This window comes from Mustelus asterias, chromosome 25 (assembly GCF_964213995.1).
Source record: "Mustelus asterias chromosome 25, sMusAst1.hap1.1, whole genome shotgun sequence".
Classification (NCBI taxonomy): Eukaryota; Metazoa; Chordata; class Chondrichthyes; order Carcharhiniformes; family Triakidae; genus Mustelus; species Mustelus asterias.
Window position 1 is genome coordinate 36910813 of NC_135825.1, and position 1120805 is coordinate 38031617.

General features: G+C 44.7%; 2 protein-coding genes and 1 non-coding gene across 3 annotated transcripts; 2 read left to right on the forward strand and 1 right to left on the reverse strand.

Moving 5' to 3' along the window:
• Positions 1–14372: 14372 nt before the first annotated feature.
• On the forward strand, positions 14373–14445 carry trnav-cac (transfer RNA valine (anticodon CAC)). Its single transcript has one exon. It is a non-coding gene; the product is annotated as a tRNA-Val (tRNA).
• A 37433-nt stretch (positions 14446–51878) lies between these two features.
• On the reverse strand, positions 51879–52259 carry LOC144479212 (histone H2B type 1-A-like). The gene has a single exon (XM_078197874.1). It carries the CDS (start codon positions 52257–52259, stop codon positions 51879–51881), a length of 381 nt encoding a protein of 126 aa, XP_078054000.1.
• A 401550-nt stretch (positions 52260–453809) lies between these two features.
• Positions 453810–974770, forward strand: LOC144511897 (neuron navigator 1-like). The gene is made up of 29 exons (XM_078242330.1): positions 453810–454643; positions 483901–484003; positions 515567–515953; positions 720081–720219; positions 757971–758265; positions 803973–804675; positions 825884–826318; positions 847004–847045; positions 853428–853552; positions 857226–857411; positions 864619–864671; positions 867552–867575; positions 867883–867960; positions 877948–878031; positions 879825–879936; positions 886789–886910; positions 907886–908064; positions 910963–911116; positions 919731–919899; positions 923838–923935; positions 934801–934896; positions 942152–942320; positions 943305–943540; positions 952395–952549; positions 957836–957907; positions 959561–959757; positions 962172–962290; positions 966374–966571; positions 974561–974770. Exons 1-29 carry the CDS (start codon positions 453971–453973, stop codon positions 974654–974656), a joined length of 5499 nt encoding a protein of 1832 aa, XP_078098456.1. The 5' UTR covers positions 453810–453970; the 3' UTR covers positions 974657–974770.
• The last annotated feature ends 146035 nt before the right edge of the window (positions 974771–1120805 follow it).

Consider the following 1120805-nt stretch of genomic DNA (forward strand, 5'->3'; position numbering starts at 1 on the left):
AATTTCAGAATGTTATGAGACAAATTTTAAATATAAAGCACAAAGGCCGTGGTCCTCCTGAATGAAAACCAAGTACCACCCCCTGGCTGCATTATTGAGGTGGGATTCAAAAACCTTAAAAGTGAAAATAATTCCCCAATGTAAAACAAGAGCAATTTCTGTTTTCCCTTCTCTCAGAATAGCTGAAGGAAGAATATTCCAGTCTCACATTAATGCAGGAAGTATTTCATCTTAGATCTATTATGAGACCAATCTTTTTGAGCTCGGGGGAGGCGATGGCCTAGTGGCATTATTGCTAGACTATTAATCCAGCAACTCTGCTAATGTTCTGGGGAGCCGGGTTCGAATCCCGCCACAGCAGATGGTGGAATTTGAATTCAATAAAAAATATCTTGAATTAAGAATCTACTGATGAATATTGTCGGAAAAACCCATCTGGTTCACTAATGTGCTTTAGGGAAGGAAAACTGCCGTCCTTACGTGGTCTGGCCTACATGTGACTCCAGAGCCACAGCAACGTGGTTGACTCTCAATTGCCCTCGGGCAACTAGGGTTGGGCAATAAATGCTGGCCAGCCAGAGATGTCATGTCACAAAATGAATTTAAAAATCTGTGGATTTACCTCTCTATTGCAGCAAGAACCCAGAAAAAAACATTGAAGCCTGCAACTGAGCTGCTGCCCAAAGAATTGTTCATCAGAAGATATTCCTCATGACAATTGCACCTTAATGATTCTATCATTCATACATACCATGATAATAGAATGAGTAGTGGTGAAATTGTACCTAGTGCAGGAGCATCAGTGCGTCATAGTATAGTAGGGTTTTTAACTCGTATACAATAAAGCAGAGATATATAGATTATCACATATAATGATTCACGGGTTTCCAATCTCATCTAATCATTGGAAGTCAAACATTCGGGGCAGCACGGTAGCACAGTGGTTAGCACTGCTGCTTCAGAGCGCCAGGGACCTGGGTTCGATTTCCGGCTCAGGTCACTGTCTGTGTGGAGTTTGCATGTCCTCCCCGTGTCTGCATGGGTTTTCTCCAGGTGCTCCGGTTTCCTCCCACATTCTGAAAGATGTGCTGGGTAGGTGCATTGACCCGAACAGGCGCCGGACTGTGGCGACTAGGGGAATTTCACAGTAACTTCATTGCAGTGTTAATGCAAGCCTTACTTGTGACTAATAAATAAACTTTACTTTACTTTTCCCTGCACAGGAAGGGAGAGTTAGCCCGATACCAGTCCTTGCATACCTCCTAGTGACAAGCTGCCCACCATCTCACTCGTAGATGCTGAAAATTATGAGAAAACCCTCATAAAAAGACTTGCATTCTTGCATAGCACCTTATCATATCCTCATAATATCCCAGAGTGCTAATGAATGAAATTGAAATATGACAAACAGTTCTTAAGAAGGTGAACATTTATAAGGAGAATGGAAATCATGTATAAAGAATCTGGTGCTTTATTTAACAGTCTTCACATGTAGGATCTGGCATGTTTGTGAAGTTTGGTATTGTCATAACTTTAAGGTCAGTTTCAAATGCAAGGGTGCCACAGCAAAGACAGACTTGTGAAACTTCTAAGAGCCAATGAAATACCAAACGAGCCAATGTTCAAATGAACAAGATTCTGCATCCTCATCTCATGTAGCAGCAGTATGTACTACCTACAAGATGCCACAGCAATTCACCTAAAGTCCTTAGCCAACACCTTCCAAACCCAAGACCACTTCCATCTCGAAGGACAAGGGCATCAGATAAATGGGAATACCATTACCTGCAACTTCCCCTCCAAGCCACACACACTATCCTGACTTGGAAATATATTGCCGTTCCTTCGCAGTCGCTGGGTCAAAATCCTGGAATTCCCTCCCTAACAATATTGTGGGTCAACCCACAGAACATGGACTGCAGCGATTCAAGAAGGCAGCTCACTACCACCTTCTCAATAATACGCAATAAATGCTGGCCAGCCAGCGACGCCCATATCCTACGAATGAATTTTGAAAAGGCTGAATTATTTGGATGTCATATTTAACTAAAATGAATGGCCTTTCTGAGGGTCGCACTGGATGAAATGAGGATATTTATAGATTCATAGAAAATAATGGCAACTTTTCAGCGCATCAGATGTTTGCCAGCTGAAAGAGATTCATTTTTTCAGCCTTTGGCAGTAGTTTAAATTTACTTATTAGTGTCACAAGTAGGCTTACATTAACACTGCAATGAAGTTCCTGTGAAAATGGCCCAGTTGCCCCACTCCAGCGCCTGTGGGAGAATTTAGCATGGCCAATGCATCTAACTAGCATGCCTTTCAGATTGTGGGAAAAAACCAGAGCACCCAGCGGAAACCCAAGCAGAGGGAGAGAACATGCAAACATCGCACAGAGAGTGACCTGAGCCGGAAATCGAACCCAAGTCCCTGGCGCTATGAGGCAGCAGTGCTAACCATTGTGCCACCATGCAACCCCTAGCCCAAGAATCTTGTTCATTTGAACATTGGCTCATTTGGTATTTCAATGGCTCTCAGAAGTTTTACATGGCCCTTCTGATGGATAACCATGTTTTAGAAGCTTTCTGCTTCTATCTCATTCCCCTCCACCCCACTCTCTCATTAAAATAAATTTTAATTCTGAATAAATTTAATCCTTCAACCTATCAATTTTACTCTATGCCCCCAATTGACTCCTCTGCTTTTAACAGTACATTTTTCCATTTCCACTCTGTAAAAGCCTTCTCATTATTATATGTATTTCAATTAGATCTTCCTTAGCCTCTCTACCTCAAAAATAAAAACCCTAGTCGATCCAATTTTGAACATTGGCAGAGTTAAAAAAGAACAGCAAAAGAAAAAAGTGATAATATGAAGCTTATGGATTCAGGGAGAAGATTTGCGTGCAATAAGAAAAAAACCAGTGGAACAAAACAGCATTAGAAAGCATATCTACTTTCTAGTAAGGATCAGAGACTTGGTAAAAAAAAAATGCAGTGTGAAAAAATGGGGCAAGACAAAACAGGTGTGAAAAGAGAAAGTACAGGTGATTCTGTGGGTGCGAACAGGACTCCAGGATGGTAGTCTGCCTACCTGGTGCTGGGGTACTGGATGTCTCCGAGCAGATAGGAGGCATATTAAAAGGGGAGGATAAAGAAACGGATGTCATTGTACACATTGGTGCAAATGACGTAGATAGGAAGAGCAGGGGGATCCTACGAGAGCAATTCAGGGAGTTGGGAAATAGGCTAAAAAGTAGGGCCTCCAGGGTGGCAGTCTCTGGACTGCTCCCAATGCCTAGGGCCAGTGAGGCTAGGAATAGGGAGATAGTACAATTGAACGCTTGGCTAAAGGACTGGTCCAGGACGGAGGGCTTCATATTCCTGGATCACTGGGAAGTTTTCAAGAGAGGAGGGCACCTGTACAAGAAGGACGGGTCACAACTAAATTGGAAGGGCACGAATATCCTGGCTGGGAGTTTTGCTAGTGCAGTTCGGGTGGGTTTAAACTAATATGGCAGGGGGGTGGGGATCAAAAAATTATGTCTACAAGTGTAGAGGCTGGGGACGAGCTTGGGGCCAGGACAAGGCTGGCAAAGAAGAAGAGCACTCTGGGGGAGGATGACCTCACTGGGCCTGGAGGTCTGGAGTGCATCTACTTCAATGCAAGGAGCATAGCGGTAAGACAAACGAACTTAGGGCCTTAATGCTTACGAGGAATTTGGATGTGGTTGCGGTGACAGAGACTTGGTTGAAAGAGGACAGGACTGGCAACTGAATATTCCGGGGTACAAGTGTTTTAGGCGAGACAGAGGAGGGGCCAAAAGAGGTGGGGGAGTAGCAGTATTAGTTAGAGAGCATATTACAGCGGTGCAGAGGGAGGACAATTCAGAGGGGTCTTGTAACGTGTCACTGTGGGTGGAGCTCAGAAACAGGAAGGGCGCAGTCACTATGTTGGGGGTATACTACAGGCCGCCCAACAGCCCAAGGGAAGTGGAAGAACGGATATGTCAGGAGATAATGGATAGGTGCAGGAAAAATAGGGTTGTTGTAGTGGGAGACTTCAATTTCCCTGGTATAGACTGAAAATCGCGTCGGGCTGGGAGTCTGAATGGGGAGGAATTTGTAAAATGCGTACAGGAAGGTTCTTTGGAACAATATGTAGACAGCCCGATTAGAGAGGGGGCTATACTGGACCTAGTACTGGGGAATGAGCCCGGTCAAGTCTTCAAAGTTTTGGTTGGGGAACATGTGGCAAATAGTGACCACAATTCTGTTAGCTTTAGGATAGTGTTGGAAAAGGATGAGTGGTGTCCCAAGGGTAAGGTGTAGGATTGGGGGAAGGCTAACTATAGTGGGATTAGGCGGAAATTGGCAGCTGTTGATTGGGAGAAGCTGTTTGAGGGTAAATCCACATCTGGCATGTGGGAGTCTTTTAAGGAACAATTGTTAGGGCTGCAGGATAGGCATGTGCCTGTAATAAAGAAGGATAGGAAGGGTAGGATTCGAGAACCGTGGATAACCAGGGAAATTGAGGGATTGGTCAAAAAGAAAAGAGAGGCGTACGTTAGCTCCAGGGAGCTAAAAATGGAGGGAGCTCTGGAGGAATACAAAGAAAGTAGGAAAGAACTCAAACGAGGAATTAGAAGGGCAAAAAGGGGTCACGAAATATCCTTGGCAGACAGGATTAAGGAAAATCCCAAGGCATTTTATTCATACGTTAGTAACAAAAGGGTTGTCAGGGAAAAAATCGGACCTCTCAGGGACAGGTGGAGAAGGTGGTGAAGAAGGCATATGGCATGCTTGCCTTTATAGGATGGGGCATAGAGTATAAAAGTTGGGATCTGATGTTGCAGTTGTATAGAACGTTGGTTCGGCCGCATTTGGAATACTGCGCCCAGTTCCGATCGCCACACTACCAGAAGGACGTGGAGGCTTTAGAGAGAGTACAGAGGAGGTTTACCAGGATGTTGCCTGGTATGGAAGGGATTGCCATTGGTTGATTTCAGAAGCCCCGAATGTTACCAGATGTCATTGAAGTGTTTTGAGTTACATGAACTGTTAGTTCATGTAAGTTCATGTAAGGGAGATCCCATTGTTTTCTCTCATAAGTCCTAGCTGCTCTGTAACCTCTTTGAAATGTGTTGATGAACAGGAACATTCAATTTCACTCGGGAGATACCTCTTTCTAGCTTGAATGAGCCCCAGCTACTCTGAAATCTCTTAGAACTGCTTTGATTAACAACCTTGATTGACAACTCCAGACAAGATCAAAGAGAGGATTAGACCAGGTTTGTTTACACAACGAACTGATGGTCCATTAGAACAAAGAACAAAGAACAAACTATGTTTCTCCAACCTCTCCTCATAGCTAATGCCCTCCAAACCAGTCAATATCCTGGTAAATCATTTCTCTATCGTCTCCAAAGTCACCACACTATCAGAAGGATGTGGAGATCCCTATATTCCAGAGAAAACTATATTTCAAGTGTGGCCTAACTAAGGTGATATAAGGCTGCAACATGACTTGCCAATTTTTAAACTCAATGCCATGGCCGATGAAGGCAAGCATGCCGCATACCTTCTTGACTACCTCTCCACCTGCGTTACCACTTTCAGTTACCTGTGTATCTGTCCACTCTGTGTATCTCTGCTTGATCTGACCAAGCCCGAGAGACTCGCAACAGGTTTAATGTCTGGCAAGAATCCCGATTTGGTCCACACACCTGATTCAACCGGCCATCGGGATTCACAGCTGGAGCTAGTGACCCCAGAGAATTGTCCCCAAAGCCTGCATTGGCAGTGGATAATGCAAATTACTTCGCTTTCATAGATTAAAATCAATTGATTTCAATCTATGAGTCACCTATGTTATTTTGAATGTGAAATTTAACAAGTACAGTATTATGAAGGTCAACGTTACATACTTTAGCCCTTGAGTCTTCAATCAATGTGAAAAGTTGGTAGGCTTGACCTTTATGCTTTGCTCAGATAAGTAATAAAGGCAAATTTATCTTGTCAATGAGAATATATTGAAACCTCCTTCACAGTTTCACTCTTCAGCAGCATGTGTGTATAATTTGTGATTTATTTCACAATTATCAAAATATTTCCCCCCTCCCTTCAACTAAACATCCAACACTGGCTTTTCTCTTCACATTTGCCATTGGTTTCTCTGGTGATTGTCTTGTTGTACATCAGATTGTCAATTTAACCTTTTCGAAAGCTGTATGCCATTTAACTATTTGCAATTGTTTTATATTAGTATAACTGTTTTGTAGTATTACCATCACAGTTTATGGTGGGAACATATTTTACAGAAACACAGTTCGGGTAATCTATCACATCCCTCTTTTCCAAAGATGTGCAGGTTAGGTTGATTGGCCAGGTTAAAAATTGTCCCTTAGAGTCCTGAGATGCGTAGGATAGAGGGATTAGCGGGTAAATGTGTGGGGGTAGGGCCTGGGTGGGATTGTGGTCGGTGCAGACTCGATGGACCGAATGGCCTCCTTCTGCACTGTAGGGTTTCTATGATTTCTATGATTCCTGCTGTCCTTGATTCTAGTTACCAATAGTTTTTCAGCTACATTGCTACAGGTCGGCAACCTAAAGTGATGGAGAAAGTATCCAAATAATTCAGAAAGTGAATAATTTATCTAAGAAATGGTGATAACAAGTGGGCCTTGGTAAGTGCCTTGATAATGTATTCTTTAACACAAAAGGCTGCAAATTATTTTGAAAGCTGTGAAAGTGCAGTATAAAACTGTATGCGTGTGTACACACACACACACACAAAGAGGTGTCCAATTGCAGGAGGTGGTCAGAGGAGAGGGGACACAATTTTAAATTTACTTGTCAATCCCCAATGGATACTATTTTCCCCAAAGCAGGAAACACTGCGTGTCATGACCCCACAATCACATTAAGTAATGTCAAGTTTTCCATTTAAATGCCTGCAGCAAATCCAAGCTTCCCTGACATTTTTATGTTACTTCAGGCACATGGGTCCCTGAAGATTGAGGGAACCATGTCAGATTTGTAAGTTCTTGAACCTTGGGTAAAGCCTGCTGTGGAGTCGAGAACCTTTTGATAGGTAATTTTAAACTTTCCAACTTTAAATGTCATACTGTAAGTGTGTATGGTAATTTAAGATTGTTTTTAATGAAATAATTGAGCATTAGGCTCAGTTCTAAAAAGCTAACTAACCATTAAATTGGCCAGCATGTGTAAGTGTTCACATGTATTAGAGTACATTATCCAATAGATGAAGTCTTAATTTGTTGTCAACGGCATTGGGGATCTCATTTGAATAGTTCCTCTGGAAATTCTGGTTTGAGTTTTATATTGATTTAAGATTCAGAGATTTTTTCAGATTTGGAAAAAACTGAACATTTACCATACGTCTTTGCCTAAAGCTCCATTGAACCTTTCAAACAAAAAGATCAGATAACTGGGCATCTAGTCAGGCAACTTGGAAGACTGCATTCTATTGCACTCCATGGGGATTGACTATTCTGTCATGCAATGTGAGCAAATTATAAATGCATGATTGAGTTCCAAACCTATGTAATGCATTTAACTCAGCAGGGCTTGTTGACACAGCTGTGGAGGAGACAGTGTGTTTTATATGATTAACAGTTTTATGAGGAGATCATAGGATAAATGCGTTTAAGAGGGTGTTGAATGGCTGTTGTTTATTCTGACAGATTAATCCAAACTACAGAGTAGACAATTGTTCAAGGAGAATTTCAATAGCTATGTGCTTGATTGACAGGTTTATGAGCTTCCAAGAAGGACATTTTAGTTTGCAATTGAAGTTAGAATAGCTGATTCAAAAAAATATTATATCATAGAAACCCTACAGTGCAGAAGGAGGCCATTCGGCCCATCGAGTCTGCACCGACCACAATCCCACCCAGGCCCTACCCCCACATATTTTACCCACTAATCCCTCTAACCTACACATCCCAGGACTCTAAGGGGCAATTTTTTAACCTGGCCAATCAACCTAACCCGCACATCTTTGGACTGTGGGAGGAAACCGGAGCACCCAGAGGAAACCCACGCAGACACGAGGAGAATGTGCAAACTCCACACAGACAGTGACCCGAGCCGGGAATCGAACCCGGGACCTGGAGCTGTGAAGCAGCAGTGCTAACCATTGTGCTACCGTGCCGCCCATATGGCCATTTCAAAATATGGGCATTTCAAAGAATTCCCTGAGCTATAATGTAGTTTATGGATCCAAATATAGTTGATATTGAATGAGTGGAGTTGTATGAGTTATATGGAAGATGGATGGCAATATGGAGGATGCATGGAAGGGGAATGGAATGGTCTGAGGGTTAGCGGACCTAACAACCATGTAGAAAAGATGTTCCAGTGAACGGAGTCAGGCCTTCTATCCTGCTTGTCTCGGCATCTGCCTATTTCAGACCTGCATGGGCAAATAGTGGTCATAACTCTAACTCACTCCAACTTTGGAAGATAAACATACTGATTCTCAGAAGTCAGAACACAACATCAGGAAATGGCCGAACATAAGCTTCCTGACTAGAAGAGGAAATTCCTGTCCTTGGAGTCAACTTCCAGATGCAGTGGAATCATAGAACCCCTGCAGTGCAGAAGGGGGCCATTCAGCCCATCGAGCCTGCACCAACAACAATCGTACCCAGGCCCTCTCTCCGTAACCCCGCATATTTACCCTACACTAAGGGGCAATTTAGCATGGCTAATCAACCAAACCTGCACATCTTTGGAGTGTGGGAGGAAACCGGAGTACCCGGAAGAAACCCACGTAGACACATGGAGAACATGCAAATTCGACACAGACAGTCACCCAAGGCCGGAATTGAAGCCGGGTCCCTGGTGCTGTGAAGCAGCAGTGCTAACCTTTGTGCCACCGTGCTGTCCATAATCATAGAAATCATAGAAAACATAGAAACCCTACAGTGCAGAAGGAGGCCATTCGGCCCATCGGGTCTGCACCGACCACAATCCCACCCAGGCCCTACCCCCATATCCCTACATATTTACCCGCTAATCCCTCTAACCTACGCATCTCAGGACTCTAAGGGGCAATTTTTAGCATGGCCAATCAACCTAACCCGCACATCTTTGGACTGTGGGAGGAAACCGGAGCACCCGGAGGAAACCCACGCAGAACGAGGAGAATGTGCAAACTCCACACAGACAGTGACCCAAGCCGGGAATCGAACCCAAATCCCTGGAGCTGTGAAGCAGCAGTGCTAACCACTGTGCTACCGTGCCGCCCATATTGAAGTGAAAAGCGTCGAATCATTTCAGAAATAATCAGACATCAGAATGGGAGGACTGCAAGGACTTTTGAATAGCTATCAACCAAATATTTGCTCATATGTAGCTTGTTAAAGCAGCCCTGAAATTCAGTGGCAGACTTCACTGACAATGCACAAACGCAATAGTTTTATCAAACCATTGGGGAGGCAGAGGATGCTTTTGTGAAGCTAACTGTGGCATGGCTCAAATTGTCCAGCAGATCATGGGGTTTAATAATTCAAGAGTGATCACTACAAGTTGCTGGATGATTTATACATTAATAACAGTGGCTGCAAGTAAACTTGTGATATATTGGCAACAAAATCTAGGCCAATATAACTTCTTGATTCGATTTTCTTTTACCAACTTTTTTCTATGACAATGGTTACTTCATGCCAAACAAAGACTTGACGATCAGAACTGTCAATCCCACAGAAAATGTTGGAAATTCTCCATATCACCTGAAAGTGGAAGAGAAATTAATGTTTATGGTAACTTTCCATCTATGGCGACAAATGGCTGAAAGGGTTGCTTGCATGAAGCAAAGTGAGCAATGATTGGAAGACCAGTGGATATCCAGTGGATACCAGTGGAGATCCTAAATGAATACTTTGCGTTGGTATTCACAAAGGAGAGGGATGTGTTGACTGGGAGTGTCTCGGAGGGGAGTGTTGAACCGTTGGAGAAAATCTCCATTACAAAGGAAGAAGTGTTAGGTTTGTTAGAGAATATAAAGACTGACAAATCCCCAGGGCCTGATGGAATCTATCCAAGGCTGCTCAGGGAGACGAGAGATGAAATCGCTGGGCCTTTGACGCAAATCTTTGTCTCGTCACTGGACGCAGGTGAGGTCCCAGAGGATTGGAGGATAGCTAATGTGGTCCCGTTATTTAAGAAGGGTAGGAAGGATAACCCGGGTAACTATAGGCCGGTGAGCTTGACGTCCGTGGTGGGGGAAGTTGTTGGAGAAGACTCTTAGAGATAGGATGTATGCGCATTTAGAAAGGAATAAACTCATTAACGATAGTCAGCATGGTTTTGTGAGAGGGCCTCACTAACCTGGTGGAGTTTTTTGAAGAAGTGACCAAAATGGTTGACGAGGGAAGGGCCGTGGATGTCGTCTATGTGGACTTTAGTAAAGCGTTTGACAAAGTCCCTCATGGTAGGCTGGTGAAAAAGGTTGAATCTCATGGGATAAAGGGGGAGGTGGCTAGATGGGTGGAGGACTGGCTTGGTCACAGAAGACAGAGGGTGGTAGTGGAAGGGTCTTTTTCCGGCTGGAGGCCTGTGACTAGTGGTGTTCCGCAGGGCTCTGTATTGGGACCTCTGCTGTTTGTGATTTATATAAACGATCTGGAAGAAGGTGTAACTGGGGTGATCAGTATGTTTGCGGATGACACAAAATTGGCAGGACTTGCAGATAGTGAGGAACATTGTCAGAAGCTACAGAAGGATATAGATAGGCTGGAAATTTGGGCAAAGAAATGGCAGATGGAGTTCAATCCTGATAAATGCGAAGTGATGCATTTTGGTAGAAATAATGTAGGGAGGAGCTATACGATAAATGGCAGAACCATAAAGGGTGTAGATACGCAGAGGGACCTGGGTGTGCAAGTCCACAGTTCCTTGAAAGTGACGTCACAGGTGGAGAAGGTGGTGAAGAAGGCATATGGCATGCTTGCCTTTATAGGACGGGGCATAGAGTATAAAAGTTGGGGTCTGATGTTGCAGATGTATAGAACGTTGGTTCGGCCGCATTTGGAATACTGCGTCCAGTTCTGGTCGCCACACTACCAGAAGGACGTGGAGGCTTTGGAGAGAGTACAGAGGAGGTTTACCAGGATGTTGCCTGGTATGGAGGGGCTTAGTTATGAGGAGAGATTGGGTAAACTGGGATTGTTCTCCCTGGAAAGACGGAGGATGAGGGGAGACTTAATAGAGGTGTATAAAATTATGAAAGGCATAGATAGGGTGAACGGTGGGAAGCTTTTCCCCAGGTCGGTGGTGACGTTCATGAGGGGTCATAGGTTCAAGGTGAAGGGGGGGAGGTTTAACACAGATATCAGAAGGACATATTTTACACAGAGGGTAGTGGGGGCCTGGAATGCGCTGCCGGGCAAGGTGGTTGAGGTGGGCACACTGGGAACGTTTAAGACTTATCTAGATAGCCACATGAACGGAGTGGGAATGGAGGGATACAAATGAATGGTCTAGTTTGGACCAGGGAGCGGCGCGGGCTTGGAGAGCCGAAGGGCCTGTTCCTGTGCTGTATTGTTCTTTGTTCTCTTTGTTCACAGAGATGGTGCTGATCATCAGCAAATCCAAACTGGAGAAACTTCAGCTGGACGTCCTGAGGAATGCGTAAGAGCCAGGGGCTCGGATTATTTGATAGCAAGAGATTTCAGTGGCATTCTTCATGTACCGAGTGTTGCAGATGGCATCAGCGTGAGCTAAAATGAAAAGAAAGAATTGGTATTCAATTAGAATTAAGCTGGTATCTTGCTGCATAAATATCATTTTTGTATTAATTGCCCTTATCTGGGTTACATTTCTGTGAGAAGAAATAATCCTTTGGAAAGGATGGATCTATGATACTTAGACTAAGCTAACATCTGTCAGCTGTACCAAAACTGAAAAACCTTCCAACAGTTTGGCAAGAAACCTGAATATCTGTTTGCCCTTCTATAGCCACTGAAAACATCATTAAAAAGAGTGAAATTGTCAACTAAAACGTGGAAACAATTATCAGAAACTAAGAGCTGAACTCTCCAATTTTGAGATTATGTGTTGTGACAGGCTGCTCCAGTGGTGTCTGTCTGACCAACCTATAAGACAGTATCCCAAGCTGGATTCAGCACTTAGAATCATAGCATTGCTGCAGTGCACAAGGAGGCCATTTGGCCCATCGAGCTTGCACCAACAACAATCCCACCCAGGCCCAGTAACAGCGAATGAACGGCAATATATTTCCAAGCCAGGATGGAAAGTGGCTTGTCGATGGTAGACACTGCTGCCACTGTGTATCAGTGGTGGAGGGCATGAATGTATGTGAAAGGGATGCCAGTTAAGTGGGCTGCTTTATCCTGGATTTTATCAAGCTTGTTGATTGTTGTTGGAGCTACACTCATCCAGGCATATTCCATCACACTCCTCAGTTGTTCTTTGTCGATGGTGGAAAGGCTTTGGGATCAGAAGGTGAGTTACACGCTGCAGGATTCCTCGCCTTTGACCTGCTCTAGTAGCCAAAGTATTTATAAGGTTCAGTTCAGTTTCCAGTTAATGGTAACCTCCAACCTATTTGATATTTCCTGAAACTTAAAGCCTTTCAATCCTGGTTTTATCCTTGTAAATATGTTTTGCAACTTCTATTTTCTTTATTTTATGTTATGAAAACCGGAACAATTCACAGTACTCCAAATTTGGTCTAACCAAGGGTTCTACACAAGTTTACCTCTAATTTTCTGCTGTTCAATTTAATCCCTCTTTCGATGCCTCAAGCACTTGCTTGCTGCTTGCTTTCTCAGTGGCCTTGTTAATCATTTCATTTAGCAGTTTGTGAGCTTGTCCCCTCAGATCTCTCTGGTCCTCTATCCCAAATAGACTCAGACTTTCCAAGGAATTTGTGGAATTTTTATTTTCTTTCCTAAATGATCCATCTTGAACTTCTCTATGTTTAAATTAAGTGGAAATTGCATGTCCATTCTGCAAGTTTATGAATGCCTTCTTGTATTTTGTCACAATTGTCCTTTGTATGAACTGTACTCCCCAATTTGGTGCGGTCCTCAAATTTTGAAATTGCATTTCCAAATCCTGAATCCAACTCATTTATATATATGTTATGAACGACAGAGAACCCATCCTCACTCCTTATGGAATACCACTTCCTACCTTTTGGGCAGTGTAAGTAACTGCCCTTAACTCCTACCGTCTGTTTTCTGTTTTATACTCAGGATGTTATCCTTTCTGCTACTTTTCCCAAGACTCCACATGCTTTCAAATGAGTCATCAGTTCACCATGTGTTACGTTATCAAAGGCCTTTTGAAAATCCAAACATGTTACATTTTATCTAAACTGATTACATTTGTTCTCTACAAGTACTGTACATCCCCAACCTCAATTTCCTCTCTTAACTGTTTGCTCCCTTCCATTTTAATGCCCATCTCTGTCAATATTCCTTTTACAAACCCTTCAAATTTAGTCACCACCCTGCTTACATCCCAAGATGCACCTGGCCAATGTCCCAACCCTCACTGATTGTGGTCTATATTCTCTGTTGGTCTCCTTGATCACTTTGCAGCATTGAGTAATGTGGACCAGGTCACTCTTTTCTGTTATTGTCCAGATCTGTGGGACTCCCTTCATGTACTTCCACTTCTATCTATCCAAGCCTCACATTTCTGGAAATAGTTTTTATTGTCTTTCAAAGTATGATCTTTGAACCCATCCTATTCCAAATTGAAATGCTGTCCCTGACAATCTGCAGACTCAAGGTCAACTTCCATATTATGTGTGCTTATTTTTAATAGTCATTTAGTAGCACAGAACTTGAGTATTGTTGTAAAAGATATATTTTTTGTTGGAGCTTTTCATCTTGCTCTCATCAGGACATTGATAAAGGAAATCAACAAATTTATATTGTATGAGAAGAGAATACTGATTGGTTGGCAAGTGGACTCTGGTAGAGGTGTTACCATGGAGAATGCAGCAGTTGATGGTAGCTGACAGTTAACTTCCAAGCATTGTTTGAAATTCAAACTATGGAGCCTGACTCTGATTGGTCAAGGCATTGCCCAGAGGAATGAACCAGCAGATTGCTGTCATTTATTTTGTTGAGCTGAAACAGGTGAAATGTGTGTCCATGTTCTTTCTGTCTGCAAAGATCAAGGCCTTGACAATCTTAAATGGGTTTTCAGAATAACTTTTAGCACACTGAGAATTATGCAGCAAACATTGTCCAATCGTGGAATGTTTTGAGTTTTACAAAGACTGGCTGCTTGGGATGACCTGTGCCTGGCCTGTTGCAGACAGCAGAAGAGACATGCTGTTTAATATTTGAGACAGATGGCTATACAGCTGCTTCTGCAGTGTAGTGGTTATCACGTTCGCCTCACGCGCGAAAGGTCCCTGGTTCGAAACCAGGCAGAAACACTTTGGATGGCAGCACGTTAGTATAGTGGTTAGCAATGCTGCCTCACAGCGCCAGGGACCCGGGTACAATTCCAGCCTCAGGTCACTGTCTGCATGGAGTTTGCACATCCTATGTCTGCGTGGGTTTCCTCTGGATGCTTTGGTTTCCTCCCACCGTCTGGAAGTACTGGACGACGAACGGTACTCTGTCCACCATGTCCCGTGTTTGTCTTCTGAGGAGGTTGGAGCACTTCAGCGGTTACAGGCATTCAGCCTCTGATCTTTGGGTAAGCGTTCTCCAAGGTGGCCTTCATGACACATGACACCGCAGAGTCGCTGAGCAGAAACTGATAGCCAAGTTCCGCACACATGAGGACGGCCTCAACCGGGATATTGGATTCATGTCACACTATCTGTAATCCCCACAGCTTGCCTGAACTTGCAGAGTCTCACTGGCTGTCCTGTCTGGAGACAATACACATCTCTTTAACCTGTCTTAATGCTCTCTCTTTCAGACTTGATTAGCTGTAAGTATTCGCATTCCAACTATTATTCTGTAAATTGAGTTTGCGTCTTTATATGCCCTGTTTGTGAACAGAATTCCCACTCACCTGAAGAAGGAGCTTAAGGCTCCGAAAGCTTGTGGCTTTTGCTACCAAATAAACCTGTTGGACTTTAACCTGGTGTTGTTAAACTCCTTACTGTGTTTACCCACTCTATTACCACTGATTCCATCTCTTTAGTTACCAAAATCAGACCTGGCCCCTGCCGTGCCCCATTTATCACTCCCCATCTCACTGACCCACACTATCAGAAGGTTATGGGTTCATGTCTGATGCGCATCAATTGAACACGAGGCACGAAGCTTCGGTAACAGAAGGCTTTTATTGTCTAACAATGGAACTTAATAGAACGTTAATACACTATCCCAGACTGACGAGGTCCCGCCCGAGCAGGGGGTCTTATACCTCTCCCAGGAGGCGGAGCCCGACTGGGATGTGCCACAACAGTAACAACCACAAGTGTATCAATCCCACCCTAGCCCAACAACAACATTAGAACAATCCCACAGTGGGAACACCCTAGCCCAACAACAACATTAGAACAATCCCACAGTGGGAACCAACGATGGTTCACCACATTCACCCCTCCTTTGAGAACAAAGGCTGGCGGGGTACGAAAACAGACTAAAATGTCAACAGATTATAAGTTCAGACGGTCTGGAGGACCGCACCGTCATTGTGACCTCCTCAATACCGGCGGTGACACCGGAGTAGGTGCTTGCGGTGGCGTTCTCCCCAAAACAGCGTCCAACTGTTCTCCCACGGACTCACAGGCCGGTTGACCCTGATGAAGCAGTAGTGCAGGGGATCCCGGTACATTCTGCGATGGCGCCGATCTCCGGGGCTCAGGCAAGCTGCAAGAGCTCATTGGCGTAATCCTCCATGGTTTCGCCCGACTGCCGACGTCGTGTAGCGAGGAGGTAACGAGCGTGGATCTCGTTGGGAGGTTTCGTGTAGCGCTTTTTTAAAAGCTCGAGGGCCCTCGGGTAAGTGGTGGCCGCACGAATCGCGAGGTAGACTGTGTCGCTTACCCTCGCATGGAGGACCCGGAGTCTGTCATCATCTGTGGTGACCGCCGCGGAGGCTGCCAGGTAGTCTTCAAAACACTTCAGCCAGTGGTCGAAGGTGTTAGAAGCGCCCACCGCACGTGGATCTAGCGTCAGACGTTCTGGCTTTAGGATTTGCTCCATACTCTCCTTTCTTTTTCCCTTCCGTCGAGAGCTTAATGTTAGACAATAAAATTGATGCGCATCAATTGAACACGAGGCACGAAGCTTCGGTAACAGAAGGCTTTTATTGTCTAACAATGGAACTTAATAGAACGTTAACACACTATCCCAGACTGACGAGGTCCCGCCCGAGCAGGGGGTCTTATACCTCTCCCAGGAGGCGGAGCCCAACTGGGATGTGCCACAACAGTAACAACCACAGGTGTATCAATCCCACCCTAGCCCAACAACAACATTAGAACAATCCCACAGTGGGAACACCCTAGCCCAACAACAACATTAGAACAATCCCACAGTGGGAACCAACGATGGTTCACCACAATGTCCCACTCAGAAGGCTTGAGCAGAAAAATCTAGACTGACACCCTATTGCACTACTGAAGGAACGCTGCAGTTCTGGAGGTGTCTTTATGAGATGAGACATTAAACTGAGACCCTATTGATACTCTCAGGCAGTCTATTCCAAAAAAGAGTAGGAGAGTTATTCTTTGCATCCTTACTGAGGTTTATCCCTCGATCAACATCACTAAACAGATTATCTGGTCATTATTATATTGTTGCTTCTGAGAGTTTGCTATGTGCAAAGTGACTACACTATTTCTTACATTAAAACAGTAACTACATTTCAAAAGATATGGCCCTGAAACATTTTGGGAGCTTCTGATGTTATGAAAGGATGTTTTTTTCACAAATGTAAGCATTCATTTTATTATATATTAATAATATATAATATTATTCATGTAAATTGAGTTTGTGTCTTTGTGCCCTGTTTGTGATCAGAACTCCTACCCACCTGACGAAGGAACAACCTGTTCCGAAAGCTAGTGGCTTTTGCTACCAAATAAACCTGTTGGACTTTAACCTGGTGTTGTTTGACTTCTTATTGTGTTTACCCCAATCCAACAGCGGCATCTCCACATCATTATGAATAGGTCAGGCTTCCTGAAATATTCACATCAAATAAATGTGCGACCTTGAATCATTGGGTACCTTTAGAAAATAATTTCCTATAATAATTGATTTGCAAGGGAACCAACATCAGGTAGAGCCAAATAGTAAATAACGAGGTGATCTGATTTCTTTACTGTCACTACTTCACTAATCAAATAGCATTTTGTCATCGTGGCTATAGCTAAAAATCTAAGTCAGATTCTATGAGTGGGATTTTCCAGCTACGCTCACCCCACAATCCCACCAGAAGTCAATGGACATCTGCCAGTGCTCAAAGGCCTTTCAGGCTATGACAGCAGTCTATCAATCTGTGATTAAGGAGATGACAAAGATTCCAGAGGTGTCTCTCCAGGAGAGTGTCAGTGACTCCATGGACCACGAATCTGCCATGCCTTTCAAAAGTTTATTTGTGAATCACAAATAGAATTACATTAACACTGCAAAGAAGTTACTGTGAAAATCTCCTAGTCGCCACACTCTGGCGCCTCTTCAGGTACATTGAGGGAGAATTTAACATGGCCAATGCACCTAACCAGCACGTCTTTCAGACTGCGGGACGAAACTCGAGCAGACACGGGTAGAAGGTACAGATTCTGCACAGACCGTGACCCAAGTGGAAATCGAACCCAGGTACCTGGCACTGTGAGGCAGCAGTGCTAACCACTGTGCCACCGTGCCACCTCAGGATGACAGCATTCATTCTCCTGTCATTGCCATTCTGTCACTGCCTTTGCTGCTGCCAGCCAGTCAGTCCCAACTGGTACCCATGCCAAGAGGGTGCAGCCTGAAGTTTGGCTTTTTAAGGCTAGAGTTATTCAAGAGTATTCTGCGAGGCCACGTGTAACCTTCCCGACTGAAAGTAAACAGCCTTCCATCAGCCATGCTGCAATAATTGAGGTAGTCCAGCATAACAGCACTAGACCAGATGGGACAGGCAGGAAAAGGTTGTACAAGGGTGAATAGTTGTGAATGAAATATTGGGTGCTTTATTAGATAAAGCTAACAGGGAATGGTTGTCATGGCTTTTATTTCTAGATTATGGCCAAGACATCACTGTGATGGTGCATAACAGAGGGATGTGAAGGTGTGTGACTATTTACAATGGGGATTTGTGTTTTGTTTGGCCGAACATAGGCTTCCTTATACAAACCAGCTGGGATGTGGCTGGATTGGCTGTCTATTTTATCCTTCATTTCCTGAACTGCTCATCATATCCCTGGTAGCAAATGCTGTGCCCTCAAAATGGCTGGATTATGGAAGATATAGTGGAATTAGGACACACACTCCATTGAGTACTGAGTATCACAGGCAGCAGAACTGTTGCTTCAACACCCCAATCATCGACTCAATTATGTTTCTGTTGGCAGCATAACTCTGATGATATGAATGCTAGCCACATTTTGTTGGGCTGTTAGGGAGAGTCATGAACCAGCTGTAGAACAGATAGCTGTTGTTGCACACAGCTATCCTCCATATGGTGGTGATATGGTGGCTCAAGTACTGAGAGCAGCAGACAGGTGTAGAAAAAAGGCATTATGACTGCTGCCAGGATAGTGGGCATTCACCAGCATAATGTCGTGAATATGGTCACACACCAACTACAAATTCAGGAAATGGTAACCTTTGTGGTTTCCGTACATCTCAGCATTAAAATGTGATGCCCACAAAGCCACCTGAGTGTGGTACATGGAACTCTGCATCATGAGGAAGCCCACTATGCTGGCAAAGTCACATGCACACTCCTAATTATCTCTGTTCAGAGAGAACAAAATGAGCTCCCCTTTCCCAGTATAAAGACTCTCTGACAATTTTCTGATGCAAGGATAGTGAACTGGGAAATGTTAGATATTTTATCTGTGCCAGTCTTTAAGAATCCCAACATGAAGAATTTCAGGGTAATAGTTATCTTCAATGCTGTCCTCGCCCTGCTGAGGCTGGTTGCAAGGGGTGAAGAATTCTGTGATCACTTTCTTGGTGAATTACAGATGACGCACACACTGCTCCTGCTAACATGGGGCGGCACAGTGGTTAGCACTGCTGCGTCACAGTGCCAGGGACCCGGGTTCAATTCCGACCTCAAGTCACTGGCTGTGTGGAGTTTGCACGTGACTGCGTGGGTTTCCTTCGGGTGCTCTGGTTTCCTCACATATTCCAAAGATGTGCGGGTTAGGTGGATTGTCCATGGAAAATTGCCCCTGAATGTCAGGGAGACTAGCAGGGTAGATATGTGAGGTTACCGGGATAGGGTTTGGGTGGGATTGTGGTCAGCACAGACTCAGTGGGCCAAGTGGCCCCCTTCTGCACTGTAGGGATTCTATGATTCTGAGAGAAGTGCTTCCTGAAGAAGGTCCCTTTTGAGAGTCGTCTTTCCCTTTCTCATCATCCATTCTGCTCTGAAAACAGCCTGGCCTCTTATCTGTTGTTTTTGCATCATTCATTTCTCAGGGTGCAGCCCCAGTGGGATCATGGAATCCTACAGTGCAGAAGGAGGCTATTCGTCCCATCGAGTCTGCACTGACCACGACCCCACCCAGGACCTATACCATAACCCCATGCATTTACCCTAGCTATTCCTCCTGACACTAAGGGGCAGTTTTAACATGGCCAACCAACGTAATCTGCACATTTTTGGAATGTGGGAGGAGACTGGAGCACCCGGAGGAAACCCACGCAGACACGGGGAAAATGTGCAAACTCCACACAGACAGTAACCCAAGCTGGGAATCGAACCCAGGCCCCTGGCGCTGAGGCAGCAGTGCTAATAACCACTATGCCACCGTGTCACCCTCTACTGCTATTTACCTCATGACTAGTAGCAAGTGGTGTGCCTTGCAGTTATAACCATGCCTGGTTCCCACGCAGCACCACTCTCTACAGACTTCATCGGCAGTTAGCAAAACACCAAGAACTTTTACAAACTCAAATAGAGCCAGTAGAAAGCAATCAGCAACTAACCTGAAAGTTACCGATGATCATTTAAATAGTGCTGGTGGTGGCGGCGGAGGGGGGAGAGGGGGGAATATGGGAGGCGTCCTTCTGGTTGTCTGTTCAGCTATCTGTGCTTTAGAGATGGTGTTAACTGCAATGCGAGGTCCAGATTGGCAATGCTTTCATAAAATCAATGCTTCATGCTGCCCGATATCACAATCTACCTGCTCTGCATACTTGCAGCATTTGCTTTAATGTCCACACTATTGTTTTGTTTTATTAGTGTCACAAGTAGGCTTACATTAACACTGCACTGAAGTTACTGTGAAAATCCCCTAGTCGCCACACTGCAGCACCTGTTCGGATACACTGAGGGAGAATTTAACATGGCCAATGCACCCAACCAGCACGACTTTCGGACTGTGAGAGGAAATCGGAGCACCCGGAGGAAACCCACGCAGACAAGGGGAGAATGTGCAGATTCTGCACAGTGACCTAAGCCGGGAATTAAACCCAGGTCCCTGGCGCTGTGAGGCAGCAGTGCTAACCACTGTGCCGGCTATTACCCTAAACAAGTTCTGTGAGTCCTGCCAAAAATGATAACAAAATGACATCTATAACACTGTCCCATAGTACTACAGAACTGGATTTTGTGACTAATGGGTGGCACGGAGGCACAGTGGTTAGAACTGCTGCCTCATAGCATCAGATTCCCGGCTTGGGTCACTGTCTGCATAGAGTCTGCATGTTCTTCCTCATTTCCTCTGGGTGCTCCAGTTTCTTCCCACAGTCCAAAAAGCTATACTAATTATGTGCATTGGCCATGCCAAATTCTCCCTCAGTGTACCTGAACAGGCAGTGGAGTGTGGCAACTTGGGGATTTCCACAGTAACTTCATTGCAGTGTTAATGTAAGCCTACTTGTGACACTAATAAATAAACATTAAACATGTCTTTAATCTAGTCATTAGACTAGCTATCCAATGCTGTTAGTTTACATGTCAGCTATCCAAAGAATCTAATCCTAACTCAATCTCACTAATTCATAGCAATCTGAGATAGTGATGTGAACTGTAAATTAACAATCAGCAAACAGATAATGCTGAATTTTAACTGCCTTTAAAATTTGATATTGTCAGACATCTTTAATGAAAAAAGCTGTGTTTCTTTCACTTCTGTGGATTCTGATGGGTGGTTAGTAGGGTAATTATGACTACAATCTGAATTGGTTGATGTAATACAGTTCAGTGAACCTTATTTGGGTTCAGACCAAACTGAATGATAAACCCAGATAGTTCTTTGATGAGGAGTTATGGTGAAGAGTTAAGGATTTGTCAGCCTTTCTTGGCAAGGTATATATCCCAGTGTTCTTATAAATTATAGTAGCATAAAATCAGAAAATTATGCCTAATAACTGATTCATCCACCTATTTTGCCTCCCCACGCAATTCTGTTCTGGTTTTTCATGTTTAGTCTGAGCAAGGATTAAACGGCCCCCACAAAGAAATGTTTTTCTGCTTGTATCTGGAATCAGTATGACAAAGTTATTATTGCTTTCAACTTGCTACTCATTATCGTGAAAGTTTGCAAGTTTTGATCTATCAGTTTTTAACTCACACTGGGAGTTTCACCATAGCGTATGAAACTATGGGTACCACATCAGCTATCTCATATGCCCAATCCATCACGCAAACCAGCCTCCCATCCATTGACTCTGTCTACACTTCCCACTGCCTCGGCAAAGCAGCCAGCATAATTAAGGATCCCACATACCCCAGATATTGTCTCTTCCACCTTCTTCTGTCGGGAAAAGTGTGAGATCACATTCCAACCGACTCAAGAACAGCTTGTTTGTCCACTTGAGCATGTGGACATTAGGAAAGAGGATATGTTGGAGCTTTTGAAAAGCATCAAGTTAGATAAATCGCTGGGACTGGTTGGGATGTACCCCAGGTTACTGTGGGAGGCGAGGGAAGAGATTGCTGAGCCTCTGGCGATGATCTTTGCGTCATCAATGGAGACGGGAGAGGTTCCGGAGGATGAGAGGATTGCGGATGTGGTTCCGTTATTCAAGAAAGGGAGAAGTGATAGCCCGGGAAATTATAGACCAGTGAGTCTAACCTCAGTGGTTGGTAAGTTGATGGAGGAGATCCTGAGAGGCAGGATTTATGAACATCTGGAGAGGAATAGTATGATCAGAAATAGCCAGCACGGCTTTGTCCAAGGCAGATCATGCCTTACGAGCCTAATTGAATTTTTTGAAAATGTAACTAGACACATAGACGAGGGAAGAGCGGTAGATGTAGTTTATATGGATTTCAGCAAGGCGTTTGGTAAGGTGTCCCATGCAAGGCTTATTGAGAAAGTGAAGCGGCATGGGATACAAGGGGACATTGCCTTGTGGATTCAGAACTGGCTTGCCCACAGAAGGCAAAGAGTGGTTGTAGATGGGTCTTTTTCAGCATGGAGGTCGGTCACCAGTGGAGTGCCCCAGGGATCTGTTCTGGGACCCTTGGTCTTTGTGATTTTTATAAATGACCTGGATGAGGAAGTGGAAGGGTGGGTTGGCAAGTTTGCTGATGACACAAAGGTTGGTGGTGTTGTGGATAGTGTAGAGGGATGTCAGCAGTTGCAACAAGACATAGATAAGATGCAAGACTGGGCGGAGAAGTGGCAGATGGACTTCAACCCAGATAAGTGTGTGGTGGTTCATTTTGGCAGGTCGAATAGGATGAAAGAATATAATATTAAGGGTAAGACGCTTGGCAGTGTGGAAGATCAGAAGGGTCCTGGGGTCCGGGTTCATAGGACGCTCAAAGCAGCGTTGCAGGTAGAGGCTGTGGTTAAGAAGGCGTATGGAATACTGGCCTTCATCAATAGAGGAATTGAGTTTAGAAATCAGGAGATAATGCTGCAGCTGTATAGGACCCTGGTCAGACCCCACCTGGAGTACTGTGCCCAGTTCTGGTCACCTCACTACAGAAAGGATGTGGAAGCCATAGAAAGGGTGCAGAGGAGATTTACAAGGATGTTGCCTGGATTAGGTGGCATGCCTTATGAGGATAGGTTGAGAGAGCTAGGTCTTTTCTCCTTGGAGAAGCGAAGGATGAGAGGTGACCTGATAGAGGTGTATAAGATGTTGAGAGGTATTGATAGAGTGGATTCTCAGAGGCTTTTACCCAGGGCTGAAATGGTTGCCACAAGAGGTCACAGGTTTAGGGTGCTGGGGAGTAGGTATAGAGGAGATGTTAGGGGTAAGTTTTTCACTCAGAGGATGGTGGGTGCGTGGAATCGGCTGCCGGTAGTGGCGGTGGAGGCGGATTCGATAGGGTCTTATAAGACTCTTTTGGATATGTTCATGGAAGTTAGTAAGATAGAGGGTTAGGTAAGCTTGGTAGGTAGGGACATGTTTGGCACAACTTGTGGGCCGAAGGGCCTGTTTGTGCTGTAGCTTTTCTATGTTCTTCTCTGCTGCCATCAGACTTTTGAATGAACCTACCTTGGATTAAGTTGATCTTTCTCTACACCCTAACTATAACTGTAACACTACATTTTGCACTCTCTTGTTTCCTTCTCTATGAAAGGCATGCTTTGTCTGTATAGTGTGCAAGAAACAATACTTTTCACTGTATGCTAATACATATGACAATAATAAATCAAATCAAATCTATCCTATCTGGATTGTGGAAACTTTGGCAACATTTTTCACAACATGGCGCAAATGTAGCCATATTGTGAAAACAATTAAGTCCATTCAGGTGCACAGTTCTGCACCATCTAACCTCTAACTTAGAAACAGCATTGGCAGAAGGCTGGGAGCAAGTTGTCTAACTGGTTTTAGTCAATATCAAGGAAAAATGAAAGAATAAAGACATTGTCCCGCCAACCTCTGCATTTACACCAGTAGATCTAACATTATTGCGTGGAATAAACAGCTTCTGCACCAGTTGAAACTTGTATTTTCTATTGTATTTTGGTTGGAGTCACAAGCCAATTTTAAGTCAAAGCTACTGTTTACCCTCATAATGATCACTTAAATTCTTCTTCCTAGAAATGGCAACCCAACTGATAGCAATGTGAATGCTATGACTCTTGGGGCATATATAGTTCACACAACTTAATAGGTAGCATTGGTTCACATTTAAACATTTATCATAATGAAGCTACGTGTCTTTTGTACTTTTTATGTTGTCTGTGCCAGCATGGGATGATGTTTCGATCAACTAATATTGGCTTCTTTCTAGATATTAACTTGTTTTTCTCCTAAAATTGCTTTACTGTTTATACAACTTGCACAGCTGACAACTCACAGACCCTTTAAGACTGACAAATACACTAGCCATACAGCACACGCATAAATAATCTTTATTAAATATTTACTATAACGAGTCATATGCAATTTGTCGGGTGAACCAATAAATGCATTTGGCTTTATGCATGATCTTAATTCCAAAATTGATGTCTGTCGTGTCCTATTTAGGTTTTACAAGTAAATTCTGAAAAAGAAGCTTTAACCATTTCACACAGAAAGCGTTAATTTAATATTGTGCCAACTTTGCAGCTGTTTAGGGTAATCACTACCAAAGAGTATCCATTAATTATCCGACTATAAAATAGAATGGAAATGTGCTACGCATTCTTTTTTTTAAAACAATTATACTGAAGCCGGTGGCAATTACATCCTCACTATTTTCCCATTCCAACATACACAGCTCAGTGCAAATGTCAGACTGCCAATTAATGCTCTTTGATTCATGTCTATTTTTTTCGTGATTGGTTCACAGATATTCAAACGAATACAGGCCATAAGCTTCAGAGCGCACTTGCTTTCAGTACCATGGGTGCTGTTTTTGTATCAAAATGGTGTCTGAGCCTTTGTACAGACTGCAATGCATCCCAAACTAAACACCACCTTGGCAAAGACGTTAGCACATCTTATTGTGAGTGTACGTTGTTATCATAACGTTATCATGAGTGTACATTGGAAGTATGCAGAGGGACCATGACAGCAGTCAGCGGGTAACACTAATATAACCTAGCCTGAGTCTGAACTTCCATTCAAGACATTGGCTGGCTTCTGTTTATGCTGCAATGGAAGTTGAGAATTCAGCCATCAGAAACTGCACCTAAGGTACTGCTCTGGTGCAATTGGTCATCATTCCCACACTGGAAAGGATGGGCTCCAAGCTCTGTTTGAAGCCCTGTGCCAAGTTGGAGCCAGACTTCTCTATACTTCTTGACAGCGACCAGTGTCTTTCTGGCCAACAAATGCAGCAAACATTTCAACCAATAGCAGTCTGTTTCCATTCTCTGCCCTCATCAAAGTCCTCATCTGAATCCTCTGGGCTGCACAGTGGCACAGTGGTTAGCACTGCTGCCTCACAGCACCAGGGATCCAGGTTCAATTCTGGGCTTGCGTCATTGGCTGTGTGGAGTTTGCACATTCTCCCCGTGTCTGCATGGATTTCCTCCAGGTGTCTGGTTTCCTCCCACACTCCAAAGATGTGCAGGTTAGGTTGACTAGCCATGGAAAATTGCCCCTTAGTGTCAGAGGGGCGTGCTAGGGTAAATATGTGGGGTTGCGGAGATAGGGTCTGGGTGGGATTGTGGTCGGTGCAGACTCGATGGGCCAAATGGCCTCCTTCTGCACTGTAGGGATTCTATGATTCTCTGCAGCAGAACTCATATTTGATCGTGCCTTGCAAGTACTCACGGCACCCAGTCCCCCTTACCTTGGCTGAAAGCTATTCCTACACGGTCACTCACTACCTGCAGTTCCCACCTCTAAAATTCACATTGTGCCAGTATCTGCGCTGATGGCTGCAAGTGAACAATCGAGTGAACTTCATCAGTCAGTGAGGGTGGTGCAACGTGTTTGGGTGAAGCTGTTGTCATGGTAGAATAGTTGGTAATGTGTGGGTGTGCAGCCTGATGCAGTGCAAAATGCATGAGAATGACGTGAGGCCACATATGAGCCATGATCAGTACATTGAATCAGCGTGTGTTCATTGTGCATCAGTTTGAAGGGCTATCCAAAATTGTTCCTTTCATTTTTGTGATTCAGAGTGTTTCCAGAACTTATTCTGCTGCACAGAATTTATACAAATATGGCTCATGAGCTGGCAAGGATGAGCTGATTGCCTTGATTTACTCTTGGATTGCAATTCAACTTAATTTCAAAAAAATAATTTCTGATGGCTTTAATATCACACGTATTATAAATCCCTGGATCAGCTGGTCCAAATCCATTTTAGGGTCCAAATCTATACTTCAGCTAATTGTAAACTCATGACATTTATTGCTCTAACTCTGAAGTTATTCAGTGAATGCACGGGCATCACTGGGTCCAGGCATCTTTAGTGTTTGGTAAGTTTAATATGTCCTCAAACTGAGGCACAACTCCCTTAATAGGAAAATATAATAAGGGAAATTATGGTCTTTGATTGTCAGACTACATCCCCCAGGCAGACTCACTGCTCAGGCCTGGCAGGGTCTTGTACGTAAGCATGATGTGGAGATGCCGGCGTTGGACTGGGGTAAACACAGTAAGAAGTCTAACAACACCAGGTTAAAGTTCAACAGGTTTATTTGGTAGCAAATGCCACTAGCTTTCGGAGCGCTGCCCCTTCGTCAGGTGGAGTGGGAGATGTGCTCACAAACAGGGCATACAGCCACACAATCTCAATTTACAGCATAATGATTGGAATGCTAATCAAGCTAATCAATGCTAATACAGCTAATCAAGTCTTAAAGGTACAGACAATGTGAGTGGAGAGAGCATTAAGCACAATTTAAGGGATGTGTATTGTCTCCAGACAGGCCAGACAGTGAGATTTTGCAAGTCCAGGCAAGTTGTGGGGGTTACAGATAGTGTGACATGAACCCAAGATCCCGGTTGAGGCCGTCCTCATGTGTGCGGAACTTGGCTACCAGTTTCTGCTCAGCGACCCTGCGGTCGTGTGTCATGAAGGCCACCTTGGAGAACGCTTACCCGAAGATCAGAGGCTGAATGCCCGTGACCGCTGAAGTGCTCCGAGCTCCTCAGAAGACAAACACGGGTCACGGTGGATAGAGTACCCTTCGTCGTCCAGTACTTCCACGGAGTGGAGAAGCTACGACATCTCCTCCGGAGCCTTCAACATGTCATCGATGAAGACGAACATCTCGCCAAGGCTATCCTCACACCCCCACTCCTTGCCTTCAAACAGCCGCACAACCTCAAACAGACCATTGTCCGCAGCACACTAACCAGCCTTCAGGAGAACAGTGACCACGACACCACACAACCCTGCCACAGCAACCTCCGCAAGACGTGCCGGATCATCAACATGGATGCCATCATCTCACATGGGAACACCATCCACCAGGTACACGGTACATACACTTGCAGCTCGGCCAACGTTGTCTACCTGATACGCTGCAGGAAAGGATGTCTGGAGGCATGGTACATTGGGGAAACCATGCAGACGCTACGACAATGGATGAATGAACTCCGCTCGACAATCACCAGGCAAGACTGTTCTCTTCCTGTTGGGGAGCACTTCAGTGGTCACGGGCATTCAACCTCTGATCTTCGGGTAAGCGTTCTCCAAGGCAGCCTTCACAACACATGACACCGCAGGGTCGCTGAGCAGAAACTGGTAGCCAAGTTCCGCACACATGAGGACGGCCTCAACCGGGATCTTGGGTTCATGTCACACTATCTGTAACCCCCACAACTTGCCTGGACTTGCAAAATCTCACTGTCTGTCCTGTCTGCAGACAATACACATCCCTTAAATTGTGCTTAATGCTCTCTCCACTCACATTGTCTGTACCTTTAAGACTTGATTAGCTGTATTAGCATTGATTAGCTTGATTAGCATTCCAATCATCATGCTGTAAATTGAGATTGTGTGGCTGTATGCCCTGTTTGTGAGCACATCTCCCACTCCACCTGACGAAGGGGCAGCGCTCCGAAAGCTAGTGGCATTTGCTACCAAATAAACCTGTTGGACTTTAACCTCGTGTTGTTAGACTTCTTACTTGTACGTAAGGCCAGGGGTAGAACATAGCCGCATGCCTGGCCACGGGAATCAGGTCTTTTCCCATCTGGCTGGATGTTTCTAAAAAACTCCCTTTTTGAAATTTTTGATCATTCGATCTAGTACCTGTTTATACATTAGGCTCCTGCAAAGCACCTTAGGGTATTTTGTTGCATTGATGTTATATAGACCCAAGTTGTTGTTGTATTATTGTTGAACTGGGAGAAGATGAAGGTGAAAGAAGAAGAAAGCGTGAACCATTCCAGACTGCAGAATCTTGAATCCATGGGCATCTTGGCACATATGTCAGCTCCTGACTCCTTCAGACACCTCTTGCCCCAACAATCCGATAGCGACCTATTTTTCCTCCTCATTGCTGTCAGATACTCGAGTTCAGATGTCTGTCTGTGTGGAGTTTGCACATTCTCCGCGTGCCTGCGTGGGCTTCCTCCCACAGTCCAAAAGTGTGCAGGTTAGGTGAATTGGCCATAGTAAATGTGCAGGGTTAAGGAGATAGGGCTGGATGGAGAGAGGGACTGGGAAAGACACTCTGTCAGAGAGTCGATGCAGTTTGATGGGCCGAATGGCCTCCTTCGGCACTGTGGAGATTCTATGATTAAACCTGGAAACAAAGTGTTGAAGAAAATATATATTAATTTGTTTGTGCATGGCATCTCCCTATCATAGACATTAAGTTTTGTGAATAAATATTTTTGGCATTATTGACAAATCGTTGCATGAAAGTTTTGGCACAATTGGATTAGGGAAATGTTATCAGTTATTCTCACCACGCATCAATTTAGAAGATTGAAGACAGTAAAAGATCTAATACTTCCACAATGTGGCGTATGGCTGGTTTTCGTTCCTTTAAAGGATTTGAATTATACCAAGTCATCCACAATATTTTCCCATGTTTCACCAGTTAATCTAAGTCCAGTAAAATCAATGAAATAACGGCAAACAGGAACATTATCTGGAAAAAGCTTATTCTTAAATGCGAGTAACAAAATGTCAATTTGTTAACTAAGAGCCAGGCCAGTTGATGTAGATGGCCATGGTCATCCAAAATTTCCAATCACACCAACGATGGAATATCGTGATTTTGGATCTTCCCCACCACTCCCCAATGACATCACCAAGTTCACGCCCATAACAGGCGTGAACCTAACTTACATATATTTTAATACATTTTTATATTATAAACATGCCCCCTCATCAGATATTGCCCCCTCCTATTTTCAAACCACGCCGATGTGAAGTCACGTTGGCACGGTTTACAACAGGTTCACCCAAACGTGAACCTGTTGTGGGGATTCCCTTGGGGCATAAAGGTGAGAATAGTCCCTGGGGAAGAAGGACACCGGCACTGTCTCCTTGGCACAGGTCAGCAAGAAGTCTAACAACACCAGGTTAAAGTTCAAAGAAGAAACCGCAAACTGCCGGCTCCAAGTGGAGAGAATCTGCAAGAAGATCCAACGCCGGCATCTCCACATCATGACAGGTCAGCAATGCCAGATTGGCAACATGCCACTCTGGCAGTGCCAACCTGGCAATGGCAAACTAGCAGTGCCAACCTGTATCAACAGACAGACACCAGTGGGAGACTCATGGGGGGGCAGGGAGATGGAATTCATTTAAATGTGGTGGTGGGCCAGAGTAGACGGGGGAGTAGCAAATGCTGGCGACAGTCGTTTGTGGGGGAGAAGGGGAGGTGGGTGTCGGCTTTGACTCTGGAGGGGGGAGGGGTCAATTATCAGGCTGGGGGGAAACGGTGTGCTGGGGGGGGGACGTTGGAGTTAACTGCCGGCTTGAATGGGGGGTTTAGGGAGGGGATTTCTTGAGACCCTGTGATTAGCTAGGGGGGGCGGTTTATTCATGTTCCGATCAATGCGCCCTTTAAACATGGTACCCTGATCTCATTGCAGCTGAGGTTTGCCAGCTTGTTGAGGTCCTGCACCTCCCCCCTCCCCCCCCCCCCCCCCCCCACTTGACGGTGTGAAATATGCCCCCTTGATTCATTTGGGCAGAGTGTCATAAGAGCAAACTAACCAGTTTCTCTGGAGTGAAACACGTCTGTTTTCTCGCCGAAAACAACAGTCATTTTTTTGGTAAGATATTGCCCAGACAACTCACCCAGACATCAGTAACACTGAGTCAATAACACTCACTGAAACTTTGTCTCTCTCACGAGGGATTCCAAATCTTACCTTTGAAGATCTCACATCGGAACTCGGTCTAAAGGTTGTTCCAACTCAGACAGTTTCAACAATAGCCCATCTCACAGTGTTTCAATAACATCTTCGGAGATTCCATTCCCTGGATTCCTGAGACCACATTCAAGCAACAACACAGGTCACAGTTTTAGCTCTTTGGCCACACCAAGCAGAACACTACTGCTCCAAAGGGGTACCTTTATCCCAGCAGCCCGAAATCACCAACCTACAGCTGCCTTCTTGGATTTTCAGGGCTTTCCTTGAGCCCTCTTCACTTAAAATCTACTACCCACATCCCTTTCCTTGTCTGGAACTTATTTCTCTGCTCTTCTCTTGTTCACTATACTTAACTGGGACCTATCTCTTGTCCCCTGTCTCTGTTCATTAACTGGCACTTCCTTCTGGGACCTCTCCCTGTTCCCTTTCCCCTCTTTGGGATCTCCCTCTGACCCTTATCGCTGATTCCTGCCTGGGACACTTACCAGCAATGGCACTCATCTGATGCAGAATTTCACACCATTTCCTTCTTATTTTCTCTTTTTCTTGCGCAGGCGCACTGGGCCCATCTTGGGACGAACTTAAAGATGGAAATGTATTGAATTGCAGATGTCAAGTTTGCTCCTGGTCTGCATATATGAGGGAACTCTGAGGTTCTTGAGTTCCCAGCCTTCGAGCTCAACATGCTAAGTCTAGTTTTTGTAATAGCTGGCAGTATTTTGCATTAGTTTTAATAGGCTGCCGCCAACCAGGTGGAAAGATAATTAATCCGATTAATTCACGTGATTAACCTCAAGTTTCTGCTACCAGCCAGTCTTGGTCTTGGTTTTCTCAAAGAGAAGATAGGAAGGAGGAAATAAGTTAAAGGATAAATAAAGTCATATAGCATCATGCACGCTCCATGTAGAAGGGATCAAGGGATATGGGGGTTGTGGGGGAGGCAGGATCAGGATTGTGAATTTGATGGTGCGCCGTGATTTAAATGAATGGTGGAGCAGGCTCAAAGGGCCGAATGGCTTCTATTTTCTATGTTTATGTATATCATTAGCAGAAATATAGAAACAAATTTTGATAATTATTTAAAATAATACAGATTTTTAAAAAAATGTTTGCGATATTGTAATCTCTACCTTATTTATTACCATTTGCGCAATTTAAAAATTAAAAGTGAAGAGATTCAGTGGTTTTTACTTCTTGATTCGCTGTCGATGAAAATACTTCAATGTGAATGGCTGCTTAACCTGCTTGCTTACATCTTTGCCGTTGGATGCCTGGCCATCCCTTGACTTGGAGCCAGAAACAAACTGACACTGGAATAGGGAAATCCACACTGTGGAGATGACTAGATTCTTGTGCACAGCTTACTTCAAGGTCAGTAGTTAGCGCAGATGCTTAGCCCCTGACTGCAAAATTCAGCCCATCATGTCCTGTTAGAGGGTGAGGAGAGAGGGCAGTGTAAACAAAAAGAGGATGTTGGAATGAGTAAAATCTATTGCAACACTGCCATCATGTGGAATTCTGTATAGCAGCATTCCCTGCCGCTGTCTGCCCTGCCGATTTGTATTCTGTTTTCGAAGACTATTCATTTTGTTAGAATATCATCCAAAACATTTATAGCAGTTTATATTTTACAACTAATACTTGTAATGAAACAAAAATGTAATGTGCATGCAATAGAATGTCAGGAATCCTAAAATAAATAGGAATACAAGTTTCTGATGCAGCAATTAATGCTGGTAAAATACTTATTTCAGAGTTTGACCATTGCGTCTAATCAAACTTCACTGTCAATTCTACAACATGAGTGAAGCCTAATCACATGATTTTAAATTGTGCAGATAGTAAAATAAATGATGGAGACATACATATATGTTTATGGTAGAAATTACAATATTTCAAACATTTTTTAAAAATCTATATTATTTTAAATAATTATCAAGATTTGTTTCTACATTTCTGCCAATGATGTACATAAACATAGAAACATAGAAAATAGAACCCATTAGGTCCTTTGAGCATGCTCCATCATTCATTTTGATCACAGCGTACCATCAAATTCACTATCCTGATCCTGCCATTCCCCCCATATCCCTTGATCCCTTCTGCATGGAGCGCGCATGATGCTGTATGACTTCAATTATCCTTTAACTTATTTTGTCCTTCCTATCATCTCTTTGAGAAAACCAATACCAAGATTAGCTGGTAGCAGAAACTTGAGGTTAATCATGTGATTAGATTTCATGAATTGCTGGTTGCAGAATTAAAAATAAAGGGCTGAATTTTCTCGGTGATGGTGAAGGCCATCACTGAGCAGAATTCAGGAGAAGACATGATTTTGACCAAAGGGCGGATCTTGGGCCACATATTAACGGCAGTGGCCAATTAATGGACAGTGGCAAATCTCCAAGAGCCTCCGGCCCAATCAGAGGACTGACAGCCAATGCTCAGAAGTGCCCCAATATTGGTTCACCCATGAAGAGGCCAGGCAAAGACTATTTCCTCGGGTGGATGGAGCTATTACAAGGGGGCATAACTATAGGGTTCGTGGTGGGAGAAATAGGAAGGATATCAGAGGTAGGTTCTTTACGCAGAGAGTGGTTGGGGTGTGGAATGGACTGCTTGCAGTGATAGTGGAGTCAGACACTTTAGGAACATTTAAGCGGTTATTGGATAGGCACATGGAGCACACCAGGATGATAGGGAGTGGGATAGCTTGATCTTGGTTTCAGATAAAGCTCGGCACAACATCGTGGGCCGAACGGCCTGTTCTGTGCTGTACTGTTCTATGTTCTATGTTCTAAGTAAGCCCCGATGGTCTTTAGGGGTGGTGGGTGAGAGATTGCAGAGCACCTGTGGAAGGTGGACATTGATGCCATGGGACCTGTCCGTATGCCATGAAGCATCCATTAAGGAGGATGCCTCTGCTGCAACCTGCTGGGAGATTGCCAGTGTTTACCTGGTGACCTCCCCACATAGCAGCAGCTCTCTCAATGCAGTCAAAATATCCATGGAGGCAAGAAGTGGCCCATAGTTAGGCTCACCCAAGGGCAACTGCACCAAGGGTAATACAGCATGGAAGCAGGAAGACCTCAACCTATACTGTCCTACCAATATCTAACCCACTATATTGACAATCTTTCCTCCACCCAGTCGAGCCACAATGGACCAGAAAAATTCAGCTCATTGCCTCTTAAAAATATTTAACATTTTCTGATTAAAAATTGTTAAATAAAAATTAATTCAAAGCGCAAGTACTTCTTATAGAAGAATAGAACCCCTACAGTGCTATTCGACACATCGAACCTGCACTGACTCTCCGACAGAGCATCTTACACAGGTCCACCTCCCCAGAACCCACACATTTTCCATGTCTCATCCATCTAACCTACACATCTTGAACACTAAGGGGCGAATTACCATGGCCAATCTGCCTAACCTGCACATCTTTGGAATGTGGGAGGAAACCGGAGCACCCGGAGGAAACCCACGCAGACACGGGGAGAATGTGCAAACTCCCAAGGCCAGCATTGAACCTAGGTTCTTGGAGCTGTGAGGCAGCAGTGCAAACCACTGTGCCACCATGCCCCTCCACAATTCTGTTACTCTGCCAAAACTGACACTGAACTGTGAGAGACTAACAAATTGTCCATTCCCCTTTCCATTTCCACTCTGGAAGTATATGCACAACTGGCAGAAGGAACAGGCTCATTCTTCTGTCCACATCTGAAATGGTGCAGAAGAGATAGGTGAAAGTTACTGAGGTAGAAATCCTAATTATTTTAGAAAGTATCTTTATCAAGAAAATGAGACACGTAAATATTTTTGAAATAAAATTATTTGGTTAATAAAACAGAAAGTTGTTTTAATTTTAAACAATGCAAAACGCTTGTCTTAGGTGCAATTTTGACAAATGTAAATGTAGAATTTTGATTAGGAAACCTAGGGCAGAATTTTTGATTCAGGGACTAAGTCCTGTGTCGGGGATGGGAAGCAGGAATGTTTCTCACTGCGAAGGCCAATTGGAATTTGTGCTGCTTTGCGCAATGCTGGCCTGATTCATTATGCAGTCAGGGATTCCCCGACGTATTGTGCGCCCCGCTGTCATATCCGTGCGCTATATTTAAAAGGTGCCTGGACGTTAATTTCTCTGTCGCATACCCACCCTTCAGGGAGGACATGGCCTGCTGATCCCAGGGAGCTCTGGCCCCCAAATTCAACAGCGCTTACCTCTTGCTGGCCTCCAGCAAGTGGAGTGGAGGCCAGCAGGAGTGTCCTCTACCCTGAGCAGGGAACAAGGAGACCGAGCCATGTGACCAAGCCTGCATGGGAGGATGTGTTAGGGTGGTCAGTGCCCAGAGCCTCCACTGTAGCACTGCCCTGCAATGCAAGATATGGATGAATAACCTCATCCACTCCACCAGGGTAAGTAAACCCTCAACTGCTCACACTCAACTCACTGAAGGTAGAGGGGCTTGGACCCCAGTGGCAAGGGCACCATCCATGAAGCCCATTGTAAAGATGCTCATTCACCAGTTTAGATGAAAACACAGCACGGTTATTTACAGGTTAAAACTATACAGAGGCTTGTCGTCTCATGGCTGCAATCAGCTCCCGAGATGGCTCTGAGTACAGAAAGCCATACCCACCAGGGTGAACACCCACCCTGCTCCCCAGTTTGTTCCCCGGGCCTTACTCTGCAGATTGAACTTTAAAGGGACTATCACCACACCCACACATGAAAGAGCTGCTCAAAGTGCTATGTTGATATCTCAGAGCCCCACTGCAGTCCAGCCAGTCTGCAGGTGGAAACCCCACTGTGGGTCCCTGACCCTTCCACACAGAGAGCTCAGATACTGTCTGGGGCTGGGGAAAGGGGTGCAAAAGCCTGAGGATACGTACCAACCGATTCAAGAACAGTTTCTTCCCTGCTGCCATCAGACCTTTGAATGGACCTACCTTATATTAAGTTGATCTTTCTCAACACCCTAGCTATGAGTGTAACACTACAGTCTGCACCCTATTCTTTCCCTCTCCCCTATGTACTCTATGAACAGTATGTTTTGTCTGTATAGCATGCAAGAACAATACTTGTCACATGTATTAGCATACAGTGAAAATATAAATCCAACCAAAAAAAATCAAAATCAAAGGGGGGAGGTGGCGGATGGGTATTGACAGCACCAACAAGCACCACTAGCAACATGCCTCTGTGAGCCGTATCCTTCTATCTGCACAGGCTCACTGCTTGATGCGCGATTAAATCAGTCGGGAGGCCGGATCGTACCCGGGAAATAAAGGCTTTTATGAGTAACAAGAATGGAGCATACTATATAACAATACAATCCCAGACTAAAGGGTCACCAGGCAGTGCAGTGACCTTTATACTCCTACAGGTAGGCGGAGCCAACCGGAGTGTACCACAGAACAATACCAACAGGTAGAACACCCCAACCCTAACCCCAACAGTGACAACAGTAACATATGTACAAGTACCCATAGTGGTAACCATCTATGGTTCACCACATTCACCCCTCCTTTAAGACAAAGGGCAAAAAAAGCAGTACGAACTGTCCATATATTCACAAGTTCAGTCGTATCGGAGGGCCGCACCATCTCTGCAACCTCCTCAACACTGGCGGTAGCGCCGGTTCTGGTGACCGTGATAACCCCCTCTCCAAGGCGGTGTCCAGTGACTCCTCCAGTTCCTCACGGACAGGTGGGCCACGAGGTGGCGACAATCTCCTGGACTCGGGAACGCCCCGAGGTGGCGACAATCTCCTGCACTCAGGCAAGCTGTACACGGGAGTAAGAGGATGAAGTGGTGGTCCCGATACTGCCCGCGCTGTGTCAGGAGGGGAGATAAAGGTCAAGGGGTCCCTAACCAGGGGTGCGGGAGCGACGGGGGTTTCTAAGCCCCCTGCAGGCGCCAGATCTCGAATCGAGACCGTGTCCTCTCGCCCGTCAGGATATGCCACATAGGCATATTGAGGGTTGGTGTGGAGGAGATGGACCTGTTCAACCAAAGGGTCGGACTTGCGGGTCCTAACATGCCGCCGCAGGAGGACAGGTCCTGAGTACATCAACCAAGACGGCAGTTTGGTCCCAGAGGAAGACTTCCTAGGGAAGGTAAACATCCGCTCATGTGGGGTAGCGTTGGTTGCCGTACACAGGAGGGACCGGATTGAATGGAGCGCATCAAAAAGTACCTCTTGCCAACGGGAGACTGGAAGACCCTTAGACCTCAACGCCAGTAAGACAGCCTTCCAGACTGTAGCATTTTCTCTTTCAACCTGCCCGTTACCCCTGGGGTTGTAACTCGTAGTCCTACTTGAGGCAATCCCTTTTGAGAGCAGGTATTGCCTCAAGTCGTCACTCATAAACGACGAGCCCCTATCACTGTGGATATAGCTGGGGTAACCAAACAGGGTGAAAAGATCCCGCAATGCTTTGATCACCGTGGCAGCGGTCATGTCTGAACAGGGAATGACAAAAGGGAATCGGGAGTACTCGTCAATCACGTTGAGGAAGTACACATTCCGATCTGTCGAAGGAAGGGGGCCCTTGAAATCCACACTCAGTCTTTCAAAAGGGCGAGTGGCTTTAATGAGGTGTGCCCTGTCAGGTCGGTAGAAGTGCGGCTTGCATTCAGCACATACCTGGCAGCTTCGGGTTATTGACCTGACATCCTCTACTGAGTAGGGTAGATTCCGGGCCTTTACAAAATGGAAGAGCCGAGTGATCCCCGGATGGCAGAGATCATTGTGGAGGGCCTGTAGCCGATCCTCCTGCACACTGGCACATGTTCCACGCGACAGGGCATCTGAGGGCTCATTGAGCTTCCCCGGACGGTACATGATATCATAGTTGTAGGTGGAGAGTTCGATTCTCCACCTCAAGATTTTATCTTTTTTGATCTTACCCCTTAACGTGTTGTTGAACATGAATGCCACGGACCGCTGGTCCATGAGCAGGGTGAATCATTTTCCAGCCAAGTAATGGCGCCAATGCCGGACGGCCTCCACAATGGCCTGAGCCTCTTTCTCCACCGCGGAGTGCCGAATTTCAGGGCCTTGGAGGGTGCGAGAGAAAAAGGCGACGGGCCTGCCCGCCTGGTTAAGTGTGGCGGCCAGGGCAAAATCAGATGCATCACTCTCCACCTGAAAGGGGATGGACTGCTTAGGAGTGAAAGTAATAGGGCAATTGTTATGGGGGATTTTAACTTGACTAATATTGACTGGAATTGTTATAGCTCTAGCTCGTTAGAGGGGTCAGTTTTTGTTCAAAGCGTGCAGGAAGGTTTTTTGACTCAGTATGTAGACAGGCCAACTAGAGGTGAGGCTATATTGGATCTGGTGCTGGGAAATGAGCCAGACCAGGTGCTAGACTTGGAAGTTGGTGTGCATTTTGGTGATAGTGACCACAATTCGGTTACGTTCACCTTAGTGATGGAAAGGGATAGGCATGAACCTCGGGCCAGTGGTTTTAGCTGGGGGAAGGGTAATTATGAGGCTATTAGGAGAGAATTAGGAAACATAGGTTGGACTAGGAGATTACAGGGACTGGGAACGTCCGACATGTGGAGTTTTTTCAAGGAGCAGCTACTGCGAGTCTGTGATAGGTATGTCCCTGTCAGGCAAGGAGGAATTGGTAGGGCTAGGGAACCGTGGTGCACCAAAAAAGTTTCTTTGTTGGTTAAAAAGAAAAAGGAGGCTTATGTTCGGATGAGACGTGAGCACTCGGGTAGTGCACTAGAAAGCTTTAGATTGGCTAAGAGGGAGTTGAAGAGCGAGCTTAGAAGGGCTAAAAGGGGACATGAGAAGACTTTGGCGGATAGGGTTAAAGAGAATCCTAAGGCGTTCTATAGGTATGTCAAGAACAGAAGGTTGGTTAGGGCAAGTTTAGGGCCAGTTATAGATGGCAGAGGGAAGTTATGTGTGGAACCGGAGGAGATTGGTGAAGCATTGAACCAATATTTCTCTTCGGTGTTCACGCAAGGGGACATGAATATAGCTGAGGAGGACACTGGGTTGCAGGGGAGTAGAATAGACAGTATTACAGTTGATAAGGAGGATGTGCAGGATATTCTGGAGGGTCTGAAAATAGATAAATCCCCTGGTCCGGATGGGATTTATCCAAGGATTCTCTGGGAGGCAAGAGAAGTGATTGCAGAGCCTCTGGCTCTGATCTTCAGGTCGTCGTTGGCCTCTGGTATAGTACCAGAAGATTGGAGGTTAGCGAATGTTGTCCCATTGTTTAAGAAGGGGAACAGAGACTTCCCCGGGAATTATAGACCGGTGAGTCTCACTTCTGTTGTCGGCAAGATGTTGGAAAAAATTATAAGGGATAGGATTTATAGTTATTTGGAGAGTAATGAATTGATAGGTGATAGTCAGCATGGTTTTGTGGCAGGTAGGTCGTGCCTTACTAACCTTATTGAGTTTTTTGAGAAAGTGACCAAGGAGGTGGATGGGGGCAAGGCAGTGGACGTGGTATATATGGATTTTAGTAAGGCGTTTGATAAGGTTCACCATGGTAGGCTTCTGCAGAAAATGCAGATGTATGGGATTGGGGGTGATCTAGGAAATTGGATCAGGAATTGGCTAGCGGATAGGAAACAGAGGGTGGTGGTTGATAGTAAATATTCATCATGGAGTGCGGTTACAAGTGGTGTACCTCAGGGATCTGTTTTGGGGCCACTGCTGTTTGTAATATTTATTAATGATCTGGATGAGGGTATAGTTGGGTGGATTAGCAAATTTGCTGATGACACCAAAGTCGGTGGTGTGGTAGACAGTGAGGAAGGGTGTCGTAGTTTGCAGGAAGACTTAGACAGGTTGCAAAGTTGGGCCGAGAGGTGGCGGATGGAGTTTAATGCGGAGAAGTGTGAGGTAATTCACTTTGGTAGGAATAACAGATGTGTTGAGTATAGGGCTAACGGGAGGACTTTGAATAGTGTGGAGGAGCAGAGGGATCTAGGTGTATGTGTGCATAGATCCCTGAAAGTTGGGAATCAAGTAGATAAGGTTGTTAAGAAGGCGTATGGTGTCTTGGCGTTTATTGGTAGGGGGATTGAATTTAGGAGTCGTAGCGTTATGTTGCAACTGTACACAACTCTGGTGCGGCCGCACTTGGAGTACTGTGTGCAGTTCTGGTCCCCACATTACAGGAAGGATGTGGAGGCTTTGGAGAGGGTGCAGAGGAGGTTTACCAGGATGTTGCCTGGTATGGAGGGGAGATCCTATGAGGAGAGGCTGAGGGATTTGGGATTGTTTTCGCTGGAAAGGCGGCGGCTAAGAGGGGATCTTATTGAAACATATAAGATGATTAGAGGTTTAGATAGGGTGGATAGTGATAGCCTTTTTCCTCTGATGGAGAAATCCAGCACGAGGGGGCATGGCTTTAAATTGAGGGGGGGTAGTTATAGAACCGATGTCAGGGGTAGGTTCTTTACCCAGAGGGTGGTGAGGGATTGGAATGCCCTGCCAGCATCAGTTGTAAATGCGCCTAGTTTGGGGGCGTTTAAGAGATCCGTAGATAGGTTCATGGACGAAAAGAAATTGGTTTAGGTTGGAGGGTCACAGTTTTTTTTTTAACTGGTCGGTGCAACATCGTGGGCCGAAGGGCCTGTTCTGCGCTGTAATGTTCTATGTTCTATGTTCTATGTTCTATGACTCATCAACAGCGTGCATCGTGGCTTTCGCGATGTCAGCTTTTATCCCTTCAAAGGCTAAGCGAGCCTCTGCTGCCAGGGGAAAAGAGGTAGACCTTATGAGCGGACGGGCTTTGTCCGCATAATTGGGAACCCACTGTGCGTAATACGAAAAGAAGCCTAAGCATCTTCTCAGTACTTTGATGCTAGTGGGTAGGGGAAGTTCAAGGAGGGGATGCATACGGTCTGAATCAGGGCCAAGGACCCCGTTTTCCGCCACGTATCCGAGAATTGCTAGGCGGCGCTTGCTAAATGCACACTTCTCCCTGTTATAGGTCAGATTCAGGAGAGACGCAGTGCGTAAAAACTTCAGGAGATTGGCATCGTGGTCCTGCTGGTCATGGCCACAGATAGTGACGTTGTCCAGGTACGGGAAGGTAGCCCGTAGCCCGTTTTGGTCCACCATTCGGTCCATTGCACGCTGGAAGACCGAGACCCCATTCGTGACGCCAAAGGGGACCCTTAAGAAGTGGTAGAGACGACCATCCGCCTCAAAGGCCGTATAGTTTCGGTCCTCTGGGCGAATGGGGAGCTGGTGGTAAGCTGACTTCAAGTCAATGGTGGAGAACACCCAGTATTGCGCAATCTGGTTGACCATGTCAGATATGCGCGGGAGAGGATACGCGTCCAGCTGCGTGTATCTATTAATGGTCTGACTATAGTCTATGACCATCCGGGGCTTGTCTCCAGTTTTAACCACCACGACTTGCGCTCTCCATGGGCTAGTGCTAGGTTGAATGATCCCTTCCCTGAGGAGCCACTGAACCTCAGATCGAATAAAGATCTGATCCTCAGCGCTGTAACGCCTGCTCTTAGTTGCGATGGGCTTGCAGCCTGGCACGAGATTCTCAAATAAAGATGGCGGGGTGATTCTGAGTGTCAAGAGACTGCACGTGGAGCACGCTGGGCAATTTGGAGGCTGCTGTTCTCCCACTGAAAGTGGAGGGAGTGGCCCATTGTACTGCAGGGTCACACTCCTCAGGTGGACCATAAAGTCTAATCCCAGGAGTATCGGAGCGCAAAGGTGCGGTAACACGAGGAGCCTGAAGTTCTCATAAACTGTGCCCCGCACCGTTAGATTGACCACGCAGCTCCCAAGAATGGTAACAGATCGGGACCTCGACGCCATAGAAATTGTCTGTCTGACAGTCTGTACTCGGAGACTGCACCGTTTCACGGTGTCAGGATGAATAAAACTCTCCGTGCTCTCGCTGTCAAACAGACAATGTATTAGGCGTCCATTTACCTCTATGCCCATCATGGACTTGTCGAGCCTGTTGAGCTTGGCCTGGTCCAGGGTGACTGACGCCACCGTTGAGTCTTGAGTGCAACTGCAGGCAGCTGAGATGTTTGATGATGATGATCCCTGCTGGTCGTCTGCGACCGGTGCTGACCAAAACGGCTGCGCCCATGGATCGCACGTGGTCGGTGGCATTGAAAGTGGCGGCACCCGCAGGTCGCACGTGTCTTGCGTTGCGTCGTCAGGAATGGCGGCGCTCGTGAATCGCACGTGGTGGAAGACCTCGATGAAGCCGGAGACAAGGAGACAGATTCTGGAGAATCACACGCCACACTGCTTGGCTTCGAGGGTGGTTTAGCTCTGCACACTTTGGCATAGTGCTCTTTCTTCCCACACGCGGAGCAAAATACTGTTCTGGCCGGACATCGCTGCCGAGGGTGTTTTGCCAATCCACAGAAATAGCACCGTGGGCCTCCTGGAGCTGCCGCCGTCGTCAGGTCCGAGGTTGAGAGCACGATCGCGCAGTTTCTCGGAGCTGCTGGGTAGAGTTGAGTCAGTGGCTGTACTTGCCACAATGTTCCCATGTGGTCGGTGGGGTAAGTTTCTAGACTTCTGGAGGCCGTTTCCATCGCATCAGCCAATTCCACCGTCTTAGCTAGGTCGAGGTTACCTTGCTCTAGCAGCCGCAGGCGAATATAGGATGAGCCAATTCCCGCCACGAACGCATCTCAGAACAAATCGTTAGTATACTGGGTCGCCGACACTGGCTTGCAATTGCAGGCTCTGGCTCGCTGCTGAAGTTCGCGCAGGTACTGTCCCGTCGTTTCACCATGCTGCCACCGTCGAATGGCTAGTAGGTGTCGAGCATGAATCTCGTTTGGCGGTTTATGGTACAGCTTCTTAAGTAGTTCGATGGCCCCTTTGTAGTCTTGGGCATCGCGGATTGTTGAATATACAGTGTCGCTTACCCTTGCGTGGAGGACCCGCAGTCTATCGGCGTCGTTTTGAATGGCTGTTGAGGCATCGATATAGTCTTGAAAACACTTCAACCAATGGTCGAAAGTGTTCGACGCTCCAGCTGCACGCGGATCTAAGGTAAGCCGATCCGGTTTTCACATTTGCTCCATGGTTTTTTTTTCAACCAAATTTGTTACTAATAAAATTGATGCGCGAGGAGGCCGGATCGTACCCGGGAAATAAAGGCTTTTATTAGTAACAAGAATGGAGCATACTATATAACAATACAATCCCAGACTAAAGGGTCACCAGGCAGTGCAGTGACCTTTATACTCCTACAGGTAAGCGGAGCCAACCGGAGGGTGCCACAGAACAATACCAACAGGTAGAACACCCCAACCCTAACCCCAACAGTGACAACAGTAACATATGTACAAGTACCCATAGTGGTAACCATCTATGGTTCACCACACTGCTCTAGACGGTGCTGGCCCAGAACCCTTCTGGACAATCTGTAGTGTATCAATTATATGGTGCACTATCCAAGGGGTTATTTGTAAGACTGGAAGAATGAGAAAGATACTGAAATCCAATAGCTTTCTAGCCCATCTTCTCGCTGCGCAGGAAAACCCAAGGCTCAACAGAAGAGAAAGAAGGAGAAGGCAGGAGTGGGTCAGCCTGACCTCAAGAACCACACTGAGTTTGAGGAGCGGGAAGCCCAGTTGGCTGGGGAAGAACTGGACCCAGATGGATGGATGAAGAGGCCGGAAGGTGCCTCCATCCAGTAAGGGTCCATGCATAATATAGTCACATAGAACCCGAAAGGTCATGCATTCCTCCATGTTGGACGCAACTTACGCAGTCACTTGCTCTCTCCTTTCTCATGAACGTGCCAGCAGGAAGAGGGGAAGGCCAGAGGAGGAAGTCCAGTCCAACAGTTCCTCCAGTCTGGAGAGGACCGAAGACATTGGGAGGAGGAAGAAAGTGCACCCTCCACCAGTGCAGAGATTCTCACCTTGGTGGGTCCTGGACCTAGTTCAGGGAGGGTCTCACATTCTGGTGGTCACTGCATAGACACATGTCTGCAGCAGGAGGAGGCAGGGTCAGTCATGTTCACCAGCAGTCAGAATACTGCTGGAGAAGAGGTATCTGCGATGTCCAAGTCAGCTGGTGAGCCTTTGGGATTGGTCCTGACTGAGAAACTGGGCTTGCTGCAAGAGGCGGGGGAACATCAAGCAGAGGTGTTGGAGGCCCTCAACAGAGTGCACATGAGGCAGAGGAGTCCATCCGCCTGCTCTTAGATGAAGTGGTGCCAACATGTGCGTGCACAAGATCTCCATGGAGAGAGTGGTAGACAGTTCGGAGAATCTTGACCAGCGGAATGCCCAGTTTCTACCAGGGATGCGCTCAGATCAGCACTCCATTACTATAGCCATGGGTGAGCTTTTGCAGTGCCCCTTCCCTTCAAGAAGCCGGGCAGGAACCCTTGGGCATTCAAAGGGGGGCGGAGCAGCTGTTGAACTTCAATGGGACCTCCATTCCGGATTCACTGGGGGTGTCCGGCCCTTCGGAATTCCTTTTGCCTGTCACCACTTCAGCATCATCCTTTGTGATTGCAGAGGGAGTTGCTGCCCCATACCAGGCCAGCCAAAGTCAGCTGGTGCCCTCCAGGCCTCAGGTCACCTGCCAAGGTCATCCAAGGCAACAGGGCAAACTGGTCAGCAGTCTGCCATCACCGCTGCTGCAGATGTGGGAGAGCAGCTAAAAGAAGTGATAGGGAATGCAAGATCAAGCAGTTATGATTTGTCAGGTGGTTGCATGGGTGCACTATGATTGTTACTGTTATAATACCTTTGTAAATTGTCAACACTTGCACTTTAATGAGGCCCAATGTGGTTTACTTGCAAATTGTAGTCCTTAAACCTTCAACCAAATTTAATTGAATTTTTTGAGGAGTGACCTGGTGTGTAGACGAGGGTAGGTGCAGTCAATGCAGTTTATATGGATTTCAGCAAAGCCTTTGACAAGGTCCCACATGGGAGACTTGTAAAGAAGGTAAATGCACATGGGATACAGGATAATTTGATAAAGTGGATTCAAAATTGGCTCAGTTGTAGGAGACAGAGCGTGATGACAGAAGGCTGCTTTAGTGACTGTAAGTCAGTGTCCAGTGGTGTACCTCTTGAGCTACAGGAAGATACAGACAGAATGGTCAAAAGGGCAGATCAGTGGCAGATGGAATTTAACCCTGAAAAATGTGAGGTGATACACTTTGGAAGGAGAAATTTGACAAAGAAGTACTCAATGGATGGCAAGAAATACTGTGGAACAAAGGGATCTTGACATGTTTGTCCACAGATCGCTGAAGGCAGAAGGGCACGTTAGAAGGAAGGTGAAAAAGGCATATGGAACACTTTCCTTTATCAATCGCGGCATAAATGCAAAAGCAGGAAAGTCATGTTGGAGTTGTATAGAAGTTTGGCGAGGCCACAGCTAGAGTACTGCGTGCAGTTCTGGTCGCCACATAATAGGAAGGATGTGATTGCACTGGAGGGGCACAGAGGAGATTCACCAGGATGCTGCCTGGGATGGAATATCTAACTTATGAAGAGAAGTTGGGTAGATTTCATTGGAGCAGAGAAGATTGAGGGGCAACCTGATCGAGGTGTACAAGATTATGAGGGACATGGACAGAGTAGATAAAGAGCAGCTGTTCCTCTGAGTTGAAATGTCAAACACAAGGGAACATAGAATCAAGGGCAGGAGGTTTAGGGGGATATGAGGAAAAACTCTTTTACGCAGAGGGTCTGGGATGCACTGCCTGGGAGGGTGGTGGAGGCAGTCGCCTCACATCCTTTAAAAAGTCCAAGGATGAGAACTAGCATGTCATAACATTCAAGGCATGGGATAAGTGCTGGTAAATGGGATTAGGTGGGAGTTCAGGGGTTTCTCACGTGTCGTTGCAGACTCAATGGCCCGAAGGGTCTCTTCTGCACTGTATGATTCTAACCGCCCCATCACCCTTCATCCTGTGCAGGTGAATATCGAAGTCCCCTACCTTCCCAAGGAACCCAGCCCTATGACAGTAGATCTGCTCCCCTCATTCTGCCGACCTCCAGAATCCACTTTTACTTCCACACCGCCTCTCACAACCCTCAGCGCTCCTTCATCAAATATCGCCGAACTGTCACCCTGCCATTCTACCAGTTCCTGCTGCCACCATTAAACCTTACCATCCCTTCCTCAATTCCTTCCAACCATTCCCTCAATGCCCCCCAGACCTGTCAGTTGACATCACTGACCCCTACTACTGGACCTCGTTCCCCATTTCTCCCATAATCTGCAAACCCCACCCCTACCGCCCACAACTACCACAGCCCTTCCCACCCTCTTGCGCCATATCAGCTTTTCCATTCCACAATCCCCACAGCATCTCTTTTTCACCCATCCTCCTGTAGGCCTCCATGCACACCCCACCAGTTAATTCCTCTCATAGAATCATAGAATTCTACAGTGCAGAAGGAGGCCATTCAGCCCTTCAAGTCTGCACTGACTACAATCCCACCGAGGCCCTCTCCCCATAACCCCATGCATTTATCATAGCTAGTCCCCCTGACACAAAGGGGCAATTTAGCATGACCAATCCACCTAACCCACAAGTCTTTGGACTGTGGAGGAAACCAGAGCTCCCGAAGGAAACCCACGCCTCCCCATCTAATTCAAATCCCCAGCACAGACCATCAACTCCCCAACAATACCTCATGCGGATGTCCACCTGCGACGAGAACATCCACCTCCTTGGAGCTCCTGCAGCTTGAAGATCCACATAGTTGATGCTCCAGCCACCCTCTGCTGCGTTCCCAAATCCCGAGTCACTGGAGGCCTCCATCTTCCGATCTCCGCAAGCTGCCCCAAGCCTTCTTCCAGGTAAGTACCAACATGTCCTCGCCAGATTAGTCTGGAGATGTTCTGGACCTGAATATGTGATATTCCGCTGATGGCATGGACAATTGGATCGGGAGACAATTGCAGTTGAGGCTTGACCTACAACCCATTAACGGAATTCAAAAACAGGCTTCACGCCAGCTTCTGGCCGGAATGGCTGACCAACATGATGGGGGGTAGGGACACAGATATTTTATGAATTTTCAGCTCATGCCTGGCCCCTCCACTGTGCGCCATTAAACCCCCAGTGGCTGGAACTGGAAAATTCTGTTCTTAAATCTACATTTCCATTTAAAGACCATCAAATAGATGTTTAAAACGAATATTAAAACTCTTCATTTCATCAGATGGAAATCATTTCAAAAATAATTTACAGCTTTGGTGTGTCTGAAGCTTAAATTTAAATTTTCCAGGAGGAATGAGTAGGTGAGTACAATAGCATTGCTTATCCATGTCCTGCACTAATTCGCATTGGTATCTTCCTTACCACCACTCCTTGATTCTTTTCTCTGTCTTTCCATTCAAAACCCATGATACTACATGGAGCACAATCCACCATCTCACTTGCCTGGACAGACATTTTTCAGCACAGGAAATCCCAGGACAACTCCAGCACCAAACCCTCAGTTCTGTCTCCACAATGCCTATAGAGAGCACCTTCAGCAATGGGCAGATCCAGCGCAGGCATTGTCCATTGATGAGAAATCTGAAAAATAAGTATTTAAAGAAAGTATAAGTATCACTTGTATTTTTCAGGGTGGTTGTAGAGGGTTGTTTTTCAAACTGGAGGCCTGTGACCAGCGGTGTGCCTCAGGGATCGGTGCTGGATCCACTGTTATTTGTCATTTATATTAATGATTGGATGAAAATATCGGAGGCATGGTTAGTAAGTTTGCAGATGACACCAAGATTGGTGGCATAGTGGACAGTGAAGCAGGTGAAGAAGTGGACAATGAAGAAGTCCAAAGATGTGCGGGTTAGGCTGATTGGCCATGCTAAAAATTGCCCTTAGTGTCCTGAGATGCATAGGTTAGAGGGATTAGTGGATGAATATGTAGGGATATGTGTGTAGGGCCTGGGTGGGATTGTGGTCGGTGCAAACTTGATGGGCCGAATGGCCTCTCTCTGTACTGTCGGGTTTCTATGATTTCTAAGGTTTCTCGGACTACCAACGGGATCTTGATCAATTGGGCCAGTGGGCTGACGAATGGCAGATGGAGTTTAATTTAGTTAAATGCGAGGTGATGCATCTTAGTCGATCAAACCAGGGCAGGACTTACTCAGTTAGTGGTAGGACGTTGGGGAGAGTTACAGAGCAAAGAGATCTAGGGTGCAGGTTCATAGCTCCTTGAAAGTGGAGTCACAGGTGGACAGAGTGGTGAAGAAGGCATTCAACATGATTGGTTTCATTGGTCAGAACATTGAATACAGAAGTTGGGATGTCTTCATGAAGTTCTACAAGACATTGGTAAGGCCACACTTGGAATATTGTCCACAGTTCTGGTCACCCTATTATAGAAAAGATATTATTAAACTAGAAAGAGTGCAGAAAAGATTTACTAGAATGCTACCGGGACTTGATGGTTTGAGTTATAAGGAGAGGCTGGATAGACTGAGACTTTTTTCTCTGGAGCGTAGAAGGCTGAGGGGTGATCTTATAGAGGTCTATAAAATAATGAGGGGCATAGATCAGCTAGATAGTCAATATCTTTTCCCAAAGGTAGGGGAGTCTAAAACTAGAGGGCATGGGTTTATGGTGAGAGGGGAGAGATACAAAAGGGTCCAGAGGGGCAATTTTTTCAGACAGAGGGTGGTGAGTGTCTAGAACAAGCTGCCAGAGGTAGTAGTAGAGACAGGTACAATTTTGTCTTTTAAAAAGCATTTAGCCAGTTACGTGGATAGGATGGGAATAGAGGGATATGGGCCAAATGCGGGCAATTGGGACTAGCTGAGGGCTTTAAAAAAAAAGGCAGCATGAACAAGTTGGGCCGAAGGGCCTGTTTCCATGCTGTAAACTTCTATGACTCTATGAGGTAATGGCAGTGGACGGCACGATGGCACAGTGGTTAGCACTGCTGCCTCACAGCAGGTTCAATTTCGGCCTTGGATCACGGTCTGTGTGGAGTTTGCCTTTTCTCCATGTCTGTGTGGGTTTTCTTCGGGTGCTCCGGTTTCCTCCCACAGTCCAAAGATGTGCAGGTTAGATTGATTGGTCATGCTAAATTGACCCTAGTGTCAGAGGGATTAGCAGGGTAAATGTGTGGGGTTATGGGAATAGAGCGTGGGTGGGATTTGATCGGTACATACTGGATGGGCCAAATGGGATTCTATGATTCTAACAGGAGGTAGATGTCCCCAGCTCGAGGGCAGCGGGTGTGGATGAGGAAGGACTGGCGCTGCGGGTGGGGGTGGGCAGGAGGTGCAAAAGTGCAACAATATTTCATAACCTGGCTCCATTCAAGGAGTGTGTCCTTCAATTTCAGGGGTGGAAATTTCAGAAATGGCCTGGACACCAGTTCAAAGTTGGTGCTGCACTTGCCCTTTCATTGAACAACATCCTATTCAGTCACATAAATACTGACAGTCTAGCTGGTATATATCAGCAGCTTTGTAACAAGGGATTTAGCAACACCTTTGTCTAATTCATTGTTCTGAAGGTGTATTCCTAGCCGTCTTCCTCAATATGTTTCTGCAGATATGGCAGAGAACATTGGCTCCGAACATTCAGAATTGGTATGATTCAACAGCACATCTAACATCTCATCATTCTATTGTAGATTGGGAAGCAGCAGCACAGATTTTTCAATCGGGGATTTTAATAGGTCATTTGAGGATAGCGCACTTGACGATGTAACAAACATAATTAAAGCAGCAGCTGGAGTAACTGAGGAGGAACAGGTAAATCTGGTCACGGTGTGTCACCACCTCCACCCAGTGATTCAAATCTCTGGCTTTTCAAAAAAAGACGCTTTCTGATCATGGAACAAAGAACAAAAAAAAGTACAGCACAGGAACAGGCCCTTCAGCCCTCCAAGCTGGTCATGATGCCTGAACTAAAGTAAAAAAAAAACCTTCTGTGCTTACTCGGTCCATAATCCTCTATTCCTTCTCTATTCATGTACCCATCTAGATTCCTCCTAAATGTTGTTAATGTGCCTGCTTCCACCACCTTCACTGGCAGCACGTTCCAGGCACCCACCACTCCCTGTGAAAAACCTCCCCTGCACAACTCCCTTAAACTTTCCCCCTGAACCTGTGCCCTCTTGTAATTGACACCCCCCCTGGGAAAGAGCCTCTGACTATCCACCCTGTCTATGTCTCTCATAATTTTGTAGACCTCTATCAGGTCTCCCCTCAGCCTCCGTCTTTCCAGTGAAAACAATCTTAGTTTATTCAACCTCTTCTCATAGCCAACACCCTCGAGATCAGGCAACATCCTGGTGAACTTTCTTTGCACCCTCTCCAAAGCTTCCAAGTCCTTCTGGTAGTGTGGTGACCAGAACTGCACGCAATCATAGATTTTTGAAGTTACTGCAGAAGTGTCTCACAGCTTCTCAAAGCTGGTAACATTCAAAGTATGCCGACAGCCTGGGATTGAATGGCAGCTCTGGATCCATCTGCAGTGTGGCCTTAACATGGACAAGACTGTCAATGCCAGTCTTTATATCTCTCATACTCAAGCTGAGTCTGCTTTTAGCTGCCACATTGTCTCCTCCTTGCATTGTTTTAACTCTTCAGCTTGACAATGTGTGGCAAGAGACTGGCACAGAATTAACAAGTTCTGTTAAGTGGGCTCAGCGACATGGACTGACCAGTGCTGACAATGAAAGATGTTGCTTCCAATGGCAACACATCTGCGTTAGGCTACAACGCCACTCCCCAACCTCCCCATGACGAGATAGTATCAAAGAAATAGGCACTATCTGGTCAGAGGTGTGGTCACCTCTACTCAATGCTGGCAAGATCAGGGTTTCAAATCTCTGGAGCTTAGCTTACGATACATTCTGATTATCACAGATTGTCAGAGTCACTCTGAGAGCGTCTATACTTCTCATACCTGATAGTATTCAAAGCATGTTGACAGCCTAGGCTTGATTGGCAGCTCTGGGTTCCTGAAGTTATGGGAGTAAACTATCTTAAATTAGGTCCATGTTGCTGGAAATCGAGAGCCATTTTAATACCGTGACACTCAGCTGAAAGTTATTGCATTACACTCAGATAGAACACCAGGCAAGGTAATCAAGAGAAACCTACCCACAGTGAAAGTACAGCAGGGAAGTGTGAAAAATTCAGGCGCACTTTGTGGAGGAAATGTAGATTTGGCCTGAGTTTCACCTGTGAATCATGGAAAGAGGAAATGGAAGTGGAATTGAAAAATACAGAGGAGTGATTTTACTGGGAGATCAGCAGAAGGAGTTTACAATTGTCAGGGTTTGTGATTAATTATAGGAAAGGGCAAAGATGTTGAAAAGGATCGAAAGGGCTCAGACTTCTTGGGGAGATCAAGAGAATGTGTTTGGAATTATGCTCTGTTAAATGGCTCGTGCAGCTGTCAAAAGGTTTGTGGTGAAATCTTACCTGTTTCTTTTGGATCCTTCGTCATGTACTCTGGTTGGTTTTTTTTTAAGAATTGGTGCTGCAGTTCTTTCAATGTGGACAATGTAAACTATCCGTCTACAATTAGCCACAAGGAGTCGAAGGGATGTCTGATATAAAAAGAGAAAATGCTGGAAATACTTGCGGTTATGGCAACATTTGTGGAGAGAAAACAGTAATATTTCAGCCCATGACCTTTCACCAGAAGTGGGGTAAGTTAGAACTATACTATATTTTGAGCAAGGGGGGTTGGACAAGGAGTAAAGGGAGGTCTGTGATAGGGTGAAAGATAAGAGAAATCAAATGGCAGAAATGTTAATCTTCCAAGACCAAATGGATGGTGATTGGACAAGAAAAGAAACATACAAACAAAAGATATGACCAATGTCAAGTGGTTATGACTTGAAGGACACAATTCCTTATCAAGCATGGCTGATCAGGAATCTTTCCCAATCTTACTGCCTGTCACAGGCAATTAGAAAAAAATCGCAGATTGATTATCAACCTATTTCACTGCATCAAAGTGTAAAGTTTTAAAGTTTATTTATTAATGTCACAAGTAGGCTTATATTAACACTGCAATGAAGTTACTGTGAAAATCCCTTAGTTGCCACACTCGGGTGCCTGTTCAGATACACTGAGGGAGAATTTAACATGGTCAATGCACCTAACCAGCATGTCTTTCAGACTGTGGGAGGAAACCGGAGCGCCCGGAGGAAACCCACGCAGACATGGGGAGGACTTGCAGATTCTGCACAGACAGTGACCCAAGCTGGGAATTGAACTCGAGTACCTGGCACTGTGAGGCAGTAGTGCCTCACTGTGTTGCCCACCATTGCTTCTTCCAACGCCATCAAGTTCTGGAGTGGAGGAATCAAAAGCAGGGGTGCTACCTACTGAGTCACAAGACCTCCCATGGACAATGTGACACATCATGACAATCCTGGAAACTTTGGCTGTTTTACTGTGGAAGCCTCTTATCTGTCAAGATACCACTGCTGAATATCTGCGCTGCACATGCACAATTCTAGTGCAGGTCACACCATTTTGGGTAGACTGTTTGTGTGAGCACTGGGGTGTGTTTTTCAGTGCAGTTTACAGTTTTATTTGGAGCTGGTGTACTTGGTCACCGCCTTTGTCCCCTCTGATGCGGCAGGTTTGGCCAGTTCACCCGGCGGCAGTATCAGGCACGCCACGATCTGGATTTCCCGGGAGCTGATGGTGCTGCACTTGTTGTAATGGGCCAGGCAGGAAGCCTCACCCATGATGCGCTTGGAGATGTCACAGACAAACGAGTTCATGGTGCTCATGGCCTTGGATGAGATGCCGGAATTGGAGTGAATCTGCTTCATCACTTTGTCGATGTAGATGGAGTAACTCTCCTCCCTGGACCTCCTCCTCTTCTTGCCACTTGGCAAGAAGCATTGGTGGCTTCTTCTGGGCTTTCTTGGCACCCTTCTTGGAAGCTTCTTTCCTTCAAGCATGGTGCATGCGACTGCAGACACAATAACTCCTGTGCATGCAGAGCATGCAGAGTGGACAGATAATGGTGCAAGTCAGTATGCAATGACTCTAGTGGTGCCATTTTTAACCTTACATTCCAGTTAATATCCTTTTTTAACTTTGTATAATGGAAAACACATTCAACACCAAGAGGACCCTGCGCTGCACCACGAACTTCTACACACACAACCACAACCAATCAGAGTGACCATCAGCCATTTTCATGTCAGTTAAATACATTACAAATTACATTACATCACATACATACAAATTAAAGGGCTTTCACTCCCTGATGTTGGACTATTGGACACTCAGCACATCATGCAGATCAATATTCAAATTATTGACGGCAGTCATGATGTCTTCATTCCATTCAGCATTTGAGCCACTACAAGATGCCAGGGGATGGCTATGGAGCAACAATAAATTTTCCCTGACCACCCGGTTTGTGACTCTAGTGCACAGCCACATACAAGTGGGCAGACATACTAGCATATGAAGTGTCATCAAACAAACCATTAGAGTGCTGAAGCAATGTTTCCACTGCCCCTCAGTAATTGTCAGAGCACTGAAAGAGAGTTACTGAGCAGAATCTTCTGATAATTTGTCAGATTCAGCAAGAACACCAGCGTATAGCGTTACAGGTTTCTGCCATCGCTGGTTCAGCCGGATCAAGCACCGGGGCAACCCCACCGCAAATAAGTGGAACCCCTCCCCCCCAATGAGGCTCCTCAGAGGGCCCACCTCTGGCACAGCCCCCGACACAGCTGGCTGGCACAGCCAAGTTAGCACTGCCAGGAGGCAGTGCCAGGGTGCCAAGGGACAATGCCAGGGCACTGCCTGGGCATGTCCCTCTCCCCCGAGCGCTATGCTTACCTTTGTGCCCCCAGTGGGACCCCCCTCGACAGCTTCGCGTTTTGCTAAAGCTGTTGTAAATCTTGCTGACATGATGTCACATCGGCAAGGGGGTTAAATTCCCTATGCAGGGGGCATTTATTTAAATGAGGTTTAACGCTCAGACCATCACCGGTAGGGTCAGGGAAAATCTCGGAATGAGATCTCACTGCCGAGCTTCTCATTCCCACAGTCTCGCAGGACATTCTACCAGTGTTGCCACATTGAATGCTGGCTGAAAGTCCCTCCCACTGAAACTATGGAAGCTGGGGTTGAGTTACCATTTGTGAACTTGTAACATTTCACTCTGTAAATAAATGTAAATAAGGTTGAGTAAAGATTGGTTCCAGTTTTGTCTTTCACCAAGTGGCTTTCTGGAGTGTAACACCATCTGTCTTTCATACAAATATAAGGACATAAAAAAAAACCATGGTATTGTTCAGAGAAGAAGAAGATAGTTCTTGCAGTGTCCTGACCAACATTCATCCCTCAACCAAATGTCACTAAACAGATTACCTGATGCTCTGTATGGGGTGCTTCTGTCTGCTCCCTGCATCTTCCTCAATTCACTGAGTAAGCCAGCTCAGAGTTGTAGATGGGTAATGACTTCATAAGATGTGAACTCCTCTCCTTCTTAAATTCTTCAGCTTCTGATCCAGGATATGTAAAGGACAAACCCTTGGCTGCAACTACAAAGCAGCATCATGATCATCTTAAGCCTCTATCAGCCTCTTAAGGCCTAACCCCTGCACAGCAGATGTGACGGTGTCTTGTAAAGTGGCGCACAAGAACTCAATAATGACAAACTCAGTATTGACAAGCCGAAGTGAATTAGCGCAGGATAACACTGTGTTGCAAAATGTCTATTTACTGAAACTCATTTGAAAGCCAGTAATCAACATGTGCATTGAAATACAGTAATTCATTCGCTGTAGTTAAAAGTAGACACAAGGAAGTTAAACATTTACTTCAAAGGTTTTCTTCCAAACATTGCATCAATCTTGTCAAATGTTCTATCTGAGGATCTGTTTGCAAACATACAAATTGTTAATTTTAGCTGTACTCATCAATTTGGGCTACTTCTGAATGGAAAAAAATCTTCACTCATTGTCTAGATCTATGCCTCTGTATTGACTGTGTCTCTAATGTCATAAAACTTTAAAGGCTTCCAAAATAAATTCCTCATTCCCATGTGCACTTTCATAATAGCGAAAGAAGCGAAATGAGATAGTGAGGGTTGGAAGGAAAAAATGTTGGTTATGTCCTCAAATGCTTGCACTAAGAGGGGCATTAGCCATGACTGTCATCACTGAGAGAAGCGGGGCAGGGTGTCCAGTCCTTCAGGCATAAGACCATAAGATGTAGGAGCAGAAGTAGGCCATTCAGCCCATCGAGTATGCTGTGCCATTCAATGAGATCATGACTCATCTGAAATGATAATTCTCAACTCCACTTTCCTGCTTAATCCCCAGAACCCTTGGTTCCTTTACTGGTTAAAAAAATATGTCTATGGAGAGGCATGGTGTAGTGGTATTGTCACTGGACTAGTAATCATGAGACCAAGGTAATGCTCTGGGGTCCTGCATTTGAATCCCACCACAGCAAATTCAAATCCAATAAAAATAATCTGGAGGCGGGGGAGGGAAATTTTCCCATCCTGCCTGCCGCAGGGTTTTCTGGTTTTGGGGCGAGCGCAGCTGGAAAAACCCGCACATGGAGTTAAAGTTTAATGGCAACCGTTACACCATTGCTGATTGCAAATTGTAACAAACCCATCTGGTTCACTAATGTCATTTAAAGAAGGAAATCTGCCATCCTTACCTGATTTGGCCTATATTTTTACGGGATTATGGATATATCTGGCTAGAGCAGCACTTATTGCCCATTCCCAGTTGCCCTTGGAAAGGTGGTAGTGAGCTGCCTTCTTGACCCGCTGCAGTCCCTGAGATGTAAGTTTACCCACAGTGCTGTTAGGGAGGAAGTTCCTAGATTTTGACGCAGCAACAGTGAAGGAACAGTGATATATTTCCAAGTCAGGGTGGTGAGTGACTTGGAGGGGAATTTCCAGGTGGTGGTATGCCCATGTGTCTACTGCCCTTGTCCTTCTAGATGATAGTGTTTGTGGGTTTGGAAAGTGCGACCTGAGGAGCCTTGGTGAGTTCTTGTGGATAGTACACATAGCTGCCACAGTTCATCGGCAGTGGCGGGATTGAATGTTTGTGGAAGGGTTAGCAATCAAACGGGCTGCTTTGTCTTTGATGGTTTCAAGCTTCTTGAGTGTTGTTGCAGCTGCATTCATCCAGGCAACTGGAGAGTGTTCCATTACACTCCTGACTTGTGCTTTGTGGATGATGTGACTCCAGATCCAGAGAAATGTGGTTGAGTCTTAAATGCCCTCTGAAATGGCCTAGCTCAGTTCAAAGGCAATTAAGGATGGGCAACAAATGCTGGCCCAGTCAGCAACACTGTATGATCACATTTTTTTAAAAATCTCAGCCTTGAACATATCAAATTACCCAGCCGTTACAGCTCTCTGTGGGAAAGAATTCGACAGATTCACCAGCCTTAGAGAGAAGAAATTCCTCCTCATTTCTGTCTTAAATGGGCAACCCCTTACTCTGAGTTTATGCTCTCTGGTCCTAGACTCTCCCACAGGGACAAACAACCTCTCAGCATCCACCCTGTCAAGCCCCCTGAGAATCCTATATGTCTCAGTAAGTTCACCTCTCATCCTCTCGTTCTTCTAAACACCAATGAGTACAGTCCCAACCTCTCCCCATAGTCAACCTCTCCCCATAAGAAAATCCCTCCATACCTGGGATCAACCTAATGAACCTTCTCTGGATTGCCTCTAATGCCAGTATATCTTTCCTGAGATAAGAACAAACAAAGAACAAAGAACAATACAGCATAGGAACAGGCCCTTCAGCCCTCCAAGCCGGCACCGATCATGTGTTCCTAACTAGACCATCCGTTTGTATCCCTCTATTCCCAGTCTGTTCATGTGGCTATCGAGATAAGTCTCAAATGATCCTAGCGTGTCTGCCTCAACCACCTTGCTTGGTAGTGCATTCCAGGCCCCCACCACCCTCTGTGTAAAATACGTCCCCCGCATATCTGTATTGAACCTTGCCCCCCCTTACCTTGAACTTGTGACCCCTTGTAAGAACATAAGAACAAATGAAATAGGAGCAGGAGCAGGCCATCCAGCCCCTCGAGCCTGCCCCGCCATTCAATAAGATCATGGCTGATCCGATGTGGATCAGTACCACTTACCCGCTTGATCCCCATAACCCTTAATTCCCCTACCGATCAGGAATCCATCCATCCGCGCCCTAAACATATTCAGCGAGGTAGCCTCCACCACCTCAGTGGGCAGAGAATTCCAGAGATTCACCACCCTCTGGGAGAAGAAGTTCCTCCTCAACTCTGTCTTAAACCGACCCCCCTTTATTTTGAGGCTGTGTCCTCTAGTTTTAACTTCCTTACTAAGTGGAAAGAATCTCTCCGCCTCCACCCTATCCAGCCCCCGCATTATCTTATAAGTCTCCATAAGATCCCCCCTCATCCTTCTAAACTCCAACGAGTACAAACCCAATCTCCTCAGCCTCTCCTCATAATCCAAACCCCTCATCTCCGGTATCAACCTGGTGAACCTTCTCTGCACTCCCTCCAATGCCAATATATCCTTCCTCATATAAGGGAACCAATATTGCACACAGTATTCCAGCTGCGGCCTCACCAATGCCCTGTACAGGTGCATCAAGACATCCCTGCTTTTATATTCTATCCCCCTCGCGATATAGGCCAACATCCCATTTGCCTTCTTGATCACCTGTTGTACCTGCAGACTGGGCTTTTGCGTCTCATGCACAAGGACCCCCAGGTCCCTTTGCACGGTAGCATGTTTTAATTTGTTTCCATTGAAATAGTAATCCCATTTGTTATTATTTCCTCCAAAGTGTATAACCTCGCATTTATCAACGTTATACTCCATTTGCCATATCCTCGCCCACTCACTCAGCCTGTCCAAATCTCTCTGCAGATCTTCTCCGTCCTCCACACGATTCACTTTTCCACTTATCTTTGTGTCGTCTGCAAACTTCGTTACCCTACACTCCGTCCCCTCCTCCAGATCATCTATATAAATGGTAAATAGTTGCGGCCCGAGTACCGATCCCTGCGGCACGCCACTAGTTACCTTCCTCCAACCGGAAAAACACCCATTTATTCCGATTCTTTGCTTCCTGTCGGATAGCCAGTCCCCAATCCACTTTAACACACTACCCCCAACTCTGTGTGCCCTAATCTTCTTCAGCAGCCTTTTATCAAACGCCTTTTGGAAATCCAAAAACACCACATCCACCGGTTCTCCTCCATCAACCGCCCTAGTCACATCTTCATAAAAATCCAACATGTTCGTCAAGCACGACTTTCCCCTCATGAATCCATGCTGCGTCTGATTGATCGAACCATTTCTATCCAGATGCCCTGCTATCTCCTCTTTAATAATGGATTCCAGCATTTTCCCTACTACAGACGTTAAGCTGACCGGCCTATAGTTACCCGCCTTTTGTCTCCTTCCTTTTTTAAACAGCGGCGTAACATTAGCCGTTTTCCAATCAACCGGCACTACCCCAGAATGCAACGAGTTTTGATAAATAATCACTAACGCATCCACTATTACCTCTGACATTTCTTTCAATACCCTGGGATGCATTCCATCTGGACCCGGGGACTTGTCCACCTTCAGTCCCATTAGTCTACCCAGCACTGCCTCTCTGGTAACATTAATTGTATTAAGTATTTCTCCTGCTGCCAACCCTCTATCGTTAATATTTGGCAAACTATTTGTGTCCTCCACCGTGAAGACCGACACAAAAAACTTATTTAAAGACTCAGCCATATCCTCATTTCCCACTATTAACTCCCCCCTCTCGTCCTCCAAGGGTCCAACATTCACTCTAGCCACTCTATTCCTTTTTATATATTTATAAAAACTTTTACTATCATTTTTTATATTAATTGCTAGCCTAGCTTCATAGTCTATCCTTCCTTTCTTTATTGCTTTCTTAGTCTCTCTTTGTTGTTTCTTAAATTTTTCCCAATCACTTGTTTCTCCACTATTTTTGGCCACTCTGTACGCAGCTGTTTTTATTTTAATACTCTCCTTTATTTCCTTCGTTATCCACGGCTGGTTCTCCCTTTTCTTACAATCCTTGTTTTTTGCTGGAATATATTTTTGCTGAGAACTGAAAAGGATCTCCTTAAAAATCCTCCACTGTTCCTCAGCTATCCTACCTGCCAGCCTGCTCTCCCAGTCTACCTTTGCCAATTCATCCCTCATCCTATCATATTTCCCTCTGTTCAAACAGAGGACACTGGTTTGGGACCAAACTTTCTCCTCTTCCATCTGAATCAGAAATTCGACCATATTGTGGTCACTAGACCCAAGAGGGTCCTTCACAATAAGATCCTTAATTCTACCTACCTCGTTACACAATACCAGATCCAAAATAGCTCGTTCCCTCGTCGGTTCCGTAACATGCTGTTCAAGGAAACTATCCCGACAGCATTCTAAGAACTCTTCCTCCATTCCACCCTTACCGACTTGAGTCTGCCAGTCAATGTGCATGTTGAAGTCCCCCATGATTATTGCCGTTCCGTTTTTACACGCATTCCTTATCTGCTTGTTTATAGCCCTCCCTACCTCAACATTATTATTTGGGGGCCTATATACCACACCTACTAGTGTCTTTCTCCCTCTACTATTCCTCATCTCTACCCATAATGATTCCACGTTTTGTTCCTCAGAGCCTATGTCATCCCTCAGTACTACCCTGATATTATCTCTTATTAATAGCGCGACCCCACCACCTTTTCCTTCCTGTCTATTCTTCCTAAACGCCTGATACCCCTGGATATTCATCTCCCAGTCCTGGTCACCTTTCAGCCACGTTTCTGTAATGGCCACTAGATCGTACCCACTTGTGCTGATTTGCACCATCAACTCATTTACCTTGTTCCGAATGCTTCGTGCATTCAGGCAAAGTGTCCTTATTCCAGCTTTTATCTGGACCCGCTTTGATGAGTCGTGAACACCCTCTCCCTCTACTCCCTTATCTAAATTACCGCCTTCATTCACTTGCACCCTCTCCTCTACCATTAATTTTGTAATTCCCCTTACCCCTGCATCCTCCCCCCCATCAATTAGTTCCTTGATCCTAGTCAACTCTTCTAGCTCCCCTCCCCCCAACCTATCTAGTTTAAATTCTCCCCAGTAGCCTTAGCCAACCTACCAGCCAGGATATTGGTCCCCCTGTGATTCAAGTTCCACCCGTTTTTTGTATACAGATCACCCCTGCCCCTAAAGAGGTCCCAATGGTCCAGGAACCTGAATCCCTGCCCCCTGCACCAGTCCCTCAGCCACACATTCATCTTCCACCTCACTCCATTCCTGCCCTCACCTTCCCGTGGCACAGGCAGTAATCCTGAGATTACCACCTTTGCTTTCCTCTTTCTCAGCTGTCTCCCTAATTCCCTGTACTCCCTTTTCATGACCCCTTCTCCCTTCCTACCCACATCAGCGGTACCAATATGTACCGCTACCTCAGGCTCCTCTCCCTCCCACCTCAGGATTTCCGGGATGCGACTAGCGACATCCTGGATCCCGGCCCCAGGGAGGCAGACCACCATGCGAGACTCGCGCCTACCTCCGCAGAAACGCCTGTCTGTCCCCTTCACCATCGAGTCCCCGATTAATACCGCCTTCCTCCTCTTTTCCTTAGCCCTCTGAGTTACAGGGCTGGACTCCACTGCGGAGACACGGCCACTGCTGCTTCCCCCAGGCGGGCTGTCCCCCCCAGCAGTACTCAAGCAGGAGTACTTGTTGTGCAGGGGCAAATCCACCGGGGTGCTCTCAACCACCCTAGCCTTACCCTTCCTGGCCGTCACCCACTTGGCCTCCTCCCGTGGCCCTGGTGTGACCACCTGATGATAGCTCTTGTCTATCACCTCCTCATTCTCCCTCATCAGCCTAAGATCCTCGAGCTGCAGTTCCAGCTCCCTAACACGGTCCCTCAGGAACCGCAGCTCGACACACCCCTCACAGATGTGGATGTCCGGGAGGCCAGATGCCTCCAGGACCTCCCACATCCTACACTGGGAACAACACACTGGTTTCACACTCATACTGGACACTTTATGTCAAGTAAGACAGTGAAAAGTTAATAAGAATGTAAGGAAACAAAAACTCACCCCTGCTCGTCCAAGCCCTGTGAGCCAAAGCCCTGACAGCTCACTCAACTTCCCACTCACTCTGCTGCCCACTACGATGCTGCCCGCTGTATACTTTGGTGCGCTTTTAAACCCTCCAAAAACTTCCCCAGGCCTCTCCTGACCCTACTTCCGGTTTTGAAAAAAACCTCCGATTTTAAACCCAAAATTAACTGAAAAAATAAATAATTAATTAATGTCAGAAAACCAACTCTCTTACCCTCAGCCTGCTCCTGGGAACAATGTGTTTGTCATTTCTGACCTGGGAAAAAGCTTCCTACTGTTCACCCTATCTATGCCCTTCATAATTTTATAAACTTCTATTGGGTCGCCCCTCAACCTCCGTCTTTCCAGGGAGAACAACTGTAGTTTACTCAATCTTACCTCATAGCTAATATCCTCCGTACCAGGCAACATCCTGGTAAACCTTCTCTGCACTCTCTCCAAAGCCTCCACGTCCTTCTGGTAGTGTGGCGGCCAGAACTGGACGCAGTATTCCAAATGTGGCATAACCAACGTTCTATATAACTGCAACATCATATGCCAACTTTTATATTCTATGCCCCGTCCAATAAAGGCAAGCATGCCATATGCCGCCTTCACCACCTTTTCCACCTGTGCTGCCACCTTTAAGGATCTGTGGACTTGTACATCCAGGTCCCTCTGTGTGTCTATACTCCTGATGGTTCTGCCATTTATTGTATAGCTCCCCCTTACATTAGATCTACCGAAATGCATCACTTCGCATTTATCTGGATTAAATTCCATCTGCCATTTCTCCGCCCAATTTTCCAGCCTATCTATATCCTGCTGTATTCTCTGACAATGTTCATCACTATCTGCAACTCCAGCAATCTTTGTGTCATCCGCAAACTTACTAATCAGACTCGCTACATCTTCTTCTAAATCATTTATATATATCACAAACAGCAGAGGTCCCAGTACAGAGCCCTGCGGACCACCACTAGTCACAGACCTCCAATCAGAAAAAGACCCCTCCACTGTTACCCTCTGTCTTCTATGACCAAGGTAAGCAGTCTCACAACACCAGGTTAAAGTCCAACAGGTTTATTTGGTAGCAAATACCATAAGCTTTCGGAGCAATGCTCCTTCGTCAGATGGAGTGGTCTCTGTTCTCAAACAGGGCACAGACACAGAAATCAAATTACAGAATACTGATTAGAATGCAAATCTCTACAGCCAGCCAGGTCTTAAATGCACAGACAATGTGGGTGGAGGGAGCATTCAACACAGGTTAAAGAGATGTGTATTGTCTCCAGACAGTACAGCTTGTGAAATTGTGCAAGTCCAGGAGTCAAGCTGTGGGGGTTACTGATAATGTGACATAAATCCAACATCCCGGTTTAGACCGTCCTCATGTGTGCGAAACTTGGCTATCAGTTTCTGCTCAGTGACTCTGCGCTGTCGTGTGTCGTGAAGGCCGCCTTGGAGAACGCTTACCTGAAGATCCAAGGCTGAATGCCCGTGACTGCTGAAGTGCTCCCCCACAGGAAGAGAGCAGTCTTGCCTGGTGATTGTCGAGCGGTGTTCATTCATCCGTTGTCGTAGCGTCTGCATGGTTTCCCCAATGTACCATGCCTCGGGACATCCTTTCTTGCAGCGTATCAGGTAGACAACGTTGGCCGAGTTGCAAGAGTAGGTACCATGTACCTGGTAGATGGTGTTCTCACGTGAGATGATGGCATCCGTGTTGATGATCCGGCACGTCTTGCAGAGGTTGCTGTGGCAGGGTTGTGTGGTGTCGTGGTCACTGTTCTCCTGAAGGCTGGGTAGTTTGCTGCGGACAATGGTCTGTTTGAGGTTGCGTGGTTGTTTGAAGGCAAGAAGTGGGGGTGTGGGGATGGCCTTGGCGAGATGTTCGTCTTCATCAATGACATGTTGAAGGCTCCGGAGGAGATGCCGTAGCTTCTCCGCTCCGGGGAAGTACTGGACGACGAAGGGTACTCTGTCCACCGTGTCCCGTGTTTGTCTTCTGAGGAGGTCGGTGCGGTTTTTCGCTGTGGCACGTCGGAACTGTTGATCGATGAGTTGAGCGCCATATCCTGTTCTTATGAGGGCATCTTTCAGCGTCTGGAGGTGTCTGTTGCGATCCTCCTCATCCGAGCAGATCCTGTGTATTCGGAGGGCTTGTCCGTAGGGGATGGCTTCTTTTACGTGTTTCGGGTGGAAGCTGGAGAAGTGGAGCATCATGAGGTTATCCGTGGGCTTGCGGTACAGTGAGGTGCTGAGGTGACCGTCCTTAATGGAGATGCGTGTGTCCAAGAATGCAACCGATTCCGGAGAGTAGTCCATGGTGAGTCTGATGGTGGGATGAAACTTGTTGATGTCATCATATAGTTGTTTCAGTGATTGCTCACCATGACTCCAAAGGAAGAAAATGTCATCGATGTATCTAGTGTATAGCATCGGTTGAAGGTCCTGTGCGGTGAAGAAGTCTTGTTCGAACCTGTGCATGAAGATGTTGGCATATTGAGGTGCGAATTTTGTCCCCATGGCTGTTCCGTGTGTCTGGATGAAGAACTGGTTGTTGAAGGTGAAGATATTGTGATCCAGGATGAAGCGGATGAGTTGTAAAATTGCATCTGGAAACTGGCAGTTGACGGCATTGAGTACTGAGGCCATTGCAGCAATGCCATCATCGTGGGGGGATGCTGGTGTAGAGTGCCGAGACATCCATTGTGACGAGGAGTGCTCCTGGTTCAACTGCTCCATGTGTGTTGAGTTTCTGTAGGAAGTCCGTAGTGTCGCGACAAAAGCTGGAGGTTCTTTGTACAATGGGTTTCAAGATGCCCTCGACATAGCCGGAGAGGTTCTCGCACAGGGTTCCATTTCCTGAAACGATGGGACGGCCGGGTGTGTTTGCCTTGTGTATTGCCTTCTATGCCTTCTATGACCAAGCCAGTTCTGTACCCATCTAGCTAGTTCACCTTTTATCCCGTGAGATTTAACCTTTTGCACCAGCCTGCCATGAGGGACCTTGTCAAATGCTTTACTAAAATCCATGTCGGCGACATCCACGGCCTTTCCCTCATTATTCATTTTTGTAACCACCTCAAAAAACTCAACCAAATTTGTGAGGCATGACCTCCCTCGTACAAAACCATGTTGTCTATCGCTAATGAGACTATTCAGTTCTAAATGTGTATAGATCCTATCTCTAAGAATCTTCTCCAAAAATTAAGGGACCAAAACTGTTCACTGTATTCCAGGTGTGGTCTAATTAGCTCCTTGTATAGCTTTAGCAAAACTTCCCTATTTTATACTTTCAAATAAAGGTCAACATTCAATTTGCCTTCCCCATTAACTGCTGAACTTGCATGCTAGCTTTTTGTGATTTATGCACAAGGACTGCTAAATCCCTCTGTGCTGTAGCTTTCTGCAGTATTTTTCTATTTAAATAATATTCGGACCCTTTATTCGTCCAACCAAAGTGCACAACTTCACATATCCCTACATTATATTCCATCTGCCAGGTTTTTGCCCATTCACTTAATGTGTCTCTATCGCTCTGTAAACTCTTTGGGTGGGATTTTACAGCCTTGCTCGGCCCAAAACCGTCAAATCCCACCTAAGGTCAGCGGACCTTTCCATGGTCCGCCCCTCGCCCGCTCTAATTCCGGACAGGACTGTAAAATTTCAGCCTTTGGGCAGGATTTGCTGGCCATGCTCGCCCCAAGATGATTCCCATGGTGGGCAGGATGGGAAAATTCCGCCCTTTGTATCATCCTCACCATTTGCCTTCCGACCTAGCATTGTCACCTGTACTCTACTAATACCAGTCGTGGTCCCTCTTAATGTATGTGGGCCTCAAATGGTCTCAGTAGAGTGACAACACATTTGCCATCAGTAGGGTGTAAAGGTAATAAAAACTTGTTATTATATTGCCTTTTTCATGGCCACCAGACATCTTAAATTACTTTATGGTGTTATGAAAAAGAGACATGGGTTTCCAGTAACAAATGCAAAGAATCTCATGACAAGATTTCACATTTTAGGACTTTTACAGTAACAAATATCGTAAAATCAACCTTGACTAAACATTATCGTGTGGACAATTAATACATTAAACTATGGAAAATGTAACCCCCATTTAAATCCTTGACACAATCCAAATTCCCACATCACATTCATACATCATACTGCACTCTTTGTAGATATGTTGTCTTAAGTTTAAAGTTCCACTCCTCCTGGCATTAACATGATCCCTGCTCCCTGCTTCACCAAGGTAAATTTTCCAATGTCCTTTTAAACCTTATCCTCTTCAACCTTTGGAGCATAATTGATTGGATTCACTGTTGTAATGTCCCATTGAAAGATTCCATGGTCTCTAACATTCACAGTCCTTGTCTCTACAAACATGAGTTCTGTTTTCACCAGCTCTTCACTTGGTGATTAATACAAAAGCAGTCCTTTTCTTCTGCTTGGCATAGCAACACCTGTTGTCTGTTCTCTTTTCCCAATTCCTTTGGGAAATTGGATGATTGATGAGGGTAGGGCAGTGGATGTTGTCTACATGGACTTCAGTAAGGCCTTTGGCAAGGTCCCTCATGGCAGACTGGTGCAGAAGGTGAAGTCACATGGGATCAGAGGTGAGCTGGCAAGGTGTATACAAAACTGGCTCAGTCAAAGAAGTGATGTGGAGATGCCGGCGTTGGACTGGGGTAAATACAGTAAGGAGTCTAACAACACCAGGTTAAAGTCCAACAGGTTTATTTGGTAGCAAACGCCACTAGCTTTTGGAGCACTGCTCCTTCATCAGGTGAGTGGGAGATCTGCTCATAAACAGCAAACAGGGCATATAAAGACACAAACTCAATTTACAGAATAATGAATAATGATTGGAATGCGAGTCCTGTTGGGGACTGTTGGGGAGCACTTCAGCAGTCACGGGCATTCAGCCTCTGATATTCGGGCAAGCATTCTCCAAGGCGGCCTTCACGACACACGACAGCGCAGACATCAAGGGCCGAATGGCACATGTGTGCGGAACCTGGCTATCAGTCTCTGCTCGGCGACTCTGCGCTGTCGTGTGTCGTGAAGGCCGCCTTGGAGAATGCTTGCCCGAATATCAGAGGCCGAATGCCCGTGACCGCTGAAGTGCTCCCCAACAGGACTCGAATTCCAATCATTATTCATTATTCTGTAAATTGAGTTTATGTCTTTATATGCCCTGTTTGCAGTTTCGGAGCAGATCTCCCACTCACCTGATGAAGGACCAGCGCTCCGAAAGCTCGTGGCGTTTGCTACCAAATAAACCTGTTGGACTTTAACCTGGTGCTGTTAGACTCCTTACTCGGTCAAAGAAGACAGAGGGTAGCAGTGGAAGGGTGCGTTTCTGAATGGAAGGCTGTGACAAGTGGTGTTTCTCAGGGATCAGTGCTGGGACCTTTGCTGTTTGTAATATATATAAATGATTTGAGGAAAATGTAACTGGTTTGATTAGTAAGCTTGCGGATGACACAAAGGTTGATGGATTTGCGGATAGCGATGAGGAACATCAGAGGATACAGCAGGATATAGATCAGTTGGAGACTTGGGCGGAGAGATGGCAGATGGAGTTTAATCCAGACAAATGTGAGCTAATGCATTTTGGAAGGTCTAATACAGATAGGAAATATAAGAGTATTGATACACAAAGGGATCTGGGTGTATAGGTACACAGGTCACTGAAAGTGGCAATGCAGATAGAGAAGGTAGTCAAGATGGCATACAGCATACTTGCCTTCATGGGCCGGGGCATTGAGTTTAAAAATTGGCAAGTCATGTTGCAGCTTTATAGAACCTTAGTTAGGCCGCACTTGGAATATAGAACATAGAACATTACAGCGCAGTACAGGCCATTCGGCCCTCGATGTTGCGCCGACCTGTGAAACCAATCTAAAGCCCCTCTAATCTACACTTTTCCAATATCATCCATATGTTTATCCAATAACCATTTGAATGCTCTTAATGTTGATGAGTCCACTACTGCTGCAGGCAGGGCATTCCACGCCCTTACTACTCGCTGAGTAAAGAACCTACCTCTAACATCTGTCCTATGTCTCTCACCCCTCAATTTAAAGCTATGTCCCCTCGTGTTAGCCATCACCATTCGAGGAAAAAGGCTCTCACTATCCACCCTATCTAATCCTCTGATCATCTTGTATGCCTCTATTAAGTCACCTCTTAACCTTCTTCTCTCTAACGAAAACAACCTCAAGTCCCTCAGCCTTTCCTCAAACGATTTTCCCACCATACCAGGCAACATCCTGGTAAATCTCCTCTGCACCCTTTCCAACACTTCCACATCTTTCCTGTAATGAGGTGACCAGAACTGTACGCAATACTCCAAGTGCAGCCGCACCAGAGTTTTGTACAGTTGCAGCATGACCTCCTGGCTCCGAAATTCAATCCCTCTACCAATAAAAGCTAACACGCTGTACGCCTTCTTAACAACCCTATCAACCTGGGTGCCAACTTTCAGGGATCTATGCACATGGACACCCAGATCCCTCTGTTCATCCACACTACCAAGTATCTTACCATTAGCCCAGTACTCTGTATTCCTGTTACTCCTTCCAAAGTGAATCACCTCACACTTTTCCGCATTAAATATAGTGTTCAATTCTGGTCGCCACACTACCAGAAGGATGTGGAGGCTTTGGAGAGGGTGCAAAAAAGATTTACCAGGATGTTGCCTGGTATGGAGCTATGAGGAGAGGTTGGAGAAACTTGGTTTGTTCTCACTGGAACGACGGAGGTTGAGGGGCGACCTGATAGAAGTTTTCAAGATTATGAGAGGCATGGACAGGGTGGATAGTCAGAAGTTTTTTCCCAGGGTGGAAGAGCCAATTACTAGGGGGCACAGGTTTAATGTGCAAGGGGCAAGGTTTAAAGGAGATGTACAAGGCAGATTTTTCACACAGAGAGTAATGGATGCCTGGAACCCGTTGCCAGGGGAGGTAGTGGAAGCGGATCCTTTAAGGGGCGTCTTGACAAATACATGAATAGGATGGGAATAGAGGGATAAAGTCCCTGGAAGGGTAGGGAGTTTTAGTTAAGTCGGGCAGCATGGTCGGTGCAGGCTTGGAGGGCCGAAGGGCCTGTTTCTGTGCTGTAACTTTTTTTGTTCTTTGTTCTTGTTCTTTGGTCTGACTGACTCTGACAGCCTATGGCCTGAATTCTTCAGATGGTCGTGTCTTGTGTCCCACCATCTATTGAGTTGGTGGGGAATGCAGTCAATTCACGCTCCAATGAGCATTATTTGGCTGTGGGCAGTACTTCCACCCATCCCCTGTCAGAAAGTCCTGCCTTAGGGAGCTGCCAGCCCATCAGCAACATCGCTGCACTGGACAGAAAGGAAGTTCAAGAAAATGTCCCTGAGAGGTTCAAGGGGTGCCAGGGCGGATAGGAAAGGTCTTGGGGAGGAGGGTGTTTGGATGGGGGTCACATGGGGGGGGGGCGCGATCAAGGTCTTGGGGTAGCAACCTGTGGGAGGGAGGTCTGGAGGTCACAGTACATTAAGTGGGGTGTGGGAGGGGGGACTTCAGAAGAGGGCTTTTGACAGAGGCATCTTTCTCCCCATGCCCCATCCCACATGAAATGTAACTTTGTTGTATTTTGGACTTCCCCCATAAAGATTCTACCATTAATTAGCCACTTAAGGGCAGCATGGTAGCCCAGTGGTTAGAACGGCTGCCTCACAGTGCCAGGAACCCAGGTTTAATTCCGACCTCAGTGGAGTTTGTTTCGCATGTTCGTCCCGTATCTGCGTAGATTTCCTCCGGTTTCCTCCCACACTCCAAAACATGTGGGTTTGGTTGATTAGTTATGTTAAAATTGCCCCTTAGTGTCAAGGGAATAGCAGGGTAAATATGTGAAGTTACGGGGATAGGGTCTGGGTGGGAGTGTAGTCGGTGCAGGCTCGTTGGGCCGAATGGCTTCCTTCTGCACTGCAGGGATTCTATGATTCTCTGATTCAATGATTCCAGCCTATGAATTGGGGCAATTGTGGGCCCTCCATCTGAAGCTTTGTCTGTCTCAGCGTAACATCTCTGTGTGGTCAGAGCAGGTGTGAGCCAGGAGGGAGTCACATCCCTTTGATTTCTCACTCCCCTCACCTAAAAATCCATTGGTGGGGGAGTATAAATTTCTGGCCAACAAGCCTGCAGCAATCAGGTCAGATGCCTGTCCCTTTGTGTTCGGTGCTAAACCTCACACCCTGATGCGCGTTATCACACACGAGGCTTGAGATGCTCAGGAAATAAAGGCTTTTATTTGCTGTTACAACGAAGCTACTAATTATATACACGATCCCAGACTGAGGGGTCCCAGACAGAGCAGTGACCTTTATACCTCTCCCAGGAGGCAGAGCCCGACTGGGATGTACCACAATAACTATAATACAAGGTGTAACAGCCCAACCCTAACCCCAACAGCAACAAGTAGAACAACCCATCCCTAACCCCAACAGCAACATATACATACATACTTGTAGTACTGGCCAGACCCTGGCTCAGTACTATCTAGTGGGAACCAACGATGGTTCACCACATTCACCCCTCCTTTGAAGACAAAGGCCGGCGGGGTACAAAAAAAAACAGAATAATTTGTCATCAGTCTATAAGTTCAGACGGTCAGGGGGACCGCACCGTCGTTGTGACCTCCTCAACACCGGCGATGACACCGGAGTAGGCACTTGCGGTGGCGTTCTCCCCAAGGCGGTGTCCAACTGTTCCTCCACAGTCTCACGGGCCGGTTGACCCCGAGGTGATGGTAATCCGTTGAGTTCCGACACGCCCTGAAGTGGCGACCATCCTCTGGACTCAGGCAAGCTGTACACGGGAGTAAAAGGGTTAAGTAATGGTCCCGATGCTGCCCGCGCCGTGTCCGGAGGGGAAACAATAGTTAGGGGGTTTCTAACTGGGGGTATGGGAGCGACAGGGGTTTCTACGTCCCCTGCTGGCGCCAGGTCTCGGATCGAGACCGTGTCCTCTAGCCCGTCAGGGTTTGCCACATAGGCATACTGAGGGTTGGCGTGGAGGAGATGGACCTGTTCGACCAACGGGTCGGACTTGCAGGCACTTACATGTCGCCGCAGGAGGACAGGTCCTGAGTACGTCAACCAAGACGGTAATGAGGTCCCAGAGGAAGACTTCCGAGGGAATGAAAACAGCCTCTCATGGGGAGTAGCATTGGTTGCCGTACACAGGAGTGAGCATATGGAATGGAGCGCATCAGGGAGCACCTCTTGCCAACGGGAGACTGGAAGGCTTTTTGACTTCAACGCCAGTAAGACAGCCTTCCAGACTGTAGCATTCTCACGTTCCACCTGTCCGTTACCCCTAGGGTTGTAGCTCGTGGTTCTACTAGAGGCAATCCCGTATGAGAGCAGGTATTGCTTCAAGTCATCGCTCATGAACGACGAGCCCCTGTCGCTGTGAATGTAGCTGGGGTACCCGAACAGGGTGAAAAGATCACGGAATGCCTTGATAACCGTGGCAGCGGATGTATCAGAGCAGGGAATAACAAAAGGGAATCTCGAGTACTCATCAATGATGTTGAGGAAGTACACATTCCGATCTGTTGCGGGAAGGGGGCCCTTAAAGTCGACACTCAGTCTTTCGAAGGGACGAGTGGCCTTGACTAATTGTGCCTGGTCAGGTCGGTAAAAGTGCGGTTTGCATTCCGTGCATACCCGACAGCTTCTTGTTATGGACCTGACGTCCTCCACCGAGTAGGGCAGATTGCGGGCTTTTACAAAGTGGTAGAGCCGAGTGACCCCAGGATGGCATAGGTCATTATGGAGAGCCTGCAAACGGTCCTCCTGTATACTGGCGCATGTTCCACGCGAGAGGGCATCCGAGGGCTCATTGAGTTTCCCTGGACGATACATGATGTCATAATTATAGGTGGAGAGTTCAATTCTCCACTGCAAGATCTTGTCGTTCTTGATCTTGCCCCTCTGCGTGTTATTAAACATGAACGCCACGGACCGCTGGTCCGTGATCAGGGTGAACCGTTTTCCCGCCAAGTAATGGCGCCAGTGCCTGATGGCCTCCACAATGGCCTGGGCCTCCTTTTCCACTGCTGAATGCCGAATTTCGGGGCCTTGGAGGGTGCGGGAATAAAAGGCGACGGGCCGGCCCGCCTGGTTAAGTGTGGCGGCCAGGGCGAAATCAGATGCATCGCTCTCCACCTGAAAGGGGATGGACTCATCAACAGCATGCATCGTGGCTTTCGCGATGTCGGCTTTTAGTTTATCAAAGGCCAATCGAGCCTCTGGTGTTAGGGGAAAAGAAGTGGACTTGATGAGCGGACGGGCTTTGTCCGCGTAATTGGGAACCCACTGTGCATAATAAGAGAAGAAGCCTAAGCATCTCCTCAGTGCTTTTGCACTAGTGGGCAGGGGAAGTTCAAAGAGGGGACGCATACGGTCTGGATCAGGGCCAATGACCCCGTTTTCCACCATGTATCCGAGGATGGCTAAACGGCGCGTACGAAACACACACTTCTCCCTGTTGTAGGTCAGATTCAGGCGAGATGCAGTGCGTAGGAAATTCAGGAGATTTGTGTCGTGGTCCTGCTGGTCAAGGCCGCAGATGGTGATGTTATCCAGATACAGGAAGGTAGCCCGCAGCCCGTTCTAGTCCACCATTCGGTCCATAGCACGCTGGAAGACCGAGACCCCATTGGTGACACCAAAGGGAACCCTGAGAAAGTGATACAAGCGACCATCCACCTCAAAAGCCGTGTATTGTCGGTCCTCTGGGCGAATGGGGAGTTGGTGGTAGGCAGACTTGAGGTCTATGGTGGAGAACACCCGGTACTGCGCAATCTGATTGACCATGTCAGATATGCGCGGGAGGGGATACGCATCCAGCTGCATGTATCTATTAATGGTCTGACTATAGTCAATGACCATCCGGGGTTTGTTCCCACTCTTGACCACCACGACCTGCGCTCTCCACGGACTAGCGCTAGGTTGTATGATCCTTTCCTTGAGGAGCCGTTGAACTTCAGATCGAATGAAGATCCGATCCTCAGCGCTGTAACGCCTACTCTTAGTCGCAATGGGCTTGCAGCCTGGCACAAGATTCTGGAACAGGGAGGGTGTAGTAATCTTCAGCGTCGAGAGGCTACAGGCGGGGCGTGTTGGGCAATTTGGAGGCTGCTGTTCTCCCACTGAAAGCAGAGGGAGTGGCCCACCGTACTGTAGGGTTACACTCTTCAAGTGGACCATGAAGTTTAGTCCGAGAAGTATTGGCGCGCAAAGGTGCGGCAACACCAGGAGCTTGAAGCGCTCGTAAATCGTGCCTTGCACCGTTAAAGTTACCACGCAACTCCCTAGCACGGTGACAGACCGGGACCTTGATGCCATAGAAATTGTCTGTTTGACAGGTTGAATCTGGAGTCCACACCGCTTCACAGTGTCTGGGTGGATAAAACTCTCAGTGCTCCCGCTGTCAAACAGACAATAAATCAAGTGGTTGTTTACCTGAATGTCCATCATAGACTTGTCTAGTCTATGAGGCTTGGCCTGGTCCAGGATGATCGACGCCACCGTTGGTTAATGAGCGCCACTGCAGGCAGCTGAGATTGACGAGGATGGCCCCTGCTGGTCGTTCGCGGTCGGTGCCGACCAACATGGCAGCTCCCATAGGTCGCACGTGGATGATGGCGCCAAACTCAGCGACCCCTGGTGGTCACGCATCTCCGACTCCATCGACCGTAATGGCGTCGTCCTGGCCTCGCACGTGGACGAAACCCTCGACGATGCCGACGACGAAGAACCGGGCTCCGAGGAATTGCAGGCTGCACTGCTGTTCCTAGAAGCATGTTTAGATCAGCATACTTTCGAATAGTGCCCCTTCTTACCGCAGGCGGAGCACAACACAGCTTTAGCGGGACACCGTTGCCGAGTATGCTTCGCTCCCCCACAGAAGTAACACCGCGGGCCGCCCGGAGCTGCTGCCGTCGTCAGGCCCGAGTGTGGGCACGCCATCACGCAGCTTTTCGAACCCGAGGGACGAGGAGGGATCAGCGACTGCTCCTGCCACGTTGTCTCCACGTGGTCTTCAGGATACAATATTAGACTTTTGGAGGCCGTCTCCAACATCTCCGCCAGTTCTATCGATTTAGTGAGGTCAAGATTACCTTGCTCCAGTAGTTTGAGTCGGATATAAGATGATCCGATTCCCGCCACAAACGCATCTCGAGCGAGGTCGTTCATATTCTGGTCTGCCGACACTGCTTTGCAGTTACAGCCCCTGGCTAGCTGTAGGAGCTCGTTCGCGTATTCTTCCGTCGTTTCGCCGGGCTGCCGTCGTCGAGTGGCTAAGAGGTATCGAGCATGCATTTCATTTGGCGGTTTAATGTAACGCTTCTTAAGAAGCTCGAGGGCCTTTGTATAGTCGGTGGCCGCACGGATCGCGAGGTATACGGTGTCGCTTACCCTCGCATGGAGGACCCGGAGTCTGTCATCGTCTGTGGTGACCGCTGCAGAGGCTGCCAGGTAGTCCTCAAAACATTTCAACCAGTGGTCGAAGGTGTTAGAGGTGCCCGCCGCACGTGGATCCAGTGTAAGACGTTCAGGTTTCAATATCTGCTCCATACTCTCTGTATCGTTTTTATTTTACGACGAGAGTTTACTTAACAGCAAATAAAATTGATGCGCGTTATCACACACGAGGCTTGAGATGCTCAGGAAATAAAGGCTTTTATTTGCTGTTACAACGAAGCTACTAATTATATACACGATCCCAGACTGAGGGGTCCCAGACAGAGCAGTGACCTTTATACCTCTCCCAGGAGGCAGAGCCCGACTGGGATGTACCACAATAACTATAATACAAGGTGTAACAGCCCAACCCTAACCCCAACAGCAACAAGTAGAACAACCCATCCCTAATCCCAACAGCAACATATACATACATACTTGTAGTACTGGCCAGACCCTGGCTCAGTACTATCTAGTGGGAACCAACGATGGTTCACCACACACCCTCACACCAAACGTTGAATAAGCTTTGATGTGGACCTCTCTCCCATGGCAACTCGGTCACATGGGCTTATCACCATAGAGAGTTCACGCCATTCGACCCACTCCAGCTTGAGCATTCTGTTTTACCTCAAATTTAAAAAGACAGTTTAAAGTTTAACCATTTTATCAAGTCCAGATGTTATTAAAAAACCAACTAAATACTTTTGAAGTGCAGTAGTTGTTGTAAAGTAAAAGAACATGGCAGCCAATTTCTGCACAGCAAGCTCCCACTAACATCAGCAGCAACTCATCTTTATTACAGATCCTTTAACATATGAAACAAGTCAAGGCACTTCACAGGGACATTATAACACAAAATATGACACCGACCACATAAGGTGGTCTGTTAACCAAAAGCCTGATCAAGAAGGTAGGTTTTAGGGAGTTTTTAAAGGAGGAAAGCAGTTTAGAGAGGAGGGGAGGTGTAGGGAGGGTATTCAAGAGCTTGGGGCCTCGGCACCCTGAAGGCCCAGCCGGCAATGATTGAGAAATTAAAATTAGGGATGCACATGAGGCCAGAATTAGAGGAGTGCAGATATTTTGGAAGAAGGAAGTGCAGCTGGAAGACATTACAGAGATTAAAAAGATGTGAAGGCAAGATGATCTGTTTTTTGTCATGTTGATTAAATGATATATATTGGCCAGGACACTGGTGATAACTCCCCTCTCTTCAAAAGAGTGTCATGGGACCTTTTATGTCCACTTGAGAGGGTAGGCAAGACCCCGATTTCATGTCTCACCTAAGGGACCGCATCCACAGCAGTGCAGCACTCCCTCAGCATTGCAGTGGAGTGACCAGTTCTTAAATTCAGACTGGAGTAAGGATATTGGGAAATGTCAATACATTGGAGTGGGAGGGAAGGTGGGGTGGACAGTCCAATGGTGCCACATCACATGGGAGGATTGTTTGAATACCCCAATGTTCTCAATATTGTAGGGTGAATTATTTCCGTGAGAGTGGTGTGGTGATTGTCCCTTTAAGGGGGACACAGCAGAGGAAGGGTCACAGGGCCTGTGCGATGAATCAGAAGTGTGGAACCACCCCATAATGAGAAAGGCTTCTGAGGCACGGAGACATTTTGCGAGCTTGCTACAGCCAGGAGGTTGCCGTATAATTCTTATTAATTAACATATTTTGTTGAATTTTGTGAAAGTACACTTTTACAGGTGAAATATATAAATGCTTTCAGTGGGATGAGGCTTAAAGGTGGTCTTCAGGTTAAGGACAGGATATATTGTCTTTCATTTAAAGTTGACATTAGATGGGGGTTAGTGTTGTAATAGCCTCTGAATAGTGAGTGCCAAATAACAATCCCAAAAACAATCCCAAAAACGCTGGTGGATAAGGAAATAATAGGGAGCAGTAGTACCTCCCGGAAAAGAGGAGCAAAGTGAGGTGAGGGAGGGGCTGATGAGATACATGGCAACAGGGTGGAGGATGGGAAAGAAGGTACATTTCACATGAAGGTGGATAAGAATCAGGCAGAGACACCACAGTATTCCTCTGAAATTACTGGCGGCACAGTGGCACAGTGGTTAGCACTGCTGCCTCACAGCTCCAGGGACCCGGGTTCAATTCTGGCCTTGGGTGTCTGTCTGTGTGGAGTTTGCACATTCTCCCTGTGTCTATCCATGGATTTCCTCCCACAGTCCAAAGATGTGCAGGGTGGCACAGTGGCTAGCACTGCTGCCTCACAGCACCAGGGACCCAGGCTTGGGTCACTGTCTGTACAGAGTCTGCACGTTCTCCCCGTGTCTGCGTGGGTTTCCTCCGGGTGCTCCAGTTTCCTCCCACAGTCCGAAAGACATGCTGGTTAGGTGGATTGCCATGCTAAATTCTCCCTCAGTATACCCGAACAGTCGCCGGAGTATGGCGACTAGGGGATGTTCACAGTAACTTAATTGCAGTGTTAATGTAAGCCTACTAATTGATCAATTAATAGGTGGATTGGCCACGCTAAATTATCCCTTAGTGTCAGGGGAGTCAGTCGGGTAAATACATGAGTAACAGGGATCGGGTCTGGGTGGGATTGTAGCTGCAGGCTCAATGGGCCAAATGGCCTCCTACTGCCCTGGAAACATTCTGTGATTCATCAAAACTGGTGGATATTGGCCCTGGAAATTAAGGAGGACGCAATGGACGAAAGTATCAATTTAGAAATATTTATTAACCATGTGAAGAAGAACCTTTTTAAGCATGGAGTGGTAAAGTCCTAGAACCCAGTGCCTCAGAGGGAGATGAAACTGAGTCAATGATTTCAAAAGGAACTTGGACGGGTGCCTGAGGGAAATAACTTTGCAAGGCGACGGGGCTAGAGCCGGGGACTGACTGGATTGCTCTACAAGGAGCCAGCATGGGCTCAATGGCTTAATGGCTCGTTCTGCACTGTGATGAATGTACGACAACTTGATTCCTGAATGTCTGGTGCCAATTAATAATTCTAAAACACGCGCAGCTGCAAAGAATACAGTTTCAGAGCCATCCTGTGGTCACCAGTGGAACTGCGTCAAGGTATATAATAAACAGATAAAAATATCAGCTGATTTTAGATGTTTGGATTATTAACACTATAAAGGCAACGTTAGCCTGCCAACAGGCATTATAGAATTAGGCAAAGTTGACATGGATTTATGAAAGGGAAATCATGTTTGACAAACCTACTGGTGTTTTTTGAGGATGTAACTAGTAGAATAGAATCCCACAGAGCAGAAGGAGGCCATTCGGCCCATCAAGTCTGCACCGACCACAATCCCATGTAGGCCCTATCCCCACAACCCCATGCATTTACCTTAGCTAGTCTCCCTGACACTAAGGGGCAATTTAGCATGGCCAATCCACCTGACCCACACAACCTTGGACTGTGGGAGTAAACTGGTGCACCCGGAGGAAACCCACGCAGACAGGGGGAGAATGTGCAAACTCTACATAAACTGTGACCGAAGCCGGGAATCGAACCCAGGTCCCAGAAGCTGTGAGGCAGCAGTGCTAACCACTGTTCTACTGTGCCGCCCGTTAAATAGATAAGGATGAACTGGTGGATGTGATGCATTTGGATTTTCAGAAAGTTTTTGGTAAGAGATAAGTGTGCAAAATTAAAACACATGGAATTGAGGGTAATATATTGGCATGGATTGAGAACTGGTTAGCAGACAGGAAACAGAGGGTAGGAATAAATGGGTCTTTTTCAAAGTGGCAGGCAGTGACTAGTGGATTCCCACAGGGATCAGTGCTTGGGCCCCAGCTATTCACAATATATATTAATGATTTGGATGAGGGAACCAAATGTAACATATCCAAGTTTGCTGGTGACACAAAACTTGGTGGGAATGTGATTGGTGAGAAGACTGTTAACAGGCTTCAAGGTGATTTAGACAAGGAGAGTGAGTGGACAAATACAGGTAGATGCAGTACAACTCAGATAAATGTGAAGTTATCCACTTCAGATAGAGAGACGGAATGGCAGGGCGTTTTTTAAATGGTGATAGATTGGGAAATGTTGATGTACAAAGGGAACTGGGTGTCCTTGGTGTCCAGTCACTAAAATGCAAGCATGCAGAAACAGCAAGCAGTTAGGAAAGCAAATAGTATGTTGGCCTTCATTGCAAGAGGACTTGAGCACAGGAGCAAGGAAGTCTTACTGCAGCTGTAGAGGGCCTTGGTGAGACCACACCTGGAGTATTGTGTGCAGTTTTGGTATCCTTATCTAAGAAAGGATATACTTGCCATTGAGGAAGTGCAGCGAATGTTCACCAGACTGATTCCTGGGATGGTAAGATTGTGAAGAAAAAATTGGGTCAAGTGGGCCTTCACTGGAATTTAGAAGAATGCAAGAGGATCTAATTGAAACGTACAAAATTCTGACAGGGCTGGACAGACAAGATACAAAGATATCGTTTCCTCTGGCTGGGGGCTCTCGAATAAGGGGTCACAGTCTCAGGATATGGGTTAGACTATTTAGGACTGAGATGACGAGAAATGTATTTATTCAGAGGGTGGTAAACCTGTGGAATTCAATACTCCAAAAGGCTAAGTCACTGAACATGTTTAAGAAGGAACTAAATAGATTTCTAGGCCGGAATTTTACCAAGGCTCGCAGAAGGGAATTTTCCGTTGGCCTTGGGTAGGATTTTACAAGCGGTCAAGGGGTGAGCCCATGAGTATAAAGTTGAGATAGATGATCAGCCATAATCATATTGAATGGTGGAACAGGCTCAAAGGGCTGAATGGCCTACTCCTACTCCTATTTTACAGACACTACAGGTAAATGATACTTTGAAAAGGAGTTTTCCCATTGGCACCAACACCAACAACTTTCATTTATGCGACATCTGTGTTTTGAGGTTCTTCAGAGTGTCAGAACAAGATGGATGACATCTTAAAGCAACAGGTATTGTTCGAAGAAATAACTAGAATCTTGGTCTAAGGGATGAGTTTTATGACAGGCCATGAGTAAATTGGAGAGTTGGGGAAGTGTAATGTGTGGGACTTAAGCGGGTGACAATGCAGCCGTCGATGAGGGGCTAAAAGAAGTTAAAGAGACGCACAAAAGGACGGAGGCACAGTGGGATTTTGGGGAAGCATTGTAAGAAGTAAGAGAAATAGGTAGAGGCTAACTGGTAGCAGAATTTATACACAAGGGTGAACGTTTTAAACTTCAGGCACTCGGTGACAGAGGTAAGCACGTTAGTGAGGAGAAAGATGACAGGGAAGCAGGACTTGATGTGGGTTGGGATGCAGGCAACAAAATTTTGAGCGAGCTTAAGTTTACTAAAGAAGGAGGGTGGGAGGCTCACCTGGGGAGTAGGGTAGGGAGTGGTTGTGGGGGAGGGGGAGGGCAGGGGATGGTGGAATAATCAACTTTGGAGATAACAAAAACATGACTGAGGGTTTCCCTCAGAAGAAGGGCAGAGGTCGAGAGGGAAAGATGAGGTACAAGTTGATAGTCATTGGAAACTTAGACCAGGTTGAATAAGCTGCCAAGGATGTGAAGAGATTAGTTCAACCTAAGGCAATGATTAGGTGCCTTTGGCCTTCCCAAGGTTGTTTTCGTTAGAGAAAAGAAGGTTAAGAGGTGACTTAATAGAGGCATACAAGATGATCAGAGGATTAGATAGGGTGGATAGTGAGAGCCTTTTTCCTCGGATGGTGTTGGCTAGCACGAGGGGACATAGCTTTAAATTGAGGGGTGAGAGATATAGGACAGATGTTAGAGGTAGGTTCTTTACTCAGAGAGTAGTAAGGGCGTGGAATGCCCTGCCTGCAGCAGTGGTGGACTCGTCAACGTTGAGAGCGTTCAAGTGGTTATTGGATAAACATATGGATGATATTGGAATAGAGTAGATTAGAGGGGCTTTAGATTGGTACCACTGGTCGGCGCAACATCGAGGGCCGAATGGCCTGTACTGCGCTGTAATGTTCTATGTTCTATGTTCTAATGCCTAGCCAAGACCAAATGTTTGATAGACAAAGCTAGATGTAGAAATTGTTAATGTATTTTTCAAGGGAATGCTTATAAAACAATGGGCAGCTATTGCTTAGCCATTGTTTGAAAAGGTAATGGTACGTGGGCAGCCTTCTTGAACTGCTGCTGCACGATTGGTGAAACTACTCCCACAATGTTGTAATACAGACAGATCTGAGTTGTTGTTCCAGTCACAATGATAGAAAAAAAATTTCCATTGAGCTAGTAGGGCAGAGAACTTTTCAATCTATTTTAAAATGCAATGTAATGTGATTATTTAATAAATGGTCTGGAAATTGTGCAAAAATCTTTCTATGCCTGCAGGGACTTTTTTGTAGCAGCCTTCAAAATTCATGAAGTACTGTATTAGGATAAATTGTTGCTTTGTAAGCCACTTAGAAGGTAATTCTTTGCTACGTTCTGCAGAGTTATATACAAAACTTGTTTGAAAGATACAAATTTTGCTTTGTGGTCCGTCACTTGATTCATCACAACAACTGCATTGGAGCCTTTTATGTTTACTTCCCTTTCTCAATTATCTAGCAGATTTACATGTACAGTAACATAGTGGTTATGTTGCTGGGCTATAATCCAGAGGCCTGGACTAATGAGCCAGGGACATTGTGTTGAATTTTTCAGCAGATGCAGGGGGATCTGATTCCAGGATCATTTCTGGGTCCCGGCCCCACATCTTTCAGTCGCGCCTGCCCGCTTAATTTTGTAGGAGGTGGCAAATAAGTTGGCCACTTCCTCACTCCTGGCTGATTAGGGTCAGCGGGCAGGCTGCAAAGATGGACCTAGCTTGTCAGGGAGACCAATATTCTAAACTATGACAGAAGTGGGAGTGTTGTTACCGTGGCTAGGCTGAGGGAGGTGAGGAGAAAGAGACTGAACTGGTTTTCTTAATTCCCAGCAAACTGAATGGCAGCAGGCTCCAAGAAGCCTGTTTAGCCTTGAAACAAGGTTTCCCATTGTCTCCTGCTTATTTGCCATTCTCATATATCATAGAATTCCTACAATGTAGAAAGAGGCCATTCAGCCCATTGAGCCTGCACCAATAACAGTTGCACCCAGGCCCTATCCCTGAAACCCGATGTATTTACCCTGCTCTTCCCTCTGACACTTAAGGTCAATTTAGCCAATCAACCGAACTTGCACATCTTTGAACGATGGGAGGGAATCAGAGGGGCCAGGCCCTTTCTCCCACCCAATCACCGCAACCCCACAAATTTACCATGACTAACCCTAACTTACACATATTGGGACACTAAGGGGCAATTTGGCATGACCAATCCACCTAACATGGAGGGCCCGATTTTACCATTTTCATTCTAAGGGCCGAATCTGGGCATAGTACAGATCCGACTTAGAAATCCACTTTCAGGCGCCCCCATACGCTCTCAGCAATCTCCAGTCCGATCCGCACTGTGGGCGGGGCTTAGCGCTGCTGGAACGAACGGAGCTCTGAACTGCGCATGCACAGTTAGAAAAAAATTGGATAAAGCGCGCCCATGTCAGATCGCTCCCGACCCGCAGAAAGCAGAGAAAGCGGCCCGGGAGTGACAAGCGGGAGTCAGGGTGTATCTCGGGGCGGGGGGGTGGGGTGCAGATGGATCTCTGGTGGGGGGGGCAGATGGATCTCTGGTGGGGGTGCGGGAGGTGCAGGGGGGTCTGCTGCTACTCTGCGGGCAATCGGTGGGAGGGAGGGGGGCAGAGGTGGCGATCAGTCTGGGTAATGGGGGGGTGGGTAAGGGGGACAGTGATGTGTGTGTCCCTGATTCATCCCCCCAACTACCCAGCCCGATCGCCATCCTTACCCCCCTCCTCCCCCACCGATCACCCGCAGAGTGGCAGCAGACCCCCATGCACCCCCGCACCCCCACCAGAGATCCACCTGCCCCCCCACCAGAGATCCACCTGCCCCCCCACCAGAGATTCACCTGCCCCCCCACCAGTGATCCACCTGCCCCCCCCATCAGAGATCCACCTGCCCCCCCACCAGAGATCCACCTGCCCCCCCACCAGAGATCCACCTGCCCCCCCACCAGAGATCCACCTGCCCCCCCACCAGTGATCCACCTGCCCCCCCACCAGAGATCCACCTGCCCCCCCACCAGAGATCCACCTGCCCCCCCACCAGAGATCCATCTGCCCCCCCACCAGAGATCCACCTGCCCCCCCAGAGATCCACCTGCCCCCCACCAGAGATCCATCTGCCCCCCCCCACCAGAGATCCACCTGACCCCCCCCCCACCAGAGATACATCTGCCCCCCCCCCTCCCCGAGATACATCTTACCCGCCTCCCTTCTTCCCCTCCCCCAAGACAACAATCTGGCCTCACTCCCCCCCCCACCTGCCCCCAAGACAACGATCCAGCCTCACTCCCTCCCCCCCCACCGCCCCCCCCCCCCCCGCCCCCGCAGACGGCAATCTGGCCTCACTTCCCCTCCCCCCCCTCCCACCCAGAGAATGGTCTGGCCTCATTCCCCCTCCCCTCCAGAGGAACATCTGACCCGCCTCCCCCCCCCACCACCAGACAACAATCAGCCCTCCCCACCCCCCGCCAGAGATACATCTGACCCACCTCCTCCTCCTCCCCCCCAACCAGACAACGATCGCCCCCCTCCCCCCCCGCCAGAGATACTTCTGACCTGCCTCCTCCTCCTCCCCTCCCCGCCCCACCCCCAACCAGACAACGATCTGACCTCACTCCCCTCCTCCCCCCTCCAACCAGAGAATGATTTGACCCACCTCCCCCCTCCCCTCCCACCACTGATCTGAGCCAGAGAGCCGTTGGAAACACTGAACGCGCTCTTCAGAGGCTGAAGCGCCCGCTTCAGACTTTTATTCAGCAGGTCCCTAAAAGCGCGGTTCTGGATCAGCAAACGCGGTGGTAAAGGGGGAAATGCTGATAGAGTTGGGCGGGCAGTTCATTAATTCAATTTAAATGCATGCAAATGCATTTAAATCGTCGTTGCGCCCGATTTGGGCGTGGAACGGATCCCCGCCATTCGCGGGTCTCGGTAAAGTGACGATCTGCGCGTTCGCAGGTGCAGACCGCGATAAAGGCCTCACACCCGACTTTACCACAATTTTGCGCCCGAAAACTGGCGCAAATTGTTGGTAAAATCGGGCCCGGAGCGTGGGAGGAAACCGGAGCACCCGGAGAAAACCCACGCAGACACGGAGAGAATGTGCAAACACCACACAGAGAGCCGCCCAAGGCTGGAAATGAATCCAGGTCCCTGGCATTGTGAGGCAGCAGTGCTAACCACTGTGCCATGTAAAGTTGGAGTCGTTGGGTACTTGTGCTGCACACTTGTCTCCTGTAAGCTGGTGAGCCATCTACACTGTGAGAACTGCAGGCTGCCTCCCAGAAGATTGGAATGGTGCGGAAAATTGCAAACTAATTATCTAATCACCTCCCTTAATTGGCTTCCAGCCACTGCGAGGTGGGTAGCCATCAGTGATAGTGATGCCGCACCAGTAAAATTGGCCTGAGATGGGAACGCATCAGAGAACCAGCCTGACATGGTTTTCTGCCTCTTTCACAGCTCTTCCCAATCCAAGGTATTCAAAAAATTTCAGCTCAAGAGTTCAGTTTGCAAAATGGCAACTAGGTAATTTAAATGCAGTTAATTAAATAACCCTGAAATGCAAAAGCTAGTATCGGGATTCAGATGATGTAAGCACAGGAATGGCTGTTATAATGTAACCAATGATAACATTGGAATCTGTGATAATGTAATCAATGGTAACATGCTGTGAGGGTCAACGGACCCAGTATACAATGTAACCAATGGTAAAATGATGTGATGGTCAGCTGACCAGCTGACTCAATATAAATAGGAAGTAAATGGGGCTTGTGTGGCCCAAGTGTTGGTGTAATGAGGTTACTTTATTAAACCTTTTACTTTGATTTACTTTGTAGAGTTAGTTCTTTTATTCCTTACTTCCTGATAAACAATGGTTGCATTTCCAAGACCTCTGGTGCTACTAATTTTTTAATCCTTTTATTTATCATGATGCACAACCCATAGATACCTAATGCTGGAGTGTATGTTCCTGGAAGATCCTGGTTAAGCTTGAGTGATGAGGAGCCAAGTATAGTCAAGAACATCCTTGTTTGATTGGGTCAATTAGAGACGGCCAGAGTGGCGCCGTGTTCTCAATGTGTTGGCCGTTGGGTGGACTGTTGTTCCAGCGATATCAAAGGCAGTGAGATAATGACTGCCATTATGATTACAGTTGTAGACTTCAGGCTTGTCATAGACCATTAGTGCTCGCATTGATGAACTGTGAGATATCCATAAGAGGTTGGATGAAGCTGAGAAACTTGAGGTTGCAGTTTCTTTGGTTAAGGCTCATCTGCAGTCCTTGGAAAATCAGCTGCACAGTGTGCCAGATATCCTAGTTAGTTTGGAGAGCTGGAGTCAGTGAAGGAGTGTCCGGTTTCCTGAAGCGAGGTAAGCTTCCAGTTGAATATGAGAACTGACGGCCATGCTTTCATAATCTCAATTTCAAGGCTGGGTGTCTTAAACTTTGAAGGGGCACATTGTATCCTGTCTTTGAGATCTGGGGTCAGTCAAGAGCCCTGGTCAATGGTCATGCATTTTCACAGCTTCAGTGGTTGTCGAGGAGGATTAGAGATGGCCGGATGTGATGGGGCCTTGCTTCTAATGGAGTTGGGATCTCTCTTTACTGGGGTTCTCGGTGATGAAAGAACTGAGGTGCAGAGGCTTCAGTGAAGTTTGAAAATGCCTGAAAGCTATTGAAATGTAGCATGCCCTTTTATATCCTTCTACCCCATGGGTAACTTTGGATGGCTACTTGATGTCGCTCTGCAATCCTGTCAAGGTTTTGGCCTTTCTAAGCTCCGTGGATGGCAATAAAATCCTACAGTTCTTCATTAATCCTGAAATGTTCCCCTTGTTCTTTTTTTCGATCTTGTAATAATGTTTATTATCTTGTCAAGGGTGATCTGGTGTAGGAGTACCTAAATTGGCGGCACGGTGGCACAGTGGTTAGCACTGCTGCTTCACAGCTCCAGGGTCCCGGGTTCGATTCCCGGCGCGGGTCACTGTCTATGTGGAGTTTGCACATTCTCCTCGTGTCTGCGTGGGTTTCCTCCGGGTGCTCCGGTTTCCTCCCACAGTCCAAAGATGTGCGGGTTAGGTTGATTGGCCAGGTTAAAAATTGCCCTTTAGAGTCTGAAGATGCGTAGGTTAGAGGGATTAGCGGGTAAATATGTGGGGGTAGGGCCTGGGTGGGATTGTGGTCGGTGCAGACACGATGGGCCGAATGGCCTCCTTCTGCACTGTAGGGTTTCTATGATTCTATGATTCTAATATCCTGTTCTCCTCTTGAAATCAGGGACGCCCATTTATTTGTGATGGAATTTATCTCCAGGTGTGCCCCTTGATGCGCGACAATTAAGCACGTGGAACCAAGGCTTCGATATTGAAGGCTTTTATTGTGTAACAATGGAACTACTAACACGAATACACCAGTTCAGACTGAAGGGGTCCTGCCGGAGCAGGGGGTCTTATACCTCGCCACCGGAGGCGGGACCCCACTGGAATGTGCCATGATAACTCTTATAACAGGTAAACACCCTAACCCAACAACATTGTACAACCCCCACAGTAACAACACCCTAGCCCAACAGTAACATAATAACAACCCCCAGTGGTGAACCAACGATGGTTCACCACATTCACCCCTCCTTTAAGAACAAAAGGTGGCGGGGTGCAAGAAAAAAACAGGTCATATAAACAGAATTCACCAGTCCAGACGGTCTGGAGGACCGCACCGACGCTGTGATCTCCTCAACACCGGTTGCGAAACCGGAGCAGGTGCTTGCGGTGGCGTTCTTTCCAAAACAACGTCCGGCTGTCTCCTCAAGGACTCCCGGGCCGGCTGGCCCTGGTGAGGCGATGGTGCAGGGGATCCTGGAACCTTTGGTGGTAGTGGTGGTGGTGATGATGGTGGCGCCGATCTCCGAGTCTCAGGCAAGCTGTACATGGGAGTAAAAGTGTTATGCACTGGTCCCGGTGCTGACCGCGCCACGTCTGGGGAAGCAATGAGGAGTAGGGGATTCGTGACTGGGGGAATAGGAGCGACAGGAGTTGCTACGTCCCCTGCGGGCGCCAGGTCTCTAATGGAGACAGTGTCCTCTCGCCCGTCAGGATATGTTACATAGGCATACTGAGGGTTGGCGTGGAGGAGTTGGACCGGTTCGACCAAGGGGTCGGACCTGCGAGCCCTCACATGTCGTCGCAGAAGGACGGGTCCTGGGTACGTCAACCAGGCTGGCAATGAGGTTCCCGAGGACGACTTCCGAGGGAATGAGAACATCCTCTCGTGGGGAATAGCATTGGTTGCCGTACACAGGAGGGAGCGGGTAGAATGGAGCGCATTTGGAAGGACCTCCTGCCAACGGGAGACTGGAAGGCCCCTGGATTTCAGTGCCAGTAGGACAGCCTTCCAGACTGTAGCATTCTCCCTTTCCACCTGTCCGTTACCCCTAGGGTTGTAGCTCGTGGTTCTACTAGAGGCAATCCCAAATGAGAGCAGGAATTGCCTCAAGTCGTTGCTCATGAACGACGAGCCCCTGTCGCTATGAATGTAGCAGGGGTACCCGAACAGGGTAAAAAGCTCACTGAATGCCTTGATGACGGTGGCAGTCGACGTGTCCGCACAGGGGACAACAAACGGGAACCGGGAACACTCGTCTATTATGTTGAGGAAATAGACATTCCGGTCCGTTGAGGGAAGGGGGCCCTTAAAATCCACACTCAGCCTCTCAAAAGGGCGAGTGGCCTTGACCAATTGTGCCCGGTCTGGTCGATAAAAGTGTGGTTTGCATTCTGCGCAAATCCGACAGCTTCTCGTCACTGACCTGACATCCTCCACCGAGTAGGGCAGGTTGCGGGCTTTGACGAAGTGGTAGACTCTGGTGACTCCAGGATGACACAGATCATTGTGGAGAGCATTCAAGCGGTCCTCCTGCATGATGGCGCATGTTCCGCGCGTGAGGGCATCCGAGGGCTCATTGAGCTTCCCTGGACGATACATAATATCGTAATTATAGGTGGAGAGCTCAATTCTCCACCGCAAGATCTTATCGTTCTTGATCTTGCCCCTCTGCGTGTTGCTGAACATAAACGCCACGGATCGTTGATCCGTGATCAGGGTGAACCGCTTCCCTGCCAAGTAATGGCGCCAATGTCTGACTGCCTCCACAATGGCCTGAGCCTCCTTCTCCACCGCTGAGTGCCGAATTTCGGGGCCTTGAAGGGTGCGGGAAAAGAACGCGATGGGCCTGCCTGCCTGGTTTAGTGTGGCGGCTAGGGCAAAATCCGATGCATCACTCTCCACCTGGAAAGGGATGGATTCATCCACTGCGTGCATCGTGGCTTTCGAGATGTCGCTTTTCAAAGCCTTGAAGGCCAATTGGGCCTCCGGCGTAAGTGGGAAGGTCGTGGACTTAATGAGCGGACGAGCTTTGTCCGCGTAGTTGGGGACCCACTGTGCATAATACGAAAAGAACCCGAGGCATCTCCTCAGTGCTTTCATGCTAGCGGGCAAGGGAAGTTCAGTAAGTGGGCGCATACGGTCTGGATCAGGGCCAATGACCCCGTTTTCCACCACGTATCCGAGGATGGCTAACCTGCGCGTACGGAATACGCACTTCTCCCTGTTATAGGTCAGATTCAGGCGAGATGCAGTGCGCAGAAAGTGTTGGAGATTCGTGTCGTGGTCCTGCTGGTCATGGCCGCAGATGGTGACGTTATCCAGGTACGGGAAGGTAGCCCGCAACCCGTTCTGGTCCACCATTCGGTCCATAGCACGCTGGAAGACCGAGACCCCATTGGTGACACCAAATGGAACCCTGAGGAATTGGTATAGACGACCATCCGCCTCAAAAGCCGTATATTGTCGGTCCTCTGGGCGGATGGGGAGTTGATGGTAGGCGGACTTAAGGTCTATGGTAGAGAACACTCGGTACTGCGCAATCTGATTGACCATATCAGAAATGCGCGGGAGAGGATACGCATCCAGCTGCGTATAACGATTAATGGTCTGACTATAGTCGATGACCATCCGAGGTTTGTTCCCGCTTTTGACTACCACGACCTGCGCTCTCCACGGACTAGCACTGGCCTGTATGATCCCTTCCTTGAGGAGCCGCTGAACCTCAGATCTAATAAAGATCCGGTCCTCAGCGCTGTAACGCCTACTTTTAGTAGCGATGGGCCTGCAGCCAGGTACCAGATTTTTAAAAAGGGATGGTGTAGTGATTTTCAGGGTGGATAGATTGCATGCGGGGCGCTTTGGGCAATTTGGAGGCTGCGGCTGATTCCCTACTGCCAGTGAAGGGAGTGGCCCACCGTACTGTAGGATCACACTCTTCATGTGGACCATAAAGTTTAGTCCGAGGAGAATTGGCGCACAAAGGTGAGGTAACACAAGGAGCCTGTATTGCTCGTAAATTGTGCCCTGTACCTCAAGAGTTACCATACATCGTCCTTGGATCGGTACAGACCGGGACCGTGATGCCATGGAAATTGTCTGTTTGGCAGGGAGAACCCGGAGTCCACACCTTTTAGCAGTTTCAGGGTGTATGAAACTTTCGGTGCTCCCACTGTCAAACAGACAATTCACAGTTTGACCACTAACCTTTATATCCATCATGGAATTTTCAAGTCTGTAGTGCCTGGTCTGGTCCAGGGAGATCGACGCCACCGTTGGCCCCTGGGCGTCACTGCATGCTGCCGATGTGGATGCTGAGGACCCCTGCTGGTCGCTCCTAGTCGTCGTGGACCATGATGGCCGCCCCCATGAATCGCACGTGGGCGAGGGCGCCAAACGCAGCGACTCCTGGTGGTCTTCCTCCTCCTCCGTCAGCCACGATGGCGCCGTCCTGGGTTCGCACGTGGTCGGACCTCGTGGGTACTGCGACGCCGAAGGAGATTGTCTCCGTTCTGGAGGGTTACAAGCTGCACTGCCGTTTTTAGGCTTGGACCTGCAGACTTTGCCGTAGTGGCCTTTTTTACCGCACTGGCTGCAGATTGCCGTTCTTGCCGGACACTGTTGCCGTGGATGCTTGGCCCCACCACAAAAATAGCATCGCTGGCCACCTGGAGCTGCCGCCGTCGTCGGATCGATCTGGGAGCGCGGGTTAGCGGGGCGAGGAGGGAGCTGAGCTTGCTCCAGCCACGTTGACTGCACGTGGTCCTCGGGGTACAGCGCCAAGCTCTTCGACGCCGCTTCCAGCATCACAGCCATCTCCATTGCTTGGGTCAAGTCGAGTTTCCCCTTTTCCAGCAATTTAAGCCTGATGTACGAGGACCCTACCCCTGCTACGAACGCGTCTCGGGCGAGGTCGTACATATATTGTTCGGCTGATACGTCTTTACAATCGCAACCCCTGGCAAGCTGCAGGAGCTCATTGGCGTAGTCCTCCATGGTTTCGCCCGACTGCCGACGTCGTGTAGCGAGGAGGTAACGAGCGTGTATCTCGTTGGGTGGCTTCGTGTATCTTTTTTTTAGGAGCTCGACGGCACCCGGGTAAGTGGGAGCTGCACGAATGGCGAGATAAATCGTGTCGCTTACCCTTGCGTGGAGGACCTGGAGTTTATCACTGTCTGTAGTGATAGCTACCGAGGCTGCCAGGTAGTCCTCGAAACACTTCCACCAATGGTCGAATGTGTTAGCGGCACCGACCGCACGTGGGTCCAGTGTCAGACGATCCGGTTTTAAGATCTGTTCCATACTCTTTTTTTTGTACAGCAGTGAGTTTTCTGTTATACAATAAAATTGATGCGCGACAATTAAGCACGTGGAACCAAGGCTTCGATATTGAAGGCTTTTATTGTGTAACAATGGAACTACTAACACGAATACACCAGTTCAGACTGAAGGGGTCCTGCCGGAGCAGGGGGTCTTATACCTCGCCACCGGAGGCGGGACCCCACTGGAATGTGCCATGATAACTCTTATAACAGGTAAACACCCTAACCCAACAACATTGTACAACCCCCACAGTAACAACACCCTAGCCCAACAGTAACATAATAACAACCCCCAGTGGTGAACCAACGATGGTTCACCACACCCCTGCAGTGGAACGGGGGAGCGTTTAGCCTATTACACCATGTACATTCAATCTTATTATATCCTGGTGGTGCTGGGGGAGTGAGGTGGATAAGCAGGTCGGCCCACCTTGCTTCTGGCCCTGTGTCAAATTCAAATCCTTGTGGTCTAGTATCCTTAAGATTGTTTGCAGCACAGACTATCTCCTTGGCTTGTGGACTGGCGGTGGGTCTCCTTTGTTCTATTATGGAGTGCGCTGGTTAGGTTGTAGGGCACGAGGGCTATGTGAAACTTGTCTTTTATTTGTCTCATGATCCTTGCATTTATAATAGTGGAATATAGTATAAGGTATCCTTTACTTTGATTATGGATAATATGAGTAGCACCACTGCAAGGCGGTTTGTAGGCAAGCAATTCAGTGCAGAGTGATGGGTATGGCTTTGTAAGTCCTTAGAATTGGTGAGGAAAACCCCCTTAGAACTAATGGTGTTGCATATTTTCCTTTTGTATTTTGGGGTCAAAAAATCTCTTCTGGTCTCCTTTAAAAGTACAGACAGATCATTTATCCTGGAAAAAGACTTGTTTTTATGTCATTAGCATCTCCAGTGTAGCTGGAGCTGGGGACGTACATTTTGGTGCACACCCAAACGTAGTGTGGGAATATTTGGTTGTTCAGCCCTTTTTATATCAATATCCTATATTATTCTTGGCTCTACATGGAATGGCAGTAGCTACTTTGTAATTTTGTTCCTGTAATGTACTGAAGCATATTATCCTATCGGGAAGAGAAGGATTTTAGCTGGAATTTTACTGCCCCGCCCTGCCTGCCACGGGAATTGGAGCAGGCGAGGGATGGACAATGGAAAGGTCTGTTGACCTCGGGTTGGATGTTATGGTTTCGGGACAAGCAAGGTCATAAAACTCCGCCCTTTGTCTTCTCCCGGGATATTCCATTTGTGGTTGTTGAGACGACTATTCTTCCTGCTGTTAAGGTTTCCCTGGTGGAAAAAAATGGGACAAATATCCTGCAAATGGTGGATCCTGAGCGACATCTCTGGGGTAGCTGGAGATAGGGGAGGCTTGGTCTAATGCAGTCTTAAGTGCGGTTCAAGAATTTCTGGCTTATTGGCTGTTCTTGTATTTATGTTAATATCCTAAATTTTTCTTGGTTGTATAAGCAAAGGTAGTAGCTATTTTAAAAATCCATTTCTGGAAGGTGTGTTAAACATATTAAAAGAGGGAGTAGTTTATCCTCCCCCAAGTTGTCCCCTTTGGACATCTGTACAGTTTGTTTTCTTGAGGTTAAGGTTTCCCTGGTGGGGAAGAATCTTGATATCTGCGGAACCTGAGTGTGAGAATGACATAGACTCTGCATTACTGGAAGGCACAGTGTTCAGCACTGCTGCCTCACAGTGCCAGGGACCCGAGTTCAATTCTGGCCTCGAGTCACTGTCTGTGTGTAGTTTGCACATTCTCCCCGTGTCTGCAAGGGTTTCCTTCAGGTCCTCCAGTCTCCTCCCACAGTCCAAAGGTGTGCGGGTTAGGTTGATTGGCCATGCGAAATTAACCCTAGTGTCAGGGGGATTAGCAGGGTAATATGAGGGGTTACGGGAATAGGGTCTGGGTGGGATTGTGGTCTGTGCAGACCCGATGGGCCGAATGGCCTCCTTCTGCACTGTAGGGATTCTATGATTATCCGAACCATCCCTATAAGGTTGTAAAGCTCTGTTCCTGTTAACCTGTATGTGAGAATGGACACTGTCACATCACATCAGGTGTCTGTGGCCTTATTCTAGAGTTCCTCACTCTCTGGAGTATCTGAATGTTTGGGAATGCTGATTTAGTTTCCATTTTGCTGTATTTAATCTTACAGGGTTTTACATATGCTCGTTAGCTCTGTCTCTGTTATCCTGTAGGTAGAGGTGTGCACACTTATGCCATGTGGCCATAAATGTCTCCTGATACCTCCCACTCTTTGAAATATCCTTTCATTACCCATGCAAAAGGAGGCACTAATTACAAGGTATAATCCAAACTAATTTTTTCTAATTATTTTCCATATGTAAAATTTATGTATTAGTCACAAGTAAGGCTTACATTAACACTGCAATGAAGTTACTGTGAAATTCCCCTAGTCACCACATTCCAGCGCCTGTCCGGGTCAATGCACCTAACAGCGCGTCTTTCAGAATGTGGGAGGAAACCAGAGCACCCGGAGGAAACCCACGCAGACACGGGGAGAACATGCAAACTCCACACAGACAGTGACCCAAGCCGGGAATTGAGCCGGGGTCCCTGGCGCTATGAGGCAACAATGCTAACTACTGTGCCACCATCTGCCCATATCTGTGAAAGGTTATTATTCTGTGCTGTACCAGATTTTGGGGTTGTGTTATGTTAAAAATGAAAAATTTTCAATAAAAGTATATTTTTAAAAAGCTGGTATCAGGAACTTGCAGGATTGTTATAAAATCCAATCTGGTTCACAAGCATCCTTTCAGAGAAGGATAATTTCTCTCCTTCCCGTATCTGACTCCAGATCCCCATTAAATGGTTGACTCTTCTCTCCTCTGAACATGCAAACATATGAAACAAGAGCAGAAGTGGGCCATTCGGTCCCTCACACCTGCTCTGCCACTCAACAAGGTCACAGCTGGTCTATTTGTGTTTCAAATTCCACATTTCTATCTATGCCCAATAATTTTTGATTCCTTTGCCCAACAAGAATCTATCCATCTCCGTCTTAAAAATATTCAGTGACCCCGCTTCCACCACCCTCTGAGGCAGAGAGTTCCAAATTCACATGACCCTCTGAGAGAAAAAAAAATCTCCCCATCTCTGTCCTGAAAGGGCGATCCCTAATTTAAAACAGTGTCCCCTAGTTCTGGACTCACCCACAATAGGAAACATCCTTCCTGCATCCACCTCGTCAAGACTGTTCAGGATCTTCATACAAGTCACCCCTCACTCTTCCAAACTCCAGTGGAAACAAGCCCACCTATTCAACCTGTCCTCATAAAACAAGCCGCTCATTCCTGGAATTACCTAACAATGGAAAACCAGAAGAAGAATAAAATCGGGTTGACCACCCAGCAACAACTGATGCAGTGGACACCCAGCCCAGTTAACTCTGAAATTACTCCTCACCAATATATGGCTAAAATTGAGAGAGCTGACCACAGACTAATCAAGCAACAACCTGAAATGGTCACACAGAATCATATCCTGCTGCCAACCTCCCAGACATCTCCATAAGAACATAACACAAGAACATAAAATATAGAGGCAGGAGTATACCATTCAAACCAGCCCTCAATTCAATAAAGTCATGGCTGATGTGACCATGGCCACAACTCCACTTTCTGCCAGCTCACACCACTACGACAGAACCACCAGAGATGGTGGCATAGCGGTGTACAGTCAAGGGAGAGTGGCACTGGAAGACTCTGGACCCAACAGCATTTCAAGACATTAGGTCAAGCATAGGCAAGGAACCAGTGACAACCACTTATCACTCTTCCTTAGCTGACGAATTAATATTTGTCCATGTTGACCGCCGCTTGGAGGAAGCACTGAGAGTAGCATAGGCACAGAATTTGTCCCAGGTGCGAGACTTCAAAGTCCATCGCCCAAGATTACTTTAGTCAAATTGGCTGAGTGCTGAAGGAAGAAACTATCAGCCCAAGTTTATGGCAGATGGTGAGAGAATCAACTGGTGGGAAAATAGAAGGTTCTTGATCTCATCCTCATCAATCCACCTATCACTGATGTATCTGTCCATAACAGCATTGGTAAGAATGACCACCACACAATCCTTGTGGAGACAGAGGGCGGAATTTTACCGGCACATCTGCCCAAGGTTCGTCCGATCCCGCCCAAGGCCTATAGAGAATGCTGCTCTCCGAGGCTCGCCCGCCCCCAGAATTGGGGCGGGCATGCCGGTAAAATTCTGGCCAAAGTCTGATCTTTACATTGAGAGCACACTATTAATGGTATCCATTTAGCATCACCAACATGTTAAAGATTCAGAACAGATCTAATAGCTCAAAAATGGGTAACCTTTAGTCTTCTGTATCATCATCAGAAGAGTTGTATTCCACCACAATCTGTACTATCATGACCTGGCGTATCTCTCACTCTCCTTCCATCAAGCCAAGGGATTGTGAGTAAAAATAAAAAATGCTGGAAATGCGCAGCAGGTCTGACAGCATCTGTGGAGAGAGAAACAGAATTAACATTTGGAGTCCAATGTGACTCTTCTTCAGAACTCTTGCTTTTGTACAAGCCAATGGAACAACTCTGGTTTAATCCAGTGGATTGGCGGTTGAGCGAATGATCCACTTTGGTTTCCTCCTGTGGTCCACAGCATCTCAGAAGCTAGTCTTCAGCGATTTTAATTCACTCCATGTGACATCAAGAACTAGCTGAACACATTGGATACTACAAAGGTTATGGGCCTTGGCTCATTATGGCTGTGGTGCTGAAGTCTTGTGCTCCAGAATTGCCAGGCCTCTAACCAAGCTGCAGCAGTACAAATACAACACTGACATCTATCCATCAAAGTGGAACACTACCCAGGTATGTAGTGTCCACTAAAAGCAGGACAAACTCAATCTCACCAACTACTGCCCCATCAGTCTGCTATCAATCATTATAGGCAAAGTGATGGAAGGTGTCATCGACAATGTTAAATGGCAATTACTCATCAATAACCGGTTCACTGTTGCTCAGTTTGAGTTCCACAGCTACTATTTGCCTCCATATTTCACGACAGCCTCTGTCCAAACATAGACAAAAAAGCTGAATGTCAGAGATGAGGTGAGAGTGACAACCGTTGACATCAATGCAGCTTTCAACCCAGTGTGGCATCACTGTGGCAGTATCGAACCTGAACCAGCTGGTAGCATTCTTGCCCGACAGTCAGAAGGTTGAGGGTTGAACTCCCCACTCAAGCATGAGCATAAAAATCAAGGCTGGTAAGTGCTGAACTGAAGAAATATTTTGAATGATACTTTAAACTGAGAGCCTGTTTACTAAAATTCTCATGGAACACTTTCCAAGAAAAATAGGGGTGTTATTTAGCCTCAAGCAATGCTCAAAAAACAGATTATCTGACCATGAGCACATTGTGCAATTTGACTGTCATGATTCCCACTTGATAACAGTGGCTGCACTTCAAAAGCACCTCATCATCTGTAAAGCACTTTGGGATGTCCTGGGATCATGAAAAGTGGTATATATTGTAGAATGACACAAGAGAGAATGGAAAGTTTAAAACAATGGAACTTTATTTACAGATGTGTGTTCTTTTACATGGCTGCTTCTCCTCAGCCTGTGTCCCTTGCACGGGACTTGCAACATCCTTTCCAGTGAATACACAAGTACATTAATATAACGGAGCTCCAGTAAACTAATAAGAATGAATAAAAATATATAACCAAAAGCACTACATAAATGCAAGTCAAGGCAACACTTGAATGTGGCATCAAGGACCTTAATTAAAATGGAAGTCAATGGGAATCATGGGGGAAGCTCTCTGCTGGTTGGAGTCATAGTAAGAAGTCTCACAACACCAGGTTAAAGTCCAACAGGTTTATTTGGTAGCAAAAGTCACTAGCTTTCGGAGCACTGCTCCTTCGTCAGGTAAGCGGGAGTTCTGTTCACAAACAGGGCATATAAAGACACAAACTCAATTTACAAAATAATGGTTGGAATGTGAGTCTTTACAAGTAATCAAGTCTTAAAGGTACAGACAATATGAGTGGAGAGAGCGTTAAGCACAGGTTAAAGAGATGTGTATCGTCTCCAGACAGGACAGTTAGTGAGATTTTGCAAGCCCAGACAAGTCAGAGGGGTTACAGATAGTGTGACATGAACCCAAGATCCCGGTTGAGGCCGTCCTCATGTGTGCGGAACTTGGCTATCAGTTTCTGCTCATCGACTCTGTGTTGTCGTGTGTCGTGAAGGCCGCCTTGGAGAACGCTTACCCGAAGATCAGAGGCCGAATGCCCGTGACCACTGAAGTGTTCCCCGACTGGAAGAGAACACTCTTGCCTGGTGATTGTCGAGCGGTGTTCATTCATCCGTTGTCGTAGCGTCTGCATGGTCTCTGCATGGTTGGAGTCATACCCAGCACAAAGCACAATTTTGTATTATTTGAGTCCAACATTCTCAACCTGAAGTCATCATTACAGGGATTCCTCAGGCCCAACCATCTTCACTGTGTCATCAATGATGTTTGCCTCATCACAAGTTTAGAAGTGGGAATGTTTGATGATGATTGCAGAGTATTCAAACTCATTTGCAACTCTTCAGATACAGTAATGAAGCAATTCATGCCTGCAAGCAGCAAGGCTTGCACAATATTTAGGCTTTGGCTGAAAAATGGAAAGTAACATTTTGTGCCAAACAAATGCAAGGCAACGATGACCATCTTCAGCAAGCAAAATTGTAACCACCTTCCATTCACATTCATAGAATCCCTATGGTGCAGAAGGAGGCCATTCGGCCCATTAGGTCTGCACTGATTCTCCGAAAGAGTATCTCACCCAAGCCCAAGCCACCTCCACACTATCCCCGTAACTCCATACATTTACCATGGCTAATCCACTTAACCTACACATCCTTGTGACACTAGGGGAAATTTAGCATAGCCAATCACCTAACCTGCACATCTTTGGACTATGGACTTTGGAGGAAACTGGAGCACCGGGAGGAAACCACGCAGATATAGGGAGAATGTACAAATTCCACACAGTCACCCAAGGCTGGGATCGAACCTGGGTCCCTAATATGTAAGGCAGCAGTGCAAACCACTGTGCTGCCATGTTGCCCATTCATAGACTCATAGTCATAGAGTCATTGAGGTTTACAGCATGGAAACAGGCCCTTCAGCCCAACTTATCCATGCCGCCCTTTTTTTAAAAATCCCTAAACTAATCCCAATTGCCCGCATTTGGCCCATATCCCTCTACACCCATCGTACCCATGTAACTATCTAAATGCTTTTCAAAAGATAAAATTGTACCACCTCTACTACTACCTCTGGTAGCTTGTTCCAGACACTCACCACCCTCTGTGTGAAAAAATTGCCCCTCTGGACACTTTTGTATCTCTCCCCTCTCACCTTAAACCTATGCCCTCTAGTTTTAGACTCCCCTACCTTTGGGAAAAGATATTGACTATCTACCTTGTCTATGCCCCTCATTATTTTATAGACCTCGATGAGGTCACCCCTCAGCCTCCTACGCTCCAGAGAAAAAAGTCCCAGTCTATTCAGCCTCTCCTTATAACTCAATCCATCAAGTCCCGGTAGCGTCCTAATAAATCCTTTCTGCACTCTTTCTAGTTTAATAATATCCTTTCTATAATAGGGTGACCAGAATTGCACACAATATTCCGAGTGTGGCCTTACCAATGTCTTGTACAACTTCAACAAGACATCCCAACTCCTGTATTCAATGTTCTGACCAATGAAACCAAGCATGCCGAATGCCTTCTTCACCACTCTGTCCACCTGTGACTCCACTTTCAAGGAGCTATGAACATGTACCCCTAGATCTCTTTGTTCTGTAACTCTCCCAATGCCCTATCATTAACTGAGCAAGTCCTGCTCTGGTTCAATCTACCAAAATGCATTACCTTGCATTTGTCTAAATTAAACTCCATCTGCCATTCATCAGCCCACTGGCCCAATTGATCAAGATCTCACTGCAATTGGAGATAACCTTCCTCACTGTCCACCATGCCACAAATCTTGGTGTCATCTGCAAACTTACTAACAATAAAAACTTACTATTCAATTACATTACCATCGCTGAATCCTTCATCATCAACATCCCTGAGTTTACCATTGACAAATATCATGGATATAAATATCATGACTATAAGATCAGGTCAGAGGTTGTGCATTCAATAGCAAGTCCTCAGCTCCTCACTCTTCTAAGCTTTACCATCACCAATAAAGCACAGGCAGGATGGAATACTTTCAATTTATTTGGATGAGCCTAGATCCAACAACTTAGAATCTTGACAACATCCAGGATAATGCAACTTGCTTGATTGGTACCCCAACTTCCAACATAAACATTTATTCTCTCCACCACCATAACACCACATGGACACTATGGACTTATCTACAAGATGCGCTGCAGCAACTCAACAGGTACTTCCCAAGCTCACAACCTCTATTCCCTGGAGAGACAAGAATAGCAGTATGGGAACACTACTACCTACATTTTCCCCTCCAAATCACAGAAAGTCCTGGCTTGGAAATGTATTGCCTTTCCTTCATTATTCCTGGATCTAAATCCTGAAATGCCGCTTCCCCCTCTCCAACCCTGCATCAAACAGCACTGCGGGAACATTACAAAAGTGGTTCATGAGAGCGGTACGGTGGCACACAACCCCACGGACTCTGGCCTTGGATGACTGTGTGGTGTTTGCACATTCTCCCTGTGTCTGTGTGGGTTTCCTCCAGATGCTCCGGTTTCCTCCCACAATCCAAAGATGTGCAGGTTAGGTGAATTGGCCATGCTAGATTGCCCCTTTGTGTCCAATGATGTGTAGATTAGATGGACCAGTCATGATAAATGTGTGGCGTTACAGGGAGAAGACCTGGAAGAGGGACTGGGTAAGATACTGGGTCAGAGAGTCGGTGTGGACTTGATGGGCCAAATAGCTTCTTTTGCACTGTAGGGATTCTAAGAGTGCCACTCATTATCTTCTCAAGGATAGAGTTAGGGTGGACAATAAATGCTGGCCTTACCAGCGACACCCACATCTTATAAATTAACATTTTTAAAAATCAAAAGTAATATGTTCCACTTTCTGATAACACCATTCTTCTCTTACTAGGCAGCCAAGGGCTGAATCACTGTAATAGATAGGAAGTTTAAAATAAAACAAAATGACAGGTAATTTTCTGAATTTCTTCATTGCACTCTCTCTGAGATCCCCACTGTGAGTGCTGCATCATCCGGCAAAGTTAGATAAGCCTGGTTGGATTAGAGTTGTACACTGGTGCTTAGAGAATTTCTGAAATGCACATAGGCACCCTATGTAATCCCTCCAGTTTACTTTGTTTCCAATAACCTGCCAGAATGTGACAAGAGCGATAAACACTGAGGGTATGTTAGGAGTAACCTCTGAGATTGTCAAGAGTGGAATGGATTGCAAGGGCCATTGGAATTGTATTCATTTCTAAGGGTGACAATCATCCAAACTTTTTCCAACCAAGAAAGATGATTTTCACTTGAAGTGAGTACCCATATGTGAGGTGCCTCTTGCTACATTCCTGTTCTGTGTTAAGAGTACAGGTATACTGCCATTTTTTTTGAATAGCACTGGTTTTGGCTAAGTATCAACACAGAAGTAGTTAGGTTTTGGCCTGACATTGAAATATTAACGAAGCCAAATAATGTATAATCCCCTCAAGGATACTTGTGTTTGGCATCAGGTAGAGTATAACCTCAATGGGGGAGTGGGGGCAGTAGTGGGGGCAGGGGGGGGGGGGGGTGAGGTTTAACTGAGTTCACTTAGTCCTGCAACTTCATAAATGTACTGCAGTCTTTTTTAATCTTTTGAGTAAACCAACTCTCCTGCCGAAACTCTCACCTCGTTAAAAATAAATGTAAGCAAGTCAGAACTCTCTCTCTCTCTCTCTCCAATCAATCGGGGGCGGGGGGAACTCACAGTTAACCTAAAACGGAATTCAAACATGTTCCCAATCCCCAGATCACTGCTGCAATCAAGAACCACTTTAAAACGAGTCATGTTTTTGACCAAAACATGAAACTTTGAAAGCACTGACTGCAAATCTCCACTTCTGGAGAGAGAGAGAGAGAGAGACCTCCTTGTGGTTGTCTCTGAGATATTGTGGATTTTGCTTTTTTTCCCCACAGTCTTGGGAGGGGGCTATTGCTTTAATTGTCTCTCCACAAAAGGAAGCTGGCTCTGGGCGAGGGAGATAGCGGAGGCGGTGCGAGTTTCCGAGCAAGGAGGTGGCACCGAATCTGCTGCGGGAAGGTAAACGCTTTACAACGCGTAGTAAGCGGCTGCTGCCTGTGTTCTTGGAGAAATCTGTGTGTGTGAGTGCGTGCGTGCGGGGTGTGGGAGTTGAATTTAAAGAGAAGAATGACCGTTCTCTGATTGTTCCTGTACCGCATTGAAGTGTACCCTGTCACCACGCACGGCTGGAGGAGGGAAAAGGGAATCGATCAGCAATTTCATTCTGGCTACATTTGTTTGTGATACAAGGTAATGATACTTGCAGAGCGAAAGGAGAGGACATTAACACGCTTTAAGATCACTGCCGTGTTTGTTTGCAGCCACACAATAGGCGCTTGCCTCTAAGGGGCTTGTGTAAACAGAGCCCTTCACAACAGTTGAGACTGAGTATCAATTTCCAGCGTCGATTGATCTAGCCGCAGATGTGATGTATTTCCATAGAAAACTTTAAATCTGCTCCCCCTTCCCCATAGTACCCTTGAATAAATAAACATCATTAATAAAGCTGACTCTTAAATAAGATAGAAGCATTAAAATATCGTTTCTGGACGCCTCTATTTCAGTGATTTGCCTATCCATTCTTTCCCATAGATGTTTCTCCCTTAATAACTACAATTACATTAATCATCACCTTCTGGTAGATGATTCTTTGGAGGACATTGCCTCGTTGACATTTATCAGAGGGATCAGTATCCCTCTCAAACTAATATTTAAATATATTCACAGAAAATGTAAATAGAAATCTAATTCTGTTCTTAAGGGCAGGATAGAAGCTGGGATCCAGTTACAGAGAATTTAAAAAAATGCACATTTGTGTACCCCAATTTTAAAGAAGTATAAAATGTCAGGCGGCAAGGTGGCACAGTGGTTAGCACCGCTGCCTCACAGCGCGAGGCCCTGGGTTCAATCCCTGGCTTGGGTCACTGTCTGTGCAGAGTCTGCATGTTCCTCTGGGTGCTCCATGTTTCCTCCCACAGTCTGAAAGATGAGCTGGTTAGGTGGATTGGCCATGCTAAATTCCCCTCAAATTACCCGAACAGACACCAGAGTGTGGCGACTAGGGAATTTTCACAGTAACTTCATGGCAGTGTTAATGTAAGCCTATTTGTGACACTAATAAATAAAGTTTTTAAAAAATGAATCCAGGTTGTCCATTGGTTGTGAGCCTATTACTTTTGACTATCAGTGCTGACTGGTCCCTTGAGTTGAGGGTGGAGATAATGTTTTCACCTCTGTTTGTTAGTCTGTTTCTCAGTAAATAATATATCTCAAAAAACTAATGGATGGATTTCAACTAAATTTGATGCATGGGTAGGGTATTCTCTGAGGGAGAACTAATTAATATTTGATGAAGACGTGGATCTGGATATCAGAATTTTATAAAGGATCTGGTAACATTGGGTTGTGGGGCAAATTGCCTTTTTTTTCTTTTAGGATACTGTGGGTTCCTTTATTTAGACAGTTGTTAATTGTTTTAGAATGCTATGGACTTCTTCAGCTGCTGTGGTGGAACTGTCAAAATATGAGCAGAGTTTTCAAAACAGGTTTTTGGTTGTGGATTGATCTAAAGCCTTCTTCATGAGGTGGAAGCCTTTAATAACCCAGGTCCCTGGTACAGGGATTAATAAAAAAAGATTAATTTTTTGAATAGCTCTGTAGTAACAAATCATTGACTAGAAAGCAAAGAGTGGGGATGAATGGGTGTTTTTCTTGTTGGCGATCAGTGACTAGTGGTGTGCCTCAGGGATGAGTATTGGGATCGCAATTGTTTACAATTTACATAAATGATTTGGAGTTGGCCAAGTGTAGTGTGTCAAAGATCACAGATGATACTAAGGTGAGTGGTAGAGCAAAGTGTGTAGAGGACACTGAACATCTGCCAAGGGACATAGATAGTTTAAGTGAGTGGGCAAGGGTCTGGCAGATGGAGTACAATGTTGGTAAGTGTGAGGTTGTCTATTTTGGTAGGAATAACAGCAAAATGGACTATTATTTAAATGGTAAAAAATTGCAGCATGCTGCTGTGCAGAGGAACCTGGGTGTTCTTATGCATGAACCACAAAAAGTTGGTTTGCAGGTGCAGCAGGTAATTAAGAAGGCAAATGGAATTTTGTTCTTCATTGCTAGAGGGATGGAGTTTAAAAACAGGGAGGTTATGTTGCAGCTGTATAAGGCCCTGGTGAGGCCACACCTGGAGTAGTGTGTACAGTTTTGGTCTGCTTACTTGAGAAAGGATCTACTGGCACTGGAGGGGGTGCAGAGGAGATTCACGAGGTTGATTCCGGAGTTGAGAGGGTTGGCTGAGAGGAGAGACTGAGTAGACTGGGACTATATTGATTGGAATTCAGAAGAATGAAGGGGGGATCTTATAGAAACATATAAAATTATGAAGGGAATAGATAAGATAGAAGCAGGAAGGTTGTTCCCACTGGCGGGTGAAACCAGAACAAGGGGGCATAGCCTCAAAATAAGAGGGAGCAGAATTAGGACTGAGTTGAGGAGGAACTTCTTCACCCAAAGGGTTGTGAATCTGTGGAATTCCCTGCCCAGTGAAGCAGTTGAGGCTACCCCGTTGAATGTTTTTAAGGCAAAGATCGATAGATTTTTGAATAGTAAAGGAATTAAAGGAATGGTGAGCGGACCGGTCAGTGGAGCTGAGTCCACAAAAAGATCAGCCATGATCTTACTTAATGGCAGAGCAGGCTCAAGAGGCCAAACGGCTACTTCAGCTCCTAGTTCTTATGTTCTCATGTTCTTCTGACTAGGCAGAGAAAAGCCTCAAGAAAGAGCTGCGCAATTACAATAATGTTGAGTTAGCACAGCTGGCCAGAGATATGCACTCTACTGAGTGCCCTCTTCACCTGGGTCAGAAATTTACAGCCCCACCAAGCTGTGTCTCCCCCGGTGGATGTGGAGGGCCATTTAAGTTGCCGTTTCCTTCGGCGGGATTGTAATATCCCACCAGCCGTGAGGGTTCGTAAAATCCTGGGCCTAGTTTCTACTGTAGCCGGTGTCTGCAAGTATAATTGTTACATTTATGTGTTTTAACAGTTTTAGGAAATGCCTTACAGGGACTATAAAAAGTTTATTTATTTTGGACTTATTTACTTTATGTAATAAACAATAACTTTATTTTGTCATTGTCCGGTATTGCAATTAAAGACAAAAGGATGAGGGTAAAATTTTATCTTTCATCCAGGATTGAAATACTATCTGAAATTGAGGAAGCCCATTGTGTTTGAAACAGCTTTTGCAGTTTCCTGGTAGAACATTCAGCAAAAAAAATCTTTATTGGGCTGTGGTGGCAAATGTAATGTTTTAAACATTATTTAATTGCATTAAGAAGCATGAGTAAGGAAGCTAATTGCTAAGTGCAGTAAAATCCATGCTCTGAATAATGCTGCATTCTCAGTGAATGATGTCAGTGTGCAACAGAACAATGGCCAAAGTGGGTGGAAATCCTTCCTGTTTTCTGAATTGGGCATCAGAAACAGCATGTTATATGGTTCAGTGAGGACTGAACTATGCACACTTGAGAAGGTTGCAGGTTGCCTGGTTTGCACAAATTAGCTGATTTCAGCTATGGTGCCATAAAGGAGATGCTAGAGTTGGCTCCAACACCCCTGATTAAAAGCATATTTCCTCTTGTGTACCTGTGCAGTTGATGGGGGGAGGATATGATTGGATTTGATAATATTGAACCCAGTAGTTCATTGCTCCAAGCCCTGGTTCACACGTCAAGAGCAGTGACAAAGGCAAGTTATTAGAAGGTTACTATTCATTAATGAATCATTGGGACTGTTTGTCAGTTTTTGGAGAAAGGAGAAGAAGGAGGGAACACATGTTATAGCATTTGCACCACACAAGTGCCAGGTAATGATTGTCTCCAACAAGAGAGATTCTAACCATCTCCCCTTGGCATTCAATGGCATTACCATCATAGAATCTCCCACTTTCAACATCCTGGGGGGTTACCATTGACCAGAAACTGAATTGAAACAGTCACATAAATATGGTGGCTACAAGAACAGTCAGAGGCTTGGAATTCTGAGGCAAGTAACTCACTTCCTGGTTCCCCAAAGCCTGTCTAACTTTTGCAATGATATAGAGATGCCGGCGTTGGACTGGGGTAGGCACAGTAAGAAGCCTCACAACACCAGGTTAAAGTCCAACAGGTTTATTTGGTAGCACGAGCTTTCAGAGCACTACTCTTTCATGGAGGATTAGGTTCACAAACAGGGCATATATGCATATATGGACACAGACTCAATTTTCAAGATAATGGTTGGAATGGACTGTCCTCATGTTCTTTAGTGTTCTGTGACGTTCCCTCCTCTGGTTCTTCACACCTCTTTAACCTGTACTTAACCCTCTCTCCATTCACATTGTCTGCATCTGTAAAGACTTGATTGCCTGTTAAGACTCGTACTCCAACCATTATCTTGTAAATTGAGTCTGTGTCTATATATGCTCTGTTTGTGAACCCAATCCTCTACTCACCTGATGAAGGAGCAGCGCTCCGAAAGCTCGTGCTACCAAATAAACCTGTTGGACTTTAACCTGGTGTTGTGAGACTTTTTACTGTAACTTTTATAAAATCAGGAGTGACCCTGGAATGATGCCTGCAAATTAACCCCAGTCTTTAAGAAAGGAGGGAGAGATAAAACAGGGACCGACAGACCTGTTCGCCTGATGTCAGTAGTACGGAAAATACTGGAATCTATTTTAAATTATGTGAAAACTGGACACTTAGAAAATAACAATTCGATTGAGCAGTCACCATGGATTTATGAAAGGGAAATCATGTTGGACTTTTTTGAGGATGTTATTCACAGTAAGTAATGGGAAAATATGAGTGGCTGTGGTATATATATTTGGATTTTCAGAAGGCTTTTGATAAGGTCCCACACAGGAGGTAGATAGATAAAGTTAGAACACATGGCACATGGTGTAATATTGCGACATGGATTGATTAATGGACAGAAAACAGAGAGTAAGAATAAATGGGTCATTCTCAGAATGGCAGATTTTGACTGTGTGCAGACTATGGGTGGCACAGCAGCACAATGGTTAGCACTGCTGCCTCACAGATCCAGGAACCCGGGTTCGATTTCCAGTGTGGGTCACTGTCTGTGTGGAGTCTGCACGTTCTCTCCGTGTCTGCGTGGGTTTCCTCCAGATGCTCTGGTTTCCTCCCACAGTCCAAAAGACATGTTGGTTAGGTGCATTAGCCATGCTAAATTCTCCCTCACTGTACCTGAACAGGAGTGTGGTGACTAGGGGGTTTTCACAGTAACTTCCTTGCAGTGTTAATGTAAGCCTACTAAGGGCGGCACGGTAACACAGTGGTTAGTACTGCTGCTTCACAGCTCCAGGGACCTGGGTTCGATTCCCGGCTTGGGTCACTGTCTGTGTGGAGTTTGCACATTCTCCTTGTGTCTGTGTGGGTTTCCTCCGGGTGCTTCGGTTTCCTCCCACAGTCCAAAGATGTGCGGGTTATGTTGACTGGCCAGGTTAAAAAAAAAAATTGCCCCTTAGAGTCCTGAGATGCGTAGGTTAGAGGGATTCGCGGGTAAATATGTGGGGGTAGGGCCTGGGTGGGATTGTGGTTGGTGCAGACTCGATGGGCTGAATGGCCTCCTTCTGCACTGTAGGGTTTCTATGATTTCTATGATTCTATGATACTTGCGACACTAATAAATAAACTTTTTTAATTTAAAAAAACTGTGACTGCAAAAAGATCAGTGCTTGACCCCCAGCTATTTCTAATCTATATCAATGATTTGAATGTGGGGAACAAATGTAATCTTTCTAAGTTTGCAGATGACACAAAACTAGATGGAAATGTGAGTTGTGAGGAGGATGCAAGGAGAATTCAAAGGGATTTTCACAGGCTAAGTGAGTGTGCAAGAAAAAGGCAGGTGGAATATAATGTGGAAAAATGTGAGGTTATCAACTCTGGTCGGAGGAATGAAGGTGCAGAGTATTTCTTAAATGGCGAGAGATTGGGAAATGTTGATGCTCAAAGGGACCTGGTATCTTTGTTCATAAGTCACGGAAAGCTAACATGTGGATCCAGAAAGCAATTAGGAAGGCAAATGGTATGTTGGCTTTTATAGCAAGAGGATTTGAGTACAGGCATTAAAGATGACTTACTTCAATTATAAAGAGCCTTGGTTAGGAGTAGTTTTGGTTCCCTTATCTAAGGAAGGATATACTTGCCATAGAGGGAGTGCAGCAGAGGTTCAACAGACTAATTCCTGGGATAGAGGGACTGTCCTATGAGGAGAGATTGATGAGACTGGGCTTGTACTCTCCAGAGTTTAGAAGAATGAGAGGTGATCGAATTGAAACTGATAAAATTCTTAAAAGAACTCAACAGAATAGAGGCAGAAAGGATATTTCTCCTGGCTAGGGATTTTAGTGACCAGAGATCACAGTCTCCTTCCTTGTGGAAGGAGCTTAAGGCTCCGAAAGCTTGTGGCTTTTGCTACCAAATAAACCTGTTGGACTTTAACCTGGTGTTGTTAAACTTCTTACTAGAGGTTTTAGAACCAGGGACACAGTTCGATTCCCAGCTTGGGTCACTGACTGTGTGGAGTTTGCACATTTTCCCCGTGTCTGCGTGGGTTTCCTCCGGGTGCTCCAATTTCCTCCCACACTCCAAAGATGTGCGGGTTAGATTGATTGGCCATGCTAATTTGCCCCTTAGTGTCCCGGGCTGCGTGTGTAGCGGGGTGAGGGGATAGGGCCTGGGTGGGATTGTGGTCAGTGCAGACTCGATGGGCCGAATGACCTCCTTCTGCACGGTAGATTTTCTATGATTTCATGACACAGTCTCAGAATATGAGTAGGCCATTTAGGTCTGAGATTAGAGGAATTTCTTCACTAAGAGGGGAGTGAATCTTTGAAATTCTCTACCTTAAAGGGCTGTGAAGACTCAGTCATTGAGTATATTTAAGATAGAGACCAATAGATTTCTCAATGTTAACAACATCAAGGGATGTAGGGTTAGCACGGGAACGTGACATTGAGGTAGATGATCACCCATAATCAAATTGAATGGCAGAGCTGGTTTGAGCAGCTGAATGACCTATTCCTGTTCCTATGCTCCTATGTGATGGAATACTGGCCATTTGCCCGAATGGGCATGGCTTCAACAACACATGAAGCTCATAAGCATCCAGGACAGCGCTGCTTTCTTGGTCAGAACCTCATCCACCACCTTTACTTTCACTCCCTCAACCACTGATGTACGGTGACAGGCAGTGACTAGTTGGGTATTACAGAGATCAGTGCTAGGACCCCAACTATTCACAATGTATATTAATAATTTGGATGGGGGGGCTAGATGTAATGTCCCAAAATTTTCAAATGACACAAAGTTGGGTGCGAGGGTTAGCTGTGAGGAGGATGCAGAGATGCTTCAGTGAGACTTGGACAAGCTGAGTGAGTGGGCAAATGCATAGAAGATGCAGTATAATGTGGATAAATGTGAGGTTATCTACTTTGGTCGCAAAAACAGGAAAACAGATTATTATCTGTATGGCTATAGATTGAGAGAGCGGAATGTGCACCAAGACCAGGGAGTCCTTTTACGCCAGTCACTGAAAGTAAGCATGCAGGTGCAGCAGGCAGTGAAGAAGGCAAATGACATGTTGGCCTTCATAGCAAGAGGATTTGAGCAGGGATGTCTTGCTGCTGTTGTAAAGGGCCTTGGTTTGACCTCACCTGGAACATTGTGCGCAGTTTAGGTCTTTTTATCTGAGGAAGGATGTTCTTGCTTTAGAGGGAGTGTAGCGAAGATTTACCAGACTGATTCCTGGGATGGCAGGTTTGACATATGAGGAAAGATTGAGTCGGTTAGGGATTATATTTGCTATAGTTTAGACGAATGAAGGGGAATTCTCATAAAAACCTATAAAATTCTAATAGGCCTAGACAGGGGAGATACAGGAAGGATGTTCCCAATGACAGACGGTGAGGGGGGTTACAGAACCAGAGGTCACAGTCCAAGGTAAACCATTTAGGTCTGAGATGTGGAGACATTTCTTCGCCCAGAGAGTGGTGAGCCTTTGGAATTCTCTACCACAGAAAGCAGTTGAGGTCAAAACATTTTCAAAAGGAGTTTGATATTACTCTTGGGGCTAAAGGGATCAAAGGATATGGGGGAAAAGCAGGAACAGGTTACTGAGTTGAATGATCAGCCATGGTCATAATGAATGGTGGAACAAGCTCAAAGGGCCGAATGGCCTATTCCTGCTCCTATTTTCTATGTTTCTATATACAAGATGCACTGCAGCAACTTAATAACGCTTCTTCAACAGCACCTCCCAAATCCACGGCACCTACCATCTAGGACAAGGCAGCAAACACATCAGAGTATCTCCCCTGAAAGGTCCCCTCCAAGCCACACACCATCCTAACTTGGAAATATATTGCCGTTCCTTCACTGCCACTGGATCAAAATGTTGAAACTCCTTTCCCAGCAGCACAGTGGGTGTATCTATACCAGATGCACTGCAGCGATTTAAAGAAGGCTGCATACCTACACCTTCTCAAGGGCAATTAGGGGTGGGCAATAAGTGCTGACTTTGCCAGTGATGTCCATTTCCCATGAAAGCATTTTAAAGTATACTTATGCTTCATGGCTTTATTTCATGTGCTGGTATAATAGCAGCTACTGTTTAAATTATCACTCACAAAATAACTATGCAAGAATACTTTGTTTAACGCCAACTGTTTATTAAATGGTCAATTTGTTTCGTTAACTTGGGCAACCATGAAAAGTCTTTCTGATAAAGTAAGATGGTTCCATTTTGTTTTATATTCCAGTCCAAAGACTGTCAACACAAAACGTATGCTTTTTTTGTCTTTATATTTTCTCCAGGCATCATGATCAGCGCAGGCTTGGAGGGCGAAAGGGCCTGTTCCTGTGCTGTGCTTTTCTTTGTTCTTTGTTCTTTACCTTAGCACTGCCGTTTACTTCATTCATTTATAGGATGTAATCGCTGCTGGCTAGGCCAGCTTTTATTGCCCATCTTAATTGCCTTTGACAAGGTGGTGGTGGTGGTGTTCTGCCTTCTTAAATTACTGTAGTCTATGTGTTGTAAGTACAACTATAGTGTGGTTAAGAAGTGAGCTCCAGGACTTTGACCCAACCACAGCAAAGGGACGGTGATACAGCCAAAATTTTCCAGCCCTTCCTGCCAATGGCGACACCCACAGTACTTTCCCTGGTGGCAGAGGGTGCGGAACAAGCAAAACGCCATAGACATTGGTGGAGCTCGAAGATCTCACTATTGGTCAAAAAAAGTTGCCTCCTCCATTGGAAAATACGCTGCAGGGGGAACCAGCGAATCCAGCCCAGAGTTTCAAGTCAGGATAGTATATGACTTGGAGGGGAACTTTAGGTGGTGGTGCTCCCATGAACCTGCTACACCTGTTCTTTGAGGTGATGGAAGGCATTGACAAAGGAGCCTTGTGAATTGCTACAAAGCACCCTGTCGATGTTACACTTTGCTGATGATGGATGGGCTGCCAATCAAACAAGATGCTTTGTCCTGGATGGTGTCGAGCTTTGTGAGTGTTGTTGGAGCTGCAATCATCCAGGCAATTGGAGAGTATTCCAGCACACTCCTGATTTTGAACCTTGTAGGTGATGGACTAACTTTGGGGAATCATGAGGTGGGTTATTGGCAGTAGGATTCTCTAACCTACTCTTGTAGCCACAGTTGTTATGAAGATGAAGAATATTAATTTACAGTGTAATCGACTGGACATAAATATATAGAACTTTTGAAAAGAACACTTTTACTAAGCAAACGACACTGGCCTTTAGCAGTTAGTATGTTGCATTAAGGACACAAGCTGTTTTATGGAGACAACGGGCGGAATTTTGCGGCTCCTCCTGCCGGCAGGATTTTCCGGTCCTGCCAAAGTCAATGGACATTTCAACGGCTCGCTGCATTTTCTGGCCATGCCCCTGCTGAAGTGGGGCCATAAAATTTGCACAGAATCTACGGAGCTCTGAGACAGTGGCTAAAATAAGCCTGGATTGAAACCAGATAGGTCACGCGACTCAACTCTTGGGTGCAAGATTAGGATTTGAATTAACTGTCAGAGAGTGACAGGGGCCTTACCTCCTCTCTCTTTCCCAGAAACTTTGCTCATCCAAATTGAGCTGTTTGTGATTTGAAACCCCATCAGAAGACCTTATTGCTGCAAACTGAACCCTTAAAGAAGGATTCCAAATCAACACCACCATATCCAAGGGAGAAGAGAATCAACCTGCCAAACTGTAGAATGACTGCTTCCAAGTACCAGCAGCTACTGTGGAAACAAACCTCTGGACAATCTATGAACACTTTGTTTTCTGAGTTTACATTTTACTTGGCCAAGTTTTAACATATGATACCCAGCAGTGTTTTATTTCTTTTTTGTATGCTGGTGGCAGTATTAGAACATAGAACATAGAACATTACAGCGCAGTACAGGCCCTTCGGCCCTCGATGTTGCGCCGACCTGTGAAACCAATCTAAAGCCCATCTAACCTACACTATTCCAATATCATCCATATGTTTATCCAATGACCATTTAAATGCCCTTAATGTTGGCGAGTCCACTACTGTTGCAGGCAGGGCATTCCACGCCCTTACTACTCTCTGAGTAAAGAACCCACCTCTGACATCTGTCCTATATCTATCACCCCTCAATTTAAAGCTATGTCCCCTCGTGCTAGCCATCACCATCCGAGGAAAAAGGCTCTCACTGTCCACCCTATCCAATCCTCTGATCATCTTATATGCCTCTATTAAGGCACCTGTTAACCTTCTCTCTAACGAAAACAGCCTCAAATCCCTCAGCCTTGCCTCATAAGACCCTCTCATTGTTTTTGCATTGTTGGGTAGTCGGACATATTTGTACATTTCAAACCCCTTTGCTAGTAATTTCTGCATCTTTATCAGAGTGAGTTTTAGAAATCAAACTAACACTTTACTTGTTAACTTAAGGAACCTGCCTGGCTTGTTTCTTATAATGAGCTACACAAAGTTAAGTATATTCATACATGTATTAAATTGGCAATATCACCCTGTTAAAAGTTAATGTCTGTTATAACCAACCCAGCAGTGAGACAAAGAAAGGGGTCAGCTCACCCTTCAAATCTGGTTGTAATGTCATATTGACAGAGCTCTTCCGTTAAGCTTCTAGTCAATGATAGCCGCCAGAATGTTGACGGTGGCGCATTCATTGATGGTTCTTCCAATGAATGTCAAGAATAGATGGTTAGAATCTCTCTTATTGGTGATGGTCATTGCTTAGCACTTTACCTGGTGCGAATGTCGCTTGTCAATTATGAAGCCAAGCTTGTCTTGCTGCAATCATGTTGATAGATGGAAATGTGGATATTTTAAGGGAAACACATGTATTTCAGAAGTCAACATGCCCTCTAACTTGAAATGGCGCATGAACAGAGCTTTATAGATACTTGATCTGGGGAATGTGTGCGACAAGGGGAGGAAAAGGGAAAACAAATGATCAGTTGTGTTTGAAACCTGCATTCCTATAATTTGGAGCACTGCTGTAATCTTAGGATACACTAATAAATAATGTAAAACTTCTGAAATTATTTAAGTTGGAAGGTCATAAGCACTGAGGCCATGGAAATTATGCATTAGACTGTCCTCTCTGCCAACTCCTTTGCATATTTGCCAGGCTTCACTCTTTTATTCTGATTGGCAGACACAGAATCCAATTTTAGCTTTAGTCTCCCAGGAACTCCATTCTGCTTTTCCAGTTTAACTTTTTTTTTACATTCATGTTGAAAAGTTAGCTTCTTCTCTCCCTCTCAGGTCCTAGCTGTTTATTCCTTTGGAATGACTTAACTTTTCATTTTTAATCGTTCTCTTCTAATCTGTCCCTTAACATTTACTTCCTTCTCCTCCTGTTTTTCCTCTCCACATACAGGAACTGCAGGCAAGTTCCTGCAATATTCTTGCAGTTCCAACTTTATATCAACTTTCTTGGATATCCAAAGAGATGAAGATCAATGTACATCTAATCCAGATGATTTTGGCTGGAATTTTCCACCCTATCCCCCCACCACACTCCTGTGGTTTTCCTATGGTGGAGATGGCTCGCCATTGTCCAGTATTGAGATCTTCCAGTCCCACTGCGATCAAATGGCAATTTGCCCGTCCCGCTGCTGAGGAACGCACGCTGTGGGTCAACTTCAGCAGGACCGGAAGATCCCACTAGCAGGAAAACCTTGCCCAAATTGCACATTGTGGGGTCTGGTTATCACTATGTTTGGTGTCGGCTGTCAAACTGCTGTAAAAATGCATGAGTGGAGTCAGTCCTGATTCATCCTCGAAAGGGGAGGATTGACCCACGTGGATTGATTTTCCTTTCTCTTCCTAAGGTTTGGAAATATTTCTCAGGCCTCAGCAGAACCTTTGCTAATTCTAGAATCTGTGATGCCTTTTAGGGGCATGAAGTTGGAACAGCAATAATATTGCAAGACCTTGCCAGGTACTTAAAAAGACACTAAATAATTCCAAAATGAACAATATTTATGGGTCTCTCTGGATAAAGAGCTCACAAAAAAGGAATTTTAAAGTATTGGTTGGCTGTGCTGGAACAAGATGGATCCGCCTGCTCTTGGCACCAGAAAGCAAAGTCTAAATTTTCAGACTGGAACTAATGTTAAAATACGAATAATTAACAAAGATCACGGATGGAACTTTAAATCATCCTGCTTAGTGGGAATTCGTGTGGGACTCTTAAAATGGAGAGCACAAGTTTATCATCCCATGCCGTCCAGAATTCAGCTGGGGTGCCACTTAAACTGTAATTAGGTGGCTTAGGCATCTGCTGGATGCAGTTGGAAACCTTATAAATGTAAAAATTTGGGCCCATTTTGTCAATGAGACCTCCATTGCATTTGAACCCAAGCCTACCAGGTGAAGGCAGGAATGCTATTTCAGGTTCCACATTGAAAGTCATGGTTGCCCCGTGTTCTGAATTCCACGCCCGTTCCCTCCTGAGAAAACCCATCCGAAACCACCTTCCCATGACTACTCTGCTTTGCTGGCAACCTTACCATTAGTTTTGGCAAATGACCTCTGACCACTAGAACTCATATTCGTGTTCTTTCAGCAGACAGCTGCCAACAACATACCGCGGAGACTGGGAACTAAAATACTGTGTGGGGCCTGAAACACAGTTGCGGTATATACTCACCCTCCCTCCACCCAATCTTAAATCCACTTTGTGTTTAAAATCAACCCCCATATTTTTCTAAAATCTTAGGGCAAGGCATTTGGTAAATCATGCCTGGATCTGAAGTTTGAAATGTCTTCATTGAATTATATCAGTGAAAAGAATGTCCTGGGGTCTTTGTGGAGACCACATCAAAAAAATCAATTTGGGAAAAAGATGTGACCAAAACCAAGCTGGCTTGGTATCTGTTCGGGGGTATCTGTTCGGGGGTGGGTTCCCCCCTCCTCACCTCCACATGTTGTGTTTTGCAGTGGGAGAGATGGGGGCAAATTTTCCCATTCTGCCCGCCACGGGAATCGGAGTGGGAAAGGGGTGGACCATGGAAAGGTCTGTTGGTTTCAGACAGGATTTTCCAGATTCGGGGCAAGCGAGGCTGGAAAATCTCACCTGCAATTGATTGGCGGTGGAATCTTCTGGTCCCACCACTGTCAATGGGGTTGTTATCCGCACCCTTTGCCGCCAGGGAATCCACGGTGAGGTCATCATTGGCACAACCAGAAGATCCGCTGGTGGGAACAGCCGAAAAATCCCACCCAGGAAGTATTGAGTTCCAATTCCTCTCATTTATTTCCTGGTGTTTGGTTTTGATACAGCACCAGATAAATATTGTTACTTTTTTCAGTTGAATGATTAGAAGCCTGGCCTTCTGCGGTATTGAAAAGGAAAATGACAAATCCCAACAGTAACTTAAGTTCCTTTATCATAAATGGTCAATTTCTAGGTGACCAAGGAGAACTAGCCACTAATGCATTTTCATGTCGGACGCTTTCAAGTTCTTTAAATAGGAGACATTGGCCTTGGAATCATGCCATGCAACAGTAGTGGTTGAACACTTAATGCAAAGAGGAATTGCAGATGAACTCTACATTAATGGAAGGATCAGTGGGCCAATGCTCCCATTAAAATTCACACAATATAAATGCTGGGTTAAAAAAATTTTCTTATTGCATGCACAGTCCGTCAAATATATCAAATCAAATTCTGTTTCGTAGAATCATAGCATTCCGACAGTGCAGAAAGAGGCCATTTGGCCCATCGAGCTTGCATCAACAACAATCCCACCCAGGCCCTTTCCCCGTAACCTTGTGTATTTGCCTTGCTACTCTCCCTGACCTAAGGGGCAATTTAACATGGCCAATCCACCTAACCTGCACATCTTTGGACCATGGGAGGAATCTGAGCACGCGGAGGAAACCCACCCACGGGGAGAACATGCAAACTCCATACAGGCAGTTACTCAGAATTGAACTTGGGTCCCTGGCACTATGAGATAGCAGTGCTAACCACTGTGCCACCGTGTCGCCCAATTGTTAAGACTGTTGAAAAATATAAACCATATTTGCATACTTAAAAATTGTTTCCCCTCATTTGTGGAAAAGCTTTTTTTCTAAAAATTGGTTTTATTGCTGATTTAGGTGTCAGAAAAATGACACTCAGAATAAATACATGTTTTAAAACCAGTACTTTTAAATTTTTTTCAGTGGAGAATGTAACTGCATAGCTGGCAGTTGTGAGTAACATGTACCAGGGCAAACCCAGGTCAAAATGCAGTGAAATAACTTTTTTTTAAAAATGATTCCTTCAGGGATGCGGACATCACTGGTTTGGCTAGCACTTTTATTACCCATCCCTAATTGCCCTTGAGAGCAACCTTTTTGAACCATTGCAGTTTAAGAGCACCTATAATGTTGTTAGAAAAGGAGATCTAGGACTTTGACCCAGCAACAGTGAAGGGACAGTGATGTATTTCCAATTAAGTCAGGATGCTGTATGGCTGTGTTCCCATGCTGTCCTTATCCTTCCAGGTGGCGGAGGTGGTAGGTTTGGAAGATGCCGTCAAAGGAACCTTAGTGAGTTGCTGCAGTGCATCTTGCTGAAGTGTTGCTGCCACTGTGCATTGGTGGTGGAGGGAGTGAATGCCCAAGGTGATGGATCAGATGCCATTCAAATGGGCTACTTTGGTTGTGGATGGTGTTGTAGCGAGTATTCCATCACATTCCTGACTTCTGCCTTTTAGATAGTGGACAGGCTTTGGGAAGTTAGGTGGTGAGTTACTCTCTGCAGCATTTCCAGCCTTTGACCTGCTTTTCTGCCACAATATTTAAATGACTGGTGTATTTAAATGGCTGGTACAGTTCAATTTCTGGTCAATGGTAAACTCCCAGGTTGTTGATAGAGGGGGATTCAGCAATGGTAATTCCATTGAATGTTAAGGGGAAATGGTTATATGCTCTCTTGTTGGAGATGGCCATTGTTTGGCACTTGTGTGGAGCAAATGTTACTTGTCACTTGTCAGCCCAAGCCTTTTGTTGAAATCTTGCTGCATATGGAAATGGGCTATTGCAGTATTTGAGGAATCGCAAATGGTGCTGAACATTGTGCAGTCTTCTGACCTTATGATGGAGGGAAAGTCATTGATGATGCAGCTGAAGATGGTTGAGTGTAAGATACTACTCTGAGGAACACTTGCAGTGATATCCCCAGACTGACCTCCAACATCCAGAACCATCTTCCTTTGTGTTAGGTATGGCTCCAATCCAACTTTGGATAAAATTGTCGTAAGAGACTGGTGGAATAGGTCTTGTAAGGATTGGAGTTAGAACATGGAAGTTGTTGACCAAAGTCAACCAGATGAAGATAGTTCAGGAAAGAAGTAGAAATTCTTGATTTTAAAAAAATGTAAATATTTTTGAGATGATGGTATAACAGGAAGGCTGTTTGCATCCCCATTTGAAAACTTAGCATCAAACAATGATCATTTAACCAATCACTGATTTTTGTTGTCGCTGTTTGCATTTGAATGCAAAACATTTGGGAACCTGTGAGCTTTAATTGCAGGCCAAAAGTCATGGGGAGATTGGAAGGCAGTGGAATGTATTGTGCATATGTGGGATCAGATAGGTTGGTGAAGGTAAAATAAATAGGTGCAGAAGGAAGGACTGAAAAGTCAAAGTCCACCAGTTCTGGGGATGAATAGTTGAGTTCTGGAGGAAACTCTAGGGTTCCAGTAGGATGGCTAGTTCCACACCAAAATACTTGGCTAATACAGACCGTGGTTCTAACCACTGCAAATTTGCTGCCATGCCAGGATTGCAGATAGAAGTACCAGCCAATGGAATTTTTTGTTCCGTTCTTCTGCAGAGCAATCGAAATTCACAGAATAGAAGGAGAGTGTAATGGAAATAATCCCAGTAACTAAATTTGCTTCTCATAAGTGTAGGTTCCCATCCCTGTGGAATGTACATTGCATGCATTCAGTGGCAATAATTTCTTCAAGCACTGGGTACAAAATTGCAAGCAGTAATTTAATTAGAGTTTATCTGACACTAACTATAGATACATTTTTCAGTTCTTTGACTGGAGATCTGTTGAAGATTTGTAAATTGCTCCATTTAACTGAATGGAAGCAGTCAGGTGCAGAGAAATTGAGTGGCATCCCATTAGGATGTCAATTAGCATGTGAAAACACAATTACTCAACTTATGTTACTGCTGCTGGGTGGATAATTGTCCAAAATTACTTCTAAAGTTCCTCCACTTTGCAGATATTTTGAAGAGGAAATAAAAAGAAGAAACCTAGGACTTGACTCATATACTGAAATCACACCTTCCTATGCAGCTACAGATTAGTGTCAATCCCTGGTTAATATTACCTGGAATGAAATGTACCGATTGCAATGTCACACAGAATGAATTCCAACTTTCATACTGATGGTGAAAATCCACATTATAACGCTCAAATTATATGAATGCAAGTGACACACAGAAAATTATGGATACCTTGCCTATGATTTCCTGAAACGTTTAGATAGCCAATATGGCTTCCTACTGCTAGCATGCATTTGTAATATTTGCCTAACATATCTACTTCCAATAGTTCTTCAGCATAAAAGAAAATAATAGGACTGAGAAGCAATGAGGAGTGCACAAGTTGCTGTTATAACTTTTGTTTGACCACTGTTTACCAAAGAGCCATATTTCTGTAACAGATATTTTTTAATCATCCAACTAATTAGTGAATGTCGTTCAGGTGTTGATATAGCTATTGCAACTGGAATATAGATGCAATTGAAATTATAGGTTTCAGGTTTTTTCTTGGAACATAGTAATGTGTATAGATCTTAATTTAATATTCAATTTTACATAATAGCATATGAGGATCATTTTTTTCTGAAGGTTTCCATTGATAAGTCAAATTGCAATACTCTTTATCACTAAAAAGGAGCAGAATTTGAATAAGTAATAACTACAATTAGGGTGTCATTCCATTTATATACATCCCAATATGTTGCCAGAAGAGTGCTCAAAGAGTTGAGGTAGTGATTCATGTGTTAGATGTTCTCTACTGTTGAGAGCAAGCAAGAAATTGTTCCCAAGCATTAAGAAAATGATAATTCTAGTTTTCTCCTAAGAAAGCTACCATTTCTTTATTGTGCCTGAGTTCACTACAAAATACATAGGAGTTACAGCACAGAAGATATCACCATTCATTGAGAGCAGACTGCGAATATAAGGCTCTGGCACATACAGGGTTAGTATGGAACAGAGTATAGTACCGCCCGCACGATCTGGTGTTGGGCAGAGCCATGTGCACAAGAAAGCATGGAGACAGCTCCTAGTTTGAACCTTTACAGTATATATTGTGCATAATTTTTATAGTCAATAAAGACATACTGTCAACCTACTTAAGACAACTTATGGCACGGTAGCACAGTGGTTAGCACTGCTGCTTCACAGCTCCAGGGTCCCAGGTTCGATTCCCGGCTCGGGTCACTGTCTGTGTGGAGCTTGCACATTCTCCTCGTGTCTGCGTGGGTTTCCTCCGGGTGCTCCGGTTTCCTCCCACAGTCTAAAGATGTGTGGGTTAGGTTGATTGGCCAGGTTAAAAATTGCCCCTTAGAATCCTGAGATGCGTAGGTTAGAGGGATTAGCGGGTAAATATGTGGGGGTAGGGCCTGGTTGGGATTGTGGTCGGTGCAGACTCGATGGGCCGAATGGCCTCCTTCTGCACTGTAGGGTTTCTATGTTTCTAACTTCATTAAGACCTACTGAATGGTATCCAGTACCCTACAACAAGATCTACTTCTGGTATACAGAAACTGATCAAATTGGCAGCTTTCTGCAATGGGAGCCAATGATCTGTCCTGCTCAGGTGCATGAACATTTACAGGCAATAGTGTTATATATGTATTTAGCAAAGTATTGTGCAAGAAGAACCATGAAGTAGGCTTTGTAAACTTAAACACTGGGAATCTCTTTATTACAGGTGTACACTGTCCCACAGTCAATCCTAGGCTGCTTAACCGGGTTCCACACTGGAAGGAACTCATCACCCATTGGTCACCTGACCCACACCCTTAAAGGGGTAGTACACACCCTAACATACATCTAACACAAATAGGAGCAGCTGAAGAAAGACAGAGGAAAAGATTTAGGAGGGCCTTAACCTGATTGGAGAGATTTAAACATCTGGGAAGATATTGATTATTTGATTATTTGCCCTTGCCACTGGTGTAAAAAATCTGCACTCAACAGAAAAATAATTTTTGAGAGCTAAATATGATTAATTACATATTTTACATAGATGGAGAATGGGGCAGAATTTGGAGCAGGACCAAATTCTGCCAGACCTCTGCCACATCTCTTATAAATCACCAAAAAATTCTTCTGATAAATTTAGAAGTGATGGAATGATGGCGTCTGCAAGCAATCTCACTGTTGTGTTGCTTCTGTTCCCAATGAAAGGAAACCTAAATAATACAATTATAGGGACACTGGAGAGGGTACAAACAATATCCACAAGGAAGCTACGAGAATAAAGAGAATGTACCTATTAGGCAAGTGTAAAAAGTCTGGGTCTCTTGAAAGAGAAAACTGAGAAGTGACCTCATCAAGGTCCTTCAAATTATGAGAAGTTTGATAGAGTAAACAAAGTGGGTGGAAGTTACCAATTCTTTGTCCAATTGTCAACTCGGTTAGAGAAGTGGAGTATAGTCTGCTGCTGTACTGCTGGCTTTTCCCACCATAGTTTTAAATGCTGTCAAACAAAAGGTAAAGAGACTAGTCCCATGACGCCATGCTGGTAGAGTGGGCTCTGAATGAGCCGGGGTACATTGTGAGGGACCTGTCGTGAGTGGCACAGTGGTTAGCACTGCTGCTTCACAGCTCCAGGGACCTGGGTTCAATTCCCGGCTTGGGTCACTGTCTGTGTAGAGTTTGCGCATTCTCCTTGTGTCTGCGTGGGTTTCCTCCGGGTGCTCCGGTTTCCTCCCACAGTCCAAAGATGTGCGGGTTAGGTTGATTGGCCATGCTAAAAAAAAACTTGCCCTTAGTGTCCTGAGATGTGTAGGTTAGAGGGATTAGTGGGTAAATATGTAGGGATATGGGGGTAGGGCCTGGGTGGGATTGTGGTCGGTGCAGACTCGATGGGCCAAATGGCCTCTTTCTGTACTGTAGGGTTTCTATTTCTATGATTCTAAGGTGGGCATGAATTTGGGAGGTGATAAGATATTCAAGACTTATGGCAAAGGAAAGTTGTGTTTCAAAATATTGGAACTTATGAAACAATGGAGGGTAGGGTTACATTAAGGTGATAAAATTGCAGAGCATTAAGAGACTTACTGGACATTTCAACACGTTATTGCCAACTCAAAATTTTGCATATTTAATGCTAAAGGGTAATTAAAGGAAAATAAACTTGAGGTTCAGGTGTGAATTTGAAGGCAAGTGACCAAACAATCCAGCATTGAACCCTTTGTTCGATGGTTTCTCAGTCAGATTTGGTGCTGCATGAAATGATTGGGAGGGTGGTGACTTCCTGCCACTCCACAGTATCATCTCCATGGATCAGCATTGTAGTATGTCAGGGATGCAGTGGAGAATATTTCAGACCATGAATGTCCACATATGCATATCCTATCGCTGCATGGGAATTGTGGATGTCTTTTCAAACATGAAACTGCACTGTATTTCGTCAAAAATTCTCTGGTCACTGATGGGTGGGTATACAAGGCTTATAGAAATAGTTGGTGACATCTAGGCAGGTGTAGAGCCTATGTTGTCTCCTTTTCACCGCCTTTTGGGCGGCACGGTAGCACAGTGGTTAGCACTGCTGCTTCACAGCTCCAGGGTCCCAGGTTCGATTCTCAGCTCGGGTCACTGTCTGTGTGGAGTTTGCACATTCTCCTCGTGTCTGCGTGGGTTTTCTCCGGGTGCTCCGGTTTCCTCCCACAGTCCAAAGATGTGCGGGTTAGGTTGATTGGCCAGGTTGAAAATTGCCCCTTAGAGTCCTGGGATGCGTAGGTTAAAGGGATTAGCGGGTAAAATATGTGGGGGTAGGGCCTGGGTGGGATTGTGGTCGGTGCAGACTCGATGGGCCGAATGGCCTCCTTCTGCACTGTAGGGTTTCTATGATTTCTATGATTTCTTTTGTACAGTTTGACCTCTTGTGGTTGGGGGAATTCTTCTGAAGCAGTTAACATAATGCTTAGTCAGTTGTTGGCACATCTTAGTCATGCCATTTGACATCTGCTGTCCCATTGGAAGATGAACTGACATCAGCATTAATCTGTTAAGGCCAGTTATTTTCACTGTCCTGTGCAGCCTTACTTGTCTGGGGGATTCCTATGCAGATCCTGCTCTCCATCCAGATATGTTAGCTAGGGCAATTCCATTGGGACACTCATTGTTGCAGTGGTCTGCTGGGGGAAGGGGCATCAATGGGGAGGCGATGGGCTCGAGGTATTATCGCTAGACTATTAACCCAGAAACTCAGCTAATGTTCTGGGGAAACACAACCTGAAAAATGCTGGAAAATCTCAGCAGGTCTGACAGCAACTGTGGAGGGAGAGTAGAGCCAACATTTTGAGTCAAGATGGCCCTTCGTTCTGGGACCTGGGTTCAAATCCTGCCGTGGCAGCTGGTGGAATTTGAGTTAAATAAAAAATATCTGGAATTAAGAATCTACCAATGACCATGAAACCATTGTCGGAAAAACCCATCCGATTCACTGATGTCCTTTAGGGAAGGAAATCTGCCATCCTTACCTGGTCCGGCCTACATGTGACTCCAGAGCCACAGCAGTGTGTTTGACTCCCATCTACCCCCTGAAATGGCCTAGCAAGCCACTCAGTTCAAGGGCAACTGGGAATGGGCAATAAATGCTGGCCAGCCAGCAGCGCCCATGCCCCACGAATAAAAAAAATGGCAGGAATGAGGGAAAGAGCTGTTTTGCTCTGATCTGTCACAACTTTGCAGTGAGCCAGTCATTGAGTAATAAAGGCAGGAGTACAGTATGAGGGGAGGCCAGCAACTTATTGGAGAATTTCCATTGTGAAGGGCAATTTGTCTCTCATATAGGTTTGAGTTCTAAATTATTTACTAACCAATTAAAGTGGAACAATTGTTTTTATTGCTTTCAGTCTTTTGGTTCTTGTAAAATGCCAGCACAATATAGCAATGATATTTATTAAGAGTTCTTATTCCACAGTTTAATAGAGAATTGAGTCACATAACCTCTTAAAATGGGAAGACCTTGGAGTAAATTAAGGTGGATTGAAAGAAGTATGCAAGCTATTTAAGAATTAATGTGTAGATTAGTTTAAAGTATTAAAGATAATTGCATTTGATTTACTTAAATGTTTAAAGTTTAAAATAGATTTTTAACTTCAAATTATGCCACATGATATTTCCAATAAGCAAGTTATCACATAATTATTAATGTTGCTACAACAACATTTCAATTTACTTGTGTTTATTTGTAACTCACTTTTTTTGTTATTTCATGGGACATGGGCATCACTGGCTGGCCAGCTTTTATTGATGTGGAGATGCCGGCGTTGGACTGGGGTAAACACAGTAAGAAGTTTAACAACACCAGGTTAAAGTCCAACAGGTTTATTTGGTAGCAAAAGCCACACAAGCTTTCGAGGCTCTGAGCCCCTTCTTCAGGTGAGTGGGAATTCTGTTCACAAACAGAACTTATAAGACACAGACTCAATTTACATGAATAATGGTTGGAATGCGAATACTTACAACTAATCCAGTCTTTAAGAAACAAAACAATGGGAGTGGAGAGAGCATCAAGACAGGCTAAAAAGATGTGTATTGTCTCCAGACAAGACAGCCAGTGAAACTCTGCAGGTCCACGCAACTGTGGGAGTTACAAATAGTGTGACATAAATTCTGATTCTAGGATCGCATGATAAAGACTCAGGAGGAAAAAAGCAGAAATATTTATGTGAAATAGTGTGACATAAACCCAATATCCCGGTTGAGGCCGTCCTTGTGTGTGCGGAACCTGGCTATCAGTTTCTGCTCCGCGACTCACACAAGGACGGCCTCAACCGGGATATTGGGTTTATGTCACACTATTTCACATAAATATTTCTGCTTTTTTCCTCCTGAGTCTTTATCATGCGATCCTAGAATCAGAATTTATGTCACACTATTTGTAACTCCCACAGTTGCGTGGACCTGCAGAGTTTCACTGGCTGTCTTGTCTGGAGACAATACACATCTTTTTAGCCTGTCTTGATGCTCTCTCCACTCCCATTGTTTTGTTTCTTAAAGACTGGATTAGTTGTAAGTATTCGCATTCCAACCATTATTCATGTAAATTGAGTCTGTGTCTTATAAGTTCTGTTTGTGAACAGAATTCCCACTCACCTGAAGAAGGGGCTCAGAGCCTCGAAAGCTTGTGTGGCTTTTGCTACCAAATAAACCTGTTGGACTTTAACCTGGTGTTGTTAAACTTCTTACAGCTTTTATTGTCCATCTCTAGTTGCCCTTGTTCAGAGGGCAGTTGAGAGTCAACCACATTGCTGCGCCTCTGGTGTCACATGTAGCCAGACCAGATAAGGACGGCAGATTTCCTTTCCTAAAGGACATTAGTGTGCCAGATGGGCTTTTCCAACAATCGGCAATGGTTTCATGGTCATCAGTAGATTTTTAATTCCAGATATTTTTTATTGAATTCAAATTCCACCATCTGTGATAATACCACCAGGCCATTGCCTCCCACAGGATCACAAACATCTTTAGTTAGTGGATGTGCAGCCAAACTAATTGACAATTGCTACAAGATGAAATGGGTGAGAAATTGGGCTCATTGGTGCCTGTTTCTTAGGAACTGAGTGTCCTCAGAGCTCTGAAATGGCGTCCGCAGTGTGTGTGTGTGTGTGTGTGCACACTTGTGGGGAGAATGCTTCAGGATGCTATATCATTGCAGGCATGTGCAGTGAATGTCCATTGGAAGTATGCAGAACAGGCTGCCCAGGACAACAATCGGTGCTCAATGCTGATTTGCACCATTTGTGCCATTCTGGGAGTAACACTAGCAGGCACACACATTTAACCTCACACTGCTAAACACATGTTCAGCAGCAGGAAAGACACCCCACATATGTGTTTAATGGAATCATCAACGACTCACAGGTTAGTCATGGATTCATTTTTGTGTTTGCTGGCTATTGCAACAATTTTAAATGTGTTTGGTGCTTTCTATAATTGTTTCAAGTTGCAAAAGTCTACAGGGAGTGGTATTGGAGGTGCTGAAGGGGTTTGGCTGAATTCAAAGCTTCTGCACAAACCATTTGTTCCCAGACATGTACTAGTAGACATTCCCTTTGGAATACAGCGTTGATTTGAAGAATGAACAGAGTACACAGAGCTTGACAATTTGCTGGAATGAGTCGACACTTGGCAGATGAACTTTAATGTAAAGAAGTGTGAAATGATACATTTTAATTGGAAGAATGGATAGACAATTTTTTATTATTTATTATTGTCACATGTATTAGTATACAGTGAAAAGTATTGTTTCCTGTGCGCTACACAGACAAAACATACTGTTCATAGAGAAGGAAAGGAGAGAGCGCAGAATGTAGTGTTACTGTCATAAGTAGGGTAGAAAGATCAACTAAATGCAAGGTAGTTCCATTCAAAAGCCTGATGGCAGCAGGGAAGAAGCTGTTCTTGAGTCAGTTTGTACGTGACCTCAGACTTTTGTATCTTTTTCCCAATGGAAAAAGGTGGAAGAGAGTATGTCCGGGATGTGTGGAGTCCTTAATTATGCTGGCTGCTTTTCTGAGGCAGTGGGAAGTGTAGACAGAGTGAATGGATGGGAGACTGGTTTGTGTGATGGACTGGGTTTCATTCACAGCCCTCTATAGTTTCTTGTCGTCTTGGGCAGAGCAGGAGCCATACCAAGCTGTGATATAACTGCAATATCAAATGAAGGATACAATTCTTAAGAGAGTGAAGGAGCAGAGCGACTGAGGGACCTGGTGTACAAGTGTACACACATCATTGAAGGATGCAGGAAAGCACAGATGGGATTCTGGGATTTCTAAAAGGAAGCATTGAGTACAAAAGCGAAGAGGTTAAGGTGAAACTTTATAAAACATTAGTTTGGCTTCAAATAGAGTATTCCAATTCAGGGCATCAGACTTTAGGAAGAATGTGAAGGCTTTAGAGAAGATGCAAAAAAAAAATTGTGAGAATGGTTCCAGGGGTGAGGGGCTTTAGTTATCATAGAAACCCTACAGTGCAGAAATAGGCCATTTGGCCCATCGAGTCTGCACCGACCACAATCCCACCCAGGCCCTACCCTCTTATCCCTCCATATTTTACCCGCTAATCCCTCTAACCTACGCATCTCAGAACACTAAGGGGCAATTTTAGCATGGCCAATCAACCTGACCCACACAACTTTGGACTGTGGGAGGAAACCGGAGCACCCGGAGGAAACCCACGCAGAAACGAGGAGAATGTGCAAACTCCACACAGACAGTGACCCAAGCTGGGGGAATGGAACCCAGACTCCTGGAGCTGTGAAGCAGCAGTGCTAACCACTGTGCTACCGTGCCGCCCATAGTTATGTGGATAGTTTGGAGGAGGTGGGACAGTTCTCCATAGAGAAAAGAAATTTTTGAGCTGATTTTTGCAAAGGTGGAAGAAGCCCTGACACTAGAGGAAATAGTGAGAAGGGGGTACTCCACTTTGGGTGGCAGGTTGCGGGGCCACATCCTGTCAACTGAGTGGCTGCTGCTGTTACTGCCATACTGATTAAGGATGGTGGCCTCCCAAAAAAGCTGCCAGTTTAATCAGGTGGCCAACTGTTTGGCAACCTCAGCAGCAGCACTGATAGCAGTGGCAATTGCTGGGACAGCACCTGGAGGATAACCGCACATTGATGGCTGCCACCCTCCATGAGAAGTAGGGTTGGGCGTAGTCAGGGCCTGGAAGGCTCCCTAACAGCACTCAGGGTGTACCTATACCATAGGGAATGGAATGTTCAAGAAGGTGGCTCACCTCCATCTGCACAGGGCAATTCGGGATGGGCAGTTAATGCTGGTCTGGCCAGGGATGCCCACATCCTTGAACAAATAAATTTACAAAAAAGCTGGAAGGCCTCTGATTGGACCTCTATGCAAGGACCCACCTGCCACCTCTAATTGGACAGGGAACTTGCCCTGAAGGCAATTGAAGGGTGTCTCTTTGAAAATCCCAGAATCATTGTTTTGGAACCCAGAAAATGTCTCGACCCCCGTTTCCCAACCCTTGAGGGCAAATCCAGCCCCAGACAGCTCTGCATCTGCAATTTTTTACACAGAGGGTAGTGGGTGCCTGGAACTCACTGCCGAGGGAGGTAGTGGAAGCAGATACGATAGTGAGTTTTAAGGGACGTCTGGACAAATACATAAATAGGATGGGAATAGAGGGATATGGTCCCCGGAAGGTTAGGGGATCTTAGTTCAGTTGGGCAGCATGGTCTGTGCAGATTTGGAGGGCCGAAGGGCCTCTTCCTGTGCTGTAATTTGCTTTGTTCTTTATCACTCTATTGTTGGTATTGGAGGTGCTGAAGGGGTTTGGCAAGCTCGCATCTCCTGGGTGTCTGAAAGGTAAAAGTCACAAGAATAAGATTATGGTGCAGGGAAGGGGTGGGAAAGTAAAGAAAGATGCTTACACCATCTGGATCTTGTAAATCTGATGAGATTGTGGTATGGGGATATGTGGGATATGAGAAGATGGATTTAAGTATGATGAAGCCATTATCTTGGATGGCTTCCCTCTCACTCCTGGCCACAGCCACAGACTGGCTTTCCCAATAATGGCCTGCACCATGGAGATACAGACATATAGACAGATCATCCCCCTTGGGTTAGCTCCCACTGTCTGCAGTTGCAACCTTGTCCTGTGAGACAATGGGCATTGCGTCAATGAATGTCATGAAATCTGGATGATGTGGCTGTTATGGTTGAATAGCTAACACTGTGTGATGTGGGTGTGAGGCTTGTAGCTAAGTGTTTGATAGTGAGATAAAGTAATGAATGTTACCTGTGAGTCCTGATTGATACAGAGTTTAAATAGGTGGCCAATGGACTTGAGGTGATTTGAGCAGTAGGAAATGACATTTAGTGGCTTTGATTGCCCATGTGAAGCCATGGAACATCTTGTGGCATTACATCCAATTCTTTGGGGCTTGACAGCTGGCATTGATCTTCACATCTATCTACTCTCACTGCTTGTTGGTCATGTGACTGGCTGCCTTTTCACTCCTCCCCCACTTCTTTCAACCTTGTCCACCATGGTTTTGAGCACAGTATCCAAAAACTCACTCTCAGTCCTCAGCTGTGTCATTCCTCACTCTTTCAGATGGAAAATGTGCGGTTTAGGTGAATTGGCCATGCTAAATTGCCCATTAGTATCGGGGGATTAGCAGGGTAAATACATGGGGTTACGGGGTTAGGGCCTGGGTGGGATTGTTGGCACAGTAAGAGTTTTAACAACACCAGGTTAAAGTCCAACAGGTTTATTTGGTAGCAAATACCATAAGCTTTCGGAGCGCTGCTCCTTCGTCAGATGGAGTGGAAATGTACTCTCAAACAGGGCACAAAGACACAAAATCAAGTTACAGAATACTGATTAGAATGCGAATCCCTACAGCCAGCCAGGTCTTAAAGATACAGACAATGTGGATGGAGGGAGCATTAAGCACAGGTTAAAAAGATATGCATTGTCTCCAGACAGGACAGCCTGCAAGTCCAGGAGGCAAGCTGTGGGGGTTACTGATAATGTGACATAAATCCAACATCCCGGTTTAGGCCGTCCTCATGTGTGCGGAACTTGGCTATCAGTTTCTGCTCAGCGACTCTGTGCTGTCGTGTGTTGTGAAGGCCGCCTTGGAGAACGCTTACCTGAAGATCCGAGGCTGAATGCCTGTGACTGCTGAAGTGCTCCCCCACAGGAAGAGAACAGTCTTGCTTGGTGATTGTCGAGCGGTGTTCATTCATCCGTTGTCGTAGCGTCTGCATGGGTTCCCCAATGTACCATGCCTCGGGACATCCTTTCCTGCAGCGTATCAGGTAGACAACGTTGGCCGAGTTGCAAGAGTAGGTACCGTGTACCTGGTGGATGGTGTTCTCACGTGAGATTATGGCATCCGTGTCGATGATCCGGCATGTCTTGCAGAGGTTGCTGTGGCAGGGTTGTGTGGTGTTGTGGTCACTGTTCTCCTGAAAGCTGGGTAGTTTGCTGCGGACAATGGTCTGTTTGAGGTTGCGTGGTTGTTTGAAGGCAAGAAGTGGGGGTGTGGGGATGGCCTTGGCGAGATGTTCGTCTTCATCAATGACATGTTGAAGGCTCCGGAGGAGATGCCGTAGCTTCTCCGCTCCGGGGAAGTACTGGAGGACAAAGGGTACTCTGTCCACCGTGTCCCGTGTTTGTCTTCTGAGGAGGTCGGTGCGGTTTTTCGCTGTGGCACGTCGGAACTGTTGATCGATGAGTCACGCACCATATCCTGTTCTTATGAGGGCATCTTTCAGCGTCTGGATGTGTCTGTTGCGATCCTCCTCATCCGAGCAGATCCTGTGTATTCGGAGGGCTTAGTGTTTAGGGTGGAAGCTGGAGAAGTGGAGCATCATGAGGTAATCCGTGGGCTTGCGGTACAGTGAGGTGCTGAGGTGACCGTCCTTAATGGAGATGCGTGTGTCCAAGAATGCAACCGATTCCGGAGAGTAGTCCATGGTGAATCTGATGGTGGGATGGAACTTGTTGATGTCATCATATAGTTGTTTCAGTGATTGCTCACCATGACTCCAAAGGAAGAAAATATCATCGGTGTATCTAGTGTATAGCATTGGTTGAAGGTCCTGTGCGGTGAAGAAGTCTTGTTCGAACCTGTGCATGAAGATGTTGGCATATTGAGGTGCGAATTTGGTCCCCATGGCTGTTCCGTGTGTCTGGATGAAGAACTGGTTGTTGAAGGTGAAGACATTGTGGTCCAGGATGAAGCGGATGAGTTGTAAAATTGCATCTGGAAACTGGCAGTTGATGGCATTGAGTACTGAGGCCGTTGCAGCAATGCCATCATCGTGGGGGATGCTGTTGTAGAGTGCCGAGACATCCATTGTGACGAGGAGTGCTCCTGGTTCAATTGCTCCATGTGCGTTGAGTTTCTGTAGGAAGTCCGTAGTGTCGTGACAAAAGCTGGGGGTTCTTTGTACAATGGGTTTCAAGATGCCCTCGACATAGCCGGAGAGGTTCTCGTACAGGGTTCCATTGCCTGAAACGATGGGATGGCCGGGTGTGTTTGCCTTGTGTATCTTTGGGAGGCAGTAGAGATCTCCAACGCGTGGAGTACATGGGATGAGAGCACGGAGGGTGCTTTGAAGGTCCGGATCAAAGGTTTTGATCAGAGTGTTGAGTTGACGGGTGTGTTCTTTGGTCGGATCTGTTGGTAACTGTCTGTAGTGTTCCTCGTTGTTCAGTTGTCGGTACACTTCATTGCAGTTATCCGTTCTGTTCAGTATGACGATGGCCCCTCCTTTGCTGGTTTGATGACAATGTTGCGGTTGGCCTTGAGAGCGTGGATGGTGTTGCGTTGTGCTTGGGTGATGTTCGGTGCTGTCTTGTGAGTGCGGCTGATGAATTTGGTGTTGACGCACCTCCTTATGGCTTGGGCATCCACGTCAAGTCGAGGGCAGCGGCCTTCCGGAGGAGTCCAATTCGACTCTTTCCTCTTCGGTTGCACTGTTGGTGCAGGCTTGATGGGCCAAACGGCCTCCTTCTGCACTGTTGGGAATCTGTGGGTGGGATTTTACGGCCTTGCTTATCCTGTAACGGTAAAATTCCGCCCGAGATCACGGGGTCTTTCCCCTCGCCCGCTCCGATTCTGGTAGCGGACGGAGCGGTAAAAAAACCGCCGATGAGTCTACGAGATCAGTTCAGGCCAGATTCTCTTCAACTACGTTTTCCTTTCGAGGGATGCCAAGCTAGCATTATACGGTCCAAGCAGACTTTAAGTGTTGCTAGCAACTCGTAACGTATACCATCAATGGACAGGTGGGTTTGGTGCTGGCTGGATACTGAAATCATTCATGTAAGCAGGCAGCAAGAAGTTGCTGTGCTTCCTGCATTGTAATCAACGGGCAGTAGCTAATTACGCATCAAAATCCTCATGCTTGTTTCTGGCGACTATCCAAATTAGCCCCCAAAGATCTTTATGTATACGGAGAAATTTGTTTTGTAATCTTGCTGATCAGCTAATTACACTGAGCTAATTTCAAGGTTATGAAAATGTAGTATGTTTTCATTTGTACGGCCTGACAATGAGGCATTGCCTCGGGTCATGCAGAATAGAGAATCATGTCAGGAATTTAGACACCTATCTGATTATTTCCGTTGATTTGAATGCAAGGAAATTGAGGCGAGCTCCATTGTAGATGTGCATTGTATCCGTCTTGAGTTTCCTCTTTGTACTCTGTGCAAGTACAAATGGTAGGTACCAAAATTTACTCAGCTATGTATAAGTCAGTTAATGCACAAGTTATTTTCTGTAAATGGATTATGTTTAATAAAGTTAGTGCATTAGGTTTCACAGGAACGATGAATTTTATAGATATTGATGTCTTGTTTTCATTTTGAACCCATCAAGGTTAGTTTTTGTTTCATGTGATAGATTTTATCCTGTTAACTATATCAGCTGCGTAGATTTAGCAGTCTGAGAGCTCGCAATCCTGTTCTTTGAAATTTGTCCTGAATGTTACTGGCGCAGTACATGCAGTTCATATTTTCATCCATCTGGAATCTTTTACCTTCTCTGCTTTTACGTTTTAACATGGGAAACTGTAAAAACGTGAGCCTAAAACAGAGATCTCGTAGATTCTAATCCCACTCTTGGAGCTCTCAATTAAGAACCATTGTGCTGAAGTTAGTCTTTTACTGTAACTCGCATGCCTCGTTTTGCAGACCATAATCAGTTTTGCAAATCTTTCCCTTCAAAAATTAGGAATTTTAGCTTTGGCATAAAAATGAAAAATGATTGGGCTCATGGCACTGAATAGCTGCCAAAAATGCCTGTCTTTATTAGATGAATCATTATTTCCTTTTGATTTTACCAAGAAATTATTTCTCTTTTTATACGATGTTGGTAAGGACCCTGCTATTTCACTGTAACCAAGCCTCCTTTGCTGTCTTTCCTGCAAGCTCAATGTGTCCTGGCATGAGGTTACATGTGCAGTTGAACCTGTCATAACAAACTGTTTAGGAGCAAAATTAACCTAAGTACTTGTTAATCATTTTGTGCTGGACAACAGATAGTTTTGGGTATGAATGCAAACACATCTTGTTGAAGATATGTCTTTCTTGGTTACAAATTGATCACAATAATTTCTGCTGAATTTCTTTTATATGCAGGATGATCCTGAACTTTACTGTAATTTAACTTTTCATACAATGTTGCAAATGTCTTGTTTACAAGACTTGCTAAATCTATTAATTTCATTAGGGTGAGAGTAGGAAAATTGTTTTTTTTTAAATGATAGAACACATTCAGGATGCACAAATCTGCTTTGAATGTTGCTCCCTGAGCCTTCAAGGCTGTAAAATTGTTTCCTCAATTAGGTTATCAATGGTGAATCCACAAAACTGAGAGAGAAACTTCTGTTTTTGCTGTATTTTGGCAGGCTACTTGTTGCCCTGCCCGCACTTAACTTTTGTGGTTCCCAACAATTTGTGAAAGGAGCTTTGTTGCATAATGCTATGAGGGTGTTTCCTTTGCAACTGCTGCAGTAATTAATGAGGTCTTCCTAAATGCACACCACTGATGTGCAATGAGGCACGGTCACAGTGGAGATTAGTATTCTTGAAATGCCACAAGACCCCTATTGTAAACTGCAGCTGCATGGCAGCTCTCATACTGTAAGTACAAAAGCTGACTTGATGCCGTACAGGCAAAATGCAGTATTAAGTGAGATAAATATTGATTTCAGTTTGGTAGGGATTAAAAACATGCGACTGACCATCTTTGAACTTGACTTTTCCAGTCTTGTGAGAAATTGTGTTACCACCTTTATGAATTGAAAATACAGCATATTTTTATGGATGAAATTGGGGTGTAAATTGAAATGGAGAATATTTGTTCCCAGCTTTCCACTAACAGTAAGTAAATGCCAATGTCTCTGTAAAATTGCTGAACAAATGAATTCTTGAATTGTTTTGAGTGATGTGAGAATGCTTGTACACCAACTTCATATGCATCAAATTGAAGCTGTTTTAATTAACTTTATTTACCTTAATATGTTCCCATTTGACTAGCTGTATATATAAGTACATTTTTTTTCTCTCTTCTATAACAAACTAGATTAGGTATTCAGGAGTGCAAATATTTGAAAATTCAAATACTATTATTTATTAGTGTCACAAATAGGCTTACATTAACAGTGCAATGAAGTTACTGTGGAAATCCACCAGTTGCCACACTCCGGCACCTGTTTGGGTACACTGAGGGAGAATTTGGCATGGCCAATGCACCTAACCAGCACGTCTTTCGGACTTGTGGGAGGAAACTGGAGCACCCGGAGGAAACCCAAGCAGACTTGCGGAGAACATGCAGACTCACACAGACAGTGACACAAACTGGGAATCAAGCCCAGGTCCCTGGCACTGTGAGGCAGCAGTTCTAACCACTGTGCCATCATGCCGCCCTATAAGTATATAAAAATATACAAGTTATGCTGAAAACTATTTAGCTTTCTGCATCTGGCAGTCAAATTATCAGTCTCCATAATTGAATAGGTCTTTAGAGATGCAGTTATATTAACAATTTTGTTTTGCCAACAGCTTACATGTGATATAGCATCTTTAACTGAGAAAAATGTCTTGCATCACTTCACAGAAATGTGACGAAAATGCAGTGGATAATAAGGAAAGATTATAGGAGAGGTGACCCATAGCTATATCTAAGAGCCAGGTTTTAAGAAGGTTCAATGCAAAGCGGTATCCTGAATATACCACAAAACTCTGGAGGCAAATTTGATCTGGTTTTAAAATGTAGCATTATGAGATCCTTCTAAAGAGGATACTGATTTGATACTGATGGCGCATCGTGTAAAACTTCAGTGTGTTGAACAGTTGGGTTTAAAAGTGTTCCGGGGTGTCTGTTATTAAGCTTAAGTAGATTTTCTTTCATCGTTTTGAGAAAGCAGATATTCTCAATTCCTGCGGATTAGAGCTCTTTGTATGTTTGCGAACATCCAAGTTTGACTTTGGGAAAAACTGAACTGTGGAGGCAACAGGTGACAAATTTAGATATTTTTGCTGGTAAATTGTATTTGAAGATTTGAGCAATTGCATCTGAAATCATTGTTGTAAATCAGACTTCGATGAGCAAGTTAATTATGTCAGTCCTGCAATTGCTGCATAGTTGCAGAACAAAAATAAAATGAGTATCCCTGGCATCTACAACTCCAGTTTACCCATAGGTTCCATTGGAGAATAGCATTTTTGATCCAACTTTTGCAGTACTACAACAGTTTATATGTTGTTTATAAAGCAAAGTCACTTATAAACAGAAACCTTTTTATCTTCTTTCTCCCTCCCTGCCCCCTCTCCACAATGAAGCATACTGTATGCATTGTTTGCCGTGCATACTTTTACACAAAATATGGTCCCATACTATTTAAAATAAAGTTTATTAATGTGTTTTCAACATTTCAGCATTGTATGGTATCATTCAACTATGCTGTATTATTTGGGAGCCAGAGTTAAATCATACTGATAAGCAGTTGCAATGGTATGCAACACACTGAACTTAGCAAAACCAGCTCAGTTGCTGTTGCCCCAAGCAAAAACCTCCCAAGCAGGTCATTATTGCATCAATGTTTCTGAGACCTTGCTGTGGACTAATTAGCTGCCGTAAATTAATATTAAGTTAATGTTTTGAAGACCAATCATTCAATAAGTATAATTTTCTCCCTTGTTTGACATGAGTCTATTTTCCCAGTGTGTGAAATTGGAATCTCGTCCAACTTTTTAATGCTTTGGAGACAGACAGCTTCTGTGACCCTTCATGCAAAGTTTCAAAAGTTGCTGACCTATGGCTTGGTGGCAATGTACTGTCCAATTGACGTGAAGAGTACACAAAGGTGCATCAGCTGGAGAGCTGAGAGGTTTTATATATAGGGGCCATAGCTCTTATGCTTTTTGCCCCACACTACATCTTTTGTACCTGGTTGAGCCTCTGCATGTATTATACTCTGCCCATTTCTCAAAGGAAATTTTAATACCAAGGTTTAGTTGACAATAAAAGCTTTATCTCAGAATATCATTTGACTTTACATCAAATTTTGACCAAATTGGCCGTTTTCAACATTAGTTCTTGTAACAACTTTCTCTCAGGAGGTCTTGTGGCACAGTGGGTAGCGTCCCCATCGCTGAACTGGAAGCTTTCGATTCGAGTCCCACCCAAGAAAATGATGGCCAAGGAAAGTGTGTTCATAAAGCCGCCCAACAGATTGAGTAACAACCCACAAATTCCTTCCGAGGCACCAGTGGCAGTCAGTAAGGGCGGGAGAGACTCCTGTCAGCCATGCTTGATGTGGAGTGGTGCTTGTCAAGCTATAAGCCTCTGGCGACAGGCTAGTGACCTGTTCCAGGAAAGCGTGGCTATGGAAACAGATGAAATTCTGCCTTGTGAACCACTAGGTGCAGGAAGAGAAACAACAAAAGCATTCTCTTCTTAAATTCAAGGCATTCTCCCTTTGATCAATGATTCAACGGTTGTGGAATAATAGCATTCATTCTTTGTCAAAACTATATACTGGATCCATTCACTTCCAACTCATAACTGGTGATACGTATCTGATCACCTTATCCTTAAAGGTTCTGAAGAAGCTTCTTATTTTGTTGGTCACCAGATGTAAAATTTGTACACCATCCACCCAAAGAACAAAGAACAGTACAGCACAGGAACAGGCCCTTTGGCCCACCAATCTGTGCTGACGCAGATGCCTCTCTAATCTAATATTTTCTTGCCTTTACATGATCCATATCCCTCTATTTCCTGTCTATTCATGTATCTATCCAGATGCCTCTTGAACATTGTTATTGACAAATCAGTTCCTCTACTTCACGCTGACTTTTGGGAGGTCTGTAGTACAACCCTAACAGTGTGATTGCACCGTTCCTGTTCCTGAGTTTTGCCCATATATCCTCACTCTATGATCCCACCAAGGTGTCCTCTCTCTGTATAGTTGTGACATTCTCCCTAATCAGTAAAGCAACACCCCCACCTCTTTTGTCTCCCGTTCTATCTCTCCTGAAGGACCTAAATCCTGGAATGCTAAGTGCCTGTCCTGCCCTTTTTTCATCTAAGTCTCCGTAATTGCCAAAACATCATAGTTCCATGTAGTAACCCAAGCTTTAAGTTCACCCGCCTATCATACTCCTTGCCTTAAAGCAAACCCACCTCCCTCCCACTGTGCAAAATTCAATATCATCTAGCTTTTTTTCTCTATTATCACATGTTTCTGAAGGGTGACTATAGCAGATAGAGTCATAGAGGTTTACAGCATGGAAACAGGCCCTTTGGCCCAACTTGTCCACACCACCCCTTTTTATTTTTAACCCCTAAGCAAGTCCTAATTGTCTGCGTTTGGCCCATATCCCTCTATAGCCATCTTACCCATGTAATTGTCTAAATGCTTTTCAAAAGACAAAATTGTACCTGCCTCTACTACTACCTCTGGCAGCTTGTTCCATATCACATTGATTTGAGTCTATTGGTTATTTGTCTCAGATGCATTAGTTGATTCAATGAAAATTACTATTTTTAGTTTGATTTGATTATTTTAAAAAAATGACAGGAGGTGGATCTGCTGATGTAATGTTTTAGACACTGGCTTTTTGTCACAGGGTCTTGGATTCAAACCCTGCCACGATTAGTAGGATGAAAGACTCTCCTGTCTTTTGGATATAAAGATCCAATGTCAAATTAGTTAGGGCAGTCTCAGACATTTCCTTCAAACAGCCCTCCAACGCAAAACTGACTCTAATTTATCAGTGCGACCGGCCTCAAGATTGTTGCGGAAGAGAGATCACATTAGGACTCTTCTGAGGTGGGGGCTAGCACAGAGAGGAGGTATTTTTGCTTCTTTGTCTCTGGCTGCACTGTATCTGAATTAGGAGTACTTTGATGCTGTTTGCAGAACTGGGAATTATAACTCTTTCCCTATCACCGACCCACATTGATGAGCTCAGGGTAAATAATGTGTACTTAAAATTCTTTTTCTTGGGTAAACAGGAAATTGAGATGTAAATCTCAAATAGCCAGTTATTAAACTGCATGATTTTCACATTTCAGAGGAGCAGCCTTTTATTTTCAAGATCTACATACTCATTAAAATTTAAACTGAGACACTCCCCTGACTTGATCGTTAAAATGACAATTTTTGTGCTGTGCAGGAATGTACTGACAATGTTGAATCGTTTCAAACAGGGTACAAATACTGTAATTACCTTTGATTATAGTCTCCGAGAGAAATAGCAGCCACTTACAGTCTCACCAAAGCGAAAGGTAGCAAACGTTCATTTCAGGAAGAAGTGTAAAAATCTGGAATAATTCTCTCTATTCCTCGCACTCTGCACCTGTCAGTTGGATTTTTTTTGCTTTCCTCCTCCACTTTCTTTTCCCAGTCCCAACGACTAATACATGTTGTTCTATCCACATAAAATTTTGTATGATTAGGAATAATAAGAATTTAATTCGATGGAGAGGTTCAGCTGATCTCATAAGTTCTGGAAGCAATGTTCAAGTTGTTTATGAATATCATTTGACCTCCAAAAGTTGCTGCCGTATTCTTGCTTTTTCTCTCTCTTATATTTAAAAAATATATTTTAACGTCGGTGCAGTAGTATTTCTTCTTTAATCCATCTGTCGTTTTGTTTTGTCCATGGTCTCACTTATGGTTCAGCTAATGTTGGTAAGATTAATGATAGAAAAACCATCTATTATGTTCGCATTGGCTGTTATGTTGAAACTTAGATCACTTTCTTTGACGCCCAACTTTGAGAGGGCTCTCTGACGACACCACTTGCTTCCAATCATGGAGTTTGTGACATTGTCATAATTGTGGTGTCTGCCTCTTTAAGATGGTACAGAAGAAGAAAGTAATCTGGCTTGAGAACCGGGAATGGAAACTGAGAGTAAGTGATTACCTCAGAGTGTGAAGTCCTCTCAATACATCTAGCAGCCATGTAGTCAATATGTAAAGGCTGGAGTTCTGCATCAGGCAGCCATGGGCTGCAGTCCCCTTGAATTGTGCCATCTACAAGGCACAATTCAGTAGTACGATGGAATACTCTCCACTTGCTTGGATGAGTGCAGCTCCAACACCATCCAGGACAAAGCAGCCGGCTTGATTGGCACCCCGTCCACCACCTTAAACATTCACTCTCTTCACCACCGATACACAGTGAGGTCCATTTATAAGGTGCGCTGCAGCAACTTACAGAGGCTCCTTTGAATCACACTATCTTTACCGCCCAATAGGACAAGGGCAGCAGATGCATGGGAACACCATCACTTGCAAGTTCCCCTCCAAGCCTTATACTATGCTGAATTGGAAACGGTGGTTCCTTCACTGGGGTGAATTTTCCCATCCTGCCCGCCATATAAACTGAACAGTTCAAGAAAAGAGCCCACCACCACTTTATTGAAGGCAATTAAGATGGATACTAAATGCTGACCTAACCAGCAGTTACTACATCCCATGCTTGAATAAATTTAAAAAGCATCAATTGCCATAAAAACCCACCTGGTTTAATAATCTGTCATCCTTATCTGGTTTGGCCTTTATGACACTCCAGACCTACTACAATAGCTGAGATTTTCCAAACCCGCCGTGGGAGATTCAATGGCCCTGCCAAATATTCACTTATTTTTAGCGGGACTGGATGTTCTTGGTGGCAGGCAGAACCAGAAAATCTTGCCCAATGTGGTTGACTTCAACTGCTGTCTGAAATGGTCTGGCCAACCACTCAGTTGAAGGAAAATTAGCAATGGGTCACAAATGCTGGCCTTGTTAGTGACTTTCACATCTCATGAAATATATTTTATTTTACAAGTCCTCACCTGCGTTCTCTGTAGCGGAACTATTTTACAGCTTCATCCTTCCAGAGTTGACATGCATGCTCTTCTTTACTCTGGTCAGGAGGTCTGCTAGTGAGGAGGTCTGCTCAGGACTTGGCAACTCATCACATGCAGATGTTGTCTCTATGCTACCATCTAAGGTATGTTCCATGCGAGTATCTAAGCTAGTGGATATCAGATCAAGTGCTAGTGCTTCTTCCTCAGGCAGCTGCTATTTCTCTGTGGCTTCATCCTCTGAAGGCACTGTTATCCAGGTGGCAGTTCTCTGGTATCTGAAAGCATAAATGTACAAGAGGGTGAGGGAACAGTGAGTGGGGTGAAAGCAATGGGTTTGGTTATATCATCTGCAGCTTGTACATCACACCAGATTGTGAGATGAGGGTGAAGTAGGTTTTCTGAAGGTACAAATAGCAGGAATATTCCATTATCCGGATAGCTACAACCAGCCATGGCTTCAGCAACAGTTGCACTAATAATGATAAGTGCCATGTCCTCCATGGAGGCTAAACCGTGCTGCTGCGCCTTTCTGCTCTGGTTTGTTCCTGTGCCATCCTGTTTTGGGGCACATTATCCTGCACGAGAGAGGGACAAGTGCCAATGATTGTGTTGCAATATGTTTTGGCGATGTGCCTATGTCGTGGGGATTTTCTTTTAAGATGGTGGTCAAGTTCTAAAAACTTAGATTCTATTTGAAAAACTTGCAAAAGGCAAAGTCTCTGTTCAAAAGATGTAACCAAAATTTATTTTAAAACACAAAAATCATACAAGACAGACAATACATTGACCTACAGCCGTGGAAGGTCTTCAGAGGGTCAGATAGCCCAGATTCAGCACTACAATACCCCTCCAAAGATCTGAGGCACTCAGCCAAATTACAGGACAATTATACTCTTCGTTATCTAGGATATATCTTCTCATTAGCTTCGATTCAATTTCATTCAGTATTAACATGTCAGTCTAATACAAGAAGGATTATCTCAGTCAATCGCAATATGCCACTGGATATAAGATATTCATTTGTCCATTTAATACTGGACATCTTCCCACTGGCTAAGCCTACTTCCTGGTTGCTGTGTTGTCAGTGATGCTTCTATTGCTATACCTTTTCCATAGGCGCATTGCCAAGGCAGAGAGATAAGCGTCTCTCCGGGTCTGCAGAAAGATACTTTCTTATACCTGGACAATAGGTGCCTCTATAATATTACATCATGTTTCAATACCTGTCCTGGGACTTGAAACTACTAATGCTTTTTCTGCTGACTAATAGACTCCTAACGACTGAACTTCTGACCTTATCATTCATTATATTTCTATAGCATTTGCATTTTTGACTGAGATGAACAATACATTTATATTAAAAACACATTAAAAAATACATTTAATATTCAATACACATTTTAGTTTTAATACTGTAATTGCATTTACATATGAGCAAACTGCTAACATTAACTCGTTAGGTAGAATCATTTAACCCCTTCTGCCACCTGACCCAAACTCCCCTTCCACAGCCTGCCATGGCTGAATAGCTGGAAGCTGTGAGGTGCAGGTGTGAAGAGTCATAAACTCACAGAGTCATACACAACAGAAACAGGCCCTTCGCTCAACCATGTCTATGCCGACCATCAAATACCAATCTACTAATCCCATTCATCAGCACTTGGACCATAGCCTACTATGCCTTGGCAATTTAAATGCTCAACCTGGTGCTTCTTAAATGTTGCCTTCACCACCCTCTCGGGCAGCATGTTCCATATTTCCGCCACCATCTGGATGAAAAGATTTTTCCTCAGGTTCTCTCTAAACCACGTGCTCCTTAAACCTATGCCTTTTGGTCTTAGACAACTCTGCCAGGGGAAAAAATTCTCACAATCTCTGCCTCTCGTAATTTTGTATACTCTCTCAGAACCCCCTCTGCTCCAGGAAAAAGAAACCCAGCCTTTCCAGTCTCTCTTCATTGCTGAACCTTTCCACTAGTGGTAGCTGTGTGGGGGTGAGATGGGTGTGTATGAATGTAAGGTATAAGTACTGACTGGTGAAGATTGCTGATGTGTGAGTGATGGGTACATGGTGCACAGAGCAGTGTGACGCTGATAGTCTATTACAGGGATATGGAATTTGAAGGTGCATTCACTGACATTCTTTTGGGTGAATTCATTGCACTTCACCTGGCTGTATCCAGGCCTGGGCTATGCTCCGTTACCATGGAACTGAGAAGGAAGCACAAAGTTTGTGCGCTGCTCAGTGGGTACATGTTAATTGCATATCATGATATCAGTACCCGTTAAGGGGCCTTTTCCAATTTTTAGCATCTTATGTTTATGATAAATTTGCACATGGTCAAATATTTTACCGAGAGAATACCAGAATGTTCAGAAATATGGAATCATTTTCTGACTTCACGTTAGCACTGGTGAACCTCACCTCAGGGTATATTGGAAATGATTGAGTTGGAATCATTCCTTCACTGTATGCATCAAGATTTGTGATGTGCATTGCTGGCAAAGCAGACTCCTCCTGGAGTAATAATCTCCAACAGATGGCACAGAGTCAGAACTACGTTTTGTTGGTCAAAGAGGCACAAATTGTTAACTTGACAAAATTAGCTTGCTGAATCTGGAAACCAAAATGTTGATTGTTCCACCTTGGAGACTCCTAGGTACAACTACACATATGTACACATGGAGACTATTTTCATAGTAAGTTCTCCGGAATTTAGATCAAAGCCACATTCCCGCTGACTCCAGCAGGCCCGATGCCACTTCATACTCTGACGAGAGTTGATTGGCAGAAGGCAGGACTTCTGCCCATCACCCACAGATTGGCTGGCAGCTCTCCAGTCCCTCCAGGAACAGTGCCTCAGTGGTCAGTAAAGACACTGCAAGGAGTTGCATGGGACCAAGTCCCAGGAACCAGAGGACAGGTTATTGGCAGGAGCCCTAGGGTGGGGAAGGCGTGGAAGGCCTAGGAGTTGGGGAGTTAAGCAGGGGGAAAGAGGGGGGATGGGTGGCCAGTGGTCATCGGGCCTTATGAGGAGGATGCCCCCAGTAAGAAGGGGGCATCTGATGGAGGTGCCTCCGCTTCTCGCCCAAGATTGAACTGTGTTCCTTTTTAGATTTGGCCCCCTAATCTGCCATCTGCCTGCCAGCCGAACAATTGAGTTTGGGTGGGAAAAAAAGGGCGGTGATCCCATCCAAGGCTCTGCCCACCCCAACTTAAAATCATGACCAGATTGGAATGGGTGGGATATCGGAGGGAATCATCTCCATGTGATTTCAGGTTCCCTGACCCCCAACGCCTGACCTATCAAATCCTCAGAAGGAGGAGTGTGAAATTCAAGTCAGGTTTTCTGATGATTAAATGCAGCGACAGTTCAGGAGTGATGCACTGAGTGGCAGACTGGAATTGAAGAAATAAACAAGATACGCACAAATGGGTAAAAGGAGCAAAGAGGTTTAACAATATAGTATGAAACTGAGGAAACAAAAACCAGGGCAAACAATATACTTGTAAAACGGAAAATAAAAACAAAAATGAAAACCACAATTCAGGCCAAAAATTGAATTGTTCCTGATTTATATTTTGGGTTTGGATCGGGCAAGCCTGCTCACTGACCAAGCATACACTTATATATTGGAAGTGTGAGTTGTATTTATCACAACTTCAGGGTATCCTTTACAGCCAATGCAACATAATCAGTTATAATGTAGGATATAAGGCACAGAATCTGCATACAGTAATGTCCCACACTAAATATAGTAGCGACGAGACAGTCTACTTTCAGAGATGTTGGTTGGACAATAACTATTGTTCAGGACAGTGGGAAAAACGCCCTTCCTTTTCTTTGAAATAGTGCCGTGTGATCTTTTATATTCATCCAGAGGAAATTAGTTTCAACTTCATTTTGCAATGACCCCTCCAACAGTGCTCACTGCAGTATTGTACTGAAGTGTCAGTCTAGGTTTTGTTCTGGATGATTATGACTCGATCCTTCTTTTAATAGTCTTCACAGTTTTATTTCCATTATTTTGCCTCTGGCTTAATTGGAAACTAATTCACTAAGGAGAGGTTTTATCACAGCAAATGGTACTGCGTTGAATTGCCTATTCTACCTTGGTCATCACTTCAATGTTTTTTTTCTAATGCAAATGCCTAAGGCAGCAAATATGTCATTAAAGTGTACTTGTACGAATTAAATTGCAGATAGGGCGCTTAGGTTTTTTATTTGTTATTAAGGACAAGATCGTCAATACTGCAGTCGACTGATAGATCAACACCCAGCTCCAAGTACTCATCAAGGTATTTGTATGTTGTAAATAGAATCAAGTATAGTCAAGGAAGGTCAAAAGGGATTGTAATATTCTGATAGCACAGTATTGTATACACTGGCTGTGACCAATTCTATCACTATGTCCATTAAATATCTTACAAGGAGGGGGTGTGGAAGAGTTTCACCAGGATGCTGCTTGGGATGGAACATTTAAGTTATGAAGAGAGGTTGGATAGGCATGAGTTGTTTTCGTTGGAGCAGAGAAGACTGAGGGGCGACCTTATTGTGGTGTTCAAGGTTTTGAGGAGCGCGGATAGGGAGCAACTGTTCCCCTTAACATAGAACATAGAAACATAGAAACCCTACAGTGCAGAAGGAGGCCATTCGGCCCATCGAGTCTGCACCGACCACAATCCCACCCAGGCCCTACCCCCACATATTTACCCGCTAATCCCTCTAACCTACGCATCCCAGGACTCTAAGGGGCAATTTTTAACCTGGCCAATCAACCTAACCCGCACATCTTTGGACTGTGGGAGGAAACCGGAGCACCCGGAGGAAACCCACGCAGACACGAGGAGAATGTGCAAACTCCACACAGACAGTGACCCGAGCCGGGAATCGAACCCAGGACCCTGGAGCTGTGAAGCAGCAGTGCTAACCACTGTGCTACCATGCCGCCCTTAGTTGAAAGGTCAATCACGAGTGGACCTAGGTTCAAGGTGAGGGGCAGGGGGTTTAGGGGGGATGTGAGGAAAAACCTTTCTACTCAGAGGGTGGTGATGGTTTAGAAAGCACTGCCTGGAAGGGTGGTAGAGGAGGGTTGCCTCACATTCTTTAAAAAGCACCTGGATGAGCACTTGGCACATCATAAAATTCAGTGCTACGGGCTAAGTGCTGGCAGATGGGATTAGCTGAGAGGTCAGGTGTTTCTCATGTGTTGGTGCAGATTCTTCAGCACTGTATGATTCTGTATATTGACTGTGTGACAAATGAGTGACAACCAAACAAAAATAGATTCATTTTATTGTTGTTATTGGCTTGCAAAAAAATTTGTTACATCTGTGTGCCATTTTGTGATTTAATTCCATATTTACGATTAACTTCATAGCAACTGGAAATTTCTGGGAAACTGTTTTTGATTTTGCCATGTCATGCATCATTATTCCAGGAATGTTGCCTAGCCAAGGAGATGCTCATGGTGCAGCATTGTCATTGCACCATCTCTAGGCAAGACAGCGGAGGAAAGTGAAAGAGGGAAGAGAAAATATTTAGCACATATGATGCACTTGCAGATTTTATGTTTGGAAATGTGATCCGTGACTGACGCAAGGGAAGAGTTCTCTATTATTATTCCACGGGATGTGGACATCCCTGACTAGAACAACATTTATTGCTCATTCCTAATTTCCCTTGAGAAGTTGGTCGTGAGCTGCCTTCTTGGACCACTGCAATCCATGTGATGAAGGTCCATCCACAGTGCTGTTAGGTTTTTGACCCAGAGACACAATGAAAGAACAGCGATTATGTGTAGCTTGGAGGGGAACATGCAGGCAGTGGTGCTCCAATGTTCCTTGTCCTCCTGGCTCTGTCAAAGGAGCCTGTATAGTTTGGTGTAGTGATTTTGTATATGGTACAAATTGCGTTGGTGCTAGAGCGGAGGGAGTCAGTGGTGGGTTGCCGGTCAAGTGGGCTGATTTGTCCTGGATGGTGTTGAGCCTCTTGAGTGTTGTTGGAGCTGTACTCATCCAGACAAGCGAGAGTATTCTGATTGTGACTTGTAGATGCTGGGCAGGCACTGAGGAATCAGGAGATGAGTTACATACTGCAGAATTCCCAGCCTGTGACCTGCTCTTGTAACCACAGTGTTTATATGGCTAGTTCAGTTCAGTTTCTAGTCAATGAAAATCTGTAGGATGTTGATAGTGGGGGATTTAGTGATGGTAATGCCATTGAATGTCAAACCGAGGTGTTTAGATTTTCTGTTGTTGGAGACAGCCATTGCCTGGCACTTTTGTTCGTAAAATTATATAATCCCTACAGTGCAGAAGGAGGCCACCAACAACAATCCCACCCAGGCCCTTTCCCCATAACCCCATGTATTTACCCTGCTAATCCCCTGACTCTAAGGGGCAATTTAGCCAATCAACCTAACCTGCACATCTCTGGATTGAGGGAGGAAACCCATGCAGACACAGGGAGAATGTGCTGACTCCACACAGGCAGTCACTCAAGGCTTGATGGTGATAGTAGATTTAAGGATATGTCAGGCTATGGGGTTGCAGATTGTGATTTGAGTACAATTCTGCTGTTGATGATGGTCAAAGCACCTCATGTTTGCCCAGTTTTGAGCTACGAAATCTGTTCAAAATCTATTGTATTTAGCATAGTGGCAGTGCCTCACTATGTGACAGATGGATCCTCATTGTGACGACAGGATTTAGTCTCCGCAAGGACTACGCAGTGGTCACTCCTATTGATACTGTCATGGACTGTTGTTTCTGAGACAAGTAAATTGGTGAGGATGAGGTCAAATACGTTTTTTCCTCTTTGTTTTCTTCTTCTTACTTTACTCATCTGTTTCCACAGGCCCAGTTTGGCGGATGTATCAGTTATGACACAATCAGCTTGGTCATAACGGTGTGACCAATGCCCTCTTGGTGAGGGGCATTGAAGTTCCCCACTCAGCATATATTCTCTGCCCTTGCTACCCCCAATGCTTCTTTGAAATGGGCGGCACGGTGGCACAGTGGTTAGCACTGCTGCCTCACAGCACCAGGGACACAGGTTCGATTCCCTGCTTGAGTCACTGTCTGCACATTCTCCCCATGTCTGTATGGGTTTCCTCCAGGTGCTCCAGTTTCCTCCCATAGTCTGAAAGACGTGCTGGTTAGTCGCATTGGCTATGCTAAATTCTCCCTCAGTGTACCCAAACAGGCACCAGAGTAACTTCATTGCAGTGTTAATGTCAGCCTATTTGTGACAATAATAAATAAACTTTAAATATGAAAAAGAGTACTGATTCATCAGCTGAGTGAATGTGGTATGCAGTCAGCAGAGCGTTTTCTTGCCAATGTTTGACTTGATGTCATAAGACTTCATGGGATGCGGAGTCAATGTTGCGGATTACCAGGGTAATTCCCACCTGACTGTATACCATTGTGGCACCACATTTGGTGGGTGTAGCATAAAGGGATAATAGCTATTATGCTAATAGCTAGAGTGCATCATTAGTGGTGTTAGATCTCATGTTAGCTGGAACCTTGGGGGCCGAAGGATCTAATGGAGTCCTATTAAAGTCTGTCTCTGTAAATAGTCAATAAATGTTCACTAGTTTCCAACTCTCTTCTATCAAAGGCATCTGGAATCCAGTCATGATACTAATACAGTGGGACAGTACATAACTAGAATGGTGATCAAGGAGTTCTGGGTCATTTGCTCTAAGTTATGATTTGGTGCCGATGACTATGTCAGGCTGTTGCTTACCTAGCCTGATAGACATCTCTACCAATTTTGGCACAAGCCCCCAGAAGTTAATTAGGGGTACTTTGCAGGGTTGACTGGGCAGTATGTGCCTTTGTTGTTTTTGGTGCTTGGCTTGAGGCCAGTTGGTCCATCCGGTTTTATTCCTCCTCGACTTTCATGCGACAATTGAATGGGTTGCTAGGTCATTTCAGAAGGGAGTTCAGGATCAATGACATTACTGTGGGTCTGGAGTCACATGTAGGCCAGACCAGGTAAGGATGGCAAATTTTCTTCCCTAAAGGACATTAATGATAGTTTCCTGGTCACCATTGCTGAGATGAGCTTTTAATTCCAGATTTATGAATTAATTTAAATTCCACTAGCTGCCATAGATTGCATTTTCAAATTACAGTACTAGTTCAGTATCATTACCACTGCACCATCATTCTCCGTGATGTATCTATGGAATCAAAATTGACAATTACAAAATTGTTTCTAGCTATTACAAACCATACCAATAAACGTCTTGATAAAGATACAATGAACCGGACTTCCAATTAGTGTGCAATTGCTCTAAGCATTTCAACTTTAATTGCTTTAGGAAAGCTCAGGTTAAAGAATCTGTGTCAATAAAACTATTCCCATTTTAGTGCTCAAACACAGATGACCTAACAGAAAAGAATTGGGATCATTGAAAAATTAAAAAGCTTCAGACTAAAAGACTAACAAAAAAAAACGCTGTTGCTGATTTCCCTACCATCAACACTTTAGAAGGTCACCATTGACAGGAACATAAAACAGGCCATGTGCAGCTGCAACCACAGGTTTGATGCTATCCAGGTCAATCTGATCTGTGTCCTGACCACTAGACTCACACACACACCAACCCTCTATTAGCAGTGAGCCATAGCTGCAGCATTCACCGAAGTGAATCATCAAAGCTGCTTTGACTGTGCCTCACTGGTTACCACCAAGATCGTCTCCAAGTCATAGACCACCCTGACTGGGGCATCAATCATGTTTCTTCATTGTTGTTGATTCAACGTCCTGTAGTGCCTGACCTAATGCAGTTGTAGGATGCCATATGCGCATGGATTGCAGTGGTTTTGGAAGAATAATTTCCATTTCACCCCAGGGCAACTATCAGTGGGCAAGAAACACGGGTTTCTTAGGATGTGCCCAGACTAAGGGAACCTTTTTTAAAAAAAAGCTGAAGATCAACAAAAAACATTGGCCTTTATATCTTAGGGAGATTCTCTTGGAGGAGAACATGGGATGGAATGAGCCAGATTGATATTTCAGACAGGGTTTAGGAGTTTTAAACTTCTTCTGCCATTTCCTTATCTGACAGCTCGGCTGATTGTAATTCCTGTGACATGGCAGTAGCACAACACAGCTGAATGGGAAGGGTTCTTAGGGAGGTGGTGGTGGGGTTGTTAGGTGGGTGGGGGTGGCTGCATACAAGTGTTATTTGGTGGAGTCTTGTGTTTGGTGGGAGGATGATTGTGGTCAGTATTGTTGAGGAGATGGTCATGGGGCAGAGGTCGTGGGGATGGGAGGAAATGATCGAGGTGGGGGTGATGGTGTGGAGGGTGTCAGTAATCACAGAGCTTGAAGCCAGAGGAAACTTCCTGCTTTTCCTGACCTGGCCCACAAGCAGTGCTGTAAAGGAACCTACTTCAGATCTGGCCTGTTTCATTTTTTACCTGCCAGCTTTCTGAGACCTTGGTCAAACTGACCAAAATAGGTTAAAAATAAAAATTCAATTCAAATGGAGGGATGTGGTCACCTGTAAGCTTTTATCATCTCGCCCTGTCCCCTGAAAGTAGATGTGATGCCAGCCCACCCCAGTTTACCTCTGTTCAAAGTGGAAGTGGGCCGGCTTGGATTGAGTTTGGAATGTTTAAAGTTTTAACTACCTTTGTACTCCTGCTCCTGAGGGTTAAAGTTGCCTCAATTGAATCTACAGCACTTTTTGATTTTGTTCCATGAAGTCATTCAAGTTTGAAAGAATAAATGCCCTGAGTGAACTATGCCAAATTGCCCAAATATTGATTTGAGGGAGCAAAGCTGAAATGTCCCATCCAATTTTGTTAAAAACGAATCATGTATAAAATGATGAAGGGGATAGGTAGAGTGAACATTCAAAGACTATTTCCTCGGGTGGATGGAGCTATTACAAGGGGGCATAACTATAGGGTTCGTGGTGGGAGATATAGGAAGGATATCAGAGGTAGGTTCTTTGCGCAGAGAGTGGTTGGGGTGTGGAATGGACTGCCTGCAGTGATAGTGGAGTCAGACACTTTAGGAACATTTAAGCGGTTATTGGATAGGCACATGGAGCACACCAGGATGATAGGGAGTGGGATAGCTTGATCTTGGTTTCAGATAAAGCTCGGCACAACATCGTGGGCCGAAGGGTCTGTTCTGTGCTGTACTGTTCTATGTTTTTCTATATACTTAAATAAAAGAAAAATACCAAAAAGGCAGGAAATCGAAAATAAAAACTGAGTGTGCTGGTAAAACATAGCACGTCTGCCAGCATCTGTGGAGAAAGAAACAAAGGCCTGAGATTTTCATCCCCCTCTAGTGGCAGAGACAGAGGGCAAGATTTTCTGGCCATGCTCACTCCAAGTTTGGAAAATCCCGCCCGAGGTCAATGGGCCTTTGCATAGTCCATGTCATAGAATCTATAGTACAGAAGGAGGCCATTTGGCCCATCGAGCCTGCACTGACAACAATCCCATCTAGGTCCCATCCCCGTAACCGCACACATTTACAGTCCTAATCCCCCTGACACCGAGGGAGAATTTAGCATGGCTAATCAACCTAACCTGCACATCTTTGGACTGTGGGAGAAAGCCGGAGCACCTGGAGGAAATCCAAGCAGACAAGGGGAGAATGTGCAAACTCCACACAGACAATAACCTCTGGCCGGAATTGAACCCGGTCCCTGGTGCTGTGAGGCACACTACGAAGTCTTACAACACCAGGTTAAAGTCCAACAGGTTTATTTGGTAGCACAAACTTTCGGAGTGTCGCTCCTTCTTCAGGTGAATGAGGAGTTGTGTTCACAAACAGGGCATATATAGACACAAACTCAATTTACAAGATAATGGTTGGAATGCGAGTCTTTACAGGTAATCAACTCTTCAAGGTACAGAAAATGTGAATGGAGAGAGGGTTAAGCACAGGTTAAAGAGATGTGTATTGTCTCCAGCCAGGACAGTTAGTGAGATTTTGCAAGCCCAGGCAAGTCGTGGGGGTTACAGATAGTGTGACATGAACCCAAGATCCTGGTTGAGGCCGTCCTCATGTATGTGGAACTTGGCTATCAGTTTCTGCTCAGCGATTCTGCATTGTCGTGTGTTGTGAAGGCCGCCTTGAAGAACGCTTACCCGAAGATCAGGGGCTGAATGTGCATGACTGCTGAAGTGTTCCCCCAACAGGAAGAGAACAGTCCTGCCTGGTGATTGTCGAGCGGTGTTCATTCATCCGTTGTTGTCGCGTCTGCATGGTTTCCCCAATGTACCATGCCTCGGGACATCCTTTCCTGCAGCGTATCAGGTAGACAATGTTGGCCGAGTCACAAGAGTATGTACCTGGTGGATGGTGTTCTCACATGAGATGATGGCATCCATGTCGATGATCCGGCACATCTTGCAGAGGTTGCTGTGGCAGGGTTGTGTGGTGTTGTGGTCACTGTTCTCCTGAAGGCTGGGCAGTTTGCTGCGGACAATGGTCTGTTTGAGGTTGTGTGGTTGTTTGAGGATGAGAAGTGGGGGTGTGGGGATGGCCTTGGCGAGATGTTCGTCTTCATCGATGACATGTTGAAGGCTCTGGAGAAGATGTTGCAGCTTCTCTGCTCCGGGAAGGGTACTCTGTCCACAGTGTCCCGTGTTTGTCTTCTGAGGAGGTCGGTGCGGTTTTTCACTGTAGCCCGTCGAAACTGTCGATCGATGAATCGAGCGCCATATTCTGTTCTTATCTTTCAGCATCTGTAGGTGTCTATTGCGATCCTCCTCATCCGAGCAGATCCTGTGTATACGGAGGGCTTGTCCGTAGGAGATGGCTTTTTTAATGTGTTTAGGGTGGAAGCTGGAGAAGTGGAGCATCGTGAGGTTATAGAACATAGAACAGTACAGCACAGAACAGGCCCTTCAGCCCACGATGTTGTGCTGAGCTTTATCTGAAACCAAGATCAAGCTATCCCACTCCCTATCATCCTGGTGTGCTCCATGTGCCGATCCAATAACCGCTTAAATGTTCCTAAAGTGTCTGACTCCACTATCACTGCAGGCAGTCCATTCCACACCCCAACCACTCTCTGCGTAAAGAACCTACCTCTGATATCCTTCCTATATCTCCAACCATGAACCCTATAGTTATTCCCCCTTGTAATAGCTCCATCCACCCGAGGAAATAGTCTTTGAACGTTCACTCTATCTATCCCCTTCATCATTTTACAACCCTCTATTAAGTCTCCCCTCAGCCTCCTCCGCTCCAGAGAGAACAGCCCGAGCTCCCTCAACCTTTCCTCATAAGACCTACCCTCCAAACCAGGCAGCATCCTGGTAAATCTCCTCTGCACTCTTTCCAGCGCTTCCACATCCTTCTTATAGTGAGGTGACCAGAACTGCACACAATATTCCAAATGTGGTCTCACCAAGGTCCTGTACAGTTGCAGCATAGCCCCACGGCTCTTAAACTCCAACCCCCTGTTAATAAAAGCTAACACACTATAGGCCTTCTTCACAGCTCTATCCACTTGAGTGGCAACCTTTAGAGATCTGTGGATATGGACCCCAAGATCTCTCTGTTCCTCCACAGTCTTCAGAACCCTACCTTTGACCCTGTAATCCACATTTAAATGAGTCCTACCAAAATGAATCACCTCACATTTATCAGGGTTAAACTCCATTTGCCATTTTTCAGCCCAGCTTTGCATCCTATCTATGTCTCTTTGCAGCCTACAACAGCCCTCCACCTCATCCACTACTCCACCAATCTTGGTGTCATCAGTAAATTTACTGATCCACCCTTCAGCCCCCTCCTCTAAGTCATTAATAAAAATCACAAAGAGCAGAGGACCCAGCACTGATCCCTGTGGCACTCCGCTAGCAACCTGCCTCCAGTCTGAAAATTTTCCATCCACCACCACTCTCTGTCTTCGATCAGATAGCCAGATACCTATCCAATCGGCCAACTTTCCCTCTATCCCACACCTCCTTACTTTCATCATAAGCCGGCCATGGGGGACCTTATCAAACGCCTTACTAAAATCCATGTATATGACATCAACTGCCCTACCTTCATCAACACACTTGGTTACCTCCTCAAAAAATTCTATCAAATTTGTGAGGCACGACTTGCCCTTCACGAATCCGTGCTGACTATCCCGGATTAATCCGCATCTTTCTAAATGGTCGTAAATCCCATCCCTAAGGACCTTTTCCATCAATTTACCAACCACCGAAGTAAGACTAACCGATCTATAATTACCAGGGTCACTTCTATTCCCTTTCTTAAACAGAGGAACAACATTCGCCACTCTCCAGTCCTCTGGCACCATCCCCGTGGACAGTGAGCACCCAAAGATCAAAGCCAAAGGCTCTGCAATCTCATCCCTTGCCTCCCAAAGAATCCTAGGATACATTTCATCAGGCCCAGGGGACTTATCGACCTTCAGTTTATTCAAAACTGCCAGTACATCCTCCCTCCGAACAACTATTTCCTCCAGCCTATTAGCCTGTAACACCTTCTCTTCCTCAAAAACATGGCCCCTCTCCTTGGTGAACACTGAAGAAAAGTATTCATTCATCACCCCGCCTATCTGTACTGACTCCATCCACAAGTTCCCACTACTGTCCTTGACCGGCCCTAACCTCACCCTGGTCATTCTTTTATTCCTCACATAAGAGTAAAAAGCCTTGGGGTTTTCCTTGATCCGACCCGCCACGGACTTCTCATGTCCCCCCCTAGCTCTCCTAAGCCCCTTTTTCAGCTCATTCCTTGCTAACTTGTAACCCTCAAACGAGCCATCTGAACCTTGTTTCCTCATCCCTACGTAAGCTTCCTTCTTCCTTTTCACAAGACATTCCACCTCTTTCGTGAACCATGGTTCCCTCACTCGGCCATTTCCTCCCTGCCTGACAGGGACATACCTATCAAGGACACCCAGTATTTGTTCCTTGAAAAAGTTCCACTTTTCATTAGTGCCTTTCCCTGACAGTTTCTGTTCCCATCTTATGCCCCCTAATTCTTGCCTAATTGCATCATAATTACCTCTCCCCCAATTGTAAACCTTGCCCTGCCGTACGGCCCTATCCCTCTCCATTGCAATAACAAAAGACACCGAATTGTGGTCACTATCCCCAAAGTGCTCTCCCACAACCAAATCTAACACTTGGCCCGGTTCATTTCCCAGTACCAAATCCAATGTGGCCTCACCTCTTGTCGGCCTATCCACATATTGTGTCAGGAAACCCTCCTGCACACACTGCACAAAAACTGCCCGATCCGAACTATTTGACCTACAAAGGTTCCAATCAATATTTGGAAAGTTAAAGTCCCCCATGACAATTACCCTGTGACCCCCACACATATCCATAATCTGCTTAGCAATTTCTTCCTCCACATCTCTATTACTATTTGGGGGCCTATAGTAAACTCCTAACAACATGACCGCTCCTTTCCTATTTCTAACGTTATCCTTGGGATTGCGGTACAGTGAAGTGCTGAGGTAACCGTCCTTGATGGAGATGCATGTGTCCAAGAATGCAACCGATTCCAGAGAGTAGTCCATGGTGAGTCTGATGGTGGGATGGAACTTGTTGATGTCATCGTATAGTTGTTTCAGTGATTGTTCGCTATGAGTCCAAAGGAAGAAAATGTCATCGATGTATTTGTGCAGCAGCAGCACTAACCACTGTGCCACCGTGACACCCTGCCTGCTGCAATTCCTGTGGCGGACAGGATGGTGAAATTCACCCACGATCTTCTGGTTCCACTGAAGGCAATGGCGTTTTCCATGCACCATTGGAAAACCCGCTGTCTAATGGTGGGCTGCCTCCTCCACCAAAAGACCCCCAGCGGGGAAGGGGGCCAAAGTTGTCATTTCAGGTTGACTATAACCTTATTATGTATACGTATAGATTAAATCACCATAGCCCCATATGACCGTAGGCTGCTGTGCCCTTTGAGGGGGAGAGCTGACTGGTGGTGATTTAACCTGAGGATATCCACACCTCAGGCGAGAGACAAGGTTGCGAAGACAGGGCCTTCATAAATAATCTCAGCCTGTGCGGGTATATCAATGAAGCAGCATAAAGATCTTTAAACTGCAGCCCAAACCCAGCAAAAGACTATCTCGTCTGAAAATCTTGATAACCCTGAAATCTGATTGTTTTGAAGGGATTGCCCTGATCCAAGATCACTTGAAGATAGTATCATAATCTCTGGTGCTCAAAGGACTGCTAAATAGAACATTGGCCTGGCATTTTGCAGTCAGTTGCAGAACAATGGACTTCGAAGAAAGGCTGCCCACAAACATCCGGCAATCTCTGATGTGTGTCTGTCTCTTTTGCCAATGACAGTTCAATCTGTGGCAAAGTCAAGGCACACAGGCATACAGCAACAGTGAAGTCAAAAAGCAGGGTAAACAGCAAATCGCATTGAAATATTCTCCCAGTAAGATCAAAGCACTGAATCCTTTTATTTTTAATTTAACATTTCAGGCAGCAAAATAGATGATAATGAGTGGATTAAGATAGAAGCTAAAATAAGAATAAAGACATTTTAAAGATGTTCTACTTTAAAACATGTAGGCCGGAATTTTCCAGCTGTTAATCATTGGAGTTTAGAAGGATGTACTCGTTGGAGTTTAGAAGGATGAAGGGGGATCTTATTGAAACTTACAGGATACTGCGAGGCCTGGATAGAGTGGACGTGGAGAGGGTGTGTCCACTCGTAGGGAAAACTAGAACCAGAGGGCACAACCTCAGGCTAAAGGGACGATCCTTTAAAACAGAGACGAGGAGGAATTTCTTCTGCCAGAGAGTGGTGAATCTGTGGAACTCTTTGCCACAGAAGGCTGTGGAGGCCAGGTCATCAAGTGTCTTTAAGACAGAGGTAGATAGGTCCTTGATTAATAGGGGGCTCAGGGGTTATGGGGATGAGAAAAATATCAGCCATGATTGAATGGCAGAGCTGACTCAATGGGCTGAGTGGCCTAATTCTGCTCCTGTGTCTTATGGTCTTAACGCCAGCAAGATTCTCTGGTCCCGCTGCAGTGAATGGAGATTTGGCTGAGTGCCAAATTCTCCATCGTCGCTTGCAGCAGGTGCGCGGCGTGAATGGCGGTACTTTTTATAGGATCATTGAGAAATTTGACATTCCACAAATTTGAAATGAACTTTTCAGTCAGGGTGTTAAGTAGTAAATATGAAATTGGTACACTGTTAAGAACCCAGTTGCAGTGCATTCACCATGATGTATAGCAAGACTAGCAGCGAAAGAGTGGAAGGTCTTGTTAGTTCAAAGATTGCAGTCCGGGTGTAGGTTGGAAGGTGGCGGGGGGATATTGGTTGCTTATACCCCAACAATGCATCCTCTGGAGAAGCATAAACTCACTTCCAGGAACTTCTGGATTCCTGTATTAGTTTTGGTTGTGGTATTTCAAAATTCCTTGGATACTGGTAAGGTCCCAGTGGATTGAAAACACGCTAATGTGACGCTCTTATTCAAAAAGGGAGAGAGGCAAAAAATAGGAAACTATAGACCGGTTAGCTTGACCTCTGTGGTGGGGAAGTTGCTGAATCAATCATTAAGGAGGAGATGAATGAGTATTTGGAAAGACAAAGCTCAATCCATCATTGTCAGCATGGTTTGATTTTATGAAGGGTAAGTCATGCTTGACAAACTTGCTTGAGTTCTTTGAGGACATAACCAGCAAGGTGGATAGTGGGGAACCTGTGGATGTGGTATATCTGGACTTCCAAAAGGCATTTGACAAGGTGCCGCATAAAAGAATGATCCAGCAGGGGGGATTGTAGGGGATTGGAGTAGAGTACTGGATTGGATTGACGATTGGTTGACTGAGAGAAAGCAGAGGGTTGGGATAAATGGGTCCCTTCTCTGGCTAGCGAAATGTAACTAATGGGTTGGCGCAGGGGTCAGTCCTCAGACCTTAACTGATATAAATGATCTGCAAGCAGGGACACTGTATAACATAGCAAAATTTGCAGATGATACTTATGTGGTGGGAAAGCAGGCAGTGAAGAGGATAGAAAGATTTTACAGATGGATATAGATAGGTCAGGTGAATGGGCCAAAAATTGGCAGATGGATAAGTGTGAGGCTGTCCATTTTGGCAGAAAAAATAGCAAGGCAAATTATTCCCTAAATGGAAAGCAGATTCAAAATGCTTCCAGCCAGATGGATCTAGGTGTCTATTTTAATGAATCACAGAAAGTTGGTATGCAGGTACAGCATGTAACAAAAAAGAAAATAAGATGTTGGTATTTATTACAAAGGGACTGGAGTATCAAAGTAGAGAAGTGTTGCTGCAATTGTATAGGGTGTTGGTGAGACCACATCTGGAGTATTGTGTCCACTTTTGGTCTCCTTATTCAAGGGAGGATGTGGAGGCATTAGAGAAGGTTCACCAGATTGATTCCAGAGTTGACGTATGAAGAGAGATTAAACAGTTTGGGCTTATACTTGCTGGAGTTCAGAAGGATGAGAGGGAATCTGATTGAAGTATGTCAAATTTGAAAAGGGATTGATAAAGTAAATGTAGACAAAATGTTTCCTCTTATGGGACAATCTCGAACAAGAGGTCACAGGTATAGATTAGAGGCAATAGATTTAAAACTGAGATGAGGAGGAACTATTTCTCGCAGAGGGTGGTGAATTTGTGGAGCTCACTGCCCCATAGTCCAGTGGAGTCTGAATCGTTGAATGGTTTCAAAAAGGAGATAGATATATTTCTAATTTAAAAAAAGGATAAGGAAATATGGGGAACAAGTGGGGAGGTGGATTTGGGACCAGGGAGAGATCAACCATGATCTGATTGAATGGCGGAGCAGGCTCAAAGGGCTGAATTTGCCTACTTCTGCTCCTAATTCCTATGTTCCTATGCATGTGTAGACTCTAGAATTTCTGTCAATTTTAGTGAGGTATAGATATATTACCACCGCAAGACACCACAAAAGTAAATTCTAAGTCGATTTAATACTTCAGTTTAAAATTGGAACAATATTTTCAGTATTTATTCTTAAGTGTTGCTGGGTAGGCCAGCATTTATTACCCTTGAGAAAGTGGTGGTAAGTTGCCTTCCTGAAATGCTGTAGAACATGTTTTGTAGACAGGAACATAGGAATAAAGGGCTATTTGGCTCCTCGAACCTACTCCACCATTCAATAAGCTCATAGCTGATCTGGTTATGGTCTCTCCTGTTCCACTCTCCACAACCCTTAACTCCCTTGCCTGACTATCTCTGTCTTAAATAGATTCAAAGATCCAGTCTCCTCTACTTACAGGGGAAGAGTGTTCCACACACAAATAATCCTTTGGGAAAAACTGATTTTCCTCATCTTGCCTTAAAAGGGAGACATATTGTGTCACCTTGTTTTAGTCTCCCCAACAAGAGGAAGCATTCTTCGGGTATCCACCCTATCAAGTCCCCTTTGGATCTTTTAAGTTTCAATAAGATCATCTCTCATTTTTCTAAACTCCAATGGGTATAGGCCTAACCTGTTCAACCTCTCTTCATAAGACAACAACTTTACCCCAGGAAGGAATCCAATGAACCTTCTCTGAACTGCTTCTAAAGAAATCCTATATTTTTTAAAAATAAGGAAATGCTTCTTATCTTGAATATGTTATTTTTGGTCTCTTCTAACCTCTTTGTTCTCCCTTTTGAGATTCTCTCCTTTGTTGTCTTCTCAGTTTTATGTTGATCTATGGCTTATGAGGAGAGACTGAGTAGACTGGGGCTATTCTCATTGGAATTCGGAAGAATGAGGGGAGATCTTATAGAAACATATGAGGTGATGAAGGGAATGGATAAGTTCGAAGCAGAGAATTTGTTTCCACTGGCAGGTGAAACTAGAACTAGGGGGCATGGCCTCAAAATAAGGGGAGCAGGTTTAGGACTGAGTTGAGGAGAACTTCTTCACCCAAAGGGTTGTGAATCTGTGGAATTCCACTCAACAGTGAAGCAGTTGAGGCTACCTCAATGAATGTTTTTAAAGCAAGGATAAATAAATTTTTGAACAGTAAAGGAATTAAGGGTTATGGTGAGCAGGTGGGTAAATGGAGCTGAATCCACAAAAAGATCAGCCATGATCTTATTTAATGATGGAGCAGGCTCGAAGGGCCAGATGGCCTACTCCTGCTCCTAGTTCTAATGTTTTTATGTTCTATGTATAATGTTGTAAAAGGAAAGAAATAGAAGAAAACTAACCTACCTTAAAACAATTGATCCCCACGAAGAATAATTTGGGTTGAGTTATTTGATGAAGTAAGAAAGATGGTGATGAGGGCAATGATAAAGTGCCACATAATAAACTTATTAGAAAACCTAACACATGGGAATTGAGGGAAACTGGTGGTAATGTTGTTGTTTCTCTTACCGCACCTAATGGTGCACAAGTCAGACTTTCATCTGTCCCCTTAGCGAGTCTTACCTGGAACAGGTCACCAGAGGCTAATAGCTTGGGGGAAGCCACTCCACGCCAAGCGAGTCTCTCCTGCCAAGAAATCTCTCCTGCTCTTATCACCTGCCATTGGCACATTGGAAGGATTGATACTCGACCTGTTTGGCCACGTTGTGAATACACTTCTCTTGCCCTCAAGCCCAGGGGTGGGACTTGAACCTGGAGCATCTGGCTCAGAGGTAGCGACGCTACTCACTGCGCCACGAGATCTTCCCATTGACATCATAGATACAGATTACTTATTTGTCTTAACTGCAATAGGTCTGAAGTATAAGAATAAAGATGTTTTTCGGTAAATAGAATAAAACTTTGGTGACCACATCAGGAACACTGTGTAGTTTTATTCAAGTATATAATCATTTTAGAGGATGCGAAACAAAGATTTACGAGATCGATTCCAAGGATATATAGTATAAGAGTTTGGCACATACAAAGTTAATATGAGACTGAAACAGTACCAGCCACACAGTGACGTAAGAGGGCACATGGCCCAGGCCCAGAGGTCAGTGTGGTGTTGAGCAGACAGGTTAAGACTTCTATGCAGGAGATAGCTTCTACTCTCTATCCTTTTCTGTACATGTGTAAATAGTTTGACTTGTTAATAAAGAACTACAGTGAACCTACTGAAGACAAAGAAGATTCCTTTAAGAGTTACTGTTCTGTAACCAACATCCTATAGACAGGATGACAGGCTGCCCTGTTAACAGAGATGGAGTATAACAGGCCTATATTCTTGGGTGTTCAGAAGGATGAAATGTAATCTCATTGAAATGTATAAAAATTTCAGCGGGCTTGACAGGGTAGATGCTGACAGACTGCTTCACCTGAGTGTAGAACTAGGGAAAACACATATGGGATTAAGAAAGAAGATAAAATATCATAAACTATGTAAAATATTTTTAAAATATGCATTTTTTAATCATAATGGAGATATTTGGCATTCAACAAATATAAAATTACTCCTACAGGGACAAGGAGGTTTTGTGGCAAAACATATGAACTTAGTTCACCATTTAAATCGCTGTTACACCTTCTTCAGCAAGGCGTATCTCTTTCAATGGCTTTCTCACCCGACCATTAATTTTTAATTGATTGCATTCCTAGGGGGACCTCAGGAGAAGTGTAGGATCACTGACAGCAACTTCTGGATTTTTATTTTCTCTGTGGAATCCAGATGTTGCTGCCACTTTCGGTGGAGTAATGGTGGTGAATGCTGTCTGTTCCAGTGTCATTATTACCAGCTATTATTCCACCAGGCGTAAAAAAGAAAGCAATTGGATAATTGGAATAAAGCTCTGAGGATGACTTGAGTCTTAGCTGAAAGCTCTGATTAAAACCCTTACCTTTACCCCCATTGTAAACCTTAAGCCAAACTAGCTGCTTCCCCATTGCTTACCCACCCTGAGGCTGGGAATTTCCCGCCCCGCTGTGGTGGGACCCACCGCGGGGGAGGTAGTGGGCCAGTCAAACGTCCACTGCTTTTCGGCGGGACGGAAAGCTCCCAGCGGCAGGTGGGGCCGGAAAACCCCCTGCCACTCATCCAAGTGCTTCACTGTCTATCCCAGTTTGTTACTGGCTGCTCAAGCCTTTACAACCGTCAACAAATGGTTTCTTAATGCAGCCATTGCTGTTGCTGGTCCCTGAATGGTCTTCAGTAGGTGGTGATGAACCTTCCTGAACTGCTGCACTTTGTCTGGTGTAGGTACAGCCACACAGAGCGGGTTGTTAGGAATTCTCAGATTTGACCCAGCGGTGTTGAAGGAATGGTGATACGTTTCCATGTCAGGTGTTGTGTGACTTGGAGGGAATCTTGCTGGAGGTTGTGATCCCATGCACCTGCTGACCTTGTTCTTTGAGACGGTGGAGGTAACGTGTTTGGAAGGTACTGCTGGGAAAGAAGCCCTGTTGAGTTGCTGCATTGCAGCTTGTGGATGTTACACATGGCAGTTATAGTGTACTGGTGACTGAGGGAGTGAATGTTCTGCATGGGGTGCCAATTTCCAGAATGTACACTTAATGCTATGTCTACTGAATGGTACAACATATTGAATGGGGGAGAGCTGCATGACAAACCATGATCTTTTCAGATTACATAGTGACAGACCATTTGATTTGATCAATCGATAGCAGAATTTATAGATCATGGAAAAAATACAGCACAAACAGGCTCTTCGGCCCACAAGTTGCGCCGGTCATGTCCCTACCTACCTAGGCTTATATATAGGCTTACCTATAATCCTCAATCTTATTAAGTCCCATGTACTCATCCAGAAGTCTCTTAAAAGACCCTATCGAGTTTGCCTCCACCACCACTGACGGCAGCCGATTCCACTCACCCATCACCCTCTGAGTGAAAAACCTACCCCTGACCTGGGTGGATGTACTGCGGGCGTGCGGTGGACTGAAAGGATTGAGTATGTGGACTTTAAGAAAGAGGTTGTGCTGGAATCTTTGAATGGCATCAAGATAGATAAGTCGCCGGGTCCGGATGGGATGTACCCCAGGTTGCTGTGGGAGGCGAGGGAAGAGATTGCAGAGCCTCTGGCGATGATCTTTGCGTCATCGATGGAGACGTGAGAGGTGCCGGAGGATTGCGGATGTGGTTCCTATTTGCAAGAAGGGGAATAGGGATAGCCCAGGTAATTACCAACCGGTGAGTCTAACCTCAGTGGTTGGTAAACTGATGGAGAAGATCCTGAGGGACAGGATATATGAGCATTTAGAGAGGTTTAGTATGCTCAAGAATACTCAGCATGGCTTTGTCAAGGGCAGATCGTGCCTTACGAGCCTGGTGGAGTTCTTCGAAAATGTGACTTCATATGGATTTTAGCAAGACGTTCGATAAGGTCCCCCATGCACGGCTTCTAGAAAAAGTGAAAGGGCATGGGATCCAAGGGGCTGCTGCCCGGTGGATCCAGAACTGGCTTGCCCAAAGGAGGCAGAGAGTGTGTATAGATGGGTCTTTTTCTAAATGGAGGTCGGTCACCAGTGGTGTGCCCCAGGGATCTGTTCTGGGACCCTTGCTGTTTGTCATTTTCATAAATGACCTGGATGAGGAAGTGGAGGGATGGGTTGGTAAGTTTGCCGACGACATGAAGATTGGTGGGGTTGTGGATAGTCTGGAGGGATGTCAGAAGTTACAGAGGGACATAGATAGGATGCAAGACTGGGCGGACAAGTGGCAGATGGGCTTCAACCCAGATAAATGCGTAGTTGTCCATTTCGGTAGGTCAAATGGGACGAAGGAGTACAATATAAAGGGAAAGACTCTTAGTACTGTCGAGGATCAGAAGGACCTTGGGTCCGGGTCCATAGGACTCTAAAATCGGCCCTGCAGGTGGAGGAGGTGGTTAAGAAGGCGTATGGTGTGCTGGCCTTTATCAATTGAGGGATTGAGTTTAGGAGTCCGGGGATAATGATGCAGCTATATAAGACCCTCGTCAGACCCCACTTGGAGTACTGTGCTCAGTTCTGGTCGCCTCACTATAGGAAGGATGTGGAAAAGATTGAAGGGGTGCAGAGGAGATTTACAAGGATGTTGCCTGGATTGAGTGGCATGCCTTATGAGGATAGGCTGAGGGAGCTCGGTCTTTTCTCCTTGGAGAGACGAAGGATGAGAGGAGACCTAATAGAGGTATATAAGATGTTGAGAGGCATAGATCGGGTGGACTCTCAGAGGCTTTTTCCCAGGGTGGAAATGTCTGCTACAAGAGGACACAGGTTTAAGGTGCTGGGGGGCAGGTACAGGGGAGATGTTCGGGGCAAGTTTTTCACAGAGGGTGGTGGGCGAGTGGAATCGGCTGCCGTCAGTGGTGGTGGAGGCGAACTCAATAGGGTCTTTTAAGAGACTCCTGGATTAGTACATGGAGCTTAATAGGATGGAGGGTTATAGGTAGGTCTAGAAGGTAGGGATGTGGTCGGCGCAACTTGTGGGCCGAAGGGCCTGTTTGTGCTGTAGTTTTTTGATGTTTCTATGTTTCTATGACATCTCCTCTGTACCTACTCCCCAGCACCTTGCACTTGTGTCCTCTCGTAGAAGCCATTTCAGCCCTGGGAAAAAGCCTCCGAGAATCCACCCGATCTATACCTCTCAACATCTTGTACACCTCTATCAGGTCACCTCTCATCCTTCGTCTCTCCAAGGAGAAAAGACCGAGCTCCCTCAGCCTATCCTCATAAGGCATGCCACTCAATCCAGGCAACATCCTTGTAAATCTTCTCTGCACCCTTTCAATCATTTCCACATCCCTCCTGTAATGAGGCGACCAGAACTGAGCACAGCACTCTAAGTGGGGTCTGACGAGGGTCTTATAAAGCTGCACCATTATCTCCCGACTCCTAAACTCAATCCCTCGATTGATGAAGGCCAGCACACCATACGCCTTCTTAACCACCTCCTCTACCTGCAAGGCCGATTTACGAGTCCTATGGACCCGGACCCCAAGGTCCTTCTGATCCTCTACCGTACTGAGAGTCTTACCCTTGATATTATACTACTTCATCCCATTTGACCTGCCAAAATGGACCACTACACATTTATCCGGGTTGAAGTCCATCCGCTCCCATTAAGCTCCCATCTGGGGAAACGTTCCGACTCACATTCATCCATCCTGTTTCTGATCCCTTTAACCTTCACCCACCTATTCAATCTAATCTTCAGTAGTGATACAGTTTCTGCCTTGGCTACTTGTATAACTTATGAAGCCACAATCTCAACTATCTGAAAGATGTGCTGGTTAGGTGCATTGGCCATTCTAAATTCTCCCTCAGTGTTCCTGAACAGGCGCTGGAGAGTGGCGACGAGTGGCTTCATTGCAGTGTTAATGTAAGCCTACTTGTGACACTAATAGAACATAGAACATAGAACAGTACAGCACAGAACAGGCCCTTCAGCCCACGATGTTGTGCCGAGCTTTATCTGAAATCAAGCTATCCCACTCCCTATCATCCTGGTGTGCTCCATGTGCCTATCCAATAACCGCTTAAATGTTCCTAAAGTGTCTGACTCCACTATCACTGCAGGCAGTCCATTCCACACCCCAACCACTCTCTGCGTAAAGAACCTACCTCTGATATCCTTCCTGTATCTCCCACCACGAACCCTATAGTTATGCCCCCTTGTAATAGCTCCATCCACCCGAGGAAATAGTCTTTGAACGTTCACTCTATCTATCCCCTTCATCATTTTATAAACCTCTATTAAGTCTCCCCTCAGCCTCCTCCGCTCCAGAGAGAACAGTCCTCGCTCCCGCAACCTTTCCTCATAAGACCTACCCTCCAAACCAGGCAGCATCCTGGTAAATCTCCTCTGCACTCTTTCCAGCGCTTCCACATCCTTCTTATAGTGAGGTGACCAGAACTGCACACAATATTCCAAATGTGGTCTCACCAAGGTCCTGTACAGTTGCAGCATAACCCCACGGCTCTTAAACTCCAACCCCCTGTTAATAAAAGCTAACACACTATAGGCCTTCTTCACAGCTCTATCCACTTGAGTGGCAACCTTTAGAGATCTGTGGATATGAACCCCAAGATCTCTCTGTTCCTCCACAGTCTTCAGAACCCTACCTTTGACCCTGTAATCCACATTTAAATGAGTCCTACCAAAATGAATCACCTCACATTTATCAGGATTAAACTCCATTTGCCATTTTTCAGCCCAGCTTTGCATCCTATCTATGTCTCTTTGCAGCCTACAACAGCCTTCCACCTCATCCACTACTCCACCAATCTTGGTGTCATCAGCAAATTTACTGATCCACCCTTCAGCCCCCTCCTCTAAGTCATTAATAAAAATCACAAAGAGCAGAGGAACAAGCACTGATCCCTGCGGCACTCCGCGAGCAACCTGCCTCCAATCTGAAAGTTTTCCATCCACCACCACCCTCTGTCTTCGATCAGACAGCCAGTTACCTATCCAATCGGCCAACTTTCCCTCTATCCCACACCTCCTCACTTTCATCATAAGCTGACCATGGGGGACCTTATCAAATGCCTTACTAAAATCCATGTATATAACATCAACTGCCCTACCTTCATCAACACACTTAGTTACCTCCTCAAAAAATTCTATCAAATTTGTGAGGCACGACTTGCCCTTCACGAATCCATGCTGACTATCCCAGATTAATCCGCATCTTTCTAAATGGTCGTAAATCCCATCTCTAAGGACATTTTCCATCAATTTACCAACCACCGAAGTAATACTAACCGATCTATAATTACCAGGGTCACTTCTATTCCCTTTCTTAAACAGAGGAACAACATTCGCCACTCTCCAGTCCTCTGGCACCATCCCCGTGGACAATGAGGACCCAAAAATCAAAGCCAAAGGCTCTGCAATCTCATCCCTTGCCTCCCAAAAATCCTGGGATACATTTCATCAGGCCCAGGGGACTTATCGACCTTCAGTTTATTCAAAACTGCCAGGACATCCTCCCTCCGAACATCTATTTCCTCCAGCCTATTAGCCTGTAACACCTTCTCTTCCTAAAAAACATGGCCCCTCTCCTTGGTGAACACTGAAGAAAAGTATTCATTCATCACCTCGCCTATCTCTACTGACTCCATACACAAGTTCCCACTACTGTCCTTGACCGGCCCTAACCTCACCCTGGTCATTCTTTTATTCCTCACATAAGAGTAAAAAGTCTTGGGGTTTTCCTTGATCCGACCCGCCAAGGACTTCTCGTGTCCCCTCCACGCTCTCCTAAGCCCCTTTTTCAGCTCATTCCTTGCTAACTTGAAACCCTCAATCGAGCCATCTGAACCTTGTTTCCTCATCCCTACATAAGCTTCCCTCTTCCTTTTCACAAGACATTCCACCTCTTTCGTGAACCATGGTTCCCTCACTCGGCCATTTCCTCCCTGCCTGACAGGGACATACCTATCAAGGACATCCAGTATTTGTTCCTTGAAAAAGTTCCACTTTTCATTAGTTCCTTTCCCTGACAGTTTCTGTTCCCAACTTATGCCCCCTAATTCTTACCTAATCGCATCATAATTACCTCTCCCCCAATTGTAAACCTTGCCCTGCCGTACGGCCCTATCCCTCTCCATTGCAATAACAAAAGACACCGAATTGTGGTCACTATCTCCAAAGTGCTCCCCCACAACCAAATCTAACACTTGGCCCGGTTCATTTCATTTCATTTAACTTCAACTATGCAAAGACATTTCACTTATTTCCCGTTCAAACTTTCTTAAAGTTAATCTTGTATCGATGTTCCTTTTTACTGCTAACCATAGGTACAGTTTACTCCTACCTATCTTGTCACATTTTTTCGTAAAGTTGTAAAGTTTATTAGTCACAAGTAGACATTCACACTGAAGTTACTGTGAAAATACCCTAGTCGCCACACTCCGGCCCCTGTTTGGGTACACTGAGGGAGAATTTAGCATGGCCAATGCACCTAACCTGCATATCTTTGGACTGTGGGAGGAAACTGAAACACCCGGAGGAAACCCACGCAGACACGGGCAGAACGTACAGACTCCGCACAGACAGTACCCCCAGCCAGGAATCGAACCTGGGTCTCTGTGCCGTGAGGCAGCAGTGCTAACCACTGTGCCACCATGGCGCCGCAATCATTTTCATCATTTTAAATGGTTCTGTTAGGCTAAATGTTTCTCTGGTGGCAAAGATTCTGCTCTTCAATGGCCCTTTAATTGGCTTGAAGGTCGGACGTGACGATCACGAGGGGTCACGGGCTCAAGCTGAGAGGGGCGAAGTATAACTCAGACATCAGAGGGACGTTTTTTACACAGAGGGTGGTGGGGGCCTGGAATGCGCTGCCAAGTAGGGTGGTGGAGGCAGGCACGCTGACATCGTTTAAGACTTACCTGGATAGTCACATGAGCAGCCTGGGAATGGAGGGATACAAACGATTGGTCTAGTTGGACCAAGGAGCGGCACAGGCTTGGAGGGCCGAAGGGCCTGTTTCCTGTGCTGTACTGTTCTTTGTTCTTTGTTCTTTGAAGTGGGATGTCCACGTCTCAACCAGAGGAAATCTCACCTCAGAGAGCTGCTGGTCAATTGGGTGGAAGGCCAATAGCCCCATTGGAAATGATGGCCATTGCTGGGACTGCAGCAAAGTCAAGAGGAAGGCATTGGAGCTGGCATATAGGTGAGTCTGGAGTCTTCATTGGAGCAGGTTTGCAGGCTCTGGCAAGGGGATCAGAGGAATTGGGGGGGGCATGTTTGGAAAAGGCAAAGGTGGGGGAACGATAGGGGCGGGTTTGCACCTTGGGGTCAGCTTTGATAGGCATAGGTTTTACCTGACAGCCTGGTGATCAGGCCCTTTCTGGCAAAGGTAAAATTCCAGTGGCGGAGGAAGGAGGCCTTTACATGGCCTGGTAAAATTGCAGTGAGGGTAGGTAGGCACAGAAATGTCACACTGGCACACTGCCCAATTTTATAGCCCCTGCCACCAACTTGGCCCCAGGGGGCTGTAAATTTCCAGCCATTATGTTTCTTTGCAATTTGCATTGTGCCAATAGAGGTTGGCCAGTAGAAATTACTGACGAGCCACAGACAATGGCGACAACATTTTACTCAAATGCTCTTAGTAGAAAAACTTAACACCCAATACTTGTGAATGCACGCCACGTATATATTTACTCAATATACATTTATCATCCTTTAGTCTGAAGCATTACGGTCTTGAACATTGCTTTTCATCTTGCCAACAAATATACAAAAAACTTAAAATACACTGTGCAAAAATCAGTGCTGAAATCACATGAAAGTGTCTGTAACTCATGCAATTGTTGTGTAACTCATGTAACTCGTGTAAAATGCAATTAGTTACATCTGAATTCCCAATTAGCCATATGAGTTTGACAGCTATCGTACAATGTTGTTCCGAAGAAGAGTTCAGATTTTTTAGTTCTTCATTTGTATTTGTATTCCCCTGTTTCAGACATTTTTCCAACGAGTCTTCAATGTTCCTTCTTTAAAACCCTCATCTCCATCCTCCCAATCAGAAAGGCCCTGCCATCTGTTTCTCATAATGAATTTGGCAAGGACATCTTGGGTATTACGGGGAAAAAAAAAATCAACTTTCCAAACTTGCTGTTCAAACTTAACTTTTCAACTGCCGTGTGGAAATATTGTGAAACATTTATGCAAGTGGCTTTTCTAGTTAAGTGACTTTTTTTTTAAATAGAGAAGCGTCAGGGGATTGGTATCATCAATACCTCATGATTTCATACATTTTTTTGTTCTGACTTATTGCAGAACCACATGCTTCTGTCATCTTTTTAAACAGAACTGATGATGAAAAGGTGCATTTTGGGAATCACTGCTTTCATCGTAGCCTGTGGTTTCCTTAGCTACTTGTGTTCTCTGGTGTTCCTCAACACAATAACAGTCAGGGATCACTCTATTTATCTGCCTTTCATTTCTGTAATCTAAGATCCAGTCTCCTTGAATCCTTTCCAATGCCTCTTAGTTTTTTAGAGGATGACAAGCTAGATTATGTATTTCAAGTGTGGTTTTGGCACTTCTTTGCAGTGTCTGCAGTATTTCCTTGTAACTGTCTGTACAGATTGAGTGTTTAACTGTCAGACTCATGCTTCTAACTTTTTAGATTGTGAATTTATTCCATTTTTTTATTGTTCGACTGTAATAGCAATACCCGATAATCTTGACAAAAACCTCCCAATATGAATGCTATGGATTGATCTTCGTGTTGTTGGATGCTTTCCATTTGACCTTAATTGTTTGGTAATACTTTGTATAGTCGAGGATTGAATGACTATCTCACTTTTGGAAATAGTTTCTCCACCAACTTGGTTGCATCCCTTACAACACTAGGTGCAGTGTCAGAATTTGAGTAGCGTGGGGTGAAATTCTCTCATCTGGAACTAAGTCCTGTGGTGGGGCTAGGGATGAGGAGTGTTTCCGACTGCAGAGGCCGACAGGAAACCATGCCATATCTTTTGGCTCCAACGTAATTTATTATGCATCTGGGTGTTTGGTGCCGTCTCCCATGGCAGGGTGGGCTTGATCGTACACACCGTCGTCATATCTTGGTGTCATAATAAAAGGGTGCCCGACATCACTGACCCGCCATTGAAGGAAGGAGATGGGCCTGCAGGAACACTCTGAAGCTGGAAGATGGGCCTTCACAAAGACACCCCCACCCACTGCTGTGGTGTTCCAGGGTCATTGGTGGCCTCCATTCGAACTCTGCTAGCAGCCTCACACCTTCTTCAGGTAAGTCCTGACTTTTGCATACCAGGTTGATCCAGATGTGTTCCAGACCAGTGTGTTTTTCTGCTGGCATTGCAGAGAATCAGACGTGGCGAGGGAAGATTCTGGTCGGGTCTTCATCTGAATCCCAAATCGGATACATGCCGGCCTCCAGTGAGATTCCTGATCTAATGCTGGTGGGCAGCATTAGAAGATCCCACTGCAATTTTAAACTGCCATGAAATCAATCTGACTGCCTTCTGCCAAATTCTCCTCTCCCACCTGGCATTCATCCCCTTGGAGGAGGCATGGGAGAATTGCGTCTGTGGTTTTTTTCTCACACTGGTGATCTGGGAACTTTTGCAGTACCAAAAGGATCATCTGCTCGATAAAGGGAAACAGTGGGCGGAATTTTCTGGCTCTTCCCGCAGGTGGGATTTTCTGGTCCTGCCAATGGTGAACTCCCACTGCGAGTTTCTCGTCAGCGGGGAGTGGATTCAATGGGAAATCCCATTGACAGTGGCAGGATCAGGCTACGAGCCAATGGTGGGCTGCCTTCCACCACCGAGAAGCACATTATGGGGGGGTTTGGAAAATCTGCCCCCCATCCTCATGTTTCTTCAAAAGTTACCTAGCTAATCTCTCTATCTTGCATATTTGCCATACCCCTTAATAATTCCCTTTTAATTAATTTACACACACGATTTTCATAATTGATTGCAGAATATTTCACATTTTAGCATCAATGTGTGCAAAGAATTATTTTCAAACCTCCTGTTCAATTTAATTTTTATTCATTGATGGGATGTGGGGATTGCTGGGAAAGCCAACACTAATTGCTCATCAAAATTACCCTGATTCTTCAACTGCTTTAGTCCATGTTGTGTGGGTACACCCATAGTGCTGTTAGAGTTTTAGAATTTTTACCCACTGACTGAGGAAGAAGGGTGCAATATTTGCAAGTTGGAATGCTGTGTAACTTGGATGGGAACTTGCAGCACTGGTGTTCCTCTGCACCTGCTGCACTTGTTCTTCCAGGCAGTAGAGGTCCTGGGTTTGGAAGGTGCTGTTAAAGGAGCCTTGGCAAGTTGATGCACTGCATTTTATCGATGGTACACTATTATGCATCAGCCTTGAGCTCTGACGAAGAGTCATCCTATTCTCTTTCCACAGATGCTGTCAGACCTGCAGAGATTTTCTATCATTTTCTGTTTTTGTTTCAGATTCCAGCATCCGCAGTATTTTGCTTTTATCTTAATGTAATCCCACTTGTGACTAATAAATAAACTTTACAAACATTAGTGAACCAGGTGGGGGTGTCTTTTCCAACAATTTCTTATTGTTGAATCTCACTTTTTATTCCAGATTTATTTAATTAATTAAATTTAAATTTCAGAAAGTATTTGAACATGTGGCTCCAGAGCATTAATCTGACTCTGTATTTCCAGCCCAGTGATATTACTACTGTGCTCCCATTCCCTAAAGTTCTTATATAATCCTTCACTTGAATGTCAACTTGGCTTAATTAGCAGCATTCTTGTCTTGAATTCAAACTCCAGCATGACCTTGAACACCTAATAAAGATTGACTCTTCAGTGCAGTCTGAGTGAGTGCTGTATTTTTACGATGACATCTTTCAGATGAGACATTACATGAAGAATCCTTCTGCATGTTTAGGCAGACAGAAAAGATCTATTGTACTATGGAATAGAAATAGTGCTTTCCTGGCAACTTTCGTTTCCATCATCACAAGGTCAAAAACAGTTTTCTGGCCATTCCATGGATCAGTTCAGAGAAGTCTTTTATGGGATGTGAGTGTCACCAGCAAGTACCAGCATCTGCTACCAATCCCTAATTGCCCTTGAACTCAGTGGCCTGCTCGGCCATTTCAGAGGGCAGTTAAGAGTCAACCACATTGACTAGGGTCTGGAGTCACAAGTAGGCCAGACCAGGTAAAGATGGCAGATTTCCTTCCCTAAAGTGAGCCAGATGGGGTTTTTTTTTACAACAATCGACAATGGTTTCATGGTCATTATTAGACTTTAAATTCCCGATTTTTAAAAAACATTGTAATCAAATTCCACATCTGCCGTGGTGGGATTTAAACCCAGAGTCCCAGAGCATTACCCTGGGTCTCTGGATTACTAGTCCAGCAATAATACCAGTACGTCAGCACCTCCTCATAATAGGTAGATTCCTGGGATGAGGGGTTTGTCTCATAAGGAAAGGTTGACCAGGTTGGCGTTTAGAAGAATGAGATGTTATCGTATTAAGAGATATTAGATTGTGAGGGTGAACAGAAACTTGAACAGTGGATGTTTCTCCTCGTGGGCAAATCTAGAACCAAAAGGTACAGTTTATAAATTAGCAGTCTCCCATTTAAGATGGTGAGGAGGAATTTCTTGTTTCAGAGGCTTCTCTTCCACAGAGAAGAGTTATGACTGGATCATTGCATATATTAAAGGCTACCTTAGACAGATTTTTGATTGACAAAGGGGTAAAGGGTTACGGGGGGGTCAAGAAGAAATTGGAGTTAAGGCTACAATCAGATCAGCCAATGCCCCTATTCAAAAAGGGAGCAAGGCAAAAAGCAGGGAACTATAGGCCAATTAGCCTGACATTTATTGTTGGAAAAATGTTGGGATCAATTATTAAGGAAGTAATAGCAGCATATTTGGAAAATCATAATGTAATCAAGCAGAGTCAGCATGGCTTCATGAAAGGGAAATGGTGTCTCACTAATTTATTGGAGTTTTTCAAGCAAGTCTCAAACAGAATGGAGAGAGGGGAATCAGTGGACGTGTTGTATTTGGACTTCCAGAAGGCGTTTGACAAGGTGTCTCACAAAAGGTTAAGTCATTAGATAAGAGCCCATGGTGTTGGAGGTAGTATATTGGCATGGATAGGGAATTGGCTAATGAGCAGGAAACAGCAATTGGGGATAAAGAATTCTATATCCAGTGAGATTCTAAAGGGAAAACAACTGTTTACAATATATATTAATGACTTGGAGGAAGGAAGCAAACATATTGTAGCCAAATTTGCAGACGACACAAAAATAGTTGGAAAGGTAAGTTGCAAGAGGGAAACAGTTCAGAAAGAGATACTGATAGGTTAAATATGTGGGCAAAAAGTTGGCAAATGGAATATAATGTGGAAAAATGTGAAGTTGTTCATTTTGAAGAAGAAAAAGTGGCTTAGATTATGACTAACGTATGTTTGAAGGGCTGTCTTATCTACCTTGGCCACCCTGGTGAGATCATTGAATCTTTTTCAGGCTGTGTTGCTGTTCTTGATATGATAAGAGATTGTATTAATTGACCGTCTCTCATCAAGTGGACCATATGTCTCTCCCTTACACAGAAAACAGCCTGCAAAAGGCAGTTCTCTGGCATCCTTACTGCTGCTCATAGATAATGAGGGTCTCGGGAGGAAGCAACAGCAAGTTGGTGGCAATTTGACAGTGCCAGTTGTTGGGACCACCCTGCTGTAAAAATCCACCAATGGCCAGAGGTTGGCTTGGGCAGAGGGAGAAGAGGGACATCTGAGTGCAACAGAATTTCCGAGTGCTTTAGAATCCGGCTATCGGGGGAAAAAAAGTAATAGTACAGAAAACATAGAAAACCAATTAGAAAATTAATTGAAAAAGTAAAAATAAATAAATAAATTATATGGTAAAAAAAATTGAATTATAGACAGTGTAAATAGTGTATTAAAAATGGCTGGCTCATTCTCTTGGAAATTTAATTGTTTTCTGCTGTTACATGCTTAAGGTACGCCAGTGTTTAGCATCTGATTGGTGTGCAATGTCACATAACTTGAATCGACAAATCAACAACATTAGAATCATAGAATCCCTACAGTACAGACGGAGGCCATTCAGCCCACTGAGCCTTCACCAACAACAACCCCACCTAGGCCCTATCCCTCTAACTCCTGCTAATCCCGCTAAGGGGCAATTTAGCATGGCTAATCAACCTAACCTGCACTTCTTTGGACTGTGCGAGGAAACCGGAGCACCCGGATGAAACCCACACAGACACGGGGAGAATGTGCAGTCTCCACACAGACAGTGACCCGAGGCTGGAACCCGGGTCCCTGGTGCTGTGAGGCAGCAGTGCTAACCACTGTGCTGCCCTACAGTATTTTCTTTCTGAACGGACACAACTTGTGTAATCACATGTGCACAATACCCAGTGAAACCGAGTGAAAACACATTTTTGATTATGGTCATGCGCAAAAAAAAAATCAAATTCTGTTGTGGAGTCTTTATTCTGCAAGAGTAGCAGATAACTAGGGGAAAGAACACACAGCAGGTTTGGGAATAGTGCAGTCGGGAAAAATCAAAATGGATGATTGAACTTTGGATGCTCTGTAGCTGTATGAAGAGATTCAGCTTTGTTTTCACGTTGCCCTGTTTTGATAATTCTAATTGTGTATGCATGAGTGAAAATCAATGATGTTAAGATGAAATTAAAAATGTTTAGAATCTAACAGAAATCTTAATTTGGTGGCACTGGTGGGGGAAGGTAATCTGTGTTAATGAGTACAGACTTGCAAGGACAACAGATGTTGAAAATATAAGCCATGTAGCGCATATTTTATAGTTTACAGCTCTGTGAGTGTGTTCTGTTACAATCAATTGATATATGCTTCGCTGCTTCACTGGTTCCAAAGCAGCCAGTTTCAAAAGAATTTACACCAACTGTTAATTTTTTGGTTGCACAAAAATGTAGCGTTTTATTTGTGGTGTAATTATTATTAAATGTGCTGGAATAATAAGAACATCTTTTCTGAATAGTATCCACATCAGTTGCTACATCTTTCACTTTCTCTAAATAGCAGTGAACAAGTTTTTTTATTCATTCATGGAACATGGGCGTCGCTGGCTGGCCAGCATTTATTGTCCATCCCTAGTTGCCCTTGAGAAGGTGGTGGTGAGCTGCCTTCTTGAATCGCTGTAGTCCACGTGCTGTGGGTTGACCCACAATGCCGTTGGAGAGGGAATTCCAGGATTTTGACCCAGCGTCTGCAAAGGTGCGGCGATACATTTCCAAGTCAGGATGTTGAGTGACTTGGGGGAAACTTGCAGGTGGTGATGTTCCCATGTATCTGCTGCCCTTGTCCTTCTAAATTGAAGTGGTTGTGGGTTTGGAAAGTGCTATCTAAGGATCTTTGGTGAATTGCTGCAGTGCATCTTGTAGATAGTACACACTTCTGTTTCTGAGTGTCAGTGGTGGAAGGATTGGGTCTTTGTGGATGTGGTGCCAATCAAGTGGGCTGCGTTGTCCTGGATGGTGTCAAGCTTCTTGAGTGTTATTGGAGCTACACCCATCCAGGCAAGTGGGGAGTATTCCATCATAATCCTGACTTGTGCCTCGTAGATGGTGGACAGGCTTTGGGGAGTCAGGAAGTGATTACTCGCCACAGTATTCCTAACCTCTGACCTGCTCTTGTAGCCACTGTGTTTATGTGATGAGTCCAGTTGGGTTTCTGGCGAATGGTAACCCCAAGGGTGTTGACAGTGGGGGATTTCGTAATGGTAACACCATTGAATGTCAAGGGGCGCTGACTAGAGTGTGCTGTGGTATATTGCTTTTTCACCTGAAGCAGTAACTGAAAGAAACAATGTTAGAGTGTGGAGTTTCCTGAGTTTAGAGCACTCTTGGAACCAAAGTCTTAGCACAACAACAAAGGGAAATTGGTGGCGATGGCACATTACCTATTTATCCCAATAACATCCTTTTGTTCTCTGTTCCCACACTGAGAACCTGTACTCTTTGCCTCCTGAGGGCATTTCCATTTAATTCCAATGTTCTTAAGGTGCACGTTATACTAGACTGAGATCCAACACTTCTTGTGCATTTTCCCCTGGTCACATATTACATGCTCCTTGCTTCATCATGATGTTCTTACTTTGTTGATGTGAAATTGTGTTTGATCATGCTCTTTTGATGCACCTTGGTAGCTTTTACTACATTAAAGGCTCCATATAAATGCAAGTTGTTGCTATTATATACATTTACTACTCGGAGCCAGTTGAGCTAATGGGTGAAATTCTCCGGCCTCCTAGCCAGGGGTTTCTCGGCAGTGGAAGGCAGCGTGTCTTTCGCTGCTGGCAAGATTCTCCGTTCCCGCCGCTGTCAATTGGATTTCCCATTAATGTCATCCCAGGTCGCTGGAAACCCCACAGGTAGGGATGCGCTGCTGGCAGACCAAAGAATCCCGCTGGCGTGAATGGCTGGAGAATTCCGGCCAAGGTTTTTGAACGTTACCAATAAGGTAAGCAATGGTAGTCTTGTAACGTTATAGATTTATCAAGTGGTTGAACAGGAGCTTCAGTGGGACATTTTTGGCATTAGTTTAAGAAAGATCAGTGACTTTTTCAACTTCTAATTTTGGGTTTTATAGTTGCAAAATTAGGCTCCATGGTGCCAGTAGGGTGACACCACAGATGCCAATTTGATATCAAAGTAATGCACATGGTGTGGGACAGTTCCAAAATGGCGTGCAGTAAACACCATCTTTGTAAGGGTGTTAGTTAGTGCAGGTGTTATCAGCACATGTCAGCAATACAGGGCAGGTAGTTGATAATATCAGTGCACATCACGCTGTTTTGATACCCGTGTTGCTATTTCTGACTTTGCAGATTCAGCTGGTACCCTCTTTTTATGATGTAGAGATGCTGGCGTTGGACTGGGGTAAACACAGTAAGAAGTCTCACAACACCAGCTTAAAGTCCAACAGGGTTATTTGGTAGCAAAAGCCGCTAGCTTTCGGAGCGCTGCCCCTTCGTCAGGTGAGTGGGACCTGGCGAAGGGGCAGCGCTCTGAAAGCTAGTGGCTTTTGCTACCAAATAAGCCTGTTGGACTTTAACCTGGTGTTGTGAGACTTCTTACTGTGTTTACCCTCTTTTTAAGCACACACTGCTGAACAAGCATTGTTGCATGGAAGTGCTTGGTGGTTTGAACAGTTGTTTAAAGTTGGTGATGTTGCAAACGTTCTGGTCTGACCTCTTGTCTCCAGTTCGGGATGCTCTCCTTGCAATACCCTTGGGCTGCAGCATGAGTGGGACGTGGAGCAGAGAATCATAGAATCATAGAAACCCTACAGTACAGAAAGAGGCCATTCGGCCCATCGAGTCTGCACCGACCCACAATCCCACCCAGGCCCTACCCCCATATCCCTTCATATTTTACCCGCTAATTCCTCTAATCTACGCATCCCAGGACACTAAGGGGCAATTTTAGCATAGCCAATCAACCTAACCCGCACATCTTTGGACTGTGGGAGGAAACCGGAGCACCCGGAGGAAACCCACGCAGACACGAGGAGAATGTGCAAACTCCACACAGACAGTGACCCGAGCCAGGAATCGAACCCGGGTCCCTGGAGCTGTGAAGCAGCAGTGCTAACCACTGTGCTACTGTGCCGGTAACACAGGAAACAAAGAAGTGGACAGGCTGCTTGTTCAGAACAAAAGAACAGTAAAAGCTGGGAAATAGGAATACTGGTCCAAACTAGTGTTGTATACCTTGCAATGGAGCACCAGCAAAAGCTGGAAAAAACGAGTACTGGTCCGAACTGTTTTTTTTCCTATCATGGGAGGCGGTGTGGTGATGGCAGTGGGGGGTTGGGGGGTGAGGAGAAGGTGGGAAAATTGCTGCATGAATGAAGGGCTCTTGGCTGAAGGCCTTTTTTTTTGACCCAGCTTCTTCTGCATCTACTTTTCTTAACTCCACTAAGGTGGCATGGTGGCACAGTAGTTAGCACTGCACCAAGGACCTGGGTTCGAAAGACGTTCTGGTTAGGTGCATTGGCCATGCTAAATTCTCCCTCAGTGTACCCGAACAGGTGTTGGAGTGTGGCGACTAGGGAATTTTTCACAGTAACTTCATTGCAGTGTTAATATAAGCCTACTTGTGATAATAATAAGTAGACTATGTAAACTTTAAATCTAAGCCAAGAACAGTTTGTGTGTCATGTGCACTTTATGAAGGGAATGCTCACAGAGCTCTGCAACAGACATACATCCTCAGAACAAGACAAGGGCAGTGCTGCCAGTGGATGTGACTGTAACCATGGCCTTGAATATCCCCACTTTGGGATGATTCCAGGCTCAAGAAAGCAACATCTCCCAGTTTGCAAATCGCTGCTACATCAGAGAGATGACAGACGCTGCTTGTGCCATTGTGCCGGGAGAAGAGAGTTCATTGTGTTCCCTCTGACCACTGTTCAAGAATTACTGATGTCTGCATTTCCTCTGAAAATGTTTGAAGGTGTGTGTTTCTAATGCTTATCTAGGATTGAGCAACAGGGGGCAGTGTCTGGCCAAAATTCCCTTTGGAAAGGATACATTAAAATACAGTCTGCTTATTGAAAGAAAGGCAGGATAAAAACAACATCCATTTTTAAAATGGAGTGAAGCAGCTTCCACTTACTGCTATAAAGCAGCTTACAACAACTGTGTCAAGAGATGAGCTTAAAATGACAAGTGGAATAAAAGCATTAGAAGGTATGATGGAGACCTAAGGACAATAAAGATCTGACAATGTAAATATGGTCTGTTTTACTTCATTTAAAAATTTCACCTTCTGCGGTTAATGGTTGTTCTTAATGATCCGTATTGCAATTCGTGAATTCGTATTGGTGTTTGAACCTATTCCTAATTCTGAATTGTAGTTTTACAACCGTATCAAATCATTGCTGAATATTATTTGGTGTGTCAATAAGATTAGTCCTGTTCTCAGTTGTAACGTGTGAACAATTTGTACTAATGCCGAACCACATGATGTCCCTGTACATTCACAAGGTGTGGGGAGAGCTAATGAACACAAAATGAATGTTGTTGGCAGTTATATTCGGCATGTCTAAACTATTTCCACGATTCATGATGGTTTCTTTGTTCTGAAATTTGACCCTGAGCTAAAATCAATTGACCCCCCTCTGTTCTTGAAAACCACTGCCGCATATCCATGCTACCATTTCCTATCCGTTGTTCTTGAATGTGTTGTCACCTGCCCAACTTTACTACAACTCTACGTTTGAATCCCTCCAGTTAGGTTTCTATACCCGTGACAGGACTAAAAGGCATTCTGTGTGACTGTGACTATTGTCCCTTCTTTACCTCAACTCTGACACCCTGTCTCAGAGCTTTCTCCTCCAATATTGTCATCCAACTGGATGGGACTGCCCTCACCTGGCTCCATTCATACCTGAAGAATCACCTGCAATGGCTGCCCTTCAGATTCCTGCATAATTTTCTCCAGTACCCCTGAGGGACCATGCTTCAAAGCCGCAGAAACATGGAATGGGCTACAGCACAGAAGGAGGCCATTCAGCCCCTCTTTCCTGTGCTTGCTCTCCATAAGAACAATTTACCTCGTACCACTCCCAATTCTCCCTGTAGCCCTTCACATTCTTTTCTGAGTTAATCTAATTCCATGTTGAAAGGTTTGATTGAACGTACTTCCTCTACACACTCAGGCAGCACATTCCAGACCCTAACTAAGTTTTTTTTCTCATGTCGCCATTGCTTCTTTTGCCAATTATATTAAAACTGTACCCCCTTGTTCTCGATCATTCCATAATCGGAACAGTTTACTTCCCAATCAACTCTATCCCTACTTTTCCCTTCAGGGTGCCACAGTAGTTAGCACTGCTGCCTCACAATGCCAGGGACCTGGGTTCAATTCTGGCATCAGGTCACTGTCTGTGTGGAGTTTGCATGTTCTCCCCATGTCTGCGTGGGTTTCCTGCGGGTGCTCCGGTTTCCTCACACAGACCAAAGATGCGCAGGTTAGGTTGATTGGCTATGCTAAATTAACTCCTCGTGTCCCAAGATGTGTAGTTTAGGGGGATTAGCAGGGTAAATGCATGGGGTTACAGGGATGGGGCTGGGTGCGATTGTTGTTGGTGCAGGCTCGATGGGCCAAATGGCTTCATTCTGCACTGTAGGGATTCTATGATTCTATATACCCATCACATTCTCACATGAGGTGAAATGCAAATATTTATTTGATTTTTAAAAACAGCAATTCGGGGTTTTTAACATAGTTTGAGCCATTTGCACATGTGTCGAATGGGAAATGGCCACATTTGTGCAGTTAGAGTCTGTTACCATCTTTAGGGACTAGCCCTGCACCCCTGCCCAGACAGTAAAGAAGCAAAGAAGTGAAATGGCACAAAACTGCAGGTCAGGTGACCTGAACAGGAGCACCATCAGAAGCAAGATATACCAGGGAGCAAGACACAGGGATGGGGACAGAGAGGATGTCCCAAACCAGGGAGTGGGACAGAGAGGCCCCAGAAGTAAAGTCCCAGCATCCTAGGCATGTGAAAGGACAGGGATCTGAAAGAGGACACAGAAATAAGTTTAAAAGAAAAGAGAGAAATGAGCACCAAGTTAGAGAGAGAGCAAGAGTGAGAGAGTTACCTGGAACAGAACCCAAAGCAAAATTGACTCGGGAGAAGCCGAGGGGATCCAAGAGTGCAGCTGAAGGTTTTAATTTGATTTGATTTATTATTGTCACGTATTTATATAAGGTGAAAAGTATTATTCTTGCACGCTATACAGACAAAGCATACTATACATAGGGAAGGAAAGGAGAGAGTGCAGAATGAAGTGTTACAGTCATAGCTAGGGTTTAAAGAAAGATCAACTTAGTGCAAGGTCCATTCAAAAGTCTGATGGCAGCAAGGAAGAAGCTGTTATTGAATCGGTTGGTACATGACCTCAGACTTTTATATCTTTCTCCTGACGGACGAAGGTGGAAGAGAGTATGTCCGGGGTGCATGGGGTCCTTGATTATGCTGGCTGCTTTTCAGAGGCAGTGAGAAGTGTAGACAGATTCAGTGGATGGGAGGCTGGTTTGTGTGACGGACTGGGCTTCATTCATGACCCTTTGTAGTTTCTTGTGATCTTGGGCAGAGCAGGGGTCATAACAAGCTGTGATACAACCAGAAAGAATGTTTTCTATGGTGCATCTGTAAAAGCTTGTGAGAGTCATAGTAGACATGCCAAATTTCCTTTGTGACTTTGTCACCAAAATGGTACCCTTTTGGAGGAGTGGTATTCTGCTTGGCATGGCCAAAGATCTAAAATTTTACTTGTAAGGTGAAACTCAAGTGTATTTGGAGACCAGGGGAAAGAAGGCAAGCTTAAAATCCTGGAGGTGGATCCTTAATGAAGCCATCTTGAGTGGGAGCAACATTTGGAGAGAATTCCAAGGCAGGTTCTTCAAATGTGGAGATTGGAAATCCTCATGAGGAAGACAGAGTTTCAGTGAGACTGATTTGCTCACACTGTGGATATCTCTGTCTGAGTGGGTTTGAGGAATCCATGGAAACTGCTTGGGTTATGTCTGTCATTTACTTTGGAATGTGATGTGTCTGGCTACAGTTCATTTGTTAACTCACATGTACTACATATAGCTGAGGTGAAGCAGTAGTGAATATTTGAATCATTTTCTTATGTTTGTCTTAAGATCTTTCAACCCCTTTATATTGTGTTCTGTACAGTTCATTTATATTAGAACATAGAACAGTACAGCACAGAACAGGCCCTTCGTCCCACGATGTTGTGCCGAGCTTTATCTGAAACCAAGATCAAGCTATCCCACTCCCTATCATCCTGGTGTGCTCCATGTGCCTATCCAATAATCGCTTGAAATTTCCTAAAGTGTCTGACTCCACTATCACTGCAGGCAGTCCATTCCACACCCCAACCACTCTCTGCGTAAAGAACCTACCTCTGATATCCTTCCTGTATCTCCCACCACAAACCCTATAGTTATGCCCCCTTGTAATAGCTCCATCCACCCGAGGAAATAGTCTTTGAACGTTCACTCTATCTATCCCCTTCATCATTTTATAAACCTCTATTAAGTCTCCCCTCAGACTCCTCTGCTCCAGAGAGAACAGCCCTAGCTCCCTCAACCTTTCCTCATAAGACCTACCCTCCAAACCAGGCAGCATCCTGGTAAATCTCCTCTGCACTCTTTCCAGCGCTTCCACATCCTTCTTATTGTGAGGTGACCAGAACTGCACACAATATTCCAAATGTGGTCTCACCAAGGTCCTGTACAGTTGCAGCATAACCCCACGGCTCTTAAACTCCAACCCCCTGTTAATAAAAGCTAACACACTATAGGCCTTCTTCACAGCTCTATCCACTTGAGTGGCAACCTTTAGAGATCTGTGGATATGAACCTTAATTGCTTAATAAATATTTAATTCCTTGTTGTAAGAGTTCATGAGCAGACTCCTGTGAACTTATTCAATAACTTTCCTCCATGGTTTCAAAAAAAGTTAGGATTTATCAAATCAGGCTCCACTCTGGAATCTGACTTGTCCACTATGTGGATGACACATAACATCAGGCAGAATTGAAACTTATGCTGCCCCTCAGCAACATCATATCGGGTTCCACATCTACCCTCACAACACCCAGCTTTACCTCACCACCATTTCTGTCAACCCCTTTCAATTTCTTAAAATTATCAGACTGCTTGTCTGCCATCCAGTTCTGGATATGCATAAAATTCCTGCAATGATTGAATCCCTACCACAAACTCTGTTTCCTTGCCATTGTCTCCATCCCTCCCCCGGCAACTAAAGCTTAACTTTGCAATCTTGGAGTTATATTTAACATAGAAGTGAGCTTCTGACCACATATCCACACCATCCCTAGGATCGCCTGTTTTGACTTCTATATTATCACCCAACTTTGCCCTTGCCTCAGCTCAGCTGTTGCTGAAGCCCTCATTCCGACCTTTGTTGCCTGTAGACTTGATTATTCCAATGCCCTCCTGACTGTCCTCCCACCTTCTAACCTCTGTTGACTAGAAGTCATCTAAAACTTTGTAGCCATCATTAGCGGTCATGTCTTGAGCTGCCAAGTCCTTAAGAATTTCTGGAATTTCCCCCTTAAATTTTACACCACTTTTCTCCTTTAAGACGGCGCTTAAAAACGATCATTCTCACCAAGATTTTGAACATCTTTTCTGACTTTCCCTTGTGTGGTTTAGTATCAAATTTTATTTGACAATGCTCCTGTAGAGTACCTTGAGATATTATATTTCAGATTTTCAGCATCTGCATTGCTTTCCCGTTATATGCTCCATGCTGGACATTTGTCAATGTGATTAGTTTCAAAATAAAATGAGAAAATATTTATCACTCAATGCAGAAGTCTAATTTTCCATTAACAAAGCCCACCTTATTGCAAGTGAATTGGTGAGTGGTAATTTACTGGAAGGTTTTGTAATCTATAAACTGAGAAGTGAAACCAGGAGTCATGTGGCCAATCAAATATGTCATTGTTGGTTCAAGACATTCTCATTTGGATATGGGATTGTTGATTGCAGTGCTTGTGAGGTTCAAGTCTTTTGGACATTGTTTGGATGTTGCAAGAGGACAGGTTCACAAATGCGGAGCTGGTTGCATAATATGAATGACAAAGCCGTAGTTATAAAGTGCATCATACTGAAACCTTCACGTTCAATGGGCTTTCTAAAAAAGAGACATAGGCCCGATTTTACCCTTGTGTCGCGCCCGTTTTCGGGCGCAACAGCGATTTAAATGCATTTGCATGCATTTCAATTGAATTAATGAACTGCCCGCCCAACTTTATCAGCATTTCCCCCTTTACCACCGCGTTCGCCAATCCGGAATAGCGCAGAAATGGACATGCTGAATAAAAGTCTGTTTCGGGTGCTCCAGCTGCTGAAGAGGTGAGTTCAGAGCTTCCAACGGCTCTCTGACTCAGATCGGTGGGGGAGGGGGGGGGGGGGGGGAGGTGGGTCAGATCATTCTCTGGTGAGGGGGGGGTGAGGGAGGAGGGAGGCCCGATCGTTGTCTGGTGCGGGGGGGGGGGGGGGGGGGGGGGGGGGGGGGGAGGCCCGATCGTTGTCTGGTGGAGGGGGGAGGGAGGCCAAATCATTCTCTGGTGAGGGGGTGGGGAGGGAGGAGGAGTCAGGTCAGATGTAGCTCTGGGGGGAGGGGAGGGGAGGGAGGCGGGTCAGATCATTCTCTGGTGAGGGGGAGGAGTGAGGCCAGATCGTTCTCTGGTTTTGGGGGAGGTGGGGAGGAGGGAGGCGGGTAAGATGTATCCCTGGTGGGGGGGGTGGGAAGGCCAGATGGATCTCTGGTGGGGGGGGTGGCCAGGGGGCATCAGGGCAGTCCGCTGCCACTCTGTGGGCGATCGGTGGGGGGGGGGGGAAGGGGACAGGGGGCTGCGATCAGTCTGGGTAGCAGGGTGGTGGGTGGATAAGGGGGACAGTGATGTTTGTGGGGGCCATCGCTCCCGCGTTTCACTCCTGGGCTGCTTTATCCATTTTCTGAGGTCCGGGAGAGATCTGACACCGGCGCGCTTTTTCAAATTTTTTTCTAACTGCGCATGAGCAGTTCAGAGCTCCGATCATTTTGGATGCGCTAAGCCCCGCCCACAGCATGATTCAGACTCGCGATTATTATTTCGGGCTGAGTGCGTATGGGGGTGCCTGAAAACAGGTTTCCAAGTCGGACCTGAATTGCGCCCAGATTCAGCACTTAGAATGAAAATGGTAAAATCAGACCCATAGAGTACAAAAGCCAGAATGTTTTGCTGAACCTATGTAAAATAGCTCAACCCTGCAATGGTTCTCAATTCTGGGTACCCAAAAAATATGAAGGCTTTGTAGTGAGTTCAGAAGAGATTTATTGGAATAGCTCCAGGAATGAGAGATTACAGAGAGACTGAGAAGCTCTTCCATCGCTTTTGTCCTTAGAGTCAAGATGCCTGAGGGGATTTGATGGAGGTAAATAAAAATATGAAGGGTTTTAGATAGAAGGAATAGAAACTGTTTCAAATGGCTGGAGGATGGATAAACAGATAGGCAAGATTCAACTTTGTTTAAATTGGCTGGCAAAGGAATCAGACGTAGGTGCAGGAGTTGGAGTGCATTCCCTCTCTGATGTTGTGGTGGATACAGATTCAAATGACAGTTTGAAAGGGAAATGGATAGAAACTTTGGTGCACAACATTGAAAGGCAAAGAGAAGGTTGGCGTGGGGGTGTGGTAGGACTACCTGGTGCAGACCTGATGGGCTGAATGGTCTCCTTCTTTGCTGCACTATTCTCTTCCCTCATACCCAAAGCGCATTGCGAACACACTCGCTGAAAGACTGGAGACTGCAGACTGCTAAAGTGGGGAGTGCGGGGATGGAATAAGGGACCTCAAAACAAGGAAAGCACCAGGGCCAATGATTTCTCTCCTTGGTCCTAGGCTTAGATGCAGCCCTGTGTTTCCCCCATTGGCTTCCTGCTGCTCACTCCTGTCTTGTGCCACCTTGGTCCTACGTAAGGGAAGGTGTCATAGTGGTAGTGTCACTGGCTTATGCCCTGGGGACATGGGTTCAAATTCTATTATACCAGCCAGCGGAATCTAAATTCAATGAATAAATCTGGAACATTAGTCTCAGTTATAGTAATCATGAAACTACTATCGATTGTTGTAAAACCCAATCTGACAGAGATGAGAATCAGTGAGAGCGCTGCAATGTGTCTGGATGTGCCCATCAGAGCTGGAATTTCGTGGAAGCTGTGAGATGTGGGCTTGAGGCTTGCAACAATGTTAAATATTTGAGGGCGAGGTGGAGCATATGAATTTTAGGACTAACTCCTCGGTATTAAAGATTACTGAAACGTGAGCATTGGGATGTTGTGCATTGGGCAGTGTACGAGGGTGATGGTGCATTTTGGTCGGATGTAGCATTTGAAGTTGCTTTCACTGACCTTGATAATCTATGTGAAGAGGTTGAACCTTTCTCAGTATGACGGACATGGCCTTGCAGCCAGACTGCTTGCATTGTGTTACAATCCCTGGAGAGACTAATGGGGGTGATCTTACCAAAAAATTCTAAGTACCAAACAAGCATGAAAACGGGAGAGAATCACACCCATATTTTGGGTGAGCTCTGAGATGCAATCTTATGGCACTTAGACAAAACAATGAGGTAAAGTGTGTGATTCTTGCCAACAGGGGAAGTAGACAGAGTCTATTCATGCTGGGAAGCTGGCTGCAGACTGCTAGAGGGCGCTATTCTGATCTCCCAGTGCACTATGTACAAGAGTACAACCCCGGACGTCGCCATCACTCCTCCCCTCCCCCATGATCACCCACCCCGATTGTGACCCGCCCCGGAGCAATCGCTGTTCTGGCGATCCCCAATGCCGATTATTGCAGTTCTGCTTCAGGCCCTGTCCCTTCAGGCCTTGCTCCTCCCCTTAGGCTCCAACCCCACCCCTCAGGCCCCACCCCTTGGCAGTACCTGATGCCCAGTGGGCAGTGCCAGGCTGGCATTGCCAGAGTCCCAGGTTGGCACTGCCTGAAGGGCATTGCTCAGCCCTTCCCCTGACCATCTGGGGGAGCTTCAGTGACATCCGGTCCTATGTATGAGGCCATCACATTTGGTCTCTGTTGGTGGGCACCATACGTGACCCTCGTTCGTGAGGACCTCTACTGACAAGGCAATTAAGGCAAGTGAGCCCGGACAATTGAGTCCCGAGCTCACTAATAATATTTAAATAAACTGATAAATATTTAAATCAGCCTTGTGCAGGGCTTGTAATATCATGACAGGTGAGAAACCAGGCGCGCAGCCGGTTTTTCGTCCCTCACGCGATCTTACCAGCTCACCACGCTGAACAAACAGCATGATGAGCTGGTAAGATCGCCCCCTCATAACTTTTAAAAAGTAGTGTCAATTTTCAGTAATGGACTCAAATGATCACATGACATTATGCCACATGTTAAGACTTTTACTGTAACAAACAAACTAAAATCAATAGCAACTAAACATTAGTTAGTTGACGACTAATACACTAAACTACGGGAAAAAAATCACTGATTAGCTCATTCTGCTGAGTCCCTCTCTTGGTACCCCAAGGACAAATATTGCATGGTTCTTACGTTTCTACAGATTCCATCTACTCACTTAAACACTTCCCTCATGTTCACAACAGTTGACACCTGTGGCTAGTTTCTCCCATTCCTTTCGAAGTGTATGTCTGCAAAATGTCCTTGTTCTCAATGTGAAAATTATTTTTCTCTTTTCCACTTTCTAAACCAAGGCCTCCAGTGCTGTATGGAGAACGTGGAAGCCCTCTTTCTGGCCAGCTCCTCCATTGTTCTTCTTTCTTGTCATAGAGGTTTACAGCATGGAAACAGGCCCTTTGGCCCAACTTGTCTATGCCGCCCTTTTTTAAACCCCTAAGCTAATCCCAATTGCCTGCATTTGGCCCATATCCCTCTGTACCCATCTTACCCATGTAACTGTCTAAATGCTTTTTAAAAGACAAAATTGTACCCGCCTCTACTACTACCTCTGGCAGCTAGTTCCAGACACTCACCACTCTGTGTGAAAAATTGCCCCTCTAGACACTTTTGTATCTCTCCCCGCTCACCTTAAAACTATGCCCTCTAGTTTTAGACTCCCCTATCTTTGGGAAAGATATTTACTATCTAGGTGATCTGTGCCCCTCATTATTTTATAGATCTCTATAAGATCACCCCTCAGCCTTCTACGCTGCAGAGAAAAATGTCCCAGTCTATCCAGCCTCTCCTTATAACTCAAACCATCAAGTCCCGGTAGCATCCTAGTAAATCTTTTCTGCACTCTTTCTAGTTTAATAATATCCTTTCTATAATAGGGTGACCAGAACTGTACACAGTATTCCAAGTGTGGCCTTGCCAATGTCTTGCACAACTTCAACAAGACGTCCCAACTCCTGTATTCAATGTTCTGACCAATGAAACCAAGCATGCTGAATGCCTTCTTCACCACTCTGTCCACCTGTGACTCCACTTTCAAAGAGCTATGAACATGCACCCCTAGATCTCTTTGTTCTGTAACTCTCCCCACTGCCCTTCATTAACTGAGCAAGTCCTGCCCTGGTTCAATCTACCAAAATGCATCACCTCGCGTTTATCTAAATTAAACTCTATCTGCCATTCGTCAGCCCACTGGCCCAATTGAAAATTGTGAGAAACAATTTTACAGACACCAGAATGCTTTGATTTGATTTATTATTGTCACCTGTATTAATATACAGTGGAAATTATTGTTTCTTGCATGCTATACAATTAAAGCATACCATTCATAGAGAGGTAAATGAGAGAGTGCTGAATGTAGTGTTACAGTCATAGCTAGGGTATAGAGAAAGATCAACTTAGTGCGAGGTAGGTCCATTCAAACGTCTGGTGGTAGCAGGGAAGAAACTGGTTGGTACGTGACCTCAGACTTTTGTATCTTTTTCCTAACGGATGAAGGGAGAAGAGACTATGTCCAGGGTGCTTGGGGTCCTTGATTATGCTGGCTACTTTTCAGAGGCAGCGGGAAGTGCTGGAATCAATGGATGGGAGGCTGGTTTGCGTGATGACACCTCCCAGTGCACCTCTCCTTTAAGAGGTGCAGGCTGACTTTATATAGTGCAGGCTCATTTTAACTTGTGCTAACTTCACACAAACTGCTTGCCATGCCTGTAGCCAACTAGCAGTCTGTTTAACACTGGGCTGTGCCTCACTTTTATGGGGATGAACAGGTAGCACAAGACTCACTTTCATCGGACATAGAGTAACTACACATTCTGCTGATCATTCTGCTGATGGGCCAGATCCAAATTTTAGCCTGCAAAGACAGAAACTGTTTGGTCGAAATAGTTAATTCCATGTCAAATCATATACAGAAAGCAAAACAAAAGGAAACAAAAGATGGTTAATTTTTAATTCATTCATGGGACATGGGCATCACTGGGTGACCATCATTTATTGCCCATTCCTAGTTGTCTTTGTTTAGAGGGTAGTTGAGAGTCAGAAATCGTCGCGGAACTGAATAATTTATGCAAATTCTAATTTCAATACATATAAATATCATTAGCGGGCCTGGAACTGAAATCTCCGGGCCCGCGAGCGTTCCTGCACCACCCCCCGATTTTCAACAGGATTCACGTTAATGCACTCTGCAGTACACAGAGTGTGGGAGATTCATTTTGAAACTCCTGCTGAAAAAAACAGCGGGATTTACTCCAGCTTTTACGCAACTTCGATACTTAGAATTTTTTTGGGAGAATCGCCCCCAATATATTTACTATTTACAGAGTCACAATAAGCACTTGGTCCTCAGGATATCGAGTCAAACATATCCACCCCGAAAGTGTTCCAAAGGATTTGATAGAAAGGAGGGCAGCAGTGCCTCTTTCTGCTCCTGTTTGTGAATGGCAGTTGGAGACCACCTCTTCAGTGCAGTGTAAAATCCCTTGCCCCAATGCTGACCGCTGTGCCCTTGCTTGCCACTCGGTTATATCAGGATGCCCTTGGTGGGTCTTCTGGAGGATGTCCAGAAGCAGAGCTCATGATACCACAACTCTTGCATCGTATAGCAGGAGGTTGTCTATGATGCTGAAGTGGTGAGTGTGGTTGAAATATTTCCTCAGGTTGGGATGCTTGGAGTGTACTGTGGTCATCCAGGCACTACGTGCAAATTGAACAAACTCTTTATCTTGCCTTTGGAGCACACAAGATTTGGGCAAGTTCTGGTCTATTACTGGCAAGTATTTGATGGTCAAAGTTGTGAAGGCTTCAACTTCTGATATGAAGGTCTCATCATCGCATAGGTTTAAGTCTGAATCACTGGATCCTGGGTGGCACTTTTGCAATTTAATTTGTGTTCAACAGGATCACTAATAGCTTATGATGGGTCTCAATCTTAGCCTGCAGGCCCAGTATGTAATGAGAGAATTTCTCATTTGACCGAGTCGCTGTGGTTTTGATAATGGCAAAGTGTTTTTCAGTCTCAGTTAATGATCTGATGTGCAGTAAATAGATGCTCTTTTGTTATCATTTTGGACCTGGACTATCACTACACCCAGCCCCATTGCAGGTGCTGCCACAACTGTGGAAAGTTCAAGGTCATAGTGAGCTAGGACCTCGAGGATGTTGGCATCATTTTGACTTATTTGAGTGACTGTGGCTGGTTCTGTGGTTTATGCCAGAACCAGGCTCCTGCCTGGTTCTGGCATAAAAGATGCCTGATGGGATTGATTTTTCTGGGCTAAATGAGGCAGGAATTTGCCTAGTTGTTTGACCATCCCCAATAACCTTTGTATTCCCATTATTTTTAGGGAATGGGAATACTTTTATTGCCTTCATTTTCTGTGGATCTGAGGTCATTCCAGTTGCTTGCATAATGTTCCATAGAAACGTTATCCTCGACATAGAAAACTCACATTTGTCATTGAGTGTGAAGTCTGCCTCTTGCAGCATGAATAAGACTTGCCTAACCCACTTGTCATGTTCCTGTTTCATCGGCCCATGGATCAAAATTCATATTGTATGTGATGCCTTCTATGCCCTGCAGTATATTGGACATTGTCCTCTGGAGTATTTCAGGGGTTAACGTGATGCTAACTGGGAGTCAGTTAAAGCAGTAAATGTTCAAAGGGCGGAATGAAAGTAGTGAGGAATTTTGACTCCTGATCCAATGGGAACTGCCAGAATCCACTATTGGTGCCAAGTGTGGCCAAGATGGTGCTTTTTGCAGGTTTGGCCAAATTCTCGTCATTAGTTGTATTTCTCGATTGCCTTGTTGAAGGGTGTTAGATCAATGCAGATCTGAATGGAGCCATTAGGCTTTGGGGCTGTTTTATACCATAGCACCACCTGGATAGTTTAGTGACTGGTGACATTTCTCTCTCTTAGTACCTAGCTGATTATGAACATTTTGATCCTGCTCAGATCATGAAGTTGGATTAAAGAGGACAGTTGTCGTGTCACTTCAACTATGAAATTCTGTCAGATAAAACTGAGACACCAGCTCCTGTGTCCAGCTTAAATTCAGTTGATTGGCAATTTACATCAGTGTCAGTCCTGTCTTCTTCTATTCCTGTATTTCTTCAAGGAAGGTGCTTTCCTGGTTGTCAAGGCCTTGAATGGAAGTTTTACTACTGGTAAGTATCGATATCCCGAATGGCAAACAACTTTAAAATGGCCTGATTTGCCACAGCCAAGACATTGCCCGATACAGGAATGTAGGAAGCAAGCCCCTCCTCCCACCACAGTGGGAACTTTGGAAACTGCAATTTTTCAGGGCAGTTCCCTGGTTGCTGTCTTACTAAAACACACAAATTAAACAACTTTCTTGGCTGTTCTTGGGAAATTTCCCTTGGATCTCTAACGAAAGTCCTATCCTGTGTTTGCTCTTTAGCCTGTCTGGCTAGTTGTACAACTTTGCTTAAATTTAAATCTTCCAAGCTTGTTATAAGTCAGAGAGATTCTCAGCTAAAACACCAACAACTGTTCTAATGTCCAAGCAGGTTGTTTTTTAGTGTTCCATGCTCACAATTTGCAACTAGGCAGTACAATTCGTTCATGCACAAATCAACCTCTTCGCCCTGCAAGTGTTAATGTAAGCCCTTTTGTGACAAATAAATAAACTTTGAAACTGTTGTTGGGTTTCACTTGAGGCTTTGCCCACCTTTTTCTACTGTTTGCCTGTGGGTATAGTCACTGCTGCCACTATCTGTTATTGTGGATCTATCTCGGCATTTGTTGGAATCTTACTCTAGAAGAGACCTTGCTGGAGGCAATGGTCTTTTGTTCAAAAATATTTATTTACATGCTGACTATTTACTCATCTTCTTTCAGTGAGTGACATCACTAGGACGTAGCTCCTTACACATGCGCTCTGCAGATAGCATTATAATTGACACTTTAGAGCAGCCATCTTGAGTCAATCTTTGTTTTTAACAATTGAAACCACCTTTTTAAAAATGCTCCATGTGTGAGTGTAGAAGATGAAATTGAAATTTAATATTTGACATCAATATACCTCTGTGACAGGCAGGATATCTAACATTAGCCAAGCTGCTAATGCCAGTTTTATGGCTGAGAGCAAAAGTTAAAATCTACCTTCCATGTGGTTGACTATCGATACCCCCAGCAAATTGTCTTGTTCACTAAATCTGTATGTGTCACCGACATCCCAAAAACAAATAGAAAGAAATGGTAGTTTACTACTGTCAGTCTGAACTTAAATTAATGCACATATTTGAATCAACAAGAAGGATCATAAATATTTTACACTTTTGTAACCAAAAATGAACACATTGGCTGGGATTTTATGACCTCGTTCGGGCGAGGCTCGTAAAAATCCCACCCAAGGCCAACGGAGAATTCCATTCTGCGAGGCTTGCCCGCCCCGGAATCAGAGTAGCTGATGCGCGATTAATTCACTCGGGAGGTTGGATCGTACCCGGGAAATAAAGACTTTTATTAGCAACAAGAATAGAGCATACTGCTTAACAATACAATCCCAGACTAAAGGGTCACTAGGAAGTGCAATGACTTTTATACTCTTATAGGAAGGCGGAGCCAACCGGAGTGTACCACAGAACAATGCCAACAGGTGGAACACCCCAACCCTAACCCCAACAGTAACAAGAGTAACATATGTACAAGTACCCATAGTGATAACCATCTATGGTTCAGTACCCATAGTGGTAACCATCTATGGTTCACCACAGTAGCAAAGTGGTAAAATTCTGTCCATTGTTCATGAATATACAAATCAGTTATATAGCAAGTGGCTTCCTATGAAACACTTTTTCAGGGCGGCACGGTGACACAGTGGTTAGCAGTGCTGCCTCACAGCACCAGGGACCTCGGTTTGATTCCCGGTTTAGGTCACTGTCTGTGCAGAGTCTGCACGTTCTTCCCGTGTCTATGTGGGTTTTCTCCGTATACTCTGGTTTCCTCCCACACAGTCCGAAAGGTGTGCTGGTTAGGTGCATTGGCCATGCTAAATTCTCCCTCAGTGTACCAGAACAGGCGCAGGAGTGTGGTGACGAGGGGATTTTCACAGGAATTGCATTGCAGTGTGACAATAATAAATTAACTAAACTGAACTAATAACTCAGTATTCATTGGTATGCTTCCTGTTATAGAAACATAGAAAACTACAGCACAAAACAGGCCCTTCGGCCCCACAAGTTGTGCCAAACATATCCCTACCTTTTAGGCCTACCTATAACCCTCCATCCTATTAAGACCCATGTACTCATCCAGGAGTCTCTTAAAAGACCCTATTGAGTTTGCCTCCACCACCACTGACGGCAGCCGATTCCACTCGCCCACCACCCTCTGTGTGAAAAACTTACCCCTAACATCTCCCCTGTACCTTAAGTACCTAACATCTCCCCTGTACCTTAAGTACCTAACATCTCCCCTGTACCTTAAGTACCTAACATCTCCCCTGTACCCTACCCCCCAGCACCTTAAACCTGTGTCCTCTCGTAGCAGCCATTTCCACCCTGGGAAAAAGCCTCTGAGAGTCCACCCGATCTATGCCTCTCAACATCTTATATATCTCTGTTAGGTCTCCTCTCATCCTACGTCTCTCCAAGGAGAAAAGACCGAGCTCCCTCAGCCTATCCTCATAAGGCATGCCACTCAATCCAGGCAACATCCTTGTAAATCTCCTCTGCACCCTTTCAATCTTTTCCACATCCTTCCTGTAATGAGGTGACCAGAACTGAGCACAGTACTCCAAGTGGGGTCTGACGAGGGTCTTGTATAGCTGCATCATTATCCCCGGACTCCTAAACTCAATCCCTCGATTGATAAAGACCAGCACACCATACGCCTTCTTAACCACCTCCTCTAACTGCGGGGCCGATTTTAGAGTCCTATGGACCCGGATCCCAAGGTCCTTCTGACCCTCTACCATACTAAGAGTCTTTCCCTTTATATTGTACTCCTTCATCCCATTTGACCTGCCAAAATGGACCACTACGCATTTATCTGGGTTGAAGTCCATCTGCCACTTCTCCGCCCAGTCTTGCATCCTATCTATGTCCCTCTGTAACTTCTGACATCCCTCCAGACTATCCACAACCCCACCAACCTTCGTGTCATCGGCAAACTTGCTAACCCATCCCTCCACTTCCTCATCCAGGACATTTATGAAAATGACAAACAGCAAGGGTCCCAGAACAGATCCATGGGGCACACCACTGGTGACCGACCTCCAATTAGAAAAAGACCCATCTATACACACTCTCTGCCTCCTTTGGGCAAGCCAGTTCTGGATGCACAGGGCAGCAGCCCCTTGGATCCCATGCCCTCTCACTTTTTCTAGAAGCCTTGCATGGGGGACCTTATCGAACGCCTTGCTAAAATCCATATAAACCACATCTACCGCTTTCCCTTCGTCAATGTGTTTGGTCACATTTTCGAAGAACTCCACCAGGCTCGTGAGGCATGATCTGCCTTTGACAAAGCCATGCTGAGTATTCTTGAGCATGGTAAACCTCTCTAAATGCTCATAAATCTTGTCCCTCAGGATCTTCTCCGTCAGCTTACCAACCACTGAGGTTAGACTCACCGGTCGGTAATTTCCTGGGCTATCCCTATTCCCCTTCTTGAAAATAGGAACCACATCCGCAATCCTCCAATCCTCCGGCACCTCTCCTGTCTCCATCGACGACGCAAAGATCATCGCCAGAGGCTCTGCAATCTCTTCCCTCGCCTCCCACAGTAACCTGGGGTACATCCCATCCGGACCTGGCGACTTATCTATCTTGATGCCATTCAAAGATTCCAGCACAACCTCTTTGTTAAAGTCCACATACTCAATCTTTTCAGTCCGCCGCAAGCCCACAGTACATCCACCCATGTCCTTCTCCTCTGTGAAAACCGAGGCAAAATACTCATTCAGCACCTCTGCCATTTCTACTGGTTCCGTAATGCCCCGTAAAAACAGCTAAATCAAAACACTTCATTATTTTTTATATATTCCAAACCCCCTCTCCTCCCCCCAGCAATTTGGTAGTGCTTCATGGTGACAAGAGCTGTTCCTAATTGCTGGTTGCTACGCAGAAATATACTTCATTCTTCTGTCATGTTAAATCCAGTTAAGGCCTAACAAGGCATGCAATATTTTTTTGCAATCTTACGATGCCAGAAATTGCTCAGTGTGGCATTAGATTCAAGTAATCTTTTTCAGCAGTGTATGTTATCTTTCATTTCCTTATTTATTGAACAAGTTTATGATCTGATAAAAATGAACTGCCTTCCTGGCTCTCAAGAAATCACATGAAAAAAAATGTTTTTTGTTTAAACATTCCTTTAATTAGTTTAGGCCACAAGAGCTTCTGAAGAATCTTGAACGACATTCATCACAATGGTGCCTAAAATAGGTATTAGCGCTGGGGCCTGTTAGCTTGTCAGCAATGGGATGGGTGGAGTTGGGAGTGCTAATATCTGCTTTAGGCACCATGGTCAATGAACGTAGTTTAAGTTTAAAGTTTATTTATTCGTGTCACAAGTAGACTTACATTAACACTGCAATCCCCTAGCCGCCACACTCCAACACCTGTTTGGGTACACAAGGGAGAATTTTGCATGGCCAATGCACCTAACCAGCATGTCTTTTGGACTGTGGGAGGAAACCAGAGCACCTGGAGGAAACCCACACAGACACAGGGAGCCAAGTTGGGAATTGAACCTGGGTCCCTGGCGTTGTGAGGCAGGAGTACTAACCACTGTGCCGCCGAGTTCAAAATTCTTCAGCAGCTCTTGTGGCTTAAGAACAAAAGGAATGTTTAAAAAAAAACTTTTTTCACATGAATTCTTGAGAGCCAGGAATCTCCTGGAAGATTGGCTCAGAATGTACCCCACCTCCTTACGAACGCCCACCCCAGCACTTATTTGAAGTCTATAACCGGTGAAGCAGGTGACCAAAATTCATCTCATTAGTCAGTTGAACTGGCTGTAGAGGTGCAACAGGCACCAACAGCTTGCTGCAATTATGTAGATGACTAACGGACCAATTTTCTATGATCTATTGTCTAATACAGGGATTGTTCCTTGCACCCAAATTGCAGCCCAGAGTCCAGCTTCATCAAATTTCCAGGCCATCAGATTACATCTTTAGTCTCATAATAGTGGACTTGTGAAGTTTGTTCTGAGTGAAGAACATGTAAATGGGTTAATCAAGCAATTAGAGCAGTTATTAAATATTTCTAAAAGGAGAGGTAATTGGAAATTATGGAAAGAAGGTAAGCAGGTTGTTCAAATAGCTGAGATTAATCGGAAATTAATGGTTTTGTTGGAGCTAATGGCCTGTTACTTTTCTGAAAATTCTTGTGTCACCATAGCAACATAGCTTAGTTGAGGAAATAGAACCTGCTTCCTGAGGCTTTTCTAACCGCTCAGCTGGTTAAGGCATTGATTAAACCACTGCTTTCTGGGGTCTTCGGTCCGTATTCCAGAGCTGTATTGAAGGATAAAGGCTTTTTCCAAAAATACATTTAAGGTTGAATTGTTAACCACCATTGTTGCTATGAAATGCTAAAACAAATGGTCGCTCTTGCACAGTTTTTGTGGCCAAGAACAACTCTGAATTGAAAATAACAAGGTGCTATGAAAATAATTAACAGTCATCAGAATAATTGGAAGTGACCAAATAATAAATATTTAATTCAATGCCACAAAGCCTGGATTTTTGCAGGGTCTAATGAACCATTCATTGAAACCAGTGAATGAACGATTCACTGAGAAGCTCGGGTTGTGTTGGCTTTTTGTCAGCTCTCAGCTATTCTAACACTCCCTGCCCTAGAGAAGGCCATGTTATCTCATTCAAAAGTCAGTTACACATGCTAATTTCTATATATTATTCAAAGTTACTGATCTTTATTAACATTTGTGTTGTTAAAATAGATAGATGTACCAATAATTATTGAAAACATAAGCGGCAGAATCTTTCCAAGTGTGCTAAGCATGTGAAAACGGAAGTGTTCGACACCGGTCTTTTGGGCGAGTTTGGCACTGCAATCCTCCGTCACTGTCAGTTTTTCTGACAGCTGGGAGCTTTGCGGTGGCAGCAGGAGGCACGGAGCCTAAGTACGGTACCCTGATCTGCTGGTGAACTGGGAGACCTCGTCCAACCACCCCCTCACTTTCAGAGACAACAAACACTCCCCCCCCCCCCCCCCCCCCCCCCGCGCCAATCATCAGCAACATTGCTACCCCCACACCAACAAGGGTTGCTGGCATTAGGACTCTCCCAATGAATTCAATAGTGGACCCCAACATGATCCTCCTTCTCAATCCCTTCCAAAACCCATCCTTGTATGCCCCCCCTTGCATGTATCCCCTCACACGCCCCCCCCCATCTACAACCACCCCCCCCAGCATGCGCCCTGAGCATGACCATCCCCCTGCCAGCTCCCCCCTGCCATTGTGCATACCCAGTAAGAGTTTTAACAACACCAGGTTAAAGTCCAACAGGTTTATTTGGTAGCAAATGCCATTAGCTTTCAGAGCCCTGCTCCTTCATCAGATGGAGTGGAAATCTGCTCCCAAACAAGGCACACAGAGACTCAAAATCAATTTACAGAACTTTGTAGAAACTTGATGTCTGTGTCGATATGCGCGATCTTCTTGGAGATCCTCTCCACTTGGAACCGGCAGTTTGCGGTGTCGATGGTAGTCATGATGTGGAGATGCCGGCGTTGGACTGGGGTGGGGTAGATTCTGTTTACCCCAGTTCATCTCCACATCATGACTACCATCGACACCGCAAACTGCCGGTTCCAAGTGGAGAGGATCTCCAAGAAGATTGCGCATATCGACACAGACATCAAATTTCTACAAAGTTCTGTAAATTGATTTTGAGTCTCTGTGTGCCTTGTTTGGGAGCAGATATCCACTCCATCTGATGAAGGAGCAGGGCTCCGAAAGCTAATGGCATTTGCTACCAAATAAACCTGTTGGACTTTAACCTGGTGTTGTTAAAACTCTTACTGTGTTTACCCCAGTCCAACGCCGGCGTCTCCACATTGTGCATACCCCCATCTTAGTCCCATCGCCAATCAGGCCCCACTCCCATGGCGCTGCACCTTGCGCACCTTTGGTGCCAAACCAGGCACTGCCGGAATGGACACTAACAGACTGTCACTGCCTGATGGGCACTGCTTGTCCATGCCCCCACCACCCAGGGACTTCAATGGCTTCTGATCCCTTCAACTTGGCCATGATGCAGAGCAGTAGTGATTCTTGCCAGTGTGACATCATGCCAGCGAGGGTTTAAGCATCCAAGAGGGTGGAAGCAGCCGTGGCGAACCAGGCAAGTGCTCTTAAATCAGGTCATTTTTAAGTTGATATGCTTCATGCTCTTTCTGGGCATGAAGCTGTTCTCGCCGGTAAAAAGGGGCCAGTGCGGCGAGCCGGTAAGATCACACCCAAGGTTTCGTAACTGCTTTAATAGGGCATATAGTTTCTTATTGGGTCGCCCCCCCCCCCCCCACCTCGCCCCCCTCCGCCCCCTATCCCCCCCCCCCCCCACCACCACCACCCCACTCCCCCCCGCCCCCACCCCAAAGGGTCAAAGGATATAGAATGGATAAACACAAAGGTAGGATTGAGGCCACAATCCGATCAGCTATGATGGTATCAAATGGTGGAGCAAGCATGATGGGCCAAATGGCCTACTCATGTTCCTAATTCATATGTTCTTATAAACCTGCCTTTGATTGTTGAAATATCCCTTCTCATTTTGAATATCTGCTAAGTCTTAAATCTGATGTTTTGATAACAAATATTTAATAAGCTTGCAGTAATTTTATTTTCTATGATTCATATGAGTGGGTACAATGACCATTTTGAAATGTTTACAATGATGCTTGAAGCTTGACAACTTAAATATCTATTTTCTAAAATATACAGAAATTACATTTCCATTTGTTAACAGTGACTCTAACCAAACAAAAGGAATAGTCAACGGTAATAATTTACAGCTATGGAAAACTAAATAACAAAACAAATCAATAGCTTTGAATCAGTACAGCTATGACATTTATATGGATCATTCTTGCTGTCTTGATGCTTCTTATTTGAAGTTCAGCCCTGCCTCTGTGATCTAATTTACCTTTACTAGAAAATACCTTTTGTCTTTTTACAAATAGTTTCCTCTCAACTGTGCATCCTGAGAGATAACAAAGACAGTATTGCAATGCTTCTGATGGCACGAACTTCATGAGTCTATCCAGCATGATGTAGTGAGTCTCTTGTATTTCAGAACTTGCTTTCCAAGAATTGAGGCAAATCTGGAAGATTTACTTTGTAAAGAAAATTTTGTGACTATTGAGCATTCCTTAGACAAATCAGTCAATTTCCTGTGGCAAAAACAGAAAATGGTGGAAAAGCTCAGCAGGTCTGACAGCGTCTGTGGAGAGAGAATAGAGTCAACGTTTCGAGTCTGGATGACCCTTCATCAGAGCTCAATTTCCTGTTTTGTTGCCTACAGGGACCAAGTGCGATATTCAGATCAAACAGCAGTAGAAGTTGGGGAAGGATAATTACATCTGGAACAGGAAACAGAGAACACAGATGGGTGGGGAAGAGGGGATGCGAAGTAGAGAGAGATGAGCAAGCCAAAATGCTGATTGGGGGGGTTAGAGGCGGTGGTATGGTTGGGGTGAGGGGTGATGGTATGGGTGGGGGGGGGGGTGGTGGTGGTATGGGTGGGGGGGGGGGTGGTGGTGGTATGGGTGGGGGGGGTGATGGTGGTATGGTTGGGGTGAGGGGTGGTGGTATGATTGGGGTGAGGGGTGGTGGTATGGTTGGGGTGAGGGGTGGTGGTATGGTTGGGGTGAGGGGTGGTGGTATGGTTGGGGTGAGGGGTGGTGGTATGGTCGGGGTGAGGGGTGATGGTATGGGTGGGGGGGGTGGTGGTATGGATGGGGGGGGTGGTGGTATGGATGGGGGGGGGGTGGTGGTATGGTTGGGGTGAGGGGTGATGGTATGGGTGGGGGGGGTGTGGTGGTATGGAGGGGGGGGGGTGGTGGTATGGTTGGGGTGGAAAAAACCCAGGTGCCCTTTCTAGTTCCACCTTCCAGCGCTCAGCCCATAGCCCTGACGCTTACAGCACTTAAGGTGCAGATCTAGATACATTTTAAAAGAGTTTAGGGTCTCTGCCTCTACCACCATCTTGGGCAGCGAATTCCAGACACCCACTGCCCTTTGTGTAAAAAGTTCTCCTTCATGCCTCCTCTACATATCATTTTGAATGGCGGAGCAGGCTTGAAGGGCTGTGGTGAACCATCGTTGGTTCCCACTGGATAGTACTGAGCCAGGGTTTGGCCAGTACTACAAGGATGTACATATGTTACTGTTGGGTTGTGCTACTTGTTGCTGTTGGGGTTAGGGTGGGGTTGTTACACCTTTGTACTGTAGTGTTGTGGTACATCCGAGTCGGGCTCCGCCTCCTGGGAGAGGTATAAAAGTCCCTGCTCTGGCCGGGACCCCTTCAGTCTGGGATAGTGTATATAATTACTGACTGCTTCATTACAGTAAATAAAAGCCTTTCATTTACCGAGCTTCTGGCCTCGTGTTTGAGAAGCGCATCAATTTTATTTACTGTTGTTAAACTCTCGTCGAAGAGAAAAAAAAAGAGAGTATGGAGCAGATCCTGAAGCCGGAACGCCTTACACTAGATCCACGTGCGGTGAGCGCTTCTAACACCTTCGACCACTGGCTGAAGTGCTTCGAAGACTACCTGGCAGCCTCCGCAGCGGTCACCACAGATGATGACAGACTCCGGGTCCTCCATGCGAGGGTAAGCGACACCGTATACCTCGCGATCCGTGCGGCCACCGATTATACTAAGGCCCTCGAGCTTCTGAAGAAGCGCTATATCAAACCACCCAATGAAATACACGCTCGTTACCTCCTAGCCACTCGACGACGGCAGTCTGGCGAAACGATGGAGGAATATGCGAACGAGCTCCTACAGCTAGCCAGGGGCTGTAACTGCAAAGCTGTGTCGGCTGAGCAGAGCATGTACGACCTCGCCCGAGATGCGTTTGTGACGGGAGTCGGATCGTCGTACATTCGACTTAAACTGTTGGAGAAGGGTAATCTTAATCTTACCCAGGCAATCGAGTTAGCGGAGATGCTCGAGACGGCCACCAAAAGCTTAGTATTATATCCGGAGGACCATGTGGAGACAACGTGGCAGGAGCAGTCACCAATCCCTCCTCGTCCCTCGGGTTCGAAATGCTGCGTAATGGCGTGCTCACACTCGGGCCAGACGACGGCAGCAGCCCCGGGCGGCCCGCGGTGCTACTTCTGTGGGGGAGCGAAGCATACTCGGCAACGGTGTCCCGCTAAAGCTGTGTTGTGCACCGCATGCGGTAAGAAAGGGTACTATTCGAAAGTGTGCCGATCTAAACCCAGGAACGGCAGTGCGGCCTGCGATTCTTCAGAGCTCGGGTCTTCGTCGTCGAAGTCATCGAGGGGTTCGTCCACGTGCGAGGCCAGGACGACGCCATTACGGTCGACGGAGTCGGAGGTGTGTGACCACCAGGGGTCGCTGAGTTTGGCGCCATCACCCACGTGCGACTCATGGGAGCGGCCATGTTGGTCAACACTGACCGTGAACGACCAGCAGGGGTCCTCCTCATCGATTTCAGCTGCCTGCAGTGGCGCTCATGAACCAACGGTGGCGTCGATCATCCTGGACCAGGCCAAGCCTCATAGACTTGACAAATCTATGATGAATATCCAGGTAAATGACCACGTGATTTATTGTCTGTTTGACAGCGGGAGCACTGAGAGCTTTATCCACCCAGACACTGTGAAGCGGTGTGGACTCCAGATTCAACCTGCCAAACAGACAATCTCTATGGCATTGAGGTCCCGGTCTGTCACCGTGCTAGGGAGTTGCGTGGTAACTTTGAAGGTGCAAGGCACAGTTTACGAGCATTTCAAGCTCCTAGTGTTGCCGTATCTTTGCGCGCCAATACTTCTCGGACTAAACTTCATGGTCCACTTGAGGAGTGTAATCCTACAGTACGGTGGGCCACTCCCTTCACTGGCAGTGGGAAAACAGCAGCAGCCTCCAAATTGCCCAACGCCTGTAGCCTCTCGACGCTGAAGATCACCACACCCTCCTTGTTCCAGAATCTTGTGCCAGGCTGCAAGCCCATCGCGACTAAAAGTAGGCGTTACAGCGCTGAGGATCGGATCTTCATTAGATCTGAGGTTCAGCGGCTCCTCAAAGAAAGGATCATACAACCCAGTGTTAGTCCGTGGAGAGCGCAGGTCGTGGTGGTCAAGAGCGGGAACAAACCCCGGATGGTCATTGACTACAGTCAGACCATTAATCGATATACGCAGCTGGATGCGTATCCTCTCCCGCGCATATCTGATATGGTCAATCAGATTGCGCAGTACCGGGTGTTCTCCACCATAGACCTCAAGTCTGCCTACCACCAAGTCCCCATTCGCCCAGAGGACCGACAATACACGGCTTTTGAGGCGGATGGTCGCTTGTATCACTTTCTCAGGGTTCCCTTTGGTGTCACCAATGGGGTCTCGGTCTTCCAGCGTGCTATGGACCGAATGGTGGACCAGAACGGGCTGCGGGCTACCTTCCCATACCAGGATAATGTTACCATCTGCGGCCATGACCAGCAGGACCACGACACGAATCTCCTGAACTTGCTACGCACTGCAACTCGCCTGAACTTGACCTACAACAGGGAGAAGTGTGTGTTTCGTACGCGCCGCTTAGCCATCCTAGGATACGTGGTGGAAAATGGGGTCATTGGCCCTGATCCAGACCGTATGCGCCCCCTTTCTGAACTTCCCTTGCCTGCTAGTGCAAAAGCACTGAGAAGATGCTTAGGCTTCTTCTCTTATTATGCGCACTGGGTTCCCAATTACGCGGACAAAGCCCGTCCACTCATTAAGTCCACAACTTTTCTCCTAACGCCAGAGGCCTGATTGGCCTTCGATAAATTGAAAGCCGACATCGCAAAAGCTACGATGCACGCTGTTGACGAGTCCATCCCCTTTCAGGTGGAGAGCGATGCATCTGATTTCGCCCTGGCCGCCACACTTAACCAGGCGGGCAGGCCCGTCGCATTTTTTTCCCGCTCCCTCCAAGGCCCTGAAATTCGGCATTCAGCGGGGGAAAAGGAGGCCCAGGCCATTGTGGAGGCCGTCAGGCACTGGCGCCATTACTTGACGGGAAAACGGTTCACCCTGATCACGGACCAGCGGTCCGTGGCGTTCATGTTTAACAACACGCAGAGGGGCAAGATCAAGAATGACAAGATCTTGCGGTGGAGAATTGAACTCTCCACCTATAACTACGACATCATGTACCATCCAGGGAAACTCAATGAGCTCTCGGATGCCCTCTCGCGTGGAACATGCGCCAGTATACAGGAGGACCGTTTGCAGGCCCTCCATAATGACCTATGCCATCCTGGGGTCACTCGGCTCTACCACTTTATAAAAACCCGCAACCTGCCTTACTCGGTGGAGGACATCAGGTCAGTAACAAGAAGCTGTCGGGTTTGCGCGGAATGCAAACCGCACTTTTACCGACCTGACTGGGCACATTTAGTCAAGGCCACTCGTCCCTTCGAGAGACTGAGTGTCGATTTTAAGGGCCCCCTTCCCTCGACAGATCGGAATGTGTACTTCCTCAATATCATTGACGAGTACTCTCGGTTCCCTTTTGTTGTTCCCTGCTCTAATACATCCGCTGCCACGGTTATCAAGGCATTCCGTGATCTCTTTACCCTGTTCGGGTACCCCGGCTACATCCATAGCGACAGGGGCTCGTCGTTTATGAGCGATGACTTGAGGCAATTCCTGCTCTCATACGGGATTGCCTCTAGTAGGACCACGAGCTACAACCCTAGGGGTAACGGACAGGTGGAACGCGAGAATGCTACAGTCTGGAAGGCTGTCTTACTGGCGTTGAAGTCAAAAGGTCTTCCAGTCTCCCGTTGGCAAGAGGTACTCCCTGATGCGCTCCATTCTATTCGCTCGCTCCTGTGTACGGCAACCAATGCTACTCCCCACAAGAGGATGTTCTCATTCCCTCGGAAGTCTTCCTCGGGGACCTCATTACCGTCTTGGTTGACGTACTCAGGACCCGTCCTCCTGCGGCGACATGTAAGGGCCCGCAAGTCCGACCCGTTGGTCGAACAGGTCCGTCTCCTCCACGCCAACCCTCAGTATGCCTATGTGGCATATCCTGATGGGCGAGAGGACACGGTCTCGATCCGAGACCTGGCGCCAGCAGGGGACGTAGCAACCCCTGTCGCTCCCATACCCCCTGTTACAAACACTTTAACTCTTGTTTCTTCCCCAGACACGGCGCGGGCAGCATCGGGACCATTGCTTAACCCTTTTACTCCCGTGTACAGCTTGCCTGAGCCCAGAAGATGGTCGCCACTGCAGGGCGTGTCAGGATCCCATGGACTACCATCACCTCAGGGTCAACCGGCCTGTGAGTCCGTGGAAGAACAGCTGGACGCCGCCTTGGGGAGAACGCCACCGCAAGTGCCTACTCCGGTGTCACCGCCGGTATTGAGGAGGTCACAACGACGGTGCGGTTCCCCTGACCGTCTGAACTTATAGACTGATGACGCTGTATTCTGTTTTTGTACCCCGCCGGCCTTTGTTCTCAAAGGAGGGGTGAATGTGGTGAACCATCGTTGGTTCCCACTAGATAGTACTGAGCCAGGGTTTGGCCAGTACTACAAGGATGTACATATGTTACTGTTGGGTTGTGCTACTTGTTGCTGTTAGGGTTAGGGTGGGGTTGTTACACCTTTGTACTGTAGTGTTGTGGCACATCCCAGTCAGGCTCTGCCTCCTGGGAGAGGTATAAAAGTCCCTGCTCTGGCCGGGACCCCTTCAGTCTGGGATAGTGTATATAATTACTGTCTGCTTCATTACAGTAAATAAAAGCCTTTCATTTACCGAGCTCCTGGCCTCGTGTTTGAGAAGCGCATCAAGGGCTAAATGGCCTACTCCTACTCTTAGTCTCTATGCATCTTACCAGAATAATTGCAGCATATACAATTGCCATCTGAGACAGTGCTTTCGATGCCTGAACAAATCTGTGTATGGGTGAGTGGGTATTGCAATGCAGGATCACTTGGCACAAGATCATCGCTGCCAGCTGTTTTATTCACAAGCTTATCATCCCAAGAGTACCAGCTTGGAAAAGAAAACCCATGAAAAGACAACATGACAAAATGTCACTGCAATGTCTTTATAACCAACAAGATCAGTGCATTAGATTCCAATAGGATAGATATTCATCCATATGGCTGACTCCAAAAGGTTTGCCCAAATATGCACAGTGTCCCAAACCACAACTGCAATATTTTCCATGAACTGTCTCAACCCACTGATTAGATTTTTGCACAGACGTCATTAGGCTAGATCCTTGAACAAGGCTAAATTTGAATTGGCAGTTCATCACTAATTATTAAAATGAGTTGATGCTGTAAGATTGCAGGTTGTAAGCTTAGCTTGTTGTCCAGCTTTGCATCGTGACAAGGCATTAAAATCTAAATGCACTGTTAAATCACTACTGAAATTCTATTCTTTTTTTCACCATTTTGTTACAGGCCAGTGCTCAAAATTTAACGGTTGTTTTCACAAATGCAGAGAATCCCGGCAGGTGCATTTATCAATCGGCCCCAGGAATTCTATAACTTAACAATTCACAAACCTCACCCCATGCAAACCCTCCCTCTCATTGAGCTAAAATTGGGCAAAGCAGTAGAACTTGTCTGTCACCATTCTGACAAATGTAGCAGCATGCAGTAACAATGATATCATTTTATAACCTTTGTCTACCACTAGATGTTGCTCGTACACCTTACAGCTCCTTTATAGTGCGATATATAGTGCTAATATCACCTTAGTTTAGAAAGTGCAGTTGTATGTTACATTTGAAATGAGTTTGTCTGCTAGTTTAGTGGATATAGTTGATCCCATCTTTATATATATATATATATATATATATATATATATCAGAGAGGAACTGTCTATGTATGCATTATGCAATGGGGAGGTCATGGCCTATTGGTATTATTGCTAAGTTATTACTCCAGAAATTCAGCTAATATTCTGGGGACCTGGGTTTGAATCTCACCATGGCAGCTGGTGGAATTTGAATTCAATAAAAAAAATCTGGAATTAAGAATCTGCTGATGACCATGAAACTATTGATGATTGTGGGAAAAACCCATCTGGCTTACCGATGTCCTTTGAGGGAAGGAAATCTGCCGTCCTTTCCCGATCTGGCCTACATGATGACACCAGAGCCACAGCAATGTGATTGATTCTCAACTGCCCTCTGAAATGGCCTAGCAAGCCACCCAACTGTATCCATCACTCAAGAAGGCAGTTCACCACCACCTTCTCAAGGGCAACTGGGGATGAGCAATAAATGCTGGCCTAGCCAGCGACACCCATATCCCACGACTAAATAAAACTTTTTAAACATTTCCATGAATTGCTTACGGTATCTTCTAGGTTATAGTGGCACAGAAGTGGCACAGTGTAAAAGTCTTTTGTTTAGGATTGTTGGACAAGGCGCAACTGTATAAAAATGGTTGTAATTCCAAAATTGTAGTTGTTACCTTTTAGTTTCAATCTGAAAGACCATATTGTCTGTCTCTGTGTAGTAGATGCATGGGATTTGGATTGCCACATGGGACAGGCAGGAATGTTGACAGTACAGTTACACGAGTGATTGATTGGACAGGAATCACACGGATATTTCACTGAGATTTTGGGACTTTACCACTTTCGATGGTTAGCTGCAGGGCTTGAAAATCCACATATGTGTAGCAGATGGCTTCATTCACAGTCTACACTAGTCTACCATTGCTTGTCAAAGCAATAGAATTAAATTTTACTTTAATTATCAAATTTAGATTTATATGATATTAGTTCAAAGTTGCAGTAATTGTTTTTAAACCTGTATTAATTTTAATTTCATAAAATCTGCAGGCTTCACCTCATTCAGATGAGAACAATATATGACAGGATCTCTGGTGCGTGCAACACTGCATGTTGCTTAATTGCAGTTTCAAATTTTAATATATCAGGACTTAGTAATAAAGTGTCCTCATTTCTCTCTTGAATGTAGATTTATGCTGGATAATGGTTTTCACTGGTGCCAGCTGCTGTTATGTTAGCTTACCGAAATTTCAGCCAATTTAAATGTGGGGACCACACAGCTGAGTCAATGTCCAATTCTCCCAATGTCCATGTGCATGCAGACTTCTTTCCAGTAGGGATCTTTGGACAGGAATCAGGAGTTAAGGGCCTTTGTTGTTTTCCTTCTCTCTGAGGGTCCAATCTGTTGTGTTGGCTGAAATGAGCAAACCCAACACAGATCACCATCAAATCGTCTTGGTGTGTATGTGTGGCTCAGTTCCTTCATCATGTTACCATCCAAACTTCACTCTTATTAAATTTACTCATTTTACAGGATGTGGGCATCACTGGCTGCACCTAGCATTTATTGCCCATCCCTAATTGCCCTCCATTTCACAGAGCAGTTGAGAGTCAATCACTTTGACGAGGATTTGGAATCACCTGTAGGCCAGACTAGGTAAAGATGGCAGATTTCCATCCCTAAAGGACATTAGTGAACCAGATGGGTTTTTACAATCGACAATGGTTTCATGATCATCATTAAACTTATTTTTGGTGGTAATTTGGTGGTACTTCAAGAAGAGCAGCAAAAATATTTTGACATTATTTCTGTGGTATTTTTAAATGAGGAACTTAAAACATTTAGTGGAGGTTACCTTCCAGCATCAATGGATGCCAGACTGGCAGCAAGAAAATCTTTGATTGAAAACAATGGCCGGGATTTTCCGACTGTTCACATTGGCGGGATCTTCTGGTCCCGCCTAAGGCATGCCTCTGTCGCAGGTTTCCCAGTGGCGTGGGATGCAGTCCATGGAAAATCTCATTGACAGTGGCAGGACCAGAAGATTCCACTACCAATGAACAGCGCACCGCCTTCCGCTGTGAAAAATGCACCATGGGGAAGACAGAGAAGCCCGCTCTATAGTTCATTGTGTTATGATTTATAGGTTGCGACTTACATGGATTGTTTGAATTTCAAAACAGTTTTTTTGCTTGTATATTCAATTTGTTTTTCGGAACAACCCTTTCTCAAAGTAAGATCATGAAGCAGTTTAAAAACAATGGGTGGAATTCTCCCACTTTGAGACCCAGGCGGTGGTGGGTGACGCTGGCGGCATCTGTCCCGCTGGGCAGAATGGCCAGATTCTGCACTTGGAACCTTACATTAATTCATAGAAATCATAGAAACCCTACAGTGCAGAAGGAGGCCATTCGGCCCATCGAGTCTGCACCGACCACAATCCCACCCAGGCCCTACCCCCACATATTTACCCACTAATCCCTCTAACCTACGCATCTCAGGACTCTAAGGGGCAATTTTTAACCTGGCCAATCAACCTAACCCGCACATCTTTGGACTGTGGGAGGAAACCGGAGCACCCGGAGGAAACCCACGCAGACACGAGGAGAATGTGCAAACTCCACACAGACAGTGACCCAAGCCGGGAATCGAACCCGGGACCCTGGAGCTGTGAAGCAGCAGTGCTAACCACTGTGCTACCGTGCCGCCCTAATTATGCAAGTTCTCCTCCAAATCTCCTGGTGGGACAGGCAGCTGATTCGATTACCCGCCCTCAGCTGAGGGGTTTGAAGCTCCGAGTGCCATATTTAAATACCAGTTCAGCACAGTCTCATCACTCCCTCTAGGCCAACTGTCTTCACCAGACCATGCAGGATGTTAGCAGCCTCAAGAATAAGTCCATTCCTTGATTCATCCACTTTCCCCACCTCCATGCTCCCACCCGAGCCAATCACCTGTCAGGCACCCGTGCCTCACTTGGACCTCTACCCACTGTCTATGGCGTCTTCATCCATCCCCTTCCAGTAAACGATGTGGTATCCTTTTGCCCCCTTTGTTTGTGAGCTTTCATACAGTCTTATTGGGGTCCAGATTCCCTCCCCTGGGTCTTCCCTCTGTCTTCCATTGTTTACTGTCTTCATTCACTTCTTTGCTCCTCTGCCTGCCATTGTAAGCTCTCACCCTAACCCCCTCCCACCCTTCTTCCACAACTCCCTTGTCTTTGTCAGGCCACCACCCCATCGCCTCACACTCCACCCCCTGATCGAACTTTGGACCTTTGTTGCGTTGGCAGAATGAGTCCCTGTCCACTGTGCTGTCCAGAGAGAACCTGGTGTGTGGCACCAGGAAGGAGGAGACCCTTGTCCTCCCCAACCCCAGGCAAGAGTACTGATCTGACTCGGTGACACAGGAGGGTCCATGGGTCCAACATCACGGTGCTGTCTCCATGAAGACCAGCTCAGCATGGAGATGGAGGCAAAGTGGTGTACAGGGGGAGCACAGCGCTCTGGCAGAAGAACTTTGTTGGACTCGCATTGAAATTTCTGGTGAACTGAGGACTGCCTTCCGCGTGCCACTCTTTCGCAACCGGATTTGATGCCAACGTGATTTTCCACTGACGTGATGCAAGATTGGCTGGCCTGACAGGATATGGGCGGGCAGCTGTTTAATTGAGCATTTGTGAGATGCAACTATGGCATTTGCACCACTTTTCAACGGAAAGACCGAACCATCATTAACCCGCCATCGGGAGCAATATGATTTTAACACCAGTGAGTTTGACTTTTTGGCACCAGCTAGATTCTCTGCACTTGCCACCAAGCCTGCCACGGGTGGGTTAGGAGAATTCTGCCCAATGTATACTAGTTAGGTATTATTTAAGTTTATTTATTAGTGTCACAAGTAGGCTTACATTAACACTGCAATGAAGTTACTGTGAAAATCTCCAGGGCCTGTTTGGGTACACTGAGGGAGAATTTAGCATGGCCAATGCACCTAACCAGCACATCTTTCAGAGTGTGGGAGGAAACAAGAACACCTGGAGGAATCCCACGCAGACATGGGGAGAACGTGCAGACACCGCAAAGTGTTCTAAGCTGGGAATCGAACCTGGGTCCCTGGCACTGTGAGGCAGCAGTGTGCCACCGTGCCACTCTTTTAAAATAAATTACTATTATCAAAAGATCCTCCAATGATAAAAACAATGAATAATTGTGGAGGGCAAATACATGTAGAATTAGCCAATAGTGTAACTTTAGAATACTTGCAAAACTCTTGCTATTGATAAAAACTCCTCAAGATTTTTCTCAACATATTGGCAAGTTTGTTTAACTATGATAAGATATATGCAAATGAGGTTTTTGACCTATAATGTTGCTGCTATTGCCGTTAGTAATGAAAATGTTTTGTGTTTTGCTGCCAATGGTTATCGCCATTAATTGCATTAGTCATTGGCTTAATCTCTAATGGCTTCATCCTCAGGTTTGGTTCACTGTTTGATGATGGTTCAAATGGTCCTTTTCTTTTGATGATTCCCTGGTACAGTATGATAATTTCTCAATCTTGTGTGACTCACAGTGGTGAATTGAGTGTACTCCTCTGTTTATATATACTGTTATAGTATGCAACCAGGGTGATGGACGAAAGATCCTTGGTGAGACCAACAAAAATGAAAGCGTTAAACTCTGTCTTTAGCAGCTTCACCCTTGCTTTTAAAATGCTCACATGATGAGGTGACATGCAGTTGAATTAAATAATATGCCTCAGCAATGTCTGGCAGCATTTGTCAATCCACATTTACATAAATTCCTTGTTCATCCAACCATTTAGTTTGCCAGTTGCAAATACACCAGAAGGCAGCTTTTCACAGGGCATGGCTGCAACTTGAAAATCACTGACTTCAGATTTACACGGTAGCTTAGATGAGATAATGCAAGTGTAAAGTGAATTTGCTCACCGTCTGTCCAGTCAGTTTTGTCCCTGTGGCAGAAGGTTAATATTGAGGGCTAGTTTATGAATCCATGTGAACAATAGGGAACCTCACATGCTGGTTGTGTACATTGGGAGATGGTTTGCACATTGTCCATAATTTTCTGTTCATTCATTTTAATGGACTGATAATAAGGGACTACATGTCGCATATGGGTCTGGAGCCTAGAGTTGTAAAATTATCGTGTATATCAGGCTCACTGAGTGCTGGAAGTAATCTACTGATGGCATGTGCACAATATACTTTCATTGGAAGAATGACTACTATTTATAAGATGAATTATTTATTTGTTTTTTTGCTCTGCTGGATCCAATTTTTGTATAAGTGCGTGCGTGTGTCTGTGTGTGTGTGTCTGTGTGTGTGTGTCTGTGTGTGTGTGCATGCGTGTGTGTGTGCGTGTGTCTGTGTGTGTGTGCATGCGTGTGTGTGTGCGTGTGTGTGTGCGTGTGTCTGTGCGTGCGTGCATGCGTGTGTGTGTGTGTGTCTGCGTGTGTGTATGTGTCTGTGTGTGCGTGCATGCGTGTGTGTGTGTGTGTCTGCGTGTGTGTGTCTGTGTGTCTGTCTGTGTGTGTGTGCATGTCAGTTGTCTTAGCATTTGACTGAAATTTTGCCTGCTCTGGTCAGAAAGCTACCTCTTTCTCAGTGTTCTGTGTGGAACATGCCTCATTAATATTGTTACAGTTACATATAGCTCTGATTCTACATCATATGGAGGATTGTTCAATTCTGGGCATCAGACCCCAGGAACGCACAGTTAGTGGTTAGCACTGCTGCCTCACAGCGCCAGGGACCCAGGTTCGATTCCCGGCTTGAGTCGCTGTCTGTGCGGAGTCTGCATGTACTCCCGTGTCTGCGTGGGTTTCCTCCGGGTGCTCTGGTTTCCTCCCACAGTCCTCAGTGTACCTGAACAGACTCCAGAGTGTGGCGACTAGAGGATTTTCACAGTAATTTCATTGCAGTGTTCATGTAAGCCTCCTTGTGACACTAATAAATGAACTTTAAACTTTAAAAAATTTACCTAGGAACAAATTTACCAGAATGACACTATGCCAAATTGTTAAATGCTTCGGACAGCTTGCAAAGACTAGCCTTGTATTCCATTGCTTCTGGGTTAGGGATGATCGAACTGAGGTGTTTTAAGTCAATTAAAGGATTTAATAGAGTGACTAAGACAAGTTTGTGGATTCTGTATTCTATCTCTAATATAACTTGACTTATATAACTTTTCCATGTGTCTGTATGTGCTAACAATTAGAACATAGAACATAGAACAGTACAGCACAGAACAGGCCCTTCGGCCCACGATGTTGTGCCGAGCTTTATCTGAAACCAAGATCAAGCTATCCCACTCCCTATCATCCTGGTGTGCCCCATGTGCCTATCCAATAACCACTTAAGTGTTCCTAAAGTGTCTGACTCCACTATCACTGCAGGCAGTCCATTCACACCCCAAACACTCTCTGAGTAAAGAAGCTACCTCGGACATCCTTCCTATATCTCCCACCATGAACCCTATAGTTATGCCCCCTTGTAATAGCTCCATCCACCCGAGGAAATAGTCTTTGAACGTTCACTCTATCTATCCCCTTCATCATTTTATAAATTGGGAGCGCTTGTTTTGTTTTGAGTAAAATTGTTCAATAAAAAGTGAGAAAAAGAAATGAAAAAGGAGATGCAGCCTTGCCTAATAGCTGGACCCTCACTCCATTTTGACATTGTGGACTGATATCCAGAGGAAAGACAGCCTGTATGTCAGGGCCCAGTCGGTTGTCGGAATTGGCAGAAGGTTCTTGCTTGAGGAAACAGGGATTCCACTCGAGCTTTTGTTGGGAATATTCCCTTAGCAATTAACTCATTGTTGTCATCACCATCTGCATCGTCACTGTTACTGTCCAGTCGGGTGCAAAGCATCACAGATGTGGATGTGAAGATAAAGAAATAAGATGCCACTAGAAAGCTACCTGTTGAAGTGGTGAATCTCATGGCCCATGTGGGCCAGTTCATGGTCCCTCCCACCTGGTGGTGACAACTGATAAAATTCAGTCTCATCCCCAATCTCCCTTTGATAAAACCCCCACCTCAGCACTTCACTTCCTTTCCCTTCACTTCCAACAGTGCTTGTTGGTGTTGGTGTTGCGAAGAATCGGGCACAGGTAGAAGGTACCGGTTGGGCTTTCATCTGCATCACATTAGCAGAATGCAAGCCAGTTTGTTTGCCGGCCACCAGCGGGTTTCCAGATCTGCCACAGCAGGCATCAGCAGAAAATCCCATGGAACATTCGCACCGGTGTTAAACTGATTGTTGGGCTTCCTGCCAAATGTTCTCTCCACCAGACACGCCATTGAACCCATCGGGGCATGGGAGAATTCCGCCCTATCTTGCCAGCTCTGGTATTTTCTATCATAATAATTAATACCCTACATAGAGAGAAACCATTTCCTCATGTTGAGAAGTTCAGAACAATGAGTAGGGCGGAACAGTGGTTAGCACTGTTGCCTCACAGCACCAGGGACCCAGGTTCGATTCCTGGCTTGGGTCACTGTCTGGGCGGTGTCTGCACCTTCTCTCGTGGTCTGCATGGGTTTCCTCCAGGTGCTCCGATTTCCTCCCACAGTCCGAAAGACGTACTGATTAGGTGCATTGGCCATGCTAAATTCTTCCTCGGTGTATCTGTGGTGGACCTCAGTTGTGCCTTTATCCTATATGGACCACCGTTGTGTGTGCTTGTCATACCTGGACACGTCCCCTTCCAGTTTGGTTCCTCCCCTCGGCACCTAGTATAAAGGTGGCTGTCTCCTCCCCCTTGTTCAGTCCAGGTCGGTTATTTGTTGGGATCTGCTCCTGATTCTGTTGTGAATAAAAGCCGGCACTTGTATTGGCACACAAGTAGTCTTTCGCCTTATTGATAGCTCATCAATTTTATTCACAACAGTTGACCAGCATGGCGCAGTTTCTAAAACCCGACAAGTTAACATTAGATCCTCAAGAGGTTGGAGCCTCTGATAAATTCGATCATTGGCTGGACTGCTTCGAAGCATTCGTCGACACCGCTACGGCCATCAACACCGACGACACTAAACTCCACGTGCTCCGCGCCCGGGTAAGCGAAGCTGTCTATGGAATCTTCCGGGACGCTGCTACATACGCGGACGCTATTGAACTCCTAAAAAGGCAGTTCCGAAAGAGCCCTAACGTGGTTTACGCCAGACATTTCCGAACTACCCGCAAGCAGCAGCCAGGAGAATCGTGCGCCCAATTTCTGCGCACCCTGCGGGTCCTAGCTCGAGCTTGTGACTGTAAGGCTGTTACAGCAGCTCAGAACACGGAGGACCTGATCCGCGATGCCTATGTTGCGGGCATTGAGTCTACATACATCCGGCAGCGCCTGCTGGAACAAGATGACCTAGATCTCCGAAGAACAGCCACGATGGCTGAAATGTTAGAAGCGGCCTCTCACAATCTCGGGTCTTACCCTGCATCCCGTTCTACCGACGGCTCGACCGCGACGGCTGTTCCGGCGGGGCCCAAATGTTACTTTTGCGGCCTACCCAAGCACCCTCGGCGTCGCTGCCCGGCGAAGGACTCGATTTGCTCCGGATGCGGTAAGCTAGGCCACTTCGCTAAAGTCTGCCGGGCAAAGCCGCTTCCGAAGCCTCGTGGCGCCACGTGTGTCCCGCGGGTGCAGCCATCTTTAATGCAGGCGGCGGCTGCGCGCGAATCACCATCTTTAATGCGGTCACCAGAAGTGCGGGAATCGCCATCTTTGAGACTGGCATCAAGACGCGCTGAGCAGGAAGCTTTATCCGTGACGTCATCAGACGGCGACGAAGACGGATTCTTCTTTGATTCGACGGTGGCATCGATTTGCCTGGACCAGTCGCAGCCTCATCAACTCTCCAAGTCAATAATGGAGATCAAGGTAAATGGTCATGCAGAAAACTGCCTGTTCGACTGTGGGAGCACAGAAAGTTTTATACACCCTCGCACAGTGCGTCAATATGCCCTTCCCGTGCGACCCTGGAGCCAGACCATCTCCATGGCCTCGATATCCCACTCGGTGGAGGTCCTCGGGTGCTGCTTGGTGACACTGACGGTACAGGGCACAGTCCACGAGTGTTTTTGGCTTCTCGTGCTGCCGCGACTCTGCGCAGCTGTACTGCTGGGGTTAGATTTCCTCAGCCATCATAGGAGCGTCACCCTGCAGTATGATGGCCCTTATCCCCCGCTCTCCGTCTGCAAGGCGCCGTCACTGCAGCGCCCCTCGCGCACTACCTGCAGTCTCTCGACCCTCAAGATCACCTTCCCCCTTATTTGATAACACCCCAGATTGTAGGCCTATAGCCACCAAGAGTAGGCGCTCTAGTGCGGATGACCGGGCCTTCATTCGGTCCGAGGTACAACGGTTGCTCCGGGAAGGGATTATCCAGGCCAGCACCAGCCCCTGGAGGGCGCAAGTGGTCGTAGTTAAATCGGGGGAGAAACACCGCATGGTGATTGACTCCAGCCAGACCATAAACAGGTATACGCAACTAGATGCGTATCCTCTTCCCCGCATCGCGGACATAGTCAACCGCATCGCGCACTATAGGGTTTTCTCAACGATCGATTTGAAATCGGCTTACCACCAGCTCCCTATCCGCTCGGAGGATCGCCCATATACTGCCTTTGAGGCGGACGGTCGCCTCTACCAGTTCCTCCGAGTTCCCTTTGGTGTCACCAATGGGGTCTCAGTCTTCCAGCGGGCCATGGATCAAATGGTAGACCAGCACGGGCTACTGGCCACTTCCCGTATCTGGATAACGTCACCATCTGCGGCCATGACCTGCAGGATCATGATGCCAACCTATAAAAATTCCTTCGTACGGCCACTCTCCTGAACCTCACATATAATGAGACGAAGTGTGTTTTCCGGACACGCCGCCTTGCCATCCTTGGGTACGTGATAGAAAATGGTGTCCTTGGCCCCGACCCAGCCCGTATGCGTCCCCTTATGCAGCTTTCCCTTCCTACTACCCTCAAAGCACTGAGGAGATGCCTGGGCTTCTTCTCCTATTATGCCCAGTGGGTTCCCCGTTACGTGGATAAAGCCCGTCCGCTCCTAAAATCGACCTCTTTTCCCCTGGCAGAGGAGGCCCGTCGGGCCTTCGACGACATCAAAGCGGACATCGCGAAGGCCGCGATGCACGCTGTGGACGAATCCATCCCATTCCAAGTGGAAAGTGATGCATCTGACTTTGCCCTAGCCGCCACCCTTAACCAGAGGGGCCGTCCGGTGGCCTTCTTTTCCCGGACCTTACAAGGCCCTGAGATTTGACACTCCTCGGTCGAGAAGGAGGCCCAGGCCATCGTGGAAGCCGTCCGGCACTGGCGCCAGTATCTTGCGGGCCAACGATTCACCTTAATTACGGACCAGCGGTCAGTTGCCTTCCTGTTGAACACCAGGCAAAAGGGCAAGATTAAGAATGACAAGATCTTGCGGTGGAGGATTGAGCTCTCCACCTACAAATATGACATCATGTACCGGCCCGGGAAGCTCAATGAGCCCCCATGTGCCAGCGCCCAACTAGACCAGCTACAGTCCCTCCATAACGACCTCTGTCATCCGGGTGTCACCAGATTTTTCCATTTTGTCAAGTCCCGTAACCTGCCCTACTCCCTCGAGGAAGTCCGGACGATTACCAGGCAATGCAGGGTCTGCGCTGAGTGCAAACCGCAGTTCTACCGGCCAGGTAGGGCGCACCTTGTAAAGGCCACTTGCGCGTTTGAGCGCCTTAGCATTGATTTTAAAGGCCCCCTCCCCTCCTCTAACCGCAATGTTTATTTCCTGAATATCATTGATGAATACTCACGTTTCCCTTTTGCCTTCCCCTGCTCGGACATGACCACGGCTACAGTGATTCGGACCCTGACCTCGCTCTTCACCCTGTTCGGCTTCTCAGCCTATGTCCATAGCAATCGTGGCTCCTCTTTCATGAGTGACGAGCTGAGGCAGTACCTGCTCGCCAAAGGCGTTGCCTCCAGCCGCACCACTAGCTATAACTCCAGGGGCAATGGTCAAGTAGAGCGGGAGAACGGTACCGTCTGGAAGGCCGTTCTATTAGCGTTACGGTCTAAGGGCCTTCCAGTCAGCCATTGGCAAGACGTCCTTCCGGACGCATTACATTCCATTAGGTCACTCTTGTGCACAGCGACCAATACGACCCCTCACGAGTGGATGTTTTCGTTCCCCAGGAAGTCCTCCTCGGGTACTTCGCTCCCGGATTGGCTGATGTCCCCGGGGCCCATCCTGCTTCGGAAGCATGTCCGGACCCAATGAGGCAGATCCCTTGGTCGAGGAGGTCCAATTGCTCCACGCTAATCCTCAATACGCTTACGTAGCGTACCCTGATGGGCGGGAGGACACGGATTCCGTCCGTGACTTGGCACCCGCGGGTGCCCCTGAGGTCACCACGTCCTTCCGCCTCATGGTCCCTGGTGTTGTCCACTCGGAGATTGCTGCGCCTCCTCCTCCCTCAGTCCCTGTCTCCAATGTAGTGCGCCCAGAGCCTGTTGCGGCCCCCCACCCCCTAGTTCCGGTTCCCACTGTTCCCCATACGCACCAGGGCCACTGCTCACTCCTCTCGCCCCTGTGTACAGCTCGCTTGAGTCGTCGGAGCCGTCGCCACCAGTACCCGACGACTGGACGGGACGACGGATCGGTCCGCTTCACACCATCTGGCGCCTTCTCTCGACGCTCACTGTACGGAGCCTGGGCCGACATCGCTCCCTGCTCGGATGACTATGCGACCTGCACTACGACGATCGCAACGGCGGATCAAGCCACCGGTTCGTCTGGACTTGTAATATTGTTTCCGCTTCACCCCGTGTTGTTTTTTTAAAGGAGGGGGTGAATGTGGTGGACCTCAGTTGTGCCTTTGTCCTATATGGACCACCGTTGTGTGTGTTTGTCATACCTGGACACATCCCCTTCCAGTTTGGTTCCTCCCCTCGGCACCTCGTATAAAGGTGGCTGTCTCCTCCCCCTTGTTCAGTCCAGGTCGGTTATTTGTTGGGATCTGCTCCTGATTCTGTTGTGAATAAAAGCCGGCACTTGTATTGGCACACCGGTAGTCTTTCGCCTTATTGGTAGCGCATCAGTATCTGAACAGGTGCCGGAGTGTGGTGACTCGGGAATTTACACAGTAACTTCATTGCAGTGTTAATGTAAGCCTTCTTGTGACATTAATAAATAAACTTAAAAAAATAAACTTAACTTAAAAGTTATATAGGGTGCGATCCTACCAACTGTTCATGCCCCAATGCTGCTGCAGTGAACACAGAGAATTTGGCGCCTAGCCACATCTCCGTTCACTGCAGCGGGATGGGAAAATCCTGCCAGTGTAAACAGCCGAAAGATTCCGGCCATAATCTTAAACTTAGAGCTGGAGCATTCAGGTGTCATCTAAGGAGCACTTCTTCACCCAAAGAATAATGTTTCCATTTCTCTGGAACACACTCTCCCTCTCCTAGGAAGCTGTGGAGGTTGGGAGTCCATTAAAGATTGTCAAAACTAAGCTAGATTTTTGTTAGGCAAGGGTAAGAGTTACAGAATCAGGGCAGGTAAATAGAGTTAAGATACATAAAAGGTAAAAAAACAGGTTTGAGAGCTACTCCAGTTCCAGTGCTCTTGTCTTCCCAAGAAAGATTACTGCTCTCCGACCGGCTTTTGCAATGTTGCTGTTTCTCAACCTTTGCAACTTACTTTGCGCCAGACTTGGCCAAAAGATAACCAACTTGAAATTATGTAAGAGAGCAATAAGCAAAACTGCCAAAAGCTATTCAGCCTGTATAGCACAGAAAATTATGATTTTAAATTAATAATTGAAAGAAAATTTACTGGGGTAATATTGTTTCCTTTGAAGCAATGAGCACTGGTATTATTCCAACAGCTGATTTTATTTTAAATTGCGAAGAGAGAACAGTAACAAACTGTGCTTTTGTTAGTCATGCTTGTTTAGGGTTAGCAAGTGAAAATACTCAGCTTGCCCGGAAACAAATTGTTCCTGTCAGTTGTGCCATGTGAAGAATTTGCTAACAGATGTTTATTGTAATTTGAAGTGACAGATTTTCTTTCTCACCATTCGATTCCTTTTTTCATATGAGTGGACCATAGGATAATACTGAACCTTTCCTAGCTTCTCTGCTGTCTGCCCCCACACCTCCAAGCCCAATGTTAAGTATGAAACCGACCTCCTGCTCCGTTGACACTTTTCCCACCAAATCATTAACCACGCAGCTTCCCTTTCTGGATCCATGTTAGCTGATCTTGCTAACAGCCCCTTCCTCTCCAGGACTGACCTCTTCTCCTTCAAACCAGTCAACATTGCCACTCTCCTCAGAAAACCAATTCTTGAGCCCTCGGTTCTTGCAAACTTTTGTTCCAACTCATTTCTCAAGACCTTGATTGCATTGTCACCTCCCCAAATCCAATTCCCTTTTCTATATATATGAATTCCTCCAATTGGGTTTCCATCATTATCACAGCACCAAAAATACTCTTCGCAAGATCACAAATTAAATTCTGTGGGCGGGATTTTATGTGCCCCATTTGTTTCACAGCAGTGGAGGTGGCCTGTCATTGGCCGGTGGTCGGACCTTTTGGTCCTGCCATTGTCAACAGGGTTTCCTGTTGTATGGATCCCCCTGCCCATCGCCCACTGCCAAGAAACCAGCAGTGGGTGTTCACTGTTGGCAGGACCGGAAGAAACGGCTGGAAAATTCCAGCCTATGTGACTGTAATCAAGGTAAACTATCCCCCCTCATTCTACCTTAAACCTCATCCAACTCCTTTCCTCCATTGTTCAGCTGGTTGCCTTGCCCTGTTCCATTCTTATCTATCTAGTTATGGCTGGGGAATGGTTTTTGCTCCTATGCCATTAACTCTGCAATGCCCTAAGTCTTTTCCCTTGACACCTTCCTATTCTCATCTACAGACTTCCTTAAGAAACATCATCCAAAAACTCCACATCAGGTTCTACTTGTATGCTAAGGATGACCTTATCATCCCTGCATTGCCTCTGATTTGTCACACTATTTGCCTGATATTCAGTATTGGATGAGCAGGAATTTCCTCCAAGTAAATATTGGGAAGGACGAACCCATTGTCTTTGGTCTCTATGGAAACTGTTTCCTAGCCATTGACCCCACCACTTTTCTTCCCAACTAGCTGATGCTGAATGAACTCATTCTCAACCTTAGTGTTGTATTTGACACCAAGATGAGCTTTTGTCTGCATATCCACTCCACTACCAAGACTGCCTTCTTTCATCAGTGTAACAATTACCTGTTACTCTCTTTTCCTCAGATCATCTGCTGCTGATACCATTGTCCATGGCTTTATTACCTCAGATGTGACTAAGCTAATCTCCTGGCTGGTCTCCCATCTTACATCTACATTTTAGCTTGATAATGGAGAACTCTGTTGTGATGTGGAGATGCTGGCGTTGGACTGGGGTAAACACAGTAAGAAGTCTCACAACACCAGGTTAAAGTCCAACAGGTTTATTTGGGAGCAAACGCCACTAGCTTTCAGAGTGCTGCCCCTTCGTCAGGTGAGTGGGAGTTCTGCTAACAAACAGCAAACAGGGCATATAAAGACACAAACTCAATTTACAGAATAATGAATAATAATTGGAATGCAAGTCTTTACAGCTAATCAAGTCTTAAAGGTACAGACAATGTGAGTGGAGAGAGCATTAGGCACAGGTTAAAGAGATGTGTATTGTTTCCAGACAGGACAACCAGTGAGATTTTGCAAGCCCAGGCAAGTTGTGGGGGTTACAGATAGTGTGACATGAACCCAAGATCCCAGTTGAGGCCATCCTCATGTGTACGGAAGCTGGTTATCAGTCTCTGCTCTCTCCACTCACATTGTCTGTACCTTTAAGACTTGATTAGCTGTAAAGACTCACATTCCAATTATTATTCATTATTCTGTAAATTGAGTTTGTGTCTTTATATGCCCTGCTTGCTGTTTGTTAGCAGAACTCTCACTCACCTGACGAAGGGGCAGCGCTCCGAAAGCTAGTGGATCTTGCTACCAAATAAACCTGTTGGACTTTAACCTGGTGTTGTTAGACTCCTTACTGAACTCTGTTGCCCCAGTCCAAGCTCTCACTTATTATCCCAGTGCACACTAAGCTACATTACCTCCTGATCAATAAGAGCTTGTTATTAAAATTCTCATCCCTGTGCTTCAAAATCCTCCCTTGGTCTCACCTCCCTTATCTCTGTAACATGCTCCAGCCCTACACCACTCCAGAACCTCTGCAATTCTCACCTCTTTGTGTATTCCCAATTTCTAATCAGTCCACAATTGGTGACACTGCATTCATCTGCTAGGACACTAAACTCTAATTCCTTCTTCAACCCTCTCTGTCCTCCTTTCCAATGCTCCTTTGACTAAACATTTGGTCACCTACGATCTCTGTACCTAGTTCCTTATGAAAGTTTGTTTGTTTACATTCCTGTAAAGTGCCTTCGGATGTTTTACATTGGTATCTGTGTGATATAAAGGCAAATATTTGTTATTGCTTCCAAGCAGCAGCTCTGAGAGAATATTAATGTGCTCATCGAGCAAATTATGTGATTCACTTGTTACAGAGACTGTATTGCAGTCCTTGATATATAAATGACAACATATTATTATTTATTAGTGTCACAAGTAGGTTTATTTTAACACTGCAATGAAGTTACTGTGAAAATCCTCTAGTCGCCACACTCAGGCACCTGTTCGGGTACACTGAGGGAGAATTTAGCATGGCCAATGCACCTAACCAGCACATCTTTTGGACTTGGGGAGTAAACCGGAAACCCACACAATCACAGGGAGAATGTGCAGACTCTGCACAGACAGTGATCCAAGCCGGGGATAAAACACAGATTCCTGGCACTGTGAGGCAACAGTGTTAACCACTGTGCCACCGTGCCGCCCACATTTCATTATGTTTTGATTATTTTATGTACCTGGACCACCAAATCTGTATGGACCTCAAATGTTTCTAGCTCTACACTGCATATTTAATAGCCTGTTCTAACATTCTTAGGTCCAAAATAGATGACATCCCATCTGCCACAGTTTTGCATTCACTTAATTCATCAATGCCTTTGGCACCTTAGCCAGTACACAATTATCTGGTCGAGAAAGGAAGCAATCTGTCTCTTTACCAGTTTTCTCATTGTTTTGAGATTGCTTGGCCACAATGAGTGGGGTAATTTTTGTCTTCAGTGCTAATAGGTGGGGAAGACTACTGACATGTTGTAGAAGCAGTTTGTTATTCATTCTAATCTAACTCTGAATGACCTGCTACTTGCTTATACAAAAATCTTTGGATTATAATATTGTTTTAACAATTTTGGCAAATTACCACTCAGTCTACTCTTGAGCGTCAGCAAAGTAATGGAAAGTGCAATCAAGCGGCACTTACTCAGCAATAACCTGCTCACTGATGCTCACTTTGGCTCTCACAGGTCCAATTGGATCCTGACCTCATTATACCCTTGGTCCAAACATAGACAAAAGAGCTGAATTTCTGGTGAGGTGAGAGTGACTGTCTTTGACATCAAGGCAGCATTTGACCAAGCGTGGAGCCCGAGTAAAACTGAAGTCCATGGGAATCGGCGGGGGAGGGGAGGGGTGGTCTTCCTGCTGGCTGGAGCCATAACTAGAACATAGAATGATGATGTGGTTGTTGGAGATCAATCATCTCGGTTCTGGGACATAACTACAGGAGTATCTCAGGATCTTCAGCTGCATCATCAATGTCTTTCCCTCCATCATCAGGTCAGAAGTAGGGATGTTTGCTAATGATTGCAAGGGTTCAACACCCTTCACATCTCCTCAGATATTGAAGCAGTCTATGTCCATATTCAGCAAGATTTGGGCAATATTCAGGCTTGGGCTGATAAGTGGCAAGTAACTTTCATGCCACACAATTGCCAGGCAATGGCCATTTCCAACAAGAGGATATCTAACCACTCTCCTTGGTATTCAGTGGCATTGCCATCATAGAATTCCCCAATAATAACATCCGTGGGGAGTGTTACTATACTATTGACCAGAACCTGATCTGGAGTAGCTACATAAATACTGGCTACAAGAGTAGGTCAGATGCTGGAATTCTATAGAAAATAACTCATCTGCCTTCTCAAAAACTATCCACCATCTACAAAACACAAGTCAGGAATGTGATGGAATACTCTCCACTTGCCTGGGTGAGTGCAGCTTCAACAACACTCAAGAAGCTCAACACCATCCAGGACAAAACAATCTGCTTCTTTTTTCCTCCCCCGCCCCCCAGCCACCTTCAACTCTTCCCCCCCCATCCACTGGTGATGCACAGTGTACCATCTACAAAATGCACTGCAGCAACTCACCAAGGCTGCTTGACAGCACCATCCAAGTCTGCGACCTCTACCACTGAGAAGGACACGAGTGGAATATTCATGGGAACACCATCACCTGCAAGTTTCCCTTCAAGCCACACACCATCCTGACCCAGAACTAAATTGCCATTCCTTCGCTGTCATTAGCTCAATGTCCTGGAACTCCCATCATAGCAGCACTATAGATGACCTATGATACATGGATTACAGTGGATCAGGAAGACAGGTCTTCATTGCCTTCTCAACGGCAATTAAGGATGGGCAATAAATGCTGGCGTAGCCAATGATGCCCACATGTTATGAATGAATTAAAATAAGAAAATTTGTGCTGTATTTAAATGTTTTGTCATCCTTTCAATATGAATTTATCAGGATATAATTTTCCTCTTGTTGCTTCCATAATATTTCGGCTCCTTATGCCCTTTGTCTTCAAAATTTTATGTAATATCCCTGCCAAATATCTAGTATGTAAAAATTCACATTGACACAGTGCCTTTAATGTAGAGAAACATCCTCAGGCACTTCAGTGAGTTATAATCTTAGACAAATGTATGCCAAGTTAATGAAGAAAATACTGGGAGGCTGTCAGAGAAGTGGGTTTTAATCAGATTGTCTGGGGTTGGACATGACAAAGCAATGGATGCAGGTCTGAGTGACAATGAGGTAAGACAAGATGATGCCAGGTCATATTGGTGGAGGTGGGAGTGTATAGGGGTGCTGGGGAATGTATAGGATGAGAAGAAGCTCAGCTCAGGCTCACGTAGGTGCTGAGATCTTGAACACGCTCTGGGGGGGGCGAGGGGGGGGTCTTACCGGCTCATCCTGCTGGTCGATTGCGGAGGCGAGCCGGTAAGATTGGGTGAGAGGTGAAAAATCGGGTTCGTGCCCAGTTTTTCGTCTCTCACGATCTTACCGACCCCATTTTGCAGGTGAAATCGGGGATGACGATTAGTTGGAACGGTGACTGGGGGGCGGAGTGATGTCTGGGGGACAATGATCAGGGGGGTGAAGGGGGCTCCTATTAGCTCATTTTACCCCAGAGTTACTGTCAAGCCCAGGCAAAGATTTCTGATTCGTGTCTATGGCAATATTGGGATATTTTAATGATTGAGATGCAACTTAAGTTGATGTTTCAGAATTTCCTGAGGAAACTGATATTTCTTGAACTTGTTCCAAGAATCCTGAATTGTTTTTTAAAATTATTTCTAATTATTAAGCTGCATCTCAATGATTAAAATATCCCAATATTGCCATAAACACGAATCGCAAATATTTGCCTGGGCTTGTCAGTAGCTCTGGGGCAGAATGAACCAATAGAACCGCCCCCCAGCCCTCCCAGATCATTGCCCCTGTCCCCGATCACTGCCCTGACTAATCCCCACCCCTGAGCTTACCAGCAAAATAGGGCCAGTAAGATCATGAGAGGCGAAAAACTGGGCATGAACCCAATTTTTTCACCTCCCGCCCGATCTTACTGGCTCACTTCGCCTGTCGATCGGCAGGACGAGCTGGTAAGATCACCCCCCCCCCCCCCCGCCAGAATGTGTTTAAGATCCGAGCACCTACGTGAACCTGAGCTGAGCTTCTTCTCATCCTATACACTCTCCAGCACCCCTATACACTCCCACCTCCACCAATGTGACCTGGCATCACCTTGTCTTATCTCATTGTCATTATATCTCATTTGCCACATTATAATGTGTCAAAGAGTAGTGGGAAGTCAGAAGATTGGGAAGGCTATAAAAACAAACAGAGGATAACAAAGAGAGAAATAAGGAAGGAGAGGATCAAATATGAAGGTAGGCTAGCCAGTAACATTAGGAATGATAGTAAAAGCTTCTTTAAATACATTAAAAACAAACGGGAGGCAAAAGTAGACATTGGGCCGCTCCAAAATGACACTGGTAATCTAGTGATGGGAGACAAGGAAATAGCTGAGGAACTTAATAAGTACTTTGCGTCAGTCTTCACAGTAGAAGACATGAGTAATATCCCAACAATTCAGGAAAGTCAGGGGGCAGAGCTGAATATGGTTGCCATCACAAAGGAGAAAGTGCTAGAGAAACTAAAAGGTCTGAAAATTGATAAATCTCCGGGCCCAGATGGGCTACATCCTAGAGTTCTAAAGGAGATAGCTGAAGAAATAGTGGAGGCGTTAGTTATGATCTTTCAAAAGTCACTGGAGTCAGGGAAAGTCCCAGAGGATTGGAAAATCGCTGTTGTAACCCCACTGTTCAAGAAGGGAACAAGAAAAAAGATGGAAAATTATAGGCCAATTAGCCTAACCTCAGTTGTTGGCAAAATTCTAGAATCCATCGTTAAGGATGAGATTTCTAAATTCTTGGAAGTGCAGGGTCGGATTAGGACAAGTCAGCATGGATTTAGTAAGGGGAGGTCGTGCCTGACAAACCTGTTAGAGTTCTTTGAAGAGATAACAAATAGGTTAGACCAAGGAGAGCCAATGGATGTTATCTATCTTGACTTCCAAAAGGCCTTTGACAAGGTGCCTCACGGGAGACTGCTGAGTAAAATAAGAGCCCATGGTATTCAAGGCAAGGTACTAACATGGATTGACGATTGGCTGTCAGACAGAAGGCAGAGAGTTGGGATAAAAGGTTCTTTCTCAGAATGGCAACCGGTGACAAGTGGTGTCCCGCGGGGTTCAGTGTTGGGGCCACAGCTGTTCTCTTTATATATTAACGATCTAGATGACGGGACTGGGGGCATTCTGGCCAAGTTTGCCGATGATACAAAGATAGGTGGAGGGGCAGGTAGTATTGAGGAGGTGGGGAGGCTGCAGAAAGATTTAGACAGTTTAGGAGAGTGGTCCAAGAAGTGGCTGATGAAATTCAACGTGGGCAAGTGCGAGGTCTTGCACTTTGGAAAAAAGAATAGAGGCATGGACTATTTTCTAAACGGTGACAAAATTCATAATGCTAAAGTGCAAAGGGACTTGGGAGTCCTAGTCCAAGATTCTCTAAAGGTAAACTTGCAGGTTGAGTCTGTAATTAAGAAAGCAAATGTAATGTTGTCATTTATCTCAAGAGGCTTGAAATACAAAAGCAGGGATGTACTTCTGAGGCTTTATAAAGCACTGGTTAGGCCCCATTTGGAGTACTGTGAGCAATTTTGGGCCCCACACCTCAGGAAGGACATACTGGCACTGGAGCAGGTCCAGCGGAGATTCACACGGATGATCCCAGGAATGGTAGGCCTGACATACGATGAACGTCTGAGGATCGTGGGATTATATTCATTGGAGTTTAGGAGGTTGAGGGGAGATCTAATAGAAACTTACAAGATAATGAACGGCTTAGACAGGATGGACGTAGGGAAGTTGTTTCCATTAGCAGGGGAGACTAGGACGCGGGGGCACAGCCTTAGAATAAAAGGGAGTCACTTTAGAACAGAGATGAGGAGAAATTTCTTCAGCCAGAGGGTGGTAGGTCTGTGGAATTCATTGCCACAGAGGGCTGTGGAGGCCGAGACGTTGAGCGTCTTCAAGACAGAAATTGATAAATTCTTGATTTCTCGAGGAATTAAGGGCTATGGGGAGAGAGCGGGTAAATGGAGTTGAAATCAACCATGATTGAATGGTGGAGTGGACTCGATGGGCCAAATGGCCTTACTTCCGCTCCTATGTCTTATGGTCTTATGGTCTTATGGTCATTCAGACCCGAGTGTAGTGATGGGAGATCTCTGAGTGTGCTGTGTAAACTAGGGGTGCCTGCGCAATGGTGTCCTTAGAGCTCAGCAGCTGGCTTCCTGGCATGAATAGGCTTCGCCCATTCCCCTGCTACAAGAATCACATCTGGGCTCTTTTGTTTTCTAAATGCCATACGATTGCATCTGGGAGCTCACCCCAAAAAATCAGTGCGATTCTCTCCTGTTTTCACACTTGTTTGGCACTTAGAAATTTTATTGGTCAGACTGGTCAGAGAGGGAGACAAAATTAAAGGTGAAGGTATGGAGTTTGTGATGAGGGCAAAATGATTTTAATCTTTTCGATGTTTAGCCAGAGGAAATTACAGCTCATTCACAACTGGTCCTTGGACAAAGTGTTTAAAAAAAACACATGGGACAGGCTTTTCCGACCGTGCTCACCCCAAAACCGGAAGATCCTGCCTGAGCTCAAAAGACCTTTTCCTGGTCTGCTCCCCACCTGCTATGATTCTAATGGCGGGTGGGATTGGAAAACTTCCCCCCTTGAATCCAAGAGAGCTGGTGGAGAGCCAGCTTGGTGTTGTTAGCATATACATGGAACACGTACCTGTGTCTGTGATATCGGTGGCAGCATGTACAAGAAGAGAATCTAGTTTTTCGGTATACCAGGAGTTAAGCACAGTAATAAAGATGTAAAAACTTGAAGTGTCAATGTCTACTGGGTCAGAGTGATCTTCACAGTGTGCAGAGCGGATGCTAGCATCACTTTAGAAGGTAGGCGTCTGATCACAATTTAATTAAGTAATTGATATAAGGAAATAGATGTTCCTGATGCTGTGATTTGATACAATAACCAGTTAGGTCGGTGAACTTTGCTCCTTCCTTTGTCAGTTATTCAACCTTGAACAACAAACACCTCATTTCCTTATTCCTCAGTTGTTTCTTACTGTTCTATCATTTTACTCAGCCAATTTTCAATTCGCTTTATCAGTTGGGCCTCATTTTTTTTCTGAACTTGCCATTTATTTTACCTTTGATGCGCGATTAATTCACACGGGAGGCTAGGACGTACCCGGGAATAAAGGCTTTTATTCACAACAAGAATAGAGCATACTGCTTAACAATACTATCCCAGACTAAGGGCTACTAGGAAGTAGCAGTGACCTTTATACTCCTATAAGAAGGCGGAGCCAAACGGAGTGTACCACAGAACAATGCTAACAGGTGGAACACCCCAACCCTAACCCCAACAGTAACAAGAGTAACATATGTACAAGTACCCATAGTGGTAACCATCTATGGTTCACCACAACCTTATAGGCTGAGTAATACATTCTACATTATCCATCCTTTATAGCTTGTTAATGATATTGATATCTGTTCAGTACAAGTATCCATGACTTAATCTTAGCTTCTGCAGTTACTTTGGGTCACTTTATTTTCCTTTTTGTTTTAATATTGAGATTTCAAATTGAATGTTTTAACCCTGACTGAATTTAGAATGTTGCAGTGACCTGTTTAAGCTTGTCACCAATGTTCTTGAGATGTTTGAATCTTCTTGTTACATTAACAAGGCATCGATCGCATGCTTCCATGAGTGATCAATTATCAACATTCAAATAATTTCCCTCTCTATTGAAAGCTTATTTGTTTTCCTGCCAAATAATTCCTATTCGATTCTGATTTATTTGGGGGTTGGAAGGTGAGGAAACCACGTGCAAACGTATGCGAGCCTTTGTTGCTCAGAACGCAGCATTAGCAGATAATCAGTCAAGGATCTGCCATTGGGCAAATCACAGACAAATGAATCAGTGAATTCTTTAGAGATTTGGGTCACGTATGTGCGTGAAAGTGAACGTCACTGGTGTAGTCGATTGCCCTCCTATTATGAAAACCGCATACTTTTAATTTCCATTTTTTTCTGTATCTGTCTAAGATGCTGTCGACAAGCTCTGAATCAAAGCTGAGGGCTTTCTTGGCAACCTCACTTTCTGGCATTAGGATGGAGTGATTCCTAAGTGTCAGGCACTTTACCACCAACATGTTTCCTGTTCCACCAGAGACCCAAACATCCTAGGCCACTGCTACACAAATATCAGTAAGAAGTCTAACAACACCAGGTTAAAGTTGGACTTTAACCTCGTGTTGTTAGACTTCTTACTGTGTTTACCCCAGTCCAACACCGGCATCTCCACATCATGACACAAATATCAAACATGCCTACTGCTCGATTGCCCGCCCACACTTTGACAAATCAGACCACAAGGCTGTTCTCCTGTCCCCGGCTTGCAAGCAAAAACTGAAACGGGAGAATCCATCAAAGAAAATCATGCAATGTTGGTCTGAGGAATCGGATGATCTCCTACGGGGCTGCTTGGAGTCAGTGGACTGGTCAGTATTTAAAAACTCTGCGACCAGCCTGAACGAGTACACCATCACAGTAATTGACTTCATTAGTAAGTGTGTAGAAGACTGAGTGCCAAAGAAGCAAATCCGCGTGTTCCCCAACCGGAAACCATGGATGAACAGGGATATCTACTGCTTGCTGAAATCCAGGTCTGAGGCGTTCAAGTCAGGCGATACTGACCTATACAAGAAAGCCAGATACGATCTAAAGAGATCCATCAAAGATGCCAAAAGACAGTACCGGACCCAGCTAGAGTCCCAGGCTAGCCACACCGACCCCTATGGCAAGGTCTGTAAAACATAACAGGCTATAAGATGAAAGCATGTAAAATCGCTGGTTCCAACGCACCCCTCCCTGATCCAACGCACCCCTCCCTGATGAACTCAATGCATTCTATGCCCGTTCGAGCAAGAGGTCAGCGAGAGCATGCCCTTCACCTTGGCAGCCCTGCATCAACCTGTATCTGGGGTCACCATTGCAGATGTCAGAGCAACTTTCTTGAAGGTCAACCCACGGAAAGCAACTGGCCCGGATGGGGTACCAGGACGAGCACTCGGATCCTGTACAGATCAGCTGGTGGGGGTATTCACAGACATCTTCAACCTCTCTTTACAACAATCTGAGGTCCCTATCTGTTTCAAGAAGACGACTATCATCCCGATACCTAAGAAAAAAACCAAGCAGCGTGCCTTAATGACTCTGACATCCATCATTATGAAGTGCTTCGAAAGGTTAGTCATGGCACGAATCAATTCCAGCCTCCCGGATTACCTGGATCCACTACAGTTTGCCTACGTCCGCAACAGATCCACAGCAGACACCATTTCCCTGGCCCTGCACTCAACCCTGGAACACCTAGACAACAAAGACATCTATGTCAGACTCCTATTTATTGACGACAGCTCAGCCTTCAACACTATTATTCCCACGAAACTCATCTCCAAACTCCGTGGCCTGGGCATCGGCACCTCCCTCTGCGACTGGATCCTGAACTTCCTAACTCACAGACCACAATCAGTAAGGATAGGCAACAACACCTCCTCCACAATCATCCTCAACACTGGTGCCCCACAAGGCTTTGTTCTCAGCCCACTACTATACTCCTTATACACCTATGACTGTGTGGCCAAATTCCCCTCCAACTCGATTTTCAAGTTTGCTGACGACACCACCGCAGTGAGTCGGATCTCAAACAATGACGAAACAGAGTGCAGGAATGAGATAGAAAATCTGGTGAACTGGTGCGGCAACAATAATCTCTCCCTCAATGTCAACAAAACAGAGGAGATTGTCACCAACTTCAGGAAGCGTAAAGGAGAACATGCCCCTGTCTTCATCAACGGGGACGGGGTCGAGAGCTTCAAGTTTTTAGGTGTCCAGATCACCAACAATCTGTCCTGGTCCCCCCATGCCGACACTATAGTTAAGAAAGCCCACCAATGCCTCTACTTTCTCAGAAGACTAAGGAAATTTGGCATGTCAGCTACAACTCTCACCAACTTTTACAGATGCACCATAGAAAGCATTCTTTCTGGTTGTATCACAGCTTGGTATGGCTCCTGCTCTGCCCAAGACCACAAGGAGCAACAATAGGTCGTGAATGTCGCTCAATCCATCACGCAAACCAGCCTCCCATCCATTGACTCTGTCTACACTTCCCGCTTCCTCGGCAAAGCAGCCAGCATAATTAAGGACACCACGCACCCCAGACATTGTCTCTTCCATCTTCTTCCTTCGGGAAAAAGATATAAAAGTCTGAGGTCACGGACTCAAGAACAGCTTCTTTTCTGCTGCTGTCAGACTTTTGAATGGACTTGCCTTGCATGAAGTTGCTCTTTCTCTACACCCTAGCTATGACTGTAACACTACATTCTGCACTCTCTCATTTCCTTCTCTATGAACGGTATGTTTTGTCTGTATAGTGCACAAGAAACAATACTTTTCACTGTATGTTAATACATGTGACAATAATAAATCAAATCAAATCAAATCTGGATTCCTAAGCATTTTGACATTTTTATTCATTAAATGGTTGGTTAGTTGCGTAAAGAATGTTACAGGGTCATTACTGCAGATGTTTGTTAATGCTATCATTGTTTGGTTGGAATGATATGTGTAACATTGCACTAGATCTGCCATTTTGTTTATGGATCACAAAAGAGAGTGATTATGGCAGGAGGGGGACAGTTTTACGTACCAGATAGGTAGGTTTTCAAGTGGGCATCTGGTTAAAATGGCTGTTGCTGCTGGTGCATCGTACCACTGGCAACAACCCCAACAAACTCTGCTTTTTACCCAAACATGGACTGCAAGGAGTGGAGAACACACCCACCCTCGCCCCCACACCTGTGGACCAGGCGGTTTGGCAGTTTTAATATGTCAAGTCACTGAGCTGCTTTAACTTGGATTTCTGAATTGAACTTATTGTTCTGGGGTTTCTTGGGCTTTGTGAACTTGCCAGGGAAATTGAGGTTAGAAACATAAAACATAGAAGATAGGAGCAGAAGGAGGCCATTTAGCTCATGGCTGATCGTCCAACTCAATAGCCTAATCCCACATTCTCCTCATAACCTTTGATCCCAGTCGCCCCAAGTGCTATATCTGGCCGCCTCTTGAATACATTCAATATTTTGGCATCAACTACTTCCTGTGGTAATGAATTCCACAGGCACACCACTCATCTCCATCCTAAATAGTCTACCCCGAATCCTCAGACTGTGACCCCTGGTTCTGAACTCCCCCACCATTGGGAACATCCTCCCTGCATCTACCCTGTCTAGTCCTGTTAAATTTTTAAAATTCTTTAGAGATCCCCCTCTCATTTGTCTGAACTCCAGCAAAAACAATCCTAACATACAGTGAAAAGTCAATCTCTCCTCATACATCAGTCCTGCCATCCCCAGAATCAGCCTGGTTAGAGGAGAATAAAAGAGCTGAGCAAGTGACAGGCAAGAAACGTTTTAAAAACTGAAATGACCTACCTGCTGCCTTGCCTCTGTGATATGTGAGGCACCATGTGAGTACACAGCTATCTGTATCAGCAGTCCCACCAAAGTGTGTGTACCTGGTCCAGTGTACAGTCTGCACAAGTCCTGTGACGGTGCATTTTCAAAGTGAGTGATCTCCTTGAAAGGGTCTTTGTTCTCCTCCCATGGAAAGCTTAAATGTGTGGGAGATAAAAAGCCTGATGTGGAGCTTTCAAGTAAGAGGTTGATACATGATCATCATGCATCTCTTCATGTTTCAGTCGCTAGTGACATCAAGTCAATATGAATGAGTGTAACTAAGGTATTTAATTGTGTCACCCATGTAGCTGGTAGATTCCCCATCTATCCATCTCCCAAAGCCAGGCATGGCTATATGGGGTTCATCTCCAGGATCTCAGGTTCTGCAAACATCAGTATGGAGATGTCTGGAGGGTCTCCTCTGGATCTCTGCCTCTCTCCCTATAGTGTTCTGTGCCCCATTCCTCTGAGAGGAGGGCAAGAAAAGGACCAAGAGTGTAAGGAAATATGAACTGTCAAAGGATGTACCAAGTTTGTGGAGACTCATTCTCCGGGATAGCTGTGACATTGCATTAAGTTGAGGGTGAGTGCCACTGACTGGATGGTCAGATGGGGATTGAGGAGGACCTAGATAGGGAGAAATGGGAATGCACCCATTCCTCCCTATCGAGGCCCTCCTCAATCCCCATCTGACCATCCAGTCAGTGGCACTCACCCTTAACTTAATTCAATGTCACAGTTATGCAAGGTCAATTGGTGTGAGAAGCACTGTGCACAGGACAATGCGAGGGGGGGCAATGGTATTATTGCTAGACTATTAATCCAGAAACTCAGCTAATGCCCTGGGGACACGGGTTTAAATCCCATCACGGCAGAAGGTGGAATTTGAATTCAATAAAAAATATCTGGAATTAATATTGAAGACCATGAAACCATTGTCGATTATCGGAAAAACCCATCTGGTTCACTAATGTCCTTTAGGGAAGGAAATCTGCTATCCTTACCTGGTCTGGCCTACATGTGACTCCAGCCACAGTAATGTGGTTGACTCTCAACTGATCTCGGGCAACTAGGGATGGGCAATAAGTGCTGGCCAGCCAGCAAAGCCCAAGTCCCACGAATGAATTAAAAAATGCAGACATTTCAGGATATATTTGAATGTACCATGCCACTAGCCTTTCCTTGTCCTGATTAGGTGATTTAAACCTCTTCAAGCACTGTAACCAGGAACATGGCAACCACTTCCTCCACGACTTCCTACCAATTGTTCATGTTTTCTGAGGACATCATCTTCCACCTGTCAGCAGATACTCCCCACCTACTGTCACAGTCTGCAAAATCATTTCTCGAGAGGCGTTACTAAAGCCTGATTACATTCTGTGTCGATTGCTCCAGGTTCTTGCTTTGTCACACCACCTCCTACTATGCTTCAAGTCTGACCTTCTAAATAGCTGAGCTGAAAGACACATGTGTGGGTGACTGCTCAGCCTACCTTGTTAGGAAACCCGGAATTTGGCTGCAAACACAATGGCTGTGTTTAAAAAAAGCTTCTGACAAAGGGCTGCTGAAATTTCTGTTCTACACCTGCCGCTATCAGATGGCGAGCAGGTCAGAAAGTTTAAAATCTAGCCCATGGTGTGGGAATCATTTTGCATTTCTTGTCACTCTGGGTTTGATTCTGAAATGCCCTTTAACTCGCTGAACGTTTTCAGGGAACAGAAAAACAATCACAAACATGAAAGCAGATTTTTTACATTTCTGGATAAATTAAATCTGAATGTTTGAGAATTGAAAGAGCAGCAGTTTAATAAGAGTTGAGCCAAGTAATTCAAAACATCTTGAATTTTGTTACTTGAAAGAGCGAGATTCTACTTAAAAGAAGTAATTGTATCCTGAAAATATATGATGAATACATCTGCAGTGAATCAATATTACAAGATTAATTTTTTTTTTGTCAGTTTTCTTCCCTTTCCTCTTTGCTCCTCCTTAAAGTGCTGACCCATGAACATCCTTCTGGCATATTGTTGAGCATGTGGTTGATACCAATGATTTCTACAGTGTCAATCATGGTAACAGGGCCGATAGAAATAGCAGCAACATCTCCTGGTAACTTTACATTCCAAATGCCAAGAAGTAGTCATAATTGGAATTTGAAAGTCTCATCTTTGCATAGTGCTATAGGCCACATAGAGCACAGAACGTCATGGGAAAGTCTCCTCCATCAGTCACATAGCTATGAAGCGAGGCTGGTCAGGCTGGGGTTGTTTCCCTTAGAGCAGAGAAGGCTGAGGGAGGACCTCATTGAGGTGTACAACATTATGAGGGACATAGATTGAGTAGCTGAAAGGAAACTTTTCCCCTTTAGTAGAGAGGCCAATAACCAGGAGGTGTAGATTTAAGATAAGGGGCAGGAGATTTAGGGAAGATTTAGAAAACAACCTTTAACCCAGAGGGTGGTGGGAATTTGGAACTCACTGCCTGAAAGGGTGGTAGAGGTGTGAACCCTCACAACATTTAAGAAGCATTTAGATGAGCACGTCAAATACCAAATCATATGAATCAAGTGCTGGAAAATGGAATTAGAATAGATATGCTTAATGGCTGGCACAGACACAATGGGACAAAGGGCCTCTGTCAGTGCTGTAAAACTATATGACTAGAGCTAGCTGACTGATGCTTTTGTCAAACCTGTACCAGTGCCAGGTTCTACTGTAAGACTCTACACATGATAGCAGGTCCATAGCAACTCTGAGTGAGAACCTGGCACTGCTACAGGTTCATCAAAGATGCAGTTGGCGAGCTCTCATTAGTCATTGTCGTCAGCCAGTTTACTGTGCAGCTACTTATTAAACATACTACTTAAGCTAAGGCAACACATCTTTATTGGGTATGTCAGCAACTGTATGCAAAAGTTCATGGCAAACACCTAGAAAAAATACATTAAATGCATCAATCCTCCAAAGACAAAATAGATGAATTTATTAGTAATACCTTGTGCAGAAAATAAAATACCAGTTATTTGACAGTAAACCAAGCTGAATATAAGCAGTTATGTTGCATTTATATAGTGTCTTTACACAGAGAATCATAAGATCCCTACAGTGCAGAAAGAGGCCATTTGGCCCACTAAGCCTGCATAGACAAGTATCCCATCAAGGCCCTATCCCCCTAACGCCACATATTTACCCAGCTAATCTCCCTGACACGAAGGAGCAATAGAGCATGGCCAATCAAGCTAACCAGCACATCTTTCAGACTGTGAGAGGAAACCAGAGCACCCAGAGGAAACCCACTCCGACATGGGGAGAACATGCAGACTCCGCACAGGCTGGAATTGAGCCCGGGTCCCTGGCATTGTGAGGCAGCCGTGCTAATCACTGTGCCAACTCACTTTACATTATAAAATTTTCCAAGGCAATTTTCAGGGCCATTATCAAACAATTTGACACCAAACCATCTCAGGAGACATCAGAACAGACATTCTAACAGGAGTATGTTTTAAGGAGCATCTGAAAGGAGGTCAAGATGGATAGGTCTAGGGAGAGAATGCCAGGTGTTAGGAGACTAGGCGGTTGAAGGCATGGCAGTTAATCGTGGCTCCCGGGGCTGGAAGAGATTACAGAGGTGAAGAAGGGGAGTGGGAGGGAGGTGCCATGAAGCATTTGAAAAGAAGGATGAGAATTTTGAAAATCAAGGTGTCCGTAGATTGGAAGACGGTGTAGATTAGCAAACACGGGTAATGAGTGAATGGAGCTCCGGTGCAAGTTGTTATAGAGTTTCAGAGAAGCTTGAGTTTTATGGAAGGTGCAAAAATATATGTAAACCAGACTGCTTTCTCATGATTCGTAAATATATCTAAGGTAAGGGAAGGTAGTGTGAGTCAGAGATTGAGGTATTGGGATGGAGGGTGGGGGAGGAAGAGTGCACGGATGAAATCGTATATGGGGTGGGGGTTTTGGGAGGTCCATGGAAGAGATCTTTTGGTGTACTATGATGAAAGCCACAAGTCAGGGAGAACAGGGGATGTGTGGAGGGTGTGTTGGAAGTGTTGGTGTGACAGCAGGAAGGCATTGAATCATCATGAAATGGACCAATTGGTCGGTTGAGTAGCAAGGTTTTTAGCCAGGGAGAGAAGAAACAGGCCAATGTTTTACTTTTCATTGCACAACTAGCAGAAGCCATCAATGTTTGGGTGCTACCAAACAAGCTCAGGTTAGCACCATCATGATTGTGGGTTGATGCGTAAATGGAGTTGCACAATGGTCCAGCAATCTGTCTTCCTACCCATGTGTGTGTGCGTGCGTGCGCCCGTGCGTGTGTGTTCCTCAAAGCTGTCCCCTAAAGCCATCTACAATCTCCCACACCGAAAGTCAGTAACCTTCCGCTGGTCATTCTGCAACCATTGGAGCAGCAGCACGACAGTACTAAGGGAATGCACCAGAGAGATCAGTTTACACTTACATGGAATATAATATCCTTTGATTTGATTTACAAATTCGATTCGCTTATTTTGTTTTTATTTTTGCATTGTGGGCAAGCGGAGACTGTAATAGTTGACTATAGAATAGAATCCTTACAGTGCAGAAGGAGGCCATTCGGCCCATCGAGTCTGCATCGACCACAATCCCACCCAGGCCGTACCCCCACACATTTTACCCGCTAATCCCTCTAACCTACGCATCTCAGGACTCTAAGGGGCAATTTTTAACCTGGCCAATTAACCTAACCCGCACATCTTTGGACTGTGGGAGGAAACCGGAGCACCCGGAGGAAACCCATGCAGACACGAGGAGAATGTGCAAACTCCACACAGACAGTGACCCGAGCCGGGAATCGAACCCGGGACCCTGGAGCTGTGAAGCAGCAGTGCTAACCACTGTGCTACCGTGCCGACTATGGGAAGGTAAGTTGTGGGCCTTTGGTGAACAGGGAATTGAGTGTATCATAGTCTCATGAGCTGTGCAGAGACAGAAAGGGACAGTCCGAGCTGCCTGCTCCCTTTCATTCCTTCTCCTCTCCACTTTATCAACTGCTTTTGCTCTTTTGACTGTGTTCACAATAACAAAGCCCCACCATGAATCTTGACACCTGCCCTGCCATTTGCTCCAGGATTCCTCCAGAGTGATCCGGGCAGCGAAAGCATTGCTTTAGTGCAGCAATAATATGTCCTTTCTGGCAACGTGGCGATCATTGTATTGCATGCTGCCCACTTATGCCAGGGTCCTGAATCTCATTGTCAGCATATAGCCCTTGTTTTCCAATAGCCCCCTCTGATTTGCTGTGGTAGTTGAAATAAAACAAAAGAACAAAGAACAGTACAGCACAGGAAACAGGCCCTTCAGCCCTCCAAGCCTGTGCCGCTCCTTGGTCCAACTAGACCATTCGTTTGTATCCCTCCATTCCCAGACTGCTCATGTGACTATCCAGGTAAGTCTTAAACGATGCCAGCGTGTTTGCCTCCACCATCCTACTGGGCAGCGCATTCCAGGCCCCCACCACTCTCTGTGTAAAAAAACATCCCTCTGATATCTGAGTTATACCTCGCCCCTCTCACCTTGAGCCCGTGACCCCTCGTGATCGTCACCTCCGACCTGGGAAAAAGCTTCCCACTGTTCACCCTATCTATACCCTTCATAATTTTGTACACCTCTATTAGGTCTCCCCTCATTCTCCGTCTTTCCAGGGAGAACAAGCCCAGTTTACCCAATCTCTCCTCATAGCTAAGACCCTCCATACCAGGCAACATCCTGGTAAACCTTCGCTGCACTCTCTCTAAAGCCACCACGTCCTTCTGGTAGTGCGGCGACCAGAACTGGATGCAGTACTCCAAATGTGGCCTAACCAAAGTTCTATACAGCTGCAACATCAGACTCCAGCTTTTATACTCTATACCCTGTCCGATAAAGGCAAGCATACCATATGCCTTCTTCACCACCTTCTCCACCTGTGCTGCCACCTTCAAGGATTTGTGGACTTGCACACCTAGGTCCCTCTGTGTTTCTATACTCTTGATGGCTCTGCCATTTACTGTATAACTCCCCCCTACATTAGTTCTTCCAAAATGCATCACTTCGCATTTATCCGGATTAAATTCCATCTGCCATTTCTCCGCCCAATTTTCCAGCCTATCTATATGCTGCTGTATTGTCTGACAATGTTCATTGCTATCTGCAAGTCCAGCCATCTTCGTGTCATCCGCAAACCTGCTGATAAAACCAGTTACACCTTCTTCCAAATCATTTATATATATCACAAATAGCAGAGGTCCCAGTACAGAGCCCTGCGGAACACTACTGGTCACAGACCTCCAGCCGGAAAAAGACCCTTCAACTGCTACCCTCTGTCTCCTGTGGCCAAGCCAGTTTTCTACCCATCTCGCCACCTCTCCTTGTATCCCATGAGCCTTAACCTTCTTAACCAACCTGCCATGAGGGACTTTGTCAAATGCCTTACTGAAATCCATATAGACGACATCCACGGCCCTTCCTTCGTCAACCGTTTTTGTCACTTCCTCAAAAAACTCCACCAAATTTGTAAGGCACAACCTCTCTCTTACAAAACCATGACGTCTGTCACTAATAAGATTGTTCCATTCTAAATGCGCATACATCTTGTCTCTAAGAATCCTCTCCAACCACTTCCCCATCACGGACGTCAAGCTCACTGGCCTATAATTACCCGGGTTATCCCTGCTACCCTTCTTAAATAATGGTACCATATTTGCTATCCTCCAGTCCTCAGGGACCTCACCTGTGTCCAATGAAGAGACAAAGATTTCCGTCAGAGGCCCAGCAATTACATCTCTTGTCTCCCTGAGCAGTCTAGGATAGATGCCATCAGGCCCTGGGGATTTGTCAGTTTTAATGTTACCTAAAAAACCTAACACTTCCTCCCTTGTAATGGGGATTCTCTCTAACGGGTCAACACCTCCCTCTGAGACACTCCCAGTCAACAAGCCCCTCTCCTTTGTGAATACCGATGCAAAATACAGATGATATTGTGGAATGTGACAAAATGAAGGCATTGTGAGGGCTGCTATGTAGACCTGCATCATTCTCACATGGACTCAACACCAACAGGATGTGGAGGAAGAGGAATATTTTTGTTTGAGGTACATAGAATCATCAAATCCTGACAGTGTAGAAGGACTGATGTGGAGATGCCGGCATTGGACTGGGGTAAAACCAGTAAGAGTTTTAACAACACCAGGTTAAAGTCCAACAGGTTTATTTGGTAGCAAATGCCATTAGCTTTCGGAGCGCTGCTCCTTCTTCAGATGGAGTGGATAGGCCAAATGGATGGGCCAAAGGGCCTGTAGAAGGAGGCCATTTGGCCCATAAGGCCTGCACCAACACAATCCTACCCAAGCGCTCAACCCGGAACCACATATTTAACCTGCTAGTTGTTGGAGAGGATTCTTAGAGACAGGATGTATGTGCATTTAGAATGGAACAATCTCATTAGTGACAGACAGCATGGTTTTGTAAGAGGGAGGTCGTGCCTTACAAATTTGGTGGAGTTTTTTGAGGAAGTGACAAAAACGGTTGATGAAGGAAGGGCCGTGGATGTCGTCTATATGGATTTCAGTAAGGCATTTGACAAAGTCCCACATGGCAGGTTGGTTAAGAAGGTTAAGGCTCATGGGATACAAGGAGAAGTGGCTGGATGGGTGGAGAACTGGCTTGGCCATAGGAGACAGAGGGTAGTGGTCGAAGGGTCTTTTTCCGGCTGGAGGTCTGTGACCAGTGGTGTTCCGCAGGGCTCTGTACTGGGACCTCTGCTATTTGTGATATATATAAATGATTTGGAAGAAGGTGTAACTGGTGTAATCAGCAAGTTTGCGGATGACACGAAGATGGCTGGAATTGCGGATAGCGAAGAGCATTGTCGGGCAATACAGCAGGATATAGATAGGCTGGAAAATTGGGCGGAGAGGTGGCAGATGGAGTTTAATCCGGATAAATGCGAAATGATGCATTTTGGAAGAAATAATGTAGGGAGGAGTTATACAATAAATGGCAGAGTCATCAGGAGTATAGAAACACAGAGGGACCTAGGTGTGCAAGTCCACAAATCCTTGAAGGTGGCAACACAGGTGGAGAAGGTGGTGAAGAAGGCATATGGTATGCTTGCCTTTATAGGACGGGGTATAGAGTATAAAAGCTGGAGTCTGATGATGCAGCTGTATAGAACGCTGGTTAGGCCACATTTGGAGTACTGCGTCCAGTTCTGGTCGCCGCACTACCAGAAGGACGTGGCGGCATTGGAGAGAGTGCAGAGAAGGTTTACCAGGATGTTGCCTGGTATGGAGGGTCTTAGCTATGAGGAGAGATTGGGTAGACTGGGGTTGTTCTCCTTGGAAAGACGGAGAATGAGGGGAGATCTAATAGAGGTATACAAGATTATGAAGGGTATAGATAGGGTGAACAGTGGGAAGCTTTTTCCCAGGTCGGAGGTGACGATCACGAGGAGTCACGGGCTCAAGCTGAGAGGGGCGAAGTATAACTCAGAAATCAGAGGGACGTTTTTTACACAGAGTGTGGTGGGGGCCTGGAATGCGCTGCCAAGTAGGGTGGTGGAGGCAGGCACGCTGACATCATTTAAGACTTACCTGGATAGTCACATGAGCAGCCTGGGAATGGAGGGATACAAACGATTGGTCTAGTTGGACCAAGGAGCGGCACAGGCTTGGAGGGCCGAAGGGCCTGTTTCCTGTGCTGTACTGTTCTTTGTTCTTTGTTCTTTGTAGTCCCCCTGACACTAAGTGTCAATTTAGTATGGCCAACTAACCTAACCATCTTTGGAATGTGGGAGAAAACCGGGGCACCCGGAGGAAACTCACACAGACACAGGGAAAACATGCACTCTCCACATAGACAGTGACCCAGGCCGAATTGAACTCGGGTCCCTGGCGCTATGAGGCAGCAGTGCTAACCACTGTGCCGCCCACTTGATGAGGAGAACCTTGCAAAGCCTCATGCTTGGTCTGCCTGCTGTTCCCTAGTAAGAGAGAGAACTTGAATGCATTTGATAACAGACACACAGTGACTTCCCCCATGCTACAGTGAATGTTAACTGAGAAATGCTGCATGAACAAACCACACAAATGAGAAGAATGTCCAGCAAGACAGGCTGAAATGTGGTGAAAAATCGACTACTTTAAAGCTGTGAAAATTTGAAAGGAAAGCCACGCACACAAAGTGGAAAAAGCATAAGAACAGGAATAAATGACACAGAAAACATGTATTGGAGTGTTAACTTCAAAGTAAACAGACATGCAACAGAGTTTAAAATTAGACACAGGAGCAGGGGTTTTTATTTTATCAGGTGAAATAGAATGACTCAGACTGATTACATTAACTTACCAATGTTCAATAGAGATTTGATTGTAAACTGGTCTCGATGAGTGCAAGATGAAAAGCTTCAACAGCACGTCTCTTTTTTCGACAAAAGTAAATGATTACAATTTTTGAATGAGAGAAAATGTGAAAAAGCAAAGGGATGTGAGCAGTTCAGTTTCATTAAACATTAGAATAGAGTCATCGAGGTTTACAGCATGGAAACAGGCCCTTAAGCCCAACTTGTCCATGCTGCCCCTTTTTTAACCCCTAAGCTAGTCCCAATTGCCCACATTTGGCCCAGATCCCTCTATACCCATCTTACCCATGTAACTGTCTAAACCCTTTTTAAAAGACAAAATTGTACCTGCCTCTACTACTACCTCTGGCAGCTTGTTCCAGACACTCACCATCTCTGTGTGAAAACAATTGCCCCTCTGGACTCTTTTGTATCTCTCCCCTCTCACCTTAAACCCATGGCCTCTAGTTTTAGGCTCCCCTACCTTTGGGAAAATATATTGACTATCTAGCCGATCTGTGCCCCTCATTATTTTATAGACCTCTATAAGATCACCCCTCAGCCTCCTACGCTCCAGAGAAAAAAGTCCAGCCTCTCCTTATAATTCAAACCATCAAGTCCTGGTAGCATCCTAGTAAATCCTTTCTGCACTCTTTCTAGTTTAATAATACCCTTTCTTTAATAGGGTGACCAGAACAGTACACAGTATTCCAAGTGTGTCCTTCCCAATGTCTTGTACAACTTCAACAAAACGTCCCAACTCCTGTATTCAATGTTCTGACCAATGAAACCAAGCATGTCGAATGCCTTCTTCACCACTCTGTCCACCTGTGACTCCACTTTCAGGGGCTATGAACCTGTACCCCTAGATCTCTTTGTTCAATAACTCCCCCCAACACCCTACCATTAACTGAGTAAGTCCTGCCCTGGTTCAATCTATCAAAATGCATCACCTCGCATTTATCTAAATTAATACAGCAGGTAGAGATATGAGATAAAAGGAAATGGAAAGAGGGAAGAGTGGCAAAGATTAGTGGCAACCTAGAGGATTGGGAAATCTTTAAAGGTCAGCAGAAAGCCACGAAAAAAGCTATAAAGAAAACTAAGATGGATTATGAGAGTAAACTAGCTCAGAATATAAAGACAGATAGCAAAGGTTGCTACAAATATATAAAATGAAAAAGAGTGGCTAAAGTAAACATTGGGCCTTTAGAGAATGAGAAGGGGGATGTAATAACTGGAAATGAGAAAATGGCTGAGGCATTGAACAGGTATTTTGTGTCAGTCTTCATAGTGGAAGACACAAATGACATGCCAAAAATTGATGACAGGAAGGCTATGGCAGGTGAGGACCTAGAAACTATCATTATCACGAAAGTGGTAGTGTTGGGCAACTTAATGGGACTAAAGGTAGACAAGTCTCCTGGTCCTGATGGAATGCATCCCAGGGTACTAAAAAAGATGGCGGGAGAAATATAAAATGAACTAGTGGTAATTTACCAAAATTCACTGGACTCTGGGGTGGTTCCCGCAGATTGGAAAACAGCAAATATGACGCCATTGTTTAAATAAGGAGATATATAAAAGGTGGATAACTATAGGCTGGTTAGCTTAACTTCTGTAGTAGGGAAAATTCTTGAATCTATCATCAAGGAAGATATGGCGAGACATCTGGATATATAAATTGTCCCATTGGTAAGATGCAGCATGGGTTCATGAAGGGAAGGTCATGTTTGACTAATTTGGTGGAATTCTTTGAGAACATTACATGTTCAGTGGACAATGGGGAACCTGTGGATGTGGTGTATCTGGATTTCCAGAAGGCATTTGACAAGGTGCCGCACCAAAGACTGCTACATAAGATGAAGATGCACGGTGTTACGGGTAATGTATTAGCATGGATAGAGGATTGGTTAACTAACAGAAAGCAAAGAGTGGGAGTAAATGGGTGTTTTTCTGGTTGGCGATCAGTGACTAGTGGTGTGCCTCAGGGATTAGTGTTGGGACCGCAATTGTTTATGATTTACATAGATGATTTGGAGTTGGGGACCAAGTGTAGCGTGTCAAAATTCGAAGATGATACTAAGATGAGTGGCAGAGCAAAGTGTGCAGAGGACGCTGAAAGTCTGCAAAGGGATATAGATAATCTAAATGAGTGGGCGAGGGTCTGGCAGATGGAGTACAATGTTGGTAAATGTGAGGTCATCCATTTTGGTAGGAGCAAAATGGACCATTATTTAAATGGTAAAAAATTGCAGCATGTTGCTGTGCAGAGGGACCTGGGTGTCCTTGTGCAGGAGTCTCAAGGAGTTGGTTTGTTGGTGCAGCAGGAAATTAAGAAGGCAAATGGAATTTTGTCCTTTATTGCGAGAGGGATGGAGTTTAAAAACAGCGAGGTTATGTTGCAGCTGTATAAGGTGCTGGTGAGGCCACACCTGGAGTACTGTGTACAGTTTTGGTCTCCTTACTTGAGAAAGGATATACTGGCACTGGAGGGGGTGCAGAGGAGATCACTAGGTTGATTCCAGAGTTGAGAGGGTTGGCTTATGAGGAGAGACTGAGTAGACTGGGGCTATACTCATTGGAATTCAGAAGAATGAGGGGAGATCTGATAGAAACATATAAGATTATAAAGGGAATAGATAAGATAGAAGCAGGGAAGTTGTTTCCACTGGTGGGTGAAACTAGAACTAGGGGGCATAGCCTCAAAATAAGGGGAAGCAGATTTAGGACTGAGTTAAGGAGGAACTTCTTCACACAAAGGGTTGTGAATCCGTGGAATTTCCTGCCCAGTGAAGCAGTTGAGGCTACCTCATTGAATGTTTTTATTTGATAAATTTTTGAACAGTAAAGGAATTAAGGGTTATGGTGAGCGGGCAGGTAAGTGGAGCTGAGTCCACAAAAAGATCAGCCATGATCTTATTTAATGGTGGAGCAGGCTTGAGGGGCCAGATGGCTTACTACTGCTCCTAGTTCTTATGTTCTCTAAGACACATTGGCGAGCATTGCTGCTCAGTTGATGTATGCGCACCAGCACAAACTGGTTGGAGTGAATGTCCTTCTCAATGCATGTAAACACACCACTGCACTGTGAAAAACCTGAATAAGGTTATCCCAACAGCCTGGGTAGAAAATGCCTCAATGTTTGTTCTGTCACTTGTTGTGGGAAATTCACCACTTCGGAGTCAGACTTGGAGGTTCAACAAACAGTTTTATTCAGACAAAGCTTGGGGAGAAGCGCTGGCACTCCGCAGTACAGGCAGTCACCTACTCAACTACACAATGGTAGTTGAGCATCTTTTATACTTTTTAGATAATGGACAGTACGGACATTAGCCTTTAGCACATAGTTACAAGTTGAGTAGACAGGTACGGACATCGACAGTTAACACATCGTTATACATAGGCAGGTACAGACATTGACAGTTATCACATCATTGTACATAGAGTAGATACATTTATGCAGTTATGTCCTCTTTCAGTGACTGATTTTGTTATGTACATTTATGTCCCCATCAGTGGCTGATCTCGTTATCAAACTCATTGTTCTGGGTCTGCTCTTACACCGGCTGTAGTTAAACATGACAGTTAAACAGTCCCAGCAGCTTCCTGACTCCTCTTATGGTGACTGGCCGTGGCATTTGTTGTACTGCCTTCTTTCGGTCTGTTGGCGTTTCTTTAAGCCCTTGAGATATTAGGTGTCCTAGGTACAGGACTTGTGTTTTCCCGGTTTGTGCCTTTTTGGGGCTCACCTTTAACCCTGCGGTTTTTAGTTCATTTAATACCAGGTATAGTGCTTCCTGATGTCCTGACTTGGATTCTGAAGCTATTAAGATATCATCCACATATTGTAGGGTCGTGCTACCCTCTGGCAGTTCTACCCTGTTCAGGATGTCACTCATTACTCGATGGAATATAGCGGGCCTATTGTGGAATCCCTGTGGTAGGCGAGTCCAAGTGTACTCTTTGTCTCCCACTGTAAAGGCAAATTTGTCTTGGGATTCGGGATCCAAGGGTAGGGACCAGAATCCATTGGCCATATCTAATACAGTAAATATTTTATGCTCCGGTGACAGTCCATTCAGGATTGTCGAGGGGCTTGCTACAATGGGGTGCAACTTGGACGTGACTTTATTGAGACCGGTGTAATCTATCGTGAGCCGATAGCTTCTGTCAGGTTTGCTCACCGGCCAGGTTGGGGAGTTAGTGGTGCACGTGGTTTCTCTCAGAATTCCTTTTTCCACTAACCCTTTAACTATCTCCACTACAGCTGCCTCTGCTTCTGGTTTTATTGGGTATTGTCGGTGGGGCTTATGTTCCGGTCCAGGTACCTTTATCGGGTCCGTTTTAGTTAAGCCAGTATCTAATTTTGTTTTAGCCCATACTTCGGTGACGGAAGCACAGATGGCTCTGAACCCTCCTGTCTCTAATTCCCAATTTCTGGTGGTGGCTGTGGCCACCTTAATAGTTTCGAGGTGACTTGTGAGTTTCCCTATTCTAGTTTTCTGACTGTCCTGTCTTGGCCAAATTAATTCTCCCTTTCCACAGTCGATCAAAATCTCATGTTCTTTCATTAAATCATTTCCCATTATTGTACCCTTGTTATTTTTACACACACAGAATCTCATGGGTATATACAAATTATTTATTTCTACTAACGTGGTCTCGCTCAGGTAGGCGGGTGTTTTGTTCCCTCCTATCCCGGTTAGGTAGATCATTCGTTAGTTAGAGGGATAGATAGGAGGTTCAGTGGCAGCAAAAGAGACTCACGGATGGTATGTTGCCTACCGGATGCCAAGGTCCGTGACGCCTCAGACCGTGTTTTCCGGATTCTGAAGGGGGAGGGGAAACAGTCACAAGTCGTGGTACACATTGGTACCAATGACATAGGTAAGAGAAGGGACGGGGATTTAAAGCAGGAATTTCTGGAGCTGGGCTGGAAGCTGAGAGCCAAGACAAAACATGTGGCCATCTCTGGTACGTTGCCGGTGCCACGTGATAGCGAGTTGAGGAACAGGGAGAGAGTGCAGTTAAACATGTAGTTGCAGGGATGGTGTAAGAGGGAGGGTTTCAGATACGTGGATAATTGGAACACATTCTGGGGAAGGTGGGACCTGTACAAACAGGACGGGGTGCACCTGAACCAGAGGGGCACCAATATCCTAGGAAGGAAATTTGTTACGGCTCTTCAGAGGGGTTTAAACTAATTTGTCAGGGGAGTGGGAAAAGGAGTTGTAGTCCAGAAGTCAGTGAGGATGGTGAGGTATTGGGGAAGGTATCAGGGTCAAGGGTGGGTACCAGTAGACAGGAAGGTGGGTTGAAGTGTGTCTACTTCAATGCAAGGAGCATCCGGAACAAGGTAGATGAACTTGGGGCGTGGATTGGTACTTGGGACTACGATGTTGTGGCCATTACGGAGACGTGGGTAGAACAAGGACAGGAATGGTTGTTGGACGTTCCGGGGTATAGATGTTTCAGTAAGTGTAGGGAAGCTGGTAAAAGAGGTGGAGGAGTGGCATTGTTAATCAAGGATAGTTTAACGGCTGCGGAAAGGCACTTCGAGGGGGATCTGCACATTGAGGTAATATGGGCTGAGGTTAGAAATAGGAAAGGAGCGGTCACGTTGTTAGGAGTTTACGATAGGCCCCCAAATAGTAATAGAGATGTGGAGGAAGAAATTGCTAAGCAGGTTATGGATATGTGTGGGGGTCACAGGGTAGTTGTCATGGGGGACTTTAACTTTCCAAATATTGATTGGAACCTTTGTAGGTCAAATAGTTCGGATGGGGCAGTTTTTGTGCAGTGTGTGCAGGAGGGTTTCCTGACACAATATGTGGATAGGCCGACAAGAGGTGAGGCCACATTGGATTTGGTACTGGGAAATGAACCGGGCCAAGTGTTAGATTTGGTTGTGGGAGAGCACTTTGGAGATAGTGACCACAATTCAGTGTCTTTTGTTATTGCAACGGAGAGGGATAGGGCCGTACGGCAGGGCAAGGTTTACAATTGGGGGAGAGGTAATTATGATGCGATTAGGCAAGAATTAGGGCGCATAAGTTGGGAACAGAAACTGTCAGGGAAAGGAACTAATGAAAAGTGGAACTTTTTCAAGGAACAAATACTGGATGTCCTTGATAGGTATGTCCCTGTCAGGCAGGGAGGAAATGGCCGAGTGAGGGAACCATGGTTCACGAAAGAGGTGGAATGTCTTGTGAAAAGGAAGAGGGAAGCTTATGTAGGGATGAGGAAACAAGGTTCAGATGGCTCGATTGAGGGTTACAAGTTAGCAAGGAATGAGCTGAAAAAGGGGCTTAGGAGAGCGAGGAGGGGACACGAGAAGTCCTTGGCGGGTCGGATCAAGGAAAACCCCAAGGCTTTTTACTCTTATGTGAGGAATAAAAGAATGACCAGGGTGAGGTTAGGGCCGGTCAAGGACAGTAGTGGGAACTTGTGTATGGAGTCAGTAGAGATAGGCGAGGTGATGAATGAATACTTTTCTTCAGTGTTCACCAAGGAGAGGGGCCATGTTTTTGAGGAAGAGAAGGTGTTACAGGCTAATAGGCTGGAGGAAATAGATGTTCGGAGGGAGGATGTCCTGGCAGTTTTGAATAAACTGAAGGTCGATAAGTCCCCTGGGCCTGATGAAATGTATCCTAGGATTCTTTGGGAGGCAAGGGATGAGATTGCAGAGCCTTTGGCTTTGATCTTGGGTCCTCGCTGTCCACGGGGATAGTGCCAGAGGACTGGAGAATGGCGAATGTTGTTCCTCTGTTTAAGAAAGGGAATAGAAATTACCCTGGTAATTATAGACCGGTTAGTCTTATTTCGGTGGTTGGTAAATTGATGGAAAAGGTGCTTAGAGATGGGATTTACGACCATTTAGAAAGATGCGGATTAATCCGGGATAGTCAGCATGGATTCGTGAAGGGCAAGTCGTGCCTCACAAATTTGATAGAATTTTTTGAGGAGGTAACTAAGTGTGTTGATGAAGGTAGGGCAGTTGATGTCATATACATGGATTTTAGTAAGGCGTTTGATAAGGTCCCCCATGGTCGGCTTATGATGAAAGTGAGGAGGTGTGGGATAGAGGGAAAGTTGGCCGATTGGATAGGTAACTGGCTGTCTGATCGAAGACAGAGGGTGGTGGTCGATGGAAAATTTTCGGATTGGAGACAGGTTGCTAGCGGAGTGCCGCAGGGATCAGGGCTTGGTCCTCTGCTATTTGTGATTTTTATGAATGACTTAGAGGAGGGGGCTGAAGGGTGGATCAGTAAATTTGCTGATGACACCAAGATTGGTGGAGTAGTGGATGAGGTGGAGGGCTGTTGTAGACTGCAAAGAGACATAGATAGGATGCAAAGCTGGGCTGAAAAATGGCAAATGGAGTTTAACCCTGATAAATGTGAGGTGATTCATTTTGGTAGGACTAATTTAAATGTGGATTACAGGGTCAACGGTAGGGTTCTAAGACTGTGGAGGAACAGAGAGATCTTGGGGTCCATATCCACAGATCTCTAAAGGTTGCCACTCAAGTGGATAGAGCTGTGAAGAAGGCCTATAGTGTGTTAGCTTTTATTTAACAGGGGGTTGGAGTTTAAGAGCTGTGGGGTTAGGCTGCAACTGTACAGGACCTTGGTGAGACCACATTTGGAATATTGTGTGCAGTTCTGGTCACCTCACTATAAGAAGGATGTGGAAGCGCTGGAAAGAGTGCAGAGGAGATTTACCAGGATGCTGCCTGGTTTGGAGGGTAGGTCTTATGAGGAAAGGTTGAGGGAGCTCGGGCTGTTCTCTCTGGAGCGGAGGAGGCTGAGGGGAGACTTAATAGAGGTTTATAAAATGATGAAGGGGTAGATAGAGTGAACGTTCAAAGACTATTTCCTCGGGTGGATGGAGCTATTACAAGGTGGCATAACTATAGGGTTCGTGGTGGGAGATACAGGAAGGATATCAGAGGTAGGTTCTTTACGCAGAGAGTGGTTGGGGTGTGGAATGGACTGCCTGCAGTGATAGTGGAGTCAGACACTTTAGGAACATTTAAGCGATTATTGGATAGGCACATGGAGCACACCAGGATGATAGGGAGTGGGATAGCTTGATCTTGGTTTCAGATAAAGCTCGGCACAACATCGTGGGCCGAAGGGCCTGTTCTATGCTGTACTATTCTATGTTCTATGTTCTATCATCCTACTTGTAGTGGATAAGGGTAGGTTGCTGACAGATATGGATGCTCCTGTGTCCACCCGCATCTCACATTGCCTGCCCCCTACTAATGCAGACACATAAATCCTTCCCTCCTTCTTACCCTTATGAATGGGGGCTGTAGACCGTCGATCTTGCTGACCTCGGAGATTCCTTGGTTCCTCCGATTCTGCTGTGGTCAGGGATCGGGTCGGGGGTCTCCCATGTTTGTCCCAACACACTGCTTCTGTGTGTCCATTTTTATTACAGTGATTACAATGTTTCCCACTGCTTTTTCCTCTCCTTGGGACCCTGCAATCCCTTGCAAAGTGCCCTTGTCGGCCACAATCGTGACAGGTCAGTTTGGACTTAATTCCCTTCCCGTTTCTGTAAGCGGCTACTCTTTCTTGCCTTACTCTTGTCTGGGATTTTTCCTCTCCGCCTCCCAGTACGCCACTAGCCCATTCCACTAGTTCATCATAATCCTGGGACATAATCACTCCCATTTTTAGGATGGTTTGGTGAGCGCTGGAGAGCCCATTCTTGAAAGCCTGGATGAAGGCTCGATGCCCACGGCCTGGGTTCCCTTGCCCTGAGCATTCCTGGTATACTTGGAACAACCATTCCCCGTACTCAGTAGCTCCTTCCCCCTTTAGCTGCTTGGTCGTTGTAATTCTGCTCCAGTTAGTAGGAGCATTTCCTAAAACTCTCTGGACTTCTGTTTTAAACTGGGTGAAGGTTGCCTGTTGGGCATCTATTTCTGCTGTTAGGGCGACTACGTGTGTCCAATGTCCCCCACTATAATCTTGTGCTGGAGGAGTGGCAGGTCCTCCTGCTACCTGCCTCCATTTATCCGGTGGACATGCTGTGGTGACCCACTGTAACTCCGTATTTTATGCCTGGACACACCCCTGCTGCGCCTGACCCGAGACTCCTCCCTTTCCACCTGATCGAGGTATAAAGGTAACGGTTCCTCCCCTCTGCCTCAGTCTGGACCAGGCTAGCTACAAGGGTGTATTCCAGTTCTTTGTGATTAAAAGCCTGTTTTATTTCACACTCGCTATCGTCCTCGTGAATTGATGGTGCATCACATGCTGCCCTGACCAGTTGGTGTATGTCTCTCAGGTGTAGTTGGTGTCCCAGCCAAACTGCATCTAATTCTTCCCAGAATTTAATGTTCGTGCTTCTAGGTTGTAGTTTACCCAGGGAAGCCATTATCTGCTGTCTTTCGCCTGGGGTGAATGGTTTATAATTTGCTGTTGGCTGCACATCTGTTCCCCCTCGGGTTACTGGTGCTAAGTTGTGTTCTAGCGCTTCCCATTCCCCTGGAGGGGTGGTTGGTCCCTCTCATGTGGACTCATAAGGGGGTAGAGGAACAGTTTCCCCTCCCCATTGATTATCTTCTAACACTCGGTTCCGTTTCTCCAGTTCCCTTACTCTGGATTCTAACTTTCTAATCTTCTCTTTATCTTCACTCCACTTTTTGGTGGAAGCGACTACTTGTTCAATTAGTCCCGCGAATTGATGTACTAATAATACCCCTGCCTTCTTTGTCTTGTTTCTCTTTTCCCCATCTATCCACTTTCTCTGCTGTTCTAAGGTCTGAGAAGCATCTCAGCCATCCCTTTGCATCCTCTTTATTAATGCGTGTCTGTCTGTCATGTACATTTCAATAAGAGATCCTGCAGGTCCCCTTTTAACTTCTTTATCTGCCATCTCGCAGACTTCACTACCCCCGGTCACTATTGCCTCCTTGGCAACGCGTTTTATGCACTGTATGGCCATGATTACTTCCAAGCAATGTGTTTCTCTACCATCAGGGACTTCACTACCCCCGGCCACTATTACTACCCTAGCATCGTGTTTCTCTACCGTTCCAGGATTTCTATTTATACTCACGGCCACTATTACCTCCTCGGCAACGTGTTTCTCCACCAGAGTCTGGCTCTAACTCAGAGTTATCAGCTCCTTTTCCACACCGCTTTACACCATTGACAGTCCAGTTCCCAACTATACAAACTTTCATGCAAACAGGTGGCAAATTCTGCCTTTGTTCGCCACTACAGAGTTTGATGTTAACCGATCTTTGTCACTTGTGCTTCACGATCCTAAGTGCCTCTACGCCCACTTCAGGGTCCTGACCTTCGCGTGGGGGATTTACTCTTGTAAAAACCGGTCTAAAGCTGCGCGTTTGAGACGGGCACTTCCTTGTCCTCTAGTCGGTCAGCACAAGTAACAGTCAATCAATACTTATTTCTATACCATAAATTCCCCTTAATTTTTACCCCTTTTAAACTGTATTGTTGACTCAGTCTGACTCCCACAGATTCAATGATCTCTACCCCGGTTTGCCGATCGTGGCCAATCGATCGAACTTACCACCAGTAGTGAGATCCTGCCCGACAACGCCAATTTGTTGTGGGAAATTCACCACTTCGGAGTCAGACTTGGAGGTTCAACAAACAGTTTTATTCGGACAAAGTTTTGGGAGAAGCGCTGGCACTCCACAGTACAGGCAGTCACCTTCTCAACTACACAATGGTAGTTGAGCATTTTTTATACTTTTTAGATAATAGACAGTATGGACAATAGCCGTTAGCACATCATTACGAGTTGAGTAGACAGATACGGACATCGACAGTTATCACATCATTGTACATAGAGTAGATACATTTATGCAGTTATGTCCTCTATCAATGACTGATTTTGTTATATACATTTATGCATTTATGTTCCCATCAGTGGCTGATCTCGTTATCAAACTCATTGTTCTGGGTCTGCTCTTATCTCAAGTTTCAACGTGCCTCAAGGTTTGACCAGTTTCCTGCAGCAATTTAGACACTAGGTATATTGTTTTGGATTCTGTGGAGGGGGATGACCCTCCAGGGGTAAGCTACGAGGACCAGATCGCCTCCACGGAGACAGGCTCAGGGGTCCGGAAGGGAAAGAAGGGGTTTAGGAGAGCGATAGTTGTGGGGGACGCAATGGTTAGAGGCACGGACAGGCACTTCTGTGGGACTGAACGAGAATCCAGGATGGTAGTCTGCTTCCCTGGTGCCGGGGTACTGGATGTCTCCGAGAGGGTAGGAAGCATATTTAAAAAGGAAGGTAGTCAAACTGATGTGATTGTACACATTGGTGAAAATGATGTAGGTAGGAAGAGCAGGGGGGTCATACGAGAGAAATTCAGGGAGTTGGGTGCTAGGCTAAAATGTAAGACCTCCAGGGTAGCAATCTCTGGACTGCTCCCGGTGTCTAGTGCAAGTGAGGCTCGGAACAGGGAGATTCTACAGTTGAACGCGTGGCTAAAGGACTGGTGCAAGAGGGAGGGTTTTAAATTCATAGATAACTGGGAAATCTTCAAGTCAGGATGGCAACTGTACAGAAAGGATGGGTTACACCTTAACTGGAAGGGAGCAAATATCCTGGCTGGGAGTTTTGCTAGAGTGTTTCGGCAGGATTTAAACTAGTGTGGCAGGGGGGTGGGGAACAAAACAGGAGGTCAGTAAATACTGAGGCTGGGGTTGAGCTGGGGGCCAGGGCAAGGCTAGCTAAGAAGAGGAGCACTCTGGAGGAGGAGGACCTGACTGGGCCTGGAGGTCTGGAGTGCATCTGCTTCAATGCGAGGAGTGTAACGGGTAAAACAGACGAACTTCGGGCCTTTATGCTTATGCGGAATTTGGATGTGGTTGCGGTGACGGAAACCTGGTTAAAAGAAGGATAGGACTGGCAGCTGAATATTCCGGGGTATAAGTGTTTTAGGCGAGACAGAGGAGGGGCTAAAAAAGGTGGCGGAATAGCGATATTAGTTAAGGAGCATATTACCGCGGTGCAGAGGGTAGACAACTTAGAGGGGTCATGTACTGAGTCGCTGTGGGTGGAACTCAGAAACAGGAAGGGTGCAGTCACTATGCTGGGGGTGTACTACAGACCACCCAACAGCCCACGGGAAGTGGAGGAAAGGATATGTCAGGAGATTCTGGATAGGTGCAGAAAACATAGGGTTGTTGTAGTGGGGGACTTTAATTTCCCTGGCACAGACTGGAAAGTGCTTAGAGCTGGGGGTCCGGACGGGGAGGAATTTGTAAAATGCGTACTGGAAGGTTCTTTGGAACAGTATGTAGATAGCCCGACTAGAGAGGGGGCTATACTGGACCTAGTTCTGGGAAATGAGCCCGGTCAGGTCGTCAAAGTTTCGGTAGGGGAACATGTGGCAAATAGTGACCACAACTCTGTTAACTTTAGGATAGTAATGGACAAGGTTGAGTGCTGTCCTACGGGCAGGGTGCTAAATTGGGGGAAGGCTGACTATAGCCGGATTAGGCAGGAATTGGTGGATGTTGATTGGGAGAGGATGTTCGAGGGTAAGTCCGCGTCTGGCATGTGGGAGTCTTTTAAGGAACTATTGATAAGGCTGCAGGATAGGCATGTGCCTGTAAAAAGGAAAGATAGGAAAGGTAGGATTCGAGAGCCGTGGATAACCAGGGAAATTGAGGATCTGATTAAAATGTAAAGGGAGGCGTATGTTAAGTCCAGACAACTGAAAACAGATGGAGCTTTGGAGGAATACAGAGAGAGTAGGAAAGAACTCAAACGGGGAGTTAGAAGGGCAAAAAGAGGTCACGAGATGTTCTTGGCAGGCAGGATTAAGGAGAATCCTAAGGCATTCTATTCATACATTAGGAACAAGAGAGTTGTCAGGGAGAAAATCGGACCTCTCAGGGACAAAGGAGGGGAATTATGCTTAGAACCCAAGGGAATAGGGGAGATCCTAAATGAATACTTTGCATCGGTATTCACGAAGGAGAGGGGCGTGTTAACCGGGAGTGTCTCGGAGGGAGGCGTTGACCCGTTAGAGAAAATCTCCATTACAAGAGAGGAAGTGTTAGGTTTTTTAGGGAACATTAAAACTGACAAAGCCCCAGGGCTTGATGGCATCTATCCTCGACTGCTCAGGGAGACGAGAGATGAAATTGCTGGGCCTCTGACGGAAATCTTTGTCGCTTCTTTGGACACGGGTGAGGTCCCTGAGGATTGGAGGATAGCGAATGTGGTCCCGTTGTTTAAGAAGGGTAGCAGGGATAACCCAGGAAATTATAGGCCGGTGAGCTTGACGTCCGTAGTAGGGAAGTTGTTGGAGAGGATTCTTAGAGACAGGATGTATGTGCATTTAGAATGGAACAATCTCATTAGTGACAGACAGCATGGTTTTGTAAGAGGGAGGCCGTGCCTTACAAATTTGGTGGAGTTTTTTGAGGAAGTGACAAAAACGGTTGATGAAGGAAGGGCCGTGGATGTCGTCTATATGGATTTCAGTAAGGCATTTGACAAAGTCCCACATGGCAGGTTGGTTAAGAAGGTTAAGGCTCATGGGATACTAGGAGAAGTGGCTAGATGGGTGGAGAACTGGCTTGGCCATAGGAGACAGAGGGTAGTGGTCGAAGGGTCTTTTTCCGGCTGGAGGTCTGTGACCCGTGGTGTTCCGCAGGGCTCTGTACTGGGACCTCTGCTATTTGTGATATATATAAATGATTTGGAAGAAGGTGTAACTGGTGTAATCAGCAAGTTTGCGGATGGCACGAAGATGGCTGGAATTGCGGATAGCGAAGAGCATTGTCGGGCAATACAGCAGGATATAGATAGGCTGGAAAATTGGGCAGAGAGGTGGCAGATGGAGTTTAATCCGGATAAATGCGAAGTGATGCATTTTGGAAGAAATAATGTAGGGAGGAGTTATACAATAAATGGCAGAGTCATCAGGAGTATAGAAACACAGAGGGACCTAGGTGTGCAAGTCCACAAATCCTTGAAGGTGGCAACACAGGTGGAGAAGGTGGTGAAGAAGGCATATGGTATGCTTGCCTTTATAGGACGGGGTATAGAGTATAAAAGCTGGAGTCTGATGATGCAGCTGTATAGAACGCTGGTTAGGCCACATTTGGAGTACTGCATGCAGTTCTGGTCACCGCACTACCAGAAGGACGTGGAGGCGTTAGAGAGAGTGCAGAGAAGGTTTACCAGGATGTTGCCTGGTATGGAGGGTCTTAGCTATGAGGAGAGATTGGGTAGACTGGGGTTGTTCTCCTTGGAAAGACGGAGAATGAGGGGAGATCTAATAGAGGTGTACAAGATTATGAAGGGTATAGATAGGGTGAACAGTGGGAAGCTTTTTCCCAGGTCGGAGGTGACGATCACGAGGGGTCACGGGCTCAAGCTGAGAGGGGCGAAGTATAACTCAGACATCAGAGGGACGTTTTTTACACAGAGGGTGGTGGGGGCCTGGAATGCGCTGCCAAGTAGGGTGGTGGAGGCAGGCACGCTGACATCGTTTTAAGACTTACCTGGATAGTCACATGAGCAGCCTGGGAATGGAGGGATACAAACAATTGGTCTAGTTGGACCAAGGTGCGGCACAGGCTTGGAGGGCCGAAGGGCCTGTTTCCTGTGCTGTACTGTTCTTTGTTCTTTGTTCTTTGTACAGGTTTTAACTCTTTGTGTAATGTCTGTGCCCAAAGTCAGTGCCTCTTAATGTCCTTTCCCAGAGTCCATTTTGTGTGCCAGGTAACCATTTTGTGTCCTTTACTTTGATTTTACCCTAACACACTGCTTTAGCGCTACTTCAAAATATTAATTTTCTTTAATCTTTTGTCCCAATTGTGGGACATGTGCATCACTGCCTGGCCTGCATTTATTGCCCATCCCTTGTTGTCCTTGAGAAGGTGGTGGTGAGCTGCCTTGGGGTGAAATACTTGCATTTCATTTGTATACTGCATAATTCTGCACCAGCTGTCTATGATTTTTAAGGAAGATTTTCACTGATGTAATGCTGATCTTGATTTTTTTATTAGTTTATGTAGATTTTGTTTTAACATCCAAACAGCCCACAGGGAACCACTAATGCATGAAAAATGGCCTACAGTTTCTTCCAAAAGTACGCTGTCATTAACAGATTTCTTGCCAGAATTATTGATAAGAAAATAATGCACCGGAGCTTGTTAGAACATAGAACATTACAGCGCAGAACAGGCCCTTCGGCCCACGATGTTGCACCGACCAGTTAAAAAAAAAAAAACTGTGACCCTCCAACCTAAACCAATTTCTTTTCGTCCATGAACCTATCTACGGATCTCTTAAACGCCCCCAAACTAGGCGCATTTACTACTGATGCTGGCAGGGCATTCCAATCCCTCACCACCCTCTGGGTAAAGAACCTACCCCTGACATCGGTTCTATAACTACCCCCCCTCAATTTAAAGCCATGCCCCCTCGTGCTGGATTTCTCCATCAGAGGAAAAAGGCTATCACTATCCACCCTATCTAAACCTCTAATCATCTTATATGTTTCAATAAGATCCCCTCTTAGCCGCCGCCTTTCCAGCGAAAACAATCCCAAATCCCTCAGCCTCTCCTCATAGGATCTCCCCTCCATACCAGGCAACATCCTGGTAAACCTCCTCTGCACCCTCTCCAAAGCCTCCACATCCTTCCTGTAATGTGGGGACCAGAACTGCACACAGTACTCCAAGTGCGGCCGCACCAGAGTTGTGTACAGTTGCAACATAACGCTACGACTCCTAAATTCAATCCCCCTACCAATAAACGCCAAGACACCATATGCCTTCTTAACAACCTTATCTACTTGATTCCCAACTTTCAGGGATCTATGCACACATATACCTAGATCCCTCTGCTCCTCCACACTATTCAAAGTCCTCCCGTTAGCCCTATACTCAACACATCTGTTATTCCTACCAAAGTGAATTACCTCACACTTCTCCGCATTAAACTCCATCCGCCACCTCTCGGCCCAACTTTGCAACCTGTCTAAGTCTTCCTGCAAACTACGACACCCTTCCTCACTGTCTACCACACCACCGACTTTGGTGTCATCAGCAAATTTGCTAATCCACCCAACTATACCCTCATCCAGATCATTAATAAATATTACAAACAGCAGTGGCCCCAAAACAGATCCCTGAGGTACACCACTTGTAACCGCACTCCATGATGAATATTTACTATCAACCACCACCCTCTGTTTCCTATCCGCTAGCCAATTCCTGATCCAATTTCCTAGATCACCCCCAATCCCATACATCTGCATTTTCTGCAGAAGCCTACCATGGTGAACCTTATCAAACGCCTTACTAAAATCCATATATACCACGTCCACTGCCCTGCCCCCATCCACCTCCTTGGTCACTTTCTCAAAAAACTCAATAAGGTTAGTAAGGCACGACCTACCTGCCACAAAACCATGCTGACTATCACCTATCAATTCATTACTCTCCAAATAACTATAAATCCTATCCCTTATAATTTTTTCCAACATCTTGCCGACAACAGAAGTGAGACTCACCGGTCTATAATTCCCGGGGAAGTCTCTGTTCCCCTTCTTAAACAATGGGACAACATTCGCTAACCTCCAATCTTCTGGTACTATACCAGAGGCCAACGACGACCTGAAGATCAGAGCCAGAGGCTCTGCAATCACTTCTCTTGCCTCCCAGAGAATCCTTGGATAAATCCCATCCGGACCAGGGGATTTATCTATTTTCAGACCCTCCAGAATATCCTGCACATCCTCCTTATCAACTGTAATACTGTCTATTCTCCTCCCTTGCAACCCAGTGTCCTCCTCAGCTATATTCATGTCCCCTTGCGTGAACACCGAAGAGAAATATTGGTTCAATGCTTCACCAATCTCCTCCGGTTCCACACATAACTTCCCTCTGCCATCTATAACTGGCCCTAAACTTGCCCTAACCAACCTTCTGTTCTTGACATACCTATAGAACGCCTTAGGATTCTCTTTAACCCTATCCGCCAAAGTCTTCTCATGTCCCCTTTTAGCCCTTCTAAGCTCGCTCTTCAACTCCCTCTTAGCCAATCTAAAGCTTTCTAGTGCACTACCCGAGTGCTCACGTCTCATCCGAACATAAGCCTCCTTTTTCTTTTTAACCAACAAAGAAACTTTTTTGGTGCACCACGGTTCCCTAGCCCTACCAATTCCTCCTTGCCTGACAGGGACATACCTATCACAGACTCGCAGTAGCTGCTCCTTGAAAAAACTCCACATGTCGGACGTTCCCAGTCCCTGTAATCTCCTAGTCCAACCTATGTTTCCTAATTCTCTCCTAATAGCCTCATAATTACCCTTCCCCCAGCTAAAACCACTGGCCCGAGGTTCATGCCTATCCCTTTCCATCACTAAGGTGAACGTAACCGAATTGTGGTCACTATCACCAAAATGCACACCAACTTCCAAGTCTAGCACCTGGTCTGGCTCATTTCCCAGCACCAGATCCAATATAGCCTCACCTCTAGTTGGCCTGTCTACATACTGAGTCAAAAAACCTTCCTGCACGCTTTGAACAAAAACTGACCCCTCTAACGAGCTAGAGCTATAACAATTCCAGTCAATATTAGTCAAGTTAAAATCCCCCATAACAATTGCCCTATTACTATCACTCCTAAGCAGGATTGACTCCGCAATCCTTTCCTCAACCTCTCTAGAACTTTTAGGAGGTCTATAAAAGACTCCCAACAGGGTGACCTCTCCTCTCCTATTTCTAATCTCCGCCCATACTACCTCAACAGATAAGTCCTCATCAAACCTCCTCTCTGACACTGTGATACAATCTCTGACCAATAATGCTACCCCTCCCCCTCTTCTACCTCCTTCCCTACTTCGACTAAAACATTTGAACCCCGGGACCTGCAGCATCCATTCCTGCCCCTGCTCTATCCATGTCTCTGAAATAGCCACAACATCGAAGTCCCAGGTACTGATCCACGCTGCAAGTTCACCCACTTTATTGCGAATACTCCTGGCATTGAAGTATACACATTTCAAACCCTGCTCCACCCCACCTCTGCAATGCCGTGCATTGCAGTCCCCATCCATGCATCCCTCACTTTCAGCCCCACTACTCAGGATCCCTCCCCCCCCCCGAATCAGTTTAAACCTCCCTGCATGGCCTTAGCAAATTTACCCCCCAGGATATTGGTCCCCTTCTGATTAAGGTGTAGACCATCCTTCTCATAGAGGTCACACCTTCCCCAGTACGAGCCCCAATTGCTTAAGTACCTGAACCCCTCCCTCCTGCACCATCCCCTCAGCCATGAATTCAAACCTTCCCTCTCCCTATTCCTCTCTAAACTATCCCGTGGTACAGGCAAGAGTCCAGAGATAACCACTCTGTCAGTCTTGGCCTTTAGTTTCCACCCCAACTCCATAAATCCCTGCCTAATATCCCCTTCCCCTATCCTCCCTATGTCGTGTGTCCCCACATGTACAATAACTTGTGGTTTATCTCCCTCCCCCCTAAGAGTCCTGAATACCCTGTCAGACACATCCCGGACCCCAGCCCCTGGTAGGCAACACACCAACCCTGAGTCCCTACCTTTAGTTCCGACCCTCCTATCTGTCCCCTTAATTGTGGAGTCCCCAATCACAAGGCCCAGTCTTTTACAGCCCCTAACCACCTGAGCTTTCTCACTCGGCTCACCCCCAGAGATCTGCTCTCTATGCTCAGTTGATTCCTCCTCAACTGTAGCCTCCAGCACCGAAAACCTATTATGGAGGGGAACCGCCCCAGGGGATTGTCTTCCCGATTGCTTCTTACCCCTCCTCCTGGCATTGACCCAAGCCTCATTTCTAGGAGTTACTATTTCTCTATAACTCCTATCAACTTCCACCTCCGCCTCCCGAATTATGCGGAGTTCCTCTACCTCCCCCTCCAGCTCCTTTACACGCTCCTCCAGAAGCTGCAATCTAATGCACTTCTTACAACTAAAATCTCCTGAAACACTACTGGATTTCCTCACCACATACATCCCACAGGAGATGCAGCATACTGCCTGAACTGCCATCCCTGAAGCCATTACCAGCAAGAAAAAAAGAAAACAAAAAACTTCCCCACACTTATAATTAGGTTAGAGGAGGATGGAAGGGTGGGATCCTCTACCAGTGTAGAGGATCGGGTATCTCCTCTGCACCAATTTATAGGGCTAGGGGCCCGAGAGAAAAAAAAAAACTACTACTGAGGGGGAACCACCCAGGTAACTGACTTTTAAAGTTAAAATAAAAACCCTTCCCAGACTCCTTTGCTGCCCACTTCTAGTTTTCACTTTAAACTTGAAAAACTGCTGTTAAAGTAAAGGCCAAAAAAATACACACACTAGCTGACTAATTAAATAAATAAACAATTCAATTAATCCAATTAATCTCTTACCAGCACTGCTGCTTTTCAATCACCCCTCTCAGCTTGCTCCAGTGGAGCTGGGGATCTCACACCATGCCCAGTTAGCAGTGCCTTGTAAAAATCCTTTTGAAGAAAGGTTCAATTTTCTTCTTTCATCTATCAGGCTGCTCAGATACAGACCCTGAAATTTCATTAGGATCACATCTGTTGGTGCCCTCCGACATTGAACCTTATGGCATTTACAGGGTCAATTGGAGGGCACCTCATTTGCATGGGTCAGGCCAACACTACTTCAGGTGCATCTGGGGGTGCCCATTACTGTTGGGAATCCTTCTGAACATGGAAGACGATCAGGTTAAATTTAAAAATAAATCAACTCTTTGAGAGTCCAGGCTGTTTGCCTGATTATAATTTGGCTCGAATAGTTGTAAGGCATCATGCAAAAGCTTGGCAATGATAAATGTCTACTGGAGAAATTCTGCATCTTGAAGGCTAGTAGTTGGGGTCCAAGTGCTGAAATCAGATTTTAAAAATGAATGCTGTGAATAATAACATACTGATGATCTTTGAAGCAAATGATTCGTGAATTTTCAGAGGTCTGAACTTGCTTTTTAATTTAGGTATATGATTTGATAATACAACAAGACTAATGCTTAATGAATGATGTGGAAATGAAATACAGGGCACGATTTCATGGCCTCACTCGTCCCAAAACTGTAAATTCCCGCCTGAGGTCAATAGACCTTTCCATTGTCCACCCCTCGCCCGCTCCGATTCCCGTGGCCGACGGGACAGTAAAATTCCAGCCACAGTGTCCACTTTGTTTTACATAAATTGCACTGATGTCATTACAGTTCTTATTGTCAATGTTTTGAATCTGGTCTGCTTGTATATAGAATGGTTGGTTCCAATGTTTAAGGCAGTGTTATTTGGAGATAAAGTTTAATAAAGTTTATTTATTAATGCCACAAGTAGGCTTACATTAACACTGCAATAAAGTTACTGTGAAAATCCCCTAGTCACCACACCCCGGTTGCACTGAGGGAGAATTTAGCAAGGCCAATGCACCTAACCGTCTTTTGGACTGTGGGAGGAAACCAAAGCACCCAGAGGAAACCCACACAGACACGGGGAGAATGTGCAGACACCGACAGACAATGACCCAAGCCGGGAATCAAATCTAGGTTCCAGGCGCTGAGAGGCAGCAGTGCTAACCACTGTGCCACCATGCCACCCTATGTGCTGAATAACTTTGACACCAATATTTGCAGTGCTTTTATATTTGGGAATAATTGATCTTGAATAAATACAGTTGCATTTTAGTGTTTTTGAGTTCATTTAGATACTTACAGTAGATCCATTATCTGTAAATTCACTAAAATTGTTTCAAGACTCCGAAACAATGGGTAGAGTATTGTTGAGGCGATGGGGTCTCGGCTGTTGACTATAGAGCTTGCAAGATATCTACATCATCTTCTTTTCTAGAAGGTTCACTGCATAATTTACCATTCTGGCACATCACAGGACGGCCAATGACCGGCCTTCCACAGAATCAAGGTAGCAGAGGTGGAAGCCATGCCCACTGAGTTGTTGGCCAGTCAGAAGCTGGAAGCTCCTCTGTACTCAGTCGCTCCACCAGGGAAGTGGTAGTTCCTGCTCGTGTTACACTCATCCAAGGCAGATAAATGCGAAGTGATCCATTTTGGTAGAACCATAAAGGGTGTAGATATGCAGAGGGACCTGGGTGCGCAAGTCCACAGATCCTTGAAGGTGACGTCACAGGTGGAGAAGGTAGTGAATAAGGCATATGGCATGCTTGCCTTTATAGGACGGGGCATAGAGTATAAAAGTTGGGGTCTGATGTTGCAGTTGTATAGAACGTTGGTTCGGCTGCATTTGGAATACTGCGCTCAGTTCTGGTCGCCACACTACCAGAAGGACGTGGAGGCTTTAGAGAGAGTGCAGAGGAGGTTTACCAGGATGTTGCCTGGTATGGAAGGGCTTAGTTATGAGGAGAGATTGGGTAAACTGGGGTTGTTCTCACTGGAAAGACGGAGGATGAGGGGGTAACCTAATAGAGGTGTATAAAATTATGAAAGGCATAGATAGGGTGAACGGTGGGAAGCTTTTTCCCAGGTTGGTGGTGACGTTCACGAGGGGTCATAGGTTCAAGGTGAGGGGGGCGAGGTTTAACATGGATATCAGAAGGACGTATTTTACACAGAGGGTGGTGAGGGCCTGGAATGCGCTGCCGGGCAAGGTGGCGGAGGCAGACACCCTGGGAACGTTTAAGACTTATCTAGATAGCCACATGAACAGAGTGGGAATGGAGGGATACAAAAGAATGGTCTAGTTAGGACCAGGGAGCGGCGCGGGCTTGGAGGGCCAAAGGGCCTGTTTCTGTGCTGTATTGTTCTTTGTTCTTTGTTGAATTGAGGAGGGACCCAGGCACACATGAGTGACAGTAAGGGGGTTGTGGGCAGTAGTCAAAGGAAGAAATGAGCGGTTAGCAGCAGGGGGTGGTTTTCAGCAGTTCCCCCTTCCCACTGCCAGATTCCCCCTCATTCCCCCCTTCACCCCAATGCTGAAGTCAACAAGCAGGCTCCCAGGATTTGTGTCTTTAGCTCTCCATATGACAAATATCCCCACCCCCATGTCTGCTACTGGGTTAATACCAATTGTAATGAGATGAGGCCCTTATATGGGCATTAATTGCCCCCTTAAATTGGTCACGAGATAGAGAGGTTATCTGTGGGCCTTCCCGCCACAGACCTCATTATGGTGGTGGTGGGAAGATGGCAAGGGCTTCACCCTCTTGTCCGATTAAATGCTTCACCTGGCCATTTGCCACATCTTAATGCCATCGTGCAGAGTCAATGGATGGGAGGCTGGTTTGCGTAATGAATTGGGCTACATTCATGACCTTTTGTAGTTTCATGCGGTCTTGGGCAGCGCAGGAGCCATACCAAGCTGTGATACAACCAAAAAGAGTAGAGGTCCTTAGGGCCACAAGATACCATCCATTTTACTGAGAAGGTTATTGTGAGTTTAAATTTTTTTTATTTTCAGTCTTAATGAAGTGCCGTTTGCATGAGTTCTGCCAAGGGAGGTGCCTAGATAAACAGTGTGGAGATCATGCTTCACTCTTTGCCAACCCAGGGTAATGTTCAGTTCTCTCTTAGTATTGGCATTGTGAAAGTGGAATGTAATATAGACTGTTTTACTGGTGCTCGGTTGCAGGCAGCATACCTTGCTGTAGTCAGCCAACTTTTGCAAAATCATTGTTTAATGTGTCTTCAAATGCCTGAATGACAATGTTCAGAATGAAAATTTGCATTCTATATCACAATTCAACAACTTTAAGTTACTACATTCGTTTCTCTTGCATCCCTGCAACATTCAACTGTTTTAACATTATAATTTAATCATTCAGCCAAAAAAATATATAGTATAGCATAGACTGTGCAACTGTCTGAAGGAGGGATCCACTATCCTGGGAGGGAATTCTCCCGCCCTGCCCGCCATGGGAACCATAGCAGGCAGGGAACGAACCACGCAAAGGTCCATTGACCTTGGGCAGGTATCTCCGGTTTTGGGGCGAGTGCAGCTAGAGAATCCCACCCCAGCTGGTCTTTCCCCTCACCCCTTAACATTTTACTTTCAAACATTTACCCATTTCTCTCTGAAATCTAATTGTAAATTTTGCTTCACCAGTGCTTGTCGAATATTCCAACTCCCTGCATTCAACGAAGATGGGGTTTGGACTTGCCAACTCCTGGCCCATTGACTAGTGGAAATAGATTTTCTTGATTTAACTTTACAAAACCTTTTGTAATTTGAACTTTTCAATCAGAGTAACTCTCAATCTTTTTTCTAATGATCTCTTTTTCATAACCAGAGCCTATCTGTACTCTGTCATCTTCAGGTAAGGTACCCACATCTTGACATAAATCATTGGCTAGACTATAGTTAGAATATTGTGTAAATTTAGGGATGACCATTTGTACTTTTCTATTCGAGATGACTATTTATATCATCCAGGATCAGATATACTTTTATAGGTTTAACAATTTGACTCCATATTTACTCTGTCAAGCCCATTGAATGGTTTTGAACACATCCAATCAAATCTCCCCCTAACCTTTCCCAGTCTCTCCACATTACTAATGTCCTTCAATCTTGGTACAATTCTAGTAAATCTCAAGTACATCCTCTCCAAGTTCTTAACATCAAAAGTGTTTTTTTTACTAGAATTGAACACAAAAGCTCCAGTTGGGACCTAATCAGTGTTACATAAAGCTAAAACCTTCTTTCTTTTGCCTTTGTACTCTATGGGCAGAATCTTTTGGTTTTTCACGCCCTGTTGCCACTGCAATTGAGGATGGAGAATTTGGCACTCAACCAAGTCTCCATTCACAGCAGCGGAGCAGAGAATCCTGCTGGCATGAATGGCCACCCTATAACTCTGTTAATGAAGGCAAAGATTTTACTTTGTTACTATTTTTAGAGCCTCCTCCATCTGCACTTCACAGATTTCGTAACATTTGCCTATACCTCCTTTAAAATTGTATCACTTTTTTAATATTGCCTCACCTCTATCTTCTGAATTCATTTCACAATTCTGTGTTAATTTCCATCCATCTGCCCATTTCACCAGCCTGACTGTTTCCCTGAAGTCTGTTACTACTCTAATTGTTTAATACATTTTTTGCGTTTTGTATCATCTGCAAACTTTACAAAGATGCTCGAAACAATAAAAACAGAACAGTGGTCTTGCTGATCCCTGACACCATTCTTTATACCTCCCTGCACTCAGGGGAAAAAACACGAATTCATCACTGCTTGTTCCTTAGCCAATTTTAAATCCACGATGCCCCTGTCCATTTAATCTTCTTAGTTCTAATTTTGCTAAGAAGTCTAATCATAGTAAATCAAATAAAGCTGATTTGCTACCAATTCACTAACTCTGAGAGCTGAAATTAATGCTAACAATGTTATTTGCTACCTGAGGCATTTTAGGTGACTTGTTTGAGAAGGCTTGAATGACAATATATTGCCCTACAAAGAATTATTTTGAATTATTGGCGCGGTGGTGGGGATGGGGGGGGGGGGGGGGGGGGGAGGGAGCGCGGGGGTGGTAAATGGAGGTTTGTCTTGCTCTAATTCCACACAGTCTGTATGAAATGGAATCAGGAATGTTTGATTTGATTTATTATTGTCACTTATATTAGTAACAGTGAAAAGTTTAGTTTTTTGCACGCTATATAGGCAAAGCATACCGTACATAGAGAAGGACAGGAGAGGGTGCAGAATGCAGTATTACATCTCTTGGTTCCTGTTATAGTGACAGCATGACCTCACCTGGAAGTCTTAATTACAGCTCAGATTATTTGATTTAGCATGATAGAAATTCTTAGCAAGATTACAAGCAATGGGATTAAATAGAGATGCAAAATTAGCTAAGGGACAGGAAATAGAGTGATCTGTTTGTTGTTTAGAATATTATCTAATGGTGATTTGATTTATTATTGTCACATGTATTAGTATACAGTGAAAAGTATTGTTTCTTGCATGCTTTGCAGACAAAGCATACCGTACATCGAGAAGGTAAGGAAAGAGTGCAGAATGTAGTGTTACAGTCATAGCTAGGATGTAGAGAAAGATCAACTTAATGAATTTAAAGGAGTTAGAACGCAGGGATCGGTGTTGGGTCCATTGTTGTTTGTCATCTATATCAATGATCTGGATGATAATGTGGTAAATTGGATCAGCAAGTTTGCTGATGATACAAAGATTGGAGGTGTAGTGGACAGTGAGGAAGGTTTTCAAAGCTTGCAGAGGGATTTGGACCAACTAGAAAAATGGGCTGAAAAATGGCAAATGGAATTTAACGCAGACAAGTGTGAGATATTGCACTTTGGAAGGACAAACCAAAGAAGAACGTACAGGGTAAATGGTAGGACTCTGAAGAGTGCAGTTGAACAGAGGGATCTGGGAATACAGGTACAGAGTTCCCTAAAAGTGACATCACAGGTGGATAGGGTCGTAAAGAGTGCCTTTGGTACATTGGCCTTTATAAATCGGAGTATTGAGTATAAAAGTTGGAGTGTTATGGTAAGGTTATATAAGGCATTGGTGAGGCCGAATTTGGAGTATTGTGTACAGTTTTGGTCACCTAGTTACAGGAAGGATGTAAATAAGATTGAAAGAGTGCAGAGAAGGTTCACAAGGATGTTGCCAGGACTTGAGAAGCTGAGTTACAGAGAGAGATTGAATAGGTTGGGACTTTATTCCCTGGAGCGTAGAAGATTGAGGGGAGATTTGATAGAGGTGTATAAGATTTTGATGGGTATAGATAGAGTGAATGCAAGCAGGCTTTTTCCGCTGAGGCTAGGGGAGAAAAAAACCAGAGGGCATGGGTTAAGGGTGAAAGGAGAAAGGTTTAGAGGGAATATTAGGGGGGGCTTCTTCACGCAGAGAGTGATGGGAGTGTGGAATGAGCTGCCGGATAAAGTGGTAAATGCGGGGTCACTTTTAACATTTAAGAAAAACTTGGACGGGTTCATGGATGAGAGGGGTGTGGAGGGATATGGTCCAAGTGCAGGTCAGTGGGACTAGGCATAAAATGGTTTGGCACAGACAAGAAGGGCCAAAAGGCCTGTTTCTGAGCTGTAATTTTCTATGGTTTCTATGGAAGTTTTAGAAGCATAGAACGAGAGTAAAAGATAGAATTAGAAAGTATGCTGGGCACAGCTTGCAAGAAGTCGCCATGCCCCAGTGCCATCTTGGTTTTTTTTATGGTTTTCCTAAGGGCTGTACAGTAAAGTCATACAGTGCAGAAAAGGCCCTTCAACCCATCAAGTTTGCACCAACAGTATCTACCACTAAAGGCACGCTAAGTCCATTTTCCTGCATTTGTCCCACATACTTTAATATCATATTTCAAGTGCTCATCCAAATATTTTTTAAAGGTTGTAAGGTTTCTGACCTCAACTACCTTCCCAAGCATTGCGTTCCAGATTCCCACTCCCCTCTGAGTAAAAAAGCTTTCTCTCAAATTGCCTCTGAATCTCCTGCCCCTTACCCTAAAACTATGCCCCTTTGTGTTTGACACCTCAAGTAAGGAACAACTGCTCCCTACTCAGCCTGTCCATACCCCTTATAATCGTCGAATCAAACAGCACAGAAGAGGCTGATTGAGTCTGCACCGGCACACGAGAAACACCTGAACTCCCACCTAATCACATTTACCAGTACTTGGCCCATAGCCTTGAATGTTATGATGTGCCATCCATATACTTTTTAAAGGATGTGAGGCAATTCACCTCTATCACTCTCCCAGACAGCGCATTCCAGACCGTCACCACCTCTGGGTAAAAAAGGTTTTTCTTCACATCCCCCTTGAACCTCCTGCTCGTCACCTTGAACCTATGTCCCCTCATGACTGACCCTTCAACTAAAGGGAACAGCTGCTCCCTACCCACTTTTTTCACACCCCTCATAATCTTGTACACCTCAACAAGGGAAGAACTTGCAAACTTCACACAGACAGTCACCCAAGGCCGGAATCGAACCCGGATCTATGAGGCAACAGTGCTCGCCACTGTACCACCATGCCACCCATCTCATACACAGAAAGAGTTAACTCCTCACACACATGCCCAGTAGCTATGTCACAGCAATGTCACTCTCTGAGAGGAGATGAATGTGAAGCATCTCAGACCAGTTCCAGTTATGTCTTTGTAAATAGTTAGCCTGTAAATAAATGTTTCTGAGCAAAAGGCCATTGCCTCCAGGAAGATCTCTTCTTGATTAAGAAGCCAACAAATCCTGACATAAACCCACAAGAAGGGCGACTGTTTTTTATGTGGAATATTAATACACATTCAGGAACAGTGGCATTGTGGTAATGTTACTGGAGTAGTAATCCAGATGATCCAGGTTAATGCTCTGGAGAAGTGCATTCAGATTCCACCACAGCAGATGGTGGAATTTAAATTTAATTCATAAAATAAATCTGGAATACAAAGTTCATCTCAGTAATGGTGACCTGATGTAATCCAGTTCACTAATGCCCTTTTAAGGAAGGAAAACTGCCCTCCTTACCTGTCTGGCCTACATGTTGTTCCAGACTCAGGAATATGGTTGACTCTTAATTGCACTCTGAAAACACCTACTTAGCCACTCAGTTGTACCAAAATATAACAGAAAAATTGATTAAGAACAAAGCTGGGGGGACCTCTCAGCATCGATCACTGTATGATGGAATCAGCAAAAGCACACTCTACCCATTTGAGCCTGCAAAGTCTTTCCTAATTAAGTTCTGGAAACCCGTGCCAAAAACCGGGAGATCTGCTCCACAGAATTGTCAAGCAACAGCCTGACAAATGTGCAGCACCCAGCTGAGGTAAATTAGAAGGAGTTGTTCACACACTCACATGCTCACACTCACACACTCTTGTTGACGTTGTACAAGACATTGGTAAGGCGACACTTGGAATACTGTGTACAGTTCTGGTCACCCTATTATAGAAAGGATATTATTAAACCTAGAAAGAGTGCAGAAAAGATTTACTAGGATGCTACCGGGACTTGATGATTTGAGTTATAAGGAGAGGCTGAATAGACTGGGACTTTTTTCTCTGGAGCGTAGGAGGCTGAGGGGTGACCTTATAGAGGTCTATAAAATAATGAGGGGCACAGATCAGCTAGATAGTCAAAACCTTTTCCCAAAGGTAGGGGAGTCTAAAACTAGAGGGCATAGCTTTGAGGTGAGAGGGGAGAGATACAAAAGAGTCCAGAGGGGCAATTTTTTCACATAGAGGGTGGTAAGGGTCTGGAGCAAGCTGCCAGAGGTAGTAGTAGAGGCAGGTACAGTTTTGTCTTTTAAAAAGCATTTAGATAGTTACATGGATATGATGGGTATAGAGGGATATGGGCCAAATGTGGGTAATTAGGGGTTTTAAAAAAAAAGGGTGGCATGGACAAGTTGGGCCGAAGGGCCTGTTTCCATGCTGTAAACTTCTATGACTCTATGACACTCACTCACGCACACTCACTCACGCACACACACTCACACATACACACTCTCACACACACACAAACTCTCACACTCACACTCAATCATTCACTCACTCACTCACACACACTCGCTCACACACACACTCATACACATTCTCACTCACACACACTCTCTCACACACACTCATTCATACACACTCACTCACACACTCACACACACTCACAGACACACACTCAGACACACACACTCACTCACACACACACACTTTTGTATCTCTCCCTCTGTGCGAGTGGTTTTGTGAAGGGGAGGCCGTGTCTCACTAACTTGATCGAGTTTTTCGTGGAAGTGACGAAGATGATTGATGAGGGTAGGACAGTGGATGTTTTCTACATGGACTTCAGTAAGGCCTTTGACAAGGTCCCTCATGGCAGACTGGTGCAGAAGGTGAAGTCGTATGGGATCAGAAGTGAGCTGGCAAGGTGGTAACAAAACTGGCTTGGCCATAGAAGACGGAGGGTAGCAGTGGAAGGGTGTGTTTCTGAATGGAGGGCTGTGACAAATGGCATTCCTCAGGGATCAGTGCTGGGACCTTTGCTGTTTGTAATATATATAAATGATTTGGAGGAAAATGTAACTAGTTTGATTAGTAAGTTTGCAGACGACACAAAGGTTGGTGGATTTGCGGATAGCGATGAGGACCATCAGAGGATACAGCAGGATATAGATCGGTTGGAGGCTTGGGCGGAGAGATGGCAGATGGAATTTGATCCGGACACATGTGAGGTAATGCATTTTGGAAGGTCTAATACAGATAGGAAATATACAGTAAATGGCAGAACCCTTAAGAGTATTGATAAGCAAAGGGATCTGGGTGTGCAGGTACACAGATCACTGAAAGCGGTAAAGCAGGTGGAGAAGGTAGTCAAGAAAGCATAAGGCATGCTTGCCTTCATCGGCCGGGGCATTGAGTTTAAAAATTGGCAAGTCACTTTGCAGCTTTATAGAACCTTCGTTAGGCCGCACTTGGAATATAGTGTTCAATTCTGGTCGCCACACTACCAGAAGGAGGTGAAGGCTTTGGAGAGGAAACAGAAAAGATTTATCAGGATGTTGCCTTGTATGGAGGGCATTAGCTATGAGGAGAGGTTGGAGAAACTTGGTTTGTTCTCACTAGAACTACGGAGGTTGAGGGGCGACCTGATAGAAGCCTACAAGATTATGAGAGACATGGACAGAGTGGATAGTCAGAAGCTTTTACCCAGGGTTGAAGTGTCAATTTCGAGGAGGCATATGTTTAAGGTGTGAGGGGCAAGGTTTAAAGGAAATGTACGAAGCAAGTTTTTTATACAAAGGGTGGTGGGTGCCTTGAACTCGCTGTCGGGGGAGGTAGTGGAAGCAGATACTATAGTGACTTTTAAGGGGCGTCTTGGCAAATACATGAATAGGATGGGAATAGAGGGATACGGTCCTCGGAAGGGTAGGGGGTTTTAATTCAGTCGGGCAGCATGGTCAGTGGAGGCTTGGAGGGCCAAGGGCCTGTTCCTGTGCTGTAATTTTCTTTGTTCTTTGAGTCGAATGGTAATCTGATGGTGACTTTCACTCCGCGAAGGTTCTGGCCCTATATCATCACATGTTGGTCATAAAGATATAATTCTGATGACTTCATATCATCACTGGGAATATCTTGTCCTACCAGCAGGACATAATCACAAGGGGGCCCACTCAATGATATACAGTTGCAAGAGACGGGCCCTGGGAGTCTTCAACAATGACTATGGACTCCATGAAATCTCTTGACATAAGGCAAGGAAACTTCCTGCTGATTCCCACTCCCTTCCTTCATTCATCAGCTGATGAATGCTTAGCTGGCTCTAATGGATTTGGCTCAGCAGGGTCTGTGTACACAGCTAGAAGGGGGAGTTGTTTACACTGATTGACATCTTTATGGGGTTATAATAAGTCATTCTTTGATCTGTTATTCAAAGTCTGTATGTTTATTTGGACAAGATTGAGAGGTGAAGTTGAGATAAAGTTTGTTATTGATACTATAATGATTCAGTCTGATTGCCCCTTTCTTGAGTAGGAAGTGCAGCAGTTTGTTTTTGAATGAGTTTTTTTCATTCCAATGAGCCACTTATTATATTGTTCATTGGTTTTGTACATAGTGAATATTGGATGATTGGGCATGGAGGGAGTAAGGGGAATTGGTGAGGGGTGAAGACTAAAGACCCAAATGGCCTTATGATGTGACTGGGCGATCCTTCTAACTGGCTGCCTTGACGATTGCCTCCTCTTTGGCTGCATCTAACCTGCTTCTGAGGTTGGTGGGCCGAAGTTAGTCGTGTTCACCACTCACTCTTGTATGGAGACAGGTCTGCTGAGTTGGGAATTTCCCTGACTTGTTTTTAAGCTTTAAGTTTATTTATTGGTGTCACAAGTAGGCTTACATTTACACTGCAATGAAGTTACTATGAAAATCCACGAGTCGCCACACTCTGGTGCCTGTTCGGGTATACTGAGGGAGAATTTATCATGACCAATGCACCTAACCAGCATGTCTTTGGATTGTGAGAGAAAAGCGGAGCACCCGGAGGAAACCCACCAGATACGGGGAGAATATGCAAACTTCACACAGACAGTGACCCGAGGCTGGAATTGAACCTGGGTCGCTAGCGCTGTGAGGCAGCAGTGCTAACCACTTTGCCACCGTGCCGCCCCAATTTAAGTTGACACTTACTGTGCACAGTACTGAGGAAATGCTACATTTCGGAAGTGTTTCTCTTTGCATTAGGCATGGGAATGTGTCCCCATTTGCTGCTTAAGTAAATGGAAAATATGCCATGACAGCTGTCCGAGAAACTGAGAGAGTCATCTTAGTATTCTTACCATACTTGCTCCCATAGCCTAGCCAATATTTTTTCCATCTATATCAAACTGAAATCGATTCAGTTGTAGGACCTTGAATTTTGTTTGAAACAGCTAATATGTTTACCTGAATAACAACAGTGAATACTCTTCAACAGTAATTCATTAACTGTGAAGCACCTGGGGGCATTTTAAGGACTAAATAAGTACATATCTGTTCATTCATTCTTTGTCAGTTCCGAATCTGACTTTAGTTTAATAAGAGATACATTTCCAAGTCCAAAATTAAATTTGATAGTTAAGGAGCACTTCATGAGTACCTGTTTATAGTGTGGTTGAACTAAATAAATCTGTTATGCATCAGTTGTCATCATCTTCATGCCATAAAGGATTTCCTGAAATTTGAATAGATGAAACACACATCAATACGTTATTCTTCATAATTTCCTACCAGATTCTCTGAAACATGACCATGCTCTTTTTGTAATGCATCATTACTTATATTCTTAGATATAAGCTAAAGTTACGTTCTTAGGCACTATTATCTACTGTAACCCATAGACCGTGAACTGCTTGGAAGATTTTGAGTTGGACAATTTATTCCCATTTTAGCATTTCAGTTCCTGTTCAGTGCGCATTTTTATGGTTAATAGATTCAGTAGAGGGAGTAATGGATATCACCACCAGAAGGTCAACTCCCTTCACGGTGCATGCTTTCCTATGAAAAGACTGTCAACTTCTACTAGTATAAATAATCTGCAGTCTACATTCATAAACAATAGTGGGATTTCCCCCCAAAAAACGACTGTCACACCGCTCCCCTCTCCCCTCTTCCTTCAGCCCTCTTCCCTCCCCCTTCAGCCCTCGCCCCCTTCAGGTCTCCAAACGCCCCCCCCCCCGCCACTCCCACTTTAGCTTGACATTTAAATTGTCTTCTCGTCAGGTTCCTGCTGGGTCCGAGGGTTGGGGAATCCCAGGAGCAGGGAGAATTTGGCCTCAAATGGACTCAGCATATTTAGACACTTATTTAAATATGCTAATCTGCTTCATGCCCTTACTGGATGGGAACCAGATTACGACCGAGTGTGGTTGCTGAGAGGATTCCAACGGGGTTTCATGGCAGCGCTAAACATGCTGAACCCCTCACCCACGATGCTCCGATCTCGCTCGACTCCAATGCGATCTGCAGCCAATATCTCCTTAAAATCGCGTGTGGAGTAAGGTTTAATAATGTATCTTTGATACAAAATAATGGGGTGACAGGCCATGTGGTGTGACCTAAAAATATATTTGCGAAGACTTCCGCTTTGTGTATCTCATTAGATCATAAATGATTTTGGTATTTCATTATAGATGCTGAACAGACAAACATATCGGGGGCGGCATGGTGGCACAGTGGTTAGCACTGCTGCCTCACAGTGCCAGAGACCCAGGTTCAATTCCAGCCTGGGGTCACTGTGGGGAGTTTGCATGTTCTCCCCGTGTCTGTGTGGGTTTTCTCCCGGTGCTCTGGTTTCCTCCCACACTCCAAAAATGTGCAGGTTAGGTGGTTTGGCCATGCTAAAAATGACCCTTAGTGTCAGGGGATTAGTAGGGTAGATATGTGGGATTACGGGGATGGGGCCCGGGTGGGATTGTTGTTGGTGCAGACTCAATGGGCCGAATGGCCTCCTTCTGTACTGTCGAGATTCTATGATCTACAATGTTACTTCCTAATTTATTTTGTTATTTGTACTTGCATGGAATAATAAATTTTAACCCACATAATTGAAAGCAAATATGATGATTTTCAATATGAAAAATTGGTATATTAATGGAGTAGAACCAAATATTTTAAATCTACAGGGGGATAAGCACTAATCTGTGACAGAAATCTTAGCCACCATGAATTTTGTTGGTTTGCGTTGGCCAAAGTTTAGGTTGGAACTTCTTATGAGGCAGCAAAATTGCCTATTCAACAAGAAATCTGAAACTAAACTGACAAGGAGGGAAGCCAAGTTTTTGTTTGTATTGTTGATAATGATAACCATTTTAGTAGTTTTGCATTTGCCTGACTTCAGTGAAATGTGGTCATCTTGGGTCAAGTTGAACCAACTATGCAAACATGACTGGTCTGCTGTAGTTGCTTTTCCTGAACTATATTTTCTTTGGGTGATGGAGAATCATATCCCAAGACCTCTCTCTCTCTTCTTTTTTTGTGTTTGCCTTTAGGTTTTTTTTTGGTTTTACTTTTGTTCATTTTCTTCAAAGCTCAGTGGGGCTTATGTTCAGACTTCTGCATGTTTGCTGAGGATATGTTGATAATCTTCTGCATTTCTTCTCATATTAAATGAAAAAAAAAAGTTGAGACCTTGACTTTCATTGGATCCTGGCCTATCCGAGTCTGTTTTCCTTAATAAATCTCATTCCCCATCTGTGCTTAATATTACAAATTTGAACCATGGTGCTTGACTTAAAATAAATTGCAAACAGTGAATGTTCGGTGCCTGATAAATCAACAGTTTGACAAAAGTCTAGTTGCTGTTCACAATTGGTTTGCACCGTATCTTAACATAATCCACAGCTTTCAGTAAAGCAGGAGATTTTACTTGTTCTACACTTGCACATTTCACTTGCCACTTTCAGCATAACTATGCTTAAATATGCCTTATCTTTAGCGCATTATTTTGTCCGTATGATTCTTATTGTTTAATTGCACATTTTTGTTTAGAATGTTGATCTTAAAGAGTTAGGGGGATATCTTATGATAAAAATTCTGAGTGCTGAATGTGCCTGAAAACAAAGAGAGGATCATGCTGATATTTTTGGGTGAGCTCCCAGACGCAATAGTATGGCACTGAGGAAAAGATGAGCCCAAATGTGATTCTCGCTAGTAGGGGGAGGGGGCAGAGCCTATTCTTGCCGGGAAGCCAGACTTCTGAGCTCTAGCGGCACCATTGCGCTGGACCCTGATCTCCTGGTGCACCGTGTACTGTCCAGCCCTAACCCCTACTCAGGGGGCTTCAATGGCCTCCAGTCCCACCGGTGAAGCCAGGTCCCCATTGGTAGGGACCATATGAGTTCTTCACCGATGACGACTTTGACATGCAGATAAGGTCAAGTGAGCCTGGGCAATAGCATCTGGGGCACACTAATTATATTTAAATAGGGTCATTAATATTTAAATCAGCTTCATGCCCTTCCTGGGTGCGAGACTGATTTCGCAGGCAATTAAGTGCAATTAACATCGCGAGAGGTGAGAAACCAGGCGCGACCCCAACTTTTCCCTTTTTGCACCATCTTACTGGCTTGCCATGCCAATCAACCTGTGACATGAGCTGGTAAGATTGCTCCCCCTCCCCCACTCCACCCCCTTAATGTTTGGAAGTGCATGCATTTGTAGATTGCCCTTTTTTTCCAAAATTTCATTCTAAACTTCTATTTGCATGTAAAATAAATGTGGTGTGATCAAGGGTAAACTAGCTGGATGGATTCAGAACTGGCTTGGCCATAAGTGGCTTTTGCTACTAAATAAACCTGTTGGACTTTAACCTGGTGTTGTGAGACTTCTTACTGTATTGGCCATAAAAGACAGGGTAGCGGTGGAAGGGTATTTTTCTGAATGGAGGCCCGTAACTAGTGGTGTTCCACAGGGAGAAGTGCTGGGATAAGTGTTGTTTGTAATATATATAAATGACTGGGAAGAAAACATAGCTGGTCTGATTAGCAAGTTTACGGATGACACTAAGATTGCTGGAGTTGCGGATAGTGACGAAAATTGTCAATGAATACAGCAAAATATAGATGGGCTAGAAAATTGGGCAGAGAAATGGCAGACAGAACTTAATCCAGACAAATGCGAGGTGATGCATTTTGGTAGATCCAATTCAGGTGGGAGCTATAAAATAAATGGCAGAACCATCAGGAGCATAGACACACTGAGTGCATTTGTAGGTTGCCCTTTTTTTAAGGATCTGTGGACCTGGGAGTGCAGATCCACAGATCCTTAAATGTGGCAGCACAGGTGGAAAAGGTAGTGAAGAAAGCATGTGGTATGTTAGTCTTCATCGGCTGGGATATCGAGTATAAAAGTTGGCAAAGTATGTTACAGTTATATAAAATGCTGGTTCGGCCACATTTGGAATACTGTGTGCAATTCTGGTTGCCACACTGCCAGAATTGGACGTGGAGGCTTTGGAGGGAGTATAGAAAAGGATTACCAGGATGATGCCTGGTATAGAGGGTATTAGCTATGAAGAGAGATTGAATAAACTGGGATTGTTCTGCCTGGAAAGACGAAGGCTGAGGGGCGACCTGATAGAAGTTTACAAAATTATGAGGGGCATAGATGAGGTGAACAGTTGGAAGCTTTTTCCCAAGGCAGAAATGACAATTCGAAGGGGGCACAAGTTCAAAGTAAGATGGGAAAGTTTCAGTAGAGATGTGCAGGGGAAGTTTTTTTTTACGCAGTGGGTGGTGGGGGCCTGGAATACACTGCCAGGTGAGGTGGTTGAAGCAGGCATGTTAGCGACATTTAAGACTTATTTCGATAGACACATGAACAGATGGGGAATAGAGGGATACAGGCAGTTAGTCCGGATAGAACAACGTGATCGGCGCAGGCTCAGTGGGCTCAAGGGCCAATTCCTGTTCTGTACTGTACTTTGTTCTTTGAAATACGTAAGATTAAAGCAAATTAGTTAATCAATACATGCCCCATTTAGTATTTTGAAATTTAATTTCCTTGTCGATATTCTCGAACCACGAACAAAATTACTTAGTACAATTACGCTGAGTTGGAATCATGTTTTGAATCTGATCCATGCAATAAAATACTGTAACACAAACAGAAAATCACAGCAGATATGATAGCATCTGTGGAGAGAGAATAGAGTCAATGTTTTAAATCTGGATTTTCTGTTTTTGTTTCAGATTCCAACATCTGCAATAATTTGCTTTTATTACAGTAAAATGCTGTGCAATATCTACAGCATTATGTTTATACTATTTGTAATCGTCTCAATCTGCTCTGAGAATTTTACTCAGAGATATCAATATTGTGCTGATTAGCATCAAACAGCTGTTCCTAGACTTGGAAGAGTGATGTAAATGTGATTGCTAGAGGCGACTGGGGCAAAATCCTTTGTTTTCCAAAATGTAGTTTAAATTGTTTATCATCCCTGCATTGTCTGCATTCTAATCTGTAAATAAAAATAGAAGTTTATTTATTTTTAAATGTCCATCACTCCATTGTCCCCAGCAGATCATGAACTTTAACATTCTGCCCTCAGTTGCAACCTTTGCCCTTTTTCCATTAACACTTATTCCCCCTTGATTGCAATCTGCTTGCCCCAGTCAATACCATTCTTTCCCATTCTTGATTTGATTTATTATTGTCACATGTATTGGTATACAGTGAAAAGTATTGTTTCTTGTGCGCTATACAGACAAAGCATACTATTCATAGAGTACATAGGGGAGAAGGAAAGGAGAGGGTGCAGAATGTAGTCTCATAGTCATAGCTAGGGTATAGAGAAAGATTAACTTAATATGACGTGATCCATTCAAAAGCCTGATGGCAGCAGGGAAGAAGCAGTTCTTGAGTCAGTTGATATGTGACCTCAGACTTTTGTATCATTTTCCCAATGGAAGAAGGTCAATAGAGTATGTACAGGGTGCGTGGGATCCTTGATTATGCTGAATGATTTTCTGAGGCAGCTGGAAGTGTAGATGGAGTAAATGGATGAGAGGTTGGTTTGCATGATGGACTACATCTTGCTTCTGCTGCTTTCTCTGTACTTCTAGCATTGAGAGAGCAATTGTGATTCTCATTTATGTGAGTAGGACCTCCTGTTCAGAGGTGCCCTTTTGTGCAAAATACACAAATCTTGAAAACTCTGTGCTTGTGCAATGGCACAAGTGGTCTGGTCCAATAGCAGGTGAACTTGGGTAACAGAGGGTTACAGGATTTCTCCTCGTTTTTGATCAATATATACTTTGAATCTGAGATATTTCTAATGTGAAAAGTTTTATAAAAATGGTTGTCCCATTTAATGTTGAAAATGCAAACAATATCTGTCCAGCAGTAATCGGACCAATGTCGATTCAAATGCAGCAATCTATCCATTTGCTTCTGCGAGGAGGGTAAAAAGGGGTCAAATGTCGACATGGCTTCTGCTCGAGACAAGTTCTGGTCATGCTTGTTCATATTCTCAGAACCTGTGCAATGCTTGTTTTCTCAACAGGGCATGATGCCACGAGGCAATGTCCTTTTATTTTTGAAAACAAAAATTCATCTGACTGGAAATTTTGCTATTTGAACTGAGCAAACTGCTTAAAAATGCAAGGCCACATTCTAGAAACAAACAAATCACCCTCTGGTGTGTTAAGAAACGTTTCCTATAATCCAGGCACCTATCGAAATTCATAACTAAGGACTCTTGGAAATACATAATGGTGAGGTGTTTCAAGTCAAACCTGCCCGGCCACTGGAAGGAGATTGCAAGTGACACAGGCCATGTCAATAAGGCCTGTGGTGTGGAGATGCCGGCGTTGGACTGGGGTAAGCACAGTAAGAAGTCTCACAACACCAGATGTCCAACAGGAAATAAGGTCTATAGCAGAGAAAATAGGCTGAAGGCTGCTTTCTGTCCCTCTCTCTTGATTAAGTATGTCACCTGGTTCGAGAAGCCAACTCTATTAGAAACCCACCAGCAAATCCAAAGCTCTTAATAATTGCAACCGCTTCTACAATTGACCACATTCAAGAAACTGGCCAAACTAAACCAGCCACAGTGTTTACAACCTACGCCTCAAAGATAATCCCAGGTCACTGATGCGCTATCAATAAGGCGAAAGACTACCGGTGTGCCAATACAAGTGTAGCCTTTTATTCACAACAGAATCAGGAGCACATCCCAACAAATAACCAACCTGGACTGAACAAGGGGGAGGAGACAGCCACCTTTATACTAGGTGCCGAGGGGAGGAACCAAACTGGAAGGGGGTGTGTCCAGGTCTGACAAACACACACAACGGTGGTCCATATAGGACAAAGGCACAACTGAGGTCCACCACATTCACCCCTTCCTTTAAAAAAACAACACGGGGCTGAAGCGGAAACAATATTACAAGTCCAGACGAACCGGTGGCTTGATCCGCCGTCGCGATCGTCGTAGTGCAGGTCGCAGAGTCGTCCGAGCAGGGAGTGATGTCGGCCCAGGCTCCGTACAGTGACGTCGAGAGAAGGCGCCAGATGGTGTGAAGCGGACCGATCCGTCGTCCCGTCCAGTCGTCGGGTACTGCGTGGCGACGGCTCCGGCAACTCAAGCGAGCTGTACACAGGGGCGAGAGGAGCGAGCAGTGGTCCTGGTGGTGTATGAGGAACAGTGGGAACCGGAGCGAGGGGGTGGGGGGCCGCAACAGGCTCTGGGCGCACTACATTGGAGACAGGGACTGAGGGAGGAGGAGGCGCAGCAATCTCCGAGTGGACAACACCAGGGACCGTGGGGCGGAAGGACGTGGTGACCTCAGGGGCACCCGCGGGTGCCAAGTCACGGACAGAAACCGTGTCCTCCCGCCAGGGTACGCTATAAAAGCGTATTGAGGATTAGCGTGGAGCAATTGGACCTCCTCGACCAAGGGATCTGCCTTATGGGTCCAGACATGCTTCCAAAGCAGGACGGGCCCCGGAGACATCAGCCAATCCGGGAGCGAAGTACCCAAGGAGGACTTCCTGGGAAACGAAAACATCCGCTCGTGAGGGGTCGTATTGGTCGCTGTGCACAAGAGTGACCGAATGGAATGTAATGCGTCCGGAAGGACGTCTTCCCAACGGCTGACTGGAAGGCCCCTAGACCGTAGCGCTAATAGAACGGCCTTCCAGATGGATGCGTTCTCCCGCTCTACTTGACCATTTCCCCTGGGGTTATAGCTAGTGTTGCGGCTGGAGGCAACGCCTTTGGCGAGTAGGTACTGCCTCAGCTCGTCACTCATGGAAGAGGACCCACGATCGCTATGGACATAGGCTGGGAAGCCGAACAGGGTGAAGAGCGAGGTCAGGGTCCGAATCACTGTTGCCGTGGTCATGTCTGAGCAGGGGAAGGCAAAAGGGAAACGTGAATATTCATCAATGATATTCAGGAAATAAACATTGCAGTTAGAGGAGGGGAGGGGGTCTTAAAAGTCAATGCTAAGGCGCTCAAACGCACGAGTGGCCTTTACAAGGTGCGCCCTACCTGGCCGGTAGAACTGCGGTTTGCACTCAGCGCAGACCCTGCATTGCCTGGTAATCGTCCGAACTTCCTCGAGGGAGTAGGGCAGGTTGCGGGAATTGACAAAGTGGAAACATCTGGTGACACCCGGATGACAGAGGTCGTTATGGAGGGACTGTAGCTGGTCCAGTTGGGCGCTGGCACATGATCCACGGGACAGGGCGACTGGGGGCTCATTGAGCTTCCCGGGCCGGTACATGATGTCATATCTGTAGGTGGAGAGCTCAATCCTCCACCGCAAGATCTTTTCATTCTTAATCTTGCCCTTTTGCCTGGTGTTAAACAGGAAGGCAACGGACCGCTGGTCCGTAATTAAGGTGAATCGTTGGCCCGCAAGATAATGGTGCCAGTGCCGGACGGCTTCCACGATGGCCTGGGCCTCCTTCTCGACTGAGGAGTGTTGAATTTCAGGGCCTTGTAAGGTCCGGGAAAAGAAGGCCACCGGACGGCCCCTCTGGTTAAGGGTGGCGGCGAGGGCGAAGTCAGACGCATCACTTTCCACTTGGAATGGATGGATTCATCCACAGCATGCATCGCGGCCTTCGCAATGTCCGCTTTGATGTCGTCGAAGGCCCGACGGGCCTCCTCCGCCAGGGGAAAAGAGGTCGATTTTAGGAGCGGACGGGCTTTATCCACGTAACGGGGAACCCACTGGGCATAATAGGAGAAGAAGCCCAGGCATCTCCTCAGTGCTTTGAGGGTAGCCAATACAAGTGTAGGCTTTTATTCACAACAGAATCAGGAGCACATCCCAACAAATAACCAACCTGGACTGAACAAGGGGGAGGAGACAGCCACCTTTATACTAGGTGCCGAGGGGAGGAACCAAACTGGAGGGGATGTGTCCAGGTCTGACAAACACACACAACGGTGGTCCATATAGGACAAAGGCACAACTGAGGTCCACCACATTCACCCCTTCCTTTTACAAAACAACACGGGGGTGAAGCGGATACAATATTACAAGTCCAGACGGGGAAGCTGCATAAGGGGACGCATACGGGCTGGGTCGGGGCCAAGGACATCATTTTCTATCACGTACCCAAGGATGGCGAGGCGGCGTGTCCGGAAAACACACTTCGCCTCATTATATGTGAGGTTCAGGAGAGTGGCCGTACGAAGGAATTTTTGTAGGTTGGCATCATGATCCTGCAGGTCATGGCCGCAGATGGTGACGTTATCCAGATACGGGAAAGTGGCCCGTAGCCCGTGCTGGTCTACCATTTGATCCATGGCCCGCTGGAAGACTGAGACCCCATTGGTGACACCAAAGGGGACTCGGAGGAACTGGTAGAGGCGGCCATCCACCTCAAAGGCAGTATATGGGTGATCCTCCGAGCGGATAGGGAGCTGGTGGTAAGCTGATTTCAAATCGATCATCGAGAAAACCCTATAGTGCGCGATGCAGTTGACTATGTCCGCGATACGGGGAAGAGGATATGCATCTAGTTGGGTATACCTGTTTATGGTCTGGCTGTAGTCAATCACCATGCAGTGTTTCTCCCCCGATTTAACTACGACCACTTGCGCCCTCCAGGGGCTGGTGCTGGCCTGGATAATCCCTTCCCGGAGCAAACGTTGTACCTCGGACCGAATGAAGACCCGGTGATCTGCACTATAGCGTCTACTCTTGGTGGCTATAGCCCTACAATCCGGGGTGAGGTTATCAAATAAGGGGTGGGGGTGATCTTGAGGGTCGAGAGACTGTAGGTGGTGCGCGGGGGGCGCTGCAGTGACGGCGCCTTGCAGACGGAGAGCGGGGGATAAGGGCCATCATACTGCAGGGTGACGCTCCTATGATGGCTGAGGAAATCTAACCCCAGCAGTACAGCTGCGCTGAGTCGCGGCAGCACGAGGAGCCGAAAACGCTCGTAGACTGTGCCCTGTACCGTCAGCATCACCAAGCAGCACCCGAGGACCTCCACTGAGTGGGAATTCGAGGCCATGGAGATGGTTTGGCTCCAGGGTTGCATGGGAAGGGCATATTGACGCACTGTGCGAGGGTGTATAAAACTTTCTGTGCTCCCACAGTCGAACAGGCAGTTTTCTGCATGACCATTTACCTTGATCTCCATTATTGACTTGGAGAGTTGATGAGGCTGCGACTGGTCCAGGCAAATCGATGCCACCGTCGAATCCGAGAAGAATCCGTCTTCGTCCCCGTCTGATGACGTCATGGATGAAGCTTCCTGCTCAGCGCGTCTTGATGCCAGTCTCAAAGATGGCGATTCCCGCGCTTCTGGTGACCGCATCAAAGATGGCGATTCCCGCACTTCCGGTGACCGCATTAAAGATGGCGATTCGCGCGCAGCTGCCGCCTGCCTTAAAGATGGCTGCGCCCGCGGAACACACGTGGTGCCACGAGGCTTCGGAAGTCGGGGCTTTGCCCGGCAGACTTTAGCGAAGTGGCCTACCTTACCGCATCCGAAGCAAATCGCGTCCTTAGCCGGGCAGCGACGCCGAGGGTGCTTGGGTACGCCGCAAAAGTAACATTTGGGCCCCGCCGGAACAGCCGTCGCGGTGGAGCCGTCGATAGTACGGGATGCAAGGTAAGACCCGAGATTGTGAGAGGCCGCTTCTAACGTTTCAGCCATCGTGGCTGTTCTTTGGAGATCGAGGTCATCTTGTTCCAGCAGGCGCTGCTGGATGTATGTAGACTCAATGCCCGCAACGTAGGCGTCGCGGATCAGGTCCTCCGTGTTCTGAGCTGCTGTAACAGCCTTACAGTCACAAGCTCGAGCTAGGACCCGCAGGGCGCGTAGAAATTGGGCGCACGATCCTGGCTGCTGCTTGCGGGTAGTTAGGAGATGTCTGGCGTAAACCACGTTAGGGCTCTTTCGGAACTGCCCTTTTAGGAGTTCGATAGCGTCCGCGTATGTAGCAGCGTCCCGGAAGATTCCATAGACAGCTTCGCTTACCCGGGCGCGGAGCATGTGGAGTTTAGCGTCGTCGGTGTCGATGGCCATAGTGGCGTCGACGAATGCTTTGAAGCAGTCCAGCCAATGATCGAATTTATCAGAGGCTCCAGCCTCTTGAGGGTCTAATGCTAACTTGTCGGGTTTTAGAAACTGCTCCATGCTGGTCAACTGTTGTGAATAAAATTGATGCGCTATCAATAAGGCGAAAGACTACCGGTGTGCCAATACAAGTGTAGGCTTTTATTCACAACAGAATCAGGAGCACATCCCAACAAATAACCAACCTGGACTGAACAGGGGGGAGGAGACAGCCACCTTTATACTAGGTGCCGAGGGGACGAACCAAGCTGGAAGGGGGGGTGTCCAGGTATGACAAACACACACAGCGGTGGTCCATATAGGACAAAGGCACAACTGAGGTTCACCACAGTCACTTACCATACATTCTTTATTTTTGGGACTCCAATTTCCCTGACTTCTGATACATGTCTGTGCATCCCGAATGATGCATGAGGGCCGATTACTTGACATTGTTGTTATTGTCTTTCTCGGGTTTAGTGGTTAATAAATTTGCTCTTTCTTTGACTCAAGAACATCTTGTTTGATTGGCTCCTTATTGCTCACAGCTTAAATGGTTCAATGCATTTTGATTTGGAAAAGGCATATCCTCAGGGAAAAGAAACTTGATCTTTGCTGTGACCAACCAAGGAAGTTGAATAGAGTGGAGAGAGTTCACCCTTTCTCACCTGCTCATAATAATGACAAGGACAATTTCTTCAGACTGCATTTGTAATGATGGACACCAAAAAATCTTGCTGTGCATATATTTCTCACCCTAGAATCAAATTAGTAGTAGTGATTCTACAGCAAATCAGGAGTACATGCCAGATTTGTAGGAAAGCCATAATTGATCATTCAGATATCCAATGTAAGCAATATAATTATGTATTTCAGAAATTGCACTTGTTGGATGAAAATCTGAAGCTAAAAGTCTATTTGATTTTAATTTCAAAGCAACATACGTTAGTCTGAAATACTCTGGATACTCCTTTATTAACTCTGAAATAACTTCTCTAGTTGCAGCTTTGATGCATGAATATGTAAATTAAAACTAATTGCTGCAGATTTGGATCTTTTGGGTGTTGATTGAGATCATTCTTGCATGCTGTGTTGAAGCTATTCTCTTCTATAGTTGCAACTGTGTGCCAGAGAACATTTAAGCATAGTGCTTATTGTTGGTTAAATGCCAGATAGCATTAATCATTTCTTGTCTGCACTGAGAAACTCCCCACACCCTATAAACGCACAAAAAGAAAATCTGTTGTGACGCATGTTTCCATTTAGCTTTAATGCCCTCCAAGCACACTGACACTATTGAACCAGTTTCTCTTAACGTTGCAACAATTTTCATTTGAGGGAGGACAGTCACTTTACAGTGGACGCTGTTTATAATGTCTGTATCCGGAGATTCCAAATTTTGTAAATTTTTTTGGTGCTCTGTTAGTATAACAGTAAAGCATTTCCACCCCCCTCCCCATAAAGTATCTTTATAGTATGTATTTCTTTCAAACAGAAACACCTGGTTTTATTTAGACAATTTATATTGGCTCAATTCTGGTAAAGGCCTCATTAGTTTCCTGTGATAGGAAGGAAGACAATTTAAAAGCCAAACAAAAGAACAAAAAATAGAAATTAACAAAAATAGAAAAGGGAAAAGTATTATAATGCTGGTTATTATAAGTATTATAATGCTTTATTTAATAACAGTTTAAATTTAACTCTAACAAATGAAGCATCTCAACCATTAACAATTGAATAATATTTAAAAATGTCAGGAAGCAACTTGACTTTCTAGCTTATGACTGTTCCAGTTCAAAATAAGCCCAATTCAGGCATAGATCAAAATCACTTTTAAATAAATATAGTTAGCAAACCCAGGCAGACTTGCTATAAATAGTGTTAATAGTCTTGAAGCTTTCAAGAGAGATTTTGTGGAGGGAGAGAGAGTTTTCAGGAATAGCCTGCACATGCCTCTGCTTTAGCTGGACCTCAGCTAAAATGGATTGCTTTCTGCTACAGACCCAGCTCCTCCTATCACCACTTCAATACCTGATTGATAACTCATGACCCTTTCAATCAACCTGATCAAAAACCCCACAAGAAATCTTCTTCTCAGCAAAAATCCATTAGCTCTATCCCTAAGTAAACACTACATGACTAAAATGAGTAATTATCCTGCTCTCCCAACATCTGAGCAGCATTCTTTCCAGACATACTGACTGCCTAGGAATAAAGCTGAAATTTAAACCTTCCCCATAAACATAAATAGCTATAACAATTGCACTACTATCATCACACAGGCAATAGTTCCCAATATGAGTGAAGATAACTAGATGCTATAAAAATATTGCATTATTCCACCTCTCTGTCTTGGTATCATTTTAGTGCATGTGTTATGATGTGAACAAAGGGCATTTTCCTCAGTGGCGGGAGGTGGTGTGCAGTTCACCGGCTGCAGGATCTTGTTTCTTCCGCTGTCAGTGGAAATTCCCATTGAAGCCACCCCTTGCTGCTGAGAAACCAGCGGCAGGGGGTGCTCCGCCAGCGGAACCAGAGAATCTTGCCTGCGTGAACGGCTGGTGACTTCCGGCTAAAGCTTGCTGTGAGGCCCTGGCAAGCATAATACTGCAACGGTCTCAACCAGAGACCAGAAATGTGCCTTCTTAAATTGCACTGCATGCTGCTATTCTGTGGAGATCTGCTTTCGAGTGGTTTATTTGCCAACTGGACTGGCAAAAGAAAAGCCCCAGATTCATTCACATAAGTTGTGTCTGCAGTCATATTATTGAAAAACAGTGGGCTGAAATCTGTCTTGAGCAATAGTGAAAGATGATAGATGGTGAATAGGCAGCCCACTTACACTCTGTCCAATTTTCTTTTCTGTTAACCTCAATGGGGCAGACACCAAGACAAGAGTATAAATAGGATTTCCAATTTGTAATGTCAGTTTTCGACTGTTATTCAAGATCAATTGCACTTCAAATGGTGCTGATGTATCATTGGGCTATTTGGATATTTCAGAATTAACCAATTCCTATTGTATGTTGGATAGATTAGCATTTTGATAATAAATTGTACTTATAAAATAGTAATGCTATAAAGTTTATGAAAACATATAATCAATATAAAACAAAATCTGTGTTTATTCTTGTTACATCTGCGGCATTTATCAGAGTAGACCATGTATACGGCACAGTGGCACAGTGGTTAGCACTGCTGCCTCACAGCTCCAGGGACCTGGGTTCGATTCCCGGCTTGGGTGACTGTCTGCGTGGGTTTCCTCCGGGTTCTCCGGTTTCCTCCCATACTCCAAAGATGTGCGGGTTAAGTTGATTGGCCATGCTAAATTGCCCATAGTGTCCTGGGATGTGTAGATTAGTGGGGTAAATGTGTGGGGTTCTGGGGATAGGGCTTGGGGTGGGATTGTTGTCGGTGCAGACTCGATGGACCGAATGGCCTCCTTCTGCACTGTCGGGTTTCTAGGATTTCTATGATACTTTCATTATTTTACAGCATGTCAATAAAATTTTCGTACTGGATAACCTTCAAATAACAAAGCTCATTGCATATACTTAAATATGATAACCACATGTTTTGTGGTTATAGTGGTACCGATCGGTCATCGGGGTAAACACATTATGGGTTCATTATTGAAACTGGGTACATGAGAACATTTAGACATAGATAGAAAGCTTGAAGACATCAACAGCAAAGCTGTGTGTATATGCTCTGCTCAAAAGGAAAACTAAAACTGAGTGGATTGCATGACACACCTCCCTTGTAGTGATGTCATACTTCTATCCCTGAAATGCATGTTACAACAGTAAAGTAAAAGAAAGAAGGTGATATAGACAAATATCTGATTGGAATTTGAAAGAATGCAATCCTAACAATGGTAAAAGATCCAATCATCACAAATAAAAATGGGAAAACAATCAAATCTTTAACAATTACAAAAAAACCTTCACGATATAAGCATCTACTTATGTAAGAGTCAATATTGATTATGGATGGAAATTTGTGGAAATGAATGCTCAAATCACGAATATGTTTTGTAAAATTAGCTGCAAATGATAATGAGTCTCTATAATCCATAGGGAGAATTTAAGAATAACAAATACACACCTAGTGGACCAAGAGAAGTTATAAAAAATTGAGGGAAAGATTTGAAAAGGAATTGTTTTGATGAGATTGAATAGAAACTAGAAGCAGGAGTAGGCCATTTCAGTCCTTCGATCCTGTACCCCATTGATTTCGATCATGGCTGATCATCGAATTCAATATCCTGATTCACCCCCTTCCCCCACCCCGCCCCCCCCCCCCCTAATTCTAATTAGTAAGGCTGAGATTTGATAATACTGCTTCACTCAAAGTCATGCATTGTTTTCCAACTCATTATTGCTTCAGTAAAGTGTCAGAAAATCCCCCTCTTTCCAATTTGATATCTACCTTCATTTTGTTTCAGGTAAACTCGATTAAAATAAAGTATTTGGCTGGTCAATAATGTTCCTGAATCTCAGATCATGTTGTACTTGATCATTAGCCTCCAAAGATGTGACATCTTCCTGATGTTGTCCATTACTTTATCAGTTGCTATCGCTAAGCCAGATCCACTATTGCTTTGGGATGCGTTGCAGCTGCGCATTAATCTAACCAACTCAGTCTCATTGAAGGACTGTTGAAAAACCATTCAACATTATGCTTTGAAAATCATTTCACACATTTCAGTGACACTCTTGGGTGTCCTCTCTATCAGTTTCCTTCAGAAGTGGAACCCTCACCAACACACTGTTTGCCTAGATGAGATATTTTCACCTCTCTACAGAAGTGGGTTTGATGGCTCAGCGTAGATGGTACCTCATCTACATGACTTGCTTGGCTTTCCTTTATTAGTTATCTTTCTTTTCAAAACTGTCAAACATAAAGATTCCCTTCGGAAATCCATTGGTGCAGAACTGGTGCTTGGGTGCAGGGGTGGGGGTGAGGCGGAATAACCTGCAGTTTGGCACACAGTCTCCACAGAACCTGACAAAGTAAACAGGATTTTAAAAATGTGAACAAACGTTCGGGCGGCTCGGTGACACAGTGGTTAGCACTGCTGCCTCACAGCATTAGGGACCCGGGTTCAATTCCCGGTTTGGGTTCCTGTCAGTGCGGAGTCTGCATGTTCTCCCCCTATCTGCGTGGGTTTCCTCCGGGTGCTCCGGATTCCTCCTACAGTCCGAAAAACGTGCTGGTTAGGTGTGTTGGCCATGCTAAATTCTCTCTGTGTACCCAAACAGGCGCCAGAGTGTGGCAACTAGGGGATTTTCACAGTCACTTCATTGTGTGTTAGTGTAAGCTTACTTGTGACACTAATAAATAAACTTTAAAAACTTTAATCTAAATGACTTGGATTCAATAAGTTCAATAAGCAATTCAGGAGAAATTAATTTACCTGAAAAGTGGAAAAAATGTGGAACCTGCTACCACAAGAAACAAATATTATAAATGTATTTGATGAAGTTCTACAAGTGTGAATGAGAAAGGAGTAGAAGGATGTATTGAAGGGTTTGATGAAGCGGAGTGCAAGGAGTATAAATGCTGACGTAGTCCAATTGAGTTGAACAATATGCCATTTTGCTGTACATGTGATGCATCTTGATGCAAAATACACTTCTATAAACTTATTCTTTACAAAATGCAAGATTTTGACTATTATAGCATAGATGAAATTTGATGTCTTTTTTACTTAAATGATGAGGAGTCAGTTTAGCTCACAAGGAATTCAAGATCCCACCACGGCCAAAGGTTGGAGAGATATGTATTGCATCTCAATGAACCAGTTTGTGAAATGATGCCCCTTGCAACATCACTTTCTTTTTATTTTTTCACCGAGCGTGGACATCACTGCCAAGCCAGCATTTGTTGCCCATCCTTGAGTGATATTGAGGGAGTAGTGGTGAGCTGCCTTGACAACTGAATGGGGAGCTATTTCAGGGAGCAGTTAAGCATCGACCAAATTGTTGTGGGTCTGGGGTCACATATAAGCCAGATCAGGTAAAGACAGCAGATTGCCTTCCCTAAAGCGTATGGCAGAAACTGATGGGTTTTTATTACTATCAGTGATAACCTCATGGTCACCATTGCAGAGATTAGCTTTCGTTTCCGATTTAGTAATTGAATTTAAATTCCACCAGCTGCCATTGTGGGATTTGAACCCTTTCCTCAAGGCATTTAATTGAGCCTCATGATTATTAGTCCAGTGACATTATCATCAAGCCACCATCTTTCCATCTCTTCTGCGAATGTGGAAACTCATTCAAACTTTCCAGTAGATTTACTTGTGTAAGGATGGAGTAATTTGCACACATCAGATTGAGATATTAAGATTCTTTCGCCCACCCCAGACAGAAAATTGGATAATTTGGCTGATGCGATTCTTTCCTATGAACTCAGCAGGAAGCATAGCAGGGAAAAAAAACCCTTATCTGGGAGGCCTCTGGTTTATTAGGCTGCTTTACTGACCAACCCCTAGCTGAAAGGATCTGGGTGGAAGTTAAATCCTTGGCTTCCTGTCCGGATAGGAAAGAGAAGACAGAAACACATCATCATCAGTTACTTCGAGGAGTTCAACTGACAGTGACATAGAACAATACAATGCTTCCTAAAATAGAGCTTGGCAAGCTCAAAAGAACGATTGAAGTTGGGAAAAAAACTATATATTTAGTCTGTATAGCTACCAGGCTGTAAAGTTTATTTTGCTATGCTCTTAATTGAGAAGATGGACTCAAGTGGGTTGAAATAAGGTGAGATTTGCACATTCACTTTCTGCTTGTAAAATAAAGCAGCATGATAATTCATATCGAGTCTTTTTCTTCATTTTTGTTAGTAGCCTGCTTTCTGGAAAGATGAAGACTTTTATGAACTGGTGCTTAGTTCTGTCTTAGTGTTCTTGCTTGTTTGTGATTGGGTCCACGCTATCTCACAATCGTTTATCGTGTTGTGTTGCTTTGCCTAAATAATCTTGTTCTTGTGCCCACAACAGTTTCTACTTGTTCCTGCTTTCCTATTGTCTTTCTTCCCACTGATGTTCCTACTGAAATTTCATCCCACAGAGCAACATATCCGATTGTTAAAATGCAGCTTTTGGTCTGGTTTAAGATTTTCTTTCAAAAATATCAAACCCATTACATTTACCGCCAACCTTTTGTAGGGCAGCGCTGTGGCACAGTGGTTAGCACTACTGCCTCTCAGCCCCAGGTTCGATTCCCGGCTTGGGTCACATTCTGTGTGGGTTTCCTATGGGTGCTCTGGATTCCCCCCACAGTCCAAAAGACGTGCTGGTTCGGTCCATTGGCCATGCTAAATTCTCCCTCAGTGTACCCCAACAGGCTCCAGAGTGTGGCAACTAGGGGATTTTCACACTAACTTCATTACAGTTTTAATGCAAGCTTTCTTGTGACATTAATAAATAAACTTTGTGTTGGGTTGATGTCTCTCATCCATGAGGATCTCTCTCTCAGGACGAAAGGCTGGAATAGATTCTCAACCTTTTTAAATATTGATGCCATCTCACAAGCTTGGTGTCAATTTCTTGTCTTCAGCTTCTATGAAGTTGGATGCTGTATAAGCTGATGGGAACCTTCATAAGCCAATGAACTGTAATGATTCATGAACTTCCATGTCATTGTACAGGAGCTATACTAACCACCACCCACCCACCTCCCCACCCTGCCCTCTCTGTCCCATTCTAATGAGTCGATGAGCTGTCAATGTTAGCCCAAAAAGTATCCAAAAATACATTTTTTTTCAATGCTTGCAGAAATTTTGCAGCAATGATAAAATAACAAATACAGAAGGCAAAAAGCCAATGATTACAAATAAATTGTTTTAGTCCAGACAGGAATTTGTAAAATAGTTAACAACTGCACTTATGAAGTTGGATAATTTGGATAAATTTATAGATTGCAGTGAGATGATTAGGCACTAATGGAAGAATAAACAGAATGATTGTTTAATGAAATGGGAAGAATAAAAGGTGATTTTTCTTTACAAGGAAAAAGAAGAAATGGTGCCAATGAAAAATAAATTGTGTTGTTTATCAATTTAAATTTATATCACATTATTCATATAAACTCAGCTCACATATGTTTAACTCCGAGGAAGCTATTTATAATAATCAGTGTGTTTCTTTGGTGGATAGTCCGACAGAACAACAAAGCCTGCCCACAGTGGGGCGGCACGGTGGCACAGTGGTTAGCACAGCTGCCTTACAGCTCCAGGGACTTGGGTTCGATTCACTGGTTGGGTCACTGTCTGTGTGAAGTTTGCACATTCTCCCCGTGTCTGTGTGGGTTTCCTCCCACAGTCTAAAGATGTGCGGGTTAGGTGCATTAGCGATCCTAAATTGCCCCTTAGTATCCTGGGATGCGTAGGTTAGAGGGATTAGCAGGATAAATTTGTGGGGTTACGGGGATAGGGCCTAGGTAGAGTTGTTATCGATGCAGACTCGATGGGCTGAATGGCCTCCTTCTGCACTTGAGGGATTCTATGAAGCCCACTTGCTTTTGTATATTACAATCGCTTTTCAATAAAGTAATATTTGGTTGTGGGTATTCCCTGCTCTTATCACAGAATGGGTTTTCATTCAGCAGACGTGGCAATGTTTAGGCAGCAAGCTTCCACACCAATGAGGCAACTTTTCATTCAACATGGTCACTTTGGTAAATCGGCGAACAAAACCACAATATCCGGAGTTGAGGGAGAGATGGGAAAACAGGTTATGTTTCTCTCTGCCCCTGCCAATTCAGTGTGAGGCAATGAATGACACAGGAAGATCTTGTTCTCTGAACACGGCTGTTAGAAACTGAGTTTGAGTTTGATTTTGAGTTGCTGATGTGTTCAGAACAGGGATTTCGATACTATGGAAAAAATCCAGAAATAAGTGGAATTCATTTATCAGTGCCTTTTTAAGTCAACTGCTGCATTAACATATTGGGCCATAACTTCTGACTAGCACCATAAAGTGATGGCCTGCTGGAGTTACATGACTTTAAAATGTACTTACCTGCTCTCGACAATTGTGCTGATACCTCTGATGGTCAGAGCTGCTTTGGGCCTGCACTGAAAGAGGTCCCATAGCCCGTAATCTTTTAAATGATTCATTTTACTCTTATTTCCTTGTTCAGCATCCTGCTTGTGTTTCCTGGCACTTTTCCCATAGCTGCATAGTTTGCTGGTCTAAGATCTTGTGCATCACATTTTTCCACTTGCGTTAATTACACTATTCAATTAACCTTTCATTCATCATTGAAAGTCAAGTATTCACCTACTTTCAAATGGTGAATCTGTTCTAATATAACATTTTCTACTTAATTAGTCATGGGTTTATCTATTATAATCTAATACTTCCCTGCATTACAACAGAGGCTGCACTTCAAAATTCTTCCAATCGCTTTGAAGCACATTTTCAATGACCACAGCCCAGTTTAAACAGTGTAATGGAATAATTTCCCCTTTCCCCAGCACCCTACCAATCAAAACCCCTGTCTCTCTCATCACTCTTTGAGCATGCACTGAACTCTCTGATCTCTTCGTCCCAAGGCTAGTTTGTGGATCAGGTCGCAATCCAGAAATTATTGCCTTTGATGTTCTGTTTATTAATTTGGACCCTAGCTTCTCAAACTTCCTCTGCAAAAGCTTTGTTCCTTGTTCTGTCTGTGTCATTAGTACAACTCGGTTGTACACCATTCATGTTTTTATCTGGAGATTCTATTTTATAATGTTCACGCACCATTCAAATACAAATAATGAAATATTGTAAATTATGGCACCAATGGATGACTTAGAAAACAATGGAAATTTCTGATTGAAGGATTCCCACCAGTCTCTAAATTTTACTGATCCGTTTGGCATTTCACTACCTGGATTAGGCTTTTCTGGGGAAAAATAGTCTGACACATCGTCTTCGTAAATGAGGATTCCTTGGATTTGATGATAGTTTACAATTTTCCACATCTCCCTGATTGATTTATTGAATCATAAACCACAATCTGGAATCTGGCTGCAAGCTTTTCATGAAACACTTGTATTTTAAGCAATATTTTGATGTCAAAGTGTAATAATTTATATCATCTGTGGGGATCTTGCACAGCTGTTAACTTTTGTAACTTCCACACAGCTGGTACTTTCATAAGCTTGGGTGCAGTTTAGAAGAACTTAAATCTCAAGACTTCTGTTTCACTCTCGGTCAAAATGTACTAAAAATCAGTTGACCAGTTGTAGTATTATGTTTTTGTGCCTGATTCTGTTGAGATTAGCTGCATACTTCTGCTATTTTTCAGTCAACTTGAAACACAGATGCATCTTACAATAAAATAAGTTAAAGCGCAACTTGCAAAATGAGACACTTTACTTTTCATTTCCTTATCTCTAGCTAAAAACAGATCTCAAATCACATAGGGTGATTTTAGCCTTCGTTGTTCAGGGACAAAAGTTGAGATGCGGCACAGTCTGACTGCACCCCCTCCCCCCAATCCCTTCCCCACCTTCCCTCCCCACATCCTGTGCCATAGAATCCATACAGTACAGAAGGAGGCCATTTGGCCCATCTAGCCTGCACCAACAACATTCCCACCCAGGCCCTATCCACGTAACCGCATGTGTTTATCCTGCTAATCCCCCTGACACAAAGGGGCAATTTAGTGTGGCCAATCAACCTAACCCGCACATCTTTGGAGTGTTTTGATTTGATTTATTATTGTCATCTGTATTAGTATACAGTGAAAAGTATTGTTTCTTGCGCGCAATACAGACAAAGCATACCGTTCATAGAGAAAGAAAGCAGAGAGTGCAGAATGTAGTGTTACAGTCAGAACGAGGATGTAAAGAAAGATCAACTTACTGTGAGGTAGGTCCATTCAAAAGTCTGATGGCAGCAGAGAAAAAGCTTTTCTTGAGTCGGTCAGTACGTGTCCTAGTGTGGGAGGAAACCGGGGCACGGGGAGAATTGGCAAACTCCAAACAGACAGTCACCCGAGCCCGGAATCGAACCTGATTTCCTGGCGCTGTGAGGCAGCAGTGCTAACCACCATGCATCATCCCCTTGTGTAAAATTCTGTAAGCCTGACATGATTTGAACACGCAACCTTCTGTGATGGAATCAGATGCTTGTGGCGAGCATGTTTGACTGGTGCAGCTACCATTCAGAACAGGCAGAAATTTAATTTTTAAAATCCATCATCGTGATGGAGACATCTCCCATGCAATTTCCTGAAAACCACATTGGAGGGATATCTAGCATAAAGTGCAGCTAGCAAATCTGAGGGGCCAGGGGGCACTTGGAAGGAATGTCATAGACATTTTTGGTCAAAAGTGTTTTTTTTCTGATGACAATTAGGTCTGCAAGGGCCTTTGGTGGAAGGGTTAAGAAAGTGTGTAATAATTCTACATCCACCACCCACTACTCTCTCACTCAGATCTGTAGATGGTGGTGAATGTACCTCACTTTGTTAACTTCATTATTTTCACCTCTAGGTCAGATGATTGTCAGTAAACTATGGCAGGCAACAGACTGCTAATGAGATCGTGCTGCATTCTCAGCATAGATGAGAAGTTAAGCCAAGACTTAGATTTCCTTTTGAGGTTCAGTAAAATATCCCATGGTACTATTTAATGAGGAATGTGTTATCCGGCAAATGTTCTTCCCTGAAGCAACACAAAAAAGATAGCTGGTTATCCCTTTTTGCTTTCAGTGAGGCAGTTGTTCGAATGTAACCGGTGACAACTTTGATTGGATGTAATGTGACCAATGGGAACAAGATGTAAGGGTCAGCTGCTGACCCAGTAAAACATGGAACCAATCACAAAGTGATGTAATAGTCAGCTGCCAGCTGATTCACTATAAATAAGGAACTATGTAGAATTGTGGGGAGCTTGGAGTGGCCAGGGCAAGGCCCCAAGTTTGGAGTAATGATGTTTCTTTATTAAACCCTTTTTGATTTATAAGTTGGAGTAAGTTTAGTTGTATTTTCATTAGCTGCATTTTGAAGAGTTCCTTCTGAAGAAACACTGGTAGCAGAGGAAAACCCATCGTAATGTGGTGTTTGTTTTTGAAGAAGTGCTACAACCATGGCAGAAGGTAGAAGTAAACCGGTGGGATTTGATTGTCCACCTGTCTTTTCAGCTGCTGGACCTTTGTCACCACAATACCAAAAAAAAAGCAAAGGCATGGCATTAGCTTTGTTGCTTCCAATTAGGAGCAAGATAAGAAGCAAAGTATTTTCCAATTGGACAGCAGGTGCCCTGAATAAAGAAGAAGGGTTACAGCTCCTGATACAATACTTAGATACGTTTTACCAGAAAGATGAGTTCTTGGAGAATTATGAAGGATGGGTGATGTTTGACAGGATTAGAAGACAAGACACCCAGTCCATGGAAGACTATATAATGGATTTTGATAGGGGCTGTAACAGGCTAATGAAATTTAATTTGGAGATTCCAAATGCAGTATTGGCCTTTATGTTGTTGGACTGTGCATGTCTGTCACATATGGATACTCTTTTAGTAATGACAGGAATACAATTGAGGGGAACAGAGCCCCTCTTTGATCAAACGGCAGAATCATTTAAAAAGTTTTTTGGGAAACAATCCTTCCCCGCCACCTTGTTCAATGCAGACCGGAATGCCATAGCGCCCAGGACAGAGGAGTCACTGGTGACTCAACCGCATGCCAGACCAAATGGTACATGAAGGCCTTTAAACAGAGACAGTTGTGTTAATAACAGACCTAGTGCCGAAAACAGTTATAACCAATTTGAAAATGGGGAAAGATGGTGCACATGGGATACTGATAAAAGACGTTTAAATCAAAAGAATGCTAGAGGGATTGTGAATTGCTGTTTCCAGTGCGATTCCCCATACCACTACATTGTAAACTGTCTGAAAAGAAGAAGTCATAGAATCTCTACAGTACAAAAGGAGGCCATTTGGCCCATCGCGTCTTTACCGACCACAATCCCACACAGGCCCTATCCCCGTATTTACCCTCCTAATTCCACCTGACACTAAAGGACAATTTAGCATGTCCAATTAACCTAAGCCACACATTTTTAGAGTGTGGGAGGAAACTGGAACACCCGGAGGAAACCCACGCAGACACGGGGAGAATGTGCAAACTCCACACAGACAGTGACCCGAGGCTGGAATCGAACCAGGGTCCCTGGTGCTGTGAGGCAGCAATGCTAACCACCGTGCCATCCAGTCATGTCTTTGAAACCACATGTGACACAAAATACATGGAAACCAACAGTGCCGAAGATAAGGACCAGGAAGACATCTGTTTTGGTAGCAGAAAAGTTAAATCCCATAATGAGCATCCTGATGATAGACTCTTTCAACTGCTTTAGAAAGTGGATGTACGTCCACTGTCTACGGCCAAGATTGGCTAGATTGTTATTTACGGTCTCTTGGTCATAAAGACCGAAAGAAAGGAAAAGAACATAATAGTTCCACCTGCTTTAGATTTGGAGATGACAACATTCTAACATCCTCCAAAAGGGTGATACTTCCCTGTAAGATTGCGGGAATCAGTTTATTTATAAGTACAGATGTAGTTTCCAGTGATATACCTTTGTTGCTAAGCAGGTCTGTGATGAAGAAAGCTCAGATGACCATTGATTTGAAACAGGATAAAGCTGTGGTATTTGGGGAAACTGTGGACCTACATTTTACAAGATCTGGCCATTAATATCTTCCTTTAAGTGAACTGAAATTATCAGACCAAAGGATTCATGATGCATTAGTGTCGCTAACAGACAACAGCATGATGGACAAAAAGAAGTTAATTCTGAAACTCCATAAGCAGTTTGCTCATCCAGCACCACAGTGTGAAATTTGCAAAAAATATAGAAGGACACCCCCATAGAGTCTACCACTCGCACGAGATTTCAATGATGTAGTGGCGATGGATCTAAAAATATGGGACAAGGACAAAGGCGTCACTCTATTGCACTTTGTGGACATGGCCACCCGGTTTAGCATATCCACAGTGATTCACAGCAAAGATAAAAAGACCATTATAGATAAAATTATGACCCACTGGATTGGAACAGGATTAGGGGCAACATAGAACCATAGAAAATTGCAGCTCAGAAACAGGCCTTTTGGCCCTTCCTGTCTGTGCCGAACCATTTTATGCCTAGTCCCACTGACCTGCACTTGGACCATATCCCTCCACACCCCTCTCATCCATGAACCCGTCCAAGTTTTTCTTAAATGTTAAAAGTGACCCCGCATTTCCCACTTTATCCGGCAGCTCATTCCACACTCCCACCACTCTCTGCGTGAAGAAGCCCCCCCTAATATTCCCTTTAAACTTTTCTCCTTTCACCCTTAACCCATGCCCTCTGGTTTTTTTCTCCCCTAGCCTCAGCGGAAAAAGCCTGCTTGCATTCACTCTATCTATACCCATCAAAATCTTATACACCTCTATCAAATCTCCCCTCAATCTTCTACGCTCCAGGGAATAAAGTCCCAACCTATTCAATCTCTCTCTGTAACTCAGCTTCTCAAGTCCCGGCAACATCCTTGTGAACCTTCTCTGCACTCTTTCAATCTTATTTACATCCTTCCTGTAACTAGGTGACCAAAACTGTACACAATACTCCAAATTCGGCCTCACCAATGCCTTATATAACCTTACCACAACACTCCAACTTTTATACTCGATACTCCGATTTATAAAGGCCAATGTACCAAAGGCACTCTTTACAACCCTATCCACCTGTGACGTCACTTTTAGGGAATTCTGTACCTGTATTCCCAGATCCCTCTGTTCAACTGCACTCTTCAGAGTCCTACCATTTACCCTGTACGTTCTTCTTTGGTTTGTCCTTCCAAAGTGCAATATCTCACACTTGTCTGCGTTAAATTCCATTTGCCATTTTTCAGCCCATTTTTCTAGTTGGTCCAAATCCCTCTGCAAGCTTTGAAAACCTTTCTCACTGTCCACTACACCCCCAATCTTTGTATCATCAGCAAACTTGCTGATCCAATTTACCACATTATCATCCAGATCATTGATATAGATGACAAACAACAATGGACCCAACACCGATCCCTGCGGCACACCACTAGTCACAGGCCTCCACTCAGAGAAGCAATCCTCCACAACCACTCTCTGGCTTCTTCCATTGATGTGGAGATGCCGGTGTTGGACTGGGGTAAACACAGTAAGAAGTTTAACAACACCAGGTTAAAGTCCAACAGGTTTATTTGGTAGCAAAAGCCACACAAGCTTTCGGAGCTCTTAGCCCCTGAAGGGGCTAAGAGCTCCGAAAGCTTGTGTGGCTTTTGCTACCAAATAAACCTGTTGGACCTTAACCTGGTGTTATTAAACTTCTTACTGTTCTTCCATTGAGCCAGTGTCTTATCCAATTTACTACCTCCCCATGTATACCTAGCGACTGAACCTTCCTAACTAACCTCCCATGAGAGACCTTGTCAAAGGCCTTGCTGAAATCCAGGTAGACAACATCCACCGCCTTCCCTTCATCCACTTTCTTGGTAACCTCCTCGAAAAACTCTAATAGATTGGTCAAACATGACCTACCACGCACAAAGCCATGTTGACTCTCCCTAATAAGTCCCTGTCTATCCAAATATTTGTAGATCCTATCCCTTATCACACCTTCCAATAACTTGCCCACCACCGACGTCAAACTTACTGGCCGATAATTTCCCGGATTTCTTTTGGAACCTTTTTTAAACAACGGAACAACATGAGCCACCCTCCAATCATCCGGCACCTCCCCCGTGAATACTGACATTTTAAATATGTCTGCCAGGGCCCCTACAAGTTCAACACTAGCTTCCCTCAAGGTCCGTGGGAATACCCTGTCCGGTCCTGGGGATTTATCCACTCTGATTTGCCTCAAGACAGCAAGCACCTCCTCCCCTTTAATCTGTAAAGGTTCCATGGCCTCCCTACCAGTTTGCCCTATTTCCGTAGACTCCATGCCCGTTTCCTCAGTAAATACGGATGCAAAAAAACCATTTAGTATCTCCCCCATCTCTTTTGGTTCCATACACAGTCTACCACTCTGGTCTTCAAGAGGACCAATTTTATCCCTCACTATCCTTTTGCTCCTAACATACCTATAGAAGCTCTTTGGATTTTCCTTCACTCTGTCTGCCAAAGCAACCTCATGTCTTCTTTTAGCCCTCCTGATTTCCCTCTTAAGTAGCTTCTTGCACTTTTTATACTCCTCGAGCATCTGATGTGTTCCTTGCTGCCTGTACATTTCATACAACTCTCTCTTCCTCTTAATCAGTGTTACAACCTCCCTCGAGAACCAAGGTTCCTTATTCCTATTTACTTTTCCTTTAATCCTGACAGGAACATACAAACTCTGCACTCTCAAAATTTCTCCTTTGAAGGCCTCCCACTTTCCATTTACATCCTTACCAGAGTACAGCCTATGCCAATCCACACTTCCCAGATTTTTGACGGACAATGGGGACGAATTCGCAAATGATGAGTTTCAAGATATGTGTGGAAATTTATATATTGTAATAATGCACACTGCAGCAGAGAGCCCATTCAGCAGTAGCCTCTGTGAAAAGGATCACACGGTTATAGATGACATGTTGCATAAAATTTTGGCAGATCAACCGGGCTGTAAATTGCAGGTTGCATTAGCAAGGGCAGTGCACACAAAATATTTGTTACAAATGGTGGGCGCCTGTAGTCCATACCAGTTGGTATATGGGAGGAATCCAAAGTTGCCATCAGTATTAACAGATGCTCCCCCGGCGCTAGAAGGTACAAACATTAGCTCCATGTTTTCTGCACACTTAAACGCTATGCATTCTGGGAGAAAGGCCTTCATTAAGGCTGAGGTTTCAGAACGGATAAGAAGGGCCCTAAGACCATCGGGGATCTACTTTGAGAAAGGGTCTACTATAAAAGAGAGGGCAAAAAAGAGTGGAAAGGATCCGGGAAGGTGATGGGAACAGATGGCAAGGTAGTTATAGTACAAAACGTGAACCAGACAATGTGAGCCCACTCTTCGAGAGTAGTGGGACTTGGGTATGAATTTGGAGCATCTGAGCAAGATGCAGAAGTGCAGGAGGCACCTTGTACCTCATATGCTCATACCCTGAGTTATTATGAGGATTAGTCAACAATAGATGAGAGGGAATCTGACGATCAACAAAGGGTTGGCTTATGAAGAGAGACTGATTAGACTGGGGCTATACTCATTGGAATTCAGAAGAATGAGGGGAGATCTTATAGAGACATATAAGATTTTGAAGGGAATAGATAAGATAGAAGCAGGGAAGTTGTTTCCACTGGCAGGTGAAACTAGAACTAGGGGGCATGGCCTTAAACTAAGGGGGAGCAGATTTAGGACTGAGTTGAGGAGGAACTTTTTCACACAAAGGGTTGTGAATCTGTGTAATTCCCTGCCCAGTGAAACAGTTGAGGCTACCTCATTACCATAAGGGTTATGGTAAGCAGGCGGGTAAATGGAGCTGAGTCCACAAAAAGATCAGCCATGATTTTATTGAATGGTGGAGCAGGCTTGAGGGGCCAAATGGCCTACTCCTGCTCCTAGTTCTTATGTTCTTAAAGTACCAGTGAAGCAGGGGATGAAGCTGCTACTTCAAAGGTTCAGCTACCCAAAGCAGGCACAGTGGTATCATACATACCCGAAACAGAAAGGTCAAGAGAGTGGAGGGAGGCTACTATAATTGAGAAAGCAGGAAAGGCCTCAGGAAAGTACAAACACTGGCTCAACATACAAGAGAGAGGGCAAGAAGCCAAAGCTATAGATTGGGAAAATGGGGTAGACAAATGGAAACAAAAAAAGTGAGACCTAAGTCCTGAGGATGAGACAGTAAGCATTCGTGAACCCAGGGAGAAAGTTATAAATCTGTGACCAAAGGTGTGTCTGCAGAGAACAGCAGTCTGAGAGTAGCAGCCCTAACAGAAACAGATATGGCAGTCGATGCCGGAGCTTTACGAGGAAGGCTAGGAATCAAACCAATGATAGGAATAGGAGCAGAAGCCCCTATGATAAGAAAGTATTGATAGCTGCAAACAAAATGGAGCTCGCGGAAGTAAGATAGCCTAGGGAGGAGATTGCAGAGCCTTTGGCTTTGATCTTTAGGTCATCATTGTCTACAGGAATAGTGCCAGAAGACTGGAGGATAGCAAATCTTGTCCCCTTGTTCAAGAAGGGGAGTAGAGACAAACCTGGTAATTATAGACAAGTGAGCCTTACTTCTGGTGTGGGAAAAGTTTTGGAAAGGATTATAAGAGATAGGATTTATCATCATCTAGAAAGGAATAATTTGATTAGGGATAGTCAACACGGTTTTGTGAAGGGTAGGTCGTGCCTCACAAACCTTATTGAGTTCTTTGAGAAGGTGACCAAAGAGGTGGATGAGAGTAAAGCAGTTGATGTGGTGTATATGGATTTCAGTAAAGCGTTTGATAAGGTTCCCCACGGTAAGCTATTGCAGAAGATATGGAGGCATGGGATTGAGGGTGATTTAGCGGTTTGGATCAGGAATTGGCTAGCTGTAAGAAGACAGAGGGTGGTGGTTGATGGGAAATGTTCATCCTGGAGTTCAGTTATTAGTGGTGTACCGCAAGGATGTGTTTTGGGGCCACTGCTGTTTGTCATTTTTATAAATGGCCTGGATGAGGGCATAGAAGGATGGGTTAGTAAATTTGCGGATGACACTAAAGTCGGTGGAGTTGTGGACAATGCGGAAGGTTGTTGCAGGTTACAGAGGGACATAGATAAGCTGCAGTGCTGGGCTGAGAGGTAGCAAATGGAGTTCAATGCGGAAAAGTGTGAGGTGATTCACTTTGGAAGAAGTAACAAGATTACAGTGTACTGGGCTAATGGTAAGATACTTGGTAGTGTGGATGAACAGAGAGATCTCGGTGTCCAAGTGCATAGATACCTGAAAGTTGGCACCCAGGTTGATCGGGTTGTTAAGAAGGCGTACGGAGTGTTAGCTTTTATTGGTAGAGGGATTGAGTTTCGGAGCCAGGAGGTCATGTTGCAACTGCACAAAACTCTGGTGCAGCCGCACTTGGAGTATTGTGTACAGTTCTGGTCACCGCACTCTAGGAAGGATGTGGATGCATTGGAAAGGGTGCAGAGGAGATTTACTGGAACGTTGCCTGGTATGGTGGGAGGGTCTTATGAGGAAAGGCTGAGGGACTTGAGGTTGTTTTCATTGGAGAGAAGAAGGTTAAGAAGTGACTTAATAGAAGCATACAAGATGATCAGAGGATTAGATAGGGTGGATAGTGAGAGCCTTTTTCCTCGGATGGTGATAGCTAGCACGAAGGGACATTGCTTTAAATTGAAGAGTGATAGATATAGGACAGATGTTAGAGGTAGGTCCTTCACTCAGATAGTAGTAAGGGCGTGGAATGCCCTGCCTGCAGCAGTAGTGGACTCGCCAACATTAAGGGCATTTAAATGGTCATTGGATAAACATATGAATGATATTGGAATAGTGTAGGTTAGATGGGCTTTAGATTGGTTTCACTGGTCGGCACAACATCGAGGGCCGAAGGGCCTATACTGCGCTGTAATGTTCTATGTTCTATGTTCAAACAAAGTGAGCTGGACAGTTGGAAGGAGTTTGGGGTGTACACCAAGGTGCCAGATGAAGGGCAGCCTGCTTTGTCCCATAGGAGGGTTTGAACAGAGAAAGTTTTGCAAGATGGAATGTTTAAAGCTAAAGCCAGATTAGTAGCCCGTGGGTATGAGGAACATTTGGACAGGAGAGACATTAGGGTTGATTCACCCACAGCAGGGAAAGTGACACTGATTTTTTTTTTCGCTGTTCTAGCATCTCATAATTGGATGTGTAAATCAATTGATATCAAAACAGCATTTCTGCAGGGCGAACCATTTCAAAGAAAAGTTTTTTGAGGCCACCCAAAGAAGCAGGTGATACACAGGGACATTTGTGGAAATTAAATAAATGTATATATGGGTTAAGTGTTGCATCAAGGGTTTGGTATTTCTCTATATGATCTGTTTTACTGAAGACTGGCTGTGTCCAGTTAAAAGCAGATCCAGCAATGTTTTCTGGAAGGCTGAAGGAAAATTAGCTGGAATGCATGTGGATGATTTTCTGTGGGGTGGCACAGAAGAATTTGAAAAAAGGATAATTGAGAAGCTGAAAACAGAATTTAAAGTAGAGACTCAAGCAGCTGGTGCTTTCTGATATCTTGGTCTTGATATCCGACAAAGTACATCTGGTGTAACGATGAGTCAACAGGGATATCTGAACAGTTTTGATCCCATTCCCATCACCAGAGAGAGAGGTCAATGGAAAAAGAGGAACGGGCCAACGAAAAAGGAACAGAATTGTTGAGGAGTATGATAGGACAGCTAAATTGGCTATACACACAGACAAGACCAGATGGGAGCTATAATGTCCTAGAGCACAGTAATATGTTGAAGCGCGCCACAGTCAGAGAGATCTTGCAGGCTGATAAAACATTAAAAAAGTTAAAATTATAGGAATGTGTAATTAAATTCCCAGCACTAGGAGAACCAGAAGATATGAAATTAGTTGTGTTTAGTCATGCTTCACATGCCAATCTACTAGATGGACATTCAAACGGTGCTGGATTCATACCATTCCTTGTAGGTAAAGAAGGAAAATATTGCTCCTTGGCCTGGGAAGCAAAGAAAATAAAAAGGGTAGCCAAAAGCACATTGGCGGCTGAAACCCTAGCGTTCGTGGAGGCGTTGGATATGGGGATATAGTTGTGAGACACATTAACAGAATTATTTTTTATGGGCACATCGGGTAAGAAAGTACCAATTGAGTGTTATGTGGACAATGTTCACTCAACAAAAGGTATATTGGAAAAAAGATTAAGAATTGATTTGGCCAGCATTGAGCAAATGATGGAAAACAGGGAAGTTTCCAAACTTAACTGGGTTGATGCTAACTACAGGTATCAGACTGTTTTACAAAAAAGGGGTGCAGGTACTAGAAAGTTATTAAGAATACTGGAGGATGGTTGTCATTTCAAAATGATTTTGAAATTTTTTTTTTAAAAAACAAAGGGAATTTGTTAGAATGTAACCAACCGGTGACAACTTTGGATGTAATGTGACCAATGGGAACAAGATGTAACAGCTGACCCAGTAAAACATGGAATCAATCACAGAGTGATGTAGTAGTCAGCTGACCAGCTGATTCACTATAAATAGAGAACTATGCAGAATTGTGGGGAGCTTGGAGTGGCCCAGGGCAAGGCCCCAAGTTTGGAGTAATGATGTTTCTTTATTTGATTTATAAATTGGAGTAAATTTTTTTGTATTTTCATTCGCTGCATTTTGAAGAGTTCCTGTTGAAGAAAGAGCAGATTCACCCCTATTTTTGCTCAACTAAGTGACTGTACTTAATCTGTTGGTAGCAAAACATTTTTTAGGACATCCAGAGGAGACAATGCTATATTCCAAATATACAATTCAGGAACAGGAGTAGGCCATTCAGCCCCTCAAACCTGCTTTGCCATTCGATAAGATTGTGGCAGATCTGATTATGGTCTCAATTCTACATTCCTCCTCCTCCCTAATCTTTGACTTCCTTGTTAGTCAAGAATCTTCCTACTTCTGCCTTTAAATATTCAATCAGCTTGCTTCCACCACTCTCCAATGAAAATAATTTAAATACTCGTGACCCTCTGAGAGGAAAACAAAATCCTCTCATCTCTGTCTTAAATGGGAGACATGATGTGGAGACCCCTTATTTTTAATCTGTGTCCCTTAGTTTTAGTCTTTCCCACAAGGAGAAACATCCTTTCAGCATGTCAACTCCCCTCCAGATCTGTTGCATGTGAAATACTCTATATCGACACTTCGCCCAGTTTATTACTCAAAACATTTATCCAGGTGCTCTTTCTTTGAGACAGACATAGGACTGCGATTCAAACTTAGCTTTATTAAAACACTTTCAAGTTAAAGAAACAATTCTTACACAAAATTAAGTTAACTTTTCCCCAAACTAAGCTGACTGCCTGAGAAACATATACTACCCCTTCTGGTGGAGTTTACTGGGATGTTGGATTCAATTCACTGAGCTTGCGTCGACAGGTGGATCTCGCATGCCCTCTTCCATTGTCACAGATCACAGTAGGCCAGTCCAGCCTTCGCTGCGGTATGCTTTTAGATGTCTGTTTTTCATCCCTCTCTTCAAGCCCTTCTGAAATGTTCTCTGGTTTTCAGCTGATGGGGGTCACAGGACCCAATGAGGTTTGGCCAGGTCGTCCCAGTTGTACATATCTTGTTTCAGGATATGGTTAAAAGCAGAGAGTCTGGCTGAAACTCGGGATTACACAAACATAATGGGGGCAATTCTTCCAAAAACATTCTAAGTGCTGAATTGGCGGGAAAATGGTGTAATTCATGATTGTTTTTTCAGTGGGAGCTCAGACTCAAATCTCCCACACTCTGTGCACTGTAGAGGTCAAAATCGTGAATCTCATTAAAAGCTCACGGGGCGGGGCCTCTTCACGCCGGAGTCTGACAGTTCTGGGCCTCTGCGCATACGCAGTGACCCTGAACTGTCAACTTCCTGTTTGTTGGCCAGCTCGATTGCTGGCCAGCCTGGGACCCTTGCCATACTGCCCCCCAATCCTCCCACAGCCTGATTGCGGCCCCCATGACCATTCCCGGGCCAGCCCCGACCCTCCAGTACCCCCTATGGGAGGCAGACCCCCAGAACCCCCCCACCGGCAGACAACCCTCCCTCTCCCAACCCGCCCCAATCGCTGGCCTCCCTCTAGCCTCAACCGCATCCCAATGCAGTGTGGCAGCGGGGCCCCCCACCCCCATCGTTTGCCCTGCTGCCTTGGCACTGCCCGATGTCCGGTGGGCAGTGCCAAGGTGCCCCCGGGCATGGACACTTTGCCCCTTGGACAGTGCAAGGGGACACAGGCTGGCACTGCCCATGCACAGAGGGCACCGCCCCTCCCCCTCCCAGCCACCTGACCCACTGGGGGCCCTGATGCCCCCTTCATTCCAGATGGGTCTCCTGCTGGTTCCCCGAATGTTTGGAGCTACTCTAAATCTCGCCGGAGTGATACTGCTGGCAGAGTGGGAGATGCTATCGGACCCGGAGAATTCAGTCCCAGGCCCGATAATGACATTTAAATTACATTAAATACAGATTAAAATCACTTACCTTGACTTCCCTCCGGTTTCCAGTGTGGTCTCGACCATGTCTGCTTCTGGCGGTGGGAGACGCGCATGCTTCTGGAACGCATGCACGAATCCCGCGAAATGGCCGACATATGCATCTCCCAACCCGACCCGCCAAAAAAATTAGCGCGTCATGATAGGATAATGGGGCCCAATGTATTTTTCTATTCTTCTGACTGAGTCCCTCTTATTGGATTTTGGGTCATAACCACTCTTCCATTGTTAAGTTTGAGCCTCTCTATTCAACATGTAAGAGGTCTGGGTTCTCTTTTCTGGATATGGCTACTTCTTGATAGGTTTCAAGGCAACTGACTCCCCCATTGTTAAGGTCAAGCACCTCTGTTCAATATGTAAGACAGCTCTGTTGGCCTTTGACCTGTGATAACCTTGTCCGCATTCCGTCAGGCTTTGCTTGTAGAAGCAGTTTAGCTGAATATTAATTTAAACTGTTCAGTTTTATGATGAGCTTAATTGCTCAGGCATTTGGCCACAGATATTGTGTTTTCAAACAATCCCCTCTCATTTCTCTACGCTCCATTGGATAAAGGCCCTCATATCCTTTCTTAAACAAGGAGACCAAAACAGTACACAGCACTCCAGATGTGGTCTCACCAATGCCCTCTACAGCTTTACAGGGGTGGTTAGCACTGCTGCCTCACAGCGCCAGGGACCTGGGCTCGATTCCCGACTTGGTCACTGTCTGTGCAGAGTCTGCACATTCTCCCTGTGTCTGCTGGGTTTCTTCCGGGTACTCTGGTTTCCTCCCACAGTCTGAAAAACAGGCTGGTTAGGTGCATTTGCCATGCTAAATTCTCCCTCAAGTGTACCCGAACAGGCGCCGGAATGTGGTGACTCGAGGATTTTCACACAGGAACTTCATTGCAAGCCTCCTTGTGACACTCATAAATACACTTTAATTTAAATGACTTGGATTGTCACTAAGTTCAATGAGCAATTCAGGAGAAATTTAATTATCTGAAAAGTGGAAAGTATATGGAACGTACTACCACAAGAAACAAATATTATAAATGTATTTGATGAAGTTATACAAGTGTGAATGAGAAAGGAGTCGAAGGATGTATTGAAGGGTTTGATGAAGCGGAGTGCAACGAGTATAAATGCTGACGTAGTCCAATTGAGTTGAACAATATGCTGCTTTGCTGTACATGTGATGCAGCTTGATGCAAAATACACTTCTATAAACTTGCTCTTTACAAAGTGCAAGATTTTGACTATTTCAGCACAGATGAAATTTGATGTATTTTTTCCTTAAATGATGATAGCTCAGAAAGGTCCCACCACAGCCAAAGGTTGGAGAGATATGTATTGAATTAATCAAACATGATTTCCCTTTCACAAAACTGTTTCATAAATGCCTAATTGCATTGAGATTTTCTAAATGCCCCAATGTAACTTTCTTAATAGATTCTAGAAATTTCCCAATGACAGATGTTAAGCTGATTAGCCTGCAGTTTCCTGTTTTCTGTCTCCCACCTTGAATAGCTAATTTCCAATTTATTGGGATCGTTCCAAAATCTAGGGAATTTTGGGAAATCAAAACAAGTGCTTCCACTATCTTAGCACAATGCAGATATTTTCTTTCTTCTGTAAGGCATGAGTGAACGCATCGTGTCTTGTTCCCAAAAGAAATATGGAAAATATCATTAATTGCATCGCAAATGTGCACAAGTGCTGGCATAACGTGTTTGAATATACACACCAAGATGCCACCGGATACATCTACAAGTCACACCATGACTAACTAGGTATAATCATGGAAACCTATCTATCGAATCTGCAGGTCAGCAGAGTAGAGCAGAGCTATATGCAATGACTTCTGTAACTGCAGGATTCAGACACATCCAGTGTCAGCACTGGTTTAGTTTTGTAGCTACAGGGTGGCATTACCTCCAGCAGCTATCAAACAAGGGATTGGATGTTGGGCTGCTCAATGCGTAGCTGAAAACCTATGCTTGTAACTTGCATTCTGGTTGCTTTCACTCTTATCTACCATTCAGCTTTGGAAAAGGCTGCCAATGGATCTGCCCTTGTTATATTTTTGTAGGAGTTTTCCAAATATTTGTTACATGTGCCATAAATTAGTTCAATCCCTTTAAATGTGAATTGTACACAATTTTCCACTGTTCCTTACTAATAAGCTCAGAAAACTATATGAATTTGCATTTTGACCTGTGAGTGACTGTGGAAATGATATTATTCCAGAAATATGGTTACTATTGGTACTTTTCCAGGTTGGCAGGATTTGCATCTGTTCTTAATCATCTCAAATTGTTCTATGCCTGTAGATTTTAAAAAAATCTCCCCACCGGTACTGTCAGCTATTGGTAGTATCTCCTTCATGTACTTCATTTCATTCATTTGTGCTCTGCCAGAACATAGATCTTGGCTCATTAAAGAAGAACATTTTAGTGCCAAAGAGGCAGCATGCTATTTTAAACCTATAATCTTTTTTGAAATTGGAGCCTCTCGGCAACAATGATCATAACATGATAAAATTTTACATTCAATTTGAGGATACAAAATATGGGTCTAAGACTAGTGTCTTAAATTTTCCAATGGTATGAATGCAGAGTTAGCCAAAGTGAACTGGGAAAATAGATTAAAAGATAGAAAAGCAGTGGTAGATATTTAAGGAGATATTTCATAACTCTCAGCAAAGGTATATTTCATTAAGAAAAATAGTTGAGGAGAAGGATGCACCAGCAGTTGCTGCCTGGACCTGCTAGAAGAAAGAGGTTTCTCTATCTCCCTCTAGGAGTTTTCTGAAAGCTCCAGGACTAGTACGCTAAGTCAAAGCAAGTATGCCTGTGTTTTCCTACCTAATTTTAAAGAGGAGTTTAAGTCTTTGAGGGAAATTGTGCTTGCTGGGAACTCATAATGATAGATTAGCAATTAAGAATTGTATCTTGTTATGTTTTAAGTGTTGTTCAATTGTTAAAAGCTAAGCCAAATCATTTTGTATCGTTAAACTGTATTGTTAAATAAAGTTTGTTTTAATAAAAGCTCCCTAGTTTGTCAGTAGAATCACATCTGGAGTGAAACATTTTATCCTCACACTAATGTCAAAATAGAAAATTTGTTGGGGTCTCGTCTGGCTTCATAATATACTTTGGGGTTTCTGATCTGGGACCCTAACGATATGCAGGGTCAGTGAGACGGCATTGGGAGTACCGTGTGCAGATTTGGTCACCTTACTTAAGAAAGGATATAGTTGCATTGGAAGCAGTTCAGAGAAGGTTCACCCGACAAATTCCTGGGATAAAGGAATTATTTTATGTGTTAATGTTGAACAGTTTGGGCTTATACACGTTGGAATTCAATAGAATTAAAGGTGATCTTGGTGAAACATATAACATCGTGAAGGGACAGGACAGGGTGCATGATGAAAGGATGTTTATCCTTATAAGGGAATCTAGATTAGGGGACACTTTTGAAAATTAGGAGTTTGCCATTTAAAATTGAGATGAGACTTTTTTTTCTCTGAGGGTCATTAGTTTTTGGAATTCTCTTCCTCAGAGGAGAGTGCAGGCTGGTTCATTGAATATTTTCAAGACTGAGTTAGATGGCCTTGTGATCAACACGGGAGTCAAGGGTTATGGGGCAGACAGGAAAGTGGAGTTGAAGCCATAATCAGGTCTGCTATGATCTTATTAAAACGTGAAACAAGTTCAAGGGGCTGAACGGTTCCTAATTCTTGTGATCTTGCATTCTTGTCTGCTGATTGCTTCATCCTGAGGAAGGATGCCTTTGCTGTAGAGAGAGTGCAGCAAAGGTTTAGCAGGCTGATTCCTGAGTTGGCAGCTCTGTCATATGAGGAGACACTAAATTGGTTAGGATTATATTCATTGGAACTTAGAAGGTTTCGAGGGGATCTCACAGAAACTTATAAAATTAAAACAGGATTAGACAGGGTGGATTCAGAAAGAATGTTCGCGATGGTGAGGGAGTCCAAAACTAGGGGTCATAATTTGAGGATAATCTTTTAGGACTGAGGTGAGGAGAAATTTCTTCACCCAGAGAGTAGTGAATCTGTGGAATACAATATCACAGAAAGTAGTTGAAACTAAACCATTGTGTGATTTCAAGAAGAAATTAGATATAGCTCTTGGGGCTAAATGGATCAAGTGGGGGAGAAGAGGGGATCAGGGTATTAAATTTGATGACCAGCCATGATCAAGATGAATAGCAGAGCAGGCTCAAAGGGCCGAATGGCTTAATCCTGCTTCGACTTTCTATGTTTCTATGAGCCATATTTCTTGGTAGGTTTGGCAGAGATGACTTGCTATTGCCTTCCACCCTTCAGTCGCAATGTCAGGAGGCAGATCCAAAGTCTGCCCCGGCCAAAATGGAAAATGTAGCTGTGCGATTGGTATTATTCTGAATGACTGGCCAACTGAGCTATGATGTGGAGACTGAGCTAACCAGCCCTTTTTTTTTAACGTGAGTGACATGTCCTTTAGACTGCATTACTGAAGCTTTGCCAATATATGGAAAAGTAATATCAGCTGATGTAAGCAATATTGAGCAGATGTCAAATTATTTTACTGTTAGTGGCGTTATAGGTCTCGTAAGAATTGGTCTTTATATGTTTTTATCTCTCCCAACTATTCTGTACGACAAGATTCCACTGGACTCTCCAAAATTTTGGATTGAATCAAATTGAATTTCAAGGTGCAAGTATAATCTATTTCATTTCCTTAATTCTTCCCTCTAGAAATTTGCCAAATGGACATTAATGGCTATTGTTAACACAACATCCCATCTGCTGGCACAAGATTCAGACTGACATTTCCCCCTCAAGGAATATTTCGACATGCAGTCCAGGTTGGTGCCTCTGATATTCATGGCGTCATTACAATAAGAGATTCTCGGGATAATAAATTATTGTATGTGAATAAATGATGAGATGTTTTTAAGATTCTGGGTGCCAAAGCAAATCACTGTGACCATCAAGTTTTATATCGTACTATTTAATATTTCAAGCTTAATATTTCCTTCAAAATAAAGAGGCTGGAATTTTAGGAAGGCACGGTGGTTAGCACTGCTGCCTCACAGTGCCAGGGACCCGGGTTCGATTCTGGCCTTGGGTGACAGTCTGTGTGGAGTTTGCACGTTCTCCCCGAGTCTGCGCGAGTTTCCTCCGGGTGCACCGGTTTCCTCCCACACTCCAAAGATGTGCAGGTTAGATTGATTGGCCATGCTAAATTGCCCCTTAGTGTTAGGGTGATTAGCAGGGTAAATACGTGGATTACGGAGATAGGGCCTGGGTGGGATTGTTGAATGGGTATATATTGAGAGAAGTGGATACTTAACAACCTTGGAGCCCTTGTGCACCAATCGCTGAAAGTAAGCGCAGGTGCAGCAGGCAATAAAAAAAGCAAATGGTATGTTGGCCATATAGTGAGACGATTTGAGTATAGGGATAGAGATGTTTTGCTGCAATCATATAGGGCATTGGTGGTGAGGCCACACCTTGAGTATTGTGTGCATCTTTGGTGTCCTTATCTGAGGAAGGATGTCCTTGCTATAGACGGAGTACAGTGAAGGTTTACCAGGCTGATACCTGGGATTGCAAGTCTGTCATATGAGGAGAGACTAAGTCGGTTAGGATTAATTTTGCTGGAGTTTAGAAGAGAGGAGATCTCATAGAAGCTTAGAAAACTCTAACAGGGTTAGATAGGGTAGATTCAGAAGGAATGTTCCCAATGATGGGGGAGTCCAGAACTAAGGGTCATAGTTTGAGGATAAGGGTAAGCCTTCTAGAACTGAGATGAGGAGAAATTTCTTCACCCAGAGGGTGATGAATGTGTGGAATTCACTACCACAGAATGTAGTTGAGGCCAAAGCATTGTCTGATTTTAAGAAGAAATTAGATATAACTCTTTGGACTAAAGTGATCAAAGGATATGGGGGGAAGGGGGGATCAGGATATTGAATTCGATGATCAGCCATGATCAAAATGAATGGTGGAGCAGGCTCGAAGGGCCGAATGGCTTACTCCTGCTTCTAGTTTCTCTGCTTCTATATTGTCGGTGTGGCTCGATGGGCCAAATGGCCTCTTTCCGCACAGTAGGGATTCTATGATTCCGGCCGTTCATGCCAGTGGGATCTTCTGGCCCTGCCAATTATGTACCCCCACCATGGGTTTCCCCACAGCATGGGGTTGAGTCAATGGAAAATCCCATTGACAGAGGTCAGGACCAGAAGTTCCCACCACCGGCAAATGGCACACCTCTCACCACAAGAAACACGCCATGGAGAGACCAGAGAATCCCTAAAGTGTTTTTTGTTAAAAGTGTGCATAGCGATAGAGTTTAATAACTCCACCTGTGTCAGTGCTGACATTTTAAGGTATTGATGACATGGAGAAAGCTGGATAGCTGTCAGAATTACAGTGAAGTAATAGATTCAGATACTCCTCTCTACTGTAAGGTTACAAAGTTTCTGTGCAAGATTAAGTCACTTCCTTAAGCTTACTTCTTCTGAGGGTTATGTTTCAAAATATTTTTTATGATTTTGGATGATGCCAATTTCCTCGGTTTGCTTTTTTAAACAGAATTGTCGGTATGATTAAAAAGCTGAGTGAAATGGATAAAAATCAGTAATGGACTTGGGGGTGAACTTCCTGTGTAATAGAGCAACATGGGCAACACTGAATTGGCAGCCTAATGGATATTTCATGAAGAAAATGAACAGAGTGGAAAAGGCACTGCCCAGTCACTATTGTCCATTTTGTTGACTGCCCGAGACAGATTTCACTCTCTTTGCCTATAATTACCATTTGCTCCATGTCTGGGTCCGAGTACAACACTGATTAAAGCAAGTTAACTTAAGAGAAAAAGATTTGCGTGCATAAAATCTATCAAAACCCTATCCTGAAAGTACTTATTAGTGGAGAGGGGGGGGGGGGGGGTTTGCATAGTTATAGATCAAAGGTGAGTTTTAATCTTGACCAGTTAATTTAGAGAAAGGAATTAGCATGACTAGTACTTATTGTCTAAATTTAATCTACTCTACAGTTCCGTAACAAATGCAATAAATAATTATTCATTTTGATAAATGATTATATAATATTAAGATTTAAATCTCTATTTTTCAGTGTAAACCATGAAATACAGCTGGTCTGCTGAAAAACAATTAATTGCAAAGATAAAATACAAACAGCAATATTTGTACCAATTGTACGAAGTGTAAAATATTAGGTACCATTTTACAAGAGCGATTCTATCAATATTCACATGCCTTTAGATCATAGGGTAGCAAGGTCATTTGAGACTTAAGGGGTAGTCATCACAGATTCACACCAGGCCCAGGTATGGGTCTCATTCTCAGGATTCTGAGCCATGACCAACTGCAGAGCAAGTGAATTTTTGGTGGATGATAATGGAAGAGCTGGAACCTCGAGGTGCAAGAGCTGCTGACAGATAGAAGATCTTTCAGGATGAGGATTTGTGATTCCTTTAAGTACATGTGAGTTTAAGTTTTTTTAATACTGTCACAAGTAGGCTGACATTAACACTGCAATGTGAAAATCCCCTGGTCAACACACTTCAATGCTTGTTCGGGTACACTGGGGAGAATTTAGCATGGCCAATGCACCTAACCAGCATGCCTTTCGGACTATGGGAGGAAATTGGAACACCCAGAGGAAATCCGTGCAGACTCTGCACAGGCAATTACCCAAGCCAGGAATCGAACCCGGTTCCCTAGTACTGTGAGGTAGCAGTGCTAACCACTGTGCCACTATGCCAAGGGAGGCAACAGGAAACCACCTCATGTATTATTTTCCCTCATCATGTTGCTCATTCAAATTGAGAAAGGGATGCTCTTCCAAACAAGAGAAAAACACAGGACTGCAAAGTAAGGAGAAATGAGCAGAGGACTTGCTGCTAGATAGAGCACTACCACATCGTGCATCATGGGACTGAATACATGGTACTCTGATGGCACTCTTCACTTTGCACCACTTCATTGCCCCACCATTAGTTGAGGGAGAATGGAAACTCAATAATTGGTTTCATGGGAAGAAGGTGGCTCTCAGGCATCACGACTCATTCAGAAATCCACCACTAGGGCACAGGTTGCCAAAAGAGTCAGGCCCATCAGTGCTAGAATTCTTCTGGAAAATATCACTGACAGGGTGAAGTAATGATTCCATTGTTTGGTGGGTGAGTTGCTGAGGGGTGGATAGTGTTTTATAGATGTTTTGTTGATATCTTCAAGATGGTAGGCATCTGTTGCATCTCACACAGTTTTGCCATTAATAAAGAAATTAAAATTTAAGTCGTGAATGAGTTGCCCTCAATCAAATTGTTATGAGAGAATGATGGTGAGGAAGAAGAGAAAATGATTCAACACCTAGGAGGACACAAGTGCTAATCACCAACGATGTGTTCTCCCAAGTGGCTAATCTAACTCCAGCACAAATTCTCCTGTTCTATTTTTCAAAAAATGGAGCGGCCTGGTGGCACAGTAATTAGTACTGTGATTAGCAGTTCGATTCTGACCTTGGGTTACTGTCTGTGTGGAGTTTGCACATTCTCCCCGTATCTGCGTGGGTTTCCTCCTACAGTCTCAAAATGTGTAGGTTAGGTGGATTTAGCCATGTTAAATGTGTAAGGTTACAGGGAAAGGGTGGGGGAGAGCACCTGGGTAAGATGCTGTCTGACAGAGAGTTGGTGCAGACTCGATGGGCCAAATGGCCTCTTCTGCTCTGTAAGGATTCTATGATATCATCATTATTATCACTACGATAGCCATCATTGCATTACTGTACAGAGAGGTCCATCTTCTTTCTTTTACCTCCTACAACTGCAAACCAGCAAGTATTTTCTCACCATTCTGTCTTGTATTATTTTTAATATGTAGCCTTTAAGGATGACCAGCAACCCTGTTCCAGTTCTGAGGGTTATAAGACCTGGGTTTTGCAATTATGCAATTGTAAGGTAAAACTAATGGGATCAGGTGACTTGTTCCAAAATCTGCTTGAAAGCTGGCTTAGGGTGGTTAAAGATCAAAGGGAAGCCCAGATTGTGTTATTGGGGCAGTTAGAGACAATGCCAGCTGTCTGAGTTCACAATGAGTATACCTCTTGAGTCTCCCAACATTCCAGAAAAGTGTTGACGGTATTGGATTGTTAACAGTTGTGCTGTAAACTCTCCATTTACTTTTCAGACAAAAGAGAATCAGGGTCAAAAATAACTAATCCGCACTTTCCACCTCACTGCATGGCATATGTGTTTTACATTACCATGGGGAAAGAGGGCAGTGAAAGCCATTTTAAGATCAAGTTACAGTCTTCCCTCCAAATCAATGAATACCCAGCTTCCAGTCTGGCAGCCTTCACTGCTCAGGCTGGTAGCATACAAGGGAGAGAGATGCCTTATCAACAGGCTCCCTGGGCTCATTGAACGCCCCCTCCCCCCACCCCCAGTCATTCCACTCTGCTTCCATCCCCTATTGGCCAGTCTACCTCAGCTCCCCATCTCCCTTAGTCCCCTTGTTGGGGCCTACTAGCCTGGCTCAAGCAATAGTTCCCACCCCCCCTTACCTCTGGCTCCATGGCTCCTCAGTATCAGGGACTGGATGTAATCCTCACAGTGGCTGCTGTTCCCAGTAGCACTGCTGGAACCACAGAAGCTACTGGATATTTCATTGGTTGGCAACTGTCTAAAATGGGGCCTTTTGCCCAGATTGCGGTGGAATTCCCACCTTAAACCAAATAAAAGTGCATGTGGGGCAACCCGTTGGTTACCCCAGTGTTTGTTGGAGGAGGGGGTGGACTTCAATAGCCCATTAAATTCAACCTTTAGGTTATCCATAGCAGATCCATAGCACACTGTGGAGTTTGCACATTCTCGCTGTGTCTGCGTGGGTTTTCTCCGGGTGCTCCGATTTCCTCTCGCACTCTAAAGATGTGCAGGTTAGATTGATTGGCCATGCTAAATTGCCCCTTAGTGTCGGGGATTAGCAGGGGAAATGTATGGGGTTATGGGGATAGGGCCTGGGTGGGATTGTTGTCAGTTCAGGCTTGACAAGCCGAATGGCCTCCTTCTGCACAGTAGGGATTCTATTCTATGAATACCCACTACTGAAGATACCTTCAGCAGATGATAAAGTTATGGAATGCAGACTTCCGTACCTAAGAATAATCCAGGTAATTACAGGCCGGTGAGCCTTAAATCAGTGGTAGGGAAATTATTGGAGAGGATTCTTCGAGACAGGATTTATTCCCACTTGGAAATAAGTGGACGTATTATTGAGTGGCAACATGGTTTTGTGAAGCAGAGGTCGTGGCTCAAGAATTTGATCGAGTTTTTCGAGGAAGTGACGAAGATGATTGATGAGGGTAGGGCAGTGGATGTTGTCTACATGGATTTCAGTAAGGCCTTTGACCAGGTCCCTCATGGCAGACTGGTGCAGAAGGTGAAGTCGCATGGGATCAGAGGTGAGCTGGCAAGGTGGATACAAAACTGGCTCGGTCAAAGAACAGTAAGATCTTACTGTGTTTACCCCAGTCCAACGGCAGCATCTCCACATCATGTCGGTCAAAGAAGACAGAGAGTAGCAGTGGAAGGGTGCGTTTCTGAATGGAGGGCTGTGACAAGTGACGTTCCTCAGGGATCAGTGCTGGGACCTTTGCTGTTTGTAATATATATAAATGATTTGGAGGAAAATATAACTCGTTTGATTAGTAAGTTTGCGATCAACACAAAGGTTGTAGATTTGTGGATAGCGATGAGGACCATCAGAGGATACAGCAGGATATTGATCAGTTGGAGACTTGGGCGGAGAGATGGCAGATAGAGTTTAATCTGGACAAATGTGAGGTAACGCATTTTGGAAGGTCTAATACAGATAGGAAATATACAGTAAATGGCAGAACCCTTAAGAGTATTGATAGGCAAAGGGATCTGAGTGTACAGGTACACAGGTCACTGAAAGTGGCAATGCAGGTGGAGAAGGTCGTCAAGAAGGCGTACGGCATGCTTGCCTTCATTGGCCGGAGCATTGAGTTTAAAAATCGGCAAGTCATGTTGCAGCTTTATAGAACCTTAGTTAGGCTACACTTGGAATATGGTGTTCAATTCTGGTCGCCACACTACCAGAAGGATGTGAAGGCTTTGGAGAGGGTACAGAAAAGATTTATCAGGATGTTGCCTGGTATGGAGGGCATTAGCTATGAGGAGAGGTTGGAGAAACGTGGTTTGTTCTCCCTGGAATGACGGAGGTTGTGGGGCGACCTGATAGAAGTCTACAAGATTATGAGAGGCATGGACAGAGTGGATAGCCAGAAGCTTTTTCCCAGGCTGGAAGAGTCAATTACTAGGGAGCATATGTTTAAGGTGCGAGGGGCAAGGTTTAAAGGAGGTGTATGAGGCAGAGTTTTTACACAGAGGGTGATGGGTGCCTGGAAATCGTTGCCGGGGGATGTAGTGGAAGCGGATACGGTAGTGACTTTTAAGGAGCATCTTGACAAATACATGAATAGAACATAGAACATTACAGTGCAGTACAGGCCCTTCGGCCCTCGATGTTGTGCTGACCAGTGAAACCAATCTAAAGCCCATCTAACCTACACTATTCCAATATCATCCATATGTTTAGCCAATAACCATTTGAATGCTCTTAATGTTGGCGAGTCCACTACCACTGCAGGTAGGGCATTCCACGCCCTTACTACTCGCTGAGTAAAGAACCTACCTCTAACATCTGTCCTATATCTCTCACCCCTCAATTTAAAGCTATCATAGAATCATAGAATCCCTACAGTGCAGAAGGAGGCCATTCGGCCCATCGAGTCTGCACCGACCACAATCCCACCCAGGCCCTACCCCCACATATTTACCCGCTAATCCCTCCAACCCACGCATCTCAGGACTCTAAGGGGCAATTTTTAACCTGGCCAATCAACCTAACCCGCACATCTTTGGACTGTGGGAGGAAACCGGAGCACCCAGAGGAAACCCACGCAGACACGAGGAGAATGTGCAAACTCCACACAGACAGTGACCCGAGCCAGGAATTGAACCCGGGACCCTGGAGCTGTGAAGCAGCAGTGCTAACCACTGTGCTACCGTGCCGCCCCACGCTATGTCCCCTCGTGTTAGCCATCACCATCCGAGGAAAAAGGCTCTCACTATCCACCCTATCTAATCCTCTGATCATCTTGTAAGTCTCTATTAAGTCACCTCTTAACCTTCTTCTCTCTAACGAAAACAACCTCAAGCCCCTCAGCCTTTCCTCATACGATTTTCCCACCATACCAGGCAACATCCTGGTAAATCTCCTCTGCACCCTTTCCAACACTTCCACATCCTTCCTATAATGCGGCGACCAGAACTGTACGCAATACTCCAAGTGCGGCCGCACCAGAGTTTTGTACAGTTGCAACATGACCTCCTGGCTCCGAAACTCAATCCCTCTACCAATAAAAGCTAACACACCGTACGCCTTCTTAATAACCCTATCAACCTGGGTGCCAACTTTCAGGGATCTATGCACATGGACACCCAGATCCCTCTGTTCATCCACACTACCAAGTATCTTACCATTAGCCCAGTACTCTGTATTCCTGTTACTCCTTCCAAAGTGAATCACTTCGCACTTTTCCACATTAAACTCCATTTGCCACCTCTCAGCCCAGCTCTGCAACTTATCTATGTCCCTCTGTAACCTGCCACTTCCCTCCGCACTGTCTACAACTCCACCAACTTTAGTGTCATCCGCAAATTTACTAACCCATCCTTCTACGCCCTCATCCAGGTCATTAATAAAAATGACAAACAGCAGTGGCCCTAAAACAGATCCTTGCGGTACACCACTAGTAACTGAACTCCAGGATGAATATTTCCCATCAACCACCACCCTCTGTTTTCTTCCAGCTTGCCAATTCCTGATCCAAACCACTAAATCACCCTCAATCCCATGTGTCCGTATTTTCTGCAAAAGCCTACCATGGGGAACCTTATCAAACGCTTTGCTGAAATCCATATACACCACATCAACCGCTTTACCCTCATAGGGTCATAGGGAATAGGATGGGAAGAGAGGGATATGGTCCCCAGAAGGGTAGGGGGTTTTAGTTAAGTCGGGCAGCATGGTCGGTGCAGGCTTGGAGGGCTGAAGGGCCTGTTCCTGTGCTGTAATTTTCTTTGTTCTTTGTTCTAACCATCAATAAGAGCTAAATAAAAATAAAATACTGCAAATACTGGACATCTGAAATCAAATCTGAAAATGCTGGAAGCAGGTCGGGCAGCATAAAACAGGGTTAAAGTTTCGAGTCTAGTATGACTTTTCTTCAGAACATCATTAAGAGCATTCCTGAAAAATGCTTCTGCTATATTTTCACCCTGTTGGTATGAGGTCTGAACCAATGATGCTGAATATTTCTCAATGGCATTTGCCGAATTGGTGCACAGTTGACACATTCTGTGACTGCTTTCATCCCAGCTTGTATTCTTCTTGTGTAATGAATAGGAGACTAATTCCGCTGCTATGGTAATCGGCCATTGTGGCCGACTCCACCAAGTTGGAATCCTGGTTACACTTAAGTTTCTGTTCACAGAAAACCAGCCCTTGGACATGCACCATCTCTGTCCCTTCCTTCTCATTATCAGTGCCTGGCTCTCTCTATCCTCCAGAAGCCCAGATTGCATTCCAACTGTATAGCACAAGGGTGTTTGGGCATGATGGAATGTGAGTGATGCAGTATATGCGGTTAGAATTTAGCTATTGATTTTGTAGGTCATCTTGCCTGTTAGAGTAAAAACAGTTAAGCATTTTAACAGCTCTTGAAGTAGCAGATTGTTTTTGGGCAGAAACATTGCATTTAACATGATTGGGCCAGCTTTGGTCCAGTATTCCTGAATTTTAGGTCTAAACGTTATTGAGCAGAGTATGCAGTGAAGTGTCACAGTGGTTAGCACTGCTGCTTCACAGCACCAGGGACCCGGGTTCAATTTCAGCCTTGGGTCTCTGTCTGTGTGGAGTTTGCACATTCTCGTCATATCTGCGTTGGTTTTCTCTAGTTGCTCCGGTTTCCTCATGCACTCCAAAGATGTGCAGGTTAGGTTGTTTGGCCATGCTAAATTGCCCCTTAGTGTCAGGGGGATTAGTAGGGGAAATGCATGGGGTTACGGGGATAAGACCTGGGTGGGATTGTTGTCAGTGATGGCCTCCTTCTGCACTGTAGGATTCTAGTCTATGAATTCCCACTACTGAATCTCCACCCTGGTGTCTTCTCAAGCTGGATGTTGTTGTCTGAAGCCGATAGTAACTTATAAGATATGAAAAAAAACACAGAAGAGGAGGAAACAAATCTGCATTTTACAACCTCAAGACACCTAGAATCATCGAATTCATAGAATCCCTGCAGTGCAGAAGGAGGCCATTTGGCCCATCAAGCCTGCATCGACAACAATCCCACCCAGGCCCATCCCTGCAACCCCACATATATACCCTGCTAGTCCCCCTGACACTAAGGTGCAATTTAACATGGTCAATTGCATATCTTTCGACAGTGAGAGGAAACTGGAGCACCCAGAGGAAACCCATGGGGAGAACGTGCAAATTCCACAAAAACCAAGGCCAGAATTGAGCCCGGGTCCCTGGCACTGTGAGGCAGCAGTGAACCACTGTGCCGCCGTGCCATCCTACAGTGACGTACTTTTGAAATGTAGGGGGAATGAGCATCCGATTTGCACACTGTTAGGTGCTACTAATGGATGTGTAGAAGGGTGTGGGGGACAGAAACAGCTCCATTTTATGACCAGTGAGTACGCTGAATTTTAAGTCCACTGCATGTCTCCGAAATCAGGTAGGAAAGGGGGGATTGAGTGGAATGGAGGAACTTTAACAGGCGTGCGGATATTCAAAAACATATGTTTTAAAGACTTTTCTGGGCTTTTACTTTGTTTTGTATGTTGTAAATAATGTCATATTTGAACTTGGGTCTTCAATAATTAGAAATGAAAAGTTAGATATAATTTTTATTTTGGTTGGCTAATCATTGCCATATTTATATAAAATATGCTTTACTCTGAAGTGGTTAAATGGACAATCTTTATTAAACTTCAGAAGAGAAAACTTGCTTGTTTTGAGTACCAATCTCAGTCCTCTCAACTGCTGTTGATTTGTTCAAGCTACTGTCCCAACCATAAGATTAATTAAGGCCTTGTAGTCAGCAACGTGCATGCTTTATTTGTGATTTAGTAATGGATGGCATGTGGTTAATATTAAAGTTGGGTTGGGCATTTGTCAATCCCCACCAGACACATACCCACCTTATTAAGCTGGCAGCTGAACTAATGGTCATGAACTGCAACTTTTAATCTAAAATAAAACAGCAGTTCCATCATGCCGTAGACATATCATCTTTCTTTCTGAAGAGTGGTGAGGTAATTTCTTTACTTTAGTCTCAGTACGGAGATCAGCATAATTGAACTTTATTTCTCCCCTCCCTTCTGATTCCAATGCTGTTTCCATTTGTGGTTAAACCCAGATAGTCTTGTTGCTCTTGTGCAAGGCGTTATTCTCGCTCTTGAATCTGCTTCGTATTTACAGGCAAGACGCTATGTTTTTTCCTTCAGGATTCCTGGCCCCACTGCAAGGGCAACAGCAGCAACTGCCAGTAATGCGATGTCTCTCTCAACTCTGAATGGACAAAGTCAAACTATTAACAGTTTGAAAAAACACAACAACCAGCCGTGCAAATCTGGGAGTCAGAAAGGTAAGGATTAAAAGTGCATCGATGCATTTTAAACGTCAGTTAAATTTGAATGGTGGCAAAAATAATTTCAATTACTGCACTGATCAAAGTTTTGGGAATATTATTTAAGTACTAAGTTGAAGTAAGTTTCTTCAGTTTGACAGTAGGATTACTTAGAGGAATACATGTTTGCTTCTTGAATAGGGAGCAAGGCACATGCATGCTTTTACTCGTGCTGAATTCCAGTTGCTGGTCTTCAATTATCTATCAAACCTCTTGGTGATTGAGAACAGATGACAAGATACTCAGTTTTTTTATATATAAGGACTAGAACTAAAAATGTGGCAAAGTAGCTTAAAGATGGCTTCAACTTGATAGGTTAATGTTTGAAAAACTTTCACATGAGCTGCAGTTGCGTATATAGACAGTATACATTTTCCAAGTGCTGTCCCAATGTTATCAATCACTCTTGTGTGTCAGATCAATAGTTCAACCCTGGGTCCCAAAGACCCGAACAGCCTTATTGTTCAGTGTGTTTTATTCATTCTGTACAATGCTTCCATAATAATGTTTAACTTATAAGTAGTAGTGGGTGAGATTTATCACATGTATATTTGATTTTTTTTTAACCTTATAGCCAAACTGTTTTATGCCAAGTTGAATTGTATAGACCATTTAAGCTAATGCTTTGACGTTAGTATGATGCAAAAGTTTTAATCTGGTTCTTGATTAAATCCATTTGTAGATAAAATTGATTTGAATCAGATGTATAAAGTTGTAGCCTTCAGCCGAGAGTTAACATAGTTCATGGGTTGTGTTTTGACTTTCTTCCATAAGGCAGAGAAGAGCGTAAATCCTTGATCCAAAATAAATGTATTTTCCCAATGTAAAGATGGAATTTCATGGAATGGCAGTAATGGTGCATTTACTCTGTAGCCTCTGAAATTGCATTCAGCTTAACTAAGGATGATCTGGATTGAATAGGCTGTCAGGGGATTTACATCTACAGCTGTCTCATTCAGTTCATGTGTTCAGCAGTATTAAATTAATAGCCCAAGGCGTGCACTAAAATACTCATTCTGATTACAAATGCAGATTTCCTGATTTTTTTTGTGCTCAAATGTGAATCAACCAGTCCACAGTTCATGTCAGATGACAGATATTTGCTGTAAGTTTTTGATAGATAAGTAATTCTGCACAGACGTGCTTAAAGGTTCACCAAAAACCAGTCAGAAAACTATACCAAATTCAGATTTACAGATGTTGTGCTAGCCCATTTGTAACCTTCAACAATGTTTTTAGCATTCAAGGCATGTTAAATGCCTGCTTCATTATTCAACTCATAGATACATATTAAAAGAAACTGCTAAATTTCTCAATGACCAGAATTAACATTGTAAAAATCAAATTTGAACGAACTGTAAATTTCATGAAAGGTAAACAACTGAAGGGTAGAATTTTTGCAGCATGGATGGGCAGACAGGGAAAGTGAGCCAGTGAAATTTAACGTACTGCATATGAGTTTTTATATTCTTTGTTCATGGGGTGTGGTTCAAGCTGGCAAGATCAGTATTTATTGCCCGTCCCTAATTCCCCTTGAGTGGGTGGTGCTGATCACCTTCTTGAGCTGCTGAAGTCCACGTGACGTGGTCATACCCCTCAGTGCCATTAGAGTGCGAATTCCACAATTTTGACCCCATGACGGTGAAGGAGTGACAATATAGTTCTAAGTCAGGACAGTGTGTGACTTGGTGGGAACTTACAAATGTGTTTACTTACATACAAATATAGCTTGTTAGCAGAATGTGGATGATTTTGACTTTTGACAATAATGTTTCAGCCATTGGTTATATATCTCTCCTGATTTGCATTTTCATTTCCATTGACTTCTCTGGCAATCAGCAGAGAATTCTAATAGGCAGCTGAAACTGTTATCTTCCAATTTTCACTATCAATGAAAATCAAAATGATTCCCAATCAAATAATGAGAAGCACACCTCGTCTTTTACCATATCTAATTTTGTAAGGAAACAAGATTTAGAAGCTTCTACACCTAATGCCAAATATGCCATAAAATGTAAATTGATGCATCCTGATTTGGGTGAAATATATTTTACAAAGGCATGTGTGAATAATATAGTGTGCATCATGTTCCTGATATCAAAAGCCTTCCTACAATTCTGCACAATTGTTACATCCAAAATTGATTGGAAGGGAATAATGTCGTGTTCGCATAACAATGTCTTTTGTATTAAGACTGGGGGTGGGTGGTTCTCCCATTCTGCTGCACTAATTTTTTACCGCAATGGGCCAGGAGAATCCGCGGTGGGCAATGCGTGGAATTCACGTAGTGATAGCATCTCCCAGTGCCTAACTTCTGGCAGCGTCTGCTCCACGCCAGAAATTGGCAGGGTAAGTACTTAAGTCCTAATTTTAATATAATTTAAATGCTATTAGCGGGCTCGGGACTGAGGTCTCTGGGCCCGCTAGCATCTTCCCCCTTCCCGCCACAGCATTTCACTTCAGTGGGGTTTGGAGTAGCTCCCCACTTTTGGAGAACTAGCGGCCCAACCACACTGGAGTGAAGGGAGACAATCGGGACCCCCCCAGAGGGTCGGGCGGCAGGAGGGTGGTGCCTCTTGGGCATTGGCAACTGGGCTGTGTAGCCTGTGCCCCCTGGCACTGCCCAAGGGGCAAAGTGCCAATGCACAGGGGGCACCTTGGCACTGCCCATCAGGCATTGGGCAGTGCCAAGGGAGTGGGGTATATAGAAGTGGGGCCTTGGGGGCAGGGCCAGATGGGGGCGTGGCTTGGTGGCCCAATCGGTGAGGATGGAGGGTACCGCTGCCACTCTGCATAGGGATTGGTGGGGTTGGAGGGTCCCGCTGCCTCTCCTGCATAGAGATCGGTGGGGGAAGGCAGAAGGCCAGTGACCGGGGCGGGGTGGGTGGGGGGGATATCCAGGAGGGGCTGTGGGTCAGCCTACCGATGAGGTCGGCACTGAGGGGAGGTGGGGTGGGGACGAGTTGGGATTGCGGGGGGGGGGGGGGGGGGTGGTTTCTGTCAGGGGGGAGGAATCAATGGGGGGGGGGGAAGGGGTCGCAGCGGGCCAGGAGGGGGACTCGAGGCTGGCCCAGGAATGGTCGGGGGCCATGGCAGTGTGGTGGGGAGGAGGAGGGGGGGAAGCCCGCAGGACTGCCCAGTGATTGAGTTGGCCAGCAATTGGGAGGCCATCAGCGCAGGCCCACTGTGCATGTGCCGATCTCAGCACTGACAAATCAGTGCGTGCACAGGGGCCTGCTCAGTGCTCTGATTTCAGCCTCTCCAGTGGGAATAGGCCCTCAACCTCCTGAAATGTAATGATATTCACGCTGGTGGCCTCTGCAGTGCACAGAGTGTGGGAGTTTCTTCTCTGAACTCCCACTGAAAAAAACAGCGTGTATTACTCCAGTTTTCACGCGGATTCGACACTTAGAATATTTTTGGGAGAATTCCGGCCCAGATGTTTGCAATTAACTGTTTTCCAAACACAAATTGCAAAGTGCCCAAATAAGTATGGGGACAATTAAGTTGAGTTTTTTTCACCCCCCCCAGAATTTCAGTATGGCAGCACAGTGGCACAGTGGTTAGCACTGCTGCCTCACAGCGTCAGGGACCCGGGTTCGATCTCAGCTTGGGTCATTGTCTGTGCGGAGTCTGCATGTTCTCCCCGTGTCTGCATGGGTTTCCTCCGGGTCCTCCGGTTTCCTCCCACAGTCCGAAAGACATGCTGGTTAGGTGCTTTGGCCATGCTAAATTCTCCCTCCGTGTACCCAAACAGATGCTGGAATGTGGCGACAAGGGGGTTTTCGCAGTAGCTTCATTACAGTGTTAAGATAAGCCTATGTGTGATACTAATAAATAAATTTTAGCTGCATACAGGAAAGCTGTCAAAAATTTGCCTCTGTTGGCAAATTCTATATTATTCCAGTTTTTTTGTTTCTCTCGGTTTTGGTTATCTTTTTCTTCTCAGTGTTTCTTTTAAGGGAGCACACTCACCTCTTGAGCCGGAAGGTTATGGTTTAAACACCCAGCGGCTTAAGCAGCAAATCTTAAGAGTTTTGGAGCAGTGTTATGAGAATGCTGTATTGTCAAATGTGCCACCTTTCAGGTAATATCAAATCAAGGCTTCCATCTCCCCAGTAGCTGAATGTAAAAGATCCTTTCGCATTATTGCTAAGAAGTGCAAAGGAATTACCCTTCGATCGACATCACTTCACTTCAACAGATTATCTTGACATTGTCTCCATGCTGTGAGAGTTTCCTCTGCAGGAATTGACTGTGGAGTTTCCTACATAGTAACTACACTGCAAAAATACTTAATTGGCTGTAAAGTGTTTTACGAAGTCTTGAGGTTGTGAAATATGTTTCGTAAATATAAATCGTTCTTTCTCTTGCAATGTTAAATTACAATCTCAGTTGTCTACTCCACACCCCCAACAACCGCGCTAATCTTGTCTTATTTATTTTTCTTGTTCCTAGTTTCTGTTTCTGTCTTCTCTCCTTCACAAGAATGCTTTCCAGAGTCCAAATGTCTCCTTTCCATTTATGACCAGAACTGGACATGTTAGTGTTTTACTCATTTAACCTACCAATGTTTCTTAAAATGACATACCATGTCACCAATATTTTTCAAGCTCTCAATTGTATTGTTTAAGTGATCAATAAAAAAAGCAGACAGCTGATGCTTCAGCGCAGATCCTTGCGGAATACCACTAGACACTCACTTCCAGTTCAAGCACATTCTCATTGTCCTTCTTCTGTTTTCCACCTTCCAACTCATCTCCGCACGAGGTTAATTTTAGCTTTGCATATGGAACTTTATTGGACATCCTCTGGAAGTCCATAGAAACAACATTCTTATTCCTCTGTCTGCTATTGTAGTTCCATCCTCAACAAAGATCAATCCTTGCGAGCTCTCTCTAATCGCACGGTGGCACAGTAGTTAGCACTGCTGCCTCACAGCGCCAAGGATCCGGGTTCGGTTCCTGGCTTGGGTCACTGTGCAGAGTCTGCACGTTTTCCACCATGTCTTTGTGGGTTGCCTCGGGTGCTCTGGTTTCTGCCCACAGTCTGAAAGACGTGCTTGTTAGGTGCATTGGCCATTGCTAAATTTTCTCTCAGTGTACCCGAACAGGCGCTAGAGTGGGGCGACTAGGGAATTTTTACAGTAACTTAATTGCAGCGTTAATTTGTGACAATAATAATAAATAAAAATAATAATCATTGAATTTTCTCTAAGTCTCAAACACTATTCTTACTTATAGATTCCAATAGATTGTGCGTCAGGTGTTAGACTCACAAATCCACAACTTCCTGGTTTCTTTTATGCACCTTAAGTAATGGAGTTCCTTTTCATGATATTCCATTCTAATAAGGGTCATTTATGATGGGAAGCTGAATAACAAATATTTTCGTTTCAGTCTTTAACTTGCATAGTCAATCATAAAGCCTTTGTGAAGCTATGTCAACACAACAAATTTTGAGTGATATGTTCTGCAAAGACAAGAACCAGCTCTTCAAACAGGATGGTCTGTTGAAAGAAGCTGTAATGTTAATGTTTCTGAAATTATTGTTGGAATAGAATACTGCTACACTGAAAGTGGAGGAGGGTAAAAGTAGTCTTTCTGACTTGTACGAAACATGCTTTGGGGGAATAGATAGTTCAGTTTACACTGAATCCCTACAGAGCAGGAAGAGGCCATCAGGCCAATCAAATTTGCACTTGACTCTCCAAGCATTCCATCCAGGCCCTCCCCTCCGCCCTATCCCCATAACCCCACACATTTACCATGGCTAATCCATCTAACCTACACATCTTGAGACACTAACGGGCAATTTAGCATGGCTAATACACCTAACCTGCACATCTTTGGACTACGGGAGGAAACTGGACAACCTAGAGGAAACCCACGCAGACATGGGGAGAATCTGCAAACTCCACACAGACAGTCACTCAAGGCCAGAATCAAACCCACTGTGCCACCATGCCATGCCTGTATTCCTTTTGCACTGAATTCACTGTAACTTAAAGACCGCTTAGTTAGATTAACAAGACCTCTCCCTATTTGAAAACAATACGATAAAATGTAACTTTGTACTCATGACCATGTATGTGTTTATAGGTTGAGTGAAAAGTAATTGTAAACAGGTTAATGTGTTCAGAAGGAACCATGTTTCTACATTTTTATCTGTTACATTAAGTACTGAATGAATTGTGACCTTGTCGTCATACCAAAAGTACGTTAGTAAGAATTCTATAATCTTGCTCTGCATTTTACTTGCTGTTTACTTTTTGATTGCATGAAACCAGAAATTTTGCTTACTGCTTGGGCGAGATTTTCTCCAATATTGGCAAGAGCCAATATTGGATGGAAAAAGCAGCATTGAGCCCACTGATGGCGATGATGGCTTCTTCTGCAGTATAGCTTTGATTTGATTTATTATTGTCAAATATATTGGGATACAGTGAAAGGTATTGTTGCTTGCGCGCTATACAGACAAAACATAACCGTTTATAGAGTACATAGGGGAGAAGGAAAGGAAAGGATGCAGAATATAGTGTTGCAGTTACAGGTAGCGTGTAGAGAAAGATTAGCTTTAGAGATGGTAAGTCCATTCAAAAGTCTGGCAGCAGGGAAGAAGCTGTTCTTGAGTCGGTTGTACGTGCTCTCAGACTTTTGTGTCTTTTTCCCAATAGAAGAAGGCGGAAGGCTGTGTGTCCGGGGTACGTGGAATCCTTAATTATGCTGGCTGCTTTTCCAAGGCAGCGGGAAGTGTAGACGGAGTCAGTGGATGGGAGGCTGGTTTGTGTGATGGACTGGGCTATGTTCACAACCCTTTGTAATTTCTTGCGATCTCATATCTTCACTACATATAAACATATGATTTATTTCATAATTTCATTTTCTCTTTGTGCGTTAAAAGGGGAGAAATATGGCTTTATTAGGAAATTACAAGTGTAGATCTGTCCCTCCCAATGTTGCATTAGTAAAATCTGAAGAGCTATCATGGTTGGAAATTTGAAACCTCATGCCTGTTTCAGAATGTCATCAATTGGTGGCTACTATGCACACAAACTTGCATTGGGAAAATACAGAGAGAGAAAACTTAAGGACTATGGTTTACTACTATTCTATACTTTACCCAGTTTAATTAGATATGACCTGATTGTGACAACTTCTGTTTTGTGGTTTGCATGAAGAGTCTTCAGGAATCCATGTCATTCTGTGTTAGTTAAAAGTTCAAAACCATGATACAACATGGAGAACAGCAACAAAAATCTAGGTAACTTCATTTTGGAAGTTAGTCTTAAATGTCAATCTACCGTTGTGTTTTGCATTAATTACTTTTTTTCCTTTTTGTGAAATAGCATTTGACGATAACACTCTCGCCTGTCCAGATTGTAATAGTCAGAAAAGGTTATTTAAGTATAGCGAGGTCACACAGCCAAAGAAGATTTTGAGCTCTGGAACTGCTGTATAGTCTGAAGATTATATAAACCAGTGATTTAATTCATCTGCTGGATTACTGATGTTGCTTTCGTCTGCTATCTGAGAACTACAGATACGCTCTGCGAGAGCTGACCTACATTTTTTCTATGTCCATCAGCAAATGAGTATGTGCTGTTAGCTTCCTACAATGCTTGTATTGCCAGAATTGGCAATCGTACAGAACCAGAACTTTTTTCAGGATTATTACTACTCTTGTAGGCATGAAGCATGTTTCTGGCTAATCCATCTATTTCTGTAGTTTGCAGTTGGACATAATTTTTGTTGATTAGAAATGCTAGATGTAATTAGAATTTATATGACAAGTGTTGCCCCCCGTGGAACATTAAGTAATTGTCAATATTATGCTGTACCTTTTCTTGAATTCTGTGCAGTAGTCTTAATTCCTGGATTTTCAGCAAGCATACAAATTGCTGTTTCTCTTTACTACTGACCTTTTACTACCTGGATTGCTATAATAATCCTAGTCAAACATCAAAACAAGTTTTATTGCAGATGTATTAAAAGTGAGCAATGTTAGGGACAGCATGGCAGCACAGTGACCCGGCTTGGGTAACTTTGCAGAGTCTGCACGTTCTCCCCTTGCCTGTGTGGGTTTCCTCCGGGTGTTCCACCCATGGTCTGAAAGACGTGCTGGTTAGGTGCATTGGCCGTGCTAAATTCTCCCTCAGTGTACCCAATCAGGAGCCGGAGTGTGGCAACTGGGGGATTTTCACAGTAACTTAATTGCACTAAACATGTTGAAATATTTGACAGGAGCTTAAACCAAACAAAATCTGGAGACAGCATGTTTCTATATCCAAATTATTTGAATATCTTAATATGTTATGGTTGTAGACTATTCAGGATGATGTACTGTGCTCTATTGTACTATTTATACTGGGACAATAATAGAACATTGAGATAGAATACCATTTGTTCATTTAGTTATTATCTGAAGTTCATTCCACAAGTCAATCCTTTCTCAGACATGTCATCAGTAATGTGTCTGTGTGTGTGTGTGTACCGTAAAAACTTTACTACAAAATAAGAATCATTTTTACCATTGTTGAATTGTGCAATTGACATTTAATGCTGACTTGACACTTGTGGCACTAAACAATAAACTGACTACGGTTAACTGTGATTAAGTAAAACATATTTTGCATGGCTGTGACTCCTTTCCCCCAATCTCTTTTTTTTTAGCCTTTTATTTATTAATTTCTGTTATGGCCACATGGAGAGGGGTAAAAATGATTCCCCTCTGCAAGTCTGACTGGAACAGGGTTTTTTGTGAATTGATTGAAGATATGCTTTGCCAATACTGCAATACACTTTCAGATTATGAATTAGCCAGACAGGTTTTTCAAGTTTAAATATAGAATGATAATTTTTTCAAGACTACTTGCCAAATTTAAAAAAAAGTAAATTGCAACCACCATTCATACTTCAGACATGGACCCTGGACGTACGCGCGCACACACACACACACACACACACACACACACACACACACACACACACACACACACATACACACACGCACACACAGATAGTAGAATAAGAGGATAGGCTTAAAGATTTTTTACATTTTGCGAAGAAGATAAACAATCAAAGGAAATATGGTTAACTGTCCTTAGGCTGGTTTCAATGCAGTAATTCCACCTTTGTTCCATTGTCTTCCTGGATGTAGTTGGATGGAGATGATTCCCAAAAGATCTCAGTTGGCAGTAGATCTCTTGGGATGATTACTTTATGAATTTGGACGTTATGTTGGTAAACTTCTTAAATGTTCTACTGGCTGTATATTCCAGAGGAATTGTTTCGTCGAAAAGGTAATTGTATTCTGATGTCGCATCTTAGAAACTTTGGAAGAGTTTAAAGATAGTGTGAAAGCCAACAGGAGATGGGGTCTGCCAGACTCCTCTGGGGTTTCTGTACCCTTTTCATCCCACTAGGGTGAAATGCAAGTTCTATACTCTGGCTGGCTACCAGTCTTCCACGGTCTTAAAAGGATTACAGTTAATTAAGTTTTTAAATTTAGCCACAAAAAGGCAAATCAATTTGTATCTTTTAAACAAAAACATTTTCTCATAATATTTAATTGGATTCATTTAACCATTATAATTTATTCCAATGTTTGAAGTTAAAATACTTTGCATATTAACCTAATTCTCATAACCCTCCCTGCTCCCATTCACCACTTGGGGAGGGAGAAGTGATTTAGCTTTGATAGGTTATGAAGATTTCTATGATCAAATCTTTGATTCAATTTTCTAATCAACTGCATTACTGCCAGGTGGATATAGTCTGATGGTAGACAGTAACATATTGGTAATGTTACTGGACTAGTAATCCTAAAAATCCTAAACTCGACTAATGTTCCAAAAGCATGTACTCAAATCCCATTGTGACAGCTTGCGAGGGAGGTGGGGGGGGGGGGGAGGTAGTGGTGGGTTGATGTGGTTAAATTCAGTTAATTAATCTGGAATAAAATGCTAGTTTCATTAATAATAATCATAACATTATCATATTGTCATACAAACCCATCTGGTTCACTTAATATACTTTAGGGAAGGAAATTTGCCACCTTGCCTGGCCTGCACATGACTCCAGATTCAGAGCAATGTGGCCCTCTAAAATGGCCATTTGGTTATATCAATCCACTCTGGGAAAAGGCACTCTGTGTGTAGCTACACCACATGGACTGCAGCAGTTGATGGAGGGCATTTGATCTTCTCAGTGGCATTTTAATATGGTCCATATATTCCAAAAAATGGATAACGAAATCAAAAAACGTGATAAAAACTGGAAAGTGAGTTACAGCCAACCATATCAACATTTGGGGCAAGATTTCAACTCGTTCAAAATAAATTCACTTGCATAGAGTTAAAATTTGACCCTTGATATCTGTCACACATGTAGAGTCAGCATTAAATATCAATTGCACAATTCAACAATGGTAAAAATGATTCTTATTTTGTAGTAAAGTTTTTACGGTACACACACACACACACACACATTACTGATGACATGTCTGAGAAAGGATTGACTTGTGGAATGAACTTCAGATAATAACTAAATGAACAAATGGTATTCTATCTCAATGTTCTATTATTGTCCCAGTATAAATAGTACAATAGAGCACAGTACATCATCCTAAATAGTCTACAACCATAACATATTAAGATATTCAAATAATTTGGATATAGAAACATGCTGTCTCCAGATTTTGTTTGGTTTGAGCTCCTGTCAAATATTTCAACATGTTTGTTGTGTGAACTGAGTTGATGGTGATATATTTCAATCCTATTAGCTTATTCATTGGGAACTCTGCAGTTCATTTAGTGGCAAAATTCAACAATTATTTTTGAAATATCGAGTGTATTTTCCTCTTTGTAAAGATACAAGTCCCCCAGTTAGCCAAAAAAACAAATTGTAGAAAATGCCGGATCTATTTAGCAGGTCAGGCAACAACTGTGGAGAGAAACAGACCGTAACTCCATGGCTCCCTCGTGTCAGATTTGGGGAATACCCCAGAGATGCACTGTCGAATCCCTCTTGGAAGTTCCAGTGTAAGAGTTGATGCAGCAATTGTCCAAAAGGGCTAACTTCCCGTGGACAATGGTGCTTCTCTGGGAACCTTCCGACAAAGCGATTTTAAATCACTAACTTCGGATGGTTCTGCGAGTGATGCAGTAATAATTACTTTGAAAGGATTAGAAAAAGTAATGGCCATTTGGTTATATCAATCCACTTCTAGCTTCAGAGTAACTATTTGAAACACCCAGACCAAGTCCCGCATGGCAGTCCCCACACAAATGGGAACCCTCCCCTGCCCCAACGAATCAACCCCCACCCAGGGTATTCCCAACCCCCCCCTCCCTGACCACCCTGCCATGAGATTCCCCCATCCTCTGATGTCCCCCAATTACCAGACATCCACCACCCGACAAACAACCATCCCTCCCCACCCCTCCTTGAAGTTGGAACTACCCCCCCCAACCCAATTCCTGATGCCCGACCACCCCAACTTAATCCCCTCTGACATGACCTGCCACCCCGTTGACCTGAACCTGAGCCCACTCCACCCCCACCCCCACCAACCTCCGCCGCCACCACCCCCCCCCCCCCTCCAATCACAACCCTGCTGACTAGTCAAATCCCATCCACTTACCTTCTCCCTGGCCTGTCAATGTTAGTAAGACACAAACTCAATTTACAAAATAAATTGAGTTTGTGTCTTTATATGCCCTGTTTGTGAACAGAATTCCCACTCACCTGAAGAAGGGGCTTAAGGCTCCGAAAGCTTGTGGCTTTTGCTACCAAATAAACCTGTTGGACTTTAACCTGGCGTTGTTAAACTTCTTACTGTGTTTACCCCAGTCCAACGCCAGCATCTCCACATCATGACTGTCAATGTTACTCAGCCCTTTATGGCAGCCTGTGCAGTAAAACGGGGGACATGGCCTCCCTGAGCTTGCTGGTGTCACACAGCACTGGGGCCTGCGAGGACTCTGTCACTGCAGCCCCCAAGCAGCTCCAGCCAGCAAATGTTTCGGCAAAGCTTTTCCGAGCAGGTCAATGTGCTTTAAACTCTTGTAATTCCAGCTGGCCACTCTGCACTGCTGGCTGCAAGTTATGGCCCATTATTTCTGGTAGGTATTGTGATGTCAGCAGGATGTAAACTTTATGCTGCCTTCCAATGTAAATAATTGCACAGAACTCAAATATTGCTATAAATCAATGAGGGCAAGACAAAAGCATCAGCGACATGCCTCTCTTTGTCGCAATGTAAGCACTAGTATGCAACCCAGCTCTAAACATACTGCTGCATAGCTGCACTCCTCTCATGGGAGCTAAGCTTGTTCTGTTGCCATCATTGTGGACCTTAGCTTAGGTTATCCTTGGTTAGGATCGATCGAGATTACTGGAAGCAAGGCTGTTGGTAACTTTGCCTTTCATTAAACATTCTTCCAAATACATTGGCGGCGATGGCCTAGTGGTATTATTGCTAGACTACTAATCCAGAAACTCAGCAAATGTTCTGGGGACCCGGGTTCAAATCCTGGCATGGCAGAATTTGAATGTAAAAAATAACATCTGGAATTAAGAATCTACTGATAGCCATGAAACCATTGTTGATTGTCTGGTTCATTAATGTCCTTTAGGGAAGGAAATCTGCCATCCTTACCCAGTCTGGCCTACTTGTGACTCCAGAGTCAAAGCAATGTGGTTGACTCTCAACTGCTCTCGGGCAACAAGGGATGGAGCAATAAATGCTGGACAGCCACTGACACCCATGTCCCAATGAATGAATAAACAAAAAGTACAGGACAAGGCTTAGCGAGAGGCTCCCATGGAACTATCTCTCAGCATGTGATCCACATCCACTGATGTAGATATACATATTTAACATTGACCTTTTATTCTGCAAGCAACTGCATACCTCGGCATGTCGGTCTAAGTTTGCGTGAGATGAGTGCAGCTTAGTGTAAAGCCGTCCTGTACCTGTTAAAGCGGAGGTGCACAATGGCTGAAGCAAGGTGAGAATTGGCTGGAAAAGAAGCTGGGCCTTCTAGGGTGAAAACTGCTCAAGGGTATCCTGCACAGCCATCTGCAGCCTGCTCACTGAAAACAGTGTTCCACCAGCCCTGCTGAAGCTGGTGGCACTGTGTAAGAGCACTATGACAGGCAAAGGCACCCACACGACTTTAAGTGGCAAAAAGGGCACTAAGTGAATGTGAGAGTGCGATTGATTTGTATGGGTTGTTAGATTGTTTGATTGATGCTTTAGAATGGCAGTTGTGGTGAACCATCGTTGGTTCCCACTGGATAGTACTGAGCCAGGATCTGGCCAGTACTACAAGTATGTACATATGTTGCTGTTGGGTTAGGGATGGGTTGTGCTACTTGTTGCTGTTGGGGTTAGGGTGGGGTTGTTACACCTTTGTATTGTAGTATTGTGGTACATCCCAGTCGGGCTCCGCCTCCTGGGAGAGGTATAAAGGTCCCTGCTCTGGCTGGGACCCCTCAGTCTGGGATCGTGTATATAATTGGTAGCTGCTTTGTTACAGCAAATAAATGCCTTTATTTCCTGAGCATCAAGCCTCGTGTATGATAACGCGCATCAATTTTACTTGCTGTACAAAAACTCTCGTCGAAAAAAAGAGAGTATGGAGCAGATACTGAAGCCTGAACGCCTTACATTAGATCCACGTGTGGTGGGCGCCTCTAACACCTTCGACCACTGACTGAAGTGCTTCGAAGACTACCTGGCAGCCTCCGCAGCGGTCACCACAGATGATGACAGACTCTGGGTCCTCCATGCGAGGGTAAGCGACACTGTCTACTTCGCGATCCGTGCGGCCACCGATTACACAAAGGCCCTCGAGCTTCTGAAGAAGCGTTATATCAAACCGCCCAACGAAATGCACGCCCGTTACCTCTTAGCCACTCGACGACGGCAGTCTGGCGAAACTATGGAGGAATATGCGAACGAGCCCCTACAGCTAGCCAGGGGCTGTAACTGCAAAGCTGTGTCGGCTGAGCAGAGTATGAACGACCTCGCCCGAGATGCGTTTGTGGCGGGAGTCGGATCATCGTACATTCGACTCAAACTACTGGAGAAAGGTAACCTTGACCTTACCCAGGCAATAGAGCTAGCGGAGATGCTGGAGACGGCCTCCAAAAGCCTAGTATTGTATCCTGAAGACCACGTGGAGACAACGTGGCAGGAGCAGTCGCCAATCCCTCCTCGTCCCTCGGGTTCAAAATGCTGCGTAATGGCGTGCTCACACTCGGGCCAGACGGCAGCAGCTCCGGGCGGCCCGCGGTGTTATTTCTGTGGGGGAGTGAAGCATACTCGGCAACGGTGTCCTGCTAAAGCTGTGTTGTGGTCCGCCCGAGGTAAGAAGGGGCACTGTTCGAAAGTGTGCCGATCCAAATCTAGGAACAGCAGTGCGGCCTGCGATTCCTCAGAGCCTGGTTCTTCGTCGTCGAAATCGTCGAGGGTTTCGTCCACGTGCGAGGCCAGGACAACGCCATTACGGTCGACGGAGTCGGAGATGTGTGACCACCAGGGGTCGCTGAGTTTGGCGCCATCACCCACGTGCGACCTATGGGAGCGGCCATGTTGGTCGGCACCGACCGCGAACGACCAGCAGGGGTCATCCTCGTCAATTTCAGCTGCCTGCAGTGGCGCTCATGAACCAACGGTGGCGTCGATCATCCTGGACCAGGCCAAGCCTCATAGACTTGGCAAATCTATGATGGACATTAAGGTAAATGACCACTTGATTTATTGTCTGTTTGACAGCGGGAGCACTGAGAGCTTTATCCACCCAGACGCTGTGAAGCGGTGTGGACTCCGGATTCAGCCTGTCAAACAGACAATTTCTATGGCATCGAGGTCCCGGTCTGTCACCGTGCTAGGGAGTTGCGTGGTAACTTTAACGGTGCAAGGCACAGTTTACGAGCGTTTCAAGCTCCTAGTGTTGCCGCACCTTTGTGCGCTAATACTTCTCGGAATAAACTTCATGGTCCACCTGAGGAGTGTAACCCTACAGTACAGTGGGCCACTCCCTTCGCTTTCAGTGGGAGAACAGCAGCCTCCAAATTGCCCAATGTGCCCCGCCTGTAGCCTCTCGACGCTGAAGATCACCACACCCTCCCTGTTCCAGAATCTTGTGCCAGGCTGCAAGCCCATTGCGGCACGGTAGCACAGTGGTTAGCACTGCTGCTTCACAGCTCCAGGGACCTGGGTTCGATTCCCGGCTTGGGTCACTGTCTCTGTGGAGTTTGCGCATTCTCCTCGTGTCTGCGTGGGTTTCCTCCGGGTGCTCCGGTTTCCTCCCACAGTCCAAAGATGTGCGGGTTAGGTTGATTGGCCATGCTAAAATTGCCCCTTAGTGTCCTGGGATACGTAGATTAGAGGGATTAGTGGGTAAAATATGTAGGGATATGGGGGTAGGGCCTGGGTGGGATTGTGGTCGGTGCAGACTCGATGGGCCGAATGGCCTCTTTCTGTACTGTAGGGTTTCTATGAACTCTATGAACTAAGAGTAGGCGTTACAGCGCTGAGGATCGGATCTTCATTCGATCTGAGGTTCAGTGGCTCCTCAAAGAAAGGATCATACAACCCAGCGCTAATCCGTGGAGAGCGCAGGTCGTGGTGGTCAAGAGCGGGAACAAACCCTGGATGGTCATTGACTATAGTCAGACCATTAATCGATACACGCAGCTGGATGCGTATCCCCTCCCGCGCATATCAGATATGGTCAATCAGATTGCGCAGTACCGGGTGTTCTCCACCATAGACCTCAAGTCTGCCCACCACCAACTCCCCATTCGCCCAGAGGACTGACGATACACGGCTTTTGAGGCGGATGGTCGCTTGTATCACTTTCTCAGGGTTCCCTTTGGTGTCACCAATGGGGTCTCGGTCTTCCAGCGTGCTATGGACCGAATGGTGGACCAGAACGGGCTGCGGGCTACCTTCCCGTACCTGGATAATGTCACCATCTGCGGCCATGACCAGCAGGACCACGACACAAATCTCCTGAATTTCCTACGCACTGCATCTCGCCTGAACCTGACCTACAACAGGGAGAAGTGTGTGTTTCGTACGCGCCGTTTAGCCATCCTAGGATACGTGGTGGAAAACGGGGTCATCGGCCCTGATCCAGACCGTATGCGCCCCCTTTCTGAACTTCCCCTGCCCACTAGTGCAAAAGCACTGAGAAGATGCTTAGGCTTCTTCTCTTATTATGCGCAGTGGGTTCCCAATTACGCGGACAAAGCCCGTCCGCTCATTAATTCCAATACTTTTCCCCTAACGCCAGAGGCCCGATTGGCCTTTGATAAATTGAAAGCCGACATCGCGAAAGCTACGATGCACACGGTTGATGAGTCCATCCCCTTTCAGGTGGAGAGCGATGCATCTGATTTCGCCCTGGCCGCCACACTTAACCAGGCGGGCAGGCTCGTCGCATTTTTTTTCCCGCACCCTCCAAGGCCCCGAAATTCGGCATTCAGCGGTGGAAAAGGAGGCCCAGGCCATTGTGGAGGCCGTCAGGCACTGGCGCCATTACTTGGCGGGAAAACGGTTCACCCTGATCACGGACCAGTGGTCCGTGGCGTTCATGTTTAATAACACGCACAGGGGCAAGATCAAGAATGACAAGATCTTGCGGTGGAGAATTGAACTCTCCACCTATAACGATGACATCATGTATCGTCCAGGGAAACTCAATGAGCCCTCGGATGCCCTCTCGCGTGGAACATGCGCCAGTATACAGGAGGACCGTTTGCAGGCTCTCCATAATGACCTATGCCATCCTGGGGTCACTCGGCTCTACCACTTTATAAAAGCCCGCAATCTGCCCTACTCGGTGGAGGACGTCAGGTCCATAACAAGAAGCTGTCGGGTATGCGCGGAATGCAAACCGCACTTTTACCGACCTGACCGGGCTCATTGAGTCAAGGCCACTCGTCCCTTCGAGAGACTGAGTGTCGATTTTAAGGGCCCCCTTCCCTCAACAGATCGGAATGTGTACTTCCTCAACATCATTGACGAGTACTCTAGATTCCCTTTTGTTGTTCCCTGCTCTGATACATCCGCTGCCACGGTTATCAAGGCATTCCGTGATCTTTTTACCCTGTTCGGGTACACCGGCTACATTCACAGCGACAGGGGCTCGTCGTTCATGAGCGATGACTTGAGGCAATACCTGCTCTCATACGGGATTGCCTCTAGTAGGACCACGAGCTACAACCCTAGGGGTAACGGACAGGTGGAACGTGAGAATGCTACAGTCTGGAAGGCTGTCTTACTGGCGTTGAAGTCAAAAAGCCTTCCAGTCTCCCGTTGGCAAGAGGTGCTCCCTGATGCGCTCCATTCTATTCGCTCACTCCTGTGTACGGCAACCAACGCTACTCCCCATGAGAGGATGTTTTCATTCCCTCGGAAGTCTTCCTCTGGGACCTCATTACCGTCTTGGTTGACGTACTCAGGACCTGTCCTCCTGCGGCGACATGTAAGGGCCCGCAAGTCCGACCCGTTGGTCGAACAGGTCCATCTACCCCATGCCAACCCTCAGTATGCCTATGTGGCATACCCTGACGGGCGAGAGGACACGGTCTCGATCCGAGACCTGGCGCCAGCAGGGGACGTAGCAACCCCTGTCGCTCCCATACCCCCTGTTACAAACCGCATAACTCTTGTTTCCCCCCCGGACACAGCGCGGGCAGCATCGGGACCATTGCTTAACCCTTTTTCTCCCGTGTACAGCTTGCCTGAGTCCAGAGGATGGTCGCCACTTCAGGGCGTGTCAGGACTCCATGGATAGTAGGGGATTTTAATTTTCCCTAACAAAAATAGGGGATAGTTGTGATAGTAGGGGATTTTAATTTTCCACATATAGATTGGGACTCGCATACTGTTAAAGGTTTAGACGGGGTAGAGTTTGTAAAATGTGTTCAGGAGAATTTTCTACATCAGTATATAGAGGTGCCAACGAGAGAGGATGCGATATTGGATCTCCTATTGGGAAATGAGTTCGGGCAGGTGATGGATGTGAGTGTGAGGGAACACTTTGGATCCAGTGATCATAATGCCATTAGTTTCAACCTGATCGTGGATAAGGATAGATCTGGTCCTCGGGTTGAAGTTCTGAACTGGAAAAAGGCCAAATTTGATGAAATGAGAAGGGATCTGGGAAGTGTGGATTGGCACAGGCTGTTCTCCGGTAAGGATGTAAATGGAAAGTGGGAGGCCTTCAAAGGAGAAATTTTGAGAGTGCAGAGTTTGTATGTTCCTGTCAGGATTAAAGGCAAAGTTAATAGGAATAAGGAACCTTGGTTCTCGAGGGAGATTGTAACACTGATTAAGAGGAAGAGAGAGTTGTATGAAATGTACAGGCAGCAAGGAACAGATCAGATGCTCGAGGAGTATAAAAAGTGCAAGAAGCTACTTAAGAGGGAAATCAGGAGGGCTAAAAGAAGACATGAGGTTGCTTTGGCAGACAGAGTGAAGGAAAATCCAAAGAGCTTCTATAGGTATGTTAGGAGCAAAAGGATAGTGAGGGATAAAATTGGTCCTCTTGAAGACCAGAGTGGTAGACTGTGTATGGAACCAAAAGAGATGGGGGAGATACTAAATGGTTTTTTTGCATCCGTATTTACTGAGGAAACGGGCATGGAGTCTACGGAAATAGGGCAAACTGGTAGGGAGGCCATGGAACCGTTACAGATTAAAGGGGAGGAGGTGCTCGCTGTCTTGAGGCAAATCAGAGTGGATAAATCCCCAGGACCGGACAGGGTATTCCCACGGACCTTGAGGGAAGCTAGTGTTGAACTTGCAGGGGCCCTGGCAGACATATTTAAAATGTCAGTATTCACGGGGGAGGTGCCGGATGATTGGAGGGTGGCTCATGTTGTTCCATTGTTTAAAAAAGGTTCCAAAAGAAATCCGGGAAATTATCGGCCAGTAAGTTTGACGTCGGTGGTGGGCAAGTTATTGGAAGGTGTGATAAGGGATAGGATCTACAAATATTTGGATAGACAGGGACTTATTAGGGAGAGTCAACATGGCTTTGTGCGTGGTAGGTCATGTTTGACCAATCTATTAAAGTTTTTCGAGGAGGTTACCAGGAAAGTGGATGAAGGGAAGGCGGTGGATGTTGTCTACCTGGATTTCAGCAAGGCCTTTGACAAGGTCCCTCATGGGAGGTTAGTTAGGAAGGTTCAGTCGCTGGGTATACATGGGGAGGTAGTAAATTGGAAATGACACTGGCTCAATGGAAGAAGCCAGAGAGTGGTTGTGGAGGATTGCTTCTCTGAGTGGAGGCCTGTGACTAGTGGTGTGCCGCAGGGATCGGTGTTGGGTCCATTGTTGTTTGTCATCTATATCAACGATCTGGATGATAATGTGGTCAATTGGATCAGCAAGTTTGCTGATGATACAAAGATTGGAGGTGTAGTGGACAGTGAGGAAGGTTTTCAAAGCTTGCAGAGGGATTTGGACCAACTAGAAAAATGGGCTGAAAAATGGCAAATGGAATTTAACGCAGACAAGTGTGAGATATTGCACTTTGGAAGGACAAACCAAAGAAGAACGTACAGGGTTAATTGTTCGGACTCTGAAGAGTGCAGTTGAACAGAGGGATCTGGGAATACAGGTACAGAGTTCCCTAAAAGTGACGTCACAGGTGGATAGGGTCGTAAAGAGTGCCTTTGGTACATTGGCCTTTATAAATCGGAGTATCGAGTATAAAAGTTGGAGTGTTATGGTAAGGTTATATAAGGCATTGGTGAGGCCGAATTTGGAGTATTGTGTACAGTTTTGGTCACCTAGTTACAGGAAGGATGTAAATAAGATTGAAAGAGTGCAGAGAAGGTTCACAAGGATGTTGCCGGGACTTGAGAAGCTGAGTTACAGAGAGAGATTGAATAGGTTGGGACTTTATTCCCTGGAGCGTAGAAGATTGAGGGGAGATTTGATAGAGGTGTATAAGATTTTGACGGGTATAGATAGAGTGAATGCGAGCATGCTTTTTCCGCTGAGGCTAGGGGAGAAAAAAACCAGAGGGCATGGGTTCAGGGTGAAAGGAGAAAAGTTTAAATTCTTCACGCAGAGAGTGGTGGGAGTGTGGAATGAGCTGCCGGATAAAGTGGTAAATGCGGGGTCACTTTTAACATTTAAGAAAAACTTGGACGGGTTCATGGATGAGAGGGGTGTGGAGGGATATGGTCCAAGTGCAGGTCAGTGGGACTAGGCATAAAATGGTTCGGCACAGACAAGAAGTGCCAAAAGGCCTGTTTCTGAGCTGTAATTTTCTATGGTTCTATGGTTCTATGGATTACCGTCACCTCAGAGTCAACCGGCCCGTGAGTCTGTGGAGGAACAGCTGGACATCGCTTTGGGGAGAACGCCACCGCAAGTGCCTACTCCGGTGTCACTGCCGGTATTGAGGAGGTCACAACGACGGTGCGGTCCCCCTGACCGTCTGAACTTATAGACTGATGACAAATTATTCTGTTTTTGTACCCCGCCGGCCTTTGTTTTCAAAGGAGGGGTGAATGTGGTGAACCATCGTTGGTTCCCACTGGATAGTACTGAGCCAGGGTCTGGCCAGTACTACAAGTATGTACATATGTTGCTGTTGGGGTCGGGATGGGTTGTTCTACTTGTTGCTGTTGGGGTTAGGGTGGGGTTGTTACACCTTTGTATTGTAGTATTGTGGTACAGCCCAGTCGGGCTCCGCCTCCTGGGAGAGGTATAAAGGTCCCTGCTCTGGCTGGGACCCCTCAGTCTGGGATCGTGTATATAATTGGTAGCTGCTTTGTTACAGCAAATAAAAGCCTTTATTTCCTGAGCATCAAGCCTCGTGTATGATAACGCGCATCAGCAGCTAAGGACATGGTGATGGTTAAAGGGAAGAATAAGGTATAGAACTGTATGGAATTGAAATTCGGACTTGTTTTCACTGGATGATAGAGGACAGCTCGATCAGGAAGAGGTTTGGTTGATTGCCTCCGCCCCATTCTCAGATGCTCACTGTATTCCTTCTGACAATGGCTGTGCCCTTATGATGGTGAGGTTATGCAAGATATGATAGACCACAATGAATAATGGCATGCACACCAGTGAGTACTGCAGTGCTCCACACGAGCAGTCTATGCAGGAGAAGCATTCCTTCAACAGCCCAAAGATGTGTTGAATGACATTCCATGGGGCAGCATGGTTCTCATTATATGCATGCTGGCCTTGTGTTCATCAGAGTCATGAGCTCGGTGTGGAGCGGACCCCTTACCCAATGAGCGTCCCTGGAAAGGAAGCATGCAGTGTCTGCCTTTGGAGGCTTTTGGCCCAGTAGGCACTGCGGGGACTGTGGTGCATCATCGATCCCTTTAATCACATTTTGTTTTGATGTTTTACATTTCCTTTGAGATCCTGATTACTTTGATGCAATATCTCTTTAAAGGACGGCATTCATCCCACAATTTGTTAATTTTAGTTAATTTAGTTAATGAAAAGCAGCCCTTGCCCAGCAGCTGCCCTCTGGTTTGATGCAGTTACTCACGTACTGAGGAAACAATGTGTTTGTGCAGAATAAAGACATTGTGGCTTCCTATTATTCTGGTGGCATTCACCAGCATGATCTGCTAAGCATGATCACCCACCAACTATATATTCAGTGAGTGGTGGTGACCTTTCCTGTTGTGGTAATGTAGCACCTGCAAATCCACATGTGCACAGTCAAAGTCAGCCTGCACCATGGGGAATATTGCTCTCCAGGAAGTCATGTCCATGCTTTGTCTGCTTCCTTGTGGGCAGAGAATACAACGTATTCCTGGCATAAAAAGCCTCAGTCACCTCCCTTGCATGGCACCAGACTTCAAGGTGGTGGCTGGTAACTACATCGCCTGCTCCAACCTGAAAAGACACCACAAAGAAATTTGTGGCTGTGATCACCCTAAACTCTCACGGCCGCTGGATGCCATGCTTGCCATGCTTTTTGGCTGCAGGCCAACCTGCAAGAGGTGGCGCAGTCCATGAGATGGAGATAGTGTGCACACACAGGCTCAACTTGAAGCAAGAGAAATGAATTGTGAAGAGCTTTTGCTGGTTTCAGCTGCCTGCTCAGAGCCCTTTCTTACCGCGGCACGGTGGCACAGTGGTTAGCACTGCTGCCTCACAGCGCCAGGGACCTGGGTTCGATTCCCAGTTTGGGTCACTGTCTGTGCGGAGTCTGCACGTTTTCCCATGTCTGCTCTGGTTTTCTCCCACGGTCTGAAAGACTTGCATTGGTCGTGCTAAATTCTCCCTCAGTGTACCCAGGCGTCAGCGTGTGGCAATTAGGGGGTTTTAACTGTAACTTCATTGCAGTGTTAATATAAGCCTACTTGTGACACTAATAAATAAACTAAACTAAAACTAAACTACCTCCTCCTTCCTCTGCGAGTGACTTGTCCACTTCTCTGCTGCTTCTGCTCAATCCCCCTGCCAGGCTGCAAGCCCAGGAACTACGGTGCTGAGGACTCTGATCCAAACCCTAAAAATCAGAACGGAATCATTCATCACACGCAGCATCACTCCCTGTCAATTTAATAAATTTTAAGCAGCAGTATGGTGCTCCCAGCACTTCTACAAACTCAAACCAGAGACAGTAGAAGTCAATCAACAACTAACATGCAGGTCGTTGATGGTCCCTTTTGAATAGTGTTGGGAGGTTTCTTTCCTGCTGCTGAACATGGATTCAGCTGTATGTTTAAGGAAGGACGTTAGCTAGACAGCTGAGATTGAAAATATCTGTTTTCTGCACTGACTGGTGTCGCAATTTGCTTGTTTCCAGTGTAGGCTCCTAATGCCTGTGCTTGCACCGTCACCAAAATGGTATTCGGCACACTGGATATATAGTGCTGGCACCTTCTTGTTTCCAAACAGCGCCTGTAACCCCAAAGCTACTAGTGCATTGAAGCTGAATTCTGTTGTCGAGTTGTCTTGAATTTCACACGCCCATTGCCAACCATTAGTTGGTCAGATGGGCAGAGCAGTGGCAGATGGTATTTAGTCCTGATGAGTGTAAGGTGATGCACTTTGGAAGAAGAAACAAGATGAGGGAGTATTTAAAGAATGGCAGGACACTGAGTAGCTCAAAGGAACAGGGGGATCGTGGGGTAATTATTTACAGATCCCTGAAGGTGGCAGAACATGTGAATAGGATAATTAAAAAGGCATATGGGACACTTGCTTTCATCGGTGGTGGTATAGAGTGTAAGAGCAAGGAGGTAGTGTTGGAGCTATGCAGAGCGTTGGTTAGACAACAACTGGAGTACTGTGCAGTTCTGGTCACCGCACTATAGGAAGGTTGTGATAGCACTAGAAGGGGTACACAAGGATATTGCCTGGGATGGAGCATTTGAGCTATGAGGAGAGACTGGATAGGCTTGGACTATTTTCTTTAGAGCAGCGAAGGCTAAGGGGGACAGGGCAAGTAGGGAGCAGCTGTTCTCCTTGGCTGAGGGGTCAATCACAAAGTGGCATAATTTTAGGGTAAGGGGCCCGAGATTCAGAGGGGATTTGAGAAAAAATGTTTTCATTCAGAGGGTGGTGACAATCTGGAATGCACTGCCTGGGAAGGTAGTGGAGGCCGGAAACCTTGGCACAGTGGTTAGCATTGCTGCCGCACAGAGCCGGGGACCTGGGTTCGATTCCGGGCTTGGGTTACTGTGTGGAGTTTGCACATTCTCCCCGCATCTGCATGGGTTTCCTTCCATAGTCCGAAAGGCGTGCTGGTTAGGTGCATTGGCCATGCTTAAACTCTCCCTTAGTGTACCCGAACAGCACCGGAGTGTGGCGACTGGGGAATTTTCACAGTAACTTCATTGCAGTGCTAATGTAAACCTACTTGTGACACTAAACTAAATAAACTAAAACTATTTGGAAGATCACCTGAAATATCATAACATTAAAGGATACGGGAAATGTGCAGGAAAATGGAATTAGTGCACCTTTAGTTGTAGTTATTTTTGGCACGACTCGATGCGCCGAAGGATCTTTACTGCGCTGTTTGACTCTCCACTTTTCTTTTGAACAAGAATAGTCCAAGATGTGACTAGTCGGCTGTGAATAACTGAAGTGACATTTTAAATGGAAGGCAGGGGGTGGGGTTCGCTGTGATAAAGATGCAACAGAGCAATGATTCAAGACTGAGGCTGGGTGCTGTGGCAGAGCAGAGAAAACTTTATTCTACATCTGACTCTGCTGCATGTGAGTTAACCTGCGAATGTTTGATGCTAATTACTGGAGCCCTGAAATTCTTCTGTTTTTCCATTTCAGACAGGAGGAATTTGTGGTTGGACACAGTTTTTAATTTTAGCATATTTTCCTGCATAGTGCCTTCTTTTTCTTGGCGAGACCATCAAGGAAAGCAGCCAAAGCAATTCCCATAATGAGGGAAAAGTGAAGAGTGAGATCAACAGGGTCACACTTGTTTAACAAGTGACAGTTGACCTTGAATGATGTTACTTGCCCACCCTATGTGCCTAGGGAATGTTTTATAGCGTGCGGGAACAAGAGGAAAAAGATTGCCTAAATGCCTAACGCATCATGCTTCAAATAGTAATCTTTCCAAAATAATTTTGTTATATTATGATTGTTCAAAATAGTTACTTCATTATTCCATTGCTTGGTCCTTTGTCAAGTTTCTGTGAAGAAATTAAATTTCCTGAGCCAAGTTTTTGGGAAGTACATCACGTATGTATAGTGAATAATGCATGTTAATATGTAATGTGAGTAGCTGTTGTGTCAGTGCCCATTTAGGAATGTTGCACTTTGCTGCTAACCTCAGTTATTGATGAACAAAGAGGTGTCAGAGGTCACTGATTAATTCATAGAATCCCTCCAGTACAGAAGGAGGCCATTTGGCCCATTGAGTCTGTACTGACTACAATCCCACCCAGGTCTTGTCCGTAACCCTCATTTACCCTGTTAATCCTCCTGACACTAGGGTCAATTTAGCATGGCCAATCAATCTAACCCGCACATCTTTGGACATCTTAATTATGACACAATTTTAAAAATTCATGAGTGGGACATAGGCGTCGTTGGATGGCAGCATTTATTGCCCATCCCTCGTTGCCCTTGAAACTGGGTGATTGCTCGGCCATTTCAGAGGGCATTTGAGAGTCAGCCACCTTGCTGTGACTCTGGAGTCACATGTAGGCCAGACGAGGTAAGGGCGGCAGATTTCCTTCCCTAAAAAACATTAGTGAACTAGATAGGGTTTTCTGACAATCGACAATGGTTTCATAGTCATCAGTAGATCTTAATTCTAGATATTTTTTATTGAATACAAATTTCACTATCTGAGGCCATTTGGCCCATCGAGCTCATGTCAGCTCTCTATTGAGCAATCAAACCAGTCTCATTCCCCAGCTCTATCCTCATCCACTTGCAAGCTTATTTATTTCTAGCCCTCAACCAGTTTCCTTTAGAAATGGATCATCATCTCTGCTTCCCCTGTGGGCAGTGAGCTCTGGGCCGTTACCACACGCTGTGTTTTTTTAAAAAAAGGTTCTCCCTTATATCCCTGCTGCATATCCTTCATAACATCAGGCTTGAGGAGCTGAATGGCAAACCCCAGTTCCCAGGTACTTAACTTGGGACCAACGTTATGTACAGTCTGATGCCGCTTGAGATGAACTGCGTTAGATTAAAAAAAAATAAGTGCATGAAATGTTGGTGGATGAAATTTAATACTGGCAAATGGAAAGCATTACAAATTAGAAGATGAAAATGATCTTCATGTACTCCCAAGAGTGGAGTTGAAATTAATAAGGTGAGCTTTTGAGAGATCTGTGGTTATTAGTTTAATCATGGTTTAATGGGGCTAATCACTGTCGAGCAGCAATCAGGGGCTGACCCATATAACAAAGCCAGTGGAGTAGAAGTCACGTGAAATCATGCTTAAGCTGTCATAGCCTCGATCAAACTCTGAGGACTACAAAGAATGATGTGGAGATGCCGGCGTTGGACTGGGGTAAACACAGGAAGAGTTTTAACAAGACCAGGTTAAAGTCCAACAGGTTTATTTGGTAGCAAATGCCATTAGCTTTTGGAGCGCTGCTCCTTCGTCAGATGGAGTGGAAATTTGCTCTCAAACAGGGCACAGAGACACAAAATCAAGTTACAGACTATATTCAAACCTTGGAAGCAGCAGAGGGATGAACCACAAAACTAATCCTGGCATCACCAAAGATAGGTGGAGGGGCAGGTAGTATTGAGGAGGTGGGGAGGCTGCAGAAAGATTTAGACAGTTTAGGAGAGTGGTCCAAGAAGTGGCTGATGAAATTCAACGTGGGCAAGTGCGAGGTCGTACACTTTGGAAAAAAGAATAGAGGCATGGACTATTTTCTAAACGGTGACAAAATTCATAATGCTAAAGTGCAAAGGGACTTGGGAGTCCTAGTCCAGGATTCTCTAAAGGTAAACTTGCAGGTTGAGTCCGTAATTAAGAAAGCAAATGTAATGTTGTCATTTATCTCAAGAGGCTTGGAATACAAAAGCAGGGATGTACTTCTGAGGCTTTATAAAGCACTGGTTAGGCCCCATTTGGAGTACTGTGAGCAATTTTGAGCCCCACACCTCAGGAAGGACATACTGGCACTGGAGCGGGTCCAGCGGAGATTCACACGGATGATCCCAGGAATGGTAGGCCTGACATACGATGAACGTCTGAGGATCGTGGGATTATATTCATTGGAGTTTAGGAGGTTGAGGGGAGATCTGATAGAAACTTACAAGATAATGAACGGCTTAGATAGGATGGACGTAGGGAAGTTGTTTCCATTAACAGGGGAGACTAGGACGCGGGGGCACAGCCTTAGAATAAAAGGGAGTCACTTTAGAACAGAGATGAGGAGAAATTTCTTCAGCCAGAGAGTGGTGGGTCTGTGGAATTCATTGCCACAGAGGGCTGTGGAGGCCAAGACGTTGAGCGTCTTCAAGACAGAAATTGATAAATTCTTGATTTCTCGAGGAATTAAGGGCTATGGGGAGAGAGCGGGTAAATGGAGTTGAAATCAACCATGATTGAATGGTGGAGTGGACTCGATGGGCCGAATGGCCTTACTTCCGCTCCTATGTCTTATGGTCTTATGGTCTTATCAGCAGATTGGGTTTGTCATGGACCCCTTTTTCTACCTCTCAACCAATTGCAACAAGTTGTGTTTTAAAGAAGTGCTTTAACCCCTTGAGTGCTTTGACTTTCAAGACCAGACACAAGACAGCATTTCTCTTGGGTTTAAGTTAGAAGAAGGAATAAACGTTTATTTCGCAACATCACCTGAAATGTAATGCAACAATGTTCACACACTCACTTAGGCAAGAAGTTTGATTACAAGAGATGTAGCATGTATTTAGATTCCTTAAACAGAAAAATAAAGTTCAATTTGTTATCAGTTCTTGAGATGGTAGTAGGAAACATTTGTAGGCCTGAGAATTTTCTCTTGGCTAACTGAAGATAATGAAAGTTGGGAGTTTCTGGAAATTAACTCGGTTTCTGGATTTAGTAGTCACAAAGGTGTAGTCAAGCCCCTGCAGTAAAGTTAAAGTCTGTAGATAAAAGAAACAGCCCCAGTTCTCTTGCCTGTGGTGAATTCTTTACAGTAAGAGTTTTAACAACACCAGGTTAAAGTCCAACAGGTTTATTTGGTAGCAAATGCCATTAGCTTTCGGAGCGCTGCTCCTTCGTCAGATGGAGTGGAAATCTGCTCTCAAACAGGGCACAGAGACACAAAATCAAGTTACAGAATACTGGATCTCACTGGCTGTCCTGTCTGTATTCTGTAACTTAATTTTGTGTCTCTGTGCCCTGTTTGAGAGCAGATTTCCACTCCATCTGACGAAGGAGCAGGACTCCAAAAGCTAATGGCATTTGCTACCAAATAAACCTGTTGGACTTTAACCTGGCGTTGTTAAAACTCTTACTGTGTTTACCCCAGTCCAACGCCGGCATCTCCACATCGTGAATTCTTTAGGCAGAATTTTTTCTTTTATGTGAGAGTTCCCTTCCCCCATCCCAGACTGATGGCATTGGGCTGTCCTTAGTATTAATAAGGTGTTGCCCATCACTAGTTACTTTTTGTTATCATAGAATCATACAGTGGGCCTGATTTTACCATTTTGAGTCTAAATGCCGAATCCGGGCGTCAAATAGATCCGCGCCTGGAATCCTCTTTCCAGCGTGCCCATATGCGTTTTGCCGGCTCCGGTCCGATTCGCGCTGTGGGCGGGGCTTAGCGTTGGCGGACCGATCGGAGCTCTGAACTGCGCATGCGCAGTTCAAAAAGAATCTGACAGAGCGCGCCCGGGCACGAAAGAAAAAAAAAGCAGAAAGCGGAGAGAGCGGCTCTCTGACGATCATCCTCTGGTCGGGGAGGGGGGGGGTGGGACCCAGATCATCCTCTGGTGTGGGGGGGGGGGGGGCGGTGGTCCGCTGCCAGTCTGCGGCCGATCGGTGGGGAGGGAGGTGGTAGGGGGGTCCGCCGCCACTCTGCGGGCGATCCCTCCTCCCCACCAGAGGAACGAATCCCTCCTGCCGGAGTGGATGTGCGGCCATGCCATCCCACAAAACCTTCAGGATGAAGCGATTCCTCGCTAAGAAGATGAAGCAGAACCGGCTGATTCCCCAGTGGATCCGCATGAAAACCGGCTACAAGATCAGTACAAGTCCAAGAGGAGACACTGGAGAAGGACCAGGCTGGGCCTATAAAGGGATACACCATCACTGGTACACTACCAGCCACAGCCATCTCTCCCGCTCTCTTGCCCCTGCAGGGAAGAGTAATCTGTGGCTGGTAGTGTACCAGTGATGGTGTATCCCTTTACAGGACTTCAGACTTTTATTTTGCAGGTCGCTTACAGCGTGGATGCGGAACGGGCCAGAAAACGGTAAAGTGGGATTTGACGGTCGGGTTGGGTGCACGGTTCATTAAGTCGATTTAAATGCATGCAAATCTGCTCGGAATCGGGTGCAGATCGCGGTATAGGCCCGACGCCCAACCTTACCGCGATTTCGCGCTCAAAAACGGGCGCGAAGTTTTGGTAAAATCGGGCCCAGTATCTTGTGACCACAGTATCAGGGTTTGTATTATCTACATATTTGGTTTAATGGGTTAAGCAATTGTCACACTATGGGGGATGAATATTGGCCATTTGCACCTTCTGATGATGAAGTAAAATTATATAAATGCGATGCAAGCAGGGACAGAGTATAACATGGCAAAACTTGCAGATGATATTAAAATGGTGGGAAAACAGGCAGTGAAGGGGATATAAAGATTTTACGGTTGGATATAGATAGGCTAGGAGAATGGGCCAAAATTTGGCAGATGGAGTTCAATGTGGGAAGTGAAATTATAACCTAAATGGAAAGCAGATTCAAAATTTGTCCGGGCAGAGGGATCTGGGGGTCGATGTTTATGAATCACAGAAATTCAGTATGTAGGTGCAGCATGTAATAAAAAAGGCAAATGTGATGTTGGCATTTATTACAAAGGGGCTGGAGTATAAAAGTAGAGAAATGTTGTTGCAATTGTATAGCGTGTTGGTGAGACCACATCTGGAGTCTTGTGTCCAGTTTTGGTCTCCTTATCTGAGGCATTGGAGGCAGTTTAGAGGAGGTTCACCAGATTGATTCTGGAGATGAAAGGGTTGACATATGAGGAGAGATTAAAGAGTTTTTGAATGGTGGGCTTACATTAGCTTACCTCCAACCTGTCGGAACTATTCCAGATCTCATAGAAACCTATTAAATTCTAACAAAACTAAACAAGGTAGATGCAGGGAGGATGTTTCCAATAGCGGGAGAGTCCAGAACCAGGTTCACAGTCTTAAGGATATGGGGTAAACCTTTTAGGACTGAGATGAAGAGAAATTTCTTCACCCAGTGAGTGGTGAGTCTGTGGAATTTGCTACCACAGAAAGCAGTAAGAGGCCAAAACATTCTGGGTGGGATTTTCTGCACCTCCCACCACGTGTTTCACAGTGGTGGAGGTGGCCCACCATTGGACAGCAGCGGGATCTTCTGGTCACCCCATTGTCAACGGGTTTCTCGTTAAAACCTGGAAACCCGTGCATCATCGGCAGGACTGAATGATCCTCCCACGTGATGTTTTCAAGAAGGAAATAGATGTAGATCTTGGGGCGGAAGGGATGAAAGAATATGGGGGGGAAAGCGGGAACAGGTTACTGGGTTGGATGGTCAGTTGTGATCGTAATGACTGGTGGAGCAGGCTCGGTAAGCTGAATGACCTTCTGTTCCTATTTTTAATGTAACTGGTAACAATAAATGGCTGTTTCAGCCTTAAGTTGGGAATATGTCAAAGAAAACTGGAGCAAGAGGAGTATAGGATATTGAGTTAGAACCAGCAAAAGTCAAATTTAAGGCTGATGCCAGCTAGCATTAGTTCTTAAAACAAACGTATCATCCATGCATGGAATAGACTTAAATACTTGCAGGATCTTTATTATTTTTTTATCAGCCTCGTCAAAACATTTCAGCTTTCATTGAAATGTTGAATCCTGGCCTCTGAATGAAAAGGCTGTGCTTTCAAACTTTGCTCCATGGATTTGAACACACAATCCAGGCCAGCACTTCAGTGTAGTACTGCATGGTGTGCCATTGGAGGTGCTGCCTTTCCAATTAAGTGTTCCACCGAGGGCCCTCTATGTATGCAAATGATCATGTGGAGATGCCGGTGTTGGACTGGGGTAAACACAGTAAGAAGTTTAACAACACCAGGTTAAAGTCCAGCAGGTTTATTTGGTAATGGCATTTGCTACCAAATAAACCTGTTGGACTTAAACCTGGTGTTGTTAAACATCTTACGATGCAAATTATTCCATGACATAATTTGAAAAATAGCACAAGAGTTCACTCACTGTGCTGTAAAATATTGGCCCAGATCGTCCTTTCCCCAGGGGCTCCCACCCAGCAGTAACTCAGAAGATGCACCAGGGGACACCTCAGAAGTCTCCACACAAGGACTGCACAGGAATTTCCCAGGAAGTTTCAACTTCTTTAGGGCAATTCCCTGCACCCGGAACCTTCCGAAACTCTGATTTAAAGTCGGCAATTTCAGATGGTTCAGACTCACTTAGCAGAATAGTTACCCAGGAAAAGTTAGAAGGTTTGAAACCAGTTTAAACTCTTGGGCAACTATGGTGCTGACAGCTCCCCTGGCCACCTGACTCATCACCACCCTACCTGACTCATAGAGTCATAGAGATCGACAATGCAGAAAAGACTCTTTGGCCATCACATCTGCCCCGGTCAAAAACAGCCACCTAACTATTCTAATTCCATTTTCCAGCACTTGGCCTGTTGCTTTATATGCCTTGGCATCGCAATTGCATATCTAAGCACTTATGAAGTATGAGATTCTCTGTCTCTGCCACATTTTCAGAAAGTGAGCTCCAGACTCCCACCACCCTCTGGGTGAAAACGATTTTTCTCACATCACCTCTAAACCCCTTGTTCCTTACCGTAAATCTATGGCCCTGGTCATTAGTTCCTCCACAAAGGTGGGCAGTTTTTTCCTGTCTACACTATCCATGCCCCTCATAATTTTATAATCATGTCCCCTCCGTCTCCTCTGCCCCAAGGAAAACAACCCAGTCTACCCAATCTCTCCTGATAACTAAAACTGTCCAACTAGGAAACATCCTGATAAATCTCCTTTGCACTTTTTCCTTGCATCCCTCTGAAATGTGGATTCCAGAACTGCACACAATACATGAGCTGTGACCTAACCAATGTTTTATACAGTTTCAGCATAATCTCCCTGCTCTTAAACTCTATGCCTCAGCTAATAAAGTCAAGTATGCCTTCTAGAACATAGAACATAGAACAGTACAGCACAGAACAGGCCCTTCGGCCCATGATGTTGTGCCGAGCTTTATCTGAAACCAAGATCAACTATCCCACTCCCTATCATCCTGGTGTGCTCCATGTGCCTATCCAATAACCGCTTAAATGTTCCTAAACTGTCTGACTCCACTATCACTGCAGGCACTCCATTCCACACCCCAACCACTCTCTGCGTAAAGAACCTACCTCTGATATCCTTCCTATATCTCCCACCACGAACCCTATAGTTATGCCTCCTTGTAATAGCTCCATCCACCCGAGGAAATAGTCTTTGAACGTTCACTCTATGTATCCCCTTCATCATTTTACAAACCTCTATTAAGTCTCCCCTCAGCCTCCTCCGCTCCAGAGAGAACAGCCCTAGCTCCCTCAACCTTTCCTCATAAGACCGACACTCCAAACCAGGCAGCATCCTGGTAAATCTCCTCTGCACTCTTTCCAGCGCTTCCACATCCTTCTTATAGTGAGGTGACCAGAACTGCACACAATATTCCAAATGTGGTCTCACCAAGGTCCTGTACAGTTGCAGCATAACCCCACGGCTCTTAAACTCCAACCCCCTGTTAATAAAAGCTAACACACTATAGGCCTTCTTCACAGCTCTATCCACTTGAGTGGCAACCTTTAGAGATCTGTGGATATGGACCCCAAGATCTGTCTGTCCCTCCAGCCTTCAGAACCCTACCTTTGAACCTGTAATCGACATTTAAATTAGTCCTACCAAAATGAATCACCTCACATTTATCAGGGTTAAACTCCATTTGCCATTTTTCAGCCCAGCTTTGCATCCTATGTATGTCTCTTTGCAGCCTACAACAGCCCTCCACCTCATCCACTACTCCACCAATCTTGGTGTCATCAGCAAATTTACTGATCCACCCTTCAGCCCCCTCCTCTAAGTCATTAATAAAAATCACAAAGAGCAGAGGACCAAGCACTGATCCCTGTGGCACTCCGCGAGCAACCTGCCTCCAATCCGAAAATTTTCCATCCACCACCACCCTCTGTCTTCGATCAGACAGCCAGTTACCTATCCAGTCGGCCAACTTTCCCTCTATCCCACACCTCCTCACTTTCATCATAAGCCGACCATGGGGGACCTTATCAAACGCCTTACTAAAATCCATGTATATAACATCAACTGCCCTACCTTCATCAACACACTTAGTTACCTCCTCAAAAAATTCTATCAAATTTGTGAGGCACGACTTGCCCTTCATGAGTCCATGCTGACTATCCCGGATTAATCCGCATCTTTCTAAACCGTCGTAAATCCCATCCCTAAGGACCTTTTCCATCAATTTACCAACCACCGAAGTAAGACTAACCGGTCTATAATTACCAGGGTCATTTCTATTCCCTTTCTTAAACAGAGGAACAACATTCGCCATTCTCCAGTCCTCTGGCACTATCCCCGTGGACAGCGAGGACCCAAAGATCAAAGCCAAAGGCTCTGCAATCTCATCCCTTGCCTCCCAAAGAATCCTAGGATATATTTCATCAGGCCCAGGGGACTTATCGACCTTCAGTTTATTCAAAACTGCCAGTACATCCTCCCTCCGAACATCTATTTCCTCCAGCCTATTAGCCTGTAACACCTTCTCTTCCTCAAAAACATGGCCCCTCTCCTTGGTGAACACTGAAGAAAAGTATTCATTCATCACCTCGCCTATCTCTACTGACTCCATTCACAAGTTCCCACTACTGTCCTTGATCGGCCCTAACCTCACCCTGGTCATTCTTTTATTCCTCACATAAGAGTAAAAAGCCTTGGGGTTTTCCTTGATCCGACCCGCCAAGGACTTCTCATGTCTCTTTTCATAGGCTAAAAAGTAAGGCCTCCAGGGTAGCAATCTCTGGACTGCTCCCGGTGTCTAGTGCAAGTGAGGCTCGGAACAGGGAGATTCTACAGTTACAATTCCTCTGCAAACAAAGAACAAAGAACAGTACAGCACAGGAAACAGGCCCTTCGGCCCTCCAAGCCTGTGCCGCTCCTTGGTCCAACTAGACCAATCATTTGTATCCCTCCATTCCCAGGCTGCTCATGTGACTATCCAGGTAAGTCTTAAACGATGTCAGCGTGCCTGCCTCCACCACCCTACCTGGCAGCGCATTCCAGGCCCCCACCACCCTCTGTGTAAAAAACGTCCCTCTGATGTCTGAGTTATACTTCGCCCCTCTCAGCTTGAGCCCGTGACCCCTCGTGATCGTCACCTCCGACCTGGGAAAAAGCTTCCCACTGTTCACCCTATCTATACCCTTCATAATCTTGTATACCTCTATTAGATCTCCCCTCATTCTCCGTCTTTCCAAGGAGAACAACCCCAGTCTACCCAATCTCTCCTCATAGCTAAGACCCTCCATACCAGGCAACATCCTGGTAAACCTTCTCTGCACTCTCTCCAATGCCTCCACGTCCTTCTGGTAGTGCGGCGACCAGAACTGGACGCAGTACTCCAAATGTGGCCTAACCAGCGTTCTATACAGCTGCATCATCAGACTCCTTGCTAACTTGTAACCCTCAATCGAGCCATCTGAACCTTGTTTCCTCATCCCTACATAAGCTTCCCTCTTCCTTTTCACAAGACATTCCACCTCTTTTGTGAACCATGGTTCCCTCACTCGGCCATTTCCTCCCTGCCTGACAGGGGCATCCCTATCAAGGACACCCAGTATTTGTTCCTTGAAAAAGTTCCACTTTTCATTAGTTCCTTTCTCTGACAGTTTCTGTTCCCAACTTATGCCCCCTAATTCTTGCCTAATCGCATCATAATTACCTCTCCCCCAATTGTAAACCTTGCCCTGCCGTACGGCCCTATCCCTCTCCATTGCAATAACAAAAGACACCGAATTGTGGTCACTATCTCCAAAATGCTCTCCCACAACCAAATCTAACACTTGGCCCGGTTCATTTCCCAGTACCAAATCCAATGTGGCCTCACCTCTTGTCGGCCTATCCACATATTGTGTCACGAAACCCTCCTGCACACACTGCACAAAAACTGCCCCATCCAAACTATTTGACCTACAAAGGTTCCAATCAATATTTGGAAAGTTAAAGTCCCCCAAGACAACTACCCTGTGACCCCCACACATATCCATAATCTGCTTAGCAATTTCTTCCTCCACATCTCTATTACTATTTGGGGGCCTATAGTAAACTCCTAACAATGTGACTGCTCCTTTCCTATTTCTAACCTCAGCCCATATTACCTCAGTGTGCAGATCCCCCTCGAAGTGCCTTTCCGCAGCCGTTAAACTATCCTTGATTAACAATGCCACTCCTCCACCTCTTTTACCAGCTTCCCTACACTTACTGAAACATCTATACCCCGGAACGTCCAACAACCATTCCTGTCCTTGTTCTACCCACGACTCCGTAATGGCCACAACATCGTAGTCCCAAGTACCAATCCACGCCCCAAGTTCATCTACCTTGTTCCGGATGCTCCTTGCATTGAAGTAGACACACTTCAACCCACCTTCCTGTCTACCGGTACCCACCCTTGACCCTGATACCTTCCCAATACCTCACCACCTTCACTGACTTCTGGACTACAGCTCCTTTTCCCACTCCCCTGACAAATTAGTTTAAACCCCCCTGAAGAGCCGTATCAAATTTCCCTCCTAGGATATTGGTGCCCCTCTGGTTCAGGTGCGCCCCGTCCTGTTTGTACAGGTCCCACCTTCCCCAGAATGTGTTCCAATTATCCACGTATCTGAAACCCTCCTTCCTACACCATCCCTGCAACCACATGTTTAACTGCACTCTCTCCCTGTTCCTCAACTCGCTATCACATGGCACCGGCAACGTACCAGAGATGACCACATGTTTTGTCTTGGCTCTCAGCTTCCAGCCCAGCTCCAGAAATTCCTGCTTTAATTCCCCGTCCCTTCTCTTACCTATGTCATTGGTACCAATGTGTACCACGACTTGTGACTGTTTCCCCTCCCCCTTAAGAATCCAGAAAACACGGTCTGAGACGTCACGGACCTTGGCATCCGGTAGGCAACATACCATCCATGAGTCTCTTTTGCTGCCACAGAACCTCCTATCTTTCCCTCTAACTAACGAGTCCCCAATAACTATTGCCCTCCCGCTCTGCCCCTTACCCTCCCGAGCCACAGAGATGGACACAGTGCTGGAGATCCTCTCACTGTGGCTCACCACTGGTATGTCGTCCCCCTCAACCGTATCCAAAGCGGAATACTTGTTGCTAAGGGGAACGACCACAGGAGATCCCTGCACTGACTGCTTCCTCCCAGCCCCTCTCATCGTCACCCACCTGTTTTCATTCCTCGGAGTAACTGTATCCCTAAAGCTTCTGTCTATGGTCACCTCTGCGTCCCTAATGATCCTAAGTTCATCCAACTCCAGCTCCAGTTCCCTAACATGGTTTTGGAGGAGCTGCAGATGGGTGCACTTCCCACAGATGTAATCAGCAGGGACACTGACGGAGTCCCTCACCTCAAACATAGTGCAAGAGGAACATAGCACTGCCTGCACACCCATCCCCTCTAGATACCTTGCCAATACCAGGTAGAAACAGCAAAAATGAATTAAACTCACCCCTGCTTGCCCTTTCTGCCTAAGCCCTGTGAGCCAAAGCCTTATAGCTCACACTCTGCATTTGAACCACTTTATCCACTTAACCATTGTCCTGGGACCAGTGTACATTCATACCAAGGTCCCTCTAATCCTTGGCGTTTTCTAGTGTCTTGCCATTCATCGTGTTTTCCGTTACCTTGTTTGTCCTGTCCATGCGCATCACCCCCCCCCCCGCACATATCCCCCACTGCCTGCACCCACTTCTCCCAGTGAAAAAATAAATGAGTAGTATATTGGAATATTGTTGGATCAAATCCCAGGAACACCAACACTGCTCCATTACACGGGACACTACTTCTCTAAATATTTGTGTTCCAAAATTCAGGCTTTGATGAAAATAACAATTAACCATAGTATGAAATGTTGACATGTTTACCTTGAGTAACAGCCCAGTTTGGAGAGAAGACCAAAATGGAATTCTGCCGTTCGATGGCACAAGTTAATCTGCGCCAATAGGTTGTGTGGCAGACCATGCTGTGTCAAATCCTGCAGTGAAAATCCAACCCTCTAATTGAATAGGCTGATGAAAAATGCATGCATTTGACTGGGAAGTATAAAATGCAGAGAGGCACTTATTGTGGGAAAGTGATCTGACTACATTATGGTGGCAACGTGGATATCTGTTCTTCCTTTGGTGCAGAAAGATTTGGTGGTGTACCAAATGAGGAAACCCCTGTTTGGGGGCGGATTAATGTAGGAAAGAAGATTAACACTGCCTGTGTTCTTCAATTTTCTGGGCACACAATGATTTAAAGCCAACTTTCTGCCGAACTTGCAATGCGTTCTCTAAGTAGACCTGAGGCGAAGATGAGGAGCTAATGGACTGTCTGGAAGTCACTCACCCGTGACTTTGGTCTGGGAAATGTTGGCTTGGTCACTGATGTTTAAAGCAATAAAATGGAATTGGCCAAATAACCGTAGTAACAGCACGATTAGGAAATGAGTTAGGTGCATCTTGTTATTTTGATGACATTTTTATGTATCTTTGTATTCTGGTTTAGTGGCAGAATGTAGAGACCAAAGGTCGCAATAGTGTAAGAGTTGTGAGTGAACCATTGTAACTGGGTGCGTTTTCTGGATTGCAAAGTGTCTGAGTTTTCATATTGAATAGGAGCTCATTAAAGACCATTATACACAGACAGGAAACATGTAATGTGAAGTATCTGAGGAAACACACGAGATTACATAGAATGATGTCTTATTGTAGTTCTGATTCTGCGGTTCTTACAACTGACGGTTGTGTATTTCAGTGTTTAAAGTAACAAAACAGCCAGAGTGAGCAGGAGCTCACTAGAGTGAACAGTGCCTGAGACCCACAATAAAAAGTGGTGGTGGGGTGAAAGTGGGAGGGGAGAGGAAGCCTTAAGAGTGAACAGTGACAGAGATGCATGGTTGGAAGTGGCAGTGGGGAGTAGTGGGAGACAGAGCACGTGGGTTTGAGGAAAACAGCAGGGAAAAAAGAAGTGCAACATCAAAGGAACACAGGTAGCCGTTGGTTGGTGAATATTTCTCTTTTTTTCGATCTCTAAAATAAGGCTTTTTTTTGAGACTTGGAGCTGGGGAAATGTGACAATTTTAATCATGGCAAGTCGAAAGATGTGCAGGTTAGGTTGATTGGCCATGCTAAATTACCATTTAGTGCCAGTGGGACGAGCAGGGTAAATACATGGGGTCACAGAGATGGGGCCTGGGTGGGATTGTTGTCGCTGCAGACTCAATAGGCCAAATGGCCTCCTTTTGTACTGTAGGGATTCTATGGAAGTATAACAGCAAATTAATTAATATAAATATTAGCACTGATTCCGAAAAATTAGTTGTAGCAAAAAAACAGTCCCAACATCTTCCAATAAAGACTGGACTAAAGAAGGACAAAATTACTGACTTGGTACTTTAATGTGATCAGCCAGGTCGCTTGTACCTCAAACATAAATGAAGGTGTCAGGAGGAAGTGTTCTGCATGTTGATGCTTACCAAACTTGCCATAAACCTAAATTTAGAACTCCACTATCTTTACGACAACACTGTACTTGCACACAACATTTGCCCATTCCCCATGTTCTTTCACTGTGCTGGGGATGGACAGTATGTTTTTCGTGCTAACAGAAAGGAGAAAGTGGAATGCCTAGCAGATGTTCACGTTTCCATCCTGCGGCTTTCGTTTTGACGGATGAATTATCATCATGCAGAGATGGACCTGGCCTTCACAATGACATGGCGACACAGCGTCACAGTGATTAGCACTGCTGCCTCACAGCGCCAGGGACTTGGGTTCGATTCCCAGCTTGGGTCACTGTCTGTGTGGAGTCTGTACATTCTTCCTGTGTTTGCGTGGGTTTCTTCCAGGTGCTCCGGTTTGCTCCCACAGTCCAAAAATGTGCTGGTTAGGTGTATTGGCCTGCTAAATTAACTTGAGTGTCAGAGGGATTAGCAGGGTAAATACAAGGGTTTACGGGAATAGGCATGGGTCAGATTGTGGTCAGTGCAGACTCGATGGGCCAAATGGCCTCCTTCTGCACTGTAAGGATTCTATGATGATTCTATGATTCAGTGACCTATTCGTCCAGTGTTTCCTCTCTTTCCAAAAGGGACTACTGTATAATGAATGCATCATGGTTTCTTCCTGGATAAGGGCCTTTGACATAATAATGCTTATATGAAGAAAAATTGAATATTTCTTTTGGTATTCACTTGTTTGTGGGGCTTATATGAGGAGGCCTGTTGGCCACATGGATGCTGTCTGCAATGCCTTGCACTTGGAAACTTGTCACAGGCTAAATGTTCTGGAACATGTCCAGCTGATGATTTCCTTCAATAGCGAAAGTGACAAAGATTTTGGCCCTTGTAAACATTGACCTTGTTGCATGCTTGATGAAGATGTGATTTACAAATTGCCTAGTGTTGCTGGCGCCCCCAGGGTGACTTGGAAAGGCCTAATAGTATGACACTTTCATGCTGTGATAGTCATTTCTATCGGACAGAACATTCCATGTTCCAGATGCAAATTTGCAGGTCATACTGCAGCATAGAATCCCTACAGTGCAGAAGGAGACCATTCGGCCCATTGACTCTGCACTGACCACAATCCCACCCAGGCCCTATTCCCGGAACCCCACATATTTACCCTGCTAATCCCCCCGACGCTAGGGTCAATTTAGCATGGCCAATCAACCTAACCTGCTCATCTTTGGTCTGTAGGAAGAAACCGGAGCACCCAGACGAAACCCATGCAAACACAGGGAGAATGTGCAAACTGCACACAGTGACCTGAGGCCGGAATTAAACCCGGGTACAGCTGTGTACCAGCCTCTCTTGTGAAGACATGTCTCTAGGATATACACATACATAATGGGCAAAAGAGTAACTAGGGAGAGAGTAGGACCTCTTAAGGATCAACGAGGTCATCTATGTGCGGATCCAAGAGATGGGTGAGATCCTAAATGAATATTTCTCATCAGTATTCAGTGTTGAGAAAAGCATGGATTGAGGGAACTTGGGGAAATAAATAGTGATGTCTTGAGGAGTGTACTTAGAGAAGGATGTGCTGGAAGTCTTAAAGCGCATCAAGGTAGATAAATCCCCAGGACCTGATGAAGTGTATCCCAGGACACTGTGGGAGGCTAGGGAGGAAATTGCGGGTCCCCTAGCCGAGATATTTCAATCATCGATAGTCACGGGTGAGGTGCCTGAAGATTGGAGAGTGGCAAATGTTGTGCCTTTGATTAAAAAGGGCTGCAGGGAAAAGCCTGGGAACTACAGGCCAGTGAGCCTCACATCTGTGGTAGGTAAATTCTTGGAAGGTATTTTGAAAGACAGGATCTACAAGCATTTAGAGACGCAAGGACTGATTAGGGACAGTCAGCATGGGTTTGTGAGTAGAAAATCATGTCTCACAAATTTAGAAACATAGAAACATAGAAAAACTACAGCACAAAACAGGCCCTTTGGCCCCACAAGTTGTGCCGAACATATCCCTACCTTTTAGGCCTCCCTATAACCCTCCATCCTATTAAGTCCCATGTACTCATCCAGGAGTCTCTTAAAAGACCCTATTGAGTTTGCCTCCACCACCACTGACGGCAGCCGATTCCACTCGCCCACCACCCTCTGTGTGAAAAACTTCCCCCAAACATTTCCTCTGTACCTACCCCCCAGCACCTTAAACCTGTGTCCTCTCATAGCAGCCATTTCCACCCTGGGAAAAACGCCTCTGAGAGTCCACCCGATCTATGCCTCTCAACATCTTATATACCTCTATTAGGTCTCCTCTCATCCTTCGTCTCTCCAAGGAGAAAAGACCGAGCTCCCTCAGCCTATCCTCATAAGGCATGCCACTCAATCCAGGCAACATCCTTGTAAATCTCCTCTGCACCCTTTCAATCTTTTCCACATCCTTACTGTAATGAGGCGACCAGAACTGAGCACAGTACTCCAAGTGGCGTCTGACGAGGGTCTTATATAGCTGCATCATTATCCCCGGACTCCTAAACTCAATCCCTCGATTGATAAAGGCCAGCACACCATACGCCTTCTTAACCACCTCCTCCAACTGCGGGGCCGATTTTAGAGTCCTATGGACCGGGACCCTAAGGTCTTCTCACCTTCCACAGTACTGAGAGTCTTTCCCTTCATATTGTACTCCTTCATCCCATTTGACCTGCCAAAATGGACCACGACGCATTTATCTGGGTTGAAGTCCATCTGCCATTTCTCCGCCCAGTCTTGCATCCTATGTATGTCCCTCTGTAACTTCTGACATCCCTCCAGACTATCGACAACCCCACCAACCTTTGTGTCGTCGGCAAACTTAGCAACCCATCCCTCCACTTCCTCATCCAGATCATTTATGAAAATGACAAAAAGCAAGGGTCCCAGAACAGATCCCTGGGGCACACCACTGGTGACCGACCTCCATTTAGAAAAAGACCCATCTATACCCACTCTCTGCCTCCTTTGGGCAAGCCAGTTCTGGATCCACAGGGCAGCAGCTCCTTGGATTCTATGCCCTCTCACTTTTTCTAGAAGCCTTGCATGGGGGACCTTATGGAACGCCTTGCTAAAATCCATATAAACCAGATCTACCGCTTTCGCTTCGTCAATGTGTTTAGTCACATTTTCGAACAACTCCACCACGCTCGTAAGGCACGATCTGCCTGTGACAAAGCCATGCTGAGTATTCTTGAGCATACTAAACCTCTCTAAATGCTCATAAATCTTGTCTCTCAGGATCTTCTCCATCAGCTTACCAACCACTGAAGTTAGACTCACCGGTCGGTAATTTCCTGGGCTATCCCTATTCCCCTTCTTGAAAATAGGAATCACATGCGCAATCCTCCAATCCTCCGGCAACTCTCCCGTCTCCATCGACGACGCAAAGATCATTGCCAGAGGCTCTGCAATCTCTTCCCTCACCTCCCACAGTAACCTGGGGTACATCCCATCCGGACCCGGCGACTTATCTATCTTGATGCCATTCAAAGATTCTAGCACAACCTCTTTGTTAAAGTCCACATACTCAATCTTTTCAGTCCACCGCAAGCCCGCAGTACATCCATCCAGGTCCTTCTCCCCTGTGAAAACCGAGGCAAAATACTCATTCAGCACCTCTGCCATTTCTACTGGTTCCGTACAGATTTTCCCGCCTTCACCTTTTATAGGCCCTATTCCTTCACATCTCATCCTTTTACTCTTCACATATTTATAGAACGCCTTAGGGTTTTCCTTAATCCTACCTGCCAAGGCCTTCTCGTGACCCCTTCTGGCTCTCCTAATTTCCTTCTTTAATCCCTTCCTACAAGCCGTATACTCATCTAGATCCCTATCTTCGCCAAGCTCTCTGAACCTTTTGTACGCTTTCCTTTTCTTCTCGACTTGGTCCCGTTCAGCTTTCGCGCACCACGGTTCCTTTAACCTACCAACTCCTCCCTGTCTGCTCGGAACGTTGTCCTGTAGAACTCTAGACAGACATTCCTTGAAAATCTGCCACCTCTCTTCAGTACATTTCCCCGAGAATACCTCCTTCCAATTTACTCCTCTAATTTGCTGCCTTATGTCTTCATATTTCCCCTTACTCCATATACACGCTTTCCTAGCTTGCCTGATTCTCTCTTTTTCCAATGCAAGCATAAAGGAGATAGAGTTATGATCGCTATCCCCAAGATGCTATCCCACTGAGAGATCTGACACTTGTCCAGGTTCATTGGTCAGTATCAGATCAAGTACAGCCTCTCCTCTTGTAGGCTTGTCCACATGCTGTGTCAGGAAACCCTCCTGAACACACCTAATGAACTCCTCCCCATCCAATCCCCTTACCCTAGGGATATTCCAATCTATGTTTGGGAAATTAAAGTCTCCCATCACAACAACTCTGCTATTATTGCAACTCTCCAGGATCTGTTTCCCTATCTGCTCCTCCACCTCCCTGTTACTATTGGACGGCCTATAGAAAACTCCCAGCAAAGTGATCGACCCCTTCCCACTCCGAACTTCCACCCACAGAGACTCTGTAGACAATCCCTCCACAGCATACACCTTCTCTACAGCTGTGACATTATCCCTGATCAGCAGTGCCACTCCCCCCCCCTCTCTTGCCTCCCTCGCTGTCCTTCCTGAAACATCTGAATCCCGGCACCTGGAGCATCCAGTCCTGTCCCTGAGACATCCAAGTCTCCGTAATGGCCACCACATCACAATTCCAGGCATCGATCCCCGCTCTGAGCTCATCCCCTTTATTCACTATACTCCTGGCATTAAAGTAAATACATCTCAATCCTTTGGTCTGAGCTCTCCCCTTCTCTATCCCCTGTCCATCCTCCCTCTTGCACTGTCTATAACCCTTCTCTTTTTGCGAGCTAACTTCCTCGCTCCCAGTCACCTCGTCTCAATCCCCTCTCCCCAACCTATCTAGTTTAAACTCTCCCCAGTAGCCTTAGCCAACATTCCCGCCAGGATATTGGTCCCCCTGGGATTCAAGTGCCACCCGTTTTTTGTGTACAGGTCACATCTGCCCCTAAAGAGGTCCCAATGGTCCAGGAACCTGAATCCCTGCCCCCTGCACCAGTCCCTCAGCCACACATTCATCCTCCACCTCACTCCATTCCTGCCCTCACCTTCCCGTGGCACAGGCAGCAATCCTGAGATTACTACCTTTGGTTTCCTCCTTCTCAGCTGTCTCCCTAATTCCCTGTACTCTCGTTTCATGAACCCTTCCCCCTTCCTTCCCACATCAGCAGTACCAATCTGTACTGCTACCTCTGGCTCCTCTCCCTCCCCCCTCAGGATTTCTGGGAATCGACCAGCGACATCCTGGATCCCGGCCCCAGGGAGGCAGACCACCATCCGAGACTCCCGCCTGCCTCTGCAAAAACGCCTGTCCGACCCCCTTACTGTCGAGTCCCCGATTAACACTGCCTTCCTCCTCTTTTACTTAGCCCTCTGAGTTACAGGGCCGGACTCCACTCCAGAGACACGGCCACTGCTGCTTCCCCCAGGTGGGCTGTCCCCCCCAGCAGTACTCAGGCAGGAGTACTTGTTGTGTAGGGGCACACCCACCGGGGTGCTCTCAATCACCCGAGCTTTACCCTTCCTGGCCGTCACCCACTTGGCCTCCACCTGTGGCCCTGGTGTGACCACGTGATGATAGCTCTTGTCTATCACCTCCTCATTCTCCCTTAACAGCCTAAGATCCTCGATCTGCAGTTCCAGCTCCTTAACACGGTCCCTCAGGAACCGCAGCTCAACACACCCCTCACAGATGTGGATGTCCGGGAGGCCAGGTGCCTCCAGGACCTCCCACATCCTACACTGGGAACAACATACTGGCTTCACACTCATATTTGACCCTTTATACCAAGGTACACAGAGAAAAGTAAATAAGAATTATAACACCCCTGCTCGCCCTGTCCCCCAAAGCCCTGTGAGCCAAAGCCCTTATAGCTCACACTCTGCTTCCCACTCTCTCTGCTTCCCACTCCCAACAATGCCCGCTGTATACTGCGGCCTACCTTTTATACTTTGCACGCTTAAAAAAAACCCTTCCCAGACTCCTTAGCGGCCCACTTCCGGTTTTCAGTTTAAAATTAAAAGAAAAATACTACCCGAAAAATAAAGGCAAAAAAAACACACTAACTAAATACATAAATAAATCTCTCACCAGCACTCCTGCCACAAATCACTCCCTCTCTGCTTGCTCCAGTGGAACAATGAGGGTGATTCTCCCAGGTAACTGACCTTTAAAGTTAAAAAAAACCCCTTCCCAGACTCCTTAGCGGCCCACTTCCGGTTTTCAGTTTAAAATTAAGAAAAGAAAAATACTACCCAAAAACTAAAGGCATAAAATCCCCACACTAAATAAATAAATCAATCAATCAATCTCTCACCAGCACTCCTGCCACAAATCACCCCTTCTCTGCTTGCTCCAGTGGAACAATTTAATTGAGTTTTTTGAAGGGTTAACCAAGAAGGTAGATGAGGGCTGTGCAGTTGATGTTGTCTACATGGACTTTAGCAAGGCCTTTGACAAGATACTACATGGTAGATTGTTGCATAAGATTAAATCTCACAGGATCCAGGGTGAGGTAGCCAAATGGATACAAAATTGGCTTGATGACAGAAGACAGAGGGTGGTTGTAGAGCGCTGTTTTTCAGACTGGAGGCCTGTAACCAGTGGTGTGCCTCAGGGATCAGTGCTGGGTCCACTGTTATTTGTCATTTATATTAATGATTTGGATGAGAATTTAGGAGGCATGGTTAGTAAGTTTGCAGGTGACACCAAGATTGGTGGCATAGTGGACAGTGAAGAAGGTTATCTTGGATGGCAACAGGATCTTGATCAATTGGGCCAGTGGGCTGATGAATGGCAGATGGTGTTTAATTTAGATAAATGCAAGGTGATGCATTTTGGTAGATTGAACCAGGGCAGGACTTACTCAGTTAATGGTAGGACATTGGGGAGAGTTATAGAACAAAAAGATCTCGAGGTACAAGTTCATAACTCCTTGAAAATGAAGTCACAGGTGGACAGAGTGGTGAAGAAGGCATTTGGCATGCTTGGTTCCATTGGTCAGAACATTGAATACAGGAATTGGGACGTCTTGTTGAAGTTGTACAAGATATTGGTAAGGCCACACTTGGAATACTGTGTACAGTTCTGGTCACCCTATTATAGAAAGGATATTATTAAACTAGAAAGAGTGCAGAAAAGATTTACTAGGATGCTGCCAGGACTTGATGGTTTGAGTTATAAGGAGAGGCTGGATAGACTGGGACTTTTTTCTCTGGAACGTAGAAGGCTGAGGGGTGATCTTATAGAGGTCTATAAAATAATGAGGGGCATTGGTCAGCTAGATAGTCAATATCTTTTCCCAAAGGTAAGGGAATCTAAAACTAGAGGGCGTAGGTTTAAGGTGAAAGGGGAGAGATACAAAAGGTCCAGAGGGTGGTGAGTGTCTGGAGCAAGCTGTCAGAGGTAGTATTAGAGGCAGGTACAAGTTTGTCTTTTAAAAAGCATTTCGACAGTAAGATGGGTATAGAGGGATATGCGCCAAATGCAGCCAGTTGGGACTAGCTTAGGGGTTTAAAAAGGGGGCAGCATGGACAAGATGGGCCAAAGGGCCTGTTTCCATGCTGTAAACCTCTATGACTCTATGATACACAAGTATGTGTTGAAGGGTCTCTGCATTTGACACTCGGATTAGTGAAAGGGGCTGATGAAACACCTCACTGTATCTACATTTGTTGGGCCTTTGTGAAGTTCCCTTTCACATGTAAATCATGGAGCATGAATATCCAACACCACCCCTTACCACAACCATTAAGCTTGACAACTGGGACCACGATAACTGCTATACCCCGAGCAAAAGAATGTTAAACTCATAGCTAATTTTGCATTATCAAATTTCTGACTTGCTCATGCTTTTACCAGTTAATTTCTGAGGAAACCGATCGTTAAAGCAATTTTTCAGGCCATTAGAAAAAAATATTGTTTAAAATGTCTGTTCCCAGTTCTAAAATGGACAGAGCAAGCAAACGCAGAATGAAAGAAAATAATTTGAATGGATGGAATAATTAGAAAATCGATAATAATTAAACTTCAGAATGAGTTCTGCAAAGAACAGAAAATAAAAGGCACAGGGGATAAAGCATAGAAAGAAGCAATCACTCTTGTGATGATGTGAAATGATGTTTTGTAGATGCCTATTATTTTGGAATTAGTGTAGCATTGAAGCTATTTTGTTGTGATATTTATTGCAGAAGCATATAGCACATCAGTTGTAGATAAATAAGATTAATCGACTTGAGACAGATTTGTTTGAGTCAGCCAGCAAGTTAATGGTTAAAAGTTCAGAAAGAAAACACAATCTTGACATTTTTCATTGGGATTGGCATTGAAAATCGAGGGTAAGTATGCCTTAGGGCTGATTGAATACTGGGTGGGGGTGTGCTGATTTCTGAATTATTGGATCATGTAACTGGCATACTAAGCAAAGCAATGAGTCAAGACTGAAGAGAGCAGGACCTAAGTTTGAATAGCTGTTGCTGTTGCTTGCTTTAATTGAAAGGCAAAAAAACCTTCTCACTAGTCACTAAAATCCTTTGGGTGGATTCCATGAAAAACCTATCCACTGGCATTCAAAATAGAAATTACCTGAATGGAGGTGTAATCAACTTTGGCATACTGTAATTATGTTGCAATAAATTTCCCTTTCTCGATTCCTAATGCAAACATATATTTGTGATTTTCTCAGATATGCTTTGGGAAAAATTGTGATTACTTAGTTTGCTCCAGCTGTCTAATTTGAGAGGTTTTGCCTGCAGATTAATTTGGAAATGTCACTTTCAACAGGCGGTTCCCATTTAGCACAACTGCAGCAAGAATCTGTTGCGACTTCCAGAAAAAACAACTGTATTGCGAATAATGCCAGATGTTTTGTTCAGGGGAAAGTGAGCTATGCATATAAGGACATGAAATTGAGTGTGAAAGTTATGACTTATTTTAATTTGTTTTAATTTTTCTGATTCCCTTGAATGGATTTAATTTCCGAATACATTTTTAAGCCGGTGTTTCCCCCCCACCCCCCATAATTGTAAAAAGTTGAGGTATCGTGCCGAATTCAAAGAAGATAGTATCTGCATGTAAAATTCATTGCTGCGGCATTTTTTTAATGTCCTAGATGATGTGACATTTCAACTGTTCATATAAATCAGTAACGACTCGCTGTAGAAGATTTTACCTTAAAATTGAATGTTCCATTTTGTTTCAGATTTATCTGACCATCTATCTCAATTGCCAGTCATGAATGGTAATATACAATTAGGTTCGAACACAAGACACCAGCATGTTTCATCCATATCTCAGCCCAGAAATCTACCACCTACTAGAAAGCAAACTACCGAGGCATCCTCTAAACTGACTCCGAGGCAGCTTAATCCTTCAGTTTCTTCCTCAGTAAATGATTTGCAGAAGGTACCTGCCTCAGGAAGTGAGAAAAGCTTATCCAATGCCAATAGACCAGCGGATAGTAAAACTTCTAAACACGCTCCGCAGAGTCGAACTGAGATTGTTTTGAACAACAAAGGGCAGGATATTTCATTGGAAATTGGCAACACTGAAGTATGCAATGCTGAAACAAATACTGTGGGATCTGCATACAACAGTCCACGGACATCACGAAAGGGAATTATTCAGTCTCCTAACAGAACTCCAAGCATGCAGAAGCCAGCTTCTAAAATCTCAAACAGAGGTCAAAAAGAAGAGAGGAAAGATAGCAATGGAATCAATTCTCGGGGAAAAATTGCTCCTACAAAAGCCTCCCGAATTGCAGGCTTGAGTCATGCAAGAAGCAAGATGTTGGATGATGTGCACAAAGGTGTCGCAACTCTTCCTCCCAGGGGGAAGTGTAAATCCAGGTTCAGCATTTCGAATGATAATCTATTACATCTGTCAAGCTGCGGAGGTGCGACGGATACAGAGAGACCTAAAAGCAGTTCCGGCCACAGACAGTGGAAATCTGATGTTAGCTGGAAGTCCTACAGTTTCTCCAATTTACTATTAGATGAGAATGAAGATCTATCAGAATTGTCAGTCTCCTCTGTTACCTCTCCCAAACGCACATTTACCGGCAGTGTAAAAACACCAATCAACAGCAATGTCATCAAACTTCCGTCTCCTACACAAAATAGTCATCCTAACACAGCAACAGTGGCTCCTTTCATGTACAAGTAAGTATGTCTTTTTTTGTAGTTAACTGTGCCTATTAAAATGTGCAAAGTTGCAGCTCACAAAACAAATATAAGTAAGGAAAGACATTTGACACTTCATCCTTCATCTATTGGCAATTCGAAGTTTGATGGTATTAAGTCAACCTAACCTGTACTCTGTATACTGCCAAGTTGAAGCCACTATAAATCTATCCTACTTGTACTCCAACGTGACTTCATAGATTTAGTATGGCATTAGATTGGTGCAAAATAAAATGAGATATTTGAAATGTTACAAGAATTTTTTAGACATGATTATGACCGTTTTAGTAATATGTGTGTGTTCCTTTCCCTTTTTTGGCCATTTGCTAAGCCTCCAGACAGTAATTTGGCTTGTGCCAAGGTCTCTAACAGCATAGATGCTGAGAATGAAGCGCACAAGGATCGTTGGGGTGACTTTCCATCTGATTTCTTTCCTCCCTTTTCTGTTGATGATCTTCTCCATAATCGTCATTGAGATTAAGACCAGATTGTTGAAAGTTTTCCATTTTGCCCCCACAGAATGTTAATGTATAACATAAAGCATGACCAGTTGAACTCTCATTGCATTTTTAAATTAATGTACCTAATGTAATTTGAACACAAATGTGGAAGAAATTTACTTTACTTGGGTATAAATGGTCTAATTGCATTTTTGCTTCAAGAATAAGGAAAACCAGACCAAAGGTGGAGGAACACACAAGAGAATTCTAGAATTCGATATTGATCTGTGCCAACTTTAAGATAAATATATAAGGAATGTTGAGTGGCTATTTCGCCAGGTGGCTGACTTGATCCTGTGCAAATGGTTTCCTTTGAGAGCTCATGAAACACTCAGACCTGAACTGATAAACATTGGCCAGGATTTCATGGTCTCTCCTACCCGGTGGGATATTACCATCCTGCAAAGTAAATGGCAATTTTGGAGACGTGCTGCGGCAAGGCCATCAACTCCTGGCCATTAGATCATTGAATGATACATGACAGGAGGAGGCCTTTCAGCCATGTCAAAGACTCGTTTTCTTTGTTACAGGCAGAAGAATGTGATTTGTGATTTTGATTTTAAATTTATTTTTTATTAGTGTTACAAGTAGGCTTACATTAACACTGCAATGAAGTTACTGTGAAAATCCCCTAGTCGCCACACTCCGGCGCCAATTCGGGTACACTGAGGGAGAATTTAGCATGGCTCTTTGGTAGTGTTATGCAAGAGTCACATTCATAGAATTCCTACAGTACAGAAGGAGGCCATTCGGCCTATCGAGTCTGTACCAACCACAATCCCACCCAGGCCCTATTCCCATAAGCCTCACTGACACTGCTAATCCCCTTTACACTGGAGTCAATTTAGCATGGCCAATCAACCTAATGTATACATCCTTGGACTGTGGGAGGAAACCGGAGCACCCGGAAGAAACCCACGCCGACACGGGAAGAAAGTGCAAACCCCACAGTCAGTGACCTGAGGCTGGAATTGAACCTGGGTCCCTGGCGCTGTGAGGCAGCAGTGCTAACTACTGAGCCACCATGCCGCCCTTCTGGTCTTTTCCAATAGCCCCATTTTTTTCCCCTTTCCTGTACTTATCCAGTTCTCTTCTGGCAGCTACTATTGAACGTGTTTCCACCAGCCTTTCAAGCAATGTTTTCTGGATCACTTGTTGTGTGAAGAAAAATATTTCCTCATGTCACCTCTGGTTAATTTGCCAATCATCTGAAATCTCCCCTCCAGTTACCGCTTTTCTGCACTGGAAGCAGTTTCTCCTTATTAATATGATCCGAACCCTTCATGGTTTTGTACATGTTGCAAATGACCATCCTATTACCAACCTTCCTTTCATCTCCGTAGCCTTTGAACCGTACCGATGTACGTCCATTGTTCCTGGAATTCAATGTTCGCATCCCTCCAATCAGGGTTCCACTCCTTCCACAATACAAAAATGGTTCTATCACGATGGCACAGTGGTTAGCACTGCTGCTTCACAGCACCAGGGACTCAGCTTTGATTCCCAGCTTGGTCTGTGTGGAGTTTCCACTTTCTCCCTGTGACTGCATGGGTTTCCTCCGGGTGTTCCGGTTTCATCCCACAGTCCGAAAGATGTACTGGTTAGGTTCATTGGCCATGCTAAATTCTCCCTCAGTGTACCCGAATCGGCGCCGGAGTGTGGCGACTGGGGGATTTTCACAGTAACTTCATTGCAGTGTTAATGTAAGCCTACTTGTGACACTAGTAAAAAATAAATTTAAAATCAAAATCACAAATCACATTCTTCTGCCTGTAACAAAGAAAACAAGCCCCCCTTGCTGTTCTTGTCCTGCTTACATTCTTTGACATGGCTGATCATACCATTTTCCCCTAACAACTCTGCACTGTCATCCCAACTGGGTGGGACTACACTTGTCTGATTCAATAATTATCAATAGTCTGACGAAGGGTCATTTAGACTCGAAATGTTGGCTCTATTCTCTCCCCACAGATGCTGTCAGACCTGTTGAGGTTTTCCAGCATTTTCTGTTTTTGTTTCAAATTCCAGCATCCGCAGTATTTTGCTTTTATAAAGCCAAATAATCATAGAATCATAGAAACCCTACAGTGCAGAAGGAGGCCATTCGGCCCATCGAGTCTGCACCGACCACAATCCCACCCAGGCCCTACCCCCACATATTTTACCCGCTAATCTACACATCCCAGGACTCTAAGGAGCAATTTTTTAACCTGGCCAATCAACCTAACCCGCACATCTTTGGACTGTGGGAGGAAACCGGAGCACCCGGAGGAAACCCACGCAGACACGAGGAGAATGTGCAAACTCCACACAGACAGTGACCCGAGCCGGGAATCGAACCCGGGACCCTGGAGCTGTGAAGCAGCAGTGCTAACCACTGTGCTACCGTGCCGCCATAATCACCCGCAAAAGTTTGGTTCTTTACTATTATTATTTATGTTTGAATTCTATTTTGAAATTTAATTAGGAAATTTGTTTAATAAATATTTTAATCATTAGAAGATGACAAACAACAAATGGATGAATCACTGCAGATACCGAGGTGGAATAATAAATCTTCAATTCTGAGTGAAGGATGTAATTGCACTAAAGAAAGGAGATTCACCTGGAGGTTGCCTAGGCTGGAGCGTTTCAGCTATGAGGAGATGTTGGTTAGGCCGGGATTGTTTTCCTTAGAGCAGAGAAGGCTGAGGTGGGGGGGGGGGGGGGGGGGGGGGGGTCTGATTGAGTTGTTAAAATTATGAGGGACATAGACAGGAAGAAACTTTTCCCCTTAGTAGAGGGGTCAATAAGAAGGGGGCTTTAAGATACGGGGCAGGAGATTTAGTGGGGCTTTGCGGAAAAGCTCTTTCACTTAGAGGGTGGTAGGAATCTGGAACTCATTGCCTGAAAGGATGGTAGAGGCGGGAACCCTCACAACATTTAACAAGCATTTAGATGAACACTTGAAACACTTTCGCATGCAAAGCAACGGACCACATGGTGGCACAGTGGTTAGCACTGCTGCCTCATGGCGCCAGGACCCAGGTTCGATTCCCGGCTTGGGTCACTGCCTGTGCAGAGTCTGCATGTTCTCCCTGTGTCTGCGTGGGTTTCCTCCCTGTGCACTGGTTTCCTCCCACAGTCGGAAAGACGTGCTGTTTCGATGCATTGGCCATGCTAAATTCTCTCTCAGTGTACCCGAATAGGTGACAGAGTGTGGGGATGAGGGGATTTTTACAGTAACTGAATGCAGTGTTAACGTAAGCCTTAATAAATAAAATAAATGTTGGAAAATGGGATTAGAGTAGAATGGTGCTTGTTGGCCAGCACAGAAATAATGGGCAGAAGGGCCTCTTGCTGTGCTGGAAAACGTTGAGTCTAAGAATACAAGTGGCAACTATTGCATATCATTTTAAAACTAATCTGTCCAAGAAAATTAATTGATGTCAAATGAGGTTATTGAATAAATCAGCACTGGAGAAGCATTACAGAAATGCTTAGAATCCTGAGTGAGTTTGAGGGTGCTAAAAAGTTTATGGAGTGTTCAGAATACCGTAAAAAGTAAGTGATCACCTAGTGACATGATATCACTTTCAGAGCATATCACCACTTCTAAACAGATTGAAACTTGGTCTGTTTGTTGAAGTCACCTTTTAGCTGTGAGGAGTAGACAAATGTGTTGGGCAAAGTCCAAATCATGAGACTGATTTTCATTTCACATCCTTTCAGTGTTCATTACCATTTTAAAAAAAGTAGCTTGCACCTCAGTGTTTAAAGGTATGTACCGTTCACTGAAACAATTCATCGCTGTTTTTGCACAAAGGTTTCACTGACAGAAGAATGTGTTGATGAAGAAGATTACCAGACAGTATGTTCAGTTTAAATTCTATATTTCTCAAGTGTTCCCTTGTGTTCTTTTAAAAACAACTCTTTCCATTTATATTGTAGAGACTTCCGCAATTGAAGTCACCTGACGATGTAGGCGGTAAAAATGTATTCCTTAGAACCCAATTTTCCATGATATGGGTGTCGATTTTGCCCCATGATAGAACATAGAACATAGAACATTACAGCGCAGAACAGGCCCTTCGGCCCACGATGTTGCACCGACCAGTTAAAAAAAAACTGTGACCCTCCAACCTAAACCAATTTCTTTTCGTCCATGAACCTATCTACGGATCTCTTAAACGCCCCCAAACTAGGCGCATTTACTACTGATGCTGGCAGGGCATTCCAATCCCTCACCACCCTCTGGGTAAAGAACCTACCCCTGACATCGGTTCTATAACTACCCCCCCTCAATTTAAAGCCATGCCCCCTCGTGCTGGATTTCTCCATCAGAGGAAAAAGGCTATCACTATCCACCCTATCTAAACCTCTAATCATCTTATATGTTTCAATAAGATCCCCTCTTAGCCGCCGCCTTTCCAGCGAAAACAATCCCAAATCCCTCAGCCTCTCCTCATAGGATCTCCCCTCCATACCAGGCAACATCCTGGTAAACCTCCTCTGCACCCTCTCCAAAGCCTCCACATCCTTCCTGTAATGTGGGGACCAGAACTGCACACAGTACTCCAAGTGCGGCCGCACCAGAGTTGTGTACAGTTGCAACATAACGCTACGACTCCTAAATTCAATCCCCCTACCAATAAACGCCAAGACACCATATGCCTTCTTAACAACCTTATCTACTTGATTCCCAACTTTCAGGGATCTATGCACACATACACCTAGATCCCTCTGCTCCTCCACACTATTCAAAGTCCTCCCGTTATGATGGTGTTGATGGCATCCTCGCGCACATTTCTGGTGTGATCTTTGCTGGATACCATTGTGGTAAAAGCCTTTGGAAGTGTGCAGACTAAGCACATCATGAGATCAATCAGCATGTAATCAATGCTAAAGTTAACCATTGTCTTTTATTCATGCACAGCTGGATAGTCATTCAGCTGCAGTAAGACACACATGCGTACATACACACGCACACACAACCGTCACTGCAATTGTAAAGGTGTGTGGTGGTTTCCAGCACCATGTGTTGTTGCTAATGTCTACAGAGTGTGCATTGACAGGTGATGAAGGAGAGGGGATGGCCTGGTGGTATTATTGCTAGATTATTAATCCAGAAACTCAGCTAATGTTCTGGGGACCCAGCTTCAAATCCCACCATGGCAGGTGGTGGAATTTGAATTCAATAAAAATATCTGGAATTAAGAATCTACAGTATGACAGGGCGAATGGGAAGAGGCGACACAGAGCAGAATAAGTTGCTGGAAGATGGAGTCTCAGCAGCAGCAGCGCTGGGTAGTTGGGGAGTACTCCCCCTATCTGTACCTTAGAGAGGAGCAGCATGTATTTCATTTCGAACATCCTCACTGAAATCTGCCAGCTGTGCTCTCAACTACAACATCAGAGCATTACCAGTGGCAGTGTAGGTAACCATGGCCACAAACTTTAATAGGTCCACCTCCTTTCTGGCTGGAGCAGACATTATTTGCAACATCATCCAGTGTTGGGTAAGGGAGTTCACTGAGATGCTGCATTCCAAGAAAACTAAATGCATTGTATTCTCTTTCCAAGCAGAATCATCTTGGTATGGGTGCCAGCAATCTGGTCTGGCCTGGCTGGCTGGTTGATGGCAACACCAAAAGCACTGGCGGAGTGGTTGCAGGACGCAGGCTGTCTATCTGAGACAAGGTAGCAGGTGCATGCTCCAAGTAACCATTGCTGCTTTTCTGGGCAGGCAGCTCCCCAGTCTTAGTAATCGGCTAAGACAGCCTGATAACCCTTTTGCACAGCTGTTGCTCTAACCCAATGGCAGCAGTCTTGAGTTTGCGTGAGTTTCCATGGCAGCACTTAGATGTTGGGCAGCTTCTCCTTGTGTTACAGTGGAAGCTAAAATGTCAGACGTTAGACACTGCATCATTTTTGGCTCCACAAAGGTGCTGATGGAGTTGGCCACCACTTCCTCACTAGAAAGGGTTGGTTCCTAGCTCTGTACTAAGCCCGATGTCAAGTTGGTGCCAGACTTCTCCATGCTTGTTCACATTGCGTGCAAGCTTTCTGGCAGACCTGCCAATGCACTGAGCATTTCATTTTGCATAGGCTTTGGTTTCCTCCTGTGGGTTGTTCTTTGCAGTGCTCATCTGAATCTTCTGTAGAAGAATGGGCATGTGACTTGCTTCTTTGGTGAGTTGTGTTGAGCATGTGTGTGTTATTACACCATTGTAACTTGTAGGTCAGAAGAGATTCTGGGCAGGGTAAAAGTGGGATCTGAGAAGGAGGATTATTTATAGGTATATTGTCATCTTCAATGATTTCAGCAGCATTGCTAGCCATAGCCTAAGCTATGATTGTTGCAAAGATGATAGCCACCATCTCCTCCATTGGGGCTAAAACACGCAGCCGTGACTGTTCCCCGCTGGTTGGTGTCATGTAACGGTGATGTAGGGTATAATATGGGCGGCATGGTGGCACAGTGGTTAGCACTGCTATCTCACAGCACCAGGGACCCGGGTTCGATTCCTGCTTGGGTCACTGTCTGTGTGGAGTTTGTACATTCTCCCCGTGTCTGCATGGGTTTCCTCCGGGTGCTCCGGTTTCCTCCCACAGTCCAAAGATGTGCTGGTTAGGTTGATTGGCCATGCTAAAATTGCCCCTTAGTGTCAAGGAGATTAGCAGGTAAATGCATGGGGCTAGGGTATGGGTAGGAATGTGGTAGGTGCAGACTTGATGGGCCAAATGGCCCCCTTCTGCTTTCTATGATTCTATGATATATCAATAATGTCGGTAATCTTGTGCTGGACTCTGAGACAGGATGGAGCATTCCGTTCTCAGGAGAGACATAGCTACTAATCTTATGTATAGTGTTCGTAAATCAGTTTAAAGCAAGTACCAGAGTAAGACCATAGTCTATCTAGATAATAGGTCAAGCATACCAGCAGCCACACGAGGTTGTGAAACAGTTAGTTCCTACTGTCTCGGATGATGTGCCAACTTCTCTTGTAAGACAGAAGGGGTGGGGTGCAATGCGTTTGGGTGATGTGCTTGTCACAGCTGGCAGTACTTGCAGGGTGAGATATTGACGTGAAGCTTGCAGCAATGCTATGTGTGAAAGGGCAAAGTGAAACTAAGAATGTCAGGTATGAGTTGTATTTCTTTAGCTGGTAGATGAGTGATGGGAGTTCAGTGCACAGTGTCAGCACAATAGTGCAGTTGGTGGGATACAGCTTTGGAAAATATACCTGCTGACCTTGACTATTTTTAAGTTTAAGTTTATTTATTAGTGTCACAAGTAGGCTTACATTATCACTGCAATGAAGTTACTGTGAAAATCCTATAGTCGCCACACTCCCAACGCCTGTTCGGGTATACTGAGGGAGAATTTAGCATGACCAATGCACCTAACCAGCACATATTTCAGACCGGAGAACCCGGAGGAAACCCACACAGTCATGGGGAGAACTGCAGACTTCACACAAACAGTCATCCACGCCGGGAACCAAACTTGGGTCCCTGGCACTGTGAAGCAGCAGTGGTAACCACTGTGCCGCCCCACGGCACATTCTTGTGAGGTCATTGACGGTTTTGCTTCCAGCACTTAACTCGCGACAGCCAGAGCCATCTCATCTGACTGTCTTTGCAAAGTTCATCGGGATGACTTCTTGCCACCTCTGCTAGATCATATCTCCTCCTCTCCACCAGAGCATCCACTCAGTGTTAGAGAACCTGGGCACGCACATGCTCTCCTGTTGTGTTGTAGTTTTGCTCAGGCTCTCTTCTGCATAGAGTTCTAGCACCTGTTCTAGCAAGGACACACATCCCCTTTAAGTGATGCAGGATAGCTTTAAGGGGTGCTAGATTTAGACCGTTGCTGAGGCGTACAATCAACTCTGTGTCATTTGCTGGGATGCACACTGTATGTTGCTTATATTGGAAGCAATGGGCATGGTGTAATTAGGCATCACGGTCCCCAGGCCGGTTTTCAGGGGCCATCAAATTCAACATGCATCACATCCAGAAGGTCACATTGTTAATTCAAAAGGAAGAGAAGTGATTTTCTCCATACATGCCTGCTAACCCACACATATTTTGCCTAGTCTTTATTGTGCTGATTCATTAAGAATCATCAATTTATTTCTTTTGCACTAGAAGACAAATTCAAATTTCACCACGGCATCTTGATTCAATGTTATCTTATTGATGTTGCTGTGCCTGCCGCACAGTCCGTTTTAACCCTTATACGGAATGCAAAGAATTGGGAAAAGACTTCTTGTTCGTACAATAATATTTATTTACACACAATTATTAATCACCCACCCAATCAACAATAAGTTATCTTACAGAATACTAAAGTTCAAATCTAATACTAGACCTTGACTTAACTTTTGCGTGACTGGCAAATACCTAGGCAGATATTGGCCATTATCTACTTGTTGGTCTCCGTATCTTCTGCATAGTCTGGTCCTTTGGTCTGGTCTGATACTCTGGCTCTGGTCTTCCTTCCTTCTTGGGTATCATGGCTCTCCTCGTGCTGGTCGTTGCTGGTGATGGTCACCTTTGTTGTCATTCGTTCGTTGGGTAAGAGAGAGAGAGCGAGAGAACTTCTTCTGTTGTGCAGCACCTTTTATCCCTCCTTGGTTTTGTGTCCTTTTGGACGGTCTCTTGATTCTTGTCAATCAATTGATCAGGGTTTGATCACCCTGATCGATAAGGGTCCAATCAGGTGCTGCCACACCAATCTCTGGGTGTATACCCAACGACCATGCCTGTAGGTGATGGAGGCACGTAGGTCACATACCTCCCTCCCAAATAAGGGGTTAAGGCGCCCCTTTGTCTGGTAAACAAGTATGTTTGACCAGAGAGTGTCCATTGTCTTTGGGATGGCCTATTTCCTGTGTATTCAGTTGTCTGAGCTGCAGCCCGTTTATCTCTGTCCTTTTTGTTTGAGGCTGCAGCCTGCCTGTTTCAGTGCTTGTCCAATTATCCCAGCATGCTCTTGCAAACCACTATCTTAGGTGGTCCGTTTGGCCACAGTCCCTCCTGTTGATCCTGAATGCGAAGCGTAATGGATCAGAGACTCTGGACCAATATCTGTCAGGAATTCCCCAGTCACTCAACAATCAAGCAAGGCCCAGGCATTGGCATTCAAAGTAATAACACATCCCTACAACATATTTAAATTCCCAAAGCTACCGACAGCAAACATTCTACTGTTACAAACAACCACATATTCTAAAACACCATCGTTACCATAAACCAATTACAAACCAAAACATTCAAACAAACATTACAATAAAGTACAGCAGCATGGTGGCACAGTGGTTAGCACTGCTGCCTCACAGTGGTTAGCACTGCTGCCTCACAGTGCCAGGGACCTGGGTTCGATTCCAGCCTCAGGTCACTGTGTGTTGGAGTTTGCATATTCTCCCCGTGTCTGAGTGAGTTTCCTCCGGGTGCTCCGGTTTTCTCCCACAGTCCAACAATGTGTGGGTTAGGTTGATTGGCCATGCTAAATTGACGCGAGTGTTAGGGGGATTAGTAGATATGTGGGGTTACAGGGCCTGGGTGGGATTGTGGTCGGTGCAGACTCGATGGGCCGAATGGCCTCCTTCTGCACTGTAGGAATTCTATGATTCTATTCACGAATCCAGGGTACATTCTGATATTAAGATTTTCAACTGTCCATTAGTGCAAATAGCAATCCGGCAGGTTTCCTACGAACATTGCTCGACTGAATTAGAGGGGACCATGATTCAAGTGCAAACCCTACGTCCTGCCTCCGGGTGGTCCTCTTTTTCCATCGGCTGAATTGGACTGTGAGGATGATTAGATATACCAGGGTGAACAAAATCAGTAATACCGCCAGATGTGACGTTATGTGAACGAATGGGTGGATTTGGATGTTTGAGCCCCAGTACCAAAGATCATTCCACCATGAGGTGGCCTTAATTTCTTTAATTTTCCTTTTCACCTCTTGGGTCTGCTGTATTACTTTGGTGAAGGTTCTGTGGGTTGTAGCCAATTTTATCCGAATCTGATTTAACTCCTCTGGTAGGGGTTTTAGGCTTGTGTCATAGTATTCCCCTAGAGTCTGTCGGAGCTCATCAGTGGCATTTAAATCTACACTCTCCCTCTTGTGAATGTCTGTTGGTAGAATGAGACCCACCCTAGCTGGTATGTCTAGTTTGATGCAGAATGTAGTGTAGTGTTAGTAATGTCGCAATGTGTCGTGCCATACTGATTTTGTGTTTCAGGGAGGTGGTGAGACAATATTTCCCTGCTCCCTTGTAAGCCACCCAAATAGCTATCACAATCTCCTGTATCATACCGGCCGCTGCTGTTATAGCCGCCGCTCCTGTCACTGTCCCAGTAGTCATGATGTGGAGATGCCAGCGTTGGACTGGGGTAAACACAGTAAGAGTTTTAACAACACCAGGTTAAAGTCCAACAGGTTTATTTGGTAGCAAATGCCATTAGCTTTCGGAGCGCTGCTCCTTCATCAGATGGAGTGGAAATCTGCTCTCAAACAGGGCACAGAGACACAAAATCAAGTTACAGAATACTGATTAGAATGCGAATCTCTACAGCCAACCAGGTCTTAAAGATACAGACAATGTGAGTGGAGGAAGCATTAAGCACAGGTTAAAGAGATGTGTATTGTCTCCAGACAGGACAGCCAGTGAGATTCTGCAAGTCCAGGAGGCAAGCTGTGGGGGTTACTGATAGTGTGACATAAAGCCAACATCCCAGTTTAGGCCATCCTCATGTGTGCGGAACTTGGCTATCAGTTTCTGCTCAGCGACTCTGCGCTGTCGTGTGTAGTGAAGGCCGCCTTGGAGAACGCTTACCCGAAGATCAGAGGCTGAATGCCCATAACCGCTGAAGTGCTCCCAAAGCGGCCTTCACGACACACGACAGCGCAGAGTCGCTGAGCAGAAACTGATGGCCAAGTTCTACACACATGAGGACGGCCTAAACCGGGATGTTGGGTTTATGTCACACTATCAGTAACCCCCACAGCTTTCCTCCTGGACTTGCAGAATCTCACTGGCTGTCCTGTCTGGAGACAATACACATCTCTTTAACCTGTGCTTAATGCTCCCTCCACTCACATTCTCTGTACCTTTAAGACCTGGTTGGCTGTAGAGATTTGCATTCTAATCAGTATTCTGTAACTTGATTTTGTATCTCTGTGCCCTGTTTGAGAGCAGATTTCCACTCCATCTGACGAAGGAGCAGCACTCCGAAAGCTAATGGTATTTGCTACCAAATAAACCTGTTGAACTTTAACCTGGTGTTGTTAAAACTCTTACTGTCCCAGTAGCCATCTCCTGCTCCTCTCCTGCGGCCACTGCTACTGTAACTGCCGCTATAGTCACTTCAATCATACCCGCGGCCCCCTCCAGACTTTTTCTTGGCATGACCCACCCAGCTCTGGCGCCCATCGAGGGATTCTCCGTCCATCACCTGCAGTGTGTCCCTGGCATCCTCTGGGTTTTTGCAAGTGATGTCTTTAATCACTTTCACTTTAGAGATCTGCCCGTACTTGGAGAAAACCTCTTCCAGGCAGTGCTTATCTGTGTCGAAGTTCAAGCCACCGACAAACAACTTTCTTTCAGTCATTGTGGCAGGATTGCTGCGCACTTGTGTGTGAAGCTCTAGGAGCTGGCCTAACTGGTGGAGTGGTGGTCCCGGTGGTCGCAGGGACCGTGTATAGGGCGGTGGGGGTCTCCTACAATCTCGGGCAAAGTTTCCTGGCTGCCCGCAATTAAAACATGGCCCTCTATCTCTCCCCGGGGCTGCTGTGTAAGATGGAGCTGTACCCTCTGGTGTTGGTGATCCCCTCTACCATTGTTCTCCATACCAGACCCTGGTTAATCATCATTGGAAGCATTCTCACTTCCCAATCTGACCGTGGCGCTGGAGGTCCCTGAACTTCCTGTTCCCAGACTCGAGCTATCCATCGGAGAACCCATGCTTCATTGTGTGTGGTCTCTGCAGGGCCAAAATTAGCGCAGGCTTTCTTGCCTTCCTCTGTGGTGTGCGAGACTAATGTCCTACCCATTTGGATGAATCACCTGATCTAATTCCCCATACACACCTGTGAAGTGGATCCATAAACGACCGGCAAGGGCAATTGGGTGTTCCCCTTTCCTCTGTCTACATTTATTTAGTAAGAAGTTTAACAACACCAGGTTAAAGTCCAACAGGTTTATTTGGTAGCAAAAGCCACACAAGCTTTCGGAGCTCCAAGCCCCTTCTTCAGGTAAGTGGGAATTCTGTTCACAAACAGGGCATATAAAGACACAGACTCAATTTACATGAATATTATTCATATAATATGAATATACAATTCATGTAAATTGAGTCTGTGTCTTTATATGCCCTGTTTGTGAACAGAATTCCCACTCACCTGAAGAAGGGGCTTGGAGCTCCGAAAGCTTGTGTGGCTTTTGCTACCAAATAAACCTGTTGGACTTTAACCTGGTGTTGTTAAACTTCTTACTGTGTTTACCCCAGTCCAACGCCGGCATCTCCACATCATGACTACATTTATTTAACCCATCCACAGGATCCACATTATTCAACCCTACTACAGTCAATATTGCTTCCTTGATCTTGCTCAAGGCTCCTTCCCCGACATTTTGAGGCACTGGCAGGGCAGAGCGTACAGAATTGCTTAAGCACATGACTTTTAGCTTTACTTCTTCCCTTTCATCTACCCTGTGCATTATCTTTTGCCGACTAACATCCTCAAAGAAACTGTGTGGGCCAGCTGATGGCTCAAAAGTTGGGATTTTATTTGCGATTTCAGCCAATTGTGCCACTGTAAACGGGGTCATGTATGTAAGAGCTGGGCCCTGAGCCTCTCCTACCCGACATTCAGTCGTCACTGGGTACTGGAGGTGAACCTGGAGGTGCGGTGGGTATGACTTCCCCTGGGAAAGATAGTGGTGGGCCCCAATTCTTGGTGCGTGCAGCGTACAGTTTAGCATTGTCTTTTAACTCTCCCCAATTTGCATTCTCTATCTCCTCTTCCTCTACGGTCCCGAAGGTACACATCAATCTGTCTTGAATCGATAATAGGGATTCCAGCCGTGAAATTTCTCGCTGACCTTTGGAGTGGTCAGCGGTTGCCTGTCTCTGTTCTTTACTGGCTTGATGTAGCGCTTTATTGCCGCCTGCAGATTGGTGCACTTAGCTTCCAATCGTGCTACTGCCCGCTTGGCTTCACCTTTGGCCAAGACAGCGTGCTGGGCTGGTCTTGGTAGACTCTCTCATGCTAGGTCTGAAAATTGCCCAGATGCAATAAATTTGCCTGGTTTGTACTTTTAAATTCATCTACCTCTGTCCTCTTCTGCTTTTATTTGTTCTATCCTCTCTCTTGCTGCTGTTCCTTTAGTTTCTTAATCTCCTCCTCCTTTTCAATCAAATTTGTGAGGCACGACTTGCCCTTCATGAATCCGTGTTGACTATCCCGGATTAATCCGCATCTTTCTAAATGGTCGTAAATCCCATCCCTAAGGACCTTTTCCATCAATTTACCAACCACCGAAGTAAGACTAACCGGCCTATAATTACCAGGGTCATTTCTATTCCCTTTCTTAAACAGAGGAACAACATTCATCACTCTCCAGTCCTCTGGCACCATCCCTGTGGACAGTGAGGACCCAAAGATCAAAGCCAAAGGCTCTGCAATCTCATCCCTGGCCTCCCAAAGAATCCTAGGATATATTTCATCAGGCCCAGGGGACTTATCGACTTATTTTCCCTGAACTTTCCTAAGATCGTCCCTATACTTCTGTCCTAGGGATCCCGGTCCCGTCTCAGTATTGGCACAAAATTCTGTCCTTAGGGGCCTCCCTCTCTTAATATATTCCCTGAATTTTGCTTCCCATATGGGACACCTCTCTGTCTCGCTACTGTTTCCTGCCATTCTATATTTAACGATAATGGGTAGGGAGTTGATCGGACTGCGGGTATGACTTTGGACTATGTTCCGGTCCAAATCCCTCCGGATTCTAATGTAAACCTACAGAGTTTACCCTATCCTCCTTGTTAGTAACAACGCATGCACAATAAACAATTTCCTGAAAGCAGTTATTTGTCCAATAAAGTGTTTACACCTGTTGGCTCTGAGTTTTAAATAATCGTTCAATATAGACCTTCCACTCCTTATGATTTCCTTGACATCACTTGGGGCATTTGCCATCTTAATTCGGGCTCAGGCTAAATCTCCAGGAATATTAGGTTCTGTGGGATTCAATATCGGAGCAACAAAGTTACTTCTTGTCGATATCCCACCAGTGGCAATTTGTGGCTGTGCCTGCCGCACAGTCCGTTTTAACCCTTATACGAAGGACTAAGAATTGGGAAAAGACTTCTTGTTCGTACAATAATATTTATTTACACACAATTATTAATCACCCACCCAATCAACAATAAGTATCTTACAGAATACTAAAGTTCAAATCCAATACTGGACCTTGACTTAACTTTTGCGTGACTGGCAAGTACCTAGGTAGATATTGGCCTTTATCCACGTGTTGGTCTCTGTAGTCCTCTGCATAGTCTGGTCCTTTGGTCTGGTCTGATTACTCTGGCTCTGGTCTTCCTTCCTTCTTGGGTGTGGTGGCTCTCCTCGTGCTGGTCGTTACTGGTGATGGTCACCTTTGTTATCGTTCATTCGTTGGGTAAGAGAGAGAGAGAGAGCGAGAGAACTTCTTCTGTTGTGCAGCACCTTTTATCCCTCCTTGGTTTTGTGTCCTTTTGGGCGGTCTCTTGATTCTTGTCAATCAATTGATCAGGGTTTGATCACCCTGATCGATAAGAGTCGAATCAGGGGCTGCCGATCTCTGGGTGTGTATCCAACAGCCATGTCTGTAGGTGCTGGAGACACGTAGGTCACATACCTCCCTCCCAAATAAGGGGTTAAGGCGCCCCTTTGTCTGGTAAACCAGTATGTTTGACCAGAGAGTGTCCATTGTCTTTGGGATGGCCTATTTCCTGTGTATTCAGTACGTCTGAGCTGCAGCCTGTTTATCTCTGTCCTTTTTGTTTGAGGCTGCAACCTGCCTGTTTCAGTGCTTGTCCAATTATCCCAGCATGCTCTTCCAAACCACCATCTTAGGTGGCCCGTTTGGCCACATTGGCCACGCTGAAATTCATTTTGGTTGCATTACTCATAAATTACAGATTACATATAAATGAATAATAATAAAAGAAAGAAAATTACCCCATCTCAGAGATCTAAACTTTAGTTAAAATATGTATTAAAATCTGTGCAACACATTAAAATAATCAGTCAGTGTGTCCTCACAGCGCCTGGGACTCAGATTCGATTCCCGGTTTGGTCACTGTCTGTGTGGAGTCTGCACGTTCTCCCTGTATTTGCATGGGTTTCCTCCCGGTGCCACAGTTTCCCCTCAGTCCAAAAGATATGCTGGTTAGGGGCATTGGCCATGCTAAATTCTCTTGTTGGACTTTAACCTGGTGTTGTGAGACTTCTTACTGTGCTTACTGCAGTCCAACGCCGGCATCTCCACATCAATTCCTGAAAGACCAGAGAGAAAGGAACTGCCAACTGATGAGTGCATTCCTTAAGCATCTTTCTGCTGATGTAAATTGGACCACATCATGGACCACGTGGATTCATCCACTTTACTCGCCTCCCATTTTTGAAAGTCACATGAGATCCTTCTAGTTCACAAAGTGAGGCTGGCTACACAATCACGTGTCCCTTAAATTCATAATTTTCAAACCAAATTTTTAAAAAACTGTCCAATTCATTCGCAACATCACAAGGATTGTCAATAGACAAAAAAGGATCTTTTTTCCCAATGTGACGCCTGACATTTTTTGCATACAATTCCATGCATCTCTGGGATTATTTCCCAGAACACAGTTATGCAGCTTGTCCCTATACACACTTTTTGCATTCTAAATTTCCTTTCTCACTTTGATCTTTAGTTAGTCAAGTTTGCATTTAATGAGGGGGAATCAAGACAATTTGGCTTTTCTACATTATTGCTTTCAAGTCCTTTGCAATCCAAGATTTCTCCTTTGGATCGATTTCAAGCATTTTAGTTTGGATGTGAAGCTCTTCACAGAAGATGATATAATCATTTATAATAGCTGTGCTCTTATTTATGTCTTCAGCCTCCGTAAAAATATCCCAATTTGTGTCATCAAAGCAAATTTTCAGATTTTGAATGGCCACATTATCTCAAACTTTAACCACTCTCCCACCAGGTTTTACAGTTTTAAGTTTTTGTTACTATTTAGGGAGGAGACGAACGACATTGCAATCTGAATCATCTCCAACTCCTAGTCAAATCAAAGACTTGTCAAACATGGGGCAAAAAAGATTGATACAGTGTCTTTCCACGAGTTGATTTGTCAACACACCAAGTGTCATTACTGAGAGGATCCTCCAAACCAAGTCGCAGTGATTGATATCACCAAGGATGCTCTTTGGTGCACCAGACACAGGAGCAGTCATTTCTTGGACTGTTTCATAAACAACTGCTACCGCTTCCTCCACATTTGCATCTGGTGGAACATATACAAAATAGTGTGTATTTGATGAAGTAACTGGGGCAGATAAAAACCACACACTTTAATGCAACGTAGCAAGGTTACTTCCTCAATCTGAAATTTGTGACACCAATGTTTATTTATCTGTACATGCCCCATCCTCGGGATTTATTTTGTTAGTGGTGGATATATTGTGCCGTAGAAGATCAATTCCATCAATGTCAATTTCATTATCTGGAATGTCCAAGGTTAACCAGGTTTCAGCAAAATAGTGCACATTCAACTCCGGGTTCTGAAACAAGTCTTGTGCTGATCTAAATCTTGTTAGTCACGTTTAAAATTCATCATACAATACTAAGTGTGATGTTGAGAAGTGATGGATGTTGCCCGCTCCTTTTCACTCATTGTCTCACCATTATTCGTTTTCTCCTCCCCCTGTATTGAGGCTACCTCAGCCCAAAACTGGGTTGCTCCTTTTTTCATACACTGTCTCATGCCTTCGCTACCTGAATATGGCTGGTCTCTTGTTGGTACCCAAATGAGTAAGATTGAGTGTGACTCGCCATGTTACAGTTCCTGCAAGTTCAAACCGAGTCTGGCAGCCATACATGATGTAATGGTAAGTAGCGTTGTGATTTTATAATGATATAAAGGCACCACTCACTCATAAAGGACTGGGGAAACACAGTGTGGGTTCATTCATTGAGGTGAGGCATGTGGGAACATTTATGCAGAAGCATAAATCTTGAAGATATCAGAGCTGCAGAGCTGAGGGTGTGTGCTCTGCCTGGAGCAAAAGTGAAACTAAAACTGGATCGCATGGCGCACTTCCCTTCTAGTGCAGTCATGCTGTAATCCTTTAAAGGCATATTACAACCTTACTCATTCATAACGTCAGCTAGGCTTGTTTCCCTTTCCCTTCAGCCTTCCCTGGCACAGTACTTTTTCTTTCCTGGTACCAGGAAAATTCACTCACTCACTCGCTCGCTCGCTCATTGCAGGAACACAACACTTCCACCAACTTTACATTGGATTTTTTGTTAAATCTCCAGGTGTTCAAAGGTTGATCAGTAAAATGATGATAGAACTGTGTGGAGTTTGCACATTCTCCTCGTGTCTGCGTGGGTTTCCTCCGGGTGCTCCGGTTTCCTCTCACAGTCCAAAGATGTGTGGGTTAGGTTGATTGGCCAGGTTAAAGAAAATTGCCCCTTAGAGTCCTGGGATGCATAGGTTAGAGGGATTAGCGGGTAAAATATGTGGGGGTAGGGCCTGGGTGGGATTGTGGTCGGTGCAGACTCGATGGGCCGAATGGCCTCCTTCTGCACTGTAGGGTTTCTATGATTTCTATGATTTCTATGAACTGTCAGATTATAATAAGGTAAATAGTTCACTAATGTCCTTTGGGAAGCAAACCTACCAATGTTGCCTGATCTGGTCCATATAAACTTCAGTCCTACCTTGTGTGATTGACTCTTAACTCTTGCTCAGTCAGCCGCTAGGCAGCAGTGCTAACCACTGTGCTGCCAGTGCCAGGGACCCAGGTTCGATTCCTGGCTTGGGTCACTGTCTGTGCAGAGTCTGCACGTTCTCCCTGTGTCTGCGTGAGTTTCCTCCCACAGAAAGATGTGCTGGGTGGTGCACTGGCCATGCTAAATTCTCCCTCAGTGTACCTGAACAGGCATCAGAGTGTGGCGACGTGGGGATTTTCACAGTAACTTCATTGCAGTGTTAATGTCAGCCTTCTTGTGACACTAATAAATAATAAATAAACGTTAAACTGAACCTGCTATCAAGAAAACCAGTGATATCGGACCCAAGGCTCAGACAAGAAAGGTACAATGGGCCTAATCGATCTTCCAGAAATGTCCACCTCACTGACATCTGTATACTGGTGCCAAAGTTAGTAGAGTTGTCCCATAACTTAATCAATGAATACGTAGTCCTCATCGACCCTGCCAGCAGCTTAACAATCCCTGTTCTTTTCCACGTCACCCTTGAGAAAGACCCTCCACTCATGGGACATGTCATTGCCATCCATGGATATGTTGTGCTTTAGCATCAATTTAATTCCTAGATGATGACACTTTCCCCTTACAGAAGCTTTATCACCTGACTAAAGCTGCCCCACCCAGATCATTCTGGGAACAGTCTGGCCTCCATCACCAACTCTCAACTTCTCTGGCACCTTTTCCTTTGATCCCCGCTTGCTCTTGCCTTTCCTTTAAAATTCTTATTCTCGGTGGCTCATTTGAGCCCCATACTACAAATCTCATCAAAATACCCTCCCTGCTGCTTCCCTCAGCTTCTGAATTCTCTGGAATTTAAACAACTCATCTTGCCCTCTTTTAACTGGGTCCACTGTCTTCCTGCTCTCCTTTAGCTTCCATGCAAAAGTTCCTACCCATATTCATTCAATCTCCGGACTGACTAGCCCACTATTTGACATGATACTTCTGCTCAATCAATCACACTCTCATTGCCACCTTTGATGGCCTGGTTTCCACTGAGACCCTTACTCTTCAGCTTGAGACAGTCCTCCAATACCCCCTTCACACCCTCCAAGGGATGCTGATTTGAGCATTTGTGATTTAGGGATTCATCGTCTGATGTGGTAGGGCCACACCAGGCACATCAGTGTCATTCTTCTCTATGGAAACTGCTCACTCCACATTGTTCTGGGTTAACCCTAAGCCTGTTTTTGTCCAACTATCTATCTCCAGTTCTCTCAAACCTCCTTCCCCTCTCATTTTACCTGCCCTTCTTTGTCAACATGCATCTTTCTCTAACTTCTCATGCTCTCTCTCAACTCATCCTGTCCATGAAATTTGCCTCCTACACTCATGACTCTATTTCCACAAAAATGCTGGCCCCACAACTTCTGCTCCTGCTTCCCATCCTGGCTGTTTTATAAATGATTCTTTTCATCCTGAGGATTATCAAATCCACTACCACTTTATCCTTCTTAAATAACGAAAAAAAAACTATAGCAATGTAAGTTGTTGTCACACTCATTGATTTTTTTTATTCATTCGTGGGACATGGGCGTCGCTTGCTGACCAGCATTTATTGCTCATCCCTAGTTGCCTGAGGGCAGTTGTGAGTCAACCACATTGCTGTGGCTCTGGAGTCACATGTAGGCCAGATCAGGAAAGAACGGCAGATTTCCTTCCCTAAAGGACATTAGTGAACCAGATGGGTTTTTTCTGACAATTGACAATGATTTCATGATCATCATTAGACTTTTAATTCCAGAGTCTTATTGAATTCAAACTTCATCATCTGCCATGGCGGGATTCGAATCCCGCCATGGCAGATGATGAACTTTAGCTGAGTTTCTGGATTAATAGTCTAGCAATAATACCACTGGGCCATCGTCTTGAATGATATTCAACATTTTGCTTTATTTTGTTTTATTTCACTTCTTAGACCTTTCATTTCCCTTTCAAAATCCATCGCCGGCTTCATCACTTCATTGCATTCCTCTTCATTTCCTGTATTACTTTTGTATGGCTGTTAGTTCTGTTTCTGCTTTTTGCCACCTGGTGGCTAGATCTAATATCACAATATTCCAATAGAACGTGGATCAGTTGATTGCATTGAGGTTATGGTGCTTTTGCTATCGGAAAGTACTAACCATAAGCCTTCAGAGGATTATTTTTCCTAGTCCAATATTAAAATCAATGAAGCAAGCTTTGATTCTGGTGTTTATTTCTGAATTAACCACCAGCCATTAATGTCTTGGTCTTCATTGACGTCTACAATGCTTCTTTTTGAACTGATGGCTACAGAAATTATACACTGCGTTTTATGTTTTGGCTAAGATTTGAGCAGAATAACAAGCAGAATACTTCCTCAAAAAGATAGGCGGGCTCCCTTCAATTAATGCCTTTGATTGGGAGTACAAATGTAACGAGCACTGAAATATCCTGTACCTTAAGTGTGTCAGTCGGCTAACTTAACACACAGAGACACAGAATGAATAGCTTCATAACAATCCTGAGGACAAATAAGTTTTAACTAGTGTGAGATACATCAGGGCTATATTGGATCACCCTGGAAATGGGTGCAAGGATCGATGCATGATTAATTCATGCCCGTTGAGAGATATGTTTAAAGTTTATTAGTGTCACAAGTAGGCTTACAATGAAGTTACTGTGAAAATCCCCTCGTCGCCACACTCCGGCGCCTGAGGGAGAATTTAGCATGGCCAATGCACCTAACCAGCATGTCTCTCGGAGGGAACCGGAGCACCTGGAGGAAACCCACACAGACACGGGGAGAACTTGCAGACTCTGCACGGACAGTGACCCAAGCTGGGAATCGAACCCAGGTTCCTCGTGACTAAACCCCATCTTGAATGTAGCTAATTAATCAGACTGATCACTTGCTCCATTTATTTATGTGCATGTGTTTTACGATTTTCTCCAGCCCATGTCGCTGTCCCTCCCACAAGCTTTTTAAATGAGTGGCTGTAGGGGGAATCATATATGCGCAGTTAACCATTGTGCCACTTTGCTGCCCACATTTGACATGCAGTCAGCACTAACCATCCTGTTGATTGGCTGACTGTGTTAGCAGGAGGCCAAAAATTGTAACTTCTTAGCACTACTTAAAGCAAGCCTGCATTTTGGATAAAACTAGCCTTCACCTCCTGTAATGGAGGTGCATAATGGCTGGAGCAGCTGCTGGGAATGGTGCAGGAGAAATCTGGCCTGAAAACCACTAGGAAACAGCACAAAATGGGAGCACATGGGAGCCAAGATTTTTAAACACTGGGCTTGGAGGTCTTGATGGTGAGGGGAATTGGATGTCCTAAGTCAGCAGGGGAGCGAGGAGGTCCTCAAGGCAGAGTCAAAAGGCAGTCGGAGCATATAGCGGAAAGTCAATGCCAGAAGTTAAGCGTTGAGGTTTTGGCGTGAGCACTGAGCTTCAAGCTGCCACTGCCAGTGTCAACTTAGCGTTGCCTGCCGACTGACGTGAAAATCTGTGGCTCTGCATGCTTCCAGTAGCTGTTGGTAATATGCATGTCCAAAGTCTTCTCAAAAATGGCGCTCAGCACAATTTGCTGCAAAAAGGTACATCAGCTGTCCTGTTTGTCGCTGAATGGCACCAACGGATGCTATTGAGTTCAATTACACGCCCATCATCTCATTGAAAGACTCAAAATTCTCATAGCATTTAAAAAAAGATCTTTCACTATTGTTTTCTTATCAACTTTATTGTTATTTCTTCTCACTTTCTATGGATCACTATCTAAGCATCTGCATAATTGTGTACTTTAAAATTGGGTAGAACTGAAAACCATAGGTCTTAGCTGGTATCTCACCCTAACAACCTGCCATATTCAACATGTTAGTGCACTGCGAGAGTTTTGTTTTGCATTGTTTTGCCACTGTTGACAGCCCTGGCTCTCTGTTTGTTGTCACTGACACCACCTAAATCAGGAACTAGCTATAGTTGGGAGTTGCCAATCCAGTGTTACATGACCTTATTGAAACACTACTTCAGTCATAAGTGTTTTGTGAATGGACAAATACTTTTGAGTACAAATCTTACAGCTTTCCTTAACCACTTGCTGAAATGTCCATCTGGCGGTTCCTTAGAGGCTAGACATTTTGGGAATGGGACATTTCCTTCATTCTTTTTAGTATCCTTCCTTTAACAAGCAGCTGTTTGGGAGAAAAATAAAACAAGTTGGAACATCGAGCTACTGATTAGGCGTCCGAAGGAAACGGAATCTCTGTCTCCTTGCAAAACTTTTGGAGACAATAAGGTGCATTCTATTTCTGTTTGGATAAAATGTTAGCAGAATATAATTCATGACAGGATGTAGCAAAGCCTGGGGGAAAGTCTTGCAGGTGGCCTGCATCCTGACAAGGCCGAGTTGCAAGAGTATAGGCCCAGAACCCAAGAGCGTGTACACTCTCTTTAAGAGAACTTGACAGAAATGCCCACGGTCCCATGTTTCTGTTTGAATGAAGCTTAAATAGAATGTAGCTGTTTTCTCTATAGGGCAATTAAGGTTGCACAGTCACTGTTAAGTCGGACTGGTTTAGGAGAGGAGAGAGAGTAAGCAAAGATTAAAATATCCTGCTATAAGATATGGAACAATATCCGAGAGGGCCGTTTGTCCCATGGTGCCTTTGCTGTCTTTTTTAGTAGATTAGTCTGACTCCTCCTCTTTCTGTTTAACCCTGCAAATGCAATTTGCCTGCAATTTGTCCAATTTTCTTTGGAATCTTCATAGAATCACAGATTCCAAACAGCCATTCGGCTTATCAAACATGCACTGACAACAATCCCACCCAGGCACTATTCCAGTGCCCCTGACACTAGGGAAACTTAGCATGACCAATCTATCTAACGCACACATCTTTGGAGTGTGGGAGGAAACCGGAGCACCCCGAGGAAACCCATGCAGACAAAGGGAGAACATGCAAACTCCACACAGACAGTCACCCGAGGCCAGAATTGAACCTGAGTCCCTGGTGCTGTGAGGCAACAGTACGAACCACTCTGCCACCATGCTGACCCATCAGGCCCGATTTTACCATTGCATCGCACCCGTTTTCAGGTGCAAAAATGTGGTAAAGTCGGGCGTGAGGCCATTAACGCGATCTGCGCCCGCATCTGCGCAGATGGCCACTTTACTGAGGCCCGGGAATGGCTGTGATCCGATTCATGCCCAAAACGGGCGCAACGGCGATTTAAATGCTTTTGCATGCATTTCAATTGAATTAATGAACTGCCCGCCCAACTTTATCAGCATTTCCCCCTTTACCACTACATTCACCAATCTGGAATCGGGCCGAAATGGTCATGCTGAATAAAAGCCTGTTTCGGGCGCTCCAGCTGCTGAAGAGGTGAGGTCAGCGCTTCCAACGGTTCTCTGACTCAGATCGGTGGTGGGGGGGGGGGGGGGGGGGGGGGGGGTGGGTGGGGGTGGGAGGGAGGCGGGTCAGATCATTCTCTGGTTGGGGGGGGGGAGGGAGGAGGAGGCGGGTCAGATGTACCTCTGGGGGGGAGGGGAGGGGAGTGAGGCCAGATCATTTCTGGGGGGGGGGGGGGGGGGGGGGGGTGGAAGGGGGGGGGGGGGGGGAGTGAGGCCAGATCATTCTCTGGTTTGAAGGGGGGGGAGGAGGGGGGCGGGTAAGATGTATCTCTGGTGGAGGGGGAGGACCGATCACTCACTGTGGGGGGGGGGGGGGGGGGGGGGCGGAGGGGAGGCCAGATGGATCTCTGGTTGGGGGATGGTGGGGGTGGTGGGCAGGGGCTCCACTGCTACTCTGCGGGCAATCGGTGGGGGGGAAGGGGGCAAGGGGTCATCATCGGTCTGGATAGCAGGGGGATGGGTGGATAAGGGGGACAGCGATGTCTGTGGGGGCCATCGCTCCTAGGCCGCTTTATCCGCTTTTTGCAGCCCGGGAGCGATCTGACACAGGCGCGCTTTTTCAAATTTTTTTCTAACTGCGCATGCGCAGTTCACAGCTCCGATCGTTTCGGGTGCACTAAGCCCCACCCACAGTGTGATTCAGACCCGTGATTTTTTTTTTCACGCTGAGTACGTATGGGGGCGCCTGAAAGCAGATTTCCAAGTCGGATCTGAATTGCACCCAGATTCAGCACTTAGAATGAAAATGGTAAAATCAGGCCCATCTACTTCCGCCTTGCTTTCAGACAGTCTTGTTTCTCTTGATCCTATAAATATTTTTTTTCAGGCAGTGCATTTCAGATTATAACTATACTTGCCATGTAGAAATAATACTTTCTTACCTTGCCTCTGGTTTTTGTGCCAATTAACTTAAATCTGTGCCCTCCAGTTAGTGATTTATTTGCCAATGAAAACAATTTTGAGCTCACACCTGAGCCGCTGATATCGATAGATGATTTTGATATTTAGTTCTGAAGAAATCTTGGGAGTATGTTGACAATTTAGTAAAATATAATGGCCTGAATGCAGCAGGAATGCTAGAATCTAGCTTGAGCTATTGTGTGGCTCTCCTTGATGTTAGTGAGGAATAAATGTCTTCGTACTGGGAGGGAACAAAGGTGAGAATGTACTCCTCACATTTTCACAAATAGCAGCATTGATTTTAGACCTGGAGGATTCAGTTGGATCATGTAGCCTTTGGGAGTTTGACACAGCCAAAACAACTTTGATTGCTGCCTCTTTTTGATATTGAATAATGAGTGCGGTAATCGTTGCAAAAGAGCAGTGTCAGGGCCTCAACAATCCACGTATCTTGATGGATCCACAAATTTCTGAATGAATCCCGGGGGGGGGAAATTAAATGCAGGCATGATAGTAACAGAGTAGCTTTAAGGTGGTCCATGAAGAAGGGGTCAGAACTGATGCACCAACTTGGCAGACATTCCGCAATGCAGTTTGGATCGGAATATTAATGCAAGACCCACACATACTGTTTGCAAGTATCCCACTCAAATAGCTCGAACCTACAACCCCATTTGGTGCTAATATATCTGAGTTTTCTCCTAACATGAGCTTTCTAAATTTGATTAAGTTAGAAAGATAAACTAAAAGACCTTATAAAAGCACCTCAGATTCCATTTTTTGGGCAGTATTGGAAGGGGGTTATTGTGACCAGTGTTTTTATGGCAAAATAGATGAAAAAACAATTTTAGTGCTTCAATACGTCTTTGTAACTGGGCAGGCATGTACTTGTAAAACAAAACAAGCTTTGGACAACTTTTGATTCTAAAGTTGGACACATTCTCAAAAGTTTGTTTCCAGCTGGAAGTGCCAGAATGTCAGTGTAAATCAATTTGACAGTATGCAAGAAAAAAAGCTCTGAAGCTCGGTCACATTTTTATACTACTATTTTGAATTGTAGTCAGTATTTTGAGCTATACTTTTTATAAAAAAGCTTACAACCTCAGTTTTTAATGTCAGTAGGGCATCTGGGGAACTAAATAGTCGTGAGGTCAGGGTAGGTGGGAGAAGGGAGAGGTTTTGCATTGCAGCACAGGGAGAAGTCACATTTTACAAAGAAAGAGAGAGAAAGATCACGCGGTGGGGAGGGAAGAGAGGTTGCGTTTGTGTGGGATGGGGTGGGGGAAAGAGACATTGTGTTGGTGCGGGTGAGAGATCATGGTTGAGGAGGGTGGGAAGCATCAACAGTGTTGGGAGGTTGTGGGATGGAGGGAGATAGATTGTGGAAGGGTTTGGGATGACGCGCAACTATTGTGGGGACCAATCACGGAGGAGTTGAGGATCAGGATCATTCTATCACGGGGATGGAAGCAAGTTAGCATGTTTGGGCTAGAGGAAATAATCCTTCCCTTCCTGGCCCACAAGTACTTTATTTTTTGGATCACTCACTCCAAGAGTATGAATATTATTTCCCTTTTTCAAAATGTACATGTTTACTATGAGGTATTTAATCCCCCCGCCACTTCTTTGTATATTCTGCCATTTAAATGACCATTATCTTGCAACTGACTTTAGCTTCCTCTGAATCATTCACAATGCTTTCTATTTTATTGTGCAAATTTGGACACCAACTCCCTTAAACTTTATATCCAAATCACCGCTGTGAAATAAAGGAAATAGTGCAAAGGTAACGAGTATAAATAACTCCCAAGATGTAGGTGGGTGTTGGTTTGTGCTGGGTGTTATAGAAGCAAAAAAAAGTGTCAGGAATCTGAGAGGAATTCCAACTTCGGCATTTATTAAATGCTTATTTCTAACCGTGCACGAAACCCTTGTGGGACAGGCTGGTCTGAGAGTTCATCATGCAAAACACTTACAGATCTAATGCTGATTCTGGTTTTAACTGCCAGTGTAGAGGTTTCATCAGCTGCTTGAAACATGCCAGGATGTTCATGCTCACCATGAACCTTTGAGGAACAAGGAGAGCAGCAGCTGCCTTTTCCTCAACGCCACTTGCTGCTCCATTGAACAGAGGGAATGAACTTTGAACTCCAGCTTGCAGGGGACAATGTATTCATCACATGGTCGACACACAGAGGATTAGCTTTCTGGTTAGGTCTGAGCACTTGTGTCTCAGGGGGCTCAGACTTTCATGGCAGGTCATTGCTAACATCTGCGGGGTCCTGGAGCATGACTTCCTTCCAAGTGGACAAGATGGGCATGCACTGAAAGTCACAGCTGAGGTCACCACAGCCCTGAATTTCTTCACTTCCAGCTTCAGGCATCTGCCGATGACATTTGCAATCTACCGTATATAGGTGCATCCCCTAAGTGACCAACGCCATGTTTGCCAGGTCGCTTATATCCACATTGCTACTGATGAGCCTGGTCAGGACAAGAGGATCCTCAGTTTTGCTGCTGTAGTTGGTTTCCCACCGGTCCAAGGAGTCATAAACAAAACAAGTGCCCAACCGGTGGGAAAACGGGAGAATTTCCCACCCGCTTTTTGGGCGTACTTACCTGAATGAATTTCCGACATATTTGAGCATTACAGAGTGCCTCAGCATGATTCACACTGAAAAGTGGTGGGTGGGGTCAGTGCATGCACACTGGCCTGATCATTGGCCTACTGGACCTCCTCCCCCCCCCCCCCCCCGCCCCCCCCCCGCACCCCCGGGCCAGCCCCGATCACCCTCCTCCGTCCCTCTCTTTTCACCGATCTGGTCTGGTTCTGGGAAAGAACAAAGAAAATTACAGCACAGAAATTACAGCACAGGAACAGGCCCTTCAGTCCTCCAAGCCTGCACCAACCATGCTGCCCGACTGAACTAAAACCCCCTACCCTTCCGGGGACATATCCCTCTATTCCCATCCTATTCGTGTATTTGTCAAGACGCCCCTTAAAAGTCACTACCGTATCCGCTTCCACTTCCTCCCCCGGCAATGAGTACCAGGCACCCACTACTCTCTGTGTAAAAGATCTGCCTCGTACATCTCCTTTAAACCTTGCCCCTCGCACCTTAAACCTGTGCCCCCTAGTATTTGACTCTATCACCCTGGGAAAAAGCTTCTGACTATCCACTCTGTCCATGCCTCACATAATCATGTAGACTTCTATCAGGTCGCCCCTCAACCTCCGTTATTCCAGTGAGAACAAACCACGTTTCTCCAACCTCTCCTCATAGCTCATGCCCTTCATACCAGGCAACATCCTGGTAAATCTTTTCTGTACCCTCTCCATAGCCTCCACATCCTTCTGGTAGTGTGGCGGCCAGAATTGAACATTATGGGGCCGATTTTACCAAATCGGGACTAAGTGCCGGGTGCGGCCGTAAATCAGACCCGCACCCGGCAGCTGCGCTCCAGTGCCCCCATATGCCTTTTTTTGGCACGGGTCTAGTGGGCGGGGCCTAGCGCATTTGCATCTGTCGGAGCGCCGAACTGCGCATGCGGAGTTCGGGAAGAATATGACAGAACGCGCCTGGGCGCAAAAAAAAACAGAGAGAGGAGAGAGCCTCTCTGCTGTTCATCCTCTGGTCGGGGCGGCGGGGGGGCGCGGGTGTGACTTATCTTTCCCTGGGGGGGGAGGGGGGGGTGGAGAGGGAGTGTGACGTCTCATTTCCTGGGGGGGGGAGGAGAGGGGGTGTGACGTCTCATCCTCTGGTCGGGGGGGGTTCCGCTGCCTGTCTGTGGCCGATCCCTCCTGGCACCATCACTGGTACACTACCAGCCACAGATTACTCTTCCCTGCAGGTGTGAGAGAGCGGGAGAGATGGCTGTGGCTGGTAGTGTACCAGTGAATGATCCACCTCCCCCACCCCCCGCCAGGGGATGATCCATCACCCCCCCCCCCCCCCCCCCCCCGGCCAGGGCATGATAAGTCTCACCCCCTCCCCTCCCAACCCCCCCCACCCCCGGCCAGGGCATGATAAGTCTCACCCCCTCCCCTCCCACCCCCCCCAGGGGATGATAAGTCACACCCCCCTCCCCCCCCCCCCCCAAGAGGGCGATGTGGGCCCGCCCCCCCCCCCTCCTCCGGCAGACGCCAGCAGACCTGTGTGAAGCCCGGTCACTCCAGCCGTGGCTCAAAGTCAGTGTCCAGGAACGTGCTGCAGGCTGTCGAAGGACTGAAGGTGAGCGGGGAAGGATGGTGGAGGGAGACCACGATCGAGGTAGGTTAGGGTGTGCTCTGCCGGGTGGGCCTGCCTCCCGAAGGGGTCCAATCCCAGGGGGGGGTGCCTGCCTCCCAGAGGGGTCCGATCCCGGGGGGGGTGGGGAGGGGGGGGTGGTCTGCCAGGGTGGTTAGAGGGGGTGTCCGCGAAGGGTGGGCCTCGGCGATTCCCCTGCCGAATAAAAGTACAAGTTGGACTTTTATTTATCAGGTCGGTAAAGGCGCGGACGCAAATTGGGCCGAACGCTGGTAAAGGGGGAATTGATGGTAAAGTTGGGCACGCGCTTCATTATGCCAATTTTAAAATGCATGCGAATGCATTTAAATCGGCCCGCTGGCCGATTCAGGGGCACGCCGGATCGGCGCTCGGATCGGCCGTTGGTAAAGGCGAGATTGGCCTTAGGTCAGGTCTGGACCGTGTTTTAGGCCTGACGCCCAACTTTACCACGATTTCGCGCCAGAAAATTGGCCGCAAAATTTTGGTAAAATTGGGCCCTATATTCCATGTGCGGCCTAACTAAGGTTCTATAAAGCTGCAACTTGACTTCCCAATTTTTAAACTCAATGCCCCCAATTACCAACTGAGAAGCCAACCTGGCCACAGACACACTGCAAATATTGCACTTCAGTTACTAGCTACTATTTATGTAATTATTGATGGGAATAAAATGCAGACTCACGCCAAATAATAGGTAATACTCTGAAAAGTTAACTTCTTTTCAAGTAGCTATGTTTGTTAAATTTAAATCTTATTAAATTACAGTTTGCGTTAATATGGAACAGCTGGAAATCTGAACAAGCCATTGTTTTCACAAATGAATATCGTCAGTTGATGGATTCAGTTGAAGGAGGTTAAAAGACATTTCGGTTTACATTAAAATTCTGCAACCTTTACATCATCATAATTTACCAAGGTTTCTTAGTCTACGCTGTTTTAATGTGTGTATTACACTTCCAGTCAAAATTTTATTTGTCCCAGGTTTCATGCACAGCATGTGCCGAGAGACTACTGTTGTCAGTGGTAAATACACTACAATTTACCTCAGTAATGTTGGACAAAACAACTGCAAAAATAAACATGGTTCCTACTCAGTGACTCATGCTGAATAATGAACAAAAGTTGACATTAATTCTCAGGAACAGTGAACACTCAAACCTGATTCCAATCTGTGCTATTTTAGTGCTGAAGGAAACCCACTTAAAACTAAAAAAACATAAAATTGAAGCTTCCAGATCTTGGACTCAAACTGAAAAAACATTTAGTTTAAAGTTTATTTACTAGTGTCACAAATAGAGCTTACATTAACACTGCAATGAAGTTACTGTGAAAATCCCTTCGTCGCCACTCTCTGGGGTCTGTTCAGGTACACTGAGGACTGTGGGAGGAAACCGAAGCACCCAGAGGAAACCCATGCAGACACGGGGAGAATGTGCAGACTCCACACAGACAGTGACCCAAGCTAGGAATTGAACCCAGGTCCCTGGCGCTGTGAGGTAGCAGTGCTAATCACCGTGCCTCAACCAAACAGCTCGAGGTGGCTTCCTCGGTTAACACACATTGAATCTCTCAATCTCCGCAGCAAAAAACATCTTCCTCAAAGAACAGCATTGGCTGACAGCTGGTGAAGCACTCCCAATAACACAGGCCCAGGATAGTCCAATCTTGCACATCCTGGCACCGCTGTCAATGAGAACGGAGAATTTGGCATTCAGCTAAAACTCCATTCACTGCAGCAGGACCGGAGAATCCCAGCCGCGGGCGAGGTCAGTGAATTCCGGCCAGGATCTTAAAAAACACACATGCATCCATCTGAAATCCCGCAGCCCTCACTGGAACACACTCCACACTCTCCCAACTGATGACAGCCTCACCTCTCAATGGCGCACTTCTTGGTTAACTGCAAACATCACCTGGTGACTGATGAATAATAAGTTCTAACCGTTCAAGGTAAATCCAGACAACCGGCAACTGCTTGTGGGCAGACCAGGGAAGATGTGGCCACTTACTCCTCAAGTAGAACATGAAGAACAGCTCAAATTGTGTCTGTGGCCATCTGAGTCAGACCGTCGCCCACACTGAAATTCTGCCCTGAGAGATCCATTCCTGGAGACGTTGTAACCATTCACACTGCACACTGAAGCTATTGAATGCATTGTTAACCTCAAATCAAACTCTAACTGCTTCTCCAGCCCTACAAATAATAACTACTTTAAGAGAGCACCAGTTAGGTTGTACCCGGCATGAATGAGCGTCTTCTGCAGATAGAAAGTAAAAGGATAATAAAGCAAGAAGCAATAATGAGCAGCTGGTCAGTGAGTTATTTTAATGTTTTAGTTTTCCCGAAAGATCCCCTTACATTATATACAGAAGCTCTAATTCATTTTTCCCCTAAGTAGTAGAGTTATCATAAAATATCTTGTTTAATTCTATTTTGGGATGTGGGCATTGCTGGCAAGGCCAGCATTTGTTGCCTATTCCTAGTTGCCCTTGAACTGAGTGGTTTGCCAGGCTTTTTCAGTGGGTCTGGGATCGCATGGCAGGATGGCAGATTTCTTTCCCTAAAAGGCATCAGTGAACCAGATGGGTTTTTACAGAAATGATTACATGGTTATTTTTTAATTCCAGATTTTTATTCAAATTCCACCATCTGCTGTGATGGGATTCGAGCATGTTTCTCCAGAGCATCACCCTGGGTCTCTGAATTACTAATCCAGTGACAATACTATTATGCTATCACTTCCTATGCTTTTGCACCTTTGTTTATGACCTCAGAAACACAAAGCTTTCCTTTGCATTCATTCCAAAAACAGAAGATCTTTGGGGTGATTCTCCACTCCTGCTAGCTGTAACTGGGATCATTGCTGGCCCATTGAATTAGCAGTGAGGGCCAGAAAGGGATTCTTGCCAGATGCCAAACCCATTGCGAGACTCCCTGTTCACTATGCCGCCCCAGTTAGGTTCTAGCCCAGAGTGGGTGGGAATGCTTTTAACTGTAATTTCAATATAATTAATGGGTTTGAGGCAGGCTGCTCCAGCCCCTCCCCAATGGAAAGGTCCAGCAGGCTCCAAATAGTGCAGGTTCTGGCAAGCACAGACCTGGTACCTTGGACTCCGAGGAAGGACAAGGAAGCAGGTTGTATGTCCATATGCCCCTCTGCCACTGCCAGGCTGCAGAGGGATGTCCCCCAAAGGATCTTGGGGTTGGGTGTGCTTGGGCTGGGGGAAGGCATTGACCTTGGGATTCTCTCACAAGATGGGGGTCTTGTGGCTGGCGTGCCCCTTCGAACACTGGGAAAAGTGAAGATCACTCTTGACATGGTGATCGCAGGCAGCTTTCACTTAAAAATCTTCACTCTTTTCTTGTACTGTGAAACTTTTGAAGTGGCCTGGTCACTTTAATATCCATGTCCCCTAGACACCTGGAAGCCTTCAGAATCACAGCAGCATTCTATTCTACAGAAGGGATTGCCCTGCTCGTTGTCAGAAGTTGCCAGACCCCTTTGAAGTCCTCTGACTGAAAGGAGACGTCAGCTTCACTTGCAGGAATCACTTGCTCCCTCAGAAGCCCCAGGTGTGAGTAGACCCCTTTGAAGTCCTTTGCAAGACAGAATATGTCAGGTTCACTAGTTGAGTTACCTTTTGTAACCTGAATGAGCCAAAGATGCAGCCTGAACTGCTCTGATTGACAGCCTCAGAACTGATTAAACAATTCATTGTTGATGCAATCAGTTAGCATTCCACTAAGCCTCAAGAACTTCCTCTTTTCAGCACAACTGCACACTCAACCCCATTCTTTGAACACTGCATTTTTGTTCTAATTTCTGAACCCTCCTGGAAAGCTGAAAGGCTTTGAAATGCTTTGTTTACATTGAATTTCACACTCCACTACCATCTAGTAGCCCCCTGATTGACAGGTCCAAGCTATTTCACAGCAGGCAGTTGTTCGATTTTGTTTTAATTCATTGTCGATTCAATCTGACCACAATTCTTTTTACAGAGTTTTGTACCTTGTTCCAAAGATCTTTGCTCACTTTTTTTGGAGAATGGGTCTTCTTTAATCTCTCATGCTGGAATAGCATTCCTGAGGTTGCTTTCAGCCATAGAAAAGGCGGGCACCACTCCCCCGCCACCCTGGCAGTGACTCATGCCATCTTGGGCATGATGCAGTATGCCAGGGTGTCACCTGTCATGGTTTAACTTCCAAGAGCTTGGCAGGTGTCACTGCCAGAGTGTCACATCAGGATGGCAGGTTTTACTGCCAGGTTGGCATGTCCATGATGGCAGGAAGCAAGGGGCAGAACCTGAAGGGGAGATCCCATATCCGTGTGGGGTGGGCCAGGCCTCTGACTGTGGGGAGGGGATTGGGGGTCAGTCCTCTGAGGGGGGGGTTTAGGTCACCCTCAAACCTGCGTGGTGTGTGTGGGGGGTAGGTGACCCGTTCATTTATGGGTGAGGAGGAGGTAGACCCTCGGTGGTGAGGGGCTGGGGGTCGCTTTTGTCAGTGGGGGTGGGAGGGGGGTCATGTTGGGGGAGGGGTGAGGTGGTCGGAGGGCCCCTCAATTAACTCTGAGATTGGAGTGCCCTTTAAAGATGGCGCCCAAACTCTGTGAAACCGGGCTGGCTGGCATGTTTCACGGTGCAGATATTTTCCCTCACAGAAGTGATTGAATCCCACCATTGAATCCCAGCGCTGTCAGACGCTGCCAGCCGCAATGGGTAACACAACAGTTTTCCCACCGGTGGTCGCACTTAGTTTGTTTGACTGTGTGTTGATGCCCGTATTCTTAGCCAATTATATTTTCAGAATGATACCAATAATGCAATTGTTGTAGTTATCTCAGGATTTACTCCATTGTTATTGTCCTCTCCATCATTGTTTGTCCTTTAAATGGTCTTGAATTTCTGAAATTTCCTCCTCTTGATTAAAGTTCTGTGGCAGAACATTCCCTTTTTCTTGCCAATGACTGTGTACCTTCTAGTAAATATTGCATGGATTCCCGCACCCCCACCCCCCCCCCCCCCAAAATAATACTCTACTTATCTGCTCAATGTTACAATAATAAGTACCTTTCAAAGAATTCCTGGAGCAATAGCAATTGTGATTCAATGATGGTTTGTAAGTAAAAATAGCACCACAATCTTCAAAAAGATTTTGATGTGAGATTTGTAAAAATGTTCCTCTGAAGGTGAATTCCAGGCTTTAGTCATGAAAGGTTGAATTTTGCATCAGGTCACTGAATCATTCTGTTTGAATCATCCTGTTATCATCTTTCAGAGGGGAGACGAAGAGAGAGAGTAGCAGTCTAGAATCAAAGGATCCTGCTGGCCATCCCAATGCCGAGGACTGCAACTGGAAATCCAAAAAATGTCTTGAGGATATAGGTACAGTGAATTTCAATTTGATTTTTGCTTTAAGTGGATCACTTTTGAATAATATGTATTTTCTTAATCGGTCAGTTTGTTTTTTTGAATTCCCATTTTAGTACAGTACCTTGATGAACTAAAATGTTTAGATATTTAGGACAGCACGGTGGCCCAGTGGTTAGCACTGCTGCCTCACAGCGCCAGGGACCCAGGTTCAACTTCGGCCTTGAGTGACTGTCTGTGTGGAGTTTGCACATTCTCCCCGTGTCTGCGTGGATTTCCTCCGGGTGCTCCAGCTTCCTCCCACAGTCCAAAGATGTGCGGGTTAGGTGGATTGACCATGCTAAATTGACCCTTAGTGTTCGGGGAATTATGATTGGTAAAGGCCTTGCCATGGAATGTAGCAGAGAACAGTTAACGGCCAAGTATTTGTTTCAAATTCAAACCAGGCGGGTCAATTCAGTTGGACAACACTTGCTAAACAAAAGCAGAACCGATTAAACAATCCTGATTATGGATTATGGGGATAGGGCCTGGTGGGATTGTTGTCGGTGCAGATTCGATGGGCTGAAGGGCCTGCTTCTGCACTGTAGGGATTCTATGATATTTTCCTGAAAAGATCTTGCTCTCAGAACTTTACTGAGATTCTTCCAGACAAGGAGAAGTGCAACAGCTTTTTCTTCGTACAACCCTTTTGCCATTCTTAGGAACTAGAATTTGCAAGCTTCATCAGGACTTCTAAGATAAACCAAGAGTAAAAGGGAACAACAGTTTATACTGCATGGGAAGAATACTGATTGATTGGGAAGTGGACCCTGGTCGATGCGTTGTCACAGAGAATGTAGCAGAGAACAGTTAACTGTCAACTGCCAAGCTTTTGTTTCAAATTCAAACCTGGCAGGTCAGCTCTGATTGGTCAAGGTATTGCCGTGGTGAATGAACCAGAGAATGGCGGTCACCTAAGTTTTTATTTAGTTGAAAAACTATTTATGCATGGACATAGGACTGAGAGAACGAGGGGTCATTGTTTGAGGACAAGGGGCAAAACCATTTAGGACTGAAGTGAGGAGAAAGCTTTTTACCCAGAGAGTCATGAATGTGTGGAATTCACTACCACAGAAAGTAGGTGAGGCCAAAACGTTGTCTGATTTCAAGAAGAAATTAGCTATAGCTCTTGGAGCTACAGGGATCAAACGATATGGGTGGAAGGCGGGATCAGGATATTAAATTTGATGATCAGCCATGATCAAAATCAATGGTGGAGCAGGCTTGAAGGGCCAAATGGTCAACTCCTTCAATTTTCTATGTTTCTATATTCCTTCTGCCTGTGAAGGACAGGAGCTTGTGCATGAATATACGTCGCTTCGAGCATGCGTAAACGAGCCACACTGTGAACCCAACTGGTAGTCTTGAATTTGGTTTCAGTGTAATTCTTAACACAATCAGGATTGTTTAATCGGTTCTGCTTTTGTTTAGCAAGTGTTGTCCAACTGAATTGACCCGCCTGGTTTGAATTTGAAACAAACACTTGGCCGTTAACTGTTCTCTGCCACACTACATGGCAAGGCCTTTACCAATCATACTCCACTTGCCAACCAATCAGCACTCTCTTCTCATGTAGTACAAATTGTTGTTCCCCATTACTGTTGATTTATCTTCATAGTTGTCCAGATGAGTGCATGATGAAAAGTTTTGATAGAATGTCTCTTTTTTAGAGCAATACTCAAGTTCTGTACCACCAAATGACTATCAATGCAAACATTCTCAGAGCAGTTGCTGTGAATTGGTTTGGACTTGTGTCAGTTAGGATTTGGAAATATATGGAACGATAAATGGAAGAACCATAAAGGGTGTAGAGACGCAGAGGGACCTGGGTGTGCAAGTCCACAGATCTTTGAAGGTGACGTCACAGGTGGAGAAGGTGGTGAAGAAGGCATATGGCATGCTTGCCTTTATAGGACGGGGCATAGAGTATAAGAGTTGGGGTCTGATGTTGCAGATGTATAGAACGTTGGTTCGGCCGCATTTGGAATACTGCGTCCAGTTCTGGTCGCCACACTACCAGAAGGACGTGGAGGCTTTGGAGAGAGTACAGAGGAGGTTTACCAGGATGTTGCCTGGTATGGAGGGGCTTGGTTATGAGGAGAGATTGGGGAAACTGGGGTTGTTCTCCTTGGAAAGACGGAGGATGAGGGGAGACTTAATAGAGGTGTATAAAATTATGAAAGGCATAGATAGGGTGAACGGTGGGAAGCTTTTCCCCGGGTCGGTGGTGACGTTCACGAGGGGTCATAGGTTCAAGGTGAAGGGGGGGAGGTTTAACACAGATATCAGAAGGACATATTTTACACAGAGGGTCGTGGGGGCCTGGAATGTGTTGCCGGGCAAGGTGGTGGAGGCGGACACACTGGGAATGTTTAAGACTTATCTAGACAGCTATATGAACGGAGTGGGAATGGAGGGATACAAAAAAGAGTGGTCTAGTTTGGACCAGGGAGCAGCGCGGGCTAATTGTTCCTTGTTTCTCGTTTCAAGGCTTCATTCTATGATCATCTTGCTGGTGCCAGTACAGAGCGAGACTGCGGATAGTTGGGAACCTGTCTCGGGGGCAGGGAATTCATATGGTGTTCGTGGAAGTGGAAATGACTAGGGTTGGGAAGCATTTTCCGATCAGGGCCAGTGTGATCTCCTGGACTCGTTTCGATTGCCTCAGGGGGTCGGAGAGGAATTTCCCAGATTTTTTTTCCCCATATTGGCCCTGGGGTTTTCACTCTGGGTTTTCGCCTCTCCCTGGAGATCACATGGTCTGGAATGGGGGGGTGGGGGTGAGTTAATAGGTTGTGATGAACAAAGCATCGTAGCTGTGAGGAACAGCTCGGTGGATAGGATATTAGGATGTAGATAGGCTGGAAAATTGGGCGGGGATCCTGGATTCAGGATTCAATCCTGGACCGGGGAGCGGCGCGGGCTTGGAGGGCCGAAGGGCCTGTTCCTGTGCTGTATTGTTCTTTGTTCTTTGTTCTATATGCTGTAGTTCCTGCTTTGGGCCTAATTGGCAAATTGTGCTCAAAATTATTAGTTTTGAAAACGTATTTTTGTTCCTTCAAGTTTCCATTTAAAGTCACTTGTGTTTTGTCATGAACCAGTGCAATTGGGCAATGATTCAGGATGGAGTTTTTTAATGCTTTACTTTCAAAATAGTTTCTTGAATTATATTAAACCTGTCACAGCTTTCTTGCAATAGTTGAATACGAGTTTAAAAAACAGTCAGAGTGTCGAGTCGACCACCTGATCTTAAATAATGGAGAATGACTTAAAGTAAAATGGAAAAAGCCATTTGCTAGTTAAACTCGTGCATTCAGTTTCTAAGTACTTTAATTCTGAGTAAGTTAATAAACAAAGCTTTTAAAAAGGACCTGTAGTATTGAAACAAAAAAAGAAACAGCTTAATTTCAAGTAACTGTTTGAAGGCCTCAAGTGAGCCCAATTAGTAGAAACTCAACGTGGCTATTAATTTAATCTGCATAGGTCGCAGTTCTTAGAGGAAGGGGTTTAGTTCCAGGGTTATTTGAACCAGAACAATTGATCACAGCAACTTAATTTGTGCTGACCATAGTTCCATGGTATTTTGTGCTGAATTGGCTGAATTACAGAGGAGGAGGTTTACCAGAATGGTTCCAGGGATGAGGGAAATTTAAGCTATGGATTGGAACAGCAGCGATTGTTCTTTGAGCAAAGGAGATTGAGGGGAAATTTGATAGAGGTATACAAGATGATGACAGGTTTAGATAAGGTAGAAAAAAAACAGCAGTTCTCATGAGCTGGTGATTGCAAGGGCCAGAGGACATAGATTTAATGTTTCGAGCAAGAGGTTTGGGGGAGGAGGAGGTACTTTACGAAGTGAGTGATAATGCTCTGGAACATGCTGCCTCCACGAGGGTAACTAACCCTCCTGGAATTTATGGGACCCTCCAATATTTGAGGCTGTTTTCCCTTGTCCCAGTTTGTGGAGATATTATTTGTCCTGTATGTTTGATTTTGGTTTTCACACATGTGGAGTACACACCTGCAGATTCGCATTGCGCTCTTGTCCTGATGGTCCACTCCCTCAGGATCTCCCCATCCCACTCCTATGCTCTCACAGAATCGACAGCAACCACTCTTCCTCACACTCCCCCTCACAACCTTGGCAGCAACCCCTCCAAATCCCCTCATGCCAAAGCATCCCTTAATTTTTTTCCCCGAGGGTTGGTCACCCTTGCTTTGCCTACATGGGTAGTAGGATTGCAATTGGTCAGTGATGTCAAAAGAAAATTGGACAGGCCCTTGAAGGAAACAAAGTTTCAGGACGACTGAAATAGAGCGGCAGAATGGGAATGATTGGTTGCTTTACAGAGGGCGGGCATGAACTTGATGGGCTGAATAGCCCCTTCCTTAGAAACATAGAAACACAGAAAAACTACAGCACAAAACAGGCCCTTCGGCCCCACAAGTTGTGCCGAACATATCCCTATCTTTTTAGGCCGACCTATAACCCTCCATCCTATTAAGTCCCATGTACTCATCCAGGAGTCTCTTAAAAGACCCTATTGAGTTTGCCTCCACCACCACTGACGGCAGCCGATTCCACTCGCCCACCACCCTCTGTGTGAAAAACTTACCCCTAACATCTCCCCTGTACCTACCCCCCAGCACCTTAAACCTGTGTCCTCTCGTAGCAGCCATTTCCACCCTGGGAAAAAGCCTCTGAGAGTCCACCCGATCTATGCCTCTCAACATCTTATATACCTCTATTAGGCCTCCTCTCATCCTACGTCTCTCCAAGGAGAAAAGACCGAGCTCCCTCAGCATGTCCTCATAAGGCATGCCACTCAATCCAGGCAACATCCTTGTAAATCTCCTCTGCACCCTTTCAATCATTTCCACATCCTTCCTGTAATGAGGCGACCAGAACTGAGCACAGTACTCCAAGTGGGGTCTGACGAGGGTCTTATATAGCTGCATCATTATCCCCGGACTCCTAAACTCAATCCCTCGATTGATAAAGGCCAGCACACCATACGCCTTCTTAACCACCTCCTCCACCTGCGGGGCCGATTTTAGAGTCCTATGGACCCGGACCCCAAGGTCCTTCTGATCCTCTACCATACTGAGAGTCTTTCCCTTTATATTGTACTCCTTCATCCCATTTGACCTGCCAAAATGGACCACGACGCATTTATCTGGGTTAAAGTCCATCTGCCACTTCTCCGCCCAGTCTTGCATCCTATGTATGTCCCTCTGTAACTTCTGACATCCCTCCAGACTATCCACAACCCCACCAACCTTCGTGTCGTCGGCAAACTTACTAACCCATCCCTCCACTTCCTCATCCAGGTCATTTATGAAAATGACAAACAGCAAGGGTCCCAGAACAGATCCCTGGGGCACACCACTGGTGACCGACCTCCATTTAGAAAAAGACCCATCTATACACACTCTCTGCCTCCTTTGGGCAAGCCAGTTCTGGATCCACCGGGCAGCAGCCCCTTGGATCCCATGCCCTCTCACTCTTTCTGGAAGCCTTGCATGGGGGACCTTATCGAACGCCTTGCTAAAATCCATATAAACCACATCTACCGCTTTCCCTTCGTCAATGCGTTTAGTCACATTTTCGAAGAACTCCACCAGGCTCGTAAGGCACGATTTGCCTTTGACAAAGCCATGCTGAGTATTCTTGAGCATACTAAACCTCTCTAAATGCTAATAAATCTTATCCCTCAGGATCTTCTCCATCAGCTTACCAACCACTGAGGTTAGACTCACCGGTCGGTAATTTCCTGGGCTATCCCTATTCCCTTTCGTGAAAATAGGAACCACATCCGCAATCCTCCGGCACCTCTCCCGTCTCCATCGACGACGCAAAGATCATCGCCAGAGGCTCTGCAATCTCTTTCCTCGTCTCCCACAGTAACCTGGGTTACATCCCATCCGGACCCGGCGACTTATCTATCTTGATGCCATTCAAAGATTCCAGCACAACCTCTTTGTTAAAGTCCACATACTCAATCTTTTCAGTCCACCGCAAGCCCGCAGTACATCCACCCAGGTCCTTCTCCTCTGTGAAAACCGAGGCAAAATACTCATTAAGCACCTCTGCCATTTCTACTGGTTCCATACAGATTTTCCCGCCTTCACCTTTTATAGGCCCTATTCCCTCACGTCTCATCCTTTTAATCTTCATATATTTATAGAACGCCTTAGGGTTTTCCTTAATTCTACTTGCCAAGGCCTTCTCGTGACCCCTTCTGGCTCTCCTAATTTCCTTCTTTAGTCCCTTCCTACAAGCCGTATACTCATCTAGATCCCTATCTTTGCCAAGCTCTCTGAACCTTTTGTACGCTTTCCTTTTCTTCTTGACTAGGTCCCGCACAGCTTTCCTGTGCTGTCTTGGGAGGTATCGACTAGTTGGGCCGAAGACTGTAAACCTCTATGACTCTAGAGATTCAGTGGGCTCGATTTTTATTCCAGTATGCTGGTCCTGACACCAGACTGAATTCTGGGTCTGGAGCCTGAGACTGATGGGTGGTGGGAAGTCATATTTTGAAGAGGATTTTTGAAGAGGCGGCCATTTGTGTGAACCCTGTCCATTTAAGAATGTTGAGTGGGCCAACTGGAGGCCCTTGAATACCAAATGATTGGCAACCCAGAGCCAATGATGGGAGGTGCTGTTACATGTAGTTAAGAGAGGACATCTGAAGACTTTATAAAAATCTTTAAAATACAAAGAGGTCACTGCTGTCATCATGTCAGGGGTTTCCTTCCACAGGTGGCCTGTGGCTAGAGCAATGGCCCCATTGTTACTGAGCTGAAGGGCAGGGGTTAATCTTAATGAAGGAACACTTGGCCCTCGCTCTGCCTCGGTTGCCACATCCACCCTTTGGCTGGCTTTTGGCCTTAGTGGAGGGCATGCTTGTCATCTGGAAAATTCCAGGCATTCTTTAAGGATGCTTAATTAGCTACTCGCTGGCGTGTGGACAGGTAGCCATTTTGCCACAAACTGGAATGTTAGAAAATGGCCCAACATTTTCCTCCTTGTTCTATAAGGATACTTTTGGCCTTCCATGGCCACTGTGGGCTTTACAAACCTGCTCACACGCACCATCTTAGCCCTGACTTAACTTCCCAGAGACTGTTTGGGTGAGAGAAGAAAGTCAAGAAGAAGCACAAGTACATTCAACAGGAATTGACATTATGGAGATCTTTGGAGATTTGATTTGATTTATTATTGTCACATGTATTGGGATACAGTGAAAAGTATTGTTTCTTGCACACTATACAGATAAAGCATACTCTATATAGAGAAGGAAAGGAAAGAGTGCAGAATATAGTGTTACAGTCATAGCTAGAGTGTCGAGAAAGATCAAGTTAATATATAGGTCCGTTCAAAAGTCTGATGGCAGCAAGGAAGGAGCTGTTCTCCAGTCGGTTGGTACGTGTCCTCAGACTTTTTAATTTTGTTCCCGATGGAAGAAGGTGGAAGAGATTACATCTGGGGTGCATGGGGTCCTTGATTATGCTGGCTGCAGAGCTTAAAGAAGGAGCCTGTGTGGTGATGTTGAGGGAGTGTCCCAGTAGTGGGATATGGTGGCTGAATAAACCATCACTGATGTTGTAGTGGAGTAGATGAGAACAAGCAGTGGGGAATGGAGGACCAGAAGGTAAAGTTTAAAGTTTATTTAGTCACAAGTAGACTTACGTTAACACTGCAATGAAGTTACTGTGAAAATCCCCTAGTCGCCTCACTCCAGTGCCTGTTCGGGTACACTGAGGGAGAATTTAGCATGGCCAATGCACCTAACCAGCGTTCTTTTGGACTGTGGGAGGAAACTGGAGCACTCAGAGGAAACCCACGCAGATACGGGGAGAACGTGCAGACTCCATACAGACAGTGCGCACACCCAGGCCGGGAATTGAAACCAGGTCCCTGGGGCTGCGAGGCAGCTGTGTGCCACTGTGCTGCCATGAGGTGCATGCGTGCTCACCGAACCGGAGAAGACAAGCTGGAGATCAGCTAGACAATAGAGAAATCTGAAAGTAGAGATAAGAATCTTGCAACTGATTTTGCTGGGTGATGGGACATGAGTGGGTAATGTGGATAGAATGTAGTTACACTGGTGGAAAAATCAATGGCCGGTGTGTTGGGAAAGTACAGCCAGGAGGTGATAAAAGTGTAAATTAGCGTCTCATAAATAGAGTGGGAGAGACTAGTGCGGAGGCATACAATATTATTTTTAAAAGTGGTCTTGGCAACAATTGGGGAAAAGGGATGATTTTGGGGTCTAATAATACTCAATAGGCTTTAAGTGTCCTTGCTGCAAGCACAGTTGCTTACACACAATCAAAAGAAACAAAGAGAGAATTACGTCAGCAATACAATAATCCATGCCACTACAGTCCAACGCCAACATCACAGTTGAAATAGAAGAGAGATGGAAAAGTAGAGAAGAGTCTTGGGCCTTCATGCTCCTTCCCTGGCAGAAATACAACCAATGGATTTGCAATGTGGTGATGACCGCCAAAATCGTCTCCTCTATCAGGTTTTGATGGTGTATTGGGAATGGAGATGAGGCAAAATATGGAGTCTTGGGAAGCTCTCCGATCCAGGGTAGTCACAATCCGTCAGAAGGCATTCAGCAATCCCTGAAATCCTTCCATTTCTCCACTCCAGGAAAGCTCAAGGCCAAGGAGACTGCCTTTGTTTTCCGGTGTGGAGATGCCGGCGTTGGACTGGGGTAAACACAGTAAGAAGTTTAACAACACCAGGTTAAAGTCCAATGATGTCTGTGTCGATATGCGCGATCTTCTTGGAGATCCTCTCCACTTGGAGCCGGCAGTGATGTCTGTGTCGATATGCGCGATCTTCTTTAACCTGGTGTTGTTAAACTTCTTACTTTGTTTTCTGGCCCAGCCTATCTTTGTCCAGAGGTATTCCAGCCCAAAGCCCATCGCTGACTGGCAATGGCTTCAATGCAGTAACCCTCATCTCCGAGGCAGGTTCAGTGCCAAGCGAAGAACCGATCTGTAGAAAGTGGGTTAGGGAGATGACTGATGTGCCGGATACCATAAGTTTCAGTTGGTATAACCGTACTGAACCTGGCTGCTCCCAAGTGACTAATCACTGTTCCGGAGACTTTCTGTCCCTGTTCACACAGAGCTTTCTTTCAAACCAGCACTATCTTGATATGCCATAATTCAGCACCTTTGCACATAGATCTTTCCCCATTTTTTTTTTGTAGCTGGCTGTTTGAAGTGCATGAGATTAGTTTGGAATGTACTGTCCTTGTAAACCATCATAATACTCAGCCTGTTTGTAAAGCAGTTCCTGAGCAGAGGACTTGATCAGCTTGGGAGGATTGCATACCAGTAATGGCATCTACTTGATTTAACCTTCCATTTAAATTGATGGCAAAAGAAAATAAGGTGGGCTTTATTACGGTTATGTTATGTGGTGCTCCCCATTCTGATTTTCTTCTTTGCTCCACTTAACTGATATTTTTGTCCAGATGAAAAGCCAAACATATCTCATTGCATGAAGCTGTTTCCATTTTCATTCCAATATTGTTAACATTTTGAGGGTTATAAGATTATGATGATTTGGACCATGTCTTTAAACTTAGGTTAAAATGAGGGGGTGCAAAGTTCTCACATATGGGAACAAAGGACAAGTGCAAGTGTGCTAACAGTAATTAGACTTGCAACTCCAATCTTTCAGACAGAATAGGAGAGAAAGGGAAAACAGTTGGTGTGGTCAGCAGAGAGAAGAGGCTGCAGGTTCTTTGTGAGCGGTTAAAGACAGATGTGGGAGGGAGACAGTCTCTGGTTGAAGAGATGCTCAGCACAGCCACCTAAGGACTCTGGAGATTTGTCCTGGTGTCATCATTAGGGATGAAAAATCATTGGAGAAGGCTTTACAGCTGTGGGGGATTCTCTGAAAGCTGATGTTACTGCTTGATAAAATGGAAAAATTAGAAGCTGGGAGTAACTGTGGACTATTTACTATAAGGCATGTAATTCCATGGAGAGTGTGATAAGTATAAAAGAACAAAGAAAATTACAGCACAGGAACAGGCCCTTCGGCCCTCCAAGCCTGCATCGACCATGCTGCCCGGCTTAACTAAATTTTAACCCCCTACCCTTCCACGGACCATATCCCTCTATTCCCATCCTATTCATGTATTTGTCAAGATGCCCCTTAAAAGTCACTACTGTGTCAGTTTCCACTACTTCCCCCGGCAACGGGTTCCAGGCACCCAACATCCTCTGTGTACAAAATCTGCCTCGTACATCTCCTTTAAACATTGCCCCTCACACCTTAAACCTGTGTCCCCTAATAATTGACTCTTCCACCCTGGGAAAAAGCTTCTGACTATCCACTCTGTCCATGCCTCTCATAATCTTGTAGACTTCAATCAGGTTGGCCCTCAAACTCCGTTGTTCCAGTGAGAACAAACCATGTTTCTCCAACCTTTCCTCATAGCTAATGCCCTCCATACCAGGCAACATCCTGATAAATCTTTTCTGTGCCCTCTCCAAAGCCTCCACATCCTTCTGATAGTGAGGAACCAGAATTGAACACTATATTCCAAGTGCAGCCTAACTAAGGTTCTATAAAGCTGCAACATGACTTGCCAATTTTTAAACTCAATGCTCTGGCCAATGAAGGCAAGCATGTCGTATGCCTTCTTGACTACCTTCTCCACCTGCATTGCCACTTTCAGTAACCTGTGTACCTGTACACCCAGATCCCTCTGCTTATCAATACTCTTAAGGGTTCTGCCATTTACTATATATTTCCTATCTGTATTAGACCTTCCAAAATGCATTACCTCACATTTGTCCGGATTAAACTCCATCTGCCATCTCTCTGCCCAAGTCTCCAACTGATTTATGTCCTGCTGTATCCTCATCATTATCCGCAAATCCACCAACCTTTGTGTCGTCTGCAAACTCACTAATCAAACCAGTTACATTTTCCTCCAAATCATTTATGTGTATTACAAACAGTTATATATATTACAAACAGTATAACAGTGGAATATTGCTTTCTGTAGTTTAAAGTATATATTGCTTCCAAAAAGAAAATAGTGTTCAGTAAACAGTGCTTTTAGTCATTTGTACAGTAAAAGTTTTTTAAAAACGTGAAATCTTGTTGTCATCTTTTTTCAGCTATTAACTGAAAGTTTGAATGTTTTAAATGTTATCAGTCTGTGCAGGGATCATAACAAGCTGCAGTGTGCTAGAGCAATATTCATGTTGAATAAACACATTGCTTTGAAGTTAACTCAAATTGAAACATGCCAGCTTTTAGCTACTTACTCATGTACCACAACAATCATTTGCTGTTTGTTCTCATCAATCTGCAGCTGTGTTCTGGATAGACTGCAACTTATTCATGTTTGCCGGGCACTGTTGTTGCGTGTCCTTTATCTAATCTCTGTAGATAATAGGATACAGTGATACAATGACTGTCCTTTGTGTGTGGATTTGCTTAATGATTTACCAATATGCACCTTTCAGGATAAAACTATAAACCATATTTAAAATAATGAATAGTTAAAACTTCAAACATTGCACAGAAAAAGGTGGTTTTTAACACTTCTTCATCCTTCATTTTGTGAGAAAGCTGACATGTTGAAGTGATAAGGGAGTTAAATATTTGACATGCGAAATCTTCCCAAGTCAGAATTATGTGGAAAGTTGAGAAACCGAATCATTCAGGCAGCATGCAGTAATGAGGTCAAAATACATACCAAATGAATGAAAATCACTGACACTAAATTGATTTGTGCATTGCGGGTAACACATGGTTTAGAAAAGCTGAAAGTATTTCCTTTGTTGGAAAATTTGGAAATGAGCATAATCGAACTGGAATTAAGTTCTCTTTAAAATTGTCACCCACGTTTGAAATCACAGTTACGAACCCCTGCTGAGGTTGTTGTTGGTGCGTAAAAAATAAGAAAAGGTCAAACCTGTTCCTTTGACCCTTTTGTTTATTTAAATATTGAGCAATCTTAGTGAGGTTTAAATTTGAGCATTTTACTGCGGATGCTGGCAATCTGAAATAAAAACGGAAAATGCTGGAGATGATGAGCAGGTCAGATAACATCTGTGGAGAGAAAAACTGTGTTTGTGTTTCAGGTCAATGGTCTTTCCTCAGAACTGGTCATTAACCTAACCATTGGCCTGTCACTTCCTCAGAGTGTCAATCTGCAATGGATTGTCATCCGTAGCTACTTACCTGCATTTAAAATGGAAGGTGCCTGAGTTGCCCGAATTTCCTGACTCAGGCTGGATGAGACTGAAGGAGCAAAGCACAGCTCCAGCGATGTGCAAAAGGAGCAGAGCGAAGAAGGACATACCCCCTTTTTATGGCATTAGCTTCCCCGCGAGGGGATGGGGGAGAGGGAGTGTCCCGTGCATGTTTCAGTCTGGGTTTTTTAAACAATTACTTAGAAGTTTGACGTCCTTTTTTCCCTTCTAACACTTTCAGAGTAACTCTGAGGATAAAACTGGCAGAATCATTGGAAGGGGCAGCATGGTGGCACTGTGGTTATCACTGCTGCCTCACAGCGCCGGGGGCTCGAGTTCGATTTCCGCTTGGGTCACTGTCTGTGTGGAGTTTGCACGTTCTCCCCGTGTCTGCATGGGTTTCCTCCGGATGCTCCGGTTTCCTCCCATAGTCCAAAAATGTGCAGGTTAGGTTGATTTGCCATGCTAAATTGTCCCTAAACATCAGGGGATTAGCAGAGTAAGTAAGTGGGGGATATGGGGATGGGGCCTTGGTGGGATTGTGATCGGTGCAGATCTGATGGGCCAAATGGCCTCTTTCTGCACTGTAGGGATCCTATGATTCTATAAGTTAGTCATTTAAATTGCTTTGTCGGGTGTTCCTGTCAGCCCAGTCCAATTGTCCAGGAGAAGTTCGACCTTCTGGATAATTGCCGGGTAAATTTTATATGTGGGAACTTTCACGAAGGATTGTCCAGTGCATCATTAGGATAATTCCCCACAAATTTTAGTCTGGGAAGCCAGGAAGTTAGGACCCATTAACTCAACCCCGCTGTCCATAGAAGCTGTCAGACCTTCTGGATTTAAATGTTAACACGATTGCGTTCATTTCCCAGTGAAACTGACCTGAGGGTAACCAGGTTTGCGGGGCAGAGATCCAACACTGGCCCAATGCTAAACTGATTGGGTCTATTATGGATAGCCATATCTGGTATCTGCCAAAATGATTCCAAAATGGTCCAGCGCTCATTTCCAATCTAGTATGGGCATAAGCCAAAGATTATTTATTCTGTTCATTTTTTCAGGAGCTATGCAGTAGAAAATATATTTCGCATGGTGGTCACTCACTTGCTTTCTCAAATTAGACAATGTATAGATTGGAGCAATACTTTAATATGCAGCGTCAACATGATGAATACTAGTGTGTTCAATAAACTATGTATATCAGTATGAATTAAATCTTCTGTATTAAAATATTTTTCAGCATTATTGGAGTTCTGATCAAATCCAATTATATGGAGTATTTTGTATGTTCATTCATTAGAACAGCAAAAATAAGTCTGAAAATCCCTGAAAATTGGCAATTATTCAACACGCGCTCTTGAAAAATGCAAATGATTGCTTAATATACCAGATGTGCAAAAATGTATATAGAAAAGAAAACAAAATATAATTCAGTGTAGCCATGTGTGAGATTTGTATCTTCAGGAGGTTGAGACATTCTTCTTTGCTGCTACTATTAGTACAGCTGTTTATTATATGGCAAGCTTCATTTTATCGGCAAGGCAAAGAATGTTGGCAATTTATAAATCCAAATAAAACCTTCTCCTTTACCATCTCCCAATGGTGAAACTATTGCTAACTTGAACCCAGCTAACAAATAATGCAACTCAAATATTAGAATATAGGTTGACCTTGTGGTGCAGTGAGTAGCATGTCTACCTCTGAACCAGAAGTTCCATGTACGAGTCCCATCTTGGGACCTGATGGTGGAAGAAGGTGCGTTCATAACACAGCTGAACAGTTTGTGTGTCAACCTGCAAAATCCTTCCAACACGCCAATGGCAGGCGGTAAGAGTGGGAGAAACTCCTGATCAGCCGTGCTTCATGCAGAGTGGCCCCTCAAGCTATAACCTTCTAGCAACAGACTAGCAACCTGTTCCAGAAATAACTAGTGCTTCACTACGTACGGGAAGAGAATTGGAAATATTAGAATTTTAAGGTGTTTGCATTAATACTCTATTATTTCAGGGTTCAGTGCCACTGAGCACTCATGTAAGCTGAGTTGCCCAATGTCTAGTTAATGACTTACAGATTGTAACAGGGAAAATGTATTCCATAATTAATTTATTGTTAGTTATTTGAAAGTTAACACCAGAAAATGTAGCATGAGAATTGTCATACTGTAATTAAACATCCAACTGGTTCATGAATACTTTGGAGAAAAGGGAATTTGACATGCCCAGCTAGCCTGGTCATGTGTTTCTGGTCCACATCACATGGTTCATTCTTCATAGAATTTGAATGGGTCTAGCAAGCTCTAGCAGTAATTGCTGTGAAATTCAACCATTACTTTCCAGGACAACTGGAATAATTGCAGCCATTCCAACATTTGGCCACGTCCTTAGAACAGATAATACGAACATTTCAAAGTAAATGAGCAGAACTGGATGCCCTCATTTTAAGTTATGGAAATTGTCTATCTTCAGCCCCCAGAAGACTGTAATTGGAACAATGGCAAGAAGACTGATTAAAATAATGGGCAGAGGAGCATGAAGGTCATGGATCTCTGAGCACTGTTTCCTTCAGGACCTCTTCGAATGATATAAAACGTGCCTTTACAAAGGCTCGGTAATCTAATATGAAAATGGGAATTGATGTGTCGCTGTCTGTTCGTGTGCCTCACATAAAATTAGTTACCAGGCCTATCAATTTTAGTAGAAATTTTAAAATAGAAATGTGTTACAGCGTCAGTTGCTGAACAGTCTCAAGAATACCATTCAGGAGGTGCATTGTTGATCACAGAGTAACATTTAAATGACAGCAATTTGTTTTGCCAACCATTAATAAGCTTTAGTGGATTATTCTGGCAGTCAGGACCTGGCAGCAACTAGTTGTTGCCATAGGAACAAGAATTTGTTGTATAGATCGGGCGCTGGCCTCTGCTGTGTTTGCAGGGTCTCCTCTGTGTGAAGGAAGTGGTCATCCGATTATTGAATGCCCAGGCCTACAATTAAATTATAAATCTCAGCACTCTCAGCAATCTCACCAGCAAACTATGGGCAATTATCATCAAATGTGGTGGAATGGGGGAATTCCCGTGCAGTTTTTTAATGGTAGCAAAAATCAGTATGTGACTTTTACTCCATTGTGTCCAATTCGCCAACACGTTCAATATAAATACTCCCATCAGCTAAATTGGTCCAGTAATTTATTTCCGTTTTATTGAAAATGATGCAAAAGGTCTGAATAATTATGTCTGCATGAACCAGAATCAAGATAATTTCAGTCATTTCAAAATCAGTGTGCAGATACAAACCATATCATTATTAGTGAACCAAATAGAATCATAGAATCCCTACAGTGCAGAAGGGGGCCATTCGGCCCTTCGAGTCTGCACCGACTGCAATCCCACCCAGGCCCTATCCCCATAACCCCATGCATTTACCCTAGCTAGTCCCCCTGACAGTAAGGGGCAATTTAGCATGGCCAATCCACCTAACCCGCACATCTTTGGATTGTGGGAGGAAACCAGAGCACCCGGAGGAAACCCACACAGACACGGGGAGAATGTGCAAACTCCACACAGACAGTGACCCAAGCCAGGAATCGAACCCGTGTCTCTGGCGCTGTGAGGTGGCAGTACTAACCACTGTGCCACCGTGCCGCCCATAAATAGCTACATAAAAATTATTTTCTCATTTTGTAAATACCACACAGTGTTAGCAATGTACATAGTGCAATGTCATGACCCACCCAATATTGCACCTGCATTTATTTGGCCGGTGCAAATGAGCTGCATTTTATCACATGACTTTACATTTGTTAGCCAGATTACAAAAATCCATGCATACTGAGTCCTTTGGCTTCTTCTGAAACAATACCATTGTGCATGTCTCTTTACAGTAGTGTCCTCAGATTCACCTGAACGTGGTGACTTCCATTAATGTATTGAGTGTAGCTCATGCCAAATCTTCATACCAATACAAATCTTCTTGTCCGAATGTTTGTAATCATGTGGACAAGTAGTTATAGATGGGTGGCATTTGCTCAGTAGCGATGCTGGGCTTTTACTGTACACAAGCGAGTATCTGGCTGAATGTGTGGAAATTATGTCAGGACTCACCATATCCCAACACAGACCTTAGTTGTGATGGAGTCAACCATTGCCCTAAGTAAGGTTGCAATATAGAGAGACTGGGGCTATGGCTAAAAGTTCCCGTGTCCTAACACGAATGGGATTTGGCTTGTGTTTGGAGGCTGATATGCTGAGTCAACCTTGGTGTAACGGCATCCAGAAAGGTAAAGATTAGTGCTGTGCTAAGTACTGGGCTCTGCACCCTCTGAGATCAAGGTACACTTTTTTTTCATTTATTCTGGTGACAGAGTGGTTAGCATTGCTGCCTCACAATGCCAGGGGCTCGGGTTCAATTCCAGCCTGGAGTGACTGTGTAGAGCTTGCACATTCTCCCCGTGTCTATGTGGGTTTCCTCCGGGTGCTCTGGTTTCCTCCCACAGTCCAAAGATGTGCAGGTTAGGTGGATTGGCCATGCTAAATTGCCCCTTAGTGTTCCAAAGTTAGGGGGATCAGTGGGGTAAATACATTGGGTTATGGGGATAGGGCCTGGGTGAGATGATCTGTTGGACAGTCGGTGCAGACTCAATGGGCCTCCTTCTGCACTGTAGGGATTTTATGATTCTATTCTATGATTCCATCTTGCTAAGGGGATAAAGTGAGCATACACATTGTTCCCCAACAGGTGGAGCAGGAATCTGACAAGCAGCCTGGTCTCAACGCCGGCATCTCCACTCAATGGTTTTGACAGCACAGGGTTGATTAGTGTTCCAGATGTGCCATATTGACACAGATATTAGCCAATCCCATGAATGGTGGTGCCCTCCTGCTGTTGTTCAGTACTCTCTCAGTATTGATAGGGTGCGATCTGGATCATGGTCTGAGAATATTTTGGCTCAAAGTGTTTTCAATTTATGTTATAATATCAAGACAAATACCTGAATATAAAGTATTATCTTCAGGTATTTTATCAGAGCTAATAAAGTATTGCTAAGATGCTATAACTACCACCTTGCTTGTGTTCTATTGTGAGTAATGCTAGTTAATCAGAACAAAGTTCAGTTGCTGTATTGTAGCTTCTCAGACACATTACCTCTACTGCAATGTGTAGAATTACCAGAGTGGTGTCTTAAGTGACCACCAATGAATGGAAAATTGATCACCAATGCTTATAATTGTTAATTCTATTTATTGCCATAGGTTTGCCAACTTGAAATTCACACTCAATTTACTATTTTCCTCTTAATATGCTGAATCTTGTTTACAGACACCAGTGACACTTTTTAGTGTTTCACCCAAGCTGTGATTCTTCAGATCTGATTGGATGATTTGATTTGATTTATTATTGTCACCTGTATTGGGATACAGTGAAAAATATTGTTTCTTGTGCTCTATACAGACAAAGCGTACCATTCATAGAGTACATAGGAGAGAAGGAAAGGAGAGGAAATAGAATATAGTGTTACAGTTATAGCTAGGATGTAGAGAAAGATGAACTTAATATAAAGTAGGTGCATTCAAAAGTCTGATGGCAGCAGGGGAGAAGCTGTTCTTGAGTCAGTTGGTACATATCCTCAGACTTTTGCATTTTTTTCCCAACGGAAAAAGGTAGAAGAGAGTATCTCCGGGGTGCATGGGGTCCTTGATTGTGCTGGCTGCTTTTCTGAGGCAGTGGAAAGTGTAGATGGAGTCGATGGATGGGAGTGATGGACTGGGCTACATTCACAACCCTTTGTAGTTTCTTGCGGCCTTGGTCAGTGCAGGGGCCATACCGAGCTGTGATACATCCAGAAATTCTATGGTGCATCTGTAAAAATTGGCGAGAGTTGTGGTGGATGTGCTAAATTTACTTAGCCTCCTGAGAAAGTTGAAGCATTAGTGGGCTTTCTTAAGTATAGCGTCAGCATGGAGGGACCATGCCAAGGGCCTGGATGAGCGTTAGTAGACTATCCAACAATGAAGTATATCACAGCAGAACCTGATTCTCTTCACATTCCAACTGTTCCTCCAGTTAGCGCCACACGAATTGAACCTGAAACTTTGGCTTTATGAGTAATATCCATGCCCACTTGGTCATTAGGGAAGGTTCAAACATTCTACCACCTTGTTGTCCATTGGATTGTGAGGTGCTGCACTGACTAAACCTATCATAATGCATTTCAGACTTGGCACATAAGATAAACTTTTATTTTATCTTAAATATAGAGCAATGATTTTAGAGAGCTTTTATTGGAGTGACATCATTAAAACAGCACTGAGCCATATTGATTAGGTATAGTCTGAGAATGGAATGCATAAAATAGCATTGTATCCAGATGGTAGTGATCCCTTCACTTGGATACTACATTGCGTATCTTTAAATTTAGGATAAATCAGGGAGGGATGACAGTGTTTACACTTGGAAACAATGGCAGCACTCTCTGAGCTCCCAGTGGGCTCACTGAGTCTCCCTGTGATGTATTATAATCCTAGCCCTGCTTATGGGGGAATCCCAGAACAGGAATAACTCTCAGATAACCCCCCTCAATTTCTGGGAGAAAAAGTCAGATCTCAAAGGCACTCAAATGAGCCGAAGGGACTGAACCATCTCTCCCCAAAGGAGAAGACCCAGTCAAGATTATACCCGTCCTCTGGATCGCCCTTTTAATAATTTAAAGACACCATCATTTCCCAAATATTATTAGGGTTTGGATAGAACTCCTCAGAATATGTTCTCCCACTGAAGGGAGTATGGAGTCACATTCACGAGATACAGGAGACCTTGAGACAATATAAATTCTGAAATGTGTAAAAGTTTATTAAACAACCACACATGTATTTCAAAATCTGGTGGAAGCAATAAATCGCAACATGAATAAGTTCCAAGAAGAGAGAAAATACAATCTTATTCAACTATAGAATTCAGTTTTAAATTTCAGTTGTTACAGTAAAATTATGAGTAGTATCCATTAAATATTAAGGTAACATTTATCTTAAGCCCCGAGTGAGCAAGAGACACTAAAGCTATAAGCGAACCTGATGCCTAGCTGCTTAAGTGTATCCCCCTCCTCTAGTTTGTTCCTCAATACTTAAGAGTATTTGGGTAGCATAGTGACACAGTGGTTAGAACTGCAGCCTCACAGTGCCAAGGACCTGGATTCGATTCCAGCCTCCGGTTACTGCCTGTGTCGACTTTGTATGTTCTCCCAGTGTCTACGTGGGTTTCTTCTGGTTTCCTCCCATAGTAAGAAGTTTAACAACACCAGGTTAAAGTCCAACAGGTTTATTTGGTAGCAAAAGCCACACAAGCTTTCGAGGCTCTGAGCCCCTTCTTCAGGTGAGTGGGAATTCTGTTCACAAACAGAACTTATAAGACACAGACTCAATTTACATACTGATATTTACATTCTGATATTCGGGTAAGCGTTCTCCAAGGCGGCCTTCGCGACACACGACAGCGCAGAGTCGCGGAGCAGAAACTGATAGCCAGGTTCCGCACACACAAGGACGGCCTCAACCGGGATATTGGGTTTATGTCACACTATTTCACATAAATATTTCTGCTTTTTTCCTCCTGAGTCTTTATCATGCGATCCTAGAATCAGAATTTATGTCACACTATTTGTAACTCCCACAGTTGCGTGGACCTGCAGAGTTTCACTGGCTGTCTTGTCTGGAGACAATACACATCTTTTTAGCCTGTCTTGATGCTCTCTCCACTCCCATTGTTTTGTTTCTTAAAGACTGGATTAGTTGTAAGTATTCGCATTCCAACCATTATTCATGTAAATTGAGTCTGTGTCTTATAAGTTCTGTTTGTGAACAGAATTCCCACTCACCTGAAGAAGGGGCTCAGAGCCTCGAAAGCTTGTGTGGCTTTTGCTACCAAATAAACCTGTTGGACTTTAACCTGGTGTTGTTAAACTTCTTACTGTGTTTACCCCAGTCCAACGCCGGCATCTCCACATCATTCCTCCCATAGTCCAGAGATGTGCAGATTACGTGGATTGGCCATGCTAAATTGCCCCTTAGTGTCCAGCGGTGTGTAAGTTTGGTGAATTCGCCATGGTAAATGCGCGGGGTTATGGGAGTAGGGCAGATGACAGAGCTTGAGTGGGATGCTCTTTGGAGAGTAGGTGCAAATTCACTGGGCTGAATGGCTTGTTTCTGCAGTGTTGGGATACTATGATTCTTTTGAAGATGCATAGTTAATTTCTTATAAGAGGTTCATCAGCTCCCATTTTTTTATGCATCAGATTAGGTTTTGATCACTTAATTTCCCTTGAAAGAAAACTCTTTTTCATTCTAAGGAAATTTATATAAATGTCAAATTCCACTAGAGTCATGGGCCTTACAGACTCCAGGAAAGCAAGACTTGCTGAATTCATATTTGAGCAAAATTTAACCTCAGTCAGGGGTGTTTGATTTAAGATCAGAACATGGTTCTGAGTTGTATTTCTTTTGACTGCTAGATTCCTGGATTTCATGGAAATCTCTGGATTTCCTAAAGGGATGCCTGGTGGCACAGTGGTTAGCACTGCTGCCTCACAGCGCCAGGGACCCAGGTTCAATTCCCGGCTTGGGTCACTGTGTGGCGTTTGCACATTCTCTCCATGTCAGCGTGGGTTTTCTCTGGCTACTCCAGTTTCCTCCCACATTCCAAAGATGTGCGGATTTGGTGGATTGGCCATGATAAATTACCCTTTAGTGTCAGGGAGATTAGCAGGGTAAATATGTGGAGTTACGGGGATAGGGACCTGGGTGGGATTGTGGTTGGCACAGATTCGATGGTCTGAATGGCCTCCTTCTGCACTATAGGGATTCTGTGTTCCATTCTATGTTCTAAAGTACAGTTTGTAATTGATTGCACCCATATGGCTTTAAGAGCTCCACAGCAGCAATAATCTGCACAGAGGATATTCTGCATTATTGTGGTGTGTTGTGCCCTGCACAGCTTGACTTCAGGCTAGACTTGCTAGAGGGAGACATGGAAAAGGCTGATAAACTCCTTGGAGGATGAAGACCTGGATGGGCATGGAGCTGAGGAAGATACATATGATGGAGGAAGATACACAAGATAATGGTGGGCTTCCATGTGAGGATGTAATTGAAGAACCCTGACATTAAAGACACACCGGTAAGACACTGATTACCACATGGTTCTAGAAGAAGAAGGTTCAGGTGCTGTTTCCAAGAGGAGTAATGTGCAGGCTAGGGGACCCAAGCACATTTCTCATGTCCCTTATTTGTATGCCAGTGATCTGAAAGGTCTTTACAGCCACACACATCAAGAGCAAAGTCAGCATTGGACCTTGGACCTTGGACTTCCACCCTCAGGCCTTAATCTTTGAGACGATCAGCAGTCAAAGCTGCAGTTAGCCACACTGGGAAGTGAAAGGTAACTCACCAGCACAAACCCTATATCGACCAGATATGATACAATTAAGGCCTCCTGCATGAGACACGGGCAGCACGGTAGCACAGTGGTTAGCACTGCTGCTTCACAGCTCCAGGGACCTGGGTTCAAATCCCGGCTCGGGTCACTGTCTGTGTGGAGTTTGCACATTCTCCCTGTGTCTGCGTGGGTTTCCTCCGGGTGCTCCGGTTTCCTTCCACAGTCCAAAGATGTGCGAGCTAGGTTGATTGGCCATTTAAATTGCCCCTTAGTGTCCCGGGATGCATAGGTTAGAGGGATTAGTGGGTAAAATATGTAGGTGTATGGGGATAGGGCCTGGGCGGGATTGTGGTCGGTGCAGACTCAATGGGCCAAATGGCCTCTTTCTGCACTGTAGGATTCTGATTCTGATTCTGATTCTGTTTCTGACACTTCTAGTGGGCCACATAGAGGCGAACATGGTGAGAGATACCATCACGGCTGCCGGACTTATGCATTGGTAGTAACAATAAAGACAGCTATTTGAAGATGTGTCAACATTCCTAATGACCCTTCAAGGCCATTTACACACACAACTCCGTGGTGTATTGGAAGGAATAAAAGTTCACAGTGCAATTTGTAATCACTTTCAGTAAAGAGCTTGACACATCCCCCGACATGACACATTGGGCAAGTAACTTAACTGAATCAACTCTACATCACATGAAAGTAAAGCTCACAAAAGAAGGCAAACAGAGTGGGAGCTGAGGTCACCCTCACAATAGGAGGGCACATAGTTGCATATGAGCAACACATCCAAATGACGAGACCATTGTCAGGAACAACAAACACATTTAGAAAGTGCATGATGAAAAGTGAGTGAATATCTGTGAGTCAGAAGTGATATCAATGTTTCTTAATCTGTCGAGGGCCACTCCATGGCCTAGGGCTCGGCTCTTCCCTCTGCAACTGGACCCTGGCCTTCCTAACCAACAGACTGCAGTCAATATGGACAGGCAGCAACACCTTCTCCATGATTATCCTCAACACTGGTTCCCCACAAGGCTGTGTTCTCAGCCCCATACGATGCTCCTTATACACCTATGACTGTGTGGCCAATTTCCCTCCAACTCGATTTTCAGGTTTGCTGATGACACCACCGTAATGGGTCAGATCTCAAACAATGACGAGACAGAGTACAGGAATGAGATAGAGAATCTGGTGAACTGGTATGGTGTCAATCTCTCCCCCAATGTCAGTAAAACAAGGGAGATAGTCATCGACTTCAGGAAATGTAGTGGAGGATATACCCCTATCTACATCAACAGTGATCAAGTGGAAATGGTCAAGAGCTTCACGTTTCTAGGTATCCAGATCGCCAACAACCGAGCCTGGTCCCTCTACGCCAACACTATAGTTAAGAAAGCCCACCGAAGTCTCTACTTTCTCAGGAGGCTAAGGAAATTTGGCATGTCTATGACTCTCACCAATCTTTACCGATACACCATAGAAAGCATTCTTTCTGGTTGTATCACAGATTGGTATGACTCCTGTTCTGCCCAAGGCTGCAAGAAACTACAAAGGGTCGTGAGCAAAACCCAATCTACTATCCATTGACTCTGTCTACACTTGCATTGCCTTGGAAAAGCGCCAGCATAATCAAGGACCCCATACACCCCAAACATACTCTCTTCCATTGGGGAAAAAGATACAAAAGTCTGGAGTCACATATCAATGGAATCAAGAACAGCTCCTTTGCTGCTGCCATCAGATGTTTGAATGGACCTACCTTATATTAAGTTGATCTTTCTCTGCGCCCTAGCTATGACTGTAACACTACATTCTGCACCCTCACCAGTATGCTTTGCCTGTATAGCTCACAAGAAATAATACTTTTCACTGTCTCCCAATGCATGTGACAATAAGAAATCAAATCAACAGTCTGCCTGTTTTGCTACATCTATGACATCCGCTGAAGAGTGGAGGCAGGCTGCTAAATGCTCTGACTTGTTGTCTTTGAAGACTTTGGCTGGGATCCTGAGGAACAGTGCAGGACTTTCAAAGCGATCTTTCACAGTGCTCAGCAAACTTATATACCAGTGATAAGGAAGGAATGTAGAAAAATAGATAATCAGCCATGCATATCTAAGGAAATAAAGCAGGGTATCAAATAGAAAGAAAAGGCATACAAAATGTCAAAGATTCGTGGGAAACTAGAGGATTGGGAAATCTTTAAAGGTCAACAGAAAGCCACGATAAAAACTATAAAGAAAAGTAAGATGGATTATGAGAGTAAACTAGCTCAGAATATAAAAACAGATCGCAAAAGTTTCTACAAATATATAAAACGAAAAAGAGTGGCTAAAGTAAACATTGGCCCTTTAGAGGATGAGAAGGGGGATGTAATAACTGGAAATGAGAAAATGGCTGAGGCATTGAACAGGTATTTTGTGTCAGTCTTCACAGTGGAAGACACAAATAACATGCCAAAAATTGATGACAGGAAGGCTATGGCAGGTGAGGACCTAGAAACTATCATTATCACAGAAGAGATAGTGTTGGGCAAGTTAATGGGGCTAAAGGTAGACAAGTCTCCTGGTCCTGATGGAATACAGCCCAAGGGTACTAAAAGAGATGGTGGTAGAAAAAGCACTAGTTGTAATTTACCAAAATTCGCTAGACTCCCACAGATTGGAAAACAGCAAATGAGACGTCACTGTTTAAAAAAGGAGGTAGACAAAAGACGGATAACTATAGGCCGGTTAGCTTAACTTCTGTAGTAGGGAAAATGCTTGAATCTATCATCAAGGAAGAAATAGCGAGACATCTGGATATAAATTGTCTCATTGGTAAGACGCAGCATGGGTTCATGAAGGGAAGGTCATGTTTGACTAATTTGGTGGAATTCTTTGAGAACATTACATGCGCAGTGGACAATGGGGAACCTGTGTATGTGGTGTATCTGGATTTCCAGAAGGCATTTGACAAGATGCCGCACCAAAGACTGCTACATAAGATAAAGGTGCACAGTGTTACGGGTAATGTATTTGCATGGACAGAGGATTGGTTAACTAACAGAAAGCAAAGAGTGGGGGTAAATGGGTGTTTTTCTTGTTGGCGATCAGTGACTAGTAGTGAGCCTCAGGGATCAGTGTTGGGACCACAATTGTTCACGATTTACATAGATGATTTGGACTTGGGGACAAAGTGTAGTGTGTCCAAATTCGCAGATGACACTAGGATGAGTGGCAGAGCAAAGTGTGCAGAGGATGCTGAAAGTCTGCAAAGGGATATAGATCATCTAAGTGAGTGGGCGAGGGTCTGAGAGATGGAGTACAATGTTGGTAAATGTGAAGTCATCCATTTTGGTAGGAATAACAGCAAAATGGGCTATTATTTAAATGGTAAAAAATTGCAGCATGCTGCTGTGCAGAAGGACCTGGGTGTCCTTGTGCAGGAATCTCAAGGAGTTGGTTTGCAGGTGCAGCAGGTAATTAAGAAGGCAAATGGAATTTTGCCCTTCATTGCGAGAGGGATGGAGTTTAAAAACAGCGAGGTTATGTTGCAGCTGTATAAGGTGTTGTTGAGGCCACACCTGGAGTACTGTGTACAGTTTTGGTCTCCTTACTTGAGAAAGGATATACTGGCACTGGAGGGGGTGCATAGGAGATTCACTAGGTTGATTCTGGAGTTGAGAGGCTTGGCTTGTGAGGAGAGACTGAATAGACCGGGGCTATACTCATTGGAATTCAGAAGAATGAGGGGAGATCTTATAGAAATATATAAAATTATGAAGGGAATAGATAAGCAGGGAAGTTGTTTCCACTGGTGGGTGAAACTAGATCTAGGAGGCATGGCCTCAAAATAAGGGGGAACAGATTTAGGACTGAGTTGAAGAGGAACTTCTTCACACAAAGGGTTGTGAATCTGTGTAATTCCCTGTCCAGTGAAGCAGTTGAGGCTACCTCATTGAATGTTTTTAAGGCAAGGATAGATAATTTTTTGAAAAGTAAAGGAATTAAAGGTTATGGTGAGCGGGCGGGTAAGTGAAGCTGAATCCATGAAAAATCAGCCATGATCATATTGAATGGCAGAGCAGACTCGAGGGGCCAGATGGCCTACTCCTGCTCCTAGTCCTTATGTTCTTATGTTCTTATGTCCTCTGGAGGACTGAGACCTGGAGGACTCTGCCCTATGCTGGGTATCCTGCTGCAGGGCAGGTGCACTACCCTTCGGTCAATGCAACTGGAAATGAGGGGGTCACAAGCAGAGAAGTTTGGGATCGGCTGGACATGTTTGGAGTCATCTGAGTGGATGGCTCCGGGCTGCTGGTCCTCTTCCCTTTGGGTGCTCAAGGGCCCTTGTCTGACTCCCTAAGGAAAAGGAGAACCTGTTAAGTTGCCCTGTCCCCCTCTTGCCTAGCTACTGATGGATCTGACTAATTTCTGTAATGATGGAGTGTGGGTATAACTACAAATCCAGCTGAATCTGCTGGACTAAATCTCCAAGGCGGCCATCACCCTTCCCACGGAGAGCTTGAAGCGTTGACATGTTGGAACCGTGACATCAGACAGAACATGGACAGACTCTCCTATTCTTTGCTCTAATTTGCTGACTGTCTCTTGTAACTCTACCTGATGTCCCACCACCTGTCTTTGCATCTCCAGCATGTTAGTGATGGCCCATTTACAGGGACCCGTGAACTCACTCTGATTCAGCGGGGATGACTGATCTACAGCAGTCCCCTGAGCGTCGGAGTCCTGGGCTGTCATTGCCTCTGACTAATGTGGAGATGTGTCAGTGAGGTTTTCCCCAGACTGTGACCCTGAGCCTAATTGAGGTCTGTGACATACTGAGCTGTGTGTCTCTGTGCTGGTGGAGGATGCAGGTGAATGCCATGATGGGTCTACTTCAAGTGGATCCTCATCATCCTGCTCTGAGGTGGCCTGGGTGCTGCCATCTATGTTGGCTATACTGGTCTGTCTGGACCAGCTGCCACATGTCAGAGAGAGAGTCATTGAGATTTAGTTCATGTACAGACTGAATACAACACTAAATGTCACTCACTGCAAATGTCAGGATGTGATCAACTCATAAAAAAATCATCCGTATTGGCTTGCTGGGAAAGGCTGAACATTGTCCTCCCCTGCCAACTCAACGGCATCCTCTTCGGATTTGGAGAGCTCCTTTATGTCGGCTATCCCTCCACCAGTCCAGGATCTCTCCCACTTGTGGACAAGCTTGACCTGTATGAAGACAAATGGATGGATTATGATGAGTGGGGATGGAGCAGAGGTTGGGAAACATGCAGGCTTCCTGGGTGTGCTGAGCCCTTCCTAGTAAAGGCTGAAGATGCTATTTGTGCAGATGATAGATGAATATGCTTTCAATGTTGTTATCTCCCCCAGTAATACTGTGTGAGACTCCTGAGCTGTGTGAAGCTTTGAGTGCACGGTGCCAAGATGAGAGTGTGAGATTGCCGTGCCGGGATTCAAACCTGGGTCCCCAGCACATTAGCTGAGTTTCTGGATTAATAGTCTAGTGATAATACCACTCGGCCATCATCTCCCTTCGTTGAAGGTTGAATTACCCTGATGGAGCGGATAAGAACATTCACCCTCTTCCTGCACTGGATGGCCTTTCTCTGGCATGTCTGCCCATGGAGCTGAGTTCCTTCACAATTGCCTCCCAAATTTTGTCTTGGGAGGTGAGGTTGGTGAACCTCCGGGGTCCAACCCTGGGAAAATGAACATTCCAATGCTGGTGGTAACCTCAAATTAAAGCCTCCTCGGAGCCATGGATAATCGTTGGTGAACTGATTTTTGCTCCCTGGGACCCATCTGTGGAACTTCTGACCCACGCAGATGGATTGCAGAGGGTGATGTGTTTGAATGGCTTTGAAATATGACATCAGGAACACTGAGCTCATGAGGTGGCCCCCGCCACATGATACAGTGGACAGCTTGTCTATCCATAATTAATAGAGTTTCAAGCGGAAGATTGGTGTGAGAATCCAACCCACTAATCAGTGGGAAACTCATTCCTAATCCTAACCACCACCACATCTCGTTTCCAGAATGAAAATTCCGCCCTTTCTTTCCGTAAAGCAGCTACACCAATTAGCTGTTGCTCTGAAATCTTTGCTGGACCTAGGGTTTGGTATGGCCCACTTGAGTGCATACCTATACCCTGCTTTTCTGGCGATGATGTAACCATTCACAATGATTTTCAAGGTCCCATGCTTCTCAAGATCAAGCTAATGGTTGTCTCTTTTTTTGTGGTGCATTTAGTCTTGGGCACCTTCCTCAGAGCGGACGCTTTCTTCTTCCCGTCTCACACCAGATTTTCACTAACATTGAGTTCCTTCGCTGAAGCACAGTTTACTTGACAAGTTAGCAAATGTCACAACTTTCAACTTGAAACCAGCTTCGTTCTTCATTCTTTTTTGCCGGAGGACCCATTTCTGTTTGTCAGCCATCATGTGCAATCTGATTTGTGTGGACATGTTTATAAACTCCTGTGCATCTTCTTGGCAACATGGCCCAGATCACTTATTTGTTCCTATGCGCTGACTCATTAGCTGATTATTTGTGAGCTGAATATTTGAAGCTGACTTTGAAAGCGATTATGGCCTAAAACATGCATTTATAAGCTGGAGATAGGAGTTGGCTTATGCACTAAGTATGGACCGAAAAGTTGAAGTTAACTTTGAATCCAATTATTACCTTAAATAAGCATTTTGGCAGTGAGAAAAGGGGGTAGTCTCATATGCCGGGTCAATTTGTACGCCAGATCTATGGTATTTCCAATTAATTTCACCTTCTGTGATTGGAATATTTTGGATGTTTAGCTGTTTTAACATTGACATTTCCTGAATGTTCTGATTCAAAATATAAACCCTGCAGGACAGGAATGGAAATAAAACAGGGGGAAAAACCTAATGCTTTTACCTCTTTAAGAGCTGCTTTGAACGTGGACTTTCCCTTTATGCTTACTGCATGTGGTTTGGCTAAGTGTGTTGCTTAATGAGAGCATAAAGAATGGGAAATTGTGCAAAGAATACTTGAAATCTAAGTCATTCTAAGGAAGAGTAATTTACAATGACCTAAAAGGCTGGCGAGAAAATAATGCACTGTGCGCATCCAGATGAAGGGCATATAGACTAATCAGTTCTCAATTTTCTGGCCTTTGCAGACTCCTGCATCAGCAGGAAATGGCCATGCTCCACTAACCCAAATATCTGGTCCAATTTTACTCTCCAAGTTCGAAAATTGAGTCTGATGGAACACAACACTCAAACATAACCTGACTAAGCCATTTGAATTTCTGAGACTACATCAAAAACTGGTGATCAGAGATTTACTTAAAGTAATATATTGTGTCCTACTTATTTTGTCATTTTTCATTTCTTCATCTTGTAGTCAAACATAAAGAAAATGTAGCTCCCAGTTTGGTGTGAGTTTTTAGTTTATTTTTATTAGTCACAAGTCGGCATACATTAACACTGCAGTGAAGTTACTGTGAAAGTCCCCTGACTTTCATTTGGCTGTAATGTAAATTAATTATTTACACGGTGGCACAGTGGTTAGCACTGCTGCTTCACAGCTCCAGGGACCTGGGTTCGACTCCCGGCTTGGGTCACTGCCTGTGTGGAGTTTGCACATTCTCCTCGTGTCTGTGTGGGTTTCCTCCGGGTGCTCCGGTTTCCTCCCACAGTCCAAAGATGTGCAGGTTAGGTTGATTGGCCATGCTAAAATTGTCCCTTGATGTCCTGAGATGCGTAGATTAGAGGGATTAGTGGGTAAAATATGTGGGGATATGGGGATAGGGCCTGGGTGGGATTGTGGTCGGTGCAGACTTGATGGGCCAAATGGCCTCTTTCTGCACTGTAGGGTTTCTATGATTTCTATGGTTTCTATGATTATCATCTCTTTGCACAGATCTCTTAACTCCTGCTATTTAATAAAAAAGAACACAATAAATAGGAGCAGGAGTAGACTATATGGCCCATCGAGCCTGTTCCACTATTCAATCTGATCATAGGTTTCAACTCCACTTTTATGCCCGCTCCCCATATTTTTTTATTCGTTCATGGGTTGTGAGCATTTCTGGCTGGGCCAGCATTTATTGCCCATCTCTAATTGCCCTTGAACAGAGTAATTTGCTAGGCCAATTCAGAGGGCATTTTAAGAGTCAACCACATTGCTGTGGGTCTGGAGTTACATATAGTAGACGGGTTAAGGATGACAGATTTTCTTCCCTGAAGGACATAAGTGAACCAGATGGGTTTCTGACGATCAACAATGGTTTCATGGTCCTCATTAGACCTTTAATTCCAGATTTTTATTGAATTCAATTTCATCATCAGCCCTGGTGGGATTCAAACCCAGGTGCATTACCCTGAGTCTCTGGATTACTAGTCCAATGACAATGCCACTACATCACTGCCTCCCCAAATTACTGCTGCACCACCACCACCATGTCTCCCTTGATTCCCTGAGATATCAAAAATCTTTCTGTTCCAGCCTTAAATATATTCAAATGATGAAGCATCAAAACCCTCTGGGATAAAGAATTCCAAAGGTTCATAACTTCGAGTTAAGTAATTTCTCCTCATCTCAGTTCTAAATGCCTCTTATTTTGAGACTATGCCCCAATGTTTTTGATTCCCTGATTACCAGACACTATGGGTGGGATTTTATGGCCTCGCTCGGGCGAGACCGGAAATTCCCACTGGAGGACAACGAAGATTTCCATTGTCGGACACTCGCCCACGCTGATTCCATGGCGGGCGAGGTGGTAGAGTTCCGGCCAATCTCTCATCATCCACTCTTTCAAGCCCCCTCAGAATCTTGTTACATTGAGCTCACCTCTCATCTAATCTCCAAGAATATATTACTAAGTTTCTCAACTTCTCATCATAGAACATTCCCCTTATCCCAAGGCGATAATTTAATGAATCTTTGCTGTACTGCCTCCAATGCAAGTACGTCCTTATGATGGAGGAAAGGTCATTGATGAAGCAGCTGAAGGTTGTTGGGCCTAGAACCCTGAGGAACTCCTGCATCATTGTCCAGGCCAGGGGCCCAGGTTCAATTCCGCGTGGGTCACTGTTTGTGTGGAGTTTGCATGCTCTTTCCGTGTCTGCGTGGGTTTCCTCCAGGTGCGGTTTCCTCCCAAACTCCAAAGATGCGTGGTTGGGCTGATTGCCCATGCTAACTTGCCCCTTAGTGTCAGTGTAAATTAGCAGGATAAATATTTGGGGTTACTAGGATAGGGCCTGGGTGAGATGGTTGTGGGTGCAGACGTCGATGGTCTGAATGGCCTCCTCCTGCACTGTAGGGATTCTATGATTCTATGATCCTTTCTTAAATGCGGAGGCCAAAACTCTACACAATGCTCCAGATGTGAATCCTCAGGACACAATGAACAAGTTGGATTGCTGAGCATATTTCTTTGTCTTGACACATCTCTGCACACAGCTGACCTCCGGCACAAGGTTTTTAGCTGATGGTAGCCCATTTTTGGACATTGCTACTGTCTATAAAACAGGTGGTGACAGACCAGAAGAAACAGTTTATGAAATAGTTTGAGGCCAGTTGTTTTTAACGATAACCTAGAACTAAACAGATTGTATAGAGAAAGGAAAACTTAGGTTTGAAAAACAGATGGAATAAGAGGAGTGAAAATGTTGTGATTTTCACGGTGGCATGGAGTGCCATCCTGGGGAATTTGAATTCCAAGTGGGTCTGCACAATCAGAGGTCCATTGCTGCTGTTGTGAAAAATAGTGTCTGAAATTGGATTTGACAAACAAGTTGACATCAGTTAGTTTTTTCTGACAATAAATAGTCCTCTCACTGTGCAAACTGAAGTCCAGCAAGAAACTGTTTCTAGTTTGGGCTAAAATTACCGCACTCTTTAAAAAGGAAGAGTAATGACCCAAATGTTCCTTTAGGCGTGTCCTTGGTGCCAGCCATTGCAATTTTGCAGCAGATGCATAATGCCAAATTGACATTTGATTCACAAATGGCTTCTGCCTTTGCTGTGCGAAGATTAAAATAGTCTCAAACTGACCTCAGCTTGAAATAGTAACTTTCGAATCTACCTAAAAGTTGTGCTGTATTTTGATTTAAAACGCAACATATTTCAAATAAAATATTACAGTCCAATGTTGCTATTACTTTCATTCAGTGTAATTATTTTAAACATTTTAGTCACTGAAGAACAAAACTTTCAATGTTAATTACTAGCTGCCCCAGACATCCCAAATTATAAGGATGTGATGATCCAGTTTACTTATAAATTATGAAAGAAAATGATTATACTTTAGACTCAGAAAAGCTTGAGGCTTGATGACATATCTGAGAGTTCATGTGACATTATGCTCTTGACTGAAACACTGAAATATTCTGTTTTGTTCAGTGCATCTATATTATACTAAAGGTTGTAATTTGGATTGCCAGTGCTGTAGGAAACTGAAGCAGGAAAGGGACACTCCATATTTCAACATTTTCTATTCTTCACTGTGTTGAAAATAATAGTTTTCCTGAGGTCTAGCCCTCTAACGAGACTTACGGTTTGAAGTTGCATATTATTCTTAATAATAATGAAGGTCTAGATTGTGCATTAATAGCAATGGTGGTACTACTAGCGCTCACTCTAAGTATGGAGTAAACCAAACAGCAACTCTGGTGTCTGCACATGTTCATGTAAAGACAGATATCTGGAAGCTGCAGTCAGAGGTATCTTACTCCTCCACAGGGCTGTGCTGTAGCAGCCCTTGCTTCTAAACTCAGCATTGAATGACATGTAATGGGGTGGAATTGGGGGCTTGCTCTCTAGTTCCCCACTAAAAGAAGCCTGAGAAAGTTACTGGTACATTCAGGGATAAGTGGATTTTTAACAACAGGATAAATGATAATTACTGCCAAGCACTCTCTGACCATGAAATTTTAATTTTACAAATGTTGAGTCTTATTCCTTTAGAAGTTAGTGTTGGGGATTTAACATCAAGCTTTTTCTTATTTTGTCTATTTAATTTATCTCTCTAACTTGATCACATCTGTCTTTCCAACTCTTTCTGTACTAATTTATACTCCTGTTTGATACTTCTTGATTTAGACTCTGAAGCCTCAATCTTATCTCACTGGCACTTTCAGTCCATGATGAGGAGTTATGGATGGGAAACCCTGAATCATGTCTCTTAATTTTTTTTTCTATAGGTTTCCCACTTGACAACCAGCCTGTTGCTCAGGCTATCCGCCTGCTGTGCAGGAAAGCCTACTGCAGAAGGATACAGCAGAGAACATGCATATGGCACAGTGGTTAGCATTGCTGCCTCACAGCGGCAAGGACCCGGGTTCAATTCCCCGGGTCGCTATGTGGAGTTTGCACATTCTCCCCGTGTCTGTGTAGGTTTCCTCCAAGTGCTCAGGTTTCCTCCCACGCTCCAAAGTTGTGTGGGTTAGATTGGCCATGGTAAATTGCCCCATAGTGTAAGGGGATTAGCAGAGTAAAAAGTGGGTTTACTGAGATAGGGCCTGAATGGGATTGTCGGTGCAGGCTCGATGGGCCAAGTGGCCTCCTTCTGCACTGTAGGGATTCTATAATATTCTATGATAAGCAGGTAGGGAGAGAGGGCTGTTGGTGTTCAGTGTGAGGGGTGCTGATTTCTGGTGGAAGAGATCATGGGGCTTGTAATCGTGAAGAGTCCAGTTGTGGGAGTGGGACCAAATGATGGTCAGTGGATGTGGAGTGTATGATGATAGGGGAGAGCAGAGGGTGATGTGATGGGGCAAAGCAGACAGATCATGAAGCAGAGATGATTGCTAAACATTTAGGCTCAGAAGGGACATTCCTGTTCCTACTGCTTCACAAGGTTGCTAGTCAGATTGTTAACTTTTAAACCTCTCAATTGAACCAAATCCACCCATTTTGGACAGTAAAATTACCCTCTCCATGTCTCAGTGATTTGATTCTTCATATTGCACATGCTGATCAATAAAAAGAGAACAGGAATTGAGAACCATTCTGAGTGATGGTGCAATTAAACTATCATCAATTGTTGCAAAAACCCATCTGGTTCACTTTTTTCCTTGAGGGAAGGAAATCTACCATCCTTACACGGTCTTGACTCCAGATCCACAGTAATGTGGTTGACCATTGACTGCATCTGAAATGATCGCGCAAACCACTCAGTTCAAGTGCAATTAAGGTTGGGCAACAAATGTTGGCCATGTGAGTGACATCAACATCCAATGAAATAATTTTTTAAAACATGCCAGTCCACTGGTTTGGAAAACATATATGCTACTGAACAAGAACATTACATGTTGATATGTAATGGAAAGTAGCGGACCATTGAAGTTTAAATTTTGTGTTTCTACTTTCTTGTGTGATTTTCATGTCCATCGAGCTGCAACGATGTTGCTCGTGGGCTAGAACTGGTCTGTGCCCATGGCAGAAGAGAAGATTTTAATAGAAGTTTTAAAATTTGGCAAGGTTTGATTGGATTAATAAAAAAGATAATTTCCTTTAATCTGAAAGTAAATAACCATGTTGTCAATTTAAATTTGTCCCTGAGTGAATGAGGAGAGACGAGACGAGAAATGGCTGTCTGCAGGGTTGCCAGAGATTGAATGATTTGCCATGGGGACCAGTTGTGGCAGACACTATGGCCAAAATGCTACCATCTCGCCCTCCACGGAATCGGAGCGGGCGAGGGTCCGACAGCGGAAATTTCCGATGACCTTGGGCAGGAATTTCCGGTCTCACCCGAGCGAGGCTGTAAAATCCTGCCCTATGTCTAAAAGCTTCTCATATCACCTGCCACGGGAATTGCAGCAAGCGAGAAAATTTGGCAAACCATTCTAAGGTCCATTAAGCTTGGGCGGAAATTTCCAGCACATGGCTGGAAAGTCCCGATATCTTTTAAGAGAAAAATAAGTGTCTGAAGTATGATTATAAGTCAAAAGCAGGGCAATTGGATCAGGTTTACATTTTTCCAGTGAAAAGCCAGCACAGACTGCATGAGTCCTTGCTGTACTGTAATCGAGAATCTAAGGATTTATGGAGACAATTGATTCTGTATGATTAGTCACCCAGTGGCAGGTTTAACACAATGAACATGATGGAAAATGTGTTTTTCTGAACTAATTAGTAATTCACCGAACCGCTGGGCTTTTCTAAGTTTTAGTCAGGAGACCCAACCAATCAGACGAAAGGTGAAACAAACCTCTCAAAACAGTTCTTTCATCGAACTCTATTGATGAATGATAAGGAAGTAGACCAATGAATATATCACATTATCCATTTGTAACGTGGACAATAGGAATGAAGCAACAAAGCATTGGTAAGACCACACTTGGAATACTGTGTACAGTTCTGGTCACCCTATTTTTGAAAGGATATTATTAAACTAGAAAGAGTGCAGAAAAAATTTACTGGGATGCTACTGGGACTTGATGATTTGAATTATATGGAGAAGCTGGAAAGACTGGGATTTTTTTCCTGGAGTGTAGGAGGCTTAGGGGTGATCTTATAGATATCTATAAAATAATGAGGAGCATAAATGAGGTAGATAGTGAACATCTTTTCCCAAAGGTAGGGGAGTCTAAAACTAGAGGGCATAGGTTTAAGGTGAGAGGGAAGAGATACAAAAGGGTCCAGAGGGGCAATGTTTTCACACAGAGGGTGGCGAGTATCTATAACGAGCTGCCAGAGGCAGTAGTACAATTTTGTCTTTTAAAAAGCATTTAGACAGTTACATGGGTAAGATGGGTATAGAGGGATATGGGCCAAATGCGGGCAATTGGAACTAGCTTAATAGTTAAAAAAACTGGGTGGCATGATAAGTTGGGCCAAAGGGCCTGCTGCCATGCTGTAAACTTCTATGACTCATTGACTCCAATTATGATGTGGAGATGCCGGTGTTGGACTGAGATGGGCACAGTAAGAAGTCTCACAACACCAGGTTAAACTCCAACAGGTTTATTTAGTATCACAAGCTTTTGGAGCGCTGCTCCTTCATCAGGTGACTGCCTAACTCACCTGATGAAGGAGCAGCGCTCCGAAAGCCCGTGATACCAAATAAACCTGTTGGACTTTAACCTGGTGTTGTGAGGCTTCTTTCTGTGACTCTAATTATGTAAAAGGTAATGAGCTAATGTGCGATTGAGATATTTGGAGAGGAATTGGAGAAGCTCTGACTTGAAGAGTGAAGCAGAATATCAAGGGAAATGAAAGGTACACAACACAGAAAATGATCAAGGCAAGAACCAGATGACTGAACGGAGAGCATGTTGAACGGGGTACCACATGAGGTGGGCTCATTGCAGCATACTGTATTCAGATAAAATGCCAAATGTTTGCTTTTTACACAAAGTGATTTTGACCCTGTTTGGATCAAGTTTTCAGTAAAAATCAATGCTGATTCAATGTTCCCAACCAGATAGAGGTCACACTCACTGTGGCTCAGCTTCATTATATTGATCCAACAGAAAGCAGATATAAATGCAGGTGAATGAAGCTGCCTTTACTTTCACTGCACGTGCGGTTTACAGGAAAGATGAAACATTTGAAAGGGTTCAGAATTCAGCTTGAAAGTTGGCAACCCAGCAATTCGGTGAATTACTAATGAAGTAAAAGAAACAATTTTCCATCACCTTTCTTGTATTAGCCTTGTTGAGTCAGCAACATAATGGTTGTGAATGGGGGGTGGGGTAAGATAGCATAATGGTTATCAATTCAGAGACATGGACTAATTATCTAGCAACACGAGTTCAAATCCCACCACGGCAGCTGGGAATTTCAAATTAGTTCATTACTTAAAAATATGGAATTATAAAGCTAGTCTCTGTAATGCTGACCATAAAGCTACTGGTTATTTGCAGTAAAATCCAAACGAGTTCATTAATGTCCTTTAGGCAAAGAAACCTTTCAGCCTTACCTAGATGTGTATGTGTAATCTCGACCTATGGCAAATGGTTGAATCTTGCCCTCTGAAATGGCTGAGCAAGCCACTTAATTGTACCAGCACTGCTATGAAAAGGTCACAGATTTCAACAGTTCCAAGAAAATATGGCTCACCATCACCTTACTGAGGATATTTATGGACAGGTAATAAATGCTGGCATTATTAGTGAAGTTCATGGCCAAGTTCTCTGGCTGTTCATGCTGGCAGGATCTTCCAGTCCTGCCAGTGGTGCACCCCCGCTGCGGGTTTCCTGGAGACATGGAGTGCAGTCAATGGCAGAACCAGAAAATCTATCAAATGACATGCCACCTCCCCCAGCGAGGAACAAGCTGCAGGGAGGCCAGAGAATGCACCCCCCCATCCCACAAAATAATTTTAAAAGGCAATTGTTTCCATAACTGTCGGGGTTTATAATTCAGGTATGCCCCATTATGCAATTGCAGTAGATTCATAAATATATCAAATGTACATCAATGATCAAACTTTGCTGAGAGACCTTCGGCAGGATTCTCCAGTTCTGCTCGTGGTGGGACCTGTTGCGAGCAGAAGATGTTTGGCATTCCAGCCAAAACTTCGTTCACTTTCAGTGGCGTCGGAAAATCCCAGCCACGATTTTGGCCTGTATCTGTGGAAGATCAATCTCAAAGCTTATGTGCTGGCATGCTACCCCTCTTTCTTTATGCTTTAATGATTCTTACAATTCAACAAACACGCTTGCCCTACATAGAAACATAGAAGATAGGAGCAGGAGGAGGCCATTTGGCCCTTCGAGCCTGTTCCGCCATTCATCACGATCATGGCTGATCGTCCAACTCAATAGCCTAAACCTGCTTTCTCCCCATAACCTTTGATCCCATTCGCCCCAAGTGCTATATCTGGCCACCTCTTGAATAGATTCAATGTTTGGGCATCAACTACTTCCCATGGTAATGAATTCCACAGGCTCACCAATCTTTGGGAGAAGAAATGTCTCCTCACCTCTGTCCTAAATGGTCTACCCCGAATCCTCAGACTGTGACCCCCCTAGCATCGGGAACATCCTCCCTGCATCTACCCTGCCTAGCCCTGTTAGAATTTTATAAGTCTCTATGAGATCCCCCCTCATTCATCTGAACTCTAGCGAAAACAATCCTAACCTAGTCAATCTCACCTCATACATCAGACCCGCGATCCCCGGAATCAGCCTAGTAAACCTTCGCTGCTCTCCCTCGAGAGCAAGAACATCCTTCCTCAGGAAAGGAGACAAAAACTGCACACAATATTCCAGATGTGGCCTCACCAAGGCCCTGTATAATTGCAACAATACATCCCTGCTCCTGTACACAAAACCGCATGAAATCATAGAAACCCTACAGTACAAAAAGAAGCCATTCGGCCCATCGAGTCTGCACCGACCACAATCCCACCCAGGCGCTACCCCCATACCCCTACATATTTTACCCACTAATCCCTCTAATCTACGCATCCCAGGACACTAAGGGGCAATTTTAGCATGGCCAATCAACCTAACCCGCACATCTATGGACTGTGGGAGGAAACCGGAACACCCGGAGGAAACCCACGCAGACACGAGGAGAATGTGCAAACTCCACACAGACAGTGACCCAAGCCGGGAATCGAACCCAGGTCCCTGGAGCTGTGAAGCAGCAGTGCTAACCACTGTGCTACCCTGCCACCCATGAAGGCCAATGAAGGTCAACATACCATCTGCCTTCTTTACTGCCTGCAGCAGCTGCATGCTCATCTTCACATGACTGGTGCACACTCCCCTCTCCAAATTTACAGCCATTCAGATAGTAATCTGCCTTCTTACTTTTGCTTTCAAAGTGAATACCTCACATTTATCCAAATTATACTGCATCTGCCATTGATTTGCCCACTCACCCAACCTGTCCAGATCTCTGCATCCTCGTCACAATACCCAATTTGGTATTGTCTGCAAATTTTGAAATGTTACATTTTGTTCCCTGATCCAAATCGGTACTATATAGAACAGTACAGCACAGAACAGGCCCTTCGGCCCACGATGTTGCGCCGAGCTTTATCTGAAACCAAGTTCAAGCTATCCCACTCCCTATCATCCTGGTGTGCTCCATGTGCCTATCTAATAACCGCTTAAATGTTCCTAAAGTGTCTGACTCCACTATCACTGCAGGCAGTCCATTCCACACCCCAAACACTCTCTGCGTAAAGAACCTACCTCTGATATCCTTCCTATATCTCCCACCATGAACCCTATAGTTATGCCCTCTTGTAATAGCTCCATCCACCCGAGGAAATAGTCTTTGAACGTTCACTCTATCTATCCCCTTCATCATTTTATAAACATCTATTAAGTCTCCTCTCAGCTTCCTCCGCTCCAGAGAGAACAGCCCTAGCTCCCTCAACCTTTCCTCATAAGACCTACCTTCCAAACCAGGCAGCATCCTGGTAAATCTCTTCTGCACTCTTTCCAGCGCTTCCACATCCTTCTTATAGTGAGGTGACCAGAACTGCACACAATATTCCAAATGTGGTCTCACCAAGGTCCTGTACAGTTGCAGCATAACCCCACGGCTCTTAAACTCCAACCCCCTGTTAATAAAAGCTAACACACTACAGGCCTTCTTCACAGCTCTATCCACTTGAGTGGCAACCTTCAGAGATCTGTGGATATGGACCCCAAGATCTCTCTGTTCTTCCACATTCTTCAGAACCCTACCTTTGACCCTGTAATCCACATTTAAATTAGTCCTACCAAAATGAATCACCTCACATTCATCAGGGTTAAACTCCATTTGCCAATTTTCAGCCCAGCTTTGCATCCTATCTATGTCTCTTTGCAGCCTACAACAGCCCTCCACCTCATCCACTACTCCACCAATCTTGGTGTCATCAGCAAATTTACTGATCCACCCTTCAGCCCCCTCCTCTAAGTCATTAATAAAAATCACAAAGAGCAGAGGACCAAGCACTGATCCCTGTGGCACTCCGCTAGTAACCTGCCTCCAGTCTGAAAATTTTCCATCCACCACCACCCTCAGTCTTCGATCAGATACAGTAAGAAGTTTAACAACACCAGGTTAAAGTCCAACAGGTTTATTTGGTAGCAAAAGCCACACAAGCTTTCGGAGCTGCAAGCCCCTTCTTCAGGCGAGTGGGAATTCTGTTCACAAACAGAGCATATAAAGACACAAACTCAATTTACATGAATAATGGTTGGAATGCGAATACTTACAACTAATCAAGTCTTTAAGAAACAAAACAACGTGCGTGGAGAGAGCATCAAGACAGGCTAAAAAGATGTGTATTGTCTCCAGACAAGACAGCCAGTGAAACTCTGTGGGGGTTACAAATAGTGTGACATGAACCCAATATCCCGATTGAGGCCGTCCTCGTGTGTGCGGAACTTGGCTATCAGTTTCTGCTCAGCGACTCTGCGCCGTCGTGTGTCGTGAAGGCCGCCTTGGAGAACACTTACCCGAATATCAGAGGCCGAATACCCGTGACCGCTGAAGTGCTCCCCAACAGGAAGAGAACAGTCTTGCCTGGTGATTGTCGAGCGGTCTTCATTCATCCGTTGTCGCAGCGTCTGCATAGTTTCCCCAATGTACCATGCCTCGGGACATCCTTTCTTGCAGCGTATCAGGTAGACAACGTTGGCCGAGTTGCAAGAGTCTGTACCGTGTACCTGGTGGATGGTGTTCTCACGTGAGATGAGATAGATAGCCAGATTCGATTAGATAGCCAGTTATCTATCCAGTCGGCCAACTTTCCCTCTATCCCACACCTCCTTACTTTCATCATAAGCCAACCATGGGGGACCTTACCAAACACCTTACTAAAATCCATGTATATGACGTCAACTGCCCTACCTTCATCAACACACTTAGTTACCTCCTCAAAAAATTCAATCAAATTTGTGAGGCACGACTTGCCCTTCACGAATCCGTGCTGACTATCCCGGATTAATCTGCATCTTTCTAAATGGTCGTAAATCCCATCCCTAAGGACCTTTTCCATCAATTTACCAACCACCGAAGTAAGACTAACCGGTCTATAATTACCAGGGTCATTTCTATTCCCTTTCTTAAACAGAGGAACAACATTCGCCACTCTCCAGTCCTCTGGCACCATCCCCGTGGACAGTGAGGACCTAAAGATCAAAGCCAAAGGCTCTGCAATCTCATCCCTTGCCTCCCAAAGAATCCTTGGATATATTTCATCAGGCCCAGGGGACTTATCAACCTTCAGTTTATTCAAAACTGCTAGTACATCCTCCCTCCGAGCATCTATTTCCTCCAGCCTATTAGCCTGTAACACCTTCTCTTCCTCAAAAACATGGCCCCTCTCCTTGGTGAACACTGAAGAAAAGTATTCATTCATCACCTCGCCTATCTCTACTGACTCCATACACAAGTTCCCATTACTGTCCTTGACCGGCCCTAACCTCACCCTGGTCATTCTTTTATTCCTCACATAAGAGTAAAAAGCCTTGGGGTTTTCCTCGATCCGACCCGCCAAGGACTTCTCATGTCCCATAGAACATAGAACATAGAACATTACAGCACAGAACAGGCCCTTCGGCCCACGATGTTGTGCCGACCTTCATCTGAAACCAAGATCAAGCTATCCCACTCCCTACCATCCTGGTGTGCTCCATGTGCCTATCCAATAACCGCTTAAATGTTCCTAAAGTGTCTGACTCCACTATCACTGCAGGCAGTCCATTCCACACCCCAACCACTCTCTGCGTGAAGAACCTACCTCTGATATCCTTCCTATATCTCCCACCATGAACCCTATAGTTATGCCCCCTTGTAATAGCTCCATCCACCCGAGGAAATAGTCTTTGAACGTTCACTCTATCTATCCCCTTCATCATTTTATAAACCTCTATTAAGTCTCCCCTCAATCTCCTCCGCTCCAGAGAGAACAGCCCCAGCTCCCTCAACCTTTCCTCATAAGACCGACACTCCAAACCAGGCAGCATCCTGGTAAATCTCCTCTGCACTCTTTCCAGCGCTTCCACATCCTTCTTATAGTGAGGTGACCAGAACTGCACGCAATATTCCAAATGCGGTCTCACCAAGGTCCTGTACAGTTGCAGCATAACCCCACGGCTCTTAAACTCCAACCCCCTGTTAATAAAAGCTAACACACTATATGCCTTCTTCACAGCTCTATCCACTTGAGTGGCAACCTTTAGAGATCTGTGGATATGGACCCCAAGATCTCTCTGTTCCTCCACAGTCTTCAGAACCCTACCTTTGACCCTGTAATCCACATTTAAATTAGTCCTACCAAAATGAATCACCTCACATTTATCCCCTCCTAGCTCTCCTAAGCCCCTTTTTCAGCTCATTCCTTGCTAACTTGTAACCCTCAATCGAGCCATCTGAACCTTGTTTCCTCATCCCTACATAAGCTTCCCTCTTCCTTTTCACAAGACATTCCACCTCTTTCGTGAACCATGGTTCCCTCACTCGGCCATTTCCTCCCTGTCTGACAGGGATATACCTATCAAGGACACCCAGTATTTGTTCCTTGAAAAAGTTCCACTTTTCATTAGTGCCTTTCCCTGACAGTTTCTGTTCCCATCTTATGCCCCCTAATTCTTGCCTAATCGCATCATAATTACCTCTCCCCCAATTATAGACCTTGCCCTGCTGTACGGCCCTATCCCTCTCCATTGTGGTCACTATCTCCAAAGTGCTCTCCCACAACCAAATCTAACACTTGGCCCGGTTCATTTCCCAGTACCAAATCCAATGTGGCCTCACCTCTTGTCGGCCTATCCACATATTGTGTCAGGAAACCCTCCTGCACACAATGCACAAAAATTACCCCATCCGAACTATTTGACCTACAAAGGTTCCAATCAATATTTGGAAAGTTAAAGTCCCCCATATATATTGTGAATAGCTGGGGTCCCAGCACCGATCCCTGTGGCAACCCACTAGCTACTGCCTGCCAATTTGAAAAGGACCCATTAATTTCTACTCTTTGTTTCCTCTCTGCGAACCAGTATTCTATCCCTCTCAATACACTTCCCCCAATCCTATGCGCTTTAATCTTGCATGATAATCTCTTATGCAGGACTTTGTCAAACGCTTTCTGAAAGTCCAGATATACCCCATCGACTGGCTGTCCTTTGTCAACTCTATTAGTTACATCTTCAAAGAATTCCAACAAATTTGTCAAACATGATTTCCCCTTCATAAATCCATGCTGACTCTGTCTGATTCTGCCTCCGCTTTCTAAATGCTCCGCTTTAAAGTCCTTGGTAATGGATACGAGAATTTTCCCCACTACTGATGTTAGGCTTACTGGTCAATAATTCCCTGTTTTCTCTCTATCTCCCTTTTTGAATATTAGAGTGACATTAGCTACCCTCCAATCTGCAGGAACTGTTCCAGAGTTTATAGAATCCTGGAAGATGACCATCAATGCATCCACTGTTCCTAGAGCCACTTCCTTAAGTACTCTGGGATGTAGATGATCAGGCCCTGGGATTTATCTGCCTTCAATCCCATCAATTTTCCCAGCACCATTTCTTTACTAATATTGATCTCCCCCAGTTCTTCCCTCTCACTAAACCTTACATTCTCCAACACTTTTGGCATCTAATTTGTGTCTTCTTTTGTGAAGACACAACCAAATGTATTCAGTTGCTCAACCATTTCTTTGTCCTCCGTTATACACTCCCCCATTTATGTCTGAAGGGGACCTACATTTGTCTTCACCAACCTCTTTCTCTTCACGTATCTATAGAAACTCTTTGTGTCAGTCTTTATGTTCCCTGCAAGCTTACTTTCGTACTGTATTTTCCCCTTCTCAATCAATCCCTTGGTCCTTCTTTGCTGAATTATAAACTGTTCTCAATCCTCAGACCTATTATTTTTCTTGGCAAATCTGTATTCTTTCTTTGATCGGATTCTATCTCTAATTTCCTTTGTAAGCCATGGATTGGCCCTCTTAGCCGAATTGCTTTTGTGCCAGACAGGAATAAACAGTTGCTGCAGTTCCCCCATGTATTCCTTGAATGTTTGTCATTGCCTATCCACTATCATCCCTTCAAGTAACTCTCCCCAGTCTATCAAGGCCAACTCATGCCTCATAACTTCATAGTTTCCTTTATTAAGATTCAGCACCCTAGTCTCCAAATCAACTACTTCACTCTCCATCTCGATAAATAAATTCTATCATGTTATGGTCGTTCATCCCCAAGGGGTCTCGCACAGCTAGATTGGCAATGAGAAGGTGGTGAAGAAGGCATATGGCATGCTTGCCTTTATAGGACGGGGCATAGAGTATAAAAGTTGGGGTCTGATGTTGCAGATGTATAGAACGTTGGTTCGGCCGCATTTGGAATACTGCGTCCAGTTCTGGTCGCCACACTACCAGAAGGACGTGGAGGCTTTGGAGAGAGTACAGAGGAGGTTTACCAGGATGTTGCCTGGTATGGAGGGGCTTGGTTATGAGGAGAGATTGGGGAAACTGGGGTTGTTCTCCTTGGAAAGACGGAGGATGAGGGGAGACTTAATAGAGGTGTATAAAATTATGAAAGGCATAGATAGGGTGAACGGTGGGAAGCTTTTCCCCGGGTCAGTGGTGACGTTCACGAGGGGTCATAGGTTCAAGGTGAAGGGGGGGAGGTTTAACACAGATATCAGAAGGACATATTTTACACAGAGGGTCGTGGGGGCCTGGAATGTGTTGCCGGGCAAGGAGGTGGAGGCGGACACACTGGGAACGTTTAAGACTTATCTAGACAGCTATATGAACGGAGTGGGAATGGAGGGATACAAAAGAGTGGTCTAGTTTGGACCAGGGAGCGGCGCAGGCTAATTGTTCTTTGTTTCTCGTTTCAAGGCTTCATTCTATGATCGTCTTGCTGGTGCCAGTACAGAGCGAGACTGCGGATAGTTGGGAACCTGTCTCGGGGGCAGGGAATTCAGATGGTGTTCGTAAAGCAGAAGTGGAAATGAATAGGGTTGGGAAGCATTTTCTGATCAGGGCCAGTGTGATCTCCTGGACTCGTTTCGATCGCCACAGGGGGTCGGAGAGAAATTTCCCAGATTTTCTTTTCCCCCATATTGGCCCTGGGGTTTTCACTCTGGGTTTTCGTCTCTCCCTGGAGATCACATGGTCTGGAATGGGGGGGTGGGGGTGAGTTAATAGGTTGTGATGAACAAAGCATCGTAGCTGTGAGGGACAGCTCGGTGGATAGGATATTAGGATGTAGATAGGCTGGAAAATTGGGCGGGGATCCTGGATTCAGGATTCAATCCTGGACCGGGGAGCGGCGCGGGCTTGGAGGGCCGAAGGGCCTGTTCCTGTGCTGTATTGTTCTTTGTTCTTTTTTGTTCTTTGATTCCCTTCTCATTACACAGTACCCAATCTAAGATGGCCTGCTCTCTAGTTGGTTCCTCCACATATTGGTCAAGAAAACCATCCTGTATACACTCCAGGAATTCCTCCTCTACGGCATTGTGGCTAATTTGATTTGCCCAATCTATGTGCAGATTAAAATCACCCATGATCACCGATATTCCCTTATCACATGCATCTCTAATTTCATGTTTAATGCCATTCCTAACATCACCGCTGCAGTTTGGGGGTCTATATCTGACACCCACTAATGTTTTTTGCCCCTTGGTATTTCTCAACTCTATCCATACAGACTCCACATTGTCAGAGCAAATATCCTTTTTCACTATTGTGTTAATTTCCTCTTTAACCAGCAATGCCACTCCACCACCTTTTCCTTTATGCTTGTCCTGCCTAAATACTGAATACCCTGGGACATTCAGTTCCCATCCCTGGTCACCCTGCAGCCATGTCTCCATAATCCCTATTATATCATACACATTTACATCTATCTGCGTGATTAGTTCATCCACTTTATTGCAAATACTCTGCGCACTAAGGCACAGAGTCTTTAAGCTTGTCTTTTTAACATTGTTTGTCTCGCTCCCAATATTTTTCTTTATAGCCTTGTTTGAATTTTGTCCTTGGTTTCTCTGCCTATCATTTTTCTTATTCCCTTTTCTACCTTTTTTTTCCTTTCTTCCTCCTTCTCTGACTCCTTACATAGGTTCGCATCCCTCTGGCATATTAGTTTAAATCCTCCCCTATCCCTCTAGCAAACAGTCCCCCGAGGATATCAGTCCCAGTCCTGCCCAGGTGTAACCCGTCCAATTTGTACAGGTCCTACCTCCCCTAGAACCGGTCCCAATGCCCCAGAAATCTGAAACCGTCCCCCTGACACCATCTCTTCAGCCACGTATTCACCCAATATAATCCTGTCATTTCTACTCGTGGCACCGGTATTAATCCTGAGATCACTACCTTTGAGGTCCAATTTCTTAACTTTCTTCCGAGCTCCCTGTATTCTGTATTCATTCCTCTTTTTTAACCTATGTCGTTTGTACTGATGTGTACCACCACCACCACTGGCTTTTCACCCTCCCCCTCCAGAATGTCCTGTACCCGCTCTGAGACATCCTTGACCCTAGCACCAGGGAGGCAACATGCCATCCTGGAGTCTTGTTTGTGACCACAGAAACACCTGTTTATTCCCCTTACAGTTGAGTTCCCTATAACTATTGCACTGGCACACTTCTTACCTCTCCCCTCTGCAGCAGAACCAACCGTGATGCAACTAGTTTGGCTGTTGCTGCTTTCCCCTGAGAGGTTATTCTCCTCAACAGTATCCAAAATGGTATATCTGTTTTGCAGGGGAATGGCCACAGGAAATTCTCTCTTTCTCTCTTGCTCCTGTTTAGTGGTCACCCATTCCATTCCTGCCTGCAGAGTCTGAGCCTACGGTGTGACCACCTCTCTATACATGCCATCCATGATACTCTCTGCCTCGCGAATGCTCACAGTGTCCCCAGCCACTGCTCCAGCTCTGAGCTGTAGCTGGAGACACTTCCTGCACGCATGCTGACCCGGGGGACTGGAACTGTCCCCAGCCTGCCACACGGAGCAAGAGGAACAAACCATGGCTTGGAGCTCTCCTGTCGTGTCTTACCTCCCATAGGCCACACTTTCAGTCTGATTAAAATCGAGGACCATTACCTGTCGTACTTGCTTTCATTCACACAGATGTTATTCAATGCAATAACTTGATTAATTTATCATAAAGCAGGTTCATACTGATATCCAGAACTGGCTTGCCCAAAGGAGGCAGAGAGTGGGTATAGATGGGTCTTTTTCTAAATGGAGGTCGGTCACCAGTGGTGTGCCCCAGGGATCTGTTCTGGGACCCTTGCTGTTTATCATTTTCAGAAATGACCTGGATGAGGAAGTGGAGGGATGGGTTGGTAAGTTTGCCGACGACACGAAGGTTGGTGGGGTTGTGGATAATCTGGAGGGATGTCAGAAGTTACAGAGGGACATAGATAGGATGCAAGACTGGGCGGAGAAGTGGCAGATGGACTTCAACCCAGATAAATGCGTAGTGGTCCATTTTGGCAGGTCAAATGGGATGAAGGAGTACAATATAAAGGGAAAGACTCTTAGTACTGTAGAGGATCAGAAGGACCTTGGGGTCTGGGTCCATAGGACTCTAAAATCGGCCCCGCAGGCGGAGGAGGTGGTTAAGAAGGCGTATGGTGTGCTGGCCTTTATCAGTCGAGAGATTGAGTTTAGGAGTCCGGGGATAATGATGCAGCTATATAAGACCCTCGTCAGACCCCACTTGGAGTACTGTGCTCAGTTCTGGTCGCCTCATTACAGGAAGGATGTGGAAATGATTGAAAGGGTGCAGAGGAGATTTACAAGGATGTTGCCTGGATTGAGTGCCATGCCTTATGAGGATAGGCTGAGGGAGCTCGGTCTTTTCTCCTTGGAGAGACGTAGGATGAGAGGAGGCCTAACAGAGGTATATAAGATGTTGAGAGGCATAGATCGGGTGGACTCTTGGAGGCTTTTTCCCAGGGTGGAAATGGCTGCTACGCGAGGACACAGGCTTAAGGTGCTGGGGGGGTAGGTACAGGGGAAATGTTAGGGGGAAGTTTTTCACACAGAGGGTGGTGGGCGAGTGGAATCGGCTGCCGTCAGTGGTGGTGGAGGCAAACTCAATAGGGTCTTTTAAGAGACTGCTGGATGGGTACATGGGACTTAATAGGATGGAGGGTTATAGGTAGGTCTAGAAGGTAGGGATATGTTCGGCACAACTTGTGGGGCCGAAGGGCCTGTTTGTGCTGTAGTTTTTCTATGTTTCTATATAAGATTTGATATTTAACTCTCGGGGATTGGCCAATCAAAAATAAAATATTTTGGATAGCTCCAAACTAGTTCCAAAATAGTTGCTGTTTTTATTTTTGGGCAGGTGACATCTGTTTTTCAACACATTTAGTTCCCTCTTCCAAATCATTAATATATAATGTGAACAGTTGGGGTCCTAGTGCAGATCCCTACGGTACCCCACTAGTCACTGACTGCCAATCGGAAAAATACCCATTTATGCCAACAATATGGTTCTGAATGGTTCCAGATTTGAGGGAATAACAGTTATGTGGACAGACTGGATAAATTAGGATTTTTCTCCTTCGTGCAATGAAGCTAAGAGGAGGTTTGAGAAAGGTGTTTAAGCTCACAAAGGGTTTAAAAAGGTAACCAGTGGCTGGAGGTTCTTGGGCACAGACTTAAGGCGATTGGCAAAGCAGCAAAGGCAACATGAAGAAAACTTGCTCTGCGTGATTAGTTATGATTTGGAATGCACTACTTGATGGGCTGGTGGTTACAGATTTGAGTGTAGTTTTCAAGAAAAAGTAGTTCGATGAATATTTGAAGGAGAATAATGACAGGGATATTATAGCACAAGTGTGGACATGATGACCAGGATTTAATGGAGTCAGTTGGAATGGGCATGATGTCCGGGGTAATTGGGCCGATGTACCTGCTTCCAATTCCCAGCATTGGGACCACTTTCCCGAATTTATTGGGTTGGGCACAAAACGGGAATTCTGCCTGTTTGTGGCGGGATGTCAATTAGGTTCAATAATGAGCCACTTAAAACCAATTATCCCAAACTCATTAGAATTTAATGGTAGCTCCAGGATTTGATGGGACACACACACAGCTCTCTCTACTCCTGAAGGCTGCCCTTCAGGCTGTTGGGCTTGCCAGCGGCCTTTCGGGCAGTTTTCTCATTCGTAGATATTCTATGCCCGACTGAAGGGGCAGATGGCGCTGAGGGTGACCTGAGGAAGAAATTGCTGAGATCCAGCACCCTGCTCTTGTATCTGAACCCCCTTCTCACTGACTGATGAGCCCACCCCTTATCCTCAAATTCGGATTATAAAATGCCTTCCTGGTGATGCCACAAACATCATGCCCACTGAACCTGCAGAAAATTGCTGCTGCAAAATACTTCCCCATCTCTCAGAGGCACCCCCGTTGGGTTCGCAACAGCTATGTTCACTCGCCTGACCTCAGGATTTTCAACACGGTTAGTATCTTCCATGGTGTGTAAGCTGATGCATCATTCCATCCGATAGCTACTATTGTGAGCTCTTAAGCATAGTTTGTTCGGTCCTATTAAGATATTTGCAGTCTTGGGCAGTTCAACAGTAATGCTTTATTAACTACTGGAAACTGTGGCCAGAATTCTCTGGCTGTTCACGCCAGCGGGATTCTCTGGTCCCACCAGTGACGCATCCCGGACATGGGTTTCCTGGCAGTACGGTGTGGGTTCAATGGGAATTCCCTTTGATGGCGGGACCAGAGGATTCTGCTGCCAGTGAATAGCAATTTGCCTCCCATCGCCGAGAATAACGCTGATGGGAGGCCAGAGAATTTTGTCCTGTGTACCTAGGTGCAGGAAAGGTCCAAGCTCAGAGATATCCCCATGCTTGCTTCCGCACACTGCTCTGTCCAACCCTACTTTTACCCTGAGGTAGGTGCCATGTTGTTCTTGCACATCACTATGTGAATGTTACTATACTCATATATTAACCCATTATGTGCCAGACCCTTATGCAACAATTGCCTCCCTTGTGCTTATGCCTTCCCAAGAAGTTCAAGAAGCTGAGGATGACCTGGGGAAGAAATTGTATTTTTAATTCCACATTAGCAAACATCTGGATATTTTTAGTAATGTTTCACGGCTCTCTATTTGAGCTGTCGTGTTGCACGTAGGTGATTTTAAAAGTGCAGTAGCTACTGATTGAATGGCATGAACCTGCCGTGACCTCTCCTCTAAATATGTGAATTATTTTTGTCCCATGTTGCTGAAACACTCTGATTAAAATGAACTCCAGATTTGTTCTGTACACTATTGCTTTGCATATGTAATTTTGCCATTACAGCGATCTAAATGGAGCTGATTTATTTGTGGTTTGACACAGAACATGAGTGAATGAATGCAAATTAAAGTTGAGAGCTGGGAAAATTGATTTAAATGTGTTGTGAGAGGGACTGTGCCATTTCCTGTTGGAAGCTAGGAATTATGGTGTTTTGCTCCCTTGTTCCAGATATGTGCCTTTTGTTTTCTCCACTTGCTCCCTAATTACTGAGTCATTGGTGATCTGTTATCCTTTATGTGTGTTACCTTCTGAGACAATAAAATGGATACACCTCTATGTGCGATGAGGCAAGATGTTTACCAGACTTATTTTTCTTGAACATACATGTCTGTGAGATTCCATGCCTTTGGAAGCAAATAAATCTGATATGTACATTTCAGAGAATATGCTGCTGACCTTATACTTTTTAGGATATATGTTAGGAATTATTTAAAGGCATCCATTCACCCTTTCACAGTTACAGTATGGTATCTTCCATCCTCACATGCACTTTGTGAAATTATTCATGATACGGCACTATCAATGCAGGTTTTATACAGCAGCAGAGTGCATTGTGATCAGCCAAAATTAAAATGACAGCACTTGGTATTTTTTAATTTTTTTACGCTCTGGTTCTAATTTTTATCGAGATGTCTGCTGCCATAGCAGCAAGGAACAGCCACTGCAGTGGAGGAAGCTGGGATACACTGGGGATGTGGGTTGAATACAGAGGGCTGAGTCCAGCCCACACTGTAGCTCTCACGCTCCCAGTATTTCCTGCCTTGCTAATTGAGCTGAGTTAAAAAGCCGGGCTGGAAGCTGTTGCCAGAGCAGCTATTTAAACTGGTGGCTGTTCCCAGTCTGTGAGAAATGTTCTGGTGAGGATAAACTGAAGAAGCACGTTAGCTGCTCCCTGATTTCCCCCTTTTGCTGGGAATGATGGAATAGCCTTTTCTTTCCCAGCACAGAGCATCTTGGAAGCAGGGGAGGGCGTTTGCTGATGACATTCTTCTAGTGATCAATCTGCCAGCAGGAACTGATCATCTGATGCTGCAACAAGCAGGCTTGTGTGGAAGGGAGCTGTACAACACTGGAGCTGCTGTTTGAGAGAGGGATATCTGGATTGAATATCCTGGGCTGAAGAGCAAGACCTCTCCTTTTTATCCTACCGTTCACCATTGCAGGCGAATGATCACTGGCCAGCAAGATGCTTGGTGCAAATGTCAAATGTTGTGAAACTGATATCTGTGATGAGAACCAGGAAGATGTGAAGGTTTACAAGCGGCAGCCAGATGGGAAAGGGGTGCAGCATGGAAAGAAGGGGAAAGCTCCGACAATGCACAGAGCCACCGAGCTGAAGGTGTTTAAAGGTGGAACTAATCTCAGGAAGCAGAAATCACTCACTAATCTTTCCTTCCTGACTGATGCAGAGAAAAAGATGCAGCTGTATGAGCCCAAGTGGTGCGACGATATGTCCAAGCCAGCTCAAACGCTGGGGAAGGGAGGGTTGAAGTCTAAAGATGCGCCCATGTCTAAAACGCTCTCGAAATCGGAGCACTCGCTATTTCAGTGCAAATTGGCACCGAGTGTGAATAAGCCTCTGGCAGCACCCTCCGCGATCCGCGGGATACCAAGCAGAATCCCTAGGGGACCCTGGGCTGAAGTCAAGCCACTGAATAAACCGACTGAAGCCAGCACGGGCGATGGGAGCAAGTCAGACGATGAGATTTTGTCCAGCAAGGCTAAGAATATTAAAAAGCAAAGCCCGGCAACCAGCAAGAGCCAGCAGCCGGAGGAAAAGGCTTACTTAAAGGTGGATCCCGAGCTGGTTGTCACAGTGCTAGGTGACCTAGAGCAGCTCCTGTTCAGTCAAATGCTTGGTGAGTTTCCCACTTGTGCCAAATACATGGCCATCAAATCCCAACTCACTGAGTTCCTACACACTGATATATTTGTTTTACAATTTCCAGCACAGTTTTTTACTGCATCAGCATTTCAAATGCGACTGGTCATTAGAAATCATTTAAAGAAGGATATCTATAATTAGACCATTGTTGTATTAATAGCATTCCTCCACTCAGTTACAATTGTCACCTTAAATTACTGATGCACTGCAGTGATGCTATGGTGGGCAGGTTCCTGCATTTGCTGCCTCATACCGCGTTTTAATTGTGCCCTGGTTATGTACCACCTGCAAGTTATGAATTGATTGATGCTTTAAAATGGTTTTCTCCTATGGAGGGAATTTTGTAATTTTCCTTTACAAAACAGTCGGTATCAACTGCTTAATTGGTGGGAAGAGAGGCTATCTAAAACTCAAAATAAAATCTATTTGTAGCTACAAATGTGCTCTGCCAAATCTGTTAGCTTCAACAGTTTGAGCTAATTGGTTGATATTCTCTGATAAAAAACCCTCATTTCAATAATTGAATTATTTCAAAAGTAATTTTTGACTTGGTTACATTCTTGGTAGGAGTTGATCGAATAGATTTCTCCTGGACAATGAGCTTAAAAAAAATCAATGCTTATTTTTCTTTAAGATTACAATTTATTCTTTTGCCTAATCTGTATTTTAACAATTGCACTTGAAAGTTGGATTTTAACACATCCTTATTAGAGCATGCCTGTGCATCGCTTTACATAGACCATATTACATACACAGTTTCAAAAAGAGCAGTCCATGTTACTGAATTCATCACTTTTTTCTACTTAAAAATAGAATTCTCAATTTTCAAGATATTTATTTTACCCCACTTCATTAATTTATCATGTGCAGCAACCAGGAACTTAATTATCTGAGCTAGAAAACTGATAATATCATTAAACTCATTTTTTATACATCATGGACATAATTTGGATAAATGCAGCAATTTTTAAATGTTGCTTTAATACAGAAATGGTTCCGTAGTCCTTAGAAGTCAGAAGTAACACATTATTGGGTGGTTTTGATTCTGTTGTATTCCCTAATTGATATTGAATAAATTTTACACAATAATGGTTATCATATTCTGCAGATGCACTATTCATTCACATTCCAAACATTGGTAGACTCTGAAAAGATCATATTTTGATGATAGGTATGTAAAATTAAAATAGATTTCTATGTAAGAAGCAAAAATGTCTTATTTTATAAATAATATTTTACTTTTATCTTTTACAAATTATAAGATCTTTTGATAGATGACCAGGATGTGGGTGTGTATATCTGCACACTTCAGCAGATTGAGGTCCGAATCACTCACTGAATAAACACTTTAAAGTTATTTGTAGTTCTATCTCTCGATATTGCTTACGTGTGAAATATATTCATTTCATTTCATCCTTTTAGTGAATCTGGAGAGATAAAATAGGGACATGCTTATGTGACAGCTAAGATTGGCTGGTTAGTGCAGATTTAGTATCCCGGCAAATGGTTTTAAGGATTTGAATTTAATGCATTTACTGTAATTTCCATTTTGGCTGTATTATCTTAATTGTCATGCGCACAGCTGAAATATGCACCTCCCATTGTAAGGTTCATAACCCTTTGTGGGACTGATGGTGTAGAATTGCAGCATTACCACTGCATTTAAATGACTGCAGTATTTTCTGTGTCTGTACTAAACTGTGAGCATTAGGATGATATATTATATTCAGTTTGCACATTGTATAAACTAAACTGCTTCAGATTCCAAATAGTTACATTTGTTCAACCCTCGAGCCACTTAACAGTTATCTGTTTGATAGGGATTTCACAATTCAAATATAAATGATCATGTCAAAAAGAGAGCTTAAAGCAGATTAGTGAGAAAAGATAGAATTGAGAAGGGAGACAAAGTTTCTGATTCATAAACATTCACACAGCCTTACAACTGTGAAGCTCATGAATGATAGAATACTTGGACTATCTTTTCATTTATGGCAATTGGACGCCAATCCACAAAAGTAGCTTAGTACTTTCTATACAAAACCTGACAAGAGCCTGTTTTGATCATGACACTGCCTACAGTGCTTATGGCCTAAAAATAGATATATTAGAATGCAATACTCTAATGCAATAAATCTAATTTCACGCTCTTGTGAAAATGCAATGTGCTCCTGTGTGTCTCATTAGGGAAGCCGTCGGTTTGGCTAGATTTGTCGATCTGAGTTGAGCAGCGTCCTTGGCTTTGGTGTCCCAGGGGCTAGGGAGGAGAAAGAAAATGTCAATGTAGAGTGGAGAGATTGGTTTGATCACGATGTCACATGGGCGCTTGATTTAACCTGTGCTATCGATGGTAACCACTGATCAGAGGCCAGGTAATCCTGCACAGAGTGGTGGGATTATCAAATGGAATGCTCTATTATCCCTTTGGCCACATGTTGACAGCATCCTGGTAGCAAACTGTTTACCTCAGTTGTGGTGCTGAGAGTCATGGAGGGGAATTTGACAGGAGAAAACGGGGTAAGTTCTTTTTAAAAGTAAATGGAGTGTCTTCTAGTGATGTACAGTTAAACTGGAGTAAATTACTTTTTTAAAAACTGCCAATGCAATGCATTTATATTTTTGGTTACAACATAGCCCAAGTATGTAAATTGCATAATAATATGGCTTTATGGAGAAGAAAAGGTAATTACAGTGCAAACATGCTCGTAGCCCATTTCTTACTTCCTCTCCCTTCCCCTTTTTCAAGTTATTTAAATGTATAAAGTCCTCTTTGTATCTTAATTTTCTTCCCTTTGTACTCTCTATGGCATCCAGTCTGGACTCCAGCAGAGTGAATGAATGGATAATCCAGTGCTTCTTCACGGCTTTTATCAATCCAATTCCACTTCAGAACGTTGGCGCAAAGTGGCTTGAGATGTTATGTTCACATTTTTTTCTCACCTCTTCTAACCTTGGTATCTCATGCAGGCAGTGCATTGTGCATGATGGTTCTCTGTGCATTTGGAACAAAGAACAAAGAACAATACAGCACAGGAACAGGCCCTTCGGCCCTCCAAGCCCGCGCCGCTCCCTGGTCCAAACTAGACCATTCTTTTGTATCCCTCCATTCCCACTCCGTTCATTAAAACTTATCTAGATAAGTCTTAAATGTTCCCAGTGTGTCCGCCTCCACCACCTTGCCCGGCAGCGCATTCTAGGCCCCCACCACCCTCTGTGTAAAATACGTCCTTCTGATATCCGTGTTAAACCTCCTCCCCTCACCTTGAACCTATGACCCCTCGTGAACGTCACCACCGACCTGGGAAAAAGCTTCCCACCGTTCACCCTATCTAGGTTGAAAGAGTGCAGAGAAGGTTCACAAGGATGTTGCCGGGACTTGAGAAGCTGAGTTACAGAGAGAGATTGAATAGGTTGGGACTTTATTCCCTGGAGCGTAGAAGATTGAGGGGAGATTTGATAGAGGTGTATAAGATTTTGATGGGTATAGATAGAGTGAATGCAAGCAGGCTTTTTCCGCTGAGGCTAGGGGAGAAAAAAACCAGAGGGCATGGGTTAAGGGTGAAAGGAGAAAAGTTTAAAGGGAATATTAGGGGGAGCTTCTTCACGCAGAGAGTGGTGGGAGTGTGGAATGAGCTGCCGGATAAAGTGGTAAATGCTTTTAACATTTAAGAAAAACTTGGACGGGTTCATGGATGAGAGGGGTGTGGAGGGATATGGTCCAAGTGCAGGTCAGTGGGACTAGGCAAATAATGGTTCAGCACAGACAAGAAGGGCCAAAAGGCCTGTTTCTGAGCTGTAATTTTCTATGGTTCTATGCCTTTCATAATTTTATACACCTCTATTAGGTCACCCCTCATCCTCCGTCTTTCCAGTGAGAACAACCCCAGTTTACCCAATCTCTCCTCATAACTAAGCCCTTCCATACCAGGCAACATCCTGATAAACCTCCTCTGCACTCTCTCTAAAGCCTCCACGTCCTTCTGGTAGTGTGGCGACCAGAACTGGGCGCAGTATTCCAAATGCGGCCGAACCAACGTTCTATACAACTGCAACATCAGACCCCAACTTTTATACTCTATGCCCCGTCTTATAAAGGCAAGCATGCCATGTGCCTTATTCACTACCTTCTCCACCTGTGACGTCACCTTCAAGGATCTGTGGACTTACACACCCAGGTCCCTCTGCGTATCTCCACTCTTTATGGTTCTGCCATTTATTGTATAGCTTCCCCCTACGTTAGTTCTACCAAAATGCATCACTTCGCATTTATCTGGATTGAACTCCATCTGCCATTTATTTGCCCAAATTTCCAGCCTATCTATATCCTTCTGTAGCCTCTGAAAATGTTCCTCACTATCTGCAAGTCCAGCCATTTTCGTGTCGTCCGCAAACTTACTGATCGCCCCAGTTACACCTTCTTCCAGATCGTTTATATAAATCACAAACAGCAGAGGTCCTAATACAGAACCCTGCGGAACACCACTAGTCACAGGCATCCAGCCGGAAAAAGACCCTTCCACTACCACCCTCTGTCTTCTGTGACCAAGCCAGTTCTCCACCCATCTAGCCACCTCCCCCTTTATCCCATGAGATCCAACCTTTTGCACCAACCTACCATGAGGGACTTTGTCAAACGCTTTACTAAAGTCCATTTCGACGACATCCACGGCCCTTCCCTCGTCAACCATTCTAGTCACTTCTTCAAAAAACTCCACCAGGTTAGTGAGGCATGACCTCCCTCTCACAAAACCATGCTGACTATCGTTAATGATGTCCTGTGTACTAGTATGCTGAGGAACCACAATTTTTAAGCAAACCGTGTTCTCATGATTTTGCCCAGTTAGTTCTTCTCAGGGTAGGGGAACACCAAGTGTATATGAAATACATCTGAGGAGAAAGGAGGAAGGAGGGAAGCATGCACTAGGCTCTGTTTGCAGCTGTGAATCTACAATCGTACTCTTGTCTTTAAGGTAGAAGGTTGTGGTTTCAAGTTATATTTCAGAGAATTAAGAATAAAACCTAGGTTAACATAGAATCACAGAACTATTACAGTGCAGAAGGAGGCTATTTGGCCTGTCGTGTCTGCACCAGCTCTCCAAAGAGGCGTCATGACTTTGTGCCATTCCGCTGCCCTTTCCCTGTACCCCTGCGCATTGTTTCTATTCAATCACCTCATGTCCTCTTGGATGCCACTGAGGATGGAGTGCCACAGTGTCAAAGTGCCATCTTTTAGCTGAGATATTAAACCGGGTTCCTATCAGCCCCCTCAGAAAGACATACAAGACCTCATAGCACTATTTTGAATGACAGCAGAGAGAATTCATCCACTATCTTGACCAATATTTATCCTTCAATCAACCTCACCGAAACAGATTACCTGGTCATTATCACGTTGCTATTTTGGGGAGCTGATGTATGTCAATTGGCTGCTGTATTCCCTACATTACAGCAGAGAATACACTTCACAAATGCTCCATTAGTTGTAACGTGATTTGGGACATCCACAAATTGTGACTAGCATTCTATAAAATAGGTTCTTTCTGCAGAATAAGTTGTCTTACAGGCTTTTTGGGCCAGGTTCTGGTGATCTGCCCATGCTCCATCAGATAGAACATAAGAACTAGGAACAGGAGTAGGCCACCTGGCCCCTCGTGCCTGCTCCGCCATTCAATAAGATCATGGCTGATCTTTTCGTGGACTCAGCTCCACTTACCTGCCCGCTCACCATAACCCTTAATTCCTTTACTGTTCAAAAATTTATCTATCCTTGCCTTAAAAACATTCAACGAGGTAGCCTCTATTCACTGGGCAGGGAATTCCACAGATTCACAACCCTTTGTGTGAAGAAGTTCCTCCTCAACTTAGTCCTAAAGCTGTTCTCCCTTATTTTGAGGCCATGCCCCCTAGTTCTAGTTTGACCCACCAGTGGAAACAACTTCCCTGCTTCTAATCTATTCCCTTCATAATCTTATATGTCTCTATAAGATCTCCTCTCATTCTTCTGAATTCCAATGAGTATAGCTCCAGTCTACTCAGTCTCTCCTCATAAGCCAACCCTCTTAACTCCGGAATCAACCTAGTGAATCTCCTCTGCACCCCCTCCAATGCCAGTATATCCTTTCTCAAGTAAGGAGACCAAAACTGTACACAGTACTCCAGGTGTGGCCTCAACAACCCCTAATACAGCTGCAACATAACTTCACTGTTTTTAAACTCCATCCCTCTCGCAATGAAGGACAAAATTCCATTTGCCGCCTTAATTACCTGCTGCACCTACAAACCAACTCCTTGTGATTCTTGCACAAGGACAGTTAGGTCCCTCTGCACAGCAACATGCTGCAATTTTTTACCATTTAAAGAATAGTCCATTTTGCTGTTATTCCTACCAAAATGGATGACATCACATTTGCCAACATTGTACTCCATCTGCCAGACCCTTGCCCACTCACTTAGACTATCTATATCCCTTTGTAGACTTTCAGCGTCCTCTGCACACTTTGCTCTGCCATTCATCTTAGTGTCATCTGCGAATTTTGACACACTACACTTGGTCCCCAAATCCAAATCATCTATGCAAATCGTAAGCAATTGCGGTTCCAACACTGATCCCTGAGGCACACCACTAGTCACTGATCGCCAACCAGAAAAACACCCATTTACCCCTCACTCTTTGCTTTCTGTTAGTTAACCAATCCTCTATCCATGCTAATACATTACCCGTAACACAGTGCACCTTTATCTTATGCAGCAGCCTTTGGTGCGGCACCTTGTCAAACGCCTTCTGGAAATCCAGATACACCACATCCACAGGTTCCCCATTGTCCACTGCATATGTAATGTTCTCAAAGAATTCCACCAAATTAGTCAAACATGACCAGCCCTTCATGAACCCATGCTGCGTCTTACCAATGGGACAATTTATATCCAGATGACTCGCTATTTCTTCCTTGATGATAGATTCAAGTATTTCCCTACGACAGAAATTAAGTTATAGTTACCTGCCTTTTGTCTACCTCCTTTTTTAAACAGTGGCGTCACATTTGCTGTTTTCCAATCTGCGGGAACCACCCCAGAGTCCAGTGAATTTTGGTAAATTATCACTATTGCATTTGCTATTTCCCCTGCCATCTCTTTTAGTGATGTGGAGATGCCGGTGTTTTCTCTTTTAGTACCCTGGGATGTATTCCATCAGCGCCAGGAGACTCTACCTTCGCCCCATTAGCTTGCCCAACACTACCTCTTTCATGATAATGATAGTTCCTAGGTCCTCACCTCCCATAGCCTTGCTGTCATCAATTTTTGGCATGTTTTTTGTGTCTTCCACTGTGAAGACCAACACAAAATACCTCTTCAATGCCTCAGCCATTTTCTCATTTCCAGTTATTACATCCCCCTTCTCGTCCTCTAAAGGACCAATGTTTACTTTAGCCACTCTTTTTCGTTTTATATATTTGTAGAAACCTTTGCTATTTTTATATTCTGAGCTAGTTTACTCTCATAATCCACCTTACTTTTCTTTATAGCTTTTTTCGTGGCTTTCTGGTGACCTTTAAAGATTTCCCAATCCTCTTGGTTCCCACTAATCTTTGCCAATTTGTATGCATTTTCTTTCAATTTGATAGCCTCCTTTATTTCCTTAGATATCCATGGCTGATTATCTCTTTTTCTACAGTCCTTCCTTATCACTGGTATATACTTTTGCTGAGCTCTGTGAAAGATCGTTTTGAAAGTCCTCCACTTCCTCAATTGTCCCATCATAAAGTTTTTGCTGCCAGTCTACCTTAGCCAACGCCTCCCTCACCCCTTTTTAGTCTCCTTTGTTTAAGCACAAGACACTGGTATTGGATTTTACCTTCTCACGCTCCATCTGGATTTTAAATTCAACCATACTGTAATTGCTTCTTCCGAAAGGATCCCTAACTGTAAGATCATTAATTATTCCTGTCTCATTACACAGGACCAGATCTAGGATAGCTTGCTCCCTCATAGGTTCCATTACATACTGTTCAAGGGAGTTATCGCGGATATATTTGATGAACTCCTCCTCAAGGCTGCCTTGACCAACCTGGTTTGACCAATTGATATGTAGATTAAAATCCCCCATGATAATTGCTGTACCATTTTTACATGCATCAGTTATTTCTTTGTTTATTTCTCGCCCCACCGTGATGTTATTATTCGGTGGCCTATAGACTACGCCTATCAGTAACTTTTTCTCCTTACTATTTCTAATTTCCACCCAAATGGATTCAACCTTTTTTTCCATAGAACCTATATCATCTCTCACTACCGCCCTGATGTCATCCTTAAATATCAGAGCTACACCACCTCCCTTACCTTCCTGTCGGTCCCTCCGAACAGTCTGATACCCCTGGATATTTAACTCCCAGTCGTGACCATCCTGCAACCATGTCTTTGCAATGGCCACCAAATCATACTCGTTCGCAATGATTTGTGCCGCCAACTCACTTACCTTGTTTTGATGCTACGAGCATTCAGATGAAGTGCCCTTATGCTAGTTTTTGTACCTTCTTTTTTAATTCTAACACTTCCATTAATAACATCTCCTGAGTTCTCCTTCCTTTTAACTTTTTTCCTGATTTTTGATGTAGTTCTCCCCACATTTCCTTGCTCCCTCCTTCTCGGACTCTTTAGATAGGTTCCCATCCCCCTGGTATATATACTAAGGAGTTGAGCAGAAAAATATTTTAAAAAGGGAAAAAATATAATTTGCATAATTTTAGGTAGTAAAATAAAACAGAAGGCTAAAATATGAAGCATTGGATTTTACAGGGTGCCATGGTACCCACCCCTCCATACCCAGCTAAAATGTAGGTAGGGAGCTCACCCAAGGGATGAATGTGTGTCCCACTGTAATTTATTGGTCAATTGGCCGTTAATAGACTGGAGAAGAGATGTCCAACCTTGGCAACAGGAAGCCCTGCCTCAGAGAGCTGACCACCAATTAGAGGGCAGGAAACACCGTGATCCCAGCAGTGCCAGGTGGGAGTAGTGGCCACCGCTGCGCCTACAGACAGGCCCCTGTAAAGATTATTGTTGCAGCTAGCCATCAAGGTAAGTGGGGGAGATTTTGCCAGGGTTAGGCTGGGGAATGGGGAGTCAGGTTTGAGAAGCTGGGGGTGAGGGAGTAGAGGAGGAAGTGTGTAGCAATACATTTTGTCAGAAGGTATAGGGAGAGTCAATCTGGGAGAAGGGCCTCTGATGGTCACAGTGAACCCACAAATGAAGTCTCGGTACGAGACACCCACCTGTGCACTTAAAGATATATTGGGAATCCCACATGGCTTAGACTTGCCTCTCCCCACTGGCCCCACTCCCCATCCCAATCCAAACAGATCAGATAGTGGCAAGAGTGGGATGAGGGCACTTAAGGGCCTTGTTGGTCCAAAGATAGGCAACCAGGCCACACAACACCTCCACCTACCCCACAACCCCCCCACCACCCACCCACCCCACACACACACACACACACACTCATCCTCTCTCTCTCACACACACACACACACACACACACAAACACCCAGGAATGGATTGGTGGCAGGAAGGCCACACACTCCCCCACATTCAAAGCTGCTGGCAGGGTGCGTAAACTCTAGCCCGAAGAGTTGAATGGTGATTATTGCCCTTTACAGATGAGGGGAGTACTGTATTTTTGAACATTGCTTTGATCTTCAAACTTGGTAAGTTTTAGATACCTAAATTTCTTTAAAATGAAACATTTCCACTTGTGCTTCAAGCAAACCTCCACATTCCAATGTGAGGTATTGAGATAAAGTATTTTAAAAAGGAAAGAATTTTCTGAATGAAATACTGATTTCCTAAAGCGTGCTTTGGGAGATCTGAAGGTTGTGAAAGGCATACAAATGCTTGTCTTACTTTGTCAAGTTTTCCATCTTTCTGACAGATTCCTGTTTTTAAGAAATGACGTGGAATAATTTTGATTGGATGGAAATCCATTTGAATAAACTAGAAAAGATATATATATATATATATATATACAATCAATATATATATCATACATACAACAGGACTAAATTGCCCCTTAGTGTCAGTGTAAATGAGTAGGGTTATGGGGATAGGGCCTGGGTGGGATTGTGGTCGGAGCAGACTCGATGGGCCAAATAGCCTCTTTCTGCACTGTAGGGATTCTGTATTCTATGACATAGGTTAGCAGGATTTTCACAGTGACTTCATTGCAGTGTGAATGTAAGCCTACTTGTGACTAACAAATAAACTTTAAGGATGGGCAGACAAGTGGCAGATGGAATTCAATACAGAGAAGTGTGTAGCAATACATTTTGTCAGAAGGTATAGGGAGAGTCACTGCAGACTTAATGACACAATTCTAAAGAGTGTGTGGGAACAGGGGGCTTGGAGATGCATGTGCATTGATCTTTGAAGATGGCAGGACATACAGAGAGAGCTGTTGCCGAAGCTTATGGGATTCTGGGCTTCATAAATTAAGGCATTGTGTACAAAAGGAAGGAAGTTCAGCTGAGCCTTTTAGAAAACTTTGGTTAGGGTCCAAGGAGACTTTGGTGTCTAATTCTGGTCACCACACTTTTGGAAAGTTGTGAAAGTTCTTGAGAGGGTTCAGAGAAATTTGCCAGAATGGTTCCAGGACAGGGGGTGGATTTAGTTACAAAGTTAGGTTGGAAAGGCTGGTGTTCTTGGAGTAAAGCAGATTTGAGGGAGATTTGATAGAGGTGTGCACGATTATGTTTAAATAAAGTAGACGGAGAAAAGCTATTTCTGTTAGCTGTTGGGGACACTGATTTAAGAATTTGAGCCAAAGATGCAGGGGGGAATGTGAGGAATATCATCTTTCTCGCAGTGAGTAGTAATGACCTGGAACTTGCTACCCATGAGGATGGTGGAAACTGAAACAATGAATGATGTTTTAAAAAATTGGACAGGCAGTTGATGGAAATAAACTTTCAGGACTACAGGCATCAAGTAGACTGGCTTGCTCTGTGGAGATCCAACCTGCACCTGATGAGCTGAATGGCCTCTTATGCCATAAATAACTCCCAAAGATGTACAGGTTAGGTGGATTGGCCATGCTAAATTTTCCCTTGGTGTCCGGGGGCCTAGCTGGTTATGGGGATGGGTCCTGGGTGGGATTGTGGCTCGTGCAGACCCGATGGGCCGAATGGCCTCCTTCTGCACTGCAGGGATTCTTCTATGAACCCTGTGATTTTAAAAATGAGTATGTCATACCAACAAATCCACTTCTCCCATGCATTGTGTAGCAACCCATTCATAAAGAATGTGCTTGTAAGTCCTTTGCACTTATTGTGTGGAGGAAATCTTTCCCCATTATTAGAAAGTTCTTAGTTTACAACTGCTGTTCGCTGTGAGTGTGCGACTTTTATTCTCACAGTTCTAGAATGTCATTGCACCAGATGGCAGTTGTTGAAATGTAAAAGGCTGCAAATGTTTGAATTCATATTTTCACATAATCACCCCTATCAAGAAACAAGGCTGATTTGTGTAGCTTTGGGGTGTCTCTAACGGAAAAGTTCTATGGATTTCTATAAGTAAAAGTGAATGTATTTTTGACCTCCGAAGCTACATGCTCATTACCCATTCTATACTTAAATATCCATGGTAATGTTACTCACTTAAATCAATCGTAGTGTTGAACTGAAACAACTATGATGCAAAAACATCCACTGACCCATTACAATGTTTTATAATCGATTGAGGCAAAAATCCAGAAATGATCTTGCGTGTAAAATTGAGCAGATTTTTTGGCTGTGTTCTGCTTGCAGCTGGGAAAACTGAAAGCAGCTGACAATACAGGGAACATGTTTCTGATTCAGTTTAAGTTTAATGGATAATTCTAACATTAGGCAACTAGAAAATTGAGTTCGCATTGGCCTGCACATGAGACCTTATTTCAGACGTAGGAATACAAATATGTTGAGAACAATATGACTTTCACTTAGATTTGCCGTCTCTACAGTTTTCGTGTAAATACTTGTGAATAATAATTTCCTTACAATGATTGCTGTTGTTTAGCAAATGATTATTCATGAGTGCAAGCAATGTTCACCAAAGAGAAAAAAATGTAAGATTTGAAATACTCGAGAGTGAGAACAAGAGGGATGAAATTGTTTTCACAATCTGGGAATAACAGGCTCATTTTCAACTCGTGATGAGCTTGTGTGGTTGAAGTACTCTGCAAAATCTCCTCAAATATCCTGAATTATGCACTCATGCTATTTATATGACATCCTCCTGCATCAAGGTTTCTTCTTGAGAAAGCAGATGACACACACAGTTTGCTTGTAACAGGATGTATAATATTTCTGGAGCACAAGGTGAACAATTTTCTCATACATTGGCACATTCCAATACATCCTCACACATCACTAAAAGGACAATATTGATTTGGATGTACTTGACCTCTATTGTTAAAAATACAGTGGCGATCATCAGCAATCCTTTCTTTATGTTTTGTCCAATGTTGCATTACTGTCACAGATATTTTCAGAATATTTAGTGCTATTCCTCATGGTAGGTGATCTTATAGTGTTATGGGTAGTGTCCCTACCTCTGGGCCAGAAGCTCTGTGTTCGAGTCCCACCCTAGGACTTGCTGGCCATGGAAGGTGCGTTCATGACATGGCCAAACAGGTTGACTCTGAGTCTGCAAATCCTTCCAATATGCCTATGATAGACAGTTTGGGAGAATCTCTTGGTCAGTCATGCTTGATGTGGAGTAGCACTCCTAAAGCTATAGCTTCTGGTGACAGGCTAGTGCCCTATTCCAGAGAAAAACATCGCGCTGGAAACGAACATGAGTGCATGCTTTTGACTGCTTCATGAGTCATCAGACATGAGAGGGAAAAGAAGATTTTTCATGCCAACATAAAAGATCTTACAGAAAAGTCCAAAGTTGTAACTTGTTTCACTAAAAGGAGTTGACCCAAACAACTGGGGAAAAGATGGATTATCCTGAATTAAGAGCTTTCAAGTACATTTTCTTATATGCTGACAATATAATGTAGGGATTGATTGAAACTAAGGCCATAATTCCAATAATATAATCATAATGCGCTTTAAGCATTGCAGTGCCCGGAACATATCGAGCGGTTAGAACAAATAGCACAAAATATAATGAAGTATCGCAAATAAAGAATGGAGAGCTTCAGTATATTTTACTTTGATTTTATTGGATACCAATCCCTTGAGCTCAGGTGGTGTGATCACTTAAAGGTCGTGACCTCTTGATGCTCTAACATGAGTTGAAATCCCAGCTCAAGGCAGATGGCAAGACCCAGCTGGACTTCAGTTCCGTGATTTTAGTTGTTAAGGTAACAGTTTTTCTTGTCGATATTTTTTATCAGAACACATTGAGCTGTGACTTAAGATTCACCGTAATGATGTTAACTTGCCAGCCTATCTGCGAACCCTGAATTTGTGAATTCTCGAGGCAACGTTGCTAATATTTGTTTTCTATTTGCTCGCTGCAGACTACAGCACAAGTATAATAAGCTACATGAGTGAAGAAAGAACCATTTAGAGTGATGGCAATGATGTTCAACAAACGACAGCTCCCTATCATCAGCATAGGAAATCTCCTGACAAGTGTTTTCAATGGTTCATAGAGACATTCTAATCCAGTTATACTGAAATTCATAAAGTACTGTGGAAGGTAGATCTTTGCAATGAGATTTTAAAATTAATGACAGAATAACTTTGACATTCCAGGTCTGATGTCTGTGTATGTCATAAATATCCCGATTAGTACATCGAATATGGCATATTATATGGCAAAGAGAGGAAATAATTATTGAATATAAATCTACATCTTAAATAATTTTATTTATATTCGTAAAAACTTGGAGATCCTTATAACTGGACTTTGGAGGCTATTGTCTTTCCACCTTTTAGTCAGAATTATGGAACAATAGTAAACTGTAAGTACATAATGGAGCAGTAAAATATTCCTTTTGACAAATTCAAATGATAGATTACAGGCAAACTTGTGCATTTCCCTTGCAATCCGCTGTCAATGTGAATGGAGATTTGAATTATATAATAATGAAATGCAGTGTAGCAGTTTTGGCATGCTTCTGTGCTCGTCGCTTGTATTTAAGGCTGCCCAAAAGGTTGGCCTGCTTTTTCCCGAGGGAGAACAAGTGATCTCGATGTTTGTCTGACAGAGTAACTACAATATAGGATTTCGCAACGATTGCCAACCAGCTGAAGTTAGGGTGCTCTATTCAATTTAAGCTGATGTTTTTTAAAAACCATATTTATGGAATGAGGGCATCTCTGGCTAGGCCAGCATTTATTGCCCATCCCTAATTGCCCTTGAGGAACTGATGGTGAGCTGCCTTCTTGAACCACTGCAGTCCCTGAGTTGTAGGTACACCCGCAGTGCTGTTAGGCAGGGAGTTCTGGAATTTTGACCCAGGGACAGTGAATATCTGTTGCATATTATGTTTGTGTTCGTAAATCTGTAAAATGAGAGAGAGTCTACAGCCCATAGCCTAAGTCACACCAAGTCCTGTTCACTCATCGCCTTTGCATTCACTGACTACCTACCTTTGCATCTGTTCCACCAACACGTTGAATTAAAATTATTCATCTTGTTTTCAGATCTCTTAATTATCCTTACTTCTTTCTATCTTTGTAATCATCTTCAGCTCCAAGCCCTCCAAGAACTCTCCATTCCTCTAATTCTCACATTTGTGTGTTTCTAACTTCCCTCACCCCATCAATGGTGGCAGTGCCTTCAGCAGTTGAGGCCCCAAGCTCTGGAAATCCCTCTTAAACGTCTCCACCTCTGCTCCTTAAAAATTATTTCTTTGCCCATGACTGTCCTCATTTTTCCTTCTTTGGTTTTGTGTCAATTTTTGCCTGAATGTGCTCTCTTAAAGCATCTTGGGCCATTTACTATGTTAACAGTCCTATATAAATTCAAGTTGTAATTGTTTGTAGATTATGGCCTGAATTCTGCGGCTGCATGCGAGGACAGAGAATTTGGTGATCAGCAAGAGAATCTTGCTGGCATGAGCGGCTGGAAAATTCTGACCTATAACTTTCACACAGTCAACCAACTGTTTGTTAACCAGTTCTGCTGGCGGGAGGTATAAGATATCCAGGTGTCAATTTCCCACAATGTGGGAGCATGCCCCAGATGGACATTCCATGCAGCTTGCCCACTTTAGGCTCAGACACGGTGGCAATCTGCAAAGGGTCCTGGGAAAGAGGTACAAAGTGAAAAGGTAGGTGGCAAACTTGGGTCAATAGTGGCTCACACTATTTTTGTGGAGCTGAAGGGGTCCCCTTAAGGACTGCTGGTTAGGCCACTTGATGCCAGGACATATGAGTGGACCGAACATGGTACACACTTGATTCTTGTGTTCCTTAAAATTACAATAATGGCCCTAACCATCCACTGCCTGATGCAAGAGGTCGCTTCAGCAGAGATTCTAATATACATTTTTTTGTTCGTTCGTGGGACGTAAGTGTGGGTGGCCAGCATTGATTGCCCATTCTTAGTTGCCCTTGAGAAGGTGGTGGTGAGCTGCCACCTCGAAACACTGTACACCACGTGCTGTGGTTTGACCCACAATGTCATTAGGGAGGGAATTCCAGGATTTTGATCAGGTGACTATGAAGGAACGGTGATGTATTTCCAAGTCAGGATGGTGAGTGGCTTGGAGGGGAACTTGCATATGGTGGTGTTCCCTGTATCTGCTGCCCTTGTCCTTCCAGATGGAAGTGGTCGTGGGTTTGGAAGGTGCTGTCTAAGGCTCTTTGGTGAATTGCTGCAGTGCATTTTGTAGTTAGTACACACCGCTGCTATTAAGCATTGGTGGTGGAGGGAGTGGATCTTTGTGGATGTCATGCCAATCAAGCAGACTGCTTTGTCCTGGATAGTGCAAATGTAAAGAAGTTGCTCTTCAGACAATTGAAGTGTAAATTTGTTGATCCTGTCCTCCCATCAGGGAGCAATGCTTGAGGGAAAATAGATTGGAAGTAGCTTGAATAAAGTGAACTCCAACACTGCAGCACAAATCATTCAACCCGTATTCCCTTTAAGAATGTATCTTATGATCTGGATACTGATGTTCAAGAATTTTATAAAATTGAACTCAGTGGGACGGGTGCAGTGGGGGGCTTGAGAAGGCTTGTAGAGACTTCCTTCAAGCAATAACTAGATAGAGTTCATTAGAAGGCAGATTACATGGAGGATCCGGTAAATCCTGATACTGGGACATCTGGATCATTGCTCTTTGGGCAAAGCACAGGATTTGTAACTAGATAAAATAAACTTGTGCAATGATCCAAGGTCAGCTCCTTTGCATATTACTAAGGCTTGTTGCTGCATAATCCTCGATTTAATCTGGTGTCAGCAGTTCTGAACAGGTTGCCCAGAGGCTGTGCTGCTAAAAATGGTCGAGCAAGACTTGAATGACCAATGATATTCCACCAGGCTACAGGAATTCTTGTTGCATGCTACTGAATTCCCAACAAAGATCGCAAATCCAAATTTCACGACACAAGTTATGAAACTGGGTTTAATAGATCTGACCATTTGTGTGGGCTAGCACTGGAAACAATGGGCTGGGTTCATAAGCTACCAATGGGCAGGAAAGCAGATAGGTGTAGCCATAAAATAGGATGCTGTGCCAACTTGCTTAAGTAGTGGAGGAGGTGGCAGGTGGACTGGCCAATCGAGGCTCTTAATTGGACAGTTAATGCCCAGTTAAGGGTCTCCTCCTACTGCTGCTCAGGTAAAATGGGCAGGTTTATCCCTTCCAGAAGGAGAAAACAGTAAAAATTGGGCCCGAACTGGTTTTGTACACCTTAAAGCGGATGACCAGTGAAATCTGGGAAATAAGAATACTGGTCTAAACAGATTTTTCATTGGTCAGTGAAAGGTGGGGTGGGGGGAGGGCCTCCTTTCCAGGTTTGTGGTGCCAACTGGAGACCCCGCTGATATCAGTTTTCCCTCCCTATATCCACCTACCCTCCACCCTGCCCAAAGTTCCCCCAACATATGTGGGCCTTCTCTGATTTCTGAGGCATCCATAGTTGCTCTACCAACCAGACCTCCTAAAATACTAGTAGTGGTCACCATTCCCAGTGGTGTTACTGGTACTGTAGATATATGAGGTAGGACTTCATCCTGAAGAGTGATGAAAGTTTCACTCCAAAAGGGCGGCACGGTAGCACAGTGGTTAGCACTGCTGCTTCACAGCTCCAGGGTCCCGGGTTCGATTCCCGGCTCGGGTCACTGTCTGTGTGGAGTTTGCACATTCTCCTCGTTTCTGCATGGGTTTCCTCCGGGTGCTCCGGTTTCCTCCCACAGTCCAAAGATGTGCGGGTTAGGTTGATTGGTCAGGTTAAAAATTGCCCCTTAGAGTCCTGATGCGTAGGTTAGAGGGATTAGCGGGTAAATATGTGGGGGTAGGGCCTGGGTGGGATTGTGGTCGGTGCAGACTCGATGGGCCGAATGGCCTCCTTCTGCACTGTAGGGTTTCTATAATAAAAAAATAATTAAAGGCATGTCAGCTAAAAAATTAAAGCAGGACAAGTCGGCCAAGTGGAGTAGGGCTCACCAGTGACGTCTATGCTGGTGGGGGGATGGAGGAGAGGAGGAGGGGGAGAGATCCTGTCCTCAACATATAATCCAACAATAATGGAAGTTTTCAGATTGTCAGAAAAATTCAACTGATTCATCAATACTTTTCAGGAAAGGGAACCTGTGACCTTTAGCTAGTCTGGCTTGCATGTCATAGAAATCATAGAAACCCTACAGTGCAGGAAGAGGCCATTCGGCCCATTGAGTCTGCACCAACCACAATCCCACCCAGGCGATACCCCCATATCCCTACATATATTTTACCCGCTAATCCCTCTAACCTACACATCTCAGGACACTAAGGGGCAATTTTAGCATGGCCAATCAACCTAACCCGTACATCTTTGGACTGTGGGAGGAAACCGGAGCACCCGGAGGAAACCCACGCAGACACGAGGAGAATGTGCAAACTCCACACAGACAGTGACCCAAGCCGGGAATCGAACCCAGGTCCCTGGAGCTGTAAAGCAGCAGTGCTAACCACTGTGCTACCGTGCTGCCCGTGTCTGGTCTGAGATCGCATACCAAATGACTGAAGAGCAGCTTCTTCCCTGCTGCCATCAGACTTTTGAATGGACCTACCTCACACGAAGCTGATCTTTCTGTACACCCTATTTGTAACTACAGCATTATATTCTTCACCCTCTCCTTTCCTTCTCCCCTATGTACTCTATAAACGGTATGTTATGTCTGTAAAGCACGCAAGAAACATCGCTTTTCACTGTATCCCAAAACATGTGACAATAAATCAAATCACTGTTGAAAAAACAAAGAGAAACATGAAAATAGGTGCAGGAGTAGGACATTTGGCCCTTTGAACCTGCACCACCTTTCAATATGATCATGGTTGATCATGCACTTTCAGTATCCCACTCCTGCTCTCTCTTCATACCTCTTGATCCCTTTAGCCACAAGGGTCACATCCAGCTCCCTCTTGAACATATCTAATGAACTGGCACAACAGCTTTCTGTGGTCAAGAATTCCACAGATTTACAACTCTGAGTGAAGAAGCTCTTCTTCATCTTAGTCCTGAATGGCTTACCTCTTATTCTTAGACTGTGACCCCGGATACAGAAGATTGACTCAATGTCTGTTTAAGTGGCTTAGCAAGAAATTCAGTTGTACTGGACAAATCATTATGAAGAAGTTGGCCTTTTTTAGAATTGGATGATGAATATATTTTGCCAATGTTGCCCCTATTCTGCACACTAAAAAGTAGGGCTGAAAAGCTCTGTAGGATAGAGGAGAGAGAAAGATGACCCCTTTTGTAAACTTTAGGACCAATCTGAAGAGTAGTGCAGGAGCCGGTTAGATGAACATAGCAGAAAGAACGAGCACTGTTTCACCATTGACCCGATTCTTGGAGCAGGTGAAGAAGATATTAGCTGGTTTCCAAAATATTGCTGAGTTAATTGTGTTCACACTTAATTGCTTCTTTTAACTATGTTACCTTACAGTTTCACATTAATCGCACTTCTATGAGCTTGCAGAAATATCACCAAAGGAGAGTGCAGCTATCACCTTTATCAACTGCAGATGCATACCGAGATTTTATTAGCCCTCTGTAAGGTTGCTATATCAATGTGCTTTGCCCTGGGTCATGAATGACGGCAAAGAATGAACACTGAGCGTTCCTTCCACTATCACATGCTCACAAATTCATGTGAAGTGACTAATGGGTGGGTCCCTCCACTCCCACTGGTTGACTTAGATTCCTTTCCCCTTCATCTCTTCTAATACAGTGGCTGTTTGTAGAGCGTCAGGTTGTAATAACTTCGATACCTAGGTCAAACTAAATTGAATGCTTTTTCTGATTTTTTTTCTCCCTTTATATTAAGTTGATCTTTCTCGACACCCGAGCTATGACTTTAACACTACATTCTGCACCCTCTCCTTTTCTTCTCTATGAACAGAATGCTTTGTATAGCGTGCAAGAAATAATACTTTTCACTGCATACTCACATATGTGACCATAATAAATTAAATCAATTCAGAATCGTAGAGCGGTAGAGTATAGAAGGAGGCCATTTGGCCCATTGAGACTGGCTCTTTCAAAAAGCAGTTAGCCCCATTACCTGTTTCTCCCCATGTAAATGTTTCCTACTTCAGATTTGCGAGAATTTCCCTTTGAAAAAGCTGCCATAGAATCTGTATCCACCATTGTATCAGGCAATGCGTTTTAAATCCCTCGCATGGCAATGTTTTTCTCATGTCAGCTTTGTTCTTTCCTTAAAACTGTTCCCTTGGCTATTAACCCTACAACCTTGGATGCATACAGATTCTCTTTACTTACTCCATCTAAACCTGCACGATCTTAAAAACCTCCATCAAATCTGCTCCAAGGAGAAAACATCCCAGCCTCTCCAGCCTAAGTAACTGTTAATCCCTTATCCCCGGAATCATTCTAATAAATCTCTCTTGTACCATGCCAAAGCTTTCACATTCTTCCCAAAGTGTGATGCCCAGAATTAGTCAGTGTACACTAAGCCAAAGAACCATTCTGTATAGGTTCAGTATGACTTCCTGGTTTTTTTACTCTGTGCCACCATTTACAAAGCTCAGGACACCATATGTTTTCTTAATTGGTTTGTTAACTCACTCTGCAAAGGTTTGTGCACAAGTAGTAGGGCCTGAAATTTTAAACAGCCATGGAAGTAGAGGGGCCTGCAGTTCCTGCCGCAGGCCAGGGGCATGTTTCCATCTCCAGGCTGTTTTAGAATATATGGCAGGATGCCAATGAAGTGTCATTGAGGGCCTAAGAAGGCCAGTTTACTAATTCCCAATTGGAATTTTCCCAGACCCCCTGCTGAGGCTGAAACATGCCCCAGGGTGGGAGTGTCCTCCTACTGACAGACCAGTGCTCTATGTACCACTTTTTTAACCTTCCCCACATCCACCCTTCAAATGACTTTTTGGTTGGAGGTAAGGGGTGGGGTTTGTGGAAAACACAGCTCCCCTTTAAATCCAGCCACTAGACTTCAATTCTAATAACAATCCTAAGATGTAATATTGTATCCAATACCTTTAGAAAGTCCTTATAGAAAATATTAACTGCACCGCCCTCATCTAACATTTCTGTCATCGCATCAAAAGCTCAATCAAGTATATCAGAATTCCTTTATTAAATCCACATTTGTCTGAGTGTCCTTTAATTGTCTTCTGGACTATTGTACTTAAAATAAAATCCCCACCACCAACCTTAAGCTGACTGGTCTGTCACTGGCAGATTTATCCTCATTTTGGAATAAAAGTGTAAACATTTACAATTTCCCAGTCCTCTGGTACCACCCAATATCTAGGGAGGATAGAGGATAGAGGACCAGTAGATAGAGGATAGAGGACCAGTAGATAGAGGATAGAGGACCAGTAGATAGAGGATAGAGAACCAGTAGATAGAGAAGGTTGGTCAATAGAATTCCTATGGGTGCCATCTGGCCATTCACCTAATATCCACAGAAGGCATGTAGGATGCAGCTTTAATGAGGCACGGATGGGTGTAATTGTGTAACACAAGGAGATGAACAGTGAAATCCTTGGGCCAGCAAACAATTACCAACATTCCTCACTTGAGGGAATAGGAACTGTGATGAGTAACTGGTTCAACCATCCAGCACCAGTTTTATATAGATTGAGACCTGCAATACGGGGAGCCTTTCAACTTGGTTTCCAGCCTCAGCCCCCCAGAGTGTGAAGCCTCACCCAGAGGCAGCATAAATCAGCTAATTATGCCCATACTTGCATTAATTTTTGTTAAATCCATTATGGATGGAAAATCGAGCACTGTGCCCAAATATTTGCTCTTCCAGCAACTGGGACTCCAGACCAGAGTGCATCCTGTAAAATGCAGACTTTAGGGAGCTAATTGATATAAGGGGGTCCAAACATACAGAAGTAATGTGCAGGTAAAGACCGATTGATCTGTCGAGCCTGCCATGATAGCCAAAGCACCTTGATGATACACTTTATACCTTCACCTTCTTTCCCACTCTCTACAGCCATGTAATGGGTAGGTGGTCTATATGGGCTGACTTTGTGAGGTCTATAAATTTCTGCATTTGCTGCTCAAAGTTTTGAGTGTTTCACATTGTAATTGAATGCAGGGTTATCTCTTAAAAATTATAGGGCAGCATGGTGACACAGTGGTTATTACTGCTGCCTCAGTGCCAGGGACCTGGGTTCAATTCCCAGCTTGGGTCACTGTCTGTGCGGAAGCTGGATGTTTTCCCCGTATCTGCATGGGTTTCCTCTGGGTGCTCTGGTTAATTCCCACAGTCCGAAAGACTTGCTGGTTAGGTGCATTGGCCATGCTAAATTCTCCCTCAGTGTACCCGAACAGGTGCCAGAGTGTAGCGACTAGGGGATTTTCACAGTAACTTCATTGCACTGTTAATGTAAGCCTACCTGTGACACGAATAAATATACTTAAACTACATTGCTCACCTGTATATGGGCGTTGCCCTGTGGCTTTGGTGTCACATATCCTCAAATATGAGAAATCTTTCGCTGCTGCACTTTCTCCAATGGCACATTTACAGAAGCTGCAGCAAATGTGGGCACTTGATGATCGAGCTCATCTGAGTGTGTTGCAATGCAGTTGAAGGGCAAGAGGTACAAAAGGGAAAAAGGCAGGCACCATTGAATTTCCCACCCAGCTAACAGTGAACCTCCAAACAGTGGCATTCCTATGTCAAGATAGTCCACGGACATTATGAAGAAGTTTTGACAGCTCATCCTTCCTCCAGCCCAATGTACTTGTTATGATGGCTAGCAAGGCTACAGGGGATCATCGATATATCTACCCATGGGCTTCGTGATGTACGAGCTTCCTTAATGAGCAAGCGGAGGCTCGCCCAATGGGAAGTGGACTGCGGGGGCTTTTTAACCATTGCACAACCTGGGCCAGCGTTGTAGATCCCGAAGTGTAGACTGTCTTGCTGTAAGCCGCAGGCATGGTCCTTCTCTTTGGTGCATGATAAAGGGTGTCTGGTGACAGGAAACTGGCATTTGGCTGAATTATTACATTACCCATCTCCTGTCTGGCCTAACATCCAAACTGGAAAATCCGCATCATACAGCAAAAAGATGCCAACAGCATGAATTATTGTAGGCCCACTTCATGGACCACATTGACACCTCTGTGATCATTAGAATGGCCGACAGGGAATAGAAAATTCACACTGATGTCGCCATGGGTGCCCTCCTGGAGTCAAGTTGAAGCCACTTATTTTCAATAGAGAAAGTGCCTGTATCTGGCTATTGCTCCAATCTTTGGCATGCTTAATGACTACCTAAATGAATGAATAAACTTGCCCTTCCCCATGAATCCTTCTCATGATGGCAATAGCAAAATAGAAAACCTAATATTGAAAAAGATAGCCATGATAGTGTTGTGTGTGCTATAGTGATATAAAAGCACTTTTCACTCAGAAGGGATTGTGCATACACGTTGTGAGTTCACTTAGTAATTCTAGACGCCTGTGAACATGATATATATGGACAGAAAGCTTGAGGACAAACTGCAGAGATGTGGCTGCTGTGATCCGCCCCAGACCAAAGTGAAACTGCGTCTGCATCACTTGACTCAATTCCCTTAAAGTGATGGCATGCTTCAATCTCTTAAAGGTACATCAAAACAATTAGTATATTTATTATTTATTAGTGTCACAGATAAGTTTACATTAACACTGCAATGAAGTTATTGTGAAAATCCCCGAGTCACCACACTCCGGCACCTGCTCGGATATACTGAGGAAGAATTTAGCAAGGTCAATGCACCTAACCAGCATGTCTTTCAGATTGTGGGAGGAAACCGGAGCACCCGGAGGAAACCCACGCAAACACGGGGAGAACGTGCAGACTCCGCATAGACAGTGACACAAGCGGGAATCGAACTCCGGTCCCTGGCGCTGTGAGGCAGCAGTGCTAACCACTGTGCCAGCGGTGATCCATGAGAAATGTCCAACATAATGATCTCTAAATTGGAGGAGTAAAATTGACTGAAAGCGCTGACTTCATATTGTTGTAGGGAAAAATCCCTGGTACCAGTGCATTCAAGGAGGTCGAGTCGCAAGGCAAAGTTCAAAGCGTTTTTCTTTATTGTACAATTACTGGGAACCCAGGGAGAACCAACGTAACCAGCTCAGAAACAGTGGCTTGGCCACGTTGATCTCAATCCTTTCACATCAGCTCTGGATCTTTATAGGGATCCAAATTCGAGCGGGAACATTTGATTATGCATTTTTACAATATGTATAAAGTGGTCTGTCAGGTCAGGGAGTTCTCTGGGAGGCTTGTCTCTGCTACATTTTAAACAAAATTAAAGAAAAATATGAGATTGTGCAAAGTTGATTGAAATTCACGATTAATAAATTTGCATTTGTATGGTGTGTGTTTGTGTTAATGGGACTACCTGTTCTTGCCCCGGTGTTTTAATGTGTTTCCCATTATCCCCTCTATGTGTCCCCTTATATCTATTGACCTCATTGTTTTGTGTCTGTGTTCCCTGCTTGCGAGATTAGGTGTTAATGTCATTTTGTCCTGCTGTGTGTAGGGAGATTTAATCTAATCTTTTATTCCATTTACCCTAGTTTGTTAAGTTTCTTTGCCTGCCTTGGCCATTTTATTCCTGTAATATTTTATTGATAGTCTGGTTATGCCATATAGCCCACTCTCGGTCTTGACTCGCAGATATCCCGATCTTCCTTGGCCAAAGGCCGGTTTAAAATGCAGCTTCGCGCTGTTGCTGGGCAGAATAAGGGTCTTTCGTTGGCTTTGAAATTTAAAGGTCTCTCAGCTGTGCAGAGGGGGTTTGAACGAATATCCATCCGGTGTTCCCCTCTGCATTGTAGGCACGTTATGAATGGTGCCAATATGGCTTTTGGAAAATTGCCTACTTCAATATATTTTTATTTGCGATAGTAAGCCAGAATATTGACTGCATCAACTGCCTGTTCCTCATTTGCTGTGTACCAAACAACTTGGAATTAATGTTCAAATAGCAGCTAAAGCCAGTTGCTTATGCAATGCTCATGTGCAGTGCTGTTTAGCAACAATTAAAACATATTAGGTACTCTTATATTATTAGGTAGGGAACTTTCCCTCATTAATCGTGAATTTCAATCAACTTTGCACAATCTCATATTTTTCTTTAATTTTGTTTAAAATGTAGCAGAGGACATCATTGAGTTTATTGCCTGTGAGGAGCTGCTGAATCTTCTGAGAGGCTGAATCTTCATTAGTAGACATGCCCATCATAAATCCAGAGATTATTCAGCATCATCTGTAAAAATTAATTCAGCTCTCCCAACTCTCCGACCTTTCAAAGACATTACCTCCAGAAATCTCTTCCGCTATTGCTGTTCAAACAACCTTTCACAAGATCAGCACAATAGACCAACAAACATTATTGTTTTTTCATAATTTTGTGCGATTATTTTTGAATCTGTGCTTGGAACTTCATGCATTCCTGGTATTCAGACTGCCTCCTTTGTAGCCTTCTGTTCCTTTTGAAAAGTATCAAAATTAAACTGTCATATCTTGTCTTTATCCCTGCAGCATAATGTATCATCTTACTTGATTGTTATAGTATGTTATGTGTTTGTTATAATATGAGCAAGAAGTATTTTTTTGATGACGTTCCACCAGCATTACTCAACATTTGATTGCACTCTGTATCACACAGCCAGCTCCAGGGATCTTGCTAGCCGTGGAGCTTCACGTAATTGCTCGCAGCACTTTAGTGGGGGTAGAATTTAAATGGGGGTACAGCAATATCAGTTTTTCCTCCCTTGAGCTTTATGCCATGTTCCAGCCAGAGACCAGGTTGGTAACAACCCAAGCTCATTCAACTGATACAACGAAATTGATGTGGCAGGCAGCCTTTGGCTTTGAGTTTCCCAGCCATCTGGCTTGGAGTGAAGACCTTGGCATTTTTGGCTACTGGCCTGATTAACTCCCACATTTACAGTGCGTATCTTAGTGTGAATATTATAAAAGCATAATCGTGAAACACTGTTTAATTTAAATAAATTGTGAATAAAGCAGAAAGCCTGTAATTTTCTGTTTTCTTTTCGTTTTTGTTGTTAAAATTTACTGGAATTTCCAAAATATTTGATATTTTGAATCTAATAAGTCAGAACATAGAACATAGAACAGTACAGCACAGAACAGGCCCTTTGGCCCACGATGTTGTGCCGAGCTTTATCTGAAACCACGTTCAAGCTATCCCACTCCCTATCATCCTGGTGTGCTCCATGTGCCTATCCAATAACCGCTTAAATGTTCCTAAAGTGTCTGACTCCACTATCACTGCAGGCAGTCCATTCCACATCCAAACCATTCTCTGAGTAAAGAACCTACCTCGGACATCCTTCCTATATCTCCCACCATGAACCCTATAGTTATGCCCCCTTGTAATAGCTCCATCCACCCGAGGAAATAGTCCTTGAACGTTCACTCTATCTATCCCCTTCATCATTTTATAAACCTCTATTAAGTCTCCCCTCAGCCTCCTCCGCTCCAGAGAGAACAGCCCTAGCTCCCTCAACCTTTCCTCATCAGACCTACCCTCCAAACCAGGCAGCATCCTGGTAAATCTCCTTTGCACTCTTTCCAGTGCTTCCACATCCTTCTTATAGGGAGGTGACCAGAACTGCACACAATATTCCAAATGTGGTCTCACCAAGGTCCTGTACAGTTGCAGCATAACCCCACGGCTCTGTTAATAAAAGCTAACACACTATAAGCCTTCTTCACAGCTCCATCCACATGAGTGGCAACCTTCAGAGATCTGTGGATATGGACCCCAAGATCTCTCTGTTCCTCCACAGTCTTCAGAACCCTACCTTTGACCCTGTAATCCACATTTAAATTTGTCCTACCAAAATGAATCTCCTCACATTTATCAGGGTTAAACTCCATCTGTCATTTTTCAGCCCAGCTTTGTATCCTATCTATGTCTCTTTGCAGTCTACAACAGCCCTCCACCTCATCCACTACTCCACCAATCTTGGTGTCATAAGCAAATTTACTGATCCACCCTTCAGCCCCCTCCTCTAAGTCATTAATAAAAATCACAAATAGCAGAGGACCAAGCACTGATCCCTGTGGCACTCCGCTAGCAACCTGCCTCCAATCCGAAAATTTTCCATCCACCACCAGTTAGCTATCCAATCGGCCAACTTTCCCTCTATCCCACACCTCCTTACTTTCTTCATAAGCCGACCATGGGGGACCTTATCAAACACCTTACTAAAATCCCCATGTATATGACATCAACTGCCCTACCTTCATCAACACACTTAGTTATCTCCTCAAAAAATTCGATCAAATTTGTGAAGCACGATTTGCCCTTCACGAATCCATGCTGACTATCCCGGATTAATCCGCATCTTTCTAAACGATCGTAAATCCCATCCTAAGGACCTTTTCCATCAATTTACCAACCACCGAAGTAAGACTAACCAGTCTATAACTACCAGGGTCATTTCTATTCCCTTCCTTAAACAGAGGAACAACATTCGCCACTCTCCAGTCCTGTAGCACTATCCCCGTGGACAGTGAGGACCCAAAGATCAAAGCCAAAGGCTCTGCAATCTCATCCCTTGCCTCCCAAAGAATCCTTGGATATATTTCATCAGGCCCAGGGAACTTATCGACCTTCAGTTTATTCAAAACTGCTGGTACATCCTCCCTCCGAACATCTACTTCCTCCAGCCTATTAGCCTGTGACCCCTTCTCTTCCTCAAAAACATGGCCCCTCTCCTTGGTGAACACTGAAGAAAAGTATTCATTCATCACCTCGCCTACCTCTACTGACTCCATACACGAGTTCCCACTACTGTCCTTGACCGGCCCTAACCTCACCCTGGTCATTCTTTTATTCCTCACATAAGAGTAAAAAGCCTTGGGGTTTTCCTTGATCCGACCCGCCAAGGACTTCTCATGCCTCCTCCTAGCTCTCCTAAGCCCCTTTTTCGGCTCATTCCTTGCTAACTTGTAACCCTCAACCGAGCCATCTGAACCTTGTTTCCTCATCCCTACATAAGCTTCCCTCTTCCTTTTTACAAGACATTCCACCTCTTTTGTGAACCATGGTTCCCTCACTCGGCCATTTCCTCCCTGCCTGACAGCATTAACAATACTCATTTAAAATTGAACTTGGTGGCAGGATGGTTAGCACTACTGTCTCACAGCGCCAGGGTCATTGGTTCAATTCTGGCCTTGGGTGACTATCTGTGTGGAATTTGCATGTCCTCCCGTGTCTGCGTGGGATTCCTCTGGATGCTCTGGTTTCCTCACACACTCCAAAGACGTGCAGGTCTGGTGGATTGGCCAAACTAAATTGTCCCTCAGTGTCGAGATTTGTAGGTGAGGGGGATGAGTGGGATAAATACGTGGGGTTATGGGAATAGACCAGGGGGTGGGTCTGGATGTGATGCTCTATCGGAGAGTTGGTGCCAACTTGATGGGCCCAAATGGCCTTCTTCTGCACAATAGGGATTCTAGTCAACTCGTTTTGAGTTGCTGTTTGTCATATCAATTCTGCTCCATTCTTGACTTTTAATACTAGCTGTTTACAAGTTTCATTGCAGACGTGGGGAATATGAAGTTATAGAATATCTGTGGTACAGAAGGAGGCCATTTGGCCCATTGAGCCTGCACTGACCACAGTTCTATCCAGGCTGTATCCCCATAACCCATATAGTTATCCTGCTAATCCCCCTGAAACTAAGGGGCAACTTTTTTCAGCATGGCCGATCATTGTTGTTTCACTTCCCACACCGAATGGTGCAGAAGGCAGATTTTCATCTGTTCCCATGGCATATTTTAACTGTAACAGGTCACTAGCCATCACCAGAGGCTTATAGCTTGAGGGGCACCACTCCACACCAAGCGAGGCTGACCAGGAGTCTCTTCCGTTCTTACCACCTGCCATTAGCATGTTGGAAGAATTTTGCAGGTTGTTATTTTTATTCATTCATGGGATGTGGGTGTCACTGGCTGGGCCAGCACTTATTGCCATCCATGAGGGTAAATAAGAGTCAACCACATTACTGTGAGTCTGGAGCCACAAGTAGGCCAGACTGGGTAAGGACAGCAGACAGTCCGCAAAAGATGTTGGTGAACCAGATGGGCTTTTACGACAATTGACAATGGTTTCATGGTCATCATTGGACTTTTGAATCCAGATTTTTTAAAATTAAATTCTAATTTCACCATCTGCCATGTGGGATTCGAACCTGGGTTCCTCGAGCTTTACCACTGCCTCTCATGACCATCCTTCCTTGGCCATCAAGTCCTGGGGTGAGACTTGATCCCGAAGCTTCTGGTTCAGAGGTAGGCATACTATCCACTGCGCCACAGGAACTCCTCAGGACATGAAGTGGGGCCAGAAAATTTGATCAGCTCATGTCCACTTTTTAAAATGTTTTTTTCCACTGATACCTCGATGGAATACGTTATTTGCTCTCTTGTATTCACCTGAAATGCATAAGCCAGAAATAAATGATAATATTTGGGTAATGTTATCAATTAGAGAAGTACAGAAAAGCAAGCGAATAAATTCATTTGATATTTTCACTTTTCTTCTTTTGATTTAAAGATCCGGAGACACAGAGAAAAAGAACTGTTCAGAATATTGTAGATCTTCGCCAGAACCTTGAAGACACCATGTCTAGCCTGAGGGGATCTCAGATAACGCATAGGTATGCATTAAATTTGTATAAATAAGTACCGTAAGCGAACAAAAGAAAATTGTGTGCGTCGGCGTGTGTCTGTGTGTGTGTGCATCTGTGTGTGTGCGCGCGCGTGTGTCTGTGTGTGTGTGTGTGTGTGTGTGCATCTGTGTGTGTGCGCGCGCGCGTGTGTGTTCATATCTATTTTTGACTTCCTCGTGAAGGTTAATAAAGCTTGCAAATTGGTACTTTATTACAAGTGTCTGGGTAACTATTTGCCAAAGTTTCTTATCCTAATATGTTTTCTTCAGATATTTCAATCCTGAATCATGCATGATCATATCTTAGATGATGAGAGGCAAAAAATACATTTTACTTCCTTCAGCTTTGCAAAGACATTCACACAACAATGGTGAAATGCTCACTGTTTGTCAAAAACTCCGCTTAGGAAGTAATGAAGCAACTACCCATTTGTCTTTCGAATATGCGTGTGCCCAATTGACTTATTGGATGAGGACAAAGCTGGAGTATTGCTTTGTAGACTTGTAGTCACCCTCTCATGTGCGGCTGTGACTGTGATCATAGATTATGGGTGGGATTTTCCATGCAAACCGCCACTTTGCGGGGGCAGAGGCGGCCCACCATTGGCCAGTGGAGGGATCTTCTGGTCCCAACATTGTCAATGGTGTTTCCTGTTGAATGCACCTCTCGCCACTGGGAGACCTGGAAAATCCTTCCGGTACGAATTGCTGGAATGTTCTGGCCCGTGTTTTTCCCTGAGCCCAACCAAGGCTGAGATTGTGAAAACTCCCCAGACCTCAACCAAGGCAACGATGGCCACAGACTCTCCCCTTTTTATTGGATTACTAGGTTCACCAGCTAGAAAAGCAGGATTAACTCCACAGAATTGGACAAGAGGTAAGATGTTAACGAATGCACATTACACAATGGCATTAAACCTGCCCTTTCACACATTACAACATCGCTTGTTCTGCTACATCTTACAATAAAACCTCATGACAACACTTACCTCCCTGACTTACTAGGCTATCTGTCAAATCTAAGGAGGTGAAACAAGGATGGAATTTGTCTTCACTAGTTCAAGCAAAGGACTGTTGACTGAAATAGCTGATGTGTATGTTTAAACTCCAACCCACCGCAAACATACTATCAAGTTTTACTCTCGCCAGCAGCAACTGTAGCACATAAAGCTGGCTTCCTCAGTGAGCTTATTATGAATGAATTTAGTATTGACTGTAATATCTCTCCTCCCCTCTCACAATCACAAAATAAAAGAATAAGCTAATGTTTCAGAGATAGTGATTATTTACATCGTGAACAATTTCACCTGAATATTCAAAAAAAATGGTAAAGGTCAAAATTGCCTGTAGCTCCCGGCAATTTACTTGGTTACATTGGAAACCTGGTTAATTTATCATTTTTTGACATTTGAACAATACCTATTTCCATAGCAAAACATTTGATTCCTTTTTTCAAAAGAGACTAAAACTTGTCTTAGACTGACTACATGTAGCTGGCTGTAGAATGCCACCTTTCAAGACTAAATCAGTTATATTTCATCATGCAAATCGAAGCACTTGGGCAGAGAGATCTGATAAGTAGTTATTTAATCGGCTCTCACTTTTTCAGGAAACTGTAATCGCGGAAATCAAGCAGAATCATTTTAAATGAACAGACGTAAACTTGTTGTCATTTGGAACATAGTTATTTTCAATGACCAACATAAGTGGCCAGGATGCCCCATTGAACTTCATGTATGATGATAGCTTCACCGATCAGTCCAGCCTGTGACAAAATCATTGCATGTGGAATGTAGTAAATAACTATAATAGGTGAACTTCTTTAAAATAACCGTTACTCACTAAATCCCTTTGTGCCTGCATTCAGAAGGAATGTACATTGAGCATCAAAACATTCAATCATTTGCAGTCAGAATGATTTTGGTGTCCTTTTGCTGTCATGCACTGTCAACTGCTGGAAGCTTCTTATAATAACATCACACGCAGTCATTCCTCCGCAGAAGCGACAAAAAGTGATCGTTCAGCTTATAAACTTTTTTTCCGATGTTATTGTATATTAATCTGCATGCAGAATGCTTTTAGACAGAAGTAGGCTGTGCTAATGTTGTAATAAATGGGTTTGTATGTGAGAGATGTTCTGCTGCTGTCTTGCATTGATTTGGTCTGTGCGAGAATAATTGGTGTCTGATTTGTTGGTCATGGGAACTGGCTTTGTGCGAGACATTGGGAATAAGCTGTCTGTGCTCTTACGTAACTAAATCTGTGCTATTCCCTAGTCATTTCCAAACATGAAGTGGTCAACCCGATGATTTAAAGAAATAGGTAGATACTTAAATATGAATAAATTATTATATTTTGGGCTGAGTTAGTTGGATGCTGGTCAGTCCCAGCAACTTTGGGCTAGGCGGTGTTCCAGGGCAAGGAGGGGAACACCGTTACAGTTCATTGAACAATTATTGTCATAGTTTGCGTGTGAGAACAAGGATTAGAATACAACAGACTTCTGTGCAACTGTACTCTTGAGTACTAAGGACTAAATGTCTTCACTGTATGAAACAAAGGGAAAAATGATGGATGGCAAAAAAGTGAAGTTTTTTTATTTGTTTGGTTGGCTATGTCAGCATTTATTGCCCATCCCTGAGGGCATTTAAGAGTCAACTACGTTGTTGTGGATCTGGATTCACATGTAGTACTGACCAGGTAAGGAGAGCAGATTTCTTTCCCGAAAGGACATTCGTAAACCAGATGATTTTTTTTAACGACAATCAACAATAGAACATAGAACATAGAACATTACAGCGCAGAACAGGCCCTTCGGCCCACGATGTTGCACCGACCAGTTAAAAAAAAAAACTGTGACCCTCCAACCTAAACCAATTTCTTTTCGTCCATGAACCTATCTACGGATCTCTTAAACGCCCCCAAACTAGGCGCATTTACTACTGATGCTGGCAGGGCATTCCAATCCCTCACCACCCTCTGGGTAAAGAACCTACCCCTGACATCGGTTCTATAACTACCCCCCCTCAATTTAAAGCCATGCCCCCTCGTGCTGGATTTCTCCATCAGAGGAAAAAGGCTATCACTATCCACCCTATCTAAACCTCTAATCATCTTATATGTTTCAATAAGATCCCCTCTTAGCCGCCGCCTTTCCAGCGAAAACAATCCCAAATCCCTCAGCCTCTCCTCATAGGATCTCCCCTCCATACCAGGCAACATCCTGGTAAACCTCCTCTGCACCCTCTCCAAAGCCTCCACATCCTTCCTGTAATGTGGGGACCAGAACTGCACACAGTACTCCAAGTGCGGCCGCACCAGAGTTGTGTACAGTTGCAACATAACGCTACGACTCCTAAATTCAATCCCCCTACCAATAAACGCCAAGACACCATATGCCTTCTTAACAACCTTATCTACTTGATTCCCAACTTTCAGGGATCTATGCACACATACACCTAGATCCCTCTGCTCCTCCACACTATTCAAAGTCCTCCCGTTAGCCCTATACTCAACACATCTGTTATTCCTACCAAAGTGAATTACCTCACACTTCTCCGCATTAAACTCCATCCACCACCTCTCGGCCCAACTTTGCAACCTGTCTAAGTCTTCCTGCAAACTACGACACCCTTCCTCACTGTCTACCACACCACCGACTTTGGTGTCATCAGCAAATTTGCTAATCCACCCAACTATACCCTCATCCAGATCATTAATAAATATTACAAACAGCAGTGGCCCCAAAACAGATCCCTGAGGTACACCACTTGTAACCGCACTCCATGATGAATATTTACTATCAACCACCACCCTCTGTTTCCTATCCGCTAGCCAATTCCTGATCCAATTTCCTAGATCACCCCCAATCCCATACATCTGCATTTTCTGCAGAAGCCTACCATGGTGAACCTTATCAAACGCCTTACTAAAATCCATATATACCACGTCCACTGCCTTGCCCCCATCCACCTCCTTGGTCACTTTCTCAAAAAACTCAATAAGGTTAGTAAGGCACGACCTACCTGCCACAAAACCATGCTGACTATCACCTATCAATTCATTACTCTCCAAATAACTATAAATCCTATCCCTTATAATTTTTTCCAACATCTTGCCGACAACAGAAGTGAGACTCACCGGTCTATAATTCCCGGGGAAGTCTCTGTTCCCCTTCTTAAACAATGGGACAACATTCGCTAACCTCCAATCTTCTGGTACTATACCAGAGGCCAACGACGACCTGAAGATCAGAGCCAGAGGCTCTGCAATCACTTCTCTTGCCTCCCAGAGAATCCTTGGATAAATCCCATCCGGACCAGGGGATTTATCTATTTTCAGACCCTCCAGAATATCCTGCACATCCTCCTTATCAACTGTAATACTGTCTATTCTACTCCCTTGCAACCCAGTGTCCTCCTCAGCTATATTCATGTCCCCTTGCGTGAACACCGAAGAGAAATATTGGTTCAATGCTTCACCAATCTCCTCCGGTTCCACACATAACTTCCCTCTGCCATCTATAACTGGCCCTAAACTTGCCCTAACCAACCTTCTGTTCTTGACATACCTATAGAACGCCTTAGGATTCTCTTTAACCCTATCCGCCAAAGTCTTCTCATGTCCCCTTTTAGCCCTTCTAAGCTCGCTCTTCAACTCCCTCTTAGCCAATCTAAAGCTTTCTAGTGCACTACCCGAGTGCTCACGTCTCATCCGAACATAAGCCTCCTTTTTCTTTTTAACCAACAAAGAAACTTTTTTGGTGCACCACGGTTCCCTAGCCCTACCAATTCCTCCTTGCCTGACAGGGACATACCTATCACAGACTCGCAGTAGCTGCTCCTTGAAAAAACTCCACATGTCGGACGTTCCCAGTCCCTGTAATCTCCTAGTCCAACCTATGTTTCCTAATTCTCTCCTAATAGCCTCATAATTACCCTTCCCCCAGCTAAAACCACTGGCCCGAGGTTCATGCCTATCCCTTTCCATCACTAAGGTGAACGTAACCGAATTGTGGTCACTATCACCAAAATGCACACCAACTTCCAAGTCTAGCACCTGGTCTGGCTCATTTCCCAGCACCAGATCCAATATAGCCTCACCTCTAGTTGGCCTGTCTACATACTGAGTCAAAAAACCTTCCTGCACGCTTTGAACAAAAACTGACCCCTCTAACGAGCTAGAGCTATAACAATTCCAGTCAATATTAGTCAAGTTAAAATCCCCCATAACAATTGCCCTATTACTTTCACTCCTAAGCAGGATTGACTCCGCAATCCTTTCCTCAACCTCTCTAGAACTTTTAGGAGGTCTATAAAAGACTCCCAACAGGGTGACCTCTCCTCTCCTATTTCTAATCTCCGCCCATACTACCTCAACAGATAAGTCCTCATCAAACCTCCTCTCTGACACTGTGATACAATCTCTGACCAATAATGCTACCCCTCCCCCTCTTCTACCTCCTTCCCTACTTCGACTAAAACATTTGAACCCCGGGACCTGCAGCATCCATTCCTGCCCCTGCTCTATCCATGTCTCTGAAATAGCCACAACATCGAAGTCCCAGGTACTGATCCACGCTGCAAGTTCACCCACTTTATTGCGAATACTCCTGGCATTGAAGTATACACATTTCAAACCCTGCTCCACCCCACCTCTGCAATGCCGTGCATTGCAGTCCCCATCCATGCATCCCTCACTTTCAGCCCCACTACTCAGGATCCCTCCCCCCCCCCGAATCAGTTTAAACCTCCCTGCATGGCCTTAGCAAATTTACCCCCCAGGATATTGGTCCCCTTCTGATTAAGGTGTAGACCATCCTTCTCATAGAGGTCACACCTTCCCCAGTACGAGCCCCAATTGCTTAAGTACCTGAACCCCTCCCTCCTGCACCATCCCCTCAGCCATGAATTCAAACCTTCCCTCTCCCTATTCCTCTCTAAACTATCCCGTGGTACAGGCAAGAGTCCAGAGATAACCACTCTGTCAGTCTTGGCCTTTAGTTTCCACCCCAACTCCATAAATCCCTGCCTAATATCCCCTTCCCCTATCCTCCCTATGTCGTGTGTCCCCACATGTACAATAACTTGTGGTTTATCTCCCTCCCCCCTAAGAGTCCTGAATACCCTGTCAGACACATCCCGGACCCCAGCCCCTGGTAGGCAACACACCAACCCTGAGTCCCTACCTTTAGTTCCGACCCTCCTATCTGTCCCCTTAATTGTGGAGTCCCCAATCACAAGGCCCAGTCTTTTACAGCCCCTAATCACCTGAGCTTTCTCACTCGGCTCACCCCCAGAGATCTGCTCTCTATGCTCAGTTGATTCCTCCTCAACTGTAGCCTCCAGCACCGAAAACCTATTATGGAGGGGAACCGCCCCAGGGGATTGTCTTCCCGATTGCTTCTTACCCCTCCTCCTGGCATTGACCCAAGCCTCATTTCTAGGAGTTACTATTTCTCTATAACTCCTATCAACTTCCACCTCCGCCTCCCGAATTATGCGGAGTTCCTCTACCTCCCCCTCCAGCTCCTTTACACGCTCCTCCAGAAGCTGCAATCTAATGCACTTCTTACAACTAAAATCTCCTGAAACACTACTGGATTTCCTCACCACATACATCCCACAGGAGATGCAGCATACTGCCTGAACTGCCATCCCTGAAGCCATTACCAGCAAGAAAAAAAGAAAACAAAAAACTTCCCCACACTTATAATTAGGTTAGAGGAGGATGGAAGGGTGGGATCCTCTACCAGTGTAGAGGATCGGGTATCTCCTCTGCACCAATTTATAGGGCTAGGGGCCCGAGAGAAAAAAAAACTACTACTAACAATGGTTTCCATTAACCTTAGACTTCTAATTCCAGATTTTTATTGAATTCACATTTCACCATCTGTTGTGGTGGGATTTGAACACATGTCCCCAGAGGATTACCCTGGGTCTCTGGGTTACTAGTCCAGTGACAATATCACTTACGCCACCGCTTCCTCCCTGATGTATACAGAAACCAAACCTCCCTATGTCATGATATGCTCATTTACTCAGATTATGGTCAATCAGTTTTTAATCAGTTAATATCCTTTCCAAATTTAGATTTACAAATTCTTCAACCAAAATTAAAATGTTAATTCACTTCTCTAATTGGCTTTCAACGCATTTTTATTTGCTAGATGTAACATTTTATATTTTAGTCATAAAGTCAAATGAGGCATATCAAATCAAACATATTGGGTGAGAAATTGGAATCATTTGTGCTAATGTATGGATATTTGAACTGTGCTGAGAGTTCCAAAATGGCAGCCAAATGCACAGGGAATGGATACTATATTGGTGAGGGTGTGCACGCGCAGTGAGGAGCCTCTGGAAATACGCAGAAAGGCCAAACATACCGTTAGTCCACATGCAACACAATGTTGACATCAGTGGTGCTATTATGGAGCTCAGCACTGCAGCAAATGCCCTCTCTAAACTTCACACAGCTGAGCATGTGTTCAGCAGCAGGAAGGACCCACCACCAGCACAATTTAAAGGGATCATCAACTACTTATAGGTTAGTCGCTGTTTGATTTCTTTGTTCTGGACATTGTGTCGATTCTTCAAGTGTTGCTGCTTTCCATTGATGTTTAAAGTTGCAAAAAAAATCAGCAAGAGAGTTGGTGCGGCAGGTGATGGAGTATGTGCTGACTTTAAGACTTCTGAACAAAACATGTTGTAATGTGTGGAAGGGCAGGTTTTATGCCATTGTGTAATGTGCACTTGTTAACATCTTACCTCTTGTCCAATTCTGTGGAGTTAATCCTGCTTTTCTAGCTGGTGAACCGAGTAATCCAATAAAAAGGGGAGAGCCTGTGGCCATCGTTGCCTTGGTTGAGGTCTGGGGAGTTTTCACAATCTCAGCCTTGGTTGGGCTCACGGAAAAACACGGGCCAGAACATTCTGGCAATTCATACCAGCAGATGTACATAAATTAATAGGCATTCCCATTGGAATGAGGTATAAATTGGATGATGAACAGACTGCACACAAGGTAAAATAAGCAGCATGGGAGGAGGGAAGAGGGGTCTTAATAGGAAGTTACATCGCTCAGGATATTCGGGTAGAAAATCCTCTACTTGAGGCTCAGTAAGAAACAATGTAAGAGACATCTGGGTGTCAGCAAGGACATCTCAAAGAACCTGCCATCCACCTTTTGTTGGCGAGTTTGCTTCAGGAAGGTCAGGAGGAGCTATCTGTATTTCACGTTTTTTCTTGCCAGAGATGGAGCAGGAATGCAGCTTTGCTAAGAATTCTGTCTCCCAGTGGTGCAGGGTACAAGTGACTGCATGCAGATCATTTTATAAGTGCTGCATGTCGACACTGCCCATAACTTGAAGCAATAGATAATCTACAGTCTCAGTATCCAGCTGGTGTGTGACCCTAGGCAGTGAATCATGAAGGCCAATTGCCCAATATACTGGCAACAGACATGATGTCCAATTAATTTGTCCACTGAGTCAACTGCATTCGAACCACCACAGAAAAACAAAGGCTCTTTGCTAACCACATGGCTGATGTCTCTGTTGGACACTCCAAAGCAAATTCTAGTCATAGAGTCATGCACTACAGAAGGGGGCCCTCGGCACATCGAGTCTACACCGACAAAAAATACACTAAATCAACACTAATTCCACTTTCCAAACTTAGGCCATAGCCTTGAATGCTGTGACATTTCAAGTCTTCATCCACATACCTTTTTCTAAAGGTGAGGTTTCCCACCTCTACTATCCTCCCAGGCAGTGCATTCTGGCCTCCCAACCTTCTCTGGACGAAAATGATCTTCCTCAAATCTCCTCTGCAGCACGGTGGCACAGTGGTTAGCACTGCTGCCTCATAGCGCCAGGGAGCCGGGTTTGATTCCTGTCTTGGGTCACTGTCTGTGCGGAGTCTGCACGTTCTCCCTGTGTTTGCCTGGGTTTCGTCCGGGTGCTCTGGTTTCTTCCCACAGTCCAAAAGATGTGCTGGTTAGGTGCAGTGGCTGTGCTAAATTCTCCTTCAGAGCACGCGAACAGGTGCCGGAGTGTGGCGACTCGTGGACTTTCACAGTGGGGCAAATTTTTCCATTCCGCCCACCATTGAAATCGGAGCAGGCAAGGGGTAGACCATGGAAAGGTCCATTGACCTCAGACAGGATTTTCTGGTTTTGGGGCAAATCCCGCCCAGTAACGTCATTGCAGTGTTAATGTAAGTTACTTGCATAAACTTCCTGCCCCTCACCTTAAAATTATGTCCATCTCGCTATTGACCCTTCAACTAAGGGGAACAGCTGCTTCCTGTCCACACTCTCTTCACCTTTATTGCCTTAATCTTACTTCACTGCACATCCAGTTTTACTTCCTGCATATCTGGAGTGCTGTGTATAATTTTGGTTTCCTCACTTAAGGACAGATATTTTTGCATTGGTTCAGTTCAGAGAAGGTTCATAAACTGATTCCTGGGATGAAGTCGTTTTATTATGAGGAAAGGTTAAGCATAGAATAGAACATAGAACAGTACAGCACAGTACAGGCCCTTCGGCCCTCGATGTTGTGCCGAGCTTTGTCCGAAACCAAAATCAAGCTATCCCACTCCCGATCATTCTGGTGTGCTCCATGTGCCTATCCAATAACCGCTTGAAAGTTCCTAAAGTGTCCAACTTCACTACCACAGCAGGCAGTCCATTCCACACCCCAACCACTCTCTGAGTAAAGAACCTACCTCGGACATCCCTCCTATATCTCCCACCATGAACCTTATAGTTATGCCCCCTAGTAACAGCTACATTCACCCGAGGAAATAGTCTTTGAACGTCCACTCTATCTATCCCCCTCATCATCTTATAAACCTCTATTAAGTCGCCTCTCATCCTCCTCCGCTCTAAAGAGAACAGCCCTAGCTCCCTCAACCTTTCCTCATAAGACCTACCCTCCAAGCCAGGCAGCATTCTGGTAAATCTCCTCTGCACTCTCTCCAATGCTTCCACATCCTTCTTATAGTCAGGTGACCAGAACTGCACACAATATTCCAAATGTGGTCTCACCAAGGTCCTGTACAGTTGCAGCATAACCCCACGGCTCTTAAACTCAAACCCCCTGTTAATAAACGCTAACACACTATAGGCCTTCTTCACGGCTCTATCCACTTGAGTGGCAACCTTCAGAGATCTGTGGATATGAACCCCAAGATCTCTCTGTTCCTCCACATTCCTCAGAACCCTGCCGTTGACCCTGTAATCCGCATTCAAATTTGTCCCACCAAAATGAATCACCTCGCACTTATCAGTGTTAACCTCCATCTGCCATTTTTCGGCCCAGCTCTGCATCCTATCAATGTCTCTTTGCAGCCTACAACAGCCCTCCACCTCATCCACTACTCCACCAATCTTGGTGTCATCAGCAAATTTACTGACCCACCCTTCAGCCCCCTCCTCCAAGTCATTGATAAAAATCACAAATAGCAGAGGACCCAGCACTGATCCCTATGGTACACCGCTGGTAACTGGTCTCCAGTCTGAAAATGTTCCATCCACTACCACCTTCTGTCTTCTATGAGATAGTAAGAGTTTTAACAACACCAGGTTAAAGTCCAATTGGACTTTAACCTGGTGTTGTTAAAACTCTTACTGTATTTACCCCAGTCCAACGCTGGCATCTCCACTTCTATGAGATAGCCAGTTACTTATCCAATCGGCCAAATTTCCCTCTATCCCACACCTCCTTACTTTCTTCATGAGCCTACCATGGGGAACCTTATCAAACACCTTACTAAAATCCACGTATACGACATCACCTGCTCTACCTTCATCTACACACTTAGTTACCTCCTCAAAGAATTCAATCAAATTTGTGAGGCAAGACTTACCCTTCACAAATCCGTGCTGACTATCACGGATTAAGCTGCATCTTTCCAAATGGTCATAAATCCTATCCCTCAGGACCTTTTCCATTAACTTACCGACCACCGAAGTAAGACTGACCGGCCTATAATTACCAGGGTCATTCCTATTTCCTTTCTTGAACAGAGGAACAACATTCGCCACTCTCCAGTCCTCTGGCACTATCCCCGTGAGAAGTCTCACAACACCAGGTTAAAGTCCAACAGGTTTATTTGGTAGCAAATAAACCTGTTGGACTTTAACCTGGTGTTGTGAGACTTCTTACTGTGCTTACCCCAGTCCAACGCCGGCATCTCCACATCATGACTATCCCCGTGGACAGTGAGGACCCAAAGATCAAAGCCAAAGGCTCTGCAATCTCATCCCTTGCCTCCCAAAGAATCCTAGGATATATCCCATCTGGCCCAGGGGACTTATCGACCCTCAGGTTTTTCAAAATTGCTAATACACCTTCCCTCAGAACATCTACCTCCTCCAGCCTATCAGCCTGTATCCCATTCTCATCCTCAAAAACGTGGTCCCTCTCCTTGGTGAACACTGAAGAAAAGTATTCATTCATCGCCTCTCCTATCTCTTCTGACACCATGCATATATATATGCATATTGGGCATATACTGATTGGAATTTGGAAGAATGGGAAGTGATCTTATTGAAACATTGATGACTTTGAGGGGGCTTAATGGGGTAGCTTCTGAGAGGGCATTTCTTCTTGTTGAGGAATCTAGAATTAGTGGACACAATTTCAGAATAAGGGTTCACCCATGTAAGATGCAAAAAGGAATTTCTTCCCTCAGAGTGGGTAATGCTTGGAGACCAGTGGAGGCTTAATGGAATTAAGGATTATCATGGGCCAACATGAAGGTGCGTTAAGGTCACAATCAGAACAGCCATGACCTTATTGAAAGGCAGAGGAGATTTGAGCGGCCAATTGCTTGCTTTTGCTCCAATTCCTTATCATCTTATGCTCAATAATGGCCAGCACCATCTGCTCTTTGGGGTTAGGACATGCATGTGTGTCTGTCCTACCCAGGTTCATTCCTGGTCCCCGTGAGGGTGTGTGAGAGAACACATGAATATTAGCTATGACTGCTGATTCTTTGAGATTGCTTGTAGGTGAATGTTTTTCAGGGTGGAGGGAGGCTTCCAGTGGAGTTCTCCAGGGATCAGTGCTTGATCCTTGCTTTTCCTGATATATATTAATCACCTAGGTCTTGGTATGCTAGGCACAGTTTTTAAGTTTGTGAATGATTCAAAACTTGGAAGTTTTGTGCACTGTGAGGAGGATAGTGTAGAACTTCAAAGGAACTTAGACAAGATGGTGAAATGAGTGGATAAGTAGCATATAAAGTTCAATGTGAAGAAATGTGAAGTGATTCCTTTTCATAGGAAGAACAAGGTGAGATGATGTTGAAAAAGGGCACAGTTCCAAAGAGGGTGCAGGAGCAGAGGGACCTGACTGTACTCTTTTGAGAAATCAAAAATCAATAAAGCAACACAACAGACCTGTGAGAAAAAAAGTTCATGTGAGTTCATGTAATAAAAAGGACAGTGACAACATGGATAGAAAATTGACGGAAGCAGAGAATAATGGTTAGTGGACATAAGGGCAGTTGGTTGCAGATGTCAAGAGGCTTTTGGATGGGACTCCCAGGTCCTTCAAAAGCTATCCAATAGGGTAGAATATTATCAATGCAGAGATTGGATAAGCATGCAGCAAAGGCAGAGTGATTTTAATAATGGACCCTAACTTTAGATTGATTTGGGGCAAAGTGCCGACCCCATGTCAGGGTGTCCAAGATAGTTTTAGGCAATAAAATATTCTAGAGCCAACAAAGGGCATGCCATGGTAGACTTGGTAATGAGTAAGAGCCATATTTAGTTAACAGCCTAACATTTATCTAATAGCAATCAAAATATCATCGAATTCAATGTTGTGTTTGAAAGAAAGAAACACAAATTGTGTAAGTCACTCTGAAGAAAGAGGGAAATCAGGGAATTATGGATCAGTTAGTCTAATATCTGTATCCCTGACTGAAAAATGAAGTTGAAACTAGTGAATTGAAGGCAGATTATTGACCTGGTTAAAAAATAATTGCTGAACAGCAAGACAGAAAGAATAAGGATAACAGGGGATAACGTGTTGTCCCCAATGATCTATGTTGGGGTCTGAACTACACACTATTTATTAACAGCTTAAATGGTGAATCGAAAACAATATATCTAAGTTTGGCAATGAAACAAATATAGGTGGCATTGAAGGCAACATAGATGTAAGCATAAAATTACAAATGTATTAATAGATTAAGTGAATGGGCAAAACTGTGCTGAATAGATTTCTAGGCCAATGTGTGGTCATCCTTGAGGTCACAGAGTCATAGAGGTTTATAGCATGGAAACAGGCCCTCCGGTCCAACTTGTCCATGCCACCCTTTTTTTTTAAAACCCCTAAACTAAACCCCTAAAATTGTCCGCATTTGGCCCATATCCCTCTATACCCATCGTACCCATGTAACTGTCTAAATGCTTTTTAAAAGATAAAATTGTACCTGCCTCTACTACTACCTGTGGCAGCTTGTTCCAGGCACTCACCACCCTCTGTGTGAAAAAATTGCCCCTCTGGACACTTTTGTATCTCTCCCCTCTCACCTTAAACCTATGTCCTCTAGTTTGAGACTCCCCTACCTTTGGGAAAAAATATTGACTATCTACCTAGTCTAAGCCCCTCATTATTTTATAGACCTCTATAAGGTCACCCCTCAGTCTCCTACGCTCCAGAGAAAAAGGTCCCAGTCTATTCAGCCTCTCCTTATAACTCAATCCATCAAGTCCCGGTAGCATCCTAGTAAATCTTTTCTGCACTCTTTCTAGTTTAATAATATCCTTTCTATAATAGGGTGACCAGAATTGCACACAGTATTCCAAGTGTGGCCTTACCAATGTCTTGTACAACTTTAACAAGACATCCCAACTCCTGTATTCAATGTCCTGGCCGATGAAACCAAGCACACCGAATGCCTTCTTCACCACTCTGTCCACTTGTGACTCCACTTTCAAGGAGCTATGAACATGTACCCCGAGATCTCTTTGTTCTGTAACTCTCCCCAATGCCCTACCATTAACTGACTAAGTTCTGCCCTGGTTCAATCGACCAAAATGCATCACCTCGCATTTGTCTAAATTAAACTCCATCTGCCATTCATCAGCCCACTGGCCCAAGTGATCAAGATCCCGTTGCAATTGGAGATAACTTTCTTCACTGCCCACTGTGCCACCAATCTTGGTGTCATCTGCAAACTTACTAACCATGCCCCCTATATTCTCATCCAAATCATTAATATAAATGACAAATAACAGTGGACCCAGCACTGATCCCTGAGGCACACCACTGGTCACAGGCCTCCAGTTTGAAAAATAATTCTCGACAACCACCCTCTGGCTTCTGTCAAGAAGCCAATTTTGTATCCATTTAGATACCTCACCCTGCATCCCGGGAGATTTAACTTTATGCAACAACCTACCATGTGGTACCTTGTCAAGGGCCTTGCTAAAGTCCATGTAGACAACATCAACTGCACTGCCCTCATCTACCTCCTTGGTTACTCCTTCAAAAAACTCAATTAAATTTGTGAGACATGATTTTATCAATTTCTGTCTTGATAAGACCATAAGACATAGGAGCGGAAGTAAGGCCATTCGGCCCATCGAGTCCACTCCACCATTCAATCATGGTTGATTTCAACTCCATTTACCCGCTCTCTCCCCATAGCCCTTAATTCCTCGAGAAATCAAGAATTTTCCACTCACAAAGCCATGCTGACTGTCCCTAATCAGTCCTTGCATCTCTAAATGCCTGTAGATCCTGTCTTTCAAAATACCTTCCAACAATTTACCCACCACAGATGTGAGGTTCACTGGCCTGTAGTTCCCAGGCTTTTCCCTGCAGCCCTTTTTAAACAAAGGCACAACATTTGCCACTCTCCAATCTTCAGGCACCTCACCCGTGACTATCGATGATTCAAATATCTCGGCTCGGGGACCCGCAATTTCCTCCCTAGCCTCTCACAACGTCATGGGATATACCTCATCAGGTCCCGCAGATTTATCTACCTTGATGCGCTTTCAGACTTCCAGCACCTCCTTCTCTGTAATATGTACACTCCTCAAGACATCACTATTTATTTCCCCAAGTTCCCCAACATCCATGCTTTTCTCAACAGTAAATACTGATGAGAAATATTCATTTAGGATCTCACCCATCTCATGTGAGTCCCACACTTTGGACCTAAAAAAGACAGAATAGTAGTTTCTGAATGAGGAAAAGTTAGAAACAATGAAAGAGACTTGGCGGGGGGAGGGTGGGGGGGGGTCGAGGTACATAGATCATTAAAATGATATGAGCAAGTACAGAAAGGCTAATGGAATACTGGCCTCTATATCTCAAGTACAATGGGTAGAAGTCATGTTGCATGTATACAAAGCTGCTGTTACACCAAACCTGCAGCATTGTGAGTAGTTCAGTGCACCACAACTTAGAAGTGATATGTCGGCCTTCAAGAGACTGCAACCCTGATTTACCAGAATTTTACCTGGACTCCAGGAGGCGGGATTACATAAATTAGGTTGTCCTTCCTGGAATTCAGAAGATTAATGAGTGACTTGTTTGACGTTTTCAGGACAGTAAGGAGAACAGATAACCAATTTCTGTTTGTTGTGTTTAAAACTCATCTAAAAATTAGAGCCAAACCTTTCACAAGGGAAACAAGAAAGCATTTCTATACATAAAGGGTACACATTGCAGAACTCTCTTCTGTAAATGGAAATTGATATTAGATGAATTATTAACTTTAAATATGAGATTGATAGATCTTAGCTAACCGGAGACCTGCAGGTTAGGTAGATTGGCCATGCTAAATTGCCCCGTTAGTAGAATGGAGTAGAACCCCTCCCGTGCGGAAGGAGGCCATTTGGCCCATCGAGTCTTCACCAACTCTCTGAAAGAACATCATACCCAAGCTCACACCCCCACCCTATCCCTGTAATGCCTTGCATTTCCCACAGTTAATCCACCTAACCTACACACCTTTGGACACCTAAGGGGCAATTTAGTGTGGCCAATCCACCTAACCTGCACATCTTTGGACTGTGGGAGGAAACCGGAGCATCCGCAAGAAACCCATGCAGACACAGGGAGAACGTACAAACTCCGCACAGGCAGTTACCCAAGGCTGGAGTCAAACTGGCGGCTGTGAGACAGCAGTGCTAACCATTGTGTCGCTGTGCTGCCCGCCCAAGATATATAGGTTAGGGGGAATAGCAGGATAAACACGCGGTGTAAAGGGGCAAATCTGGGTAAGAGTCAGTGCAGACTCGATGAGCCAAATGGTCTCCTGCACTGTAGGGATTCTATGATTCTAAAGGTAGTAAGGGATATCCCACAAATGCAGGTAGATGGGGTTAAGTCACAGATCAGCCATTGAATGGAAGGATAAGCTCAAGAGTCTCAGCAGTCCACTGCTCATCGCAGAGCTTAAGGTGTTTACTGTGGTAATCTTGTGCGGTGCTAAATTTCTTTCAAATGTATGGATTTTCTTTGACTCTCAAACAATAAACACTCTCTCAGTAACGGTTTCAATCGATTTTTTTTTCTACAGAATATTATTTTCCCTCAAAATAGACTTTGTTCAATCCATACATCATTGGCAAGTTTAGAAAAAAACAATGTTTGTCTTGTTGTGCTGAATAGTACTCCAAGGTTTTATTTCACTCACCATTGTACTGCTATTACAGTAATAAAGCGGCTTGGTGATTATTTTTGGAGCTGCATCACAAGTTGAATTATAAATGGATGTCGGTCCAATTCTGTCATCCTATTCGCTGCTTTTGTTTTCTCCCATTCTCCCTCTTCACTCCTTTCTCACCACCAGATTTATCTTTCCTCCTCCTCACTGCCAGTCCAAAAAATTAACCTTAACATTCGTCACTTGCTCTGCTGCTTGGCTGGACAGTGCTTTTGGGGTGAGTGAGGTATTTCAAGAGGGTGGTCATAGATTATGAGCCAACTGCAAAGGCTGTTTTCTTTGTATGCAGTTAACAAATACAAATTCTGAAAATGGGCACAATCAGGTCAATCCCTGCTGACAGATGAATAAACTCAGTGATGATCCCTAAAGGGAAATGCGAACAACATCTGCACCATACGAAGGGTTAAAATAATACCCGAGGGGTGGAAATTGCTCAATTTTAATTTTATTTTATATTAAAACCAAGATTGAAGGCAGATGGTTCTATTGTGACTAATGTAGGTATATGTACACATATACATGTGTGTGCATAGAGAACTGTGCCTTTACGTACATTGTGTATATATGAAACACCTACAAAACACGAAGTGCTGTGCAAAATAACTAGGTCACAACATGCACCAATTGAATCTTCAGAAGTTGCACAGTCAGACAATCATTTTATTAATTTTGAGATTAAAATCTTTTTATGATGACCGTTGAGAATTTAATTTGATTTCTTATTGTCACAAAAGTATTGTTTCTTCCATGCTATACAGACAAAGCATACCGTTCATAGCAAAGGAAAGGAGAGGATACAGAATGTAGTGTTGCAGTCATAGCTAGGGTGTAGCAAAAGATCAGCTTAATAGGTCCACTCAGAAGTCTGATGACAGGGAAGAAGCTGTTCTTGAGTCAGTTGGTACGTGACCTCAGACTTTTGTATCTTGTTCCCAACAGAAGAAGGTGGAAGAGAGTATGTCCGGTTGTGTGGGGTCCTTGATTATGCTGGCTTCTTTTCTGAGGCAGTGGGAAGTGTAGACAGAGTCAATGGATGGGAGGCCGGTTTGCATGATGGAAAATGGTGCTGTGATGATAAAACCTTTGTATGAAAAAAAGTTAATTGAAGTTTACTGGATGAAAATAATTTGGAACACAGTTAACAGAAGGCTACCAAAATGATTATTAACTCTTTCATTTTCTGCATCGCCAATTTTAGGAATCTTGGAATTCTTTTAAGAGAGATGCAAATCCTACATTTTGCATCAAGTCTAGTTTTCTACATGTGAATTTAGTCGCTCTTAAGAAATAAATATATATTTTTAAAAACTGATTGTTCAATGACATGAAATTTCAGTAAACAATTTGATAAATATATTAACTCAGAAATTAATTCACTTATGAGGGATAGAAAAACCTAAAATTGGACTGCAAACTCTTTCCTCAATAGACTTGTAATGGAAGCTTTGACAGACATTTTGCTGTTTTGTGCTTCAGTGCCAGTAAAATAACATTTAAACCAGCATACATCAGATGCATGTTGGAGCAATTTGCATCTGTGGTTTGGAATCCTCGAGGGCCCATTGGAAGGATTTCCTTTCACCTGGATGAAAGATGTAAAACTAAGGGCCCGATTTTACCAATCGGAGCCTAAGGGCGGGATCCGGGCGTAATACGGATCCGAGCTCGGAATCCTCTTTGCAGCGCGCCCATACGTGTTTTGCCGGCTCCGGTCCCATTCGCGCTGTGGGCGGGGCTTAGCGCTGCCGGAACGATCGGAGCTCTTAACTGCGCATGCACAGTTCGAAAAAAAATCCGGAGCAGCGCGCCCGGGCGCGAAAGAAAAAAGCAGAGAGAGCGGCTCTCTGACCCAGATCATCGGGGCGGGGGGGTGGGGGGCGTGGGAGGAGACGGGGTGTAACGTATCATCCTCTGGGGGGGTGGGAGGGGAGGGGGTGCGACCGATCATCCACTGGGGGAGGCGGTGGGAGGAGAGGAGGTGTGACGTATCATCCTCTGGGGTGGGGGGGGGGGCGCTGCCAGCCTGCGGCTGATTGCTGGGGAGGGAGGGGGCAGGGGCTTCCGCTGCCACTCTGCGGCCAATCCCTCCTCCCCACCGGAGGAACGAATCCCTCCTCTCCGGAGTCTAACACCACGACTGTCATTATTCACCTCACCTTCAACTCACCACCTGCCCCCCCCTCCCCACCGATTGGCCGCAGTGGCATCGGCCCCCCTCCCCCAGAGGATGATATGTCACACCCCCTCTTCTCCCACCCCCCCCCCCCCCCCCCAAGGGGATGATTGGTCACACCCCTTCTCCTCCCACCACTCCCCCCAGGGGATGATCGATTAGAGCGCGGATCTGCATCGGACCAGAAGACGGTAAAGTGGGATTTGGTGGTAGAGTTGGGCGCGCGGTTCATTAAGTTGACTTAAATGCATGCAAATGTATTTAAATCGTCGGGCCGCCCGATGGCCCGCGCCCGAATCGGGTGTCGGTAAAGAATCGGGTGCAGATCGCGGTATAGGTCCGACGCCCAACTTTACCACGATTTAACTTTTGGTAAAATCGGGCCCTCAGTGTGCAGTAGAGTTGTGGCGAAACGAAGAATAAATTATATTGGATAAAGGAATGTTTTTGTATATATTGACCTGTTACACGGTAAGAAGGACACACTCATGGTGCAAGTGCATTTTTGCTCACATGAGGCTTGGATTTAGCAGTTGAGAACAAATAAGCTTGCTATATGGAATTGGACTGGAAGCCCTGACATCCATTAGAGTACAGAAACACCTGAGCCCTGAGGAAAGCATTGCTTGATTGACAGCTCTGGCCCTCTGATCTCTTCTGTCACTTGCACAATGTTTCTTTACACAACATGAAGAGGTTTCAAATGCCTTCAGTTTCTGCTATTGATTCTTTAAAGTGTCTAGATGATTGACAGTTTTATTGGTCTGCAGTGAAAATGAGTTTTGTTAAGAGTGGTAGGTTTTCAATCAATGAACTTTTCTTTTAAAAAAAAGCTATTTTACACATCCTATTGTCATGATGAAATTCATTTGTTCTCTACAATGTATTGTGGGTGAATGGAAGTGCCATAGCTTGGCACAGGGGTATGAGTGGCCACAAGGGTTATGGTGGTAGGTATACCTGGGTATGGAGCACATGAGATGTCACGGGGTGGATGAGGGACATACCTTGGCATGGGGGTTATGAAGCGATGGATATAAGGGGTGAGTGGAGGAGATGAGGGCATGGGAAGTGTGAGGGGGAGAGGGGACGAGGGCAAGAGGGCCTTTTATCACTATATCTGAGAGAAAGTCCCACAGCATAGAGGGAGACCTTTTAAACAGCCCATCTTGACAACTGGCAGCCTTTGTGACCCAATTGCAGCCCACACCTCTCCCTCCCCCAAATGAAAAGAAAACCCTGTCTTTCCTGGCACATTCTCCTGAGGCAGTCAGTCGAGGTCACAAATTTTGCCATCTCCCACTATCTGCTTTTTGGGTGAAAACCCATTGCTTAGTGTAGTATATTGCAACATCTGAGCACTTTATTATGTCTTACTCTTTTTCTGCTCTTTCTGTTGAGCAGGTAGAAATAAGCTTAGGTCAATAATGGCTGCTTCCATAGAGCTTGTGTGAGTACTACTCAGTGCAATACTCAACACAGTACATATGGACATTTTCATTAGGAACAGGAGTAGACCAAGTCTACTTGGTCATGTTTGGATGGCACGATGGCACAGTGGTTAGCACAGCTGCCTCAGCGCCAGGGACCCGGGTTCAATTCCGTCCTTGGGCGACTGTCTGTGTAGAGTTTGCGCGTTCTCCCTATGTCTGCGTGGGTTTCCTCTGGTGGCTCTGGTTTCCTCCCACAGTCCAAAAATGTACGGGGTAGATTGACCATGCTAAATTGGCCCATAGTGTCCTGTGATGTGTTGGCCAGAGGGGGTTTAGCAGGGTTAATATATGGGGTTACGGGGATAGCCACTTAAAAAGATGAGTTGATGTAGACTTGATGGGCAGAATGGCCTGCTTCTGCACTGTAGAATTTCTATGTCTAATCCAAGACCTGAGTTGGTTCAAGTTGCTGTTGATGTCTTGGCCAGAATGTCTAGTTAATTCACAAGCTTTTACTGGAACTGGGATCTTTCTATGGATGCCACTGAATTAATGGCTAGAGTGGATAAACAGAAAACAGATCAATGCTGGTAAAGATACCTAATCTTATATCGTCAAGTTATAGCAGTACACCCACGACTGTGTGGGAACTAATAAGCACTTAACTTCCCTGGGTTTGTTTAAGTATTTTCATCATGGGCATACAATCAAATAAATATAACTTACTTGTGTGGGATTCTCTGCTTAGTTTGACAAAGAAGAATATTTCCATTTTAAAGTGCCCTATCAAATCAACATGTCTCCAGTAATTTACTCAAAATATTTTTTGCAGTGCTGTAACTCTAAAGGGGCAGCCATTCTGCACCAGAAAAATCACACAAATAGTGATGAGATAAATCACCAGTTAATCTATATTTGGTGGGTATGGTTTAGTGTGATTGAGGAAGAAGTGTTGTCCAGAATACAAGGAACATCTCTTTTTCATCATTTTAGATTTTAGACATTTGGATGAATTGTGGAAAGAGCCTCCAACAACCCCTGTACAGAAGTGTGATATGCGAGGTTATGTTACTAAGGGCAGAATTTTCCAGCCCTTCCTGCCGGTGGGATTTTTCTGGTCCTACCAGTTCTCCAAAGGTGGAACAGGCGAGCCATGCAAATTGTCACTGACTTCGGTGGGACTGGAAGATCCACCATGGAAGAGCTGCAAAGATCCAGCCTAATCTTTGCATGGGGTTAAACCCACAGCCCTTTCTGGCAATTTTCAGAAGGAAGATTCCAATCGACTAAGTCAACCTGACCTGTATTGGGATTCTTAAACCTCATGATGGTTTTTAATGCATATAGATACCCAACTGATGAACATAAGTTTTTGTGAATGTAGGTACTGATGTGAGCAAAAGTCCCAATTACTTTCCATCCTGGCAAGAGTTATTATGGAAATATTTTTCTTCTCTATCGATGGAAAACTTGCCCCTATATGGTGTAAAAATTGTTATTGAAAGTAACACTTTTGCAAAAAAAATCATAGAATGCCTACAGTGCAGAATGAAGCCATTCAGCCTGCACCAACAATAATCCCACCCAGGCACTATTCCCATAACCCCACATATTAACCCTGCTGATCTCCCCAATACTGAGGCGCAATTTAAGCATGGCCAATCAACCTAACCCACGCATTTTTGGGAGGAAACTGGAGCACCCAGAGACAACCCATACAGACATGGGGAAAATGTGTAAACTCTACGGAGACAGTCACCCAAGGCCAGAATTGAACCTGGGTCCCTGGCGCTGTGAGGCAGCAGTGCTAACCACACTGCCCCCATGCCGCCCTATGTTACATAGGTGCCTGCAGGGGCAGCTTCTATGTATTGTCACCTTTTGCATTGGAAAGTGGAGATACTGTACTGGGATAATGTTGGCCATGGAGTTTCCCTTGGAGTGCATATGCTACACATTATCTGCAATTCACTTTTTAGTCTCTGCTGAGGGGTCCATAAAATAAATGGTGATAATTTTCATACTGAATTCATGGAAGTGGCGAAGTGAACACTTATGTTTGTTTAGATGTTTACTATCAAGTTGCATTTTCTGAGTGAGACACTGGATAAACAGCGAAGTGAAGGCACCAATGGAGACACTTGGAAAAGGCAGTGGTATTTCCTAATTTGCTGTGACTTCACCGTTATCTCACTAGTGCAATAAATTTTAGTTGGGTGTGATTTTACTAACAACTTTGAACTAAAATCAGTGAGCAGCGTTCCTCCCTTGGTCCTCACTCCCTTCCATTGGCAGCAGCAATATCCCACTTGGCAGTGGGATCTTCAACGGGGTTTTGCATGCCCCGCACCCTCTGCCTCTGGGGAACATGCTGGGGGTGAGTGGAGGGGGTCACAATCGATAGGATCGGAAGATCCCGCCGGTGGGAAGGGCTGTAAAGTTTCGGCCAATAACTTTTCTTCTTTATTTAATGAAAAGTGCCTGCAGTCCCTGATCAGTACTGCAGACTCGGGGCCCAATTTTATCGTTGCGTTGCACCCATTTTCGGGCGTGAAAACGTGGCAAAGTCGGGCGAATAGTGCGATTTGCGCCTGCCTACCCGCCGGTTCCCCCTTTGCCAAGGCCCAAAAATGGTCCTAATCGGGAACGCGCCTGAAACAGGTGCGATGGCCATTTAAATGTATTTGCATGCATTTAAATTGACTTAATGGGCTACACGCCCAACTATACCGGCACTTCCCCCTTTACCACTACATTTGCCCATCTGGAATCGGCGCGAAACACATGCTCCATAAAAGTCCGATTCGGGCGTTTCATCAGTGAGGGTGAGTGAGGAGGTAAGTGCCGAGCGTCCGACGGCTCTCTGCTTGAGATCGGTGGTGGTGGGGGGAGGTGAGTCTGCTACTACTCGCCTGTGATCAGTGGGGGTGAAAGGGGGTTCGCTGATACTCTGCTTGCGATTGGTGGGGAGGGTTGAAAGGGGGGGTCCGCTGCCACTTCGCTTGAGATCGGTGGGGGGATGAAAGGGGGGTCTGCGGCCACTCTGCCTTGATCAGTGGGGGGTGAAAGGGGGTCCACTGCCACTCTGCCAGAGATTGGTGGGGTAGAAGGGGCTGTGATCGGTCTGGGTGGAGGGGTGTGAGGGGGGATAAGGGGACCAGTAATGTTGTGGGGGTGGGGCAAAGTCTGTGAGGGCCGGGGGAAGCATTACCCGGCCCAGGAGGGATGTGGCAAGGGAGCAACATTCTATCATTTATTTTCTGCGCATTCGCAGTTGGAGGCGCCGATCGGAGCTGCAGTGTTTCAGGCGCTTTCAGCCCTGCCCACAGACTTCTGCAGCGCAATTCAGAATCGCTGATATTCTTGCAGGCAGAGTGCGTATGGGGGTGCCTCAGAACGCATCTAAAAGTCGGATCTGAAACACTCCCCATTTCAAGTCCGCCCAGCACTTAGAATCAAAATGGTAAAATAGGGCCCTTAGAATACATTTTTAACAAGGTTGTGTTAAGTTGCATTCCTATTTATTTCACATTGCAAACCAAAGAGCAGTTTGCATTTACATAGCACATAGAACAATACAGCACAGGAACAGGCCCTTCGGCCCACGATGTTGTGCTGAACATGACGCTAAATTAAACTAATTCCTTCTGCCTGCCCTTGCTCCATATCCCTCTATTCCTTGCATATTCATGTGCTTATCTAAAAGCCCCTTAAATGCCCCTTTTGTTATGAAACAAATGTTATGATGTGCCTGTTGCGGCAAAGATCCAAGCTACCTTCTCTGTAAATATATTTATGTAAGTAACACCCAGAGACTAAAATAGTTATTAGATGAATAATCTTCAGACCTTTATCTTTGAAGAGAAAGATGTATTGTCCTCCAGCGATTAACCTGTCAATGCAAATGAAGTTTGCTAAGCATTCCCAAAATCCAGAGAGAATAGGAAAACATGATTCGCTTCGGAGAGATCGCATTTCCCGATTTCCTCATCTTCTCCACCCCACCCACATCAGAAATATCACGGGGCCAGATTGTCACAGGTGCAGCTGGAGAGCTACACAACAATTTTCAGCCCATCTTCTGAGCTGGCCACCAAGCACCTATTTATTCTAATCCTATTTTCCAGCACTTGGTCCGTAGCCTTGTATGCTATAATGTTTCAAGTGCTCATCTAAATGTGTTTTAAATGTTGTGAGGGTTCCTGCCTGTACCATCCTTTCAGGAAGTGAGTTCCAGATTCTCACCACCCTCTGGATGAAAACATTTGTCCTCAAATCCCCTCTAAATCCTCTATCCCTTACCTTAAATCTATGCGTCCTGATTATTGATCCCTCTACAAAGAGGAATAGTTTCTTCCAATATATGTGATCTATGTCCTTCATAATCCTCAATCAGGTCTCCCCCATCCTCAGGCTTCTCTGCTCTAATGAGAACAACCCTAGCCTAACCAGACTCTCTTTATCGCTGGAATCCACATGGGCTGAGTCAGACTCGCCCATGTTGGCTGTATTATCTCTCCACAGATGCTGTCAGACCTGCTGAGATTTTCCAGAATTTTCTGTTTTTCTCTTCATCGCTGAACCGCTCCAAACCCTGGATCCCATGGACTCTTAGCTCTTGATCAGCCTCCCAGGCAGGACTTTGTCAAAAGAGTTACTGAAGTCCATGTAGACTACATCAACTGCACTGTCCTCATCTATACACCTACTCACCCCTCGAAAAATTCAAAAAATGTTTACAGATGTGATCTCCCTCTGATAAAGCCATGCTGAGTATCAAAGAACAAAGAACAATACAGCACAGGAACAGGCCCTTCGGCCCTCCAAGCCCGCGCCGCTCCCCGGTCCAGGATTGAATCCTGAATCCAGGATCCCCGCCCAATTTTCCAGCCTATCTACATACCAATGAGTGGAATCGGCTGACGTCGGTGGTGGTGGAGGCAAACTCGTTGGGGTCTTTTAAGAGACTTCTGGATGAGTACATGGGATTTAATGGGATTGAGGGCTATAGATAGGCCTAGAGGTGGGGATGTGATCGGCGCAACCTGTGGGCCGAAGGGCCTGTTTGTGCTGTGGCTTTCTATGTTCTATGTTCTATGTTCAATATCCTATCCACCGAGCTGTCCCTCACAGCTACGATGCTTTGTTCATTACAACCTATTAACTCACCCCCACCTCCCCATTCCAGACCATGTGATCTCCAGGGAGAGGCGAAAACCCAGAGTGAAAAACCCCAGGGCCAATATGGGGAAAAAAAAATCTGGGAAATTTCTCTCCGACCCCCTGAGGCGATCGAAACGAGTCCAGGAGATCACACTGGCCCTGATCGGAAAATGCTTCCCAACCCTAGTCATTTCCACTTCCACGAACACCATATGAATTCCCTGCCCCCGAGACAGGTTCCCAACTATCCGCAGTCTCGCTCTGTACTGGCACCAGCAAGATGATCATAGAATGAAGCCTTGAAACGAGAAACAAGGAACAATTAGCCCGCGCCGCTCCCTGGTCCAAACTAGACCACTCTTTTGTATCCCTCCATTCCCACTCCGTTCATATAGCTGTCTAGATAAGTCTTAAACGTTCCCAGTGTGTCCGCCTCCACCACCTTGCCCGGCAACACATTCCAGGCCCCCACGACCCTCTGTGTAAAATATGTCCTTCTGATATCTGTGTTAAACCTCCCCCCCTTCACCTTGAACCTATGACCCCTCGTGAACGTCACCACCGACCCGGGGAAAAGCTTCCCACCGTTCACCCTATCTATGCCTTTCATAATTTTATACACCTCTATTAAGTCTCCCCTCATCCTCCGTCTTTCCAAGGAGAACAACCCCAGTTTCCCCAATCTCTCCTCATAACCAAGCCCCTCCATACCAGGCAACATCCTGGTAAACCTCCTCTGTACTCTCTCCAAAGCCTCCACGTCCTTCTGGTAGTGTGGCGACCAGAACTGGACGCAGTATTCCAAATGCTATGACATTCTATGACAAATGCGGCCGAACCAACGTTCTATACATCTGCAACATCAGACCCCAACTCTTATACTCTATGCCCCGTCCTATAAAGGCAAGCATGCCATATGCCTTCTTCACCACCTTCTCCACCTGTGACGTCACCTTCAAAGATCTGTGGACTTGCACACCCAGGTCCCTGATTAATCCTTGCCTCTCCAAGTGGTGATTAATTCTGTCCCTCAGAATTTTTTCCAATAATTTCCCTCCACTTATGTTAGACTCACTGGCCTGTAATTACCTGTTTCTTCCCAAATTCCCTTCTTGAACAATGGTATCACATTAGCTCTCCTCCATCCGTCTGGCACTTCTCCTGTAAGAGTTTTAACAACACCAGGTTAAAGTCCAACAGGTTTATTTGGTAGCAAATAAACTTCTCCTCCCTTGCCTCTCACAGCAGCCCCTCATCTGAGCCTGGGGATTTAAATACTTTTAATCCTGGTGAAACCGTTAACACCTCCTTCCTCTCAATGCTAATCTGTCCAATTATATTATAGCCCTCCTCCCTGCTTCTATACCTACATTATCCTTCTCCATAGTGAACTCAGATGCAAAATATTCACTTAATACCTCATAGTCTTATAGCTCCATACACAGGTTGTCACTTTGGTCCCTATTGAGTCCCACTCTTTCTCTGGTTACCAACTTGCTCTTAATAAATATTATCATAAAATATCTTTGGGTTTTCCTTTATTTTGCCCGCCAGTGTTTTCTCATGCCCCCGCTTCGCTTTCCTAATTTATTTTTTGAGTATCGTGCACTTCTTATTCTCCTCTAGGGCATCCAATGTTTTCAGCCCCCTGTATCTGCCATAAGCCTTGTTTTCTTTCCTTATCCAATCCTATATTTCCCTTGACATCCAGGGTAATCTGGACCTTTTGCTCCCAAACGTTACCTTCATGGGTCACAGCTGCAGGCAACTGTGAAAGCAGCTAAGTGCGTTCAGTTTCTCTTTTGCGTAAACATTACGGTTAGGAACAATTGGGGGGCGGGGGAACTTGAGATGCATTAAACTGTGAAGGGAAAGATCAACAAAGAAAGCTGACTGCATGCTGTCTAAAACTCATCAGGCTATCAATTAAAGGTGAGTTAGATGGCTTGAAGGGATTTCTATGAAGGCTCAGAGACTTATAGAATCATAGAAGCCCTACAGTGCAGGAGAAGGCCATTCAGCCCATCGAGTCTGCACTGACAATAATCCCACCCAAGCCCGATCAACGTAACACTACATATTGGCCCAGCTAATCCCTCTAACCTACGTATCCTAAGGGGCAAATAAGCATGGCCAATGCACCTAACCCGTACATATTTGGACTTGAAAGAAATGCTGTGTTAAAAGAATGGGGCTAAATGAGCAGCTGTGGAGAAGGGAATTCCCCCTTTCCTCCAGTGAAAGTGACTAACTTCTGCCAGTCAGAGGACTTGAAAGGGGTCTTCTCACACCTGCAGCTTCTGAGAGAGAGAAAGGAAACTCCCTTTGGCTGAATAGAGTGCTGCTGGGATTTGGAAGCCTGCCAGGTATCCAGGGACCATGGAGATTAAAGTGGCCAGCCCACTTCAAGATTTTCACAATCCACAGCCCAGAATGAAGACTTTGATCAGTGAGATACCTGAAAGCACCATGTCAAGAGTGATGTTCAAGTTTCCTAGGGCCAGAAGGGCAGTCTAGCCACAAGACCTCCATCCTGGGGGATAGTGCTGAGGTCAACCGCCAGGACCCTTGGGGCACCCTCTCTCTGCATCAGAGTGCCACATGGACACTGCAGTTACCTCCTTGTACCACCCCCCCACTCTTCAGGGTCGACTGTGCCAATTCTACGATAGTCATGACCAGCACCAAAGCTCACCCAATGCAGATCCCACTCTGGAGGCAGGTGAATGTGGGAGGGCTTTGAATGAGGGTTCAAGCCCACTAATTACTTTTAAATTGACAGTTTTGCATAATCAACAGGTTCCCATTGGTCTGGGCAGGAACCTGATTGGGGCCAGTGGGGCAGGCAGGTGAATAGCGATGGGTTTGACGCCTATCGGGAATTTGGTTTTAGCCCCGATGCCTCATTCAGCGGGATTTTGGGATTCCCGCCAGCAGCAAATGGGGCCAGTGAATCTCCCCCAGATCTTGTAGGCATGTGTATTTTTTCACTCAACAAGACGTTCAGAAATCTGTATGTGTGGTGTTGTCTTAATCCCCTGAAGTTATGTTTGCATGGATATAATGGAGACGATAAAAATTAAAGCTCCACAAATCTGCAGGCTGTGATTTCGGCTGTTAGATAAACATAGCGCTCACCAGTGTCTGCCAGCATTGCCCCTCACCAGGCTTTGAGTGATCAGGAAAAGGTCACCTCTAGGGCTGGTGAATGGACACACCAACTTGGCAAGAAAACTTGGCACCTCCTCATCATTGTTGAAGTTTTCACCCCTGGTTCCCAAGCCAAGCGTCCAAATCCTCCATGATCCTTGTGTAAAGAGAGCAAATTTTTTTTTGAACAGCATTATTGTTGGATGTTCAGACTGTGTCCCTGGCCTGACCTCTCCCCTACTTCACCATTGGCAATCATTTCCAAAATCTAGAGGTTTGCATCTCTTTTTCGCCTCTCTGATCTACGAGCCTTCCATAATACAACCAGTTCCTTCTGAGTACAGTAACAGGTACTCACAGTGTAAAGAGTTTCTCCCTCAGCTTCATTTCCTTGGTGTGATTGGTACTCTAAGGAATGGGGAGAGCGAGAAACCATCAACAACTCTACCAACACTCAAGGCCCTTGACACAATCCAGGACAAAGCAGCTCACTTGATTGTTACTCCTCCACAAATATTCAATCGCTCCAACACTAATGGGCAGTGGCAGCCATGTGTACCATCTACAAGATGCATTACAGGAACTCACCAAGGTTCCTTTGGCAGCACCTTTCAAACCCACAACCACTACCATCTAGAAAGATAAGAGCAGCAGATACCTGGGAAGATCTCCACCTGGAAGTTCCCTACCAAGTCACTTACCATCCTGATTTGGAAAATATTGCCATTCCCCTCACTGTTGCTGGGTCAAAATCCTGGAACTCCCTCCTTAACAGCACTATGGGTGTACCTCCACCTCAGGGACAGCAACGGTTCAAAAAGACAGTTCACTACTAATTTCTCAAGGGTAACTAGGGATGCGCAATAAATGCTGGTCTAGCCAGTGATGCCCACATCCCATCAATTGATTTAAAAACAAAAGGCCATATGGTTGCAGAAGGATTTTTATGATTAAGTAATTCTGTCTTCTCATCTTACATTTTTCATGCTATTATATCAAATGGTTCAGATTGATCAAACATATTACATGGTGGGTGGAATAGTGAATCAAAACTTTCGCCACGAAAATGTAAAGGACTATAAGGTCAACCAGAAAGTTATGAAGCAGATCCCTGTGTATTTCTAGTCACTTCCGCCAGATGCTTATGTAAATGTGGAAATTTTTCATAAGGTGAGATGAATGATGAAGTGTGAAAGAGATTATTTGTTGTAGATTGTAAAATTTTATTTCAGACATTTGGTAGCATACATATTTTGTGATAATGGGTTTAGTAAACTTTACAGTGCAATAGGCTACTTCCAATTGCAAATTACATTTACTGCATTTACTATATTCTGGAACCTTCTTGGTGTCATCATTGCTCCAATGCTCAAGTCATGCCACATTCTCCCTCAGTGTACCCGAACAGACGCCAGAGTGTGGCAACTAAGGGATTTGTACAGTAACTTCATTGCAGTGTTAATGTAAGCCTATTTGTGACACTAATAAATAAACTTTAAACTTTAAAAAAAAGTACCTGCATGATTATTTTCTCTGACATTGTTTTTTCTTGGAGACGTTTTGTGGTCACATTCTACAATTTGGATTGCATTTTGTTCCAATTTACACAATTCAGTCTTGATTGGTTTCTGAACAATTCCTATTTATGATCGATGCCTTAGTGCAGAGAGACAGTATCAGTGCCATGTCTAAACAGTACAGAAATGATTCTTTCATTTCATATACCATATAATCAGTGTACAAATTTTTATAATGTTTCCTGCCTACTGTCTCCATTTTTGATGTCAATTTAATATCACAAACTTTCACAAATGGCTTATTTGCAGGAATAAGTGTGGGCAATCAAGTAATGTCTAAGTGGATGACTTGAGTTACCACTGACTGTAAATAAAAGCACTGAAGCTAAAATCAGTTTGCCTTCTTCATGATCTTGATGTACAGAATTTTCAAAATAGACCCTGCAAAGCTTATGTAGATGAGCTATTGAATTCAAATATTATCTGATGTAAATTATTGTAAATTATTAATGCTTTGATATCACATTACTATAAACATCAAGGAGGCGATCTTACCTTAGCACCCGATTTCTTGCCTCTTGCGATCTTACCGGTAGGGCATGAGGCTGATTGTAATATTTAAATTCTATGTAAAATAGAATAGAAAAGTAGTCCAGACTCTGGGGGCGGGGGATGTGGGGTGGCACAGAACAGAGAGTACTGTGCACGCCTCATGATACCCTTTGCTGCAAATGTTGGCTTTGAGGTGAAGTTAGGCCCTGCTCCCCACCCCTGCTGGCAGGAAACAGATCTTGCTTTATTTTTTTCCTCAGTGTGGTAAGATTGGACTTTTAACTCGCCCTAAAAATTGGCGTGTTTCCCGTTTTCACGCTCGTTTGGCACTTCGAATTTTTTTGGCAAGATTGTCCCTATTGGGCCAAAGCACTGGACTGCCAACACTTAAAAATTACTGCTGTACATACACGTCAGATCACAATTCATTTAATACTTCCAGCAACGTTTTCTTTCCACCATCCTTTCTTGACTCTGAAAAAGAAGGAAAAGAAGCCATAGTTCCTCGAGGAAATCGGACCAAAGAAAGAAAGAAGAGAGAATTTTTATTCCGATAGTGTTTTTCACACCACTGGGACACTCCAGTGTGTTCTCTGGACAATAAATTGCTTTGCATCTTAGTCAGGTGATTTGTAGAAGTTCGACCTGATTATATCTTCCTTTATTTCCAGACCAATATGTTTTATTCTATCATGTGTAATAGTTCAGATGAATAAAGCATATCACACGGCAGGCAGATTAGTAAATCAGGTAGAGCATTTAGCTGTTTGCCCAGTTGCAACACCCGTTGGGTGTTTATGTTTGTTTCTCAAAAATGTATCTGCATTCATTTCTTATCTGTTATTTTCTTTGCAGTTCTTTAGATACAGCCTTTGACAGTGACATAAGCGCTGAAGTGAATGCCAGAGGCCGGGGCACAAGTTCGTCTAACCGATCGTCACCATTGTCCTGGCGGTATGGCCAAGCAAGTCCGCGTCTTCAGGCAGGAGATGCACCTTCTGTGGGCAGTGGATGCCAACCCGGAGGGAATTCTGGCTGGTTCGTTCGAGGGGACTCCTCTCATTACTCACACACTATGCCCATGCGGAGTTCCAGCAAATCGTGCAACATTTCTCACTTGGACTTGGAGTCTCTGGATGCTGATGATGTAGACCTGAAGTCCATCAGTGCTGACATGTCTGGCTATATGAGCGACAGTGACTTGTTGGGAAAAACGATGAATGACGATGACATTACAACTGGGTAAGTTAGAAATGTTACATTGCAATGTACCGAAGGGATTGGATTTAAATCAGTTTATTAAAGGTTTTTTAGTGCAATTACTTTTAGTGAATGACTACATATTTAAATTCTGAATAGTATGTTGTATGAATGTGATGTAGGGTGTGCTATTTGAGTTTCACTTTCAATTGGTGTGTTGTTTAAGTTGTTCAGTATTTGTGGTGATGGGCCTTTGCTGATAGCTGAGGTTTATGACAGAGTTGAGAATACTCCAGTTGCTGATGTCTTATTGGTATTAAATACGCAAAGGTAAATGTAAAAAGGACAGGCTTTGCTCCTGTCAAAAAAACCTGCCAGACATCATAGCCTGATTGCTTCTATCCAAAGTAGAGCCAAAAACCTATTAAAGGTTGCCTAAACCAATGTTCGGTGACATTTATCCTTTCTAATTGAATATTATGATGTTACAGAATTATTCCACCCAGCAATGGCACTTAATCATTCATTATTATTACCTTCTGTCCTAAATTGATACCTTTCCTAGTATGAATCTGTGTGCCCTTTGTACCCACCTCTTCCTATCGTTTATTCCTTGCTTCATTTTGTCATGTGTTGTCTGAATTTTGTCTTTTGGCTGTTTTTATCGGTCAGTACTTATTCTGCTCCTTGAGAGCCTCGACTCTGTCTTCTACCCCCAGTTTAGTTACTTACAATATTGTCGCAAGCTTCATTGTCTCACAATCAGCTCCACTGACATAAGCTATCTGAAAGAATAGACCGATTTTCCTCCCTCCAAAATTAGCAAGAATAGTTGGCCATTTAAGAAAATGGAGACGATTAAAGTATGAAACATTTGGCATGCATTTTTGTAATTAAAAATCCCAGGAAACAACTATAATAAATGATATCTATGTAATATTAATTAGAAGCAATGATGGTTTGTTAAAGGTAGCAAGAAATTGCTTACACAACGGAGTTAAAAAAGTGGCGTAGGGTGAATAAAAATACACCACCATTGGTTTGGAGTTTTAATCTGACCATGTGAGTGGTACTTAAGTGATATGATGTATGATTTAAGTCAATGCAGACATTTTAATTCACAAAAAAGCCATTTTGGTTACAAGCATTGTTCAACAATGAATCCAGTGTGACTTCAATGAGTAGCACCCTCTTACAAAACCAAAAGATGATCTCCACAGGTCATTGCTTTTATAGAATAAAGAACAATACAGCACAGGAACAGGCCCTTTGGCCCTCCAAGCCTGCACCGATCATGTGTTCCTAACTAGACCATCCGTTTGTATCCCTCTATTCCCAGTCTGTTCATGTGGCTATCTAGATAAGTCTTAAATGATCCGAGCATGTCTGCCTCAACCACCTTACTTGGCAGTGCATTCCAGGCCTCCACCACTCTGTGTAAAATACGTCCCCCCGCATATCTGTATTGAACCTTGCCCCCCTTACCTTGAACTTGTGACCCCTTGTGTTTGTCATTTCTGACCTGGGAAAAAGCTTCCAACTGTTCACCCTATCTATGCCCTTCATAATTTTATAAACTTCTATTAAGTCGCCCCCTCAACCTCTGTCTTTCCAGGGAGAACAACCCCAGTTTACTCAATCTCACCTCATAGCTAATACCCTCCATACGAGGCAACATCCTGGTAAACCTTTTCTGCACTCTCTCCAAAGCCTCCACGTCCTTCTGGTAGTGTGGCAACCAGAACTGGACGCAGTATTCCAAATGTGGCCTAACCAACGTTCTATATAACTGCAACATCATATGCCAACTTTTATACTCTATGCCCCGTCCAATAAAGGCAAGCATGCCATATGCCTTCTTCACCACCTTTTCCACCTGTGCTGCCACCTTTAAGGACCTGTGGACTTGCACACCCAGATCCCTCTGTGTGTCTATAATCCTGATGGTTCTGCCATTTATTGTATAGCTCCCCCCGCATTAGATCTACCAAAATGCATCACTTTGCATTTATCTGGATTAAGTTCCATCTGCCATTTCTCCGCCCAATTTTCCAGCCTATCTATATCCTGCTGTATTCTCTGACAATGTTCATCACTATCTGCAACTCCAGCAATCTTTGTGTCGTCCACAAACTTACTAATCAGACCAGCTACATCTTCTTCCAAATCATTTATATATATCACAAACAGCAGAGGTCCCAGTACAAAGCCCTGCGGAACACCACTAGTCACAGACCTCCAATCAGAAAAAGACCCCTCCACTGCTACCCTCTGTCTTCTATGGCCGAGCCAGTTCTGTACCCATCTAGCTAGTTCACCTTTGATCCCGTGAGATTTAACGTTTTGCACCAGCCTGCCATGAGGGACCTTGTCAAATGCTTTACTAAAATCCATGTAGACGACATCCACGGCCTTTCCCTCGTCAATCATTTTTTTCACCTCCTCAAAAAACTCAACCAAATTTGTGAGGCATGACCTCCCTTGTACAAAACCATGTTGTCCATCGCTAATGAGACTACTTAGTTCTAAGTGTGTATAGATCCTATCTCTAAGAATCTTCTCCAACAATTTCCCTACCACAGACGTCAAGTTTACTTGCCTATAATTACCCGGGTTATCCTTGCTACCCTTCTTAAATAACGGGACCACATTTGCTATCCTCCAATCCTCTGGGACCTCACCTGTGTCCAATGAAGAAACAAAGATTTCTGTTAGAGGCCCAGCAATTTCATCTCTTGACTCTCTCAGTAATCTAGGACAGGTGCCATCTGGCCCTGGGGATTTGTCTACCTTAATGCTTCCTAAAACACCTAACACTTCCTCCCTTGTAATTGAGATTTGTTCTAACGGGTCTACACATCCCTCTGAGACACTACCAATCAACGTGTCCCTCTCCTTTGTGAATACTGATGCAAAGTATTCATTTAGGATCTCACCTACTTTCTTGGGTTCTAAGCATAATTCCCCTCCTTTGTTTTTGAGAGATCCGACTCTTTCTCTGACAACCCTCTTGTTCCTAACGTATGTATAAAATGCCTTGGGATTCTCCTTAATCCTGTTTGCCAAGGACATTTTGTGACCCCTTTTTGCCCTTCTAACTCCCTGTTTGAGTTCTTTTCTACTTTCTCTGTACTCCTCCAGTGCTTCATCTGTTTTTAGCTGCCTGGACCTTTATTATGCCTCTTTATTCATACTTACTGTCCCAGATAGTTTCATTTTTTGTTTTCCATTTAGAAATTAATTTGTGACATAATTTATGCACTTATATATCCTTCTCCTGTGCCAGATGTTTTGAAACCACGAGGGCGTGCAGGCAGGCAAGCCTGTTGAAGGACAGCTGTTAGAAGGTCTGCCTGAGTAGCACAAGTTGATTTAGCCTCGTGTTGTTTTGTTCTTTTTCTCTTTCCCCGGGGGCAGCCCTTTGCCTCATGTCTGTACGATCTCCAGATGGCTGAGGAGGTTGCTATCTGGGGACGCTCGAGGAAAGCCATCTTGTTCTGCTGTTCCATGATAGCTAACCTTTGGTGCAATAACAGTTTTTCACTGCAGGCCAGCCTGAAACAGAATCCAAAATTAACTTGAAAGAAATGAACAGGAAGGACTCTCACTAATATCACGGTGTACATGCTCATGAGGAAATATTTTTAAAAGAGTATATTGTTTTCAGTGTGATGACATTTGAGGGATTTCACTGCTGGAGACATTCTTGCCATTCATTTGTGCTAGATTAAAATCCAAATCTCATTGCACTAATCGAGCTCCTGCTGACAGTTTCTTAGTGCAACTAAATATATGAAACGTTACTTTGATTTCAGTTAACTATTAGATCAGTAGGTGGTTAGTATAATGTGATTGCTGCCTGGTTAAATTAAAATAATCATGTATGTAAGATTCACAAAATTGTTTAGTCAGTGACTTTTTTAATATTGTCCATGTCTGAGTAATTCTTCATTGCTTTAATCCTCAAATTTAAGTTGTTATAACTAACAAACTGGTTGAGATTGGCAACTTCTTACCTGGGGGAGGCTGAAATAGAGTTTGAATCTCAGTTCATTGTGCAGTTGACCAGTTCAATGTTCACCAGCTCACTGCCAAAGTTGGCAGTTCAATAGTGCATTTGTAAAAATTATGCTTTTGCTGAGTGGAATTAAATGAGTAAATGATTTTTTTTAGATGTAGGATTCAAAACTGACTAAAAATTCTTGCTTGGCACATTTCACAAGAAGTACAATGGATACATTAATCAGTTTACTTAAAATCTCTATGAATGGTCATCTGGTTGCACAGAACTTGAGTATTGTTGCAAAAAAGACATTCGATCAAAGTTTTTTGTCTTGCATTCACCAGGACAATTGACTTTGGTAGTTTTGCAATGGTCCTGATGAGTGCAAGGAGAAAAGCTTTGACAAACTGGCTTTTTACAGCAATACTTCAAATCTTAACAGCCAATGTGAAATTATGTTTTACTTTGTCAAAGTTAGTTTCAAATATTCTTAAAAATAGAGAGAATAATTAAAAAGGTTAGTTCCAGTCTACATAATGAGATCTCAGAATTCTATTAGGGAGGTCTAATAATTACTCATACAGAAGAAAAATAATGATGTGGAGATGCCGGCGTTGGACTGGGGTGGGCACAGTAAGAAGTCTCACAACAGCAGGTTAAAGTCTATTTTCATCTGTTTGGCAGTGTCTCGCAGCTGGTCTGCTGCGTCTTGAGCGTAAGTTGAGAATATGGACTCTATCTTGGTTTCCAGGTTGCGGTGTCTCATGTAGAGCTGGTGTACGAGATGGTTGAGGAGTGTGATCGAGGTGCGACAGCAGAGTATCTCAGCATAGTATGTGTTGTAGGTTGATTTGAGTGGGTTCGTGATCTGTAGTCCTTTCGGGATCTTAAGAAGAAAGTAAAACATAGATGGCAAGTCCCAAATGTATTTTTGTGGATGTTAAACAACTTATTATGTAACAGCAGCAGGGGGAATCTTGAAACTTTTTGGGCCAAAACTTTCCAAACTTGGCAGACCCACCTCTGTTTAAAGAGTCCCATCAGATCTAATTTCCTCTCTGGTGAGGCAGGGCTGCAATCGATCAAGTCCGCCAACCGCAGAAGCAGATTCTTGGCAACCAAGGGGGTGGCAAGTTCTCAAGCGGTTGGTTGGAAGGCCTGTCTTGGTTCTCTGCGAAGGAGTTCCCCCTTCTTTAGAATCTGTAAGGCCCTCCAGCCCTCACCATAATGCAAGGAAATGAGAAATTAACACGAGGAGGCACTGCTCAGTTTTACTATCTGACCTATTTGAACGGATGCCTAAATCTGTTGAGTTTCGAAACACTTCAGGTAAGTTAAGCGTCCAGACTATTATGCATCTCATATGCTCATCCAGTCTAACCATAACATTTTAGAGATCAGTACTTCATAGCAATTTGCACTTTGGATATGGTATGTAGCACATATTGTACAATCCCACAATGTAATGTCATTGGAATGTGATTATTATTTCAGACATTGTAACTTTTTGTTTAGAGTTTCAGATACTGTCTAATGCTGTTGCTTTCTTTACTTTGAGGGAGACATACATGTCAGGCTTCAGCAAGGAATGATGGAATGATATATGTATTGGAATTTGATGGAAAACAGTTAGGTTCTGTATGTGGTTACTTCAAAGATGCTATTGCATCTTTCTCTGCAGATTCAAAGTGGAGGAGAAAAAAAGCTTTGAAAGCCCAGACAAGTGAAGCTTTGTGAGAGCTCCAGTTTCTGAAATCAATAGGGGAATGAAACCTTGCAATTTGCAAAATGCTGACGGCATCATTGGTACGCCACAGCAATTGTTTGGCAAGCTGCAGTCTTCAATCAGGACGAGCTGATCTTGTAATTGTTTTATTTAATAGGGTAGGGAAAGAAGTGGTTTGCAGTAAAATGTTGACATTTAATAGTTACCCACAAGAAAAATGTTCAGTGGGTTTACTCAAAGACCTCTTTGAATCAAATCAGATGAAGGGATGCCTGTGTCCAAAGCAAACTGAATACTCACTAGGTGTCCCAGGATGATATGAGTTGAGGATGCATATAATTTGATTTGATTTATTATTGTCACATGTATTGGGATACAGTGAAAAGTATTGTTTCTTTCACACTATACAGACAAAGCATATAGTTCATAGAGTACATAGGGGAGAAGGAAAGGAGAGGGTGCAGAATGTAATGTTACGGTCATAGCTAAGGCGCAGAGAAAGATCAACTTAATATAAGGTAGATCCATTCAAAAGCCTGATGGCAGCAGGGAAGCTGTTCTTGAATCAGTTGGTACGTGTCCTCAGAGTTTTGTATCTTTTTCCCGACAGAAGGTGGAAGACAGTATGCCCGGGATGCGTGGGGGCCTTGATTATGTTGACTGCAGGGCCTGTGTGGCGATGTTGAGGGAGAGAGTCCCGGTGGTGGGATATGGTGGCTAAATAATCCACCACTGATGTCCGGGATGTGTATTTGATTATGCTGGCTGCTCTTCCGAGACAGCAGGAAGTGTCGACAGAGTCAGTGGATAGGAGGCTGGTTTGCATGATGGACTGAGGTACATTCACAACCCTTGTAGTTTCTTGCGGTCTTGGTCAGAGCAGGAGCCATACCAAGCTATGATACATCCGGAAAGGATGCTTTCTATGATGCGTCTGTAAAAATTGGTGAGAGTCGTAGCAAACATTTCAGTTCTTAAGTTAATTAAGTTAGTCAGAATTAATGGAAGAGTGAATTGTTACTTTTTCCTAATTATGAATAAACTATTTAGCAGTTTAGAGAAATATTAATTAGATGTGATAGATTGTACAATATAATAAAACTGATCAAGTTTGTTCTATATCGCATGAGATTAAAACCGGAATATAAACAGAAAATGCTGAAAATACTTACCAACTCAGGCAGCATATGAGGAGGGAGAAACAGGTTTAACATTTTGGACTTGTGATCTTTTGTTAGATCACAGAGATCTAACAGGTTTCCAGCAAGTGCAGGAGCAGGGGAAGTAGGAAAAGGACAGAAGTGGAGAACTGTGATTGAATGGAAGGCAGCAGAGCTTAAATTACAAAAAGGATGATGGCGCAATGCAGAAGGAGACAATTATGGGACAGGTAGAGAAACAAAAAATGGACCTAGAGGAGGTATAAATGGGAGTAGCAGAATTGTCACCATCAATACTATCTGAAAAAAATGGGCAGAAGTCATGATCTCCTGGCACCCTGGCACTGCCCAAGGGCACCCACCCGACCTCCTGGGGGGCCTCAATGGCCTCTGGTCCTACCAGTGAGGCCATCATGTCTTGTCTGAGACCAGCAGTGATCCCTGCTGGTGGGAACCTTCACTGACGAGGTCAGAAACCTAAGTGAGCCCAGACAATAGCAAATGGAGCTCATGAAACGGATTCAGATTAGGTCATGAATATTAAAATCAGCCTCCTGCTGTTCCCCAGTGCGAGGCTGATTACATCAATTAAAGTGGCCTGGGAAGGTTGAGACCGGCAGGACGCCAGGCACAATTCCCATTTTTGGCCTCCTGGTCAAATTTCCCAAACCGCTACGTTATTTGACCAGCACAGCAGTGTGAGAAAATCACGCCCTTTAGATTTAGAGGAGCAGACTGAAGTCAAAAGAGAAGTCGTTCAATGTGGGAAAATGTTAGCTAGGTGAACGAGGGCATTGGTAAACGGGGATTGGTTGAGCCTTCCTTAGGGAAGGAGTTAAGGGTCATCAAAGCATCCTGGTGGGGAGTGGAGGTGTAGAAGGATTAAATGTTCAGGATGAAAAGAGAAAGGGCCATGATGCAGGAAGCTGCTAAAGTGATTGGAAGAATCAAAGGTGTAGGTAGGAAAAGACTAGGCAAGGGGAGAAAATAAATTGAGATAAAGGCCCAGATCTTCCAATCTGCAGATGGTCAGAGACTGGACACACCCCGAAAGATACACTGCAGGAGCTCTTGGAAGGCCCAACTCGAAGACTGTGTGGGAATTGCTTGGAAAGTTTAAACGTCCAATGGGCGATCCCCCTATTTACCGAGATCCTCTGAACAAGTCTCCAATTCTGAGTCAGATATGGAGACTTTGGAAGTTCCTGAATTGTTACCCAGCAAAATTAGACAGAAAACCCATGTCCAACTCCTGGATAACTATACAATTGACCTCTCTACCAAGCACTCACACTGACACCCTGTCAACAGTCCAACTCCACCCACCCACCTCCACCTCGACAGCCCCCTCCCCCTCAAATTGCATCCGGCAAGCCACCAACTCAATTTGACCAGCCCCCACCAATTGTACCCATTCCCTACTCCTCCCTGACCCAAACTGACCAGACCCACCACCCGTCTCCCACCCTCCATCTGACGTGACCTGATCCGGCCAGCCAACTCCCCCAGCCCCTCCCCGAACACAGAGTAGCCCCCAACCTGACAACCAGTCCCAACACGACCCAAATAACCTTGACCCACCTATTAATTCACACACCTGCCACCCTAACCAAGTAGCACCCTACCAATTGCCACCCTAGGCTCCTGCCACCTTGCCCACATACAACCTTACACAGCTGACATTCTATCTCCTTGCAACCATACCCCTTACCCAGTTACCTTCTCTCCATAGCTTTTCAAAGAAGCTTTTAAATGTTTGAACACTTTACATACAGGATATGTCAGTTTATGCTTTAAAATGAGGGTGTGATTTTTGCATGGATTCTCTCTGTTGCTCTTTTTGAGATGTCCTGCATTGAATCAGTTCTACAAGATCCTCCATCGAAAGATTGGTCAGAAAGTAAGAGGAAGGTGAGTGTATTGTTTTATTCTGATCATGGTCGTAAATAGGGGCTCCAACCCGGAACGGAAGATTCAAGTGAGGAAAACATTAGTTCTGCGGAATAAGATTAGATTGAAATGATGGCTGTATCAGACCAGTCCTGATTGTTGATCTTAAGAAGGAGGTAGAATTAGGTTTTATTGGGGGCTGTGGTCTAAGAGGTTGGAAGTAATAGAGGGCAGATCTCCGAAGAGATGACATCTTGAAGACGATGGTTTGATATTCAGTGGTGGGGTTATGGTTCGGGGAAAGGTGAGGGCAGGAGTCTGAGTTGCCATTCAGCTTTCGGTCAACAGAGGTTGCTTTGACAAACAACAACAGAGGTAGCTTGTCAGCAGGTTTAATGACAATGTTAGCATTGGACCCAAGGGATAAGAGTGCTGCCAATTCAGAGGGACCCATCGCCAAGATTCTAGATCCTTCTCTTGGGCTCCTTATCCTCTATTGATCATTTAATTGAAACTTGGTGGCATGACATCGATGGGTTCAATTTTTCTGCTCCCCTCACTGACTCTAACTTACATCCCTTTGGAATTCAGGAATATTGACAATAACTTGTCTTATCAATTCTCATTCAAGGAATGCTAGAATATAATTTACATAATGCCAAATTATAGTGACATTGATCGTAATGGCAGCAAACTCAACAAGAGCTCAAGTCTTCCGGTGTTGTTAACAATTCATCATACACCCAACAGATTTATCATCATCTGAATTGCTATTAAAGCATTCTATCCTATCAGGATAATTAGCAGCGTCTTATAATTATTTTGGGGGAAAAAAAATATTCTGCTGATGCATCTTTGTTTTCAGGGTCTTCAATTATTCCAGTTAGAGTGAATTCCTTTGAAGCAGCTGTTGGAGTTAAAGCATCTCACGCACCAGCTACCCACTCACCATCTTCATTCAGTGTTGCTCTCTCATTCTGCCACATTAGTTACACGTTGGAGAAGCAATTTCCCATCTGTGGTTCCTATGGATTGTTTCTGCAAGTTTGAAAACATATTTCCTATGATACCTCACAGCTGGAAGAGTTTAGTTCGACTCATTAGCCTCCTTGTTGGCATTGTATTTGCTCAATGTTATAGTTTTCAATTGCCCTATTTGGAAACCTGCATGGAATTCTTTATTGACCCTTTCTTTGATGATACCAAACTTCATTTGAAGTCCCTATCTCAGTTGAATTAAGCACATTGTGAAAAATAGGAATCTCTGCTCAATTTCAAATCATAAATTTCCTGAATTTTAATACAATAGAATATGACATGATATTTGATACGCTGCAGGTTTATTTTCTGATTTGATTTGATTTATTGTCATATGTATTGGGATACAGTGAAAAGTGCTGGCTGGAATTCTCCGGGATTCTGCAGTCCGGCCAGCAGCGAGACCAGAGAATCCCACCGCTAGCAAACAACACACCACCTCCCGCTAGCGGGAAACATGCGGCTGGGAGGCCGGAGAATCTCACCCATTGTTTCTTGCACGCTATACAGACAAAACATGCAGTTCATAGAGCACACAGGGGAGAAGGAAAAGAGAGGATGCAGAATGCAGTGTTAGAGTCATAGCTGGGGTGTAGAGAAAGGTCGGCTTAATATATGGTAGGTCCATTCAAACGTCTGATGGGAAGCAGGCAAGGCGCAGTTCTTGAATCATAGAAACCATAGAAACCCTACAATGCAGAAAGAGACCATTCGGCCCATCGAGTCTGCACCAACCACAATCCCACCGAGGCCTTACCCCATATCCTTACATATTTACCTGCTCACCCCTCTAATCGACGCATCTCAAGACGCTAAGGGGCAATTTTAGCATGGCCAATCAACCTACCCCGCACATCTTTGGACTGTGGGAGGAAACCGGAGCAGCCGGAGGAAACCCACGCAGACACGAGGAGAACGTGCAAACTCCACACAGACGGTGACCCAAGCTGGGAATCGAACCCAGGTCCCTGGAGCTGTGAAGCAGCTGTGCTAACGTGCCACCCGTCAGTTAGTATGTGATCTCAGACTTTTCTACCTTTTTCGCGATGTAAGAAGGTGGACGAGAGTATGTCCGATGTGTGTGGGGTCTTTGACTACGCTGGCTGCTTTTCCGAAGCAGCGGGTAGTGTAGACAGAGGCACTGGATGGGAGGCTGGTCTCCGTGATAGACTGGGCTACGTTCACAACCCTTTGTAGTTTCTTGCGGTCTTGGTCAGAGCAGGAGCCATACCAAGCCTTGACACATCCAGAAAGGATGCTTTCTATGGTGCATCTGTAAAAATTGGTGAGAGTACACTGAGTTGGAGTACACTCTACATTTTAATAGATGGCAGGAAATAGTCATTGTTTGAGGTACTATTCAGAGGGTTTTTTTTTCCTCTGAAAGTTCACAATTAAATATGAAGGGCTTGATAACAACTACAATTGGATTTGTATCCAGCATCTATCATCAGGCTCATAGGGAATAAGCAGACAGGAACATGAGTTGACCATTTATAATAATGAGTGAGCTCAGACATGGCCAATTATTATCACAGAACTTGGCTCCTTCCTCCAATTTTGGAACTTCCATTTTGTGCGCATCAGAGCTCACGGGAATCTTATCTATATTTTGGGTGGCATTTTAGGATTATTTTCTTACATTTCAAATGTAGATGTGAACCATGTATTTCCTCGCAAAGTCAGGTGGCAGTATTTACCACATTATCAGCTCATGCAGAAAGAAGGTCTACTCCAAATGATTTATTTCCTTTTTTTTATAAACCTATCTGCCGAATGGTTGGTGAGTTTGGTTGCTAAGCACCTGTTTTTTCAATTCATGCCACTTAGTATTTGGGCCACATCAGGCGACATGCTTACCAGGCAGATACATTTTCTTCAGTCGACAGCACCAGACTTAAATTAAATTGTCTGTCTGCATCCCTGTTGATTTCTGTTGAGGTGCTGAATACTTCAGCAACCTGAGCGATTTAGCCTGATGCCTACAATCAAAAGACAGGAGAAGCTTAAATCAATAAAGCAAGAAGTAGTCTCTGGATATTCAGCTGTAATATTGAATAATGCTTTATTTTTAGCAGTGTTGGCAAACTGGGTAGTGTTATATTGGGGTTGTTTGCAATCCTGTTGCCCCAGTGGAAACGATAAAGGCTGGTATTTATACTCACCCACCAACATTCCCCAATTAATCCCATAAAATCCCTACAGTGCAGAAAAAGGCCATTTGGCCCATTGAGTCTGCACCGACTCTCTGAAAGATTATCTGAGCCAGACTTACAGGTTTGCTAGTTGGACTCTGCGCCACAGGCTGCTAGATGGATACTGCCCCCTGCTTCCACAAGAAGGTGTCAATTATATAATTGTCTCCCTTTTAGTATAGTCTGTCCCCTCAGCCTCTGTTAGTTCTAACATTAACATATGTATGTCTTCCCTGAATGGTACCATGTATATCCTTTCAGCAGGATGATGCTTCCTCCCCCCCCCCATCCCCACAGCAAGACTCTTGCCCATCCCACCAAGCCTCCTTCACCACTCCCTGCCGACGAATGCCCTTCACCAAATGCTCTGACAGCGGTCACCATCAAAACGTCCCCACCCGTCCTGGCAGTGAACCTTCTCACCCGCCCTCCCCCACCCAAACCCTGGCAGCGAGCCTCTTCATCAGACTCCTTGCCCATTCCAACCTTCAACCCAACTTTGAAATATGCAAAATTCTGAGGGGCTTTGACTGGGGGTTGGCACTGAAAGGTTGTTTCCTCCTGTTGAGGTATCTAGAACACTGGGGTAAAGACCAATCCTTTAGGATTGAGGTGAGGAGAAATGTCTTCACTCAGAGGTTTGTGAGTCTTTGGAACTCTCTTCCAGAGGGTTTGGATTCATCGGTAAATATATTTAAGTCTGAGAGACATTTCTTTAGTCTTTCAGGGAACCAATAGATATGGGGAGCAGTACAAAGTGGCATTGAAGCAGAAAGCCCTGGACCTTGTTGTGCAGGATAGTTCAAAATTTGCCAATGATATAGAACTTGGATGCATTGTGGACTGTGAGGAGGACAGTACAGAACATAAACAAGCTGGTGGAATGGATAGAGAGGTGGCAGATGAAGTTCAATGGGCAACATTATGAGGTGATTCATTTTGATTGAAAGAACATGGAGAGAGAATAAAAAATAAAGGACATAATTCTAAAGTGGGTGCAGGAACAGAGGGACCTTGGAGTAAATGGGCATGAGTCATTTAAGGTGGCAGGACAGATTGGGGAATCCAAAGATGTGCCAGTTAAGTAGATTGGCCATGCTAAATTAACATAGAAACTAGAAGCAGGAGTAGGCCATTTGTCCCATCGAGTCTGCTCCGCCATTCATTTTGATCATGGCTGATCATCGAATTCAATATCCTGATCCTCCTTCCCTCCATGATCTCTTTAGCCCCAAGAGTGATATCTAATTTCTTCTTGAAATCAGTAAGAAGTCTCACAACATCAGGTTAAAGTCCAACAGGTTTATTTGGAATCACTGAGCTTTCGGGAGCGCAGCTCCTTCATCAGGTGACTCACTTCAGCCTGGTGTTATGAGACTTCTTACTGTGCCCACCCCAGTCCAAAGCTGGCATCTCCACATCTTGAAATCAGATAGTGTTTTGGCCTCAACTACTTTCTGTGGCAGTGAGTTCCACACATTCATCACCTTTTGGGTGAAGAAATTTCTCCTCACCTCAGTTCTAGAAGGTTTACCACTTATCCTCAAACCATGACCCCTAGTTCTGGACTCCCCTACCATTGGGAACATTCTTTGTGAATTTACCCTGTCTAACCCTATCAGAATTTTATAAGTTTCTATAAGATCCCTTCTCACTCTTCTAAACTCCAGTGAATATAATCCTAACTGACCTAACCTCTCGTCATATGACAGACCTGCCATCCCAGCAAGCATGCCACTTAAGTGCCCAAAGGCATTGTATATCCTAGTCTTTATTAATAGGGGCATTGAGTACAAGAGCAAGGAGGTTATGTTAGAATTGTACAGGGCACGAGTTTGGCCTCGGCTGGCGTGATGCATCCAGTTCTGGGCACCACATTTTCGGAAGAAGGTGAAGGCATTTGAGAGTGCAGAAAAAATTCATGGGAATGGTTCCTGAATCAGTTAAGCTAGACTGGATTGTTTTAACTGGAGAAGAGGAGACTGAGAGGAGATGGGATAGAAGTGTTCAAAAATCATGTGATGCCTGGATAGAGTAGATGGGAGAAACTGTTCCCACTTGTGAAAGGATCGAGAAAGAGAGGGCACTGATTTATATTGGTAAAATAGGCAAAAAGGATACGAGAAGGAGGGCGGATAGGATCTGGAATGCCTTAGAGTGTGGTGAAGGCAGGTTCCATCACGCCATCCAAAAAGGAATTAGACTGTGATTTGAAAAAGTGTAAGGTTCCAATGAAGAAGGCAGCAGAATTATACTAGATGAATTGTTCATTTGGAAAGCTGGTGCAGACACAATGGGCCAATTGGCATCCTTCTGCACTGTAATGATTATGTGAAGGGCAGAGCAGAGTCAGTGGGTCATTGGATCTTCTATTTCGTACGCTCTTGTTGTTAAACAGAGTTAGCAGTTCAGGTCAATTACTCATCATTAGAACTCAATAGAATTGATACAGTCAATACTTAATCCAGTCAATTGACTGTTGTGACGAAAGATCATTGACCTGAAACATTAGTTCTGTTTCTCTTTTCACAGACACTGCCTGACCTGCTGAGGTATTCCAGCATTTTTTTTTGTAGCAATAAAAGGGGTTAGCTGGTTACTTAGTCGTTTATCTAATTTGCCCTACACAGTGAACACAAAAGATCCTACGGCAACACACAAAGCCAAGCAGGAGAGCTCCCTGATATCCTGGGAAATATTCAATCCTTTAACCAACATTACGAAAAAGAGGTTGTTTATCTCATTGCTGTTATGAAAAAAAAACTGCCTGCCAAATGTCCCTATTTCACTTCTTAAATACTTTTTGTCTCCAAACTTATTTTTGCTATTGATTCACCTCGTAGGCAAGGATGATATGATCATTTCTGTGGGAAAGAAAAGGAAATGTAAATCAGCAAGGATGTGCACAGTGCCAGAAAGAATTGGAGCTGTCATTTGGTAAAACATGGAGCAAGGTGGGGCATGTGCCAGGTGTCAGTGGGGGAATGAATGGCCCAATTTAGATCCATTATTCTTTTGTATATGACTAATCCTGCTATTTCATCTGTAATTAGTACTTGTCACAGCAGCAGCATTTTATGTTAACAGTTTAACTTATAATTGCAGATGAGCCTTGTAACATAGTTTTGCTTTCAAATGTTTATGTTAATGCTCAAAAATTTAAATTTGAACTATCTTTCCACCCAGTTCTGTGGGACATCGTCATGCAACTGCTTTTCATTTTTACAGCAGCTGTGATAGATGGCATTATTTTATTCCCTATTATTTGACGTTCAATGACATCAGTGTCACAATTAACTGCAATTACGCAGCAAGGGGGTAATCGATGGAAAGGACTTGCAGGCAATTAGTTTTGGTAGGACAATGACCAAGCGACATTTTGTATGCTGTTAAAGTTGTTATTTTCAGAGCAGTTTTACATTTCATGATCTGATGGGTGCTGTGAAATGTACAATGTGGCTCAGCTGTGGCAGGATTATTTATATTCAGGTTTTTAAAAAAATGAAACTTGGTTTAAAATTTAATATAGTTACAAATTGTTTTTGATTTTTGTTAATTGAAAGCATCATCTCCTGGTATGTGTCTTCATTCAACAAATAGACACACTGTCCTGGAACTCATATTATTAGCTTCAAAGAGCAGTATTTTCACTGCATTCGAAATAAAAAGTGATTTTCTTGAATTGATTTATTATCGTCACCTATTAGCATACAGTGAAAAGTATTGTCTCTTGTGTGCTGTACGTACAAAGCATACCATTCATAGAGAAGGAAACAGGAGAGTGCAGAATGTAGAACGAGAGTAAAAGATAGAATTAGAAGGTACGCTGGGCACAGCTTGCACGAAGTCGCCTCGCTCCGGCACCATCTTGGATGATTATAGTTTAATAAGTGATTATCGTATAATCTTTACAAAATAGAATAAATGTGTGTATATTGGTACAGTATAAAAAGGGAAGATTTTATTCAACTAGTGAAATTTGTCTTATTCGCAATGTAAAAATCATTGAGTTTTATTGGATATAATTTATTTCTTGAATTAGCTTTGGAATACTCTTGATGAATTAATCTTTTTTCAAGTACTTGCTGAAACATTTTTTGAATGGCCATATGTTCAAATTTATTTATGTTTCAGGAAACAATCTTTTATATCAGCTAAACTCCAGCCTCTTGAGGAATTCTTAACGAAAAAGAAAATCTTATATTTATATAGCGCTTTTCCTGACTTCTGAATATTTTGTAGTACTTTACAATCAATTAAGTTCTTTTGGAAGTGTAGGCCATGTTGCAATTAGGAAACACGGCAGCCAACTTGCGTACAGCAAGCGCTCAAACAGCAATGAGATAATGACCAGGCAATCTGTATTTGAAATGTCGATAGTAGGATTAATGTTGGCCCGGACAAAGGGATATCTCCATTGTTCCTGTTTACACTCGTGTTATGAGATCTTATATATCCACCTAAATGGGCAAATGAGGCCCTGGTTTAAACATCTCATCCAAAGACAGCACCTCATAATTACGTGAGCCTTGATTTTTGTGCTCAAACTTGAGTGTAAGGGAAAAACAGTAAATACTTGGAAATAAGTATATTGGTCTGAACTATTTTTTTTAATGTGTGAGACTGAGCTTTGTGACCAGGAAGCATTCTTACAGTTTGGAATTTAAAGGTGAAGGCCTGAATTACACGGGCTACCAAAAATTACACATTTATTAAAATCTCTGTTTGTTATTGAGATAGAATATCTGGTGTCAATCACTCTTGCCTTCATCTTTCCAAAAGCTGCTATTGACTGAGAAGTGGCATATCCATTCTTCCCTGACACATAATTAATTGGTGTCAGCCTAAAATAGCCTGGGTGTTGACATTATTTAGCTTCCATCAGCTACATAAGAAATCCAATATGGATTTTAATGTAGTAGAGCTCCGCAAACATTTAATAATTGAACTCTGTGGCTAGTGCTTTTTAACAAAGTATAAAAACAATTTACATTTATATAACACCTTTAATAATGCAAAGCAACCTATTGCACTTCACAGCGTTAGCAAACAAACTTTGACACTGAGCCACTATAATAACTCCAGAAGTCAGCTGTGAAGGAACCGTGCTTCATTGCACAAAATGAAAACAAACAATAACCACAAATCTGTGGTGAACACAACAGGTCCCAACCAGGACTAAAAGGATAATGGACCTACTCGGAGTCTTGCTTTATACAGGGCTCGATATATGAACTCCACCAGTCCCCAGGGAGCTTGTATTTAACAAGCCCAACTGGGAGGTCAATTAGTGATTCCTCATGCAGATCATGGGGGTTATCACACCCAGAGAAAAGAGATATAAGGGCGGATGACCAAAAGCTCATTCACAGGTAGATTTTAGGGAAGATCTTAAAAGAGAGAAAAATGGCAAGACATGGGTGTTTAGGGAGAGTATTCCAAAGTTTTAGGGTTTAGGAAGCTGAAAGCATGGCCAGAAATGATGGAGCAATGGAAATGATGGATGCACAAGAGTCCCAAATTGTAAGAGAATGGGCTCCTTAGAGGGTTACAGGCTGGAGGAAGTTACAGAGATGGGAAAGACAAAGCTATCAATGGATTTGAAGGTAAGGATGAGAATTTTAAAACGAAGGCTTTCCCAGACCAGGAGCCTATGACAGCAACCATAAGGTTGATGGGCGGGTGGAATTTACTGCAATTTAGAGAACAGGCAGCTGTTCTGTGAGTTTGAGTTGATCGAAGGTGCAACGAGGAACAGCTTGAGCATTTGAGTAGAAAATTAGTCTCATGCAAATCTAGACTTTCCGAATGTTTCTTTTGAACATTTCTTACCTCCAGCAACTGTCTGTCATCATGAACTAATTGTGTCAGTGACATTTCCACATAACCGTGTAACTGAATTCTAAGACCTAAACATTACAGTACTCTATAAGCATTGCAGACTTACCATGAGTTCGAAATCAACTTTTGAGCAAGTGAATAAGAACTTAATAATTATCATTAGCTGATGGGGAAAATGATTCAAGACTGCAGTAGCTAGACAACTGTTGTACATGTGAGTTAATTGCAGAATGCATTTATGATTTACTTGCTATTTTACATTAAATCATAGAAGTCTTAGTGCTGAAGAAAGACATTTGTCCCACCTAATTTGTGCAGTACAATTCTGCACTGGAGCTTTCTCTTCTAACCTAATTCTTTTGCCTTTTCCCAGTGTCTATTAACAGGATAGATGATGGGAGGATGTTTCTACTCTTGTAGGAGATTAGAACTAGGGGAATGCACTTTAAGAATAAGAGGTCTCCCTTTTAAGACTGAGATGAGGAGAATTATTTTTTTCTCACAGGGCCATCAGTATGTGGAATTCTCTTCCCCAGAGAGTGGTAGAGGCTGGGTCATTGAATTTATTAGAAACATAGAAAAACTACAGCACCAACAGGCCCTTCGGCCCACAAGTTGTGCCGAACACATCCCTACCTTCTAGACCTACCTATAACCCTCCATCCTATTAAGCTCCATGTACTCATCCAGGAGTCTCTTAAAAGACCCTATTGAGTTCGCCTCCACCACCACTGACGGCAGCCGATTCCACTCGCCCACCACCCTCTGTGTGAAAGACTTACCCCTAACATCTCCCCTGTACCTACCCCCCAGCACCTTAAACCTGTGTCCTCTCGTAGCAGACATTTCCACCCTGGGAAAAAGACTCTGAGAGTCCACCCGATCTATGCCTCTCAACATTTTATACACCTCTATTAGGTCTCCTCTCATCCTTCGTCTCTCCAAGGAGAAAAGACCGAGCTCCCTTAGCTTATCCTCATAAGGCATGCCACTCAATCCAGGCAACATCCTTATAAATCTCCTCTGCACCCTTTCAATCTTTTCCACATCTTTCCTATAGTGAGGCGACCAGAACTGAGCACAGTACTCCAAGCGGGGTCTGACGAGGGACTTATATAGCTGCATCATTATCCCCGGACTCCTAAACTTAATCCCTCGATTGATAAAGGCCAGCACACCATACGCCTTCTTAACCACCTCCTCCACCTGCGGGGCCGATTTTAGAGTCCTTCTGATCCTCTACAGTACTAAGAGTCTTTCCCTTTATATTGTACTCCTTCATCCCATTTGACCTGCCAAAATGGACCACAACGCATTTATCTGGGTTGAAGTCCATCTGCCACTTGTCAGCCCAGTCTTGCATCCTATCTATGTCCCTCTGTAACTTCTGACATCCCTCCAGACTATCCACAACCCCACCAACCTTCGTGTCGTCAGCAAACTTACCAACCCATCCCTCCGCTTCCTCATCCAGGTCATTTATGAAAATGACAAACAGCAAGGGTCCCAGAACAGATCCCTGGGGCACACCACTGGTGACCGACCTCCATTTAGAAAAAGACCCATCTATACCCACTCTCTGCCTCCTTTGGGCAAGCCAGTTCTGGATCCACCGGGCAGCAGCCCCTTGGATCCCATGCCCTCTCACTTTTTCTAGAAGCCTTGCATGGGGGACCTTATCGAACACCTTGCTAAAATCCATATAAACCACATCTACCGCCTTCCCTTCGTCAATGTGTTTAGTCACATTTTCGAAGAACTCCACCAGGCTCATAAGGCACGATCTGCCCTTGACAAAGCCCTATCGTAAAGCCCATCTGCCCTATTCAAGACATATTTCGACAGATTTCTGATAGACAACAGAGTCAAAGGTTATGGGGGGGGGGAAGGGGGCGGAACAGTCATGAAAGTGGAGTTGAGACCGCAGCCATGGTCATATGGAATGGCAGAGCAGGTCCGATGGGCTGAATGGCCTACCTCTGCCTTATGTTCCTATTGAATTCACATTCCACCATCTGCTGTGGCGGGATTCGAACCTACGTCCCCAGAACATTAGCTGAGTAATAGCCTAGCCTTAATGCCACTAGACCATCCCTTCCCTTATTATTAAGTTGCCATTTGCTGACTCAAACGACCAGATGAAATTGATGAGCAGCTCCTCCTCAGCCATTAATATCGAACCACCACCAGGGACAGTCCAGGGTTTTATTAGAGGATTCTCCTAACCCAGTCAAAAACCTTGCTGGGATGCTTCTAGACATGGCTCCAATTCCCAGCGAATCTGACCAAACATTTGACTAATTCCCTCCTAAGTATCACGATTGGTTAGACTACAATACAAACCACTTGTAGTAACGAATTTCATATTCCAACATTGTGTGTAAAGCGATTATCTTACTCTTGCTAAAATTGACTCCTGGTTATCACTAATTCATCAGATGCTTTCACTATTTACCCTTGCAAAGTCTTCAGTTAGATCACAGTTTCCATTCTATTGAATATCATTGTAATTTTTCAACTTTCGTACCCAGTATTATTCCAGTAAGTAAACATTTGCATCCTATTTAAATATGTAAATTAGACTCAAACGGTGGTTGCTATTTTAATTTGAGATGTTATTGGGTCAGATTTGTTGGGAATTGGAGCCATGTCTAGAAGCATCCCAGCAAGGTTTTCTGGTGGGTTAAACATAAGAACATAAGAAATAGGAGCAGGAGTAGTCCATCTAGCCCCTCAAGCCTGCTCCGCCATTCAATAAGATCATGGCTGATCTGAAAGTGGGTTCAGTTCCACTTACCCGCCCTCTCACCATAACCCTTAATTCCCTTAATGGTTAAAAATCTATCTATCTGTGACTTAAACACATTTAATGAGGTAGCGTCTACTGCTTTATTGGGCAGAGAATTCCAAAGATTCACTACCCTCTGGGAGAAGAAGTTCCTCCTCAACTCTGTTCTAAATTGACTCCCCCGTATTTTGAGGCTATGCCCCCTAGTTCTTGTTTCCATTGTAAGTGGAAATAACCTCGCTGCTTCTACCCTGCCTAGCCCCTTCATTATCTTATATGTCTCTATAAGATCTCCCCTCAACCTTCTAAACTCCAATGAGTACAGGCCCAGTCTACTCAATCTCTCCTCATAAGCTAACCCCCTCATCTCCGGAATCAACCTGGTGAACCTTCTCTGTACCCCCTCCAAAGCTAATATATCCTTTCTTAAATAAGGGGACCAAAATTGTACACAGTACTCTAGGTGCAGCCTCACCCTGTACAGTTGCAGCATGACCTCCCTGCTTCTATACTCCATCCCTCTCGCGATAAAGGCCAACATTCCATTTGCCTTCTTGATTACCTGCTGCACCTGCAAACTGAGTTTTTGTGATTCATGCACAAGGACACCCAGGTCCCTCTGCACAGTAGCATGTTGTAATTTTTCACCGTTTAAATAATAGTCCATTTTACTATTATTCCTTCCAAAGTGGATAACTTCACACTTACCAACGTTATACTCCACCTGCCAGATCCTTGCCCACTCACTTAGCCTATCCAAATCTCTCTACAGACTCTGTGTGTCCTCCACGCAATTTGCTTTCCCACTCATCTTTGTGTCATCTGCAAACTTTGTTACCCTACACTCGGTCCCCTCCTCCAGATCGTCTATGTATATGGTAAATAGTTGAGGCCCCAGCACCGATCCCTGCGGCACGCCATTAGTCACTGATTGCCAACCAGAAAAGCACCCATTTATTCCGACTCTCTGCTTTCTGTTAGATACAGTAAGAAGTTTAACAACACCAGGTTAAAGTCCAACAGGTTTATTTGGTAGCAAAAGCCACACAAGCTTTCGAGGCTCTGAGCCCCTTCTTCAGGTGAGTGGGAATTCTGTTCACAAACAGAACTTATAAGACACAGACTCAATTTACATGAATAATGGTTGGAATGCGAATACTTACAACTAATCCAGTCTTTAAGAAACAAAACAATGGGAGTGGAGAGAGCATCAAGACAGGCTAAAAAGATGTGTATTGTCTCCAGACAAGACAGCCAGTGAAACTCTGCAGGTCCACGCAACTGTGGGAGTTACAAATAGTGTGACATAAATTCTGATTCTAGGATCGCATGATAAAGACTCAGGAGGAAAAAAGCAGAAATATTTATGTGAAATAGTGTGACATAAACCCAATATCCCGGTTGAGGCCGTCCTTGTGTGTGCGGAACCTGGCTATCAGTTTCTGCTCCGCGACTCTGCGCTGTCGTGTGTCGCGAAGGCCGCCTTGGAGAACGCTTACCCGAATATCAGAGGCCGAATGCCCGTGACCGCTGAAGTGCTCCCCAACAGGAAGAGAACAGTCTTGCCTGGTGATTGTCGAGCGGTGTTCATTCATCCGTTGTCGCAGCGTCTGCATAGTTTCCCCAATGTACCATGCCTCGGGACATCCTTTCTTGCAGCGTATCAGGTAGACAACGTTGGCCGAGTTGCAAGAGTATGTACCGTGTACCTGGTGGATGGTGTTCTCACGTGAGATGATGGCATCTGTGTCGATGATCCGGCACGTCTTGCAGAGGTTGCTGTGGCAGGGTTGTGTGGTGTCTTGGTCACTGTTCTCCTGAAGGCTGGGTAGTTTGCTGCGGACAATGGTCTGTTTGAGGTTGTGCGGTTGTTTGAAGGCAAGAAGTGGGGGTGTGGGGATGGCCTTGGCGAGATGTTCGTCTTCATCAATGACATGTTGAAGGCTCCGGAGGAGATGCCGTAGCTTCTCCGCTCCGGGGAAGTACTGGACAACGAAGGGTACTCTGTCCACTGTGTCCCGTGTTTGTCTTCTGAGGAGGTCGGTGCGGTTTTTCGCTGTGGCGCGTTGGAACTGTTGATCAATGAGTCTAGCGCCATATCCTGTTCTTATGAGGGCATCTTTCAGCGTCTGGAGGTGTCTGTTGCGATCCTCCTCATCCGAGCAGATCCTGTGTATACGGAGGGCTTGTCCGTAGGGGATGGCTTCTTTAACGTGTTTAGGGTGGAAGCTGGAGAAGTGGAGCATCGTGAGGTTATCCGTGGGCTTGCGGTACAGTGAGGTGCTGAGGTGACCGTCCTTAATGGAGATGCGCGTGTCCAAGAATGCAACCGATTCCGGAGAGTAGTCTATGGTGAGCCTGATGGTGGGATGGAACTTGTTGATGTCATCATAGAGTTGTTTCAGTGATTGTTCACCATGAGTCCAAAGGAAGAAAATGTCATCGATGTATCTAGTGTATAGCACCGGTTGAAGGTCCCGTGCGGTGAAGAAGTCTTGTTCGAACCTGTGCATGAAGATGTTGGCATATTGAGGTGCAAATGTGGTCCCCATGGCTGTTCCGTGTGTCTGGATGAAGAATTGTTTCAAAATGAAGATTCTGTTAGATAGCCAATCCTCAATCCACGCTAACACTTTACCCCCAACTCCGTGTACCTTTATCTTATGCAGCAACCTTTTGTGAGGCACCTTATCGAATGCCTTTTGGAAATCTAAATACACCACATCCACCGGTTCCTCTCTGTCAACCTCAAAGAATTCCAGTAAATTCATCAAACATGACTTTCCCTTCATGAATCCATGCTGCGTCTGCTTGATTGAACCATTCTTTTCCAAGGTTAGGAGAATTGTCTCATAAAACCCAGGACTGTTCCTGATGGTGGTTCGATATTAATGGCTGAGAAGGAACTACTCATCAATTTCAACTGGTCGTTTGAATCAGCAAATGGCAACTTAATAATGAGGGAAGGGATGGTCTAGTGGTATTATCGCTAGACTATTAATCCAGAAACTCAGCTAATGTTCTGGGGACCTGGGTTTGAATCCCGCCACAGCAGATGGTGGAATTTGAATTCAATTTTAAAAATCCGGAATTAAGAATCTACTGCTGACCATGAAACTATTGTCGATTGTCAGAAGAACCTATCTGGTTCACTAATGTCCTTTAGGGAAGTAAATCTGCCGTCCTTACCTGGTCTGGCCTACATGTGACTTCAGAGCCACAGTCATGTGGTTGAGTCTCAACTGCGTGGGCAGCTAGGAATGGGCAATAAATGCTGGCCAGCCAGTGACACCCATGTCCTACGAATGAATTAAAAAATGCCCAGTTGTTAAGATTGGTTGACACTCCCTACTGTTGCTTTTGAATGCATATACTACTTGCCTGGGGTTTAAAATTAAGATGTGGAGATGCCGGCGTTGGACTGGGGTAAATACAGTAAGAGTTTTAACAACACCAGGTTAAAGTCCAACAGGTTTATTTGGTAGCAAATACCATTCGCTTTCGGAGCGCTGCTCCTTCGTCAGATGGAGTGGAAATCTGTTCTCAAACAGGGCACAGAGACACAAAATCAAGTTACAGAATACTGATTAGAATGTGAATCTCTACAGCCAACCAGGTCTTAAAGATACAGACAATGTGAGTGGAGGGTATGACTAGCTCTGAGGGTATGACAAGCATACTCCCTCCACTCACATTGTCTGTATCTTTAAGACCTGGTTGGCTGTAGAGATTCGCATTCTAATCAGTATTCTGTAACTTGATTTTGTGTCTCTGTGCCCTGTTTGAGGGCAGATTTCCACTCCATCCGACGAAGGAGCAGCGCTCCGAAAGCTACTGGTATTTGCTACTAAATAAACCTGTTGGACTTTAACCTGGTGTTGTTAAAACTCTTACTGTGTTTAAAATTAAGCCCAGAGAATTCCCAATAATTGAGAATCTGGAATAATGAGGCATAAATATAAAATTTAATGTCAGAGATTTGGGAAAGAGAGAAAAATATTTTTACGCAGACTGTCGTGAAGCTGTGGAATGCATTATTAAAATCCCTGAGATAAACGCAAATTACTGCAGATGCTGGTATTTGAAACAAAAACAGGAACTGCTGGAAAATTTCAGCATGTCGGACAGCATCTGTGGAGACAGAACAGAGCTAACATTTCCACTGGAATTCTATCGCCCCTCCCCACAGAATCGGAGCAGGCAAGGGGCGGACAACAGAAATATCCGTTGACTCTGGGCGGGAATTTCTCGTCTCACTCAAGCGAGCAAAATCCCGCCCATCGAGTTTGGAAAATTGTCCAGACTTGAAGCATTAGCTCTGTTCTCTCTCCACAAATACTGTGAGACTTACTGAGATTTTCCAGCATTTTCTGTTTTTGTTGATAAAGTTCCTGATTGAACCAGGGCTTACCTTTAATCAATCACCACTTAGTCACCTCTATTCAAATGAAAGCTTCACCAATTTTTCAAATCTGCCTTGTATGTTTTTTCTCATAGCAGATAATATTCTACTGCCCCAGTTGTTTCCTTAAATTTTAGGCCTGCGAGCCCTTATCACCCCATCACTCACTCATCCACTTCTCATTTCTGCTCCTTGCTCACATAGCTAGTCATACCAAACCACACCACACCCCTCCCCCCCCCCCAATAAAGCCAAGGCCCCTTATAGCCCCCATGTCAACTTAATACCAACCTATGCCCCCCAACACAGCACCCTTCACTCTTACACCATCCATGACAACTCACCCAATATCCACCATTGGTACACTTTTTCAGGATCTTTAAATCCTTGATAGATCCTGGAGGTTATTAGAATCTTATCTCAAGTTTATATTACGACAATATGCACGGAACAGTCCCAGATGAATTGCAGTGCTGATTAAGATGCAACTTTGTTGATCAGATTTATAAAAGAAATGAGAATTCTAATCTCTGGAGACTGGGTTGGTGTCCAGAGATGTATCCACCTCTGATGGAAGTATAGAATTGACCCTTGTGAATATTAAAAAATTACAAATCTGGACCCCGATCACCATTTTAAATGACAAACAGGAGATTGTTGCTTTAGCCTTTTAATACAGTTGATAACAGTGATGCTTGCCTCTGATGGGGTAAATTATTGACCCCCCCCCCCCCCCGATTCCCTGTTGGAACCTTCTGATAAGCACTTGAGAGTCAAGCTAATGAGCTATCCAGATAGAAAAGGGGTTTTTGTTACAGAAATAACCCGGAGCATAATCCGCTGGATCTAAAAACATTGGGCTGTATGTGCTGCTAGGAATGGAAGAGAAAGCAGATTTGTAAAATATAACTTTCTATTAGAGTTGTAATTATGTACGCATTCTGCCTTCTTCCCCTATCTCCATGTTTTTGACACCTTTTGATATCCTGGAGTAGTAAATGTCTCCCTCTTGGAAAGCTCAGTGAACTGCCTGTCAAAGTCACCAAACACTCCTAGCTGATCTGCATGAGATGCCTCAGTTTAAATTTCTATAATTTTGTTTTAACCTTTCAAGAGAGGTCTAGAGATTCGCAGTTTATGCACTCCCACACGGACTCTGCTCATAGAGTCATAGAGACAAAACAAAATCTTCAGTAAATTTAATCAAATACATGTGCCCTATTGAAATGAAATAAAAGGTTGTCTTCCATGAGACAAACAGCCAGATCAGCATTCAGGAAATGCTGGTGTCAAGGTCAGTAAGTAGCAAGTGACAATACAGACTACTTGAAAAGAACCTCTTGCTGTGAGGACCACCAATTTCATTGAAAAATATTCGCTTCTTTTAATGTTTGAAGATTGATGTGGACCCTGAATGTTTCAGATCAGGAAGATTCCTGGGTGGTATTTAATTTAATGAAACAATCCGGTTTTAAATGAATTGGCAGCATTTGAGTTTTGAGAAGGTTAGGAAAAGTTTTTTAAAAATTGCGAGAGATCTTCTATCCAGTTGATCTTTATTCCTGTTTTTTCTCTTAATGCTTCACCTTTTTAATTCTTATGAGAGCCAATAGATTATCGGACCTCTTATCAATTTCGAAGTTGAAAGAGTTGATTTGAGCTGCTTAACATTTTTGACAACATTACTCTACTGATTGGCAGAAACAAATATACTATTGTGGAGTTAACTGCTGTAGTATGACCATGTACCCCTTATATAGTACCGAGCTGCCCATATATCAACTAGTTTTGGCATTGTTTTGTATAAGCAGAAAAAAAACTATTTGTACTCTTTTGTAGGATTATTTTAAGGCACTAATTTGGAGGCAGTAATTTTTGTCAGTCAATATTTACTCAGAAATGGAAAGATAAAATAGGAAGTGCTGAAAAGGGCTCTGTCATTATAAAAAAAACACAGCAAACTGTGAATTACAAATTTACCAAAAGTAACGCCATTTATCATTTATAAAAGTCATGATGGCATACATCAATTCTTAATATATAAATTTGGTGCATCAGTAAAGTATACTTTGATGGGCAGGGAATAGACTTTTTTTAGATTTAAAAATATACTGTCGGTTCCAGTTGAAAGGAAGTGAAGAGACAGCTTTAGAATACTATGTAAGGCACAGGAAAGGAAGGTCACATGAAGAGATGATGCAAAGTGTTCATATAGAAACAGACATCCTGCAGAGTTGACCCATGGGCCACGCTGGCTTCAGATCATCTCCATATCCTGTGGAGAGGAGCTTCACTTAAACAACAAAGATATTAGATCTGCAAATGGTGACATCTTTCGTATTAACCTACGATATTTTGTAAGTAAATTGTAACCATTGATGATTTAACCGCCAATGGGTAATTTTATCTGATTTTTAACGTATGCCTTTCCACTCACTGTCTAATTTTAATTCTCATTCAGTTAATAAACATTATTCTGTCCATAACTAACATTGGCATGAACTAATTTAATTTTAATTTTGAGACCAATTCATTCGATGGGAGTGATATTATCTGCCGTTCACGCCACGCTCTCGCTGCAGCGAGGTCAGAGAATTTGGCGGCCAGCCAAATCTCCATTCACCTCAGCGAGATGGGAAAATCCTGCCAGCGTGAACGGTGATAAGATTCCGGCCAAAGGTCTGTCTTATTTTCCTCCAGAAGTAAGCATGAACTTTGTCTTAGGTTTTTATACTGAATATCCTTTATATTGTGTGCAGAAATAGAATATTGAATCTGTCTTTTCTTTGACAATGATTCAATAGTAATTTTTACTCGCGATTAATTGTGATGGAATATGCAAAATGCATTTCAATTCAAAAATAGGCAGTAAGAAGCTGTTATTTACTCAAAGTTATCCGTTATTTAGTTGTTTTAGATATTAAAATCACAATCTGTGAAATCAGTGGTACAATTTAGGACGAGTATTAATCATTATAAATATCCCTTCAACACCATCCTTTGTACTGAGTGATATTTCCGATGACATTTTTAATACGAGTGTTCTGTGTTCTCACTTGGGTGTAAAGGATATTCAGTATAAAAACCTAAGACAAAGTTCATACTTATTTCTGGAGGAAAATAGGACAGAGCTTTGTCCGGAATCTTATCACCGTTCACGCTGGCAGGATTTTCCCATCTTGCTGAGGTGAATGGAGATTTGGGTATACTAGATTGTATAGCAATGTAACATCGGCTGTTAAATAATGATTGTGAGACAGAAAATTCTAGATTAGAGTTGAAGTTCAGCAGTTAAAGGTTAACTTCAAATTGTATTTGTTTTAAAAATGTACTGAAGTCAGAATCAGAGGAACTATTAATGGCATAGATACACAAATATATTCAGGGAGTCTGATCCACTTTATTGCTAACCACTTGGAATCAATTATTACAAATAAGCAAAATAACTGGAATTATTGGGGAAAATGAAAAGGCGCCACCCAGTTTCATGTAAATACTAAGTTTAATGACCATGTTTAGCCTCTTGTTTTCAGGTTTCCTCCCTGAAACCATTGGTAAGATTCAGACCATATAAGCTTATATGGAGAGTGCTTTAGTTTGTCCATCCACTCTATTATCACTTTGTCTAAATCACAGTGAACAAGTACAAACAAAAAGGAGACAGATAGTCTCCTTTTGTAATGTCAAAGCTTTTAGTTAGAAAATCTTAATGGCTCATTTATTTATTTTTAACTCACTATCAGCTAAGGGCTTGATTTACACTGCTCATCCCTGTTTTGGTTCAATTCGTTTGCTGCACTGATTGACAGTGGGTGCAACTGTTCTCAAGAGGCTGAGCTCTGATCCTATGATAGCAATCACAGAGAAACTCCGTAACAAGAAATATGCTATGTCTCTGGTACAAACAAACACCACCACCTGCACATTCCCTTCCAAGGGCGACACAGCACAGTGGTTAACATTGCCTGCCAGGGACCTGGGTTCAATTCCGGCCTCAGGTGACTGTGTGGAGTTTGGACATTCTCCCCATGTCTGTGTGGATTTCCTCCGGGTGCTCCGGTTTCTTCCCACAGTCCAAAGATGTGCAGGTTAGGCTGATTGGCCACGCCAAAATGCCCTTTAGTGTCAGGGACATTAGCAGGGTAAATACATGGGATTATAGTGTTAGGGTCTGGATGAGATTGTTGCAGGCTTGATGGGTGAATGCCATCCTTCTACATTGTAGTGATTCTATGATTCAAGTCAGTCACCATCCTGATTTGGAAATATATCACCGCCATTCCTTCACTGTCCCTGGGTCAAAATCCTGGAACTCCCCTAAAAGCACTGTAGGTGTACCCACAACTGATAAACTGCAGTGGTTCAAGAAGGCCGCTCAGCTCATCAACACCTTCTCAAGAGTAATTAGGGATGGGCAACCAATCATAGAATCATAGAATCTACAGTGCAGAAGGAGGCCATTTGGCCCATCAAGTATGCACTGACAACGGTCCCACCCAGGTCCCAACACTGCAACCCCACATATTTACCCTCCTGACACTAAGGAGCAATTTAGCACGGCCAATCAACCTAACCCGCACATCTTTGGACTGCGGGAAGAAACCGAAGCACCCAGAGAGAACCAACACAGACACGGGGAGAATGTGCAGACTCTACACAGACTGTCATCCGAGGCCAGAATTGAACCCGGGTCCCTGGCGCTGTGAGGCAGCAGTGCTAACCACTGTGCCACCATGCCACCCCCTGGCCAGCGATGCTCACATCCCATAGATGAGCAAATCAAAGTTGAAATATATTTTTAAAAAGTCAAACCCAAAATGGGAGAATTAGTTTAAATTTAATAAATTGATTAAAGGCGAGCAATTTTCCGATTCAAAGAACTACATCTAAATTGCATATTGTGGTGGAGATCCTCTGTATTAATATCCGAAACTCTTATCTGATTACAAAAACAAATCAGATAAGTGATAAGTTCCAGGTACAATCATCTGATAAATTAAACTACAGTAAATATATCAATCAGCTCTTACCATGGGTCATCTTCTGAAAGAAGTTGGAATCAATTGCAAAGATCCTGGGCTGAGATTTATCTGCCCAAGATAAATTGACGTGTAACATGTTAAGCATGAGATTTATATTAAACAACACAATATGTAATTGAATAATGATTTGCCTTCTGCAGATCACCTGTCTTCAGCAGAGGAAAATAATATACACTGCCTGTCTGTTTGTGAAATCACTTCAAATATTCAATGCTATAAATGCACCACTTTAGTTGTGATCTCTGCTTACTGTACATTGCTAGTCTCGGTCATGGAGAGGTCCGATTGCTTGGTCAATGCTTTGTCACCTGACAAAGGAGCAGTGCCCCGAAATCTTGTGATTTTAAATAAATCTGTTGGACTATATAACTTGGTGTCGTGCGACCTCTCATTTTATCTCTTGACCTCTTTTCCAGTGAGGATATGCCCTACTAATGCCATTATTCATTACAATCCAATTTCTTCTTCCCTTTAAACATTGTTTGCTCTCTTCTGCATTGTGCCAGTTGTTACAATATTGGTTTTGTATTGTGTCACCAAGAAGTATAGAAGATATTCTAAGCATGGTCACACCCTTGATCGATAAAGTGGCAGGATCACCCCACTATTCTGGATCAATGTTTCAATACATCCCAATGCCTGATTTACTTCACTCATTGCCATTGAGTACTCATGCTTTGCCTGATTAACAGCTTTATAAGTAGATAATAGAATTAAACAGTTCGAAGAGATTTTTAAACAGCAGTGGTTTATTTTGAATGATTAATGAATATTTGAAAGATTATTTTTTCCCCAAGGGGTGATTCAGTGGATGTTTATTTGATTTACAGTTTTATGAGCTTCAGAGAAGGACTATTTTTTCAACTGGAATTTGAATGGTTGATTTTTTTTTCCCGAGCATTTTAAAGACTTCCTTATTTTGTTATATGGCTCATAAATTCTGTACTTAGTTGATACTGGGTGAGTGAGTCTAGAGTGGGCAAGGGTTTGCGTGGTGGAAGGATGGGATGGTGAGGGCTAGGAGCTTAGCAACTATGTGGAGGACTCTGCCATTATCTCAATGAAAGGAAGATGGGCTTTCTAACCTAATAGCCTTTGCAACTGCCTGCCTCTGTTTCAACCTCAGGTGGCAGCAGCCATGATCCCAGCCTGCCCCTGATTCTGGAAAAGGAAAATTCAGGTGAATGGGCTGACTTTCAGAAGTTTGTTATGCTGTTATAGAAACATAGAAACATAGAAAAACGACAGCACAAACAGGCCCTTCGGCCCCACAAATTGTGCTGAACATATTCCTACCTTCTAGACTTACCAATAACCCTCCATCCTATTAAGTCCCATGTACTCATCCAGGAGAATCTTAAAAGTCCCTATTGAGTTTGCCTCCACCACCACCTCGTCAGACCCCACTTGGAGTACTGTGCTCAGTTCTGGTCGCCTCACTATAGGAAGGATGTGGAAAAGATTGAAAGGGTGCAGAGGAGATTTACAAGGATGTTGCCTGGATTGAGTGGCATGCCTTACGAGGATAGGCTGATGGAGCTTGGTCTTTTCTCCTTGGAGAGACGAAGAATGAGAGGAGACCTAATAGAGGTGTATAAGATGTTGAGAGGCATAGATCGGGTGGACTCTCAGAGTCTTTTTCCCAGGGTGGAAATGTCTGCTACGAGAGGACACAGGTTTAAGGTGCTGGGGGGTAGGTACAGGGGAGATGTTAGGGGTAAGTTTTTCACACAGAGGGTGGTGGGCGAGTGGAATCGGCTGCCGTCAGTGGTGGTGGAGGCGAACTCAATAGGGTCTTTTAAGAGACTCCTGGATGAGTACATGGAGCGTAATAGGGTGGAGGGTTATAGGTAGGTCTAGAAGGTAGGGATGTGTTCGGCACAACTTGTAGGCCGAAGGGCCTGTTTGTGCTGTAGTTTTTCTATGTTCTATGCTCTACCACTGACGGCAGCCGATTCCACTTGTCCACCACCCTCTGTGTGAAACACTTACCCCTAACATTTCCCCTGTACCTACCCCCCAGCACCTTAAACCTGTGTCTTCTCGTAGCAGCCATTTCCACCCTGGGAAAAAGCCTCTGAGAGTCCACCCGATCTATGCCTCTCAACATCTTATATAACTCTATTAGGTCTCCTCTCATTCTTCGTCTCTCCAAGGAGAAAAGACCGAGCTCCCTCAGCCTATCCTCATAAGGCATGCCACTCAATCCAGGCAACATCCTTGTAAATCTCCTCTGCACCCTTTCAATCTTTTCCACATCCTTCCTGTCATGAGGCGACCAGAACTGAGCACAGTACTCCAAGTGCGGCCTGACGAGGGTCTTATATAGCTGCATCATTATCCCCGGACTCCTAAACTTAATCCCTCAATTGATAAAGGCCAGCACACCATACGCCTTCTTAACCACCTCCTCCACCTGCAGAGCCGATTTTAGAGTCCTATGGACCCGGACCCCAAGGTCCTTCTGATCCTCTACAGTACTTTCCCTTTATATTGTACTCCTTCATCCCATTTGACCTGCCAAAATGGACCACTACGCATTTATCTGGGTTGAAGTCCACCTGCCACTTCTCCGCCCAGTCTTGCACCCTATCTATGTCCCTCTGTAACTTCTGACATCCCTCCAGACTATCCACAACCCCACCAACATTCGTGTCGTCGGCAAACTTACCAACCCATCCCTCCACTTTCTCATCCAGGTCACTTATGAAAATGACAAACAGCAAGGATCCCAGAACAGATCCCTGGGGCACATCACTGGTGACCGACCTCCATTTAGAAAAAGACCCATCTATACACACTCTCTGCCTCCTTTGGGCAAGCCAGTTCTGGATCCACAGGGCAGCAGCATCGTGGATCCCATGCCCTCTCACTTTTTCTCGAAGCCTTGCATGGGGGACCTTATCGAACGCCTTGCTAAAATCCATATAAACCACATCTACCGCTTTTCCTTCGTCAATGTGTTTAGTCACATTTTCGAAGAACTCCACCAGGCTATCCCTATTCCCCTTCTTGAAAATAGGAACCATATCCGCAATCCTCCAATCCTCCGGTACCTCTTCCGTCTCCATCGACGACGCAAAGATCATCGCCAGAGGCTCTGCAATCTCTTCCCTCACCTCCCACAGTAACTGGGGTACATCCCATCCAGACCCGGCGACTTATCTATCTTGATGCCATTCAAAGATTCCAGTACAACCTCTTTGTTGAAGTCCACATACTCAATCTTTTCAGTCCACCGCACGCCCGCAGTACATCCACCCAGGTCCTTTTCCTCTGTGAAAACCGAGGCAAAATACTCATTAAGCACCTCTGCCATTTCTACTGGTTCCGTACAGACTTTCCCGCCTTAACCTTTTATAGGCCCTATTCCTTCACGTCTCATCCTTTTACTTTTCACATATTTATAGAATGCCTTACGGTTCTCCTTAATGCTACCTGCCAAGGCCTTCTCGTGACCCCTTCTGGCTCTCCTAATTTCCTTCTTTAGTCCCTTCCTACAAGCCGTATACTCATCTAGATCCCTATCTTCGCCAAGCTCTCTGAACCTTTTGTTCGCTTTCCTTTTCTTCGCGACTAGGTCCCACACAGCTTTCGTGCACCACGGTTCCTTTAGCCTACCAACTCCTCCCTGTCTGCTCGGAACGTTGTCCTGTAGAACTCTCGACAGACATTTCTTGAAAAACTGCCACTTCTCTTCAGTAGATTTCCCCGAGAATACCTCCTTCCAATTTACTCCTCTAATTTGCTGCCTTATGTCTTCATATTTCCCCTTACTCCATATAAATGCTTTCCTAGCTAGCCTGATCCTCCCTTTTTCCAATGCAAGCATAAAGGATAGATAGAATAGAAGATAGAAACCCTACAGTGCAGAAGGAGGTCATTCGGCCCATCGAGTCTGCACCGACCACAATCCCACCCAGGCCCTACCCCCACATATTTACCCGCTAATCCCTCTAACCTATGCATCTCAGGACTCTAAGGGGCAATTTTTTTTTTAACCTGGCCAATCAACCTAACCCGCACATCTTTGGACTTTGGACATCAAGTCCAAGGAGATAGAGTAATGATCGCTCTCCCCAAGATGCTCTCCCACTGAGAGATCTGACACCTGTCCAGGTTCATTGGTCAGTATCAGATCAAGTACAGCCTCTCCTCTTGTAGGCTTGTCCATATGCTGTATCAGGAAACCCTCCTGAACACACTTAACGAACTCCTCCCCATCCAAACCCCTTACCCTAGGGATATTCCAATCTATGTTTGGGAAATTAAAGTCTCCCATCACAGCAACTCTGCTATTACTGCATCTCTCCAGGATCTGTTTCCCTATCTGCTCCTCCACCTCCCTGTTACTATTGGGCGGCCTGTAGAAAACTCCCAGCAAAATGATCGACCCCTTCCCACTCCGAACTCCCACCCACAGAGACTCTGTAGACAATCCCTCCACAGCATACACCTTCTCTAGAGCTGTGACACTATCCCTGATCAACAGTGCCACTCCACCCCCTCTCTTGCCTCCCTCCCTGTCCTTCCTGAAGCATCTGAATCCCAGCATCTGGAGTATCCAGTCCTGACCCTGAGACATCCAAGTCTCCGTAATGGCCACCACATCACACTTCCAGGCATCGATCCACGCTCTGAGCTCATCCCCTTTATTCACTATACTCCTGGCATTAAAGTAAACACATCTCTATCCTTTGGTCTGAGCTCTCCCCTTCTCTATCCCCCATCCATCCTCCCTCTTGCACTGTCTATAACCCTTCTCTGTTTGCAAGCTAACTTCCTCGCTCCCAGTCTCCTCGTCTCGATCCCCTCCCCCCAACCTATCTAGTTTAAACTCTCCCCACGAGCCTTAGCCAACCTTCCCGCCAGGATATTGGTCCCCCTGGGATTCAAGTGCCACCGGTTTTTTGTGTACCGGCCACACCTGCCCCTAAAGAGGTCTCAATGGTCCAGAAACCTGAATCCCTGCCCACTGCATCAGTCCCTCAGCCATACATTGATCCTCCACCTCACTCCATTCCTGCCCTCACCTTCCTGTTGTTCTACTTGTCATAAAGGTACCAATCATAAGGCAAAGATTCATAAAACAAGAATGTGTACTGCTTATTGGAAAGACTATGTACACACTAGTGTTAAGTAGGAGACTATGTGGACACATCTGCTTTGCTGGGTTGCTGATGAATGTTGAGTACAAAGTCACAGTGTTATACATCACATCCTGTCTAGAGATGGGTAATGATCAATAGCAGGTTCAGATTCACATACTTAAAGGTACGTGCACAACATATCCCAACAAACACAACATCAGGAAATGGTTCAACCTGTGCTTCCTCACTCAAAGAGGAATTTCCTACCTAGTAAGTTTGCTATACCAGGCACAGTTACTTGCTAATAAGAGTGGAGCCTTGCCAAAGCAGAGATGGGATTACAACCCAAATCTTCCATTATGAGGGGAAGCTCAACACACATCACCGAGGCATGTCAGGATCCTGAAAAAGTCCTGATGTGGAGATATCTAAGATAGTTACACAGGAAGTTGAAAGTTCCAATTGCTGGTTTTACTCTGCCCAGATTGCTCTGTGATTCTAACAACAGTAGGATTAGATGGCTAAAATGACAGAGATTTACGCTGTTTGCACTATATGCTTTTTAGATGGATTAGGAAAAACCAGCAAAATTTTAGGTAAATCAGCTGGAGTGTGAAAACACTCGGAAAGCCACAGCAATGTTCAGACCCCACCCAGTCAATGTTGAGCAATCTATAAACTGTGTTCATCACCGCCTCCTGTGCCCCCGGGCAGTGTTCACCTCCTCCTGTGGTGAGGGCCAGGGATCCGAGTTCGATTCCCAGCTTGGGTCACTGTCTGTGCGGAGTCTGCATGTACACTCCGTGGGTTTCCACCGGGTGCTCTAGTTTCCTCTCACAGTCCGAAAGACATGTTGGTTATGTGTTTTGGCCATGCTAACAGGCACCGGAGTGTGATGACAAGGGGATTTTCACAGTAACTTCATTGCAGTGTTAATGTAAGCCTACTGGTGAGACTAATAAATAAACCAAAAACTTGAACAGTACTCACCCTCTCATCCTCTCCTGCATCCCAAAGAGCACTTGTCCCTCTTGCAAGCCCTCCAACTCCTGACAATGTTCACACTCTCATGTGCTCACCTCCATTCATGGCTTGAAGGAGGGGTTTGAGCATTGTTGCCGGGTAGGGGACTGATAATGGAAAATCGAACAATAAAATTCTGTATTATGTGAAATTCAATTATTATTGTAACAGTAAAAGAAAGACTTGTATTTATATCAGACCCTTCGCAATCTTAGGACGTCCCTCATCGCCAATTATGAATTTTTCAAGTGTAGCCTTTCTTGTAAAGTAGAAAATGCTAGCCCACCTGTGCACAACAAGAACCCACAAACAGCAAAGGGATGATGGGCAGAGAATCTGTTTTAAATCCTGTTGGTTGAGGGATAAATCTTGGCCAGGACACCGGGGAGAATGTTTGTCCTCCCCTTGGAACCGTGCCTGTGAATCATTTACGTCCACCTGAGAGGGCAGACCTAACCTCTGTTTAACATTTCACCCAGAAGATGTTTATCATAGAAACAAATATGCTGCATGCAATTGGATACAGATCATTGGTATAAGTACACTGGCTCTTTGTTCAGGGCAAATTGTTCTATCGTTGAAAAGAAATATCTGTTGGCTGCATTAAAAATAACATACTGTTGGAGCACTGTGTACAGTCTGTCATCTGATAGTCATATGAATTGTACTGGGGTGGGGTCGGGGAGATGGAAATCATTCCTACATGTGAACACTTCTTAAAAAATCATTCCCTCCTTTTGTTTAAATAATTACCTACATTTAATCTTTCCTTAAATTGGAACCATGTTGAACGAAGAACCATTATGGATCATTCATAATTTGCAATTCCTAAATATAATGTTTCCAACAAATATCATCGAATCCCAAAACTTTTTTTGGTAAAAATGAGAAGAAATAAGTCGTAAATTAATGGGAGAATATCTGATATGTGTGAACTTAAATTCCTGTCTTCTATTTCTTCTAAAGACACTGCTGTTTTATTCAGTCATCTGTGCTCACATCGTTTGTTTCATGGATAAACATAGATTCTTAGTTTACCAGTGATGTATTATAAATTGAACAGCAGTATCATAGAATCATAGAAACCCTACAGTGCAGAAAGAGGCCATTTGGCCCATCGAGTCTGCACCGACCACAATCCCACCCAGGCCCTATCCCCATATCCCCACATATTTACCCGCTAATCCCTCTAACCTACGCATCCCGGGACACTAAGGGGCAATTTAGCATGGCCAATTAACCTACCCCGCACATCTTTGGAATGTGGAAGGAAACCGGAGCACCCGGAGGAAACCCACGCAGACACGAGGAGAATGTGTAAACTCCACACAGACAGTGACCCAAGCCGGGAATCGAACCCAGGTCCCTGGAGCTGTGAGATAGCAGTGCTAACCACTGTGCTACCGTGCCGCCCATTTGAGGAGTTTTTGTTTTGAAAGTCAAGATCTAGCAGAGTTTAATTGCTGATGTGCATGAATTCTACTATTTTGTTCTAGAGAGTGATATTAACACAAGATGCTAACAAAGTACAAAGTAATAGTAACACAGAACAGTAAACTCTTTGCAAAATTCTTCATGTGAAGGGCTTGTGAAAAGTCGCCAGGTGGTACAGATGGATTTACAATGCTTTTTAAACAGTGCGCATGTACCTATGTGTGTGATTGCATGTGAGATTGGTTAACATTATTATGTTTTTCGGATGGTATTTAAATTGCCTGAGCACCTCTAAACCGCTGGATTTTGATGTTACTCTTGAGTACTCCAAATTAGACATTCTATTTCACATACACATTGGCCCATAACTTCCTAGCTCTCTGACATCACATTTAGGGGACCCCAATGATGTGTTGGGGAATCCCTGTAGGAGGTTCCCATGTTAGGGTTTACCTGGCACTTGTCCAGAAGGGCTAACTTCTCCTGGACAAATATGCTGGGCTGGGAGCCATCCGACAGAAGCGATTTTAAATCACTAAATTTGGATTGTTCTGCCAGTTTTACCTTGATAATTAATCTGGAAGAGTTAGAAAGAAAAAACACTTAAAACTCCAGAGTAACTGTCTAAACACCCAGACCCAGCCTCGCACGGGATACCCCACGCACACACACACATGACACATCACACCTAGGGGACCCACCACTGCACCCCTGATACACAACCTCACCCTGGCCTGACCTGACCTAACCCCTCTTCAATTCAAATCCCTCCCTCTGCTCTGGCTACCCCTCCCATTTCAACCACCTCCACTTCCAAACAGTCAGCCCTGCCACCCCCCACCCCTCCCACCGCTGGTCAGCCCTGTCCCCTACTCTCCAGTGAGCTCCCCCTCCCAGTCTCTCTCTTGACCTTCCCTGTCTCTTTCCCCTCACACAGTGTATTCCTGCGCCCCCTCAGTCTCTCCCACCCACCTAGTCCCAGTCTGTTTGCCCCTGCCGCCCCCCCCCCCCCCCCCACCCCCCTGTTTTCCCGGTCTCTCCACACCCCCCTCCGAGTCTGTCTCCTCCCCACCCCCACTCCATTCCCCAAGACGCTATCATTATCCACATGCCATCCCTCCCCAGGTTGTAGCCATAGTTACAGTCGTAAAACTGAACATTCCAAGTTCTCGCTGATGGGGAAATAAATTTGGGGATTGAACTTATTTCTGGTGAGGTGGCCTTTTAATGAGCAGGCAGAGATACTAATGAATGCACATTGTTCGTTGGAAATCTCGTCCCACCTTTAACCCACCTGAAAGTCGGGAGAATGAAATTCACACAGTTTACCCCACTGTCAGGAAACAGATTTTTTGCCTCCCTCCAAATTAAGAGCCCCTGTGCACCACGATTACCATCACTGGCAGAAGTGGAAAATTCCATCCGGCCTCAGGTCACTGTCTGTGTGGAGTTTGCACTTTCTCCCCGTGTCTGCGTGGGTTTCTTCCGGGTACTCCGGTTTCCTCCCACAGTCCAAAGATGTGCAGGTTGGATGGACTGGCCATGCTAAAATTGCCCCTTAGTGTAAGGGGGACGAGCTAGGGTAAATGCTTGGGGTTATGGGAATAGGGCCTGGGTGGGATTGTGGTCGGGTACAGACTCGATGGGCCGAATGGTCTCTTTCTGTACCGCAGGGATTCTGTGTAACTGAGTACAGTCCAAAGATTGAATTTAGCAAAATCTTGTCTATATAGCTTAGCATCGCAGCCTGTGCTTTGTTGAACCATGCAAAATCTGGTCTATATTGGCTCTGTACCAGCCCACATGATGTAGTGTGGAACCTAGCAACATATAATCAATATGGCCCCAAACCAGACTACAAGGTGCATTTATCTTCTAAGGAATCAGGGAGTTCTACTTGGAGATTTCAGTCTGTCATGCTCTCTGACTTGTTTAGAAAAATAAATCAGGATGCCATAACATGACTGTGGGAACAAGGTGAAAGAACCAAACATGTTCGTTTGACTTCTACAGTAAATTAAATGAATATATCTTTCATTAAATCTCATGAAGATAGGTTGTTCGCTTAAAAAAAACTAAAATAAATCCATAATGTTTAAATTAGAATCATAGAATCCCTACTGTGCAGAAGGAGGCCATTTGGCCCATCGAGCCTTCACCAACAACCATCCAGACCCTATCTCCTTAACCCCACCTATTTACCCCACTAATCCCCTGACACTAAGGGGCAATTTAGCATGGCCAATCCACCTAATCTGCACATCTTTTGACTGTAAGAGAAAACTGGAACACCCAGAGGAAACCCATGCAGACACGGGGAGAATTTGCAAAGTCCATACAGTCACCCGAGGCCAGAATTTAACCTGGGTCCCTGGCGCTGTGAGGCAGCAGTGCTAACCACTGTGCCACCGTGCTGCCCTTTGATATCACATTTTTCCTAACCTTGGTGAAATTGTAACTCAGGCTATAATATCCTTTGGGCTCATATACTCAGGTGCTGATTTTTATTTTACATATATCTTCAATCCTGCCCTTTGCAAACAAAGGTTTGTCTTTTGCATGCAAATTAGAGTCAAGCCTGTCTCCCTTTTTATTGATGAAATTCCATTGTTTGCATCAGTTATCATCTGGCTGTCAATTCCTGAGTTTATGATCTGAATTGACAATTTGAAAGTAGGTCACAGGAGCGTTTCCTGAATCATTTCCCTTTTACCAAACTGGTTTTGGCCACACCTACAGTGATATGCGTGAGAGTGCACTAGACTACATTTTCAGTGAATCCATGCAAAGAATTTTAGAACCTGGACTTTAAAACATTCTGAAGCAAAATCATTTTAAACTCTATTTTAGTTAACTGGATTCCCCACTTGCCCAGCATCTTATCATGAGCCTCCTTCAGCCTAAAGTTTAAAGCTCCAAACTCGGATAAGAAGGAATATTGATTTAACTAGACAATGTGAACACTTAGGCATCAGGGTAGACAGATTGTGCAGCAACCCTGATATTTTGGTTTCAAAGCTTTGGTACAAACTGTTACAATGAAGCACTTCTCTTTGCACTCTGCTACTAACTTATTATCAGATGTTAACACTCGAAGGGTATGGGAAGAATGCTGGAGTATGGTGGTGAGATAGAGGATCAACCATGGTCATGCTGAATGGCAGAACAGACTTGAAGAGCCAAATGGCCCTCTCCAGCACCTGTTTTTCTATGTTTTTATGGTAGGCTGGAATTGTCTTTATTTTTTGAATGGAAATGGGAATTTCTGTTTTGGTTCTTGTTGCTGAATAATACAAGCCTGTACACAGGGCGGTCAGTATTGCTGTTTGTAATATATATAAATAAAACAAAGTTTGTAACTTTGCTGTTTGTAATATATATAAATGATTTGGAGGAAAATGTAACTGGATTGATTAGTAAGTTTGTGGACGACACAAAGGTTGGTGGATTTGCAGATAGCGATGAGGACCATCAGAGGATACAGCAGGACATAGACTGGATATAGAAGTTGGACCATCAGAGGATACAGCAGGATATAGACTGGATATAGAAGTTGGAGACTTGGGCGGAGAGATGGCAGATGGAGTTTAATCCGGACAAATGTGAGGTAATGCATTTTGGAAGGTCTAATACAGATAGAAAATATGCAGTAAAAGGCAGAACCCTTAAGAGTATTGATAGGCAAAGGGATCTGGGTGTACAGGTACACAGGTCACTGAAAGTGGCAGTGCAGGTGGAGAAGTTAGTTAAGAAGGCATACGGCATGCTTGCCTTCATCGGCCGGGGTATTGAGTTTAAAAATTGGCAAGTCATGTTGACGCTTTATAGAACCTTAGTGAGGCCGCACTTGGAATATAGTGTTCAATTCTGGTCGCCACACTACCAGAAGGATGTGAAGGCTTTGGAGAGGGTACAGAAAAGATTTACCAGGATGTTGCCTGGTATGGAGGGCATCAGCTATGGGGAGAGGTTGGAGAAACTTGGTTTGTTTTCACTGGAGTGACAGAGGTTGAGGGGAGACCTGATAGAAGTCTACAAGATTATGAGAGGCATGGACAGAGTGGATAGTCAGAAGCTTTTTCCCAGGGTTGAAGAGTCAATTACTAGGGGGCATAGGTTTAAGGTGCGAGGGGCAAGTTTTAAAAGAGATGTACGAGGCAGATTTTTTACACAGAGAGTGGTGGGTGCCTGGAACTCATTGCCGGGGAGGTCGTGGAAGCGGTTACGGTAGTGACTTTTAAGGGGCGTCTTGACAAGCACATGAATGAGATGGGAATAGAGGGATATGGTCCCCGGAAGCGTCAGGGGTTTTAGTTAAGTCAGGCAGCATGGTCGGTGCAGGCTTGGAGGGCCGAAGGGCCTGTTCCTGTGCTGTAATTTTCTTTGTTCTTTGTTCTAAGACATAACAATGGGGCACATTTGGACGCAGGCGGAGTGGAGCAACCTTTAGTGGCTGCACACGATTGTTCCGAGTCATTAACAACTGTTGCACTGATGCAGGGTATGAATTCTCCCAACCCCATCACCCACATCCTGACTACACTTGAAATGTCTCACAATCAAACCAACACCCTTGGAATCATAGAATCCCTGCGGTGCAGAAGGAAGCCATTCAGCCCATCAAACCTGTACTGACAACAATCCAACCCAGGCCCTGTCCTCACGCATTTACCCCGTTATTCTCCCTGACACTAAGGGGCAATTTAGCATGGCCAATCCACCTAACCTGCACGTCTTTGGAATATTATTCATTATTTCTGTACCAAAATTCCTTATGCTGATGCTTTGAGTTCCCGACTTCTCCACTAACTGCTTGGCTCAGTGTTCATAAGTTGCCAGTTCGCTCTAAGCAGACTGCACATATTCCTGAACTCTTACATGAGGTTTTGCCACCATTCCAGCCATGGCAAACAATGTGCAATGGGTGGAAACTGAAAATGAATGTGAGGACCACTGACCTGCAAATCACAGCTTCTGGCATTAATTTAGACAGATATTCAATAATATTCAATAATAAAATTCAATAATAATCTAGTTCCATTATATGCCAATAAATAAAATTGTTCTTTTCCTTCCCCATGGGACTTTAACTGAGCCTGCCCTTTTAATGGTGCTGGTGTCTTTACAGCACAGGAAGTACAAAGACCTTCTCCCTTCCTGGCTATGGCCAGTGGTTTAATTATAAATATGCACATAGTGCTACTTCCTTTATTCGAGTTAGATCAATGAGAACATTTGGATGTCGAAATGTCTTCCATACAGTCCTAGGAGAGAAATATTATTTCTCTATTTTTTATTTTTACTCCTGGCGTAGTTATCAAATCTTTGGCATTAAGGACCCGGTAATCATTTTGGAGTTGCATACTGTGGTGAACCATCGTTGGTTCCCACCAGGTAGTGCTGAGCCAGGGTCTGGCCAGTACTATGAGTCTGTATATATGTTACTGTTGGGGTTAGGGTTGGGCTGTTCTACATGTTACTGTTGGGGTTAGGGTTGGGCTGTTCTACCTGTAATATAGTTCTTACAGAGGGATATGGTCCCTCTGTAAATCCCAGTCGGGCTCCGCCTCCTGGGAGAGGTATAAAGGTCACTGCTCTGTCTGGGACCCCTCAGTCTGGGATTGTGTATTATACATGGCAGCTCTATTGTAGTAGCCAATAAAAGCCTTTATTTCCTCGAGCATCTCTAGCCTCGTGAGTTATATCGCGCATCAATTTTATTGACTACTAATTGAACTCTCGTCGTTGAAAAAAAAAGAAAACGACGCAGAGAGCATGGAGCAAATGCTTAAACCCGAACGGCTTACGCTGGACCCACGTGCGGCGGGCGCCTCGAACACCTTCGACCACTGGTTGAAATGTTTTCAGGATTACCTCGAAGCCTCCGCAGCGGTCACCACCGACGACGACAGACTCCGGGTCTTCCACGCGAGGGTAAGCGAGGCTGTATATTTAGCGATCCGTGGGGCCACCAACTACAAAAGGGCCCTCGAGCTTCTTAAGAAGCGCTACATTAAACCGCCAAAGGAGATGAATGCTCGATATCTCTTAGCCACTCGACGACGGCAGCGCGGCAAAACGACGGAACAGTACGCGTGCGAGTTCCTACAGCTAGCCAGGGGCTGTAACTGCAAAGCAGTGTCGGCAGACCAGAACATGAAAGACCTCGCTCGAGATGCATTTGTGGCGGGAATCGGATCGTCATTTGGTGTACTGTGAGAAAAGGGGTGGCACGGTAGCACAGTGGTTAGCACTGTTGCTTCACAGCTCCAGGGTCCCGGGTTCGATTCCCGGCTCGGGTCACTGTCTGTGTGGAGTTTGCACATTCTCCTCGTGTCTGCGTGGGTTTCCTCCGGGTGCTCCGGTTTCCTCCCACAGTCCAAAGATGTGCGGGTTAGGTTGATTGGCCAGGTTAAGGGGTTGCCCCTTGGAGTCCTGGGATGTGTAGGTTAGAGAGATTAGTGGGTAAAATGTGTGGGGGTGGGGCCTGGGTGGGATTGTGGTCGGTGCGGACTCGATGGGCCGAGTGGCCTCCTTCTGCACTGTAGGGTTTCTATGATTCTATGATTCTATATCCGACTTCGGCTGTTGGAGCAAGGTAATCTCGATCTCACTAGGTCTACAGAGCTAGCGGATGCGCTAGAAACGGCCTCCAAAAGCCTGGCGATGTATCCCGACAACCACGTGGAGACAGCGTGGCAGGGGCAGTCACAGACCCCACTTCATCCAGCGGGACCGAAAAGCTGCGTGATTGCGTCCCTACCCTCGGGCCTAACGACGGCAGCAGCTCCAGGCGGCCCGCGGTGTTACTTCTGTGGGGGAGTGAAGCACACTCGGCAGCGATGTCCCGCTAAAGCGGTGTTGTGCTCCGCCTGTGGCAAGAAGGGGCATTATTCGAAGGTATGTCGATCCAAACTTCCATCCAGGAACAGCAGTGCGGCGTGTGACTCCCCGGAGCCGGTTTCTTCGTCGTCGGCATCGACAAGGGCTTCTTCCACGTGCGAGGCCAGGACGTCGCCATTCCAGACGACGGAGTCACAAGAGACGCGCGACCACCAGGGGTCGCTGATTTTGGCGCCATCGCCCACGTGCGACCTATGGGAGCAGCCATTTTGGTCGGCACCGACCGCGAATGACCAGCAGGGGTCGTCATCATCCATCTCAGCTGCCTGCAGTGGCGCCCACAAACCAACGGTGGCGTCGATCATCCTGGACCAGGCAAAGCCTCACAGACTCGACAAGTCCATGATGGACATACAGGTAAACAAACGCACAATTTATTGTCTGTTTGACAGTGGGAGCACGGAGACCTTTATTCACCCAGATGCCGTGAAGTGGTGTGGCCGCCAGATCCAGCCTGTCAAGCAGACAATTTCGATGGCGTCAAGATCCCGGTCTGTCACCGTGCTAGGGAGTTGCGTGGTAAATCTAACGGTGCAGGGCACGGTTTACGAGAGCTTCAAACTCCTGGTGTTACCGCACCTTTGCGCGCCAATACTCCTCGGACTAAACTTCATGGTCCACTTGAAGAGTGTAACCCTACAGTACGGTGGGCCACTCCCTCCGCTTTCAGTGGGAGACTCGGCAGCACAGTGGTTAGCACTGCTGCTTCACAGCTCCAGGGTCCTGGGTTCGATTCCCGGCTCGGGTCACTGTCTGTGTGGAGTTTGCACATTCTCCTCGTGTCTGCGTGGGTTTCCTCCGGGTGCTCCGGTTTCCTCCCACAGTCCAAAGATGTGCGGGTTAGGTTGATTGACCAGGTTAAAAAAATTGCCCCTTAGAGTTCTGAGATGCGTAGGTTAGCGGGATTAGCGGGTAAATATGTGGGGATAGGGCCTGGGTGGGATTGTGGTCGGTGCAGACTCGATGGGCCGAATGGCCTCCTTCTGCACTGTAGGGTTTCTATGAATTCTATGAATTCTATGAATTCTATGACTCGCAGCCTCTAAATTGCCCAACACGCTCCACCTGTAGCCTCTCGACGCTTAAGATTACCACACCCTCCTTATTCCAGAATCTCGTGCCAGGCTGCAAGCCCATCACGACTAAGAGTAGGCGTTACAGCGCTGAGGATCGGATCTTCATTCGATCTGAGGTTCAGCGGCACCTCAAGGAAGGGATCATACAACCTAGCGCTAGTCCTTGGAGAGCGCAGGTCGTGGTGGTCAAGAGTGGGAACAAACCCCGGATCGTCATAGACTATAGTCAGACCATTAACAGATACACGCAGCTGGATGCGTATCCCCTCCCGCGCATATCTGACATGGTCAACCAGATTGCGCAGTACCGGGTGTTCTCCACCATCCACCTAAAGTCTGCCTACCACCAGCTCCCCATCCGCCCAGAGGACCGACAATACACGGCTTTTGAGGCGGATGGTCGCTTGTACCATTTTCTTAGGGTTCCTTTTGGTGTCACGAATGGGGTCTCGGTCTTCCAGCGTGCTATGGACCGAATGGTGGACCATAACGGACTGCGGGCTACCTTCCCGTACCTGGATAACGTCACCATCTGCGACCATGACCAGCAGGACCACGATACCAACCTTCTTAGATTCCTACGCACTGCATCTCGCCTGAATCTGACCTACAACAGGGAGAAGTGTGTATTTCGCACGCGCCGCCTAGCCATCCTCGGATACGTGGTGGAAAACGGGGTCATTGGCCCTGATCCAGACCGTATGCGTCCCCTCCTCGAACTTCCCCTGCCCACTAGCGTAAAAGCACTGAGAAGATGCTTAGGCTTCTTCTCTTACTACGCACAGTGGGTTCCCAATTACGCGGACAAAGCCCGTCCGCTCATCAAGTCTACCTCTTTTCCCCTAGCACCAGAGGCTCGTTTGGCCTTTGAAAAACTAAAAGCCGACATCGCGAAAGCCACGATGCATGCTATCGATGAGTCCATCCCCTTCAAGGTGGAGAGCGATTAATCTGATTTCGCCCTGGCCGCCACACTTAACCAGGCGGGCAGGCCCGTCGCCTTTTTCTCTCGCACCCTCCAAGGCCCCGTAATTCGACATTCAGCGGTGGAAAAGGAGGCCCAGGCCATTGTGGAGGCCGTCCAGCATTGGCGCCATTACTTGGCAGGAAAACGGTTCTCCCTGCTCACGGATCAGCGGGGCAAGATCAAGAACGATAAGATCTTGAGGTGGAGAATCGAACTCTCCACCTATAATTACGACATCATGTATCGTCCAGGGAAACTCAACGAGCCCTCAGATGCCCTGTCGCGTGGAACATGCGCCAGTATGCAGGAGAATCGATTGCAGGCTCTCCACAATGACCTCTGCCATCCAGGGGTCACTCGGCTCTACCACTTCATAAAAGCCCGAAATCTACCCTACTCGGTGGAGGATGTCAGGTCCATAACCAGAAGCTGCCGGGTATGCGCGGAATGCAAACCGCACTTTTACCGACCTGACAGGGCACAACTCGTTAAGGCCACACGTCCCTTCGAAAGACTGAGTGTGGATTTTAAGGGCCCCCTTCCCTCGACAGATCGGAATGTGTACTTCCTCAATGTGGTTGATGAGTACTCACGATTCCCTTTTGTCATTCCCTGTTCTGATATGACCGCTGCCACGGTTATCAAGGCATTTCGTGATCTTTTCACCCTGTTCGGTTACCCCTGTTACATCCACAGCGATAGGGGCTCGTCGTTCATGAGCGATGACTTGAGGCAATACCTGCTCTCATACGGGATTGCCTCGAGTAGAACCACGAGCTACAACCCTAGGGGTAACGGACAGGTTGAACGTGAGAATGCTACAGTCTGGAAGGCTATCTTACTGGCATTGAAGTCAAAAGGCCTTCCAGTCTCCCATTGGCAAGAGGTGCTCCCTGATGCGCTCCACTCCATACACTCACTCCTGTGTACGGCAACCAACACTACTCCCCATGAGAGACTGTTTTCATTCCCTCGGAAGTCTTCCTCTGGGACCTCATTACCGTCTTGGTTGACGTACTCAGGACCTGTCCTCCTGGGGCGACATGTTCGGACCCGCAAGTCCGACCCTTTGGTTGAACAGGTCCATCTCCTCCACGCCAACCCTCAGTATGCCTATGTGGCATACCCTGACGGGCGAGAGGACACGGTCTGGATTCGAGACCTGGCGCCAGCAGGGGACTTGGAAACCCCTGTCGCTCCCATACCTCCTGTTAGAGACCCCCCAACTATTGTTTCCCCTCCTGACACGGCGCGGGCAGCATCGGGACCATCACTTAACCCTTTTACTCCCGTGTACAGCTTGCCTGAGTCCAGGAGATGGTCGCCACTTCAAGGCGTGTCCGAGTTCAGCGGATTGTCACCACCTCGGGGTCTACCGGCCCGTGAGACATTGGAGGAGCCGTTGGACACCGCCTTGGGGAGAACGCCACCGCGAGTGCCTACACCGGTGTCATCGCCGGTGTTGAGGAGGTCACAACGACGGTGCGGTCCCCCAGACCGTCTGAACTTATAGACTGATGACCAATTGTTCTGTGTTTTTGTACCCCGCCGGCCTTTGTTTTCAAAGGAGGGGTGAATGTGGTGAACCATCGTTGGTTCCCACCAGGTAGTGCTGAGCCAGGGTCTGGCCAGTACTATGAGTCTATATATATATGTTACTGTTGGGGTTAGGGTTGGGCTGTTCTACATGTTACTGTTGGGGTTAGGGTTGGGCTGTTCTACCTGTAATATAGTTCTTATGGTACATCCCAGTCGGGCTCCGCCTCCTGGGAGAGGTATAAAGGTCACTGCTCTGTCTGGGACCCTTTAGTCTGGGATCGTGTATTATATATGGCAGCTCTATTGTAGTAGTCAATAAAAGCCTTTATTTCCTCGAGCATCTCTAGCCTCGTGAGTTATATCGCGCATCACATACACTGGATGAACTGAAGAAATGCCTTGGGAGATATTCTTGGAATTTTTTTTTCTTTAATTTGCTCTTTTTTCCCTCTTTATTTTATTTCTTATTCTTTCCCTCTTCCTATGAGTTATGCATTGTAAAACACATGAAAGAGTTCACCATGTGCCCAAAACCCTTTTTTGATTTGATTTTGATTAGATTTATTCTTGTCACATGCATTAGTATACAGTGAAAAAGTATTGTTTCTTGCACGCTACACAGACAGAGCATACTGTTGATAGAGAAGGAAAGGAGAGAGTGCAGAATGTAGTGTTACAGCCATAGCTGGGATGTAGAGAAAGATCAATTTAGTGCGAGGTAGGTCCATTCAAAAGTCTGATGGCAGGAGGGAAGAAGCTGTTCTTGAGTCGGTTGGTACATGACCTCAGACTTTTGTAGCTTTTTCCCGATGGAAGCAGGTGGAAGCGAGTATGTCCGGGGTGCGTGGGGCCCTTAATTATGCTGGTTGCTTTTCCGAGGCAGTGGGAAGTATGGACAGAGTCAATGGATGGGAGGCTGGTTTGCGTGATGGACTGGGCTTCATTCACGATCCTTTGTAGTTTCTTGCGGTCTTGGGCAGAGCAGGAGCCATACCAAGCTGCATTCTATGGTTCATCTGTAAAAATTGATGAGAGTCATAGGTGAAATGCCAAATGTCCTTAGTCTTCTGAGAAAGTAGAGGCGTTGGTGGGTTTCATAACTATAGTGTCGGCATGGGAGGAACCAGGACAGGTTGTTGGTGACCTGTACACCTAAATCCTTGAAGCTCTCGACCATTTCTACTTCGTCCCCATTGATGTAGACAGCGGCATGTTCTCCACTACGCTTCCTGAAGTCGATGACTATCTCCTTCATTTTGGTGACTTTGAGGGAGAGATTATTGTCGTCAGACCAGGTCACCAGATTCTCGATCTCATTCCTGTACTCTGTCTCTATGAAGCCAGTCTGTAACCATCTGAGTGGGGGTGAGCTCACAGCAGTCGAGGTTGGCTAATTATTTAATTTTTCCCTCCCTATTAGGCAGCATGGTAATTCTCCCACAGCTTATGATATTTTTTCTCTGAGAAAGGTGTTGCACCTTTGCTCTCGACCAAGGAAGCTCACAGTTGCTCACAGTATATTCGATTGCTATCTTTTATATATTGTTCGGAACTAGATATAGTTTAGAGTGAGGTATATTTGTGGATGTTAGGAACAAGATATGGCTTTAAGTTTAATTTATTTTGTTTTGTTTTTGTGTTAAGAAAGGTGAAACCTGAGTTTGATTTCATTTTAGAATTTTCTTTTGAGGTGCAGCATCTGGGATCATAACAATATCGCATTCTGGAAGTGAATCTTAATGACTAATAGTCACTTGGAGGTGACTTAGTAGATTCCTGCAGTTTTGATAATTAGAGCTTTGCTGGTTGCAAAACAAAGGATTTTGAAAAATACTTTTGAGTGATCAGTTCAGTTTTTGCTTTCATCTTACTAACAGTGGAACTCTAATAATGAAATTTGAGGCAACTGAGTGAAAAAGGTGAAATTTGCATTGACACATCATGATCATAATGTAATACTTGAAGTGAAATATATAGGCAATACATTCTGCACAATTTTAGATCATAAGAAAATATGTCTGGAACATGATAGAAGCTACATGGCTTCTTGATCATCACACTCAAATGTCATTGGGCTGCACGGTGGCACAGTGGTTAGCACTGCTGCCTCGCAGCAACAGGGACCCAGGTTCATTTCCCAGCTTGGGTCACTGTCTGTGCGGATTCTGCACGTTCTCCCCGTGTCTGCGTGGGTTTCCTCCGAGTGCTCCAGTTTCTTCCCACAATCCAAAGATCCAAACGGGATTTTAATAAATAAAGGGGATAATAAATAAACTTAGGTGTGCGTGTTTATTTATTAGTGTCACAAGTAGGCTTACATTAACACTGCAATGAAGTGACTGTTAAAATCCCCTTTGATGTGCGTATAAGGTGGACTGGCCATGCTGAATTGTCCCTTAGTGTCAGGGGGACTAGCTAGGGTAAATGCATGGGGCTATGGGGATACGGCCTGGGTGGGATTGTGGCCGGTGGGCCGAATGGCCTCCTTCTGCACTGTACAATTCTATGATCATTAGTAGGCTTAAAATACACTTTTCCTATTGCAGCAAAGAATCTGAATTCTACACTGTGAAATATTATGGTTCATAAAATGACAGAAATATTAATTTTGTTAGGTATTCAACACATAGACACGTTGACGAAGGGAAAGCGGTAGATGTGGTTTATATGGATTTTAGCAAGGCGTTCGATAAGGTCCCCCATGCAAAGCTTCTAGAAAAAGTGAGAGGGCATGGGATCCAAGGTGCTGCTGCCCTGTGGATCCAGAACTGGCTTGCCCAAAGGTCAGTAAGAAGTTTCACAACACCAGGTTAAAGTCCAACAGGTCCAACGCCGGCATCTCCACATCATGATTGCTCAAAGGAGGCAGAGAGTGTGTATAGATGGGTCTTTTTCTAAATGGAGGTCGGTCACCAGTGGTGTGCCCCAGGGATCTGTTCTGGGACCCTCGCTGTTTGTCATTTTCATAAATGACCTGGATGAGGAAGTGGAGGGATGGGTTGGTAAGTTTGCCGACGACACGAAGGTTGGTGGGGTTGTGGATAGTCTGGAGGGATGTCAGAAGTTACAGAGGGACATAGATAGGATGCAAGACTGGGCGGAGAAGTGGCAGATGGACTTCAACCCAGATAAATGCGTAGTGGTGCATTTTGGCAGGTCAAATGGGATGAAGGAGTACAATATAAAGGGAAAGACTCTTAGTACTGTAGAGGATCAGAAGGATCTTGGGTCCGGGTCCATAGGACTCTAAAATCGGCCCCGCAGGTGGAGGAGGTGGTTAAGAAGGCGTATGGTGTGCTGGCCTTTATCAATCGAGGGATTGAGTTTAGGAGTCCGGGGATAATGATGCAGCTATATCAGACCCTCGTCAGACCCCACTTGGAGTACTGTGCTCAGTTCTGGTCGCATCATTACAGGAAGGATGTGGAAAAGATTGAAATGGTGCAGAGGAGATTTACAAAGATGTTCCCTGGATTGAGTGGCATGCCTTATGAGGACATGCTGAGGGAGCTCGGTCTTTTCTCCTTGGAGAGACGTAGGATGAGAGGAGACCTAATAGAGTTATATAAGATGTTGAGAGGCATAGATCGGGTGGACTCTGAGGCTTTTTCCCAGGGTGGAAATGGCTGCTACGAGAGGACCCAGGTTTAAGGTGCTGGGGGGTAGGTACAGGGGAAATGTTAGGGGCAAGTTTTTCACACAGAGGGTGGTGGGCGAGAGGAATTGACTGCCGTCAGTGGTGGTGGAGGCAAACTCAATAGGGTCTTTTAAGAGACTCCTGGATGAGTACATGGGACTTAATAGGATGGAGGGTTGTAGGTAGGCCTAGAAGGTAGGGATATGTTCGGCACAACTTGTGGGGCCGAAGGGCCTGTTTGTGCTGTAGTTTTTCTATGTTTCTATGTTTCATTGGTTTGCTATTTATCTTATATATCTGAGTTGTTCCATAACAATGGAACCTGGTATGGTGGGAAAATCGTATGAGGAAAGGCTGAGGGGCTTGAGGTTGTTTTCGTTAGAAGAAGGTTAAGAGGTGACTTAATAGAGGCATACAAGATGATCAGAGGATTAGATAGGGTGGATAGTGAGAGCCTTTTTCCTCGGATGGTGATGGCTAGCACAAGGGGACATAGCTTTAAATTGAGGCGTGAGAGATATAGGACAGATGTTAGAGGTAGGTTCTTTACTCAGAGAGTAGTAAGGGTGTGGTATGCCCTGCCTGCAGCAGTAGTGGACTTGCCAACATTAAGAGCATTCAAATGGTTTTGGATAAACGTATGGATGATATTGGAATAGTGTAGTTTAGAGAGGCTTTAAATTGGTTTCACAGGTCGGCGCAACATCGAGGGCCGAAGGGCCTGTACTGCGCTGTAATGTTCTATGTTCTAATGTAGAGATATCACTGGTTTGAAATTTACAACAGGCTTATTTACAGTACGTTAAAATAACTCTGCTATTACAGGATTTCTACACAACTGCTCTCAGCCAGAACCCAGGTCATTCTTCTGGAACCTGAGTTCACTTGCTCTAGCCATAGGCTTAAATAGCTAAACCATCTGCACAAAGATTGGTGAACAGACTAACATAAGCAAATGTAGATCAATTGACTTACAGATGAATTAGGAGAAGTAGACCACACATCCCCTAAAGCCTGCTCCGCCATTCAAAAATATGGCTGATCTGATTACAACCTCCTGTCTAACTCCAATAACCTTTCATTCTCTTGTTTCTCAAGAATGTTTAAGTTTATTTCATAGTGTCACAATGGGCCTACATTAACACTGCAATGAAGTTACTGTGAAAATCCCCGAGTCGTCACAGTTGGACGCCTGTTCGGTTAAACTAAGGGGAGAATTTAGCATGGCCAATGCACTTAACCCGCAAGTCTTTTAGACTGTGGGAGGAGACCGTAGCACCCAGAGGAAACGCACACAGACACGGGAGAACGTGCAAACTCCACACAGTGACCTAAGCTGGGAATTGAACCCGGGTCCCTGGCACTGTGAGACAGCAGTGCTAACCACTGAGCCACCGTGCCGCCTCACCTCTGCCTTGAAACTATTCGAAGACATTGCTTCCAATGCCTCTTAAGGAAGTTGTTTCAAAGACTCACTCTCCTGTCTTACACGTGCGATCTCTGTCTTAAATGTGTGACCACTTACCTCATTCCAGACCCTCCCACAAGAGGAAATATCCTCTTCACATCTAACCGGTTAGTGCTCCTCAGGATCTTAAAGGTTTCTATCAAGTTGCTTCCTCCTCTTCAGACTCCAGCCTACTTGTCCAGTCTTTCCTCTGAAGGCCAACATGCCCATTTCATGTATTATTCTAGTTACTAGAATCTACCAAACCTTCTCTGAACTGCTTCTAATGTTTTTGCATCTTTCCATAAATAAGGAGGCCAATACTGTACAGTAGTCCAGATGTAGTCTCACCAGTGTCCAGTACAACTGAAGCATAACCTCTGTACTTTTACATTCAATTCCCCTCGCAATAAACGATCAAAGATTATAGATTTGACCAGATTAAACTCTGATTCCAGGTTCTGCCCGCCTTGGTTATCAGTGAAATTCTATCTAAATGACTAGTGGAAGCTGTGAAATTTATGATTAAGCTGCAGCACGGAGTTAGTTTTTGATTCAGAATTTGAACTTCAGACAACAATTGAACAGGTTTTCAATCCTAATGGTAATTATTTCTAGCTTTCTTTTTCTTGCCTGTTTTAGTAATGGATCTGATGATGAGGAAAGAGAAAGAGTTTTATGTGAGTTTGACAAGGCTATTACTCTGTATACTGTTAAGTTTATGAATTGAAGTTTCAACAGGAGCCTCACCACCCACCATTTTACTTCTGATATTCTTTGGAGTTTGCATTATCTTAAATTGAAGCATAATGTTTTTATTTAATTGTGATTCATTTAGCATGGGTTAATCCACACTTCCGTCTCTAGATAAGCTTCATTGGTTCTTAGTCGACTGTGTGGGGTAACACAGCACTAGAAATAAGTAATGAAGCAACTCTGCTAAGAAAGGATGCAGCTGGTACTGGGAGCAGCATCAGTGTCGGATGCAGTGAAGTAGACCATAGGCCTTTCAACTGGCTGGTTAAGTGTGGATCACAGCCAAATGACCAGGAAAAGAGACAGACAAGCAATCAAAAATGTGGGCGCTATCATTAGATTAAGATTGTTATTTTTGAACAGCCTGCGGTGTCAATAAGAATGATTCAACGAGTGATTCATTGCAGAGTAGATGAGTAGCAGTTATGGCTTTATGCTCCGATGAATAAGAAACATTTGACACTTCAGTCTCGTAAAATGGATCCGCACAGATTTATGCCGCTGCTTTTGCTGAATACAGCTGCGACTACTTTGGCAGAAAACCAATCCTTGTTGCATTTTACAGAACCTGAGGGATAAGTGCTTTACCAGTATTGGAGCAGGTGCAGTTGCTACTGTCCAATTCTTAAAAAAAATGTATGGAACTTTAGAAGAAGGCTGAAAGAATAACAGACGTAAATACTGGAGAAAATCATTTGCACTATAAAGTGAACTGAGTTTTAAATGTAGACATGTTTAGCAAGCAACTCAACAAATAAGCTCAACTCAGATGAAATGCATTCAAATAAAATAGCAAGATTGAAACGTGACTTAATCAGTTCTAATGATCTATGAGTTTCAGTAAATTCATTTTGATAGGAGAAATGACACAAACAGAATTCTACAAAGTAACATGTGACGTGGACTATTGCAATGTTAGGGGAACACGGTCGCGCAGTGGTTAGCGCTGATGCCCCTCACCGCTGGAGACCTGGGTTCAATTCCTGACTTGGGTCACTGTGTGGAGTTTGCACATTTTCCCTGTATCTGTGTGGGTTTCCTCTAGGTGCTCCGGTTTCCTCCCACAGTCCAGAAATGTGCATGTTAAGTTGATTGGCCACACTAAATTGCCTCTTAGAGTTAGGGGGACTAGCAGGGGGTTAAGGGGACGGGATTGGATGGGATTGCTGTCAGTTCAGGTTCAAGGGGCTGAATGGCCTCCTTCGGCACTGTGGGGATTTTATGATTCCATTCTATGATTGTTATGAATTCTTTCTTACAAACCCAGGGTAAATGGGATCTGGAAAAGGCCCTATATTAAACAATAATCAAAGTTAGTTTAGTTTACCTGATGCTTCATTTGCAAATCAAATTATTAGTACACATGTTTGATACATTTCCCAAGATTGCAGCAATATATGGGGCAGCACAGTGGTTAGCACCGCTGCCTCACAGCGCCAGCAACCCAGGTTCGATTCCTGGCTTGGGCCACTATCTATGCGGAGTTTGCACATCCTCCCTGTGTCTGTATGGGTTTCCCCCGGATGTTCCGGTTTCCTCCCACAGTCCAAAGATGTGCGGGTTAGGTGGATTGACCATGCTAAATTGCCCCTTAGTGTCAGGGGGACTAGCTAGGGTAAATGCATGGGGTTATGGGGATAGGGCCTGGGTGGGATTGTGGTCGGTGTAGACTCGATGGGCCGAATGGCCTCCTTCTGCACTATAGGGATTCTATGATGATCTGGTTTCAATAAAGGAAGATATACTTGTGAAAACTTCAAATCCTAGAACCGCAGCAAAGTCGCATGTTAAATTATTTTAATTCATCGAGAAACAGATTTTCATTAGGACAGTGCCCCTACTCACCAATCAGCGTGTATGATAAATATTAATCATTCACATTCCATGGATAATAATAGAGGCAGGTTTCAAAGAGGGGAGAAGGTGAATTTTTTTGTACAAAGTCCAATCGGTGTGATTCCATGACAGTTTGCATCTCCCGCTGCTTTTCCCAGGGGTAGACTTTGAGTCCAGATGACAACCCGCTTGGACCTGGAGGCGAGCCAATTAAGGCCATTAAAGCAACAATTAAAGTCCATTTACTATGGGCTGTGGTATTTTGCTGAAGAGGCATTGGGATCCCCATTGTGTCCATAACCCATATCCTCACAGCAGTGGGCAGCACATGCGATGATTGATCTTTAACCGAATAAAAACCTTTTATGCAGCACACCTGTAAGTAGAAAAATCTGGAGGAAAATACTTTCAATTGGAAGCATTCCCTTAAAAAGGATCCACCTGATAGTTTTAGCCATTAATACTTGATGCCAGTTCCATCATTAGTAGTAATGCTTCCGTTTCGTGGTACCCTTTCCTTATCTATCTGAGCAGAGCACACCATTATCAATGGGGCTACAAGCCAGCCCTCCATTTCTGATTGACCCTCCTATGTCCAAGTGGCACCTTCCATCCCGAATTGGATGGTGAAAGTGTAAGATTGAGCTGGTGCACGCACCACTCAAATGTACGGGTCCCAAAGTCAAGTTCCTGATGTTCACAGCAAAACTCAACCTCGTGAGTCGTAAAACAAACTAAAGTTGAAGAGGCTGACATATGGAAGTACTGGAATGGTGAGAACAAAAGAAAGAGAATGCAAGCAGAGAAGGAAAGATGGAAAGAGGAATAAAGAAAGAAAAGAAGGTTTTTGAGGAGAGAATATGAAAAATCATAGAATCCTACAGTGCAGAAGGAAGCCATTCGGTCCATCAAGTCTGCGCCGACCACAATCCCACCCAGGCACTAGCCCCATAACCCCATGCATTTACCCTAGCTAGTCCCCCTGACACTAACGGGCAGTTTAGCATGGCCAATCCACTTAACTTGCACATCTTTGGAATGTGAGAGGAAACCGGAGCACCCAGAAGAAACACATGCAGACACAGGGAGAATGTGCAGACTCCACACAGGCAGTGACCCAAGTCGGGAATCGAACCCGGGTCCCTAGCGCTGAGAGGCAGCAGTGCTAACCACTTAGCCAGAATATTAGAAAGAACTGTTCAGTTTTTGATAAATATATATAAGTGAAAAATTATTGTTCAGTGTGAAGTGGAACAGGAAATGTTGTGAGTAAATGGAAGATGGCTTAATAAGTAGAAATACCTAGCTTGTTTGTAGAAGGTAAAGATATTATTGCATTTGTATATCAGGATCATGACCAGAAGAGCCTTACATCAGTGATAGGGAAATTATTGGAGAGGATTCCTCGAGACAGGATTTATTCCCACTTGGAAATAAGTGGACGTATTAATGAGAGGCAACATGGTTTTGTGAAGGGGAGGTCGTGTGTCACGAACTTGATCGAGTTTTTCGAGGAAGTGACGAAGACGATTGATGAGGGTAGGGCAGTGGATGTTGTCTACATGGACTTCAGTAAGGCCTTTGACAAGGTCCCTCATGGCAGACTGGTGCAGAAGGTGAAGTCGGATGGGATCAGAGGTGAGCTGTCAAGGTGGATACAAAACTGGCTCGGTCAAAGCAGTGGAAGGGTGCGTTTCTGAATGGAGGGCTGTGACAAGTGGGCATTCGGCCTCGGATATTCGGGTAAGCGTTCTCCAAGGCGGCCTTCGTGACACACGCCAGCGCAGAGTCGCTGAGCAGAAACTGATAGCCAAGTTCTGCACACACGAGGACGGCCTCAACCGGGATATTGGGTTCATGTCACACTATTTGTAACTCCCACAGTTGCGTGGACCTGCAGAGTTTCACTGGCTGTCTTGTCTGGAGACAATACACATCTTTTTAGCCTGTCTTGATGCTCTCTCCACTCACATTGTTTCGTTTCTTAAAGACTTGATTAGTTGTAAGTATTCGCATTCCAACCATTATTCATGTAAATTGAGTCTGTGTCTTTATAAGCTCTGTTTGTGAACAGAATTCCCACTCACCTGAAGAAGGGGCTAAGAGCTCCGAAAGCTTGTGTGGCTTTTGCTACCAAATAAACCTATTGGACTTTAACCTGGTGTTGTTAAACTTCTTACTGAGTTTACCCCAGTCCAACGCCGGCATCTCCACATCATGACAAGTGGTGTTCCTCAGGGATCAGTGCTGGGACCTTTGCTGTTTGTAATATATATATAAATGATTTAGAGGAAAATGTAACTGGATTGATTAGTAAGTTTGCGGACGACACAAAGGTTGGTGGATTTGCGGATAGCGATGAGGACCATCAGAGGATACAGCAGAATATAGATCAGTTGGAGACTTGGTCGGAGAGCTGGCAGATGGAGTTTAATCAGGACAAATGTGAGGTAATGCATTTTGGAAGGTATAATACAGATAGGAAATATACAGTAAATGGCAGAACCCTTCAGAATATTGATAGGCAAAGGGATCTGGGTGTACAGGTATACAGGTCACTGAAAGTGGTAATGCAGGTGGAGAAGGTAGTCAAGAAGGCATACTGCATGCTTGCCTTCATCGGCTGGGGTATTGAGTTTAAAAATTCTCAAGTCATGTTGCAGCTTTACAGAACCTTAGTGAGGCCGCACTTGGAATATAGTGTTCAATTCTGGTCGCCACGCTACCAGAAGGATGTGGAGGCTTTGGAGAGGGTACAGAAAAGATTTATCAGGATGTTGCCTGGTATGGAGGGCATTAGCTATGAGGAGAGGTTGGAGAAACTTGGTTTGTTCTCACTGGAGCGACGGAGGTTGCGGGGTGACCTGATAGAAGTCTACAAGATTATGAGAGGCATGGACAGAGTGGATAGTCAGAAGCTTTTTCCCAGGGTGGAAGAACCAATTACTAGGGGGCATAGGTTTAACGTGCGAGGGGCAAGGTTTAAAGGAGATGTATGAGGCAGATTTTTTACACAGAGTAGTGGGTGCCTGGAACTTGTTGCCGGGGGAGGTAGTGGAAGCGGATACGGTAGTGATTTTTAAGGGGTGTCTTGACAAGTACATGAATAGGATGGGAATAGAGGGATATGGTCCCCAGAAGGTTAGGGGGTTTTAGTTAAGTCGGGCAGCATGGTCGGTGCAGGCTTGGAGGGCCGAAGGGCCTGTTCCTGTGCTGTAATTTTCTTTGTTCTTTGTTCTTAAGAGTTCCTTCTTTGAAAAGGTTTTCTTGTGGACTGGGAGAAACATGAGTGTTGCTCTGGGATCCACAAGGAAACCTCGGGCCTTCTCTTCCCCCTTTTTCAATTGCGATCATCTCAGAACCTTTGAGAACTTGAGCAACAGTTTCCTTGACTTAACTTGACGGTTGTGGAATTTTTCCGCTTTTGCCTAACAACCTTTGCCTTCAGCTGTGCATTTAAATAAAAAGAGAACTTAAAAATCTCCTGACTCTGACTCTATCATTGAGCAAGGGTCACTGTATGCCACACTCCTGCTGCAAGTTAGTAATTCAACATCAGAGCTTTATTGAGGCTGAATATGTGCTGAAGGAGTGACGTGTAATAACAATTTTCAAACCAAGAGACAGAACGAGCCCAAGTAATTAAGGGCTAGTTAATTTAACATCTGTGGTAGGGAAAATATTGGAACCTTTAATTCAAGATGAAACCACTAAATATCTGAGTGAAAATGAATTAATTAGAAACAGCCAGTACAGAGTTCAGAAGGGAGATGGTATCTTAACAAACCCAACAGACTTTTTTGAGGAGATAACAACTGGTGGATGAGGATCAGGCAGAGAATGTAATGTACATGGGCATTTTGAAAGCTTTTGACGAGGTAGCATACAGGACTCTATTGGAGATGATGAATGGTTTTAAATTTTTGTGAGGGTGACAATTAAGATTAAAAACAGTTTAGAAAGAGTGGAACAGGTATATCATACTATCCCTACAATGCAGAAGAGGCCATTGGTCCATCGAGTATGAATTATAGAATCCTACAGTGCAGAAGGAGGCCATTCAGCCCATCTCGTCTGCACCAACCACAATCCCACCCAGGCCCTATCCCCATAACCCATAAGGGGCAATTTAGCATGGCCAATCTGTGGGTTAGGTAGATTGGCCATGCTAAATTGGCCATGCTAAATTGTATGGCCAATCTACCTAACCCACACATTTTTGGACTGTGGGAGGAAACTGGAGCACCCAAAGGAAAAACACACAGACACAGGGAGAACATGCAAACACCACACAGACAGTGACGCAAGCAGGAATCGAACCTCGGTCCCTGGTGCTGTGAGGCAGCAGTACTAACCACTGTGCCACCGCGCCATACCAGCTTTTTGACAGAATATCTTACCCAGGCCGTATCCCCATAACCCTACACATTTTACCATGGCTAATCCACCTAACCTAGACATCTTGGGACACTAAGGGGCAATTTAGCATGGCCAGTCCACCTAACTTGCACATCTTTGGAGTGTGGAAGGAAACTGGAGCACCCGGAGGAAACCCACGCAGACAAGGGGAGAATAATGGTAGGATTGAAGGAAGATTCCTAGATTGGTTACAAACAGATAGTAGCAAGGTTCCGGCCTGTGCCTTCACCTTATGACATTTAGTAATTTTGGGAACTTGGCACTTGGCACATGAAAAGTCTCAGACTTCTATTTAGCTGCAGAATGGATTGGAGCATCATGCTAGTTAAAGAAATAAACTCAATAGTCTTTTGATGATTCATCAGGAAGCGGGAATGAAAAGCTTTCTTGGGAATTCTTTCCTGAATCACTTAAGCACATGCTTTGGTGATTTTTGGGAGACATCCATTCTTTCACAATAAAATGGATTGAGGGAAGCGTATTATCTGGAGTGGGAGAAGTCTAAACTGAGCATCATCAGAAGTGCTGTCACAGAAGAATGATAGTATCAAAGAACATAGAAACCAGGAGCAGGAGTAGGCCATTTGGCCCTTCAGGCCTGCTCTGCCATTCAACATGATCATGTCTGATTGTAGTAATTCAGCCAAATACCAGTTTCCTGTGACCAACGCACCATATTATGTACCAAAGGAAAGGGCCACTCTCGTGGCTTACAGTCAGGTAGTCTTCACCTTGGGATTTACAACTCCGGTCTGGGTTAAGTTACAGGCTTAAAAACCCCCACTGGCTGCTTCCCATTGGGTGGCCTCCGCTCACTCAATATTGCAGCTCGTACTCGTCGGGGGCGATCTTGAGCCCCTGTCTGTCTGCGGGATCGATGGCGGAGCTCCAGACCTGACGGTGAAACCCAGAAATTGCAAATCTTTCTGACTTTCGCCACCCCTCGCTGGCGATGTAATCAGGTTCATGTCAATCATGGGAGAGAACCTGATTTTAATACATTTAAATACATTTGAATTTAATTATACATCCCCCCACCCCCCTTGCCATATATTCCCACTAACTGTATCTTCATACCTCGCTGGCTTGATGTCACGTCAGTGAGGTGTACAACAGGTTCACCCAGACGTGAACCTGTCATGGAGGTCCTCCCAGGGTTGTAAAGGTGAGTACAGCCTCCAGGGGACGGGGCATGGCCAGGCAGTGCACTGGCACAGGGAAATTTATTGATGATCCCCTTAGTGGTCATCGTAAGACTGATCCCTGATCTCAACACCATACTCCATTTTTCCCCCCAATACCCCTTGGTGCCATTAAATTCTAAAAAAAGTACCTTTCTTCTTCCTGAATACAGAGCTAAATATTGGACAGGGAGTATACCAGACAGCCAGACCAAGTCTGCCGCCATCAGTTAGTGAGTTTCTTAAACTGGTTCTGGGCCTGAGCTCAGGTTTGTGACAATGCACAATAACACAAAGTGGATTCCACGACTGCTCACAACACAATAGCGAGAGAGCCAGTAATAAGATAACCCGCTTCATGGGCTGTACAGATGAAATAAAGCATTTGGTACGTTGGGTATTTGGGTGAGATTCAGCACTGGAAGGGAGGACATTATTTGATGCTTCTTCACAGAGGGAAGAGCCTTTGCTCTTGCTCTCAGGCCGTGCGGAGAGCACATGATCCTATTAGAAGAAGGATGGTGCTGACCATGACTGCACAGCCCAAACATTTCTCTTTGCAATGTTGCTGACTCTTCATTTTAGACGATGATTTTAATCTGGCTCATGATTGTATTTTGCGAGTAAATTTGTGGAATTGAGCATTATAGTAGAGCAATGCTTTGTAAAGTCTTTAACATTCATGTTCTTATCTAGGATCCTTGTTTTCCATGAAGCAAGAGCAGACCAACACAGTCTATTTTGTACCCAGCATTTACTGTTGAATTTGTTACCAGGGGTTACTTTTACAACACATTCTAGCTAATTCCGTTTAGAGCTAATATTCATTGGGGTTTATGTGTACCATTCCAAGCCTTCGTAATTGAGAGGTGGAGGTACTCAGGCACAACACACTAATGATTTTTGACCATTTTTTCAAAACTTGATGGACACTAATGGTGAAAATTACTGCAGCAGGAAATGTTGCCATGAAATGTTATCAATGGTGGGGAAGGTGGATAATCAGTCCGGGAATTCTTCCACCACTTCCTCCACTATTCCCTAAAGGGGAAGACAGTGTGGGTGTGAAGATAGACTTAAACAAAATGTCAAAACCCAGCTGGCAATTTTCCAGCGGCGGAGAGGCATCACCTGCATGGGAAGACTGCCAAGCCCCATTGGGCTTCAGGGAGAGGCCCTCCTAATTTGGCATTCTGTGGCTCTCGAGGGGGCTCCCAGCAGCAAGGCCTGTCCCTGTGTAGACATCCCTCTCCTAACTACGTCCCGCTCCCCTCCCTGATTTACTACAGTCTCCCCTCTCTTTGCCCGAGGACAGTATCCAGATAGCTTCTCCGGACTGGGTGCTGCCCCAGAAGTGGCATCGCTCCTCCTGGTGCTGTTGAGATGAAGACCTGCTGATGCTCAGATTGGTTGGTAACTCTTGGGGGTGGGACATTATCCCATCAAGGGGCAGGAGCCCCAAAACCAGCTCATTAGCTACTGGACTGACATGGCTGCCCTACAAAAATCAGCCTGAATTAATGGGTTAAAGTAGGTTTGAAATGGGATTTAGTAGCTCCCATCTGTAAGAGAAATATTGTCTTGCATCCGCAATGCATGTTCTGTTATATACAAAACAGCTGTAATAAATGCAATGCGTGATATTTTAACTGTGACCATGACACAGAAATCCAAAACTTTAGTCTAAGCACATCGTAGCTGTGAGGGACAGCTCGGTGGATAGGATATTGGTATGTAGATAGGCTGGAAAATTGGGCGGGGATCCTGGATTCAGGATTCAATCCTGGACCGGGGAGCGGCGCGGGCTTGGAGGGCCGAAGGGCCTGTTCCTGTGCTGTATTGTTCTTTGTTCTTTGTTTGTTTGCTGCAGTGGGTGAAAAACTAACTCGAAAAGTAAAGGATTTTACTTTTGCATTCTAGTTATAGGATTAAAGTGGCTAATCTGTTCCAAAAGCAATGAGAATAAATATTATGAGTGGGGTCTCCCCAAAAAAATTCTAAGTGCCGAATTCATGTAAAAGTTGGAGTAAATCCCGCTGTTTCTTTCAGTGGGATTTTCAAAATGAACCTCCCACATTCTGTGCAATGCAGAGTGCACTAGTGTGAATCTCATTAAAAAGCTGTGCATGGGGCCTATTCTCGCTGGAGAGGCCAGCAGCATAGCGCTGAATGGGCCATGCGCATGCACCAATCTGTCATAGCGGAGATCGGCGCATGCACAGTAGCTGCGCACTGCTGGCCTCCCAATCACTCAATTGCTGACCAGCCCTGCAACCACGGATCGCTGGCTGTGCCCACTCCCCTACGATTCCCTGGTCTCGACCCCCCCTGGGCCAGCCTTGACCCGCAACCTCCCCCCCCCCCCCCCCCCACCCTGGATGTCACTGATCCCAGTGCAGAGTGGCAGCGGGACCCCTGCTCCCATGGCACTGCCCAATGCCCAGTGGGTAGTGCCATGGAGCCTCCTGGGCATTGCCACTTTGCCCCTTGGGCAGTGCCGGGGCCAGGCCAGCACTGCCAAACTGGCAATGCCCAGGGGGAACAACCCCCCTTGCCCATAACCTCCTGGGGGGGGCCTCCATGGCCCCCTTCACTCCAGCGGGATCGGGCCGCCAGCCCCAGGGCCCGCTAATTACATGTAAATGCTCATTATAATAATTTATTCAGTTCTGTGCCAATTTCTGTCACGGAGCTAACGATACCGGAAATCTAGCAGCCGAAGATGTGCGGAAGCCATTGCGTCCAGCAGGAAACCCGCTACACAGCCTCCATTTGAGTCTCCCGGCTCGGAGAATCACCCTCTATATATTTGAAAATTACATTTTTTTACTGCAATACTCGATTATAAATCACCGATATGCAATGGTTAAGGAAATGGTGGATCTACAGAAAAATAGCAATTTCAATAAAACATGCAAAGTAGGACACACTACCACTTCACACCAGTGTCCAGAATGCATTTGAAAGCAGCTTTGTTTTGAAATAATACCAATTATCTGGCATTGGGAAAGGTGAATATAATTTTAATTTCCTTTGAGCCCAACTCCGGAGCTAATCGTTTTCAGTCCTATATAATTAAAGCTGTCTTTGGTTCAAAGGCTACATATCGCAAGTGTGTCAATGACATGAGGATGAAGGCCCCTCCTATTAAATGCAATGGCAATACAGACTCTGAACTAATTTCAGGAAACTGGGTGATTATAGTATGCTGTGAATCAAAGCACTTTCTTCAGTATCCCAATTGCTGGAAAAAGAGGCAGCTTTGCTGCAGTTACGTTGAATAGAATGTCTGTTTATGCTGTTTTTTTAATATGCAAGGAATATTATTCATCATTTCAAAGGAACTTTGTCATATGTAAAGACTTTAAATTTTATTTAATCATTGACTGTTTTAATGTGGTTTATTCACAGTGATATTTCATAATTATATTTTGAAATCCTGTAAATACTTTATCGAAAACATTGATGGGGATGTGAGGAAACACATTTTTACCCAGAGGGTGGTGACGGTCTCGAATGTGCTGCCCGGGAGGGTGGTAGAGGCGAGTTGCCTCACATCTTTTAAAAAGTATCGGGATGAGCACTTGGCACATCATAACATTCAGGGCTATGGGCCAAGTGCTGGCAGATGGGGTCATGATTCTATGATTTGCAGGGATGTATTTATCTAGAAACTTATTTCCATCAGTGACTTAACTAACCTCCTGTTACTTCCCAGTAAAACTATTGGTCCAGATATTGTGGCCAGCAGTTCATTGAGATGGGAGGCCAATCAATTCAGGTCAGGGTGCAATGCAGAGGTTCAAGGGGTCGATGGGGAGTCGTGTGATGGGGCCAGTCAGATCCTGTCAGGGGAGGATTTAGGGTTCAGGTTGTCTGGAGGGAGCACTGGGTGCCAAGAGGGAGTCAGGTGATGATGGTCATGTCGAGTCAGCTCGAGTCAGCTCGGTGGAGGGTGGAGGGTTCAGTTGTATAGTTAACCGGGATTGAGATTAGGATTTCTCTCTCTGTCATTTCCTGGGTAATTGTCCACCTAAGTAAGTCAAAATTGTCTGAGGTTTCTGACTTTATCTCAAAGTTGGGGACTTTTATGAAGGGTCAGTGGGATCAAGGGAATTATCCATTGGAAGTTCAAACTTCTTGGGACGTTCCCACAGATTTATTGCATCGGGACTTCTGTAGGGTCCCAAAGTGCATTTTTCAGGCCATGTCTGGTCTCTGACATTGCAGAGATGGGAAGATCTTGGACACGATATTTAGAGATCCATTTTCAGAACATATCTACAGCACTGGATCTGTGCTATGTGGGACCAGGGCAAGTAGCAACATGTCGCTTCATCCAATCAGATTGAAAAATCATCACAGTGACCCATAGAGCTGGATGTTTAAAACTTGATGGGGTTGAAGCCAGAGACGAGTGGACAGATGATTACATGCAACTCCTCTGGCCTTTTCCTGACTCTTGGGTATTTTCAAAGCGGTCCTTTCATGCACTGATTGGAATTTTCCAGTCAGCAGGCCCGTGGGGGCCAAGCCCCACTGTTGTACCCAAAACACGGTCAATGAAAGGAGGTGCCTCTTGGTAGCAGATCTCAGGGTTGGGGGGAGGGGGGGGGGGTGCGGTGAGGGAAACCCGATGCCAAGCAGAAATTGGTCCACTCTGCCAACTCGTTTGTTCTTAAATCTCCAAAACTTCCATCTTTCTGTCTTCTTTCTGAACAGGAAACAGACTCTTCCAAGCATTCTATAAGCTGTAACCTCTCTGCTTCCTTTCACAGCAGTTGCTCTTGCTCTTCCCATCTTTTAGTCTGACAGCCCACGTCCGAAGACTACGTGCCTCCCTTTTGTGTCAAGATGTGAAAAGTAGCATTTGATTCTGTTTAGATTTTGGCCTTGTCCTTTTATTCCGTGGCAACAAAATTACATTGGCCTGTCTCCAGATGGAGTGTAAGAACATAAGAACATAAGAAATAGGAGCAGGAGTAGGCCATCTAGCCCCTCGAGCCTGCCCCGCCATTCAATAAGATCATGGCTGATCTGACGTGGATCAGTACCACTTACCCGCCTGATCCCCATAACCCTTAATTCCCTTACCGATCAGGAATCCATCCATCCGCGCTTTAAACATATTCAGCGAGGTAGCCTCCACCACCTCAGTGGGCAGAGAATTCCAGAGATTCACCACCCTCTGGGAGAAGAAGTTCCTCCTCAACTCTGTCTTAAACCGACCCCCCTTTATTTTGAGGCTGTATCCTCTAGTTTTAACTTCCTTACTAAGTGGAAAGAATCTCTCCGCCTCCACCCTATCCAGCCCCCGCATTATCTTATAAGTCTCCATAAGATCCCCCCTCATCCTTCTAAACTCCAACGAGTACAAACCCAATCTCCTCAGCCTCTCCTCATAATCCAAACCCCTCATCTCCGGTATCAACCTGGTGAACCTTCTCTGCACTCCCTCTAATGCCAATATATCCTTCCTCATATAAGGGGACCAATACTGCACACAGTATTCCAGCTGCGGCCTCACCAATGCCCTGTACAGGTGCATCAAGACATCCCGGCTTTTATATTCTATCCCCCTCGCAATATAGGCCAACATCCCATTTGCCTTCTTGATCACCTGTTGTACCTGCAGACTGGGCTTTTGCGTAAGATACACACCATCTCCCTCTTTCAGAAATTCTGTTTTACCTAACATTAAAGGAAACATTTTAAACCATAACCATATTATAAAGCCTCTTAACAACATTTCTTTGTTCTCTGTCACCCTTTTCAGGCGATTGGTATTATCTTGCTTCTTCTCTGGTTTTCATCAAGTTCATGTCTTAAATGTTATCCACCTATCCGATTTTCTTCTTCCTCTTCTATCTAACCCTCAATTGCTCCATCAATTGCTGCCTGGACAAGGCTGATGGGTTTTGGGTTGGTACTTGGCTATTTTTCTCACCCTAACTATACCTCTTGGTTCCTGAACTTCTACTTTTGATATAACCCATTCATTTGTCTTTCTGTCCATCCAGATGATGGACCCACATCTCAAAAGATGCTATCCTCTTCTTGTCCTCTTTCTTTAGACTCCAACTCTCCTATCCATAAAATGCAATGCCCCACACCAACGATTGTCCTAGATACTGATATTCTTGTCCTTCCAGACACTAATTAACTCACTGGTCGTGCATTTTTGGATGTAACAACAGCTAATATCAATTGAGGTATTTTATACTTCCAATACAGAATGACCTTTCAAACTTTAAATGGCAGGTTGCTGTTTTAGAATTCTGCAAAAAGTACTCCAATTTAAAATTTAATTTTTAAATATATTGTATTGCAACTTATTGGAGTTAATGAAACTCGTGGAATGGACAAAATATTATTCATGTGCTAAAATCATTCACCTTTGTATTTAATAATGAATAAGGGGATTAAATAATATATTTGGTAACATATAGTTAGCTGACTGACATGCAATAATCTACCTCCATGGACGTGTAATAATCCATGTCTGTGGACATGTAATATTCTGTCTCCAGGAACATGTAATATTCTGTCTTCAAGAACATGTAATAACCAATGTTCATGAACATGTAATAATCTATGTAATAATCAATCTCCATGGGTGTGTAATAATCAATCCCCAGGACATACAACATGTAATAATCAAACTCCAGGAACATGTAATAATCTAACTTCACACTCATGTAATAATCTATTCCCATGGTTTTGTATCAATCTATGTCCACAGGGCGGCATGGTGGCGCAGCAGTTAGCATTCTTGCCTCATAGTGCCAGGGACCCAAGTTCAATTCCGGCCTCGGTTCACTGTCTGTATGGAGTTTGCACATTCTCCCTGTGTCTGAGTGGATTTCCTCTGGGTGCTCCGGTTTCCACCCACAGTCCAAAGATGTGCGGGTTAGGTTGATTGGCCATGCTAAATTCTCCCTTCGTGTCAGGGGATTAGCTGGGTAAATACGTGGTGTTACGGGGATAGGACCTGGTTGGGATTGGCATTGGGGCAGGCTCGATGGGCCAAATTACCTCTTGCTGCACTGTAGGAATTCTATGATTCTATGAGGTACTGCTTGGCCCATTGGGTAGTTGCAGCAATTTCTCTTTTTATTTAAGATTTCCAGCATCCGTCACATTTTAATTTAGTATTATGGTTGTCATCTGTCTGGCTTCAATCTGGAGAGTTTGTTAGTTGAAGTTAATTTTCAATCACAAGGGTCCTATACATTAATTAGAGGTATTAATGCTGCATTAACATGCTGTCACTCTCAGTTTTGCATAGCCTATTTGCACAAAAATAGAAGAAAATGGCAGACATCACAGTGTGTAATAATTGAGCTTTGTGATTGTAACATCCATTAAGGTACAGACTACAGCTTGTTGTGTGAAAAACTCCGCATGCATGTGTATAATTATTATACAAAATAACACTTCTCACTTGTCTTCCTATTGTCCTATCCCAAAAACCAATCTTTCAAATGCAGTTATTATGAAGGCTGAACTTATCAGCATAACACTTCCTTTCTGGGTACATTTGCATCCGTTGCATTCAATTTGATTTGATTTTCCTGTTTCTGTTTAAAAAAAGAAGTAAATTGATCAGCTGCCCTTTGTTTTACATTTTTAACCTCCCATCTGCCCTGTGTAGTTAAAATTCCCCACATGATGTCTGCTGTACATCAGTAGAACGGAGGTAGCTGTTTCCATGACTCTCATAAGAAATATGGCTTAATATGATCCATTCTTGCCACAGTCACAAACCTTAAATTGAAGTCTGGGTTGACAGTCACCAGATAAATCTACTGATTTTGCATTTTTTGTGGATTTGAAATAAATTTAATCCAATCCCTAAACCACACCCCTACTATACTGCTGTTCTCTCTCATCACCCAATCCTACATACTCTCCCCAAAGAATTTAGCTCTTACAACGATATGATCGTAGTAAACGCTTTGAGAAACTGAGTTTATTACTGCCTAACAACTCTTCCTTTGACAAATCATAAATAATTCACAGGGTGTTAAGCAGACATAAAAAACTGCCTCAGAAAAGACATGTAAGTGGGTGCAGTTTTACACTTTAGCGATGTCAGTGCAAATTATCTTGCCAAGTCCAATGTTAACATCCTTCTGCCGATAATGGAAGAATCTCATTATCCTTTTCTCGCACAAGACTTGTCACAACAAATACTTGAAACTAATTGAAATCCACTTCCAATGGACATTTTCCACATTCACCACTTTATCGCAATTGATAAGGCAAAGAATGCACACTTGGCAGATAACTGTGTTGTGAAGAATGTTTGTTTACAGTGGCTGCCTTCCCTGCTTCTTCCAAGGCGTTTCCATCAACAAATCCAGGTGATCTACAGATCAGGATGGCACAGGGGTAGACTTTCAGCCAAGTGATGTCATTGGCAATGTGGCCATTTATATTTTTTTTCTTTGAAATTAGAGCTTTGGAGCATTTTTTTAAAAAAAGTTTCAGTTCATCCTTTTTGCTGGGTTTGAAATGGTTCAGATCAGAATGCAAGTTGTTCCTTCCGTTGATGTATTGCACTGTTGATTGTGTCTTATTCATTGAATCCTGCCCTCCGTTCCAGACCAGTGAGTGTAACTTGCTTGAAAGCTACTCAATGAAGACAATGTTTTTTTCCATTAATGTAAGATTACAAAATGACAATTTGTGCCAGTGAGTTACTGCAAAGAATTTTTCATTTAACCTAAGTTTTCTTCTAAATAATAATGCTGAATGGACTTTGTTTTATAGTGGATCAAAAGCTTTGATTTGTCCTTGTAATACTGGGCATTATTACTACTTGGGTTTATGTTGCTGTCATTGAAAGTTATAGAAAGCTATGGGTACATAAAATAAATATTTATGGACTTCCTGATTTATGGGCTATGGGTTGAGACAAAAATTAATTCATATCAGTATTCTTGGAGTATATACTATTCGGTCAAAATACTAATCACATTGAACAAAAGCAAAATACAGTGGATGCTGGAGATCTGAAATGAAACCGGAAAATGCTGGAAAGACTCAGCTTGTTCGGTAGTATCTGTAGAGAAAGAAACAGTAAGTGGGCAGGATCTTCCAGTCCCGTCTGCCCTGGTCAAAAAATTCCCACCCCGAGTTCATTGATCCATCAAACTATCTGTCCCACCCTGAACGATGTTTACGACGGGCGGCACCGGAAAATGTCAGCCAATGTTTTAGGTCTGTGATCATTCATCAGTTTCTTTTTCATATATATATACATTAACTATTTCAAATAGTTTAAAGGTTGGCACAAGTACAAATGCTTTCTTTCAGTTAGCAAGTTACCCGTGCTCCCTGCAATTACATCAGAGAAAGCCAAAACCAGGCTGTGATGTCCTTATTAGGACAATTACAATTTGCACTGTAATCTGACATCTCAGACAATTAATTGTGAAATGGATACAAAGGGCAGAATTTTCCCGTCCTGCCTGCCACGGGAATCGCAGTGGACGGAACACAGGCCATGCAACGGGCTGTTGACCTTGATGCGCGATATAACACACGAGAGGCTGGATGTACTCGGGAAATAAAGGCTTTTATTGCCAACAATAACAGAGCTACCATATACAGTATACAATCCCAGACTAAAGGGTCATCAGGCAGAGCAGTGACCTTTATACCTCTCCCAGGAGGCGGAGCCGACTGGGGTGTACCATAAGGACTATATTAACAGGTAGAACAGCCCAACCCTAACCCCAACAGTAACATATCTACAGACTCATAGTACTGGCCAGACCATGGCTCAGCACTACCTGGTGGGAACCAACAATGGTTCACCACAGACCTCGGGCGGGATTTTCTAGCCTTGGGGCAAGTGTAGCCGGAAAATCCTGCCCAAAGCATCTGATTTAAAGCCTTCAATTATCCACGGAAAGTTAACACAAATGTATAAATCTTTTCTGTTTATTTGAGAGTCATTGAATCTCTTACACAGACTTCTGAGAAGCATCAGCTGATGTTCTCTATTTGGACTGATTCAACCATGAGTGGCATATTAAGTGCAACATAAACTCAATTGCGATGATGATCTTAGCTTTGTATTTTTAAAAGTGCTTTGCAGTTCATTTAGTAAATACTTGCATCTCCTCACTAACATACCCATGTGTATTCAACAGATAAGGAAACACCATTTCCTTAATCATTCATGGACTTCATTATTTGTTTGCTTTTGGACATTAAAAAATATGTTCACGGGTTCAAAGTGGAAATCAGCTGGTCCTGAAGGACCAATTTAATTAGTCGCCTCAGGTTGTTGGATGCCTCGGAGGGAATTGGGTGGTAGAGGTTGGTCGGGGGATGGTCACAGGGTTGGTCAGCTAGTCAGGTCAAGTTGGGAAGTGGGTCAGAGAGAGGTTCGAATGAGGTGGGGTGGTAGTTGACGGTTCAGTTGTTGTTAGTCAGGATTGTATTTTACACTCCCCCCCACCCCACCCCTACCCCAACCTCCTGGCGGGCTTTGAGTGGGAGGGATGGGAGGTTAGCGTGAAATTGCATGGATCTTTCCAGGATCCCATCCACCCTAGCCCAGACACTATTATACAGTGGACAGGCAAGGCCTCTGACAGGAAGCCTGCTCTTGTCCCAATTAAGACCTGTAAGTGGCCATATAAGAGCATTTTCCCACCCAGCCCCAATTTTCAGACTGCTGAGTGCCAATTCGGCTCCAGATGGGAAATAGAAAATTTCACTATCCATGATCTTGGGCAGGAAACTTCCATCGGAAGGCACACTGGGTGTGCCTTCCTTCAAGGATCGGATACCTCTGGATCTCCCTCCCACCCACCCCCCCACCCCCTCAGCCTATCCCTCAATAACTCAATCACCCCTCTTATTACCCCATTCACAGGAGACCCCTACCTTTCCTTCCCACTTGTCTATCGTCCATGTCCCGACACTTAATCCCTGGTATGTTGCTGCAGTGCCTCTTCTGGCCACTGCAACGCTGTGTCTGGATGGGCTGGAGAGCTGTCGGCTAATCTGATTGGCTGACAGCTCTCCGAAGCAGGCCTTCCTTCCAAGTGAGGATGGAAGGGCTGTCTGTTGCCAGTCACCGCTCATATGAATGTGAAATGGCAGCGGACCTGTTGTAAGTTGGCAGGAATACATTCCCCCCCCCCCCCCCCCGACTCTTCAAATGGCGGGGGACGTGCATCTACTATCTGAAAAATTCAGGCTCAGGAGTTGGAGTAGGATTTTTCTGTCTAACATTTCTTTGGACAACTAAGTAAATAAGTCAGAATCACAGGGGGATGGTGGTACAGTGATAATGTCATTGGACTGCTAACCATGAGGGCTCTTCTTGAGGGGATATGGGTTCAAATACCATTATGGCACTCGGAGGAATTTGAATTCCTTTCCCGCCAGGATACTGGCATTGGGCAACATAATATACTGTGGTACTCAAACTGATGTGAAATTATGATATCTTCACCCCACTTTCTTGAAAGATAATATGTTTAATTTTATGGGCGGCATGGTGGCACAGTAGTCAGCACTCATTACCAAAAGTCTTCTTTTAAAGTTTTCTGCCTCACAGCGCCAGAGATCTAGTTTCAATTGCAGCCTTGGGTCACTGTCTTTGTGGGGTTTGCATGTTTTCCTCGTGTCTGTGTGGGTTTCCTCCGGGTGCTCCAGTTTCCTCCCACACTCCAAAGATGTGCGGGCTAGGTTGATTGAACATAAGAACATAAGAAATAGGAGCAGGAGTAGGCCATCTAGCCCCTCAAGCCTGCTCCGCCATTCAATAAGATCATGGCTGATTTGATAGTGGGTTCAGTTCCACTTACCCGCCCGCTCCCCATAACCCTTAATTCCCTTAATGGTTAAAAATCTATCTGTGACTTAAACACATTTAACGAGGTAGCCTCTACTGCTTCATTGGGCAGAGAATTCCAAAGATTCACTACCCTCTGGGAGAAGAAGTTCCTCCTCAACTCGGTTCTAAATTGACTCCCCGTATTTTGAGGCTATGCCCCCGAGTTCTTGTTTCCATTGTAAGTGGAAATAACCTCGCTGCTTCTACCCTGTCTAGCCCCTTCATTATCTTATATGTCTCTATAAGATCTCCCCTCAACCTTCTAAACTCCAATGAGTACAGGCCCAGTCTACTCAATCTCTCCTCATAAGCTAACCCCCTCATCTCCGGAATCAACCTGGTAAACCTTCTCTGTACCCCCTCCAAAGCTAATATATCCTTTCTTAAATAAGGGGACCAAAATTGTACACAGTACTCTAGGTGCAGCCTCACCAGTACCTTGTACAGTTGCAGCATGACCTCCCTGCTTTTATACTCCATCCCTCTTGCGATAAAGGCCAACATTCCATTTGCCTTCTTGATTACCTGCTGCACCTGCAAACTGAGTTTTTGTGATTCATGCACAAGGACCCCCAGGTCCCTCTGCACAGTAGCATGTTGTAATTTTTCACCATTTAAATAATAGTCCATTTTACTATTATTCCTTCCAAAGTGGACAACCTCACACTTACCAATGTTATACTCCATCTGCCAGATCCTTGCCCACTCACTTAGCCTATCCAAATCTCTCTGCAGACTCTCTGTGTCCTCCACGCAATTTGCTTTCCCACTCATCTTTGTGTCATCCGCAAACTTTGCTACCCTACACTCGGTCCCCTCCTCCAGATCGTCTATGTATATGGTAAATAGTTGAGGCTTCAGCACCGATCCCTGTGGCATGCCAGTAGTCAATGATTGCCAACCGGAAAAGCACCCATTTATTCCGACTGTCTGCTTTTGTTAGATAGCCAATCCTCAATCCACGCTAACACTTTACCCCCAACTCCGTGTACCTTTATCTTATGCAGCAACCTTTTGTGAGGCACTTTATCGAATACCTTCTGGAAATCTAAATACACCACATCCACCGGTTCCCCTGTCAACCGCACTCGTTATATCCTCAAAAAATTCCAGTAAATTTGTCAAACATGACTTTCCCTTCATGAATCCATGCTGCGTCTGCTTGATTGAACCATTCTTTTCCAGATGTCCTGCTATTTCTTCCTTAATGATAGATTTCAGCATTTTCCCAACTACGGATGTTAAGCTATCCGGCCTGTAGTTACCTGCCTTTTGTCTACCTCCTTTTTTAAACATTGGCCATGCTAAATTGCCCCTTCGTGTCAGGGGGACTAGCAGGGTTAATACGTGGGGTTACAGGGATAGGGCCTGGGTGGGATAGTTATCGGTGCAGGCTTGAAAGGCCGAATGGCCTCCTTCTGTACTGTAGTAATTCTACGATTCCTGTGATCACCTGAAGTGTCTGCCTGTAACTTAGTATCAGTGATTTTTTTGAAGGATCCCAGGAAGCAGGCAAAATGCTCATTGGAAGTTCAAACTTCCTAGGCAGTTGCCATGGAGTCAGTGTATTGGGACTTGCGAGGGGTCCTGTTGTGCATCTTTTGGGGGGGTGCATTCAGTTTCTGACGATCTGGAGACGGAAGATCTGGGCCGTTTTGTAGCAGTTCAATTCAATCTAATCCAAAGATTTTAAAACATGACTTTTGGTCATGAGTTATTGCAGAAAATGTACTAGGTTCAATCAATTTGGGTGGCATCTTATTTCTGACTAGCCATGCTTCCCTCTTCAAAGCAAGTTTATAATGGGAAATACATTTGAGGAATTCAGTGAGGAAGTAATGGACCTTTCCTGTCTTCATAGAATCATAGAAACCACACAGTGCAGAAAGAGGCCACCGGGCCCATCGAGTCTGCACCGACCACAATCCCACCCAGGCCCCACCCCCATATCCCTACACATTTACCTGTTAATCCCTCCAATCCTGTGGGCAGCACGGTAGCAGTGGGCAGCACGGTAGCACAGTGATTAGCACTGCTGCTTCACAGGGTTCAATTCCCAGCTTGGGTCACTGTCTGTGTGGAGTTTGCACGTTCTCCCTGTGTCTGCGTGGGTTTCCTCCGGGTGCTCTGGTTTCCTCCCACCATCCAAAGATGTGCGGGTTAGGTTGATTGGCCATGCTAAAATTGCCCCTTAGTGTCCTGAGATGGGTAGGTTAGAGGGATTAGTGGGTAAAATACGTAGGGATATGGGGTGGGGCCTGGGTGGGATTGTGGTCGGTGCAGATTTGATGGGCCGAATGGCCTCTTTCTGCACTGTAGGGTTTCTATGATTCTAACCTATGCATCTCAGGACACTAAGGGGCTATTTTAGCATGGCCAATCAACCTAACCCACACATCTTTGGACTGTGGGAGGAAACTGGAGCACCCGGAGGAAACCCACGCAGATACGAGGAGAATGTGCAAACTCCACACAGACAGTGACCCGAGCCGGGAATCGAACCCAGGTCCTGGAGCTGTGAAGCAGCAGTGCTAACCACGGTGCTACCGTGCTGCCCATTAATCTTATTAATCCACTTACCCAGCTTCTCCAATTCTTACAGTTATTAATGGAAATGGGCCAGGGAAAAAAACTTTGGCTTCTCGCGGACTTGTGACAGGCTGATTGGCATTGCAATAGACCATCTGTCAGCTCCACTAAGTAAGGAAGTTGAGGAATTTTGCAGCAGTGAAGATGAAGTGACATTTTTTTCTATGCGCGTACCAACTTTCTGTATAGCTATCCAAGTATGTTGCTGTGATTTAAACCCCCCCCCCCTCCCCCAACCCCCCAAGAGGTCCATAGGCAATCACTGATTGATCTCCCTGTGGGGCTTACTGAGTACAAGTCCCCTGGTAACAGGTAATGGCCTCCCCAGCTGGAACTCACTACCTGAGCCTTTTAAAAGGCAGGCCCAGCACTGGGACCTGCTGACCTTCAGTCCTACACCATGATTGTAGCTTTACTTTATGTTCTGTAAATAAACGATAGAATAGAATTTTACAGGACGGAAGGAGGCCATTCGGCCCATCGTGTCTGCACCGGCTCCTGAAAGAACTACCCAGCAGAGAACTAATATTCCTTTCCAGTCTGGTTTCCTGAGCTATTACAGTTGCATTGAGAATTATCTTGTTGGAGACAACATACCTAGTGTATTGTGCATGAAGGTAATGTTTTTATTCAACTCTTTTTTTTAAAAAGTGTCAGTAAAAGATATAGATTTTGATTAAGATGGGGCCTTTCATCTCAGGGACGTGGGTTTAATTCCAACTGCTCAATTAGGATTTGATGCACAAACTGCACGCAATGTTTCTTTGGGTTAGAAACTATATTTAAATTAGGGGTCTTTCCCATTATGAAGTTGGAATGTCATAATATATTTTTTGATTCAGCCTCTGTGAAGAGCCTTGCATTGATATTCTACATCAACGATGCTATATAAATGCAAGTAAATGTTGTAATAATTAGAGAGCACTTCCAAAAGGGAGCTTTTTAACCTGCTTGAGTTTACCACACAATTTGTCTTATTTTCTGAAGTTGAGCATAAAGTGGTGACATGTTATCCACTACTGCTGCTGTGCTCCCACCACCACTCGTGCTGGCCGCTGAAATTTCAATCTTTACTTCTGGTACCCTCTCTGCATCTTGTCCTGAGCACCAGGAGGATATTTAACTGAGGTTACCTGAAAGGGCAGCACCCATGGCACAGTGGTTAACATGTCTACCTTCCAGCACCCGGGACCTGGGTTCAATTCTGACCTTGGGTGACTGTCTGTGTGGAGTCTGCACATTCTGCTCGGGTCTGCATGGCTTTTCTCCGGGTGCCCCGGTTTCCTGCCACATTCCAAAGATGTGCAGGCTTGGTGGATTGGTGATGCTAAATTGTGTCTTAGTTTTGCAAGATGTATAAGTTCGGGGAATTAATGGGGCAAAAATGTGGGGTTATGGGGATGGGGCCTGGGTGGGATGGTCTGCCGGAGAGTCAGTGCAGACCCGGTGGGCCAAATGGCTTCGTTCTGCATTGTAGGGATTCTATCAAGTAAGATGAAGTCAGTATGACCTCTATATGTCAGAAAAAGTGCTGGCTTTCGAACCATCATTCCGGTACCTAAGAAAAACCAAGCAGCGTGCCTTAATGACTATCGGCCGGTGGCTCTGACATCCATCATTATGAAATGCCTCGAAAGATTAGTCATAGCATGAATCAATTCCAGCCTCCCGGACTACCTGGATCCACTACAGTTTGCCTACTACCGCAACAGGTCCACAGCACACGCCGTTTCCCTGTCCCTGCACTCAACCTTGGAACACCTAGATAACAAGGAGACCTATGTCAGACTCCTATTTATTGACTATAGCTCAGCCTTCAACACTATTGTTCCCACGAAACTCATCTCCAAACTCTGTGGTCGAGGCCTCGGTACCTCCTGTGCGACTGCATCCTGAACTTCCTAACTCTCAGACCACAATCAGTGAGGATAGGCAACAACACCTCCTCCACAATCACCCTCAACACCGATGCCCCAGAAGGCTGTGTTCTCAGCCCCCTATCGTACTCTTTATACACCTATGACTGTGTGGACAAATTCCCCTCCAATTCGATTTTCAAGTTTGCTGATGACACCACCGTAGTCATAGAATCATAGTAACCCTACAGCACAGAAAGAGGCCATTCGGCCCATCGAGTCTGCACCAACCACAATCCCATCCAGGCCCTACTCCCATACCCCTACATATTTTACCCACTAATCCCTCTAACCTATGCATCTCAGGACACTAAGGGCAATTTTAGCATGGCCAATCAACCTAACCCGCACATCTTTGGACTGTGGGAGGAAACCAGAGCATCCGGAGGAAACTCACGCAGACACGAGGAGAATGTGCAAACTCCACACAGACAGCGACCCAAGCCGGGAATCGAACCCAGGTCCCTGGAGCTGTGAAGCAGCAGTGCTAACCACTGTGCTACCATGCCACCCACTGAAGTGGATCGGATCTCAAACAATGAGACAGAGTACAGGAATGAGATAGAGAATCTGGTGAACTGTTGCGGCAACAATAACCTCTCCCTCAATGTCAACAAAACAAAGGAGATTGTCATCGACTTCAGGAAGCGTAAAGGAGAACATGCCCCTGTCTACATCAATGGGGACGAAGTAGAAAGGGTCGAGAGCTTCACGTTTTTAGGTGTCCAGATCACCAACAACCTGTCCTGGCTCCCCCATGCCGACACCTCTACTTTCTCAGAAGACTAAGGACATTTGGCATGTCAGCTATGACTCTCACCAACTTTTACAGATGCACCATAAAAAGCATTTTTTCTGGTTGTATCGCAGCTTGGTATGTCTCTTGCTCTGCCCAAGACCGCAAGGAACTACAAAAGGTTGTGAATGTAGCCCAATCCATCACGCAAACCAGCCTCCCATCCATTGACTCTATCTACACTTTCCGCTGCCTCGGCAAAGCAGCCAGCATAATTAAGGACCCCATGCAACCTGGACATTCTCCCTTTCACCTTCTTCCATTGGGAAAAAGAAACAGAAGTCTGAGGTCACGTACCAACCACTCAAGAACAGCTTCTTCCCTACTGCTGTCAGACTTTTGAATGAACTTACCTTGCATTTAGTTGATCGTTCTCTACACCCTAGCTGTGACTGTAACACTACATTCTGCACTCTCTTGTTTCCTTCTCTATGAATGGTATGTTTTGTCTGTATAGCGCGCAAGATACAATACTTTTTCACTGTATGTTAATACATGTGACAATAATAAATCAAATCAAATCAAATAATCAACAATAAGCAAACTGTGGTGAGTCCTCCTATATTGCATAAGAAATATATCAGTATCGATTTCATTCCAGTGCACACAGGCATACAATCTGAACATAGTACAGAAACTTAAATCATTTCGTAAGTGTTCAATCAAGAAATAAAGCAGATAATTCTTGTAACATATTAAAGATGTCCAAAGATGTGCGGGTTAGGTTGATTGGCCAGGTTTTTTAAAAATTGCCCCTTAGAGTCCTGAGATGTGGAGGTTAGAGGGATTAGCGGGTAAATATGTGGGGGTAGGGCCTGGGTGGGATTGTGGTCGGTGCAGACTTGATGGGCCGAATGGCCTCCTTCTGCACTGTAGGGTTTCTATGATTTCTATTATTAAAACTAACATATATAATGCATACTTCCAAGTGCCACCTATTTCCAGTAACACTTGTCCCATCGCAATCTATTGATGGTTTGGGATTGAACCAGCAGTAAATGTGGTCTGGCAAGGCAGGAAGCGTACAAATCAAAATTGAGGAAAGTCTCTGGAGAACTGACAATGACAATGACAAGAAAAGAATGAGAATCATTTGACGCAGAGATAAAGCAATACAGAACTTAAGGGACGTGCAATGCTGGAGACTTAATTTGGGATTGCTTTAACAAAGAACTAGTATTGATATAATGGGCCAAATGCCCTTCATTATACGCTGTTAATTTTTGTGTTTCCAATGACAAGAAAATAACCCATTCTGAATGACCAGTTAGGCAAACGGAGCAGCAGAAGTCACGGGAAGGTGATATTTCTGCAGCCTGGAGCCTAAACTCTGCATGCAGCCTTCTGATCCTATATTAATGATGCCGGGTCCTCAAGATGGAGTGGGTCTCTTGTCATCATTATGGGGCATCTGTCAGTGCTTGAATATAAGAGATGTAGTTAATCCCTGTTCAGAAGACCACAACCCTCTGAAATGCAAAGCAAGAAATTGGGCTCGTTAACACCTATTTTTGGCCTCCACGGTGCACACAGACACATACTTGTGCAGCGAATCACACCAGATGCCATATTGGTAGAGACATTGGTGTGCGTACAGTGATTGCCAACCTGATTCATGCAGAGAAGGCAGATCATAATGGCAATTAGTGAACAAAGGCTAATTTAGCATCTGGTGCCATTTTGGAGCTTGTCTGGTCAATACCCGACCTTAATCTTAATCATAGAATCATAGAAACCCTACAGTGCAGAAGGAGGCCATTCGGCCCATTGAGTCTGCACCGACCACAATCCCACCCAGGCCCTACCCCCACATATTTACCCGCTAATCCCTCTAACCTACTCATCTCAGGATTCTAAGGGGCAATTTTTAACATGGCCATTCAACCTAACCCGCACATCTTTGGACTGTGGGAGGAAACCGGAGCACCCGGAGGAAACCCACGCAGACACGAGGAGAATGTGCAAACTCCACACAGACAATGACCCAAGCCGGGAATCGAACCCAGGTCCCTGGAGCTGTGAAGCTAACCATTGTGCTACCGTGCCGCCCTAAATCTTGTACCAGCTAAACATAGGAGGACCCCACTAGCTCTATTTAAGGGGATCATCAATTGCTGACAGCTTAGTTCTGGTTGACATCTCCCGGGCCTTGCTATGATTCTATAAGTGTGTGCTGCTTTCAATATTCTTTCAAGATACAAAAGTCCACAGAGGTTGGTGTGGGAGATGCTGACGGACTTTTTTCTAATTTAATTCAGATAAACCGGTTGCTCCCAAAGGTTGGATGAATAGTAATACCCCTGGGAATGAACCAAGAGAATGAGCAGAGACCACACTGATCAGGATAAATTGCTGGAGAAAGGAGGAGCAAGGGCAGATGGGTCTCAGAAAGAGACCATATGCACTCAGCTTGTTCGGGGACCAATTCACCTACCTAAACTTAAGCACAGGACAATGATATCTGTGCTTTAGTACCTTCACTGAAACCTGCCATCAGCTGTAGTCACAGCCACAGCACCAGAGCATGGTGGGAATTACATTGCATGTGGTTGTGTGAAGGTGACTGTGGTGATGAACTTCCATTTATCCAGCTTCTTCCAAGCTGGAGCTGGAGATATTTGCAGCACTCACAGTTTGCCATCCGCACTTGGGTTAGGGAGCTAACTGAGGCTCTGTACTTGATGAGAACTAACAACACTTCTCTTGCCAGAACGCAGCAGGAGGAGTGGGCACATGATTACATACCTCGTGAATCAGCGGAGTATGTGAGATCTGAGGACAACATGGTGGCACAGTGGTTAGCACTGCTGCCTCATAGTGCCAGGGTCCCATGTTCAATTTCAGCCTCGGGTCACTGTCTGTGTGGAGTTTGCATTTTCTCTCCGTGTCTGCATAGGTTTCCTCCGGGTGTACTGGATTCCTCCCACAGTCTAAAGATGTGCGGGTTCAGTTGATTGGCCATGCTAAATAGACCCTAGTGTCAGGAGGATTAGCAGGGTAAATGTGTGGGGTTACAGGAGTAGGGTCTGGGTGGGATTGTGGTTGGTACAGACTCCTTGGCCCGAATGGCCTCCTTCTTTATTGTAGGAATTCTATGATTCTGTGAGAAGGAGAATTCTGTCATCATCGATGTTTTCAGCCCTATTGCTGACTATGGCCTCAGCAATGGCCGACCTAGTAATGACCAGCACTGTCATCTCCATGGAGGTTAGGACATTTAGATATGCCTGTCCTCATCTCGTTAGCTCCTGCCACCTGCAGTTGTGTACCACTTTGTCCTGCAAGGAAGAGGGAAGTGCATTGGTGATTTCCATAATGCCTGCTTATCTAATGTGCCTATCATTGTTGAACAGTGGATGTTTGTACAAGCTTTGAAATATAGGCATGAGGCTGGCAGCAGTGCTCAGTGCGTGAGGGTGAGCGATGAGTCTGAACTTTGTCAGTGTCTAGGGATTGGCAAAGGGGATGGGGCTGGGATTTTGTTTTAGTGTTCTTGGGAGGAGGACAGTATTGGGGGGATATTTATTACTCAAGGGGCTCTCTGATGGGCCCATGGGACCCAGAATACAGTACTTAAAAGACAGAGTAATACTATACTTTTCTATGTGGTTATTCAAGAGAAAACGTCTTCATTTAAAAAAATAATTAACTTGTATCAAATTGAACCCAGAGGGCCCGATTTTACCAATCGGAGCCTAAGAGTGGGATCCGGACGTAATACGTATCCGAACCCGGAAACCTCTTTGCAGCGCACCCATATGCGTTTTGCCGGCTCCGGCCCGATGTGCACTGTCGGCGGGGGGTGGGGGGGGGTGGGGGTGGGGGGGGGGGGGGGGGGGGGGGGGGCTGATGGGAGGGGGGGAGGGGGGGAGGTGGGGGGGGGGGTGTGACATCTCATCCTCTGGTCGGGGGGGTTCCGCTGCCTGTCTGCGGCCGATCCCTCCTGGCACCATCACTGGTACACTACCAGCCACAGATTACTCTTCCCTGCAGGTGCGAGAGAGCGGGAGAGATGGCTGTGGCTGGTAGTGAACCAGTGATGGTGCCAGGAGGGATTGGCCGCAGACACGCAGTGGGAACCCCCCCCGACCAGAGGATGATACGTCACACCCCCTCTCCACCCCCCCAGGGGATGATCGGTCACACCCCCTCCCCTCCCACCCACCCCCCAGAGGATGAGACGTCACACCACCTCCCCTCCCACCACCCCCAGGGGATGATACATCACACCCCCTCCCCTCCCACCTCCCCCCCCCCTCCCCCCCCCAGGAGATGAGACATCACACCCCCTCTCCTCCTCCCACCCCGACCAGAGGATGACCTGGGTCAGAGAGCCGTTGCAGTCTTTTCGGAGGCTGCAGCGGCGACTTCGGACTTTTATTCTGCAGGTGGGTAACAGGGCGGACACGGATCCGGCCAGAAGACGGTAAAGTGGGATTTGGCGGTAGAGTTGGGCGCGCAGTTCATTAAGTCGATTCAAATGCATGCAAATGCATTTAAATTGTTGGGCCGCCCGATTCGGGCGCGCACCGGACCTGCGGACTGGAGGGATTTTCTAAGGTAGCTCTGAAAGCTCAGACAGAATTAGTCTGTCAGGGTCTGGACAAGAGAGAGCAACTAGAGGCTGAATGTTTCTTTGGTTCATCATGTAGGAATGCATATGGGAGCGCTTGCCCAGATAGGCAAGACCAGGTTTTTGAGTAGTTGAAAAGAGACTGGAAGATTTGACTTAGCTTTAGTTCGAGGGAGAATTCACCAGGAAAATTTACACTATGAAAGACATTTCTTTCAGAATTGAATGTATACTTAAAGGACAGTATTAAATATATCTGTTCAGTGAGTTTTACCTTACCTGCTAAAATCTGTTAAGTGAGTTTTACCTTACCTGCTAAAAGTCAAAAGGGAAAAGTTCTGTTCTGTGGTTTAAAGTATAAGTTGCCTCCAGAAAATAGTGTTTATTCAATAATGCTTTTAGCCTATGTTACACTAAAAGTCTCAAAACGTATTGCCTCAGATTTTCTGGCCTCCGGATCGTCAGATAATGGACATTCGCACAAAGATATATGTAGGGACTTCCTTGGAATTCCGAACGTACTGAGTGTATTGTTGGAAGTCTACCCCTAGTTCCCCACCAATGGACTCCTCCACAATCCCCAACCTGACCTGACCCAACATTATCACCTGACTCCCCCTCCAACCAGACCTGACTCAACCCCACTGACTCTTTCCTCCTTCCCCACCCCCGCCTTTCACCAAATCTCCAATCTGACCTGACCCAATCTTACCATCCTACTCACTTACCTACCTACATATTTACCCCTGGTGTTGAGCAGGAATATCAGGAAGCATTTTCAGAATGACTGGTGATCATGGGGACAATTTAAATTGTTTGAACATTTGCAATATTCCATCATTTGAATTGAATTTAGGTGCATTATTTTTGGATTGGTGGTAGTTGGATGCTTAAAGTACAGAGATGGGTGCTGAATGAGACACCATAAGGAAGTTGACATGTTTGACAAGGACACAATTACAAATTCACTATTCAACCATTAAAAAATAGAGCCAGATGTTCCTGCTAACTTAGGATATTGTCAGTATTGTTGTCTTGTTCAAAGTGTTGTGGTGCAAGTGTGGTAGAAATTTTGAACTGGCAGTAGAGATGCATTTATTTCAGTTTAAAAATATATGTTGTGCAGTTTTGACTTTTAGGATCTGCTGAATGGTGTAGACTAACAAATGAAAGCTGTTTAACAAATGACTGAAGAAGTCATCCAAGTATTAGCTGTCAGTGCATTTTGCCTGCAGAAATTATGTTTCAGGCATGTAATATGGTGGCAGTTGCAGTTAACACTTTGAATATTGTCCCTTTGTACCTGCACAAAAGAAAAAAATAACCTGTTAATCTGATTTTAGCGATAAGGACAATGTTTTTATTCTTTCATAGGATGCGCATGTCGTTGCAAGCTTCTACAGGTATATTAAGAGCAAAAGGATAGTAAGGGATACAATTGGTCCTCTTGAAGGTCAGAGTGGTCGGCTATGTATGGAACCAAAAGAAATGGGGGAGATATTAAATAGGTTTTTTGCATCCGAATTTACTAAGGAAACTGGCATGGAGTCTATGGAAATAAGGCAAACAAGTAGGGAAGTCATGGAACCTATACAGATTAAAGGGGAGGAGGTGCTTGCTGTCTTGAGGCAAATCAGAGTAGATAAATCCCCAGGACCGGACAGGGTATTCCCTCAGACCTTGAAGGAGACTAGTGCTGAAATTGCAGGGGCCCTGGCAGATATATTTAAAATGTCGGTATCCACGGGTGAGGTGCCGGATGATTGGAGGATAGCTCATGTTGTTCCGTTGTTTAAAAAAGGCTCAAAAAGTAATGCGAGAGATTATAGGCCGGTAAGTTTGACATCAGTAGTAGGTAAATTATTGGAAGGAGTACTAAGAGATAGGATCTACAAATATTTGGATAGACAGGGACTTATTAGGGAGAGTCAACATGGCTTTGTGCGTGGTAGGTCATGTTTAACCAATCTATTAGAGTTTTTCGAGGGAAAGTGGATGAAGGGAAGGCAGTGGATGTTGTCTACATGGACTTCAGTAAGGCCTTTGACAAGGTCCTGCATGGGAGGTTAGTTGGGAAGGTTCAGTCGCTAGGTATACATGGAGAGGTAGTCAATTGGATTAGACATTGGCTCAATGGAAGAAGCCAGAGAGTGGTAGTGGAGGATTGCTTCTCTGAGTGGAGGCCTGTGACTAGTGGTGTGCCACAGGGATCAGTGTTGGGTCCATTGTTGTTTGTCATCTATATCAATAATCTGGATGATAATGTGGTACATTGGATCAATAAATTTGCTGATGATACAAAGATTGGAGGTGTCGCGGACAGTGAGGAAGGTTTTCAAAGCTTGCAGAGGGATTTGGACCAGCTAGAAAAATGGGCTGAAAAATGGCAGATGGAGTTTAATGCAGACAAGTGTGAGGTATTGCACTTTGGAAGGACAAACCAAGGTAGAGCATACAAGGTAAATGGTAGGACACTGAAGAGTGCAGTAGAACAGAGGGATCTGGGAATACAGATACATAATTCCCTAAAAGTGGCGTCACAGGTAGATAGGGTCATAAAGAGTGCTTTTGGTACATTGGCCTTTATAAATCAAAGTATTGAGTATAAGAGTTAGAATGTTATGGTGAGGTTGTATAATGATGTGGAGATGCCGGCGTTGGACTGGGGTAAACACAGTAAGAAGTTTAACAACACCAGGTTAAAGTCCAACAGGTTTATTTGGTAGCAAAAGCCACACAAGCTTTCGAGGCTCTGAGCCCCTTCTTCAGGTGAGTGGGAATTCTGTTCACAAACAGAACTTATAAGACACAGACTCAATTTACATGAATAATGGTTGGAATGCGAATACTTACAACTAATCCAGTCTTTAAGAAACAAAACAATGGGAGTGGGGAGAGCATCAAGACAGGCTAAAAAGATGTGTATTGTCTCCAGACAAGACAGCCAGTGAAACTCTGCAGGTCCACGCAACTGTGGGAGTTACAAATAGTGTGACATAAATTCTGATTCTAGGATCGCATGATAAAGACTCAGGAGGAAAAAAGCAGAAATATTTATGTGAAATAGTGTGACATAAACCCAATATCCCGGTTGAGGCCGTCCTTGTGTGTGCGGAACCTGGCTATCAGTTTCTGCTCCGCGACTCTGCGCTGTCGTGTGTCGCGAAGGCCGCCTTGGAGAACGCTTACCCGAATATCAGAGGCCGAATGCCCGTGACCGCTGAAGTGCTCCCCAACAGGAAGAGAACAGTCTTGCCTGGTGATTGTCGAGCGGTGTTCATTCATCCGTTGTCGCAGCGTCTGCATAGTTTCCCCAATGTACCATGCCTCGGGACATCCTTTCTTGCAGCGTATCAGGTAGACAATGTTGGCCGAGTTGCAAGAGTATGTACCGTGTACCTGGTGGATGGTGTTCTCACGTGAGATGATGGCATCTGTGTCGATGATCCGGCACGTCTTGCAGAGGTTGCTGTGGCAGGGTTGTGTGGTGTCTTGGTCACTGTTCTCCTGAAGGCTGGGTAGTTTGCTGCGGACAATGGTCTGTTTGAGGTTGTGCGGTTGTTTGAAGGCAAGAAGTGGGGGTGTGGGGATGGCCTTGGCGAGATGTTCGTCTTCATCAATGACATGTTGAAGGCTCCGGAGGAGATGCCGTAGCTTCTCCGCTCCGGGGAAGTACTGGACAACGAAGGGTACTCTGTCCACTGTGTCCCGTGTTTGTCTTCTGAGGAGGTCGGTGCGGTTTTTCGCTGTGGCGCGTTGGAACTGTTGATCAATGAGTCTAGCGCCATATCCTGTTCTTATGAGGGCATCTTTCAGCGTCTGGAGGTGTCTGTTGCGATCCTCCTCATCCGAGCAGATCCTGTGTATACGGAGGGCTTGTCCGTAGGGGATGGCTTCTTTAACGTGTTTAGGGTGGAAGCTGGAGAAGTGGAGCATCGTGAGGTTATCCGTGGGCTTGCGGTACAGTGAGGTGCTGAGGTGACCGTCCTTAATGGAGATGCGCGTGTCCAAGAATGCAACCGATTCCGGAGAGTAGTCTATGGTGAGCCTGATGGTGGGATGGAACTTGTTGATGTCATCATAGAGTTGTTTCAGTGATTGTTCACCATGAGTCCAAAGGAAGAAAATGTCATCGATGTATCTAGTGTATAGCATCGGTTGAAGGTCCCGTGCGGTGAAGAAGTCTTGTTCGAACCTGTGCATGAAGATGTTGGCATATTGAGGTGCAAATTTGGTCCCCATGGCTGTTCCGTGTGTCTGGATGAAGAACTGGTTGTTGAAGGTGAAGATATTGTGGTCCAGGATGAAGCGGATGAGATGTAAAATTGCATCTGGAAACTGGCAGTTGTTGGCGCTGAGCACTGAGGCACTACCTGCAGATCCGACCAAAGAACACACCCGTCAACTCAACACTCTGATCAAGACCTTTGATCCGGACCTTCAGAACACCCTCCGTGCTCTCATCCCACGTACTCCCCGCGTTGGAGATCTCTACTGCCTCCCGAAGATACACAAGGCAAACACACCCGGCCGTCCCATCGTATCGGGCAATGGGACCCTGTGCGAGAACCTCTCCGGCTATGTCGAGGGCATCCTGAAACCCATTGTACAAAGAACCCCCAGCTTTTGTCGCGACACGACGGACTTCCTACAGAAACTCGGCACACATGGAGCAGTTGAACCAGGAGCGCTCCTCGTCACAATGGATGTCTCAGCACTCTACACCAACATCCCCCATGACGATGGCATTGCTGCAACGGCCTCAGTGCTCAGCGCCAACAACTGCCAGTTTCCAGATGCAATTTTACATCTCATCCGCTTCATCCTGGACCACAATATCTTCACCTTCAACAACCAGTTCTTCATCCAGACACACGGAACAGCCATGGGGACCAAATTTGCACCTCAATATGCCAACATCTTCATGCACAGGTTCGAACAAGACTTCTTCACCGCACGGGACCTTCAACCGATGCTATACACTAGATACATCGATGACATTTTCTTCCTTTGGACTCATGGTGAACAATCACTGAAACAACTCTATGATGACATCAACAAGTTCCATCCCACCATCAGGCTCACCATAGACTACTCTCCGGAATCGGTTGCATTCTTGGACACGCGCATCTCCATTAAGGACGGTCACCTCAGCACCTCACTGTACCGCAAGCCCACGGATAACCTCACGATGCTCCACTTCTCCAGCTTCCACCCTAAACACGTTAAAGAAGCCATCCCCTACGGACAAGCCCTCCGTATACACAGGATCTGCTCGGATGAGGAGGATCGCAACAGACACCTCCAGACGCTGAAAGATGCCCTCATAAGAACAGGATATGGCGCTAGACTCATTGATCAACAGTTCCAACGCGCCACAGCGAAAAACCGCACCGACCTCCTCAGAAGACAAACACGGGACACAGTGGACAGAGTACCCTTCGTTGTCCAGTACTTCCCCGGAGCGGAGAAGCTACGGCATCTCCTCCGGAGCCTTCAACATGTCATTGATGAAGACGAACATCTCGCCAAGGCCATCCCCACACCCCCACTTCTTGCCTTCAAACAACCGCACAACCTCAAACAGACCATTGTCCGCAGCAAACTACCCAGCCTTCAGGAGAACAGTGACCAAGACACCACACAACCCTGCCACAGCAACCTCTGCAAGACGTGCCGGATCATCGACACAGATGCCATCATCTCACGTGAGAACACCATCCACCAGGTACACGGTACATACTCTTGCAACTCGGCCAACATTGTCTACCTGATACGCTGCAAGAAAGGATGTCCCGAGGCATGGTACATTGGGGAAACTATGCAGACGCTGCGACAACGGATGAATGAACACCGCTCGACAATCACCAGGCAAGACTGTTCTCTTCCTGTTGGGGAGCACTTCAGCGGTCACGGGCATTCGGCCTCTGATATTCGGGTAAGCGTTCTCCAAGGCGGCCTTCGCGACACACGACAGCGCAGAGTCGCGGAGCAGAAACTGATAGCCAGGTTCCGCACACACAAGGACGGCCTCAACCGGGATATTGGGTTTATGTCACACTATTTCACATAAATATTTCTGCTTTTTTCCTCCTGAGTCTTTATCATGCGATCCTAGAATCAGAATTTATGTCACACTATTTGTAACTCCCACAGTTGCGTGGACCTGCAGAGTTTCACTGGCTGTCTTGTCTGGAGACAATACACATCTTTTTAGCCTGTCTTGATGCTCTCCCCACTCCCATTGTTTTGTTTCTTAAAGACTGGATTAGTTGTAAGTATTCGCATTCCAACCATTATTCATGTAAATTGAGTCTGTGTCTTATAAGTTCTGTTTGTGAACAGAATTCCCACTCACCTGAAGAAGGGGCTCAGAGCCTCGAAAGCTTGTGTGGCTTTTGCTACCAAATAAACCTGTTGGACTTTAACCTGGTGTTGTTAAACTTCTTACGAGGTTGTATAAGACATTGGTGAGGCCGAATTTAGAGTATTGTGTGCAGTTTTGGTCACCTAATTACAGGAAGGATATTAATAAGGTTGAAAGAGTGCAGAGAAGGTTTACAAGGATGTTGCCGGGACTTGAGAAACTGAGTTACAGAGAAAGGTTGAATAGGTTAGGACTTTACTCCCTGGAGCGTAGAAGAATGAGGGGAGATTTGCTAGAGGTGTATAAAATTATGATGGGTATAGATAGAGTGAATGCAAGCAGGCTTTTTCCACTGAGGCTAGGGGAGAATAAAACTAGAGGACATAGGTAAAGGGTGAAGGGGGAAAAGTTTGAAGGGAATATTAGGGGGGGCTTCTTCACACAGAGAGTGGTGGGAGTGTGGAATGAGCTGCCAGATGAAGTGGTGAATGCGGGCTCACTTTTAACATTTATGAAAAACTTGGACAGGTACATGGATGAGAGGGGTGTGGAGGGATATGGTCCAGGTGCAGGTCAGTGGGACTAGGCAGAAAAATGGTTTGGCACAAACAAGAAGGGCCAAAAGGCCTGTTTCTGTGCTGTAATGTTCTATGGTTCTAAGAGAAAGTGATGGTGAGCCATCTACTTGAACCACTGCAGTATTCTGGAGGGAGTTCCAGGATTTTGATAAAGTGGAAGAGCAGCAATATAGTTCCAAGTCAGAATGTTGTTATCATAACTATTAAAATGAATTTTAATATTGCACAAAGAAATACTGATGTACCAATGTTTTTCAATTCTTTAACATGGCGTCAATAGGCACAATACTGCTCAACATCAGTAGAGTTAAGTGGCTGTTCGAAAGGACGAGGGTCATCAGTCATTTGTCGTGCAATTAATTCTAAGTACATTCCTAATATGACAAGGTCTGCAAGACATAACGAGGCAGAGTACAGGAAAGAGATAGAGAATCTGGTGTGATGACAATAATCTCTCCCTCAATGTCAGTAAATGAAGAAGATAGTCATCAACTTCAGGAAACGTAATGGAGGACATGCCCATGTCTACATTAATGGGGATGAAGTGGAAATGGTCGAGAGCTTCAACTACAAAGGGTCATGACCAAAGCCCAGTCCATCACATAAACCAGCCTCCCATCCATTGACTCTGTTTACACTTCCTGCTGCCTCAGAAAAGCAGCCAGCATAATCAAGGACCCATGCATCCCGGACATACTACCTTCCACCACCTTCGGTTGAGAAAAAGATATAAAAGTCTGAGGTCACATACCAGCCGACTCAAGAACAACTTCTTCCCTGCTCTCATCAGACTTTTGAATGGACCTACCATACATTAAGTTGATCTTTCTCTACACCCTAGCTATGACTGTAATACTACATTCTGCATCCTCTGCTTTCCTTCTCTATGAATGGTATGCTTTGTATAGCGTGCAAGAAACAATACTTTTCACTGTATACTGATACATGTGATATATCAAATCAAAGACTTTTTCTGTCAACATTCGTGAAATATTTTGAATTCTGCTGGCAAAGATTGCACATTTCTGACATGGTGCAGAATTCTTCCATAGTTCACCAACATTAGATAAACTAGCAGAGTTCTCAAAGGGTTAAGAAGCTTTTAACTGATGTTCATTTGTGGGTGAACAGCTGCAGTTACATTCACGTGGATTCCAGCCAGTTGGCTTGCTACAATTCCCCAGTGTTGAAACAAAAGAAGCCTTGGTGGCATTAAAATTAAAATTTGGAGAGTGGATTCCCTTACACTGAACAGAAAGCTAGAGAGGTCACTAACTTTTCTGAAAATTAAGAAGATATCTGTATGAAATGATGGACATGTTACCTTGTGACGAACTCCAGCAATCCATCAGTACATATGCTATTCAATGAATTACCTTAATATAAAATTGATCACATTTTCGGCGTTTGGCTTTCAGTGGTAATCTATGTTATTAGTCTGTGGGCCATCCATAACCAAAATTAAAGTGCTCTGTGGGAGAGCTGTAACTAAAAATATTTCCAGAAATAATTTCACTGTGATGCTGCGCTGGCTAGTATAAATTCTGTAGTACTTAATAATGTGTCACTGAGTTTACATTATATTCAACCAGGTTGGGCATGGGAATACAAAATGTTACCTTGGGGCAAATCCAAATATCCAGGCACAAGTGAAGGGTTAAATGTTAGCACCAGAGATATAAAAAGCAGTTACTTCCCAAGGAGCGCTTGGATAACTTATTCTTTGTAATTGAAGAGAAGTCGCACCAAATGAAGTCTCAGTGACACCAAGGCAATTGATGCAATGAAGCATTTAACTAAGTTTATATCATTGTATCACAGGTTTGTAAAAAACATATAGAGGATTAGCTGGATAATTTAGTTTAGCAATATTGCAGGAAGAGAAATTGGGTAGCCATTTGCAACCCTCAAGGACATTTTCCAGGTTAAACTGAACACAAAGATTGAAGCTTTCCCATATTGTGCCATTTAGTACTAATGTCCACCAGTAGAAGATGGACACGAAAGGCTATTAGTGAACCAGATGTTTTTTTTACAAAAATCAACAATGGTTTCATGGTCACCATTACTGAGACTAGCTTTCAATTCCAGATTTTATTCATCAAATTTAAATTCCACCATCTACCCAGGTGGGATTTGAACCTGTGTCCTCAGAGTTTAATCAGCTGGACCTCGAGATTAGGAATCCAATGGCATTGCCACTACACCACCTCTCCCCCATGCTCCCAGTGTCACTCTGCTCTTAGCAATGAGAACTGTAATTTGGCACAACTCATTACTTTGTATAACTGAATTGAATATTTCAACTCTACTTCTGTGCTGCCGTTAAGTGGAGGATAATGTATATAAATGCTTTTGCCCACTTCTCCTTCATGTAAGCACCATCAGGATATTAATACTGTTAAGTAACATGATTCAAACAGACTAAGGCACTATTAAAGATACACTTCATAAAAATGACTGTAATTACTGTAAATTCACGCTATTATTGATGTAGAAATCACTGCACGTAATATGTGGAAACTAGAACTAATTTGTTCAAGTCATGGATTACTTTCTTCATTTTGTGCTTCTGCTTACATTTTAAGTGTACACTGTTCCTCAAGGAACAGCTTTAGCTGTTGTGTACCCCACTGATTAATGGTTAACTGATATATTTTTGTCTTGTGCCAAATTAACTTTTGTCTCTTTAATAATCTTTCTCCTGCTCAACTTAAAAATTCTAAGTCCATTGCTTTAGTTTACAATTAACAGTAGAATGTTAAATTGCCAATTAAAATTAATTTCTCTGAGCAAGTCTAGTTTTTTGAAATAAAAATGCTTTTAATGAATTAGTGTACACTAATCTATCTTTTAAAAAGCATTTAGATAGTTACATGGGTACGATGGGTATAGAGGGATATGGGCCAAATGTGGGCAATTGGGATTAGTTTAGGGGTTTTAAAAAAAATAAGTGCGGCATGGACAAGTTGGGCCAAAGGGCCTGTTTCCATGCTGTAAACCTCTATGACTCTACACAATTAAAGAATCACTTACAATCACATAACACCTTTTAAAGATTATGGAGACATCACCAGATCCAAATATAATTAAAATAGCCAAGCATTGATACAGCTGCAAATTATTTCAAATAAAATCAGATAGTTTAGCAATGGGAACTGAACCAAATATAATGGACGCAATTTTCCTGTCTGCACTCTAAGTGCCCCTGGCAGCAAGAATTCCAGAGGCTACTTCCCGCTGATAAGGGGAGCACCAGAGGGGCATCCTCCCCACACCACTGAAAATATGAATCATCCCCTCCACAAGAGACACTGCAAAATGAGATCCCTCAGGCTCTCCCCTTCAGGAACTGCCCCTTGTCAGTGCCAACCTTGCACTGCCCCCTGGCACCCTGGCAATGACGCCTTGGCTGTGATATCGTGATCTGGCACCTTGGACTCCCAAGTGGGGGACAGAGAGGTGAGTGCTGGCCCATGTGCCTCTCTGCTGTTGCGAGGCTGCAGAGAGAGGGTACCCCAATTCACTTGGGGATGGATGGGCTCGAGCTGGGGGAAAGAGCTTGATCTTGGAACTTATGGCTGGACTGCCCCTTCTAGCCCTGGGCAAGGTGTAGGTCACTTTTAGTATGGTGATCTCAAGCAGATTTCAGTTCAAAATCTTTATTATTGTTTGTGTACTGGAAGCTTTGAAGTGCCCTGGTCACTTTGATATCCATGCCCCATGGACACCTGGAATCAAAATCACAGCAGCACTCCATACTGCAGAAGAGATTGTGTTTGCTCTCTCTCAGAACTTCCAGGTGTGAGAAAATCCCTTTGAAGATGCATTCAACTGTGGAAGGAAAGAAAAACAAACAAAACTCCTGGCTACTGGGTAATTGATCTAACCTATCAACCAAAGAATAATTAAAGGTAATTGAGCATGAATGAACATGAAGCTTTTCAAGGTTTTTGAGTTTCCAGGGAGGCTGAGAGACCTGAAAAAATGCACTGTTAAAGGGATAGTGCTGAGTGAGCAGGTCTGGTGGAATGAGGACGTTCATAGAAACATAGGAACTTAGAAAATAGAAGCAGGAGTAAGCTATTTGTTGTCTGAGCCTACTCCACCATTCATTTGGTCATGGCTGACCATCAAATTCAATATTCTGATCCCACCTTCTTCCCCCCATATCCCTTGATTCATTTAGCCCCAAGAGCTGTATCTAATTTCTTCTTGAAATCGCACAATGTTTTGGCCTGTTTGGTTGACAGGTCCATGAGGCTCATTGGATTGTGTCAGCAATGAACTGTCTGATCTGCTCTGAGGCTGTCAATCAGAGCAGATCAAATTAGCCAGGTTCCACCTGCGTTTAATTCAGGCTACAAAAGGGAAATCCCTAACTGAAACTGACATCTCCTGTCAGTTTGAGGACTTGAAAGGGATCTTCTCACACCACGGGCTTCTGAGAGAGAGAAAGGACAATCCCATTTGCAGAATGGAGTTTTGCGGTGATTTGTGAATGCTTCCAGATGTCCATGGGGCATTGATATTAAAGTGACCAGGGCATTTCAAAGGTCCCACATTACGCAGACAAAAATGAAGATTTTGAATTGGAATCTGCTTGAGATCAACCTGCTAAGGGTGAACTTTATTTTTCCCAAGGTTGGAAGGGTCCATCCAGCCGTGTGACCCCAATCCTGGGGAGAATCCCAAGATCAGTCCATTCGCTCCCAGCCTGGGTTCACCCAACCACCAGGTGCATTGGGGGACCCTCCCTCTACAGACTGGCAGTGGCATAAGGGCACTTATCTCTTCACTCCCCCTTGGAGTCCGAGGCACCAGGTCAATGTTTGTCAAGAGCTGTACCAAATCCCATCAGGTGGACTTCCAACTGGGATGGGGCAGCAGCAGACTGGGAGGCCGGAGAATCAGACTCAAACTCGATAATTGATATTTAAATGTCTATTTATGAATATTAATTAGATTCCTGTCTGCTTTGGGCAGGAACCTGACTGGGGCCAGTGGGGCTGGCCAGAGAATTGCAACAGGTCTAACGCTCGGCGTGATTCCTGTTTTAGGCCTAATGCCTGATTCACTGGGGGATCAGGATGCCAGCCAGAGGCTAGAGTGCCCAGTGAATCACAGACAATATCTGCTCAATATGCATGCAATTTATTTTAACATTTTCAATTTCGATTTTTATACTTGTTCATGAGGCATGGGCATCTCTGGCTAGGCCAGCATTTATTGGCCATGATTAATTGTCCTTGAGAAGATGGTGGTGAGCTGCCTTCTTGAAACACAGCAGTCCATTTGGTGTAGGTACACCCACTGTGCTGTTAGGGAGCATGTTCCAGGCATTTGACCCAGCGACAGTGAAGGAAAGGCAATTTGGTTCCAAGCCAGGATGATGACTGATTTGGAGGGAAACTTCGAGGTGTTGATGTTCCCATGCGTCTGCTGCCCTTGTCCTCCTAGATCTGTGGTGGGCAACCTGTGGCAGAGGGACCACATGTAGGTCTGAGTACGACCCGTGAGACACTTTGCTGACCATTGTTCATGTGCAGGGTTGTCAAATTCCACTAGTTTATGTCCACCTGTAGTTTTTTTCCCCAATAGGTATTACTAAAGTGACACACATGTAACTCAAGGGCATGTGAAGTGAGGCGCATGTTGATTGCACACCACATTGACTGTGGGAGCCACCTCTGTGTCGAATCAAATTGTAATTATTTGTTTTGCTTCTACCATTTGAAATTGATAGTTCCATTAATAAATTAACATAAAGCATTTTCTATAACTTGTTCTGAAATGTTCGGCGTGTATTGATGTATTCAATTTTAGTCATGGGATCATGGTCAATGCACCCACTTTCAATCTTGTGGCCCATTGAGATGACAGAGGGTCACTCATGTGGCCCACTCGCCAGCCTGGGTTGCTCATCACTATTCTAATGTTAGCAGTCATGTGTTTGGAGGGTTTTTCGTTTGAAAACATGGATGTAAAAATAGAACCATTTGTGAAACATCCCTTTAACTCCTGAAAAACCTTTCCAATGCATGGCTAATTGTGATCATATCTGGATGTAGTGATGTTGCTAGTCTCCAAAACGTATGATGTGATTGTAAGAAGTTCTTTAATTAAGAAGCTTTGGTTAAGGCAAGGTAAGCCATTTTCCCTTTGATCATGTTCATGAAAATGTGGTTCTCGTTATTAGTTTCCCCTTTTTTGGCCTTTGTTTTTCTGACATATAACTCTTTCATTTATGTTAATTTTTAATTACTTCCATTAATCATCTCTCTTTTTTGTTTCTCTGTTTACTATTTAACTCCCTTTCTTCCCCCCTCCACTATTTTTAATTCGTGGATGGGGGTTCCTTTTTGCTGTGCCATTTATCTGATAGGTGTCAGATTGAAAACAAAGCAATCATGTGAATCGTCTTGAGGTAGATAAATGACTGGAGTATAAAAATACTCATATTGTTGTGAAGTTAGAAGAGAAAGATCCTCACTCGGTGCAAGCTATTTTGAAAGTCATTTCAAATAATTTCATTCAAATTCAGTTTTATCAATCAATATAAATGATTTTCCCCATTTTGAAGCAGATCATGTTTATATTTTCCATTTTGATTATTTTCTTCCCATTCCTTCAGTCAAGAGGAAGTTTCTATTTTTGCTCCATTTAAAGTTTATTAGTGTCACAAGTAGGCTTACATTAACGCTGCAATTAAGTTGCTGTGAAAATCACCTAGTCACCACACTCCGGTGCCTGTTCGGGTACACTGAGGGAAAATTTAGCGTGGCTGATGCACCTAACCAGCACACCTTTCAGACTGTGGAAGGAAACCGGAGCACCCGGAAGAAACCCACGCAGACATGGGAGAATGTGCAGACTCCACACAGACAGTGACCTAAGCCGGGATTTGAACCCGGGTCTCTGGTGCTGTGGGGCAGCAGTGCTAACCACTGTGTGCCACCGTACTGCCCAGAACAGTACAGCACAAGGCCAGCCTCTTCACCCCAAGAAGTTGTGCTGAACATGATGCCAAATTAAACTAAGCCCTTCTGCCTGCCCTTGGTCCACATCCCTCTATTCCTTGCATATTCATTTGCTTATCTAAAAGTGCCTTAAACACCCCCATCTTTTCTTTTTTTTAATGACTGTGTTTTGGCTCACAAAGCAGCAAAGGGTTCTGGATAAAAAGGCTAACTTTGTTTCAGCTGAAAAGGACACGAGGAAAATGTTAGTTTGCTGGTCAGGGGTGAGGCCGTACTCCCAGCAGAAGCCACATTGGTTCAATTAACACAGATGTCTCAGGCAGACTGAAGTGTCAGTTCATTGGCCGATGATGTATTTTTGTTTAAGTCTTTATTCTCACGTTGAAGATCCCGTTTTGCTGAGCAAAGAAAAGAATCAGAATCGTTATTAGTGGTTGAACAGCAATGCATTTATACTTGAGGGTGGATTGAACATTCACCGGTCAGTCTGCTGTTTTGAGTTTAAGTCTGTAACTGCAGCTGAAAGCTATCAAAGGGAGTGACTAGGAGCAGCTCAAGTTGCACTTCCCCATGTGGCTCATTTTCTGATTGTGTAGCAGTCGAATGGATGTGATTAGGCCTTAACTCAATGCCTGCTAATGAAAAGTGTTATGCGTTTCAACTGAAGAAAGTTTGGAGTTGTAATTCATAAAATGATGCACTTTCCTTTAGTGAAGATGAGCCGGACAATGCATTTTAATTCCAGGTAAGATAATGCTCTGTTTGAAGGTTCCAGTACTCAGTCTGTAGTGACTTGGCTCGGAATGCTTCTAGGGTTCCTTCATTGAAAACTGTTGAATGCATTCATCAAAACGTGTTCTGTGTATTGTATTGCAATCCTTTGTAACTTAATATCAGAGCGGATGATCAGAAAATTGGCACAATGTTCACAACAGCACTGGCCTTTTCTAATAAAACTTGCTGAATGCCATTTAACTTAACTTCTGTTTGCTCTATTGAGACGATGGTGTGAAATCTTTTTACCCAAATGTTATAAATTCAGATCTAATTTGTGAAAAGAAAATTATAAAAGGAATTCACACAGCCTGTTCTTTTGGACTGGAAATAATTTGAGCGATTAGTATTTGAGTAACAATTGTGTTTGTTAGATGCAACTAGTTCGTACAATTTACATCCCTCCAATTTTCTCCTCCTCTGCTGTCCTGAAACAGGTCAGACAAATGTTTGCAAACTGTTTATACTGGGGGATGGGACATCGCTGCTAAGTCTGAGCCTGTCCTTCTCCAATATCTCCACACATGAGTTTACCAGCGGGGATAATGGATTGCAACAAGGAACAAGGAGCCTGGTTGTTCTCCCCTTCTCTCCCACCCCACCAGTCCCTCCACTCCTCAGCCCAACCTCAAATAGTGAGGCCATTTGGCCTGCCATGCTGTGATTCACAATCTTAGCACAGAGAAAACATTGTACTGAGTATTTTCCTCATCGACCATAGCCCACTCTCTTGCCTGAAATGAACGAGAAATGATTGAGTGATTGTATCATCCTGCTAAACGCCAGCATCAGGAGGATGGGACCATTTTCAGTTTGGGAATCATTTAAGTGCTATTAGTAAGATGCAAGATGGCCTCGTGGTAATGTCACTAAATTAGTATTCCAGAGGCCCAGTTGTGCTTGGGAGGCTTGGGTTCAAATCCCACCATAGCAACTGATAGAATTAATTTTTAAAAACTGGAATATAAAGCTAAGGGTGCCACGAACCTACCATCGATTGTTGTAAAAACCCACCTGGTTCACTAATGTCTCTTAGGGAAGGGAATTTGCCACCTTTGCCTGGTCAAGCCTACATTTGACTTGTAGCAACTGTCCTCCAAAATGCCTAGCAAGCCACTCAGCTTGAGGGCAATTCGGAATGGACAACAGAAGCTGACTGTGTCAGTGATGCCCATCTCCAAAGGAAATTTTTTTTAAAAGATGCTGAGAGGGTAAAAACTGGGCCAGCTCCCACAGTGAACCCACAGGCTAGGTCTGGGGCAAGAGGGGCTGGCCACTGTCAGGGAGTTTCACTGTGGTATGCTTTTGGACTCGGCAGCTGTCTCCGTACAAGTTAAAATTAGAAATTCTTTGGTGCCTCTCGTTTCTCATGTAATGCCGCGTGCTACCCGACAAATGGATGATGTTTGTGTTATGTGGGTTAGGCCCAGTTGACAAGTGAACCAGAAGCGATATGAGGAAAAGCATTTTTATGCAGCACGTGGTGAGGGTCCAGAATGTACTGCCTGAGGATGTGGTCACGACAGATTCAGTTGGCTACCAAAAGGGAATTGGATAACATATCTGAAGAGAAATGAATTGCAGGGTTACAGGGAAAAGCAAAGTGTGTGAGACCAGCTGAGCTGCTCTTGCAGAGAGTCAGTATGAACATGATGGCCCAAAAGGCCTTCTTTGCTGTAGCCATTCTGTGCTTCTATTTATACCTGGAAATTGCAGCTGGGGGTCCAACAACCTGTTTAGGACCCAATTAGTGTATTCGTACAGCCTTCTAACTATTGCGGGCAGATGTGCTGTCAGTCACTTGCAGAGCTGAAAATTGCAGTTGGCAAACATTGGACATCAATGGGGTGGCTGAATTTCTGTCCCTCCATTGTTTTCAATTGTTAGCACCTGTTTATCAGATGAGAGGCTATCATTTTGTGACTCAGCCATTCCGTTGATAAAGTCCTGAGTCATCAGTGATGCCCTATATTTATAATCCAAAGATGATGCACATGAGAAACATTACATCTTTGCAGAAATGTTTCTTATTCAACAGGTGGTCCATGGACCCGCATCCTGGATGACTTTTATGAGCCCTCCATTGCTGGTGTCACAATGGATTGGCATGCCACAAGCCCTGCTGAGCCCCAGAATAAACTTTCAGCCGTCACTTTGGCTAGCTGTTGCAAAGCTGAATGTACTTTCTGTTGCTGATAATTTCTACTTTATCCAATACTTTGTCCAATTGATTTCTCCCAACCATAACTCTAATATATTAAAACCAGTTTGCTCTTTATGCCTCCTGACCCCCACAGCACCGCACCACTGCTGTTCCTCCACGGACCTACTTTGCTTATGCTCGTCACTACAGGTTGTCTCCTGCTACAGGTCTTCCTGTCATCCCACCACACACTGCCTCTCCTGCTCTGACTTCTCAGTGACCCCATTGCTATTGCTACTTGGATGGATTGCACCCACCACTGGGAATATTTTTATTTTTGCTTTTCAGCCTACTGTTTGACAAAGAACTTTCCAAAAACTTTGCATCCCCCCACCTACCGCCAAATAATTTTGCTTTCCCCATTGTCACCATTTCACAGCTGTGACATGGCATGCCCAAGAATTCAATGCATAGGATTATATTTGACTGGGGGCCATGTATCTCTAACCCAATGGAAATTTTTTAAGAGTGTAACATAAAAGCAAAATACTGCACATGCTGGAAATCCAAAATTAAAAGCGGAAAATGCTGCCAACGCTAACTGTTTCCCCTCCACAGATGCTGCCAGACCTGCTGAGTCTTTCTAGCACTTTGTTTTTATTTTAGACGGTAACATTCCTGGAAGAGTCTTAACTCTCCACTTTTGATTATTTTTCATTCCTTCTCTGCAGACCTCCTTGAATTAGTAGTACCTCCTTGAATTTAATGAGCTTCAGAGTTCCCAATAGTTGGAGCCCCATGAGGCCAGCACTCTGCGCCTAACGTATGCAAATATTAAGTTGAATATCCCTGTACTCCCAGCTTTCCGCCAGCTGAACTTCTTCTCCCCCCTGCTGCTGAGCATATTTTCCAGGCAAACCAGCTCCCCAGTCGGTGAATAGGCTTTTTTTAACCCCAGAAGGGAAAAAAAACAGTTTGGACCAGTATTCGTATTTCCCCATTTTACTGGTGTTTCGTTTTAAGTATATGAGACCAGTTCAGACCAGTGTTTATATTCCTCGTTTTACTGTTTCTTTTCCTTCTGGGAGGCTACTCTTCATCCTTTGCTGTTTATCTTCTGTTTTTCAGCTCCACCTTCGCTTCCCGCCATCCAAGCATTTTTCCTTTCATCAGCTGTGCCTTTTGTCAGCACCCTCTCAGCTTAAGTAGTTTTCTAACTTACTCCTCAGCTCCACCTTCCATTGTCTGCTCTCTCCTTCCTTCATCAACTTCCATCTCCTTTTGATCTTTGTTTTCCCTTTCCCCTTTCTTGTACTCGCTCCACCACTTCTCCCTCTCTTCCCAACCCTTTTTTCTATCCCTTCACTCGTCTGCCTTTTCAGCTCTCTACTTCCCTCCTCTGCACCTTGGTTTGCTCACCCTCTGACCTTGCTTGACCTGAGGGTCATAATTGCTCTCGAGTCACTCAGCAATGATTATCATCATGCTACGTAACACCGTTTGAAGTGTCATAATTGAATGGTGAGGTTGCAGGCCTGATGCAGCTTAATAACCAACAGTACTCTGACTGAAAGATGCTGGCTATAATTATTATAGGCATTTTAATCCTCCTGTATTCTTTTCTTGCTACCGTCTCCTGGCCCCCCTCCCCATGTAATTACAAGGTTATACATAAAAGACTGCCGCTGGAGAAATAAATGAGCTATTTTTGCATGGCCCTTTGCACATACTCATTCTTGGCTTGACAGTGCAGTGCCACATTGTTCTCTTAACATAGTGCTAAAGAACTAATAGTTGTAATCATTTTACTATTAAGTGCAATGATTCCTGGTATATGTTGCCATAAAACAGAACTTTTTATTTTGTTTTGGATCATTTAGTTAACCAGCACAATGAACTTTACATGGTGGTAACTGCAGACAATCAGATTCACATATTCAAATCTGATCTACAGTAGTAGTAATTTGATTTATATTCTTTGAGGCCATTATATTGTCATTTTGCCAAAAACAACATCTAATTCCTTGCAATTAAAAGAAGTGTGTGTTTATACAGCATGTTCCTGATTCAAGATAGGGTAATATGAATGTTACTTGGTCTGAATTGGTGTATGTGAGGATATCGCATGACTTAATTGAAAACATTAACTATTTCCAGAAGGATTGAAGTCAAAAATGGAAACAAAACAGCTGTTGAAGTGCACAGCCATTAATAATGACTATATTGGAGGAACTCTGACCATTTTCTTTTATTCATTCATGGGAGGTGGGAGTTTGCTGGCTCGTCCAGCATTTATTTTCCATCCCTAATTGCCTTTGAGAAGGTGGTAGTGAGCTGCCTTCTTGAACCCCTGCAGTCCATGTGCTATAGGTGCACGCACCCTATCTTTTGAAATGGAATAGTGATGTGATTCAATCCTGCATTACTTCTGAATCAAGATCCACTTGCTTTAATCTGACAGTGGGGGAGGTTTCCCAAGTTGATAGGTTAAGTTGATTGGACGACATGGTGGCACAGTTGTTAGTGCTGCTGCTTTACAGCTCTAGGGACCTAGGTTCGATTCCTGGCTTGGGTCACTGTCTGTGTGGAGTTTGCACGTTCTTTCTGTGTCTGTGTGGGTTTCCCTCGGGTGCTCCGGATTTCTCCCATAGTCCAGAGATATGCGGGTTAGGTTGATTGGTCAAGCTAAATCGCCCCTTAGTGTCCCGGATGCGTAGGTTAGAGGGATTAATGGGTAAATATGTAGGGATACGGGAATAGGGCCTGGGTTGGATTGTGTCAGTGCAGACCCGATGGGCCGAATGGCCTCTTTCTGCACTGTAGGGTTTCTGTGATTCTATGATAGGTGTCTTCTGCACTATTTAGACACTAGTTGAGCAATATAAATGTTAAACTGCAGTTTACTAACCAACAAAACGAACTAATTTGAATTCATTTTAAAATGATTTTACATTTCCATAATGCAAGAGCTGATTTATTTTATAATTTAAATGTAGTGTATCTATAATGTCCAGTTTCAACCATAATCATTTAATAGTTTAAGTTTTTATATGTCCACTCTATATGTTGAACTCAATTCTACTAATTATTGTAACATTAGCCATGCCATTATAGAATCATAGAATCTCTATAGTGCAGAAAGACGCCATTTCGCCCATCGAGCTTGCACCAACAACATTTCCACCCATACCCTAACCCCGTAACCGCATGTATTTATCCTGCTAATCTCCCTGACACTAATGGGCAATTGAGCATGGCCAACCCATCTAACCCGTATATCTTTGGAGTGTGGGAGGAAACCGGAGCACCCGGGGGAAACTCACACCGACACAGGAAAACGTGCAGACTCCACAAGGACAGTGACCCAAGGCCGGAATTGAGCCCAGGTCCCTGACATTATCAAACAGCAGTGGTAGCCACTGTGCCACCGTGCTGCCCAAAATGTTCCCTGCATCTTCCTGTCCATTCATTATCTCCTTTCGAAATGATAGGGTGAGCCATCTGAATTGCCTGTCCAGCTCTGGGTCTTGGAGCAGTGATTTGAAGCGAGTCACCTCGATTTGTTTTTCCTCCTCTCTCCCTTTGGAGAAGTGCTTCACTTTCACTTCTAGATTGCCTGGCTGAAAGCAGAAACTCTGCAGGGGTGGATGAGTAGATTACTTTTAATTTGTAAAGACTTTTAAAGTAGAGATGGAAGTAACAATCGAAACAATGCACAAACAGAAGTACAAAAAATATATAATAAAATGCACATCTGTCAAAAATAATTCCTTCCATTGTACAAAGAGACTGTCACCTGGGTAAAGATAGTGATACTTCAAACAATACAGCGTGCATTGTAAACTAGGCAACTAAATAGGAAAATTCTGTTTACACAGAGGTAAGAGGGAATTACATGCATGTGTCTATGTCCTAAATATTGGCTTTGAAGTGGTTATGAATAGTAAACTTACCAGGTCACAGATCAATACCAATCTAATTCAACCCCCAACCATCTGTTGTTTTGTAGTGTGCACAAATTAATATTTGCCCCTCCCCCCCCACTCCCCCCAATTTTGATCACATAAATTGTAAAACATAAATTTGTTGTGCGGATAAAGAGGCTGATGTTTTCAAAAAAGAATATTGTGGAATTTTACAAATGCAAGACAAGATGCATCTGATATCAGAATGGAAGAAATGGCAGAAAATTTGCCTAGATCTGGTTCACAGAAATATTGGGCCCTAAGTTGGTGCGGTACTTCATCTAATGGCACCAGTCATTATTTGTACTTGTTATAAGAGTCATAGAGCAATACAGAATGGAAACAGGCTCTTCTGTCCAACCAGTCCATGCCGACCATGGTGCCCTCCCAGCTTGCCCCAATTGCTCATGTTTGGCCCATATCCCTCTAACCCTTTCCCATCCATGTACTTATCCAACTGCTTTTTAAATGTTTCTATTGAACCTGCCTCAACCACTTTTTCTGGCAGCTCATTCCATACATGCACCATCCTCTGGCGTGGTGAAGTTGCCCATTAGGTCCCTTTATATCTTTCCCCTCTCACCTTAAACCTATGCCCTCTTGTTTTCATCTGTTCTTGTAGGCTTAGGCTTTTTTTAGTATTTTGCGTAGCAAATTGCTGAAAGTGGAAGCTGATAATGTCGTATCAAAGGAAACATGGCACCAAGATCTGATTGGATAGCTTAAGCAATGATGTATCACCATAACCAGTGAGGTTGAAGGGTTATGAAGTTAAAAGCTCAAGGACCAATGGGAAAGTGTAATTTGGGATGGGTCAATTTGATGTCAAACCAGGTATAGAAAGAGAAATAAACAGAGGGAAAGAAATTGGATGAGGAAAGTGAAAAGAAATATAATGGAAAAGTATTTTTTACGATTTGTATTCTACATTTTTAAAATATCCATTGACCATTAAAAACTGAAGGAATTAAAGTGGATGCTTACAATGTTTTCACAAGATATTAACATTTTTTGTGCTCAAGAGATTCTTTGGCCTTTAGAGTGGAATAAGTAAAGCTAAACTTTCTGTGGTGACTTTATAAGGACTACCACTTGCATTTATATAGCACCTTAAACACGGTGAAACACCCCAAGACATTTTACAGGAACGTTATTAAACAATTTGACACAAAGCAACGTCAGGGGCTATTAGGATGGTGCACCAATCACTTGTTCAAATAGGGAGATTATAAGGAGCATCTTAGAGAAGGAAAGAGGGGTGGAGAGTCAGTGAGGGTCATGGAGGAAAGTCAGGATTAAAATCTAGGCAAGTGAAGGCACAACTACCAATGATGAAGTGTTTAAAGTCGGCGGTATACAAACAACCAGAATTAAACGAGCACGAGTTTGGAGGATTGTAGAACTGGAGGAGGTTCAAAAGATACGGAGGGGAAGACCATGGACAGAGTTGAAAAGAAGAATGAGGAATTTAAAATTAATGTGTTGCTGAACTGGGAACCAGTGTAGATATGTGAGCACAGGTGTGATGAATGAACAGGACTTAGTGCAACTTAAGATTTAATCAGTGGAATTTTGGAAGAGTTCAAGGTAGGATGTGGGAGGCCGGCCAGAAGAGCATTGTAGTGGAGTCGAGCTGGTAGTAATAAAGGCATGAGGTTTTCAACAATGGGCAATCTTGGCAGTGAAGTGTATATGTGTGAATGGAAGCTCATCCCAGGATCAACACATCATTGTGGTTGTGAATGGTCTGATTTGACCTTGGACAGTTGCCATGATGAGGGTTGGAGTTGGCAGCCAGAAAGTGGTATTTGTGGCAGGGAATGGGAAGTTTCCGCTCATCAAGTACTGGATGTAGGACAAGCTGTGCGAGAAATTAGAGACAATTGAGGAATTAAGGGGAGGGAGATGATGAGGTAGAACTGGATGTCATTAGCTTATATGTAAAACCAAAGTCTTTTTGTGCAATGTTGCTGAGGGCAGCATGTAGATTAGAAATAGGAGATGACCAAGGATAGATCTTTGGGGCTCCAGAGGTAGTAGAGTGGTTAGAAAAGCCATGGCAGATGATTCACTGGCTAAGACAGAAAGTATAAGGTCAGGATGAAACAGGGTGAATGCAGTTATATGCAGTTAAACAGTGGAGCGAAGGCATTTAAGACAGATGGTGTGGTCAACTGTACGAAATATTGCACATAAATCGAGAAGGGTGAGGAAGGATAATTTACTAAGGTCAACGTTCCAGATTAGTTTGTATCCATCATGCAAAGACAGTGGCTGCAATTTTCTAGCTGTGTCGCGCCTAGCGCAGTTTGCATTAGAGCGGAGCAGGGCCAGAGAATCGGGGATGAGGGATTAGCATGTTCTGAGCTGGGGCAAAACCCTGGTGGAATTCTCCTAGCCACCACTCCCGGACATTATCTGGTTCCCGCCCTGTAAGTGAAGAAACCCGGTGAGAATCATTAGCGGTCTCCACAAACAGAGACCAGGCATGCCATGCTGGGGGGGGGGTGGGGGGGGAGCGGGGCGGGGTGGGGGGGTGGGCTCGAAGGCCATTGAAGCCCTTGGGTGGTCGAAGACATGGCTGAGCAGTGCACACCTGGCAGTGCCAAGTGGTACTCTGACAGTACCAACTGGGCAATGCCAACTCACCCTGGCACAGCCAGTTTGGCACAGCCAGTTGGTGCTGTCGGAGGCAATGCAAGGGGGTGGGGCATAATTGGAGGTCATGAAGAGGGGGAACATGGGGCGGGCATGAATGGCGTGTCACAAAGGGGGACCCATTGGGAGGGCCCCAGTATCCCACTGCTGGCTTGCTTTGTTGGGGAGAGGTGTGGGGAAATGTGCCTTCAGCGGGAGTCCCTGACATCTGTGAGGGAGGGAGGGGGATCCTCAATTTCACTTGGCGATCGAGGTGCCCTATCAAAACGGCAACTGATCTCTGTGAAGTGGGGCTTGCTGGAGTGTTTAGGCCCCATTCCTCTCGTTTTTTAGGAAAATTCAAGCTGTGAAGCAGACAGTGAAATGCTGCTTTCAGAAAGCTAATGGTGAGCAGTGAAACTGGGTCAGTAACTTTTGCATTTCGCTGCACATCTGTGCTCCTCGCCCAAAATTGCTGTACCATCTGAGCACAAATAACAGTGGGTGCCGTTAGCCTCACCAGTATTTTGACAAGAAAATTGGATCCACTATACTCAAGAAATACAAGGCAATGTATTTTGGATAATTTTAGATGTACAAATTCTAAGATAACTTTATTGATGATCTTGGACGACAGGAATTAAACCACCTTTTGCCAGCGAGAGAGGAGAATTCGGTGCTCAGCCAAATCTCCGTTCACTGCAGCGGGACTGGAGAATCCCAGCTGCAGGTGAGGTCGGAGAACATGACCCATGATTCAAACCAAAGTGCATATTATATAGGGTGAATTTATTTTTTTTCCAAAGCACTTTAAACCTTGGATAGCTTTTTATTGAATGGAAGTTGAACTTAGAATGGAAAATAAAGATTTTAACTTGAAAAAGTATTTAAGTTGGAGAAAAGTGCAGATAATCAATCAGTCTTGGAATATAATTAATACCTCCATTTGTTTGATAATTAATATTGTCTTCAGAATTGTTGATTGGGTAAGTCATTGGAATGCATGTTTTTTGCCGTATTCTAGTTTCTCTTTCTGATAGATGATATTTGGACCAAAGATTTTTTGCTTATTCCGAAATGTAATAAATCAACATCTAAATTCAGCAGAATATTAGACTGAACAAAGAACAAAGAAAATTACAGCACAGGAACAGGCCACTCAGCCCTCCAAGCCTGCACCGAACATGCTGCCCGACTTGACTAAAACCCCCTACCCTTCCGGGGACCATATCCCTCTATTCCCATCCTATTCATGTATTTGTCAAGATGCCCCTTAAAAGTCACTACCGTATCTGCTTCCACTTCCTCCCCCGGCAGCGAGTTCCAGGCATCCAACACCCTCTGTGTAAAATATCTGCCTCGTATATCTCCTTTGAACATTGCCCCTCGCACCTTAAACCTGTGCCCCCTAGTAATTGACTCTTCCATCCTGGGAAAAAGCTTCTGACTATCCACTCTGTCCATGCCTCTCATAATCTTGTAGACTTCCATCAGGTCGCCCCTCAACCTCTGTCGTTCCAGTGAGAACAAACCAAGTTTCTCTAATCCCTCCTCATACTTAATGCCCTCCATGCCAGGCAACATCCTGGTAAATCTTTTCTGTACTCTCTCCAAAGACTCCACATCCTTCTGGTACTTCAGCGACCAGAATTGAACACTATATTCCAAGTGCAGCCCAACTAAGGTTCTATAAAGCTGCAACATGACTTGCCAATTTTGAAACTCAATGCCCCAGCTGATGAAGGCAAGCATGCCATATGCCTTATTGACTACCTTCTCCACCTGCATTGCCACTTTCAATGACCTGTACACCCAGATCCCTTTGCCTATCAATACTCTTAAGGGTTCTGCCATTTACTGTATATTTCCTATCTGTATTAGACCTTCCAAAATGCATTACCTCACATTTGTCCGGATTTAAACTCCATCTGCCGGCTCTCTGCCCAAGTCTCCAACTGATCTATATCCTGCTGTATCCTCTGATGGTCCTCATCGCTATCCACAAATCCACCAATCTTTGTGTCGTCTGCAAACTTACTAATCAAACCAGTTACATTTTTCTCCTATTCATTTATATATATATATGTTACAAACAGCAAAGGTCCCAGCACTGATCCTTGAGGAATGCCAATTGTCACAGCTCTCCATTCAGAAGCACACCCTTCCACTGCTACCCTCTGTCTTCTTTGACCGAGCCAGTTTTGTATCCACCATGCCAGCTCACCTCTGATTCCATGTTATCATAGAATCATAGAAATCATAGAAACCCTACAGTGCGGAAGGAGGCCATTCGGCCCATCGAGTCTGCACCGACCACAATCCCACCCAGGCCCTACCCCCACATATTTACTTGCTAATCCCTCTAACCTACGCATCTCAGGACTCTAAGGGGCAATTTTTAACTGGCCAATCAACCTAACCCGCACATCTTTGGACTGTGGGAGGAAACCGGAGCACCCGGAGGAAACCCACGCAGACACGAGGAGAATGTGCAAACTCCACACAGACAGTGACCCGAGCCAGGAATCGAACCCAGGACCCTGGAGCTGTGAAGCAGCAGTGCTAACCACTGTGCTACCGTGCCGCCCACTTTCACCTTCTGCACCTATCTGCCATGAGGGACCTTGTCAAAGGCTTTACTGAAGTCCATGTAGACAACATCCACTGCCCTACCCTCATCAATCAGCTTTGTCACTTCCTCGAAAAACTCGATCAAATTCGTGAGACAAGACCTCCCCTTCACAAAACCATGTTGACTCTCGCTAATACGTCCACTTATTTTCAACTGGGAATAAATCCTTTCTCGAAGAATCCTCTCCAATAATTTCCCTACCACTGATGTAAGGCTCACTGGCCTGTAATTACCTGGATTATTCTTGCTACCCTTCTTAAACAAAGGAACAACATTGGCTATTCTCCAATCCTCTGGGACCACCCCTTTATGATGTGGAGATGCCAGCGTTGGACTGGGGTAAACACAGTAAGAAGTCTAACAACACCAGGTTAAGGTCCAACAGGTTTATTTGGTAGCAAACGCCACTAGCATTCAGAGCGCTGCTCCTTCGTCAGGTGGAGTGGGAGATCTGCTCACAAACAGGGAATACAGAGTCACAAACTCAATTTACAGAATAATGGTTGGAATGCGAGTCTTTATAGCTAATCAAGTCTTAAAGGTACAGACAATGTGAGTGGAGAGAGCATTGAGCACAGGTTAAAGAGATGTGTATTGTCTCCAGACAGGACAGCTAGTGAGATTTTGCAAGTCCAGGCAAGTTGTGAGGGTTACAGATAGTGTGACATGAACCCAAGATCCCAGTTGAGGCCGACCTCATGTGTGCGGAACTTGGCTATCAGTTTCTGCTCAGCGACCCTGCGGTGTTGTGTGTTGTGAAGGCTGCCTTGGAGAACGCTTACCTGAAGATCAGAGGCTGAATGCCCGTGACCACTGAAGTGCTCCTCAACAGGAAGAGAAGAGTCTTGCCTGGTGATTGTCGAGCGGTGCTCATTCATCCGTTGTCGTAGCGTCTGCATGGTTTCCCCAATGTACCATGCCTCGGAACATCCTTTCCTGCAGCGTAACAGGTTGACAACGTTGGCCGAGTTGCAAGAGTATGTACTGTGTACCTGGTCTCATGTGAGATGATGGCATCCATGTCAATGATCCGGCACGTCTTGCAGAGGTTGCTGTGGCAGGGTTGTGTGGTGTCGTGGTCACTGTTCTCCTGAAGGCTGGATAGTTTGCTGTGGACAATGGTCTGTTTGAGGCTGTGCGGTTGTTTGAAGGCAAGAAGTGGGGGTGTGGGGATAGCCTTGGTGAGATGTTCGTCTTCATCAATGACATGTTGAAAGCTCCGGAGAAGATGTCGTAGCTTCTCCGCTCCAGGGAAGTACTGGACGATGAAAAGTACTCTGTCCGCCGTGTCCGTGTTTCACCCCCATTTCTTGCCTTCAAACAACCGCACGAACATCTTGCCAAGGCCATCCCCACACCCCCACTTCTTGCCTTCAAACAACCGCTCAACATCAAACACACCATTGTCCGCAGCAAACTACCCAGCCTTCAGGAGAACAGTGACCACGATACCACACAACCCTGCCACAGCAACCTGTGCAAGACGTGCCGGATCATCGACACGGATGCCATCATCTCATGTGAGAACACCATCCACCAGGTACACGGTACATACTCTTGCAACTCGGCCAAGTTGTCTACCTGTTACGCTGCAGGAAAGGATGTACCAATGCATGGTACATTGGGGAAACCATGCAGACGCTACAACAACGGATGAATGAACACCGCTCGACAATCACCAGGCAAGACCCTTCTCTTACTGTTGAGGAGCACTTCAGCGGTCACGGGCATTCGGCCTCTAATCTTCGGGTAAGTGTTCTCCAAGGCGGCCTTCGCGACACACGACACCGCAGAGTCGCTGAGCAGAGACTGATAGCCAAGTTCCGCACGCATGAGGACGGCCTCAACTGGGATCTTGGGTTAATGTCACACTATCTGTAACCCCTACAACTTGCCTGGACTTGCAAAATCTCACTAGCTGTCCTGTCTGGAGACAATACACATCTCTTTAACCCGTGCTTAATGCTCTCTCCACTCACATTGTCTGTACCTTTAAGACTTGATTAGCTGTAAAGACTCACATTCCAATCATTATTCTGTAAATTGAGTTTGTGTCTTTATATGCCCCGTTTGTGAACAGATCTCCCACTCCACCTGACGAAGGAGCAGCGCTCCGAAAGCTCGTGGCGTTTGCTACCAAATAAACCTGTTGGACTATAACCTGGTGTTGTTAGACTTCTTACTGTGTTTACCTCCCCTTTAGCCAGTGAGGATACAAAGATTTCTCTCAAGGCCCCAGCAATTTCCTCCCTTGCCTCTCTCAGTATTCTGGGGTATATCCCATCAGGCCCTGGGGACTTGTCTACCTTAATGTTTTTCAAGAACCCCAATACCTCCTCCTTTTCTGATCTCAATATGACTCACCCTTTATCTATACACCCTTTCTATACAATATCTACACACCCTTTCCAAGATTCATCATCCACCAAATCCTTCTCTTTGGTGAATACTGACGCAAAGTACTCATTTAATACCTCGCCCATTTCCTCTGGCTCCACGCATAGATTCCCTCCCTTGTCCTTGAGTGGACCAACCCTCTCCCTGGCTACCCTCTTGCTCTTTATATATGTATAAAAAGCCTTGGGATTTTCCTTAATTTTGCTGGCCAATGCTTTTTCGTGACCCCTTTTAGCCCTCCTTACTTAAGTTTCTTTCTACTTTCCTTGTATTCCACACTTGCTTCATGTGTTCCCAGCCTCCTAGTTTTGACAAATGCTTCCTTTCTCTGTTTGACCAGGCTCACAATATCTCTCATTATCCAAGGTTCCCAAAACTTGTCATACTTATCCTTCTTCCTTACAGGAATGTGCCGGTCCTGAATCCCTATCAACTTACACTTGAAAGCCTCCCACATGCCAGATGTTGATTTGCCCTCAAACATCTTAAGTTCGACATTCTTCAGTTCCTGCCTAATGTTGTTGTAATTAGCCTTCCCCCAGTTTAGCACCTTAACTTGAAGACTACACTTATCTTTATCCATCAGTACCTTAAAGCTTACTGAATTGTGGTCACTATTCCCGAACTGCTCCCCTACTGAAACATCGACCATTTGGCCGGGCTCATTCCCCAATATCAGGTCCAGTATGGCCCCTTCCCTATTTGGACTATCTACATGCTGTTTCAAGAAGCCCTCCTGGATGCTCCTTACAAACTCTGCCTCATCCAAGCCCCTAGCACTATAGGGGAAATTAAAATCTCCCACCACAACAACCCTGTTACTTTTACACTTTGCCAAAATCTGCCTACATATCTGTTCCTCTATCTCTCGCTGGCAGTTGGGTGGCCTATAGTAAACCCCCAACATTGTGACTACACCCTTCCTATCCCTGAGCTCTAACCATATTGCCTCGCTGTATGAGCCCTCCAAGGTGTCCTCCCGCAGTACAGCTGTGATATTCCCCATAGTAAGAGTTTTAACAACACCAGGTTAAAGCCCAACAGGTTTATTTGGTAGCAAAACCAGTAGTGCAACTCCCCCACCCCTTTTACATCCCCCTCTAGCCCACCTGAAACATCTGTATTCTGGAATGTTAAGCTGCCAATCCTGTCCTCTTAACCAAGTCTCTGTAATGGCAACAACATCATAGTTCCGGGCACTGATCCAAGCTCTAAGTTCATCTGCCTTACCTGTTACACTTCTCGCATTGAAACAAATGCACTTCAGTCCACCAGACCCTCTCTGATTAGCAACCCCACCCTGCCTGCTGTTTCTCTGAGTCTTCCTGGCCCTACTCTCTGGTTCCCCTTCAGCTAATTCACCTTTGCTTCGGTTCCCACCCCCCTGCCAAACTAGTTTAAATCCTCCCGTGTGACACCAGCAAATCTCCCAGCCAGAATATTTATGCCCTTCCAGTTTAGATGCAATCCGCGTCCTTCTTGTACAGGTTCCAGCTGCCCCGGAAGAGACCCCAATGGTTCAGATATCTGAAACCCTCGCTCCTACACCAGCTGTTTAGCCACGTGTTGAGCTGTACTATCTTCCTATTCCTAGCCTCATTAACACGTGGCACAGGGACTGCTCCTGATGTGGATAATAGTTACTAGCCATAAACTGTTAGACCCATTTTACTCATTTATATAACACTTTTCATGACTTCAGGATGCCCCAAAGTACTTTATAGCCAATAAATTACTTTTTAAAATGTTGTCACTGTTGTAGGCAACCAATTAAAAGGTTAGAAATGTGCACAATTGATTACACATTTCATTTCTTGCCATCTATTTGGTGGCACAGTGGTTAGCACTGTTGTGTTCAAACTCTCCTGGGGCCCCCATTATGCACGGTGATTTACACTCAGTTACAATTTGGATGCATTCGATTGCAAGGATACTTGGGTGTAATTTCTCTGGTGGCAAGGGCGGAACGGTGGCATAGCTTCCTCACAGCGCCAGGGAGCTGAGTTCGATTCCCAGCTTGGGTCACTGTGCGGAGTTCACACGTTCTTCCCGTGTCTGCGTGGCTTTCCTCCGGGTGCTCCGGTTTCCTCTCTCAGTCCAAAAGACATGCTGGTTAGATGGATTGGCCATGCTAAAATTCTCCCTCAGTGTATCCGAACAATAAACAGTGTGCCAGAGTGTGGCGACTAGGGGATTTTCACAGTAACTTCATTGCAATCTTAATGTAAGCCTACTTGTGACTAATAAATAAAGTTTATTTTAATCACTGGAACTTAATCTTTCAGAAACAAGAATTTTCCAGTTGTTGCTGTCAGGAAAATAGAGATAGTTTTAAGTGATCTATATTTATATTGTTAAATATTAGAAATAAGGTATAGATTTAAGTGGGTTTAATTTAGTGCTTCTGTATAAGAAGAATAAAACTCCAGTTACATTCAAGTTGGACAAAGCTGTTTGCATCTGTGGAGTTTTTGTTAGTTCAAACTGTTCTTCTATTGAGCTTAGAGAGGTTTACAGCGTGAAAATAAATAAAAGCTTGGAGAAGGAAAGAGTAGTTGCTGAACAGTCAGAGACACCCTTAGGGTAGGAAGGTTTTTGTGATTGTTTCTAATTGAATTCATAGCAATTAGTGACAGGCAGCTAGAGAGGGAATATCTCTCTCAGCTTTGGAAGAAGACAAGCCATACAATGGAGTAATGGTTAAGAAAGCCAGTGCCATAAATCTAAAGGAAACTAGAGAAGTGAAGAGGAATTTCCTGTTCATTCAAGTCACACTGAAAAGGAACTGGCTAGTGAGAAGTTGGAATGATATCTGAAGTGGTTCTAAGATTTGCGATACCTTACTAGGGTTTGTGAGGTGTTAATTGAAATAATTGTGGAACAATTGGTGATTGGATCTCGGAGTTTGTATCAAAGCATTCAAGGCAAAGGAAGCCTGAAAGGAGAGTTGGAAAACATGAAGACAGATTCCTCATAACAAAAAAAGCTGATGGAAAGCATTGTTTGAAAGAAGATTTTAAAGTGTTTCTTTTTGAGAGTAGGGTTTGGAAACACACATGTGACAAGCATCTAGGAGAATTTGAAGAGAAATTCACAGAAGATTGGTTGAGTGGCATCTGCCATTTGGTTTCAGAGAGGGAATTTATCTTTGAAATCTGTGTACATTTTTGAAGATAAGGAGGAGTGAAGGGATATTGTATTATGTCCAATCCTTTCATATTTAATATTTGGTTGGCAGTCCTGTGACTGTCCAGGTTTTCTAAAAAAAAAGTAAAACATTACGGTCTTCCAAGCCAGGGTTCCATTTTGGAACCTTCCCATCCAGGAGTAACACCAACTGGGATCGTATATTGTACAGATATTCTGCCTTTTCATTTTGGAAAACGTATGTTACAAAGCTTGATTTTAAAATGTTTGATCAATAATGATATGCATTTCTTACCAGAAATATCTATGAGTAATGGAAAGAACATTGCATGTCTCTCTTTTTTTCTGTTTTAAAAAGGGTGGCAAGGTGGCACAGTGGTTAGCACTGCTGCCTCACAGCACCAGCGACCCGGGTTCGATTCCGGCCTTAGGCGGCTGTGTAGAGTCTGCACGTTCGCCCTGTGTCTGCGTGGGTTTCCTCCAGGTGCCCCGGTTTCCTTCCACAGTCCAAAGATGTGCAGGTTAGATAGATTAGCTATGCTAAATTGCCCCTTAGATCCCCATGATGTGTAGGTTAGGTGAATATGTGGGGTTATGGGATAGAGCGGGGGTTGGGCCTGTGTAAGTTGCTCTGTCGGAGACTCAGTGCAGACTCGATGAGCCAGATGGCCTCCTTCTGCACTGTATGGATTCTGTGGGGTGCATTTTCCTGGGAATTGTAGAGGGCACGGGGCGGATAATGAAAAGATCAGTTGACCTCAGGTGGGGTTTTCCAGTTTCAGGGTGAGCCTGGCTGCAAAATCTCACCCTATAATTCTATACTGGTGATCAGCAATAATTTCCATTATTTATCCCTGATTATTTCCATTTATTAATTGTGGCACATTCTGTCATACCTTATCTATTATTTAGTATGTAATTACTGACATACAATTTATAAATCATATATATGACTCCATGCTTATGTAGATCCAACATCTTAAATGTTGAGCGAGATATCCTTCGGCTTGCATTATTTGGTTTTATATTACCTGAAAAAGAAGATAGAGTTTTAGTTTTATTTTGTAAATCTGCAAATAATAAGCATTGATTGTGGCCATCTGTTGTCTGTCCGAGGGTGATATTTCCATTACTCATTTCATCTTTCCAAAGGATAGTATTACAGCTGTAGGCATGACCACTGCATTAAATCTGAAGTTATTTTGCTTCCATGCTTGCGAAGTATTTACATTTGATTCGGTAATCTTTCTTTTTTGTTTGATCTTTACATTGCTGAATTTCCATTGTTAGCGCATGGACAGGCTGCAGTGATTTTTATGTTTTCAAACTTCCTTAAACATGCCTCACTCATCATAATATGTTAGATACTGTAAATAACTTTTGCAAAAGGTTGTCAAATACTGTTCCTTTCATCTATCCTTGTTCAAAGAGCATTTCACTTTGGGAAGCATTGTTGGCTATCAACTTGCACTTCCAGAAAGAGAGGAATTCAGGCTGTAAGATGTTAGTGTTTTGAATTGAAAATTCTAAATTCTGAATTCTTAATTACTGACACGAGGGTCCTCAGTTGTGCTTGACCTAAAAGGTACTTGGCATTACCATTGACCAGAAACTCAATTGGACTCGCCACACAGACACAATGACGACAGGAGTAGGTCAGAGGCTAGGAATATTGTGGTGAGTAACTCACCTCCTGACTCCCCAAAGCCTGTCCACCATCCATAAGTCACAAGTCAGGTGTGGGATGGAATACTCCACACTTGCCTGGATGGGTACAGCTCCAACACCACTCAAAAAGCCTGTCACTGTCCAAGACAAAGCAGCCCGCTTGATTGGCACCACATCCACAAACATCCACTCCCTCCACCACTGGCGCTCAGTAGTGTGTATGATCTACAAGATGAACTGCAGCAATTCACCAAAGATCCTTGGACAAAACTTTCCAAACCCACAACTACTTCCATCAAGAAGGACAAAGGCAGCAGATACACCACCACCTGCAAGTTCCCTTCCAAGCTACTCAACATCCTGACTTGGAAATATAGGGCGGCACGGTAGCACAGTGGTTAGCACTGCTGCTTCACAGCTCCAGGGACCTGGGTTCGATTCCCGGCTTGGGTCACTGTCTGTGTGGAGTTTGCACATTCTCCTCGTGTCTGCGTGGGTTTCCTCCGGGTGCTCCGGTTTCCTCCCACAGTCCAAAGATGTGCGAGTTAGGTTGATTGCTAAAAATTGCCCTTAGTGTCCTGAGATGCGTAGGTTGGAGGGATTAGTGGGTGGATATGGGGGGTAGGGCCTGGGTGGGATTGTGGTCAGTGCAGACTTGATGGGCCGAATGGCCTCTTTCTGTACTGTAGGGTTTCTATGATTTCTATGTTATCGCCATTCCTTTGAAGTCGCTGGGTCAAAATCCTGGAATTCCCTTCCTGACGGCATCGTGGGTCAACCCACGGCATGTGGACTGCAGTGTTTCAAGAAGGCAGCTCACCACCACCTTCTCAAGGGCAACTAGGGATGGGCAATAAATGCTGGCCAGCCAATGACACCCATGTTCCATGAATGAATAAAAAAAACTAGTGTGTGTTAATCGAGCACAATTTATTAAACAAGTTTGTACATACGTTTAACACAAGCAGTAAAATTGAAGTCCCTCATCCTTTGGGTTCCTAGGAATCTTTAAGCATTGTCAGCAAAGGTGATGTCTTTGTTTTGTGAAGTGATATTGAACTGTGTCCAGAACATCCATAACTCAGAACACTTTGCCAACAAGATTACAAATTTCCATATTTTATCCCCACTTCTCATTATTCCTCTCCCCCACTTATTTGAAAATAGTTTAAATCCACCTCTTCCATTGGTTGTAGAATCTATTTTTTATCAGACCCTGGTCTCCAATCTTCCTTCTAGCTTCCAATCTGACCCTAACCTCCGCTGGCTTTTCTGATTTCTCCATTCCTCCAGATCCTCTTGGCAATAGTACACCTATCGTAAATATTCACATGAACAAACTGTAACCCATTCCCTCAAGTACTAAAACCATTAAGAACAAATGTTAAAAACACTTCCTATCGCAATGTCAAAACAGAAATATAATCTACTCTACAAATATAGTTAATCAATTAAATCAATGAAGATACCCAAGTATCATTCTAAGAACAAACTACTTTTCAGCCATTTCTTCAAACAGAGATGCTAAATACAAGTTCTTAGGAAACTTAAAAAGTCATAAATAAATTAAGTGTAGTTTCTCACAAATAACAGCTACAAAGTTGTCTCAATAACAGAAAATCAAACCAAATCATTTAATTGAAAGTGTTAATAATAAAATTTATAGATGTTACAGACCAATAACAATCCCTAAAAATGAGTAGAGTCATCAAAAGTTTACAAGACTCAATCCCCACACTCTGCTGAGTATTTGCACCTTTATGTTGAGATGTTTCCCTGTAATGGGGCTGAGAAAGCGAAGCAAGTGTCATTGATTGAGCACTGGGACTAAGTCACCCCTGAGAGTTCTGGGCCATGAGATGTCTGGCTCAATAATAGCCATATGAGGGAATTCACACAGCTCATGCACTATTAACTTCCTAATTTTGTCTCATGGGGGTGGGGGTTTGGTAGAGGGCAGAGAGTGGCCTGGGGGCTGTATTTTGCAGTCACAGGTTCTGTTGAACTTCACAGGACTTAATTACCATTTTTCTTTGCCTTTGTTTCCGAGCCATGGCCAGCCAGATTGAAATCTGGTTTTCGGGCATCACGTGAAAGAGGTATAATGTGCTTGTGAGATGAAGAGTGTACTCAGCCTTCCCAGCCAGTCCCACAGAATCCCTACAGTGCAGAAAAGTCCATTTGGCCCATTGATTCTGTACTGACTCTCCGACATTTCCGCAGTAACTTCATTGCAGTGTTAATCTAAGCCTACATGTGACTAATAAATAAACTTTAAACTTTACTTTTGACAGAGCATCTTACACAGGCCTTCTCCTCCGCCTGATCCCCATAACCCCACACACTTACCATGGCTAATCCACCTAACCTGCACATCTTTGGAGTGTGCGGGGAAACCGGAGCACCCGGAGGAAACCCACGGAGACACAGGGAGAATGTGTAAGCTCCACACAATCACCCAAGGCCAGAATTGAACCTGGGTCGCTGGAGTTCTGAGGCAGCAGTGCTAACCACTGTGGCATTCTGCTGCCCACTTGTGCTGGGCGAGGGCAGGCTCAAGTTGGTTCTTAACATTTTTACCACCCATTTTGATAACTAAAATTCCCCACACTGTGTCATATTTTCTTGTCACTATTACATGTATAGAAAGAATAAAGTACATCAAAGAAGCCAAAAATTTGATTTTGGTGTTTGTTCATTATATGACTTAAAAGAAATACAATTTGAAACCCTAGATCATGTTGACACAGTAGCTGTAATTCATCATCTTCTCATAGAACCATAGAAAATTACAGCTCAGAAACAGGCCTTTTGGCCCTTCTTGTTTGTGCCGAACCATTTTATGCCTAGTCCCACTGACCTGCACTTGGACCATACCCCTCCACACCCCTCTCATCCATGAACCCATCCAAGTTTTTCTTAAATGTTAAAAGTGACCCCGCGTTTACCACTTTATCCGGCAGCTCATTCCACACTCCCACCACTCTCTGTGTGAAGAAGCCCCCCCTAATATTCCCTGTAAACTTTTCTCCTTTCACCCTTAACCCATGCCCTCTGGTTTTTTTCTCCCCTAGCCTCAGTGGAAAAAGCTTGCTTGCATTCACTCTATCTATACCCATCAAAATCTTATACACCTCTATCAAATCTCCCCTCAATCTTCTACGCTCCAGGGAATAAAGTCCCAACCTATTCAATCTCTCTCTGTGACTCAGCTTCTCAAGTCCCGGCAACATCCTTGTGAACCTTCTCTGCACTCTTTTTCAATCTTATTTATATCCTTCCTGTAACTAGGTGACCAAAACTGTACACAATACTCCAAATTCGGCCTCACCAATGCTTTGTATAACCTTACCATAACACTCCAACTTTTATACTCAATACTCCGATTTATAAAGGCCAATGTACCAAAGGCACTCTTTACGACCCTATCCACCTGTGACGTCACTTTTAGGGAATTCTGTACCTGTATTCCCAGATCCCTCTGTTCAACTGCACTCTTCAGAGTCCTACCATTTACCCTGTACGTTCTACTTTGATTTGTCCTTCCAAAGTGCAATATCTCACACTTGTCTGCGTTAAATTCCATTTGCCATTTTTCAGCCCATTTTGAAAACCATTTTGTTCTGTCATTAGATTTTAAATATTTTGACGTCAAATATTATGTTATTTGTACTGCCAAAATATTTGAAATAAATCTGCAAGTTTGCAAAATGCTCAGAAAATCAAAGGACCTCATTTGAACTTTGTCAATTAGGTTTGAAATGTACTGAGTTGTAGGTGTCACTCACAGCGTTTGATTGCATCCTGTGTAAGGCTCCATTCCTCTCCACAATCAAATAGGGAACTGACTGCAGAGCTACACAATAAGTGTAATTGCATCTTTAGTAGTTTACTAACCCATATAAGCTCATTATACAGAATGTTATTGTGGTGAACCATCGTTGGTTACCACTGTGGGGTTATTCCAATGTTACTGTTGGGTTAGGGTGTTGCCACTGTGGGGTTGTTATAATGTTGTTGTTGGGTTAGGGTGTTTACACTGTGGGATTAATATACCTGTGGTGGATGCTGTTATGGCACATCCCGGTCGGGCCCCACCTCCTGGGGAGAGGTATAAGACCCTCTGCTCAGGCGGGACCCCTCCAGTCTGGATTGGTGTACTCGTGTTAGATAGTTCCATTGTTTGTCAATAAAAGCCTTCAATCGCTGAAGCCTTGTACCTCGTGCTTGATTGTCGCGCATCAATTTTATTGACAAACACAAAACTCTCGACAGTAAAGAGAGTATGGAGCAAATGCTGAAACCAGAGCATCTGACGCTGGACCCACGTGCGGTCGGTGCCTCTAACACCTTCGACCACTGGCTGAAGTGTTTCGAGGACTACCTGGCGGCCTCTGCAGCAGTTACTACGGACGACGACAGACTCCAGGTCCTCCACGTGAGGGTAAGCGACACGGTCTATCTCGCGATTCGTGCGGCCACCACTTACCCGAGGGCCATCGAGCTCTTGAAAAAACGATACACGAGACCACCCAACGAGATTCACGCTCGTTACCTCCTCGCTACACGACGTCGGCAGTCGGGCGAAACCATGGAGGACTACGCCAATGAGCTCTTGCAGCTTGCCAGGGGCTGCGACTGCAAAGCTGTGTCGGCTGAGCAGTACATGTACGACCTCGCCCGAGATGCGTTTGTAGCAGGGGTAGGGTCCTCGTACATCCGGCTTAAGCTATTGGAGAAAGGGAACCTCAACCTGACCCAAGCGATGGAGATGGCTGAGATGCTGGAGGCAGCGTCGAAAAGCTTGGCTCTGTACCCCGAAGACCACGTGGAGACAACGTGGCAGGAGCAAGCACAAATCCCTCCTCGCCCCACGGGCTCGCGCTCCCATATCGACCCGACGACGGCGGCAGCTCCAGGCGGCCAGCGGTGCTATTTTTGCGGAGGAGCCAAGCATCCACGGCAACAGTGTCCAGCTAAAACAGTGATCTGCAGTCAGTGCGGTAAAAAGGGGCACTACGCGAAAGTCTGCAGATCGAAGCCCAAGAACGGCAGTGCAGCCTGTGACCCTCCAGAGCGGAGACAATCTCCTTCGGCGTCGCAGTATCCACGAGGTCCGACCACGTGCGAATCCAGGACGACGCCATCGTGGCTGGCGGAGGAGGAAGATGACCACCAGGAGTCGCTACGCTTGGCGCCCTCACCCACGTGCGATTCATGGGGGCGGCCAACGTGGTCGACGACGACCAGGAGCGACCAGCAGGGGTCCTCAGTATCAACCTCGGCTGCCTGCAGTGACGTCCAAGGGCCAACGGTGGCGTCGATCTCTCTGGACCAGACAAAGCATCACAGGCTTGACTGTTCGATGATGAACATCAAGGTAAATGGTCGTACTGTGTATTGTCTGTTTGACAGTGGGAGCACCGAGAGTTTTATTCACCCTGACACTGCAAAGAGGTGTGGACTCCGGGTTCTACCTGCCAAACAGACAATTTCTATGGCATCACGGTCCCGGTCTGTACCGATCCAAGGACGTTGTATGGTAACCCTGGAGGTGCAGGGCACAATTTACGAGCGATACAGGCTCCTTGTGTTGCCGCACCTTTGCGCGCCAATTCTCCTCGGACTAAACTTTATGGTCCACATGAAGAGTGTGATCCTACAGTACGGTGGGCCACTCCCTTCGCTGGCAGTAGGGAATCAGCCGCAGCCTCCAAATTGTCCAAAGCGCCCCGCATGCAATCTTTCCACACTAAAGATCACCACACCCTCTTTATTTAAGAATCTGGTACCAGGCTGCAAGCCCATCGCTACTAAAAGTAGGCGTTACAGCGCTGAAGACCGGATCTTCATTAGATCTGAGGTTCAGCGGCTCCTCAAAGAAGGGATCATACAGCCCAGTGCTAGTCCGTGGAGAGCTCAGGTCGTGGTGGTTAAAAGCGGGAACAAACCCCGGATGGTCATCGACTACAGTCAGACCATTAACCGTTATACGCAGCTGGATGCGTATCCTCTCCCGCGCATATCTGATATGGTCAATCAGATTGCGCAGTACCGGGTGTTCTCCACCATAGACCTTAAGTCCGCCTACCACCAACTCCCCATCCGCCCAGAGGACCGACAATATACGGCTTTTGAGGCGGATGGTCATCTGTATCAGTTTCTTAGGGTTCCATTTGGTGTCACCAATGGGGTCTCGGTCTTCCAGCGTGCTATGGACCGAATGGTGGACCAGAACGGGTTGCGGGCTACCTTCCCGTACCTGGATAACGTCACCATCTGCGGCCATGACCAGCAGGACCATGACACAAACCTCCAGAACTTTCTGCGCACTGCGTCTCGCCTGAATCTGACCTATAACAGGGAGAAGTGTGTATTCCGTACGCGCAAGTTAGCTATCCTGGGATACGTGGTGGAAAACGGGGTCATCGGCCCTGATCCAGACCGTATGCGCCCCCTTACTGAACTTCCCTTGCCCGCTAGCGCAAAAGCACTGAGGAGATGCCTCGGCTTTTTTTCTTATTATGCGCAGTGGGTCCCCAACTACGCGGACAAAGCCCGTCCACTCATCAAGTCCGCGACTTTCCCACTCACGCCGGAGGCCCAATTGGCCTTCAAGGCTTTGAAAAGCGACATTGCGAAAGCCACGATGCACGCGGTGGATGAATCCATCCCTTTTCAGGTGGAAAGTGATGCATCGGATTTCGCCCTGGCCGCCACACTGAACCAGGCAGGCACCCGTCGCGTTTTTTTCCCGCACCCTTCAAGGTCCCGAAATTCGGCATTCAACGGTGGAGAAGGAGGCTCAGGCTATTGTGGAGGCCATCAGACACTGGCGCCATTACCTGGCAGGGAAGCGGTTCACCCTGATCACGGATCAACGATCCATGGCGTTTATGTTCAGTAATACGCAGAGGGGCAAGATCAAGAATGATAAGATCTTGCGGTGGAGAATTGAGCTCTCCACCTATAATTACGATATTATGTATCGTCCGGGGAAACTCAATGAGCCCTCGGATGCCCTCTCGCGCGGAACATGCGCTATCATGCAGGAGGACCGCTTGAACGCCCTCCATAATGACCTGTGCCATCCTGGGGTCACTCGGCTCTACCACTTCATAAAAGCCCGCAACCTGCCCTACTCGGTGGAGGATGTCAGGTCTGTAATGAGAAGCTGTTGGATTTGCGCGGAATGCAAACCGCACTTTTATCGACCTGACCGGGCACAATTGGTCAAGGCCACTCGCCCCTTCGAGAGGCTGAGTGTGGATTTTAAGGGCCCCCTTCCCTCAACGGACCGGAATGTGTATTTTCTCAATATCATAGATGAATACTCCCGGTTCCCGTTTGTTGTCCCCTGTGCGGACACGTCGACTGCCACAGTGATTAAGGCATTCAGTGATCTTTTTACCCTGTTCGGGTACCCCTGCTACATACATAGCGACAGGGGCTCGTCGTTCATGAGTAACGACTTGAGGCAATTCCTGCTCTCATACGGGATTGCCTCTAGTAGAACCATGAGCTACAACCCTAGGGGTAACGGACAGGTGGAGAGAGAGAATGCTACAGTCTGGAAGGCTGTCCTATTGGCACTGAAGTCCAGGGGCCTTCCAGTCTCCCGTTGGCAGGAGGTCCTTCCAAATGCGCTTCATTCCATTCGCTCCCTCCTGTGTACGGCAACCAATGCTACTCCCCACGAGAGGATGTTCTCATTCCCTCGGAAGTCGTCCTCGGGGATCTCCTTACCAGCCTGGTTGACGTACCCAGGACCCGTCCTTCTGCGGCGACATGTGAGGGCCCGCAAGTCCGACCCCTTGGTCGAACCGGTCCAACTCCTCCACGCCAATCCTCAGTATGCCTATGTGGCATATCCTGATGGGCGAGAGGACACGGTCTCGATTCGAGACCTGGCGCCCGCAGGGGACGTAGCAACTCCTGTCGCTCCTATACCCCCTGTCACGAATCCCCTATCACTTCTTTCTTCCCCGGACGTGGCGCGGTCAGCACCGGGACCAGTGCATAACAGTTATACTCCCATGTACAGCTTGCCTGAGACTCGGAGATCGGCGCCACCACAGAAGGTACCGGGATCCCCTGCACCACCGCTTCACCAGGGTCAACCGGCCCGGGAGTCCTCGAGGGGACAGCTGGACGCTGTTTTGGAGAGAACGCCACCGCAAGCACCTGCTCCGGTGTCACAACCGGTGTTGAGGAGATCACAGCGACGGTGCGGTCCTCCAGACCGTCTGGACTTGTAGATTTTTTTGTATATATGTAATCTGTTTTCGCACCCCGCCGGCCTTTGTTTTCAAAGGAGGGGTGAATGTGGTGAACCATCGTTGGTTACCACTGTGGGGTTATTCCAATGTTACTGTTGGGTTAGGGTGTTGCCACTGTGGGGTTGTTATAATGTTGTTGTTGGGTTAGGGTGTTTACACTGTGGGATTAATATACCTGTGGTGGATGCTGTTATGGCACATCCCGGTTGGGCCCCGCCTCCTGGGGAGAGGTATAAGACCCTCTGCTCGGGCGGGACCCCTCCAGTCTGGATTGGTGTACTCGTGTTAGATAGTTCCATTGTTTGTCAATAAAAGCCTTCAATCGCTGAAGCCTTGTACCTCGTGCTTGATTGTCGCGCATCAGTTATAGAGCCTATTTCTTTTATTTTCTTTATTCTTTCATGGAACCTGGGCGTTGCTGGCAAGGTCAGCATTTTTCCCCATCCCTAATTGCCCTTGAACTGAGTGGCTTGCTGGTCCATTTCAGAGGACAGTTCAGAGTCAACCACATAGTTGTCTGGAGTCACATGTATGGTAATATTGGCAGATTTCCTTCCTTAAGGGACATTCGTGAACTGGATGGATTTTTACAACAATCATTGGTAGTTTCAAGGTCACCCATTACTGAAACTAGCTTTCAACTCTCGATCTTCTTTTAGAAATTGAATTTAAATTCCGCCAGCTGCCGTTGGGATTTGAACCCATTTCGCCAGAGCATTATCCAGGGCCTGCTCAGTACTAGTCCAGTGACATTACACTATCATCTCTCCTGAGAGCCCCTGCATGATGTTTGAGTTGTGTAGCATACTAGAGATGTAATGTGCTCCTGAGATAAAGAGTGCACTAACTTTTCCTGGCCTGATCAATTTATATGATGTGGAGATGCCGGTGTTGGACTGGGGTAAACATAGTAAGAAGTTTAACAACACCAGGTTAAAGTCCAACAGGTTCATTTGGTAGCAAAAGCCACAAGCTTTCGGCGCCTTAAGCTCCTTCTTCAGGTCTCACCTGAAGAAGGAGCTTAACGCTCTGAAAGCTTGTGGCTTTTAGAAGATAGAACATAGAACAGTACAGCACAGAACAGGCCCTTCGGCCCACGATGTTGTGCCGAGTTTTGTCTGAAACCCAGATCAAGCTATTTCCTCCCTATCATCCCGAAGTACTCCATGTGCCTATCCAATAGCTTCTTAAATGTTCCTAAAGTTTCTGACTCCACTATCCCTGCAGGCAGTCCATTCCACACCCCAACCACTCTCTGAGTAAAAAACCTACCTCGGACATCCTTCCTATATCTCCCACCATGAACCCTATAGTTATGCCCCCTAGTTACCGCTCCATTCACCCGAGGAAATAGTCTTTGAACGTTCACTCTATCTATCCCCCTCATCATCTTATAAACCTCTATCAAGTCTCCTCTCAACCTCCTCCTCTCCAAAGAGAAAAGTCCAAGTTCCCTCAACCTTTCCTCATAAGACCTACCCTCCAAACCAGGCAGCATCCTGGTAAATCTCCTTTGCACTCTTTCCAGTGTCTCCACATCCTTCTTATAGTGAGGTGACCAGAACTGCACACAATATTCCAAATGTGGTCTCACCAAGGTCCTGTACAGTTGCAGCATAACCCCACGGCTCTTAAACTCAAACCCCCTGTTAATGAACGCCAACACACTATAGGCCTTCTTCACGGCTCTATCCACTTGAGTGGCAACCTTCAGAGATCTATGGATATGGACCCCAAGATCTCTCTGTTCCTCCACATTCTTCAGAACCCTCCCTTTGACCCTGTAATCCACATTTAAATTTGTCCTACCAAAATGAATCACCTCGCATTTGTCAGGATTAAACTCCATTTGCCATTTTTCAGCCCAGCTCTGCATCCTATCTATATCTCTTTGCAGCCTACAACAGCCCTCCACCTCATCCACTACTCCACCAATCTTGGTGTCATCAGCAAATTTACTGATCCACCCTTCAGCCCCCTCCTCTAAGTCATTTATAAAAATTACAAATAGCAGAGGACCAAGCACTGATCCCTGTGGCACTCCGCTGGTAACCGGTTTCCAGTCCGAAAATTTTCCATCCACCACCACCCTCTGTCTTCTGTTAGATAGCCAGTTGCCTATCCAATCGGCCAAACTTCCCTCTATCCCACACATCCTTACTTTCTTCATAAGCCGACCGTGGGGGACTTTATCAAATGCTACCAAATAAACCTGTTGGACTTTAACCTGGTGTTGTTAAACTTCCTACCCAATTTGTATGACTCATCTCTGGCAGAACTTGCACTTGGTTAAAGTTTAACCTCCAAGGACTGCAGCTGTATTCTTGGCTGCCAACATTGAGGTCTTCTAGTTATTGCTATTTAGCATCAGCTATACAACATAATAATGAGAGGGGGAAGAATTTTAATTATCCTGAATCTATTTCCCGGGTGCAACAGAAAGAAAAGCCTATACCAATATCTTCGGGCACTGAAGTCACTGAAGTACATTATTGGAAGAAGTTGCGGAAGAGAGAACCATATGTCAACGACTAACATTGGATATGGCTGGAAAGAAAGAACTTGCATCTACAGTAATGCATTTCATGGCCTCAGGACGTTCCAAAGTACTTTGTAGTGCAAATACTGCATTGAATATAGGAACAGGAGTAGACCATTCAGCCTATTAAGCCTGCTCTGCTATTTAATACAATCATGGCCGATAGAACACTGCCTTTTACACCCACTATCCCCATAACTCTTTACATTATTGTAAATCGGGTATCTATAAATCTCTGCTTCAAACTTACGCAATGACCGAGCTTCCATAGATTGCTGGGGTACAGAACCTGAGACTAACCATGCAAAGAGGTGCAACTTGAACTTAATCCATCCAGTCTGAAGTTCAGTGTGTTAGCACTGCTGACTCACAGCGCCAGGGACCCGGGTTCGATTCCGGCCTTGGGTGACTGTCTGTGGAGAGTTTGCACGTTCTCCCCATGTCTGCGTGGGTTTCCTTTGCTGCGGTTTCCTCCCACAGTCCAAAGATGTGCAGGTTAGGTGGATTGGCTGTGCTAAATTGCCCCTTAGTGTCCCAAGATGTGTAGGCTAGATGGATTAACCATGGTAAATGTATGGGGTATGGGGATAAAAGTTAAAGTTTATTTATTAGTGCCACAAGTAGGCTTACATTAACACTGCAATGAAGTTACTGTGAAAATCCCCTAGTTGCCACACTGCGGTGCCTGCTCGGGTGCAGTGAGGGAGAATTTAGCATGGCCAATGCATCTAACCAGCACGTCTTTTGGGCGTGGGAGGGAACTGGAGCACCCGGAGGAAATCCACGCAGACACAGGGAGAAAGTGCAGACTCCGCACAGTGACCCAAGCCAGGAATCAAACTCAGTCCCTGGCGCTGTGAGGCAGCAGTGCTAACCACTGTGCCACCACCGATAGGACAGGGGAGAGGGTCTTGGTAAAATTCTCTGTCAGAGAGTCAGGGCAGACCTGATGGGCCGAATGATCTCCTTCTGCACTGTAGGGATTCGATGAAAAATCTGCCTCGCATTACAGCACAATGGTCCAGATTTTTCTTTTGCAATGACAGCAAAACGAGCAGCATTCACCATTACTACGACTGTGAAACTTCCACAGGTCCATTAGATGCAGAAATCTGAAAGTTGCTGACAGTGATTCGACGCTTCTCCAGAGGGTGTGTTGCTGAACTCCTCATAAGAACAAAGAACAATACAGCACAGGAACAGGCCCTTCGGCCCTCCAAGCCGGCGCCGCTCCCTGGTCCAAACTAGACCATTCCCACTCCGTTCAAGTGGCTATCTAGATAAGTCTTAAACGTTCCCAGTGTGTCCGCCTCCACCACCTTGCCCGGCAGTGCATTCCAGGCCCCCACCACCCTCTGTGTAAAATACGTCCTTCTGATATCCATGTTAAACCTCCCCCCCCGCCCCCTCACCTTGAACCTATGACCCCTCGTGAACGTCACCACCGACCTGGGAAAAAGCTTCCCACCGTTCACCCTATCTATGCCTTTCATACTTTTATACACCTCTTAGGTCACCCCTCATCCTCCGTCTTTCCAGTGAGAACAACCCCAGTTTACCCAATCTCTCCTCATAACTAAGCCCTTCCATACCAGGCAACATCCTGGTAAACCTCCTCTGCACTCTCTCTAAAGCCTCCACGTCCTTCTGGTAATGTGGCGACCAGAACTGGGCGCAGTATTCCAAATGCGGCCGAACCAACGTTCTATACAACTGCAACATCAGACCCCAACTTTTATACTCTATGCCCCGTCCTATAAAGGCAAGCATGCCATATGCCTTATTCACTACCTTCTCCACCTGTGACGTCACCTTCAAGGATCTGTGGACTTGCACACCCAAGTCCCTCTGCGTATCTACACCCTTTATGGTTCTGCCATTTATCGTATAGCTCCCCCCTACGTTATTTCTACCAAAATGCATCACTTCGCATTTATCTGGATTGAACTCCATCTGCCATTTCTTTGCCCAAATTTCCAGCCTATCTATATCCTTCTGTAGCCTCTGACAATGTTCCTCACTATCTGCAAGCCCAGCCATTTTCGTGTCATCCGCCAGCTTACTGATCACCCCAGTTACACCTTCTTCCAGATCGTTTATATAAATCACGAACAGCAGAGGTCCCAATACAGAGCCCTGCGGAACACCACTAGTCACAGGCATCCAGCCGGAAAAAGACCCTTCCACTACCACCCTCTGTCTTCTGTGACCAAGCCAGTTCTCCACCCAGCTAGCAACCTCCCCCTTTATCCCATGAGATCCAACCTTTTGCACCAACCTACCATGAGGGACTTTGTCAAATGCTTTACTGAAGTCCATATAGACGACATCCACGGCCCTTCCCTCGTCAACCATTCTCGTCACTTCTTCAAAAAACTCCACCAGGTTCGTGAGGCATGACCTCCCTCTCACAAAACCCATGCTGACTATCGTTAATCAGTTTATTCCTTTCTAAATGCGCATACATCCTATCTCTATGAATTTATAGGCAATTGATAGAAATCACTTGAATTGACATGAACACCTTTTACACTTGAATATCATTGTCACAAAAAACCCCAAAAAGTTACGTTTTGTTGATTGGAGTATGTGCTTGTTGTGAAGTTCTCAGTCTGCTGAAGACCTCCCTGAGCCTTAAAAGAAAAGTATATATTTTTTGGAATGCAAAGTTTCTAGATTTGATTAGAAGACTTTTACCATAATAATTTTTCTTTTAAAACTTCATGATATTGCATAACTTACTTTCAAGTCTGTTCCAATCTTTATTTCGCTCTGTAAGCTTTTTAAAAAGTGAATGATAATAAATGCATTTTAATTCCTGGTTTTCTATCTGAGAATTCTTCAGTGTGGGCGGCACGGTGACACAGCGGTTAGCACTGCTGCGTTATGGCGCCAGGGACCCAGGTTCAATTCTGGCCTCGGGTCACTGTCTGTGTGGAGTTTGCACATTCTCCCCATGTCTGCTCCGGTTTCCTCCGGGTGCTCCGGTTTCCTCCCACAGTCCAAAGATGTGCAGGTTGGTTGGTTGGCCATGCTAAATTGACCCTAATGTCAGGGGGAATAGCTAGGGTAAGTGTGTGAGTTATGGGAATAGGGCCTTGGTGGGATATGTTCAGTACAGACTCGATGGGCCGAATGGCCTTCTTCTGTAGTGTAGGGATTCTATGATTGGCTGCTTAGCCTGCTTTAGTCATCATGGTTGCTAGCCATGTAGAAATCTCTTTGACTTAGTGTTGGAATCAAACAGAAAAGTTGAACTCCACGTCACACATACTGCTTGGATGTTGTGGACAATGAGGACAGAGCAGAGTCACTTCATGGTGGAGAGTCTGAGTCAAAAACCTTAGGCATGATTTTACCTGCCATTCACGCCATGCTCCCGCTGAAGTAAAGTTACAGGCTGGAATTTTACCGTCCCACCCACCACAGAAATTGGAGCGGGTGAGAGGCGGACCATGGTAAGGTCCATTGACCTCAGGTCGGATTTTATGGTATCAGGGCGAGCGACGCAGTAAAATCCTGCCCAGAGAGTTTGGCACCCAGCCAAATCTCCATTCACTGCAGCCGGACACATTAACAGCTGTAACATTCCAGCCTTTGAGTTTTAAACACTGACAGGACTTCAGGGCTTGAGTCCAAAAGTATTAACATGCCTGTGTTTTTGCCAGGTATACAAATATATTCGAGGGGATTGGCGAGCTAATAGTTTTTAAAAATTATTTTTCTTTATTCATTCGTGAGACATGGGAGTCGCTGGCTGGCCAGTAATTATTGCCCATCCTTAGTTGTCCTTGAACTGAGTGGCTTGCTAGGCCATTTCAGAGGGTAGTTGAGAGTCAACCACATTGCTGTGGCTCTCGAATCACACATAGGCCAGACCAGATAAGGACAGCAGATTTCCTTCCCTAAGGGACATTAGTGAACCAGATGAGTTTTTACAACAATCGACATGGTTTCATGGTCATTAGTAGATTCTTAATTTCAGATATGTTTTATTGAATTTAAATTCCACCAAATGCCGTGGCGGGATTTGAACCCGGATCCCCAGAACATTAGCTGAGTTTCTGGCTAACAATCGAGTGATAATGCCAGTAAGCCATCGCCTCCCTTCCTCACTTCTTTTATAAAGTGATGAATCTTAACCCCAGCAGCATACCAGTTTCAAAAGGCAGGCTATGCGGGAGGGGGGAGGGGAGGGGAGGGGAGGGGAGGGGAGGGGGGGGGGGCGTTGCGGTGAAGGAGGATGGGATAGGAAGATGTGCAACTTAACATGATAAAGGGTGTAAATGATGCGTCTGTACAACCTGACACTGAAAGAGTTGGGTCTGTTTAATTTAAACCAATGTTTGTAATAAGAAGTGATTTGAACAGTCTGGTTTTGTTTCCTTGGTCTCTGTCTTCTGACTAACTAGAAGCATGCCTTTGTTAGCCCGAATTCATGTTAGTTTATAGTGGAAAGCATCAAAGCTGAGCAATTACAGATGAGGTGATAAAACAGCAGGGGGTTTTTTGAAGAAAGCTGAGGGTGACAGCTAAACTCCTTCCTGTATTAGCACTGCAGGATTCATTTCAATCTGAGCTCAAGTTGTTTGAAACATTTAACTGTGAGAGAACTCCATTCTTCCCCAACTTGGCAGAGATGATAATATCAGGATCATGATGAAACGAGCTGCATTAATTTTCTCCTGGGGTTTATTTGCACGGCGTCCTCAGCGATGAAGTAGTTGCGCGATCACTGTTAACCGTGCTAGCATTATGGGCTGGATTTTCTCGTTCAGAATTGGAGCAAAACTGAGGTGAGACTGCAAAGGAGGAGCACCGACAGACTGCATGGCAGTTTGCCACCTCCACTTCAGACGCTGAAGGTTTTCCTGAGGATTGATGAGGAGTTGCAAGAGAGGGCGGGGAAACAAAATCCCCCGCCTCGTTAATTAGGAAGAATGAGATCATTAAAGAGCTTGTTAAGAGCTTGCCTTCTGACCTCCCAAGATTTTCATGGGGTCGCGCGGCCATTAGGAGCCCTCTGGAGTTGACCCCTCTGCAACCTGCCAGGAACAGGTCCACAATGCTGAAACAGTTGCAAAAAGAAAATTGAAATCTGGACAAAAAAAGTACCGAGCAGAAATAGAAATTTGAGTTACCAATCTTTCTCTGTCCCGGGGGTCCCAGCTTGCCATTTGCCTTGACCATTTTGAATAGGAATTTTATTTTATTAACACAATGTGGAGATGCCGGTGTTGGACTGGGGTGGGCACAGTAAGAAGTCTCACGACACCAGGTTAAAGTCCAGCAGGTTTATTTGGAATCACGAGCTTTCGGAGCACTGTTCCTTCATCAGGTGAAATTCTTTGGTTGAAATGCGAGTCTTTACAGGTAATCAAGTCCTCACAGGTACGGACAGTGCAAGTGAAGAGAGGGATAATCACAGATTAATGTGATGAAGGAGCAGCACTCCGAAAGCTCATGATTCCAACTAAACCTGTTGGACTTTAACCTTGTGTTGTGAGACTTCTTATTAACACGCGCACAGATTGACATGGCGGTGTCTGCTGATTTGAGCCAGACTGCGTCCCATCTCCCTGGTATCCCGCCTCTATTCTCACCCCACCAGCCATTAATTGGGTGGAGCACAGTGGTTAGCACTGCTGCCTCACAGAGCCAAGGACCCGGGTTCGATTCCTGGCTTGGGTCACGGTCTGTGTGGAGTCCTCACGTTCTCCCCATGTCTGCGTGGGTTTCCTCCGGGTGCTCCAGTTTCCTCCCACAAGTCCGAAAGATGTGCTGGTTAGGTGCATTAGCCGTGCTAAATTTTCCCTCAGTGTATCCAAACAGGCGCCAGAGTGTAGTGACTCGGGGATTTTCACAGTAACTTCATTGCAGTGTTAATGTACTTGTAACACAAATAAAAAAGTAAAACATATCTCAATCCTGTGAAAAATTGAGCTTCACAGCACATTGGGGGAGAAGACATGAACACCACCTGGAATCGGACCCCAATCCCCACGCCCAACGAGAAAATCCAACCACTTGTGTTCAGTTGAATTCTGGGAGTTTTCATGACAACCAATTTTAACCAGCTTGTGAGAAAGAACTCAGAGATTTTGCTCCAGAATCTGAACATTGTATTCTTCATTGTTAGCACATTTTCAATCCCTAAAGTTGCTCCAGAAATACACAAATGTCAATTTCCTATTTATGTCAGCAAAAATTGATGAATGGGAAATAGTTATTTGATTATTATGATTTTTTTTAACTGGTCATATGTAGTCATAGAGGTTTACAGCATGGAAACAGACCCTTCGGCCCAACTTGTCCATGACACCCTTTTTTTAACCACTAAGCTAGGATCAATTCCCCACGTTTGACCCATATCCCTTTATGCCCATCTTACCCATGTAACTGTCTAAATGCTTTTTAAAAGACAAAATTGTACCCATCTCTGCTACTACCTTTGGTAGCTTGACCGGACCCTCACCACCCTGTGTGTGAAAAAACTGCCCCTCTGGAACCTTTTGTATCTCTCCCTTCGCACCTTAAACCTATGCCCTCTAGTTTTAGACTCCCCTACCTTTGGGAAAAGATGTTGACTATCTACCTTATCTATGCCCCTCATTATTTTATAGATCTCTATAAGATCACCCCTAAACCTCCAAGTTCCAGGGAAAAAAATCCCAGTCTATCCAGCCTCTCCCTATAACTCAAGCCATCAAGTCCTGGTAGCATCCTAGTAAATCTTTTCTGCACTCTTTCTGGTTTAATAATGTCCTTATTGCACTTACTAACACCATAAATCAGGAGAGGTGACCAAAAGCTTGATCAGAAAGATAGATTTTGAGAAGGACTCAAAATGGAGAGGTTGATGGAGGTGACTTAGATTTCCAAAAGGCCTTTGACAAGGTGCCGCATGGGAGACTGTTAAATAAGTTAAGTGCCCATGGTGTTAAGGGTAAGATCTTGGCATGGAGAGGATTGGCTAACTGGCAGAAGGCAGAGAGTGGGGATAAAGGGGTCTTTTTCAGGATGGCAGCCAGTGACTAGTGGTGTGCCTCAGGGGTCGGTGCTGGGACCACAACTTTTCACAATATACATTAACGATTTGGAGGAAGGAACTGAAGGCACTGTTGCTAAGTTTGCAGATGATACAAAGATATGTCGAGGGACAGGTAGAATTGAGGAAGCAGAGGGGCTGCAGAAGGACTTGGACAGATTAGGAGAATGGGCAAAGAAGTGGCAGTTGGAATACAATGTGGAAAAGTGTGAGTTATGCACTTTGGAAGGAGGAATGGAGGCATAGACTATTTTCTAAATGGGAAAATGCTTAGGAAATCAGAAACACAAAGGGACTGGGGAGTCATTGTTCAAGATTCTCTTAAGGTTAACGTGCAGATTCAGTTGGCAGTTAGGAAGGCAAATGCAATGTTAGCATTCATGTCGAGAGGGCTAGAATACAAGAGCAGGGATGTACTTCTGAGACTACATAAGGCTCTGGTCAGACCCCATTTGGAGTATTGAGAGCAGTTTTGGACCCCATATCTAAGGAAGGAAGTGCTGGCCTTGGAAAGGTTCACAAGAATGATCCCTGGAATGAAGAGCTTGTTGTATGAGGAACGGTTGAGGACTTTGGGTCTGTACTCGTTGGAGTTTAGAGGGATGAGGGAGGAACTTATTGAAACTTACAGAATACTGCAAGGCCTGGATAGAGTGGACGTGGAGAGGAAGTTTCCACTAGTGGGAAATACGAGAACCGGAGGGCACAACCTCAGGCTAAAGGGACGATCCTTTAAAACAGAGATGAGGAGGAATTTCTTCAACCAGAGAGTGGTGAATCTGATTTGATTTGATTTATTATTGTCACACGTATTAGCATACAGTGAAAAGTATTGTTTCTTGCACGCTATACAGACAAAGCATACCGTTCATAGAGAAGGAAATGAGAGAGTGCAGAATGTAGTATTGCAGTCATAGCTAGGGCGTAGAGAAAGATCAACTTAACACAAGGGAAGTCCATTCAAAAGTCTGACAACAGCAGGGAAGAAGCTGTTCTTGAGTTGGTTGGTGTGTGACCTCAGACTTTTGTATCTTTTTCCCGATGGAAGAAGGTGGAAGAGAGAATGTCCGGGGTGTGTGGGGTCCTTAATTATGCTGGCTGCTTTGCCGAGGCAGTGGGAAGTGTAGATAGAGTCAATGGATGGGAGGCTGGTTTGCGTGATGGATTGGGCTACATTCATGACCTTTCGTAGTTCCTTGTGGTCTTGGGCAGAGCAGGAGCCACACCAAGCTGTGATACAACCAGAAAGAATGCTTTCTATGGTGCATCTGTAAAAGCTGGTGAGAGTCGTAGCTGACATGCCAAATGTCCTTAGTCTTCTGAGAAAGTAGAGGCATTGGTGGGCTTTCTTAACTATAGTGTCGGCATGGGAGGACCAGGACAGGTTGTTGGTGATCTGGACACCTAAAAACGTGAAGCTTTCGACCCTTTCTACTTCGTCCCCATTGATGTAGACAGGGGCATGTTCTCCTTTACAGTTCCTGAAGCCAATGACAATCTCCTTCATTTTGTTGACATTGAGGGAGAGATTATTGTTGCCGCACCAGTTCATCAGATTCTCTATCCCATTCCTGTACTCTGTCTCGTCATTGTTTGAGATCTGATCCACTACGGTGATCTGTGGAACTCTTTGCCGCTGAAGGCTGTGGAGGTCAGGTCATTGAGTGTCTTTAAGAAAGAGATAGATAGGTTCTTGATTAATAAGGGGATCAGGGGTTATGGGGAAAAGGCAGGAGAATGGGGATGAGAAAAATATCAGCCATGATTGAATGGCGGAGCAGACTCAATGGGCCGAGTGGCTACTTCTGCTCCTATGTCTTATGGTCTTATGGACTCAAAATCTGCCGCTAACAGAGTGGATGAAAGCAGAAGGTAATGCACATAATGCCTAGTTGGAGGACTGATGGCGATGGCAGGCAATTTCAAACGAGAGAAAATTGCAGTGATAGGGTGCGCTGAACTATTTGAAGATAAGGAGGAGGATTTGAAATTCAGTGTGTTGGGGACATAATCATTGTCAGGTGTCAAAGTAATGGGTAGTGGCTGAAATCTCATGTGGATAGGATACCATCATTAAGTCTTGAGTCTTGCTGTTTATAGAGTTTTAAAAATTGGAGGTTAGCAAAAGATTGATTTGAAATATCACAGCAGCATGGTTAATAGTTTCATCTGCGATGGGCTAGAGATCAGCCAGGGAGATGTTGTTCACATTAACTTCACTGCAGTGTTAATGTAAGCCTACTTGTGACACCAATAAATCAACTTAAACTTTTAAAAACTTAAAAAGTGAGTGGCCTCAGTGCTGGGAAGAATGCATGGTTTGAAATTCAGCTCTAGATCAAGCTTTTCTGTGTTCAACCTCTGCCTGATTACATGGCCAAGGAGAGGGATGGAATTAATGAGTGACAAACTTTATCACGGGAGAAAAAAACAAAAATTTTGGTTCACTAAATTGGTGAAAGTTTGTCTCATCCATGTGTTGATGTCAGATAGGCAGTCTGACAGCACAGAGTTGTGATGTGGAGATGCCGGCGTTGGACTGGGGTAAACACAGTAAGAGTTTTAACAACACCAGGTAAAGTCCAACAGGTTTATTTGGTAGCAAATGCCATTAGCTTTCGGAGCGCTGCTCCTTCGTCAGATGGAGTGGAAATCTGCTCTCAAACAGGGCACAGAGACACAAAATCAAGTTACAGAATACTGATTAGAATGCGAATCTCTATAGCCAACCAGCCAGGTCTTAAAGATACAGACAATGTGAGTGGAGGGAGCATTAAGCACAGGTTAAAGAGATGTGTATTGTCTCCAGACCGGACAGCCAGTGAGATTGGCTGTCCTGTCTGGAGACGATACACATCTGCACCGACTCTCTGAGAGAGCACCTCACCTATCCCCATAACCCCAAGTTTTTACCCCACTAATCCACCTAACTACACATTTTGGGGCACTTTAGCATGGCCTATCCACCTGACTTGCACATCTTACTGTGGGAGGAAACTGGAGCACCTGGAGAAAACCCACACAAACATGGGGAGAACATGCTGACTCTGCACAGACAGTCACTCAAGGCTGGAATTAAACCCGGGTCCCTGGCGCTGTGAAGCAGAAGTGCTATCAACTGTGCCACCCATAAAAGTAAGTATAGAGAGGTAGACTTGGGGCATCAATAGCAAATTATAGGCACTGACCAGATGCTGGTGCCATATGTATTTGAGGAAAAGAGGTGGAGGCCAAACAAAATATTGGGGAAACTCCATGAGTGGGAAGAACAAAACATTCACAGAGATGCATTGGTAGGAGTGAAATCATGCCAGGGCAGACCTAGGGGAAGATAAATGAAACAACAGGTACACCACTCATATAGTTACTCTGATGGAGAGTGCACCTCCCCTTTAAAGGAGATGTACGAGGCAGATCTTTTACACAGAGAGTAGTGGGTGCCTGGAACACGTTGCCGGGGGGAGACAGTGGAAGCGGATACGGTAGTGACTTTTAAGGGGCGTCTTGACAAATACATGAATAGGATGGGAATAGAGGGATCTGGTCCCCGGAAGGGTAGGGGGTTTCAGTTCAGTCGGGCAGCATGGTTGGTGCAGGCTTGGAGGGCCGAAGGGCCTGATCCTGTGCTGTAATTTTCTTTGTTTTTTATTAGGTGGTGGCTACCCTCATGTGGAATCACGAAACCAAATATCCAACCCCCTCCAAATAGATCTGCAGCCAATGAATAATAGAGTAGTGCTAGTTTCCCTTGACCTGATGGCCCTTCAGTTCCCCAGAGAATTGCACCCTGGAGATGGGTTTGTGCCCCCCACCCCCCTCCCTCCCATCCTCCTGATGCAGGTACTACATAGGAATTGCCCGGGAATTTCAACTTCCCTCGAGCAAAATCCCCAGCACCTGGACCCATCCAAAACTCTGATTTAAAGTGGAGACTTTGGGACTTTGTGTGGTTCTGACTCTCTTTGCAGAATAATTACCCAGGAAACGTTAAAAGGATTAGAAGTACTTCTGATTCCTGGGAAACTATAGTACTGACAACGCCTCCCTGCCCATCCAGTGGCTGACCCGTCCTCATCCTTCAACTACCTTCCTGACAGTCCTAACACTCTCCACCCAGGCCCCCGCTGTCCCACTATCCCCCAATCATGACTGGCCACCCGACAGCCTCACTCCCCGATTAGCCACTTGACCCTTCTACCTCCGACTATCCAAAACCCTCATCTACTTATCTTCCACCCTGACCACCCTAACCCCTCACCCACTTACCTTCCACCCTAACCTCTCACCCACTTACCTTCCACCTCTGACCACCCTAACCCCTCACCCACCTACCTTACACTTCTCTCCTGTCAAGTGGCTGGGAACTTTAAACTTATTGGTTTACTAGTGCCTTAAGTAAGAGGCCTGGCCTCACTTCCCTCAAGGCTGCTGCACTGTTCAGAAAGCACTTCTGGAGCAGCTGCACTGCACATTTCTCACCAGGCTTGGCTTGGAGGTCCGGGCGAGAAATTTGCAGCTCCACGCTAAGATAAATAAAAAGAAGCAGGGTGGCAATCTGACGGAAGATTCGGCCCTTGACAATGAGCAGCCAACAAGAGTTTATGCAGTACACCTCCCTGCGCACACATTTATGGGAGTAAACGCATGTCTAATGCTGTGCGTCTCATTGAGTTTGGTTTCCATAGAAAATTAGAACTGTTTCATGCTGTATTCAAATTAGTTTCAAGTTTAGTCCCTGTGCACACCCTCAATCTGTTGCGATTTAATTAAGCTGCCAAGCATTATGACGAAATAAAATATTCCTGAACATAGAACAAATATGAAGGGTGGCACAGTGATTAGCACTGCTGCCTCACAGTGCCAGGGACCCGGGTTCCTTTCCAGCTTTGGGTCACTGTCTGTGCGGAGTCTGCATGTTCTCCCTGTGTCTGCGTGGGTTTCCTCCGGGTGCTCCGGTTTCCTCCCACAGTCCAAAGATGTGCAGGTTAGAGGATTGGCCGTGCTAAATTACCTATTAGTGTCCCAAGATGTATAGGTGAGATGGATTAGCCATGGGGAAATCTGTGGGGCTACGGGGATAGAGTGAGGGAAGAGGGCCGAGGTAAGATAATCCGTCAGAGAGTCGATGCCGATCCAATGGGCCAAATGCACCGCACTGTAGGGGTTCTGTGATATGCTGAGCTGCTTTGCAACGGAATGCACAGGAGCTGCTTTGCAACGGAAATTTAGCAGCCACATTGTTGAGAAAACAAAACTTTTTTGGATTTTTTTGGCACAGTTAACAAAATCTAGCTGGTTTAGTGCGCTTTGCCTGGAATACTGTCTGCCCATAGCACGATTCATAATTTGGTCAAGAACTGACAAGAAAAGTGACACACAAGTACCATATTATGAGATGGCAGAATAATTTGATCTTTAAGGCTTTGTTTGAAGCGATGAGTTGCATTTATGGAAATTGCATAAATCTACTTGTTAAGTGTGTCATTTTATTTTAAACCGGGATCTTTTTACAATGTTTCCAGAATATTTCTTGCATGATACTTTTGGTCAGTTATTGGTCATGAGATTGAGCAATGCAACCATGATGAATTTCAGTTTGTAAGCAATTCTTTCTCATTTCCCACTGGAGTCATCACTGCAGCTCAAGAAAGCATGGCGTAGAAAGAATGAATTGCCAAAACTGCTGATCCATTGTACAGCCAGTCAATTTTTCTCTGTATAGCCAGCTATAGCCATGTATCCACAGAATAACCAGCGAGACCCAAGGAAAATATAAAGAAGCAAATTAATTTGATCTGATTCATTTTTGTTTTAAGCAACCGTAATCTTTTTGATCCACTTTGGTGCTTTATTTGATTACAAGTACTTTTCCGATATTCATAGAATCAAAGAATCCCTACAGTGTAGAAGCAGGCCATTCGGCCCATCGAGCCTGCACCAACAACAACGCAACCCAGGCCTGATCCCCGTAACCCATGTATTTACCATGCAAATCCCCCTGACACTCAGGGGCAATTTAGCATGGCCAATCCACCTAATTTGCACATCTTTGGACTGTGGGAGGAAACCGGAGCACCCAGAGGAAACCCACGCAGACACAGGGAGATTGTGCAAACTCCACACAGTGTCCCAAGGCTGGAATTGAACCCGGGTCTCTGGCGCTCTAAGGCAGCAGTGCTAACCACTGTGCCGCCCCAGAAGGAGGCTATTTGGCCCATCGAGCCCGCACTGACAAAAAACCCATCCAAGCCCTATCCCCATAACCCCACGTATTTACCCTGCTCATCACCCTGGCACGATTATCTCTTGTCACATTACATTTAAGATGAGTTCAATTCCTTTCGAAAATCCAGTTTAGACTCTGGGAAGGGGAATCTTCTGTTTTTGCCTGCAGATTTCTTTTCTCCCTGTTGGTCTTTTTCGAACATGTGGCTCAGCTGTGAAGCAGGCCAAAGTTATGTGCTGCTCACCACATCCACCAGCTGGGAAGGTTCAAGAATGACACAATGATTATGGAAAGGATGAGATGGAACACAAAAGTCACCCACTGAAGCAGAATTAACAAGATGGTGATCTGGCTATTATCTCAGTTACAGGAAGCCTGAGATTCTGATTGTCATCAGGCACAATGAATAATTCAGATATTCTTTGTAGGTGTATTGTTCTGGGGAGGGGATAAAGATGGTAACAATATTCCAAGTATACTTTTAAAAATAATGTCCTTGGAAAAATTACAGGAAAAGAAAAAAAACACTTGTGAAGTGGTCTCAATGGTGACAATAACTATAATGTGGAGATGCCGGCGTTGGACTGGGGTAAACATAGTAAGAGTTTTAACAACACCAGGTTAAAGTCCAACAGGTTTATTTGGTAGCAAATGCCATTAGCTTTCGGAGCGCTGCTCCTTTGTCAGATGGAGTGGAAATCTGCTCTCAAACAGGGCACAGAGACACAAAATCAAGTTACAGAATACTGATTAGAATCTCTACAACCAACCAGGTCTTAAAGATACAGACAATGTGAGTGGAGGGAGCATTAAGCACAGGTTAAAGAGATGTGTATTGTCTCCATTGTCTCTCTGTAATATGAAATATTGTCATGCTCCCATAGACTGAAATGGCAAAATCAATATTTCTTCAGTTAGGATGCAACACCAACCTGATGATAATTTGTTCATTGTAGAATTCATTAAAGTTTTGTCAGAAGTGACGAAATGCCAAAATTGTGTTTTTGCATCAAATGTAGGTCGGCCATTTAAGGGGATGCTCACCATTTAGCATTGAGAGAATATTTTTAAAAGTGATATGAAGAGATTTGTTCACCAGCTGAGCCTTGAAATGAAATAAAATTATGAAGTGCTTTTCACAACCTCAGCACGTGTCGGCGTGTTTTACAGCCAATGAATAACTCTTGAATTGTATTTACTGTGCTGGTATAGAAAACTACTAATGTATTGAATATAGAAACTAGAAGAGTCTTTGTCAGACATGGCTCATTACGAGTACAATTGCTTCTGAGACCGAAGGATCACTCCTCACTCCAGGTACTGGAGTACATCATTTTGATTGACATTTGGGCATTGAGGGAATGCTGCACTCTGAGATTCTGGCCGGAATTCCCTGGCTGTTCACGTCGGCGGGATTCTCCTGTCCCACTGGCAGTGCACCTCCGCCCACTGGTTTCCTGTTGGCATGGCGTGACATCAGTGGGAGTTCCCATTGACCATGGCGGGACCAGAGAATCCCACCTCCTAGCAAACAATGCGCCACCTCCTACTGACAGGAAACACATGGCTGAGAGGCCAGAGAATCTCACCCAATGTGTTTCAAATGCAACATTAAACCCAAGACCCATCTGGCTAGATGACTGTAACAAAAAAAAAATCCCACGGAACTATTCAAAGTTCTTTTAGATAGTTTTCTCCATCTATGGCACTCAACAACTACAAACTTATGGTAAAGCTTCCTGAAGAATGGGTTGCTTAAGGTTTTCCACAATGTAAGCTGGAATTTCGCCTCTCCCTGGAGATCACATGGTCTGGAATGGGGGGGTGGGGGTGAGTTAATAGGTTGTGATGAACAAAGCATCGTAGCTGTGAGGGACAGCTCGGTGGATAGGATATTAGGATGTAGATAGGCTGGAAAATTGGGCGGGGATCCTGGATTCAGGATTCAGTCCTGGACCGGGGAGCGGCATGGGCTTGGAGGGCCGAAGGGCCTGTTCCTGTGCTGTATTGTTCTTTGTTCTTTGTTCTTTCTGGCCCTTGATGCTGGTGGGATCTTCCAAACACAAATTTGCAGACCTTACTAATAATTTTTAGATCATAAGCCACCTACTGTAAAAGGAATACTGTTGTTTTGTCATGATTTCAAATGTACAGTCCTTGAGCAGGTCACATGTTGATGCGTTCTTGTCTCACCTGCTCTTTGATATGTTAATTCTCTTCTGACATGAAAGCCAAGGTGCTGGTCATCATCCACCTCCCCGAGTGGCCATAGTTTATGATACACTGGATGCCTCTCATAGAAACATGGAAAATAGAAGCAGCATTCGGCCCTTCGAGCCTGCTCTGCCATTCATTTGGATCATGGCTGATCAGCAGAATATGACTGTTCTAATCTAATGTCTATGTGCACACCCCGCCTATGGACACTGGTGGCAATAATTAGGAACAGAAAGTTAATTGATTTTTCCCTTTCCGAACTAAGCTCATGGAAGCAATTGTAGTGCTGAACCACTGAGAGTCGGACATACTGGGGATGAAATATGGGGCCTTTCTGGTTTGTATGACTTCACTCACTGTTGGAATTCATTGAGCCTATAAGGAAAAGTTTGCCAACTTACTTCTGAGTAACTTGAGATCAAAATACATGCCTAACACAAACCAGTAAACTCATTTAAGGTTGTAAATATGTTTTAAAACCTCTCTAAAATTGTTCCTATTGATGTCAGGAAATGAAGTACAGTGAGTGTTTCTGTAAATTTAAACCACAAACACTAATAGAGTGATTTTGAAATGTGTCAGATTGCCTTTAGAAAGTTTCATTTCTGTTTTCAGCCGTGTGAAAACGTTTGCGTGCAATTACATAGAAGATACGGCACAGGATCAACACTTGACCCAACAAATCAATGCCGGTGTATGTGCTCCACACATTCCTGCTCCCACCTTAGTTCATCTCACTCAATCAGTCTATCCTTCTATTCCCTGCTTCTTCATTTATTTATTCAACCTTTAAAGGCACTTGTCTCAACTACTCCACATGGTAGTAAGTTCCATCGATGCTATGAGTAATGATGTAAATGGGAACAAAATGGAGAACTATCAAAAGCTAATCTTCCAAGTACAAAAAAACGATTGAGGAAATTTCAGTCAACCAAAAAAAAGGATGGGTTTGGGTTAAGTGAGATGTTGAAATATTTCAAAAATCTCAAACCTGAATACAACCCACCTCGAAAGACCCAATGTCAGTATTAATGAAAGTGAGAATAGGGGTGGACCTTGCAGAAGATGGGTTTCTTTATTCCTTTGTGGAACGCAGATGTCGCTGACAATGCCAGCATTTGTTGCGCATCCCTAATTTTCCTTGGAACCGAATATTTCAGCGGACATTGTTGTGTTTCTGGAATCACATTTAGGCCAGACCGGGTACGGATGGCAGATTTCCTTCCCTCAATTAGTGAACCAGATGCGATTTTACACAGTCGATGATAGTTTCATAATCTAGATTAATTAGATTGAAATTCCACCAGTTACCATGGTAGGATTTGAACCCATGTTCCCAGAGCATTAGCCTGGGCCTCTGGATGACTAGTCCAGTGACATAACCACTATGCACCACCTCCCCACAGGTTCATCATTTAAATATTATTAAGAGACTGAATGCCCGAGATCTAATCTCCATTTTAAATGTAACCTTGACCTTCCAGCTTTTCCCAACCAAATCAGCAGCAAAAGGCAAGTGGGGGCTCCATGTACTAAGTTCCTTTTTATTTAGCTGTTAGATCTAGCAAACCTGTTTCACCAGCCCACCAACTCCAGTGACTGGACAACTTGTCACCTCCTCCCTAATCTTTCCAATCCCCCCTTCCACTCTGGCTGCGGCCTCTGATAGATTCCTGCCCCACCTGAAACAGGATCATCCAGTCCTGGCAAAGCCATTGAAAATTTGGCTGGTCGGCCGCATTCCCCTGCGGCGCGTCCTGCCATAGTGGGTGCCAGAAAATCCCTCCCATGATCTTTCACATTGTAAGAAGATGCCTGGAACTTGTCCCAAGGGCTTAGAGGTTCTATTTATACTCTCAGTGCAGCGGGAATTCCTTTGCGATTTATTTTCCTCTTCGTTAAGATGCATGTGATAACAGAAAACAGGCCTTTGTTTATATAATTGCTGTGACATCTTTCTTTTCTCCCCTTGTCAAAATAAAGCTCTAGGTAAAGCAACATACACTTCTGGTGTTGACAGGAGCAACCCATTACTGCTCAGAGCAAGTTCATGGTTTGCCAGAAAAATATCGCTTTCATCAGGAATCATTTTGTAAAAAAATTCTCCCTCCTACCATTACTAATTGCTACCAGAATGGGTAGACAGCAATGAATAGTCTCTCCACATCCATTATGAGGACAACCATATGGTAGAATTGAAAATGCTACAGCAGAATGTGTTACAGTAAAATTCTACTGGACATCTTGCATGGGAGCACTGCAGTGTGTACTTCCCAACAACACAGAAAATGAGGGGTAATTACAGCTAAACAGACATCACTTTGTGTCACTCGCAAGAATTAGGGTGGAATCTTACGACCGTTCCCGCCGGCCGGATTTTCTGGTCCAGCTGCAGTGAACAGAGATTTGGTTGAGCGCCAAGTTCTCCATCCTCGCTGCAGCGGCAGTTGGGTATGAAAGGCCGGTAAGATCACGCCCTAAGTTGTGAACGCTGGCCAAAATTTTCCAGCTAGTTCTGCCAACGGCAACCACAGATTCCCTGGCAGTGGGGCAGAAAATCCCACCCATAGGAGGTGATATTCAGCCTGTGTTTACCGTCAGACAGAACAGGGACACGGGTGGAAAATTCTGAGACATCGCGTTTCCTGATTTTTCTTGCCCCTTGCTGGCGATGTCACAAGGTTCACACTCACAAAGGGCGGGAACTTCATTCAAATACATTTTCATGAGTTTAAATTTTATTAACAGGTCCCCCACCACATAATTGCCCCCTCCCCTTCACTAAATATTCATAGGTTATGCCAGCGAGGTGCGTATAGCCCCCTGGAGGAGAGGGACATGTCGGAGCAGTGCCTTGGCACAGGTTGGCATGGTGCCAGTGATGATTGTCAATGAGGTGGAGAACCAGCGATAATCCTTGTGGTGGGGGGGGCGGGAGCAAGGATATTTTTGTTCTGAACAGTATACCCTTTAAAGATAGTGCCCAGCTCTCTGTGGAGTCGGTCTTGCCAGCTCCATCAGGCCCTGCTTTACCAGAGTGGCGGCGTAAACCCTGCCCACTCATTTTCCTTTGTCCAAGAGACTCCAAATCTAGAGAAAAAGCAGGCCTCTGTCGCTGGAGAGCTTCACATCAGATTTCAGTCTGAGCCTGACACTGAAATATTTTGGTAAGATTCCACCCATTATTGCCTTGATTTTGCTGAAGTACAACTGAACTGGAGTCAACTTTTAAAAAGGAAATAATTTCAATCTTCAGGAAGAAAGATCCAGATATTTCGTCGGACCTCATTTAAGTCACTGATGCTTAACAAAAAAAGCACGTTTTTCACCCAGCTGTGTTCTACTGTGAGTCAGAGGTTTCTCTCCCAGTCACATGTCGCAGAGAAGTGTCACTCAGGATACTTTTATTCAATTTAGAATACATCAGACTATTAATCTCAGCTAATGTTCTGGGGACCCAGGTTCGGATCTCGCCATGGCAAATGGTGGAATTTGAATTCAATTAAAAAAACCTGGAATTAAGTATCTACTGATGACCATGAAACCATTGTCGATTGTCAGAAAAACTCATCTGGTTCACTAATGTCCTTTAGGGAAGGAAATCCGCCGTCCTTACTTGGACTGTCCTACGTGTGACAACAGATCCACAGTAATGTGGTTGAAACCAAAAGGGAAAATGCTGGAAAATCTCAGCAGGTCTGGCAGCATCTGTAGGGAGAGAAAAGAGTTGATGTTTTGAGTCCAGATGACCCTTTGTCAAAGCTAAAAGGCATAGAAAGTGAGAGATATTTATACCGCAGGGTGAGGGAATGAAAGATGAGTCAGAGCCACAGAAACCAGGGGAAAAGATTGCTAATGGCAGTCCACAGAGAGTATAAAGGGTGTGGTTGACTCTCAACTGCCCTCTGAACAAGGGCAACTAGGGATGGGCAATAAATGCTGGCCAGCCAGCGACGCCCATGTCCCACAAATGAATTTTTAAAAATCAGATGTGTTGTGGAAGGAATCAGAATTGACTGTTTGCTTTAAGACGTTCGTTGGGCGAGCTTTCTATTTGGAAAACATAAAAGCTGTTCTCAGTTTTTGCTGACTAACTGCCTAGAATGAGACTTATTAGTTTTGATTTTTCATGCCACAATTTTCAGCTGTGCCAAACCACATGGTTTTGTGTGACTCCTGAGACACTTGCTTTCGTGCGCCTGGCTGAGCTGTTTATGCTGTGAACTTTCAATGTCGTTGCTGGTATTTTCCATCACCTCTTGTCCGATATACTGAAATGTTGTAGGTAACAGACGTCCTTTGAGCACCCCGGGATTAGAATCCACCTGAGAATGGTGAGATAAAATCATAGAATCCCATTCAGCCCATCGAGTCTGCATCGACCACAATCCCACCCAGGCCTTATTCTTGTAACTCCACATATTTTCTCTGTAAGCCCCTGACACTAGGGTCAATTTAACATGGCTAATCAACCTAATCATCTCACAGTCCAAAGATGTGTGGGTTAGGTGGATTGGCCATTCTAAATTGCCCCTTAGTGTCAGAAGGCTGGAGTAAATGCATGGGGTTATGCGGATAGGACCTGGGTGGGTTTGTGGTCGGTGCAGACACGATGGGCTGAATGGTCTCCTTCTGCACTGTAGGATCCTATGATTCTTAATCGAACACATGCCACTTTAAATACTTGAAATATCCGCTCGAAATGCAACAAGATCATAAAATTTCAAGGGGTTTTTAACATTATGAATCATTAGAAGCTTAGACAGTTATATAGAATAGTAGTAAATCTGGGGATTTGGGGAACTTGAGAATCCAACATAGGGTAACTGAAGGGTTGATGAAAAGGGAAAAGCCGAACAGGAAAAAACTAGCGAGAATTATAAGTGCTTCTATGTATTTAAAAAGGGTGAGCGAGTCCTCTGTTGCCCCTTTTCACTTGTCCTTGTTTCATGGGAATGGAACAACTTGGAGTGAAAGCAGTGTCCAGACAGGACTAGAACCCAGGACCCTCAGATTTAATGTCTGATACACTACCAACTGCGCTATCTGAGTTCTGTTGCCTCTTTTCAGGTGTACCCACTACATTCAGTGCACGTTACTTGTTGACTTAAGGGCCTCAATTGGTGGAGAGGTGGGAAGGCCATCATCAGCCTTCCTGTCCAGGGCTTACTAGGGACAGAGGTGGGGAGATGGAGAAGTCCCCACCAGCCCCCATCATGCCTGATTAAATCCCCCCCCCACCACCTCCAAGCTTGCCAAGTTGTTGTTGTTCCTCTTCTCACACCTAGGAAGACTTCCGTCAGCTTCCATTGCTAATTTTTCTTGGGAAAGATTGCTAGTCTGTTGCCAGAGGCTTTTAAGTTTCAGGGGCGCCACACCACATCAAACATGGCTGACCAAGAGTCTCTTAGCTCTTACCACCAGCCATTGGTGTATTGTAGGTATTTTGCAAATTGACACTCAATGTCTCTGACTATCAAGTCCTGGGATGGGACACAAACTTTACACTTCGGGTTCAGGGGCAGCGATACTACCCACTATCCCACAAGATCTCCTCAAGCTTGCCTTGTGGAGGGCATTAAATACCACTCTTTGGGCGGGATTTTCCAGCCACGCTCACCCTAAGGCCGGAAAACCCCACCCAAGTTCATAGAACATAAAACAGTACAGCACAGAGGCCCTTCGGCCCACGATGTTGTGCCGAGCTTTATCTGAAACCAAGATCAAGCTATCCCACTCCCTATCATCCTGGTGTGCTCCATGTGCCTATCCAATAACTGCTTAAATGTTCCTAAAGTGTCTGACTCCACTATCACTGCAGGCAGTCCATTCCACACCCCAACCATTCTCTGCGTAAAGAACCTACCTCTGATATCCTTCCTGTATCTCCCACCATGAACCCTATAGTTATGTCCCCTTGTAATAGCTCCATCCACCCAAGGAAATAGTCTTTGAACGTTCACTCTATCTATCCCCTTCATCATTTTATAAACCTCTATTAAGTCTCCCCTCAGCCTCCTCCGCTCCAGAGAGAACAGCCCTAGCTCCCTCAACCTTTCCTCATAAGACCTACCCTCCAAACCAGGCAGCATCCTGGTAAATCTCCTCTGCACTCTTTCCAGCGCTTCCACATCCTTCTTATAGTGAGGTGACCAGAACTGCACACAATATTCCAAATGTGGTCTCACCAAGGTCCCGTACAGTTGCAGCATAACCCCACGGCTCTTAAACTCCAACCCCCTGTTAATAAAAGCTAACACACTATAGGCCTTCTTCACAGCTCTATCCACTTGAGTGGCAACCTTTAGAGATCTGTGGATATGGACCCCAAGATCTCTCTGTTCCTCCACAGTCTTCAGAACCCTACCTTTGACCCTGTAATCCACATTTAAATTAGTCCTACCAAAATGAATCACCTCACATTTATCAGGGTTAAACTCCATTTGCCATTTGTCAGCCCAGCTTTGCATCCTATCTATATCTCTTTGCGGCCTACAACAGCCCTCCACCTCATCCACTACTCCACCAATCTTGGTGTCATCAGCAAATTTACTGATCCACCCTTCAGCCCCCTCCTCCAAGTCATTAATAAAAATCACAAAGAGCAGAGGACCAAGCACTGATCCCTGCAGCACTCCGCGAGCAACCTGCCTCCAATCCGAAAATTTTCCATCGACCACCACCCTCTGTCTTCGATCAGACGGCCAGTTACCTATCCAATCGGCCAACTTTCCCTCTATCCCACACCTCCTCACTTTCATCATAAGCCGACCATGGGGGACCTTATCAAACGCCTTACTAAAATCCATGTACATGACATCAACTGCCCTACCTTCATCAACACACTTAGTTACCTCCTCAAAAAATTCAATCAAATTTGTGAGGCACGACTTGCCCTCACGAATCGGTGCTGACAATCCCGGATTAATCCGCATCTTTCTAAATGGTCGTAAATCCCATCTCTAAGGACCTTTTCCATCAATTTACCAACCACCGAAGTAAGACTAACCGGTCTATAATTACCAGGGTCATTTCTATTCCCTTTCTTAAACAGAGGAACAACATTCGCCACTCTCCAGTCCTCTGGCACCATCCCCTAAGATCAACGGACCTTTGCATGGTCTGTGTCCCACCTGCTACAATTCCTGTGGCGGGCGGGACAGAAAAATTCCCTCTCTGCATCTGACTTCACAGTAGAAGACACAAATCACATAGCAGAAATAAAGGCTAACCAAGCAGCTGATCAGAGTCAAAAACTTGAATAGATTTTTTTTGCTGGCTTTGCTTACATTAAGAAAGATTTCAAGGAATAAAATCTGACCAATCCCAGGGTCTGATGGCCTACATCCTAGGATTCTAACAGAGTTAACTGCGGAATGGATGCACTAGCTATGATTTTCCACAAGTCTCTATGTTCTAGAATGGTCACTCCAGTTTGGAAGTAAGCAGAAGATTCACTGCTATTGAAGAAAAGAGGGAGTGAGAAAGTAGTGAACTACAGGCCAGTTACCCAGCATCTGTTGTCCTGGAAAATGCCAATCAGGATTATTAAGGACGTCTTAACATTGAACTTAGAAAATCATATTTTGATCAGGTGGAGTCAGTGTGGTTTTGTGGAAAGGAAATTTTGTTAGTGACGTTTCTCAGTTTTTTGAGGATGCAACAAGTAGGACAAATAAAGGGGAACAAGCAGTTCTGAACTTAGATTTCCAAAAAGCATTTGATAAAATGCCACACAGAAGGTTAATGTACAATATTATGCTTTATGGAATTGTATCTTAGCTTGGACAGAGAATTGATTAATGATGGAAAGAGAGTATAGGGATAAAGGGGAAATTTTCAAGTTGGCAGGCTAAAACCAGTGGAATGCCGTAAAGATTGGTGCGAGCGCCTCAGATATTTATAACCTACATTAATGACTTTAATGGGGTGGGCATGGTGGCCCAGTGGTTAGCACTGCTGTCTCACAGTGCCAGGGACCCGGGTTCAATTCCGGCCTCGGGTCACTGTGTGGAGTTTGCACATTTTCAGCGCGTCTGCGTGGTTTCCTCCAGGTGCTCTGGTTTCCTCCCACACTCCAAAAGCTGTGAGGGTTATGTTGACTGGCCATGCTAAATTGACCCTAGTGTCAGGGGATTAGCAAGGTAAATATGTGGGATTATGGGAATAGGGCCTGGGTGGGATTGTGGTCGATGCAGACTCGATGGATTGAATGGCTTCCTTCTGCACTGTCGGGATTCTATGATTCTATGACTTCAATGAAAAGACTGAGTAATGTATCCAAGTTTGCAGATGCTACAAAGTCGGTGGGAAGTCTGTGCTGTAAGGGTGACACAAAGAAGTTGCCAAGAGACAGAAACAGGTTAAGTGAGTGATTAAGACAGGTGGCAGATGGCATTTCTTATGGGGAAGTGTGAAGTTATATTCTTTGGTAATAGGAATTCTGAATATTGTTTAAAAGGTGTGAAATTTTGCACAGAGAGGTGTGCACTCATCCAAGGAACACCACAGTTAGCATGTTGCAAGACAATAAGGAAGGCACATTGTATAATCCTTTATTGTAAGGAGATTGGAGTACAAGAAAAAGGAAGTCTTGCTGCAATTGTGCAGAGGTTTGGTGGGACTACACCTGGAACACTGTGTGTAATTTTGGTCTCCGTGTTTAAAGAAGGAAATGCTTTCAAACAAATTAATGCAATGAAAGTTCACTAAATTGGCAATTGGGATGAGTGGTTGTTCTATATTGAGAGGCTAATGAGAGACTGTTTACTCTTTGGTGTTTAAAAGAAAAAGGGGTATTTATGCAACCTACGTTCTGAAAGGGGTTGGCACGATAGACCCTGGAGGTTGTCCTCTTGGCTGGGGAGTCCAGAACTCGGAGACACAGTCACAGGATATGGGGTCAGATTTTTAGGTCTGGGCTGAGAAATTTTGTCAATGAGGAGGATTGTGAATCTTTGGAATTCTCTATCACAGAGAGTCATGGATTCCCTGTCATTGAGTTTATTAAAGATTTCGGGGTGGGACTTTCTGGCCACACTCGCCCCGAAAATGGAAAGTCCCGTCCGAGATCAACGGACCTTTCAACGGTCCGTCCCTCACCCGCTACAATTCCTGTGGCGGGGTGGAATGGGGAAATTCACCTCTGAGAATTTGTTCTGCCTCTGGAACTGAAGGGATATGGGAGTAGTTGGGAAAGGGGAGTTGAGGTTGAAGATCAGTCATGATCGTATTGAATGGTGGAGCAGACTCAATGGGCCAAAGGATCTAACTCCTGCTCCTAGAACATAGAACATTGAACATAGAACAGTACAGCACAGAACAGGCCCTTCGGCCCACGATGTTGTGCCGACCTTCATCTGAAACCAAGATCAAGCTATCCCACTCCCTACCATCCTGGTGTGCTCCATGTGCCTATCCAATAACCGCTTAAATGTTCCTAAAGTGTCTGACTCCACTATCACTGCAGGCAGTCCATTCCACACCCCAACCACTCTCTGCGTGAAGAACCTACCTCTGATATCCTTCCTATATCTCCCACCATGAACCCTATAGTTATGCCCCCGCGTAATAGCTCCATCCACCCGAGGAAATAGTCTTTGAACGTTCACTCGATCTATCCCCTTCATCATTTTATAAACCTCTATTAAGTCTCCCCTCAATCTCCTCCGCTCCAGAGAGAACAGCCCCAGCTCCCTCAACCTTTCCTCATAAGACCGACACTCCAAACCAGGCAGCATCCTGGTAAATCTCCTCTGCACTCTTTCCAGCGCTTCCACATCCTTCTTATAGTGAGGTGACCAGAACTGCACGCAATATTCCAAATGCGGTCTCACCAAGGTCCTGTACAGTTGCAGCATAACCCCACGGCTCTTAAACTCCAACCCCCTGTTAATAAAAGCTAACACACTATATGCCTTCTTCACAGCTCTATCCACTTGAGTGGCAACCTTTAGAGATCTGTGGATATGGACCCCAAGATCTCTCTGTTCCTCCACAGTCTTCAGAACCCTACCTTTGACCCTGTAATCCACATTTAAATTAGTCCTACCAAAATGAATCACCTCACATTTATCAGGGTTAAACTCCATTTGCCATTTTTCAGCCCAGCTTTGCATCCTATCTATGTCTCTTTGCAGCCTACAACACCCCTCCACCTCATCCACTACTCCACCAATCTTGGTGTCATCAGCAAATTTACTGATCCACCCTTCAGCCCCCTCCTCTAAGTCATTAATAAAAATCACAAAGAGCAGAGGACCAAGCACCGATCCCTGCGGCACTCCGCTAGCAACCTGCCTCCAGTCCGAAAATTTTCCATCCACCACCACCCTCTGTCTTCGATCAGACAGCCAGTTACCTATCCAATCGGCCAACTTTCCCTCTATCCCACACCTCCTTACTTTCATCATAAGCCGACCATGGGGGACCTTATCAAACGCCTTACTAAAATCCATGTATATGACATCAACCGCCCTACCTTCATCAACACACCTAGTTACCTCCTCAAAAAATTCTATCAAATTTGTGAGGCACGATTTGCCCTTCACAAATCCGTGCTGACTATCCCGGATTAATCCGCATCTTTCTAAATGGTCGTAAATCCCATCCCTAAGGACCTTTTCCATCAATTTACCAACCACCGAAGTCAGACTAACCGGTCTATAATTACCAGGGTCATTTCTATTCCCTTTCTTAAACAGAGGAACAACATTTGCCACTCTCCAGTCCTCTGGCACCATCCCCGTGGACAGCGAGGACCCAAAGATCAAAGCCAAAGGCTCTGCAATCTCATCCCTCGCCTCCCAAAGAATCCTAGGATACATTTCATCAGGCCCAGGGGACTTATCGACCTTCAGTTTATTCAAAACTGCCAATACATCCTCCCTCCGAACATCTATTTCCTCCAGCCTATTAGCCTGTAACACCTTCTCTTCCTGAAAAACATGGCCCCTCTCCTTGGTGAACACTGAAGAAAAGTATTCATTCATCACCTCGCCTATCTCTACTGATTCCATACACAAGTTCCCACCACTGTCCTTGACCGGCCCTAACCTCACCCTGGTCATTCTTTTATTCCTCACATAAGAGTAAAAAGCCTTGGGGTTTTCCTTGATCCGACCCGCCAAGGACTTCTCATGTCCCCTCCTAGCTCTCCTCAGCCCCTTTTTCAGCTCGTTCCTTGCTAACTTGTAACCCTCAGTCGAGCCATCTGAACCTTGTTTCCTCATCCCTACATAAGCTTCCCTCTTCCTTTTCACAAGACATTCCACCTCTTTTGTGAACCACGGTTCCCTCACTCGGCCATTTCCTCCCTGCCTGACAGGGACATACCTATCAAGGACACCCAGTATTTGTTCCTTGAAAAAGTTCCACTTTTCATCAGTGCCTTTCCCTGACAGTTTCTGTTCCCATCTTATGCCCCCTAATTCTTGCCTAATCGCATCATAATTACCTCTCCCCCAATTGTAAGCCTTGCCCTGCCGTCCGGCCCTATCCCTCTCCATTGCAATAACAAAAGACACCGAATTGTGGTCACTATCTCCAAAGTTCTCTCCCACAACCAAATCTAACACTTGGCCCGGTTCATTTCCCAGTACCAAATCCAATGTGGCCTCACCCCTTGTCGGCCTATCCACATATTGTGTCAGGAAACCCTCCTGCACACACTGCACAAAAAGTGCCCCATCCAAACTATTTGACCTACAAAGGTTCCAATCAATATTTGGAAAGTTAAAGTCCCCCATGACAACTACCCTGTGACCCCCACACGTATCCATAATCTGCTTAGCAATTTCTTCCTCCACATCTCTATTACTATTTGGGGGCCTATAGTAAACTCCTAGCAACGTGACCGCTTCTTTCCTGTTTCTAACTGCAGCCCATATTACCTCAGTGTGCATATCCCCCTCAAAGTGCTTTTCCGCAGCCGTTAAACTATCCTTGATTAACAATGCTACTCCTCCACCTCTTTTACCAGCTTCCCTACACTTACTGAAACATCTATACCCCGGAACGTCCAACAACCATTCCTGTCCTTGTTCTACCCACGTCTCCGTAATGGCCACAACATCGTAGTCCCAAGTAGCAATCCACGCCCCAAGTTCATCCACCTTGTTCCGGATGCTCCTTGCATTGAAGTAGACACACTTCAACCCATCTTCCTGTCTACCGGTACCCACCCTTGACCTTGATACCTTCCCCAATACCTCACCACCCTCAACACTGACTGCTGGACTACAACTCCTTTTCCCACTCCCCTGACAAATTAGTTTAAATCCCCCTGAAGAGCCGTAGCAAATTTCCCTCCCAGGATATTGGTGCCCCTCTGGTTCAGGTGCACCCCGTCCTGTTTGTAGAGGTCTCACCTTCCCCAGAACGTGTTCCAATTATCCACGTAGCTGAAACCCTCCCTCCTGCACCATCCCTGCAACCACATGTTTAAGTGCACTCTCTCCCTGTTCCTCAACTCGCTATCACGTGGCACCGGTAGCGTACCAGAGATGACCACATGTTTTGTCTTTGCTCTCAGCTTCCAGCCGAGCTCCCGAAATTCCTGTTTTAAATCCCCGTCCCTTCTCTTACCTATGTCGTTGGTACCAATGTGTACCACGACTTGTGACTGTTTCCCCTCCCCCTTAAGAATCCGGAAAACACGGTCCGAGACGTCACGGACCCTGGCATCCGGTAGGCAACAAACCATCCTCGAGTCTCTTTTGCTGCCACAGAACCTCCTATCTATCCCTCTAACTAACGAGTCCCCAATAACTATTGCCCTCCCGCTCTCCTCCTTACCCTACTGAGCCACAGGGACGGACTCAGTGCCGGAGATCCTCTCACTGCGGCTCACCACTGGTATGTCGTCCCCCTCAACCGTATCCAAAGCGGAATACTTATTGCTAAGGGGAACGACCACAGGGGATCCCTGCACCGACTGCTTCTTCCCAGCCCCTCTCACCGTCACCCATCTATTTTCATTCCGCGGAGTAACTGTATCCCTGAAGCTCCTATTTCTTATATCCTTATGTAAAATATATAAGCGTTATAACTGGCAATAATGCTGTGGTTTATTTTTCATCCGATTCCCACTTAACATTTTTCACCCAGCAACTGTCATGATTTACAGTTAATTTCAGTTGAATTTATTCTTTAAAATAGAAGATTTAAATAATCTCTGGGCACCGTAGTGGGTTGGATCTCTAACAATGACGAGACGGAGTACAGGAATGAGATAGAGAATCTGGTGAACTGGTGCGACGACAATAATCTCTCCCTCAATGTCAACAAAACGAAGGAGATTGTCATTGACCTCAGGAAGCTTAATGGAGAACATGTCCCTGTCTACATCAACGGGATGAAGTAGAAATGGTCGAGAGCTTCAAAATTTTTAGGTGTCCAGATCACCAACAACCTGTCCTAGTCCCCCCCATGCTGACACCAAGTAGAGGCGTTGGTAGAAAGCCCACCAACGCCTCTACTTTCTCAGAAGACTAAGGAAGTTTGGCATGTCAGCTACGACTCTCACCAACTTTTACAGATGCACCATAGAAAGCATTCTTTCTGGTTGTATCGCAGCTTGGTATGCCCAAGACTGCAGGAAACTACAAAATGTCATGAATATAGCCCAATCCATCACGCAAACTAGCCTCCCATCCATTGACTCTGTCTACACTTTGCCTCAGCAAAGCAGCCAGCATAATTAATGACCCAACGCAACCCAAACATTCTCTCTTCCACCTTCTTCCGTCGGGAAAAAGATACAAAAGTCTGAGGTCACGTACCAACTGACTCAAGAACAGCTTCTTCCCTGCTGCTGTCAGACTTTTGAATGGGCTTACTTTGCATTAAGTTGATCTTTCTCTACACTCCAGCTATGACTATAACACTACATTCTGCACTCTCTTGTTTCCTTCTCTATGAAAAGTATGCTTTGTCTGTATAGCGTGCAAGAAACAATACTTTTCACTATACTAATACATGTGACAATAATAAATCAAATCAAATCATTATATTTAAAACCTGGAGAAGGGCAACATCAAGTTTCTTCCAGTAAGTGGTTATTCCTGATGCACTGCATGATTTTGTGGTTAATCACCACTAATAAGCCTCACAAGCAATCTGGGACATGCGACAAAGTTGTGATGTTTGGCTGTCTAGATTGAAGAGTGTTTAAGTTGCCCACTATTAGATATTCCTTGTGGGGAGCGGTGTAAACATCCCATGGCTAATTAAGGGACAGCCGTTGCAGGAGCTTACCGCATGTTGGCAACCAGATGCAAATCCCTGCCTCCTACTTTGAGGGCACATTAGGAATGGTAACTTTGAAATCTTGTCATTTGAAGTGTCTTATCTGATATAATAGAAAAGTGCAACACACAAGCCACATTCGCCCCACAAATTAAGCCTCTCTGGTGCTACTAAGAGGTCAGTTGTGCCTTGCTGAGCCATTTGAGGGGGCAATAAGAGTTGTGGAGGAGAACATGTATGGGTGATGACTTTGTTATTGGGCCTAACTGAATTCTGCCCCTCGTGTCAAAGCCAGTTAAAATATTTGACTCAATAAAAAAAATCATGTACAAAAAGCAAAATAAGAGGCAAAGTAAGATGGGATTGAGAGAGAAATGAAACAAATAGAAAATAAAGGTAAAAATGAAGTTGCTTTAATTGTTTTTTTTTTAATTTGCCAAAGCTGAAGGAATGAGATGCCACACTTGCAAAAGTAAATATTGAGGGCTGACGATGTTGCTCAGCAGTAATTAAGAATTACCACACCACAAAATAATCATTTACACTTGAATGAACAAGCCCTGAGATTTTGTGCTAGGTTATTAGGAATCTAATGGGTATGTACATCAATTTCAGATGTTCACATATATATGAATGCAGAGTCACTTAGGGATGTACCAGTTTGGCAAAGGCAACTTTTTGATTTCTGTGTTTAATTATTAGTGCATGTGCGTGTGCCACAATTAACTGTTCAATTTGATCCCTAATAATGGCAAGTGTTTATATCCTCACTTATCACCACAAAATTTGGGCCATCACATATCATTTATCTGCTTCTAGTCTAAGGCCACTTTTTTTTACAATCTTTTACATTGCTCTCCTCTATCCAATCCTCCCTTTTGTATGGCTACCAGGTTTGTTTTTAATTTTGGGCTCTCTTCTCCCTCAAACATGCTTGCGTTTGGAGTGTTTGCATTGCTAAACTTATAAAGCGGTTTTTCGACCATACTTCTTTACACATCACTATGCCAGAAGGGCATTTTTTTTTTATCATAGAGATACATATCATTTTATTGCTGGTTTTTCACTCCGCATTTGTGCTTGTGTGCAACAAGGGCAATGCACGGAACAGTGTACAGTGAAATTAAAGGTCCTGGCCTCTGAAGAATTTCTTGGTGGGTCACTGTAGATCTTACCAGAGTGGAATATTTGATTGTAATTGGTGCTGACTCTGAATTTGATGCATGATTGCTGTTGCACACACAAGCAGGAAACTGGAAATCAAATTGAAAACTTCCAAGTTGTACTTATGCAAAATTGAATCGCATTTTTAAAAAAATCTTGATAATTAAAAAAAAATGAGCAAAATCTTATCAAAATTGGCACTGTTGTTTCCGGTGAGAAAACTGGTTTCTCTCCAGTGAAACACATTGATTTTCTCTCCAAATCTTGCGACTGCCAAAAAAAAAATCAAGGATGTGTTTCACGCTGTCATACGGGGGAGGCAGGGTCTCAGCATGCTGGCAAAGCCTGGTTGCACTGAGATTGGGGCGCCACCTTTAAAGGACGCCCAAATCAGAACCCGAGTAAACACTCCCCTCCTACCCTCCTCTCCCCCCATCCCTCCACCACCACCCATCCACACACCCAGCTCACCACAGAGGTCTCAGGGGCTCCCCTCCTCACCCCTAAGTAGAGATGGCACTTCTCTATCCCTACCCCCTTATCATCAGCCCCTTCTCCCCCCTCTCCACAATCTGAGCCAGCACCCCCACCAAAAGCCATCACTGGCTCCCTCAGATCCTCCATTCGCTCCCAGCCACCAACACATCTAAATTAATCTCCCGCCCCCCCCCCCCAGAACACCCACCCATGACGCTGCATGGTGCCAACCTAGCTGTGCTAATGTGTGCCAACAGGAGGTACAGGGGACATTGCCAGGCCACAGCCTGGTCATGCCCCTCTCCCCTGAGGGCTGTACTTTGTGACCCCAGGGAGATCCCCACGACAGGTGATGACGCCAGCGAGGGTGGGGAGGATCCGGAATCACGAACTTGCCAGCAAGAATGTGACTTCTGGATCATGGGCCCCTGTCGGTATTTGCATTAAGGCGAGGGTGGGCTCAAGATCACCCCCTCTATCTATTTGTGCTCATTTTATAGACAGGTTGGAAATTTCTTTGGAGTATTCCTACTCAACTTGTGCAACATTGCTAGAAGAAATTCCATTTACAGGTACAATTGGGGTTCCACCATGCTTTCAATGAAGTTTAGTTTTATTTGTTCACAGACAATGCTGACAAGCCAAGCATGCATTTATGATCCCTAATTTGAATGTTGCCCAAGTTTGAATGTTGGCCAGTTCTTACCACATACAGGTACAGAATGCATAATCTGAGTTTTGAATGGAACTGAACACTGTGTCATCATCATTGAACATTCCCCACTTCCGACCCTATGATGGAAGGATGGTCATTGATGAAACTGCTGCCTCGAAACTCAGGCCTTGCACTGAGGAACTCCCGTAGCAATGACCTGGGATTGAGATGATTGATTTCCAACAGTCACAACATCATCCTTGGCATTAGGTGTGACTCTAGCCAGTGTAAAGTTTTCCCCTGACTTCCAATGACTTCATTACTCGGGCTCCTTGAAGCTGCACTCAGTCAAATGCTCCCTTGATATTAAAGGAAGTCATTATCACCCCACCTCTGGAACTCAGCTCTGTGCATATTTAGATCAGGGCTGCAATAAGGTCTAATAATTACTAGGGGGCATAGGTTTAAGGTGCAAGGGGCAAGTTTTAAAAGAGATGTACAAGGCAGATTTATTACACAGAGAGTGGTGGGTGCCTGGAACTCGTTGCCGGGGGAGGTAGTGGAAGCGGATACGGTAGTGACTTTTAAGGGGCGTCTTGACAAGTACATGAATGAGATGGGAATAGAGGGATATGGTCCCCGGAAGCTGAGTGGACCCCAGCAGAACAAAGAACAAAGAAAATTACAGCACAGGAACAGGCCGTTCGGCCCTCCAAGTCTGCACTAACCATGCTGCCTGACTTAACTAAAACCCCCTACGCTTCCGGGGACCATATCCCTCTATTCCCATCTCATTCATGTACTTGTCAAGACGCCCCTTAAAAGTCACTACCGTATCCGCTTCCACTACCTCCCCCGGCAATGAGTTCCAGGCACCCACCACTCTCTGTGTAATAAATCTGCCTCGTACATCTCTTTTAAAACTTGCCCCTCGCACCTTAAACCTATGCCCCCTAGTAATTGACTCTTCCACCCTGGGAAAAGGCTTCTGACTATCCACTCTGTCCATGCCTCTCATAATCTTGTAGACTTCTATCAGGTCTCCCCTCAACCTCCGTCGCCTCAGTGAGAACAAAGAGAACCCAAAGAGAACCTTGTGAGTAAGTTGCTGCTTGATCATGCTGTTAACATTTGACATCATTTTGCTGATGATTGAATGTAGAGGGGATGGGGTGAGAATTGACCTGATGGAGTTGTCTGCATTTAGTAGGTACGAATACCTGGGCAATTTTCCACACTTTGTTGACCAGATGCCAATTTGAGGCTATACTAGAACAGCTTGGCTAGGAAGAGGGTAGTTCTGGAGCACGGGTCTTTAGCTCTGCAGCTGGGATGTTAAAGATAGCTTTGGCTGATTTCAGTGTGCTCAGCTGTTTCTTGATTGTTATGCGGAGTGAATTGAATGAGCTGAACACTGGCCAGTGACCTCAAGAGGAGCTGAGATGGATCATCTGCTCAGCACCTTTGCCTGAAGGTGGGTGCAAGTCTTGCCTTTTGCACTGACGTACTGGGCTTCGCCATTGTTCAGGATGAGGATATCCCATCTCCATTTGCTCTTTGATTGACCATCACCATTCATGATTTTATATGGCAGGGCTGTAGAGCCTTGATCTGATCTAGATTAAAAGCAAAATCTTAATCTGATCAGTTGTTTGTGGGACAAAATTCCCAGCTACCAATTTTCTTGGTGAGCTGGTGCGATTAGAGGTGTTGGCTGAAAAGTGGGTGATCAATGTGTATAGCTCACTACAAGAATGTGTGAGCCTTCCAAATGATTTAAGTTTATCCCATTAAAACGTAATGAACGTAGTAACATTAAAGTGGCACTTCACCGAAAAGTGATTAAACCATTTATCATATGCTTGATACAACATGATGAAATTAATCACATTGCAATGGATTGTTTGCAACATGTCCACAAACAAGACTTTTCCCTCTTGCAAAGAGCAATCCAATTTGCAGAGTAATCTGCATGAAGACCATTTTTAGATGTTATGCTTCCATTTCTCTCCTTTCTCCTTAACTGTATTAATGAGAATTCTTGAGGCATTAGTCTGTCGGTTAATCTTTCTCACAATTTGGATTCAGCCTCACATATCAGTTTGTAACAGTCTCATAGTGAGAAAAGGGCTGAAATTCTCCAACCTTCCCCATGCTGGGATTCTCCAGTCCCACTGCAGTGAACGGGGATTTGGCTGAGCACCAAATTCTCCATTCACGCTGGCAGCAGTAGCAAGGCGAACGAGATCAGAGAATTCTGGCCATAGGTCTTGATTTTGTTTGTTTTCAGTGGTTGGAGTTGATAATGCATTTCACTGAAAACAAGAAATCAGCATTCAGAAAGAATTGAAGTTCACGTAACAAAGTAGGGAAAACTCTCACTTTCCAGGATGTGAATTGTGAAGTAACTTTTGATTTATTATTGTCACAATGTATTGTTTCTTGCAGGCCATACAGACAAAACATACCATCCATAGCGTACATAGGGGAGAAAGAAAGGAGAGAGTGCAGAATATAGTATTAATTACAGATAGGGTGAAGAGAAAGATCAGCTTATATATGATAGAACCATTCAGAAGTCTGATGGCAGCAGGAAAGAAGCAGTTCTCAAGTCAGTTGGAACGTGTTTTCAGACTTTTGTATCTTTTTCTGATGGAAGGAGGTGGAAGACAATATGTCCGGGGTCCTTGATTATACTGGCTGCCTTTCCGAGGCAGCGAGAAGTGTAGACAGAGTCAATGGATGGGAGGCTGGTTTGAATGGTGGACTGGGCTTCATTCACATCCCTTTGTACAGCAAAATAATTGAAGAAACATATCAAATTTCCATTACAAAAATCCAGTGGACTGAAGAGATCAGAGTGATGCCTTTTGCAGACAGATTTCTAATTACACAAATGGTGTCCAAGTGGATCATTTACAGAATGCTTTGCACTGTCATTAACATATAATGGCACACAGCTTGAGCATATGTGCCACTATTGTATTGTCTGTCATCAAAGCAGGTGGTATGTAAGTGGCCTCGTGTGGAGGGTTCAATCCTTGGCAGACATTGGACAGACATTCTGTTTTCTGCCTTTGCTGATTTGCAAAGAAGCAGGAGGTTATATTCAAATTATGATGATATTCAAGTGTGTGTTTTGTTTCTCCTCCCCCAAGATTATTATGAGAGAGATCCATCAGTGTCCTTTAAAAGTCTAGGGACTTTGTTATTCCAGCTGGTATGTTTTACTGTTCACATTTTACTTGACAAATTTATAATCTTGGGCTAACGGAAGGATTTGGTCATAGACAGGATGCATGGCATTGTTCAAGGTTTTCAAGTTTGATCTTGTAATGAAAGATCTGAACAGTCAAAAATCAGATGCACACTAGTGTGTGAAGCAAAGGGGTGACAGTGGAAACTGTCCCAAACGATTGAGATTATTTGACGTTACAGAAGGTCAAGTCATAATTTGAGGAAACTGTGGATCATGTCAATAGAGACAGGTATTTATGGAGCCTAAAGAAACAGCATTGGAAATGTAGTGGGGCCTTCAGGGAATGGTTGGAGAGCTGAACATGGGAACTGGTTAGCCTCTGTGAACCATTTGATGCAGGGAGCATCGCCTTTGGCTGGGGGAGCGGGGGGATCAATATGGGGAATGGGATGATGGGGGCAGGGTGCGATATCATGAGGAGAAAGCAAGGGGAGCAAAAGAATCTCGCCCTTAATGCCAGTGGAATAAAGGATCCCTGTCTTCCTACCTTGCTGCTGAATCTTATGTTAGAGCAGTTAATGTGTTTTAAAGTGATCTTGGAGGAAATATTTTCCATATCTAAAAGTTATGGCTCGTGAGTGAACTTGGGTATTTGGAGGCAAAGGTGAATGTTGAGGGAGATGATGAAGTGAAGCAATTCAACTTGTTGAAAACTTGGAAATGCTTTTGCCCTCATGTAATGGCAAGGTGAAGGAGTGTCTTGAATATAGTGGGATGATTAAGTGAGGAAAGGAGGAGAGAGGAGAAGGGGAAAGAAAATTTAGGTTCATGCTGAAACTACTGATGATAATGTTCAGGGCAATGATGCAATTCCTGAGAGTGAGGAGAAGGAAGCAGACATTAATGAAGAAATCACTGGAGCTTGGAAAAGTGATAGACAATAAAATCTTTTGTGGGATAGAATGGAGCACTGTTACAAAAAAGGGCCTACTTTTCACACTGGTTCTTGTTAATATGCACATTTAAATATATATTTCCAGAGGAATGATTGGACTGACTAATTTATATCTCCTAAGCTGGTTGCACTTGGGGATAATTGTTGTCCACATGCACCTCAGCTGAGATCAGCTAATGTAATTGAGAAGAAAATTGAAACAGAAATTTATTTTCCCTGAAATGGGACCCATCTTAAATTACTTCATATATAAATGCCACTTATCAATTCTTGGCAGCTGTTCAGGATTGGCTGACCTCCTTACACACTCCATCTGGCTACCCATGTATTGATACACAAAAGTGGGTCATATTTGTCCCCCCCACCATCCACCCACACCTCCAGTTAAATTCAGGTCATGGCGATGTTTACAGTCATTGTGAGTTGCTGCAGTGAAGTCACCCATACTCTGTGTTAATGTTCCTGATTCATTTTAGTGACAAATGTTCAATAAATATCCTGTGAGTGTGTGTGAGAGAGAGAACAAAGAACACCCTCAGGCTGAATAAATGCTGAACTAACAAACTGAAATCGTTACTCATGTGCGAAAACCATCTTTCGTTTACATCTTGATTCCTGAATTCATCATTATTCCACAACAAGATGTGTTAAGAGTACGAGACATGTTTGACGAAAGCCTGCATTGGCATCGACGTGACATATTAACCTGCATTAATCAATGGTGTCTGGGATGGGTAATAACTTTGTAAGAAACAGCAGAAATACATAACAATGTGGCTGACTGCTAGCTTAACCAATCATTTGGATTGGCTTGCAATAACTTCATGGAATGCAATGGATAATGAAGGTCGCTATCCTTTCACTTTTGAAAGTCGCTAAAAAACAATTATATGATATTCAAACAATCTGATGTGTCAGATTACAACCAAGGTCAATGAACAAACCTTGATAAAGTGCATGAAAGCACTAGAATAAATTGAACAGGACTTGATGTATAACACCATTCAGTGGATGCCTGGCATTTCTCCAAATAAGACTTAATACCAAGCTATCCAAGTAGGAGCTTTTATAACAAACAATACACCTCTGTGCACATGCATGGTTTGATTTACAAGATATGCCACACAGTAGATTCTACTTCCTCTTTTCTCCACAACTGGTATTAATTCTAACCTGATGGAACTTGGTTTTGTGGGGACTCCCAGTGAACATAAAGGGGTAGAAATCGATATGCATAATTCCCATTTTACAGGGGTAAAATAGACTCAAAGCATATCTGTTCAGCAATGTCCAGCCACCACAGGCATTGGTCCCGCTGCTGAACTCATGGGGCATTATGTTCCTTGAATGATTTACTTTTTCTGTCTCCCGTTTCCCTAATCCATTCATAAAAATCCTAATGCAGTTCTGTTGCTAGGGATATTTATGGTTTTTCTGCCAAATGCTACAAGCAAAATGTGTTTAATGTCGATGCATTTTATGCAATGTTCTTAATTTATCTCTGCAACTGCTCCAGCTGTCGTTATCACCCAGTAATCAGCAGCGCATGTGTAAGGTACTAATGTGGGCTAAGGGATCTTCACAATTATTTGAAGAGTCAAAGGATTGGAAACGTTAACTCTCACCGGAAAATTCCGATCTCGCCGATGGCTGGTATTCTCCGGTCCCGCTGCAGTGAATGGAGTTTTGGCTGAGCACCAAATTCTCCACTCTTGTGTGCAGCGAGGACAGGGCGAATGAGATTGGAGAATCCAGCACTCTGTTTCTCTCTCCTAATTGATGCTGGAAGATCAGCTGAGTTTTTCTGGCATCCTCTGTTCTTGTTTCAGATTCCAGCATCCGCAGTGTTTTGCTTATTTATTGATGAGTTGAATTGGGTAGCCATCGCTGAACCCCAATGCACAATTTTTATAAATGATCCATGTTAAGTTTACCATTCTCCCCTCAGGATATTTGTATATTCTTAAATGGGGCGACTGCCAACAACATCCTCTTCATTTTGTTTTTGCAGAGAGCAACTTAAACATTTAAAATATTTATCTCACCCTCTGAAAGCATACTTATTTTTTATTCATTCGCAGGACATGGCTGTTGCTGGCTGGCCAGCATTTATTTATTAACATCCCTAGTTGCCCTTGGAGGGCAGTTGAGAGTCAATCACATTGCTGTGTCTCTGGTGTCACATGTAGGCCAGACCTGCTAAGGAAGGCAGATTTCCTTCCCTGAAGGGACATTAGTGAACCAGATGGGTTTTTCGACAATTGATATGGTCATCAATCAATTCTTAATTCCAGATATTTTTAATTGAATTCTAATTTCACCATCTGCCAAGGCAGGATTCGTATCCTGGTCCCCAGAACATTAACTGAGTTTCTGGATTAATAGTCTAGTGATACTACCACTAGGCCTCTCCCTACTGCACTGTGTATTAGAGGACCATGTGAACACTGCCAAGGAGAACTTCCAGTTCTATTTCTGTGCCAGTTCTGAAGCTCTGTGTGTTGCTGGGCAGTGGAATAAATAACAACCTCCAAAATGTGAAGAATATTGTGCTCCTTTTTTTCTATGTGAGGATCAGATGTCTAGCAATTAAAGTTATTTTTATCATTGTTTTACAAAAATACACTTCATCTTCTCACTAGATACTGTCTAAACTCAATAGCCAGCAAATTCTGCCCCTCTAACAACTTAACAAAAGCTTGAGAAATGTTTAAAATAACCAAATCAAAGACACCTTCCTACTTCGAGTGAAGACAAGTGTCCAGGTGAGGGCAGCAGAGCGGCGAAAGTGATTGGTGGTTGCAGGTCACACTTGCATAAGTGCAGTCACTGCAACCAGAAGGTGGCTTGTGGAGGAGCTTCTGTGAAGGGACAGTTAAACCCCAAATACTACTTCAATATTTCCCTCCCTATCTCCCCCTCCAACCAAAAAAAGTCGGCAGGAGGGCCACAAGCAAGGGACAGGTGAGTTGAGATTATTTTATCCTTTTACTTGTATAAGGGCAATATGGCAGCTAGGGCAGTAACATGCTCCTCTGTGGTGAACCATCGTTGGTTCCCACTAGATAGTACTGAGCCAGGGTCTGGCCAGTACTACAAGTATGTATATATGTTGCTGTTGGGGTTAGGGATGGGTTGTTCTACTTGTTGCTGTTGGGGTTAGGGTTGGGTTGTTACACCTTTGTATTGTAGTATTGTGGTACATCCCAGTCGGGCTCCGCCTCCTAGGAGAGGTATAAAGGTCTCTGCTCAGTCTGGGACCCCTCAGTCTGGGATTGTGTATATAATTAGTAGCTGCCTTGTTACAGCAAATAAAAGCCTTTATTTCCTGAGCACCAAGCCTCGTGTGTGATAACGCGCATCATCCTCCTATCAGATGTGGGCAATTAGGGAGCAATTTAGTCTCCCTGACAACTTTGTCTGCAGGAAGTGTGTCCAGTTGCAGCTCCTCACAGACCGCATTGTTCAGTTGGAGCGGCAGGTGGATGCACTGCGGAGCATACAGGAGGCAGAGAGTGCGATAGACACCAGTTACAGGGAGGTTGTCACACCACAAGTTCAGACAGGTAGATGGATGACCGCCAAGAGAGGCTGGCAGGTAGTGCAGGAGTCTCCTGTGTCTATTACCCTTTCAAACAGGTATATCGTTTTGGATACTGTTGAGGGGTATAGCCTGTCAGGAGGAGATAGCAGCAGCCAGGCCTGTGACACCACACCTGGTTCTGCTGTGGGACAGGGTCAGGCAAAGAGCTAGCGAGCAGTAGTAGTAGGGGACTCGCTAGTTAGAGGCACAGACAGGCATTTCTGTGGCCGCAATTGAGACTCCAGGATGGTGTGTTGCCCCGCTGGTGCCAGGGTCAAGGATGTCTCTGAGCGATTGCAGGACATTCTTAATGGGGAGGGTGAGCAGCCAGAGGTTGTTGTACATATTGGTACCAACGACATAGGTAGGAAAAGGGATGAGGTCCTGAAGTATGAATATAGAGAGTTAGGCAGAAGGCTAAAGTGCAGGACCTCAAAGGTAGTAATTTCAGAACTACTACCGCTGCCACGTGCTAGTGAGAATATGAATAGGAGGATTAGGCAGATGATTGCCTGGCTTGAGAGCTGGTGCAGGGGGCAGGGATTTAGATTTTTGGATCATTGGGATCTTTGCTGGGAAGGGCTGACCTGTTCAAGAGGGATGGGTTACACCTGAACTGGAGGGGGACTAACATCCTGGTGGGGAGATTTGCTGGAGCCACTCAGGAGGGCTTAAACTAGTTTGGCAGGGGGGTGGGATCCAAAGCAGTAGGGAGACAGAAGCAAAGGTTCAGGACAGCACAGAAGTTAAAGAGAGCACATTAAGTAGTAAAGGCAGTGTCAGAATCCTAGTACCAGACAGATCAGGCAAAAGCAGGACAGAGAGCGAGGGAAGTCCAGATTAAACTGCATTTATTTCAATGCAAGAGGCCTGATAGGCAAGGCAGATGAACTCAGGGCACGGATGGGTACATGGGACTGGGATATTATAGCAATTACTGAAACATGGCTAAGGGAGGGACAGGACTGGCAGCTCAATGTTCCAGGGTACAGATGCTATAGGAAAGATAGAACAGGAGGTAAGAGAGGAGGGGGAGTTGCACATTTGATTAGGGAAAGCATCACGGCCGTACTGAGAGGGGATAAATCCGAGGGTTCGGCCACTGAGTCTAAATGGGTAGAACTGAGAAGTAAGAAGGGGGAAATCACTTTGATATGGTTGTACTATAGGCCCCCAAATAGTCAACGGGAAATTGAAAAGCAAATATGTAAGGAGATTACAGATAGCTCCAAGAAAAATAGAGTGGTAATCGTCGGAGATTTTAACTTTCCCAACATTGACTGGGACAGCCATAGTATTAGAGGATTGGATGGAGAGAAATTTGTTGAGTGTATTCAGAAGGAATTTCTCATTCAGTATGTGGATGGCCCGACTAGAGAGGGGGCAAAACTTGACCTCCTCTTGGGAAATAAGGAAGGGCAGGTGACAGAAGTGTTAGTGAGGGATTACTTTGGGACCAGTGACCATAATTCTATTAGTTTTAAGATAGCTATGGAGAATGATAGGTCTGGCCCAAAAGTTAAAATTCTAATTTGGGGCAAGGCCAATTTTGATGGTATCAGGCAGGAACTTTCAAAAGTTAATTGGGGGAGTCTGTGGGAAGGCAAAGGGACGTCTGGTAAGTGGCACGCTTTCAAAAGTGTGTTAACCAGGGTTCAGGGTAAACACATTCTTCTTAGAGTGAAGGGCAAGGCTGGCAGAAGTAGGGAACCCTGGATGATTCGGGATATTGAGGCCCTGGTCAAGAAGAAGAAAGAGGCACATGACATGCATAGGCAGCTGGGATCAAGTGAATTCCTTGAAGAGTTCAGGGAGTGTAGGAGTAGAGTTAAGAGAGAAATCAGGAGGACAAAAAGGGGACACGAGATTGTTTTGGTAGATAAGGCAAAGGAGAATCCAAAGAGCTTCTACAAATACATAAAGGGCAAAAGAGTAACAAGGGAGAGAGTAGAGCCTCTTAAGGATCAACAAGGTCATCTATGTGCGGATCCACAAGAGATGGGTAAGATCCTAAATGAATATTTCTCATCAGTATTTACTGTTGAGAAAAGCATGGATGTTAGGGAACTTGGGGAAATAAATAGGGATGTCTTGAGGAGTGTACATATTCAGAGAAGGAGGTGCTGGAAGTCTTAAAGTGCATCAAGGTAGATAAATCCCCGGGACCTGATGAAGTATATCCCAGGACATTGTGGGAGGCTAGGAAGGAAATTGCGGGTCCCCGAGCCGAGATATTTGAATCATCAATTGTCACGGGTGAGGTGCCTGAAGATTGGAGGGTGGCAAATGTTGTGCCTTTGTTTAAAAAGGGCTGCAGGGAAAAGCCTGGGAACTACAGGCCAGTGAGCCTCACATCTGTGGTAGGTAAATTGTTGGAAGGTATTTTGAGAGACAGGATCGACAGGCATATAGAGACGCAAGGACTGATTAGGGACAGTCAGCATGGCTTTGTGAGTGGAAAATCATGTCTCACAAATTTAATTGAGTTTTTTGAAGGGGTAACCAAGAAGGTAGATGAGGGCAGTGCAGTTGATGTTGTCTACATGGACTTTAGCAAGGCCTTTGACAAGGTACCGCATGGTAGGTTGTTACATAAGGTTAAATCTCACGGGATCCAGGGTGAGGTATCTAAATGGATACAAAATTGGCTTCGGTTGTCGAGAGTTGTTTTTCAAACTGGAGGCCTGTGACCAGCGGTGTGCCTCAGGTATCAGTGCTGCATCCACTGTTTTTTGTCATTTATATTAATGATTTGGATGAGAATATAGGAGGCAAGGTTAGTAAGTTTGCAGATGACATTAAGATTGGTGGCATAGTGGACAGTGAAGAAAGTTATCTCCAATTGCAACGGGATCTTGATCACTTGGGCCAGTGGGCTGACGAATGGCAGATGGAGTTTAATTTAGACAAATGCGAGGTGATGCATTTTGGTAGATTGAACCAGGGCAGGACTTACTCAGTTAATGGTAGGGCGTTAGGGAGAGTTACCGAACAAAGAGATCTCGGGGTACATATTCATATCTCCTTGAAAGTGGAGTCACAGGTGGACAGAGTGGTGAAGAAGGCATTCGGCATGCTTGATTTCATCAGTCAGAACATTGAATACAGGAGTTGGAATGTCTTGTTGAAGTTGTACAAGACATTAGTAAGACCACACTTGGAATACAGTGTGCAATTCTGGTCACCCTATTATAGAAAGGATATTATTAAACTAGAAAGAGTGCAGAAAAGATTTACTAGAATGCTACCAGGACTTGATGGATTGAGTTATAAGGAGAGGCTGGATAGACTGGGACTTTTTTCTCTGGAGCGTAGGAGGCTGAGGGGTGATCTTATCGAGGTCTATAAAATAATGAGGGGCACAGATCAGCAAGATAATCAATATCTTTTCCCAAAGGTAGGGGAGTCTAAAACGAGAGGGCATAGGTTTAAGGTGAGAGGGGAGAGATACAAAAGTGCCCAGAGGGGCAATTTTTTCACACAGAGGGTGGTGAGTGTCTGGAACAAGCTGCCAGAGGTAGTAGTAGAGGCGGGTACAATTTTGTCTTTTAAAAAGCATTTAGATAGTTACATGGGTACGATGGGTATAGAGGGATATGGGCCAAATGCGGACAATTGGGATTAGCTTAGAGATTTTTTTTAAAAGGCGGCATGGACAAGTTGGGCCGAAGGGCCTGTTTCCATGCTGTAAACCTCTATGACTCTATAAGCAAGTGTATGTGTTTATCCCTGTTGAGTGCAGAACAGGGCCTGCCTAGAATGGCTCCCACAATAAAACAGCCTGAAAGCACTCAAAGTCTATTTAGCAGAGTTTGTATCCAGTTATAGATGCTTATAAAGTTTACTGCAAAAATTGTTACAGAAATCTGATCCAAATAAATTTGAATATCAGATGTGCTTTTACAAGTAATATGAAGTTATTTTCCATCAGGACGAAATTCGTTTTTATAGTTACCAACAGTTTAATTGCACACCCCATACTAAATCTTTGTATTATTAAATATCCTGGATACTTGTGAAATGCAAACCATACGAATAGCAATTGTTTGGACTAATACTCAATGTGTGTGAAAAGTAGTGACTTGGCACAACTTACGGAATATAATGCTAATAACTCATAATATAGTTAACTGAAGCAAAACAAAGATCATGGATGTTGTGCAACTTGACCCAGACCACCACCACTGTGTGAGCCACAGCAGTCACGTTGTCTGGCTAGTGTCTCAGAAATGCCTCGGGAGATTTTAGACGTCGTTAGAAATTTGTTAATCAAAGTTTCTAGGAAACATGCTGCGGACACAGAGTACCAGTCTCTGAAGGGGAAAAAAGATAGAGGCAAACAGCATTTCTAAATGTTCCGTAGATTATTGTCGAAATCTAAATATTCAATTTTTTTTCCCCCCAAGATTAGCTGCAATGTGCCTGCAAGTGCTTTGAATGAAAGCAGTCTCCATAGTGACAACTCTTACAGACAAGTATCACGGATTAGAACAGATGTATTGCATTCTACAGGATATCACTTTCCGAGGGCAGGCATGATTTGCCCTGTGCCACAGTGGCTTGCAGGTGCCGTCATGAAATGGTTCCCAATTATCTGAATTGTCACACTGTTTTGCAAACCTGATGTGAATTAGTGCAACCAGAGGCTCATCACAAGCCAAATGCAAACTTCCTCCAGTTAATTTATAATGGAAAATGGCTTGTACACTTCCTTCTGCAATTCATTACCATTCTAATACATTTCCCCTGTTTCTTTCTATCACACAGATGAGTGTTCTGCAAGGACAAATTCAGATTATATAGTTTTATGACTATATCATTGAGACTTGCAAAATTAATCATTTAATCTTTGACAACAATTTCTGGATTTAACTACATATTTGTTTTTGAACTGTATAAAATATTAGGGGGAGATTTCCTGTGATAGAGCAAAAGAATGAGTTTATGATTTTGTTCTATCTACCTCTACCTTATGTTAAAGTGAGACGTGAAGGCTCAGTTAGGGCACTGGAGAGTTACAAGTTAGCCAGGAAGGACCTAAAGAAAGAGTTAAGAAGAGCCAGGAGGGGACATGAGAAGTCTTTGGCAGGTAGGATCAAGGAAAACCCTAAAGCTTTCTATAGGTATGTCAGGAGTAAAAGAAGAGTAAAAGAATGACTAGGGTAAGATTAGGGCCAGTAGTGGGAAGTTGTGCGTGGAGTCTGAAGAGATGGGAGAGGCACTAAATGAATATTTTTCGTCGGTATTCACACTGGAGAGGGACAGTGTTGTCGAAGGGAGTACTGAGATGCAGGCTGTTGGACTGGATGGGATTGATGTTCATAAGGAGGAGGTGTTAGCAATTCTGGAAAGGGTAAAAATAGATAAGTCCCCTGGGCCGGATGGGATTTATCCTAGGATTCTCTGGGAGGCTAGAGAGGAGATTGCAGAGCCTTTGGCTTTGATCTTTGGGTTGTCATTGTCTACTGGAAGAGTGCCAGAAGACTGGAGGATAGCAAATGTTGTCCCCTTGTTCAAAATGGGGAGTAGGGACAACCCTGGTAATTATAGACCGGTGAGCCTTACTTCTGTTGTGGGCAAAGTATTGGAAAGGATTATAAGAGATAGGATTTATAATCACCTAGAAAGGAATAATTTGATCAGGGATAGTCAGCACGGTTTTGTGAAGGGTAGTTCGTGCCTCACAAACCTTATTGAGTTCTTTGAGAAGGTGACCAAAGAGGTGGATGAGGGTAAAGCGGTTGATGTGGTGTATATGGATTTCAGCAAAGCGTTTGATAAGGTTCCCCATGGTAAGCTTTTGCACAAAATATGGACACATGGGATTGAGGGTGATTTAGTGGTTTGGATCCGGAATTGGCTAGCTGTAAGAAAACACAGGGTGGTGGTTGATGGGAAATATTCTTCCTGGAGTTCAGTTACTAGTGGTGTACTGCAAGGATCTGTTTTGGGGCCACTGCTGTTTAGTCATTTTTATTAATGACCTGGATGAGGGCGTGGAAGGATGGATTAGTAAATTTGCGGATGACACTAAAGTCGGTGGAGTTGTAGACGGTGCGGAGGGAAGTGGCAGGTTACAGAGGGACATAGATAAGCTGCTGGGCTGTAAGGTGGCAAATGGAGTTTAATGCGGAAAAGTGTGAGGTGATTCACTTTGGAAGGAGTAACAGGAATACAGAGTACTCGGCTATGAACAAAGAGCAAAGAACAATACAGCACAGGAACAGGCCCTTCGGCCCTCCAAGCCCGTGCCGCTCCCTGGTCCAAATGAGACCATTTTTTTGTATCCCTCCATTCCCACTCCGTTCATATGGCTATCTAGATAAGTCTTAAACGTTCCCAGTGTCCCCGCCTCCACCACCTTGCCTGGCAGCGCATTCCAGCCCCCACCACCCTCTGTGTAAAATATGTCCTGCTGATATCCGTGTTAAACCTCCCCCCCTTCACCTTGAACCTATGACCCCTCGTGAACGTCACCACCGACCTGGGGAAAAGCTTCCCACCGTTCACCCCATCTATGCCTTTCATAATTTTATACACCTCTATTAAGTCTCCCCTCATCCTCCGTCTTTCCAGGGAGAACAACCCCAGTTTACCCAATCTCTCCTCATAACTAAGCCCCTCCATACCAGACAACATCCTGGTAAACCTCCTCTGTACTCTCTCCAAAGCCTCCATGTCCTTCTGGTAGTGTGGCGACCAGAACTGGACGCAGTATTCCAAATGCGGCCGAACCAACGTTCTATACATCTGCAACATCAGACCCCAACTTTTATACTCTATGCCCCGTCCTATAAAGGCAAGCATGGTAAGATACTTGGTAGTGTGGATGAACAGAGGGATCTGGGTGTCCATGTGCATAGATCCCTGAAAGTTGGCAACCAGGTTGATAGGGTTGTTAAGAAGGCATACAGTGTGTTAGCTTTTATTGGTAGAGGGATTGAGTTTCGGAGCCAGGAGGTCATGCTGCAACTGTACAAAACTCTGGTGCGGCCGCATTTGGAGTATTGCGTACAGTTCTGGTCGCCGTATTATAGGAAAGATGTGGAAGTGTTGGAAAGGGTGCAGAGGAGATTTACCAGGATGTTGCCTGGTATGGTGGGAACATCGTATGAGGAAAAGCTGAGGGGCTTGAGGTTGTTTTCGTTAGAGAGAAGGTTAAGAGTTGACTTAATAGAGGCATACAAGATGATCAGAGGATTAGATAGGGTGGATAGTGAGAGCCTTTTTCCTCGGATGGTGATGGCTAGCACGAGAGGACATAGCTTTAAATTGAGGGGTGAGAGATATAGGACAGATGTTAGAGGTAGGTTCTTTACTCAGAGAGTAGTAAGGGCGTGGAATGCCCTGCCTGCAGCAGTAGTGGACTCGTCAACATTAAGAGCATTCAAATGGTTATTGGATAAACATATGGATGATATTGGAATAGTGTAGATTAGAGGGGCTTTAGATTGGTTTCACTGGTCGGCGCAACATCGAGGGCCAAAGGGGTCTATGTTCTCGGGACAAACTTCTGCCATAGTTTTCTCCTACTTTTCAAATTAACCCACAATAAGTCTAAAAATAAAACAACGGTACTCAAACTTTCCTTAGACAATTCCAATCAGTACCTTGCTTGGGAGATATTCTGGAGGGTTGGAATATGGACTTGTTGGGCCCAATGATCACCACACAGGCAATTGCAGGCCAAGAACCATAGAATCCCGACAGTACAGAGGAGACCGTTCGGCCCATTGAGCCTGCATCAACAGCAATCCCAGCCAGGCCCTATCCCCGTTACCACAAGTATTTACTCAGCTAAGCCCCCTGATACTAAGGGTCAATTTAGCATAGCCAATCAACCTAACCTGCACATCTTTGGACTGTGGGAGGAAATCAGAGCACCCAGAGGAAACGCACGCAGACACGAGGAGAAAGTGCAAACTCCACACAGACAGTGACCTGAGGCCGGAATTGAACCCAGGTTCCTGGTGCTGTGAGGCTTCAGTGCTAACCACTGTGCCAAATCTCCCTCTAATATTCTATACAGTTCAATAACAATGGTGTTAGATTAGTTAATTTTGCATCTCTCTTTTTGAGAAACAAAGCCATTAAAGCAGTATTAAACTGAGTTCTTTTATTTGCCATCTGCCCTAGAATAACACAGACTGTAGGATTGCATTCCTCTTACTCCTTTTCCTGAATCCAAGTTTTATCAACACCGCATATCTTGTCAATGAGCACACTGAATAGAAAGTATGTTAGGGACCACAGCTGAATGTAGCGGTAGAGGCCCAATTGTACAAAGGGACATACTGTATACATACAGGAATTATTTGCAAAATTAATATAAGATTCCTCCATTGACAATTTTAAAACTGAACTCATCTATTTAAAATAATGGACTGGAAAGTCAAATGGACACATTAAATGTTCGCCTGATAATATCACCAACGGAAATTATTAGGCTTTGATCTCAAAATGAATGACAGGTAATGTAACAGTGAAGTTTACAAAGTGGCTTTTCATAACTGTAACAAAGTCTAATGCTCCACAGATGATGCCTGCCCATGTTTTCTTGCCAACATGTGATATAACAGCCTGTGATCTCAGTGCTAGATTCAAACTCCACAATGGAAGAAATGGGTTATTCAGGTACCTAGCTATTAATGATCTCAGTAAGGAGTGCTGGTGCATTTCGCTTTATTTTTCGTTGTGCCATAAATGGTTTTCCTCTACATTCCTGTGGTGAATTGCGGTGATTGTCTCCTTACGGGCCACACAGCAGAAAAGGGTCACCTGGCTTGGGAAACCAATTGAGACTCAAGAGTGCATAATCACATCAAAGGGTGGGAATCCTTTCTTGGGCAGGGAGACATGTACGGAGCTAGCAGCACCTATGTGACTGCTGTACAATTCTTTTTATTAATAAATCCTTCTGTGTTTTTAATGATGTCTATGAAAGTGCATCATTACTATTCCCAAGTATATCTTCCAAATTTGCAGTTCAAGTTAATGACAGGTGATTTAATCTGAATAGAAATCTTACGTGAAAGTTGATGAACTAAAGGAGAGACCAAAACTGTGTATGTATAAGTGCACTTACACTCTCCACAGCGCATTTATACATACAGTGGAGCCCCGTTTTAACACGATGGTTGGGGTCCATAAAATGTGATCGCGAATGTTATCGGGGTCGCGCTAAATCAGGGTCGCGCTAATTCACTAAACCGGAAATAGTAAAAAAAAGGGTCCATCACACGATCGCGTGCTAAATCGGGACGCATAAAATCGGGGCTCCACTGTATATATTAGTTTTAAAGAAATATGAAAATTAAACATGACAAGGTACAACGCAGCCTATTGCAGATCATAATCCTCCAATCTGCACATTCAGTATCAATTTTTGTTAATTAATTGAAAAAACAATTTGAGTCCACTTCAATGTAATGTTACATTTTGTCAAATGATTAGTTGAAAAATGTCTAAATATGCACAATTGTTCTGGCTTTGGAATATCTCAACATTGGATGCATAGCCAGAAGACCAGATGTCACTTCTGTAAACATCCAAGTGGACAAATCTGATCATTTGTTTTTCTGAAGTAGTGTGATTTTCTCATGGCAACAAAACAGAATCTAAGATATTCCACAATCCTGTAAACTAGCCATTAAAAATGGGACAATAGCAACATTTTGGGGGCCTAGTGGTATTATTGCTAGACTATTAATCCAGAAACTCAGCAAATGTTCTGGGGACCCGGATTCAAATCCCACCACGGCAGATCGTAGAATTTGAATTCAGTAAAAAATGTCTGGAATTAAGAATCTACTGATGACCATGAAACCATTGTGGATTGTCGGAAAAACCCATCTGGTTCACTCATATCCTTTTGGGAAGGAAATCTGCCGTTCTTACCTGGTCTGGTCTACATGTGACTCCAGAGCCACAGCAATGTGGTTGACTCTCAACTGCCCTGTAAGGCCAACTAATAAATGCTGGCCAGCCAGTGGTGCCCATGTCCCACGAATTAAAAAAAAATTGTTACTCCATAATTCACAGACCTCAGGAAAACAGATCTAAGGAATATGCAATCAAGCATTGATTTGATACTTGCATTACACCTTTGTGCCAAAATATCCTCCTTGATATAAGTTAATGCAGGGTTTTCGAAGATGTCATCGGTGGGATTTTCTGCACCCCCACAGTGCTTTTTGCAGTGGTGGAACTGGCCTGCCATTGGCGGGCAGCAGAATCTTCCAGTCCTGCAGCTGTGAATAGATTTTCCTCTTGTCTGCACTCTCCACCAACAGAGAACCTGCAGCAAAAGGGGGCTGCCATTGGTGTAACTGGAAGTCCCAGAAATTTCATAGCATATTTTTTGCTAATGATATTTTTTGTTAAACTTTACTTTCTCCTAACTCATGAGTTAAATCCCATTAATCCAAGTGCCAACTGAAGTATAGTAGCTTTGTTGGGATATCAGCCCTTTAACCTCCATTTATGGCATTCTTCGGCCAAGTGTTAGACATCATGACAGGGAGTTTTTGTCCTCCCTGCGCCGTATTTTCTGGCGATGGAGATGACCCACCATTGGCTGGCAGCAGGACCTTCCAGTTCCGCTGCTGTCTACGGGGGTTTTGCACCCTCTGCTGCCAAGGAACGTGTTGCTGAGGGTCACCATTTGCGGGACTGGAAGATTCCACCGGTGCGAAGAGCCAGATAATTTCAGCACAAATGAGAGTAAATCAAATACAACTCTTCCTCTAATACTCTACTCTGAAATTAGTCTACTGAGCAAAACTGCACCTGCAATTCTCCACTACATAGCCACAGCACACAATACGTAATCATTTTAATCAGTGTTTATCTGATTTTTATCATTTTTATCACAGTTTATCAGAAATCCCTCATATTAAACAATGTTTGTAAATAAAATACATGGGAATGTTCATCATCCTTAGAGGCATGGACTTAGTTGAAGCTAGGGCTACAACACAAAGTGCCAATTCCCCAATCTATTCTTCCTTTAGAGGCAAGCTCACACAAGGTTAGGGGAGACGTGCAGCGGGTTTGTTAGCAATGTTCAAGGCATTTTTGATAGACACATGAACGGGAGGCAAACTGCAGGATAGAAACCACATATCAGCACAGGGTTGGTGGTCCAAAGGGCCTGTTCCTGTGCTGTATCATTCTTTGTGCTCTTTGTTCTTTGCTAGAATTGCAAATATATCTGCCACTTCCTCCATTTCATTATCTATTCAATATTATCTCTTGTACAAACACAACGGGCGGGGTTTTCCGGCCGCGCTCGTCCATAAACCGGGAAATCCTGCCCGAAGTCAACAGACCTCTCCATGGTCTGCCCCTCGCCTGCTCCGATTCCCATGGTGGGCGGGGCGGAATGGGAAAATTTGCCCCAACAAGATGGAAAGAAAGTCACATTTGGTTACATAAATACTCTCTGGTAAATTTAAAGTTTTCATTTCTTGGTATGAGTTAAATTGCGTTTCCTGTATTTATTTCCAGGTTGCTTTATTGGCAAGTTTTGTTAATCATCAATGAAAAGGTACATAGTTGAAACTAAACTAAACAAGTTAATGGTGATGGGTATTTACAAGAAATCATCACTCACTCCACAACCAGATTAATCCAGTTTAGCAGGATTAATTCAGCAAAATGACAAGCTGGACAAAACCAAAGGCTTGAATTCAGAGGTTGCAAGTCATTACTTATCCACTTTCATGCCCAGGCATGAAGAATAGAAGAAAAAAAGTAAACAAATAGTAAAACAGTGCCATACTATGCGAGTGAAAGGACATTTGTTGGCTGGTTTCCTTGTTGCTGTCAGTAACTGCAGTTTTTTGTTTCAATGAGACTTGTGTTATTCTTAAGATAAGAGTCCGTATTTCATAATTTAATGCTGAGAGTTTGTTTGGTTCCTGTTGTGTGGTGCAGGGTATATTTTCCGTAAAATATATGTGCTTTGTTTATTCATTCATGGGATTTGGGTTTCTCTGGCAAGGCCAGCCTTTATTGTGCATCCTAATGCCCTTGAATAGGCAAGGGCGAGCTGCCTTATTGTAGATCATTTTTCTGTATGTGCTACCTCCCACCATGCTTAGGGGCGGCACTGTGGTTAGCGCTGCTGCCTCACAACATCAGGGACCCAGGTTCGATTCCCAGCTTGCACTTGGGACAAGCTTTGGGAAGTCAGGAGGCGAGGAATTCAAAGTAGAATACTTGGCCTCTGACCTACTCTCGTAACCACATTATTTATATGGTTGGTCTAGTGAAGTCTCTGGTCAATGATAACCTCCCCAAGATTGATTCAGCTGTGGCAATGTCATGAAGTAGAAATGGTTAGATTCTCTCATTTTGGAGATGGTCATTGCTTGGCACTTGTGTGGTACAACTGTTACTTGCTATTTATCAGCACCACCCTGAACTTTATCCAGGTTTATCTGCATGTAGGCAATGACTGCTTCATTAATCGAGGAGCTGCAAATGGAATTGAACATTGCGCAATCATCAGTGAATATCTCACTTCTGACCTTATGATGGAGCGAAGATCATTAACAAAGTAGCTGAAGATGATTGGGGCATGGACACTACCTTGAAGAGCTCCAGCAGCAATGTCCTGGAGCTGACGTGAAGAGAGGCAGTGAAGAGTATTCCCCATCGCTCCAACTGGCTTCAATTTCAGTCAGCTGTGATCTTAATATAATGGGCAGTCCCTCCTACTTCACACTTAGCCAGTAGGACAAGGAGGAGTGAAACACATTTGAGAAGTGGGAATGAACAATGAATACAGAAACTTAATGTGTTCCACATGGACAAAGGCAATGCATTATGTTGTAATTGCAATATTCATTGAATGCCACTAAATTCTACATAATACACAATATCATTTGAGGCTATTAATGGCACATAGAATGACAAAATTCTGGTGGTAGCACTGACATTATTAACAAATACAGAATGCAGTATCTCAAACTTTGAATAAGATATTGTTTATTAGCTTAACACATTCATTCAATGCCCTCATCAATGGAGCTATTAATGAGATTGAGTTTAATTTTTTGAATGTTTATTAGTGTCACAAGTAGGCTTACAATAATGCTGCAATGAAGTTACTGTGAAAATCCCTTAGTCACTACACTCCGGCACCTGTTTGGGTACACTGAGGGAGAATTTAGCAAGGTCAATGCAACTAACCAGCATGTCTTTTGGACTGTGGGAGGAAACCGGAGCACCTGGAGGAAACCCACGCAGACACGGGGAGAATGTGCAGACTCCACACATTGACCCAAGTTGGGAAACAAACCCTGGTCCCTGGTGCTGTGACGCAGCAGTTCTAACCACCGTGCCACCCAGATTGAGATAAACTAAGCAAAATAATGTGAAATCTTTTAATGGCTAAATCTAATTTTGATCTTGCACAAAGAAGTCGGTAGATTATACAAAAAGAAAAGACCATTTTAGCGTTGCATAGATGTAAGGTGGCATGGTGGCACAGTGGTTAGCACTGCTGCCTCACAGCACCAGGGACCTGGGTTCGATTCCCGGCTTGGGTCACTGTGCGGCATCTGCACGTTCTCCCTGTGTCTGTGTCGGTTTCCTCTAGGAGCTCCGGTTTCCTTCCCCAGTCCAAAAGACATGCTGGTTAGGTGCATTGGTCGTGCTAAATTCTCCCTCAGTGTACCCAAACAGGTGCTGGAGTGTGGCGACTGGGGGATTTTCACAGTAACTTCATTGCAGTGTTATTGTAAGCCTTCTCGTGACACGAACAACAAAAAAAATTTATTTCAAATCACACGGACGGGATACAACATCATCCTCTCATTCTGTGATCCTTTATGACATGTGGGATGGTTTACACTAGAACATAGAACATAGAACATAGAACATTACAGCGCAGAACAGGCCCTTCGGCCCACGATGTTGCACCGACCAGTTAAAAAAAAAAACTGTGACCCTCCAACCTAAACCAATTTCTTTTCGTCCATGAACCTATCTACGGATCTCTTAAACGCCCCCAAACTAGGCGCATTTACTACTGATGCTGGCAGGGCATTCCAATCCCTCACCACCCTCTGGGTAAAGAACCTACCCCTGACATCGGTTCTATAACTACCCCCCCTCAATTTAAAGCCATGCCCCCTCGTGCTGGATTTCTCCATCAGAGGAAAAAGGCTATCACTATCCACCCTATCTAAACCTCTAATCATCTTATATGTTTCAATAAGATCCCCTCTTAGCCGCCGCCTTTCCAGCGAAAACAATCCCAAATCCCTCAGCCTCTCCTCATAGGATCTCCCCTCCATACCAGGCAACATCCTGGTAAACCTCCTCTGCACCCTCTCCAAAGCCTCCACATCCTTCCTGTAATGTGGGGACCAGAACTGCACACAGTACTCCAAGTGCGGCCGCACCAGAGTTGTGTACAGTTGCAACATAACGCTACGACTCCTAAATTCAATCCCCCTACCAATAAACGCCAAGACACCATATGCCTTCTTAACAACCTTATCTACTTGATTCCCAACTTTCAGGGATCTATGCACACATACACCTAGATCCCTCTGCTCCTCCACACTATTCAAAGTCCTCCCGTTAGCCCTATACTCAACACATCTGTTATTCCTACCAAAGTGAATTACCTCACACTTCTCCGCATTAAACTCCATCCGCCACCTCTCGGCCCAACTTTGCAACCTGTCTAAGTCTTCCTGCAAACTACGACACCCTTCCTCACTGTCTACCACACCACCGACTTTGGTGTCATCAGCAAATTTGCTAATCCACCCAACTATACCCTCATCCAGATCATTAATAAATATTACAAACAGCAGTGGCCCCAAAACAGATCCCTGAGGTACACCACTTGTAACCGCACTCCATGATGAATATTTACTATCAACCACCACCCTCTGTTTCCTATCCGCTAGCCAATTCCTGATCCAATTTCCTAGATCACCCCCAATCCCATACATCTGCATTTTCTGCAGAAGCCTACCATGGTGAACCTTATCAAACGCCTTACTAAAATCCATATATACCACGTCCACTGCCTTGCCCCCATCCACCTCCTTGGTCACTTTCTCAAAAAACTCAATAAGGTTAGTAAGGCACGACCTACCTGCCACAAAACCATGCTGACTATCACCTATCAATTCATTACTCTCCAAATAACTATAAATCCTATCCCTTATAATTTTTTCCAACATCTTGCCGACAACAGAAGTGAGACTCACCGGTCTATAATTCCCGGGGAAGTCTCTGTTCCCCTTCTTAAACAATGGGACAACATTCGCTAACCTCCAATCTTCTGGTACTATACCAGAGGCCAACGACGACCTGAAGATCAGAGCCAGAGGCTCTGCAATCACTTCTCTTGCCTCCCAGAGAATCCTTGGATAAATCCCATCCGGACCAGGGGATTTATCTATTTTCAGACCCTCCAGAATATCCTGCACATCCTCCTTATCAACTGTAATACTGTCTATTCTACTCCCTTGCAACCCAGTGTCCTCCTCAGCTATATTCATGTCCCCTTGCGTGAACACCGAAGAGAAATATTGGTTCAATGCTTCACCAATCTCCTCCGGTTCCACACATAACTTCCCTCTGCCATCTATAACTGGCCCTAAACTTGCCCTAACCAACCTTCTGTTCTTGACATACCTATAGAACGCCTTAGGATTCTCTTTAACCCTATCCGCCAAAGTCTTCTCATGTCCCCTTTTAGCCCTTCTAAGCTCGCTCTTCAACTCCCTCTTAGCCAATCTAAAGCTTTCTAGTGCACTACCCGAGTGCTCACGTCTCATCCGAACATAAGCCTCCTTTTTCTTTTTAACCAACAAAGAAACTTTTTTGGTGCACCACGGTTCCCTAGCCCTACCAATTCCTCCTTGCCTGACAGGGACATACCTATCACAGACTCGCAGTACCAAGTTTTGAAGTGAGTTTGTGTTATACAGGTTTCAGTGCGTATTCTATATGAAAAAGATACCCTTAACTGAACCTGTATCGCTTACAATTCGATAATAGATAGAGCTCATGCAGCAAGGAAGATATTTGCTTTCCATTATCTCAACCTTCCAAAAGATGTCAGATCAAAAGTGCTGCAGTCAATTCAGTGCATTTTCTGAAAGGGTTAGTTTAATTTTAACTGTTAACGTGTCCTCATGAATCGGGGTGCAAGTGCGGACGAAGGCAGCCTCTCCCCGTGCAACATTCACGGCCTGGTTGCTTTTTATGTATTTTTGGAAATGTTTTAAGGGTGAGAGGACACCTTCCAAGTTATTTATCCTTCAATGCATAATGCTGCTCCTCTGAAGCTGAAAGATCATTGCTTAGCCCTCCAGCTTCGAGAGTCCACCTGCTATCCTGCATAGGGAAACTTGTCACCATGCTAATTAAGGGGACTGCAGTCAAAATGCCAATGAGTGACTGTATCCCACGGTATCCCAGCCGTATCTCTGAGAATGGATTTGGGACCCTGAAACAGCCCTGGCTCATGTTTGCTGCCCCCAAAAGTAAAAATTCAACCCAGTACTGTCATTCTACTATAAAATCCAAAACAGGAGAATTTCAGACTCCCCACCATATTTCCAAATAATCACCCATATAATTATGACTTTCAGAATCGAGTTAGAGTCACAGAGTCAGAGGTTTACAGCATGGAAACAGGCCCTTTGGCCCAACTTGTCCATGCCGCCCTTTTTTTTAAAACCCCTAAGCTAATCCCAATTGTCCGCATTTGGCCCATATCCCTCTATACCCATCGTACCCATGTAACTATCTAAATGCTTTTTAAAAGACAAAATTGTACCCGCCTCTACTACTACCTCTGGCAGCTTGTTCCAGACACTCACCACCCTCTGTGTGAAAAAATTGCCCCTCTGGACACTTTTGTATCTCTCCCCTCTCACCTTAAACCTATGCCCTCTAGTTTTAGACTCCCCTACCTTTGGGAAAAGATATTGACTATCTAGCTAATCTGTGCCCCTCATTATTTTATAGACCTCTATAAGATCACCCCTCAGCCTCCTACGCTCCAGAGAAAAAAGTCCCAGTCTATCCAGCCTCTCCTTATAACTCAATCCATCAAGTCCTGGTAGCATCCTAGTAAATCTTTTCTGCACTCTTTCTAGTTTAATAACATCCTTTCTATAATAGGGTGACCAGAATTGCACACAGTATTCCAAGTGTAGCCTTACCAATGTCTTGTACAACTTCAACAAGATATTCCAACTCCTGTATTCAATGTTCTGACCGATGAAACCAAGCATGCCGAATGCCTTCTTCACCACTCTGTCCACCTGTGACTCCACTTTCAAGGAGCTATGAATATGTACCCCGAGATCTCTTTGTTCGGTAACTCTCCCTAACGCCCTACCATTAACTGAGTAAGTCCTGCCCTGGTTCAATCTACCAAAATGCATCACCTTGCATTTGTTTAAATTAAACTCCATCTGCCATTCGTCAGCCCACTGGCCCAAGTGATCAAGATCCTGTTGCAATTGGAGATAAAACTTTCTTCACTGTCCACTATGCCACCAATCTTAGTGACATCTGCAAACTTACTAACCATGCCTCCTATATTCTCATCCAAATCATTAATATAAATGACAAATAACAGTGGACGCAGCACTGATACCCGAGGCACACCGCTAGTCACAGGCCTCCAGTTTGAAAAACAACTCTCTACAACCACCCTCTGGCTTCTGTCAAGAAGACAATTTTGTATCCATTAAGATACCTCACCCTGGATCCCGTGAGATTTAACCTTCTGCAACAACCTACCATGTGGCACCTTGTCAGAGGCCTTGCTAAAGTCCATGTAGACAACATCAACTGCACTGCCCTCATCTACCTTCTTGGTTACCCCTTCAAAAAACTCAATCAAATTTGTGAGACATGATTTTCCACTCTCAAAGCCATGCTGACTGTCCCTAATCAGTCCTTGTGTCTCTAAATGCCTGTCGGGCCAGGGTCTCAATATCACGAGTCATCCAGGGTTCCCTACTTCTGCCAGCCTTGCCCCTCACTCTAAGAGGAATGTGTTTACCCTGAACCCTGGTTAACTCACTTTTGAAAGCGTGCCACTTACCAGACGTCCCTTTGCGTTCCCTCAGACTCCCCCAATTAACTTTTGAAAGTTCCTGCCTGATACCATCAAAATTTCTACTTAGCAGTAGAAATCAGTAACTGACAAATGGATTTGAGAACTGTGGCTAACTTTTTTTCTCCATCCCGAGCCCCATTTTGGTTTAAATCAGTTCTGTTTTTTAAAAATATTTTTGTTTTTGTATCCCTGTGCCATACCGCGTTCTGTTTTTTTATCCCTCTGTTCACATTCATCTCTCTGTTACCTGTCGGTGAAAAGCATCTGAAAATACCCCATGATAATTCCTCTTGTCTTGATGGTCCAGCTGAGATTTTTTTCATCCATTGCACTGCAGTTTGGAGTACCCAAAAGCTCATTTCCACTGATATTATGGATCAGTGGTTAATACTGCTGCCTCACAACGCCAGGGATCCGGGTTCAATTCCAGCCTTGGGTTACTGACTTTGTGGGTTTCCTCCAGGTGCTCCAGTTTACACTCTCAGTCCAACGATGTGCAGCTTGGGTTGATTGGCCATGCTAAATTGACCCTTAGTATCAGGGGGATTATCAGGGTAAATGCGCGCGGTTACGGGGATAGGGCCTGGGTGGGATTGTTGTCAGTGTAGGCTTGATGGGCCGAATGGCCTCATTCTGCCCTGTAGGGATTCTATGAGAAGGTACTGGCAGAATGTCATCTTCATAGTCTCGTCAAATCAGAATCCTGGTTCTTTTCGCAACACTAAAAATGATCTCTCTCTCATTCTCACCTCCCAGCTAATCAGCAATGTGCTACACTTTGCAACAAGAATAAAAGCCAGACCAACAACATTCACCATTATAATGAAGAAAGACTAACTGCATCTTTTGTATTACACAAATATGTAGTTAAATCCAGAAATTGCTGTGAAAGGTAACCAGCTCCTTCACATGGAGTCCTGTTACAGTCCCCATACATAGACTCAGCACTGATAATGCAACCTGGGGACTTACTCACTAGTTTTACACTAAATATGGCTGAAATAGTTTGGGCTGCTGCAGTAACTGACTTTTAAGTGGCATGAAAAGTGACAATTTCTGCTGAATAGCCTCTCCGGCATGAAAATGTTAATTTTACAAATGTAGAATGCCATTCCCTCAGAAGAAAATTAGTGTTGAAGCTATTTAATTTCTTACTTTTTCACTGAGTTTCATCTTTCTCATTCTGTATTTCTCCTTAGAAAAAACCTTAGAGACCCTACAGCACAGAAAGAGGCCATTCGGCCCATTGAGTCTGCACCGACCACAATCCCACCCAGACCCTACCCCCCATATCCCTACACATTTACCCACTAATCCCTCTAACCTACGCATCCCAGGACACTAAGGGGCAATTTTAGCATGGCCAATCAACCTAACCCGCACATCTTTGGACTGTGGGAGGAAACCGGAGGAAACCCATGCAGACACGAGGAGAATGTGCAAACTCCACACAGACAGTGACCCAAGCCGGGAATCGAACCCAGGTCCCTGGAGCTGTGAAGCAGCAGTGTTAACCACTGTGCTACCGTGCCGCCCTCTCGATCATTATTTTGCTCTCAGTACTTAATTTAAATCTAATTCATATCTCCTGTATCATTATTTGACTCTGCAGGCAGAATGTAATGGCCTCTCCCAAGGTGAGTATGGAAGTAGGGAAGGCATTTAATTGGGTGGGAGGGCATCAGATGTGAACCCTGCTCTCTTCTCACCTCTGCCCTGATTAAGTCCGAGGTGGAAGCCAATGAAGGCCCTTAAGTGAGCAATTAATTCCCACTTAAGGACCTCATCCTGGCATCATTAATATTCAGCCAATGGTGGGAAGAGCAGTCACTACATGGGGGAGCATGAAAAACAATCCTGTTGACTCTTCTTGATGACCATCTCTGCAGGATTGGTGGACGGGATCAGTCATTCATTCAAAGATTCAAAAGCAATCAGTATCTGATCGAGGAGGACGGTGTTGAGAAAAGGAGGGTAGGGATGCACTGAGAGCCAGCCCCAACTAGTAATCTCCTCTCCACGACCCCTGTCTCACCCTCATTCATGTATATTGAGTCACTCACTGATCCTGGTGGGTGCATGGTGTGATGGTGTTTGAGGGATAACTATTGGCCAGGACACCAGGGATAACTCACATGCTCTTCATCTGAATAACGTCATGGGATCTTTTACATCTATCCAAGCAAGCAGATGGGAGCTTGGTTTAACATCTCATTTGAAGGTTGACATCTCCAACAAAGCATCACTGGCAGCTTTGTGTTCAAAGTCTTGGAGTGGGACGTGAACCTTCTGACTGGGATGTGAGGGTGACCAACTGACACCGGTACACCGACCCCAAGCCTCAAAGTATGCAGATTGGACTCCAATTACATATTCTGGGTTCAGTCTGCTGTTTGAAATGAAGAGTTGAGCAGAATTGTAGTGATCTCCGCCAGCCTGAACTCCTAAAGAGAAAAGGCCTGAAAAAATTAGGTTTAAGAAAGGGTATTTTTTTTATTCCTTTTGTGAAGGCCTGCCCAGGCTTCCCCAGCCTGACTGGGATTTCCCTCATGCCTCGTGCAGGGCACTAGTCGGGGATAGCCTCCTATCATCCAGCTGTGACAACTAGGCAGCCGATTCCCACTGACGTCCCAGCCCTTTTACTCAGGAAATTAGCAAGCAGTGTGTTGATGAAATCCAGCTGTTAAAATGAACCAAGCTTCCCGACAACCGCTTTTAGACAGGCCACCCACTCGCTTCGCTATGATCCTGTCTGGGTGTTGCGATTGAATCCATTGACGTACTTTGTAAAGAACATCCTTTGACCCTTCTAGTCTGTGCCAAGTATAAGCTCACTGATTTACTCAATCATTTTTCTTCCTCCTCATGCTAATCCCAGTTTCTGCAATTCTCTCCGTGAGTGTTTTCTGATCTACTTTAAGTAATTTTCCACTAATTTATATAAAAAAAGAGGGCTGCAATAAAGAATGTTTGAAAATTGTGCAAAATTAGTCTGCATGATCTTTCACTGATCCACGTGTCAGGATTATTACAAAGTTAGCATATTAAAAAAATGACATTGAAGTTTTTATTTATTAAATCTTAAGCTGAACGCAGCTATGCTTTGTCTTTCCCATGGCTGGATGATTGGTCCAACTGAACTGTAACAATAGGCAGCTGCACCACACTTCCACCTGGTCTGTCCCTGCTTTGATTTTTCACTCAGGACTGAGATAGGCAGTTCTGGCAAGGTTTCATTCAGAATCATTTTCCAGGGCTGCTAGAGGCATAATGTTCATGCATGAGAGCAATTGAAAGAGTGCGTGTTAAAAGCAAGTATTTTCTTTAAGTCATTGTCCTCTTGCCAGTAGGGTCTTATTAGCCTTTGTGCCTGTTTTCCTACTTCCTTTCCTTTTTGTAGCCTTGGCACAGCCACTTTCACAAATGGTTTTGCCAATGGGAATTCCCTCAACTTGAAAGTGAGGAATACTAAGGGTGCGATCTTACCGGCTGTTCGCGCCATGCTCCCACATAAAGTGCATCTCACTTTATGTAATGCTGGTTGAAGTTCCTCGTACTAAAGGAAGCGATGCCAACAGGACTCTGATGGCATCTCTGTTAAATCAGAGTGCTTGACTTCTGCTAAACAGTTCTTCCGCAATAGCCCAATCATTGTGTATTACACTTTATATTTTAGTTTATTTATTAGTGTCACAAGTAGGCATACATTAACACTGCAATGAAGTTATTGTGAAAATCCCCACACTCGGCGCCTGTTCGGGTACACCGAGGGAGAATTTAGCATGGCCAATGCACCTAACCAGCACGTCTTTCGGACTATGGGAGCATCCGGAGGAAACCCATGCAGACACGGGGAGAATGTGCGAACTCCACACAGGCAGTGACCCCAACTGAGAATTGAACCAGGGTCCCTGGCGCTGTGAGGCAGCAGTGCTAACCACTGTGCATGTCACTGTACAAAAGAAGGCATGACCAAAGGTTACCAAGAGCTACGCCTTCACCAACTGCAAGCCCCAGCCCATGTACCTGGCAATGAGCGTGGGAACCTGTCTTCACATGGTCTGGGTCAGCAGAGAGGCAGATGCAAAACTGTGCCATCTGTCATAAGAATTCCTGTGGTTGTCATGTCACATAGTCTTGGCACATCAAGTAACAGAAATGGCCTAAAACTTGGCTGTGGATCCTTTGCAGGCATCTGCAGTGCTGACCCATGTCAATGGTAATGTGAAGTGCCCCAGACAACAATATTCCTTGCAGCCATGCAGCACCACCCTCATTTTAGCAGCAGTGTATTTTGGTTTGGATGCTTTTCAGTTGTCACTTGTCCAGAGACTGATGGTCTTTAGTTTCCTCTTCCTTCAGTTTTTTGCACACCATATATAATTGCCTGTCCTTTCACCTTGCCATAGGGGTTTCTTCTGTGGTCACTCAAAGGCTGTCTGAATGCTTGTTCACTTAACATTAGGCTGACTTTCATTTGTCCACATCCTCTTTCAGTTTGGCTTGCACATAATATTGCTCACCCATCACCGTGCCCATGAGGCCACACTTGGGATTTGTATCATTTCTTCATCACTTACAACTGACCTCATTCTGTGGTTCAACATCAGTATCGGACACCATTTTAGATTATCCCCCCCAAAAAAAACTAAATGCTCAATGGGCAATAAAACGGTAGAATAATCCGCCCATTTTTTGGGTGTACTTACCTGAATGAATCTCCAATACTCTGTGCCGTAGAGAGATTCATGCTGGCCTCATTCTGCCCGAGAGACTGGCAGCATTGTGCTGAGTGGACTACTGCACATGCGCCGAAATGTCAATGCGAAGCTCGGCGCATGTGCACTATGCGCCCCTTCGTCACCGATCTCCTGATCGCTGCCCTCCTGTCTATCCCTGAACAACCCCCACTCTGATCGCTGGTCTACCCCTCCTGATTGCTGGTATCCCGACACTTCCCCACCTCCCAATCGCCGGCCTTCCCGACCCTCCTTCCTGTCGCTGCCCAATGAACCCCCCTCCCCCCCCACCCCAATCCCGGGCCAGCCCCGATATCCCACCCCCAGGGCCAGTCCTGACAACTCCCCCATGGCCCAGCCCCGATCGCCGCCCTCCCTCGTGTGATGTGGAATATTTATTCGTTGGGATAAAATTGCTTATCCCACCATATCCTATTGCACCAATCTATTGTAGAATGGTAGCAGGTCCCCCAACCAATCACCCATCAATCCTCCAATAGGCCCTGCCCTTAATATAGCCAGCCCCCTTTAGCCCTCCCCCTTGGCATTGCTTGGTGGGCACTGCCAAGGTGCCTCTTGGGTGATGAGAAAGATAAGCTCAATGTATGGTAGGTCCATTCAAAAGTCTGATGGCAGCAGGGAAGAAACTGTTCTTGAGTTGTGGTATGTGGTCTCAGACTTTTGTATCTTTTTCCCAACAGAAGAAGGTGGAAGAGAGTATGTCCGGGTGTCCTTGATTATGTTGGCTGCTTTTCCAAGGCAGCGGGAAGTATAGCCAGAGTCAGTGGATGGGAGGCTGGTTTGCGTGATGGACTGGGCTATGTTCGCAATCCTTGTAGTTTTTTGCGGTCTTTGTCAGAGCAGGAGCCATACCAAGCTGTGATATATCCAGAAAGGATGCTTTCTATGGTGGTAAAAATTGGTGAGAGTTGTAGCAGACATGCCGAATTTCCTCAGCTTCCTGCGAACAACGGGAAGATTCTCAAGTGAAATTTTAAATATGAGCATGGACTGATTGGGACAAATGGCCTGTTATCCTGTACATCTGATGTAATCTTTGGGTGTACTGTGGCTGGGGTGATTGGCCTCCAACAACCACAACTGATTTCCTTTGTGCTCGTTGAGCCTCCAGCCACTGGAGAGTGCCCCACTGATTCCCAATGACTTCAGTTTTGATTGGGCTCCTTGATGCCACACACAGTTAAATAAAGCCTTGATGTCAAGGCGGTCACTTTCACCTCACCTCTGGAATTCAGCTATTTTCACTACATTTGAACCAAGGCTGCAAGGAGATCTGGAGCCCAGTGTTCCTGGCGGAAACCAAATCTCTCCTTTCTCTGAACTTGATAGCTGATTACCGCATGAATAATTGTGTGTTTTGACTTGACTTTTATTTTCCCGGGAAGATTTCTCTTTCAAGAATTGTGTAAAATTATTCTTCACTTTTGTCTTTTTTGAGCAGAGCTGCTGCAGCACAAAAACATAACTCACGCTCGACATCAGTGGTAGCATTTCCCTTAGGCGCCCAGTTGGAGTGAATGTGGCATATGAACAGTTTTCCACCAGGCCAGGCTGCGTTTTCCCATCGTTTCCTTGCCACGTTATGCATTTGTCTCAGGTCCTCTACTGTGTCAAATGTTAGTCATCTCAAAAGCAATTTTCTGTACATGAGCACAAGCTAATGACTACATCATTGACGCTCCTGCATAATGTTGAGCATTTAACACACACATCGCACTTGCACTACCAATCAAAGCAATTTTATCCCAATGAATAAATATTTCACGTCACACGTGGATCAACCTGTTATTATATCTTTCCACTAATTAGTCACATAATCAATTTCATAGGCAAGCAATAGATCAACCTGAACTACTAACAATCTATTCCAGTTCACCCTTGAAATAGAGGCAATTACTAGAAAGTCTGGAATAAACTCGAACAAATTTAATGGAAATCATTCAAGTGCAATTAAGTACTCATTTAAAAGAAATGCTGAATGCTATTCTCCTCTGGGGCTGTCTGACCTACTCCCATATTGAACTGGAAAGAATTTTCTCAGATTTTCTTAAATGAGAGACATGTAAAAATGGGCATCATTATCAGATGTCCTGTAAAACTATACATACCGTTCAATGTACAGCTGTCATGTCAATGCTGCAGGCCCATTCTGCATTTTCTTTCAGAGGTGAGTCTGTGGCTGAGGGCAAATGCTGCTGTAATTCCACCTCTTGCAGTATAATTTCAGCAGGCAGCAGGTAATGCAATGTAAAACAGCAAAGGGGAGGCAGTGGCACAGCAGAATTAATGATAATGCTCTGGGGGCACCAGATTCGAATCACGCCACGGCAGATGGTGAAATTTGAATTCACTGAAAATCTGGAATTAAGCCATTGTTGTAAAAACCCATCTGGTTCACTAATGTCAGTAAGAAGTTTAACAACACCAGGTTAAAGTCCAACAGGTTTATTTGGTAGCAAAAGCCACACAAGCTTTCGAGGCTCTGAGCCCCTTCTTCAGGTGAGTGGGAATTCTGTTCACAAACAGAACTTATAAGACACAGACTCAATTTACATGAATAATGGTTGGAATGCGAATACTTACAACTAATCCAGTCTTTAAGAAACAAAACAATGGGAGTGGAGAGAGCATCAAGACAGGCTAAAAAGATGTGTATTGTCTCCAGACAAGACAGCCAGTGAAACTCTGCAGGTCCACGCAACTGTGGGAGTTACAAATAGTGTGACATAAATTCTGACATCATCACTAATGTCCTTCAGGGAAGGAAATCTGCCGTCCTTACTTGGTCTGGCCTACATATGACTCCAGACACACAGCAATATGGTTGACTCTCAAATGCCCCCTGAAATGGGAGGGCAGTTAGGGTGGCAGTTTGGTTAACTAGTTGCCACCCCGCTGATCTTGCCGGAGACTAAGTCCAGCAACACCCACATCCTGTGGAAAATGAAAAAAATAATGTTAGAACTTACTTTAAAACAAGTTTTAACTTTAGTTATTTTATTTTAGTCAATCACTTTGCAAATGAGATCTTATTGAAATGAATGCATTGTACCTACACGTTGATGTACATTATTGTAATAAATGTTTCTGCAACTGACCTATGACACATTGACCCCTATATTTTCAGGAAAGTGACAGGGGCTAGGAGCTATCAGTGAACCAGGAGGGATAGGTTGCTTGGAGGCCATGCTAAATGTGAAGGCGGAAACTGATTTAAATGTTTTGACTGTCCCCCCAGCTTGCAGATTTGTAACAGCAGGTCACAGCTGAGGAGTGGAGGGAGGGGCATTGCAAAGAGTGAGGGTTGGGGACTGGGGACTGACCCATGCCCTAAAAAGTAAATGAAGAGCTTGAATGGTTTACAGGGATATACTTAGCTAAGGGAGGTCAACTGTAATTACCAGTCACCAACCTCAGACTAGTATCTGGAGTGTGGTACACTCTCTGAATTATACTGTTGACTGCAGCAGCATTGGATCCCAGTAGTTCATTTATATTGGCATGATGGAACAGTTTGGAAGATCAAATCTTCTCTAACATTAAAAGCTGGGATGAGAAAGTTAAAAAGGTCCCAGGATGTTCAAAGGACTCTTTAAACATTGGCTCAGAATTTCTGTAGAGTGGCAAGCAGCATTCAATCGTTTTTACTTTCTGGAGCTTCATATTTCTTGCCGAGATCTCTGGGACTGGTGAGAAATGTGCAAGGATGGTTGCTCCCCCAGCTCATCTTTTGGAGGCCCCGCAGCTCATCTTCTGGGGTTTATCCAGGGTAGCACCACCCCCTCCCCCCAGAATGGAAGATATGGACCATCCCCCCCCCCCCCCCCACCCCTGGAATGGAAGATACGGACCATTGTTTCAAAGCAGACTGGACTTGAGTTACTTTGGGTGCAGGCATCAAATTCTGAAAAACTGCTCAAGGTGGTTTCATGCGTTTTTGTCCGGTACAGCCAATTTAACTCGTTTTAAAAGTCCCTGACTCCGCGGACTTTTAAAAATAATGGGTGGGTCCCAGACACAGAAGACACTTGCCCCATTTTCGACAGATCCAATCTTTGTCAATGGGGGGAGGGAGCAAGGTGTGATTCGCATAGGAGGGATACCTGAACTCAGCAGATCATTTGAACATATTGTGATTTAAACTGACGCATTTTTGGCTGTTGTAAGGGCATTAACTCCTGTGTAGGAATCATTCATTTATGCATATCACACAAATGCTTTTGAAGGCCATATAAAGTCTGTTCAAATGTCATGAAATGAAGTTTTTAAATCTTCCCCTCCCTAAACAGGCTGAACTTGCTAAGAGTTTACAAAAATCTGCAGGATAACTTTGATTAACGGGTCATCTGGTATATATTAGAACAAAACACTAATTTCTAGTCAAGTAGTTTCAAGAGAGGTCTTTGTTGACGTTTTCTTCATGGATATTAGTCTGTCATTATGAATGCTTGGCTGAGTTTCAAAGTCTTATTTGATCTCAGCAAAGTTCTAAATTCATAATTTCACCATTTAATAGGTCATTAAAGAATCAGCTGTCTTTGATTTTGGGCCCCAATCCATAGCTACCATAGGATATGCTTCCAGGGTTGGTGGGCCTGATTTGATCCCATTCCCACCTCCCCAGAGTGAAAATTTGGTCTAACTGGATCTTTAAACCGAAATGAGTTTGCCGAGTTGGGAAATTTCCTGACCTGAACTGCCTACTTCAGTGGTGAAAATCCAGATTCTACTTTCACATCAATGTCTATCCACACTACTTGGTACCAAAGTGTTGAAGTAACAGCACCAGGAAGTAGTTTGGTATATCCAATGGGAACAAATGAGATTATGTACATGGGATTACATAGGATATCCAGCCCATCAATAAGTCATTCAGCCCAAACAGTCCATATTGCTTTTTATGTTCCATTGGAGTCTTAAGTCACCATCTATTCTCTTCTCCCTCATTTTTAAAAATTAATTTGCAGGCTGGCCAGCATTTATTGCTCATTCCTAGCTGCCCAAGGGCAGTTGAAAGTCAACCACATTGCTGTGGCTCTGGAGTCACATGTAGGCCAGACCGGGTAAGGGCAGCAGATTTCCTTCCCTAAAGGACATTAGTGATCCAGATGGATTTTTCTGACAATCAACAATTGTTTCACGGTCATCAGTAGATTCTTAATGACAGACATTTTTTATTGAATTCAAATTCCACCATCTGCGTGGCAGGATTCGAACCCAGGTCCCCAGCTGAGTTTCTGGATGAATAGTCTCGCGATAGTACCACCAGGTCATTGCGTGCCCTGTTGCTTGTCAGCTTCCCGATAATTGCATCTATAATACTCACTTCAACTTCAAGTAGGATCTGACATATCACATGATGTAATACTTACTGTATAATAAATGCTTTTAGTTGCATTGTTACCTAGTATAATGTTGCCAGTAAACCTATTTGTTTTACAATATACTCATTTTTATTTTGTGCTTAAAGATTTTTAAAATTGAAAATTAAAGGAGCTCTCAATTCTGGTTTTCATTTAGAATACCGAAACAAACACTCAAAATTAATGACAGGAAACTATTTTCAATACTGTACTAAACACTTCCTAAAACAACATAAACTAGTGTACTGTAATGATAACAAGGATTTTTGTAATATAAAGTGATGCCATAATAGGTTTTATTCGCTTATTAGAACATTTATTTGCACATAATTTAGATGGGTCATTAAAGTAATAGCTTCCCACCAGTGAGGCAACTGGTCTCTTCCAGAGTTAATAGCCCAGAGCCCTCTGGAGCAGGGATCTTGCAGTGTGCCCCTGTAGGATCTATTCATTCCTTTAGAATAGACAAAGAACAGGACAGCACAGGAAACAGGCCCTTCGGCCCTCCAAGCCTGTGCCGCTCATTAGTCCAACTAGACCATTCGTAGGTTCGTAGACCAGATGTAGGTACAACCGGAGTGAAGTAGAAACTTCTTTATTAAGCATTCTTTAGAATTTAGCATTTACAGAAAGCGAAAGATATTCATTTAAAAGAGGTAAGAGAGAAGAGGGAGAAAGCAGACTTGATCCAAAAAGCTTGTACAGGATTCAAACAACAACTGAACTGAAAACAAGTAGCTATTCAGAGCGTTATAGCTTCTTATCTTATGTTATGAAATTACCAGGTACAAACAGTATAAATGATGTCTGTAACTTTCGTAAAACAATTCACATCTGTGATCATGGAACTTGTTTCTGACAAGAATCATTTCTGCTTAACATTGCATTTTCAAATGTAGCCAAGTTTCTAAGTTAAACCCAGAATTCCAAGCTGAGTTTTAACATGTGGCCAAGTTAGAAATCATAGAAACCCTACAGTACAGAAAGAGGCCATTCGGCCCATCGAGTCTGCACCGACCACAATCCCACCCAGGCCCTATCCCCATATCCCTACATATTTTACCCACTAATCCCTCTAACCTAGGCATCTCAGGACACTAAGGGGCAATTTTTTAGCATGGCCAATCAACCTAACTCGCACATCTTTGGACTGTTTAGTTAGTTTAAGTGAGATTAAAGCATAGCACAATTAGTTAAATTAGGCAGAAATATCTTAAAATGAAGCCTTTTAACTGGGCAAACCATACAGTGAATCCCACAGCCCTGAAAGACGTTTGCTCTTACCTTTCAGTTCAGTAAAGTTTTTCTCCTGGTGAGGGTGGAATTTTGCTTGATAGCTGGATGAACAGCTACTCTCGATCCACCGCGATTCAGGGATTGACAAAGAAACAAATGAAAGGAAATGGGGTGAATTGGACACAGATCAGATACGGAAAGAAGGATGAAGAGATAAAGAAAAATTGGATTAAGAAAAGAAAACTGAACACTTTAGCTTCTAATTGGCACAGTGGTGAACACTGCTGCCTCATAGTGCCAGGGACCCGGGTTTGATTCCCAACTTGGGTCACTTTCTGTGCAGAGTCTGCACATTCTCCGTGTCTGCGTGGGTTTCCTCCGGGTGCTCTGGTTTCCTCCCACAGTCCAAAAGACATGCTGGTTAGATGCATTGACCGTGCTAAGATTCTCCCTCAGTGTACACGAACAGGCACCAGAGTGTGGCGACTAGGGGATTTTCACAGTAAGTTCATTGCAATATTATGTTACCCTACGTGTGACACTTGTGGTGAACCATTGTTGGTTACCACCAGGAGTGCTGAGCCATGGTTTGGCCAGCACTATGAGTCTGTAGATATGTTACTGTTGGGGTTAGGGTTGGGCTGTTCTACCTGTTAATATAGTCCTATGGTACACTCCAGTTGGCTCCGCCTTCCGGGAGAGGTATAAAGGTCACTGCTCTGCCTGGTGACCCTTTAGTCTGGGATTGTATATAGTATTGTTGGCAATAAAAGCCTTTATTTCCCGGGTACATCCAGCCTCCCGTGTGATTTATCGCGCATCAACACTACTACATGAAACTTTTTTAAAAATTAAACTTCAATTTTTAAGAATCACTTCACTACCATTTGCAATGCGACTCCGCAGTTCCTCTGAGTCAGAAAGATTGACTGGCATTACAGAAATATGAATCCCCTCATTGGAAACAAAGCACTTAGCCTGTTTAGTCCCAACTTTCTGTGGCAAACCTAATTGGCAATTAATGCGCAAGTGAAGAATTTCATGAAACTCACGGGAGGCTGAGAGTGTGCTGCCATTATTGCTCCTTTTTGAGCAACTATGGTGATTTGCAAGGATATGTCAGCCTCCCCACATGTTGTCGACTGAAGTCGACTTTAATTACTTCAAAAGGCATTTATCTCTCTATCATTGTAGCAGCAGAAGCTGGGCCAGTATGGTATACAGTTATGTGGCCTTCAGTACCTTGCCTGTTACTTTGCATTCTACTTTATTTCAAATATCAATAAAACTCTCAATTAAGAGAATTTATTTCATTTTGTTTTACCTCTTGAAAATGATCAGAAGTACACTGTGGGACTGAGGTATGTAGCATTGCTATTACTTCTAAATTCTAAAATTCTAAATTTCTACATGAACATTTTAAACATTAGAAAACTTTCAAGAGGTCTTATACAAACATTACACATGAATTTCACTCAATAAAAGTATCAAAATATCTTGGGCAGGATTTTTCTGCCCCGCTGCACTAGTCGAATAGCGTAGCGGGGTGGGAAACACGAGTGAGGGTGAAAAATAGGGCTTGCGCCTGATTTCTTGCCTCTCCCGATATTGCCGGCTTCAATCTGCCGGCAAAATATGCAGAGGCTAATTCTGATGTAATTAGTGAGCCCAGGACGTAATAGTCCAGACTCACTTACCTTCCTGGCCTTGCCGGTGGGAGCGGAGGTTCACAGATGGTCCCCACCAACGGGGACCAGATGTAATCGCCTCGCCATTGGGACCAGAGGCCATTGAGGCGCTCCCTCGGTGCGCGGCACTCTGGCACAAGAGTGCCAAGGGGGTGGGTCTTGACAGGGCGGGGTCTGATGAGGCAGAACCAGATGGGGGAGGGAAGGGGAGAAATCTACATCAGGGGCTGATGGGGCCAACGGTTGGGGCCACTGATCGGGAGTTACAGCTTGCAATCAGGAATTGAAGATGGCGATCTGGAGGCCGGCAATCAGAGGGCCGCCGATCTGGGGGTGGGCCAGGTGGCCGGCTTGTGTACACTATACTGGGAGATCAGGGCGCATGCGCAATAGCACTCCTATCAGTCTGCAGCTCGCTTCTTGGTGTGAATAGGCGCCACCCTCCTTACTGGCGGGAGTCAGTTTATGACCTCTGTATTGCACAGAGTGCCTTAAACTCACATCACTTACCACACTGGAAAAACGGATAAGAAAACCTCTCGTTTTGTTACCCGTTCAACACTTAGAATTTTTCTTAGAAAATTCCGCCTATAAAATTTAAATATTCTATATGAAATAGCATGCAAATAAAACAAAACTTATTTTGGATTAGAATTCAGTAAGTTAGAGGTTGATGAAGCTCTAAAAAAGTGATTTGTTTTTCTTTAAAATTTGTACTTCCGGTGAGAAACCTCCATGGAAAACTGGATATGTATTGCAAATGATTTTCCAAATTTTAAATTTAATATGCCCACATTTCTGACAGGTGAGGTTAATCACTAGAAAATGCGTAATCAAAGTAAACTATCCCTTTCAATTCTAAATGATATAATCTCTGCAACAACTTATAAAATAAAACTAGACTGATACGGTAGGTATTGATATATGTAAATGAGGCCTAATCTATGCATGTACATTTGACAATCAAATTTCCATATAAAATTGAGCAATAAGCCAAGATGAAAATCTGGAAGATACATCTTAAAGGAAGGAAGGATTGATGACACAGCCAACTTTGATTATAAAATAGGCTTCCCTTCTACCTTGGAGTAGTTCACCTTGAAAATTTGCCTAAAGGTAAGATATCAATTGCCATAAAATCCAATGATGACCAGAAAGTAACAATATCCACAATCCATTGTAATGTAATTCAAGATATTAGTAAGCATTTAATTCCAAATTTGAATTATTTTAAAGGTTATTGTAGAAGTTAAAATTGCTTGATTTGTGTTGGTCTTTGTATGGCTCTAAGATATTGATATTGGGCGCAAATAAAATTGCTTCACTATGTTTGCTTTATTCTGCAATTGTTTCACCATTTAATGAATTCTCTACTTTAATATTTTAAGTTGTAATTTTTGTATGAAGTATGAAACTCATGTATTGTCCACTGCCCATTGTAATTATTTACAATGATACATTGTATAGAATTCCAATAGCATGTATAAAATCATAGAATCTCTATAGTGCAAAAGGAGGCCATTCAGCCCATCGAGCTAGCACCGACAACAATTCCACCCAAGCCCTATCTCTGCAACCCCATAAGTTTATGTTGCTAACCCCGCCTGATACTATGGGGCAATTTAGCATGGCCAATCAGCCTAACCTGCACATCTTTGGAGTGTGGGAAGAAACGGGAGCATCCGGAGGAAACCCATGCAGACACGCGGAGAACGTGCAAACACCACACAGTCACCCAAGGCTGGAGTTGAACCGGGTCTGTGGTGCTGTGAGGCAGCAGTGCTAACTACTGTGCTGCCGTCTTGCCCTGAGATGTGGATCTAAATATACTTAAGTCTGAGTATGAATATGCATGATGTGGAGATGCCGGCGTTGGACTGGGGTAAACACAGTAAGAAGTTTAACAACACCAGGTTAAAGTCCAACAGGTTTATTTGGTAGCAAAAGCCACACAAGCTTTCGGAGCTGCAAGCCCCTTCTTCAGGTGAGTGGGAATTCTGTTCACAAACAGAGCATATAAAGACACAACCTCAATTTACATGAATAATGGTTGGAATGCGAATACTTACAACTAATCAAGTCTTTAAGAAACAAAACAATGTGAGTGGAGAGAGCATCAAGACAGGCTAAAAAGATGTGTATTGTCTCCAGACAAGACAGCCAGTGAAACTCTGTGGGGGTTACAAATAGTGTGCCATGAACCCAATATCCCGGTTGAGGCCGTCCTCGTGTGTGCGGAACTTGGCTATCAGTTTCTGCTCAGCGACTCTGCGCCGTCGTGTGTCGCGAAGGCTGCCTTGGAGAACGCTTACCCGAATATCAGAGGCCGAATGCCCGTGACCGCTGAAGTGCTCCCCAACAGGAAGAGAACAGTCTTGCCTGGTGATTGTCGAGCGGTGTTCATTCATCCGTTGTCACAGCGTCTGCATGGTTTCCCCAATGTACCATGCCTCGGGACATCCTTTCTTGCAGCGTATCAGGTAGACAACGTTGGCCGAGTTGCAAGAGTCTGTACCGTGTACCTGGTGGATGGTGTTCTCACGTGAGATGATGGCATCTGTGTCGATGATCCGGCACGTCTTGCAGAGGTTGCTGTGGCAGGGTTGTGTGGTGTCATGGTCACTGTTCTCCTGAAGGCTGGGTAGTTTGCTGCGGACAATGGTCTGTTTGAGGTTGTGCGGTTGTTTGAAGGCAAGAAGTGGGGGTGTGGGGATGGCCTTGGCGAGATGTTCGTCTTCATCAATGACATGTTGAAGGCTCCGGAGGAGATGCCATAGCTTCTGTGCTCCGGGGAAGTACTGGACAACGAAGGGTACTCTGTCCACTGTGTCCCGTGTTTGTCTTCTGAGGAGGTCGGTGCGGTTTTTCACTGTGGCGCGTTGGAACTGTTGATCAATGAGTCGAGCGCCATATCCTGTTCTTATGAGGGCATCTTTCAGCGTCTGGAGGTGTCTGTTTCGATCCTCCTCATCCGAGCAGATCCTGTATATACGGAGGGCTTGTCCGTAGGGGATGGCTTCTTTAACGTGTTTAGGGTGGAAGCTGGAGAAGTGGAGCATCATGAGGTAATCCGTGGGCTTGCGGTACAGTGAGGTGCTGAGGTGACCGTCCTTAATGGAGATGCGTGTGTCCAAGAATGCAACCGATTCCGGAGAGTAGTCTATGGTGAGTCTGATGGTGGGATGGAACTATACACTAGATACATCGATGACATTTTCTTCCTTTGGACTCATGGTGAACAATCACTGAAACAACTCTATGATGACATCAACAAGTTCCATCCCACCATCAGACTTTCATCCTCCTATCCTTTCACAGTTTTTGAAGAGTTTCCCTGCTGAGGTGATTTGAGTTTTTCATAGTATCCAGGTTGCACTTCACGGCTCTCAGTTCTCCACTTACTATTTGCATAAGTTGTTGGCAGTCCTCCCCATCCCTCCCAACTCTGGCACATCACTGCAAGCTTGCCAGGTATATTTCACCAAGCGACCTGTCATCCTTTTCAGCTATGTGTGAGAAGGTATGCGAGTACACAGTTCAGTTCCCTTGTGTGAATGACCTCCTTTCTTATCTACTAATCCCGCCCAAGTCAAAAATGCATCATGTGTTACACTGCAATGAAAGCCTGTCAGCGTGCAGCATTATTTGGCTGATGGATGCATTAGACAAATCCTCAATCAGAAGGCTCATTGCTGTATTTTAACTTTGAATTTCCAAGCAGTGTCATTGTGTTTTAAACAAGTTCCTGCCACCATTACAATTATCATAAAATATAGACTTTTATGTCTGCCAGTTTCTGGGGCTTCAGGACATCATCTCAGTTAATTTGCTTGCTATGTTGCAAAATAACATTATCACTTATTGTATCTGATTTATTACTGTTACGAATTATCATGTTATACTATGGCAAATATAATTCCACAAACTGTTAGAAATGTAGAATTCCTACAGTGCAGAAGAAGGGCATTTGGCCCATCGAGCCTGCACCGACAGCAATCCCATTCGTAACCCCACATATTTACCCTACTAATCCCACTGACATTAAGGCACAATTTCACATGGCCAGTTAACCTAACCCACACATCTTTGGACTGTGAGAAGAAACCAGAGCACTCAGATGAGACCCACGCAGACACGGGGAGCACGTGCAAGCTCTACACAGACAGCCAACCGAGGCTGAAATTGAACCCGGGTCCCTGGCGCTGTGAGGCAGTAGTGCTAACCACTGTGCCACTGTGTGCTATCATGTAAGCACTTTACATGCTTATAGCAAACATTCTCCCCTTTGCTATTTTAATGTAAGCATTTATTCATTACAATGAGATGTTCTGCAAAAGCAATGTACTAAGGAAACCTAAAACTAACTAAGGAAACCGGAAATAAAAGCAGAAAAAGCTGGGAACATTCAGCAGCTTCATCCGCATCTCATAATTTCGAGCTTGTTGAGCTGGAAGTAAGTGGCTCTGGTCATTGAACACCTTTGCACTGATGACATTGAGATTTTGTATTCAGAGTCCATTTATTTAATCCATTTAAAATCAATGGACTAATGCCTTCATTAAAATAGTGAAGAGTTGATGTTAATATTCCTTATTTGTGCTAATAATTAATGAAAGCAATATCTATCCTAATGTGAGTAGAACTGGGAAAATCAAATGGCAAGATTTAATTCTGTAAACATATGACAAATACTAATACCATGGTGTTTATGTCAAAAGCCAGTAATAAAACTGGGAAGGGGAATTGAGTCTCGAGTTGGACCTTAAGAAATAGTGGCCAATTACTTAAGCACAGACTTTACAGGTGGAATTCTCCCATTTTGAGACTAAGCGCCATGGTGGTGTGGTACAATGGAGTATTTCCTGTTGCTGAGGCCAGCGGGAAACCGAGATGCCTGGGCCTCCCGTCTAATCACCCAGAAACACCTGCACCCGCCACACCCACACATCATACCCACACACCCCCCATGCCACCCAGACACGCCCCCCCCCACACGCCCCCTCTACGTGCCCCCCCTCCATACGCCACCACATACGCCGCCACACAAATGCCATCACACACACGCCACCACACACACACGCCATTGAACCTGCCGGCGGGAGCTGGGAGACTTCCGCCATACATGTTTTACTTGCTTTTGCCTTTGCATCCTTCGCATATGGATTGTTGCATGGGTGGAATTGTGTAATCAAAGATAGTGAATTGATCCTGTTCAGAATTAATGCACAACTAAATGAGATGGATTAACTATGGTAAATGTGGGGTTACAAGGATAGGACAGGAGAAAGGGCCTGGGAAAGATACTTTGTCAGAGAGTCGGTGCAGACTCAGTGGGCTGAATGGCCTCTTCTGCATTGTAGGCTCCTATGATTCTAACGAGCGCAATGCCAATGGAGGCCAAAAGGATAAGAGTTTGAGGTAATGGATGAGAATCATTGACTCTGCAGGCATGATTAACTGCATTTAGCTTATTGAAGGTTGAAGAACCCCCTTGATCTCGGTTACTCATACTACGTCGTATTGAGAATGAATTATCTAGTCCAGCTGGAAGGATTGTAGATTTCTGTGGAAAGGTGAGCTGAATGGACCAAAAAGCCCCTCTCATCAGTGTGCATCCTAATCATCAGTCCAAAGATGTGCGGGTTAGGTTGATTGGCCAGGTTAAAAATTGCCCCTTAGAGTCCTGGGATGTGTAGGTTAGAGGGATTAGCGGGTAAATATGTGGGGGTAGGGCCTGGGTGGGATTGTGGTCGGTGCAGACTCGATGGGCCGAATGGCCTCCTTCTGCACTGTAGGGTTTCTATGATTCTATGATGATCTCTGAAGCAATGCATATAAAATGTTTGACAAAGTAAAACATTCGATTAGGGTAACTCATTGACGGATTTTCTGCAAATCTTAAAACAGAGGTTTCTACATTATATTGTAAAGGCTAGTATCCATTGCTGTTCAAGTGTAACTACTTATTATACTTTTCAACGCTATTTTCTTTGTTTCTTGCAGTTGGGATGAAAGTAGTTCTGTCAGCAGCGGCCTCAGTGACACCTCCGACAACCTTAGCTCTGAAGATTTAAATGCCAGTTCGTCCCTCAATTCCTATCCAACCACTCCAGTTGCTTCCAGAAGAAATTCTGGGATAGCGGTAAGAAGAAATTGCTGTTATAATAATCTGCTTATAGGGCAGTTTTAAAAAAGAAATATATCCTCCTCTGGACAGTCGATAGCAAAGTTATTTCTGTATTGTCCTGATTGGTATTGTTATTTTCAAGAATGCAATTGTTGCTGCTGCTCTTTTCTTTACCTTTACCAAAAGCCTAATGCTGCTTATTTCCAATTATGTTATCCAACAGCCCTATTTAAATACAGTAACAATGTAGTTCCACCTACGAAAAAGGACCTTGATTTGTAGCATGTTTTCCCATCTCATATTCTCATGTTTATTTGTGACAATGTGGCGTTTCTCTATGTCATTTGTATAAGAAACAAAGAACTGCGTTTCCCAAGCCTTTTAACAAACTCTCACACCTTTATTTGTGCAGATTTTTGTCAAGTATTATATTACTGTTGTTTTATACAATCCCCTTTTGTTCCAACATACTACTTGGGCGCAAGCCAAGAACTGTGTTTGTTTTTGGCGCACAACAGGACAGTGGCAAAGGGGCATGATTGATGTTGCATGCAAATAGGAAACTAGAGCAAAGGGGCTGAAGTTATATAGTCTTGTACAGGCGTCATAAGCTCCCTCATAATGTGCTAGGTGGAAAGCAGCCAAATAGCCACTTCTAATCGGGTGCATTATAACAAAACGTAGAGAGAAATTTGAACAGTAGTACAGCTGTGTTAATGTTAACTTTCGAAAGACACATATATAGTACTGATTATATTTGCTTGCAACTGCTCATCTGCAATCAGGAATCTATTCTAAAGACATTTGCCAGATGCTGTAGTTATGCGTAGTGCTTTCTTTAACATATTAATACATATGTATACCCAAATGACGGTTCCAGCTTGGAGTTGAAAGAAGGTTGTCTCCTGAGATAGACCGCCACTACCTGTATTTACGGAGGATGAATGAGCAAGCTGTAAATAGCAATGGGAGAAATATGTAAGTCTGGAAAGGAGTTTGTTTCCTGATCTTAGTCTCTCAATGGTGAGTTCGGACATTAACCTTGAAACAAAATTTCTGCTTCTGCTAAGTTGTAACTTTTTGCAGCCACGTGTAACAATGCTGGAAAGAGCAGTTTAACTAGGCAGGGAAAAAAAAATCCAGGAAACAGTTAGAGAAGCAAATGTGTATTATTTTTTAAAGTGGGAAAATTGCAGGGAGCAGAGACAGTAACGATTAAATGAACACTACTATAATCTGTGCGATAGTTGTTGGAGTGGGGACGGGGGGGTGAAAATAGTTTTGCTTTAACTTTTAAAAGGTTGCAACAGAAAATACTTGATTTAAATTGTAAGTACTTATGAGCTAATTCAAATGTGTAGTCAGTTTTAAGAAGATGCAACACAGGCATTGTAACTTTTGTGAGAGTGAGCATATCCGTCAATTGCACAATTTAAAATTTCAGCTGTTTAACATTTAATTTTGTAAATGTATGAAATAGCCAAATTACATTCAGTAATGTTCTATAGTAAAGAGCTGAGGGGGAAAGCGACATATAGAGACTGCATTGTGTGAAACACATGCCTGAAAATTCTGATAGAGTGTAACACAAGTTCAGACATCTGTTGTTGTATATATATATTGTGGTCCATTTGTAGTTCCAGATTTCAATTTATGAAGCATTTAAATAATTTATGGGATGCATCCAAGTAATTCAAGGAAACAAGATGGGAATCCGTAATTGGCATACCCCAGTGTAGGGTTTTGCTCTAAAAATGTTTACTTTTATAAAAATGAAGCCTTATTTCTAAATCTGATAGGTGTTGTAAATATGAACTGGTTGCTCCTTTTTTTTCAGGGCTTGAAATGAACTGGTCTAACTAACTCTGCGAGTGTTAATGTCGGATATAAAATTGATTCACTGCAACAAATTTAAAATTTCCTGTGCAGATATAGCAAGAAAAACAAAGAGGATATATCTCTCATTTCCAAAGTTAAATAATGCTGTTGTAGCAGTGGGAGCAGTGATTGGGTTTCAAATCTGCACCCATTACAATGTCTGATTGTATGGCGAGTCAGCTGTTCATTTTTGACCCTAAGACAGACCACAATAAAGGGCTTTCATTCGAACCTTGATTTGAAGTGCCTTGAATGAAATTAGTTATATAAATTGTCGCAAAGAAAGTCAAGGAAACTGTATATGTGCAGACATGCGGCATTAATAGCTGCTACTAAAGCAGCTTGTTCTAAACTACTGCTGCATCTGTTATTTAATTAGATGGCTTGGCACTTGACTTGAGTCACAACTGATGACAAGTCTGCCATTATCATAGAGCATCATGTGCCTAGGTGTCCCACTAACCTAACTTCGTGGAAGAGAGTGAGAACAGTTCCTTCCATCTTCTTTAAACCAGCACTGGCGCAACCTTGATCTCCTCAGTCAGAGAACAGTGTGAAACAGTCAAGGCTGTGTGAAACAGTCACTCCAATGCACTACTGAGGGAGTGCTGCATTGTCAGAGATGTAGTATTTTAGATGAGACATTAAAACCCATCCCATTTCTCAGGTGGAAATCATAGAAATCATAGAAACCCTACAGTGCAGAAGGAGGCCATTCGGCCCATCGAGTCTGCACCGACCACAATCCCACCCAGGCCCTACCCCCACATATTTTACCCGCTAATCCCTCTAACCTACGCATCCCAGGACTCTAAGGGGCAATTTTTTTTTTTTAACCTGGCCAATCAACCTAACCCGCACATCTTTGGATTGTGGGAGGAAACCGGAGCACCCGGAGGAAACCCACGCAGACACGAGGAGAATGTGCAAACTCCACACAGACAGTGACCCGAGCCGGGAATCGAACCTGGGACCCTGGAGCTGTGAAGCAGCAGCGCTAACCACTGTGCTACCATGCCGCCCATGGATGGAGAAAGAAGATTCCATGCCACTATTCAAATGAAGGGAGGAAAGCTACACCAGTGCCTGGCCAATATTCATCTCTCAGTTAACATCACAAAGCAGAGTATCTAGTCCTTTTCTGTGGGAGTTTCCAGCAATTTAGCTGCCAACATTGCAACAGGGACTACTCTTCAGAAGTACTTCAATATCCATCGAGTGCGTTGAGCTTTCTGGTGGTTGCGAAAGGTGCTATATAAATGCAAATCTTTTCATTTTAATGGAAGGATTTACAGGCTTATAAACTGCCTTACAGGGCACAACATGGCATGCCTTCCGTGTACCTAACTAGCTTTATCTCAGCCAGTAGGATAATTAGTCTATTATGTAGGAGGTTTCGTGAGTTACCGCAGACCATGTGATGATGAATGGCCCACCCTCACCCTCCCCCATCAGACATGGGATAGATTTTGATCCAAAATTCAGAGCTAGAGAAGAGCAGAATTACACCCCCCTCCTCCCCCCCCCCCCCCCCCCCCCCCGCCCCTCAACCACCCCCCACACCTCCCAGCACCCAAGTGGAGGCAAGTACAGAGGTGAATGGGTGTAGTAATACAATTTGCTTGTTTTGGGCGTTCACCCACCATCCTTAATTTGGTGATGAGCCCACCTTCTCGGCAGTAATGAGACAATGCAGGAAAATCTCTGTCAGGTAACTGTTTACCCCAAAATGTGGGGTTCCAACCACCATTTGATCCCCAACATCCGGGCCCTGACCCAAAATCCTCCTCTGCTGCCTGGAGCAGGATTCGAGTCCTGCACCTTCTGACTCTGTGATGGGAATGCCACGACAGAGCCAAAGGCATGGATCACAGCTCAATGAAACAAATGAGATAGTGATTATAGAGCCTGCCCCATTTGTAGCTTTGAATGTTTTTCCCGACCTTTGCCCTTGTGATATGTGACAAGGGGGAAAAAATCAGAAAAATTAGCAAAAGGTTTGGTATAATTTGATCATCAAACTTATGCACCGTAAACCTCCGACCTCGCCCACAGCTGGATTCTCCAATGCTGCTGCAGTGAACAGAGTTTTGGCTAAGCATCAAAATCTCCATTCTCTTTGGCAGGGGGGTGGAAATGAACAAGATCAGAGAATCCCGCCTTGGCTATGTCGTGCAGAATGTAATGTACTGCAAGTTCCAATTCTGTTTATAAAATGGAAGCAAGGTCCTAATTCAATGTTGTGCCAAAGTAGATTAAGCATGTACGATGGGATAGCATGTGGGATAATTGAATTCATCTCTGCAAGCAAGATGGAGTATGACACTCTAACGAGGTGTATTTGTGGAGTTGATGGGCAATATAAGTCGCACCCACATCAGCCACTAACTATATTGTGTACTGATTCGAGTCCACTTGTTCTCCTTCTTAAAATCTTTGGACAAAGGATTCAAACTGATGGTAAAAGTGAAGTTTGACATTCTAACTCTTGGAGGGAGCTGTAGTAATTAGAGACCGCAATTCAATTTGGCCACAGCCTCTTTGTTAAGCTGCATTCACTGGCGTTTGATTGGCAGTGGCATCTGCCAATGTTCTTTTTCCAAAAAGCATTATCTAAATTACAGATTACATACATGCCATAATCCTGAATAAATTAATTTATAGAAACCTCTTACTATGTCCTCCAAAGGGCGGCACGGTAGCACAGTGGTTAGCACTGCTGCTTCACAGCTCTAGGGACACGGGTTCAATTCCCGGCTTGTCTGTGTGGAGTTTGCACATTCTCCTCGTGTCTGTGTGGGTTTCCTCCAGGTGCTCCAGTTTCCTCCCACAGTCCAAAGATGTGCGGGTTAAGTTGATTGGCCGTGCTAAAATTGCCCCTTAGTGTCCTGAGATGCGTAGGTTAGAGGGATTAGTGGGTAAATATGTAGGGATATAGGGGGCAGGGCCTGGGTGGGATTGTGGTCGGTGCAGACTCGATGGGCCAAATGGCCTCTTTCTGCACTGTAGGGTTTCTATGATTTCTATGATTTTTGAGGGTCAAAATCTTTTTCCATTAAAAGCAGAAGAAAGGGGAACAACCACCAACAAACAACAGTATGTTTCTGGTCGTTGTATTTGTGGCTTCCACCATCAACCCCTTAGTCTTCCAAGACCTTGAACTGGTGGCCCTTCCAAATACTTATGTATCCAGGCTAATATCAGTAGTTTCCGGCTGGAAGTGGCTGTTTTAGTTGAAGGTTATAAAAAAGACAAATTTACTTTAGGCTGCTGCTGCTTGATGTTCAAGATTGCTCTGACCTATTGGGTGAAGTTGCTATTAGTAGTGCAATTGGGAAGAAGTTTTCATGATTGCAGCTTAGAAAATTGAAGTTTTCAGGCAGATATTACCTCAGGGAAAACATTTTATCTTTGGTGTGAAAAAGACAATTGAGTTGAGGCTTTCTGCTGCCTTAGAAAATAGCAGTAAGTGCCCATAGAATCCCTACAGTGCAGAAGGAGGCCATTCGACCCATCGAGCCTGCATTGACAACAATTCCACCAAGGCCCTATCCCTGCAACTCCACATACTTACCCCGCTAATCCCTCTAACCTACACATCCCGGAACACTAAGGGGCATCTTTGGACTGTAGGAGGAACCAGAACACCCGGAGGAAACCCACGCAGACACGGTGAGAAAGTGCAGTCTCCACACAGACAGTGACCCAAGCTGGGAATTGAACCCAGGTCCCTGGAGCTGTGAGGCAGCAGTGCTAACCACTGTGCCACCATGTAGTTGATTAGAGTTTTTATTTAAAGATTACATCCTCCACAAGGGGGTCAGTTAGCTTAGTTGACTGGTTCTTGACAACAGTGCGGGTTCAATTCCTGTATTGGCTGAGGTTATTCATGAAAGGCCCGTCTTCTCAACCTTGCCGCTCGCCTTTGGTGTGGTGATCTCAGGTTAAATCACTAGCCGGCATGGCTCTCTTTCTCTCTCTACGGTCCTCTGGGACTTTGGCGACTTTCACATCTTTCACAAATGTTGGGGATAATGTGGACGGATATTGGAGAGGTTTATTTCAGAACCTACAATGTCTTAAAAGGGAATTTGCGTAACATTGATCATTGTTCTAATGAAAAATACTTTTACATTCACTAGTATGTTTGTCTCTTGTGGTGATGTTTATTACTTCAAAGCTGTCCGTTATAAAGATTCTCATGCTTGTGTAGAACTTGCCCTGATTTGATACAGATTTGTTCTGCACCAGTGACTTCATAAGGAGGTTTTAGACTTGAGAAAAAGAGGCTTCAGAATATTTATAAACTTGACTGAAATATTGATTTTGCATAATTTATTTTATGCTTTGAAAATTCAATACCTTCTGGTTTTCAAGACCGAAAGACTTGGCATATGAATTTGCATTAATTGAATGGGAGCCTCATTTACTGGCTGCCCCCGAATTCCCGACATGTGTAAGATATTTCTGTTTCATTCGATCATGGGATGTGGGCGTCACTGGCTGGGCCAGCATTTATTGCCCATCCCCGAGGGCATTTAAGAATCAACCACATTGCTGTGGATCACACATAGTCATGATGTGGAGATGCCGGCGTTGGACTGGGGTAGACACAGTAAGAGGTTTAACAACACCAGGTTAAAGTCCAACAGGTTTATTTGGTAGCAAATGCCATGAGCTTTCGGAGCCCTGCTCCTTCGTAGGCCAGGCCAGGTAAGGATCGCTAGAAAATCTCAGCAGATCTGACGGCATCTGTGGAGAGAGAGAATAGAGCCAACGCTTTGAGTATGGATGACCCTTCGTCAGAGCTGAGTAAGATAAGGACAGCCGATTTCCTTCCTTAAAGGACATTAGTGAACAAGATGGGTTTTTACAACAATCAATAATGGCTTCATGATGATCATTAGACTTTTAATTGCAGAGTTTTATTGAATTCAAACTTCACCATCTGCTGTGCTGAGATTTGAACCCCAGTCCTCAGAGCATTACCCTGGGTCTCTGCATTACTAGTCCAGCGGCAATACCTCTCCACCACCGCCTCCCCTTGTATCCTTCATTTCTCAGTGTGTCTAGCCCAGAGGCAATGCACATTTATAAATTGATACTGCTATGCCGTGAATGTGGTACACCAGCAATATATGTGAAAATGCAGGCATATCTCAGGAAGCCCAAGCAAAAGCATTTTCTGACGTGGTGAGTTGGCTGATGATGGATTCTTGGCTCCAGTTTCCATTTACTATTCACAGACAGAACTTTGCAATGCCAGCTGTCCACAACTCAGAGATGTCAGTGAGCAATCCTTTTCTGTGCGTTTAAGGTTGTTTGAAACCTGTACAGCATGTTAACGTACACCAGTGAGTGTCTACTGTTGCTTTCTGACTTCTTGTAAGTTCAGGTGTTTATTACTCCTTACATTAAAACTTTACTAATAGTACAACACTTGGTTGATTTCCCTTAAGATGGGTGAGATAACAATTGGACCTTATGCCCACTTTAATGGCAAACAAACAGATGCAATGAGGTCCCAATTTTGGGATCAATACACATGGGCAGCTAAAATAAAATCTGACCTGAGATTGGTTCAGGCCATTTATCAGACATCCCTGGTCACCACCCACACCAGGTGTTTAAGGTCCCTTACAAATATAAATGAGGGGCCTAATGTATAGTTTACATCCCCTCACTGAAGATGTGCTCCAATCAGGATTATTCAGTGGCTGTCAACTAAAATTATGTTTTTCTTTTAACACAAACCTTAATAAAAACTTTTTTATGGGAAAAGGAAGATTAGTATTGCACCCCACCAGCACACCCCCTCCCTCAACTTCCCATCCCCACAGTCACCATGATCTGTTATCCTTACATCTCTCCGTCCTGGGAATTATCTTTGCGTTCTTCCAACTTGTGTGCAACAGGCATCTGTAGATTCTGGAACGGTCCCAATGGATTGGAAAACTGCAAATGTAACACCTCTACTCAAGAAAGGAGAGGGGCACAGAGCAATGAACTGTAGGCCAGTTAGCCTAAATTCTGTCATTAGGCAAATTCTAGAATCCATTATTAAGGAGGTAGTAACAGAACATGTGGAAAATCATAGTACAATCAAGTAGAGCATCTAAATGAAAACAGAAAATGCTGCAAAATCTCAGCAGGCCTGATAGCATCTGTAGGGAGAGAATAGGGCCAACGTTTCGAGTCTGGATGACCTTTTGTCAGAGCTAAGAGCAAAGAGATTTATACTATTGGGCTGGGGGTGTGAATTGAAAAAGTGAATGTAAGTGAGGACATAGTAGGCTGAGAAGGTGCTAAGAGTGTCCATTGAGTGGTCAGAAAGCAAGAATGGTTTTTGTTTCAGATTCCAGCATCCACAGTATTTTGCTTTTATCTAGAGAGTCTGAATGGTTTTGTGAAAGGGAAATCATGTTTGACTTCAGTGGGACAAGAGCGGAGCTGGGCTAGTTAGACCAGAACAAAAAGTTGGTGGAAAAAACTGTAGCTGAGCAATGGGTGACCTTCAAAATAGAAATGGTCCAGACACAGTCAAGGTGTATTCCCTTAAAAGGGAAAGGTAGGGCAAATAAATATTTTGAGCTTCCAAGATGAAAAAGGAGATAGAAATTAAGATAAAGAAGAAAAAGTGTGCTTATGACAGAAAACACAGTTGAGAACTAAGAGGAATACAGAAGGTTCAAAGTGGTGATAAAAAAGTATTTTGGAGAAGCCAAGAGCAATAATGAGAGAAGAATGGCAATCAACATAAAGGGGAATCCCAAAGTCTTCTATAGGCATATAAATAATAAAAGGGTGATAATAGGTGGACTAGGGCCAATTAGGGAGCTAAAAAGGAATTTACACATGGAGGCACCTACATTTACCAAGGAGGTAGATGCTATCCAGGACATGGTGACAGTCGAGGAAGGGTACAAAATTGATAAGGGGGAAGTGTTGAATAGACTATCAGTACTGAAAGTTGACAAAGCACCAGGACCTAATTAAATGCATCCAAGGATATTAAAAGAAGTGAGAATGGAAATTACAGGGGTGCTGGCCATAATTTCCCCATCTTCGCTAGGCTCAAGGGAGGTGTCAGAGGACTAGAGAATTGCAAATGTTACGCCCTTGTTCAAAAGCACAGTCCCAGCAATTACAGGCCCATCAGTTTAACATCAGTGTTGTCAAGCTTCCAAAAGCAATTATTCAGGATAGAATTAATAGTCACATAGAAAATTGTGGGTTGATAAGGATGGATTTCTAAGGGGAAACTGGGCTAAGGGCTCGTTGGAGTTTTTTGAGGAGACACAAAGATTCGATGAGGGTACTGTTGATGTGGTGTGCTTACACTTTCAGAAGGCATGCAATACAGTTGCCACACATCAGGCTTGTGAGAAAAGTTATAGCTCATGGAATAAAAAGGACAGTAGCAATGCGGATACAAAATTGGCTGAATATTAGGAAGTAGAGACTGACGGTCAATGGATATTTTTCGGGCTGGAGGAAGGTTTGTAGTTCCCCAGGAGTCAGTATTGGGGCCCTTACTTTTCCAGATATATGTTAATAATCTAGATCTTTGTGTGCAAGGGGCAGAGTTAAGAATTGAGAAAAATCAAAATTAAAGTGAAATTGGGATAAAATACAATAAAGAAATGGGAAGAAAGCAGAACAGATAAATACAGCTGTCTGAAGGGGTGTTTTTGATATTGGAACTAGTGTAGCAGTAGGAAAACAAGTACTTTGTATCAGTATTCACCAAAGAGAAGGACTTGGTGGATGATGAGTCTGGGAAAGAATGTGTAGATAGTTTGAGTCATGTTGAGATCAAAAAGGAGGAGGTATTGGGGTTCTTGAAAAACATTAAGGTAGACAAGTCCCTAGGACCTGATGGGATATACCCCAGAATACTGAGAGAGGCAAGGGAGGAAATTGCTCAGGCCTTGAGAGAAATCTTTGTATCCTCACTAGCTACAGGGGAGGTCCCAGAGGATTGGAGAATAGCTAATGTTGTTCCTTTGTTTAAGAAGGGTAGCAAGAATAATCCAGGTGATTACAGGCCAGTGAGCCTTACACCAGTGGTAGGGAAATTATTGGAGAGGATTCTTCGAGACAGGATTTACTCCCACTTGGAAATAAGTGGACATATTAGCAAGAGGCAATATGGTTTTGTGAAGGGGAGGTCGTGTCTCACTAACTTGATCGAGATTTTTGAGAAAGTGACGAAGATCATAGAAATCATAGAAACCCTACAGTACAGAAAAAGGCCATTCGGCCCATCGAGTCTGCACCGACCACAATCCCACCCAGACCCTACTCTCATATCCCTACATATTTTACCCACTAATCCCTCTAACCTACGCATCTCAGGACATTAAGGGGCAATTTTTTAGCATGGCCAATCAACCTAACCCACACATCTTTGGACTGATGATTGATGAGGTTAGGGCAATGGATGTTGTCTACATGGACTTCAGTAAGGCCTTTGACAAGGTCCCTATGGCAGACTGGTGCACAAGGTGAAGTCGGATGGGATCAGAGGTGAGCTGGCAAGGTGGATACAAAACTGGCTCGGTCAAAGAAAACAGAGGGTAGCAGTGGAAGGGTGTGTTTCTGAATGGAGGGCTGTGACAAGTGGCGTTCCGCAGGGATCAGTGCTGGGACCTTTGCTGTTTGTAATATATATAAATGATTTGGAGGAAAATGTAACTGGTTTGATTAGTAAGTTTGCGGACGACACAAAGGTTGGTGGATTTGCGGATAGCGATGAGGACCATCAGAGGATACAGCAGGATATAACCGGTTGGAGACTTGGGCGGAGAAATAGCAGATGGAGTTTATTCCGGACAAGTGTGAGGTAATGCATTTTGGAAGATCCAATCCAGATAGAAAATATACAGTAAATGGCAGAACCCTGCAGAGTATTGATCGGCAGAGGGATCTGAGTGTACAGGTACAGAGGTCACTGAAAGTGGCAATGCAGGTGGAGAAGGTAGTCAAGAAGGCATACAGCATGCTTGCCTTCATCTGCCGGGGCATTGAGTTTAAAAATTGGCAAGTCATGTTGCAGCTTTATAGAACCTTAGTTAGGCCGCACTTGGAATGTAGTGTTCAATTTTGGTCACCACACTACCAGAAGGATGTGGAGGCTTTGGAGAGGGTACAGAAAAGATTTACCAGGATGTTGCCTGGCATGGTGGGCATTAGCTATGAGGAGAGGTTGGAGAAACTTGGTTTGTTCTCACTGGAACGATGGAGATTGAGGGGCGACCTGATAGAAGTCTACAAGATTATGAGGGGCATGGACAGAGTAAATAATCAGAAGCTTTTTCCCAAGGTGGTACTTGTGGGCATAGGTTTAAGGTCTGAGGGGCAAGGTTTAAAGGAGATGTACGAGGCAAGTTTTTTACACAGAGGGTGGTGGGTGCCTGGAACTCACTGCCGGGGGAGGTAGTGGAAGCAGATACGACAATGACTTTTAAGGGGCATCTTGACAAATACATGAATAGGATGGGAATAGAGAGATATGGTCCCCGGAAGGGTAGGGGATTTTAGTTCAGTCAGGTAGCATGGTCGGTGCAGGCTTGTTGGGCCGAAGGGCCTGTTTCTGTGCTGTAATTTTCTTTGTTCTTTATTAAGTGTTTACCTAAGTGACTAGGGGAAAACAACGGTGCATAGAAGAGGTGACTTCAAAGTGGAGAGATAGTGAATACTTTGCACCTATATTCTAAAAGCCTGGTCCACAGAGTGGGTAATATCAAAGGCAAAATAAAAATATATCATAGCAAGACAACTGGAGGAGGGTAGAGAGCAGCGACCATCATGGTCACACCCAGCTGCAGAAAGCAGACTCTCCCGAAAACAAGTTGTTGCTAAAAGGCTGTTGTTTAAAGTCAAAATGCTAACAGAGAAGGATTTCTGCACTGCAGCATAAGATGGCTTTCCCAAACCCGGAAAGTAATCTGTGGAGTGGTAACTACATGTTGGATTTAGCATATTGTCATAGAGGTTTACAGCATGGAAACAGGCCCTTCGGCCCAACTTATCCATGCCGCCCTTTTTTTTGTAAAACCTCTAAGCCAGTTCCAGTTGCCTGCATTTGGCCCATATCCCTCTATACCCATCATACTCATGTAACTATCTAAATGCTTTTTAAATGACAAAATTGTACCCACCTCTACTACTACCTCTGGCAGCTTGTTCCAGACACTCACCACCCTCTGTGTGAAAAAATTGCCCCCCTGGACACGTTTGTATCTCTCCCCTTTCACCGTAAACCTATGCCCTCTAGTTTTAGACTCCCCATTTTTTCCTCATTTTATAAGGAGGAGTTATATAATATTGGATGTTGTTTGGGAAAAAGTGTATTTCTCAGAGTCCAGGAAACATAGGAAGTTGGGGAAAAGGGGTTTAGCAATAACTTGTTTTCGGGGAAAAGGGGTAACTTCATGAGATTTTCCAGCAATTCACGCTGGTGGGTTTTCTGGTCCTGATGCAGTGAACGGAGTGCCAACTTCTGTGTGCGTGCGTGGTCATTTTTGTAGTTAAATCTAATGTTGTGGTGTATTATAGTCTTGTGTGTTTTCTTTTAAGTCAATAAATATTCTTTATTAATTGATCACAACAATACTTTAATGTTCCTCTCTGGTTCCCATGTCATAGAAAGAAACCCTACAGTGCAGAAGGAGGCCATTCGGCCCATCGAGTCTGCACCGACCACAATCCCACCCAGGCCCTACCCCCACATATTTACCCACTAATCCCTCTAACCTACGCATCTCAGGACTCTAAGGGGCAATTTTTTTTTTAACCTGGCCAATCAACCTAACCCGCACATCTTTGGACTGTGGGAGGAAACCGGAGCACCCGGAGGAAACCCACGCAGACACGAGGAGAATGTGCAAACTCCACACAGACAGTGACCCAAGCCGGGAATTGAACCAGGTCCCTGGAGCTGTGAAGCAGCAGTGCTAACCACTGTGCTACCGTGCCACCCCTTTTCTCACAGTACACCAAATTGAAAATATGCACCACTAAGTTCCAAGTTACCCTTCTGGATTTTGGGATACCCTTGTATTTAACATCAGTGGGGCTCTGAATAACAGTTTCAAAGATAGGATACTTGGAAATATTGCAAACTGTGAAAAGACAGTATGGAGCTTCAAAAGGACACTGACAAGATGGTGGAGTGGACAAATAGATTGCAGATGAAGCTTATGGCAGAGAAGTGTGAGGTGATGCATTTTGGCAGAAGAACATGGACAGACAATAGCAAATAAGTGTTTAAATTCTAAAAGAGCTGCAGGATCAGAAGGACCTGGTGTATGTTCGTGTAGACCCTTGAAGGTGACAGAGCAGGTGGAGGGAGCAATTAATAAAGCATGTAGTATTCTCAACTTTACTAATAAAGTCATAGATTACAAAGAGTGCAAGGAGGTTATGCTGAACTTGTACAGGACACTAATTAGACCTCAGCTGGAATGCTGTGTATGGTTCCGGTCTCTACACTATAGGAAGGAAGTGAATCCATTGAAGAGAGTGCAGAAAGGACTTACAGGAATCGTTCCAGGGATGAGAAAGTTTTGTTATGAGGATAGATTGGAGAGATTGGGATTTTTCTCCTTGGAGAAAAGAAGGCTAAGAGGAGATTTGAAAGTAATGTGCAAAATCATGGACAAAGCAGATAGGGATGAACAGTTTCCCCTTGTAAAAGGATCAAGAGCGAGAGGGCACAGATTTAAATTGTTTTGCAAAAGAAGCAAATAAGATGTGAGAAAAAACTTTTTGGCACAAGCGGTTCGGTCTGAAATGCACTGCCTGGAAGTGTGGTCGAGGCAGGTTTAATCAAGGCATTAGATGATTACTTGAATAGAAACAATATGTAGGGTTGTGGGGGGAAAAGCAGAGGAATGGCATTAAGCCATAATGTTCGTTTGGAGAGCTGGTGCAGATACAGTGAACCAAATGGCCCCCTTTTGCAACTCTGTGATTCTGTGAAATTTGTTACAGTTCTTTGAGAATGTAACAAGCAGGGTAGATCAAGGGGAAACAATAGATGTAGTGCATTTGAATTTCCAAAAGACATTCAATAAGATGCCAGATAAAAGGTTGCTGCACAATATAAGAACTTACAGTGTTGGGGGGTGATCTATTATCTTGGATTGAGGATTGGATAGCTAACAGGGAACAGAGTCAGGATAAATGAGTAATTTTCAGGTTGAAATGCTGCAGCTAGTGGTGTGCCAGAAGAAAACGTACCATGATTTAACTGTGTACGATCTATATTAATGACTTTGATGAAGGGATGATCTGTATTTTAGCCAAAATTGTTAACAAAGAACAAAGAACAGTACAGCACAGGAAACAGGCCCTTCGGCCCTCCAAGCCTGTGCCGCTCTTTGGTCCAACTAGACCAATCGTTTGTATCCCTCCATTCCCAGGTAAGTCTTAAACGATGTCAGCGTGCCTGCCTCCACCACCCTACTTGGCAGCGCATTCCAGGCCCCCACCACCCTCTGTGTAAAAAACGTCCCTCTGATGTCTGAGTTATACTTCGCCCCTCTCAGCTTGAGCCCGTGACCCCTCGTGATCGTCACCTCTGACCTGGGAAAAAGCTTCCCACTGTTCACCCTATCTATACCCTTCATAATCTTGTACACCTCTATTAGATCTCCCCTCATTCTCCGTCTTTCCAAGGAGAACAACCCCAGTCTACCCAATCTCTCCTCATAGCTAAGACCCTCCATACCAGGCAACATCCTGGTAAACCTTCTCTGCACTCTCTCTAATGCCTCCACGTCCTTCTGGTAGTGCGGCGACCAGAACTGGACGCAGTACTCCAAATGTGGCCTAACCAGCGTTCTATACAGCTGCATCATCAGACTCCAGCTTTTATACTCTATACCCCGTCCTATAAAGGCAAGCATACCATATGCCTTCTTCACCACCTTCTCCACCTGTGTTGCCACCTTCAAGGATTTGTGGACTTGCACACCTAGGTCCCTCTGTGTTTCTATACTCCTGATGACTCTGCCATTTATTGTATAACTCCTCCCTACATTATTTCTACCAAAATGCATCACTTCGCATTTATCCGGATTAAACTCCATCTGCCACCTCTCCGCCCAATTTTCCAGCCTATCTATATCCTGCTGTATTGCCCGACAACGATACAAAGATAGGTAGGAAAGCAAGTTGTGAAGGTGATATAAAGAGTCTGAAAAAGGATATAGATAAGTTGAGTGGGCAAAAAATGAGCAGATGGATTATAGCATGGGAAAAAGCATAGGAAGAACAAAAAAGCAGGAGAAAATTGAAATGGAGAGAGCCTGCAGTGTGCTGTAGCACACAAGGATCTGGGTGTGCTTGTACATGAATCACAAAAAGTTAGCATGCAGATTCAGTAAGTAATTAGCAAGGTGAATGGTCTTTTGGTCTTTATTGCAAAGCGGATGGAGTACAAGTAGGGAAGTTTTGTTACAATTGTACAGGACATTGATGAGACTGCACCTGGATACTGTGTACAGTTTTGGTATCCTTACTTAAGGAAAGATATTTTGGTATTGGAAGCAGTTTATAGAAGATAGACTAGATTGCTTCCTGGGATGAAGGGGTTGCCTTTTGAGGAAAAGTTGAGCCAATACTCATTAGAGTTTAAAAGGCTGAGATGTGATCTCATTGAAATATCTAAGATTCTGAGAGTACTTGATAGGGTAGATACTGAGAAGGCATTTCCCCCTTATGGGGGGTATCATGGAGAACTCTCCTTGTTGTACATTCTTTGGTCTTTAGATCTTCCATGGCGACAGCACCATCTACCCTTATCAACCAATCCCAGCCCGTCGCTGAGGCCTGCCTGCCTGGTCCAACATGCCCAGGCCAGATACCATGGCAGGAACTTTCTGACTGCTTTTGCTGGCGGAATCGTCTGGTCCTGCCAAGGAGGCATCCCTGCTGCAGGTTTCCAGGTGGCGTGGGATGCAGTCAGTGCGAAATCCTATTTACAGCAGTGGGACCAGAAGATCCCACCACCAATGAACGGTAGGCCATCACCTGTTGTGAGAAACACACCATGGGGAGGCCAAAAAATCCCCCCCCCCCCACCCCAACCTCTGTATTGTGTGGGCGCACATCCTTTACTGCACCCTCTTCCTGCAGATGCAGCCCCAGCAGTGACCACCATTTCGAGTGGCGCTGCTGAGCCCTCTAATTATCCAGCAACATTTGCGGCTGCTCTAATCCTTGGCAGCTGTTGTCCAGATGTGAACCTGGACCCAAAGTGGTGGCCAATCTTCCCTGCCTTCCCCTTCCCTGCCTCATCTGCAGGACCACCACTGCCAGCACTAAGTTCCAGCCATCTAGGGTGTGTGATGTACATACTGCTGCAAAATGTGCCAAAAAAATCATGTCATTCCTTGGGGCGGGGGGAGGGGGAAAGAGGGGGGGTGGGTATAGCAGGAACCCAGCCTGAAATGTACGCATTTTCCTGCAGATTAAGTTTTCCTTTTAGTCATTCTGAGTAAGTTATACAGGATGATTCAGGATTGAACTGTTGGATGACTCAACCTCATGTTGTTCTTATCTCCCACTGGAGTACATTCTCTGCTCCATGTCTTTCTTTGACAGAAGAGAAAAATACTGGCCTGAATTTTTGCATTGCGTGTAGCCTTGTGTCTTTGCCTTGACTTTTATGCATGTTCTGAGGTCAGGCTCAGTGGCTTACTTGGAGACACTGATGGATTTTTCCATTCCTGCTAGGTCTCCAACTTTAAAATGGAGAGGGGAATGGCTGTAGTCCTTACTGCACTGTAGCCTGGTTGACAGTTCTGGTGAAGGAGATTTTAAAAGAATTCTACCTTTGAACCACTTACCTTAGGTAGTGCAATCGATCCAGGAAATCATGGATCTATCTTTTCTCCTTTAAGACACTAAACTCTATCTTTTTAATTCATTTATGGGATATGGGCATTGCTAGCTGGACCAGCATTTATTGTCCATCCCTAACTGCTCTCCATTTCAGAGGGAATTTAAGAGTCAACCACATTGCTGTGGGTTTGGAGTCGCATGTTGGCCAGACCGCGTAGGGACAGCAGATTTCCTTCCCTAAACGACATGAGTGAACCAGATGGGTTTTTACATCAATGGTTTCATGTTCATCATTAGGCTTTTAATTCCAGATTTTTTTTGTATTGAATTCAAATTTCATCATCTGCCGTGGTAAGATTTGAACCCGGGTCCCCAGAGCATTACCCTGGATCTCTGGATTACGAGTCCAGTGATGATTGCATTACACCACCACTCTTCAACCAAGCTTCTTGTCATCTGACCTAATATCTCCTTATGTGGCTCAGTGTCATACTTTGGTAATGCTTCTGTCAAACACCCTTGGGACAATTTATTCTGTTAAAGGTTCCAAATAAATATAACTTGCTGTTAGTTTGTTTGGGGACCACTAATTCAATGAAACACCAGTCTATAATTCTCTCTTCTCCAGGGGAAAGGTTCTTGAAAACCTTAAATGTGAAGGTTTATACTTTTAATTTTTAAACAAGTGACAGTCTTCCTATTTCAACTTATTTTTAATGTTTTGAAGCACAATAAAGGGAAATCATAGAATAAAATGATTACAGTGCAGATGATGAAAGCACAAATGAATGGGCATACAGACCGCTGCTAAGGATTCTATAGATGTGGTGATTATGGTGAGAGACAAAAGGGATATGTTCCCCTGGCACCCATGTTGTCTTTTCCTTATAGTTGGTGCAACCCTTTCCCCACCCACATGCTCTAATTCCTGGGACTGCCTTTGTCTGTTCATCCTTGGGTGGAATTTGGAAGGCGAACAAAAATGTGCCCACTGTTGCCCCTATTTTTCCAATTAAATTCATGTTTAAGTTTATTTATTAGTGTCACAAGGAGGCTTACATTCACACTGCAGTGAAGTTACTGTGAAAATCCCCGAGTTGCCACACTCTGGCACCTGTTCAAGTACACTGAGGGAGAATTTAGCATAGCTACTGCACATAACCAGCACATTTTTTGAACTGTGGGAGGAAACCGGAGCACCCAGAGGATACCCACACAGACACAGGGTGAACTGCAGAATCCGCACAGACAGTGACCCAAACCAGGAATTGAACCTGGGTCCCTGGCACTGTGAGGCAGCAGTGCTAACCACTGTGCCACCGTGTCACCCTGTGCCACCAGGGAAATTACACCCAAGTATCCTTGCAATTGAATACACCAAATTTAAATTGATTGTAAATCACCGTGCGTAATGGGAGCCCCCAGGAGAGGTTGAACACCTTTCTTTGAGTCCTAATATTTAAATTTGAATGAGTTCACCCAATATACATGCACACATAGCGCAACATGCTTAGGAACCTCAAGGGAGCTTTACAGCTTTTAATATGCCACAAAACTGTATTGAGAGAGGTACTCATGGACGAAAAGAAATTGGTTTAGGTTGGAGGGTCACAGTTTTTTTTTAACTGGTCGGTGCAACATCGTGGGCCGAAGGGCCTGTTCTGCGCTGTAATGTTCTATGTTCTACTCATGCCACAAAACTGTATTGAGAGAAGCAAGAAGTACAGTGCAGGACTCGATGAAGATTTTGTTCTTAGACCACTCCAAAACAAAAATTTTCAATTGTAAGACCAGAAATAAAATTATCTTGTGCTCTGCTATACCTGCAAACCTGGTTAGAATGTTAAGAGAGTCCATTTGGAGGAACCTCGTTTTTTGTAGTTTGAGAGTAGAGTCAGTTTTGCAGTAGGGGGATCTGCTTGGAGAGTTTGAGATAGACCTAAAAGACTGAGGAGACGGGCTGTATTGGGGTTACACATGCAGCTCAGTTGTGCCCCAATTTGTTTAAAGCCATGTGGTTTGTTTGTGCCCAAATGATGTGTATATCACAGTGGCACAGTGGTTAGCACTGCTGCCTCACAACCCCAGGAATATGGGTTCGATTCCCGGCTTGGGTCTCTGTCTGTGGATGATCTTCCCCCGGTCTGCATGGGTTTGCTCCGGTTTCCTCCCCCAGTCCGAAAAATGTGCTGGTTAGGTACATGCTAAATTTTCCCTCAGTGTATCCGAACAGACGCCAGAGTGTGACGAATAGGGGATTTTCACAGTAACTTCATTGCAACATTAATGTAAGCCTACTTGTGACGAATAAATTACTTACTTTACTTAATATGTCTGAAAATGTAGAGTTACAGTCAGGCATGTATCAGTGTTCCATCTCTGAAATTTTACAGAACCTTGTGCAGTACGCAAAGCATTTGTCTCAAAATTGTATTTTTCCATGATAAATAGAGCGACATCTCTTCCTTTCTGAAATGAAGTATTTTCTTCTCTGGACAAAAGTATGACTTGAATTGTGATTTAAGTCTGCGTTCTCAAATGTTCCACCCAATTCTAGACACCAAATTGATACCTGCCAAGACCAATAAAGGCTTGAAGTATTATCAAGCATATTGTTGAGTCATTGGTAATGTTAATCTGAGTTAAAGGAGGCAGAATAAAGCTAACCAGTACTTGTAAGTTTTGGAAACGTGTCAGTATTGCTTTTTGTAACATACCAAGCCTTCGTGTTCATTAGTAACATGGTTCCAGCATAATATCATTTAATGTAAAAGCACATTTTATACTTGTGGAAAATATTATCAGAGTTGACTCAGCGCATTATAAACTTTAATTGTTTAATTTCCCATGGCAATATAAACAGCTCAGCCTCACCTCCTCCTTTCATCAAAATGGTTCTTCACAGCTACAAAGGGACAATTGTCTCTTTTTTTTAATTGGAGGTCAACTTTGTCTTTTTAAAACTTTTTTTTATATGCAAGGTGTCCAGGTGGGATCTGTTAATATTGTATGCTGAATTTTGAGCCTGTTTTTTAAATTTGTGGTTATACTACTCCTGCTTTTTGTAGCTGCTCCTCCGAGCAGATCTGCTGTCACAGTCTGTCAGGCTTGTCCACCTTACCCCATCCTCACACGTCCGCTGTAGCTCATCTGCAACCTCTCTGTGATGTCCATCATCCAATTAGGCCTCAATCAGCTCCTTTTTCTGCTGCCCTCCACTTTGCCCTCCTGCTTGAGATCTCTGCAGTTTTCCAGCTCTGATCAAAAACCAATTTCTGGATAAACAAAGAACAATACAGCACAGGAACAGGCCCTTCAGCCCTCCAAGCCCGTGCCGCTCCCTGGTCCAAACTAGACCATTCTTTTGTATCCCTCCATTCCCACTCCGTTCATATGGCTATCTAGATAAGTCTTAAACGTTCCCAGTGTCCCCGCCTCCACCACCTTGCCTGGCAGCGCATTCCAGGCCCCCACCATCCTCTGTGTAAAATATGTCCTTCTGATATCTGTGTGAAACCTCCCCCCCTTCACCTTGAACCTATGACCCCTCGTGAACGTCACCACCGACCTGGGGAAAAGCTTCCCACCGTTCACCCTATCTATGCCTTTCATAATTTTATACACCTCTATTAAGTCTCCCCTCATCCTCCGTCTTTCCAGGGAGAACAACCCCAGTTTACCCAATCCTTCCTCATAACTCAGCCCCTCCATACCAGGCAACATCCTGGTAAACCTCCTCTGTACTCTCTCCAAAGCCTCCACGTCCTTCTGGTAGTGTGGCGACCAGAACTGGACGCAGTATTCCAAATGCGGCCGAACCAACGTTCTATACATCTGCAACATCAGACCCCAACTTTTATACTCTATGCCCCGTCCTATCAAGGCAAGCATGCCATATGCCTTCTTCACCACCTTCTCCACCTGTGACGTCACCTTCAAGGATCTGTGGACTTGCGTGTGCAGGTCCCTCTGCGTATCTACACCCTTTATGGTTCTGCCATTTATCGTATAGCTCCTCCCTACATTAGTTCCAGCAAAATGCATCACTTCGCATTTATCAGGATTGAACTCCATCTGCCATTTCTTTGCCCAAATTTCCAGCCTATCGATATCCTTCTGTAGCTTCTGACAATGCTCCTCACTATCTGCAAGTCCTGCCAATTTTGTGTCATCCGCAAACTTACTGATCACCCCAGTTACACCTTCTTCCAGATCGTTTATATAAATCACAAACAGCAGAGGTCCCAATACAGAGCCCTGCGGAACACCACTAGTCACAGGCATCCAGCCGGAAAAAGACCCTTCCACTACCACCCTCTGTCTTCTATGACCAAGCCAGTTCTCCACCTTTGTCACCTTTTTGAGTTCTTTTTGTTCTTGCAATTTCAAACACCTCTTCATTTGTCATAGAATATTTAGCATTTGTCTCAGCAGCCCATTTCACAGGCCTTGATATTCTTCCACAGATCTTTACTTCTTACCAGGTTTCAGAGGCTTACAGGGAAGTGGATAGAATGTAGCCTCTTGAATTGTTTTTTCTTTGTTACAAGCTGGAATTTTCTTGTTAATATGCCATAGAATCATAGCAACCCTACAGTACAGAAAGAGGCCATTCGGCCCATCGAGTCTGCAACGACCACAATCCCACCTAGGCCCTACCCCCATATCCCTACATATTTTACCCGCTAATCCCTCTAATCTACGCATCCCAGGACACTAAGGGGCAATTTTAGCATGGCCAATCAACCTAACCCACACATCTTTGGATGTCCTTCGTCATCACAAAATAACTTGTGGCTATCTCTGTATTTTTATTTGAACATCGCATCTACCACCTTGTTATGTTATTCCTAAATAGACAAACTTATCTGCTTGTTCCGGTGTGGGACCATCCACTTCAATCTTCACACTAGTTTCTTCCAATGTATTCCTTCTAACTACCATTTTTTTGTGTTTTTGGCATTCATGCTCAATCCATATTCTAAACTTCTAGATCTTACTTTACGGCCTCTTATGACTTTGCAGATATAAGAACATTAGAACATAAGAAATAGGAGCAGGAGTAGGCCATCTAGCCCCTCGAGCCGGCCCCGCCATTCAATAAGATCATGGCTGATCTGAAGTGGATCAGTTCCACTGACCCGCCTGATCCCCATAACCCCTAATTCCCTTACCGATCAGGAATCCATCTATCCGTGATTTAAACATATTCAACGAGGTAGCCTCCACCACTGCAGTGGGCAGAGAATTCCAGAGATTCACCACCCTCTGAGAGAAGAAGTTCCTCCTCAACTCTGTCCTAAACTGACCCCCCTTTATTTTGAGGCTGTGCCCTCTAGTTCTAGTTTCCTTTCTAAGTGGAAAGAATCTCTCCACCTCTACCCTATCCAGCCCCTTCATTATCTTATAGGTCTCTACAAGATCCCCCCTCAGCCTTCTAAATTCCAACGAATACAAACCCAATCTGCTCAGTCTCTCCTCATAATCAACACCCCCTCATCTCTGGTATCAACCTGGTGAACCTTCTCTGCACTCCCTCCAAGGCCAATATATCCTTCCGCAAATAAGGGGACCAATACTGCACACAGTATTCCAGCTGCGGCCTCACCAATGCCCTGTACAGATGCAGCAAGACATCTCTGCTTTTATATTCTATCCCCCTTGCGATATCGGCCAACATCCCATTTGCCTTCTTGATCACCTGTTGCACCTGCAGACTGGGTTCAATATCCCTGTGTCATCAGTCAGGTTGTCATTTCTTGCCTCCAATTTTTACCCCAGGGGTTCCTTTGTCCTGTGTACAGATTAAATAACTTTGGCAACAGTGCACAGCCTTGTTGTACTCCTCTCTTCACTTGAAAAAATTCTAATCATCAGCCATCTAGTGGCAGCACAGTGGCAAGCACTGCTGCTTCACAGCATCAGGGACCCAGGTTCGATTCCCGGCTTGGGTCAATGTCTGTGCGAAGTCTGCGTGCTCAACATGTCTGCGTGGGTTTCCTCCGGGTGTTCCGGGTCCCTCCCACAGTCCGAAGGACACGCTGGTTAGGTGCATTGGCCATGCTAAATTCTCCCTCAGTGTACCCAAACGGATGTGGGAGTGTGGCGACTAGTGGATCTTCAAAGTAACGTCATTACAGTGTTAATGTAAGCCCTACTTGTGACACTCATAAATAAACTTGACAAACTTAATGTTCGCTCTTTGGTCCCAATATAGGCTCTGGATAAATCTCTCATATTTACTGTCAATGTCACATTTCAACAGCACATCTATTAGTTTTTGGTGGTAAGAACCAACAAGCACGTTTTCATCGTGTGTGATGCATCTGAGCATATAATATATGTTCTTGTTTACTTCTGGACATTTATCAAAGGTAGTCCTTGGGTTAAATAACCCCTCTCTTGTTTCCACGTGTAAACCCAGACTGTTTCACCAATTTCTGCTTCAAATATGTTATCATTTCTTTTATTATGACTTTCAAGTTCAGTTAAATGAAATGACTCATTAGTTCTAAATTGATTGCACTCTGTTGCTTTAGGTTTCTTCGGTAGTTTAGCAAATAATTAATGTCTCAAGTCACTTGGAATATACCCTTTGCTATTTGATCACAAATTTCTGTTATCACTTCTATTTGTGTTTCTCCAAATGCTCTTAGATGTTCTGTTGTTACTTTATTTATGCCTGGAGCTTTTCCTGAACTCACCAATTTGAAAGCATTCTTTACCTCTGATATTACAATGTTTGGTCCATCATTTGCCACTATGTCAAGGGTTCCCATGATTTACTGATGGCTTCTGCATTTTTTTTGCTACTGCATCCGTTTCAAATGATATCTTGCCATTTTTGTCTTTTATATACCTACTATTTGTTATCACTTTCTGCTAAAGATTTCACCATCTGGCACATAATTCTCACTTTGTGATTCCTTTCCAGCTCACTTTTTAAAAAATTCATTTGTGGGACATGGGCGTCGCTGGCTGGCCAGCATTTATTGCCTATCCCTAGTTGCCCTTGAAGGGCAGTTGAAAGTCAGCCATATTGCTAGAGTCTGGAGTCACATGTAGGCCAGACCAGGAAAGGACGGCAGATTTCCTTCCCTAAAGGACATTAGTGATCCACATTTTTCCAACAATATCTCATTATACCGTTTCTCTTCAGTCTGTTTACATGCACTCTTTATTTTCTTTTCAGTTTCATCATACTCAAGCCTGTTTCTTTTCCTTTTGCAGCATCACTTTTAGTATTTCATTTTTAAAAAATTCGTTCCTGGGATATAGGTGCCACTGGCTCGGGCAGCATTTAGTGGGGCATTTTTAGGAGTCAACCATATTGCTGTGAATCTGGAGTCACATGTGGGCCAAGTAAGAATGACAGATTTCCTTCCCTAAAAGACATGAGTGAATCAGATGGACCTTTACAACAATCGACAATGGCTTCATTGTCATCATTATTGAATTCAAATTTCACCATCTGCTATGGTGGCATTTGAACCCGGGTCCCCAGAGCATTACCCTGGGTTTCTGGATTACTAGTCCAGCGACAGTATCACTACGCCATTGCCTCCCCTCACCATCTGAGTAAACAAGTCATCCACTTGTCTGTATTTCTTTACCATTTTGGTAATATTTCCTTTGCAGCATGATATATTCACAGAAGTTAAAAATGTCAGTACATGATATCAAGTTATGAGAAAACATGAAGTCAGTTATCAGTGTTTGTAGGATTTTAGCTTCCTTGTCACTTGTTGAAATCAAGTTGGAAAAATTCTTGATCAATTGGGCTTGGTGTGAAATAAATGCACATGTTTGGTCAATAAGACATGAAAAGAAATCCAAATCTCTCCATGTCAAAACTTTGTTTTTTGCTATTTTTTAAATTGATTTCCTGCTGAACCAAAAGAGATGGCTGCTTCAAGTCACAGGATTGGCCCTTTCATTCTGGAAGCTCCAAACAACAGTTGCAAGAACTAAAGAATCCTCCTCTCATTATTGCGGAACTGCACACCCAATTGTAAGGACATTATAATCACAATAGCAGAGGATTCACAGATTGAAACTTGTTATTTGCTATTTAGTTCATGACAGACCTATCTCATACCTGGGACTCTCCAGGCCCATTAAAAAAGGGGACCACTGAAGGGACAATTTGCTTCCTGATAAGCTTACTCCTCTAGCAGAGTCAGGGGTCTACCTAGACAATGACTTCCGAACTCAAAAACCTCAGTATGAATGGTAACTTTTTCAAAAGCTAATGGCTGGAACATTATCAGTCTGAAACCAAAAACTAGTTCCATACCATAGATAAACATCTCTTTTGACATCATTGTGGAGAATGAAGGTTGTATGACTCGAGTGGCCATTTTGAAATCAGCATATTTCTTTGAAAAGTGAGAAACACCAAATGGACAGGACTCCAGCAGCCTGGCTGAGCAAGCAGCCAGTTACTATTTTTCAACTTCTCAAAGTTTGCTTGAACTTAAAAGTCTCCAATCAATGTCTGCCAAGCAGTCTAAGCACAGAAAGTCCATTATTGTAGCGGGGTCATTCATTTGAAGGATTTTTTGTTGCTGTCTCTAACCAGGAATTCAACTGGGCTGAACACTGCCATGAACGAAACACTCTCTGGCTTCTCTGACTTCAGAAATCGCCTCAATTAATATTCATTTCTATAGTTCTTTTATTGTTGTTGCCATAATTGTAAATCTCCCTCTCTATTGTGTGTGTGCGCGCGCGCGTGTGTGTGTGTGTATGTGCGTGTGTATTTGTGTTTGTGCGTGTGTATTTGTGTTTGTGCATGTATGCGTATATATGTTTGTGTATTTGTGTTTGTGCGTATGTTCTTCCCTCCCCACTCCCTGGGTTTGAATCTAAATAAACTAACCTGCGGATTAATCATAATGTCACAAGCTATGTATGCAGCGAGTGATTATTAAATTGGATCTCGCAAACTGAGGAATTGAGCAGACATGTCACAGTCTACTACAAGAATAATTCAAAAACACCTCTGTTCATGGACAAGGTCGGGGGGAGAATAAAGAAGTTTACTTTCTCTCTCTCTCCTGTCCGTAGCACACTGAAAGATTTAAAGTATACTGTCGTAATAAAATCGATTTGCGTGCTATCCTTTCATCTTTTGGGACTTGGGTCTTGATGCGCGTTATCAAACACGAGGCTAGATGCTCGGGAAATAAAGGCTTTTATTTACTGTAATGAAGCAGCCAATAATTATATACACGATCCCAGACTGAGGGGTCCCGGCCAGAGCAGGGACTTTTCTACCTCTCCCAGGAGGCGGAGCCCGACTGGGATGTACCACAACACTGCAGTACAAAGGTGTAACAACCCCACCCTAACCCCAACAGCAACAAGTAGCACAACCCAACAGTAACATATGTACATCCTTGTAGTACTGGCCAGACCCTGGCTCAGTACTATCCAGTGGGAACCAACGATGGTTCACCACAGGTCTAAATCTTAGACTGGCCCTACTGACTATTGAGTAAAATATTTTAAATAGTCTCTAATTAATGACCCATGGGCTTGCCTGCTGAATAACTAAATATAAATATTCTCTCATACAAAGGCAAAATATTGTGGATGCTGAAAATCTGAAAATATCTGAAAATGTTGGAATAATCAGCAGGTCATGTGGAGGGAGAAATACAGTTGACAGTTCAGGCCAATAGTCTTTCTCCAATGAAGGGTCGTTAACCTGAAAGGTGCTGCCTGACCTGCTGAGTAATTATAGCATTTCTGTTTTTATTTCGAGCATTCACACATGAGCATGAGCCCGAAGCACAGGATTTCGCATTAAATTCTTAATTTCATCTGAGATTTTAAAAGAGTTGGTGGTGTGCGAAATGACTAAGCAGTGACAGCCATCATTGGCATCACTCTGATCTTTTTTTAAAGGTTTAAAATTTATTTATTAGTGTCACAATTGGGTTAAATTAAAACTGCAGTGAAGCTACTGTGAAAATCCCCTAGTCACCACACTATGGCGGGTACACTGAGGAAGAATTTAGCATGGCCAATGCACCTACCCAGCACGTCTTTTGGACCATGGGAGGAAACCGGAGCACCCGGAGGAAAGCAACACACACGGGGAGAACATGCAGACACCGTACAGACAGCGACCCAAGCCGGGAATCGAACCTGGGTCCCTGGAGCCATGAGGCAGCAGTGCTAACCACTGTGGCACCTTGCCGCCCACATTGGGAACTGTACATTTCCCGCCAGATCTTCCAACCCTTGCCGGATGAGGAATATGCAGCGTAGCAGCTCCGTGCTCCTTCCAGTGTGGAACAGCAGCATCAGGGGACGTAAAGCCAAATCCCCTCAGCTGCTGTAAACCAGCTCAGTTTAAAGTTTGAGAAGCCGGGAAGATAAGTGGGTGCTCGAGTTGATAAAGGGATAGGGGATTATTGGTGTGGAGGGGAAGTGAGGGGGAAGGGGGGAGTGGCGGGGTTGTTGGGTGGGCAGTCAGTGGGGGTCAGGAGGGTGGCTGGAGGGTAGTCAAGAGTTTTGGGTAGTTTGGTGGGGAGGAGGTGGGGGGGGGTGGTTGGTGGATGTTGGCCGGGTTTTGAAGGCAGTCAGGAGGTTGGGCGGGTAGTCGGGCAGGTGACAGTGGCCGGGGATTGGGAGGAGAGTAGCCAGGGGTCCAGTAAGAGGGTTAGGGGAGCTGGGGGTCGGAGGTGGATTGCTATTGTAGTTACTCAGGAGTTAGAAGTGGTTTTAATCTTTCTAATTCTCATTGTCGATTGTCGGAAAAATCCATCTGGTTCACTTTGGTCCGTTAGGGAAGAAAATCGGCTGTCCTTACCTGGTCTGGCCTACATGTGACTCCAGAGCCACAGCAATATGGTTGACTCTCAACTGCCCTCCAAGGGCAACTAGGGATGGGCAATGAATGCTGGACAGCCAGTGACATCCATGTCTCTGGAATGAATAAAAAAATGTCCTGGTTAATTAGTCTGCTAAGAACATAGAACATAGAACATAGAAAGCCACAGCACAAACAGGCCCTTCGGCCCACAAGTTGCGCCGATCACATCCCCACCTCTAGGCCTATCTATAGCCCTCAATCCCATTAAATCCCATGTACTCATCCAGAAGTCTCTTAAAAGACCCCAACGAGTTTGCCTCCACCACCACCGACGTCAGCCGATTCCACTCACCCACCACCCTCTGAGTGAAAAACTTACCCCTGCCATCTCCTCTGTACCTACCCCCCAGCACCTTAAACCTGTGTCCTCTCGTAGCAACCATTTCAGCCCTTGGAAATAGCCTCTGAGAGTCTACCCTATCCAGACCTCTCAACATCTTGTAAACCTCTATCAGGTCACCTCTCATCCTTCGTCTCTCCAGGGAGAAGAGACCAAGCTCCCTCAACCTATCCTCATAAGGCATGCCCCCCAATCCAGGCAACATCCTTGTAAATCTCCTCTGCACCCTTTCAATGGCTTCAACATCTTTCCTGTAATGAGGTGACCAGAACTGCGCGCAGTACTCCAAGTGGGGTCTAACCAGGGTCCTATAAAGCTGCAGCATTATCTCCCGACTCCTAAACTCAATCCCTCGATTAATGAAGGCCAGTACGCCGTACGCCTTCTTGACCGCATCCTCCACCTGCGAGGCCGATTTAAGAGTCCTATGGACCCGGACCCCAAGGTCCTTCTGATCCTCTACACTGCTAAGAATGGTACCCTTCATATTATACTGCTGCTTCATCCCATTGGATCTGCCAAAATGGATCACCACACACTTATCCGGGTTGAAGTCCATCTGCCACTTCTCCGCCCAGTCTTGCATTCTATCTATGTCTCGCTGCAACTTCTGACATCCCTCCAAACTATCCACAACACCACCTACCTTGGTGTCGTCAGCAAACTTACCAACCCATCCCTCCACTTCCTCATCCAGGTCATTTATGAAAATGACAAACAGCAAGGGTCCCAGAACAGATCCCTGGGGCACTCCACTGGTCACTGACCTCCATGCAGAGAAAGACCCCTCCACAGCCACTCTCTGCCTTCTGCAGGCAAGCCAGTTCTGGATCCACAAGGCAACAGCCCCTTGGATCCCATGCCCTCTCACTTTCTCAAGAAGTCTTGCATGGGGGACCTTATCGAACGCCTTGCTGAAGTCCATATAGACCACATCCACCGCTCTTCCTTCGTCAATGTGTTTGGTCACATTTTCAAAGAACTCAACCAGGCTCGTAAGGCACGACCTGCCCTTGACAAAGCCGTGCTGACTACTTTTGATCATACTAAACTTCTCTAGATGATCATAAATCCTGTCTCTCAGGATCCTCTCCATCAACTTACCAACCACTGAGGTTAGACTCACCGGTCGGTAATTTCCCGGGCTGTCCCTGTTCCCTTTCTTGAATATAGGGACCACATCTGCAATCCTCCAATCCTCCGGAACCTCTCCCGTCTCCATCGACGATGCAAAGATCATCGCCAAAGGCTCCGCAATCTCCTCCCTCGCCTCCCACAGTAACCTGGGGTACATCCCATCCGGTCCCGGCGACTTACCAACCTTGATGCCATTCAATAGTTCCAACACATCCTCTTTCTTTATGTCCATATGCTCGATCCTTTCTGTCCACCGCAAACCAGCAGTACAACCACCCAGATCCCTTTCCACCGTGAATACCGAGGTAAAGTATTCATTAAGCAGCTCCGCCATTTCTAACGGTTCCGCACAAACTTTTCTCCCTTCACCTTTTAAGGGTCCTATGCCTTCACATCTCATCCTTTTACGCTTGACATATTTGTAGAAAGCCTTGGGATTCTCCTTAATCTTACCCGCCAAGGCCTTCTCATGACCCCTTCTCGCTCTCCTAATTTCCTTCTTAAGCTCCTTCCTACATCCCGTATACTCCTCTAAATCCTTAACACCTCCTAGCTCTCTGAACCTTCTGTACGCCTCTCTTTTCTTATTCACCAGGTTCATCACAACCTTCGTGCACCACGGTTCCCGTACCCTACCAACATCCCCCTGTCTCATCGGAACGTTGTCATGCAGAGCTCCAGACAAACATTCCTTGAAAATCCTCCACTTTCCTTCGGTACTTTTCCCCAAGAATGCCTCCTTCCAATTTACCCGTCTAATTTCCTCCCTGATGACACTGTATTTCCCTTTACTCCAGAGAAACACTTTCCTAGCCTGCCTGATCCTATCTCTTTCCAATGCTATCGTGAAGGAGATAGAATTATGATCGCTATCCCCAAGATGCTCACCCACCGAGAGATCCTCCACCTGTCCAGGTTCATTAGCCAGCACCAGATCAAGTACAGCCTCTCCTCTAGTAGGCTTATCCACATACTGTGTCAGGAAACTCTCCTGGACACACCTAACAAACTCCTCTCCATCCAAACCCCTAGCCCTAGGGATATTCCAATCTATGTTTGGGAAATTAAAATCTCCCATCATGACAACTCTGTTATTCCTACATCTCTCCAGGATCTGTTTCCCCATCTGCTCCTCAACATCTCTGTTACTATTGGGCGGCCTATAGAAAACACCCAGCAACGTTACCGACCCCTTCCTGTTCCTAACCTCCACCCACAGAGACTCCGTAGTCAATCCCTCCACGGCGTCCACCTTCTCTACAGCCGTGACACTATCCCTGATCAACAGTGCCACTCCCCCCCCTCTCTTGTCTCCCTCCCTGTCCTTCCTGAAACATCTAAAACCCGGCACCTGAAGCACCCAGTCCTGTCCCTGAGACATCCAAGTCTCCGTAATGGCCACCACATCACAATTCGAAGCAGCAATCCACGCTCTAAGCTCATCCACTTTATTCACTACACTCCTGGCATTAAAATAGACACATCTCAGACCTTCAGCCTGAGCACTTCCCTTCTCCATCACTCGTCTAACCTCCCTCTTACCCTGTTTACATTCCTTATCTATTTGCGAGCTAACCTCCTCGCTCTCAGTCCCCTCATTTCGATTCCCTCCCCCCAACCTTTCTAGTTTAAAGTCTCTCCAGTAGCCTTAGCCAACCTTCCCGCCAGGATATTGGTCCCCCTGGGATTCAAGTGCCACCCGTCTTTTTTAAACAGGTCACACCTGCCCCTAAAGAGGTCCCAATGATCCAAGTACCCAAATCCTTGTCCCTTGCTCCAGTCCCTCAGCCACGCATTCATTCTCCACCGATTCCTGTTCTCACTCTCCCGCGGCACAGGCAGCAATCCCGAGATTACTACCTTTGCATTCCTCTTTCTCAGCTGTCTACCTAACTCCCTATATTCTCTTTTCATGACCCCTTCCCTCTTCCTACCTATGTCAGCAGTACCTATATGCATCACGACCTTCGGCTCCTCTCCCTCCCCCTTCAGGATTTCTGGGACTCGACCAGAGACATCCCGGACCCCTGCACCAGGGAGACAAACCACCATCCGAGAGTCCCGTCTGTGTCCGCAAAAACGCCTATCTGACCCCCTCACCGTAGAGTCCCCAATTAGCACTACCCTCCTTTCCTTACCCTTTTGCACTACTGGGCCAGGCTCAGCTCCAGAGACACTGCCACCGCTGCTTCCCCCAGGTGGGCTGTCCACCCCAGTAGTACTCAGACAGGAGTACTTATTATTAAGGGGCACATCCACCGGGGTGCTCACCATCAACTGAGCTTTCTCCTTCCTCACTGTTACCCAGTTACCCTCCTCCCGTGGTCCCGGTGTGACCACCTGCTGATAGCTCCTGTCAATGACCTCCTCACTATCCCTAACCCGGCGAAGGTCCTCGAGCTGCAATTCCAGTTCCCTAACATGGTCCCTTAGGAACCGCAGCTCAACACACCCAGCACAGATATGGTCGTCCGGGAGGCTAGGAGCCTCCAGGACCTCCCACATCCTACATTGGGAACAACATACTGGCCTCACACTCATAATTGCCCCTTTAAACACACAGGGAAAAAAAAAGTGAATGAAAATTTTAAACTTACCTTTCCTCCTCCTGTTTTCTCCAAAGCCCTGCTCTCACTGGGTCTTTTTTTTTAGGTTAGAGGAGGAGGGAGGGTGGGATACTCTACAAGTGTAGAGTATCGGGATTCCTCTCTGTTCCAATTTATTGGGGAAAAAAAAAATCTCTCTCTCCCAGACCTCCCTGCGCGACCACTTCCGGGTTTAGATATTTTTAAAGAAAAAACCCGCGAAAAAGTAAGTTAAAAATAACAGCGCTTACCCGCAGCACTCCTCTCGCGAATCTCTCCCTCTCTGCTGCACTTCCAAGACGCAATGAGGCCGATTCACTGAGGTGAGTAACTTTAAAAAAAAAAAAAATCTCTCTCTCCCAGACCTCCCTGCGCGACCAAGAGAGTTGGAACCATCTGAAGTTGCTGATTTAAACCAGAATATCACATGGTTCCCAGTGCAGAGTAATTGCCCATTGGAAGTTTAAACTTACTGAGCAATCCTTGTGCGGAGACCTTTGGGATGAATCCTCGAGTGTATCTACTGGGGTGCCTCTGGGGTACAATTCTCCCCTTTGGGCATGAAGTTTCTGAGCCAGTTTAACTAAATGACATTTGAGAAAGTTTTTTTCATGCTGCTGACATTTACCTGAATTAAAATCATAGAATCCCTACAGAACAGAAGGGAGCCATTTGGCCCATCGAGCCTGTACTGACAACAATTCCACCCAGGTCCTTTTCCCGTAACACCACATCTTTACCCTACTCGCCCCCTGATACTAAGGGGCAATTTAGCATGGCCAATCAACCTAACTTGCACATCTTTGGAGTGTGAGAGGAAACCGGAGTACCCGGAGGAAACCCACGCAGACACGGGGAGAACGTACAAACTCCACACAGATAGTCATTTGAAGCCAGAATTGAACCCGGGTCCCTGGCACTGTGAGGCAGAAGTGCTAACCACTGTTCCATCATGCCACCCCAGAATTGCTGATATTTTTGGTGCCAGGCAGCCAAGAATCTCAGACAGACACATTTTGATAGAAAGATTGAGGAGAGGGAATATAAAATAAAGGATACAGTTTTAAAGGGGTGCAAGGGCAGAGGGATCTGAGGGTATACCTGCACAAATTGTTGAACAGGGAGGTTGAGAAAGCAATTATCAAGGCACATAGGATCGTGTGCCTTTTTATTAGAGGAATAGGCCTGATTTTGCCCTCCTATACCTGCTGGGAATTTAGTCAGCACTGGGGAAAATGTGGGTGGCACGTTGGCAAAGTGGCTAGCACTGCTGCCTCACAGCGCCAGAGACCTGGGTTTGATTCCCAACTTGCGTCACTGTCTGTGTGGAGTTTGTACGTTCTCCCCGTGTCTGCATGGGTATCCTACCAGGTGCTCTGGTTTCCTCCCACAGTCTGAAAGACGTACTGGTTAGGTGCATTGACCCGAACAGGTGCCGGAGTGTGACAATTAGGGGAATTTCACAGTAACTTCATTGCAGTGCTAATGTAAGCCTTACTTGTGACTAATAAATAAACTTTACTTTACTAAAATGAGGCCACCCAGGCCAGAATTTCAAACTTACCTCTCTGCTTCCAATTCACACCATCTTCCTCTCATTGGGAAATGTGACGTGTCACGAACCCACGCACAAGCTCTGGGGACATCAGGGTCCCCATTATAAAAGTCTTGGGGAAATTTGGACCCCAGCATAGAAACTTCATCATAATGAAAGGGACTTGCAAACTTGTGAGAACCCCATCAGGTAAGTCAGTTTGGGGAAGACTGCTAAGGTGTCAGGAACCTTTTAACAGGTAATTGTAAAAGGTTTTGACAATGTTTTGCAACACCCCTGCCGCCCTCCCCCCCCCCCCCCCCCCCGCCCCCGCCAACCCGCCACAACAAATGTGCTTTGAAAGGATCCTTTGATTTTAAAAAAACTTTATAAACTGATAGAAGTGCCATTTAAATGTAGATATTAATAGTATGATTGACAACAGAAGCACTTTGAGCAGATGCTTAGCCATGAATACTTAGCTGAGTTTTGAGAATGGCGAATAGAATCAGCTCAGTTGGCAATTTATTGGCACAGTTTGAAAGCTGTTCTTTCTTTGTGGTTTTTTCAATCCCAACACACACATTTGGACATGATCAAGAGGTTTTTTTCATAGATTCATAGATGTTTCACAGAAGGAGACCATTCAGCCCATCGTGTCTGAGCCGGTCAACTATGATTCTGGCTGCATTAATACTGTTTTCCAGTGCTTGGCCCATAGCCCTGGAGGTTACGGCAGCGCAAGTGCATATCTAAATACTTTTTAAATGTTACAAGAGTTTCTAACTCAACCACCCTTTCAGGCAGTGAGTTCCAGACACCCACCATCCTCTGAGTGAAAACGTTTCTCCTCAACTCCCCTCTTCTAACTCGTACTTTAAGTCTATGCCTCCCTGGTTATTAACCCATCTACTAATGTTAAGAGGGATAAAGTGGCACGGTAGCTCAGTGGTTAGCACTGCTGCTTCACAGCTCCAGGGATCTGGGTTCGATTCCCGGCTTGGGTCACTGTCTGTGTGGAGTTTGCACATTCTCCTCGTGTCAGCGTGGGTTTCCTCCGGGTGCTCCGGTTTCCTCCCACAGTCCAAAGATGTGCGGGTTAGGTTGATTGGCCATGCTAAAAAATTGCCCTTAGTGTCCTGGGATGCGTAGGTTAGAGGGATTAGTGGGTAAATATGTAGGGATATGGGGGTAGGGCCTGGGTGGGATTGTGGTCGGTGCAGACTCGATGGGCCGAATGGCCTCTTTCTGTACTGTAGGGTTTCTAAGATTTTGCTATTGTCATCGAGATGAAAATACTGTGGGAATGGAGAAAGATGATGGCTGTTTGATTGCAAAGGTGAGAAATGTGCCGACTTGTGTTTTTAGCGTGGAAGATCTAGGCCATTGAGAACAAAAGCAAGGAATCAATGGTGAAACTTTAGGGTAAGCACAGTAAGAAGTCTCACAACACCAGGTTAAAGTGCAACAGGTTTATTTGGTAGCACAAGCCACAAGTTTTCGGAGCACTGCCCCTTCATCAGGTGAGTGGGAGTTGTGTTCACAAACAGGGCATGTATAGGCACAAACTCAATTTACAGGATAATGGTTGGAATATGAGTCTTTACAGGTAATCAAGTCTTTAAAGTACAGACAATGTGAGTGGAGAGTGGGTTAAGCACAGGTTAGAGGTGTGTATTGTCTCCAGCCAGGACAGTTAGTGAGATTTTGCAAGGCCAGGCAAGTCATGGGGGTTACAGATAATGTGACATGAACCCAAGATCCCGGTTGAGGCCATCCTCATGTGTGCGGAACTTGGCTATCAGTTTCTGCTCAGCGATTCTGGGTTGTCGTGTGTCGTGAAGGCCGCCTTGGAGAACGCTTACCCGAAGATCAGAGGCTGAATGCCCGTGACTGCTGAAGTGTTCCCCAGCAGGAAGAGAACACCCCTGCCTGGTGATTGTCGAGCAGTGTTCATTCATCTGTTGTCGTAGCGTCTGCATGGTTTCCCCAATGTACCATGCCTCGGGCCATCCTTTCCTGCAGCGTATCAGGTAGACAACGTTGGTCGAGTTGCAAGAGTATGTACCATATACCTGGTGGTTGGTGTTCTCACGTGAGATGATGGCATCTGTGTCGATGATCCGGCACGTCTTGCAGAAGTTGCTGTGGCAGTGTTGTGTGGTGTTGTGGTCACTGTTCTCCTGAAGGCTGGGTAGTTTGCTGCGGACAATGGTCTGTTTGAGGTTGTGCAGTTGTTTGAAGGCAAGAAGTGGGGGTGGCTTTGGTGAGATGTTCATCTTCATCGATGACGTGTTGAAGGCTGCGGAGAAGATGTTGTAGCTTCTCCACTCTGGGGAAGTACTGGACGATGAAGGGTACTCTGTCTGCCGTGTCCTGTGTTTGTCTTCTGAGGAGGTCGGTGCGGTTTTTCACTCTGGTGCTTCGGAACTGTCGATCGATGAGTCGAGCGCCAGATCCTGTTCTTATGAGGGCATCTTTCAGCGTCTGGAGATGTCTGTTGTGATCCTCCTCATCTGAGCAGATCCTGTGTATACGGAGGGCTTGTCCATAGGGGATGGCTTTAACGTGTTTCGGGTGGAAGCTTGTATCTTGTAAATTGAGTTTGTGTCTATATATGCCCTGTTTGTGAACACAACTCCCACTCACCTGATGAAGGGGCAGTGCTCCAAAAGCTTGTGGCTTGTGCTACCAAATAAACCTGTTGGACTTTAACCTGGTGTTGTGAGACATCTTACTGTGCTTACCCCAGTCCAACGTCGGCATCCCCACATTATGGCAACCTTTAGGGTGGCAGAGTGGTTAGCATAGTTCCAGGGACCTGTGTTCAATACTGGCCTTGGGTGACGTGTGGAGTTTGCATGTTCTCCCCGTGTCTGCATGGGTTTCCTCCGGATGCTCCAGTTTCCTCCCACAGTCCAAAGATTTCCACGTTAGGTGGATTTGCCATGTTAAATTGCCCCTTAGTGTCCCAGGATGTGCAGGTCAGGTGGATTAGCCATGGTAAATGTGTGGGGTTGCGGGAATAGGGCGGGGGAGAGCACCTAGGTAAGATGCTCTGTCAGAGATTCGGTGCAGAGTTGATCGGCCAAATGGCCACTTCTGTACTGTCGGGATTCTGTGATTTATAACATACAGATACTGGGTACTCATCAGGAAAGAGGCAAAGGCATTGGCAAGGGTGCAGAAAAGATTTACGTGAATATATCTAGGGATGAAGATTTCAATCATATGGGTAGATTGGGGAAACTGGGGGTGACCTCCTTAGAAATAAAAAGTTGAGTGGAGATATGATAGAGGGGATCAAAGTAATGAGGGGCCCAGACAGAGCAGAGTATATCGATTTAACATGAATGGTAAAAGAAGGAAAGACAGTGAAAAAGTTTTTATGCTGAGTGGTTAGGATATGGAATGCACTACCTGAGAGTGTTGTGGAGTCAGCGTCACACAAGACTTTCAAAAGGGAATTGGATAATTAGCTGGAAAAATTTGCAGGGCTACAGGGATAGATGGGTCAGTGGCATGAGTTGAGTTGCTTTCACAAAGAGTCAGTACTTAGACAATGGACCAAATGGATTTTTGTGCTGTGTTCTATGATTCTGTGAACCATAGCAATGTTACATAAGAACATAAGAAATAGGAGCAGGAGTAGGCCGTTCAGCCCATCCTTTCAGCACTGACCAAAAAAGAAACTAGCTGTTTATTTTAATCCCATTCTCGAGACCTGCTTTGTACCATTGCAGATTCAGACACAGATCATAGAATCCCTACAGTGGCAGGAGGGCATTTGGCCCATCGAGACTGCACCAATTCTCCGACAGCAGCTTTCCCAGGCCTACCCACCCCCACACCCATTCCCATAACCTCATGCATTTACCATGGCTAATCCACCTAACCTACACATTTTAGGCCGTGAAGGGGAAATTTAGCATGGTCAGTCCACCTAACCTGCACACCTTTAGATCCAGGTACCTGTAAAATGAGTTGATCATTTCAGCCTCAGCAACCATCTTAGGCAGTGAACTTCAGATGCCCACCACCCTCTGGGTGAAAAAAATTTTCCTCATGTCTCCTCTAATCCTTCGACCATTCACCTTAATTCTGTACCCACCAGCAATTCGCCCCACAACTGGGGGAAACAAGTCTTTCCTGCTGACCCTATCTAGGCCCCTCATATGAGTTGAATAGTGGACTCTCATCAAGAATGTCAGGAGTATAAATGCAGTTGCTGCTAAGTCTGCTCAGCTCCCTCAGGTGTTGCAGCTAAAGCAGAGGGCCAAAAACCAATTTTAGTAAACAAGTATGCATGTTTTCATTACCTTTAGCCTGATTCTATGTGAGGAGTTTCATAAATCCTGAGCCAGGTATCTGAATTGAATCCTGTATAAATCAGATATTGGATTTCTAGGTACACATGGATTTGTTAACAGTTGGAATTTAACAGAACTAAGTTTTTAAAAGTTGTTAGACGGTTTATTTTGTGACTTTGTGTATTTGGATTTTCAGTCTGCACGGAAACACTTGGTTGACTGATCTGTATAAATTGCCTTACAGCTTCGAACAGACGCAGAAAAACGCTCCATGGTTGAGAGTGGTCTGACCTGGTACAGTGGCTCCGAAGGTAAAGGTCAGAAGAAGCCTGATGGTGGCTATGATGCCAGCAACCTTAAAATGGACCAAAACACAAAGTGGAGGCGCATTCGCACTGAATCAGCAGAAGAATCAACGAAAACCGAACTCAAGAAACAGCAATCTACTGGACAAACCAGTTCGCTGAAAAGGGGTGCAGCGCCAGTAGGAGTAACTTCCCCGATGACCAGTTCAGGAGCAGGCTCGCTGAAAGTAGCTGGTAAGTGTCTAGAATAGAAATCATAGAACCCCTACAGTGCAGAAGGAGGCCACTCAGCTCATCGAACCTGCACCAACAATAATCCCACCCAGGCCCTATCCCTGTAACCCCGTGCTAATCCCCTGACACTGAGGAGAAATTTAGCCTGGCCAATCCACCTAACCGGCGCATCTTTGGACTGTGGGAGGAAACCAGAGCACCTTGAGGAAACCCATGCAGACACGGGGAGAACCCGGCAAAATCTTTCGAGCAACTGGGTAAGATTATACTTATAGACACTTGCGTTAAAACTCCACAAACTATTTGATGATATAAATCCACCAGGTTTGCACGTTAATGCATTTTCTGCTGTGACCTTTAAAATGATCTGCTTCCACTTTGGTAGCACCTTGGGGCCAGGTTGCAGTAATCCTCATTCAATGTCAAGTAAATAAAACTGTATGTCACTTGGTTTGCTTGATCAGTGATCTAATGTTTCTACTCGAAAATATATTCTTTAAAACACAACTGCGCATGCTTTAGTAGATTTAATGCAAAGTCTTGGGTATCTCTTTCTGAATCACAATTGCCCATCTTGCTGTACATTATTATGCTATCATTCAGTGTGAAATATCCTGTGAATTATCACTTACTGATTTAATTCAAGAACTTGTTTCCAATTTATGAATTTGTCATGCAGGGTACTATACTACTGCCATTCTTGTGTCTGGACAAATACAAGATATTATGAGTACTACATAGTGATTACTACCTCCCTGCAAATCCCATATCACCAGACCTTCACATTGGTTGTGCACAAACCTCTCTGAAAACAAGTGGAGTACATACAAAGCACAGTGGGTGGTATCGTCCACCATATTCCCTGACTCTTCACTTATGTTGGTCACAGAATAGTCTATTTGGCTTTCAAAAATGTTTCAGCTACACTCGGGTGGGTCATCTCTGAAAGTCACTTCTGAGTCCAAAGATTGTGTGCATTAAGCCCAAAGCATCACCTAAACTGACAAACTACTGAGCACGTGCTGCATTGGTGAAGGCGTCTTATTTCAGTCAACAGGTAAATGTGGATGCACCTACAGTGTTGTAAGACAGGAGTTCCAGGATTTTGACCCAGTGATAATGAATGAACAGAGATATACGCCCGAGGCAGTAAGATCCCGCCCGGGGCCAACGGAGAATACCGTTCTACAAAACTCGCCTGCCCCGGAATCGGGGTGAGCATGCCAGTAAAATTCCGGCAATAGTTCCAACTGAGGATGGTGTATGTCTTGCAGGAGAACTTGCAGGTGGTGGTAAGACCATAAGACAGAGGAAGTAGACCAATCATCCCATCAAGTCTGCTCTGCCATTCAACGAGATCATGACTAATCTGATGTGATAATCCTCAAATCCATTTTCCCACCTTAACCCAAAATCCTTGATTCCCTTACTGATTAAAAATTTGCCTATCTGAGTCTTGAACGTACTTAACGACCCAGCCTCTACAGTCTACAGCAGTAAAGAATTCCACACTGAGGCAGTGGTTTCCAAACTTTTTTCACTGGGCCACACTTTCGGAATAAAAATGTGCTCGCGCCACACCAAATTTTTTATTGATAAGAAATACATTCAAAAACAAAAGAAAACAACTCCTAACAGTGCTTGATTCATAACATAGAACACAACTACTTTATAATATGATCATGGGACATCCAGAACGTATAAAACAATGCTGGTTTAAACCATGTTTAAATGTTTCTTTGTCCTTGAATCTTCTCGCCACACTTGCCATCCTCTCTCGCCGCACCAGAGTGGCGCGCCGCACCCTTTGGGAACCACTGCTCTGAGGGATAAATTTCCCCCTCATCTCTCTTAAATGGGCAACTCCTTACTCTGAGAGTACACCTGCTGGTCCTAGACTATCCCAAAAGGGGAAACAACCTCTCAACATCAACCTTGTAAGTCCCCTGAGAATCTTATAGGTCTCAATAAGGTTGCCCCTTATTTTTCTAAACCCCAGTGAGTACAGGTCCAGCAACTCCTTTTAAGAAAATCCCTCCATACCTGGTATTAGCTTAGTGAACCCTCTCTGGATTGCTTCCAGTGTCAGTATATCTTTCCATAGATAAGGAAATGGTGATCCCATGCATCTGGTGCTCTTTTATTTTCTAGATGGTAGAGGTTGTGGCTATTGAGGAAGTCTTGGGGGTTGCGGCAGTGAATATTGTAGATGGTGCACACTACAGTCTCAGGGTACCAATGGTGAAGCGAGTGAATGGTGAATGATGAATAGAGTGCTAGACAAGCGGGCTGCATTGTCTTGGCTGGTGTTGGGCTTCTTGGGTGTTGTGAGCTGCCCTGATTCAGGCAAGAGGGGAATATTCTGTCACATTCCTAATGAGTGCCTTACTGTTGGTGGATAGATTTGGGGAAATCGAGGAATGAGTTACTTACCACAAAATACTCTGCTTCTAATTTCTGTGTGTGGTGTTTTGAGTCTTGAAGAAACCAATCATTTTTAGGTCCACTGACCTATGAAAAGGATCACATCACAAGATTTCCCATTTTAAGATTTTTACTATAATAAACTAAACTCAACATTGACTAAACATTACTTAGTAGGCAGCTAATACACTAAATTGCAGAAAATGTATTCCCTAGCAACTTATTAAAACAACCCTATACCCTATGCCATGTTTTTACATTTTATTTCATTCTTCATAAACATGTAGTCTTGAGTTAAAGTCCAGATCTCCCTTTGGCTCTAATGGGACCTGGGACCTCTTCTACCTGCATCTTCCAGTGTCCTTTTAAGCAAAGTCTCTTTCACTCAAGCCTTTGAGCAGAATCAAATGGACTTTCTGTTCCAAGGTACCATCTGGTGATTCCATGGTCTTTAAAATATCTGGAATTAAAAATCTACTGATATCCATGAAACCATTGTCGATTGTCAGGAAAACCCATCTGGTTCACTAATGTCCTTTAGGGATTACTTGGTCTGGCCTGCATGTGACTCCAGAGCCACAGCAATGTGGTTGACTCTCAACTGCCCTCTGAACAAGGTCAACTAGGGATGGGGAATAAATGCCGACCAGCCAGCGATGCCCATGTCCCACAAATGAATAAAAAAAAGCTCTTCACAATTGTTTTTTCCTTTAACATGGGTTCTGTCCTCATCAGCTTTTTCATAGAAATCATAGAAACCCTACAGTGCAGAAGGAGGCCATTCGGCCCATCGAGTCTGCACCGACCACAATCCCACCCAGGCCCTATCCCCACATATTTACCCGCTAATCCCTCTAACCTATGCATCTCAGGGGCAATTTTTAACCTGGCCAATCAACCTAACCCGCACATCTTTGGACTGTGGGAGGAAACTGGAGCACCCGGAGGAAACCCACGCAAACACGAGGAGAATGTGCAAACTCCACACAGACAGTGACCCGAGCCGGGAATCGAACCCGGGACCCTGGAGCTGTGAAGCAGCAGTGCTAACCACTGTGCTACCGTGCCGCCCACGGTACGGCTTGGAAACTCATCTTTTGAATGTCATAGCAACATCTGCTGTAGGTCAGCTTTTCCAAAATCTCAGTCTAGCTTGCCCTGAGAGTCTACATGTGGGAAGGCCAGCTATCTCTTCATTTATGTCCAGGTGATAAAGCTTGCACCTTACTTTCAATAAGTTTCACCCTGGGCCCTGTCACCACTGCAACCAATGTCACCAGGGCCTGTCTCTGGGCAGATTTAGTATGAGGTCTCATCCCTGATTTGAAACTACCCAATTTTACCACTATTTAATGATTTCATTGCCTGGCACTTGTGAGGTACAAATGCCACTAACCATTTATCAGTCTGAACCTCAATGTTATCCAGATGTTATTGCATGCAGCCATGGGCTGCTTTAGTGTCTGAGGAGTTGCGAATTGTATTGAACTCTACGTAATCATCAGCAAACATTGCCTACATTTGATCTTATGATGGAAGGAGCAGCTAAAGATGTTTGGCCCTAGGATACAACCCTGAGGAACTCCTGCAGCAATGACATGAGGCTGAGATGATTGGTCTCCGATAAACAACCAGTGATGAGTTTTCCTCCTGATTCCCATTAACTTTAATTTTGCCTGGGACCCTTGATGGCACATTCGGCCAAATGCTAAATTGCTGTCAAGATTATTCACACTCACCTAACCTTTGGAATTCACACTCTCTCCATGATTGGACCAAGGATGTAATGAGAGAGCTTTGCAGGTGCAGCATATAATAGGAAAGGCAAATGGAATTTTGGCATTTATTGCAAAAAGGCTAGATTTTAAAAGTAAAGAAGTGTTGTTAAAATTGTATAAGGTGTTGGTGAGACCACACCGAGAGTATTATGTCCAGCTTTGGTCTCCTTAGTTAAGGAAGATGTGGTGGCACTGGAGGCTGTTCAAATTGATTCAATATTGATTCCAGGAATGGCACTGTTACCTCACAGCAGCAGGGACCAGGGTTCAATTCCAGCCTCGGGTGACTGTGTGGAATTTGCACATTCCCCCTCTGTCTGGGTAGGTTTCCACTGGATGCTCCAGTTTCCTCCCACAGTCCAAAGATGTGAGAGTTAGGTTGATTGTCCATGCTAAATTGCCCCTTAGTGTTAGGGGGATCAGCAGGGTAAATACGTGAGGCAACGGGGATATTGCTTGGGTGGGATTGTTGTCGATGCAGGCTCAATGGGCCAAGTGGCCTCCTTCTGCACTGTAGGGATTCTATGAAAGGGTTGTCATACAAGAAGCAGTTGGATAGCTTGGGCTTATACTCACTGGGGTTCAGAAGAATGATGGGGGATCTGATAGAGGTATATAAAATGCCAAACAGGATTGATAAGGTGGACATTGAACAGATGTTTCTCCCTTGTGGGACGGTCATAGATATAGAGTGAGAGGAGGTAGGTTCAAAACTGAGATGAGGAGAAACTGCGTCTCTCAGAGGATTGTGAATCAGTGGAACTCACTGCCTCAGAGTACAGTGGAGGCAGAATCAATCAACCGAGTCAAGAAAGAGATGGATATGTTTCTGATGAAAAGCAGGATAAAGGGCTATGCGAGCAGGCAGGAAAATAGGGCGGCACGGTAGCACAGTGGTTAGCACTGCTGCTTCACAGCTCCAGGGTCCCGGGTTTGATTCCCGGCTCGGGTCACTGTCTGTGTGGAGTTTGTACATTCTCCTCGTGTCTGCGTGGGTTTCCTCCGGGTGCTCCGGTTTCCTCCCACAGTCCAAAGATGTGCAGGTTAGGTTGATTGGCCAGGTTAAAAATTGCCCCTTAGTGTCCTGAGATGCGTAGGTTAGAGGGATTAGCGGGTAAATATGTGGGGGTCGGGCCTGGGTGGGATTGTGGTGGGTGCAGACTCGATGGGCCGAATGGCCTCCTTCTGCACTGTAGGGTTTCTATGTTTCTATGTTTATTTGAGACTAGGATAAAATTAGCCATGATCATGTTAAATGGTGGAGCGGGCTCGAAGGGCTTAATTGCCTACTGCTGCTCCTAATTCCTATGTTCCTATGAGACCTGGAGGGTAATAGCCCTGGTTAGCCCCAGTTTGAGTACTGGTGCAAATGTTGTTACTGAGTAACTGTCAACGATACCATCCATCACCTCACTGATGGCTGAAAATTGACTGATGAGGTGTTGATTGATCGGATTAGATTTGTCCTACGCTTTGTGTACAGGACATATATACCTGGACAATTTTCCAGGTTGACGAGTTGACGCCGGTGTTTCAGATGTACTGGAACAGCTCAGGTGAGGTGCCAATCCACCCTCTGGAGCACAAGTCCTCAGTACTACCTCTCGGATATTGCCAAGGTCCATAGACTCGGTTGTATTTAACTTTAATTTGCTTTATTTATTTGAAACAATTAGTTAGTTGGAGAAGATTGCTCCGATGCAGTGAAACCTGAATAAAAAGGCACTCCCAAAAATGGAAACCAGCAAACCTATTGAAATGGCTCTGTAATTTATATGGTTAAATATATGAGAAGCATTGTGAAATTACCAATGCTCTCAAGTTGTAAACTGCGGTCAAACTTCAATACACTGTAACTAATTACAACTCCGAGTATTACACACACTTGGGGCAGCAGATTTTGTGAAAGAAGCAGCTTTTGTGGAAAAGTGAGCTTTTTACTCAGCATTCATAATGAAACCACTTGATCTCTGAATTGGATGCTTACATGGCTCTATTCCAGAGATGGAGCAGTTTGATGCAGCTTGATAAAGACCTCTCCATTTAACAAAAATTGGTTCTTGCACGGAATCCAAAGTCATCGTACATTGACCTGCGCACATCAGCCTCCTGAATCAAGTAAAAGCATGCAAATAGAAAGAAAGATTATTCTTTCTGCCGCAGACGCCCTTCCATATGTTGTTTCAGCAGCTGCTCTCCCCCTGGAGCAAAGCAAGATCACTTACGCTCGCCTCCAAATGGTGGGTACATTTCAATGAAAGACCTTTGGCTTTAGGGAGTGGAAGTGGATATATGTTCATCTTTAAAGGATGGGCCTATATTCTCTGGAGTTTTGGAAAATGGGAGATGTTCTAAGTGAAATAAAATTAAAAGGCGAGGTGCTAAGAAATTGTTTCCCATGGCTGAGAAATCTAGCATTAGCGGTCCTAGTCTCAGGGTAACCGTTTAGCACTCTCGGACTGGGATACGGTACAATGTCTTTACTCAGAGGGTTGCGAGAGATTGGAATTCTCTACCCCAGAGGGCTGTGGATGCTCTGTCACTGAGTTTATTCAAGGCTGAGATCGATATATTTTTGGACACTAAGGAAGTCACGAGATATGGAATGGGACAGAAAAATGAGGGGATGTGAAATGTCTTTAATTTGATTTGAGTTATTATTGTCATATGTATTAGTATACTGTGAAAAGCATTGTTTCTTGCATGTTATACAGATAAAGCATACCATTCATAGAGAAGGAAAAGAGAGAGTGCAGAATGTAGTGTTACAGTCACAGCTAGGGTGTAGAGAAAGATCAACTTCATATAAGGTAGGTCCATTCAAAAGTCTGATGGCAGCAGGGAATAAGCTGTTCTTGAGTCGGTGATACGTGACCCTAGCCTTTTGTATCCTTTTCCCGACAGAAAAAGGTGGAAGAAAGTATACCCGGGTGCCTGGAGTCCTTTATTATGCTGGCTGCTTTTCTGAGGCAGTGAGAAGTGTAGACAGAGTCAATGGATAGGACCATAGAACATAGAACAGTACAGCACAGAACAGGCCCTTCGGCCCACAATGTTGTGCCGAGCTTTATCTGAAACCAAGATCAAGCTATCCCACTCCCTATCATCCTGGTGTGCTCCATGTGCCTATCCAATAACCACTTAAATGTTCCTAAAGTGTCTGACTCCACTATCACTGCAGGCAGTCCATTCCACACCCCAACCACTCTCTGCGTAAAGAACCCACCTCTGATATCCTTCCTGTATCTCCCACCACGAACCCTATAGTTATGCCCCCTTGTAATAGCTTCATCCACCCGAGGAAATAGCCTTTGAACGTTCACTCGATCTATCCCCTTCATCATTTTATAAACCTCTATTAAGTCTCCCCTCAGCCTCCTCCGCTCCAGAGAGAAGGAGGGTGGTTTGTGTGATGAACTGGGCTTCGTTCACAACCTTTTGTAGTTTCTTGCAATTATCTTCTAGAATGTTGGAGCAAGTTCAGTGAGCTGTGTGGCCTACTCCTGCCTTAATGCCTTATGGTCATATATCTGGGGTTTCTGAGTAATGGACAGTCCTGGGTATTAGTCAGTATTCCTGCAGACTTGCTTGATAACCATAAAACTACAAATTCACTCCTACACATAAGGTGACGGGTTCTGTTTTCCCTCCCAAGTGTCCTCTGTTGGTGTAGGCTTCAATATACTGACACTTTCAATTACATTTCCCCGTTTTTTGTCTGATGACTGTGCTATTACTGGTAAAACTGATGAATACAGGTCATGAACATGCACTCTGCTCCAAATGCTTTGAAAAGAAGCAGGGATTTAGAGTGCAAAACCACTAAGTGAACAGAGCTAAACACTGGCGTGTTGGAGGGGAGTACTTAGCATTGTTGTAGTTGATGAAATGGTGATTGTAATCTCAGCTGGCTCTTCAAGGTTGGTGGGAAAAGTTTGAAAAAAAATCAAATTACCATTTTGAAAATAAGGACAGCTACAAAAAAGGATAGCTGATGCTGGGTCAACTTTAATTCGCAATGGACTCCCAGGGTGGAATTCTCTGTTTTTGAGATGAAGGGTGGTGGCAGATGGATCTGCCGGTGCCTTTCCCACTGGCCTGATTGGCAGGATCCTGCTCCAGATTCTGCACTTGATGCCTCATTAATTACGCACAGGTGCATTCTTCTCTGCACCTGGTGGGCCGGTCGCTGATTCGTCCACCCACTCTCTGCTGGCTGGTGGGTTCAAAGGTCCCAGCGCTATAGTTGAATACCAATCCAGTACACTCATATCACTCTCTCCAACCCACATGTCTTTACCAGACCATGCAGGTTGTCAGCAACCCAGAGGAAAAAGGCTAGCAGCCTCCAGAAGAAGTTTTGTTTCCTCAATTGAACCATCTTTTCCCACGAGCCCATTGTGAGGCGCCGATGCCCGACTTGGACCTCTACCCACAACCTCTGCAGCCTTCATCCATCTCCTTCCAGCAAACAATGTGGTATCCCTTTGCCCCTTTGTGAGCTTTTCATGCAGCCTGGTCAGGATTCAGCTTCCACCCACTCGATCTTTCCTCTGCCATTCATTGTTCCTCTGCTTCATCCATCTCCTTGCCCCTCTGCCTACCCCGCCATCTTGTACAACCCTTCTTCCATATTTCCTCTCCCTTGCCTTCGACAGGCTAACTTATCCCACTCAGTCTCACTTCGCACTCCACTTCTGGTCAAACTTCAGGCCTTTGTTGACGAGGCAGCATGAGTCCCGCAACACAATGGATGTTAGGGAACTTGGGGAAATATATAGCGATGTCTTGAGGAGTGTACATATTACAGAGGAGGAGGTGCTGGTGGTCTTAAAGCGCATCAAGGTAGATAAATCCCTGGGACCTGATGAGGTGTATCCCAGGACATTGTGGGAGGCTAGGGAGGAAATTGCGGGTCCCTAGCAGAGATATTTGAATCATCGATAGTCACAGGTGAGGTGCCTGAAGATTGGAGGGTGGCAAATGTTGTGCCTTTGTTTAAAAAGGGCTGCAGGGAAAAACCTGGGAACGACAGGCCAGCGAGCCTCACCTCTGTGGTGGGTAAGTTGTTGGAAGGTATTTTGAGAGAGAGGATTTACAGAAATTTAGAGATGACAGGACTGATTAGGGACAATCAGCATGGTTTTGTGAGTGGAAAATCATGTCTCACAAATTTGATTGAGTTTTTTGAAGGGGTAACCAAGAAGGTAGATGAGGGCAGTGCAGTTGATGTTGTCTACATGGACTTTAGCAAGGCCTTTGACAAGGTGCCACATGGTAGGTTGTTGCAGATCTCACGAGATCCAGGGTGAGGTAGCTAAATGGATACAAAATTGGCTTGATGACAAAAGGGTTGTTTTTCAAACTGGAGGCCTGTAACCAGCGGTGTGTCTCAGGGATCAGTGCTGGGTCCACTGTTATTTGTCATTTATATTAATGATTTGGATGAGAAGAGAAGAGGCATGGTTAGTGAGTTTGCAGATGACACCAAGATTGGTGGCATAGTTGACTGTGAAGGTTATCTCGGATTGCAACAGGATCTTGATCAATTAGGCCAGTGGGCTGACGAATGGCAGATGGAGTTTAATTTAGATAAATGTGAGGTGATGCATTTTGGTAGATCAAACCAGGGCAGGACTTACTCGATGGCAAGGCATTGGGGAGAGTTACAGAACAAAAAGATCTCGGGGTACAGGTTCATAGCTCCTTGAAAGTGGAGTCACAGGTGAACAGAGTGGTGAAGAAGGCATTCGGCATGCTTGATTTCATTGGTCAGAACACTGAATACAGGAGTTGGGACGTCTTGTTGAAGTTGTACAAGACATTGGTAAAGCCACACTTGGAATACTGTGTACAGTTCTGGTCACCCTATTATAAAAAGGATATGATTAAACTCGAAAGAGTGCAGAAGAGATTTACTAGGATGCTACCGGGACTTGATGGTTTGAGTTATAAGGAGAGGTTGGATAGACTGGTACTTTTTTCTCTGGAGCAAAGTAGGCTGAGGGCTGATCTTATAGAGGTCTATAAAGTAATGAGGGACATAGATCAGCTAGATAGTCAATATCTTTTCCCAAAGGTAGGGGGGTCTAAAACTAGAGGACATAGGTTGAAGGGGAGAGATACAAAAGTGTCCAGAGGGGCAATTTTTTCACACAGAGGGTGGTGAGTGTCTGGAACAAGCTGCCAGAGGTAGTAGCAGAGGCGGGTACAATTTTGTCTTTTAAAAAGCATTTAGACAGTTACATGGGTACGATGGGTATAGAGGGATATGGGCCAAATGCAGGCAATTGGGACCAGCTTCGGGGTTGGAAAAAAAGGCGGCATGGACAAGTTGGGCTGAAGGGCCTGTTTCCATGCTGTAAACCTCTATGACAGTGCCATTTGGATAGACACTAGTGTGAGGCACGAGGGGGAAGGAGACCACTGTAGTCCCCAATCCCAGATGCAGTACTGAACCGAGGTAGTGGTGCAGGAGGTTCCATGGGTCCAGCAGCATGGTGCTGTCCATGAAAACCAGCTGAGCACGGAGATGGAGACAGGAACCGGTCTGCCCCGGCACAGCAGTAAACAGCACACCAGGAGCAGCGCAGCGCTGTGGCATGAAGGTTTTCTTGCACTCACCTCAAATTTGCTTGCAAACTGAGGCCCAACTTATGCATGTCACTCTTTAGCAATTGGGTTTTAGATTGATGTAATTTTATGTTGGTGTGATGCAAGATGGGAAGGTCTGATGGGATGCCAGCAGGAGCTGTGTGACCCTAGGCTGTCCGGTCAACAGGGCCCCTAAACCTGCAAGGAAACATTCTACTTTTTTCTGGGCTGCTTTGCCAAGTGGCATATGTCCCCCCTTCCTTCCCCACCAACCCCCGTCACTGATAGAACACCAATGATGGCAGGATGAGGCCCTGAGGAAGCTATTAATTAAATTCGACTCCATTTGCGCAGATGATGTAATGGAGGAAAATGGAGTGACTACAGAGCCTGAAGGGGAGGTCTTGTGGCGCAGAGAGTTGCATCCCTGCTTCCAAACTGAAAGCTTCAGGTTTGAGTTGCAGCCTAGGACTAGATGGCCAAGGAAGGTGCACTCATAACGTGGCCAAGCAGGATGAGTATTGATCTGAAAATCCTTCTACCACATGCCAGTGACAGGCAGCAAGAATAGGAAAGGAATCTAGTGAACCATGTCTCTTAGAATCTTAGAAACCCAACAGCACAGAAAGAGGCCATTCGGCCCATTGAGTCTGCACCGACCACAATCCCACCCAGGCCCTACCCCCATATCCCTACATATTTACCCACTAATCCCTCTAACCTACGCATCCCAGGACACTAAGGGCAATTTTAACATGGCCAATCAACCTAACCCGCACATCTTTGGACTGTGGGAGGAAACCGGAGCACCCGGAGGAAACCCACGCAGACACAAGGAGAACGTGCAAACTCCACACAGACCATGACCCAAGCCGGGAATCGAACCCAGGTCCCTGGAGCTGTGAAGCAGCAGTGCTAACCACTGTGCTACCGTGCCGCCCAATGTGTTGGAAAGTACGTTGGAACCTCTACCATCACTATCCACAGCTTGAAACTACAATGTGCATGTGAAAGTGCAGGTTGCCACAGCAACTTGGACTCCCTGTGGGAACTGTAACTGCAAGGTTTAAGGAGGCCAAGAGGTCAAGGGCATTTCGGAGGGAAAACAAGCCATAGTTATCGTCATACAAGATGCAACTTTGAGAACTGTGGTCTCGATGCTGGAACTTGGTTAGAAATTATGGAGGAGAGAGAATTGCGCGGTTAGATGTCATAGTTGCAATTTTAAAACCCAACTATGGTATCAACCTTTAGAGTAATTAAGGCTATTTTAGCTCAGGTTTAGCTATTTGCATTGATCTATATGTTTTTTCATGAATTTAATTGTATACTTCATGCACATTCATCAGTCTGAGGCTGCTGAAGTATGCGGCTTAATTGCTAATAAATCTGCTTTAATACAGAGCAGTCCTTTGGACTGTACAACTGCAGAACATTTGCTAATACAGAGACTGTGTGTTCGCAAGTACAAAGCTACCTTTTGAACTATAGCTAGTAACTGTTTATAAATACAGAGTTCACATTTGCGTTCAAACATACAGGGATCACATCTGGACTTAAGTAAATAAAACAGAAATTGGAAGTCGGGCTAATTGAATAAATTAGTGATGACTGAGGGAATGTTCTTCTCCACGAAACTTGTTATTTTTTTGTGAACGAGTAGGGAAACTGCTCGATATCTTTCAGATGGACAGAACAAAAAAGAGCAAGGAACTTTCACCAGTGACCGAGTGTAGCTGCCAATGTTCTCTCCCTGCCTGGAAAAGAACTCTGTGGATCCTTCTTGTTTTAGTTCAACTAGAAATGTTAAAAACATATTTCTCAAGAAAACATAGAAAATAGTTCTATTGATCCACAGAAGAAAAATCTTTCTCTGCCTAACAAATGCAAGCTTAGGCTTCTTTACTCTGGTTGGTAGGAATTTTGAGTTACAGAACAGGACTAAAACATCACTCCACCTTTTTAGGAAATAAATAAATATCATCATGACTAATTTCTAAAGTGTTAGAAACTGAAGAAACACTTGAAGCAAAGACTGGCTCTGACTTTCAGACAAATGGAACTTTCTGGCAGTCGGCGAAGCTGATACCTCGTTACTTCGGTAATGACCCCCTTTGGCTGCCAAGATTAATTTCTAAAGGGAAATATACAAAGGCCATCCACATTTCCTCTGTTAGGCCTGGTCAGTGGAAATGACCAGTCTGCTAGGACAAAGGACCCTGCACTTTTCTTTTCAAATTCTTAATAGTTGAACATTAACAATCTCAAGAATCTAGACAAAGGAATGTATGTCCTTGGTCCAAGCCAAAGTGGAGAAGTAAGAGTCACATGACCCTTCTCAGTGGGAGAATTGATTACCTTGTCCTGCTGTACTTGCTACTCAGTCTGCCATCTTTCACCTAACAAGCAGCAGCTTAGAACCAGAGTTTTATCCAGGTTTAAATGACTGACCCCATCTACACTGTTTCGACTGGAACTTATGTACTCGGTGCCTACAAGATTAATTCATTTCTACGTGCCTATCCTATCGTGGAAGTGATCTCTACTAGAAAAGTAAATTATCCAGCATCAGTCTTCAACCTGCCAACCTCTGAAGGAATATACCATTGGATTTTGATTCTGGACTCACATGAGTGAGTCATGTGATGTTGGTCTGTAAATCTTTCTTTCTTTATTCTTCTTTTATTGTATGAATATACTGGAGGGTTACTTAGCGAACCCCCCTCTACACATTTCCATCTTTAGAATGTGCGTGAATAAATTAACTGAGTTTTCCCTATCTCGATTTTGCTGTGGGATGATTAATAAACTATAGAATCCCTACAGTGCAGAAGAAGGCCATTCGGCCCACCAAGTCTGCACTGATTCTCCAAAAGAGCATCTTACCCATGGCTGGTCCACCTAACCTACACATCGTTGGACACTAAGTGGCAATTTAGCATGGCCAATTCACCAAACCTGCAAAAACTTTGGACTGTGGGAGAAAACCAAAGCGTGCAGAGGAAACCCGTGCAGCCGCAGGGAGTACGTGCAAATTCCACACCCAAGGTCAAAATCGAGCCCACGTCCCTGACTGTGAGGCAGCATTGCAAACCACTGCCACTGTATGATCCAAGAAAAATTGAATCACATCAAAGCTGCGAGGTTGGGAAATATGCCATCGCTTATAACGGGAAATTAAAATCAAAACACCTTTCTGTTTATGGATAGGTGATGAGAGGAGAAATCAGGGCTGTTTAAATTAAACCCCCTCCTGTCCATACCAGGTATCTCAGCTTCTACTGGCCAACTGTACAATGATGTGGAGATGCCGGCGTTGGACTGGGGTAAACACAGTAAGAGTTTTAACAACACCAGGTTAAAGTCCAACAGGTTTATTTGGTAGCAAATACCATTATTTATTACCAATTACCATTACCAATTTGCTACCAAATAAACCTGTTGGACTTTAACCTGGTGTTGTTAAAACTCCAACTGTACCATAGGCAGAGGTTTTAGAGCAGATCAGCCAAACTCTTGCTTAAGGTGTGTGGAACTGGACAGGAAATTAGGAAAATGGACAACTTCACACACAAAAAAACTTATCTTGTCTTAAGGGTTTAACAGAATAGATATGCTAATCTATGGCACAGTTGTTTTAAAGAATATTTTTATTAGAAATTTTCTAGTTTACATTTGCCACAAAAAGCAACAAATCCCAAAAACCCAGTACTGTACAGAGTGACCATTATTCCACATAAATATGCTGAAAAGACCAGCGAATATTCATACAAATGATTTCAATTATCAATCATTACAATCATTGGACTTGGCAGATAAAGAAAAAATAGAAAAAAGAGTGGGGGATCTGAGGATAACAGGATACAATCATGAATACATGGCTCCATGATGCACACCCTCCACCACAGGATAACAGAGACAGAACTACATAATGTACAGGGTCCTTTGTAGGAGAATACATAACCAACCGGGGCCCAACACAACATCCTAAGACCTCCAAGCAATGAAAGGATAACCCTGAAAAAGGGGAACCACAGGATACTGCCGTCAGTACAGGATGTGGCATCTCAGTGTATGCTCTCATGTACAGAAACCAGCATGCCAAGGATTCGTACACATTACCTAGGCTCGCAACATTACAAACCTCCCTCCTCTCCAGCCATAGCAGAGGCACCCATCAGGCTCCGCATCACCGGAAAACTTAAACCATTTTCCACCAAGGAAGCGCTGCTAGCAAGGAGAAGAAGAATCGTCAAGACAGCTATCCTCTACCAAGCATCTTATCTGCAAATACTATGAACGGTGAGCCCATTCAACTGGCATGAGCAACCTCCTAGTTTATTTCCCATCAGTTGGTCATTCCCCAAACCATGCCATAGATTTTCTTCACAGCCTCCACAGAGGCCATCTCAGCATCACTAAGTGCAAAGCGAGCACCTTGCAGTCAGTGTAGTGGCCTGCTATCACACAAGCAGTTCAGGATTTTGTCCTATCCTGCCACACCTGCTGCATCACACTCTGACAACAGTAGAACCCCTGCTACCACCTGTCTTCCCTCACTGCTCAAAGCCAAAGTTAGGACTCAACCTCTCCGACTTTCACAGCAAGACATGCCTTGTGGCCATTGAATATTATTCTCAATGGTTAGAGATAGTCAGGCTCCATCCAACCACAGCGAACTTCATTAACCAAATGCTCCAAACAACACCCACACACTTCCGGATGAAGTTGTTTCTGATAAACAGGCCCAAATTCACAAATGACCATTTTTGGCTGTTCATCATTGATAATGGGATCTCTCATATCACCAGCTGAGTCAGCAGTCCACACTCATAGGAACATCGGAATTAGGAGCAAGAGTAGGCAATTCAGCTCTCCAAGCCCACTCCGCCATTCTATATGATCATGGCTGATCTCCATCTCATCCTAACTTCACTTCCCTGTCTTTTCCTCATAGCCCTTTATCCTGCTTTTGATCAAATATTTATCTATTTCTTTCTTGAATCCATTGGTTGATTCTGCATCCACTGTTTTATGATTAGAAGCAGCTTTAAGAGCCAGTATATTACCAATGCTCCACTTCCACAACAGCAAATGGCAACATTTTTGATTTAAAAATTGCAACACTGCATATTTTTAAAAATGCTTTGTTAAACAGTACTAAGCAACATAAATATACCTAGTACCATTGGTAGAAGAGGTCATGACCTTTAACTGACTGCAGGTAGAATGAACCCTGACTGACTATTCAGGTGCTATGTGGTTTTCTTGAAACGCTACAGTCCCTGAGTTGTAGGGAGAGAGTTCCAGGATTTTGACCCAGCGACAGTGAAGGAACGGCGATATATTTCCAAGTTAGGAGGGTGAATGACTTGGAGGGGAACTTGTGCGTGGTGGTTTCCCATGTGTCTGCCGCTCTTGACCTTCAAATGGTAGCAGTCGTGGGTTGGAATGGTGCTGCAAAAGGAACCTTGGTGATCTGCTGCAGTGCATCTTGGAAACGGTACACATTGCTGTCAGTGTTTGTCAATGGTGGATGGAGTGAATGTTTGTGGAAAGGGTAGCGATCAAGCAAACGTTTCATGGATGGTGTCAAGCTCATTCAGTGTCTTTAGCGTTGCATTCATAGAAATCATAGGAACCCTACAGTGCAGAAGGAGGCCATTCGGCCCATCAAGTCTGCACCGACCACAATCCCACCCCACATATTTACCCGCTAATCCCTCTAACCTACACATCCCAGGACTCTAAGGGGCAATTTTTAACCTGGCCAATCAACCTAACCCGCACATCTTTGGACTGTGGGAGGAAACCGGAGCACCCGGAGGAAACCCACGCAGACACGAGGAGAATGTGCAAACTCCACACAGACAGTGACCCGAGCCGGGAATCGAACCCGGGACCCTGGAGCTGTGAAGCAGCAGTGCTAACCACTGTGCTACCGTGCCGCCTTCATCCAGGCAAGTGGAGAGTATTCCATTACACTTCTGTCTTGTAGCTTGTAGATTGTGGACCGGCTTTGGGGGGGCGTCAGGAGCTGAGTTACTAACCACAGAATTCCTCGCCTTTGACCTGCTCCTGTCACCGCAGTCTTTATATGGCTAGTCCAGTTCAGTTTCTGGTCAATAATAACCCCAAGAATGTTGTTGGTTTGGAATTCAGTGATGGTAGTGACACTGAATGTCAAGGAGTGATGGTCATTACCTGGTAATTGTGTGGCGTGAATGGTACTTGCCATTTGTCAGCCCAAGCCTGGATATTGTCCAGGTCTTGCTGCATTTGGACAGGGTCTGCTTCAGTGTCTGAGGAGCCACAAATGATGCTGAATATTGTGCAGTCATCACCGCTTCTGATGTTATGATCGAGGGAAGGTCATTGATGAAGCAGCTGAAGATGGTTGGGCCTAGGACACTACCCTGAGGAACTCCTGCAGTGATGCCCTGGGACTCGGGTGATTTTCCTTCAACAACCACAACCATCTTCCTTTGTGCCAGGTATGACTCCACCCAGTGGCCTGGAAGGGAACTTGTGAATCACAGCTTTCTACCAGCAGTACTGGTGCATGCAGATGGTTCTCCCCTTGACTTTAGTGCAATAGGTGCCCCATGGATTATCGTCACGTTACATTGAATGAACAACAATGAATCATCAATCAGCGTGAATAAATAAACTTTTTTTAACTTAATACAAAAAGTGGCTCGTAGTGGATACAGATCCCAATGTATCCTTCAAAAGGGAACGGGATAAATATTTGAAGGGGAAAAATTTGCAGGGGAAATGGGGAAAGAGCGTCAGAGTGGGACGAACTGGATTGCTCTTTGAATGTGCTGGCCCAAACTCAATGGGATGAGTGGCCTCCATCTGTGCTGCACTAGTCTGTGATTTTTATTAATTTTATTAATATGCAATTTTTACATTCCCTGGGTTAATCTGGCTTTTATGTGTAGAAGTTGCTTTAAAACTGCCAGTCACAAGAAATTCACTGATTTTTTTTTAAAAAAACCTTTCAGTCCTTGTTACTTTGTTCTGAGGAATTATAGTAATTTACTTTGGTAAAGAATTAGTTCAAGTAATCTTGAGAATTTAGACCCTGAATTTGTGGAATATTATGTTGAAAACGAGCTGAAAAATAATCATGGCAACAAAATGATTGAGATCTGACGTGAATCTGACTGAGATGCACATGTTCTGCTTTTAGCCAACATATTTATAATGTAAATTTATCAGTTACCATATCAAACTAAAGTGTGTGTAGAGTCCTAGTGTAAATGAGGTATTATATAGTGCAACACATTTAATTCCAAATAATTATCCATTTTGACCCCTGTGTAGAACCATCTGGCCTCGCAGTGACAATTTTTTTCATGCTACGATTGGAATTGAAATCTCATTGTGTGGTAAATTGTGAACCAACATACTATTGGATAGCAAAATAACTGAATGTATCAGTCTGGTAAGCAGTCTGAATATTGTGTTCAGAGTGAGATTATGGCATTGAGATATTTTTAAAATTCATTTGTGGGACACGGACATCACTGGCTGGCCAGCATTTATTGCCCATTCCGAGTTGCCCTTGAGAAGGTTGCAGTGAGCTGATACAACTGAGTGGCTTGCTAGGCCATTTCAGAGGGCAGTTAAGAGTCAACAACATTACTGTGGCTCTGGAGTCACATGGAGGCCAGACCAGGTAAAGACGGCAGATTTCTTTCCCCAAAGGACATTAGTGAACCAGGTGGATTTTTCTGGCAATTGACAATGGTTTCATGGTCATCAATAGATTCTTAATTCCTGATTTTTAAAAGAATTCAAATTCCACCATCTGTGGCGGGATCCGAATCTGGGTCTCCAGAATATTACCTGAGTTTCTGAATTAATAATCTAGCAATAATACCATTACCATAATAGTCTAATAGTCTAGCGATAATACCACAAGGCCACTGCCTCCCCTTAGGAGGAACAGTCATGATCATATTGAATGATGGAACAGGCTCGTAGGGACAAATGATCTACTCTTGCTCCTACTTTCTGCTTATCTGTTTGCATTTGCATTTTGGACCAAGCTTGTTAATCTCTTTTTTAAATTTTCTTTTGGTCCCCCTAGGAGCCCTTCGTCCCTTTCTCCCCTCCCTGTCATCCAGTCAAACCACCTTTCATTTTGCTCCACATTGATATGTTAATCTCTATCCCTACCCTAGCCCATCTAGAATCCTCTGTCTTCCTTAAGTTGCCAATGCCTGGGTTGAAGCTTCCTCAAAGCCAGCCATCCACCCTTCACATTCTCCAAAAGGCAATTCAACTGCCTGTCCCCTTTCTCCAGAGCAGCAACGTGAACAGCTGCCTCTTCATTTATCTTTCTAGCCTTGCATCCCAGCTGGGAACATTAGGGGTTAACCCTACTTCTCATCTACTCAGCACTTGCCTTGAACTCTTCCAGCAGATCAGCAATCATTACTTCTCCCTGCCATTTTCTCTCGAATAAACATTCATGCACAAACAAGGCCTTTACTGTCCGTAATGTTATTTGACTGAAAACTAGCCTTGGGTAGTGACACCTTTCCCCTTGCCGAAGCCTCCCTATATAGTTACATTTTCAAACAGCTGACCTGCTCAGTCACTGTGGTGAGGTAGGCCTTATCATCAAATCACAGCTTAGTTTCTCCTCACAAACTTCAGGTGGCCAGGTGATGAAATAATACTGGAGCTTAGTTCATAATCGCTTACAAGCTTTCATTTACAGAGACACACATTGCAAGCCATGCACGTCCAACAACCAACACCTCTCTTTCGGCCAACTCATATGTATATATGACCACAGATGAGGAACCAATTGATACAATTAAACACCCACTTGATGTACAATTAACATCTCCTCTGGGTGGCAAGGTGGGAACAAATATGCTGGAAGAAAGTATCACTACATTTGAAGATTAAGTGCAGTCTGTTGATGTGGCAACATTCGACAAAGTGTAAAACAGCAACAAATGAACACTTAATAAAAATGTGCTTGTTGAGGAAAAAAAATTTCCTTTGCATACATTACCTTGACCTACTCCTCTTATATGCTAGCAACGTCCCAAGCCCCACCCTGAGGCTTTTGCCAAGATTTCCTTTCATCCCTCAGCCTCTGTATTGAGTAACACAATGAATTAAATCTTCATATCAACTAAGCTTGCTGTCTCCACCTTGCATTACTGACTAGAATGTCCAAAGTGGTCTCCTCCCAGGAGGCCAAGACGTACGAACCTTTCTCCAGTTGGGGCCTGTTCTCTGTGAGTTGTGTGCCACCTTGTGGTACAGTCAGAAAAGTGGATCAGCTGTGTTGCAGGAACACATGCAAGGTGATAGACATGCTAAACCAGAAAACTACCCGATGAATCAGTAAGCAACCATGCTGCTTATGTTATACTGCTTCAGTACATAAATGCAAAATTATCAAATACATAAGTGTAGAAGGTTTTCGATTGTTATATTGTGACTGTGGGACATTCTGAGATATGCATGAGGTGGAACAATAATGGTATGATTGTAGGCCACTTGGCATTGATGAACAGCAAATGGGGAGCAGATTGACAGGTTGTGGTAGGAAATGTTGAGCCATCTGTTTAGTATGGGATACCGTTGAGTAGTTTTAATTTTCCAGGCTCCTTAAAATGTTGCTGTATTATGAGAGCTTTAGGCAGTGCCTGAGCCTGTTGATAACCCAGTGTTAAGTCTTCGAGGGTGGAAAGTCCTGTAATTTCCTTCCATCCATGTCTTGCAGCAGAGATTCTTACAAGCTGTTAGCACAAGGACTATAAGTAGTGGAGTAGAGTTTCCATTTTGGATCCAATCACATACTCAAAAGTTGTGCTGTTTTTCCCAAAGTAAAGTTATGGGGGGGGAATGTTCCCACCCCGCCCGCCATGGGAATCGTTGTGGGTTGGGGGGGGGGGGTGGACTGTTCAAAGGTCCGTTGACCTCAGGCGGGTTTTCCAGCTTTGGGGCAAGTGTGGCCGGAAAATCCCATGCATGGTTTATGTTTCCGCTCTAACTTATTTGCATAATCCCGAGTGCAAAACATTCCATGAGGTAGTCCATTATTGGACAGCATTTTGGACAATAATTGCTCATTATTTCCCCTGACATTGAAGAATATTCCTTGATAATTTAAGACTGGTAACTTGATGCAGTTATTTGCAGACAGCTCAAAATAGGTTTAGTCACTAAAAAACATCATTAGTCTAGTCAAATACTTGTGAGCAACCTGATTTCAAATCACTGAAAATAACTTCAAAAAACTATACCAAAATAACTAACTTTATTGGGGGCTAAGATCAAGTGTAGTATGAAGAGGATGCTGCACTTGGTTGAAGTCATTAGGTTACATTTAAGCTTCATTTTCATATGAAACAATTTTTAAAAGCAGCATCTTTTGGCTAAGATGCAAATGAGATCAAGCCTTGGGGGGCGGACACGTCTGCCTACTCCAATCAGCTTGGCTCATGTAGATCAGGCCCAAGACAGGGTAAAGGGTCGCATACCCTGTCTTGTCAGCTTGGATTGGAAATGTCTCAACTTGTTGAGACTCTGAATTGGACTTGATTTGATTGAATTGGAAAAGTATTTTTAAAAAACTAGCTTTATTGGTGTACTCTGGTCAGTTTCCTAAATAATAAATTAAAATTAAATTACCAAGAATTTTTAAAAGGTGCTTTGACACCTTTAAAAATGGTTTAATGGAAAGGACCTTCTCAAAGGCGTCAACTGGAAACTCATCAGGTTGCATAATTCCCTGGAAGTGAAGTCAGTGAGAAGCCAATAATGTTGTTGGAAGGGCCAAATTGCCTCCCAAAGGGTTTCCGCCCCTCACTGGGGAGTAAGTCCCAGCCTCAGAAGCTGCTGCACAATCTGATTGGCAGCTCTAGCAGGCCCAGTGGTGCTAGGAGCGCAATAGTGGGCACAGCTAAAGAGAAGAAATCTGCTCGCCATTTGCTGTTCATCCAATGTCAAGTGGCCCTACAATCATACACCACTATTGCTCCACTTCTCATACCTCAGAATGTCCCACAGTCCCACTGTAATAACCGAAAGCCTTCCACTTCAGGAAGGAAATGGGAACGAACTGAAAACTATTTACAGTTCTCTTTAGCTCTTACAAAGAGTCATCCAGCCTTGAAACGTTGGCTCTATTCTCTCTCCACAGATGCCGTCAGATCTGCTGAGATTTTAGAGCATTTTCTGTTGTTGGAATACAATGGTGCTTCTGGGGATTTAATGGGACTCGCATGGTTTTCCTATGCTTCCTATAAGCTGTTCAGCAAACAGTTATTGACTTTCCTTGAGGCATCATGATGGGAGCTCATTCTGTACATGGGCCACTTAATGCTACCCCTGACCTTTTCTCCGAAGACCCACACCTTGCGGCGACCACTCCTCCCTGCGACGTGCATCTAACTCACACTCATCTGTGTCCTGGGATCCACTATCGATCCTGGGCTGGGCCTTGGGGCGGTACAGGCAGTAACCACTGCATCAGGTGGCTCCGATTTGCTGGCAGCGGTCTTTACTTGTGTGGCAAGCCCCATGCTGCCAGTGAAATACCTGACGAGTAATTAATTGTGTTAGTTCTCCCCTTTGGAAGTATTGTGGGGAGGGGGGGTGTCAGCCAGCCCTTAAACCAGTGTTGGGGGGGATGCATCACTGGAATAAAATCCAGGCCCCTGACACTTCAAAACTCATCGCTTTTGTGTCCATCTTATTTATTAAATGTTCAACTGGGAAGAGAATGTAACCCTTTTCCAACGAAAGTTTGTAATATAAATTCTGAAAACTGTTTGAACACAATGATGTACATTCTTGTTTTCTTACATCAGGAAAGTATTTAAAAAGTTTATTAATGCAATAGCCAATTTAAAACAAATAGAGGTACACTTAAAACATTGTACACTTTATTACTATTACTGACATAGTTCCATGGCTTCATTCTCTCTTAATCCACGGCGCTTAGGGAAGAAATTTTATATTTTTTATTGTTGTATTGTACTTAATATCTGGCTCAAATTATTACACCCATGAACTTGGGAAAAATAATGGCCATTTTTCATTCAATGCGTGGAGTATAATGCTTGATTGACTAAATACAAAGGCTGCCGGTGATAAAGTTGGCAGCAGTTTATATAATACTAGAACATGATTAAAACTCTGGTTTATTCTTGCTGTTGTGAGTTGCACAATAGATTTTTCTCCCTGTCAGTGCTTTGTTGGAATTATTATATAGTGAATGTTTGATTCAACTAAAGTATAATGGGGGTGATGTGTCTGAATTTAGGCCTTTTTTGGAAAAGTGTTTTTCTCCTCGAGTTGCTGTTCAAATTCTTTTGTGTTTTGGCAAACATAAAGTTTACCATGGTTCAGCACAAACCATTAACATGTTAATGTTTTTAAAAACGCTATTTTCCTTGATATATTTATTTGGTAATATTTTGATTATTGTGGCAGCAGTAATTATTTCACTTTGAAGAATGCGAATTGTTCTGTGTGCCGGCACTGCTTCTAATACAATGAGTGTGTCGATATGCGCGATCTTCTTGGAGATCCTCTCCACTTGGGGCCAGCGGTTTGCGGTGTTGATGGTAGCCATGATGTGGGCACATCACTAGTACAATGGGCCATAACATGCTGGCTCCCCAGCGTCAGATTTAGACGTATCCCAAAGATGTGCTGGGGAATCCCTCATGGATGTTCCACATAAGGATTTACCTGGCAATTGTGTAAAAGGGGTAACTTTTTCCGGATAATTGTGCTGGGCTGGGAACATCCGACAAAACAATTTAAATTGCCAAATTTAGATAGTTCTGTCGGTTTTCCACTCAAAACGAGAAGGCAGAGTTAGATGGAAATATCACTTCTAACTTTAGTGCAACTATTTTAAACAGTCAGATTGAGCCTACATGGGTCACCCAGACCACCTCCACCTGACCTGACTCTCCTCCCCTCCACCTGACCTGACTCTCCTTCCCTCCACGTGATCTGACTCTTCTCCCCTCCACCTGACTCTCCTCCTCCTTCTCCCCCCCCCCCCCCACAACATTGACACAAATGAGACACACCCTCCAAATATATATAACAAATATATATTTGTTACCAAATATTAACCATATAAAAGAATTTTTTTTCCAATTTACAGCAATCAACTTGGCAACTCAAAAAATGCACATCTAGAACATAGAACATTACTATGTATTACAGCCCTTCGGCCCTCGATGTTGCGCCGACCAGTGAAACCAATCTAAAGCCCATCTAACCAACACTATTCCAATATCATCCATATGTTTATCCAATGACCATTTAAATGCCCTTAATGTTGGTGAGTCCACTACTGCTGCAGGCAGGGCATTCCACGCCCTTACTACTCTCTGAGTAAAGAACATACTTCTGACATCTGTCCTATATCTATCCCCCCTCAATTTAAAGCTATGTCCCCTCGTGCTAGCTATCACCATCCGAGGAAAAAGGCTCTCACTATCCGCCCTATCTAATCCTCTGATCATCTTGTATGCCTCTATTAAGTCACCTCTTAACCTTCTTCTCTCTAACGAAAACAACCTCAAGTCCCTCAGCCTTTCCTCATAAGACCTTCCCACCATACCAGGCAACATTCTAGTAAATCTCCTCTGCACCCTTTCCAATGCTTCCACATCCTTCCTATAATGTGACGACCAGAACTGTACGCAATACGCGGCCGCACCAGAGTTTTGTACAGCTGCAACATGACCTCCTGGCTCTGAAACTCAATCCCTCTGCCAATAAAAGCGAACACTCCGTACGCCTTCTTAACAACCCTACAACCTGAGTGCCAACTTTCAGGGATCTATGCACATGGACACCGAGATCTCTCTGCTCATCCACACTACCAAGTATCTTACCATTAGCCCAGTACTCTGTATTCCTGTTACTCCTTCCAAAGTGAATCACCTCACACTTTTCCGCATTAAACTCCATTTGCCACCTCTCAGCCCAGCTCTGCAACTTATCTATGTCCCTCTGTAACCTGCAACAACCTTCCGCACTGTCCACAACTCCACTGACTTTAGTGTCATCCGCAAATTTACTAACCCATCCTTCTACGCCCTCATCCAGGTCATTTATAAAAATGACAAATAACAGTGGCCCCAAAACAAATCCTTGTGGTACACCACTAGTAACTGAACTCCAGGATGAACATTTCCCATCGACCACCACCCTCTGTCTTCTTACAGCTAGCCAATTCCTGATCCAAACCGCTAAACCACCCTCAATCCCATGCCTCCGTATCTTCTGCAATAGCTTACCATGGGGAACCTTATCAAACGCTTTACTGAAATCCATATACACCACACCAACTGCTTTACCCTCCTCCACCTCTTTGGTCACCTTCTCAAAGAACTCAATAAGGTTTGTGAGGCACGACCTACCCTTCACAAAACCGTGTTGAATATCCCTAATCAAATTATTCCTTTCTGGATGATCATAGAATCATAGAAACCCTACAGTGCAGAAGGAGGCCATTCGGCCCATCGAGTCTGCACCCACCACAATCCCACCCAGGCCCTACCCCCACATATTTTACCCGCTAATCCCTCTAACCTACACATCCCAGGACTCTAAGGGGCAATTTTTAACCTGGCCAATCAACCTAACCCGCACATCTTTGGACTGTGGGAGGAAACCGGAGCACCCGGAGGAAACCCACGCAGACACGAGGAGAATGTGCAAACTCCACACAGACAGTGACCCGTGCCGGGAATCGAACCCGGGACCCTGGATCTGTGAAGCAGCAGTGCTAACCACTGTGCTACCGTGCCGCCCAATGATTATAAACCCTATCTCTCATAATCCTTTTCAAAACTTTGCCCACAACAGAAGTAAGGCTCACTTGTCTATAATTACCAGGGTTGTCTCTACTCCCCTTCTTGAACAAGGGGACAAGATTTGCTATCCTCCAGTCTTCTGGCACTATTCCTGTAAGAAGTTTAACAACACCAGGTTAAAGTCCAACAGGTTTATTTGGTAGCAAAAGCCACACAAGCTTTCGAGGCTCTGAGCCCCTTCTTCAGGTGAGTGGGAATTCTGTTCACAGAATTCTGCACCCACCACAATCCCACCCAGGCCCTACCCCCACATATTTTACCCGCTAATCCCTCTAACCTACACATCCCAGGACTCTAAGGGGCAATTTTTAACCTGGCCAATCAACCTAACCCGCACATCTTTGGACTGTGGGAGGAAACCGGAGCACCCGGAGGAAACCCACGCAGACACGAGGAGAATGTGCAAACTCCACACAGACAGTGAAGAGAATTCCCACTCACCTGAAGAAGGGGCTCAGAGCCTCGAAAGCTTGTGTGGCTTTTGCTACCAAATAAACCTGTTGGACTTTAACCTGGTGTTGTTAAACTTCTTACTGTGTTTACCCCAGTCCAACGCCGGCATCTCCACATCATGACTATTCCTGTAGACAATGACAACATAAAGATCAAAACCAAAGGCTCTGCAATCTCCTCCCTAGCCTCCCAGAGAATCCGAGGATAAATCCCATCTGGCCCAAGGGACTTATCTATTTTCACACTTTCCAGAATTGCTAACACCCCCTCCTTATTAACCTCAATCCCGCCTAGTCCAATAGCCTGTATCTCAGTATTCTCCTCGACAACATTGTCTTTTTCCTGCGTGAATACTGACAAAAAATATGAATTTAGCGCCTCTCCTATCTCTTCGGAGTCCATGCACAACTCCCCACTACTGTCCTTGACTGGCCCTAATCTTACCCCAGTCATTCTTTTATTCCTGACATACCTATAGAAAGCTTTAGGGTTTTCCTTGATCCTACCTGCCAAAGACTTCTCATGTCCCCTCCTGGCTCTTCTCAACTCTTTCTTTAGGTCCTTCCTGGCTAACTTGTAACTCTCAAGCACCCTAACTGAGCCTTCACGTCTCATCTTTACATCAGTCTCCTTCTTCCTCTTCACAAGAGATTCAACTTCTTTAGTAAACCACAGTTCCCTTACTCGACCACTTCCTCCACTGCCTGACAGGTACATACTTATCAAGGAAACGCAGTAGCTGTTCCTTGAACAAGCTCCACATTTCAATTGTGCCCATCCCCTGCAGTTTCCTTCCCCAACCTATGCATCCTAAATCTCGCCTAATCACATCATAATTTCCTTTCTCCCAGCTATAACCTCTGCCCTTTGGTATATACCTATCCCTTTCCATCGCTAAAGTAAACGTAACCGAATTGTGGTCACAATCACCAAAGCGCTCACCTACCTCCAAATCTAACACCTGATCTGGTTCATTACCCAGTACCAAATCCAATGTGGCCTCGCCTCTTGTTCAGCCACCATGTTCCACAGCATTTCAGTTAAAATGAGTTTTTAAAACAGTCATTTAAAAACGAGGTCCCATATGCCATTCACTTATCTTAGAAACTTACCATCTCCCTTTCAATGGGATCTTTGAACTCACCTGCTTTACAGCAGCTAGTGCTGTGCCTTCCTTTACTCCGTTCCTTTTACATTTCGCCACTGGAGCCAGGGATGTGTTTCACTTCTTCAGTCACACCCCGCCTAAGTCAGGAAGGTGGAGCAAGGCAGGCACCTTCCATTTTAAGCACATTCTTGTTGCTACAGACTGACAATCCACTCATTTTAATATACAAGAAAAATCAAGGAAACCCATATTGGGTTTGGGACAAAGTCAGAGTGAAAAGTGAAAAGCATTGAAGCATTATTGGTGAATTGTGTTGGGAAAAACCAGTACAAATCAAATAAAAACTCCAGGCCAATACGTTCAATCCATTTTCCTGTGTGGATTGGGACTGTGCTGATTCATGGAGCTGGGGAGAATGAGGTTAGTCGTTCCTACTTGAGTTTGTGTGTGAATTTATGAAACACTTCCAAGGACAATTTTTAAATGTGTAATGCATTATAAACCAGAAAATGTCTGATTTTACAGAGTACATTGGAATGATTCACTAAGTTATAGATGCTATGTAAATGCTAGCACTCGTGAAGATACATGAGTTGACCCAGCCATTGTAAGTGCTTAGATGTGCTTCAATACTTGTCTGAAGCTGGTTCATTTGCGTAATGACCTCTTGCCTCTGTCTATTATATGCTTGTGCTCAAGTAAAGGATCTCACAACACCAGGTTAAGGTCCAACAGGTTTATTTGGGAGCAAAAGCCACTAGCTTTCGGAGCGCTGCTCCTTCGTCAGGTAAGTGGGAGTTCAGTTCACAAACAGGGCATATAAAGACACAAACTCAATTTACAAAATAATGGTTGAATTGCGAGTTTTTAACAGGTAATCCTGAAGGTTGGGTAGTTTGCTGCGGACAATGGTCTGTTGGAGGTTGTGTGGTTGTTTGAAGGCAACTTGCCTTCAAACAACTGCACAACCTCAAACAGACCATTGTCCGCAGCAAATACCCAACCTTCAGAAGAACAGTGACCACGACACCACACAACCCTGCCACAGCAACCTCTGCAAGACGTGCCGGATCATCGACACGGATGCCATCATCTCACGTGAGAACACCATCCACCAGGTACACGGTACATACTCTTGCAACTCGGCCAACGTTGTCTACCTGATACGCTGCAGGAAAGGATGTCCCGAGGCATGGTACTTTGGGGAGACCATGCAGACGCTACGACAACGGATGAATGAACACCGCTCGACAATCACCAGGCAGGAGTGTTCTCTTCCTGTTGGGGAACACTTCAGTGGTCACGGGCATTCGGCCTCTGATCTTCGGGTAAGCGTTTTCCAAGGCGGCCTTCATGACACACGACAATGCAGAGTCGCTGAGCAGAGATTGATAGCCAAGTTCCGTACACATGAGGACGGCCTCAACCGGGATCTTGGGTTCACGTCACACTATCTGTAACCCCCATGACTTGCCTGGGCTTGCAAAATCTCACTAACTGTCTTGTCTGGAGACAATACACATCTCTTTAACCTGTGCTTAACGTTCTCTCCACTCACATTGTCTGTACCTTTAAAACTTGATTACCTGTAGAGACTCGCAATTCAACCATTATTTTGTAAATTGAGTTTGTGTCTTTTTTCTTTGCCCTGTTTGTGAACAGAACTCCCACTTACCTGACGAAGGAGCAGCGCTCTGAAAGCTAGTGGCTTTTGCTACCAAATAAACCTGTTGGACTTTAACCTGGTGTTCATAGAAATCATAGAAATCATAGAAACCCTACAGTACAGAAAGAGGCCATTTGGCCCATCGAGTCTGCATCGACCGCAGTCCCACCCAGGCCCTACCCCCATATCCCTACATATTTACCCACTAATCCCTCTAACCTACGCATCTCAGGACACTAAGGGCAATTTTAGCATGGCCAATCGACCTAACCCGCACACCTTTGGACTGTGGGTGGAAACCGGAGCACCCGGAGGAAACCCACACAGACACGAGGAGAATGTGCAAACTCCACACAGACAATGACCCAAGCCGGTGTTGTGTTGTGAGACTTCTTACTGTGTTTACCCCAGTCCAACACCGGCATCTCCACCTCTCAAGTAAAGGGGCAGACCAAATCCTCAGTAGTGCAAAGAGAGATCCCAGAAACTGCTGGATGTTTCCCTTTCTCTGGAGGTTCTGCTGCCACCTTCAGTGCCTCCCCCCCACCCACCTCACTGAAGAGACTGTTGGAGACCTACAATGCACACCAAACATTTTAGCCTTTCAAAATAAAAAAAAATAGGAATCATGTATCTGTTTTCAGTAGCTTTCAACTTCGTATCTGATAAAGGTTTATGTCAGAAATTGAACTGGTGGAGATTCCGTAGTGCTCTCCACACCTGAGGTAAAATAAAGCAGGAATCCTGCTATTCCTCAATTTACTGGGAATTGGGTTGCAATTGACTTCAAGTGGACATGCTGAAAGATGTCAGAAAAAAGGGAATGAGGAGATTTGATTTGATTTGATTTGATTTATTATTGTCACATCTATTAGTATACAGTGAGAAGTATTGTTTCTTCCGCGTGTGCTATACAGACAAAGCATACTGTATATAGAGAAGGAAAGGAGAGGATGCAGAATGTAGTGTTACAGTCATAGCTAGAGTGTAGAGAAAGATCAACTTAATATAAGATAGGTCCATTCAAAAGTCTGATGGCAGCAGGGAAGAAGCTGTTCTTGAGTCGGTTGGTATGTGACCTCAGACTTTTGTATCTTTTTCCCGATGGAAGAAGGTGGAAGAGAGTATGTCTGGGGTGCCTAGGGTCCTTGATTATGCTGGCTGCTTTTCCAAGGCAGAGAGAAGTGTAAACAGAATTAATGAATGGGAGGCTGGTTTGCCTGATGGACTGGGCTTCATTCACAATCAATTTTGGGAAGAATAAGGAGAATATTTGGAGGAAATAGTAATTCAAAATATATTCAATGGTATGGTCATGACACTAGATACAATAAGCAAGAGACAATGGAACAACAAACATCATTGAACCAAGCTGCAGCGGCAGATTTGACAGGGTATGATTCCTGTCATACCAGTTGGAATAACATTGGTTACTTCAGTGATACAGCTCGGAGAGTGAAAATTGTAGTTATCAGAGATTTTTCCCAACCCTCCCTGTGCCTCCCCTCTCCAGTCATCCAAATGGTCAATTTTCAGTCGGGAGAATCAATGTGGCCATGTATTCAAATCAAGAGACATCATTCTGAGGTTGGCTAAATCAGCAAAGATCCATGATCTTAGTTTGCATCAATCAGTAATGCAGATCACTTTCCCATTGAGCCATAAGGATGTATGGCTTCCATTATTTTAAATCTGCAAGATCAGTTTTTGCTATTTTGGCATTGGCCTTTAGCTATTGCTTCCTATAGTGTAGACTTCGTATTGTAGATTTATTTTGGTGTGCTCCTTGTCGTTTTTTTTAAGGTGAAGGGTCAACACAATGCTTTTTTAACGGATTCTCTTGACTGCTGACAGTCTACTTGGAGCCAATAAATGCAGTACTTTGGTAGTGATGAAACATCATGATACGCATCAAGCATGCATGCTGCCGATATCTCTCTGAGGACACAGCATCACGACTCTGTGATGACTACGGAGGAAATGGTGAGCTCCAAGTGCAGCCAGTTTATCGAATGATTGGCAAAGATACATGTGGGAAATCAGATTCATTAATTCTGCTGATACCTACAAAAGAAAGCAAGTTTCAACAATGTAAACAGCTTACTTCATTTTCAAATTTAATAATCTCATGTGTATCCTTTGCTTAGATAACTGTCTTGCAATTTACCAAATGCGATTGATTCTCTCTCTATAAAATCTGTACATTATGCAGTAACTAATTTATGACCGCAGGCATATTTTTGAACCCATCTAAACTGGCATGGTTCACACTGGGCCCAAATACTATATTACACCCCAGTCAGCCACACTGTGAATTATAGCTTGGCCAGGTTTTCACATGATTCATGTTCCCATTTTGGAGGGGCAACAGTGCAATCCAGATATAAAGCTAATGTAGCTTGAGTTCTGCAGCCTGAGCTCCCTTCAAGTGTATTTCATAGAATCATAGAAACCCTACAGTTCAGAAAGAGGCCATTCGGCCCATCGAGGCTGCACTGACAAAAATCCCACCCAGGTCCTATCCCTGTAACTTCATGTATTTACCCAGTTAGTCCCCTTGACACTAAGGGACAATTTAGCATGGCCAATCCACCTAACCTACATGTCAAAGGAGTCTGGGAAGGGTTTTTATTTTAACTTTAAAAGTCAGTTACCTGGGAGGTTCCCCCTCATTGATCCACTGGAGCAAGCTGAGAGGGGTGTTTGAAAGCAGCAGTGCTGGTAAGAGATTAATTGGATTAATTGAATTGTTTATTTATTTAATTAGTCAGCTAGTGTGTGTATTTTTTTGGCCTTTACTTTAACAGCAGTTTTTCAAGTTTAAAGTGAAAACTAGAAGTGGGCAGCAAAGGAGTCTGGGAAGGGTTTTTTAAGCGCGTGAAGTATAAAAGGTAGGCTGCAGTATACAGCGGGCAGCGTCGGGAGCGGGCAGTGGAGTGTGTGGGAAGCAGAGTGTGAGCTATAAGACTTTGGCTCACAGGGCTTAGGCAGAAAGGGCGAGCAGGGGTGAGTTGAATTCATTTTTGCACTTTCTACCTGGTACTGGCAAGGTATCTCGAGGGGATGGGTGTGCAGGCAGTGCAATGTTCCTCTTGCACTATGTTTGAGGTGAGGGACGACGACAGTGTCCCTACTGATTACACCTGTGGGAAGTGCACCCATCTGCAGCTCCTCCAAAACCGTGTTAGGGAACTGGAGCTGGAGTTGGAGGAACTTAGGATCATCAGGGACGCAGAGATGGCCATAGACACAAGCTTTAGGAATACAGTTACTCCGAGGATTGAAAACAGATGGGTGACGGTGAGAGGGGCTGGGAGGAAGCAGTCCGTGCAGGGATCCCCGGTGGTCGTTCCCCTTAGCAACAAGTATTCCGCTTTGGATACGGTTGAGGGGGATGACATACCAGTGGGGAGCCGCAGTGAGAGGATCTCCAGCACTGTGTCCGTCTCTGTGGCTCGGGAGGGAAAGGGGGAGAGCGGGAGGGCGATAGTTATTGGGGACTCGTTAGTTAGAGGGATAGATAGGAGGTTCTGTGGCAGCAAAAGAGACTCACGGATGGTATGTTGCCTACCGGATGCCAAGGTCCGTGATGTCTCAGACCGTGTTTTCCAGATTCTGAAGGGGGAGGGGAAACAGTCACAAGTCGTGGTGCACATTGGTACCAATGACATAGGTAAGAGAAGGGACGGGGATTTAAAGCAGGAATTTCTGGAGCTGGGCTGGAAGCTGAGAGCCAAGACGAAACATGTGGTCATCTCTGGTACGTTGCCGGTACCACGTGATAGCGAGTTGAGGAACAGGGAGAGAGTGCAGTTAAATATGTGGTTGCAGGGATGGTGTAGGAGGGAGGGTTTCAGATACGTGGATAATTGGAACACGTTCTGGGGAAGGTGGGACCTGTACAAACAGGACGGGGTGCACCTGAACCAGAGGGGCACCAATATTCTCGGAGGGAAATTTGTTACGGCTCTTCAGGGGGGTTTAGACTAATTTGTCAGGGGAGTGGGAAAGGGAGTTGTAGTCCAGAAGTCAGTGAGGGTGGTGAGGTATTGGGGAAGGTATCAGGGTCAAGGGTGGGTACTGGTAGACAGGAAGGTGGGTTGAAGTGTGTCTACTTCAATGCAAGGAGCATCCGGAACAAGGTAGATGAACTTGGGGCGTGGATTGGTACTTGGGACTACGATGTTGTGGCCATTACGGAGACGTGGGTAGAACAAGGACAGGAATGGTTGTTGGACGTTCCGGGGTATAGATGTTTCACTAAGTGTAGGGAAGCTGGTAAAAGAGGTGGAGGAGTGGCATTGTTAATCAAGGATAGTTTAACGGCTGCGGAAAGGCACTTCGTGGGGGATCTGCACACTGAGGTAATATGGGCTGAAGTTAGAAATAGGAAAGGAGCGGTCACGTTGCTAGGAGTTTACTATAGGCCCCCAAATAGTAATAGAGATGTGGAGGAAGAAATTGCTAAGCAGATTATGGATATGTGTGGGGGTCACAGGGTAGTTGTCATGGGGGACTTTAACTTTCCAAATATTGATTGGAACCTTTGTAGGTCAAATAGTTTGGATGGGGCAGTTTTTGTGCAGTGTGTGCGGGAGGGTTTCCTGACACAATATGTGGATGGGCCGACTAGAGGTGAGGCCACATTGGATTTGGTACTGGGAAATGAACCGGGCCAAGTGTTAGATTTGGTTGTGGGAGAGCAATTTGGAGATAGTGACCACAATTCGGTGTCTTTTGTTATTGCAATGGAGAGGGATAGGGCCGTACGGCAGGGCAAGGTTTACAATTGGGGGAGGGGTAATTATGATGCGATTAGGCAAGAATTAGGGGGCATAAGTTGGGAATAGAAACTGTCAGAGAAAGGAACTAATGAAAAGTGGAATTTTTTCAAGGAACAAATACTGGATGTCCTTGATAGGTATGTTCCTGTCAGGCAGGGAGGAAATGGCCGAGTGAGGGAACCATGGTTCACAAAAGAGGTGGAATGTCTTGTGAAAAGGAAGAGGGAAGCTTATGTAGGGATGAGGAAACAAGGTTCAGATGGCTTGATTGAGGGTTACAAGTTAGCAAGGAATGAGCTGAAAAAGGGGCTTAGGAGAGCTAGGAGGGGACATGAGAAGTCCTTGGCGGGTCGGATCAAGGAAAACCCCAAGGCTTTTTACTCTTATGTGAGGAATAAAAGAATGACCAGGGTGAGGTTAGGGCCGGTCAAGGACAGTAGTGGGAACTTGTGTATGGAATCAGTAGAGATAGGCGAGGTGATGAATGAATACTTTTCTTCAGTGTTCACCAAGGAGAGGGGCCATGTTTTTGAGGAAGAGAAGGTGTTACAGGCTAATAGGCTGGAGGAAATAGATGTTCGGAGGGAGGATGTCTTGGCAGTTTTGAATAAACTGAAGGTCGATAAGTCCCCTGGGCCTGATGAAATGTATCCTAGGATTCTTTGGGAGGCAAGGGATGAGATTGCAGAGCCTTTGGCGTTGATCTTTGGGTCCTCGCTGTCCACGGGGATGGTGCCAGAGGACTGGAGAATGGCGAATGTTGTTCCTCTGTTTAAGAAAAGGAATAGAAATGACCCTGGTAATTATAGACCGGTTAGTCTTACTTCGGTGGTTGGTAAATTGATGGAAAGGGTCCTTAGGGATGGGATTTACAACCATTTAGAAAGATGCGGATTAATCCGAGATAGTCAGCACAGATTCGTGAAGGGCAAGTCGTGCCTCACAAATTTGATAGAATTTTTTGAGGAGGTAACTAAGTGTGTTGATGAAGGTAGGGCAGTTGATGTCATATACATGGATTTTAGTAAGGCGTTTGATAAGGTCCCCCATGGTCGGCTTATGATGAAAGTGAGGAGGTGTGGGATAGAGGGAAAGTTGGCCGATTGGATAGGTAACTGGCTGTCTGACCGAAGACAGAGGGTGGTGGTCGATGGAAAATTTTCGGATTGGAGGCAGGTTGCTAGCGGTGTGCCGCAGGGATCGGTGCTTGGTCCTCTGCTCTTTGTGATTTTTATTAATGACTTAGAGGAGGGGGCTGAAGGGTGGATCAGTAAATTTGCTGATGACACCAAGATTGGTGGAGTAGTGGATGAGGTGGAGGGCTGTTGTAGGCTGCAAAGAGACATAGATAGGATGCAAAGCTGGGCTGAAAAATGGCAAATGGAGTTTAACCCTGATAAATGTGAGGTGATTCATTTTGGTAGGACAAATTTAAATGTGGATTACAGGGTCAAAGGTAGGGTTCTGAAGACTGTGGAGGAACAGAGAGATCTTGGGGTCCATATCCACAGATCTCTAAAGGTTGCCAGTCAAGTGGATAGAGCTGTGAAGAAGGCCTATAGTGTGTTAGCTTTTATTAACAGGGGGTTGGAGTTTAAGAGCCGTGGGGTTATGCTGCAACTGTACAGGACCTTGGTGAGACCACATTTGGAATATTGTGTGCAGTTCTGGTCACCTCACTATAGGAAGGATGTGGAAGCGCTGGAAGGAGTGCAGAGGAGATTTACCAGGATGCTGCCTGGTTTGGAGGGTAGGTCATATGAGGAAAGGTTGAGGGAGCTAGGGCTGTTCTCTCTGGAGCGGAGGAGGCTGAGGGGAGACTTAATAGAGGTGTATAAAATGATGAAGGGGATAGATAGAGTGAACGTTCAAAGACTATTTCCTCGGGTGGATGGAGCTATTACAAGGGGGCATAACTATAGGGTTCGTGGTGGGAGATACAGGACGGATATCAGAGGTAGGTTCTTTACGCAGAGAGTGGTTGGGGTGTGGAATGGACTGCCTGCAGTGATAGTGGAGTCAGACACTTTAGAAACATTTAAGCGGTTATTGGATAGGCACATGGAGCACACCAGGATGATAGGGAGTGGGATAGCTTGATCTTGGTTTCAGATAAAGCTCGGCACAACATCGTGGGCCGAAGGGCCTGTTCTGTGCTGTACTGTTCTATGTTCTATGTTCTATGTCTTTGGACACTAAGGGAGAATTTACCTTGGCCAATCAACCCAACCTGCACATCTTTGGACTGTGGAAGGAAACTGGAGCACTTGGAGGAAACCCACACAGGTATGGGGAGAATGTACAAACTCCACATAGATAGTGGCCCAAGGCCGGTATTGAACTCAGATCTTTGGCGTCTTGAGGCAGCAGTGCTAACCACTGTGACACCGTGCTGCCTCTCCTGGGAATCCCAAGTTTGCTAAATTCACTGTATATTTAGCAATTAACTAAATATGAAAAAAACATTCAAAAGTATTTCATTGACATTATTTATGCACATATCATTTCTTCTGTTCCTTTTAGAAAATTAATATTAAAAGCAGTCTCTTTGCAGGAAAGCATTGAACAAACCCACCCAGTTGGTGAGCTATGTGCTTTTGACCTTCATGGTGATCTAAACTGCAGATTTCCAGTTATCTTCAATTCGAAATACATGTTAAATCTTATTAAGTCCAAGTCGCTGATAATGAAATACCAGCAGCACAGAAAATACAATATATATATATTTTTAGAAATGTGATTATAACAGTGTGAACAGGGATAACATTAGGAAAGAGAAAGTCAGGGATTAGGTTTCCTGTATGGAATCCACGGCTTATTTCTTGATTCTCAGCTAGATATCAGATTGTGTTCACTTGAGATATTTACAGTGAGTGACAACAATGGGATGCGGTTGAGAGTGAGAAACAGAGGGGGCAATACTCAAGTTGTTTTGCTTGAGCAATGCTGGTTAATCAGATTGGCATTGATTGTCCTAAACTGAATTTGTAGCTGTCAATTGCAATCTTCTTCAGGAAAGAATGTGTGAAAAAGGAGTGATCTGGAGATGCCGGCGTTGGACTGGGGTAAACACAGTAAGAAGTCTCACAACACCAGGTTAAAGTCCAACAGGTTTATTTGGTAGCACAAGCCACCAGCTTTCGGAGCGCTGCCCCTTCGTCAGGTAAGTGGGAGTTCTGTTCACAAACAGGGCATATAAAGACACAAACTCAATTTACAAAATAATGGTTGGAATGCGAGTCTTTACAGGTAATCAAGTCTTAAAGGTACAGACAATGTGAGTGGAGAGAGCATCACACTATCATGTCACAATATCTGTAATCCCCACGACTTGCCTGGGCTGGCAAAATCTCACTAACTGTCCTGTCTGGAGACAATACACATCTCTTTAACCTGTGCTTAACGCTGTCTCCACTCACATTGTCTGTACCTTTAAGACTTGATAACCTGTAAAAACTTGCATTCCAACCATTATTTTATAAATTAAGTTTGTGTCTTTATATGCCCTGTTTGTGAACAGAACTCCCACTCACCTGACGAAGGGGCAGCACTCCGAAAGCTAGTGGCTTTTGCTACCAAATAAACCTGTTGGACTTTAACCTGGTGTTGTGAGACTTCTTACTGGAAAAGGAGTGGCAGAGACAAATGGAAAGAAACATGTTTTTCTCCCTGTTATAATATCCTAAAACTTTGTGAAATGCAACAGTTAAATATTTATTCAAATTGATTAATAGTTATAACCCGATTATTCTGTCATGTTGTGTTGGTAAAATTAAAATGTATTTATATATTCATATATGAGATATGATGACAAATTACCATCTAACAGAGTCAGGGACAGCATAGAGAAAGACAAATGAAAGTGCCATGCCTTGCCCAACACCTAATTTACCTTTGCTTTGTTTCTACCCAGGTACTGTAATGCTCTTTCTGAGTAAGATTTCAGTTTAACATTGAATCGTGCTGTGCAGTGCAACCACCCTCAGTATTGCATTGTAATCGTTTATAAAGATATAGTGAGTTGTTTTTCCTGACATTTGAAGGCCAAGTAAAGTCACTGCTTGTCTGAATTGGACCTCTGATTGGTATTATGAATACAGTGAATTCTCTGTCTTGGTGAGCTAGGTTTGATGGCGCAGCTTTATGAAGGACAAACAAAATGTTTTTTTTGCCATCACAGTCGATTGCACCTGTTATGTCAATTCAATTCAGTGTCATAAATTTGAATTCTCAGCCTTGATTATAGCGCTCAGTCTCACTGTAAACAAAACATAATTAAATTCTGTTGAGCGGAACTTTTCATTGCCATTCACTCCTCAACTTTTAAATCAGCTTAGGCAAACGACTTAAATAGTGCCTTAATTGTATTAGAGAGCAGGAGCATCGTGCGTGTAGCAGTGTTTCTTTTGAATGAACATTGAATCGAGCTGGTTACATAAATGGCTCCAGATCCCACCCATTTTGAATTTGAAGCAATTGGGAGAATTAGTACTGAGAAAATATCTCAGCTCAAGCAAATAATTTAGCCACCCACAATATTTATATTGAATAAAAGCAAATAACTGCAGATGCTGGAGTCTGAAACCAAAAGAGAAAATGCTGGAAAATGTCAGCAGGTCTGGCAGCATCTGTAAGGAGAGAAAAGAGCTGACGTTTCGAGTCCAGATGACCCTTTGTCATCTCGGAGAGACTGGGTGATCGCTTTGCAGAGCACCTTCGGTCTGTGCACAATCAGGACCCTGACCTTCCTGTTGCTTGCCATTTTAACACACGATCCTGCTCCCATGCCCACATGTCAGTCCTTGGCTTGCTGCAATGTTCCAGTGAAGCTCAACACAAACTAGAGGAACAGCATCTCATTTTCCGGTTAGGCATGTTACAACCTTCCAGTCTCAACATCGAATTCAACAACTTCAGATGATTAGCTTTACTCCTTTGTTTTCATTTCATTTAATTTTTAACTGTTCTCTCCCTTTTATTTCTTTATTGTCTTTCTTTATTTTTCTTTCCCGCCCACTCTTTCCCCTATTTCATCCCCCCTTTGCTTCCCTTTTCCCTCCTTTTTCTTAATATTTATATCGAATCCTGTCTCACCAACTTTTTTTATAATTGACAAAGCAGATTGCAACCGTTGTTTTATAGCTCTTATTGTATCAATGGTCATTATATAGAATTTATCATGCAACTGACCATAAAATTACGTACTAATTAAGTAATATTTCCAGCAAAGAAAACTTGCACTATTGATGCTTATAAATCAATTCCCTCCCCCTCTCCCGAGAGGAAATAAATCAACAAAAAATTCAAATTTTGAGCCTTGCTCTTCCAACATTCAAATCCTGAATGTTAACAGCTAACTGATAACATGGGAGAATTTGACTGTGCAATTATTGAATACTAAAACTTGTAGGTTAGAAGGTGAAACAGCAAGTACATGCTACATTTCACAAGCGAATAAATAAAGCCACATATTTGCAAGGGGCATGGTGGCACAATGGTTATCACTGCAGCTTCACTGCGCCAGGGACACGGGTTCAAATCCCAGCTTGTGTTGCTGTCTGTGTGGAGTCTGCATGTTCTCCCTGAGTCTGCATGGATTTCCTCCGGGTGCTCCAGTTTCCTCCCACAGTCCGAAAGATGTGCTGGTTAGGTGCACTGGCCATGCTAAATTCTCCCTAAGTGTATCCGAACAGGTGCCGGAGTGTGGTGATTAGGAGATTTTCACAGTAACTTCGTTACAATGTTATTGTAAGCCTACTTGTGACACTAATAAGTAAACTTTAAAAAACTTTCAACTTTAATTTAGAAAAATATATAAAGTCGAACCTCCTATTAATAGCACAAAGTCATGATTGAAATGCGTGGAATTAAAATTCTCCTACTTGGGTTCAGGCAAGTGATACAATATTCTGCTCCAAATACAGTATTTTGGTGCTACAATTGCCATTTTGGCTTCAAAATTGCATCACAGCAGGTGCAGATACTTCTGGTGTGAACCAGGCAGGATGTGCTTTGGTTGACGGTGTTAACACAATTGCAGAGTACAGCCAGTGGAAAAACACAGTTGGTGGATTGTGAAGTCAGTGCGTAATGCTGATTTAACTGCCATTTTGGAGCTCAATGCTCCATTGAGTGCACACAGTTTAACATGCTCAGTGGCAGGAAGTATCCCCTGAAGTGTTACTACCATGATGCACCATAACTTACTCTTGCTCCAGCTCTCATGCATAAATATTTCCAGAACCCATTCCTGCCAGAATGCATCCCCCTTTAGGGATGGCAGGCTACATTTTGGTGTGCTAGTGTTGCACAAATGTTTAAATGTGCTCAAACTTCTGATTTTGTTTTAACTTTATTTCAATTCAAATTGAGAGCCAGTTCTCAATGGGAAGTTATTTTGACTTTCTGAAATGTGTTCACTCAGTGATCACTCAGTATGATCCCAGCTCGGCCAACAATTTTCTCTGGTATCGTATCCAAGGGGCCTTCCTTATGTGTGAAGCGATACACTGAATGTTACGATGTTATTTTGATCATAGAATTATTAAAGTCACATCTAATGATCTGACATCCATATGTGTGGTGTCCAGTAGGGTCCTAGATATCAGCCAGCAGCTGGAATACAGGCTGGTTTTCCTCTCCCTTAGCCCATGATTGTTGAGCATGCATAGAATCATAGAACCCATACAGTGCAGAAGGAAGCCATTCGGCCCATCAAGCCTGCACCAAAAACAATCCCACCCAGGCCCTATTCCCGTAATCCCATGCTAATCCCTCTGACACTAAGGAGAAATTTTGCATGGCCAATCCACCTAACCCGCACATCTTTGGAGTGTGGGAGGAAACCGGAGCACCTGGAGGAAGCCCACACAGACATGGGGAGAACGTGCAAACTCCACACAGACAGTAAACCAAGGCCGGAATTGAACCCGGGTCTCTGGCGCTGTAAGGCAGCAGTGCTAACCACTGTGCTATTGTGCCACCCTAGTGCTGTCCAGGATGAGATCATGCCAGGGAACCATTCTGCATCACTATGGCCTATATAGTCTACTGGCATACTTCACCCATAGACCCTTAGCCATCAGATTATGAGAGTACAATCATGAATGATTTATTTTTGTCATAGATGGGGTTAATCACTCTCTCTTAAAGCACATAAATGCATGTTGAATTCATACAGTGGTGATAACTTCCCATTAATTGTAAAGCGTCCATGTTGCGTAAAGCCCTGATGTCTGAAAGACATGCAGGTTTGGTGCATTGGCCATGCTAAATTCTCCCTCATTTCCAAGCAGGCACCGGAGTATGGCGACTAGGGGATTTTCACAGTAACTTCATTGCAGTGTTAATATAAGCCGACTTGTGACACTAATAAATAAACTTAAACTTGTTATGCGTATTGTATGTAATTATAAGCTATGTGATGTATTGGCATTGGAGGCAGTCCAGAGAAGGTTCACTGGGTTGATCCCACGTATGGAGGGATTTTTTTATGAGGAGAGGTTGAGCCTATCCTCATTGGAGTTTGGAAGACTGAGAGGTGACCTTATTGAGACATGTAGGATTCTCAGGGGGTTTGACATAGTAGATGCTGAGAGGTTGTTTCCCCTTGTGGGAGAGTCTGGGACCAGAGCGCATAATCACAGAATAAGACAGAGATGAGGAGGAATTTTTCTCTCAGAGGATAGTAAATCTGTGGATTTCTTTATCGCAGAGGATTGTAGAGGCTGGGTCGTAAAGGCTGAGAGAGACAGATTTTTAATCAGTAAGGGATCAAGGGTCATGGGGATAAGGCGAGAAAGTGGAGTTAAGGATTATTGTTTCAGATCAGTCATGATCTCATTGAATGGCAGAGCAGACTGGATGGACTGAATAGTCTACTTCTGCTCCTATGTCTTATGGTGTATGGATCTAATTGTAACACTCTCATCTAGATTGATAAATGGGACTGAGATAATTCTTGCCGTCCTCGATGAGGCAGAACACACATTGCAGTGCTTCCGGGAAAGTTTGTTCACATGATGATTTGGGATGAGAAGGTTGCTAGAAGCAGCATTTTACATAATGCCTTACAACTTGAGGCAAACAACCTCAAGATGCATTATGAACATGGTCAATGACTGTCTACATAAATTGACTTGCATCCTTTGAGCCTTTGATTAATTTCGCCATTCAAACTAAAGTTATTTTGGCAGTAAATGCATGAATGTCCATTGTTCTCTCCATAACACGCAAGAGTAAGTTGTTGTGCATAGTCTAAAAGTCCACTAAGCGTTGCACCTCAAAGTGAATGTTTCACATTAAACTGTCAGACCCAAAAAACGTAACGTGTGTATTGGGCCCAGTTTTCTATACTTGCATCGTAAGCTTCACGTTTACCAAATTGAGGCATTTCTTATCAGAGGGTTACCTGTCTTGACTTGTCTCAACAGTAAAGATGGTCTGGAGAGCATTCCGACTTGAAACATTGGCTCTGTTCCCTCTCCACAGATGCTGTCAGACCTGCTGAGATTTTCCAGCATTTTCTGTTCTTTGTTTCAGATTCCAGCATCTGCAATAATTTACTTTTCATTGAATATATTCTTTTTAATACTTCCATTTACATTGGAGCAAGGTGCACAATTTTCCAATCGAAATGAATGATTCTCAAATCAAAGCAACTTGGCAGCTTCCCTAACTATAAAGTTCCCATACACTTCCTTCATATCCCTGAGATTGAAAGCATCTGGTCCTATGACATTGTCACTTTTTAGTGTCATCATTGCTGTTGTAATAAGAAAAAAAAATACTTTTAAGGAAAAGCTGTGAGCCCACCATGGGAGACACAGAAAGGAGAAATACTAAATACTTTCAGTAAACGAGGTTTTCATGAGGGAACGACAACATTTTTTTACGATCTATGGCATAAGACATTGGGCAGCATTTTCGCTAGAAATGGTAAAGTGTCAGATTCTGATTGAAAACCGATATGTTTCTCCACAGAAACACGTAGGTTTTCTTTCCAGATCTTCTGACAGTGTGTCAGAAAAAAAAGCAGGGGTTGCGTTTTGCGCGATCATACCTGAGGGGCGGTGCCGAAAGATAACGGCAAGCCCAGCTCTGCAAAGATTGGGGCACCCTTTTTTAAAGGGATCCCCGATCACAATGTGAAGAGACAGGCCCTCTTTGCCCCCGCCACCCCCCGCTCCCACCCCCCCCCAACATCGGTACCACTGCAAACAAGGGGAAGATCCCAACCTTCTACACAGAGGGTCAACTACCACTAAAGGTTATCCCCCCACAAAACCGTGCGAACATCAGGGTGACCACTCCCTCATCCACGGCAGCATTGGGTCATAGGGCATCAGCTCCCTCTTCTCCCCTCACCACCACCTCCAATTGTTGGCATCAGCCTACCACTCCCTACATAATGGGAAACCCTGCTATGGGTCTGCCTGTTGGCCCTGCCACTATTGGCAGTGCTAACCTGCCATGTCCCTGATTACCCAGGGGCTACACATCCCTCCGTACCCCCGGCGCGGTCATCTTGATTGCTGCAGAGCAGTGGTGATTCCTGCCGGTGTTATGTCACACTATTCAGCCATTTAATCAGATGTTAATTGAGATGTCTTGCTGCATCTGTATAGGGCATTGGTGAGGCCGCAGCTGAAATACTGTGTGCAGTATTGGTCCCCTTACTTGCGGAAGGATATATTGGCCTTGGAGGGAGTACAGAGAAGGTTCACCAGGTTGATACCAGAGATGAGGGGTATTGATTATGAGGAGAGACTGAGCAGAGTGGGTTTGTACTCGTTGGAATTTAGAAGGCTGAGGGGGGATCTTGTAGAGACCTATAAGATAATGAAGGGGCTGGATAGGGTAGAGGTGGAGAGATTCTTTCCACTTAGAAAGGAAGCTAGAACTAGAGGGCACAGCCTCAAAATAAAGGGGGGTCAGTTTAGGACAGAGTTGAGGAGGAACTTCTTCTCTCAGAGGGTGGTGAATCTCTGGAATTCTCTGCCCACTGAAGTGGTGGAGGCTACCTCGTTGAATATGTTTAAATCACGGATAGATGGATTCCTGATCGGTAAGGGAATTAGGGGTTATGGGGATCAGGCGGGTAAGTGAACTGATCCACTTCAGATCAGCCATGATCTTATTGTATGGCGGGGCAGGCTCGAGGGGCTAGATGGCCTACTCTTGCTCCTATTTCTTATGTTCTTAATTGACATAAATTAATTCCAATCAAGTTCATGTGCTTTCTGAGTATGAACCTGCTTACGTCACTCGTGGATAATGGGAAAGATTTCATTCTGAGATCCCCCAACCCTCTTGCAAGGCTTTCCTGCCACTACGAGATTTGCACCTGTGGCAGACAAGCTCAGAAAATCCCCCCCCCCCCCTCCACCATTGTATCCTGTTTTCTTGTGTCACTGTACCAGAAGATTGGAGGTTAGCGAATGTTGTCCCATTGTTTAAGAAGGGGAACAGAGACTTCCCCGGGAATTATAGACCGGTGAGTCTCACTTCTGTTGTCGGCAAGATGTTGGAAAAAATTATAAGGGATAGGATTTATAGTTATTTGGAGAGTAATGAATTGATAGGTGATAGTCAGCATGGTTTTGTGGCAGGTAGGTCGTGCCTTACTAACCTTATTGAGTTTTTTGAGAAAGTGACCAAGGAGGTGGATGGGGGCAAGGCAGTGGACGTGGTATATATGGATTTTAGTAAGGCGTTTGATAAGGTTCACCATGGTAGGCTTCTGCAGAAAATGCAGATGTATGGGATTGGGGGTGATCTAGGAAATTGGATCAGGAATTGGCTAGCGGATAGGAAACAGAGGGTGGTGGTTGATAGTAAATATTCATCATGGAGTGCGGTTACAAGTGGTGTACCTCAGGGATCTGTTTTGGGGCCACTGCTGTTTGTAATATTTATTAATGATCTGGATGAGGGTATAGTTGGGTGGATTAGCAAATTTGCTGATGACACCAAAGTCGGTGGTGTGGTAGACAGTGAGGAAGGGTGTCGTAGTTTGCAGGAAGACTTAGACAGGTTGCAAAGTTGGGCCGAGAGGTGGCGGATGGAGTTTAATGCGGAGAAGTGTGAGGTAATTCACTTTGGTAGGAATAACAGATGTGTTGAGTATAGGGCTAACGGGAGGACTTTGAATAGTGTGGAGGAGCAGAGGGATCTAGGTGTATGTGTGCATAGATCCCTGAAAGTTGGGAATCAAGTAGATAAGGTTGTTAAGAAGGCATATGGTGTCTTGGCGTTTATTGGTAGGGGGATTGAATTTAGGAGTCGTAGCGTTATGTTGCAACTGTACACAACTCTGGTGCGGCCGCACTTGGAGTACTGTGTGCAGTTCTGGTCCCCACATTACAGGAAGGATGTGGAGGCTTTGGAGAGGGTGCAGAGGAGGTTTACCAGGATGTTGCCTGGTATGGAGGGGAGATCCTATGAGGAGAGGCTGAGGGATTTGGGATTGTTTTCGCTGGAAAGGCGGCGGCTAAGAGGGGATCTTATTGAAACATATAAGATGATTAGAGGTTTAGATAGGGTGGATAGTGATAGCCTTTTTCCTCTGATGGAGAAATCCAGCACGAGGGGGCATGGCTTTAAATTGAGGGGGGGTAGTTATAGAACCGATGTCAGGGGTAGGTTCTTTACCCAGAGGGTGGTGAGGGATTGGAATGCCCTGCCAGCATCAGTAGTAAATGCGCCTAGTTTGGGGGCGTTTAAGAGATCCGTAGATAGGTTCATGGACGAAAAGAAATTGGTTTAGGTTGGAGGGTCACAGTTTTTTTTTAACTGGTCGGTGCAACATCGTGGGCCGAAGGGCCTGTTCTGCGCTGTAATGTTCTATGTTCTATGTTCTACTTATTTCTCTTTCGCTACCCAGAATTTTAGGGACTAACCTAAACAATAAATAACAAAAGACATCATAGCGTAGTGAGAGGAATGACGAGCACAATTTTTCTATAATAGCTTACTTTCATTTCCTCTTCTTTCTTTATTTTGTATTTTCAGGTAAAACTGAATCTAAAGTGCAAGACAAAGGAAAACTAGCTCTCAAAGGAACAAGTTTGCAAAGATCTTCATCTGATGCTAGTAGAGACAGAGTTGGAGAAACACGCAAACCTCCAACAGGGATTTCGAGGCCTTCTGCTGGTGGTTCCTTCGGCTATAAGAAGCCTACCACAGGCACGGCAACAGTGATGACAGCTGGTGGAAACTCGCCATCAACAACTAAAACTCAGAAATCTACAGGCATCCCTGTTAAGCCGACAAACTCCAGGAAAACCAGCCTTGATGTTTCCCAAAACCACGATGGCTTTATGTCGTCGGGTGCGAGGACAGCCGTGCAGTACCGTAGCTTGCCGCGTCCAGCCAAATCGAGTTCTGTTAGCATCACTGGTCGAGGAGGTGTCAGTCGGCCGGTAAGCAGCAACATTGACCCAAGCCTCATTAGCAGCAAGCATGGAGGCATCCCCGTCTCTCGTCTGAAAGAACCGTCAAAGATTGGAATGGGACGGGCAAATTCAGTACCGGTGAATCAAACCGATCGCGAGAAAGAGAAGGCAAAAGCAAAGGCCGTTGCTTCTGATACTGAATGCACAACTGCGCCAAGTTCTACAAAGGCCACTTCAGCTCCAGAGAGTCATAGCAAATTACAGGGAATGCGACAGCAAGGTTCCAAATTCTCAGAGATGTCATCTCCAACAGCACAAAGGTAAACTGCAGGAATATTTAAGTTTACGTACTTGGAATAAATTTTAATAATATAATTTACACATTGCGTGCTTTTGCTTTGACTTAATCTTTAATGTTATTGTAGTTAGTTATCATTTTCCTAGCCATTTGGTTACGTGCTTTTATAATATCGGAATTCTAATTAATAGTGAGGCCAAAAATGATTTTCATGTTTGTTTTTATTTGAATGTTTTTTTTCTTCATCTCTGATGGTACTTGTCTTCTCACCATCTGGTTCAGAGGTATTTCTCCAAGCCTTCATACCCATTCACAGGTTATGCTTCATTAGAAATGCTTACTCCTGTTGTATTGTCGACCAGGAACAAAATTTTAATCACATGATCTGTCAAGTGAGCAACCAAGCCACCCTTTACTTGATTAATAGTTAGGTAGATTGTGTGTCCAGCTAGAGGTTGCTCAGAATTGGTGCAGAAGGCTTTATGCAAGTTATTGGAATGAGACAGATTGAATTGAAAACATTTCCACATTGCAATTGTGATTGTTTATTATGTGAAATCCAAGCAGTCAGCCCATCTATAAGTTCTCCCAAGAACAACACAACATATTTTTGTCAATTTGGATCACCACCTTTCCATTCCCTCCCACAATGTGAATTTTCTCTGGGGTACTTTTTAGAAATAAATTCTTCTGATATCAGAACTTGAATTCCAGCATGAAAGTTTCCCACAAAAATCTGTTGAACCAATAGACTCATTGGGCGGAATTTTACGGTCTCGCTGGAAATTCCAGCCTGAGGTCAACAGAGTGTCCATTGTCAGACTCTTGCCCACTCAGATTCCATGCCGGGCAAAGTGGTAGAGTTCCAGTTATTGTGTGAACTTGCAATCTAACGGTTTATGCTGACACAACATCCCTTAATCTAGTGCACAACACGATGATGGTGCATCCAGTAATTAGGTTGTCAGACAGTGCAGATTTAGGCACATGTGAAATACACAACCAAATTAGACTGGCTGTCTACATCTTGACTTTATGACCTTTTTCTATTCATTCTTGTGATATGGGCATCGCTGGCAAGTACAGCATTTGTTGCCCATCCCTAATTGATTTTGGTGGTGAACCTTCTTACAGTGTTGCAATTCAAATGGTGTAATGTTAATAATGTCAAAAAGAAAAGCATTTCCAGGTTTTAATTCAACAGTGACAGAGGAACATTGATATATTGGCCAACTCTGAATGGTGTGCGACTTGGGTGGGAATTTTGGATGAATGCCATTCCCATGTAGCTGTTGTCCATGTCTTCTAAGTAGTGGATGTTGTGAATTTGGAAGGTGTTGATGAAGAAATGTTAAGCACTATTGAGCAAGGTTTAGCGGGTCCGTTCGCCATGGGCACAAATGCCATTATAGAACATAGAAAAACTACAGCACAAACAGGCCCTTCGGCCCACAAAATGTGCCGAACACATCCCTACCTTCTAGACCTGCCTATAACCCTCCATCCTATTACGCTCCATGTACTCATCCAGGAGTCTCTTAAAAGACCCTCTTGAGTTCGCCTCCACCACCACTGACGGCAGCCGATTCCACTCGCCCACCACCCTCTGTGTGAAAAACTTACCCCTAACATCTCCCCTGTACCTACCCCCCAGCACCCTAAACCTGTGTCCTCTCGTAGCAGACATTTCCACCCTGGGAAAAAGACTCTGAGAGTCCACCCGATCTATGCCTCTCAACATCTTATACACCTCTATTAGGTCTCCTCTCATCCTTCGTCTCTCCAAGGAGAAAAGACCAAGCTCCCTCAGCCTATCCTCATAAGGCATGCCTCTCAATCCAGGCAACATCCTTGTAAATCTCCTCTGCACCCTTTCAATCTTTTCCACATCCTTCCTATAGTGAGGCGACCAGCTAAATCCAATAAATGGCCGCTAAATCTTGCTAGAGGGCCATTACGGGATTTGCTCCGGTGTCGTGAACCTATTTGTCTGAATTTAAATTAATTTAAATATAATTAAGTGGTCCAATTAATTTTAAGTAACGTCCAGGCCCCCCCCCCCCCCCCATGGTGTGATGTCACGCCAACATGATTCACTACTGGTTTTCAAAAAACAAGAACCAGTCAAGATGTAAATAAACTAACCAGCAGTTAACTAAGGGACTGCCAGTGACTGCTCAGAAATGGTGCAGAAGACTTTGTGCAAGTTACACTTCTGTGGAGCTAAGAGGAACATGAGTGGATAGTCAGAAGGACGGTGATCCAAGCAAGACGTTCAAATCCCCCCCATCCCATGAAATCGAGCTTCATTAAAAAAAAGATTTACAAGCCAGCATATATATAATTCATGTTAAATTACAAGTCCAAAATTCAACAGTGATCCTCTTTAAAATCACGACTATTTCAGCAGAATTCAAAATTAACTCTTATAAATGCTGATGGTCAGAGCCATTTCTTAGGACTGAAGAGTCAATTACTCGGGGGCTTAGGTTTAAGGTGCAACAGGAAAGGTTTAATGGAGATGTACGAGGCAAGTCTTTTTACACAGAGGGTGGTGGGTGCCTGGAACTCGCTGCCAGGGGAGGTAGTGGAAGCGGGTATAATCGTGACTTTTAAGGGGCGTCATGATGGGAATAGAGGGATATGGTCCCTGGAAGTGTAGGGGATTTTAGTTCAGTCGGGCAGCATGGTCAGTGCAGGCTTGGAGGGCCAAAGGGCCTGTTCCTCTGCTGTAATTTTCTTTGTTCTTTGAGTGGATCTCCATAGTCCACAAAAATACTTGGGTACTGCTGCCATCTAAATTTATCCACTTTCATAGACACTTGTCTATAAGATCCAGATCAGTTACATACTTAAGCATTTCATAGATTCATAGAAACCTACAGTGCAGAAAGAGGCCATTCAACCCATCGAGTCTGCACTGACCAACATTTACAAGAGTTAATTTTGAATTCTGCTGAAATAATCGATTTTAAGGAGGATCACTGTTGAATTTCAGACATGTAATTTAACATAAATTATTGATGCTGTCTTGTTAATGAAGCTCGATTTCATGGAATTGGGGGGATTTGAACATCTTGCTTGAACCCCCATCCCTCTAGTTGCAACTGGCGGTCAGCAGCCAACTGACCTGAAAGAAGCCATAGTAGCCATAGTGCGCCAATGATAGGCGAATCAAGCAGAGAGTGGGACTTCACAGAATTGTTACAAGGCAGAAGGAGGCCAAATGGCTCAAAGTGTCTGCCCCTGCTGTCCGACTCAGCAATTCACTTAGTGCCATTTTCCTGCCTTCCTGCCCATGTTTTTCCTACCAGAATGAATCACTTCACACACATCTGCATTGAATGTCATCTGACACTTGTCCACCTGTTCCACCAACTTTCCTATGTCCTTTTGAAGTTCTACAACATACTCCTCACAATTCACAATACTTCCAAGTTTCACATCATCTGCCAATTCTGAAATTGTGCCCTGTACATCTGGGTCCAGGTCATTAATGTATCAGAAAGAGTCATCGTCCCAACACTGACCCCTGGGGAACTCCACTGCAAGCCTTCCTTCAGGCTGAAAAACATCCATGAACCACTACTATCTGCATCCTGCCAGTCAGCCAATTTTGTATCCCATGTTGCTACTTTTATATTCATTCCATGAGCTTTAACTCTGCTCACAAGTGTGCTGTGTTGTCTCAGAGGGAGGAGGTCCTACCTGAAGAGCTGCTGGCCAATCTGATTGGCCAGCAGCTCTAGCAGTTTGATTTGATTTATTATTGTCACATGCAGTACCAGAGCTAATTAACAGTAAGAAGGCCCATGGAGAAAGGGGGCATAGATCCTGGAGAGAGGAAAATCTGGGATATTAGACAGGGAGAAATCAGGGAGTCAGTGAGGGGGCAAGGAGGGGGAGGGAGACACAGGGCCCCCCCACCTCCCCTTTCCCCCCCGAAGAACGAATCTCCCCTTCCTTCCTGCCTTTAAGCAGTTTCCTTAATGGAAACAGCCTGCTCAGGCCAACATTTTATGGCATGGACAGCCTATTGTAGGCTTAATTGAACATTAATTATTTATTTAAGGATGGCGGGCAGACTACCCATTTTAGTACCCACCCCGTCTATCATATTATGAGGGGCAGCTTGGGGCGGAGGGAGGCAAGATGGTGGGCTTGATTCTCCTCATTTTATGTGTCCTCCCGCAGAAAACCTACTATGTGAGGGGGCTGTCGAATGCAACCTATTTTGACATACACTTCAACTGTGATGTGTGGCGATTTATAGGCTAATAATGCATTCCGTGCTGTTGAAAATTTGATTGGCCTAATTGAATTTGTTTTTTAGTAGAAATGATTGTTGTATAATGCTGTTACGGTTGGAAGTTTAAAGCTGCCAAATTTCTGGCATCGAAATTAAGATGTATGTGAGTCTGAACATTTAATACAGTTGGCTGAAATCCCTCTCAACACTATTTATTACAATTCAGCTTCAAATAGTGGAGGAAGTACTTTCAGATTAATGTGTTAAATACAATGGCGTACCAGGCCTCTAATAAGTAAGTATACTTACTTAGCAGCAAGTGTTTGGCTTAGGTTATTATGAGGTCAATTTTCATTGTTGGGTCAGATGAAGGGAAGCCTTTTCTAATGTATTCAGGTGCTGAGTAATTAAATCATAGAATGGAATGGCATAGAAGGAGGTAATTTACTATGTCTATCTGCTATGTTTCAATGAAATCACCTCAATCTTCGAAAGAACATAGAACATTACAGTGCAGTACAGGCCCTTCGGCCCTCAATGTTGCGCCGACCAGTGGTACCAATCTAAAGCCCCTCTAATCTACACTATTCCAATATCATCCATATGTTTATCCAATAGCCACTTGAACGCTTTCAAAGTTGACGAGTCCACCACTGCTGCAGGCAGGGCATTCCACGCCCTTACTACTCTCTGAGTAAAGAACAATCCCAGCTTGTCCCGTCTCTTTAGAGAACTGCAAGTCAAACATTCCTGATACCTTTTAGTAAATCTCCTTTACCCTCTCCTTGGTCTTCACATCTTTCCAGAATTGGAAACACTACTCCAGCTGGGACTTAACAGAATTTTCTTAAATGTTTAAAAAAGGTTTTTAGTTTTACACTCATTAAGAGTGGTATTTAATGGAGGTGACCGAGGTCTTAGCCACTAGAGAGCTGGCAAGAGCCCTCTGTTGCCTTTTTTCAGGGAGGCCTATGGCATTAAGTGCCAATTAGGCATTTTATTGGACAGCAGCAAGCCTTCCCCAGGATCAAAGACCCCGGGAGGGGCAGAGATCCCCCTGGCTGGGTGGGCGCTGGTGGCCATTCAGTTGGCATCTCTTCAGCATATCCTCAGCGCCATTGAGGAGGGAGTGGCAGCTGCTGGTACCACACCCACCCAAGCACTTAAGGAAGTGGCTCTAGAAATAGTGGATGCAATGGTGGTCATCTTCCAGGATTCTATAGACTCTGGAACTGTCCCTGCAGATTGGAGGTTAACTGATGTCACTCCAATATTCAAAAAGGGAGGTAGGAAGAAAACAGGGAATGATAAGCCTAACACTGGTCGGGGGGGAAAGTCTCAAATCCATTATCAAGGAGTGATCCATTAGAAAGCAGTGGCAGGATCAGACAGAATCAGCTTGGATTTATGAAGGGGAAATCATGCTGGACAAATCTGATGGAATTCTTTGAAGATATAACCAGTAGAGTTGACAAGGGGAAGCCAGTCGATGTAGTATATTTGGACCTTCAGAAAGTGTTTGACAAAGTCCCGCATAAGAGTTTATCGTGCAAGATTAAGGAGCATAGTATTGGGGGAAGTGTATTGAGATGGGTAGAAAACTGGTTGGCAGAGAGGAAACGAAGAGTAGTAATTAATGGGTCCTTTTCAAATTGTAACTAGTGGGGTGCCACCGGGATTAGTGCTGAGACCCCAGCAATTCACAATATATATGAATGATTTGGATGAGGGAACAAAATGTAACATCACAAAGTTTGCAGATGATACCAAGTTGGATGGGAGGGTGATCTGTGATGAAGTCTGTTTTGTAACAGACTTCTCAACTTATCCTTGTCATGACGATAGCTGTGTGTGGATTTGAGTATTAGGTATACAGTGCTCGGATATGATGCTGTGTAATACATATGGGGTCACCTGGATTGCGGGGGTGGGGGGTATGGTTGAAGGTGTTAGATATGTTATGGAGTTAGCCGGCAGGGCAGATTAAATCTGTGACCCTAAGTGTCTTGTTCTTTCAGCCTAAAATTTGACAGTTCATAGAATCCCTACATTACAGAAGGAGGCCATTTGGCTCATCGAGTCTGTACTGACCACAATCCCACCTAGGCCCTATTCCCGTAACCCCACACAAGGGTCAACTTTAGCACGGCCAATCAACCTAACCCGCACATCTTTGGACTGTGGGAGGAAATTGGAGCACCCGGAGGAAACCCACGCAGACATGGGGAGAAAGTGCAAATTCCACACAGTGAACAAGGCCGGAATCGAACCTGTGTCCCTGGCGCTGTGATGCAGCAGTGCTAGCCACTGTGCCGCCCTGTCACCTTCAAAGCTTTGTGTACCACGTCCCCTTCCGCCCCTTTTAAAATTGTGCCATTTAGTTAACTTTGCCGCACCTTATATTTGTGCCTAAGTCCTCCTGACGTCTGTTACTAACTTCCTCGCTGTTTTCTGCATTTCCGAGTTTTGCACCATCTGTAAACTTTGAAATTATGCCCTGCCTACCAAGGTCAGCTCATTAATATATTTCAAAAGGAACTTCGATCTGAATATCAGCCCCTGGGAGAATCCATTCAGCCCTAGTCTGGAAAACAACCATTCACCATTACTCACCATCACTGTTACCCTTTAGTCAATTTAGTATCCACACTGCCACTGTAATCTCATGGGATTTCATTTCTTACGTGGTACTTTGTCAAAGGCTTTTTGAAAGTTCAAATAGAAAAAAATAAACCACACTTCCCTCACCAATCTTTTCCAATGTTTCTGATTAATATCACAGGCATTTGGAATTGTAAGACATATTTAAAACTACATTTCAAATTAGCTTCCATAAAGGATACATAGAACCATAGAATCATACGTCCACTAGGAGTTTGAACCCTTTAGGAGTTTGAAAATATCCAAGGCTATATTTTAGGGATCTACAATATTTTTATTCAAGTAACCAAGGTCCAGAAAAGTGCAATATAACTGTTGAATTGTATTTGCTGTGAAATATCTTTGTGTTTAAAAGGACAAACTTGATGCATAAGATGATGTAAAAGGAAAATTCCCACTTTCTGTTGCATACCTTGAATAATACCGGATTTTCCTCTTGAGTACAGATTTTCCCTTGTGCTACTTTGGCACGTTTTTTGTGTAAGATATCCAAGTACGAACACATGGAGCAAAGGATGGAAACAATCAAACTGTTAAACTCATTTGCTCCAAGGTTTAGCTTGTAAATGGACAAGGGAAAATAGGAAACAAATGGAAAATATGTGGAAGAAGGAATCTATAAACGGAACAAGAAAATTGGAACTTTTAAAAAAATCTTTCTGCACAAGGTTTACCACAATGACAAATTGAACAAACCTCCAGGAGTGGGTACAGAGATGGCAGTGCACAATTATCTTTTGCCTGTTGGATGCGAAACATGGTGGCTCAGTGGTTAGCACTGCTGCCTCTCAGCGTCAGGGACCCAGGTTCAATCCCGGCTCGGCTCACTGTCTGTGTGGAGTCTGCACGTTCTCCCAGTGTCTGCGTGGGTTTCCTCCTGGTGCTCCGGTTTCCTCCCACAGTCCGAATAGCGTGCTGGTAAGTGCATTGGCCATGCCAAATTCCCTCTCAGTGTACCCGAACAGGCGCCGGCTTGTGGTGACTGGGGGATTTTCACAGTGACTTCATTGCAGTGTTAATATAAGCCTGCTTGTGACTAACAAATAAAATTTCAAAACTTTAAGCAGACAGTGTGCACCTTCACACTGCTCAAGATCATGAATTCTGTACACAGCCAGCAATAAACACCGTGTTGATTGTTGCTGTGTGCGGACAGAGGATTCAAAATCTATACTTACTATCATTGCATCAAACTATCCTACACCTCTTAAAATGAAAGTGCATTGTGATTGTGAGGGACCAGAAGAATGGTTGAATGTGAGAGATTGTGGATACCCAGGTTTTCAGTCGCTGCATAGGTGGTTTTGGTGGACCAGCGTCGAATCTGTAGGTAGTTGATAATCCATTTAAATAGCGTGAGGTTATGACAGTATCGGCTGAATCTTTGAGCTCCGAAATAACAGTGCTGTCATCAAACCCCCATTGGCATCATGCACAGTGGCAGCAGGATGTACTATATACAAGGTGTACTGCAGCAACTCACCAAGGCCGCTTCGACAGCCTTGTTGAAGCGTACAATCTCTCCTCCCAGAAGGAAATGGGCGGCAGACACTGGGAACATCACCACCTGCAAGTTTCCCTCCAAGCCATTCACCTTTCTGACTTGGAACAAAATCATCAGCCTTTCGCCGTCACTGGGTTAAAATTCTGGAACTCCCTTCCTCATATCACTGTGTCAGTTCAGGAAAGAGGCTCACTACCCCCTTCACAAGGGCAATTGGGGATGGGCAGCAAATACTGTTCTTACCTGAATAGTTACTTTGCATCAGTCTTCACGGTGGAAGACACCAGTGGGATGCCAGAGCAGAGTCAGGGGGCACAGGTGAGTGCAGTGGCCATCACTAAGGAGAAGGTTCTGAGGAAACTGAAAGGTCTGAAGGTGGATAAATCACCTGGACCGGATGAACTACACCCCAGGGTTCTAAAAGAGAGAGCTGAGGAAATTGTGGAGGCATTGGTGGTAATCTTTCAGGAATCACTGGAGGCAGGGAGGGTACCAGAGGACTGGAAAGTAGCTAATGTAATGCCGCTGTTTAAGAAGGGAGGGAGGCAGCAGATGGGGAATTATAGGCCGGTTAGCCTAACTTCGGTCATTGGCAAGATTTTAGAGTCCGTTATTAAAGATGAGATTGCAGAGTACTTGGAAGTGCATGATAAAGTAGGACTGAGTCAGCACGGCTTTGTCAAGGGGAAGTCATGTCTGACAAATCTGTTGGAGTTCTTTGAGGAGGTAACAAGGACGTTAGATAAAGGAGAACCAGTGGACGTGATTTATTTAGATTTCCAGAAGGCCTTTGACAAGTTGCCACATAGGAGACTGTTAAATAAGTGCCCATGGTGTTAAGGGTGAGATCCTGGGAGGAGAGATTGTACGCTTCAACAAGGCTGTCGAAGCGGCCTTGGTGAGTTGCTGCAGTACAGCTTGTATATAGTACATCCGTGGGTTTCCTCCGGGTGCTCCGGTTTCCTCCCACAGTCCAAAGATGTGCGGGTTAGGTTGATTGGCTAGGTTAAAAAAAAATTGCCCCTTAGAGTCCTGGGATGCGTAGGTTAGAGGGATTAGCGGGTAAAAATATGTGGGGGTAGGGCCTGGGTGGGATTGTGGTCGGTGCAGACTCGATGGGCCGAATGGCCTCCTTCTGCACTGTAGGGTTTCTATGATTTCTATGATTTCTATGATCCTGCTACCACTGTGCATGATGCCAATGGGGGTTTGATGACAGCACTGTTATTTCGGAGCTCAAAGATTCAGCCGATACTGTCATAACCTCACGCTATTTAAATGGATTATCAACTACCTACAGATTCGACTGGCAGAAGGCAGAGAATGGGGATAAAGGGCTCTTTTTCAGGATGGTAGCCAGTGATTAGTGGTGTGCCTCAGGCGTCAGGGCTGGGACCACAACTTTTCACAATATACATTAACGATTTGGAGGAAGGAACTGAAGGCACTGTTGCTAAGTTTGCAGATGAGACAAAGATATGTAGAGGGACAGGTAGTATTGAGGAAGCAGGGGGGCTGCAGAAGGACTTGGCCAGGCTAGGAGAGTGGGCAAAGAAGTAGCAGGTGGAATACAATGTGGGAAAGTGTGAGGTTATGCAATTTGGAAGGAGGCAAATCTATGATTTCTATGAATGGAGGCATAGACTATTTTCTAAATGGGAAAATGCTTAGGAAATCAGAAACACAAAGGGACTTGGAAGTCATTGTTCAAGATTCTCTTAAGGTTAACGTGCAGGTTCAGTTGGCAGTTAGGAAGGCAAATGCAATGTTAGCATTCATGTCGAGAGGGCTGGAATACAACAGCAGGGATGTACTTCTGATGATGCATAAGGCTCTGGTCAGACCCCATTTGGAGTATTGTGAGCAGTTTTGGGCCCCATATCTAAGGAAGGATGTGCTGGCCTTGGAAAGGGTCCAGAGGAGATTCACAAGAATGATCCCTGGAATGAAGGGCTTGTCGTATGAGGAACGGTTGAGGACTCTGGGTCTGTACTCGTTGGAGTTTAGAAGGATGAGGGGGGATCTTATTGAAACTCACAGGACCCTGCGAGGCCTGGATAGAGTGGACGTGGACAGGATGTTTCCACAAGTAGGAAAAACTAGAACCAGAGAGCACCTCAGGCTAAAGGGATGATCCTTTAAAACAGAGATGAGGAGGAATGTCTTCAGCCAGAAAGTAGTAAATCTGTGGAACTCTTTGCTGCAGACGGCTGTGGAGGCCAGGTCATCGAGTGTCTTTAAGACAGAGATGGATAGGTTCTTGATTAATAAAGCGATCAAGAGTTAGGGGAAAAGACTAGAGAATGGGGATGGAAAAATATCAGCCATGATTGAGTCTGCTCCGTCATTCAATGAGCCAAGTGGCCTAATTCTGCTCCTATGTCTTATGGTCTTACCTGCGACACCAATGTCCCATTGAGATGGTGTGTGGCATGCTCCTTGAATACTTTGGAGGCCCAAAGAGCAATGCTACTGAGTTCAATTCCTCATCCTTTACCTTTTTCTCTCAACAGTGCCTGCCATACGTTACTGCCACTGCATAGTGCTGCATAGTGAGAACAGGGATAGTCTAACTTTAAATTTATTGCACGTAGGCTTAAGCCAGGCAAGGTGAAAATCAATGAAATGAGTCCTAAGACTTTGTATGCTATTGTATGAGTTTGCAATCTGTACGATTTGCTTTGAAATTTAGAAAAAAAATCAATAGTGCAAAAATCCATCAAGCAATGGCCTGAGGGACTGAATTTGATTAATACATTGAAATACTGCAACAAAAATTATTTGCAAGCATAACTTCCAATCTCTGGGGTGTCATGCCCAGGGGGTACCCCAAAGATATGCTGAAGGATGACGCCCCCCCCCCCCCCACCTCCCCATCATCCCACAAGTATAAGGATTGCACAGCTATTACCCAGGAGATTCAGAGTTCCATTGGACAATTATCCCATGTTAGAAATCATCTGAAACTCCAATTTAAATTGCAAACTTTGTATAGTTACATCTGTTTTACCAGGATGGTTATCCAGGAAAACTTAAAAGAGTTAAAACCACTTCTAACTCCTGGGTAATTCTGATAGTGACCTCCTCATTGGGCCGGTCAAACCACCCTCCCAGTACCCCCTCCCACCCAACAAGATGCCTCCGAATACCCTCTTGGCTCCCCTGAGTATTTCCCTCTCTCATCCCCTCAATACCCTCTCAACCACCCATGACTACCCCCACTTCCCCATGACTACCCTCCTGAGTCCCAAGACTACCCTCCAAAACATCCGTGACTACACCCCAACTACCTACCTAACAACCCTCACCTACCCTCCCACTCCCCACTGCTCCTAACAACCCTTAAATCTACCTGCTTCATGGCCGCTAGTAACATCAAAAGGGACCGTGGCTTCCTCTTCCACAACTCTGTTTGCACTGGACTGTAGGCCTTAGAAATCAGTTACACATTTCACACAAGGCCCAGGTCAGAAGGTCGGGCAGGAAAGATATGGCTGCATTATAGTATGGCTGTTGGAGATCAATTGTTTCAGCCCCAGGGCATCACTGCAGGAGTTCCTCAGGGCCTCAGGCCCAACCATCATAAGTTGTCTCATCAATGACCTCCCGTCCATTATAAGGACAAAAGTGGAGATACTTGCTTATGATTGCACAATATTCAGCACCATTCATGACTCCTCACATGTTGAAATAGTCTATGCCCACATGCAGCAAGATCTGGACAATATTCAGGCTTGCACTGATAAGTGGCAAGTAACATTCGTACCACAAAAGCGCTAGGCAATGACCATCTCCAACAAAAGTTTTAAAATAAGTTTTTTTAACATTCCAGCACTACATTTTGAAGGAAAGAAACATTACCCTTGTAAAATTACATTTCTAGGACAGGTGGGGTTCGCAATAATTATGACTGATTAAAATTAATTTGTACCTGAATGCCTAACCTTTTCTGTTCATAGAATCATAGAAACCCTACAGTGCAGAAAGAGGCCATCTGGCCCATCGAGTCTGCACCGACCACAATTCCACCCAGACCCTACCCCCATATCCCTACACGTTTACCCGCTAATCCCTCTAACCTACGCATCTCAGGACACTAAGGGGCAATTTTAGCATGGCCAATCAAACTAACCCGCACACCTTTGGACTGTGGGAGGAAACCCACGCAGACACGAGGAGAATGTGCAAACTCCACACAGACAGTGACCCAAGCTGGGAATCAAACCCAGGTCCCTGGAGCTGTGAAGCAGCAGTGCTAACCACTGTGCTACCGTGCCGCCCAGTTGTATTTGATGAGTAACTAGTGAGATGGTGGCGCAATTTCATGCCCTTAACATTGGTTTCAATGCCTAGTCTATTATCAGAGAGGTGTTGTTATAGTACAGCAATGGAGGCACACGGTAACTCAAGACTGCAACTTCTGGGTTTCTGTGTTGAAATGCTTATTATGTGTGCATTGCAGGGGTTGCTGTCTGAATTACTCCATGATAAAGGTGAGCGACATTAGCTCCACTGTTGTTCTTAATACAAAATCAAGGCCATTTTAGCATAGAACTGCTACAGTGAGGAAGAAGGCCATTTGACCCATCGAGCCTGTACCAACAACAATCCCACCCAGGCCCTATCCCTGTAACCCCACATATTTAACTTGCTAATCCCCCTGACAGAAAGGGGCAATTTACCATGTCCAATCCACCTAACCTGCACATCTTTGGACTGTGGTAGGAAACTGGAGCACCCGGAGGAAACCCACGCAGACACGGGGAGAACGTGCAGACTCTGCACAGACAGTGACCCAAGGCTAAAATTGAACCCAGGTCCCTGGCGCTGTGAGGCAGCAGTGCTAACCACTGTGCTGCCCTCTCGGGAGATTAATTCCAGATTTTGACTCAACTATCCATGAAGAAATAGTCATTTAAAACACTTCTGACTCCTTAAAAGAAAATAGCAATCTCAACACTGTGTAATAACTTTTAGGGCAACTTGTGACTTCCAGTTAAGAAGTTTTTATTAGCAACAATATTGTTGACTGAGACCCTTGCTCCAGACGATTGATAGACACAGCACCTTTATTCTTGGATCAAATCACTTATTTATTAAACAAAATATAAAATCCCAATGCTTATCACAACTACGAGAGGATACCCTGTTTAAAACGCACAAATGATTCCACCTTCCCTTGCCACCACTACAAATTCCTCAGCATAGGTTTAAACATCAATACTCATCTAATGATGACCAGTGAAGTTTTGGCAATGTCACCACCTAATTGTACTGGCAAGGTACAAATGGGGATTGAACTCCATCTTCAAGCCTAAAGCTTGAGACTACCTTCCACCATAGTTTTCCTTGTAGGTTATCACTGATTTGGCTCAGTCTGTGACTTCCTTGGGATTGGGTGTCAGCTTGCTTTTTTGTTCCTGACAGATTACCCCACATATTAATGGCTTCCATCCATCACAATCATTACCTCTTACATTCCCGTGCGATGGGTGATTGTTTACAACCATTTGTTCATTTCACATCTCTGGCACTTCAAACTGATGATCACCTTTGAAGTCCAGGGACCTCCTGCTGCCTTGTATCTTGTGGCAGATCCCTTGGTTGTTAATAGTGCGTTCTGTAACTGAGCCACATTTCCCATCAACCTATAATGTCTCTGTAACTTAGCCAATTTTCCAGCAACGTTTGGGCCAGGGCCACAATATATAAGTGTGTACCAGCGATGGTCTGACAGAAGTACAGTACACAACTACACTCTTCTGCTCCCTGGCTTCAACTGAGGTTACTCCCTGACCCATGCAGTCGATTGGCTCGGCTTCCCATGCTGCCTCTCCATAGCCCTCAGGGATCACCCCCTTAAAGGGGCCACGCTACCACAATCGAAGTAGTCATTGTATCACCCAAGATCAAAGAGCTTTCAGGGCAAATATTCCTGCCCTTTACCAAGATGCTGTGACTATTCTTGTATTGGGTGTCAGAGATCAGGTCCTTTTGATTACCAATAGAGATCAGCAGCTTGATGGTCCAGTTAGACCAGGAGATCCTGACCTAGCTTTTAGAGTCTGTGGCTTGTATCTGGGACTATTGTTGACATTCCATTTGACAGGGATCTGAGACCCAGACTACAATGTTGAGATTTCAGGGCTGTGTTTCGGTGCTAAATAAATGTCGGTGCCCAGCTAATGAGATGAGAGGGATGTAAGTTCCCCTGTCTTTTTATATAAATGTTTATAAGGAAGTTGGAATGTCTTGTTGAAGTTGTACAAGACATTGGTAAGGCCACACTTGGAATACTGTGTGCAATTCTGGTCACCCTATTATAGAAAGGATATTATTAAACTAGAAAGAGTGCAGAAAAGATTTACTAGGATGCTACCGGGACTTGATGGATTGAGTTATAAGGAGAGGCTGGATAGACTGGGACTTTTTTCTCTGGAGCGTAGGAGGCTGAGGGGTGATCTTATAGAGGTCTATAAAATAATGAGGGGCTCAGATCAGCTAGATAGTCAATATCTTTTCCCAAAGGTAGGGGAGTCTAAAACTAGAGGGCATAGGTTTAAGGTGAGAGGGGAGAGATACAAAAGTGTCCAGAGGGGCAATTTTTTCACACAGAGGATGGTGAGTGTCTGGAACAAGCTGTGATGTGGAGATGCCGGCGTTGGACTGGGGTAAACACAGTAAGAAGTTTAACAACACCAGGTTAAAGTCCAACAGGTTTATTTGGTAGCAAAAGCCACACAAGCTTTCGAGGCTCTGAGCCCCTTCTTCAGGTGAGGAAGGGGCTCAGAGCCTCGAAAGCTTGTGTGGCTTTTGCTACCAAATAAACCTGTTGGACTTTAACCTGGTGTTGTTAAACTTCTTACTGTGGAACAAGCTGCCAGAGGTAATAGTAGAGGCGGGTACAATTTTGTCTTTTAAGAAGCATTTAGATAGTTACATGGGTACGATGGGTAGAGAGGGATGATATGTGCCAAATGCGGGCAATTGGGATTAGCTTAGGGGTTTTTTAAAAAAGGGCGGCATGGACAAGTTGGGCCGAAGGGCCTGTTTCCATGCTGTAAACCTCTATGACTCTCTGACTCTAAATGGCTCAGATGGCCACTTAGGTCTCAATTGGCCTAAGCAAGGACAAGCCACCCACCACCTATCCCACCATTGGTTAAGCACCAGCCTAGGTAGGTAGGTGACATTCCTCCCACAGTTCCACTTAATTTATATATATCTGGTATATCATAAAATCCCTACGATGCAGAAAGAGGTCATTCGGTCCATCAAGGCTGCACTGACACAATCCCACCCAGGCCCTGTTCCCTTAACCCCATGTATTTACCCTGCTAATCCCCCTAACACTAAGGGGCAATTTAGCATGGCCAATCAACCTAACCCGCACAACTTTGGATTGTGGGAGGAAACTGGAGCATCTAGATGAAACCCACGCTGAGAACGGGCAAACTCCACACAGATAATCACCCAAGAACAGAATTGAACATAGGTCCCTGGTGCTCTAAGGCAGTCATGCTAACCACTGTGCCACCGTGCCATCCTACTTTACCAATGCCAGGAGATGCTTGTGCCAAATAACCAGGTGGGCTGTTAAGGGGGGTAGCCTTTTCCAATCAGGAATCTATACCCAATTGAGAACCCTCATTCCCTGCAAATGGGACCGTCATCCTGCCTGAATCACACGACCCCACGCACACACACACCCCTCCCCAATTCCCTCCCACCCCATCACCCACCCTGACTGGCTCCCAGGAGGCTGCCCCATTTACCTTCAAGTCTGGTCTTCAGCACTGCTCTTGTTCAGGGACTGACTGCATCCCCAGCAAGAGCCCCGCTCCTGGTGGCGCCACTGCGACTGCAGAGCTGCTGGCCATCGAGTAACTCAACAGCTCTCGGAGGTGGACAGCCTACCCCTATGGAGGTAGAAGCCGTGACTTCAAGCCATTAACTGCCTGAGCAATGTAAAATTGCATCGTGACCTATTAGGCCAGAAGAGGCAGGCTCACCCATCCCCAAATTTGCAGCCACTGCGCAGGCCAACACCTCAATATAAAATTCAGTCTGATGTGTTTCTTGTCCATCAAATGAAAATGGGGTATTGTAATACCAGGTTAGTTCATTGTCATTTGAAGTGCAGGGTGTGCTTTGAATATAACTCGGCAGATATCAGCCACCTTGGCATCCTATTAAAGGTCCTAAATAAACTGAATGTGGATGCGCTCAACACAGTTTCCAGATGTTAATTCGCAGCACAAAACTGTGGAATCATTTGTTATTTTTTATAAACCGCTTAGATGGTTCATTTAAGGTGGCTGCTGTAGAATAATGAGACTACTCTACTTGTAAAGAGGGTAATCCATTTTCATTGCTCACAAGAGATCAACCTCCTCACACAAATGCAATAAATTACAAAAAAAAACTTTTGTAGCCTGTCTCTCATGTAATAAAAATGACCCTTTTTGCTGTTAATACACCGTTTTCATTTAATGGCAGACTTAAATTTTACAACCTTGCTTCCTTTTCACACAGTTTCTCCCTCTACTTCCTTTCCTGAAGGCATTTACCTTCTTGCTGTTGTTTTTCGGTAACCATGCTTTTGCACGTATTTAGCATATAGGTCACACTCTTTCCCCCCCCCCAACCCACCCCACACAAACACACACACATTTTCAGCCATGACAAGTGATACTTGTACTAGCACTCAACCTCAGTCAATCATCCCAACAAGTGCATTTTTTCTTTATTAATACCTTATAACTGGGCACAAGGGCTCAAGCAGGTAATGCTTATGGAGCCGCGCGGAAGTTTAAGACACATCTGCACTGCGTTGGATGCTGAGGACATTTCAAAATGGTGACCAGCCACACCTGGCGAGTCACTTTTACACTCAGCATGTGAATCGACTCCTGCTTTCAGAGGGATTTTTCAAGGCTTCAAATGTCGACTGATATGCCAACGTCTACAGTATCTAGCATGAGTCATGGGAAGTCTGACTGAATGTCCTCTCGTAGCCCAGCAGTGCTGAGGCCAATTTTAGCGCTTCAGCTGATATCAAAAGTTCTGGGTCATTTTGCACTTAAATCCATATTGGATTTGTTTGTGCAGAAGGACGTGGTTTTATTTTAAGTGTCATTGCAGAGTACTACTTTTCTGGTTAATTTGTCCAATATTTTCTATCCTGTCGCAAAATGGAGTTGCACACTTTATTGTTACACTGAACGGTTCTACAGGAAATGTGATTAAAAGTTCCATTGCACAACATATCCCAGTCTCAGTCTGGTAGCTGTTTAGTGCCTAACCTAGCTGGTAGTGCTAAATTACATTTACAATTGCAACTGGCATTAAAATGGGTAACAAAGGAACTCCCCATGTGTTATAAGACTCAGAAAGAACACCTGACATTAAAAGGATTTTTCATTAGGTTCTGCAAGATTCCAGGAGGTCAAATTGGCATCTAGTGCTTTGCACCAGTCTGGAATTGTACCATGATGCAAAGCCATAATAATTTGAGACCAAATACTAGAGATGGTGTTGTACTTCTTAGCTTAGAGAATGAAAAAAGATTGGGATTATGGTAGAAACCAAAATATAAAAAGTAACTTTTTAAAAAATGTCTGCAATTATTTTTCAGAGAAATTAGTTCTGGAGACTTCTTAGCTTTATTGTACCTAGTAATCGCACTTTCACAGCTTTTATATTGCAAATTTTAATACATGTATCAAAACTGCTTCATATAATCATAATTCGAGCTATATAATAGAATTACAATACATTTAACTCTTGTATCAGCATGCACAAATACACACTGTGTACTAGAATAGTTATGGGGTAAAAGCAAAATACTGCGGATGCTGGACATAAGAACATAAGAACATAAGAAATAGGAGCAGGAGTAGGCCATCTAGCCCCTCGAGCCTGCCCTGCCATTCAATAAGATCATGGCTGATCTGATAGTGGTTTAGTTCCACTTACCTGCCCGCTCACCATAACCCTTAATTCCCTTATTGATCAGAAATCTATCTACCTGTGACTTAAACATATTTAACGAGGTAACCTCCACTGCTTCAATGGGCAGAGAATTCCAGAGATTCACTACCCTCTGAATGAAGAAGTTCCTCCTCAACTCTGTTCTAAACTGACTCCCCCTTATTTTGAGGCTGTGTCCTCTAGTTCTTGTTTCCTTTCTAAGTGGAAAGAATCTCTCTGCCTCTACCCTGTCTAGCCCCATCATTATCTTATTTGTCTCTATAAGATCTCCCCTCAGCCTTCTAAACTCCAACGAGTACAGGCCCAATCTACTCAATCTCTTCTCATAAGTCAACCCCCTCATCTCCGGTATCAACCTGGTGAACCTTCTCTGTACTCCCTCCAAGGCCAATATATCCTTCCGCAAATAAGGGGACCAAAATTGTACACAGTACTCTAGTTGCGGCCTCACCAGTACCTTGTACAATTGCAGCAAGACCTCCCTGCTTTTATACTCCATCCCCTTTGAGATAAAGGCCAACATTCCATTTGCCTTCTTGATCACCTGCTGCACCTGCAAACTGAGCTTTTGCGATTCATGCACAAGGACCCCCAGGTCCCTCTGCACAGTAGCATGTTGTAATTTTCACCACTTAAATAATAGTCCATTTTACTATTATTCCTTCCAAAGTGGATAACCTCACACTTGTCAACGTTATAATCCATCTGCCAGATCTTCGCCCACTCACTTAGTCTATCCAAATCTCTCTGCAGACTTTCCGCATCCTCCATGCAATTCGCTTTCCCACTCATCTTTGTGTCATCCGCAAACTTTGTTACCCTACACTCAGTCCCCTCTTCCAGATTGTCTATGTATATGGTAAACAGTTGAGGCCCCAGCACCGATCCCTGCGGCACGCCACTAGTCACCAACTGCCAACCAGAAAAGCACCCATTTATTCCGACTCTCTGCTTCCTGTTAGATAACCAATCCTCAATCCACGCTAACACTTTACCCCCAACTCCGTGTACCTTAATCTTCTGCAGCAACCTTTTGTGAGGCACCTTATCGAACGCCTTCTGGAAATCCAAAAACACCACATCGACCGATTCCCCTCTGTCAACCGCACTCATTACATCTTCATAAAAATCCAGTAAATTCGTCAAACATGACTTTCCCTTCATGAATCCATGCTGCGTCTGCTTGATCAAACCATTTTTTTCCAGGTGTCCTGCTATTTCTTCTTTAATGATGGATTCCAGCAATTTCCCAACTACGGACGTTAAGCTAACCAGCCTGTAGTTACCCGCCTTTTGTCTACCTCCTTTTTTAAACAGTGGCGCCACATTAGCTGTTTTCCAATCAGCCGGCACTTCCCCAGAGTCCAGCGAATTTTGATAAATTACAACCAACGCATCCGCTACTACTTCTGCCATTTCTTTCAGTTCCCTGGGATGCATTCCATCTGGGCCCGGGGACTTGTCTACCTCTAGTCCCATTAGCCTGCCAAGCACTACCTCTTTAGTAATAGTAATCGTTTTAAGGACCTCACCCCCTACAGTCCCACGACCGTCAATTTTCGGTAAGCTATTTGTGTCCTCTACCGTGAAGACTGACACAAAAAACTTGTTTAAGGCCTCGGCCATTTCCTCATTTCCCATTATTAAATCCCCCTTCTTGTCTTCTAAGGGTCCAACATTTACTTTAGCTACTCTTTTCCTTTTTATATATTTGTAAAAACTTTTACTATCAGTTTTTATATTTTGAGCTAGTTTAGTTTCATAATCTATCTTTCCTTTCTTTATCGCTTTCTTAGTAGTTCTTTGTTTTTTAAAGCTTTCCCAATCTTCTAATTCCCCACTAGTTTTGGCCACTCTGTATGCATCGGTTTTTAATTTAATACTCTCCTTTATTTCCTTAGTTATCCACGGCTGGTTATCCCTTTTTTTACATTCCTTCTTTATCACAGGAATATATTTTTGCTGAGTACAGAGAAAAATCTCCTTAAAAGTCCGCCACTGTTGCTCAGCTGTCCTCCCAGCTAGTCTGCGCTCCCAGTCTACATTAGCCAATTCTGCCCTTATCTTATTGTACTCCCCTCTGTTCAAGCAGAGGACACTGGTTTGGGACCCTACTTTCTCACCCTCCATTTGTATTAGAAATTCAACCATATTGTGATCACTCATTCCAAGAGGATCCCTGAATAAAAAAATCTGAAACAAAAACAGAAAATGGTAGAAAACCTCAGGTCTGGCAGCATCTGTGGAGAGAGAATAGAGCCAACGTTTCAAGTCTGGGTGACCCTTCGTCGGAGCTGGACAGGGTAAAAGTGACAAACGGAAATTCTATTTCCTGTGATGAAGAGTGATCCAGACTTGAAATGTTGGCTCTATTTTCTCTCCACAGATGCTGTCAGACCTGCTGAGTTTTTCCAATATAGTTATTGGTACTGTTTGAGATAATAATCTTTATTATAAAACTCAATGGTAACACTACCCTGTCTTTAATACATTTACAGTGGAGAATGATCTTGTTTCTAATTAATATCACCATTAATCTTAATCTTTCTCACAAAGAAAGCGATTCGAAGAAGATAACTATCTTGTATGCAAACCACGCTAAAAACAGAAATGAGCAAATTAATTTAAATTTCTTAATATTTTTACATGTTTACAGTGTCCGGAATTGGTGTTTGATTTTGAAATGGTCTTGATGTTTAATTTTAAGCTTCAATGTGAAAACGTCCTTTTTTTTTAATTCCCCCATGTTTTAATTGAATTTTCCACCTGTATTACATGAATCAAATAGTTATTTGAATTTTTTTTTTTTCTTTTCCACTCCAGGGTGATTAGTTCAAAAGGAATCAGCAAACCACCTGCATTAGCCAATATTGACAAAATCAACTCAAACAGCCTGGATTCTTCAACCTCAGGACATGCATCTGTCACGAGCAGTGTTGCCAATGAAACTTTAACCAAAACCAGCGACGTCCAGACAGCTGGAATCAGCTTGACTCCATGTCTGACACCTAGTCCTGCCCCTGTGCTTAATGTAAATTCTGGTACCTTTAGTCAGGGGCTGGGCCTAGTTAGCAATTTCGCAAACAACAAGGAAACCCTAATGTACCCTAAACTTAGTAGCCTGCACACCAGCATGGAATCTTTAGATCTCCCATTGAGTGTTCCATGTTCATTCTCTGCAAGTGGTACGCTTTCAAGGGAAGAGGATCACAGTGCGCTCACGTGGACTGGGAGTTCCAGATTCTCACAGATGGAGAGGTATGTCAGTAATTTGATTAGAGCTGATTTAGTAGCAAGAACTGGACACAGTAAGACTCTATCATTAGCAGCTCTTTTGGGTGGAAGGTGCTGATTTAATTCAGGTCAGTTTTATTAGATTTTCAGATCCATTTAATGGCGTATTCAGTCATTTTGCTGACAATTACTGAATTGTTTTAATGTTTTTGTCATTAATGTTTTAATGATGGCTGTTTGATATTAGAACAGTCAGTATGTGAAATAATGCCAAAGGTTTTAAACTACACTTAACCGCTTCAAACCTTAGAAGGTGAGAAGTTCAGTTGGCATTTTAGTCAAGTTTATGTTCTTTGCTGATTATTTAGGATTTATGATCTGCTGCTCTGAAGTACTTACAGCTGGTTTGTGATGCAGAGTAATGCCAACAGCATGGCTCCAATCCCCGTACTAGCCAAGGTTATTCATGAAGGCCCCACTTCTCAATCTTGCCCCTCATCTGAGGTGTGGTGATCCATGTGTTAAATCACCTGAGGTCAGCTCTTCCCCTCAAAGGGAGAGTAGCCTTTGGTTGTCAGGAACTATGGCAACTTTATCTTTTTGCTTATAAGGTTGTTATTTGTACAGTGTGTTGGGATGTTGCAAGCCTCCTATATTTCATCTATATTTAACAGATGCATCTTCTAAATTGATGCATGGCGAAAGCATGTGGTTTGAATCTCGTCAGATTTGTTGAGCGTCATCAGCATGAGCTTAATAAAGTTCATGCTTATTTGATAGAATGCAATCCACAGATCACTATTGTTTTACAATGCTTTCACCTACCTGATGTGTTGCACAGTAAAATTGCTTTCAAAGGTATCCGTTATGTAGACTGATAAAAGCAAAATAACTAAATGTGTGAAAAGATATTTGCATGTACTTTACATAGCTTGTGGATTGAAGTACACAAAAGTGGTTGACGTAGCAACCACACAGTATACTTACCGTTACCAAAGAATGGGATTTTTATATACTTAAATTACAATATTGTAATAGGTTTGGGGTTAGTGTTTCCCATTTTTGTGTATTTTTTAAGTGAAAATCCAGGCTACACTCTCAATAGGAAAATCTAGTTGAATGTGACTAATTGATTGCTTAATGATTGATTGCTTAACTTCACTTAATGATCAAGTTGGATATTCAACGATGAACATTTAAGTCAGATCCTGAAAGATCGCTGTGATGCCACGCTCTTCCTAATTATTTCAGTATTGAGAAACTATTTTTATGCACATCACCAACATTTCTGCTCTCCTGCAAGTTATGTGACTAACTGAAGAGGTGGACTGGAGTTAAAAATATAAGATGAAGTAGTTATGGAATAAAAAAGGCCAAATAACATATTCATCCCATTCCTGCTTTTAATGCGTAGGTATGTCACTGTGTGAGCTTCTTATAACCTACGATTCTAATGAAATAAGTATTTATGTTGACTGGTGGCACAGTGGTTAGCACTGTTGCCTCACAGCACCAGGGACCCGGGTTCAATTCTCAGCTTGGGTCACTGTCTGTGTGGAGTTTGCATGTTCTCCCCGTGTCTGCGTGGGTTTCCTCTGGGTGCTTCGGTTTATTTCCACATGCTGGATAGGTGCATTGACCCGAATAGGCGACTGTGGGAATTTCACATTCACTTCATTGCAGCCTTAATGTAAGGCTTACTTGTGACTAATAAATAAACTTTTTAAAGCAGAATTTTGATGTAAAAGATTAGCAAAAAATAATAACACACTTCTTTAGTAAATATGTGTTGTAATACGATGGACCCTAACTTCCCCAGAGTGGCAATCAGTGTTCGATTGCCAATCCATGTCCAATTTTTATGTGATTTTTCTTTCAATCTGATTTTACCCAACCTTCCAACTCAGACTGGGCAAGATCCAGGTAATGCAGCTCATCCTGGAGGCCCAGAGTCGAAGTCCAGCCCCATCTGACGTGGGGGCAATTGTGGTCAAGTTAGGTGGGGCCTGAGGAGTAGGAACATCACCTCCGACAGAGGGGGTCGAAGTGGAGGTTGGGCTGGAGGCTGTAATTGGGAGTGTAGTCAAGACTGGTCAAGCCAACAGGAGATAGGGTACTTGGTTATATCCTGTGGGAGGGGGGGTTTTGTTCAGGGGTGTATCGGGTTCTGTGGGAGGGTGGGGTCAGAGAGGAGGTGAGTTTGGCTTGTGGGGAGTTTGATTAGGTCCAGGATTGGGTGGAGGGGAAGGGGGGCTGGGGGGGCTGATGTGGTGGAATCCCCTGGATGGGGAAGTAGTCAGATGGTGGGAAAAGGCCTCATGGGAGATGGTGTCAGGGATGGGGGAGGACAGTTCGATGGGGGGCTCTAGTCAGTCTGGGTCTGTATAATAATTACCCAGAAGTAGAAGACATTTTAACTTTTTCTGGGTAACCATTGGTGTAACAGAGTAGGAACCATCCAAAGTTTGCAATTTAAATTGCATTTTTAAATTGTTCCCAGTGCAGGATAATTGACTGGGGAAAATTTGCACTTCTGGGCAATTGCCATGCAAACCTTATCTGTAAAAATCTGAGGGGTTCTGCAGCGCATCTTTGGGGTACCTCCAGTCTGATGCTGGTGAGCTTGGATGTTACAGGCCTCTATGTACGAATGCAGACAATATTTGTTCAGGCAAAAATAGACCATAAGTATTCACAATACTCCTACTCCAATATGCCTTAATACCTAAGATGGTTTGAACAAAATTGCTACCTCTGAAAAATTATTTTTTCCCCCTCAAAGCCAACTTCTGTCACATCTCATTCATTTACGACTAAACTTCCCATTTTGACTGTAAAGAGCTTGACATTCTATTTTAGTTTTTAATAACTTTCCGTCAACATAGGGAATTTCAAGAACTCAAACTTGTTGGTGGGAATACAAGACTGTCAATTGTTCAATCATCATCTTTTCTCACTTAATTAGTTAAACAGCTACTTAAGGCAAAACGTTCTGGAAAACTGAACAAGGGACTCTGGCCATGTTGGGGAGGGCTGGGTAGTGTTGAAAGAAACCAGGGGAACTGAATAACGGAAAACAAAAGGGGGGAGTCTAGATGGAGGGGAAAGTTCACAGTCAAAAGTTACTGAACTCAATGTTGAGTCCAGAAGGCTGTAACGTGACTAAGCAGCAGATGAGAGCAAGATGCTGAGTTGAAATGGCAAGTGACAGGCAGGCTGGGGTAAAGGTGCTCCGCACAGTGGTTACCTAGTCTACGTTAAGCCTTCTCAATGTAGGGGAGCCCACACTGGGAGCAGCAAAATGTAAACACATTGAATAACAGCTGATGTGGAACTGTGACAACTGGATATTCTGAAGAGCCACAGCTCCAAAAAGGGAAAACACAAATATCTGTTTTGGGCTTTTCATGATTTTTTATTTACTGGCACATCGCTCTTAACCTGTGGCATTCGGCTTATGCCAGTGATAGATGTAAATATTTGCATTTCTGTATGTTATAGTTCCAAAAGTGTTAAGACTGATTTAGCAAGAGAATCACCATGGAATTGGACGCTACAGATGCTGTTAAATTAACGATTGTGCCAACAGACCTACACATTAAAGATCCAGTGCAGTGGAAAAACTGATCGCAATTCCCATTGGATTTTCGTGAATGGATTGACACAAAGTTGGTTGGTCTGGTTGGAAACAGACACTAAAAAACCGGTTCAGTTCAAACTCCGGGGAGGCGATGGCCTAGTGGTTTTATCGCTAGACTTTTAATCCAGGGAACTCAGCTAATGTTCTGGAGACCTGGGTTCGAATCCTGCCACAGCAGCTGGTTGAATTTAAATTCAGTAAAAAATATCTGGAATCAAGAATCTATTGATGATCATGAAACCATCGTTGATTGTCGGAAAAACCCATCTGGTTCACTAATGTTCTTTAGGGAAGAAAATCTGCCGTCCTTACCTGGTCTGGCCTACTTGTGACCCCAGGCCCACAGCAATGGGTTGACTCTCAAATGTCCTCGGGCAACTAGGGATGAACAATAAATGTTAGCCAGCCAGCAATGCCCATGTCCCATTAATTAATTTTAAAAAAACATTTTGCTTCTCAATACTTGAAGACAGTCGCAATAAAATTGACCTTGTTTTCTGGAGGATTCTTGGTCAAGCATCATTCTGTTGGTTTTGAATTATGTTAGTGACTCCCAAATCTTGTGCTTTTCTTGCTAAACTCTCCAGTTTCTCCCAGCTCAATGTTAGCTCCTGAATGTTCATTGTTTCTTACTCTTACGTGTGTGAGTGTGTGCGTGTGTGCATGTGTGCCTGTGTGAGTATGTGCGTGTGTGAGTGTGTGTGTGTGTGTGTGTGAGTGAGTGGTTGTGTGTGTGTGAGTGTGTGTGAGTGGGTGCGTGTGTGCATCTGTGAGTGTGTCCGCCCTTCATCCCATCACTGGTGGCACACACTTCAACCATCTTCAACCAACTCTCTGAAGCTCCCTCACCTTTTCATGCCATAATCACTGCTTTATTAATGCCTGGGAAATCAAAAACAAAGCCAACAATGCAGTCAAGGAAAAATCTATCACCAGCTGTGATGGTAGCCACGAAAGGCACTCAGGAAGAAAAAACAAATTCTGAAGGGCTGTTAAAAATAAAACCTGAATAGCTGTCTTTTTCCAAAATGTTCTAGTTACGATGCAAAAAGCTGCATGATGGCCACAAAATTTCCAACATTCCATTGGAAAGCTATAGACCCCCTATTTAAGTTTACTTTGGTTCGACAACGCGTAGAGTTGTTTTCTGGATCTCAATATTTGCAAATCAGATACACAAGCCATTAAGCTGAGGGTAATGAAGGCTTCCACAGACTGAACATTTCAGGTCTATCAGACAATGACCGTAAATAATCTGAAAAAGATGTCAACCCAATTAGCGATGTGGCTCAACCTCCGAACGCACCATCTCGAATCCTGTACACAGTAACTGAGAGACCATTGATCAATTTGTAAGTAGATGCAAATACAAAGGGTGTGATTGCACTTTTCAGTGTCAGAACTAGTTGATAGAAGCATTGAGCTCATAAACGTCTACCCCAATAGAAGCATTCCGGAGAGACCCATGGACCAACGCAAATGTTACAGCATGGAAGCACAAGTGCAAAGCGGACACAAATATGAAGCCATAACACTGGGCAGACAGTCTGTAGGCTATGTGTAATTTGTTCATCATTGGCATGATAGCCAATATAGAAAGACTTAGTAGCAATATGTACAATGAGGCCTTGCACATCGACCCAGGGAATACCCAGATTTCAGCACTGTATATGAGGCATGTGCCACCAGAGAACACTGGAAGCGTCAATGCAAAAAGCAAAGGCCAAAACAAGTATTTTGACATCATGAGAAGCCACAATCCAAGGCCAGACAGGTACAGCATTTCAACCAACCGTGGGAACATGACAGACATTAAGATAAGATCCATGAAATGCCTAGCCTGGCTATACAGTCAGATGATGAAGATAACCAGATCATTGATACAGGGAACAGACATTCAGCATAGTGAATATCAAAGAGTGTGCTGACATTGTTGGTACCGCAAGAATGTTTCTTACTGTGCTTACCCCAGTCCAACGCCGGCATCTCCACATCATTGTTGGTACCAACAGAAGCCTTTGCCACCATCCTGATTATATGCCCAGAGATGCAGGGACAGTACAAACCTTACACAAACTGGATATCAATGCAGGGCAAGCACCCTTCTACTTCACACTCTGAAATGCATGTGCGCACAGACATGGTAAGTAATGACTCAATCAACCACTGCCAAACTTACCAGGCACAATGGTTTGAACATTCCGTCCCTGGCATCCATCACACTTGGGTGTCACTACAAACAATTCACCCTGATAAATATCTGGTAAACCCAGATGTTTTTTGTTGTGGACAATCACAAGCCTAACCCTGTGCAGGTCATCATCCCTAGTATCACCCAGACAATGATGAGGACCACAGACCACAAGGAGCACCACTGGAAACTTGGTGCTTACACTGGCTGAAGACCATCCATCTCTGCAATATATATCATCAGCCAGCAGGCCAACTTCATCGTATTGCAGAACTAATGTGGAATGACTATTTGGCAAATAAGTGTGGACTACCCTTCCTAGTCATCAATGGTCAATACTCAGGAGTATATGAAAACTCAATCTAAAAGCAGGAGCACATGAAAGATGCCCCACAATTGGCATGTGGGTAACAAATCAGCCAGCCTCTATGTCATCACAAAAGTTTCAAACAATAGATCATGTACTTGGGTCACTGTGTAGAGTTTGCACGTTCTCCCCATGTGTGTGTGGGTTTCCTCTACTTGCTCTGGTTTCCTCCCACAGTCCGAAAGATGTGCTGGTTAGGTGCATTGGCTATGTCAAATTCTCCCTCGGTGTTCCCGAACAGGCATTGGGTATTTTCACAGTAACTTCATTGCAATGTTAATGTAAACCTACTTGTGGCACTAATAAATAAACTTAAACATAAGGTATTCGTCAGCTCCCTCCTTACCTGCATCTATATCCCTTCTGAGCCCTATGTTGTCCCTTTCAATTTTAGACTTCGTCCCGCCGACAGGTTCAATTCTATCCCGATTGTTTTAAAGACAGTTTCTCTCTGATATGTTTCAAACATCTTTTCTTACTCACCAGGCCACATTAACCAATTCATGCCCATGCTGTTTGAGAAGTAGCTAAGCGTGTCTGGTATCCTTTGCTCAGTACAGATTCACTATGCACTCCTGCATGTTAGTTGCTACACAGTTAACAAATCACAACTGTGCACTCACACCCAGTATCCCGTTGCCCCATGCTCCATCTGATACAAACCTGCTTGACTTTCAGCTCGTCTCAAAAAAATCGAAGTATTTATCTTATTAAGGGCACAGCTGATGTTAAATTTTGGGTTACTCCAAATCTCAGAAGGGAAGCAGCCGCATTTTGCAATTTGGTATATTATGAGGAAAGATGTAAAGTAAAGCTTATTTATAGTCACAAGTAAGGCTTACATTAACACTGCAATAAAGTTACTGTGAAATTTCCCTAGTCACCACATCCTGGCACCTGTTTGGGTAAGTGCACCTAACCAGCACATCTTTCAGACTATAGGAGGAAACCCATGCAGTCACGGAGAGAATATGCAAACTCCACACAGGCAATGACCCAAGCTGGGAATCGAACCCGGGTCCCTGGCGCTATGAGGTAGCAGTGCTAACCACTGTGCCATCGTGCCGCCCCAGTGTGTGAAAACCAGTGAAGAATATCCCAGATGCTTTTGTGATGATTTTAAACAATAAAACACACAATAAAGTCCACTGGAAATACACTTAACTAACTTAATGGTTATACTCAGCACATTTAAATGTACCCAGTTCCAAATCCCTCTACTTTCCTAACTTCAGAGCCAAACCTTCCCAAACAACACCCTGTAGGGTTTTATACCGATAGGTGAAGTCTAGTAATAGTTATCACACTTGTACCTTTGGGGTTGCATCTGACTGAGGCATTTCTGCAGATGCAGCTTGCTGGGAGTTCACACAGCTTTTCCCGCTCTGGGCTGAGTTCTCAATAAGAAGTCTCACAACACCAGGTTAAAGTCCAACAGGTTTATTTGGTAGCACAAGCCACTAGCTTTCGGAGTGCTGCCCCTTCATCAGGTGAGTGGGAGTAACTTTGGTAGCACAAGCCACAAGCCACTAGCTTTCGGAGTGCTGCCCCTTCATCAGGTGAGTGGGAGTAACTCCCACTCACCTGATGAAGGGGCAGCACTCCGAAAGCTAGTGGCTTGTGCTACCAAATAAACCTGTTGGACTTTAACCTGATGTTGTGAGACTTCTTACATTGTTTACTCCAGTCCAATGCCAGCATCTCCACATCCTGAGTTCTCAAAACAGGTAGATTGGATAGCGTGAAATTACTTCCCTTTTGATCTTACCTCATCTGAACTAACTTCGACAAAAATCACCCTTAATTACCTTTAGAATGTAATTGTGAAATTCACACCTCATCTCCACCTTTGATCATCAAACTTCTTTTCCTCAAACTCTTGGCATTCTATTTTGCTACCAACTTAAGTGAACTTTTGCTTTGAGTGTTGACTGCCTGATCAACAATATAGCAAAAGCACAAATTACATCAACCCAGCCAACCTGTCTCTATTACTACACAGTTTCCATTTTTTATAAGTTTCTAAATTTATAAAACTGACAGAACAACTACTGAATTTCTTTGTTTTCATATTATCACAATTTCCTAACAGTTTGAAGATATTTGCTTATCTTCCCCATGTGCGGCACGGTAGCACAGTGGGGGCGGCACGGTAGCACAGTGGTTAGCACTGCTGCTTCACAGCTCCAGGGTCCCGGGTTCGATTCCCGGCTCGGGTCACTATCTGTGTGGAGTTTGCACATTCTCCTCGTGTCTGCGTGGGTTTCCTCCGGGTGCTCTGGTTTCCTCCCACAGTCCAAAGATGTGCGGGTTAGGTTGATTGGCCAGGTTAAAAATTGCCCCTTAGAGTCCTGAGATGCGTAGGTTAGAGGGATTAGTGGGTAAAATATGTGGGGGTAGGGCCTGGGTGGGATTGTGGTCGGTGCGGACTCGATGGGCTGAATGGCCTCCTTCTGCACTGTAGGGATTCTATGGCCCCAGCATCTTGGATAATGACCAAACTGTCAAATGGTGTTTTCTTTTTTGAAAAAATGTTCATGGGGTGGCACAATGGCACAGTGGTTAGCACTGCCACCTCACAGCGCCAGGGACCTGGGTTCGATTCCCAACTTGGGTCACTGTTTGTGTGGAGTTTGCACATTCTCCCTGTGTTTGAGTGGGTTTCCTCCGGGTGCTCTGGTTTCCTTTCACAATAAGAAGTCTCACAATCCAAAGATGAGTAGGTTAGGTTGATTGGACATGCTAAATTAACCCTTAGTGTCCCAGGATGTGATAGGTTAGAGGGATTAGCAAGGATGAAGCCTGGGTGGGTTTTTGTCTGTGCAGATTCAATTGGGCCGAATGGCCTCCTTCTGCACTGTAGGGTTACTATAATTCTATGCTGATTCTACAAGGATAAAAATATCCCAAAGAGAAAGCTATCAATTTATAATTTTTAGCAACACTTTTCCATCTTTTTCTAAAATGTGCACAGATACCAGATCGATATATTACATTGAACCACGCCCAGGGCTAGTTTCCCAGTTCCAGTTTGAGGCTGTGTTATTCCTGTCTCTATCTTCTATTCCTAATAGGACTTTTCATTATTTACCATACTATCTCATCAGGAGCCCTGGAGGAATTTTATTGCCTGGTACTCCAGGACTTGACAGCCAAGAAAGGTGCGTTCATAAAGTGGCCAAACAGTTTGGCTATCCACCTGTAAATCCTTCCAATATGCCTGAAAGCAGGCAGTAAGCGTTTCCTGGTCAGCAGTACTGCAGAAGACAATAGCAAACCACTGCATTACTTTGCTAAGCATAATCATGGACCAATCCAATGAAAGCCCACGGTCACCAAAGCCCTCTTAAGAACTGGGACATGAAAGAAGAAGACAATGTTCTCTTAATATCTTTGAAACAGAAAGCAAACATTCCCTTTAATTCCAGGCATTAATGTATTTCACTTGGTTGTTTTTATTTAAGATGTCATTTCCTTCCTTAAAAATAACCTGTTATAATGTGCCTGTCATTTTATTATTTCAAAATTGTCCCAAAATTCAAATATCAGTGTTGCTGGCCTGATTGGTCTTGTTAATTTACAATTTATAGCCACAAAGAATCTTTATTTTTCAAAACTCAGGAACCAACTAGACTGTTGCTTACTTGTTAGTATTTTTAATGAAAAGTTCATTATTCTCTTAAACTGTGGGTAAATTTCCATTTGAGTGCTTGAAATAGCGAATGGAATTCTTCGATAATGTTCCCACTGCGGGTGAGAACAGAGAATTTGCCGCTCAAATCTTCATGAACAGCAGGGGCTAGAGAATCCCAGTCACAGGCGAGGTCAGAAAATTCTGGCCAGGAAGTCGTATCAATTTATTTCCAATTTCAGAAACAATTATGCCCAGGCTTGTTGGTTTTAGATTATGCTTTTGCATTAGAGGCAGAATTGCCTGAAATCAGTTTCATGGAATCCCTACAATGCAGAAGAGGCCATTTGGCCTATCGAGTCTGCACCAACTTTCGGAGTATTTTACCGAGATCCTCTCCCCCACCCTAGCCATGTAACTCCAAACATTTACCATGGCTCATCCATCTAACCTATCTTGGGACACTAAGGGGCAATTTAGCATGACCAATCAACCTAATCTGCACATCTTTGGAGTGTGGGAGAACTCGGAGGAAACCCACGAAGACACGGGGAGAATGTGCAAACTCCACACAGACATTGACCTGAGGCCGGAATTGAACCCAGGGCTGGCGCTGTGAGACAGCAGTGCTAACCACTGTGCCACCATGCCACATTTAGAGGTACCTTCCTCATCGCCTGTTCTCAAGCGCTTTGTCTCAACAGACAACACGTGGCCTGAATGTTTAAAGCAAAGTTAGCTCACATCATGACTGTGCTGTAACATTCGACATCTGTGGATGAGTTCATAAAGCTTCTAGATCTCTTGCTATAAGGTATCAGTAGTAGAATGGCCCTGGGAACTGTTGTCACCTATTTAAACAAAACACACACATTGTGGCTCTGCCCAAAAATGGAAATGGTTAATTTGCCCAAACATTTCTGTATATTTAGAAACTGAAAATTCAATAATGTCCAATATATCCATTTGGCAATACGAAATTTGTTTGGCTAATTAAAAAGAACAGCTGGCAGCAGAAAGGGTCAACTTCGCTGATTAATTGCAAGGGCAAAACATTATCAATCTCACAATTGCTTCACTTCACGTAATTTTAAATTAAACCTTTTCTGCTCTCTTGGCGAGTCGATACAGACATGATGGGCCAAATGGCCTCCTTCTGCACTGTAGGGATTCAATGGGAAAAAACAACTCCATATTAAACAATTTTTCCAAATTCTTTTTTTAACTTGAAAAGTCAGCTTTCACGGTTAAACAAAACCTTCAGGCTTGCAGTCTTTAACTGCAGAAAAGACAACACATTCGTTCACAGATCTCTTTTATTCATCCTGAGGAGGAATTTTTTCAGCCAGAGGGTGGTGAATCTATGGAATTCATTGCCACAGAAGGCTGTGGAGGCCAGGTCATTGAGTATATTTAAGATAGAGATAGATAGGTTCTTGATTGGTAAGGGGTTCAAGGTCACAGGGAAAAGGCGGGAAAATGGGGTTGAGAAACTTATAAGTTTGATTGAATGGTGGAGCAGTCTCAATGGGTCAAATGGCCTAATTCTGCACCTATATTTTATGGTCTTTTTCTCGACTAACCATTGTTCAATTCTGATGGTTTCTATTTCACCTAATTTGGAAGAAACAGTCAATAAAACGTGTCTTTAATTTGATATTTTTAGCAGTTTTAATTTAACTCTGGAGCAAAGTGTTTTGAAAGGTTCAAATTGGATTTCTGCTAGACATCCTATCAGACGTAACGTCAAGGCTGAAGCTTATCTTTGCGAAACATCTTCTTCAGTGCAGTTCAGATTTGTACAAGTAAATTTTGGTCAAATTAAATCCACGCTAACATCTTAAAATGTCATTTACTTTTAATATTTTCCAATTCTTTCAGTTACACCACAATTCTGGCGTACGATTTCTCTCAGCACTCACTCCAGTGATGATTTCATCATTAAGCTCTTTTTTTCCTTTGCCATTTTTTAAAACTGTGTGCCCAAGATGCCACATCATCATAGCACAGCCCTCCTTTAGCTTACTATTGCACTTCTGGGCATCTTCAGAGGTGCGATCACAATGAACATCACCCATGATCTCAGCGGCTGTGGTATCCCTTTCCTAATATCGATTATTGTAACTTTAAAGATTGGGAGTCACAGATTTAGCCTAAATGCACATCAAAGTCAAAGATGGTTTATTAAGTGAATTATTAAGAAGCAACAGTTTAAATGTGATGCATAAGTTAAATAGATAGAAACGGCATATGATTTGATTTATTATTGTCACATTGGGATACAGTGAAAAGTATTGTTTCTTGTGCGCTATACAGACAAAGCATACTGTATATAGAGAAGGAAAGGAGAGAGTGCAGAATGTAGGGTTACAGTCATAGTGAGGGTCAACTCAATCCGAGGTAGGTCCATTCAAAAGTCTGACAGCAGCAGGTAAGAAGCTGTTCTTGAGTCAGTTGGTACGTGACCTCAGACTTTTGTATCTTTTTCCCCATCGAAGAAGGTGGAAGAGAGAATGTCCGGGTGTATGGGGTCCTTAATTATGCTGGCTGCTTTTCCGAGGCAGCAGCAAGTGTGGACAGAGTCAACGAATGGGAGGCTGGTTTGCCTGATGGATTGGGCTACATTCACGACCTTTTGTAGTTTCTTGCGGTTTTGGGCAGAGCAGGAGCCATACCAACCTGTGATATAACGAGAAAGAATGCTTTCTATGGTGCATCTGTAAGAGTTGGTGAGAGTCTTAGCTGACATACTAAATATGACCCATGACGGCTGAGAATGGTCTACTGCTCGCAGAGGATGAATGGTCAGGTGGTGCAGAGTGAATGCTGATTTCTGTAGCTTATGGCAAGTCGGCTTTATTTTATGTTTTTACTGGAGCTGGGCATCCTGGCTGTGCCAGCATTTATTGCCCAACCTTAACTATTGATTATCAGTGATTCAGCAATGGTGATAATGCCTTTAAGGGGAGCTTCTCCTTTGTGTCATTGCCAGGCACCTGTGTAACGTGAGTGTTTTTTCTCTGTTGTCACCCCAAAAGAGAAACTTGTGTTGCTGTATGCAGACATAGAGGGTGGGATTCTCTGGCCACGCTTGCCCCAAAACCAGAGAATCCCGCCCAAGGTCAATGGACCTTTGCATGGTCTGCTCCCTGCCCGCTACAATTCCTGTAGCAGGTAGGATGGGATAATTCCCTCCAGATTGCTTCATTATCTGTGTAGTTGTGTATGAAATCATCAGCAAATGGAGGGAAAAATAGTGTTGAAACAGCTGATAATGCTGGGCCTCGGACACTGCCCTGAGGAACTTCTGCAGTGATATCCTTAAGGCAACGATGATTGGCCTCCAGCAACCACAACCATCTTCCTTTGTGCTAGATATGATTCCCAACTTTTCCACTTATCCTGATTGAAGTCAAAGAACAAAGAACAGTACAGCACAGGAAACAGGCCCTTCGGCCCTCCAAGCCTGTGCCGCTCATTGGTCCAACTAGACCATTCGTTTGTATCCCTCCATTCCCAGACTGCTCATGTAAGTCTTAAACGATGCCAGCGTGTCTGCTTCCACCACCCCACCAGGCCCCCATCACCCTCTGTGTAAAAAACGTCCCTCTGATATCTGAGTTATACCTCGTCCCTCTCACCTTGAGCCCGTGACCCCTCGTGATCGTCACCTCCAACCTGGGAAAAAGCTTCCCACTGTTCACCCTATCTATACCCTTCATAATTTTGTACACCTCTATTAGGTCTCCCCTCATTCTCCGTCTTTCCAGGGAGAACAAGGCCAGTTTACCCAATCTCTCCTCATAACTAAGACCCTCCATACCAGGCAACATCCTGGTAAACCTTCTCTGCACTCTCTCCAAAGTCTCCACATCCTTCTGGTAGTGCGGCGACCAGAACTGGACGCAGTACTCCAAATGTGGCCTAACCAACGTTCTATACAGCTGCAACATCAGACTCCAGCTTTTTTACTCTATATCCCGTCCTATAAAGGCAAGCATACCATATGCCTTCTTCACCACCTTCTCCACCTGTGTTGCCACCTTCAAGGATTTGTGGACTTGCACACCTAGGTCCCTCTGTGTTTCTATACTCTTGATGGCTCTGCCATTTATTGTATAACTCCCCCCAACATTAGTTCTTCCAAAATGCATCACTTCGCATTTATCCAGATTAAACTCCATCTGCCATTTCTCCCCCCAATTTTCCAGCCTATCTATATCCTGCTGCATTGTCCGACAATGTTCATCGCTATCCGCAAGTCCAGCCATCTTCGTGTCATCCGCAAACTTGCTGACAACACCAGTTACACCTCCTTCCAAATCATTTATATATAGCACAAATAGCAGAGGTCCCAGTACAGAGCCCTGCGGAACACCACTGGTCACAGACCTCCAGCCGGAAAAAGACCCTTCGACTGCTACCCTCTGTCTCCTGTGGCCAAGCCAGTTCTCTACCCATCTAGCCACTTCTCCTTGTATCCCATGAGCCTTAAGCTTCTTAACCAACCTGCCATGAGGGACTTTGTCAAATGCCTTACTGAAATCCATATAGACGACATCCACGGCCCTTCCTTCGTCAACCGTTTTTGTCACTTCCTCAAAAAACTCGACCAAATTTGTAAGGCACGACCTCCCTCTTACAAAACCACGCTGTCTGTCACGAATGAGATTGTTCCGTTCTAAATGCGCATACATCCTGTCTCTAAGAATCCTCTCCAACAACTTCCCTACCACGGACGTCAAGCTCACTGGCCTATAATTATCCGGGTTATCCCTGCTACCCTTCTTAAATAACGGTACCACATTCGCTATCCTCCAATCCTCAGGGACCTCACCTGTGTCCAATGAAGAGACAAAGATTTCCATCAGAGGCCCAGCAATTACATCTTTTGTCTCCCTGAGCAGTCTAGGATAGATGCTATCAGGCCCTGGGGATTTGTCAGTTTTAATGTTACCTAAAAAACCTAACACTTCCTCCCTTGTAATGGAGATTCTCTCTAACAGGTCAACACCTCCCTCTGAGACACTCCCAGTCAACAAGTCCCTCTCCTTTGTGAATACCGACGCAAAGTATTCATTTAGGATCTCCCCTATTCCCTTGGGTTCTAAGCATAATTCCTCTCCTTTGTCCCTGAGAGGTCCGACTTTTTCCCTGACAACTCTTTTGTTCCAAACATATGAATAAAATGCCTTAGGATTCTCCTTAATCCTGTCTGCCAAGAGCATTTCGTGACCTCTTTTTGCCCTTCTAACTCCCCATTTGAGTTCTTTCCTACTCTCTCTGTATTCCTCCAGAGCTGCATCTGATTTCAGTTGCCTGGACCTAACATACGCCTCTCTTCTTTTTGATCAGATCCTCAGTTTCCCTGGTTATCCATGACTCTCGAATCCTACCTTTCCTATCCTTCCTTTTTACAGGCACATGCCTGTCCTGCAGCCTTATCAACTGTTCCTTAAAAGACTCCCACATGCCAGACGTGGACTTACCCCCAAATAGCCTCTCCCAATCAACGGCCACCAATTCCTGCCTAATCCGGTTATAGTTAGCGTTCCCCCAATTTACCACTCATCCTTGTCCATTACTATCCTAAAGTTAACAAAGTTGTGGTCACTATTTGCCACATGTCCCCCTACTGAAACTTTGACGACCTGACCGGGCTCATTTCCCAGGACTACATCCAGTATAGCCTCCTCTCTAGTTGGGCTATCTACATACTGTTCCAAAAAACCTTCCAGTACGCATTTTACTAATTCCTCCCCGTCCAGACCGCCAGCCCTAAGCACTTTCCAGTCTATACCAGGGAAATTGAAGTCTCCCACTACAACAACCCTATTTTTTCTGCACATATCCAGAATCTCCTGACATATCCGTTCCTCCACTTCCCGTGGGCTGTTGGGTGGCCTGTAGTATACCCCCAGCATAGTGATTGCACCTTTCCTGTTTCTGGGCTCCACCCACAGCGACTCATTACATGACCCCTCTAAATTGTCCACCCTCTGCACCGCTGTAATATGCTCCCTAACTAATACTGCTACTCCCCCACCTTTTTTAGCCCCTCCTCTGTCTCGCCTAAAACACTTATACCCCGGAATATTCAGCTGCCAGTCCTGAGCTTCTTTTAACCATGTCTCCGTCACCGCAACCACATCCAAATTCCGCGTAACCATTAAGGTCCTAAGTTCATCTGTCTTACCCGTTACGCTCCTCGCATTGAAGCAGATGCACTCCAGACCTCCAGGCCCACTCAGGTCATCCTGCTCCAGAATGCTCTTCTTCTTAGCTAGCCTTGCCCTGGCCCCCAGCTCAACCCCAGCCTCAGAACTTACTGACCTACTGTTTTGATCCCCACCCCCCTGCCACACTAGTTTAAACCCTGCCGAAACACTCTAGCAAAACTCCCAGCCAGGATATTTGTGCCCTTCCAGTTAAGGTGTAACCCATCCTTTCCATACAGGTGCCATCTTCTCTTGAAGACTTCCCAATGATCTTTGAATTTGAAACCCTTTCTCTTGCACCAGTCCTTTAGCCACGTGTTCAATTGTAGAATCTCCCTGTTCCTGGCCTCACTAGCACTAGGCATCGGGAGCAGTCCAGAGATTGCTACCCGAGAGGCCTTATTTTTTAGCCTAGCACCCATCTCCCTGAATTGCTCTCGTATGACCCCCCTGCTCTTTCTACCTATGTCATTTTCACCAATGTGTACAATTACATCTGTTTGATTACCTTCCCTTTTTAATATGCTTCCTACCCTCTCGGAGACATCCAGTACCCCGGCACCAGGGAGGCAGACTACTATCCTGGAGTCTCGTTCGCGCCCGCAGAACCGCCTGTCCGTGCCTCTCACCATCTCATCCCCCACCACTATTTCTCTCTTAATCCCCTCCTTTCCCTTCTGGGCCTCTGTGCCTGTCTCTGTGCAGGCGATCTGGTCCTCGTGGCTTACCCCTGGAGGGTCATCCCCCTCCACAGAATCCAAAACAATATACCTATTTTGGAGGGCAACCACAGGGGATCCCTCCACTGACTGCTCACTCCCTTCCCCTCTCCCATCTGTTGCCCAGCCCTTACTATTATGGGAGACTGCCACTGGGGTACTTTCTGGTACATCACCCTTCTGACTTTTATCCTTCCTAACTGTGACCCACTTGTCTTCCTTCTGAGGCCCCGGTGTGACTACCTGCTTATAACTTCTATCTGTTATTTTCTCATTTTCCCTGACTAAACTGAGGTCATCGAGCCGCAGCTCCAGCTCCCTTACACGGTCCCTCAGGAGTTGCAGTTCCATGCATCTGGCACCGATATGGACCTCCGGGAGGCAAGTCGTCTCCAGGAACTCCCACATCCCACATCGAATGCAGCAAACTGGCCTCTCACTCATACCTGCCATTTCCTTTATAGTTTTGGGAAAAAAAATAACAACCTTCCTTGCCTCTGCCTGTTTTCGCCGAAGCCCTGTGAACCAAAGCCCTTATAGCTCTCACTCTGCCAGGGGTGCTTGAAGCTACACCTATGCAAATCTTGCTTTATTACCAACATACCTCGGGGGGAATTTTCCCATTCCGCCTGCCACGGGAATCATAGCAGGCGAGGGGCGGACCATGGAAAGGTTCATTGACCTCAGGTGGGATTTTCCAATTTCTGGGCGAACGCAGTTGGAAAATCTCGTCCCCCAACTCTGGAATTAAATTTTTGGTCCATGTTTGGAAGAAGGTTGTAATGAGATCTGGAGCCGAGTGGTCCTGACACCACCCAAACTGAACAAGAATGAGTTGGTTATTGGTGAGTAAGTACTGCTTGATTGCACTGTCGATGATGTCTTCCATCATTTGGATTGAGAGTTATACAGAAGGGACAGTAATCGGCTGGGTTGGATTTTGCTGCCTTTTGTGAACAGTGGATACCTGGGTGATTTTTCACATTGATCGGTAAATGAAACAGATGTAGCTTAGATGAGGATTTGATTTGATTTATTATTGTCACGTGTTAGGATACAGTGAAAAGTATTGTTTGTTGTGCACTATTCAGACAAAGCGTACCATTCACAGAGTACATAGGAGAGAAGGAAAGGAGAGGGTGCAGAATATAGTGTTGCAGTCATCGAAAAATCAACTTAATCTAAGATGGGTCCATTTGAAAGTCTAATGGCAGTAGGGAAGAAGCTGTTCTTGAGTCGGTTGGAACATGATCTCAGACTTTTGTATCTTTTTCCCGACGGAACAAGGTGGAAGAGAGTAGGTATAGGGCCCTTGATTATGCTGCCTGCTTTTCCGAGGCAGCGGGAAGTGTATACTGAGTCAATGGATGAGAGGCTAGTATGCGTGATGGACTGGGCTACATTCACAACCCTTTGTAGTTTCTTGTGCTCTTGGTCAGAGCAGGAATCCTGCCAAGCTATGATACATCCGGAAAGGATGCTTTCTATGGTGCATCTGTAAAAATTGGTGAGAGTCGTTGTGGACCTGCTGAATTTTCTTAGCCTCCTGAGAAAGTAGAGGCATTGGTGGGTTTTCTTAATTATAGCGTCTATAACTTAACTATAGAGGACAGAACACATCTTGAATGGTGACGCTGAATTCTAGAACATTAGTTGTAAAAGTATGATTCTGTATGCCGATGTCATGCTGTTGCTTGATTAGTCACATCTCCCAATTATAGCACAAGTCTCCAGATGTTAGCGAAGGGGACTTTACAGGATTGACTGGACAGGGTATGCCTGATTGTCAATTGCTTTCATTCCTATTTGACTTCCGTGTAGCAATTTGATACAATACAGCGGCTTGATAGACCATGTCCTTCCTTCAAGTATATTAATAAAGCAGATGATTTTTTTTACGACAATCCAATAGCTTCATGGTCACCATTACTGAAATTAGCTTTCTATTGCAGACTTATTTAATGGAATTTAAATTTCTCCAGCTGTCGTCTACACTCTTGTCTTCAAAGCGTTATTTCTAGTCCAATAACATTATCACAACATGACTGTTCCCAATGAACACTTGCCATAAATCAAGTTGTTGTTGCTATATTGAAAATGATGGTGTTGCGCTTCAGAAGAAGTGACTGGTTTCTTTTCAGCAGTGGTGTTCTAATCCACCTTTTTGATCATGTGATAGTTGCTATTTAATATGTGCTTAAATGACAATGGACTGAGTCGAGTGGATGGAGCAGCAAAATGCCAACAGGATAATTTCAGGTTTGATAATGCTGGATGACAGGGCATTATTTTTGATTGCTCCTGGCATCCAGTAAGTGATAGGAATTTCCACTTGTTCTTCAACATAACCATCCAAAACAGTTTTTCTATAAACCTTTGCTTCACCAAAAGCAGTCACCTGATGAGATAAGTTCAGGTGAAATATATTCAACATGTTTTGCCTGATATTCGATGCCAAACCTGTGTATGTTTAAATTTGTTGGACGTTGCTTTGCCCTGTGAAATGATTTTCATAAAGAATTAACAGGATGAATTCAAAATAGATCACAGTAAAAATCCGGGGACTTCCTCTTGGGTGGGATTTGCCATGCACTCCGCTGCATGTTTCACAGTGGCGGAGGCGGCCTGCCATTGGCCAGTGGTAGAAACTTCTGGACCTGCCATTGTCAACGAGGTTGAATGCACCGCTCGCTGCCGGGAAACCCGCAGTAGGGGTGCGTCATCGGCAGGACTAGAGGATCCCGCAGCTGGAATACTGTGTGCAGTATTGGTCCCCTTATATGAGGAAGGATATATTGGCATTGGAGGGAGTGCAGAGAAGGTTCACCAGGTTGATACCGGAGATGAGGGTTTGGATTATGAGGAGAGGCTGAGGAGATTGGGTTTGTACTCGTTGGAGTTTAGAAGGATGAGGGGGGATCTTTTGGAGACTTATAAGATAATGCGGGGGCTGGATAGGGTGGAGGCGGAGAGATTCTTTCCACTTAGTAAGGAAGTTAAAACTAGAGGACACAGCCTCAAAATAAAGGGGGGTCGGTTTAAGACAGAGTTGAGGAGGAACTTCTTCTCCCAGAGGGTGGTGAATCTCTGGAATTCTCTGCCCACTGAGGTGGTGGAGGCTACCTCGCTGAATATGTTTAAAGCGCGGATGGATGGATTCCTGATCGGTAAGGGAATTAAAGGTTATGGGGATCAGGCGGGTAAGTGGTACTGATCCACGTCAGATCAGCCATGATCTTATTGAATGGCGGGGCAGGCTCGAGGGGCTAGATGGCCTACTCCTGCTCCTATTTCTTATGTTCTTATGAAAGGCCGGAATTCCGTACCTTGTTCTACCGTTGCTTTATAATTGTACTTTTTTTTAACAAAGCACTACAAACTCTGAGAACAGAATTAATTGCAAAATAATCCCAATAATTAATGTAGCTTTTGTTCAATATAAGGTAAGTTTATAATATATAAATAATTGAGGAAATGAATAATGTAAGGCATAATTTGTTGGTGTTCCAATTATGTGCTGTAGATTGCTATAGATTGGGTTTGTAGACCATCATAACTCATAGCCTGTCTTGATGAAAAAAGCACCCAGCAGGAACAGACAAGGACAATAGAGGTAATGTTGTGCTGGGGCAGGTCTAATGCATGTTCAAACAGCTGTCTTGAGCGTTAGATTAACAATTAGGATCACTGCCTGGATCTTCTGATTGAGGATAATATTTGACCCAGGAATCCAAAAGAAATGAACAATCAAGTCAAAAGTTGAAGGAATTCTGGCATGACTGTGTAAACATAAACCATTCCTCCACATTCATTTTAATCCCACTCCATCAAATTATCTATTTTTTCCCCCGTGAAAATGTTAGTAATTCTGTACCTGTGTTGTGGATGTTTTGTCTGTACTTGTGTATGATGTTGTATCAGTGTTCCCTATTTGTTTTTGTAGTGCACAACGTGACAGAAATACTCTGCCGAAAAAAGGACTAAGGTAAACTACCTTTTGGTGCAGTTTGTTTCAAGTTGTTATATCAATTTCTAAATTCTAGACCAAAGTGCCGTTTAGTTACAGTGGTGCAGCGTTAGGACTCCTATTTAATGGAACCTAATTTGAAACCTATTTTTTCCTGTACGTCAGACACCAAGCTGACCACTAAAGAAACACAATTTTCTTGGATGGAAGAAAACTGAATTCGGTAATCATATTGAAAAATAAAGGAATTGTGTTATTAAATGGACAGAATAAACTACAAATAGTCTCAAAAAGATGGTCTAAGTGATACAGTTGCCTCCGCTTCTGAAAATCATATTTTAAAACCACATTACAGTTGCTCTAAAGGCCTAGTAAGTAGGTGCATAATGTGGATCACAAGCTTTCCATAATGAAATATGATTAGCAAGTGAAGCAAACCCATTCATAAAAGTGTTGTGTGCTGCACTGGAGACTTCACATTATCCATGACCATGTCGTATAAATCCATATGCGCTTAATGCTGACGCATGACTTTGGTTTTTTTTTGTGATTTCCCAATCAGTCATTTCAGAATCCCATGTTTGAGGTGTCTAAGATTATGAGGAGTCTGTGCAGAGTGAATAGGAAGCAGCTGTTCCCCTTGGTTCATCGGTCAATCACGAGGGGCCACAGTTTTAGGGTGAGGGGTGGGGAATTGAGAAAAGAAATGACTCGGAGGGTGGTGAGAATCTGAAATCCACTGCCTGGGAAGGTAGTGAAGGCCAGAAACCTTACAACCATTATGAAGAATGAGCACTTGAAGTATCATAGCATTCAAGGATATGGGACAAGTGCTGGAACATGGGATTCATGTGACTTAAGTGGTAATTACTGTCGGTGCAGACTCGATGGGCCATAAGGCCTTCTCTGCACTGTATGACTCTATGATTCTGTTATTTATCTTTATCTGTATGGAGTATTGAGATGTGGATGAACTTCAGCTACATTCCTAAGCAATCTGAAATCTGATAACTCACCACTGGATACATCTGACCGGCTTGAAGACCTGTGAAGACAAGCACAATAAATTGACCAGTCAAATAACTTTCACTTTGAATTTTCTCTCGTGTAATTTTACAATGCACATTGCACATGCAATTTTTTTTGAATACTATCAATTATAAAACCAGGAACAGGAGAAACAGCTCCACCACGGCAGCAGGGTGGCAGAGTGGTTAGCACTGCTGCCTCACAGCGCCAGGGACACCAGGTTTGATTCCCAGCTTGGGTTACTGTCTGTGCGAGTTTGCATGTTCTCCCTGCATCTGCGCAGGCTTCGTTCGGGTGCTCTGGTTTCCTCCCACAGTCCACAAGACGTGCTGGTTAGGTGCATTGGCCATGCTAAATTCTCCCTCAGTATATCCAAACAGGTGCTAGAATGTGGCGGCTAGGGGATTTTCACAGTAACTTCATTGCACTGTTAATGTAAGCCTAATTGTGACACTAATAAACTAAAGGAGTCTTATCAATAAATGCATTGAAGTTGAAATCCATCTTTGGAAGTGGGGGGAGTAAAAACAAATGGTATCACATTAGCTTCCAGTTATACACCCTGCCTTATATTCAGTTCTATTGACGTTTAACTTGAGGTCTTTCTATAACAGATTGAGTAGACCTGTAAACAAAATGTACTTCCAACTTGAATTCACTGATTAATTTATCAGCAATCTTGCTAGGTTAATTCCAGAAAACTGTAAATTGCAGTTTAAATGAAAGAGCCATTATTAATGCATTATTAAGATGGAATTAATATCTAAAATACAATCAACTGCATCACAATTTCTTGAATAAGAAAAACAATTTCACTCCACTATGGAATGATGCACAGCAGCTTAAACAAAGGTAAATGAATCTTTTAAAGGCACTTAAGCTGAAAGCCATAGAAGTTTATAAAACAGAAAGGGTTCAAACAGCTTTATGCCTGTGCTAGGACGACCCCCTGTATCTTATTTTGCTTCAAGTGTCTGCCTGTACCTTTAAAAGTGCATTTTTCTCTGCATCAACAACAAAGATGTGTTACAAAGTCCAAAAATGTGTGGGCTCGGTTGATTGGCCATTCTAAATTGCCCCTTAGTGTCCCGGGATGCATAGGTTAGAGGGGTTAGTGGGTAAATATGTAGGGATATGTGGATAGGGCCTGGGTGGGATTGTGGTTGGTGCAGACTCGATGGGCCGAATGGCCTCTTTCTGCACTGTAGGATTCTATGAACAACACCTTAATGTGAAAGATGCCATGTTCTAACAGTGTTACATAAAGAAATGTTCCGCTGATCTCCTTCCTTGTCGTCTTAACTTCAAATGAAGGGTCTCTTTTTGACTTGTACACAAGCAAAATATTGCAGATTCTGGAAAACTGAAATAAAAACAAAAATGCTGGAAATACTCAGCAGGTCAGGCAGCATTTGTGGAGAGAAACAGATTTAACGTTTCAGATCAAGATGATCTTCCTATTGACCTGAAATGTTAACTCTGTTTCTCTCCACAGATGCTGCCTGATTTGTTGAGTATTACCAGCATTTTGTTGCTTTTATTTCAGAGTTCTGTGTGACCATTGCCCAACCAGAGGAAATGTTTTTTTGCCCCTACCATAAATATTCATAATTTAAAGAATCTTCAGTTAAAACACCTCTTAACATTCTCTGCATTGTTTGATCCTCGTTACCCAAGCTCTTTTTTTCCAACTCATCCCAGTTGCACTGGACAGTCTTGGCTTTAATGTTCTTTCTTTAGTGGGGTGCCCAAGATTGCACACAGTATTCTGTGGTCTTGACTTGACTTGAAAAGAACAATTCCTTCTTTACTCCTTCATTCTTAATGCCTAAACTGACTTTTCCAATTGACAATTATTCACCCGCATCCTTCAACACCTTTGCAATCTATTATGCTGGTGTTCCTTGCTTTTCCTCCCCAATCTCAAGCAGCTTTACTTTAACATATCCATACCAGCTGTTTTTGTAAACATTGATATGATCTTGAATTATAGATTCTTGGTGTTGCCTCCTAATTTCTCTGTGGTGTTCGTTCGAGGAGGGTCCAGACTGCAAATGTCTCAGCACTCAGTAAGGAGTTGAGCACCATGTGCTAATAACACATGGAGTCATAGAGGTTTACAGCATGGAAACAGGCCCTTCAGCCCAACCTGTCCATGCTACCCTTTTTTTATACACCCCGGAGCTCATCCCAATTGCCCGCATTTGGCCCATATCCCTCTATACCCATCTTACTCATGTAACTGTCTAAACGCTTTTGAAAAGACAACATTGTACCCGCTTCTACTACTACCTCTGGCAGCTTGTTCCAGACACTCACCACCCTCTGTGTGAAAAAATTGCCTCTCTGGACCCTTTTGTATCTCTCCCCTCTCACCTTAAACTTTTGCCCTCTAGTTTTAGACTCCCCTACCATTGGGAAAATATATTGACTATCTAGCTGATCTATGTCCCTCATTATTTTATGGACCACTATGCTGCAGAGAAAAAAGTCCCAGTCTATCCAGCTTCTCCTTATAACTCAAACCATCAAGTCCCGGTCGCATCCTAGTAAATCTCTTCTGCACTCTTTCTAGTTTAATAATATCCTTTCTATAATAGGGTGACTAGAACTGTATACAGTATTCCAAGTGTGGCCTTACCAATGTCTTGTACAATTTCAACAAGATGACCCAACTCCTGTATTCAATGTTCTGACCAATGAAACCAAGCATGCTGAATGCCTTCTTCACCACTCTGTCCACCTGTGACTCCACTTTCAAGGAGCTATGAACCTGTACCCCGAGATCTTTGTTATGTAACTCTCCCCAATGCCCCACCCCACCTCCCCCCCCCTCCCCCCCCACCATTAACTGAGTAAGTCCTGCCATGGTTCAATCTACCAAAATGCATCACCTCGCATTTGTCTAAATTAAACTCCATCTGCCATTCGTCGGCCCACTGGCCCAATTGATCAAGATCCCGTTACAATCCAAGATAACCTTCTTCACTTTCCACAATGCCATCAATCTTGGTGTCATCTGCAAACTTACTAACCATGCCTCTTCTCTTCTCATCCAAATCATTAATATAAATGACAAATAACAGTGGACCCAGCACCGATCCCTGAGGCACACCGCTGGTCACAGGTCTCCAGTTTGAAAAACAACCCTCTACAACCACCCTCTGGCTTCTGTCATCAAGCCAATTGTGTATCCATTTATCTACCTCACCCTGGATCCCGTGAGATTTAACCTTATGCAACAACCTACCATGCGGTACCTTGTCACAGGCTTTGCTAAAGTTCATGTAGACAACATCAACTTCACTGCCCTCATCTACCTTGATTACCCCTTCAAAAAACTCAATCAATTTTGTGAGACATGATTTTCCACTCACATAGCCATGCTGACTGTCCCTAATCAGTTCTTGTGCTTCTAAATGATCCTGTCTCTCAAAATACTTTCCAACAAATTACCCACCACAGATGTGAGGGTCACCAGCCTGTAGTTTTCAGGCTTTTCCCTGCAGCCCTTTTTAAACAAAGGCACATTTGCCACCCTCCAATCTTCTGTGACTAGATAGGGTGGGAATTTACAACCTCGCCTGGAAATTCCAGCCTGAGGTTAACGGAGATTTCTGTTGTCGCACCCTCGCCCGCGCTGAATCTGTGGTAGAGTTCCGGCCATGATGTGACGAGCCTTCTCTTCTTAAAGGCAGTCTGTCCTTCTGAAAGGGAAATTGTCCTAAATTACGGGGGGCTGCTGCTGAATGCATTGCTGCATTTGTAAATGAAAAAAATGGAACACGAAGGTAGTGAGAGGGTTCCAGGTTCACATATGTAGTGATGGAGGCCTTAGTGGTGGAGGTAGATTAGAGGAGAAGCACCACGGTTCTGCGGGGTTGAGGGTGGGGGCAGAATGCCATCCAGGGTTACCCTCAGATAGGATAAGGGGCTTGTGGCTGTGGAGGCCAACCCAGCAAGTAGACCAGCAAGCCACAAGTCATCCAATGGACATACATAGATGATCAAAATTAATGAATATAGCTTCGCATGCCATGTCTTAGCCACTGCTTCACCAGTCTCACATGCTGTTCAACGCATAACGCCAATCATCACCAATCCCTGGCATCAACAATAGGTCATTAACTTGAAACTTAACTCTGTTTCTCTTCTCACAGATGCTGCCTGGCCTGCTGAGTATTTCCAGCAGTTGCTGTTTTTATCTCTAGATTACTATTCCAGCAACATAATAACACTGGTATTCCACCCTATACCTTCGGGGCGGGATTTTCCAGCTGCGCTCACCCCAATATCGGAAAATCCCACCCAAGGTCAATGGACCATTGCATGGTCCGTGTCCTGCCTGCTATGATTCCCATCGCGGGTGGGACGGGAACATTCCGCCCCAGTGTTCCTACTGTACTGTTATGGACTGGGCCTATCCTTTCAACAATTTGTCTCAATATGAGCTCCAATCTTTTCCTTTATGTCTCATTATGTGAGTTTAAACCAAGGCAAGTTTTGAATTTGTCATTATATTGGAATGTACTGTACATAAAGGAAAGCAAATATTTAACTTAGTTTGTACTCGACTGCATGAGAATTATGAAGGAAGCACTATATGTTCTGTGTAGCTCAGAGATGGTCCAAACAGCAAACTCTTGGCCTTCAGTGAGTAATGATGTGGAGATGCCGGCGTTGGACTGGGATAAGCACAGTAAGTAGTCTCACAACACAAGGTTAAAGTCCAACAGATTTATTTGGTAGCACAAGCTTTCAGAGTGTCACTCCTTCTTCAGATGAGTGAAGAAGGAGAGACACTCCAAAAGCTTGTGCTACCAAATAAACCTGTTGGACTTTAACCTGGTGTTGTGAGACTACTTACTGTCCTCAGTGAGTAAGGCAGGAGTTTGACTCTGGTGATGGCCATTACACACATTGGAAGAGTTTATTCTGTGTTATGTTTCTTACGTTTGAAGGATAAATCAACATTTTTTTTCCTCCCTCTGGTTTAACTGCACTTCTTTCTTTTCGATCAGAAAGGCATTTCTGGTGAAACTGCAAAGGTTCAGAACCTGTGTAGAGTAGTGTAGGGTTCAGCAAACAACTGAAAAGAGGCTGCTGTTTGGGAAAAGGGATATCTGTTTGGGTCTGGGTTCCGTGTGATACATTGTGAAGATGTTCTAGTTATGCTAATGACATTTATGGTTCACCACTTAAAATTATCCTGTCTCAAGCTCATTATATAGTGGCAACAGCATTTAAAAATAATACTTGTGATCTGATACATTAATGTATGTTTTTACTCCATTAACTTGCACATTCTCAGCTTTCTTTCCACATTCGTCAAGTATTGACTTATTCGTATTTGGCCTTACTTCATTTATAGGTATGGAACAAGTTTGCAACCGGAAGACACCAAGGAATGGCTTCATGCACGTTCTATTGGGGGTCCTGTGGACTCAGACAACCAGTTACTCTCCTCCCCCTCCACTGCTCCATTAGCAAATTTAGGTCAGTAACTCTTTTATTGCCAAATAAATTTTGAAAACATAACTGTAGTCTCTTATTTTCCTTTTGCCAATGTATTTGTTTAATTTAATTGAAAAATAACCTTTCCTGGCCTCATGCCAGCTGGGTATAGAATGTACTATAATTAAGAAATGTTGTTCTGTCCAAGGTACGTTTTAAGGAGAGATATGCACTAATTGTGGAATTTGACTATCTGATGGTAGAAATTCTGATTAATGAAGTTTCCATACAAATGTAACAGATTGATGCTGCATTTTTGTGTGCACTATTCTTCTCGGGCTATAACTGCTTAAAATAAGTAAGCAAAATACTGTGAATGCTGGAATATGAAACAAACAGAGAGAATGCTGGAAAAACTCAGCATGTCTAGCAGTATCTGTAGGGAGAGAGAACAGAGTGAAGTTATGTTAAGGAACACAAGCTCCAGAAGCCTTTTCTTTCCTTTCAGGTGTTAAGGAATGTGAACTCCAACAACTTACTGACACCAATGCTCATCAGATCCTCCACACCTTCCCATCCCTCAGCGCCATTCCTTCTATTCCCATCCCTTGCTATGTATTCACTACACCCTCCCACCTTCCCCTCTCTGATGCCAGACGTTATGTACTCAGCAATGGGCTCAGTTTCAATGTGCTCACCTCAGTGAATTTTGGACTCGGCATGATGCTGAACTCTTCTTTTGTTGCCTTTGTCTTTATGCTTACTTCCTTGAGCAGGAGTCCTCCTCCCATTCAGTGAACCATTTCTCTCACCTCCAGTTATCTCCCTCTACCGGGACACCATCCTCTGGCCTCCAATCTGCTGTTTATCTTTTTATTGAGAGCTGAGTGCATGACATTGGCCTCTCAATTTTTCTGCTCCTCTCACCCATTCTAACCTGTCCCCTTCTGAACTTAGTGCACTCCACTCTCTTAGGTCAAACCCTGACCCTGTGATCAAACTTGCTGACAACGATGGTGCTGTTTTTGTCTGACATACTGACCTCTACCTCGCAGAGGCTGAGCATCAACTCTCAGATACTTCCTCCTCCCTCCCCCTGAACCATGACCCCACCATCAAGCATCAAGCCATTGTTTCCAGGACTGTCACTGACTTGATCATCTCTGGCGATCTTCCCTCCACAGCCACCAAGCTCAGAGCCCCCCAACCCCGCACAACCCGTTTCTAGCTACTTCCCAAAATCCACAAAAAGTGCTGCCATCATGCCAGCCAGTTGCTGTCCCACGGAATGTATTTCTCCCTATCTTGACTCCATCCAGTCTCTTTTCACCTACATTGGTGTTTTCTCAGATGCCCTATGGCACACCAACATTTTCCATTTTCCTGGCCCTACCTGTCCACTCTTCACCTATGGATGTCCAATTCCTCTACATCTTCATCCCCCACCAAGAGGGTCAGGGTGCTCTCTACTTCCTTGAGTGGAGGTCCGAATAGTCCCTGTCCACCCCCACTCCCCTCTGCCTGGCTGAACTTAGTCTGTCACTTAATAATTTCTCCTTTAACTTGTCTCATTTCTTGCAAATAAAAGGTGTGACTATGGGTGCCTGTCTTTTTGGCAGTTATGTGGAACACATCCTGCTCCATTTCAACTCAGACACTCTCCCGCAATTAATTTTCCGTTACATCGGTGACTGTATCGATGTCACTCTCATCCGGACCTGGAGAAATGTATTGTCTTTGCTTCCAAATTCCACCCCTTTCTCATCTTCATATGGTCTATCTTCGATATTTCATAGAACCATAGAATCCCTACAGTGCAGAATGAGGCCATTTGGCCCATTGAGCCTGCACCGATAACGATCCTACCCAGGCCCTATCCCCGTAATCCCACATATTTACCCTGCTGGTCCCCCTGACACTAAGGGGCAATTTGGCATAGTTAATCAACCTAACCCCCAGGAAACTGGAGCACCCAGAGGAAACCCACGCAGGCACGGGGAGAATGTGTAAACTCCACACAGACAGTGACCCAAGGCCGGAATTGAACCTAGGTCCCTGATGCTGTGAGGCAGCAGTGCTAACCACTGTGCCATCGTGTCCGCCAAATGATTTTCTATGATATGTGAATACGCTTTTATTTCGCATAAAATATTGTTATGATCTCTGACAGATGCTATATAATTTATACCTAAATCATGGTTGTTCTCAGTGAGTAACTTTATTACTGTAGTGCCACCTTTTGTTACAACACCTATTTGTGTACTAAAACCTAACAATAACTGGCCTATGCAATTTAGAATTTCCAGATTTTTCTGCAGTTTAACAGTTAATTTCTTTTGTGGAAACAGCCATTCTAGTGCAGCACTTGTGAAAATCAGAATCTGACTTTGTTTTAAGTCTAAGATTTATTTATTAGGCAGCATGATGAGGTGATGCTGGAATTAACAGTTATTTTAAGCCAGAGGGCTCATTATTGAAGTGGGACATGACAAAGGGCTCTTTTTCATGGACTTTGTGCTAAATGAGCAGTCAGTATATAAAAGAACTGGCATTCTCGGAATGAATGGCAAACAACAGCAGCCATCTGGGACACAGGGCTTGTATTAGTTACATCCAATACTTGTTCACCAACATTTACTCTGACACCAGAGTAACGCACATCTACACCAAAAACCCAAGAAGCAGCAAAAAAAAATTTCTTCATTAATTGGATTTGATTGCTGTGATGAAATTAGTAAGTGTGAAAGTGCAACTTGGTAAACTTTAGCAGTGTAGGAATTGTGAAAAGTCTTACTTGTTTAAATTTTGTGTGTTGATAAAATTAAATATTTTAAAAACATCTCAAATCGCTGCATCTTTATCCATTTCCTTTCAACTGAATGAAGCTTCCACCAAATGTAAAACACAAACTGCTAAATTAACATTTTAATTCTTATTAGTTGCAGGAACAACGTGTTCATTATGCAGTCATTATTCATTGTAACTTTGCCACTTTAATGCCAGAGTGCTTTCAAAGTGCTCATCAATGTGACAGTGGCAGCATAACTTGGACGTAACAGCACTGAAAAGCCTTCTGAGCTCATTAAAGTCTGCATTCCTTTAAAGTGGCTAAGAATATAAAATTGTAAATGTTACTTGCTGTATTTTTAATGGAGCTGTTCATTTAGGTCCCCCATCTCTAACTTTATGCCGTCTTGGTGTGTACATCAAGAACCTGAGGTGAAATTAGTTTTGTGCCAAAAGGTGTTACTCATTTACCACTTTGCCAGCAAGTAACCCTCAAACAAATGTTAATTTGAGTGTACTGTCAGTGACAGTAAAATTCAGAATTGGCATCCATTATTGTCTGTATAAAAATAAAATAATATACACCTCAATAAAAATAGTGTTCAAGGAATGTCTGACTCAAATGGGATTCAGATTAGCGAGAGATATTGTCCAAGCACAAAGCAAACTAAGGCCACAATTCTCCAACCTTGCCCGCAGCTGGGATTCTCCGGTCCCGTTGCAGTGAATGGAGGTTTCACTGAGCACCAAATTCTCCATTCTCGCAGGCAGTGGTGGCGGATTAAATGAGATCGGTGAATCATGGCCTAAATTTTAAAAAAATATTTCTGTGTATTTCCTTGCAACAAAATCCACCTGAAAGCGTATTTCTCTGTCCTCACTTTGCAAGGTGCTGTTTCGCTGAATATAATTATTGCTTTATCTACAGCAAGCCCCACTGCAGTATCCCAGCTTAGCAGCCCCACTCCCAAAATGATGCGCTCAAACAGCATTCCAACTCATGATTCCTCTTTCGACTTGTACGGAAGCTTGCAGATGGGGAGCACGGTTTCTTTGGCAGAAAGGCCTAAAGGAATGATCCGCTCTGGTTCATTTAGGGACCCCGTGGATGATGGTAAGATCAAATGTTTTCACTTTCAACCAATATTAAGTGAATAATTTTTATGTTATATGTTATTGTCGGATCATTTAGCAGCTTGAATAGTTATTTGTTTAAAGGTGAGATTTGCCCATACAAATCACAGAATTATTACAGCATGGAAGGAAACCATTTGGTTCGTTATGTCCGCACCAGCTCTCTGAATGAGCAATTTACTTGGTGCCATTCTCCCACCTTCTCTCCATAACCCTGTACATTGTTCTTTTGCAGGCAATAGTCTAAATTGCCCTTTGAATGCCTCAATTGAACCTCCCTCCACCCTACTCTCAGCAAGTGCATTCTGGACTCTAACCACTCTGTGCATGAAAATATTTTTCTTCATGTCTTTTTTTTCTTCTTTTGCCAATCACTTTAAATCTGTGCCCTCTCAGTCTTGATGCTTTCATGAGTGGGAACAGTTTCTCCTTATCTATTCTGTCCACGGCTCTCATGATTTTGAATACCTCTGTCAAGTCTCCTTTCAGCCATCTCATCTCCTGGGAAAAGAGTCCCAGCTTCTCCAATCTATCTACATAACATCTAAATAACATGCCAAAAATTGATGACAGGAAGGCTATGGCAGGTGAGAAGCTGGAAACTGTCAGAGGTAGTGTTGGGCAAATTAATGGGGCTAAAGCTAGACCAGTCTCCTGGTCCTGATGGATTGCATCCCAGGGCACTAAAAGAGATGGCGGAGAAATAGCAAATGCACTAGTGGTAATTTACCAAAATTCACTGGACTCTGGGGTGGTTCCCGCAGGTTGGAAAACGGCAAATGTGACGCCACTGTTTTAAAAAGGAGGTAGACAAAAGGCGGGTAACTATAGGCCGGTTAGCTCAACTTCTGTAGGAGGGAAATTGCTTGAATCTATCACCAAGGAAGAAACAGTGAGACACCTGGATATAAATTGTCCCATTGGTAAGACGCAGCATGGGTTCATGAAGGGTAGGTCATGTTTGACTAATTTGGTAGAATTCTTTGAGAACATTACATGCACAGTGGACAATGAGGAACCTGTGGATGTGGTGTATCTGGATTTCCAGAAGGCATTTGGCAAGGTGCCGCACCAAAGACTGCTACATAAGATAAAGGTGCACTGTGTTACGGGTAATGTATTAGCATGGATAGAGGATTGGTTAACTGACAGAAAACAAAGAGTGGGGATAAATGGGTGTTTTTCTGGTTGGCAATCAGTGACTAGTGGTGTGCCTCAGGGATCAGTGTTGGGACCGCAATTGTTTATGATTTACATAGATGATTTGGAGTTGGGGACCAAGTGTAGTGTGTCAAAATTCGCAGATGACACTAAGATGAGTGGCAGAACAAAGTGTGCAGAGGACGCTGAAAGTCTGCAAAGGGATATCATAGAATCATAGAAACCCTACAGTGCAGAGAGAGGCCATTTGGCCCATCGAGTCTGCACTGACGACAATCCCACCCAGGCCCTACCCCCATATCCCGACATATTTACCCACTAATCCCTCTAACCTACGCATCTCAGGACACTAAGGGGCAACTTTAGCATGGCCAGTCAACCTAACCCACACACCTTTGGACTGTGGGAGGAAACCGGAGCACCCGGAGGAAACCCACGTAGACACGAGGAGAATGTGCAAACTCCACACAGACAGTGACCCAAGCCTGGAATCGAACCCAGGTCCCTGGAGCTGTGAAGCAGCAGTGCTAACCATTGTGCTACCGTGCCGCCCAAGATAGGATATAGATAGTCTAAGTGAGTGGGTGAGGGTCTGGCAGATGGAGTACAATGTTGGTAAATGTGAGGTCATCCATTTTGGTAGGAATAACAGCAAAATGGACTATTATTTAAAGGGTAAAAAATTGCAGCATGCTGATGTGCAGACGGACCTGGGTGTCCTTGTGCAGGAATCTCAAGGAGTTGGTTTGCAGGTGCAGCAGGTAATTAAGAAGGCAAATGGAATTTTGTCCTTTATTGCAAGAGGAATGGAGTTTAAAAACAGCGAGGTTATGTTGCAGCTGTATATGGTGCTGGTGAGGCCACACCTGGAGTACTGTGTACAGTTTTGGTCTCCTTACTTGGGAAGGGATATACTGGCACTGGAGGGGTGCAGAGGAGATTCACTAGGTTGATTCTGGAGCAGAGAGGGTTGGCTTATGAGGAGAGACTGAGTAGTCTGGGGCTATACTCATTGGAATTCAGAAGAATGAGGGGAGATCTTATAGAAACACATAAGATTATGAAGGGAATAGATAAGATAGAAGCAGGGAAGTTGTTTCCACTGGTCGGTGAAACTAGAACCAGGGGGCTTAGCCTCAAAATAAGGGGAAGCAAATTTAGGACTGAGTTGAGGAGGAACTTCTTCACACAAAGGTTTGTGAATCTGTGGAATTCCCTGCCCAGTGAAGCAGTCGAGGCTACCTCGTTGAATGTTTTTAAGGCATGGATAGATAAATTTTTGAACAGGAAAGAAATTAAGGGTTATAGTGAGTGGGCGGGTAAGTGGAGCTGAGTCCACGAAAAGATCAACCATGATCTTATTGAATGGCGGAGCAGGCTCGAGGGGCCAGATGGCCTATGCCTGCTCCTAGTTCTTATGTTCTTATGGACATAGCTGAAGTTCTTCGTCCTTGGAACCATTCTCATGAATCTTTTCTTCACTCCCTCCAATGCTTTTACATCTTTCCTCAAGTGCAGTGCCCATAACTGGATGCAATAGTTCAGCTGAGACCGAATGATGACATATAAAAGTTCAACTTAATCTCCTTGCTCTTGTATTCTGTGCTCATATTAATAAAGCCTAGGATACAGTTTGCTTTATTAACTGCTTTCTTAACCTGTCCTGATTAACGCACATATACATCCTCTTGCACCTTCTTTAGTGTTGCACCCTTTTCTATTGTCTCTCCATATTTCTCTGACCAAAATGTGCATTGAACTTTGAGTAATTCTGTCATAGTCAAACCTGTTAAGAAAGAAAGCAGACTGTGCACTTTTTTAACATCTTTCATGACCTCAGGGTATCCCCCTTCATGGCCAATAAATGCCATATCCATTGTATATACATTATATGTGAGAAGCTTGGCACTAACCCTTTCTGATTAATATTAAATATTTTATATAATTCATAACACTCAAAAAATGGCAGGATTTTCTGGGCCCTTAGGGTGGGGTCAGAGGTGGAAACATGACAAAGAACCTGGAACCAAATTGAACCACTTAAATGGCCAATTGAGGACCTCCTCCAGGCTATACTGGTATTTTACCAGTGAATGGGGTGGCAGGGGTTAGCCCTCTGCTGTGTGAGGAGATAGGTGAACAACGACAGCTTTGCAGTGGGCTCCAGAGAGGGAGGGGTCCTCCTGTTTGAGCATTGTTTGACCCACCCAGGGAACCACAGGCGGGAGTAGCCATGTTTACAACATTGGCATCACCTACTCTTAGTGACCCTCACCCCACCTTCATTAGCGTCTGCCTGGCCAGCCCTGGCACCTTCTGAACCCACATACCTGATCGTGAGGGCACAAATGCGTTGATGTTCTTCATGTAAAATCATAGAAGAAACCCTACAGTGCAGAAAGAGGCCATCTGGCCCATCGAGTCTGCACCGACCACAATCCCACCCAGGCCCTACCCCCATATCCCTACATATTTACCCGCTAATCCCTCTAACCTACGCACCTCAGGACTCTAAGGGGCAATTTTAGCATGGCCAGTCAACCTGACCCGCACATCTTTGGATGGTGGGAGGAAACCGGAGCACCCGGAGGAAACCCATGCAGACACAAGGTGAATGTGCAAACTCCACACAGACAGTGACCCAAGCCGGGAATCGAACCCAAGTCCCTGGAGCTGTGAAGCAGCAGTGCTACCCACTGTGCTACCGTGCCACCCGTAAATGTACACCCCTTTCCCTGTTCCCGCAGCACTGCTGAACTACTGGCCCTCTGATTGGGCCAGCAGCACTTGAGGGAGAGCTTTCAATCTTAATAGGATGGCAGGCCCAGCAGGAGCTGCTCAATTGATGGCCTCCCATAATGTGTAGCCCAGATCCTGCCACCCACCAAAATGAGGTTCTTCCCATTTCCAGCCTTGGTGATGTGACCCCTGCTGTGTCGGAAAAATCCCAGCCAATATTTCTACCCTAGCGGAGTACTAAAAATTTCATCAGGTGTTTCAATCAACTGTTGCTTCAAAGAACTGACAAAATCATTTAAGAGCATCATGTCGAGGACCAAGGAGTTGCTGCTGTTTAAAGTAACCTGAATCCCATTACATTGTGGACACACATCCCATTTTGGGCTGATGTTTAGAATCGCACGTCCCCCAATGAGTAATTGCCTGAGTTCTGGCCCAGACAGTTAATGCAAATTGAGGGACTTGTGTTAACAAAGTGCCTTGTCTAGGCAGGCAGATTTAGATTGTACTTCTCACAGCGTGTTCACGTAAAGAAGATCTATTTAACATGATTGTGGAGAAGTTTCCTTGCACTCTTAAGAATTGGCAGGAGAAAATATATTTTTTAAAAGAAAACAGTAGTTCATCAATGGAACACCCAGGCTCTTGCGTCCATTTAATCAAAGGAGTGACCCTGTTCCAACATCTTATCACTAATGGTAATAAAAGACCCGTAGGAACATGGTGACCTCACATTTCCTGAGGGCAAAAGCACAGTGGGAGCATTATTGGGGGGAGGGGGAAGGGGTGGGGGGTTGGAAGTTGGCTAGCTGTTCTTTTTAAGGAAATGTGTTCTTTTCCACTTCACGCCTTGTTTAATTTATTTGTGCCACATAGTTTCACTAAAGTTCTCCTTCACTGCTATCTTTTTTTTATCTGCTCTTTTCTATTCATTTCTTACTTTATACTTGGCTCCAACCCACTGGAGCTGTCTTCACCAAGTTGTCTGGAGCCTATTCAGGGAATCAGTGTGAATTATTCGCTTGCCTGTTGTTTTTTTATATCGATTTCCTCATTTCTAACTTTGTTTTTTCAGTTTTCCAGCGCAAACATATAAACTCAAAACTCCCGGTGGGAAATTACCAGCCCACCACCCCTGATCAGATAACAGCGAGACTGTCTACCTTGAGGCTACAATTAACATTATCAGCAAATGCTATTTATATCCAATTTGAAATTATTCTTTCACAAGTTTTTTTCTCTTCCCTCCCCACCACCGGCCTGTGGAATTCTGTAGTATTCATCAAGAACAGATGGAGAACCCAGTGGTGGTCCTTCAGCAGTGATAAACTGCAAAGGACTCGTTAGCAAAGGCAGGCGCTGTTTTCTGAGGCTAAATATATGTACATCATTGCTGTGTGGTGACATTGTAATGTATCTGTCGAGCCTAGATAATCAAACAGGGGCCCCCGACACACTGTTTAGGGATCCCAGAGGTCAGCAGGTTGCCAGTCTCTCTTGATTGTAACATTTTTCTTCAATTGTTGACTTATTAGCTCATTACTTAATGTATACTCAGATTTTTTTCTTCAGTAGCCACACTGGATGGATGAAACTATCTCTTGTTAAAAATTGCTGATGTCCCGACATCATAAGGTTTGAAAACTGTAGAAGCATCCAAGGAGAATTATAGAAAACCTGTAATTGTTGTTAGAATGGGCGGCACGGTGGCACAATGGTTAGCATTGCTGCTTCACAGCACTAAGGACCCGGGTTCGATTCCCGGCTTGGGTTGTTAGAATGTAATCGGTGACAACTTTGTATTGGATGTAATGTGACCAATGGTAACAAGCTGTAAGAACCAGCTGACCCAGTAAACCATGGAACCAGTTACAGAATGATGTGATGGGCAGCTGATCAGCTGACTCATTGTTAATAAGAACTTGTTGGGAATTGTGGGGAACTTGGATTGGCCAAGGGCGAGGCCCCGAGTTTGGAGTAATGAAGTTTGTTTCTTCAAGCCTTTCTTTGATTTATATGTTGGAGTAAGTTTTGTTATGTTTTTATTACGTGCATTTGAAGAATTCCTTCCGAAGAAACAGGGGTCACTGTGCTGAGTCTGAAAGACATGCTGGTTAGGTGCATTGGCCATGCTAAATTCTCCCTCAGTGTATCTGAACAGGCACCGGAGTGTGGCGACCAGGGGATTTTCACAGTAACTTCTTTGTAGTGTTCATGTAAGCCTACTTGTGACACTGATAAATAAACTTTAAACTTTATACCTTCAGGGGGGTGGATCATGCAAAGGTCCGTTGACCTCGGGCAAGATTTTCAGGTTTTGGAGAATCCCACCCTCAGTGCTTGATTGAGGGACCTGACATGGTGAAAAGGGAGGGATGCTGCTGAAACCCACCATTCTGCCCTTGTCTCCAAACTCCTGCCTCTGGACCTCATCCCACCCTCATTCCAGAGATCCTACATTGATCCCTGGTGAAGTCCCTGCAACGCTATCGGCAGAAGCCACCGTTCCCTTTGTTTGGCGGGAAGCTCTCAACCGACAGAATTTCCGTCACCCGTGTTATAAATTCAGGGGAAAGCCTGACATTGGCCAGTTAAATGCTTGAGAGACAGTTAATTTGGTCAGGCCTCCCCCCATCGAAGTGACACGTGTTTCCCACTGGTTCTTCACTGTCACTGGGTCAAAGAACTGGAATTCCCTCCATAACAGCACTGTGGGCATACCTACTCCACCTGGATTGCAGCGATTCAAGAAGGAAGCTCACCACCACCTTCTCAAGGGCAATTAGAAATGGGCAATAAGTGCTGGCCTAGCCAGTGATGCCCCCATCCCCCATGAATGAATTTTAAATATCCAGCCCAGGAGGAGGGGGACAGGAAATATCGATGTTCATTTCATGCCTCCAAAGTGCAACTTTAATCAGTCCAGACAAGCACTGAAAGCAGTTATGAAGAAATGGCAAGCAAACACTTTCTCAGCGGGGAGACCCAGTGAGGAGCTGAGCAATGTACCATGAAAGAAACAGTCAGAAAATATCTGTCAAGAAACCCAGCATTGGTCCAAGAAAGAGCTGGTGATGTAACTGCTGTTCGCAATCTGGAAGATACAGCAACTTCTCTCAATATGTTGGGAATAGGATTATCTTTGAAAAGTATGATTGCATTTTTAGTATTGTAATATGCACTCATCGAAACAGGGAATAGGGAAATGTGACATTTCTACTTTGTAACTGTGAACATGTGCAACAATCAGACAATTACTTACCTTAATTTGAAAATCTATTTTGCAGTTCATGGCTCAGTGCTTTCGCTTGCCTCCACCACGTCCTCCGTCCATTCCACAGTAAGTCCTGTTTTCCTCCTTTGGAACAATCTGGAATAGTGACACCATTAAATTTCTGACTTCACATGCATGAGTATTGAAAAAGAGATATTAATGGAGCATGAGATAGATGATAATTTGATGTCATTTTGAGAATGCAACTGGTAAAACAATAGCACTTTTCTCCTGAATCAATATTCTGTTTAAAGAACTCTGCAATAGGCTGAAGACCAGAATAATTTCATCCACTGTTTGTCAGCCTCCACAAAGTCTATTTTCTGAATCACTCTGCTGTGTATCAGAAGCTAGCTCGGTGTCTTACTGGAGCTACCAAATCTTATCAGCTTCTCATTGCATGCTACATTTGCACACAGCATTGCAATACCTTGTGGATTTTGTTCCTTCTATAATGAGGAAATGAATCAGCAGCTACCACATTTCACAGATCCATACAGCACAGAAGAAGCTCATTTGACCCATCGGGTCAACCTAATGCAACCTATCTTTGTGGGAAACAAGGGTGCACTTAATTGGGGGGAAAGGGAGGCTGCATGCCAGTTTCCTGACAGCGGGAAAACGTTCAAGGATTAAGTTGGAGCTGAAAATAAACCCATGGGGAAATTTGCCAGCTCATACCAGCTTGTCAGTTTGGCACATTGTTGAACCAATTGAAACCAATTACCCCTGAGAGCACCAGAATTTAATGGTCTGCCTGTGGCCTTCTAAAGGGGAGGGAGGGCCTTGCTTCAAAGGAGGGACTTTAAATGCGTACTCCCTCTTCCTTGTCTCCACTCCCCTTACCCCTCCTCTCCCATGATCTCTTCCCCATGAGCTCTATCCCACCCTTACTCAAATTTGGCCTGGCATTGATCCTTTATCTTTGACGGATGCATTGTCACAGCTGCCACCACTCTCGGTGACGATAAGGAGGAACTGCCTGCCTCTGGCTGGCAGCTTTCAATGGGATTTGCACCCTCTGTGGTCCTCAGTCTCGGGGAAGGCCTGAGGCTGGCAAGTTAAGTGGCTAAAATTCTGTCAGCCCATCTCCAACCAGCAGGTGAGACCCCCATCAGGTCCATTAAATCCACCCACAGGACGGGATTTTCCAGCCATGCCCAAGGCTGGAAATTCCCACCCTATGTCAACGGATCTTTGCATGGTCTGCTGAATTTTCTGTCCCACCCACTAAGATTCCCATGGTGGGCGGGACGGGATAATTCCACCCACAGTGTCTACTTTGCAGAACCGTCCAGTTGGTCTCGCTCCCCTTCTCATTTCACATAACCCACCAAAATTCCTCTTTTCGAATAGATATCCGGTTCACTTTTCAAAGTTACAATTAAATCTGCTTCAGTCTGTAAGACGTGCTGGTTAGGTGCATTGGCCATGCTAAATTCTCCCAAATTCTCGCCAGATTGTGGCAACTAGGGGATTTTTACAGTAACTTCATTACAATGTTAATGTAAGCTTACTTGTGATTAATAAATTTTTACTATTCTTTCAGGAATGCATTGCAGATTGTCACTCTTAGCTTTTGGTTACCAACATCCCTGCCAGAGGTTTCTCCCTACCTTCTCCATCATAATCTCTCATAACTTTGAACATCTCCATCTAACCTCTGCTCCTAGGTTTTCTGCAATGTTCTTTTCTCCCAAATATGGGAAAAAATAAAAAGGAATTATTTCTAAAGGAAAGCAAAGAGCAATGCAGAATGGTGTAGATCTGCTATCAGCAGCTGAGATTTTTCTACAGTGAGTGTGATTGGCAAATCCCAAAGTTGTCGTAAATATTGCCACTTTCAGTCATTCTTACATCTTCCATTGACAATTTTGACTTAAGTAGTGAATCGTTCTATTTTAGAGGAGAGGAGAATGTTTTTTTTATTCATCAATGGGATGTGGGCGTCGCTGGCTGGGCCAGCATTTTATAGCCCGTCCCTGAGGGAGCCTTTAAGAGTTAACCACATTGCTGTGGGTTAGTCACATGGAAGCCAGATGAGGTAAGGATGGCAGATTTCCTTCCCTAAAGGACATTCATGAACCAGATGGGTTTTTACGACAATCGACAATGGTTTCAAGGTCATCATTAGATTTTTAATTCCAGAGTTTTATTGAATTCACATTTCACCATCTGCCATGGTGGGATTCAAACTCGGGGCACCAGAGCATTATCCTGGGTCTCTGGATTACTAGTCCAGTGACAGTACCACTCCGCCACTGCTTCCCTTCATGCTTCACTGCAACCTACCTTGCTGCTAGCTATGGATAGGAAGATTATTTCCAAAATACTGAGCATGCACGGGGGATAACATTTGTTGTTTCATTAAACAGAAACTGTTGTGGTGGTTTGTTTGGAGAAAATAAATGCATTTAACTAGAATTAATTATCACAAAGTTGACAGGCAATTCCCTCCTTTTCTGAAATTTTATGCTGAGGCAAACATTCAATGGCCCTGAATTCCACAAAGAAAATGATTACCTCTGACTCCATGTTATTATCAGTCTGAGAACAGCCTGTTTCAATGATGGTAGTTTGTGTGATTCTCATGTATCTAATGCAGCAAAGAATTACAGTGCAAAAATGTCAATATCGAAACTGCAGTGCAGAGATAAGAGTTACGATCTTTCTAAAGAGAATGGTTTCTTTCCTGTTGGTTTTGTGTGCTGACATTTAATGTATTGAAATATAGAATATTGACAACTACATCTACACCGTCACTTTTCTTAATTTACTGAGCAATTAAATATATTCAGAAGAACGAATGGGTTTTAAATTCTCACTTTCAATGTCAATTTAGTGCTGTTCCGCCCAAGTTTACTTGGAAGATGTCAACATTTAGGAGGTTTCTGTGTTATTGATTTGCAGTTTTGAAAATAATGCTTTTTATTTAACTTCCTACAGAGTGAAGATAAAGCCCAAGGAGAGGTATGAATAGCAAACGATTTATTGATTTGTCTCAGTGCAGTTTAGCAGGTAATAGGGAATTTGATCACTAGACTTTTCAGTTAAATGATTGTTTCCTCAGAAATGGATATAGGCCCACTCCTCCTTGTATACCGAAATCAGCTACACTTTATATCAGCCCTTTGCACGGAGGGGATGTGTCATGGGGAATTGGAATCAATGCATTTAATGATGGTGGATGAGAGAAATTTGAATAAAATGGGTGTCTTCCATTCACTATTTGCAATCTTATAAACAGTTGGACTTAATGTGGAATTGTTTGTTACAGCACATCCGCAAGCTACGTAGGGAACTTGAATCCTCACATGACAAGGTTTCTGCACTTACATCACAACTGTCTACTAATGTAAGTTGTTTATTTCAGACATAAATCAGCATCCTGTTTAATACAACACATCTGTTATTGTGTTTCTGTAAAAAGTACTGTGATAATGATTCAAGCCAAGGAACAGTGCACTGGCTTATGGTTTGGTTTTCACTTTGAGTATTATTTGGATCTCTCTTCGGGTAACTTGTGGCTTGTTCTGGATTGGGAAGGTTTCCTACTACTTATGAGTGACTTGGGTTTAACTCTGGTAGATTTCATCAACTCCTTTACTTACTCTACAGTGCATTCTAAGCTTCTAGGTGAGTACATCTCTCTCCTGTACAGGCTATTCCATCTTCTCTTCGCAGTCCCTTGCATATGGCTGCGGATGTCACTGTCACATCATGATACACATTGCCATCTCATTATCATAACTATTAACTCAGTATTCTACATATCCCATATCCCCCAAGAATAATCTCATCTTTTGAAGTAACAATCTTAAACCATTTTCTTATTTTCATTACATTTTCAAACTTCTGTAAACCCCCTGTCCTGTGAAAAATCCCATCCACCCCCTACTCTTTCCATTGTAAAGTCATCAGTTCGTCATCCAACCTTGGAGGTTTTTCCCTGAATGATACCTGACAGTCGTACTGAAGGTCTTTGTCTACTTTTTTCAGGAGGCTTAGCCATATACATGTATTTCCATTCAATAAAGATTTGTTTTGATTGTGCAACATAGAAGCGGAGGTGGGGGGGGGGAAGGGAGGGAAGGGAGGGGAGGGGGTGGGGGGAAGGGAGGGGAGTGGGGGGGAAGGGAGGGTGGTCTCAGAGATCTCTTGTCCTTTGTGGCTAAGGGTAGTGGTTATCTGATCTTCTTGAAGATCCATAGTACCTGGGTCTTTAAATCTAATTCTTGATATCTGGATTCTGCTGCTTTGGGCCATTCCACATTGCCAGAACTGTAACACCGATGCCAAGTGGTGGCATCGAATTCATCAAGTTTGAATTCAGTTTCAAAGCCTTTAACTTCTGAAGCAACTGACCAAAATATTTGTTCTTGATCCTTCACTTGAAATCTGTATTCTCATTTTTTTTTGTTCCCAATCGCTTGGATTTTCTGCTTTTCAGTGATATTCTCTTGCTCTCTTCCTTTAATTGCATATTTAGCTTCATGGAACTGCTTGGAGTGTTCTGTCTTTCCACATTGGAAACATTCTGTGCATCCGGCTGGGTAATCTTGCCTTTTGTGTAGCTTTTTATCTCGACTGCTTGGGCACTAGAAAATGGTTGCTGCAAGGTTTCTTGCTCTTTCTCACATTTTGCTGGGCTTTTTAGTGGGCAGGGGCTGCTGTCTTTATGCTGACCCAACCAGCAATTCATCTGAAACCTCTATTTCCATGGATAATGGCCCAATCTATCTCCCCTAAGTTTAAGCTATCTATTGAACTACTTGGTTTGATTGCCTGGTCATCTTTTGTCTGCAAAAAAAATCAAATGGCATTTTGTCACCGTCTATGACAACAATCCAGTCACAAATAAGTTCAGCTTTCAATGTACAATTGAACTAGGTTTCACAGCTCTATAAGGAACAATTCAACAGTTTCCCCTGGCCTTTGGGATCTCGGGATCAGGCTCATTGGATTATGAAGTTCCGTTTTGGGTTAAAGTATGCATCGAATGCTATTAGGATAGTTTCAAAATCTGCAGAGGTCTCTTCTACTTTCTGTTTCAGAAGGATATCATCAACATTGGGCCCCCCTGTATACAGGGATGTACTAACCTGCCTTTTGCTGTGCAGACCCACCGCTGCTCAATACCATTGGCATTGATTTTTCCACATTTCCCAATGATGGCCTTTCTGTGGCTCTTTGAGCTTTTCAAACAGCAGTGGAAGGGGCAATAACTGTTTAAATACTGAGAGAGGCAAGGGAGGAAATTGCTGGGGCTTTGAGAGAAATCTTTGTATCCTCACTGGCTACAGAGGAGGTCATGATGTGGAGATGCCGGCGTTGGACTGGGGTGAACACAGTAAGAAGTCTCACAACACCAGGTTAAAGTCCAACAGGTTTATTTGATAGCAAATACCATAAGCTTTCGGAGCACTGCTCCTTCGTCAGATGGAGTGGAAATGTGCTCTCAAACAGTGCAAACAGACAAAATCAAGTTGCAGAATACTGATTAGAATGCGAATCCTACAGCCAGCCAGGTCTTAAAGGTACAGACAACGTGGGTGGAGGGAACATTAAACACAGGTTAAAGAGATGTGTATTGTCTCCAGACAGAACAGCTAGTGAGATTCTGCAAGCCCAGGAAGCAAGCTGTGGGGGTTACTGATAATGTGACATAAATCCAACATCCCGGTTTAGGCCGTCCTCATGTGTGCGGAACTTGGCTATCAGTTTCTGCTCAGCGACTCTGTGCTGTCGTGTGTCGTGAAGGCCGCCTTGGAGAACGCTTACCTGAAGATCCAAGGCTGAATGCCCGTGACTGCTGAAGTGCTCCCCCACAGGAAGAGAAGAGTCTTGCCTGGTGATTGTCGAGCGGTGTTCATTCATCCATTGTCGTAGCGTCTGCATGGTTTCCCCAATGTACCATGCCTCGGGACATCCTTTCCTGCAGCGTATCAGGTAGACAATGTTGGCCGAGTTGCAAGAGTAGGTACCGTGTACCTGATATATGGTGTTCTCACGTGAGATGATGGCATCCGTGTCGATGATCCGGCACGTCTTGCAGAGGTTGCTGTGGCCGGGTTGTGTGGTGTCGTGGTCACTGTTCTCCTGAAGGCTGGGTAGTTTGCTGCGGACAAAGAGTCGAATTGGACTCCTCCGGATGGCCGCTGCCCTCGACTTGACATGTATGCCCAAGCCATCAGAAGGTGCGTCAACACCAAATTCATCAGCCGCAATCACAAGACAGCCCTGAACATCACCCAAGCATAACGCAACGCCATCCACTCCTCGTCACAATGGATGTCTCGGCACTCTATACCAGCATCCCCCACAATGATGGCATTGCTGCAACGGCCTCAGTACTCAATGCCATCAACTGCCAGTTTCCAGATGCAATTTTACAACTCATCCGCTTCATCCTGGACCAAAATGTCTTCACCTTCAACAACCAGTTCTTCATCCAGACACACGGAACAGCCATGGGGACCAAATTCGCACCTCAATATGCCAACATCTTCATGCACAGGTTCTGCAACATTGTCATCAAACCAGCAGACAAAGGAGGGGCCATCGTCATACTGAACAGAACGGATTACTGCAAAGAAGTGTACCGACAACTGAACAACGAGGAACACTACAGACAGTTACCCACAGATCCGACCAAAGAACACACCCGTCAACTCAACACTGTGATCAAAACCTTTGATCCGGACCTTCAAAACACCCTCCGTGCTCTCATCCCACGTACTCCCCGCATTGGAGATCTCTACTGCCTCCCGAAGATACGCAAGGCAAACACACCCGGCCGTCCCATCGTTTCAGACAATGGAACCCTGTGCGAGAACCTCTCCGGCTATGTCGAGGGCATCTTGAAACCCATTGTACAAAGAACCCCCAGCTTTTGTCACGACACTACGGACTTCCTACAGAAACTCAGCACACATGGAGCAGTTGAACCAGGAGCACTCCTCGTCACAATGGATGTCTCGGCACTCTACACCAGCATCCCCCACGATGATGGCATTGCTGCAACGGCCTCAGTACTCAATGCCGTCAACTGCCAGTTTCCAGATGCAATTTTACAACTCATCCGCTTCATCCTGGACCACAATGTCTTCACCTTCAACAACCAGTTCTTCATCCAGACACACGAAACAGCCATGGGGACCAAATTCGCACCTCAATATGCCAACATCTTCATGCACAGGTTCAAACAAGACTTCTTCACCGCACAGGACCTTCAACCGATGCTATTCACTAGATACATCGATGATATTTTCTTCCTTTGGAGTCATGGTGAGCAATCACTGAAACAACTATATGATGACATCAACAAGTTCCATCCCACCATCAGACTCACCATGGACTACTCTCCAGAATTGGTTGCATTCTTGGACATACGCATCTCCATTAAGGACGGTCACCTCAGCACTTCACTGTACCGCAAGCCCACGGATAACCTCATGATGCTCCACTTCTCCAGCTTCCACCCTAAACACGTTAAAGAAGCCATCCCCTATGGACAAGCCCTCTGAATACACAGGATCTGCTCGGATGAGGAGGATCGCAACAGACACCTCCAGACGCTGAAAGATGCCCTCATAAGAACAGGATATGGCGCTCGACTCATCGATCAACTGTTCCGACGCGCCACAACGAAAAACCGCACCGACCTCCTCAGAAGACAAACACGGGACACGGTGGACAGAGTACCCTTCGTCGTCCAGTACTTCCCCGGAGCGGAGAAGCTACGGGATCTCCTCCGGAGCCTTCAACATGTCATTGATGAAGACGAACATCTCGCCAAGGCCATCCCCACACCCCCACTTCTTGCCTTCAAACAACCACGCAACCTCAAACAGACCATTGTCCGCAGCAAACTACCCAGCCTTCAGGAGAACAGTGACCACGACACCACACAACCCTGCCACAGCAACCTCTGCAAGACATGCCAGATCATCGACACAGATGCCATCATCTCACGTGAGAACACCATCTACCAGGTACACGGTACCTACTCTTGCAACTCGGCCAACGTTGTCTACCTGATACGCTGCAGGAAAGGATGTCCCGAGGCATGGTACATTGGGGAAACCATGCAGACGCTACGACAACGGATGAATGAACACCGCTCGACAATCACCAGGCAAGACTCTTCTCTTCCTGTGGGGGAGCACTTCAGCAGTCACGGGCATTCAGCCTTGGATCTTCAGGTAAGTGTTCTCCAAGGCGGCCTTCACGACACACGACAGCACAGAGTCGCTGAGCAGAAACTGATAGCCAAGTTCCGCACACATGAGGACGGCCTAAACCGGGATGTTGGATTTATGTCACATTATCAGTAACCCCCACAGCTTGCCTCCTGGGCTTGCAGAATCTCACTAGCTGTTCTGTCTGGAGACAATACACATCTCTTTAACCTGTGTTTAATGTTCCCTCCACCCACATTGTCTGTACCTTTAAGACCTGGCTGGCTGTAGGATTCGCATTCTAATCAGTATTCTGCTACTTGATTTTGTCTGTTTGAGAGCACATTTCCACTCCATCTGACGAAGGAGCAGTGCTCCGAAAGCTTATGGTATTTGCTATCAAATAAACCTGTTGGACTTTAACCTGGTGTTGTGAGACTTCTTACAGAGGAGGTACCGGAGGCTTGGAGAATAGCCAATGTTGTTCCTTTGTTTAAGAAGGGTAGCAAGAATAATCCAGATAAGTACAGGCCAGTGAGCCTTATGTCAGTGGTAGGGAAATTATTGGAGAGGATTCTTCGAGACAGGATTTACTCCCACTTGGAAATAAGTGGACGTAATAGCGAGAGGCAACATGGTTTTCTGAAGGGGAGGTCATGTCTCACGAACTTGATCGAGTTTTTCGAGGAAGTGATGAAGATGATTGATGAGGGTAGGGCAGTGAATGTTGTCGACATGGACTTAAGTAAGGCCTTTGACAAGGTCCCTCATGGCAGACTGGTGCAGAAGGTGAAGTCGCATGGGATCAGAGATGAGCTGGCAAGGTGAATACAAAACTGGCTCGGTCATAGAAAACAGAAGGTAGCAGTAGAAGGGTGTGTTTCTGAATGGAGGGCTGTGACAAGTGGCATTCCTCAGGGATCAGTGCTGGGACCTTTGCTGTTTGTAATACATATAAATGATTTGGAGGAAAATGTAACTGGTTTGATTCGTAAGTTTGCGGACGACACAAAGGTTGGTGGATTTGCGGATAGCAATGTGGACCATCAGAGGATACAGCAGGATATAGATAGGTTGGAGGCTTGGGTGGAGAGATGGCAGATGGAGTTTAATCCAGACAAATGTGAGGTAATGCATTTTGAAAGATCTAATACAGATAGGAAATATACAGTAAATGGCAGAACCCTTAAGAATATTGATAGGCAAAGGGATCTGGGTGTACAGGTACACAGGTCACTGAAAGTGGCAATGCAGGTGGAGAAGGTAGTCAAGAAGGCATACGGCATGCTTGCCTTCATCGGCTGGGGCATTGAGTTTAAAAATTGGCAAGTCATGTTGCAGCTTTATAGAACCTTTATTCGGCTGCATTTGGAATATAGTGTTCAATTCTGATCACCACACTACCAGAAGGATGTGGAGACTTTGGAGAGGGTATAGAAAAGATTGACCAGGATGTTGCCTGGCATGGAGGGCATTAGCTATGAGGAGAGGTTGGAGAAACTTGGTTTGTTCTCACTGGAATGACGGAGATTGAGGGACACCTGATAGAAGTCTACAAGATTATGAGGGGCATGGACAGAGTGGATCGTCAGAAGCTTTTTCCCAGGGTGGAAGAGTCAATTACTAGGGGCCATAGGTTTAAGCTGCAAGGGGCAAGGTTTAAAGGAGATGTACGAGGCAAGTTTTTTACGCAGAGGGTGTTGGGTGCCTGGAACTCACTGCCGAGGGAGGTAGTGGAAGCAGATACGATAGTGAGTTTTAAGGGGTGTCTGGACAAGTACATGAATAGGATGGGAATAGAGGGATATGGTCCCCGGAAGGGTAGAGGGTTTTAGTTCAGTCGGGCAGCATGGTCGGTGCAGGCATGGAGGGCCGAAGGGCCTGTCTCTGTGCTGTAAATTTCTTTGTTCTTTGTTTGACTGGTGCTTGGCATCTCTGCCAATTCTCGGAGTGCCCTTTACCATGGTAGGTTTCCTGATTCTTAACTAGAAGAAGTCTTTGTCTGATTTCTCCCTGCAGGTATCTTGGCAATGGCACCAAATTGTTGCTAGATTTGTGTCACCAGTACTGCTATCATGATTAGTGGTTTGGTTTCCACTTTGAATACTATTTGGATCTCTTTTCAGATAACTTGTGATCTGTTCTGGATTGGGTATCTTCGGTGCAACTTAGGGCGGCACGGTAGCACAGTGGTTAGCACTGCTGCCTCACAGCGCCAGGTACCAGGGTTCGATTCCTGGCTTGGGTTCCTGTCTGTGTGGAGTTTGCACATTCTCCCCATGTCTGCGTGGGTTTCCTCCAGGTGCTCTGGTTTCCTCCCACAGTCCAAAGATATGCGGGTTAGGTGGATTTGCCATGCTAAATTGCCCCTTAGTGTCAGGGGGATTAGATAGGTAAATACGTGGAGGTATGGAGATAGGGCCTGGGTGGGATTGTGGTCGATGCAGACTCGATGAGCTGAATAGCCTCCTTCTGCACTGTTGGGATTCTATGATTCTGCAGGATTCTATTACTCCAGTATGTTTTTTCAAAAACCCCTTTATTTACTCATATAGTATATTCTAAGCATTGCGGTAAGTACATCTCTCTCTTGTACAGACACTTCCATCTTCTCTTTGCAGTTTGTTGGACATGTCTGTGACGGTCACTTTTGCATCATGATACATACCTTATTTCCATAACAACTAAATCATTATTCTACATGCACTACAAGGAATGTCCAGAGTAGTGGCTGGCTTTTGATGTTTGAAGTCAATATCATTGAAGCAAACCAAGAGCACGGTCCATATCTGTAATTCAGCATCAGATTGAGTTAATGTAAATAAATGGATGTTGGTAATAGAGAAGAACAAATGGAAAATTAACAGTTGAATAACACAGTGGGACCAATACTCCATAAGCATGTTTTGTACCAAACAGAATTGAACTGACCTCACACGACAATGCAAGGTTAATGGGTGATATTCCAGGAGTGTTCCAGAAGAGTTCTGAGTCAAATTATTGGACATGGCTGCTGACAAATGGTTGCTGGTTTTATTTTGGCCATCAGGTTTTCTTTTAAAAAAGCCTGTTGGACATAAAACTCCCCGGAGGAAAATGAAGCACTGAGGTCCAGGGAAATGCTGGGGCAAGGTGCCGCATAAAGGATAGGCAGTAAATAATTACCGCTATATTTCTCTCTTAAAATATCCACTCCAAATTGTCATTCAATGTCTTGCATGCCACTAAATTACTCAGGGTGCATTACAGGAAAACCTCCCATTTAGATATTTTTGTTTGCTTAAAGGGCCTTCTGTGCATTAAATCACAATGGCTCAATCCCTGGGCAATTATATTGATTGCAAAGTGGGTCTCATACCTCCATGACCAATCATAAGGAGAACATATTAGGCACTCCTCATCGCTTTATTTCACCATTTACGTTTATTTGGGATCTGTTATGCATGTTGGGCGTAGCCCCTTTAAGGTAATGGGGTCATGTGACCCAGGGTGTGGGGTGAGCTGCCCGTGAACCTCCCTGAGACGGCAGTTGTTGTTTGGAGTGTGGAATGAGTAGACTGCAATAAAGATCTGTGTTCCCTGAGGCCTGGATGTGGAGTAGTTCTTGAGGGGACCCCTCCCAGTACTAAGGAATATAACAGGATCTGCATTTGAATCTAGTTTAGACTGAAGTGAAAGCGAATTATTTTCTCTGTCAATTCTTTGTAAATGACCATTGGCTGCCCAACATTAATAGTTGGGTATGCATGCTGACGACCCATTTTTTTCTGGTCAGCAAGTGATGTGCTAATGAGGCCTGACCTTTAACATCTACGTGTTTCACTGCTGTCGCTCCCAGACAGCTCGCTAGGCAGCACTCACAGCCAGGTGGCGAAATTGGTGCCTTGCCAGATTTTCATATCCAGCTGGGACATCAGCAGGCTTTTTCCCCATGATGGAGAATCAGAACCTGACTGCTCCTGTTCTCATTCAAAATGCAAACCCTTTGCAGTGAGGACCAGGGATCTCCAAGTTCCACTCGCTGATTCAGGGAAATGAAAGTAGATCGTCAAAAGTTGTTACCTCATCTGAGATCAGCTATATTAATGCAGAGTAGAAATCGAACCTGTGAGCTTTGGCTCTGCACTTTTACTTCAATGTGTTGTATTCATTCAGCATTTACAACACATGTACAGCATTGATTTTTCCCTTATGCCAGTTGGTTCTCCACCAGTTTTAGGATTAAAATCATCAATAAATACATTAACCCAGCGATTAGCACTGCGCCAGGGATCCGGGTTATGTTCCCGACTTCGGTCATTGTCTGTGTGGAGTCTGCACATTCTCCCTGTGTCTGCGTGGGTTTCCTCCGGGTGCTGCGGTTTCCTCCTACAGTGCAAAAGACGTGTGGTTAGGTGCACAGGCCATGCTAAATTCTCCCTCAGTGTACCTGAACAGGTGCAGGAGTGTGGTGACTAGGGGATTTTCACAGTAACTTCATTGCAGTGTTGATGTAAGCCTGCTTGTAACACTAATAAATAAACTTTAAACTTTAACCACATTGTTATTTATTCTGTTACACTGAGCAATCTTTCCTTCACCATTTATCAGCTTCAGAGATTAAAGTTCAAATTTTCACTTATCATTTCCTCATTGAATTTCAAAAAGTGATCCCCCAGCAGGTTATCAGAGGAATGCATTTTTTGAGCACTTCAGTATATAAATCTGTGCAATGTTGATTCTCTTTGCTATTTAATAAGAAAAAAACATTCTGAAGCAAAAGTGTAAATGTATTTGAATATTTGTAACACCAGGTTAAAGTCCAACAAGCTTATTTGGAATCACGAGCTTTCAGAGTGCTGCTCCTTCATCAGGTGAGTGGAGAGTAGGTTCACAAACACAGCATATATAGGCAAAGACACAATTGCAAGATAATTCCAGTTGCCTATTGTATGCCGTGTTTGTGAATCTACCTCTCCATTCACCTGATGAAGGAGCAGCACTCCGAAAGCTTGTGATTCCAAATAAACCTGTTGGACTTTAACCTGCTGTTGTGAGACAACTTACTGTGCCCACCCCAGTCCAATGCTGGCATCTCCACATCTTGAATATTTGTAAGTCTGTTTTAAAAGCAGTTTAAAAAAAGATGTCTCCTTACTTTGTATTTTCCCCCAATTCTTTAGGCTCATCTTGTGGCAGCATTTGAGCAGAGTTTGACTAATATGACATCTCGTCTGCAGAGTCTCGCCATGACAGCAGAACAAAAGGTTAGTGACACTCAAACTTGGGTGAATTTGAAACTTAATCTTAGATTAAATGAAGTCAGATCTCCATAAAGTCCCAGGTCGTGACATTCATTTTTAAGTGGAGTATAATGAAGCTGTAGATCATAATCCAGCTGCTGCTTGAACTAAGCCTAGGTCACGCCACGATCACACGTCACCAAGTTCTACATTGCCGAGGTGCGTTATGAGCTCAGTTCCTAAGTAATCGTGTGGGGGCGTATACTGAGAAACAAAAAAAACTCAATGGAAAATTGCCATCTGTTCTAACATGTTGGCAGATGGTGCACAGCAGGTTTTATTCTGCTGTAACAGGGTAAATAAGACAGAAGAAGATTCATTGCCATAATGATAATATTTTGGATGCTGTGCAAAGGTGGCATTTATAAACAGGGAAGGCAAGTTCTGATATTATTATGAAAAAAAACTCAGTAGAAGCTGCAGTATACTTCAGCAATGAGAAGGTAACATTGTAGCCCAGATGCTTCCTCAACCCCAGTATGGTGATAGATTGGAAACTTGGAACCAGTGTACAAACGAATATACTGACCAATATGACTGAATTTCTTCAATTTGGGCCCTTTGTAAAACCCTAAGCTTAAAGGGTAAGGGTACACAACTATATTGTATAGTTAGGCGGACCAAGTAAAAAACAGGATTAAGTCCTCTTTTGCTGCTCCATGGGTAGAATTTTCATGTCCTGTCCGCCACAGGGATTGTACTGGGCGGGACATGGATCATGCAAAGGTCGGTTGACCTCGGATAGGAATTTTCAGCCTTAGGGGAATGCGATCGAAAAATCCCGCCCAAGTCTCCCAAGACCAGGTGATGACAGAATGCAAAGATCCAAAATAACAATTTTGCCCTGGAACCAATAAGTTATATCTTAAAATCTGGATGGGAATAAGCTATGTACAACTGCCAGTTTGTTGTTTGCAGTAAACCATCTGTAGTTTTTGAAGATGTTGCCATTAACTTGTTAATACGTTCATAATAGGTTTTAATTGAAGCCAACTCTTTGTTTTCATTTCACTGAGGGCACAAAACACCTATTTCAGTATTTTCTTCTTCAAAGGAAGCAATGTTTTGGCTGAGCACTCAGAGAAAGGTCTACCTTGTCTTTGGTTTCTGAGCTCATGCGAGAAAATGATAAAGAAGAAAGGAGGCGAGATGTGGCAGATGGTTCGCGACTGATCTAGAAACAGACTGAACTGTGTTGATACCAATAAATCAACAGTGCTTCAAGAGAATTCCCACTAAGTAACATGATTGCAACACATGTACTTCCTTGCATTGTAGAGCAAATAGAGAACATAACGGTCTTAACAACGAAAATCTATAAACACTTAAAATCAAAAAGTCATAAACATTTAGATTCCAGTTACAAGGTCCAATGGATCAAACTCAATTTAAGCAAAACATCTAATATTTTACTGCAGTAAAGCTCAGCAAGAGATTTCAACATTTTTCTCACTGCAAGCAAATCATTAATGCAAAAACATATTAAAATTTCAGCTAATTATGAAATTAGATCATTTCCAATCTGTGTCACGTAAAGGGGTCCTTTACATTAATGCACTATGCAGATTTGATTCTGTTGAATATTATAACTGCAGACAGTATAGCAGTCTTTCATTATTGCATGCACCAATTGTTGATTAAGATCGCTTTTATTTTCTGGTACTATGTTCAGGTTCAATACTGAGCGGTAAATTGCTGAAGATTTCAGTATTTTGCTAAAGTTCTCCCTTTGTTCTTTTTTGTTTAACTTCAAACAGGATTCTGAGTTATTTGATCTTAAAGAAACAATTGACATGTTGCATAAAAAGAATGCAGAAGCGCAGGCTGTTATACACGGGGCATTGAACAATCCTGATTTAACACCCAAAGGTAATTTGTGTTCTGTTAGTATAAGAATTGGACAATGGCTTCTCTTCAGTTATTGACTGGCAAAGTATTTAACTTCTATGTTTCCTTGCTTTCCATTCCCCCTCTCTCTCATTTTCTCTCTCTCTCTGCTGATGTAAGCTATATTCATTGTAGGCTGCTTAGTGAGACTGACATTTACTGTGACTGAGCAAAATAGCATAATTATTGCCCACTAAGATAAAGGCAAAATACTGCAGATACTGGAATCTGAAACAAAAACAGAAAATGCTGGAGAAACTCAGTCGGACTGACAGCATCTGTGGCGAGAGAATAGAATCAACATTTTGCGTCTGGATGACCCTTCATCAGAGCGTTAAACAAATAATTACTGACCAGCTTAATATATCCAGTAGTGAATATTTTGTAATGTTTAATTAAAGATCAAATTGAAAAATATATAAGGGAGAAAAAGAAGTAGAGGCAACCAACATTGATTTCCTAAAGAAGGCCTGTGTTTGACAAACCATAAAATAGAACCATAGAATTCCTACAGTGCACAAAGAGGCCAGCCAGCTCATTGAGTCTGCACCAACTCTCCGAAGGGCCTACCTCCCTATCCTATCCCTGTCACCCCGTGCATTTACCAAATCTAATCCACCTAACCTGCAAATCCTTGGACTGATAACCTGATAAGAGAACATATATTTTGGATAGGAGAAATGCCGTGAAAGTGATACATGTGAACCCACGAAAAGCATTTGTCAAGCTCGTACACACAAGAATATTAAAGGAAATTAAGGCGCATAGAATTTGGGAAGCGACAGCGAATTGGATTGAAAACTGTTCAGAAGGGAGGAATTGGAGAATTGGGCTTGAAAGCAGTTTCTCAATGGTTGGAACTGTTGTTCCAAATGGTTAATTTTTGGGACAGTTGTGCGGTTGTGCAGAAATATGGAGACAGGTGATAATTTCAACAGTTTGTTACAGAGGTATTCAACTGCGCTTACATATTGTACCTGTAGTCATGCGGGAGCAACTTCCACCATCCTCCCCTCACATCGCATGTCACTACCAGTGCATGGATCATTTGGCAATACATAAATGAATGCACGTTCCACAGTGAACGGTGATATGAAAATAGGACGCATGATAAATAATTCTGAGGACCAAAAGAAGCTGCAGGGGATATTATTGATATGGTGGAATGGAAAGTGGCAAAAATAATTTAATATCAGTATGAGCTGTCGTAATTTGATGGGGGCGGGAGCTGGAAATAAAAAGTAAGGATTGTACTGTGTTTAGTGGAAGATGAGTGAAGTGGAAGAGCAGAGGGATTTGGGATTTAGGTTCACAAGACACTAAAGTGGAGAAAGCCATTTTAAAAACCAAAGTTAATGGAACACTGGGTTTTACAGCAAGTGGTAGATGGAAATGTGTCAGTGACTCAATATAAAATCCTGATAAGACGACAGTCAGAGAACCGCATTCACCTCTGGTCCCACAGGAAGAGCTTAGAGAAAATTAGTAAGGATACAAAACGGATTCTTTGGGAGGCTGCCTGGAGGAAACACAATTACAAGGAAAAGTAAATTTTTTTGATATAACAAAAGAGATTGTGGAAAGAGAAGAGCTATTTAACATTGTGAAGGGATATGACTGAGTTGAAAGTGTCTCAAACTAGACTGATGTTATTTGTGCGTATGTCCCAACCTGAGACACAGATTTGTGATGGTGTATAGTTTTGTTTACAAGAATGGTACGAGAAGTCACCTGTAAGACCCAATGAGAACAGTAACTAGCCCAGTCATAGTATAACATTTATTAAAGACTATTTATTACAACACAGAAAATACTCGTATACACGAACAGTACAATAATGTTCTAAAATAGTTACATGTAAGAATTACTACTCACACCCACACTAATTATGTAGAAGCTGCCCTTTTTAACCCAAAGTACATTTACTAGATTTGAACTCGTTCAGGACTTCCCTCTTCCCAAACAATATCCAATCCAATAGATCTATCAGTAAAGGCCAACTTATAGTTACCACACTGCATATGATTGAGTAGTTATTCTGGGAAACGCCTCTTCTTGGTTCAGTGAAGACATGGTTTAAACTTCTCCTCGAAGATTTCTGCACTCTTGCTTCTGGTCTGCTCGCTAGAACTGGCTTACAGGCTGCCAAATGGACACTGCCTTCCTGCTTCCATGAATAGGTTGCCAATTAAACTATTATTTTCTTTTGACAGTCCCCTCTTGTTTATTTGGTGTTTGTCCCCTCAGCTTTTCTAGTTCTAAAAGATTAACATATATATGCCTTCCCTGGAAGGTGCAATTATTTCCTAAAGTGTTTCTTATCAGCAGGACAATGTATTCTTCTGCTTTGCCTACAGCTAAACCATAGAATCCTTACAGTGCACAAAGTGGCCCATCAAATCTGTCGCGACTCTCACCGAAACCCCACCCCACTGCCCTATCCCCATAAACCCTGCACATATACCTACCCTAGACATCTTTTGGACACCAATGGGCAATTTGTCATGGCCAATCCACCTAACCTGCACATCTCTGGACTGTGGGAGGAAATTGGAGCAGCCAAAGGAAACCCACGTAGAATGTGCAAGCTCTACACAGTCATCCAAGGTCGGAATCGAACCCGAGTCCATGCCGCTGTGAGGCAGCATTGCTAACCACAATGCCGCCTGCTAATCTCATTATTGGGACTCTCATCCTCTAAGATACCTTTTGAAATGCTGGTGGCTTTTAGCCTGCTGGCACATTCATGGCAAAAGGAAGGGAGTGTTTCCAATGGCTGAAAGGTCTAGAATGAGACACCATAGATATGATCACAGCAGTTGTGTACTGGAATGCATTATCAGAGACCATGTAAGTACAAAAGAATATGGTCATTAGAAGCTGAAGAAAGGAAAAATGAAGGAATGTTGGAACAGTGAGGGCACAGTGGTTAGCACTGCTGCCTCATAGTTCCCGGATTGGGTCACTGTCTGTGCGGAGTCTGCCCGTTCTCCCCATGTTTACGTGGGTTTCTTCTGGATGCTCCGGTTTCCTCCCACAGTCCGAAAGATGTGCTGCTTAGGTGCATTGGCCATGCTAAATTCTCCACTAGAGGATTTTCATAGTAACTTCATTGCAGTGTTAATATAAGGCTACTTGTGACACGAATAAATAAACTTTAAACTTTAAAATATAACCTGCATAATATGGAAGGACAGGGGAAAATGGGCAAAATCGCTCTATTCTTTCTTTGTGCTTTCAGTTAATACTGTAATACAATTCAGTAGTAAAACGAATTAATATGCTTACAAGCTGATCCTTTGTGTAAATTTTGTGGCTACTATTTTTGCAGATCACTGCCAGTGAAAACCATTGTTTACCATATAGCAACTTTAGGTTGCATGATATTTATAAGGGTAGTTGCTGAAGTGGCTGAAAATGGCCAAATATGTTGATGAAATACCACAATTGGGCGCTATGGGGCCCTCAGACAACTTGATAACTTTCAACATAAAGATAGTAGTAGGCACTTGTCCTGTATGAAGAATTTTACCAGCCCATAAGACATAGGAGCAGAATTAGGCTATGTGGGTCATTAAGTCTGATCCACCCACCATTCTTTGAGATCATGACTTGATTGGAAATGATAATCCTCAACTCACTTTCCCACCTTACCCCCATAACCCTGGATTCTCTTACTGATTAAAAACCTGCTTGTGAGACATAAGCCCATGGAAAACAGGATCATGACAGGAAGGCTGTTAAAACTACAGCGAGCCAGGTTGGATTAGCTCCATGACACAGTCATTCACCTTGGGGCATTTTACCATGACGTGGAGATGCCGGCGTTGGACCGGGGTAAGCACAGTAATCCTAATGCAAAGTCCAACAGGTTTATTTGGTAGCACAAGCTTTCGGAGTATCGCTCCTTCAGGTGAGTGAAGAGTTGTGTTCACAAACAGGGCATATATAGATACAAACTCAATTTACAAGATAATGGTTGGAATGCGAGTCTTTACAGGTAATCAACTCTTAAGGGTACAGACAATGTGAGTGGAGAGAGGGCCAAGCACAGGTTAAAGAAGTGTGTATTGTCTCCAGCCAGGACAGTTAGTGAGATTTTGCAAGCCCAGGCAAGTCGTGGGGGTTACAGATAGTGTGACATGAACCCAAGATCCTGGTTGAGGCTGTCCTCATGTGTGCGGAACTTGGCTATCAGTTTCTGCTCAGCGATTCTGCGTTGTCGTGTGTTGTGAAGGCCACCTTGGAGAGCGCTTACCTGAAGATCAGAGGTTGAATGCCCGTGACTGCTGAACTGGATGGGGTTCTCACGTGAGATGACGGCATCCATGTCGATGATCTGGCATGTCTTGCAGAGGTTGCTGTGGCAGGGTTGTGTGGTGTCGTGGTCACTGTTCTCCAGAAGGCTGGGTAGTTTACTGCGGACAATGGTCTGGTTGAGGTTGTGCGATTGTTTGAAGGCAAGAAGTAGGGGTGTGGGGATGGCCTTGGTGAGATGTTCGTCTTCATCCATGACATGTTGAAGGCTCTGGAGAAGATGCCGTAGCCCTGCCACAGCAACCTCTGCAAGGTGTACCGGATCATCGACACGGATGCCATCATCTCACGTGAGAACACCATCTACCAGGTACACGGTACATACTCTTGCGACTTGGCCAACATTGTCTACCTGATACGCTGCAGGAAAGGATGTCCCGAGGCATGGTACATTGGGGAGGCCATGCAGACGCTACGACAATGGATGAATGAACACCGCTTGACAATCACCAGGCTCTTCCTGTTGGGGAACACTTCAGCAGTCACAGGCATTCAGCCTCTGATCTTCGGGTAAGCGTTCTCCAAGGCAGCCTTCACGACACACGGCAACGCAGAATCGCTGAGCAGAAACTGATAGCCAAGTTCCGCACACATGAGGACGGCCTCAACTGGGATCTTGGGTTCATGTCACACTATCTGTAACGCCCACGACTTGCCTGGGCTTGCAGAATCTCACTAACCGTCCTGGCTGGAGACAATACACACCTCTTTAACCTGTGCTTAACCCTCTCTCCACTCACATTGTCTGTACCTTTAAGACTTGATTGCCTACAAAGACTCGCATTCCATCCATTATCTTGTAAGTTGAGTTTGTGTCTATATATGTCCTGTTTGTGAACACAACTCTTCACTCACCTGATGAAGGACCAGCGCTCCGAAAGCTTGTGCTACCAAATAAACCTGTTGGACTTTAACCTGGTGTTGTGAGGCATTTTATATTTGACTTCCAACAGGCTTTCCACTAGGAGGCAGGAAGGCAATGTAAATATTGAAATGGCTTTTTTATCAGGACTTCAGCATTTTGCTGAATGCTGGTGGCCTCACAGCAGCAGCGAGGGGATATTTTTTTTTGTTCAAAAAGGAGGCTGCAGCCCCTGATTGGGCAGCACGGTGGCACTGCTGCCTCACAGTGCCAGGGGCCTGGGGTCAATTCCGGCCTTGGGTGACTGTCTGTGTGGAGTTTGCATATTTTCCCCGGGCCTGTGTGGGTTTCTTCCAGGTGCTTCAGCTTTCTCCCACAGTCCAAAGATGTGCAGATTAGGTGGATTAGACATTCTAAAATCTCTTTAGTGTCCAAGATGTGTAGGAAAGGGGGATTAACAGGGTAAGTTCATGGAGTTACGGGGTAGGGGGGGGGGGGGGGGGGCGGGGGAGGCGGGCGTTGGGCATGGATGCTCTGTCAGAGAATCAGTGCAGGCCGAATGGCCTCCTCCTGCACTGTAAGGATTATATGATTCTAGTGGACAGGCAACTGTCCAGCATTGGACAATAAACCCAGCAGTGACTTATTTGAGCTGCTATTGGTCAAATTGAGGTGAATGTCCCACCACCCTTCCCCGCATGTTTGAGATCCAAACTTGTGCCCAACATTGGATTCTGTCTGAGAGGTAAAATTCTCTCAGGCCTGGGCGCTGGGCCTGCACTGCCTATTTAAGTCTCCAACTTCCACCAGCTCTCTCTGGTCCATTGTCCATTGTGGAATTGTTAATATCAAGGCCTATCAGATGCTTTCCGGTGCTTGCTATTTCTTCCATTCCCTCAGGGTGTGGTTGTAATTTTGTTGGAAATCACGAAGAAAGGAAATCTTCCCATTCTACTCAAACATGTCACCATTCATAACAACTACAGAGAATGTGGCTCACAAATTATTCATCTTGGTATTGAGAAACCATACAAACAGCAACTTACATTGCAATCTAGTATATTTTTGCTGAGTGTGAATTGTTTTCTTAACTTGGGTAATTCACCAGCGTTGGAATCTGAATAACTGAATCAGTTAATGTTAGCATGTTGATCTTGCAGAAAATCTTAATTGTGATTTTGATTTAATAAGTCAAATGGGGGTGGCATGGTGGCACAGTGGTTAGCACTGCTGCCTCACAGACCAGGGGCCGTGGTTCGATTCCCAGCTTGGCTCACTGTCTGTGCAGAGTCTGCACATTCTCTCTGTGTCTGCGTGGGTTTCCTCCGGGCGCTCTGGTTTCCTCCCATAGTCCAAAGACGTACTGGTTAGGTGCATTGGCCATGCTAAATTGTCCCTCACTGTACCCGAACAGGCTCTGGAGTGTGGCGACTAGGGGATTTTCACAATAACTTCATTGCAGTGTTAATGTAAGCCTGCTTGTGACACTAATAAAATAAATTTAAACTTAAAGCTTAAATTTCCTTAGGTTTTTTTAGTAAAACACTAAACATGAAATGAAGCAAAGATGAGAAATGTAAGAATTTTCTCTTGAAAAATCTGCTGTATCACCTGGTAGCTGCAACATATTTCCATCGTGTTATCTTATTTAACAGAATTACGTATAAAGAGGCAGAATTCATCAGACAGCATCTCCAGTCTCAACAGCATAACAAGCCATTCCAGCATCGGGAGTGGCAAAGATGCCGATGCAAAAAAGAAGAAAAAGAAAAGCTGGGTAAGTTAGGCTTTCTCTTGCATGCCAGTCAAAGGTGATGTACCTGACAATGGTCTTCTGATGGCGCATGGGTGGGAAGTGTACCCTCTGCAGTTGTGACACCACCAAATACATCCTAGTGCTACAATGCTGCATCATTAATCCTCTGACCCATACTGCCTTTATTTGAACTAAATTAAATCATTGTGTCCTGTTGTCCAGATGTAGCCCTCAAGAGTGTAGGCAACTCAGTTCCTTTTTTACACTTCTATTTCCTAATGTGTCCTATTTGAACGTTCTGGGCTTGAAGGATTAGATACGTTTGTTTTTAGTGTTGCCGTTTCATTGATGGTAAAGTCCTAAATCACTTAAACGTGTTGATTTTGTTGGGCTGAAGTGTTTTCAGAGTGGTGGAACATTTGATTAAAATTTACATGTGACTCCCCAATACGCACATCAAAACAGAAAGCTTGGAAATCCCTTAAATGTTTCACTTGTATCTAGAATTGTATCTAGATGACCCAGAATCTCCTAAGTGTCTGATCTGCTGGTTTTAGTAGTTTTCATGTTTTAGACTATGACACTAAAAATAATACCATTACAATAATAAACCTAGTTAAATTATGAAAATACCTTTAGTGATGTGGTTTCAAGACCAAAGTGGGGGCGGGAGGGTTGATTTAGCTTAGTTGGCTGGACAGCTGGCTCGTGATGCAGCAGCCAACCTGCCAACAGCGCAGGTTCAGTTCCCATACCGGCTGAGGCTATTCATGAATAGCCTTCTGGCCTTCTCAATTTTGCCCCTCCCCTGAGGTGTGGTGATCCTCAGATTAAATCATTACCAGTAACAGCCTATGGTCATCTGGGACTACGGCAATGTTACTTTAAGACCAAACCATGAAATTAAACATTTCAAACACTTTTGTATGAAAATGTAATATCACTTTATCTGCACTCCACTGTCCCTGTTTCCTTTGGAATATTTACCTGGTCATTATTGGCCTTAAATTTTACTCTCTTTTGTCTATTGAACATCCTCATTGCTCACTGATGATTTAAGATCTTTAACCTTTCTTTACTTACCTCTCTTCTTCTGACCCCCTTCTTTAAGGCTTACAACCACCATCATTGATTTCTCTGTTTACTTTATTTTGATTTAAAAGTGAATATTAATTTTGTTTGAGTGAGAATGTTTTGCAGTGAAATGCGTTGACAATAAGTAATGGGAGAAAGTATCCATGAAAAATGATTCCATAAGCCTGATAATAGCAAGAAATTTAAATTTACTAAACCTCTTTATTTTAGACAGTGACCTGTCTCAGAGATAGAAGCTGAAGATAACTCTACAACAAATGTACATTATGTGTGGGACAGGGGGGTAACATTGAGGCTAAGAAGCCATTAAATTATTTCCACTCACTACAACTGATGTAATTCACATTTTCTAAGTTTATTGTCCACAGCTGTGGCATGAAAACTGGTCTTGCTGCAATCAATTAAAATTGAATCTTGATGCCACCATAAATCTGTCTTGCTTTTCTAAAGTACCTCAATTGCTTTCACTGTCTAAAATAAGAAAACAAAGCACAAAGAAGTTAATGCTTTTAAAGTTTGACTTTTGAATGAACATTTTGTGTTAATTGATAAGTTAAACAGCATTCTATATCTAGCTTTAATAGATTATTAAACAACATAGGATTTGGTAGTAGAAGTAGGCCAATTCAGCCCTTCAAGCTTGCTCCACCATTTCAATCACATCATGACTGATCTCTTCCTGGTCTCAAACTCACCTCCCCACCTGTTTCCCAAATCCCTTTAACCCATTTTTAAAATCAGAAATATATCTATTTCCTTCTTGAAACCAGTCAACGAATCAGACTCCAACACGCTATGGGGCAGCGAGTTCCACAAATTCACCACCCTCTGCGAGAAGTGGTTCCTCCTCATCTCAGTTTTAAGTCTACTGCCTCTCAACCTATATCTGTGACCTCTTGTTAAAATTTATCACAGCACCAAGCTAAAGATGCTGTGGTTAGGTTAAAAACGCTTATTTAAACTATAGGAACATCACATAAGGGAAATAGGAAAGCAGAAAGAACATCAGGATCACCAAAAAGCAAAATTCCCTCGGTGATGGATATGTGAAACAAAAACATAAAATGGGGGATATGACCAGCTAATCTTTCTGGGTATTGATCCCTCCTCAAGAGTTTAGCAGTTACTTTAGGCTGCATTTAACGGAGGTCGCGCTTGTCAGCTGGAGAACCAACAGGTGCCTCATGTTCCCTCTTTTTTGGAAAGCCCATTGAGTAAGGGTCAGTGGGGCACTGACCTGGACAGCAGTGCCTTCCCTGGGATCAACACCAACTTGCCCAGAGATGCGAGCCAATCAGAGGCTAACAACTTGACTGAACAGCAGCGCCACCATAGAGACAGTGGTTGCTGCTGGTATGACATCTACCCGAGCCCTAGGATTATCACTGGATCCCAGTTCCAAACCACTGGTGAGTGATGGAAGAGGGTTGTCGAGGAATGGGGATAGGCAGCAAGGGCAGGGGATGGTTTTCAGGGGGCCCCACATCCCCAATGCCAGGACCCCCCGACCAAAGCTGAATGCCCTTGAACTTGGGACCACCAATCCCCAGCCACCAAACTCACTAAGAAGTCTCACAACATCAGGTTAAAGTCCAACAGGTTTATTTGGTAGCAAAAGCCACCAGCTTTCGGAGCGCTGTTCCTTCATCAGGCGAGTGGGATTTCAGTTTACAAACAGGGCATATAAAGACACAAACTCAATTTACAAAATAATGGTTGGACTGCAAGTCTTTACAGGTAATCAAGTCTTAAAGGTCCAGACAATGTGAGTGGGGAGAGGGTTAACTCACCTGACGAAGGAGCAGCGTTCCGAAAGCTAGTGACTTTTGCTACCAAATAAACCTGTTGGACTTTAACCTGGTGTTGTGAGACTTCTTACTGTGTTTACCCCAGTCCAACGCCGGCATCTCCACACCAAATTCACCACAGGGGAGAGCATTAAAGTCTGTCCCGTATGTGGGATACTAATAAAGATGGGATTATTCATTTCCTGTTACATTGTTGAGTGCTGCCTATGAGAAGAAAGAAAGCTTCAGCTTGGAACAAACTGGTTTTATTTTAATGAAAATATGTGGATAAAACTCCTTAATTTACTCACTTAAACAAAGAGATGGATCTGATTAAACAGTGGTCTTAGTTGCTATGCAATGCTGATGTAAGAAATTTATTTGAGATCATTTCTTGAAATATTAATTTTACTGTCATCTACATATGTATTAATAATAACAAATACATGCAGAAAAATGTTTACTTTTAACTTGCCGAAACTTTAAAAATTCTCCCAGTGCTCTCTAGCGTCTTACTCCCCTCAAGATCTCAGCTTACATACCATGAGCTTAAAAGCATGTTTAATACTTGTGAAATGCATGATTCTAATATAACTCCAACATATATTTATGTTATGCCTGGCTTATTTCATTTTACTGTTTAAAAGCAAAATTTGGGCTGTTTCTCTACTTCCACCATATAACGCTACATCATCGAGCAGGATCTTATATTTCTGGCTGGAATTTTCTGGCTGTTTACACTGGCGGGATCTTGTGATCTTGCCGATGGTGCACCCCACCATGGGTTTCCTAGCGGCATGGGGTGCAGTCAGTGAGAAATCCCATTGACGATGGTGGGACCAGAAGATCCCACAGCCAGCGAACAGTGCACCAGCTCCCATCGCAAGAAACTTACCGCGGGGAGGCCAGAGAATCCCCCCCCCCCCCCCAACCCCCAATAGAACTTAGGCCCAATTGGCCTAAATGTTACCAAGCGTCTAGTATTCCAACCAGTGAGGAGATTGGATTCTAAACTTTAGTTGGTCATGTTACCCGATCACACAAATCAAATTTTGGTCTGCTTTTCTAAACCATATCCAGAAGCCCAAATTGAATTATCATTAACATTTGACATCCTTCCATTTACAGTGGGTGCTAATGGCTGCATCTAGTGATGGGCTTGTGGAGAATGGCAAGTTACCATCTTGGAGCTAGTTTTCCGAGGAGCAGGAGAGCTAAAGTAAAACACTCTGAAGATCTTTCATTGCTCCCCTGTAATTCCCACAAGACATTGCAGCTGATGATATAACTGGCACTCATATTGACGTTTTCCTGAGTCTGTAGATGCCATGGAACGCATGGGCACAACAAATGGCGGAAAATCAACTAGATTGGAGCACATGCCGATGAAGGAAGTCTCCTGATTTCTCCTTCATTTGTTTAAACGGAGGGAAGTCAGGCACACGCGCTGATCTGTTTGAGTTTCTGATATGTCAAAAATTCCAGTATCGATACGGCACAGGTCCAGAACCTTAAGCTTTTGAAAGAACAAAAGAAGCAAACAGTTAGAGCATTCACTTGTAGGGCAGCACGTGGCACAGTAGTTGGCACTGCTGCCTCACAGCGCCCAGGACCCGGGTTCGATTCTGGCCTCAGGTGACTGTGTGGAGTTTGCCCATTCTCCCCGTGTCTCTGTGGGTTTCCTCGGTGTGTTCCAGTTTCCTTCCACAGTCTAAAACTGTACGGGTTAGGTTGATTGGCCATAATGAATTGCCCCTTAGTGTCAGGGGGATTAGTAGGGTAAATGCATGGGGTTACAGGGATAGGGCCTGGGTGTGATTGTTGTCGGTGCAGGCTCGATGGGCCGAATGGCCCTCTTTCTGCACTGTAGAGATTCTATGATTCTAAATAGGCTGTACAGATCCCAGCATTCGCACTTCAATATTGACATTAGCACCTGTTGCAAAAATGTAAGTGAGTTTTAGAATTTCTTAATTTTGAGCAAGAGGTCTGCGAGAGCATGCCCTCCACCCTGGATGAACCTGTATCTGGGGTCACCATTGCAGATGTCAGAGCAGCTTTCTTGAAGGTCAATCCATGGAAAGCGACTGGCCCAGATGGGGTACCCGGACGAGCACTCAGATCCTGTGCGGATCACCTGGTGGGGATATTCGCAGACATCTTCAACCTCTCTTTACAACAATCTGAGGTCCCTATCTGCTTCAAGAAGATGACCATCATCCTGGTGCCTAAGAAAAACCAAGTGGCGTGCCTTAATGACTATCATCCTGTGGCTCTGACATCCATCATTACGAAGTGCTTCGAAGGCTAGTCATAGCACGAATCAATTCCAGTCTCCCGGACTACCTGGATCCACTACAGTTTGCCTACCGCCGCAACAGGTCCACAGCAGACGCCATCTCCCTGGCCCTGCACTCAACCCTGGAATATCTAAATAACAAAGACACCTATGTCAGAATCCTATTTATTGACTACAGCTCAGCCTTCAACACCATTATTCCCATGAAACGCATCTCCAAACTCCGTGGCCTGGGCCGCGGCTCCTCGCTCTGCAACTAGAACATAGAACATAGAACACTACAGCGCAGTACAGGCCCTTCAGCCCTCGATGTTGCGCCGACCAGTGAAACCAATCTAAAGCACATCTAACCTACACTATTCCAATATCATCCATATGTTTATCCAATGACCATTTAAATGCCTTTAATGTTGGCGAGTCCACTACTGCTGCAGGCAGGGCATTCCACGCCCTTACTACTCTCTGTGTGAAGAACCTACCTCTGACATCTGTCCTATATCTCTCACCCCTCAATTTAAAGCTATGTCAGCCTTTCCTCATAAGACCTTCCCACCATACCAGGCAACATCCTGGTAAATCTCCTCTGCACCCTTTCCAATGCTTCCACATCCTTCCAATAATGCGGTGGACCAGAACTGTACGCAATACTTCAAGTGTGGCCACACCAGAGTTTTGTACAGCTGCAACATAACCTCCTGGCTCTGAAACTCAATCCCTCTACCAATAAAAGATAACACTCCGTGCGCCTTCTGAACAACCCTATCAACCTGAGTGCCAACTTTCAGGGATCTATGCACATGCACACCGAGATATCTCTGTTCATCCACACTACCAAGTATCTTACCATTAGCCCAGTACACTGTAATCCTGTTACTCCTTCCAAAGTGAATCACCTCACACTTTTCCGCATTAAACTCCATTTGCCACCTCTCAGCCCAGCTCTGCAGCTTGTCTATGTCCCTCTGTAACCTGAAACAACCTTCCGCACTGTCCACAACTCCACCGACTTTAGTGTCATCCGCAAATTTACTAACCCATCCTTCTACGCCCTCATCCAGGTCATTTATAAAAATGACAAACAGCAGTGGCTCCAAAACAGATCCTTGCAGTACAGCACTAGTAACTGAACTCCAGGATGAACATTTCCCATCAACCACCACCCTCTGTCTTCTTACAGCAAGCCAATTCTTGATCCAAACCGCAAAATCACCCTCAATCCCATGCCTCCGTATCTTCTGCAATAGCTTACCATGGGGAACCTTATCAAACGCTTTACTGAAATCCATATACACCACATCAACTGCTTTACCCTCATCCACCTCTTTGGTCACCTTCTCAAAGAACTCAATAAGGTTTGTGAGGCACGACCTATCCTTCACAAAACCGTGTTGACTATCCCTAATCAAATTATTCCTTTCTAGATGATTATAAATCCTATCTCTTATAATCCTTTCCAAAACTTTGCCCACAACAGAAGTAAGGCTCACTGGTCTATAATTACCAGGTTTGTCTACACTCCCCTTCTTGAACAAGGGGACAACATTTGCTATCCTCCAGTATTCTGGCACTATTCCTGTAGACAATGACGACATAAAGATCAAAGCCAAAGGCTCTGCAATCTCCTCCTAGCCTCCCAGAGAATCCTAGGATAAATCCCATCCGGCCCAGTGGACTTATCTATTTTCACACTTTCCAGAATTGCTCACACCTCGTCCTTATTAACCTCAATCCCGTCTAGTCCAATAGCCTGTATCTCAGTATTCTCCTCGACAACATTGTCTTTTTCCTGCATGAATACTGACGAAAAATATTCATTTAGCGCCTCTCCTATCTCTTTGGACTCCACACACAACTTCCCACTACTGTCCTTGATTGGCCCTAATCTTACCCTGGTCATTCTTTTATTCCTGACATACCTATAGAAAGCTTTAGGGTTTTATCATAGAAATCATAGAAACCCTACAGTGCAGAAAGAGGCCATTGGGCCCATCGAGTCTGCACCGACCACAATCCCACCCAGGCCCTACTCCCATATCCCTACATATTTACCCGCTAATCCCTCTAATTTACACATCTCAGGACACTAAGGGGCAATTTTAGCATGGCCAATCAACCTAACCCGCACATCTTTGGACTGTGGGAGGAAACCGGAGCACCCGGAGGAAACCCACGCAGACACGAGGAGAATGTGCAAACTCCACACAGACAGTGACCCAAGCCAGGAATCGAACCCAGGTCCCTGGAGCTGTGAAGCAGTAGTGCTAACCACTGTGCTACCGTGCCGCCCTTGATCCTACCTGCCAAAGACTTCTCATGTCCCCTCCTGGCTCTTCTTAACTCTCTCTTCAGGTCCTTCCTGGCTAACTTGTAATTCTCAAGCGCCCTAACTGAGCCTTCACGTCTCATCTTTACTAGATCCTGAACTTCCTAACTCACAGACCACAATCAATAAGGATAGGCAACAACACCTCCTCTACGATCATCCTCAACACCGGTGCCCCACAGGCTGTGTTCTCAGCCCCCAACTATACTCCGTATATACCTCTGTGTGGCCAAATTCCCCTCCAATTCAATTTTCATGTTTGCTGACGACACCACTGTCGTGGGACAGATCTCAAACAATGACGAGGCAGAGTACAGGAATGAGATAGAGAATCTGGTGAACTGGTGCGGCGACAATAATCTCTCCCTCAATGTCAACAAAATGAAGGAGATTGTCATCGACTTCAGGAAGCGTAGAGGAGAATATGCCCCTGTCTACATCAACAGGGTCGAAGTAGAAAGGGTCGAGAGCTTCAAGTTTTTAAGTGTCCAGATCACCAACAACCTGTCCTGGTCCCCCCATGCTGACACTATAGTTAAGAAAGCCCACCAATGCCTCTACTTTCTCAGAAGACTACGGAAATTTGGCGTGTCAGCTACAATTCTCACCAACCTTTACAGATGCATTATTTCTGGTTGTATCACACCTTGGAATGGCTCCTGCTCTGCCCAAGACTGCAGGAAACTACAAAAGGTCGTGAATGTAGCCCAATCCATCACGCAAAGCAGCCTCTTATCCATTGACTCTGTCTACACTTCCTGCTGCCTCGGCAAAGCAGCCAGCATATTTAAGGACCCAATGCACCCCGGACATTCTCTTTTCCACCTCCTTCCATCAGGAAAAGGATACAAAAGTCTGAGGTCATGTATCAACCGACTCAAGAACAGCTTCTTCCCGGCTGCCATCAGATTTTTGAATGGACTTACCTTGCATTAAGATGATCTTTCTCTGCACCCTAGCTATGACTGTAACATTACATTCTGCATTCTCTCATTTCCTTCTCTATGAACAGTATGCTTTATCTATATAGTACGCAAGAAGCAATACTTTTCACTGTATGCTAATACATGTGACAATAATAAATCATATCAAATCAAATAATTTTGGAGGTAAATTCTGCAATGATCTGAGTTGAACGCAAATTAGAATTAGAATCATAGAATCCTACAGTGCAGAAGGGGGCCATTCGGCCCGTCGAGTCTGCACCAATTTAGCATGGCCAATCCACCTAACCTGTACATCTTTGGACTGTGGGAGGAAAGCGGAGCACCCGGAGGAAACCCATGCAGACACGGGGAGAACGTGCAAACTCCACACAGGCAGTGACCCAAGCTGGGAATCGAACACGTGTCTCTGGCACTGTGAGGCAGCAATGCTAACCACTGTGCCGCCCATCGACTGTTATGTTGCTGATTCTTAGAAAATGCCTTCCGATCACAGTTGCAATTTAGAAACAAGGCTTAAATATCAAATCAGCTTGAAATCTAATTGTGCTTGCAAACCAGCCATTAGTAACCAACCAATTTAGCAAAGTGTTCCGCTGCAAAGTTTTAAAAGAAATATGATTGTAATTGTTCAGGAACTTAGATGTAATATTAATGAGCAAACGTTTTACAATTAGAATTCCATTCAGCACATAGTTTAATTTCATAATCCAAAAAAAATCTAAATTCATCTGGATTACTACAATACATGAAAACGTAACGAGTATTGCTTTGTTTTTTCCTCCCATGCTGACACAAACTTTTTTTCAGGTTTATGAGGTAAGTGCTCTCAATATGTCAACCATGCGAGGAAATCACATAATACATCCCGTCTGGATGAGTGCCATCCACTGACATCTGAATCCATCAGACCCATCAAGACTCTTAAAGCACTGTTACTTACTTTCACAGTTCAGTAGTGATACCTGTCCTCGTGATTTATTAACTATTGGTCTATATGTTCTGTATTTTTTTTTATTATAGACTGTGCTTTGTAGCTTTTGTTTTGCAAATATTTATTCTGCTCTCTTTGGAATTGGGAGGACAAAGTTATTAATTCAACTCCACATTACTAAATTTTGAAATTTAAAGAATGAATGTGATTGTGCTCTGTAACAAGTGCTTTAAGGGTGGGTATATCCAATCTTTATGAGCAATATGCATCCATTCCTATCACTGTGAACAGAGTGAATTGGATATTTCAGTAATGAACTATTTGTTGCACTCTCTTTACTGTTAAAGGTAATTTCACAAATAGGGCTGTCATGAATATTTGATTATGAAAACTTTAAAAATTATATTAAAACTGGATTCTTTTTGTTTCAAATCTTCATTGGGAACTGAACACTGAATTTCCTAGAAACTCTGTAAAGGGTTCTGCATTCCAGCTAAATATGCATTTACAGCCATTGTGAAAGTTAAGATTAAATAAATAGAATATATGGTGAGAACAACTTTGCAATATGAGCATGGTGCCAAGGTGGGCAGGGCTGGGTCTGATGAAGGGATAGAGAGCTTGGGGTCAGGTGACAGGAAGCAATCCTCCCCTTCTCAGCCTACAAGGAGTGCTATGTAGACAGTTTGACCTCTCCCCGTGGCTATCCTCACTTGTTGCGGCTCCCAAGTTTTCCGAGCCTGTGAACCCAATCACAGGCCACAGTTAAACCAGCAAACAAGTTGAATTCAAGGCTTCATTAACATCATTAACATATTCAAAAGGCAAACCTGCCTCCTGGGAGTAATTGAATGTCTGCCCTTTGTCCCACTTTATTAAAAGCTGAAAGTGGTCAGTTTGGAGTTGGCCTCCTGACACACTTAATTTGCACATTTAATCTCCACACCACCCAGGACAAAGCAGTCCACTCAATTGACACCCCTTCCACAAACATTCACCCGCTCTAACACCCATAAACAATGACAATAGTGTGTACCCATCTGCAATATGCACTGCAGAAGTTCACCAAGGCTCCTTAGACAGCACCTTCCAAACCCATGACCACTACTATCTGGAAGGCCGAGGGCAGCAGACACACCGGACAATCACCATCTCAAAGTTCCCCTCCAAGACACTGAGCATCCTGACTTGAAAATAAATCGCCGCTCCTTCACTTTCGCTGGGATTCCTGGTATTCCCTCCCTAACAGCATTGTCAGTGTACCACAGGGACAGCACAGTGTGAGGTAATGAATTTTCACACAATGGATAGGGAAAGGCAATTTCAACTGAATGGAAAAGTTGTATCGGGTTTGCAGGGAGAGATGGACCATTGTGCATAGATCCGTGAAGGTGGCAGAGAATATTGAGAGAGTTGTTCGCAAATCATAAGGAATTACGTGTTTTATAATTAAAGGGATTGAGTACAAAAGCAGGGAAGTTTTGGGGAAACATTCTAAAACTCTGGTTAGGCCATGACTAGAGTATTTATTATTCCAGGCTGATGGGCATGATTGGGTGGGGGTCCTGCCTATTCAAGTACCCTGTGCACAACAGAGATAATTCTGTTCACAAACAGAGCTTATAAAGACACAGACTCAATTTACATGAATAATGGTTGGAATGCGAATACTTACAACTAATCAAGTCTTTAAGAAACGAAACAATGTGAGTGGAGAGAGCATCAAGACAGGCTAAAAAGATGTGTATTGTCTCCAGACAAGACAGCCAGTGAAACTCTGCAGGTCCACGCAACTGTGGGAGTTACAAATAGTGTGACATGAACCCAATATCCCGGTTGAGGCCGTCCTCGTGTGTGCGGAACTTGGCTATCAGTTTCTGCTCAGCGACTCTGCGCTGTCGTGTGTCGCGAAGGCCGCCTTGGAGAACGCTTACCCGAATATCAGAGGCCGAATGCCCGTGACCGCTGAAGTGCTCCCCAACAGGAAGAGAACAGTCTTGCCTGGTGATTGTCGAGCGGTGTTCATTCATCCGTTGTCGCAGCGTCTGCATAGTTTCCCCAATGTACCATGCCTCGGGACATCCTTTCTTGCAGCGTATCAGGTAGACAACGTTGGCCGAATTGCAAGAGTATGTACCATGTACCTGGTGGATGGTGTTCTCACGTGAGATGATGGCATCTGTGTCGATGATCCGGCACGTCTTACAGAGGTTGCTGTGGCAGGGTTGTGTGGTGTCATGGTCTCTGTTCTCCTGAAGGCTGGGTAGTTTGCTGCGGACAATGGTCTGTTTGAGGTTGTGCGGTTGTTTGAAGGCAAGAAGTGGGGGTGTGGGGATGGCCTTCTTAAAGACTTGATTAGTTGTAAGTATTCGCATTCCAACCATTATTCATGTAAATTGAGTCTGTGTCTTTATAAGCTCTGTTTGTGAACAGAATTCCCACTCGCCTGAAGAAGGGGCTTAGAGCTCCGAAAGCTTGTGTGGCTTTTGCTACCAAATAAACCTGTTGGACTTTAACCTGGTGTTGTTAAACTTCTTACTGTGTTTACCCCAGTCCAACGCTGGCATCTCCACATCATCACAACAGAGATCCCAGACCATGATATTCTCCCATCTTTACCCCTGCACCATCTCTCATTGGGGCCTAGCACTGCTGGGAGTTGTCAGCCACCTGATTGACTCCGGGAGGCAGGACTTCCTCTCAGATAGAGATGGAATTCTTGCCCAGAGCCAATTAACAGCCATAAAATCGGCTCGAGGCAACTTGGCCAAGTGGATACAAGATCGCCCCTTAGATTTAAGCTAGGAACATCAAGGGCACTGTCTCCTTGTCTCCAATTACCTCATGAGTTTGCTGATGGTTACAAAATAAGAGCGAGAGGATCAGCTTACCAAATTCGACAATTTGATAGAGACGTTTAAAATTGCAAGGGGATGATCGATGGGAAATTAAAAGCTCTTTCATCTGGTTGAAGGATCATAAATATCAAAGTAAATACACTGTGAGCAGGAAAAGCTTGAATTTTGCATTCTTCCCCATCTCCTGACCCCTGAGCTGACAGCTGGCAGGGGCACTGTGTGTGTGCTGCCTACCCACGTCTGGAATTTTACCAGTGGCGGGGTAGGTGTCAAGTGGCCTGCAAGTCCTTGGGCCAATTGATAACCTTCAGTGGTTGATTTACGTCTGCTTAAGGACCTCCTCCTGCCACAACTGGTATTTTACCAGAAGCCGGGTGTGCTCACACCACATGGCAGAAGCAGCTGAGTGCTGTGTGGGTGTCTCCTGTTCTGGCACCCTTGCCCATGGAGTCCTGAGCCAATTGACAGCCTAACGGGTATAAAATATCAGGTTGAGGCTTCCCGGCCATGCCGGAGTGGGTTCACCCCTGATGCTGGCCATTTTTACACACCTTGAAGGACGATGGAACACACCAGCGATTAGTGATTGAGCTACAATTTGAACATCAGTCTGCTTGAAGGTGAAAGACTATCGGAAGTGAGTAGGCATATTCAAACAGGAGTTCTGTACGTGATGAGGATAGAAAGAAACTGGACTAATTAGACTGAATGGTCCATTTGCTTGTAATTTGTGTGCGGGAATGTGTTAATTAAGTTTGATAAATTAAATATTTATTAAATGTGTTGCAAATTTGGATTTGTATACATGTGGCAATTAATAATGAGTTACAGTTGGCAAATTAATGAAATGAATTAAGTTACATGGAGTGAGTAACTGATTAATTTGAGGAGTCACTAATTTTTACATTTTTTGAATAATTAAACTCATTACAAATTCAAGTGATTAATGTATTGAATGGTGAAATTATATCTGAGGTGTTGTTCACACACTTGAAATGTTGGGTCATATCATAAGACTCAGGATTTCCATTGTAGTTGAGTCGAATGCAGTCATGGTGCTGAGAGTCGATATGTACTACAGGCAATTGCTTTACATTGATGTGAGAAGTGGTGCCAGTGTGTAAAGAACGCTGTATAAATCTTGCTGGGTAGCGGAGGTGAATTTTAAAAAATCATTCCTGTCAAGAGGCTGAGTCTTGGGGCACATTTCAGGGGAGCTGGCAGGATAAGGGGTGGGCATTCCTATGGGTGGGCACATTCTGTCACATTTTGTGGCCTCTCCCAATGAATGGGCAGCAGAGGGACTAGATTTTCATCCGTGGATCAGGACCCTGATGCATGGAAAATGTCTGGGTGCCAATCCTGCACTATGTGGGAAGTACTTTCCCACTAGTTTTGAAGAGTTAGTCCAATTAATGGCCAGGAAGCAGGCTTGTCATCCCATTTAGGACAGCAGGTGGGTCCCAGAGTTAGAAAGCCATTGGGAAGTCCACCAACCATGCCACAGTTTTTGAATCATTAAGCTCATTACAATTTCAAGTAGAAAGTAGAAACTACCAATCTGTGCAGAAAGAGAGCATCAACGTGCAGGCACCCTCTGAAGAGCAGCTATTTTTTAAATGCGGCCAAGCTATGATCATGGACGGGTAACCCTCCACAGGATAGCAAATGGCCTCAGTTATGTCTGGAGGGGGCATGACTGTGCAGGGTGGGGTCGTCTCTATAATGATGAACTGTGGCCCAACCCCCTCCCCCACTTACTAGGAGCACGCAACCATCAACTGCCCATGTTTCAACCATTTTCTGTCGCTGGCCTGCTGACATGAAAACCCCTCTCAGTAGAGGAAGGAGCCAGACAGTTATGTGTCCCACACCTGATCCTGCCTCCATGAAGATGACTGGGTCGGTCAGGATTATAGAAAATGCGGGAAAATCTCAGCGGGTCTGATAGCATCTGTGGACAGAGAACAGAGCTGATGTTTCTAGTCTGGATGATTCAGAACATCTAAACTTGAAACATTGGTTCTATTCTCTCTCCCCAGCTGCTGTCAGGCCTGCTGAGCATTTTCTGTTTTTGTTTCAGATTCCTGCATCTGCAGTAATTTGCTTTTTTTGGTCAGGATTATGGTGCGTATGCTGGTCAGCATGACACAATTCCACCCATGCCCACCTTCAAAGCTTCCTCTATAAACCCTTTTGAATCAGTGCTGTGCCCCTCGTGTTGTGGGCACCCATGATTGCTATTCAAATGAACATACCTTTTTTAAATTCATTCATGGGACATGGGCACCACTGGCTGGGCCAGCATTTATTGCCCATCCCGAGTTGCCCGTGGGCAGTTGAGAGTCAAGCACATTGGCTGTGGGTCTGGCGTCACATGTAGGCCAGACTGGGTAAGGACAACAGATTTCCTTCCCAAAAGGACATTAGTCAACCAGATGGGTTTTTATGGCAATCAACAATGGTTCAACGGTCATCAGTAGATTCAATTCCAGATTTTTTTCATTGAATTAAATTTCCACCATCTGTCATGGCGGGATTCAAATCCGGGTCCCCAGAACATCAGCTGAGTTTCTGGATTAATAGTCTATTACCTGCCCCCCACCCCCCCTATTTTTAAAATAGCCTGTCTGCCCAACAAAATTCTCTCAGGCTGTTGTGTAGAATGAATAAATCCCGCTGTATAGTTGTAAATCATTTGAAAGTTTCTCCCAAATAGATACGCTGGCACTGTTAATGGGTTATAGGTCTGCTCTGAGTCTTCCTTCAGAATCAGAATCAATGGTCTCTCATGGGCAAGTTCTGTATCTGTTGCAATCCTGAGTAAGAATATTTAGTATTTCAATGCCATGATTTGGGACCGTAACTGTAAACATACCATGTTACATACGAAACTGGATATCATGTAAAGCATGTGCTTTAACCCAGTCCTCTGAGAAATGGAACTGACAAACACTCTTGGCAAATGAAGCCAACAGAAAATGAAGGGGATTGTTCATTTCATAGGTTCCAATTGACTGTGGAATAGTGTGGTGGACCTCAGTTGTGCCTTTGTCCTATATGGACCACCGTTGTGTGTGTTTGTCATACCTGGACACATCCCCTTCCAGTTTGGTTCCTCCCCTCAGCACCTAGTATAAAGGTGGCTGTCTCCTCCCCCTTGTTCAGTCCAGGTCGGTTAATTGTTGGGATCTGCTCCTGATTCTGTTGTGAATAAAAGCCTACACTTATATTGGCATATCGGTAGTCTTTCGCCTTATTGATAGTGCATCAAATAGTAATTGCAGTTATTTAACTTCTTTAATGACATTTCCCACAACACAGAAAACAATAAAGCATGCTGCACTACCTTATCTGCAACTAACTTGTTCTCGTTCTTCCATATCTCTGAATCTGTCCAGTTATCTTCTCAATGAAAGCCTATCTCCTCACTCCTCCCTTAGTCTTTTTCTGAATTGACTCACTGACTATGGGCTGAATGATATGGAGTCCCAGATGGCCTGTTCCTCACACCCCAACCCGGTTTGACTTCCACATTAGGGCAGAGGTCCCACCCTCAGGAGCTTGTGTGTCACCAGTTCAGGCAGCATAGAACATAGAAAATTACAGCGCAGTACAGGCCCTTCAGCCCTCGATGGTGCGCCGACCTGTGAAACCAATCTAAAGCCGATCTAACCTACACTATTCCAATATCATCCATATGTTTATCCAATGACCATTTAAATGCCCTTAATGTTGGCAAGTCCACTACTGCTGCAGGCAGGGCATTCCACGCCCTTACTACTCTGAGTGAAGAACCTATCTCTGACATCTGTCCTATATCTATCACCCCTCAATTTAAAGCTATGTCCCCTCATGCTAGCCATCACCATCCGAGGGAAAAGGCTCTCACTATCCATCCTATCTAATCCTCTGATCATCTTGTATGCCTCTATTAAGTCACCTCTTGACCTACTTCTCTCTAACGAAAACAACCTCCAGTCCCTCAGCCTTTCCTCATAAGACCTACCCACCATACCAGGCAACATCCTAGTAAATCTCCTCTGCACTCTTTCCAATGCTTCCACATCCTTCCTATAATGCGGTGATCAGAACTGTACGCAATACTCCAAGTGCGGCCGCACCAAAGTTTTGTACAGCTGCAACATAACCTCCTGGCTCCGAAACTCAATCCCTCTACCAATAAAAGCTAACACTCCATACGCCTTCTCAACAACCCCATCAACCTGGGTGCCAACTTTCAGGGATCTATGCACATGGACACCAAGATCTCTCCTCTGTTCAGCCACACTACCAAGTATCTTACCATTAGCCCAGTACTCTGTAATCCTGTTACTCCTTCCAAAGTGAATCACCTCACACTTTTCCACATTGAACTCCATTTGCCACCTCTCAGCCCAGCACTGCAGCTTATCTATGTCCTTCTGTAACCTGAAACAACCTTCCGCACTGTCCACAACTCCACCGACTTTAGTGTCATCCGCAAATGTACTAACCCATCCTTCTACGCCCTCATCCAGGTCATTTATAAAAATGACAAACAGCAGGGGCCCCAAAACAGATCTTTGCGGTACACCACTAGTAACTGAACTCCAGGATGAACATTTCCCATCAACCACCACCCTCTGCCTTCTTACAGCTAGCCAATTCCTGATCCAAACCGCCAAATCACCCTCAATCCCATGCCTCCGTATCTTCTGCAATAGCTTACCATGGGGAACCTATCAAACGCTTTACTGAAATCCATATACACCACATCAACTGCTTTACCCTCATCCACCTCTTTGGTCACCTTCTCAAAGAACTCAATAAGGTTTGTGAGGCACGACCTATCCTTCACAAAACTGTGTTGACTATCCCTAATCAAATTATTCCTTTCTAGATGATTATAAATCCTATCTCTTATAATCCTTTCCAAAACTTTGCCCACAACAGAAGTAAGGCTCATTGGTCTATAATTACCAGGGTTGTCTCAACTTCCCTTCTTGAACAAGGGGACAACATTTGCTATCCTCCAGTCTTCTGGCACTATTCCTGTAGACAATGACGACATAAAGATCAAAGCCAAAGGCTCTGCAATCTCCTCATAGCCTCCCAGAGAATCTGGGATAAATCCCATCCGGCCCAGGGGACCTATCTATTTTCATACTTTCTAGAATTGCTAACATCCCCTTCTTATTAACCTCAATCCCATCTAGTCCAACAGCCTGTATCTCAGTATTCTCCTCAACAACATTGTCATTTTCCTGCGTGAATACTGACGAAAAATATTCATTCAGCACCTCTCCTATCTCTTCAGGCTCCACGCACAACCTCCCACTACTGTCCTTGATTGGCCCTAATCTTACCCTGGTCATTCTTTTATTCCTGACATACCTATAGAAAGCTTTAGGGTTTTCCTTGATCCTACCTGCCAAAGACTTCTCATGTCCCCTCCTGGCTCTTCTTAACTCTCTCTTTAGGTCCTTCCTGGCTAACTTGTAACTCTCAAGCGCCCTAACTGAGCCTTCACGTCTTATCTTTACATAAGTCTCCTCCTTCCTCTTCACAAGAGATTCAACTTCTTTAGTAAACCACGGTTCCCTTACTCGACCATTTCCTCCCTGCCTGACAGGTACATACTTATCAAGGACACGTGGCAGATGGACCTCAACCCAGATAAATGCGTCATGGTCCATTTTGGCAGGTCAAATGGGATGAAGGAGTACAATATAAAGGGAAAGACGCTTAGTACTGTAGAGGATCAGAAGGACCTTGGGGTCCGGGTCCATAGGACTCTGAAATCGGCCCCGCAGGTGGAGGAGGTGGTTAAGAAGGCGTATGGTGTGCTGGCCTTTATCAATCGAGGGATTGAGTTTAGGAGTCCGGGGATAATGATGCAGCTATATAAGACCCTCGTCAGACCCCACTTGGAGTACTGTGCTCAGTTCTGGTCGCCTCACTATAGGAAGGATGAAGAAAAGATTGAAAGGGTGCAGAGGAGATTTACAAGGATGTTGCCTGGATTGAGTGGCATGCCTTATGAGGATAGGCTGAGGGAGCTCGGTCTTTTCTCCTTGGAGAGACGAAGGATGAGAGGAGATCTTTTAAGAGACTCCTGGATGAGTACATGGAGCTTAATAGGATGGAGGGTTATAGGTAGGTCTAGAAGGTAGGGATGTGTTCGGCACAACTTGTGGGCCGAAGGGCCTGTTTGTGGTATAGTTTTTCCATGTTTGATGTCCTATGACACCCAGTTGCCGTTCCTTGAACAAGCTCCACATTTCAATTGTGTCCATCCCCTGCAGTTTCCTTCCCCAACCTATGCATCCTAAATCTCACCTAATCGCATCATAATTCCCTTTCCCCCAGCTATAACTCTTGCCCTTTGGTATATACCTATTCCTTTGCATCGCTAAAGTAAACATAACCGAATTGTGGTCACTATCACTAAAGTGCTCCCCTACCTCCAAATCTAACACCTGGTCTGGTTCATTACCCAGTACCAAATACAATGTGGCCTCGCCTCTTGTTGGTCTACATACTGTGTCAGGAAACCCTCCTGCACACATTGGACAAGAACTGACCCATCTAAAGTACTCGAACTATCGTTTTTCCAGTCAATATTTGCAAAGTTAAAGTCCCCCATAACAACTACCCTGTTACTTTCGCTCCTATCCAGAATCATCTTTGCAATCCTTTCCTCTACATCTCTGGAACTTTTCGGAGGCCTATAGAAAACTCCCAACAGGGTGACCTCTCCTTTCCTGCTTTTAACCTCAGCCCATACTACCTCAGTAGACGAGTCCTCATCAAACATCCTTTCTGCCACCGTGATACTGTCCTTGACTAACAATGCCACACCTCCACCTCTTTTACCACCTTCCCTGCTCTTACTGAAACATCTAAACCCCGGAACCTGCAACAACCATTCCTGTCCCTGCTCTATCCATGTCTCCAAGATGGCCACAACATCAAAGCACCTGATAACAAGCCTCAATTATTCACTTAAATAAGGTGGGCGGGCTGCCAATTTCGGTGCCCGCCCCCCCTGTGTTTAGCAGGGTGAGCTTGGGGATTCACAGGAAGGTGGTGGGATTGCATTCGCCCTAATTCATTTGTGGACCCCCCCTGTGAAACCAGGGAGCACATAAAATCCATTCCCATATCGTAAGCCTTTCTTTTGTTTTCTTCCTGGACAGGAAGCATCTCTGACTTCTTTTCTTCCTGCCACTTGGTTATCAGAGCTGTTTGTTAAGCCAACCAGCACCTCCTGGATCAAAACCCTGCGCAATTACAACCCACTGCTCTCAGAGTGAATGGAGTCATCCCAACACAAGTTGAGGTGTTGGGTTCCCCAGGAAAGTCTTGGTGAGCTCCCAGCCTTGGTTTCAACACTTAGCCTTTCTTGCTCACCACAGTTGTGGCTTTAAAACTTTGTGAATGGAATTTAACTTGAATGTTACACTGGAAACCAAGCAGACGCCAGAGTATGGCAACTAGGGGATCTTCGCAGTAACTTCATTGCAGTGTTAATGTACACCTACTTGTGACACTGATAAATAAACTGAATTTAAACAAAGTGTTTTAGCAAAAAAGTGCACACCATTGTTGGTTAGGATGCTGGCTGATATCGAACAAATTTTATTTTTGATGTCATTTGCAAAACAAACATTTCAATTTGGCCTGTATATTTGTGAATGTGATATACTGTATTACATCTCCACATATTATGGGAAGATACCCTTTTTGAGACGGGGTTGTGGGGGTCTATAATTATGTTCAAAGAATCATGTCATGACAGCCCTAAAATCATCATGTGTAACCCCAGTTTGTATTCCTTTGTAAAGTTGCACATTACTGATGTTGTTGACATTTTTACATCTGACAGGAAGTACTCTGCAACATGTGCCTGAGTTTTATTTAACTCTCCGATGTACGATAAATGACATTTCCTTTATTTATGTTGCAGTAGCATAACATTTTGGAATAATTTTCTTTATTCGAATAAAAGAGGCAGACCTAAATTCCAGTTTGAAACATTGGGTCAGTTAAACCTCTAACTATGGACGGGATTCTCGGGTCTTGCCCATGGTAGGACCCGTTCAGAGCGAGAATGGAAAGTTTAGTGTTCGGCCATTCACTTACAGCAGCACTGGAAAATCTCAGTGGATGGAAGATTTTGACCATTGTTTTTACTTTGGCTTCCAGGTTGAGGAGTAAGCATGTATGGTCTTTAGATTAGTAAAATGGTATATTTGCACTCAATTGAAATTGTGGGGGGTCAAGGATAGTTGGACTAGCCTTCACAGGATTAAAACGTGAGATTCATCTGTTTGTGTTCTGCAATCTCCTTTAAGTAAGCTTTGCCAAACTTCATTCAAATACCTGGGTGGAGTTCCTTATTGAGGTTCAGAGGACATTTAAAATTAAATAATCTCACACTACCCAAACAGATGTATAGCGTGTAACAAATCACTATGGAGGACTTCATGTCCCAGAGCAATATATTTCCTAGCTAAAGGAAGACTCTTGACACAAAAAAAATGAAAAGAGGAAAATAAATGATTAAAGTCTTTTTTGTTAATATCCTTTGAGGTCTTCACGGAAATGTGCTTCATGCTTGAAGATTGCACATTTTCCAAACCTGCATAATTTTTCTTTCCCATAAGTGGAAGGTGCATACACGGGCATGAAGCCAATTGTTTCGTACATTATCTTTGCATGTTTTGAAAAAAAAAGTCATACCATTCTGTGAATATCTACTCTCTTTTCAGCTAAGAAGCTCATTTAAGCAAGCCTTTACCCTTAAAAAGGCGCCCAAATCGGCATCCTCATATTCCGACATTGAAGAAATTGCAACGCCGGACTCCTCAGTGCCATCTTCGCCAAAAGTGCAGCGTGAAGATGCAGATTCATCATCTGTCCCCATTAAACCATCGCATTCATCCACAGAGTAAATAGAGTTCTAAATATTTTCAACTCGTTTTGTTTATTAGTTTATTAATGGTTTATTTAAAGGCATCAATGTGGTTAAATTGCTGAATTGTTATCAAATAGAGAGACTTGCATTTATAAAGCGCCTTTCATGACCTCAAGACTCCAAGAGTTTTACAGCCAATGAAGTACTTTCAAAGTGTAGTCACTGTTTTAATGTAGGAAACATGGTTGCCAATTTGCATACAGCAAGCTGCCTCAAACAGTGATGTGATGATCACTAAATAATCTGTTTTAATAGTACCATGGGTTCTTTTACATCTACCTGAGAGGGCAGACAAAGCCTTGGTTTAATTGCTTATCAGAATATGATAATTTTTTAGGTTACCTGACATTGATTTAATTTTTCTTTTTAGTTCTTTCATGGGATGTGGGTGTCACTGGCAAGGCCTTCCCTAAAGGACATTAGTGAATCAGATGTGTTTTTGGAACAATTGCTGATAGCTTAATTATTGAGATTAATTTTCAATTCAAGATTTTATTAATTGAATTCAAATTGCACCAGCTGGACTAGGGGGATTTGAACCCATGTTCCTAAGGCATTAGCTTATGTTGTAATTTGCCTTTAAGGGATTGCAGCATGACATCACAAGAAAGGAAGTGTGTCACGCGATCCAGTTTTAGTTTTGATTTTTGCCTCCAGCAGAACATACTCACAGCTCTGCAGCTCTGATGTCTTCCTGCTTTCTATCCATGTATGCAGTTTCCCATGGACCTAGTCTAAATAAATTAATCCACAACTTGTTTCCCCAACCTCTTGTGAGCGATTGGTGCCTTACATTGGTATAAAAACACATGACGTGGTGTGCAGCAGTGATTCCTCCAAAACAACACAGTGATCAGCCTTGCTGCAAGATTATGTACAGGTACAACATGGCAGATAGTCTCAGATCATCCTACATGGCATGAAAAGACTCTCGACGTTCAGGTCAGACCACAGCAGAATCACCATATTGAAATTGTCATGTAGTGACTGCACAGAAAATCATTAAAGACATCAGAGCTGTGAGCGTGTGTTCTGCTAAGAGCAAAAGTCGAACTAAAACTGGCTGGCATGACATACTTCCCTTCTAGTGATGTCTTGCTGCTCTCTCTTAATTACATATTACAACAGACTGGGCCTCTGGATTGCTAGTTCAGTGACATTACCCTATATCACCATCTCCCCCTCCATCCCCCCGCCCCCCACCTCCGCCACCCCATCACCACCTTCCCAATGTCATAAAGCATTGAGTCATAACAAATTTTATTTGCAGCTGTCCAGAGGGAGCCTTTCTTAAATCTGTAAGAAAGCTCTGTGAAATGGTAGAAAGTATTCGATGAGTGTGAAACTTTTCAAAACTTCCCTCAAGCGTACACTTGCATCCCATGAATATGTGAGGTGCATTGTACCAATGAAATGATGAGCGTTTGAAGACTAAGAGCTGTTGCAGGTAATGTGAGTGACAGAATGGTTTTAAGTAATAACACGGTTCCTTTTTCAAATGAGCTCCCCTGACAGCCAGACTCTCACTGGCAATATCACTGAGAACCCTGCGATTAAAAACTTGACCAGCTAAAGGCAGAACCCATGATGTGCGGGTAAGGTTGATTGGCCAGGTTAAAAATTGCCCCTTAGAGTCCTGAGATGCGTAGGTTAGAGGGATTAGCGGGTAAATATGTGGGGGTGGGGCCTGGGTGGGATTGTGGTCGGTGCAGACTCGATGGGCCGAATGGCCTCCTTCTGCACTGTAGGGTTTCTATGATTCTATGAACCACATGTCCTTTCCCACTGCCTGCCCACCAAACAGATGGAAATCTAGCCCAGCTCTAAGTTTTGTGCAAAGTCCTGTGCCAAGGTACCAGAATCTTTCACACTTCTTGACAGCAAAGGCAGATTTTCTGGCAGCTTCCCAGTGCAACAGTAATTTGTTATGCATTCCCATCAGCCACCTTCTGCAGGCTGCTCCGTCAAAGTCCCCATCTGAATTCTAGTGCAGTGGAATCAATGTGCAACTTGCACTCCAGCAAGTGTTATTCATCACCCTCTTCTGGCTGTTCCTCTCGAGCTCTGTCTGGCGAGGTTGCACCTCTTGGAAATCTGGAAGGAAAAAAGCACAAGGGTAGGCTGTGTTGCAGGGAGGGTGTAAAAGTATGAAATGCATGCTTACACTATCCGTAACTTATAACTCTGGAAATACAGTGGGATTTTGAAGGAGGATTAAGAGTGAGGATACCATCACCTTCTGTGGTTTCAACTCTGCCACTGGCCATAACCTCAGCAATGGCTGTCCCTGTCCTCCGATTTAAAATTCTCACCCTTGTATTCAAATTCCTCCAGGGCCTCTTTCCGCTCATGTCTGTAAGCTCCTCCAGCCCTACAACCTTTCAAGATCTCTGAAACCCCAGTTCTTGCATATTCCTGTGTCCATCACCCCTCCATCAACAGCCTTACTTTCAGTTGTTAACACCTTATGGTCTGGAATTTACGCCCTAAACCAGGAGACCTGTCTGCCTCACCTCCTTTAAGACACTTAAACGCTATATCTTTGACAAGCCTTGAGTTACCTTTCCTAATCTCCCTCGTGCCAAAGTTTTGTTTAATTATGCTCCTATGGACCACTTTGGGGCATTTACTATCTGAGAAGTATTATATAAATGCAAGTTGTTTCAATTAAGTCACAGCATGCCATGATCATATTGAACAGTACAACAGGTTCGAGGGGCTATTCTTGTTCCTGCATTCCCACAGATCACAACACAGTGTGTTGCATTTTATAAATGATGGCTTTCTAATTAAACTGACTGTCCTAACTCAAGAGTGGTGTGAAAATGCTCTCATTGTCTTGAGAAGAATAAGAACATGTTTTTAATGCAGGGTCTATGACTCCCATGAGCCTGAGATGAAGGAGGTATCAAACTTGCGGAATGAGTTATGGGATAAGGAAAGGAAGCTAACAGATATTCGCCTGGAAGCACTTAGTTCAGCTCACCAGCTGGAGCAGTTACGAGAAGCCATGCATAATATGCAGGTACGTTGTATGTGTGTAAGGGAATAAAACTGCTGACAGTTTGCTTGCCAGTAAATGTTGTCTCATTGATTTAATCTTAATCCTTATCCAGTTAGTTTTTCCAGTTATAGGGATACAGCAGATGCAAACTGTGTGAGAATAGTTAGCATTAAGAAGTATTGCCAGGCCTGTCATTTTAAACGTGGGAGCTGCTAGCATTTGATGAGCAGTCTGCCTTGCTGAAGGAGACTGTTAATCTGATAGCCACAGTCTCTGTGCTTGATGGGTGGTCTCTCTGCTTTTGGCAAGATTTGATATTTATACACCAACGTCTGTGACTATTTTAACCATCCTTAATTAGCAAGAACCTGCTTCACTTAATTAATGTCATTAGTCTAATTTAAATTTTTCAAACTGGTTTAACATTAACTTATTTGCCTTTAGACATGTCATTGCCTTTTACATGCACTGGAAGTAACTTCTTGAAAGGAGCCTGTGCACTGAAAATCAATTGTTTTTGTTTTTTGAAGTCTTTGAAACAAATGACTTTGTGATATTCAGACTTAATATTTTATAAGCAGCACGGTGGCACAGTGGTTAGCACTGCTGCCTCACAGTGCCAGGGACCCGGTCAATTCCGGCCTTGGGTCACTATCTCTGTGGAGTCTGCACATTCATTGAATCTCTACAGTGCAGAAGGAGGCCACTCGGCCCATCGAGTCTGCACTGACCACAATCCCACCCAGGCCCCACTCCTGCAAATCCTCACATTTACCCTGCTAATCCCCCAACACTAAGGGGCAATTTAGCTTGACCAATTAACCTAACCATCTTTGGACTGTGGGAGGAAACCGGAGCACCCGGAGGAAACCCACGTGGACACGGGGAGAATGTGCAAACTCCACACAGACAGTGACCCGAAGCCGGAATTGAACCAGGGTACCTGGCTCTGTGAGGCAGCAGTGCAAACCATTGTGCTGCCCAAAATTTTGTGTTCTCCATGTCTGCATGGGTTTCCTCCGGGTGCCCTGGTTTCCTCCCACAGTCCAGAGATGTGTGGGTTAGGTTGATTGGCCATGTCAGGGGGATTAGGAAGGTGAATATATGTGGGGTTATGGGGATAGGACAGGACCTGGGTGGGATTGTTGTCGATGCAGGCTCGATGGGTCAAGTGGCCTCCTTCTGCACTGTAGATTCTATGATTTTAAGATTCTGATTGTAATCACACATTGTTTTAATTCTTGTTCTTAGGAGTACTTCTGAAAAATAATAAGCAATTAAAAAGTTCATTTGGTATCCAGCAACCAGAATTTGCAGATATACCAGATGGTTATGCCCTGCGCATCGCTTGGTGATAAATGTAGTGTAAACATGTGAATGTAGTGAATATGTCAGAAACGATTGCCAGATTGAGACACCGCAGTAGTGAGAAATTACACTATTTTTCAAAGGAATTTTCATGATATGGTCTTATTTGTCCCTAATTATCCATGTAAACAAAATAACACTCAATTGGGGCAAACATGCCACAAGATATTCAACCCCCTGATCAAGTCTGCCCAACTTCAATATATCCCCAAGTTTGCTTCGCAGAAAAAAAAACGCCTCAAACAACATCTTCATCCCACATTGGAAAATTATTTTTAGATCTCCACCTACCATACACAGCTTCTCAGCTGAGAGAATGGTTGGACAGATGCACACAGTCATTTCCAACTAATTACTGAGAGTACTGCAAGAGTAGCCAAGATCAGATCACCCATTGGTTTGCTCCCTCCCATGAAGAAACACCTTTCCTTCACTCAGCACTTGATAATCCAGATGGAATCAAGAAGTTGTTGTGCAGAAAATTGTTGGCACAAAGTTGCATCCAGTTACCCGTGTATGTTATTACACCAGTGGCCATGTTATGTCTTCTTGTTCCGAGAGATATGCTCAAAATGTGAGAGCTTCATGGCGTGTAATTCTTCTAACTGTCCATGTGGCTGGTGGACTGATACATTGTTGCTTGGCACCTGACTGCAGTGTAGCAGTAAATGTGGTACTCTAGATGTACAAACTCATCACTCAGGTTGATTCCAGGGATTGCTGTATGAGGAGAGATTGACTAGGTTAGGATTATTTTCGTTGGAGTTCAGACAAATGGGGATGGGGGCGGTGGGGGGGGGGGTCTCATTGAGACTTATAAAATTTTAACAGGACTAGACAGGGTAGATGCAGGGAGGATGTTCCCGGTGGTGGGGGAGTCCAGAACCAGGGTTCACAGTCTGAGGATTCGGGTAGACCATTTAGGACAGAGATGAGGAGACATTTCTTCACCCAAAGAGTGGTGAGCCTGTGGAATTCATTACCACAGGAAGTAGTTGATGCCAAAACACTGAATGTATTCAAGAGGTGGCTAGATATAGCACTTGGGGCAAAATGGGATTAGGCTATTGAGTTAGACAATCAGCCATGATCGTGATGAATGGGGGTGCAGGCTTGAAGGGCCAAATAGCCTCCTCCTGCTCCTATCTTCTATGTTTCTATATTTCTATAACAATTAGTTCCTATTTCCTTTTGAATAATGTAACAGTATAACAGGCTGCACATGCACACATTTTAAAGTACAATTAAATTAATATAATAAGTCATCGTATTTTTTATTGTAACACTGCTAACACCCTTACTCACATCTGGGGGTTTGTGCCAAAGTTGGGAGAGCTGTCCCACAGACTAGTCATCTCCAACAGATCATATCTCACAGCCAATGTTCCAGACACCACCATAAACATCTCTGGGCATATCCTATCCCACTGGCAGAAGAGACCTAGAAGAGTATGCAATTGCAGTTCAGAGTCCTCAGCATTGACTCCAGACCCTATGAAATCTTGTGCAATAAGGTTAAACGTGGGCAAGGGAACCTGCTGATTACCAGCTATGTCCCTAGCTGATGAATCAGTCATCCTTCATGTTTAACACCATTTGGAGGAAGCACCAAGGGTAGCAGGGGCCAGAATGTACACTAAGTGGGAGACTTCAATGTGTTATGATCCCAGCTGATGTTACTACACTGGACAAGTCCGATCCCAGGATGGAACCCAGCTTGATGGATCCTAACTTTTAATTTTTGCTTAGATATGTGGATAAGCAGAGTCACAGGACTGCTGATGGACTTGTAACAAAGAATAAAACATTTATTAAACAAGAAGACATTGACTATAATACACTACTCCTTACCCCCAGCTAAAACTTTACAGATATATAAAGATTTGTAAAGATAACACAAGTTACAATGCTTAGACTCTAATGTTCTCAGAAGTGCACAATCCATGTAAACCAAAAGGTGAAATGTGGTCAAACACACCAAACTCAGTGACGGATGTCACCCAATACAACTTCTATGGATTTCTCAATTCTTTCTAGACACTGGTCACACTAAGCCGACTTGCCTTACTCACATAAGGGTTCCAAACTCCGCCTTTGAAGTACACATCTTGGAATCTTCACTAAAACAAAGCCCTCTTCGCTAAGAATCCACCTTCAGGATTTCAACCTACTTTCACTCTTCCTCTGCTCTGGAGCGCCACCTGCATTCAAACTCCCAGACAGTCTCTCGGGTACCCAGCCACGCCAACAGGACACCACTGCTTCACAGGCTGTCTTAAGTGTCACCAACCTTGGGACCACGCTGAATGTCTGACTTCTCACCAGCCAACATTTCCAGGTCTGTACCTCACAGCCCTGTCTTTAACCAGGAACCCCTCTCTGATTCTTTTAACTTCAGTGAACAGTACCTTGTTCAGATTCCAATTCCTTGCCCCTTTGACTTCACAGTCTTGGGATTTTCTGTTCTTTAGCTTCTGGGACTTGCCTTCTATCCCTCTATATTGCCCCACCTGTTCTAGCAGTTTCTATGGAATGCTTCTTGCCTCTGGGTTGCCTGGTTCCAAATTGAAACTCAAGTGCTTCTGCTTTTCAGTTTGAACTTCTGGTTGCTAAACAACAGCTTAGTTTTTTTTAGAAAAAAGCTCTGTAATTGCTTTTACATTGTGAAATGTTCATTACAATGCAGGCAAATTGTAAAGTAAAACTTAAACTATAGACTTGCAGACACCATTATTTAACATGAAACTAAACCGAGGTTACTAATGATTTCTTAAAAACACAAACATTAATTAAGCTTAAAATTATATCTTATTTCTAACACATGCAATACAAATATAAATTAATTAAACTATCTCTATTTCATGACAAATGCTCATCACTAATAAGAGTGGCTCAGTAGCAGCAGTCTTAACTGAGCTGGCTGAGTTCTGAAGGACATGGGGCGGAACGGTGGCACACTGGTTAGCACTGCTGCCTCACAGCACCAGGGACCCAGGTTTGATTCCCAGCTTGGGTCACTGTCTATGTGGAGTTTGCATGTTCTCTCCGTGTCTGTGTGGGTTTCCTCAGGTGCTCCGGTTTCCTCCCACAGTCCAAAGAAGTGTGGGTTATGTGGATTGGCTATGCTATGACATATCTGTCAAAGAAAGAAAAATCTATAGACCTTGTTCTCACAAAGCAACCTGCTGCAGAAGCATCTCTCCATGGCAGTATAGGGAGGGGTGACCACCACATAGTCCTTGCGAAGACAAAATCCCGCCTTCACATTGAGCATACCCTCTATTGTGTTGTGTGGCCACTACCTAAATGGGATAGATTCAGAATTGAATCAGCAACTCAAAACTGGGCACCCATGAGGCCCTGTGGGTCATCATCAGCAAGGAGTCTAACAACACCAGGTTAAAGTCCAACAGGTTTATTTGGTAGCAAAGGCCACTGGCTTTCAGAGCTCTGCTCCTTCGTCAGGTGAGTGGGAGATCTCCCACTCACCTGACAAAGGAGCAGCGCTCCGAAAGCCAGTGGCGTTTGCTACCAAATAAACCTGTTGGACTTTAACTTGGTGTTGTTAGACTCCTTGCTGATGATGACCCCAGTCCAACGCTGGCATCTCCACATCATGGTCATCATCAGCAGCAGAATTGGATTTAACCAATTTGTAACCTCATGGAATGGATTATCTCCCACTCTACCATTATATTTAAGCCAAGGAATCAATCTGGTTCACGAAAGAGTGCAGGAGAAGCAGCACTAGGCATATCTAAAAATATGGTATCTGCTGAAGATATAACACAGGACAACAACAGTGGAGGCAACATGGGATAGACAGAACTAAGCAATCCTATAACCAACTGATCAGATCAAAGTTCTGCAATCCTGCCATATCTAGTTGTGGATAGTGGTGAATAGGATGGACAATCCTATAAACAACTAACTGAAGGAGGAGATTCTACAAATATCCCCATCTTCAATGATTGGGGAGCTCAGCACTTCGGTGCAAAAAGCAAGGTTGAAGCAGTTGCAACTATCTTCAGCCAGATGTGCCGAGTGGATGATCTCAGTCTCCTCCTCGGGTCCTTAGCATCACAGGTTCCAGTCTTCAGCCAATTTGATTCACTGCACTCGGCATCAAGAAATAGCTGAAGGTACTGGATATGAAAAGGTTACGGGGTCCTGACAACATTCCTGCAGTAGTATTGAAGACTTGTTCTCCAGAACTAGCCGTGCCCCTAGCCAAGCTGTTCCAGTACATTTGCATCTACCCAGCAATGTGGAAAATTGCCCAGGTATGTCCTGTCCACAAAAAGGACAAATCCAACCCAGTCAATCATTGCCCCATCAGTCTACTCTTGATAATCAGCAAAATGGTGGAATCTGTCATCTGCAGTGCTGTAAAATGCCAATTCTCAGCACAAACCTGCCCACTGATCCTCAGTTTGGGTTCCACCAGGACCACTTGGTTCCTGACCCAAATGCAGCCTTAATTCAAACATTGACAGAAGAGCTGAATTCCAGAGGTGAGGTGAGAATGGCTGCCCTTGACATCAGCAAGGAGCCCGAGCAAAACTGAATTCAATGGGAACCAGGAAAAGCTCTGCATTGAGTGGAATCATACCAAGCACAAAAGAAGACAGTTGTGATTTTGGGAGGCACATCACCTCAGACCCAAGACATTGAAGCAAGAGTTCCTCAGTTGGACTGCCAAGGCCCAAACATCATCTACAGCTGCTTCATTAATGACCTCCATTGTGTGATAAAGTCAGAAGTGGGATGTTTGTTGATGATTCAGATTCCTTAGGTACTGAAACAGTCCATGTCCATATGCAGCAAGATCTGGACAATATCCAGGCTTGTGCTGATAAGTGGCAAGTAACATTCAAGCCAAGCAATGACCATCTCCAGCAAGAGAGAATGTAACTATCTTCCCTTGACATTCAATATCACCACCATTGCAGAATTCCGCCCGCCACCTCTAATTAACATCTTGACATTCTGGGGGTTACCGCTGAGCGAAAGTCTTCCCCTCCATCACTGATGCACAGTGGCAGCAGTGTGTACCATATAAAATATGCACTACAACAAGTCACCAAGGCTCTTTTGACAGCTCCTTCCAAATCATAGAATCCTATAGTGCAGAAGGAAGCCATTCAGCCCATCAGGTTTGCACCGACCCACAATCCCACCCAGGCCCTATCCCCATAACCTCTGTATTTCCCTAGCTAGTCCCCTGACAGTAAGGGGCAATTTAACATGGCCAATCCACCTAACCTGCACATCTTTGGACTGAGAGGAAACCAGAACACCTGGAGGAAACCTACGTAGACACGGGGAGAATGTGCAAACTCCGCACTGACAATGAACCAAGCCAGGAATTGAACCCGGGTCTCTGGTGCTGTGAGACAGCAGTGCAAACCACTGTGCCACCATGCCGCCCCTATCCACAACCTCTACGAACCAGAAGGGCAAGGGCGGCAGGCGCATGAGAACATCACCACCTGCAAGCCACACACCGTCCTGAATTAGAACTGGATTGCCATTTCTTCACCGTCACAGGATTAAAATCTTGGAAATGCCTGCCGATCAGCACTGTGTGTGTACCCGCAACAGATGGGCTGCAGCGATTCCAGAAGGAAGCTCACCACCACCTTTTCAAATACACTTAAGGATGAGCAAAAAATCTTGGCCTTGCCAGCAATACCAAATTCTCATGAAATCATTTTTTTTTAAAATCAGAACTAAGCTGAAATATGACAGTGTGATTATATTGATTCTTCCTAATGCGTGAAGTTACTTTTTCTCTTGATGTATAATAATGACTAATCAGCTTGAAACCGGAATATTCTTTGTATTGAAATTTCCTTTTTTTTCCTACAAATATACTTTATTCATAAATCTGTGAGAACATTACAAACATTCCAAAAGGACCATCACACAAAAAGCAATAATATTCAGGGTCTCTACTTGCATCAAGTAACATTCTGAGATGCTTCGATACAGTCAAGGAAACGTTTCAGGCATTTTACAATGGTCTTACAAATGTTACAAAGTTATTTTAAAGGTTGTCTACGTAGAAAAAGTTGCACTCCGAGGTGCTTCAGTACCACTCGCTGTATACGTGCTCCTCTTGGTTCACTGTGGTTGAAAGGTTTTAGACAGCAACCTCCCCCATTGTGCTACTGTTGTAGCTGCCCCAAGCTTTAGTGTGTCCCTCAGCATTGATACTTTTAAAAGTTTTGGTGGTGTAACTGACGGTGGGAACTTTCTATTCCTGCTATATTTCTTCTTATAATTTGGTGAACCAACATTTCAGAGAATGTACTTGCAGTTCAAGTGGGATTTAGCCAATTTTAGACAGAGCTTCGTTTTCATAATTATGTGACCATAGTGTCATCAGTCAAACCAAGTGGAGGTAGATTTCCAGCTTTGCCACTTGTGTGGTCAACGGGCACAATGGATTGACTGCCCTTTATCAGACCTATCGCATTTCCATTCCATTCCTTTCAGTTGAATTTACAGACGCCTTTTACAATGGTCAGGCTTTCTGCTTTGTGAGATCACCACACAAGAAGCAAAGAGGGAAAACTACCCTGTGGTTTTCCCAAAGGTTGAAGTCGGGCAAGATTCTCCAGCCTCCCGGCTGCGTGTCTCCCGCTAGCGGGAGGTGGCCTGTAGTTTGCCAGTGGCGGGGTTCTATGGTCCCGCCGCTGTCAATGGGAATTCCCATTGATGGCACACCATGATGGCAGGAAACCCATGGGCGGGGCTGCACTGCCAGCGGGACTGGAGAATGCCACCGGCATAAACGGCCAGAGAAATCTGGCTGTAATCTTTCATTTGTAAAACATGTAATTCCAAAATCTTTCAAACAATAAGTCCCTCGTTTCAATTTTGTGAGATGATAACGTTATGATAAAGCTGAATAAACAGCTTTGAAATACACTTTCTAGAAAATACAAGGCTGAATTTAATTTTTTTTTTGCAAAGAATTATATTCAATTCGTAAGTAGCAAAAATATCAAAATCCTATTGGAATGATAAGCAAAAACTTCAGTGATGTGTTGTGTGTTCTTTTTATGACTTGCCTGTAATCCCAACGCAAAGTAGATGGGAATAGAGGGATATGGTCCCCAGAAGGGTAGGAGGTTTTAGTTCAGTCGGGGAGCATGGTCGGTGCAGGCTTGGAGGGCCGAAGGGCCTGTTCCTGTGCTGTAATTTTCTTTGTTCTTTGTAAGAGGCAAATGTGTTTATTAAATTCGTCTTGCCTTTCTAGGTGGAAATTGAGGCATTAAAACTGGAAAATGACCGTCTCAAAGCAGATACAGGTACTGGAGCTTCGCAGGCTGTAACATTATCGTCTGCCACTTCCTCACCTCGGCGGTCATTAGGGCTCACCTTAGCTCATTCATTCAGTCTAAGTCTTACAGATTCTGTTGACCAAGGTAATGATGAATACATATTTTATACTGCACTTTCATGTTTGTCTTGCAAAAATCTTTGACACACAAAACAGAAAAGACTCTGAAATCCTTTGTCCCACAAGGGGATTTTCATTGACTACAATATTATTTCGATTGGCAGAACGGATTTCACAATGAGGTCTTCACCTCTGGCATGTTATGGAAATGTAATTTGGGAAGCTGAAGTCTCTATCCCTTACAATCAACAACTGTTGTTCCCCCACCTCCTCTTACTGTCACTTCTGCTTGGCTCCTTTCTATTCAGTCTCCCATTTGACTTATTCCTGGTTAATCAGTCTGCTTAAACGGTGACATTAGACACTGATGGGAACCTGATGGGATTCAAGTGTTCAGTCACTTGACTTAAAATTCCTATTCCATGATTACCCTTTAGTTCAGAATCTCATAATGATATTTCCATAGCAGTTTATCATAACTCAAAAGTGTTTCATGCATTGAGTTATTTTGAAGTGTAGTGATTTGTATGCCAACCCATCTAATTCTCCAATAATCACTGTCTAGACGGTCATATACACAAGCTGAGTGTGGACCTTGAAAGATCTTCCCTTTTACTATCCATATAAATTTAGCTTCAGTTTAAAGCTTCTTCCAAGGTTTATTTGTTACCTCAGTTGAAGAGAGGAAGAAGAGAAAGAAGTTGCATTTATACAATCCTTTATCCAATTTCATGAGAGCCCAAAGCACATAATATGCAGCAACAGTAAATACATTTCCAATCAATGAATCTCATGTAGGAATTGTGTCATTTCACAATTTCTCAGACACTGAAACAAAGAGCCAATATTTTAACTGGCCTGATCTTGCTAACTTTTCATGCTTCAGTTCTATTTCTTTTTGTGTGGCCAATGAGAGGCTAGGAATAGAGTAATCCACAATGGAGATCTTCAGATCCTGAACTGCGGATTACTGTGTGGTGGTGGATGGCTTGAAATGGGAGAAATTCAAAGAAAACCTCTTCTGTTAATAGAGAAAAAAAAGAAGAGAGGCACTTGTCACAACACTGTGCTGGGCTTCACTGAACAGCGGATTTCATCCTGACTACGACTTTTATGTTAATGCAAATGAGCTTTGGTATGCATTAAGGTGAAAGTGGCAGTATAACTGATCAGTTGTGTCACTGTGTGACTCCTGGGTCCAATAACTCCAAGTATTTTAAAGATGTTTTGACAAGCGTGGAATATAACTCCAGTCCAGTCAATTTTAAATGTACACCGGGAACTTGGGTCTCCGAGCATTACATAAACTCAGTATTGAAATTTCTTAAGGCTATTGGAAAGGAGACAGTTCCACCCATACTCTCATAGCATTTAACACAGCCACCAGGTAGAATTGCACATGCCTTTGGCAAACTCCCTCTTAAAGCAGATTCCAAAAAAACAGGCAAACGTAACCAGTGGTAAAATCCAGACCTTGTCAACTGCACCTTATGCTTGAGTTCTGTAACTCTCAGGTTAGTAATGAATTGCAATTAAAAGAAAAAGACAAATTTTAAATACAAATTAATTTTTTTAAATGTGTGAAGGGAGGAAAGCAAGGGCAGAGAGAAGGAAATGGTGATTAAAAGAAACATAATAATGTTGACCTTAAGAAAGGGAATATATTGAACAAATAAATATCAGGTTCAGATGAATTTGGGTAATGACAAAATCAATGAACAAGAGCAAATGAACAATTTTAATGCTATCATTAACATATCTGTATAGGTATGTTAAAAGGATTTAAGATTTAACATGAAATAAAAGATTTTAGTCAAAATGTACACACATAATTACTTGCAGTAAGGGATAATTTTTTTAATCATCTATTTTATTTTAGGGCAGCACAGTGGCACAATGGTTAGCACTGCTGCCTCACAGCACCAGGGACCCGGGTTCAATTCCTGGCTTGGGTCACTGACTGTGTGGAGTCTGCACATTCTCCCCGTGTCTGCGTGGGTTTCCTCCGGGTGCTCTGGTTTCCTCTCACAGTCGAAAGATGTGCAGGTTAGGTGGATTGACCATGCTAAATTTCCCCTTCGTGTCAGGGGAACTAGCTAGGGTAAATGCATAGGGTTATGGAGATAGGGCCCGGGTGGGAATGTGGTTGGTGCAGTCTCGATGGGCTGAAGGACCTCCTTCTGCACTGTAGGACGAGAATTTTGTGAAGTTGGACTGACTTCAGAGATCTTTAAAAATGGTGGCCAGGATCTGATTCCAGTATCCTGCTTCTATTACATAAGAACATAAGAAATAGGAGCAGGAGTAGGCCATCTAGCCCCTCGATCCTGCCCCGCCATTCAATAAGATCATGGCTGATCTGAAGTGGATCAGTTCCACTTACCCACCTGATCCCTATAACCCTAGTTTTTGCCAGCACAGGATAAATGTGAGGGTAGCCAGCCCACATCTGGCACTCCTGATCTGGCCAGTTCCAATGCAGGGGTAGTTATTGCAACCACCTCTCCCCGTCTACACGTTTCCTGGAGTCGGGCCAGCTTCTCATAGGCATGTGGTTTATGGCACCTCAGAAGAGTTGCGAACCAGAGTCTGGATTCAGGAATCTTTTGAAAGGTATGTTTTAAAGTTGTACCAATGCCCAGTCCATGCCCCATGTCACCTCCATGCCCACTCATGCCTAGTATCAAAGCCAATGAGCCATATACCAATGGCAAGAGATGCTGATGAAAATAATTCAGAAATCTATTTTGAGAAAAACTGCTGCTCTTACAACCCTATAAAAGTGTCAGTCAGACAGAGGTTCTTTTGCAAAAGAATAAGAGGTGTGAAATGAGGTAAAGCTTCTACTATTGGTACCATTTGTCTGATTGCACATTCTCCCCGTGTCTGGAGATAGGGCCTGGGTGGGAATGTGGTTGGTGCAGTCTCGATGGGCTGAATGACCTCCTTCTGCACTGTAGGACTACCCTCACATTTATCCTGTGCTGGCAAAAACTGGGGTTATAGGGATCAGGCGGGTAAGTGGAACTGATCCACTTCAGATCAGCCATGATCTTATTGAATGGCGGGGCAGGATCGAGGGGCTAGATGGCCTACTCCTGCTCCTATTTCTTATGTTCTTATGTAATGGAAGCAGGATACTGGAATCAGATCCTGCCACCATTTTTAAAGATCTCTGAAGTCAGTCCAACTTCACAAAATTCTCGTCCTACAGTGCAGAAGGAGGTCATTCAGCCCATCGAGACTGCACCAACCACATTCCCACCCAGGCCCTATCTCCAGACACGGGGAGAATGTGCAGTCAGACAAATGGTACCAATAGTAGAAGCTTTACCTCATTTCACACCTCTTATTCTTTTGCAAAAGAACCTATAGACTTTTTTTTTAAATCAAAGAATAACATATACCCTCTATAAAGATGTCAAGCAAACACTCCACTTCAGCCTATGCAAATTGAGCTGAGCTAATCCATTAGTGAGACTTGGGACTCAGCCAAGCATTCATAATGATACCATCTGGGAACTGTATCAACAGAAACAGATGGCCACACATCTGTTTCTCCAAATGACCTCATTATGAACACATTTCTGAACTTATTTTGCTGGAGCATAGAGAAAAATACAGGTGGACAGGATTGCACACTTTAAAAAAGTGTGCTGAATTTCCACCCAATAAAACAAATGGATCAATGATTTTGCAGGCTCTACTATGGCTGTGTAATCCCTCCCACTGAGGCAACAAAGCCAAAAATACTGTTCTGGGTTTTAATCTGTAAATGCAATTGTGTCTTTTCCACTTCAGTCATTCGACTGTGAATATGCTGAATGTTTAAATATTTGTTGACAAAATATAAGTCGTCTTATTTTTTGTGAATCACTTAATACTACAACTGGAACCCTTTTTTGGATATGAAAGGTAATTTCAGCTCTGTGGTGCTCATTTTGTTCTCTCTTTCGGATTCAGATGTATCCCCAATGGATGGAGTGACCAGTTCTTCCCTGAAGGAAGAAAGAAATGTTCGAATTGTGGTCCTTCTGACTGAGGAGCAGATTTGTAATGAAGTAAGATGCATATTAATATAGGCACAGTTTGAAATCTACAATATAATGAATAAGAATTACCAAGGGTTTCCCAGGTTAAGACCATGAATAGCCGGATCATAGGGTTGAATATTACTGGCCACCCACAGACTGGAAGACAGGCGGGTGAGTCTAGAAGTTAGGGCATTGTGCCATTGGCTGCCTGCCCACTACTGGTCCACTCACCGCCACATCCAACCCCACCATCATTTTGCATGCGTCAGGGGAAGCTTTGAGTGGGTTGCCCACTTGCGGCCCTCTTGAAGTGGGTAATAAATGGTCAATGAAGGGCCTCATCTTGCCATTGCTCCGATTTAACTGTGGGCCATCACATCTAACCCTGCCCGTCAGCCTGGCTCCAATGAGATCGCGGACCTGCCTGAATATGCAGGCCTGTTGTTTAATGCCAAATCTTTGGCCTAGCTGCAGTACCAGGAGTGGCCACTACTCCTGCTTGGCACTGCTAATGTGCAGAGCTGCCAGAGGTAGGATATCCTCCTGGAGTCCTGCCTCACACTAATTAAAGGACTTACGCCTGAAATTCAACTAAAATTAAAGCAAGGCAAACTGGTTAAGCAGTGGTGAGCTCAGCCCCTAATTTTACACGGTAGTGTGAGAAGGCCACCATCAGGGTACGTAATCCAACCCCTAGAGACAGGTTGATTTTTCATTATGTGCTGAAGTAGGTGGATGCATTACAGGGGGCAATGTGGACACTGTTATTGACATCAGCATGAACTCATGTTCATGCTGATACCTCGGGAGGCGATGGCCTAGTGGTGTTATCGCTAGACAATTAATCCAGAAACTCAGTTAATGTTCTGGGGATCTGGGTTCAAATCCGCCACTGCAGATGGTGGAATTTGAATTCAATAAAAAAAATCTGGAATTAAGAATCTACTGATGACCATGAAACCATTGTCAATTGTCAGAAAAACCCATCTGGTTCACGAATATCCTTCAGGGAAGGAAATCTGCCATACTTAACCTGGTTGGGCCTGCATGTGACTCCAGAGCCACAGCAATGTGGTTGACCCTTGGGCAACCAGAGATGGGCAATAAATGCTGGCCCGCCAGCGATGCCCATGTCCCACGAATGAATATAGAAATTGCTCCCAGTTGCTATCTCCAAGGGCACACAAATTGATGTCACATGAGGACAGAACCAGGATCAGCTGTTGTGACTCTTGTGCTCAAACAGTTTTTCAAAACTCTCTACCAGTACATATCAGAAAATTACCTTGTCCGTGCTGGTGGTGGGTAAATACTGGGAAAATGACTTGACTTAGCTCCCACATGAAGTATTGCTACTTGAGCAATAGCCAATGTCTGGGAGACTGTATCCAACCAAGAATTAGTATCATTAGATAAGGATGAGGGAAGGAAAAACATATTCGCAGAAAAAAAAAATGCACAACAACAATTCATTGCCTCGTATTTTTTAATGTGTTATTTAAAGTAGAATCTTGATTATTCCTTCTTCCTTATTGTCTGTTACCAGAAAGGATTTTGCTTTTTGGAAGGTGACAAGGTGGTTAGCACTGCTGACTCACAGCGCCAGGGTCCTGGGTTCAAATTCCAGCTTGAGTCACTGTCTGTGTGGAGTTTGCACATTCTCCCCCTGTCTGCGTGGGTTACCTCCGGATGCTCCGGTTTCCTCCCACAGTCCAAAGATGTGCAGGTTAGGGGGATTGGCCTTGCTAAATTGCCCCTTAGTGTCGGGGGGCTAGCTAGGGTAAATGCATGGGGTTATGGAGATAGGGCCTGGGTGGGATTGTGGTCGGTGCAGACTCAATGGGTCGAATGGCCTCCTTCTGCACTGTAGGATTCTATGATTGTATGCTGGATAGAGGAAGACCAATTTGAATTAGAAGTAGCAGAATTGTTTCTTTGTTTCAGACTATGGCCCTTGTATGAGCTAGATTAGCTGGCAGTACATGAGATGAACGGTATGCTGATCTGATCAACTCATAACTTTCCCAACATGCTTGGCCAGAGATTCAAGATAGCTGGTAAAAGAGCTCCCTGGACAGGAATTATTGTCCCCAGCCACAAAGATAACAGCAATTTTGTAGCACTAACTCAGCTGCAGTGATTGGTTGTCTCTGCATCACTGCACTGCAAGACTTAACTGTTTAATACATTTAGCGCTGGGAGGATATGGTTAGTATTTCTTCGTTCTGTGATGGAGTAAATGGCTGCAGTTACGGGCAAGTACATGGGTGGGGAAGCTAATAGATCAGTTGTTACAGCAGGAGCTACGTTTGCTGATAGGAATAATGGAGATGGAACACTGTTAGAGACGGATTAAAGAAGGGACCATGTGCAGAGACAGTGCATGCCAAATTTAGACAGCCTGTCCTCATAATTTAATCTTTTCAATTTGTGAAATAATTCAGATGAATCTGTGCTAATGCCAAACTATACTTCCTGAGTCGTTCTGCATTAGGAGCACGGTGGCACAGTTGTTTGCACTGCTGCCTCACAGCGCCATGGATCCAGGTTTGATTCCGGCCTTGGGTAACTGTGTAGAGTTTGCACGTTCTCCCCGTGTCTGCGTGGGTTTCGTCCGCATGCTCTGGTTTCATCTCTTAGTCCAAAGATGTGTGGGTTAGGTGGATTGGCCATGCTTAATTGCCCCTTAACATAGAAACATAGAGAACTATAGCACAAAACAGGCCCTTCGGCCCCACAAGTTGTGCCGAACATATCCCTACCTTTTAGGCCTACCTATAACCCTCCATCCTATTAAGTCCCATGTACTCATCCAGGAGTCTCTTAAAAGACCCTATTGAGTTTGCCTCCACCACCACTGATGGCAGCCGATTCCACTCGCCCTCCACCCTCTGTGTGAAAAACCTACCCCTAACATTTCCCCTGTACCTACCCCCAGCATCTTAAACCTGTGTCCTCTTGTAGCAGCCATTTCCACCCTGGGAAAAAGCCTCTGAGAGTCCACCTGATCTATGCCTCTCAACATCTTATATACCTCTATTAGGTCTCGTCTCATCCTACGTCTCTCCAAGGAGAAATGACCGAGCTCCCTCAGCCTGTCCTCATAAGGCATGCCACTCAATCCAGGCAACATCCTTGTAAATCGCCTCTGCACCCTTTCAATCTTTTCCACATCCTTCCTGTAATGAGGCGACCAGAACTGAGCACAGTACTCCAAGTGGGGTCTGACGAGGGTCTTATATAGCTGCATCATTATCCCCGGACTCCTAAACTCAATCCCTCGATTAATAAAGGCCAGCACACCATTCGCCTTCTTAATCACCTCCTCCACCTGCGGGGCCGATTTTAGAGTCCTATGGACCCGGACCCCAAGGTCCTTCTGATCCTCTACAGTACGAAGAGTCTTTCCCTTTATATTGTACTCCTTCATCCCATTTGACCTGCCAAAATGGACCACTACGCATTTATCTGGGTTGAAGTCCATCTGCCACTTCTCCGCCCAGTCTTGCATCCTATCTATGTCCCTCTGTAACTTCTGACATCCCTCCAGACTATCCACAACCCCACCAACCTTCGTGTCGTCGGCAAACTTACCAACCCATCCCTCCACTTCCTCATCCAGGTCATTTATGAGAATGACAAACAGCAAGGGTCCCAGAACAGATCCCTGGGGCACACCACTGGTGACTGACCTCCAATTAGAAAATGACCCATCTATACACACACTCTGCCTCCTTTGGGCAAGCCAGTTCTGGATCCACAGGGCAGCAGCCCCTTGGATCCCATGCCCTCTCACTTTTTCTAGAAGCCTTGCATGGGGGACCTTATCGAACGCCTTGCTAAAATCCATATAAACCACATCTACCACTTTCCCTTCGTCAATGTGTTTAGTCACATTTTCGAAGAACTCCACCAGGCTCGTAAGGCATGATCTGCCTTTGACAAAGCCATGCTGAGTATTCTTGAGCATACTAAACCTCTCTAAATGCTCATAAATCTTGTCCCTCAGGATCTTCTCCATCAGCTTACCAACCACTGAGGTTAGACTCACCGGTCGGTAATTTCCTGGGCTATCCCTATTCCCCTTCTTGAAAATAGGAACCACATCTGCAATCCTCCAAGCCTCCGGCACCTCTCCCGTCTCCATCGACGACGCAAAGATCATCGCCAGAGGCTCTGCAATCTCTTCCCTCACCTCCCACAGTAACCTGGGGTACATCCCATCCGGACCTGGCGACTTATCTATCTTGATGCCATTCAAAGATTCCAGCACAACCTCTTTGTTAAAGTCCACATACTCAATCTTTTCAGTCTACCGCAAGCCCACAGTACATCCACCCATGTCTTTCTCCTCTGTGAAAACCGAGGCAAAATACTCATTAAGCACCTCTGCCATTTCTACTGGTTCCGTACTGATTTTCCCGCCTTCACCTTTTATAGGCCCTATTCCTTCACGTCCCATCCTTTACTCTTCACATATTTATAGAACGCCTTAGGGTTTTCCTTAATTCTACTTGCCAAGGCCTTCTCGTGACCCCTTCTGGCTCTCCTAATTTCCTTCTTTAGTCCCTTCCTACAAGCCGTATACTCATCTCGATCCCTATCTTCGCCAAGCTCTCTGAACCTTTTGTACGCTTTCCTTTTCTTCTCGACTAGGTCCCACATAGCTTTCGTGCACCATGGTTCCTTTAACCTACCAACTCCCTCCCTGTCTGCTCGGAAAATTGTCCTGTAGAACCCTAGACAGACATTCCTTGAAAAACTGCCACCTCTCTTCAGTAGATTTCCCCGAGAATACCTCCTTCCAACTTACTTCTCTAATTTGCTGCCTTATGTCTTCATATTTCCCCTTACTCCATATAAACGCTTTCCTAACTTGCCTGATCCTCTCTTTTTCCAATGCAAGCATAAAGGAGATAGAGTTATGATCGCTATCCCCAAGATGCTTGGGTCTTTTTCTGGCTGGAGGTCTGTGACCAGTGGTGTTCCGCAGGGCTCTGTACTGGGACCTCTGCTATTTGTGATATATATAAATGATTTGGAAGAAGGTGTAACTGGTGTTATCAGCAAGTTTGCGGATGACACGAAGATGGCTGGAATTGCGGATAGCGAAGAGCATTGTCGGGCAATACAGCAGGATATAGATAGGCTGGAAAATTGGGCGGAGAGGTGGCAGATGGGGTTTAATCCGGATAAATGCGAAGTGATGCATTTTGGAAGAAATAATGTAGGGAGGAGTTATACAATAAATGGCAGAGTCATCAGGAGTATAGAAACACAGAGGGACCTAGGTGTGCAAGTCCACAAATCCTTGAAGGTGGCAACACAGGTGGAGAGGGTGGTGAAGAAGGCATATGGTATGCTTGCCTTTATAGGACGGGGTATAGAGTATAAAAGCTGGAGTCTGATGATGCAGCTGTATAGAACGCTGGTTAGGCCACATTTGGAGTACTGCGTCCAGTTCCGGTCGCCGCACTACCAGAAAGACGTGGAGGCATTGGAGAGAGTGCAGAGAAGGTTTACCAGGATGTTGCCTGGTATGGAGGGTCTTAGCTATGAGAAGAGATTGGGTAGACTGGGGTTGTTCTCCTTGGAAAGACGGAGAATGAGGGGAGATCTAATAGAGGTGTACAAGATTATGAAGGGTATAGATAGGGTGAACAGTGGGAAGCTTTTTCCCAGGTCGGAGGTGACGATCACGAGGGGTCACGGGCTCAAGCTGAGAGGGGCGAAGTATAACTCAGACATCAGAGGGAAGTTTTTTACACAGAGGGTGGTGGGGGCCTGGAATGCGCTGCCAAGTAGGGTGGTGGAGGCAGGCACGCTGACATCGTTTAAGACTTACCTGGATAGTCACATGAGCAGCCTGGGAATGGAGGGATACAAACGATTGGTCTAGTTGGACCAAGGAGCGGCACAGGCTTGGAGGGCCGAAGGGCCTGTTTCCTGTGCTGTACTGTTCTTTGTTCTTTGCTGTAAGACTTCTTACTGGGTTGGAAGGTAAACAGCAGACTGACCTTTTCAGTTCAAGCAATATTACTTGTTCCATAAACCAGAGGCGCATGTCAAATGGGTGGCACGGTAGCACAGTGGTTAGCACTGCTGCTTCACAGCTCCAGGGACCTGGGTTCGATTCCCGGCTTGGGTCACTGTCTGTGTGGAGTTTGCACATTCTCCTCGTGTCTGCGTGGGTTTCCTCCGGGTGCTCCGGTTTCCTCCCACAGTCCAAAGATGTGCGGGTTAGGTTGATTGGCCATGCTAAAATTGCCCCTTAGTATCCTGGGATGCGTAGAATAGAGGGATTGGCAGGTAAAATATGTAGGGATGTGGGGTTGGGGCCTGGGTGGGATTGTGGTCGGTGCGGACTCGATGGGCCGAATGGCCTCTTTCTGTACTGTAGGGCTTCTATGACTTCTATGCTCTCCCACTGAGGGATCTGACACCTGTCCAGGCTCATTGGTTAGTATCAGATCAAGTACAGCCTCTCCTCTTGTAGGCTTGTCCACATGCTGTGTCAGGAAACCCTCCTGAACACACCTAACGAACTCCTCCCCATCCAATCCCCTTATCCTAGGGATATTCCAATCTATGTTTGGGAAATTAAAGTCTCCCATCACAACAACTCTGCTATTATCGCAACTCTCCAGGATCTGTTTCCCTATCTGCTCCTCCACTTCCCTGTCACTATTGTGCAGCCTATAGAAAACTCCCAGCAAAGTGATCGACCCCTTCCCACTCCGAACTTCCACCCACAGAGACTCTGTGGACAATCCCTCCACAGCATACACCTTCTCTACAGCTGTGACACTATTCCTGATCAGCAGTGCCACTCCACCCCCTCTCTTGCCTCCCTCCCTGTCCTTCCTGAAACATCTGAATCCCGGCACCTGGAGTATCCAGTCCTGTCCCTGAGACATCCAAGTCTCCGTAATGGCCACCACATCACACTTCCAGGCATCGATCCACGCTCTGAGCTCATCCCCTTTATTCACTATACTCCTGGCATTAAAGTAAACACATTTCAATCCTTTGGTCTGAGCTCTCCCCTTCTCTATCCCCCGTCCATCCTCCCTCTTGCACCATCTATAACCCTTCTCTGTTTCCGAGTTAACTTCCTCGCTCCCAATCACCTCGTCTTGATCCCCTCCCCCCAACCTATCTAGTTTAAACTCTCCCCAGTAGCCTTAGCCAAACTTCCCGCCAGGATATTGGTCCCCCTGGGATTCAAGTGCCACCCGTTTTTTGTGTACAGGTCACACCTGCCCCTAAAGAGGTCCCAATGGTCCAGGAACCTGAATCTCTGCCCCCTGCACCAGTCCCTCAGCCACACATTCATCCTCCACCTCACTCCATTCCTGCCCTCACCTCCCCGTGGCACAGGCAGCAATCCTGAGATTACTACCTTTGCTTTCCTCCTTTTCAGCTGTCTCCCTAATTCCCTATACTCTCTTTTCATGACCCCTTCCCCCTTCCTTCCCACATCAGCGGTACTAATATGTACCGCTACCTCTGGCTCCTCTCCCTCCCCCCTCAGGATTTCTGGGAGTTGACCAGCGACATCCTGGATCCCGGCCCCAGGGAGGCAGACCACCATCCAAGACTCCCACCTGCCTCCGCAAAAACGCCTGTCCGACCCCCTTACTGTCGAGTCCCCGATTAACACTGCCTTCCTCCTCTTTTCCTTAGCCCTCTGAGTTACAGGGCCGGACTCCACTCCGGAGACACGGCCACTGCTGCTTCCCCCAGATGGGCTGTCCCCCCCAGCAGTACTCAGGCAGGAGTACTTGTTGTGTAGGGGCACACCCACCGGGGTGCTCTCAATCACCCGAGCTTTACCCTTCCTGGCCGTCACCCACTTGGCCTCCACCTGTGGCCCTGGTGTGACCACCTGATGATAGCTCTTGTCCATCACCTTCTCATTCTCCCTTAACAGCCTAAGATCCTCGAGCTGCAGTTCCAGCTCCTTAACACGGCCCCTCAGGAACCGCAGCTCGACACACCCCTCACAGATGTGGATGTCCGGGAGGCCAGGTGCCTCCAGGACCTCCCACATCCTACACTGGGAACAACACACTGGCTTCACACTCATATTTGCCCCTTTATACCAAGGTACACAGAGAAAAGTAAATAAGAATGAAAAAACTCACCCCTGCTCGCCCTGTCCCCCGAAGCCCTGTGAGCCAAAGCCCTTATAGCTCACACTCTGCTCCCTGCTCACTCTGCTGCCCGCTCCCGACGCTGCCCGCTGTATACTGCAGCCTACCTTTTATTCTTCGCGAGCTTAAAAAAACCCTTTCCAGACTCCTTAGCAGCCCACTTCCGGTTTTCAGTTTAAAATTAAGAAAAATACTCCTACAAAAATAAAGGCAAAAAAAACACACTAACTGACTAAATAAATAAATAAATCTCTCACCAGCACTCCTGCCACAAATCACTCCCTCTCTGCTTGCTCCAGTGGAACAATTAATGTCCCAAGATGTGTAGGTTCGGGGGTTAGTGGGGTAAATACGTGGGGGTATAGGGACAGGGCGGGGGTGGTTCTGAGTAAGATGCTCTGTCAGAGATTCAGAGCAGACACGTTGGGCTGAAGAGCCTCCTTCTGTCCTGTCGAGATTCTATGAAAATTGAACAGGCACTCTAGATTGATCTGACTATGGCTCTGTATGACTCGAGCATAACTTCCTCTCCCTAAGATATTCCATTATCCTATCTGATTACATTTTGTACCTGTGCACTAGCTTTTAGTGATTTGTCTCCCTGGGCATTTTTTGGCTCCCCCACAGTTCTTTAGTCTCTAATTATTCTGGATGTATTTTGATTTATCTTGCTTAGATCTACCTGTGTATCACCTACACTTTGGACTGCTCAAATTAAAATAGAAAATTTAATTAAGCAAAAACACCAGAAGAGCTTCGATGTGACTAATCACAAGAAAGCTTATTGTGGTTTTCCTTCATACCAATGAAAGGTGAAACAGTGGCCTGAATTTTTAATCAGGCGCATGCACTCGGCGAGCCCAGAAGCAAGTACAAAGCAGGCTCCTGGTCGTGGTCAGCCTTGGAGCACGATTTCACATTGGCTGGACAATCAACACAAAATTTTGGTCACTTGGTGTTAAACTAATTTAAATTGCTTCCTTGATGGAGAGCTTGATAGAGAGCTTCTGACTCACGCCAACTGAAATGTCGCACGAGATGAGCTATTGCTTTTCCACACAATTTCATATGTTTCTGGTTTAGCATGCACCCGAACTTTGCACATAAACTTCTGGCCAGTGGAACATTATTCTTTTGTTGGTACCTTTCGGTACTTTTATTACAACCAGAAAACTCAATTTAAATTGAATCCAATTATGGTCCTCACGTAAAGGGCAAACAAGATCCAAGCTGGCAGGATGAAGCATTGCACTACATACCGGGCTTGATCTAATGCTTCGTCTTGGCCAAAAGGCCGAGGTGGCTTTAAAAACTGTGGAAGATAAAGCCTTGGTTTACCCTCATTAGCTGCCCTGATCCTTTACTTTACCCTCGCTTAGGCAAACCACCATCGCAGTCATCAGGACACCCCAAGTGCAATGGGCTAGCCTCTTCACCTGCCTGATCATGCTGGGATAAAAGTAATAGGAATGTATTGAGCAATTTACCCACTTGACAGCTCTTCTTCTCCCGCCTCCGTCTCCTCTCTCCCATGGTAAATCAGATAGAATGTTTTTTCCTGAGCATTTGACTTCCTTTTACACACAAGCTGTTCAGAATATGTTGGATAAGTACCTGGTTGGTAGAAAACTGTTGATACTCCTTCTTACGAACCAGCATTGGCTTCTGCCAGATTTGACACACTATGGCCTAACCCTGCTCTGTCCTTTAAAAAGATCAGAAATTACAGATCCCCTGGTCTACTCCAGTGCCCAGTTCAAATTATTCTTTCATGGGATAAGTGTTTCACTGGCAAGCATTTGTTAGCCATCCCTAATTGCCTTCGAACTGAGTAGCTGCTAAGCCATTTGAGAGGGCAATTAAGAGTCGATCACTGGAGTCACATATAGGCCAGACTAGGTAAACTGCAGATTTTCTTCCCTAAAGGACGTTAGTGAATGAAACAGGTTTTTATGACCAAAAGAGCTTTGACAAATGGTCATCTGGACTCGAAACGCCAGCTCTTTTCTCTCCTTACCAGACCTGCTGAGATTTTCCACATTTTCTCTTTTGGTTTCAGATTCCAGCATCTGCAATAATTTGCTTTTATCCAGTTTTTATGACAATTGAGAATAGTTTCATAATCACCTACAGCTTTTAATTTGATATTTTATTAATTGGGCGGAAATTTCCAGCCCTTCCTGTCTTGTTGAGGTTGGAACAGGTAAGCCACCCAAAATACTGTCGACGTCAGCGGGACTGGAAGGTCCCGCCGTGCTGGAAAACATGCCGGGATGATGGTGCAGAAAATTCCACCCATTGAATTTTACCAGCTGCTGGGGTGGGATTTAAATCATGGCCCCAGAGCATTGGCCTGGACTTGTGGAATACTAGTCCAGTGACATCATCTCTACGTCCGCATCTCCCAGGTGGTATTCAAAGATGAATTACTGCTGTACTGTATTCCCTGGGAACATGAAAATTATAACATTTATATCATGTAGAAATGTAACGGAGACACTATATTGCAGACAATTGTTCTCTGTCTATTGTCCAAAATTCAGAGCATGTAATGCATTAGGCTGAGGCAAGGAGTCTCTCAATATCCTAAGAAATTGCCTGATTCTGTTTCTTACTCTGTATTGTTATCTTCTCATGGGCAATTAGGGATGGGCAATCTCAAGCCCCACTGACAAAACAATGCATTTGTCAAATATACTACCAGGTATAACATTTTCTTTCTCTCTCTCCCAACAGATGACAAAGCAGCAAGAATTTTTCATTGGTTCTACCAAAGTAACTGGAACAACTGACTGGACTATGTTAGATGGAGTTATCTGCCAACTATTTAAGGTCTGTCTGTTTTGTTGTCCTACGTGATTGCCTCTCAGCTTGGACCCTGATGAAAATTGGTGTACCCGATGAAGTGTTCACTTCCATAAAACGGGTGAGCTGCAGATGCTAGTCGAGCTTCCCGTTGCTGTTCTAGACAGGGCCTTCTCAAAATCAGCCAATTGAGATGCCAGGCTGGCTCAGGGGCAGACCCTGGGAAGGAAGAATAATAGCGGGAGGGCTTTGAGCCCAGGCTAGCAATGCAATGTGTGTTTATTTAAAAATAAACAACATATCCTTTTCTCAGCAGCCTCCGCAATCACGTTAATGACAGCCACAGGCAACAGTAGGCATGGAAAATCGGACCCATATCCAAAAAATAGGTGGTTGGACTCAGATTAATATATTCAAAATAATATAACACTTGGACGTTGTTATCTTCCAATTTGGCAGCAAGCTCACACTACAGCTGAAATCAAGCTTCAGATACTGCTGCTCAAAATGCAACCCTAAAACTCTAACTTCACCTCACAGTATGGGTGTAACATGGGACAATTTCTCCCTCATAGAGTCTGTTTTCTCTAGCTGATTATCATCACTGTATTCATAAGCATGAATTTTCACAATCTCTAGATTTCTGAGATAACTGAAGGAAATTCCTTCTCTTCTGTATACATACCCCCCTCCCCATTCCATTTCCACTTCCCTGGGATTCAGCTATTTATCCCAATGTCTGGAATGTAAGTGGTTTGGTGACAAAGTTAGGCACAATTTGCTGCATGGGATTATGACATAGTTGCATTAACAGAGACATAGCTCAATAAGGTCAGGAATGAGTCCTTAATATTACTGGCTACCAAATATTTAGGAATGATAGAGCAGATAAAAAGAGGGGCATTGCAATATTGATGAAGGATAATGTTACAGTCCCAAATATTTAAAAAAACACATCGGTTCTATGACTGAATCTAGTTGGTTTGAGTAAAGGAACAGAGATTAATCTGTTACATTAGAGTAGTAATGTGAGGCAACTTCATGTATTCTAATATACACAGGGAAAAATATACGCTGAAATCTTGCTGCCATTTATGCCAATGGCACACCCCCGCCATGGGTTTTCCAGCAGCAAGGGGTGCATTCAACGGGAAGTCCTGTTGACAATGGCGGGACCATAAGATCCCACCACCATGAAACACATTGCGGAGGGGGAAGAAAATCCCACACATCGTGCCAAAGATAGGAATATAATGTACAGGAGAACTTTCTCAATCAATATACATGCAGTCCAATAAAGAATGAAGAAGCATTAGACCATGCTCTGGGAAATGTAATAGGGCAAGTGCAATGTGTTACAGTAGAAGATTGTCTTGTTAACATTGGATCACAGCATCATTCGGTTTTGAGTAATGATGGAAAGAGACCAGAAAATGACACTCAAAAATGCTCAATGAGGAAGAATTATTTCAGCGATTTGAGAAAGGACATGCCATGGATAGGTTAGAAATTTCCAGCACAAAATAGTAAGGGAGCAATGGAGGATAGTCAGGGAAGAGATAGAAACTAGGCATGTTCCTTTGAAGGAAAAAGATAGAACATCCAAAGCTAATGTGGCCTAACGGAATGACAAAATTGAACTCAAAAAGGAGACTAATAGTAACATTTGACAGAAGGATTCAGTTGATAACCAGGGAGGTTATGAAAAATACAAGAGGGAATTGAAAAACTTCACAGAAAAGGCAAAGAGAGGTTATGAACAAAGACAGGCAACATTAAATTGAACCCTAAAGCATTTGAAAAGCATGTGAAATGTAAGCAGTTTGCAAGAGAAAAATGTTGGCCTATAAAAGTCCGAAAGGAAAACCTTCATGTAAAGGCAGAGGAGAAGATAAAAGTATTAAATGAGTACTTGGCACCTATCTCACAAAAGAAGCAGATGATGCGAAAGTTATTAGAAAAACAGAAATGGAACTTCTGGGCAGGATAGTATTAGAGAAGAAATACCACGAAGATTAGCATTATTGAAAGTTGATAAGTCACCTGGTGTAGCTGGAATGTATCCTTGGTTGCTGAAAGAAGTAAAGTTTGAATTAGCAGAGCTATTGATCACAATCTTTCAATGCTCATTGGATACAGGAGTCGTGCCAAAGGAGTAGAGGGTTGCGAGTGTCATTATCATGATTAAACAAGGGGAGAGGAATAAACCAGGAAACCATGGGCAAGTCAGCCTAGCATTGGTGGTGGACAAGTTATTAGAAAATTATCAGCAAAAACAAAAGAAACCTTCATTTGGAAAGGCATGAGTTAATCAAGGAATCCAGCATGGATTTGCTAAAGTCAAATTGCGTCTGAATAATGTGATTGAATTCTTTGATGAGGTAACAGAGAAGGTTGGTCAAAGTAATGTATTAAAGGTATATATGGAATTTTGGAAGGTATTCAACAAAGTGTTACACAAGAGCTGAAGACCAAGGACTTTGGAGGAAGTGGTGGTCATTCTTGGGTGCATTACTCGTTCCAGTTTTTGATGTGATTTGTTTTTGTCACATGTATTAGTATACAGTGAAAAGTATTGTTTCTTGCGCGCTATACAGACAAAGTATACCGTTCATAGAGAAAGAAAGGAGAGGGTGCAGAGCGTAGTGTTACAGTAACAGCTAGGGCATAGCGAAAGATCAACTTAATATATGACAAGTCCATTCAAAAGTCTGATGGCAGCAGGGAAGAAGCTGTTCTTGAGTTGGTTAGTATGTGACCTCAGACTTTTGTAACTTTTTCCTGATGGAAGAAGGTGGAAGAGAGTATGACCGGGGTGCATGGGGTCCTTGATTATGCTGGCTGCCTTTCTGAGCTAGTGGGAAGTGTAGACAGGCACAATGAATGGGAGGCTGGTTTGCGTAATGGACTGGGCTTCATTCACGACCCTTTGTAGTTTCTTGTAGTCTTGGACAGAGCAGGAGCCATACCAAGCTGTGCTACAACGGACCAAGATTCAGGTGTAGGGTGCAGCGTTATAATGTTTGCTGATGATTCAAATCTTTATTAGTAAATAATGATGAGGATAGTTGTTTTCTTCAGATCAATATGGGCAGCAGGATTGCAAATGGAGTTCAGTGTGGAGAGTGCACTTTGGGAGGACTAATATGGAAAGCCAGAATTTGGCATGCATGTTGATGAGGACAGAAACCTTACTGTTGAAATCCATTAATCCTTAAAGATGACAGGAAACGTTGTCAGGGAGTTAGAAAAACACATGGATCTATTGGGGTTTTCAATAGAGGAAGGAGAATATAAAAGAAAACTGGACATGCCAGGATATTACAAAACACTAGTGAAGCCTCAGCTGGATTATTGTGGATCTTCAGGAAAGGTGTAAAGGGCTTAGAAAGGGTACGGAGAAGATTAGCAGAATGTTAACAGGGATGAGGAACTTGAGCTATGAGGAGAGTTAGAAAATTGCAGCCTGTTCTTTGAACAAAGAAGATTAAGAGGTGACGTCCTGGAGGTTTGCAACACAATGAGATGTTTTAATAGAGTAGATAGAGAATAACTATTCCCTCTGGTGATTGAATCAATACAGGAAGAAATCTCACACCAGATTGGATCAATAAGCAGATTAAATGTAAAATCATCGGCAAAAGATCGAGAGGGGAGATGGAAATTACTTTTCTCATTGAGTTGTGGGATCTGGAGCATTCTACCTGAAAAGAGATTTGGACAAGTACTTGAGAGTGAGGAACTTACAGACAAAAAGCAGAGATGCAGATGTAATCCTCGTTCTTTCAAAGGTTCAGCATAGGTATGATAGGCCACATGAATTCTCCTGTGTTATAAGTTTCTATAAATTCTAGCGTTGGGAGACACATGTAAAATAATTAAATTTGAAGTGTGCCTTCTAGGGCCAAAAACCTCTGTCCTACTTCGTGGCTGGGATTCTCCGATGCCACTGAAAGTGAATGGAGTTTTGGTTGGAACGCCAAATTCTCTGTTCTCGGTTGCAGCAGGGCAGCTGCAGATGGCATCGGAGAATCCCGCCCCTAGATGGGTAGGGATTCTTGGTACAGTAACAGCAAAAAAGCATTGATTTTGGAGTTTTTCCGACAGCTGAGATACAAAGCAACAGTAATATCATCATTGATTAAATCGCAAAATAGAAAAGTTCAGTTCGAAAACCGTGAATTCGAAATATTTTGTTGAAATGGCATGCTTGTGTTGAGAAAAAAAACCTTTCCAATGAAAGTTGTTACAAAATACGTGGGATAAAGACAAAGATTTGCATTCGTATAGCACAAACACCAGACATCTCAAAGTGCTTCATAGCTTTTGAAGTGTAGCCACTGTGGTAGTGGAGGAAACTTCATTATTACTATGAAAAATACTGGCCGGAATTCTCCCACCTCACCCTCCACTGCAACTAATGGGTGGGTTGCGGACAATGTGAAGACCCATTGGCAGTCAGGCGGGAATTTCCGGCTTTTAGACCAGCGCGGCCAGAGATTTCCACCCACTATTCTCATCCTCTCCCTTCTGTGGTGGAGATTTTATTTACAATGCTGTGGTAAGGGAAGGAACTCTGAACAAAGATCTGTAAAGATAATTGTGTTACCTCATTAGTTGTTCTGTGATAAATCTTTGTTCTTAATCGCTGGTCATTAACTGGTTCATTAACCCGACAGCACCTTGCCTTTGCCAGTATCTTTTCTTGATCCTATTTTGTAATCCAATTTTGAACCACTAGATTTTGAATCACATTAGAATTCAGGGATGTACATAAAAATGATTGATCGGCAATCAATTAATTTCAAACTCTTAGTCTAAAGCTAAAAAAAAATCATGTGATCTATAAATTGTCTTGTTCCATTGCCTAGGTTCATGCCGATAGTTCATAGAATCCTAGAAACCCTACAGTACAGAAAGAGGCCATTCGGCCCATTGAGTCTGCACCGACCACAATCCCACCTAGGACCTCTAACCTACGCATCTCAGGACACTAAGGGCAATTTTAGCACGGCCAATCAACCTAACCCGCACATCTTTGGACTGTGGGAGGAAACCGGAGCACCCGGAGGAAACCCACGCAGACACGAGGAGAATGTGTAAACTCAACACAGACAGTGACCCAAGCCAGGAATCGAACCCAGGTCCCTGGAGCTGTGAAGCAGCAGTGCTAACCACTGTGCTACCGTGCCGCCGTTTTGGCACAGTTTCACTTTCTAACCTCCAATTATTTTTTCAAGATTTTCATAGCGTTTGAAGAGCTCCCAAAACTAGGTAATAAAACTGGACAATTTAGCAATAAACTAGCCATTGGATTTTTTTGGTGGTCTCCAGCAGCTCTACATAATGGTTCCATTATAACTGAAAAATAGGCTTATTTAACAAATTCCTAATATCGTTTACTTGCTCCAAACCATCTCCAAATAATAATGAGAACTACCTTAGTCAAGGCAAGATATAGAGGTTCTGCTTTCTTTTTGATGCAGTTCACCCAAAATGGATCGAAAGGATGCAGATGATTGCGGAGTTTTGGGTGCCAATACACCCAGGTGAATTCAGTCCTGCTATCTTTGGCCCCACTTCAAAAAACATTGCATTAAATGTCAGCCTCACCCGGAAAACAAACCACGATCAGGATCATCCCCATTGCAAGTTTCTGCTAATCGCAGCCCAAGTTTTAGGCTTTCAGAGGTTATTAAAATCCTTTATAGGTGCACGGATACTATTTAACATATTTTAAATGCTTTTTGAGTACAATATATTTTGTAACTTACTAAGGAAATACGCAGTTACAACAATCTGATCCGCAAATGGTTCTGTTAGTTTTTTAAAAAGTCACTTTCAGTTTTTTTAACTTGCATCAGTCAGCAGTAAAACACTTTTGATGGGGTGATTTTTTTTGTGATGAAATGATTTTGATTAATTAACCTGCATTAAGTCACCACTCTTGAATATATCAAACAGTGCCTTTCAAAGAGTGTTTAAAATTCCACACTCTGCTCTGTCCTGTTAAGTTTTGAGTTTAGTGAGGTAGCCTGATCATAAATATGAAGAATGCCCTGGTTTGATGCCCTTCCTTTGCTGAGTTAGCTGACCTCAGACAACCACAGCTCCCATTTAAAGCACGTTCCAATAACATATTTTTGTTTTCGCATTGGCTTATTTAAATTCGGGAATTTACCCGAATAGCATTGCATGATCCCTGCTCATGACAAAGGAGAGCTGTGTTTGCTCTGCACGATTAGCCTGTTTTAGTTTAAACAGACCAACACTTTACTCGCCATCCTCACAGTCCTCATTCCCTCCCACTCGCTGCTTCCCTCTCCCTACCACCTCACTTCCTTCAGCTGTGAATGAGGCCGAGGAACAGCAAGTAGGAGGGAACGTGTTATGCTCACTCCAGGATGTTGATGGTAGGGGATTCAGTGATGATAATGCTATTACCATTACGTGGGCAGCACAGTGGTTAGCACTGCTGCCTCACAGCGCAGGGACCCAGGTTTGATTCCTGGCTTGGGTCACTGTCTGTGTGGAGTTTGCTGTTCTCCCCTTCTCTGCGTGGATTTCCTCTGGGTACTCTGGTTTCCTCCCACAGTCTGAAAGACGTGCTGGTTAGATGCATTGACCTGAACAGGTGCCGGAGTGCGGCAACTAGGGGAATTTCACAGTAACTTCATTGCAGTGTTAATGTAAGCCTTACTTGTTACTAATAAATAAACTTTACTTTACTTACTTTATATTGAATGTCAGTGGAAGATGGTTAGATTCTCTCGTGGTGGAGATGGTTATTGCCTGACACTTGAGTGGTGTGAATGTTACTTTCCACTTATCAACAGAAAACTAAATATTGTCCAGATCTAGCTGCATATGGACACAGACTATTTCAGTATCTGAGGAGTTGAAAATGTTTGTATAATCTATTTCCTCCATTAATATAGCCAAGGATGATTATTCAACAGCATTGCTCTGCCACCTTCAAAGTTTTATGTATGCATATCTCCAAGTTTCCCTGGTTCTACACTTCCTTTAAAAGTGATTGATCTTGTTTTCCAAATTGAAAGAAATGCATAAAATGCAACAGATAGAGAACCAAGCAAAAGTATACATATTGTATTGGAAAATTATTTTTAAAATTAAAATTAGGGCTCAATTTTGGTTTATGTTATAGACCATTCATAATTCTTACATACAACAAAATAGATGGTCGTGAAATTTTGCATAAGTTAAAGAAAACATTCGGTGAAGTGAGTCACCATCTTACCAGGCTCTACTTTTCTCTTAGGACTACATTATGAAGGTGGATCCAGTTTCTTCTCTTGGATTGAGTACTGATGCCATCTACAGCTATAGTGTCGATCAAGTCAAACGAGTATTTGGAACTGATGCACCGGACATGGTGCCTTATAGATACATGGGAAAAGAATCCACAAGCTTTGCTGTCACTTTGAAAGGTCAGTGAATGGAAAAATTATACAGTAGCTGGGATTTTCCTGCCCCACCTTGCCCGCAGCCAGGATCTCCCAGTCCTGTCGATTAACTTCTGGCTGACATGTCCCATTCCCCCCCGATGGGACAAACCGGACACAATTTTACAAGGCCCTTCCGCCTTTACGATTGGCCAGGCAGCATTTCCGTATTAGCTTCAACCTCAGTCCAGGGCCAGTCTGGGCTGAAATAAAATGAAGAAAGGTATCTGGGGACTGAGGTTTGTGTTTGAATGTTCTGCCAAGGCACTCGTTGCATAGTTTTTCCATTGTAGTTTATTTCTTGCAGGTCAGCAACTCCCAGAGACAGCTCCACAGCGGCTGTCCCCTTGAGCGAGCTCAGCTCTGCCAGCCTGTGCCCACTCCTTTTCCGCCTTGCCCAGTGTGTGTTTCACACTAGCTGCTTGTTATTTGGTTTGCCAGCATGAAATAGCATTCTGGGCTGACTGTGCCCACTTCCAAGCCTGTCAAGTGTACATGCCCGATCGGTGAATAATTGAAACCAATGCATTGCTAGCAGGTGTGACCTGATTTACCACCTTCCTTCCTTAAAGTCCTTTCATAGAATCATAGAATCCTTACAGTGCATTTGGCCCATCAAGCCTGCGCCGACAACAATCCCACCCAGGCCCTATCGCCGCAACCCCACATTTACTCTGCCAATCCCCTGACACTAACAGGCAATTTGGCATGGCCAATCAACCTAATCCGCACATCTTTTAGACTGGGGGAGGAAACTGGAGCACCTGGAGGAAACCCTCGCAGACGCAGGAAAACATGCAAACTCCAGACAGACAGTGACCCGAGGCTGGAACTGAACCCGGGTCCCTGGCGCTGTGAGGCAGCAGTGCTAAGACTGTGCCACAGTGCCACCTGTGCTTTCTTTGTGCATTACAATTTTGTGAAAAAAGTAGCTTAATTGGAGAATTAACCAAAGTGATTTCCTTTCAGGACTGAAAGAGAAAAGTGTGGACAGTTTGGTTTTTGAAACCCTGATTCCTAAACCAATGATGCAGCATTACATCAGCCTTCTGCTCAAACATCGAAGACTTATCTTGTCAGGCCCGAGTGGGACTGGCAAGTCTTACCTATCTATTCGCTTGGCTGAGTACTTGGTTCAGAGATCAGGAAGAGAGATCACAGATGAAATCATTGTAACATTTAACATGGATACACACTCATGCAAGGTAATTTTTAGAAGGTATTGCATGCTGATTATTGAATCTCCTTTGCCTCTTATTTTACAAGCTGCAAGAAATGGAGGGGCTTACAATTTTAAATTAGCACCTCACAATGTGCAGGATTGTTTTTCTTTGTACGCTTTGAATTACTACTTGTTTATGTCTATGTCCTAGACAAGGCCCCATTATGCATCAAACAGAATGATTTCTGCATTCTATCTTTTTTTTAGATGGTGCCTTTATTAAACGAGATAATGTGATTTAAAGATTGACTCAAGTCAGCTGTATTTTCAAAAGAGGTCTTTTAAACCAAATACACAATGCACAGTTTATAAGAAACAAGAACTCCAGAAACTCGAATGCTGTTCTGCCAGAAATGAAGCAGGGCTTCCTGATCACTGGCTGATTACACGCATGACCCCAGTGGAATTCCCAGAGTCAAGCCTGCCATCTGGGCAGAGAGGACTTTGCGGCGTCTGACAGTTGTTGGGAAACAATACCAGCTGGCTTGCCCAAAGAAGTACAGAACAATCATTGATTTGCCAGTTTTAGGAAGCTGCTCTCTTTATAGCAATCAGTTATTTGCTAATTAGCCGTCAGAATGCCAGCCTCCCTCCTTCTTTGATATTATGGGGCAGCATGGTGGCACAATGATTAGCACTGCTGCCTCACAGTGCCAGGGACCCAGGTTCAATTCCGGCCATAGGTGACTGTGTGGAGTTTGCACACTCTTCCGTGTCTGCATCCTGTGGGTGCTCCAGTTTCCTCCCTCAGTTCAAAGATGTCAAGAAGGCATGCTTGCCTTCATCGGCCGGAGCATTGAGTTTAAAAATTGGCAAGTCATTTGCAACTTTATAGAACCTTAGTTAGGCCGCACTTGGAATATAGTATTCTGGTCGCCACACTACCAAAAAGATGTGCAGACTTTGGAGAGGGTACAGAAAAGATTTACCAGGATGTTGCCTGGTATGGAGGGCATTAGCTATGAGGAGAGGTTGGAGAAACTTTGTTCTCACTGGAATGATGGAGGTGAGGGGTGATCTGATAGAAGTCTACAAGATTATGAGGGGCATGGACAGAGTGCATAGTCAGAAGCTTTTTCCCAGAGTGGAAGAGTCAATTACTAGGGGGCTTAGGTTTAGGGTGCGAGGGGCAAGATTTAAAGGAGATGTATGAAGCAAGGTTTTTACACAGAGGGTAGTGGGTGCCTGGAACTCACTGCCGGGGGAGGTAGTGGAAGCAGATACGATATTGAGTTTTAAGGGGCGTCTGGACAAATACATGAATAGGATGGGGATAGAGGGATATGGTCCCCGGAAGGGTAGGGGGTTTTAGTTCAGTCGGGCAGTATGGGCGGTGCAGGCTTGGAGGGCCGAAGGGCCTGTTCCTGTGCTGTAATTTTCTTTGTTCTTTGATGTGCAGGTTAAGTGGATTGGCCATGATAAATTGCCCCTTTGTGCCAGGGGGATTAGCAGGGTAAAAACGTGGGGTTACAGGGATAGCACCGAAGTGGGATTGTTGCTGGTGAAGGCTTGATGGGCTGAATGATCACCTTTTGCACTGTAGGGATTCTATGATTCTAGGATTCTACTTCCAAAAGGGGGGAACAATACAAAAATAACAATGAGACTTCAAGAACAAGGCAACAGTCCAACGTAGATGGGCATAACCCCTGCCAACCACACTTAAAGAACATATTTCATTTGGGTGTGAAAAATGTTGTGTAAGAGTTGAAAAGTTCGACGAGTGACTTTAGCTCTCTACTTTGCATTTACCTCCTACGGTGCATTTGGCCAAAAGGGACTCCGAGGAATCTTTGCCATATAATGATTCCTCAGAGAATGAAATCACAAATTTTGAAAGGAACTGCTGAACATTTAGGATTTCATCTTGTTTTGAAATAATTTATATATTGAGTACCTCAAGTAATATACTGTTTGGGCCTCTTGTGTGTTTCTGCTTCTGTGCAATTATCTTGTAAATAAATCAGTTCAGCATGTGAGTTATGGTCTGACAGTGGAGACAGAATCTGGTCAGAGACGAGTCTCTGGTGTATAATACTGTGAAAAAGGTATTTGTTAATATTGTGGCATGGTGCACAATTCACATGATGCATTCTATCCAAATCACGTCACTCAGTGCATAGGAGACATGGGGCTGTGTATGGAAACTGCTTTTTACTGTGAATATGAGTTAGAGAGATTGGCATGCAGCCCAGATTGTGATTATTAACTCCATAATATAGTTGGTAGATGAAATAATCAAACTTCATTGTGTCCAAGCTTTTATTTTGTGCAGAAAAAAGTCTGAGCTTCTTTTCTCTTGGTAACCTTATATATGTCTTTAAAATTATGAAAGGATTTGAAGCGTAGCTGGAGAGAAGATGTTTACAGGGAGACCTAAATCAGAGATCATAAACATAAGATATGTAAATATACATCCAATGTAACAAAATATCTTTAAAAAAGTAGAGTTTGAACCTTGCTATCACAAGGGACAATTGAGACAAATAGATGAGATAGATGAGTTTATTCATGCTAAATAAATAGATAAGGGAGAAAGGACTTTGCTGATGAGTTGGTCAGGAAAGGGGAAGAGGCTGGTGGAATATAAATACATTGTTCATGTGTTGGGCCAAATGGCCAGTTTGATGCTGTCAAGTCGATATATTTCTATATAAAGAGGAGCAGAAAGACATTGGACAAGATTCTCTGGCTTCCCCTTCACATTTTTCATGGTGACGGGAGGCAGCGGAGGGCTCTTCTGGTCCCGCCGCTCTCAATGGGAATTTCCAGTGAAGCTACCCCACGCTGCTGGGAAACCCGCAGCTGCGGGTGCGCTGCTGGTGAGACCGGAGAATCCCGCTGGCGTGAACATAGAACATAGAACATAGAAAGCCACAGCACAAACAGGCCCTTCGGCCCACAAGTTGCGCCGATCACATCCCCACCTCTAGGCCTATCTATAGCCCTCAATCCCATTAAATCCCATGTACTCATCCAGAAGTCTCTTAAAAGACCCCAACGAGTTTGCCTCCACCACCACCGACGTCAGCCGATTCCACTCACCCACCACCCTCTGAGTGAAAAACTTACCCCTGACATCCCCCCTGTACCTACCCCCCAGCACCTTAAACCTGTGTCCTCTCGTAGCAACCATTTCAGCCCTTGGAAATAGCCTCTGAGAGTCCACCCTATCCAGACCCCTCAACATCTTGTAAACCTCTATCAGGTCACCTCTCATCCTTCGTCTCTCCAGGGAGAAGAGACCAAGCTCCCTCAACCTATCCTCATAAGGCATGCCCCCCAATCCAGGCAACATCCTTGTAAATCTCCTCTGCACCCTTTCAATGGCTTCAACATCTTTCCTGTAATGAGGTGACCAGAACTGCGCGCAGTACTCCAAGTGGGGTCTAACCAGGGTCCTATAAAGCTGCAGCATTATCTCCCGACTCCTAAACTCAATCCCTCGATTAATGAAGGCTAGTACGCCATACGCCTTCTTGACCGCATCCTCCACCTGCGAGGCCGATTTAAGAGTCCTATGGACCCGGACCCCAAGGTCCTTCTGATCCTCTACACTGCTAAGAATGGTACCCTTCATTTTATACTGCTGCTCCATCCCATTGGATCTGCCAAAATGGATCACCACACACTTATCCGGGTTGAAGTCCATCTGCCACTTCTCCGCCCAGTCTTGCATTCTATCTATGTCTCGCTGCAACTTCTGACATCCCTCCAAACTATCCACAACACCACCTACCTTGGTGTCGTCAGCAAACTTACCAACCCATCCCTCCACTTCCTCATCCAGGTCATTTATGAAAATGACAAACAGCAAGGGTCCCAGAACAGATCCCTGGGGCACTCCACTGGTCACTGACCTCCATGCAGAGAAAGACCCCTCCACAGCCACTCTCTGCCTTCTGCAGGCAAGCCAGTTCTGGATCCACAAGGCAACAGCCCCTTGGATCCCATGCCCTCTCACTTTCTCAAGAAGTCTTGCATGGGGGACCTTATCGAACGCTTTGCTGAAGTCCATATAGACCACATCCACCGCTCTTCCTTCGTCAATGTGCTTGGTCACATTTTCAAAGAACTCAACCAGGCTCGTAAGGCACGACCTGCCCCTGACAAAGCCGTGCTGACTACTTTTGATCATACTAAACTTCTCTAGATGATCATAAATCCTGTCTCTCAGGATCCTCTCCATCAACTTACCAACCACTGAGGTTAGACTCACCGGTCGGTAATTTCCCGGGCTGTCCCTGTTCCCTTTCTTGAATATAGGGACCACATCCGCAATCCTCCAATCCTCCGGAACCTCTCCCGTCTCCATCGACGATGCAAAGATCATCGCCAAAGGCTCCGCAATCTCCTCCCTCGCCTCCCACAGTAACCTGGGGTACATCCCATCCGGTCCCGGCGACTTACCAACCTTGATGCCATTCAATAGTTCCAACACATCCTCTTTCTTTATGTCCACATGCTCGATCCTTTCTGTCCTCCGCAATCCAGCAGTACAACCACCCAGATCCCTTTCCACCGTGAATACCGAGGTAAAGTATTCATTAAGCAGCTCCGCCATTTCTAACGGTTCCGCACAAACTTTTCCCCCTTCACCTTTTAAGGGTCCTATGCCTTCACATCTCATCCTTTTACTCTTGACATATTTGTAGAAAGCCTTGGGATTCTCCTTAATCTTACCCGCCAAGGTCTTCTCATGACCCCTTCTCGCTCTCCTAATTTCCTTCTTAAGCTCCTTCCTACATCGCGTATACTCCTCTAAATCCTTAACACCTCCTAGCTCTCTGAACCTTCTGTACGCCTCTCTTTTCTTATTCACCAGGTTCATCACAACCTTCGTGCACCACGGTTCCCGTACCCTACCAACACCCCCCTGTCTCATCGGAACGTTGTCATGCAGAGCTCCAGACAAACATTCCTTGAAAATCCTCCACTTTCCTTCGGTACTTTTCCCCAAGAATGCCTCCTTCCAATTTACCCGTCTAATTTCCTCCCTGATGACACTGTATTTCCCTTTACTCCAGAGAAACACTTTCCTAGCCTGCCTGACCCTATCTCTTTCCAATGCTATCGTGAAGGAGATAGAATTATGATCGCTATCCCCAAGATGCTCACCCACCGAGAGATCCTCCACCTGTCCAGGTTCATTAGCCAGCACCAGATCAAGAACAGCCTCTCCTCTAGTGGGCTTATCCACATACTGTGTCAGGAAACTCTCCTGGACACACCGAACAAACTCCTCTCCATCCAAACCCCTAGCCCTAGGGATATTCCAATCTATGTTTGGGAAATTAAAATCTCCCATCACGACAACTCTGTTATTCCTACATCTCTCCAGGATCTGTTTCCCCATCTGCTCCTCAACATCTCTGTTACTATTGGGCGGCCTATAGAAAACACCCAGCAAAGTTACCGACCCCTTCCTGTTCCTAACCTCCACCCACAGAGATTCCGTAGTCAGTCCCTCCACGGCGTCCACCTTCTCTACAGCCGTGACACTATCCCTGATCAACAGTGCCACTCCCCCCCCTCTCTTGCCTCCCTCCCTGTCCTTCCTGAAACATCTAAAACCCGGCACCTGAAGCACCCAGTCCTGTCCCTGAGACATCCAAGTCTCCGTAATGGCCACCACATCACAATTCGAAGCAGCAATCCACGCTCCAAGCTCATCCACTTTATTCACTACACTCCTGGCATTAAAATAGACACATCTCAGACCTTCAGCCTGAGCACTTCCCTTCTCCCTCACTCGTCTAACCTCCCTCTTACCCTGTCTACATTCCTTATCTATTTGCGAGCTAACCTCCTCGCTCTCAGTCCCCTCATTTCGATTCCCTCCCCCCAACCTTTCTAGTTTAAAGTCTCACCAGTAGCCTTAGCCAACCTTCCCGCCAGGATATTGGTCCCCCTGGGATTCAAGTGCCACCCGTCTTTTTTAAACAGGTCACACCTGCCCCTAAAGAGGTCCCAATGATCCAAGTACCCAAATCCTTGTCCCTTGCTCCAGTCCCTCAGCCACGCATTAATTCTCCACCGATTCCTGTTCTCACTCTCCCGCGGCACAGGCAGCAATCCCGAGATTACTACCTTTGCATTCCTCTTTCTCAGCTGTCTACCCAACTCCCTATATTCTCTTTTCATGACCCCTTCCCTCTTCCTACCTATGTCAGCAGTACCTATATGCATCACGACCTTGGGCTCCTCTCCCTCCCCCTTCAGGATTTCTGGGACTCGACCAGAGACATCCCGGACCCCTGCACCAGGGAGGCAAACCACCATCCGAGAGTCCCGTCTGTGTCCGCAAAAACGCCTATCTGACCCTCTCACCGTAGAGTCCCCAATTAGCACTACCCTCCTTTCCTTACCCCTTTGCACTACTGGGCCAGGCTCAGCTCCAGAGACACTGCCACCGCTGCTTCCCCCAGGTGGGCTGTCCACCCCAGTAGTACTCAGACAGGAGTACTTATTATTAAGGGGCACATCCACCGGGGTGCTCACCATCAACCGAGCTTTCTCCTTCCTCACTGTTACCCAGTTACCCTCCTCCCGTGGTCCCGGTGTGACCACCTGCCGATAGCTCCTGTCAATGACCTCCTCACTATCCCTAACCCGGCGAAGGTCCTCGAGCTGCAATTCCAGTTCCCTAACATGGTCCCTTAGGAACCGCAGCTCAACACACCCAGCACAGATATGGTCGTCTGGGAGGCTAGGAGCCTCCAGGACCTCCCACATCCTACATTGGGAACAACATACTGGCCTGACAGTCATACTTGCCCCCTGCTCGCCCTTTCTGCCTAAGCCCGATGAGCCAAAGCCCCTCAGTTCTCACTCAGCTCCCTCTCACTCCGCTGCCCGCTCCCAACGCTGCCCGCTAGATAGTGGGACCTGCCTTTTAAACCTCCTGTGCACTAAAAAAAAACTCAAGAGACCCTTCCCAGTAAACCCCGCGGCCACTGCCGGTTGCGCGCCAAAATTTAAAACTAAATTAAATAAATAAATAACACCCGCGGAAAAGTACTTAAAACTAATTCTTACCCCAAAAATCCTGTCACCAGTCACAGCTCTGCCTTTCTCCACAGCAACAACGGCTGGAATATTCTGGCCATTATCATGCCGTGAGTTCAAATGATCCTATATGAATATTATTGCAGAAATGTTTAATGCCTAACCATTATTTCAGTGGTTTACCAGCTTATTTAAAACAAGAAATAAAGGAATCTGAAATGAACTTAAGTGTTGGTGTCCTATAATGTTCCACGTCATATTTCAAGCCTCGCAAAACATTGGTGTCAGTGGTTTAAAAAGAGATATTAAGCCAGGAACATAGAACATAGAACATAGAACAGTACAGCACAGAACAGGCCCTTCGGCCCACGATGTTGTGCCGACCTTCATCTGAAACCAAGATCAAGCTATCCCACTCCCTACCATCCTGGTGTGCTCCATGTGCCTATCCAATAACCGCTTAAATGTTCCTAAAGTGTCTGACTCCACTATCACTGCAGGCAGTCCATTCCACACCCCAACCACTCTCTGCGTGAAGAACCTACCTCTGATATCCTTCCTATATCTCCCACCATGAACCCTATAGTTATGCCCCCTTGTAATAGCTCCATCCACCCGAGGAAATAGTCTTTGAACGTTCACTCTATCTATCCCCTTCATCATTTTATAAACCTCTATTAAGTCTCCCCTCAATCTCCTCCGCTCCAGAGAGAACAGCCCCAGCTCCCTCAACCTTTCCTCATAAGACCGACACTCCAAACCAGGCAGCATCCTGGTAAATCTCCTCTGCACTCTTTCCAGCGCTTCCACATCCTTCTTATAGTGAGGTGACCAGAACTGCACGCAATATTCCAAATGCGGTCTCACCAAGGTCCTGTACAGTTGCAGCATAACCCCACGGCTCTTAAACTCCAACCCCCTGTTAATAAAAGCTAACACACTATATGCCTTCTTCACAGCTCTATCCACTTGAGTGGCAACCTTTAGAGATCTGTGGATATGGACCCCAAGATCTCTCTGTTCCTCCACAGTCTTCAGAACCCTACCTTTGACCCTGTAATCCACATTTAAATTAGTCCTACCAAAATGAATCACCTCACATTTATCAGGGTTAAACTCCATTTGCCATTTTTCAGCCCAGCTTTGCATCCTATATATGTCTCTTTGCAGCCTACAACACCCCTCCACCTCATCCACTACTCCACCAATCTTGGTGTCATCAGCAAATTTACTGATCCACCCTTCAGCCCCCTCCTCTAAGTCATTAATAAAAATCACAAAGAGCAGAGGACCAAGCACCGATCCCTGCGGCACTCCGCTAGCAACCTGCCTCCAGTCCGAAAATTTTCCATCCACCACCACCCTCTGTCTTCGATCAGACAGCCAGTTACCTATCCAATCGGCCAACTTTCCCTCTAGCCCACACCTCCTTACATTCATCATAAGCCGACCATGGGGGACCTTATCAAATGCCTTACTAAAATCCATGTATATGACATCAACCGCCCTACCTTCATCAACACACCTAGTTACCTCCTCAAAAAATTCTATCAAATTTGTGAGGCACGATTTGCCCTTCACAAATCCGTGCTGACTATCCCGGATTAATCCGCATCTTTCTAAATGGTCGTAAATCCTATCCCTAAGGACCTTTTCCATCAATTTACCAACCACCGAAGTCAGACTAACCGGTCTGACAAATTAGTCCGAATGAGCTTTAGGTAATGCGATTGATTGTGTGAAATTTCATTGCATCTCCATTCATCAGTGTTTTTATCATGAAGGAAGTATAACAGTTTGAACATGTGTATTACGTATTCTCCATGTAGGATTTGCAGCTGTATCTTTCTAATCTCGCCAATCAAATTGACAGAGAAACCAGCACAGGGAACGTACCATTGGTAATAATACTTGACGACCTCAGTGAACCTGGCTCTCTAAGTGAACTTGTCAATGGTGCCCTTACATGCAAATATCATAAATGGTTAGTTCTACTTTTTTCTTAACTTGTTAATTGCATGCTAGTGTAAAGCCGAATGGATTGACTACAAGTCTTTTATCGCTAGAAATACATAGAACGCTTATGATAAAATCTAGCATTTATACGGATATTAAGAAAATCAAAAGCCCCATGAGAACAAGACGGGTTAGATTCAATTTAGGGCAGAAGTAACTTACAATACTATCACCAGAGTACCAATGCACACAGCCTTTAGGCACCATGTAGTTTCTTCATCACCTCTCCAGCAAAAAAGTAAAATACCAAAACGATGTGCACAAACAAATACCATTATTCTACAATGGGTTGCAATAATTATGGTAATAAAGAAGTTGTAGTGTTTTAAAATTATGGAATCTCTATTAACTACAGGTGCACAACTTACATTAAAAAGTGCTGAGAAATCTATAAAGGCAGTTTTATCTGAGTACATTTGCCCAGAATGCTAAATTTCTTTTGGCCTTGTGACACATGGGTATAAATCCTCCGAGGAGTCAGTTTGCCAAGCTGCTCTGCCATGTTGAAGCTCCTCATTTCTGCCTGGGATTTCAAATCCTGCCTTCAAGTCATGCCCCCATTTTTATGGCACTGGCATCATATTCTGGTTAGAAAAGAGTTGAAATGTCCCAGATCTGTTTTTAAAAACTGCAGACGGAGGTAAGATTGTATGGGGATAGAGCGGTTAAGAGGGTAAGAAGGTAGGGTGACAGTTGGGTGTGGTGGTAGGGTGGCAGGTAGGTGAGATGGTAGGTTGGCAGGTGGATGAGGTGGCAGATGGGTGTGGTGGCAGGAGGGGTGAGGTGGCAGGGTAGGTGAGGCAGGGTGGGTGAGGTGGCAGGATGGGTGAGGTGATAGGGTGCAGGTGGATGAGCTGGGTAGGGTGGCAGATGGGTAGGATGGCAGGTGGGCAGGGTGGCAGCTCGCTGGGGTGATAAATGGGTCTGTGAGGTAGTTGGGTCGAGAAGTGTTGTCAGGTCAGGGCTAGTCAGTTTAGGTGGGGGAATTGGGTTGGTTGGGGGGTGTCAGGTGGTGAGGTTGTGTCAGGTTAGGACTGGGAGGTAATAGTTGGATGTTGGGATCAGGTTGGGTCGGGGGGGAGACGGATGTCAAAGTGAAGACAAGAGTCAAGGTGGAGTTGGGACAGCAGGGTCAGTGTGAGTGACGGGGGGTGGGGGGGGGGGTGGTGGGGGGGTGGGGGGTGTCAGTTGAATAGTTACCCAGAAATAAGACTAGATTTTTCCCTGTCTAACATTTCCTGGAAAACTATTCAGATAAATAAATTGGAACCCGATGAAATCTTTGACTCCAGATCAGAGTTGGAGAACACTTTAAAGGATCCTGGGGAGCTGAGAAATTGCCCATGGGAAGTTCAAAATTCCTGGATAATCCCCATGGAGTCCTTGGCTGGAATTATCCAGCCGTTCATGCCGACGGGATTCTCCCGTCCTACCGGCAGCATACCCCCAACTGCAGGTTTCCTGTCGGCACGGGGTGACATCAGTGGGAATTCCCATTGACAGCAGCGAGACCAGAGAATGCTACCGCCAGCAAACAATGCACCACCTCCCACCGGCATGTGGCTGGGAGGCCGGAAAATCTCGCCCCTTGTGCAGTGCATCCTCTGGGGTATGTCACCTGGCCAAATAGCTTTCTCTTTGTCACTATCAGGTTTGTCTGATCACACTCCTTTAAAACATCTTGGAACATTATATTACATTAAAGGTGCTACATAAATGCAAGTTGTTATGAAAATCTGTCAGATATGCTCCATAAACAAGTTAAGAGCTCAATATTTGGCCCTGGCTGACTACTGAGTTGCTGCACCTTGCAACAGCATCTCTCCTTCCAGCCCCAACTCCCCATCCCCTCACGACACTAACAGAAATAAATTAGTTTAAAATATATTAATAAGAACCTAAGAACTACCAGCAGGAGTAAGCCATCTGGCCCCTCGAGCCTGCTCCGCCATTCATTAAGATCATGGTTGATCTTTTCATGGACGCAGCTCCACTTACCTGCCCACTCACCATAGCCCTTAATTCCTTTACTGTTCAAAGATTTATCTATCCTTGCCTTAATTCAATGAGGTAGCCTCAACTGCTTCACTGGGCAGGGAACTCCACAGATTCACAACCCTTTGTGTGAAGAAGTTCCTCCTCAACTCAGTCCTAAATCTGCTCCCGCTTATTTTGAAGCCATGCCCCCTAGTTCTAGTTTCACCGGCCAGTGGAAACAACTTCCCTGCTTCTATCTTATCTATTCCCTCCATAATCTTGTACACTTCTATAAGATCTCCCCTCATTCTTCTGAATTCCAATGAGTATAGCGCCAGTCTACTCAGTCTCTCCTCATAAGCCAACCCTCTCAACTCCGGAATCAACCTAGTGAATCTCCTCTGCACCACCTCCAGTGCCAGTATATCTTTCTCAAGTAAGGAGACCAAAACTGGACACAGTACTCCAGATGTGGCCTCACCAGCACCCTATACAGCTGCAACATAAGCTCCCTGTTTTTAAACTCCATCCCTCCAGCAATGAAGGACAAAATTCCATTTGCCGCCTTAATTATCTGCTGCACCTGCAAACCAACTTTTTGTGATTCATGCACAAGGATACCCAGGTCCCTCTGCACAGCAGCATGCTGCAATTTTTTACCATTTAAATAATAGTCCATTTTGCTGTTATTCCTACCAAAATAGATGACCTCACATTTACCAACATTGTACTCCATCTGCCAGACCCTTGCCCAGTCATGTAGACTATCTATATCCCTTTGCAGACTTTCAGCCGCCTCTGCACACTTTGCTCTTCCACCATCTTAGTGTCATCTGCAAATTTTGACACACTACACTCGGTCCCCAACTCCAAATCATGTACGTAAATCGTTAACAATTGCAGTCCCAACACTGACCCCTGAGGCACACCACTAGTCACTGATCGCCAACCAGAAAAACACCCATTTACCCCCACTCTTTGCTTTTTGTTAGTTAACAATCCTCTATCCATGCTAATACATCACCCGTATCACCATGCACCCTTATCTTATGCAGCAGCCTTTGGTGTGGTACCTTGTCAAATTCCTTCTGAAAATCCAGGTACACCACATCCACAGGTTCCCCATTGTCCACTGCACATGTAATGTTCTCAAAGAATTCCACCAAATTAGTCAAACATGACCTGCCCTTCATGAACCCATGCTGCGTCTTTCCAATGGGACAATTTATATCCAGATGTCTCACTATTTTCTCCTTGATGATAGATTCAAGCATTTTCCCTACAACAAAAGTTAAGCTAACCGGCCTTTAGTTACCTGCCTTTTGCCTGTTCCTTTTTTAAACAGTGGCGTTAAATTTGCTGTTTAAGATGGGGCAAAAGAAAGAAAGTTTTGAAACTTTTTGTGGGAGCTGACCTCTTAATCAACTCTACAATCTGTACAGTGAGAGTGTAATTAGAAATGGCAAACTCATTGATGTTCCCGCTTGACGTTGAGCAAATCAGATTCTCAGCCAGAGTGGGCAAGAACCCAATGTCAGCTCTTTTAAATAGATGTACATGTCCTTAGTGGGCTGAAAGCCCAATTCAACTCCTTTCTACAATGCTCCCTCCCTTGCCCTGCAGCCAAAGCCTTTGCCCGCCCCCCACCACATCTAGCCACCTAGCCACTGACCTGTGACCCACATCCTGCCTGTCATTCTCACTTCCCCAATGGAGGTGACGCAAGTTTCCTGCCAGTTGTCCAACAGCCGGGCAGAACGTCATCGCCAAGATAAAATTCCTTTCACACATTCCTTCTCGTTTTTAACTGGATTGTCAACCCATCCAACCAGATCACAGGAAGTGACTTCAATCCTTAAACCACGTCAGTATTGCACCTGGGCAAGATGAACTTGGTTACTGAAGATTCATGGAAGTAGATTTGATTCTACATTTTCTTCACTGAAATTAAATCCTGCTTGACAAGTTTTACCCTCATAATTTCAAAACCATACAACAAAATCCAGCATTATTTGCACATTGCTAACTCCCACTACATTCATAAAGGCATATCGTTTTAGTTCAGTGGCCTGAATGTCAGTGTGTTGTTACACCCTAGCATCAGAAATAACCTCTGCTCAATATCCAGATGATCTTAAAAGGGAAGTACTGTGGATGCTGGAATCTGAAACAAAAACAGAAAATGTTGGAAAATCTCAGCTGGTCTGAGAGCATCTGTGGAGAGAGAAAAGAGCCAACATTTCGAGTCTGGATGAAGGGTCATCCAGACTCAAAACGTTGGCTCGATCTCTCTGGAATACCCTTCATCCACACTCGAAACATTGGCTTTATTCTCTCGCCACAGATGCTGTTTTTCCCGCTGAGATTTTCCAGCATTTTCTGTTTTTGATCCAGATGATCTTGTTCAGATTTCAAAAATTAGGATCATCCTACTTTAAACACTTTACACATCTCATAGAAATCATAGACAGGTAAAATTCCATACATTCACTACCAGTGGACGAGGTTCTTTCATTGTCACGTTACTCAAAATAAACCCTTTACTGCTGATACCAATCAAGTGTAAAACAAGCTTCCTTATTCAATGCTGATAGATATTAATAAATTTGTATTCTGTGTACCCTGCTTGACACATTGTGAATTTGGGGGTCGGTCTAGCTCAGTGAGTTGAACAGCTGGTTAGTGATGCAGAGTGACGCATGGGTTCAATTCTTGTAACACCAGGTTAAAGTCCAACAGATTTATTTGGTAGCAAACGCCACTAGCTTTCGGAGCGTGCTGCTCCTTCGTCAAGTGGAGTGGGAGACGAAGGAGCAGCACTCCGAAAGCTAGTGGCATTTGCTACCAAATAAACGTGTTGGACTTTAACCTGATGTTGTTAGACTTCTTACTGTGTTTATCCCAGTCCAATGCCGGCATCTCCACATCATGTCTTCAATTCTTGTACCAGCTAAGGTTATTGATGAACCTTCTCAACCTTGCCCCACGCTGTGTGGTGATCCTCAGGTTAAATCACCTCCGACCTCCGGGTTATCTGGGTCAATGGTGACTTTACCCATTGTGAATAACTGTTGAGGGACTTGTACAACCTTCCTCATTAACACTAAGTGATTTTTCTGAGCATCACAGATGTTTCTAATTTCAGCTCTTGTGGGAAAAAACGTACTTCAAAGTTAACTACATTCTGAAATCAGAACGTGATTTTACATTGCAGATTAAACATTGACCCTTGTATTATCTTTGGTTTAAATATATTTTTCTTCTTCTTATCCTGTAGCCCATATATAATTGGGACTACCAACCAACCTGTCAAAACAACACCGAACCATGGCCTTCATCTCAGTTTTAGGTAAAGTACAGATCTGTATATGAAGAAATTAAAATATATGTAATCATACCTTTGATTAGTGTGAGGTTAGTCCAATTGTCATGGAAGGGATGGACTTCTCTTGTACGAACAAATAAACAGAATAAGTTTTAAATATATTTAGTCGAAACCTTTCACTACTGCTACAAAGGTCGAACTGTGAAATGCTAGGATTCTGAAATCAAAGTGAACCGTATAAGCCTGAAAACGAAATGGCAGGTTAATATTTGAGACTAAAGTTGTTGCATTAGACTACAATGAAGAATCTGTATTGATTATAATTATTACTTTATGTGTGCTTTTTCTGATTTTTATTTTCATTGAGAATTTTCCAGTATCCGGCAACTTAATTTGATTTTTATGCAACAGTTGTCTTTATCTGGAACTTAGGACTCGAATGTCTAGGGCTGGAAGGTCCAAAGGGAAAACAGGAATTTAGCATGCCATCCAAATATTTTGGAATTCACCGCAGGAACACTAACCTCTTAAATTCCAACAGCTCAGAGTTGTGCTGGCTCCCGTGTTCAACAAGCTTTATATCTGCATTATCCCAAGTAAAATGGCCCATAACATCTGCTGTGAACTGGCAGAAGTGCCTGAAGAAGATCAATTACATTTCTAGACACGCTCACTAAGTCCATCAGAGGAAAAGAGGACAGTCTTCTTCAGAATCTCTCACCATGCTGCTGCAATATTCTTGGCTAGAAGTCTGGGCAGCTGCCACTGATGTACCCTAACTTGGCCTTGCAAGTAACCGCATCCCTGGTGCATTGGCCACAATTTCTGTCTTGGACTAGATGGGCGTTCTGTTCAGCTGCAATTACACCAGCATATCCCTTAGGGATTTCCAGGCTATGTAACATTGTGATCTGTCCTCCAAAACCCATTATATTGTGCATATTTTAATTCGTAGAGGATGGCAATGTTTTGAATTTTATTTAAGTTAAAAAAATGTTTTAAAGCTTTGTTAAAGGAAGGGCAAAGTAAGCAATTAACAGATTGAATGCAATAAGGAAAAAGGGTGGCACAGTGGTTAGCACTGCTGCTGCCTCAGAGCGCCAGAGACCTGGGTTCAATTCCAGCCTTGGGTGGCTGTCTGTGTGGAGTTTGTACACTCTCCCTTTATCTGCATGGGTTTCTCTGTGTGCTCCAGTTTCCTCCCACACTCCAAAGATGTGCAGGTTAGGTGGATTGGCCATGGTAAAATCGTCCCTTAGTGTCCCAAGATGTATAGGTTAGGTGGATTAGCCATGGTAAATGTACAGAGTTACGGGGATAGGATGGGAGAGAGGGTCTGGCTAAGATGCACTGTCAGAGTCGGTGTAGATTCAATGGTCCGAATGGCCACCTTCTCCACTATTGGGATTCTATGATTTGTCACTGTGTTCAGAATATAATGAGACAGTTAGGATCTGTTGAATTGATTGCATTTTTTTCCAATGGAACAGCAATAATTGCATCAGTTGATGAACTGCGGATGTGGAGTGGGAGAGCATTGCCTTTTCCTTTATAAATTAAATAACTGTGATAGTTTCCTCCTGAGATTGTAAGGTGATCAGATTGTTGTTTTCTATGGTAATTCCTTTATCTGCCAGTGCAAGCTATGAAATAACAATGCCTGATATTGATTTCCAGGCTGGTGCCATTTTCTAACAATGCAGAGCCTGCTAACGGATTCCTAAGTCGCTATTTACAACGAAAGCTGATTGAATCTGAGAATGATGCAAACGCAAACAACAATGAAATCCTTAATATTCTTAACTGGGTTCCCAAGCTATGGTACCATCTCCACACATTTCTGGAAATGTACAGTACTTCTGACTTCCTTATTGGTAGGTGCTGTTCCTGCAATGGAAATTGTGATCATTTGATACTCATCAATAGACAATTCTTTAATTTGTTTTCAATTAATTGACCGTGAATGCATTTACATCTTGATATTATAAGTTCATGTGACTTGGTCAGAATTCTTCTTACCAGGGTCTAACTTTAAACTCTTCACCTTGTAATAAAATTCTGCCAAGACCATGGAAAATATTTGCAATAATGAGCAGCAGTGATATTTCCTCTCGGTGTGCAAGTAGAACATGTGGGAAACAGAACCACAACAGTTGAATGACCCTGTGTGCTGTGAGCTTTGTTTACCTCAGCCATCAGTCTATGACTTGTTTTTATTTGCTGTGCTTCTTGGTTGGATAGGATTGAATATGTAAGCCAATCATGAGACAGGAAGAGTGAGAGAACTAAGGAATAGAAGGAGGCCATTCAGCCCTTTGAGTCTGTTCCGCTGCCATCCAGGCAGAGTCAATCTGTGCCTCAATTCAATTTCCCTGCCTTTGCTCCCCAATTTCTTGAGATGGAGCAAACCATTACCTAATAAAACATCATCAATTTCCATTTGTGACAGTTTTGGCTGATTTCACATCCACTGTCCTTTGGAGGAGAGAGTTCGAGATTTCCACTAGCATTTGAGCTGACTTCCACCTGGTTTTAGTTTTTAATACGTCTTCATAAAGAGGTAATCAGTGGCCAAGGTGGCATTTATTGGCCATCCCTAGTTACGGCAGAAAATGTGATGTTGGGCCTTCTGAAGCCACTATGAACCTTGTCACTAAGGTATCCCACCAACTCCTCCATTTCTGTTCGAGAACTCCCAGGGATTTTAACTTGGTGACAATAAAGGAGCAGGGTTATATCTCCTTAAGTCAGGTTCTGGTGTGAATTGGAGGAGAACTTAGAGGTGGTGCTGTTCTCAAACACCTGCCATCTTTGTCCTGCTAGTGGTGGTTGCAAGTCCCTCCACAAAGGCTTACCACTAATTTTAAGAATATGCTGCCATATTCCCATACTTTCCTAGCAAGAAGAGACAGGAAACTAACCAAAGGAAATATTTTCAAACTTGTCGGGAGGAATTTAGGCCTGGATTTTCCGACCCCACCCGTGGCCAGAACTTTCCAGTGCTTTTGAAAGCCTGCATTTTGGCAGGCTCTCCAGATTTTCCGTCCCTGCCCACAATGGATTGCACCACAGGTGGGACCAGATAATCCAGCCTTCTCCCTTTCCAAGTAATTCTATGATTACATTAAGTGACTGATAACATCAATGTTTTGCTCGATTCAAATCCACTTTAGTTAAATCTGGCAAAAAGAATCTAAATTGGAAAGGCTGCCACTCCTATGTGAAATCCTTTCAGTCTGACCACTGGCTATGCACTGCTGGTATTGACCTACTGCTGCTCCAGAATGTTGAGTGATAATATTAAGACTGACCACGATACCTATTAAAAATCCTCAGTGATCAGGGTTTATCAGAATGAAGTGCAACAATGCCTTTCTTGGTATTTTGCTTTCTGTTCAATGACATGGTGGCACAGTGGTTAGCACTGCTGCCTCACAGCGCCAGTGACCTGGGTTCGATTCCCAGCTTGGGTCACTGTCTGTGTGGAATTTCCACATTCTCCTCGTGCCTGCGTGGATTTCCTGCGGGTGCTCCGGTTTCCTCCCACCGTCAAGGATGTACGGGTTAGGTTGATTGGTCATGCTAAATTGCCCCTTAGTGTCAGGGGGACTAACAAGGTAAATATGTGGGGCTACGGGGATAGGGGCTGGGTGGGATTGTGGTCAGTGCAGACTCGAAGGGCTTAATTGGCTTCCTTCTGCACTGGAGGGATTCTAGGATTCTATGGTCCTATGAAATGGGAAGGTGGTGGCCTTGAGGTATTATTGCCAGTTGATTAATCCAGAAACTCAGCTAATATTCTGGGGACTCGGGTTCGAATCCTGCCATGGCAGATGGTGGAATTGAAATTCAATTTTAAAAATCTGGAATTAAGAATCTACTGATGACCATGAAACCATTGTCGATTGTCAGAAAAACCCATCTGGTTCACTAATGTCCTTTAGGGAAGGAAATTTGCCATCCTTACCTGGTCTGGCCCACATATGACTCCAGAACCAAAACAATGTGATTAACTCGCAATTGCCCTCCACGGACAACTAGGTATGGGCAATAAATGCTGGCCAACCAGTGACACCCATGTCTCACAAAGGAATTTAGAAGAAAATCTCAGCTGTAATTGGTGGCAGGATTAAAATAGAACGACAAATTATGGCAGATTGATCTGTTTCATCAAATATCTGAACTTAAATGCCTTATACTTACCTTATTAACTGTAAAAGCAACAAAAGTCTGAGATGTTATAACTGTTATGGAACATTGATGTTACTTTTTATTCATTCCCTCTCAGGCCCTTGCTTTTTCCTATCTTCTCCGGTCAATGTGGCTGAATTCAGAGAATGGTTCATTGACCTGTGGAATTATTCCATTCTCCCTTATCTTCAGGAAGGAGTTAATGACGGCATCAAGGTGATTATATGTGCAATAAATAAATACATTTTATGGAACAGTTCCGATCCTTACCAGATCAAGAATGTGTAATTTAGCCTTATGAAAAAGCCATAAACATGTGAAACATTAAAGTGCAACTTAACCTTAAAACAGCCCTCCTTCACCAATGGATTTGAAGTGCACTATTTTCTTTTAAAAGGCAGGGTTTGGAGTCTTGAGGCTTACTCAAAGGTTTGCTACAGAGGTTTTACAACTCAGCTTTAGTGAGAATCACGATAAAGACAGAGGAGCTGCCTCCAGTATGTGACAAATCCAGGATTGGAAAATCGACCATAATCAAGCAGACATGGCCTGGTGGGCAGAAGTCCATTTATAGGAACCTCATTAATAAATGAAGGAGGACAAAATAGGAAAGATAAAATGATATTGTTTTCTAAGTATGACGAATGTTTTGCAAAGGCATGTGGGGTGGCTTTTGGCAAGAGTAGCTCAGGAAACATTTCCAAATTAGCAGCAACACAAGCAAAGGTGTACTATTTTCTGTTTGTTAGTGAAATTAAAATGATCAATCTACTACTAGACCATCGTGCTGAAATTGTCAGTTTAACACAGTCAATAGAACTCAAAGTAATGTGTGCCTTGTTAAGTTTGTGTGGTGATCTGCTTAAGTTAAGTCAGTGTCACAAGAAGGCTTACATTAACACTGCAATGAAGTTACTGTGAAAAATCTCCTAGTTGCCACACTCCGGAGACTGTTCAGTTACACAGAGGGAGAATTTACCATGGCCAATGCGCCTAACCAGCATGACTTTCGGACTTATTTCTGAAGTGAATACTTTAAATAGTCCGACAGCATTTTGTTTCCACTTCTAATTCACATTTGTATTCTTCAGTTTGAAAAATTGCACAACTCTGACCATGAATCGATTCCCAGGTATTATCACAGACCTTCGACGTGGACAGGCAGGACTTATACTTTGTGGATGGAGATAGGCTGCTCTCATAGTTTGTTTCCTTGCTCACAGAGGCACTGCATGCTGGCATCGAGTGACCTGTCTGAGCAACAAAAAAGTAAAATTAATTTGTAGAGGAACAATCTTCAAATGGAAGTTAAGGTTCCAATTACATGCTGGGCCAATTTAGAGTAAGCCAGCAGAGCTATCAACCCACGAACTGAAACTTATGCAGAGGTGGTGGCTCCAACCCCAGCTGAATAATGTCACTTTTCATAGGAAAGCAAGGCTGAAAATGTAATGATGATGAAGTTGTTTAGTCAACTGCATTCCATAGAATACTATAGAACACCTACAGTGCAGAAGGAGGCCATCCGGCCCATCAAGTCTGCACCAACAACAATCCCACCCAGGCCCTATCCCCGTACTCCGACATATTTATCCTGCTAATCCCCCTGACATCCCGCTAACACTAAGGAGCAATTTAGCATGGCCACTCAACCTAACCTAACATTTTTGGACTTGGGAGTCCAAAATCGGAGGAAACGTGGGAGGAAACCGGAGCACCCGGAGGAAACCCACGCAGACATGGGGAGAATGTGCAAACTCCACACAGTCACCCAAGCCGGGACTTGAACCCGGGTCCCTGGCGCTGTTAGGCAGCAGTGGTAATCATTGTGCCACCGTACCACCGCATTCAGTTCATTGTCAATGAGAATACCAAATCTCATCAAAATCTACTTTGATTTAATGGAACTTGGAATTTAATTGACTAATATTTTTGCTAAATAGATTTAGGGAAAGGAAACAAAAGCTGTAGAAGTGTTTCAACTGTATTAGAATATATGGGACGATCAAATTAGGCCACTATAATGGTTAGGTAGTATGAGGCATTTAAATTGGTAAAGGATTGATAGAACCCTTACATCAAGCTGGAAATAGATACCAGGCACACACAGGCAGAGGCAGCAGAGAACTGGATCTACCACCGACCAATGTTCAACCCCAGACCTATACAACGAAGAGTCATCATCTCCAGAGAAACAGGATAATAGGCTACTTTCTTGAGGTAGAAACAAAAGAAAAACAAATGGAAAGGTTTGTAGGATTGAAACCTAAACAATTTGAGAGCATGTGGTACCTTTAGGACGAGATGGTGAAATGTCAATATCCCCTGGGGATTACATTGGTCAGAAACTGAACTGGACCAGATTGTAAATTCTGTGGCAGGTCAGAAGCTAGGAAATCAGCAGCGAGTAACTCACCCCTAGACTCCCCAAAGTCTGTCCACCATCTACAAGGTACAAGTCAAGAATGTGGTTGAATACTCACCACTTGCATGGATGAGAGGTAGCTCCAATAACACTTAAGGAGCTTGACACCATTGAGCACAAAGCAGCTTGCTTAATTAGCACCCCTTCCACAAATGCAGCTCATGACCACCTTCTTAATGGGAATGGGCAATAAATGCTGGCCTAGTCAGCAATGCTCACATCCCATGAAGGAATAAGAAAAGTATAAGGGTGGGATTTTATGGCCTCACTGGGGCGAGACCGGAAATTTCCACCCGAGGTCAACGGAGATTTCCATTATCAGACCCTCACCCGCACCGATTCCGTGGTGGGCAAGGTGGTAGAGTGTCGGCCCAAGTCTGTGATTGACTAGTGCATTTGATACTTTCTGATCCAGAGTAAAGATTTAAAAAGATGATTGTGTGTGTGTGTGTGATTCCGTAGTTGATTAACCTCTGTGTATGTCACTGCAGCCTACGTAGACTCCATACCATAAAGAAACACAAGTCACAATTGTATCCGACACTAGGACTAAATGGAGGTCCTGAGCCTGCACTTGCAGGGAACCAGACAGGCATTCCATAATTCCCAGAGGCAGCATCTTAATTGGTCACCTCCAAGCTTGCTATAGAGGGAGTGCGGCAAAGGTTACAAGGCTGATTCCTGGGATGGCACGTCTGTCATATGAGAAAAGACTAAGTCAGTGAGGAAGAGTGAGAGGGGATCTCATAAAAACTTATAAAATTCTAACAGGATTAGACAGGGTGGATTCGGAAAGAATGTTCCCAATGATGGGGGAGTCCAGAACTGGGGGTCATAGTTTGAGGGTTTGAGACCTTTTGGGACTAAGATGAGGAGAAATTTCTTCACCCAGAGAGTGGTGAATCTGTGGAATTCACTACCACAGAAAGTAATTGAGGCCAAAACATTGTGTGATTTCAAGAAGAAATTAGATGTGGCTCTTGGGGCTAAAGGGATATAGCGGGGGGGGGGAGGTGGGATTAGCCTATGGAATTTGATGATCAGCCATGATCACAATGCATGGCAGAGCTGGCTCAAAGGGCCGAATGGCCTACTCCTGATTATATTTTCTATGTTTCTAAGCTCACTATCTAGTAAGGGATGCTGCTGGATCAATCAGAGGGCTGAAGCTTGGACAGCCCCAATAAGATGTGAGCATTGTTGAAGTAACTCTGAGAGAGTTACCTAGGGAAAACACAATACTATAACTATATAGAATGCAAGAACTAGAATATTCAAATACTTAGCTCGATGAGTTCTAACTAGCTTTCTGAAGTTAGAATAGTTTGATTCTGACAAAGCTTGAGAGAAAGAGAACATATTTATCCAACAGGAAACATTTAAAGGAACCTTCAAGAAAAAGACAAAATACCTGTCTATTTAAATTGAAATTTCATAGAATCCTACAGTACAGAAGGAGGCCATTCAGCCCATCAAGTCTGTACCAACCACAATCTCTATTCCCGTAACCCCACATATTTACCTTGCTAATCCCCCTGACATTAAGGGACAATTTAGCATGGCCAGTCAACCTAACCCTCACATCTTTGGAGTGTGGGAGCAAACCAGAGCACCCGGAGAAAACCCACGCAGACACGGGGAGAAAGTGCAAACTCAACACAGGCAGTGACTCAAGCCACGAATCAAACCCAAGTCCCTGGCGCTGTGAGGCAGCATTGTTAACTACTGCACCACTGTACCGCCCTATTTATAATTAGCTTTAGAAATTCATTTTGGGTGTTACTTCTTAATAGTATTTTTGTATCAAATAAATAGATATATGAACTGGACAGCTACTTTTATTGCTGAGTCTCATCTTTCCTATTTTGTCTCAGACATATGGAAGAAAAGCTGTGTGGGAAGACCCTGCTAAATGGGTGCAGGATACTCTACCTTGGTCAACTGCTTCAGAAGACCGTTCAAAAATCTTCCATTTGCCTCCTCCAAGCACGGGATCGCAAGTTACAGGTCCTCCTGCAGACAAAAGAAAGATCAAAGAGACAGCACCTACTTCACTTGAATCAGACCCACTTGTAAGTGTTGCAGCAATGTCTTATTATTCACTGCCAGTGAAATTCTGGGCTTCACTGACTTCCCCGAAAGAGTAGGCAGGAGCCTCAAGTATTGGAATAACACTCTCTACTTGTGTCAATCTTTTTGCTAAATTAACAAAAGTAGGATTGATTGGGGGAGAAATGTTGGGCAGGACTCTTGCTCTTCTTTGAATAGCACTGTGAAATCTTAAAGATCCACTTGCAACCACCGAAGCAGAGAGAATGGACCTCAGTTTAACTACATATTTGAAAGGCAACATTTTCAGCAATGTAGCACTAACCAAGTGTTAGCCTAGACTGCATGCTCAAGCTAACTCGGAGGGAACAATCCAACCAACTCAATCAGGACAATATAGAGGGAATTTTACCCTTTGCACCTGGTAAAAGAGCTGGAGTTACTTATCTGTTGGAAAGCTCTCTGGATCTCACCATTTTCAATGTTGACAGATGGCCCTGGGCAGAACGTTAATCAGACTAATCAAAGCTGGTGGGGTTCCAATTCACAAACACTAACCAGGTTCTGAACATTCCAGGCCCTGACAGCAATTTTAACAATGCCTTCAAGGGGATCGCTTGGCCTTCTGTAGGTCAGCTTTCAATATGAGGAGGATTAAGAAGCTGGAGGGGTTCCTGCAAAGTCCTTTTGCGAGACCGTTAAGCCCCAAATGTGGCTTCTTTCCCCACCACAAGATACCCCCAAGGTTTCCTATCCCTCAAGTACCTGTGGTGAAGGGTGGCTCACTGATACACGAGTTTCAGTGACAGCAGCTATTCCATACCCACTTTGTGTTGGTTTCAAGTGGCGTGTTGATGAGGGCTGGTCGTTCAGATTGGTATGGCTTCGTACTGCTGCAGGCGAATAGCAAGCAAAGTGAAACTAATTATTCCCCACTGGAATGCTGCTGCCCACCACCACCATTTGTCACCATGTTTACACTACTTCCAGACAAGGTAAAGTGCAGAGTTTTCGTTACATTAAATGTGTTTCTATTATTCAAGTGTTAGATTGAATATTCAAAATAAATTATTCGGGAACAGTCAGACTTTAATTACGCACATATCAGTCTTAGTTTTGCTATGATGATATCTTAGGCAAATAGCCCACAGCCATTCAGTCTCCACGCTTTAATGGAAAGACTAGTTGCTTGAGTCATGTACTGGAAAATTGGTGCTGATAAATCAGCTTAAGGAGAGGCAGAGTGAGGAGAGAAAGATTAGTAATTGTATTGTTGATAAGGTAAATGAAATGCTTGTGACAAAAGCAAGAATTGAGACTATTGTACCAAAGAACAAGAATACACGACAGCTTGATTGATTGTGATCAGTGACTCTAAGAAGAAAAGAATCATAGAATCCCTACAGTGCAGAAGGAGGACATTCAGCCCATCCAGCTTGCGCAAACTCTCCAACAGAGCATCTTTCCCAGGGCCACCCCTGCCTTATCCCTGTATCCCCACCACCTACACATCTCAAGACACTGAGGGGCAATTTAGCATGGCCAATCCACCTAACCTGCACATCTTTGGACTGTGGGAGGAAACCGGAGCACCCGGAAGAAACTCACGCAGATGAGGGGAGAGCATGCAAACGCCACGCAAGACAGTCACCCAAGGCCGGAATTGAACCAGGGTCCCTGGCGCTGTGAGGCAGCTATGCTAACCACTGTGCCACCGTGCATGCCCAGGACTGATGAAATGAGAAAAGTTAGAAACCAGAGAGTCCTTCAGTCAGCCCAGCATCTTGAATAAGATAAGGCAAAGGAGGATCCAAAGAGTTTCTACAAATACATAAAGGACAAAAGAGTAACAAGGGAGAGAGTAGGGCCTCTTAAGGATCAACAAGGTCATCTCTGTGCAGATCTACAAGAGATGGGTGAGATCCTAAATGAATATTTCTCATCAGTATTTACTGTTGAGAAAAGCATGGATGTTAGGGAACTTGGGGAAATAAATAGTGATGTCTTGAGGAGTGTACATATTACAGAGAAGGAGGTGCTGGAAGTCTTAAAGCGCATCAAGGTAGATAAATCCCCAGGACCTGATGAAGTGTATCCCAGGACGTTGTGAGAAGCTAGGGAGGAAATTGCGGGACCCCTAGCTGAGATATTTGAATCATCGATCGTCACGGGTGAGGTGCCTGAAGATTGGAGAGTTGCAAATGTTGTGCCTTTGTTTAAAAAGGGCTGCAGGGAAAAGCCTGGGAACTACAGGCCAGTGAGCCTCACATCTGTGGTGGGTAAATTGTTGGAAGGTATTTTGAGAGACAGGATCTACAGGCATTTAGAGATGCAAGGACTGATTAGGGACAGTCATCATGGCTTTGTGAGTGGAAAATCATGTGTCCCAAATTTGATTGAGTTTTTTGAAGGGGTAACCAAGAAGGTAGATGAGGGCAGAGCAGTTGATGTTGTCTACATGGACTTTAGCAAGGCCTTTGACAAGGTACCGCATGGTAGGTTGTTGCATAAAGTTAAATCTCACGGGATCCAGGGTGAGGTATCTAAATGGATACAAAATTGGCTTCTTGACAGAAGCCAGAGGGTGGTTGTAGAGAGTTGTTTTTCAAACTGGAGGCCTATGACCAGCGGTATGCCTCAGGGATCAGTGCTGGGCCCACTGTTATTTGTCATTTATATTAATGATTTGGATGAGAATATAGGGGGCACGGTTAGTAAGTTTGCAGATGAAACCAAGATTGGTGGCATAGTGGACAGTGAAGAAAGTTATCTTCAATTGCAACGGGATCTTGATCACTTGGGCCAGTGGGCTGACGAATGGCAGATGGAGTTTAATTTAGACAAATGCGAGGTGATGCATTTTGGTTGATTGAACCAGGGCAGGACTTACTCAGTTAATGGTAGGGCATTGGGGAGCGTTACAGAACAAAGAGATCTCGGGATACATGTTCATAGCTCCTTGAAAGTGGAGTCACAGGTGGACAGAGTGGTGAAGAAGGCATTCGGTATGCTTGGTTTCATCGGTCAGAACATTGAATACAGGAGTTGGGACATCTTGTTGAAGTTGTACAGGACATTGGTAAGGCCACACTTGGAATACTGTGTGTAATTCTGGTCACCCTATTATAGAAAGGATATTATTAAACTAGAAAGAGTGCAGAAAAGATTTACTAGGATGCTACCGGGACTTGATGGATTGAGTTATAAGGAGAGGCTGAATAGACTGGGACTTTTTTCTCTGGAGCGTAGGAGGCTGAGGGGTGACCTTATAGAGGTCTATAAAATAATGAGGGGCATAGACAAGGTAGATAGTCAATATCTTTTCCCAAAGGTCGGGGAGTCTAAAACTAGAGGGCTTAGGTTTAAGGTGAGAGGGGAGAGACACAAAAGTGTCCAGAGGGACAATTTTTTCACACAGAGGGTGATGAGTGTCTGGAACAAGCTGCCAGATGTAGCAGTAGAGGCGGGTACAATTTTATCTTTTAAAAAGCATTTAGATAGTTACATGGGTACGATGGGTATAGAGGGATATGGGCCAAATGCGGGCAATTGGGATTCGCTTAGGGGTTTTTTAAAAAAAGGCGACATGGACAAGTTGGGCCGAAGGGCCTGTTTCCATGCTGTAAACTCTATGACTCTAATAATGCAAAATCTATCCGAACATAGGTCACCTCCCTTTTTTGGTGAGTCATCCATATATTCTATCACTTCTGGAGCAGAGATCCCGCACAATGTGTTCCTGAATCCAAAGACCAAATATAATTGTATCTAACAATATCATAACTTACATATGAATTATATTTTTGAGAAGTAGCTCATGATTATTAAGGGTTGACTGAGTGAGCACAAATCTATAATACTTTATTAGGAAACAAGTCCCTCTTTATTCCAGGCTGTATATTTTGGAAGTGTTTCATTCACTTTGATTTGTAACTTTGAAGTAAGGCACAAATGGGTCATTCATTCAGAAATATTGTGCGTCCTCCAATTTTACACTCCGATTGCTCCACTTCAATTACAGCAACATTGTGCTCAAACATTGGATCTCTGCCCTTTATCCAAACTCATTATTGACATTTCAGTAAAGGACTTCAAATTCCATGTCGTACCACCGCTTGTATAACACTAGTATCCTTAAATATTCAATTTTAAAGTGTTTGACAGTCATCCATATTTTTCAACAGAAGTGTAATGCATTGCATCTTTCCATTGCACATGTTCCACTGAATATTGATAAGCCTGCATCTCTAAGGTACTTCACATTGAAGTGCTTTGCAGTCAGCAAAATCTACTTTAAAGTAATCATAGTGGTAGTTTCTGTTAGTTATAGCTGGGAACTGTTTTAATTACATTATCTTCACAGAAAAAAGTCTGCATCTTTCTTCATCATGTATATTGTTAAATAAAGGTCAAATACAGTATCAAATGAGCATAAGGCAGAGAGTAGGGAATGCTAATTAATTTTGCAACAGAAAGGAAGCTCCAATTTGATGCGCAAGTGTTAATATTTCACTTGCAGTACAATTAAACTAATTTAGTAAGGGGGGAAGGGCACTAACATGAAGGATTAGAGAGGAGAAGTAAGGTGCATGGTACACTGGGAGAGACAAATAGTTTTGGACTCAAAATTGGCAATTTACTCCAGAGTATGGCCCCCTGAACAATCGATACAAGCACATTGTGTTTTTTTTAACATGTGTAATTTAATATTTCAGTGTATTTCTTGGGAAACTTGAGTTGTGATTGTGGACAACAAGCAGACATTTGTATACAAAATGATGAGACCAAAAATAGTTTACTTATCGGATGATGCATGAGATTACAATGGGTTGTATATAATGTTAATGTTATTCACTGGAACACACTTTGCATATGGACCCCAAAAACAAACTTTTAGAAAGAATATGAAAATATTTACTTATAACATACGTAGAAAGACCATGCAATTTACTCATTAATAGCATAATGGACTGAATCTACCATGGAATAGCTATCACCTTTGGATTGCCAGTGCACTCCTTTTGATTTGCCTTACACTGGAGCTCCTAATTGCTCGCCCAGACTTCTGAATTTCCTGAAAAATGTGGAGCATACCTATTCTTGGAGTCCTTCCTTCGTAATGTACGACTGTTGGGAGAAGACAAGCCACATGCCTTTTTTTTTAATGGCACTAGCTAACCGTAAATCAGCTGCTGGGTACCAGAGTTCACAAGGTTGGAAACAGAAAAATTTGCAGGCCTCAATTTCAGGAGGGAAGGGGGATTGCACGGGTAGGCGGGGTCACTGGACAGCAACTCTATTGGAAGCCTTCTTCTGACCAGTGGGTCCTCCGCTCAGGAACAGGAAACCTTTGGACCTCCCGCCTCCTCTTGTGCCCTTTGCCACCTCTGAGAGCAAGCTGTCCCCCTCCCCGGACCTCTTCCCTCTCTAAGTTCCTTCCCTCCCCACATCCCTGCTATTTACCTGCCTGCACTCAATCCCAGGCACAGCACTTCAGTGCCTCTCCCGGCCACTGCAACACTGTGCCTGGATGGGCTGAAGCGCCTTCGGTCAATCAGATCACCTCTCCTACGTGGGGCTTCCTTCCAGGTGAGGACGTAAGTCTTGCCTGTTGCCAATCGGTGCTCATTAGGGCATAAATTGCCAGTGGGTCTGTCGGAGTGGGTGGGGAATTGTTCCCCACCCACTCTCAGGAAGATGCTGTCTGAAAATTTCAGGGCATGGTGATGTCTGTACCTTTAATAAATGTAGCTCACAATATTGTGTTGGAAGTTAATTGATCTTAAAGTAATTTTACTTCTGTGCCTGGACTTTTCAACAGGTCCAGGCAGCGGGCAACCGAGGGGGTCTTCGACCCGACCATCTGCCCCTTTACCATGGCTACATTCACAGCTGGGTGTCCCTGGAGAGGAAGTATGTGATGTCCGAGGGCACTGTTGATGCCTTCCGTGCCCGCTGGGCACCGCAGAGGCTGGGGTGTATTATTGACCCCTTTAATCACATTTTAGTTTGATGTTTTAAGTTTCCTTTCTACTTTGTCTTTTGTTTCGGGCGGTTCCCTTCATTATGGGGGCTGCCCCTTTAATGTGTCCCTCAGTTAATTTGATTTAGTTTAATTGTTTAGTCAAAAAGATTGACTTTGAATTGCTGTTTTAACCGGAGTTCATCACTAAATAGCAAGGTGTTAACGAATGTGAGGGAGCATTCTGACTCCAATTAATTGTGGGTTGGACTGCCTAACTGCTTGATGGGATGAAGCTTTGTCTTGCTCAGTGTCTGATTGTTTCATTCAACATTGCAGTCGATTTTCAGAGAGCTAGTTGGACAGCTGTTCACCATTAAGTTGCTGCAGGGTTTAAACATCTTCACTCTTCCAAAGAGTTTAAGTAGTGGATGGAGTTCAAAGCAAAAAGCAGTTTTCAAAGCCTCCAATGATTTAAAGTGAATCTGTGACAGTTCCTCTTCCAAAGGTCATTCTAACTAAATTACAGGAGTAAAATTTTTGTCGTTTTTCTTTTCTTCGACAATCTGATCATGTGTTGACCATTATAATAATATTGTTCCAATTTATGAAGAGTCAGGCAGTGTTTTATTTTAAATTTTTCTGATCATTTTGAACTTTAACTTGAGGAATTGAGTTGACTGCAATTGGCAATCTCTTTCCAGCTGTTTAGTCACACCATTCTCTATTTTCAGTTGTTTGTTCTCTGCCTTTTTTTTTTCGTTTCTTTTTTGTCACAACCTCACAATTGTTTTTTTATTCATTCGTGGAGCATGGGTGATGCTGGTTGGCCAGAATTTATTGCCCATTCCTAGTTGCCCTTGAGAATGTAGTGGTGAGCTGCCTTCTTGAAACATGCAGTCCACGTGCTGTGAGTTAACCCAGGATGCTGTTAGGGAGTGAATTCCAGGATTTTGACCCAACGACTGCGGAGGAACGGCGATATACTTTTCCATTTGTATCTATTTTGGTGAGCTCTTGAATTGCATTAGCCTTGTTTCACCATTTTATAACAAATCCTCAAACCATTGAACCATACGAACAGAGTCTTCACTTGAAACCAGCTAAATCAATGCGAAAGACTGAATATAAAAGGCAAATATCTATCCCAAATCTATTTTCCACAATCTTTTGTGTTGGTTTAAAAAGAAATATCGTGCTTGAAGCTGCCTCCACCCATCAAATTACCATGCCCTTAGATTAAATTAATCACCATGGAGAGATTTTAATAATTGTACTCATTTGCAGCTGATTGGTAAGGCATTTCAAATTGAGCTATTTTGGGGTGGGGTGGGGTGGGGTGGGGTGGGGTGGGGGGATGTTGGCTAGCGTAGACACTAACAGGCACATTTTGGAAGTTTTCAAATACTTTTTAAGTTATCGAGTAACTGACTGGAAACTGCATGCTGATGTTTAGTATTTTTAGAAGCCACTTTCTGTTAATTTAAACATGAGTTACTCACAGGTGTTAGGTTAAGGCACCCTGAGAGAAAGACTTAATGTCTTGTGAAGAAAACCATTTTCAGCTGCACTGATTAAACTGCACCAAATTACCACTCTTAAATATATGAAGGAATATTTTTAATCCTTACTCACACAGACACTCATCCTCTCTTACACGCACACTCTCTCATCCTCACACTCACGCACAACACACTCTCTCATCCTCTTTCACACACGCACACTCATCCTCACTAACACACATACATACTCATCCTGTCTCACACTCATCCTCTCTCACATACACCTTCACACGCACGCACACTCTCATCCTCACACACACACACTCACTCACTCACTCACTCACTCATCTTCTGGAGAAACCAGCCTTTGATTGGACGAGCTGGAAACCGCACAAAATCCAAATGTTATTGATCTGCGTGGCCTGGTGCAGAACCCGCTGGGGCACCCTGTACTAGCTAATACTAGCTGACAAATTGTTACTCGAGTGGAACTAGTCAAGTACATTGTAGTTTGCTCTTAAATGTTTCTTTTTGTTATATATTTGCAGATGACTATGCTACTGAGGCTCCAGGAGGCAGCCAATTACACCCAAAGTTGTGAAGGTGAAAACATCCTGGAATCATCTTTGCAATCAACACATTGAAAAGAAAAACACATCAAGGAATATGGGAGCCATCTTGTTTTTAATCATGCCACAACTACACTTTGGATATTGTAGTTCTGAAACAGAAGTATATTCTGTCATAGATGTAGTTAGGTAGGGGGCTAAATTAATTGATGGGTAAAATTGTAGGTTTAAGGCCCAAAATCATATGTAAGTTAACTGTGATCATTTATTGTAAATCATATTACATAGCCATCTGGAAAAAAAACATCTAACTATATGGACTGTTAATGCTGTATTTGTACTTTATAATTCAATCTTCAAAAGTGCATGGCAATCATTTAAGCAGAAACAAATAAGATTTTAGTAAGCTTTATTAAGGTTAACTCCTAATCTACAATTCAAACAATTATAGGAACCATCGCTGTTCCACTACTGCTGCCATCTCAGATGTCACACTGGTGCTGACTGGAGAATCTCTCCACCAATCTCTACAGATTATAATGCTCAAAACCTTATTAGTCTACACAGCTTGTGAAACGTGAATGGTGGTGAAACTACTCAAACAGGGAATGTGTGTATTTTCCACATTCTAAGTAGGTGCACTTTGCAATTGGAACAGTTTTGTGCCCCTGAATCTGGGAGTGAAATGGTTTCTGAAATGAGGACATGCGGTCAACTTTAGGCTTAGGGTGGTAACATTAAAGACAGTAACCCTTTAAGTACGCTTTCCTTCTGCTCTTTGTAAAACTTAAGGAAACTTCTCAGTCAAAGGATGGGCAGGGGAATGATGATTGTCGATCATGGAAGCAAAATTGTTAATCCCAGAAACTTTTTTATTGCCCCTTTTCAACACACCAACCGAAGTTCCTTGTCTCCTTCAGATCCTTTGCACTGTTGTTCCAAGGAAGTAGGCGAGCGCTCTGTTAAAACCAATATGAAATTAGCTGCTGGGAGATGAATAAGAGCAATCCAATTCTCCTTGCCCTCCAATTTTATATGTCTTTGAGAAGGTGCCTCGTGACCAGGCAATAGTTCCATGTGATTTTGTGATCAGGCCACCCACATTGCAAGACTTTTCTGCAGCACGACATTCCTTCCTTACAATTACAATTTATTAGAACTAGTCATTGTTAAATAGTTACGGAATTCCAATTTTTTGCTCTTTGTTCGGGTATTTAAACCTTGCTATTGCTACTTTATATAATATCATTCAAAGCATAACATGTTCTCAAAATGTGGACTTACCAGGGCACCATCATGCGCAGGGAATATGCTCCCCCTCTTAAGGAGCATTCCAAAAGGCCATCTTAAAAAATAGACATAAATGTATTTCCATGCTATGAGGAAATAATCTTGTGTGTTTAGGTCCAAATGCACATTCACCTGATTGAGTTTCCCAGCCAGAATGATGCATCAACCCTCAGTAAGAATGAGGATCAACATCCATTTGTTTGTTCAAATACAACCTAAAATTGCAATGCTACCTTTTGAGCTTCAGTCAATACATTAGCCATTGAAGTGCACTTGAACACTAGGGAATCATTTCTGGCCACAAGGTTCAATGTGGTGGATCTTTTTTTTAATAAAGGTACATCTGGATTTGAACAAGGGAAAAACTGCTCACATGGAAGAAATATGCATGGAGGCGGGGGGGGGGGCGGTGCTATTTCTGAAAACTTTCTCAGAGGAAAGAACGGTCTTTGGAGAAAGAAATTCTCCCTTCCAGAATGTTGTGTTTCCCTACAAAGACAAAGTGTACTGCACTGAATTGTCATATAATCCTAAACTTTGCAGCAACTTTATCCTTGTTGCTGTCCCTGGATTGCCCTTGGTTGCTTTATTTTTCTTTGATTTATTTTTTGTTTTGGGCATCTTTGCTACAGCTGAAGTTTAATTTTGTGTGTGGGGAATTCACTTTTTGTTTCTGGTCAGAACAATCCCATTTCAAAAATTGAGTGCTGAAAGTTAGAATAAAAGTATTTAAAGGCGGTTTATCTTGTTTCGATTACCAGATTGAAAAGTTAATATTTTTTTCATTCAGCATCAGACTTGATATTAGTGAAGTTAAAAACAAGATTTTAGAAGATTACTGTACACTTAGGCCAACATTAAGATCTGGTCTGGTGGCCAGTAATGGGGAATGGCACACGATTTATAAGAGCTGTCGAAAACATCATGGGCTCTATGTAAAGCAGCTCATTGTGGCGAGAGGATGGCAGCCATGCCCACTTAATCACAGAAGAGAGTGTATAACAGTCGCCTGACAGTGGAAAAACCTCCCACGATTAACTTGGAGGTGGGAATGGGTCCATGGGAGAAAATTGCCCTCTTGCAATGATTTGGCAATTGGACTTATTATTTGACACCAATTATTTTTGATCCCATCAGAAGTTAGTGGGATTACATTTGAGTGGAATGGCATCTCCACACCCCCAGAAGGCCTACAGTGGGGAGGAGATAGGGGTTTCTCTTTGGAAGTCCACTCGAGGGACACAGCTTAGGGCCGGGTAGGGGGTAGCCACTAAAATCCATCCCCTGCACTTGCACCCAACCTCTCTGACCTTCCTCTCTCCTGTGGCCTCCTTGCCACAAACACCATCCTGCTCTCACTCATCTGTGGCCAGGTTCATCAGCAATCTCAGGCCTCTCCCCGGGAGGTATTAATGGCAACAGCCATCACTCCCAGTGACACTGCCTGCAATGGGGATCTACTAGCCTTTGATTGGTTGGCAACTCTCAAGAGGGGGAGGAGATTTCCATCCCCTCCCCCTGAGAAGGACGAACTGGCCAGTTTAAGGCATTTAATCCAATCGAGTCTCCCTCTCAGGTGTGATGCAGCTTTCTCACCAATTCTCCAAGAAGCAAGCTAAACCCACTTATTTCACCAGTTGATCGCATTAGCTAACAGACTGATGTTGATTCACTGCACTGGGGCTGGAGAATCCCAGCCGCGGATGAGGTCAGAGGTTTCCAACATATGTTTTTGGAAGTTAATCTGACTACTTTGAGATTTCTTCCTTATGGAAGGAATTACGTAACCCCTGTTTTTTTTTAGTCAGTTGAGCCTACAACACTAACAAGTAAGTCACAATATTTTACTATATTCTGGCAAGGTCAAGCACTGGAAGCTACAAAGCACAAAGTTAGTGTAGTGAGAGTGTTTTGGTACTAAGTATGGTGATTCAAAATATAATGCAGGAAATTCATGTCTTAAACAGAAAGATCAAGGCCATCAGTACAGAATATTAAGCTTTGAGTCATGCCTGATTTTTGTATATGTTCTCTCATCCAAAATTGTAGATTATATGGAAAGGCTGATCATCAAGGTGAGCACTAACAGGTACACATGCAGTGTAGTTTCATCCCACAGTTAATGCCATTCAAAAATTAATCTACGGAAACCACACAAAGGGTAAAACCTACAAAAGCAATATTCCATTTCACAACGAGGACTAGAAATACATCTTGGAGCATGGCACCAAATGGACAGTACAAGACCGACCATAGAAACCCTACAGTGCAGAAAGAGGCCATTCGGCCCATCGGGTCTGCACCGACCACAATCCCACCCAGGCCCTGCCCCCATATCCCTATATATTTACCCGCTAATCCCTCTAACCTACGCATCTCAGGACTCTAAGGGGCAATTTTTAATATAGCCAATCAACCTAACCTGCACATCTTTGGACTGTTGCAGTTGCAGTTCTATTGCAGTCAGCACAAGATTAATTTTCTAGTCTCTCATCTTCTTGACACAAAATTCCTGTCAATCTGGAAGTGGTCGATATTTTCAAATCTGACCTCGACAGCATAATATCAATAACATAGGCAATGCAAAGCAGAGAATGAAGAGCATCTATTTACAATAACAAATGGATGGCACAGTGGTTAGCACTGCTGCCTCACTGCGCCAGGGACCTGGGTTCGATTCCCGGCTTGGGTGATGATCTGTGTGGATTCTGCACATTCTCCCCTGTGTTTCCTCCGGGTGCTCTGGTTTCCTCCCACAGTCCGAAAGATGTGCTTATTAGGTGCATTGGCCATGCTAAATTCTCCCTCAGTGCACCCGAACAGGCGCCAGAATGTGGCGACTTGGGGATTTTCACAGTAACTTCATTATGGTGTCACTGTAAGCCTACTTGTGACACCAGTAAAACAAAGTTAAATTAAAAACAAACAAGAATATTCTGAAGGATATTATACCAAGGTTCAGGGACATTGGTAATTATATTTTTAATGCGTACCTGTACCATGGTGCTCTCAATCCTGCTCTTTAAAGAAGCTTTTAGCCACTTCTCCTTATCTCTCCCTCGCCTGGACCAGCATTTATAATGTGGAGATGCCAGCGTTGGACTGGGGTAAATACAGTAAGAAGTTCTCCACTTGGAGCCGGCAGTTTGCGCTGTTTGCTACATTTATAACACAGCATTCTGGGACTCTCATTGTTAGAAACAGAAAGTTGTTATTGTATGGTAGCAATGAAGGAAAAGAGAAAATTCAAAAGGAAATTTTATATTGCAAAATAAATTATTCAACTTGCTTTAAAATTCCAAAATAACGCAGTACTTTAAAGTAGTTTCATCAGGCTATTGGACAGAAACACTAGTCACTTAAAAAATATATTTTTTTTATTAGTGCGGCACAATCAGCCATTCTGAGCACCACAATCATAAAATCGTAGAATCCCTACAGTGCTGAAGGAGGTCATTTGGCCCATCAAATCTGCACGGACCACAATCCCACCCAGGCCCTATTCCCATAACCCCACCCAGGCATTTTCTACTACAATTCTGTGCTCCACAGTTGGCTGATTAAGGTTCCTGGCTGTTAAAGAAAGCATTCAAGATTATTTACTGCAGTGTTTGTGGTTATTGGCTAGTATTTTTCATTAACGCTTATTAAATTCAATTTGAGGAATTTCACAATCCAAGATGTTAAAGACAAAAAAAGACCTCTTTAAAAAGAAATTCAAGTCCGCTGTGTGTAAAACATTTGCAGTAAAGCATTTTGCACCATAAATAGGGAAATACTGCCCCCTGCCTATCTTTTCCATTCATGATCTCAATGTAATAAGACATTTAAGAGCGTCTATTTTGAAGTTCTTGCCGGCATTTAATTATAATGCAGAAAACAGGCTACCAAAGTGTTGACTTGAGGAGTAATGTATTGAAATGACCCAGCTTTTTATTTTGATTGACTAAACTAAAAATTGAACATTTTCTATTTTACACCAAGTTAATACCTTCCTCTGTGCTTGAGTGAGGAAGATTTCTTCTCCTGAGCCATTTAGAATTATGTGACAATTCAGCAAAACACGTTTCATCCTTCAGGAGAGATATATTTCCTTCAATCTTCAGATTATCGTGTTGAAAGTAGAATGTGTTTGGAAGCAATCACGTTGCACTATTCTGATTTACTATAGTACTTAGAGTTCCACCACCAAAAGCACAATGGTAGCACACCTTAATTTGAACTGCTAGCTATTTTTAAGACAAATGGTTGGTTGCAGTATGTCCTGACAAATGGATGTTTCAAGCAAACCATTACCTGCTTGACCAATAGATGTTGTGCTCATATTGAGGCAATTTTGTTTCCCATTTTTCACTTTACAGGTACTACAAGCTGTGATGGCTAATTATATGTTCCATTCTCAAAGGAAAGTTTCAGGCTCAGGTTGTGGCTCAGCTCAGAGCAATTCACGTTTAAAAACTGGATTACTTTTTGTTGATTTATCTCCATGGTTATAGCATATCAAATTTGAGATTTCCACCTACATCATTTACGTCCTCGGATAAGGAACGGAGATGAATAGGGTGGCACAGTGGTTAGCACTGCTGTCTCACAGCGCCAGGAACCCAGGTTCAGTTCTGGCCTTGGGTGGAGATTTGTGTGGAGTTTGCATGTTCTCCCTATGTCTGCATGGGTTTCCTCCAGGTGCTTCGGTTTCCTCGCACATTCCAAAGATGTGCAGGTTAGGTGGATTGACCATGCTAATTTGCCCCTAGTGTCAGGGAGATTAGCAGGGTGAATATGTGGGGTTACGGGGATAGGGCCTGTGTGGGATTGTTGTTGGTGCAGGCTTGAATGGCCACCTTCTGCATTGTAGGGATTTTATGATTCTATTCTATGATTCTATGTTCATTGGTCAGATACATGGATAGTTAAAAATATCAGCATAAATGACCAATTGTTTTAATTTAATTCAGTTGCTTCAAAGAGTAAACCAAATGAGTCAGCATATTGTTGTTTTATTTCCTAGGATCTAGGTTCATTTTTATTTCACTTTTCCAACCAGATGTAATGGAATGAAAATTCCTTCCTTTTAATGAAATATTTTTCTAAAATCTCTGAAGTAATCTAGAACTAGGGGATACAGTTTAAGAAAATAAGGGGTCTCCCATTTAATATGGTGATCAGAGGAAATTTTTTCTCTCAGAGGGTCGAGAATCTTTGGAACTATCTTCACCAGAGCTTGGTGGAGGCAGGATCATTGAATATTTTTAAGGAGGAGGTAGATAGATTCTTGACTAATAAGCAAGTCAGTGGTTTTTAGGGGGAGACAGAATGTGGCTATCAGGCCATTATCAGTCATGATCTCATTGAATGGCGAAACAGGCTTGAGGAGCCCAATGGCCTACTCCTAACTCATATGTTCATGTGTAAATAATTTTAAATAATAATACTGAGCTGGTTTGATTAAAAAGCCCATCTTACAGAGCTATTCATAATTTGAAATGGATTGCCACATTGGCAAGCTGAGTCAGCAAAGTCACAAGGATAGATGACCGAGGAAGTGGACAAGTCCACCCTAGCAGCAATGAGGAGTGATGCCCTGAGGTTTGGGGAACCTGCAAGTTGTGTTATGTTTGTCCTTGTAATCCTTGCGACTGACGTCATGAAATAAAATAGAGTTAGGTTCACTAGCACAAATATTTTCCACTTTGATTAATTAATTTGCAGGAACATTTGCGGGCAGCATGGTGACACAATGGTTATAAGAACATAAGAAATAGGAGCAGGAGTAGGCCATCCAGCCCCTCGAGCCTGCCCCGCCATTCAATAAGATCATGGCTGATCTGAAGTGGATCAGTTCCACTTACCCTCCTGATCCCTATATAGTGCCTCACAGCGCCAGGGACCCGGGTTCAATTCTGGCCCTGGGTCACTGTGTGTGTGGAGTTTGCACGTTCCCTCTGTGTCTGCGTGGATTTCCCCTGGATGCTCCGGTTTCCTCCCACACACCAAGGGCGTGCGGGTTATTTTGATTGGCCATGCTAAATTTACCCTAGTGTCAGGGGGATTAGCAGGGTAAATATGTAGGGTTACGGGAATAGGGCCTGGGTGAGATTATGGTCGGTACAGACTCGATGGGCCAAATGGACTCCTTCTGCACTGTAGGGATTCTATGATTCTATTGAAAACCAGAAAGAAACAGAATTTGAACAATGGGGGTGGGTTTTCTTGCTCTTCCCGCCGGCGGAATCTTCGGGTCCTGTTGACAGGAGTGACATCATTGGGAAATCCCATTGACAGCAGAAGATCCAGCCAACGGCAGGCTGCTTCCCGCTGCTCATAACACCGCAGAAGAGCAAAGAAAATCCAGTTTTTTTGGTGATTGGGCCATTTGTAAAATGGTCTACTTTCCTCTACTAAATCCTCTACTTTCAAATTAAAACACCTGACCTTTTTATCAAGCATTTATAATAATAAATAATCAGCTTTCACAATATGACAATAAAAAGTCCTCAGTTTATACAGTCATATTACTGACATTTTAATAACTAGCATTGTAATAGCTACTTCTAAGACGTGTTTTCCCTGTTTCTTATTATTCATTTATTGTTTTAATTTTACTTTGGTCTATTTTTCTTCAGTATCTGAACAATCTTTCTAGAGCTGGGGACCTTAATAGGTGGATAACTGGAAACAGTTCCAAAGGCTGATTCTTCAGCCCATTGATGAACAATGTAGTTTAACCTGGTGCTGCCATTTCGGTAATCAGGTTAAAGTGAGGTTATTAACTGTCTCTTCTCAGATACAACCACCTCCCATCAACAGCTCAGGGAAACAGGCACTAAAATGTAGAACATGGAGTTCACAAAACAGTGTGGTTTATTTTTGTGCTACCCTCCTGTGCGATTGAAGTTTATTTTTGTCCGCTGTCTCTTGAACCTAGCTGTTTCTAATTATCATTCCACAACTCTTCCTATATTAACATTTGGGCAGACTGGAATGTGCAGGCATCTGCAAAATAGCACTAAAGTAGCAGGTGCTAGCATTTTATATTTAAAATGAACAGATTTTAAGTTGGCAGTAAAATTTCAGCAAGAAAATTTGGGAAATGTCTGGCGAGTGGAAAATGTCTACTGAAGTCAGTTTTAGTGTAAAGATGGAATGGGACAAATTGCTATCAAGAAGTAGCAGTGAGGATGTAATATATGTTATTTAGAGCCTGAAGATTTTCTTTGATGTTTTAATATCAAGCCTTTCTGTAATTAAATCAACTCTACGGTGCTGAAACTACGCCTTAAAGGTTACAATTTAATCATTTGTTCCAATTCTTTTTATTTGAATACTCAAGGTTCATAATACTGTTTAAAAACAACTAAAAGTACTGTATACAAAATTATTAACCTAAAACCTCTGCCAGGTCTAGTAGTTAGGTAAAAAGCACGTTCACATCTTGAGTGCTCTGTGTGTATGAGTAAGCACCACATTTACACTAGTGTTTGTCAGAACAAACAGAACCACTGATAATGTTGAATGTTATTTTCTAATATTAAAAGTGCTGGGATTTGGCACAGAGTCAACAGTTATCCAACAATTTAATTGCTTCAGTTGGTTAAATTTTTGCAACTGGCAACACAAAGCATATTATCTTTAAAAGTATATTAAATTATTTTGATGTTGAGAGATTTTTTTTCAAAAAAATGAATGTAAGTTGTAGCTATGAAGTGTCCCAGTAGCTTTATTACTAGATTGCTAAACTCTTCATGGAAAATTAAGAGTTCCCAGTCTCATTTGCCATTCTCATTTAGGCTTTGGCCTAAAGGAAAGTTTATCGTGTTGTGCACACATGTAATTGGGAAGAAGCGGAAAGAGAAGGATCTCTTTCTAAAGCGTTCAACCGTATCTGCCAGTAATTCAACCATGGTGCAGTACCGTTTATCAAGCTGTACCATCGAACCCTCCTCTAGAAGCTGCAAGTTAATTTGGAAAGGGTGAAGGGAAAAGTTATAAAAACCAAATACACTTTGCGAGGAAGGGGGATGACATCAGAAATTGTAATTACATAACATTAGTTAGGTTGTTTGACCTGAGAGATTTTATTTATCAGGTTAACACCAAATTGAATCAAATATACCAGTAGTTAACTGAGATTAGTAATTGTTTTCATTTTCGGTATTCTTTTAATTTTTAATTCTACTCCGGTAGAATTGGCCAGAAGCATACATCTCCAACTGCAGGCCCATTGCATGCATTGGCACATGTGAGGTATTTTAAACAGTGTCACTTTCACGTGAGCATGTACGATCGTACCTGTTTCTTAATGCTCTCAGTTCCTCTGAAACTCAGAGTGACAAGTACCCATAAATGTAAGGCAAAGCATCAAATTTGCATTCTTCACTTAACCTGGTCGAACACACTGAGATCCACTTACTGGTGCATATCCAGTGCCCCCAGTCAGTCAAATTCATGCCAGAATGTAGTTGGCCATTTGTCATGCATCTTATCATCATATCTTATTATTATTTGGAATTCCTCAACTTCACCAGCGGTTGGGATTCTCCAGTCCTGCTGCAGTGAATGGAGATTAGGCTGAGCACCAAACTCTCCATTCTCACTGGCAGCGGTGGCGGGGTGCAATTCCGGCCCTTGTCTCATTGCTTCATACCGGCCCTGACACTAAATGAAGTCAGGGAAGAACCATAAGTTGACTTGTAATCGGCTAGCAGCGAAAAAGGAGTTGTAGTTTACAATTTGATGAGTGTTCTCTGAATGTGATGCTAATTTTACATGGATAGCTTTGTGACTATGATAAATTCATGGAGCAATATAGCATTACGGTTGCTGTAAAGATGGATTACAGCAACATGTTAAAATCCTTAATTCAATAATATGGGAAGCTAAAAGCAAATTACTGCGGATGCTGGAATCTGAAACCAAAAGAGAAAATGCTGGAAAATCTCAGCAGGTCTGGCAGCATCTGTAAGGAGAGAAAAGAGCTGATGTTTCAAGTCACTTTGACAAAGGGTCATCTGGACTTGAAACATCAGCTCTTTTCTCTCAATATGAGAGGCTAGCTCTTTATTTTACATCAGTTTAAATCCTTGGAGTCATATTGGGAAACTTCCAACTGCTACTCATCTGTTTCTTATTTGGAAATCAAGCAATTGGAAATTGATAATATGGTGAATATTTAATTATGATCTCATATTCCAGATTTTTGTAGATGATTTATTTTTTCTCCATTTTTTCCACAGTAATTATTTTTAAAAGAATACCTTGGGTGCAGGATTCTTGAGCCAACAGTGATAGAAATTCGCTTTACAAATATCAAAATGCTTTTTGCACAGGTGTAATGGGTGGGATGAAAGAGTGCATTCATGATAATCAAGGCAAAAGTAATCTTTCAATTTGGAACACTTCGTTATCCAGTAATAAGAACATAAGATCTAGGAGCAGGAGTATGTCATTTGGCCCCTCGGGTCTCGCTCCACCATTCAATAAGATCATGGCTGATCTTTTCGTGGACTCAGCTCCACTTACCCGCCCGCTCATCATAACCCTTAATTACTTTATTGTTCAAAAATATATCCTTGCCTTAAAAAAATTCAATGAGATAGCCTCAACTGCTTCACTGGGCAGGGAATTCCACAGATTCACAACCCTTTGGGTGAAGAAGTTCCTCCTCAACTCACGTTACACTGGTATGTCATATTTTGAACTGTTTCGTTCTGCTCTAGAAACGTGTTATTGGTGTCTTTTGTGTCTCAGTACCCACTGGTCACTCGACCTTATTCAGTCTGACATTTGGTGCAGACAGTGGTGCGAAAAGGGCTATTTTGAATGGTCCACTCATTATACACATTGGAGTCAATGGAATTAAATATCACGTGCTACATATAACAGGGTGTTTGATAACTGAGTCTTTTTAACATATACAGGTGAGATTCTCCGGCCTCCCAGTCGCGTGTTTCCCGCCAGTGGAAGGTGGCGTGTTGTTTGTTAGCGGCAGTATTCTCTGGTTCCACCGCTGTCAATGGGAATTCCCATTGACATCCCCCCATATCGGCGGGAAATCCGCGGGCATGGGTGCATTGTCGGTGGGACTGGAGAATCCTGCCAGCGTGTATGGCCAGAGTATTCCGGCCTATATATTTTAGATACACCATTCTGAAAATAGCAATCAAGTAGGTCACAACCAAAAGTAATCTTCAGGAAAATATGCAACCCCGTGCATTTTTGTTTCAGGATTTCACTCTGTTGATAAAATCTTGTACAGTTCAGCGCTATGAAATTTAGCATCATATTCACATAGCTATCCATGGAGAATTGGCATCACCTTCAAATTCTAAATGAGAAAGTTGTGGCGATCTTCTGAATCAAATTAGGCTGGCCTAAGTGGCTATAATCTCATTAATACTAATAATTTGCAGCATCTTTGGCCTTGTAGTTATGGAAACGAACAACATGGAAGTCACGAGTTCATATCCCACCATGTTAAATGTCTAAAAATAATTTCTAGATATCTATTTGTGAGCTCGCACAATAAAATTACCATGAAAAGTTTTTTTTTAATACATATTATAAATACCCAATTAACTTTTTAATATCCTTCAATGAAAGGAAGCCTCTGTATTCCCTATCTGGTCTGACCTACATGTGATTCCAGTTTCCCGCAAACTTTTACCACTTGTGTTTAACCATTTAGTTTTTTTATTTGGGATTGTGAGGTGCCGTGCAATAGAATTGATTGTTCGTCCTTTACTACTTGTGACCACGTGGCTCTTTAAGTAAAGAGGACGGCATGGTGGCACAGTGGTTAGCACTGCTGCCTCACAGCGCCAGGGACCCGGGTTCAATTCTGGCCTTGGGTCACTGCCTGTGTGGAGTTTGCACGTTCTCCCCGTGCCTGCATGGGTTTCCTCCACCTTCTCCATTTTCTCCCATAATCCAAAGTTGTGCAGGTTAGGTTGATTAGTCGTGCTAAATTGCTCCTTAGTGTCAGGGAGATTAGCAAGGTGGGGCTACAGGAATATGGCCTGGGTGCGATTGTTGTCGGTGCAGGCTCGATGGGCTGAATGGCCTCTTTCTGCACTGTAGGGATTCTGAGTAAATACATTGTTAGGACTGGTCACTAAATTGAAATTCACCAGTAACTCTAAAACACTTCAGTGTGAAAACATCACAACTAATGAGCAGCTTTGGTTCAAAGGTGGCTAAATATTTAAAAATAATCAAAATAAGATTTCCAATGGTTGAATCTACTGGCAGTCTCTCTTGAAAGTTTTGATCATATTATTAAGAAAGGATACTATTTTTTAAACAAAAACTTGCAGAATGAAAACATAATTTATCTAATGAAGTAATTTAGTTAGAATCGTTAAACTTTGAGAGTACTCCAAAAGTTAACTTTGAACATCATTCACGTGAAACATATCTGCACCAGTTTATAATGTTTGTTGCCGGGGCAACTTGAAACTTCTTATAAAAGCAAAAAAATTAAAAAATGCAGATGACGTGTTCACCATTGTGCCACATTATTCAATTATATAAACATATATTTGGTGCTTGTTTCTTCATGTAAATATACACGGCAGCAACCAAAAAAAGATGAAATGTTTAATCCTGGTCAACTGTGTAAATATGCAATATGGAATAGCTCATTAACAATGGTCTCGTGTTACCCTAAAATGTTATAAATGAATAACTTGCGTTTCCTGCATTTCGAAAATTCTCTTTCTCAAATGTTTCTTTTTGATGCATATGACCTTGTGTAAATGAGAACCATTGAAACAAGATTATGGCAGTTGATAGAGATGAGTATATCAAGGCCCTATTACGTGCAAGTAACTTCATTATTTTCTTAATTGATATCTTTCAATGCCAGAAGGTATCTGTGATATTTAGAGTGTGTGCTTGGTGGATGCACTATAAATAATTTATAACTGAGCAGTTGTGGACCAGCGGGTGTTCCTTTGTGGTTATGTATAAGAAGACAATTGAGCAAAAATTTAAGGAAAGCTGAAATCATATAAACAGTAACTATCTGTTAAGCATGATAATATGTCATGGCATCTTAATATTTTGCTATTTAATTTTTTTTCCAAATGTTATTCAATGTAACTAGAAATGTTATTAATGAAGTTAAGCTCTTTAATTTCACTTGTGTTACTTTTATAATTCAAATGGTTCTTTATACAAATGTAGAGGTGAACAGTTACTCTGAGTTTATTATCAGGGTATTTGCACAGTTACTGGTTAAGTAATTAAAAGAAAACTGCCTTTTACAGTATAGAATTTTTTACAGGTTTCTCTTGTGTCATGTTTTTGGAGTTGTAGGATATATTTGAAGAAGTTTTTCTGTAAGTATAGAGTTTGGACTACCACTTTCAATCAAGCCTATGTAATGTGCTTCTGATGGTTATTTCTGATAGTGTGTGTGGATTAATGTGCTAAACAGAAGCAATGATTTATTGTGGGAGGCTATGCAACAATTTCTATTGGCAGTTTAAAGGTCAGCTCCATAAATATTAAAGGAATCCTGTCTCATTAGATTGCTAAGAAAACTTCGCTTTGATAAACCCTTGGAATTTTTAAGCAAATGTTTAAGGAATTAATCAAATCAGTGGAGGCATTTCCCTCTTGCTTTCATCGCATCCAACTGGATCGCTGGAATAGCCATTTTGTCTAGATGATTTTAAGTCTGAGAATAATCGCTAATTGAATGTATTACCTATAAAGTTGAAAGGCCCAACAAAGTATCTGCCAGACATTACCCATTTTCAACCAATATTGGAAATGCACGCAGTCAGCGCTGCGCAGTTCTTTTGTGCAACATCCTTTTTTTGTCTTACATAGATTTTGGAGTAATGGTTATACATTAGTAAAATGAGTATCCAGAACTCTATGCAATTCCTGCTGTATTGCCTCAGCCTTAAAACAATGTGTTGAAATCCAAAAATAATTAGAAATATTTTTGAAAGGACTGGAAAGGCGTTCATATTTTAATAGTTTTGAAATTCTATGTAGACAAAACCAAAAGGATATTGTTTCTCAAATTGGCCAGTTAATCACTAAATCATTCAATTGTAACTTTATACCTATACGTGTTCAAGTTTATTTAAAAAGCCTGAATTTTACCTGTTAAATTAACTCAAGTAAAAGATTTCCGCTGTAAGTGCGTATAATGGTTAAACAAAAAGTTGTGAACTGTTGCTTCCAAATTTAGAAATGTCCTCAAAAATGTAAGCTGATTTGATTAACTGCATTGGAATTAAATATGTGTTTCTCTAATCCCAGAAATACATCTGTGTCAGATCATAAAATGGTTCTGCACATGTTCTTCTATGCCCTGAGAAATGGAAGTGGAGCAGCACAGCCAATACAGATTGCTGAATGGTCTTGTTTATATACCATTAAGTTGGATTGCTAGAATTTAAAAGCATTAACATTATCATGTTTACTAAACTGTGAAGTCATAGACTCCCCATGTCAGCATGTTATTATGTTTGCCTAGGTGCTCTGTTTTCAGTTACTTTTTATGAACAAGTTTTGCAAAGCAGTTCTTTGTAAACTCGCTTTATATTTTGTACATTCTAATGTATACAATGTAAATAGGCAATGTCAGCGACAGCAATCATTTAAAGTGTCTGTAGTCTTTCAAAGAAACTAATGGATTCTGTACTCTGTGCCAGAGTAAACCTTTGCTCTTGGCTGAATACCAACCTGAAGCATGTTTCTTCGACAACAAAATTATCATCTGTCTAACCTTCTGTCCATTAAAGTGATGCTACGTAGCTGTCTGTTGTTTTTCTAATGTCACATGGAAGATGAATTGGGATATTTACATTTAAGTTATTTTTTTTATATCATGAAGCCAGACATAAAAATGTGAATGGATGAAATGTATGGTTCTTTAGGAAATCCGTATAAATTACTATAAATTGTTGTGTGGAACCTTACTTTTATCATTGCTGAACTGCACTTGGGGCGGAATTTTCCCTTCCCGCCCGCTACGGGAATGGTAGCAGGCGGGACAGGACTATGCAGAGGTCCATTAACCTCGGCCGGGAATTTCCTGTCTTGGGGCGAGCACAACCATAAAATCCCACCCCTATTGTAAATATGCAGTTGCTACAGCCAGCTAACGCTTCATATTCACTCACTGCTTGTTGCCTTCTTTAGAAATTAAGAAGCATTGAACTTGTGGACAATTCTCTCTCTCTCTCAAAGCACCAATCCTACAAACCCGACAGTCCTAAATATGACTAATAAGAACACAAGGTAAAATGTGAAATTAACACAGAATACAATTCATCTCATGATAGACAATCAGCCCAAAAGTCCAACTACATCATGTGCCTCTGCAAAGCCTAAAATGAAGTACAGTATGGTATCTTAAATGCCAATGTCCAAATACTGGACATTTGTCGAATGTGCCATGCATCAGTTTTCATTGACTAAAATTTTTTTTTAAAATCTTTTTCTGGACAATTCGGCTAGGCACTGCACTAGTGTAGTGTGGCACTACATTAGTTTTCCACCTTTGCTGCTTGACGGTGGCCTATTCCTGCTCTCCAAGCGACCCTTGACCCCACCCAACCTGGCTTGACCCAATGCAGCTATGCTCAAACTGTCCGGCTAAAATTCTAGTAAGATCTGAAATCCAACCCAGCCTCGGCCCTCAGATTGCCAGTTTTGAGACACTGTGCCCATAACAAGAACATTAATTTGTAAATACTCTTCATATTTTTCCTATGAGGAATTATTTCCAATAATTCGGTATTAGTGAGTGAATGCGTAATGCTTTCATACTACACTTCCCCATCTTGTTTTGTGAATGTATTTGTTAAAATAGAGTATTTTTTTAAAGATAGGAGATGATAGGGGTGGCACAGTGGTTAGCAGTTGTTAGTGCTGCCTTACAGCGCCAGGGACCCAGGTTCAATTCCGGCTGTGGATGACTGCGTGGAGTTTCCACATTCTCCCCGTGTCTGCGAGGGTTTCATCTGGGTGCCCCACTCCAAAGACGTGCAAGTTAGGTTGATTGGCCATGTTAAATTATCCCTTAGTGTCCCAAGATGTGTAGGATAGAGAAATTAACAAGGTACATGCAAGAGATTATGCGAATAGGGCCTGGGTAAGATTCTCTGGCAGAGAGTCAGTGCAGACTAGATGGGCTGAATGATCTCCTTCTGCACGGCAAGGATCCTATAATGGATTGCCATAAGTCTGTCTACTGTTAGCATCAACAGTACTATGAATGTGTCTTTTCGCCCAGGTGATTCCTACCAGCAAGACTTTTAACAGTTAAGATAAGTAGTTAATTTCTTACCAGTTTGGTTTTGAAACAGATTGTCTCATGCAGGACAGCAATGTGTTCACAAATGAAATTGCTATTCTGCCTTGTCAAATGCAGTTTTAGTTTAACTCATCCATTGGGAAATTGACTGGTGCAAACTTGTTTTTTATACCATGCCTGATTTTGCTCTCCAATCCACATGTGGTGTAATAATGCCAGTGTTCCACCCCATCTCATTGGTTTCCACTCAACGAGTGGATTCACATTAACCCACATTTTCTAACTACACCCATGAGTAAACAGGATGCTAGAGCAAGCACATTGATTCAACCCTTCTTAGTTATCTCACTCTATCCTGTCCACAGGAAGAATGAAGTGAGGCCTGGTGTCGTACATGTGACTAGCACGTAATCCATTCAGGTATGGTTGTTAAGTGTTTCTTGTCAAGTTACCCTTTCACAACGAGTTGATCAGTTTGCTGCCATGATTGTAAGATTAATCTTGTCAGTAATTAGGCTCCCCACTTGTACTGCAGACCCACATGTTATCCCATGTTTCGCAACTAGGTTTGTCTATCACCATAGAAAGACGTAATGCTTGTCTTAATCTCCTGGAATAAGATAATAGGTGATTGTAAAACCTAATATCACGTGAATCTTCAACTTGGACTGGCAGAGGAGAAGGAGCAACAGTCTATGTATAGTTGCAGCAAGTTAGTTCAACAAGGATGGTGTTATGATCCGGGTCAGAAACACCAAGGTGTTTTATGAAGTCAGCCCAGAACATAAGTTTTGTACTTTGAATTTTGGCATTGGGTAAGCATAAGATGTTTGACTCCAGGTATGCTTCAAATTACTCACTAGGGAGCTTTTATCAAACAAAGTTTATTTAAGAATATAGTTATATAATACAATTAGCAATAATTTTTACCAATTACAAACAAAAGAACGATCATGATATTATATAAACTTAACAGCTGTTCCAAACATTCTTACAAACATACAGCCATCCCGGGTTTAGCACAGAAAATAAGCATGCTCATGCGATGCTGAATTTGCAGCTTTGCCACCCACTTTGTGGTTTACCCCTTTGGATTGTGAGTTGAAAGTACTGAGGCCTTCTGACCCTGGAACTTTTGACATGTTTCAAGAGACAGAGGCACTCCTTGCCTCTAGTTACTAGCTAGCCAGACACCAAAAGCTAAATTTCCAATACCAGAGAGCGAGACAGAAACACACTGCCTGCAGCCTGGAGCCCCAACAGCCTCTGCCTCGCCAGCAGAACTTACATTACCAGCGAGAGAGACAGAAACACTGTTTTCAGTCTGGATTCCAAATAGCTCCTAGCCAAACTGAAAGTAACTTTGGATTTTCCTATGAAGGAACCACCTGACCTTGCCCTGTCAATCAATCACAAACCAGACAATTCAAAAGGGTCATATAACTCCAGAACATTGCATTAGGCCCAAATTAAGAATAAACATTGCTGAAATTATCCTGCTACAGCAACCACAAAAGATACCAGCAACAAACACAAAAGGCCAGACCCTCCTAAAACAACTGCAGAGAAACATGATTAAAATACATTCCTCAAAGGCACAGTAACATCACAATGACCCATTCAATTTCTGTTTCCACTCCTCCCACTCTCCCACTTGCTGCACATTTAAATGAAGTTAATAAAGTGATCACAAGTCAGTATTGAAAATATTCTGCAGCAGGACCTATTGATAAAATAGCTCACAACTCTAACATATGGCACAAGTTTGAGTTTTCCCATTGTGCTGAGTTCCTGCTGTTGAGCAGTGAAGTGCTGAGTAAAAGTAAGATGGCTGCTGACCATTTGGGGAAGGGAGAATTTTCTATTGGCCACTTTTATGCATCTGTTTGTGGGTAGCTCAGTAACAACATTGACAGGTTGTCCCCTCTCTTCGAAACTAGGTATGCAGTAGATAGCTGAAGAGAAAATAAAGGAATGTGGGCATTTAGAACATCAAATATTTCTTTCAAGGTGAGATTCTTTGCTAGGACGCCATCTTAAATCTTGGTGCTAATCTACTTTCCAGCTGAATTTACTGGTTAGGAACAGGAATCTGACATCAAGCTTCCCTTCAAACCTTGAGGCTAATTGCCAACTCTCTACTGTTGTACCACAAAAATTAGATAACTCAGAACAGATTAGAGATATGCTGGAGCATTGTTAATTGTTTTATGAAATATTAATTAGAATTTTGGCCCGTACACGAACACCGAAGTTGGACATTTCAGTTAAAAATTAGCTGAGTGAAAGATAATTAAATAGACTATAGCAATGGAATTTTTCAGTGTACCTTTTAACCTAATGATTTGCTGTCAAATAGCCACAGGATACTACATAAAGGCAGCCAAGAATTATTCCAAAAATAGCACTTTGTCCTTGTAAAGGTTTTGGATCTTAGATGCACATGAAAATTATTTTAAGCGACGAAGCTTGAATCACCTTAGCACTGGACCACACAGGGACAATGATAGTTTATCTGCAAGCATTCAAGGTATGCTTCTTAAGTATATATTGAAGTGCAGTAGAAATCATGAATGACCTTTAGGAGAGGAATAATCATTGGGATGAAGGTCTTCAGAAAGATTAAAGGAAAGTTTGTTCGATTCTTTCATGGGATGTGGGCATCACTAGCTGGGCCAGTGTTTATTGAACTTGAACTGAGTTTTAAGAGTCAAGTGTCTTAGGATTTTACAGCACAGAAAGAGACCCTTCGGTCTATCATGTTTGCACCAGTCATCATTATCTATGCTTATCCCATTTTCCAGCACTTGGTTTGTAGCTTTGTATGCTATGGCATTTCAAGTGTTCATGTAAATGTTTGATAAATGTTGTGGGGGTTCCTGTCTCTACGAACCTTTCAGGCAGTGAGTTCCACATTCCCATCACCCTCTGAGTGAAAAGTTTTTCCTCAAATCCCCTCTAAATTTCCTGCCCCTTACCTTAAATCTGTGCCCCCTGGTTATTGACCTTTCTGCTAAGGGGGAAAGTTTCTTATGAGGGAACCTCAACCAGGTTCCCCCTCAGCCTTCTCTGCTCTAAGGAAAATAACCTCAGCCAAATGACCTCTCTTGATAGCTGAAACGCTCCAGTCCAGACATTTTCCTGGTGAATTCCCTCTGCACGTCTTGATTTGATTTGATTCATTATTGTCACATGTATTAACATACAGTGAAAAGTATTGTTTCTTGCACGCTATACAGACAAAGCGAACCGTTCATAGAGAAGGAAATGAGAGAATGCAGAATGTAGTGTTATAGTCATAGCTAGAGTATAGAGAAAGATCAACTTAGAAACATAGAAACAGAGAAAAACTACAGCACAAAACAGGGCCTTCAGCCCCACAAGTTGTGCCAAACATATCCATACCTTTTAGGCCTACCTATAACCCTCCATCCTAATAGAAACTTAATGCAAGGTAAGTCCATTCAAAAGTCTGATAGCAGCAGGGAAGAAGCTGTCCTTGAGTTGGTTGGTATACAAAGAACAAAGAACAATACAGCACTGGAACTGGCCCTTCGGCCCTCCAAGCCTGCGCCGCTCATGTGCCCAACTAGACCATTCGTTTGTATCCCTCTATTCCCAGTCTGTTCATGTGGCTATCTCGATAAGTCCTAAACGATCCCAGCGTGTCCGCCTCAATTACCTTGCTTGGGAGTGCATTCCAGGCCCCCACCACCCTCTGTGTAAAATACACCCCCCTGACATCTGTGTTGAACCTTGTCCCCCTCACCTTGAACCTGTGACCCCTTGTGTTCGTCACCTCCGACCTAGGAAAAAGTTTCCCACTGTTCACCCTATCTATGTCCTTCATAATTTTATACACCTCTATTAGGTCGTCCCTCATCCTCCGTCTTTCCAGAGAGAACAACCCCAGTTTACCCAATCTCTCCTCATAGCTAAGACCCTCCATACCAGGCAACATCCTGGTAAACCTTTCCTGTACTCTCTCCAAAGCCTCCACGTCCTTCACGTAGTGTGGCGACCAGAACTGGACGCAGTATTCCAAATGTGGCCTAACCAACATCCTATACAGCTGCAACATCGTATGCCAACTTTTATATTCTATGCAAGCATGCCATATGCCTTCTTCACCACCCTCTCCACCTGTGCTGCCACCTTTAAGGATCTGTGGACTTGTACACCCAGGTCCCTCTGTGTGTCTATACTCCTGATGTTTCTGCCATTTATTGTATAGCTCCCCCTTACATTAGATCTACCGAAATGCATCACTTCGCATTTATCTGGATTAAATTCCATCTGCCATTTCTCCGCCCAATGTTGCAGCCTATCTATATCCTGCTGTATTTTCTGACAATGTTCATCACTATCCACAACTCCAGCAATCTTCGTGTCGTCCGCAAACTTACTGATCACACCAGTTACATCTTCCTCCAAATTATTTATATATATCACAAACAGCAGAGGTCCCAGTACAGAGCCCTGCGGAACACCACTAGTCACAGACCTCCAACCGGAAAAAGACCCCTCCACTGTTACCCTCTGTCTTCTATGGCTAAGCCAGTTCTCCACCCATCTCGCCAACTCACCTTTTATCCCGTGAGATTTAACCTTTTGCACCAGCCTGCCATGAGGGACCTTGTCAAACGCTTAACTAAAATCCATATAGACGACATCCACGGCCCTTCCCTCGTCAATCGTTTTTGTTACCTCCTCAAAAAACTCAACCAAATTTGTGAGGCATGACCTCTTTCATACAAAACCATGCTGTCTATCACTAATGAGATTATTCAGTTCTAAGTGCGCATATATCCTATCTCTAAGAATCTTCTCCAACAATTTCCCTACCACGGAGGTCAAGCTCACCGGCCTATAATTACCCGGGTTATCCTTGCTACCCTTCTTAAATAACGGGACCACATTTGCTATCCTCCAATCCTCTGGGACCTCACCTGTGTCCAGTGAAGAGACAAAGATTTCTGTTAGAGGCCCAGCAATTGCATCTCTCACCTCCCTGAGGAGTCTAGGATAGATGCCATCTGGCCCTGGAGATTTGTCTGTCTTAATGTTTCCTAAAAAACCTAACACTTCCTCCCTTCTAATTGAGACTTTTTCTAACGGGTCAACACATCTCTCTGAGACACTACCAGTCAACATGTCCCTCTCCTTTGTGAATACTGATGCAAAGTATTCATTTAGGATCTCACCTACTTCCTTTGGTTCTAAGCATAATTCCCCTCCTTTGGCCCTGAGAGGTCCGATTCTTTCCCTACCAACCTTCTTGTTCCTAATGTATGTATAAAATGCCTTAGGATTCTCCTTAATCCTGTCTGCCAAGGAGATTTTGTGACCCCTTTTTGCCCTTCTAACTCCCTGTCTGAACTCCCGACTGAAACTTTGATGACCTGGCCGGGCTCATTCCCCAGTACTAGGTCCAGTATAGCCCCCTCTCTAGTTGGACTGTCAACTGCGTGGGCGGCACGGTAGCACAGTGGTTAGCACTGCTGCTTCACAGCTCCAGGGACCTGGGTTCGATTCCCGGCTTGGGTCACTGTCTGTGTGGAGTTTGTACATTCTCCTCATGTCTGCGTGGGTTTCCTCCGGGTGCTCCGGTTTCCTCCCACAGTCCAAAGATGTGCGGGTCAGGTTGATTGGCCATGTTAAAATTGCCCTTTAGTGTCCTGGGATGCGTAGGTTAGAGGGATTAGCGGGTAAAATATGTAGGGATATGGGGGTGGGGCCTGGGTGGGATTGTGGTCGGTGCAGACTTGATGGGCCGAATGGCCTCTTTCTGTACTGTAGGGTTTCTAGGATTTCTATGAACATATTGTTCCAAAGAACCTCCCTGTACGCATTTTATAAATTCTTCCCCGTCCAGGCCCCTGGCCCTAAGCAATTTCCAGTCTATGTGAGGGACATTAAAGTCTCCCACTCCAACAACCCTATTTTTTCTGCACCTGTCCAGAATCTCCTTACATATCCATTCCTCAACTTCCCGTGGGCTGTTGGGAGGCCTGTAGTATACCCCCAGCATAGTGACTGCGCCCTTCCTGTTTCTGAGCTCCAACCACAGTGACCCGTTACCTGACCCTTCCAAATTGTCCAACCCTCTGTACCGCTGTAATATGCTCCCTAACCAGCATTGCTACTCCCCCACCTCTCCTCGCCCCTCCTCTGTCTCACCTAAAACACTTATACCCCGGAATATTCAGCTGCCAGTCCTGTCCTTTTAACCAAGTCTCCGTCACTGCAACCACATCCAAGTTCCGTGCAAGCATTAAGGCTCTAAGCTCGTCTGTCTTGCCCGTGACGCTCCTTGCATTGAAGCAGATGCACTCCAGACCTCCAGGCCCACTGAGATCATCCTCCCCCAGAATGCTCTTCCTCTTAGGTAGCCTTGTCTTGGCCCCATGCTCGTCCCCAGCCTCTATGCTTATTGACCTATTGTTCTGATCCCCACCCCCCTGCCACATTAGTTTAAACTTACCCGAACCACACTAGCAAAACTCCCAGCTAGGATATTCGTGCCCCTCCAGTTTAGGTGTAACCCGTCCTTCTTGTAGACTTCCCAGTGATCCACGAATTTGAAACCCTCCCTCCTGCACCAATCCTTTAGCCACGCGTTCAGCTGTGCAGTCTCCCTGTTCTTAGCCTCATTAGCTTGTGGCACTGGGAGTAGTCCAGAGATCGCTACCCTGGAGGCCCAGCTTTTTAGCCGACTACCCAACTCCCTGAATTGTTCTCGCAGGACCTCCCTGCTCTTTCTGCCTACGTCATTTGCACCAATGTGGACAATGACGTCTGTCTGGTTACCCGCCCCTTTTTTAGGATGCTTCCTACCCGCTCAGAGACATCCATGACCCCGGCACCAGGGAGGCAGACTACCATCCTGGAGTCTCTTCTCCCCCCCCCAGAACCGCCTGTCTGTGCCTCTAACTATTGCATCCCCCACTACTATTGCTCTCCTAGTCCCCCTCTTTCCCTTCTGAGCCACAGAGCCCGATTCCGTGCCAGTGACCTGGTCACCGTGGCTTACCCCTGGAGGGTCATCCACCCCCGCCACAGTATCCAAAACGGTATACTTATTTTGGAGGGGGACAACCACAGGGGATCCCATCACTGACTGCTCTCTCCCCTCCTCTCTCCTCTCTGTCACCCATCCCTTACTGTTAAGGGGGACAACCACCGGGGTACTCTCTGGTACGTGACCTTTACCCTTCCTAACCGTGACCCATGTGTCTTCCTCTTGTGGCCCTGGTGTGATGACCTGCCTGTAACTTCTCTCTATTAACTTCTCATTTTCCCTGACTAGACTAAGGTCATCGAGCCGCAGCTGCAGTTCCCTAACGCGGTCTCTCAGAAGCTGCAGTTCGACTTCCGGGAGGCTAGGTGACTCCATGAACTCCCACACCTGACACCGACAACAACAAACTGGTCTCCCACTCATAATTACCCCTTTCTTTAAATTACTGGAAAAACAAAGAACAGAACCTATCCTGCCTCTGCCCATTTCCTCCTAAGCCTGTTGAGCCAAAGCCCTTCAGCTCTCACTCTGCTCCCTGCTCACTCCGCTACAACACTGCCTGCTGAATAGTGCGGCCTGCTTTTAAACCTCCCGCGCGCTAAAAAAAACACTCCAAAAAACCCTTCCCAGAACACCCCGCGGCCTACTTCCGGTTTACAGTTTGAAACTTTAATAAACAAATAAATAAAGCCCGCAAAAATTTAATTTAAAGGTCAATTTCTCACCCTAGCACTCCTGCAACAAATCGCTCCTCCCTGCCTCGCTGCAGAAGAACAATGAGGTATGTGACCTCAGACTTTTGTATTTTTTTCCTGATGGAAGAGAGAATGTCCAGGGTGCGTGGGGTCCTTAATTATGCTGGCTGCTTTGCCAAGACAGCGGGAAGTGTAGACAGAATCAATGAATGGGAGGCTGGTTTGCGTGATGGATTGGGCTACATTCATGACCTTTTGTAGTTCCTTGCGGTCTTGGGCAGAGCAGGAGCCATACCAAGCTGTGATACCAAGCATAGAATGCTTTCTATGGTGCATCTGTAAAAGTTGGTGAGAGTCGTAGCTGACAGGCCAAATTTCCTTAGTCTTCTGAGAAAGTAGAGGCGTTGGTGGGCTTTCTTAACTATAGTTTCAGAATGAAGGGACCAGGACAGGTTGTTGGTGAACTTGAATCGCTCGACCCTTTCTACTTCGTCCCCGTTGATGTAGACAGGGGCATGTTCTCCTTTACGCTTCCTGAAGTCGATGATAATCCCCTTTATTTTGTTGACATTGAGGGAGAGATTATTGTCACTGCACCAGTTCACCAGATTCCCTATCTCATTCCTGTACTCTGTTTCGTCATTGTTTGAGATCTGACCCACTACGGTGATGGTGTCAGCAAACTTGAAAATTGAATTGGAGGGGAATTTGGTCTCACAAGCATAGGTGTATAAGGAGTATAGTAGGGAGCTGGGAACACAGCCTTGAGGGGCACCGGTGTTGAGGATGATCGTGGAGGAGGAGTTGTTGCCTATCCTTACTGATTGTGGTCTGTGAGTTAGGAAGTTCAGGATCCAGTCACAGAGGGAGGAGCTCAAGCCCAGACCACAAAGTTTGGAGATGAGTTTCACAGGAATAATGGTATTGAAGGCTGAGCTGCAGTCAATCAATAGGAGTCTGACATAGATGTCTTTGTTATCTAGGTGCTCCAGGGTTGAGTGCAGGGCCAGGGAGATGGCGCCTGCTGTGGACCTGTTGTGCCCCTTTTATGGCAAACTGTAGTGGATCCAGGTAGTCCGGGAGGCTGGAACTGATTCATGCCATGACTAGCCTTTTGAAGCACTTCATAATTGATCCATTTTGGGAGGAATAACAGCAAAATGGACTATTATTTAAATGGTAAAAAATTGCAACAAGCTGCTGTGCAGAGGGACCTGGGTGTCCTTGTGCAGGAATCTCAAGGAGTTGGTTTGCAGTTGCAGCAGGTAATTAAGAAAGCAAATGGAATTTTGTCCTTCATTGCTAGAGGGATGGAGTTTAAAAACAGCGAGATTATGTTGCAGCTGTCTCAGGTGCTGGTGAGGCCACACCTGGAGTTACTGTGTCCTGTTTTGGTCTCCTTACTTGAGAAAGGATATACTGGCAATGGAGGGGGTGCAGAGGAGATTCACTAGGTTGATTCTGGAGTTGAGAGTGTTGGCTTATGAGGAGAGACAGAGTAGACTGGGGCTATACTCATTGAAATTCAGAGATCTTGTAGAAACATGTAAGATTATGAAGGGAATAGACAAGATAGAAGTAGGGAAGTTGTTTCCACTGGCGGGTGAAACTGGAACTAGGAGGCATAGCCTCAAAATAAGGGAAAGCAAATTTAAGACTGAGTTGAGGAGGAACTTCTTCACACAAAGGGTTGTGAATGTGTGGAATTCCCTGCCCAGTGAAGCAGTTGAGGCTACCTCATTGAATGTTTTTAAGGCAAGGATAGATAAATTTTTGAACAGGAAAGGAATTAAGGGTTATGGTGAGTGGGTGGGTAAGTGGAGCTGAGTCCACAAAAAGATCAGCCATGATCTTATTGAATGGCGGAACAGGCTCGAAGGGCCAGATGGCCTACTCCTGCTCCTAGTTTTTATGTTCTTATGTTATAATAATGGATGTCAGAGCCACAGGCCGATAGTCATTAAGGCACGCTGCTTGGTTTTTCTTAGATACAGGATGATGGTGGTCATCTTGAAGCAGATAGAACAAAGAAAATTACAGCACAGGAACAGGTCCTTCGGCCCTCCAAGCCTGCACTGACCATGCTGCCGACTGAACTAAAACCCCCTACCCTTCCAGGGACCATATCCCTCCATTCCCATCCTATTTATGTATTTGTCTAGGTGCCCCTTAAAAGTCACTATCGTATCTGCTTCCACGACCTCCCCCAGCAGCGAGTTCCAGGCACCCACCACCCTCTGTGTAAAAAAGAACTTGCCTCGTACATCTCCTTTAAACCTTGCCCCTCGCACCTTAAACCTGTGCTCCCTAGTAATTAACTCTTCCACCCTGGAAAAAAGCTTCTGATTATCCACTCTGTCCATGCCCCTCATAACCTTGTAGACTTCTGTCAGATTGCCCTTCAACCTCCGTCGTTCCAGTGAGAACAAACCAAGTTTCTCCAACCTCTTTCATAGCTAATGCTCTCCATATTAGGCAACATCCTGGTAAATCTTTTCTGTACCCTCTCCAAAGCCGCCACATCCTTCTGGTAGTGTGGCAACCAGAATTGAACACTATATTCCAAGTGTGGCCTAACTAAGGTTCTATAAAGCTGCAACTTGACTTGCCAATTTTTAAACTGCATGCCCTATGCCTTCCACCTGCATTGCCACTTTCATTGACCTGTGTACCTGTACACCCAGATCTCTCAGCCTATCAATACGCTTAAGGGTTCTGTCATTTACTGTATATATCCTCTCTGTATTAGACCTTCCAAAATGCGTTACCTCACATTTGTCCAGATTAAACTTCATCTGCCATCTCTCTGCCCAAGTCTCCAATCGATCTATATCCTGCTGTATCTTCTCATGGTCCTCATCATTATCTGAAAATCCACCAACCTTTGTGTCGTCGATAGGGACCTCAGATTGTTGTAAAGAGAGGTTGACGATGTCTGCGAATACCCCCGCCAGTTGATCCGCGCAGGATCTGAGCGCTCATCTGGGTACCCCACCTGGGCCAGTCGCTTTCTGTGGGTTGGCCTTCAAGAAAGCTGCTCTGACATCTGCAATGGTGACCCCAGATAAAGGTTGATCCAGGGCTTCCAGGGTGGAGGGCATGCTATTGCTGACCTCTTGCTCAAAACGGGCGTAGAATGCATTGAGCTCATCAGAGGGGGGTGCGTTGGAGCTGGCGATTTTACATGCCTTCATCTTGTAGCCTGTCTTGCAGATCTTGCCATTGTCGGCGGGGTTCGGTGTGGCTAGCCTGGGACCCTAGCTTTGTTCGGTACTGTCTTTTGGCATCTTTGATGGATCTCCTTAGATTGTATCTGGCTTTCTTGTATAGGTCAGTGTCGCCTGACTTGAACGCCTCAGACCTGGACTTCAGCAAGCAGTGGATATCCTTGTTCATCCATGGTTGCCAGTTGGGGAACACATGGATTTGCTCCTTTGGCACACAGTCTTCTACACACTTATTAATAAAGTAAGTTACTCTGGTGGTGTACTCGTTCAGGCTGGTCGTAGAGTTTTTAAATACTGACCAGTCCACTGACTCCAAGTGGCCATAGGAGAGGGGAGGGGGAGGGAGGAGGGGGAGGGGGGAGGGGAGGGGGAGGGGAGGGAGGCGGGGGGGAGGGGAGGGGGAGGGGAGGGAGGGGAGGGGGAGGGGAGGGAGGCGGAGGGGCGGGAGGGGGGAAGGGAGGGGGGAGAAGGGAGGGGGGAGGGAGGAAGGGAGGAGGGAGGGAGGGGGGAGGGAGGGGGGAGGGAGGGGGGGGGGGCCTTGGGATCACATTGTTTCACTCTGACCTGCAGGCCTGCATGTTTTCCACGCTTCCTGGAGTGTCTGCTTCTTTTCAAGCCTGGGAGATGGTGAGAGTGGTTTGCGATGTTGAAGATATGTTTGTGTCCAATGAGGTTCTTCGCTCTGGTCGGTGTGTGGATGGAGGATTTGTTGCCTTGCTTGCAATTCTTGTGTTGGTAGATGGGTCTGCGCGGTCGGGTGTTCCGGGTTGCTGTGGGGCTGTGTATTGGCTTTGCCAGTCGTTGGCTATCCAGACGAAGGCCGACAAGTGGATGATGCCCCTGGGGTCGCTGTCGCGGATGAGTTTGTGTATTGGGGTCCACTGGGTCACTGCCAGGTCGGGGTCTTCCTTCAGAGGTCGGAGGATCTCTAGACATGCAAGTAAATTTAAAAGAGCAGTGTTAGTGATTGTTAGGCTGTGAGAGTTTATTTTCAGGAGTGTGGGGCGACTGTAGAAGGGGGGAGTGGAGGGAGTGCTTGGAGCCTGCAGGACATCGCAGTTCTCCAGGTCAAAGGGGCTGGGAGTTGGGGGGGAGTGGGCTCCAGCTTCAGAGATGCAGGTCTGGTTGTTGGGGACCAGCAGAGTGAAGGTCCCAGCTCCCACGGCGTTTTCCTTGGTTCTCGGAGTCTTCCGAGTGTAGGCCCAGGCTTTTAGGGCATTTTCCTGGTCTCTGGGATCCAGTGTGGAGGAATTCCCGGCCCTGGGGCTGCAGGGCTGGCTGCTGCTCACACGTGGGTGGCTGGTCCGGGTCAATCACAGGTCAGTTAGGTCAAGTGTCTCTGGGGCCCTAAGGATCGCCAAATCTGTAAGAAATTGAATAAAAGCAATTGTTAGAGAGTTTAAAGGAGTCAGGATGAAGTTTTAGAAGCATAGAACGAGAGTAAAAGATAGAATTATAAGGTATGCCGGGCACAGCTTGCAAGAAGTCGCCACGCCATCTTGGGGGAAAAAGAAAATTCCTTCTCGTGCAATCACATCCTTCACAACCACACTGCTGTGAATTTGGAGTCACATGTGGGCCAGACCAGGTAAGGACGTCAGATTTCCTTCCCTAAAGGACATTAGTGAACCAGATGGATTTTTACAACAATCAACAGGTTTTTAGTGAATTCAAATTTCACCATCTGCTGTGGTGCAATCTGAACCCGGGTACCCAGAGCGTAACCCTGGATATCTGGATTAGTAATCTAGTGACGATACCACCACACCACCGTCTGCCCTCCTGGTATTGTTACTTTGGAGCAGAGGAGGTTAAGGGGAGATTTAATAGAGGTGTTTAATAATGAATCTAGCCCATCAGAAAGGCCAGTCCGCAGCTACACACTTTTGTAACAACCAGCAAGCTGATTAAAAGTGCAAAGTCCGGCCCTTCATTATTAACGCAATTAAAGCTGAATACTGCAGATGCTGGAAATCTCAAATAAAACCAGAAAATGCTGGATAAACTCCGCATGTCTGGCAGCACCTGTGGAGAGAGAAACAAAATTAATGTTTTGAGTCTTCTAAAAAAACTAATGAGGGATAGAAACGTTGCACCAGTCATCAAGCACTTATCTATGCTGATCCCATTATGAAGGAGCAGCGCTCCAAAAGCTCATGATTCCAAATAAACCTGTTGGATTTTAACCTGGTGTTGTGAGACTTCTTACTGTGCCCACCCCAGTCCAACGCCGGCATCTCTGCATTATAGTTGGTGACGGGAGAGGAGGAGGAGGGGTAGAATAAAGGGTCAGGGATAGGCCAGAGCTCAGAAGAGATTGACAAAGAAGTAGTGGACAGTAGACAAAGGGGGTGTTAATGGTAGCATCAAGGACTGAAGAAGCTTTAATAGTGGCATTAAGGTAACATATCAATGTGTAACGACCCTTCATTAAGTTGTTTTAAGTCAAGGAATTGGAGGTTTGCTAAAAGTCTGCTTCAAAATGCTCCCAGAGCGATGTAAGTTGGTCCTTCTATGAGACATCTTTACTGTCCAGGTGGCAGACATGACCTGCCCGATGTCACTGCAAATGAGCATGAAGTTTGAGAGTTAATCTGTGGGCTTTTTGTTGCAACCTGAATGCCAAGCTCAACGTAAAGAAATTAAAACAGAAAATGCTCGAAACGCTCAACAGGTCTGGTCGAATCTGTGGCGAGAGAAGCAGACATTTCAAGTCAAATATGACTTTCAATAGATAGATTTGTGTCGGGGCAATGTAAATCAATGATGTGGCAAACAGATTATTACAAACCCCTGCAAAATCCTTTGTAACAATGTTAACTTGTATAAAACCATGCATCTCAATAATGCTATAAGAATAACACCAGACCAGCCTGTACTGTGGCCCCACCATTCATTGATTAGTGGGAGTCGATAAGCATACATTTATGATAACAATCAGGATTTGGCACCAGTTTCCTCACTTCTCTATTTTCATCCACTTTATTCCAGGAGAAAACTGTACAACTCTCTTGTTACGATGATCTCACTCTGCTGACAAGAGCCATTAAAATTATGGAAATACAACAGCATTTTTTTGTTATAAACTGTGCGCACAGCCAGGTAATCTGGGTCGCATTTAAAGGTCATAATGGGTTGGAATAATAATAATTGGTTTAGAAATACGATAGGCTGACATATTAGAAGTCGTGCAATAATTCTGGGAAATTGCGATTCATGTTCAATGGTCTGTTTTGTTCAATCCACTCTAGCCTGTGCTCTGTAGGTGCTAATCATGCCATTTATCAATTCAATCATCTTTGGTGGTGTATGAGCATATTAACATATAAGAGGCACATCCTTGGGAGCTTTACTTCCTTCTATCGGTTTCTTTTTTATTATTCATTCGTGGGACATGGGTGTCGCTGGCTGGCCAACATTTATCGCCCATCCCTAGTTGCCCGACGGCAGTTGAGAGTTAACCATGTTGCTGTGGCTCTGGAGTCACATGTAAGCCAGACCAGGTAAGGATGGCAGATTTCCTTCCCTAAAGGACACCAGTGAACCAGATGGGTTTTTTGGACAATCGACAATGGTTTCATGGTCATCAGTAGATTCTTAATTCTAGATATTTTTTAATTGAATTCAAATTCCACCATATGCTGTGGCAGGGTTCGAACCTGGGTCCCCAGAGCATTAGCTGAATTCCTGGATTAATAGTCCACCAATAATGCCACTAGGCCCTCTATTTCCCCAACGCACCTACAACCAATAAAGTCTGCTTCTTGGTTCAAATTGTGTTTTGTATTAAAAAAAAGTGAGGGTAGTAGTATTAAAGGGGTTAGACATAGTCCTTGAGACAAAACGGATCATAGGATATGGGGGGAAAGCGGGAACAGGTTACTGAGATGAATGGCCAACTCCTGCCCCTATTTTTTATGTTTCTATTACTGGGCCAAATATCTCAGGGGATTTTCTTTCAAAAAGGTTTTATAAAATTTCACATTCTGTTTTTAAAAGTGCATTATCCCCAAGTACAAATGGGGAATTTTAACCTGGAGGGGTGCGTGAATTGATTATAGGTGGAGGGGTGATGTTAGATGTGGCAAAAAATGTCCACATATGGGGAAGCCCGTTCCAATCTGCCAACTTTCACATTTAACTGGAGCCCAGTGAGTGTCTTGTACCTTATCTCCTCGAGAGGGATGGGTTGCCTGTTAACCCATGATAATTGCTCAGTTACAGTGATATTTCAACTGACTTTTAAATTTAACAGCACATCCGTGAGTTTTCCAGGTCCCCTGAAGCTTGTCAGCCTAAACAAGGTGAAGATGCAATTACAATTGAGGAGGTTAAAATGATCGCAAGGAAATAATGTGATGAATACCAATATGACCAACTACCAGCTTGCTATTCAGAGATCTGTAGCTGGACAGCAGAGAGGGGTGCAACTTTCAGGAGGGACTACCCACAACACAGGGTGTGCAGGCTGAGACTTGGCTTTCTTGACATGATCCAATGGATCATTCTAGATATGGTGCTAATCATGCCATTTATCAATTCAATCATCTTTGGTGGTGTATGAGCATATTAACATACGAGAGGCACATCCTTGGGAGCTTTACTTCCTTCTATCGGTATCTTTTTTATTATTCATTCGTGGGACATGGGTGGCTCAAGTTGTGGCAGCGACAGGCCTCTTAGGTCTCCTAGAAGAAGACTTGAACCATGTTGAATCTGGTGCCCATGTTTACCTTTAGTTGTAAAAGTCACTACTTGCCCTTGACTCTTTTGCCTTCAGATATTTCCAGGGCACCATCCAGAGACATAACTGCGATCTCCCAGTCAGCAGCCCAGAGCACACAAGACAGGAGACTGATGGCTTATTTTGGCGGCACAGTGGTTAGCACTGCTGCCTCACAGCGCCAGGGACCCAGGTTCAACTCTGTCTGTGTGGAGTTTGCAAGTTCTCCCCTTGTCTGCAGTTTTCCTCTGAGTGCTGCGGTTTCCTCCCACAGTCCAAAGATGTGCAGGTTAGGTGGATTATCCATGATAAATTGCCCATTGCCATCATTACTAATGCAAAAGTCTGGCCACAGCATAATTCAATTTTCAAAAAATGTTTTAAAAGTTCTATTAATTATTTTCGAAGCTGTGGGGATATTGGGTAAACTCTAGGAATGGAGAAGAAATTGCTTGAAGTATTGGGTCATAAGTTATCTAAGCATAGCGCTTGGTAGATCTCAGGAGATGTTCCTTTTCAATGAGTGATAATGGGCTGTAATGCATACAGTTTATGTGCATTCACTGTAAATGTTTAAAATGGAGCTCGATGAGCCAGTAACCGTGCCTAACGTTGTATGAAAGTTAGGTGGGTCATTGAGAGATAGCACCCCCAGTCACTGGACTCTTGGAAGTTGAAGGGTCAGAGATAGATTTTTCAAAGTCATTTATCATCTATATTGACCTAGAATTTTCTTTTATAACCTTTTTTTACACCTCCCAGGATATAGGGTAACGGGCTGGTGGGAGAGGAGTATATAATGGAGAATGATGGGGTGGGGAGTGTCAGTGACGATGGTGTAGATAATTTAGCATGGGGTTGATTTCATGAATGAATTGCTCTTTTCCTATCTGTTTTGAGTATCTTCAATTTGGGGTTCAGGTTAGGTGGGGCTGAGTGCAGAACAAGAATGATAGTCAGCATTGGAATGGAACCGCAGGAATGCCCCTGCTCCTCAGAGCTCTGATGTAATTGTTTTTTTTAATTTGGCTTTTGAGTGGCAATCTCCACCAGTCCTCTTTAAAGCCTGTTGGTTGGGTCACATGTAGATCACATTTTCTTAAATGTAGCCAGCATAGGGTGGAATGGTGGTACAGTGGTTAGCACTGCTGCCTCGCAGCACTCGGGACCTGGGTTCGATTCCCGGCTTGGGTCACTGTCTGTGCAGAGTCTGCACATTCTCCCTGTATCTAGGTGGGTTTTCTCCAGGTGCTCTGGTTTCCTCCCACAGTCTGAAAGATATGCTGGTTAGATGCATTGGCCATGTTAAATTCTCCCTGTGTACCAGAACAGGCGCTGGAGTGTGACAACTAGGGGATTTTTACAGTAACTTCATTGCAGCATGAATGTTAGCCTACTTATGACACTAAAAAATAAACTTTAAACATGGTTTCAGAGCAGTCTACTACATTGGAGGCCTCAAACAGACGTGTGCATGGCAATAATGGCTGTTTCCTGTGTTGGACCCAGGATGCCACATTTCCTGCCTCACAAATGTAGTGGATGATACACTTCCATTGCGTAATGTGTGTGCCATACCCACCATATTGGACATTGAGTAAAACAAGCAGCATGATCTGGGTCATAAATTTTAAAATATACATAATATAAAAGGTAATGGTGGATTCATTAAACATTAAATATAATCCATAGGAAAAAAATACTTCAATTACATGTGAATATAAAGTGGCTAGAACTGAGAGAAAGGAATGATAAGCATATACAGCAGATAGCAAAGAACAGGACTAAAAATCACTGAATCATTGATCAAGGAAACAAAGAAATGGGAAATAATATAAAAGAGAAATGTTCATAGACATGTAGAATTCTATTTTTAAAGAGGACAATAGAAATAGTAAAGGGATAAAATAAAAGACTGAGTGAGAATAAAAGAGCCAGTTTTAGTGGTGTGAAATTTCTCTCAAATTGCAAATTCACGTTTGCAGCAAAAGGAATCCTGTTTCCATGCGTTCTGTTGCTTAGCAACCTGTAGATTTTATTTTGCATACAGGTTCAGAAATCTTTATTTTTTGCCCTTGCAGTAACTTACAGCCAGAGAGAAGGATGTTACAATTGTTTGAGTCTGATTGAGGTAAGGAAACACAAGTGATAAGTGTTGCCCTATTAAAGAACATTGGTGCCAAATCTACATGGACGCTCGAGCTACTTTCTGCTCTAACTCCAGTGGAATTCCAACAGAACACCCAGGAATCAAATGTACGAGGCAAGCTCTGGCTTTCCACGGGAGGTTTTGGTGGCCTTTTTGGGTGAGGCGGGTGAGGGGGCTGCTGCCTCCACTGTCAGAATCAAGGTGACTGACTTGGAGGACTCAGCCAAGGGCAATGAGTTGGCCTTAAATACACAAGTGCAGGATTGTCCAATGCTTTTCACTCCATTCAGGGGTCACGAATGCATATTTTTCCTACTCAAGGGCCAATGAGCAAATTTCAGAAACATGAGGGGCGTGATCTTACAACTTCGTCCCACCCGACTTTCGGCAAGGCGAGGTGGTAAGATTGGGCAGGAGGTGAAAAATGAGAAACACACTCGGTTTCTCGCTTCCTCTGATCGTATTGGCCTTGTTTTGCTGGTGAAAACTATCATTCAGGCTCACTGGCAGTGCCTGCCTGGCACCCAGATGCCATCATCTCACGTGAGAACAACATCCACCAGGTACACAGTACATACTCTTGCAACTCGGCCAACGTTTCTACCTGATACGCTGCAGGAAAGGATGTCCCGAGGCATGGTACATTGGGGAAACTATGCAGACGCTGCGACAACGGATGAATGAGCACCGCTCGACAATCACCAGGCAAGACTGTTCTCTTCCTGTTGGGGAGCAATTCAGTGGTCACGGGCATTCGGCCTCTGATATTCGGGTAAGCATTCTCCAAGGCGGCCTTCGCGACACACGACGGTGCAGAGTCGCTGAGCAGAAACTGATAGCCAAGTTCCGCACACACGAGGACGGCCTCAACCGGGATATTGGGTTCATGTCACACTATCTGTAACCCCCACAGTTGCCTGGACCTGCAGAGTTTCACTGGCTGTCTTGTCTGGAGACAATACACATCTTTTTAGCCTGTCTTGATGCTCTCTCCACTCACGTTGTTTTGTTTCTTAAAGACTTGATTAGCTGTAAGTATTCGCATTCCAACCATTATTCATGTAAATTGAGTTTGTGTCTTTATATGCCCTGTTTGTGAACAGAATTCCCACTCACCTGAAGAAGGGGCTTGGAGTTCCGAAAGCTTGTGTGGCTTTTGCTACCAAATAAACCTGTTGGACTTTAACCTGGTGTTGTTAAACTTCTTACTGTGTTTACCCTGGCACTGCCCATTGGGCACCAAAATTGTGCCAGGGCAAGCAAGTGGGGTAAAGCCAGAGTGGGGGCAGAACCAGAGTGGGATTGAGCTATGACATGGGGGAGACAAGTGGGAGCTCTGCAGGGGTAGGATGGAAGGGGAACTCTGCCGGTGGGAGGGGGTGGGGTGGAGTGGGGCGGGGATAACCTTACTGTTCATCAGGACTGGTTTTCGTTTTTGAAAATTGGAAGTGATTTGAGCCAGCATGTTGTCATGCAGCTGGGAGAGAGGGGTGGTGTGGCGGGGAGAGCATACTTCGTGTGTGGACGCTACAACATCAAGTCTGGTAATCATATTTTAATATATTAGCATTTATGGAAACCAGTTTCATGCCCTTTCTGGTTGATGCCACTGAATCAAATGAGGTCTGAGGTGTCACAGTCCAGACAGAGCATCTCCCCCAGCGCTTGAGGGTGAAGAAGGACAGGATGGATAATGTGTCAGAGTGAAGGAATCTTCTCCCTACACTTTGAAATGTCTTTTATGCTTCAGAAGCAGCAATTTGGGTACTGGAAAGTTAAAAGGCCTGATTTCTAACTCTAACACAGGGCTAGCTGACCTTTAAGTGGCGTCAGTTGCTGCAGGGCCATCAGGTCATGCGAGCCTACCAGTGTCAAAAACAGCCCTTGTCATCCACATCCATCATCTTGCCACCATGTAATTGGGTTCAGCCAACTCCCACAGGCCTGTGCCAGATTCCCGATGACTTCTGGGCCCACCAGTGGATGCTGCCACGATAGCACCAAACCTTTTGTCTAATCAGCATTCAAGTGCTAAACCCGAAGTTGTCAGTTTCAGCAACTGCAGGGGCTTTTACATCATGATAACCATTAATGAGCCTGAAAATTGCATTGCAAATCCAAGCTCAAACTGATGTTTTGTTATAACCCAGTCAGTGCCTGCTTTTACCCTTCCAGCCGAAATGTTGCCCCCTACCCTCACCTCTGACTCCATGGGCAGAATTTTGGATTTTAGGTCAAGATCTTGACTTCAGGGTCAAATCAGTATCCCCGACCATGCACACTGTGTGGGGGGAAAGTCACCCAGTAACGTTTCCCCCAAAATAGGCTAGTTAGTCTCCATGTTGCGGGCTTACAACCCAAGTAAGGATAGTCCATGTCTGAAGGAACAATATGAGGCCTTCCAGCTTGCAAGAAGCAGCCAGCTTTTTCATGTTACAGAGAGAGAGGCCACCTCCATCTTGAACCACCCTTATAGCATTTCATAAACTCTTCAATTATGGTCACAGCCTATGGCCAAGGAGATAATGAGGGCCTAATATTCTGTTGAAGTGCGACCCCCTTCACCCTCAGTCTACCACCTGGCCTTCCTTCCCACATTGCTGGCCACAGAGTTGAACTGGAACATTCCAGTCAGCCTCTGACAATTGACTTTAGTGGACCATTAACTTACCTCAATTGTATAATCAGCTGCATGCAGGCAATAGCTATTAATTTGACCCCAATTCTGGCACTTGGAAAATGGCCTAGGGGTAGGATGGTGCCGGGTAACTGGCCCTGTCAGTTGGCAGGGTGAAATTTTGTGCCCATCTGCCTCCAGGGGTGAAAATTCAGCCCAATGTCAGGCTTATGTTGCTGATGTACTGGGTGCATACACAATCATGTAAAGTTATCTTCTATTCATAAGAAACATGATGCTTTGCATTGTAGTGAGAATGTGGTGTAATATTGCTACCTACTGGTGTAGTGGCATATGACACTTGAGGACCACATGGCAATAACTACAGGATTGCTAGGTTCAGACTCAGGGCAGAACTTTCTGGCCGTTAACGCCAACGGGATTCTCTGGTCCCGCTGCACTGAATGGAGATTTGGCTGAGTGACAAATTCTCTGTCCTTGCTGGCAGCGGCGGTGAAGCAGGAATGTCTGGAGAATCCTGGTCAAAGTCATTTAACACTGCCTCAAAGGGACTAACAACTTTAGAGATTAGTACATAGCAGGAGTAAAGATGTATCGGCATTTCAACAACACAAACTGGGATGTGGCCTGGACTACAAAGATTTCCAGAAGAGTTTTAATTCATTTTTAGTTTGCTATTAATTATAGGTGAGCATGTGGTGACACCACCCAATCATAGATCATAGAACCCTGCAGTGCAGAAGGAGGCCATTCGGCCTTTTGAGTATGCACCGACCAGAATCCCACCTAGACCCTATCCCCACAACCCCATGCATTTATCCTAGCTCGTACTTCTGACACTAAGGGGCAATTTTAGCATCGCCAATCCCCCTAACCCGCACATCTTTGGACTGTGGGAGGAAACCGGAGCACCCAGAGGAAACCCACGCAGACACGGGAGAATGCGCAAACTCCACACAGACAGTGACCCAAGCCAGGAATCGAACCCAAGTCCCTGGTGCTGAGGCAGCAGTGCTAACCACTGTGCCACCTTGCTGCCCCTAATGTGAATGGGTGCTCAGGGTGCATCATAGTGGTGTTAGCACTCAGCAGAAGCACTTCCTCCAAGTTCATGATTATTATGATTATTTGGGACCAATGTTGACCTAGTGTCCAATTAGCTGGCAGTTCCCAAAATACTTTTACCATCAAACAGTTATTCTTTTACCCAGAAAGCCAGGCTTCATAGAAATCATAGAAACCCTACAGTACAGAAAGAGCCATTCAGCCCATCGAGTCTGCACCGACCACAATACAACCCAGGCCCTACCCCCATATCCCTACATATTTTATGCGCTAATCCCTCTAATCTACGCATCCCAGGACACTAAGGGCAATTTTTAGCATGGCCAATCAACCTAACCCACACATCTTTGGACTGTGGGAGGAAATCGGAGCACCCGGAGGAAACCCACGCAGACACGAGGAGAATGTGCAAACTCCACACAGACAGTGACCCAAGCCGGGAATCGAACCCAGGTCCCTGGAGCTGTGAAGCAGCAGTGCTAACCACTGTGCTACCGTGCCACCCCAACCACTGTGCTAACCGTGCCGCCCCCATCTGGATGGCTCCCCAGAAACTCAGGCTAGCTTTCATTATCATGACCAATGAACATGAATGCTTTCTGCTAAGGTCCTGGTCCCTCCATGCTGACGTGCTGACGCTGTAGTTAAGAAAGCCCACCAACACCTCTACTTTCTCAGAAGCCTAAGGAAATTTGGCATGTCCACTATGACTCTCACCAATTTTTACAAATGCAACATAGAAAGCATCCTTTCTAGGTGCATCAAAGCTTGGTATGGCTCCTGCTCTGACCAAGACTGCAAGAAATTACAAAAAGTTGGGAATGCAGCCCAGTCCATCACGCAAACCAGCCTCCCATCCATTGACTCCGTCTACACGTCCCACTGTCTTGGAAAAGCAGCCAGCATAATCAAGGACCCCACACATCCCGGATATACTCTCTTCCACCGGGAAAAAGATACAAAAGTCTGAAAACACACACCAACAGACTCAAGAACAACTTCTTCCCTACTGCCATCAGACTTTTGAATGGTGCTACCATATATTAAGCTGACCTTTCTCCCCACCCTATCGGTAACTACAACACTATATTCTGCATCCTCTCCTTTGCTTCTCCCCTATGTACTCTATGAACAGTATGCTTTGTCTGCATAGCGTGCAATAAACAATACTTTTCACTGCACCCCAATACATGTGACAATAATAAATCAATTCAAGGCCACTTATCTTTTTGCAGCATTTAATTGGCATGCATAAGGTCACAATGTCAGCCTTCATGGCCCTGGCTACATCCTGTCAATGTTGATTTGCTTCCGTCCTTGAAGATCATCATTGCTTCATGTCTTGTCTACTGTTCTTCACATAGAATAATCTCTATGGTTTCCTGATAGATTCTTGTGGGTGTTCGCCCTCCTACAAACTTTGCCGATCTGAGTGAAAAGCTTCTTGTGTTTGTTTTTTTTAAAAATCTAAACAATTTACTCCCTACAGAAGAACACAAACTCCAGCATGCCCCAGCCCTGCCAAATGATGGCCTAACAATTGGTAGTGTTCATGACGAAAGGGAATGCAGTCAAAATTCAAATGAGCTTGACCCCAGAAAACCAGCTCAGGTCGCCCATTTCTCACTGGGCAGATGCGAACTCCATACTTTCACTGAGGAGTTCATCCAAGCAGAAAATTAAGAACATAAGAACATAAGAACGAGGAGCAGGAGTAGGCCATCTTGCCCCTCGAGCCTGCTCCGCCATTCAGTAAGATCGTGGCTGATCTTTTTGTGGACTCAGCTCCACTTACCCACCTGCTCACCATAACCCTTAATTCCTTTACTGTTCAAAAATATATCTATCCTTGACTTAAAAACATTCAATGAGGTAGCCTCAACTGCTTCACTGGGCAGGGAATTCCACAGATTCACAACCCTTTGTGTGAAGAAGTTCCTCCTCAACTCAGTCCTAAATCTGCTTCCCCTTATTTTGAGGCCATGCCCCCTAGTTCTAGTTTCACCTGCCAGTGGAAACAACTTCCCTGCTTCTATCTTATCTATTCCCTTCATAATCTTATATGTTTCTATAAGATCTCCCCTCATTCTTCTGAATTCCAATAAGTATAGCCCCAGTTTACTCAGTCTCTCCTCATAAGCCAACCCTCTCAACTCCGGAATCAACCTAGTGAATCTCCTCTGCACCCTCCAGTGCCAGTATATCCTTTCTCAAGTAAGGAGACCAAAACTGTATACAGTACTTCAGGTGTGGCCTCACCAGCACCTTATACAGCTGCAACATAACCTCGCTGTTTTTAAACTCCATCCCTCTTGCAATGAAGGACAAAATTCCATTTACCTTCTTAATTACCTGCTGCACCTTGTGGTGAACCATCATTGGTTCCCACTGTGGGATTGTTCTAATGTTATTGTTGGGCTAGGGTGGGATTAATACGCCTGTGGTTGTTACTGTTGTGGCACATCCCAGTCGGGCTCCGCCTCCTGGGAGAGGTATAAGACCCCCTGCTCGGGCGGGACCTCGTCAGTCTGGGATGGTGTAATTACGTTCTATTAGTTCCATTGTTAGACAATAAAAGCCTTCTGTTACCGAAGCTTCGTGCCTCGAGTTCAATTGACGTGCATCAATTTTATTGTCTAACACTAAGCTCTCGACGGAAAGGAGAGTATGGAGCAAATCCTAAAGCCAGAACGTCTGACGCTGGATCCACGTGCGGTGGGCGCTTCAAACACCTTCGACCACTGGCTGAAGTGTTTTGAGGACTACCTGGCAGCCTCCGCAGCGGTCACCACAGATGATGACAGACTCCGGGTCCTCCATGCGAGGGTAAGCGACACAGTCTACCTCGCGATCCGTGCGGCCACCACTTACCCGAGGGCCCTCGAGCTTTTAAAAAAGCGCTACACGAAACCTCCCAACGAGATCCACGCTCGTTACCTCCTCGCTACACGACGTCGGCAGTCGGGCGAAACCATGGAGGATTACGCCAATGAGCTCTTGCAGCTTGCCAGGGGCTGCGACTGCAAAGCTGTGTCGGCTGAGCAGTACATGTATGACCTCGCCCGAGATGCGTTTGTGGCAGGGGTCGGGTCTTCATACATCCGTCTCAAGCTGCTAGAAAAGGGGAATCTCAACCTGACCCAAGCTATGAGGGAGTGCTGCTCGGGCTGCAGTGGAGAGTGACAGTTGGGGAAGTGTGGGGAAGTTTTTTTTTTTTTTGTGTTTTTTTTTGTTTTCTTTTTTTTCTTGCTGGTAATGGCTTCAGGGATGGCAGTTCAGGCAGTATGCTGCATCTCCTGTGGGATGTATGTGGTGAGGAAATCCAGTAGTGTTTCAGGAGATTTTAGTTGTAAGAAGTGCATTAGATTGCAGCTTCTGGAGGAGCGTGTAAAGGAGCTGGAGGGGGAGGTAGAGGAACTCCGCATAATTCGGGAGGCGGAGGTGGAAGTTGATAGGAGTTATAGAGAAATAGTAACTCCTAGAAATGAGGCTTGGGTCAATGCCAGGAGGAGGGGTAAGAAGCAATCGGGAAGACAATCCCCTGGGGCGGTTCCCCTCCATAATAGGTTTTCGGTGCTGGAGGCTACAGTTGAGGAGGAATCAACTGAGCATAGAGAGCAGATCTCTGGGGGTGAGCCGAGTGAGAAAGCTCAGGTGGTTAGGGGCTGTAAAAGACTGGGCCTTGTGATTGGGGACTCCACAATTAAGGGGACAGATAGGAGGGTCGGAACTAAAGGTAGGGACTCAGGGTTGGTGTGTTGCCTACCAGGGGCTGGGGTCCGGGATGTGTCTGACAGGGTATTCAGGATTCTTAGGGGGGAGGGAGATAAACCACAAGTTATTGTACATGTGGGGACACACGACATAGGGAGGATAGGGGAAGGGGATATTAGGCAGGGATTTATGGAGTTGGGGTGGAAACTAAAGGCCAAGACTGACAGAGTGGTTATCTCTGGACTCTTGCCTGTACCACGGGATAGTTTAGAGAGGAATAGGGAGAGGGAAGGTTTGAATTCATGGCTGAGGGGATGGTGCAGGAGGGAGGGGTTCAGGTACTTAAGCAATTGGGGCTCGTACTGGGGAAGGTGTGACCTCTATGAGAAGGATGGTCTACACCTTAATCAGAAGGGGACCAATATCCTGGGGGGTAAATTTGCTAAGGCCATGCAAGGAGGTTTAAACTGATTCGGGGGGGGGGAGGGATCCTGAGTAGTGGGGCTGAAAGTGAGGGATGCATGGATGGGGACTGCAATGCACGGCATTGCAGAGGTGGGGTGGAGCAGGGTTTGAAATGTGTATACTTCAATGCCAGGAGTATTCGCAATAAAGTGGGTGAACTTGCAGCGTGGATCAGTACCTGGGACTTCGATGTTGTGGCTATTTCAGAGACATGGATAGAGCAGGGGCAGGAATGGATGCTGCAGGTCCCGGGGTTCAAATGTTTTAGTCGAAGTAGGGAAGGAGGTAGAAGAGGGGGAGGGGTAGCATTATTGGTCAGAGATTGTATCACAGTGTCAGAGAGGAGGTTTGATGAGGACTTATCTGTTGAGGTAGTATGGGCGGAGATTAGAAATAGGAGAGGAGAGGTCACCCTGTTGGGAGTCTTTTATAGACCTCCTAAAAGTTCTAGAGAGGTTGAGGAAAGGATTGCGGAGTCAATCCTGCTTAGGAGTGAAAGTAATAGGGCAATTGTTATGGGGGATTTTAACTTGACTAATATTGACTGGAATTGTTATAGCTCTAGCTCGTTAGAGGGGTCAGTTTTTGTTCAAAGCGTGCAGGAAGGTTTTTTGACTCAGTATGTAGACAGGCCAACTAGAGGTGAGGCTACATTGGATCTGGTGCTGGGAAATGAGCCAGACCAGGTGCTAGACTTGGAAGTTGGTGTGTATTTTGGTGATAGTGACCACAATTCGGTTACGTTCACCTTAGTGATGGAAAGGGATAGGCATGAACCTCGGGCCAGTGGTTTTAGCTGGGGGAAGGGTAATTATGAGGCTATTAGGAGAGAATTAGGAAACATAGGTTGGACTAGGAGATTACAGGGACTGGGAACGTCCGACATGTGGAGTTTTTTCAAGGAGCAGCTACTGCGAGTCTGTGATAGGTATGTCCCTGTCAGGCAAGGAGGAATTGGTAGGGCTAGGGAACCGTGGTGCACCAAAAAAGTTTCTTTGTTGGTTAAAAAGAAAAAGGAGGCTTATGTTCGGATGAGACGTGAGCACTCGGGTAGTGCACTAGAAAGCTTTAGATTGGCTAAGAGGGAGTTGAAGAGCGAGCTTAGAAGGGCTAAAAGAGGACATGAGAAGACTTTGGCGGATAGGGTTAAAGAGAATCCTAAGGCGTTCTATAGGTATGTCAAGAACAGAAGGTTGGTTAGGGCAAGTTTAGGGCCAGTTATAGATGGCAGAGGGAAGTTATGTGTGGAACCGGAGGAGATTGGTGAAGCATTGAACCAATATTTCTCTTCGGTGTTCACGCAAGGGGACATGAATATAGCTGAGGAGGACACTGGGTTGCAAGGGAGTAGAATAGACAGTATTACAGTTGATAAGGAGGATGTGCAGGATATTCTGGAGGGTCTGAAAATAGATAAATCCCCTGGTCCGGATGGGATTTATCCAAGGATTCTCTGGGAGGCAAGAGAAGTGATTGCAGAGCCTCTGGCTCTGATCTTCAGGTCGTCGTTGGCCTCTGGTATAGTACCAGAAGATTGGAGGTTAGCGAATGTTGTCCCATTGTTTAAGAAGGGGAACAGAGACTTCCCCGGGAATTATAGACCGGTGAGTCTCACTTCTGTTGTCGGCAAGATGTTGGAAAAAATTATAAGGGATAGGATTTATAGTTATTTGGAGAGTAATGAATTGATAGGTGATAGTCAGCATGGTTTTGTGGCAGGTAGGTCGTGCCTTACTAACCTTATTGAGTTTTTTGAGAAAGTGACCAAGGAGGTGGATGGGGGCAAGGCAGTGGACGTGGTATATATGGATTTTAGTAAGGCGTTTGATAAGGTTCACCATGGTAGGCTTCTGCAGAAAATGCAGATGTATGGGATTGGGGGTGATCTAGGAAATTGGATCAGGAATTGGCTAGCGGATAGGAAACAGAGGGTGGTGGTTGATAGTAAATATTCATCATGGAGTGCGGTTACAAGTGGTGTACCTCAGGGATCTGTTTTGGGGCCACTGCTGTTTGTAATATTTATTAATGATCTGGATGAGGGTATAGTTGGGTGGATTAGCAAATTTGCTGATGACACCAAAGTCGGTGGTGTGGTAGACAGTGAGGAAGGGTGTCGTAGTTTGCAGGAAGACTTAGACAGGTTGCAAAGTTGGGCCGAGAGGTGGCGGATGGAGTTTAATGCGGAGAAGTGTGAGGTAATTCACTTTGGTAGGAATAACAGATGTGTTGAGTATAGGGCTAACGGGAGGACTTTGAATAGTGTGGAGGAGCAGAGGGATCTAGGTGTATGTGTGCATAGATCCCTGAAAGTTGGGAATCAAGTAGATAAGGTTGTTAAGAAGGCATATGGTGTCTTGGCGTTTATTGGTAGGGGGATTGAATTTAGGAGTCGTAGCGTTATGTTGCAACTGTACACAACTCTGGTGCGGCCGCACTTGGAGTACTGTGTGCAGTTCTGGTCCCCACATTACAGGAAGGATGTGGAGGCTTTGGAGAGGGTGCAGAGGAGGTTTACCAGGATGTTGCCTGGTATGGAGGGGAGATCCTATGAGGAGAGGCTGAGGGATTTGGGATTGTTTTCGCTGGAAAGGCGGCGGCTAAGAGGGGATCTTATTGAAACATATAAGATGATTAGAGGTTTAGATAGGGTGGATAGTGATAGCCTTTTTCCTCTGATGGAGAAATCCAGCACGAGGGGGCATGGCTTTAAATTGAGGGGGGGTAGTTATAGAACCGATGTCAGGGGTAGGTTCTTTACCCAGAGGGTGGTGAGGGATTGGAATGCCCTGCCAGCATCAGTAGTAAATGCGCCTAGTTTGGGGGCGTTTAAGAGATCCGTAGATAGGTTCATGGACGAAAAGAAATTGGTTTAGGTTGGAGGGTCACAGTTTTTTTTTAACTGGTCGGTGCAACATCGTGGGCCGAAGGGCCTGTTCTGCGCTGTAATGTTCTATGTTCTATGTTCTATGTTCAAGCTATGGAATTGGCTGAAATGCTTGAGGCGACTTCGAAGAGCTTGGTCCTGTATCCGGAGGACCACGTGGAGACAACGTGGCAGGAGCAGTCGCAAATCCCTCCTCGCCCCACGAGCTCGAAGTGCAGTGTTATGGCGTGCTCCCATGTAGACCCGACGACGGCTGCAGCCCCATGCGGCCCGCGGTGCTACTTCTGCGGAGGAGCCAAGCATCCACGACAAAAGTGTCCCGCTAAAGCGGTGGTCTGTAACCAATGCGGTAAAAAGGGGCACTATGCGAAGGTGTGCAGATCGAAGCCCAAGAACGGCAGTGCAGCCTGTGACCCTTCGGAACGGGGATCGTCACCATCGACGTCGAAGTACCCACGGGGTTCGTCCACGTGCGAGTCCAGGACGACGCCATTGTGGTCGACGGAGTCGGAGGAGGATGACCACCAGGAGTCGCTACGCTTGGCGCCCTCAACCATGTGCGATTCATGGGGGCGGCCATTTTGGTCGACGACGACCACGAGCGAACTGCAGGGGTCCTCAGCGTCGACCTCAGCTGCCTGCAGTGACGTTCAAGTACCAACGGTGGCGTCGATCACCCTGAACCAGGCTAAGCACCACAGGCTTGACTGTTCAATGATGGATATAGAGGTAAATGGTCGTGCAATTTATTGTCTGTTTGACAGCGGGAGCACTGAGAGCTTTATTCACCCTGACACTGTAAAGAGGTGTGGACTCCAGATTCAACCTGCCAAACAGACAATCTCTATGGCATCAAGGTCCCAGTCTGTCCCTGTGCTAGGACGTTGTGTGGTAACTTTGAAAGTGCAAGGCACAATTTACGAGCGATTCAGGCTCCTTGTGTTACCGCATCTTTGCGCACCAATTCTCCTTGGACTAAACTTTATGGTCCACATGAAGAGTGTGATCCTACAGTACGGTGGGCCACTCCCTTCGCTGACAGTAGGGGAACAGCTACAGTCTCCAAATTGTCCAAAGCGCCCCGCATGCAATCTTTCTACATTAAAGATCACCACACCCTCTTTATTCAAGAATCTGGTACCAGGCTGCATGCCCATCGCTACTAAAAGTAGGCGTTACAGCACTGAAGATCGGATCTTCATCAGATCTGAGGTTCAGCGACTCCTCAAAGAAGGGATCATACAGCCCAGTTTTAGTCCGTGGAGAGCAGAGGTTGTGGTGGTCAAGAGCGGTAACAAACCCCGGATGGTCATTGATTACAGTCAGACCATTAATCGATATACGCAGCTGGATGCGTATCCCCTCCCGCGCATATCTGATATGGTCAATCAGATCGCGCAGTACCGGGTGTTCTCCACCATAGACCTTAAGTCCGCCTACCACCAACTCCCCATTCGCCCAGAGGACCGACACTACACGGCCTTTGAGGCGGATGGTCGTCTGTATCAGTTTCTTAGGGTTCCATTTGGTGTCACCAATGGGGTCTCGGTCTTCCAGCGTGCTATGGACCGAATGGTGGACCAGAACAGGCTGCGGGCTACCTTCCCGTACCTGGATAATGTCACCATCTGCGGCCATGATCAGCAGGACCATGACACAAATCTCCAGAACTTTTTACGCACTGCATCTCGCCTGAATTTGACCTACAACAGGGAGAAGTGTGTATTCCGTACGCACCGGTTAGCCATCCTGGGATACGTGGTGGAAAACGGGGTCATTGGCCCTGATCCCGACCGTATGCGCCCCCTTGCTGAACTTCCCTTGCCCGCTAGCGCAAAAGCACTGAGGAGATGCCTAGGCTTCTTCTCCTATTATGCGCAGTGGGTCCCCAACTACGCGGACAAAGCCCGTCCGCTTATTAAGTCCACGACTTTTCCACTCACGCCAGAGGCCCGATTGGCCTTCAAGGCATTGAAACACGACATCGCGAAAGCCACGATGCACGCGGTAGACGAATCCATCCCTTTTCAGGTGGAAAGCGATGCATCTGATTTCGCCCTGGCCGCCACACTAAACCAGGCGGGCAGGCCCGTCGCGTTTTTTTCCCGCACCCTCCAAGGCCCCGAAATTCGGCAATCAGCGGTGGAAAAGGAGGCCCAGGCCATTGTGGAGGCCATCAGACACTGGCGCCATTACCTGGCGGGGAAGCGGTTCACCCTGATCACGGACCAGCGGTCCGTGGCGTTCATGTTCAACAACACGCAGAGGGGCAAGATCAAGAATGATAAGATCTTGCGGTGGAGAATTGAACTCTCCACCTATAACTACGATATCATGTATCGTCCAGGGAAACTCAATGAGCCCTCGGATGCCCTCTCGCGCGGAACATGCGCTACTATGCAGGAGGATCGTTTGAACGCCCTCCATAATGACCTGTGCCATCCTGGGGTCACTCGGCTCTACCACTTTATCAAAGCCCGCAACCTGCCTTACTCGGTGGAGGACGTCAGGTCGGTGACAAGGAGCTGTCGGATTTGCGCGGAATGCAAACCGCACTTTTACCGACCTGACCGGGCACATTTGGTCAAGGCCACTCGCCCCTTCGAGAGGCTGAGTGTGGATTTTAAGGGCCCCCTTCCCTCAACAGATCGGAACGTGTACTTTCTGAACATAATAGACGAGTACTCCCGGTTCCCGTTTGTTGTCCCCTGCGCGGACACGTCGACTGCCACGGTGATCAAGGCATTCCGTGATCTTTTTACCCTGTTCGGGTACCCCAGCTATATCCATAGCGACAGGGGCTCGTCGTTCATGAGCAATGACTTGAGGCAATTCCTGCTCTCATACGGGATTGCCTCAAGTAGGACCACGAGTTACAACCCTAGGGATAATGGACAGGTGGAAAGAGAGAATGCTACAGTCTGGAAGGCTGTCCTATTGGCGCTGAAGTCCAAAGGCCTTCCAGTCTCCCATTGGCAGGAGGTCCTCCCAAATGCGCTTCACTCCATTCGCTCCCTCCTGTGTACGGCAACCAATGCTACTCCCCACGAGAGGATGTTCTCATTCCCTCGGAAGTCGTCCTCGGGGATATCTTTACCAGCCTGGTTGACGTACCCAGGACCCGTCCTTCTGCGGCGACATGTAAGGGCCCGCAAGTCCGACCCCTTGGTCGAACAGGTCCACCTCCTCCACGCCAACCCTCAGTATGCCTATGTGGCATATCCTGACGGGCGAGAGGACACAGTCTCGATCCGAGACCTGGCGCCCGCAGGGGACGTAGCAACTCCTGTCGCTCCCATACCCCCAGTGACGAATCCCTTATCCCTTATTTCTCCCCCGGACGTGGCGCGGACAGCACCGGGACCAGTGCTTAACAGTTATACTCCAATGCACAGCTTGCCTGAGCCCCGGAGATCGGCGCCATCGCAGAATGTACCGGGATCCCCTGCACTACCGCTTCATCAGGGTCAACCGGCCTGTGAGTCCGTGGGAGAACAGCCGGACGCTGTTTTGGGGAGAACGTCACTGCAAGCACCTACTCTGGTGTCACCGCCGGTATTGAGGAGGTCACAACGACGGTGCGGTCCTCCAGACCGTCTGAACTTATAATCTGTTGACATTTTAGTCTGTTTTCATACCCCGCCGGCCTTTGTTCTCAAAGGAGGGGTGAATGTGGTGAACCATCGTTCGTTCCCACTGTGGGATTGTTCTAATGTTATTGTTGGGCTAGGGTGGGATTAATACACCTGTGGTTGTTACTGTTGTGGCACGTCCCAGTCGGGCTCCGCCTCCTGGGAGAGGTATAAGACCCCCTGCTCGGGCGGGACCTCGTCAGTCTGGGATGGTGTACTTACTTTCTATTAGTTCCATTGTTAGACAATAAAAGCCTTCTGTCACCGAAGCTTCATGCCTCGAGTTCAATTGACGCGCATCACACCTGCAAACCAACTCCTTGTGATTCCTGCACAAGGGTTGTTTGAGAGAGGTGAACAAACATAAAACCCCTCTAAAAGCAGATGAACTGTACAGAGACCCTGCAGAAATGATACATGTTATTTTAAAACACATTCTCTGAATCAGTCCTCTTTTGAGGTGCAACAAAGGGGTGGCATGGTGGCACAGTGGTTAGCACTGCTGCCTCACAGCGCCAGGGTCCCGGGTTCAATTCCGGCCTTGGGTAACAGTCTGTGTGGAATTTGCACATTCTCCCCATGTCTGTGTGGGTTTCCTCCAGGCGCTCCGGTTTCCTCCCACACTCCAAAGATGTGCGGGTCAGGTTGATTGGCCATGTTAAATTGACCCTTAGTGTCATGGGGATCAGCAGGATAAATATATGGGGTTACAGGGATAGGATCTGGGTAGGATTGTGGTCGGTGCAGACTTGAAGGGCTGAATGGCCTCCCTCTGCACTGTAAGGATTCCATAGAGCTGCAGTTGGTGTCTTGCTGCACTTTGTGTATTCTGACATTTTTACAGCAAAAGCACATTTGGAGTTGTTGGAGTAAACTCAAAATTAAAGGATACAAGATGGTTGCCTGACACAAAATGGACTCTGGGAAAAGACATTAAGATGTGCTGACTTGGGCACAGGCATTGCACAATGAGTTAAATCCTGTTAGTGTCTAAATTACTGCAGGAAATAAATCAGACCTTGAGGCACTTTAGCTTGAGATAAAGCAGAACCAAAACAATGAGTTTTTGTTAACGAGATCAGTCGTTGAAGGGGGGCATAAATGTATCTACTCTATGTAAAATGATGTGATAACTGTCAATGTCTGTACTTGTCTACTCTATGTATAATGATGTGCTAACGGCTAATGTCCGTACTTGTCCATTATTTGAAAATGTATAAAAGATGCTCAACTGCCATTTTAAAGTAGAGAAGGTGACTGCGTGCACTGCGGAGAGCCCAGCGCTTCTCCCAAAGCTTTGTCCGATAAACTGCGCGCTGAATCTTTAGATCTGACTCCGAGTGGTGATTTTCCCACAGCAGAGTCCATTATTTATTGAAGGCCAAGGGTATGGCCATGCTGAATACGCAGTTTGTGTGACATAAAATAGATAGTTGCAGAATGGAATCTGCTGATTTAAGCTGACATCTCAAGACAAGCTTTTTGCTTGTACGACGAGTACAGAAAATCATAATAGCTTTAAGTGGTCAAAAATTATTTATTTTTATAAGAAGCACAGTGACCGCTCAGTCATGAATACATTTTGATGGGGAGGTCAATATCAGCCTTGCTGAACCGTATCGATGTCAGCTCCAATGCTGCTAAATTCTGTGAAGCCATCAAACTTCAATTTGTTTCTGAGCTCGGGCTTCCGCTCCCTGAAAGTGGATTTATTAAATAAACCAAAAATAGCACAAGTCACCTTGAGGAAGTTCCAGGCGCATCCCCAGCAGGGTACAGGATAGTAAATCCATTCACTCTTCAAAACAATAGAGGATTTTGATTGAAAGTATATTCAGCCAATATAGGCTGAAGATATCCAGATGTAATTGCGATACAGCCTGCAATTCGAATCAGAATTTTCAACCATTTGCTTCATATTTTGACACTGCTGGAGATTTCCTAATTTAGAAGATATCATCAAAAGACTGTGCCCCATGCCATAACCGGGAAATGAAGATCGACTTAAAGTGATAAGCTTTCCCCATTCTACATACATTTTACTGTTTGGAACTGCACATTCTGCCATTAAATCTTCAAAACTTTACACATGTTTTTTTTTCTTGTGGGAATGAAAGGCTGCCGCTTCCTTTGAAGTCATAAATTGGTTCTTTTCAAGTCACAGCAGACGACATACTTTTTGAAAGCCAGGCTGTAATGTCAGCACGTTTTTCAACTTTTTTTATGGCAAAAGAATGCATTTAGAATTAATGCAAAATGTTCCCATTCCTGTCAGGTTTTGAGCATTTTAATTAATTTGCAGACGAGCCTATTTTTTTCAATCCTCATTTGTGATTCTTTCCCAAATGCTGGACAGCATATTATGCAGGAATAATTAATCGAATTTGTCTTGTAATCAGCTGGCAGTTTCTTGCAAGTCCACGGCATGGTGGCACTGTGGTTAGCACTGCTGCCTCCCAGCGCCAACTCCCAGTGAGTTACCACCTGAAGAAGGGGCTTAAGGCTCCGAAAGCTTGTGTGGCTTTTGCTACCAAATAAACCTGTTGGACTTTAACCTGGTGTTGTTAAACTTCTTACTGCAGTCAAGGGAGACAGAGGATACCTCCATCTCAGCTGTCGCAGCACCTTTCAAACTTTTTAGAATTAAAGTGTGGCCACAACTCCTGGGCCACAATTGTGGAGGATGATCTCAGTCATTCTCGAATGCTGGCTCTCCTCTGTCACTACATCTAGGCAGCTGCCATGCTCCCAATGCCATGGGGGGGCGGTCAAATGGAAAATTCCTGTTGTCCTTTCATCCCAGGTCTTGATTAGCCTCTTAATGACCTTTAGCCAGTTACTCACTGCTTGTGAGTGAGTTACAATTCCGTCCCAAAATAGCTTGGGGGCAGTTTTATTTTATTCATTCATGGGATGTGGGCGTCGCTGGCTGGGGCAGCATTTATCACCCATCCCTGACAGCAATTAAGAGTCAACCACATTGCTGTGAATCTGGAGTCACATGTCGGCCAAACCAGGTAAGGACAGCAGATTTCTTTCCCTAAAGTACATCAATGAGCCAGATGGCTCATTGGGTTTTTATGACAAACCTGACAATGGTTTCATAGTTATCAGTAGACTTTCAATTCCAGATTTTTATTGAATTCAGTGTCGCTATCTGCCACGGTGGGATTCGAACCCGGGTCCCAAGAGCATTAACCTGGGTCTCTGGATTACTAGTCCAGCGACAATACCATTACGCCACGGCCTCCCCTGATTGTGTCAGTAAACCAGCACGCCGGCCAATGGCATGTAATTATGTACCCACCCTCTTCTATATCTTTCAGTGAAACAATAATCCTTTCAAAACAATTTAATTTCACACTTAATCAGATTTTATCTGATAATTCTCCTGTGAAGCGCCTTGGGATGTTTTATTATTTTAAAGGGCGCAAAGCCAGCCCCACCAGCAAAACAGGGCTGGTAACTCTGCATGTGGTGAGAAACTGGTTGCGAGCCCAATTTTTTTGTTTTGCACATGATCTTGCCGGCTCGGCGCACCCATGTCAAAATGCTGAGAAAACAGGAGTCACCCGCGCCAGTCTCAGGCTCACACACTATCGAGATCTTTTGACACTCAGTGCATTGAAAGAGCCATCACATGGAACACACCCCCGCGGAGGCTCCAGGTGCATGACTCAGCCCAAGTGGCCATTAATCACAGCGAGCTTCACTTGAACACTAACGAGGCACTCACAGTCAGTCACACGAGAAAGATCGAGCCACGCAGAACAGCCCCACACTTTAAGGGAGCACAGTTAGGGTGGCTGCTGGAGAGCTGGACCACCTTGTTCCCTGAGAGAGCAGATGACCCAGGGGCTGGGTCAGCAATGTGGCTTGGGTGGCAACAGCTGTCGGTGCCCGTGCAATGACACAGAGGACTGGCGGCCAGTACAGAAAGAAAATGAACCACCTTGTTTGCGCAGCAAGGGTGAGAGTCCACCTTCCACCGCCTCCCCCTCCCTGCCTCCCTTCCCGTACCCTCCCAACCCTGTCCCCCAAAGATCCCATGGCAGTTCAGCACTTGGCCCCCCCAGAATCACCCTTAAACCCCTCTGGCACCCCCCGCCACAGCCCGAGCCTGCCGAGGCACGGAGCCAAAATATGCTACCTGCCACCCTCCCCTTCCAGGCATCCCTCCTCCCCTGGCACCCCGCAGCCTTGCATCTATCAGGCTTTCAAACACCCACTTTTGTCGCTGCAAGATAAGATGTCACATACTCGAAGGAAGTGGGAGAAGACCAGTAGTGGAATTGCTGAGCTGCATCTCCTGACACCCTTCGAAGAGCAAGCGATGGAATTATCTGTTGAGGCAAATGAGAGAGCCGTGATTGATGGTCCGGTCGAAGTGCGCCACGGACGTGAGGAGCTACAAAACCTTCATTTATATGACCTTTCTCAAGTAAGTTGCAAGCTGGGCAGATACTTGTCCTTCTCTAGCACTGAGCCACCTGTCTTCATTTGCAGGAGCACAACTTAATGAGGCTGGGCTCTCAGTAGCTGGTGCCCCAGCTGTGACCCTCATTGACACCTCGGAGGAAAGCACCAACCAATCAGCACACACATCGCCTGCACCATCCACCAGCGCAGATATAGTCACCTTGGTGGGACATATGAGCAGTGAGGCTTCTGGGACACTTTCTGGTGAGCACCACACACAGCCGTAGATGCACATCAGGTGGAGGTGGGAACATCTGAGGGCTTGGGGAACCTGAGGTCTTTTAAAGTTTAAAGTTTATTTATTAGTCACAAGTAAGTCTTACATTAACACTGCAATGAAGTTACTGTGAAATTCCCCTTGCCGCCACACTCCGGTGCCTGTTCGGGTCAATGCACCTAACCAGCACATCTTTCAGACTGTGGGAGGAAACCGGAACACCTGGAGGAAACCCATGCAGACACAGGGAGAATGTGCAAACTCCACACAGACAGTGACCCAAGCCAGGAATCGAACCCGGGTCCCTGGTGCTGCGAGGCAGCGGTGATAACCACTGTGCCTCCATGCACCTGTCTGCCAGAGCCAAGGGGACAGCTGGCTCCCCAGCCAGATGCCGAGCTGCTGGGATCAGTTCTCCAGAAGCTGCGGGAGAGACAGAGGCAGAGCTGGGGATTGCAGGAGGGGGTGTCAGCAACATTCTAGCAACTGCGAGGCTTTTTGGAGGAGTCCCATAACCTTCAGGCAAAGGAGATGGTGCTGACATTGCGTGGGCCCACATTGCTAGGGTGGCGAATGCGGTGGAAAGCCTGGGGCAGGAAATGGTCGCCATGGGTGGCAGGGTCCAAGGCATGGCCGAGTCACTGAGGACCATGGCCGAGGGCTATGGGAGCATGCCCCAGATACAGAGGGCCATATCTGTGGGCTTTGAGGACACGGCTCAGTCAGAGTGGACAAATACGGAGAGGTATCAGAACTTGATCCAGCCATAGCGGGCTATCGCTAAGAGGCTCCAGAGCTTGGTCCAGACTCACAGGGCCAACAGTGAGGACTCACACACCATGGCACAGACAATAGTGGGCCTCCAGGACCGCATTCCAACACCCCCCTACTGCACCCCAGAGATTGATGCTCAGCAGTACTCACCTCCTCGCTCACCTTCACTACTGCTGTGCCTGAGCCACACTTTTAAAAACCTGTACCAACTGGCGCCAGCATGATGTCACGCCAGAGAGGATGGAAACCTATAGGATGAGGGATTATTGTGTGTCTGAGTTCAGGAATGCTATCTAGTCATAGAATCATAGAAATCAAAGAAACCCTACAGTGCACAAAGAGGCCATTCAGCCCATCAAGTCTGCACCGACAACAATCACACCCGTATATATTCCCGTATCCCTACATATTTACCCCACTAATCCCTCTAACCTACGCGCATCCTGGGACACTAAGGGGCAATTTAGCATGGCCAATTCACCTAACCCGCACATCTTTGGTCAATCTTATACTAATAAGCCTCACATCCAGAATGGCTGCAAAGTGGTTCACGCCACTCAAAAGGGACCAGGAATATCACAAATGGTTTGGAGCCAGGCGCAAATCAGGTTTTTAGCTTTACACACTATTTTCCTGGCTCGCCGCCATTTGTGCCTGGTGCGGCGAGGTAGGTAAAATTCCACCCTTCAAGAGGATTTTGAAAGCAGTCTCCATTTCTGTGTCGGCCCAAAGTCAATGTAGATATCTGTCTGTTCACAAAGAACTCAGTCCGACTTTCACCATTTACACCCTTGCTCTTATCATAATAACTTTCATCACAATGCTTCTGTGTTAAATTTGAGCAACATGTAACAACAGCATGGCAGATTCAGGAATCCCATTGTGTAAAAATATCATCATTGCCAGGCATAGCAGCATTGCAGAATATTCTGGACTCAGCTGAAGTTGTAATTTTCTTAAAATACCATCATTAGAATCTGAAATGACAAGTAAATTGCTTCTGACGATCTCAGTCTACAGACCGATGACCTGGGTTTGTGTTTGCCAAGGGAAAAGCTCCTAGTGAGGGATGATTTGTCACAAACACAGATCTAACACATCTGTCTCTTTAGTGTCAGCCACTCCTTTAACTGAGGTGGTTTCCTATTTTTAGCCAAAGTTGAATCCCATTGCCCTATATTTACAAGTGAAGTACAGTACCCAGAGTGTAACATTGAAACACCCTTGTTTTTGAACCAGATCTCAGTGTGTTAAGCATCCATTTTCCCTCAACCTGTCCAAAAACATTTACATTGGGCGAGGCAAAGTTTTCCTCAAATTGGAAGCTGCACGGTAGCACAGTGGTTAGCACTGCTACACCACAGCACCAGGGACCCGGGTTCTATTCCTGGCCTGGGTCTGTGTGGAGTCTGCCCCTTCTCCCCTTGTCTGCGTGGGTTTCCTCCGGGTGCTCCAGTTTCCTCCCACAGTCCGAAAGAGATGCTGGTTAGGTGCATTGGCCGTGCTAAATTCTCCCTCAGTGTACCCAAAGAGGCACTGGAATGTAGTGACTAGGGGATTTTCACAGTAACTTCATTGCAATGTTAACGTAAGTCTACATTCACATTAATACTTAAACTTAAACTTAAAACTGAATCCACAGTCAACAAAGCACCCAGAACAATGTGATTGACAAGGGTCACCTGATACAATTAGAACAACCTCTGTTTATGTCCTTTTACAAAAACTAAAGAGCATGTCAGAGCTATCCTACAAAATAATGAGGGGCAGTTTCCATCCCCTGAGACAATGATTTAAACCATGGTGGTCACCTTTCTTAAGCATTGCTGGTGGGGCTCAGGAACCCCACTCGGCAATACAGTCTCTGCCACATTCCCTGCCGAGTAAGAGTGGAGCTGAATCTCTGGCCCCTTTCAGCCAGCTGAGCTTTTTGTTTCTGCTCCCCCCTTCCAGTGCCCTTCCAAACAGTCAGCCTCCAGATCTCATGGCTGTCAGCAGCTCTTTCCCAGTTGTTAGTGTTGTGATGGTACACGTGCGATTAATATAAATTAATTGGGGTGAATGAATGAGATGGTGGTGAATGAATGAGAGAGTGGTGAATGTGTGGAATTCACTATCACAGAAAGTAGTTGAAGGCAAAAAGTTGTCTAATTTCAAGAAGAAATTAGATATAGATCTTGGGGCTAAAGGGATCAAGGGATATGGGGGGGGAGGGGAGATCAAGCCATTGAATTCGATGATCAGCCGTGATCAAAATGAATGGCGGAGCAGGATTGAAGGGACAAGTGGCTTACTCCTCCTTCTAGTTTCCATGTTTCTATGTAAATATATGTATGCATATTTTTTTTTCTTATTTTATGGGGAATGGTTACAATTTCAGAATTGTTCTGCAGGCAGCCAGTGTGTCTGGAAAACATTCAGCTCCATAGTGTAAAAGCAAGTTAGTTCTCATTTTGGCTAAACATGGAAACATAGAAGATCGGAGCAGTAGGCCATTGGGCCCTTCGAGCCTGCTCCCCCATTCATTACGATCGTGGCTGATCGTCCAACTCAATTGCCTAATTCTGCTTTCTCCCCTTAACCTTTGATCCCATTCACCCCAAGTGCTATATCCAGCCACCTCTTGAATACATTCAATGTTTTGGTATCAACTACTTCCTGTGGTAATGAATTCCACAGGCTCACCACTCTTTGGGTGAAGAAATGTCTCCTCACCTCCGTCCTAAATGGTTTACTCTGAATCCTCAGACTGTGTCCCCTGGTTCTGGACTCCCCCACCATCAGTAACAACCTCTCTGCATCTACCCTGTCTAGTCCTGTTAGAATATTATAAGTCTCTATGAGATCCTCCCTCATTCGTCTGAACTCCAGTGAAAACAATCCTAACCTAGTCAATCTCTCCTCATACATCAGTCCTGCCATCCCCGGAATCAGCCTGGTAAACCTTCGCTGTACTCCCTCAAGAGCAAGAACATCCTAAGACATTGTTACTTTCGTAGAGCAACTGAGCTTTTGTGTATACCAAAAGATCCCTTGTGAAGTTGATTGACAGGGTCATATGATAATGGGCAGAACTGGGTCTGTGCAGAGAGAAAGGAGCTTTTGGCAGTTTGGAGTGCAGTTCTGCAGAAGTATGGAAGAACATGTGCAGGCGGCTGCTGAGAACTCTCGCTCTTTCCACTGAACCTCTTTGAAAGCTTCAAGACTGTTAACACATTTTATAGCAAGTGTATTTATGGTTGTGTTAGGAACCAAATCAGAAACTCCAAGGTATATTATGAAGTTAACCTCGACCCCAACCATATCTGATTTCGCCACTTTGGTGAGCATAAGGTGTTTTGCTCGAGGTATGATTTGATTGACCCACTAGGTAGTTTTTATTAAAACAAACTTTATTTAAGAACACAGTTAGAATATAACAAAAAAATTAGCATAACTTTGACCAATTAAAATACTTAAACATGAACAAGTATACTTAATAAAACAACTGTCTATCTCTATAGTTCCAACTGAAACAATATCCCCATAGACATGCAACCCTCTTCAGAACCAATATGCTCACATGGATGCTAGATTTCCAGCCTTTTAACCCTCTGAACAGATACAGAAAGACACCTGTCTTCTGACTCTCATACAGCAACTTCCAGAGAAAGATTTCCTTCACGCAGCAGAGAAAGAGAAACCACAAGAGAAAACGCTGGAAAATCTCAGCTTTGACAAAGGGTCACCTGGACTCGAAACATCAGCTCATTCCTGTCCTTACAGATGCTGCCAGACCTGCTGAGATTTTCCAGCGTTTTCTCTTTTGGTTTCAGATTCCAGCATTCGCAGTAATTTGCTTTTAAGCAGAGAGAGAAACCTATTTTCTGGCAGACCCCAGTTTTCAATTCCAGAGAGAGATAGAACATAGAACATAGAACAGTACAGCACAGAACAGGCCCTTCGGCCCACGATGTTGTGCCGAGCTTTATCTGAACCCAAGATCAAGCTATCCCACTCCCTATCATCCTGGTGTGCTCCATGTGCCTATCCAATAACCGCTTAAATGTTCCTAAAGTGTCTGACTCCACTATCACTGCAGGCAGTCCATTCCACACCCCAACCACTCTCTGCGTAAAGAACCTACCTCTGATATCCTTCCTGTATCTCCCACCACGAACCCTATAGTTATGCCCCCTTGTAATAGCTCCATCCACCCGAGGAAATAGTCTTTGACTTAGATAGAGACAGACAGAGAGCGATTTCTTCTGGTTCTCAGAACATTTCCCCACACAGCCTCCGCGACATAGTTAAATCTTTTCCTTAAATATCTTTTTTCCCTTTTATTTCAGAATCCATTGTCCGGAAGCACCTCTTTGAACTCAACTTCTCCAAATATAAAACTCATTCATGTTTTGAGTCAACAGAATTTAATATACCTTCCCCGCTTACCCAAGAAATCTTTATAAGTTATAAAAGTTCCTTGTCACTTCGGAACTTCCCTTTGAAATTGAACAGCTGTAAAGGCAAGTCTCAACTTATCTTGTAATTCAAACTTTACACCAAATCTATTTACTTATAACTCAAATACACCATAACCCCTTATTACAAATGAATGAACATAACAGCTTAACCCTTTTATCTCTTAGTTCTTGCAGACAAGCTGCCTCTAGTAACCTTCCTCCAGTCTAATTAATCCTGGACACACACACACTCAGCCTTCTTTACTTATACAGAACATTAACATAATCCCAAAAATAGAGTCATAGAGGTTTACAGCATGGAAACAGGCCCTTCGGCCCAACTTGTGCATGTTGCCACTTTTTATAACCACTAAGCTAGTCCAAATTGCCCGAATTTGGCCCATATCCCTCTCTACCCATCTTACCCATGTAATTGTCTAAACACTTTTTAAAAGACAAAATTGTATCTGCCTAAACTACTACCTCTGGCAGCTTGTTCCAGACACTCACCACTCTCTGTGTGAAACAATTGCCCCCCTGGACCCTTTTGTATCTCTCCCTTCTCACCTTAAACCTGTGCCCTTTAGTTTTAGACTCCCCTACATTTGGGAAAAAATATTGACTATCCAGCTGATCCATGCCCCTCATTATGTTATAGACCTCTATAAGCTCACCCCTAGGCATCCTATGCTCCGGGGAAAAAAATCCCAGTCTATCCAGGTTCTCCTTATAACTCAAGCAAAATCAAAATGGAGAATGTGAATACTTAAAAAGAACATCCATCATCATACAGGCAATGACAATCTCCACTTGACTTTCAGTGGTATGACTATTGCTGAATCCCCCACTATCAACATTCTGGGGGTTACCATTGACCAGAAATGGAATTGGACTAGCCATATAAATACTTTGCCTACAAGAGCAGGTCAGAGGCTAGGAAATCTGTCATGAGTAACTTGCCTCCTGCCTTCTCAAAGTCAGTCCATTATCTACAATGCACAAGTCAAGAGTGTGATGGAATACTTTCCACTTCCCTGGGTGAGTGCAGCTTCAACAGCACTCAAGAAGCTCAATACCATCCACAATAAAGCAGCCCGCTTGATTGACACAACCTCCACCACCTTCATCATCCTCTGCCACCACCACCATTGCTGCAGTGTGTACAATCTAGAAGATGCACTGCAGGAATTCACGAAGGATCCTTCAACAGCACCTTCCAACCCCACCTAGTAAGACAGAGCAGCAATTGCATGGGAATACAACCACCTACAAGTTCCCCTCCAAGCCACACACCATCCAAACTTGGTTCCTTCACTCTTGCAAGGTCAAAATCCCAGAACTCCCTTTGTAACAGCACTGTGGGTGTACCTACATCACATGAACTACATGAGAATGTCAGCAGAAATCAGGGGATGTTGTGGTGCATGTGTTAGAACATAAGCTGTTCCTGCTTTTCTAGATTAGCTTTTATGTTGTCAGGGGTGAAGAATGATTCTGGGTTCTCTGTGAGCTTTGAGCACAGCACTTGAAAACTTCAAACTGAGGAGAATTGCTCAACATTGAATAAAGGGATCTACGTTTTTACTCTCTATACTCATCATGAAGCCTATTCCAAAGGCCCATTTCAACTTTACTGAGACAAATTGGATCAAATCTCTAGTATAGTTCTCTTTAAGTTATGGGCAGATCTACTATGTATCACAGAACATATACAGAAGTAAATCCGATCATCCCCACAAATTCTGGACTGAAAATAGATTGAGGGCAATGGGTAGTGGCTTGGAGTTAAATAGTTCACATCTTTAAGCTATCTAATCTGCTTGCCAACATTAGTAGTAATAACCTCTTTTATCTGTGTCACTTGCTTAATGAGATATTTGACAATCAGTTTGGAAAACTAATTAATAGACGTACCAATTTACAATACCACCATGTTGACATGTCTGATTTCTCAATCTTAGAGTTTCCAATTTTTCTGAACATTTATACTACAGCAAAACAGCCATTAGCTTATTGTTGCACCCATTAAAAGTGTAGTGGCATTTTTTTTGTTTGTACATGACTGACAAAGCTTCTAAGGGCAGAAATGAACATATTTGTTACTTGCGTGACATTCAGTACACCTGTCAGATTTTGCAATCATTCAGTAATCACCTGACTCCAAGTAAACCACAGCACCCAGGGAAACTAAAATTATTTATATCTGTCAGCGTTCAATTCTTCAATAATTTAGCTAAAAAAAATCAACTCAATTCTAGACTGGGATTAAATATTGAATTTCACACACCAGTAATCCTGCTATTGGTGTTCCACTTCTGTCCACTTGCAGTTTCCATGCAGACTTGCTATAGCTGCTTTTCAATGTCAGCATACCTAGGATGAGCCATTGTACATGCTTAGTTTGGCTGTCGTGGGTTGTATCATTGACTTCCAATGGTCCAGATATATATCCTGAGGGTGGCACGGTGGCACAGTGGCTAGCACTGCTGCCTCACGGTGGCAAGGACCCGGGCTCAATTCTGATCTCGGGTCACTGTCTGTGTGGAATTTGCACGATCTCCCCGTGTCTACGTGGGTTTCCTCCCGCAGTCCAAAAGACGTGCGGGTTTGGTGGATTGGCCTTGCTAAATTGCCCCTTAGTGTCAGGTCAATTAGCAGGGTAAATGCATGGGGTTAGGGCCTGGGTGGGATTGTTGTCGGTGCAGGGTCAATGGGCTGAATGGCCTCCTTCTGCACTATAGGGATTCTATGATTATTAGCATTAATGATGCAGAGTTAAAGTGTGAACCCTCTGGAGCGGTGTAGAATGGCCTATGCACATATTCTTGAAGTTGCTGACCCATGTAACAACAGTGAATGCTGACAGCTTCAGAATCTTTACCACATATGTGCCATTGTTAACCTGTGCTTGTTTAAACCAAACTTGTGGAAAAAAAAAGGTTGAGTTTGAGAATTCCTACTTAAACTTAGTTTTGGTCGATAATAATCTACCACCCTATCCAGTTCAATGATTGTTTTCTATCAGCAACCTGATAATCGGTCAACAATATTCCCACTGTGGCTGAATCTCCAAGTCCTTAAGTATGTTCAAGGCTGAGACAGACAGTGAGGGAATCAAGGGGTACGGGGATAAGGTGGGAAAGGTTGAGGATTATCACTACAGATCAGTCATGGTCTCATTGAACGGCAGAGCAGAATTGATGGACTGAATGGCCTTCTTCTGCCCTTACATCTATAGTCTTATTGAACATTAAGAAAAAAGTTGCTCATCGCTGCCTGCCATTTTAAGCATCCTTTTTGTCTTTTAATCTGTTGAATGTGAGATCTTTCTTCCTCCAGCTCCAATGATGGTTACCTAGAGTGTACATTTATTTGTTGTCCCTTGCAATGGCATGGCATTTCTCTCCTCTTTGAAGAATTTTTCTTAATTTAATGCAGTTCTGGTTACTGAAGCAGCAATCCCAGTAGCAAACTGCACAGCTCCCTTTAATGACTTCCATCACCTTTATGGGAGCAGTCTCCATTATATAAATGTCATGAGTGCCGTAAATTCCCCAGTCCCATAAAAAATTTGTATGAGGTTGCATTTTTCTGACTGATGTTTGTGTTTTTGTCTTATTATTTACCAAGTGACTTGTGAAGCACACTTTGTTTTGCAAATGTGCATTTCTAAACAGAATCCCAAGGACCTGATCTATAAAGTTCATAAACCACCAAGTTTCCTTTGAAGATTCTGTTGCTTGAAATATTATGGGCGGGATTTTCCAGCCACGTTTGCCCCAAAAGCAGCAAATCCTGCCCAAGGTCAACGGATCTTTGCATGGTCCAGAATTAGGGGTCACAGTTTGAGGATAAGGGGGTAAACCTTTTGGAACTGAGGTGAGGAGAAATTTCTTCACCCAGAGGGTGGTGAATGTATGGAATTCACTACCACAGAATGTAGTTGAGGCCAAAATGTTTTCTGATTTCAAGAAAAAATTAGATCTAGCTCTTGGGACTAAAGGAATCAAGGGATACATGAGGAATATTGAATTCGATAGTCAGCCATGATCAAAATGAATGGCAGAGCAGGCTCGAAGGGCCGAATGGCCTACTCCTGCTTCCAGTTTCTGTATTTCTATGGTCCGCCCTCCGCCCACCATGATTCCCATGGTGGTCGGGACAGGAAAATCCCCCCTATGTTCTGAATGCAACCCTTAATATATTAACCACAAGTACAAGAAACTTCCTTAAGTAGTTAGAAAATGAATTTTAGATTGTAATCAATCTTGCTGAATAGACCAAACAATGCAAAAGATGGAAATCATGCTAACTATATTTAAAAGGCAGAATTAAAATTTGCAAGTGGTATTTTTGAACTGGCATGATCTACATTTTCTGCCTTTTCAGCCATGAGCTGCATTAATTATCTGTTCAAGTTATGACTTCTTGTGGTCACATTTCTGGTTGAAGCCAATCCCTACAGCTCATTGAATCAATTTATATTTTTATATGTAAACACAGTATTTGGAACTCCAGGCAGCAAACTGGAATGAGTAATTAGAAACTACCATTCAAAAGGGAACAGAAAGCCATCGAGATGGGATGGAGTCAACTTGTAACTTTTAAAAAGTTGAACTAACTGAATATTGCACATAGTTAATTGTGCTGATGTAAACTGAGTGTTCAGTAAAGCAAAGGAAAGATGAAAATCACTATTGAGAGTTATTAAGTACATTTCTCCGGGTTCAATTCCTGGCTTGGATCATTGTCTGTGCGGAGTCTGCACATTTTCCTCCTGTGTGGGTTTCCTCCAGGTGCTCTGGTTTCCTCCCACAGTCCAAAAGACATGCTGGTTAGGTGCATTGGCCATGCTAAATTCTCCCTCAGTGTACCCGAACAGGTGCCGGAGTGTAGAGACTAGGGGATTTTCACAGTAACTTCATTGCAGTGTTAATGTAAGCCTACTTGCGAAACTAATAAATAAACTTTAAACTTTACGTGGGCATTAGTTCATCCTAGGTTGTGGTGTTTAAATCAACCTTTGAAGCTTCAGAAAATAGTACCGAAAATGAGGGTTGACTTGTATGCTGAACGTAAATTGTGAACTGCCAGAGTTGGTGCAGGCAGTTGCCATTTAGAAACGTGTAAAAAAAAGACACAACACCGGTAATTCAAATTAAATCAATGTGACACATTTTACTGAATGAATTAATTCTACAAGGATGCCTTTAACCACAATCTAAGCATTTTAAAACCATCAAATCAATTGTCTTTAACACCTGGCACAAGGAGTTCATAAATTCATTCTGAGCCACGTTGTCTGTAGCATCACCATAAGAATCCCACTCTGGATCAGATTTGGTGCATTTGGTTTCAGAGTTCATCGAGGCATTTTGCAAGATTGGGGGAAGGCGAACTACAGCCGGATTAGGCAGGATTTGGTGGCTGTTGATTGGGAGAGGCTGTTCGAGAGTAAATCCACATCTGGCATGTGGGAGTCTTTTAAGGAGCAGTTGATAGGAGTGCAGGACAGGCATGTGCCTGGAAAAAGGAAGGACAGGAAAGGTAGGATTCGAGAGCCATGGATAACCAGGGAAATTGTGGGTCTAACCAAAAAGAAAAAAGAGGCATACGTAAGGTCCAGGCAGCTAAAAACAGATGAAGCACTGGAGGAATACAGAGAAAGTAGAAAATAACTCAAACAGGGAGTTAGAAGGGCAAAAAGGGATCACGAAATGTCCTTGGCAGACAAGATTAAGGAGAATCCCAAGGCATTTTATACATACGTTAGGAATAAGAGGGTTGTCAGAGAAAGAGTCGGACCTCTCGAGAACAAAGGAGGGGAATTATGCTTAGAACCCGAGGAAGTCGGTGTGATCCTAAATGAATACTTTGTATCAGTATTCACAAAGGAGAGGAACATGTTGATTGGTAGTGTCTCAGAGGCATGTGTAGACCCGTTAGAACAAATCACAATTACAAGGGAGGAAGTGTTAGGTGTTTTAGGAAGCATTAAGGTAGACAAATCCCCAGGGCCAGATGGCATCTGTCCTAGATTACTGAGAGAGACAAGAGATGAAATTGCTGGGCCTCTAACAGAAATCTTTGTTTCTTCATTGGACACAGATGAGGTCCCAGAGAATTGGAGGATAGCAAATATGGTCCCGTTATTTAAGAAGGGTAGCAAGGATAACCCGGGTAATTATAGGCCGGTGAGCTTGACGTCCGAGGTAGGGAAGTTGTTGGAGGAGATTCTTAGAGATAGGATCTATACACATTTAGAACTGAATAGTCTCATTTACAATAGACAACATGGTTTTGTATGAGGGAGGTCATGCCTCACAAATTTGGTTGAGTTTTTTGAGGAGGTGACAAAAACGATTGACGAGGGAAGGATGTCGTCTACATGGATTTTAGTAAAACATTTGACAAGGTCCCTCATGGCAGGCTGGTGCAAAAGGTTAAATCTCACGGGATCAAAGGTGAACTAGCTAGATGGGTACAGAACTGGCTTGGCCATAGAAGACAGAGGGTAGCAGTGGACGGCTCTTTTTCTGATTGGAGGTCTGTGACTAGTGGTGTTCCGCAGGGCTCTGTACTGGGACCTCTGCTGTTTGTGATATATATAAATGATTTGGAAGATGTTGCTGGTCTGATTCGTAAGTTTGCGGACGACACAAAGATTGCTGGAGTTGCAGATAGTGATGAATATTGTCAGAGAATACAGCAGGATATAGATAGGCTGGAAAATTGGGCGGAGAAATGGCAGATGGAATTTAATCCAGATAAATGCGAAGTGATGCATTTTGGTAGATCTAATGCAGGGGGGAGCTATACAATAAATAGCAGAACCATCAGGAGTATAGACACACAGAGGGATCTGGGTGTGCAAGTCCACAGATCCTTAAAGGTGGCAGCACAGGTGGAAAAGGTGGTGAAGAAGGAATATGGCATGCTTGCCTTTATTGGATGGGGCATAGAGTATAAAAGTTGGCCTATAATGTTGCAGTTATCTAGAACGTTGGTTAGGCCACATCTGGAATACTGCATCAAGTTCTGGTCGCCACACTACCAGAAGGATGTTGAGGCTTTTGAGAGAGTGCAGAAAAGGTTTACCAGGATGTTGCCTGGTATTAGCTATGAGGTGAGATTGAGTAAACTAGGGTTGTTCTCCCTGGAAAGACGGAGGTTGAGGGGCGACCTAATAGAAGTTTATAAAATTATGAAGGGCATAGATAGGGTGAACGGTTGGAAGCTTTTTCCCAGGTCAGAAATGACAAACACAAGGGGTCACAAGTTCAAGGCAAGATTCAATACGGATATGCGGGGGATGTATTTTACACAGAGGGTGGTGGGGGCCTGGAATGCACTACCAAGCAAGGTGGTTGAGGCAGACACGCTAGGATCATTTAAGACTTATCTAGATAGCCACATGAACAGACTGGGAATAGAGAGATACAAATGGATGGTCTAGTTAGGAACACATGATCGGTGCAGGCTTGGAGGGCCGAAGGGCCTGTTCCTGTGCTGTATTGTTCTTTATTCTTTAGTGGGGGGCAATGCCCCAATGTCTGTGTAGTGAGGGGGGAACGCCCCGATGTCTGTGGAGTGGAGGGGGGAACCTCCCGATGTCTGTGGAGTGGAGGGGAGAACGCTCCAATGTCTGTGTAATGGAGGGGAGAACGCTCCAATGTCTGTGTAATGGAGGGGAGAACACTCCAATGTCTGTGTAGTGGAGGGGAGAACGCTCCAATGTCTGTGTAATGGAGGGGAGAACACTCCAATGTCTGTGTAATGGAGGGGAGAACACTCCAATGTCTGTGTAGTGGAGGGGAGAACGCTCCAATGTCTGTGTAGTGGAGGGGAGAACGCTCCAATGTCTGTATAGGGATGGAATGCCCCCATATCTGGGTAGTGGGTGGCGAAGCGAAATGGTGTCTGTGTAGTGGAGGGGAACACCCCGATGTCTGAGTAGTGGGGGAGGGGAAATGCCCCGATGTCTGCAGTTTCGGGGGAACAACCTGATGTCTGTGTAGTGCGGGTGGAAAACGCCCCGATGCCTGTGTAGTGTGGGGGGGAACGCCCCAATGTCTGTGCAGAGTGGGGAGGAACGCCCCAATGTCAGTGTAGTGGGGGAACGTCCCGATGTCTGTGCAGTGGGGGGGAACACCCCGATGTCTGTGTAGTGGAGGGGGAATGTCCCGATGTCTGTTTAGTGTCAGGGGGGACGCTCCAATGTCTCTGTCGCAGGAGGGGGGGATGCCCCAATGTCTGTGTAGTGGGGGGAAAACTCCCCGATATCCGTGTAGTGGGGGGAAAACTCCCCGATATCTGTGTAGTGGCGGTGGAGTGCCACGATGTCTGTGTGGTGGGGGTGGAGTGCCACGATGTCTGTGTGGTGGCGGGGAAACATGCCGATGTCTGTGTAGCATTTGTTCTTGGGCATCTTCTTCAGGACTGATTCCTTCTCTTTCATTCTCACACCAGTTTTTCACTAACACCGAATTCCCTCGCTGCAGCAGAGTTATTTGACAAGTTAGGGAAGGTTATGACTTTTAGCTGGAAACCTACTTTGTAATTCATCCCTTTTGAGGGAGGACCCATTGCCATGTGCAATCTGTTCTCTGTGTGGGCATGTCTTCCAGTGCCAAGCACTTTCTTGGCAACATGGGTTGTATTGCCTGCTTGACAACTTGCACTGGCTTGTATGGTAATTAGAGCATGTATTTCTGAGGTGAAAAATTGAGACCGACTCCTCGTGCATATATTGCGGCCAGAATTCGCTGGCCGTTCTCGTTGGCAGGATTCTCTGGTCCCGCTGGTGGCGCACTCACTGCTGCGAGTTTCCTGGCGGGGTGGAGTGGCTTCAATGGATATTCCCATTGACAGCGGCGGGACCAGAATATCCCTCCGCCAGTAAACGGCATACCATCTCCTGCTGCCGAGAAAAATGCTGAAGGGAGGCCAGAGAATCTCGCCCAGCATTTCTTACCAGGAAAGGGAGAGGTCAACTTATATATCGACTAGAGGCCTAAACATAGATTTTGGTGCTGAAGAAATGGAGTCATCTTTTGCGCCAAGTTGACTTATACACTGCAATCCACCAAAGTGGATTGCCAGTCAAGGACAGTAGTGGGAACAAAGAAGAACAAGAACAAAGAACAAAGAACAATACAGCACAGGAACAGGCCCTGCGGCCCTCCAAGCCCGCGCCGCTCCCTGGTCCAAACTAGACCATTCTTTTGTATCCCTCCATTCCCACTCCGTTCATATGGCTGTCTAGATAAGTCTTAAACGTTCCCAGTGTGTCCGCCTCCACCACCTTGCCTGGCAGCGCATTCCAGGCCCCCACCACCCTCTGTGTAAAATATGTCCTTCTGATATCTGTGTTAAACCTCCCCCCCTTCACCTTGAACCTATGACCCCTCGTGAACGTCACCACCGACCTGGGGAAAAGCTTCCCACCGTTCACCCTATCTATGCCTTTCATAATTTTATACACCTCTATTAAGTCTCCCCTCATCCTCCGTCTTTCCAGGGAGAACAACCCCAGTTTCCCCAATCTCTCCTCATAACTAAGCCCCTCCATACCAGGTAACATCCTGGTAAACCTCCTCTGTACTCTCTCCAAAGCCTCCACGTCCTTCTGGTAGTGTGGCGACCAGAACTGGATGCAGTATTCCAGATGCGGCCGAACCAACGTTCTATACATCTGCAACATCAGACCCCAACTTTTATACTCTATGTCCTGTCCTATAAAGGCAAGCATGCCATATGCCTTCTTCACCACCTTCTCCACCTGTGACGTCACTTTCAAGGATCTGTGGACTTGCACACACAGGTCCCTCTGCGTATCTACACCCTTTATGGTTCTGCCATTTATCATATAGCTCCTCCCTACATTATTTCTACCAAAATGCATCACTTCGCATTTATCAGTATTGAACTCCATCTGCCATTTCTTTGCCCAAATTTCCAGCCTATCTATATCCTTCTGTAGCTTCTGACAATGCTCCTCACTATCTGCAAGTCCTGCCAATTTTGTGTCGTCCGCAAACTTACTGATCACCCCAGTTACACCTTCTTCCAAATCATTTATATAAATCACAAACAGCAGAGGTCCCAATACAGAGCCCTGCGGAACACCACTAGTCACAGGCCTCCAGACGGAAAAAGACCCTTCCACTACCACCCTCTGTCTTCTGTGACCAAGCCAGTTCTCCACCCATCTAGCCACTTCCCCCTTTATCCCATGAGATCCAACCTTTTTCACCAGCCTACCATGAGGGACTTCGTCAAACGCTTTACTAAAGTCCATATAGACGACATCCACGGCCCTTCCCTCGTCAACCATTTTGGTCACTTCTTCAAAAAACTCCACCAGGTTAGTGAGGCATGACCTCCCTCTCACAAAACCATGCTGACTATCGTTAATGAGTTTATTCCTTTCTAAATGCGCATACATCCTATCTCTAAGAATCTTCTCCAACAACTTCCCCACCACGGACGTCAAGCTCACCGGCCTATAATTACCCGAGTTATCCTTCCTACCCTTCTTAAATAACAGGACCACATTAGCTATCCTCCAATCCTCTGGGACCTCACCTGTGTCCAGTGACGAGACAAAGATTTGCGTCAGAGGCCCAGCGATTTCATCTCTCGTCTCCCTGAGCAGCCTTGGATAGATTCCATCAGGCCCTGGGGATTTGTCAGTCTTTAAATTCTCTAACAAACCTAACACTTCCTCCTTTGTAATGGAGATTTTCTCCAACGGTTCAACACTCCCCTCCGAGACACTCCCAGTCAACACATCCCTCTCCTTTGTGAATACCGACGCAAAGTATTCATTTAGGATCTCCCCTACTTCTTTGGGCTCCAAGCATAATTCCCCACTTTTGTCCCTGAGAGGTCCGCTTTTTTCCCTGACAACCCTTTTGTTCCTAACGTATGAATAAAATGCCTTGGGATTCTCCTTAATCCTGTCTGCCAAGAACATTTCGTGACCCCTTTTTGCTCTTCTAATTCCCCGTTTGAGTACTTTCCTACTTTCTTTGTACTCCTCCAGAGCTCCCTCCATTTTTAGCTGCCTGGACCTACCATACGCCTCTCTTTTCTTTTTGACCAGTCCCTCAATTTCCCTGGTTATCCACGGTTCTCGAATCCTACCCTTCCTATCCTTCTTTTTAACAGGCACATGCCTGTCCTGTAGCCCTAACAACTGTTCCTTAAAAGACTCCCACATGCCAGATGTGGATTTACCCTCAAACAGCCTCTCCCAATCAAGAGCTGCCAATTTCTGCCTAATCCCACTAAAGTTAGCCTTCCCCCAATCCAACACCTTACCCTTGGGACACCACTCATCCTTTTCCATCACTATCCTAAAGCTAACAGAATTGTGGTCACTATTTGCCACATGTTCCCCTACTGAAACCTTGAAGACCTGACCGGGCTCATTCCCCAGTACGAGGTCCAGTATAGCCCCCTCTCTAGTCGGGCTATCTACATATTGTTCCAAAGAACCCTCCTGTACGCATTTTACAAATTCCTCCCCATTCAGAGTCCCTGCTCTCAGCGATTTCCAGTCTATACCAGGGAAATTGAAGTCTCCCACTACAACAACCCTATTTTTCCTGCACCTATCCAGTATCTCCTGACATATCCGTTCTTCCACTTCCCTCGGGCTGTTGGGGGGCCTGTAGTACACCCCCAACATAGTGACTGCGCCCTTCCTGTTTCTAAGCTCCACCCAGAGTGACTCGTTACACGACCCCTCTGAATTGTCCACCCTCTGCACCGCTGTAATATGCTCTCCAACTAATACTGCTACTCCCCCACCTCTTTTGGCCCCTCCTCTGTCTCGCCTAAAAGACTTGTACCCCGGAATATTCAGCTGCCAGTCCTGTCCCTCTTTCAACTAAGTCTCTGTCACCGCAACCACATCCAAATTCCTCGTGAGCATTAAGGCCCTAAGTTCATCTGTCTTACCTGCTACGCTCCTTGCATTGAAGTATAAGCACTCCAGACCTCCAGGCCCAGTGAGGTCGTCCTCCCCCAGAGTGCTCTTCTTCTTTGCCAGCCTTGTCCCAGCCCCAAGCTCGTCCCCAGCCTCTACACTTGTAGACCTAATATTTTGATCCCCTCCCCCCTGCCATACTAGTTTAAACCCCCCCGAACTGCACTAGCAAAACTCCCAGCCAGGACATTCGTGCCCTTCCAACTTAGTTGTGACCCGTCCTTCTTGTACAGGTGCCATCCTCTCCTGAAAACTTCCCATTGATCTAGGAAAATGAAGCCCTCCCTCCTGGACCAGTCCTTTAGCTAAGCATTCAATTTTACGAACTCCCTATTCTTAGCCTCACTGGCACGAGGCATTGGGAGCAGCCCAGAGATGGCCACCCTGGAGGCCCTACTTTTTAGCCTATTTCCCAACTCCCTGAATTGCTCTCGTAGGATCCCCCTGCTCTTCCTATCTACGTCATTTGCACCAAAGTGTACAATGACATCCGTTTCTTTATCTTCCCCTTTTAATATGCCTCCTATCCGCTCGGAGACATCCATGACCCCAGCACCAGGTAGGCAGACTACCATCCTGGAGTCCCGTTTGCACCCACAGAATCGCCTGTCCGTGCCTCTAACCGACGCATCCCCCACCACTATTGCTCTCCTAACCCCTCTCTTTCCTTTCCCGACCACAGAGCCTGACTGTGTGCCAGTGACCTGGTCACTGTGGCTTACCCCTGGAGAGTCATCCTCCCCCACACTATCCAAAACCATATACTTGTTTTGGAGTGGGACAACCACAGGTGACCCCTCCTCTAATTGCTCACTCCCCTCCCCTCTCACACCTGTCGCCGAGCCCTTCCTATTATGAGAGACAGCCTCTGGAGTACTCTCTGGTACGTTACCCTTCTGACCTTTACTCCTCCTAACTGTGACCCACGAGTCTTCCTCCCGATGCCCCGGTGTAACTAGTTGCCTATAACTCATGTCAATTATTCTCTCATTCTCCCTGACTAGACCAAGGTCAGCAATCTGCAGCTCCAGTTCCATGACACGGTCCCTCAGGAGCTGCAGTTCCACGCACCTGGCACAAATGTGAACCTCTGGGAGGCTAGGTGTTTCCAGGAACTCCCACAACCCACACTGGAAGCACCGAACTGGCCTATCGCTCATAGCTACCCTTATCCGATACAGGTTTGGATAAAAATAACTTACCTTGCCTCGCCCTTTCAGCCTAAGCCCTGTGAGCCAAAGCCCTTAAAGCTCACACTCTGCTTCCCACACACTCTGCTGCCCACTCCCGACGCTGCCCGCTGTATAGTGCGGCCGGCTTTTTATGCTCCAGTCGAACAAAGAGGTCGAAGCCCCCAGGTAACTGACTTTTATACTGAGAACTCAACCTACCAGAATCCCCTTCAGCTGACCTCACTTCCTTTAATTTAAAACCTTGAAAAGTTGTGCGTGGAGTCCGAAGAGATAGGAGAGGCGCTAAATGGGGCGGCATGGTAGCACAGTGGTTAGCACTGCTGCTTCACAGCTCCAGGGACCTGGGTTCGATTCCCGGCTTGGGTCACTGTCTGTGTGGAGTTTGCACATTCTCCTTGTGTCTGCGTGGGTTTCCTCCGGGTGCTCCGGTTTCCTCCCACAGTCCAAAGATGTGCGGGTTCGGTTGATTGGCCATGCTAAAATTGCCCCTTAGTGTCTTGGGATGCGTAGGTTAGAGGGATTAGCAGGTAAGATATGTAGGGATATGGGGGTAGGGCCTGGGTGGGATTGTGGTCGGTGCAGCCTCGATGGGCCGAATGGCCTCTTTCTGTACTGTAGGGTTTCTATGATTTCTATGATTAAATGAATATTTTTCGTCAGTATTCACACAGGAAAAAGACAATGTTGTCAAGGAGAATACTGAGATACAGGCTATTGGACTAGAGGGGATTGAGGTTCATAAGGAGGAGGTGTTAGCAATTCTGGAAAGTGTGAAAATAGATAAGTCCCCTGGACCGGATGGGATTTATCCTGGGATTATTTGGGAGGCTAGGGAGGAGATTGCAGAGCCTTTCGCTTTGATCTTTATGTCGTCATTGTCTACAGGAATAGTACAGTAAGAAGTCTCACAACACCAGGTTAAAGTTCAACAGGTTTATTTGGTAGCAAATACCATAAGTTTTCGGAGCTTGCTGCTCCTTTGTCAGATGGAGTGGTCTCTGTTCTCCAACAGTACACAGACACAGAAATCAAGTTACAGAATACTAATTAGAATGCAAATCTCTACAGCCAGCCAGGTCTTAAAAGGTACAGATAATGTGGTTGGAGGGAACATTAAACACAGGTTGAAGAGATGTGTATTGTCTCCAGACAGAACAGCTGGTGAGATTATGCAAGACCAGGGGCAAGCTGTGGGGGTTACTGATAATGTGACATAAATCCAACATCCCGGTTTAGGCCGTCCTCATGTGTGCGGAACTTGGCTATCAGTTTCTGCTCAGTGACACTGCGCTGTCGTGTGTCGTGAAGGCCGCCTTGGAGAACACTTACCTGAAGATCCAAGGCTGAATGCCCGTGACAGGATCTGCTTCCCAATCTGCTCCTCCACATCCCTGCTACTATTGGGCAGCCTATAGAAAACACCCAGTAAAGTTATTAACCCCTTCCTGTTGCGAACCTCCACCCACAGAGATTCCGTAGACAATCCCTCTGTGGCATCCATCTTTTCTACAGCCGTGACACTATCCCTGATCAACAATGCCACTCCCCCACCTCTTTTGCCTCCTTCCCTGTCCCTCCTGAAACATCTGAAACCCGGCACTTCAAGTATCCAGTCCTGTCCCTGAGATAACCAAGTCTCTGTAATGGCCACCACATCACACTTCCAAGTAGTGATCCACGCTCTAAGCTCATCCATTTTGTTCACTACAGTCCTTGCGTTAAAATACACACATCTCAACCCTTCGATCTGAGCGCTCCCCTTCTCCGTCACCTGCCTATCCTCCCTCTCACACTGTCTACAAGCCCCTTTTATTTTTAAGCTAACCTCCTCTCTCCCAGTCACTCATTTTGATTCCCACCCCCCAACCATTCTAGTTTAAACATTCCCCCATAGCCTTAGTAAACCTTCCCGCCAGGATATTGGTCCCCCTGGGATTTAAGTGAAACCCGTCCTTTTTGTACAGGTCGTACCTGCCCCTAAAGAGGTCCCAATGATCCAGGAACCTGAATCCCTGACCCCTGCTCCAGTCCCTCAGCCACACATTTATCCTCCACCTTATTTTGTTCCTTCCCTCACTGTCTTGAGGCACAGGCAGCAATCCCGAGATTGCTACCTTTGCGTTCCTTCTTCTTAACTCCCTACCTAACTTCCTGTACTCTCTTTTCATAACCCCTTCCCCTTTCCTGACTATGTCAGTGGTACCAGTATGCACCACGACCTCTGGCTCCTCTCCCTCCCACTTCAGGATGGCTAGCACGAGGGGGCATAGCTTTAAATTGAGGGGTGATCTTTGAAGGTGACGTCACAGGTGGAGAAGGTGGTGAAGAAGGCATATGGCATGCTTGCCTTTATAGGACGGGGCATAGAGTATAAAAGTTGGGGTCTGATGTTGCAGATGTATAGAACGTTGGTTCGGCCGCATTTGGAATACTGCGTCCAGTTCTGGTCGCCACACTACCAGAAGGACGTGGAGGCTTTGGAGAGAGTACAGAGGAGGTTTACCAGGATGTTGCCTGGTATGGAGGGGCTTGGTTATGAGGAGAGATTGGGGAAACTGGGGTTGTTCTCCTTGGAAAGACGGAGGATGAGGGGAGACTTAATAGAGGTGTATAAAATTATGAAAGGCATAGATAGGGTGAACGGTGGGAAGCTTTTCCCCGGGTCGGTGGTGACGTTCACGAGGGGTCATAGGTTCAAGGTGAAGGGGGGGAGGTTTAACACAGATATCAGAAGGACATATTTTACACAGAGGGTCGTGGGGACCTGGAATGTGTTGCCGGGCAAGGTGGTGGAGGCGGACACACTGGGAACGTTTAAGACTTATCTAGACAGCTATATGAACGGAGTGGGAATGGAGGGATACAAAAGAGTGGTCTAGTTTGGACCAGGGAGCGGCACGGGCTAATTGTTCTTTGTTTCTCGTTTCAAGGCTTCATTCTATGATCATCTTGCTGGTGCCAGTACAGAGCGAGACTGCGGATAGTTGGGAACCTGTCTCGGGGGCAGGGAATTCAGATGGTGTTCGTAAAGCAGAAGTGGAAATGAATAGGGTTGGGAAGCATTTTCTGATCAGGGCCAGTGTGATCTCCTGGACTCGTTTCGATCGCCTCAGGGGGTCGGAGAGGAATTTCCCAGATTTTTTTTCCCCATATTGGCCCTGGGGTTTTCACTCTGGGTTTTCGCCTCTCCCTGGAGATCACATGGTCTGGAATGGGGGGGTGGGGGTGAATTAATAGGTTGTGATGAACAAAGCATCGTAGCTGTGAGGGACAGCTCGGTGGATAGGATATTAGGATGTAGATAGGCTGGAAAATTGGGCGGGGATCCTGGATTCAGGATTCAATCCTGGACCGGGGAGCGCCGCGGGCTTGGAGGGCCGAAGGGCCTGTTCCTGTGCTGTATTGTTCTTTGTTCTTTGTTCTTTGTTGTGATAGAGTCCGTCCCTGTGGCTCAGGAGGGTAAGGAGGAGAGCGGGAGGGCAATAGTTATTGGGGACTCATTAGTTAGAGGGATAGATAGGAGGTTCTGTGGCAGCAAAAGAGACTCGAGGATGGTTTGTTGCCTAGCGGATGCCAGGGTCCGTGACGTCTCGGACCGTGTTTTCCGGATTCTTAAGGGGGAGGGGAAACGGTCACAAGTCGTGGTACACATTGGTACCAACGACATAGGTAAGAGAAGGGACGGGGATTTAAAACAGGAATTTTGGGAGCTGGGCTGGAAGCTGAGAGCAAAGACAAAACATGTGGTCATCTCTGGTACGCTACCGGTGCCACGTGATAGCGAGTTGAGGAACAGGGAGAGAGTGCACTTAAACATGTGGTTGCAGGGATGGTGCAGGAGGGAGGGTTTCAGATACGTGGATAATTGGAACACGTTCTGGGGAAGGTGGGACCTCTACAAACAGGACGGGGTGCACCTGAACCAGAGGGGCACCAATATCCTCGGAGGGAAATTTGCTACGGCTCTTCAGGGGGATTTAAACTAATTTGTCAGGGGAGTGGGAAAAGGAGTTGTAGTCCGGAAGTCAGTGTTGAGGGTGGTGAGATATTGGGGAAGGTATCAAGGTCAAGGGTGGGTACCGGTAGACAGGAAGATGGGTTGAAGTGTGTCTACTTCAATGCAAGGAGCATCCGGAACAAGGTGGATGAACTTGGGGCGTGGATTGCTACTTGGGACTACGATGTTGTGGCCATTACGGAGACGTGGGTAGAACAAGGACAGGAATGGTTGTTGGACGTTCCGGGGTATAGATGTTTCAGTAAGTGTAGGGAAGCTGGTAAAAGAGGTGGAGGAGTAGCATTGTTAATCAAGGATAGTTTAACGGCTGCGGAAAAGCACTTTGAGGGGGATATGCACACTGAGGTAATATGGGCTGCAGTTAGAAACAGGAAAGGAGCGGTCACGTTGCTAGGAGTTTACTATAGGCCCCCAAATAGTAATAGAGATGTGGAGGAAGAAATTGCTAAGCAGATTATGGATACGTGTGGGGGTCACAGGGTAGTTGTCATGGGGGACTTTAACTTTCCAAATATTGATTGGAACCTTTGTAGATCGAATAGTTTGGATGGGGCACTTTTTGTGCAGTGTGTGCAGGAGGGTTTCCTGACACAATATGTGGATAGGCCGACAAGGGGTGAGGCCACATTGGATTTGGTACTGGGAAATGAACCGGGCCAAGTGTTAGATTTGGTTGTGGGAGAGAACTTTGGAGATAGTGACCACAATTCGGTGTCTTTTGTTATTGCAATGGAGAGGGATAGGGCCGGACGGCAGGGCAAGGCTTACAATTGGGGGAGAGGTAATTATGATGCGATTAGGCAAGAATTAGGGGGCATAAGATGGGAACAGAAACTGTCAGGGAAAGGCACTGATGAAAAGTGGAACTTTTTCAAGGAACAAATACTGGGTGTCCTTGATAGGTATGTCCCTGTCAGGCAGGGAGGAAATGGCCGAGTGAGGGAACCGTGGTTCACAAAAGAGGTGGAATGTCTTGTGAAAAGGAAGAGGGAAGCTTATGTAGGGATGAGGAAACAAGGTTCAGATGGCTCGATTGAGGGTTACAAGTTAGCAAGGAATGAGCTGAAAAAGGGGCTGAGGAGAGCTAGGAGGGGACATGAGAAGTCCTTGGCGGGTCGGATCAAGGAAAACCCCAAGGCTTTTTACTCTTATGTGAGGAATAAAAGAATGACCAGGGTGAGGTTAGGGCCGGTCAAGGACAGTGGTGGGAACTTGTGTATGGAATCAGTAGAGATAGGCGAGGTGATGAATGAATACTTTTCTTCAGTGTTCACCAAGGAGAGGGGCCATGTTTTTCAGGAAGAGAAGGTGTTACAGGCTAATAGGCTGGAGGAAATAGATGTTCGGAGGGAGGATGTATTGGCAGTTTTGAATAAACTGAAGGTCGATAAGTCCCCTGGGCCTGATGAAATGTATCCTAGGATTCTTTGGGAGGCGAGGGATGAGATTGCAGAGCCTTTGGCTTTGATCTTTTGGTCCTCGCTGTCCACGGGGTTGGTGCCAGAGGACTGGAGAGTGGCGAATGTTGTTCCTCTGTTTAAGAAAGGGAATAGAAATGACCCTGGTAATTATAGACCGGTTAGTCTGACTTCGGTGGTTGGTAAATTGATGGAAAAGGTCCTTAGGGATGGGATTTACGACCATTTAGAAAGATGCGGATTAATCCGGGATAGTCAGCACGGATTTGTGAAGGGCAAATCGTGCCTCACAAATTTGATAGAATTTTTTGAGGAGGTAACTAGGTGTGTTGATGAAGGTAGGGCGGTTGATGTCATATACATGGATTTTAGTAAGGCGTTTGATAAGGTCCCCCATGGTCGGCTTATGATGAAAGTAAGGAGGTGTGGGATAGAGGGAAAGTTGGCCGATTGGATAGGTAACTGGCTGTCTGATCGAAGACAGAGGGTGGTGGTGGATGGAAAATTTTCGGACTGGAGGCAGGTTGCTAGCGGAGTGCCGCAGGGATCGGTGCTTGGTCCTCTGCTCTTTGTGATTTTTATTAATGACTTAGAGGAGGGGGCTGAAGGGTGGATCAGTAAATTTGCTGATGACACCAAGATTGGTGGAGTAGTGGATGAGGTGGAGGGCTGTTGTAGGCTGCAAAGAGACATAGATAGGATGCAAAGCTGGGCTGAAAAATGGCAAATGGAGTTTAACCCTGATAAATGTGAGGTGATTCATTTTGGTAGGACTAATTTAAATGTGGATTACAGGGTCAAAGGTAGGGTTCTGAAGACTGTGGAGGAACAGAGAGATCTTGGGGTCCATATCCACAGATCTCTAAAGGTTGCCACTCAAGTGGATAGAGCTGTGAAGAAGGCCTATAGTGTGTTAGCTTTTATTAACAGGGGGTTGGAGTTTAAGAGCCGTGGGGTTATGCTGCAACTGTACAGGACCTTGGTGAGACCGCATTTGGAATATTGCGTGCAGTTCTGGTCACCTCACTATAAGAAGGATGTGGAAGCGCTGGAAAGAGTGCAGAGGAGATTTACCAGGATGCTGCCTGGTTTGGAGTGTCGGTCTTATGAGGAAAGGTTGAGGGAGCTGGGGCTGTTCTCTCTGGAGCGGAGGAGATTGAGGGGAGACTTAATAGATGTTTATAAAATGATGAAGGGGATAGATCGAGTGAACGTTCAAAGACTATTTCCTCGGGTGGATGGAGCTATTACGAGGGGGCATAACTATAGGGTTCATGGTGGGAGATATAGGAAGGATATCAGAGGTAGGTTCTTCACGCAGAGAGTGGTTGGGGTGTGGAATGGACTGCCTGCAGTGATAGTGGAGTCAGACACTTTAGGAACATTTAAGCGGTTATTGGATAGGCACATGGAGCACACCAGGATGGTAGGGAGTGGGATAGCTTGATCTTGGTTTCAGATGAAGGTCGGCACAACATCGTGGGCCGAAGGGCCTGTTCTGTGCTGTAATGTTCTATGTTCTATGTAGATATAGGACAGATGTCAGAGGTAGGTTCTTCACTAAGAAAGTAGTAAGGGTGTGGAATGCCCTGCCTGCAACAGTAGTGGACTCCCAACATTAAGGGCATTTAAATGGTCATTGGATAAACATATGGGTGATATTGGAATAGTGTAGGTTAGATGGGCTTTAGATTGGTTTCACAGGTCAGCGCAACATCGAGGGCCTGTACTGCGCTGTAATGTTTTATGTTCTAAAAGAAAGTACCAAAAGCTTGCTTAAGACAACAAAGTTTACTAAATACATTATACATTTGAACAAGATATGCTGACTTTGTCATGTTACTATTGTTCAATGCTGTTTCTCTTACTGAAAAACTTGAACAACGCAAACCTGTTCAGTAATTAGCTATACATTTTATAAATATTCAATCCATTGAGGTCTTTTCCATCATCTCAGAGCTTTCATTAGGTCAATCTTCTACCTTTACCTTTGAGTTTCTATTTAGAAAATACACATTTAAATTGTCAATCTATTTAAAATACTATTTTTGTAATGTAAATATGTAAATATGCAGCATAGAAAATCATTTTTAGTGAAGATTGATAGATTAATGTCCTGATATCTATTCATTTTTTCAAAGAACAAAAGGCAACATTTCTAAGATTATAACTATCAGTAACAAAAAAACTTCTCCCTCAAAATAATTTTGGAAGTTTATTTTATTTGAATTTCCTGATGCATTTTAGTCATAGGCAATTAAAAATTATTTCATGCCACTGGGAAATCCCACAATTCATGGAATGTGGGCATTGCTGGCGAGGCCAGCATTTATCGCTCTTCCTAATTGCCCTTGAGAAGGTGGTGATGAGCTGCCTTCTTGGATTGCTGCAGTCCATCTGCTGCAGGTACACCAACAGTGCTGAGAGGGAAGGAGTTCAAAGATTTTGATCAAGTGACGATGAAAGAACAGTGATATAGCTCCAGATCAGGATAGCGTGTGACTTGGAGGGAAACCTGCAGGTGATGGTGTTCCTATGCACCTACTGCCCTTGTCCTTCAAGAAAGTAAAGGTAGCAAATTTGGAGGCTGCCATCGAAAGAGCCGTGGTGAATTGGCACAGGGCATCTTGTAGATGGTACACACTGCTGCCATTGTATGTCAATGGGGAATGGAGTGAATGTTGAAGGTGGCAGATGGGATGCCAATCATGCGGGCTACTTTATCCTGAATGGTGTCCAGCTTCTTGACTGTTGTTGAAGCTTCACTCATCCAGGTGAGTGGAGAGTATTCCATCGCACTCCTGACTTATGCCTTTTAGATGGTGGGCAGGCTTCGAGGAGTCAGGAGGTGAGTTATTCCTAGCCTCCAATCTGCCCTTGTAGCCACAGTATTTATATGACTGGTCCAGTTCAGTTTCTGTTCAACTATAACCCCCAGGATGTTGCTCATGGGGAATTCAGCAATGGTAATGCCATTGAGTGTCAAGGAGAGATGGTTAGATTCTCTCTTTTTGGTGATAGTCATTCCCTGGCATTTGTTACTTGCCATTTAACTGTCAAGGGAGACAGACTGCGAATTAGTTTATATATTAGTTGGTTGTTAATGCAGTGTTCTGCCATTTACCAAGTAAATTTTTAAAATCTCTATTGCTGGCAGTCCGTCAGCTTGGCAGAGGACTTCTGTCTGCAGATAGAATCATAGAATCCCCACAGTGCAGAAGGAGGTCATTCATCCCAACAACAACCAACAACAATCCCCCGAGACCCTATTCCCGTAACCCCATGTATTTACCCTGTTAGTCCCCCCGAGACTAAGGGGCAATTTAGCATAGCCAATCCACACATCTTTGGACCGTGGGAGAAACCAGAGCCCCCACAGAAACCCACGTGGACATGGGGAGAATGTGAAAGCTCAATCACAAAGACAGTGCTTGACTAATCGTGGGGTTTGCTGTGTTGGAATTAAGAATATATTGGCATGTTTCTTTGTCAAGAGACTGAAATATAGCCTGAGGGCAGGACCTCCGACATCCATGATGAATCGCAAAAGTTTCACTGTGTCCAGCTACAATTATACAGACACACAGGATACATTCTGGGGGGATAGGCAGGGGCAATGGAACACAAAATTGAATATTGTTATCACCTCAAGTAATATTGAGCCTTGATCCATTAAGGTTTCAGAATAACAAACTTGGAATTCAGTTTGCATGGTTGTCTGCCTCTGCTTGATAAGATAATAAATATCAGCAGCTGTGTGGCAGTTTACAGACAAACCTCCAGCGAAAAGGATACAACTCTGTCAACATTTTATCGTGGTTCCTACAGTTGGCTGCTCCATTAACTTTTAATATGAATGCCACAGCTATGACTGCCCAAGCAAGTTTACACAGAAACAGAAGACTCTGCAAGTCTTTTGAACCATTTCTCATTTTGGTTTTTGATACCTTGTGTGGCTGGTCACATATTAATAGCCACTGTCATTGTCATTTCCAATCTTGGCCAACCTTGGCACAATAATTCAGCACGTGAATATGGCACCTTGAATTTATTTGGTTGGTTTAAAGTAAGTTTTTCTGATGAGCTTTTATCTTTTTCTAAAATGCATTCCCTTGCTTTTGTTTTTCCACTCTCAGGTTTTTTAATATTATACATCCATTCCTAGATAAACTGTGCCACACTGTTTATCACTATTTATTTATTTTTCAGTGATTTTTGTGTTTAGAATCGGAGGTTTTTTCTGAAACCGGAAGTAGGCCCAGGAGAGGCCTGGGAAGGTTTTTGGTGGGTTTAAAAGCAGGCCGCACTTTTGAGCGGGCAGCGTTGTAGTGGGCAGCGGAGTGAGCAGGGAGCAGAATGAGAGCTGTAAGGGCTTTGGCTCTAAGGGAGTGAGCAGAGAGCAGAGTGAGAGCTGTAAGGGCTTTGGCTCTAAGGGAGTGAGCAGGGAGCAGAATGAGAGCTGTAAGGGCTTTGGCTCTAAGGGAGTGAGCAGGGAGCAGAGTGAGAGCTGTTAGGGCTTTGGCTCTAAGGGCTTAGGCAGAAAGGGTGAGGCGGGGTAAGTTTAATTCGTTTTGTTGTCTCCTCAATTGCAAATCTTAAGTTCAGTCCGTGTGGATTCCGAGGAAAAGGGGGGGAAAATAGCTCATTGTTCCATTGGAGCAACTCTATCTGCTAGTTGTAGTGGCAAGGTATCTAGAGGGGATGGGTGTGAAGGCAGTGCAATGTTCCTCTTGCAGTATGTTTGAGGTGAGGGACGCCGTCAGTGTCCCTGCTGATTACACCTGTGGGAAGTGCACCCATCTGCAGCTCCTCCAAAACCGTGTTAGGGAACAGGAGCTGGAGTTGGATGAACTTAGGATCATTAGGGAGGCAGAGGTGGCCATAGACAGAAGCTTCGTGGATATACTTACTCCAGGAAAGGAAAATAGATGGGTGACAGTGAGAGGGGCTGGGAGGAAGCAGTCAGTGCAGGGATCCCCTATGGTCGTTCCCCTTAGCAACAAGTATTCTGCTTTGATGCAGTTGAGGGGGACGACATACCAGTGGTGAGCCGCAGTGAGCGGATCTCCAGCACTGAGACCGTCTCTGTGGCTCGGGAGGGTAAGGGGGAGAGCGGGAGGGCAATAGTTATTGGGGACTCGTTAGTTAGAGGGATAGATAGGAGGTTCTGTGGCAGCAAAAGAGACTCACGGATGGTATGTTGCCTACCAGATGCCAGGGATGACGTCTTGGACCGTGTTTTCCGGATTCTTAAGGGGGAGGGGGAACAGTCACAAGTCGTGGTACACATTGGTACCAACGACATAGGTAAGAGAAGGGACGGGGATTTAAAACAGGAATTTAGGGAGCTGGGCTGGAAGCTGAGAGCCAAGACAAAACATGTGGTCATCTATGGTACATTGCTGGTGCCACGTGATAGCGAGTTGAGGAACAGGGAGAGAGTGCAGTTAAACATGTGATTGCAGGGATGGTGTAGGAGGGAGGGTTTCAGCTACGTGGATAATTGGAACACATTCTGGGGAAGGTGGGACCTGTACAAACAGGACAGGGTGCACCTGAACCAGAGGGGCACCAATATCCTAGGAGGGAAATTCGCTATGGCTCTTCAGGGGGGTTTAAACTAATTTGTCAGGGGGGGTGGGAAAAGGAGTTGTAGTCCGGAAATCAGTGTTGAGGGTAGTGAGGTATTGGGGAAGGTATCAAGGTCAAGGGTGGGTACCAGTAGACAGGAAGGTGAGTTGAAGTGTGTCTACTTCAATGCAAGGAGCATCCGGAACAAGATAGATGAACTTGGAGCGTGGATTGGTACTTGGGACTACGATGTTGTGGCCATTACGGAGACATGGGTAGAACAAGGACAGGAATGGTTGTTGGACGTTCCGGGCTATAGATGTTTCAGTAAGTGTAGGGAAGCTGGTAAAAGAGGTGGAGGAGTAGCATTGTTCATCAAGGATAGTTTAACGGCTGCGGAAAGGCACTTCGAGGGGGATCTGCACACTGAGGTAATATGGGCTGAGGTTAGAAATAGGAAAGGAGTGGTCACGTTGTTAGGAGTTTACAATAGGCCCCCAAATAGTAATAGAGATGTGGAGGAAGAAATTATGGATAGGTGTGGGGGTCACAGGGTAGTTGTCATGGGGGACTTTAACTTTCCAAATATTGATTGGAACCTTTGTAGGTCGAATAGTTCGGATGGGGCAGTTTTTGTGCAGTGTGTGCAGGAGGGTTTCCTGACACAATATGTGGATAGGCCGACAAGAGGTGGGGCCACATTGGATTTGGTACTGGGAAATGAACCGGGCCAAGTGTTAGATTTGGTTGTGGGAGAGCACTTTGGAGATAGTGACCACAATGGAGAGGGATAGGGCCGTACAGCAGGGCAAGGTCTATAATTGGGGGAGAGGTAATTATGATGCGATTAGGCAAGAATTAGGGGGCATAAGATGGGAACAGAACTGTCAGGGAAAGGCACTAATGAAAAGTGGAACTTTTTCAAGGAACAAATACTGTGTGTCCTTGATAGGTATGTCCCTGTCAGGCAGGGAGGAAATGGCCGAGTGAGGGAACCATGGTTCACAAAAGTGGTGGAATGTCTTGTAAAAAGGAAGAGGGAAGCTTATGGAGGGATGAGGAAACAAGGTTCAGATGGCTCGATTGAGGGTTACAAGTTAGCAAGGAACGAGCTGAAAAAGGGGCTTAGGAGAGCTAGGAGGGGGCATGAGAAGTCCTTGGCGGGTCGGATCAAGGAAAACCCCAAGGCTTATGTGAGGAATAAAAAAACCCCAAGGCTTATGTGAGGAATAAAAGAATGACCAGGGTGAGGTTAGGGCCGGTCAAGGACAGTAGTGGGAACTTGTGTATGGAGTCAGTAGAGATAGGAGAGGTGATGAATGAATACTTTTCTTCAGTGTTCACCAAGGAGAGGGGCCATGTTTTTGAGGAAGAGAAGGGGTTACAGGCTAATAGGCTGGAGGAAGTAGATGTTCGGAGGGAGGATGTACTAGCAGTTTTGAATGAACTGAAGGTCGATAAGTCCCCTGGGCCTGATGAAATATATCCTAGGATTCTTTGGGAGGCAAGGGATGAGATTGCAGAGCCTTTGGCTTTGATCTTTGGGTCCTCACTGTCCACGGGGATGATGCCAGAGGACTGGAGAGTGGCGAATGTTGTTCCTCTGTTTAAGAAAGGGAATAGAAATTACCCTGATAATTAATAGGCCGGTTAGTCTTACTTTGGTGGTTGGTAAGTTGATGGAAAAGGTCCTTAGGGCTGGGATTTACGACCATTTAGAAAGATGCGGATTAATCCGGGAGAGTCAGCACGGATTTGTGAAGGGCAAGTCGTGCCTCACAAATTTGATAGAATTTTTTGAGGAGATAACTAAGTGTGTTGATGAAGGTAGGGCAGTTGATGTCATATACATGGATTTTAGTAAGGCGTTTGATAAGGTCCCCCATGGTCGGCTTATGATGAAAGTGAGGAGGTGTGGGATAGAGGGAAAGTTGGCCGATTGGATAGGTAACTGGCTGTCTGATCGAAGACAGAGGGTGGTGGTGGATGGAAAATTTTCGGATTGGAGGCAGGTTGCTAGCGGAGTGCCACAGGGATCAGTGCTTGGTCCTCTGCTATTTGTGATTTTTATCAATGACTTGGAGGAGCGGGCTGAAGGGTGGATCAGTAAATTTGCTGATGACGCCAAGATTGGTGGAGTAGTGGATGAGGTGGAGGGCTGTTGTAGACTGCAAAGAGACATAGCTCGGGTGCAAAGCTGGGCTGAAAAATGGCAGATGGAGTTTAACCCTGACAAATGTGAGGTGATTCATTTTGGTAGGACAAATTTAAATGTGGATTACAGGGTCAAAGGTAGGGTTCTGAAGACTGTGGAGGAACAGAGAGATCTTGGGGTCCATATCCACAGATCTCTGAAGGTTGCCACTCAAGTGGATAGAGCTGTGAAGAAGGCCTATAGTGTGTTTGCTTTTATTAACAGGGGGTTGGAGTTTAAGAGCCGTGGGGTTATGCTGCAACTGTACAGGACCTTGGTGAGACCACATTTGGAATATTGTGTGCAGTTCTGGTCACCTCACTATAAGAAGGATGTGGAAGCGCTGGAAAGAGTGCAAAGGAGATTTACCAGGATGCTGCCTGGTTTGGAGGGTAGGTCTTATGAGGAAAGGTTGAGGGAGCTAGGGCTGTTCTCTCTGGAGCGGAGGAGGTTGAGGGGAGAGTTAATAGAGGTTTATAAAATGATGAAGGGGATAGATAGAGTGAACGTTCAAGAACTATTTCCTCGGGTGGATGGAGCTATTACAAGGGGGCATAACTATAGGGTTCATGGTGGGAGATATAGGAAGGATGTCCGAGGTAGGTTCTTTACTCAGAGAGTTGTTGGGGTGTGGAATGGACTGCCTGCAGTGATAGTGGAGTCAGACACTTTAGGAACATTTAAGCGGTTATTGGATAGGCACATGGAGCACACTAGGATGATAGGGAGTGGGATAGCTTGATCTTGGTTTCAGATAAAGCTCGGCACAGCATCGTGGGCCGAAGGGCCTGTTCTGTGCTCTACTGTTCTATGTTCTATGTACACTGGTTGGCCTAGACTGTTTTATTCATTCATTTGGGGAGGCAATAGCCTAGTGGTATTAAGCTCGACTATTAATCCAGAAACTCAACTAATATCCTGGGGTTTGAATCCCACCAAGGCAGATGTGGAATTTGAATTCAGTAAAACATATCTAGAATTAAGAATCTACTGATGACCATGAAACCATTGTCGATTGTCAGAAAAACCCATTTTGTTCACCAATGCCCTTCAGTGCCGTCCTTACCTGGTCTGGGGGTAGTGATGAGCATTTTAGAAGGGGTCATCTGTCACATGGACTCCAGAGCCTCAGCAATGTGGTTGAATCTCAACTGCCCTCCAAGGGCAACTAAGCATGGGCAATAAATGTGGGCCAGCCAGTGATGCCGATGTCCCCTGAATGAATAAGAATAAAAATCAGGGGATGTATTTAAAATCATAAACTGCCATGGTAGGGTTTTGAACTCTTGTCTGCCAGATTATTAGTTCAGGCCTCTGGAATACTCGTCCTGTAACGTGCCTATGGTGCGACTGAACCTGGTGTTATGAAGAAAGCAAAATACTGCAGATGTTGGAATCTGAAACAACAGAAAATTCTGGAAAATCTCAGCAGGTCTGACAGCATCCATGGGGAGAGAATAGAGCCAACATTTTGAAGCTGGGTGACCCTTCGTCAGAACTCAGCCAGTTCTGATGAAGGGTCATCTCGAGTCGAAACGTTGGCCCTATTCTCTCCCCGCAGATGCTGTCAGACCTGCTGAGATTTTCCAGCATTTTCTGCTGGTGTTGGAAATATTGCTGTGGCACCAATTGGGCAGCAGATGGAGCTCTCCTGTCTCCCTATCACATAGAGTTTCACTCGATGGAGATCCAAAACTCCCCAATTCTGTAGCAAGTACTCAGCCGCTGCTCAAGTATTAATTTAATTTTTGCAATTCAATTGGAGAAAAAATTTATGAAACTCAGAGACAAATAAATACTAGACAACATCAAGCTTAATGTTAGTTCAGTGCCATAAAAATGATCAGGCAAGGTCGTAGGCTGACAATAGCTGTTTGCATGTTGATGGTCAGTGTTCCATTTTTATTAAATATTGATAAAATGCTGTTAAATCTTTTTGTCGGGCAGACAGCATTCTGCTAGTGGCTGCTGTTTACCTAAACAGGTAGCTGAATAGCTTGGCACCAGCACATTATTTTCCCCCTCCAGTCCCTGTGGTCCCATTGTAATTTCAGAACAAGTCATTTATTTTCAAATTAAAATTATAAGCATGGTGCAAAGTTTGTATCTGCCACGCGTCCTGGCCCATTCAGCAATCATTTATTCCTTTCCTGTCAGAAGCACTTTATATTCTGCCGGTTAAATCCAATTTTATTTTATAACATTTGCAATAATGTCATGCTTTAGAAATTCCCGTTGGATTGTTCTCAGACACAAATCACAGGAAGCACCAAACATCTTGTCAGAGCAAGTTATTCGGGATGCAGTTTGCCATCTTGTAATATATTGTCTACATGAAAGTAGAGTTGCGAATATATTCTGGTCAGCCACAGCGTCTATTAGAACAGGCTTCAAATTAGCTTCTCATGCAAAGTAACTGGTTTTGAAATCAAATGAAGTTGAATTTTAATGACAAGCTTGGTTTGTGATGGTGGTATATCACCAATGTGGTGTTTAAGGCTTGCTGGATGATATAATGAAGCGGGAAGACATTAAAGGCTGATGAAGGAGCAGTGCTCCGAAAGTTCGTGATTCCAAATAAACCTATTGGACTTTAACCTGGTGTAGTGAGACTTCTTACTGGTTTTCCTGTGCAGAAAGCTGTCTCCTATCCATCACTGCACCAGCCTCTCTCACTAATTAATCACAGAATCATAGAATCCCTACAGTGCAGAAGCAGGCATTTGGCTCATTGAGTCTGCACCAACTTTCTGATAGAGGATCTTACTTAGGCCCTCTCTGCGTTACCCCACACATTTATCATGGCCAATCCATCTAACCTAGGCATCCTTGAACACTAAGGGGCAACCTACAATGGCTAATCCACCTAACCCGCACATCTTTGGACTGTGAGAAGAAACTGGAGCACCTGGAAACCCACGCAGAAACACAGTCACCCAAGGCCAGAATTGAACGCGGGTCCCTGGAGCTGTGAGGCAGCAGTGCTAACCACTGTGCCGTCCTTCACAAGAAACTTCCATTTTTGAAGTCCTGCTGTTGGACACCTGAGAAACTGTTGCCTTCCCAACCAGAGGTGGGGGAAGGAGAACAATATCATAGCTCTAATGAATGGCTTTCTTCTGCACTGTAGGGATTCTATGATTCTATTCTATGCTCAGTACTTCCTCAGGAAGCAGGGGTAGGTGGGTGAGATGGTGCTACAGTTAGGAATTAAAATTCAATGGAAGCCTTTAGGATGGTGGGGTTTCTCTTCCCGGTGAGAAGACGATGATGGGGAACACATCTCCCACCGACACCCTCTACCTTGCAGCGATTTCATGCTTTGACAAGTGTTAACTGGCCGTGGGTGGGATTTCTGCCCCTCACTCGGAAGGAAGTCCTGCCTTAGAGAGCTGCCAGCCAATCAGATTGGATGGCAGCCCTCCAGTCTGTGCAATGCCAGAAGGTACGGTGGACAGGGCTGGGACTGTGTAAAGTCCTGGGAAGACATGAGCTTTGGGGGTTTCAGGGTGGAAGGAGGGGAAAGCCCTGGGTGGCAGGGAGCAGGAAGAAAGAGATAGCACAGAGTCCGGGGTTACAAAGGAGATCCTTTGGTTACTGGACCTTCAAGGGAGTACTGGTGTTAAAAGAGGATTGCTGCTGCAGGTGCTCCCTCTCCTTCCTGCCCAAAGTCTGTACCAGGTTTATGTTTTAGCTTCCCCCATGCCCCAGAACTTCCCCCCACCTTCCCCCCCCCCAACCTGAAATTTGAGGTTGGATGAGAAACAGCCCTTATTAACATAATTAGCCACTTAAAGACTTCAACTGGGGCAAGGGCTGTCCGAAGTCTCACCTACCAGAGTAAAATTATCCCCCACCCTGGAAACCTTGGATGAACCTGTATCTGGGGTCACCATTGCAGATGTCAGAGCAGCTTTCTTGAAGATCAACCCACGGAAAGCGACTGGCCCGGATGGGGTACCCGGATGTGCACTCAGATCCTGCATGGATCAGCTGGTGGGGGTATTCACAGACATCTTCAACCTCTCTTTACAACAATCCAAGGTCACTATCTGCTTCAAGAAGACGACCATCATCCCGGTACCTAAGAAAAACCAAGCAGCGTGCCTTAATGACTATCGGCCGGCGGCTCTGACACCCATCATTATGAAGTGCTTCGAAAGGTTAGTCATGGCACGAATCAATTCCACTCTCCCGGACTACCTGGATCCACTACAGTTTGCCTACCGCCGCAACAGGTCCACAGCAGACGCCATTTCCCTGGCCCTGCACTCAACACTGAAATACCTCGACAACAAGGACACCTGTGTCAGACTCCTGTTTATTGACTACAGCTCAGCCTTCAATACTATTATTCCCACGAAATTCATCTCCAAACGCCGTGGCCTGGGCCTCGGCACCTCCCTTTGCGACTGGATCCTGAACTTCCTAACTCATAGACCACAATCAGTAAGGATAGGCAACAACACCTCCTCCACAATCATCCTCAATGCCGGTGCCCCACAAGGCTGTGTTCTCAGCCCCCTACTATACTTCTTATACACTTATGACTGTGTGGCCAAATTCCCCTCCAATTCGATTTTCAAGTTTGCTGATGACACCACCGTGGTGGGTCGGATCTCAAACAATGACGAGACAGGGTACAGGAATGAGATAGAGAATCTGGTGAACTGGTGCGGCAACAATATCGCTCCCTCAATGTCAACAAAATAAAGGAGATTGTAATCGACTTGAGGAAGCGTAAAGGAGAATATGCCCCTGTCTACATCAATGTGGAAGAAGTAGAAAGTGTCGAGAGCTCCAAGTTTTTAGGTGTCTAGATCACCAACAATCTGTCCTGGTCCCCCCATGCCGACACTATAGTTAAGAAAGCCCACCAACGCCTCTACTTTCTCAGAAGACTAAGGAAATTTGGCCTGTCAACTACGACTCTCACCAACTTTTACAGATGCACCATAGAAAGCATTCTTTCTGGTTGTATTCACAGCTTGGTATGGCTCCTGCTCTGCCCAAGACTGCAAGGAACTACAAAAGGTCGTGAATGTAGCCCAATCCATCACGCAAACCAGCCTCCCATCCATTGACTCTGTCTATATTTCCCGCTGCCTCAGCAAAGCAGCCAGCATAATTAAGGACCCTACGCATTGCGGACATTCTCTCTTCCACCTTCTTCCTTCGGGAAAAAGATACAAAAGTCTGAGGTCACGTACCAACCGACTCAAGAACAACTTCTTCCCTGCTGCTGTCAGACTTTTGAATGGACTTATCTTGCATTAAGTTGATCTTTCTCCACACCCTAGCTATAACTGTTTCACTACATTCTGCATTCTCTCATTTCCTTCTCTATGAACGGTATGCTTTGTCTGTGTAGCGCGCAAGAAACAATACTTTTCACTGTATGCCAATATATGTGACAATAATAAGTCAAATCAAATCAAAAAATTGCGGAGAGGTCAGGGAAGGCAGGAACTGAGCACGAAACCAATCCAAGGAATTTTACGCTCATTCCCATCTCGCCCCTCCTACAAACCCACCAAGGCGGGAGTGTAAAGTTCCATTTTTAATCCTAGTTTTAAAATTGGTATGGTTTGTGATTGGCAACTATTACCTTGTCATATGTCCAAAAATCTCCCTCACTCCCAGGGATTTTTTTTATGTCTATGGCTCCAAATTCCTGTCGCTTTGCAATTTGTGAGTAATTTTATACATAAATTAACTATTGAGGAGGTTGGAAAAATGAAATAAAACCAAAAGTACTGGAAATATTCAGCATGTGGGCTGATTCACCTGGTCCACTTTCCAATTATCCCCAACACCTGCGCTCTTTCCTCCCTTATACTCAAATATAGATGATGCAAAATCTGCTGCTTCACTTCCTTCTTTCTGACCATCAAGAGCCCAATTAATCTTTCCAGGAGAAGCAGTGATTTGCCAGCACATCTTTCAGTTTTGTGTGCTGTATTCACAGCTTATGGTGCAGCCTCATCGACAATGGAAAGACCAAGCGTGGGTAAAGTGGATTTTCACAGAAAATCTCCATTCAGACTGCAAGTATGACCTGTTTACATTTACAACTCCAGGCATATTTATCCCGTTATCAGATACCATTTTCCCTTTTGCCCTTTGAATCCTTCTGTCTTCCTCCCAATCATCCTTTTTTTCCCTTCATACTCTTCCCTACCTCTGTACTTGCTTAGAAACTGTTCCATTGTTTAAAAACTATTCCGTTGGTTCAAAGCTGTTCCATTGCTGGCACAGTGGTTAGCACTGCTGCCTCACAGCGCCAGGGACCCGGGCTCAATACTCGGCTTGGGTCACTGTATGTGCAGAGACTGCACATTCTCCCTGTGTCTGTATGGGTTTCTTACAGGTGCTCTGGTTTCCTCACACAGTCCGAAAGATGTGCTGGTTAGCATTGGCCATGCTAAATTTTCCCACAGTGTACCTGAACAGATGCCGGAGTATGGCAACTAGGGGATTTTCACAGTAACTTCATTGCAGTGTTGATGTAAGTCTACTTGTGACATGAATAAATAAACTTTAAGTAGGGGAGGCAATGGCCTAGTGGTATAATGCTCGACTATTAATCCAGAAACTCAGCTAATTTTCTGGGGATCTAGGTTTGAATCCCGCCACAGCAGATGGTGGAATTTGAATTCAATAAAAAATATCTGGAATTAAGAATCTACTGATGGCCATGAAACCATTGTTGATTGTTGGAAAAACCCATCTGGTTCACTGATGTGATTTGAGGAAGGAAATCTCCGTCCTTACCTGGTCTGTCCTACATGTGACTCCAGACTCTCGGCAATGTGGTTGACTTTCAACTGCCTCGGGCAACTAGGGATGGACAATAAATGCTGGCCAGCCAGCAATGCCCATGTCCCATGAATGAATGAAAAAAAACCTTAAAAACTGCTCCATTGCTTAAAAACTATTCCATTGCTAACATTTTGCAGCTTGAAAGATAGGTCATTGATCTGAAACATTAACATTATTTTCTCTTCATGGATACGTCCTGAATATTTCCAGCATCCTCTGCTTTTATTCAAATTATTTAACACCCTTGCTCTACATATTATGTTTGTTATAATTTCAAAACACCGAGAAAAATTGTTCTATACAAGGTAGGGATATGTTCCGCACAACTTGTGGGGCCGAAGGGCCTGTTTTGTGCTGTAGTTTTTCTATGTTTTCTATGTTCTATACATCAGATACAGCAGGTTTTACAAACAGAAACAACTTGTTACTTGCTGGATTCTATTTAGATCGAAAACAATATTTCCAGCCCCTGTACCATACATTGAATGTTGTTCTGAGCTACCCCTCCTGGTTTGAAAGAACTGAAAGTGCCCCACCCCCCACTCCCCAATCCCCAAGGAGACTGAAATTTAGTTAATGAACATAGGAAAGAAAGTATGATTCCCATTGCAAATTCCTTCAAAGGCATCAGTCATTTCCCTGTTAGGTTGTGTGCTTTATCCAGGATATATGAAATGCAACTGTGGCTCCACTCAAAGTGGATTTAACAAATTCTCAGCAAGTTTAGCCAATGAGACCTCTGCCTATATCAAAAACAGAAAAAGCAGAGAGACAGAGTTAACATTTTAGCTCGATGATCTCTGATCAGAACTGGAAAATGTTTGATTTGATTTGATTTATAATTGGAATATGCATTAGTATACAGTGAAAAGTATTGTTTCTTGCACGCTATACAAACAAAGCATACCATTCATAGAGAAGGAAATGAGAGAGTGCAGACTGTAGTGTTATAGAAATAGCTAGGGTGCAGAGAAAGATCAACTGGATGCAAGGTAGGTCCATTCAAAAGTCTGATGGCAGCTGGGAAGAAACGACTCTTGAGTCGGTTGGTACATGACCTCAGACTTTTGTATCGATTTCCTGACAGAAGAAGGTGGAAGAGAGAATGTCCGGAGTGCATGGGGTCCTTAATTATGCTGGCTGCTTTGCTGAGGCAGCGGGAAGTGTAGGCAGAATCAATGAATGAGAGGCTGGTTTGCATGATCAATTGGGTTACATTCACGTAGTTTCTTTGCGGTCTTGGGCAGAGCAGGAGCCATACCAAGCTGTGATACAACCAGAAAGAATGCTTTCTATGGTGCATCTGTAAAAGTTGGTGAGTCATAGCTGACATACCGAATTTCCTTAGTCTTCTGACAAAGTAGAGGCGTAGAGGAAAGTAAAGATGGCAGATGGAGTTTAATCCGGACAAATGTTGATGCTGTGATAGCTTTTGAGCCAGCACCCAGGCAGGGGATGGGAGGAAAGAACAATTGCAAGCATGATGATGAAATGAAAGGCAAGAGTTCGGGAACCTTGGATAACGAGAGATATTGTGAGCCTAGTCAAAGAAAAAAAGGAAGCATTTGTCAAGGCTAGGAGGCTGGGAACACACAAAGCAAGTGTGGAATACAAGGAAAGTAGAAAGGAACTTAAGCAAGGAATAAGGAGGGCTAAAGGGGGTCACGAAAAGTCATTGGCCAGTAGGATTAAGGAAAATCCCAACGCTTTTAATATGTATATAAAGAGCAAGAGGGTAGCCAGGGAGAGAGTTGGCCCAGTCAAGGACAGGGGAGGGAATATATGCACGGAGCCAGAGGAAACTGATGAGGTATTCAATGAATACTTTGCGTCAGTATTCACCAGATCGGCGAGCCTTACGTCAGTGGTAGGGAAATTATTGATGAGGATTCTTGGACACAGGATTTGCTCCCACTTGGAAATAAGTGGACGTTCTAGTGAGAGGCAACATGGTTTTGTGAAGGGGCAGCCGTGTCTCACTAACTTGATCGAGTTTTTTGAGGAAGTGACGAAGATGATTGATGAGAATAGGGCAGTGGATGTTGTCTACTTGGACTTCAGTAAGGTCTTTGACAAGGTCCCTCATGGCAGGCTGGTGCAGAAGGTGAAGTCGCACCGGATCAGAGTTGTGCTGGCAAGATGGAAACAGAACTGGCTCAGTCATAGAATACAGTAAGAGTTTTAACAACACCAGGTTAAAGTCAATAGGTTTGACTTAGTCCAGGAGGCAAGCTGTGGCACACGACACACGACAGCGCAGAGTCGCTGAGCAGAAACTGATAGCCAAGTTCCGCACACATGAGGATGGCCTAAACCGGGATGTTGGATTTATGTCACACTATCAGTAACCCCCACAGCTTGCCTCCTGGACTTGCAGAATCTCACTGGCTGTCCTGTCTGGAGACAATACACATCTCTTTAACCTGTGCTTAATGCTCCCTCCACTCACATTGTCTGTATCTTTAAGACCTGGTTGGCTGTAGAGATTCGCATTCTAATCAGGATTCTGTAACTTGATTTTGTGTCTCTGTGCCTGTTTGAGAGCAGATTTCCACTCCATCTGACGAAGGAGCAGCGCTCCGAAAGCTAATGGCATTTGCTACCAAATAAATCTGTTGGACTTTAACCTGGTGTTGTTAAAACTCTTACTATATTTACCCCAGTCCAACGCTAGCACCTCCACATCAGTCATAGAAGACAGACGGTTGGAGACTTGGGTGGAGAGATGGCAGATAGAGTTTAATCCAGACAAATGTGAGGTAATGCATTTTGGAAAGTCTAATACAGATGGGAAATATACAGTAAATGGCAGAACCCTGCAGAGTATTGATCGGCAGAGGGATCTAGGTGTACAGGTACAGAGGTCACTGAAAGTGGCAATGCAGGTGGAGAAGGTAGTCAAGAAGGCATACGGCATGCTTGCCTTCATTGGTCGGGGTATTGAGTTTAAAAATTGGCAAGTCATGTTGCAGCTTTATGGAACCTTAGTTCAGCCGTACTTGGAATATAGTGTTCAATTCTGGTCACCACACTACCAGAAGGATGTGGAGGTTTTGGAGAGGATAAAGAAAAGATTTACCAGGATGTTGCCTGGTATGGAGGGCATTAGCTATGAGGAGAGGTTGGAGAAACGTGGTTTGTTCTCCCTGGAACAACGGAGATTGTTGGGATGCCGGATAGAAGTCTACAAGCTTATGAGAGGCATGGACAGAGTAGATAGAAGCTTTTTCCCAGGATGGAAGAGTCAATTAATAGTGGACACAGGTTTAAGGTGTGAGGGGCAAGGTTTAAAGGAGATGTACGAGGCAGATTTTTTTACACAGAGGGTGTTGGGTGCCTGGAACTCGTTGCCGGGGGAGGTAGTAGAAGCGGATACGGTAGTGACTTTTAAGGGACATCTTGACAAATACATGAATAGGATGGGAATAGAGGGAGATGGTCCCCGGAATGGTCAGGGGTTTTAGTTAAGTCGGGCACAATGGTCGGTGCAGGCTTGGAGGGCCGAAGGGCCTGTTCCTGTGCTGTAATTTTCTTTGTTCTTTGTTCTCGTTACTAAACATCAAAAAGCAATCTGGGTGGTAATGGAACAAGTAAAGAAATAAAACCCAGGTCGAGTGGGACTGTAAATGGTCATTATCTTGGAGGTTGTTTCCACTGGTGGTTGAAACTAGAACTAGGGGGCATAGCCTCAAAATAAGGGGGAGGAGATTTAGGATTGAGTTGTGGAGGAACTTCTTCACTCAAAGGGTTGTGAATCTATAGAATTCCTTGCCAGTGAAGCAGTTGAGGTTACCTCGTTGAATGTTTTTAAGGCAAAGCTTGATAGATTTTTGAAGAGTAAGGAATTGATGGTTATGGTGTGCGGGCGGGTAAATGGAGCTGAGTCCATGAAAATATCAGCCATGATCTTATTGAATGACAGAGCAGGCTCGAGGGACCAGATGGCCTACTCCTGCTCCCAGTTCTTATGAAAAAGAGGGAAGAGTGATTTTTGTAGTATGAGTCTGGTATATATAGGGTTAATGTAGGACTGAGTGCAGTACTGCCCAGACATTGACGTTAGAAGGCACATAACCTTGACCTATAGTCAGAGTTGTGTTGAGCAGAGATATGTTAAGGTCTAGACATGGAGAGAGCCCCTTGCATGGACCCTTTACTGGATAGATGTGCATAGTTACTTGTAAATAAAGACTTACTATTAACATGCAGAAGACGACAAAGACTTATGTAACAAACTGTTCTGTAATCAACAACTTCCTATTATGTATGAAGTCTAATTATGGACTTTAAAGAGACCACAAGGTAAGTAGGTGTAAACTAACTGGAACTGTTTATTTAAATGTTGCATCTGTGGCACAGTCAGTACAAAACTGACCCAGCAAGCTCCACCCAGGGTGGAGCTTGTGCCCCGGGTCACCTGACCCGTTATCTTAAAGCGGCACATTGAACTGCATACATAACACCTCCCAACAATTCTGATATGAAATCAGTGCCGAGTTCAGGGATTTGTAAAGTTTCTAATTGAAGAGGTACAATTCCTCACCTGTCTTCTCTGACAAATTTCACTTGAACACTTGATATTTGACTCACCCAATACATACCAGCACACTGAGTATATTTTGTTCAAAATCATATTTACTTAAGCTTGATCGTGAATTACCTTTCACGTTTGGACTCTTGCAAAAGATTTGTGTTTTCAGAAGTGCAGAAGCCTGAGAAACGTTCTTCATCTTCCCATTTGAGAACCAGAGATCTAGAATTCATAGTCGTTGACCTTGACAGACATTAATACAGGCAATTTTTGAACGGAATCAGAATAACGTTTAACATATCTACCCTACAGCTGTTTTTATTAAATGTGAATAGCTTACTTATAAAACGCAAAATAGAAGGAGGCTGTGTGTATGTTCAAACTAGATCTGGTCCAGTTCAAATTGAAACAGACAGTCTTTATTAGTGTGAATTGTGTAAAGCAATCTATTTCTTCCTGTACTTAACTCAATATCCTGTTGTAATACTGTACAATTTCAGTTCATCTGCAGATCTGGAGCTCTGTGTAAATGTTGCGATTTATCATAATGCCAGTGAGAGCTCTGTTGTCACCAGCAGGCCTGATTCTGGGTGACACGGTTGGCCACATGTCTACACATGCTCGCTGATGGGAAATTGAGCTGGTGTTGTTATTACCCTGCACATGAGCGAATTCTTTATGAATGAAATTACACAGGCAGTAGCTGCAAATCAGCCGCCAAAGGCACCATAGGATCTTAAGAAATAGGAGCACATGTAGGCCATTCAGCCACTTGAGCCTGCTCCACTATTCAATCATAGAAACCAGAGAATCATGGAAACCCTACAGTGCAGAAGGAGGCCATTCAGCCCATTGAATCTGCACTGACCACAATCCCACCCCCTATCCCCGTAACGCCACATATTTACCCCGCTAATCCCTCGAACCTACACATCCCGGGACACTAAAGGTAATTTAGCTTGGCCAAACAACCTAACCCGCACATAGATCATCATCATCATCATAGAAACCCTACAGTGCAGAAGGAGGCCATTCGGCCCATAGAGTCTGCACCGACCACAATCCCACCCAGGCCCTACCCCCACATATTTTACCCGCTAATCCCTCTAACCTACACATCCCAGGACTCTAAGGGACAATTTTTAACCTGGTCAAACAACCTAACCCACACATCTATGGACTGATTTGATTGTAGTCTTCAGCTCCACTTACCTGTTTGTCCGCCATAACCTTTGACTCTTTTGTCGATCAAAAATCTGTCTAACTCCTTCTTAAATAAATGGCCCAGCTTCCACTGCTCTCTGTGGAAGAGAATCCCAAAGACTAATGACCCCCACTGAGAGAAGAAAATCCTTCTCATCTTTGAATAGGAAACCCCTAGTTCTAGGTTCCTCTATAAGGGGAAACATCCTTTCAACATTTACCCCTGTCAAGCCCGCACAGAACTATATATATTTCAATAAGATGGTCTCACATTCTCCTGAACCCCAATGTTTGTCGGCCCAACCTCCTTAACCTGTCTTCATTAAACAATGGGTGTGATCTTACCTGCCACGCTCCTGCAGTGAGGTCAGAGAATTCGGCGTCCAGCCAAATCTCTGTTCACTGCAGCGGGAATGGGAAATCCCGCTGGCGGGAACAGTGGTAACATTCCGGCTTGTGCCTCATCACGGAAATCAGCCTTGTGAACTTTAGCTGAACTGTTTCCAATGCAAGTATATTCCTCCTTAATTATGGAGACCAAAACTGTGCACAGTATTCTAGGTGCCAACGCCTTGTATAGTTGTAGCGAGGCTTTCCTACTTTTATACTGACCTGTATGAATGTCACCTTACTTAATAATAAACTTTGAAAAGTTCATCCCATGTTGTGCCACTGTTGTTATTACTTCCTGCATCAAATTGATGACGACAGGCAGGCTGGAACCCCAATAGCCGCTAACAAGAGTGCTAACAGTGGTTAGCACTATTGTGCTAATAGTGCTAACAGTGGTTAGCACTGCTCCTTCACAGCTCCAGGGACCTGGGTTCGATTCCCGGCTTGGGTCACTGTCTGTGTGGAGTTTGCACATTCTCCTCGTGTCTGCGTGGGTTTCCTCCGGGTGCTCCGGTTTCCTCCCACAGTCCAAAAATGTGCGGGTTAGGTTGATTGGCCATGCTAAAATTGCCCCTTAGTGTCCTGGGATGCGTAGATTAGAAGGATTAGCGGGTAAAATATGTAGTGATATGTAGGGCCTGGGTGGGATTGTGGTCAGTGCAGACTCGATGGCACAGTGGTTAGCACTCTTTCTGTACTGTAGGGTTTCTATGATTTCTATGAATAGCCATGAGTTTAGCAATCACCTCAAGCCAAATTTATGACAGTGAAGAATGCTAAGGGTTGCAGCTATTATTTTTCTAATTTAAAATTGAAAGAAAAATATAACTGCTGAACAGAAAATCTATACTCTTTTTGTTAGAGTTGAGTCAGGTTTTCAACAAGTTGTTTAATTACTGACACAGCTGGCGGGCAGTAAGGTGGCACAGTGGTTAGCACTGTTGCCTCACAGCGCCAGGGACTCGGATTCGATTCTGGCCTCAGGTGACAGTCTATGTGGAGTTTGCACGTTCTCCCCGTGCCTGTGTGGGTTTTCTCTGGGTGCTCAGATTTCCTTGCACACTCCAAAGATGTGCAGGTTAGGTGGATTGGCCATGCTAAATTGCTCCTCAGTGTATCACTCACTGGATTAGCCATGGGAAATGTGTGGAATTATGGATATAGAGTGTGGGATTACGGATATAGGGTGGGGGAAACCTGGGTAAGGTATTTTGTCAGAGGGTTGGTGCAGACTCGATGGGTCGAATGGCCACCTGCTGCACTGTAGGGATTCTCTGATTCTGTGGCATACCCCAAACCCAGAAAATCCCACCTAAGATGAATGGACCTTTGCATGGTCCGTTCCCTACCCACTATGATTCCCTTGGCGGGCGGGATGTGAAAATTCTGCCCTATGATTCTATTCCTCTGATCTGCAGGGTACCAAAAAATCAAAAAGTGACATTAAGGCTGTAAAGTGAATAAGGAAATACTGGTGCATTAAACTTGACATGATAAAATACTGTCCTGCAACACTGCATATTGTACATCAAAATGCTAATATTAAATAACAGTTTGAGTCTGGATGACTCTTCATCAGAGCTCTGAGGAAGGGTCATCCAGACTCAAAACGTTAGCTCTGCTCTCTCTCCAGAGATGCTGCCAGACCGGCTGAGATTTTCCAGTATTTTCTGTTTTTGCTTCAGATTCCAGCACACAGTAATTTGCTTTTAACTAAATAACAGTTGATAGATTTACTGCTGGGAGATCACTTTGGTCATGTGGAAAATGAGAATGGTCTTTAAAGCCCCTCTTTCAAATTCACTACAGCTGGAGAGGGAATGAGAAAAGATGAGTACAAAAAATAGACAAAGTAAACACTCATTTCAAGAAAGTTGGTGTGCTTCTTGATCTGCGCTGATCTTAGCTCGAGAAGCAATAGTGTTGAGTTCAGTAATCATAGGATCCCTACAGTACAGAAGGAGGCCATTTGGCCCATCGAGCCTGCACCGACAACAATCCCACCCTATCCCCATAACCCCACATATTTATCCTGTTACCCCCCCCCCCGCCAAACTAGATTCAATTTAGCATGGCCATTCAACCTAATCTGCACGACTTTGGACTGTGGGAGGAAACTGGAGCACCCGGAGGAAACCTACGCAGACACGAGGTGAACGTGCAAACTCCACGCAGATAGTGATCCAAGCTGGGAATCGAACTCGGGTCCTTGGCACTGTGAGGCAGCAGTGCTAACCACTGTGCCGCCATGCCACCTGTAATGATGATCATGAAGCTGCTATTAGTTATTGTAAAAAAAAACAACTGGTTCACTAATGCCCTTCAGGGAAGGAAATCTGCCATCCCTTACTGGGTCTGGCCTATATAAGACTCCAGACCCCACAGCAATGTGGTTGACTCTTAACTGCCCTCTCTAAAATGGCCTAGCAACCACTCAGTTCAAATGCGGTTATGTTGTGTTCGTTATGGCATTGTCAAGAGATTTCAGATTTTGTTTGAACAAAGGGTATTCATTGAATAAAAGAAAGTAGGTACAGAAGTTGCAGCTGTAGGCTGTCCTGGAGCAGAGCTCCAGTCCTTACATGCTTATAACATGACTGCTAGATGATTCTGCCTGAGAGAGGATTCCACCCTCTGGGGTGATCACTCATTCTCAGTTTCCATTGGTCCCTCAAGTCAGGTGACTACTGCTTCTGACAACTGCTGTACTGTCTTAAAGAGACAGACACCACATGCACAACATCCCTCCTTCTTTTACTTTCTTATACAATCTTCAAAATCAATTTACTCAAACCCACATTCTATATAAACATTATACACACAAGTGACAAGGTACCGCATGGTAGGTTGTTGCATAAGATTAAATCTCACGGAATCCAGTGTGAGGTAGCCAAATGGATACAAAATTGACTTGATGACAGAAGACAGGGTGGTTGTAGAGGGTTGTTTTTCAAACTGGAGATCTGTGACCAGCAGTGTGCCTCAGAGATTGGTGCTAGGTCTACTGTTAATTGTAATTTATATTAATGATATGGATGAGAATTTAAGAGGCATAGTTAGTAAGTTTGCAGATGACACCAAGATTGGTAGCATAGTGGACAATGAAGAAGGTTATCTAGGATTGCAATGGGATCTTGATCAATTGGGCCAGTGAGATGGTGAATGGCAGATGGAGTTTAATTGAGATAAATGCGGGGTGATGCATTTTGGTAGATCGAACCAGGCCAAGACTTACTCAGCTAATGGTAGGGCGTTGGGGAGAGTTATAGAACAAAGAGATCGAGGGGTACAGGTTCATAGCTCCTTGAAAGTAGAGTCACAGGTGTCCAGAGTGGTGAAGAAGGCATTCGACATGCTTGGTTTCATTGGTCAGAACATTAAATACAGGAGTTGGGACATCTTGTTGAAGTTGTACAAGACATTGGTAAGGTCACACTTGGATTACTGTATATAGTTCTGGTCACCCTATTATAGAAAGAATATTATTAAACTAGAAAGAGTGCAGAAAAGATTTACTAGGATGCTACCGGGATTTGATGGTTTGAGTTATAAGGAGAGTCTGGATAGACTGGGACTTTTTTCCCTGGAGCTTAGGAGAATTAGGGGTGATCTTATAGAGGTCTATAAAATAATGAGGGGCATAGATCAGCGAGATAGTCAACATCTTTTCCGAAAGGATGGGAGTCTAAAACTAGAGGGCATAGGTTTAAGGTGAGAGAGGAGAGATACAAAGGGTCCAGAGGGACAATTTGTTCACACAGAGGGTGGTGAGTGTCTGGAACAAGCTGCCAGAGGCAGTAGTAGAGATGGGTACAATTTTGTCTTTTAAAAAGCATTTAGATAGTTACATGGGTAAGATGGGTATAGAGGGATATGGGCCAAATGCAGGCAATTGGGATTAGCTTCGGGGTTTAAAAAAAAGGGTGGCATGGACAAGTTGAGCCAAAGGGCCTGTTTCCATGCTGTAAACCTCTATGACTCTATGACTAAGTTAGACATTTGTAAATTGATGTCGCGATTGTTCAATGGAGGGATCTTGAGGCTTGCATTTCACATGACACTTCTTCTAGAAAGCTTTAACGATGCACAGTTCCAAATATTCAGGTCCGTGAATTCAATCACAGTAAACATAACGAGACCTTAATGGCACCATACAAGGTTTTGCATCTAATTACCATCACTGTAAGAATAAATAAAAGTTAAATACAGTTTGTCTCATTTAACAGACCTAATTGAATGAATGTAAGTCCCTTTTTTAATAATGTTGCCATCTATATTGCTAAAATATTTTGATTCATGATCACTGCCTTATGGAACAGAGGGATGAGTGTAGGGAAATCAGCCTCTTGAGGCTGTGATGCCTTTCAATTACATTAAGACTGATCTGCATCTTAATTCCATCTACCCACCTTAATTTGATAGCCCTTAATACCCTTGACTAACCAAAAACTATCAATCTTAATTGTGTAATTTTCCATTGACCTAGGTCAACTGTGTTTTTTTAGGAAGAGAGTTGCAGATTCCCACTGTCCTTGTGTGAACAAGTACTTTCTGACATAGTTTTCTAAATGTTATGGCTCTATTTTTACAATTATTTCCCGTGGTTCTTGAATCTCCCACCAGAGGAAATCATTTCTCTCTGCCTACTCTTTCAAATTCATTAATCATCTTGCACAATTCAGTTAAATCACCTGCCCTTCTTTTATACTCAATGGAAGACAAACCTAGCCTCTGCGATCTGTTCTTACATTTAACTCTGCTTCGGTATCCTTCTGGCGAATTTGCACTGCAACCCCCTCCATGGCCAATCCGGGCCAAATTCTCTGGCCTCACACGTAGCTGGGAATTTCCAGCCCCGCTGCTGTGAATGTAGCTATGGATGAGTGGCAAATTGCCCAGTCTTGCTGTCCACAGTAGCGGGGCGAGTGAAACCAGAGAATTTCGGCTTTCATCTTCCGCTGGTGCAGTGCCATGGACTGGATGAAATGCTCCAGATAGAGTCGAACTAGAACCCTACAGCTGTAAATTAATTTCCACCCCTTTGTATTCCAGCTCTCCAAAGGTAAAGCAGTGAATTCTCCAACATCGCCCATGGCTGGGATTATCCAGTCCTTCTGCTGCAAAAGGAGATTTGGCTGAGCGCCAAGTTCTCCATTCTCATTGGCAGTGGCTGAGGGTGAACGACATTGGAGACTTCTGGTCAAAGGCCAAGAAAAAATGTGCCTTTTATTTCATTTGTCCATTAGTTTTTAATGATTATACTGTGTGGACTCTAAACCCATTGTAAGAGAGTGGCTGAGGGACTCTGGGCTGGATTTTCCATCTGGGGTTCGGACGCCAATGCCAGGGATGAAATGCAGCTCCTGGCTCTCATACTGTTATTTGGATGATGTTTTGTGAGGTGGCCAATCAGTGGCCAGAGGGTGCCTTTATCATCAGCAGATCTGCAGTCTGAAGTGGAAGCTGCCATGCACCCAGAGAGAGAGCGTTGGTGCCTCACAATGAAGATGCCGGGTGCAGACTTGTTAGAAGCTGTTGTATATTTGAGAAGTGATGCTGGGAAGCACGGAGGGTTAAAAGCAATGGAGCTTTATTTACAGAGTGGTGTTTACTACATGGCTGTTTCTTCAGTCTGGCAGTTTCCCACGCCAGTGACCTGTGATCCCCCTTCCAGTGAATACAGGAATATATTAGTGCATCTACCAAGAATCAATATTAATACATAACAGAAACAAAAACAGCCACAGCATCCAGGTTGCTCGGTGGCACAGTGGTTAGCACGGCTGCCTCACAGTGCCAGGGACATGGGTTTGATTCTCGGCTTGGGTCACTGTCTGTGTGGAGCCTGCACATTCTCCCCGTTTCTGCATGGGTTTCCTCCGGGTGCTCCGGTTTCCTCCTACAGTCCAAAAGATGTGCTGGTTGGGTGGATTGGCCATGCTAAATTCTCCCTCAGTGTACACGAATAGGCGCATGAGTGCGGTGACTAGGGGATTTTCACAGTAATTTCATTGCAGTGTTCATGTAAGCCTACTTGTGACAATAATAAATAGACTTTAAAACTTTAAACTGGCTGTGATTATGAATGGGTAATCTTTCCTCTGGGCAACCAACAGTTGCAGCCGTGGCCAACAGTTAGAAACGGTGCAAGGGATCCCTGGAGGAATGAAACACTATCCCCTCCTCCCACCACTCTCCCCCTCCCTGTTTCCTGCCTGCAGTCTGTCTCCTCTCACTTCTCACTGGCTGTGTTTCAGCTGCAGTGCGAGGCCCATCGCCCAATGATAAGATTCCAGTCAGCATGAGAGAGGGGTCATTATAGGCCCCTTAATGACCTGAATGGCCTACCCGTGGCTTATGAATCAGCCTTCCTGGAAATGGCTTGGGGGCAGATGGAAGCAGCAAACTGACACATAGTCCAGTATCACAAAATTCTGGGCCTACCTGCATATATTCCCGTCCCCTATCAGCCTTCAAAAATGCTACTACGTGCTACAATGGGACGCTGAGGGCCCTGATCCCCATGTAAGAGAGTGGCTTCTTCAAGAACCCCTTTAAAGATATTGGCACCTGGAGTTTACCCAGCCAGGTGAGCATGTTTTGGAATATTGTATGCAGTTATTTGGAATATTGCTTGCAGTTATTGCATGCACTTCTGGTCGCCACACAACCAGAAGGATGTGGAAGCTTTGGAGAGAGTGCAAAGAAGGTTCACCATGATGTTGCCTGGTTTGGAGGGTGTTGACTATGAGGAGAGGTTGAATAAACTAGGATTGTTTTCACTGGAAGGACGGAGGCTGAGGGGAGGCCTGATAGACGGCTCCAAAATTATGAGCGGCATAGACAGGGTGCATGGTCAGAGGCTTTTTCCCAGGGTGTAAGTGTCAATTACAAGGGAACACAGGTTCAAGGCCAGAGGGGGGAAGTTTTTCGTGCAGAGAGTGGTGGGTGCCTCTACATGCTGCCAGAGGAGGTGGCAGAAGCAGGCACATTAGCAACATTTAAGAGACATCTGGATGGGCACATGAATAGGGAGGGAATAGAGGGATATGGACCGAGTAAGGGCAGAAGGTTTTTTTAGTTTGGTTAGGGCATCAGGATCGGCACGGGCCTGGAGGGCTGAAGGGCCTGTTCCTGTGCTGTACTTTTCTTTGATCTTTATTCTATAAACAGGGAGGTTGAGGAGAAGAGCTGAAAGAGTTACTGTGCGGAATGGCTTTGTGATGCATTCATTAATAATGTTGTTTGGAACTTTGGCCAGAAGAACCTACTTTTGAAGGCAGGGAGGAGAAGAGAGTCGACCTATGCATGTGTTCTGTATCTATAATACTAGTTTAATAAACCTTTTCTTATTGGAGCTAAAACAAGTCACCTTCAAATTTATTGCAGTCTGGACAATCTGCCTGCAATTTAGAGCTAACTTAGTGCAGATAGCCGAGACACATTTGGCACACTTGAAATCTGATGAGTCACAGTAAGAATCACAAAGTAATGAAACAGACCAAGAAAAAACGTAAAGGGGTTAAGTGAGTCGCCCACACACATCAGGCTTCAGGCTTTATTTGTGATTAGACTGAATGACACCAAACTATTTGTGCTGATTGCTTCTCATTTATTACAGACAAATGTAGGGACCATAGAATGGGGAATAGGCCATTCAGCCCCCTGAGCTTGTTCCTTCATTTAAATTCATCAGGGCAGAGATAAACACCATTCCCCCACCTTTGCTCCATTCTCCTGACTATCCTCACTCAACTCAAATCTGTCAACCCTGCATTATCTGTCCAAGTTTAGAATTTTTCCAATGATTTAGGCTCAACAGCTAAGAGTCAGCCACGTTGCTCTATGGTCTGGAGTCACAGAAAGGCTAAACTACCTAGTGATGTGGGATTTTCTTCCCTAAAAGGCCATTAGAGAACCAGATGGTTTTTTACAAGATTCGATCATAGTTGTCAGATTGAATTTGAATTCTATCAGCTGCCATGGTGGGATTTGAACCCACGTTCCCAGAGCCTGGGCCTTGGGATTACTGGGCCAGTGACATCACTACTACTCCATCATCTACCCTATTGAATCCTTTAACCACTGTCAATATTTAAGCTATTGCACTTTTCCTCATTCAATAGCAGAGTGCATTGAGCTAACAGTGTTCTCTCACAATTCCTACATTCCTGCGGGCAGCAAGATCCTATGGGGTTGATTAAATGCTCATCAGTCCCTCAAGTTTGTAGCTAAACTGCAATAAACCTCTTACTATGGGGAGAGATTTAGTTCAACTAGCCTCCAATTCATTTCACCATTAAAGATTTAGAATGCATAATGGTTTGATAAAAATGATCTGATGCAGTGGGGATTGGGGACAATGGGAAAGTATTTTTTTGGAAGTAAGGTATTGTTTAGGAGAGGTACTGAATTTGATTCCTTTTTAAACTGTAAAGTATTGATTAACTTTATGTATTTACTTCCTTGGATGATTATTTTTGCTATATGTCTATCTAAATTTTGTGAGTCAGTGAAGTGAAATGTGTCATCTGCTCGAGGTGTCAGTTGTTACCTGGAGATTCTCCTGTTTCGCTGATAATTCAACTGTTTCAATTTATTTTGTTTCTCCCTCGTAATCAAGTTTAATTCTATTTACACTGAAATATACTTTCTCGACTCATAAAATGTTTTTATTCATGATTTGAGATCAGCTATTCAGAATCCAGACTCCAAATACTTAAGTCAAGTTACTAGTGGGTCCAATTCAAGGTAAAAAATAATTCAATCTTTGAATATTGTACAGCATTATCACCAGTGGACTCTATAAAATGATTATGTTTTAAACTATCTCCTTTCATCAAATGGAATAGGAGAGAGGGGCATGTGATATCAGATGAATTATGCTCGGAGACAAGTCCATGTGATCTCATAATAAATCTGCCTAGAGACAAGGCCATGTGACCTGGTGTAATTGGGGTAAGGATGCTGGTCAAAGCTTATTGAAGCCAGGGAAGGTGAACTTGACCATGGCATCCCGCCTTCCGATGTCGGCATGGAACCAGGTGTTGGGCCCACCCAATTTGGGGCATTGGGTACCTACCAGCATGGGGTCACCAGCTGGGAATTTGGTGGACCCTGTGGATCAAAAGGATTGCCATTGGTAGGTTGGGGTCAAGAACCTGTAGCCCAGAGCGTGGGTTGAAGCAGAAGGGGTGGAGCCTGAAGCTTGGAGTGTAGATTCAAGAGGGTCAGGGCCGGGATCCTCATGGAGCGAGAGAGAGCGCGCGAAAAACAGTGGCAAGGAACAGGAACAGAAGTCCGAGACTCGTCGGTCATAATGTTGAGGAGCCAAAGCCATGATTAGGGCAGCTACAAACCTCCGACAGTGGCTATATAATCAGGACCTTGAGGTGGCTGGGCATTCAACTTCTAGAGACCTGGTCAGACCACCTGGACAACATCCCTGTGTTCAAGAGGCCACAAGGAGAGAATCACAGACAGAATTTGTGTTCCTTTTTTAATTGCAGTGATCAATATGATTATAAAAAGAATGAGTCTGTTTCCTTACCCTCAGAATGATTATAGCAATTAAACAATTTCCAGCAGCTCATTTACATCATACATTGCCCCAGAATTAGAAAAAACAATGTTTTACTTACTCAATCCACACACACAACAATTAGATACAGAAGCAGGTAAAACAATACAAATTACAATTGTTTCACTCTTTCTTTTGTGGCAGGTCTCAAGTTTCAGAGATGAGCTGAAGCGAAGGACTTGTAAAGCAAAGGATTCTCAGTAAGTTGTTCAGCTCTTTGTAGCCACGTTTCCCAGGAGTTTCCCAAGCACTCTCACTGTTGGAACAGGTTGGGTGGGGGGCTGGGGGGTGTCTGCCAGTTTCAAGGTGTTGCTCTTTATCACCTTGCCTTCATAGAATAGAAGAATAGAATTGAATCCTTATAGTGCAGAAGGAAGCCATTCGGCCCATCCGAGCCTGCACCGACAACAATCCCACCCAGGCCCTATCCCTGTAACCTCACATATTTACCCTGCTAATCCCGCTAACACTAAGGGTCAATTTAACATGGCTAATCAACCTAACCCACACATTTTTGGATTGTGGGAGGAAACTGGAATACCTGGAGGAAACCCACACAGACACAGGGAGAATGTGCAAACTCCAAACAGACTGTCACCCGAGACTGGAATCGAACTCGGGCCCCTGGCGCTGTGAGGCAGCAGGGCTAACCACTGTGCCTTTGGTGATCTGCAGCTGGTTCAATGGCTTTCTGATGGAACTCTCTTCCTGTAGAACAGCTTCTATTGCTTTTAAAAAGCAAACAAAGTATCGCTTTTATGTGATCTTTTTCAAGTCCAAAGTCCTTTTACAAATAAGGTGGGTGGTTGTTAGGTCAATGTGTGTTGACATTCACACCTTGAGATTTGTGACAGCTAGTGTCTTTCTATTTTCAATTTGAACTTATTCTTTTGCATTAGTTTCAGGAAAAGGCATTGAGTCACTTATGAGTCTGGAAGATTCCTTGTCTCCTCCTGAGACAGTGAGTTTTTTAATTGCCAAGAGGGGAGGTATTGGTGTAGTGGTATTATCACTGGACCAGTAATCCTGAAACACAGGGTAATGCTTTGGGGACCTGGGTTTGAATCAGATGGTGAAATTTGATTTCAATAAAAAATGGGATGAAATAAGTCTAATGATGACCATGAAACCATTGTCGTAAAAACCATCTGATTGGTGAATGTCTGTGAGAGAAGGAAATCTGCCATCCTTATGTAGACTAGTCTATGGGTCCACAGCAATGTGTTTGACTCTTGAATCCCCTTTTAAATGCCACTCAGTTGAAGGACAATTAGGGATGGGCAATAAATGCTGGCCTAGTGAGTGATACCTACTTCCCATGAATGACTAAATGAAGTCAGGTGTTCCTCACACAGTTATCTTTTTGCAGTCGTTTGTAGCTTTTATAAAAAATAAAAATTATATCTGTTTAAGAAAGGGAATAGAAATGACCCTGGTAATTATAGACCGGTTAGTCTTACTTCGGTGGTTGGTAAATTGATGGAAAAGGTCCTTAGAGATGGGATTTACGACCATTTAGAAAGATGCGGATTAATCCGGGATAGTCAGCACGGATTTGTGAAGGGCAAGTCGTGCCTCACAAATTTGATAGAATTTTTTGAGGAGGTAACTAAGTGTGTTGATGAAGGTAGGGCAGTTGATGTCATATACATGGATTTTAGTAAGGCGTTTGATAAGGTCCCCCATGGTCGGCTTATGATGAAAGTGAGGAGGTGTGGGATAGAGGGAAAGTTGGCCGATTGGATAGGTAACTGGCTATCTGATCGAAGACAGAGGGTGGTGGTGGATGGAAAATTTTCGGATTGGAGGCAGGTTGCTAGCGGAGTGCCGCAGGGATCAGTGCTTGGTCCTCTGCTCTTTGTGATTTTTATTAATGACTTAGAGGAGGGGGCTGAAGGGTGGATCAGTAAATTTGCTGATGACACCAAGATTGGTGGAGTAGTGGATGAGGTGGAGGGCTGTTGTAGACTGCAAAGAGACATAGATAGGATGCAAAGCTGGGCTGAAAAATGGCAAATGGAGTTTAACCCTGATAAATGTGAGGTGATTCATTTTGGTAGGACTAATTTAAATGTGGATTACAGGGTCAAAGGTAGGGTTCTGAAGACTGTGGAGGAACAGAGAGATCTTGGGGTCCATATCCACAGATCTCTAAAGGTTGCCACTCAAGTGGATAGAGCTGTGAAGAAGGCCTATAGTGTGTTAGCTTTTATTAACAGGGGGTTGGAGTTTAAGAACCGTGGGGTTATGCTGCAACTGTACAGGACCTTGGTGAGACCACATTTGGAATATTGTGTGCAGTTCTGGTCACCTCACGATAAGAAGGATGTGGAAGCGCTGGAAAGAGTGCAGAGGAGATTTACCAGGATGCTGCCTGGTTTGGAGGGTAGGTCTTATGAGGAAAGGTTGAGGGAGCGAGGGCTGTTCTCTCTGGAGTGGAGGAGGCTGAGGGGAGACTTAATAGAGGTTTATAAAATGATGAAGGGGATAGATAGAGTGAACGTTGGAAGACTATTTCCTCGGGTGGATGGAGCTATTACAAGGGGGCATAACTATAGAGTTCGTGGTGGGAGATATAGGAAGGATATCAGAGGTAGGATCTTTACGCAGAGAATGGTTGGGGTGTGGAATGGACTGCCTGCAGTGATAGTGGAGTCAGACACTTTAGGAACATTTAAGTGGTTATTGGATAGGCACATGGAGCACACCAGGATGATAGGGAGTGGGATAGCTTGATCTTGGTTTCAGATAAAGCTCGGCACAACATCGTGGGCCGAAGGGCCTGTTCTGTGCTGTACTGTTCTATGTTCTATGTTCTAAGTTCAGATGGGCAGCACAGTGGCACAGTGGTTAGCACTGCTGCCTCACAGCGCCATGTTCGATTCCTGGCTTTGGTCACTGTCTGTGTGGAATCTGCACATTCTCCCTGTGTCTGCGTGGGTTTCCTCCGGGTGCTCTGGTTTCCTCTCCCAGTCCAAAGATATGCGATTTAGGTGGATTGACCATGCTAAATTGCCCCTTAGTGTCAGGGGGACGAGCTAGGGTAAATGCATGGGGTAATGGGGATAGGGATTGGGTGGGATTGTGGTCAGTGCAGACTCGATGGACTGAATGGCCTCCTTCTGCATTGTAGGGATTCTATGATTCTACTGTGATATGGCAAGAAGAAGATTCTCTTTGGGTCTGGGTGACAAGGCAATTAGTAATAGGATCTTGACCAACTGGCCTCTGCTACGCAGCTGACGAAAGATCAGGAGTTACGCTCTTGACGGTATCCTGATGGATCTGGAGAGTTGACTGAAAATGTCCGTTGTAAATAATTTATTTTTCTGAGTTAAGCTTTTCCATTAATGTTTATAAAAATTTGATGCCAGTGGATTAAAAATCTCTGTTGCATAACCCTTGTGCAGTCCATGAATTTGAATCTCACAAAATATTATTGAAAGTAAGGCGAAAGTTTTAATACCCAAACACAAAGCAGAAGGCAGCTGCTCTTCCTGTCTGCAGGCCCACAACCTCTCAGAGATAGTCGGACCAAGACATTTGGGAGAGGATGGCCCACATCTGCTGCTGTACCAGGTGGAAGTAAAGGACTGCTTTTGGGATAACCATCAAGCAGAGGGCTGATAAAGATAACCCATGTTCAAGGAAACAAGGTTTGGTAAGAGTCGAAGTCCACAGAATTACAAGAGAAAATCTTGTAGCAGGAAATCCATTTGATTATGCTGATTATGTTGAGTGAAGGAGACATTGTTTATGTTTTACTGCACTTGAACCACAGCGGAGAACATAGAGAATAGAACAGTACAGCACAGGAACAGGCCATTGGCCCACAATGTTGTGCCGACAATGACGCCAACTAATTTCTTCTACCTTCCCTTAGTCCATATCCCTCTATTCCTTGCATATTCCAAGATGGTGACTTTTTGCAAGCTGTGCCCAGCATAGCCTCTAATTCTATCTTTTACTCTCGTTCTATGCTTTTAAAACTATTCTTTTAAACTCTGTAACAATGCTTTAATTCAATACCTCATATTAAGTTGATCTTTCTCTACACCCTATATATGACTGTAACACTACATTTTGCATCCTCTCCTTTCCTTCTCTAGGTACGATATGCGTTGTCTGTATAGCGCGCAAGAAACAATGCTTTTCACTGATTACTAATGCATGTGACAATAATAAATCAAATCAAATCATGTGCTTATCTAAAAGCCCCTTAAATGCCCCTATCGTATCTGCCTCCACCATCACCCCTGGCAGCATGTTCCAGATACTTGCCACTCTCTGTGTAAACAAATTGCCCCTCACATTTCCTTTGAACTTTCCCCGTCTCACTTTAAGTGCATGCCCCCTAGTATTACACAAGATTGTGAATCTGTGTTGTAATGACACGACACACGACACCGCAGAGTCGCTGAGCAGAAACTGATAGCCAAGTTCCGCACACATGAGGACGGCCTAAACCGGGATGTTGGATTTATGTCACATTATCAGTAACCCCCACAGCTTGCCTCCTGGACTTGCGGGCTATCCTGTCTGGAGACAATACATATCTCTTTAACCTGTGCTTAATGCTCCCCCCACCCACATTGTCTGTATCTTTAAGATCTGGTTGGCTGTAGGGATTCGCATTCTAATCAGTATTCTGTAACTTGATTTTGTGTCTGTGCCCTGTTTGAGAGCACATTTCCACTCCATCTGACGAAGGAGCAGTGCTCCGAAAGCTAATGTATTTGCTACCAAATAAACCTGTTGGACTTTAACCTGGTGTTGTTAAAACTCTGATTGTAATGTAAATACATAGCAAGGGTTTTTGTTGTATTAAGAAGTTAATTGGGAATACCCCAATTTAGCAGTTTAGCATATTAGTTGCCTATTAAACAATGTTTAGATTATGTTGACTTTTGTTTCTTTGGTGCAGTAAAAACCTTAAAATGTGGAATCTTGTCATGTGATCCTTTTCGTAGGTCACTGTCAAAGTCATAGCATTTTTTTAAAGTTGCCGGTCTCTGCAGTCTGAGAAAAACACAGGGTGGGATATTACGTACACACACCCTCTCCCCCAGCCCGTGACCTGTTTGCCGGCAGTTGTGGTGTTTTGCGTGGCTCGATCGTCCTGCCAGCGAGGAACCCACTGTAAGATCCCACTGGTGGGAAGGGCTGGAAAATCCCTCGCATAGTGTATACTAGTACACCTTGGACATATGTAGCAAAAATGTGCGCACTCAATGTGAGATGTGTATATAATGATTGTTGGGGTTTGGGGTGTGTACTGCCCCTTGAAAAGTGTGGGTCAGGTGGGGATTAGCTCCTCCCAGTGTGGGATCCGGTTGTGTCGTCTTCGATCTGATTGTGGAACAGTACTCACCTACAATGAAGAACTCTCAGTGTTCAAGTTACCAAGCTTACCTTATGCATCTTTATGCACCCTAAGTCGATAGGGGCATTCATAATAGTCAAAACAAACAATTCAGAAAACAAAATAACTCCAAGTAAGGTGTCGTTTTTATGTTCTTCTTCATCTGTGTATCCTTACTTCCTTCATTTCTCTGCCAATAAGCATTCTTACTGGAAGCTGTAAAACATGGAATACCTTGCCTTATTTTCCCTTCTTCTGGGTAGCACAGCGGTTAGCACTGCTGTCTCGCAGTGCCAGGGACTCGGGTTTGATTCCCAGCTTGGGTCATTGTCTGCATGGAGCCTGCACGTTCTACCTGTGTCTGCATGGGTTTCCCCCCACAGTCTGAAAGACGTGCCGGTTAGGTGCATTGGCCAAGCTAAATTCTCCCTCAGTGTACCCGAACAAGCGCTGGAATGTGGTGACTAGGTGATTTTCACAGTAACTTAATTGCAATGTTAATGTAAGCCTTCTTGTGACACTAATAAATAAACTAAACTAAACTTCTTTCTGCAGTTAATAGGCATATATTTCATTTTTTCAATTTTTAAGCTCTTTGTGTTCCATACTAGGGACCTTAGCTTCACCAGGTATATCTGTTTTTAGAACACTTTTTGAGGAAAATATTTCCCAGTTCTAAAGATTCTGATCAAGTGAGTTCTGAATTTTCAAAATTAACTTTGAACAAATGGTTTTCATTTTCAAAATTGGGTTAGAAATGATTGATTGTCCTTGCTTGCACTGAGCTAAAAGCTTTAAGGGGATTGGAGGTGATTGCATGAAGATTATTTTATATTTATTTTTTTCAGTGATTGGTACCTACTTCGTGTTGCCATTTAATCAGACTTCTTCTCGCACAGACATCAATTTGTTCCAAATATTTTCCACTTTATAGAAACAATTTAATGGTGTTTCTGCTTCTAATGCCAACCTCCCAACATTAGAATAGTAGCTGTAAGTGCATTGGACACTTAATGCAGTGAGGGGGGAGGGGTGTCTGGGGTGCAGGATTGGAGGTTAATGTATGAAGGTTACTTTATCAAGGTCAGGGTTCAGACTGAAGTACAGAAATCCAAAAGCAATGGCTTGAAGTTAATTAAATGTAGCTAACTGGGAACTGTGGCTCTTTCTAACTGATTGCTGATTCTGGCAGTGGGGTTAAACAATAAATAACATTTCACAGGCACTTTCCAGATTCGAGTCTGTTATATTTTAATCATCTTGCCTTTTCAAATGAGACAAGTCCCAAATAACAATACATCATGCGTTTGCACTATAATGGAATGGGTAATCATAGAAGTCAGTGCTATGGGAGAGTTGATGTTGCCTGAGAGAGGTGGGCTTGGAGGCAAGGGGCTGCAAAGTAATGGAAAACCTTATCGCAATGACTTCCCTATATTCCCATCCATTTCCAGGAGCATTTTCCCAGGGCGGACTGTCACGAGCGACACATTCGTCGAAAACGGACAGGCTGTGGTGAACCATCGTTGGTTCCCACTGGATAGTACTGAGCCAGGACTGGCCAGCACTACAGGAATGTATATAGTTTACTGTGGGATTGTACTAATGTTGCTGTTGGGTTAGGGTGGGATTGATACACCTGTGTTTGTTACTATTGTGGCACATCCCAGTCGGGCTCCGCCTCCTGGGAGAGGCATAAGACTCCCTGCTCGGACGGGACCCCTTCAGTCTGGGATAGTGTGTTAAAGTTCTGATAGTTCCATTGTTAGTTAATAAAAGCCTTCTTTTACCGAAGCTTCGAGCCTCGTGTCCAATTGATGCACATCAATTTTATTAACTAAAATTAAACTCTCGACGGAAGAAAAAAAGAAAGGAGAGTATGGAGCAAATCCTCAAGCCAGAACGTCTGACGCTAGATCCACGTGCGGTGGGCGCTTCTAACACCTTCGACCACTGGCTGAAGTGTTTTGAAGATTACCTAGCAGCCTCCGCAGCGGTCACCACAGATGATGACAGACTCCGGGTCCTCCATGCGAAGGTAAGCGACACTGTCTACCTCACGATCCGTGCGGCCACCACTTACCCGAGGGCCCTCGAGCTTCTAAAGAAGCGCTATACGAAACTTCCTAACGAGATCCACGCCCGTTACCTCCTCGCTACACGACGTCGGCAGTCGGGCGAAACCATGGAGGATTACGCCAATGAGCTCTTACAGCTAGCCAGGGGCTGTGACTGCAAAGCTGTGTCGGCTGAGCAGAGCATGTACGACCTCGCCCGAGATGCGTTTGTGGCCGGGGTCGGGTCTTCATACATCCGTCTCAAGCTGCTAGAAAAGGGTAATCTCAACCTTACCCAGGCCATGGAATTAGCTGAAATGCTCGAGTCGGCTTCGAAGAGCTTAGTCCTGTATCCAGAGGACCACGTGGAGACAACGTGGCAGGAGCAGTCGCAAATCCCTCCTCGCCCCTCGGACTTGAAGTGCAGTGTTATAGCGTGCTCCCATGTGGGCCAGACGACGGCTGCAGCCCCATGCGGCCCGCGGTGCTATTTCTGCGGAGGAGCCAAACATACCCGACAAAAGTGTCCCGCTAAAGCGGTAATCTGTACCGCATGCGGTAAAAAGGGGCATTATGCAAAGTTGTGCAGATCGAAGCCCAGGAACGGCAGTGCGGCCTGTGACCCTTCGGAACTGGGATCATCACCATCGTCGTCGAAGTCCTCGCGGGGTTCGTCCACGTGCGAGTCCAGGACGACGCCATTGCGGTCGACGGAGTCGGAGGAGGATGACCACCAGGGGTCGCTACGTTTGGCGCCCTCACCCATGTGCGATTCATGGGGGTGGCCATTTTGGTCGACAATGACCACGAGTGACCAGCAGGGGTCCTCAGCGTCGACCTCAGCTGCCTGCAGTGACGTTCACGGACCAACGGTGGCGTCGATCACCCTGGACCAGGCTAAGCCTCACAGGCTTGATTGTTCGATGATGGATATCCAGGTAAACAAGCATGTGCTTTATTGTCTGTTTGACAGCGGGAGCACTGAGAGCTTTATCCACCCTGACACTGTGAAGAGGTGTGGAAATAATAGAAATCATAGAAACCCTACAGTGCAGAAGGAGGCCATTCGGCCCATCGAGTCTGCACCGACCACAATCCCACCCAGGCCCTACCCCTACATATTTACCTACTAATCCCTCTAACCTACGCATCTCAGGACTCTAAGGGTCAATTTTTAACCTGGTCAATCAACCTAACCCGCACATCTTTGGACTGTGGGAGGAAACCGGAGCACCCGGAGGAAACCCACGCAGACACAAGGAGAATGTGCAAACTCCACACAGACAGTGACCCGAGCCGGGAATCGAACCCGGGACCCTGGAGCGGTGAAGCAGCAGTGCTAACCACTGTGCTACCGTGCCACCGTGACTCCAGATTCAACCTGCCAAACAGACAATCTCTATGGCATCAAGGTCCCGGTCTGTCGCTGTGCTAGGATGTTGTGTGGTAACCTTGAAAGTACAAGGCACAATTTACGAGCGTTTCAGGCTCCTTGTGTTGCCGTATCTTTGCGCACCAATTCTCCTCGGACTAAACTTCATGGTCCACATGAAGAGTGTGATCCTACAGTACGGTGGGCCACTCCCTTCGCTGGCAGTGGGAGAACAGCTGCAGTCTCCAAATTGCCCAAAGTGCCCCGCCTGCAATCTTTCTACGTTAAAGATCACCACACCCTCTTTATTTCAGAATCTGGTACCAGGCTGCAATCCCATCGCTACTAAAAGTTGGCGTTACAGCACTGAGGATCGGATCTTCATCAGATCTGAGGTTCAGCGACTCCTCAAAGAAGGGATCATACAGCCCAGTGTTAGTCCGTGGAGAGCACAGGTTGTGGTGGTCAAGAGCGGGAACAAACCCCGGATGGTCATTGATTACAGTCAGACCATTAACCGATACACGCAGCTGGATGCGTATCCCCTCCCGCGCATATCTGATATGGTCAATCAGATTGCGCAGTACCGGGTGTTCTCCACCATAGACCTCAAGTCCGCCTACCACCAACTCCCCATTCGCCCAGAGGACCGACAATACACGGCTTTTGGGGCGGATGGTCGTTTGTATCATTTTCTTAGGGTTCCATTTGGTGTCACCAATGGGGTCTCGGTCTTCCAGCGTGCTATGGACCGAATGGTGGACCAGAACGGACTGCGGGCTACCTTCCCGTACCTAGATAATGTCACCATCTGCGGCCATGATCAGCAGGACCATGACACAAATCTCCAGAACTTCTTACGCACTGCATCTCGCCTGAACTTGACCTACAACAGGGAGAAGTGTGTATTCCGTACGCGCCGGTTAGCCATCCTGGGATACGTGGTGGAAAACGGGGTCATTGGCCCTGATCCAGACCGTATGCGCCCCCTTGCTGAACTTCCCTTGCCTGCTAGTGCAAAAGCACTGAGAAGATGCCTAGGCTTCTTCTCCTATTATGCGCAGTGGGTCCCCAACTACGCGGACAAAGCCCGTCCGCTCATTAAGTCCACGACTTTTCCACTCACGCCAGAGGCCCAATTGGCCTTCAAGGAATTGAAACACGACATCGCGAAAGCCACGATGCACGCGGTAGACGAATCCATCCCTTTTCAGGTGGAAAGCGATGCATCTGATTTCGCCCTGGCCGCCACACATAACCAGGCGGGCAGGCCCGTCGCGTTTTTTTCCCGCACCCTCCAAGGCCCCGAAATTCGGCATTCAGCGGTGCAAAAGGAGGCCCAGGCCATTGTGGAGGCCGTCAGACATTGGCGCCATTACCTGGCGGGAAAGCGGTTCACCCTGATCACGGACCAGCGGTCCGTGGCGTTCATGTTCAACAACTCGCAGAGGGGCAAGATCAAGAATGACAAGATCTTGCGGTGGAGAATTGAACTCTCCACCTATAACTACGATATCATGTATCGTCCAGGGAAGCTCAATGAGCCCTCGGATGCCCTCTCGCGCGGAACATGCGCTAGTTCTCAGGAGGATCGCTTGAACGCCCTCCATAATGATCTGTGCCATCCTGGGGTCACTTGGCTCTACCACTTTGTCAAAGCCCGCAACCTGCCTTACTCGGTGGAGGACGTCAGGTCGGTGACAAGGAGCTGTCGGATTTGCGCGGAATGCAAACCGCACTTTTACCGACCTGACCGGGCACATTTGGTCAAGGCCACTCGCCCCTTCGAGAGGCTGAGTGTTGATTTTAAGGGCCCCCTTCCCTCAACGGATCGGAACGTGTACTTTCTGAACATAATAGATGAGTACTCCTGGTTCCCGTTTGTTGTCCCCTGCTCGGACACATCGGCTGCCACGGTGATCAAGGCATTCTGTGATCTTTTTACCCTGTTCGGGTACCCCAGCTATATCCATAGTGACAGGGGATCGTCGTTCATGAGCAATGACTTGAGGCAATTCCTGCTCTCATACGGGATTGCCTCTAGTAGGACCACGAGTTACAACCCTAGGGGTAATGGACAGGTGGAACGAGAGAATGCTACAGTCTGGAAGGCTATCCTATTGGCGTTGAAATCCAAAGGTCTTCCAGCCTCCCGTTGGCAGGAGGTCCTCCCTGATGCGCTTCACTCTATTCGCTCCCTCCTGTGTACGGCAACCAATGCTACTCCCCACGAGAGGATGTTCTCATTCCCTCGGAAGTCTTCCTCGGGGATATCTTTACCAGCCTGGTTGACGTACCCAGGACCCGTCCTCCTGCGGCGACATGTAAGGGCCCGCAAGTCCGACCCCTTGGTCGAACAGGTCCACCTCCTCCACGCCAACCCTCAGTATGCCTATGTGGCATATCCTGACGGGCGAGAGGACACAGTCTCGATCCGAGACCTGGCGCCCGCAGGGGACGTAGCAACTCCTGTCGCTCCCATACCCCCAGTGACAAATCCGTTATCCCTTATTTCTCCCCCGGACGTAGCGCGGGCAGCATCGGGACCATTGCTTAACAGTTTTACTCCAATGCACAGCTTGCCTGAGCCCCGAAGATGGTCGCCACCGCAGAATGTGTCAGGATCCCCTGCACTACCGTCTCATCAGGGTCAACCGGCCTGTGAGTCCGTGGGAGAACAGCTGGACGCCGTTTTGGGGAGAACGCCACCGCAAGTGCCTACTCCGGTGTCACCGCCGGTATTGAGGAGGTCACAACAACGGTGCAGTCCTCCAGACCGTCTGAACTTATAATCTGCTGACATTTTAGTCTGTTTTCGTACCCCGCCGGCCTTTGTTCTCAAAGGAGGGGTGAATGTGGTGAACCATCGTTGGTTCCCACTGGATAGTACTGAGCCAGGGCTGGCCAGCACTACAGGAATGTATATAGGTTACTGTGGGATTGTACTAATGTTGCTGTTGGGTTAGGGTGGGATTGATACACCTGTGTTTGTTACTATTGTGGCACATCCCAGTCGGGCTCCGCCTCCTGGGAGAGGTATAAGACTCCCTGCTCGGACGGGACCCCTTCAGTCTGGGATAGTGTGTTAAAGTTCTGATAGTTCCATTGTTAGTTAATAAAAGCCTTTTTTTACCGAAGCTTCGAGCCTCGTGTCCAATTGATGCGCATCACAGGCAACATAGACAAACCAGGTCTCAAGTAGTGGCCATTTTTGGAGGGGAGAAAGCTTGCTCGTGTTGCAGAGTCCCCCCATTGTGTTTGGAGCTCTGCAATCCTTGAAATGCAGCTTCATCGGGGGAGAGGTAGGAGGACAGTCATGAACTGATGCCAGTGACCCCATAGGCTGGAAGTGCCACATTTGTGACAAAATACTTTCTTGTGGAATTGTCCCCCTTCGCACTGCTGGTTCTGACAGTTCAGAACCTTCGTTGTAATCACATCGTTCGCACCCTTTTGTGAGTGTCTCTATTTTGAGATGCCCCAGCCTGAGAAGCCCATGCTCCTCCCACTGGGTCTGCTGACTATACCTATAACCAGGTTTACCTGGCTATACCTTCCACCCGCTGTCCTTAATTGGAGGCCAATTAGTAGGTCACCTGCCATAGGCATGTTTTGTGACTCTTTTAAAGCAATCAAAACAAGTTATCCAAATCAGGGCAAATTAAACAAGAACCAAGGGAACATGCTGTATGTGTGTGCTGTTGAGAATGGTGGGCACATAACCCAAATGGTCCGAGCGTCAGGTTTCCAATGCCTGTGGGTGCACAAAGTGGGTGGAATTTTGCCCTTCTCCCAGGAACGGGAAGTCAAAACAGTAGTTTATTTACATTGTGCAGTTGAACTTCACTGCCATTCTCCAAGCTTATTAACTTGATGATGAATTGACGGTGTTTAACCATTGCTTTCATTATGTTACTCTAACTTTTCAGAATTGTTTTACGGTGGGCGGGAGGAACATAATTCAGCAGGAGGCCAAAAATCAGAGCAATCCCTGCAATTTGTTCTCAGAGTATTGCAGGCAGACACATCAATGAAGGAGCACTTTGATAGCTCTGATGCAATTGCAGAGAAACAGTTGGAAAGTGGCCAGAGCCATGCAAAGCAGCTACCAGAACAGTAGCAGGGAGCAGCAGCAGAGGGTCAAGCGACGCAGAGTCCTGGCAACCAGGGTCCAGTGTGATGGCACGCATTTGTATATACTGTAGGCGTTGCAGTGACCTGTAGATATCCAAGAGGCAATGATGAAGACACCCTTTGATGCCACGGGATGCAGTAACTCCCAAATGCTCCATGGTAGTGCTGCTGAGGTGAGGTACCTGCCTCCACAAGGGCAATAATAGAGCAAGTGACAGGACTGCTATAAATGAGGTTCGAATGCTTTGACCAGACAGATGGAATGCTTCAGTAGTCACCAGCAAGAGTGTCACATGATTATCAGCTGTGCCCCGCACGAACTCCCCTGAAGAGTTTCTATAGGCCCCCGAAAAGTTCCAGAGATGTAGAGGAAAGAATCGCAAAGATGATTCTGGATAGGAGCGACAGTAACGGGGTAGTTGTTATGGGGGACTTTAATTTTACAAATATTGACTGGAAAAGCTATAGTTCGAGTGCTTTAGATGGGTCAGTTTTTGTCCAATGTGTGCAGGAGGATTTCAAAGAACAAAGAACAAAGAACAGTACAGCACAGGAAACAGGCCCTTCGGCCCTCCAAGCCTGTGCCGCTCCTTGGTCCAACTGGACCAATCGTTTGTATCCCTCCATTCCCAGGCTGCTCATGTGACTATCCAGGTAAGTCTTAAACAATGTCAGCGTGCCTGCCTCCACCACCCTACTTGGCAGCGCATTCCAGGCCCCCACCACCCTCTGTGTAAAAAAACGTCCCTCTGATGTCTGAGTTATACTTCGCCCCTCTCACCTTGAGCCCGTGACCCCTCATGATCGTCACCTCCGACCTGGGAAAAAGCTTCCCACTGTTCACCCTATCTATACCCTTCATAATCTTTTACACCTCTATTAGAACTCCCCTCATTCTCCGTCTTTCCAAGGAGAACAACCCCAGTCTACCCAATCTCTTCTCATAGCTAAGACCCTCCATACCAGGCAACATCCTGGTAAACCTTCTCTGCACTCTCTCTAACGCCTCCACGTCCTTCTGGTAGTGCGGCGACCAGAACTGGACGCAGTACTCCAAATGTGGCCTAACCAGCGTTCTATACAGCTGCAACATCAGACTCCAGCTTTTATACTCTATACCCCGTCCTATAAAGGCAAACATACCATATGCCTTCTTCACCACCTTCTCCACCTGTGTTGCCACCTTCAAGGATTTGTGCACTTGCACACCTAGGTCCCTCTGTGTTTCTATACTCCTGATGACTCTGCCATTTATTGTATAACTCCTCCCTACATTATTTCTTCCAAAATGCATCACTTCGCATTTATCCGGATTAAACCCCATCTGCCACCTCTCCGCCCAATTTTCCAGCCTATTTATATCCTGCTGTATTGCCCGACAATGCTCTTCGCTATCCGCAAGTCCAGCCATCTTCGTGTCATCCGCAAACTTGCTGATTACACCAGTTACACCTTCTTCCAAATCATTTATATATATCACAAATAGCAGAGGTCCCAGTACAGAGCCCTGCGGAACACCACTGGTCACAGACCTCCAGCCGGAAAAAGACCCTTCGACCACTACCCTCTGTCTCCTATGGCCAAGCCAGTTCTCCACCCATCTAGCCACTTCTCCTTGTATCCCATGAGCCTTAACCTTCTTAACCAACCTGCCAAGTGGGACTTTGTCAAATGCCTTACTGAAATCCATATAGACGACATCCACGGCCCTTCCTTCATCAACCGTTTTTGTCACTTCCTCAAAAAACTCCACCAAATTTGTAAGGCACGACCTCCCTCTTACAAAACCATGCTGTCTATCACTAATGAGATTGTTCCATTCTAAATGCACATACATCCTGTCTCTAAGAATCCTCTCCAACAACTTCCCTACCACGGATGTCAAGCTCACCGGCCTATAATTTCCTGGGTTATCCCTGCTACCCTTCTTAAACAACGGGACCACATTCGCTATCCTCCAATCCTCAGGGACCTCACCCGTGTCCAAAGAAGCGACAAAGATTTCCGTCAGAGGCCCAGCAATTTCATCTCTCGTCTCCCTGAGCAGTCGAGGATAGATGCCATCAGGCCCTGGGGCTTTGTCAGTTTTAATGTTCCCTAAAAAATTTCCTGACACAGTATGTAGATAGGCCAACAAGAGGCGAGACCACATTGGATTTGGTACTGGGTAATGAACCAGACCAGGTGTTAGATTTGGAGGTAGGTTAACACTTTGTTGATAGTGACCACAATTTGGTTACGTTTACCTTAGCGATGGAAAGGGGTAAGTATATACCGCAGGGCAAGAGTTATAGCTGGGGGAAAGGAAATTATGATGTGATTAGGCGAGATTTAGGATGCATAGGATATGGAAGGAAACTGCAGGGGATGGACGCAATTGAAATGTGGAGCTTGTTCAAGGAACAGCTACTGCGTGTCCTTGATAAGTATGTACCTGTCAGGCAGGGAGGAAGTGGTCGAGTGAGGGAACCGTGGTTTACTAAAGAAGTTGAATCTCTTGTGAAGAGGAAGAAGGAGACTTATGTAAAGATGAGACGTGAAGGCTCAGTTAGGGCGCTTCAGAGTTACAAGTTAGCCAGGAAGGACCTAAAGAGAGAGCTAAGAAGAGCCAGGAGGGGACATGAGAAGTCTTTGGCAGGTAGGATCAAGGAAAACCCTAAAGCTTTCTATAGGTATGTCAGGAATAAAAGAATGACGAGGGTAAGATTAGGGCCAGTCAAGGACAGTAGTGGGAAGTTGTGCGTGGAGTCCGAAGAGATAGGAGAGGTGCTAAATGAATATTTTTCGTCAGTATTCACACAGGAAAAAGACAATGTTGTCAAGGAGAATACTGAGATACAGGCTATTAGACTAGACGGGATTGAGGTTAATAAGGAGGAGGTGTTAGTAATTCTGGAAAGTGAGAAAATAGATAAGTCCCCTGGGCTGGATGGGATTTATTCTAGGATTCTCTGGGAGGCTAGGGAGGAGATTGCAGAGCCTTTGGCTTTGATCTTTAGGTCATCATTGTCTACAGGAATAGTGCCAGAAGACTGGAGGATAGCAAATGTTGTCCCCTTGTTCAAGAAGGGGAGTAGAGACAACCTGGTAATTATAGGCCAGTGAGCCTTACTTCTGTTGTGGGCAAGGTTTTGGGAAGGATTATAAGCGATAGGATTTATTAGCATCTGGAAAGGAATAATTTGATTAGGGATAGTCAACACGGTTTTGTGAAGGGTAGGTCGTGCCTCACAAACCTTATTGAGTTCTTTGAGAAGGTGACCAAAGAGGTGGATGAGGGTAAAGCAGTTGATGTGGTGTATATGGATTTCAGTAAAGCATTTGATAAGGTTCCCCACGGTAAGCTATTGCAGAAGATACGGAGGCATGGGAGTGAGGGTGATTTTGCGGTTTGGATCAGAAATTGGCCAGCTGTAAGAAGACAGTGGGTGGTGGTTGATGGGAAATGTTCATTCTGGAGTCCAGTTACTAGTGGTGTACCACAAGGATCTGTTTTGGGGCCACTGCTGTTTGTCATTTTTATAAATGACCTGGATGAGGGCATAGAAGGATGGGTTAGTAAATTTGCGGATGACACTAAAGTCGTGGAGTTGTGGACAGTGCGGAAGGATGTTGCAGGTTACAGAGGGACATAGATAAGCTGCAGAGCTGGGCTGAGAGGTGGCAAATGGAGTTTAATGCGGAAAAGTGTGAGGTGATTCACTTTGGAGGGAGTAACAGGAATACAGAGTACTGGGCTAATGGTAAGATACTTGGTAGTGTGGATGAGCAGAGAGATCTCGGTGTCCATGTGCATAGATCCCTGAAAGTTGGCACCGAGGTTGATAGGGTTGTTAAGAAGGCGTATGGTGTGTTAGCTTTTAATGAGAGAGGGATTGAGTTTTGGAGCCATGAGGTCATGTTGCAGCTGTATAAAACTCTAGTGCGGCCGCACTTGGAGTATTGCGTACAGTTCTGATCACCACATTATAGGAAGGATGTGGAAGCATTGGAAAGGGTGCAGAGGAGATTTACCAGGATGTTGCCTGGTATGGTGGGAAGGTCTTATGAGGAAATTACTTTAGGATAGTAATGGAAAAAGATGAGTGTTGTCCTATGGGTAAGATGCTGAATTGGGGGAAGGCTAACTACAGCCGGATTAGGCAAGATTTGGTGGCTGTTGATTGGGAGAGGCTGTTCAAGGGTAAATCCACATCTGGCATGTTGGAGTCTTTTAAGGAGCAGTTGATTGGACTGCAGGACAGGCATGTGCCTGTAAAGAGGAAGGATAGGAAAGGTAGGATTCGGGAACCATGGATAACCAGTGAAATTGTGGGTCTAATCAAAAAGAAAAAAGAGGCAGATATGAGGTTCAGGCAGCTAAAAACAGTTGGAGCACTGGAGGAATACAGAGAAAGTAGAAAAGAACTCAAACAGGGAGTTAGAAGGGCAAAAAGGGGTCACAAAATGTCCTTGGCAGACAGGATTAAGGAGAATCCTAAGGCATTTTATACATACGTTAGGAACAAGAGGGTTGTTAGGGAAAGAATCGGACCTCTCAGGGGCAAAGGAGGGGAATTATGCTTAGAACCAAAGGAAGTAGGAGAGATCCTAAACTAATACTTTGCATCAGTATTCACAAAGGAGAGGGACGTGTTGACTGGTAGTGTCTTAGAGAGATGTGTTGACCCGTTAGAAAAGATCTCAATAACAAGGGAGGAAGTGTTAGTTTTTTTAGGAAACATTAAGACAGACAAATCCCCAGGGCCGGATGGCATTCTATCCTAGACTCCTCAGGGAGGCAAGAGATGAAATTGCTGGGCCTCGAACAGAAATCTTTGTCTCTTCACTGGACACACGTGAGGTCCCAGAGGATTGGAGGATAGCAAATGTGGTCCCGTTATTTAAGAAGGGTAGCAAGGATAACCCGGGTAATTATAGGCCGGTGAGCTTGACGTCCGTGGTGGGAAATTGTTGGAGAAGATTCTTAGAGATAAGATATATGCGCATTTAGAACTGAATAGCCTCATTAGTGATAGACAGCATGGTTTTGTATGAGGGAGGTCATGCCTCACAAATTTGGTTGAGTTTTTTGAGGAGGTGACAAAAACGATTGATGAGAGAAGGGCTGAGAATGTCATCTATATGGATTTTAGTAAAGCGTTTGACAAGGTCCCTCATGGCAGGCTGGTGCAAAAGGTTAAATCTCACGGGATAAAAGGTGAGCTGGCTAGATGGGTGGAGAACTGGCTTAGCCATAGAAGACAGAGGGTAACAGTGGAGGGGTCTTTTTCCGGTTGGAGGTGTGTCACTAGTGGTGTTCCGCAGGGCTCTGTACTGGGACCTGTGCTGTTTCTGATAGATATAAATGATTTTGAGGAAGATGTAGCTGGTGTGATCAGTAAGTTTGCAGATGACACAAAGATTGCTGGAGTTGCGGATAGTGGTGAACATTGTCAGAGAATACAGCAGGATATAGATAGGTTGGAACATTGGGCGGAGAAATGGCAGATGGAATTTAATCCAGATAAATGCGAAGTGATGCATTTCGGTAGATCTAATGTAGGGGGGAGCTATTCAATAAATGGCAGAACCATCAGGAGTATAGACACACAGAGGGACCTGGGTGTACAAGACCACAGATCCTTAAAGGTGGCAGCACAGGTGGAGAGGGTGGTCAAGAAGGCATATGGCATGCTTGCCTTTATTGGACGGGGCATAGAATATAAAAGTTGGCATATGATGTTTTCCTGTGACCTCTAACACCTGGGAGTCTAAAGTGCTGCAGGCACTTTGGCACAAACAAGTCCACACGCATGTTTCATTGGAAACCATGTGGACTCATAATTTGGCAGGGATTTACTCAAGTCTCACTGATACATTGCAAGGCATGCCTTGCAAAGGACTCAGGCGGACGCAGCAAGACAAGCAGTGACTCAGCTGCAGACACTGCTCAGGCAGCAGGATCAGAGGGATGATAATCAGGAGGACACCACCTGTTGGGTTGCCAAATGAGTTCCAAGGTCGCAATATTATAAATGGTGCCAAAGGTTGAATCCCACGCATGTCAGGGTCCTCAGAGATGTCACTATTGCTGATATGACACAATAAATGGTATGCAATAGGCCCACATTATCCAAAACTGATCGGAACAAGGTGCTATGCGCCCCCCCCCCCCCCCTTACATATACAAAGCCATTGCAGAAACTAGCAGCATAATGGAAATCAAACATACATGAATAAAGTGAAAGTAAACATATATTTGCAAGCGTGTTTTCTATGCATTGATTGGACACCCATGTATGGTAAACCACTGTTATCAGCTATCTGTTACCTGTATATGTGGCACATCCCTGTCGGTTCCGCCCAAGTCTCCTCCCCCTGGTCTGGGTATAAAGGTGGTGGCTCCTCCCCCCTTGCTCTCAGTTCAGACCAGATCACCGACAGGGATGGCTCCAAGTTCTTGCCAATAAAAGCCTATTTGTCTTGCTCACGACTAGTCTCGGCTCGATTGATAGTGCATCACCATGCCACCCTTGTGTCCTTATAATTTCTTAATATTTCTTTTCCTATCATTAAGTCTATGAGCAGCCCCGACATGAGGTGGAGGCATCCTGCTGAGGGCTATGCCCCATTTCCTGAGGTGACCATGGCAGCCCTCCTCTGGTGCTCTGAGGCCGAAAGGGCTCAGCCTGCTGAGGGCCTCCTTTACAGGTGCACCATCCTTAGCTTAACCTGCAGGAGGCAAAGAGGTTATTGGCAGAGGAAAGGCTGAGGGGCAGGGCACCTTCAGAGTTTCCTGGGATGAAGCCCCAAGGGGTGCTTTGCTGCTGTGCCAGAGCGTGATTGTCCCTGACTCCTTGAGGAGAAAGGTCACCAGGAGGGAGATCAAAATGCTTCATTCCCCTTGCCACCTTGATATTGCTGTGCTGCACCCAGTGCTGGTAGGGTAGGTCTGACCGCGTATCCGGCAACCACTGAGTATTCTTCTGGACCAGGCCCTCCACGGCAGTTGACACTCTCTCCATGGTGGAAGCCAAACACACGCAAGCCGGAGCCACGACAGCAGAGAGAATGTGTCCAGTCTGCGCATGGCCTCTGCCAACTCTGCCTGGTGTTACCCTGCCTGTCTCAGCATCTAATGGCCAAATCCAGATGCTCAACATCTATATGGGGCTGAGCAAGGGCCTGGTCTTCAGCAGTCCTCTGAATGTCAGAGACTTCAGCTGTCACATTCTACATCAACCGAGGGGGGCACGTGTCAGTCTGTGTTCAACAGGTCATAATGCTGAGCCTAATATAGAATGTGAACCCACCATGCTGAATGTCTCTGAGCTGATGGAGGGTGCAGGGGAATGCAGGGATGGTGCATCCTCTCAGGATTACTTGTCACCAGCCTTAGGCAGTGATGGCGATAGTGGTGGTGGATCTCGGGGTAGGCCTGCCTCTCTTTTCCTTGGCCTTGGTTCTGGAATCTGCAGTGGGTTTCAGTGGAAAACATGCAGAATTAGCTCATGGTCAATCATGAGCCTCTTACCCACCCAAGTTCCATGCATTAATCCTGTACGTGCATTGGTCAACACAAGACTGGAAGCAGCCTCATTCTCCATTGCACACTCCTGACCATCAGTTCTGTGGCCTTCTCCTCAGTTAGAGTGAAGAATCTGAGGTCAGGGACCTCTACTCCAGTTCTCGCTCTCTCATGCCAATTGTGGGCTTTTCTTTCCTGTGTGTGAGGCAATCCAAAGAGGGGACAGGGGTTAAGTAAGAGAAGGTAACAGCAGATGAAAGAAAGCAAGGGGAGGCAGCTAAAGAGAGCTGCAGACTCAAATCTGACTCGAGGCTTGCAGGGAATGAATGCCTGTCCGGGTGTCCTTTAAGTACCTTTGACTCGTACCGGTGAAGATGGTGACTTCATTACTACCCTACTGCAAGATTTGCCGCACTCCTCATGCATGCTTATCTAATTAGCTGACCACCACAAAATGGCATGAGAAAAGCTATACCAGCAAAAGTGACACTCACTTCCCGTCCTGCTGATAAACGTCTACTCCAAAACAGAAGACTCTGCCCTCTGTCCTTTATCGAGGTAGACTTGGCTCTGTAATTTGAGCAATAAGTGTTGTGAAAAATACTGTTGTAAACATCAGTCTGTTGTTCCTTATCAGTCTGTCAGCATTGCGGGCTACAGCAGTTTTACAGGGTATGCTTTCTAAGCATAGTCCGATATAATTTCCCCTTCGCTCCTCCTCACCACACACTAAATTTTTCTCCAGTATCTCATGTTCCTGCTATGCGTTAAGGACAGCTTTTATTTAAAAAATAGAATTGAAGAAAAGATTGAGTACTCAGGTATAAAAATTGATAATGCTGAAGAAAATTGCACTTTTCAAATAGAAGGGTTGAGGTAAATGTTATAAACTTCTGGTTGTCATTAAAAAGGAAGTAACCATGGGTGATTTACAGGTTTGTTAATGTAAACCATGTACGTTTCTTGCATACTGAGTTTGTTTTGAAATCACAGGCAACAATTATCCTTCAACTGGTACCACCAAACCAGATGATACGGTAACTTTCCTCATCATTGTTAATGAGATCTTACTGTGTAAACATTGATAGTGTGTCTGCTTAAATAATGCGTTGATATCCAGTCCCTATCTATTTCCTTCCTATTGTTTAGTTTTGTTTGTCACGTATTTCAGACAGCATTCAATGTAAAAATAAACTGACATTAGTCAACTAACCAGGAGCATTACCCCAGGCAATTTAATAGTACTGTACCTCATTAAAATTGACATTATTTTTAAAAAGGCCCAAGCCTGCAGGCTGAGAGACAATTTAACACAGTGGGTGTCAAACTGAGTAATCGAGAATGGGAGTCACAAGATGAACGAAATGAATGCACCAGCTAGACAGTAGTGGCAACAGAGTAATAACTGTGAAGAGATAACAAGTATGACTCTGAAGTAGACATGCTTGAAAATTTGCAGGTTAACGTGAATATTTGAGAGGCTCCAACTTGCAAACTTTTCATTAATTTCAGGGTGAAGAATAGATGATGAGAAAACAGCGTCAGAGAGAAGGTACCAAAAAATAAACTTGTGGTAGCGAGCCCCTTTCAGGGGCAAGTACTCAGAGGACCATGTGACCCACTTGGACCGAAGCATACAAATCCTGGGGCTGAGTACAGGCTCTCCCAGTTATTTTGCAGACAAAGTCAAAATAATTGGTAGCATATCTTATTAATTAACAGTTCTTAGTTGCTCAACTTGATGGGTCACCACTCTTTCCACGATATTACAAAGCTAAATAGGGAAATGCTCATTAGTTAAAAGAATGGCTTCTATTTGTGACACTGCGTCCTGGACCTTAGGTGTTAAAGTACTGACAGATCAGTTATAATCCACTACCATGTGGAAATATCCATCTAAAGTTCACCATTGAAATCCGGTAGTGCTTAGATTCACTTAATGAAGCAATATCTCAGAATAAAAAGCTGAGCTGCATAAAAAAGTCATTGTAAAATTAGTGATTCAATTGAAGTAGAATGGATAGAATATTGAATAGAACTTTGCTGAAATAATGCATTGGCAGGATTTATTTTTACCAACTTCCTTCCACTTGTTAAAGGACATCAATTATATAATGAAGTTGTGTGCATTCACATTTCAGCTTTGATATTTAAGTTTATTTTTAATGATGCTGGGCATCATTGGCAAGGTCAGCATTAGTTGCCAATACCTAATAGCACTTGAGAATGTGGTAGTGAACCGAGCCACTGCAGTCCATTTGGCACAGGCACAGCCAACGACAGTGAAGGAACGGAGATATAAGTCGGGATGGTCTGTGGCTTGGAGGAGACCTTGCAGGTAGTGGCATTCCCATGCATCTGCTGCCTTTGTCCTTCTAAGTGTTAGAGGTCATGTGTTTGGAACGTGCTGTTGAAAACTGTTGTGTTTTTGGTCCTGGTACCTTCCAAGACCAGTACACAACTAGACACAGGAGGTGATTTAAATTACAATTGTTCTTCATTGCTGTTTCAGTCAAACTAAAGAGAAAACATGGAGCCTACGATCTCAGAATTCACTGGCTTGCAAAGTATGGCAAACCAGGCAAAACATACAATACATAACAAAGGAGGCTTAGCAAGTTGCTGCAGTGTAGCTTGTATATGGCACACGTGTTGTCACTGTGCATCAGTGGTCGAGGGAGTGAATAGTTAAGTTGTGCTGATCGGTTGGGTTGCTTTGTCCTGGATGGTGTTGAGCTTCTTGAATGTTGTTGGAGTCACACTCATCCAGGCAAGTGGAGAGTATTCCATCACAGTACTGATTTGTGTCTTGTAGATGATGAACAGTCTGTGGGGAAACAGGAGGAGAATTATTATTCAGTTAATAACTCAGTTCATTTTAACAAGATAAGGATCCACCTGGGCTCATTTGCTGAAATGAGAAAAGCCTAAATTGCCATGCTATCATGCACTTGAAGATTTTTGCCTCCATTATCTTTTTTATAAGTCCATTTTGGAGTCATCTCATGTCATTGCAGAATTCCACAGAAAAGTGAGGCATGAATCAAGAAATTACACTGCAATGTCTCTACAGCAGAAATGGAGAAAAATTGATTAAATTTGCTTTGACTTAATGTGAAGGAAATCTTACTGTTATCAGTAATGACATTGTCCTTTATGAAATAGAACTTGTGGCTCTTTCTCCTACTATGCTGGTTTACTTTGAAGTAATGCATTAGGTTTAGATTTTCTACACCATTTCATACCTTGTTACATTTCTAAAAGCACCCCCTCAGCTTCCTTTTATTCAAGGATAAAGAACCTCAGCTTTTTTTCTATTCTGCATTCAGGGTTGAACCCTGGCAATAATGCTGGCAATCCACTTTGGAGCTCTTGTCTGAATATTAGCTAGAGTTTGAAGGGTTGATATGGTGTTCTGGCAGATAAACTGCATGGGTGGAGAGGGGGGTCAATCACTAATAACCATTTTGTACTTCTGTTGATGGTAAATCTCAACCTTTGATTCTTTAGCTGTATTTATGCAAATCCTAGCATTGTGCTTTATTTTATTGTCATGTTCCTGAGACATGAAAGAGATCACAACCTGTCTAAATCAAAGCTTACCTTTCTCTTATTTAAAAAGTGGACCTGGCTCAACTGAAAGATTGCTGCTCAAGTCACATGATTCATAAATTGGCTACAGTTTCTGGAAATTTCCAACAGCAGTTTCAGGAAGTAAGATTAGCTCACATCCTTGTGGTATCTCTCAACACTCATCGTAAGGACAAAGTGTAATCAACAAAACCAGGCATCAGCGGACAGCTTGTTTCCGGAGCCTGTCCTATCATAGAAACCTTACAGTGCAGAAGGAGGCCATTCTGCCCATCGAGTCTGCATCGACCACAATCCCACCCAGGCCCTACCCCCACATATTTACCTGCTAATCCCAGTAACCTACGCATCACAGGACTCTAAGGGGCAATTTTTAACCTGGCCAATCAACCTAACCCGCACATCTTTGGACTGTGGGAGGAAACCGGAGCACCCGGAGGAAACCCACGCAGACACGAGGAGAATGTGCAAACTCCACACAGACAGTGACCCGAGCCGGGAATCGAACCCGGGACCCTGGAGCTGTGAAGCAGCAGTGCTAACCACTGTGCTACCGTGCCGCCCCCTATAACAAAAGCTAAGCTATCAAAAGTTCTTATACCTGCAAAGGCACTAAAAGCCATCATTTATCTCTTAAGGTGAGCCTGCATTCTCCAATAACGAGATCGCTGACGGGGATCAAGATCCGATGAAGACCAGAAATCATGAATCCTGCTGACGAAATTGAGATTTCAGCCACCCCTCGCCGTCAACGTGATCAGGTTTATGCCCATTGTGGGAGTCAACCTGATTTTAATATATTTCAATAAATATAAATGTAATTAAACACCCACCTTGCCAGATTTTATCCCTCACTAAAATTTCATACCTCACCAATTACAATTTACAACAGGTTCACCCAGCCGTAAACCTGTTGAGGACCCCCTCCCCCCCCCCCCCCCCCCAAATTCCAGGGTTGCAAAGGTGAGTATAGCCCTCAGGGGAGAGGGAGACTGACATGGCCAGGCAGTGCCCTGGCACTGCCCGCTGGCACAGATTGGCAGTGTTTAAATTAAATAAACTAGCTGGATGTCACATTATAGACAATAGCATTGAGTCTGATTCTCATTATAACTACACTGTGTCTACACCACATGGACTGCAACGGTTCAAGAAAACAACTCACTGTCTTTTTCTGAAGGGCAATTAGGGATAAACAATAAAAGCAAATTGTGCTCAAATCCTAAGGATGAATCAAAAAGACTATGAAACTAAAATGACAGACAGGTGACAAAGATGTGAATCATACTCATAAAATATCTCTCCACAATGATTGCATTATCAAATTACAATCAATTAGAAATTTAATTGACCTCCAAAAGACCAAAAGTATCACCTTACTTAATTAGTGCTGTGATTATCTGCAAATCGGATAATTGGAAACGTTCTCATTGGAAATGTTCTGGGATCCCTGACTCATCAGCCTAGAATTTGGTTTGCAGTGCTCAATTATAAACTGCCAGATAGAAACTGATGAACAGGAAGGCTATGCAATTTTTGACCTTTTGTGCTGTCAGGATACAGTTGGTTTGGTGAAGATAAGGCGATGAAGGTCAACTGCTGGGGTGCCTGGCACTGAAGGCTCCAAGATTCAGAAGACCTGGGAGAGTAAATGGTGCAGGTGGGAGTGGATGGGGAAGGATGGTGTTGCATAGACAGTGAATGGTGGCTAGCAGTTTTAATATGGAGTCAACAGGAATGCCACTGTCTCGACGTTCAAATAAATGCAAAAAAATTAATTTTATTTTCTGGCAATCTCCAACCATCTATTTGAAGACTGCTAGTTTGGCTGACATTGACCTGAGAAGACTGATCATAATGTGAACAGTGGATGATACGGTCATTTGGACTCCAATGCCAAATGGGACCTGAATTAGGCATTAGACTTCTGATTTGCATATCAATAGACCAAATGCACATTTCTGGTGGTATCCTGTATGACTATACAGTGTCCTAACCAATATGGTGTGTGGCGGATACCCACATCTATTGAACCGTTCCACTCTTGCTTATGCGATTCCATTTCTATCCTGAGATTTACTTACTAAATTACTCACCTTTCCAATGCTAATTGTTCATTTTTGAAATGCTCCGTGCACCTTGTCCAATATTATTGTCCCTCATCTTCAAGCTTCTGGGATCCACTGTCCAACTTCAAATTTAAGCCCACCATAATATGAAAGCATTGGAGATCCTTCAAGTATCCATTGCCCTGATTTTTAACCAACATATCTTTGGACGCTAAGAGGCAATTTAGCATGTCTAATCCACATCACCTGCGCATCTTGGACTGTGGGAAGAAACCTATGCAGACACGGGAAGAACCTGCAAGCTCCACGTAGATAGTGACCCAAGCCGAGAATCGAACCCAAGTCCCTGGTGCTGTGAGCAGCAGTGCTAACCGCTGTGCCACCATGCTGCCTCTGCTTCTTCATCTCATATTTCCCTCAATATGACTGGAAACTTCCAACCCAGAAGATAATGGAAAAAATATTGATCTTTACTTTTATACTTCACTCAATCGTAGCTGATCTGAGCCGTGATACACCTAAGATTTACTGGTGAGAATCTCAGGTCAAGTTAGCAGCTTTGAAAGTTGTTGATATCCTATACTTGCATAATGGTCATAGTAAGTCTGATCAAGATTTTTCAACGTTTTACTAAAATAACAAATGGTAATGAGGTGAAACAATTCCCTCTTACACTATGCATTTGAAAACATTGAATACGATTACTGGTTGCCATCTAGCAGAAAAGTTTGGTATTTGTGTTCGGAAAGTTTATGGATCTTGAGCATTGTGGGTTTTGGTTTTGGAACTGATAAAACTTAAAATAAATGTGACAGTGGAGGTTTTGGGCTGGAATGGTCTCTGCAATTCTGACAAAAATCAGAAAGGTGAGAAAATAGGGTGGTGATAGCTACTGCTGTCCTCTCCCTAAGCTGGAGGTTTCCTCCTCTTGACTCCACGGGGATCATCAATGGTGGCTCCTTACTTACCAACTGCTATCAGGGAGGTGGGACATGGTAACGTAGACTGTTTTCCTCTCACCTCTCCCCCACCCCTGCTGGACCCATGTGGTAGAAGCTGGCAGTGGTCCTAGGCTGGCAGTAGTCATGCCTTTAAAGTCTCCTGGTGACGGGAGAGGATCTAGTGGAGTACTCCTCCCTGCCATTTCTGCTCAATGGACTTATCAATATTGGCTCTGGCCAATTGATCTCAAATGGAAAAGAAAAGCGTACGATGTAAAACAGGCTGCTGATTTTGTTGTTTCCTATTTTCATCATTGCCCAAAGCTATTGTTCTGCCTCACTCCTTCTTCACTAAGAGAAACATAAATAGAAACACCCGCATCACTTGGAAAATTGGGAACATGTCTCCCCCACAATCTTGTTAGAAAAGAATTAATGAACTAGTCCTCCGCTGAGGCTAGTAATGATTAGGCCTCCCCGATGCCCCTAATATTAGCACAATGGGGCAGCACATGGCACAGTGGTTGGCACTGCTGCCTCATCGTGCCAGGGACTCAGGTTCAATTCCGACCTTGGGTGACAGTCTGTGTGGAATTTGCCTCTTCCCACCATGTCTGCGTGGGTTTCCTCCGGGTGCTCCGGTTTCCTCCCACACTGCAAAAATGTGCAGGTTAGGTGGATTGGCCATGCTAAATTATCGCATAGTGTCAGGGTGATTAGCAGGGTAAATACGCGGGGTTACAGGGAGAGGGCCTGGGTGGGATTGTTGTCGGTGCAGGCTTGGATGGGCCGCTTGGCTTCCTTCTGCACTATAGGGATCCTATTCTACTCTTCTATTCTATGAAGCCAAGGTGATAAAGAGCAATACCTTGAAACTGGCAGACAGGCCGCCCCCCCTCACCCACCCCAACCTATTCCAACAGTGAGAATGCCTGAGAACCAACTTCCTGGGAAACTTGGCTTGACTCGATGGGCCAAATGGTCTCCTTCTGCACTGGAGGAATTCTATGGTTTTATGATTCTATGAATGTCAAGAAATAAATTAAACTGAAAGATTGTATACAGACTCTGGTAGTTTCAGTCAAATTTCTCTCCACCGTGAAGACTGGATTGATAAAATAACTATGTACATGTACCTGAAGATTTTATTTCCCTTGTCTTTCATTTTGTTTTGCCCAAAGGAACTGTCGCATTCAAATCTGAAGTGAGATGAAACAGCCCGATGCAGCTCTCAGTGGGGCAATCCATTAGTCCAGCTTTTGGAAATTTATTTGTCATTCAGGTGGTGGAAAAGATCTAAAGGCACTAACAGTGTTGATCAGCGCAAAAACAAATCTCAGAGTTGCATTTATGCGTTTAACACTGAAGAGGGCACCAAAAGCTTACAATATTATTTCTGATTGCAATTCAGTTAAATTTTAAAGTTTATTTATTAGTGTCACAAGTAGGCTTACACTAACACTGCAATGAAGTTACTGTGAAAATCCCCTAATCGCCACACTCCAGTGCCTGTTCTGGTACACTGAGGGAGAATTTAGCATGGCCAATGCGCCTAACCAGCACATCTCTTGGACTGTGGGAGGAAACCAGAGCACCCGAAGGAAACCTACGCAGACACGGGGAGAACATACAAACTCTGCACAGACAGTGACTCAAGCCGGGCATCAAACCCAGGTCCCTGGCACTGTGAGGCAGCGGTGCTAACCATTGTGCCACCGTGCCTTTTATATTGAAAGTAAGCTATTTATTTGTATTCTGTCAATGCAGCCTATATTTCAGCAAGTTGAATGTGAATCCTTCCTTACGTTATTGAAATTGATAACACAGCCATGCATCATAATATAAGTCCAGAGCCAGTTTCCTGTGGGTGAAAAAACATGGAACTTGGAACTTAAAAAAAAGCTAACAGCAGCAGGTCAATGTGAGAGTAGCACAGTCAATCTTCATTGTCCCTCAAATACAATTTAGTCCTTAAGAGCTCTTTGTGATTGTCTTGGGTGTATGGGGTTTCTGCATAATCTCAGGATACTGTTTAATACGGTTGGTGATTTTTAATGAATTTTTATTAAAGTTACATAAAGCTCTTTGTTACAGTTCAGGGATTTCTCTCATATCTTTTCTCATACTCGATGCTGGCAAGCTATTTCAAGAGCCGACTGATTTTCCCATGGCTTCGCATATATGATTTGGTTAGCATGGCATAGAATCAATAATCACCCCTTTATTGTAATAAAATATACTGCTCGTTAGGTTTATTTATTAATGTCACACGTAGGCTTACATTAACACAGCAATGAGGTTACTGTGAAAATCCCTAGTCACCAAATTCAGGCCCCTGTTCGGTACACTGAGGGAGAATTGAGCAGGGCCAATGCACCTAACCAGCATGTCTTTCGGACTGTGGAAGGAAACTGGAACACTTGGAGGGAATGCACACAGACATGGGGAGAATGTGCAGACTCCACACTGACAGTGGCCCAAGCTGGGAATTGAACCTGGGCTTCCTGGTGCTGTGAGGCAGCAGTGCTAATCGCTGTGCCATACATCCACCATGTTCACCTGCCTTCTCTTACCTTTATGTTCTCGTGGAAATGAATACTCAGATTTATTTACAATTACGACACTATGCTGCAACATCTTGCCAATAACATAAATACATGGGGACCATAAGGACTGAATACTTTTCCTATAAGATATTTCTTAAAGGTTTATGCAGTGGGGCTTGTGGACAAAACAGTTGCTGATCTTCACAGTATAACAGTTTGTATGTCAGTAGCTTTCACAACTAACCTCGTTGTCTATTGGAATGAGGGTAAATTGAACAACATTTGATCAGTCTTTGCTCTCAAAATAACAATGAGACTAATGGCACTCACTGTTATCTATACTCAAATAATGCAGCAGCTTCAGGTTAAGAGAAAATGCATGCTTAAATGTCAATATTCCCAACATTGTGCCATTTTGTCATTAGCTTTAAGAAAGTAGCATGTTGTTTCTTGTTGTCGGCAAGATGTTGGAAAAAATTATAAGGGATAGGATTTATAGTTATTTGGAGAGTAATGAATTGATAGGTGATAGTCAGCATGGTTTTGTGGCAGGTAGGTCGTGCCTTACTAACCTTATTGAGTTTTTTGAGAAAGTGACCAAGGAGGTGGATGGGGGCAAGGCAGTGGACGTGGTATATATGGATTTTAGTAAGGCGTTTGATAAGGTTCACCATGGTAGGCTTCTGCAGAAAATGCAGATGTATGGGATTGGGGGTGATCTAGGAAATTGGATCAGGAATTGGCTAGCGGATAGGAAACAGAGGGTGGTGGTTGATAGTAAATATTCATCATGGAGTGCGGTTACAAGTGGTGTACCTCAGGGATCTGTTTTGGGGCCACTGCTGTTTGTAATATTTATTAATGATCTGGATGAGGGTATAGTTGGGTGGATTAGCAAATTTGCTGATGACACCAAAGTCGGTGGTGTGGTAGACAGTGAGGAAGGGTGTCGTAGTCTGCAGGAAGACTTAGACAGGTTGCAAAGTTGGGCCGAGAGGTGGCGGATGGAGTTTAATGCGGAGAAGTGTGAGGTAATTCACTTTGGTAGGAATAATAGTTGTGTTGAGTATAGGGCTAACGGGAGGACTTTGAATAGTGTGGAGGAGCAGAGGGATCTAGGTGTATGTGTGCATAGATCCCTGAAAGTTGGGAATCAAGTAGATAAGGTTGTTAAGAAGGCATATGGTGTCTTGGCGTTTATTGGTAGGGGGATTGAATTTAGGAGTCGTAGCGTTATGTTGCAACTGTACACAACTCTGGTGCGGCCGCACTTGGAGTACTGTGTGCAGTTCTGGTCCCCACATTACAGGAAGGATGTGGAGGCTTTGGAGAGGGTGCAGAGGAGGTTTACCAGGATGTTGCCTGGTATGGAGGGGAGATCCTATGAGGAGAGGCTGAGGGATTTGGGATTGTTTTCGCTGGAAAGGCGGCGGCTAAGAGGGGATCTTATTGAAACATATAAGATGATTAGAGGTTTAGATAGGGTGGATAGTGATAGCCTTTTTCCTCTGATGGAGAAATCCAGCACGAGGGGGCATGGCTTTAAATTGAGGGGGGGTAGTTATAGAACCGATGTCAGGGGTAGGTTCTTTACCCAGAGGGTGGTGAGGGATTGGAATGCCCTGCCAGCATCAGTAGTAAATGCGCCTAGTTTGGGGGCGTTTAAGAGATCCGTAGATAGGTTCATGGACGAAAAGAAATTGGTTTAGGTTGGAGGGTCACAGTTTTTTTTTTAACTGGTCGGTGCAACATCGTGGGCCGAAGGGCCTGTTCTGCGCTGTAATGTTCTATGTTCTATGTTCTATGTTTCTGCCTCACCATTGAACGGCACAAAGTTGCTGTTTGTTTGGTTGATATGAACTAAACTTGCCACAGGTAAAGTTAAATCTTATGAATTCCAATTTAAGTATGCTTTTAATGATGTGACAAGTGTTAATCACTGCCAATTATTCTCTTTGCCACTGAACAATGGAAGTGTGGTGTCTCATTTCTTCAGGTTTCAATTATTGTTGGAGATGTTTCACCCTTTCTCTTAATTTCTTAATCCAATCTTTGTTTCTCCCTCTTTATTTCTCTTTCTGTACTTGACTGATATTGAATTTACCAACTCTAATATACATTTCCTTCAAAATCCTTTGGATTATTTGTTTCATAATCCTTGAATTGGATTGGTTAAGGAGGTATATAGTTTCTTGGTTTGTTCACTTGGGTTCCAGATGCAAGTGTTGACCTCATTGCTATGTTATTAACTCATACTTTAAGAAATTTACTAACCAAATTTTTTAAAAATCTAAACTTATAAGGGCAAGATAGCTGACAAGATGCCATTCGATGCCCTGCTACAGCAAAATCTGGACAATTATCTTTTCTACATCATGAAAATGCCACAGGCAATAAATTTGTCTTCACCAAGTCTGCAGATGAATATTGCCCTTTTACCTTAATTAACTCCTGAGTACAAGCAGTGATGCCAACAACGAAGACTAACCAACTCTCATTAAACATGTTGATGAATCTCATCAATTCTTGTGTTGATTATTCCTGATACACAAGTAAAGGGTCCCTTTTAAAAACATGCAGTTTAGCAAAAACCAAATTTTACTGCACTTTACCCCATTATCTAAACCCTTTCATGATAACTGGTGTCTCCATCAGTAATGTATCGTCAAAACTGTATCACAGAGGAGACTTTTATCTTGAAAGCAAAAATGCAGAATGGGAGGGTTGGGATGAGGCAAGGATACTGGATAGAAAGCAAGAGGTCCATGGTATCATTTTCTGTGGCTTAAACTTAGAGAGCAGAATGAGGATGAGGTGGGACTTGTGAATGTGCACTGTCAGTAACATAGGGTAGAATCTTTCCATCCCGCCCATGGCCAGAGCCAAGGGTGGGATTTTCCGTTTGTGCTCGCTCCTATAATAGCTCCAGGAGACAGCTGTGAAGGAAATGTGTTTTTATTGCACAAAATGAAAATAAACAATAACCACAAGTCTATGGTGAACCCAGCCAGGACTAAAAGGTTAATGGACCGTCTCAGGGTCTTGCTTTATACAGGGTTCAGTATACGAGCTCCACCTGGTTGGCTAATTACCAATCCCCAGGGAGCTCATATTCAACAAGCCCAACTGGGAGGACAATTAGTGATTTCCCATGCAGATCAGGGGGGCGGGGTGGGGGTGGGGGCGGGGCAGGGGGGGGCGGGGGGTGGCGGGGGGGGTGGGGGGTGGCGGCGGGGGGCGGGCGGGGGGGGCGGGGGGGGCGGGGGGGGCGGGGGGGGCGGGGGGGGCGGGGGGGGCGGGGCGGGGCGGGGGGGCAGGGGGGGCGGGGGGGGGGGGGGGTTATCATATCCCCAAAACCGGAAAATCCTGCCTGAGGTCAACGACCTTTGCATGATCCACCCCCCCGCCTACTACAATTCCCATGGCAGGCAGAATGGGAACATTCTGGTCAAGAAGTATGAAACCCACCGGTGTAAAATCACGTTGTAACTCTCCCAAGGGTGGGTTAATGGTGGACCAGTCATTCCTCTAGAAGGTGACGCGAATCCAATTTGCATTCATTTTCACTCATGAATATTCATTATAACAGCTATCTGTTTTTTTCTGCCAGACCTTCCAGTCTTGTGTAATGTCAATAGGAAATCTGATCAATGTCAAGTCAGGTTGCTAAAGAGCAGTGTGCACAAAGTGGTCCTCAGTTCACCAGAGATTTGAAGTGAGTACAACAAAGTCTTTCTGCCACTGTACTGTACTGTTCCTGATGCGCTGTTCACTATTCTGCCAAGGCCAGACCGACTCCTGCCTCCACCTGGTCTTCATGGACAGCACTGAGCTGCTGAACCAATGGACCCATCTGCATCAAACTCTCTATTCAGTACTGCACCTGGGGTTGGGGAGTACAGGTGTTTCCCCCCCCCCCCCCAAGCAGTGCCACACACCAGCCTGATGAAGACTAGATAGGGCTATGTGGAAGGAGGGCTGTGCAAGGAGGGGGTTAGGGTGAATGCTCACAATTGCAGGCAGAAGGGTAAGAAGGTCATAGAGTCATAGAGGTTTACAGCATGAAAACAGGCCCTTTGGCCCAACTTGTCCATGCCGCCCAGATTTTACCACTAACCTAGTCCCAATTGCCCGCATTTGGCCCATATCCCTTATACCCATCTTACCCATGTAACTGTCTAAATGCTTTTTAAAAGACAAAATTGAAACCACCTCTACTAATACCTCTGGTAGCTCGTCCCAGACACTCACCACCCTCTGTGTGAAAAAAATGTCCCTCTGGACCCTTTTGTATTTCTCCCCTCTCACCTTAAACCTATGCCCTCTAGTTTTAGATTCCCCTACCTTTGGGAAAAGATGTTGACTATCCACCTCATCTATGCCCCTCATTATTTTATAGAATCCTCTGTAGGATCACCTCTAAGCTGTCCAGGGAAAAAAGTTAGTCTATCCAGCCTTTCCTTATAACTCAAACCATCAGGTGCCGGTAGCATCCGAGTAAATCTTTTCTGCACTCTTTCTAGTTTAATATCCTTTCTATAATAGGGTGATCAGAACTGTACACAGTATTCCAAGTGTAGCCTCACCAATGTCTTGTACAACTTCAACAAGATGTCCCAAATCCTGTATTCAATGTTCTGACCAATTAAGTAAGAAGTTTGTGGTGAACCATCGGTGGTTCCCACTAGATAGTGCTGAGCCAGGGGCTGGCCAGTGCTACAAGGATGTACATATGTTACTGTTGGGTTCTGCTATTGTTGCTGTTGGGGTTAGGGTGGGTTTGTTACACCTTTGTACTGTAGTGTTGTGGCACCTCCCAGTCGGGCTCCGCCTCCTGGAGAGGTATAAGAGTCCCTGCTCTGGCCGGGACCCCTTCAGTCTGGGATAGTGTATATAAGTTCTGGTAGCTTCGTTACAGTAAATAAAAGCCTTTCATCTACTGAGCTTCAAGCCTCGTGTTTGAATAGCGCATCAATTTTATTTACTGTCGTTAAACTCTCGTCAAAAAGAAAAAAAAAGAGAGAGAGTATGGAGCAAATTCTGAAGCCGGAACGCCTTACGCTAGATCCACGTGCGGTGGGCGCTTCTAACACCTTCGATCACTGGCTGAAGTGTTTCGAAGACTACCTGGCAGCCTCCGCAGCGGTCACCACAGATGATGACAGACTCCAGGTCCTCCATGCGAGGGTAAGCGACACTGTCTACTTCGCGATCCGTGCGGCCACCGATTATACTAAGGCCCTCGAGCTTCTGAAGAAGCGCTATATCAAACCACCTAATGAGATACACGCTCGTTACCTCCTAGCCACTCGACGACGGCAGTCTGGCGAAACGATGGAGGAATATGCGAACGAGCTCCTACAGCTAGCCAGGGGCTGTAACTGCAAAGCTGCGTCGGCTGAGCAGAGCATGTACGACCTCGCCCGAGATGCGTTTGTGGCCGGGGTCGGATCGTCGTACATTCGACTTAAACTGTTGGAGAAGGGTAACCTTAATCTTACCCAGGCCATCGAGTTAGCAGAGATGCTCGAGACGGCCTCCAAAAGCTTAGTATTATATCCGGAGGACCATGTGGAGACAACGTGGCAGGAGCAGTCGCTAGTCCCTCCTCGTCCCTCGGGTTCGAAATGCTGCGTAATGGCGTGCTCCCACTCGTGCCAGACGACGGCTGCAGCCCCGGGCGGCCCGCGGTGCTATTTCTGTGGAGGAGCGAAGCATACTCGGCAAAAGTGTCCCGCTAAAGCTGTGTTGTGCACCGCATGCGGTAAAAAAGGGCATTATTCAAAAGTGTGCCGTTCTAAACCCAGGAACGGTAGTGCGGCCTGCGATTCTTCAGAGCTCGGGTCTCCGTCGTTGAAGTCATCGCGGGGTTCGTCCACATGCGAGACCAGGACGACGCCATTACGGTCGACGGAGTCGGAGGAGTATGACCACCAGGGGTCGCTGAGTTTGGCACCCTCACCCACGTGCGACTCAAGGGGGCGGCCATGTTGGTCGACACTGACCACGAACGACCAGCAGGGGTCCCCCTCATCGATTTCGGCTGCCTGCAGTGGCGCTCATGAACCAACGGTGGCGTCGATCATCCTGGACCAGGCCAAGCCTCATAGACTTGACAAATCTATGATGAATATCCAGGTAAATGACCACGTGATTTATTGTCTGTTTGACAGCGGGAGCACTGAGAGCTTTATCCACCCAGACACTGTGAAGCGGTGTGGACTCCAGATTCAACCTGCCAAACAGACAATCTCTATGGCATCAAGGTCCCGGTCTGTTGCTGTGCTAGGGAGTTGCGTGGTAACCTTGAAGGTGCAAGGCACAGTTTACGAGCGTTTCAAGCTCCTAGTGTTGCCGTATCTTTGCGCGCCAATACTTCTCGGACTAAACTTCATGGTCCACTTGAGGAGTGTAATCCTACAGTACGGTGGGCCACTCCCTTCACTGGCAGTGGGAAAACAGCAGCAGCCTCCAAATTGCCCAACGCGCCCCGCCTGCAGCCTCTCGACGCTGAAGATCACCACACCCTCCTTGTTCCAGAATCTTGTGCCAGGCTGCAAGCCCATCGAGACTAAAAGTAGGCGTTACAGCACTGACGATCGGATCTTCATTAGATCTGAGGTTCAGCGGCTCCTCAAAGAAACGATCATACAACCCAGTGCTAGTCCGTGGAGAGCGCAGGTCGTGGTGGTCAAGAGCGGGAACAAACCCCGGATGGTCATTGACTACAGTCAGACCATTAACCGATATACGCAGCTGGATGCGTATCCTCTCCTGCGCATATCTGATATGGTCAATCAGATTGCGCAGTACCGGGTGTTCTCCACCATAGACCTCAAGTCTGCCTACCACCAACTCCTCATTCACCCAGAGGACCGACAATACACGGCTTTTGAGGCGGATGGTCGCTTGTATCACTTTCTTAGGGTTCCCTTTGGTGTCACCAATGGGGTCTCGGTCTTCCAGCGTGCTATGGACCGAATGGTGGACCAGAACGGGCTGCGGGCTACCTTCCCGTACCTGGATAATGTCACCATCTGCGGCCATGACCAGCAGGACCACGACACGAATCTCCTGAACTTCCTACGCACTGCATCTCGCCTGAACTTGACCTACAACAGGGAGAAGTGTGTGTTTCGTACGCGCCGTTTAGCCATCCTAGGATACGTGGTGGAAAACGGGGTCATTGGCCCTGATCCAGACCGTATGCGCCCCCTTTCTGAACTTCCTTTACCTGCTAGTGCAAAAGCACTGAGAAGATGCTTAGGCTTCTTTTCTTATTATGCGCAGTGGGTTCCAACTACGCGGACAAAGCCCGTCCGCTCATTAAGTCCACGACTTTTCCCTTAACGCCAGAGGCCCGATTGGCCTTCGATAAACTGAAAGCTGACATCGCAAAAGCTACAATGCACGCTGTAGACGAGTCCATCCCCTTTCAGGTGGAGAGCGATGCATCTGATTTCGCCCTGGCCGCCACACTTAACCAGGCGGGCAGGCCCGTCGCATTTTTTTCCCCGCACCCTCCAAGGCCCCGAAATTCGGCATTCAGCGGTGGAAAAGGAGGCCCAGGCCATTGTGGAGGCCATCAGGCACTGGCGCCATTACTTGGCGGGAAAACGGTTCACCCTGATCACGGACCAGCGGTCCGTGGCGTTCATGTTTAACAACACGCAGAGGGGCAAGATCAAGAATGACAAGATCTTGCGGTGGAGAATTGAACTCTCCACCTATAACTACGACATCATGTACCGTCCAGGGAAACTCAATGAGCCCTCAGATGCCCTCTCGCGTGGAACATGCGCTAGTATACAGGAGGACCGTTTGCACGCCCTCCATAATGACCTGTGCCATCCTGGGGTCACTCGGCTCTACCACTTTATAAAAGCCCGCAACCTGCCTTACTCGGTGGAGGACGTCAGGTCAGTAGCAAGGAGCTGTCGGGTTTGCGCGGAATGCAAACCGCACTTTTACCGACCTGACCGGGCACATTTAGTCAAGGCCACTCGTCCCTTCGAGAGACTGAGTGTCGATTTTAAGGGCCCCCTTCCCTCAACAGATCGGAATGTGTACTTCCTCAATATCATTGACGAGTACTCTCGGTTCCCTTTTGTTGTTCCCTGCTCTGATACATCCGCTGCCACGGTTATCAAGGCATTCTGTGATCTCTTTACCCTGTTCGGGTACCCCGGCTACATCCATAGCGACAGGGGCTCGTCGTTCATGAGCGATGACTTGAGGCAATTCCTGCTCTCCTACGGGATTGCCTCTAGTAGGACCACAAGCTACAACCCGAGGGGTAACGGACAGGTGGAACGTGAGAATGCTACAGTCTGGAAGGCTGTCTTACTGGCGTTGAAGTCAAAAGGTCTTCCAGTCTCCCGTTGGCAAGAGGTGCTTCCTGATGCGCTCCATTCTATTCGCTCCCTCCTGTGTACGGCAACCAATGCTACTCCCCACGAGAGGATGTTCTCATTCCCTCGGAAGTCTTCCTCGGGGACCTCATTACCGTCTTGGTTGACGTACCCAGGACCCGTCCTCCTGCGGCGACATGTAAGGGCCCGCAAGTCCGACCCGTTGGTCGAACAGGTCCATCTCCTCCACGCCAACCCTCAGTATGCCTATGTGGCATACCCTGACGGGCGAGAGGACACGGTCTCGATCCGAGACCTGGCGCCAGCAGGGGACGTAGCTACCCCTGTCGCTCCCATACCCCCTGTAACAAACCCTTTATCTCTTGTTTCTTCCCCGGACACGGCGCGGGCAGCATCGGGACCATTGCTTAACCATTTTACTCCCATGTACAGCTTGCCTGAGCCCAGAAGATGGTCGCCACCGCAGGGCGTGTCAGGATCCCATGGACTACCGTCACCTCAGGGTCAACTGGCCTGTGAGTCCATGGAAGAACAGCTGGACGCCGCCTTGGGGAGAACGCCACCGCAAGTGCCTACTCCGGTGTCACCGCCGGTATTGAGGAGGTCACAACGACGGTGCGGTCCCCCTGACCGTCTGAACTTATAGACTGCTGACAC

What these genes read in the sequence shown, in the direction of transcription:
- LOC144479212 (XM_078197874.1), bottom strand. Translation starts at nt 52,259, where the DNA reads ATGCTTGAAGGAAAGAAGCTTCCAAGAAGGGTGCCAAGAAAGCCCAGA.
- LOC144511897 (XM_078242330.1), top strand. Translation starts at nt 453,971, where the DNA reads ATGCTTGGTGCAAATGTCAAATGTTGTGAAACTGATATCTGTGATGAG. An exon ending in CTGCCGAAAAAAGGACTAAG is followed by an intron (nt 847,046 to 853,427) that starts GTAAACTACCTT and finishes CTTCATTTATAG; the next exon opens with GTATGGAACAAGTTTGCAAC. An exon ending in CACTTGAATCAGACCCACTT is followed by an intron (nt 966,572 to 974,560) that starts GTAAGTGTTGCA and finishes ATATATTTGCAG; the next exon opens with ATGACTATGCTACTGAGGCT.